Source organism: Lutra lutra, chromosome 1 (genome assembly GCF_902655055.1).
Source record: "Lutra lutra chromosome 1, mLutLut1.2, whole genome shotgun sequence".
NCBI classification, from domain to species: Eukaryota; Metazoa; Chordata; class Mammalia; order Carnivora; family Mustelidae; genus Lutra; species Lutra lutra.
In genome coordinates, this window is record NC_062278.1 from 98,071,600 (window position 1) to 99,188,712 (window position 1,117,113).

At 35.9% G+C, this 1,117,113-nt stretch overlaps 1 protein-coding gene, 3 long non-coding RNA genes and 2 pseudogenes across 12 annotated transcripts; 3 read left to right on the top strand and 3 right to left on the bottom strand.

Annotated features, from left to right (window-relative positions):
* The first annotated feature begins 89,456 nt into the window (after window positions 1-89,456).
* LOC125092960 (uncharacterized) lies at window positions 89,457-101,218 on the top strand. Its single transcript, XR_007125120.1, has 3 exons — window positions 89,457-89,561; window positions 99,396-99,492; window positions 101,078-101,218. It is a non-coding gene; the product is annotated as an uncharacterized LOC125092960 (long non-coding RNA).
* Window positions 101,219-124,249: 23,031 nt separating this feature from the next.
* Window positions 124,250-134,285, bottom strand: LOC125100519 (uncharacterized). The gene is made up of 4 exons (XR_007127578.1): window positions 133,808-134,285; window positions 133,572-133,698; window positions 132,304-132,394; window positions 124,250-124,466 (listed from the first exon to the last, which is right to left on the bottom strand). It is a non-coding gene; the product is annotated as an uncharacterized LOC125100519 (long non-coding RNA).
* A 111-nt stretch (window positions 134,286-134,396) lies between these two features.
* Window positions 134,397-971,244, top strand: NLGN1 (neuroligin 1). Of its 9 annotated transcripts, none has more exons than XM_047730685.1 (8): window positions 134,397-134,556; window positions 313,704-314,516; window positions 314,959-315,018; window positions 516,144-516,203; window positions 523,471-523,623; window positions 963,180-963,392; window positions 966,831-967,620; window positions 968,667-971,244. In XM_047730685.1, the coding sequence occupies exons 2-8, from the start codon at window positions 314,024-314,026 to the stop codon at window positions 969,487-969,489; spliced, it is 2,592 nt and encodes an 863-aa protein (XP_047586641.1). In that variant the 5' UTR covers window positions 134,397-134,556; window positions 313,704-314,023; the 3' UTR covers window positions 969,490-971,244. The 9 variants fall into 9 exon arrangements, with proteins under 9 accessions (XP_047586641.1, XP_047586659.1, XP_047586649.1 ...); XM_047730703.1 differs by lacking the exon at window positions 134,397-134,556 and adding an exon at window positions 134,571-135,008; XM_047730693.1 differs by lacking the exon at window positions 134,397-134,556 and adding an exon at window positions 136,025-136,381.
* On the bottom strand, window positions 910,168-918,946 carry LOC125100522 (uncharacterized). Its single transcript, XR_007127580.1, has 3 exons — window positions 918,867-918,946; window positions 914,567-914,602; window positions 910,168-910,861 (listed from the first exon to the last, which is right to left on the bottom strand). It is a non-coding gene; the product is annotated as an uncharacterized LOC125100522 (long non-coding RNA).
* Window positions 971,245-1,021,321: 50,077 nt separating the features above from the next.
* On the bottom strand, window positions 1,021,322-1,022,502 carry LOC125100179 (60S ribosomal protein L35-like; annotated as a pseudogene).
* A 63,300-nt stretch (window positions 1,022,503-1,085,802) lies between these two features.
* On the top strand, window positions 1,085,803-1,087,347 carry LOC125081781 (nucleosome assembly protein 1-like 1; annotated as a pseudogene).
* Window positions 1,087,348-1,117,113: the final 29,766 nt, after the last annotated feature.

The following is a 1,117,113-nucleotide window of genomic DNA, read 5'->3' on the forward strand; positions in this document are numbered from 1 at the left end:
GTCCCCTTCCCTGGGCTGGCAAGTTTACATATTTCTGCACAGCTCAAACACACATAAAAATACAAAACACAGACAAAAACGGGGGTGGCTTGGTGGTTCAGTCCATTAAGTGTCTGCTGTTGGAGCAGGTCATGATTCCAGAGTCCTGGGATCTAACCCTGCCTCTCATTTCGGGGGGAACCTGCTTCTCCCTCTGCCCCTCCCCCCACTCATGCTCTCTCTCTCTCTCTCTCTCTCTCTCCCTCTCTCAAATAAATAAATAAAATCTTTAAAAAAAAAACCCACAGACAAAAACAAAAGAAAAACTACTTCTGTCACCTGAGATCTGCCACTAAGCACTGTACAGCATGGCCTAATGTCCTAAACATCTATTCTTGTGGCCAATTCTATTCAGGCTCCAGGGAAAAGCTTCTCCATGTCTTCAGTCTCATGTTCTAGATATCATAAGAGACAGCCTCCAGATGTGGTGAAGATTTAAGGATTATGCCTTTGAACATCAGAAAATGACACTGCTTTATAGTACAGGAAGGATTTGAGAGGCAGAAGTGCTTTATTGGCAGAAAAGACACATTAATTAACTTGTCAAATGTTTTCTTCCAGATAGCTTGCCTGCAATAGATTTTGCAGTATAATGAAGTATTGTTTCTCAGTAGTGATGACAGTTACTTATTTTACTTATTTTCCTGTTTTAATTCATGGTTTTGGATGTGTTAATGAACCTGCAAAATTTACAACAGTTGCACATGATGACTGAAGAATTTTTACAATAAGACACTGCTGGTATTTCCTCTGAAACTTGTCAATACATAGATGTAGAGGTAATTGAGGTGTCTTGTGACATCAGATTTTTACATTGTCAGTAAGAAGGCATTGAATGCAAGGATTGAGAATAGTTGTGGTTTTATGAAAAAGTAATGACTTAATTCGATTTTCAAAAAATTAAATATCAGATTTAAGCAATGGATTTACATTTCCATATTCATGAATTTTAATATATATTTTATAATCGTAATAGGTGACACAATATTTTATAAGAAAAAACTTTTTTGAAGATGTAAAAATAATTTTGAATTAAAAATTTGGGGGGCGCCTGGGTGGCTCAGTGGGTTGAGCCGCTGCCTTCGGCTCAGGTCATGATCCCAGGGTTCTGGAATTGAGCCCCGCATCTGGCTCTCTGCTCAGCACGGAGTCTGCTTCCCTCTCTCTCTCTGCCTGCCTCTCTGCCTACTTGTGATCTCTCTCTGTCAAATAAATAAATAAAATCTTAAAAAAAAAAAAATTTGGCAGTATTTGGGACACCTGGGTGGCTCAGTCAGTGAGCAACTGACTCTTGATTTCAGTTCAGGTCATGATTTCAGGGTCACGGGATCGGGTTCTACTTTGGTCTCTGTGCTCAGTAGGGAATCTACTTGAGATTCTCTCTCTCTCCCTTTTCTGGAGGCCCTGGTCCTTCCCCCTCTCATGCACATGCTCTGTCTCTCTCCAAAATAAATAAATAAATCTTTTAAAAAATTGGCAGCATTTGATGAAGTATATATAAATTTTGTATACTTTTGAAAATGACATTACTTTTATTTATTTACATTGTTCCCATTGGTAGGACAAATTATGTTAAATCATGATCAGAATGATAAAAAACAGTGTTTCTCCTGGTGAAATAAATAAACATAAAATTTATGTAACAAATATATTATTTATTAAGTATATCTGTACTTTATTACATATCCAAACATTATTAGCTAACCAAGGAACACCCAGACATAAGTACCAATGGTTAAATTTAGGCATCTTTTTATATTTTTTAAAGATTCAGCCAAATAAAAACTATAACTGTGCACATATTTTTCAGGTTTTGCTATTATAAAAAGGTATATTTGTCAAGGAAGAAGGGTAAACATAATATATCTAATAATTTATCAATTTGATATTTAGTTTAAAAATTATTAGTTGTTAAATATTTAGTATTGTTTTAAATATTTAAATATGGTATGTGAGTGTATTTGTTCTCTGGTCCTGCTAACATTAGAGGTAGAACTGCCCCTAATTCTAAAAAAAACTAAATGTGGACCAGCCATTATTAGGTTAAAAGTTAAAAGTTATTAATTATACATTAAAATTTATTAATTTTTTAGGTATAAGAATAGCATGCAATTAAATGTCAATGTTCTTACAGAATTATTTAACAGTCGAAATAACATAATGTCAGAAGTTGCTTTAAAATATGACCAAACAAATCATTATAATTTTCCTTGTTTTTATTATCTTTGCTGAACTCTGTTGAAAAGAAAAGGAGTAGGTTTATGCTCCATTTGCAAATTAGAGTTTGGCAAAATAAAATAAAATAAAGTCTCTTATCTTATTTAGTCAAGAATTTTATTTTCATCTTTACCTCAGAAATTATTTTGTAAGTCTTCAAAAGGGCCTGGAAGCACTAGAGTACAGGGGTTAAAACCATGCGTTTTAAAATGAGTTTGACTTGAATTTCAACTCTACATTTTTACTAGCTTTTTGACTGTGGGTAAGTTGTTTATCCATCCTAAATCTCTATTTCCTCATTTTAGAAATGACAGTAATACTACTAACACTAATCTCAGCATCATACCCAGGATTAAACAAAATAACGTATTTTGCTTAACACAACGCTTGACACAGAACAAACAGTCAATAAGATGCTAACAACTTAATAGCATCAGCAGACATTAGTTTTGGATTATGAAACGATTTAGATATGAAAGTGGTTGTTTCTCTGAGTTTGTGGAAACAGATTATTGACAATGTTTATAAAGTTGTTTTTTTTTTCCAGACACTCAGTTGATGGTAGCTTTAGTTAGAAGTGCAACTTTGTATCAACATGGACTATACTGGAGGAGATTATGCTGAGTGAAATAAATCAAGCAGAGAGAGTCAATTATCATATGGTTTCACTTACTTGTGGAGCATAAGGAATAACATGGAGGACACTGGGAGATGGAGAGGAGAAGGGAGCTGGGGGAAATTGGAGGGGGGAGACGAACCATGAGAGACTGTGGACTCTGAGAAACAAACTGAGGATTTGGGAGGGGAGAGAGTGGGGGGTTGGGTGAGCCTGGTGGTGGGTATTAAGGAGGGCACGTATTGCGTGGAGCACTGGGAGTGTTGCATAAACAATGAATCTTGGAACACTGAAAAAAGTAAAATTAAATTTTTTTTAAAAGTGCATCTTTTCTTTCTTTCTAACTCAAGTTCCTTAAAGGGAAGTGAGCCTCTCTGGTTTGGAGACGGTGAAGCTCAAAAATGCTGGGATTCTCAAGTTGGAAGCTTGTGACTGAGAAGACATCATTGTCTTCTTGAACTGTAGTGGTTGGTAAGTAGAAGAGGGATGAGGTTGGATGGGGAAAGAAAAAAAGGGGAAGGGAGAATAAGAGAAGGGGCTAAAGAATTAAAGGAAGAAATACTAATGCTTGGCTCTTAAAAATGGCAGACCATGGGAGAAATGTTCAGATTTTTAAAATAATTAAAGTCATCAAGCTACATAAGTCATATTTAGTATTAGAGATAGGTACATATATGTATGTACATATAGAGAGAGACTGTAGAGCCAGAACCAGAGATGATAGGTTACACACACACACACAAATACATGTATACACCCATATTCAACAAACCAATTAATTAACATACTAATTGGTAAGGCAGTAGCTTTTATGGTTTTTCTGTAGTATGACATAAATATTAGCTGAACAACAACAACAAAAATGCTCCAAATACTCTTAGAAAAATTACATGGGGTTAAGCTGCTCATTTTGGATGTCCACTGAGTGAGATTCCTGAACTTTCTTCATATAACACTACACTTCTCAGCTAATAACGGAGGCTCCAGAGTTCTGGGACGACTAGAATAATGCAGAATAGTCTACAATTTTAATATTACGTGAGCAATATCCTCTTGCTTTTCTGAGTTAAAACCTTGGAGTTACTTTCAGTACCATTCTCTCAGCCTCACATTCCAGTCCATAGAAGACACTTGCATCATACCCATGCCTCCTTTGTTTAATGACAAAAACTGTAACCTATTTATCTCATGCTGATAGTCTTTTCCAGTATCAATTTCTGTATATCATGGGAGAATAGGATACCAAGGCAAGAAAGCAAGGCAGTAGAAGTTACTGTGCAGACCAAAAGCCTGTGAGAGATGGTGAAATCTGTTGCAAGGCTCTGTTGAATTGTCTCTGTGGGTGAGGGTACTAGAGATAGGGTTAAAATCTTGTTTAAAGCTAACCCACAGCAGGTTTGCTAGTTAACAAGTAGGAGAAGACGAGTCTTAAGTAAGTAATACGTAGCCTTCTGTCTGGGAACAAGTGCTGCAAAGAGGCAATTCCCACACAATTTATAGGGAGAAATACATTAGGGGAGCTGAAGAATTGCTCCTGAGACCCATTACATTTGAGCATGATGGCACCTGTTCCAGTGATCTATAGGTTATGTGCCGTGCATGTATTTTTGCTTTGGATGATCATTGGCTGTGTGTGCTGCAAATGCAAGTTCATGTCCATGCTGGAGGAGCAGGTGAAAGGAAATCTTTGGCAAATGTTCTCTTATTAAAAGGGTGAATTCTTTCCAGACAGGTTGGAAAAAATAAGTCAGATAGGCACAGAACAGAGGAAATCAATGACAGGTTTGAGAATGGAGGTTTGTAACTCAGAGTAATAAGTAGAAAAGAAAACAGTAACAGCAACAAAATGCATGGACAGAAAACCTTTCCACCATGGGAATTTTATCCCAGTTAAGAGGATTTTCTTATTTCAGTGTGTGGGATCGCCTGAAGAAACCATGTCCTGTTCTCACCAATACACAGGAGAATCATTAGCTCCACCAGCTGGGAAGGATCTTGTTAATAACCTGGGAGGAAAAGACTTAATATGACAACCCTCCCGTGATGGGTTAAGAAGCAGTTGTTGGTGGGCTTGACAAGACTGTGAAGGGGGATTTTCATTTCATGTTTAACACGGGAAAAACCAGAATGAAATGGGACACCGTTACTCCCTCTTTGCATCTTTTCTTATAACTGTCCGCAGCTGGCACATAAAGGTCTAACCAGGTTCCACTTGAATTCTAGCTCACTTTCTCCAGGTTTGCCTTCCTTTCATAAACTTGAAATTTTCTCATTCATCAAGATTGTTTTGCATCAATGCCTGATTCAACAGTTTCTCCCATACTCACACTAAGATCTTGGTGTCTGCCATTTGACTGCATTCTCCTTGAATTAGGTCACCCTTTCTCAGATAAAGGTTTCCTTCCTTTTTTTTTTTTTTTAATTTTAAAGATTTTATTTATTTATTTGACAGAGAGAGACAGAGCAAGAGAGGGAATACAGCTGAGGCCCCCCTGCAGAGCAGGGAGCCCGATATGGGCACGACCTGAGCCAAAGGCAGGCGCTCAATGACTGAGCCACCCAGGCACTCCTAAAGCCTTGCTTCTAGTAACTGCTTCTTGGTTCTCTAACTGCCAGCATGGGCACAAGGTCCTGAAATTCTGGGCAGAACCCTGTTCCCTGGGACACAGCTGGCTGGATCCATAACTCCACTCAGCTTGCTGGCACCTGACTTCAAGGTGATAGAAACTTGTTGTAAAAAAGCAAGTGCTATTATAGAGGTACAAACTAAGTGCTGTGGGAACCCAGTGGTTGGAGCAGACTACGTTTATTTTTATTAGGGTCTCTGAAAAATAAAAAATATCTTACTCCCTCCCATGGGCAAGATGGGGGAAAGATGGATGAAAAAAGTGAGGGGCTTTTGTTTTATCTAGTTGGACAGCTATCTCCAAAGTAACTAATCATGTTGATTAATGAAGTGAGTGGAGGAAATCCTGAATCACAGCACTTAATAACAAGCAGAGTGGAGCCAACACGTGGTGACATTGACAAGGGCTAGCACTTAGGAGAACAATAGCAGTGGCAGCTACCACTCAGAGACAGCTGAGCTCTACTGGAACTTTGCATTCATGGTGTCAGTTAATCCTCTCAAGAATCTGTGAGCTGGGCTGTTCTTCTTTAATAGATTCCTGAAGAGGAGGAAACTGGCCCAGCTTTGCACAGGCAGTACAAAAGAGCCAGGCCTTCAACCCTGGTCAGTCCATGTGAAGGTTGCTTAACCCTTTCCTGGGTTAACTCCTTTTATTCCCACAACAACACAGGGAGTTAGATTGCATCATCATCTCCCTTTTACAAACAAGAAAATCGAGGCAACTGTATCTCCAAAGTCTGGCTCACCATTAGAATATACTGTTAGTCATAATAATAACAGATAAACATTTGGTCCAATCTAATAGTAAAAACCTGGTTAGAATAGAAATTAAGGCTTGAAAAAACACACATGATTTATTATTTTGTGGAGCAGAAAAGAGAAGACCTGGGTGGTAGTTCTATTTTACCATTTATTAGCTATATGCCCTGGGGCAAGTGCATTAAACTCTCTGTATCTCAGTTGCATGATCTATAAAGTGTGGAAAATAATACCAGCCTCCATACCTCATAAAGCTTTGAAAGGAAAAGAAATGAGACAAGGGATATGAAATTGATTTGAAACTGAGTGTTATGCAAATCTATGCTTTTGTTTTTGTTATTGTTTTGAAAAGGCAACTTACAGAAAAATACTCAATAATCTGAAAATGGTGCGATAAAAGGGCTATTTTATGCTTATATGAATTAAAATAGTGCAGTCACATGATTTTAAGGATCCAAGGAGATAGAAGTTTGCCTTTGTAATGAAAATGAAAATTTAACACACTTTAAAGGCAAACCTAATAAGATAACATATGGGCCTAAAGGATAGCGGTGCCCTTAAAATTCCTAAAGCTTTTTACTCCTTCAATTAAAGAAAAGCAAAAATAATGAAACTTGTGAACAAGACTACCAGTGGGCAGTTAAAGCTCAGAGGAACACCTCACTAGACAAGTATACAGAGTATTTTAGAGTATGCTCTCTGACTCTCTGAAGTGAGTACAAATCTATTTATGGAATTGCAAACCCACTTAACTAATGCTATTATCCAGCCACAGGATTCCCAGAAGAAATATTATTATCAATGAAGTTTTGACTTCCTCAGGATTAGGGAAAATACAATAAGAGGGAAATTAATTAAACACCAGTTAACTAGATCTTAAAATTTTTTAATTTGAAATAAAGTTTGAATTTGAATTGTATGGTTTCTTTTTCTTTTAAAATATGGGATCTTTTATTTATATTTAATAATTACATTCCCACATTACTGGGAAAAAAACATCAACTTTTCTTTTTGTTTACTTTAATCTTTATACCTACCACAGAGATGACTGTGGATTAATTCTTAGAATTTATTCGAGACAATCTTCTGGGTGTTTTTGTATTTCGAGCCTTTTAAAATTAGACCCTTCACTCTTGTAGAATAAAATAATTTCCAATATTGAATACAAAGGGAGGGTCTGTCGTATCCATAGCTAATACCAAGGAATGAGAAATCGATGTAAAATTGGCTACATGTGTCATCTTTCGAAGTTGTGACCTATATGAGTCAATCTCAGAGTAATCTCTCTTTCAGAGATGTATAGTCTAAACAAGAATTTCATTGTTTCTTTGTTTGGGTAGAAGAAAACAAAGAAGGAGTCATACTTCACAGAAAAGCTTCTGAAAATTTCAGGTTGTCTCCTATTCTCTAAAATGCTATACCTATATGGTATTTACCTCCTACTATTCCTACTATGAGGAATAAATGAGATTTGCTTAACTATTTTATCGTACACACCTAATAAACATTAGCTATCTTCAATATTAGCTTAGAGGACTCTTTTGCTTGTCCTGACCTTTTTCTCCCTTCTGTGCCTTTCCTCCTCTGCCCCTAAATACACACTTCCCCTCCCAACCTAACTCCTCTGGAGCTGGTTTGTCCTCCTCTTCCTCCACTAGCACCGTAGCCCGTTGCATATCATGGCTGCTCTTTTATTCCTGCTGTATTTCTCTCTACAGTCGACCAGCACAGTTATGACTTTTCTATGTTTTGACCTTTTCTGCCAGTTCTGCAACGCTGAAACCCAAAAAACTAATGTGGCAACAGCAGAAACTTCCCTTAGAGGGCTGGAGGGGATCCAGAACTGAGCAGGTAAAACCACAGCCCTCCAGCAAACAGAGAGAGAAAAGATTGAGAACACGCCCACTTCAACATACACAGGAGGAGGAAATTAAGTTTTTCCTAGCCAGGAGGGATAAGGCAGGATGCTGACATTTGAGGAATGTATTCTGAATGGAGGCCATTTAATCCTCCCACAGCTCTGTGAGGCTAGTATTATTGCTATCATCCCTATGTTATAGATAAGGGATTCACATGGCAGTAAGTCATGAATCTAGGTTGTAGCTAGAAACTTTGGTTCTAAAGACCCTGTTATCACCCCTTAAATGTGCTAGTTCCCCCAGCTAGGGAAGAAGATTATCTGCAAAGCCTTGGTAAAGGAAGTTTGTGTTCAATTTGTGAGTTTTCTATCTACCAACATGCATTTAAAATGTTTTTATTGAGTGGCAACTATGTATCAAATATTATTCTAGGTACCGGTCTGCTTTGTAAGACCATAGCAAGTTTACATCCCCATAGAAGAGGAGGGACGAATGAAGGGAGGAAGGGAGGGAGGGAGGTAGAGAGGGAGGAAGGGATAAGATCAATGATAAATTCAGATGTACAATTATAGATTAGGTGGTTGGAAAATCATTTTGATAAAGAGAAGTTTAGATTTTATTCCAACTGTAATGGAACTTTCTTTTCCAAAGACTCTTGGGATTTCAACATAATTAGATGACCATACTTCCTTCAACATTGGCAGCAGACTAGAGATTTATGATCCAGATGGGTTAGGTAAGAGGGAATCTGGGGTTTTGGCATTAGGCCAGATGAGTATTTTGGTACTATACTGAAAATAAAAAAATTCAGTAAAAATCTACTTAGTAAAAAAATGCAAACTGTCCGACTGCCATTCCCCTGGGGCTATCCATGCTTATATGCTCAGTGCATTCCCTACTTTCCCCACCTACAAAATATTAAGAGATTTTCTTTGGATAAGCAAAGTAGAAAAGTGACAATACTGTAGATGCTAATTATCATGACCCCCATTAGATGTCTGAGTTTACATCACTACCTTAGAGTGAAGCCTGCCACTCTCCAAGTTGGCCCACAATCACAAATTCTCCTCATCTATCACAAGAGTCTAGAGATAACACCAAAAGCAAACAAGCAAAAAGAAATAATAGTTTAAGTAGGTGTCTTAAAAATAAGGTAAATGTTGAAAGAAATAGTTAAAAAGAATTGAAAATTATTATCTCTGGGAGATAGAAATCAAGGATGAAAAGGATTGTCATTAATTTAAAATATTTATAGAAATATTTGACTTTTATAATTATGCATGTGTCTCACTTTAATACACATAGAAAGTTAAATTTAAAATTTATTATGTAAATGTATTATTATACATTATTAAAATGTGCCCAGATTCATACAGAAGAGACTATTGATAGAACAACTTTTAAAATCAAAACAGAAACTCACTGAGAGGACTGATGAGAAGTCTATCAGGACAAACAGGATTCCCTAGGTCGATGAAGGTGAGTATATGTAGCTCTAATGAGCATCAAGTTTACATTGTCTAATACATAGTTCTCTGTATTTAGAAAAATGTCTCTGGATATAGACAGAGGAATAGTTCAAAATAGCCCGTAACATTATTTTGCTCTTCCATGAGAGAAGCAGCAATGCCTGATGGTTAAGAGCCCAGGTGAACCAAAACCCTTGGTGTGAAGCCTGTCTTTGCCATGAATTAGCTATGCCTGATTCCCATCTGTAAAGTGGGTATGATAATAATACCCAGTTCATGGTATCGTTATAAGGATTAAATGAGTTAATACTTGTAAATTAAGCAAACGTCTGCCCCATAGTAAACATTACATGAGATATTCTTTTTTTTTTTAAGATTTTATTTATTTATTTGACAGAGAGAGAGATCACAAGTAGATAGAGAGACAGGCAGAGAGAGGGGGAAGCAGGATCCCTGCTGAGCAGAGAGCCTGACTTGGGGCTCAATCCCAGGACCCTGGGATCCTGACCTGAGCGGAAGGCAGAGGCTTTAACCCACTGAGCCACCCAGGTGCCCCGAGATTTTCTTAATTAAATAAAAACCAATCATATATTTATTTTTAACATTAACTTTATTAATGTTAGAAGCCCATTCCAACTTTGTTTTAAATCTAAATATTCTAAATATTGGAAAATCTTTTAAAATATTTCTTATATTAAAGCTCACTGCAACTTATTAGAAGTACCTAGTTTTCTATTTTACCCATGCATACAAAATTAAATATACATATATAAAGCACACATGTATCTGCATATACATTTGAATAACAGCATTAGTGGAATAAAGTTATGGACAATTAGGTAAAGTAGATAAGCAGTAAACACATTGAATATATTTAAGATAAAAAGCTTTACACTGAAAAGCAGTGTTAATAACTTTTCAGTGTCAGTTTAATTATGTTTTTTTTTTAACCTCTTCTCTAATGGTTAAAGTTAAAAGGCATAATAGAGACAATGTAACTGAGAATGGACACCGGAAGTGGAAATTACTATGGGGTTAACATTTAATGAAAAGTAGACTTGAATTGGATCCTTAATGGCAACTTTTTTTTTTTTTTTTTTAAAGATTTTATTTATTTATTTGTCATAGAGAGAGAAGCGAGAGTGAGCACAGGCAGACAGAGTGGCAGGCAGAGGCAGAGGGAGAAGCAGGCTCCCTGCCAAGCAAGGAGCCCAATGTGGGACTCGATCCCAGGACGCCAGGATCATGACCTGAGCCGAAGGCAGCTGCTTAACCAACTGAGCCACCCAGGCGTCCCTTAATGGCAACTTTTAAAAGCATTGTGAATCTGTCAGCATGTGGGTAGTATCTGTAGTATTTGTAGGCACCTTCACAGTGTCTCTGCTCTATCTTTTCCATTAAGAAAAAAAACCTCTTCTTCCATTAGACAAACAAGAGAAAATGCTATGGCTTCCATCAACGAATATACTTGAGCACACGTAAAACTTGTAAGGCATAAAAGGAAAATTGTACTTTGTCTCTGGCCTCGTTAGGGAGGTAAGGCATAAACTAGAGTTAAGCAATTCAGGAAAAGTTCACCTGATATTATAAAACTATAGGAGACTTAAGTGAAAATAAAGACTGGTATAAAAAATTAAAAAGACTGGAATTCAGTCCTTGATGGAGAAAGTGAAATGCAGAAGGTCTTTGGGAGATGGATACAATTTGTGGATTCACAGAAGAAAGGAGAGTATATTCTGTTCATGGAGGGTAAAATGGGGCAAGATCTGTTCAGGAAACAAATTTGGTTAAGGGAATAGAGAAGTTGAAAGGACCAGAAATAGGGCTTCTAGTACAGTGACTTGAGCTGAAGTTTCTCAGGGTTGAGCCCTGAAGGAATTAGAAGCATGATCTATGACCTTGAAGCATGGAATCAAGAGGTACCCCCCAAAACAACTCCAAGGACAAAAACAAATGAAAATCAAAGCCTCGAAAACCATGTCTGTAGTAAAATGACTATGTTCTGGAGAGCAGGATGAAAGGAATAAGTTCAGGTAGGCACACAATAGACCAATGCTGGGGAGTTCTCCAAAGTGCTCCTACACAGAGTAGGGATGCACTTATAGAGACTTGTGACCTCATCTAATGTTGGTGTTGGAGATGTGAAGAACACTGTGCAGGTTCCAACATAAAGTCAGAATGCTAGTTTGGGACCAGATTATCAGAAATCATAAATATTGGGGCAGGCATGAATTTTACTCTGGAAGCAATGATGTTCTCATGGAGATTTGGGTGGAACTAACTACTGTAAGGAAATAATACATTTAAGAAGACCACTTAGGTTATTCATGTATCCCTAGGTAAATGGTGATACAATGTAAACCAGAAAATTAGAAACAGGAATGGAAAGGATGATAAGTATAGAAGAGGTATGGAGAGAGAAGCATTGCTAGGTTTCAATGATTATTTGGCTTCTAAGAATGAGATCAAGAAAAAGAAATAAATCAAACATAACCCTAAGGACTTGAAGATAGGTGACAGGAAGAATCTTCTGGGAGAGCTGATGGAAGAGAGGGAAAGTAAAGATTATATTGTTTTCAGCCAGCAGGTGTTTAAAAAAAACCTGTAAAGATAGTTATTTACTGAATTTAATCAATGAAGAATTCACAGACAACTGAATTTCTTAGGCTTTGCTATTTAAAAAAATTTTTTAAATCTGTGTCCATTAACAACTCTCGATTCATGATTTTCATTAACGTAAGGGTCTCATGTTATTTTCCTTGCAAACTGATAGACGATATCTGGTATTTGAGTCAGCATGAATTAGTTAAGCTTGCCTCTAGTGGGTCTTGATCTGCTTGGAGACAGATGTTATATCCCTTTCAGCAGTATTCTTAGAGCCAGCTATGAGGATGGAAAGGATCTGATTGAAACCCAAGTTCACTCCATCACAGAAATTTCTTCAGGTTATGGGCCAGTTGTGGTCCATCACACCTTCGAAAGTTTTATAAAGTTGGAAGAGAAAGAGACACTAGAAAAAGAAACAGCAAGATAGTGGCTAATGAGGTAGGTTGATAGAAGAACCAACATAAGATTTGAGATAGTGTTTCTGAAACCTTAAAGTGTATTCAAATTACCCGAGAGATTTTGTTAAAATGCAGACTTTGATTCGGTAGGTCTGTAGGTCTGTGAAGAAGCTTGGTACGCTGCATTTCTAACGTGCCTCCAGAAGATGCTGAAGTTGCTGACCCTTAGACCACATTTTGAGCAAGGCACTAGAAATCAAAAGAGACGATTTTTTTAAACTAAAGAAGGTTTCTGTGCTGCACACTTTCAGTTTGCCTTTTCAGAGCTACCCTCCACCCTTCTCCACCTGACTCTGTACCTCTGGAGGCTGACATTTTCAGAGTACATCAGTGAGCACCCCCACCCCGCCCCGTTTCCTGTTGGGTTTGGTTAGTAAGGGGAATTGGTTGAAACTGGAAGGAGGGAAGTGAGTGAGATCTGGGTATTTACAATCATTTTGCTATATCAGAAAATCTGAGGCCCTAAAAATCACCACACTGTGCCAAATCATGCAATTAAAATTATAAGGCTTTGGGGAAAATGGGATCAGGGAAAGCACTCAAAATCCTTGTCAGTCACACACACACACACACACACACACACACACACACACACGCAGGGAGATAGATGGGAACCTAATAAAAACTATAGCACAGTTTTACACATGTTAAGTGATTAAAACACACACACACACATATATACACACACACACACATTGTAATAGGTGTGGCATTTTACCTTGAAAAGGACTTGTTTGCTTATAGAAGGGGCATTGGAAAAGTTGCAGAATGTGAGTTATTATAAAGTGGTGGAGGGAGGATTATCCAAAATTGAAAGGAAAGCTGTAACACCAGATGTGGATAGATGAGCCTCATAACACACAGCTGGTAGATATTTGGTGTGTGTATGTGTACGTATGTGTTTTCCCACTCAGCACAGTTCAGCTATGCAGTGTTCTCTGTTCATTTGGTATTTCTTGTGGATGAAATTGTGCATAAGCAAACATCGAATTCAGTAGTGCTCAAATTGTTCCCTAATATATTAACCACATTGGAACAAATGCGCATTTTCAAAACAAGAGTTTTGCTGCAGGTTGCTGCAGAATGTCTGTATTTCTGCTTAGGATGTAACTTTTGTAGCATCCTTTCCTACAGCTACGGGAATTACTCTGGGTTCTGGTAACCACCATTCACCTTTCCCCTTCTGAGCTAAGGGTGGTAACAGCTCCCTGCAATTCTCTTTTGCTTTCAAAGATGTATTTATTCATTTGAGAGGGAGAGAAAGCAAGAGGTGGGGGCAGAAGGAGAGGAAGAGTCTCAAGCAAGACTCCATGCTGTGCGTGGGGCCTGATGTGAAGGCTCAATCTCATGACCCTGAGATCAGGACCTGAGCTGAAACCAAGAGTCAGATGCCTAACCCACTGCACCACCAGGCACCCCAGCACCCTGCTACTTCTAACTGTGGGTGATTTCACCACTGACTGTTAGTTTCACTTAAGCTTGCACACAACTTTGTGGATAGTCCCTTTAATGCATGGCCATTAGTTACCTACGCAGGTTGAGTTTGCTGTATGTGTCTTTCCAGTCCTGGACAATGTTTAAATGTGATTAATGATGTGAAGAGATGGGGGAGAATGATGGCTTAGTAGAGAACTTTGGATTTAATTTATACTGGTGTCCACTAACAGATATTTTAATGAGCTGGTTCTGTATGCAGCCACCAGAGAGTGTAAGGACCTATTTAGCCAGAAAGACTCCATCTTGGTTAAATAGCCATTTTGTTGTTTGTGCAGTAAACTTAAATTGACCCTCCCCCCCCAGAAAAACTTACTTAGAAGCAAGTCCAGGAAACCAGTAAAATGTAGTTGGCTAGTTCCTGATAACAGAGCCCAGAATACAAGGACGAATCAGGCCAGATAGAGACATCTAATCAGTATGAAGTACTGTTTGTAACAGTGAGAAGGTCTTGCCCAAACCAAAATGACTCCATCTTGGTAAGGACGACGATCTTATTATTCACACTGAATATGTTAACTGACTAAGCCTTCCCAGAAAGTACTGTTTGTAACGGTTCCTGGTATGGGGTAATCTTGAATAACAAGTCACCAGACCGGATGGAACTAGCCAATCAGCAAGAGATACACAAACCCGGTAGGTTGAGATACCAACCATACCAAGATATGGGTTGCAGATAAAAGGTAGCCTGTAAGACTGGGAGGGGTCACTCTCTTCAGAGGCGGCCCTGACCGGTCAGTCTGACTTCTAATGCTTAGCATAGAATGAAGCTTTGCATAACTTTAACTTTGTTTCAGTCTCATTCCCCTGGCCAATCAGTCTGATTTCTAATACTTGGCATAGAATAAAGCTTTACATAACTTTCACCTTGTCTCAGTCTCATTCCTTTGATAATGGACCCTAACAGAGAGACCCTTGAAAAAGTAAGTCATATCAAGTAATTCTCTTTTGCAAAACCTTACAGTGGCTTCCTCCTACTCTCAGAACAAAATCAATGGTCCTTTCAATAGCTTAAAAGCCTGATTTCCAGCTGCATCTCTGAATTTGTCATTTTGCAGTATCAACTTGCCATTTTGACACCTTTTTTCCACAAACACTGGTCAACATATGGTCCTGGGACACAGTAGGTGGGCTTTTCAATAATGTAGGTGTTTGTGGAGGCATCCTAGCTAAAGACAATTGAAGGCTATTTTCTGAGTTTAGATTATGAATTTTAACAGGGAACAAATTCTCCAAGTATGAAGGCACCTCACTCTTCTGACTGAGTCAGACCATTCATCTGCTGAAAAACTAAGTGATATTGTTCAAATTAACATGTTTTCAAGCTATGCAAATACAACTCTAATGAAAGGGAGAGCTATCAAACTACCATAGGCTCTTAGAAATCATCCAAGAAGTCCAATGTTTGACCAGGTAGGGATCATCATCCCTGAAGCTGGTCGTCCAGTCATGGGCTAGAAATATGTCAGATCCTCTTTTACATCTTATTAGGATTCAATTATAAATCTTTTTTTTTTTTTTTTGGAGTGAAAAAAAAAAAAAATGTGTGAGTCTTCCTGCCCAATACTCCAGGTAGGCATTATGACAATAAGATACTATAATTTGTTTCATTAGAAGCAAGATTTGTGTGTTTAAGGTTCATTTCTAAAAAGTTCTGAAACTCAGCAATTCTTCCTCACAAAACCCCTTCCAGCTTTGCCTGTAGCCCGAACGTACCTAGAATCTTGTCTACTCTTCAAGGTTTATTTATATTTTGCCAGAAAATGCTCTGTTTTACATTCTTATAACTATCACCAATACCATAAGCTCTTAAATGATTTAAGGCATACAAAGGAAGGAACCTCTATTAATGATACAAATAAATTATATTTCATAGTTTGAAAGTTTAAAGAATGGTTTTTTCTTTTCTTCCAACATTCTTAGCTTTGGCTAGGATAGATAGAGTTGCAGTTTCAATATGTTCACACATAAGAAAATCAAGGGATTTTACTAAAAAAAAAAAAGAAAGAAAGAAAATCAAGGGATCTATTTTCTTATATTGTATCTGAGAATAATTGTTATTAAATTTTCAGGACTAGTTTAAGACTAGTTTTATTAAATTGAAGTCACTGAATTGGCTATAAGACAAGGCTAACTTTTGATTATGATGCATCTAATTATACAAAATATTTAAACTAGGGACCTATTTTGCTGTTCCTAATTGAATGGTTCAAAACAAAGATAAAAGTAAAACTAGTATGTTTAAAACAATTTTTGTAAATAACACTGATATAAATTCTTATGGAAGATTAGTAGAAAAATGATATCTGAATCACAACAATATTCATTCAATCAGTTTTTCATTTATCCAATTTTTATAGAGCATTGATTATGTGGAAATGTACTAAATTGGCATTAAAGTGTGGCATTTTACACTACATTTCACATTTCACAGTTGGTATTGAAGGACACATTAGCCCTTAAAACTGGTAGATGATGGACCTTTAGGCAATTAAATTACAGTTTTTGCTTCTTTGTAATGAAAATCTTACCTACATAGAGGATGTTCAAAGATAAATGCTATTTTCCAGTTGTTTACAGAATATTCATTTATGTCTCACTGACTAGAAGCCAAACACTTGAAGAGCAGGAATCTTACAGTTTTTCTGTGTTCCTCAAGTGCCTACCAGAACTGTAAGGCAGGGAGTGCAAACTGAATAAATACGTGTTGAATGATTTAAATGATTCATGTAATCATGTGAATGTTTATAGTGACTTGAACCAACGAAACATCTGCAAAATTGGAATTTATGTTTATGTAAATGTTTCATTACTCTTTGTTTTTACTTTTAAATTGAAACAAGCTTGTATTATAATCATATAAGTTCTAAGTATTGTAAATTATAAATACTATTATCAAGTTTTTGCGAAAGTTTGATGTGGGAAAATCTTAACCAGGAATTATTTCTCTTCAGATATTGTGTTTTCTCTTTCAGAAAAGTCAAATGCCCAGGAAAGACACTAGAGGAAAATACTACAGAATATAGAAGACAAAAAAAAAAAAATTTTTTTAAAAACCAGTGACAATATTTTTAGACAATTACACTGAAAAAGAATCAGAACAACCATTGTACAGTTTGGCCAGGTAGGGGATGGGTATAAAAGTGACATGGAATGAAGTAATTTAGTATCTTCATGACAGCTGGCTAAACAGTGAGGCTGATGAGCAAGAAAATACACTCTGAGGAAGGCAGTGACGGTACTGGGATTAAGCGAAGATCAACAGAGACTCACTTTCTATTCTTGTGTAGAAACAGAAAACATGCAGTGATGGGTGCAACATCTGTTGAGTTGTTTTTAATGTGCCAAGCTAGAATGGGTTTTTCAGTTTGAGAAACAGGGTTTAAAAAAGAAATAAGGAGAAAAATATGGCACAAAATTAGAAAAGAAAAATATTTATGTAAAGAAATCTTCACAAGATATACTGTAAATTCCTGACTGAAAATAGGTTGACAGGCAGGTTGATGGCATAGCTGAGGAAGACACACAAGAGATTCTGGGTTTCATTTTTTCATACAGTGACAATTAAATGCAACAGCAATTTGGTACAGTCGGGCTTTAGGGAAGACATAATTTTTGTCGCACATGTTCCTTCTGCTTGCTGATTTATGGGAAGACAACGGCATTGAGGAAAAGAATAACAGTTATCTAGCTAGGATGAGCAAAGTCCCATACAACGTAGCAATTGTAGGGAGGTAGCAGGAAGCTGACGGAGGGTAGTAACTTCTCATTCTCGAAAGTCAGGGAGGATTTAACATCCAACACAGAGCCTCACTGTAAAGAAATAAGAGCACGGAACACAAGTGATGTTCTTATAAGAAGCCTAGTGATGATGCCAACTGACATAATTTCTGGGCCAACCTGAGTGTAAATATATGTATAGCCATCTAGGAACTTAATCCAAACTATTTATGTTCAATTTTTTTGTTAATTATTTTTTAAAAGATTTTTAAAATTTATTTAGTTTGGAGAAGAGTGAGAGGGAGAACATGTTGGGAAAATGAGAGAGTCTGAAGCTGAGAGCCAGACGCAGGTCTCAGTCCCAGGACCCTGAGATCATGACCGGAGCTGAAGGCAGATGCTTAACTGACTGAGCCACCCAGGCGCCCCTATGTTCGATATGAATAGAGATTAGTACCAAAAAATATTTCTTTGCCTTCCTGTCTAATTCTGTTGGATTCAGATCAACATATAATTAGTTAGCTATGTATCCCAGTTAAGTACTGATCAACTAAGGTCCTTTTACATTGTCAAATACTATTGTTGACTGAATCTAATCCTGTTTCTGGGATAGTCAGTGAAGAGAACTAGGGTGAATATGAAGAATGAACAACTCACTAAAGGCATTATCTGTATTTCTAGGACCTAAAGCTACCAAAATAATATCTTCTTTATTTCTTGGCCTTTGAAATCCTTCTTTCCTTTGAGAATAATCCAATACATTCATTATAGGTCTTTAAAAAAACCCGTTATTGAACAATTATTAAACAATGGTTTCTATGTAGTCTGCATCTTGTTTTGTATTTATCAGGAATTCAGAGGTTTTGAAAGAAAATTTGTCTTATTTCCATGAATACTACAGTTGCAATAGTCACATTCATTCCATGCTATGAGTGAAATAGTCTCTGGGAAAAGTAACTCCAAAAAACATTTCAGGAAGGAAAATAAAACAGTTAAAAATCTGCTGGAAATACAAAGCAAAATAGAAACACATTAGTAATGAGATGCTTTATTTTACATGTTACCATCCACATACATACTAAATAACATAATGACAAGGCATATGTAAAAATCTGTACCTTTGAAAGCACTACCTTCTCACATGCACATGGATTATTCATAAAAATTACAAAACTAATCTTAGTTAAATTCCATAACCCAAATGGATCAGTTGCTATGGTAAAAACAAAGGAACTTTCAGAAAGCAAATAATACACATCCACCCACACTCCACAGCCCCTAATTTTTTAGGTAGTGTTAAAAGGGCACTCCATTAAATCTTTAAAATTACTGTATCAAAAGAGAAAAGTAATGTGATTATCTCCATAGATTCTGAAAGGTATTAGATAACATTTAATATAAAAAATGAGAATCAGTTCATATTTCTAAAGTATAATGATATATGAATAAACATCTTCACACTATGATAAAATAGTGACATACATTTCTGTAATATCTTAAAATTAGAATATATGACATTTTCATAGTTGTGATATAATGTGTTAACCAAAAGTTGGCACCATGCTTTAGCATCTAAAGGCAGGAACAAGTTAAGAATATCTACAATCATCTTTATTATTTAACATTGTTATGGAGGTGGTAGCCCATACAATTAGACAGGATTACAAAGCAGGAGGTTTAAAAATAGAATGTAAAAAGGACCCATTGCTATAAGAGAAAAGTGAGTGTTTATCTAGAAAACCTAAAAGAACCAGTTAAAACACTATGACAAGTAAAAGTTTAAGAGATGGCTATGTATAAATTTAATATACAGATAAAAATAAAATTCAATTACAGAACTAAAATTAGAACTAGTTAGAAAATATAATAATAGAAATATTCCATTTACAAAAGCAACACAATGATTGTAAATGCAGAATTAAATTAGTTAAAAAATATATTTAATGGACAGAAGTAAGAAGATAAATGGACAGATCCATAATCTTATTGGTTGATTTTGACACATTTCTTTCTGACAATGAATGACCAAGCCAACAAAACCAATTATTGAGAACATTAGAAATTCAAACAGCATAATTAATAAGCTAATTTGATGATATGTAATGAACTTGCATCCATAGAAAATGGTCACTCATTTCCAGAACACATGGAACATTTATGAAAACTGAGCAAACAATAGAACCCAAAATAAGTATTTGCAAAATCATAATTATGCATTCCTCATTTTATAATCTCAAAACAATGCATTTAGAAATTGGAAGAAAAACCCTATTACTATGTTTTTAGAATTTAAATCAAGCAAAAAACACCTTTTTTAAGAAATTTATACTCCAAAAAAAGAGAAATTATAATGTGAATTATGAAATAATTATAACTGAATGACAAGGAAAGTAAAAATTCGCAAAATAAAGAACACAAACACTTTTACACTTAAATTCATATGTTAAAAAAGACAAATCAAGAAATGTAATGTTCGGGACGCCTGGGTGGCTCAGTTGGTTAAGCGGCTGCCTTCGGCTCAGGTCATGATCCCAGCGTCCTGGGATCGAGTCCCACATCGGGCTCCTTGCTTGGCAGGGAGCCTGCTTCTCCCTCTGCCTCTGCCTGCCATTCTGTCTGCCTATGCTCGCTCGCTCTCCTCTCTCTCTGACAAATAAATAAAATCTTTAAAAAAAAAAAAAAAGAAAGAAATGTAATGTTCAACTCACAAGCTTAGAAAATGAAAAATCACAAGGATCAATACAGGTAGAAGAAAAGAGGTAAAAGAAAAGAATGATAAAATCTTTAAAAAAAAAAGGGGGGGTGCCTATGTGGCTCAGTGGGTTAAAGCCTCTGCCTTCGGCTCAGGTCGTGATCCCGGGGTCCTGGGATCGAGCCCTGCATTGGGCTTTCTGCTCAGCAGGGAGCCTGCTTCACCCCCCACTCCTCCCCCACCACCTCTCTGCCTGTCTCTCTGCCTAATTGTGATCTCTCTCTCTGTCAAATAAATAAAATCTTTAAAAAAATAAAAAAGAAAAAGAAAAGAATGAAATAGAGGGAAATGGAGGTTCTATAAAATCAAACCAAAGAGTTTAAAATAAAATAGCCAAACAGGGGCACCTAGGTGGCTCAGTGGGTTAAGCCTCTGCCTTCCGCTCAGGTCATGATCTCAGGGTCCTGGGATCGAGTCCCTCATCGGTCTCTCTGCTCAGCAGGGAGCCTGCTTCCTCCTCTCTCTCTCTGCCTACCTCTCTGCACACTTGTGATCTCTATCTGTCACATAAATAAATAAACTCTTTAAAAAAAAAACAACAAATAATCTGATAAAATCGGTTCAAAAAAACCAAAAACAAATGAATAGCAAAATTGAACAATATTAGGAAAAAAGACACAATCCCAGATTCAAAAAATCTTTACAGTAGCAAAACAAATTTATGAAATGAATAATGTTTAGAATAAATTTAATTCTGAAAAATTGACTCAAAAAAGAAAAGAGAAAACCTCTAGATTTACAGCCATTAACGAAACTGAATTGGTAGTTTAAAATGATCAATTCTCATTATTCACAGTACATGTATTTATTCTATAAAGTCACTGTGAACACTGAATGAAGAAATATGAACCATATTCCTAAAGAAAAATATGAAGTTAGATTCCTGCAAGCCTCTGGTCACTACTATTTCACCAACCGGTGAATACATTGTCTTACTTTATGTGTGTTTCTCTTAAAGATGCCATTTATAATATAATATATACTCTTGACTCATTAACATTGAACCCTCACAGCCAAAAATGTTGTAACATGCTGAACGAAGTTTATCTAACCCGCATATCCTCTTTGTCAGGTACGTCACAGCCTTCTTTCACTTTGGAACACGAAGGCAGCATTTCAGCCTTACATTTGGGGGCCATTTTAAACAACACAATCATCAGCTAAAAGTACAAAAATGTGAAAAACATGGCACCAAATAGACCACAAAAAAAGACACTTGTGTACAATATGAGCTTGGGAACAAGAAAGCAGAACGTCACCTTGTTTGACCTGAGATAGGAACATTCTCATTGGGTGACAAAAATTTTTTTAAGTTCTGTGCATGCCTGAGAATGACTGAATATTCACTAAAACTCTAAAAACACTGAATATTCATGTTGGAGTTAAAATAATTTTATGGGGTTTATTGGGGTTAAAAATAAGTTTTAATGATTCGCAGTTTCAAAGATACAGCATTCACTCACAATGGAGGTTGACCGTATATCCAAAAAATTATAAAGCCCAATTTTTCTTCATGGGAAGGATATATAAAACTTCCAACAAATGGATCATCTTTATCTTTTACAAGCTATTCTAGAAAAAAGAAGAAATAGAAATCTTACCTTATTTATGGGCTTAATAACAAAACTAGATAAGGAAGAAACTTTATCAGATAGGTCATTTAATAACATAGAGGAAATATTCAAATAAAATATTATTAGCAAATCAAACTACAAAACTATCCAAATAACCAAGCAGATACGAAAGAATAATTTAATAGTAGAAAACAATTAAATAGTTCACACTGTTCACGGATTAAGGAAGACAAACCCTATGAACATCTCAGTAAAAGCAGAAATAAACAAAAGGATTGCATAAAGCAACACATTTTTGTCATTAAAAAACAAAATATAACAAAGCAAAACCCTGTCTTTTATTGTCATAGAGCAGTGATTGTCAAACTTCAGCATAAATCCAAATCATCTAGAGGGCTTGCTAAAATACAGATTGCTCTGCTCCATCCTTCCCATTTCTGATTCAGTAGCTCTGGTGTGGGGTCAGATAATCTTTCTAAGAGGTTCACATAGAACCTTTCTAAAAGGTTCTAATAGAACCTTTCTAATAGGTTCACAGATGATGCTGATACCGCTGGTCCAGACAACTTTGAAAACCACTGCCATTGGGGATTTAAGCCCAGTGTAATCACTATTCTGATTTTTCAATAACAATCAGAATTATGGACTCATACAAAATACCCAAATTTTAAAAAAGATTTTATTTATTTATTTGACAGAGAGATCACAAGTAGGCAGAGAGGCAGGCAGAGAGAGAGGGGGAAGCAGGCTCCCCGCTGAGCAGAGGGCTCGATGCAGGGCTCGATGCAGGGCTCTATCCCAGGACCCTGAAATCATGACCTGAACCGAAGGCAGAGGCTTAAACCACTGAGCCACCCAGGTGTCCTCAAAATATCCAGATTTTTTTAAAGATTTATTTATTTATCTTAGAAAGTGAGAGAAAGAGCAGAGGGAGGGGTAGAAGGAGAGAGGGAGAGAGAATCTCAAATAGACTTCATGCTGAGCACAAGACCCACTTGGAGATTGATTTCACAACCCTGAGATCATGACCTGAGCTGAAACCAAGGGTCAGACACTCAACCGATTAAGCCACCCAGGCACCCCCAAAATATCCAATTTTTGAAAATGCTGGATAGCCCAGATCAATTATGTTTTAGGGCAATATGTAATGTGTGTACATCCTTTGAAAATTTAGAGATAGATGTTTTGCAGTTTGTGATTTTCCTGCCACTTATGTCTGCCTCAGTTTATGTTTCTATTGAAGGAGTCCTCCAAAATTACTCTATCCTTCATACTTAATCATTTGCTGCTTTATGATTATCAATTTGATATATGTGTAATTGGTCTCATATCAATGCTTCTAGTAGGTTTACCATACATCAGTTGGACTGTGCACTGTTTTCACATATTTTACCTTTTCCTTCCTTTAACACAAAATGAAACAATGGTTGTGAACAGGAAAAAAAAAGATTCTTGTGATATAGATTTCTGCTCAGTGGAATTAATGCTTCATTTTATTTTTCAAAGAAGGAAACAGTACACATCAGAAATGGAAAATAAATCCGTGTACCTAATTAGTGTTTTCAGCTATTTATGTGGATATCATAAGCAAGAATAGAAACATGTTAAAATGAGGGAGCTTGGTCAGTGCATTAATAATCTTTTTTTAAGGTTCAGAATACATAACTTTATTGTATGTTTCTTATTTCCCCATGTCTTTTCTATGTTATGTTTGTTGTCCCTAGTATTCAGAAGTAGAATTTAGCATATATTTAGATATTTAGGATAATCATCCCATCTCTGCAGGTCTAGAGCATACATAAAAACTTTCTGTTCTTTGGCAACATGCTAGTTGATTTTTATATAATTATTTTGTTCTGAAGATATTTGTCATAATGATACACTTGGAAACATATTTTATAGAACTTAAATCTGCATCATTGAAAATATTCACAAATGAAAACTAAGTGTTTTCCTTTCAATTTATTATATTATCTTTTTTTTTTTTTTTAAGGAGTGGGTAGATTTTACTGTACCAGTAAGTGATTCATGAGTAAAGTAGGATAGAGTATAGAGTAGAGTATACAGAGTAGAGAGTAGGATGCACTTATAGTTCAGTCTGGAAATGGGGTCCAATGCATAGCTGCACAGAGTGCCAAGGAAACACCAGGCTGGCTCTCAGTGAGCCTTATGTTGATGAGAACTGTTTCTAAAATGCAGAACTCTGGGGCGCCTGGGTGGCTCAGTGGGTTAAGCCGCTGCCTTCGGCTCAGGTCATGATCTCAGGGTCCTAGGATCGAGTCCCGCATCGGGCTCTCTGCTCAGCGGGGAGCCTGCTTCCCTCTCTCTCTGCCTGCCTCTCCGTCTACTTGTGATCTCTCTCTGTCAAATAAATAAATAAAATCTTTAAAATGCAGAACTCTTAGAGTATGACCAAATATATTTATAATGTATTATTTTTTTCCTATTTATATGAATAAATCATGTAATTCCCAAATAAAAATTTGGTAGTTTCAAAAAGAAACTTGGTATTTGTTCTAAGTTGGAGTTAATCCTTTTCACAGGTGCTGAAAAAAACAGTATTTTGAAGAAATAAGAACTCAGTTCCTTTATGAAGAGAAAAACTGAAAGCAGAGAAAAGAAATAAGTGGAATAACACAAGTTAGAGTGAACAAATTTCATTCATTTCCCTTAGCTTTTTTAAAGGATGAGTTTTCAAGATACAAAGCAAAAGATGATTTTGCATTTTGTATGTAGAGTCGATCATTTGCATCCTCAAGAAATTTATGTTCCTTTCTAATATCTGAAGTAAATTGTATGGATTCCGTGGATTACTGTAAATTCTCAACTGCCATTTAGACATCTTGTACTTGGGTGGAGTTCTTTATCCATGGAATGCTTTTTAAGTAACTTACATCCATGACTTTAAAACCTTTTTCTTTAGTTCTCTCTGAAGTTCACTTCTTAAAATTTTTATTTTTCTTCCACCACCACAGAAATCTATGCTTTAGTTTTACGTTCTTTTTGTATTCCCACATTTCTAGGTTTACTTGGAGAACTTTCTGATATCTTTTGAAATTCCGTATCACATCAGTTTCATTCTGACAGATGCAGCCTCTAAAATAAGCTGTGTGATGCACTCAAACCTAAAATAAACCATTATTTGAGGGTTAGGTGCGTCATACCTGCAAATAACCTCATTTATCTAGAGAAATGTATTTAATGCTTATTGTATAAATACCAGTGTTTCAGCGTGCTCTCGAATACCATCTGTCACTTCTTTTCCTACAATACATAATTCAATGTATCCCTTATTACATTTTTTGAGATGCAGAGTTCTTGCATGTATCTATACCTACTGCGACAAGAATCCAGGTATATTATGAAAGTTACATCAAATATTATCCAAGATAAAATTTTAATGCATGCTGAATCAAGTACTTTCTCTGTTGCTAAGATATGCATCAAGGGAAGCTTATATCATCAGCATCTTTCACCAATTTCATTTAAAGTATATTTTAAATGCAATGTTCCTGAAAATAGAAAAGTAACCACTATTTCTATTAGAGGAATGTCTGTTGGTCTCTGGTTATGCCATGGGGGTTCCTCTGCTAGAGAAGCAGAAGAAAAGAAAATGGTAACATAAAATAGTAACACATTGTTGGGAAATGGCATGGTTTTTGGTTGAAACATTTTGTCTTTCCAGATAAAATATTAATTCGATGTATAGTCATAGGAACACAGGTCTAGAATATATGGCACAAATAGGTTAGAGTAACAAACATTGGTTTGAGTCAATACTAATTGCCAGACATGAGGCTAAGTTGAGGACCCCGAGATAATCAGATCCTCTCCCAGGGAGACAGACACAGCAGGACTATCGGGAGCATTGGTGGTACTGGCATAATAGAGGCACGCCTGGGGACAATGGAGCTGCTGAGGGAGGTGCCTGATTCAGCTTCTGGAAAGAAGGAGGTGCCCAGAAGAGCTTTCCAAGGAGGTTTTACCTAAGCTTCATTTTTGAAGCATTCATTTTGAAGAATGAGTAGGAATGAATTGTTTAGGTTGTTTTTAGATCATGTATCATCTAAGCAGTTTTAGGAAATAGAAATTCTGAAATCATCTTGCCATGCTTAGTTCTGCAGGTTGGATCAAAGTAGACAGCTCATATGTCTTGTCTTGTCTTTTCTGCTTCTTATATACATCCATACACACAATTTTTTTGTGTGACTTTACTATCAGGTATATTGCTTTATAATTACAACTATACGATGTGTATGTATGTGTGAAACTAAATGATAGGAATTTTGTATTAGATGTTGTATTTAGATTTTACTTTAATGTAGCTAAAACTTACCCTCTAAAGCATAATTGCATACTTCTCGTCAAACTAACTTTCTCTCTAAACACAAAGAATAGGTATTCTTAAAACATGACAAAGTCTCTTCAACAAATAGTGTTGTAAAACTGGACAGTTACATGTAAAAGAAGGAAACTGGACCACTTTCTTTCACCATACACAAAAAATAAACTCAAAATGGATCAAAGACCTAAATGTGAGACCTGAAAACATAAAAATCCTTGAAGAGCGCGTGGGCAGTAATCTCTCTGACATCGGCCATGGCAACATTTTTCTAGGTATGTCTCCTGAGCAAGAGAAATAAAAGCAAAAATAAACTATTGGAACTACATCAAAATAAAATGTTTCTGCACAGTGAAGGTAATGATCAACAAAACTAAAAGTCAGCTCACAGAATGGGTGAAGATATTTACAAATGACTTAACTGATAAAGGGTTAGTATCCAAAATTATATATAAAGAACTGATACAGCTCCACTCCCCCAAACAAATAATCTAACTAAAAATGGGAAGAAAACTTGAACAGGCATTGCTCCAAAAAAGACAGACATCCAGATGGCCAAAATATATATGAATATATATGAAAAGATAATCAACATCACTGGGCATCAGGGAAATGCAAATAAAAACTACAATGAGATATCAACTCTCACCTGTCAGAATGGCTAAAATCAACAACACAAGAAACAAGTGTTGCTGAGGATATGAAGCAAAAGGAATGCTTTTGCACTGTTGGCGGGGATGTAAACTGGTTCAGCCGCTGTGGAAAACGATATGGAGGTTCCTCAAAAAAATTAAAAATAGAACCACCCTACCATCCCATAATGCACTACTGGGTATGTACTCAAAAAATACAAAAACACTACATTGAAAGGATACATGTGCCCCTACTTTAATGCAGCATTATTTACAAGAACCAAATTATGGAAACAGGCCAAGTGTCTGTCAATAGATGAATGGATAAGGAAGAGGTGGTAATGGGGCACCGGGTGGCTCAGTCAGTTAAACATCTGACTTTGGTGCAGGTCATGATCCCAGGTTCCTGGGATTGAGCCCCTCATCAGGTTCCCTGCTAAGTGGGCAGTCTGCTTCTCCCTCTCTCTCTGCCATTCCCCCTGCTTGTGTGCGCGCTCTCTCTCTAATAAATAAATAATTTTTTTTTTTTAATGCAGAAGTGGTGTGGAATGAAATATTACTCAGCCACAGAAAAGAATGAAATCTTGCCATTCACAACAACATGGATAGAGCTAGAGGCTACAATGCTTAGTGAAATAAATCAGTCTAAAAAGATAAATACCATATAATGTCATTTATATGTGGAATTTAAGAAACAAAACAAATGAGCAAAGGAAAAAAAGAGAGGGAGAGAGAGAAGCAAACCATGAAACAGACTCTTAACTCAACTCTAGAGAAGAAACTGATGGTTACCAGAGGCGAGGTGGGGGGGTGGATGGGTGAAGTAGGTGATGAGGATAAAAGAGTTCACTTATCATGATGAAAATAATAATAATAATAATAATAATAGAATAAGAGTGAAATATATGTTGAACAATAACAACGAGAACATGATACAGAAGCTGGCAATTCTACTGGCTATAGTCTGCACGGACATCCTATCTCATTATTGTAGCAGGTTCTTTTTTATTACACAAGTCCCAAAAGTGAAATTAAGGGAATGAATACATGCTTGCCCCGTGGGGTACCTTCCACTTTATATTCCAGTTTCTACATTTTTCTGTTTCACAACTTTGGAGAGAGGATAATTGGTATCCTAACACACATATCTTTTTGTCTGATGATGACATACTCATTTTGTAAATACATATGTTGCTATAAACCAGGTTGGTCTTACACATGGAATAGGTATTGCTTTGGCTATAAATTTAGTTTTATCATGGATAAATAAAAATATTTTAGGAGATGATTTTAATCAATATGATATAGAAACCTAGAGAGAGATACTCCCTGTGATAAACTATTCGATTATCTTCTTCAGAAAAGAGCCTCTGGCAGGTTAATAAGGACAGCCAGAGATTCATGAATAGTGAACAACATTTTTCAAGATTTATTCTTGAAAGACTTTTTATTGATTATCCTAAGATCTGTCATTCTAAACTCTAACTAAGCCAGCACAATCCTTCAGGCCATAACATTCAATACATTTTTTCCTTATCCAAATGGATAGTTTCATGGTATTTTACTTATTTTGCTTATTCATCTGTATAATGATATACTTAAGACTTCCAAAAAGTATAAAAATAATACACTATTCTCCCTTGAATCTACTATTCAACTTACCAAGGAAAGCATTACAAATATAAATGAAACCCTTTTATGTGGCTTCATGATTTCATTGCATAGATCAAGCCTAGAAGTAACTATTATCCTAGAGTGTCATTTAACCTACATGTTTTCATTCTTTTACTAATTAAGGGTATATTGTTTAATATGTAATATCATTTTGCATATTTGACATCATATTCTGCACATATTCTGGCAACTTACTTTTTTTAACTCAACATTATGTTTTTTATTATTTTTCCCAAATGTGACTCTCATTCATTCATTTTCACTGCTGTATAATATATCATTTGATGATTTCACCACAAGTATTTTCCATTCTCATGTTGATAGTTTACAAGTGTTTGCTATTGTCAACAAAGCTATTGTGAATATTTTTGTGTTTATCTCCTTGTGCATGTGTGATGTTTTCTAGGTATGTTATACCACAGTGGAAAAATTGCTGATTAGAAACCATGTGCCTTTAATACTATGAAACATTGGTAAATTGACCTCCAAACTCTCTTGTACCAACTTGCTCTTCCACCAACAGTTTGCAAAAAATCTGAAAAAAAGACAAATTCATCTCTTTCCTTTTTATTCATGTTGAATGCATGCTTTTTTATTCATAGTTAAATAAAGTGGTCTTGTTTCTGAGCTTGAGGGAAGCATTCTGTTTTCAACCTGAAGTAGATGTTAGTTGTGTAATTTTATGGATGCCCATTATAAAGCTAATGATGACTTGATCTTTGTTTCTGAGTATTCATGCAACTGATTGCTTTGCTCATGGGTCATAATTTCCTGCATCATAGACTTTCTCGTTTTGTTCTGTTTTGATTGGTTGCTAGACATTATGATTTTATGTTGCTGAGAGCTCAGATTTTATAATTCTCCTTTAAAGATTAGGGTGATTTTTTTTTTTTTAGAAGACAGTTTAGGGGCGCCTGGGTGGCTCAGTGGGTTAAGCCGCTGCCTTCGGCTCAGGTCATGATCTCAGGGTCCTGGGATCGAGTCCCGCATCGGGCTCTCTGCTCAGCGGAAAGCCTGCTTCCTCCTCTCTCTCTCTCTCTCTCTGCCTGCCTCTCTGCCTACTTGTGATCTCTCTCTGTGAAATAAATAAATAAAATCTTAAAAAAAAAAAAAGAAGACAGTTTATTATCATGGATCAACTTGACCCTTTTTAGGTTGGTTTTTTTGTTTGCTTGTTTGTTTATTTTTTTATTTGATAGAGTAGATATTGAGTAGTCTTTTACTCCAGGAATAAATTAGTCTCCAATGACTGTCCTAGTGATCATCAAGGAATAACTTTCTTTCCTGTGTGAGTTCTGGGAATTCTGCAGCTAATAGCACCCTGGCCATTATTACCTGACCTTATGGGGTTTTATTGTATGTGTGTACAATTTAGTGGTTAGCCATTGGCTCAAAGGGATTTTTATACAGATTCCTGGAACTGTTTATGTTTGTTTGTTGACTAGTTTCTCTCTCTCTGGAATTCTGCCTTTCAACTTCTACTTGCCTTAGACTTACTGAACTGAAAATATTTTTCTCTTCATAGTGATACCTGCCATAACTGTGATTTTCTTCATTCCATATAATCCACATAATCCATATTTTTTTTTTCCTCCAGGAGGAGAGATATTGTGCTTGTGGGGATTCTTTCTTTCATTTCCCCTTTTTTAGAGATCATAGTTTTACCTATGTATTTTCTAATATCTAAGAACAAGTTTTCAGTATATTTTGTCCAGTTTTCTAGTTGTTTCCTAGGATAAGTCCAGATTAAGTCCTTTTATTCCATCATGGCTAGAAGCACAAGAGTTACTGTTTTATTTTTTTAAAATAGCCTATTTTTTGAGCAGTTTAAGTTCACAGCAAAATTTAGTAGAAGGTACCGAGATTTCCCATCTACCTTCCACCCCCACATTTGTACTGCCTCCCCTATCATCAACCCACCATAGTGGTACGTTAGCTACAATTGATGAACATACAATGGTATATCCTTATCACTCAGAATCCATTGTTTACATTAGAATTCACTCTTGGTGTTGAACATTCTGTGGGTATGTATCCGCCATGTATCTACGATATGTCAGACAGATCTGTTTCATGGCCCTAAAAATCCTACCTATCTCTCCCTTCTCCATAAATTCCTGGAAACCACAGATCCTTTTACTGTCTTTGTAGTTTTGCCTTTTCCAGAATGCCAAATATTTGGAATCATACGGTGTATAGCCTTTTTAGATTCGTCTCTTTCATTTAGTAATACACATTTATTTTATGTGTGTCTTCATGGCTTGTTAGTTCATTTCCTTTTAGGGCTAAATAAGACTCCATTGTCTGGATGCATCACCATTTATCCATTCACCTACTGAATGAAGTACATCTTGGTCACCTTCAAAGTTCTGGTAATTATAAATAAAGTTGCTAGCAACATCCATGTGTAGGTTTTTGGGTGGACAAACATTTTTAACTCCTTTTGATAATTACCAAGGGGTATAATTGCTGGGTTATATGGTATGAGTATGTTTAGCTTTGTAAAAAAAACTGTCAAATTGTCTTCCAAAGAAGTTATACTGTTCTGCATTCCTCCTAGCAGCCAGCAATGAATGTTAGTTCTTGTTGCTTCACAAACTTGGGAGTATTTTGTGTCACTGTTGTGGTTATTGGCCATTCTAATAGATGTTTGGTGGTATCTTGCTGTTTTCATTAGTGTCTCCCTGATGACATATGATCTGAAGGATTTTTTCCCCTGTGATTATTTCCCACATTACATATATTATCTGATGAGATGTCTTTTCAGAACTTTGACCCATTTTTAAACCAGGTTGTTTGTTTTCTTATTGTTGAATTTTAAGTGTTCTTTGTATATTTTGGATAACAGACCTTTAGAAGATGTGTCTTCTACAAATTTTTTTCCCCAGTCTCTGGCTTGTCTTCTCATTCTCTTGATGTCTTTTACACAGTGGAAGTTTTTTATTTTATAAAAGTCCAGCTTATCCATTATTTCCTTCATGAATCATGACTCTAGTGTTATATCTACAAAGTCATCAACATGTCCACTCTGTCACCTAGTTTTTCTCTCATGCTATCATGTAGGAGTTTTATAGCTCTTTGTGTTACATTTAGGTCTGATCCATGTTGAGTTTATTTTTTATGAAGGATGTAAGGTCTGTGTCTATATTCTGTTTTTTTCTTTTTTGGCATGTGGATGTCCAATTGTTACAGCAACATTTGTTGAAAAGACTCCTTACTCCATTGTATTACTTTTGATCCTTTGTCAAAGATCAGTTGACTATATTTATGTGGATTTTTTTCTCAGCTCTCTATTCTATTTCAATGTCTTCTTTTTTTTTTTTTTTTTTAACCAATACACACTGCCGTGATTACTATAGCTTTATAGTAAGCATTGAAGTCAGGTAAGCAACATCATTCTTCTCATTTAATATTGTATTGGTTTTTATGGGTCTTTGCCTTTCCACATAAACTTCAAACTCAGTTTGTCAATATCCAAAAAATAACCAGTAGGATTTGATTCAGATTGCATTGACTCTGCAGATCAAGTTGAGTAGAACCAGTATCTTTATAATATTGAGTCTTCTTATCCATGAGCATGGAACATCTCTCTACTAATTTAGTTCTTCTTTAATGTGTTCACAGTTTTATAGTTTTCCTCATACATACAAATTTTGTTACATTTATACCTAAGTATTTCATCTTGGGGGGTGATAATGTGCATGGTATCATGTTTTGTGTTTCAAATACCACTTATTCATTGCTGGTATGTAGGCAAGTGATTACTTTTGTAAATCAACCTTGTATCTTACAGCCTTGTGGTATTCACTCATTAGTTCCAGTAGTTTATCTGTTGATTCTTCTGCGTTCTCTACATAGACAGTCATGTCATCTACCAAGACAGGTTTATTTCTCTCTTCTCAATCTGTATATCTTTTGTTTTTCTCTCTTATCTTATTGCATTAGATAGGTCATTCATTACAATGTTCAAAAAGATTGTGAAAGGAGACATTCATGCACTATTCCTGATCTTAATGGGGAAGTTTCAAATGTGTCACCATTTAGTATGATCTTAGCTGTATGTTTTTTTTTGCAGGTAAACTTTATCAAGTTTAGGAAGTTCCCCTCTATTCCTAGATTAGTGACATTCTAGATTCTAGATCTAGGAATCTAGATTCCTAGATTACTGTTACTTTAAAAAATCACATTTTACTGTTGCTGATTATAGAAATTCAACTGAGTTTTGTGTATTAATCTTCTATCCAGTATTCTGGCTTAACACCCCTCATTGATTGTAATAATTTGCCTGCATATCCCATCAGTGTTTTTCTGTGATAATTACAGTTTCAATTTTTTTTTTCTCCCAAATCTCATAGATTTTAGCTCTTGCTCTTGTCATCCTGGACTGACAAGAACAGTCAGTATGCTACTAAATAGAAGCAGTAATGGCAGGCATCTTTGTCTTAATTTTAATTTTTAAAGGCAGTGTTTCTAGAATTTCAACATTAATTATGGAAATCATTATAGGTTTTTGTCAGATAATCTGGATCTCTCATGAATGTGTTCATTTGTAAGGTGACAGAAAATGTGACAAGAATCTAGTATCTCAAACACGTAGAAATTATCTTTCCTTATGTAAAAATAAACCTAGATGTAGACTTTTTCCTCCCGCTCTCAAAATGCTTGCTGTAAGTTCAGCTACCTAGGCCAAAACTCTTTCAAGGCACACTGGGAAAGTGAGAGTTAAGCTTCCAGCTTACATAATGAAAGACAGCATTGGGAAAGGGGTTGGAATTTTGTATCAGATTAACCAAACCATAGTGTTTGCACATTCATTTTACTTGGGTTAAGGAAATTCCCTTCTATTCCTGGTTTGATAAGGTTTTTTAAAAATCTTAAATTGGAGTTCATTTAAAAGGATGTGGTTCTTTTTGCATAGACAAAAAATATACTCTTGTCCTTTATTAATGTATTGTATTGTGTTATGAGAACTTTTAATGTTGCATCATTCCTAACACTTTTAAGATATACCCATCCTGGTCATGATTTATTTTTTAAATACATTGCTGGTTTCAATATGCAGATATATATATTTTTAGGAGTTTTATGCATATTTGTAATGGGTTACGGTCTTTTTTAGACCCAATAATTCAATAAAAACATAATGCATTAATGACACAAAATTGAATCACTGTTGTTTAAAAACTGCTTAATATAATAAGTAGATAGATGCCTGAATGATGATATGACCCCTCTCATTTTTTAAATGCATAAATGGAAGGGAGCTGAAGATTTGAGCTCCTTTGATGTGGTAAGTTTCTGCTCCTGCCCTCTCTTCATTAAAAACAGAACTTAGGAAGAAACTTGCTAAGAAACTAGCCAAGAACTGGGGAGCTATATCTATTTTCTCACTCATGTCTTTGTCTCAAATATTCTGTGTTTCTCTTGTTTACTGGTTCAACAGGACACTGAAATGAAGGTCACCATATTAGATTTTGGTCATCATTCTTGGCAGTCTTCGAGCTGAAATCAAACCATTTTGTTCTAGCCTCATTCTATATTAAAAATGAAATTGGTTTATAATTGTTTCTTATACTGTTCTTTTCTGATTTTGACTCAAACTTATATTAATTTTGTAAAATTACTTGCGTGGTTTTCTTTTCTTTCTTTTTTTGGTGAGTTTGGTAGACATGCCAATAGAATTACTTGTCTTTGCCCTTTTCATATTGTTTGTGTGGGTGTGTGTTTGTGTGGGTTGGAAGGTAGATTTGTATTTACTGATTCAATTTCTTTAATGATCATTGGTGCTTTTAGAATTTTTTTCTTTTTCCCTAAGTTAGTTTTGGTAAGTTATATCTTCCTAGATGATAGGGGTTTCCCCCCTCCTTAAGTCTTCAAACTTATTTTTTTTAATTTAGTTATAGTGTTACTTTATTTGTATGTCTCTGTTATAATTCCTTATTAATTCTAACTTTTTAAAGAGCCTTCACAAATTTTTTTCTTGATCAATCTTGACAGTAGTTTTATCTCTTTTACTTGTCTTATCAAGAGTCTATTCTTTTGGTTTACTGATCCTTTCATTGAATTTTTTATTTCTTTAAATTTGCCTTCTTTCTTCACTATTTTCTTTCTTTTATCTTCTGTGGATTTATTTCTCTCTCTCTCTCTCCCTCTTTCTCTCTCTCTCTCTTTTTTTTTTTTTTTTTTTAGTTTTGAAAGATGGATGACATGGTAATCATTCATTTATTGCCTCTCAACTCCAAATTCATGCTTTTTTAAAAAGGAGCTTGGCCTTATAAATATTTCTCCTTTGCCTGCCAGAAAAACTTTAAGGGGCATTCCAAAATGGCTTGCTCACAAGATTCCTGAAGGATGTGTTTTGTTTTTGTTTTTGTTTTTTGTTTGTTTGTTTTCCCCAACTGCTTGGTCTGCACAGAATCCCTAGTGCTAGGTGTTTATGGGGATCAGCTTTCTCCAGGATTGGTTGCTATGTGCTTTCTATAGTTCTTAACTTGGGCAGCAACAACACAGCTTGGACTGGACACCATGACAGCATGGTGCCTAAACCAAGATCCCTGCTCCTTGTACCCTCCCCTCAGTCCTACTGGCACTGTGCTGGGGCCCTCAGTGGGCTTGCCATTTAGTGGAACTGCTTGCTGCCCAACCTTCATCCCCAGTAGCTGACCCAGAATCACTCAGATCAAGCTGCATGCAGGAAGAGCACTAAATTTCTGCAGAGGGAGGTTTATCCAGCTTCGGGTTCCAGTAGCAACGTAAGCAGTCCCTACCTCCTACCTGTACCCTTCGCACTCTCCACCAATCTCCCATTGCCTACCTGTCAGCACAGCTTGCTTATGTCTTAAAGGTTTATTTCCTATACCCCTCCTACTGTGAGCCCAACACGCTATCTCTCAAATCCACAGTGACAGCTGTTCAATCTGCCACCTGCTCAATTTGTCTGTGCTCCAAAGGGGTGTTCCCGATTTTCTGGCAAGTGGGGACCAGTTCTGGCTTGGCAATCTGGCATATTTCTTTGTTATCTAATTGGCTACAACCACACCTCCTTTAACAGGATTTGAACCACCCTTTCAAATTTGTGTTTCCTTAGAAATTCTCCCTTAGGAATAAGATTGTTCCCCTTTAGGGTTCTCTATCTTTACAAGTAACTCTCCTATCATAATTAAGAACTCTTTAAATTAAAATCATAGAAAACTTCCTCTAATTTCTTTCTCCTGATTGGACCCCGCTTTTATAGATACTGACTAAATTTCCTCATGTTTTCTAATAAAAATAGCAAAGACTATTAATTCCCCTCCAAGAGTGAAGTTTTGCATAAGACTCTTCTGCTATAACAAAGGTTTCTAGAATAAGAATTAGCTCATGGGATGCCTGGGTAGCTCAGTTTATTAAGGCGTGGACTCTTGATTTCGGCTCAGGTCATGATCTCAGGGTCCTGGGATCAAGCCCTGAGCCGGGCTCTGGGCTCAGCAGAGAGTCTGCTTGAGGATTCTCTCTCTCCCTCTGCCCCTCCTCTTGCTCCTGCAACCTCTCTCTCTCTTTCTTTATTTCTCTCTCTCAAATAAACAAATTTTTTAAAAAAAGAATTAATTTATGTGTGATTTGGAAATAAGAGAATGATGACAGCATAATGCACACATTACATTGATTATACATTTTTAAAATGTCAGCGTGCCAATATTTTATTTCACCAAAAGTAATAGCAGTAAAACAGAAAGTACACTAAAATAGAAAGCACACTAATACTGCTGAATGTTGCCAGTTGTGGGTGAACACAGTATTGTACGTGCTACCTATTCACTTCATGTTCCTCCCCTGGGTTTATTTTAGTCAAACTCTTCCCCCTGGAGTTACTTATTGTGTGATTATTCCTCATTTTTGTGCATTTCCCCTTTGCTCTAATTTAGCTCAATGCTTCCTTATGTCTTATGTTTGCCAATTTAAAAAAAATAAGCTTTCATAGTTACTATAGCATTTATTTAAAGCTAAATCTATGTTTTTAACTGTGATTTATTATTTTATTATGATTATAATTTTACAAAATGCATGAATTTTAGGTGTTTTACTTCTAGATCTATCTTTCTTCCGATACACTGTTATTTTTAGTGGGTGATTTTGCAGAAATCAAAGTTTCAGAGGAGATGTCCATATCATCACACACAGAACATCTATGTTTTCATTCTCTTTCAAGTTCTAAGTTTTCCTAATTTCCTTTGTAACTAATATTTTGACCCAAGAGTAATTAAAAAATTTGTTCTTTAGGGGCCCCTGGGTGGCTCAGTGGGTTAAGTCTCTGCCTTTGGCTCAGGTCATGATCTCAGGGTCCTGGGATCAAGCCCCACATCGGGCTCTCTGCTCCGCGGGGAGCCTGCTTCCCCTGCCTACTTGTGATCTCTGTCAAATAAATACATAAAATCCTAAAAAAAATTGTTTTTTAATGTCAAAAGGTATAGAAATTTTTCTTTTATTATTGATATCTAATTTAATTGCACTTTGATAGAGAATGTGGTATGAATAATACAGATTTGTTAAATTTATTGAGCACTGTTTAATGGCTCAATGCATTGAATATTTTTAAATAACCATTTTCTATGTTCTCATGTGTTATAATTGCTGAATTGGAGGTTCTATATATGAAGTGCTGTAGACTAAGTTTTGTCCTTCCAAAATTCCTATGTTGAAGCAATGTGACTATATTTGGAGATAGGGTCCTTCGGAGGTAATTAAGATTATGTGAGGTCATAAGAGTGGGGCCTGATCCCATAGAACTACTGGCCTATGAGAAAAGGAAGAGACACTTCTCTTTCTCCGTCTGTGCCCAAAAAAGAGGTCATGTGAGCACATAGTGAGATGGTGGCCAACTACAAGGCACAAGAAAAGGTCTCAGAAGGTAGCATTCCCATTGGCACCTGGGTCTTGGATTTGCCAGTCTCCAGAACTGTGAGAAATAAATGTCCACTTTTAAGCATTCAGACTATGGTGTTTTGTTATGGTAACCTGACCAGACTAATACATATACATCAGGCTTATAAATTGTTCAAGTCTCCCTCTCTTTCGTTGTTTTGTTTTGTTTTGTTTTGTTTTGTTTTGCCTGAGCTCTCAGTTTCCAAAAGAAGTGTATCAAACTTTCATACAAGATTGTGTATTTGTCCTCTGTAAAATCGTCATTTTGGTTTAATAGTTTTGAGGAATAAATTGCACAAATATCTAGAATTCTAAGAGATTCCCAGCAAGACACATTTTTTAAATTATGAAGTAAATCTCTATAGTCATAAAAACTCTTTTGATGTCAGATTCTGTTTAACATCTATAAAGCCACACTAGCTTACACAAAAGCTTACTTTTTTTTCACATTAACTTACTTTTAACTAGGAATTTTCTTATATATAATTTTCAACATTTTAATTGCAGCCTATTTGCCATTAAGTTTTACATGTACATTTTGTAGGCAATTAAAAAAAATACATCCTTGCTGTTTCTGCCATGTACTGTCAATCCTGACATATTGTAGGTTTTCTGTTTATCCTTCTTTTTCTGTGAGTTGTTTTACTTTCTTGTTTATCTTTTTGTATATCATGTTTGTCTTGTTTCTATTCCATTTCCTCCCTTGTACAGAATTTCACATTTATATACATTCTTTATAGTCCTTTAGAGACTATCCTTAAAATTGTAAGTGATACTTAACAAGCTCAGAGTTACTCAGTTAACCAGTTAATCTCTACTTGTAAAAGGATGCAGAGATCTTACAGCACTTCATTTCTGATTTCTCCTCCAGTCTTACATGTGACTAGTGCCATTTTTTTTTAGTTCTATCTTGGTTCATAACACTTAAAATAATTACTGTTATTATTTTTGTTTCATTCAGTCCATTTTTCGTATGTTTATTTACACTTATCAATTTATCTTTGTAATTAGCCCTTGATTCAGTTTCCTTTTTTTTTTTCTTTTTAAGATATATTTATTTATTTGACAGAGAGAGGGAACACAAGCGGGGGAGTGGAAAAAGGAGAAGCAGGCTTCCTGCTGAGCAGGGAGCCCGATGTGGGGTTGGATCCCAGGGCCCTGGGATCATGACCTGAGCTGAAGGCACACAACGACTGATCCACCCAGGCATCCCAATTCAGTTTCCTTCTTTCCACAGTATCATGTTTAGATGTTAAATTATTGAAGGTCTATCGCATCTAAATTTTTCCAAAAATTTTTTTCTACCTTGAAAAGTCTTATTTTATAATTATTTGCAAAGACAATTTCATCAGATATAATATTCTAGGTTGATAATTATGTTAACTCAACACTTTCAAGATACCATTCAGCAGTCTTCTATTTTTCTTGGCTTTTGATCTACCTGTCATTCCTTTATATGCTGTTTAACTACAACTGCTAGGATCTTCTCTTTCTCCTTGATATCTCAAAGTTTATAATTATACCTCTGGGTTTATATTTATTTTCATAGACATTAGTAATGTATTTTATGAATAGATTATTCATAACTTTATCATTCTGAAAAATTCCATCTCATTATTTCTTCCATGTTTGCTTTTTATCCATTCTTCCTATTATTTTTCTTTAATATCATCTAGATGATATTGAATGTTATTATTCTATTTTCCAGATCTGTTACTTTTGTTCATATTTTCCATCTCCTTATTATTTCTACTACATTCTGTTTAGCCTTTTTAGAGATATCTGCCAACTTGCTATTCTCTATTCACCTCTGTCTGTTCTTCTGTTTAACCTGCTCCTTGAGTTTTTATACTTAATGCAATATTTTTCATTTGTGAAATTTCTGTTTTGCTTCCTTCAAATCTGCTATGTATTATTTTTAATGGTATCATGCTCTTTTATAATCTTTTCATAACATTTTAAATGCTTTATATATTTTAAACAAACCTATAGTGTATTTTAAGTCTGAGAATTCTATGACTTGTTATTCTTAAAGGGCTATTCTAGCTGTTTTTTCAGTTCTGTGGATTCCTCCTCAAAAGAGCTTATTTCTTCATAAGCTATGTAATTTTACTTTTTAATGTTTTTTATTATTAACATATAATGTATTATTTGCCCTAGGTCTGTGAATCATCAGTCTTACACAATTCACAGGGTTCACCATAGCTCATACCCTTCCCAATGTCCATCACCCAGCCACCCCATCTCTCCCACCCCTCTCCACTCCAGTTATGTAATTTTAAAGGCAAGTTCACATTTGTTGAGATGGGAGAATGAGAATCCATGAGAATCATCTGAGGCTTGTTCTAAGATGTGTCTTAAAAGGAAAACATGTCTTTTTTTTTTTTTTTAAGTGCAATTGATTTCTACCAACATGGAACTTCTTTATATTATAAGGTTATCTGGATCACATAAGTAGTTAAATTCAGACCTGTGCAAAGGGAACCAGTATTTTTCATCTTCTGCAGATGCTAAGTAAAGACAGAGAAATTTTTTCTTTTCTTTTCTTTTTTGGATACCTTTGTTGACAGATAGATTTTTATTTATTTTTATTTTTAGCTCACTCTTCTTTAGGGTATGGCCTTTAAGGATTAAGCTATATGTGAAGGCTGTAGTTCCAATAACCCAACTTGTGTGAACTTTATGTCATATTTCCTGTCTCTGTGAGGCCTCTCAGTTATTGAAATCAACTAATATAGTTTACCATTCTGGTTTTCAACCCCATAATCTCCCCAAACACCAGTTTTTTGACTCTTTAAATTACATTGCTTTCTTGTTTGCTCAGTTATGAATTTAAAAGATATTTGTTCCATTAAATCCAACATTCTTAGACATTTTTTACTGGAAACTCTTTCAGGTTATTTAGTCTGCTAAATTGTTTAAGTCAAAGTCCACTAGTATTTTTCGAAGGCTTCTGTAAGAAACTTTCACTGAAACATGAATTATTTTATCACACCTGATTGGAAGGAGAGAGAAAGAACTAATATTTACTGGGTGGCTAGTAAATATTAATGACAGAGAAGTAGTTGTTTCAAATGCTATTTTTTCTAAGTTTAAGCGACTGACATCTTGTGTCTTTAGGATCTAACTATAGCCAGCAAAAAGAAAGAAAGAAAGAAAGAAAACCATAAATTAGAAGGAATTTCTAGAAAATATTGTGCTAAATTTTGGAGATCCCGTAAAATCAGTAGTGAGAGAAGAATACTGAAGACAGTGTTAATTTAGTTCCCACTTGATTTTAAGATAATTTTATTTTTCACTCGGGCTCAGTTCTCTCCATTTCTTCCTACAGCTTAGCTCTGATACTGTATTTGTATTGACTTAATTCTCTGACATGATTTTCTTCATTGTCACAAAACGGCTGCTAAACTGCTACTTTTTACAGTTTTCCATAATTTCAGGCCCAGTGGAAAAGAATGTAAGTCTCTTTCAATAGCTTTCATTCTGAGATTCATTCTGGTTGGCCTCATGGGTCCCATTCTCACCCAATTATTAGGATTAAGCAAACCCGAGATACTCTGATTAAATTAGGACCAAGTGATGTGTTCCAACCAGTGGGTGGGGTGGACTTACCTCCAACAGGAAAACATGGACTGAGAGTGACAGAGATTAAAATATAGAAAGGTTTCCGGTATCTGAAAATGATATATTTCCACTACTACCTGACTAGTTGACTATTCCATGTTTGCTATACATATCTATCTGTGTTAATCTGTGTGCTCAAAGTGTTCCTGTCTATATTGAATGTCCTCATCCTGTCTGAAAAAGCAGACAACTGAAGTCTTATTCAAAGCTAAGTTAAAAATCTCTGAATAATATGTAAGTCTTGCAAGTCAACTCTAATTCTGGATCCTTGTGGCTTCCTACACATGGATAATTGGTAAAGGTATTTATTTTCCAAATAGTCACTATAAAATGATGGAAAATTAGTGTGATTACTGCAATAAAAGTATGAATGGGAAACAAAACACAGAGGTTCTATATAATAGGTAGCATCCTTCTAGAAAGGCATTACAAAGAGCTGCTGTCCTGGAAGAGGATTGGATCAATTAGTTTGCTATATTCTTTTTTATTTATTTATTTATTTATTTATTTTATATTCTTTTTTTTTTTTTAAAGGTTTTATTTTTAAGTAATCTCTACACACACCCTGGGGCTCCAATTTATAACCCTGAGATCAAGAGTCACATACTCTACTGACTGCGCCAGCCATATGTCCCTGGTCTTGAAAGGACTTTCCCATCCATGGTCGTCTATGGTTATTTTTGGGGCAATCATTAGAGTGCATTCTCCAGGTGGAGAGGAAGCATATTAAGAACCATCTTATAAAGTTACTGATTCTTCTTCATAGCAGTTTACATTGTTCTCTCCCTCTATCGGACTCTAAATGTCTTGAGGGTAAGGTCATGTTTTATTTGCCATTTATTTCCAACATGAAGTACTGTGATGGGTATAAAATAAGCACTTAATAAGTGTTTGCTGAAAAAAGTGAATGAGTGAATGAATGAATGGACTAATAAAGTGATTGAATAACAGTGCTAGATGGGCTCCTAGGCATGATCTGATTCTGCTGTATTTTAAGGAAAATAAATGTCTCGATAAGGATAATAGAAGACCAAAATAAATATTTATTTTATGCAATACAAAGTTTGACATGTTTTGTTTCACATAAAATTACATTTTCTTCTGGGATAACTATGTTTAATAAATAGCAAGACCTTGCAGAAGAATCCAAATCAGATTTCTCATGTCATAATCCTGAAGATTTTGAAGCACCTTGAGGAAATGCATTTACTTTTTATTTCCAGTCAATCAAATATCTGATATCATATAAAGATTTAATCATCCATACCTTCATGAGGCTATTATATTTGCTTGGCATTTTTGAAATTGTTTTTTCATGATTGTAAAGAAAGATCTGCAAAGCAGTTGTCCATTTGTAAATCCTATATATGTGTTGCTTATTTATTCCTTATTCTTTCCACAAAGGTCATAGAAAATTGAATAAGATTATCATCTTCTTCATCATTTTAATAACTCCTATATGAAAAAGAAGGCTAGATATTGACTTGAATGGTTTTTGGACAATTGCCACTTTAATTTGATCCTCACTAGGCTTGTTAACAATTATAAGACCTGCTGAGATTTCAGCAATGTTCTGGAAACTTTCTCTAGTCTTTTTATGTAAATAATTTCATGATTTTTATTACTTTTAGAGTCATTCCTCATCTTTGAAACAAACTTTATTCTAAAGCAGTGTTTCCCAAGCTTCAATCATTTATAAGCTACCTTTATAATTTTTGCAAAATCTTGGAAACCACTATAACTTTACTATTTTTTTCTTAAAATTAATTTACATTTTTATTTAAATGCCTTTTATTTAAATACTAAGAACTTTATCCTCTTAGTGAAATATAAAAGCAGTGTATCTCTTTATATATAGCTTACTATATAACCACAAATTCATCAGAAGCAAGGAAAAATCATTAAACTCTAGCTAGGTATCACTGTCTCCTAAGTATAGGAACCTGAAATCAGACTTTTTAAATTGAAAAGTAAAGATTAATTCACATTAGAGAGGTGTTAAGTAAAATTTAACCTTAAACTGAGGCTTCCTCTTTGGAATTGTTAGTTTGAAAGGAAAGGTAATAATGTTCTTGCTATTTAAATGAATATTATTTTTACCATGTCTTATTATCAAATGACATCTCCAATATTATCTAAAATCATATCTCTACCGTCCATATAGTTCCTGTTTACCAACTTTGGGAAAACCATTCCAAAGAAATATCTTCAAATACATTTACATGTACATGTATGTATGTATGCATATATGTGAAATTTGTGTGTACATAGGGATATGAGATACCAAAAGCTGATAGAGTATATATGTGTGTATGTGTGAAAATAAGGGTTAGGCATGTAGGACCCTTGGTTTGGGCTTGGGTCCTGATCTCAGGGTCCTGAGATGGAGCCCCCTGTGTGGGGCTGAAGGCCCTCTGAGAGGGAAGTCTGTGAAGCTTTCTCTTCCTCTCTCCATTTGCCCCTCCCCCAACACATGCTAGTGCACCTGGGTGCTATCTCCCTCTCTTTTTTTCTGTTTCTCTCTCTCTAGGATGAGTACAAAAATCTTTTAAAAAAGAGAAAAGAAAAGAAAGAAAGAAAAGAAAAGATCTTCTTGGTTCTGCTTTAAAACTCACCACTGTTATGGTTTCCCCCATGTAGTTTAGAGTAAAATTCCAACTGCATGCCTCAACTTGTAAGACCTTCCATGATTCTGCCCCTGCTGATCTCCTGGTGCACCTCTCTCCTTTAGTTCATCAAAGAAGTCACTCTGGCTTCATCTCTGTTTTCATACAAGCCAGGTTTTTCCTGCTTTTGATCTTTCTCTATTTTTTGTGAGTTTGCCTTTCTTTCTCTCTCTCTCTCTTTCTTTCTTTCTTTCTTTCTTTCCCCCTCCCCTGGAATTGTCTTCCCTTGGGGCTTTACTTGCCTGGTTCTTTCTTTTCCTTAAGTCTCAGGTTAAATGTCTTTCCAATTGTCCCTGCGTACCATTTATAAGTGGATATTCCCTTTATGTACTATTCTCAGCCTATTTCCTTCTCATGCTTACTATTTTGGATTATACCTGTTTCCCTCTCCTTATTCATATTCCACTTCCCTACTGGACTCCAAGCTCTGTGAAGGTAGGGCTTATGTTATTGGATCTGGTTGCCATGGCCTGTGCTGTTCCAACACCATTTTTTTTTTTTTAAGATTTTATTTATTTATTTGACAGAGAGAGATCACAAGTAGACGGAGAGGAAGGCAGAGAGAGAGAGAGGGAAGCAGGCTTCTTGCTGAGCAGAGAGCCCGATGTGGGACTCGATCCCAGGACCCTGAGATCATGACCTGAGCTGAAGGCAGCGGCTTAACCCACTGAGCCACCCAGGCGCCCCTCCAACACCATTTTTGGCACATGGAAACACTACATATATATTGAATGAAATAATCCTCCTCAAAGAGTTGTTTTATTTGTTTGGTAGGCTTCCTTGATGATAATCTCACTTTTAAATAATGACTTTGTTGAGAACAGAGTGTGTGCTGTGTTCTGTATTCAGCAAGAATAAACAAATGAATGAACAGCTTCCCTTAGTTTGTAATAATGCTTAAAACTAATCGTAGTGCCTGAGCATAAGGGGCAGCATAAGCATCAAAGATATATGGTTTCGGAGCATCAAAGGCAAGGTGGCAATACTGTTTTAAATCTTCTTCTAATGATCTCCTTATAATTATGAATCCCTAAGAAGAAATTCAACTGCTTTCTATGTTTGAAAATCTGCTTAACTATGCTTAATTCTTTTGCTTTGGCTCATCTCCAGACTCTGAAACTTTCTTTGCCTAACTAGAATTGCATTTGGACTTTGGGAGGAAACTGTTATTGTTATATGTTTGTAGGTGTGAAGCACCAGCTGCTTGTGGAAATTTGAATTCATTATACATATGAGTTCATAAAAAACAAACAAACAAACAAAGAAAACTGAATCTGTGGCTTGAGCCCAAAGCCCTGAATTCTACTATGGTTTACTGTAGAAAATTTAAGCAATTTCTCAAATTTTTGTTGTGTTTGTTACTTCATTAATAAAACAAATATATTTATTCAATCTTGTCTAGTTTCCAGAGGGGCCTGACTTAAAAGTTCTGGAAAACATCTGCAAATACCCAAAATGAATATTTTTGTAGAACCCTCCCCCAAACACACACACACACACACACACACACACACACACACATTTTTTTTTTTTCATTTCATATTTTATGTTTGTAATTGTGCCAGATATTGCTGGCTATTAACGATTTGTTCATCACTGCCATTGTGTGCAGTTGTTGCTGGACAATGGCTGGCCCTAAGGTGACTTCATTTCTCAGTCACTTTCCTGTGCATCCCCATGACTGGTGGAACGTGTGCACCTCCAGGCTGAGATAGGTAAGTGTGGGACATTTGATCCCCAGTGTTCTCTTCCCTTAGAACTGCTGGTTGCATGATGCTGATGTCTCTTTGAGTGGTGGAGCCAGACAATTGAAACAGGTTTCTGAATCACAGCTTGTAGGCGGGCTGCCCCAGTGAACCACCCACAAAGAGCACCGATTTTGGATTTTGTGGGAGTGAGAAATAAATTTTCATTTTGTTGTGCCATGAAGCATCAAGGTTTGTCTATTCCAATATTTGCCCTGATAAATAAAATATAAATTTATCATATGTATGCTATAAATGCATATATGTGTAACAGGCATGCACACATTATTATGGAGCTAGTTTAATGTCCATTTTACCTATGAGGAAAAAAAGACCTTACATGTGAGGAAAAGAGACCTTGAGGAGGATTAAGAAAATTTACCCAAGAGGTTAGATTACATTAATTAACAGCTAGACTAAATCTGGTACTTTAGCCATTGTAGCAGACATCAACAAACCATGGTCCTCAAGTCAAATCAAGCCTACAGCCTGTTTTTGTAAATAAAGTTTTATTGGAACACAGCCATACCCATTCATTTACATAATGTCTAAGGCTGCTTTCTTGCTACAATAGCAGAGTTGAGTAGTTGTGACAGAGGCCATATGACCTATAAACCTTAAAATATTTACTATGTGAATCTTTCCAGAAAAAGCTGGCTGATCTGTGCATTGTACTGTGCTTCCATCTAGTCTTCACGGTAACTCTGAATACGGGACATGATAAAAAGGTAGGATCTAAATTTTATATCCCTCCCATATTTGTGGAAACATAGCAAAATCCTTTAACTTCATTTCATGTTTCTAGGCTTTGTATGCTTTCTCCCTTTCTATATTATTTACTTGATGAACAGACTTCACTCTTAACTACCATGGGGAAATGGATGGATCCAACTTCTCCTCTTGCTTCCAATACCATGTAAGACAAATTATAAGGAGGCAGGATTGCAGAGTGAAGTGGTGAAAGAAGAAAACATGCTTTTCCTTTTCTCCTCCATTTCTACCTCCATACTGGGTCCAGGGACATGCCACTTAATGTATTACCTCAAACTTTACCTGAAGATGTCTTGTAAAATGCCCAAGAAAGCAAGGGACCTGTATTTCTACTAAGCTCAAAAGATGTTTTTCTTAGTTCTTTCTGTCTATAAAGATTCCATATTTTCTACAGAGATGTTTCTTAACATTTTTACACATTATCACTGAGGTCATGACCCATGTTTACATTGATAAGGTAGAATATAGACACTGTTCAGTTCCTATTTTATATATATGCAATCCCATCACATTTTTTCCCACTTTACAAAAACATATCAGAATGTAAGAAAAAGACATTTATTAGAATGAAACTTAAATTTATTATGCCTCATTTTAAAAATTATATAAGAACATTGGAAATAAAATTATAATTAATCAAAAATATTTGCGCCATCACTCATAGCAAGCTGCTCTAACACTGTGTAAAGATAATTGAGTCTATGTGAAAAAAACAACAACAACAACAAAAAAAAAACAAAAAAAAACCCAAAAACCTGAGAGGCTCAAAATAGGAAATTCTGTTTGTCTCTGCATTGTAAGTTGCAGTAAAAATCGATTTAAGTAGACAAAACTCAAAGGAAACAAAACACCTTGGAAAGCCCTTTTGAATCTATTTTAAGAAAAGTCAGATGAAAAACAGTGTGGTACTCTAAGTGGACTTGAGTGAGAATCCAAAGGTAATGTTATCAGAAATCTTACATGTTAAGCCATCTTTATGGCTGATAAGAAAAAACAAAGAAGATGCATGCCAAATGACAATTGAAATGTTTCCAAGACATTGTAGTACCAGTGGGCTACAGTTCCAACTTTTCCTCAGTTCCAACTCTTGGAATTTCTGCCCTGGCTTGAAGCTGATAGAGTCTCTGTTCTAAAAGCCAGAGTAGTAGAGTGGAGATGGAAGGAAAATTTCCTATTCCACTACAGCAAGCATGGGGCATGTTCCAGGCATTTCTTGAAAAATCAGTAAGCTTCTAGAGAATTCTTGTTACATATATGTCCTATAATTTGTTCTATAATTCTTATATATTATGAGTTAAATGTATTTCTCCAATTAACCTGAGAATATATCACCATGGAAATCACTACGAATCTGACAAAATGCTTTCAGATAGTGACTTAAAAATGTGTTTTAAAATCCAACATCACACACACACACACACACACACACACACACACACACACACACAGAAACATCTTCTAATGTATTAAAAAATTAAATTAAATTAAAAAAATACAACTGAATGGCAAGTTAGAGATTGCCTGCACATTTTGCTTTCATAATGAAAAAGTGTGCCTTACAGAATGGTTAAGGCTGGACGGGTCAGTCTTGGATGCCATCTAAGCTATATTTGCTTAGTGAGAAAATGACAGCTATGACAACAAAAGCCTTTTATAGATAGTTTCTTCTATAAGTGCATAGGACAGAGAAGAGGAAAAAGTTTAAGCAATTTAATTATGATGGGTCTGCTGTTATGATTTTTCTTTGCATTATCCTGCTTGTGCTCAGTTGAACTTCTTGACTCTTAATTTGGCATTTTTCACCAAATATCCTTTTGCTCTTGGTGTTTGACAAGAGTGAATCATACCGATAGGAAGATTGTCTCATTCTTCCCAACTCAGCATTAGAGGGTGGTTTCTTCTTCTTCCCCCAAGAAACTGTTCAGAGAAGATAAGAAGGAAGGAGCTTTTTGGAAAGATATGGGTGACTTTGATAGCTTACTCTGAATCTAAGTGGGTAAAAAGGAGAAAGGTAGAGCAAACTTAGTTGAAATCCAAAGAGATTCTATATTTTTCTTGATTCTTCATAGGTTCTTCTACAGTAGCTGTGCCCTCCATGGAAAAATTTCTTATCTAAATATCCCAGAGTCTCTACCCTTGTAGCAGGATTATGTTGGTGAGAGTTGCTATAGACTCCATTTGCATCCCTCCAGGAGGTTGCCCTCAGCACCCACCCTATGGACAGCTTTGAATTCACCCACACTTTATAATAAATAGAACATTTGCCCACAGATTTCATTTTGCTCTAGTGTCTTAATGATCTTCCCCCGGTGCCTCTGATAGACTTAAACATAATAGAAACCAATTTTGACTCTAATTCAATGTTCTCTGTAGGAGAGGATGACTGAAGTTTAATTACAATTCTTTTATACTAAATGTGTGTGCATTCTCTAGCATTTGATGTGATTCCTCCAAAATTTCCATCTCAAAATCAGCCCATCAGTAGAATAGTCACATGCAGCCCAGTTAATTATAATGGAATGTGGTGGTTTGGGGCTGTATTCCAAACAGAATGCCATGGCATCTACAAAAATAAGCTTATAAAAAACTAATAAGCTGAGGGCTCTTGTGCTATTTCAAATGTTTGTTTTATTTTGTTTTTCCTCCTTATCTACATATATTGAAGAGGGACTAATAAAAAAATATTTCCCCTTTATGTAAATATATTGAAGAGGGACAGCCCTTTTCCATCTCTGCAGTCCATTTCATCGCCCCAATCCTCCCTCTCTCCTATGTAAAGCTAGGGACAAAACTCATAGCTCCTCTGAGACCCAGAAGTTCAAAACATATTCTAGACCATGGTGGATTTAAAGCATATCCACTGTTACTTTTAAAGAATAAATTTCCCCAATATAATTTATTTTTGGAAGAGCACATATGGTGGACTATATATTGAAGGCAATAACCAGGTTTTATGTTTATTTTGTGTCTCCTAAATCACAGACCTGAATGAGAGATTCTAAACAGTAAATTATATTTCAAAGACTAAATTGATATTTTGTGTATTACAATGTATGTTTCATATACATATATGTGTAGTGCAATGATTTGAGGCTGTACTCATAAACAGCACAACACAGAGAAGTTAACAGAGAAGTCAGAGGATACTGTCAAATGGTCTTGAGCAACTTCCGGAGGTGTTATAAGAATGGAAACAACTGGGGCACCTGGGTGGCTCAGTGGGTTGAGCCGCTGCCTTCGGCTCAGGTCATGATCTCAGGGTCCTGGGATCGAGCCCCGCATCGGGCTCTCTGCTCGGCAGGGAGCCTGCTTCCTCCTCTCTCTCTGCCTGCCTCTCTGCCTGCTTGTGATCTCTCTCTGTCAAATAAATAAATAAAATCTTTAAAAAAAAAGAGAGAATGGAAACAACTCTGATGGAAATCTTATGAAATGGACAAAATTCTGTTTATTGAAACTGGTCTGGTATAGGAAGAATGTAAACATATGAACATATTTTGATGAGCTGCTTGGCACTGAAGGTGGGGACCAGACTGTGTGCTTGAAGTATGGCAGATAACAACTGCCTCTGAGGAAGATGAATCTGGTGAACCAGAAAAGTTTTAATTTGCTGAATGATGGTGTGAGGATTTTTCACCAAAGCTAAATTTTTAAGGAAAATACAAGAGAGGCTAAGCCCTAAGAAGGTGTTCTTTCTTCTCCATCCTTTTCTCTGGTGCTGTTTTATCTCTAAATAAATGTCAATGACTGAAGAATTTCAGTTTGATGGAGTACCATAGTATGTCCCTGCCTGAAAAGCTCACATGAGTCAATGTGCCTAACCCAGTGTATGAAACAATTTAGCCTGATTAAGGACTTTGGTTCTAGTTTCAGAAGTTGATACAGAAGCAAATTATTTTTCCTTTAAATGAATGTGCTCATACAAAAAAATCCAGAATCATGGGTGAGGATAAATCCCGAGAAAGCATTAATGCCTCTTCTTTCCACTGTATGATCAAAAGAAAGGTCAAAGTCCCTAGTTTAAAAGTGTTAACCAGTGGGAGTATTTGCTGCATTGTGTGAATGGAGGTCTTAGTTCTTAGATTTCCCATGAAAAGATACAATGAGGATCCAGGCTCTGATAAAGACAACTAGAAGGAAAGTAGCAAGCACAAAGCAGCTTATCAAAGCAAAAAGTATACTCAAGGTGGGAGAGCAAGCAGTTTCCTCAAGGTGGAAATTACCCCTAGGTTGTTTTAGAATTGGGTATTATTGGGTCTCTCTGGGCTGGGAGGAGTTGTGATGTACAATGGGGTGGTTTCTAATGGAGACTGCTTTCAATCCTTTGAGAAACTCACTCCCACGGGTTAGGAGGGGAAGTTTTTGACCCTGCAAGGTTTGCACCCAAATGTCATGGCAGCCTTTCTCCTTGGGGAGGGTCGAGTGGGGGAAGGGGCAGGGAGATGTAACTGCAATGCAAATGTATTATATTGAGTCTAGGGGATGCCCTGGGCCAGAGTGGAAGAGGAGAGGACATGCTTCACACCTGATACTCTTTATCTGTCAGCTGCAAGGTTTCCGAAGCCCCAGGGTCAGGATGTTGTACTCCTGGGCTTTTAATGGGTAGTTTATTTATTACTGTCCTTGTCTCCAGCTAAAAGTCTCAATCATTGCCCTTCAAGGACTTGGGACTCTGCTCAGGGCATTCCTTCCGGGCTTAACTTCTACCTAACACAAGTATCAGCTAAAGACAGTGCTCCAAATGTAACTCAGTGAAGAAGTCCTGAGGGGGTAGAACTTGGGGATAGGGATGAGAACAAAACGAAATCACTAGTATGAGGATTACTGATATGAATGATTCGGGGATTAAAAGTAGAGAAGTTGCTTCATGTTAGTGTAGGTAAGCAGGTCAGCATTTTGTAGATAGGCCCATGACCTTGTTTTGATAGAGGAAAACCTAAAATTTGCCATAAGGTTAAATTGTTTTCCAAGATTTTACTTTGTGAATTTGTGTCCCTTTATTAACTCCATTAATTAAAATTATGATAAATATCCTACTTGTAATAAAAACACAGTGGTGTATTTGTATAGTCCTTTACATTTTATGGAGGATATACACACATGTGTGTGTGTATGTGTGTGTGTGTGTATAAAATAGATGCAGATTCATTTATTACATGGAATTTAAAATGTCATGAACACATGATTTTTAAATCTGTAATACACTCTAGCAGATATATATATCTAACCTAGTTCTAGTTTTACAAGGTACTATAATTTCTTCAGTAAAAAGGCCATAATTGAGTTTAATCATCCAATTGTTATATAGGAAAATTATATAATATATTGACATTAAACAGAATTTGTTGATTATATGACTGTTATGATACATGTAGATAGAAATATGTAGATGTACTATTTTATACTTTACTCTTTCACAATGTTCACACTCAGTTTACAATTCAAACCACTGCAGTTATAGTTAATGAAGTAATACAAATTATATGTAAATTGTTTCACCTTTTCCCCTACTCACAGGAAAGTAAAACTGCATGAGTAATAACCCTTAGGAAGAATATCAAGAAACAGCGTACGTAACTAGTATTGGCTTTGGGTATTTATTTTTTTCCTTTTCCTCATTCCCATGTGAGACGAATGAAAGGATTTCCCTGAAAAAGCACATAGACATGAGAGCATGAAGGGCTTACAAGGCTAAACCAGGTCCCTGAATGCTTCACCCCTTGACCTGTCATTTCCATCATTAGAGATTTATTCCTTTGGGTCTTGAGGATTTATTACAAGAGAAACTTACTGAAGTGTAAATATTCCTAGGAGAAATAACATCTTAAAATGTAGTCTACTGATGTTTAACAATTAGCTACCTATAAGGTAAGAAAAGAAATGAGACACTGGATAGGCTTTGGAGGTGGAAGGGGAGAACAATAGTTTGAAAAAAAGGAGATCAGAGGCATCAAAGATAAAAAATATTATACCCAAATTTTATTTAAGACCAATCATATTGTTCTAAAATTTTCCAAATATATGGAAACTGCAAATTATAAAAGCTAATAGATAATTGTGTATATGTCCACCCTTGGGATTCTGATTATGAACCTCTTACTATGTAAGTGAATAGTAAAAAGTCAGTTTTAGAATCCATGAAGAGAAACTGATTTTCTTTTTATGAGCATTTGCATATACTAAAAACATCATGTTAATCTAGGAAATTTATTTTTTTGGTAGCCCCAGTCTTCTGTATCCGGGCTCACTATTTCCCCAGCTGAAATACCCTTTTCCATTTCTCTACCTCTTCACCCATAGCCAAACTGACCCTTTACTACTAATCTTTAGTTTCCAAAACCTCCCCAGCAGGAAGTGATCACACATTCTGAAATCCTAGGGATTCAGAGAGCAACAAAATAAAGAGAATCTGGTCCATAGATAACATGGAGACAAGATGCTTACGTGCCCTACAGAGAAATGAAAGAAATAAATTTCTAATTTGTATGTGAACCATTGTGTTCATTTCTATGAATTTTAAACATCTATAGCTTTGTGAATTTTAACATATGTATAGATTTGTGAAATCACCACCGCAATCAGAACACAGATTCACCAGTGAAACTAACTGGGCCTGGAGATCTGATTTTTGGAAGTCTTTTAATTGTTAATTCAATTGATTAAGTAGTTATAGGACATTTTGTGTCATCTATTTCATCTCGAGTGACATTAGAGTTTTGGGTTTTCAAGCAATTGGTCCATTTTATCTAAGTGATTAAATTTATATGCATGAGATTATTTGTTAGGTCCCTTTAATATGCTGGGGTAAGTAATGATTTCCCTTTTCATTATAATCTTGGTAATTTACATCTTTTTTTAATCCTTTGACAATCTTGATCAAGTTTTATTAGTTTAATAACTTCTACCCTACTTCCCAATGATCAAAATTTAACACAGTCACACCTAACTCTGAAACTGCATGTATTGTCCAGTTAGGTATGTGCACGTTAGCTAAATATGGAGAGTTCTAGAACTGAAAGGAAGACAGTTTATATTAGAAGACAGAATTCTCTGTCCCAATCATCTTCTCATTCCTGCATTGTTCTATTGTTGTATTGTTCTCCACCTGATTGCAGTAAGATGGGGTGAGGAGGGGTGGGTAACCTATGTAGACAAGGTGCCATTCCTGAAGGTTTTCAGGTAGAAGTTCCTGTACCCTAAGTATGTTAAGGAAGCAGCAGAGTCAGAGGACAGCAGCGGACTGTTCTGGCTTGGACTATGAGTAATTAATAGCAATAGTGTGGAGTAGATTATGGAAGGCTTTGAGTATAATATCCTGGCATCCTGTCATGACCAAGATGGGAGTAAATGTCTCCGAATGACTGATAAGGAAACCCCGCTGGGGTGATGTAATCAAATTTAGGTTGATATAAAGAAAATAAACAATTTCAAGTTTTGTTTTAACTTCTAGACTTTTCCTTGCAACCCAGTTGCAAATAAATACCCACTACAATGGTCCAGGTTTTCTCTAGGAGGCTGATCATATGCATGCCTACATTTGAATGTGATATTCTTGTTGAACGTGCTGTATCCTTTGCAGTTGTATGTGGCTGAAGAGTTGACTTTTAGCTAACTTTTCTTTGGTGGCTAAAAGAAAAAAAAAAGGGTATGTAAAAAAGAAAAAAATATATTCTTTTTTGACTGCTAAAATTTCTGCTCTCAGAGAGCTGCTAAAAGTTTGGTTAAAAGAGATTCATTTTGTAATAAATGATGCTGACATTTTACTGCCTAGAATATAGTGGACCCTGATAAATATTTGCTGATTACATAATGGCAACTACGTCTGTATATATAAGATTGATTGATAGTAATTTTATATTCCTGACTTTAGTAATAATATCTAACTGAGGGCTTACTGCCACAAGGCCTCATTCTTTTTTTTTTTCTTAAGATTTTATTTATTTATTTGAGAGAAGAGAGAGCACAAGCCGGTGAGGGGAGGGGTGGAGGGAAAGGAAGAAGCAGACTCTCCTGCTGAGGTCCATTCCAGGACCCTGGGGTCATGACTGGAGAGGAAGGCAGATGCTTAACCCTTAACCAACTGAGTCACCCAGGCATCCCAACACAAGGCTCATTCTATCAATAAGTGTTTTACATGCCTTAACTTATTTAACCCTCAAACAATTGAACGAATTGGGTATTATTATTTTTTCCATTGTCCTGATGAAACAGAAAGAGATTATGTAATTAACCTCAGGTCATAAGCGGCAAAGCTGGAATTCAATCCAGGCAGTCTGCTCTTCAAAGCCCATGCACTTAATCATGACATCTGCTCAGGAAATTCTAGAAACATGAAATCTGTATTCTTTTAAGAAAGAAAATTATGTTATGATATTGTTTACAACATTCTCCCATGTCAATCAAATATTCCAAGATAAATTCTATAGAATGGCATTAGTTAAATAACTAATCTCACCATAGACTGTTAAATGTATGCATTTGTACTGGGGGGGACATTTGAAGAACTGACCTCTGTAGAGAATCTTTAATCCTCTTTGAAAATCCTTTGTTAAGACATTTCTATTTAGTGATTGATTTTGTAATTTGCATAACACAGATTTGCAAAACAAATTGGTTTAATTTTCAGGTGTGAAAACTCTCTGGGACTTTGTCGCTTTTCCTTGATTTAGCAGATATTTTGATCACAGAGACCAACATTTCGAATAACATCTCTGCTTTCACAATCAGGGAGCTTTATTTTATAAAGCCAATAAGATGTAATTACATCAGAGGTGTTATTGAAGAAAAAAAAAAAAAAACCAGCAAAATTAATTTATGTTGCAGAGGGCTATGGAGAGTTTCACACTCATGTGTATCAACACACAGGACTTTAAGCAGAAAATATGAAACAATTCTAAAAGTTGGACACTACAGGAACCTTGCCATATGATGAAGAGCGATAGTTTCATCACATATTTTAAGAAAGCAACAAAGAAAGCATTTTACTTTTCACTTTATCATTTAGCCTTTGCAGCTTATTTCTAAGATATTTTACAGGCCCTTATGGAATGTCTTAAAAATCCTGCATACTTTCCTACTGCTGCTATAACAAATTACCACAAACTTTGTGGCAGCAACACAAATATATTATCTTACGTTTCCAGAGGTCAGAAGTCCAAAATCAGTCTCATAGACTGAAGTTAAGGTTTTGACATGATTGTTTCCGCTGCAGGTTCTTGAAGGGGAATCCACTCCTTGCTTCTTCTAGCTTCTAGAAACTCTTGGCATTCTTTGACCCATGCATCGCTCCAACCTAGCTAGACCTTGCTTAAACTGTCTTCTTTGACTTTGAACCTCTTGCCTCCCTCTAAAAGAATCCTTGTGGTTATATGGGGCACCCCAGGATAATCTAGAATATTCTTCTCATCTCAAACTCTTTAGCTTCCCAACATGTGCAAAATCTGCCATGTGAGGCAGCATACCCACAGCCTCGGGGCACTGGAATGTGGGCATATTTGCCAGGCTATTATTTAGCTTTCCACAAATTCTAACCTGTTTTTTGTATTTTTATTTTACTCCGTTCTATTTTTTTCTATTCTTTCACTTTCACCTGTTGAATAGGGTTATTATAAGCTCTATTCAAAAAGGTTTTGAAATGTAAATTAATCATCAGTTAAGTCTGTTCATTCGTTTGTACACAAATATTATGGCCCAATACGTTCAGCAGTCTTCTTCTGCTTTGCTGTCTTGTCCTCCGTGTAACTACTTTCTATGGCCCAGAATGGGATAGATAGACCCCTTTTAAAATTTTTAAATAGTATAAAATACTTATCTTGTGTTGTTTGGCATCTATCCCTCTTTTTCTAGAGACATCATGTTTATACATTTATTTAATTTTAACAAGCCTCACTTGTTAAAAGATTCTGAATGCATATAAGAAAGTAATATCTTCAAAAGCTGCCAGAGATAAAATATAACAGTTGCAGGGCTGAATAAAAAGTAAATAAGAAAAAACCCAGTTTAGTTAATATATGACAGAACACTGATAATTGTGAGCCAGGAGAGCTAGTCAAGAACAAATGACAGAGGTGTTACCAGCTACGTAGATCATGGATAAGTGTGGCTCTAGGCTCATGCCATCTGCATGTCCATGAATAAAACCTGAAGAACACCCCCCCCCCTTCAGAACTATATAGGAAAAGAACAAGTAGTTTTTTTTCATTGAGCATCCTGTAACAATGAGTAATGCTTTGCAAAGGGACACTGTGGTACAGAAAGAGCAAAATACCTGTTTTTTACATTGCTGGGAAAGAAATCTGTACAAAAAAAAAAGGAGTTGGCTGCTTTTTACAAAATCTTTAGGTACTAAAGGTGTTTTGATTTGTTTTAGGAAGTGGTGATGGTATTGTGGATTTTTTTTTTCCTTTTCTGTATTGTGAATTTGAAAGGATCTTTCTGGCCAGAATAAAAGGATGTGCCTATAATTACCAGCAAAGTGGGAGAAAAATGATGTTTGGTAAATTAGTGAGTCAGTTGAATCCTACTTTGTATCCATTGGCCTGAGAAATAAACAGTTGGAAGACAGGTTTGGAAAGAGTAAGATTTTACTGATATTCAGTATATGTTGAGACGAGGTCAGAAATAGATAATGTATACAATTATGTACTGTGTAATTGAGGTTGAAACACATAATAATAGCACCTTGAATGAAAAGTCCAGGTTTTGATTAAATGAATAACGTTTTGATGCTCCCCTATTTGTTTTCTTATTTATATTTTTTAAAAAATCACTCAAAACACATGGAGAGCACATATTGCATGGAGCCCTCGGTATGGTGCATAAACAATGAATTCTGGAACAAGAAAAGAAGTTTTTTAAAAAAACAACATATTCATTGAATGCTTAACATCACCAGGCAATCTGCCATGCCCTAAGTCAACTAAAACAAAGACCTGCCTTTCTGGGACTTATGGTCCATTAGAAAAAGACCTATGTTTAAATAAGTGCTGTTCTGCTTTAAGATGATAGGTTGAAATTGCATTGCAGAATCTCCACTTTTCCAACACCTCACAATATGAGAAAGTGTAAACTGCAATAATAAAATAATCAACAGTAACCAGATAAGGAAATGAGCATAAACTCATGCAATAAATTTGGCACTCATGGGAAGAAACGTGATTCCGGAATGGAACAGAAAGACTTACCAAGGCTCTGAGCAGTATAGGTAGACCAACAAAGTACTGAATTATGGATACCCCCAAAGTGGGGAGAGGCAAATGTGAGTCCATACCCTTTTATTATTTTCACTGTCCATATCCTTTTATTATTGTTACTGGAGGATAATAAAAACAGCATTTGGGAAGAAACAAGTAGAATTGAGACACTAGGCTGGGCTGGATGCTTTTGAAGAAAATAAAAACAAAACACTATATACTCACTTGGGGGAATACTCGAAAGAACAGGGAACCCTCTAGTACAAATAGACAGAGTGAGCTGTAGTATACTATATTCCAACAGAGTACCAATCTACCTCAGCTGAGCTCAATCCCCGCTCCTGTCAGGCTACAAAGACGACTTCCTATCCCTGAAAGCTACCTGGGTGGTACCAATGTGCAGCCAGGATTGAGAACCTCTGGTCTAAGGGGAAGAAAATGTAACCCCCCAAACTCCCAAAGAGTCAAAGTGTTACCTCACAGGTGAAAGAACTTAGGGAAATCCAGCCATTCCGGAACCACAAAAGGGAACCGGGAAGGCAAAGCTTTGGAAAATCTTACATGTAACCCACTGACACACAGAACCACTGTGGGACAGGCTGCAGAGTATATGGCCTGTGAGCTTCAAAAAGATTAGGATCTCAAAAGAGAAAGACTGAGGGTCTGTTAAAGATTAAAGGAGAGTAAAATGACATAACATCTAAAGGCAATACTTGATCCTGGATCAGAAAAAGGACATTAGTGAAATAATTGATAATGTCTGAACCAAGTCTGGACATTAGTTAATACTACTTTACCCATGTTAATTTCTTGATTTCAATAATTGCACTGCATTTATATAAGAGATTGTCCCTACTTTTAGGAAATGCACACTGAAGAATTTAGAGGTAGAGAGAGATTATGTCCAGCTTTCAAACATTTCAAGAAAAAAATCTAGACATGTAAAATGATAGAGCGGGTGTGGTAAAATTTAATATTTGAGGAATGGAGGTATAAGGTAAATGAGAATTCCTTGTACTGCTTTTGCTTCTTTTCTGTGTATTTGAAATTATATCAGAATAAAAGTTTTAAAAATATTATGTAAATGTTAAAACCTGGACAATATTAAATTAATAATATAATTAATGAATAGGGAGGTAGAAGGAAAAGATAGAATTATAAAGGCATTAGAGTTTTCATGTTCCATAGCAGGAAGTTAATGAATACTGTCTGAAATTTAATGTGTTTTGGGAAAGAAAACCAGTCCAAGTGCAGCCTCTTAATGCATTTTGCAAACTTACTTTGCAAACTTGGAAGTCTTTTAAATAATAATATGTTACTGTGAAGACCGATTTGTTTGGTTAAATAGTTTCTTCAGATGTTCTTTAGTTTCTTTTTTTTCTTGCTAAAATCACATAACTTTTATCTACAGTATGGTTCCTTTTTTTTTTTTTTTTTTTCAGTATGGTTCCTTTTAATAAAGTCTCAGCCAAACCGGCTCCTTCATACTATCTGTACATAAGCTTTGTATAATGACTTGAATAATAATTACGAAGTATATTTCTGAGTGATCAAGTTCTGAGTTTTCTTAACATTCATTTCCTAATTTTCAGCACTATTTGAATTATTTACAATAAGTTTGTTTGTTTGTTTGTTTGTTTGTTTATTAGGGGAGAGGCAAAGGGAGAGGACTAGAAGAACCTCAAGCAGGCTCCATGCCCAAGGACCCTGAGGTCATGACCTGAACTGAAAACAAGATCTTGATGCTTAACCTACTGAGCCATCCAGGCGCCACAAGCATAATTCATTTTAAACAAAAGTGATTTTCTTTAAAAATACAAACACCGAAAAAATTAAGATCAATAAATCTTTAAGTGGTTGATTGTAGATGGAATTGATTGTGGATGGAAGGAATATAAATGGTTGCTATTATCTTCTTTTCATTTTATATGTTTTAAAAATTCACCATATTTGAAAGAAACCAAGTAATAATAAACAGAATGGAATATAGTTTTATAGACATTGCCTCAGAAGTGCATACAGTGCACAGTGGGATAAGATACTGGGAAGTGGTCAATTCTGAAGGGCCAGCAAATGCTTCTGATGGATAATGATACCTATGCTGTCTCTAAAAGGTGAGATGTGATGGATAAATGGAAATAGGACCCTGTGGGAAATGCAGAAGGAACCACACAAGAAAGGGCCATGTTCTTGAAGTAATCTGGTACATAACCAGTGGGCAGGTGCAGACAGTGTGTGGAGCTGGGGGCTTGGAGAAGGGAGTGGAGGCAGGGGCAATTTAGTGGCTGGGAGGGTGGTGCCAAGTAAGAGATCAGGATAAGAATATTAGGAACAGGACTCTGGCAGGCTTAGAATGCTGTATTAAAGGGTACAGACTATATCTCATGGGCTAGTGGGTTTAAAATTAGGCTCTTCAAGAGGAAACCAGTAGGTAGAGGGCAAGAGGTATTATGCAGAAGGCCGGCACAGGCAGAGGAGAAAGCAGAGTTCCAATGATTGACCCAGATTCAACAGGAGCAACTCCAAATTTATCTGTCTGGCATACTGACCTCCTGTTTTTTTTAAGGTTTTATGTTAACATGCTCCAGAATCCATACCTCCATGGTCTCTAATCTCTTGGAGCAATTAAGACAAACAGCATTTGGCTCTAAGTCTCTTAGAAGGTCTTCTTGGCCAGATTATATTCCTTATCCCATGTTGTCAGAGGGCTAAGTCTGACAGAGAGAGAGGCTTTCAGAAACATGTTGGTGGGATACTGTTATCATGGCAATCCCCTTTTCCTCTTTTCATACAATTTCAACAGCTCATATCAATAAGAAGGGAAGGAATGGCAGTTGGGTGGTAGAGAGAATCTCATGAAGGTAGGGTGGTGGGGATATTCTGCTAATTTAGCTACCTTTGCTTTTTGTGCTAAGAGGTTTGATATCTAACATAGGCTATCACCATTCCTCATTGTCCCTTAGCAAACAAACAAAAACCCTTATTTATGTAGACCATATATGAGAAAACATATTCTTTATTTTTTCTCAATTAGTCGGGAAGGAAAGGAACAAAGTAGGAATCAGTTAATGCTGTTATCTGGCCATTCAAAGCCATTCTGAGATAGGGCTCTGATACGATGTGGGGAAAGGGAAGCAGGTTTGACATTTTCTGCTTTCCATCAATTCTACTATAAGATTAGATGCTGAAAGATGATTATTACTTTAACAAATTCTTGACATCTCTTTCTCTCACCCCCAATATGTGAAAACCAAGTCTTGGGGTCATGAAAAGCCAAGGGAGATATTTCAGGGGGGAAATTATAGGACCAGATTTGCATTTGGGAATCATTACTCTGGGTGAAATGACATTTCTGTTTTACCAAAATGATATTAGGGGCACAAAACGGATTATTGCAACAAGAAGATGAAGGACTGAAATGGAGATGCTGCTTCTAAAATATTTGCTAAATGAATGGGTATAGGTGGAAGAATGAAAGTCTGCACTGAGGCGATAGGAAAGGAGCATATTCAGATCATGGCTGCAAGGTCTATCACAGGGCTATGCAACGTGGTGCACAGACCAGACAGTGAGAGGAGGACAAAGAAGAGAATCTGAGTAGTACCTAGGTTTCTGGCCAGGCCACAGAGCATCATGATGATACCTGTTTTCTCTTTTCTCTCCCCTTCGCTTTCTCTCCCTTCCTTTCCCTTCCCTTGCCTTGTCTTACCTTGCTTTTCTTCCCCTTCCCCTTCTTCATTCTTCTCTTTGGCTTTTCTTTTCTGATGAGTAGAGAAGGAAAGGCGATACACTTTGTTCTAGATGGGTTGCTTTTGAGATGAGCATGGGAAATCCGAGTAGAGGTGTTGAATGGGCTCTGTGAAAAGAATTGAGGAACTATCTAGACTGAAAAGAAATATCTGGGACTCGCCAGCATGGGGGCTAACTGAAGCCAATTATAGGGGTCATGCATAGCCAGAAGCGGAGGAAAGAACGTCAAGGAACACACATTTACAAAAAAAAAAAAAATCAGAGGATGAGGAGCGAACAAAAAAGCCTGAGAAATAATGATCCAGTAGGCAATACATTCTACTCCACACTTACCACAGTGTGTGTTTGTGTGTCTGTCATGCTTTCAGGACTCCGTCCTTTAAGGAGGGGAACTATTTCCCATTTTTACTAAACACCTACAATAGGACAAATAATAGATGATAAATAAATGTTGCCTAGGTGAATACCTATGTTTTCATTATAACACATATTTTCGATAACTTTATACAAGTTATTTCCTTATGTATTTGGTGGATGTTCATGTTTATAGCTTAATAAAGTTATCCATTCTTATGTAGCACCTCAATTATTGTAATTATTACCCTTACATAATTGTGGCTAGAGAAACATTAGCCTACCATGGCTGAATTTTGGGAACATTGGCCCAAACAGTAGGGGCACATAACTGGAGACAGCATGCCCACAATACCAATAATGCTCACAGATTTTTCCTGCTTTTATAAAGCACCAGGAAGCCAAGGTATCTCAGCAACAACAACTTGACTACTGATATAAAATACTCCCACAGAGAGTAGGAAAAAAATACTTTTCTTCTGTAAAGGTATTTAACATTCTGAACCGTTCTTATAAATTAATTTGCAGTTGAAATAATAGCATTTCTACATATGTATTCTGCATCAGTCTGAATCTAGATCTAATATTCAGGGACATCATTTTACATTGTTAATATTATTTCTAGCTATAGACTGTCTGGCTGACGTGAGGGGCCTACAGGGGTGATTTCAGAAGCACTTGAAGAGCCCTCTGCCCCCTTCAAATAGAGTCTTCATCTGCTCTCTGACCCTTCTGATTTCTTTATCTTGTGAGATGGCTATTAGATTTAAAGACTGCGATCCAAACACCCATAATTGGGAGGCCATAGCGGCTTTATTCTTCAATAACGAGTTATGAGCAAATCTGAAATTTGGAAAATAGAACAAGCACATATTTGAGCATTGTTTTTGGAGGAAATTGTTAGCACCCACAGCATTAATGAACTCTTGTCCATTACAGGAGAATATATTCATGCAATCAGCTTTTATAGCCTTTTGTTATTGATTCTCTTAATCTCAAAAAATGCCATCCTGGCCATTAAATTGTAAGCTTTTTGAGGGTAGAGACTGCCTCTTGTCACAAGGAGCTAACAGGGACGTGAATACAGAGGGAAAAAAGAGAAATGAATCAATACATTGCTACCATGAAGGGTATATTCTAGAGAAGGAAATGGATAAAGATAAGGCAGTCAGGGGACACCAAAAATCAATGACCCATAAAAATATATGATACCATGAAATAATCTGGAGAAGAAAAAAACAAAAAACGGAAGTTTCCTCCCCCCACCCCCTTTTTTTTTTTTTAAGATCTTGTTTATTTATTTGACAGAGATCACAAGTAGTCAGAGAGGCAAGGGGAAGCAGGCTCCCTGCTGAGCAGAGAGCCTGATGCAGGCTCCATCCCAGGGTCCTGGGATCATGACCTGAGCTGAAGGCAGAGGCTTATACCACTGAGCCACCCAGGCACCCCAAAGTTTCCTTCCTTTGAGAAACTATGTCCAGGATTCTTCTTTGGAAGGGAAGCTTTGCCACAGCAAAGATGTTTTCTCCACAAGGCACAGGAGAACAGCAGACAATGAAAAGAGAAAGTTCAGGGAGCACTAAACATGATGCTAAGTTTATGCATGCTTTTTCCGCCAGAGTAACATCTCTTTGGAGTCCTGAGTTTAAAGGAAATTCATAGAACTAAAAGTACATGTGACATGTTCATTACTCAAGGAAACTAATCCATTTTTGAAATTAGTGTATTGTTTTGCAAACAGAAATCTAAATACCAACTGAAGGAAGTCAGAAAAACAAACAATTTTAGGGAGTGTCGGGGGTTGTCTTTCATAAAGAAAACTGAGTACATTTGATTTAATAAAAATAAACATATAACTTTAATTTTACTTTATTATAAATAAAAATAAACACTTTCCAAAAAGTAGAAAGAAATTGTTGGAACAAGGCCAGGGTTTTATCTCATCAACAAATCATTGCATACACCCAAGTTTCACCAAACCTTTCAAAATTACTGTCATTTTTAGCTCGGCAGACACAGATAAGAGAAGATTGTACTTTCCAAATGAGGACAAAGTCATCTCAATAAATACAAACGATTTATATAAAGTCATATTTCATATATATAAAGTAGAATGAAAATACATAAAGTAGCATTCCATTTGAAGAAAAAATTCACAGGACTAATATTAAAATATTGATGTGATTTTACATGTCAATGTATATGAGTTGCAAAGGAATGTTTACATGTAAACATTGTACAGTGTCAAGTAATGTTTACAATATTTATCTTCTCCAAGTTTCACATGACCCACATTTACAGGTGGAGTCACCAGTAGGTGGTAATATATTTATTATCTCCAGAAATGAGTTGAAAGGGCAAATGGTAATATTGAATACAAATATACAATTGAGATATAAAAGACTTTCTTATACTAATTCAACTTTTTTATAAGCAAAATATTAGGATACAGTTATGTAAATTTTATATTTGCATTTGGAAACAAATAGCAAATAGAGCATTTTTCCACTAGCATAAGGTTATGCCTAAAACATTAACATTTAAATTGCATGAATTTTAATAATGTTTCTAAACAATGTGTTTTCTGGCATTTATTCAGGAACTGAGTAACACACACTAAAACTTGTTCTGGTCAAAAGATTTCTGGGAACTCTCTTGCTGGTATGCTTATGTCTTCTGAAAACTATGGGATAAAGGAACAAAGAATATGCTAAAATCAAACACTGATTATTAGCCCACCTTAATTTCTTTGTGAACATTAAATACAGAGCTTGATAAATTTTCTCAAACTTCATAAATCTGTGTAACAGTACACAGATCAAAAAATAGGAAATTACCAGCCCCATATAAACCTGTCCTTACTTCCATCTAGTCATTATGCACCCCCTTCCCACCATTAACTCCCAAGGATAACCACTATCCTGATTTCTAAAACATGTTTTAGTTTCTTTTGTTTTTATACTTTAGAGTCGCATAGTGTATATTCCGTGTGTTCATCTTTTGCTTAACATTACGTTTGTGAGAGTCATCCATATTATTACTCCTAACTGTATGCCATTCATTCTTTTTGTTAAATGGTTTTCCTTTGTGCAAAATATCGTGATTTAACTATTCAACTGTTGATGATCTTTTGTGTTGCTTCCAGTTTGCAGCTGTTGTGAATACTGGTGTTATGAATATTCTATGACAAATCTTTTGGTGAACATGTATATGCATTTGTTCACTATAGACCTAGGAGTGAAATTGCTCAGTCATAGATTATATCTTTAGCTGTACTACAATAGATACTGCTGAAACGCTTTCCAGAGTTCTTGTACCTTGATTTTTAATCAACCACTAAGGTGTCCTATCTACATGGGTTCTGTCTATTTACTGCATTTCTGATTCAGTCTGAAATTACAGGCAAACCCTCAATTGTTTCAGATGAAATTCTTTGAGGTCAAGTCTTTCAGACTAAAATAAAGTCCTATAGATTAAGAAATTATCGGGGCGCCTGGGTGGCTCAGTGGGTTAAGCCACTGCCTTCGGCTCAGGTCATGATCTCGATGTCTTGGGATCGAGTCCTGCATCAGGCTCTCTGTTCAGCAGGGAGCCTGCTTCCCTCTCTCTCTCTCTCTCTCTCTGCCTGCCTCTCCATCTACTTGTGATCTCTCTCTGTCAAATAAATAAATAAAATCTTTAAAAAAAAAAGATTAAGAAATTATCTAATCTACTTTGTGTACCCCCACATAAATGATTCTTGTGTCTTTATCTTGGTGATGTTTCTTGTCCAAACAAATACAACAGGTATAATATGTCTAGGGAAATGATGATTATGGCTACCACTTCTCTTTGTGTATATTTTATTTTCTCAGTACTTTTCACAGGAATCTCAGGTATTATTATCTTCATCGTATATGTAGGAAAACCGAATCTCAGAGAGGTTAAGCGACTGCCCAAAGTGAGGGGCCGTTCAGGGATCCAGACTGTTTTTTCTTTTCTTTTTCTTTCTTTCTTTTTTTTTTCTTTCATTGGTGGGGAGGGGCAGAGGGATTGGGAGAGAGACAATCTGAAGCAGCCTCCATGACCAGCCTACAGCCCAACACAGGGCTGCATCCTACAACCCCGAGATCATGACTTGAGCACAAATCAAGAGTCAGATGCTTAGCCAACCCAGCCACCCAGGATCCCCAGGCTAAGTCTCTTCTTATCCCAATACTCAGACCTTCCACTCTCAGACCTGACAGCGCCATGCCACCTAGTGACTCCTTTTCATGCTGCCTGACTAAATACTGACCCCTCCTGCGCATGGAGTTAAATGTGAACCTCATTGTGGATTGATTCCGCTGTGTTAATTAAGAGTGGTTGCTTTCTGATAGTTTCCCATTACCTTTCATAATTAAAACATATGCAATATGAAATATAATTTGAAATGTTACATGATCTACCTCATATTGATGATATATAAGAATGAGGTATTTTAGACACCACCAAACATAGACACAGAAAAATGCTCTTCTGTTTTGTTCCTTGTGTTTTTAATAATGCTCATAATTACATATTTTCAAATATTACAAGTAGAAATGTTAATCTTGTAGTTTCATGATTTCTTCCTCTTGTTAAAGCTATAAGCACAGACAGCTGCTGTCTGTGACCATGACTTGAAAGGCTTTCTTCCTTAACATTGAGGCTGCATATTGGTTTATAACTGGAGTCACAAGTCCTTTGCAGAAACCTTTGCAGATTGCCATTCTTTCTCTGCCCTTGTAGTCTCACCATTTTGCTCAAAATGTACCATTTCACTTGTACTTGCCGTATTCCAGGCTACCTTTGTGTTTTAAATGTTTCTACTGCATACTGACTCTACTTCATTTTATCATACAACTACTGCCTGAATGTCCATCCTTTGCACCCATCAAACTTGTGGAGTTTGATGAAGCAAATAATATTAGTAGACTCCAATGTCAATACTCTGGCTTCATTCCATGACCTCCAAGTTGGTGATCCTCTCTTGCTATTTAGTGCTAATTATGACTTTAAATGATGTAGGTGAGATGTTCAAAGAATTAAATGTGATTAATATAAAAGATCCAAATCTCTCATGGACATATAAAGTAGATTACACAGTATCTTCATTCTATACGCCTTTACTTTGGTCTGAAATAATTTCCTTTACATTTTCATTTTTATCATAATTAAGAAATTATGCTGAATGGCCACATTTCCTCTAAGCATGAATAGAATTAAATCACTGTGCTGTCATTCTCCCTAAAGAACAAATCTTTGCCCTTGAAAAGGTATCCATTGAGTATCAAAGCATTTTGTCCTTGGCCCTGCACAAGTCACTATTGTCAGCAATGTCTGAATGAAAGGATGGGAACTTCTTATACACTAAGAAGTATAGTAAATTCAGTAATTCAGGATTATGATTTAAAATTATTCTAGGAGGCTGCAATACTTTGCTAAAACAAATGGTATAAAATGTAAAATAGAAAGAGGGAGAGCTATGAATTTAAATATAAATGATTAACTGTGTATGCAGAAGATGTGAATGCCTGACAGAAAGAAAGTCCTATAAAAATTTGAAGGACTTAGTTATTTAGTTCACCTGGAATGAATTACTAGCCAGCACTATGATGGTAGTTCAATCCTTCTCCATTTTATTTACTGTTATCAAGCATTACTATGTAGCTGGCATTTTACTAGATAATTATACACGTTACCTGAAGAAGATTAAAAAAAAAAAACCACTTTGAGTGGTAAATCCTTACATCTTGCTTAAAGTTAAAAGCGTATCACATAGAAGTAATTAACTGAAGGTATTTCTTTAGGGAGTTTAATGTATTCCAAGGACATTCCTTTCTGGGCATCTAATGAATATAGGAATGTAATAAAGAACTCTGTGTTCACTAATTCTTTCTTTGACTATATTCTCTCAAATTCCATTTGTTTCAGCCATGATTTTAGCAGTCTTTGTTATTTTATGAAAGCATTTTCTGACACAGTTGATTTGTCAATTGTTAATATTGTTGAAGAAATATTCTTAATTCCATCTATACTGCTGAAGAAACATTCCTAAACACCTGTATCTGTAAGTTTCTCCTGACAGATCACAGAAAACTTTTCCTCAAAGAAATTTTCTTTTAAATACACAAGTTCTTTGCCCAGTGTTTGATGAAAACTGTGGGGTTATGCATCAGAAACAATAAAAGAGATTATTTCAACCTGGAAATGTTGATAGCTATTACTCACAGGATCCCTCATCTATAAAAGAAGCTTGCTGTTGTCTCTGTCAAAATTTACAGGTGTTAGTAGAGTTGCACCCTATGAGTGTGTCAGTATGAGCATACTTCAGAATATATCTCTTAAGGTAGGCAAATAAATATATCCATGGTACATTGGAGAAAGTTATTCAACCTTAGCTAGGACCACCCTTGGTAGGAATGCTGTAGAAATGACTCTTGTCTTGGATCTCAGATTATACATGGTAAGCTCTTTAGTCTCATAAAGGGTGAGATTCAATGATTCCATATTTCTGGCCATTTTGAATATGATTAAATGTTAATTATTTAAGCTGCACATATTGGTTTATTAAAGCTTTTCTGGTTTCCATTTACACGTGTTAATCCAACAAAACAAAAATTGAGTCTCTTCATAGATCCAGTGGCATATTTGAGCATTTGAGTGGAATGGTGTTTGATGATTGTTAAATGTGAAAAAGGATGAATTCTTAGCAAAAAAAAAACCTTAATATTCAGTAAATGTTCTAAGGCATGTCTTCTTATCCTTATCCAAGGGAATGGGATTTTTGTATGCATCTTATGAACACTATGAGGATGGCCCTTAGGGTCCAGTGAATTTGAACAATTTTTGGACAATTTCTAAGAAGTTTTTACAAAGCTACCAAAATTATTCAAAATTGATTTTTCTTCAGTATAATGTGGACATCTAAGAAAAGGAAGACTGGAAATAAAATTTTATTGAATTACTTCCTTTTGGATTATTTTAAAATTGCATTGCAGCAACTGTATTCTCCTTCTGGAATATGTAGATAAGAAGGGTCACAATTCCCATCTCTTTGGAATCTAAAATGGGTTGTCATACAGGAATAGTGAATGAAAGTTAGAGACCATGTTGTCTGAGAGGCTGTAGTTCGGAGATTAAATCCATCCTTAGTTCAGGAAGACCAGGGCTAACAATAGCTACATACTGAAGGAAGTGTGTATGAAAATATGCTGAGGCTAGGCACTTTGAGTAGGGGAACTATGAGAACTGAAGTAGTTCATGAGATCCTAGGCACATATAAAATATAGGATGTTTTACAAGAATGAGAACATAGCATTCTTCTATGAGCATTTGGCTTTCCCTTACCAAAAAAAAAAAAAAAAAAGCCTTTTTCTTCTTGTACATGACCTGCACACTGAAAACAAAAATCTTTATATTTCTTGGAAATACTACCTCATGCCCACATTAAATTTTGTTTGTTTGCTCTTACTTTTTCTTATTTCAACGTTAAATCTTTGAGTTCCTTTGTAAATAAATCTCAGCTAGGAAAACAAGGACACTTTTAGTCAGGTAAATTTATACCTACCTTTTAGTCGTCTTTTACTATGGAGAAAATTTGCCTACAAAATTTATGATATTGCAATTTTTGGAGTTATGTGTTAAATGAATTCTTTTTCAAGGGTACTCACACTCCTCATTATAAAAACAAATAGTTTTGACTTTCTCTTAGCTAATTTTATATTTGAGCATCCTGGAATCAAGGCCTCTTAGGCTTGGAAGGAACATTAAACATTATATAGCTCATTTACTCTTATATTACTGAGTCTACAGCATTTCAGTTAAATATCTGTTTGGCCTGAATCAATACTTCAGTGAATGGGAACATATTACCTTTTGAGGTGGTCTATTCTTTCTTTGGAGAGTCTGATCTATTAGAAAGTTCTTATTAAACAGAATCTCTCTCTGACAAAATTGGGTGGCCACTTCTCTTCAAGTGTTTACATGATCGCCATCAGACCCCTACACTGCATCTACTGAGTCTTTCCTTCCCCATGTCTTTCTGGAATCCATAGGTCTTTCAACTGCATATTGTTTTGATTTTTTCACTACTTTTGTCTCTCTCTTCTGGTCCCTGCTATTGGCGTATATTATGTTAAGTGTGACATCTGTACCTGATGACAACTGTCTAGAACAAAGTAGAAAGGAATTGTTATTTTGCTGGTTCTCTTAGAATAGCCTAAAATGTGATTAGACTTTTGGTGACCCTGTTTATTCCTGCCCTGCATGGTGCTTACTGTTTACTAAAATCTTCCACCTTCATATTACTTCCAATTCCTAAGGCGCAGCTCTTATCCTCTACTTGTTAGGTGCTCAAGCAAAAATTTGCCAGAAATTGCTATTCAATGGGCAATTTGTGACTATCAAGTAATCTTTCCTACTTTCATATACAAGTTATTGTGCCCAGATTTAAGGTTGGAGGGACAGAAAAAATAATTCACTTTGCATTTGTAGTTTTTTCAATTTTTATCCTCTGTGGTGGGTTAGAAAATTTCAAAGAAAAGCTAAAATAAGGTCACTGAAATACAAATAAAAAGAGTATGCATTTGAAAGAGTACCTTTAGCTAGGTATATATGCCTAGTTTGGACTAAAATTACAGCTTCTTTGACACTTCTATCAAGTGCAAATTTTGAGGAAACTTCATTTCTTTTACTTTCTGTGCTTTAAGACTCATATAAAGACAGCCCTAAAAATAGTGACTATTATGGGGAAAATGTAACTTTTGAAGTTTTAGTACTAGTTCTCTCTCATTCTGCATCATACCTGGATGAAAGTATGTCATTTCTGTGTGTGTCTTTTTTTATAACTAATTATAATTTATAACTAATGTTAATTTTGTATGTCTCAAACTAAGAATAATTATATCATATTTATGTATGCTGATTTGGTTGGTCTTTATATCTACAACCAAAATAAAATAAAATTAGTATTCTTAAAGTAAGTGGGATGATCAAGTGAAAGGAATCACTTTTGGTGATTGTGATCCTTCCAGGATTTGTCAGGTGATTTTAGCAAGAGTTATCTGAAACAATGACTATATTGGCTCAGAAATACCAGAGCCATTAAACATAAAGTACAATCTAAATCATGTATTTACTCTGACCCAAGGGATCAATAGCAGCTGGCAAAAAAAAAAAAAAAAAAAAAAAGGACGTATTAGCCATTAGTGGGAAGGCCAGATCTGAGAAAAGACTTGGAAAAAAAACATGTATTTACAGAGACAAAGTTAAAAAGTAGAAATAATAGAGAAATGCAAGAGAAGTTTTCTATGATATGCCACAAACATGTAATATCTTTCCTTAAAGTCACATGTAATAAAGAGTGCCATTACCAATCTTAAAGCACATATCTAAATCCCTGTGTATAACACACTTAAAAGGCATCTCTGAAATACCCAATTATGTGCTATACACATTTTTCTCTTAAATTAGTGATTTACTCATTTAACGAATAAGGATGGTTCCAGTCCTAAATAAGTACTTTTGGCAACTCAAAAAACATTTAAATTCATTTGGAAAACAAAAGACTAAATATAATCTTAACATTATCAGCATTTTAACTTTAATGTATTTTATTTTAATCACTTAATAACAACTAACGACAGCCCACCATTTGAATAAAATATTGCTTTGTTTTGACAACACAGGTACAAATATATCATAGTTGCATTAAATTTAGACAAAAATCAACTATAGTGACTCAGGAGAGTAGTTTTTTTTTAAACAATTTCTTTTTTTTTTTTTTAAGATTTTATTTCTTTATTTGACAGAGAGAGATCACAAGTAGATGGAGAGGCAGGCAGAGAGAGAGAGAGAGAGGGAAGCAGGCTTCCTGCTGAGCAGAGAGCCCGATGCGGGACTTGATCCCAGGACCCTGAGATCATGACCTGAGCTGAAGGCAGTGGCTTAACCCAGTGAGCCACGCAGGCGCACAAGAGTAGTTTTTAATAGTGTCAGGACCCGATATTTCACTTAATGAGTATAAGTCCCAAGGTCTGACTCTACTGTAGTTCCAGGGTAGTTCATATTTAAGTAATAAAGCAAACAAATATATAATTCTCAAGTTTTATTCATGAATCTTGTTGTCATTACAGGAAAAAAGTAAGGCACTTTTACTATTTTGCCTATAATAATATCACATACTTACATAGCATTAATTGCTAAATATTGTTATATGTATATAAAATATGATGATATGTACAAAATTAGTTATCTAAAAATATGATGAATTAAGTGTTATTACTATCATCCCATTCTCAAGATGAAAAACCTGAGGTACAGAGGGCTTTATGCTGGCATTTGTGGTATTAATGCGAGTGCTTATACTTTCCCTGGATATTTATAATAATTGCTAATAAACATGTTGATTGTAGTCAAGGGCTTGGGAACTGCCACAAAAGAATACAAAGAACTACACATTTTTTGAACATGACTAATAGAAAGGGAGATTTGGGAAAAGTCAAAGAGACATCAGACATAGATAAAAAAGCTTCAACTATATTGAGGACCTAAAGGTCAGAATGAGCCTAAATATATCTATAATTATGGTCAATGCTCATAGTAGGTGCTCTTTGAGACCATTAATTTTATTGTTTTCTTGACCGTATTGTAAGATTACATTAGTCACCTAGGGCTGCCATGACAAATACCACAAGTTGGGTGGCTTACAAGAAAAATTTATTTTCTCACAATATAGAAAGTCCCAGATCAAGGTGTTGGCAGGTTTAGATTCTCTGGAGGAGGGATTTGGAATTTTCCTCTTTGCCTTCCCACTGTATCTTTACATGGCCTTTTCTCCCTGCACACATACTCTTGGTACCTCTTCCTCTTCTTGTAAGGACTTTTTATAATTCTATTGAAATAGATCTTCACTCCTATGACCTCATTTAACCTTAATTACCTCTGTAGAGGCCCTATCTCCAAATACAATCACATTGTAAGTTAGTGCTTCAACCTATGAATTTTGGGGTTGGGGGAACACAATTCGGTCTATAACAGACATTATGACAAAAATTTAGGCCCTGGTTAATGAACATAGCTTTCATGAATTTCTCAATTCCATTTTATTGCCCCTTTATGTAACCATCCATTAATATGCAAACTTTTTTTTTTTTTTACAGATTTTATTTATTTATCCTGACAGACAGAGATCACAAGCAGGCAGAGAGGCAGGCAGAGAGAGAGAGGTGGAAGCAGGCTCCCCGCCGAGCAGAGAGCCCGACACGGGGCTCGATCCCAGGATCCTGGGACCACGACCCGAGCCGAAGGCAGAGGCCTTAACCCACTGAGCCACCCAGGCGCCCCATATGCAAACATTTTAACTATCCATATTTATAGACTGGTATTTTTCTTCCATTTTTAATATTTGGAGTTTTCTTTTTGAAATAATCAGGTTGTATGTTTTCTCCACTTCTTTCTTCTTTTTCACACAGGAACTGAATTTTAGTGCTTAGCCAAGATGAAATATGAGCTATATCATGTTTCAAAACTGTCCTTGTTAGCATTTTTAAATAATTCTTATCAAAGCTTGAGGTCATCTACAGTCATTTCTCTCTTTTTTATCTATTTATATCAATTTAGGAAACATTAAAGAAATTTTTACCTATCTCTGTTGTAGATGTTTTTATGCTTATATTATTTTGAGATGGCAATGTTCTCATGTTAATGAGACAGGAAAGGAGAATCAGAAAAACTGATTCAATCTAACATCTCTTCTACTAACTTCTCCATCTCTGCCACAAGGAGATGAGTCAAACACAACTGCATGAATTTTAAGAAAATATTTATCATCTAAGAAATATTTGGATCTTCATATAGAAATATACTTTATAGCCAACTTTCTACCATCAGTAGTTACAATAGAATATGTCTGGCCTGGATGATCCACAATAGTCCCAAGTCCCCAAATCCTTTATTTAGAGTTGTAATGTGCTTCACTTAGGTAGACAGATAGATGATACAGATATAGATATAGATATATAGATTCTGATTTGCCTTTCAATTTGTTAACTACTTCCTGCCATAAAGATTATTATTTATGACTTAATTGATCAAAAAGCATTGTGAAAAATGGTGAGAAATCAGTTATAGCAGCGTAGCTTATAGATAATTAGGAGTGGTAGGTATTATTTAAAGACAGAATGTATTATGTTTAAGTTCCAATTATGGTAACAAAAATCCCCAAATAACAGTGGCTCGGGCAATGTAGAAATGTAACTTTCCTTATGCACGAAAAAAGTCAAATACTCCAAGGCCAGCATCGTATGCCACAAGTGTCACAGACTAAGGCACCTATCCTAATACTCCACCGTACAGAGCCTAGCTCTTTAGTCCAAGATGAAGAAGCCTACAACCCAAGAAGAATGATTGTGTACGGAACCAAAAAGAAGAGGGAAAAGAGATCATGTGCACTATTCCTTAAAGGGGATTCTTGAGAGCTATTATTTATTTCTTTCTTCAGCCCAATTGTCAGAACTGTGTCTGACAACTGAGCTGCCTTAACAAGGCATGATTGCTCCAGAGGTTGGAAAATAAACTCCATTCTGGGCAGCTGTGTGCCCAGCTAAGAATCACTGTATTCTGGAAGAAAGGGAGGATGGATATGGGGGACAGCGGGCAATCACTACCACCGTCCATCCCTTCTGCACTTGAATATCTATGTACATTATTTTTCCCACATACAGAACAGCAGTACCAAGAAAAATGACCCAAAACTCATCAAGTTACTGTATCCAGTTCAAAGTCTATATTTCTTGGTAGTGTGTACTTTTCTCTTTGTAGCTGTGTTTTGTCGTAGTCCACTGAATTAAAATTAAAGGTAGATTATTTACTTTCACATATCTAATACAGAGTGATAGATGTGAAAGTTACCAGTTTCTTGGCTCTGCACTCCAAATTCATTCCTGTTGCCTGCTCTGTGAAATGTATATGGACCCTTTAAATATTTTTGTTTGGCCAGCTGTCACTGAAACTGTCAGTAAATGGTACTGGAGAGACATCATAGGAGGAAAACAGTTTCCCTTGCTGGTTCTGGGCGACTGAAGTATGTGTGGTCTTCTCCAGAACCTTGCTCCTGTAGCTCTGAGCTTCTTTGTGGGCTAGCTCCTACAGCGACTGCATTGTGCAGTGGCCAGAAGCACCCAGCAGCCAGCTGCTTCCTGTGGCACAGAGCCCCTCTCAAATGGTTTTGTAGCAGATTGCCTTCAGTTACTGGGTATTTAGAGGGGCAAGTAGGAGACTCTGCCACATATAGCTCCTGTGATTCATATAGACCAATATAAGAAGGTTACGTGTTTATAGACACATTGTAAATTATAAAATAACACAGTTTTTGTCCTTGAACATCACGAGCTTCTTACTTTCAAAATAAGAGGCTGTTTAAAATTTACCAAGCACTTTAAAGCAATACTGGAAGAAATCATCTTTTTGAGAAAGAAGCTCTTCCATTTGTCTAGTCAGAAACTAATTTCCAATTCTTTTTTTTAAAGATTTTTATTTATTTATTTCAGAGAGACAGAGAGCACAAGTATGGGAGGGGAAGAGTAGAGGAAGAAAGCAGAAATTTTTTTGAGGGGGAGTAGAGGGGGAGTAGAGGGGTTGATGCAGAGGCTCCATCCCAGGACACTGGGATCATGACCTGAGTAGAAGTCTGACACTTAACCGACTGAGCCACCCAGGAGCCCCTAATTTCTAATTCTTGTTTTATGTTTCAAGAATTCTAGGTAACAACTGCGCAGCAAGTATTGAGACCCTTTTTTTTTTTCTTTTTCTTTTTTTTTCAGATTTTAATCTCACTTAGTCTCCCAGAGACTATGCATACTAAGATTCTCAACAGAAGAGAGAAGAGAGAGGGAGAGAGGGGGATTTTCTTTAGTTTAAGAATAAATAAAAGGACAATTTAATTCCCTTATTCACCCAAGGCCATCTGACTAAAAGTTAGTGACAATCTCTTGTTCTTTAAAACCATTTATGACTGTGGTGTAGGTCATACAAACAACACAGGGAATTTAAGATGAGTCATTCAACATTTTAATATGTACACGGCCTGATGTAACTGAGTTTTACAGAAACTGGTAACACTTTGACAGTATGTATTTTTAAAAACATCTTTTTACAAAAGTCTCAAAGCACTTTGCATTTGAAACATTGAAAGCTCAAAAGAAAAAGTTAGAAATCTCAAGCAGTGGGAAGCATAGATCAGTTTGGGAGTAATTACTCCAATTATTTCTAATAAAATCATTTTGTATTAAGTGAAAATAGTCTTAAGTTTTAAACATTCATTGAGGATTAGAGTGGCAAGCTCAAACCTTTATATTTCCATTAAAAAAATGAGCCCTATTATCCATATTGAGTTAATAGGCTTTTGTAGGTTGGGTTTTTTATTTTTGTTTTTGTTTTTATTTTTTCTGAGAAAAAAGAAAAGTGCATAATTGCTTGGACTAATCAAGAAGGACAGCCAAATTAATTTTTTCTTAAGTCCAGTTATACTGCAATCATCAAAAAACTAAAAATATAGATGACAAATTCCTTCCATTGGTCAGAAATTTTGCATGGGATTCCAACCCAATATTATTAGCTTTACTGTAATACTGTCTACCTTCTATTACTTGGGAATGATCTTTAGACTTGTAGTGGTTAAGAACACAGATTCTGGAACCAATTTCAAATCTCCGCTCACAAACTGTTAAGCTATGTGATCTTGGGTAATTCACTTAAACTTTGTGTCCCAATTTCCATCTCTGATTAATAGGAATAATATTAGCACCCATCTTGAAGTATATATTAAATATATATAATAAGTATATATATTAAATAAATCTATATATTTAAAGTATATAGAACAGCATCTGTCATATAGTTAGTGTTATTTGATTTTAGCTATTGTTATTAGGTTTTTTCCAGCTCTAAGGTTTTATGATTCTATGATCTTCTCTACAGCCTTCTTTATATGAAAATATATGCCATTGATAGATGCTTTGTGTTTTACAGCATTTTATAAGCATTAACCTCATGCTGCAAGTAATTTAACAGCTTGTGATTTGCAATATGTGGTTCACACAGTAAGAAATTTCTCTTAATAGAGCACCTTCTAGGAAAGGTTCTGTTTAGCTGGAAAGCTTGTAATAGTCAGGTAAGAGCCACAAGTCCAAATATCTGTAACAAATAGGTCATTTTCCCCCCAACTTTAAATACATGTGTGTGTGTAACATAAACATACATATGTACATATGTAATAAACATACATACACACATGTATATAAACATATGTATATATGTATATGCTTGTTAATGATATATAGATAGAAATGTCTAATTCCTCCACAATGAGTAACTGGTGAAAATCTTTAGCCAAAGGAGGAAGATGATACTCTCTTCTAGAATAGCCCAAGTATATCTATCTGTCAGAGATTTTTTTCTTTGTGAACAGTTCAGATTTTAGTAATAATTTTTTATTGTTTCCTAGGGCATTTTTATGCAAATATCAGCTGGGTATCTGTACAAAAAAAATTTGTACAAAACTTTTGTACTAAAAAATATGGACAAAAAAATTTTAGCTACTCAGTCTAATATCGTTTGATGTTAAAAATTTAAGGCAGAGATTTTGTTAATTTTGTTTTTGTTATTCTGGGAATTTCTATATGTAAGAAGTTTCTATTTCCCCTAATGTGCCTTTTAGATTATTGGGTAAAATCTCTTTTTCCCTTGGTTAGAATAATTGATTTAAAATATAGTAATTCTCATTTTAATTTTGAACCATGCAAGTGTGTCACCTATTCAAAATATTTTAATCAATAATTTAAAAGTGCAAAAGAAATAAAAAGATATTTCCTAAATTAAGGAATTTGTCTTCATGTGTAAGGGAGTTTTAATAAAATATGAATATTAAATGAAGTTTTAATAAAAGCCTCTCCACTCAAGACTTTTATTTTTAACTATTTTGTCCTCACATTCTTATAGTCCCTATGACCTAAATTAAAAAAAAATTAAGTTACATTGTGTATGATAAACTTTTCTTCACTTTCTTAAAAATGTTGTAAATCAAGTGGATGTTTAGGCTGCAGAGTGGAAGCATAACTTGAACTTCCATCCAGTGATAGTAAAACTTGAAGGATGACAAATTCCCTCACAATAAAAAATGGATCCCGAGGAAGCTGATACAATGTCTGAAATTCTTACAATTAACATTATCCCTTGAGGGCTTTGTGGAGACAACCACTTTAATTAGGTTAAGGCATTATATTTCCAGGGTAAATCATTTGCTACCCAAACACAATACCATGGATTTTTCCATCTTATTAAAACTCATTAACATACAGCAGAACCCCGAGGAAATGACATGAGATAAAAAAGCAAGCATGTTTCAGAGAAATGAAGAGGTACAGAAAGGTCAGATTCATAAGTATTGCCAGGTCCAGTGGGCATTTCTACGCCAAAAGGGAGCATCATGAGGTTTCAGCAATCTCTTGTGGTTTCTCCTAAATTTTTCACCATATTAATATTATTTGGGTTAAGTCTTCTTTTGTTGTTTTCCATTTTGGTTTTTTATTTCATTGTCTTTGATAACTGATTCTTTAAAACAAGAGCCACCCACAATTGATTTGACCTTGTATTGTCTCTATGCTGGTTAGCCATGATCTCAAATTGTCATTCTATCCTTATATTGCTGCAAGAATTGGTTTTGCAATACATATCTGCAAATTCCCATTGACTATTTTCAAAAATAATAAATAAAAACAAATAAAGAAAACTGTAAGCAAGATAATAGTAACACACCAATGCATGGAACGCTGAACATGAATAATAAACAATAGCAGTTGATGGAGAGAAATCATTTAACAAAATTCAATACCTCTTCGTGATTGAACTTTTAGAAAACTGGGAATGGAAATACACTTTATAAATTTCATAAAAGCATATCCAAAAAAGCTGAAGCTAACAAAATACTTAATGGTGAAACACTGAATGCTCTTCCATTAAGATCTCTTAATGGTTCTCCCCTTAAAGAATAAGATAAAGATATATACTCTCACTACTTCTATTTAGAATTGTACAAGAAATCTCAGTCAATGCAATAAGAAAAGAAAAATAAATGACATATGGCTTGGAAAAGAAGTAAGTCTCCCAATTCACAAATGCAGGCTTATCTATGTATAGAATCCTGAGCATGGGAAAACAAAACAAAACACAATTCTTAAAAATAATAAATGAGTTTCCAATGTAACAAGATACAAGGTCAAGATACAAGGTTTTTTTTTTTAATGAAAAAAACCAACCATAATATTTCCTAGCAATGAACAAAAGGAAACCAGTTTTAAAAATAGTATTTACAACAGCTGCCCCAAAATGATATACTTAGGTATATAGGTAACAAAATATCTAGAAATATGTTGAAAATTACACAATTTTGAATAAGGTAATCAAAGACCTAAATAGAGAAATATATATTTATTCATAAATTAGAAGGTTCAACATAGTAAAGATGACAATTTTACTGCAAGTAATTAGGAGCAAATTAGATGTTGCAGAAGAAGGTACAGTAGTTACTGTACTTACATCTTTACACTTAAAGATGTAACAGCATAAATTCAAAATGAAGCAGAAGAAAATAAGGACTACAAAAGAAATTATCAGAACCTCAGTGATGTACGTGGGAAACACTGAATTGTGCAACGTACATTTAATTAAAATCCTAGAAGAAAGAAAGGTGTGAGGAAGGAAAAATATTTGAGGAACTTAGGTCTGAAAAGAAGGTGAAAACTACAAACCACATTTCCAAAATACTCAATGAACACACATACACTCTCTCTTTTTCCTTTTCTCATTTGTTTTGTTTCTTAAATTCCACATATGAGTGGAATTTGGCATTTGTTTTTCTGTAACTGAATTATTTTGTTTAGCGTAATACTCTCTAGCTCCAACCATGCTATTGCAAATGGCAAGATTTCATCCATTTTTTTTTAGTGAATAATATTCCACTACAGATATGTATCACATCTTCTTTATTCATTTATCTATTGATGGACACTTGGGCTGCTTCCATAATTTGGCTATTATAAATAATGTTGCTATAAACATAGGGGTGTATGTATTCCTTTGAATTAATGTTTTTATACTTGAGGGGTAAATACCCAGTAGTGTGATTATTGGATTGTAGGGTAGTTCGAGGAACCTCCGTGCTGTTTCCCACAGTAGCTGCACCAGTTTGCATTCCCACTAACAGCGCATGAGGGTTCCTTTATCTTCACATCCTTGTCAACACTCATCAGTGCTTGTGTTTTTGAATTTTAGCCATTCTGACAGGTGTTGAGGTGATATCTCATTGTAGTTTTCACTTGCATTTCCCTGATGATAAGTGATGTTGAGCATCTTTTCCATATGGTAATTTTGTATTTTTGAGGAAACCCCATATCATTTTCCACAGTGACTGTATCATTTTTACATTTTCACCAATAGTGAACAAGGTTCCATTTTCTCCACATCTTCACCAATACCTATTATTTTCTGTAGTTTGATAGTAGCCATCATAATGTGTGTGAAGTGGTATCTGATTGTCATTTTTGTTCACATTTCCCTAGTGATCAGTGATATCAGGCACCTTTGAACGTGTTTACCATTTGTATATCTTCTTTGGAGAGATGTCTATGCAAATTCTTTGACTAATTTTGAATTTTTTTGCTTTTCTTTTTCAAAAATTTTTGGGGCATTCTATGTAATTTATATTTTTTTAAATATTAGGAATAGCTTGTTAATTTTTTCAAAATAATATTGGGAGTTGGTTGGCATTGCTTTGAATATATAGATAAATTTGGGGAGAATTGACATATTAACATTATTGACACTTCTAATTCATGAAAAGCACTATATCTTACCATTTATTTAGGTCTTTAATTTCTCTCAGGAATCTCTTGCACATATCTTATTAAATGTAATCCTAAATATTTCATTGGTTTGTATAACATTATGATATGAAAATGACATGTTTTAAATTTCAAGTCCAATTTTTTTTGCAGCAGAATATAGGACAATTGGATTTGCATATTGACATTTTATCCTGCAACTTTGTTAAACTCATTTATAATTTGGAAGTGGTTTTTTTTGTTTTTTTTTTTTTTTACCAAAAAGATTCTTTGGATTTGCTACATAAATGATCCTGTCATCTATAAATAAAGATGAATTAATCTCTTCCCTTCCAAAACACAGGCCTTTTCATTCTTTGTTAAATAAAGTGGTGAAAGCCAATATCCTTTTCTTATTCCTGAGCTTGAGGGAAGCACTTAGTTTTTCAACCTGCAGTAGATGTTAGCTGTAGAATTTGATAGATGTTCATAATCAGGTTGATAAAATTACTTTCCAATCTTAGTTTCTGTGAATTTATGTGTTACAACATTGTTTTGCTTTGCTTATTTTGTTTGTTTGTTTTTGTTTTTGTTTAAGAGAGGGAAAAGAGAGGGGTGGGGGAGAGAAAGATGGAGCAAGAGGGAGAGAGAGAATCTTTAGCAGGCTCCATGCCTAGCATGGAGTCTGACATGGGGCTGGATTTCTCAAACCCAAGATCATGACCTGAGCTGAACTCAAGAGCTGGACACTTAATTGAGCCAACCAGGTGCCCCTATATGTCACCATTTCTTAATTTTGGCCTTTCTAATTAGCTTTGATTAGCTGCTGGATATTGGGTTTTATGTTGTTGAGTACTTGGATTTTGCAGTTTTTCCTTAAAGATTATTGTATTTTTTCTGGAAGACAGTTTAATGATTATGGATCAGTTTAATCCTTTTGAGGCCTGTTTTTAAGATTTGACAAGGTAGATATTGACTAGTGTTTAGGGATAATTTAGTTCTACTACTCAGGTATGGCTTTCTGGGGTCTCTACTGAATTCCCTAGGGACTATCAGACAGACCACTTCAGTCAAGTTGAGTGTTTCCCTTCCCAATGTGAGCTCTAGAATTCTGCAGTTAACAGGTTATTTTTTGCCTAGCTTCATGGAGTTTGGGTGTATGTAGGTACAGATTAGCTATAGCAATAAACTCAAAGGGACTACTATGCAGATTCCTAAAGCTCTTTTTTTTTCTTAACTTTTTTTTAATCTCAAATTTTGCCTTTCAACTCCTAGTTACCTTACATTCCCTAAAGTACTTTTTTCTTCACTCAATGAAATCACCATGCCTTGCTTGTGATTGTCCTCATTCCGCTATAGTCCTGATTGTGCCTCCAGAAGAACCATAGTGCTCATCAGGCTCACTTCTTTTCGTTTCCCTCTTTTTCAGGGATCATAAGTTTACACTGTATACTTTCCAATATCTGAAAACAGGGGTTTGATGTATTTTGTCCAGTTTTCTTGTTGTTTCCAATAGGAAGTTCAGTACAGATTCTTCTACTTCACAATGGTTGGAAGCAGAAATCTTGTTAAATCTCTAAAATTAGACTTTGGGGTGCCTGAGTGGCTCAGTCAGTTAGGCATCTGTCTTTACTTGGGTCATGATCCCATGATTCCTTCAGCTGGGATCAAGCCCCACATTGGGCTCCCTGCTCCACGGGAAGTCTGCTTCTCCTTCTCCTTTCCCTCCCCCGACTCATGCTTACTCTCTGTCTCTCAAATAAATAAATAAAAATCTAAAAAAAATTAATAAAATTAGATTTTATTTTTTTAGAGCCATTTTAGGTTCACATCAAAATTGAGTTAAATTGGAAGATTTCTTATGTACTCCTTACCCCCACACATGAATAGTCTCCTCCATTATCAACCTCTTCCACCAGAGTGGTACACTTGTTATAATTGATTATAATATATATAATATAACTTACATGAACAAATCATTATCACCCAAACTCAATAGTTTACATTAGGATTCACTCTTGGTGTTGTACATTTGATGAGTTTGGAAAAATATATAATGACATGTTTGGTGTTAGTGATCCAGATTTAGGCATCTTAATAGGTGTGTAGTGATATCTTATTTTAATTTGTATTTCCCTGATGGCATATGATGTGGAGCATCTTTTCATAGGCTTATTTACCACCTGTACATCTTCTTGGTGAAGTGTCTGTTAAGCTCTTTAGCCCATTTTCTTAATTGAGTTGTTTAGCTTCTTGTTGAGTTTTAAGAGTTCTTCATATATTTTGGACAACAGTCCTTTATCAAAATACTTTTTGCAAGTATTGTCTCTCAGTCTGTGAATTGTCTTCTATTCTCTTGGCATTGTCTTTAGCAGAGTGGAGGTTTCTAATTTCAAAGTAGTCTAACTTACCAAGTTCACAGAAAGAGAGATTGAGAGAGAGAGGCAACGATTATGTGTGTTGAGTCCTCTTTGAGTGACTCTCATTTTTACAGAGCTTATATGCATGTATGTGGAATCACCAATTAGCAGCATATTTATTAACATGTACATATGTTTTCAAGTGGAAAGAATAATATGGTATGAGGCTATGTACACAAAAAGTCAGATGCCAGTCTTTCTTTTACTTCTGTAGCACTGGGCAAATTTTTTACCGTCTCTCTTTTTTGGTTCTCACATCTATAAATTAGGAATGATAATAATAACCTCCTAGAATTGTTGAGAGATTTAAATGAATTATTATGTGTAAAGACATTTAAAATAGAGCCAGGCAGGTCTAAAGGTTTTCTACAAATATTAGTTGTTGTTTTTCTCTCTGTCTTTGTTGTACTCTAATTTCTGATCTTTCTCCATTAATATGTATAACTTGTGTGTGTTGCAAAAATTATAAAAAATGAAATTTGAAAAATGCTGGGAGAGCATGTAGAATAAGTACAAATACTTCCTAAAAATGTAAAAGTTCCTGCATTTTTACTAAACCCTTAATGTTAAGGTTATGAATTGTTGTGGCTACCATGATATCTTTACAAGAGGCTGAGAGTTGGGGTTGTGTGCAGGACTCTGTGTGAAGAGACTTATTGCTTTGGATTAACAATCTGACTTTCTATCCAAGCTTTGCAGGGTGTTGGGGGTTCTGCTGAAGTGCCTCCAGGGTTGGTGAGGAAATCAAAGGAGAATGAGTGTGCGTGGAGTCCAGTCTCTCCTCCCTTTTTTTTTTTTTTTTTTTTAAATTTTGGCAACTTCATTTTTATCAGTTTTATGTAGAACACTTTTGGAAAAAAAAAAAACTGAAAAAAACCTGTAATTGATCAAATGGAAATGTCCTACAAATATTTGAAGCACATCAGGCCTATGAAGATGACTCATTTGAACATTTAAGAAAAAATATGTGCAATGAGCAGAAAAGACTTTTCGTGGAATAAACACTACTTGTCAATTTCATGAGAATGATTAATGACAATGTTTTTTAATAAGACCAAATACCATGATGACCCAAGATCCATTAATTATTGTAGAAAACTGAATTTTATGGTAACTCTCATCAATTTTCTTAGTCTATGAACAAAAAATTGTTATCAGATCACCTCTCATGTTCTTAGGATTTCGAAATTTAAGGAACCCTGAAGTATGTCAGTGCCAGTTTTCACAAGACAACTCAATTATAAAAGAACTTCTAGAATTTGTTGTCCTAAAAAGAGAGGCTTTTCCAGACACGACTCACTGAAACTCATTTGCCAGCTCAAGTTGGAGTCTCAGAGCCTCTTTGTGATGCTAAGATTATAAACCAGATGCCTCCAATCAAGATCAATTCCAGGAAATGCTGGCCCAGTCTATACTCAAAAAAAAAAAATGTTCAGAACTTTTTGGACTATACTCATCTATTCATGGTGAGTTAGAATTAGAAGGAAAAGGATCTTTCTTTAGAAATCATCCAGTGTTTCTCAAAAATCTTTTGCCATCCCATGTTTATTTACCCAGGAAGTAGGAATTAAAAGTGGATTTATAGAGGTGATGACTTTGCAGGGTCTCCTGATTCAGGGAGGCCTTGATAAGTGGCAGATGCTTTATCATGAAGGTTAATGGGCATGTTGCAGAAACAGTATGTTTTCTCCCTTGTACCAAGTAAGTACCTTTCTGTTGATACAGCTTGGAAGCTTCTCTTCAAATCAGAATGATGGGATTTTCTAAGTGGCAGATAAATAACTCATTCTATCTTTCAAATAATCAGTTTAAAACAACCATAGAGAGAAAAACTCAAATGGAGTTTTAGGGCCTATGCATAGAGACATGACAACAACAATATGGGTAAGCAGTGAGCTTAAAGGAAGCATCAGTAGTAGGAACAGAATGTTTAGGGGAATTAGAGAAGAGCAGAACAGTCTAATAGCACAGAAAGCAGAAAAGAAGAAAAATGAAAAAGAAAGAAATCTAATTAAAAACAATATACACAAGAAATTCTTGTCTACCTAAAGATTAAGTTGCTCGCAGAGGGGTAGCACAGTTTGCTGCAAATAATGCTGTAAAAAGAAAAATGCAATTTAGTTAGCAAGAACAGGGACCAAGAAGTGAAGGGGTAGCCCGAGACAAAGCCCTAGTCTCCATACCAGAAAATGATTTCCATCTCTCTAGGGTAGAAGGAATAATGGTTAAAATGAACTCTAAAGTGTACATTGTCTTATCTATACTTGTAATGAAATTGAGTACATTTGATTTAACTGCTTGTTTTGATAATAATTTATCCATACTTCAGTGACCGAGAAATTCTGAAATCATTTTTATCTAAGCCCTTGTTTAAGAGTACTAAAATAGCTATCTGTTTTTAAGGATGCTGTCATGTTGCTGCTAATAACATTTCTATTTGTAATAGAAACAAATGAATACAGTTAGGCTCAAGCTTTTGCTATGCTCTAGAATATTGACCATTTACTTTTACCAGAATTAATTTCTGTCCCATTCTACTGAAGTAACTAGGATATTTTATGTAGTGATGTTTTATTGGTGCCTGGGACATACTAGACAATAAATGTTTGTGGATAGAGTCAAAGATTGGTTCATTTCTCAATGACCTGCAACATTTCCATACTACATATAAACAACTGGTACTTAACAGATCTCCAAAAGATTACTAAATTTAAATAAAAGTAGTTCTTGTGTTTTCCTTCCTGATAGTTTTTCTAGTCCAGAAAGTTAATCTATTTTCTTTCTGTATGAAAGTAAAAGACTAAAAAAAGGAAAATCGTCTTGCATTTTTCATAATTTCAACCTATTTCCAAAGTTCACATTGTTGGAATCGACTAGCTAAAAGCAAATTGATAGCTGGCCCAAGTTTACTTGATATGCTTTATTTAAAAAAAAAAAAGTAGTCAAAATAGCACAATCGATTTTAAGTGTAGGCATAGTTGATAATTGCAGAGTTTAAAGTCTAATCTTAAACTTGCGGAGGGTTTAGAAACAAAAGTAGAAAAGCCATTAATTATTCAAAGCACTGTAATTCAAGGAATGGTGTTTCACCTGTTGGTTTAGATGATTAGGGAACAGTGATCCCCTCATTGTGTTAGCTGTCCGGGTAATGTCTTCAGGTAAACATAACTTTCTGTGGTGTTACAAGGTGACACAATCATTTCCGAATGTCAATAAAATTATATTGCTTAAAGGCAAAACTAACAAGGAAAACTTGCATGTCATTCAGCCACACTTACAGTAGATAATTTGCCATCAAAGTCCTACTGCTTCTTCCTTACCAGCACAGTACCTCTTATCTTTGTCTTTACATATTATTCCATTCTGAAATACCTGGATTTGTTGGCTTCTGCACTCCTGGGGGAAGAACTACCACCACAGTGTGCATTATCTCTTAAGAGTGGATGTCAATCAGCAGCCACAGAGTCAAACATTCCCCCCTAGTTCCCTGTCTTGACAGTATGACCCACCCTCCTCAAGGATCATTTTCATATGGTTGGAAATGTTTCTACTTTGAATAAAGCAGGGCTTGGCACTGGTGCCTTTGTTAATGATTTTCCCAGTTTTCAGCACTCATAGCTATTTTAATGAGGGACATAATTTTAGGTGCAAGAAGCTTAACGCAAAATCTACACTATCTGCCAGTATTGTAGTTTCTCCCACCTGGCGCAGCCTCTGTGCGGCTCTAAACTTGAGGTCTTCATATGCTAACATATTGATATTTTATCATTACCTAACATATTGGTATTTTATAATGGTGCTAATTCAAGGATAATTAAAATCACATTGTTGCATTTAATTATGGCCAGAGGCTCATGAACAAACTCAATTTTGTATTAAATAATGAATTAATTTCAGCAAATAATATAAATGTTCTAGGTTATGCAAGTAACATTGTGTTTGCAATATTAAACAAATTGTCAGTACCAGTTTGCTGTCATTTTTATCAAACAACCAGTTATGAATCATTGCACTAATAGATTTTGTCTTTGAGTATGGGATCAGTATTAAGGGAAATAAAAATGTTGATTAATATATGAATTCTATCCTGGGGGAACTTAGAATCTAGTAAGTACATACATCAAGTAAACTAAAAGAATGCAGGGCGCCTGGGTGGCTCAGTGGGTTAAGCCGCTGCCTTCGGCTCAGGTCATGATCTCAGAGTCCTGGGATCGAGTCCCGCATCGGGCTCTCTGCTCAGCAGGGAGCCTGCTTCTCCTGTCTCTCTGCCTGCCTCTCTGCCTGCTTGTGATCTCTCTCTGTCAAAATAAATAAATAAAATCTTAAAAAAAAAAAAAACTAAAAGAATGCAAAGATGAAACAGAGAGACCAAAAAATGGGTGTAAGAAATCAAAATTATATCTGCTTTGAGGTTTCAAGTATTACTGACCTAAGGAACTGAGCATTAACAAAACAGACATGACAAAAGAAGGAACTGGTTTGATGGGAAGGAGGGGGGGATGAGTTTGGTATTGAACATGTTTGACTGGGATTGATGTAAAGGTTATTGTAAGGACCTATTTAGCTAGAACGCTTCCATCCGGTTAAACAATAACTTTTTTGTTTAAAACTTAAACTGTCCCTGCCCCCCTCCCCCCAGGAGACTTACTCAAAAACAAGTCCTGGAAACCAGTCCCAGGTAACAAAACCCAAATACAAGGGTGGGTCAGGCCAAGTGGAGACGTCCGATGGGGGGGGCGGGGCTCATACTGTCTCCCTAGTTACCAAGGAGTATGGGCCCCGCCCTTTGGGCACCTTTTGGGCACCAATTCTGACCAAGGTGATAGGATGGTTCAAATATCTACTAGGGTAAATTATAATTCAATTGGTCACTTATGTGTGCCTAACATGACTGTACAGCTTTCTCTGTGTGTTACAATTTCATTGGCCACCTGTGCGTGGCCAGGCCCAACCACATGGCCTTTGCCCTTAAAAGCTAGTCTGTGAAGCAGAGAGAGGTCGCCCTCTCTGTAAGAGGTGCGGCCCCGAACGTTTGGTTTGACTCTTGATGCTTGGCGCGAAATAAAGCTTTGCTTGACCTTCGCTTTGTATCAGTCTCGCTCCTTTAATCACGGACCCATTTTTGGGGGACCTAACAGTTATCAAGGTCTTAGAATTCCTTTGCTCTGTTAAAAATTACTGAAACCTCCAAGGAGGACCTTTATATGAGTTTTATCTATCAACATTCACAACATTCACAAGGTGAGAAATTCTAGAAATTTATATTAAATAATTTAAAACAACAATCAAGTCATATCAATATAATTTATATATTTTATGAAAGTAACCACATTTCTGAAAAAAATGTTAGGGAGTAGAGTGGTAGGCATTATTTTAAATTTTTGAAAATATCTTTAACCAATGGATTAATACAAAACAATTATTCCTTTTTTTTTTTAAGATTTTATTTATTTATTTGACAGAGAGAAAGAGGGATCACAAGTAGGCAGAGAAGCAGGCAGAGAGATGGCGGGGGAAGCAGGCTCCCCGCTGAGCAGAAAGCCCGATGCGGGACTTGATCCAGGGACCCTGAGACCATGACCTGAGCTGAAGGCAGAGGCTTAACAACTGAGCCACCCAGGCACCTCAGGACAGTTATTCTTATATATGTTTCTGCAATATCACACATAATGTAGATTCTGGAAAACACTGTAAACTCTTAACAAAATGAGAATGAAAATAAGGGCAAATAGTGCCTAAGTATTATTATGAAAATAGTTTTATCTTGGTCAGATGTTGGGGTTAATGTAGAGGCTAAAATCAGCTATAATACCTGGCTTGGTAAAAATGTAACATGGGTCTGGGGGTGGGTAGCAATGGAAGGAAGATTTCAGAAAGGCGTGGGCCTTTGGAATGCAGAGGCCTGAGGCCTGAGGCCTCTGTCCCTGGAATGCCCAAGGGAGCTGCCTTTCCAAAGCTTTTTTTTTTTTTTTTTTTAAGATTTTATTTATTTATTTGACAGAGATCACAAATATGCAGAGAGAGAAAAGGGAAGCAGGCTCCCCGCTAAGCAAAGAGCCCGATTTGGGCTCCATCCCAGGATCCCCGAGATCATGACCCAAGCTGAAAACGGAGGCTTTAACCTACTGAGCCACCCAGGATTCCCTTCCCAAAGCTTTCTTAGCCCAAACAGCGGTCCTGTGATCTAAGAGATGCATGCCTTGTCCCTTAGGCTATGCTTAGTAAAACACAGAGATTAGCATATCTTTCCAGTAAACAGATCCTCCCAGTTTCAGTAAGACCCCTTGATGCACATTTCAGTGCTTGAGAAACAGTGATAAGGATTTGTGATTATCCTGAAGGACCAATGAAAACCTGTGCAAAGAAGAGCAAGAATTTCTGTCTCTGAGACCGCCTGGCCTTCTCCAATCTTTCACAGCGAAGTTTGCAGTAATTCAACCCTGGTGCAGGGATTGCTGGCCATTCCAGACAGAGAACATGCTTTATATAACTTGAGTCCGTCATATATGTTGATTCCTGTTCTGGTGCTCAGAATATGGTTTATTTTTATAAAATTTCCATTTGCATTTGAAAAGAACATATTCTTTTGTATTTATATGAGATTTTCTATAGTGCTAATAGGTCAAATGGTTCATAAGAATGCTCAAATCTCTATTCTTACTGATTTTCTGTGTAATCATTTTAATCTATTAATTATTGTGAGAGGGTTTTTGAAGTATCATTGTAATTGCAGATTTATTTTTCTTTGCAGTTCTATCAGCTTTTGCCTTGTGTGCTTTGAAGCTCTGTTACTAAGTGTGTAAGCACTCAGGACTGTTAAATCCTCTTAAAGAATGTAACTCTTTATCATGAAATGACCTTATTTACCCTTGCTATTTCTCACTTTGAAATATTAAATTGATAGTAATGTAACCACTCTGGGCCTTTTAAAATTAATATTAGCATGGAGCATCTCTTATCCTTCTTTTAAATTGTAACCTATTTTTCTTATATTTAAAGAGTGTTTCTTGTTGGCAAACTTCAGTGGTGAATTGTTTTATATTCAATCTGATAATCTCTCTTTCTTATTTGAAATATTTAGACCACTTTCTTTAAACATTTTTGATTGATGCTGTTAGGTTTTAATCTATCATTTGCTATTTGTTTTCTGTTTATGCCATCTGCTCTTTGTCCCCCACGTTTTCATTTTCTGTCCTATTATAGATTAATTGCATGCTCTTATGATTCTATCTCCTTTGTTAAATTATTACCTATAATTCTTTGTTTTTTTTTTAATGTTAGTAGCTGTTTTAAGATTTACAATATGTAGATTTAACCAATCAAAGTGTGTCCTCAAATGTTGTCAAACTACTTAATATATAGTAGTAAAATCTTACAATAGTGTATCACTTTCTTCCATCTTAATCCTTACTCTGTTACTAAGTGTTTTAGTTGTACATACATTATAATTATGATTTTGTTTTTGTTTTTGTTTTGTTTGTTTTTGATTTTGTTTTCGGGGCACCTGGGTGGCTCAGTCAGTTAAGAGTCCGATTCTTGATATTAGCTCAGGTCTCAATCTCAGGGTCTTGAGTTCCAGCCCCACATTGTGCTTCACGTGAGTATGGAGCCTACCTAAAAAAAAAAAAATTAAAAAAGCAATTTTATTTTAAAGAGATTTATACAAAATTATGAAGTACTTATATATTTATCCACATTGTTGCCACTTTCAAAAGGTGCTTGCCATTTCTTTGTGTAGATTCAGATTTCCACTTAGTATCATTTTCCTTTTTTCTGAAGACTTCCCTTAGTACTTGTAGTATGATTCTCCTGGTGGTGGAGAACTTTAGTTTTTGTACATCTGAAAAAATTATTACTATTCCTTCATTTTCTAAAGGTATTTTCATTGATTATAGATTAAAAGTATATTTATTTCAGTAATTTAAAAACATTTCTCCCTTGTTTTCTAGCTTGCATTGTTTCCAACAAGAAAATCTGCTTTCTTACTGATCTATGCTCCCTTATATGTAGTGTGTTATTTTTCTCTGACAATGTAAAATAATTTCTTCTTTTTTTTTTTAATCACTGGTTTGGTTTTTATATACTTTGGTATAACATATTGCTTGTGTTGCCATTTGTTGAGATTCCTATATCTGTGAGTTTTTAATTTTTATTTAAATTTGAAAAAAGTTTGGTCATTTCTTCAGATATTTATTTTGTACCTCTCCCCCAACTTCCCTTATACATTTAATAAGTGGTTTGGAGTTGTTCTGCAATTCACTAATGCTCCATTCATTTCTTAAATGCTCTTTTCTTTTTTTGTTTTGTTTTGGATAGTTTCAATTACTTCATTTTCAATTTCACTTAATTTTTCTTCTGCAGTGTCTAATTTGCCATTGATCCTATACTTTATTTTTATCTTCAAGCATTGTGGTTTTCATTTTGAGAAGTTCAATTTAATCTCTGTTATCTCCTCCATGTCTCTACTTAACAGGTTCAATCTTTCCAATATGTTCTTGAACATAGGGAATAAAGCTATAATAACTGCTTAAATATCCTGATTTGATAATTGTTATAACTCAGCTAGATGTGGTTTTGTTTTGACTAATTCTTTTACTTACTATGGGTTATATTTTCCTGCTATTTTGCCTGGCTGATCATCTTTTATTGGATGCTGGACACAATGAATGTTTTTAAATAGGATGTCAGACATAGTGAAGTTTACCATATTGGTTCCTGTATATTTTTGTATCACACTATATATTCTTTTTTCCCAATTACTGAGATTTAATTGACATATAACACTATGTAAATTCAAGGTATACAAGGTAATGATTTCATACATGTAGGCATATATTGTAAAATTTTTATCACATTGCAATAAATTAACACATCCTTTACCTCATATAATCACCATTTTATTGGTGGAATGGTAAAAATATTGAAAGCTATTCTTATAGTCACTTTCAAATATACAATACAGTATTGTTAACTATAGCCACCATGCTGCACATTAGATTTTCAGAACTTAATTATCTTATAACTGAAAGTTTGTACCATTTGAGCAATATCTTCCCAATTACCCTACCCCCCAACCCCTAGTAAACCATTCTACCTCATTTCTATTGTAATCAACTTTTTTTTTTCTTTAGATTCCATGTATAAGCAATACCATGAAATATTTGTCCTTCTCTGTATGGCTTTTTTCACCTAGCATAATACCCTCCTAGTCTATTCATGTAATATATATCACATTTTCTTTAACCATCTCTCAGTGGACACATAGTTTTCCTGTCTAGTACGGCAATGAATAAATGAATGTAGGTATCTCTCCAAGATAGTGATTTTATTTCCTTCAGATATACACCTAGAGGTGGGTTTGCTGAATCATATGATAGTTCTAATTTTAATTTTTGAGGAATTTTCATACTGTTTTTTACAGTGGCTGTAACAACTTAGATTCCCATCAATAGTCCACCAGCATTTCTTTTTTTCCACATCCTCACAAGTATTTATTATCTCTTGTCTTTTTTATAATATCCATTCTAATAGGAATAAAGTGGTAATTTGTTGTGATGATTAGGGTTGATGAGAGATATTGAGCTGATGAATTAGGGATATTGACCATCTTTTCATCTATTTGTTCGCTTTGTAGGTCTTGAAAAAAATGTGTATTCAAGTCCTCTGCCCATTTTGAATTGGACTGGGTATTTTTAGTTTTTGTTTTGTTTTGCTATTAAGTTGTATGAGTTATTTAATATGTTTTAGATATCAACCTCCTATCAGATATATGACTTGCAAATAGTTTCTCCCATTCCATAAATTGCCTTTCATTTTGTTGATTGTTTATTTTGCTGTGCAGGAGTTTTTAGTTTGATAATTTGATGTAGTTCCACTTGTGGACTTTCACTTTTGTTGCTTGTGCTTTAGATGTGATGTCCAAAAAGTCATTGCCAAGACATATCTCAAAAAGCTTTTTCCCTAGAATGTGTTCTAGGAATTTTATAGTTTCAGGTCTTATATTTAAGTCCTTAATCCATTTCAAGTTAATTTTTGTATATGGTATAAGATAGGTGTCCAATTATGAATGAAAAGGGAGAGATCACAACTAACACCAAGGAGGTAGAAACATCATCAGAAATTATTATCAACAGTTATATGCCAATAAGCTAAGCAACTTAGATGAAATGGATGCCTTCCTGGAAAATGATAAACTCCCAAAATTGAACCAGGACGAAATTGACAACCTGAATAGACCAATATCTAATAATGAGATTGAAGTAGTGATCAAAAACCTCCCAAAAAACAAGAGCCCAGTACCTGATGGATTCCCTGGGGAATTCTACCAAACTTTCAAAGGAGAAATAACACCTATTCTCATGAAGCTGTTTCAAAAAAATTGAAGCAGAAGGAAAACTTCCAGACTCTTTTTATGAAGCCAGCATTACCCTGATCCCCGAACCAGGCAAAGACCCTACCAAAAAGGAGAATTTCAGACCAATATCACTGATGAATATGGATGCTAAGATTCTCAACAAGATCCTAGCAAACAGGATCCAACAGCACATTAAAAAGATTATCCACCATGACCAGGTGGGATCCATCCCTGGGTTACAAGGATGGTTCAACATTTGCAAATCAATCAAAGTGATAGAACAAATCAATAAGAGAAGAGAGAAGAACCACATGGTCCTCTCAATTGATGCAGAAAAAGAATTTGACAAAATCCAGCATCCATTCCTGATTAAAACACTTCAAAGTATAGGGATAGAGGGAATATTCCTGAACTTCATAAAATCTATCTATGAAAGACCCACAGCAAATATCCTCAATGAGAAAAAGCTTGCAGCCTTCCCATTGAGATCAGGAACATGACAAGGATGCCCACTCTCACCACTCTTGTTCAACATAGTATTAGAAGTCCTACAACAGCAATCAGACAACAAAGAGAAATAAAAGGTATCCAAATTGGCAAGGAAGAAGTCAAACTCTCTTCACAGATGACATGATTCTTTATATGGAAAACCCAAAAGACTCCACCCCCAAACTACTAGAACTCATACAGCAATTCAGTAACATGGCAGGATACAAAGCCAATGTATAGAAATCAGTGGCTTTCTTATACACTAACAATGAAAATACGGAAAGGGAAATTAGAGAATTAATTCCATTTACTATAGCACCAAGAACCATAAGATACCTGGGAATAAACCTAACCAAAGAGGTAAAGGATCTGTACTCGAGGAACTACAGAACACTCATGAAAGAACTTGAAGAAGACACAAAAAAATGGAAGACCATTCCATGCTCTTGGGCCGGAAGAATAAACATTGTTAAAATGTCTATACTGCCTAGAGCAATCTATACTTTTAATGCCATTCCGATCAAAATTCCACCAGTATTTTTAAAAGAGCTAGAGCAAATAATCCTAAAATTTGTATGGAATCAGAAAAGACCCCGAATCGCTAAGGAAATGTTGAAAAACAAAAATAAAACTGGCGGCATCACATTACCTGACTTCAAGCTTTACTACAAAGTTGTGATCACCAAGACAGCATGGTACTGGCATAAAAACAGAAACGGAGACCAGTATAACAGAGTAGAGAGCCCAGATATCGACCCTCAAATCTATGGTCAAATAATCTTCGACAAAACAGGAAAAAATATACAGCAGAAAAGACAGTCTCTTCAATAAATGGTGCTGGGAAAACTGGACAGATATATGTAGAAGAATAAAACTCAACCATTCTCTTATACCGTACACAAAGATAAACTTGAAATGGATAAAAGACCTCAACATGAGACAGGAATCCATCAGAATCCTAGAGGAGAACATAGGCAGTAACCTCTTCGATATCAGCCACAGCAACTTCTTTCAAGATATGTCTCCAAAGGCAAAGGAAACAAAAGCGAAAATGAACTTTTGGGACTTCATCAAGATCAAAAGCTTCTGCACAGCAAAGGAAACAGTCAACAAAACAAAGAGGCAACCCACGAAATGGGAGAAGATATTTGCAAATGACAGTACAGACAAAAGGTTGATATCCAGGATCTATAAAGAACTCCTCAAACTCAACACACACAAAACAGATAATCATATCAAAAAATGGGCAGAAGATATGAACAAACACTTCTCCAATGAAGACATACAAATGGCTATCAGACACATGAAAAAATGTTCATCATCACTAGCCATCAGGGATATTAAAATCAAAACCACATTGAGATACCACCTTATACCAGTTAGAATGGCCAAAATTAATGAGACAGTAAACAACGTGTGTTGGAGAAGATGTGGAGAAAGGGGAACCCTCTTACACTGTTGGTGGGAATACAAGTTGGTGCAGCCACTTTGGAAAACAGTGTGGAGATTCCTTAAGAAATTAAAGAGCCACCCTATGACCCTGCAATTGCACTAGTGGGTATTTACCCCAAAGATACAGATGTAGTGAAAAGAAGGGCCATCTCTACCCCAATATTCATAGCAGCAATGGCCACGGTCGCCAAACTATGAAAAGAACCAAGATGCCCTTCAACGGACGAATGGATAAGGAAGATGTGGTCTATATACACTATGGAGTATTATGCCTCCATCAGAAAGGATGAATACCCAACTTTTGTAGCAACAAGGACGGGACTGGAAGAGATTATGCTGAATGAAATAAGTCAAGCAGAGAGAGTCAATTATCATATGGTTTCACTTATTTGTGGAGCATAAGAAATAACATGGAGGACATGGGGAGATGGAGAGGAGAAGAGAGTTGGGTGAAGTTGGTGGGGGAGATGAACCATGAGAGACTATGGACTCAGAAACAAACTGAGGGTTTGGGGAGAGAGAGGGGTGCGGGGTTGGGTAAGCCCGGTGGAGGGCTTATTGCATGGAGGGAGGGACGTATTGCATGGAGCACTGGGTGTGGTACATAAACAATGAATTCTGGAACACTGAAAATAAATTTAAAAAATAAATAAAAATTAAAAAAGAATATACATTTTTGTAAATTAAATATTTCCAGTTGTTGCATCTTTAACAGTGGAAACTAACATAATTCATTGCAACTTAGTATGATGATTACCATTGTATTATACAAGATGCAATGGAAAGAGAGAAAAAATGTATTTTATCTTCCTGAGGGAGACAGGACCAAGTACACACAAAAGCAACTCTTAGGAAAGATAATCATTGGTTTTGAGAAGATTAAGGATCTGTAGGGTTAAGATATTAGAAGACATATCATTATTAATACTGAATTTGTTGAAGAGAATGTCAGATAAAAGAAACTAATTTTTTTTAGGCAGGAAAAATAAATACAGGAATCAAGGAGTATTTTAAGGTGTGATGTAAGAAATGTCACAAGTAGTGCAAAAATAATTGCTAATGCAAAGAGTTACATAGTTCAAAGAGTATATATATGTAAATGTTGTGAATAGTTTTGACTTCTGTTGAGTCATTATAGAGATACAGTGACAGGCAAGGTAAAATCTAAATAATGAAAAGAAAAACCAAACTAAAAAAATGAATACTGTTTAAGTGCAGAAAAATCTTTTATCTTAAATTTTTTTTTAATGCCTGACAATTGACCCATGCACACATTATGACAATAATATAAAGCTGTCCTCCTTACCTGCTGCTGAAGATCTTTTTGCTCTTTTAACATATAAGAGGTCAAGGGCAGCAAAACTGCTAGAAAATAATAGCCAGTGAGGAATAAGTTTAAAGATTGCTATTAAATCATACAAGGTGTGTTTAATCAAATGTAAAAATGTTTTCCTCTTTCTGGGAAGAGTATCATAAATGATGCAAATGAATAAATTAACATATCCAATCTAGCATAAATAACCATATAGTGACTTATTGTGGTGAGGACTGACAGGAAAAAGGCAAAATATTTTTTCTTAAAATAATTATAAACACTAAAAAATATATTTGAATATTCACAACATGAAAAATGTTAAAAGTAAGGAAAATTATTCCCCCTTTCTCTCTGTCAGAATTGAAAGAGTCTTCTCTCAGCACAGATTGCAAAGCTAGAGTAATGTTAACTTTGGAGGTAGACTTGGTCAGGAAAGTGTCTACTTCATTATACCTCTCTGTACACTATATAAGCTTTCTCATAGTACCCTTGTTTCAGATTTCTAAATCCGATAGTTAGATCCTATTCATTATTTATCATTTACTTTTTTTATTTTTCTAATTATAATTTTTTGTACATAATGACAAGATTTCACTGTCTTTCCAGTTTTTCTTTTTAATCTGGTGGGCACTTTTAATCATATTGATGGTTTATCTCATTCTCTCTTTCCTTCCTTTCTCTATGTGTCTTTCTTCCTTTTAACACAAATGTTAGACCTTGTCCATGGTTTCCTGCTCTCAAGTCCCTTTAGTCTCCTTTATTTGCACACCATGTTGTTTTTCTCAAATTTACCTAACTCTTCAAACAAGTTGTCACTTTTGAGCCATGATTTATGTAAAATATTATGTCCAGATTGATGAGTTTTAATAATTGTTTAAACTTGGGTAACTAAATATAACTCCAGGAAAGACAGAGATAATTTCACCCCAGAAATTAACCTTATGCCGTTCCTAGTCATTTTAACACCACTGAGAGGTGATCAAGAAGCATTCTAAGATTTTATGTTAGTTATGCGTGTTCTTAGCTTTCATAAAAATAGAGTCAAATAGCATGTGCTTTTTTGTGTCTGGATTCTTTCACTAGTATTATATTTTTGAGATTTATTCTTGTTGTTGACATTATTAGTACTTTGTTCACATTTATTCCCGAGGAATGTGTGGTTTTGTGAATATACCATAATTTGTTATCCACTTAACTCTTGATGGATATTTGGGTTGTTTCAAGTTTTAGCTATTATCACTGAAGCTGCTATCAATATTCTTATATAAGTCTTTGTATAAACATATATGTTCATTTATCTTAGGTAAATACTTAGTAGTAGAATTGCTGGATCATAGGTTATATTTATGTTTAACTTCATGAGAAAATTTCAAATAGTTCTCAAAGCAGTTGCACCATTTTATACTCACACCATTGAAGAATAAGAGATTCAATTGCTCCACAAATTTGTCAAGATTTATATTATAATTTTTTAAGTGTTAGTCCTCCTACAAAGTGTAAAGTGATGTTTCATTGTGAGTTTAATTTGTGTTTTCCCAAAGGTTAATGGTGTAAACGCCTTTATGCGTGTTTATCAACCATTTTGTATCTTTTGTGGAATGAAAATTAAAGTCCTTTGAACATTTTTTAAAAGTTCAAATCACAGGGGCGCCTGGGTGGATCAGTGGTTTAAGCCTCTGCCTTCTGCTCAGGTCATTATCCCAGGGTCCTGGGATTGAGCCCTGCATTGGGGTCTCTGCTCCGTGGGGAACCTGCTTCTCCACTCTCTCTCTGCCTGCCTCTCTGCCTACTTGTAATCTCTCTCTGTCAAATAAGTAAATAAATCCTTTTTTTTTTAAGATTTTATTTATTTATTTGACAGAGAGAGAGAGAGATCACAAGTAGGCAGAGAGGCAGGCAGAGAGACGGGGGGAAAGCAGGCAGCCTGCTGAGCAGAGAGCTCGATGTGGGGCTCAATCCCAGGACCCTGAGATCATGACCTGGGCTGAAGGCAGAGGCTTAACCCACTGAGCCACTCAGGCGCCCCAGTAAATAAATCTTTAACAAAAAAAAAGTTCGAATCACAATAAAAAAATATCACCTCACACCTGTTAGGATGTCTATTATCAAAAAGATGAGAGATGACGAATGTTGGTAAGGATGTTGGAAAAAGGGAACCCTTGTACAATGTGGGTGTGAATATAAATTGGAAACTATGACAAATATGATTAATAGTGTTAGGGCAAATATAACATATGGAAAGCATTGCAGAAGTCCTTCAAAAAAATGGAACTACCATATGATCCACCAATCGCCCATTTGGGCTTGAATCTAAAGGAAACAAAATTTCTATTTCTAAGAGATATCTGTACTCTTATGTTCACCGCAGCATTATTTACAATAGCCAAGATATTGAAAATACCTAAGTGTCCATTGATGGATGAACAGATAAAGAAAATGTGATATACACGCATACACACAATTGAATATTTTTCAGCTGTAAAAAAGAAAGAAATTCCGCCATTTATAATCACGTAGATTGGACTTGGAGGATAGTACGTTATGTAAAATGAGTTAAACACAGAAAGAAAAATAGTGTAAGATCTCACTTATGCATGGAATTGAAAAAAGTCAATTCCTTTTCAAGAATTTTCAATTCCTTTTCAGAATGGCTGTGAGGTGGTATGGGGGAATTGAATACTGGTCAAAGAGCTTTCAGTTATGAAATGAGTATGTTCTGGGGATCCTCAGTATGGTGACTAGAGTTAATAATACTGTATTACATATTTAAAATATGCTACAGCATAGATCCTAAGTCTTCTCGCTAACTCCCAAAAGGAAGGTAAATATGTGAAGCAATGGTCATGTTAGTTAGCTTGACTGCAATAATTATTTCACAATGTATACATATATCAGATCATTGCACATCCTAAATATCTATTATTTTTGTCAACTATACCTCAATAAAGCTGGAAAATAAAGAATATATAAGAATTCTTGTATTTATGATCCCAAACCTTAAGCAGTACTACAAACAACTGGTTCTTCCATGTGACAAATTATGTGTTTTATGCATTTTCACCAAAATATTAAATCAAGTTATACATTTTATGCATTTCTACAAAATATAACATAAGTGCATTTCTACAATATATTCAAAATATAATATTTGTTTCAAGGGTACAGGTCTGTGAATCATCAGGCTTACACAATTCACAACACTCACCATAGCACATACCCTCACCAATATCCATCACCTAGCTACCCCATCTCTCCCACCCTCCTCCCCTCCAGCAACCCTCAGTTTGTTTCCTGAGATTAAGAGTCTCTCATGGTTTGTCTTTCTCTCCGGTTTCATCTTATTTCACAAAATTCTTATATTATGTGAGAAAATGAGAACTTTGACAACAAAATATTTAATGCATGCTATCATTTCAAAGAATATTTAAGATTAGGTGTTACACAAGAAAATCTGAAATGTTCTAAAGTCTTACAGGTCTTAAATAAAACTGAGTGAGTTTTTTTCCCCAAATTTAAAAGCAATCCTAAAACTTTATTTGACATTATCAATAACAGTTTGTGAAGCTGAAAAAAATTTTCTAAAAAGTCAAAAATTGAGATTTTTTTTTTATCAAGCGTATTAGAGGAAAGTCTAAATTACCTTTGCATTTTCCCTATAGAAAAAAATTGCAAAACTGTCTTTTGAGACTGCAATCAAACTGTTTGAACTTAGAAAATATTTGGGAAAAAGTATTGCATAAATATGCCAAGAAGATAATTAATGATGGGTCTATACAGTATTAGTTTCCTGGGTTTTGTGATGTTTGTAATATTTATCTGCATTTTGAAATTTATTATTTATTTTATTTCTATTTTCATTCTGAATAAATATATCCATTCACACTTAAAAAAAAAAAAAGAAATTTCTGCCTGCCCCAAGTTCATAAGGCTTTTTTCCTATAATTTCTAGTAGAATCTTTACAATTCCAGCTTTTACATTAGGTCTAAAATCCATCTAAAATTAACTTTCATAAGGTGAAATAGGGGTCCGTTTTGTTTTTCATAGAAATCTCCAATTTTTCAAGCATGATTTGTTAAAGCAGAATAGACAAAAAACAAAACTCTTCTTGTCTAGTTGAAATAACTTCGTACATTGGCAAAATTCATGTGTGTGTGTGGATTTTACACATATTTTCTGGGCTCTATTAAGTTGATCTTTATCTCTATATCAATTCTACATGTCATGATTACAGTAGCTTTATAAAAAGTTTCAATATCAAGATTTGTAAATCCTCCAAATTTTTAATTCTTTATATGATCTTTTTTTTCTGCTTCTTTTTAATCTCCAGGTGGTGCTTCCTATTGACTGATCTCAAGCCAAAGTCAGTGAACAAAAGAAACACTTAATACAGACAATGATGTTGGTCTAATGAGTTATAGACCAGGGTGGAGAAGATCAGAAAAAAGATGTGAAGAGGCAAATAGAGGATATCCAGCATGAAATACTGTTGTGATTTTTGTCTTAGCCATTTAAAAACAGTTATTCTCATAAATAAACTGATCTCATTTTCTACTCTAAGAATCCAAAGATTTTGTAACATATGATAAACTCAACCATCCTACAACTCCATAGTTCTAAAAATACAGAAGTGTCTCAATTTATACATGTTTTTATTTCAATACATAATTTTGAATATATAGTCATTTCGGGTGTTTGTTCATTCATATTATTTAAAATAGAGGGGAAGTTTTATAAAGTCAACATTAAGAACTTAGCCTCTTATTTTTATTTAGTGACTCCTCAATATATATTCAACATATGTACTCAATATATTCAAATAACAATAATAGATATGTTTTATTAAGAAATGTCTTTGTATAAGGCACATGGTATAACATTTATAGTTAATTTTCTTGTTTAATTCTCATAATACCTATAAGAGAATTATTTTCATAACTAATTTCTTGATGAGAAAACTGAAATTAAACTAAGTATATTCACAAGCATCATATAATAAGTAGTTGTACTTGGATTCAAGTGCTGGGCTTTCTGACTCAAAAGGCTTCTCTCTTGTTGCCTTTTTCTGCCTTGATAAAAGAACAAGAAACAACACAAATTTAAAGACTGTCTTTATTGTTAGAATCCAGGGGGAAGAGTGAAGAGAAAATAATTCACATTTTCAATTCCAATATGAAGGTCAACCTAAATGTTCCTTTAGGCAACTTGCCCAGAGTCTACTGTTCCTTCTCTGTAACTGGTTCTTTTACTCATTTGGCACCACTCTCATATAGAATGATGAATCCACCTTCAACATTTCTGTTTGTGAAAGAGAGAGGGAAAGCGAGTATTGAGCTTCAAGCCTTTTATTTAGTTATAGTTATTGAAATATTTGCAGGGATAAAGGTGGCAAATCTGTACTCAAAAAAGGGTTGCTTGGTATTCAAAATAGTACCATCTACGTGAAGATAAGAGCATGCTATTTACAAATCTTTCTTAAGACAAATGCATATGATGTTTTAAGAATTCCTGTCACCTTAAACCAAAATGCTTATACCTGTTTTCTATCTACTACTGCATTAGAAGTGACAAAAAATTAAACAGCATGAATCTAGCTTCGACTGACGAGGCATTGTTATGTACAGATGGATAGAAGCCAGCCCTTTCCATATTAGTTAACGTTATATGACCTTATTGATCTACTTAATGGTGCACAATATTTCTTCTATCTATTTGCTGAGAAGAATCTGCATGTGTGTGTGCATGTGTGTGTGTGTGTGTGTGTGCGTGTGAAAATTAGAAATAAAAGGAAGATAACAGGGTAGATAATGAATTGGAGAGAAAAAAGAGAAAACAGCCCCCCTTTTTGGATCTGTAATCACAGAGCAAGGAGAGGAGAGGGGCCTTTCATTATCTTTACAGTAAAGTCTCTAATAGTTATCATCTTAAACTGACATCAAAATAAATGTCTCAAACCAGTCATAAGACCCGATGCCAACAAATAGGCACATAGATGTCATTAACGAATTCTCTGTCATGGGAAATGTTCTAGAATTGAGATGATTTTGAAATATATTATTCCTATTGTACCAAAGTAGAGTTTTAATGGAATTCACTCAGAGATCCCTTACAACTCTGTTATTTTATGATCTTAAGAGTTGTAAGGGTTAATAAGTAATTCCATCTATACAACTATGGATTTATGATGCTAATAGAAATTTCTGACCATCACTAAAACAATGGTGTAAACAGCATATTCCTGGTCTTTCTATTGCAATTCACAAAAGAAATAACGTTTTAGAATCGTGATATTTAAAAATCATTATATTAAGCAATCCATCTTACAAATGAGAAAACAGAGACTCAGAGAAGTGAATTGACTTATTAAAGTTCTCAGAGCTACCTAGTCATAGACTTAGTCATTAAACCATGGGTATTTAATCCAGTGCTCTATCTTCTACATGCTAAAGATAGTTCATAGTTATAGTGTGCAAGAAAGAGCTATGAAGTTTAATACTTCTTAGAACATCCCTAGGTTACATTATCTATTAATATTTTATTCATTTAATTGCTCCATCAATACATTGAATAGACTAATATCTTTTCCCAGAAGTCATATAAATGTTGCTTCATATTTATAGTTTTCAAATGATCATATGGAAAGAAATCCATATATTTCTAATATTTTACACTTTATATATCAAGAAAGAGATAAAATAGATAATTTTCAAAAACAAAGCATGGGCTCACAAGAAAACTTAAAGTTTATTTGGGTATTTAATAGGTTGTACTACTACCACTAAGTATGAAAAATAAACAGTCTCATAATTCAGTTGCATTAATAACTGGTTATCTCTAAATGCTTCACAGCAATAGGTGGTTTCAAACGTTCTTAGTTGTAGACTTGGTTACCTGAAACAAGGCTTCTTTATAATTCATGATAATCTGCAATCAAAAGCATCAGCTGAGAAGCACTCTGCTCCTGGAGTTCTACGTACTGACTTTAAGACCTCAATTCAACTCCATGGCTTAAATCCAAAACTCTCCCAAGCTTTCTTCAGATATGCAAGAGATTCACAGTCTCATGATGTCCTCTATTACTGGATCTTCTACTTCCACATGCTACTCTCTTACAACATGCAACTCCCTTGCCTACTTCCACCCACAACCACAATTATCTACAACGTCTGCTTCTCACAAAATATCCATAAATATGGCATGACTAAGGTATTTCTGATGTGTTGAAGGAGCTGAGAAATGGGGAAGGGTGGAATGGTTTCTGCCTTTCATGCAGGCAAAACCTGTAAGATTGAAATTTCTGTAGTTCTGTGGGTTCCTCTCCCAGCTACCTCCCCATATAGCAGTTACTTCCTAGGTCCTTCTCCTCACTGTCCCCTATTTCCTTTCCGCACTCCTTTTCCTTTATCTCTCTGAAGGAAAAAAATAGTCTTTGCTTATCCCTAACAATGAAGTTCCATTCTTTGCTCTGAAGTCTTAGGAGACCCTTGAGAGTGACACTAAGTAGCTAGGGTATTTCTTTTCTAATCTAAACAAAGGCAGTGCTCTTTTGCAATTCTGGGGCATATTTTTAGGTAATGAGTTATTTGTCTGTTTTCCAGTTCTAAAGTAACCTCAGGGTGGCTACAGGGAGGTTAGGTATCTGGAATCAGCTTATGATAGACCCAAAACCACCAGGAGGCTTTGCTAGAGCAAATTCAGAGCCTCTGGATCTAGATGAGAAGAGGGTTTGCAAATGTCCATTCCTCCTTGAGTGCTATTCGAGGTATAATTTAATCAAGGTTATTGTGTGTACAAATTTTAACTTAAATAACCATAATTATGAAAACTACAGCACTTGAGAGTTGTTAAGTCATTTTATAAACATCATTTCAGTTGAGTTTCACAAAAACCTTCTAAAACCAACAGGTAGGAAATATCATTAGTTCTGCTTTATAGATGCCAAAAGAATGAGTAACTTTAAAAGTGGAATTTTAACTTGAGTCCTTCCACATTTGGTTACTCAACTTTACCATATCTTATTGCCACTGTTTCCTAAGTGGTGATCTCCCTCCTGTTTTGAATTTCTCCAGTTTAATACTGACTTTGCAACCAAAGGGGTATTTTAAAAATCCAAATCTTCTCACTTTATATTCTTTATTAAATTGCTTTAATGCCTTCCCATCGCTTGCCAGGTCAAACTCAACATGGCTTATAAATCCTCACAAGCTCTGTCTCCAAGGCTCTCTCCAGTGTTTTCCCCTTTCTAGGGCAGGTACCATCATGCAATTCCTCAATGACACCAACTCTGTCCCTTTGTTTCAGAACTTTATACAGGTTGTTCTCTCTCCCTAGAAGTTGTTTACTTCTAATCTCCACCTCCTCTACTAATCATTTTATCACAAATTGCTTCACTTTCCAAGTGTGGATTGGGTCTGGCAGACCACACGACACCATGGCACCACACACCGTGGTGCAACTACTTTTTTATTCATCTGTTTCAGTTCGTTTCATGAGGGCGGTGACTTTATCTCTTTAAAAACACCTGTTGAATGAATTAATTCAGGTGTCAGCAAATGACATCTGTGGGTTACATCTAGCCCACAAGCTGAGGAGTTTTTAAGTTTTAGCAAGAGATTCTAGCAAGAAAGAGAGTAAAAGAGAGAACAGGAAGAGGGAGATTGCAAGGAGAAAGGGGACATACATGGAACTTGAAGCTAAAGAAATAATTTATTATCTGTCCTTTTATGAAAAAAGCTTGTCCTCTGAAATCTACATGAAACAATTAAGATATTTTGATTCCAAATCCTTGACTCTTTTAACAAATCAAGGTCCTCCTTAAACATCTTCCAAATACCTTTAAAATCTTTTGATTACAGGGAGAAAATCACTAGGTCTGCTATACACACATTCTAATGTCAGTTCACCTCATTGATTAATGGCAATAATAAAAACCTCTTATGTGTATTGCCAGGTAAAAGTGGCTGCTGGTAGCATTAACCGGTTTCATGAAACGGATTCAAAAGAGGTGTCTTAATTCTGCCAAAAGTATGATGAGCTTGGCAGACTACACAAAAAGTGGAAGGAAACTGTTTTTGAGAGCAAAATCAACCTGGTAATTTTGACTCTCTTATACTTTGTTTCCCAAAATATTTTATACATCAATTGAGAACCCATATGCAAAAGAGAAGAAACAAAGCTTTCATTTTAGTTGGCGGCATATCCTCTACTGTTTTTACAAGAAAAGTGTGGTCTAGGTAGTTGTCAAAGGAGGAAACAGTTTTTAACTTGTGCTGCCTTTTAATATGCTTTCAAAGTTGCTATTTAAATAGCTGGCATTCTTAAGGTCTATTATGCATTCAGCCACGTAGAGTTTTATGTATTTTGCCCCTAGCAACCATAGTCTTTCTTGTCTATATCAAAATGAAGATACTTATGCAGAAGTTTTCACTTTCCAATCTCTCTACTTAGCAAGTTTGCCACATGCTTGCTGGTTCTTGAAAACATCAATTTACAGATAGGGTGATTAAATAAAATAGACTCGTATTGATAACTATAATTCTATTTTGAAAACTCTTGGCCCCAGGGCTTTTTGTAAAATCCTGTAAAGATAAATTAATGTACATAGCCTTTTCATGATGAAGTGTTTTATAGGCATTGGACAATAAATTATGATAGTTTTTTTGTTAATTTTCTTTGTAATATGAATAAATTTACTTACAGAAGTCATGTCACTGGAAACTAAAGCCCAACAGTTTTACAGTGCAATTTGTGAAAATGTGTCCTTTGTTCACTGGGTTGCCTATTGAAAATCTATCAGTTTTAGGATATGGTTTATTCTCTGTTAAGCAACAGTATGACCTTTCAAAATGATGGACAGCAACCCAGTCAAATCTGGGCTATTAGAATTGGTGGGGGGGTGAAAGGGCAAGTTATCTGAAAAGAGGGATGAGATAGATCCTTTTCCAAAAAAGAACAATTAATTTACTTTTTAAAGTGGGAGTAATTAAAATATCGATTGCCTGTAGTCTTAACATATAGTCAGCTAATACGAAAAATAAAATCAGAAATTCTGATTCTCTGTTAATTTCTATATATTACTTGGAATAAGCAGTATGTTAGTCTAGCCCTGAGCCATTGGTCAGTTTCCTTGACATATCCGTTACTGAGAAAGTAATAGAAAATGCAAAATCTATTACTGATTAGTTCAGAGCTCTTAAATCATAGATTCACCATTGAGGGAATTAGGCACAAATAGGGCTCAGAATACAGTAAGTCACTTTTTAGTAATTCCCATTCATTTACTTAATCACGTAGCATTTTGGAACACCTAATACATACAAGATATTTCAAGATAAATAAGATGCTGTCTTTTATCAAGGAATAGTTAAATTAGAGCAAATTGTAAATATTATCACTGCAAACAGCATTAGAATAAAAGTATGAAAAATGGGCTGTTAAAAAATACAGATTAGGTAGGAAACAAGTCTATCTAGTGAATTCCTTACAAGGTTCATATTGACCAATCACCAAATAACTAATGAAAGGATAGAAAGAAAACATGTTTGAACTTAACAGCAACAAAAAAGAAAAACACCTCATGATTTTCCAAAAAGAACATTCAGACACTCTAAATATTCTTTTTGTTGTTGTTGTTGTGTTTTGCTCTTGGACATGTAATTAGATTAAGGACAAGAAAGAGCTGGCTGAGCTTAGTATCAGAAAACTTAGTTTGTAACTTAAGTTCTTATGATAAAGTTTACTGTACACATGTTTGTTTAGTAAATTGATTTCTAGAATATAGTGAATAATTGTTAGTGATGTAGCCCTGTTGATGTGAATGAAATAGTTAATAATAATAAAAATACTACTATTGTCTACTTTTAACTGAGCTTAATTTAAACTGCTAAGTGTCTTAAATCTATTTTTTTCCATTAAATACTTTCAACAACATGTTGATACTTTTATTATCACCACTTTACTAAAGCACAGAGATAAGTCACTTGAAGGACAGATAAGGAAGCAAGATGTTGGTCAGGGGTGATTGACTCAAAGATATTCTTTTAATCACTGTATTTTACATAGGTAAAGGCAAAAGTAACTTAACATGCTTATATCTGAAAAGTCAATAACAAAGGACTTAGGCCCAGGTTTGATATACTATAATCTGGGCATATTAACTCAGATTTATTTCTTTGAAAATAAAATTCAAGACCTTTTGTGTTGTTTTCTCTGAACTGCTAAATCCCAACTGTACAATTTTGCTCTATTTATGTACTCATTTGAACTTGTGTCAAATCAGGAAGGGGTAACTTTAGGACAAAGTGGGAATTCATTGTTCAAGACAAACCCCGATGGAGATTGATTAACAATAATCAAATGCTAGACACAGAATATTTGTGGGTTATATTATATGACATAAAGACACTAGCTGATAACGTCATTTTCTCCCCTTGTTTCTCAGAAAAATTTATATATAACTGTTGCCAAGAGTCACAAATTTGGGCCAATTTTGGAGTTAAACATTCCCTTTTCTTTCTCACACATGCCTCTTGGACCTCTTTTAGGAGACTGTATGTCTTTAGCACCTACCCCTTTTAGTTCCTTTTAAACTTTGATTGTAGGATTGCCATGTGTGATCCAGCATATCATGCATTTTGTCTGGACTTCTTGGGGCCTCTCAGGACCCAGACTCCTAGTTTTACATTTTCACCAAAAACTGAATTTTAACTATAGTATCTGTATTAATTTCCTATTGCTGCTATAACAAATTACCACAAATTTGGTGGCTAAAAGTAACCCAAATTTATTATCTTGAGCTTCTGGAGGTCAGAATTCTGAAATGGGTCTTTTGTGTTTAAAATCAAGGTGTTGGAAGAGCTGTGTTTTTTTTTTTCTCAAAGCTGTAGGGGAGAATCTGTTATTTCTTTATCTAGCTTCTCACAGGTTGCCTGCATTCCTTGTCTCATGGCTGCATCATTTTGACTTCAGCTTCTGTTGTTATATCTGCTTCTCTAACTCTGACTCTTCTTTCTCTTTTCTGTATAAGGACCCTTGTAATTACATTGGATCCATTTAGATATTCCAGAATAATCTCTCCATTTTAAGATCCTTTTTTAAAAAATTTATTTATTTGACAGAGATTACAAGTAGGCAGAGAGGCAGGCAGAGAGAGAGAGAGGAGGAAGCAGGCTCCCCGCTAAGCAGAGAGCCCGATGCGGGGCTTGATCCCAGGACCCTGAGATCATGACCTGAGCTGAAGGCAAATGCTTAACCCACTGAGCCACCCAGGCACCCCATTTTAAGATCCTTAACTTAATCAAGTCTACATTGTCTTTTTTCCAAGAAAGGTAATGGGTTCTGGGATGAGGATGTGGATATGCTTGGAAGAACCATCATTCTCTTTAATAGTATCTTTTGTATGGGACAACATGTGCCCCAAAACTATGTGGCAAAGTTTGCAAGAAAAGCTAAGCTTGCAACAATTTGCAAAACATGAATAACATTCTTTTCAGTTATAATTGGCTCCAAATTATCACTCTAGTTCTCTCTGATTTTTTCTCTTCTCCTTTTTCTTTGTTTCAAATATCTGGAATAAAGTTATTGAATATAAGAATATAAATCAAGTAAATTTACATATTAAATTATTTTAGTCTTTCCTGTCTTTAGTGCTTTTTTATTCTCCAAAGAAAACTGCTTCAACATCATTATAGAATAAAGGAGAATGAACTGTAACATCCATCCCAAATATATGTCTGAATCACACGCGTCTTAGGAATTATTTGAACATCACAGTCCAGTGAAGGGCATGCAGCAAGCAAAAACTGAAGTTTTGTCTTGCTTTCTTCAGACCTTTCAAAACCTAGTCGAAGTATGAGGAAGAAATTCATCTGTTCTTGAGAATGACTCTTGAATGGTCATTTAGTCATTCGAAATGTCCATCTCAGAAATTTACATTGAAATTGGTGTTCACTGAAATTCTTGGATCTGCTCAGTTCTTGACCAGAGATAACTTCAGTCTTTCACCAGATGGTACATAAAGAAAGATGAACAAGTTTCATACCCTTGATGATGTTCCTAGAGTTTGCATTATGAAATGGAACTTGAGCTGGAAGATTTTGAGGTTGGGAGTAATCAGGTTAAAATCTATGGTGTGTGGAGGTGCCTGGGTGATACATTAAGTTAGGTGTCTGACTCATGGTTTTGGCTCAGGTCATGATTGCATGTTCCTGAGATTGAGCCTGAAGTCAGCCTCCTTGATCAGTGGGGAATCTGCTTGAGAATCTCTCTCTCTCTCTGCCCCTCCCCCTATGCACACTCATGTGCACACTCTTTCTCTCTCATAAAAAAAGTCTTTAAAAAAAAAAATCTAGGGGCGCCTGGGTGGCTCAGTGGGTTAAAGCCTCTGTCTTCGGCTCAGGTCATGATTCCAGGGTCCTGGGATCGAGCCCCACATCAGGCTCTCTGCTCGACAGGGAGCCTGCTTCCTCCTCTCTCTCTGTCTGCTGCCTGCTGCTCTGCCTACTTGTGATCTTTGTCTGTCAAACAAATAAAATCTTAAAAAAAAAAAAATCTAGAGTGTGGAACAGCATTCAATTCAAAAAATGAACTGTTCCTTCTCCCTCTGCTTCCTGCCTCTACAAAAACACATTTCTGCACAGAAAACATGAAACAAGGAGAGCTTGTTTTGGGTTGGTTGGTGCTCCAACATTCACTTACAGTTTGTAAAATATAATTTCATTAATCCTTATTTTCGTTTTCTTAGGGAATCATTGACATGTAAAAGCCATTTTATTATTATAGAAGAAAGTGAGAAACTTTTTATTCTAAAAAAAAGTTATAAAAATATATTTTATTTCTATCTTTTCAATTTTAATTTAATTATTATTATTATTATTTTTCAGGGACGAGGGAGGCTGTGGGGGGAAAGAACATGACCTGAGCTGAAATCAATAATTGGATGCTTAACAGACTGAGCCACCCATGTACCCTATCTTTTTAATATTTTTAAAATGAAATAATGGACATCTGTGACTAATGGTTTTCATTTTATTTAAAAAGAAAAAAGATTAACTTAGCTTCTTTCTGTGAGCTATTGTGCCAATGAACTCTTATCAACTGAGCACTAGGAGACCCTGATACTTACATCTTGGAAACCGTCTAGATTTATTGTAAAAGAACCTCAACATTTACTTAGTTAGTTTGAATCAACATCCACTTATTGCCTACAGTGAACTAGGCATTACACTACAAACTAGCACTGCAAATATAAATAAGATATAAACCCTGCCTGCAAGATGTTTCTATTTCAGCACAGCATTCAAATTCTACTCAAATATAAAAAGAGAACTCCTGCCCAGTGGTAACACCTACATAAATAAATTTGTTTCCTGTCCTGGGGAATTCAGAATCTAATGTGGAAGGCAGGCAAGTGAATAAGAAATGTGTATTAAGTGAAAGAGCTTTAGTATGGACACGATCAGCAGGCAAATGGCCTTACAGAGTTGGAAGGTACGGACCAACTTACTACAGTCCAAAGTGTGTTTGTCACCCTTGTAGGTCCAGAAACTGAACAATATCAGTGTAATCAGGGGAGATGATCAAACTCTCAAACAAGGAAATAGTAAATTCTGGACACTAATGAATAAACCACTAAAGGTATTACTTTGCCAGGGTCAGAATGTTCATATTTCCTTTCCAAGACACTCACCTCTCTAATTAACAGGAATAATACCAAAGACTTATATAAAGCTTACGCTGGGTTACATATTTACTCATTGAATCCTCAACACAACCTTATGAAGCAGGAAATAATATCCTCATTTTACAGGTAGGGATAATGAGATGTAGAAAAACTTAAGTAATTTGCTTAATTTATGGCCAAGAATTGAAAGAAGCAGGGTTTTTTTTTTAAGATTTTTTAAAAGATTTTTCAAAGATTTTAAAAATTTGTTATTTATTATTTATTTTTTAAAGGTTTTTTAAAGTTTTTTTTTTTACAATTTTATTTATTTATTTGACAGAGAGAGAGATCACAAGTAGGCAGAGAGAGAGTGTGGGAAACAGGCTCCCTGCTGAGCAGAGAGCCTGTTGCGCTTGATGCCAGGACCCTGAGACCATGACCTGAGCTGAAGGCAGAGGTTTAACCCACTGAGCCACCCAGGTGCCCCGAAAGAACCAGGATTTTGACCCAGTATTTTTTTTTTTTTTCCTACAGTTCTCATTTGTAACTTCTATGTTGCTTAAAGGGTCTTTGGAAGAAACTGATTTAAAAAATGCTTTCCTTATGGAGGTTACTATTACTGATTAAACTGTAATTAACTATTAAAAAGAGACATGTCTCCCCAAGTTATATGTTATTTAAGTAGTCTAAACTTCCACAGCAAAATCTTATTTCCCTTGGTCTTATTTCTTGTACGACCAGATATGTCTTCCATACGAAGCAGAATAATAAAGATGTGAATCAAGTGTTGTGGAGATAAAACAGAGGGATGTAAATGTTTTAAAGCCTTATCAATAGACATGTGAATTAATGAGTATCTCATCTCTATCATTCCAACATGGTTTATAGTAAAATTCCTCCAAGTGCTGGAGGTGATAGCATATATTGATAAGAACATATTTAATTTCTCTCACTTCAGGATTTATCTGAAAATCTCTCAGTACCATCCAGTTGTAAAAATGGTTATGATTCCATAAATAACCCTTCCATTTCCTTGTGTATATAAAGTTTTTGTCTTAATTGCAGAGTTAATGTTATTTCCCATTGTAGCTATTAGCGTTCATCTCTACGTACAATTTGCTTATTACAGTAAAGCTTGGCTATCTGGCGACCAGGCATCCTAAAACCTCAGGCTTTGGTCCAATTCTGAAGACAACTGGAGAAAACATGCAGGCACAGCATCACCTCTGCCCATTTCCTTTTTATCATGGAGACTTGTTTCCTGTATACTCTTGAAATAAACAAATGAACAAGCCTGGATAAAATGAAGACTTGAATGTTACAGCCCCATTCTGTAATTGACTAGTCCTTCAACGGGAAAAAAGGAAGATTAAAGTCTAGATAAAATGATATTTGCGTGTGTGAGTGAGAGAGAGAGAGAGAGAGAGAGAAAAGGTAGCATATATTATGTAAAAGGAAAGAATGAGATAAAAAGGGAAAAAAGAAGAAAGAAGGGAGAGAGCAATGAGAATTAGTAGCATCTTTTCTCTTACTGATGCTAAGGAAAATGAGAATGAGGAGAGGAGGGGTCCGTAACTGATTCAGGAAATCCTAATGAAAAACAATGTAATAATGCCAGAGGGCAAACTAACTCAGAAAATCTTAAGTAAAAAAGTTCTAGGGACGCCTGGGTGGCTCAGTTGGTTAAGCAGCTGCCTTCGGCTCAGGTCATGATCCCAGCGTCCTGGGATCGAGTCCCACATCGGGCTCCTTGCTTGGCGGGGAGCCTGCTTCTCCCTCTGCCTCTGCCTGCCATTCTGTCTGCCTGTGCTCGCTCGCTCTCCTCTCTCTCTGACAAATAAATAAAATCTTAAAAAAAAAAAGTTCTAGATGCTAACTATGAGTGGAAGACTAGGAAAAATGTTCAGTCTCCAAGAATTAGAGGCCAAGATCGAAACCGGTATGGATACCAGCATCGAAACCAGACAGCGAGGAGAAAGACAAGTAAACAGAACTAGAGTAAAGGAAAGAAGAGTTTTGTATAATCATTTATAACTCAGTAGCACTTGGGATTTCCTTTTGGGTCAGCAGTAAGTTCTTGCAATGGTGGGTAAATAAGTTTTAAAAGGTCAGCCATGAGTTTACCTGTAGTTGTGATTATATACAAATAAAGTGACTGAAGGTTTTGGACAGCAGATACTGAAACAGTGATAAGCAAAGGTAAATTTAAAAAGGTAATATGATGAAACATTTCCTAAATCTCAAATTTCCATTTCCTAACCATATAGTATATTACTGTGTGTGTGTGTGTGTGCATTAGCAACAACTACGCATCAACACTACAGACTTCCTCACATCATTGTCACTTCAAAGCAAGCTACTTTGAAAGTGCTATGTCTCCATTAAACTGTTGAAACCTCCTATCACACGAACCGTTGACTCAATGAAGGGTGAGATCACATGTTCAGTAACCATGGCTTAAGACCATTGCCCTATTAAATGTGAAGTGCCACAAGGCCTGTCTGATTTCCCACCAGCCACCCCAGACTATATCATTAACCACATTAAATCCTGTATTTAATCACTATACTACCTCCTTGATAATCACTATACTACATGCTTGATTCCCCCGGATTCTCTCCCTTCATCAATGGCAAAACTACAATCCTAGTTAAATACAACTCTGTGGCAGCTTCATGCCTATCTCTGTGTAGCTGAATGTGGTTGAAGAAAACACATAACTATGCTGTGTTAAAATCATGACTACAACCTCAACTGAGTCCTTAATACCATGTCACAATAATATTACACTTCTGTAATTAAGTTACCTTCTCACACTGCAAAGTGAGAGTCATCTAAATCCTTGCTATTCAAAGCATGGTCCATGGGCCTATAGCATCTTTATTACCTGGGAGCATTTTAGAAAAGCAAAATCTCTCCAGACAATTCTTATGCACATTGAAGTTTGAGAAGCACTGATCTTCCGACTTCTCTCTTACTCTGTTCTAATCACACTGCCTTCTAGCTGTTCCTAAAACATAACCAGGCACACTTCTGCCTTGGAATCTTTGCACTGACCATTCCAGCTGCTTAAAATACTCCTCTCTCAGGTATCCACCTGCTAATTCCATCATCTCCTTCAAGCTTTATTCAAATATTACTATCTTATTGAGTCCTAACCTGACCATCCTGTTATTCTCATTCTTGTCAGAGCTGACAACCCCTTATATGCTCTATAGTTTTCATTTCCATTGTACTCATCACTTTCTAACATACTATGCTATCTTATTTGTTATGTATAGCTACTTATCATTTGTTTATTTTCCATCTTACCTCTCTTGAACAAGTCCAACAGATAGACATTATTATCCTGTATTACAAACAAAGGAGTCAGGGTTTTGCAAAATTAAGTCATGTGTATATATACACATGGTAGAAGGATGGTGGTATAGGTGGTATATGGAACTATTTGCTTCTCAATACATTATTCCGAAGGCCTTCAGTCTATCATCCTTGGGCATGTGGAAATAAGAGACACCACCTCGTTCCTTGAGAAGTTCATGGTCTGGTAGAACAGTAACTATATCATTACAATAATATAGGCTAAGGTAAGACAGAGTTAAAGAGTTTGTTAAAGGAGCACACATATGAAGCATCTTGCCTGATGTTTTGGACTAAAAGTAATAAAAGATTTCCATTGCGGATGAAGACTGTGGCAATAAGTTAAGCCATGAAACAATTTAGTTAAGTCTCCCTCTCTCTCGGGGCACCTGGGTGGCTCAGTCGGTTAAGCATCTGCCTTTGGCTCAGGTCATGATCCCAGGGTCCTGGGATGGAGCCCCGTGTTGAGCTCCCCACTCAATGGAGAGCTTCCTTTCCCTCTCCCTTTACACCCCCACCCCACCTCCCCCACGCTGGTTGCTGGCGCTCTCTCTCACGCTATCTCAAATAAATAAATAAATAAATAAATAAATAAATAAATAAAATTGTAAAACAAAACCAAAAAAACAACTCCCTGTGTCATAAAATGCTCTGTGCACAAGCAGCATACAAGTTAGATATCTCAGATATTTAATTCTACACCAACAATTACAAAGAAAAAATGAAGAGCCAAACATTAAGAAGATTGTGCTAATTTTGAAATCAAAAAGGAGAAAAGCAAATCAAGGAAAGAAAATCTGTACTAACGTTTAAAATGGTAACTGTAAAAAACTGATCGCAGCAAATAAATAAGTAAATAAAATCTTAAAACCAAAAAACAAAAAACCTGATAGCAGGAAGAAAGGTCTTCTATGATAGTGAAGAACAGGCCAGTCCTTAGAGTCAAACAGAAGAGATTCCAGTCCCATTCCTACAGCTCCCTCAGTGGATGAATTCTTCAGCATCTCTAAGCTATGTGTTGAAAAACAGCAACAGTCATGAATGCTTAATTGTACTACCAAACTCACAGGGTTACGGTGAGGGTTAAGTGATATGGTAACATGTACTTTGCTTAGCAAGTATTCAATAATGACAGCTGTTCTTCTTTTTTTTTTTTTAAAGATTTTATTTATTTATTTGACAGACAGAGATCACAAGCAGGCAGAGAGGCAGACAGAGAGAGAGGGGGAAGCAGGCTTCTGAGCAGAGAGCCCGATGCGGGGCTCGATCCCAGGACCCTGAGATCATGACCTGAGCTGAAGGCAGAGGCCCAACCCACTGAGCCACCCAGGCACCCCGACAGCTGTTCTTCTTAATCAGTAAAAAGTATATCTGCCCAATGCCAATGTTCTTTAGTTCTCTGTCAGAAGCTTTTGGAAGCTCTAGTTGTGAAGATTCTGAGTCACTGTGGGTCTGGGGCCCGGGACAGGCATTTGTATTTTTTAAAAGCTCTGCAGATTCATGCACGGTAGCATAGAGTTACTAATGCAACCTCCATGTGCACACTGATTTTCAACTTTATGCCTAAGAAGCTCCCAGTTAGCACCTTGGAAATGCAGATCCCCAGGCCACACTCTACAGCATGTGGGACCAGAGGATGTGGAGCAGGACTCAGGAATGATACCATGAAGCAGGACCCAGACCATACTTTGAAATACACTGGTCCCAACTGTACTTCATATTTAATGGTTCTCCATAAACAAATTTGAAGATCTGGCCAAAACTCACTAAAAAGGTAAGATATTTTTTAGAACACATGTTTACTAACCCATGTGATTTTTGATAGGAGATATTAGTGATTCAGACAGACACATAACTTAGAAAGTCAGATTTTGCTCTTCTGAATCATCCAGAAAAGTATGATTCTGAGACCTTGGTATGTTTTTTTTCTTCCCACAGAAGTCATTTCTACCTACAGTCTCCAGGAAGCACAAATAGCTAAGCAGTACAACCTAAGTAAGGGAGGCTGGAAGCAGTATCAGGTGTTGGAATAAAGTAATCGGGATTCCATGTTTTCTGTGCAGAGAGGGAACCTTTGTGAAGTAGGACTCAAATGTGAAGCTCCAATAAAATTCTGTTGAACAGAAATGGACCAAACCGCACTCTTCCTACCAGAAAACTTAATAAGCTAGCTTCTTACTGCCGTAGCACAGTTCAGAGGGGCCCAGAGGAGTCAAAAGGTACAGAGAAGAGAGCATGAAGAGCAGAAAGGCCATTCCCAGGCAATAAGAAGCCAAGGCTGGCATTTTCAGAGCTTTTGGAAGAAGAGCAAATCTTCTTAAATCCCAGAATTGTGCAGACAGTGGAGTAGCTACAGGTTTTAGAAATATCACTGATAAAGCCTCCAAAGAATGTGAATGTAAGGTAGCTCTCTCCAGGGAGTTTAAGAATTTTTTGCTATTAAAATTAATAACCTTGGTTCTGATCTAATGTGGGACATAAAAAGTGTGAGATGCAGAAGAGGTCAGCAGATGGCAGCACTGGATGAGGAGGAAGACAATCCCTAGGGCCTGAGACAGAACTATTTCCCTTACCCCCATTCCTGGCAAAAGAGTGCACCTGCACAATGTGATCGTGTATAGTTTTTTATTTTCATCCATACATTGTTAGCTTTTTTTTTTTTTAACATTGTTTATGGCTCTTTCTAAAATCCACATGTTCTGTTAGCTTATACTAATCCTTTTGTTTCCTCACATATTTCCAAATAGATGGTTGGTTACCTTAAAAAGCTTATTCCTTGTGAAGCATGCTACACCTTACTCAGGTACAGCCCAACTGCGGAGAAGTTTTACAAAGCTGACTAAAGTAGTCTGTTTGGATATCTTTAAAGGGAGAAAGTAATTGCCTTTCTTTGTATGCAATTTTTGCTTTTAAAATTCCATATTCTTATTGGTAATTGTTAGAAAGTATCATTGTTCTAGAACTTTCAATTATGGTAAGTATTTTTAAGACTCTTGGAGACTGTTCACGCGAGAGTTGAAGTTTTCTATGATGGTGGCAAGGGTGGTGATGAAAATGAAAATTATGAGTTTATTTATTTATTTATTTATTTATTTAATGTTCAACAAACAGAGAGAAATAAACAGGAGGTCACTGGGTGACAGCAGGAAAAAAGAGTCGTACCAAATATTACACATCAAATGAAGAAAGATTTTGCACTCCAGAGAAAAAGTAATATATCTAGAGGCAGCAATGGTGAGCTAAGAGATTGCCAAAGTGCCTTTTGCTCTCTGAGGTAATAGAACTAAGGTAAGTATGAATAGGCAGTACCTAACAGGTCTTCAGGGGGAGCTATGCCCTGTTAGTATAAGGAAGTTTAAGGAAACAATGAGTGAAAAAAGATAAATATATTTACTACAGAACTAGAGTTCTAGAGATGGGTTGAAAGGAAAGTCAATTTGAAAAAAAAAAGAGTCGAAAAGAAGAAAACACTGAGTTGTGTATGGATAATGAGACTGACAAAGTAGTTTACTACGGTGTCTTGCATTGGTCCAGTGACCAAAATTAAAAGTTGTAAGGGACATATTGAAAAATGATAGTCTTTGAAGCTGCCATTTCAGAAAAGTATGGCTATTAGATTTGGCATACAGATAGTATATTCCTGAATTCTTCTGCTGTTTTGGTTAGGTGTGGTTTGGTTTAGGGTTTACAGGTTTTTTTTTAATGGTGAATTCTCCTTATGGCTAACACCAGGAAAATATTTGGCTCTTGAGCTCCTTAATCTTCAAGTGTAATCCTTGTTGCTCAATACTAGAAACAAGTTATTGAGGGTATTGAAATTAGATAAAAATGGTCTTGAAATACAATATTTTATGGGTGCTTGTAGGGTATTATTCAATCCTGAATTCTTACCTCATTATTTCATTTAACCCCTAAACAATCCATCAGTTTGTATATCATGATCCATTTGAGTGATGGGGCTAAAATAAGAGTTTCATCAGGAGAGACCTGCAAACATTCCCAACCACTTCTCAACAGGGGGAAGACATGGGAAGGCAATCACTTATGACTGGAGTTCTACTCAGAGTTGGATTTAAGGAGATTCTGAAGAAAGGTGTGGCCCACTGTCATATCAGCAGTAGTACAACATCTTCTTCAGAGAGTGATTAAGGAAGGCTTTGATGGTTCAAGAATATACTTTTCTCAAAACACTCTAGCAAATGTTTGAAATAATGAGGAATATTTTATTTTCATATTCATCACAGAACACATAAATTCAGATAAGTATGCAGACTGGTAATGAGGTAGATGGTCATTGTGCCATTGACATTAAAATTATTGATACTTTAAAAAATAATGACAGTAAAAGCCCAAGGGGATATACAGAAACTGTGAAAAAGGTGATTGTCTAAAGAGTAAGCACAACATCACTTGGCAAGATATGGCCCTTTACTTGATAGCTAAACTTAAATTACATTGCCCAGGAAGTCATTCAGCTTTATGCATTATTAAATCTTTATTTTAAAAAAGAGCAAAAGATCTACAATATGACATTAAAGGGGAAGAAATGCCAGTATGCTGTCAGACTTATATCTGGCATCATCTGTAGTGTAGAGGGTTTTTTTTCCCCATCCATCTCCAGCTGCAGTGGGTCTTCCTCAGCTGTGTGCTGGGGGTGATAGTTTGCTGCCTTTCCTTCAGTGACTGATGATGGCTTTTGTTCTGCAGGATCCGTGGTCTTACTGCAAGACCTCTTCCTTCCTCCAGGCCTGCACCACTGAGGGAAGCTTTCTGCAGTCACCAACCCTGCCAGCGATCTTTCTCATTAGCTTCTGTTGGAAGTCTGGAAAGAAAAGACTTGTAAGTGGGTGCAAATTCCCCTTGTTTCTATGGCCCCAGATTCTCTTACAGGTTGCCTTTAGCAATTTATGAATATTTTTAAAGATTTTATTCTTTACAGATTGCGTTTAGCAATTTTTGAACATTTTTAAAGATTTTATTTATTTGTCAAAGAGAGAGAGAAAGGAGAGAGAGCACAAGTAGGGAGAGCGGCAGGCAGAGGCAGAAGCAGGCTACCTGCAGAGCAGGGAGACCAGTGTGAGACTCGATCCCAGAACCCCGGGATCATGACCTGAGCCAAAGACAGACGCTTAACCTACTGAGCCACCCAGGCATCCCCATTTATGAACATTTTGGTTGAATTCTTCTCACCCGTTTGTGTTCACCTGGTATCCACCTCTATATCTCTTCACATTCTTGACCACAGGTAAAGCGTGTTCGAGTCCTGTCTCTGTGTGGAGAAACCTGACTTTCCTTTGAGTTCATGCTGCTTTTTGCCCTGAGAACTTAGCTGTCTGATGGGTTCAAGACAAGTTATGATTTTGCATTTTCTTGTTCTTGGGATAGGAACAACACTCTCCATATCTCCACGTCCTAGGCAGAAGCACCAGGCTCTGTCACTTTTCTCAATATTTAATATTTGCTATATTGCTTTTTCTCTTCTATGTTTTAGGTGAAGTCTTCAATACTGCCTCTGAATTTACCTAGTCTGGCATTTTTTATTTTTCAGTTATTTTTAGTAGTTATAGTTTTCTTCCAGGGCTACTTACTTCTCATATGTTTTTGTTCTTCATTTATACCTGATTGTTTTTGATTCCTACTCTTTAATTTTTATGGTATTATTTCTTCCTCTATCTCCTTGACAACATTAAATATACTCAGGTTAAAGCAATTTTTAGATTGCTGTGTTATTTTCAATTTACTGTGAGTGTATTTGTTTCTTAGATTGTAATTTTTGTTAATCGATTTTCTCAATAACAATTCAATTGTTTTTTGGAATACCAATTTGCAGCCTTTTGGGAGTAGTTGATTTCTCTGTGTATGTATGTGGTGTGTGTGTATATGTGTCTATGTCTGTCTGTCTGTCTGTCTGAGACCATTGCCTCTCTCAAGTGATTTTATTGGTCTCTTTATCCCTGGGTCCTAAGTCCAGAACAAGATCTTATTTTTCTAAAATGGAGCTCTTCCTATACATATAACAATATTGCAATAACAATATTGCATATCTCATTTCCAAGCCAGGGAATGGCTTGACCCACATCCAGGTGGCACAGCTGCCTCTCACCCTAATGACAGAAGCAAACGTAGGTAGGGGTCACCTTTTTTATCAGTCCTAATCTCTAATGTCACAACACAACATGGCTATGGTCCTTGGCTGTATGTGTAATGCTTTTAGTCCCTTTTGTTTGCAGTTGACTTCCTCATGGCTTCCTGAGTTCTTTCAGACCAAAAAGCCAGCGGCCTTGGCCTTAACCCTTCCTACCATTCCACTAAAGAAATCAATGTCCTGACAGGACCCTGTCCAGTCCTCATTTTGATCCCTCTCCTCAATCTGATGCTTCTCATCTCTCTGCCCCTCAACCACTCACTACCCAGTCTCCAGATTCCTCTCTCACCTGCACTCTAAAATGCAGTTGTTCTCCTATTCTAGGGCCCCTTCTCTTTCCTTTTTACAAACTGTCCCTAGTGATCTCTCCCAGTCACTGGTACAGCTCGATCACCATGCATGTGCTGATAATTCCAAAATATATATCCACACTGTCTCCTGGACTTCAGATCCATAATCAATCCCTAGCTGTTTTTGGTTTTGTTTTTTTCCACTTGGATTTCACAGGCACTTAGGATTTGACATGTCCAAATAGGATGAATTATTTTCCTCCTTTGATACTGGGTTTTCTTCAGAATTACCTATTTTAGTTAATGGTACAATCAGCTGCTCATTTCCTCAAGTAAGAAATCTGCAAGTAATATTGAATTCTCCCTCTTCCTCACCTTTTTCTCCATGTCCTATCAATTCTATCTCCTGAATAGTTTTCACAATTTTCCTCTGACATCCATTTCCACTTGCCACTACCCTAGTATATACTACCATCATCTTGGTTCTAATACATTTATTTTTCTATATTTATTATATTACTTATTATTCATTTTCATGCATTTATGTGTTCAAAAATGTTTATGAAGTATTTATATGTGAGACAACCCATGCACCAAATTTTTTAGAAAGCAAAAAAATCTGCAAATGTTTCCAATAGAGTAGATGAGGAACTCATAAAAATCACTATGAATCAGTTAGTGATGCCTGCAATGACGGTATTATAGATACAGTGCAAGAGAAGTTCAGAAGAAAAGTGTTACTTTCATCATGGGGGGAAAGGGAGGAGGATTCATGGAAGAGGGGATATTTGAGCTGAACTTCACACATTTTGTCTTGAGAGTATTGGGTGGGAAATGATCAAGGGAAGGAAGTGCACAGTAAGGGAATGCTCCAGGAGGAGAAAACAGAAGGAAGTCAGACCTGTAAGGTGCAAAGTATGCAAATCACCAAGTCTGGCTACCAGGCAGGGTGTTTGAAGGTGTTGAATAGAAGATGAGAAATAAAGGCTTAACTTAATTCATGGGCGTGCATTGTTTTCACATTCCCTCCTCCTCGGTACACTGCATTTTACTAGAAATGTATAGAGATGGAGAGGGCCGTATTTGTAATTCTTAGCAAACGGAAGGAGGGAAGAGATCCCCCCGGCCTCTGCAAAGATGAGGTGTGACCCAGAGTAATGAAATGACCCTTCAGTGCACATTAGTCATCAAGCCTAACAACTTCAGAGTTAACATTTTACCTGGTTCCTCCCCGCACACGCAATCTTTATAAGAGAAAATTTCTATCAGGGAATCCTAGGCTTTACATTAACTCCCCGAATCTGTAGAGGCAAATATCTAACACCTTCTAGTGATCCAAATGTTGTAGTTAGCTCGAAGTGGCTGTTACATAAATAAACAGAAATCCTAGCATATATGTATATGGTAAGGTAAAACCTAAAAGATTCCTTTTCATAATTACATCACAAATATCACGTTCTTCTAATGCATTTTCCATTGTGAGAGCATTAGAATAAATATGAACCTGCTACTTCAGGCTTGCAATCTGCTTCATGAATTTAAAAATTGTAAATATTATTTTAGGTATCGAATATAGTACTTTTATTTCTCTGAAACAGAAAAAATGAGAATGAAATGTGAGAGGGCAATTATCTTCAACTTGAATCCTAAGATACTTAAATCATCTCTTTTTTCCTTTACATTAAATATTTATATTGATTTCCTAATACTGTAAGGGACACTTAACACCTCTATTTATATATAAATGACTGGAAGAACACTTTTAAACTTTCGGCTGAAGTAGATTATTAAGAAGTAGGCACTAGATATTGTATGAAGAAGTATTTTGTTACTTTAATGTAGTCCATAAATTACAATTGAACAGATTTAAAACAAACCACAGTTATCCATTATAAACAGGAAAATCCACTCTGAACTAATGTTTGCCACTTTAAATTTAAACCCATCACTTAAAGAGAGGTATTTTCCTATAAAATCTCTTGTTTTGGTTTCCTAAGTCTTTTTAAGATCATTTTTTTCTTAAAAGATTTGTCTTTAAAACTCTACTTATTTTCTGTATCTCATTCTCTTGACTTTTCTAGACCAAAATCTTACATCTAACCAATTTTTTTCTTAACGAATTTAATATATTCCACTTCATATTTCTCTTCTTCAAACATGTTCAATTCCTTATTAAATTAAGGAAGGAAGGAGGGGGAGGAAGGAAAGAAAGAAAAGAAAAGAAAAGAAAAGAAAAGAAAAGAAAAGAAGAGAAAAGAAAGGAAGAAGGAAGGAAAGATTTCTTGACTTCACTACTTTTTAGATTTCAAGCCTAATCTTTCTTTTTTTAGATGATCTAAAATTTACATGCTTTATCTGTCTCTTCATTTACATCAGCTCATTCATTTGTTCATCTATTCAATTCAAAACAAATATGCACTGCATTTCAATCACTTTTAAGAGCCAACTCAAATACCTTCATTTAAGCACAGCCTTTTCTGAACTCTATTTCCCTCTTCTCATATGTGCTTCATCCTTTCCCTCTCAAATTACCTTTGTTCTTTGTATTCGGTGCATTGTTTTGTTTCATACTGTGGTTATTTGTATGTGTGTTTTCTCTAACCTTCTAATCAAAAGCTCTTTGAGGTTAGTGACTCTGCCCTGTGTGTCTTCTTGTCTCCTGAATGTCTAATGAATTACTTAGACAATTCCCTACAATGAACATTCATTAAGCACCTAATATATGCAATGCATTAGTGTCTAGAATTTATATTTAATCAGGCAGGTTTAGGGGAGGAACTCAAAGTAGCATACACAAACTGAACAAAAGACTCAGAGATTGGGAAGCATGAAATGTGGTTTTGGAATATCTGATCCACTTTTGCTAGATAGAAGGAACTGGAAAGGACCTAACCGGAGAAAAACTGAAAGCAACATGTGGCAAACTATCATTATCGCTATAGTGTATGTTGCCCAGAAAGGTTTTTCACTTGTCTTCTGGTAACCATCCTAGGTTCTTCCTACATCACTACTGTATTTGTAAATCTTGGTGGTCTCTCTTACCAGATACAGAGGTAAATCATGTGTTCTGGGCTTGATAAAGCAAATTAGCTCCATTGTCAGTGACAGAAAGGAATGAATCATCCAAGCAAAACCACTTGAAGCCCTTCATAAAATTTCTTTCTGGAGTTAACAAAGTAATTTTCCCTGAAGATGCCAGGTTGAAAGGGCATAGCTGGTGGTGTATCTTGTCCCAAGAGTGAAGAGGGGCTGCCTGAAAATAAAACTGAGGCAAACCAAAGAATGAAGAAAAGGTAAGAGAAAAACTTAATGACCTCAGTTAAGCCTCTAAATACACTCATAAACTTCTCAGTTACATAAACCAGTTAACCAATAAATTGTGTTTTTGCTTTTCAGGAATTTGCTTGTTTTAGTTAATTGGGCTTGAGCTGAGTTTCTGTCAGTGTCATTGTAAAGAGAGTGGATTATGTTGAAAGGTAGTCAGTGTTTTCACCTAGAGATGAAAGAACACTGAAGGTCTTGATAAATGTATTGGGTATTGAAGCTACACCCTCTTTCTATTTATCCATTCTCTGATTAGTCTTCTTAACTCCAGAGGTCTTCCCTTCCCCTTTTTCTCTACTCAAACTGCTTCCTGCAAAAATGTTGCTAGATTCAATGGTCCTTTCTCAGTCTGCTTTTTTCTTGATTTCATTACAGTGTGTGATGATATTGAGAATTTACTCTTTCAATAGAGTGTAAGGCCCAAAAAAGGGGGGAGGGGCTTTGTGCCAGACTCTAATTTGAATCTGGCTTTACTGTGTTTTAGTTGTATGATCTTGAACAATTGACTTAAACATGGGTTTCGGTTTCCTTATCTATAAAATGAGGTTAGTAAGCCCACCTCATAATTTAGTTGTGAGGATTAAGAAAGATAATAAATGGAGACTGGCAGAAATAAATTGTTCATTGTGGGGTAGCTATATGGTATGGAAAATAAAATGTGTAATTTCTCACTCTGTCTCAACAAGTAAACACTGATAAAGTATTCTGGGTACATGTTTTCATATCTTATTTTTACATTCATCTGCAGCATTTTTATTTTTTTCTTTTATTAGGGAATAATATCCCAAATAATTACTTTCTTCCTTTGAACTATTTCAGATATATCCTTACTTTACCATTCCAATTGCTACCATGTAAGGTTTGACCTGATGACCCAGAAAGATTTCCTAACCTGTATCATTTCCGCTTCCAGTCTATCATTTTCTAGAATTTCTTATCAGTAAAATCATAAAGAAAGCAGTCTTTTGTGTTGGACTTCTTTCACTTAGTATAATGTTTTTGAGATTTATTTTTGTAGTGTGTGTGTGTGTGTGTGTGTGTGTGTATGTTTAAGATTTATTTATTTGAGAGACAGCAAGTGAGAGTTCGAGTGTGCCAGTGTGCGCTAGGGGGAAGGGCAGTTGGGGAGGAAGAGAGAGAATCTCAAGTAGACTCCCCATGGAGCATAGAGACAGACTCAGGGCTCGATACCAGGACTCTGAGATTATGACCTGAGCCAAAATCAAGAGTTGGCCACTCTACCAACTGAGCCATCCAGGTGCCCTGATAGTGTTTTTTTAATACTGTAGTCTTTTTTATTGCTGTGTAGTATCTCAAAATATGGATACAATACAATTTGTTCATTCAACAGTTAATGAACATTTAGTGTGTTTCCAGTTTGAGGCCATTATGAAATAATGTTGCTTTGAACATTTGCATACATATCTTTGTGTAGACCTATGCCTTCATTTCTTGTGGTAAATGCTTAGGAGTAGCATTGCTGTTTCCTATGGTAAGTATATGTTTATCATTTAAGAATCTGAACTCTTTTCTAAAGTGGGTGCACCATTTTGCATACCACTGGCAATACATGAAATTCCAACTACTGTTCATTACTCAAATATTTTTTGGCTCCATTCTGTTGTTCTCCTTTTGAGATTGCTTTATACTGTTTATTTTCTTTAAATTTTCTCTGTTCTTTTCATTGGATGATGTCTATTGCTCTATCTTCAAGTTCCCTGACTCTTTCTTTAGTCATCTCCATCATTTCACTGTTAAGCTCAACCAGTGAATTTTTTTTTTTAAAGATTTTATTTATTTATTTGACAGAGAGAGATCACAAGTAGACAGAGGCAGGCAGAGAGAGAGAGGAGGAAGCAGGCTCCCTGCTGAGCAGAGAGCCCGATGCGGGACTCAATCCCAGGACCCCGAGATCATGACCTGAGCTGAAGGCAGCGGCTTAACCCACAGAGCCACCCAGGCGCCCACAACCAGTGAATTTTTTAAAAAGGATTTTATTTATTTATTTGACAGAGAGGGAGAGAACTCACTAGTAGGGGGGCAGCAGAGGGAGAGACAGAAGCAGGCCCTCCACTGAACAGGGAGTCCTATGTGGGGCTTGATCCTAGGTCCCTGGAATCATAACCTGAGGTGAAGGCAGATACTTAACTGAGGCAACTAGGTGTCCCGATTTTTTTCTCATACATAGTATTTTTCAGTTCTAGAATGTCCTTTTCATTCTTTTTATCATATATATATATTCCTCTGTTTAAATTTCCTATTTTTAAAATTTGCTGCAAGTATATATTCTTTTACTTCATAAAGGACAGTTATAATGGCTGTTTTAAAATCCTGGTTGGCTCATTCCAACATTTAAATAATCTAGGGTTGGGGTGCCTGGGTGGCTCAGTGGGTTAAGCCTCTGCCTTCAGCTCAGGTCATGATCTCAGGGTCTGAGCTCCACGTCGGGCTCTCTGCTCAGCGGGGAACCTGTTTCCCCCCTCTCTGTCTCTGCCTGCCTCTCTGCCTACTTGTGATCTCTATCTGTCAAATAAACAAATAAAATCTTTAAATAAATAAATAAATAACCTAGGGTTAGGTCTCAGCTGGTTTTCTTTTTTCTTAAGAGCACATTCTATTTTCCTGAATTTTTGTATGTCAGATAATTTTGGGTTACATCTTGAATGTCATGAATATTAAGTTATGGGAACTCTGAGTTCTATTTTTTTTCCCAAAGAGTATTATTTATTTTATTTTAGCAGTAACTATCTGATTTGGTCAATGACTCCAATACTAATTGAAGTAAGTCCTTTGAGCTACTATCAATATGTTGCACACAGATGTGGTTTAAGGGTCAACCAAAGATGTGAGCAGACAGAATCTGAGCATCTTTTGTATGTTATTTTATCTTCCCTGAGATTTTCCCTCTTTCTCAGTTTCCCCTGGATTCAGTCTTCAGATTCCCCAAAGCAAGGAATCACTGGTTTTCCCAACACACTGACTCCTCCTGACCCCAGGCTAATATCTGCAAAAATGAGAACTCTCTTTGCACAATTTCTCTTCTCTGTGTGTCGATTACCTAAAAGAATATGCATGCTTCTGTTTGCTTTAAAATGCCTTCTTGTAGTTTGTGTGTGTGTGTGTGTGTGTGTGTTATGTCCAGAGTTCAAAATAACTTTATAGTTGTTGTCTTCAGGAAGGCTAGTCTAATTAGATCTTATTCAGTCATTTCCAGAAACCAATCCTTCATATTAAAAACAAACAAACAAATTAGTGTTTATTTAGAAGATGAATTTATTCAAGCTATTAGTTCTTTATCCTTTCCTCCACATATTTAGTCGAATTGATCCTAAGTAGAAATTCAATCCTCAATTGAGTTTTTCTTGCTATAGCTTGGATTGTTTCTCTCTTTCTCTCTCCTTTTCTCTCCATCTCACATTCTTTCCCTCTCCCCTGGATGTTTATTGACGTTTTACACAGTTCTTGACATCAAACATACTTCTTTTTAAATTAACATTACAGAATACCTAAATTTCAGTTATTTACCAGTAATCTCCAGCTCAAATAGTTTTTTCCTGAACTAATATTAAATACAATCTTGAATATTTGAAAGTCATATTCTCATACCTGTTCATTCTTTCTAAGTTCAAGAGTATAGTGTGCAATGGTGGTAAGTTAATTGGATTTGGAATCCTCTGGTTCCATAGTTTCAAGTTCAAACTGTTTTACCTGAATTTAGTAATTTTACACTGAGTTTTAGATTTTCCGTCTTAAAGTAAGTATACGAAAAAAAATCCTTATTTCATAAAGTTGGTATAATTGGTAGTATCACTTACCTAGTTGCTCCAGCTTTAAAAAAAAAAAAAATTAAACTTTCTGTAACATTCCATAGCCAATCAGTTTCTAAGTTTTTCTTGTATGAATGCACAACTCTTAATTTTTTTTTGTTTTTGTTGTTACTACATAGTTGAGACAACCACATCTCTTTTGTGTACTATTGCATACTATTGCAATAATTTTGTAACTGACTTCCCTGACTTTGGTTTTACCTCTGCTTCTCAAAGCATGACCCATGCTACTATAGACAGACTTTTCTGAATGGCAGATGTCATCACACAACACTCCTGGCCCTTCCTAAGGGTCAGACAAAACTTCATCGCCTGAAACACAAATCCCCTCATTATCTGACCCTGCTTACACACAAGCTCATTTCTTGCCCTCCTCTATAGACCTCCCGTGCTCCAGCTAAACAGAGATGCTTGCCTTTAATAATATATTTTGCACTCAAGTGAGCTCATGCCTTTATACATGTTGTTCCTCTGCTGGGAATGTCCTTCTCTGGAAAGCCTTTTTGTATTGTACAGAAAGTCACGATATTGTTTAGGTATGACCCTATCTCACAGATACTGCACAGATGGAGAAGGACCATGTCTATAATTCTTTTACTCCTTCAATAGTAAGGTAATAGGTAGAGAGAAACACTCAAAGGATGGGTGAATAAGAATTCACTTACTCAATAATAACAAAGCAATCTTGACTTAAGAACTAAATACATGGTATATTATAAATGTCATTTTAGGTTTTCATAACTGCTCCTATAAATTTCAAATGTTTAAATAGTTACCAAAAAAGAATTTTAGAACCTCTGAAAAAGAACATTACCTAGATACTGTGTTTAAAATGGTTAAAATCTGGGAAATGAGCAAATGCAGAATTTGAGTCATACATAATAAAGTGCCATTGGCTCTTAAATGAACAGCATATTTTTGGAAGTATGGTAGAGTATCACTGCTTTATGAACACATTTGGGGCTAATATATGCCCATTCTAAACATTATCTCAAAAAAGTGGGGCCTGTGTCCTGTAATTAAAGCTTTAATGTATTTTAAGTAAGACATATATTTTTAAGAAATGTCTTTCAAGAACATCTGAGCAAATTCTTAAATCTTTATGTTCAATTGTTGGCTGCAGTTAGAGATTGTAATCATGCCTCCAAAACTGCTATCAGTGAATCAAATTGACCACATTCATTCATTTATTCATTTGTTTAACTATGTATAGAGCACTATAATGCATCAGGCACAGAACAGTACACAAAAGAGACTAGTCTATGATTTCATGACATTTACATGATGTGAAGAAGCAAATAACAAACAAATAAGTATAATTCGGTTATAATAAGTACACTAAAGCAAATATAAGAAGTTAAGGAGACAGAGTGAATGAGGAGGAGAATGGTATTTTTTATAATAGTCAGCAAAATCATCTTTTGAAAGCGACATCTGAACAGAGGTCTATAGGAAAGAAGAAGTCATATAGCCATCAGGAGGAAGAGAGTGTCCAGGACAGAGGTAAGTTCAAAGGTCCTGGAGTGAGAGATTGGTACCCTGTAAACAAGATAGGACAAACAAAAGATCTAGGAATAATGGTGACACAAGATAGACTGTGCAATTGCATTATGGAAGGTACACATTACTTATATTTAGAGTAAGGGAAAATAATTTCTGGTTGAGAGAACCTCTGAGGTAGTATTTTTGAAAGTTTTCAGTAGGTAGTGTGGGTGATTTGGATAGCCAAAGAGAAGAAACGTTGAAAATTTGAGCTTGGAGACCAGGGAGTTATATCTTATAGGGGAAAAATAGAGATTAGGTAGAGAAGCAATGGGAGAGAAAGCTGAATAAAGATGAGTGGAACTGAGAATATGTTAACTTTGGATTTTGAGATAAGAAGTTTGTATTTCACCATGATAGGAATTACAGATTCATTAAGGATTTAAAAAAAAAAATGGTTTGATTTGGTAAAGGCTAGATTTAAAAAAGATGAATTTGACCATGCTGTACAAACTGCATCAGAAGGAGAGGTGCTTTGTGGACAGACCAGAGTTGGAGACCAGATGGATTGTGGCCATATAGATACTATATACAACCAGGCTATGCCGGTACTCCTGGAAGTTAGGATCTTTTTTTTTCTGTATTAGTAACATCTATATCTTTTGTCTAGATTATAACAAAAAACTTCCAGGAAAGTGTGCAAGGGGTATATTTGGCAAATTCCATAAATTGATAGATTATTCAGCTCTACTTTTTATTTCTTTTGGAGCTGAAATATGAACTTCCACTGCCCCTATAAAATCTTTCACGGTATATTATTTATTTTTAACCCATTTTAAGTAAAATAAATATGGTTTAGGAGGAAAGTTGCAGTAAAATTTCATCCAAGCATGATATTTTATTAATACTTTCCCTTCTGAAGTCTTTTGGGAAAGAAAAATGTGCTCATCTCCTGCTATGAGTATTTGGGATTTTCCAAAGAATGACTAATACTTTTGCTTTTTTTTTTTTTTTTAAACTTTAGGAGAACATGCCATTTAATTTTCTTTATATATATAATTACTGGGGGAAAAGATCTTCCCACTTAATGAATTTCTGGACTGAAAGCAAACTGAGTCTATATACTATTGCATTGAGGTATCTGAAAATACACTATAATATATGCCTTCAAGCCTAACTTCCTTTTCCAATATTTTCATTTTTATATCTGGAAAAGGAAATTTTTCCATCATAACAATTAGGTCATAAAAATATACTTATAAAGCTGGTTTCACTATTCCTCTAGTGATATTTTACCCCACTCCTACTCAATACATTGGCTTTTTGAGCCAATATTTTCAGAAAATGCTAATATGTTATGTGCTATATTAAAATCTCCTTCCCAGTCTACAAATGAGAAGATGCATTTGGGCTAATTCCACAAAGTTTTTACTTGTATTTGACCTTACAGAGAGTTCCAGTGTTTATTCCAAACAGTATCTGGCCAGTTTAAGGCAGCAACCTCCAGCACAGTTAATGTCACAATCTAGACGATCACATGATTGGCAATGTGAATTGAATTCAAATTTTTACCGTTTTATTAATGCCTTCATCCCCTATTCATGTGTTTAATGTTTTCTTTTCTAGCTCGTTATTGACATTTATATGATCCCCTATACTGAAATTAGTTAACAGAACACAGATACAAGACCGTAAGAAAAAGAGAAGGCAGGGAGGGTCTAGCAATTACTCTGTAATCACTAATGACTTCCATGCTATGAATGCAACTAAATTTCATGATCAGTTTTTAATGCTAAGCCCAAATATCACTACATATACTGATGTTTGAATCAGAAGAGGAAAAACATCACATAGATACCAAAAATAGAGTGAACACTGAAAAGTAACTTACTCATGTGCCAAGCGCTTTACAGGCATTATTTTGGATAATCCTCACAACATTCCTACAGAGTAGGTACTGTTATTATCTCCATTTTGCAGAGGCAGAATTTGAGGTTTAGGGAGATTAAGTAATATGAGCCAGGCAATAACAAAGTCAGGGAAGATCCAGGATTCAAACTCAGGCAGTTTGTTTCCAGAGTCCCAGGTCTTAACTGCATACTAACAAAAAAAGAAAAACATAAAAAACAAAACTTCTTGCTTTCATTGTTTTGGACATCAGATGGTATAGGGTGGGTTTATTTCCCTCAGAGGGTTTGATTGGGAAAGTGGGAAAAATGGGCAAAAGGAGTGTGGCTCATTTGCCTGTATTTACAGATTGTGATAAATGCTATTTGTAAGGCAATTCTATTTTTTAAAAATTCTTAGCTTTTTTGTAAGACTAATTCATAAAAATGAGATAATAGGGCTCAGCTGATAAGGTGTAGATGTGAAAAGAACAATGAAAAAATACAATAGAACCTATTTAAAATTAATCTCATACTATAAGTACCAAATATTAGAAATGAAAAAATATTCAGTCATTATTACCTTTAGGGTTCTGATAGCAACCTCAAGTGACGCATTTAGAAAGTGATTCCCACGGCCTTGGGATATAAGAAAAGTATACAAAACTTTTTATCTGTAAATTACAATAAACAGTTTTATCACATTATCTTCAATTCTTTTTAAAATGTTTGATTCTGCAGTTTTTATAATGATGCCCTGTACCAGGCTACCCCAACTGTACGGTCTCATGAAAGCTGGAAGGATTCAATTAGGCACTTTTATTGATACTGAAATAGATCCTCAGTTCTCATTTTTCTTAGAAAATTCCGGTGAATTTTAGAAATTTCAGAGAACTTCTACAGGATTTAGGATTTAGACAAACTTGCGCAAGGTAGATCTTTCACCAAGAACCAGACGTGTGTTTTGGTTGAATGAAATTTCACTTTCCTAGGAGAATACGGAAATCTACTATTTGTCAACACATCACCTTAGGTCACTTTAAAAAAAGAAAAAAAAAGTCACAAGATGGACTGAATCCTAAAACTGTCAGAAAAATGTGGTACTAAATTCCTTCTAAGAAAAAATGATGTGTCATAGGGAAGATTACTTTGTAAAAAATTTTGATCATATATGCTGGAATCTTAGGTTTCTTATTAAGTGTTATTAATTAATTAATGAGCGACACTTCTGGGCAACCACAGTCTAAGTGTTGAATATATATATTTTTAAATATTTTATATGTTTATTTGACAGAGAGCTAGAGAGAGAGCACAAGCAAGCAGAGCGGCAGGGAGAAGGGGAGAGAGAGAAGCAGGCTCTCTGTTGAGCACGGAGCCCGATGCGGGGCTTGATCCCAGGACCCTGGAATCATGACCGGAGCGGAAGGCAGCCGCTTAACCAACTGAGCCACCCAGGCGCCCCTAAGTGTTGAATATTTTAAAGTTCCTTTCTTCTACCTAAATTTTACAGATTAAAACATACATGAGATTAAGAAATGTAAGGCAAGTGCTTATACAGTAAGAAAAAAAAAAAAACACTTTTCTAGACCAACCGTCACTGATTTCTTCCAGCGATTTCCCACTGGTGGATTTTCTGGGTTTTGTTGTTGTTGTTGTTTGTATTATTACACGTTGGCATCGATTAATTTAATGTTTCTGTTGTCAGGGCCCTGTTCCTCAACTCACTAGCCTTTACAAATTCACATGGAGTAGCTGGTCGGAGGTGGTTGGTGTAAACAAGGTGGTATACTGAGTCACACCCGTCACAAAAACCAACACTGATGAGCTATGATGAATTTTTTAAAAAATCACCTATCCAGTGGTAGAAGATGCGGGAACAGCCAGGAGCACGAGGCCAAAGGCAGTGGCATTTCATCTACACTATCCCACAGTCGGGGCTACAACACACGCCACGGCCGGGAGCCTCCTCTGCCTCTGCCTGGTGGAAACAGAAAATAAGGGGGAGTTTGGTAGCAACAGCTCTACCAAGGAACAAAAACTAAAGAGGCACGCTACAGGCTCGCCTCTAACTCCGCGCTCTCAGTTACCAAGACGCAGACGCCGGGAAGCCGAGCATAATGACGCTGGGAACGGAGACACCCGTCGCGCCGCGGCCTCGCGGCTTGGCGGCCCGGCCGTTCACTCTCACGCTCCTCTGAGTGGTTTGGTGAACGTCCCACGTGACGCCCCGAGCCCTTAACCCCTCCTGCCGCCTTCCGCGCGAGCGGGCGAAGGCTCGGTCGCTGGGGGAGGAGGAAAGGAGGAGGGCGGAACTTGTAAAGGGAGGGACCACCACCGGCTTCACGTTTGCCACCTCCGGACCCGCACCCCAGAAAGCCCACCCCACTGCGATCGCGGCTTGGGCCCGGGGGAGGGAGGGGTCTCGCAGGGGAGGGGATGCTGAGCAATAAACCTGGAGAGGAAGGGGTGGCGGGGGAGGGAGTCCTGGCTCTGAGGGGGCAGGACGGGGTCTGATATATGGGTCTAGCTTAATTCAGACTCCTGCACCCGGCAACGCCAAGAAGCGGGAGGTGGGGGAGGAGAGGGGGTAGTGCTGTGTGTGTGCGCGTGTGTGTGCGTGTGTGTGCGCGTGTCTACAGGTAGCAGCGGCGGCGGCGGCGGCGGCGGCGGCGGCGGCGGGGACCGGAGCAGGGGACGATCTGCAGCCACCTCCCCGCCTGTGATTTTTGGAGGCGATTGCTCACTTGGCTGGTGGATCTGTACCCTCAGGAGATCTTCTCATCCTCTCCATTTCCACGCGTCTTAGGCGTCTTCCAGTTGCAAGTGTGTGTTTGGGGTATTTTATTAATTTTTTTTTCTTCTCCCTCTAAATCTTCTCGGGAATTCTGCATATTGAAGCAGGTGGCTCCTGATCAGAAATCTTTGGATGTATTTGGCTTGCCAAGTTTTTCTCTTTCCCGTCCCCTCCCTCTTCAGAGGCATCTGTGGTGCTTTTCTTTTTGGATTTATATGCAGAAAACGTATATATGTTTATATACCGACCGCATAATATGTAAATACATATATGCGTGTCCAAGCGCTTGGTTTTCATCTCTCTTCCCGACAAAGCGGAATGTTTCGGAGCCGATGGATAACGTGAACAGTATTAACATTCTTTTGAGCCTGTTTTTTAACAAGGGGAGGGAGCGTGAAGGATTGTTTAACATTCGGCCATCGTTTGGCTGCACACTAAGCATCACGAAGTATTTATGGTTGCAGATCAGGTGCAAACGGGGCTTAGAGAGAAAGGTAAGGGAGCTTCCTGCGTCCGCCGACCTCCGGCGTTTGTCTGAATCCCGGGGATTGCCGAGAACTTCCTACTCCCGGCCTCTCCCTCCTTTTCCCCACCTCCCCCCCCCCCCCGCCCTGCTCACTCTCTTCTGTACGCTTAACCCCTTTCCAGTTCTGAGGGGTTGGGGGGCTGGGGGGTAGGGTGGGGTGCTGAAGGTTTAATCGTCTGGTAGACTTTAAATGCTTCCGTCTCTCTCTTTTTCCCAGCCGAGTAACCGAGTTTCCCAGACCCCCTTTAGCTGTTTAGGAAACCCATTTTGTCTTTTCGAAAAATAATGCTACCTAGATAGCTGTTTTAAGCATCTCATGGTGCCCACCCTTCAGCTCTATCCTCTGACGAAAATAAAAGCAATTAAAAAATGATGAACTTTAATAAGCTGGGTGGTATCTTTAGCACTGGGGTTCGTGGACCCTTCCAAACGCTTGTTTTCATTTAAAAAACAAACCAATACCTCAGGAGGAGTCCGCGGTGGAGGAAATTCAGCTTCCGTTTTTGCATTAAGCCCATTCATTTTACTTGGAGGGTCCTTTACCAGAGTTGAACGCGATGGAGCTGAGTCTAGTGCAGGGAAAACTACACGACACTGAATTCCTTTTTAGATCCACCCTTGACACCATGACTCGTCCCTGTTTAACTCTCTGTTCCGGGGACGCGTTTTCAGACTCGACCTTTGGGGAGAGGTGGAAACTTGCCTTTATTTTTCCCTTCAGCCTCCTTCCCCTCGCGCGCCCCATCTCTCGCCCTGGCAGTTTGTAAATTGGCCGTTTTGCCCACCCCTGCTGGTGGGTGTTTTCTGCTCTCTCCACTCCTGCCCCCTCTGTCCTCTCTTCATTGGCGCTTTCGGAGCAGATGCATCTTCTCTCTTCTTGGGCTCTCTCCCCCGCCTCTGCCCGCCCCCCCGCACCCCCTACCCCCGGCCCCCGCGCTCCCCACCTGCCCCGGCTCTCCTCGCTCCTCCTCCCCGCCTCCCCGCGGCGTCCTGACCCTTCAATCCCGAGTCCCGGCCGGCGGGCGGGGGGCGTCGTGTCAGTGCGCCGACGACCCGGCGGCCGAAGAGTCGGCGGCCGACGCCGCGCGGAGCTGGTGTGAGGAGACGCCGCAGGAAAAGCGAGCCGTAGTCGGGGGAGGAGAGGCCGGGAGAGCCCGTCCGAGCCGGAGAGAGCGGAGAAAGGGGAGAAAGCGGGTGTGAGGCGCGCACGCTTCCCGAGCTCGGGCGGACCAGTGCAGTCGCCTCCAACGCCTTAGAGCGGCGCCCCAGTCACTGCAGCTTTTCAGCCTAGAGCTGTGCCCAGGGACCACAGAGACCGAGAGCCAGGAAATCGGCAGAGAGGTACTAAAGAAATGAGGAAAAGATTACGAAAGAGCGGGGAGGGTTTGCTGGCGAAATACGGAGGCTGAGCAGATGGAGGAACAATGCCGCCTCCAGAAAAAAACCCTCGCCAGGAGCCCTGGCGGAGCGCAGAGGAGCTGCCTTCAGCCTCCTGCTCTCTCCAGGCCTCCGGCTAGTCCAGGGGCTGGTTCCGCCTCTTAGTTTGACAGGGATAAGAAAGTTGCTCTTCCCAGCATTTCCTGAGAAGTGGTTTTCAGACCTGCGTGCTTCAAGTGGAGATGTCACTCCCCAGATCCCCCGCGACGGGCAGCTAATAGATTATGCGTTATTGGGCAATAAACTCCCCCAGGAAGAGAAGGTAGTCCCAACATTTAAAGACGTTCTCCCCTGGCTCCTGACTGTCCAGCACAAAGCTTTGTGAGTAGAAATGAAAACAAAAACAAAAACAAGAAAACCAAACCAAAACAAAAAACCCCCCCAAAACAAAAAAACCACTTGCAGTGGATTTAAAATTATTTAGGTTGAGATTTTGAGTTGGGGATAATTTATTCCAGAGGAGGTTGTTAGTGGGTTGTGGAGATGAGGGAAATTGTGTGTCGAACATTCGGTTCATTTGTGGTTATTCTAAATTACGAGCGGCTGGCCTCCCCAAAGGTATTTACTCTTTCCTTTTCATTTCCAGGACCATAGCGATACGTGTAGGATTTAGGAAACAGGAATTCAGATAGCTAACCCTGTATCTGTTACTCTGCATTTTTATAGTACTTAATGTTCTCATTTTTCTTTTTTTATACTGAAACTACAGTGGATTATTTTCGCTTAAATAGATTCTTATGCTGTGTATGAAAATTACAGGATCATAATGCAGTCCTGAACAATTAATTGTGCTTAATTATAAATAGGATCATGGATATAAAAATATCACTAAGGAGAGGTGTGGGTACATGTGTTTGAGTGTAAAAGCTTTAAAATGTCTCGGCATTTCAATCAGCCGTTGCAACCTAGCAGCTTTTTAAATGAGCTCAGAAGCAAGGGCCAGGCAAATATTTAAAATATTAAATGTTAAGTACGAAAACATTAAGTTTACTGTGCCCTTGGCAGAGAATGAATTTAAGGCTACCTGCACTGCTGAGTGATTGAGTGATTTACAGAGAAAGTGGAAGTTAATCATTACTCAGGCCTTCTGATTACATGGTTTGATTAAAATAAGTAACTGTTTTCTGTAAGCCTGCTATTCTACAGTTAGTCTTTCCAATCCTCTTAACATAAGCAGAAATTGAGGGAGTCAATCTTTTAGCAGACTATCCTAGAGTTCCTGCAGCGTGGGGTAAAGGAAAGCCTTGTTTAGCCCCCCTACTTTCCATAGTCTCCCTCCCTTCACCCCCAGAGTACATTCTGTCAGTCTTATCTCTATTCCCATGGTGGCGTTTCATTTGTGAAAATTCTCTTTTATGTCTAGGTATAACATTTTCAAATATAAATGTCTGAATTGTTTTGAAATTGACAGTGGAATATATACTCACAGAAGGTAGGCAGGGAGCTCAGTTTGCTGCAGGTAGAGTGCTCGAAGGTTTGATGACTCTTTGAAAGGCTGGTGACTTCCCTGACTTTTCTTAGAGTCTCTTCCAACTCTGAACTTTTCATATTTTTTTCCACTTTATTATTTCCACATAGTTATGCAGGGACTACATCTTCCTTCAAATTTCCTTAAATTAGTTAGTTAAGATTTTTTTTACAGGATAATTAAATAGCTATAACTAGAGAGTACAAATGCAAATCTAAGCTCTCTGAGTTAAACATTTTTCTTCCTTATAAGTTTTAATGTTTTTGACAGCTTTCTGTGGGGTGATATTAATACAGATTTAGGTATGATTGACAAATGCCTCCCTGGGTTTCCATGTGTTGAAACAAATAATTTTGAATGTTTTTAGCAAAACATAGCCATTCGTTTATTTCTAGAATCCCGTTTTATATTTTTGCACAAAGGAATTATTTTATGAATTACCTAACAAATACTACTTTGTAGTTTTTATAAGCAAAACACAATCGGAATTAGCAGGAAGATTTGAAAACACAACAGTTCAACTGTACACTTTTGTCACATTTTTAAAGTATTGTGAAGTTTGTTGTCTGTTTCCATCTTATAAGATTATAAATAGGAAGATAGGATTCCTCAGTTATATTTGAATTGTTTTTAAATGGAATCACCCATGTGTAGTTCACCAAACTAATTTTTTTTCCTAAAACACAGGTCTTGCTGATATCTTGTTAACAATGACTAATACAGCTTGGATGGTAATGTCCTGGATGCAGATGGCTTTCAATTCTTTGTACAATTTACTGCCCCTTACTTTTTAGATTAAAATACCTTCCATCTAGAACTCCTCCCCACTTTTACTCTTTATTCCATTCTCAAGACTCTTACTTGTTATTCTCCCCAATACTACATGCCATTTTATGCTTCCCTCTGCCCCCCACCCCGCAACTGTAGGACAGAACATTATATCTCCTTAGAGTGGTCTTTCCTCCACCATCCTGCTTCATTCCTGTATCCTTACTCTGAGCTCCCACAACACGTTATTTCTACATCAGGAGTAGCCCACCTTTTACACTTCCTGGTGCTTGGCTTCCTCAGTGGTTAGTAAGTTCCCAGAGATAAAATACCATGCCTGATTTATCACTTTATTCAGAATGTTTCGCCCCATGTCTGAGCATAAAGTAGACCATAAATGAATGATAAACGTATTATTTAGAAATACAGTTGGCTGTGAGGCAGCAGAAAACCTGGCTAACAGTGGTTTAAGCAGACAAGGGTTTATTTATCTCACATAATAAAGACTCAGGAAAAGAATTAGACTTCTTTCTTCATCTTGGTACTTTTTTTGTTATGGTCATAAAATCTTGCTGTGCTTCTGACATCGTGTCTGCTTTTTAGGGCCAAAGAAAGATAGGGTCAGAATTTTTTAACTGGCACTACTGTCATTTGGGCCAGGTAAGTCTTTGTCTTTTGGGGGATTATCTTGTTCATTTTAGTATGTTTAGTAGTGTCTCTGGCTTCTACTCACTAGATGCCAGTAGCACACCCTACCTATCCAGTTATGATGAGAACTAAGAATATTTCAGACATTGCCAGATGCTCTCAGAAGTAAAATCTTCTTGGACTGGCAATGATTCGTCCAAAGTCAGAGCAAGACAATTCCTTGTTTCCTACTTCTTTTTGCAATGGTAGTGAGGATCTGTTTTTTTTTTTTTTTTTTGCCTAATAAATGGTAGAAGACTCTCTGTGTGATTGTTTAAAAACAAAAAGAAAGAAAGCAAGAAAGAAAAAGGAGAGGAAAAGGCCAAACAAGCCTTCTCCTTGAGCATTGTTTGTTTTTTTGTGAGATGGACATTCTCCCTGTAGACTTCCCTTCTCATGTTACTGCCAGAACTGTGTCAGATGGCTACTTCTAGGTACATGAGAGGTTGGAAAATACATTTTTAGTGTGGCATAGCACGACCTTGGAGAAAATCAGAATCAAAAAAGAAGGGGAAGTGGATTTGCAGTTGGAAACTAGAGGTGTTTAGCACTGTCACAGAATAAATGAATATGTAAAATTCACCTAAAGATTTTAGAAAGGAGAAAAAGCAAAAAAAAAGGAAAGCAAACAGTCATAAAAGAGGGTAAATATAATTTTTCACGTGCTAAATTTTAACAAAATGACTTGGATAATACTGTGCTTTTTCCCTCTAGTGATATTTTAGTTGGAAAATAACTGGGCAGAATGGAGGCATCTTGCTCTTCCTAAGGGGTGTGTGTGTATGTGTGTGTGTGTGTAATGACACCTCATTTCCTTCAGTCTACTGAAGAAAGCAATAAAATTCGCTGTTCTTATTTATAAATTAGGTAGTGGTCAATAGTGAGAAGTGTTGTCAAAGAAGACAAAAATGCACATCTAGTGTTTTAATACTCCTTTCTAATGTTTGTATTTATAAAGCACATGCTAGTGATGGCATTAGGTAAAATAATGATTTCTTGTGCAGATGAGGTAGCATGGACCATAGTAACTTTAAATTAGATTGCTCAAGGGACATCTGGTGGCTCATTTGGTTAAGCATCTGTCCTGATTTTGGTTCAGGTCATGATCTCAGGATTATGAGATCCAGCCCTGTGTCAGGCCCTGTGCTCAGCGAGGAGTCTGCTTGAGATTTTCTTCCTCTCCCTCTGCTCCTCCCCCTGCTTGCTCGTATGTATGCACTCTCACTAAAATAAATTAACAGTGGATGTGAGGGCGATCTTACTGCGACATCTGTCACCCCATTGATCACCAGGGTTGATTTGGTTGATCTGGCTGGCTAGGCGGGTGTTCCCTTCCTCCCTCACCACTCCGTTTGTGTCCCTCTCAAAGCTGGGCACTGGGTCGAAGAGGACGACCTTCCCTGATAGAGGAGAGGACCATTCTTTGGTCAAGGGTATACGAGTAGCTGGCTCCCCTGCTAGAACCTCCAAACAAGCTCTCAGGGTCCATTTGTAGGAGAACATAGGGTAGTCAAGTTTCCAGGACTCCAGACACATCCAAATGAGGCGCTGCATGTGGCAGTCTGCCTTCATAAAAAAAATAAAAAGTAAAATAAATAAACGAATCTTTATGAATTATATTACTCACTGTGGTAAAGAAGTACTACTGGATGTCATTATAGAGAAAAAGTCTATCTTACAAAGATTTATCAACATTGCTGTGATGGCCAGTAATCTTGCCTGATTGATTATACTATTTTTTTCCTGCTTCTTACCTTTGTCATTCATTCTCTATGATTCTGTCAAATGCCAACTTTTGCTCAGATGTATGTAGAATATAGAAATATAAAATATGGTGTCTGTTAAGAAACTTTTGCCCTCAAGTAACAATATTCAATTAAAGGCTTTAACAGTAGTGACTTGTTTCTCATAAAACAGAGATTCTAGAGGTATGTTGGTCCAGGGTTAGCTAACTCAGGAGTTCAAAGATGTCAGGGCTGGAAGACAACCTTGCCAGTATTCTCTTGACTCTCTATCTTGGAAAGAAGATAAACAATATGGTTACCACAAAGCCAAATAGTCCCACTCAAAGCAAAGAGTGTCAGTCTTCTTATGGAAATGAGAAGAAAAAGTTTTCTAGAAGGTTTCAGTAGACTTCCTTTTATGTCTGATTGACTAAAACTGTGACACATCCCGCTCCTAAATGAATCGTTGGCAAAGAGATAATGCATTACATAATCGATATGATCAATCATGGTCCCTCCCCAAGGGCTGGAGAAGAGGTCTTCTTTCCCTATGAATATGGCAAAGTCATAGTTAAAATCAGAGCTTTTGTTAATTGGGAGGAAGGAGGCAATAGCTGTAACCTAGGGTACCTATTAGGGTGTTCCATACACATCATGTTCTGTCTTCCTTAAATTTCTTATAAAATGAAAGGTCTATATTAGAAAACATACACGCACATTAAATAGTCTTTGAATCCGTGGACATACATGTCAGGCTGCATGTTTCTGATACAGAATGATTCCTTTCATGACGTTCCAGAGGTTTAAAAGAAAAATACTACCTGGAGAATCAGAAAATGTAGGAATGGGCCCTGGGTAGAAGAATTACAAACACTAAATTATGCTACATTACATGTCGAGATCCCCAACCCTTCCTTCTAAACTTATACCTATATTATATAAAATAACCATAGTTAAACTGGAACATTTCCTCTTTACTGAATAGATTATTTGTGTTTGTCACATGATCTTATAATTCAGGAATAATGTGAGAAATGACTGAACTCTTTTTCCCAGTTACACTCCTGAAAGACTTGATATTAGTTATGCTCAAATTAAAATGACCTCGCTGCTTTTGATAACTGTTTACTTGGAGGGCCAAGGGAAGGGTTTTCAGTTCACATGCCAGTGAGTGTCTCTCTCATTGAACATTATGATTCTTTTTTTTTTTTAAACAAGGAAAGCTTTATTTTCGTTCTTTTGTCTGACTTCATGGAAGCACAGAGCCAATTTTGTGTTCAAGTGAAAAGGGGTTCTTAACTATCTCCTTTTACCCTGCCTCGTTATTTGAATTTATGTTTTTAACTTAAGCTTTGCTCTAAGATTTTATTGTATTTGGGTTTTTTATCATAAATAATTTTGTGCTTCGAATTGTTTCTGGAAGGAGGAAGAATATATAAGTATATATGCATGTACAAACAAATGCTATCTTGCATCACTCAATAAATGTCTTGTTCCTGAATGAATATATGTTCAGAAATTAGGCAATATTGTGTGCAATAAACTGCTGAATTATGCCCCCATTAACACGTGCAATAGGATTTTAGGAAAAGGAGATACCAGGAGTGTTTGAATCATTTTGATAGAGATAAACATTGTAGTTCACAGATTGATGGTAAACTAAGGCAGGGAAGGTGGAAAAAGTATAATTAAGCTGAATTCATTACACATATTTTACTTTGTGATCCGATAGAAATTGTTTTTCAGGGGCACCTGAGTGGCTCAGTGGGTTAAGCCTCTGCCTTCAGCTCAGGTCATGATCTTAGGGTCCTGGGATCAAGCCCCGCATTGGGCTCTCTGCTTAGCAGGGAGCCTGCTTCCTTCTCTCTCTCTCTGCCTGCCTCTCTGCCTACTTGTGATCTCTGTCAAATAAATAAATAAAATTAAAAAAAAAAAAGAAACTGTTTTTCAACTTTTTTCCTCCTCTGTAGCCTAAGAATTTTTAACCTCCTTCCTACCCAATAACTTCCTCCCCAAAATAAATGGGCAAATAAGCTTTAACACCAAAGCCACCATGTAAAACAACTGTGAACTAGCAAAGAATGGATTTGATCTGTCTTTGTTTCAAAGCAAACTTCCTGATGGACATTGGCTCATGGTTAACCATGAGCATTTTATAATGCATTTCCAGCTTCTCATCTTTCTGTTGCCAGTGCTCTATTTTTGGGCTCCATGCCCGAAGCCCTTTCACCACAGCACCCACCACTGACCTGGGCTGCTCACCTCGAGGAAAACGAATATTTGAATCAAACTTAAAATGATAATTAGTAACTCCATCTGTGTTTAGGGGCAGAAACAGATGCTTCTCCTTTTTGTTTTAATAGAAGGTATGTTTGAAAGTGAAAACATAGTGAAATTTGGTGTTACGTAGACCCATGTTTTAGTGGGCACTCTTGTATCAAGTGAAGACCACTGGGAGAGCAAGTTTTCTAAATAAACATTTTGTCTCTCTGACCTTCTCTCCTCTAGACCTGGGCAGTATCTCAGACTTCGACATTCCACTGTGAAATAATTTTGGTTCACAGCATTGACCCTAGATATTGCAAGTTCCTAAAGCTTCTCTCAGGGAATAAAATGGTTAACTATATGCCAAATACACCATGTCTCATCAAAAGTAAGGAACAGCTGGTTACAGGGCATAGCCTTATTTTACGTACTTTACTTATTTTACGTACACCTTTGCAACCTAGACTTAACTAGATGTATATTTTTATACTCTATCAATCTCGTACATATATAAAAAGTGTAATAGTAATAAATACATTGGTTTAAGAATGCAAAAAACCTTGTTCTATTTAGATTCTTGCTCTTCTGAATCATTTTTTCTGACTCAGAGCCATCAATATCCACGTTTTTCCTGACAGTAGTCTCTGTGTGTTGGTGATATGTCATTTTTTCAGAGTGCTCCATGATTGTGTTCAGCATTTCATTCCAAGCAACTGATACCTTCTGAAAGTTTTGATGCTGGTGCTTTGTTGATATTACTGGAAGGTGACAATTAAGAATTTTCAGATGACCATCTTATATTTCTTTCTTAAATTGTCTGGAAATGTCAGGAGCATGGTTGTCTGGTTGTGGCAAGAGGAACACAACGAATTTTTACGTACAAAAGTCAATGGCAGGGGCGCCTGGGTGGCTCAGTGGGTTAAGCTGCTGCCTTCGGCTCGGGTCATGATCTCAGGGTCCTGGGATCGAGTCCTGCATCGGGCTCTCTGCTCAGCAGAGAGCCTGCTTTCCTCTCACTCTCTGCCTGCCTCTCTGCCTACTTGTGATCTCTCTCTGTCAAATAAATAAATAAAATCTTAAAAAAAAAAGTCAATGGCAGCTATGCCTCTACTACTGCTTGGCTATAGGAATTATAAAATACATCCTGATTTCAAAGATGTTAAAGGTTAAAAAAAATGTGTCAAAATCAATGAAATGTGGCAAGTTTAATGATACATGTGTCCTCATTTTTTAAGCGAGCTAATGCAGTAATGATTATTAATTAACCAACTATTTAATTAATCTCTAAGCATTTAGATATGAGAGATTGCTACATAATTCTTAGTATGATTAGAATCTAATTCTATCCCTTCTTATTCTCCACTTAGCCTCCCAGTTTGTAACATATAAGACATAGATGGTCTTCCAAATAGGTAATGGTAGCATGAAAAAGCCCAAGACTAGGAATCCAGGGACCTGTGTTTATAGAGCAGATTCTTCTAATAACAATCCCTTCCTATAATTCATTTAATATCTCTGGGCTTCAGCTTCCATGTTTAAAATGTACAGTTAGACTAATTGAAATTAAATGTGTCTTTTGACTCTTAGAACTGTTTGGGGTAAAGATAATCAGTAATGAAGAATGTTCATAATACTGATATATATTTAAGCTGGTATTGTATAAACATGTAATGATAGGTGTTATTTTAAACTATAAGTTTAATATATATATTAGATATTGTGTAACTTTAAGATTTATTGCATAGCTTTAAGAGTTTACAGTTTTGGGGGGTTTACCCCTGCATATCTTATTTTGTTCTCTGAAACAGCTGTAAGCAGTGCAGAGGGTACAACAGAGCAATGAGGATTTAGGACCCTTCTCAAATCTACTGGATGAGAAAGATTACTGAATAAATTAAAGCCAAATCAAGAATGCAAAAGTGGGACGAGGCAAGGAGAAAATGCATTTTCCATCAGGAACAAAGAAAACTTAAGCAAGGAATTAACTATCACTATATATAAATGTTCTGCTTAAAAAGAGAGTCATCAGTAAAAAGCAAGAGAAAATTGGCAGGTAAAAATGAAGTTTCCTTTTTTTGTTTTATCATTAGTCAACCACATACCACTGATTAAAAAATATGAATAAAAGGAAGAGGAGTCTTGGGTTACATCAGTCGGATGCTACTATTTGTGGATATATCTTGACAGTTCTTACTGTGCAGTTCCACAGACAACAGTGTTTCTTCTCTGTATTGTATTTGAAAATTGCCACTACTCTTAAGTGGCCAGAAAGCTGGGTACTTACTTTCTGATGAATAACAAGCTCTCCAGAGGTATGCCACTCTGCTTTCTCTCATTGTAGTATAGTCACCACAAAGAAAACACTGTTTCCTCTCACCTACCTATTTTACCATAAAAGTGAGGTTTTTAGAGCATGTAGAAAACCTTTTCTTTTGACTAGAATCCTCTAAGCTAGCTCCTCTTTAATATAATTAAAGTATAGAATGCATAGCATTTTTACTGAATTTTTTATTTTTATTGAATTTAATTAAATTATTTTAATCCTCTATTTAGGCTGCTTTGTCTATTAGAAAAATATCCAAGGGCTCCTGGATGGCTCAGTGGGTTTAGCATCTAACTCTTGGTTTCAGCTCAGGTTGTGATCTTGGTGCCCTGGAATCCAGTTCTGCCTCAGACTCCCTGCTCAGCGGGGAGTCTGTTTGAGATTCTCTCTCTCTCCCTCTGCCCCTCCCCCAACCCATTTTCTCTCTCTCTAAAATAAATAAATAAATCTTTTAAAATAAAGAAAAGAAAAATATCCATGATACTAACATTTAAGACAGAGAATGTGGTTTAATGGTTTAGAATCTTAGATCATTAAATAGGGTTTTGAGATTATATTCACATTGCCATCAGTATTTTATGACTGAAGGGGAAAATCATAATTTTTGACCCCAGATAATATGTAAAACATGTTGTAAAAAGGAATAATTCCTTTTTAAAATGTTTAAATAAATATCCAGGGGTGCCTGGGTGGCTCAGTGGGTTAAAGCCTCTGTCTTCGGCTCGGGTCATGATCCCAGGGTCCTGGGATCGAGCCCCGCATTGGGCTCTCTGCTTAGCAGGGAGCCTGCTTCTTCCTCTCTCTTTCTGCCTGCCTCTCTGCCTACTTGTGATCTCTCTGTCAAATAAATAAGCAAAATCTTAAAAAATAATAATAATTAAAAAATATCCGATAGTATTTCCATCTGAGAAGTTGAAAGGGCCAAAATGTTTTTTTAGACAACTATAGGGCAGCCTCCTCACTTTGCAAGTGACAAAGTAGGCCAGGATAAGAAATGTCTTGCTGGGCTTATACAATGATTGAACTTGGACCCAAACATCCCAGTCCTCATGTAATGCCTTGATGCATCAAATTTACACACAGGACATTGATACATATATCAGCATTATATATGATTTTTTCTGTGATTATAGAATTATTAGTTTAGATATACAGGGAGATAATTGACAGAAGCTATAAAGAAGGGTGTTTTATTTTAAAAAGGTTTAGTAAAAAAGAGATAAGGATATGAACACATGGAGAAAAGGGAGCAAAGCATTGCTTGAAGAAAAGCAATAAAAATTAAGAATAGGACATGTAGCAGAGGTAACTGATCATTTAAGAATTTTTCAAAAGTAAAATAAATAAGTAAATAAGACAATCCACATTAAAAAGTACTATTATAGAAAAGAAAGGTATTTATTAAAAAGATACATCTTAATCTGTGCTTAGTAGTTTGACTTAGGACTTCTGCAAACCAGAAATGTCAATCATATATTTACCCTGAGATAAGCAGTTTCTCAGAAAAATTGGTTCATATTATTCACATAAGAAGAAACTCAGTTTTATCAGAAAGCAAATTAAATGATTTGAAATGGAAACTATAACTTTCTGAGTATATGTCTATTAACATAACTGATTAATACTAAATCAGTTTGAGGTCATTGATTGATTATCATTAAGCAAGGAGATTCTTTTTCCCATAGCCTGCCCAGAAACTATTTTCTAACCTGGGTTGCCTTTCCCCAAAACATACTAGGAATGCTCTGCCATCCAAAACATCTTTCCCCCCCACTATAGTGCTCTAGTTAGTCCTTTCAAAACTGCTGATTACAGGACATTTATAGTCAAAATGTCCCATTTGCTTAAGGGATAGAGGCTCTAGTTGGTGTTAACTTTTCCTTTAACACCCAGTGATCATCCTCATCATTACTTAAAAAATTTTAACATTTCTATGGCTTAAGAAGTGCAAATTCAAGCTAGATATATTCCTCTGTTTCTACTAAATTGAACATGAAATCAACATGTCCCTCCCAACTCTTGAATCCACTTTTTATAAAAACAGCAGCTCATTTTGGGAAGCAGTGCCTGGAATAACCAGTACCTGGAGAATGGAGAGTGAACCAGAAGAGCACGAGCATGTTTTCTATAGAGCTCTATAAACATGGCCATAATTTCTCATGAATCAGTGCATTTTGACTCTGCTAGTCAGAAATACACTGGGAATAGTCCCAGCATTCAGTGTAGAATGTCATTCCCTCATCCATCTGTCTTCTCTAGAACTCCAGAGGAGCATGAGGCCTCCCAGGACCACATCTCATGGGGCCCTTTTTCTACCATGAAAGCCTGAAAGGAACAAGAGAGTAAGGTAATGCTACTATAGGGCAGAAAGAAGGCCTAGTCACTGGCATAGAATCATCAATAGGGAGATACAGACAGTAAAAAGGATATCTATACGTTTGCAATATCCTTTTAAATCTGCTACACTCAAGCTTGCAGAACAGTTATATATATGTGTGTATATATATATATACATAATATGTTTACATATATAATTTATTTTATGTTTATTTATATGAATATGTTTGTCTGCATTTTTCCCTCCCATGCAATGCTCAGCTAAAATGAATGAAATGTAAAACAGAAAGGTATTGATGGGGAAGACCAGGAATATTAGTTTAAACCAGGATCATTGCCAATGAGATGAAGCCTTGGTTCATGCCAATTGCTTACCAGAAGGATGCTTTAGAGTCCCATAGGGAAGACAAGAAACAATCCCTGGAGAAGGTGGGGGGATCGAGAAACTCTGTTGTGAGAAACAAGACTAAAACAAACAAATTTGTTCCGCCTCACCCTTTAGCCCAAAAGGTGATCCCGTTGCTAAGATAACATTAAAATGTGTGATTCCGTGTAGCCTTCAAGTTTTCTTTGATTTTTATGTATCTGTCCAATAGAGTTGATAATGCCAGCCTCGTAGGGCTTTGTGGGATTAAATGAAGTAATGTATTTAGTATCTTTCTTTGGCACATTAAAAATGTCTCAGAGTGTTCTTGTTACCATGATAACCCTCTGCACGTGTACACGAACCCATTCTCTGCTCACTCAATAATAACAGTTTATTCCACACTCTTTATATGCCACGTGGTGCTAGGCACAGTGAAGAAGGCAAAGATAAGGCAAGCCTTGTCTCAGAGATCCTGGGGATACTTGTTTTTCTCCCCTCTCCTCCTTCCCCCTAGCTTTTGGAAATTAAGGTATAGAATGCTCTACATTCCTGTTTTGGCTAATGGAAGGAAGGATAAAGTATTTAGAAATGGTGAAATTGGCAGCTTTAAAAAAATTCAAGGACTCTATCAGCATTAGAATGTGAAAACATTTGAGTCATAGGCCTGCTAGGGAGTGAGTATTTAATAGGCACCTTTGTAAAACCTCCCAACTAAGCTGTATCATTTTCTATACATGCTTAAATCTCTTAATTACAAAGCAACTTTAATTATACATAAAGTATGCCTCTTCAATCATGTTTTAATCACACATGAAAAAAGTTAAATTTATACCAAAGTTATATTCTGCCTTCCAATTCTGATTTTTAAACTCTGGCATATTCCGAACCAAAAAATTGCATTAAGCTAATGTTTATGCTTGCACATAATCCCACACTTTCAAGGCAACACTTAAAATATTCAGAAGAGCTTCATAAGAGGGAGTAGTTTAATTCTGTTGTTGACTCAGAGCCATTGTTCTTCACAGTTACAGCTCCGCTGGCATAGGCTACATATGGTCACTTGTTTTCTCAGTGTACAGAGTGATAATGCATTAACATTCTGGCTGGCGGTAGGGGATACGCTGTGTTTTAGAGAAATAGATCAGGGAGGATGTGCTGCCTCCTGGGCAGAAAGGAGGACAAGATCAACACTGTAGAGCCTGCAGAGTCCCTTAAATAATCCCTGTGGCTCTAACTGTGGTGACTGACCCAGGAGCCTAGATTTCAAACACTGCTGTCTTCGGGTAGGACTACATACTGGAAAGAGTGGTCGTTGGAGACAACTGTGGATCCCAGCCACGGAAGGGGATTTTGCCTGCTTCTTCTCCAAGGCCATTCAGAAATGCTGTTCTGGAGCCTTTGGTTGCCTCTTGCAACACGCGTTTTATGACTTCACATTTGCTCTAATCACTGCTATGCAGGCCATAGGTTAAAGTGAAGGTTGGAGTTGGTAACTGATGGACTCAGAGGTCCATTAGAAGTACTTAAGTAGCTTCTTAGAGCATTATTTAAGTAGTTTCTTAGGGACTTTGGCCAGGGTTTTAGTGAAAATGACTTTTCTTTTACCTTTTACAGTTTCCTTTGGCATATATGAAATGAAGAAAAAACGCCAAGGAAGATATTATATCTATTCTTGTATCATGAAAGATGTCACCTTTCATCTAATTTTATTCCAAGTGGAATTGTATCCCAAGAGACATTTCTAGTAATGCAGGTCCTGAGGGATTCTCCTTACTTTTCCCAGCTAATCTGCTTTACATCTATGATGGTGAATAAAACAAAACAAAACAAAACAAAACAAAACAACTAATACTAGTAGCAGCACCAGAGGGAGCCACTTACACAGCTTTGTCTCAAGCATCCGCAAAGCTAACAATAAGGGTTGAAATGCAGCAATATTAAGATTTTTATTGTGTTTTCTAAAAAAGAACGGCAGAGAAGTTGATGATATGTAAAATCTGTTAGCAACAATTCCAAATTATGGGACTAGTAGCAACCACTTCATTTCTCCCACTAGAAATATTTGTGGATGGTAATTGCCTGGCTGCAATCCAGAAAGTAAATCATATTTCAAAATGTAAAATTGTATTTGGAGCAAGAGGTATTTTCTCTGATCCTGTCATTGTCCCTTTGCAGAATACTATTAGCAAGTTTGTGTGTTTGAAACTTATGCCAGTTTATTGTTTTTGTAATGTAAATGATGCTACCAAAAATAAAAATGAATAAAACTCTTTAGATGCATGTGCCAGTGCTCAAACACATTCTCTCTTTCCCTTCTCTCTGTCTCCGTTATACACACACATGCACACACACACTTACATAATCGCACTAGTATTGTGCAAAGCAGTAGAAAAAACATTGCTGTAGAGACATGAGATAAGCTTGTCTTTAGATTCCCTTGCAGGAAAGAGAAAATCAGTAATACCTATAGAAAATAGGCACATGTCTTCGTTAGCACACTGACCTTTTTCATGAAGGAGCAGTCAAATGCATGGAGTCCTAGGGATACTCTCCTAATTACCACTCCAACAGAATATTTCAGGGAAATGTATTGATTCCAACTGTCTGTTTTTGGAAGGGAGGTTTCTAGGTCTTCAGTTGTTTTATCTTCACTAGTTCTATCTTAAATCATAAAAACATTGGAAAGGCCATATTGCTATAGTTCCTTAAACAAAAGGGCTTTATTCTTAATACTCCTCAGCCTCCTAGCTGTGATAGAATCAGGGAAAACTCATGATACACAATCACAAGAAAGAATGTTCTGTAAAATAAAATGATCTCCACTGGCTCATGTAATGGCACTTCATTGACCTGATTACAATAAAGTCTGCAGTAAATAATGTCGGCAAAGAATGCTTTTTTAGGTTCCTGTCCATGTAACAGTCATTCTCTTCCAGAAACTACTTGATTATTTGTGGTTTGTGCTACAGATGGGAAGGAGAAAATGAGAGTGAAGATTAGTTGCACTTGACTCTGGCAGTATTTATCTTTCTTTCTTTATAACAGTCTTTCTTTCTTTTCCTGCATTGCCACCTAGCCAAACTGCTCCCCTGACAAACTGCCTGTATCTAACTATTTGTGAGAAAAGTGGTTGCAGGAGGGGAGTAAGGGGCATGCAGAGTAACTGACCAAATGTCCTGCCTATGGGACTTCGGGTATACAAATATGCCTCATGAGGCAAAGGAGCATATATTGTTTATTTTTTGGTTGTTTTATCTATCTTTCTTTCTGTCAATTTATTCCTCCATCCATACATCTAATTTAGATTTTTGAAATAGTACTTCTCAGTGCAGAAAGAGGTACCATTACTGAGAACAGGATCCACAGGAATTTTGCCAACTGCTAGGAGTCTGGCACGTATTGATTGGCACTTCTTCAGAGAGCCCTGGTCCCCAGATGTCTAGAGAAGTGCTGTGTGGGACAGTGGGTCAATTGGGAGCCCTGTACTTAAAGATATCAGTTGATATGCCCACCTCATGGGCAAGAAGGTAGAAAAATAACTGTTCTCTCAGGGAAGAAGATGAGGGAGGAGGCAGTAGTGGTGGTTGGTAGTGGTGTAACAGGCCACCATCAAAGGCATGAAGGGGTCCATGTGAGCTTTGCACAGAGAGGGTGTCTCCCAAGTGCCTCAGTGGCATATCCATACTTCGTTTGCATTGGGATGTGACATATTTGAGCAGGAAGCCCAGAGAGGAGAGGGGCATGTAGGACCCAAAATGGTTATTCTCATACTGTTGGCCCCAAGCTGTGTCTGGCAGCAACATCATAGCGATATCACTGGCTTAAAACAGAGGGGAATGCCTGAAGATTGACTTGAGTGTGAGAAAAGAGATGTATACGCTACTTGTCTTAGTTCATTTGGGCTGCTAGAACAAAAATACCACAGAGGGGGCAACTGAAACAACATATTTTTTCCCTCCTACTTCTGGAGGCTGTAAGTCCAAAATCAGGGTATTAGCAGATTCGGTGTCTGGGGAGAGCTTACTTCCTGGTTCATAGACAGCCATCTTCTTCTGTGTCCTTACATAACAGAAAGAGGGAGAGACCTCTCTGTGGTCTCTTGAAGAAAGGCACTAATTTCATTCATGAGGGCTCTGCCCTCTTGACCTAATCGCCTCACAGTTTTCCACTTCCAAATATCATCACATTAGGGATTAGGTTTCAACATATGAATTGGGGTGGGGGGCCCACAAATATTCAGTCTTTAGGAGTACTCTTATTGGTAGTACTGAAGAAGCTAGGGAAGGGCAAGGGACAGGGTAAGTAGAAGGTCCAGTCCCCTGCCCAGGAATGATTAAGTGGGTATACTTCCATTGGAGTAGAGAAGGAGCAATTCCCAGGCAGCCAGGACACCAGTGAATTTAAGGGGTCAGTGGTCCTTTCTTTGTAATCTTCCCAGAATTACCACTAAGTTTTGGGTAGCAGAAGACACACAGGGGCTTCGTTTGCCACCTCAAAGGAAATCAGAACCTTCTGATAAGAAGTTAGAAGAGCATTGTGTATTGTGTAACTTCTCCATGATTAGTTCTTTCTTCCCCTCTTTATTTTCCTATTGTGATTAAGAGTAAAATCCTTGAAGGGAAAAAGACCTGAACATTTGTGTCTTTAGGGGGAACAAGGAAGGAAGATTTAGGGAGCAACATCTCACATTGAAGTCAGATTAGCTGAAGCAGGACCACAAAAGGTGGAGTGAACGGTGTAAAGAAGGCTGAAGGTGTAGGACCTGAAAAGATAAACAATGAGAATCAGTCTGCTGTGGGAATGGATCCTGGGACAGAGCAGTGGAGAGGCCCTAAGACCGGCATGTAAAAAGCTCTACTAAAAAGTCCACCTGGAACCCCTAAAAAAGAAATTGAAATAAGATCTCAAGGTGCAGAAGAAGAGCAGGGGCACTGAAGGAGGAAACTGCAAAGTGAACAAAACTTTTCCTTGGTCTTTGATTCGATGTTTATCAAGCAAAGTCAGAACATTTGGAGCACCTTGAGAACCACATTTGTTTTTCAAGCTAATTGCGATTAAAGGGTGATTTCAAATACTTAGATTTAATGTTCTCCAAATAATTAGAGTAACTCAATGGTGTATGGTTAAATTCTGGACCTTCAAGCAGTGCTTTCAGTGAAACCTCTTTTGTCAACTGCAAAATAGGCAAATTTATAGCTCCCTATTATACAGGGATTGCGATTTAAATCTAAGGAGATGGCAGGGGTGGGAGGGGTGATTATTTAAGGCCATTGGCAGGCATTATATCTCTTTCTCTGATTCTTCTATTTTTTTTTTAGTCCTTAACAAGCAATTTAGCAGTATGAAGACAAATCTTGCTTGTTTCTGGAAGAAGGATGAAAAAGAACTTGATGTAGGGGATAGTACACAGGACTTGAAGTTGAATGATGTACATATAAATTCTCACTTTGCCATGTGTTCAGTTGACGATTGGTGGAAGCTGCTTAACCTGGGTCAGTCTCAGTGTTTTTACCTATAAAATGGGAAAGACAGCAAAACTTGCCTGTTTTATCGCATAGTTGAATCAAATAAGTTAGAGTCGGAATCTGAAGAGGGATTTTATGTACTATGAAGTTCTATATGAAAATAGGGTGCTGCTGAATATGGCAGAGCAGAAGGCACCACCATCCTATAGAGGAATCAAGAAGTGGAGGGAGTCAGAGCAGAGGTCTTTCAGTAAGTGGAGCCCATTATATGGGTCCCAGCTTTACCATCAAATTATTTAGCCTCTCTGTGCCTCGGTTTCCTTATTTATAAAGGAAGATAAGGATAGCTCTCCATTTGGGTATATTGGAAACTAATGAAGAGTAAAGGAGAATGTACATACAGTGCTTGGTACAGAACCTGACACATAAGGGTGCATAAATAAAATAAATATTAGCTATTACTAGGTGTGATTTTTGTGGTTGATGCTCCTGAATTTACTTATCTTAGAAATAATAAACCCATGAACTTCACATGAGGGAATCTGGTAGTCCAAGCACTGTATTTTATAACACATTCACATCAATTTATCTAAGAAACTTATCTAATTTATTTAGGTTTGAAATATTGAAAGACAGAAATCTGTATATTTTACAGCTCATGATGTATAGGAAGTACATTATTATTATTATTTTTTCACTTGGGTGATTTGGTTTCCCAGAATTTAACATTGCATTGTTGGGGTCTTTGTATTATCTATCTAGTTTGGTGGATTGCTGCAGCCTTCAGCCCTCATCTCTTGTGTCACATGGTCATGAGGAGGGTGAATGCACATCTGTTTGACCACAATGAAGGAATCCTGAGAACACCTCTTTCCCATGCTATGGCCCCAACCATGTTTACTAACGCTGTGAAGCAACACAATCCAGTAGTTCACAGATGCTTTACAGAAGAGAAGGGCAAGAAGTGTTTCTTTTTTCTCTTTGTAGTTCTACTTCTACTCTCTGCTATTATCTACTTTTAATTTTTCTTTTGTCTTTTTCTTTTCTATTCTTTACTTGGCCCTGTCCACATTTTGCCCATCCTTTCTCTTTTTTCCTTTATTATTAGCATAGATAATTTTCTTTCAAGGACCATTGTAAATATTATTGATACAATTTGAATACCTATAATTGTTTGCCAGTTAATTTTTTTTTTTTCTTATGGCTGCTCATGACTCTGACAGGTTTGCAAGCAAATACTTAGATGTGTAATGAATGCAAAATTTAGTTTTTACCCTGATCTTTGTTGACTGCTCCTAATTCCCAGCCTCCGGAGTTATTTCCCAAAGCTAATGTAAGTGGAGCAGTAGCTAGAGCAGTAGCTAATAGTAAAATCCCACCTTACTCTCTGACAGTGCAAGGACATGTTCATAAAGAGCTCTGGAATTTGGGGATACCACAAGTTAGTGATAACTTGACTTTTGGTTGGCTTCTGAGGCCGCATTCTTATTTTGCTGTTCTCAGTTGGTGAATGGATATCTGCTGGGTTCCTTGTAAGTAGATACTTTGACAGGGCATGTGCCCCTGGGCCTTACCTGAGAGACTGAGGTCCCACTACCTGCTCTCAGCACCCCTTCAAGCTAACTCTTCATCTTTGTGATGATACACGCTTCAAACTTTCCTGTCACCACGTCTGCCCTAGCACTGGATATTTTATTGGCTTTGATTCCTTCCCAGCTCTGTGCCATGCCCAAGGCTGCACTCTCAAATGTCACTCTGAGCTTTTGCAGTCCATTGTCATCTGTTTCTGTCACTCTATCCAGACTCCATGAAAGGAAGGCACTGTGGTCCAAATGTTTGTGTCTCCCCACCCCCGCATTTGTATGTTAAAATCCCAGTGCCCAATATGATGGTATTAGGAAATGGGGTCTTTGGGAAATGACTAGGTCGTGAATGTGGACCCCCCAAGAATGGGAGTAGTGACTTTATGAGTCCCCAGAGAGCTCCTTTGCACCTTCCTCCGGGTGAGGATACAAGGAGAAGTCTGTGACTAGCAAGAGGGCCCTCACTGAATCAATCTGGTACACTGATTTCAGATTTCCAGCCTCCAGACTGAGAAATTTCTGTTGTTTTTAAACCACCCTTGGGCGCCTGGGTGGCTCAGTTGGTTGAGCGGCTGCCTTCGGCTCAGGTCACGATCCCGGACTTCCAGGATCGAGTCCCGTATCGGGCTCCCAGCTCCTTGGGGAGTCTGCTTCTCCCTCTGACCTTCTCCTCTCTCATGCTCTCTCTCACTCATTCTCTCTCAAATAAATAAATAAAACCTTAAAAAAAAAAAAATAAACCACCCAGTCTGTGGTATTTTGTTATAATAGCCTGAATAGACTAAGACAGGAGGACTTGTGGTTTTTTGCTCTGTATTCCAAGTATCAAGCAGATTGAGAGCTTAGCCCTGGTGGGTTCTCAGTAAATGTTTGAAAGACTGTTGGACCACTCTGATGACTCCCCCACTGGTTTGTTGCCATGCCACCTGAAGACTTTTTTCAACCTCTGCTGGTGGATTTGCATAGACAGGGTAGTAAATGTGGTGTTTGATAAGTGCAGGTGATGGTAACTGATAATGTGACAGGGAGGGGCACCTGAATTCAGTCTCTAAAGAAGAGTAGGAGTTTACCAGTTATTGGGGTCCTGGAATGGGATATTAAGATAAGTAAAAGCATGGCTATATCTAGGTCTGTATGTAGTATGGTAGGATAGTGGTTTTTTCTTTTTTTTAAATTCCAGTTGTTTTTGGCATTTGGCTCCAAAATGTTTTGTTTTGACCTATGGCAGAGAAAGGGTATTGCTTTTTGAACTGCACAAGTTGAGCTTTAGAATCAGACAGAAATGGTTTCTAAACCAGTCTCTTGTTTCTGGCCATTTTATGGTGTCATTTAACTAACCTCTTTGAGCATCAATATATTGCTAAGTGTGCAATATGTTGGTAGAGGGTGGGGTCAATAAAGATTCATTGCCTTCCTTCGTTCCTTCCTTTCTTCCTTTTTCTTTCGATTTCTTTCTTTCTTTCTTTCTTTCTTTCTTTCTTTCTTTCTTTCTTTCTTTTCTTTTCTTTCTTCTTTCTTTGTTTCTTCCCACAGCTTTTCATTCTTTTTTTTTTTTAAAGATTTTATTTATTTATTTGACAGAGAGAGATCACAAGTAGACGGAGAGGCAGGCAGAGAGAGAGAGAGAGAGGGAAGCAGGCTCCCCGCTGAACAGAGAGCCCGATGCGGGACTCGATCCCAGGACCCTGAGATCATGACCTGAGCCGAAGGCAGCGGCCTAACCCACTGAGCCACCCAGGCGCCCAGCTTTTCATTCTTAATCCTGCTTTTCATGGACAGATAATTGGCTCATTTTCGCAGAAAGTTTGTGATACATTTTGCCAGTATTTTTTTTTTTTTTTAAGATTTTATTTATTTGCGAGAGAGCAAGAGAGGGAGAGAGAAAGAATACAGAGGGAATGGGAGAGGGAGAAACCGACTCTCCACTAAGTAGAGAGCCTGATGCAGGGCTTGATCCCTGAGATCACGACTCGAGCAGAATGCAGACAGCAGACGGGTAACTGATGGAGCCACACAGGCACCCTTTACCAGCATTTTGGTAGACTATTTCAGGTGATGTGACTTCTACACTTTATTTTTTATTCTTATTCCCCTGTACATTTTTTTCATGATCCAGATCTTAAAACATTAATTTTCATGTTGTGGGCATAAATCTTTGTTGATAAGCCTTTGTAAATACTTTTTCTGTTTATCTTTGCATTTATTTTTCCCTCTACTATTTCTTTCACCAGATTTTTTTTTCATACTTCACCATTTTACTTTTATTTTGTTCTTCTTCTCATATATTCTTATTCCCTAAGATTCATATAAGATAAAGAATTTAGACCTCAAAATGGGATTCTCTGGAAAAAATGGCTGATAAAAATTTAGTGAAGGGTGACCATATTTTCATATTATGATTTGGATTGACTAAGACATGGCATGTTTTTATGAAGATTCCATTGCAGTTGAACAATAGATGTTTATACAATTTGTGGCAATCAATCCAGAGATATTTAAACTCAGGGAAAAATTCTCCTTAGTGAGAAACAGGAAGGAAAGAGAAGTGTGGTGAGATCAGATTGATAGTGAAAATTGACTAGAATCTAAAGTTAGATTGATTTATCCATTTTGTCCAAGATATTTATGGTGCTAATCTCAGTTCTAGGCTTTTGGACTACAACAGTGAACAGACCAAAATCCTTGTGCTCATGGAACTGCATCCTACTTTAGGGGAGATAGACTATCTTTATCTTTTTTGTTTTTTGAACAAAGATGATTTTTGATATGTTTTTTGAACATATATTCATAATATGTTCAAAAATGTCAAGGACCATGGAGAAAATAATAAAGCAGAGAAGGGGTGTGGATAATGTTGGGGAGGAAAAGTATCATTTCAAATTCAAAATCAGGTGGTCAGAGTAAGCTTCACTAACAGGTGACAGTTGAAAAAGACTTAAAGGAGGTAACGGAATAAGCCGTATGTGTACTGAGGAGAAGAGCTCTTCAGGTGGAAGGAACAGTCAGTGCCAAATTCCTACGATTGAGAACATGCCTGTTGTGAGCATCAAGGTAGTGGCTAACTCTGGAATTGGGGAATTGTTGGGAGTTGTTGGCATACAGATGGTATTTAAGCCTTGAGACTGGATTAGATCACCAAGAGAGTAAGCAAAGGTAAATGCCTCAAATGTGCAATTTTGTGAACCTTAGGCAAGTTCCTTACCCCGCTAAGCCTCATTTTTCATCTGTAAAGTGGAAATAAAAATATTTTCCTCATAGTATGGGAGGAATAAATGAGATAGTGGATATAGAATATGTGGTACTTCACTGGTCTGGTTTCATTCTGTTCTTTTGATGATAACCTAACCTTCCGAGATGGCAATGAAGGACCAAAGTACCAGTACACCAAGGAGCACCTTCTTCCATTCCATGAATTCTCTTCCTTAACTCACATTTCTTCTGTTTTCCAAATTTCTAAATGATTGGTTCAGTTAAGAAAGTATTGCCTTTGATCACAAAGCAGGTATATCTGTCAGGTATAATCTTGAGACCTTGCCTAAGAAAAGCCATGTAAAAGTTTATATGCAAAACAAAGTGTTTATTGCTTACTAGGATATCATACCAGGGCATGTAGGAATCAAGATCAGAAATGAGGGGAAGAAGATACAGGAAAAGTCAAGTGTTTATTTTGAAGTCTGCAAATATGTTCTTGGGATTTCTATAGAATAAATTCTTTTGTTACCATGGATTGAACTGTAACATTTCACCTGTCTGTCTTGAATCCATGTCCATGTCCATATCAACATATGCTCTTATGATTGTAAAATTAAGACTTTTTTGAGTACAGACTGATGACCTTGGGGATCCATTATTTGGAATTAGTACTATGTGTTATTTTTTTGTTGATCGAAAATGATCTTTTTGTATTAGGTCTTCAATGAGAACATATTCTTCCATGTTAGAAGGTATTCCCCATGGCCACACAAATTACATGGTGTTAGTAATTTATGTCATTGAATTGAAATATCCAAAATGTCCAAGAGAGAAAATCAATTAGAAATATTTTTTCTAACGCATTTTTAAAAAATTGGTCTTCTTCCATTTTAAGACTATAGAATTCAACAATCATGTAAAAGTTCACTAGTTAAAATTATTTTAAATAGTTTTTGATATGGGGTCACCTGTGTGGCTCAGTCAGCTAAGCATTGGACTCTTGATTTCAGTTCAGGTCCTGATCTCAGGGTCATGAGATGCAGCCCTGAATTAGACTCCAGGCTCAGGGCTCAGCACCGAGTTGGCTTGAGATTCTCTTCCTCTCCCTCTACCCCTCTCCCAGGCAGTCTCTTTCACTCTGTCTCTCAAATAAAAATTCATCTTTAAAAAAAGAGGAGAGGGAGGGATTCCTGGGGCTCAATCGGTTAAATCTCTGCCTTCAGCTCAGGTCATGATCCTGAGGTCCTGGGATCAAGTTTCACATCCGGCTCCTGGCTCAGCATCTGAATCACGTAAGCATTTCTAATTTTATGGAAATAATCAGTCTATAAAGTTAATAATTCATATTTTATCATTATGTAGATACAAATTCTGTTTTAGAAAATATATATCAAATACTAATGCTAATTCTTTTGGGTTGCTTAGTTTTATTTTATGCACTACACTGTAATGTAAACGTTTATAACAGTTTGCTTGCAACAATGACTTGCAATTTAGATAGGATGTTGGATCTCTATCAGTTATACAGTTCTTTTGTAACTAAATGCTTCTGCATGGAAATTGCATAACAGATATTATAATACAAAATATGAAGAGAATGCACAATATGAAAAATGTAACTACATTCTTTAGATGCTTCATTTCTTCTTTAAACTTTTTTTGGTAAATTTTCTCCTTCCTTATGAATTCTTAGATTTTCCCCACAATTTATTTATTTATTTTAGAGAAAGAAATAGCAGGGGAGAGGGGCAGAGGGAGATAGAATCTCAAGCTGACTCACTGCTGAGTGTGGATCCCAACTTGGGGCTAGATCCCAGGTCCCTTAGATCCTGACTTGAGCAGAAATCAAGAGTGGGCAGCTCAACCGGCTGAGCCACCCAGGTGCCCTCACACACACTTTTAAATACAAATGTGATCTGTTAATGTGCAGTCATACATTTATTTCTCATATTTATATGTCAAATACTGGATGACATAATTATTAGCTCATTGTTTTAATGACATAATATAACAACTATATGCATTGCACGGTTGTTTGTTTCTGTAGGGCAATTCTTGATGGGGAATTTTTGGGGTGAGGGATATGCAAACTTTCAATCCTTTGAGTATATATTCCCAATGTGCCCTCCCTACTGGTGGAGGCCATATATAACCCCCTGGCAAAAGTTCAGTGTGCCCTCTTCAAGGCTGGATGTTATATTCTTTTTAAGGTTAGCTAATCCAGTAGGTGTGAACTTCTCTCTCATTGCCTAAATTTTCAGAACTGATTATTAGTGATTTAAACATTTTTCAAAATATATTGATTTGCCAAATGAATTCCATCTTTTGAGACTTGCCTAATTTTTCTAAACTAGTGTCTATTTATTTTGTTTATGGGAATATAGATCTCCTGTATGTTTTTTTTCTTTGACATCAGGCTTAGATTCTGTTATGCCAAATTACAAGTATATTATTCTATATTTTTGTTAGATACCTTTATGTTTTGAGCTTTTTACAATTAAATTTTCATTTCATCTGGAATTTATTTTGTTGTGAAGTATGAGATAAGTATCTAAATAACAGTATTGAAGAGCCCATCTTTCCATAGTAATTTGAAATGTTTTCTTTATTATGTACAAAATACTTACATGTACTTGTATCTTCTGAACTTCTTCAGTTTTATTAATCTGTTTATTTGGAAAAATGTTACAATTTTTCATTTATCAAATATTCTAGCACTTTATAATATTGAGCAATACAAGGCCTGTGTATTAGTCTTATTTTTCAAATATTTTCTTGCTATTTTGTCCAGTCATTCTTCCAGTTGGAGTGTAGGATATTTGTTAAGTTAAAAATACTATTATTATAATTTTATTAACCAAGTACATTTTGAATAATCTTTGTACTGTTGAATTTTCAGAACAGAACCCAGTTTATCAATTTTTTCAAATCAGTTTTTGTCAAAGGCTTTTTATTTTGAAACAATCTTAAACTTATGAAAAAGCTGCAAGCAGAATACAAATGCCTGTTTTTCTCCTAAGCCATTTGAAAGTAAGTTGCCCATCTCCTCTTCAAAACTTTAAAAATAAAGATATTCTTCTTCCTAATCACACCACAGCCATCAAAATCAGGAAATTAAGGCTGATACATGAATCTATCTAATTCTCAGTTTTTGTCAGTTTTCCAATAATGTCCTTTATAAATAACAAAAGAATTCAGTTTAGAATCATGTTTTTAGTTGCTATGTCTCTTTAACCTTGTTCTATCTGGAATAGGTTTCTCAATCTTTCTTTGACTTCATAAACTTGGTACTTTTAAGAGTTAGAGGGCAGTTGTTTGGTAGTCAGTTATTTTGGGTTTGTTTGGTGTATATTCATGTTTAGCTTTAAAGCATGCTTCTTTGGGAGGAATATCACAGAAGTGAGGCTACACTCTTCTCATTGCATCTTCACAGGTGCTGCTTGATTAAGGTGATGTTTGCCAGTCTTCTTCCCTGTAAAGCTTTTCTTTTCCTTTTTGTACTTTTAATTAAGTAATTAATTAGGTAATTAATTAACTATTTTTCATCAGGATGTACTCATGATATTCAATTGTATTTAATGGTTATGTTACTCTCATTTTTTTTTTTTTTTCCTTTTCATGGTTGGAGTTTCCCATATTTGACTAGTGGGAGCCCTTCAGGGCGGATCTTGAGACCCTTTGACATGTCCCTATCATGCTTGGAGCAATTCCTTGCTTTCTGGCACTGTAAATGTTCCAGGTTGATTTTGTACTTTCACTTCTCTAGTCCTAGAACCAAGCATTTTTCCAAGGAGTGCTGTTTCCTTTTGTTCCTTATTATTATTATTATTTATTACTAATTTGGTTATTTATACTTCATTCTGTTCCTTTAAGGAAAAGAACAGTTTGCAGCAAGTAGGAAGCTAATACCTGGTTTTGTCCTACTAGCTTTCTCATCAAATCTAGCGAATATGTGTACAGGTTTCCCCTGCTATCCAAAAGTAGAACATTCCTATGAAAACTTTTGTAAGCTGATAAGGCATATAGTGAAGGATCGGTACCATTAATTGAGTGAAAAATTTTTTGAGTGTTCCCTGACTCCAAAAATAACCTCTAGTAGGCTTTTCTGATACCTTAGGATAAATCTTGCTGATGAATACATAAAATAATTTGAGATAACACTTGGATTCTCACACAGTTTATCTTGGCTTGATGCTGGGTGTAGTTCCTGGGGAGGGAGTTTGGGGAGGCCCCTCTTGCTGCAGCAGTACTGCTGTCTCTATAATGGCTCTCTGCAAAACAAACACTGAATGTTATTTTCACTTGCATTTTTCATAAAAGCAAAAATCCTTTTCAGGTTCTTTTTGATTAATGAACATAGGTACTAATACAGGTGTTTCATAACAGTGAATTGACATAACCTGAACTTTTGAAAAGTGGGGGATACCTGTAATATACAAAAAATTTCATATATATATATATATATATATATATATACACAAATGTTTTTATTTGCACAGCATATTTGGTGACAAGTGTTATTAAATCAATATCTGTAAGTTTTTTTTTTTCCATTTTGGTAAATAATTCTTTTTGCATGAATTTCTTTGATATAAAATAGACTGATTTTTAGAGTAGTTTTTGTGCAGAGTTGAGTGGAAGGTACAGAGATTTCTGATATATCCTTGCCCCACATGTGGATAACTTCCCACTTTTTTTTTTTTTAAATTTTAGAGTAGGGCGGGTCAAAGGGAGAGGGAATCTTTTTTTTTTTCCACTTTACATTCAGTATCTCCCCTATTTATTTTTTTAAAAATTTTTATTTATTTTTAAAATTTCTTTCCAGTGTTCCAGAATTCATTGTTTATGCACCCACCCAATGCTCCATGCAATACATGCCCTCCATAATACCCACCACCAGGCTCACACACCTTCCCACCCCCTGCCCCTTCAAAACCCTCAGATTGTTTTTCAGAGTCCATACTCTCTCATGGTTCATCTCCCCCTCCAATTTCCCCCAATTCCCTTCTCCTCTCCACCTCCACATATCCTTCGTGTTATTCCTTATGCTCCACAAATAAGTGAAACCATATGATAATTGACTCTTTCTCCTTGACTTATTTCACTCAGCATAATCTCTTCCAGTCCTGTCCATGTTGATACAAAAGTTGGGTATTCATCCTTTCTGATGGAGGCATAATACTCCATAGTATATATGGACTTAAGCAGGCTCCCCACCCAGCATGAAGTTACACAGAGGCTGGACCTCACAAACCTGAGATCATGACCTGAGCCGAAATCAAGTGTCATATGCTCACCTGACTGAGCCACCCAAGCTACCCAACCTCCCACGTTATTAACATCCTCCACCAGAATGATACATTTGTTAAAATCAGTGAATATAAGCTGAAAATCATTATTCCCCGAAGTCCATATTTTACATTCTGTGGGTGTTGTACATTCTATGCATTTTTAACAAATGTGTAATGATGTAATTTACTACTATTGTAGTATACAGAATAGTTTTACTGATTTAAAAAACCTTTATGCTTTGCCTATTCATTGCTCCCTCCCTCCTAAGTTCTGACAACTGGTGATCTTTTTACTGTCTCCATAGTTTTGCTTTTTCCATAAAGTCGTATGTTTGAAATCATACAATATATAGAATTTTCAGAATGTCTTTTTTCATTTAGTAGTATGCATTTAAAATTTTTCCATGTTTTGATTCATTCTTTTTCATTTCTTTTCTTTTCAATTCATTTCTTTTTTGTGCTGAGCGTGATCCCATTGTCTGAATATAGTTTATTTATCTGTTTTCCTACTGAAGGGCATCTTGGTTGCTTACAAGTTTTGGCAAGAATGAACAAGTCTGCCATAAACTTTTGTGTGCAGGTTTTGCATAGATCTAAAGTTTCTAATTTCTTTGGATCAATGTCAGAGCATAACTGCTGGATTGTATGGTAGGAGTATGTTTAGTTTTGTAAGGAACTGTCAAACTGTCTTCCAAAGTAGTTGTATCATTCTGCATTCTCACTAGTGAAGAATGAGAGTTCCTGTTGCTCCACATCCTTAACAACATTTGGTGTTGTCAGTGTTCTGGTTTTGGCCATTCTAATAGGTATGTAGTAGTATCTCATTTTAATTTGTATTTCTCTGATGATCTATGATGTGGAACATCTTTTCCTGTATTTATTTACCATGTGTCTATCTTCTTTGGTGAGGTGTCTACTAAGGTCATTGGCCCATTTTTTAACCTGGTTGTTTTCTTGTTGTTGACTTTTAAGAGTTTTTTTTTATATATATTTTTTATATATTTTGGATAACAGTCCTTTACTAGATGTTTTTTGTAAATACTTTCTCCCAATCTGTAGCTCATCTTCTCATTCTCTTGACAGTGTGAATGTTCTGCAGAGCAGAAGTTTTTAATTTTAATGAAGTCCAGTTCATGAATTTTTTTCTTTCCTAGATTGTGCCTTTGGTGTTGTATTTAAAAAGTAATTCCCATACTGAAGGAGTGACTGTTTCGTTTTAGAGGAAAATAATATTTAAAAGCCAGGATCTGGGTGCTAGGTGTTACTACTGGAGTGTCACTCCCTGTAGGCTTCTCGATAGACAGAGCTGGAGAATACATATTTACACAAAATTTTTTTTTTAAGATTTTATTTATTATTTGACAGAAAGAGACACAGGGAGAGAGGGAAGACAAGCAGGGGGGAGTGGGAGAGGGAGAAGCAGGCTTCTCCCGCTGAGCAGGGAGCCCAATATGGCTCGAACCCAGGGTCTTGGAATCATGACCTGAGCCAAAGGCAGACCCTTAATGACTGAGCCACTCAGTCGCCCCATATTTACACAAATTTACATCAATATTTCTATATCTTTTTGCCTATCTATTTAAGGCAATGAATTTACATTAATACTTCAAATTCTAATCAAACAGCACAGAATTCATTTTGGTTTTCTTCCTTTCCATATTTATAAATTTCTTATCTGTTAATTAGGAACATGACTCCCACCATTTTTAAGATATTTACTCATTTGATCGATTCTCCTTCATGAAATCAATATCCCATTGCTGCCACCACTCCTTCCTCTGAATAAATGTCCTCCTTCTGCCACTTGAGTCCTCACTGGCTCCCCCCACATGAACACCTTCCTCATCCAGTTTGGGCCCCAACAGCCCATGTCTGGGTTTGCCCCTCTATAGGTAGATACCCTCCTCACCTTGCTTTTCTCCTGGTTCCCCACACTGGGTTGTCTCCCTGTTAAACTCTTCCTTACCCTGTCAATGTCTGACACCTTGCTCTTGGGTCTCTCGGATCCATGCCCTGCCCTATGAGGATGCTATTTTTACTCTGCCTTACCTCATTACTTGTTTAAAAAGGAAAATAAGGGGGTGGGAAGAGAGTGAGATCTTTTATGTCCTTCAATAAAATTTATACTTTGTTGTTAGTTTTCTTGTCCAATTCTTAGCTGTCTTATTTTGTTCATATTTGAACATTTATTTTTTATTTTCATCTAATTTTTAGTTTTTTTTATAGTATTTTGCTCCTTCTTCGTATGTATTTAATCAAACTTTTCCTATAACATTAATTTCCATATCACTGTATGCAAAATTCAAATGATAGAGTCTTTGCATTTGGGAGGCTCTTGGTTTAGTTTGTGTAATTTATATTTGTAGAAAAAAGTTATTTAAATAAAAAGGTCTGTAAAATTAATTGTTTAGTATTAAGATATTTCTGATTTGTATTATGATTAATATGTTATTTTAAAATATAGAGATTGAGGAAATTTAAAAGAATTAGGGCCTTTTAAAAATATTTAAGAATCAGCTAACATGCTAATTGATCTTTAAGCTTAGATTTTTTTCCTTTCAGGCTACAGAAGCAGAAAATATACAATTACAAAGAATTTTAAAGTTGACTCTAATCCAAAATCCTTAACCAGATGGTGACCAGGTAGGATGGGAAATTATGAAAATAAAACAATTTATTATTGTTGATTCATATTAAACAATTTTAGGCCTACTTGAATTACTCCATATGTTCTTACATCAAGTTTCCATTCATTCCCTAAAAATCTCCTAATGTTATCAAAGGCAAAATAGATTCTAATCCTCATATCCTTTCTTGTGAAATAATACATGAGCTCTTTGTAGCAGTGGTTTTCAAATTTTAGTATGCATATGAATGACTTGTGTATGGGGGCTGGGAATTGAATGTTAATCAAACACTCTAGGTGGTTCTAGAACCATAGGCTTCATTTAAGAAACATCGATTTGGAGTGAGACAATGTATAAGTCAGTATTTCAACTGGTTCATTTTTGTTCCACATGGAGACAAATAGAAATCTTTTTTTTCTAGTGACGACACCAGAATTCAGTGACTAGAGAGCATCCTGTGGTCACAGCTAACTGCATTTATTTAATTTACTTCCAAAGAGTCTGTTGATGTTCATCATTTCTCTGGGACCAAGAGCTAAGTTCCTTGAATGTTCCTATACTTTCTTAGGTTTTTAGTAAAATAATACCACATAGAGTAGTCTAAAAGGAGTTTCAGAGCTAACTGCTTTTACTTGTTTACCCAATTTTCAGGGTTTAAGAAGCTTTCTTCCAGGCAAGAGTAAGTTCAGAATTACCTGTAAATAGCTACAAAATAGTGGTTGTTCCTTGTAAGCTCCTAAGTATAGCACATGTTTTGAGGGCAATTATTTGGTCATTTGGACTAATGCAAAACTGAAAGGGTGGCCTGAAGTTTGCCCAACAATTTAAAATATGTTGGTGTTCAATTCTGCATAACTAATACTCCACTTTCTCTGTTGGTCCCTTTGCTTTCTGTCACTTCTGAGGACCAGAACTGTGAAGCTTGAGGTCACTCAGGTTCCAAATTTGTGACAAATCCCCCAGGGCTCATTGGACTGGCAGTAAGTTCTCGCAGTTTGATTTCCTTTCAACCATTGAAGTGTTAGAAAAGTAACAACAAGGCTCCCACAGAAAACAGTTTTGTTTCCTGACTGTCCTCCGTAGTCATGACTTATCTCTTTTCTTCTATGGTTTTTTTTTTTTTTTTTGTCAAATAATTTTAAGTTTTCTCCATATAATATATGGTATGGTTTTCACAAACTGGCATAATCCTTTAACTGTGTTTTGAGTGTAAGCCACTATTTCTCACATTCTTCTTCCTTCTATCCCCATCATCTGCCATAGAAAAGTTGATTTTATTTTTAAAAATTTCTTTAGCCTTTTAAGCTGTTATTTTCACTTTAAATATATGGTGTTTTATGGTACAAAATTAGATCCTCTTTTAAAATAGTATAGATATGTATAAAAACCTCATGTTCACTGAAACATTATTTTGTGATATTTTAGTATCAGTTCAATAAAAGAAAGTCATTTCAGGGAAAAATGTAGTATAGTCTATACCATGCATTCACTCAAGAAAAGAGGCTAACCTTTTAAATGAGGGAGAGATATTATGAGGAGAAAATAATGGCTTTGGGGTCAGACAGAAACACCAGTACCAAACTGGTATTGCTTTTTATAACTATTATCCAAAAATTGCTAAACTAAAAGATAAGGACAAAGTCAAACAACACATGATCTCCCTTACTAGCAATATTTTCTTACTCTTCTTCTTTCTTTTTTTTTTTAAAGATTTTATTCATTTATTTGAGAGAGATAGAGAGAGCATGAGAGGAGAGAGGTCAGTGGGAGAAGCAAACTTCCTGCCAAGCAGGGAGCCTGATGTGGGACTCGATCCCAGGACTCCAGGATCATGACCTGAGCTGCAGGCAGTTGCTTAACAAACTGAGCCACCCAGGTGCCCGACTTACTCTTCTTTTTGTTCTTACTTTTCAGCATGTCTAAAACTCCCTTTTTATTTTTATTATTTATTATTTTTTATTTTATTATTTTATTTTATTTTTTATTTTATTATTTTATTATTTATTTTAGAAAGAGGGAGAGCAAGAGTGAATGAGAGAGAGCATGTGTGCACACACATGTGAGTGGCGGGAGGGGCAGACGGAGGGAATCCCAAGTTTACTCCCAGCCAAGCATAGAGGCCATTAAGCAGCTTGATCCCACTACCCATGAGATCATGACCTGTACCAAAACTAAGAAGCAGACGCTCAGCCGACTGAACCACCCAGGTGCCCCTAAAACTCCCTTTTTATTTTATTTATTTATTTTTAAAGATTTTATTTATTTATTTGACAGAGAGAAATCACAACTAGGCAGAGAGGCAGGCAGAGAGAGAGGAAGAAGCAGGCTCCCTGCTGAGCAGAAAGCCTGATGTGGGGCTTGAACCCAGGACCTGGGATCATGACCTGAGCCGAAGGCAGTGGCTTAACCCACTGAGCCACCCAGGCACCCCTAAAACTCCCTTTTTAAATCAACTTATCAAATCCAAAGTGAACCCAGCACTTACTGGAAAAAAAAAAAAAGGAAGAAATTATAATTATATAGCCTTTGGTGAGAAAAAAAATTAGTTTTAAATGACCAACATTAAAAGCAAAACAATTTTTCATTGTTACTATTCAAAATGCTAATGAAAACATCTAGATATATTTCCCAATATTCAAATTATTTCGCAGTATTTAGAAGCAAACAAAAGACTGCTATTCATTACACATTTTCTCTTTGCTATGATTAGTTGCTCCCATTCCTTTGCAAATAACGCATGGCACACATAGGAGTTCAGGAATAAATTTTAATAACTCTGAATGTCCTACCACTTATGACCTATCTCTCATAATTCAAGGATTTCATGCTATAGGGAAGACAAAAGGAGAGCCTTCTATATTTGTGGCCAGAAGAATTCATTTCCAGGCATGGTTTAACTCTGTGTCCCAGTAATGCTATAATGTATCTACTAGTTATTATCTGTTTGTGACCCCACCCTACCCAGATCTACATTCTGCCTTTTTCTGCCTTGTACTGTGCCCTGAGAGGCTGACCTTGACTTCTATGAGCATTTACCGAGACTACCTTGACAGCTAGTTTCCTGTTTAAATCCAGTGCATGCAAGTCAGTTGCAGGAATGAGAGTAGGAGAAAGAGTTTGGTTTGGGTTGCTTTTCCACCGTTCTTTCCCACTGTGTGCCATGGTTTCTAGTAGTGACTGCATCCTCCCACGACTGGCACTTCAGCTGGTCATGGGTCCATCCCTCCTGTACTCCAGTAACACTCCCCGCCCCTCCTTGCCCTAGGGCAAGAAATAACTTTCAGTTGCTATTCTCCAGGTGCTGAAACATTCCTTTTTGGTTCCCTTCACCCTGTCCTTTCTTCTATAAGTGGTCCTTTATTAAAATTCCTTGGTTTGGCTTCTGATTTCTGCATGACTGACATAGCTTGTAATAGTAATAAGACATACTATATAACACATTTGATTGTCAAATTCCATTCTTAGATATAGAAATAAGGTGGGAAACCTAAAGAAGATCCTTAAGATGTGATCTGTCTAGAAAGTATTGGTATTTTTCTCAGCTCCTGCTTTTCCTGTTACTGCAACCAGCTTCTCAGCTGCTGGCATTACCTATCACCCCCAATGCCACTGTGCTGACTGTGGCCATAGCTACTCTTTTACCTTCATTCCTGTTGTGAGGACCCCATTGCTTCCCCTGATCAGAAGGTTTTTTTGTTTTTGTTTTTGTTTTTTTGTTTTTTGTTTTTTGTTTTTTTTTTTTAGAGAGGGACAGGGGAGAGGCAGAGGGAGAGAGAGAATTCTAAGCAGATTCCATGCCAGTGCAGAGCATGTGTGGAGCTCTATCTCAGGACCCTGAATTCATGACCTGAGCCAAAGTCAGGAGTCCGGGTGCTTAACTGACTAAGCCACCCAGGTGCCCCAATCAGAAGCTTTTTAAGGTGGGATGAGGGAAGATAAGTCTTTTTCAGGAATGTAGGTAAAAGACAGTGGAAGTTGCAATAAAACATTTGTTGGGATTTATCTAGCACTCCTCTTACTCTGGACCCTTGATGGATATGCTGTTTCTAATCCCAGTTGTGCTCTCTGGCTCTCAGCTTATAGCTGGCTTCTCCTACTCTGACTTCACTCTTTACTTAGCTTATTGGACTTACTTCCTTCTTGTTTGGCTACTCATTTTTGATGCCCTTTAAATTCTACCCCCAGGATACAATATGCCAAGTGTCACGCAGGAGCTACTATCTTTGTCTCCTCCAGTGCTGTTTCTGCCACTATCAGTCTTGGTTTGGCCTCTGCTAATACCTTTACTTCGCCCATCAGCACCCTTACCCTTCATACCTTCCTCCAACTTCACCACACACACCCATGTGCCGCCATTTTGCTGCTGCTTGGTTTGCCGTCTTTGCCTTCCTTGACTCTGCCTTCCCTATTCGATCACTACCGCCATTATTACCACCAACTCTGTATTTTCCACCAACTGACAAGTGAATAGTTTGATTTCTTCTCTATTTCAGCCCTTACACTGAACTCCCAAATATCTAGTCCCCACACATGATGAAGTTCGGTATTTTGAACTATAAGTATATTCCAAAAATATAAATAGAGGAGCTTAGTCTTCAAGGATTCATTAGTTTGGGGATTTTAGCAGATGCATATGAATATACTTTTCTCTTGAGCAAATAGGAATATACCTTTGATCACTTGGTTATTTCGAAATAAATTTCTTTTAAATGGTGTCTTATTTTTTTTTTCTTCCTTTGGGCTCTATTTCCAAACCAAAACCCTATTTGACAATGGAGAAAATCTTATATCCCGAATTCATAAATGCTTTGTGCAGTGAAGTTTCTATAACAGAAATCCAATATCCTGGTTAAACTAGGAGTAGAGTTTAAATAAGGTGATGAAAAAAACCTGAGTCTTATACATGTTGTCTTTCCTATTAAAACCTTATAAAAATGATCACAAATTACATGTTTATCTCCTACAGCTCCGATTTGTGACAATGACTTGTTCACTGGGATTCTATTAAGAAATGACGGGTTAAATTACCTTCTTATCAGCTCTTCAGTGTTGATTTGCTTATTTTCCCCTCACCTTTTCTCTGACACTATTGATTTCAGTCAAGTTACAAAATAATAATAAAACCCCTTAAACATTAAAATACACACACACAATGAAATGAAGGAAAGAACCAATTGAGAGGTCTGCCGACTTTCTTGAGTAAAATTTCCCCAGATTCTGGGCTATACCACTTGTCCTGGGATCACAGATCCAGTATGCAGTCTTTCTTGAGCAGTGTGCAATGTAAAATTCTTACTTAAAAATAAAACTAACATGATCATGAGAGCTTTCAATTAAGTGGGAATCATTGAGAAAAAAATTCTATTTATTTTTGTAGTTTTACTTTCAAAGTTTAAGATTACCATCTTTCAGAAAGTCACACACACACACACACACACACACACACACGAAAGTCATATACAAACTAAATTATTTAGGGACACTTAAAAGTGAAGAGTTTGAAAATGAAGAAAGCTTAAAGGAATTAGAATTATTCAGTAGAGAGAAGAGATGAAGGTACACTTTAGGGGGTTAATGAGCACTAAATGTTCCTTTTTCTTCCTTGAATGTTAAGAAGAGGGAACAGTGAGTAGTATATGTCAGTAAGAAAAGTAGAAGGCATAGTTTCTATGTAAACATTTTTAGAATTCTCTTTTCTGAAGTTCTTCAAAAATAGACTTACCTGGAAAATTTTTCCAGCGTTTCCCAATTTACAATTCAGCAGAAACAGTTTTTCAGTTATACTTATTTTTCTAAGGTTTCCTTGACCAAAGATGTTTGGGAAATATTGCATATCATATTGCCTTCTTGGATATTAGCATTACACATTCACATATTGCAGGCTCTGAGAAGCTCCAGAAAGGTAGGAACTTCTTGAAGTCTGTTTAATGGGTAGGCAACAAAGTTTAATTGTATGTGGAGAGAATCCTCCCCTCCCCCCACCACCGATAGTGCACATCACATTCTTTAGTATCCTCTTAAAGAAGAACTGTTTATGAAACACTGGTTGAAAGCCTGGAGAATGAATTTCCAAACCTGATAAGGCTCACAATTGACTTTTAAGATTGTATTAAGAAATGGTTGTGAACTTGTGGAATTAATGGAGTTAAAGGAGAAATATGTAGGAAGCTGTACAAAGGAAACTATACAAAGGAATTAACTTGAGTTTGAGTAAATGCTTTAGGCTTCTCTTCCCATGAAATGTGTGTACCAGGATGTAAACACAAGGGAAAATGTACTGTTTCCACATATTTGGAGAACCTGATGTTTATTTTACACTGTTAGAAGTATTCTTCATGCACTTGCAAAATAATGTATATGAAATGTATGTCAATCTGTTACATTGCCAGCCATGATGTGAACACCTGGATGCCTTCTGCATTAATCTTAGTATTCTGAAATAAACCTCAAAGAAATTTTTATTATAGAAAGTCAAGGTGCATCTTAGCCCTTTTAACTTCAAAATCATGACAGTTGCATTCAATTATGTAAAAATATGTGTAAACAGTAATTAACTTAAATTTGGAGAATGAAAGTGGCCTTGTAGGTTGGAAAAATGCCAATGACATTTGGGAGCTTAATTCTGTTGCTGGGTTTCCCCCATGCAATGATTTTTGTTGAGTTCATTGTCAATTACTCTTGCTTTTAAAACCATTAAATATTGAAAATAGTCATGCTATAAAGAAGTAGAAGGGATTTTGAATATATGAAGAGTATTGAATTATTGTAGTTGTATTTAAAGTTTGTTGAACGGTTATTTTTCCCTTTGAATTACTAATCTTATCCCATCTAATTCTTTCTAATTATTTTCATTCTAGTGTCAACTTTAGTCCCTCCTTTTAAATAAAGTAGACTACATTTTTCTTGTATCCAACTAAAAAGAATGCATAACATTCAAAGTATGTAATCCAAGGGAGGATAGACTCCTATAGAACAATTTTTATAACTCTACTTTGTTATCACATGTCTGTATCAAAATGTTTAAATTTCATTTGTTTCCTTGTATGTTTTTAGTAATTAATGAGTCAACATTAAGTTTAAAACAACTATAAGATACTATTTTCATGATTATATTGAAACTTCAAAAATTTTACATTCCTTTTGTTTGCTTGTTTTTTGTTTTAAAGATTTTATTTATTCATTTGTCAGAGAAAAAGAGAGAGCAAAAGCAGGGGGAGCTACAGGCAGAGGGAGAAGCAGGCTACCTGCTGAGCAAGGAGCTTGAGACAGGACTGGATTCCAGAATCCTGGGATCATAACCTGAGCTGAAGGCAGACACTTAACTGACTGAGCCACCTACGTATCCCAAAATTTGCATTCTTTTTGAAAGGTGCTTGATTCATTCTGTTAAATTTCTACAAGATTTCATGATAAGCACTATGGAAGATAGTGTAGCCAAGAGATCCTGAATCTAAGGATATTAATACCTTGGCAACTTGGCTACTAGTGGTACTTATAACATCTTTTAAGATTTACAGTCTGCCAGATTAATTATAGTATGACTTGGTCGAAACACTAAGACACACACGCGCGTGCACGCATGCATGCTCACACATGTATATATCTTTGATTAAGCCAGCAACCTTCAGTGTTAACAAAATATAACTTTGTAACTCTATATAACGTGTTTAGAAGAAATGATAGAGTGGTCCGAAGTCAGTGTATAATAAAGAATTTGCATCACTTATCTTTCTAGGGAAGGCAATTAGCTGTATATTTTAAAGTGAAAACAAAAGATTTAAAATTGAATGCCAAATTTTAGTCTTTTCCCTTTGATAACATAGTGTTCATGAAGGGATAAATTGAAGCTTTTTGTGACTAAATTATTATTTTTTGAAAATGTGCTTTACTCCCATTACTATGTTATACAACTTTATCATGATTTCCACTGCTTTGAAATTTTTCTAAACATTACTTTCTAATTAGGAAAGCTTTTAATGAGAAGGGAGAAAAGAGTAAACAACATACATTTGTAATTGCAGTATCCATAAGTTTTGGCCTCAAGTCTCCATAGATCACATGGTTGATTATTTAGAACCACTATATATTTGCTGGTTTACAGCAGATTTTTTAAGCTTACTTTTAGACTTGGACTTTGGATATTTAATTTCCAAATTTCATCAGCATTTACTTTTCTCAATTTATGAATTTTTATTGCTTTAGGAGGAAAAAAGTATAAATATTACTGTTAGGTTAGAAATTTTTTCTAGTGAACAATTTCATTGTATTTTCTCAGTGGGAAGACTATTATGCAAGTTAAACTCATAACCACTAAGTATTAAAAATTATAATGCTATAAAGAACTAGAAGGGATCAAATTTTTTCAAGTAATACAATTTTGAAATAGCTCATTTATACCTTCTCATACTTATTCATTGACAGCATGTCACTCTGGTAAATAACAACTCACTTAACGGACCAGTGAACATGCTTTCTTGGGTAATAAGCTATATGTGATTATATTGACACTGGTATTTATTCGCTTATAATTTATGTTCCAGTTTATTTTTGGTGACATCTCTATGATTTTTAAGTTGAAAAACTCTCCAAAAAATACGGTTTGAAAATACAGCACATACAGGCACCTTTTTAAAAGTCTTGGCATGGGGCGCCTGGGTGGCTTAGTGGGTTAAAGCCTTTGCCTGGCTCAGGTTATGATCCTGGGGTTCTGTATCAGGCTCTCTGCTCAGCAGGGGGCCTGCTTCTCTCTCTCTCTCTTTCTCTCTCTGCCTACTTCTGATTTCTGTCTGTCAAATAAATAAATAAAATCTTAAAAAAAAAAGTCTTGGCAACATTACAATACTAAGATTGTAGAAATTCAGAATTATAGTCATGTTTATAGAAGTCTGACTTAAACCATCTTTTCAGAAAGTTCAGTGTCTGCTTTTTTTAAGGTTATTATAGAATCCATTTCGTATTTGATATTGTGTTGTATGCCTCGATAAAACGATTGATAGGTTTCTGTGGCTACCTGTCAGTATAGCAGAAGGAGAGCAGGTAATTCTGCTCATCAAAATGGATAGGCTCTAATATCCATAAAATGGAAGATAAAACTTAGGCTTCTGCTTGAATTAAATGAGCCACTGATGTAATTTCATGCAAGTCCAGTATACATTTATTCCACCTTTAGTTCTGCCATTCTTTTCTTCCGGTCTTGACAAGGTAACTTTTGCATAGTTGATTTATGATCTGGATATTACAACTGTTACTTTAAGTGCAGATGTGTAGATTTTGCTCTTTAAAACCTGCCTGCCCCTGATTCTTATTATTTTGTAAAAGTAAAATCAAAGACCAAAAGACCAGTTCTTTTTTTTTACTTTCTTCAATTTGGTGGCCTTAATGAAAATGGATAATGATCAGAAAGGTTCAAATTTGAAAGTACCCTTTTCATATTAGTTTAGTCTTTATTTTAGTTTAGTTTAGCTTAATTTATTCTTTATATTACCTGCCTTCAAAGGCTAGATGTTCACAATGATAGGCTGCAGAATCATACTGAGATAATTACTTCATTTTTCATACATATACATATGTATTACCTTTTATGGTTCTTTAAAATTATAAAAGCCAGTTTTTGGTATTTTATTCCATTGCTTTAGAAATGCAAACTCCAAGGAAATATATAAAAAGTTCATATGAAGAATCATTATTTGTCAATAAGTACCTTTTCTTTTATCTGATACTGTGGTAGAATTATCTGTTACATATGTATGACGTTCCCAGGTTAATTAAAGCTTAATTCCCAGATGCGAAAGAACTCTGCAAAGAAGTCATACAGGTTTCAAATTATAGAAGCAAAACCTGAGACTTGGAGAGATTACGTCATTTGCCAATGATCACACAGCTAGTAATTGGCTAAACGCACTCCAATTCTAAGCTTGTTGTCCTCCCCATGTGTTGAGCTCAGTTGTTACCCTTTGCACTAATACACTAATGCTTTTAGAACCTGCTGAGGTATGTTAGACAGTTTTCTTCCACACTAAATGGCTTCATATGGCTAAACCTTTGCATTGTGCTTTTTATAGATCAGCAGCCTTCTTCCCTGTTCTCGGTTGACTCCACTAGGGTTTATTTTCTTTATGCTTACACCAGAGAAGCTGAGCACTGTAGGAGGAAATCAGAAAGTGGGGAAGTTTGGGAACACTTTAAATTCACACTGACCAACTACAGCTGAGCCCTCAGCACAATCTAGCGATTCTTCTGCCTTTCTCTGGTCTCCCCCTCTGTGTAATGAGAAGTTCAACTTTTCTGCCTTCAGCAGACATTTGATTTATTCACCTCACCCTTACTATGAGCAGGTGACTCCTCTGCTTTACAGAGAGAAGAAAAGAAATCATACAGGAATTTGGTCAACTTTCTTGCCAGCGTTCACATTTAAATTTTCTTATTGCTGCCTTAAAATGAAAGTCATACTTTGTTGAATACTTATAGTAGGCAAACTTCATTCTAGAGGTTGTGTACAGATAGGAAAAAGACAGGCTAGTTTCTTGGTCTCATGGAGCTGTCTGTCATTCTATCGTAGAGACAGACAGTAAACTCATACACAAGTTAAATATAAATGGTAATTAAAAAAAATAAGTTCTTGGAAGAGTAAAGCAGGTGATATGAGACACAGTGGCTGGGGTGGGACAAGGCAGCATTTACTAGGGTGGGAAGGGAAGATACCTTTTGGGATGCAGTATAACGTGGTGATTAAGAACATAGGCCGAAATCTGGATTCTACCACTTATAAGCCATGTAACCTCGAGCAAGTTACTGAAACTATTTCTGAGTTTCATAATTTGTAAAGTTGGAACTTTAATAAGACCTTTTTAAAGGGGTTAATGTGAAGATTAAATATATGCAATGTGTTTAGGATAGTGCTTGCATTATAGGAAATGCTCAGTGATTGTATCTGTCAAATATCACTTAACATACTCAGAAGGTTCATTTGAAGAGGGTGTTAAGGAAGGGGCCATTTTCAGAGGTATGGGCTTAGCTAAGAGAACCAGCAGGAGATGGCAAATCACGCAGGGGATGGCAACAGTGGGAAGCTATTAATTATTATCTTTAAGTCTGAAGAGACAAATAAAAATAATGGTGTTATTTACCAGAGCCTGTGGGGCAGGAACAGTAGCTGTGTTAAAGAGGATCCCCCCCACCAACATGTTCTGTGTTCGTGGGGAAACTTGGCCACTGCCTAAAGAGTGGCTTGGCAAGGGAGGACCTGGGGAGGGGGAGCATGGGTAATATCCTGACCTCTCTCCTCCTCTACTCCAACCTTTCAGCAATGCTTATTATCAGGGCACTCTAGCAGAATTCAGAGAGAAGGGAGTCTAGGTAGGGTAGTCAGTGGAGGTCTTCATTCCAAGGCACAAAGGAAGGAAGAGAAGGGACAACAGTAGGCTGTCAGATATCATCAGATATTTGACCTGCGGCAGGTCATTCAGAGATAAGGGGGAATAGTGCCAGAAAGAGGGAACATCAATGTCCTTAAGCAAATTTGCTACATGTTATTGTGAAGATTTTGTGCGCATAACTCTTGCAGCTGATATTCTTAGAGGCTGTGTCCACAATAACAGAGGGAGGAGTGTAGTTCAAAGAAAATAAATAAGGGATAAGGAGGGAGGAAATGCAACTGGAGAGGTAGGCAGGACCAGGTCGTCTGGGTCTTTATAGGTCATGCTAAGGAGTTTGAATTTTACTTTATATGTAAAAGAAGGTCTTAAGGATTTTAATGAGAAAGTGGTTTGACCTGATCTGTATTTATCAAAGACAACTTTGGATACTACCTGGTGATTGAATTGTGGGCATGCAAGTGTAGAAGCAGAAAAGTTGACACCGTAGACTTGGTGAGAGATCACGGTGGCTCAAACTAGAGTGGAGGTCGTGGGGAGAGAAGTGGACTGAATCCGAATGTGTGCAGGTAAAGCCCTAAGGCTTTCTGGTTAACTGCATATGGGAGGAGTTAGAAGTGATGAAAAAAGAGTAGTCAGGATGGTTCCAGATCTTTGGTTTAAGCAGCTAGTTGTATGAGATTGGCATTTGCCACAAGTTAAAACCTCAAAGTAGAAGAAATACATGTGTTTTGCATATGTATGCGGGGGGCGTGAGGAAGTTGGAGGGGGTGATAGGTGGTAATTACAGAATCAAGAGTTCTGAGGTGTCTAGGAGGCAAACAAGTAGACATATTAAAGAGATAGTCCAGCAGTCATTGGCCAGTTAAGGCCTCAAATACACATTAGGTGTCATCAGCAAGTTAATGGTATTTAAAACTGTGGAAAGTATAGTTAAAGAAGAAGGTTAAGGCTCGAGCCCTGAGGTCTACCTCAATGTCAACAGATCCAGCACAGGTATAACCATCATGGAAGAGTGAGACAAAGCTGAGGATGGAAGGAAAGGAAGAAATGTAGGAACAGGAAGGAAACCGGGAGCATTTGTGACATGTAAATTTATACGTATATAAAAGAAAGTGTTTCAAGAAAGATGGAGTGATAGCCTGTGTCCTGTGGAGGTAAACATACCACCTCCTGCTTTCAGTCTCAGGAAGCTCACCCTGAAGATAATTTTTTTTCTGTATTATGTATCTTGTGCACTATATTGGGTCCTTCCAGTCATCATTTAAATATATTTAAATCTTTCCTCTCTTAAGAACAAAAACCAAACCAAACCAAAAACTGCATATCTCTTCCAGAACTCCAGATCCAGCAACTTCCCCATCCCTCAGTATTGTGGTCATTTTCAAGAGATGTCTAAACTCTTAGTTTCCAGTTCTTTATCACTTAGGCAGTTCTTAATCCACTTAATTCAGTCGTGATTCTTTTGGTAGCAAGTTACAAAATGCCCATATAAAAGTGACTTAAAAAATGAAGATTTACCTTTCTATGTAAGAAGAGACTACATGTTTAATTCAACAATTCAGGGATGTCGAGGCTTTGTGGTCTTTTGCTGATGGGTACAAGGCAGCTACAGCAGTTCTAAGGGTATGTTCTCACACAGGAGGACAGGGAATGTTTTTCACCTTTCATTAAAAGGAGAAAAACCTTTCGAGAGCCACCAGCAGAGGGCACCCAGGTTCCACTGGCCAATGCTAGAATACATTCTCTAGCTGCAAGGGAGGCTGGTACAGCGGGGCTTTAGGATCTTCAGCTTGTGTGGTGGGAGACAGGCTCTATCAACAAGAATGAAGAGGACAGTGACTGTTAGGTAGGCAACAGAATGCTGGCTGACACACTACTCCAATATTGCTTCCACTAGATCCCTCCATTGAAAGAGCTCTCACATCAATGAATGATAGCAGGTCCATTGTGATTTGTAGTTCTCACTTCACTTGACCTCCTTTCTTTTTTGGAAAAAAGCGTCTTTTGGATTCAGGGGCACACTCTCTGCGTTCCTTCCTCACTGTCTAATTCTCAGTGTCCCATTGTTCTTAGGATAAACCCAGATCCCTATCTTAGCCTGTCAGCCTATGCATGTTTCATGACTAGATCCCTTGCCATTCCTACTCTGCCAAAGACATCACTCCATGATTTCTGCCCTCCAGCCATACAGATTCTTCATTCGGACCCTTGAAGTAGGCACTCTGCCTCCCGCCCCAGTCCCAACCTTAGAGCCTTCCTACATGCAATTTGTTTTTTTCCCTGGAATTCTTCCTATCCCTTCATCTAGTTTATGCCTGTCTTCCAATTTTAGTTCAAAAGTCACTTTATCAGGGAATTACTTCCTAATTCGCTCCAACTGATCTGCCCTATATTGCCCCCTCTTTCAATATTATAGTTTCCTGTACTTTTATTTTTTCCCTTTCATCAGTTTGTATTTTTATTAGATTGCAAATGAATGTCTGTCTCTTCACTACTTGATCTTACAGCAGTGTCTCTTTTGTTCAGCACTTCATTCTTTTTTATTTTTTAAGGTTTTATTTATTTGTTTGAGAGCGAGAGATAGTGAGAGAGAGAACGAGCAGGGGGTTGGGAGTGGAGGGAGAGAAGCAATCTCCCTACTGAGCAGGGAGCCCGATGCAGGGCTGGGATCATGTCCTGAGCTGAAGGCAGATGCTTAACTGACTGAGCCACCCAGGTGCCCCGACACCCACCACTTTATTCTTAATGTTCAGCTCATTGCATAACTATGTTAACTATATAGCTGTTTAATGAGTGTATAAACAAATTCCATATCTTTCAGTTAACCACACCCACAGTTCTTCTTCCTTGTTTCCACTTTGCTGGGAATTAAGCAGATCCCCAGGTTTTCTCAGGTGTGTGTGTACTCACACATATGTATATGAATGTCATAGCAAATAAGCTTGGAAAGAAGTATTAACAACTCTCTTATAACTAATGCACAAACTCTATGACATTTATTTGGTTGATCAGAATTTACATGCTAATTTTCTGGTTCTTGAGTTTGTTATGGTAAGCAGTGATTAACAGGTGGCTTCTAGATCAGTGAGATATTATTTAATTTCTTATTGAGAATATGATCATGGGAGATTATGGAAGAGTTTTCTTTTCTCACATTTTTTCCTCATAACTGAAATATTTTGAAGAAATTACTGTCTGATTGCATTTAAAGAAGAAAAATAAAACCATTACCATTACTATATTTATGATAATTTTATGCTATAATGATAAGCCATATACAGACCCATTTCAAGAGAGTCTTTATAATAGTTTTGAGTGAGAGCAAGTCCTAAATAATTTGGAGTTAAATATTCTTTTTTTTTTTTTTTAAGATTTTATTTAATTTTTTGACAGAGAGAGATCACAAGTAGGCAGAGGCAGGCAGAGAGAGAGAGAGGGAAGCAGGTTCTCCGCTGAGCAGAGAGCCCAATGCGGGACTCGATCACAGGACCCTGAGATCATGACCTGAGCCGAAGGCAGTGGCCTAACCCACTGAGCCACCCAGGCGCCCCGGAGTTAAATATTCTAATAGCACTCTTTGTAAAGGTGTCACATACATCTTTTAATTTTATTTAAAAAGCAATTATAATCAGGGATTTTATTTATAAAGCTATTATCCAAGGTTATTGGAAATTTTTGAGGTTTTATTAAAATAAAAATATTATATGAGAGGCAATTATTTTTCTAGCATATGTGTTTGAAAGTTGGCAACACAATTATTTTTTTGCAGTAAGAATTCTTAAATACATACCTTAAACAGTAATTTTAAAAATCAATATTTATTAATTAACATTAATTAACACATATTTAGAAAACTACTAATGTAGTCTAGGCACTGTGGCAATAAGTGTTGATTACAAAAATTAGAGTTGGAATAGTTCTACAAATCATGTAGGAATTTTTATGTGATATAATTACCCTTAGGACAAGTATATTATAGGTATTCTTAGTTATTTGTGAAATATTCCAAAAATGCCAAAAGCAGACCAAAGGAAAGAAACAAACAATATTGAATTAAAGGATCCAACATGTTTCATAACTAAGACAAACAATGTGGCTTCCAGAAAATCAAGGGGGCTTAATTAGTTGAGGAGAGCAGACATATATAAAAATGACAGAAGGGGCGCCTGGGTGGCTCAGTGAGTTAAAGCCTCTGCCTTCAGCTCAGGTCATGGCTCTCTGCTCAGCGGGGAGCCTGCTTCCCTTCCTCTTTCTCTGCCTGCCTCTCTGACCACTTGTGATCTGTGTCTATCAAATAAATAAATAAAATCTTTTAAAGAATGACAAAAAAATATGGAATAGTCAAAGAAAGTGTTCTCTAACCTTTTTCCTTTCAAATATTGGCATCTCCTCCTCTTGTACCAGTTCAACTAATTAAGATTGAAATATTAAAATGTTGGATGATGTGACCCAAATATTACCTCAGAGCTCAAGAACCCCAGGTGCAATTTATTGATTATTTCCTGGGAACCAACAGCGGTAGAAGTACTTATCAGGGTCAGCAATTGACTGTTAGTATATATATTTTTTTGCATTTATATTATTTGCCAAAAGTAAGATGTAGTCTATATTGCAGAATTTCTGATTTCCTGGCCCAGATGGAAGGATACGTAAATTTTAATTTGGTTGTAGTCAGATTTTTTGGTGTCTACATGACAGTAAGAGAGAGATTTCAGGGATAAATAGTTTTGGGGGATAAACGCTGGTTCCAGGTGACTTTGATATTCCCACAATGTAAAGAGCTGTCTAGCAGTTCTCTGTTTCTAGAGAAAGCATAATTCTGTCCATTCTGTCACCATCTTACTGATGGGTTTGGGTTTGACAGGGACTTAGGAGTTTCCCCAGAGACATCTCTACGTCATCCCCCCACACAAAGATGAATCAGAGAGAAAGACAGCAGTATGGAGAGACAGGAGTTTACTCTGGAAATTATTGAGGGCCAGGGAGGTCCATTACAAGCAAGTCAGATACATCTCCCAGTCAACTCCAAGCAATTAACACCTATATGAGCTCTGATGTAAGGAAATCAATCAAACAGATTGAACTGTCTATGCATGGCTGAAATCCTTGATTTTGAATTAAAAGGATGGTAAAGTACCAAATTCAGTTAGAGCTTTTAGTGGGCACTTGGGGAATTTTACACTCTAGCCAACCGTATAGGTTTCTAGTCCACTTGGGAAAATAAAGGCTCCTGAATGCACTTGTACCTACCACCTCATTTATTTCTGTTTCCATTTCTTAAGCCCTGCATTACCCAGACATTGTGCTGTGTTTTACATGGACCACGTCATCTAATTCTCAAATGGGGAAGAATGACCATTATAGAGATATGGAAGCTGAGACTTTGAAAAGTTGTTAGCTTTTCACCCAGTTAGAAAATCACTTGAGGGGCGCCTGGGTGGCTCAGTGGATTAAAGCCTCTGCCTTCGGCTTGGGTCATGATCCCGGAGTCCTGGGATCGAACCCCGCATCGGGCTCTTTGCTCAGCGGGGAGCCTGCTTCCTCCTCTCTCTCTTTGACTACTTGCCTACTACTGTCTGTCAAATAAATAAATAAAATCTTAAAAAAAAAAAAAGAAAAGAAAATCACTTGACCCCAATGCCTGCTCTTTCTGTGTAGCACCATGTCGTAGATGTAGTAATTTTTCAGTACATATTTGAGGAAAAGAATAATCACTCACAAGTCAACATTAATACCATTCTTCTAATTTTCAAGTTGGTTTTAGGATTGCTCTATAAACATTTGTGATTTAGTCCACAAATATCATCAATGTGCCACACACTTACAAAAGAAACTAGAAAACTTTTCCCCTCATGTGATGTTTTCTTTATATCTTGAAAGCATTCTGTAACATTGCATGAAAAATCTGTCTTCTTCCCTTGCTGCTCCTTTCTTTTCTTCACCGATTCTTTTAAATTTTTAAAATGCTACTTGATAGTTCATCGTTGTATGAGTTTCCTTGGTGCCTCAATTCTTCTGTAAAATGGGCATAATAATAATACTCCATGGTATAGCTATGAGAAATAAATCAGATAAAGCATGTGAAGTTGTGCTTCTCAGACCACCAATGTTGAAGTACCAGTTTTGGAAGGACCATTTTCTCTAAGTGAAAATGAAATAAAAAATAAAAATTATAATTAAATGTAAAATTTCTATAAATATTCCTCAAAGCTTACTCTCATTTTTATAACGGTTTTTTGCAGACTAAAAGACAATAATTCTCTGAATGTCAGTAGTTCATTGGCTCTGTTTTGAGTAACACTGATGTGAAGTCCCTAAAAGAGTACCCAGTATATATTAAATTCTCCATATGTATTTGCATTTCCATTGAAAACAAACAAGGTACCTATGACACTCTTACTTTGTACTTTTCTTGCCCTTTGTCATCCAAACTATTCCTTTCTTCCTTAGTTTTTTCCCTTAGGTTTTTACCACTTCCTCCTCAGCACCTTTATTGCTCTTGCTCATTTATTTTGAAAGTTCTTTAAAGTTTAAGCCTTGGATTTGAGGTTATTTATTTATTTATTTATTTTTTGCATGCATTTCCTTGGATTGTTCATTTCATTAGAACGTCACTTTTAATCACTCCAGGTGTTATCATTAAATCACTCCTGGCTTCTACCTCTTCCTCCCCTGGTTTTGTGTCTTCTTTTTTTTTTTTAAAGATTTTATTTATTTATTTGACAGAGAGAGATCACAAGTAGACGGAGAGGCAGGCAGAGAGAGAGAGAGAGGGAAGCAGGCTTCTTGCTGAGCAGAGAGCCCGATGTGGGACTCGATCCCAGGACCCTGAGATCATGACCTGAGCCGAAGGCAGCGGCTTAACCCACTGAGCCACCCAGGCGCCCCTTGTGTCTTCTTTTACTCAGTCTTCAGCTCAGGTTAATTTTAATTCTTTCTCCAGAGTAACTTTAATCTTTAGCCTTATTTATTGTACTCCCAGATTAAGGCAACAGCCTCCTACTGCTGTCTCTACCATCATTGTATTTCTGTTTTAAATTATTTTGTATGCAGTGATTGTTATTCACCATTTTAGTACCCCCTTTCTGCTTCAAATGATTGCCATTTATTTATTCTTCTTTATCCCTTCTGTTTCTGTCAGGAGTTGGTAACTTGGTATTTCTGAGGAAATTCCAAGAGGTCTTTGTTCTTCTGAGGTTTATTTTAACTCCAGCAATAAGTTTGGTACCTAGCTATTCTGTTCAAAATTCAAAATCCAACTCTTAGCTTTCTCCACCTATCCATCATTCATCTGTCACATTTTCTGTTAAGACTGTTTATAACTCTGGTCATGCACAATTGTTTTATGTAGGAAAGGCATACTCTCCACTTTGTCCTAATCCCACTGGGACAGTTTCTTTGCTTAAATCTAGCTCTGTGAAGAAATTTGTCTTTCCCAAACTATGAGCTAAAGATTTCTACAGAGTGCTTGAATTTTTTCCAGGTCAACTGTGACTCCAAATGTACCCCCAAACATTGGTATTACCGATTATTCTGAATAATTAAAACTCTATTTTCACTAATAAGGATTATCTTTCTCAAAAATTTCAGTAGAACATTATTCGTTCTAAATAATTTGAAAACAAATCGTTACAAACTATAAATCAAAGTACACTTTTTTCCAATTACATTCAGAAGTTTTAATATTCCACATTTCCTCTGCCCTTGAAACCCCTAATTTATCTCTAATTTTTTCTCTGTTTTGTTCAGTACAAATCTATTACTCCGGCTAACGTAATCTTATGATATTTTACACTGGGCACCTTTAGTTCCAAATTTTAACCTTAACCATAGATGTTACCACTGCCCAGAATATGCTCTTGTAGCTTTTCTCTGATTAGTCTTCATTTATTATTATTATTATTATTATTATTATTACTGTCACTGTCATCTTCTCTATCATTGAATAGACCTATGACTCACTTCCTGGGGAAGGTATCTTGGTTAACTTTAGACAACAGTTTTCAACATGTAATCTGATAATCCCTGAGCATTTCTGATATCCTTTCAATTACATAGCTGTGGATAGCCAGCTTTTTTTCTAATATATCAAGGAAAACAGCATATCACAGCAGATCAAATGCAGAGACATATAGGGTAATACAGCTATCTTACATTAAACCCAGCATTAAAGACACACAGAAATGTAAACTAATACTACTCTTCTCACTGAATATTTTTGTTTTTCAAAAATATTATTTTATCTAAAATATATTATTAATATTAATATGAAATGGATTCATTATTGTAATTTAAAGATAAAGTGACACATAAATATTACACATTTTTAAAAATTTAGTTTCTGTTATGGTAAATATTCACACACTCTATGTCCTAAATAAAGAAAAAACTCTTTGGAGCACAGGCATACCTCATTTTATTGCACTTTGCTTTATTGCATTTTGCGGATATTGCATTTTTTCAAATTAAAGGCTTTGGCAATGCTGCATCAAGCAAATTTATCTGCACCGTTTTTCCAACAGCATTTGTTTACTTCATGTCTATGTATCATATTTTGATAATTCTCATAATATTTCATACTTTTTCATAATTATATTTGTTATGGTAAACTGTGATGAGTGATCTTTGATGTTAATATTGTACTTGTTTGGGGGAACATATAAAACAGTGAACTTGGTAAATGTGTGTGTTGTGACTATTCCACCAGCCGCTGTTCCCCTGTCCCTCTCGCACTCTGTGGGCCTCTCTATACCCTGAGACAAAACGATATTGAAATTGGGCCAATTAATAACTCTGCAATGATCTCGAAGTGTTCACATGAAAGGAGGAGTGACCCGTCTCTGACTTCAACCAAAGCTAGAAATGATCAAGCTTAGCAAGGAAGGCATGTTGAAAGCTACGATAGGCTAAAATCTAGATCCTTGCACCAGTTAGTCAAACTGTGAATGCAAATGAAAAGTTATTGAAGGAAATTAAAAGTGTCAGTCCAGTGACTATAGGAATGATAAAGAAGCAAAATATCTTACTGCCAATTTGGAGGAAGTTTTAGTGGTCTGAATGGAAGATTAAGCTAGCTATAACATTCCCTTAAAACCAAAGCCTAATCCAGAGTGAGGCTCTAACTATCTTTAATCTGTGAAGGCTGGGAGAGGTGAGGAAACTGGAGAGGAAAAGTTTGGGAAGCTTGGTTTGTGAGATTGAAGGAAAGAAGTCCTCTCCATCACATAAAGTTCAAGGAGAAGGAAAAGGGCTGAGTAGAAATTTCAGCAAGTTATCCAGATGATCTAGCTAAGATAAGAAATGAAGGTGGCTACTCTAAACAACAGATTTTCAGTGTAGATGAAACACCTTCTATTGGAAGAAGAGGCCGTCTGGGCATTTCATAGCTAGAGAGAAGTATATGTGCACTTCAAAGCTTCAGAGGACAGGCTGTCACTTGTTAGGGGCTAATGCAGCTGGTGGGTTTAAGTTGAAGCTAATGCTTATTTACCATTTTGAAAATTCTGGGGCCCTAAAGAATTATGCCAAATCTACTCTGCCTGTGCTTTATAAATGGAACAGTGTAGCCTGGATGACAGCACAATTCTTTGCAACATGGTTTACAGAATATTTTAAGCCCACCATTGAGACCTACTGCTCAGAAAAAAAAGATTCCTTTCCAAATACTATTGCTCATTAACTATGGTCTTCCAAGAGCTCTCATGGATATATACAATTAGATTAATGTTGCTTTCAGGACTGCTAACACAACATCCTTTCTGCAGTTCATGAATAAAGGAGTAGTTATTGACTTTCAAGTCTTATTATTTAAGAAATACATTTTGTTAGGTTATAGCTGCCATAGATAGTGAGATTCCTCTGATGGACCTGGGGGAAAATTGAAAACATTCTAGAAGAAAGTCACCATTCTAGATGCCATTAAAAGCATTTGTGATTCATGGGAAGAGGACAAAATATCAACATTAACAGAGTTAATGTTCTTCCAGACTTTGGAAGAAGTTAATTCCAACATTCATGAATGATTTTTGAAGGATTTAAGATTTTAGTGAAAGGAGTAACTGCACATGTGGTATAAATAGCAAAAGAACTAGAATTAGAAATGGAGCCTGGATATGTGACTTAATGCTGCAGTCTCATGATAAAACCTTAATGGATGAGTACTTGCTTCTTATGGATGAGAAAAGAAAGTGGTATCTTGAGATGGAAACTACTCCTAGTGAAGATGCTGTGAAGATTGTTGAAATAACAGCAAAGAATTTAGAATATTATGTAAATTTAGTTGACAATGCAGTGACAGGATTTCAGTGACTCTAATTTTGAAGAAGTTCAGCTGTGGGTAAAATGGTATCAAACAGCTTCACATGCTATGGATACATTTTTTGTGAAAGGATAAGTCAATCGATGTGGCAGACTTCATTGTAGTCTAATTTTTTAAAATTACCACAGCCACCCCACCCTGCAGCAACCATCACCTTGATTAATCGGCAGCCATCAGCAATGAGGCAAGACCCTCCACCAGCAAAAAGATTATAATTCACTGAAAGCTCAAATGATGGTTGTAATTTTTTAGCAATAAAATATTTTTAAATTAAGACATGTACATTATTTTTTAGACATAGTGCTATGACATACTTAATAGACTACAGTATAATATAACTTTTATATGCCCTGGAAAAGCAAAAAATTTGCTTGACTCATTTTATTATGATGCTTATTGTGATGATCTGGAATTAAATCCACAATATTTCTGAGATATGCCTGTACTCAATAATTTTTAAGGGTCTAAAGATGTCCAGAGACCAATAGTTGAGAACTATTTCTTTGGGCATCAAGGTGTAAGGGACATTTTGTTACTATATATCTGCTTTTACTTCCTAGCTTCAAGTATAATAACAAATATCCTTTACTGACAGTACTATAGAGAGCCACATTATGTACATTATTTGTAATCCACATGGTAATCCTGTAAATTACCTTTCTTATTCTAATTTTGCAGGTGTGGAAACAGGGGTTTAGAGAAAGTAAAGAATCCCTCAAGTTTTCCCAGAAACTAAGTAGAATCAGATTGCTGGTTGACCCCAAATTCCTAGTATTTTTTTTACTATTTAACACTGTTTTTTATAAATGCACGTTATTCCTGAAACTACTTCCTGGACTATCAGCTGCAATTCTATACACAAAGAGTTAATGAACAAAATGATTATTGAATAGATATGGACAGCCCATATTTTAGGAGCCATTAATGGCAAAGGTTAATCTTCAAATGATCTATTTATCTTTAGAATTATTTTTTTTTCTGAATTATTTTCAGTTCTGGATTGCCTCATCTAGGCAGTGAGGTATTGGTTTTGCAAATCAATAGGTTTCAAAGAATGAACACAATTCATTCAACGTCTACTTAAAGTAAGCTTTAGGAGCTTAATTCTGTATTAATTCACCAGCAGATCTTCACTTGATCTGGAAACATTTCATAATTCCATTTCCCGATAATATACTTAGTCATTTCTCCACAGAGGAATTAAGATTTTCATGGTTATCGGTGCATAATGAAGCTTTGTTCAATTAACTGGCCTGCTGCCATGCTTGCAGGGTGCTGTGTCCTGCAACTCAGGAAACTGACACAGCATCACAGAGGATGCTGGCTTTTGTAGGCTGAGACAATGTTGAAGACAGAATGCTTAGGGAAAAAAATGAATAATTGATTTTATTTGTTCCTGAGAACTTCTTCGAGGAAGGAGCTCTGCAGGACAACTGACTCATCTTGTAGCAACCTTGTATAAACTTCGTGCTGGGAAAGATCATGGTAGGTAAGACCTACCTGGGAAGCAGAGAAAAGAGAAACAGCCCAATTTAGCATACAAAAACACAGGAGTAATCTGGGGAAAGGGATTTTTTTTTTTTTAAAGGGTAATAAATTTGGGTTTAGTCAACTTTGGTGTAAAGTTTTTTGAATGGAAATCACTTTTCTTTTTTTGAATGGAAATCACAAAAGGAATAAGCTTAAAACGATGATTGCTAAATCTTGTACAAATCCTATGTTGGACTGAAGAAAAGAAGTGAAAAATGTCAGAAAATAAAATGTGGTAGAACATGAAATTAGAATATGTGAATGCTTCCAAGGTCTATTGAGAAAGAAGTTTCAGAAAACAATATTCCACCAACAGTATAGAATGTTCCAGAGAAGGTGGAATAAAGAGAGCAAGAGAATATCATTCTTGTTAATAAGGAGATAATTGATGACTTGTGGATTGTTGGTTTGGGAGTTAGATCCTATGTCAGGATCACACAAGAATAGAAATAAGATGATAGCTTCAGGAACTAATGGAAAAAAAAAAACCATTATAAATGAAGAGATGAAAATAAGATGACAGGTTCCAGAGAAGACTGATAAATGAAGCTAGCATGGATGACTTGAGGAAAAAACTTTCATTTTCAGGTTGTGTAGTAGACACATGAATATTCATTGAGCACCTATGGCATACAGGCACTGTTCCAGGTACTTGGCATACACTAGTGAAAAATGTAAACCAAAATCTCTATGCCATGAAGCCTGACATCTTTTTTGAATACTTACCAAGCTCTTTGCCCTAGGCTAAGTAAGCACCATGAGAGGAGCCGTACTGTTGCATATATGCCATGATGTACTAATAAATTGGGGGGGAAAAAAAGAAAGAGAAAAAATAAAAAAAACCTGATGTGTGTTTGAGGACTTCTTAAGGGTAAATATTCACTTTGGTTTCTAGGTACAATGTGACACCTTGCTATCTCCAGGTCCTGGCATGTCCTGATTTATGTTTTTAGATATATTAACATATATCTGCCTTTATTTGATTTGTCTGTAAGATGGAGAGACTGTTTTTCAGTGATTTTGAGGAGGAAGTTTATTGTTGAATAGTTTTGATAAAACCAAAAACTGGAGAAATGTAAGCTATCAAAAAATCGCCATAAGTCATAGATCTTTGTATGTGAAAACAATTTTAAATTAGATGTGAAAAGCCACAGAAAATTAAAAAATAAACTCACAGATGGTAGACAACTTTTAGAAATACTGTAATAACACCTCACTTATCTAACGTCATCAGGGAATTAGCTATTTCACATAACTGAATTTTCCTATTAAATAGAAGTTACAGATCTAAACACCAGCACTTTTTAATTTTAAACAAGTTGATGTGGAAACTTTTCAAAATTGGGTTAGAAAATTCCTTGCCTTCTTTATTTTTATAACATATATTTTGAGTTCAAAAATAATGCATGATTGTTATATAACATTTTAAAATAGAGACATATAACGAAGGAAATAAATTCTAATCCTATCATCTAAAGGTAATTAATATTAACATGCTGGTTTATTTCCTCTCCATCTTCTTATTTGCATTCATATTTTTGAAAAACTGAAGTATTTTGTATCTGGTATATGTCACACAAGTTTATTTGTGAACATTTTTGGACATCATTAACTATTCTTGGAACATACGATTTTTAATGGCTGCATAATATTCGCCAAATAGATATACTGGAATTATTTTAAATATATGCATACTGTTAGTCATTTAGGTTTTTCCAATTTTTGTAATCATAGTTTGTGCTAAATGCATAACTTCATATATCTCTGTGTATATCTATGACATTTCTTTTTCTTTTTACTAGCTAAAGGAAATTTTTTAACATGAATGGATGATTTATCATGTCAATTGCTATTTCTTTAAAGTTTTTATTTAAATTCCAGTTAGTTAACATGCAGCATAATATTAGTTTCAGGTGTACAATATAGTGATCCAACACTTCCATACAAAACCCAGTGCTTGTCACAGCAAATGCACTCCTTACACCCCATCACCTATTTCCCCCATCCCCCCACCCACCTCCCATCTGGAAACCATCAGTTTGCTCTTTATACTTAAGTTTCTGTTTCTTGGTTTCTCTCTCTCTCTCTTTTTCTTCTGCTCATTTGTTCTGTTTCTTAAATTATGTGTACGAGTGAAATAAGGTGGTATTTGTCTTTCTCTGACTGACTTATTTCAGTTAGCATAGTACTCTCTAGCTTCATCCAGGTCATTCCAAATGGCAAGATTTCAATCTTTTCTGTTCCCAAGTAATATTCTAATATGTATATATATATAATATAGATATGTGTGTGTGTATACATATGTATATACACAAATATACATACCATCTCTTCTTTATCCATTAATCAGTCATTGGACACTGGGCTGGCTATCTCCATAATTTGGCTTTTCAGATAGTGCTGCTATAAACATTGAATTAGTATTTTTGTATTTTTTTTAATTTAAGATTTTATTTATTTATTTGTTTGACAGAGATCACAAGTAGGCAGAGAGGCAGGCAGAGAGAGAGGAAGCAGGCTCCCCGCTGAGCAGAGAGCCCGATGCGGGGCTCAATCCCAGGACCCTGGGATCATGACCTGAGCTGAAAGCAGAGGCTTTAACCCACTGAGCCACCCAGGGTCCCCTGTATTTTTTTTTTTTAAAGATTTATTTACTTTAGGCAGAGAGAGAGACAGTGTGTGTGTGTGTGTGTGTGTGTGTGTGTGCGCACGTGGGGGGGCAGATGGGATGGGCAAAGGAGGAGAGAGAGAATTTCAAGCAGACTCCCTGCTGAGTGTGGAGCCTGATTCAAAGCTCCATCCCAGAACCCTGAGATCATGACCTGAGCTGAAATTACAGCTGACTGAGCCACCCAGGTGCCCCTGGAAAATGTTTTATAATATAATAAAATGTTCTGTCTCCATCATAGGGTTATCAGGTTTAGATGAGATAAAGTATTGAGAAGAAATGAAAAATGTTATCCATATGGACATTGGGGAGGGTATGTGATATGGTGAGTGCTGTGAAGTGTGTAAGCCTGATGATTCACAGACCTGTACCCCTGGGGCAAATAATACATTATATGTTAATAAAAATAATTAATAAAAAATTAAAAAAAAAGTTATCCAAACTTAAAGTAATACTATTTTATTAAATAATATACTATTTATACTTTTTGTAAAGTCTTAATTTGTAATGATCTAATTTTTCTAGCTGCCACTGGTTTGGATATATTTTACACAAAATTACATTAATTTATTCTTGACCTTTCAGTAGATATGCATCTTTACAGTAGTTACTAAAATATCCCTTCAAAGAGAACAACTTTTTCAATTTCCAACTAGGCCTTTGATCGGGAGTAGACTAAGAGAAACATAGCAGTACCTCCCTGATTGTCGATTAGTTCTTCTATGTCCACTTACACTGATGGTTTTCTCTTCTTCTCTAATGGTTCCTGGGGAAGTAGTCCCAATACATGGGCTATTGTATATTTAGTTAGCCAATTAATAATTATGGTGTTTTAAAATTCTTCTGGGCCGGCTGCCTGGGTGGCTCAGTGGGTTAAGCCTCTGCCTTCAGCTCAGGTCATGATCTCAGGGTCCTGGGATCGAGTCCCACATCAGGCTCTCTGCTAGGCAGGGAGCCTGCTTCCTCCTCTCTCTCTCTCTCTCTCTACTTGTGATCTCTCTCTCTGTCAAATAAATAAAATCTTTAAAAAAAAATTCTTCTGGGGTTATAGCACTTGTACCTGTAACCTTTAAAGATTCAGGAGAATATTCCTAGGATAGGTGGATTGGAGCTGGTACTTGGTGGATGTTTGTGAAGAGGAATTAAGTCTTCAAAATGTGGGCATATATATCCTAAAACACCTTTTTTTTTTCCCCCAAAGGAATTCAGTGGCATTTTGTGCATTCACAATGTCATGTAACCACCACCTCTATCTAGTTCCAAAACATTTTCATTACTCCAAAGTAAAAAACCTTTTACACATTTAAGCAATTTCTCCCTGTTTCTCTTCCTTACCCCAAACTCTGGCATCTACCAATCTGAATTCTGTGCTTTGTAAAACTTTCTATTTGGAAGTAATTTCAGATTTAAGAGAAGTTGCCAAAAGGACACTACAGACACTTTATTCAAATTCATCTATTGTTAAAAATTTACCCTCTTACTTCCCTCTTTTATATATATATATATACATACATTTGTATAAATATATAATTATTTTTATTAGTTTTTAAAAATTCAAATTCAATTAGTTAACATATAATGTACTACTTGTTTGTTTTAGGGGTACAGGTCTATGGTTCATCAGTCTTAAGTAATACCTAGTGCTCATTACAACACATATCCTCCCCAATGTCCATCACCCAGTTACCCCCATTTCTCTACCCACCTCTCCTCCAGCAACCCTCAGTTTGTTTCATATGATTAAGAGTCTCTTATGGTTTGTTTCCCTCTCTGGTTTCATCTTGTTTCATTTTTTTCCCCTCTCTTCCCCTATGACCCTCTGCCTTGTTTCTTAAATTCCATATATCAGTGAGATCACATGATAATTGTCTTTCTCTGATTGACTTACTTCACTTAGCATAATACTCTCTAGTTCCATCCACATTGTTTCAAATGGCAAGATTTCATTTTTTGATGGCTATGTAATATTCCATATATATATATATATATATATATATATATATATATATCACATCTTCTTTATCCATTCATCTGTCAGTGGACATCTGGGGTCTTTCCATAGTTTGGCTATTGTGGACATTGTTGCTATAAACATTGGGGTTCAGGTGCTCCTTCAATAACTACATTTTTATCTTTGGGGTAAATACCCAGTAGTGCAATTGCTGGGTCAAAGGGTAACTATTTTCAACTTTTTGAGGAACCTCCATACTATTTACCAGAGTGGCTGCACCAGCTTGCATTCCCACCAATGGTGTAGGAGGGTTCCCCTTTCTCTTCGTCTCTGCGTCCTTGCACTTGCACATCCTTGTCATTTCCTGACTTGTTAATTTTAGCCATTCTGACTGGTGTGAGGTAGTATCTCACTGTTTTTGATTTGTGTTTCCTTGATGCCTAATGACGTTGAGCACTATTTCATGTGTCTGTTGGCCCTTTGGATGTCTTCTTTGCCGAAATGTCTTCGTGTCTTCTACCCATTTCTTGATTAGATTATTTGTTCTTTGGGTGTTGAGTTTGATAAGTCCTTTATCGATTTTGGTACTAGCCTTTTATCTGATATGTCATTTGCAAATATCCTCCCATTCAGTTGGTTATATTTTGGTTTTGTTGACTGTTTCCTTTGTTGTGCAAAAGCTTTTAATCTTGATGAAGTCCCAGTAGTTCATTTTTACCTTTGTTTCCCTTGCTTCTGGAGACATGCTTAGCAAGAAGTTACCGCTGTTGAGGTCAAAGAGGTTGCTACCTGTGTTCTCTAGGATTTTGATGGATTCCTGTATCACATTTAGGTCTTTCATCCATTTTGAGTCTATTTTTGTGTATGGTGTAAGGTATATTAAGTTAATTTCATGTTAACTATAAACATGTTTATTTTTATTTATAATTGTATGTATGTATATAGGTATAATTTATTTTCTCAACCACTTTGGAATTAATCATCAGACACCTATGTGGTGCAGACAGATTCAACCTGAGAACCTACTTGCCTTCTTTCACAAGCCACCAGGGCTGCATCTAGAGCTCAGATATGGCTGTGTCTCTCATATGCTCAAAACCTAATGAAAACTCCTTACTTCTAAAGAGTAATTACAAACTGCTTTGCAGGGCATTCAGAGTGTTCCACACTCTGTCATTAATCTCCTCTCCCACCTAGTCTGCTGCCCCCATTCCCTGATCTGTCATCAGCTCCTCCTATACTGAGCTGCTTCTGATTGACCATGTCTTACAACATTTTTCTGGGGATTTCTTCCTCCAGATATAACCATCTCTTTATCTCCTTGTCAAATTTATCCATGACTCAGCTTAAATATTTTTGTTATGGCTTTCCTGACCTTTTCTTCCACTCACTAATACAGATAGCACTTATAGCATAAGGACTAAAGCATGGATTTGTCTGGTTGAATCCTGGCTCTGTCACTTTTTAGCCTTGTGAGTTTTATCAATTTCCTTTCTTTTTTCTGCTGCTCACTTGTAAGGTGAGAATAACAGTATCCACCTCCTGAAGCTGTTATAGGATTAAATGAGATAACACTTCTAAGTGTCTGGAACAGTCTATGGAAAACAGTAAGCATTCTATAACATGTTAACTACAGTTTTTGTAGACATACCTCAGTATATTTTGATTAGTTGTTAATGTATCAGTCTCCCATGACAAAGTATGAACTTCTTGATTGTTAAAACCCTTGTTTATTCATCTTCTTATCTCTAGTTCAGGCTTCAGTACAGTTTACTCTTGAATAATAAATACTGCTAATTCTACAGGTAATGCTTTTCTTAGAGTGGATTACAAGATGTATCTCAAGGTAACACAACCTAAAACAAAGGTGAGATCTGCACTGAAGAGTCTTAGCTCATAACTGCTTATGTAATCTGTAATGAGCAAATAAGAATTGTAATTTTTTCTAGGAAATAAAAATCAAGTGAAAGAATAAATTGATCTCCAGAAAAAGAAATACAAACCCTTGTCCTAGCAGCAGTTTACTGAGGGAAGACTACACTTTGGGATACATCTGTTGGTTCAGGTCAGCCCCAAGGAAATAAAGGCAATTTCCAGGAAATGACTCTTGTTCAGTGAATGTGGCATAAATGTCAAGGAGGCAGACCACAAAAAATCACATCCATTAGAATAAAAATTCACAATAAGTCAGTAGCACTTCAGAATCAGATAGTTACCAAGGTCAAAATGTATAATGGATATATTAGTTTTCTAGGGCTGCCATAACAAGATACCACAAAATAGGTTGCTTAAGCAACAATTTATTGTCTCAGTTTTAGAGGCTGGAAGACTGGGATCAAGGTGTTAGCTGGCTTGAATCCTTCTGAGGGCTGTGAAGAAGAATTTGTTCTGCCTCTCTTCTAACCTCTGGTGGTCAGCTGGCAATCTTTGGTGTTCCTTGGCTTGTAGATGAGTCACCCATCTCTCTGCCTTGTGCTTACATGGCATTCTCTCCATGCACATGACTGTGTCTAAGATTTCCCTGATCATGAGGGCACAGATCATATTGGATTAGGGCCCCAATCTACTTTACTATGACTTAACTTCATCGTATCACATCTGCAAAAACCCTATTTCCAAATAAGGTCACATTCTGAGATTCTGGGGGTTAGGACTTTAACATATAAATTTTGGAGTGACATCATCAACCCATAACAATAGTCTTTAGAGAACATATTTAAAGTTCATTGAAGGCAGAATTTCAGTGTATTTGATTTTTGTTCTGCTGAGCCACCAATGAGATTGTTTTTGACCCTGATTTTCAGAATTCAAGTGCTAAAAGTAAACAGTTATTGTTTCTAAACTTGCATCTATTATATCTGATATTTCTGTCCAAATAGGTAGGTTTATGATTGCTTAGAGATCATGAACCTGAACTTTGCTGGAGCAGGCAGGTTTGCAAATTTTAGCAGTGTTGACATTCCAAGAAAGAAGATAATGAATTCTGGCTTCCAGAAATTCAATCTGGTTATTAATGCAGAAGTGTTTTGCGTTATTATAAAACTCACCTAAGTAAAATATTTAGAGGAACTGTGGAGGTATCATAGAATTTAGGGACTTGGGGAACATACAATCTTTCTTTTAAGGAAAGATAATTACATCCAAAGAAAGAACATAGCATTCTCAGTCCCTAAAGCACAGAGACAGGATGCTGGTTACATTAGTGTATAAGATAAATTTGAAAAAGCTTGGTTTCTCACTGTGCCCAGTGGTAAGGACTCATAAATTTGACTACAAACTTAAAAATACGTCTCTTTCTTTTTCTTCTTTTTGCTTAAAAAGAAAAAAATCTCTATCCTTTCTATTATTTCTTCCTTATTTATAGTATCTTTTTGAATAGTTTCATTGTTTATCTCCTTAAATCTTGCCCTCTATAGAACATTTATATGTGAGCTGTACAGGAAATGATGTCCTTTGCCCAGAAAGGACATTTAAGAGTAAAATTTGTAGTTAGGAATTATATTAAATAGTTAAAATGGAGAATAGCTTCATTTAGCAAATTGTATTTGAGTTAACCTTGAAGAACTCCCAGTATTTTGGATTGAGCCTTGGGTAGAAGGAATTTATTAATATTGTCAACTCCCTTGGACTTACTAAAATTAGAATCTACTCAATATTTTTATCTAAAAATTAATATTTTTCTCTTTTATTATTACTAATAAAAGAATAGTCTTTACCTGGATTGTGAACACATAAAAAAGTCACAAGAACATAAGTAATTGGTGAATTTAATTACTGTGCCTACAAGTATTGTTCTTAGCATTTTCAATCATCAACTTAAAAAAAAAAATCCATTGTTTATATAATATTAAGGCATTTTTATTCAACTCTGAGTTTTTTACCCAAATAAGATAACAAGTTGTTTTTATCCATCCTCTTGGGAGTATTTTGGTTTGATGGATCACTCGTCATGAATAATTAAACAGAGTTGGATTGTAAATTCCATCAAAACACTGTATCTCAGAGATTAGTATTTATATCACAAAAGACAGATATACTGAGGAAGCAAGTCTGCAAACTCTATATAAAGCTGATTTTCAAGTGTGTAGTATGAAGCATTTTCCCTTATAATGAGAAATCAAAATCCTCGATAGCCAAAGAGTCAGTAAGCACACACAACAGAAATCCATGAAAGGTCTGCTATCCTTTCTCATGTTAAGATCTCCTATGAAAAATTTAAATGTCCTTAAGTTTGAGAATTTAAGCCATTACAAAGTAAAAGAAATATAAAAACGATGTATTGGGGCACCTGGGTGGCTCAGTCTGTTGAACGTCCTTGGCCTCTTGGCTTCCTCTCAGGTCAAGATCTCAGGTTCAGAAGATTTACCCCCAGGGTGGGCCCTGGCCAGCCTGGAGTCGGCTCTCCTTCTCTCCTTCTCTTTGCCCCTACCCTGTTTAGGCACATATGCAGGCGCACTCCCTCTCTTTCAAATAAATCTTTTTTTTTTTTTTTTAAAGCTGTATTAATAATTACTTCAGAGTGAAAATCAGTACTGTTTCAGAAAGAGTACCTGGCATTCCTACAATAACGAAGCAAAGTTTCAGAGAAACTGTTGTTTTCTCTGTTCGTTTTGAATGTTGGCCATTAGGTTAAAAGTAGAGATTAATTCTCCACTGTGGAAAGTGAGCATTGAAATTCTATAAATGCTGATTTGCAGAAAAGATGTTTAGAATATACTCAGCTTTCTCTACCTTGACCTTCAAATATGGACCTTGAATTCCAGGAAGAAAAAATTATACACCTGAAACTTAAGTGAAATAATTACCACTTAAGGAATCTGAGAGTGAGTACTATTCCTTTCAGATAGTGATGCAACATAGTTTCTTCCAAAAAACTCTCACTTCTTTCCTTCAGTTTCCCCACTTTCAATTGTCTGTTTGTAAGTGGAATTATTACATAATAAAATAATGGATTTCTTTTTGCTTTGGGCAATAATTCCTAGTCTCTTTTAATGTGTGCATTCTCTAGTCACTCCCCAAAGAAATATTCTTAAGTCAGCTTCTCAGCATCTTTTTACTGGTCAGGAGGACAAGCCTGCGGTGTGCTCCACAGCTGTAGGGATGCCAGCAGGCTAATAACACAGTGCTCCCTTTAACGAGGTGGCAGGTTTCCTACATCTGAAAATTAAGAATGTTGGTCTCTGTGGTAATTTGGCACAGGGTTGCCTTTTCCTTATAAAAATTCTTCTAGTTACAGCAAAAAGAGTGCCACTGTTAGACTCAAACCTAGAGCAAACTGGAAGTAAAATAATGTTATGAACCTAGGCCAGGTCTCCAGTGAAGTTTAGTTCTGTGTGTAATTTTTCTTCTTCATCACCTCCCTCTTCCCCTCCTTGATCATCCTCTTATTTTGAAGTTGAGTTTGCCTTCAACTAGCATGAGGTAGGATCTTTAGTACTTTATAAAATAATTGTCCTTCTTTTACAGGAAAACAAAATAAACCTGAATTAATACTTTACTCGACAAACTATTCTGCAATTCGCACACTGGAGAAGTGCCACATATTCTGTAGAATACTGCATCATCCTAAAACAATTAATTATATTTAATTAAAAGATAATATGTATATCTAGGGTGCCTGGGTGGCTCAGTCATTAAGTGTCCAACTCTTGATTTCAGCTCAGGCCATGATCTCACAGTCGAGAGATCTAGCCCAGCACTGGGATCTGAGCTGGGCGTGGAGTCTGCTTGAGATTTTCTCTCTCTGTCTATCCCTCAGCCACTTCCCGCCCCCATGCACTCTCTCTCTCTCTCTTAAAAACAAACAAACAAAATCTATATCTATCTTCATAGATATAGGTATTTCCATATAAGGGTAGATATAGATGATACATATACATATATATATGTGGAGATATATATATATATAATATATATAAATATATATCCACACATAAAAATATACAACTTTAATGTAATGTTCAAGATTATTTTTAAAAATAGAACAGAAAAACTTGAGAATCACTTGCTTAATATAATATTTTAGAAGTTATTCTGCCATAGTTTAATATGTGCGTACTGATTGTAACAGCTTTCCTTGGTTGTGTATTTATATATATGTATATACATAATTTATTATATGTCCTTATGAAATGGCATAAGTTATGCATAGCAAGTTAACATGGTTTTTGATATTCTGATATTATATGTAATCTTTATTTGAGATTTTTATTTTTTTATTTAAGAACGAATGAGAGAGTATGAGCAGGGGGAGGAGCAGAGGAAGAGGGAGTAGCAGACTCCCCACTGACCAGGCAGCTGATGTGGGGCTCCATTCTAGGACCCCGGGATCATGACTTGAACTGAAGACAGATGCTTAACTAATTGAGCCACCCAGGCATCCCATATGTAATCTTAAAAAATAGTTTTTACATTATCTTAAATGCAGAATCAAATTTACTGAAATGAAGTTACACCCTGGCTAATATTATTATTATTAATATTATAATAATATTATATCTATTATTATATATTATTATATATAATATTCTTATTAATATAATATTATTATTTATTTCCAAAAATAATAGAAAATAATGACACTTTGTTTTTTACTAATTAATATAAACTGTCAGATGGTCACCTCTATAATTACTAAAATTTATGAAAAATAGAATATGCTTGCAAATGTAATGTTATTGCAGTAATTTGTTAGTGTGGTCAATGCTATTTACATATATAACATGTTACATGCCTAATGCTTTAAACTTTTTCTTAAATGAATTCTGTTTTTTTTCTGATGAATTAATAAAATATTTTATATGAGATAACTATAATTTCTACATGTTTGTATGTGTATGTATGTATGTATGTATTTATATATGTATTTATTAGCATCTGATTTCACAACTGACTTACCTGCTATTTAAATATGTAGAGTTGTTCATTATTGTTTTTATTTCCAAATCTCAACAAAATGTGGAAATTAGAATGAGCTGGTCAAAAGAAAACATCTCATATGCTATGCTAATTTTTGCTTACAAATTTGACTGTGTATTAGAACAAAACTTTTTGGGAGTAAGTACTACATCTTGTCCACCCTTGACTCCTCTGATCTTGACAGAATGACTGATATATGATGAGAATTTTACAAATATTTGAAGCATACATACTGAATGATTTATTTACTTAGTGAACAAAAATTATTACTAGTCATTTTTCAAATATATGTTTCCTCTTTTTTGACTAAGCACATCACCCTTAGCAAAATTAGAAAATTTTGAAAGTGAGGTAAATACTTTAATCTTTGTATCTGAAACGGTTTCTAAAATAAACCGACTGCTAAATGTTGTTAGAAATCAGTTAATTAGGTCCATTTATTAACTAAACAAGCATTGTGCTTTAAAAGAATTGGCGTTCAGTCCAGCTAATGGGATGAAAAGCAGGAAGGGAGTCATTTTCTTCTCTGAGAAATTAGTGAAGTCGACATAGTGTTATGATATTTTATGACTGTAGTTCTCTGCCTCCAGTGTCTCATAAATATTGATTACTTGAGAGTAGAGTGAGATAAGCTGGAGAATTACCTCAGGAGAAGGCCAAGAAGAACAAAAATCCCATGTGGCCGGAAGACATAATTCAACTCAGAAGCAAGCTGATGTCTCCCTTTGACCAGCAGAGCACAGCCTGAGCAGGGACTTTGTCCTCTAGAGATGGCAGTAATACTAAAAATTGAATATAGGTTTCTAGGGAGGTATTAGCAAAAAGTCAGAATTTTATAATAAGCTACACAAAATTATTTTTAACCTATTAATTTGTATGTGGAAGAAAGGTTTGGATAAGCTTTATATTGCAGCTTTTAGGAGTTAAAATTATTAGGCAAGATAACTGCATATATAATTACAAATCTATTTTTCAACTACTTGAAAAATTATTCTAAAAACTGTGGGATTTTGGGGTCTTCGTGAGACTGCTTGACTCTGGAAGGGGGTTCCAGGAAGAGTAAACAGGATTGATAAAGGCATAAAGGCATGCCGCATTTAGGGAACTGTGTAATAAGTGGATAGCATAGGTGATGCAGATGAGACTGAAGAAGTAAGAAGGGCCAGAAGATGAAAGGGCCTATAGGCTAAGTAAAAAATATGTGCCTTATCCATCATTGAAGTGGGGTGAAAAATTAAAGTTGTATTTGGAAGGCTCATACTCTGTGGAGGGTGAATGGATAGGGCTTTACCAGAGATAGAACAGTAATAAAATATTGAATGTGCTAGAAGAGGTAGAAAATTTATTTATTTACATGTAGAAGATGGAATCCATAGTACTGATTATGAATTGGAGAAAGGAGGAGGAATCTAAGGTGTTACCTGATTCAAGGTCATTGTGGGAATGGATAGTAGTAAAATAAGGAAGAGAGAAAGAACAGGTTGGGAGAGAGTTTGGCAAATTCATGTTTTTATCTGTTGAGGTGGAGGTATCTGTATAACCTCTGTGTGGAATGAGCATTGGCAGCCAGTTAGAATATATTGCTCAGAATTCAGGAGAGGTCTGGACTAGAAACATGGACATGGGTGTCATTTACATGTAGGTGGGAGGTGAAACCATGGAAATTGAGGTGACACCACTAATGAAACACTAAATAATGATACATTTTAAGGGATAAGCATAGAAACGTGGCCCCTGAAGGGACCTGTGATTGAATAACAAAAGAGGGAAAGCAAAGAGAATGGAAGCATGAAAGACAAAGGCAGAGTAAGTTTCAAGAAGTTAGTAATGAACAATGTCATGTGTTAGAGATAGGGCAAGTAAAACAAAGACAGAAAAATGAAAATTGGATTTGAAAAATAGTATGTTTATTTTGACTTGCAAAATATATTTCAACAGAGTAAGCAGGGTTGAAACCAGTTTAGGAAGTGGAATAAACAGGTACAGACTATACTTTCAAGAAGCTTACTTGTAAAAGAATGTAGAAAGAGAAGGAAGTAAATAGAATAGGAGTATGTCATGGAATTGTATGTGTTTGGATGCGTTAGAAAAAATGCATAATAGAAAGGCATCATTTGAAGACATAAGGAAATAAAGGCTATGATGGAATGATTTGATGTAGCAAAGTTCCTCGGGAGATGGAAGGAATGCAATCCAGAACCAGTGAATATATGTCTAGGCTTGGGTAAGGGTGAAGGTGAAGGAAGTAAGAAAATAATGGAGGAAGGAAGTAGGAGGGGGGAAGAAGGAGGAGATGGAAGTGATATATATGTAATAAAATTTAACCCAAAATATCACCAGCAAAAAAAGGGAATTTATTGACTCTCATACTTGTCACACTTGTGTATTGCAGTTGAAACTGGCTTCTATAGAGCTAGATCCAAGGGGTCAAGTCATTGCAGCTGTGACAGTCATGGTTCCTTATGGTTTATCATAGTTTGGTGGTCACTGAGACATCTAAGATTCCAGTTCTCTCATTTGAGTAACCTCACAGGAAAAGACTCTTCTACTCCTAGTTTTTGAATATCAAGCCGGAGAAGTGCTCTGCTTGACTTTTCCTGGCCATATATGCTTGCTCCAGATCACAGACAACGTGTAGGTGGGGAACCATGTTTGACAGCCCAGTCAAGACTATAGGGGATGGGATTGGGATGCGGAAGGAACCATCAGAACAGTCTGGGACAGGGAAAAATCTGTCCTCAGTGAAGAAAAAGATTTGGTGTGATTTGAGAAGAGGCTTTAGATTGAGGTAATGAATAAACAATCATCTGTATTTTCATTTTTTGTTTTTTTTGTATATGTGAAGTTGAAAGAGAAGCTATAAAAGTGAGACAGATTGGAGTCAAGTAGGGGGCAGTGATGGAAATTTGCAACTCCATTTGCAATTGAAAAGAACTAGAAAAGAATCTGACCTGGATATGTAAAGTGAGGGACAAGTTGTAGGGTGTTTATTATGTAAGATAGTTGAAAAGATACCAGAGTTGTTTCAGAGGATTCCAGTATATCCTCATGCTGCCACATACTTTTTTTTTTATATGAATTTAGGGAACTCCTCTTCTCTGACCCATTATTATTTTCTTTTTCCTTTTGTACAATTGAAATGTGCAAAGCATGTGAATCCCAAGGCTGGCTGCAAACTAGGTATAACCTTATGGATTTGCAGACACAGAATCAGATGAATGACATTAAGGCGATGTAGAGGACAAATGCATGACTTGCTTCTTGGAAAAGAAATGAAGAATAGGTTTCTTTTTTTTTTTTTTAAAGATTTTATTTATTTATTTGACAGATAGAGATCACAAGTAGGCAGAGAGGCAGGCAGAGAGAGAAGAGGAAGCAGGCTCCCTGCTGAGCAGAGAGCCCTATGTGGGGCTCGATCCCAAGACCCTGGGATCACGACCCGGGCTGAAGGCAGAGGCCCTAACCCACTGAGCCACCCAGGCCCCCCAAGAATAGGTTTCTATTTAAAATTAATATCTAACTTCCACTGAACAGAAAATGTAAAATAAACCAAAGTTCACTTTCCCTTCTCCAGTTTTGAAATTTATTAAAGATCAATCTGCTATGTTGGTGATGCTCTACATATAAGCACTCAGATTTGAATAAACCGATGCAAAATATAGGAAGAGGACTAGGTCCAAGATGTTACTGGTGGGGTCCAGGTAGATACTAAGACAAATTTATAGCAGTTCCTTTACTTATCTCATTACATAATTACCCAATCAAGGACACCAACAGGATTTAGTCTGATTAAATTTGTAGTAAATGTAGTAAATTTTCTAATTTATCAATAGGAAATCTCTAGATAATTTAGCTAGGTGATAGTTCTTGCTTTTTAATTATTCCACTTAATTAGTCAATCACTTATCTAGGTCTCTAAGCTCCTTCAATAAATGTTACTTGAATTCAGTAACTACGGAGTCTTTGAAACTACCTAGACCTCAGCCAAACTCCAAACTGTTTAGTTCATTTGTTCATCACAAGAGAAGTAAAATAAGATCAATTGAGTAATTAAGTAATTAGTGTTTCATGGGCACAACGAGCTCGTGTGTGCATGTGCGTATGTGTCTGGGTGTACACAAACCCTTATATCTTATTTATTGTCAGTTTCTAAATACTTCACACATATTAACTCACTTAAATCTTCACAAACATGCCTTGAGATAGTTGCTAGTGTCATCATTATTAGTCTAGTAGTAATATTCTGATTTTTCAGATAAATTGAGGCATGGAAAGCTGACCTTTAAACCAAGGCATTCTGGCTCCAGAATCCATGCTCCTGATGACACAATAATTATGTTCTGTATGTGCTATGTTAGAGAGGTTTTATATACAAAATTTCACTTTTTCCACAACTGTTAAGATTTCAGTAATGATTCATAACAACTAAAGAAATATTTGCAGTGGAATAACTCCTATTTTAAAACAACATTTATTGTTTTTCTGACTACAAGGTCATATGAATCATCATGGAAAAGATAAAAAAGAAACTAAATATTACACATACACTGTTGTGCAGAGCTAATAGCTATTATCGATTTGTTCTATTTTGTTCTGGCCTTCTTATTAAGATAGCAACTTTTTTATTTTATGAAATTTGAATCAAATTTTTAAAGAAAATTTGTTTTGCCTCTTTCATCTAACATTTGATGAGAACCATATATATTTATATGTCTCTATATACTTTTCTAATCAAGTATGTTTTTGTATGTAACATTTTCATATGGGTGTTTCATGATATATTAAATTAGTCTTTTGTCGTTGGATATTTTACGAATCCAGTATTTTATTAACCTATGTAATAATGGGATGATGATTGTTATGTATCTTGAAAACATTTTAAAGATAGTTCCTTGATGGGGCAGCCTGGGTGGCTCAGTGGGTTAAGCCTCTGCCTTCAGCTCAGGTCATGATCTCAGGGTCCTGGGATCGAGCCCCACATCAGGCTCTCTGTTTGGTGGGGAGCCTGTTTTCCCCTCTCTTTCTCTGCCTGCTGCTCTGCCTACTTGGGATCTCTATCTCTCTGTCAAATAAATAAATAAAATAAAATAAAATAGTTACTTGGGTCTTGAATTGCTCAGTTAGAATATATGATTTTTAAGGCTCTTGGAAGACACTCCCAAATTGCTCTCCAGTAATATTATTATGCCAGTTTACATTCTCACCAGCAGAGTGTGAAAGTACTCATCTCATCACACCCTAATTAGCATGAAAAATTTCAATTTAAAAATCTCTGGCACTTTGATAAATGACAGAATTAAATTTCATTGGTACTTTAATTTTCATTTCTTTGATATTAATAAGATGAAACACTTTTTCAACATTTGTTAGTCATTTTACTTCTTGGATGAATTGCTGAGTCCTTTTATTATTTATCTCTTTCCTATAAATTTAAACATAGTGACTTTGTTTTTCAGATCCCTTTCAACCCTCTCCAAATTGTCATTGGTCTTTCTGATGCTGTTAGATGATGTTTCACTTGTACTCAAACCAAGTGGACATTTATGTGTTGTTTTTTACTCTGACGACATATATGGAAATGTCTTTCTTACTCTTAGACTATATTCATCTATGTACATGTCTAGTGGTTTTATGTTTTCATTTTTATAATTAAACTTTAACACACCAATTTTTCTTTTGTATAAGGTGTGAGGTAGAGCTTGTATTTTGTTCTAAAGTACTTTTGAAATTACTAACTTTTCATGCAACACAGTATTTCATTATATGCCATCTTCTCCCCCAGGGATTTACCTGTCTCTTCTGGTTTGAATAATCTTTTGTATACCTAGCCATCATTGCCCCCATCTCTACAGCTTCAATACATTATCCAAACTCTTTGAGGTTTTTGTATATAGGGTTTCCTGTACAAGTGAGTTGTAGAAACATTTTTCTGTTTTCTCAAAGTATCACATTGGGATTTCAATTAAAAAAATGTGTTAAATCCCTTGACATTTTGAATGAGATCTATTGAATTTTAATGTCTCTCTTGGAGGATGTTTTAGATAGAGTGGTCTGGGAAAGTTTCTCTTTTCTTCCTCCCTCCCATTCCCTTGGGAGTATTGCCTACTCTCTCTGGCATTCCTTAAGTGGATGGCTGAGATGACAACCCCAGTTAGCCGCAGTCAGCCAGGGAGTGAGAGAGTACGTGAACCATAAGAAGTAGAATGAAACCCAAAAAACATAAACTCACAGAAAGTCTATCTTGTTCCACAGAATAAATCCTTAGGTCAAGGCTTCACTCTTTTACCCAGAGGAGAAGTAGCATTAGGAGTTCATCAGTTCAGGGAGCCCATGAACATATGAAATGGAATCACATTTGGTTTATTGTAATCTAATTGAATTTTAGCATTTCTTTAAATAATGAACGTAGACATTATTGCAGTATATATCACAGATGTTTTCAATGATAGCTATCACAGTTTTCAGGCCATTTATAGTTGAAGATAACCCCAATATTATTTCTGCTTGTTATTTTGGAATTACAATAATCACTAGCTAGTAGCTATCATATTTGAGGCTTTATTTATTTATTTAAAAAAGATTTTATTTATTTATTTGGCAGAGAGAGAGACAGCAAGAGAGGGAGCACAAGCAGGGGGAATGGGAGAGGGAGAAACAGGCTTCTTGTTAAGCAGGGAGCCCCAAGCAGGTCTCAATCCCAGGACCCTGGGATCATGACCTGAGCCAAAGCAGATGCTTAATGACTGAGACACCTAGGTGCCCTGATGCTTTTTTTTTTTTTTTTTAATGTATACATAGTGTTATATCAAGAGTTTAAAAAATATTTTTATGAATTTCAGTTTAACTTCTTTCCTTTGTAATGCTATATATTTTATTTACTGTATTGTTTGATATTTTGAAATAAGATTTATAGGCTTCAGGACACCTGGGTGACTCAGTGGGTTAAGCCTCTGCCTTTGGCTCAGGTCATGATCTCAGGGTCCTGGGATCAAGCCCCACATCAGGATCTCTGCTTAGCAGGGAGCCTGCTTCCCCCTCTCTCTCTGCCTATTTGTGATCTCTTTCTCTGTCAAATAAATAAATATAAAAATCTTAAAAAAATAATTAAATAAAACTTAAAAAAAAGATTTATAGGCTTCACCAGACTATCATAGGTGTTCATTGCACAAAAAATGCTAAGAGCCTTAGGTTGTAGTTATTAGTCTAGAGATTTGCAGCAAAAGTTGTGGAGAAAAGTTCTGGAGACTTCATAAATCTCGTTAGTTCCCCTTCTATTTTTTATCCCTCCAAAAACAAGGATTCTGTACTACCCTGCTATACTTCTTGGATACCTGAACTAGAGCTCTGAGTCACTGCAGCTCTGAGAAGAGGCATTTTTTAGCTTTAGGCAGTGGTAGGAGAGAAGCAAAAATACAATTCTAATTGTTCTTTGTTATTTTATCCTCCCACACTCATGGCTGGCTGTTTCCTGTTGAAGATTTATACCTGAGCAAAAGTGCCCTTTTCAGTTTTGGAGTTTCTGTTTTCTCAGTTTCTTTTTTAGTAATCAACTTTTGTCTAATTTATTTTATTTTAACTAATTTGTATATTTCATTAATTTCTGTTCAAATAGAATTTTCTTCCTTTCATAATTTCAAATTAATATTATTTCTTAAAAATATTTGTAACATAATAAGTTAGAAATTTAATTTATTTTTAACCTTCTTTTCTGATATATGCACTTAAGCTTATGAATATGCCTCTTAGTACGGCTGTAGATGTATCTAACAAAATATATGTAGCATTCTTATCATTTCAACTATATATATGTGGTAATTACCTTTATGATTTCTTCTTTGACCCATGAATTATTTAAAAATATATTTATAAATTTTCAAACCATGATAGGGGGAACTGGGGATTAAGATTTTGTTATTTTGTTCTATTTTGTTGCAGTGTGGTTTGTGGAATATCAGTCCTTTGGAGTTTGATAAGAGCTGCTTTGTGGGCAATTTTTGTAGATGTTTTATGGGGATTTGAAATAATATGAACTCACTAATTGCTCTAGCTAGAGTTTTGTCCTTATCCATTAGATAGAATTATTTGTTGTTTCTAAACCCTCTATATTCTAATACTGTTTTTGTTTTGTCTGACAAATATTGAGATAGTTACGTTAAAATTGGCAAATTCAGTTTTCATTTTTGTTGATTTCTACTTGTAAGTCTTGCAATGTTTTTAATGTATTTTGTAACAATGTTACTGGGAACAAAAATGTGAAATATTATTTTGCCTTTCTAATGTATTGTTCTTTTCTATCATTATATAATTACTCATTTTGCCTCTAATATTTATTTTTCCCATATAATGTATTTTCTCTGAAATCAATATAACTGGGCAAGTTTTCTTTTTTAAATATTTGCCTAATTTCTTTTTTCATTCCTTTCTTTTACACTTTCTCTGTTATATGTTATAGTTGTTTCTTTTTTAAACAGCATACAGCTGTCATTTTTTTTTTTTTAAGATTTTATTTATTTATTTGACAGACAGAGATCACAAGTAGGCAGAGAGGCAGGCAGAGAGAGAGAGAGAGAGAGAGGAGGAAGCAGGCTCCCTGCGGAGCAGAGAGCCCGATGTGGGGCTCGATCCCAGGACCCTGGGATCATGACCTGAGCCGAAGGCAGAGGCTTTAACCCACTGAGCCACCCAGGCGCCCCCAGCTGTCATTTTTAACTCATTATAAGAGTTTATATCTCTGAACTGATGAATTTATTTTAATGTATATTAATCATGGTTACTGACCCATTTGAATTTCTTTTTTTACCTGTGTACTTTATAATTACAAGTTTTTGTTTTATTTTGTTTTTGTTTTGTATGTGTATGTTTTGTTTGTTTGTTTTGCTTTTCCATTCTTCTTCCCTGTTTTGTGTTTGGTGACATTTTCTTTACTCTGTTATGTACACTTTACATTTCTATTTCATTTTTCAGTATTATGCTTAAAATTTTTAACATTCTTACTTGCCAAAAAAGTGCCCAACATTAAACAGTAACTATGCTTTTCTTTCTAATAATGTAAGAATCTTAGAATACTGTTTAACTTTAATCACTACTACCTCACCGTTTTATGTATTGTTTCAAGTTGTTTTAGAATTTTAACTTGTTTTGGTAGATGTATACTTCTTATAAGTCATTAAAGCCATATTTGAATGGAGAAAGATGATGAAAATTATAAATGATAGCATTTGTTACTATAAGATTTCCTGTATATTTGGATGTTTTCTAGGCAAGGTTAAAATTAGAGAGCATATATCTGGTTCATGTTTCTACTAATATTATTAAATTATAAAGAGATTAGAATACGGTAATGAATTAGTCAAAATTACATATTAAGAAATATAATTGGAAAGGGAAGATTTTTAAAACATATTCAATCAGATATTGCAAATATTCACTGTATCTGAAAGCCAATAGAAAAGTAGAAAAGTCTGGAAGAACATCAAAGAATAAAGGAAAACACTAACCTCTGATTAAATTATTTGCACTGAATTATTAAAGAAAATGATTGCATGGATAAATTTTTTCTTTTTGCACTAAGCAACTAGACAACAAGAATGGTGTTTTTCCAAATTTGTTGGTAGTAAAACACATAAACTTTTTTTTTTTTAAATATACTCACACCTCTCAAGATAAATATACTTCATTTAAAAATTCTGGAGAGGAAAATAAATTACCTAATAATTTATCTAAATTTATCATAATAATTTATCTAATAATGTATCTAAATTTATAAATAAATTTATCTAATAGATAATCTAAGAAGATGATACCAACTATACAGTAATAAAATATTCAAATAATATTCATATAAACTGTAGTGTTCTAAGCATAATCCTTCCATATTTCTCAGGAATTTATTTTCAGTCATTCCATATTTCTCCCTCCAAATTAGTTACACAGCCTTTTGGCTTGTTTTATAAAAAAACAGTAAAAATGAAGATACAGTTTTCTATATCTGGAAATTTAATTGTGTTAATGCAACCCTCTGTTTTGGGCTTAGAACTTGGAATACTGACATTCTAACATAGCAAATATGAGTATCTCTCTACAGGTCCTGACAGAAGGAACTTTATGGATCTTTCTGCCTTATCCTCTAGCTGCAGGTCATTGTCTGTAGTCCCTGAGGCATCTTATTATTATACATAAATAAATATTTCCAAGTAGTAAAAAAATAAGAATTCCACTTACTGAATCTGTATTATATGCCATTCTCTGTACTAAAGTTTTACATATAGTAAATTTCATTTATTCCCCAATATATGCCTATGGGTATTATCAACCTCATTTTACAAATGAAGAAATTGAAGTTCAGCAACATTAAATATCATGCCCCAGGTTTCACAGCTGTTGAGTCACTTGTCTGAGAATTCAACCCAGGCGTGTTTATGAGGTATGAACCACAGTCTCTGCCTTCTGGATATGTGCCATATTTTGCCTAAGTAGTGAAGGGATTCATTTTACATGCTCCCTGGTCCAAAGAATATAAAATGGCATAATCTCAGCATCTAATAACAAACTGCAATTTGTGTTAATCAGTTGAACCTGCTAATAAAAATGGAGATCAGTTACTCAGCAACTTTAATGTGTATTCTTCTCTGTTGCAAATATATATGGAGCAAGTGATGTACATGAATTAATATATGTGTAGTAATAATATAAAAGCTTATGTTTTTAAATACTTACCTTGTGCCAGGTAAAGTTAGAAGTGTCTTACATGCATAAACTCTTTTAATGTTTACAGCAACTACATGAAAATTGTACCCTTATTACTCATATTTTACATGAGGAAATTGGGGGATAATGAGGTTAATTATCTTGTCCAGGTCCACACAACCAGTAAGTGGAAAACTGGAATTACAATGCATGCAGTGAAGCACAAGAATTTAGACATCCTACTGCTCTCTATAAAACAAATACACATAGGAAAAGATTTATCTATTTTTTTAAAGATTTTATTTATTTATTTGACAGAGAGAGACACAGTGAGAGAGGGAACACAAGCAGGGGGAGTGGGAGAGAGAGAGCAGGCATCCCCCGAGCAGGGAGCTCGATGCTGGGCTCGATGCGGGGCTCGATCCCAGGACCCCGGGATCATGACATGAGCCGAAGGCAGACGCTTAACGACTAAGCCACCCAGGTGTCCCATAGAAAAAGATTTGAAACATGAATAATGAATGATTTATTGAAATATATGAAAACCCAGCATTTCCTTTGGGTTAATATCCTTATTTTTTAATTTTTTGGAAGTCCTAAAGATTAATAAAAGTTGAAAGATAACTATAACAAACTTGCATATAGTAACTTCCTAAGTTCAATGGTTATGATGTCCTCCTATGCCATAATGATTGATCTATAAAATGTTCTACGAAATCCAGACTTGTCTGTTTGGTGGCTTGTGTGTGTTTTCAACTTGTTCATCTAATTCCTGTTTTTTCAATTCCTTTGCTTCTTTGCCAATATTTACTATTACTAGTTTGTGTATGTGTGTTTGGTATTTTGTCATTATTTAGTTTAGTTTTTGTCATTCTTTAGTGGATTTGATTTGATTAATTGTAGTTCTAATTTTTAATGTTTTCTGACTGATGCTGTTGAGCAATTTTTCATGTGCTACTTGGCCATTTGTATCTTTAGAGAATTGTTTTATTCCAGGTCATTTGCCCATCTTTTTATTGGTTGTCTTTTTATTATTGAATTATAAGTGTTTTGTAATCTATCCTGCATACTAGTCTTTTGTCAGATATGTTTCACAAATATTTTTCTCAGTTTATTGCTTTCCTATTCATTTTCTTAGTATTTTTTTTAAATGTGTAGAACTTTTTGATTTGATGAAGCCTAATATATCCCTTATTTTCTCTTTTGGTTTGCTTCCTGTGACCTACCTAGAAATTTTGACTACCCCCAAGTTATACAGACATTCTGTGTATTTCCCTAACAACTTCTAATTTTAGATTTTATGTTTAAATATATGGTTTAAATTATTTTTATGCATGATATCAGATAGGGTCTGACGTGATTTTTTTTTTCCTTATGGAAATGTAGTTATTGCAACACCATTTACTGAAAAGGGTTTCCTCATTTGGTTACTTCTGCATATGTGTCAGACATTAGATGACTAAATAAGTGGAAATTTATATCTGGGCTTGTTATTCTGTTCCATTGATCTATTTGTCAATTCTTATGCCGCTATCCTATAGCCTTGATTACTGTAGTATTATATGAGCTCTCAAAATCAGATGGTGTAAATCCTCTCATATTGTTCTTTTACTCAATTACTTGGACTGTTCTAGATGTTTGCATTTTTTATAGGTTCTATAAGCAGCTTGTCAATTTTTTTGGCTGTTCATGTCCTTTGCATATACATATACATTTTGTAATCTGCTTTCAATTTCTGCAAAGAAGGCTGCAGGGATTCTATTAAGGAATAGATTAAATCTATGTAGGAATGTATTAAATCTATGGAATATATATATTCATATATATATGTATATATATATATATACATATATATACACATTATAGAGGAATAATTTGGGAAGATAGATATCTTTTAATTCATGAACATGTCATATTGCTCCATTTATTTAGAACTTCTTTAATTTCTGTGAACAATATTTTGTGGTTTTTGTTGTCTTGCATGGATCTTACACATCTTTTGTTAAATTTATCTTTTTATATTTCATAAGTGATGCTATCATAAATGGAATTGTGCCATCTTCATGCTCTCCCTTTGCTGTGCGCTGGTGCATTGGTATCTCTTGGAAGGAATTTTTTATACTTAGTCTGGTGCCCTGATCTTTGTGACTACCACCCAGGGAAATACCTTTTGACTGTCTGGCTCTGGACATCTGGGAGCTTGAGTTCCTAGTCCATGGGACTGTAGTAATTGATGTCGCCCAAAAAGGAGCTCATACCTCTGTTTGGCACTACAGTTTTTGTGGCTGCTTCCAGGGGACACTTCTATATTGTTTGGCTTTGGGGGCCAGTGATGCTTATGTCTATGGGTCCCACAAAACTATAACCAATGGAGAAAAGAGTTTTTAAATAGCTAGTATCCCCAGGGCACAGCAAGAGGCAACAGAGCCAGGAGCTTATCTTTCTCTGAATGAAACCTATTAATTAATCATCATAGCTGAAGCCTGAGGGGCAGGCTTCTAATTAAACATGCATCCAATGGCTGACCTTAATCCTTTCAGAGACCTAGGAGGGCAGGCATTGTCTTTGTACTCTCCCTTTGCCATATTTCTGCCACTATCTCCTGGAGGGGAGCCTTATGTATGGCTGGTACCTTGGTTTTTACATGTGGTGCTCCAGTGTTTGCAGCTGTTTTCTAGTGTATGCCCCTTAATTACCTGGCTCTGGTGACCAGCAGTGGGGAGGTGAGTTTAAATTTCTGTGGCTATCAGAAAGACAGTTCTAGGCAAGCTACCTCTCCTAGGGCACTGCCCCGACAGCAGACCGAGTCCCAGTTTTTGCAACTTTCATCCAGGGAACACAGCCAGATCACCTGGCCAGAGGAACTTATGCTTGTAGTCCCATAGGACGGTATATATTTGCATTATGAGCCACTGTCCGAGGGTCTGGCTTCCAAGCAGCCTGAATGTTGGTGTTGAGATTTCCTCCTAAGGGACACTGACAGGTCTTGGCACATCCTCAACTAATGGAAGCCATTAAGAATATAATAGGCTGCTTGGATAAACACAGAAGTTTGAGAGACAACAAAGAGTTGGGACAGGGTTGGAAGACAAGTTTAAATTACTACATAAGGCCACTTCTTCAATATTGGGAGAGATGGTTGTTTGATCTTCTATAAGAAGCTATGAGAGTAGTTTCTTAGAGAAATGGAGAAATTTCAATGGAGAAATGGAGGAATATGTTCTAATTGAAAAAATGGATAAAACCTCATAAAAAAAACCTTGATAAAACAAAGATAACTATTTGATAAAGAGCTCAAAGTAATGTTCAAAAAGAGTCTCACTGAACTTGGGAGAAAAATGGGTGAGCACAGTGAGAACTTCAACTAAGATATGGACAATATAAGAAAGTACCAAACAGAGGTCACAGAGTTGAAGAATACAATGACTAAACTGAAGAATAATCTAGAGGGATTCAACAACAGACTAGATGAAAGTTCAGTTCACTCAAAGACAAGGCAGTGGGACACACCCAATCAGACTAGCAAAAAGAAAAAAGGAAGGAAGCTATGTGAGGATAGCTAAAGGGCTTATAGGACAAAATCAAATACACTAACATTCCCATTATAATATAGGCGAATGGAGAAGGAGAAGTAAGAAAGGGGCAAAAATATTGTTTGAAAAAATAATGACTGAAAACTTTCCTAATCTGGGGAAGGAAACAGACATCCAGACCTAGGAAATTCAGAGAATTTCAAACAAGATGAATCCAAAGAGACCCACATCAAGACATATAACTAAAATGCCAGAAGTTAGAGATAATAGGAGAATCTTAAAAGCAGCAAGGAAAAAACAAACAAACAAAAAAACCCAAAAAACTTGTTACATACAAGGAAACCCTCTCATATCATCTCCTGATCAGAAGCAAGCAGAAAACTTGTGGGCCAAAAGGGAGTTGCAGAATATATACAAAGTGCTAAAGAAAGAAAGAAAGAAAGAAAGAAAGAAAGAAAGAAAGAACCTTCCAACCAGGAATACTCTTTCCAGCAAAGTTATCATTTAGAATTGAAAGAGAGATAATGAATATTTTAGCCAAGCAAAAGCTAAAGGAGTTCATTGTCACTAAAGTGGCCTTACAAAAAATGTTCAAGGGTCTCTTTTAAGCTAAAAAAGAAAGGTACTAATTAATAACAAGGAAACATATGAAAGAATAAGTTATACTGAAGAGGTAAATATCTAGTAAAGGTAGTGGATTAATCACTTATAAATCTAATATAAAGGTTAAAAGACAAACTTAGTGAAAATAACTAGATAAAAATCATTAGTTAAGGAGTACGCAAAATAAAAAGATGTAAAGTATGACACTAAAAACATAAAACATGGTGGAGGAAGAATACAATTTAAACTTCAAAATGAGCTCAGACTTAAGTTATTAACTTAAATAGACTGTATAAATAGAAGTTGTTATATTTAAGCCTCATGGTAACCACAAAGCAAAAACCTATAGTAAATACACAAAAAATAAAGAGAGAGGATTTTAAGTATAATCCAAAGATAGTCATCAAACCACAAAGGAAGAGAAAAAGAAAATAACAGAGAGGAACTATAGGAACAGTCCATAAACAATTAACAAAATGGCAATAAGTACATACCTATCAGTAATTACTTTAAATATAAGTAGATTATATTCTCCAATCAAAAAACATAGAGTGGCTGAATGGTTACAAAAACAAAACTCATCTATATACTGCCTACAAGAGACTTACTTTAGATACAAAGGCACACATAGTGCTGAAAGTGAAGAGAAAGAAAAAAGTCCATGCAAATGGACACCAAAAGAAAGCTGGTGTAACTATGCTTATCATAGACATAATAGACTTTAAAACAAAGAAATCTTAAGAGGGAAAGATGGGTTTTACATAATAGTAAAGGGGTCAGTTCAACAAGAGGATATAACATACAGAAACATTTGCACTCACCATAGAAGCAACTAAATGTATAAAGCAAATATTAACACACCTAAAGAGAGAAAAGACAGCAATACAATAATAGTAAGAGATTAATACCCCAAATGCGTTGATAGGTCATCTAGACAGAAAATCAATAAGGAAATATTGGCATGTTAAATTAGATGGACCTAACAAATACACAAAGAATATTCTATTCAAAAGTAGCAATGTACACATTTTTCTCAAGTACATGTGGAACATTGTCCAGAATAGATCATATGTTAGGCAACAACTCTTAATAAAAATTTAAGAAGATTGAAATCATATCAAGCATCTTTTCATCACAATGATAAGAAACTAAAAATTGATTATGCCAAGAAAACCTGAAAACTTACAAAATGTGGAGATTAAACAAAATGTTACTGAAAAACTAATGGGCCAAGGAAGAAATCTAAAGAGAAATTAAAAAAAAAATACCTCCAGACAAATGAAAATAGAAGTATAATATACCAAACTTTGTGGGATGCAGTAAAAGCAATTTTAAGAAGAAAATTAATAGCAATAAATTCCTACCTCAAGAAAAAAAGAAAAGACTCAAACAAATAAGTTAACTTTATGCATCAAGGATCTAGTAAAAGAAGAACAAATGAAGTCCAAAGTTAGTAGAAGGAAGAAGAGAACAAAGATTAGAGCAGAAACAAGTGAAATAGACTAAGAAGATGATAGAGAAGATCAATGAAACAAAGATCCGGTTGTCTGAAAAGATAAACAAAATTGACAAACCTTTAGCTAGACTCACTAAGAAAAAAGAGGACTCAAATAAAATCCGAAAATGGAAGGAAATTTCACAACTGATTCCACAGAAATACAAAGAAATGATTATAAAAGACTACCGTGAACAATTACACTTCAACAAATTGGACAACCTAGAAGAAGTGGATAAATTCCTAAAAACATACAACCTACCAAGACTGAATCTTGATGAAATAGAAAACCTGAGCAGACTTATTACTAGTAAGGAGACTGAATCAGTAATCAGAAACCTCCCAATAAACAAAAGCATAGGATCAGATGGCTGCACTGGTGAATTCTACCAAACATTCAAAGAAAAATTAATACCAATCCTTCTAAAGCTTTTATAAAAAATACAAGAGAAGAAATCTCTTCTAAACTAATTTCCTTAGGCCAGGTTTACCAACACCAGACAAGGATGCCACAAGCAAATAAATTATACAACAATATCTCTGATGAATGTAGAGGCAGAAATCCCCAACAGAATATTAACAAACTGAATTCAATAATATGTTAAAAGGATACTTTATAGACCATAATCAAGTGGAATTTATTGCAGAGATGCAAGGATGATTCAACATCTGCAAATCAGTGTGATATACCACATTAACAAAATGAAGGATGAAAACCATATGATCATTTCAATAGATGCAGAAAAAAATTTTGACAAAATTCAACATCCATTTATGATTAAAAACCGTCAACAAAGAAGGCATTGAGGCAACACTCTTCAGCATAACAATGGCTGTGTATGATAAGCCCACAGCTAATATCATACACAGTGAAGAGCTGAAAGCCTTTATCTAAGATTAGTAATAAGACAAGGATTCCCTCTCCCATTACTTCTATTCAACATAGTATTGGAAGTCCTTGATGAGCAATTGGCAACAAAAATAAATAAAAAGCATCCAAATTTGGAAAGGAAGAAATAAAGCTGTCACTATTTATAGATGACGTGATGTTGTGTATAGAAAATCCTAAACACTCCATCAAAAACTGTAAGGTTGCAGGATATAAAATCAAAACACAAAGTATGTTTCATTTCTATACATCAATAACAGGCTATCAGAAAGAGAGCTTAAAGTATCTCATTTATAATTGCATCAGAAAGAATAAAATACCTAGGAATAAATTTAACCAAGGAAGTGAAAGACCTGCATATAGAAACTATAAAACATTAATGAAAAGAATTGAAGAAGACACAAATAAATGGAAAGATATTCTCTGCTCATGGACTGGAAGAATCAATGTTAAAATGTCTATACTACCCAAAGCAATCTAAGGATTCAGTGCCATTCCCATCAAAATTCCAGTGGCTTCTTTTCAAAGAACTAAAGCAAATAGTCTTGAAATTTGTATGGAATCACAGCACAACAAAACAAAACAAAAACAAACAAATAAACAAACAAAAAAACCCAACCACCATTGTGCCTGAGTAGCTCAGTTGGTTAAGTTAGTGTCAGTGCTTTTCATTCTTTCCAGAAGATGCATATTTCCTTTTGGTACCAATTACCCTAACATGGAGAACTTTGTTTAGTATTGATTTTACTGTTGATTGGCCAGTCAATTCTTCTTAATTCACTTTTATCTTTGAAGGATATTTTCAAGGGGTATTCGTGGGCTGACAGTCTTTTTAAAAAAGAACTTTAAAGATGTTTCTTTCCAGTTTTCTGGCCAGTATAGCTTCTGATGAGAATCCAGTGGGCATTTGAATTGTTTTGCCCTGCATGTAATATATCCTTTTCCTCTATCTACTTTGGAGAATTTTTGTTCTATGTGTGTGTGTGTGTGTGTGTGTATGTGTATGTGTCTGTGTTTAACAATTTTTTTTAATATTATGTCTTGACATGGTTTTATTTGTATATATCCTGCTTGTGGTTTGCTAAGCCAAGCTTTTGAATGAGTAAATTTATGTCTTTACTGAATTGTGAAATATTTGGCCATTAATTCTAGTATAATTTCTGCCCCTCTCTCTACCTTCTGTCCTTCCTAAACTCCCATGCCATATACGTTAGGTCCTTAGATATTATTTTCCATGAGATCCTTGAGGCTCTCTGCTAACTTTCTAAATATTTTTTCTCTGTTATTTAAATTGTATAATTTCTATTATTCTATCTTCAAATTTACTCTTTTTCCTGTTGTCTATGTTCTGCTATCCAATAAGCTATTTTATCTCAGATATTTTAAATTATTTATCCTCAATAGTTTATTTTTTCTGACAGTTCTTTTCTTTTTATCAGAGTTCTTTTATCTCATTGTGTATGGTTACAATAACTGCATTAGATTCTGTTAATTTCAATCTTAAAATCTTCTCAGTATAGATCTTCATTTTTTTTTTTTTTTTGAGAAGGGGTTGTGTTTGTCTTCCATATGTTGAGCTATTTGGGGTTTAACTTGGACATTGTAAATGTTATGTTGTAGATTCTTGAGTTTTATATCATAATGGGAAGTATTGTTATTTTTGCACAACAATATAATAATGATAATGATGTTACAGATATGTGAAAAATGATGATAGTGGGAAGTGACTGCTATGGATTTTATTTAGAGTTTTCTTTCTTTAAAAAAATTTTGTTATTGAGGTATAGTTGACATAACATTATATTACTTTCAGATGAGCAGCATAATAATTTGATATTTGTAGATTGTGAAATGATAAATGGTTTTCTTTTTTAATGCAGAGTAAAAAGTATTTTCTCAGTTAATAGTCAGTTTATCAACTGGCAACTGATTGAGGGGGAGAATCATTATCTGGATATTCTCATTATGTTTATCACTGGTGAAATTCAGTCATAGTTCCTTTTGTAGTTACTGAGCCAGAAACGGTGAGAATTGAGACCTTGCCATAGACCCTGCTTTCTTTATATCTGGTATAGAACTTAAAATTGTACCTAAATTTCTGAGGCTCTGGTGACAAATGGTGGGTCGACGATTGTTTCTATGTCTGCTTATACTGCTATTTTATACCATCAGAAAATAATTTAATTGCAAAAGTATTACATGATATCATGAGTAAGTTGAATGCAATTCTACTCCTTCATTGTTGGCAGAGCTTTCTCTGACATAAGGCAATAATTGAGATTACAGTTACTTTTAGGTACAAAATACTGTACTTGGTAAAAAAAGCAAGTGAAACAAAACAAAAAACCAGTTTCTTAACTCAAAAATACTGTACTTAGTTAAAAAAGCAAGTGAAACAAAACAAAAAACCAGTTTCTTAGATTATGGAGAATATTTTGCCTGCTATTTAACTAAAGTATGCAATTAACTTTTCTTCGATCCTAAGGTCAAACATTTCCTAGTCTCTGGATGATAGCTGATAAAAAATTTTTATCCATTCTCTTTGTACCATCTGCATGATTTAGGACAGTTTTACATGCAACCCATCTTTCCTTCTAAATGTCTTTGCATGTTACAATTTGATGTTGGTTCAGCCCCACCTTTTTTTTCTTCTTCTTCTCCTCCATTTTTGTCTTCACTATATTTTCTCTCCTATTTTTCTTTATTTTGCAGAAAATTAGAACTAAGTAGGTGATTAGATTATTAAAGAAGTAAATATTTTTATCCAAAATGGAAAAACCTGAGATACATTGAACTCATCAGCAGTGGGGAGGCTAACTATATGGGTCTTCAATCAGGGGTACATTAATATTTAGCCTTTCTGGTGTTAGCTCATCACAACGGACAGACATGCTTTGGTTGTGAGTTTGGAATATGAATATAAATGTGGCTGAGGGAGAGAATGAAAAGAGGATTTTTCTTAATGAAAATATCTAAAACTAGCTTGGTATAGCTAATTATTATTATGCATGTTTAAACAGAACATGTACTTAATCAGAATAAGGTTTAAAGAAATATGACTTCTTGTTTTAACTAGAGGTCTTATTCATCTTTATTGATTACTAAATCCCTTCTTAATCCAACTCTGAGATTTTGAAGGTTTGGGGTTTCTGTTACTCTACCAGCAGCTTTTTACAGCTTTTCTTATTCTATTCTTTAATTTTTTTTTAGTAAAGAGTAACAGTTTCTTCTAAAGTGGCAGGGAGAGAAAGTTATACAGACTTGTGGGGGCACTGTTCTCCACAAATCATCATGATACGTTTTCTTTAGACAAAGGATGTTTTCTGACTTTGTCATTGCTTCTTCAGAAAGCCTGCTTTATACCCTATACTAAACCTCTACAGATATTCAGTAAACCAGCAGAATCCACTCAGAAGATAATTGGGACACTTCTTTTTATGAAAATCTTGGGATTAAAATTATACATATATATGTATGTACCTATTTCATAAGGTAATTTTTAAGGCACAGTGAATTTGAATTTGTTAAATAGTCACAGATGATTTGTAAAATACAAAAACTCTTCAAATCATTCCTCATCTCTGGAAAAATCTTAAATATGAACTGATCAGAACTTTTGACAATTTGTTAATTGGCATTCCATTAAAATTCAGTCACAAAATGAACATTTCTATTAGAATAAAATCTGCATTCAAGGCCTAAATAGCCTAAACTGTTTCAAATGTTTGCTTTAAAATAATGACCTTCATTAACTATGGCACTTGTTTCATTTTACGGTGTCTAAAAAATTAATCTACATAAACAATTCTGCAATAAATATGTTTATGCATATAATGATATATCTGGTAATATTAATAATAAAAACTCCTTTGTTGGTCAGAAGCTAGGTACTTTTTATAAGGCATTGGCTCTGGTTAACACCTTGCTTCTTTTTAAATTTGCAATAATTTACAATTCCCAGCCTGCAGAATGGTGTGTGCCAGTTTTCTTAAACCCTCCACCCAGATATGAGTAGGCAGGCTCATTCCTTTAAAAACCTTCATGGAGAGGCTTGCTCTAACTCTCAAGCTTGGGTTTAATCCCCTTGCTACAAGCTCCCATGACAGCCTACACTCATCCTTCCACAAGTTCGAGTAATAAATACATAGTAAGAACCTAAGAAATATTAAAAATAAGCAAACAAATAAATAAAACAAAATCTTAAGTCTACTTTTCACACAGAACTTCTTCACCATATTGCAGCAGTTCTGTTTACTGTGTTCCATTTATATTACTACTGTTATTAGAGATTTTTAATGAGAGATTTTGTGCAGTTTTGATAGATGGGGGAAACATGTGAAATTGAAAATAATTCCGAAGATGTTAGAAATTTATTTTTATGTTCAGTTCATGTTAATAAAAACCCTCATAATGTAAAGAATAGATATAGGTATAAAATTTTTATCAAAAGAAAGTTGGTTTCTCTTTAGCTCATTAAATAAATGCTGAACAATCATTTAAAGAATATTGGTTGGAAGAGTTCCAATTTATTACCCTACCCGGGGCACTCATATACCTCAGTATGATCTTGTCTTATAAGTAATAAGGCCGTGTGCCTAAGTACCCACAGTTTGCAGTTCAGTGGTAGATCCCAACATTGTATCCTGTCACTCATTCTTGATATAATAATACCTGTCAAGACCTAGACTTTGAGGTGACTAGACATTTACAACTTTATATTTTAACTCAGGCTATAGTAATTTTTTTCCACAAATATTTTTGCAAGTTTAAACATTTCAAGTCGTGAGTAGTTCATTTTGACAGCAATCAAAATCTATTATCAAGAGAGGATTTCTATTCTTCAGTGTTCTGAAGTGATTATTAATTTTTTTGGCCATAAACATTTAAGTCTAGTTCTTGGCAATTTTCCTAGAGACTTGGGAAGAGAGTATCTTACATCTCAAATCTCTAAAGTATATAAATAGATCTCCAGGTCTAAAGGAGTAATTTCGATGAAATGTGATACCTTTATTCATGTGTGAACTCTTAGATGACACAAATTAAGTTGATTTGAGGTTTGTGCCATGTCAAGCTATGTATTTAATAAATGCTTCCAGAGAATATGAACTACTACTCCGATGTCGCCATGATTCTCAATTTTTTATAAGAGAACTACATACTTTTCTAGCTGATTTTTTCTTCCATGTGCACAAGTTTTAAATTCATTCGTGTGTGTGTGTTATGCCAAATATTTAAATATATTCTTACGCTAAAAAGTGTATGTAGGGATTTTTTTTTTTCTATTCTGTGAAATCAGTCACTTGTAGGAGAGGTATTGATAATTTGGTGCAGCATACAAATACTAAGTGTAGAACAACTGGGGAAGAGAAATAGCGAATGGCACACATCACTGAATTTTAATTGACACCCTGTTCCCTGGCAAGACTTTTAAGTTCCCATAAGACCTTCACAAAGGGGTTTCTTGTTAAAACATTGAGAGGAAGCCGTGATCAGGTTAGCAGTAGAAGCTAAAAATGCACTTCCAGGTGTTGGAGACTGTTGTGTTTTTATAAACAATAGCTGAATTACAAATGATTGAATATACTTATGAATTATATAATTTTATAGACCTTTTACAACTTATGATGCCTTATGTAAAGTATCTCCTTTTCCCCCACAAATAATAGAAGATATATGTGTGTATGCATATGTATACACATACATATATAATATAACAAATGACTATAATTAACCCTAGCTTACAGATGAGAAAATTCACACATAAAGTTATCAGATGGCTAACTTGAGGCTTCACAGCTATTAGGATCCATATATAATAACTTGGACACTTAGAATCCTGGGTGAAGCCTATCAAGTAAAGTATATAAGAAGCACGATGGCAACAAATAGAACAAACCCATTTGCAAATATTTGCAGACTGCCTACTGTGTGCAAACAGGGAAGGCACTCCATTTTTTCATCGCCCAGCTGCACTTTTTAAACCCGTTGGCTGTTTAATAGTTGCATTTTCATCATTATAAAGGCATGACCCTCTTCTGGGCTTCAAGCCAAATACCGAACAGCATGAGATAATGTGGAAAGGCTTATTCTTGTCATCTGATAATTTGTAAAGCAAAATTGTCCATAAGAAAGATTTCTATAAATATGTTTTATATGAAATAATTTGTAAGAGATTTTACTTTTTGAATTAAACCATTTATTTTCACTTATATTTTAAGATTGTTGATCAATTTGGCCTACTAAGTTGTTATAGAAGCAGACATTCCTAGTGCCTGCTGTTCTTCCTGGGAATGCTTGTCACTTTGTGGGAACCACGTTATCTTTTCGAGGCCACCTGGGGATAGTTTATTAATTTGTTGGTTTACCAGTCTCTAATTATCCTGAAATACTACTACCATTTCCAAAGGTGCTGCAGGGAACAGCACTGTAAATCTGATACTTGGTAGTTTTTGCTTTGTGATATCTTTCATGGGAAATTCTGAATGCATATCTAGAAGGGAGCCCTGGCTGGAGTTCTTTTCTCCATTACTTATTATCCCCGATTGAAGACACTTTGTTTCTTTGCTCACTGAAGAGAGAAAAAATAACACTCCTGAATTATTGGCAGCAAAATAGTAAAATAGTAACATGAGAAATGTGGTAATTAGGAGGTCTGCAATGGCACATATCTGTCATAAACTGCCAATTAATCTTGATGATAAGAAATGTAGTCAACTTATTTACCAATAATTCCTCTTTCCAGAAGATCTTGACAACTGTCAATGGCCAATGCAGTTTCTAACTTTTCTTCTGTTTCATTCAATCACTATGGGCACATCCTTTTACCTCACTTCAGAATTTTCATCTGTAGACTATAGGGAATATTATTTCTAGCTATTGAGCGAAATCCATGTATTTGCTTATTTATACATTATAAAGAACATGCATATAAAGCATTGGATGAATTCATGAAGAAATGTGTGGAATATATTCCAAGATTCTTAAACTGATAGCTCATAGTGTGCTTCAGCCTTTCCAGAAATAAGTGTTTTAATTTCCTTTGCATGAAATTTATTTCAAACTTATTTTTTCATCAGCGTCAGTAATTTAAAATGTAGCTTAAAAAGGGGAAGAATAGCGTTTGAAAAGTGCATAACTTGCAGTTCAAATGTTCTGATGGTATGAGGACCCTTGAAGTCTCTTGACCTCACATTTGTTCTCTGTCCTAGTCTACCACCATTCACAGTTCAAGGTTATGAAAGACTTGTTTACACTGTTTCCATTTCTCCTTTTCCATTCACTCTTCAGACCACTCCAGTCTGGCTTCATATCAACTCTGCACCAAAACAGATTTGATCAGACCTTGATGTCACCAAACATCATCTTTCATTTCTCCTAGTTCTTGATCTCTCAACAGCATTTGACCTGACTAGCCATTTCCTCTTTCCCTTATCTTTTCTTCCTATCACTTTCATTTTTTTTTCTTTTAGAATTCCCTGCAGGCTTGTCTTCTAAAATGTGACTGTTTATTTTCAGAGTTCCTCAAGACTGGAGGAAAAAAAAAAAAAAAAAAAAAAAAAAAATATATATATATATATATATATATATATATATATATATATATGTAGGGCCCCAATTCTAAGCAGTAGGCTCAGAAATCCACGAGCCTGCTTGACATCTCCAGCTGGATGTTTCATAGATGTCTTAGGTTTACCAACTCTATAGCTGAACAAAGTATATCTTCCTCCTGTGTGCCCCACCTCCCTTTAAGATCCAACCTTTCTCTTATGTTCTGAGTCTCAGTAAATGGTATCTCTTTTCAGCCATTGCTTGAGTCAGAAAACAGGGAATCATGCTGTCATCTATCTCTTTTTTATCCCCTTTATCAAGTTACCACTTTTAATTTCTGAATCTACCTTGGATTTGCGGGTATTTCCAGTTTGCACTGCCATAACCTAAATTCATGTCACTCTGATCTTTTGCCTGGGTCAGGTTCTGCATTGGCAGATTCTCACTGAGCATCTGTATCTAATCTAGCCACCACATTGCAGCCAAAATGAACTCTTAAGAACACAGATCTGTCATGATGCTGCCTTACTTAAAACTCTGCTTTGGCTTCCAACAATTCTTAGGAATATGATTTCACATTTAATATAGCCCATGATGCCCTACAGATTTAATCCCTACCACTTTTCTAGCTTAATGTTGTGCTGTTCTCCTTTGAAGTGTCTTTTACTATACCAAGCACCTTTACATCTCAGGACTTCATCACATTCCGTTCCGTCAATCTCGATAATTCTCTGTACCCATTGAACCCTATCTCATGTCCATTTACCAGAGAATGACTATGTACTTCTCAAAGCTCAGTGAAAATGTTAGTTCCTGGGGCGCCTGGGTGGCTCAGTGGGTTAAAGCCTCTGCCTTTGGCTCGGGTCACGATCCCAGGGTGCTGGGATCGAGCCCCACATCGGGCTCTCTGCTCAGCAGAGAGCCTGCTTCCTCCTCTCTCTCTCTTTTTTCTGCCTGCCTCTCTGCCTCCTTGTGATCTCTATCGGTCAAATAAATAAATAAAATCTTGGAAAAAAAATGTTAGTTCCTCAGATGCCTTCTCTGACCATTCAGGATTCTCTTGTTTTGAAGTCTTATTGGCAGTATATTCCTCTCTGTTTTTGAATTTAGCACAATTACTAAATAATGGCTGAAATAACTACTTGTTTGAAGTCTTTCTCCCCTGTTATAATATATGCTGCACGGGATTTAAAAATCTGCGTTTATATTGCTCTTGCTCTACAACATTCAAATAGTACCTTGCCATGAAAGCACTTTCATGTATATTTAATTAATGAATGACCTAATGAATAGTGGTGATTTAAATGATAACTGATACTAGGTATTTCTAAAACTACTGGCACATAATAGGTACTTAATAAATGTTTATAAATAAATCAATGACTATAGTTTTTTAAAAGATAACATTTTGGCTTAAATAAAGGATGTTCCTGATAAACATTGAACCCTGACCAGATTACTACTATGGACTAAGCCAGACAGGTGCCTCTTGAAAGCATGCTTTTCAGAGAAAATAATTTGAATTCTTGGATGTCAGCATATTAAAGCTGATAGTTATCATTTTATATCTAGGAAGTTTCTTCCTGCCAGTGTCTAGATATTTTAGATTTTAGATATTTTTAAAATGAGGTTGAATAAAATTTTCTGCAGCTTTTAGGTTTAAGTTACTTTGTTATTAATTATTCCAGATTTTATTTTAAACTCCAAGAAGTTTATGGACAAATTCAGTGTCCTCTGCTGAATAGTAGCATTTCCTTTAGTGATGAGTTTAGATAACACGCACTAGTACAGCTCTGTGACTTAATTAACTACAGAATTTAAAAACTTTTTGTATTATGTTCTAGTTGTTGCAGACATTTCAAAATATCATTTTAGGTAACCTCTATTTTGAAATTATGGTAGTTTGTTTTTGACCTGCTACTGTATTTTGTTACTTAATGAGCTAATGTGCACATAAAATGCCATATGATATATTTGATTAATTTAAAATACTGATGACTCTAGGATTGGTTCCTTTGGAAGCTATGTGTATTTAACATGAATTTTAAAACATTATTCTGGGAAGAGGATCTTAGGTTTTATCAGATTGCCAAGGGTTCCATATCACATAAATGGTAAAGCACTCCTGCATTTTATTATTGTTTGGTTGTGTCATTCATTGTGTTTAGGGTTCATTTAGAAAAACTCTTGAGGGAGGGGACTCCAATCTTCAAAAGAAAGATCGAAATGAAAAAGAATGCCACAGGTCCTACATTCAAATTCAGTTGTAAAACCTTATTTTTTCAAACTCTTTTGTAGGTAAGTTCCTTACCTTAATATGCAATGTTCTTTTCCATCTCTCTTTTGCTTTGTGCCCAAACTCTACTTATTTCAGGCTGGAACAGGTTTTGAAGTCGAGCTCCATCTCTGAACACTTGCTACTTCATACTTCTCTGCAGGGAGGTAATTCTTTTGGATTAAATTTTTCACTTCCACTGTAGGGAATAAATACATGTTTGCCGATGAAAAGAAAGATTAACTTCAGGCTCGCCCTATTCTGGGCCACACAAATCTATGCTTCTGAATAGAAGGAGGTTGCAAGAAGCATCCTTATCATTTTATCACACTGAGTGTGGAGGAGTTGGTAGAGGAACCTCTTCGTGGCTGGTAAAGGACAATCAAATCCATCCAATTAAAATGAAAAAAAAAAAAAAAAGGGGGGGGCGCCTGGGTGGCTCAGTAGGTTAAGCTTCTGCCTTTGGCTCAGGTCATGATCCCAGGGTCTTGGGATCGAGCCCCGCATTGGGCTCTCTGTTCGGCAGGGAGCCTGCTTTCCCCCCTCTCTCTCTGTCTGCCTCTCTGCCTGCTTGTGATCTCTCTCTGTCAAATAAATAAATAAAATCTTTAAAAAAAATAAAATAAAATGAAAAAAAATGAGAGCACAATTGCCCTTCTCTTTTAAACTAGATTTTGTTGTTGTTTGAACTGAATTTTCCATTTCTTATGGCTACTAAGCACCCAATAAGAGATAATATATTTGAATTCGAGAATTGCCATTGAAAGTATAGTTCCACTTAGTATTTCCACCATGATATATTGGCCTTAAATAAATGAGCAATTAACCATTTGTTTTGGTGAAATTTATAAGTAGTTATTGATTATTTTTGTACATGTAGAAATTTTGTTTCATATATTTATTTATTTATTTGTGGGAAGAGAGAAAGAGAGAACATGAGCCAGGGGAGGGGCAGAGGGAGAAGGAGAGGGACAAGCAGACAACCCATTGAGCAGAGAGGTTGAAGTGGGGCTCCATCCCGGGACCCCAAGATTATGAACTGAGCCAAAGGTAGCCACTTAACTGACTGAGCCACCCAGGCCCCTGAAGTTATTTCTAAATGTATTATATCTTTCCTTGCTTTTATACGCACACATACACACACACATCTGCATTCTAAAAATGATTTAATTATAACCATAAACACTGCATTCTGTTAATTATGATCCACTTTCTCTGATATTTTCAGATTACTAATAATGACAGCAAGTGTTGGTATTGGAAAGGACAATTGGCTTGAAGCAAGAGAGCTGGGCTTGATTTCTGGCTCTTCTGTTCAGTATGTAGTTTTGGAATCATGGGCAATTTATGTAACCACAGCTCAGTTTACTCAACTGTAAAAAGAGGGTGTTAAAACTGCCTCATTAATTGAATGAAATAGTAGATGCACATTGAGAGGTACATATACCTAATAAATGGTAATGATGGTATTAGTGTGTTGTAAAAGTCTATCATCAAGACAACTGAATACTTTGTGTTTTTTCCTATATGAAAGGTCTATTCTAGTGTACTTTTGTCTACTTTTAGTGGCTAACATTACTGCTGAAAATGTATTTGTACCTTGTAGCTTCTTCCTTATCCATGCCTTGGCCTTTTCTTCCTCTCTGTAATTTTGGTTCATAATTTTTAGTGCTATGATCAGCAGTTCTATCTTTTTATAGACAAGTGTAGCACATTTGGTCAGTGAATTAGTGATTTATGTTATGTTGCTTGTGATTATTTTTTTCTCACAGATCCTAATTGTCTTTTGGATGACTTTATGTTTGTTTAGAGGCTTTTCTGTTTGGTCTCTTTTGAGATAATGGGAACTGCCATGAATAGACAAATATAATCAGTGCTGGTTTCCTATGTAATCTTAAATGTACCTTAGGTCTGCAGGTCACACAGCTAAGGGGACATCTTTCTATCTTTAGGCATGCCAGAGGACAGTGCGTTGGGCAGGGGTGCATGATTTTTCCTGTAGAGTTTCCTTTAACTTACAGTTCCTCTCCTCTGGGACACACTGCTCCTGCTTTCCTCTGTGACTCTGTGCTGGAGCTATGGGGCATTTGTCAGTCCTCTGAGCTATTCAGTAGCTCACTAAGAGAGAAGTCCACAGCTCTTCCATTTGCTCCCCCAAAACAGGGTTCTCCAGTCATCTCAATCTCTTCTCTCTAGGCAAGACAGCTATGGGATGAGGTTGAAGGTGGCAGTATAGGTTGGTGGGGTTGAACCCAACTTAAACTGTATGCTTGGATGGACTGCACATTCTGGCACCCTGACCTTGTGGCTCTAGTTCAACCGGCCCATTTCCACCAGATGTCTTCTCACTCATTTTCTTACACTTTTCCTTGAGAATCTTGCTGACTTCCTGACATTCTCACTTCATAGTTCCATAATCCCAAGTCCGTCAGAAAGATGTTGCTTCTGAAGTAGGTTCAAATCTCTTTCCCAAAGGTCCATATTTAAAAATATTTTGAGATAAGAGGTTATTCAAATATTCTATAATAGATTCCCCTCCCTTTCTGGCCCCCAATTCCAAACAAGGCACAAAGTAAAACTGTAATACAACCTTCAGCTCTGGCCAAGCCAAACCATGCTGTTACAAAAATAAGTTTGGCAAATCTTGTTATTTCAACATTTAGATATTTTGAGAAGAAAGATTTTAAAAGTCGTTTTCATCCTATTTGCTTTTTGCTATCTACTTAAAATTCACTGTTCCCATTACCCTGTCTTTATGGATTTGCTTTTCTTTTAGTCAAGTTTTTTCTATCAAAAATATATTTAAATTATACATAGTGTTTCTATGTTAACAAATTTTCCATATTTTTCTTTTCACCAACAAACAAAAAATTTATCTAAAAATTTTAGGTAAATTTGTGAACATTAGAAATTATACTTTATGTGAAAATATAAGGTTCACGTAGAATTTTTTTTGAATTTTAAAAATACCATCATATACTTTCTTTTTCTCTGAAATCGTGAATTGATTGTATTGATGTGTTTCTCATCAACAAGTTCATCTTAGGGGAATAGATTTGCTTTAAAAGGATTGTGAGAAATATTTGGCTTTAATGTTCAAGTGACCCGTGATGTGAAGGAAATAAGCACAAGTAAGTTAGGCTTCAGTATACAGAATAGGGTTTTTAGTCCTAGGAATAGATTTGGTAGGAATCACATTCAGCTGTATTGGGAATTTATATAGGGAGAAATGTAGCAAGGTAAATTCCTCACTTAAGGGATCAAAATATAAAGCAGCCTTAAATAGCTTCTAGTTTGCTCCATTATGATTATGGTGTTAGTTTATCACCATTTGCTCCTAACATTTATTTTATGCCTCTACAGGAAGGATAGATTTTGTTGTTTGTTTGTTTTCTTGTGTTGTGGGGATTTTTTGCAATTATTTTTGGTAAGCTCTTTATTTCTTAATGCCTCACAGTTTCATTTTGCAAGAATTTATCTGATGCCAAGTCTGGAAAAGGCTTTGTGAGATACTATTGGAGTGACAGAAATGAATAAGATATGAATTAGCTCCTAAACTACTGAGGCAAAAAGACCTATAGACAACTGATTCATATAGAGCAAAGGAATTGAGAGCTGTAGCAAGTATGCAGAAGGACAGTTTTAAACTGGGTGTGGAGAGGAATATTTCTGGATTTCATGAGCAGATTCTTAAAAAAGAAGTGGGATTTTTGGTTATTGGACCTAGCATTCCACTAATAGCTTGTGAATAATATGCATTATTATTAGAGAACTGGTTTTTGTATTCAAGAATGATGAATGGAAAGAAATTAAACATTTTAAATCTAAAAATTGTGACAGATGAGAGGCACACATAAACTCTGTATGACATGTACTTTTCTTTGGGAAGCAATAAAAAATCAGGTCCGAGAATAGGGAAGTGGCTTCATCTGCAGGGTTCTTCTAGGAATCACTAACATTTGAATTAAAATTAGATAATTTTTTCAAATAAATACAGCTTTCATCCCAGTGACTGTGTTTAACTCTTAGGCAATCTGTCTAGTCAAGAGAAACATGAAGTTTCACATTTGCTAGACACAGGGAGACACTCCATAGTTGCTCCTTCTTGCTATGTTTGCTGTTTGCTGTTTTGGACAAAACTGATTAACTGAATCTGGAAGTTTTTGTTTTAATTTTTATTTATTTACTTTTGGAGGAAATAAATCGAACAGATTTTTTTTTTATTTTATTTTTTATAAACATATATTTTTATCCCCAGGGGTACAGGTCTGCGAATCGCCAGGTTTACACACTTCACAGCACTCACCATAGCACATACCCTCCCCAATATCCATAACCCCACCCCCCCCTCCCAACCCCCCCTCCCCCCATCAACCCTCAGTTTGTTTTGTGAGATTAAGAGTCACTTATGGTTTGTCTCCCTCCCAATCCCATCTTGTTTCATTTATTCTTCTCCTACCCCCTTAACCCCCCATGTTGCATCTCCTCTACCTCATATCAGGGAGATCATATGATAGTTGTCTTTCTCCGATTGACTTATTTCGCTAAGCATGATACCCTCTAGTTCCATCCACGTCGTCGCAAATGGCAAGATTTCATTTCTTTTGATGGCTGCATAGTATTCCATTGTGTATATATACCACATCTTCTTCATCCATTCGTCTGTTGATGGACATCTAGGTTCTTTCCATAGTTTGGCTATTGAGACATTGCTGCTATAAACATTCAGGTGCACGTGCCCCTTCGGATCACTACGTTTGTATCTTTAGGGTAAATACCCTGCAGTGCAATTGCAGGGTCATAGGGTAGTTCTATTTTCAACATTTTGAGGAACCTCCATGCTGTTTTCCAGAGTGGTTGCACCAGCTTGCATTCCCACCAACAGTGTAGGAGGGTTCCCCTTTCTCCGCATCCTCGCCAGCATCTGTCATTTCCTGACTTGTTAATTTTAGCCATTCTGACTGGTGTGAGGTGATATCTCATTGTGGTTTTGATTTGTATTTCCCTGATGCCGAGTGATATGGAGCACTTTTTCATGTGTCTGTTGGCCATCTGGATGTCTTCTTTGCAGAAATGTCTGTTCATGTCCTCTGCCCATTTCTTGATTGGATTATTTGTTCTTTGGGTGTTGAGTTTGCTAAGTTCTTTATAGATTTTTGGACACTAGCCCTTTATCTGATATATGTCCTTTGCAAATATCTTCTCCCATTCTGTCAGTTGTCTTTTGGTTTTGTTCACTGTTTCCTTTGCTGTGCAAAAGCTTTTGATCTTGATAAAATCCCAATAGTTCATTTTTGCCCTTGCTTCCCTTGCCTTTGGCGATGTTCCTAGGAAGATGTTGCTGCGGCTGAGGTCGAAGAGGTTGCTGCCTGTGTTCTCCTCAAGGATTTTGATGGATTCCTTTCTCACATTGAGGTCCTTCATCCATTTTGAATCTATTTTTGTGTGTGGTGTAAGGAAATGATCCAATTTCATTTTTCTGCATGTGGCTGTCCAATTTTCCCAATACCATTTATTGAAGAGGCTGTCTTTTTTCCATTGGACATTCTTTCTTGCTTTGTCGAAGATTAGTTGACCATAGAGTTGAGGGTCCATTTCTGGGCTCTCTATTCTGTTGCATTGATCTATGTGTCTGTTTTTGTGCCAGTACCATGCTGTCTTGATGATGACAGCTTTGTAATAGAGCTTGAAGTCCGGAATTGTGATGCCACCAACTTTGGCTTTCTTTTTCAATATTCCTTTGGCTATTCGAGGTCTTTTCTGGTTCCATATAAATTTTAGGATTATTTGTTCCATTTCTTTGAAAAAAAAAGGATGGTCCTTTGATAGGAATTGCATTAAATGTGTAGATTGCTTTAGGTAGCATAGACATTTTCACAATATTTATTCTTCCAATCCAGGAGCATGGAACATTTTTCCATTTCTTTGTGTCTTCCTCAATTTCTTTCATGAGTACTTTATAGTTTTCATGAGTCTTTATAGTTTTCTATAGTTTTTCTATAGATTCTTAGTCTCTTTGGTTAGGTTTATTGCTAGGTATCTTATAGTTTTGGGTGCATCTGTAAATGGGATTGACTCCTTAATTTCTCTTTCTTCTGTCTTGTTGTTGGTGTAGAGAAATGCAACTGATCTGTGCATTGATTTTATATCCTGACACTTTACTGAATTCCTGTACAAGTTCTAGCAGTTTTGGAGTGGAGTCTTTTGGGTTTTCCACATATAGTATCATATCATCTGTGAAGAGTGATAGTTTGACTTCTTCTTTGTCGATTTGGATGCCTTTAATTTCCTTTTGTTGTGTGATTGCTGAGGCTAGGACTTCTAGTACTATGTTGAATAGCAGTGGTGATAATGGACATCCCTGCTGTGTTTCTGACCTTAGCGGAAAAGCTTTCAGTTTTTCTCCATTGAGAATGATACTTGCGATGGGTTTTTCATAGATGGCTTTGATAATACTGAGGTATGTGCCCTCTATCCCTACACTTTGAAGAGTTTTGATCAGGAAGGGATGCTATACTTTGTCAAATGCTTTTTCAGCATCTATGGAGAGTATCATATGGTTCTTGTTCTTTCTTTTATTAATGTGTTGTATCACATTAATTGATTTGCGGATGTTGAACCAGCCTTGCAGCCCTGGAATAAATCCCACTTGGTCGTGGTGAATAATCCTTTTAATGTACTGTTGAATCCTATTGGCTAGTATTTTGGTGAGAATTTTCGCATCTGTGTTCATCAAGGATATTGGTCTGTAGTTCTCTTTTTTGATGGGATCCTTGTCTGGTTTTGGGATCAAGGTGATGCTGGCCTCATAAAATGAGTTTGGAGGTTTTCCTTCCATTTCTATTTTTTGGAACAGCTTCAGGAGAATAGGAATTAGTTTTTCTTTAAATGTTTGGTAGAATTCCCCCAGGAAGCTGTCTGGCCCTGGGCTTTTGTTTGTTTGGAGATTTTTGATGACTGTTTCAATCTCCTTACTGGTTATGGGTCTGTTGAGGCTTTCTATTTCTTCCTGGTTCAGTTGTGGTAGTTTATATGTCTCTAGGAATGCATCCATTTCTTCCAGATTGTCAAATTTGTTGGCGTAATCCAACAGATTTTGAATGGCTTAGGCGAAGACATTTATTTTTATTATGAGCTTAATTTTCTGTAAGATGCTCAGAGTGTTTTATGGGCTTATTAGGACATATTTAGAAGTCAAGCAGGGAAAAGGTTTTTTTTTTTTTTTTTTAAAGCTGATGGATTCTGTAGATTTTTTTTTTAAGATTTTATTTATTTGACAGAGATTACAAGGAGAGAGAGAGGAGGAAGCAGGCTCCCTGCTGAGCAGAGAGCCCCATGTGGGGCTCGATCCCAGGACCCTGGGACCATGACCCGAGCTGAAGGCAGAGGCTTTAACCCACTGAGCCATCAGGCACCCCGGAAAAGGTTTTAATAAAGCTGTGTTTCACAGTGTCTTTCTAAATCTCTTACATATCCATTAGCTCAGTTACCAAAGCTCATGACATTCTGTGATTGTGGAACTTTAATAAAAGTGTTCCCATTCTCCTCTTTTAATTGTTGGGTCCGAGCAAAGTACTAATTGTCATCTGCACAATTAGAAAATTTGCACAAAATGATAAGTCATGTGGCTAAATCCAGGGGAAAAAAGGTAACAAAAAACACAAAAATAGAGCCATTCCTTAATATTCTATCTTCCTACTGTGGGAGTTTAGCATACTATATTTATTTCTGTACAAATTTTGTAAATCTATATGCTCTTTTGGTGGTGGAACTACCTTTCTGTTCCTTGCAACAGATACATGGTCCTTGCATATAAAAGATACTTGATAACTATCAGACTGAATCATGTAAATTGCTGTTTGTCTAGAGTCAGATATAATCAAATACTAGTATTGTCAGATGGTTCAATTTGAATTCATTGAATGAATGAATGAACTATTCTTCCAACTCATTGTCTGTGGATTTTTATCATATAGCCTAGAACTTTTACTAGATAGTGCCCCTTACTGAGCCTTTTCACTCTAGAACATTGCTCTCTAAGCTCTTGTGGTCAGGAACCCCCATTAGTAAAGCATGCTTAAAGTGACACATCCAAATATGTATTCTTATTATAATTTATATGCATACGTTTATTTGCCATACTAAGGTATTCATGAAATCCATACATCATCCATTAATCACCTGGGTTCATAAAACACCATTTACTGTTGATTTTTCTGATTCCCTCAGACAATTACAAGTTTATTTTCGCTGATCTTCAAAATCAATACTTTCTAATGAGTTTCATCCAAAAAAATAATTTCTGTGTAAAGATTTAATGATGGATTCCAATCACAGTTGGGAATGGGGCATTTCTCATATATAAACACATTAATTAAACAATGAAGGGAAGCCTCATGCATTCAAGCAAATTCCTCCTCTTGCAAATCTGTTTATTTATTTATTTATTTATTTATTTATTTATTTATTTAAGATTTACTTATTTGAGAGAAAGAGAGGGAGAGCAAGCAGGGGGAGGGGCAGAAGGAGAGAGAGAATCTCAAGCAGACTCCCTGCGGCCACAGAGCCCCACCTGCGACTTGATCTCATGACCCTGAGATCATGACCCCAGCCAAAATCAAGGACTGAGATGCTTAACTTATTGAACTATCCAAGTGCCCCTGCAAATCTATTTTGAACCATCCAGGTGCCCCTGCAAATTTTTTAATGCAATTAAAACAGCCACTTTTTATTCCAGGTTATGTTGTTTCAATTTGTATCTATGGACTCTTCCATAAATTGCAATACATTCTATGTAGAATTTATGATTTACAGTTCATTCTGCCTCATAAAATGTTATTAATACTGTAGCCTACATTTATTTCTCCTTAAAAATTCTGATACCATTTATTATCTAATTTATACAACCAAAGTAATCATCATACACTGTTTTTATTGGGAAATCTAAGGTAGGGTTAAAGGTTTGAACCGAATGATCTCCTAAGTTGGACTGTAAGATTTGGTGCTTCTTAGTTTATGAAGACTTTAAGTCTTCAAAGTGGCCTTTCTCAGTCTGTGCAAGCAATAACCACGTAATCAAAAGTATTTTTCTATTTTTTTTAAAAAGGAAAATAAACAGTTGCTGGAGGACAATTAGAGAAATGGAGAATCCAATTCTTCCTTTAAATTTGGCTCCTTTATTCAGTGTGATGATTGATATCACTCACCTATCATTTAACTTGATACTCTTCTCTTGGCAAGGGTTACTCTCCATTAGGCTCAGTGGGTGATATCATCACTGTCCATATGATTAAATGACACTTAGTAATATGGATTTCCCAAATTGTGTAATATCTTCTTACTATGTCATCATGATCCCCATTTTATAGCCAGAACACAGGCAAATTTGGCTGTACAGTGATGAGTTCAGATAGATAAATATAAGAAGGGGAAGTTTTAATTTGGCATTGGCATTGTTTAACATTCATAAAAAAATTGTTTTACTGCCCAGATGTTGGAAATTTATTAATTATCATATTGGCTCTTGGGCCTGATTCTTGCAAGAAGTATAGTAGATGCCAGAAGCTAAATAACCTTTTGTCATTCCGCTGAATAAAGGATTGTTTGTGCTCTCCAGTTGATGAATTATCTCTGTGCCTTGTCATTATAAAAAGAAAATTCATCCTGTTCACTGGCCTGGCAGGAGATGAGAAGGCCCTGGAGAGACCACAGAGAGTTTTTCCTCTCACAAATCATATGTAGGATAGATGCTGTGGGTCCTGTCTGGAAATGAATGTGGAAAGAACCCAGGACAAAGCATAGAACTAGGTACTACTAGTTGATATATGATAGATTATTATAAATTTACAGAATTAAACATCTGCTTTTACCCATATTAAATTATTTAAATCTAGCAATCAATTCTAGCACAGACAAATGTACTTTGTGTGTGCTTTGGAAATAAGGGAAAGCTTAAAATTCTATTGAAGTTAAGACAATAACAGTAGTTTTATAATTATTTTACTAGTTCATGACAAATTTATGGCAACATTTGTTATCAAATACACAAATATTCAATATCGTGTATTGAAGAGAGAAAACTAACATTTCTGTAAATTTCTGTAAATTACTATGTTGCCACTAACAGAATGTTTCAAAATCTCCAGTTGGATAAACTGTTTTGCTGTTGTTTTTTTTTAATTAATGAGAAAACTTTATTTTTTAGAGCAGTTTAGATAATGCTAAATTGAACACAATGTACAGAGCAAAATTGAACACAATGTACAGAGAGTTCCATATATCCTTTGTTTCTTTGCATGCACAGCTTTTCCCACTATTGGTATTCTGTCCCCACACATACATAGCCTCACCCACTCCTGATACCCCACACCACAGTGGTACATTTGTTATAATCAGCGAACCTACACTAACACACAATTATTACCCAAAGTCCATAGTTTGCAGTAGGGTTCACTCTTGGTGTTCATTATGTCAGTTTGTACATATGTATAATGGCATCTATCCACCATTGTAGTATCACACAGAACAGTTTCATTTCTCTAAACCCTCGGTGCTCTCCCTATTCATCCCTTCCTCCACACCCCAATCACTGGCAACCACTAATTACTGTCTTTATACTTCTGCCTCTTCCAGAGTGTCATATAATTGGAATCATAAGTATGTGGCCTTTTCAGATTGGCTTCTTTTACTTAGTAATATCCATTTAAGTTTCTTCCATGTCTTTTTAAGGCTTGATAGCTTATTTCTCATTGTCTGGGTGTACCACAGTTTATTTTTCTATTCACCTACTGAAGGACATCTTGGTGGTTTCCAAGTTTCGACAAGTATGAATAAAGCTGCTATAAACATCCATGTACAGGTTTTTATGTGGACATGTTTTCAACTCCTTTGGGTAAATACTAGGGGATATGAGTGACAATCATACAATAAGAATATGTTTAGTTTTACAAGAGACTACGAATTGACTTGCAAAGTGTCTGTACCATTTAGCATTCCCATCAGCAGTAAATGAGAATTCATACTACTCCACTTCTTCCTGAGCATTTAGTGTTGTCACTGTTTTCTAGTAATCATATCTAGAGGCTTATCAATTTTTTTATCTTTTCAGAGAATAAGCTTTTGGTTTTGTTGATTTTCCCAATTGGTTTCCTGTTCAGAATTTCTTTGATTTTTGGCTTTAACTTTTATTATATCTTTTCTTCTGCTCACTTGGATTTAATTTGTTCTCTGTTATTGTTGTTCCTTTTTAGTTATTAGAAGGAAGTCTAGATTATTGATTTTAGATATTTCTTCTTTTTGAATATATGTATTCAATGCTATAAATTTTCTTCTAAACTCTGCTTTCACAGTGTCCCATAAATTTTAATAAATTATATCTTCACTTTCATGTAGTTCAAAATATTTTAAAATTTCTCTTCAGATTTTTTGTTTTGGCCCATGTGCTATCTAGAAATGTATTGCTTAATCTCCAAGTATTTTGGAAGTTTTCCAGCTATCTTTCTGTTACTGATTTTTTTTTAAGATATTTATTTGTCTGTTTGTTTGTTTGTTTGTTTGTTTGTTTATTTATTTATTTGACAGACAGAGATCACAAGTAGGTAGAGAGGCAGGCGGTGGGGAGGGTAGGGAAGCAGGCTCCCTGCTGAGCAGAGAGCCCAATGCAGGGCTCTGTCCCAGGACCCTGAGATCATGTATTGAGCCAAAGGCAGAGGCTTAACCTACTGAGTCACCCAGGTGCCCCTGTGTTACTGATTTCTAATTTATATCCACTGTGATATGAGAGCAGGCATTGTATGATTTTTTATTCTTTCAGATATGTTAAGGTATCTTTTATGGCATATAATGTGCTCTGTCTTGGAGAATGGTCCATATGATCTTGAGAAAAATGTGTAATATATTATTTTTGGATGAACCAGTCTGTATATGTTAATTATATCCAATTGAATGATGGTGCTGTTGAGTACAACTATATCCTTACCGATTACCTACCTGCTGAATCTGTCCATTCTTATAGAGGGGTGTTACATCACTAACTATAATACTGGATTCCTCTATTTCTTTTTGAAGTTCTGTCAGTTTTTGCCTCTCATGTATCTTTACACTCTGTTGTTAGGCACATATACATTAAGAATTGTATGTTTTTTTGAAGTATTGACCCCTTTATCATTATGTAGGACCCCTCTTTATCCCTTACAATTGTCCTTGCTCTTCCATTGTGAGTTTGTAGTGTCTAAATGAAGTAATGAGGAGGGAATCCAGAAGTTAGACTAGGAGAGCTATGAAGCCTTTAGTTGGACTCACCACTCTCACTTATTCCTCAGCCAAGTGCAATTGTAAATTCTGCACACATGACCCCCTGATGAAGTTGCTTGTCCTAAATCCAGTGAGTTAATTTTTAGTCCTTATTTGTTCCCTCAACTGTATTTGACACATACAGACTACTTTCTTCTTTTTGAAATATTCTCTTCCTTTGACTTCTGTGAGCAATCTCCTTATTCTCTAACTCCCCCTGCCCACTTTTATCTGTTTTAGATATTTTATACTTTCTTACCCCATAAACTGTGATTCCCTTTACGACGTTACTTTCAATCCTCTTCTTTTCTCCCTTTGTGCACTTTTGCAGAGAATCACATTCACTTCCACAGTTTAGATTTCAATTTTTATAGTTAAAATTTTCACATCTCTATTTTCAGTTTAGGTCAGTCTCCATAAGCTACAGACCACCATATTTGGGTGCTTACTGGAAAGCTCTAACAGGAAATCTTTCAGACACCCTAAACTCGATGTGTAGAATATTAAATTCAAAGGTTTTCTTTATAACTTTAGTCTTTTTTCTGTATTTCTAATTTTGGTGCATGATGTCAGTCACCATATCACGTTGCTCTAGTGGAGAAATTTGGAATAATTCTTAACTCCTTTTCCTTTTCATTTCTAATATCCATTCAATCACCAATTTTTGTATTTGAACTCCTCAAATATTTTGAATCTGTTCAATTACCCTTATCTTTTCAAATCCTTGTTATTATCATATTTCATATTTGAATGGGATTGCCATCATTATCTCCTAATTGGTCTTTGTTTTTCCAATCTCTCTACTTTCAAAGTGACCTTTATATGACCTTGCTGAAGTTTCAACCATTTTAATCTTCATTAAAAAAAGACGATGGGTTTTCTGTCCTGTCAGTATATGTACAGGTTGTTTTCCTTGAATGGAACTCATTTTTTTTTTCAAAGATTTTATTTCTTTATTTGACAGACAGAGATCACAAGTAGGCAGAGAGGCAGGCAGAGAGAGAGGGGGAAGCAGGCTCCCCGCTGAGCAGAGAGCCCGATGCGGGGCTTGATCCTAGGACCCTGAGATCATGACCCGAGCCAAAGGCAGAGGCCTAACCCACTGAGCCACCCAGGTGCCCCTGAATGGAACTCATTCTTATGATCAGTTCTCTCCTAGTCATCTTTCTTGTAGTGTAAATGTTGCTTTCTCTGGAAATCACTTTATGGACATGCAAAGTGTGTGTGAGGGGCTCCTTCTACAACTCCTATATCGAGTCTCTTGTATATTCTGTAGTATTAGACTTACCGCAGGATTCCATTAGTTGTGTGACTAGCTGTCTCCTCCACTAGACTGCAAACTCCATGAGAATACAGACCTTGACCTTTTTCATTATTGTGTCCCTTGAATCTAACACAGTGATTGGCATGGAATAGGTGGTTAAAAGCATTTTTTTATTTTAATTTCTTTTTTATTTTTTTGTTATGTTTTGTCAGTCACCATACAGTACCTCATTAGTTTTTGAGGTAGTGTTCCACGATTTATTGTTTGTGTATAACATCCAGTGCTCCATGCAATACGTGTCCTCCTTAATACCCACTGGGCTAACCCTTCCCCCCACTCTGCTCTCCTCTAAAACTCTCAGTTTGTTTCTTGGAGTCTGTAGTTTCTCATGGTTTGTCTTCCCCTCCAATACCCCCCCAGCTCATTCATTTTTCCCTTCCTTTTCCTCATGTCCTCCATGCTATTCCTTATGTTCCACAAATAAGTGAAACCATATGATAATTGACTTTCTGTACTTATTTCACTTAGCATTATCTCCTCTGGTTTCATCTATGTTAATGCAACAGTTGGGTATTCATCCTTTCTGATGGCTGAGTAATATTCCATTGTATATATGGACATCTTCTTTATCAATACATCTGTTGAAGGGGATCTCAGCTCTTTCCACAGTTTGGCTATTGTGGACATTGCTGCTATGAGCATTGGGATGGATATGGCCCTTTTCATTTTCTTAATGGAGAAATAAAAACTGAAACAGCAGTCAGAAAGCAATATGAGTAATTGCAGGGAATTTTATTGAATCGTTTGCATTTTTGAAGTTTTACACAAAGATTTATAGTATTTAAACAGAAAGAAAGGAGAGGCTACCTTTGAAGATGTTTGGAAGGAAGGGAAGGAAGAGGAGCAGCAGGAGAATGCTTCTTAGGAAAGAGGTAGGAAGAAACAAATTTGAAAGAAGGCATATCTCTTACTTTAAATATGTAAATGTTTTTGTTTATCTTCTTGATCTAATATATACACATGGTGCAAAATTCAAAAGTATAACAGAATGTACGTGAAAAGTTAATGTTCTGTGTCTTCTCTCACCCAACCATCATTTTCCTCAACCTTGGGGATAATCACTGTGATCAGTTTTCTCTTTATCTTTCCCTATACACTCTATATATTTCTAAACACGTATATGTTTATATGTGTGTGATTTTAAAAATAAATCTTTGGGTCAGAAGCATAATACACACTTTTCTGTTTTCTATTTTGCTCCTGCAATTATCTTTATCTATCATCTATCATGTCCTCATTAATATTATAACATTATATTTTTCTTTTTAAACCTTCATGGAGCTCCATTATATGGGTGGGCTGTATTTTATTCACTCTGCTCTACACTGATAGAGACTTCTGTAATGACAAATAGCACCACAATGTATACTCTATACAAGGATCATTTTGTGCACATGACAAATAAATAATACTTAAAATTAGAAATGTTAGATCAAAGGGTATATATATTTTTAATCTTGAACTGCCTTTGTTTGAAGCTGTACTAGTTACCCTCCCACCAGCTGCATCTTCAACTGCCTTTATATAGGCACTGCCATTAATGCAATATGTTGCCAGACAAATTTATTTTTGCCAAACTAATGAGTTAAAAATGTCTCATTTTAGTTTTAATTTAAATCCCTGCTAATATGACTGGGATACAATGTCCTTTTCTATGTTCAAGAGCCATATATTGCTGATTTTTAATTTTAATTTTTTTTGTTACACAGTCCATATACTTTGCACAATATCTTTTAGTGGGATGGGTCTCATGATGATTTACATCAAAGTTATATATTCTTATAAATATTTATGTATATGACATATAATTTTGTTTAGCATTTACAACTGTAACTGTAATCATTATATAGTTTTATATATATAGATATTTATAGTTACATGTCACAAAGGTATACATATATGTAGGTGCATTGCCTGTGATATGCGTTGAAAATATCTCCCCCATTTATCTTTAACCTTTCAACTTTGTTTATGGAGTTTTTCCTCCCTTTGGAGAATCTTTTAATTCTATATAGTCCTACTTATCAGTTTTTATTTTATTGCTTCTGAATTTTGTATAATTCAGAAAGTTATTCCTAATTCTAAATTATGTTTTAAAAATGCTGTTTTATTTGAGTCATTTATTTATTTTTATATCTAATTATTTAATTCAGTGGAGCTTTGTTTTGTAGTGAAATAATGTGATCATATCCAACTTTTTTTTTCAGATAGTTTCCCAGATTGTTACAGTACTATTCATTGTATGGTACATATTTTCTTCACTGACTTAAAAATGTCATTCTTTTCATATGTCACTGATCATTTGCTAAGTTTTCATCTGTGATTTATTTATAGGGTTTCAATTCAATTTGATGTGATTCCTCTTCCTTTCTACTTCTTTGCAAGGGAATTATTATAGCCTTTATTTTGATATTATAATAAAGATAGTTCTTTTTCATTACTCTTTAGTTTTTGCTAGCTAGTCACAATTGTTCATTATCCTATGTGGTCTTTAGAGTAGTCTGTGAACTTTAAAAAATTCTGTCAAATATTTTTATTAAAGCATATTAATTAAATAGATTAATTTATGGAATATTAAGAACTATCTTTCTTGACAAGAATATAGTTTCTATTCTTTTAGTTTTCTTTTTTCCTCAGAAGTTTTAGATTTTTTCCCTTATATAGAACTTGCCTGTTTCTTATCATTTATTCCTAAATAACTGGTTTTTTTTTTTTTTTTTTTTTGGTGCCTGTATGAAAGCTACTGATTTCTGCAATTATTTTTTCACTGTCATTAATTATTTTTGGGTTTCCAGACAAAATAATTACAACAATATCAAATGATACATTCACTACCTTCCTTCCAATTTGTATTTCTTTTCCTTATCTAATTGTGTTGGATAGTACCTCCCTACTTATGACAAAAAAATCTGCGAAAGAGTGGACATTGTTATTTTGTTTCTGACATTAAGGGAGATGTTTCTAGTGTAAACTCATTAAGTGCATGTTGTGGGCTTATGATTTCAGATAAATATATTTCATCATATTAACAAAAGAATTCTCCATCCATTCTGATTGAGAATTGTAATTATCATTAAGAATGGATTATGATTTACATAATATGAGTATACTATGCAATGTAATATCTCTGTATGTAATAATAAGAATAATCATATGATTTTTCACTTTAGATCTATTATTATGGTAAATTGTACAGATAATATTTTAATATTTAAGCTTCCTCACATTTCCAGGAGCAAATCCTGCTTGATCTTCTTTTTTTTTTTTTTCCAAGATTTTATTTATTTCTTTGAGAGAGAGAGACAGAGAGAGAGCACGAGCAGGGGGAAAGGGCAGAGGGAGAGGGAGAAGCAGACTGCCCACTGAGCAGGGAGCCTGATGTGGTCTCATTTGATCGGGATCATGGCCAAAGCCAAAAGCAGATACTTAACGGACTGAGCCACCAAGGCACCGCCCTGCTTAGTCTTCTGATATACTGCTGAATTCCATTTGTGTTTAGACTATTATGATAGGAATAGATATAAAGTTATGTTGAGATGGGAACAAACAAATGTGGGACCTTATTATTAATAAACTTGATCATTTCACTGAAGTAAGGGAGTGATAATCTTTTTTTTTTTTAAAGATTTTATTTATTTATTTGTCACAGAGATAGAGAGAGATCAAGAGAGCAGGCACAAGCACGGGGAACAGCAGGCAGAGGGAGAAGCAGGCTCCCTGCTGAGCAAAGAGCCGAGTTGGGACTCCATCCCAGGATCCTGGGATCATAACCTGAGCTGAAGGCAGATGCTTAACCGTCTGAGCTACCCCAGCATCCCAGGGAATGATAATCTGTTTAATTACTAAGCATTTTAAAAGCTCATGCTACAACAAGGTAGTGTCTGTTGGAGTTAGGAAAATGAGTAAGACATTATTCCTATCTTCAAAGACTAACACATAGCCAAGTGTGAGAAAAACATTCGACAAATCATGACACAGTGTGATCAGTTCTTTTACAGTGATAGCAACTCCGGGGCCAGGACAACCTGGGATGTTTGAGGGAGTTGGTGGGGGGGAGGTTCACAGGTGGTGACATAGAATCTAGTTTGGAAAGGCAAGTTTAAGTTTTCCATGAGAAGTGGAAGGAAAGAAATGCAGAGCAGAGGGCAGCACATGGGATATTCTCATCATGATGACATGCTAGAGGTTGAAATCTTCATGTGGAATATATCTGGAACATCAGCTGGGTGTGGTTCGCTAGGAAACAAAACAAAGAGATGGATTCAGGTAACCCAGACATAGAAAGAAGTACCAACTTGAATTTAAAGCATAAGCTTTTATAGAACTAAGTTTACTAGAATTATTGAGTATAAAGGTGAGAAGGAAACTTAAGACTCATATCACTTATATGGATGGCCACCTTGCTTAATAGAGAGGGCCACCTTCTCTAAACTGAGAGCTGGGGATTGAGAGAGTATTAGAAGCAACCAGGATATAAAAAGGCATGGCAGAAGTCAGTAGGTACAAGAACCCATGAGTTTTAGGGCATCATGGATATTTAGCCCAGAGAGGGGTAAGAAATACTCCACTACATAAAGAGAGGCATTGAGAATAAACACATTTTGATGGTACGAGATGAAGAAAGAAATGAGATAAGGAGCCTGTATAGCTAGTGTTTAACAACCACTTGCTGAGTGCATGCCAGACACTCCTATATATAATATCTTCAAACTTCACAGTGATGTTGAGAAATAGGTATTTTATTTATTTATTAAATAGGTATTTATTTATTATATAATATATATTATATATAAATAGGTATTTATTTATTTATTTATTTATTTTTAAAAAGATTTTATTTATTTATTTGACAGAGAGAAATCACAAGTAGGCAGAGAGGCAGGCAGAGAGAGAGGCGGAAGCAGGCTCCCCGCTGAGCAGAAAGCCCGATTTGGGGCTCCAACCCAGGACCTGGGATCATGACCTGAGCCGAAGGCAGCGGCTTAACCCACTGAGCCACCCAGGCGCCCCTATTTATTTATTTATTGACGCATCAGATACACTGTAGAATATGTTTAGGTCACAAAGTTGGTAAATGACAGAGCCAGGATTAGAACCCATGCCTGCTTGGTTCTGAAATAGAGTGAGAGAACAAAAACACGAAGCCCAACACCACAAACTTGAAGCAATAACTTCTGATATCACAGTCCTATGTATGACCGTGCCAGTGTGGGACTTATGGGAAGCCAGAGATCAGCATAGAGAAGTATTTAAGATCTCCCTGGAGGACTAACCTTTCATCCCTAAATATTGCATCTGTAAGAGCACAGTTTTCCTTGTGGCTACGGTGTGCCAAAAGCATTGGACACCTACATGTAGCTCTCAAAAAAGGTGGTGAAGTCTAGAATCAGTAATGTACTTATGGACTAGTCTCTTGTTCTACACTAATGTTTAAGGTCATTAATTTTTGGCCCCTTTCCGATCATCCTAGTTGTATCTGTTTTTATAGAAAACTTGACCTCTATGCTTTATATGCAAAGTCCTAAGCATGAGGACTTTGTTATTTCCAGAACCTCCCTTGGAAATTGTGAGCCTAGGAATAGAAATAATAATACTTGTGTGGCATTTATTATTTGCTTGTCACTGTTCTAAGCACCTTACTTATTTTAACTTATTTAATGCTCACAATAATCTTATTAGGTAGATACTATATCCTCAGGAATTGAGCCACAGAGCTTCTAATGGCAGAGCAGGATTAAGACTCAGATCTTCACGATGAAATTAATTTGTTGAACACTTTCTACATGTCAAGATGTACGAGGCTCTCTACCTGCATTGTTAGCTCTAATTCTTCCATTAACTCTGTGAGGTGGGTATTTTTATCCTCATTTTTTAAGTGAGAAATTTATGCATTGTAGAGTGTAAGCAAATTGCTAGTAAGTGGTGAATCTGGGATAATTTAAGCCCAGGCCTCTTTGACCCCCAAAATCTGTGTTCATTCCCTCGGTGCCAGGAGCCTGCCTCTCATTCTAAGCCAGCTCCACACATCCATGTCAGATCAGGAGAGGAAGAAATAAAGGATACCCATGGGTTCAATGTGCTGTCATCTTGGATAATGAAGAGAGAAGGTGTGGGGATGAATGGAAGAAGAGGCTAAGCTTCCCTAAGTAAGAAATCTTCTCGACTGGGAATAGTAGATATTACTTTCACACACAAAAGCTATTTATAAGGATAATTTCCAGAGGTGAGTTTAGTTGGATTACTTCCAGATATTAACCATCTGAATGAATTAAGAATTTCTATCATCTTTACTTAATTTAGCACTTTTGACTGAGAGCTGTTGGTGTTGGTCTTTTATCAGCAGAGAAAATATTGTTGATTTAATTGTCACTTAAGGTGTTACTCTGCTGGTTCCTTAATTTCTCACCTTTCTACTCATAAATCTGATTTGGTGATAAGCAAATGCCTACTCTTATGCTTAAATCTGAAGATAGGGTCGAAATAATTACTTTGTAGACTAATTCTTTACACTTCATCACTTTTCCTTTGTCATTTGCTTAGTGTATAATTATATTTAAAATATTCTTTGGTTTTAGTTGAAATTCTTTTCACTTCTTGATGCTCTTTTTAAAAAAATTGGTTTTGTTAAAGTATTTTTGATTGTCTTGGGCATTGACATGACATTCCACTTCTCCAGGTTTTTTGAACCTTTAGAACCTTTGAACCTTTGAACCTTTTAAACCTTTGAATCTTTCTTTTTCCTTCCAAAATCCTTGCTGTTTTTTTTGGTATTCTGTGACTTATACTGCTGTTCACTTTTAATGTATATTATTGTGTTGCAGAAAAATTATATGTTAATCTATTGTGATAATTTTTTGAAACCCATATACATTCCAGAAGTTTTATGTTTACATATATAAATCTAGATAATTATTTGACTTTGCCTTCATCATTTTTTATTGCTATTGTTATTTTTCCAAACACCTTAATGTCAAGATATTTGTAAGAAAATCAGTGAGAATATATAAGGGTGTACTGCTTGCAGAACTTGATTTTTTTTAAAAGAATTTTTGTTTGATATAAACTTAGAAAAATAGTAAAAGGTATAATAACATGATACTGTGATGGGTATTCCAAAAACTTTCTAGAATTTCATATTACTGCTTATACTCTAAGATATTTAAAGCACAGACCTTTTTGGTATTCAATTTTAAGAAATAGTTAGATTTTTAAGAGTTTTTTTTTTTAATTTTATTTTTATGTATTTGACAGACAGAGATCACAGTAGGCAGAGAGGCAGGCAGAGAGAGAGGGGGAAGCAGGCTTCCTGCTGAGCAGAGAGCCCAATGTGGGCCTCAATCCCAGGACCATGGAATCATGACCTGAGCCGAAGGCAGAGGCTTTAACCCACTGAGCCACCCAGGTGCCCCAGATTTTTAAAAGTTTTCTTCCTAAGTTATTTCTCGTTCACATGATAAAGTTGATTTTTATTTGTTTTTATTTTTCCTAAAAATTTTATTCATTTTTACCTGTGTGAAAAAATACATACATATTTCTATAGAAATTGTGTTATTAGTCAGTCAAGTTCTCATTTCCTTTATTCCCGCTAAACTTACAACTATCTGTAAGTCCCATGCTTTCTATCATTCACAGTCAAGGTAACCAATTATTTAAACATGTAATTCTCAATAGATCAAAGATTTTATCTTTGATTGGCAGCCAATCTAAAGCTCTGCCTTACATTTTATTCCTTTAAGCCTCCAGATAGGGTATTTGATCCTTGTCTAAGTCCTTTGCTCTTTTTTGCCCTCATGCCACTCATCTCCTTGTAAAATCCTGCATTTCATTATTAGCTTCACACAGACCCACAAATGGTTGTTTTCTCTTATTAACTTTCCCTGGGCTCTTCAGCTGAAATGGAACTCTATTTTATAGAAGTACATTTCTACTCATACTATTACTATTGCCCTTCATTCATTGCTTCAATTTTCTCTTCACTAGATTTCTTTTAAATTTTCTTTAATTTGGTCCTTTTACTCCTGAATTCACCAAAGCTATACTTCCAAATGTCACTAATAATTATTTCTTGTTAAAAACCCAAATATTTCACTCTGTTTTTGTATTTCTTTCCCTCTTGATTACTTTAGATATATGTAAAACTCTATTTATTGCTTATGTTTTTTTCTCAGCCCCAGGACCTATGAGTGTTAGATGTTTGATGTCATCTTCAGATATGCCTTTCAAAGTTTTTTTAAACCGTTTATATAGTTTTGTCTCTTGAGGACCAACTGTGGATTTTCCAAGGTATAGCTGAGCCTTCTACTCTTCTATTTTCAGGAACTAGCAAATAGAAGGATAATTGGGACTACATTTATATTCCTAACGTTCTGTGCTTTCTTTGTTCTATATTTTCTCATTGCCTAGAGGATATATACACTAGGATAGCCCATTGTCATCTTGAAGCAGAACAATTTTTATTTCTAAGCCATTTGTCCTGCTGTATATGTGTGTTTCTAGAGGAACCTTAGTGATTCATTAGATACTATGTATTATCTGTATCACCATAATTAGCAAAATCTTCTCTGTCCAATATAGTAGCCAGTAGCCATTTGTAGCTATTGAGCATTTGAAATGTGGCTAGTGATTAATTTCACCTATTTCTTTTTGCATTTTTAAATGTGGCTAGTAGAAAACTTAAAATTTCGTATTTGGCTCACATTTTTTTTCTTCCCCTTGGACAGTGCTGGGCTAGGATAAAGTATAGTCACAACCACAAAATCTTGGTGACTCGCAGCTACAAAGGTTTAATTCTCCCTCATGCTACATGACTATTGCAGGTTGCCTGAAATTTACATTCTGTATCCACTCACTTTTAAACTCAGCTTGATGGAGCAGCCACTATCAAAGTCAGCCAGTCAGTGAGAGAGAGAAAAAGAGAACTCGGGGGGCCTTGAACAAATCATGAAATGTTCTAACTTGAAAGTGACATCTTATACATCTATTCTGGATTCGTTGACCAATGTAAGTACATGGTCCAACATGGCAACAGTAGGATCAGAAATTGTGTCTAGAAGATAGAGAGCAAAAACATGGCAAATGGCACTAATGAATACCACACAACCTTTTGAAAAGTTCTTCCTGATTGTTTTTTCTCCATTGCTTATAGTCTCTTAATTGCAAAATGGCCTCAGTGTCTGTTTTTCTATAGTTGGGCTATTTGGAAATGCTTTTTGGCAACTATACCATTATTTTTTGTAGCATAATGATATCTGTTAGGTAATCTTTAGAGGTAGCCTGAATTATTTTCAGTTTCTGATTATTGCATAATCATTATTGGAAAAGCCATGTAAAACTGTCATAGTTCAGACTAAATAGGTATTTAAAAATTTAGAAAACAGACATTGGAAAGTTATCACTTCTTTTCTTTGTTTATGTGTTGCTTTCTTCCTGTTTTTTTTTTTTTCCTCAAATGTGAGGACTTTGTATTTTTCAGAATGCTACAGAGCTGTGTTCCCATGTGGCAGAGACTTCATAGCAATTCACACACTGTCAAGATCTGTAATCACTAGAACAGAAAATACTGTTTGTTGTTACCCCACGAGTGTGGGAGCAACCACTCTTTATATAAGAAGCTGCTGGTGTTGGTGTCACTTGATTCTTCGGGAAAATAAAGCATGTATTCTTATTTATTCAAATTCTTATTATGACTTTTTCAGAGAATTAATGTAAAATCCTATGTGAGGGGGCCACTCTCAATATAAACAATTAAACCACATTTTTGAATGGTCACCAAAAAAAGATCCTGTAAGATGCAATTATGGAGAGAGGCAAAAGATGATAGTGAGAGGGGTACAGACTTTGGAACATGGACTTTGTAGCCTGGAAACATCTCTATGTCTTCGTTTGCTAAGCGACTTCAATCAAAGTATTTAAGCTTATTAAACCTCATTTTCTGCACTGGAAAATGGGGATAATTTTTATCGTATTTGATTGTTATGTATCTAAAAGGCTTCTGAAACATATTAATTCTACAGCAAATGCTAGTTGTTATGAGAAGAGCCATAATGTAGCTTCATATCCTAAGTGGCAACAAAAAGGGTATATTACTTTTCATAGAATGATTCCTTTGCAAAAGCAGTGTTCTCATTAATAGTTTCTTCCTGATAGCATTTCCATTTTACTTTGAAATTTTACAGTCTATTCCAATTTGTCCTTCAACCTGAGTCTTGATGTAGCTTTATTATGTGTTCTTGAACACATTAGGTAGCCTTTCATTTAAATCACTAGAGGCTTTTCTTTAAGCTGACCCCACATCTGGGTCTCTGACTTTGATCATTTTTCTCTCTGTTCCCCTTACCCCATAACACTTTTCATATGCCACCTTCAAGACATTTGTTACATATACCCTTCAACTATAGTCTTGTGTACATGACTTAATTGCTCTATAAATCTTGAATTTCTTAGGAAAGAAACGCTCATAAATAAAAATAAAATAAAAATAAATAGAAAACGTATTCTGTATGAAGTTCTCTAATGCCTTCATCTCAAGTTAAATCTCTAAAAGACACGAAAAGGTCGATGTTATGTTATTCCTGTTTTATAGATAAGGGAAATTGAGGCTAAGACAATAAATACCCAAGGTGATACCAAAAGGAGGGATTCAAATCCAAGTTGGCCTCTGTCTAAAACAGATTCTGAATACTGCCCTCACCCTGCCCACTCCTTTGGAACTCTCCACCCCTGCAACACCCAATATAATGCTATGATTCATGCTTTTATTTGATTAATACATAAATTCAAATTTTCTTAACCACCAATATACTTTTATAAGTAGGCAACTCTTAGCTTACTCATAAAAAATGAAGGTATCAAAGTATTCATAACTTAAGACCCACAGAAACCTCTGTCTCCCATTATCTTAGTGAAAAAAAAAAGATGAATCAAGGACATGATGAGGGTGTGTTTCAGCTGGCCAGCATCTACTTCCTAAGCTGCAGTGCCACTGTCTTGAGATTTCCTCGTGGCTACATTATAGGTAACAGTCCTCTTCTGTCTCCCTTTTTCTCATTGATTGCCTACCTATTACTTACACTTTTTTAGCTTGCCTGTGTTTTGAGGTACCTCATAAAAATATGTACAATTTAGCAAAATAACAATGAATAGATGAAAAAGATTGGAGTAAAGGAAAATGAGAGTAGAAAAAAGAGTTATCAGGGTTCTGGTTTGCTCACAAGGATGCAAATCATAAGACCCTGGGCAGGGAGTGGGAAAAAACTGTAAATTTGATGCTGATTTTCTTTACACCAAAGTAAAGTAGAAATATAATCATGTATAAAGTTTAGTGGTGCTAATATAGAAAAGACTACGCACTCAAGGAAGCTTTATCATACATAGGCATATTTTGGTATAGTGAAAAATATCCCGTATTACATTCAACATTACTTTTTTCCATGGCTACTTGGTAAGTTTTGCTTTGTGACACAGCAGCGCAATGAAACTTACTTATTAAACAGTATGTATTCTGTCTTTCCACCAAATGCCCATCCCCATCTTGTTACTCTACCCCATTTGGACATCAGGCTACAAATGACAGGACTGGGGAGGACATTTGAGTCTTAATGAGATATAAAATGAAGGGAAAATATGTAGGTAAGGTTGTATTTAGGCTACCAAAGTTATGAGAGGCCAAAACTGGAATGAGATGGTCAAACCAATTTAGGTAGTCACCACCAGAAGCATGGGACTCACTTATTTTGGGTGATAATGGACAAGACCTAGTTTCTTTTTTTTTTTTTTTTAAGATTTTATTTATTTATTTGACAGAGATCACAAGTAGGCAGAGAGGCAGGCAGAGAGAGAGAGGGAAGCAGGCTCCCCGCTGAGCAGAGAGCCCGATGCGGGGCTCGATCCCAGGACCCTGAGATCGTGATCTGAGCCAAAGGCAGATGCTCAACCCACTGAGCCACCCAGGTGCCCCGGACAAGACCTATTTTCTATAACAATTACATACTTTTTAATACTTCCTCACATTTCAGTATTGTTTCTCCAGCAACCATTGCTAGTCTTTGGTTTTCTGTTATCAAAGTAACTAGGAAAACAGAAGGTTAAATGGCTATGGCATTTTTTATAAAAATTTCAAAATACAGCATGAGATTTCAGTATAGCCAAGGGCATGTACAGATGAATTTTGACAGAACTGAGAATATATTCACAGTCATCAGGTCAACTGTCATAATCTGAAACTGATTAACTGATTTCCAGAATCATGTGGCAAAAGAAAAGAGGAGCCTAGGTCTCAGAATTTTTACAAAGCAAGGCACTGTGACTTTGCAGCAATGGCCCACAATGAGGTGGGAGAATAGAAACCACGTTGCTTCCTGGAGTGCCCTTTTTGAGTGGCGTTGTGGCCATAGTCAATTTGATTGCCTTGGTGAATCCCTTTCTCCTTGATCCCATTTGCCTCTCCTGGACATGTCTGTGGGAATGGGAAGATGGTCATTGATCCAGCTGGCATCTTATCAATCACTGAGTTCTTCTGAAGGATGACTAGGCATAACCCTCAATTTCCTGCTATGTTTTAATCACAGTCAATTTTGGGGATGGTTAATTCTCCCTGATTATGAGGATTTAATTCTAGTTTAAGTGTGATTTTGACTTCCTCTTAGTTTCCATTTTTATTACTGTGTTTCTCAAAGAGTTAATCACTCATTGATATGTGGGGGACAGAGTAAACAATCTTTTGACTCTGTTGTGTAAATAGTAAAACATTAAGCCAATATTCTCAATTTGTCCAAAGAGTACCTATCTCAGAATATCTTCATGTTCCTTTAAAATGCAAATTTCTGGTTTCCACTACAGACCTACTGAAGTTTGAGAACTAGCACCTCATGTAAATTAGCATTAGCAAAAAAGTAATTCTTACTTAATCATTATGGTTTTAGTTATTTAATGCTTTATTCTGGTATAACAGTGTTAGAAACATGGCTAGTTGTCTTTCCATGAATTATCATACTCCTTATGGGGACTATAGTCCAAGTAGGTTTTCTCATCTGGGGCTGCACAAGGAATTAAGCCCTGATGACTTAAGACTTCTGTTATATGTAAAGAATTAGCTTTTCTCTTATGCCTCTAGACTCATACTACTTATGTACCACTTAGGAGAATGGAGAAAATAATTACTCAATTTTCCATGCTCTGAAGCTCAGAGGAAGAACTTCATTGAAGAGAATTAAAATCATTTCATTGATTTTATATATCTGGCATTAACAAAGACAAGATATTTATATTACTTAGGACCAATTAGTGTGTCTTTTGGTGTTTTGGTGTTTTAAAATGTCTTTTGGTGTTTTAAAATGTCTTATTACCAAAGTAAATACTGCACATGTGAAAAAAAATCAAATAGCATTTTTTTAGTTAACTTTTGCTGCCGTGACAATAATTCCAAAATTTCAGTGGCCCATAATATCAAAGGTTTATTTTTAGTTCATGCTGCATATCATAAGTTGTCTGGGGACTAGCTCTGAAATATATGTTCTCCTTCTCATACTCAGGCTGATGATTAGCCACCAAAGTTCCTGATGAATGTTATAGGGGGAAAAAAGAGAGAATGGTGAATTGTGTACTGGCTTTTATGGTCTCTACCTAGAAGTAGTGACATATGCCACTTTCATTCACAAGTCATTATCCATGACTGGTAATATAGTTCCATACAGTCTCACCAAGATCAGGAAGCGCATTCCTGTCATGTTCTCAGGTGCAGAGAACTGGGAATATTTGGTGAATAACACTAATAATTACAAGTTATGTTGAAAGCAAGTGTTGATTGTCAAACCTCTCTCTTTCCAGGCTCTGTCCTCAAGTGACAACCATTTTTATTTCTGTGTTTAAGTCTTCTGATGCCTATTTTAAAAATGATATATTGATATCTCTTTTTTAATATAAAACATCCACTTATACATTGTGTATTAACTTTCTCCTATGAAAGAAGAATGTAGTTCATTCACACCATCGACTTTATCCCAGTTTCCTGCTCAGACCCCTCCCCTCTATTATCTTGGCCTCTGAGAAAGTTAACTGAAGATGTACTGTATAGTAAGAAGAGGGTATACTAAGAGAGATGAATACATGATATCAAGGGAAGAATGGGTTTAACTTAGAAGCACAGTAATATGCCATTCCTCTATGATAGTTAGACTCTATCTTAAAGTGCAGTAGGAGAGCAAAAAGTTTTGGATAGAAGGCTGTGGGAAATAAGAGGAATCTATAAAATATAAAGAATGACTCCAAATTGTACAAAATTGAGAATATGGTAAAGTAATTTGGTATGGAGGATTTAAAGAGAATTCATTCTAAATGGCACAGAAGGTATTTTTCTTATGGAAGTATTGGACTTCTAGGGGATGAAATATAATCCCAGTATATGACTCAAGGTTGCAACAAACTACATTTGCAGTGGCAGCATCATAGTAATAATATTTATTAAGTTTAAACGTTTGGAACTAATCTGTGTAAAGATGGAAGCAAATTTAAGGCTATCAAAGCTTGGGTAGAGCAGAAGAAAGGATGAGGACAGGGTGGGAGCGTTAATATAATTTTTCATTTGGCAAAATAGGGAATCAGTGAGTATTGTGTATGATTCCTGGCATTTAAAATGGAGATTTACCAATGCAGTTTGAAATTGCAAAGGTATCAATAATCATAAGTGGATGGAAAGATTAACAGATTAATTTCTTGGTAAGAAAGCAAGAATGGAAAACTTCCTGATTCTTTGCATTTCTAAAAATGTTTTTATTCTACTTTCATAAACAATTGATAGTTTCATTTTACATAGAAATCTGTTTAAAAATTTTTTCATTAATAGTCCATTCCTTTGAAGTTTTTCTTCTCTTTCTTTTCATAATTTTATTACTATAATGCAATCTAATTCTTGTTTCTTTATTGGTGACCTATTTTTTTCTCTTAAAAAGAATTTGTGATCTTATCCTTGAACTTCATGTTGTTCATTTTTACCAAGATATGTCTAGATTATTTTTTTCTTTTTCCCTTTTTCTTCTTTCTTTTTTTTGCTGGGCACTTCGATGGGCCCTTTCCATTGAAAGGTCATATCACTCAGCCTGGTAATTCTTCTGATACTTCTTTGATAACTTTTCCCCTATTCTTTCTTTCTTCAACTCTAGGTGATCAAAAAATGGACTTCCTTGTTTGACATATTTTTGACATATTTGACATATTTCCTTCCATTATGTATTTTCTCCTATTTCATTTTATATATATATATATTTCCTTTCTAGAATAGTCCTTAAATGTGACTTTGATTTCTTCTCTTGAATTTTTATTTTGGAAATTTTGCCTTTTCGAGGAATTCTTTCTTCTTCTTTATGGGCCTTTTTGTTGAATCCACTACTTTTTCTATGTATGCAATGTCTTCCTAAATCTTCTTCCCAGATACTAATGAAAATATTCTTAAAAATCTTATTCTGATCTCTCAATTTTTTTTTCTGTCCCTTTTGGAGTTCACTTTTCTGTTTGCTTAGCTTGATCTTTTATTTTTTTTCCACATTGCTTGTTTCTCTTAAATGTCCATTAATCATTGGTTACCTTTAATGTTTAGAAATCAAGTCAGTAAATGTTTCCTAGAAGCTCTGTGTATGTGGACAGAATTGACCATCAGTTTTCTCTTTACGGTGAACAGTAGTAAGCCAGCCCTTATACTGGGGGATGGGAAATGTCAAATACTGAGTTTTTTTTTTAATATTTCCCTTAGAGAAGAGCCATGTTTTGTTTTGTTTTTGTTTTCTACCTTGGCTAAGTGATGAACTACTAGGTATTCTGTTATATCAGGTCTTCTATTTAGAGACCGACATTCAGTCCCCCATTTTTTTGGTTTCATTTCTCATTCCTCAACTCTAATGTTATTTATATACATTTGCCCTTTAATTTAAAGATACCATTAATACAAATGTCAACTAATACTCTAAGTTGACATTACATGCTACATGAGTATTGTCCTTTCCGTTTTAATAACTATCCTTTTGTCTAAATAATTATAGCTGGTCTTAAATTTCTCTAGAATTCTGAATATTTTCTCTAACTTTACTCCATCATGTTCAGATGACCTATCTTCAACTCTTATTTTGCAGTAGGTGGTCTAGAATGTATTGAATGTAGTAGAATGTATTGAAGAAAAACTTGGTATTTACTTACAACATTTTGTCTAGTTCTCTTGCTACCCTGGTTTCCCCACTTTAGATGAAGGCATTACCCAGCTTAATTCTGTCTGATTTCTTAATTCTGTTTGAAATAGCCATTATTGATTGTTTTTCTTGCACACTAAAATGTTAGAAACTATGTCTTTGACCTAGAATTCTTCATCCAGGAAAAACAAAAAAACAAAAAAACCATTGCTTATATAGCTTCCAGCTAATTTTGCAACATATGTTCTGATTTTCTACTTTTGTTTATTAGCATAGCACTTAACAGTGTTCTACAAAGATAGCAAAAACGGATGTACTGCTAATGAAATCTGTCACTGGATGTGGGGCTTCCCTGGCACGACTTAGTAAAGAACTTTGAGCTTCTTCAAGAAAATGATTCATTCCCAGCAGTATTCTGCCTATTCAAAGCAGTACATGAACTCCTGATGTACAGTTATGAGCATATCCATTAACATAAAACCAGTTCTTGAAGTTCTGAATTTTTTTGATAACTTTGACATGTGTTCCTTCAGTGAAAAGTATTTCAGAAGATAGCAAACATTTTATTATCTTGTATTCTGAAACATGGCTAAAACAGATTAAGCAAAGTCAGATATCATAAGTGAAATTCTTGTAAGAGTAGCCAAAGAACCTTGGATATCTGAGAATAAGACATTATTGATAGGATTGATGATGATGTTGATTCATTAATTTAAATATGAAATTAAAAATGTTTATTGAACTCAAAAATCTATACTAGTCACTATACTAGAAGCTAGAAATAAAATGGTAAAGGAAATAGGTGCTATCTTTGCCCTCATGAAGCTTTGAGACAAGTAAAGAGAGAATTATAAATCAATGTGATAAATGCAACAAAATATTACTTGACAGGGGAACACAGATGAGTGACAGTAAACAAAGAGCTGGCGGTCAGAGAAGTCCTCCCATTTTAAATAATGTCTTAGCTGAAGTCTAAATGAGATACAGAAATTAACTAAGCAAGAGAGTTAAAACATGTGTGTTTTAGAAAAAAGACATGTAGGAAATTCCAAAGCATGGGTAGGAAAATTACAAAGCATGGGTAGGTATAACCGAGTAACAGAATAATTTTAAGTGACTGAGATATTGTGTTGAATTGGGTGTGAGTGTGGACGTGGGTGTGAGTTTGATAAGTCACAATAATGTGCTAAGTCATAATAGAGACGTTGTCTTCATCTGAAAAGTAATAGGGAACTCTTACCTGATTTTAAGTCGGAAAGTACCATGATTTGTGTATGCGTGTTTATTACTCTGGCTGCTGTGAAACAGCAAAGAAGAGCACGGAGACAGAGGGCTATGCATTTATTTGTGTAAGAGATAAGGAAGTGTCAAAGAGGACAGAGAAAAAAGTAGATGTCATAAAATTTGTACATTCTAGTAATTTATTCAATGTAATGAATGAGGAAAAAGGACTCAGGATGCAGCATATTTTCTTGGGCATTGAAGTGGTTATCGGTACCATTCTCTGATAAAAAGGAATACATAGAAAGGACTGGTTTTGAAGAAATCCCTTGAGGCTAGTTTGAGATATATGGAGTTTAAAGTACTTGTGAAACATCCAAATAGAGGTATGTGGTAGGCAGTTAGAAAAATAGGTTTAAAAAAAGATTTGACCTAGATATATAGACTTGGAAATTTTCAGTATGTAGGTGGCAAACGAAGCCCTAGTCTTCATGACACAACCCAGAAAGAGACTGTAAAGTGGAAAGGGAAAGGGTGCATGAGAGAAAACTGAGGAATCCCAACTTTGAAGAGAGGGTAAAACCTAGAAGGTTCTAGAGTTAGAAGAAAGAACAGGAAGGAGCCCTGTCACAAAACTGGGGAAACATATAGATACAGGAGGGAGGGCAGGCATCATTAAGAATGTGAAGTGCTATTGACAAGCCAATATATGATACAGTGTACATTATCTTTTAGATTTGCTATAAGATAGTCATTGATGGCTTTGCCAAGTTTTTATTGTTAGAGATGAACAGAAGCCTTGGAGGTAGTATACAGGCAGAGATAGAAACAAAACACATTCCAGAAGACTTATAACTGAGAAAGTATGAAAGAATTGGCTTTCTTTGAAGCCCTGTCCGGGAAGAATAGAGATAGTTAAGGTAGGTTGATAAATAGATTAATTTTAAAGTAAATGTGATGCTTTCTCACAAAAGTACCAATAAAAGAAAAATTCAAATAAGTTAGATTTCACTAGATTGCTGAGGTCCCTGATTCTTGTCTGGCTATAGTTGCATGATTCCATTATATTTCCTGTCTGTTATGCATGGCTACGATAAGCCTTGGCGGTTGGGTTGTGCTATTGAATCTCCGCATTATTGTTCAACTGTCAGTTGAATGATAACAAATGTCCAGCATCATTCCTTTACGTATTCTTTTACTTACACACATAAAGTTGAACAATATATACAAATCTGCAAATGAAAAATTATTTGCATCTTTTTTTTTAATATTTTATTTATTTATTTGACACAGAGAGAGAGAGATCACAAGTAGGCAGAGAGGCAGGCAGAGAGAGAGGGGGAAGCAGGCTCCCTGTGGAGCAGAGAGCCCGATGCGGGGCTCGATCCCAGGACCCCGAGACCAAGACCTGAGCTGAAGGCAGTGGCTTAATCCACTGAGCCACCCAGGCGCCCCATATTTGCATCTTAAGTAAAGAAAATAATTAAACATCTTACATTCCTTAATATAATGACCAATATGCTTTCTTTTTAAATAATATTTTAAAATTAATACATGAATATACTTAAAAAAAAACAAATGGTACAAAATTAAAAGGTATAAAATAAAAATGTAACCTCTTTGTGTAAGCCCCTCACTTACTCCTCAGAGAAACGATCTTTCAGAACTTTTCCCTGAATCTATAAGTAAGATATGCATTCAGGGGAGTTTATCCACATTGGGGCACTTGTAATTGAACCTGGGGCCAGAGTGACTTGAATTATTAAAATTGTCCTTGGGTACAGTTATTATTTCTCTTATGAATATCTCAGTGAATATGAGTGCGGATCTCTCCCCATCTTCTTCTTTTCATACCAGAAGCCACCCCACCATCAGCTGTCATTTGTGTTTTCTCTCATTCTCAACTATAGTGTTGTAAATCTTTTATTCACTCAACAGGATTAGAGCCCATACTTTGAAAGAAGTACTTCATCCTAATTAGTTTCACAGGTGCCTTTCTTTTAAAGGGAAATAGTTTCCACACTGTCTCCAAAAGAATGTTTTTGGGTCATTATCCCTTTGATAAATGAACTCACTGCTGAGCTGGGGTTTCCCTGAAGGGTCTCTGTGATGCACAAAAATGCTGTGTTATAACTTTTGATCCATTATTGCCCCAATTTTCTCGATTTATCCAATATTATATCCAGATATGCAGTCCCAGATCTCCAATGAACCATACTGATGCTTCCTTGTTGATTTTATGTACTTATTTTTCCTCAGGTTGCTACTAAATATAAGTTCTTCTCTTCATACTAGGTATTATGTGTCAGCTTTTGCAGAATTAGATTGTTTATGGCATTGGCATGAGAATAAAGTACTTACAGACAATAGATTAGTGGTTTGAATTTTTCCCAGGCTATCAGTAGTCAAAAGCTGTTAGTACTCTCTTGGGGTCTATATAAAATGAAGGTGGTCTGATTACAATTCCAGGCCGACAGGAAGGAGCATGACTCCTGTTAGAGAGGGCAGGAACAGAAGTCTTGGTAAGGAGACCAGATGTCTCTTTTGAATGGCTTATAAGAACAAAACCTGAACACATTTTAATTTTTTTCCCAAAAGCTCTATCCCCAGGAGTAGTGATAATGTTTCATTCCCGCCCACCAGTCATTTCCTCCCACTATAGTAATTCTTTAATAACTTACTCCTTTACTGCTTTCTCCAACACTCAAAAGCTCAAACGTTCTTTGAAATTGTTTCTGTTTACCTTGTTCCAAAGTAAGGCCCACCAGAAGAACCTTTGTCCCCTCACTTAACATCTGCAGCCACCTTGTTGCTAATGTTTCTCTGGACCCCATAGCTTATCACCTTGTGAAATGGGAGCTGTAAATCTATCCTGCTTCTCTAAAATTAACTGTTGGCCAATATATCAAAGGAAGCTTTGTGCACATTTGACTAAGTCAAGCCAGGATATAGCAATAAATATAAAATGGTTCTTAAATGCTTCCTGCATGAGCTAGACTTTCAAATTTTGCATGCCTTAATATAATAAAAAGGTGAAAGAGGAAGTGTTGAGGAAATAAGAGTAAACTGAAAACTGTGCTTGAAAACCAGAGTGTTTATATGAGACCAGCACCTAAACTTTTCTATTTGGATCATGTGACAGGTCTGCAGTGATTATATAAATCATATATGATATGTAATATGATCTACCTATAGAGATAATGGTGATTAGTTGATTTTAAGACAATTCTCTGAAGAAAGGTACAATATATTATTTAATTTTGATGATAAAGACAGGGCTTTAATATTATTTATTGAAGCAGTTTCAAATTTTTTTGACCAGGGCCTACAAAAAAATGTATAATTTTATATTAGGATTCAGTATACAACAACACACTGACACATGTGTGCATGCATAAAAAGATATATGTATATAGATAGATTTGTATGTAAATGTAAATGTAAATGATCTAAAATAGATTTTATTAAGTGATCCTTACTCTACTATCTGCAGCACCCTCCAATATATTATATTCTTTTCTATTCTGCTGTGTACCATTGAAAAATACCTGGCCACATCCCATTAGATTTATTTTATATCCAATTAATGGGTCATACATTGCAGCTTGAAAAACACTGATCTATTGTGACTCCTTGAGAATTGTGAATATATACCTATGTTATGTCCTTCCTACCACAGTTGCTTTTATTTCAGAAAAAGATTTGTGATAAACCATATTATGCATTGGAGATTTTTTTTTAAACCACTAACTGTGAATTTCTGTTAGATTAAAGGTAACCACATTTTATGAGTGAAGACTAAAAATATGTTCACTATCATTGTGGTACCAAATAGTCTGTAAATATCCCTTTTTCACATGACCATAGAATAAATCCAGGTAAATTATGTGCTTAAAAGGAGTATCATGATTTTTCTTTTACTTATGCTTATCTGTTTCCTGAATAAATGAAAGACTACTTTTTAGAATATTATTCCAACATATTTACAAGCTCTAAATGTTCCTTAGCAAAAGACAAAAGAACACATTTTAAAATTTTGGTTAAGCAAAGTGATATATAATATGTTTCACTTTGTGTACCTATTTTAATATAGTGTCAGTTAGCCATACAGGTTTTTTCTCTCTGTTTACTGGTCCATATTCCGGTGTCAATAAAAAAAGTTGCTTCTCATTTTATACTAAAATTTACTTTCTCCCCAAATGAAAACAATGCTTCCTCTTTTTTATTAGATTAAGTTATTTACAGGAGGGATGGTAAATCATGCAATGCTTGTGATAAAAATTGTTTGCACCAGTTCTTTATGATGCTTATATTATCGGTGGAAGATGACTGTGCATATTTCCGAACCAAATTTAGCCAGCTGACAATGTTAACCCTTAGGATTCGGAGGAAAGCCAATCCTTCGTAAATTATATTCATATTTCCTCTGGCTACAAGTTACCAACATTTTTCACTCTATTATAGAAGTCAGTCACATAGTCTTTTCTAGAATCTAACCTTTCCCAGTGAGCCATTATTGGTGACATAACCTTATCTTCTACTTCAATGATGAATTCCACAGGTCACTGGCAGGTGATGGTATTCAAAATGCGGAAGGAGATAGGAGATTAGGAAGATCTGTGTCACTTGAGTTAGACTCCGAAACCTAGAAAGGAGTCCTAAATCCTATTGTTGGCTCAGTCAAGATTTGGCTTTTAATATCTCAGTTGAACTTATCCATGGTGTCTCTCCCGTATAGTATTGCAATTTGTTGTAAATTTTTCTTTAGCAATCTTCCAAGTGAAGATTTTTTTCCAAGTGGAATGTGAATGAAAATTATATTTGAAAAATGAAGGTGGATCTAATTTTGGTTTTTAATAAATATATGCAGAGATTTAGAGCAAAAATCATCCATGATGTTCTCTCCTGCACTTGTTAAGGTATGGGATCCAATATGTGCCAGGCTTGGATAAACTGCCCATGTAGGCACACATGCATGTCCAGGTGCCAAAGAAGGGATCTTCTGTTGTTATTATATCCTCCTCAGTCTTCACAGAGAATTGAAGCTCAAGAAAATAAGAGAGTAAACTAAAGAAAAGGACTTAAATGAATTCATCAATAAGAATTATGTTAGATATTTACCTTACATTTCCCTTCACACTCATCACCCAAAATTTGCAAATAACCTAGCAGGCAGTCTAATTATCATATGGCCACTTGGTATTTAAGTGTATTTCTAAAACTACTGAAAAAAATGGTGAAAGTATTTGCCAAATACTCAGTTTACAAGCCTACAAATCACATTTGTAACCTGCAATGTGTTTTGTTTTGTTTTGTTTTAGAAAAGCATTAGTTAGCATTTAACAGAGCTCCGTCCACCTGGCTTCATGCTCCCAGGGCACAGCTCCATCACGACCCCAATCTTGGGCTTCTCCTCAGCTCTTCTACTGAGGAATTTGGCCTTCATGACGACAGGCTGTTTCAGGAACTTTCCCTTCCCCAAAAAATTTTTAGTAGCCCAGTCCATCACATCAATCATAGGAGCCCCTCCAATCTTATTTTGGGAAGCATTTACCCGTGTCTGTTCCTAACAAGGTCTATGGTTTATCAAGGTTGACAACTGGGCAGAAGCTCTGGTTCCTCTTTAAGTGGTAATGCCTCATAGCAACTTTTCCAAAGTTTAACTTGGGTGATATTTGTCAAAGTTGATCCTGTGGTGATGTATGCCACAAGCATAACCCAGGTCTTCTGGGTGGTTCCGGCACTTGTTTCCGTGGCTGTGGCCATGGCTCATGTGGCCCTGAAGTTTCCGGATCTTCCTCAGTCTGGATGGCATGTTGGCAGTCTAGAGGAAAGAGCTCTGATATGTCTTTTTGAGACCATTACACTAATACTTACTGAAGTTACTTTTACTAAAACAGACTTTAGTGGTAGACCAGTGACTTGAACAATACAATGCAAACTGCAATATATCATGAAACATCTTGACATTGAAAGGTTCTGACTCATTAAAAGATGCACCATAATTTAGTCACTTATAGTTATATTCTGTAAGGAATGCATTTTTACTTTAATTCCCTGACAGTCTAAATTTTTTCTCCCTACATGTAGTGGCATCTTCTCTTTTCTCATCTCAAGCATTTCTCTGGATCTAATCAGATTTCTTCCTTTACTGTACTATCACTTAATCTGAAAAAGGTCATTCTGGTTTTTCTAATCACCTCCACATTTGTCCTGCCCTCATCTATGACTTTTATAGCACAGGACTCCCAGATGGAGTGACTGGAGTTGTAGAGATGAGCCGAGTACAGGAAGGCCAGTGATAGAAAGTGTAATTTTCAGGTTCTTACCAAAAGATTTACAAAAGAAATGGCAAACGTTGGAGGAATTAAAATTAAGGATCATGGGATCCTGGGGAAAAAAGAAACACAAAGCTAAACCAGTTCAATGCTAACTTAAACTAAACCTAGGAGCTCTTAGTTCTGCTAAGGACTGTCTTAATGGATTCATTAAACAGGTTGGGTGCTCTTTGCCACTTAGTTAATATGTGAGATTTGAATAGCTTAAAGTAATGGTTAGAGTAGTTGTTCTGTGTTTCTTAAAAAGCACTGTGTTTGAAAGATTCTTTTTTATGATCTCTGATCCAAAGAAGGCTTATTTTTATGCCCTGAGGATATTTTACATTTTATAAGATCCTTTTGTCTTTTATGTGTACTTTGGGTCTAGTTTGATGGAAACTCCCAGTTTTAAAGATGGCTATAATTACTTTCTTCAAGAGAAAACCTATTACGCATTAGTGTGAAACACCTTTCAAAGGCAGGCAGGGTTGCATTGTGATCATGGAACCAAAGTTATCTGGCTCCAAACCACAGCTTAACCATTTACTACTCAGGTGACCTCCGACCAAGCTATTTCACATCTGTCAACTTCTATTTCTTCTCTATAATGTTCTCAATTATACTTACTTACTTAGAATTCTGTAAGCATGAACAGTGATAGCACTTTTCATGATATAAGCAATAAATGGTAGTAGTAACTCTTTTATTATTGTTGTAATTAATAAAAGCTCTATATATAGTTCTTAGGTACTATTATAATTAATAATATACTATAAATATATAATATATAATTAATAATATAAATTATAATAATTTATATAACTACCTAATTATGTAAATTATATATAAATTATTTAAAAATTATAATAATTTCAGGCACCTGGGTGGCTCAGTTGGTTAAACAACTGCCTTTGGCTCAGGTCATGATCCTGGAGTCCCTGAGTCCCATGTTGGGCTCCCTGCTCGCCAGGGAGTCTGCTTCTCCCTCTGACCCTCCCCTTTGTCATGCTCTCTCTCCCTCTCTCATTCTTTCTCTCAAATAAATAAATAAAATCTAAAAAAAATTATAATAATTCCTATTAGTAAATTAGTAGAAAGCTAGGTAAAACAAATATTTCCAAAATGACAGAGAATACTATTTGTAAGCCAGCCATAAGAGGATGACTTACATTACAAAAGTAATGGATGATCCTTTTCTTAGAAGAGAAAAAATTACTTACTTCATATTGAAATAGACTCATCATGGAAAATTCATGTCCATAACATAAGACAAAATTTCTATAGTATCTTGTGCTGAATATCCTGGAGAATAAATTCATTTTTACCTTTGTGAAAATAGAGGGAAGGCTTTTTGGTAGTAAAAGTGAGAGCTGGCCAGTAGGGAGGAAAAGAAGTCAGCCTACGGAAATTAGACACTTAATTAACAGATAGAGGATTAGAAAAGTTATAGTGTTTTTAATTACCACATAAGTTTTGAACAATTATTTGCCTCTAAATAACCCAAGATAATTTGAAACAATATTTTTTTCATAACTCAAAGCATCCATGCACCAAATAATGATTGTGTGTGTGCACTACTGTTAATGTTTTGCCTTAATTGTGTGTTTATATAAAATACAGTAGTGTAGAAAAGCATATTTTGAAATGTAATGAAACCTGTGTAAGAAATGCTATTTAGATCCTGTTACGTAAAATGTGATCTGTGGACCAATAACATGGAGGCTTGTTAAAAATGCATACTCTCAGGGTCTACCTCAGAACTACTGAATCAGATATTGCATTTTAATAAGATTTCAGGTAATGCAACACCCATTAAAGTTTGAGAGGCATTGGGTTAGGTCACAAAGCCAGTCATAACTTTGGAGTTCCTTATACCTCGAAATTATAAGTACTGGGAGGATTAGCCTCGCAATTCCAAAATTTCTAAAGTGTGGGGGATCATCACATTTAACTAGTACATTAAGAAACAAATCTAAATAAAAGGAGAACTAATTGCATATGGATATGTGGGGAAAGAAATTATGTTGTTTTCCAAAGCTGGTAACAAAATCCAAAGAATTGACAAGAGGCCATAAATATATGGAGGACTATCCACTAGATGAGTAACTGAACTAACTCCATGTAGGTTATTGGGGTCAATGAATAGATTTTATTACTGGGATCAATGAATAGATTTTACAGCAAAAGAGATTTTGGTGCCAGATAATTGAACTGTGCATATGTATAATACATTCCCTCATATATGATTCCTATTTATGTCCTTTTCATAAGCAAGAGGTTATGCAGTTACTGGTCAGGAGTATTGTTGAAGGAGCCTCCTAGGTAAAAGGTTTAAAAAATGAAAGATCTCACAGGAATAACTTTAGAGGTGACTTTCAACTCTAAAATTCTAGGATTTTTCCTCTTAGGTACTAAAATGCCTGTGAATAATTGGATATATATGTCAAGTGAAAAGAGAACTGTTTGAATGAACATAAGTAGAGGTTAAGTTTAACAAGTAATAAGAATAATCAGCTACATGCCTATGCAGATTTAAGAGGCAAATTACATGTTTAACAAAACAGAGAAGGAGAGGTGCTCTTAGCTATTTTGTTAGGACTTGGGAAGTCATTCATTGAGCCCTCTGCTGGCTGATAAGCAGGGCAGCACTGATTTCTAGATAGGAAAGGAGACTAATCTTCCCCCTTGGGCATAAGTTAGTTGAAATTTGTACATGAAAGAAATAGGGAGAAAGAGCAGGGAAAAGTTGATTAAGATGGCTCATGAGAGCTTCAACTTGTCTGAGTCTTGGAAATTTATTTTTTACTATCTTTGTTATAGCAGTTGATTTGATCGTGCCATATGGTGACACCAGCAAATAAATTTTACCTATTTTTTAACACTTAAATCAACTTTATTTCCAAAACCATGCTGAGAATTATAATTCTATAAAGCTTCAAAAAGTATAATTAATTAAGAAATATTAGTTTCCTAAACTAGAAATGAAAGATAATTTAAAATTACTTTAGAAGAGAAACAAAACCATCTAAAAGTTTTTTCCCTGGCTCAAAATGTTTTCAAGTAGGTTTGTTTAGGACTGAATCAACAAAGAAAGTTAACTCACTGTTGTTTTCAGGGTGTGGTGGTGATTTTGAGGGAAAATACAGCACATGAGAGAAAAATACTCCATATGGAAAATTTCTGCCATCCCCAAGTGGAATATTTCTATTATCCCCCCCAAAGTTTTATTATGCTTTTATTCTAGTCAGTCTCCAGCACCTGCACATCCCAGGAAACTACTCTTCTGAATCTAATCACACTTTAATGATCATAGATTAATATTAGTAAGCAGTAGCATGATTAGTAATCTATACTGATCAGTAAAGATTAATATAATCTTTTAGGATCATTAATATAATCTATACTAATCTACTAGTATATAAGTATCCTAACTGTACTGATTACAGATTAGTATAGATTAGTTCAGATTAGTATAGATTAGTATTAGGCAATACTAAAATAACTTCAACATAAATTATATGTTTAGGGCTGGGGGGGTGGGAAGTTGGGTGAGCCTGGTGGTGGGTATTAAGGAGGGCACATATTGCATGGAGCACTGGGTGTGGTGCATAAACAATGAATTCTGGAACACTGAAAAAGAAATTTATTTAAAAAATAAATAAATTTTTTTAAAAAAGAGAAAAAAATAAATTATATGTTTGACTTCTTTGGGTCTGAAAGACTTATCCGGGTTGTTGACTTTATCAGTAATGTGTTCCTTTTTGTTGACGAGAGTTGACGAGAAGTATTCCAATGCATAGCATTCTGCTATTTATTTGTTCTCTTGATAATGAACATTAAACTTGCTTTATGTTTTTGGCTTCTATAAATAAAACTGCTATGAATTTTTAATTTCTCTTGTGTAAGTAGGAGTGGAGTTCTGGCTCTTAGGGTAAATGTGTAAATATAAAAAACTGCCAAGTTGTTTTTCATAATAGCTGAATCTTTCTATATTCCTATAAGCATTGCATGAGAGTTCTAGTTGCTCTACATCTTTGCCAACATTTGATATTTTTAGTCCTTTTAATTGTAGTCCTTTTAAATTGTATTTCCTTGTGGTTTTAGCTTGTGTTATTCTAATGAGTAGTGATGTTGAACACTTTAATGTGTGCTAATTGGCCATTCTTCATGTGTCTTCTTTAGTGAGTGGTCTGTTAAAATATTTGACCATTTTTTAATGTGCTATTTATCTATATACTGTTGATTTCTTAGTATATTCTTGGTACAAGTCTTTATGAGAGCAAGAAAAATCCCTGTTACTTTATTTTGCTGGTACATATTTTTAAATCACAAATGGGTATAGGATTCTATAAAATTATTTTTCCATCAATTGTAATGTTTATATGAGTATTAATCATCAATTGATGAATTATATGGAATGATTTTTTTTTTAATATTAAGCTTCCCTTTAATTACTGGGATAAATCCTCCAAATTAAATCTTTTCTATGTATAGCTAGATTCATTAGGTAATATTTTGTTAACTACTTTTGCATCTATGTTCAGAAGGATTATTAGTGAGTATTTTTTTTTCTTGCGATATCCCTGTCAGGTTTTGGTATCAGGATGAGCTAAAAAAATGAATTGATATGAGTGACATTACCAGGTCAGCTCCACCCACAAAGATGCTGAAAGAGTATTCCCTCACTTTAACTTCCAGGCAGAAGAAAGAGCTTGCACTTTAAGATAGTTGGGTTTATTTGTGGATTTATCCCTAGCAAAGCCCCAGAATCTAAGGTGGTGGAAATACTGCATGATATTTCTCATTCACTGCTGCATTTTTGGAAAAGAACATTTTGGAAAAATTCAAGAGAGAAGAATTGATGGCCCAAACAATGTGTTTTAGCATTTGGATCTCTTTCAGATCCCGAGGCCCATGCTGTTGTCTAAGGCATGGCTGATTTTGACCTTATCTCTGAAAACTCTGTGGCAGACTCACTGTGTGTCTGCCCAGACAAGCATTTAACCCAATGCATAGCGGCTGCTATGCTCATGGCTACCTTATTCAGTGTTTGTTCTTGTCTGGAATTTGCTTTATCAAGGTTTCTTAGCATCCCCCATGCTTAACCACACAGAATATTATGATTTTTAATTTATCTTGTTTTTCCTTATTATTTGGTGGTAGGGAAAGTGTTTGATTTTTCTACATTGTATTCAGAAGTAGAAGACCCATCAGTGAGTAAATATTTTAAATGAAACTCTCTCCCTGCAGATATCAATAGAGATAAAGATATATAGAGAGACTTAGGTATACATTTAAAAGAAGGTTTTAGCTTAATAAATGTTTTATGTTCTAAATGCTAGATGAATCATATATATTATATAACTAAAGATATATATTAGTGGACTTTAAAATAATACATGAAATATTTTCTTTCATGAAGAGAATACATGTGATCATTAATGAAAAACCTTAAAGTATATTATTATTTGACTTCAGTGATAACATTACTTTGTCTGGGTCAGCTTTAGAGTAAATATGAGCATTAAGACTTTTCTTCTAAGTATCTAAGTATAGAATTTTAACAAGAAAATTGAGTAAAAGAAAGAAAGAGAGGAAAAGAAGGAGGAAGGGGGGATAAAGAAGGGGTAGGAGGGACAGAGGAAAGACATTGGGAGAAGAAAAGAAGGAAAGACAGAAGGAGAGCTAACTGGTTATTTACTCCTGTAACTGTAAAGCATTCAGAAGATTGACTTTTTTTTTTTCCATTGTTTAAGTATCCACCAGGTGTAGGTCAGTATTAGCTTTTCTGCAGACCTTATATTTTGGACTAGACTTCCACTTAGAAAATACAATAGCAGACATTAAATATGTTTGGCAATAATGTAAAATCAATTGAAATTAGAGACCAAGTACTGTATCATAAGATAAATATTAGTTGAAGACTTTTCTCTGCAAAAGAAGCGAGACATTGCTCAAAATTAACATATATTTATTATTTTATTGGTTAACTGATTCATTGAATTGTTAAAAAATGTATTGAGCCCGTATGACATATTAAGCATTAAATTAGGTGCCATGAGAAATACAGAGATTATTTAAGACATCTGTCTGTAAGACATTTAACCAGCCAGCGGGAGAGATGAAACATGTACATTAACAAGGATAGTACAAGGTATAATCTGCTGAAGGCTATAAAACATTGCAGAACAATGTTTTAATGGTCCGGTATTTTAAGTAGTGTTGCAAAAGGATTGAAGAAGTTGCATCATGGGAGGTTAGCACAGTTGGAGTTTTTAAAGAGTGAAAAGGATAAAGACATTTCAGACTGAAATGTGAGCTGAAGAATAAAGGAGAGATGTAGAGAAGCATGGCCATGGAATGAGAGCTAGTGCCATTTGACCAGATGCTGGGGAATGTGGAGGAATACAGTTAGAGATAATCCTAAAGAGAAGTAAACAGGGACCAGAGTGTGTCCATGTGGACATACATGTGTGTCTTAGCAGTGAAGAATGCTATAAGTGGGCTTAATTCAGCACTAAAGATGACAAGAACTTAAATGTATGTAGCACTTTACTGCTTATGAAGAGCATTTAGGCATCATCTTACTTTATTTTCCCAGCAGTGACCCTCAGTTGTCACTCCTTAGTCTTCTTTGGTGGTTTACTCCTCCTCATCTAGACATTTTAACATTGGAGTGTCCTGAGGTTCCGTTCTTGGATCTCATCCTGTGTGGTTACACTCACTTTTGTGGTTATTTCATCCAGTCTCATGGCTAAAAACAACATCTATATGTCATAGTTTTTCAAAGTTACATCATTCCCAAGAAGTTCTTTTAAATTCCTGATTCATATTAGAAAATACGAATCAGTACTGCATTCTGGACATCTTGACTGAGATATTTAATAAACTTGACCTAACAAATCCAAAGCTAAGTAAAATTTTTCTCTTTACAACCTGCACACACACACACACGCGTGCGCACACACACACACACACACAAACACACACACACAAAGCCTATTCTACCCACAGCTTTCACTCCCTGAGATGATGGGGATTCTGCCATTCCTATCATTCTGAAATGTTGCAGTGGTAGAGAAGCCTGTTTCCACACTGGGTCATCTGAGGACATGAACTGGTTACAGCACAAGCCTGCAGCTTTGCAGTCCTCAAACATTGTACAATGGAACACAATGCACCTGCTCTGAGTGAATTACTGTTAGATACAAAATCACAAATAGTATGGGATTATTGATAATGTGCATGCACTTATTGGTTGAAAAACATCAACGGGGTCTTTTAGAGATGCCCTACCTTTACCTGAAAAACTAATGCTTGAGAAATTCAGAAAAATAAGTATTTCTATAGGGAAAGCTAAGCGAAGTTCAATAAGTATAGGTAAATGTACACCCAAATCCCAGGAATGACTTAAATTTATCTACCATCAAGAGACATTTATTAACATCAAGTAATAAAATTATGTTGCTGAAAAGATAAGAAAAGCCACAACTTTATCTAATTAGGGATCCCTAGCATTGCCAGGACCTTTGATTCTCTCCAATCTGCTTGAATTTGTTTGCCCTTAAAGAGATTTACATTTTACTGAGATTTTTGGAAAATGTAATACTGTTATGCAACAAAGTTACAGACCTTAGGAACATCCTTGGGTCACTTCTTTTTCTCACACCCTTATATATTCTTTTTGGATCTACCTCCAAAATTTATAAGAATCCTATCCCCTTCTCCTCATTTCCATTACTGTCACCCTAATTAGAGTCATCAGCATTTCCCATTTGGATTTCTGCAGTAGGCTTCTCACTGGTCTTTCTGTTTCTACCTTTGCCCATCTACATCCACTTCAACAAAGCAGCACATTGAATCTTTATAAAATATCCTGCAAAGGGTTTCCATCTCTCCCAGGATAAAAGACAAAATCCTTATAGGAGCAAACAAAACTCTACTATCTACCCTTATTACCTGTCTGATTTCATCTCCTGTGCCGCCCCCCCCCCCCCCGCCCACTCTACCCTCTGCAACCACATTGGCCTCCTTCCTGTTCCATAAACATACAGGCACACCAGGTATTTCTCCCCCCGGCCCAAAGTTTGCTTTTTCATCGCACCTTCTATCTATTGTAGGCATAGGTTTCTGTTAAGTGTCTGTATTTATCTCTATGCTCTTTATAGATCTGAGTGAAGAGAAAATATAGGGACATAGGATTAATAATGAAGAATGCAGATTTCTATCCATCCTTGTTTAAGTAAAAAAAAAAAGTAGAAGTTTGCTGATCTTACTGAGAAATTAATGTTTAAGGATATCATACTTTGTTACCAATTGTGTAAAACATGACTAGTTCTCATCAGGATTTTCAGTTCTCTATCCAGGGTCATGGGAGGATTACACTTCCATGCCCTCTTGAAGATTGATTGTCACATATAGCTTATTTTGTCCATATAAGGAGATGTTTAAAGATATGCTGTTTGAACATTTAAGGGCCAGCATGCAATTCTCAGTGTCTCCTCTCCTATGTGAATTCTGGACTCATGAGGAGATAGCAGCATCAAAAGTTGGTCCCACCCTCAGTCCCTGAACCCTTCAATGATTGTGAAGACCAGAATCTCTGCTGAATCATGTTGGACATGGGCATACAAAAGAAGTCAATCTCTATGGCTATAAACAATCTGAGATTTTAAAGTTGTTATTATAGTCTAGCCTAACCTCTTTTGAATGATATACTATTGTTTTAACCCTTCTATCTTGTTTTACAAGAATTATCTCTTATGACGAGGTCAGAAAGTTAACAGGAATTTATGAAGAAAATCCATTTTTTCACTCAAATTAATATGCATTAGCTACTTCTATTTTTTAGAAATTAAGAATATGGTGATGGGCAAAATTTCCTGCTTTCATGTAGCTTATAGACTAAAAATATTGGGGTCAACTGTTGAGCAGGAAGAATTATGGGGCCAACTCCTGCTGAGAGGGAAGCCCAGTATGAAGAAGATGAGAGAAAAGGAGTGCAGGACAGAGCTGGAGGGGATGTCAAGCTAGGTTATAACCAAGGTGAGGCTGAAATGCAACAGAGGAGTGTAACACTAGTCCTGGTAAATGGGCTCTGTGAGGATGAGGAAGAGGTCACGTGGCCAGACAAAGAATGTAAGGGTAGTTACCTCCAGGTCTCCCAAATGGACTAACTAGAGTAAGATAGGCTGCCTTACAGATGAAGGGCGAAGTGGATGTGAAGGTGAGAGCAAGTATCATGCATTGGGGCATCATGCAAATGGAAAGAGGGAGATTTTCTGAAAGTGACTGGCATTGGGAACTGAACACCAAGATTATATTTTTCACACTCTCCTAAATCCCAAAACCTGGACTGCTGAGTTCTCACTCATTCTACTTCGCTGAATCCAGAATGCATTCAGAAAACTGGTGCCTACTTGTAACAGTTCTGTGGGGCCTAGAGGAGAGTAGGTATCAAAAGTGATAGAAAAAACATAGGCAGTTCCCCAGAGAGAGGTTTCTTACTTATCCTAGGGAAATAGAAGGCAATTGTAAGATACCTGTCACCACAGATGAAGACGGAGTAGTTCCAGAAGCATGGTCTTGGAATATGGCTCTTCTTCTTGGTCATATGTATTACCACATGAAGATAAACTGATTTATACTACCCCTGGGTGCTTTGACAGAAAGAAATGTTCTGACAGACCTGACAATTTCAAATTCAGCAGATTTAGTTGAAGATGCAGCAGATGTTACAGGGAGAATTTTATTAGGACTATAGATATATGTATTGAAGAACAGTTATTTTGATTGAATTAAAGCAGTATCGGGCGCCTGGGTGGCTCAGTGGGTTAAGCCGCTGCCTTCGGCTCAGGTCATGATCTCAGGGTCCTGGGATCGAGTCCCACGTCCGGCTCTCTGCTCAGCAAGAAGCCTGCTTCCCTCTCTCTCTCTCTGCCTTCCTCTCCATCTACTTGTGATCTCTCTCTGTCAAATAAATAAATAAAATCTTTAAAAAATAAATAAATAAATAAATAAAGCAGTATCAATTAAAACTGTTTTAAGCATATTAGAATTTAGTGAATGAAATTGATTTTTCCGTTAATTGTGTATAGAGATTTAATTCCTTTACTATGTTGATCCTCCTCAAACTCAAAGCAGACAGAAGTATTCATAGAGAAAGAAGAGGGGCTAAGAGTAGTGCTATTATGTAAAGAATGGGCCTGTAAAGGTTGAGGTATAATGGAGAGATAGAAGACTATAATTAATGGCGCTAACAGTGGCTGATGTCATGCAGTTATTACACAATAGTACTTTATTATTTCAAGTTAATCTGAAGAGACCCTGAAAATATCCATCAGTATATCTGGTTAGTAAATGGGTTAACTGATACCCAAGTTTCATGAGTCATGATTTCAGTGAGAAATAACTTCAGGATGGATATTGAAGCTACAGATTCTAGCTTCTCCTCTAGGCTTTTAATTGTTAGGCATTGCTGACATTCCCTAACTTCAGCTTCAACAGCATTCAGACAGATTGCTTCATTATATGAATTAGCAGGTCACCAAAACATGTATAATTAAACAAACTGTATGATATCAAGACTAAATTATTTGGGAATTAAATAGTTCTTGCAAAATTGGATTCTTTAGTGATATCCATTAATAAAGTTCTATGAAATCCTTAACTTTGGAAAAAATTTACTTTCTAAAATATTATCACTCTCTGCCCTATATCTTATTAAATGCTACTCATCCTCCAGATTTGGCCTTTTTCAAGTACTTACCCCGAACTTTTTAGCCTTTATACCCATCCCACAAATGAGTCAACATTTCCTTATTTGTGTATTATCAATATCTCTGCCTCAGCAGTTAACACATTGACTCATACCTCTATTTTTTGGCTGTCTTCCTTCCTGAAGTACGAATCCTTTGAGGCTGGACTGGATCTTGGGCATCTCTTTGTCTCTGGGACTTGGTAGACTGCCTGGTGTGTCTTCAAGTTTTTATGAACAAATGAAATGTAAAGGATTAAAATTTTCTCAAAATTTTGCATGCAGATGACCAACAGACACATGAAAATGTGCTCAGCACTACTGATCATCAGGGAAATGCAAATCAAAACCACAATGGGATATCACTTTAGACCTGTCAGAATGGTTAAAATAAAAAAAATAAGAAATAATAGCATTGGCAAGAAGGTAGAGAAAAAAGAGCCCTTGAGCACTGTTGGTGGGAATATAAATTGGTACAGCTATTGTGGAAAACAGTATGGAGGTTCCTCAAAAAATTAAAAATAGATCTACCATATAATTCAAAATTTCACTACTGGGTATTTACCCAAAGAAACAAAAATGCTGATTCAAACATATATATGCACTCCATATTTATTGCAGCATTATTTACAACAGCCAATATATGAAAGCAGGCTAACTTATCATTGATAGATGAATGGATAAAGAAGATGATGTGTATATATACAATGGACTATTACTCAGCCATAAAAAGGATGAGATCTGGCTATTTGTGACAACATGGATGGACCTAGAGGGTATAATGCTAAGTGATATAGATCAGAGAAAAATAAATACCATATGATTTAACTTATATGTGGAATCTAAAAAACAAGGCAAATGAATAAATAAACAAAAAGCAAATTAGACCTATAGTAGAACAAACTGATGGTTGCCAGAAGGAACGAAAATTTTCCTTCATTCTTAACACCAAAAACAAAAACCAAAAAAACAAACAACAACAACAAAAAACTATCCTCTGTAAGTTAAATGTATAATGAATGATTTTATTAAGTGTGGCATGAGATGATGCAAATGTAGAAGAAAGGGTTGGAAATGGCTTTCATCCTTTGCCTCAGTGGAATCTTAAATTCATTTGACCTGTTTATTCTTATCTATTGAAAAAGATAATACCTATAGTATCTATTTCTTTTATAATACTGATTTCCCTTATCTACTTTAGCCATGCTTCATGGTTAAGAGAATTGAATAAATGCATGTATGTGTGTGTGTGTATTTTGAAAACTATAAAGTGATTTAATCAGTCATGCAGATGCAATAAAACCTCCATAAAACCCAAAAGGATATGGGGTTTGGAGAATTTCTGGGTTGATGGGTACCTGAAGATTTGGGGGAGACTGGTACACATAGAGAGGTCCTTTGTCACACCTTGCCCCATACATCTCTTCCATCTGGCTGCTCCTGAGTTATATCTTTTTATAATAAACTGGCGATCTAATAAGTAAACAGAACAAAGCAAAACATTATAAATTGGTATATATGTAAATTTCTATTTCTACATTAAATATGGTCACTGTGGGTAAGATGAGATAAATTAGGGAAAGCAGATTCAGCAATTTCAAGACCCCCATTTTATGTCGGGGTTGAGTGTATGAACCACATATACATTTTACTACTAGTTCAAAACTGAATCAATATCTTTTCTTTTGGGGTACTCTTAATCTCTGTAAGTTTGGGATACTGATAGGAAAGAAGGAAAATTCTGTTATTTTTCCCTCTAAAAAATCTTAAATAAAACAAAAAAGTTTTTTTGTTTTTGTTTTTTTTAAAGATTTTATTTATTTATTTGTCAGAGAGACAGAGAGAGAGTGAGGACAGGCAGACAGAGTGGCAGGCAGAGGCAGAGGGAGAAGCAGGCTCCCTGCTGAGCAATGAGCCCAATGTGGGACTCGATCCCAGGATGCTGGGATCATGACCTGAGCCGAAGGCAGCCCCTTAACCAACTGAGCCACCCAGGCATCCCTAAAACAAAAAAGTTTTATGTTCTTTTCCAAAATTCTTCAAATTCAAATGTTGGCATTTTTATGTAATTTGAATAGGAGCACAAATTTAATTTTGAATACTGTTTTTTTCACTTACATTGTATCTTGAACATTTTCTCCTATTTCTGCGTAATCTAATAATGTTTATCAATTATATTACCATATTTTTCTTAAATATTTTACTAATTCTGTATATTTTGACTGCTCCTAATTTTGCTATTATAAATTATATTGCAATGAACATCTTTTCATATGTGGTCTTTCTTCTTTTGGGTTATTGCTAATCCATAAAAGACATAATTAAATCACTAATCTAGGTTTACCTCCAGCACTCATGAATAAAGGAAAGGGAGATATTTTCCTTCTTAACAATGAAATCTATTGGGCATCAAAATCCTGAAGCTAAATTATCACAAATAACAATTTAAGGTATTTCATGAATAGTCAAAACTATTAAACAAAAAATTGTTTAAAAAAACAAGTTAGGGAAATAAATATAGCTTCTTAACTAAAAGGAATTTCCAAGACTTATTTCTTCAACACTGTGTTTCTTTTCTGAGTACTTTTTTGCCCAAGGTGAAAAATGCAAAAATACAATGGAAATCTTATGGTTCCTAAAAAGTACAGTAAAATTATTCTCCAACCAAGAATATTTTACACTAATAATGTACTGGATTTTCCATTCAGTTTTATGATAGCATTGTGAACAACTTGAAAATATTTCATTAGACATAATTTAATAAAATTATTATACTAAATTTTCCTTAAAACAACATAAGTAAAAGAAACCAAGGGAAAACATGGAATTGTGAACCTGCATATAAATGTTTCCTCATTATGTATTAATTCTTAAAGGAGGTATTTTTTTTTACTTCCTCTTTTGGTTTATAAATTAATCTGCAGCCCATGTGCATTTGGTTACTTAGGGCTTCTATTACATAATTTCATTTCAGTATTTAAATTCTATAAAAGCTCTTTTTTTTCTTATAGATGTGTTTTTAGAGAAGCCTGTGTTTGTTTTCTTAAAATAGCAGTCCCTTGAGCCTCATTAAAAGTAACAGTTTAAATTTTAAAATATATATTTTTTCTTTTGTTTCCTTAAATATATTTCCTTACCAGGTTTTTTTTCTACTTATCTATTATTCCTTTTTAATGCTATTGGTTTTCCTCAAATGCTTGCTGTTTCTGGTTTTCTGTTCAAATTTATGAATAAAGGATTAGATTGTTTAATTATAGGTATCTGGCAAGGTTTTCCTGTCATGGTGGCAGAAAGTTCTAGAGCTGCAAATTAGGAAGTGCTGAGGATCATGGCTGCCCTATTTTCTGGCAGCATACTATAGCATATGCAGCCAGTTCAAGTGAGGCTTGCTTCCCTGGAATGTGTACTACACTGTACCACATTCATGCTTCATTGTAAGAAATTACTCAGAAAATAGCATTTATTCATTCTTGCATTTCTTGTTTATTGTGACACTGAATAGGTTAAAAATACTGGTGAGTAAAGGTAGAAAAAGTCAAGACTCTCTCCTTCAAAGAGCAATTAGTGAAAGTACAAGTGTGTTAAGAGATAAAGAAAAGCATAGGTTAACTAAGTGTACTACCTAACCCAGTTTGGGAGTGGGAGAAGTAAGGAGTGCGGTGGAGTGATAGTGAGGGGTGGGGTTGGTGGGTAGTGTTATGGAGGGGTCTCTAGAGTCAGTGCTAACTAAAGTAAGGTTTGATGGATCTGTGGAAGTTAAAAAGCTGAATGGGTTGGGAAAGAGGGCATTCAAAGAGAGAACTTTCCAGACAGGGAAAACCAGGTGCAAAAGTTTAATGGTTAATAAAGGGCATGGTAGAAGCAACTAGATGGCTCAGTTGATTAAGCTTCTGACTCTTGATCTCAGGGTCATGAGTTCAACCCCCACATTGGGATCCACACTGGAGAGGGAGCCTACTTAAAAAACAAAAAACAAAAACAAAACAAAAAAACCCATGATATGGTAGACTTGAAAAAAAACACATGGAGGTTAGCACATTTGGAAAAGTAATGTATGGCAGGAGAGTGGCCAGACCAGAAAGCAGGTGAGCAACTTAGAGGTGGCAGACAAGGCTATCTATACCCACATGATCTAGAAGATATTATGACACAGGAGAAAGAGCACTTGATTAGGAATCAGGAGACACGAAGTCACTAATGCTGTGAGCTTCTTGGCCAAATCACTTGATTTCTGAGACTTTTGTTCCTTATCTATAAAAGAAGCAAGTGGTTTTGCAATGGCGCTGCAAGTTGCCCTCCTAGGGATTGCTGCCAGTGGAAATGGAGGAGCATGGCTCTTGGTCCCTGCCCACTTCCCTTCTACTATATCAGTTCCATTTTTACCTGAAATATTTCCTTATAATTTCACATGTTTTGTTGTTGTTGTTGAAAACTTAAACCTCCACAAAACTGTTTTGATAGCTACAAGAATAGTCTATCTGAGGTCTTTCTGCGAATTTAGGGAAAAAAAAAAATAACAATATGTACTATTAGAAGGAACATCAGGTTGGAAGTCCAAGGTTTGATTTTCTGCATGTGGCAAAGCACTGAGCAGCCATAGGGAAGTCAGTTTTCCCCAATTTCTTCAATCATAAAAAGGAACAAATATTATCTGCTCTCTTGTCTCAAGAAGTTTTCCTTTTAATAGTCAAATTAAAATTAGACCTATTGAAATACTTAGTGAACTGTATTTTGTAAGTGATTGATAGACTTAAGGAAAATATCACCTATGCCAAAAGGTGCTTCTTTGTATGAGAATCTTACATCAAAATGCCCTTGGCATGAAGAATCTGGTGATTTAATGGAAGTGTCACACTTCTTATTTCACACTTTTCTTGGCTCAAGTTCCTGTACCTAGATAGGAGATAAAAAATCTTTGTACTGGGCAGTTTTCTCTACAAATTTCAAGGTGTATCAGAATGAGTTTTATTAAAAGAAAAATTAATATTAGTGAACATTATATAATTCACTGGAAAGTGATAGTTACCCTACATTCCAAGATGTTTTCTTGAGTTACTAATTCACTCTTTGAACATGAATAAAATTGAACTACTATGTATCTGTTGTTCATTGTATGTTCCTCACAGAGTTCTGGAGAGTAGGTTTAGGTGTTTGGTTTTCTGTTCATGGTAGTGGTGTTTATTTAATAGAATATTTACAAAAGCAGTAGCCCTTTCTCCTGTTAATACCCAATAGCAAACTTAGACACGTGTTAAAGATCTTTCTCTACACAGAAAGAGTAGGAGGACTAAAGATTGAAGGAAATAGATAATTCTGCCTTCCCACACTTATTGTAGCCCTTTCCATATGGTAGATGAAGAAAGAGAAATTCAGAGGGAATAAAGTGTCATGAGCAAGTGAAATATTTAGGAATTGAATTCAGATCGATCTGAAGCAAGTCCTACACATATCATTTAAGAAAGCTTTGTTACAATTCTTTGGCATCTAAAATGTACTCTCTAGGTCAGTGTTCTTAACTTGGGCTATAGATAAGAATCATTTGGGAGTGTTTTAAAAACGTTGGTGACCCAGCACTCGTTTCAGAGATTCTGATTTAATTGGTTCGTAGGGAGCAGTGAGGCAGGCCCAAGCAAGTACTGGTATTTTTAAACTTCCCCCTTAAGTGATTCTAGTGGGCAAATATGGCAAGAACCACTAATCCTGGTAATAATACAGAAGTATTTCAACTAGATTTATTTTAGAAACGGATTATTTTGGTGTTTGTGTGAAGAATAGACTGAAAGAAAATTAGGTAAGGGGAGTGGAGGCCAGTGAGGAGGCTGGCACAACCATGCAGACCTGAACCTATATGGGTCCATGTTAAGAAGTCCAGTGGTACTTGCAATTCCTGGGTAAAGAATCTTGCTGTTACCCGGTCCTCTATAATTTATCTCCCCAACCTTAGTTGGCTCCTCTATGTCATAATCTACGCTGACCATGCTTTCCTGGTGCATCTAGCTACATCTTTCAATGTTTGGTCTTGGCTTTCGTTTCTAGGCAGCATCCTTTCCCAGATAATCAGGGAAACCAACTCTTCTGCTAGCAAACCAGAGTGTTGGCTGTGGCAGCCTGGGTGTTTTCTCTCAGCCGACTGGTCATATAAAGAGGTTTTGCTAACTGCTCCAAAGTTGAATTCTTGGCAGTGCCTTCCTTTTGTAGAGCCTCACTGTAGTACATAGGTCTGTCTTCCCAATGGGTGAAATCACCATGGTGTCTTGCTACAGAGGACACCCTTACCCTTTACTGCTCTCCAGGACAGTCAGCAACATTGGCCCTATGTGAGGCAGGGACATTGAAGCTAACCTAATCCTGGCCTAATCCCTGCCTCTTGAGAAGTACATGGGTCATCCCTTTACCCAAAGGTAATCTCTTCTCATTTTGGGAGTCATTACAACTGACCTTCCCTTTATATGAACTCCTGAGTACTGAGTCATTTCTTCAGTGTCCCTACTCACCAGCTCTGAGCTTACTCCCCGTCACAGTGAAAAGAAAGTACAAAAAGCTTGGATTGATGATTGATTGATTGATTTAAAGATTTTATTTATTTATTTGACAGAGAGACATAGTGAGAGAGGGAACACAAGCAGCGGGGAGAGGGAGAAGTAGGCTTCCCACTAAACAGGGACCCTGATGTCAGGCTCCATCCCGGGACCCTGAGATCATGACCTGAGCAGAAGGCAGATGCTTAAGGACTGAGCTACCCAGGTACCCCAAGATGCTTGGATTTAAATTTGAATGCAATTTTAGTTTAATCCCTTGTTAGTGACAGCAGGTCATTTTGTGTTATTGAGTTTCTGTTTTCCGTAAAAGTAGGAAAAATTATATGTACCGCTCAAATTTGAAAGACATACATAAGAATAAGAACCAAATACAGAAGATGAGTAGATATGTCAAACAAATTAAAGTTGACATTATTTTTGTTACGATTGTTAAATCTTTGTTCCTTCAAGAGTGCTCAGGAGCAAAGAAGTGAGTAAAAATGTTAGTCTTTGTGATAACCGCATGGGGCTATGTATGTCCTTATTTGTATATCATGTATATTTTATGATATGTGTATAAAATATTTAATATATTTAATATAATATAAAATTATACTATATATAGCAATATATTTTTATTAAAAATAAGAGAGGTAGAAAGGAGAATATAGAATGAGAGGAGGGAGACAAACTATATTGAGATTTTTATTCTCTTTTTTCTTTCTATTACAATTATTATTATTATAATTATTTTGTTGTTATTGCTTCTGGTCTACTTCTTGTAATATTTGGGGAGAGAGAGGATAGAGAAAGTTTACCTAATTTTGCCAGGATTAGGAGTCAAAAAAGATTAAAGAACATTGCCATTATATCGTTAAAATTCACTTGAAATGCATGCCGCCAAAATTAAGATTGGGTATTGAGTTGTATTTTGATTGATTTATCTTAAATTTAGATTGATTTTGAAGCTTTTATTAAAACAACTCTATTTACAACCCAGATTTCTTTGCAATCCAATTAAGTACCACCAATAAGAAATACTCTTTGATAAAAATATGGCTGATTAATTAAATAGAAATATTTATATTAGTGAATAAATTGAAAATAAGGAGACCTTGGTTTCTATATTGCAATAAAGGACACACAGAGAATTTAGAGTCAAATTTGATTAAATTAAATTAACATTCAATTTAAAATTTGCTATTTAAATACTTGATATCAAACTCCTTATTTATAAATAACTTGAAAAAGCATCATTGAAAAGCACAATTCCAAAAATAGTCAATGGCTTTAAGTAATCTATTTAAAAGTCCATGGTCTAAGGCAGGTTTCTGCTAAAGCATCTCATTCATACCCATCATTAGACTAATTTGTTTAATGGAAAGACCTTATTACAAAACAAATTCTTTCAGAAATTTTAACCCTCAAAAAGGGAGAAGAGAAGTAAACATCAAAGAACATTCAGTGGATGCTACACAAGAATGACTGTTGAACTTTCAAAGGATCTACTCAACTACATCCAGCCTATACTTCACAATTTTGTCCAGAAGAAAATTATGAGTGGTTTTTTTTTTTTAATAAAGGGCCTTGCATGAAATCAAAATAAACAGTTAAAACTACATTTTTTGATCTGCCATTCCAGTAATTAATAAAAAAGATTTTATCCTTACTTGTCATGTATTTAGTGAACTCATGTGAGCATGGGTTCTAGAATTTCAATTAATGTCAATAATAGTAAACATCAGTTTCTGGAATTCTATTTGAAAACCAGGACAGTTAACAATTTTTATGGCACTTTTCCATGGTGACTCAAAGATATTAGATACTGGTTCCAAGAACACATCTTCAGGTATTTTTAGTATCCCATTAGGTAACTGATTTGGACCTGGAATCTTAAAACTAATTTAAATCACCTTCAGGCTTCCTTATCATTTTCTTACCATCATATTTTTTTCCAGTTCAAACATCATTCTTTTCTATGGAGAAATTGGAAGCCAGGGCTTAATAGTTCTGCTATTCTCTTGGTCATTTTTTCATATTACACAGTTGGCCCCAAGCAATGTCATTCTTATCCTATACTTGGTTATCTTTTTGCTCTGAAAATGCCAGAGATACTTTTTTTTCTGTTATCTTTAGCATTTTTCACAAACATCAGACAACTCAGTATCATTAGGTAAATATACTCTTCTTTCATGTTATTCTTTTGTTTTTATTCCTTTTCTGATCTTTCTTTTTAAGTACACATCTCAGAAAATCGGCTGTACAGCCATCCTGATTTTTTTAGACACCTTTGTGTTTCTTAATCTAGATTGTTATAGGTAAGACAATATTAGAATCATCTATAGAATAATATATGAATTTTCTTTTTAATTTGTTTCTTACAGTATAAAGCTGTGCTATCCAGTATGGTCATCACTAGCCATATATGCTATTGAGTTCTAGAAGTGGACTTAGTCCAAATTGAGATGTGCTCTAGACACCTAGATATCCATTATATACATTTGACTCAGAAGACTTTTATAAAAAATGTAGAATATTTTATTAATAATTTTCAATAGTGATTACATATCAAAACAATTTTATTTTTATATATTGGGCTAAAGAAAATATACTAGTAAATTTAATTTCACCTTTTTCTTTTGTTAAATTATATACTAGAAAATCTAAAATTGCATATGCAGCATCAGATAAAGGGCTAATATCCAAAATCTCTAAATAACTTATCAAACTCAACACCCAAAGAACAAATAATCCAATCAAGAATTGGGCAGAGGACATGAACAGACATTTCGGCAAAGAAGACATCCAGATGGCCAACAGACACATGGAAAAGAGCTCAACATCACTCAACATCAGGCAAATACAAATCAAAACCACAGGGAGATACCACCTCACACCAGTTAGAATGGCTAAAATTAGCCAGTCAGGAAATGACAGATGTTGGTGAGGATGCCAAGAATTGGGGAACCTCCTACGCTATTGGTGGGAATGCAGGCTAGTGCAGCCACTCTAGAAAACAGTATGGAGATTCCTCAAAAAGTTGAAAATAGGGGCGCCTGGGTGGCTTAGTGGGTTAAGCCTCTGCCTCTGGCTCGGGTCATGATCTCAGGATCCTGGGATCGAGCCCCACATAGGGCTCTCTGCTCAGCAGGGAGCCTGCTTCTCCCTCTCTCTCTGCCTGCCTCTCTGACTACTTGTGATCTCTCTCTCTCTCTGTCAAATAAATAAGTAAATAAATAAAATCTTAAAAAAAAAAAGTTGAAAATAGAGCCACCCTATGACCAGCAATCATACTACTGGATATTAACCCTAAAGATACAAATGTAGGGATCTGAAGGGGCATGTGCAGCTGAGTGTGTATAGCAGCAATGTCCACAATAACCAAACTATGGAAAGAGTCCAGATGTTCATCAGTGGATGAATGGGTAAAGAAGATGTGGTATATACATACAATGAAATACTATGCAGTCATCAAAAAATGAAATCTTGCTATTTGCAATGACATGGATAGAACTAGAAGGTATTATGCTAAGCAATCAATCAGAGAAAGACACTTATCATATGATCTCTCTGATATGAGGAATTTGAGAGGCAGGGTGGGGGCTCACGGGGTATAGGGAGGGAAAAATGAAACAAGATGGGATCGGGAGGGAGAAACAAGAGACATGAGAGACTCTTAATCTCATGAAACAAACTGAGGGTTGCTGAGGGTTGGAGGAGGGATAGGGTGGCTGGGTTATGGACATTGGGGAGGGTATGTGTTGTGATGAGAGCTGTGAAACATGTAAGCCTGATGATTCACAGACCTGTACCCCTGGGGCAAATAATACATTATATGTTCATAAAAAATAAAATTAAAAAATTGCATATGTAGCTCATGTTTCTCTTGGGCAGAATGGATTATCCATAAAATATTTTTAATATTTTTAATGAAATGTATTAGCTTCCTATTGCTGCTCTAACAAATTACCACAACTTCAGTGGTTTAAGACAATACAAATTTGTTAACTTGAAGTTTAGGAAGTCAGAAGTCTAAAATGAGATGGCAAGAGCTGCATTCCTTTTGGAAGCTTTAGAGGAGAATCCACTTTGTTGCCGTTCCAGCTTCTAGAGGTGGCCTGCATTCCCTGGTTTATGGCCTTTTCCTCCATCTTTTAAGCCAGGAGTGTAACACCCTCAAATCCCTTTCTCTCCATTTATCTGCCTCTGATTTCTGCTTCTGTTATCAAAACTATTTCTCTGACTCTGAATCTCCTGCCTTTCTTTTAGAGGACACCTTGGGCCCATTTCAAGATCTTTCACTTCATCATATTTGCAAAGTCCTTTGTGTCATATAAGGTAACATATCCATAGTTTCCAGGAATAGGATGTGAACATCTTCGAAGCTCCATTATTCTGCTCATTATTTTAAGTATGTTAAATGTGCTTTCTTGGTTGGTTAATTGGAATTTTTGAAATTTGGGTATGCTCAAATACTTTAAGAACAGTGACACTCTAATACCAACAACCAACCAACCAAACAAAAAGGCAAGTCTAAAGTGGCATGGTGCAATGGTTTCTCATCTAGTAATGCTGCTGACCGCAGCATGGCCTTGGTGACTTTAGTCACTTGCTTTCTTAGGTCTTTTTCTGTTTAGCAAAAAGATATCTGTGGACTCTACAGAAGGACTATAAAACTACAATTCTTTGGGCCATAGTTCAAGTGGATTCTACTTGCTTTAATGATTAGTTTGAGTCCTGGTAAAACGAATTTCAGCCATGAGATGTTTTCTGTATCCTTTATCAGACTTGTACATGATGAGGATGTGAACTGTGAATTAGGTTTAATACGTTACACATAGTCAAGAATTATACTCTTGTTGGATCTTGATTTAATAGGTCAACTTTCTATTAACATGTAAGCTATTTACCCTGGTAATCTATCAACTTTGTGACATAACAAATCTTTCTTTGAACTTTTTAAACATTACTTTCTCTGAATAATCTCCTTAATTCTAGGAAGGTTTGGGAAATTTTTAGAGAAAAAGCCACAGTGCTTAGGCTGAGAGTTATGATTTTCAGAATGGATGCTGGGAAGATTGAACAACTTCTTATGCATTGAGTATAATATAGTTTGACCATTCTCTTTTTAATATATCATTATAATATGGTTACTTCATTGTATTTTTTTGTTTCTACGTCAGCAGGAATAATTTTTATTCAAGTACAATAAAAATAAATAAGCTCTGAAACCAAATACAAGTGATTTTAGGAAAATTAGTCCTTTTGAAATATTTGTGACATAATTTCTGATTTAATGTAAATGATAAAAAATTAAAGAGGTGGATTTATGTGTTCAGAGATTCTTAGAGAGAGACAGAGAGAGTCAGAGGGAAAGAGAAAGAGATACAGACACATGCACACATGGGGAGAGAGAAAGTTTGAAAGAGAGAGAGAGAGATCCGTTCCTTTTGAAGATGTGATTTAAAGGTCTCCTTTATTTAATATGTTAGGAAATTATGAAGCCAAATATTTTGGGATAGGTAGATGATGCTTATCAAATCACTAATTGAATAAAAGTGAAAATTCAGGCTATTGTTTATTTTTAATTGTGTAATTTACGTAAAATCCTATCCAGAGAAGGAATAGTACCAACTCGTGTTATGTGAAATCAGTGAAATGGCAATGCGATTGGGATGTAACAAAACTTTTCCTTTTCTAGATTGAACTACAGATCATTAATTTTCATGTGACTTTTCCATAATTAAGTCAAAGTTTATGGTAAATTTTACTAACACTGGACAAATTGACTCAGATAAACTAATATAAAATAAACTTTAATGGATGCTGTACCACAGGATGGTTTCTGGTTGTATTTATTCAGTGCCAACAAAATCTTTAAGATCGTTTTATATAATTTAGCTAATTCTAGGACACACTTCAATGGATTAAAATCAATCATGGTATAATGGAGTCAAAAGCAGCTAAAATAGAGAATCTGCTATGAAGTTATTAGAGGATTGATATAAATATTAATCAATTTCACAAATGTATAAAAATCTGCATTCTAAAATAAAATATTGTGTAACATAATAATGTAGTAAGCTATTAACGGCTAAAATCTTTGAAGATGAAAGTTTACATATTTTTAAGTAAAGAATGATTGTACTGATTAAATATATATTATAGATGTAAAAAAAAAAGTGCTCCTTCAAAAAGAAACAGAACAGATTCTTAATTATTAGCATAACAGTACTAAAGTTTAGAAATTTTTAACAGTTCATAATGATTTAAAGTTGTTTCAAAAAGCTAGATTTATTTCTGACTTAGGACCCTGAACTTTGAACATATGTTTTGGAATCTCAGACTAATCTTCTTAAAGCCCCATTTCTCTAGTTGACAGTCTCATCCTAAAATATCTAGTCTTGATCATTACTTCCTTGGTTTCCATTACAGGTCTTCAAACCATGAAATATAAAGATGCATCTGGTAAATTTAGCATTCAAGCAGGTGTGTTCTCCCAATATATACCTGAAATATTCAGTATCAGTCAAGTGTTTTAAGTAGTCTTTTCTAATTAAGCAGGATTGTCTGAACAGATTCTTCCCTGTAGAGAGAACCTCTTATAAACAGCTACCTTTGCAGTAGTTAGGCCTGTGATGTTGCAATACTTTTTATTTTTATGCCTTTCATAATTCCCAGTTGCCATTCATTTAGATTCAAGTCTTGAGCACTTAAAATGAGGGTACATCAGGGGAGTTGTGAAGATGGTAGAAGAATATATTTTCCCAAGACTTGTTTTAGAAAATCTGTTTTACAGTATTTTTGAAGTTTTCTTTTTTTTTCATAGACATAGAATACCAATCTCTCATAACATCTTAAAATGTTTACTACCAGGCAGAACTTAATTGATTTGACCTGGTCACAAAAGATGTGCCGTTATATCAATTATCTCCCGCCCCCCAAAATCATAACCCTCTTTTCATAATGACTGTTGTTGTACTTAAAAGCAATAATTAAATACTTTCTTATCTGTTTTTTTTTTTAGTAGAACTATGCCATTTCTTTTCATGATCCATTCAGCGTTAATTAATCACTTGTTTGTTTGTGCAAAGTGCTGAAACCAAAATAGGATGTGTAATTCTACCATAGGTTTTAGCAGAGCTGAAATTTTAGTAACAGAATCAAATTGGAATCCCATATTCCAACTGGCACTCAAGTTTGCCAGTCTTGGCCTTTCATTTCCCATTATTGTTAGTCATAGTAATTTTTTATTTTCCTCCTCTCTTAATTTCATTTTCTGAAGAGATATTAGCAAGCCTTTCCAATATAGAAAATAGATTTGTTTTCTTCATGTACAGACTAGCTTCACACTTTGATCCATTAAGGCATTCATTCACTAATCATTTGTACTCTGAGGGATACAAAGATTAAGTAAGTTTCTATCTTGTCTGTAAAGTAAAAAACCAGGGAGAGAAATGAGTTCGATTCATATTTTTATCCTCAGTCTTCTTCCTTTCCTCTGCCATGCCTCATCCTCTTCTCGTTTTACTCTTTTTCCTTCATTGACTACCTTATTCCGCCATATCAGTTAGTACGTAAACACACTGAAAATGAACTTTAAATATTATATTAGTGTCTAATATCTCATCTTCAGCATAGATGGTTAAGTATTAATTCAAAATAACTATTAACCGTTTACAATGAACAAATCAATTATCGATTGCCAACTATGGGTTTATGGTGGTTATTTGTTTTAATGTTAACTCTCTTGTGAAATTCTTTGTCCTATGACCAGTAGGCAGTAGGTATTCAACAAGTGGTTGCTGAAAGAATCCGTCAGCCTCTCCAAATTTTGAATATTACATCTGCTTCTTCCCCCTTGTTTATTCTGTCACTGAAGGGCATTAAGTTGTCCCCTCTCCCTTTCTTTATTGCAAAGCTGCTTTGGCTATTGCCTAGGGATGCTGTTCTGAAAATTGATTGATGACTTGTCGAGGAATCTTTCTTGAGTTCAAAGTGAGTTGAGTGGTATTAAATGCTAATCTAACTCATTTTACCTCTAACATTGGGCCCTAAAAAATTCTTTCTTATATTTGATATCTTCTTCAGTTTTGAATGAATTTTTAAAAATATTGTCTGATCACTTTGAAATTTGATTTCCAGTTCTTGTATTTCATATCAACAAAACCTCCTTGCTTGAAATTACATATACATTTTAAATATTCTGGAGATATTATCTTTTGTGTTGTAGTTTGACTTAGGGCTATTCTGGCTTTGGTGGTTTCCAGGTAACCGATCAGAACTGAACACGATCAACTGATTGCCTGTTTTACATTTTCAGAGATGTAGTTACTCCATGTGAGATCAAAGGAAAGTACACGAAGGAGTTTGTTGAGAACTACATTTTCCCCCTATTTCAACCACATTTTTCTCCATTTAGGTGGTGATTTTTGCTTGCTAGCTGGAAATTTTCATACCTGTTGTAGAAACAAGTAAGTATTGATCCATTTCCACTTCTTAGAAATAAAAAGTACTAGAGATTTTTAAAAAGGAAGCACATTATGAAATTCCAAAGTCCCATACTATTTCTTTTCACTTCTACATATATTTATTTTAATTAGAAAATTTTCTAATGCTGTAAAGGGTTTACGGAGCTCATCTAGTTTAAATATTTCATTTTAATAAAATAGTTCAGACATACAAACAATTTGTATGTAGTATTATAAATGTCTATAAATATCTGTGTACTCAAGATTCAGTCTAAGAAATAAAGCATTGAAGATTCAGCTGAAGTTTCCTAGATGTCTTCCCAATGTCATTAACCTCCATTCTTCCCAAAGATAACCTCTACCCAGAATTTCAGGCTTATCATTATCATGGATGTTTTTATACCTTTCCCACATATAAATATGCTCAAAAATATGTAATTAATTTTTGCACATTTTAAAACTTGATACATAAATGGTATCATCCCACAGGTATCCTTCTGCAAACTGCTTTTATTGTTTCTGCTCCAGATTGCATATTTGAGATGTCCATGCTAACTCAGATAGCTATAGTGCATTCATTTTTCTTTTTACTGCTTCTTGTGTCACAGTATGTGATTATTCTATAAAGTGCTTGCCCACTTATTTATCTAAAGGTGTTTATATTTTTTCCTCCTTTTTCTTTTTTTCTTTTTTCTCTTGCAAGTAATTTTGTAATGGGTTTTTTCTGTGTGTGTGAAGAGAAATACACAGGAGTAGAGAGACTCAATTTTAGGAAATAAGGATCTTCAACAATCTCTAAACTGTTACTGTTCTAATGTGCTTTCCATGGTCTCTTCATATTCTCATCATTCTTTCATATTGCTGGACTTACAAATTTTTGCCAATTTCATACCTATGATATGGTATCTCATCGTTTTAGCTTGTATTTCTCTAATAAGTAAGGTATCTTTTTCAGATATTTATTGGCCATTGAGAATCCTTTTCTGCCAATTGACTATTCATCTTGGTTCATTTTATCCTATCATATTTTTTTGTCTTTATAGGTTTGTAAGAAAGCTTTATGTACTTGGATACTAATCCTTCTTTGGTTACATGAAGAGCAAATATCTTCTGTCAGTCTATGCCTTTACTTTTTTGATGCAAAGAAATTTTTATTTTTACTCTTAATTTATTTTTATTTTTTTAAAAGATTTTATTTATTTATTTGACAGAGAGATCACAAGTAGGCAGAGAGGCAGGCAGAGAGAGAGAGAAGCAGGCTCCCTGCCAAGCAGAGAGCCCAATGCGGGGCTCAATCCCAAGACACTGAGATCATGACCTGAGCGGAAGGCAGAGGCTTAACCCACTGAGCCACCCAGGGGCCCCGATGCACATAAATTTTTAATTTTAATATATCAAAATAACATTTTTTCCTTTATAGACTTTTTATGTCTTAATGTTTAATAAACGCTTCTATTCCCATCTACCCCAAATCACAAAGCTATTTCTCTCTAAAAGGTTTTAAGTTTTGTTCTGCATCTTTAAGGCTTTGTCCTACCTTAAATACATATTTAGGTATGAATTATAATTTTTTCATATGCCTATTCTATTGCCTGAATAATTCACTTTTCCTCACTGCTCTCTCATGCCACCTGTTATTTATCAAGTTCCCATAAATTCAGAGATATATTTCTGAGCCCTCTATTCTATTCCATTGGACTAATTTTATCCCTGACCCAAAGCTACATTGTCTCAGTTACTGTCATTTTCTATTTAGTCTCAATAGTTAATATGAAATTTATCCATACCTTATTCTTAATTATATTGTATGTAAAATTGTATTGACAAGTTTGACCCTTTGTTCCCACAAACACATTTTAAGATTAACTTTTCAAGTTCCATGAAAAATTATATTGGGCTTTTAATAATAATTATATTATTAATTTATAGCATTGAGTCTCCCATCTAGGAACAGGTATGTTTGTTCATTTATTTTGGCTTACTCTTCAATTTTAATAGATAAATTAGCCATGGGCCAAAAAGTCACATAGTCAGTCAATAACAAAACCAGTAATAGAAGGAAGAAGAAGGTTTCTTGACTCCTTAATTGCTCATACACTAAGAAGGCTTAATTATTTAGTTTAAGAGTGGAGTCCTTGCAACCATTGCATGCACTCAGGAAAGTGAATTCAACTTCCCAAGTTTACTAAGTCCTTGATAATCAGGATGTGGTCAGAGGGCTTGTTAAAAATGCAGAATCTCCATTCCTTCTCTTGTCCTACCAAATCAGAATCCTCCTTTTAAAAAGATTCCTGGGTCTTGGGTAAGCAGAGTAAAGTTTGTGAAGTATTGCTTACCAAAATGGAATCTTGAAATTTATTGCATTGGCTTTTTCTCTAAAACCTGTCAAAAATGCTAGTAGTAATCTTGAGATGATTGAGTTGCTAAGGGTTCAGATAAGCAACATTGAGAACTATATAATGACCCTTTCGGTCTTGCTTTTTGACCACGGCTCATAGCAGCCATCATTGGCTCTGTCGAATGAATATCAAAAGTCTAAAATGAGAAAAAATTGTATAAAAATATGTATTCATAATTGTATAACTTTAAAGAAAACAAAATATTAATTTTTTTTTCCTGAAAGCAGCATGTCTCAGGTAGATTGGGGTTTCTTTGGGTATCTATAGTTATTCAGGGAACAAATATATTTGCTTTGAAATCAGTAGCTGCTCCAGACTGGCATTTTAGCTACTAAATGCCATTGGGGAAAACTGTTGAAAAATAGATGGAATACTGGGAGAGAGAAGCACAGGAAATTCAGTCTTTAAAACAAAGAAGAAAGATCAGACGATCTTCTTAAGTAGTCATATACTATTCATGTTAATCCCTGTTCAGTCTTCTTCTTAACTACTATAGCAGCCAGTTATCTACAGGGCAGGGGGGGAAAATAGGTGAGGAGAGGGGATTAAAAAAAAAAAAAAAAAAAAAAAGTGAGATTCCCTGCAGTATCACCTCAAGCCACTAGGGGTATCTTTGTACCATTTTTCATCCTGCACCGATTTGGAGTAGAAACCTATATTAGGGGAAAACCAGGGTCCTCGGCATTTTTTGCGAGCAGTGCACCCTGAATCCAAAAAGATTTTTTAAAAAGAGGAAGAAAGAACGAAGCCACAGTTCTTTCGATCACCTGAACAGGGCTACGAAATCGCTTTACTGGACATCAGCGCCAGGGATTCATTTTTGAGGTCAATTTCCAATCGAGATAAATCTATTGGATTAGTAGGATTATCTGATTGCAGCCGAAAGAAGTAACGTTGTTTGATCATTTGTATTTCTTGCCTGATGGTCGGATTTACATGGAGGTGGCTTTGGGTCCCGAGAATTCTGGATCGTGGTTTCATCTGGAGAGAAAAAAGGATCAATCGACACGTTTTGGAAGTGTCCGTGGGTGAATAAAAAAAGAGGGGGGGGGGCGCAAAACTGGGATTGCGGCTGCTTAAAGAAGAAAAATAAATAATAAAAAGAAGCATCTTGAATTCTGAAACAAGAATTACCAGTGCTCAAGATTCGAAAAAAGCGTCTAGAAGCTGATAAATACTTTGACCAATTCAGCTTGAATTTGACGGTGAAGTGTTGTAGAACTGTCTCCTTGAATGATTGGAAGGGGACTAGGGGAGGATGAGGGGGCCCCCTCTGTGGCTTGATCTTACCGAGGGTAAGTTTGGGGGTCTTTTATTGGGAGGGGGCTGCCAGGGTTTGTGTGCCGCTGCGCGGTAGGTGCTGCGGACACGGCGCGGGTGAAATGGGGAGAGAAAGGGGATGTAAAGCCACCTCGCGCATCTCGGGGTGGATCACTGGGGAGCTACCTAGATCGAGCTTAAAAACCTTTTTTTTTTTTTTTGTGGCGTTGGCAGGGAAGCTAAGCAACCCTCCGAGGTCTCAACTTTGCATCGAAAACCTCTCCGCTGGGAGATCCCTCTTGGATCCAGTGCTTTCCTCCTAGTGATACTTTAAAGAGAGGTAGCAGGGTGCCTTGGAAAACCTTCCTGTGCAGGAGAGAACCCAAGTAGCAATCGCGGCAGCCTCGACCGCGGTTTCGGCGGCTGTCTTGGCTTCTATGGGAATTTTGCTGGGGGAATTGGCTGTTGTCGTGTTATCTTGTTCTCTCCCCCTCCCCCTTCCCCTTCCCGCCTCCTCCTTCTCTCAGCCGAACGGTAAAGGGTTACAGGGTCACTGCATTGGATAGACACAGAAGTGGGTGACGGGCCACACATGTTGTCTTGTAATTCACTTGCAAGACTTTGCATAATACAGTCCGAGATAACTTTCCTGGAGTTGGAAGAGTCCAGCAAGGCGTTACAGCCTTTATGCCGAGGGCCCCCGGCTGGCGAGTGAGCCAGGCAGCCGCTGCATTTCCCAGGCATCCCTACCCTGGCTGCCTTGCCACTCTCTGGCTTTTCTTTCCAACTGAGCGGTGCGCGCGCGTTCCCAGACATTTTCTTGCAGCTGAATACAAGGAATTTTTTTTTCCTTTTTATTATCTTATTTTTTAGCTCCCAAGAAAAGCTTTTCATTATTAGCAGAAGGAAAATCAATTTCAGCAGATATAATTAAAATTAATCACTCAAATCTGTAATATTAATTGACTTAGAAAACTAAAAGTTGCTTTGGAATCCAGAAAAGCATATTATTCTGAACCAGTTTTGGAACACACATAGGTTGTTCTGAGCAATAACATATGAAAAACTGATTCACTTAAAATATGTATATAGATACGTTAAATAGACTAATGACTATCCCCCACCCCTATTACCTTCAGACACCTCAGCATTATAATTTTAGCAGGCTCTTCCTATTTAAGGCCAATTCGTTAAATTTTAAATCTTCAGACAGCCAAATATATTAGGATAAGATGGAGATAGGTAATTGCTAAAATATAAAATAATGATTTTTTTATACAATTTTATCTTTTAAAGAAAAGCTTCAAATATTTTGGGGGGGTTTCTGTTTACAGATTATGATATGAATGTAGATACTTTTACGGCTTTAGCATTCAAGCCTCTCCATTATGTGTGAACTCATGAAAGGCAACTCTTCAATGTCATCTGAAGCACTCATCATCCCAGTACTTATTTCAGGAATTCCAAATTCATCTGACATCATGGTATTAAAAGGGGAGCCTTGCCAAACTTTCTTCCTGGTTTTGTGTGTATATGTGTTTCTTAAATCTAAGTTCTGAAACAAGCACAATGACATTCCTTTTTTTTTTTTTTTTTTTTAAGATGAAATAGCAAAATAGAAAACTTTGTCTCCCAGGGATTCTGTGGTGGAGAAGTTAAATATTTCCTATTTCTGCAGATTTTGTGTAAGCTTGTTAGAGGTCACAAAAATAGCAAGAAAAAAAATAGTTTTTGTAAGCACAACTGTTAGTTTTAAGGAGATATCTGAGAGGCTAGATTTGCCTTTCTTCTACGCAGCTCAAAGTCACGTGGTTCATGTGCAGGGTGAGCTAGAAGAATGGATGTTCTGTGTGTTGGTACATTCTAGCCACTGATCTTGGCCGCACAGTCCAACAATAGTTAACATCTTTTTTTCAAAGTTTAAATTAGCAAAAAAGAGTCAGCTAGTAAATAACCCATTAAATGATGATAGTAAATAATTAATGAAGGTGAATGGGAAGTGAGCTAAATTTTTTTTTTTTTCCTGGGCTAGTAGAGAATGTAACATTGCTATACTTCGATGGAAGATATGAAACAGAGAAAGATGGTTCTTTTAAAAGTTATTTTGTTTATTTCACAACCATTGAACTGGTGATCATGGCATTTGCCATAGTGCTAAAGCAAAAGACACAGCTTCAAGTGCCTTTGTCATGGATAAGCAGTATCTTTCTCTGTCAGGAATCATCAATACTTTTTACTCCATTTTATTCTCTTTCATCAGTTGAAGAGAAAAGGGAAGGCTTTGTCTTATTTGGTTTCTATAAGCAGTTCCTGCACAAAACTTTAGTAACTTTGTAGGTAGTAGACCCACTTCGGAAGGTCAATAATGATAGAAATGAAAGTAAAATTACATACCACAAAAATTTTTTAAACTGTAGTCAATAAATAAGAGAGCAAGGTACCCAGTAATTGAAATGCTCTCTACTAATAGAGTAGATCACTTTAAGAACTACTGAACAACCTGAGAGTTCACTTAGAAAATCAATGACATTTTGCTCTACCTTATCCAAACACACATTTTTGGTCGTGATTATTAAAAGAACATGGTGGTCTTGATCAGCTCTTCCAATTTTGATTCAGAATAACACAAAATGTGGTAGTTTAGGATGAAGGGATGGAAACTCTAAATGACCCCCTGCAGAAAATTGCAAAAACAGTTCATGACGTATGTGACAAGAAATAGCATTGGATTCCCCAAAGCTTAGGACTACGGAAAAACTGATGTTGCATTCACTGGAGTTGAGTTTGACAGTTGCACCTGTCCCTCAAAAGCCTTCCATGTGTTCTAACTGAAATACCATACAGTAGGAGTTAAGATTTTCCTACAGTTTCCTCCTATGATTTTGAAATGATTAAATACAGTTACATGCTATTCTACATTAATTGATTTTTTTGAAAAAAAATGCTACACACTGTTAATTGAAAGTAAAATGAAAAGGACAATAGTTTTTAATGATTTGCTGAAATTTAACACATGGCATCCAAAAATGCAAATTTTCCATCTCTTTTGCTCTCTTGAGATATATAAAAACAAAGCAGAAGTTTCAGTTAATTTAAAATTTTAATTTTTTAATATTTCAAATTTGCAAAGCCCAGAAAATTAAAAAAAAAATAAAATAGTGAACATTCATGTTGAAACTAGAATGTCCTTTTCCTTTTTAATACCTTTTAAAGATAATTTAAAATATTTTGAGGTAGCTAATCTGTTAATCTTGTGGGATAGCAACATTCTCAACTGTTTCTAAGAAGAGAGATTCCTTAACAGTTACATATTTGATTATTTTGACTTTGTTATTAATGGAATCACATTAATGATGTTGAGTATTACTATGTTGCTATAAAAGGATATGAGTCCTTTTCACCTTTAAAATTCTGCCCCCCCCACCCAAGTGGATAAACCCACCTATCTGGTAGTAAACCTGTGTGAGAGAGAAAGGTTACCAACTCTAAGCATAACTGAAGTCAGAGAAAACTAGTAAATCACTTCAGGCATTTGAAATTATTTGACATTAAACTTTGGGGGGATTTTTTATGAATTCATTTTATAACAGTCAATATAATCTTTTCTGTGCCTATTTCCATTGCATGTAAGAGAAATTCCAGTCAATGGCACAACGCTTTACTGCTGCCATTACTGCAGACTTTATAGATCAGAGATGTGTCAGCATGTTAGCTTTAGCAGTAATGCCTCTTTTGTGTGAAACCTTATGGGCCTTGCAGGCAGTCTCTCATCCTGACACTCATAAAACGTTCAAGTCCCCATATTTATTATTTAATTTTCTTCCTATATATAGCGACAGAACACTTCAATATATGAATGTGTAGCCAAAAAATGACAGGCAAGCATGAATAGGACTAATGAGTTTTAATAATACACATATTAGGGACTGCTAAAGGAAGTTTAATTAAGAAAAACAAGTTGAGCATGAAATTCATTTTGGAACAAAAGCAAGTTAAGTTACTGCTACAGATGTAAAATCAAAAACCACAGTGGTGCATCACAGGAAATGATGTTCCAGCCCGAGACTAGACCTACTTAATGCAGTTGACATCTTAAGACTTGCCTTGAAGTTGATGAGCTTGGGTTTGACTCATGAAATTGAAGGATATGTACTTTTTCACTTTTCTCTGGTTTCCATAGCATTTTAGTTTAGTGTTTTAACTATGTATCCAATCACACTTTTCTTACACAATGCTAGTACCCTTGGGGGAGGCCACACAGTAACCTTTTCTTTTTCTGTAGTCTTCTCTAACAGCACATCTGCAGGCGGTTAGATCTACCTGACCAAGCCCAGGCCATCCTCGTGGCGGGTGCTGTAAGTGGTGCTTCAGTAAGAAATCTGCTTCCCTATCAACTTAACTGCACTTGTAATTGTTTAATTTTTGACATAATTTAGAAAATTAGTAGACATATTTATTTTTTTGGTTATTTGTTTATTTGGTAGTGCCAGTGGGGAGAGAAAGGGCAGAGGTTGGGAAGCAGGTAGAATATTGGGCAACTCTCTTCTTAGAGTGTGGTTTTCTTACATTTTGTCTATATCTAAATAACATAGTTATATTCTGAAGAGAGCAAAGATGTCAGACAATTACATGAAGGTTTTATATATGTTCCTCAACAACTTCCTTTTTTGAAACAAGCATCTAATTGATATACTTATTGTTTTATACAGATGTTTGGGATCACTTAAACATAATGGTACTTTTTTTCTTCCTTGACACACATGGTGAATATTGAGTCTTAGAAAAAAAAGAGATTAATCATAACATTTAACAGTAAATTGAGAATTCTCGTTGCCTTTTAAAAAAACAGTTATGGTGGATACTTTCCTACTGTCATATGGAATACTCACCATGCTTGGAAAATCAGGAAGATCCCACCCAGGAAATCAATTAATATTGATTCGATAAAAACTAACTTGGGATTGTCACTAGTATGAGTTTTTTCCATAAGATAACCACTCCACTTGTAATAGAATTTACCCAGAAAATCGTGATTATGGCATATGACATTGACCAACAGTTGTCACAATATTCACACCTAAAAATAGTACTTGAGCCATTTAATAGTTAACCATAGCACTACAAGGTATAAAGGTTCACTTCAGTAACCATTATGTTTCAAGTCAGTGCATCTGTCATTTTTAATTTGAATCTATATTACTTAGCTGTCCAAAACTTTACACACAAGTGACAGGTGTTATCTATCCTTTTGCTTATGGGTAAAAAACAGCCACAAGTTACATTTACCTCTTTAGCTATGCCAAGTATTCTAATGCATGTATTACTATGAGTATTGATACCAATATTTCCCATTATTCAGACCCATGGTCTTCAGTAATAACTTCTGAGGAGTTGTTGAATATATAAAGGTAAAATATATTGCCCAGTGAAATAACACAGTAGTAGTAGTCTATATGGCAAGCGTTTTTATCTTGTGTTTCCAAACTGTACCTGGCTGGATGCCTGGATGGCTCAGTTGGTTAAGCGGCTGCCTTCAGCTCGGCTCATGATCTCAGAGTCCTTGGACAGAGCCCAGCATTCATCGGCATCGGGCTCCTTGCTCAGTGGGGAGCCTGCTTCTGTCTCTCTCTCTGCCTGCCACTCTGGCTGCTTGTGCTCTCTCTCTCTCTCTCTCTCTCTGTCAAAGCTGTACCTGGCACATTACTGGTAACCAATAAATATTTACCAAGTGAGTAAAGAGACAGGTTCTAGCCTTGGACATTAACAACTATGTGACCTCCTGCTTAATATGCGGTCCCCTCATTTTTGCCTTTTTTTTCTTAACATCAATCAGTTATTATTTGAATTGACAGGTATTTTCGAGTTATATGCAAAATTCCAAAGGTAGAAAGGAATTTATTTAAAATATTGAATTTTAATCAAAGACTAATAATAATTGAAACTTTGTAGTGATTTTCATACTTTTTTTAAATTTTGATAAATTATTTTATTAAGACTTACAAGTGCGATATGATTATTTCTGGTTATAATTTACTAAAACGTGCAGTAGAGTTATTTTCTGCCGTGAAGAAAATATGATTGCCAAGGAACTTTGGAGGGAGTAAAAGTAAAAATTAGTCAAACATTTACAAACACTTAGAACATAGTATGATCTAAACTACAATAAGTTTGCTGTTTTGGTCATTATTCGAACACTTTTTTAATTTTTGTAACATTTTATAATCCCATACTCCCTATTCAATTTTATTTAAATGATAAACTCAGTTAGCAACTTATATTCCATGTATATGTTAAATTCTTGTGAATATTTATTCATTGATGTTCTGTTACACTAATGCCCTGTAATTAGAGCATTGTTTTGAATTTTGTTATTATTAGTAGTAATAGAAGTGTAATATGAGGGTGCTGGGAATGGCCAGCAATCCCTGTACGGACGGATGAAAGATCACTCCAAACTTTGCTGTGGAAGAGAGGAGAAGGAAGGGGGTCAACGCTTAGAGCCGAAGACCCTTTGCTCTTTGCTCCCACTTTTACCTTGAGGATAATCACATATTCTTATCACTGTTTCTCAAGCACATGATGTGTGATAAGGAGTCTTACTGAAACTGGGAGGGTCTGTTTAGGGGAAAGATAAAATATGCTAATCTGCATGTTCTACTAAATATAGTCTAAGGGACAAGGCATACATCTCTTAGGTCACAGGGTGGCTGTTTAGCTGAGAAAGCTCTGCTGTGAAGTCAACTCCCCAGGGCATTCCAATGGCAGAGGGATTACCAGACCTGGGCATTCCAAAGGCCCACACCCTTCTGAAACCTTCCTTCCTTCACCCCCAGAGGCCTCTGTGTTAACGTTTTAGCAAGCCAATTATTATGGCTTATTTCATGTTCTACATTAACCCCAACATGAAGGGAAAATAAAAGATGTGGATGTCTGAAGAATATTGCAAGTGTAATATTCTTTCCCCTTTGGGGTACTGGTTGAGCTCTAAGCCAGGTCAGGAGTGACAGGAAGCCATTATCATTGTTTGGGGCTTTATGTGAAAGGAGTTGGTGGTCTTAGTCCAGTTCCTAGTAGACAGTTACTCCTTAAACAATAGTCACTATAGTGTTTGCCAATTCCAGCAGAAGCCTGGGGCTGAATGGGCACAAAGGTTTAACTACCCTCTCTCTGCTAATCATCCTCCAAGGGGTCAAGATTGACACACCCTGGCACAAGGCCATACTGAGAAACTTAGTGCTGCCTCTGCCAAGGTTGTAGCTATTCTCTGGCAACAAGGGATTTTTAAAAGAGGACTTTAATTAAGCAGGACACCAGGAATGGCAATTCTCCACTCTTCCCAGGCATAGCAACTCACTAGAAACGAAAATAAGCTTAAATAGTGAATTGAGAATGTAGTGCTGCTCTTAGGTTGTTCCGTCTTCTCTGTAAAGATAGTGGCAGCCATAATTAAGTTGCTTCTAGAAGCAATGACTTGTGACTCAAGAGTGGCCCCTTTTAGACAAAAGCATCAATTTAATATCAAGGGAAATAATCAGCCCTACCTTGCTGTCTCTCCTGAGTTCTTGAGTGATTATTCATTTTCTTCTGGGTGATCAAAGGGTCTCCAATTGGTTTTAAAAATGTGTCCTGCAGTATTTTACATATACATTAAAACCGTTGCCCATACCTCTTTTTTTTAATATCCTGTCTTATGAACTTATGAATTTCTGTCCCTCTCATCCCCTTCACCTTATTTATTTGAAAGTCAAGACTATGAAGTTAGATTTTAGATTTAACAATTAATATATGGAGATTCTGAGAGCAAATGCAGAGTAAAACTTATTTTATACAGTTAAATGTTAGATGGTTTATTTCAGCCACCCCCCCCCCCCACAAAACAGGAAACTCTCCAATACTTAGCCGTTAGTTGTAATGATGGCCATAGCATAAATATTCAGATGTGAATGCAGAGGAAATGCTGTCACTTTGATCTCTTTTTCTTTTTTTTTTTTTAAGATTTTATTTATTTGACAGAGAGAGATCACAAGTAGGCAGAGAGGCAAGCAGAGAGAGAGAGAGGAGGAAGCAGGGTCCCTGCCGAGCAGAGAACCAGACACGGAACTTGATCCCAAAACCCTGAGATCATGACCTGAGCTGAAGGCAGAGGCTTAACCCACTGAGCCACCCAGGAGCCCCTGATCTCTTTTTCTTTGTCTTGTCAGAAGAGCTATGACATCTCAGAATCCCCCTTTTTTTTGCCAAACAGTGATGGAATTAGTAACTGTCTATATGGCCATCCATGTACACCCCTGCATAATAAGGAATTTTTATTGTATTCTAATTTGTTTCTTTCTCTTCTGTTTTACCCTCTCTTGCTGTAACTCCAATTAAAGTAAAGCCTTCACAGGGTCAGACATCACAGATGGATAAAATCTGAGGGTAGGGTTAATTAATGAAAAATAATATAATAAATGAATGGGTTATTCTCAAAGACTAAGGCCAACCTAATTATATGATTATAATTCTTCTGGGATTAGATCTTACATTCTTAAAATAGCCTACAAATTCTTGAATTTTCAGCCCTTATCCAGCCTGATGCTCTACCTTGCCCTCGAGCTACTTTTATCTCTTTGTCTTGAAAAGCCCCAGGCTTCACAGCATTTGGGCTTTATCTTGCCTCTGTCTGTGCCCTGGTCTTCCCTGCTATCTCCTACTCATCCTTCAGAACCCAGTTTACCCATCTCTTTTTCAGGAAGATACCCACTTTAGTCCAGACCCATTAAATCTCCCCCAGAGGAGTACCTGTGTGGTTCAGTCAGTTAAGCATCTGACTTTTAGTTTTGGCTTGGGTCATGATCTCAGGGTCATGGGATCCAGCCCTGTGTCTGGCTCTGTGCTCAGAGCTCTATGCTTTGTGTCTATGCTCTCAATTCTTTTCCTTCCCTCTCCCTCTGCTGCACTTCTACACTCTTCCTCTCAAATAAATGAATAAATCTTTAAAAAAAAAATCTTACCTCAGAGCACTGTGCATTATCCTTTTTGGCAAAGCATTTATGACTAAATAGTTATCTGTATGACTGATTTACATCAAGTGGGTCTTCCCCATTGAAATTTAGTCTCCGTGAGAGTCAGCGCTATGCCTATTTTGTTTATGTGGGCCTTGCCAATGGCTGCCACTAAACAATGTAAGAGAATGAAGGAAGCTATGCTTATAAATTACTGTGATAGAAACTACTGCAGATTCAGTTGCAAGAAAGGTAATAGGGGCTTTGACAGTTGAGGGAAAGGAATTATTTTTGTGGCTGGAAGGATCTGAGAAGGAAGTACTGATAGTTGAGCCAGACTTTGGGGGTGCTAGTGAGGGTTCCTCTAGGCAAACGCTGCCCAAGTGAGCACTTCCTAGGAAGGAAGGTCTTGGTGAACAAGTTGGGCTCAGTTCACTGGCTACTGCTCCCAGTGCTATGTGCTGTCTTCCATTAGTCTTGTTTTTTCACCAAGATAGTCTGCTACTGGGTGTAACCTTGGCAACAAACTCATGATTTTTTTCCTGCTGATCTTTGAAATATTTTGTTGGTAAAATTTTTTTCTTTTATTACTGTCAAATTTTAGTTTGCCTTTTCTCCTTAACAATCTATTCTCTCTTATTTTCTTACATCATTGTAGAGGTCCATTTAGAGTGGAAGTAGCTTAAGGAGAAAGAAAACAAATACAACTGCTTACGTTTTCTTCACATGGTGGGGAGATTGGGATGTGACTCTGAGAAACTCTTGAAGCTTACCTACCCTTTCTCTTAAAAGGAGGCTCTGGAGAAAAAACTGAGAAGAGGGAAGGGTTTATCTTTAGTCTATTAATTCTTCAGCCCTATCTCCTTCAATCTATGAGAACTCACTGCATTCATAAAACTGTGATCTTGTTTTATTGAAAAATGTTTCAGTGGCTTTGTGTTTCTGATCTTCCATTTAATTATCTGTTACAAGGAGATGGTAATGATCTCTACTTTGTGGTGTTTAGAGACACTTAAATGAGATGATGCATTTAGCTCACTGGCCTCAATCTATGCTCAACTGGAGTTAGCCATTAATCAAGTTATTAATTAATGGTGGTCTTGGCAGAATATACTTGTCACCACATTCATTCTCAGTAGCTACTTGGTGGTATGGGTATAGCATGGGCCATGGAATCTCTTGAACCTCTCTACATGATCAAAGTCTTGAACTTTGATATTCTTATCTCAGAGTAGACCTTTCATAACCCTTGGTTCTATTTCTTACTTTTTCTCCTTGTACCCTTCTGGTACTGCTTACCTTTCTACCTCAATACAATTTATCTATTCAACACTAGAATTACCATTTCTCATAACCTTTGCTCCTTGAAATTCTAACATTCTTGACTTGCTTATCCCCAGTCCTAACTTATTTCATCTACTCTTTGGCCTATATTATGGAATGTTGCTAGAGGAAGTCTCAATACCACAGTGCTTGGAGATGCTCTGAATTGTGCTTATTAATTAACCCCAGCAAGATGATCAACAACCTTTTTATTTTCTTCCTGTTAGTGTCCTGTGTGTTTCACTGTCCTCAAATGTTCAAAATGAGCATATGGCTTGAGTTGGTTTCATTGGGGAGCGAAGCAAAATGTCATGTATCATAAAAGTTCAGGCATGTTCTTTGGAGTTAGGCAGGACTAAGCTTGTTTCTAGGGTCTCCCTTTTCCTATCTTTGTGGGCTTTAGAAAGTTATCTAAACACCTGAGTCCTCATTTTCCTCTTCTCAAATAACAGGACATGGCTTATAAATTGGTGGTGGGGACTAAATGACGTGAGACATGTAATGTAGTTTGGACAGGGCTGAGTGAATAGTTGATTATAATGTTAATCAGTTTGGTGTATTCACCTATATTTTAAACCAAACATGACAACAAAATTGTTTGTGGTTTCTTTCTCACCATTTAATTCACTAATTAAAGTGAGGTAGCAGTCCCCACATTTTTGTGATTATACCATCCCATGTTTATGATAACCAAATCAAAAAAGTATAAAATATGTACATGCAACTCCTACATAAATATCTCTATCATCAGATTGAAAATCACACACAAAAATAGACATTAAAAGATGAAAAAGATAAAATCAGTATTTTTAGTATCTTTTAAATCTTGATGCCTTCATTCCATCATTCATTAATATTTTAAGACGTAGAGATTCCAAGAACACAGTTCACAGCTAATGAATTGGATATAACTCCGTATTTCAAGTTAGTTTCTTGATGTTTCGAAAATTTTTGTTGTTATTGTATATGATTAGATAGCCATAGTTTTGAGTCTTGCCGAGTAGCTGAAGAGCTTGTATTAGAAGTTTTGTATCTGCTTGTTTCTTGTTCTTATGATTGTATTACTAGTATTTACTTTTACATATATTTATCTTGTGAGAAAAATTTAATTCAGTACTCCTTTTTGTGAGGGTTACTTTAATTACAGGATGACGAAAAACGTGTGAGTCTACTTATCCAGTGATGCTACCAGTCAAGTTAACTCTAATATATCACTGTATGTTGGAAAGAAACAATAACAACAAAATCATCTCTGCTGGCAAACCCACCATGTTAAAGGGCTGTAGGACTTCCCAAGAATATCTCAAGGGCTGTACATATCACACCATCATGTGGAGACATTGGTATTTAAACCATATATTCATATTAACACAGCTTCATTTCTTTCTCTTTAGCTTTACGTAAAAAAATTATGATACATAGATCAGTGGTTTACTTTCCTTCTCTCATCTGGTCATCTTGTGGTAGGGTATGAGCACAGGGCTTTGGAGATCCCTGATCCACAACCCTGCCAGATTAATTTTCTTGTGAATAAATTTGATAATATTCTTCCCCTGCTAGAAATATTTAATGGCTTTTTATCATCCTGTGAATAAAATCCAAACTCTTTAGCCTTTTAATAAAGGGCTTGCTTGATTTGGCCGTAACCTGCCTTTCTCGTCTCATTCAAGGCTGAACCTCATTTACTCTGTGTGCTGGCCAAACTAAACCATGCCCTCCTCAAGCATTACTACTTCTTTTCTTGCTGTGGTAGGCCAGGTTTTCCAGGGGAAACATAAAACAAAACAAAACAAAATAAAACATAAAGACTCTGAGATGGAGGTTTACCTGTGGGAAATTTATTGGAGCATGTCACTGGGAAAAACATCTGGGAGGGAGTGAGGGAATCACAGTCAGCTCCTCCCTCTGTCCCTTTCCCTAAGGAGCTTCAGGGGCAGAGTGGTCCCTGGTCTGCATTAGGCAATAAGGCCAGCCTTCCACTGGTGTGGACCAGTCATGGGAATGTGAGCCATTCTCATGGAAATTGAGCACTACAATAGCCACTACATATACTTTCTATGTTTCTAAAAATGTTTCTAGAATGTGCCCTCTGCCTGGGATCTCTTCCATGACTACTGATGTTTGTTCAAATCTGTTTCCTAATCTACTAACTAGAGGTAGGCCTGTTTAATGTCTCATCATATTGTGTGTGATTGCACTCATTTGTTTATCTGTTCTATTTTTAAGTACTTACTATGTGAATTAATTACACATTAGTTACTTTAAGTGTTCAGTTACTGAAAGGACTCATGGGACTCAAATAATTTATACTCCTTGGATAGCTTTGTTACAGGCAAATAGTACAAGAGAACAACAACAGGAGAAGGATATGCATCCAGTGGGGTTTGGACGTCTCAGACTCAGGCTTCTTTGTTTGCCGACTGCTAGTTCACACAGGATACTCCTTGTCTCCAAGGTCTAAACATCTCCACTGTTTATGTGAAACATCTTGGTAAAGGAATCCCAAATCTGCTGGTGGTCAGATTCTCTCATAGTGAACTAGTCACATAAGCATATTACAGCTACATGGGTGGCCTTGGCCATTGAGAAGACTGCACTGAAACCAGTTATTATTAAATGCAATAATTATTAAATTATTATTAGAAAATCAATTCCTAAAACCAGTGATTATTACTGAGTGCTGGTGGCAGGCTGATGATATATTCTGACCTCAAAATGACTCTTAGATCCATAGGTATAGAATATTATTTACTTTTATCTAATACAGACCATCTTCATTATTCCTAGGTCTGTATTTTCAAATTCATTTATTCACTAAAATTTATTTGTAACCCCAAAGTTAGTACTCATACTACTTTTGCATTCACAGATATGAGCAGAGCAGCAAAAACTCTGGGTTGCCTTACGAGCACGTTTCCAGCTGAGGCTATCCAGGGAGATATTCTGCCTCCTTGTTTCAGCTCTCATATAGACATGAACAGAAAATAGAAATGGTACGGGGAATGCTGTGTAGTGCAAGAAGGTCCAGCTTGGGGGCCAGTTGGAGGGGCTCTGAATCCCAAATCTCTCATCAGTTAGTGGGGTGGCCTCAGACAAGTCACTCAACACTTTTGAACCTTGTTTTCTCTTTCGTAAAGTAAAGAGAATCGAGTCTACTACAATGAATTGTTTTTAGGGTTTGAGATTATAATTTACAACTATGTGAATAATTTATAACTATTTAATTTGTAACAGATTATAATTTATAACCATGTGAATAATTTATAGCTATTTCCCTAGGAGCAATGTATCCATGTTCCCTAATTTGGTGTTTGCAATGACTTATAGAACATAGCTATGGTAAATAACAACAATCAGCTGTATAGCCCTGGGCAAGCTCCACCTTATGCTGGTGGTACGTCAGTGTCAGCTGCGGTTTGCCTGCATTATATAAGGATTGTCAAATAGATTTTATGATGGCTGTGAAGCATTATTTAAAAACAACAAACACGAAATCCTTGCCCTTGAATAAGAAATTCAGTAGTGGGGGTTGGGGTTGCTGGGTTCAACAATAAAACAAATAAAAAGAAACTAAAATAAGCAAGGTAGAAAATAAATAGTAATAATTTTATAAAAAGACATGTAATAGACTATGTAAAGTTGTAAGTCGGAACTTTCCTGTTGGTTCCCACCTCCCCATTCAGCAACCATTTGTTGAACACATGTCACTTTCCAGCTTGCATTAGAGACTTTTTTTTTTTTTTTAATGTGGCTTATTCCTTTAAAATATTGTAACTACTTAGGAGCAAAAACTCAATTGTACTCTCATAATATTTAGCACAATAGCTTATATGTTGTAGATAGCTATTAAATGTTTGTTGAGTGAATAGAAAACTGGATGACTGTGTCACCCACTGTGATTATCTAATGTTCCAGAAAGTTCTCTCTACTCTCTTAGCATCATCTCTTTGATCTGGGTTACTCAGGAACAAAACTAGTTCCAGCTATTATGATGAATTAATGCAAGTGAAATACTACCATCTCTATGCCTTTAAAAATATTATTTATTTTGTATTTTATTTTTCTCAGTGGTACCACATATGCTTCAACCCAAAGGGAGAAATTTTTTGAAGTAGCATCTGTACTAACTGCAGTGTTTGATGGAGCTAGTCTTGTATGATTTCTTAGACTCATCTACTTGTCTGGCCTGCTGAATTAGGCTTTCTGATTGTGTTATTTTCATGTATTTATTATAAAATATTTCAAACACATGGAAAAACAGAGAATTGCATGACAAAGGTGTAGGGGTGTGTATGTGTCATCTAACACTGTCAAATCTTAGATTTATAAAACTTGCTGTAGTTAATTAATTGTGTTCTTTTAAGGCCTCACCACAGGTTATCAATCTTAGTGCCAATTAATTACCAATTAATTAATTAATGCCATTATTTAATTAACTGCTGGAGTATTTCATACACTTTCCCCCTTACCCAGGGATGACAAATATTCTGTTACTACATATTTATGAGATCTGTGATAATATACAGCTTTGCTTTGCATATTTTATGCTTTATTTAAATAACATCTTACTGTCTTTGATCTGCAACATGCTTTCTTTAAAACTTTTGAGATTTATCTAAATTGACATATTTGGGTCTAGGTCCTTTATTTCCACTGATGTATAGAGTTCTGATTTGTGTATACATCATATTTCATTTATCAGTATCAGTTAGTGGACATTTAGGCTATCATGAAGTTGGAATTTTTTGTCACCCATTATTATTTTAGCATAATCCTGTGTAAACACAGATGGACAACCAGTCACTGCATTTGATGTAAAATAAAAATTTCAAAATGTCAAGTAAAAAAAGTAACAAAATTAAATCTAAACTTCCAATAAGAACAGGGTAATCCGTTTAAATTTCTGTTTCTGTGAAATTGTCAGAGTATTTACCTAGACTCTGTCCTTTCAAAGGAACATGAAACACTTTTACAATTCAATTTTAAGTGCACTAGGATCAATTTTTTTAAAAGTGTTAATTGTGAAGTGAGAGACTGTTATCAGGTGCAGTGATCAAGAGGACAGCTTTTAAATCAGATGCCAGTGGGCTCCTGGATCTGTTATTGATTCGCTGAGAGACCTTGCGCCGGGTGTTTAACCTCTTTAAGTCTCAGTTCCTCTGAGTAAAAAGGGGATAACTATTGAACCCATGTTATAGGGTTATTGTAAATGAGATGTAAATGAATAAAAGCAAAGGGTTTGGCATAGAGTAAGAAAGCACCAATAAATAGGAAATAAGCCTGCCAACAAATTTGAAAGAGTTTATATTTAGATACACACACATATATGTATGAAGACTTATAATAGACTTATTTACATATATGTTTAAAATTTCATTAATTTAAGCAACCCATATTTTTACATTAGACTTGGACAACTGTTATTATTATAAAAAAAAAAATTCTGATAAATCTTTAGGGCAGGACTGTAATTCTCCATACAGGTAAGCCCATGTAAAATGGGATGTTTTTGTGAAGCCCAGAAGTGAAACATTATTGGAATTTGAAAATTCACCATGGCATGCAGAATTCTAATCTTTCACAACTTGTATAAAAGTATCACATCAGTGGGAAACAGGAGCTGCTTTCTTTTTAACATGGTTAGGGATTTGTGAGTACAAAAGGAGCATTATTTCATTAATAATGAAACAAGTACTTTTTTTTTTTTTAAAGATTTTATTTATTTATTTGACAGAGAGAAATCACAAGTAGGCAGAGAGGCAGGCAGAGAGAGAGGAGGAAGCAGGCTCCCTGCTGAGCAGAAAGCCCGACGTGGGGCTCGAACCCAGGACCTGGGATCATGACCTGAGCCGAAGGCAGCGGCTTAACCCACTGAGCCACCCAGGCGCCCCGAAACAAGTACTTTTAAAAAAAAAATTTTTTTATAAACATATAATGTATTATTAGCCGCAGGTGTACAGGTCTGTGAATCGCCAGGTTTACACACCTCAGGGTATTCACCATATCACATACCCTCCCCAGTGTCCATAACCCCACCACCCTCTCCCTACCCGCCTCCCCCGGGTCACCCTCAGTTTGAAACAAGTACTTTTTATTATTAATAAGATACCAAATGTATAAAAAGGGAACTTTTGGAAATCACTGTGCATGGAGATTGGGCTGAATGAAAAATGGTGATGAAGACTTTTACAGTGCCACCACAGGTACTCTATTTTGGGTGTCAACGTGGTGCTTTTTTGTTGTTGTTCTTTGTTTTTTTTTTAATTTATTTTTTTATTATGTTCAGTTAGTCACTATATAGTACATAATTCGTCCTTGATGCAGTGTTCAGTGATTCATTAGTTAAGTGTAACACCCAGTGCTCATCAAAGCAAGTGCCCTCCTCAATACCCATCACCCTGTTACCCCCTCCCCCCATTCTCCTCCCCTCTGAAACCCCCAGATTCTTTCTCAGTGTCCATAGTCTTTTGTGGTTATCTCCCTCTCTGATTTCTCCCCCTTTGGATTTCCCTTGTGGTCCTCTGTGCTATTGATTATGTTCCACATACAAGCGAAACCGTATGATAATTGTCTTTCTCTGTTTGACTTACTTCACTTAGCATAATCCCTTCCAGTCCCATCCATGTTGATGCAAATGGTGGGTATTCATCCTTGCTGATGGATGAATAATGTTCCATGGGGTATATGTACCATATCTTCTTTATCCATTTGACATGGTGTTTTTTAAATCTTAAATGCGACTGGGAAAGACTCCATCATGTTGTGGCCCACTACGATTCTGTACAAGAGTAAGCGTAGTCTACTCTTAACAGAGATGGGTTTGTGTAGCTAAATCTTCAATGCTTGCTGGAGTTCTGGCACAGGAATGGGATGGGTCTAAGCCTGTCTTTTGTATGTTAATGAGCTTTCACAGCAAAGGTTTATGAATTAACACAGATGGAAGTATTCTTGAAGAAAGACATTTATCTCCTTATTGCTTCCTGTGATGGATTGTTCAGAGCTAAGGGAACACCAGGCCTGAACCAAATCTCCCGCTGCCCTATATAGTTTGTACAATCTCCTTTCCAATAACACAGAGCCAGGGCAGCCCCACTGCCAGACCAGCACTTCTTCAGGAATCTTCTCATAATATGACAGGATAGAACCATCTGTAATACAAATCAACACTGGTATTTTCAAAGTAAGCACTTTAAGAGATTGCTTGAACAAGAAAACATGAATTTGCCGAGTTGTGTGCTAACTTGGAGTTGAAGTAAGAGTACAGCATGAATTGCATTGCCCTGAGTGTTACATTTTATCCTGATGTGTTTTAGGTTGAACTGGGTAAACAGTGTTAGATGTTCTATTAGTGTTAATATTGCAGGATGCTGTGATTAGGTATGATTATTTTGTAAAACTACTGCAGTCTATTTTTTATTGCTCCTTTGATCTCTAGCAGGTAGTGAAAACGAAATTTGTAACTTAAAATATGTTGTCTTTGATGCAGAAATTAATTTTCATGTTGCAAATATACTGATTTCTAAAACGTTATAGCTGGAGGGTGGAAAAAGAAACCTTTAGTCTGCAAAAAAAAATGATGACTCTTTGTTTCTTTTTCGAATGTTGTCTACAGCCATTTTATCTTTTAAAGTTTTGAATCTTAATTTAAGGTGAGGGACCTATATCCAATGACTTGATGCAGACTTTTGAGAAACAGCAAGGAGGTTGAACTTAGAAGGTAGTTGTACTTAAATGATCACCGTTGAACTAGGATTCGTTTTCTTGTTCTAGCATTAGCTTTGTTTTCCTCTGGATAGCATAGGATTGGGGACTACCTCCTTGTTGGTTTGTTTTTAAATATGTATATGTATATATCCACTCTTATAGTTTGTTTACATTCCACTAATTCCCTACCAATGATTTTCAAAATATTTTCTGCTATGTCATTCTAATATTTAGTATGTGTGCTGATTAATTCTGTGGTTCCTTGACATGATTGAAGACCATCAATAAAGGGGCAATTTCACATATAACCTTCAGTATTTTAAAAAAATGGTATACTACGAAATGTTTTTGAAACCATGTATTTTGACAAGGCCTGCTTCCACTTAAATATGTATAAAGTCAGCAGGCAAGTTTCTCAATAATCTAATAATCAGTTATTTCACTTGTCTTCTCACATCAAGCCATAATTTTCCTATGGTAGCATTCAACTTACCTGACTCTAGCCACTGCTTATGTATTTCTGTAGCTTGTAAAATGTCTAGTAATTGCTCTGTCTATTTTAGCTCGTTCGTTCTAATGATTTATTTTCATTTTCTTTAGGATACAGACCTGCCGCTAACTGGATTTGATTTATAAGAGGGAAATCTATAGTCAATGGCCACTCTTGTCACGTTGCTACTATGGAAAACAGAATGGTCAATAGGATATGGTCTGATAACTAGTGATGATTGAAGATGCTACTTCAGTCCATGTGAAATCGATGGGAGGTAGTGGCTGTATAAAGAGCTTCCTGAGCTTTTCTTGACAGACTCGCCTTGAAGAAGTCGGAGGCGTATTCTACCATTATACCGTCTTTCTCAAGTGGATATAAATACCTTTGCCTCCCTGTAACCAGACAACTACACAGCTAATGTGGGACCATGGCACTGCCCAGATGCATGTGGCCAAATTATGTTTGGAGAGCAGTAATGGCATGCTTGGTACACAGGGGATTGGGTACCTCATTGACTCTCTGCGTGTTGGGATGTTTACTTCACACTGCCCATGTGCTTTCCCAAAAATTGGATGATGCAGACCCACTGGTGACTACCAACTTCGGCAAGATAAGGGGGATTAAGAAAGAACTCAATAACGAAATTTTGGGGCCTGTTATTCAATTTCTTGGGGTTCCGTATGCTGCCCCACCCACAGGGGAACATCGTTTTCAGCCTCCAGAGCCACCATCCCCCTGGTCAGATATCAGGAATGCGACTCAGTTTGCTCCCGTTTGCCCCCAGAATATCATCGATGGCAGATTGCCGGAAGTCATGCTTCCTGTGTGGTTTACTAATAACTTGGATGTGGTTTCATCATACGTGCAAGACCAGAGTGAAGATTGCCTGTATTTAAACATATATGTTCCCACTGAGGATGGTGAGTTTACTACAGGAAAAGCAGGGAGATAAATTTATATTTTCTTTTCTATTCTAAGTTCTAACAATATTAATTCACGTGTACTGGTAGCATGCATGGCTTTTCCTGTTGGCATGTAGACATACTTTACATGCTTGCATGCTGCTCTTTTTGTTTATGTGTGTTGGTGTATCTGTTCTTATTTTTTTCCTGTGCCTACTCATTTTTTTCCTCTGCAGCACGTGTATTTAGGTAGAAATGGGCTCCTATTTTCCATTTCCTACCGAATGACTTCTGAGAAGATGCATCAACATGTCTCCATTGCATGTGCAGGCTCAACGAACTGGGGATCTTTCGCACTCAGTAAATGCAGGAGCATATTAAGTTAGATAGTGGTGTTGCATGTTCCGGCGGTCTGTGATGGAGCGCCATGTTATTTTCTAGTCTTCTATTCATTTTTCAGTAAAAAGAATATCCAAGGAATGTGCCAGAAAACCCGGCAAGAAAATATGTAGAAAAGGAGGTATGTATAAAAGTGGAAATAAAAAATGGGGGAAAAAGCTTGCAGAGGAAGAAGGTACTCTCCCTAAGGATGATTTGCTGATGCTGGAAAGTAAATGTTAGGTGATATTTGGAATTTCATGAAGCCTGTCAAGGAATAGAAAGATGGTGAAGGAGAGCTGTAGCTGAGTAGATAACATTGACGACGCTTAGTGGTGGTGCCTTGTGTTCTGGTGCTGGTAGCATCGATAGGAATTGAATCTCTGCTCTGAGTTTGTGTTTAGAGGAAAAGATATTTAGGCTATGACATTGCATGCAAGGAGTCCAAATGATGTTGCCTTGCCAACTGGTTGACTTTTTCTCCGAACCCTGTTCTCCAGATACAGATTTCTGTTCCTCTTAGAAAACTGATCAGTTCAGTCACAAACCTAGTTTTTTGCTTGCTTATTCTTAGCTACTTCTGAATGCCCTATGAACTTTCTCATATCAGGGTAAATTTGCCATGACTGTTGGGCAATTACCATTATTAAGTAATGGTATTTTTTTCCAGATAGTGTATATTTTTGGTTACTCTTCCAGAAAAGAATGAGGTTTTGCAGATTTTTATACTAAATATTTACAGTCTTAAAATTACTTTAACATTTTTGTATTTATGTTAAACAATTTAAAACATAGGGAAGAACATGATTCAGAAGCTACAATTAAATCAACCTTCAAATCATCCTCTAGCCAGACTGAGTAAATGTAGACACTGACAGCTGCAAGCTTGCATCTGAATGTAGCTTGTCCACACTCCATTTTTATATAACATCCAGTAAATCACTCATAGGAGAATATGATTTTCTAGGGCAGTAAATCATCCAAGTGTTATTTTGACCTTATTCATAACTTTGTAGAATTTCCAATCTCCATACAGAAGTCATATTAATATTCTAGTGGTGTACATTCTATCTCTCTATGCACTTCTAAAGCTGGCTGGACCAAATCAGATTTCATTACAACATCCTTGTGGGGCACGGAGTGTCTAAGCTGTTCTGTTTTATGGGGATTGCATTATATGGAAGAGCTTCATACAACAAAATTCTCGATTGTTGATCAGAGTATTTGCATTAAATTGAGTTTTTTGTTTTGTTTTTATTTTTATCTCTTTGGTCGTACTAGTAGAGTGAGATCTGACCTTTCGTGTATTACTGATGCCACAATTTGGGTTAAAAGCGCAGTGTACTTGAGAAGGTGGATATAGAGAACACAAAGTCTTTTAAACTAAAACAAAGTCTCTCGTTTTCCCCCAAATGAGAATAACTGCAGTAATTTACATGCCTTGAACTAATGTACAATAGCGCAGTGGTTATTATTATGCAGCTTATCAAGCATGTGTAATTAGCTAAGTGACTTTCACCTCTTATCACCAAGATGTTGACTCACAAAGTCATAAATAAAGATGTTATTGAAGATTGTATAAATAGAACATAATACATGAAAATATGTACAATCAAGAAAATGATAAGGATACTGAAAAGGTATGCTAGTAAGTGAGAAAGTGACCTTTCCTCTCATACAACTTCAGGGGAAATAGATTCATTAGGAAATTATTTTTCGTTGTTCTTTGGATTGTTGGTTCCATCAGCTGTATGAGAGAGTTGGCAAAGAGGTGTGTAAGGTTGTGCTTTTTATTTTGGCAAACTTTGAACTGATTTCTAATAGCCAGAGGATAAAACCTATGGATACTCACTTTAGCGTGTGTGGTTTCTAGTCCAAATCTATTTTGCTTTTATGTTAAGCAGTTTAAAAAATTATTTTGCATTGGTATTTAATATATTCTGTTATTACTAAATAAGTTTGTTCTTTTATTAGCTGATTGTATGTTACCCCAAAGTCTAAGTAACGAAAATTTTAAATGTCGTCCTTTATATGAATAACCTTTTTTAAACTAAAAACTAAAGTTCAGAGCTTGACTTTAAGCAGAGGAGTAGAACTTTTCCCCCAAACTTTTAACTTTTTTTTCCCTTCTTTATCATGGAGAGTCTCTTTTGGTCATTCCAAGAAATCCCATTATTCTGGTTCAAGAAAATAATAGTCATTTCATATGTACACATATACCAATATATATTGCATATGGATTATAAATTCTCCAACAGAATTCTAGAAGTTTTTAAATGATGGTTCAGGAACGATAGGAATAGGTGTGTTGCATTTTATAGGTGTTAAAGATATTTTTAGTTTGCTATTATTTATCTCTTTCTTTTTAACCGTGTGTGGTTACCTTTTAAGGCAGATGAACTTCCCCCCACCCCTGTGCCAAGTACACTATAATCTGTGTATACTGTATTAATCCAAACTTTTCTTAATTGCCTTAATCATTTACTCTTCAAGGGAGGTCAATAATGAATGAAACAAAGATCCTTTTTCCCATAGAACTTACTGAATTTAAGTAAGTTTACAAAGAACAAAGCATTTTCTCTGCTGTAGTCTGTATAATAGGAAGAAAATCTTTTACTTCCCCAAGAGATGCCTTGCTATAGTTTTTTCTTAAATATTTATTTATTTGTTTGAGAGAGAGAGAGAACATGAGTATAAGGGGCAGAGGGAGCAGGAGAGAGAGACTCTCAAACACACTCCACGCCTATTGCGGAGCCTGTCAAGGAGTCCGAAATGGAGCGAGAGGCAGAGCTTGGTCTCATGACCCTGAGATCACGACCCTGAGATCACAACCTGAGCCTAAACCAGGAGTCCAATGCTCAAATGACTACCACCCAGGCTATAGTTTTTAGATAGAGCTTTTATAATATTTTCCTGTGCAGTTGAAGAAAAAAAAAAAACATTTTTATCAATAGGCTTCCTCTCATTTAAAACAGGTCCCAGTTGCACTTTTCAATCTATCTTTTTATATTTCCCATGATAGTTTTAGCCATATGTTAATTACTCTCTAGATATTTCTTCAGGGTTTTATCCTTTCAAAATTGAAAGATGAGTGCTTAAAATGAGATGGCTGTCAACATTGGGCCAAATAGGCAGATAACACGTGACAGAAACTGGAATTTGAATGTAGAAAACATATTACTATCTATATTTTATAAATAAGGAAGTAGGTTCTGAGGTTAAGTGTTCTGACCCAATTTCTTTTGCTAGTAAGTGGTAGTTAGGTTTGGTCCTAGTTCTTGCTAATATTAGATGCATTTCCATTATGTTAAATTACCTCTAATAGAGATTTCTATAGCAGAGGCTCACATCTCTCTACCTTCCTGATCTCCCTTTCTTCCCCACTCCCGTCAAATATATTATGAATTCTTTTTATTCTACCTGTTGACTCTATTTTAGATGAATTTAATGCTCACTTTAATTGAATTGGGTCAAGTCCATGATAGTAACTGATTTCCAGAAAACTTGCTAGTACACATTTTAGTGACCATTCTTAAATCCTACACATAATTTTCTTATTGTCTAGACCAAGATCCCAACATACTTCTCTTGGCTGCTATCAGGAATAGCTTTAATTTGCTTATGTTTCATTTTGTTTCTCTAGTTTGCTGTCTTGTGAGAGTTGCCAACAAACAGAAGAGTGGTCAAATATTAGGCAGTAAACATGAGAAGGAGGAACAAGGGACCCAGAGAATCCACAAACAAATTGATTGGCTCATGGATACCCTAGAGTTGTGCAGCTTTGCATTTCTCCAGCACTTTGACTATTATTTGCATAGCTCTTCTGAGATGAATACAGAAATGATTTTCATTTCTTCAGTGTGAGAAATTCTTAACCTACTTTTCTCATTTACCCCAATTTTTAATGTACAGAAAATTGGAATCTTAATAGATGCCTCTTGCATAATTTTTTAGTCTTTGAGTATTTTATTCCTTATTTTCATATGCATTTTACTTTTACGTTTTCTATTTAGTCGTCATTACCTGAGATAATACAGACATCATTCAAAAGCCCTTTCCACAGATTTAGGGTCTCTTTGGTTGTTAGTTGAACATACATACTGACTTTTCCCTAATTAATTATACTTAACAATACTCTCTTCGCTGTCAATGTGTTTTAAAGGAGATTATATTCCAGAATGCTCCTCCTTCTGGCTGACACATTTTTAATTAATCTATTCATCTAACAAATATTTACTGAGTCCTTACTCTGTGCTGATGAGATTACTGCTCTAGGACCCAGAGATACAGCAGTGGGAAAAAAAAAAAAAGTTCTTGACATCCAGGAGCTTACATCTAGTATGTGGAGACAAATTGTAGATGATAAACACAATCAACAGCTAAAGTTAAAAGATGTAAGAAGATGAGAAATCAACAGAGTGTGGTGAATCAAGGGTGCTGGTGTGAAGGATAAAGGTCATTTTAAATAAGATATTTAGCATAATCCTCATTCCAACAAAGACCTGAAGGAGATGAAGTGGGTATCTGGGGAAAGAGCAGAGTAAAGAGCTAGTGCAAAGACATTAAGGTGAGAGTCTGTGTTGTGTAGTTAAGGAACAATTTGCACTGTAGTATACCTGGAAAGGCTAAAGGGAGAGAGGCAGTGAGACTCAGAATGATCTGACATTTTATTAAAGAGGTCATGCCACCACAGCAAAGGAAACCATGAACAAAATGAAAAGGTAACCTACTAAAGGGGAATGATATTTGCAAATGATATATCTGATAGGGGTTAATATTCAAAATACATAAAGAACTTATGCAATTCAATACCAAAAAAAGACCCCACCCAAATAATACAATATAAAGATGGCAGAGGACCTGAATAGACATTTTTCTGAAGAAGAGATACAGATGGCTAATAGACATACTGAAAAATGCTCTACATCATTGATCATCAGGGAAATGCAAATCAAAACCACAATGAGGTATCACCTTATACCTGTCAGAGTGGCAAGTATCAGAAAGATAAGAAACGACATGTGTTGGCAAGGATGTAGAGAAAAAGGAGCCCTTGTGAACTATTGGTAGGGATGCAAATTGGCACAGCCACTGTGGAAAACAGTATGGAGGTTCCTCAAAAGAAATTTAACAAAATTACTGTACAATGAGATAATTCTGCTACTGGGTATTTACCCAAAGAAAAGAAAAACACTAATTCAAAAAGATATATAACCCCTATGTTTATTGTAGCATTATTTACAATAGCTAAGATATGGAGGCAACCTAAGTGTCCATAGGTAGATGAATGGATAAGAAGATATGGGAAATATATATAATATTATTCAGCCATAAGAAATAATGAGATCTTGCCAGCTAGAGCAACATGAATGGACCTAGAGGGTATTAGTGAAATAAGTCCGTTAGAGAAAGACAAGTGCTATATGATTTTATTTATGTATGGAATCTAAGCAATAAAGAAAGAAAGAAACAAATAAAACAGAAACAGATACATAAATACAGATGATGAATTGATGGTTGCTAGAAGGGAGAGGTGGGGGGATGGGTAAAAATGAACGAAGGGGAGTGGAGGTACAGGTTTCCAGTTATAGAATAAATAAGTGATTGGGATGAAAAGTTCAGCAAAGGGGAAAAAACTCATTCTGGCTGAGGTATTGAGAGTAAATTGCAGAAGAGTATGGGGAAACTGGGAAAGCAGATAAGAGGCTATTTTAGCCCAGTCAACATATGAGCCTGGTCCAGGCTCAGTCCAGGGTAATAACAATGGAAGTGGTAGAGTCTCAATGTTTTCTGAAGGTCACATTTTTTCTATTAATTTGTTATGAGCTGTGAAAGAAAATGAGTCAAAGAATATTCCTAGATTTTTGATCTGAGTACTTAAATTAATAGATTTGCCATCAAGTAAGATGAAAAAGGAGAACGTTGGATGTTTTGGGGGAGGCACAGTGGAAAGATGTTGCATTCTTTTGGACATGTTAAATTTAAGGTGACTTATAGACCTTCAAATTCAGACCTCAAGGAACTAGTTTGAAGTTCAGGAGAGAGGTATAGGAGGTATAAATTGAGGAATCATTGTGGTACATAAGGTAAAGATTTGAGGCTGAGTGAGAATAAAAGTAACTGAATGAAAATAGAGAAAAGAAAAAAGACACCAAAGACTAATCCATGAGACCTTCCATTAAGAGGCTGGAAGAAGAGAAGGAAAACAATGGAGACCAAAAAAGTGTTATGTGTGAAATGGTAGGTAAACCAAGATTTTTTGTTGTTATTGTCCTAGAAGCTTAGTAAAGAAGTGATGACATAGTAATCAACTCTACCAAATGAACTTTTGTGGAGTGTATAAGTCTGACCACTGGAGTGGGCTAAGAGAAAGTGGGATATTTGGAGTTCCTGAGCATAAATAACTATTTTAAGGAGTCTTGCTGTAAGACAGATCAGGGCGCCTGGGTGGCTCAGTGGGTTAAGCCTCTGCCTTCGGCTCAGGTCATGATCCCAGGGTTCTGGAATTGAGCCCCGCATCGGGCTCTCTGCTCAGCAGGGAGCCTGCTTCCCCCTCTCTCTCTGCCTGCCTCTCTGCCTACTTGTGATCTCTGTCTGTCAAATAAATAAATAAAATCTTTAAAAAAAAAAAGACAGACCAGGAAAAAATGGGCACATAAGGAAAACAGAGGTTACTCTTATTGCTGTAGGTTAAGATGAGAGAAATAAAAACATATTTGTATAGTAGAAAGGGAGCAATGGAAAATAAAGAAGACAGTAGACTGCCAGAATAACGCTTTTATAGAAAGATGGGATCTAGTACACAGATGGAGGTTTTGGATTAAAAAGAGTATAAATAGGGGTGCCAGGGTGGCTCAGTGGGTTGAGTGTCTGCCTTGGGCTCAGGTAATGATCTCAGGGTCCTGGGATCAAGCCCCATATTTGGATCTCCCCTCAGCAGCAGGTCTCCTTCTCCCTCTCCCTCTGTGATCTCTCTCTCAAACAAATAAATAAAATCTTTAAAAAAGAGCATAAAAAGATAATTTAACATTAATGCTAAAAAGAGTACATGAGTAGGAATCCTTGGGGAGAAGTGGTAGTGGGTTTCTACTTTTATCTGATTGTTTTTATTTTGCTTGATGTGTAATATTAAGAGGAATGGAGATAGAATTAACATTGGTGAGCTCTTAATTTATTCTAGAATGGGGTGCCTTGCTGGCTCAGTCAGTAGAACATCCGACTCTTGATCTCAGGCTTGTGAGTTCAAGTTTCATGTTGGGTGTAAAGATTACGTCAAAAAAAAAAAACTTAAAAAAATTTGTTCTGGAATTTAGCCTTATTAATTTAATATAACAATCTTATGAGATTTTAATTACCATATTATAAATGCAGACATGGAAGACCAAAGCGGTTAGGTATCTTGTCCAAAGATACATAATTTGTTGGTGACCGCTTGTATTTCCATTGAGGTAATTTTTGAACAAGGAATAAAATAAAACAATACAACAGCAACAATGACAGTCTTGTTTATGTGGGATCCCAGATCAAAAAGAAAATGAAATTGATTGCCAGTTTGCTAGTAGACAAAAATCACTGCATACTGGAATGATTGCTGTATCAGGTTCATTTGGGGGTTTGAAGATGAATGGAAACCAAATTGCACCAGAGATTTGACTCCATATTTGAATTAGTAACCTTGGACAGCTGTGGTTAAGTCTTCTAAAAACTAAACAGTTTAAGTTGGAACTCTGAAATGAAGTAGATCTAAAGGGTTGTAAAGTTTTAAAAGAATAGTATCAATTATTCCATTGTTTACTGACAGTCAGAGAGTCCTCTGAAGCAGATGATTAAAAGACCATTATAGTTGTCCAACTCAATTTCTCCAGAGAATAAATGCCTTTTTTCTAGTAGAAACTGGGGTTGAAGTTGAAAACATTTAAGACTTATGTTACCAGCAAAGAGAGTTATACCACAAAATAAATCCTTTGTAGAAACTGCTTTTCTTTCTCCTCCCCAATGTATAATAAGTAATGTATTTTTTAATGTATTGTTTTCACATATAGGACATGCTACGAGCTTAATAATTATGATGTAACTGTTGCTTTAAATTACTTCTATATTACTTAGCATTACAGATTTTGTTGATAATCTTTTGGCTTTTAATATTTCTCCTATGAATGCTCTTTTTCCTCCCCATTGTAGTGGTACATGCTAAAATAGCCTAGGAAATGGTCAATTTCAAAAATCATCAGCATATAAATTCTCTAGTAACAATTATATAAACTCATTCTAGATTTGATAACCTTAAATTCTGGACTAGATGTGGAAGCATAATTTCTGATCGTAAATTTTCTCATGGCCATTTATAAGAGAACAGAGTACTTTATGTAGCATTTCCTTTATTAGTTTCCTAGGGCTGCTGTAACAGATTGAACAAATTCTGTGGTTTATAATAACAGAGATTATTTATTCTCTCACAGTTCTGGATTGGAGAAGTCCAGAGTCAGGAATTGACAGGGTGGATGATTTCTATAGCTTTTGAAGGAGAATCTCCTGGCCTCTCTCTGAGATTCTGGTGGTTGCCAAAAGTTCTGGGTATGCCTTGGGTTGTAGATGCATCACTCCAATTCTACCTCAGCTATCACATGACTTTCTTCCCTGAGTGTCTTCCCGTGTCTCTGTGTCTTCACATGGCTTTCTTATAGGACACCAATGACAGCATTTATGGGCCATTTTAATGCAGTATGACCTTATCTTAATTACATTTCAAAGCCCCTATTTTCGAATAAGGTCATTGTATTTTGCTAGGGCTGCAGTAACAAAGTATCACAAACTGCATGGCTTAAACAACAGAAGATTTTTGTTTATGGTTCTGGAGGCTAGAAGTCTGAGATCAAGGTGTCCACAGGGTTGATTCCTTTTGAGAGTTGTGAAGAAGAATCTGGTGTAGGTTTCCCTCCTCAGGCTTACAGATGGCTATCTTCTCCCTGTGTCTGTGCACATGACATTCTCCCTGTATGTATGTCTGTGTTTAAATTACCCCCTTTTATAATCTGTTTTTTTAAGTTGAGATATAATTGACATATAACACCATATTAGTTTCAAATATACAGCATAATGATTTGATATTTTTATGTATTGTGAATTGATCACCATACCAAGTCTAATTAACATCATCACCATACATAGTAACACATTTTTTTTCTTGTGATGAGAAATTTTAAATTTACTCTTAGCAACTTTCAAGAATATATATATATATATATTCTGGCTTAGATATATTAGTAACTGTAGTTACCAGCTATTACATCCTCATGACTTATTTTTGACTGGAAGTTTATACCTTCTGACCTCCTTCACCCATTTGCCCACCCCTCACCCCAACCTTTGGCAACCACCAATCTGTTCTCTGTATCTATATGCTTATTTTGGTTTGTTTGTTAAATTCTACACATAAGTAAGATCATACAATATTTGTCTTTCTCCTTTGGACTTATTTCACTTAGTATAATGCCCTTAGGATCCATCTATTTGTCACAAATGGCAAGATTTCATTCTTCTTCATGGCTGAATAGTATTCCCATGTGTTTGTTTGTATGTGTGTGTATGTCTGTGTCTCATCTCCTTTGTCTGTTTATCCATCAGTGGACATTTGGATTGTTTCCATTTCTTGGCTAGTGTAAATAATACTGCATTGAATATAATGAATAAAGCTTTTCCAATTTTCATTTTCTTCAGATAAATACTCAGAAACAGGATTTACTGGATTGTGTGATAGTTTTATTTTTAATTTTTTAAGGAACCTTCTTACTGTTTTCCATAGTGGCTGTGCCATTTATATTCCCACCAGCAGTACATGATGGTTGCCTTTTCTCTACATCCTCAATAATACTTGTCATTTCTTGTCTTTTTCATACTAACCATTCTGGACGATGTGATGTGATATCTCATTGTGGTTTTGATTTGCATTTTCCTGATGATGAGTGATGTTGAACATCTTTACATGTACTTGTTAGCCATCTGTATCTCTTTGGAAAAATACCTATTCAGATCCTCTGCTCATTTTTAAGTTGGATTGTTTGGTTGTTTTTGGTTATTGAGTTATCAAATTACTCCTTTTTATAAGAACACAAATCAGGTGGAGTAGGGTCCACCCTAATGATTTCATCTTAACTAATAACATCTGTAAAGACTATTTTTAAATAAGGTCATATTCTGAGATTTTCAGGGTTGGAACTTCAACATATGAATTTTGGAGTAACACAGTTTTTCCTATAACGTCACATTCTGAGGTTCTATTTGGACATGAATTCTTGAGGATCTCTAAGCGTACTTCCAATTTTTTTAAAACTGAAACTCCAGAAAGATTTCAAAATTGTATTATCATTATACTCATTTCATAGATTGAAAACTTATTGCTTATTGAAGTTAAATAACCTACCCAAGATCACATGGCTGCTAGTTAAGAGTACTGGGGGACTCCTTTTCAAATGAGGACTCAAATGCGAGGGTCACCTGGGTGGCTCAGTTGTGAAGCTTCTGCCTTTGGCTCAGGTCATGATCCCAAAGTCCTGGTATTGAGCCCCACATCAGGCTCCCTGCTTCGCTATCTCTGGCTATTTCTCTCTGTCAAATAAATAAAATCTTTAAAAAAAAAAAAAAAAGAACTCGAATGTAATAGGCCCTCCACCAGTTACAAATTCTTTCTGCTCTCCTGGAAAGTTTCCTTAATTTGTTTTTTAGGTATTTTTCTATCAAGATAGGGTGGTATGCATTAGTTTAGATATTTTTGAATATGTAAGTGCTTGACTCTGTGACAAAAAGATTCAGATTTTTTTAACTTTCCCTGAATTTTAAACATTTTATCCAGACGGTTGCTTATATGCAAATACAGTTTTAGTAAAAATTAAGATCCCATCAATTTAACATTGTAGTAATATTGATGTTCACTACTGTTTCATTTGTCATATATAAGCAATTAAACAAAGATCTTTTTAAAATAATTTTTAATTTAAGACCTATTCCTTTGTTTGCTGTAATTCTGTTCATCTGGTATCTACATAATGATAGCATTAGAGCGATTTAATTATAGCCCTTAATTTTCATTAAAGCATGTAAAATGTTGCAAGAATTAGTTTTAAACAATGGCAATAGATATCTTAATAAAAGAAGTTGGGGTCATTGCAGCCATAATTATGATTTGGAGAACCATAAAATCAACAGTCTTAATTTTCTGCTCCTCATTTCAGGACTAAAAAAAAAGAAGTGTTCATTCTTCCTTTCATCTTTTTTCTTTGAGGTGAAGACTTTTGGAGTATTTAGGCCAAAAAAGAAAATGGCCACCTGTTGTCTCTTAGTCTTAGGAGGATGATACAAAAGCACTTTCTCTCTCTTTTCTTTCTCTCACAAAAGAGTTCCTATTATGTTTCTCCACAAAACAGCAGGGCTTCTCTTCTGGAATCTTCTCTCTAACTTCCTCAAAGGAGTGGGAGAAGGAAGAAATGGGATAGAGTGATAATGAGTTCAAGGCAGGTATGACAGGAGGACAAATGTAACTCTGCCAAGTAGATCAGAAGCATTTGTAAATAGAGCTGTTCCCAGGAAAAGAAGAGGGAGGCTTAAGTAGAACTATTAAGAACATATATACTCCTTCTGATCTGGATTCCCGGGCCTCTCAGGAATAGATATGTCCCTGTGAAGGGGCTCTCTGAAAAGAGGAATGCCTATAGCTAGTGCTAGCTTTGCCTTCCTGTTAAGTTCCCATTCATCATCTTCCTCCACTGATCCATCGTCTTTCTAGGCAGTGAGCAAGTCTGGCCTCAGTTTGTAGCTCTAAGTTTTCATTAGGAGGAACTGATGTGTCCCTTTGGCACAAAAATCTACACAGGCAGATCATGAGGTTTCTTTTTTTTTTTTTTTTAAAGATTTTATTTATTTATTTGACAGACAGAGATCACAGGTAGGCAGAGAGGCAGACAGATAGAGAGAGAGGAGGAAGCAGGCTCCCTGCAGAGCAGAGAGCCCGATGTGGGGCTCGATCCCAGGACACCGGGACCATGACCTGAGCCGAAGGCAGAGGCTTTAACCCACTGAGGCACCCAGGTGCCCCATGAGGTTTCTGAGCTGTCTCTGAGCAGGGCAGTCAAGTAGCCCACCAGTGGTCTGTTGACCTGCTTTCAAGTCCCCATCATCACAAGCCCCCAGACTCTCACACATCTCAGCACCACCAGGACAGCTTGGATTTCATACCTTACACAAATAGGGAAAATCCACTTAGAGTGCCAAGATTTCCTTTAGAAAAAAGAAAAATAAGGCGGGCGGGGGGATGTCTTTGTTTTAAAAAATGAGTTTGACAGTCATTTATTTAGGAAATTAACTCTATTTCAGTGAAAACTGGAATATCTATAAATCTGGATTCTGAGTAGAAAATTTTTTTCTATAATGATCATTTAAACTATTTTGTATTTCAACTCACTCTGAAAGGTTAAGGATGAGATTTGGGGTTTTTTTCCTCTTTGTATTGTGAATACCTTTCTTTGGCCACTTGTGCAGTTTAGCAGACTGTTTTCAGGGGAAAAAAACAATACCTTGTAGAATGTTTACTGGGGCCTCAGACTGCCATTAAGTGGAATCTTTGACTATCAGAGTGATGCTTTTCTCTCTTTCTCTCTTTCCCCCTTCTTCCCTTCCAATCTCTCTCTCTCTCTCTCTCTCTCACTCACTAGTTCCAGTGTTGCTTTGCTCTCATTTGTGTTCTGTGTCCAGAAGGCACTGCCTAAAATTTCCTACATGGCTGTTCCCTCTCTCTCTCTTGAGCCTACTGTAGCCAAACATCCTTGTCCAGAACTACGGGACACTCATTTGGGCAGGACATATTTATTTTTTGCCCTCAGGGAGCTTACTTTGCAATGATAGCCTTCTGGGAACAAGAAACCAGACACTTTTGTGGTGGCCATGTCTGTATTACCAAGTAAATGTAAGCCTTGTTTGTATTAAAATCTCAGAACAAAATGAGGAAATGGCTGTTTCTGTGGGGGGAAGAAAAAAGGTAATGATGATGATATTTGGCACTGTGTTCTGTATAATAAAACATTTAATTAAATCTTTAAATGTGTATGGAGCACAAAATATGCACATTAGAATAAAACACATCAGGCATAACCAAAACTATAATTATATCAGCCTTGTGCCTGAGCCCACCTTAGTTGCTCTGCCAAGAAGCAATGCTTTAAAACTTTCTACCCATCTGTTAGGGAAAAAAAAAAAAAAGCCTGTGCTGTACCTATACAAATCTCTGGAAAGCTTGAGAATGCTTTGGCTACTGATAGAGCAGCTGCTGAGTTATGGGGCTACAGTCTGTCTCCTCTTCTGGAGGTAAATGAACAGCTGCTGCTCTGTAGTTCTTTCCACACTTCTGTTGAGTGACTCCTCAGTACAGCGCCCTGTGGTAGGCCCCAGACACACAGAGATAAAAAGGGCATTAAAGAGCTGCCCTCAAAGGGCTCGCTAACTCTTGGGGGTCAGAGATTCAGAAACAAAAAAGAACAAGGTAGTAAGCGCCCTGAGGGAGGTAAGCAGGGAGCATGATGGGGATACATAGGAGAGGTGTCTATGGCTTACAGATGTCTTATGATAGACAATTGTCCCTGATGTGAACAAATTTTGTAGTCCTTCGATGTATGGCGTGTGGGACCATTTTACTGAGTTACTCCAGATTAAATGATTTCTGTGCTTATTTAAAATGTATGTGTGGGGGAACTTGAGCGGCTCAGTCAGTTAAGTATCTGCCTTCTGCTCAGGTCATGATCCCAGAGTCTCTGCTCTGTGGGGAGCCTGCTTCTCTCTCTTGCTTTACCTACTGTTCCCCTGCTTGTGTGCGTTCTCTCTCTCTCTCTCATTGTGTCTGTCAAATAAATAAATAAAATCAAAATGTGTGTGTGTGGGTGGGTGGGTGGCGGTATGTACGTATGCATATCTATATGTCTCCTTCTTTGCCAAGGTATCAGTTGTCTCCTATTACTACTCTCACATTGCCAGGCTCTGGAAACACTACTGCTCATTTCTGAAAAGGCTGAAACTGTCATGGATTGGAAGACTGAACAACCACATTTTAAAAACACACAAACAAAAAAACTTGTTTGTGAAAGAAAAATGAAGAGGCTTAAAATGAGTTAGGGACAACTGCATGAGTTGTCCCTAACAACTTAAGTATATAGGCTTTGTTCAAAAATCATTTTTTTTAAAAGATTTTATTTATTTATTTGTCAGAGAGATAGAGAGATCACAAGTAAACAGAGAGGCAGGCAAAGAGAGAGGGGAAAGCAGTGTCCCAGCTGAGCAGAGAGCCCAATGCGGGGTTAGATCCCAGGACCCTGAGATCATGACCTGAGCTGAAGGCAGAGGCTTAACCCACTGAGCCACCCAGGTGCCCCCAAAACTCATTTTTAAAAATTTTTATTTTCTTCTTAACTGAGGTGGCTGAAGAGGTTGCTTTTGAATACTTGAAGTGAATACCTCACATGATTTTGAAGCTGATTGTGCTTTACTGATTGTGAAGCTCTAGGAGCTTCTCTCTCTCTCCACAAGGTGACCTCTCGGAGGGTATGTGCAGGCATTGCTTACCCCTGATACTCAGGATGTTACAGACATTATCCTTCCATCTTGGTGTGCCTTTTCCCTTCCTTTCCACTTCCTTGAACTTCACCTGGAGCCTCCATCATTTCTTGTTTGAACTACTGCAATAGCTTCATACCAGGTGTTCCTATTTCCATTCCTACTCCCGAATTTCATTCTACATACAGAGCCAGTGGGATTTTTTTTCTTTGATGTCTGAAATCAAATCACAGTGCTTCTTTCTTAATCCATAGAAGAATTCCTGTTGCTTTTAGAATAAATGTAGGACTCCTTACTGTGGCCTACAGGATCTTCCATAAGACTCCTGCCCATGTCTGCAATCTCTTTCCATCTAGTTCTCCCTTGCTCTCTACATTCTGGCCTTGCTGATCTCCTTTTGGATGCCAATCTATCCACCTCAGGACCTTTGAACTTGCTGTTCCTTCTAACTTGAATATACAGTGTCTACCTCTTCTCCTGTCTAAGTTTTCTAATTCAGGGCTTGGCAAAATGCCACCTTGTCAGCCCTTTGTTGAGCACTCTGTTAAGGCAACCTCTCTTCACCCAGGATTATTCCTTCTATTACATTTTTACCTCCTGATGAAATTATTTTACTCATTTATGTGCTTACATATTTACTCTGTCTGCCCCAGAACATTTCTCTTCTTCACTGCTATATCCCCAGTACTCACAAGGGATTCAATAAATATTCATTGAAAACATAAACAGCCTAAAGAAACAATGTACTTTGTTGGAGAGAGCCTTCATCTCCCACCATCTGCATTTATTTGAGTAATACTACACCTGCTATCATTTCTCACCAGACATAGCAAGTAAGAATATATTCTTTTCCTCTCTGCTCTGCAGTCTCTATTTGTTTATGGCTCCCCAAATGAAGAAAATTTCAAAGCCAACATCAGAGTCCTTAACTAAGAAATAACAATGTTCAGTGGCTCAGCGTCTGACAGATATAACCTGGACTCTGTTGCAAGGGCCCTCAGGGCCGAGTGGCTGCCAACAGCCGAGGCTCTTGGCTCTCTGCCTGTGCACGTTACTGCCAGCCTTATTGCCTCTGCACTGAATTTATATTTTAATACAGGACGCCAACAACACATTTGTGTAATAGAAGCACAGAGAATGATTTTCCTTTTCCAGGCCAGAAGCTTCATTTTCCCTTCCCACCTTCTAATTTAATTTCCTTTTCCTCTTACCTAACCCCAATTTCCCTCCTGTGACAAATATATCTTCTTTTATAATTATTATACTTTCTTTTGTCCTTGTTATGCCATCTACCTCTGTAATGGAACTTTTTGCCACTGTTTCTGCTAAGGCATGTCATTTGGGGTTATGAAACAGGCAGAACATGAGTACTAGATGATCTAAGAAAAGGTCTAACTAGATTTGTTTAAGGGATTTTCTATATAGCATGAAATAGTTACTCCAGTCTTCTGTGCTTATGATTTAGCCTTTAGTTAGTTCAAATCACCATAAACATGTACATGTATCCAGAGGGTCATTTTGTTATGTTCTTCTATTATTAGATATTAGCAACTACTGGATTTTCCAGGAAAACCAGAAGTCACATTATGAAATGGGGCAAACAAGAGGATGAGATGTTATTGTATGTATAATATAGACCATAGACAGAGCTTGTGAAACATGGTTGGTGCCCAATCACTGGTTGATAAATGAAGGAGCTTTTTGAGCATGGCAGATAATGGGCAGCTTAGATTGCTGAGATAAATGGAGAAGACATTGGCTTTTCTAGTGGATAGTAGAGGCTGGATTCTGGACAGTTCAGGCTGGAGAGGGATAGTAAGAGCATTACAGACGAATTATCTCTCAAGAGATAAATCCAGTTGGCAAGAGATGAATCCAGCAGTAACATAGACTAGATCTGTCTCAAAACACATTGCAGTGATGATGGCGAAGAGAGTGTTAGACTCTTGGCAGGGCTGGCTTCATGGGAGGGTGATCTGTGCAGTCATACTGATCCCTATACTGAGAATGGCTTCATACTTGGTTAAATGTTCCACGGTCGCCATCTTGACATTCAGAATTATTTTTGAATAAGAGATCCTACATTTTCATTTGGCACTGGGCCCCACAAATTCCACAGCCAGTTCAGCTTCCTTTTCACTGGCATTTCCCCCATGCTGCATACCCATTGATGTTCGTATAATTCTGAGAGATAGAAAAATAGAAACCCTCTGTGAATGTTGGAAAGTTCCATTAAAACTTTCAACTCAAACACTATGAACATTTGTGTTTGTACTCTTGCAGTCCCCTTCACATTTAAGGGGAACAATGAAAAAGTGATGTGTTGTAACTTAGGGAAACAAAATGTCTGTTTTTCTCTTATTCCTATTTTTATGCATTTGTTCATTCTCTCACAAAACGGTTATTAAGCATCTAGTATGTCCTAGAGACTATTCTAGACACTAGGAGAAAAGCAACTGGATGTGGTGTTTACCATAAGGGGCAAGCAAAGGAAAATAAAAATAATTATTATAATAGCTACCTATTATGCAATATTTACCAAGGACCAGCCATTGTTTTAAGGGTTTTATATAGTAGCTTACTTAGTTCCCACAAAGGCCCTATGAAATCATTACTATTAATATCTCCATTTTGCTGTTGAGAAATGTGAGGCACAGATAGGTTATATAAATCATTTACATTCCATAACTAGAAAATGGCAGAGCCAGGATTTAAAACCAAGTAGCAACTTAATTGACTGTGCCCTTAGCCACTAAGTACAACAAATGATGGAGGTGCTGTGAGGGAAGAAGGCAATGGTAATGCATAAGAGGCTGCGCAAAGGAGGGAATTTCCAGTATTATCTTGTAGGGAGCGGGTGAGGAAGGTTTTGTCACAATAATCTTGCTTGAAATGGACTGTAAGCATGGGGAAGTGGCTCTCCACTGATGAAGAGAATGCACTGGAATGAGGTGGGAGGGGCTTGTCTCAGTAGAGATCAGGAAAATGAGCCTGGAGCCCTGGGAAACTCCCAGATCTTGTGTCTGAGGAGCTTAGAGGTTTTATATCGGTGATGGCAAGCCATGAAAATTTTTAAGCAAAAACTTGACATAATCAAATGAGCACTATGGAAGGAACATTCTCTCCAAAAACATTATAAACGGTAGAATCCAAGGATAAAAAATCAAAGTAGAGACGAGTAGAAGGTTATTGCAGTGGTGTGTCAGTGACCCCAAGGGTCTTGCTAAAGGCAGTGGATGGGAAGTAGAAAGGAGGAAATGAAGTATAAGAGATTTTTTTTTTTTTTTCAGCTCAAAGAGTTGGGGTATGGCTGGTTCTTGGGGAGGACTGAGGAAGGCTGAAGCCTACGATGGCTCTAGGAGGTCTCACTGCCCAGTGCCTTCCTCTTGACTACTGTCCTTACTTCTCCTAACCAGTCTTTTCCAACATCGCTTCTTCACCAGACTCCAAGAAGGAGGAAAAGATAGAGAATAAATTAGAATAAGAAATGAAGTCTGAGAAAGGGAAGCTGTCATGGCAAAGGAGCAAAGAGAAACAGGAGGGGAAGGAGAAGATGGAATAGGACAGGATGGAATAATGCAACAGATTTTAATCTCTCATATGACAGATTAAGATAAACTCTTGAAAATAATGCCACATATATATATTTACTTTCTACTAAGTCATCTTTTAAAATAGAACGTGAGGGAAAGATAATTATGTCAGAACAAGAGAGGACAGGTGACATGGATGTGTGGCAAATGAGAGGAAAGAGTAGTAACTCTGTAACCTACCTTGATTGGCAAGCTTGAAAATGAGAAGGAAGACATGCATAGACAGCCAAATCCACAAACATGTCAGCTGGAAAGAAAGCAAAATCATATAGTGAAATGTAAATTGCTCAAAGAAGAAAACAGACAGGTGCCTAATTTATGTCGATTGTATTAATGACTAGACAAATGAACCTAATTTTTCAGAACACTGGTAACTCAGAAAATATATGTCGATTGAATTCACATGTGTTTTCAGAGCATTTAGCATGTGGCGTTTGCTTCATGCTACACTACCTTGCGAATACAAACCCAGTCTGTACGTATTATAACAAACACAGACACAGACACAGACCTGCTGAATCTTAAGTACTTAACATCTAGTATGAGACAAATATGAATAATCAAATGTGTATACTCAAGACTGGAGAGGTCATTAGGGGTATGAGATGTTACACATCTTAGTAGAAATGCAGGAACTCGTTGAGTGTGAATCAGAAAAAGTTCCCCTAAAGAGGTAATATTTGGATCAACTTTGAAGGACTGGTGGGTTCTCAGCAGGTAGAGGCATGAAGGCTTTTGTCCTGCTAAGAAAAGGCAGAGCAGTTAGCAAAGTCTGGGGACAGTTAAGGTGTCTTGTTACTGGATCACAGAAAAATACTGAACTGTGATTAAATGACAGTGTAGTGAATATTAGAAGACCAGGATGGTGGTTTTACTATGAACTGTTATGCATTAATAATTTGTATGTGTGTGTGTGCGCACGCGTGTGTGGACGCATGCACACACATGCACGTAAGGGATTCCGATAATGAGAAATGTGGTTTCAGAGGATGGTGGGCAAGGAATAGGAAGGGCAGAAAACTTAATAAGATTTTAGGAAAGAAAACTAGATAGGAGGTAATGACCCTATAGTTCATATGAAGAGTGGTTGACAGTGGAAATAAAAGATGATGGATTTGAGAGACATTTCAAAGCAGAATTAGCAGAATTGGAAACTGATTGCAGAAACAGAGGGGTGGACAGAGAGCAGAGCAGAGTTGAGGATAGATTGGAGACTATATGGTTCAGAGGAAGGTGATGCTGTTAATAAATCATATTTACAGATCTACTCGAGGGGTAGATGAGCTCGTGAAAATTTCAGGAAAAATCGATCGTGTGAATGAATTTACCATTCTTTTATTTCTTCTTATCACTTTGAAGGTTTAAAAAAAGCTGTTTATGCCTTTGTAGTGTGTTCAAATAAAATAATAATTTCATCAATACACACATATACAAACACAAATGCTCTGAAAAAAATCTACATTCATTCTTACCCCAGAGGAGAAAAAAGATGATGCACTCTCTGCCACTAAAATTCTCCATTACTGTCACTTCTAAGCTGTGTATAGCCTCTAGATTTCCAAAGAAAAATGAATAGCGTACATAATAGTATTCTCAGAGAAAGGCCACCCACTGCCATAGACTGTGTGGGTATGATTCTCATTGAAAGCCAGGATTGAAGAGTGTATATAATGGCCAATTGCACAGATCAGTCTGTTTTTCCAGCTATTCAGCTGTTTTCACATCAAGTGCTGTGTTTATTTGCATGGAAGTGGATGGACCCCAAGAACTTGAAAGCAGCGAGGCCACATAGCTTGCTGTGAGAAGTGCAGATGGGACTGGTGAGGCTTTACCTGAGTACTCATACACCTAGATCATTAAAACTGCATAAACCTCAGAGAAAGACTGAGAATATGGAATGTGGGAATCAAGTAGAAAACTTATCTCAAGGCGTGTCAAGAACATCTGGAAGATCAGAGCATGACAGAAGGCGCAAATTGTTTTTTGATGCTGACCTGCTGCAAGGAGAGAAATAGTCCCGGAACAAGGTGAAAAGATCAAATCATTTTGAAATTTTAGGGAAACAAAACTTGGGGTGATCATGCTGATCCCTTTTTCATATTGTGATTCAAATAGGAAAACGATGATTTAGGGAACTTCGGAAAATGAAGAAGAGACCAAAGTTACTAACTGACCCAATAGTAAACACAGCAAGTTGCCGTATTTCTGTCCCATACAACAGATGTAAGCCTTAGGGGAGCAGCACGCTGCCTTCCAGTTCGTTGAACAAATGACTTCTTCAGTGCACTAATTATGCTGAAAGAGTTAAAAGAGCCTCTAACAGCATTCTGCACCCAAGGGCAGGGTGAGTCCCAGGAGAGCGAAGCCTAAGTGAAGAACCAGACTCTTGACTATTCCTGAAACGAAAATGCCAGTGTCCTGTCTCATCACCATTCTATAGCAACACATCTGACATTTATTCTTCACAGTCCACCTTGTTAGCCATGTCGTGTTGGTGGGCCTGCCTCTGACGTGACTCCACATAAAAACTCAGTGAAGGTTAACCTTACTGAATGTTAAATGCTTCTTGTATCTTCTGTGCTGAAAGGGTCAGCGTGGAAGTCACCAAATACTGAGTTAATGTTGTCAGCAGGGATGCCTAATGACTCTGTCCTCAGGCGCTTAGGAAAGCTTGGGAAAGAAAGTTAGGACAGGTTATATCTAATAATGTAAATGTAAAGGAGTGAGATAATCTTCACAAAAGGCAAAAAAGCAGAGTCTGTTAGGGTTAAAAGGAGGGAGGGATGATATCTCATCAAGAATGTGTTTTCGAGGAGTTTAGAGAGTGGACAGTCAGAAAGTGAGAGGATTTTAGGTGACCTGACATAATGCAGACTTGTGAGGTTAGGTAGGGGATAGACACAGCATCCAGCACCGGGAGGCCTGGGGAAGAACAAGGGTGTGACTGTCACATGGTTGGAGTTAGGTTGCGGAAAAGAATAATGAGTATCAGGAAGGAAAGATTGATTGGGACTTTTGTGAAGGACTTTGAATGCCAGTGTTAGGATTTTACATTAATTTGGTAAGCAAAGGGGCGAGCCGCCAGATGTTTGTGCATAAGAGAATGACATGATTAAAACTGTTTTAGGAAGATTAATTTGATCGTTGTCTTTGGTTAGATTGATGTTGCAAGAGGATGGTGCTTGGAAAAAATAGTTAATAGGCTTTTACAATTGTGTCATCTGACAAGAAGTTGATCAGTAATTTAAAAAATGTTATAAATATTTAAGTTTTCCTGAAGTCCCATCGATAATCTATTTAAAAGCCATCAAAGATTTGGCAATAAGGAGCATTATTAGCTTGCTTGCTTTCCTTCCCTTCCTTTCTTTCTTCCTAAGGGGAGTGGGGGGGGGGAGGATGCTGGAAGAACCAGTATATAAGGTTGAAAGGGGTAATGTGCTCCACCCTCCAGCTTCCTGCCTGCTTATCAGCTGTGGAAAGAACACTGGATGCCTGGTATCCCGTTCTGGTTCTGTCCTTGCATTGCTGTGTGACCTTGAGCGATTTGCACCTCTTTGGGCCTCAGTTTTCACTTGGGTAAAATGAGGTTTAAATGAGGAATAGACCTCTAGAGTCATTTGAAGATTTCATATTTTCAGATTCTTCATAGGAACAAAGTGAATTGCAATGGATGAAAGGGTTAATATCTGTCTGCATTTTCTTCTGCCTATTTTGCTGACTCCTCAAGATTTCTAGTGAGGAGGATGAGTTGAGATTTTAGTTCATGCATGGATTTAAGGTAGCATGAGCTTGTTTCATTTGTTGTTTAAATACCATCTTTAATGTTCTCTGGTCATGCTGCTGTTGTTGTTTTTCCCTGTTTACAATAAGCTAAACTTTTGCGGATGCCTGTTCCCAAGTCTTACAATGAATTAAGGATACATATTCTTCTTTGTATTTAAGAAGACTTGGAATATCAATTTAAATAAATCAACTGTGATGTAATATTGGTATGTCTTACTTTTATAGGGAATAATTTAAATCAGCTACATGTGCTGTGTAATTCATTAAAAAAATATGAATGCAGCACGGTTACCAAATGCAGTAAGAACAAACAGAAGCTATTGCAATCAGTTGGCTAATTAGTTTAATTGATTATAGCAGAACATAGAGATTATTAAGTAACCAATAGTAGTGTTTCCAAGACTAATTTATAGCTCACAAGTTGTCTGATTGCTCTTAACTAAGAAGATGATAAGATTTATGATTTTCCTTTATATTCTATTCACTCTGTCCATTTGTATTTTTTTTTTTTTCTGGGGGCTTCAGTATAGTTTTATAAAAGGCTTATGAGGACACAATGGTCAGTATATTCCCGTGAGAATCTTCTTGAACTCTATGGTAACTGTCAGACATTTTATCCATGTCAATTTGATCGGGGAGATGTAGAGAATGGATTAGTCAAATATCTTAACTCTACCCACTTACCATTTGCCTGATACTAATTAGATAGTCATCATCTGTTTCTAGATTTGCTCTATTATGTTTACACAGCATTTAGAAGATAGAGTCTTAGTCATTAGGAGGCTGGGGATACCGCTGTTAAATGTGCTACTTCCTGTTTTGTTTTTTTTGTTTTGGTTTTTTGATTTTTATAGAAAAACGGACAGATGAACTAGAATGGTAAAGGATTTGGGTAAAAGAATGTCATCCTGTAGATTAGGGAAAAATACCCATGTTATGGATCTTAGAGATAATCAAATGACTTTTACCAGTTACTAGTTTGAAAACTCAGTACAAAATTAAAATAAACCTGTTGGGACTATAACTTGGTTATAATATAAAAGATGATAGAACACATCTGAACTTAGTTATGATTTAATTTTTCTTGCTAGCTAAAAATATAGCTTTGATAATTGAATTTATATTAGCATTTATATCAACAATACATTCAAATGTATGAAGTCTCATCTGTTTATAGCCTGTAGATTAGTGCTAATAGAACTTTCTGCCAGCCCATAGACATATTTTATATCTGTTCTGACTGATATGGAGCCATTAACTACATGTGACTATCAAACACTCAAGACATAGCTAATATGATTGAGAAACTATTTAATTATGTTTAATTTTTATAATACATATTAATTTTAAATAGCTGTCTTTGATTCATCTACCATAAATGGCAGTGCAGCTAGAAGATGAATATTAGTATCACCACAGGAAAGATAGAACCAGGATTTTCTAATAGAGTAAAAAATTCGTGTCTTTATTTTGGTGATTTTGAATTTAAAAGGCAATGGCTAATTTTTTATAAGAAAGGAACTTATTCAAATACACTGTGTCAAGTATGACTATTTTTAGTTTCATGGATTTTTTTAGAATTGAATGCTCTAAATTTAACTAGTTCTTTGCAGAATGTTTTCTTGCTGAAAATTCTCAGTTTTTCAAAGTTAAGACAAAGGCATCAGAACAATTTGTTACATCAGGGACAATTTTATATATCGCAAGGATTCTTGCTAATATTTTTTCAGAGACATATATAGTTAAGAACTTTTTTGTTGTTGTTTCTAGAAGTAATGTTCACCATATTTTCCTCCCAAGGATATATACCACTGTGGGCTGCATACCCTCAGCTATTCTAGAATTGATCCCTGACAAATGACTTCATCATTGGAAATATTTTTATTAGCTGTTTTTTTCTGACTGGGCTTTCAACTTGTCACACGTTTGTTTTTAGAGATTTTAAACTGACCATTATAACTATTGACTTTCCAAATCATTTCTAAGACTGCGCTTATGACTCATAATCTATTCTTCATTTTTCAAAAAACTATGTCCACCAGAAATGGCAAAGCTATCCCAGTGGGAAAGAAGGTATATTTCCCTTGGGACCTCTTGAAAGTCACTGACTGGGGAAACAAAAACATTTACCTAAGACTGGCTCGTGAATAACATGATGGCATCGTAAAAGTTATGTATTCTTTCCTTTTTTCTTTACGCTCATCTCTATGGCTTTAAGCTGAACGCATTATCCAGAGCATTTGCAGCTTGTGATTTTCGAGATCTTAACCTCAGAGCCACAATATTTATTATTGAATATTGCATCATCTTTCCTAGTATTGGGTCTTTCTTTTTTTTTTTTTTTTTTTTTTTTTTTTTTTGGAAGCTAAGGATGGGATCAATTTACCCAGAGGCTCTTTTTTTTTTTAAAGATTTTATTTATTATTTGTCAGGAAGAGGGAGAGAGAGCGAGCAAGCACAGCAGACAGAGAGGCAGGCAGAGGGCAGAGGAGAGAAGCAGGCTCCCTGCCGAGCAAGGAGCCCGATGTGGGACTCTATCCCAGGACCCTTGGGATCATGCTCTGAGCGAAGGCAGCCGCTTAACCAACTGAGCCACCAGGCGTCCCAAACTTCTTACTTTTAAGGTCATTATTATTTCACTCATGATTTTCTTTGCTTCTTCTTCTTTTTTTTTAAAGATTTACTTTATTTATTTGACACAGAGAGAGAGATCACAAGTAGCAGAGAGAAAGGGGGAAGCAGGCTCCTTGCTGAGCAGAGAGAACCTGATGCGGGGCTCGATCCCAGGACCCTGACATCATGACCTGAGCCGAAGGCAGAGGCTTTAACCCACTGAGCCATCCAGGTGCCCTCACTCATGATTTTCTTAATAGCAGCTTGAGTTTTTCCTAATCTTTAAGAAGATATAATCTCACTTATTTTGTGTAGGTTTTTTCTCAGAAGGACTCATACTTTAAGTTATTCAAACAGCTGGCTCTACATTCATCCATGTGAGCCTTCTTCTTTCTAATTTCCTGTTTCTTTTCAGCAAAAGAAATCATCCTGAAAATCTATATGCATTGGTTGAAATCTGCTGTCTTCTCCTGAGAGGTTTTTGTTGAGGTTGTACTCGATTCTACTATTTGTCACATTGAACCTCTCTGTTTTCTCTGTATTTTTTCTCTTTTATGTGAATGCTTGTTTCTCTTCCTGACAGATATTGCTCATTTTTTGTCGTTTGTGTGGCGAATCAGGCAGTAAAAACCAGTTTTTACTTACCTAAGCCTGACTTTCCTGGGTGGGCAAGCTTTCTGGAGCCCCATGGTCACCTGAAAAGGTTTTGACTCCTCAGCTCTGGGATGACCCTTGCTCCATACCATTCTCTTGTAGCAGAGACTGTTTTCTGTTCCTGTTTATAGGTCTGAGAATGTCATGGGCATTAACCTTAAGGTAAGCTCACTCAGGTGGGGAAAAGAAAACACACACACATAACCTTTCTCTTTCTCATTCTTTGATTATTACCGATTTTTTTTAACGCCAGAAATTCATGTGGAAATGCCTTAGGTTTTGCCTTATAACAATAGTCTTTGAGCATCCAAGCTACACTGAGAATGCATTGGTCTTTTGATTGGTTAGAAAGGAAGAAATCCATGTAAATTCGCACATAAGGAAAATTCAAGTTTTAAATATACTATCAATATGTAAAACATTGTATAGTTTCTATCTAATAAAACTAAGAAACATCTTAGAGATACTTTAAGCTACATCTTCATTTTTTAAGAAAATAACTTGTTTGGTGCCTGATGTAATTTAAGATTTTGTCCTAAAAAGCTGAGTGTAATATTTTAATTGCTTACTCAGTGAGGTCAAAGCACTTTGTGTAGCATTATACAAATAACCATTTTTATGGTATAAGCAATATTAAGAGTCCTATAGTCTTTTTCTTTTTCTTTATTCTTTAATTTGCTCATAATGGTGAGGGACATACCTTATAGTCTTTTTCTTTTTCTTTATTCTTTAATTTGCTCATAATGGTGAGGGACATACCTTATAGTCTTTTTCTTTTTCTTTATTCTTTAATTTGCTCATAATGGTGAGGAACATACCTGAGTCGTAGAATATCTTGTTGCCTTTTTTTTTCTTCAATGAGTCATAAACAGGAGGATCTAATTATTTCTTCATGCATGTGCTTGGACCATATTCCCAGAGTGGGGTTGATCCAATGTTAATTAGATTGGCGAACACCATCGCTATGTTCCTAAAAATTAGACTTCCAGAATAGCAAAATGATCAATAGACAATTATGTTTTAATTCAGCAATAGTTCTCAAATTAAAAAGAAATATTCTTTATTCAGAGTCTTAGCTTTAGTTATCATTAAAAAAAGAAAAAATAATTTAGGTTCAAAGGAAGAGCCCCATAACAATAGGTTATAAAATATCCAGTAAAAGGTTGTTTGAAACTTGGGAATCCTTAGATAAGGGCTTTCTAGCAAGTTGTATATCAAGTTTCTATTAGACAACTCCCTTTGAATCATGTATGCATAACTAATCCCTTATCTCCAACCCCTTCACATCTTGCTTAATATTGCTGGTTTAATCATCTGTACCTTCAGTGCTTGAAAAAAAAAAAAAGGCTTGACTGTGTTAAAACATTGAAGAAATCAATGTCTATTTCAGACTTTATCAGACTTGTATAATTATAGTTGAAAAAAGCTTGAAAATTCAATCAATTCTTTTTCTAACCTTTATAAAAAGTGTTTTTTTTTAATACTGCTTACCAAAAATTTGGAACTCAAAAAATGCTGAAGGTAAAGAAGGCAGGAGTTATCTGAGAATGATTTTCTTTTTCACAGATAAAGGAAAGAGAAAAAAAATCCATGACTTTAGAGTAAACCATGTTTCTCGGTTGCTTATGAGACATGCCTGAGAAAGCGAACAAAGGCACAGCCAGTAAAGTGTAATGGGAAACTAAGCTATTTTGGAAGGTATTACCAAATCTACACAGACAAGGAGAAAAATATTTTCACTGAAGTGCTTAAATGGCTGATACTCTCTCCAAAGTATGAGAAAGATTTCCAAGGTGCAGAACTAATGTTTCCTCCTATTGGCATTATGAGCAGTGAACAGTAATCTTTTTTTTTTTTTTTTTTTTTAAGTAATGACCATGACATTCTCTAATCCCTAACTATAATATTCACACTCTTACCTGATTTTCTTTAATTTGGGAGCAAGCCTATTACATTTAAGAAGATAGAAACCGAAGGCCATTTTCAAAATAAAGCTGAATCTAATCTAATCAATCGATGATCATTATTATCTCCTCAGAGATGCTCAAGTCGTTATAACAGGGGTTTCCCAGCTGGTGGTTGTGAAGACATTTTGTTCTGCTTCATTTTTTTCCCCCAGGGTGTCTGGGAAGTTTAGGTATGAAATTTAAGGAATAGGACAAAGAGCATAATCTTGCGTCCTCTTCAAAAATTTGGTAATCCCAGTCTTGTGGGAAAATGTCTGAAGTCATCACGAGCTTATTTTATCTTTTGGTTGATGCTTTTGTTGATGGTCTATATATACTAGATATATATGGTATACATACAAGCTCAAAGAATTGCCATTAAACTAAGTGCAGCAGGAAAAAATGACCTTGGTTTACTTTAAGGTCTGTCATTTTATGCTTCATGCTCAGGTGAAGGTCAGAGAATTGAGTCAATCAATGATTAGATCCTTGAATACAAGCTGGGTGCTTGAATAATTACATGCCCTGCTTTAAGGAGGTAGGACTTTTCTTATAGCTGACCAGGCTCCCACTGTCCAGTCTTTCTCTCTTGAGATTAAAAGCCAGGGAAAACAGCCCCAGACATTTGTGTTTCTCCAATACTGTGGGTTCACCAGGTACACAGACAGGATTTTAGATGTCTACACAGGGTTTGCCATGAGGGGTGGTTTTTGTAATTGTTACCTTCTATAAGAAGGGTGGAATGAGGTTACTTTTGTAGGATTATCTGATTAGTAGGAGTTCTAATTTACTTCAAGAAATTTTTTTCAGTGGCCAAAAGTTTACTCTTAAAATACTTTTGACTTTTGGAGCACCTGGGTGGCTCAGTTGGTTAAGCAACTGCCTTTGGCTCAGGTCATGATCCCAGAGTCCTGGGATCAAGTCCCACATTGGGCTCCTGGCTCAGCGGGGACCTGATTCTCCCTCTGACCCTCTCTGTTCTCATGTTGTTTCTCTCCTCCTGCCCAAATAAATAAATAAATAAATAAAATCTTTCAAAAAGTACTTTTGACTTTTGATATCATGAAATATTTGTAAAAGAGATTTGTGGGAACTAAAATCTGAGAAATGGGGAGCCAGATCATAGAAAGCCTTGTAGGATACTTTAAGGACTTCAGCTTTTATTCTGTTTGAGATGAAGAATCTCTGGAGGGCTATGCACTTCCACTGGCTCCTTTCAATCTTAATACCACAGCCACAACTGGTACCTTAGCATGACGACTTAACATAACCTGACTGGCTATTTGATCATCTTTTCATAGAGTCCAGTTAAAAACCCTTCTGTGTTATTCATTTCCTTTGTAAAATATCCTCCATGGTTTGGCCTCTGCCAACTTTTCTAGTTTTATCTGGTTTCCATACTCACCTTTGCTAACTGGACTGCAGTTGCTTTGTCCTTCTTTTAGCATTGTTAATGTACTCTTCCCTAGGGTTCTTGGCTTTCTCTCTCTCTTTCTCTCTCTATATATATGCCCTTCATATCATTAACTGACAGGATGGATGTTTATAATAATCTTTTAGGAAATGGGAGATTTTGTAAGCTCCTGAAAAGAGGAAGTTTGTAGCTCAAGAGCTTACACATGGAGGGAACCTCAGAGGTACATAATTCAAACATTTACCATATCATTCAAAATGCCAGTGTTGGTTCTATGCGGACACCTCTAGTGACAGGCATGGGAACTGCCACCCTTGAAGGAAGCCTATCTGCTGAGCTATTAGAAACAACTTTTTGAGGAGAGGATTTCTGGTGAAGTCTTTTAGATGAAGAAAATTGGACTTCTAGGGCCAGCAACAAAAAGAAACTCTCTGATTCTTATCTTATAATTCTCATTTAACAGTACAGTATTTATAAGAGTAGAGAATATATTGGGCTGGATTTTTTTTTTTTTCTTATAACCCTTTTGGATGCCCCGTAGCTTGTTAAACCTCTTATGTATAATCCACTTATATTAGCTTATACTTGCAACAGCACTGCAAGGCATTGTTTTGTTGCCCATTTTAATAGAACTTTGAGATGATGTGATAAATGACAACTTGTCTAAATAATTCTCTGCTAGAATGAAGACAATCTATTCAAGGCTTTATCTGCCAATAAAGGTAACCTTGCCTAAATCCATGTTTTTAATTAAAAACAACATAGGCTTTTACATTTTTCAAATCACCAAAGAAATACATGTTCTCTGTTTCTTAAAAAAAGCAGACAGTATAGTGCAGGATAAAACAATAAGTCAGAAGTCCTGTTGACTTCTTTAATCTCACTCGATAATTTTTGACAGTATACCTAAAAAATATGGTTAAAAAACAACAAAAAGTAAAGTTAAACAAAATGCCCCTGATATCTCTTATAAAAGAAATGAATGATTGAATAAAATTTCCTCTTCCATTGTCCCTAACCTCATCGCACAGATATGATCACTGTGAACAAATTCATAATCCTAAATATATTTACATATGCTACTATGCTTCATGTAATATGCTTTTATATACATATTTCTAGTATCTATCATATGAATAAATGTATAGTTTATTCTTTTACAAAATGGGGTGATGTAAGAGATGTTATTCAGCAATTTGCTTTGTTAAAAATTAACAATACATGATAGATTTTTTCCCACAGTAATAATGTATACTTTTTTTTACTTTTTTTATTAATTTTTAATACATACTTAAGAGGAGGAATGTAGCATGATTAATTTAATCATCCCTGTCTTGAAAATATATTTTTAAATACATGCTAAGTATTATTTTAGTTAGTGCATTTATAATTCAGCTTATTTACTATTGTTAACAGGAGCTATTAGGGAGATTGTTCCATCATCCCCATCCAGGAAGAATTGGAACTGAGAAAGTAGGTGTACAGGTACAGTAGTAATATATATAATTTTCCCTGTGATGATCTCAATGAGCTCTTTCACTGAGATGAAGAAAGATGGAGCAGGATGGGGCAGAGGAGGGGCTGACCCTGAGATGTGGAGGAAACACAGTCTGTGAGGGAGAGCCCTTGAGATGGCAATAGAACATCTAAGTGGACATGGAGAAGACAAGAAGAAAGTGCTTTGCCAGGAATGTTACTGTGATACAAGGATAGATTAACTTAATTTTGGATCTCCTCTAAAATATAACACACTTAAAAAGCTAAAGTTATTTATAGTAAAATTCTGCTTTGCTTTTACAGAGTCCACGAACATTTATTTTGCCTAAAAAACTAAGTTACATAATACCATGAATAATAAGTTATCTGTAGGTTATTGTATGTTCTCACCTGCCATTTGCTTCTTATACACATAACCATCCACTCTCCACAATCCTCTTGTGAGACAGTCATTGCTGTCCCTATTTTATTTTGTTTATGTGGCTCAGAAATACTAAATAATTTAAGTTTATAGGGAGTTATTATCTTTGGAGTTATACTGCTTCAGCAGATAAGGACAAGGGAGTTCTGTTTACTATATCAATTCTCACCAGTTCTCTAGTAAATATGAAATAAGGCATAATGGCATAGGAGTAGAACCTTCACTTCACATTTGGAATACTATTATTCTGCTGTTCAGTTTTGAATTGAGAGTTTGGTTTCATTTTTTTCTCCTTGTTAGAAGAGAAAAAAAATCACAAATAACTAGTGTCTTAACTGTATTTCCAGTAGGAATATACAAGATTTTTCTGAAGAAAATGATTCCGGAAAATACTTTTCTGGAAATGAATGTTCCCCAGGCTACTCAAGGGCTGACTAAAATTTGAATTCTCTTTCTTTGTTTGGGGGCTTTCTATATTTGGAAATAATTTTCCTTTATTTATCTTAATTTTCTCTCTTTACTGTTGTTAATTAGAAGACACATTTTATATCAGTGAAAACCTTGAAATATCATTCATTTTCCCCCAAATTATTAGAGACTGTCCCTTGACTGTGGGGAGTTAAGTTAATTGGATAAAATGTTTTTGAAAGGACTGAATTTTATGTTAATAAAAGGAGACTCACATTTCTATTGAATTCTTTTACACTTGATTCTGTTAATAAGTAGGTATGGAAGAAGATAGTGATCGAGAACATTGGGCAGGCTCCTGACGTGCTATTCTAAGCAGAGGAGAGCTGGTGGTTTACTTACTGGCCCTGCCAAAAAACACCAAGGGTGACAGTGTTTTATTCCCAGCTTCTAAGTTATTTTAATTTGGTATTTGGTGAATTGCCTACCTTAGTTTCTATATTTCTACTAAGTAAAAAGTAAGAAAAGAACTTAATAATTTATCAACTTGTTGTTTAGTTGAAGATAATCAGTTGGTATAAAGGAAAAATTCCATGTATAAATTGTATCTGTGATTCCTCCTACTTCACCGCCGCTTTCCTGCATAGAACTTCACATTGGGTCATTTCCCTATGGCACTTCCAGCACGGCTGAAAGAGAAAAGAAAGGAAGAGGAAAAAATGCTTCCTATCAACCACCTTTTCCCCTGCATAACTAATAGAGCTGTGAAGTGATTCTGGTTCACTTAGGGATACTGCAGAGCCCAGAGAAAAAGACTCAAGATGCAGGAGTTGAAAGGACGGGATAAATCCCTTATCAAGGATATTATAACCATTGTCTAGATTGCAAAATTGAGGATCAGAAATTAAGTATCTTCCCTACAGTCACAGTTTATCCATGGCATTTCTCTCTCTCTTTTCCTTCCTTCCTTTCAGTTTGTATTGTTTTATTAACCAAAACACCCTTCATTCCTCATCCTTAGTTTATCCTTTTGTTTTGTTTGAACTCTTCACACTGGAACGTTCTTTGGTATAACTAAAAATTTTTAAGTCAAGAGAATTAGATTCATGGTCTGAAACTTCAGAACGTGATTATTGTAAACTTCTTGTTCATTCTTAAGACTAGCTGGAAAATAGTTCTATGGGGATTTAATGTTAATCTGACATAACTTTAAAATGGATGGAAGTTGTCTTCTAGATAATACAGTGACTTCATGTTTCTCTTGAATTTGCACACTATTGAGCCCATTAATAAGCATAGATTATAGTAAGCAAAATTAGAAATCTGAAATAAAGAATTAGGATGAAAATGACTTCTAGTGAAAAGAGGTTAATAGAGTGCCTGGGTGGCTCAGTTTGTTGAGTGACTGCCTTCAGCTCAGGTCATGATCCTGGAGTCCTGGGATCGAGTCCCGCATCAGGCTCCCAGCTCAGCAGGGGGTCTGCTTCTCCCTCTGACCTTCCCCCCTCATACTCTCTCTCTCTCACACCACTCAAATAAATAAATAAATCTTAAAAAAAAAAAGAAAAAATGTTAATAGAGGACATTTGGGTGTTTCCTGACAGTGCTGTGCCTAAAGCAGTATAAAAAAATGAATAAAATCTCTGCTGTTAACGTCATGATTTAAAATACAAGTAGAAATACAATAAATTCTAGGAAAATTTTTTCTCTTTATATTAGTCTAATAGTGAATAAGATAATTGAGGTAACTTTATGATAAATTCATAAGTAAGTTATTATCTTGGCTGAACAGCAGACACTGGGTTGTATGGAACACTATTCCTAGGGAAGGACTTTGCTATGCAGGGACTCACCTATCTACATAATCTGAAGGTCAAGGAAAATAATTAAAAAGGCCAGTAAGATGTTTTAGCGTATTATATATGGAATGATTTCATAACTGTATCTAACAGTTTATAATAAAATATCTTAGGAAATGCACAGTTTAAAATACTGAAGATAATTTTGGTTTCCTCCTTTTTCACTTGTTTTGCTATGAAGAAAGACAATGATCATAATAGTCCATAACTGGCATTTGAATAACATGCAAATTGAATGACACACACTTGGTGTGAATCATATAGAAAATTGTTATTGTTTTTTAAAGATTATTTATAGATTTATTTATTTATTTATTTATTTATTTATTATTTTAGAGGGAGAGACTGCACAAGCGGGCTGAGGGGCAGATGGAGAGGGAAAGAGAGAAAAGCAGACTCCCTGCAGGTCATGGAGCCTAACAAGAGGGGCGGACTCAGTCCCACAGTCCAGAAACCACAACCTAACCCAAAATCAAAGAGTCCAGTGCTCAAAAAAAAAAAAAAAAAAATGAGTCCACTGCTCAATTGACAGAGCCACCCAGGTGCCCCTAGCAAATTATTTTTACCACTGTTCTTTCATATGTAATTTTTTATATTCGTCTGTTTTATTACTATAAAATGGTGAAAGTAATATTTTAAAAAAATTAGTCTGGTAACATTTTATTTACTTAAGGCTGTCAATCTAATCAAAATTTGATTTTTATGATCCTTACTGCTTTCACGGGCTAAGATAATTAAGTTAAGATTTTGAGATACTGTGACATTATGAAGCATGTCTAGACAGCACAGGTGTCTGTTCTCCCGTAGCTGAGCTCAGAAAGTTTCTGTGATGTCTTAAAATACAGAACTGAGTTAACGGGTGAGAAGATCATGCTGTATTATTATGTAGAACCATGAAAGTGTTTTCTTCGGTGCCTAGTTACCATAGTGTGTGCATAGGATATAAACGTCAATGGGTGCTTCTGCTTCTCGGTGTCTGTTTTGGGTTTAGCCCTGTGGACCAAGATAAAAACCACCAGATATGCTGTTTCATTCTTTACATTTCAACATTTGGAAATAGAAAGTTGTGACACTTTGATGGTAAACCACTCACTGAAGTTGAAGAGATATGCTAGTAGGTACATATGTAGATTTCAGCAGAGATGTTTGCTTTCTCTACATCTTCCAGAGATCTAAAACTTGAGATACGACTTTTTTTTTTAATCTAGGATAAAACTCTGGTTTTATGCCATTTCATGTTTGTCAGTACAGTTCTCTCTCTTTTTTTCTTTAACCAATGTATAAGTGGGGAAATGCATTTGTTAGAATATTTCTTTTATGTAACCGTAAAGCTGAAAAAGCCTAGCTGTGCCTCTGTTTTGATGATGCAGGTTGAGAAAGTGTAATTGTGGTTGTGAAATGAAGTGGGTATAAAATGAGTTTGATGGTTCAGTCAACTTCAGTAGACAGATGTTAATTTTATCCTTCAGTTTAAAAAGGCAATACAAAAATCATTATAAAATTAAAAGGACAGGGGCACCTGGGTGGCTTAGTCAGTTAAACCTCCAACTCTTGATTTAAGCTCAGGGCCTGATCTTGGAGCTGTGGGATGGAGCCCCAAGCTGGGCTCTATGCTCGGGGAGGGGTGTCTGCTTGAGATTGTCTCTCCCTTACCCTCTGCCTCTCTCTCTTTCAAAAATAAATAAAGAAGAAATCTTTTAAAAAAGTTAAAAAGATGAGTTGCAGGTTTGTGAATATTATTAAAAAATATATATAAGGAGTTTTAAAATAAAATTATTTTTTAATTTTTTTTAAGATTTTTAAAAAATGTATTTATCTGACAGAGATCACAAGTAGGCAGAGAGAGAGGAGGAAGCAGGCTCCCTGCTGAGCAGAGAGCCCGATGCGGGGCTCAATCCCAGGACCCTGGGATCATGACCTGAGCTGAAGGCAGAGACCTAACCCACTGAGCCATCCAGGCGTCCCAGGATCATATTCTTCTAAATATTTTGCTTTTATGTTTTTAACAGTTCTCTCCCATTACCCACTAAGTATGTGATGTTAGGTCTTTTAATCCTCTGGTATTGTTATTTCTCATTTGTAAAATGACAACAATACCTACTGCACAATTCATGAGCAGCTGGATGAGAAAATGTGAGAGAATTTTACCTGAAACCCCTTGTAATGAATTATTTTATCAGAGATAGAAGCTCCATGAATGAAATCTTCTTCATGGAAATACAGATTTAAAAAAAAAATCACTTATAATTTCATGGTTATATGGTAATTTCTCCTGTGAAAACACTGGGAGAAGTAGCCAGAGTCACTTAGGAGTAAGGAATTTTTTTCATGTATTAATTTTCATGTACTAATTATAGACATTAATTGCTTTCTGAACCGATAGAAGCTATGCATGTAATACAGGAAGGTCTTACCACACACTGAAGGAAATAGCCCATAAATTGGAGAAATATATTTTATGAAATTAAGAACTCAAAGAACTGAGATTTAAGGAAAAGTCCAAACTTAGTTCCAGGTTTGATACCATCTGTACTTTTAGATTCTACCATACTCATATTTACTATTACCAAAGGGGAATTATTTCATATAAAATGAAATTATGAGATTATGAGATTTTTATTTTTTAATAAAAAATGAATTATGAGATTTTATTTTTAAAATAAAATTCATAGAATGAATTTTTAAAATTATAAACATAGAAAAATAAAATCAAAACTTTAAAATGAATAACTGTTACACCTTTGTATTATTCCTAGCCTGTTTTGTGTACCAAACAGGAATGCTGAAAGGATCATGAGTGCTGTAGGGATGGAGGAAGTATTATTGCTGAGCTTTAATCTGTGATATAAGATACTTCACCAAGTTAGAATTTTATTCATTATATTTGCATTCTGACTCTAAATGTGAATGGGACAGGACATTAGGAATAAAATATCTAATCTTTTCCTGGCCAGTATGTTCTTTCTGGTCCACTCCAAGTGTTCTTTGTAGTAACCCACAATCAGTACTCGTTTCAGTATTTTTTCATAGTTATATCAGTTTAAACATTTTAGGAAGAATATTTTCAAGGTGATGTTGTTCACCTTTATCAGAAGGCAAGTAATATCAGGGTGTACTATTACTGGTAGCACTGTATATTTGGGGGAAAATGCTATGTATTGGGAGACTTGATTAAGACATTGACTGTTGTACCTCACCACTGAGATACTGGGGTGGCATTGATCCAGCTCAGAAGTGGGTAAAGTAGGGCCCATGAGCCAAATCCGGTCTTCTTCCTGTTTTAGAAAATAACTTTTTGTTGGAACACCTATGCTCAATCTATTGCTAATTTCATACAATGGTAGAGTAGTTGCAAGAGAGACCATATGAACTGCAAAGTTCTAAAATATATACTATTTGACCCTTTACAGGAAAACAAAGCAAAGCACAAACAAACAAAACAACCTTTGATTTAGATGCTTTTAGTGGACTATTAGAAATGCTTTTTTTTTCTTCTTTTTAATGTCATAAGTTTACTTCTCTTCTGACCAAAATGAATAACAAAGACTGGATTTACCTCCTGCCTGGAATAAGCAAAAAACAAAACAAAATAAAATAAGATAAAATATATGAAACAAGTGGTTATAAGACCATGTATGTCAAACAATAAAAATGAGAGAGCAATCCCTGAGAAACAGGAAACAAGCAAAGTGAGTCCTGTAACTGTCCCAACTTACTGCTGCTTGGAGAGTTTCCACACCACAGAATGGGGAAGAAAAACCCAGAGAGAATCTAGCCAACTCTCAGAGTTGGAGAGATGGAGCACAAGAGGTCAAGGCAGCTCTAAGGCGCAGAGGTGAGAGAACTTCACACATAGAGAATTGCTGAGATCTTCACAAGGCCTCCCTCAGGTTTCAGCACAATGGTTAGAGGATGCATGTACGTAAGCTATCAGAGAGCAGGAAAAAATTATCCAAAAATATTAACGTGAACAGCACACAGTGTACACACAGAACTAGAGTCAGCACATGTTGCTACCAGCCAGACTGGTAAAACTCATAATTTGTGAGCCACAGAGAATGTAGAGTACATAGGAATGTCTTATATGGGTATATGTGGAAATAATTAGCCCTAGATTAAGCACTGCTCTGTACCTACCTAACACTTCCTAAAGCAAGACATCAAAGGGCCAAACTGTTTCCAGGTAACTTAACAGAAGCCTGGAACAAAGCTCAAGAATATCTAATAGGACTACAAACATGTTAAGTACCCAACAACGTAGAATTAAAAATGTTTCGTGTCTAATCCAGGGTTACCAGTCATGCAAAGAAGGAAAACATGACCCTGAATGAGGAAAATAAGTCAACTGATGCTGAACTAGAGGTAGCTAGTCAAGATGTTAGAATTGGCAGATAAGGATTAAAACAGTTACTATAACTGTATTCTAGATGTCTAAAGAAAGTTAAATGGAGACATAGAAGATATAAAAGAAGACCCAAATCTAACTTCTAAATCCTGAAAACTACTGTATGTAAGATGAAAAATACGTTGAGAGATAATGGCAGGTTAGCCCTGCAGAAGAAAAGTCAGGAACACAAGACACAAGAATAAAACATAAGAGTAGAACCTATTCAAAATGAAACACAGAAAGAATTTAGAAAAATGAACTGTGTTATTAGTGATCTGCGGTACAACTTCAAGAGGCCTACCACGTATGTAATTGGAGTCTCTAAAGCAGAGAAGAGAGAAGGGATTACAGAAAAAAAATTTGAAGAAATAATTGTTGAAAAATTTCCAAATGTGATGAAAAATATAAACCTGCAGATCTGAGAAGCTCAATGAGCCCCAGTCACAAGAAATATATAAAAAATGACACCAAGTGCACCATAATCAATTGCTCAAAACCAATGATAATAAACAAAATAAAAAAAAGAATCTGAGAGGAAAAAAAAAACCCAAACCCTTGACATACAGAAGAAAAAGACAGCGATATCAAGCAGAATTTTCATTGGAAAAAATGCGAGTAAGAAGACTGAGCAAAATACTTCAAAGTACCCTTTAAAAACTGTCAACCAAGAATTCTCTATACCTAAGAAAATATCCTTCAAAAACTAGAGTGAAATAATGACAGCTTAAAGAATTTAACCATCAGTAGGCACCATAAGAAGTGACAAAGGCAGTCCTTGAGCAGAAGAAATGTAATACCGGACAAGAACATGAGTGTACACAAAGAAGTGAAGAGCACCGGAAATAGAAACCACATGAGTAAAATGTATGATTTTCTAAATTATTTAAATCTCTTGAAAAGGTAATTGACTAAACAAAACACTTGAAGCATTTATAACATGTATATAGATAAATGTATGACAGTGATAGCATTAAATCCAGGAAGAGAGAAATGAAAGTACACTCTTAAAAGATTCTTATACTGTACATAAAGTTGTATAATTTACTCAAAAGTGGACTACAGTAGGTTAAAGATGCATATTATAAACTCTGTGTCAATGAATAAAATAGCAAAACAGAGTTTTGTCTAATATGCCAACAGAAGACATAGAATGGAATTATAAAAACTTTCACTTAATCCCAAGGTAAGCCAAAAAGGAGGCAAAAGAGGCTACAGAACACATGGGATGAACTGAAAATATGTAAGATAGAGTCAAACCTAACCATAACAATTATCCCATTAGAAGTAATTTAAACATCTCCATTTAAAAGGCAGAGATTGTCAGATTGGATTAAAAAAAGCAAAATTCAAATAGTTTTGGTGCCTAAAGAAGTACACTTTACTATAAAAATATAAATAGTTTAAAAGATGGGGAAAGATATGTCATAGTAACACTTAGTTAAAATAAAGTTGGAATGGCTATTTTAGTATCAATTATTTATATAAGCAATGTCAATTTGAGAACAAAGAATATTACCTGGGTTATATAAAAACAAAATACAAAAGGCCTAATTCATCAAGAAAATATAACAAGCCTAAACATTTATACCCCTAATAATAGTTCTTCAGAAATACATAAATCAAAACCTATCAAATTTTAAGGAGAACGAACTCAAAATTTTAATTGGAATTTACAATACTCAAAGAAACAAACAAACAGTTATGATACTCTTCTCTTAATAGTTGATGAAACCAGTAGGTGGAAAATCAGGAAGAATATAGAAGAGCTGAATGATACTAACAACCAGCTTAATATAATTGACATATATAGAACATTTCATCCAACCTAGAGCAGAATAAATTCATTTCAACTGCACGCAGGACATTTACCAAGGCAAACCATATTTTGAGCTATAAAAAAAGTCTCAATGAATTTTAATTTAAAAAAAATTTAATTATTTGTTATTTATTTATTCATTTATGAGATAGAGATAGAGAGAGAGAGAGGAGCAGTGGGAGAGGGACAAGCAGACCCCAGGCTGAGCGTGGAGCCTGACTTGGGGTTCCATCTCAGGACCCAGCGATCATGACCTGAGTAGAAAGCAAGAGTCAGATGCCTGGCTGACTGAGCCAACCATTCACCCCCTAAATGAATTTTTAAAATAAAGTCATGCAAAGCATATTTACTGACTTTAATGGAATTAAACTAGAAATCACTAACAGAAATACTCTGGAAAATTCCAAAATATTTAAAACTAAATAATATTCTTATAAATAACATATGGGTCATAGCAAATCAAAATGACTACTAGAAAGTATTTTAAACGGAAGGCAAATGCAGTATATCAGAATTTATGGAATGCCTCTAAAGCAAATAGAGGGGAACATTTATAACAATAAACTCTGTTAGAAAATAAAAGAGGTCTCAAATCTATGACATCAGCTTCTGCTTCATGAAACCAGAAAAATAGGGGAAATTCTATCCATGTTTGACATCAAAACACTTAGGGGTAAATCCGCCAAAAGATATTTAGGACATGTTTTCTAAAAACTGAAAAATATTGCTGAGAGACAGCGAAAAAGACTGAAATAAATGGAGATATCCCTTGACCATTGGTCAAAAAAGAGACACTGTTGTTAAGATGTCAGTTCTCTCACTAATAATAGATGGATTCAACGTAATGCCAATAAAAATAGAAGCAGGGTTTTTTTAAAAAAATAGAAATTAACACCTGATTCTTGAATTTATAGGGAAATGAAAAGAAACTAGAATAGCCAAAAACAACTTTGAAGAAGAACAGAGTTGAATTAAAACTACCTGACTTAAAGAAAAAAAAGTGGTAAGTTGGATTTCACTAAAATATACAACTTCTATTCACCAAAGGACACAACTGTTAAGAGACTGAACAGAAATGCCACACATTGGGAGAAAATATTTGCAAATAATATTTCTGTAAAGAAATTATATCCAGAATATATAACAAAAATATGAAATTGGAATAATAAGAAACCAAAACAAAAGCTGGTCAAAATATTTGAATACTTCTCCTAAGAAGATTTAGGGGTAAGCACATGAGAAGATACTCAACATAATTACTCACAGGATATATTCAAATTACAACAACAGTGAGATGCCACTACACATGTATTAGAATGGAAAGTTAAAAAGACTGACCATGACAAGTCAGTGGAAGGTGTGAAAGAATGAAAACTTTTGTACATTGCTGCTAGGAATATAAAATGGTACAATGTCCTTGGAAAACAGTTTGCAGATTCTTAAAAATGCTGACAGACACCTGTTTGAGGCAATCATCCCACTCCTAAGCAGTTAACCCAGAGAAAAGAAAGCATGTGTTCATGAAAAGGTTTGTATGTGCATGTTCTTGGAGCTTTATTTGTATTAGCCAAAACCCTGAAACAACCCATCAATAGATGAACAGATAAACAATTGTGGAATATTCCTAAGATGGAATATGCCACTCAGTAATAAAAAAGAAGAAACTATTGATACAAGCAACAACATAAGTGAGTTTCAAAATAATTACGCTAAATGGAAGAAGCCAGACTCTTCTCACTGAAAAGAGTATGTAATGTAATGGATAATTCCACTTATATAAAACTTTAGAAAATGCAAACTAATCTGTAATTACAGAAAGAATGTGTGTGGTTGCAAGGAGTGCAAGGAGGGGAACTGGAGAGGAGGGAGAAAACAGAAGGATTATAAAGGAATATGAGAAAACTGTGGGGCATGATGAATATGGAATGCAAATGATCAAATTGTATGTTTTCAAGTATGTGCAGTTTATTGTATGCCAATTATACCTAAACAAAGCAGTTCAAAAACAATGTCGAGTTCACATTACTATCTCAAATTCAAATGCAATGCCAGGATTCTTCCTCGACTTCCCACATTCTGTGTTTGTATTTTCCTTCTCTCGTAGTGAAAACTGGTTCTTTACAAGATCAGAATAGTTCATCTAGTTTTCAACAGAGAGAGAGAGAAAGAGAGAGAATGAGAATTTAGGATTGCATCTGTACCCCTATTACCAAAAGGAAGCCAAAGAAGTTAAAAGTTTAATCCTGTATCACTGGTGCCTGATAAGCAAAAGCTGGTTGGTAAATATTTGCTGAATGAATTAATGAATGAAATGATGGAAATCATAAACCTTTATTAGCACTGTCTGTGAATTTTCAAATTAAAACATAATTTCACCTTAAAAAGTAAAAATAAAAAAAAATTTCTTGTAGTTCTTTTGGTCTTTAAGATATATACCCATTAAGATACACTGAAGTGTACAATTAGAAAACTGTGTTTAATTTACTTAAATTATTTATTTTATTTTGTGCAGTAATATTATACATTTGATATATAGATATGGTATATTTGTTTGTGCTTGGATTGAATTTTATGATTTGCGTCTTTCCAACCTCTTTAATTTAATTTTTAAATATGTAATAACATTTATATGGCCCACAAGGTAGAACTAAATGAAAACATACTCAAATCTTTGTTCCATAATAATTCCCTTCACCTGCATAGAAAGAAAATCATTTTCTTAATTTCTTTTTGCAAAAGAAACAAATGTATATGTCTATGCATGCATCTCATTTGTATTTCTCCTTTCTTACTCAAAAGGTAGCAAATTGTATAATATCTATATACTTTCTTGCAGTTTGCTTTTTTGCTTAGTAATACACCTTGCATGGAACTAGAGGGTAGTAATGCTGAGTGAAATAAGTCAATCAGAGAAAGACATTATCATATGATCTCCCTGATATGAGTAATTTGAGAGGCAGAGTGGGGTGTTTGGGGGGGTAAAGAAGGAAAAAATAAAACAAGATGGGATTGGGAGGGAGACAAACAATAAGAGACTCTTAATCTCACAAAAAAACTGAGGGTTGTCAGGAGAGGCAGGGTATGGAGAGGGAAGTTGGGTTATGGACATTGGGGAGGGTATGTGCTATGGTGAGTGCTGGGAAGTGTGTAAGCCTGACGATTCACAGACCTGTACCCCTGGGGCTAATAATACATTATATGTTAATAAAAAAGGTAATAAAAAATAATACACCTTGCATGTAACATTCAGTCCTTTGACATCTTTTTCATTTTTTTTTCAGCTATATACTTTTCTTTCATCATTTTTCACTCCAATCCATTTCCTACAGATGACATTTAGATGGTTTCCCTATTTTGCCTTTGCAAATAATGACAAAATGAGTAACCTTTTGCATATACTGGTTTTTAGTTTTGGAGGTTTATTTCAGGATGAATTCCTAGAAGTGGAATTGCTTTCTCTGTGGAAAATATTACCAATTTCCCCTCCATGTGGTTGTATACTTTACACTCCCACCAGCAATCTGTAGACTACCCATTTTCTTACAGCCTTAACTTTGTGTGTGTTGCCAAACTTATGAAGTTTTACCAATTTGACAGATTAGGAATGGTATCACATTTTAGGTTAAATTTGTACTTTTTGATTGTAAGATTGAGCACCCTTTAATATGATTGCTTTAAAAATGACTACCCACTTGTCTCAACATAATTTGTTTAGAACAATTTTTTCCCATTGATTTAAGGTAGTATTTTTACCATACACTAAATTTCCATATATTCTTGAGTATATTTTAGATCTTTTCTTTTATTCCATTGGAGCAACATCATATGGTTTTAACTGTAAGGTTGTAGAGTAAGTTTTCATACCCAGTAGGACTGGTACTCAATTATTATTATCTAGGGACTTCATAGTTACTCTTGCATTTTTTTTTCTTATATAAACTTTATCATCAACTCTTTTAGCTCAAGAAAATGAAAACAACACTTTTATAAGTATCATGTTCAATTTATATATTGATATGGTTGATTACAGATAGCTGAACATTTATGAAGATGTAGAGTCTAATTCCTGTTTCCTTGAATCTGGGCTGTCCATAGTGACTTGCTCATCTAACAGAATGTAACAGTGTGACATCTGTGGCTTAAAGGCTAAGGCAGAGAAAGCTTGGATACTTTATAGGTAATTTACAGGTCTCTTGGGACCTCTTGAGATCCAGACACCATGCTGTCCAGGAATGTTGTTGAGGAAGTCCAGGCAGCTCAATAGAGTGGCAACATGGACAGGAATCAGAAGTCCTGGCCAACAACCTGGCTGAATCAACAGTCACTAGCAACTAACTAGCCATATTAGTGAGTCTTCTTACAAGTGGATTCTATAGCCCAATGAAGTTACCCAGCTCATGCTGTGTGGGGCAGAGATGAATCATTCCCCCTCAGCCCTAACAAATTGGAGATTTTTGAAGAAAATGAGTGATTACTGAGGGTCATTGCTGTTGTGTGTGTGTGTGTTTTTAAAGATTTTATTTATTTATTTGACAGAGATCACAAGTAGGCAGAGAGGCAGGCAGAGAGAGAGGGAGAAGCAGGCTCCTGCTGAGCAGAGAGCCCCATGTGGGGCTCAATCCCAGGACCCTGGGACCATGACCTGAGCTGAAGGCAGAGGCTTTAACCCACTGAGCCACCCAGGTGCCCCGGTCATTGCTGTTTTAAACCACTAGAATTTGGTGTAGTTTATTACGTGGCAGTAGATTGCCAGAACAGTTATGTTTCAGAGAGTTAGATCTAGGTCGATAATATTTTAGCTTCCCACCTGAACTAACATGGCATTGTAAACACTTTATACTTTGGTTCCCCTACTTTATTTTATTGAAAATAAAATTGTTGGGAGGATTGTGATGTAGTATATTTAAATAAATATTTTACCTTAAACACATCAACAATACTAGTGACATCTTATAAAACATTGATCCTGGGGGCGCCTGGGTGGCTCAGTGGGTTAAAGCCTCTGCTTTCCACTCAGGTCATGATCCCAAGGTCCTGGGATCCAGCCCCGCATTGGGCTCTCTGCTCTGTGGGGAGCCTGCTTCCTCCTCCCTCTCTGCCTCCCTCTCTGCCTACTTGTGATCTTTGCCTGTCAAATAAGTAAATAAAATCTTAAAAAAAAAAAATTGATCCTGAATAGAATAACATGATTTAATAGAAAGAATAATTTCTAAGAGTTGAAATCAATGGGTTTATTACTTTTATCCTATCTACTTTAAATAAGTATTCAGGGCAGTTAAAATGTTATATGTAGGTCAGGTTCTTGTTATAACAAAATAGAAAGTGAAACCTATAAAAAGAAGAGATTAAATGATTACCCCCCCTTTTTTTTTTTTGGTTCTAAGTTTCTTTCTTTTAACATTTAAAAGTTTCTCAAGTTGAATGCTTCTTGTGATTGACATAGATGTTTGATATGGTGTTTTCCTTTCCCCAAAAGCTATTATTAAATCAAAGAAATATCTCACAATTGAGGAACCATGTACACATCCTGAAGCATTTTCTTTTCTTTTCTTTTTTCTTTTCTTTTTTCAAATTAAAATAAACATCTATAGATAGATGTCTAATATCTGCAAGAAGATTCTCCAGACATTTTGTTTGAAATGGCAAATATAGATAGGCAGATATCCCAATTCACACAGGAGTATGAGGAATTAATGGCACTATTTGTTTTTCCTGTTAAAGTATTGCTTTAGAATCAGCAGGGTATGCAGTGGTCACAGATGATGAAACCAGATTGCTTGGGTTCCAGTACCAGCTCTTCCACAGTAGTTATGTAATTTTGGGAAATTTTGCCTACATTAGTTTGCTGTGAAGATTAAATGAGCTAAAATTTATAAAGCACAGAGGAAATTACCTGCATATAGTAAGTATCAAGCGAATATTTGTTAAATTAAATAAAAGCCAGGGAGGACCTCGGAAGGAGGGTGGATAGTTAAACTATTTTAGGGAAAGAAAGAAAAGAAAAATAGGACTGACAACATAGTAATAGGGTTTTTTAAAATAGCTGCTATTCATTTAAGTGAACTCCTGTTCCCTTACATGTAGCATCTCTGTAGCAAAAATGATAGGTGCTTTTGAAAAGTTTTCAATGCCTTAGAAAGTTCCAAGGTCTAAATATATATATGAACTTTTTGTATTGTGGCAAGTTGTTCTGTTATGTACACACTTTGTACAGATGGCTATTTTGAGAGAGTGTAAGCAAAACTGATTATAACAAATGAATTTTGTATTCCCAAGATTTGTTTTTCTCTCAGTATGTTATCATTTTGAGCTACATTTTTGGAAGCATATATGACAGGTGTACTTACCAACTGTGCCTGAAAGAATTATGTTTTGAAAAAAATCTACCACTGCAAATCTCTAGCTCCCTGTCCTTTCTTCATGTTGAAATTATTCCTGCATGAATATGTTTACTTCGTATTTCTCAGGTGTATTTATTTATAATTTATACCCTGCCTATTTCCTGAATGATTTTAAGCTAGCTTTTTAAAATTCATGTATAATAAGACAATTAAAATAAAAATAGCTCAAACTCACATGAGTGTATGTGAGGGAGGGGTTCTCAGTGGAAAAGTACATATACCTTAATTCTTGGTAATTTATATTAAATTTAGTTCTGAACTTCCTGGTAGGCAAGATAAAAAGGAGCACTGATTGATAGAGGTACTATTCCAAGTTAATTAGAGCTGATAACTATTTTCTTTTTCTTGTCCTACATTCTGGAAAGTATTTCTTGCATCATTTTTATCTATCCAGGAAAAAATGTCTTCTAAAGAACTTTTGCAAAAGCTGCAGAGATGTTCCTCATATCCCAGCACACCCTTAATAATGTCTTTTAGTGAAAGTGTTAGTTTATTGGGGGGTTAGGGTCATTTTGTTGTTTTTGGTGAGACTTGGCTAATGTAGTCCAGTTGTATTGCCTTCTGCTCTGGTGAAAATTAAAATATTTAATAAAGTATTTATTAAAAGATGGTCCCTTTATCACCTGTACTTGAATCACTTGAATAATATTTATATATTTGTTAGTTATTCAGGACCTCATCTCCGTCTTCCTCAATCAGAATCTTTGGGACCAGGTTGCTTTAATTAAGCTTCTCAATGTGTTGTTATAAGCACCAATGATGGCAAATCACTTTCTTGGAGAAGTAGAAAACCATTAGTCTTGCCTACTGGAGATATTGTGATGATTACATTAGATAACAAATGTAAAATATTTGAAAACCATGAAATACAAAAAAGTGTTTTTGTTACTGAAAACATGTGGTTTAATAATCTAACTACTAAGGAAGCTGTGTGGTGTGGGAGCTTTGGGATCTCACGGTGTGTTTGCTCCTGAATCCCACTCACTATGGTATCTCAGGTAAGAGCCTTAAATTCTGAAGATGAAGGTATCTGGGGATCCTTCTGCTTCTTAAATCAAATTTCAAACAATTCTGCTCTTTTTAGACTTGGACTCACCACCCTTCCAGTTACTTGTGTTACCAGTTCCTGAGACATTTGGAGTTCTGTAGTGCAAATTGAGTTGGTTTTTTACCTTCTCTACTGTGAGTTTAGGAGTAAACTTTCTTAGCTTAGTACTTTACTTCTTGGTTTTGTTTGTTTGTTTGGTTTGGTTGTGTTTTTTGTTTTTTGTTTTTGTTGTTGTTGTTTTGCATTTAGCTTCCAAAATAGTACTACTGTCTGCTCTCTCTTCTTTTGTTATAAGATTTTGTCTCTTTCAAAGGGTCTGAATTGTCATTTTATGGCGTGTTGGGGAGTATCGAGGACTACTAATCCAAGGTTTTTGCTTTGAATTTATTCTTTTAAAGTGTAAATGCCTTCTCTTTAAAATCATTAGTTGGAAACCTGATTTCACACTCTTATCTTAGAGTGTTTTAAAATATGGTGCATGTATTTTGCTTTCAGCTAAAAATATTAGAATTGTCCCACTCAATCCAAAGCCCCAGGTCTATTCATTTCACTCTCAATAACATTAGGTAAATAAATAAAAACACCAAAGCTTTTCTGAAAGAAGGAGCCATGAATAATGGATGTCCATATTTTGAGAAGTCCTGGATGATGATCCTTGTTGGTGATGTTCTTCCCAAAAGTTTCTTATGACCTCATATTGTTTTTTTTTTTTTCTGTAAAAGCTGATAAATGCGATAGCAGATGTATGCCTGAACCTACTATAGGAGTAATAAACCTAAGTTTGAAAGTGAATAAACACTTTCATCGAAATCTAATAAAGGAGATTGAAAGAAATTAGATTTTATCAACCCTGCCAATAAAACAGATAATTAAGGAAAGAAAAGTGGTATAACTTATATGTCTAAGTGAAATTACCTTGGCGGATACAGTGACGATGTATGTATTAGTAGATGCTGTGGCTGTACATATTTACTGTAAGTCCAAAATGACACATTGTACAACTGTTAGAAATTAGGAGGCTCTTGGCCTTTGCAGAGCCCCACTGTTTCTCATTTTCCTTAGATCTGTTGCTACCAGGTGTGTGATTAGGAAGCTACAATGACCTAAAATACTCTTTCATTGACTCTCTGTTGGGTGTAATTACATTAATTACTTTATGGAAAGAGAAGTCACTTGGGACAGACAAGTTTTGATGAGAAATAAGCACTCTGCATTCTTAGGGTGGAATTCAGGATAGTGACCTACAAGAATCTAAGGGCTGTTTTGTTTTGTTTTGTTTTAACGTGCTAGGGTGATCTTAGTCTAATCTCTATACTGAAATATTGTTTCTACTCTCCCTTTTTGGAAATAGCGTGGAACCCTCCCAACCATCAGATGACTTCTGATGTGTCTACATTCAGTTGTGTAAACTCTTGAATAGCCACCGAAAATCAGTCAGGGTGAAGAAGAAGAAAGTCAGTCAAAATCCTCTTCCTGCTTCGCTTTGATTCAAAGCTAAGGGTGCTGCTAAACTAAGACTTTCTTGTGCTTTAATCTTGCTACCCATCCCCCCACCTTCCCCAGGTCCCTCTATCAGTTAATGAAGGCACAGCATTGATTCTAGTGCTATTAAACAGTGGTCTCTAGGAGGAGACCCCCAGTAATCCACTGGGCAATAATATCTCTGTGGTTTATAATGTGCACTGTAGTCTGCTCTCCAGGTACTACATCTATGGGATGTATACACATGCAGGGAATGGAGGTCCGTAGTAGAACTATTTTATAAAATTAGAAAGCAATTCAAAGAGAATAAATATCCCAGGTAGCCTTATTTGATGCTTCCATGAAGACGGGCATATGATTAGCATAGTTCTTTCGCTCCAGTAGAGAAATGTAATACTAGAACTTGATGTCTGAGGTTGTCATTAAGCTGATGAATGCTTTTATTGCTTTTTTTTTTTTTTTAAACCAAAAAAATCTTGGCTTGGGGCACCTGGGTGGCTCAGTGGGTTAAAGCCTCTGCCTTCTGCTCAGGTCACGGTCCCAGGGTCCTGGGATCGAGCCCCGCATCGGGCTGGGCTCCCTGCTCAGCGGGGAGCCTGCTTCCTCCTCTCTCTCTCTCTGCCTGCCTCTTTGCCTGCTTGTAATCTGTCTGTCAAACAAATAAATAGAATAAAATTAAAAAATCTTGGCTTACTGTTAGGGTCATTGTGAGCAATAAGCAGGGAAAGTAATAATAAAATATGCAGTGAAAATAAAACACAAATATGGAAAACCTTTATAGAGTTCAGAAGAGTGCCACATTAAGATACATGTATTCTCACATTATATTTGATGATGATATATAAACTGTTAAAACCAAAGCCGATGAAAGAAAATGCATTTGTACTATATGTATATATTTTTTCTGAATAAGCAAGTGGAGCTTTCTAAGTCTGTTCTATTTGCTGACTCCTCTTTCTGCTGAAGTGTCAACTCTTTGTGAGAGCTGAAATGACAATCACTGCATGACATAACCATCTACCTGGCGTATACAAGGGTATGTCAGAAATATTAACCGTGTGGGAGCCATTTAAAAAGCAAGTAAGTATGACCAGAATCATTTAGCTCTTAGAACCTTCCAGAGCAGCAGTTTAAAAAATAGCCTTGGACCACAGGGTCTTCTTTGCCGGCTAACATATTGGGTTTATTATATAAAAGGGACATCGTGATGCTTTGATCCCTGATTCACACATTTTAGAGCATTGCTGGCTTCAGATCTTGATGTGCGTACTGGTGCTATTTATTTGTGACTTTCTGAGCTTGTTTGCCTTTTTTGGGTGTCTTTCCTTCACTGCTTTCATCATTTGCATGCTTGTGTTTGTTTTTAGCTGGAGGATATATTTGTGTGGTCCTATATTTTGTCAAAATCCCTTATGACACTAGGCCCCCACCTCAATATCAATCTTTCAGATTAAGTATGATGCCTGAAAGTCATATATTTTTGTTCTGAGTTTACTTACTTCTTGTATTTAATTGATAGATCAGCAGGTTTCCTCCTTTTGCATTCTGCTGGTCTATGTAGGTCATCTGTCCTAAATATATAACAAGAGAAAATGTGGCATGTGTTCTAGTAAAATGAGTGTTATTCTTGCCATTCTGTAGAAACCTCCATGACTTGAAAACAATGGAGGCAGGTGAATTATGTTTTACTATGTCAGCCCCAAGCTAAATGGAGCTTCATCTTTTCCACACGGTGAAAGCATCTAGAGAAAATGCAAAGTAGTTTCCATTGTACAATGAATCACTCATTAAAGTTAATTGACATCCATGGAACACTTGTTTCAGATATCACAGCTATTGGGGCAAAATCTGGTTATCAAAAAAAGGCAGAAAAGGGTAGGCCCCCTTACCCCCCATCAGCAGGGTATACATTCTAAGAGCTGCAGTGGATGAAACTGAAACTGCAGAAAATGCTGAACCCTATATAACTATGTCTTTTCCTACGCATAAATACCTAATGATAGTTAATTTATAAATTAGACACAGTATGAAATTAACAACAATAATAATAACAGACAATTATAACAATATACTGTAACAAAGTTTATATGAATGTGGTCTCTCTCCAAATATCTCAGTGTACTGTACTCATCCTTCTTTCTCTTGTGATGATATAAGATGCCTACATGATGAGATGTCACAGTGCCATAGTGTTAAGCTAGGACATAACGTTAAGTTACTATTGACCGTCTAAGGCTGCTGCAGTGGGTCATCTGCTTCTGGACGGTGGTTGGCCACAGGCAACTGAAACCACGGAAAGTAAAACTCGCTAAGGGGGTTCTACAGTACTTTTTTAATTTTTAATTTTTTACCCCAAGATTTTATCTATTTATTTTAGAGAGAGAGAGAGAAAGAGAGGGAGGGAGAAAGCACTGAGGGAGAGTGACAGGGTAAAGCAGACTCCCAGCCGAGTTGGGAGCCTGATGGGGGAGAGGGGTGTCTAGAACCCAGGACCCTCGGATCCTGACCTGAGCTGAAGGCAGACGCTTAACCGCTCGACCAACTGAGCCACCCAGGCTCCCCTGGACCAGTTTTAACTTGTACCAGTTGTTTGACTTATTGAGGTTTTACGGTGGAAGGGAAATACTGAGATATGCCTCTGTTGCTCATGGAAACGAGAGAAGAAAATATGACAAAAACAACTTATAAAAAAGTTTTTCCCCATTTAAAAAAATACGTGAAAAAAGTAATTTCATATGCTGTAAAAAAGAAAGTACTTGCGTATATAGGAACTGGTGCCAAAAATAAATAAATAAATAAATAAAGTACGTTGGAAAGGTACCTTAAAGAACTATGCCGAACAAAAGAAGCTCGTAGGGATATTAAAACCACCCACAAATGAATTGGAAAAAAAGCTGCAGTGAAAGATGACTAGAAATGTATTGGAAGTTGAACTGGGAACTATTTCGACATGCTCCATTTCTAAATGTGCTGTCTTTTCTGCACTAGTATGTCCGGTAAGGGTCCGTAACTGTGACCAGAAAATGTTCAAGTGTAGATCAGTGATCACACAGACTCCTGAAAGCTAAGTTCGTTGAAAATTATCCATTTAAAATCTGTAAATCAGTGCTATTCTTTTCCGTCTTTTTCCCAGAGGAATCCTGCCTGATGAGTAGGAGTGCATTGTTTGAAAGAACTGAACAAGTGTTTCTTAGGTGTTTTTCCCCTTTAGCAAACCGTTGGGAAGGTGGAGGAGTATACGGCATGAAGCATGCTGTCATTATATTTATTCTGGGCCTTTTCAGCACTGTAATTTATTTCTGTGCCAAAACAATATGAATTGTTAAAAAATGTACTTCTTCACAAAATGAAACAATTGGACTGGATTCCTATTAAATTATGCACATATCTTACCTAAGAGAATGGTATTTTCTGAATAATAAAAATCATATCTTTTTGCAAAAACAAAATACTTAAAATCCTTAACAGTATATTTTTAAGGGCTGTTCTCCCCGTTAGACCTAAAATGAACTTTTGAAAACTTTTAATTCCCTGAAAGCTCACCACCTCTTTCATTTAGAATAGATTATATCCTCCATCTCTTGTCTTTATAACTAAGATGCTTCCTTCTGGAAATGAACACTTAAATGGAATCAGTGTCTAGTTTGTAGAAATACAGAATCGTTTTATTGTACATAGAGACTCTTACAGAATAAGTATGGCCGGATCATCACTTTTATGAAAAAGAAATGAGCAGCTTGGGGAAGGGAACCATTAAAAGTCTAAAACATGAGCACTAGACAGAATTAGCAATTCCCTGTTCTGTGATCCTAAGGCAAAGGGTAAGGAAGTTTCCAGTCATTGAGCATCCACTGTGGATAAAGCACATTTCTCATACCTTCACATGTGTTTTCGTGGACTTCTCATCGCCACCATGCAGGGTGAGCGGAACTGTATGGTGTGTGTATATCTCATGGATGAGGATACTGAGCTCATTCAACTAGTGAGTAGGTTAGGTCTGAGTTTGAGTTCAAATGTGAAAGCCTCTGAAGTTTAATGCCTTTCTCTCTAAATCACACTGCTTGAATTATTTATTGTTCTTTTATAGTGTTTCTATTTAAACACTTACCAAACTGCTTTAAATTTTCACTTCTGTATGTGTGCTTCAATGTCAGAAGCCACAACGTGCACATCTCAGTGCTCATCAAATATTCAGTATTAGTGACTGGCAGGTGGTTGGTTCTTACAAATATTTGTTAAATAGATGCCAAGATGGAAAGCATTCACCAAGTACATCTTCCTCCATTTGTCAAACAAAGATGGTGGTATGGCATACCTGTCAAAGCATTTAGATCTTCTGAAGATCAATGTTAAGCAAATGTGTAGTTATATTTCTACTGATGCGACAAGGTTTACATAATTGACACTGAAGACACCAACATGTGTAAACAGTGCTTAACTTCTGTCTACTTGAGTCACCTTACCAAAAAAAAAAAAAAAATCCTTTAAGTACGTGTTCAGAAATAGTATTATCTAGAACAATGTGGGAAAAATAAAAAGATACTTATTTCAAAGGAAAGCATTGACATTTCCCCTATGTGGTGAGAGCATTTCTTAATGTGCAAAGGGAAAAATAAACTGTAAGTGAGATTTAAAATAGTAGTGACCAAATCCTTTTGGTAAATTGTTTCCATTATATAAAGTTATAACTATTCACGTTTTGGGATTCATAATCGGTATTAGTTTCTAGTTCCCACTGATATTATAATGGAGTGTTGCCCAAGTGTTTTGTTTACATGCCTCACCTCTTCTCCAGGAGCACCTGGAGGGCTTAGACTGACTATTCATCTCGTAGCTCTGCAGGTGGTTAATGGGTGAATTCATACTTTACTACGCATACTGTTGTGTGTCATTGAGGATGCAAACTGTGATACAGTCAAAAAGAAAAAAGAAATCACACCTAGACTGGAAACACTAGCCCCAAATCTTTTCTTCAATGTCTCTTGACTTTGAGTTCCTGATAAATGAAATTATAACATCGCAGTAGTTAAAAAAGTCTTTGCTTGTTCTGACAGTCATATTCTCTTGACATAGGTAAACATTAGCCTAAGGATCCTCTTTTTAAAAATTAAATTTCCTATAAAAAGGATACACTGATTTAAGTCTGGACCAAATCATAAGCTCTAACCAAAATGTGTATCACTTTAAATGAGCTATATTTAGTGAGAGTTAAAAGTTATACTATGAAGAGAGTTGAAAGTATGCTTAGTGTATTCATGTTAAAACAGCTTGTTGTTTTTGAAGGAAGATTGTGTTAAATTAGAAACAATACAGTTCTTTTCTAATTGGAGGATGTCAGAGTTTAAGGATCTTTTCTCTTGCACAGATTTATGATTAACAGATCAATCATTCCCTAACAGGAACTCTCTTGATAATGCAGACTTTCTTTGAAAATGATCCCAGCTCTTTTTGGATGTGTCATAGATTCATTGCTATCCTAAGGGTGAACACTCTGCTCCAGTGACAAATTAAAAAAAAAAAAAAAGTCTGCATTTGAATGACTAATAATTAAAATTATAATAAAGATGAACAATTTATAATAGTAGTTTTTTATTGTATCCATCACCAAACATCTTGAATTTTAAAAATGATGTAGTTTTTAATTGCACTATTAGAACTATTGAAAATACACATTAATGAACAGAAGGGTCATTATCCTAACTCACATAAAAAGCAAATGTTAACATTTTATTGTATATTGCTTAAGATCAGTTCTTTTGCATATATTCAAAATAGAAACTCTTTGGACTAGAAATATAAAAATTAAAGAACATGCACATAAAATAATAATTACATTGTATTTTATATGTATTTTATCCTGCTTTTTTATAGAGCAATAGATTGCAAACAACTATGTATGTCAATAAATCTAAAGGAAATATAATTTGCATGACTGCATATAGCCTTTTATGGATATAACATAATTATTTGTTGGGCATTTAGGTTATTTCCAAGTTAATTTTTTAAACAATGCCATAATGGCTTACTCATACACACACACACACACACACACACACACACACACACACACACAAGAGGGCACATACACATATACCTTTGTGGGCTTTTCTGATTATTTCATTGGAGTAAATTTATGGAATTAATAAGTATGCACTCTTTTTTTTTTTTTTACATTTAGAATTATAACTAATTGAAGCTTATAATACATTTCCCGAACACCCCTCACCCAGCTTCCTTTAACATTAACATGTAGTATAACTATAATGCACTTAACGAAACCAGAAAATTACATTGGTATGATACTATTATCTAAACTGTAGGGGTGCCTGGGTGGCTGGGTCAGTTAAGCATCTGTCTTCTGCTCTGGTCTTGATCCCAGAGTCCTGGGATTAACCCCACATTGGGCTCCCTGCTCAGCAGGAAGTCTGCTTCTCCTTTTCCCTCTGCCCCTCCCCCTGCTCATGCTCTCTCTCTCTCTCAAATATATAAATAAGAATCTAAAAAAAAAAAAAAAAAGAAAGAAAGATTTTTAACAAAAATTAAAAATAAAAAAAATGAACTGGAGACCTTAATTCAATCTCACCCATTTTCTCTTTCTTTTTTCTGTACTAAGGTCCTGTATGGGTTCCCAACCTACATTTAGTTGTTTCTTTTTGGCATGTTCTAATCTGTGACACTTCCTCAGTCTTTTCCTGTCTTTCATGATTTTGACACTTTTTGAAGACTACCAGTTATTTCATAGAATGTTTGTTCCTCAATTTAAGTTCATCTGATATTTTCCTATGACTTGGATGAAGTTATGTATTTTTGGCAATAACTTTGGAGAAATCACATTGCATCCCTCACAGTGCAAAGCACCAAGGGTTCTGTGATTTTCTTAGGTCTTACCAGTTGTGATGTTATCTGCCTTGAACATGTGCATAACATGGTGTTTGCTGTGTTTCTCCACTGTAAAGTTACTGTATTTACCTTTGTAATTAATAAGTATCTTTGGGGCACCTGGCTGGCTCATTTGGTTAAGTATGTGTTTCTTGATCTCAGGGTTGGAAATTTGAGCTCCATTTGGGTGGAGAGATTACTTACAAAAATAAAATCTTAAGAAAAATAAGTATCTTAGAGAATATTATGCAAATATTCTATTTTTCCTCATTTTTTTGCCCACTAATTTTGGCATTCATGAGTGAATCTTGTCTGCAACAATTACTACTATGGCATTTCCCCAATGGATATTTTTCTGTTTTCCCTCTAACTTGATGCTACACTTTTTAAATAATTTGTTTTTTTATTTATAATTGTGGATATTTCAGAAGTAAAATATTCAAAAAACAGTAAAACAAGTATGTATGCATTCCTAACCTGATTTAATAAATTGGTGACATTTGGTACATTAACTTTAGATCTTTTATTTTTGCACATGGTTATTTTGTTTTGATATTTTTTTAGAAATAAAACCTAACAGATATGGGTAAATTCCCTTCTCTTGTCCCTTTACTCTCCATTCCTCTCTGAGAAGTTGGCATTTATCAATCACATGCACTTTTAATTACATACATGCATATATACTTGATCATAAATATTATAAAATATGAATGTATTTCAATTTTTTATCTAAACCATGTCATACATATAAAACTACATATACTTTCTCTACTTGCTTTTTATCCATCAACATTATCATTATATCTTTCAAATTTATCAGTGTTGATACATATAGGTCTAGTTCATTCATTTTAACTGCCAAATAATATTCCATATATTCTAGGAAATATGCTTGAGATTCAACATTTATTTAACATATTTGTTGAGCAGTTATGATTGGGTTAGAGAATATTCTATTCTCTGACATTAGAGAAGATCCATTAAAGAGAAAGAAGATTTAAATTTTAAGACAAATATTGTAGCATTGTTTATAATAGCAAAAACTTGGAACAATGAAAACTTCTTAATAATATGTTATGTTTTCACCAAAAAGAAAAACAAAACAAAACAGGGTAAATAGGTGAGGTGATAGCTATGTTCACTTGATGACAGGAGTCCTTTCACAATATAGTTGTACATCAAATATCAAGTTATATGCTTTAAATATCTTATAATTTTATTTATTAGTTATGCCTCAGTAAAGCTTAAGAATAATGTTATATCTCATTCATTCATTTATATAACCTACAAATGTGTATTTATCATCTGTTTTAGATACTAGGGATACAATGTGCTTTCTTTATGAAGCTTATAATCTAGAAGAAAGATACAGGCTTGTGAATAATAGTATACTTGTCTAAATGCTATAATTGGCATCTTTCCAGATTATCACGAATTCAGAACAAAGGCAGTGATCTTCATATTTTCCTTAAGAAGAAACTAACTAGACTTCACAGATGTGATAATTACCAAATCTCAGATATTGGAAGATAGCTCTCAGTTTGGTTGGGCTTTCAGGAGAAGAAAAAAGAAAAATAAGGTGTGAGTAGAAGTGATGCGGAGAGGCACACACAGTTAAATTAAAGGGCATATAATTTAAAATGAGCACATGAAATGGCAGGTAGGATAGTGGGAAGGATGATGCAGGATGAAGAAACTATACTCAGGTACAAGACATATAGGAGCCATATCTGGAGGGGACTTTCAGTTCTTGTAGTTTCCTCATGGTGGCTAACTATGTGTGCCCTGGAGGAGGATAACCATGAGTGAAAATCTGGCTTGACCCTTCTTAACTGGTGTGATCATAGGTGGTCCACTTCCTCACTAAGTCTTGTGTCTTGTTTTTTTTTTTTTTTTTTAAAGGTTTTATTTATTTATTTGACAGACAGAGATCACAAGTAGGCAGAGAGGCAGGCAGAGTGAGGGGGGGAAGCAGGCTCCCTGCTGAGCAGAGAGCCCTATGCGGGGCTCGATCCCAGGACCCTGGGATCATGACCTGAGCCGAAGGCAGAGGCCCTAACCCACTGAGCCACCCAGGCGCCCCTTGTGTCTTGTTTTTTAATCTCTAATATTGGATACTAATACTTGGTTCAGATGGATGCTATGAGGATATAATGATATGAGTAAACCCCATGCATAGCCCTTAGTAGGTCATCATAAATACCACAGCTATCACTGCTATATTTGCATGCTATGTTTAATTTTTTCCTATCAACATGAGAAAGTCATTACAGTTATTTTAAGCAACAAAATAATTACCTTTGAAAAATTGGGATGGGGTAATACTTTATTTTCATTTTGAGTTTAATTGAAAAAAAAATGATTTCACCATTTTTTTCATTACCTTACGTGTTTACGCTTTTTGTTTGTTGGTACCGAGCATAAGTTCTACTCTGGTAGAAAATTTCTATTCTAAAATGCAGTATATTAACTGTAGTCACCATGTTATACAGAGATCCTTAGATCTTTTCATTTTACAGTTTTTATTTTATTTTATTTTAAAGATTTTATTTATTTATTTGATAGAGAGAAATCACAAGTAGACAGAGAGGCAGGCAGAGAGAGGGGGGAAGCAGGTTCCCCTCCGAGTAGAGAGCCTGACGTGGGGCTTGATCCCAGGACCCTGAGATTGTGACCTGAGCCGAAGGCAGAGGCTTAACCCACTGAACTACCCAGGCGCCCCTCATTTTACAGTTTTTAGAAAGAAATTTGTACCCTTTTACCAACCTCTCCCTATTTTCCCCATATCCATCCCCTGGAAACCATTTTTTTACTTTATTTCTATGAGTTTGACTTTTTTTTTTAGATTCCACTTATAAATGGGACCGTACAATCCTTGTCTTTTTCATCTGGCTTATTTCATTTAGCATAATGCCTTTAAGGACCATCCATGTTGTCACAAATAGCAGGATTTTCTCTTCCCCATGGCTGAGTAATATTCTGTTGTGTTTATATATACCACATTTCCTTTATACGTCTGTTGATGAACACTTAGGTTGTTGCCTGTATCTTGGTTATTGTAAATAATGCTGCAATGAACATTAGAGTACAGATATCTTTTCCATACCCTGTTCTTATTTCTTTGGGATACAAACCAAGAACTGGGATTACTGGATCATATGGTGGTTCTATTTTTAATTTTTTTAGGTATCTACATACTGTTTTCTATTGCGGCTACACCACTTTACATTCCTGGAATGACTGCATTCCTAATTTAAGATGGAACAGTGTAGTAGCAATTTGCGTAATGACTTGAGGGACTTAAGAGACAGTAAGACTTCTTATGAAGGGGTTACATTTGTTGAGTGTGTAGAGGGCAGTGTGGCATAATATGTTAACACATTGTTTGTATTCGTTTCCTAGGGATGTAGTAACAGAGTACCATACACTGGATGGCTTAGTTATTACTACCAGAAATTTATTTTCTCACAGTTCTGGAGGTTAGAAATCTGAAATCAAGGTGTCAGCAAGGTCTCAGCAACACTCCCTCTGAAGGTGCTAAGAAAGGATCTAGGTTGTGGTCATTCTTTGGTTTGTGGCAGCCTAACTCCAGTATTCTTTTTTTTTTTTTTAAAGATTTTATTTATTTGACAGACAGAGATCACAAGTAGGCAGAGAGGCAGGCAGAGAGAGAAGAAGGGGGAATCAGGCTCTCCGCTGAGCAAAGAGCCCAACATGGGGCTCGATCCCAGGACCCTGATATCACGACCGGAACCAAAGACAGAGGCTTAACCCACTGAGCCACCCAGGCGCCCCAAACTCCAGTATTCTTATGGCATACCCTCTGTGTCAATGTCTGTGTCCTCACGTGGCTTTCTTTTTATGACACCAGTCATATTGGATTAGGAGCCCATTCTACTCTAGTATGACCTCTTCTTAACTGATTGCATCTGTAACAACCTTACTTCCAAATAACATCACATTCTGAGGTGCTGGGGGTTAGGACTTCAACATATGAATTTGGGAAGACACATTTCAACTCATAACATTGTTCTTTCTGACGTCAGGATTAGATGGTTCTTTCTAGGTCTTCCACAGGACTATGGTAATGATTACAAGTAAGAATTCATAACTACTTTTCAGTTCTAACTTAAGTTTTGTAGTAGAACCAATTGCCTCTGCCATTGGTGCTATCTAAAAACAAATGTCACCATTCAAATATTGGGCAAATGTGGGATGGTATCTATAATTTCTCTTTGTTGATACATGTAGTTCTTGGATCAGGTAATTTAAAATTAAGTGATGTCAGGTTTTAACAAAACAAAATACAAATATTGTTTTCAATATAATTAAAACCACGTGAGGAATATGCATGTGTATATATGTCTGAAATTTGACATGCTAAAAATAAATGTTATTCTTATTATGATTTTTTTTCCAAAATTGTCTTTTGGTTGATTTTTCCTATAAATAAGGAAAAAAGCAGATAAATCCAAAGTATCAGCTGATTTATTAAAACTGATAGTTTTGACTCAGATCTTGATTTCTATACAGTTGAAAACTACCATCATTATTCTGAGCATATAGAAAAAGCTTAGAAAGTGCTTGGTGTTGTGATGTGACTATTAATTCTACATCTCAGATGTGACATGTAAAGTGGTAGAGTACTGAATTGTTTTACTGCATCCATTTCATTTTTATGTTAACTATTGGCCCATTTCTTGATGCTGAGAAAGGTAAGTTTGCATTTTCCTTGTCTCATTTTAACTAAGAGTAAAGATGAAAAGTGATGTGCACCTCATTCATTTACATGAGGATTATAAGGTATCACGGCAGTTTCTTCATTCTGGAAAAATACTTTTGGACTCAAAATACAGTGCTTTTGAGTGTGATGAGATGAGAAGTAGAAGTATGCCATTTGTTAATTATGAGTTATTTGTGATGTTTTCAGAAATTCCATAAGTAGCTCAATTTAAAAATAAAAAAAAAATGGGCAAAGTGTATGAAGTCATTTTGGAAACAAAATGTCATTACTGAAGGTGTATTTTTTCATATACTGAACTAATAAATAGTTCAGAAAGTCCTTTGCATATTTATCAAAATGTCATCTTCAGGTACTGGGTTGGAAAATTAGTAACTGCTGGAGTGTGTGACTGTTGAAAGGTGTTACTATATGCAGGGGCCCAAGTTTTTAGCTCTTGGCATAAAGCAAAGATGTTAATCATAAGTGCTGAGATTTAAAATGTCAGAAGTTCTAAGCATAAAAATAAAGGCCAAAAGTTAAGCATCTATTGTACTGTAAGTCCCAATGTACAAAAAGAAAACACAGTATTCCAAAAGTACTTAAATAAGTATTTACAATATTTACTGTAATAGCTAAGAATGACATAGATAGCAAACAGCTTTATAGGATATAATGGCAGATTCCTTAATTTTATTCTTATAAGATGGTTTGCCTTGGCTTTTTGGATTGCCTGAGGAATAGTGTATTGTTAGTGCATACTTCACACCTATACCATTTATTCTTAGATATATATGCGACTATTAATATGTTTGGGAAATGACAGTTTTGTTTCCCTGACAAAATCCTTAGCAAATGGAAGAAGTAGCATAAAACCTCTAATGAAATAATACAGGATTGGATCATATCCCTTAACATAACCACATTGGAAGAAAGAAGACCTGAGTAAGAAATGACTCCATGCTTCACGAGATTTGTAACAATATTTCTCCTGTGACTTTATATTTGGCTTTTTTTTAAAGGTTTTATTTATTTATTTGACACACAGAGAGAGATCACAAGTAGGCAGAGAGGCAGGCAGAGAGCGACGGGGGGCAGGCTCCCTGCTGAGCAGAGAGCCCGATACGGGACTTGATCCCAGGACCCTGAGATCATGACCTGAGCCGAAGGCAGGGGTTAACCCACTGAGCCACCCAGGTGCCCCTATTTCCCAAAAATGTCACATGTCACGTATACTTTACCCATTTGCTCCTCCCCATGATGCAGACAAACAAGGTAGAAGAGCCCATTTGATCTGTGAGGAAACCGAGCCTCTGATATTTGTAGTATCTGATCCAAGGGCAAGCTCTAGCAAATGCTTGAAAGACCTGGGACTGGAATACGGGTCTCCTAGAGGTCGGTGCTCCTCTAGAGAATTGTACAGAAAATGATACTTTGAATGCAAATAAGGACTTAGAGTTCAGCAAAGTTCAAACAAGAAAGGAATGATTTGTTTGTAGTTATGAAGTTGTACTTGTCTTTAAGGTTTTAGCAGATTAACACTTGAGATTTATATGCTGCCTTTCTTCCAAAGAGAATAGAAGAAATGTTCAAGTGTTATTCATCTATACCTGTGGGATAGCACAGAGTGGTATTGTAGTGAAGAAAGACTGACCCAAATGCTTAAGTGACCTGCAAAAGGTTGCTATTTACGGAAGGGTCTGTTCTGATATCTGATGATGTAGAAATCCTTCATGGTTGCAGGTTAAATCCTGGCTGAATTCTACATGACTTTGGACAAGTTATTAAACCTCTGATAGCATCTGTGCTTCATAGTACAATGAGATGTTGGTGATACCTCTTGGATAGAGTTGATTAAATGATTAATGACTAAATGATTAAATGATTAAATGAGAGAACACATGTAAATTGCCAAAGAGAGGCCTGACACATTTGAGAAGATAGACATACTCTTTCCCTCTCTCTCCTCTCCCTACCATTTAAGACACTTTATTATTTCAGCCTAAGTTGTGTTACTTCAATCAAATCTATTACTATTTACCTCATTACCATATTTATAAGTATTTGTAGTTCTATCCTCAAGTTTAAGCACCTTTTATAGAATACCTCTTTCAGTTGTGTTGTTTTATTACCCTTTCTGAGAAGTAGAGGTCATTGTCACTATATAACAACACAAATGGTTATATACTACTCATTATTCAGGGGACATTTGAGAAGGAGACAGACCTGTAGGGACTCACTGTAGGTTTTGCTCATTTTAGGGTTGTCAATAAACAGTTGATATCACCGAATAAAGGAATTTGCAATGACCTGAGTGATATTTTTAAGAACTGTTATGGTATGACAAGGGAGCTGGTTTGTGACAGATAAAGTTTTTGTTTAAGGATTAAATGGAGATTTCAGGAAATTTTATGTGTGATTTCAAAGATTTACACTATCTGGATCATTTTTTTTCTCCAAGTGTAATAGAGAATAACTGTATGTGATCAAAATGGCATTTTCTTGATGCTGTGAAATGTATCCCTAGGTGACTGAGCAAAATAAGTTGCCCAAACATGTAATGAGCAGTCAAATTGTAAAGAATGTGTTCAAAAACAGTGATTTCAGCGATTCATATTGAATCATTTCTTTGGCAATAATTAGGTACCAGTACTAGTTAACTCCTGATGCAACTCTTAGTATATAGTGATGTGTCATATCATCCACATAGAGGAAGGTTATGTCTTCCCCTTTGTTATGGTAGATCCTTATGGAAAAGGTTAAGTAACTTGTCCAGTATTATGTAGTTTGGGATTGAACCCATGCTTGCCTGATACAAAAGCCTACAATCTGACACTATTCTGAATGCTAATATCAGAACATTAGGGTATATGTCAAGAGAAGAGCCATTAAAAATATAGCCCATTTTACTCTTTTTAAAATACTGGTCTGGTCTGTCATGGTAGCATACCTGTTGACTATAATTTTTGTGGTAATATGAAAATACGAATTTTTCAGAAAAGGAAGGGAGTATCAGGCATGGTGCCAAGTAACTTACCTACATTATTGCATTTAGTTCTTAGAACAACCCTGTAAGCTCAGTGGTATTATCTCATTTTACACAAGATGACACTGGAGCTTGGAGAGGATAAGCATCTTGTTAATGTCCCATAACTAGTTCGTTAGGCATCAGAATGCAAACTGAAAGTGACTATGATATCCATTTTGTTTTTTTGTTATCTTTCAATTACATGCAGTCAATAATCATTAGTGTTTAAAGATCTAGGCTCAGGTGATAAAGTTTTGTTTCATTTTCTGGAGGAATAAGTGGGAAATGAAAAGTATATGCAAAATAACAAGCTTCTTTTGTCACATCTCTGTAAAAGATGAAAGAAAATATAAAAGCAATCAATAGTAGGATGGTCTTGTCTGGAATGTACATATTTCACATATGAATTACTATTTATCTTATCAAGCATATTTATTGATCCCTTATTGTATACCAAGAATTATGCATTGACATTATTATCCCAGTTTTACAGATGAGGAAATGGAGGCTTTAGAAGTTTAAGTAACTTATCCAAGGTAACAAGCCTTGAAGAAGCTAAACTTTGAATAATGTCTGGATAACTACGAAGTCTGTGCACTTAATCACTGTCATATCTTGGGCTGAAGAGGAAACCTTATAGGGAAAAAATGTGGTAAATTTTGAATATGTTATTCAATGCTATAGGAAAATTTGTTAAAAAAATAAAAGACAATCCTTTCAGAAACTCTGTATCTGCATAAGAAACCATTACTGACAAGTTAAGATGATAGTATATTAAAGATGGAAGCCCACTAATTATTAGAATAGCTTCTAAAATTTCTAGTGTAAAGACAATTTCTAAAATTATTTTTTTCCACCTTAAGGTAAATAAAGACATTATAAAAGAATTAGAGAGTGCCAGTTGGGATGAGACATAGGTTTATAAACTTGGAGAAAATGGTCCAGACTAGGATAGATTTTTCTGGCTCCCAGGAGTTTGTAAAGTAATAGTGATTTGAGATCTACTTTATTATTACAAAAAATCTATTTTTTTCATGCTTTTTCATGATGAGATTATTTAGACTAACTAAATTTCTTTGTTTTTTTGCTTACATTCAGTCAGCATGGTAGCATTGTCTTCTCCATACTGACTAGAAGCTTTTCATTTTAAAATTATATATGTATGCGTGCATGTATGTATTTTTATGTCTTGTTTTATTTAAAATTTTTTTAAATTATGATAGGAAAAACATAATAGAAAATTTGCCATGTTGTCAAAACCAGAAGTTTTGATTGGCACATATATGCCTTTAATTTGTAAAATACATTGATTATTTATATATGTGTTTATTAGTCTTTTTTTTTTCAAGATTTTATTTATTTATTTGACAGAGAGAGATCACAAGTAGACAGAGAGGCAGGCAGAGAGAGAGAGAGAGATGGAAGCAGGCTCCCTGCTGAGCAGAGAGCCCGATGCGGGACTCCATCCCAGGACCCTGAGATCATGACCTGAGCCGAAGGCAGCGGCTTAACCCACTGAGCCACCCAGGCGCCCCTTATTAGTCTTTAAGAATACAAAGTTTTGTATTTGGGAGGAGAGGTTTTGTATTTGGTATAAGGGAGGAGAGGAGCAGTAAAAGAGAAGAAATCCTGTTGATTAAGGGTTTAGAAATGATTGCAATGATGTCCATATGGATCTTCATGAAATATTTTTATTCTAACATGGATAAATGTCAGTAGAAAACCTTTTTAATTTTTTTTCCTTTTTTGGTCCTCTAAGTAGCTGATTTTCAAAATGCCAGAATCTCAGGCTCTTTTCATTGCACATACATCTCTCAATTGACCTGCCACCTCAGTCTTCAGAACTGACCATTTTAATGTATTTAGGAGCTTCAGGTAATAATCTGAGTAATTTATTAGAGCAAATAAACAGTAAAATAAATCTCCAAGAAACCCTTACATAAGAGAACTCCTTTGAAAATCAAACCATCATAAATAAGAAAGAAGTGATTGTAAGTAGGAAGGGTATCACTTTTCCCAAGAATTTTAACCAACTCTTTTATTCTTGGTGGCTGCTAATACTTTATTAACTACCATTTATTGATGTCAGGAACCAAGCTAGATATTTTGTAAACATGTAATTTAATGTTTGCCAAGACATTTGAGGTTGGTGTGTATATGGAAAAGGTTAAGGAACTTGTCTAAGATTATGTAGCTTGGGATTGAACCCGAGCTTGTCTGATGCAAAAGCCTATGATCTTTTCTATTATGTCATTATGCAGTGTACTAAAAGATAGAGGAATGGTTCCATGGCATACCACTCAGAAATAAAAAGTAATGAATTATTGATGCGCTCAACAACTTGGATGAAACTCAAAAGAATTATGCTGAGTGGGAAAAAAAGCCAATCCCAAAAGATTACATACTCTGTGATTCCCTTTATATAAAACTGACAAATTTTAATATGTCAGATGTTAATATGACAAAATTATAGAAATGGGGAACAGATTAATGGTTGCTAAGGGTTACAGACGGAGTGAAGGTAGGAGGGGGCAAGTGGGAAGTGAATGTGGTTATAAAAGAGCAACATAAGGGATCATGTCAGGGATGAAATTGTTCAGAATTTTGACTGGTGTAGGATACATGAAACTATAAATGTGATGAAAGTGCATAGAACCACACATACACACACATACACACAAACAACACCCACATAGTAATGTGTACGCACATACACACATATACAATACACGCATACACAGAAGTACAAGTAACCTGGGGAAATCTGAATAAAGTCAGCGGACTGCATGAATGTCGATATCTTGCTTGTGATATCATACTATAGTTTTGCAAGATGTCACCATTAGGGGAAACTGGATAAGGAGTAATGGGGTCTTTCTCAGTATTTCTTTTGATTGCATATGAATCTATAATTACCTAAAAAAAGAAGTTCAGTTTTAAAAAGGACAGGAAAGGGAACCTGGAAAAAGAAACTTTCAGTGAGCTTTGGGGCCTGCTTGTCTTCCTTGCTTTTTAAACAACCAGAGTGCTGAAATAGTGATGCCTCTGAAAGACTGTAGAATCTGCGCAGGCTAACAGGCAGATCAACAGGACTGAACATTAGCAGGGTACAGATGGAAACTGGAATGAGCAAGAAGGCCTGGCAGCGGGCCCTGCTATATTCCAAATCAGTGCAAATCCCATGTGAAGAATTTTAGCCAGTCTACCCTTCTTGGGCCCTTACAGTGGCCATTCAGCCCTCGATAGATGCTAAAATACAGCGATTACATATGCTATCTTTTCCAGTTAATACAACATTTTGTGTGCTTTTTTTTTTCTAGGTGAATGTGGTATGTTAAATGTATGACTGATTTTATGTGTATACCTTTGATGTATTTTTCATATAAATTTACGTATTGCAAAATCCACTTAAATCAAATAAGAGTTTTATTTTATGTAGTAGTCAGTATAAACTGAGATAGTGAGTAAATATCCCTCCTTAGTGTTAAGAATGCCCAAACTTTCCCCACCCATTTCAACATACTCCAAACAAAGCCATATTATGCTTTCCAATAATTACTTGTTTTCATGTTTCTTTCTTGACTAGACATTAAGTGCTAGAATTGTAGAACACATCTTCATTTCTTTGTGTCTCTCTTCTTTTTACCCTAAGCCCCAATGTCTGGCATAATGCCTTGCAAATAGTGATGCTTAATCAATGTCTGTTGAAATAATTTAAAAATGAATTGGGATGCAACTATCATATGAACCAATAATCACACTTCTGGACATTTATGTTATAAAAATGAAAACTTATTTGCACAAAAAAAAAAAAAAAAAAAAAAAAAAAAAAAAAATGAATTGGGAGAAGAAGTCAGGTGATATGACATACCTAACTGTTCAGAGCATATTAAATTTCTAAGGGAGGGGAAGCCTACAGAATCAGAACTGAAAGTTCTGAGATCAGAGAAAGAATTTTTCTGTAGCTGTCAGACAAGTACTTTGTTGAGGGACCAGAGCAGGAATATAGATGTTCAGACAACTGTAGAGTGAAAGATGGCTGACTGTAATCCAGGCCAGAAGAATGACTTAGAGATGAAGATTCACTTTAGCTATACAAATAGGAAATCAACTGATTATACAGGATGCTGTCTTCCACCAGACACAAAGGTAGTGCCATCCTTCATCTGCTGGAGACAGATGCTGGAATATTTTTCTGAGATCTGGGCTAGTCCAGAAATATGTACAAAATGTAAGTTTTACTTGCATTTAACTCCATGCATCTCATATTTCTTTTGTCTTCTTTCATTGATCCACTTTCATTTGCTTTAATTTATTAATAAATTTACCACTTAAAGTCTTCAAGTGGCCTCTAAATTAAAAACATAAGTTAATTTTGACCTCCTTAGCAACATTTTTTTGTTTTGACCTGGAGCAGTTTCTTCACCAATGGGCAGAAATATTGTTGCCCACAGACCACCATACAGATTTGATAACTATATAACTGATAACTATATAACTGATATGTAAAGCTTATGCATTCTGAACCTATGTTCTTTAAAATTTAATATAGATAGAAATAAAGCTGTAGATATATAAATATTTTCATCCATGGGGAAAAAAAACCTACCATAACTGGACAATTTTACTCTCACCCAGACAACATGTGCTAACCATTTACATAATCTTCAAAACAATCATCCTTTCATTTTACATTAATGTCCACATTTGGTAGATACAGTAATCGAACTTTGGAAACAATAAGTCGTACACAAATACTTGAGATGGGATTACATTTGATGTCTGATTACAGAATCCTGTTCATTCTGTGACACCGAATGGCTATTTTCAGCCACTACCCCCGCAAAACCTAGGGTTATATAATTTAATTTTCAGTTATATATAGATTCTGGTCCAATTTTTTGTTTATGTCCAGCTCTGTGAGTGGAATTGTATATGTGTATCCCTCAGCTTGTCCCTTATCCTGCTATATGTGGAAGCAATTCTGATACCAGCTATTGAAATAGTTTCTGAATTGAAATATAATATATCTAGTCAACGTGAGTGCCCATAGACCTTTAATGTGACAAGAGCAGTTCATTCTCAGAGATTCTGTTGTATCATCCAACAAACATATGCTAAATGCCTACTATTTATTATTTAGTACTTTTTCTATGTACTGGGGAAACTGAGATGAAAATGACATGGTTACTTGCTCTTAAGAAATTCATAAACTGGTAGGAGGGGTATGTAAGAAATAGTAACAAAATAACTAGTGGTCTAGGTAAGAGAAAAGGCCATTGGTTATACAAAGAAGGAGGAACTTACCTTTGCTTAGTTATTATGAAGCCATGAAAGAAATAGGGCAAACTTCACAAGGAAAGTGATTCTTGACCTATGAATTAAGAAGTAGTAGAAATTATCAGATGAAAAAAGACCAGAATCATTCCAAATCATCCAAATGGATTCCATGGAGGTTTTAGGCTACTTCAGTAGTTTACCATTACTATAGTGACTGTAGATGTAGAAGTGAAGGCCATAGCTGAAGATGAAGTTTAGAAAGGGATGCTGAGGCTAGATTTTAAAAGATTTTGTACACTAACCAAGGGATTTAGTCTTCATTCTCATGGTAATGAAAGCCACTCATGGGTTAATTTTTTATTAGGATAGTGATGTGGTCATATATGAATTTCAAAATGATCACTTTGGCAACATCATGGAAAAAAAGATCAGAAAAACCTGAAGGTGAAATACCAGCTATGGGACCATAGACCTAATCTAGCTGAGAAATATTGGAGCCCATCAACTAAGACATTGACAGTGCAAATTGAAAAGATGGGCAGATTTTTAAGATATATAGGAGAATGTGTTGCTCTATAACATGTTGAAGTTGAAAAGCCTATAATAACTGGTTGGTTCCATTAACTGGGAGAGAATATAGTTAAGTAGAGCAAGAGTAGCTGGGAATTAAATAAGTTTGGTTTAGGTATGTTGTTGAGTTTGAGTATGCTCTGAAAACCACCAGTTGGTACTGACCCAGCCTGTCAGTACGAAGATTTTCATTCTGCTATGTTATGTAGCCTCGTTGCAAATTATATACAATTGGATTTTAGAAGCAATCTAGAGTTGATGAAAGAGAAGTAGCAAATGAGGTTATTGAGGTTTTTGGTTAGAAAAAAATGTGATTCACCGGGATAAAAAAGGATAAGAACAGAAAGATCTGAAGAACAGTAGAAGAAACCATTAGATGAAGGAATAAAGAATAGTATAATAAAATATGTTGGCCTCAAGGAAGAAAGACTTTTTCAAGAGTGGATTTATTATATTCTTACAGTAGAAGCTGGGGCCAGAAGAATGCCTGATGTAGTCCCTACGTCTGAGTCTGTAATCATTACACCATGAGAAACCAACTGTATGAATACCATGACAAGACACTGACCATGGATGACTAAGACATGGAAACCTGCTCCATGTCCTAAATAGTATGGCAAGTTCTATGACAGAATTTCTTTGGAAAGTACATGCTCAGGGAACAATGAATTATGATTAAGAATTCAGGGAATGTTCTACAAAAGAGAAAATATTGGACTAATACTTGGAAGGTGTATAAGATTGTGGTCATAGGAAAAAGAGGAAGGAGTCAGAGGGAAATATTTTGGAATAGCAGATATTTTGAGGCTAGAATGAATGAAAGAAGATGAGGATGGAAAGACTTGATCCTGTACAGAAAATGAGATTTTAAAAGGTTTTTGTTTTTGTTTTGTTTTGTTTTCCTTAGTAGGGTTATGAGTTTTGTGCTAATTTATGTGAATTATGCTGCAGATTTCTTAGAAATTTTGCTTATTTTTGCTTATTGATAAAATAATTTGTCTTAATCTAGCACTGATTTAAAAAAGAAGATGTTATTTTAGGGATGATCAGAAATATACTTTTAGTATAAAGAAATCATCACTGTCATAATTCTAGAAAATCCTAAAAGTAAATGCACAGGTGAAAGGTAATAATGTAATCATTGAATTCCTTTTAAATATAATCATCAGTTTTTTAGACCAATGTTCTCTGAACATTATAGGTGGCAAATTTTTAAAATTCTAAACAACTATATTCATTTTAAATTCTAATACCCTGAATGTCAAGTGACAGGATGAATCAAGGTTACGATCCTTGTGTTTGCTCAATGATACCATTTTATGACAATGAAAATATTCCAGCATACATTTGAAAGGTGTAATGCCAAGTAATTTAAGTTGGAGGGGGGAGTTGGTTTTCAATCCAGTCAGACCTCTGTCATTGGGGTAAGGAAACTGAAGTAACTTTGGGGGTTGAATAATATATATAGCATATAAATATATATATTATATATATTTTTTATGAGAACATTCTTTTACTAATATGTATATATATGAATATATTGAATATATGTATGAAATATATATTAAATATATATTATATATTTATATTATATATACATTTGATATATAATGTAATGTATATATAATTTGATATATAATGTAAGGTCAGAGAATGTTCTGAACCAAGAACTAAAACAAATGCACCATTTCCGGTTCCAGCTTAAGCAGTTTGATGCCTTGGAATTGGGAATTGAGACATGAGAAACTGGGCTGGATTTTCTTTCTGCTTCAGGCTACGTTAAAACAACAACAACAACAAAACTAGAACAATTCATCTTAAAGATTGCCTGTTTGCTTCATGTTAAAACAATATTTTTCAAGAGAATAATGTTTACTAGTAGGGATTTAAGCACATATTTTCATTTGAAATTTGTTAGGCTATCAAATACATGATGACAGGATTGACTGTTAACTTTGTATATGTTCAGACTACTCTCTCTTCAGACTATATGCAACATTTTTGTTCTGTGAGATGAGATAAGCAGAAGTTGTTTTATATGCTGAGCACTATTTTTTTAAATATGGTAAGGAAATAGAAACATGAAATCTTTGCTCCAAGCCAAGGTAACAAAATGACTTTATGGTCAGTGTTTGGATATGAAAGAGGAATAGAAGATTGATGTTTTGATGGATAATAATTGACTCTTAGATGTTCTCATTCTTTTAAAGCGAGGATGAATTTGCACTGATGCTTCCTTGCTGTCATTCTAAATAATATATTTCTGTGGCTCAAGCTGTTATCAGTAATTGTAAGTAGGTATTTTTGTGATAGTCAGTCCTCTGGAGTCTGCATGATGAATCTGTCCTTGGCCTCTACAACCCTCCCTTGCAGATGTGCTTGAGGTTTGCATCTCTGCACTCCCTCTTCTCAGGGGAGATGTGCACGGTCTTTCTGGAACTATTTTTATGGGTTACTCCCTGAATAAGAAGCATTTGAATGGTCTGATTAAGTATTTGGGCACTGGACTCAGACTATCAGTAACTACCTACTTGATGGATGATCAGGGCAAGTTATTCAAGCTCTCTATACCAGATTCCTACACGAGAATGGAAATATTGACAGTAATCTACCTCACAGAGACATTGTCAAGTTGAATGATAAGGCACGTAATGCCCTCAGTACGGTGGTAATAAGTGCTCAGTGATGGTTCAATATTGTGCTTGCTATGATGTTTGGAAATTCATTTAACTACTCCAGTCAACCTCATTTCTAAAACTATGTGAAATGTACTCACTAGGAACTGAGAGATGGTATAAGCCATAGTAGGAAAATGGACTGTTAAGTTTGTTGGATCTGATTTGAACCTATGCCATTTGCTGGGGTTTGTCTGTGGGCAATTTGTTTAGACTTCCTTGGCTCTTGTCTTCATTTTCAAAACAGTGATAATACTAATAATATCCATTTCATAGGGTTTTGAAAGAATTAGATGGGAGTGTGTATATATACACCACTTCGCACAGTGGCTAATAGAGTGAATTCAAGAAATTATACCTGTTGGGGACACCTGGGTGGCTCAGTTGGTTAAGCAGCTGCCTTCGGCTCAGGTCATGATCCCAGCGTCCTGGGATCGAGTCCCACATCGGGCTCCTTGCTCATCAGGGAGCCTGCTTCTCCCTCTGCCTCTGCCTGCCATTCTGTCTGCCTGTGCTTGCTCTCTCTCCCTCTCTCTCTCTGAAAATAAATAAATAAAATCTTTAAAAAAAAAAAAAGAAATTATACCTGTTGTTATTGCTAATATTATTTTGAAATTTTTCATTAAATGCTTCTGTTTATGACATCATCTCTGCCCCTGTAGAATAATGATGGCTACTAGTACATAGGCCATGATTTTCTGTATTTAGGAGATGAGACCTTTTACACTGCTGCCTGAAGTGTCAATGGATTATATACCGGGAAGACATGGATGTTAAAACCCGAGGTTCATATCAAATTTAGATATCTCTTTAGTTGAAAAAAATCTACCGAAGCTATTGTAATTTAAGGAGTTTGCTCCACCATGACAGACTATTTAAAGATTTTTATTAAATTGTCATCCTGTATAAGTTGCTGTACTTGCAACTGTTGACAGAGATTAAAGCTGTGCTTTTCAGTGCAGGGCATTCTGTATACAGCGTGCATATTTGTGGTTAGTTTTACAAAAATAAATTTAAATGTTGCTTCCTTCCATTTAGTATTAATATGCAGCTGGCATGTATTTATAAATGATGTATAAGTAGCTATTTTTTGCTCCTTTTAAAATACAGAGATTTCATTTGATTTGCTTTTCTTTCATTTTTATCCCCTTGTGTCCTCAGTGGAAGAAGTGATCATCCCTACAATTTCAAGTCCTCCTTCCCCTTCCCCTCCTCTGCTCCCCATGACTTTAATACTGCTTCATGTACTGTGTGTTTGAAAACACCATGCTTAGTGAGTGCTGGTCCTATCTTTCTGGGAAAATGATTTGACATATCTCCAGGTCCCACTTCCCTCAGCTTGTCACAATTGAGGATGAGGAATTAACTCCAGATGGGGGGAGAGGGGGAATCTCCCAGTGACAAGAGAGTAACTGTTCCTGGAACTTGTAAAAGGTAAAGAATGAGAAAATACTGGGTTTGATGACCTAGAAGTGGTAATTCAAAATAATATTTCCCTGCCCTTTTTTTCTCACTCCCTATTTTCATGAAATATTTTAATTACTTAACTTCCAGTTACTCACTTTTTATTTTTTTAAAGATTTTATTTTTATTTATTTGTCAGAGAGAGAGCACACAGGCAGGGAGAGTGGCAGGCAGAGGCAGAGGGAGAGCAGGCTCCCCGCTGTGCAGGAAGTCCGATGTGGGACTCGATCTCAGGACACTGGGATCATGACCTGAGCCGAAGGCAGCCACTGAACCAACTGAGCCACCCAGGCGTCTGCTAGTTACTCAACTTATTGTGAATGAATAATTTATGCTCACTCAATCTTAGATCCCATCCATACAATTAAGACATAGTCGTTCCTTTACTTGGTTGATAAGACCAAATAAAATAATGCATACGAAGGCCCAGGATAAACTATAAAGTTGATAAGGGTGTGTTTTGTATTATGCTTTGTACTTTGCAAATGTTTTCAAATGTCATCAGCGTTTTAGGCTTAAGAGATGCCTCTTGTCATCATTTTGTAGATGAAGAAACAGAAGCGAAGGATACATGCTAGTAACTGTTTATAGAGTTTGAGTTAACCAAGATCCAGCTGATTCCAAAGCTGGTGGTTTTTATTTTTTAATCACAATATGCAAATATAAGATATTATTATCATTACTTAGTTTTATATAACAAGTATACTTTATTTTACTCAGTGTGTTAAAATTCAAGCCTGCCAAAACAGATAATAATTTGGTGTGATTATTAGCTTTTCAAAAGAATTCTTTGGTTTGAAGACATAATAGTGTCTTTTTAAACAGAACTTTTTTTTTTTCTAGTGCAATTAAGATACAATTTGTTTTTTAGAGATTTCATTCATGTACAAATTTCCAGCAACATGTGTTTTGGCTAGATCAGTGCCCCTCCAGTTCCTTTTCACTCTGAGCTCAGGCAATAGATGAAGCACATTTGACAAGGATAAATGTGAAGGTTAAATGTCAGAAGTTACATAGTATCCTTTCCATGTCCTCACAATAGTGTAAATCAGAAGCATACCTGGGGGATAGGATGTGAAAGATGCTTATTACCCTAATTTACTTATAGGCAAGTCGTTAGCTTTCTAAACATCTGGGCTTTGAAGAACCAGACCAAAGGAGAATATAGTTGTGATGTCCCAAAAAAACATTTTTTTTTTTTTATGTGCTGAAGTCCCATTAGATCCTTACACTCATGTGATGTCCCATTTAGAGCATATTGGAAATGACAGTTACTGAATCAGGTTATTGTTGTTTCTTTGTTTTAATGTTACATGTAGAGGAGTTACATGATGTATCTCTTGGGGAAGATATTTGAAATTTGAAAGTTGGATGTAGTTTAATTGATTATCTATTCATAACAATTTAATATTTTCCTGGTCATAGTAGTTAAGATCATAACTAAGCTATTCTAAAACGTAATCAAATGAACAACGGAATGTTATTCTAAAGCCTTTAAAGGTAAATAATCCTTGCCCTACATCTGATAATTCAGAAGTTATTATTTCTAATAAAGTCCTTTTGCGTTGTGGATAATATACTATTTCATACTGATAGAACTTAATTTTTGTCACCATTTTAATCCTCTGTTTCCCATTGTGATGCCAGATGATTCTTTCCATGTTGTTAGCCCTTATTATTAGACCATCCAAGGGCTTTTCTCTTTAATAATGGGAACTCATTTAATAATGTATGGTTTGTGTTACATAAAAGATAATTACAGGATACTTACTAGTTGCTCCAGTTGAAAATCAATTTAAATAAGTTGCTCCCAGTATTATAATAGACACAAAATGAAGCTTACTGGTGGTTACTAATTATGAGACAAAATCATTAAGAATCCTATGGACAAGAAGAGAATAGATTTGAATCATTTTTTATGTATAGTTAAGACATGTCCCCAGGTTTTATGAGCTATGTGGGTTGAGGTTACTAATACCTTAAGAAAATTAAGTGCTAAATGTGTCTTAAATGCATCAACAATTTAAAATGTCCTAAACACTATGGTAAAAATGCTCCCAAGATTCCTACTGAAACATTTTGAGACCTTAAGTTAATAGGTATCACTGTTATCCCTCACTCCCTGCATAGAACACAGGCTACTAGGCAGATGTCAAATTTTAAGAAAAGAGGATATTAGGGTCCAATAATCAGAAATAGGCTGGAAGTCAATGATTCAAAATGATGAGCTCTAAGTTGATAAAGCAAGAAGATGGCTGTGTCAGGTAAGAACCCAAATCTAGGAAATTCAGTAAATCAACCTGAAAGTATCAGGATCAGGTGATCATGGGTGTTTTTATGTATGCTGTGTTGAAAATGTAACCGTGATGAGAAAGCTTAATGTGAGCATGGACAGAGCATTTCCCATTTCTTTCTTTTTAAGGATTTCCTTATCTTTAGAGTGAGAAAGAAAGAGATTGTTCATGAGTAGGGGGAGGGGAACAGGGAAAGGGAGAGAGAATCACCAGCAGACTCCCCGCTGAGTGTGGAGCACTTTGTGGGGGTTGATCTTATGACCCTGTGACCATGACCTGAGCCAAAACTAAGAGTTGTATGTTCAACCAGCTGAGCCACCCAGGTGCCCCGTATTTCCCATTTCTCAGCCACAGATATCATCATGTGACTAAAACCAAATGAATACCTGGTTAAGAGGATTAGAACCTGAACTCATGAGGTGTATGTGTAAAGAAGGGGAGTAGACTATAGTATCAAGTAGTATCAAGCTAAAGGGTAAAAGGAAGAAGGAGGAAATGAGGCATAGCAGATTCCAGCAATCATTGAACGTTCTCACTTGTGAAGGTGCTAATGACTAGCAGGTTATCACCAAATTTTTAAAAATTTTATAAGGAAATACACTGACTTAAAACCCAGGACCAGAACTTGTTCTTTTGGTCACAGTACACAATTGATTTTTCACAGCATAACTCTGGAACAATACTGAGATAACTGTGAAGCTGAAGAAATTTTAACTTATTCTTGAGTTGTTGACTTCAGAGTTCTCTTAATACTGTACTGTGATGAGGAATGGAACACCAGGTATTTGGCTAAAACAAAACAAAACAAAACAAAATAACCCCAACAATGTAATGAGTAAAAATGACTCATTTTTCATTTCAAAAAGGGATTTTTAACCTTATTTTTATTCAATTGCTCTGCTCTTTGAGTCAGAATTACTGTACTCTTAAAATTTTTAAATTCAAATTATGCTCCCTGGCGATTTCCTAAGGATGGTTAATTTTTTGTTTTCATCACTATGTAAATTTCTGCAAACTTCTAATCAAAGGTATGCTGTTGCTTTATCCATGCTTCTCCCAGCTACCGTGAATAACCCTGCTGTCAGTCACCTGATTTTCCTATATGCTAACTGAACTCTTGATAATGTTCTAAAAAATAAAATACAAACTTCCCTGTAATTATAGAATAGTTTTATTGTAGAAGAATGCATTTTTATGTTAAACTGTGAAAAAATAAAATGTTTCATTATTGATATGTAAAAAAGAGTTAAGATATGGGCTTCGATAACTATACACAGTTTTCTTGCTTGTTATCTGTTGAGCAAGGTACTTGAAAGGTGTGTGAGATGTTGGATAATTCTTCCTTCTACAGGATTGCTCTTGAATGCAGAACACCCAGCAAGTAGTGCCCAACAATCAGTGCGAGAACCTTCCAAATTAAACAAACAAACAAAAGACAGGCTAGTGGACAAGACCACTGTTGCTGAGAATTGTTGCTCTATACCAGTGTACTAAGTTTTAAAATCTTGACTAAATTTCAAGAAATATTAATTCCTTAAGAAGGGTCTAAAATAAAATAGAATGGTAGGGGATGTAATAGTAAGTCATGCAAGCATCTAAAATGCCTGATATTCTGGACATTCTGCAGTTTATACATAGAAATGTAAATATTTTGGGGTTGTAGACCTAAACCAAATCTGAGTGAGACACTGCTGGTCATGTGGCTTGAATCTTCAAAGCCCTTCTCTATTAAATGACGCTACATGACATATTGTTCTGTGGACATGCTTTGTGAACTGCTAAGCCAACTATGAATATTAGCAATTTTCTTATAGAGATTTCCTTAAATACTGACATAGGGATTTATTAATGGCTCCTGAGAAGGCAGTGAGATCCTCTTAATTTATTTGCTCTCTTGGGTAGTAAGTTTAAGTAAGCTTAGACAAAGTTAATGATTCATTAGGCTTTGGATTTTGGCCTCCCAAAACAATACTGTTTTCTTAGGACTTTGTGTTCCACTGAATGCTGCATGGCTGGGCAGTAGAGAGCGACTAAAAGGTCATTTACATTTTCTTTCTAATCTTTGCAATACACAGGAATCAAAGAATCATAGCTATTTAGACAGTCCTTTAATTGTTTCAGTCATTAAAATAAAGTTGTTCATCAAACACTAAACATACGCCAGGCACTATTTATAAAAGATTAAGTGTAGGCAAGTCCCATGGTCTGACTCTTACACTAACTGGACGTGTAGGAAAACTATTCTACTGGTTAGAAGTTACCTAAGTGTTCAGGCTGTTGTAAACATTCAGAATTAGTCTTAAGAATTTCATGGACATACTGCTAATTTCTGAAATGAACTTTTCTTAAGGTCTGTTATCTCTCTAAAGTGATGTCAGAGAATATTTGGGAAGGCGTTATGTATAAGACATGGTGAAATTTGAGTCTCCATGTCACTGTCCTGTTGTCACATTTCATCCCTGCACTTCCATGTGGGTGTAGCAATAATTTATGACTGACATCTGCAGCTAGTACAATTTATATTTTGCTGTGATAGACCTTGATCTGCTCTGACCGGTGGTTGCCTTTGCTTTATTTTGTTCCAAGAAATTCAGACCCTGGTTTATGCCCTGATTCACTTCCATTTCTTGCTTTGGATTTCTCTTTTCTTCTTTTCCTCTGGTGGACTACATAGCAAGCCTACTGGTTCTCAGCTCAGTATCTTGGCCATATGGCATTGTGCTTGCAAGAAGACAAAATCAAACTGAAAAGCCTCTCTTTGCTTGATTATAACTTTGTTCAAGGGTATGAGATTTAGATATGTTATAGGACAATATAGAGTAGCCCATGAGGTGGCTTCCTCCCAAAGCTGTAGAAACCAGAGTAATGTTAGATGGATAGTAGAAGCCCAATCTGCTCTTAAGTTTTTTCCCACTTACTCGATGCCCCTCCCTATATTTGGACAAATCTGGGAAACTCAAGACACACAGCTGCTGAAATGGCTCTTTCACTTTCCTTTCCTTCTTCCCAATAGTCTCTGAGGCAGAAAAAGGGGAGTGGGATTTTGTCCTACAGTCTCTTCCTGTTGGCCCTGCCAAGTCTGCCTCTTGTTATAATAAAGGAGGAGCCAAAGGAGTTCTGACAATTATCTCTCAAGATAATGGCGTGGCTTGTGAGCCTCATATGTGCTACAGAATCCTATTTTCAATACCAAAAGCTAAACTTTATCTTGACTTTCTTTTTCTTTTTGCATTCCATCTGTAACAAATTCTAATCCTCTCATGCTGCCTTGTCCTGTCCATTTAGGTATGTTGGGTGAACTAAGAAACATTTTCTGTTCTCAGAAATGCACAATAGAAAAGCATATTAATAATTTTCAAAATGTATCCTCAGGAAACAAGGCATTTGGGATACAGAGGTGGAAAGGGTAGATATGGTCCCTACCCTTATTCTATTTGGAGAATGGGAATAAGATAAGGAGATACAAATAAAATAAGTTAGAATTAGTGTTACAAAAAAAGTGAACAGAATGTTAAGGTGGGAAATATTGGAGGGTTTGAGAAATTGGATGGTTCTATTCTGGGTTTTTTTGTTTTTTTTGTTTTTGTTTTTGAAATATAGAGGGGGAGGGGCACGAGTGGGAGATGGGGAGAGGGGCAGAGGAATAGGAGGAATCTTATGCAGGCTCTACATCCATCACAGAGTCTGATGCAGGGCTCCATCTCACAACCCTGAAATCATGACCTGAGCCGAAATCAAGAGTTGGACGCTTAACAAAACTAAGCCACCCAGGTGCCCTATTCTTTTTATTATAGTTGAAGAAACTGAGACTTGCAAGTTTCCAAAGAGTAATCCTTAGTTACTGGGAGAGTCATGAGTGGAGGCATGACTCTAGAATCCTTGCTAAGTGGACCCATTTTACAGGTGATACTTAAAAAATAATAATAAAATAAAATAATGCTTCTGGCATAAGTCCAAGTCAGAATGGCTTTTATGAAATGTTATGTTATAAAATATTCACAGAGCCTCAGCTCCAACTACCACCTGCACCAAGACCTACTTACATGAGCCATTCCTTTGAGCGTTTTGTTTCTTATTCCTAGAATATCATCTTCTATCACTTCTAGGCATTATAATATTTTCCAGGTCAGACACATACTTATTTATGAATTCAACTCTGATTAACACATCTACAAATAAGCTCTCAGCTCTTGAAATTACCTCCTTTAACATTTTTCACATACTGTCCGAGTTACAGTTCAGTTTTCCACTGAATCGAAACCTTCTTGCGGTCCACAGACTGTATACTGTAAATGTATATGGTGCTTTGCTCACAGTTATCAGTGAATATTTGGTGAATGAATACATGAAGAATGTGATTCTGATTCTAGATTCCATAGAAATCCATAGTATATAAATGGTTCAAGAACCTCATAATCTAGTTAATGACGGACGTGGTTTCTGCTTGTTTACAGCAACACTGCATGCATGCAAGAATAAAACACAATGAAGCATAAAAATAGGTATGTGACTTATTTTGCATATGAGGATAGCAGAGTCAAGTGTGGGTAGTGAAGAGAGCCAAAGGCAGAAAGACAAGACTTTAAACCACTTTTGAAGTATAGGTTGAACAGGTTGTGTAACCTTAGGGAAAGTGCCTTAGGAGAAGCTGTAGGAATTGCAGAAATTGTAGAAGGGTGAGCACTAGTTCTGTGTAGACTATATTAAGTTGGTATGCATAATAAGTATTAGCTGCAGAATCCAGGGAATGGGGGTGGGAGACAGAAGCGTTGAAGCCTGTAATTAGGAGTTTTAATTACATTCGAAGGATAAACGGGAGCCATTGTAGGCTTCTGAGAAGGGGAACTTAAAATCACACTTAGGTAGTATTCCTGCCTTTTGCTCATGCTGTTTTTCCATCTGGATGATTTCTTTTCCTTTCTTCTCAACCTCTCTTTGGCTCACTTTTTCCTCAAGGATTAGTGGAGGTCTTTCCACCTTTGAAGGTTTTCTGATGATTCTGGTTAAAGCACTCTTTCTAAATCTCTCTCTCTTTCCATTCTCTCTCCCCATACTCTCTGTATTTATTACATTCACTACAAAATTAGTTCCCTTAATTCTTTCTCCTTAATTATAAATTAATAATAAATTGACTCAAATTTTTTTTTTTTTTTTGGTCTTATTCTATGGTCTTACTCAGTGGTCCAGAGATTCTTGTGTCCACATATGAGAAACAAGGTACCTGCAGTTAAGGACTGTATATCTTGTATACTCCAGCTAGAATAGATCTAGGTTTGTGGGTGTCTAATATGTATCTTTAACTTAAAGTGAGAGAACCTATGACCAGAGTATCAATTCAGAGATAAATAAAGTTTAAAAATTAGGGACCTCAGAGTCCTCTCCAGAGCTTGTGTTGAGATCAAATATAAAATCAATACTCATGGTTTATATCATATTTTGACCTTCAGTGATGTTATCTAGCTTGATCATATGCTAGACTCACCATACTTGTCTCTGAATGATAGTCATCTGCCCCCAAAAATATTCCCTTAGGTGAAATGTTTTCACTATTGAAGATTTTTTACTATGGTCAAAGTTATTGACTTCTATATAGTAACTTAAATATAGGTTAAATTCTAATTTGTGGAAGGACTTTAGTTATATGAAAGCCAAGATTGTCAAACACAATACATCATTTTGTAACTGAATGATGAATAAAATTAATTTTATTGCTCTTAGGTGCACATTAATATCTTACTTAAATACTGTGGATTTAATATATCAGAAATTAGTAGAATATTTATTTTTTCTGGTTGCAATAATCAGTGAACAACATTCAATGTATGGATAAAATTCAGTGTACTATGTATTCTATCAAATTCTCGCATCATTATAATTCCCTTTATGTTTAGTTGCTAGAGATAGGAAATTTTCATTTAAAATTAACATTTTGTTAAGCCCTTTAGTATTGAAAGAAGATTGTTCTGATAATAACTTGGTAGATGTCATTACATTACTTTCTTGAGTAGTCACTATCTTTTCAGGTATAAAAGGAGTAAGCTTGAAACCTTATTTGGCACCTGTCACTTCTCAGCACATGGAAGAAATTCATTTTTACTCAATTATTTTTTTTTAAAAATGCAATGATATACACTTGCATTTGTAGCATAGTGATTAACTTATAATTATCTCTACAATCCCCAAATACCACATGACTACTATATAATAAAGCAAGTGATCAGTTATGTCTTTGAAAATATGATACTATATAGGGGCAAAATAGGACTTTTTCAATCACATTTCTCTGCAATACAGAGGTAAGATTGGACTTAATCAAATATCTACAGTGGGTGTCGAACATCCTTGGTAACGTTCTAGCTTAACTTTTATATTGAGTATTTTAGAAGTGTGTTTGAAAGCTGAGATTTGGAAGTGCAGAGAAAGCTACTGAGTCCTGAAGGCAAAGATGAACTGCTTGAATTTAATATGAACTAAAATGATAATACTTATTCTTAAGAGCTAACTTTTTTTTTTTTTTTTTTGCAAGATACTCAGGAGTCTTTAGGTGATTACCTCTAATCCTCAGAGTACATCTGTGAAGATGGTCTCTGTGAACAGGGTTAAATGTATTGGAAAGGACATGGATAAAAATAAAGAGGGGTCACTTTCCCATTAACAGCGACTGTATGGAGTCAAAAGTACGTGCCTGATTTCAGAAAGAGCCAATTACACAAATATCTTCTCCACCAGTGGGACAGTTCAGTCAAATCAAGTATCCGTGCTGTTTCGTGTGGTACAAATTTGTGGCCTAGAGAATTTTGTTACATGATTTCCTTGAGAATACACTGTAAGTGAGAATGAGCACAAGATTTATGAGAAGCTGGCTAGGGAAGCTTTCTAAGGTAATTTTATAGAAAAAATCATACTGATTTGAAATCTTGAAACAGAATGAGATGAAATGTTGAGGACCTTGTACCATTAGAGGCAATAATTTGGGTGACCATCAGATCATCTGTTGTCAGTCCTATTAAGGACTGAGAATATGTCTTAATCACGAAATTCAAGGAGGAACTAAAATAAAACTTACCAACCTAAAAAATTTACCTACTGAAAAATTTACCTACCCAAATGGTAGAATTTAACTACCTCTTGAACCTCCATATCTCCAGTAAGGTTATAAAATTTTCCTATTTGCCATTATTGCAAATTTCTTCATTGACAGCTGGGTAGCATGAATATACAACTCGTCAGAGTAAAAGCACAAAAGAGAATAATGGAGTGTGTGGGGAAATAAAGAGTAAGTGACCCCCCCCACACAAGTATTCAAATCCAACTTACATTTTACAGCTGGACCAGAAAAGCAAATGTCTGCACGTCTAATTTTAGGCCACGCTTGCTGATATATGTCAAAGGGTTCACCAGAAATACTGGCTGTAATTAGCAAATAATACTTAATAGAGATTCTAAACCAAAAGTTCAAACTTGACCAAAACTTCAAATACAATATAAAAAGTTACTTAAAGTATTGATGTATTTATTAATTGAATTATCTATTTATTGAAGAGAATTTCCCACTCCCAGCATCACTTTGACAGCCTGGTTATAATCATATTTTATTAGAACTTTAGCTCATATTAGCCCTACTCCCCTGAATTTAGAAGCATGAATTAAAGATACTGTTTTCCCTCTAATGCTAACTGTATAACAGAATCACAGATAATATTTGCAGGGAGAAGATGGCATGGAAATTTATGAACAAAAAGAAAACAGGACAATGTGGTTAGGGAGAATGAGAAGGGAAAGTAAATTTCCAAAAAGGTTTTTCTTGAGTTTGTTTAGGGTCTCTGGACTATTCAGAGCAAATGATTAGAAAACTTATTAATATGGAGGTATTAGTTTAATCCATGCTACAGGATGGAATTTGTAGAGGAAGTCTAAAAGAACGTGCTTTAAGGATCACACATGGTCAAGAATAGCAAGATAAAGGAAAATAATGGGAAGAGAACAGCCCTTGGAAAGCTGCAAAGAATCCAGAGGAAGCTGAATTCTAAGGTATCAACATGAAGTGCTATGAGGTAGACCCACCCTATTAGTGATTTTTGTGGGGAACACACATTCGTTGCTCCTGGTTGCAACTGTTGTGAAACTAAGGGGCTTTTCTCTTTGTGCTCTGAATGAAATCAGATCATTTGACTGTTACATTTATTCTTCAGGGTGTTTAAGTCAAGGATCCATTGTGGGCAGGATAGGAAAAAGATACGATAAAATGAACCACCAAATAAAACAGTACATAATGTATAAAAATGCATAATGTTAGAGGTGCTAAACAAACTGAAAATGGTTTGGACACTTGGGAGCCAAGTGAGGAGCTGAAAGCTTGTGACCAGTATCAACAAGGTCCCATTTAAAGTCTCAGTGTGTTTTGTTATATGGGACACATTTATGGCTATCGTTGAGGGCTTCAACTAAATTGATGTGTGAATTAATTCAATAGGACATCTTTTGTGTATTAAATTGTTTTGTGGTACCAAAGAAGCAACATTGCATAAGTTTCTGTTCCTCTGTCAGAGTATATGGGTTGGATAAATAAAACTTCCTTTGTGCATAGTTTCTGGTATCTAGAGTGAAAACCTGACATTGCATGGACACCATTAAAAAACTATTCCAGCCTTGATTTTAAATTGAAAAGTAAGATTATTAATCTAGGGCCCACAACATACTATGAAGTGCACCTGATCAGAATATATCTCCTCACTTTTTAAGTAATGGTAGTAAGACTTTTTTAGCTTGGCTATTTGAGCCTTTTCCAGAGACTATTAGCTACCTATGTTGAATTTTATAGTCAAGGAAGAACTCCTAATTTTTTTAAATTAGTCAAATTTTTAAAAAAATCATACATTTTATGGCCTAAATAAAGTAGCCAATAAAGAATTCACTTTAAGGTAGTTTACTTTTTTCAGGAGAAAAAGAAAAAAATATTTAACTTTAGTACCTAGAAGTACTTGGAAAATATGACTCTATAATTTTAAGTGTTCTATCAAACTGAACATTATTAGAATGGTCAGTCCCCAAGTTTCAAAGGAGTTGTGTTCTAACATTCATTTCTTAGTCAGTAGCTTGGAAATAAAAAATATGTTTTATGTAGGAAATGGTGGTTAGGTTCCCTGACTGACCCACAAAATCCTCCTCAAAAACAGTTCCTCCCACAGGGATGCATTCATACCTGGGCTTTTATTACCACCCACTTATTGTTCTTGATTACTGACACAGTTCTAGTGGCAAAATTGGGCCTCATATTCAAATCTTTTGATGCTGTTATTTTCCAATGCTATTTGAGCCAGTATGGTAACTTTATAAAGTTTTGTTTTTTAAATCTGATACCTGTAACTAGTTTACCAGTCTACTTGATAGTAGATTTTCTCCAAGCAAGTATTGTGGGAAGCATATTAGGCTTAATTCAACTTAATTCAACTTGGTCTTCTTGCAGTAAAACCTTGGACAAGCTATTCTCTCTTTCATTCAGTTTTTCTACTGTACAATGCAGAGAATAATACCTGTATCATAGGATGTCTGTGAGCATTACAGAAAGTTTGGTGCAGTGTCCCATAAACATTGAAATACTCAATGTGTGGTAGCCTTTTATGTGGAATTCTTTGTGGTATGTGTAAAGAAACTAAGTTCCAACTGACTTTACCAAAAAATGGAAATCTACTGGATAATAAAGCAGTGGCATGGTACAGGAACCACTGGTCACCAGAAATAAACACAATCAAGGATTTAAACATTCTCTCTCTCTCTCTTCTTTTTTTAAAAGATTTATGTATTTATTTACTTACTTGAGTGGTGGTGGGAGAGAGGTGAAGAAGGAATCCCAAGCAGATTCCCCGCTGAGCATGGAGTCCAACAGGGGAGGAGAGAGGCGCTCCATCTCACGATGGTGGGATCATGACCTGAGCCGAAATCAAGAGTCAGACTCTTACCCAACTGAGCCACCCAGGCGCCCCTAAACATTCTCTCTAGATCTTCATTTCTTCCTGTCTCTGTATCTTGACTTTCACGATTACATTACCGTCTTTATTCACCTGCAAGGAGTTCTGCAGACATTATGAAGTGGACGCCTACATAGAACAGTTCGTAGAAGTATCCTGCCAGATAAGAACAGGCTGGTTGTGAAGGAAGCCAGTGTTTCTCTTGAGAATGGACAGTCTGTTGTAGCCACAGAGTAAGCCAAAGTTTGTATCTGGCTGCAACTGCCAATGCCACTCTTCTCATATAATTTAAAAAAAAATATCATTACCCTACTATTTTGGTCATGGAGAAATTTAGAGGTTTCTCTTCAATTTTTGTGCTGTCTCCTATCTGCCAACCTATAGGTACATATTTTAATTATAGTAAAATTTCATAGGTATACATAGAAAAACCTTATCAGGGTTAATATGACATAGACCAAAGACTTGAAGTGGACCAGAGCAGGGCTCAAGTCTTTTATTTTTTTGGTCAGTATATTGTTCTATGTGTCCTTAAGCACTGAATTTTCTTCTTCTTCTTCTTCTTCTTTTTTAATTTGACAGATCACAAGTAGGCAGAGAGGCAGGCAGAGAGACAGGAGGAGGAGGCAGGCTCCCTGCTGAGCAGAGAGCCCGATGCGGGACTCGATCCCAGGACCCTGAGATCATGACCTGAGCGGAAGGCAGAGGCTTTAACCACTGAGCCACCCAGGCACCCAGCACTGAATTTTCTAAGCCTCTGTTTCTACATCTGTTTAAAAAGAAAGTGGAGCTATTTACCTTATACGAAAGAAAGTGGAATGCTTACCTTATAAGACCTTTTTTTTTTGAAAATTAAATAAATAATGCCTATAAAGTATTTAGCAAGCTGTATTTCAGTATAGGTTAATGATGATAGAGGTGATTATAAATGAATTAGCGGCCCTTTGTATCTTTTGTTGTTTGCTTTATGAAGATTTTAAATAAGGTTAAGAGAGCAACATGCAAATGTCTATATTGTCTGTTAGAGAGCTAGGGAGAGGGAAAAAGAATTTCAATCCAACTTTTATACCACTTCTCCCCTATAGGTTGGAACTTGTCTGTGATTAGAGGATTAAGTACTCACTTTTTAGTGGAATATTAATTTTTTCAAATTACTGGGGCCATTTTGTAAATATGTGCTCTCGTGTATTGAGGAGTAACCAGTGGCCTAAAAGCATTAAGGTAAGGCTTAAAAAGTGAGAAAAAAAAATTTATATGCTTCATTTCTTTCTGCTTGCTCATGTTTTAGTTTATGAGGTCCACATATCCTTAAGAAAATGATTGCTTTGTTGTTCGGCTTTGTTGCTGAAGTTTGCTGACTTGTGGGGCTTTGCAGTCAAATGCTCTACCACTAAGCTATAACCCCTGACTTGTGGGGCCTTGTCCTCTATTCTACAACTATTAAAAAATCAGTAAATGCTGTTTGATGATAATGGTGCTCTTGTTGTTTTTTTCAAGATATGGAAATTCAAGAAAAAAAAAAGCATCACATTGCAGTATTAAAATATTAAATGGAAGATCTCCCCCCCCCCCCATGCAAGTGAATACAAAATCAGGGCTCAGGTGTTCTTCCAAATACTTATTCTTCCACTGATGAGAAATAAGAGACCTCCCAAACCACTCCATTAAATAGATTCTGATTACCTAATGGTTTCATGAACTTTCTAATGGGAGAACAACCATATTATATTCCCTTCTGATTTATAAGGGTTCACCACTGATGGCATGATACCTTAAAATGAAAGTTGCATTTCAGATTCAATTGGGTACAATGTTTATTCAGTTCTTAGTATATATTTTGTTCTATACCATGCCCTGTGGAACATACAAAAGAAATATGTGTTCTCAAAGAACAAGATGTTTGCTAGATAATTTTTTCCTATATTACCTAAAAAAGTCTGAAATTCTGACTCTGTTGCCCACATAAACAAGGCAAGCTTTCCCAAATGAAGGGATGATTAGTTTCAAAAACTCAATTAGGACTCCTGGGTAGCTCAGTCGGTTAAGCCTCTGCCTTCAGCTCAGGTCATGATCTCTGCGTCCTGGGATCAAGTCCCACATTGGGCTCCTTGCTCTGTGGGGAGTTTGCTTCTATCTCTATCTTCTATCTCTATATGCTTCTCCATCTGCCTGCTCCTCTCCCCACTTGTGTGCTCTCTCTCTCTCACAAATAAATAAAATCCTTAAGGAAAAAAAAAAAAAGAAAAAAGAAGCCACCTTCACTTTGTTCTCTCTTGGTATTAGTTACCTCTTTGAGGTTAGGAGAATGCCAGTGATGGAATGAGAAAACTTTTGGACATAGTGCAGTTAGAAAACTGAATTCTTAACAATAAATATCTAGGACCCTCCATCCTCTTAATCAAGGCAAAACCATTTCTTAGATTACTATTCTATTTGGTCCTACCTGTAACAGTGATGAAATCCTTGCAACAGAAAATTTTAGGAACATCTATTCATTGTTTTATTGTATAAAAGTGAGAAAATTAATCCAGTTCTAAATAACAATTTTAGATGAATTAATTATACAGTGAAGCTGACAAATATATGTTTTGACTGGAATTATAGAATTACTTTAGTCCTATGTGTACTTAGTCCTATTATTACATATATTATAATTACACAGTCCTATGTGTACTTAGCTTAATAATAGTATCACTTGTTACAATGTTTCTTGTAATTGATTGAAGGTAATTAATATAAAATTAATCTAAATTTACTTTTATTTGGATTAATAGAATTACATAATTTGTAAAATACATATGACCTCACTACCGCAAACTTTAATATATTGGTTTTAATTTTTGCTTTTATATACACCTTCTACTTTTCTACTTTCATTCATAATTGTAATCAAGACTGATAATGGTGTGGATACTAAAATACATTTCCCTTCCCCAAATAGGACATGGCCTTAAAAATATGGGATACCTCATTAAAAAACAAAAACAAAACACCTTACAAAGCCTTACTTCAAAACAGACATATGTTTGACTCTGATTTAAAACTTAATGGCAGGAGTGCCTGGGTGGCTCAGTGGGTTAAGCCTCTGCCTTCGGCTCAGGTCATGATCCCAGGGTTCTGGAATTGAGCCCCGCATCCAGGGAGCCTGCTTCCCCCTCTCTCTCTGTCTACTTGTGATCTCTTTCTCTGTCAAATAAATAAGTAAAATCTTCAAAAAAAAAAAAAAAACTTAATGGCAGTTTGCGCATCATAGAGTTGTACACACATAGATATTTTCAATAGCTTGATTATTAATTGTTATAATGCATGCTGTTTTTTATTTCCCTAAGTATGAATAAGCATTTTCTGGGAAAGGAGAGATTTAAAAAGTAGGTATCACCTCTATCTTAATTTTATTTTGTATTCTGTCTACTTTATGTTATTTTTCATTTCAAAGCCCAAATTTCATGCTGATTTACCAAGTATGAACATAAGATAAAAGAATCCAAGCTAAATATTAACAGTACAGTTTAGAAATGTACATTCCTAAATTTTAGGGCAAATCGAAAATCAACCTGACATTAAATACATTAGCCTCCTCTTGTCAAGCTCTTTTCTCTTGGTTTGCTTTGACCTAAATTTTCAACCTGATATTCTTATTCAAATGTGTCATGAGGGCAGCCAGATGGCCTGATTTTTTCAGGGCAGAAGTAAAAACTCTTCTGCTTTCTCATGGATTATTTGAAATATTTTGCTCTTGCAGTGAGTATAAATGTAAACTTCCTGTCTCTGTGAACTAAGCAACAGAAATAGGTTTAAAGTCACAGATCTCAGTTCTGGTCTCCAGTACTGAGTCACAACATACCCTCTGTGGCCTTGACTTACTGGTTTTCCTTTGTGAAAATAGGAATTATAATATGATAGAGTATTTTATGTCCTAACGTTTGGGGAAAGAATAATGTAGAAAGCTTATAGGAGTAACAGCAGGCAATTTTTTGATGACTGGGTAATACAGATGCTGTAAATATCTCCCCAAAAATGAACTCTTTTCTCCCACTGGTGGGGAGAAAATTGACCACCAATGGAGGGTTAGATGATAAAAGAAAAGAAACAAAACACAACACTTTGCTGGCCACAGAGGTACCATTTAGTAATAATAATTTATTAAGTGGACCTTTGTGGCTAAAAAGAGCCAATTCACCTACCAAACTGAGCAAATTTACATTCTTTCTATCAGAAGGATGAAACTCCACATAGCCAGTTATTCATCTTTTGGGAAATAACTGGGTAAGATATGGGCAATGGAGTAAATCAGCAAAATGAAATGTATTCCCAATCGCCAAAAACCACAGGCTCCCGGGAAATATACTAAAATATTATTGTTAATTGTATATCTACAAAGGTTCTTATAAATGCGCTCATGTTAATCACTACTGTGGAAGTGCTATATTTCCTTACTTTTATAATGTTCCGTTTCTTGGAAAAAAACAAGATAATTTTAAAAGCAATCAAAAGAGCCAGATTAGTTCATTTTAATTAAATCTTACAGAAAACTGCCTTCTTATAGATGTGAATCCTTCTTAGTGGCTTTCTTAAGGTGAGAAGATAAACCCAGATCTCTGTATAACTGTAATGTACTTTGTACTCTACAGGTAGAAACAAATTCCACCATCATTAGGACTGTATGAAGAAAGCTGAACAGTAGTGGTTTATGTTTTCATAATGAGTTTCTTATGTCGAGTGCAGAACTTCTGTCATATTTTCATGGAGTTTTCATAACATCTGTACATAATGAAATGCCTATTTTCTCCTCTTTGATGAATCATCTTCAGGCAGAAACCTTCATTTGTGTTTTTGAAGTGTAACTATTACCTGAATCCAATCCAATCTCTAAAGATTTCTGTCACATTTATTTTCTGCATGCAAAAGATTTTCTATAAAAGTTATGACTGAGGTATAGCAAGACAAGCCAATTACTGAGAAGCCAGAGAAGAGTGCTAATGTGTGTGTTTGGGAGTGGCTAATGGGAATCTTAAAATCCAGACTTCATGGAGGTGCCAGAAAATCCCATTAAAGTTTATCTGAAGTTTTTCTGAAGCTATAGTCAGAATAATGGCCCCACATGCTAATCAGGGGAATTTGTAAATATGTTACTTCCTTTGGCAAAAAGAACCTTGCAGATATGATTAAGTTAGATATCTTAAAGTGAGGAGGTTATGCTGGCTTTTCTGGGTGGAACAAATGTAATCACAAGTGTCAGGAGAGATCCAGTCAGAGAAGGAGTGAGGAAGGAGGGATAATGCAGTGTAGTGCTTTGAGCCAGGAAAGGGGGTGGCCTCCAGAAGGTTTAAAGGGCAAGGAAGTGATTCCCCAAAGCCTCCAGAAAGAATGCTGTCCTGCTGACACCTTAATTTACCCAAGGGAAACTGATTTCAGACTTCTGACCTCTAGAACTGTCAGATAATACATTTCTGGCATTTTAAAGCACTAAAATTTGTGGTAACTTGTTAACAGAAAACTAATACACAATAGTTAATATGACGTTTCAACTTTAGAATATAGAATTCTGAAGTTCAAATGAGAACACAGTGATTCAGACTCAACCCCGAGTCATACCCTTCGTCCTTTTCAAATAGTAGATCTAGAATAAATTTTAGTGATACAAGCCTATTGCCCTTGAGTAACGACAGCTAGAGGAGATAAGTGACTTGCTTAAGGTAATGTAGCTAGTTAGCAAGAGATGAGACTAAATTGGGGGTTACATAAGGCTCTAAAGACCACTGATTGGTTATTTCTGTCATACTGCCTCTGTCTCAGGCAGAGACAGAAATATTTGCTTTCAAAAGGTCAGTATTTAAGAAGTGTTGTCTTTTTTTTTTCTTTTCTTTTTTTTAAACTTTATTTTATTTTTTTCAGTATTCCAAGATTCATTGTTTATGCACCACACCCAGTGCTCCATGCAATATGTGCCCTCTTTAATGCCCACCACCAGTCTCTTCTAACCCCCCCAGCCCCCTCCCCTCCAAAACCCTCAGTTTGTTTCTCAGAGTCCACAGTCTCTCATGGTTTGTCTTCCCCTCCGATTTCTCCCAACTCACTTTTCTTTTCCTTCTCCTAATGTCCTCCATGTTATTCCTTATGCTCCACAAGTAAGTGAAACCATATGATAATTGACTCTCTCTGCTTCACTTATTTCGCTCAGCATAATCTCCTCCAGTGCCGTCCATGTTGATATAAAAGTTGGATATTCATCCTTTCTGATGGAGGCATAATACTCCATTGCATACATGGACCATATCTTCTTTATCCATTCATCTGTTGACAGGCATCTTGGCTCTTTCCACAGTTTGGCAATTGTGGTCACTTCTGCTATGAACATTGGGTACATATGGCTCTTCTTTTCACTACATCTGTATATCTGGGCTAAATACCCAGTAGTGCAATTGCACGGTCATAAGGTAGCTCGAAGTGTTTTCAAATGTTGTGATAAGGAGTAGGGGAAAAAGTGGGCCTGACAATGAAGGGATAGAGCCAGAGAAGGGTCACTTCAGAACAAGAATTTATATATGTCTCACTAAATTCCAGACTAGGCAGACAGTCACAGACTGACTAGCCATGGCCCCTGCCCTCTTGGTACTTGTTAGTTAGGAAGGCAAAATAAACCAGTGTAATTATAATTCATTAATAACTAGCAAGGAACAAGATTCTGCAAAGAGGTCTTTAATCACAATGTCCAAGGAATTTTCCTTATTATCTATATGGTTTTTCAATAAGATAATGACCAAAAAAGAATTTAGTTTCATTAAGAGACCTCTATGATTTTGAGCTGTTGTTCCTGCTCTTCAGAGATTTAATAATTGTCTTTAATTTGGGGGAAGAACGTATACATGTGTTTTTCAATGTCTATGGAGACATACTTGTGTATAGTTTCGAAGCCCTGGTTTGTTGATGACACTTTACTGCAATTCTCTCAGTTTCTCTGGAGACACTAACTATTGTGCAGTTAGGAAAAAAGAAGACTCCTCCGCTTCCCTGTGGCTTTAAAACTGTTTTTACTTGTTTTCTTATTCCACAATTTCAGAAACAAAATGGTTTTCTTTCAACCAATATTATTTGAATGCCAATAGGATTCTCTTTTATTTCACAAAGACTATAAACATTTACAAATTAAATACAGCCCAGCAGAAAATGAAATCTTTCCTGACCATCCCATTCTAATGGCAAAGATAGTGTTTCCTCTCTGTGGTTTATAAATCTAGAATTTTCTTGGCATTACATTACTTAAGTTTTTTTCATAATAACTTATACATTAAACACTACCAATAACTTCAACTTTGGTATTTTGCACAGCTGTGGTGTGTAGATAACTTCTATTTATATTAACTGAAGTTACATTTGCATACTAGTAGGAAAGTACCCTTTACAGAACCGAATTAGTACAAAGCCATGTGAAAGAACAAATCTTTTCTACTTAGAAGAGGCATGGCAATTATATTTAATAAAGAAATTCTACATTAACGTTTGTTTCCTGAATTCTGATGGGTCCATTCTGTCTTCCTTTGCATCATTCATTTTAAATAAGTTTTTAAAAAACTGTTTGGTAAACAGCAGATAGGATTCCATGCTCTGAATTCCCTTTTTACACGGGCTTTATTTACTGGTTGGGTTTTTTAAAAAATTCATTTTAATTCCTCTTTAAAATAGGATTCTCTGCCTTACTAAGGTGTTTTTTTTTAAGTCCTATAAAATGCTGAATTACATACATATCAGTAAATATTACAGTTGGCAAAAGCTTAAAACCATTCCTAAGAATAGTTTTAAGAAACAAAAAAAAAAAATCCTGAATTTATACATCCAAGTGTATTTCAATATCAGAGTTAAATGTTAACAGTGAATCCATGGAGATGGTGTAGTACTTTGCAGTCCCAGTACTTTTAAGTAGCACAATGTCTTTCAAGATAATTAGCACAGAATATTGAACCCCGCCAGAAATATGGGATTCGTCATTAAATTTAGAGGCTTCCTTATCTTTCTGAGTCTAATCATGTGTGCAGAAGACTAATTGTTATTGGCATGGTCTTTATTGCTTATAGCTTTCTTTTATTTTAAATGGAATGGTCTGCTTTGTGAGAAATAATTAGGTTTTATAGGCCTACCTGCATAGAGCCTTTTGTTGAATGCCTTATGGTTTTGCCAATTCAGATCCTGAGAGCAATTAGAGGCTGTGGCAGAACTGTTCCTTAAATCACACACATATTGTGTTATTGCCTGCTTTTTATTTTTTACCTGCAGTAGCAGATGCAGAAGCTTCAGTTACTTGCGAGTACACAGAGTAATTGTTAGCCAGTGCGAAACTTGGTTTGGGAGGTATAAGCTATGGAGATGAAGATGTTATGTAAGTCTGGCACATGGCAGTGGGTCCTGATGTCTGACATTGTCCCTAAAATAATTGTGTTCTCAATTGTAGACGAGAAAGTCTTTATCCATTCTCTGAAGTGACATGGTAATTCCATTGTCTAAAAGAATGGTCAGAAACTGGCCAAACTGTAGTCTTTTAGTGTGTATGGATTTGTTCAACCAGAATAATTTATTTGCTATCAATTGCCAGTTGGGAATTATTTGTTGCTCAGTGAGGTAAATAATAGAGACACTTTTCAAAAGTACTCATAACAGTTCTAGCAATCATTTTGTTTATGAGTGAGATCAATTTATATGATTAGTCAGAGACTCACTGGTGAGGTCTGATAGAAGTAGTATCTAAAATCTTACAAATTAAATTTTTTTTTTTCTTTTGGAGAGAAATGTGTGTTGGAGTGAAAGTTTTACTGAGTTATTTTGGTTACTTTGCCTGCTTATCTTCCCCATGATGCAGGAGGACTCAATCGGATTACTGTGAACAATTTAATGATGATGAAAATCATTGTCATTTCTATGTTAGGAAGCCCCTATAAAGTGCACGTTACCTTGGAGTTATCTGTCAGAGAGTGGTGATGGACAGGTATTTATTTTTCCAAAACTCTTTCACCAAGTGGCAGCGAACTGTTTGAATACTGTTCCATTGGACTTGAACTTAACAGTGTTTTACTCTCTGTGTCTTCAACATGTTAGCCAGATACCATTTGCTCAGACAACTCTACTCCTGCTACCATATCATCAATAATAGTCAAGGTGCTTTCAGTCTTGACAGTTTTCTTTACTGAAAAATTGCTTTGCACAGGCTTTTTACCATTCCAGTTGACAAGCCATCTTCTCTCAAATCTATGATGTCAGACATTATCAATCCCCAAAAGGCACTGACAACCTTAGACATATGCGTGTACAAGTCGATATTATTTTTCAACTAATATCCTTTGGAGACCTTATTTTATTTATTTATTTATTTATTTATTTATTTATTTATTTATTTATTTTTACTGAAATAATAGAAGCTATTTTTACTGACATAATAGAAGCTAGAAGAATTTGTGACCTGAATCTAGTGGCAAACCTAAAGCTATGTTTGGAAAAATGTCATATGAATTTTTAGGATCCACAGTGAAATATACTGGAGAGGAGTTGGGTGGGCATGTCATTTTGGATATATAGGTCATTATGAAAATATTTTCATAGCAACCAGTGGTACTAAGATGTTTTCTTTGTGAACCTCTTTTCCTTCTTCCTTTCTTCCCTCTTCCCCCCTTCCCCTTCCTTCCTTCCTTCTTCTCACCACCGCTGCCTTTCTCTCTCTCTCTCTTTCTTTCTGTTCTTTCCCTGGATAAAAGAAGAAACAGGGAAAATGCCTTTATATTACCTGGAAGATTCCATTTTGAGTAATGGATTTCAGATAAGGAAAAATGTGTATTGTTGCTTTGAAAAATACCTAAAGTTTTTGAAATCATAAAAGGGGTTTACAGTTGTATAAGAAATTGGCTAGTTAAAATTTTATTAAAAGGTAATTTGAGGTTTTTTTTTTAATGGAAAAGAGATGAAGAAGATAGAAAACCCAAGAATAAACTTAATAAGTAGAAAGTTTTATTTAAAATAATTTTACTTTCTTGTCATAAAAATGAGTGGAATAGTTATTCTGTCATGGAGAAAACCTAGTCTGTTTTTATTTTGTCTTATACGAGTGTAGTCTCCATTGAGAGCATGATCCTTTAAACTTGCCCATGCTGTTCTGGACATTTTGGCCACAAAAAACCTCTTTTGTAGTCAGGGTATGTAGGCTTTATGAAAACCAGTTGTAGTAGTGCTGTTTTGTGGTCTCCAGATCAAATATAAACAAGGAAAAAAAACCTAAATGAGGTTGAAATTATTTGAGTATTTATCACTTTTGTGCAATAGGGTTTGGGAAGAATTATGTATTATGAATTATGACAGCTTACAGTAACTAGACTTAATTAAACTAGAAATAATTTGCATACTCCTTGGAAATATTCAAGAAGTATTAGTTATTAAATAGAATTTGAAAGTTCCTTATAGTCCTATTTTCAGAGATAAATATTGTGTATGATTTGATGCAGACCTTTCCATATTTTTGTGCATATGTAGTTTATTTTATCTACTTAAATACAGGCAAACGGTATTTACTGTTCCATCATTTGTTCTCTTTACTTAATATAATGAGGATTTGTTAATACGTGTAGATCTATCATTTTTAGAAACAGATATACTGTAATTAAACAATTCCATGTGTTTAAGATTTGGACTGTTTTCAAATTTTCTCCATTATAAACACTACCTTAATAAATGTTCTTATTCATACATCTTTGTATAGTTGTTCAATTATCTCCTTAGCATAGGTTCCTGGAATTAGATTTGCTGGCTCAAAGATGTTCAGGCAGCTAATACCATTTTACACTCCTACCATCAGTGTTTTAAAATTTGGATTCCCACATCCCTTAGTCACATTGCCTTTAACTATCTCTTTTTCCTGTGTTACTCTGATAGACTAAAATGTATCTGATTATTTTTTAAATCTGCTGCTCTTTGTTATTAGTGGGTTAATTGTCTTTTCAGCCATTGGATTTAACAGGTATTAACAAATGTGTAATGTATATTTACCTGTAGATCTACATCTAGGTCATAGATGGAGATGTAGACAGAGATATACGTACAAACCTAGTTGTAGACATAGGCAAAAAATACCTACTTCCTATTACAAGCCTTTGTTGATGCCATTTCATTTACATAGATTTCTCCCTCTTTACCTTGATTCATTCTGGAAAGCTAAGCTCATATTCCACTGTCTCTACTAAGCCATAGCTTTTCTTTGATTGCTCCTTTCAGAAATCTTATCTCCCTCCTTAGAGCATCTGTGATACCTTGCACGTCTCTGGGACACTTAACCTCATTCTCTTTAATTTGACGTAGATGCATCTTTGCTTCAGCATTGTTAGGTAAGAGTTTCTGGTTTCAGAAACTATGTCTTGCCCATTTATATCCTCCAGGGATACCTTATGATCTGAAATATTTATTAATTTGGGGAGGGTAGGAAGTCAGTATTGTGTACTTATAAATTTTCATTGTTGTCTACCATAAAAGGTATGATTTTTGTGAATTATGGTGTTCTGGTAAAAAAACATGGATTTAGAGTCAGAGAATTTGCCACTTAATGGCTTTGTGACTTTGGGGATGTTCCTTATCTTCTATGAAACTCAGTTTAATTCTGCGAAATGAAGGTGATAATAATATAGTTCACAAAGTAGTAATGAAGAATAAGCAATATAATAGTTTGACAAGTGTTTTGTACATTTTTATATAAACATAAATATTATTATTAGAGCTAAGATGTGAATTTTTATGTCTGTAGAAGATAAATAAGAAGACCAAGTTTCAGGGCACCTGGGTGGTTCGGTGGGTAAAAGCCTCTGCCTTCAGTTCAGGTCATGATCCCAAAGTCCATGGATCGAGCCCCGCATTGGGCTCTCTGAGCCCCGAATCTGGCCCTCTGCTCAGCAGGGAGCCTGCTTCCACCTCTCTCTCTCTCTGCCTGTCAAATAAATAAATAAAATCTTAAAGAAAAAAAAAAAAAAAGACCAAGTTCCCCTCTCCCAATGTGTGCCCAGTAATGTGATTCTTAAGAATATAAATAGATAACAAAATTTTGTATGTAAATGTACAACCATATGCATCGATCAGAAATTGTTTAGTAAATGCAGAAAGAAAAATCAACTCGCAAAAAGGGTTATGTTTTCTTTCCTGTATGATAGAATGGTTAAATTAATGACTAAAACTAATTAAGAAACTGAAAAATTATAGCATGCCTGTTACCAATACTAAGCCCAATGAACTGGGAGATAGGGATATGGCAACATTAAAAATTACCTCACCATTGTTGAATATTAAGTCAATTTTGCTACCTACCCTTAGAAATAAAATAGCCCTTGCAATTATGTTTCACAATTCGTTATTGGTTCAAAAATTAATGACTTTTATTGTAATAAATGGATCATCACAGGTGACAAAGCACAGTTTTAATTAACAGTGACAGGTAAAGCTCCTTACCATCAGATGGAATTTATATTAGCAGTTACAGAAGAAATTATGTTTTGATCATCACAGTTTTATATTGATGTTAAGAGTACTAATTATATAGTCCTGCTCTTAAAAGTTTTGTGGGGTATGAGAAAACATGTAAAAATTGTAGAATAAGTTTGAAACTGTTAAATATGTTCTCCTGGACTATTTAGATAGATATACTTTTTTTTTTTTTAAAGATTTTACTTATTTTGACAGAGAGAGACAGTGTGTGTAGAAGCAGGGGAAGCAGCAGACAGAGGGAGAGGGAGAAGTAGGCTCCCTGCTGGGTAGGAAGCCTGACACAGGGCTCCATCCTAAGACCCTGGGATCATTACCTGAGCTGAAGGCAGATGCTTAACCAATTGAGCCACCCAGGTGCCCCAACAGGTATGCTTTCATAATGATCTAGAATCCCAGTTTCAATTTTGGAATTCTACTCCTGAACTTCCACATTAGACCTTGGCAGAAGAGGAGGCCCCTCACTTGTTGCCTGATCCATTACCTTTCCACGGCAGACTCAGTGCTGTACAAATTTATGTCCTTCACCTCTAGGGAATCATACTTCTTAGCCCTTCAACATGCAACTCCCAGCCACAAGAGTCTGTATCTTGGCCAACCTTCTGATCTAGGGAGGTACATACTTGTAGAGTATTCTACCTTCAGGAGGATGGAATAGGAAAGAGGCCTGCACAGGCCTTGTATTGGGCTCAGGAGCCATTAGGGCAGGAAATGTCAGAGTCTTAAATACCTGGAGAATCGTCTAGAAAAGGTACTGGACACTGAAGATGGACATATCTATTTGGTTCAGTAGTTTCTTTGTCCCCTGAGGAGTGCTAGATGGCAGGGAACCATAGTAAGGTCTTACAAAGTACAGGGCCCAGTACGGGGTCCATCTTACCTGGGTCTAGGGGTGGTAATGATCATATGTGAAACACATGAATATATTTTAGAGTTGTCAGTTAGATAATAGCACAAATATCTCAATGATGATAATAACTCAAATATGCTGATTTTTAAAATTATGTGCACTTAAGGGGAAAAAGGCTTTATATTTAAACCAATGAGTAATTCAGTATATTAATTTTGTTTTAAGAACAGGGTTCTCAATAACATAATTTCTGTTGTATTGTGGTATTGTTTCTATTTTAACGTATTTGTAGAGCATGTAGATATTGAAAAATCTAGTTTCTGTATGCCAGAGACACAAAGCATATCAAATAATCAAAACAGACATAGCTATAGTCATGAGTATATGCACTGGTCAGGAGAGTCTAGGTATTTGCTAACAGGACCAATAACCAATTTAGTATATTACACACATGCATATATCTAGAAAAGAAAAAAAAAAATAGATGCATATGCACCAAATTGTTAACAATGGTTTCCTTTGGGGTGGTGTCTATGTTTTTAAAACTGTTTGCATTTTTAGTGCCGTTGTAATGTTTTTAAAACTATGGTCTTAACTATAGGCTTTAAAAGTATAAGTACTTAATGCAATACTTACATGTTGAAAATTAAAATATTTGTCCATCTAACATTAATTTTCCTTTCATGCCATGCCAAACTGGTGATAGACATCTCTTTAATTAAATTTGACATTAGTTAGACACAACTAATTATGGGTTTTTCCAATTTTTAATGAATGAATATATATCTAATCTGACAATGTAAGAAATTTGAAATGAACATACTAAAGATATAGTGGAAAATATTAGCCATACATAAAATAGAAAAGGACCAACAAAGTACCCAGCTTGCCTTTCTTGACTTCTTTGGAACTATAGATTCTGGAATCTCATTACTGCCGTGTTTAACATTTAATCTAATACTCTAATATTAGCTGAATTCCTACTCACATTAGGAAAAAAAAACAAAAAACAAAAACCAAAAAAAAACTCCCTGCATAGATTTTCCAGGATTAATTTCCTTCTTACATGACTGTCTAGCACAGTCTAATTTTTTCAGCATTCAGATATCTAAACTAAGTTTTAAGTGCAATGTTTCTGAATTATTTCCAATTGTTACCTACTAAAAGTGAGTAATATTGCTCAAAAGTAATTTAATTTTCTAGAACTTGGTTTATGAGTGCTCTCTAAGTCTATGCCTACAACATCCATTGAATGGCCCACAGCACACAAGTGCCATGCCTCGAATAGCAGGGCTTTTGTTAATGAAATTTTAATAATTAAATTTTTAATTGCCTCTGTAAACATTTTGTTAACTCTCTTTTAACAATAAGGTTCCTTTATATCTTAGACACCTTGGAAGTAATACATACTTTGGAGGCATCTAGTTCAGGCTTAGCAAACTCAGAAGCATGACAAGAACTAATCAAATACCCTGAAAGAACAAAGGCAAGTTGAGACTCATGGTTCCTGTAGTGACCTGGGAGTACATACACCTCTTAAGGGCATTCAAGTTAAAACTCATATTTTAAAGTGCCGTGTCAGTGAAACTAAACACTTGTATGGGCAAAATTTGAATATCTGGCTACAAGTTTGAGACTCTAGAACTCAGATCCCCATTGATTATACACATTTATTTTTCAATATTTAGCTACATGGAAGGCCCGAGATTGCCATATTGGAGAAATAGGAAAAATATAAACTCGTGAGATAAAAATAATCAAATAGCATTGATTTTTATGTTGGGTACCTAGTTTTGTTGAGCTCCTTCTTGCCATCATTTTTGGATTTAAATGATTCAGAATAATATTTTATAGATACTGCAATTTAGGTGCTTTCTGTTCGAGAACCCAACAGTGGGCTTGTTAGTTTGTTTCTGGTGACAATAGAAGAAAAATTAGTGCGTATTTGCTTTTCAAGTCAGGGGCACAAAAGGTAATCTCCCAAGTTGGAACATAAAGAAAGAAGTTCCCTAGTGAAGTACAAAATGTTAAAGCTACTACTTCTGCATGTCTGTGTTTCCTGTGCTAATGTGTGAAGGCCACAAGACTCATTATTTTTCTATTTCTAAGGTCAGGTCAACCAAAGGCTTAAAAGAAAAAAATGGAGGCTGAGGGGACTTGCTCTTTTGCCAGGTGTGGGTCTCCCTGTCATCCTTATCTCTACCTGCTCTTAGGAGTGCCCACTTAAGTATTGTGGTTGCTTATACTCTTTATTGGAATTGGCCAACCAAGTTGATGCTGAGTCCCCAGGAAATGCCAGCCCAGCTACCCAAGGAGGTAAGGATGGAGAATGGAACCTGACTGGCAATGAGGCTCTTTGAAATGCCATCTGACATATTGAACCCTTTATATTTCCTGAGAGGAGGGACAGTACTTTTTCCAGCTTTGGAGTGGCACTGAGACCAAGCTGATCACTAAGTGAGTCAGAGAGTGAGCAACAGAAAACTGTGAGGGCACAGAGCAGGTCATTTTACTTCTGAGTCACTTTTGTTAAGAACCACAGTGTGCTATTTGGTTCCTGCTTTCAAGCAGCTTTGAAAAGTGAACTCAATACAGATCAGGAAGTACACATCCCTATGGCTGTGCTTAATAATAATTGATAAGGTGTGTAATATATGCTAACCACTATGTTGAGTGGTTTAGTTTGTTTTTCACTGGTTCACTTAATTCTTACAGTGCGGTGTAGGTATATACTGAGATCTCCAGATGAGGAAACTGCAGTTTAGAGAAAGTGAAATGCTTGCCAGGGAACACTTAGCTAGTAAGTAATATCAGAATAATTTTCTTGGTGTGATTCATCTTGCTTATTAAAGAGCTTTAATGTTTCAGAATTTTGTTTTGTACTGTTACAGAATAAAAATAGCCAAAAGCGACTAGGTGAACTATTTGGGAGAAAGGTTTTTGTATCCCTTCTATTACAAACAAACTTGGTTTCACTTTTCTATTTTCTGCCCATCAGATGGTGTACAGAAGTTCTTATTTTGCTGCCTGATATTACATTGCTAAGAAAAATTAAATTACCTAAATAAGTAGCATCCATCGTTTTTGCAGAAAGACAGTTCATTAGTCAAGAATATATAAACTGTTCCACACACTGCTTCTGTTGAATGTTTAAATGAAAAAAAAATGAAATCCTTTTCCTGTTCCCCGTGTTCTTTGTATCATGACACCAGGAAAACAGGGTTTCAGACTTTTTTTTAACAAAATATTTCTTTTTTATTTTTTGATTGTTTTTCAACTTCTGAACAACAAACATTTAAATAAAAATAGCAGAGTTGCATGTTATTTGAAGGATTGTAAATGTGCCTAATAACTGAACATGTTTACAATAGCCAGTGATATTCATAAAACAATTCTACTGCTAGTATAAAATTTTTGAGTTATTTTGCAAAACAAATTTGAGTGGGTCTGCCTTTTTACTGGTTTCCTGTCAAAACTGACTGTATAAAAGAGGTGGCAGACACAATGACTTTGAAGTTTTAGAAGAGGGATTTAAAGGAATTAATCTTTAGAGACCTTTATAATTTCTGAATAGGACTAAAACAGTTCTCACTTTCTAGCTGGAGGGAGGCATGATTATGTAGATATATTCATTTTACCTAAATAAATAACTGTTTATCAATAAGATGATTTTTGTTCATGTATGTAATCTATACCATCTATACATAATGTCTGCATTTCAGCTTGAAGCACCAGTATATATCTTGTCAGAAAGTGACTGATTTAAACTCTGGTCTCCCTCTTACAACAGCCTAAGTATTACTAATGTATAGGAAATAAGAGGCAGCAGGGTCTTCGCCTCCAGAAGACCTTGGGATCGCACCCCTTTGGAGCTCATCAGAGCCCATTCAGGTTTATCCTGAGGGACCACTTGATATACTGCCTGATACTCCTTCTTCCCAGGGGCTGAATGCACAGTTTCGGCAAGACACCCAACTCCTGCTGGCTTGAGAAAAGTGTTATTTTAATGATGATTATAATGAGCTCTAGTGTTGCTGGGAGCCAAATGTATCCTTAAGTCCAAGAGAGAACGCTGCAATCAGGGTGAAGTATAATGTAGCTTAGATTATTATTTGATAAATTGGCCTTTTAATTAGGATTTTTTCCTCCTTCAATACTCATTTATTGCCTACTTTTCCAAGGTGAATAATTGCTATATATCTTTATGAAGATATCATAGCAACGGAAGCATACTGAATGCACTGAAAGGAGGGGACTACCTCAGACCACTTATCCTGACACGTTAATCAATGAAACTGTGCCTTTGATCCCAGCACCTGAATGCATTTCTAGTATTTGATTTCGCCTCCAGCAACCATTACAAGTTACTTTTTATTAAGTGACTCCGGCCTTAGCAGATGGTTTTTAACCACTTCTAAACCCATCTCTGCACTGTATTGTCATGAGAAGTTCATTAAGGAAGCACCTAACAAAAGAAACTTCAGTTGGACAATTCCGTATGATGATGCCCTAGCAGCCCTTAGAGTTAGTGGACTTTGAGCATGGACTTTAGTCTTTAATAGATTTGATGTAATCTGCTCTGAAATTGTTGTTTATTTATCATCTGCCAGAATTTAATATGATTGAAAGTTTTATGAAAAAAAGAATAGAGTTAAATATTTTGTATTTTTTTTTAATTTTTAATTTTTTCAGCATAACAGTATTCATTATTTTTGCACCACACCCAGTGCTCCATGCAATCTGTGCCCTCTACAATACCCACCACCTGGTGCCCCCAACCTCCCACCCCCCACCCCTTCAAAATTCTCAGATCGTTTTTCAGAGTCCATAGTCTCTCATGGTTCACCTCCCCTTCCAATTTCCCTCAACTCCCTTCTCCTCTCCATCTCCCCTTGTCCTCCATGCTATTTGTTATGCTCCACAAATAAGTGAAACCATATGATAATTGACTCTCTCTGCTTAACTTATTTCACTCAGCATAATCTCTTCCAGTCCCGTCCATGTTGCTACAAAACTTGGGTATTCATCCTTTCTTTTTTCTTTTTCTTTTTCTTTTTTTTTTTTTTTTTTACAGCTTTATAAACATATATTTTTATCCCCAGGGGTACAGGTCTGCGAATCGCCAGGTTTACACACTTCACAGCACTCACCATAGCACATACCCTCCCCAATATCCATAACCCCACCCCCCTCTCCCAACCCCCTCCCCCCATCAACCCTCAGTTTGTTTTGTGAGATTAAGAGTCACTTATGGTTTGTCTCCCTCCCAATCCCATCTTGTTTCATTTACTCTTCTCCTACCCCCTCAACCCCCCATGTTGCATCTCCTCTCCCTCATATCAGGGAGATCATATGATAGTTGTCTTTCTCCGATTGACTTATTTCGCTAAGCATGATACCCTCTAGTTCCATCCACGTTGTCGCAAATGGCAAGAGTACAGCATCCCTTCCTGATCAAAACTCTTCAAAGTGTAGGGATAGACGGTACATACCTCAATATTATCAAAGCCATCTATGAAAAACCCACCGCAAATATCATTCTCAATGGAGAAAAACTGAAAGCTTTTCCGCTAAGGTCAGGAACACGGCAGGGATGTCCGTTATCACCACTGCTATTCAACATAGTACTAGAAGTCCTAGCCTCAGCAATCAGACAACAAAAGGAAATTAAAGGCATCCAAATTGGCAAAGAAGAAGTCAAACTATCACTCTTTGCAGATGATATGATACTATATGTGGAAAACCCAAAAGACTCCACTCCAAAACTGCTAGAACTTGTACAGGAATTCAGTAAAGTGTCAGGATATAAAATCAATGCACAGAAATCAGTTGCATTTCTCTACACCAACAACAAGACAGAAGAAAGAGAAATTAAGGAGTCCATCCTATTTACAATTGCACCCAAAACTATAAGATACCTAGGAATAAACCTAACCAAAGAGACTAAGAATCTATACTCAGAAAACTATAAAGTACTCATGAAAGAAATTGAGGAAGACACAAAGAAATGGAAAAATGTTCCATGCTCCTGGATTGGAAGAATAAATATTGTGAAAATGTCTATGCTACCTAAAGCAATCTACACATTTAATGCAATTCCTATCAAAGTACCATCCATTTTTTTCAAAGAAATGGAACAAATAATCCTAAAATTTATATGGAACCAGAAAAGACCTCGAATAGCCAAAGGAATATTGAAAAAGAAAGCCAAAGTTGGTGGCATCACAATTCCGGACTTCAAGCTCTATTACAAAGCTGTCATCATCAAGACAGCATGGTACTGGCACAAAAAATATTTTGTATTTTTAAGGCTGTTTAGATCCCTTAAGGGAAGCACAGTGCCTTGATAGTTGCACATTTCCATTTTTACAAAAAAGTATATCAAGCCAGATAATGTTGGGAATGCATGACAGGAGAGAAACTAAAGGTTTTGATCCCAGCTTGCTATGCAACAGCCCTTGACCAGTGACTTCCAAACTGTTTAGGCACTCATCCATAGTAACACATTTTGCATGGTGACACCGTATACACAGTGTATGTTAAGCACTGAAAACATGTTTCCCAGAATCGTATCCTTTGTGCAGACCATGACTCTATTTTATATTCTATGGTATGCTATTTCACTCAAAAGAAATGCTGGTCACAGATCACCATGACGATTTCACAATCGACAAATGGGTCCCAGTTTAGAGGGAGAGAGATATACAATAAATTTCTGAAATTTCCTTTCAATTGTAAAAATCTATAACTCTGACTGGAAAATGCATGTAGATATGACTCTCATGTGTTAGATTCAAGTCAGTGAATATCCTGAATAGGTCAATAGATGCATTGCTTGCCTGTGTGATCCCATTCAGTGGATGGCTCTATTTGATGCAAATAGTTTCTAAAATAGATGGTGAGATGTAACAATCTTACAATTTTTTTTACTAATTATCAAAACTTATAATTATGCTTATAACAATACTTGAAGCTTTCCATTACCATACGGTAATGGGAGAGTATTAAGGTTGGTGTACTGAACGTGAAAACCTTTCCTTGAACCATTAAAATTAAATAGTTTCTTATATTGCTGAGCCACAGTTGAAGGTAATTTATGTAATGAGATCCACTTTTCACACCATTGCTATTTTCTTTGCCCCTAGAGTAGACTAGGCTGGCATGGAAACTTCATGAGGACAGAAACCATTCATGTCTTCCACCCTGTTGACCATTTTTGCCCCAGAGGAAAGCACCATTCCAGGTCCAGTCTGTATGCTTGTTAGATATTTGTTGATATAAATAGAAATGGATGGGCAGATGGATGAATGAGTTAATTATAATAAGGCTTGTCCTAGGTAATCTGGAAATTGAAAAGTTTTCTTTTCACCTCTGGCTTTTCTTTCTTTCAGTTCTTCTTGGACTTAGTCCTCTTAGTAAGTACACATATTCTAGTCTCTTGTTTGACCTAAACTCCTTTCTGTATCTTCCTTCTTACCTCAACTTTTTAGAAATTTAAAATATCTGCCTAGTATTTGGTTCCTGAACCATTTAGTTACACACTAATTAATTCATGTCAAAGAATGAAGAAATCTCAGTAATGGCTTATAGTATATAAATGCTTCCAGGAGAGTTTACATCTCAACCAGCTTCTGGGACAAGTCATCGTCTTGGGTGGTGGTTTTACTAGTCCTGTCAGAAAGATATGGGAAAGTTAAAAGAGGATACTTTTTCAGTGTCTTGAAATACTGAGACATGCTGGGGACAGAGGTTAATGAGAAATAGTGAAAATAGCAAAGTATTCACATATATGATATGTATATATCCTTTCTATAGTCTAGGAAAGAGTTTTCTCTGGATTTTGGGGTGCTTTTAGAAAATGCCGGGGCGCCTGGGTGGCTCAGTGGGTTAAGCCGCTGCCTTCGGCTCAGGTCATGATCTCAGGGTCCTGGGATCGAGCCCTGCATCGGGCTCTCTGCTCAGCAGGGAGCCTGCTTCCTCCTCTCTCTCTGCCTGCCTCTCTGCCTGCTTGTGATCTCTGTCTGTCAAATAAATAAATAAAATCTTTAAAAAAAAAAAAAAAAGAAAATGCCAATTTCTGAGTTATAGTCCAGACCTGTTAAATTAGAATTTCTGAAAATAGGAAACAGGAATTTTTATTTTGTTTTTTAAAGATTTATTTATTTATTTTAGAGAGAGTGAGTGTGAGCAGAGGGAATATTCAATATTCAATATTACTATTGAATACCTACCAGACAGCAGAGGGAGAGGGAGAGAGTGAATCCTCAGGCATACTCCCCGGTGATTGTGGAGCCCAACATGGCCAACATGGCCCAACGTGGACCTAAGGTGGGACCTGATGTGAGGCCAGTCCTACAACCCTGAGATTATGACCTGAGCTGAAATCAAGAGTCAGGTGCTTAGCCATCCAGGAACCCCCAGAAATCTTTATTTGAAAATAAACTCTCACCTCATACCTATGTATGCTAAATTGAAGATCCAGATTAAATATGTTTTTCTTGTTGAAACGTGTCTGTGATAACTTGTTTGAAGGTCCGCTCCAATGTCCCTTTATCCAGGTGACCCAAAAGTCACTTTTTTCTTCTTTTGCATTATGAATGGGCCTTGGGACCCATGTCATGGAAGGACAATTAGGCCAATAGGAACTCCTAGAGAATTCTAGTGTATTTATCAAATGTCCACCTCCATAAAAAGCAGAACCAGCTTCCAGTGTATCACAAATTATGTGCTTAAGAAAGACAAAAGATTTTAAATGAGAACATAGGGCAGATGTTTTTTGAATCTTGCTTCAGCTTCAGAAACAAACAAATAAACAAACAAAACCAAACTTGCATTATACCACACATTATTAGGAAGCTAATTTCACTAAGAAGAAAACACAACACAACTAAATGTATTACTTATATTTTTATGCAAATACATTTTGGGTACTCCAGACTTTTGGATTTTCCGTTTGAGTCTCCCTATAAGCAAGGGTAACAGAATTAAATTTATTCCTTAAACAAATATTATTATTGAATACCTACCAGACAGTAGCCATACTGCTAAGATCTGGAGATGGAGGAATAAACAAAGACTTGGTTCCTGTTCTCAAGGACCATTTGATAATGCTGAGGAGATAACTATTTGTGAAATTAACTTTTAATGATATCTAAGTACAGTTGTAAAGAAAAGTATGTGAGAGGCAGATCAGGGTATCTGATCCAGCCTTGGGGATCAGAGAAGGATGCCTTGAGCAACAATATTTAATCATAGTCTTGAAGAATAAACAAGAGGCAGTTGACCAGGCCAGGTAAAGCCTTTCAGGCAGAGTGACAATGTGAGTGAAGAATCTGTCCTTTCATTCTTAAAAGGTGTGTTTATTTGAGCATTCTTATATAGCACAGCTTATATTTTCCAAGTAAACTATAGTTTCAGTTGTACATAATTATTTCTTTATTTTTTACTTCCAAATTTTTCACTTCTGGCCACCAAACTCTAAAGTAAAATACGAGTATTAAAATAATTTGTAATAATAATAACACCAACAATAATAATAAGTTCAGGGTACTTACCCTGTGCAAAGTACAGTTCTTAGTATATTTATGAATTATCTTATTTCATCTTTACAACAACTCAATAGGCTTTTCTAAGGCAAAACACACAGGATAAACTTGATGTAATTATTTATAGAGATTATTACAGAAGGCCTGGAGATAGTAGAGAATTTTAAAAGCAATAAAATATGTTTATTGCTGCTAGAGGAATTATAAAATAACTTTGTATCATCTCTGCAATATAGCAGTCACTAAAGCATGGCTTGCTCTTCACTCCGTATAGCCATTTAATCATCTGAACAGATTGGAAAAGTGGTCCCCATTTGGCCAGGGTAAAGTAGCAGGCATGCATTGGAGCTGAGTGGGAAGCTGCTGTGACTTGATGGACATCATGAGTATATGCTGGGCAAAAAAAGTTTCCCAATGGCCCTGAGTTAGGTATTTAATTATTAGGGATTTGGAGTCCTTCACATTTTTCTAGAGTCTGCTACAAAACTATAAATGCCCTAAAATGGAAAGACACTTTAAGCAATGGCATCCCTAAAGAATTAGTAAAATAACAGAATTGATTGTAAAATTGCTCCATAGTGCCTGAGACTGGGTTGGTAGACTTTGCTATCTCAAGAGCAAGCTCTGTGATAGCTTTGTGAAAGCCATTGTCCTGTACAAGTTTCGCTTTCTTTGTCTTCATAAATGGCCTCAGACCTGCACTCAGATAGTAAGCCATGAGAGACAATAGTAAGAAACGTTCACTGTAGACACACCAAACCCAAGGCCACTCATATATACTACCTGCAAGACCTCGACCTAATTACTCAGCCTCTCTGTACCTCACTTTCTTCATCAATATAAGGAGAATGATAATATTATCACTATCAGTTATAATTTCAGTAACTATCGTAAGATTTTTGTGGAGATCTACTTACTCATTTATTCATTCAACAAATTCTTAGCACACCTACTGTGTGCCAGGAACACACAGTGTGTGTGTGAGGAAAGACTGCCAATAAATGAAAGAACAAGAAAATTATAAAATATAGAAAAATTAATTTGAGAGAGACAGAGATGTTTTAAATAAGATATGTAGGGAAAACTTCTCTAATGAGGTAGCATTTAAGTAGAGACCTGAAAAGAGCGAACAAATGAGTCCTACAGGTATATATGCAGTGGGAGCATATCAGACAGAAGGAACAGCAGAAGTAAAGGTCTTAACGCGAGCATTCATGGCATATTCAAAGAAATGCAAGGGGGTCATTGCAGCTAGAGCTATGCGAGCAAAGGGGAGAATTTTCAAAGATAAAATCAGAAAAGTATCAGGAGAGTAAGAGTGTATAAGGGCCTTTAGAACATTATAAGATCTGGCTTTTACCACATATCATCAAATTTAAGACACTCTTTAGTGTTAGCTTTATCATTATTGTATGCATACATACCTCAAAGGGGTAAAAACCTTTCCATGTAAGCAATGGCATAAGACTTTCAATCAAACACAATTTTTATTTTTTATTTATTTAAAGAGCTCATTTAATCTTATTTTGACAAAAATTCTTTTATAGGCCATGCTAGTCTGTCACTGTCCCTTTGCACATACAGTAACTTCTCATTTCAATGTCAGATCACAGTGGAAACGTCTTGAAGACATTAAACTCAAGATGTCTCAACAATGCTTGTAAGTCAACTGAAGTTGTCCAAGCTTGTATATGTATAAGCAGTGACGCTGCCATCCTGGCTGACAGCAAATATAAGACACTTCTTAACTTCATATATAAAAAATGTGTATTATAGTAAGTTAAATGTGTAGTGTAAATGAGATAGAAATTCAGAGGAGGGTTTTGAGAAAGGGGGTAGCGATTTAATTCAGAAATCACTCTTGCTCCCATGAAGATAGACTGAATGAAATGAGCCATGACAGAAGCAGAGAGTGGCCAGGGCACTTATTTTTAAAAACAGTAATTCAGATGGTTTGTTTCATAGTTCAGACATGGTATGACATGGTCAGGTTCTGATAGATTTTGAAGGTAGAATGGACCTAGTTGCAGATAATTTTATGTAGGGTAGGAGAAAATAAAGAAATCAAAGTGGCCATGAGGTTTTTGGCTTGAGATGGGGAAGACTGTGGGTGGATGGATTGGTGCCCATAGAGAAGGTCAAGAGTCTGATTTTGGACATGGTACATTTAAATTGCCTATTATTCATTTAAGTGGAACTGTTGATCAGGCAATCAGGAAATGAGTCTGGAATTCAGAGAAGAGGTACAGTCTAGAAATATAAAATTGACATAAAATGACTCCATCTTGGTGCAGAGGCTGTTCAATACTATACATTAGGAAGACATCACCTAAGGTGGTGTTTCTCAGTATCTTTGGCCACTATCCACACTTAAAACAACATTTTACATCAAAAGCATACACAAACTTCACACTGGACAAAGATGTATTATTTCATGTAACTTTATCTTACCATGTATGATAAATTTTGTTTTGTTTCTACTTCTATTTTTGTTCAAAACCCAAAAGTTACTACTGCATGTTACTCAGATTGAGAAATGCTGCCTTAGACTGTGAATGAGGATCAAGAAGAGAAGAGTTCCCAGGACTGAGCCTTGGATGCTCCGACATTCAGAACTCTAATTGATATCATATGTACAAAGATTTCAACAATGCCTAGCTTTAAAAAATTAAGTGTGCAAAACGTGTTAGTTAGAAAGCGTAGATTTCTCCCCCAAGTACTCTTTGACTTATTTTTGTCAGTTTTGTAGTTAGAGGGCTCAGGCTATAGTATACAGAAAAAGAAATAGGTGCTGTGTTTATTTTCTTTGATGCATTGCTAATTCCCACAAACTGAGCAGCTTAAAACAACATGCATTTATTCTGTCAGTTTTGATGACTGAGAAGTCTGGGTACAGTTTAGCAGAGTATTCTCTTTTAGGATCCTACTAGGCTACACTTTAGATGTTAACCATGGCCGTGCTCTCATCAGGGGCTTGACTAGGAAAAGATAGAATTCAGAGTTCTTCAGGTGTGGGCAGCATTCATCTCCTGTAGGTTGTAGGACAAAGGTCCGCACTGATTTGCTGACTGTTGGCTGGGGGTTACTCTCATTTCTAGATGCTACCTACTGCTCCTTATCATGTGACCCTTTCCCTAGACAATTCAGATCATGTCCTCTAACTTCTTGAAGGACAGCAGGAGAATCTCTCAAACGTCAGTCAGCTAATGTAGATATAGTGTTATGTAATTATGAGACTGAAAACCTGCCACCATTGCTTTATAGCATAACTTAATCAAGTGAGTAAAATCACTTTTGTCAGACTCTACCAGTTAGAAGGAAGTCATTTGTTATAATCACTCTCAAGGGGAAAAGACTATATAAGGGCCTGACTAACTGGGGGACATTTTAGGGTGTGTCCTCCTGCCTTTCTCCAGCTTTCTTCACAGCTTGGAACTTGTGGTAAAGTGGGAAATTTCTGTTCTTCATCTTGATTATGAAATAGAATAGTATGGACCAGGGGTAAAATGTCACGAGCTCTATTCTTAGCCCTCTCACTTTTATTAAGTGAAGGTAACTAATCTGTCAGAACTGCTGGGTCGGCGGCTCTGGGAATGCAGGAAGAACAATAAAAATGGCCCTGCCGGGCTGTCATCTTCCAGGCCGCCCTCTTTCTTTACCCATGACTCACCCGCCGGAAGGACGTATGCCGAGGACACATCACCATAAATAAACCGATACCTATGCAGGAAACAGGAACATCAGGACTCCCCCCTACCCTACAATCACTGTATACCTTACCTTATATGGCTGTGAACCTATGCCCTGTCTTAACCCAAATAAAAGACCCACTCAACCCCCTCCCAGGTGCGACTTCCCAGATTCTCCTCTCCTGAGTCGCAGAACCTCGCCCAAGGGCTCCTTTAATAAACCTTGCCTTGAGCCTATCTCTCCTGGTGTCCTGTGTATCTCACCTGGTGTCGTGGGTATCTCTCCTGTAAAACCTTACAAGAACCACAGCTTTCCCATCTTTAAAATGAAATGACGGCAAAAACAAACAAACAAAACAAACAAGTAAATAAAATGGTGATGGCAGTGTGTTTCCAGAATCTTTTCTCACAGGATATTATTCTCTCAAGAATATTATATGAGGGGCACCTGGGTGGCTCAGTGGGTTAAACCTCTGCCTTCGGCTCAGGTCATGATCTCAGAGTCCTGGAATCGAGCCCCGCATTGGGCTCTCTGCTCAGCGGGGAGCCTGCTTCCCCCTCTTTCTCTGCTTACCTCTCTGCCTACTTTTGATCTCTGTCTGTCAAATAAATAAATAAAATCTTAAAAAAATTATATGAAATAATTTATATTTTGATTTTGAGCTATAAAGTGATAACAATATAAAAAACTTTAATCTGACATTGTTCTTTATTATGATAGCTATACTCTGGTTCTCTGAGCTTTCATTGGCTATTAGGAAGGTATGGCAATGTTATGAATGGTTTATAGCCTGTCACCTTGCTCTAAACCTTGTCTATAGCAAGGTCTCAAGTATTCATTGAATGCATAAACCATATTTTTCTCCATTTGGTTTATAAGTAGTTTTGTTTATCTTGGGAGCCATAGATAGTTTTACCTTTCTTTATAAAAGCATGTTTGATTTTTAAAACCACAAGTTTTGCACAGTTTGTACTAAAGGACTACTTTATTGCTTTTCTTTATTACCTGAAAAATGCAACAAAAGTTTAAAATTAATAACACTCAGTAACAGGGAATAGGGATAATAAAAGTTATGTTCCTTGCTTCAGAAGCAACTTACTTTCCACTTCCTTATAAAAAAAACCAGCAAACTTTCGGGTGGTTTATCACGGGATTTTTTTTTTTTTTTTTAAGGAGAGAAAGAAAAAAAAAAAAAACTTCTAAACTTTTCTACTCAGCATCTCTCCATTGAGAACAAGATTGGGGATTTGCTTGATTTGAATGGTTCCTCAACTCCCAGAAGACCCATATCCATATTTGAGAGGAGAAAGCAGTGAAAAATCAAGGGGAAAGCAGATTTATTAGGACATAGCAAATCCAGGCACCATAAGTATTTCATAGCACTATGTCAGGTAGTCAAAGTAACAAATTTAAATGACCATTCTCAGATAATTTAGGATAATATACAGAGTTATATACAAAGCTTACTTTCCGGGGAGCGTGGGATGGTGGCAAAAACGTGTTTCTTTGCAGACCAATATCTATTTTGCAATTATCTTATTTTATTTTATTTTAAAGATTTTATTTATTTATTTGACAAAGACCACAAGTAGGCAGAGAGGCAGCAGAGAGAGAAAGGAGGAAGCAGGTTCCCCGCTGAGCAGAGAGCCTGATGTGTGGCTCGATCCCAGGAACCTGGGGTCATGACCTGAGCTGAAGGCAGAGGCTTTAACCCACTGAGCCACCCAGGCACCCCATCTATTTTGCAATTATTTTTTTTAAAAAAGAAAAACTTTGATCAAACACATCTTCTAGTGCTTCTCATTTAAAATAATAGAGTCTTGCCAATATCTTCTATTTATGCCTGTCACCAATCATCTAAAGCTAGAGTTATATCTCCTTTTAGCATCTCAACTGATCACCTAGAAACCATATTGACATAGTCCAGACTTGCCTTTCACCATCTGCTGGATATTTCCAAATGAATATTCTTTCAATTGAAATTCACCTTAGTAAAAATTAATTTCTAACCTACAGCCTAGCTGTTGCCCAACCAGTTTCCCTTATCTCCACAAGTGCATCAACACTTTGCATATGTGCGGCCCACAATGAATAAATATCCAGCCTTTTTATCCTCCATTCAGACAAGATATTCTCATACACTTACAAACCCTTCCTACCTTGGCACATTAGTGTAAAGTGCCTTTCGAGATGAAGGCAGAATTATTCTGTATATTTTTTGATGTTGCTGAGAAGGAATTTCTGTAATTACTTCTTCCAAGCAAGAAGTGAATGAGGGGACCTAGGCTTCCTGAAGATGAGGTTTCTTATTTAGTTTTAAAAGAAAGTACATTTGGGTAGGTGAGTCAGCTCAGATCATAAAAGTCTCTCCAGTTGGACTGAGGAGCTTATATTCTATCATAAAAATGGGGAAGAGTGCCTGGGTGGCACAATAGGTTAGGTGTCCAACTCTTGGTTTCGGCTCAGGTCGGACTCAGGGTCCTGAGATGGAGCCCTGTACTCAGAACAGAGTCTGCTCGAGGTTCTCTCCCTCTGTCCTTCCTGCTCATTGTCTCTCTCTCTCTCTCTCTCTCAAATAAATAAATAAATAAATAAATCTTAAAAAAAAAAAAGAGGCATGGGTGACTTAGTGATCATGCAAAAATGTGAAAAAAATTAAGAAATTAATCTCTAATGGTTTGCGTTACAATTCAAATGTGTTGAAGCAGTTGTTGCTTTAAAGGTGATTTAATTCATGCTGGTGCTACAGTTAGGTAGAACTAGAAGTGAAAAAGAAAGATGTTAAAGATATGTAGGGGAGAAAAATTATTAGACTTAGTGCCAGGATGTAAGTGAAAAATGCCTAAGATGTGGCTAGGATCTAAGTCCTGGGGGGGGGCGGCGGACATACAAAAACTTAAATAGAAGCTCACTTAAAGGCACATTGTGAAAACTGGAAAAATTACATTTTTCTCATTGCAGGTCTAGGTAGACATTGTATGTAGGTACAGAAAGACAATACATAACTGAGGTGACTATCTCTTTTACATTCCTTTTTTTTTTAACTTTTCTCTTATTTTGTTTAAAACCAAATGAGCTTTAGAACTTGTTAAAAATATGTAGTGGTTGAATAGTGCCCCTCCAAAATTCATGTCCACCCAGAACCTGAAAATATGAACTTACTTGAAAATAGGGGCTTTGCAGATGTAATTAGTTAAGATGAGTTATGCTGGGTTAAGGAGGTCTGTTTATCCATTAACTGGTGTCCTTTTAGGACAAGGAGATGCTTCACAGAAATACATATACATGTAGCAAAGAATCCCATGTGAAGACAAAGAGTTTGGAGTGAAGCAGCTATAAGTTAAGGAACACCATGTATTGCTGGGATCCACCAGGAGCTAGGAAAATGCAAAGGATGATTCTTCTCTGGACCCTACCAGGGAAGCATGGCCCTGCCTGCATCTTGATTTCAGAATTCAAGCCTCCAAAACTGTGACAGAATAAGATTCTCACGTTTCAAGTCACCAAGTCTGTGGTAATTTGTTGTAGGCCCAGTTCTCAGTGCTTTATTCAAATGAGTTCACAGAAGTCTGTGTTGGAGGCACAATTCTAGTATTATTTTTAAATAAGCAAACAGAGGCTTTGAAGGATTTTCACCCAAGAACACCTTGCTAGTAACTAGTGGAACCATGATTCTTAAAATAACTACTGGACTCGGACCCACCAAACAATGTATCTCTCCTCTGTTCCTTCAGGTTCTGAGCAACTCTTAGCAAATATATTTGAAGCATCTCTGAAAAACATTTTTTAACATTTATTTATTTATTAATTTGAGAGAGAGAGAGAGCACTCTCAAACAGGGGGGAGGGGGAGAGGGAGAGGGAAAGGGAGGAGAGAAGCCAGACTAGGGACTTGATCCCACAACCCTGAGATCATGACCTGAGCTGAATCAAGAGTCTGCCACTTAACTGACTGAGCCACCCACGTGCCTCAAAAGACATTTTTTTTCTTAAGTAATCAGATTCAGCAGTAGGTCAAGGGTTCCTGCCCCAGCTAAGACATTTTATTTCTTTGTTTAGATTTCTTGGGCTTCCTGTCAGCCATTGGGTCTTTGAGGATTACAGTAACTTCATTCTGTTTCCAACTTTACCCATTCTCCAGACTTTGGTATCTAAAGAATTTTATAATCTTTCAATTTTTTTGCCCAGGGACATAAGTTGGGAGGGTGGTTTAAAATACACACACTCCCACAAACTTGAAATCACAGTGAAGCAATATGCAAAATATTTGAGCTTCTCTAATGATTCTTCTTAATTTATCATAATGTCTTTGATGGAATGCAGATCTACACTTCGGAGATTCTGCTGTTCATGGAAGGTACACATTGGCAAGTGAACTTCTTGTCTTTTGGAGGAAGATATCAACAACATTGAATAGAAAGCCTTACAAATATCTTTTATAGATATGTTTGTGTATTTTATTTTGTTTTTTATTTTAAAAAGATTTTTAAAATTTACTTATTTCACAGAGAGATAGAGAGCAGAAGTAGGCAGAGCAGTAGGCAGAGAAAGAGGGAGGAAGCAGACTCGCTGCTTAGCAGGGAGCCCAATGTGGGGCTTGATCCCAGGATCTTGGGATCATGACCTGAGCTGAAGGCAGCCTCTTAACTGACTGAGCCACCCAGGTGGCCCATGTTTGTGAATTTTAAAGGTGAATGCAATTTTAAATTTCTAGGTTGCCCACATTACAAATGTATAAATTGTTGGACTCATAAGAGGGTGGTTCTGTAATCTGATCATATACAATTTTTATTGCCAATTTCTGTATTATTATAAATATTTCGGGGCGTCTGGGTGGCTCAGTGGGTTAAGCCGCTGCCTTCGGCTCAGGTCATGATCTCGGGGTCCTGGGATCGAGCCCCGCATCGGGCTCTCTGCTCTCTCGGGGAGCCTGCTTCCTCCTCTCTCTCTGCCTGCCTCTCTGCCTGCTTGTGATCTCTCTGTCAAAAAAAAAAAAAAAATAAAAATAAAAAAATAAATAAATAAAATATTTCAAAAGTCACATTTTTCATTTGTTTCATTTCCATGTCTCTTTGTTTCAAAGATTTCATTGGTGGGACTTAGAATTTCTTTGTGGGGCTGGGAGGCATATTCTCCTCCATTTGCCCTCTAACTCTGAATAGTATCCGGTGTTGCCCAAACACATTGGTTTAAAATATAGTCAACAGTTATTCATTGAATGCCTACTATTGACCAGATGCTCTTCTAGGTGTTGAAAATACAACATTGAACAAGAGAGTAAAATATGTGAATATGCTTATGTATGTGTATGCCTAAGGGATAATTTTACCAATGTATGAGAAATGATAGGGCATAAGGGAAATAGTTAAAAAAAATGTTTTAGGAAATATCTTGTAGATAATATCAATGACTTCAGACCCAAAGTGTCATGTCTCATGCTTTGTCTAATACAATGCTGTCCCAAATAAATAGAATATTAGCTACAAATTTCAGCCACATAAGTAACTTAAAACTTTTTAGCAACCACATGAAAAGAAATTAAAAAAAAATAGGTGAAGTAAATTGTTACAATATATTTTATTTAACTCAGTATTCCCAAACATTATCATTTCAACAAGTAATATAAAAATTATGAGCTTTTACCTGTGTGTGTTGTATGAAATTCTGTGCTTATTTTACACTCAATTCAGACTAGCCACATTTTAGGTGTTCGAAAGCCACATGTGTTAACTCTAGTACGGTACCTATCTAAATGCCTTAATTTTTTTCACTTGCCTTCTACATTTGAATTGGGGACATTGTTAATTTATATCTTTCTTTTTTGTCCAATAGTAGGCAAATGAAAAAGATGGTGAAAACTTTTTAAAAAAATTTTCTGTTATTGTCTGAAATATTCCAGTATAAAAGCAAATTACTAGACTTATTAAAAGGACTTTTTAAAAATATAAACCTAAAAATGTTCAGAGTTTACTTGTAAGAATATAAAATTTTGATATCAGGAGTAAACAATAAAATCTTGGATAAATTTGCTTTGAAAATAATTGAGCAAACAATATTTTCTAAGTATAGAAATTTAGAGAAAAAGGAAACATGGATAAATTTGGAAAAGGCTTCATAGAAGCTATGATATGCGCCTTGAGAGATCCTTGGCCAGCAAGTAAGGGGTTCTGTCTCTTGAAGCAGCTCTGCAGAGTAATTTTAACATATAACCTGTGACTATTTTCATTCCAGTATCTACCATGTTGACTTTCAGATGACAACTTCTGTTTTTCCCCTGGTAGAATTCAGTACTATCTTATGCATAATTTAGATTATGTTATTACTAGACAGTTTTAAGAAGAAATAGGGATTTTGTTATTGTAATTCTTAGTTTCATTTCATTCTCGATGAGTTTATAGTTTGCTGAGTTTTATACATTTGTTGATTAAATATGGTAGTGAAACCTAGCAATGAATTCTGGAGACTGGAAAGAGAAATGAAGTTACTTTATAATTTTGTTTCTAACATTATGTAAAAATCATTTAAATATAAGATGGACTATGTTCAGTTTTTAAATCTTTACTTCAGAGATGCGCAAATAGTGAAAAATGTATGAAGTTTGGCTCCTGAGTACCATTAGGATTATGAGTTTCCTCATTGTGAGATGAGAACAATACTACCTCCACTGCAGACCTATTTAGAGGATTAAATGAAATAAATATGCAATGTACAGCATGTGTGAGTATTACAGTAGGCTCTTAATAAAGGTTAGTTACCCTTTCTCCCTTAACCTCAAATTAGTTTATTTTTCTGTTAAAAAATAATTAAAAAAAAAAACAAGTTCTTTCTTCAGTCTGAAAAACAGCAGATGAAACATTTTTCCTTTTTACTTAAGAAAACTAATTTTAAAAACTAGGTTTAAAATAATACATCAAGAACAAAATCCAGCTCCTATAATTTATGTAGGTGTACCAATGTTAAAGTAAAAAATGCAAAATAGCATGTATTTAGTTTTTTACATCTTGAAGTACTCAAAAAACAAAAATTGTATATTTTTGAAATGACCACACTGTTCTTTACCAACAGATTAGTCAAAAGATAAAATCACTGAGGAATTAACTCAATAAGAATCATAAAAGAATAACGATTATGGTTTAAGAATAGCTAATGTATGTTTTTATCAAGAGAAGTACAGACTAAATTACTGTTTACACTCATTCTTATGCACACCTCCAATTTATCAGTGGTTAGGATAGTATTTTAAGCTAGTTAAGATAAAATATTGTCTGTCATTTAAATTGTTTAAATCCCCTTCACTAGGACCCTAAATGCCCCAGTCGGACATCTTAGCATAACTAGATGTTTTCTGTCTTTTAATTACTATGACTAATTTTTTACAGCTCAGTTACAAACCCTTGAAAATAATGAATATGGTGACACAATCTTAATTATAATGGTGCAAATAACACCACTTTAATACAGTGTGAGGCTTACATTGAAAAGGAATTTCCCCGGAATTGAAGCTCCTCTGATTGCTTTCCACATCACGTTTTAAACAAACACTGTGGTGCTTTAGCCATTACTTGGTTGCCTAGGATACACAGTTAATGTAGCCCTAAGATGCTGCTACCAGTTAGGCTTTGAGGCCATGCCTGGAAGTGCTGCATATAGCTGCTTTTTAATAAATTAGAAGGTAACAGCCGCACTTGGTGGGGGTGGGGGAAGTGTTCATTTTGATTAATGAAATAAACAACTATTTTTTGAGTACTTAAATTAAAAACAGTTATTTTTATTTCAGTTTAGTTTGATTTTCTGCAAGAGAGCTAAAAGTGACTGTTTTTAAAACAAATACAAAATTGATTCAGCGACCTAATTCTAAGACACATTCTCCAATAATATATTTTTTTGTTATTGAAATGCTGGAAAAGGTAACTAGCTAAATCACAGGGAGTCATTTCTATAAGCTTCTTCGTTGGATAGTGACTTTTATTGTTAGATTTTTATTTTGTCTGTGTGGTTAAAACAGACCACAGCTTATTTTTATTAAAAAGTTGAAAGGTTCATATATTATCATAAAAGCATTATTACAAGAAAAATAAACATTAGCAAGACAATGTTTGTAACCTAGTAACTAATGAGATTATTGATGCTGAACCACAGAAACGGGTATAGATGTCAATATTATGTGTATAGGTTATTATATCTTTCACATTAACAACTTATCTTTCAGTTCCTGTAGTAGTGCCTTTTTAATGTTTCACCCAAAGTTGTTTTGAGTTTAAATGTGAGATGGAAATATAAAGCTAGTTTTAAATCTTAGCAAAACTTTAGTTGGCTGATTTAAAGAAAAGATCAGTAGTTGTCTCGCCTTATTTATTCCTATGAAGAATTGAATTGTCTTGTTGGCTGATTTGATTGCAAACCAAACTGGAATTGTCGTTGAGTAAGTGGGAAGATCCAGTGCTAAACCAGCAGGTGGTGCTTAAGTTATAAGTGCATTTAGAGTAGGATCTCTCTCTCTCTCTCTCTTTTTTTTTTTTTTAAGTCATGCAAAACCTTCAGGAATGGTTGCTCTTGTCTTTGTATATTACATAGGGGCATCACATTTTAGAGGGGAAAATATCATTGAGGGCTTCTGAATTGTCATTGGATTCTATTGGCTTAACTCCTTTGCATTCTCTCAGTTTCTCCCTTCCTCTTTTTATGGAATCACTGTTTCCTCTTCTACAGTGGCTTTCAGCAGCTGTATGGTCAGGGAGAAAGGATGACATGTTTTCTCCGAAGCAGAGCACCTGGGTGGTGGAAGTGGCAATAGATTTTTTCTATAGTCAGGTGTACAAGGAGGTATAGATTACGTCATGTTACCTGCATGTGCAAAACTATCTACTTGGGAGAGTTTCCAGGAAGTTCCTAACTTCACCTTAAAAGCTTGGTGCATGTTTATGGTTCTCCTTTTCAAGTTCACTCTTTTGTGCCTGCTCTTACTTTTTGCCTGTGTTTGTTGGCATGCAGAGCTCTTCATAGTGACTTCACATTCTTTCTTTCTTTTTTTTTTTTTTTAAGACTTTATTCATTTATTTGACAGACAGAGATCACACATAGGCAGAGAGGAAGGTGGGTGGAGGGTGGGGAAGCAGGCTCCCTGCTGAGCAGAGAGCCCGACCACGACCACCGGGGCTCCATCCCAGGACCCTGAGATCATGACCTGAGCCGAAGGCAGAGGCTTAACCCACTGAGCCACCCAGGCACCCCGTGATTTCACTTTCTTAAGTCTCCAAAATACGTGTGGTCTGAAAGGTAACAAAATTACATCGTTTGACATTTGTCACTGTATGGGGGATGGTATTTATGTACTAAATTCTCCAGAGAGGAGTTGTTCATCCAGCCAAATTCAACAAGAAATCAAAAACCATTGCTTTTTGATGGATTGTACATTTTCTATTTAGAGGTACTAACTCTGGTGAACGAGCATAGAATCTAAATGCCGGTTACAGAGCGTTTATTCCTTCCATAAACCTACCACGGGTACTCTACTAATTATACTTAATTATTAAATATTAAATCTTTAAAGATTTAATCTTTAAGATTATCTTTAAAAAGTCCTAGTTGTCTATTATTTTCACAGGAATAATTGGAGAGCAGATTATATCTGTGTTTCTTAACTTTAGAGAATCCCTTTATTGGTTGCTTTTGTTGGACAATATTTTGTTTTGCAGTATTGACAGTTTTGAGGTCCTAGGGTCTAATTTACTTGAACCACCAGATTTCTGATGCTTTAGTTTAGGATGATAACTACCTCATATTCTTAAAGTGAAAAGTGTGCTGTTTCTCCATCCATTCTGAATTATACTAGATAATAATTCAGTTGTGTGGATAGTTAATTCATTTTAATAAGCAATCTAAATAAATCACCTTTTCCCCTCAAAAAAGCACATTTTCTCTTATTTTTTGCTCATTAGGAATTTTTCCTGCTAGAGTTAATATTTTTAACCAATTATTGTAATGTTTTCTTTCTGAACTCCGGGTCAAAGTGATTAGACCAGTTGGTATCAGCAATGATAAAATGCATAAAATAATAGACCTTTCCTTAGATTATGTACATTCATCTTTTTCTATGATTAACACAATATAACATCCTTTGCTGCAAAGATTTTTCTTTTCCCTCTAAGAATTAAACTTAATACAGTATTTGTCAATTATAAGTCAGGCTATGCAAATGGGGTCTGCTAGGTCTCTGATAAAGGGAACGATTTCTGTTCGCCTGTGTGCGATCCACTGGTTTTCGTATCATGTGAGTATTCCAGTTTCCATGTTCTTATGATTATGAATAAACATTAGATGCAAAATGTAAGGATGATTTATTCAAATTCCAACTGCTGTTGAAAGAAATAATAACAAAATCCAAAGTCCAAGTAATTATGGACCCAGGGAGTGAATATTTTGCTGTTTTTATACATGGGAACTTATTTTCACCCCCTTTCTATGTATGGGTCTTGTACATCAGAGCTAGTGAAACAAATGTCTCCTCTCCCAGTTCATCTTTGGGCACTTGATTTTATTGCAGAACTTGAGACAAGAAATGTAAAATACCAATGAAACAATTCTATCTTACGTCCCAGAGCGCTGCAAATCAAACTCAGAGGATTAAGAAAACGACTCCTCTTACCAGTTTATAAGAAGGACTAAAATTTCTTACCAGTTCATGAATTATATTTAACTTTTGAGTCTTCTGCAGCATAGAAGGCTTGTTTTCATCTCATCTGGCTGATTCCTTGCTCACCAGGCCAACTCTTCTGTCTCAAATCTGCATAGAGATAAGTTTTGAGAGTAGCAGAGTCCCTTTGGGTATGAAATTTGCTTTTGCTATTTTTGTTATTCCTTTTTCACAGGAGGCTGTATAATAATTTTCTGCTCTAGGGTCTTGAAATAACATTAAAGATTGACAATTCAGTTAGACTTGTCGCTCTCAGGGCCACAGCTGACTCATTGCACAGGGGAATGGTGACGTCCACATGATTTTTTAAAAATACATTTTACATAGAAATACTATTTTTCCAGTTACAAGTGGCATTTCAAAAATGCTTTCCTGTGTTGTGTGGCATTCGCATACTTTATAAAAATATATTTTATCTTTGTATACCCATACTTCCCTCAGGTAGATTTAGGTCTTTGGAGTAGGTCTTAGAAACTTCTTTCTCGGGCACCTGGGTGGCTCAGTCAGTTAAGTCCGCCTTTGCCTCAGGTCATGATCCCAGGGTGTTGGGATTGAGTCCCACATCAGACACTCTGCTCAGTGGGGAGTCTGCTTCTCTCCCTCATTCTCCCTCTGTGCTCTCCCCCCACCTCAAATAGTTAAATAAAATCTTTTAAAAAAGAAAAGAAAAGAAAAAAAAAAAACTTCTTTCTCAGGCAGACATAAAGCAGATGGAAGCCCAGAAAAAAATGGAAGACTTCATGTTTGAAAGATAGGTAGGGATTGAAGGTAGTGGACACCCTATGTTAGAGATATGTAGAATTTAAGAAACAAAACAAAAAACCAAAGGAAAAAGTAAGAGGGAGAGAGAAAGAGTCAAAAACAAGAAACAGATTTTTAATTATAGAGAACAATCTGATGGTGGTTACCAGAGGAGAAGGGGTGGGAGGGTGGGTTGAGTATGTGAGGGGGATTAAGAAGTGCACTTGTGATGAGCACAGGGTAATGTATGCAACTATTTTTTTTTTAAGTTTTATTTATTTATTAGAGATCATAGGCAGGCAGACAGGCAGGCAGAGAGAGAGAGAGGAGAAAGCAGGCTCCCTGCAGAGCAGAGAGCCCGATGCGGGGCTACATCCCAGGACCCTGAGATCTTGACCTGAGCCGAAGGCAGAGGCTTAACCCACTGTGCCACCCAGGCGCCCCTGTATGCAACTATTGAATTGCTATATTGTACACCTGAAACTAATATAACACTGAATGTTAACTAACTGGAATTAAAATAAAAACAAAACCAAAAAAAAAGGGATTGTGGGAATAGAGTGAAAAGAAACTCAGCTTAATTTACTTGTAGGCTTTATATTGGCTACTTAGTACTACATACAAAAACAAGAATGCTTTCTACCTACCTTTGATTCTTTTTGCCCTTCCTTCTTTTCCCTGCCTTTTCATACGTGAAGATGAAGTTGCTCACTGATGTCTGTAGCTGAATGAGGAGGAAATATATCCTGTACCCCACCCTCTTTCCCCACAGAGCCTTACAAATGTCATCACTGAACTTAGAAAAAGAGTATGAATTCATTATGTATATTTTATATATAATGTGCTGGGAAGGGTGATATCCGGGGGACATGATTTACAGACAGGTATGCAAAACCAGTATCAAAGGAATGGAGGAGAAATTAAAACCAAGAAAGGGACTAGAACATAGTTATAACTTGTGACTAAGCCTTCTCCCTTTTGTTTTTATTTCTGAACAAAATGTTTTCTTTATCACTTTTGCAAGAGACTTCTCCTTTTTAGGAGGGGGTGGTTGGGAACCTGGGGAAGACTGCAATGTCAGAAAGTAACCAGTAGGTTACCAAAATGAGTTTTCCCTTGGAAATCCATGTACTTATGAAATATTTAAAGATGCGAATATACCATTTATTAAACTATAAAATAACTTTGTAATCTCAATACATCTACAGTATAATTGTGAGTTCAAAGTAGAAATACATCTGCATATGTTTCACGTACATATACCTTAGTATTGGCTGGAAATACTCATTATTGATAAATCAGCACTATAAACATTTATATAACATTCTTGTTTAATAATGAGCAATGTTGGCACATAGTTCATTTTAAAGCTTATCTGAAATTTTAATGCCTAGCAGTAAATCAGAGCACCTATTTATGATTTCATTTTACCTACTCTAAAATGACTATTAATTTTTACAAAGAATCTTTCAAATCATAGCCATACTGCTAAACCAAACCTTTATGAATTAGCAGATCCTATGATAAGCACTAAAGCCAAAATCTACTGTGAATCCATTTGAAATTCAGATTTCTTTTGCTTGGAGGAGTAGTATGGATCTGTGTTAGCTGACTTTACACACTAGTCAACAAAAGATAATTTCCTGCACTGTAGCATGATTGCTGATATAGAATATTTAAAAAATGTAATAGCTTTATTGAGATATAATTCACATGCCACACCATCTATTTTAAAATGTATGATTCAGTAGTTTTTAGTATATTCAGAGAGTTGTGCAGTTATCACCCTGTCAACTTTAGTACATTTTCATTATCCCCCCAAAAAACCCCAGATGCGTTGACAGTCACTACCCATTTCCTTCCAAACTCCCCAGTCTTAGGCAATCACTGATCTAATTTGTGTCTATAGATTTGCCTATTTTAGGCATTTTATATAAATGGAACCATACAATATTTAATCTGTTGGATTCTTTCAGTTATCAATTTTTCAGAATTCATCAGTGTTATAGCATGCTTCAGTACTTAATTCCTTTTTATTGCCAAATAATATTTCATTGTATAGATATGCCATATTTGATTTATCTATTAGTAGATGGACTTTTGGGTCCTTCTACTTTTGTCTATTATAAATAATGTTGCCATGAATATTTATGTACAAGAATTTTGCGTGGAGTACATGCTTTCATTTCTCTTAGGTATATACCCAAAAGTGGAATTGCTGAGTTTTATGAAAATGTTACATTTAACCTTTTGAGATACCACCATATTGTTTTCCAAAGCCGTTGCACTATTTTATGTTCTCATCAGCAGTTTATAAGGGTTCCAACTTTTCTATATCCTCACCAACCTTTGTTATTATCTGTGATTTTAACTATAATCATCTTAGTAGATGTGAGGTAGTATTTCATCATGGTTTCAATTTGTATTTCCCTGATGGTGAATGATGTTCAACATCATATTTACTGCTTATTGGCCATTTGCATGTCTTCTTTAGAAATAGATGTATTTAGATCTTTTGCCCATTAATAAATTTTTTTGTTATTTTTATTATTGAGTTGTAAGAGAACTTTCTATATTCTAGATACAAATTCCTTATAAGACACATCCTTTGTATAAGAGATACTTTTCTCCCATTCTGTGGGTGGCCTTTTTATCTTCTTTATACTCTTATTTGCATCACAAAAGTTTTAATTTTGTTGAAACCTAGTTCACTGATTTTTTTGTGTGTCATTTGCACTTTTTGATGTCATTCCTAAAAAGGCTTTGCCAAACCAAAGTCATAAAGATTTGCTCATCTATTTTTTTCCAAGAATTTTATAGATTTGCTCTTATATTTAGGACTATGGCCCATTTTTAGTTAATTTTTCATGTAGTATGAAGAAAGAGTCCAGCTTCATTCCTTTCCATGTGAACACCCAGTTGGCCCAATATCATTTGTTGATGAAAGTATTCTTTCTTTATTGAATTGACTTGGACTGCTTGTCAAAAATCAGTTATTGCAAATGTGATAATTTATTTCTGGACTCTTAATTCTATTCCATTTATCTATATTTTTATCCTAAGCCAGTACCGCATAATCTTGCTTGGTGTAGTAAGTTTCGAAACTGGGAATTGCGAGTCCAACTTTGTTCTTTTTCAAAATTATTTTGGCTTTTCTGGGTCCCTTGAATTTCCATATGAATTTTAAGACCTGCTCATCAATTTTTGTAAAACAGGTAGAATTTTGGTAGGAACTATTGAATCTATAGATCAATTTGGAGATCATTACTGCCCAAACAATATCAAGTATTTTGACCCATGAACATGGGATGTCTTTCCTTTTATTTAGGTCTTCTTTAATTTCTTTCAATAATGTTTTGGTTTGTTTGTTTTAGTTTTCAGAGTATAAGTTTTACCACTGTTTTGTTAAATTTATTTCTAAATATTTTATGATGATTTCTTAGTATTATAAAGGAATTGTTTTCTTTTTTTTTTAATTTTTTAAATTTATCTTCAGTGTAACAGTATTCATTGTTTTTGTACCACACCCAGTGCTCCATGCAATCCGTGCCCTCTCCAATACCCACCACCTTGTTCCCCCAACCTCCCACCCCCCGCCCCTTCAAAACCCTCAGATTGTTTTTCAGAGTCTGTAGTCTCTCATGGTTCACCTCCCCTTCCAATTTCCCTCAACTCCCTTCTCCTCTCTAACTCCCCTTGTCCTCCATGCTATTTGTTATGCTTCTTAATTCATTTTTTGATTACTCACTGCTGCTACTATAAATAAATGCAATTTATTTTTTATGTTGATCTTGTAGATTGTAAAATTTACTCATTTACTAGTTCTTTTTTTTAAGTGAATTCCTTAGGATTTTACATAACAACATATATCATCTACAAATAGATATAGTTTAAATTTTTTCTGATATGGTACATTTATTTTACTATCTTGTCTAATTGTCATGGTGAAAACCTCCAGGCAATGTTGAATAGAGGTGTCATGAGCAGACATGCTTGTCTTGTTCCTGATCTTATGGGAAAAGCACTACTGAGTGCTTGTAGTAGAAGTAATTGAGAACATATAACTTCTCTGTTCTTTAACACTGGATTCCCATATTCATTACCTTCTTAGGTGAGTTTAACAGTTAAAGTGTGGATTATCTTTGCTCAGGGCACAGAATGAACTGTGGCTCTGTTGATAAAGTCAGGACCTGCCAATTAAAATGATGTCATTAACTCTGGGTATTTTGTAGATGCCATATGTAAGGTTGAGGAAGCTCCTTTCCATTCCTAGTTTGTTTAGTGTTTTTATCATGAAGAGGTATAGGGTCTTTTCAAATGTTTTTTTGGATATATTGAGATTTTCATCCTTTGATTGGTATGATGTATTACATTAATTGAATGTAAAACAAATCCAAATTCAAATTATTTTTTTTTTAACAAATCTCAAATTATTGGGATAAGTCCTACTGGTCACAGTGAATATTCCTGGAATATCTTGCTAGTATTTTGTTTTGGAGCATCTTTACTTCTACAATACAAACCCTGTGCAAAAACCAGGCTAAAAGATATAATCAGACTGTGCATCCACTCTTGCCTTATTTTTATTCTGCATATTTGGCATCAGCAGCAAAAATGAAGAGATACAAATTTAAAGTATTTGGTATTTTTAGCACTCGTTTACATTAGTGGCATGGCTAAAGAAATACCCAAAATACCAAAATCATGCCGGTATTAACCATCTGGTGATGGCCAGAAAACAAACAAACAAACAAACAAACAAACAAAAACCATTTTGAATCTGGATCTTGGTATCCCAGAAAGAAGATGTCCCTGCTTCCATTGTGAGGTAAGGGGGAAAAATTGTAGATCTAGAACTATCATCTACTTATCTTATCAATTTATATCTATCTGTTTATCTATTGTCTATCTCATCTCAGAAAATTAAAACATATTTGCTAAGAAATGCCATTTCCTAGGGGTTTAGCCTTTACTTGGTAGGTGATACAGAAACATCACGTTCTTTTGATTCAGGATCTGCCTAGTAGTGGTTGTAAAATGTGGTTAGATGGAAAGCACATGTATGGGTAAATGTTTTAACTTACACAAAAGGCTACCTACTAAAGGTCCTGGCTCTGACAACCAGCCTAGTAGATCTTCTGGAAAACAAAGGGAACCATTGTTTATCTTGTCAATAGAAGAGGTTTGCTTATATTAATTCAGGATTTAATAGCAAGCTAAGCCATAGGGAGCTGCTGTCAGGATGAAAAACGCCACTGGAATCCTCCCGGAAAAGGTACTTCTGATGTAAAAGACCTCAGGGAAAGGTTTCTGGGGAATCCATAATTAAATGTCACATCACAGCAAGGGCAGAGGGGAAAAAATGACTCTACTTGGAAAATGGTAAAATATGAATGTCTGGTCAAAATATTTTTATACTTTATAAAAAAGGCTGACTCTCTACCTGGTGGTTCTGGACTTCTAAGCAAGAAGCCTCAGTGAGCAAACTATTTGTTAAGAAAACAAAGGTAGTGAATACACTTCAAGACATTGTTTATCTTGATAATGGTGGTGGAAATTCCTGAATTCTAAGTGGAATTCTTTCATTCTGGATTGATGGTCAGAAGAAAAGTGAACGGGATGATATAACAGTGACTTCTTTCCTAATGGACAGAACAGACATCTTTCCTAAAATACATTGGGGATAAAGTAGTTGTAGCTGCTTCCTATATATTCCCTAATTTAGTTTGTTCATTTAAAAAATAAAAAAGCACAAGGGGAAAAGAAAACCTGCTTTGGCTTTTGGTTGTGTAGTCTGATAAGAGAGTACTGTGATTCAGAAACAATTCATTTTTTCCTAATGAGTCCAACTCACTGTGATAAACACATAAAACATGAAGGTAAGTAAATTAACACACAGCACTACCCCTAGGGGCTGCCATGGAAGCCAGATAATTGAAATGGCTGGGTATCAACTGAACGATATGGTTGGAAGGAGTTCAGTGATTTTGTACTATACTGGCTTATATAGTAGAAGTAATTGAGAAGGCATAACTTCGTTGTTCTTTAACATTGGCTTCCCACCTTCATCACCTTCTTAGGTGAGTTTAACACTAAAGAATGGGTTATCTTTGCATGTGGCGTAGAACGAATGGGGCTCTGTTGATAAAGTTGGGACCTGCCGATATAAAACTGGTGTTCCGGCCACAGCTTCTCTCTAATCCTTCACCCAGTTCTCTTTTCCCAAGAAACGATGATTGGAAAGAGAGGAAAATGAGTTATAGACAAAAAGAAAGAAAGGAATAGAAGGAAAAAGAAAATTAAGTGAGGTTTATAAAATGGAGAACGTGGAAAATAAAGTTATGGTGACAGGCAATGACTTCTAAAATGAAAAGTGCTTCTTTTGCCTCATATCACGGTTCATAGGCAAGGAAGCATCTGTATGTTTTAATTCTTGGATAATAACAGATTTTGGAATTAAAGGAGAAAAGGAAGAATAAATTGTGCTCAAAAACTAGAAAAACTGTATGTAAGGTGGAAGCCGTGAAGGCTAATGACCAACACTGACAAGAAGAACCAAGTAAGAGTAGATGAGATATGAAATCAGGAAGAATTTTTATTATATTCTGTGACACTTTCAACACTTATGGAAAAACAGTTTTGACCTTATAAAACACATTGTAACTATTAACATCCAAAAGCAAGCTAGTAGATTTATGAAAACTCAGCATCTAGATATGTAGTTATAAGGATGGTTAAATACACAGAAACTTGACTTTGTCAATGTTTTATAAACTAATAGAGCCTAAAAATATAAGTACATAAGTATTGCATCTTAAACATTGTAAGAATCAATGCAGTAATAATCCATTCACTTGCTACTTGATTTTCATTAACAGCCACCAGCTATGTTCTTGTGCTCAACACAATGTCTGGCACATAGCAGGCAATCAATAACAATTTCTTGAGTAATGTATCAATAATTTCTAGTCAGGGCCTTCATAGAGAAGATATTATTGGACCAGCAAATATTTCTTACATTTTTACTGTGTGCCAGAAAAAAGGGACACACAATGTTCCAAGGGATGATAGTCTTTCAAATGAGCTCATTAGCCACTACTCTATTTACTGTGGGTTCTTTTTTTTTTTTTAAGATTTTATTTATTTACCTGAGAGAGAGAGTGCACATAGAGGAGGAGTGAGAGGAAGAAGCAGACTCCCCACTGAGTGTAGACCCTGATGCAGGACTAGATTCCAGGTCCCTGAGATCATGACCTGAGCCAAAGGCAGATGCTTAACCAACTGGGCCATCCAGGTGCCCTACTGTGGTCTCTTATAACAACTTTCCAACTCAAGAAAACATAGTCATGGTCAAGCTAAGAAAGCCCAGCATACAAAGGCTGAGAAAAGTGAGAAAGTTTGTATCCCTGAGAAAGTTAACTGTGTATCCATATACTATATGCCTCTAATCCATGCTCCATTCTTAGAAGCTAGCATCCTTATTCCCTCTAGGCCCTCTGGTAGGCAATCAGAGCTGATCTTACATCAATCAGGTCACAGAGATGTCTTAATTCATTCTATGATGTTCTCATCCTCTCTGTAATATTTATTTCTTCCTCCTTTCTCTTTTTTCCAGATTTCATTTTACTTCCTTCTCTCCAAAGGTAACTATATTACCTCTTCTTAGGGATGCACAGTATATCTATATTCCTTTTAAAGGATGCTGACAGTTTTAATGAAATTAAAGACAAGCAATCATCAACAGGGACACTAAGGAAGATGGAGGGGATAGAAGAACTGAGATTCTCTTTTCATATTAGACCAATGTCATTATACCAAGTAGTAAATACAGAATTTTTCTACGTCCCAAGTGATTAAATGCAATTAATGCCTTTTCTAAAGTAAGGCATTTTTTCTGTTTTTTCTTAATGCAAGAAAGTGGGAGAAATATTTTCTGGCTTCTACTATGTGCTGTACGTATACTACTACATGCTACATATATTTTATATGCAATATCTTATTTAATCCTTACAGTGATCTTTTTAGGTAGCTAGTGCATTCCATTTCTTTAAGGACTCCTAACTAGGTATATTATGGATATAGCTCTAAACTCTTGTGTTCTCTTTCATAAAACATAATTGACCATATAAGGAAACTTTTTTATATGACATATTGGTGCAACAAATTCTACCTGAGTTCAGGCATACATTTCTTCAATTTTGACTTGTGCTAGATTCCTTTGCTAGAAGGCAAAAGTTGTGATTCTGTTCTCATAAAACTAGCACCTGGTTTCCTGATTTTAGTTGAGGTTTTAGAAACCTGTTCCCATTGGTCATCTCTAATATAAGAAAAGCAGAAAATATACCTAATCTTATTCTGAATAAGTTATTCCTCTAGATTTGGGGTGGATTGTTTGTATTACTTCTATAAAATTACTTGAACATATTTTTTCAGTGTTCCAAAATTCATTGTTTATGCACCACACCCAGTGTTCCATGCAATATGTGCCCTCCTTAATACCCATCACCAGGCTCACTCAAACCCTCACCTCTCTCCCCTCCAAAACCCTCAGTTTGTTTCTCAGAGTCCACAGTCTCTCATGGTTTGTTTACTCCTCTGTTTTCCCCCAACTCACTTCTCCATCTCCCAATGTCCTCCATGTTATTCCTTATGCTCCACAAGTAAGTGAAACCATATGATAATTGACTCTCTGCTTGACTTATTTCGCTCAGCATAATTTCCTCCAGCCCCAACCATGTTGATACAAAAGTTGGGTATTCATCCTTTCTGATGAAGGCATAATACTCCATTTCATATATGGACCATATCTTCTTTATCCATTCATCTGCTGAAGGGCATCTTGGTTCTTTCCACAATTTGGCAACTGTGGCCACTGCTGCCATTAACATTGGTGTACATATGGCCCTTCTTTTCACTACATCTGTATCTCTGGGGTAAATACCCAGTAGTGCAATTGCAGGGTCATAGGGTATCTCTATTTTTTATTTCTTGAGGAATCTCCACACTGTTTTCCAAAGTACCTCACCAACTTGCTTTCCCAACAACAGTGTAAGAGGGTTCCCCTTTCTCCACATCCTCTCCAACACCTGTTGTTACTATCTTGTTAATTTTGGCCGTTCTAACTGGTGTAAGATGATAGCTCAATGTGGTTTTGATTTGAATCTCCCTGTTGGCTAGTGATGATGAACATTTTTTCATGTGTCTGTTAGCTATTTGTATGTCTTCTTTGCAGAAGTGTCTGTTCATGTCTTCTGTCCATTTTTTGACATGATTATCTGTTTTGTGTGTGTTGAGTTTGAGGAGTTCTTTATAGATCTTGGGTGTCAGCTCTTTGCCTGGAACGTCATTTGCGAATATGTTCTCCCATTCTGTGGGTTGCCTCTTTGTTTTGTTGACTGTTTCCTTTGCTGTGCAGGAACTTTTGATCTTGATGAAGTCCCAAAAGTTCTCTTTTGTTTTTGTTCCCTTTGCGTTTGGGGACAGGTCTTGAAAGAAGTTGCTCTGGCTGATGTCCAAGAGGTTACTGCGTATGTCCTCTAGGATTTTGATAGATTCTTGCCTCAGGTTCAGGTCTTTTATCCATTTTGAGTTTATCTTTGTGTATGGTGTAAGAGAATGGTCAAGTTTCATTCTTCTGCACATAGCTGTCCAATTTTCCCAGCACCATTTATTGAAGAGACTGTCTTTTTTCCACTGTATATTTTTTCCTGCTTTGTCGAAGATTATTTGACCATGGAGTTGAGGGTCCATATCTGGACTCTGTACTCTGTTCCAGTGGTCTATGTGTCTGTTTTTGTGCCAGTACCAGGCTGTCTTGGTGATCACAGCTTTGTAGTAAAGCTTGAAATCAGGCAACGTGATGCCTTGCATTTTGTTTTTCTTTTTCAACATTTCCTTAGCAATTGGGGGTCTCTTCTGGTTCCATACAAATTTTAGGATTGTTTGTTCCAGCTCTTCGAAAAATGCCAGTGGAATTTGGATTGGGGTGGCATTGAAAGTATAGATTGCTCTAGGCAGCATAGACATTTTAACAATGTTTATTCTTCAGATCCATGAGCATGGAATGCTCTTCCATCTTTTTGTGTCTTCTTCAATTTCTTTCATGAGTCTTCTGTAGTTCCTCAAGTACAGATCCTTTACCTCTTTGGTTAGGTTTATTCCCATGTATCTTATGTTTCTTGGTGCTGTAGTAAATGGAATCAATTCTCTCATTTCCCTTTCTATATTTTCATTGTTAGTGTATAAGAAAGCAACTGATTTCTGTACATTGATTTTTGTATCCTGCCACATTACTGAATTGCAGTATGAGTTCTAGTAGTTTACGGGTGGAGTCTTTTGGGTTTTCCATATAAAGTATCATGTCATCTGCAAAGAGAGAAGAGTTTGACTGCTCTTTGCCAATTTGAATACCTCTTATTTCTTCTTGTTGTCTGATTACTGTTTCTAGGACTTCTAGTACTATGTTGAACAATAGTGGCAAGAGTGGACATCCTTGTCGTGTTCCTGATCTCAAAGGGAAGGCTGTCAGCTTTTCCTCATTGAGGATGATATTTGCTGTGGGTTTTTCATAGATTTTATGAAGTTGATGAATGTTCCCTCTATCCCTGTACTTTGAAGCATTTAATCAGGGTTAACTCTGTATCTTGTTAAATGCCTTTTCTACATCAATTGAGAGAACCATGTGGTTCTTCTCTCTTCTCTTACTGATCTGTTCTATCACATTGATTGATTTGCGAATGCTGAACCACCCTTGCATCCCATGGATAAATCCCACCTGGTCATGGTGGATACTTTTTTTAATGTACTGTTGGATCCTATTAGCTAGGATCTTGTTGAGAATCTTGACATCCATATTCATTAGGGAGAGTGGTCTGAAATTCTCCTGTTTGGTGGGGTCTTTGCCTGGTTTAGGGATCAGGGTAATACTGGCTTCATAAAGAGTCTGGAAGTTTTCCTTCTGTTTCTATTTTTTGGAACAGCTTCAGGAGAATAGGTATTATTTCTTCTTTGAATGTTTGGTAGAATTCTCCAGGCAATTCTTCAGGTCCTGGGCTCTTGTTTTTGGGGAGGTTTTTGATCACTGCTTCGATCTCCTTACTAGATATTGGTCTATTCCGGTTGTCAATTTCTGATTCAGTTTTGGAAGTTTATAGGCTTCTAGGAATGCATCCATTTTGTCAGGTCACTTAACTTATTGGCATATAACTATTGATAACTTCTGATGATTGTTTCTATTTCCTTGGTGTTAGTCATGATCTCTCCCTTTTCATTCACAATTTTATTAATTTGGGTCCTTTCTCTTTTCTTTTGGATTAGTTTGGCCAGTGGTTTATCAATCTTATTGAACATATTTATATTAAGTACATCTTCCCCCAAAACTTCACCGTCGAAATTGCCTGGCTAGATCTATGTTATAATAGCATCAGCTTTGCTACTGTGGATCAATACGGGCAAACTTTGGTTCCCTCAATACAGGATGCCTACCAAAACTTGTATACAACTATTATTGAGACATTTCTCCAGATGGAATTTCTCAGCTGTTGACCCTTAAAGACTCATAATAAACTCACACTTCAGCAATATGTGGTAACAGTTGAGTTCGGTCTAAATTTAATTTATTTTATCATTAATATTCGATAACAGTTTTAATATTTAAAATCACAAAAATATCTAATAAGGAGTGATGATACACAAAGAATCCTGAGTAGCTTGTCCTATAGTGTAGTGTAAATTATGTTCTCTACAAGAATGATTTCATAGTGACTAAGTACTCATCAGCTCAAGGGACAAATACACCATTTACTCTATCGTGTTATATTTCCTTCTTTGAACAACTACTACTTATTATTCATAATACTTCATGTCAGTACTTTGTATTTTCAAATATATCATGGCAAGTGCTCACATCTTTGTTTTCTTCACACAGAATTTGAGAAGAAAACAGGACTTTTGTTTTCTTTTCTTTTTTTTTTTTAAGATTTTTATTTATTTATTTGACAGAGAGAGATCACAAGTAGGCAGAGAGGCAGGCAGAGAGAGAGGAAAGGAAGCAGGCTCCCTGCTGAGCAGAGAGCCTGACGTGGGGCTTGATCCCAGGACCCCGGGATCATGACCTGAGCCGAAGGCAGAGGCTTAACCCACTGAGCCACCCAGGCACCCCGGACTTTTGTTTTCTTTAGACTTTCCTTTTCTTTCTTTCTTTTTTTTTGGGGGGGGGGGTCAGCTTTGAAGCAGTATTGCCAATATCCCGTTTTCTATGTCTTAGGGAAAAATGTTTTATCCTTGCTGGGATGGTAGAGGTGAAATAAAAGAGACAGTAAGCCACTGGCCTCTGATTGGGCCATTTGATGAGGAAGAAGAATAGACTCTGATTCTCTGGGTAGGTTCTCTGTCTCACCTCAGGCTTAACTCGAGCACATACAATTTCTTTGCCTGCAGAATCTGATGTTCAGAGAAAGACAGTCAGGTTTCCTTTGTTATAAGTTTAATATTTAATATAGTAAAACCTGTCAAAGGAGGCAGTTGTCAACTCTGTCAGATTTCTGAATACTGAAACATCACCATTTTTAAAATTCAGATACATTTCTTTAACATAAAGAGGCAGCATGATATAGTAAGGGGTGGTGGAGAATACATGGATTTAGGTCCTGACTGATCAGGTTTGTATCTGTGCTCCACCCACTTTAGTTATGAAACCTAAGACCATTAACTTCATTCTCCAAGATTCAATGAAATGGAAATAGTAGGACTCACCTTGGATGGTTGTCATGAGAAATACAGAACACATCAAGACAATGGATGCTGCACAGTAGGTGTGCAAAGGTGTTTTGTTCGCTTCTCTTTTTTTCCTTTTCTTTAAACAGACATTTGTTGAGCCCCCAGACACTATGCACAGGTTTACGGAAACAACGATAAATCAAAGCAGATAGACTGTCTGCTCACAGGGAGCATGTAGCTGGTGGAGAGAAGCTACAACAAAGAATAGTCATGCAAATAGAGGCACACTCTATCCCTGGAGTAGGTTCTGCAGAAGGGAGGGAGAGGTGAGTGTGTATTTCAGAAGAATTTGAGCCTGTCATGAAAGGTTGGGAAGACTTCTGTAGGAAGGTGATAATTGAGTTAAGATCTAAAATACAAGTAGGAGTTAACTAGGCAAAGTGGGGAGTGAAGAGCTGTCATCATCATCATCATCATCATCATCACTACCACCACCATTATAAAATAGGAAACTCTTTTAATTGCAAATCCACCCCAAATTTTGTAAGTCAATGAATATTGTTGTGCATGTACCTCACACCCTTGTCTTTCTTTCTACTTTTCTCTATGTATGTCCCTGCCTTTGGTCACTTCTGGAGACCACTGATCAATCATGGCACTGAAGAGCCTGTTACTAATCTTTTGTCTTCATTGCTCTGGTGGGATGAGACTGATAGATCTCCATCTGCTGTTGCATTTACCATCCAACCAATTAAAAATCTTTCTATCCTTCAGCAGAATCATATCAATCACTTTTTGCCCACATTACCAACTCCAGATGTTCCCAGCACTGTTAACAGACCACTTGTCTTGCCTTGCACTAAATTGAAACTGGGAGGTGCAGTTGGATCGGTGGTGTGCATTCTTAATGGCCCATTCCTGACTAGGGCAGATGAGCCCTGCATATGAGCAGACACAATGACAGTTCTCTTCATCTACCGTGAAATGTCTATGGGACTTAGTGACTTGATAATTTAGCACTTATCGTGTTTTCTGTGCTTAGAGTTGCCTTGCCTTTGACTAATGACCTTATTACAGTTTGAATGAAGGGAAAAGGGAAATGGGAAGCAGACAACAGCTTTTTCTGTGCACTGAAAGAACATTTTTTTCCTTCCTTATCTTCTATACTCATCCAAATATGTGGCCAAATACCATTTCTTTCGGTAGTAAATCCTTGGAGATCCTACCTAGTTTATGTTTAATTGGATCAACATTTAGTAATTGGCTAATTTAATTAAATAAATTAATGATCTTATTTTCTATATAAGTATATTTAAAGTTATTTTTTTCACAGGAAAGAGTTTGTTATTTATTTGTATATTTATTTATTTTATTTTAAACAGGCATAAATTCAAGCAAACTTGGAACTTCCTGAGTTGCATCAGAATAAAAATAGAGAGGAAAATAATTTGCATTATTTTAGAACTAAAAAGGAATTTTAAAGATCATTAAGTCCATACCTCTTGTTTATAGATGACATCATGTGGCTTGCCCAAGGTCACTTGCAGGCATTTATGGGGCTCTCCAAGCATCAGGTTAGATGTTTGGATGCAATGTGATGAAGTTATGGTGTGGCTTAGTTACCTATTACCAGGACACAGCTACTCCGGGGGAAAAAAATAAAAGAGCCAGACTTCTGTTTCTTTATTTACTTCTACCAATGGCTTATTTCAATACTGAACTATTAGATTAAAAGAGATTTCAGAGCACTTACAAATCAGACATGTTCACTTCATAGATAAACTGAGACTCAGTATACTGCAATCACTTATCCAAGGCGATACAACTGATTTGCAACCAGGGCACTGGACTTAATCAAAACTAACTAGTATCCACTGAATGGCTTCTCTAAGCAAAGCATTGTCCTAGACAGTGCGTTGTGAAAGTAATTATAAGGTTTGCTCCCTGAGGACTGACATCCTGTTTTCCTGATTCCTAGCCAGCAGAAGCAATGGAAGGCTTATACTCATCCATTTAAAAGTTGATTTCAAGTTAAGGGGACTCTATAAAAATCCTTCAATTTTTTCTCATTATTCTCAAGATGAAGTTTAAAATCCTTAACCTAGGATCTACCTGTTCTTCTACAGCTAGCCCTTCCCTTCCTATCAATTCTGACTCATATTTTAATACGCTTCTCTCCACTCACTGCGCTCTAGCCATGAAAACTTGTTCCCTCTCTCTGCTCCTCTTAGGACTTCCACATGCTATAGCCTCTACACTAGCTCCTTCTGACTTATTTTCAAGTCTGAGTCTAAGTGCCCCTCAGGGAAACTGTTTCTGTCTACTCTTTATTAAATCTGATTTGTTATTTATGCTCTTACGAAACATTTTAGTGTGTCCTTTATAGTCACAGATGTAATAATATTTATTTATGTTATTACTCAAGATCTGTCTTCATTAGTAGACGATAAATAATCCCTATGAAACACAGATCATATCTTTTTATTCAGTATGTCACCCCTAGCACATAGAGTGGAATGTGGCACATAGTAAGCCTTCAACAATTATTTGGCAAATGTCTGAATAGATGAATGAATCTCCTAGGAAGACTTGTCAGCGCTCTATTTGATTGGGAAGGGAAAGTCCCATTCTAATTGCAAAGTTATGCTTTCTCATATCCCCTTCTAAATCCTTTAAGAGATGCTTCTTCATGCACTCAATCATTCATCGACAGATTTACTTGTTACCTGCTGAATAAGGCTGAGTATCCAAAAACAAATAATATACCCTTTGTTGCAAGGCAATTCACAGTCTTATTCATTTAGGGCATATTCTAATGATATTGCAAACATTGGGGTATGATAAGAAGACTCTAAAACAAAATCTTCTTTCTCTTAAAAACATATATTTAAGAACCCCAAAGCATATTATTTGTTGGTACATTACTGATGTAGACATTGTTTTATGTTTATTGTAAGAATCGCAAAACATTCCATCTTGAAGGTCACAAGTAATAGGAAATTTCAAGTGCAGAAGAGAGAAAAAAGTTTATTTCTGAGACTTACTTTTGCTGCTGGCTTTCCTGTTTTCACAGGCAGAACATTATATCTGGTCACATGGGGAAAGTGGAAGTAATAATGAAGGAAATGGTTTCCAACTATTATGTGCAGAATAATCTTTGACTTTTGGTGACAGCTTCTGCAAAAAAAAGGCAATAGTGGGAGGGGTTTCCCTCAGAATTATTCTTCAATGTGTGTGAGAAGAAACTGGTTGAATTTTTCATTTCTTTGTAAACATGACTGTTTTCCTCCCCATATCTAAATGAGAGAAGGAGAATAAGGAAAGGATGGCTGTGAGGAATTAGCTTCATGGCAACAGGATGTGTCTACATATTATCACAACACCTAGATGTAAAGTAAAATATATATATATACATATATATATATATGTATATATATATATATATACCTTTTCCCATAAGATCAACCATTAAATATTGAAAATTACTTGACCATGACTTTATGCTTTTTACTTTCCATCTAGAGTATTTAGTTATGAGAACATCTACCTGTCTGTAAATGTGGCCATGATAACTCTGGAAAAGATGTTTAAAACAGTTACAACACAGCACTGGGATATTGACATAAGCTCTGAGAAGTAATTCTGATGGTAGCTCCAAATTCAGTGTAGGTGTGTTAAAGACTTTTTCTGTATGAATTTTATCATAGCTAGATAAACTACTATTATTTACTAATAACACTATTGTCTGATATTTGAATTACCTTTGAAAGTTTACTGAGTGTTTTTATATATGTTTTCTCATTGAATCTTCGCAATAATTCTCTGAAGTATGTGAAAATAAATCTCAGAATGTTATGCTGACAGAAGTTAATAGACATTAAAGTAGGAACTCAAATCTGGATTTTCAGATACCAAATCTTATTCTCTGGGTATAGCCATTATACATATACATATATATGGAGAGAGAGAGAGAAATATATATATATATATATGCTATATATAAATATATAGTCCATTAAATATATAGCCAGATAGAAAATAGTTTCAGAAACTTAGTGTATAAAATTTTAAGACACATTGTGCATTCAGATTCTGCTGTTGCTCAGATTGCCCCTAGTTAACATCAGTCTTATTGGAAATACTAATGTAGTAATAAAGTCTTTAGACATAGCTTAGAAATATTTAATGTGCATATGCATTTTAATTTGTTGCAATTCTTTTTAGTGTTTAGGGCACATTTTATGTATATATTTAAAAATATAATGTTTCTAAATATTATATATAATATATAATATATGTCATTTATATGATTATAATCATATACTATAATTATAATCATATATTGTATAATTATATAACATATAATTATAATAATATAAATGATATATATAAAATTATATCATAAATTATAAATATATATAATATAATCATATAAATGATATATATGTAAAAGATAAATATTATATATAATATATTATATAAGTATTATATATGTGTATACACACATACACACACACACACACATACACACACACTGTCCCCTTAGAATTCATATTATTGGTATCAGTTGCTGTCTGTCTTTGGAAATACTTTAAAAGTTACAGGTGAAATATCTAGCTAATAAATTCAGTTTACATCCAATATTTAATTTGAAATAATTTTTATTAGCATTTAATGCTCATCTCTTAATTAAATAATTAGATGTTAAAACTATTATTCTTAAAATGAATTTTATTTAGGTATATATGTGTTACATATTTCTAGGTTATTACTTGTGAGTGTTTAGCAGTGGAGAATTAGCTGAAGCATGTACTTTTTACACATACACAAAGAAAAATGTGGCAATTTAAACTGAACTATCTAAAAAGCCTTTACGTTCAAGATGGAGTATAAAGGGGCGCCTGGGTGGCTCAGTGGGTTAAGCCGCTGCCTTCGGCTCAGGTCATGATCTCGGAGTCCTGGGATCGAGCCCCGCATCAGGCTCTCTGCTCTCTCGGGGAGCCTGCTTCCTCCTCTCTCTCTGCCTGCCTCTCTGCCTGCTTGTGATCTCTCTGTCAAAAAAAAAAAAAAAAGATGGAGTATAAATAAGTAAATAACTAGAGAGATAAATAAATACATACATAAATAAATATAAAAATAAATACAGATTCATGCAAAGTAGAGACTGCATTAGAAAAGTTTCAAAATTTTACCTTATATACATGCTTCAGTATTTTTCATACAATGCTATAGCTCATAGCCTTTACATCATCATTTGAGGGAAAGGCATGGCCCCTGGAAAATGATAAACTTAGGAATCAGACCTGTGTCTAATCCTCAGATCCTCACTCCTAAAAGTTTGACCTAAAGGAGCATTTTATCTCTTCTATGAAATAAGGATGATGGATCGCCTGGAATGATGGAGGAGATGAAATGATTTTGTGCATATGTACGCATGCACACATTTGGTGTGGTAGTGCCCAGTATGGTGTCTAATCCATACTCAGTACTTAAGATATATAAAATTATGTCCAACTCTCTTCTGTTTAAAGGCAAGGAAGAAAGTAACATTCTTACAGCAATAGCAAAAAGAAGGATCTTTTCACAATATAATACAGCTTACATCTTACTATGATAAATACATTGCTAAATGGTTTATTGGACCCGAATTCTCACATACACTCCAAATTCAAGTCTACCACAAATTAGCCCAAAGTCCTAGATCCTCATTCCTAATGTTATTGTTTATGCATGCGATTTAACCTACTTCTACAGTTCTCATAAAGAAAGGGTCAGGAGAAATTCCAAAGTTTCTATAAAGGAGAGGATTTTGGCAGTAAGACAGTTGGAAGAGTGGGAGTTTGGTGTCTAAGTAACCTCTGAAAACTACATTTGTAGATCAAGTCTACTGTTAGAGTAAGATCACTTATTTATTTGCAGAAGTTTGGATTGAGGTACAAAAAGGCTAATTGAGATAGATAATAAGGTGGCTACTCCTTCCTGCTGCCTCTAGGTATATAGAATCTGGGTTATTTGTGGCCCTGTGGTTGCAAACATATGAAGTCATGATGTGCATAAGGCATGACTGAGTTGTTATGAATGAAAAAAACAGATTTGCTTACATGCATGCTTCTGCTTTGTTCGCATCTATATAGCATCTTCTGTGTGGTTGATGTCATCAGATATAAGTGAATAGAATATCTGGGCATCATTCAGTTGCAGGTTCTGGTACACAGATTAATTCCTTCTGGCTGCAGTTCCTGTTTTGTCATCTAATTGGATCTGTAGTCATCTTTTCCTGGTCACCCTCTTTGACATAAACTTTCTTTCCTTTTTTTCATTTTTCTTTTATTCATCTACAGTCCTTCTGTTTGATTTCTTTCTTGAGGAAACCAAAAATGCTATAGTAGAGAAAGAAAAACATTAGGTAGACTGAATTTTATTTTATGCCCAATTTGTTCTAATTAATCAAAGATAAAAAATGAAGGTAAAAATATAAGGTAGAGAACCCTATAATTGAATTAAATGTACAGCTTGCCTTTGAAAAATGTTTTTCTCGTTTGCTCTCTCTCTCTCTTTTTTAATCTAAGCATCTTTTTGTGAGAATTTAAAAAACAAACTTGGCATAAATTCACAGTGCAAAATAAAATGATTTACAGCCTGCTAGATTTACAAAGTCATTTTTCTTTATGATCAAATAATTTAATCAAAAGACTATTGAACAGATATTAGGAGCCTTGTTGGCCTTGGGTGGATTAGTTGTCTTTCTAGGTCTAGTTGCTCATCTGGAAAAAAAAGATGGTCCTGGCTGAAAGATCACTAAGGATCCCTTCTCAATGTAACTTTATATATTTCATATTGGATTACATGACTTGAGAATTTGACATACTGCTGCAAATTTTAATTCATGTAGAAAAGTAACTTTTGATTTAATTAACTAAAAAAGACACATCCCCCTCTGCCCTGAATTCCAAAATAAAAGCTCAGCTTTCTGGTTTGAAACAATGCCAGTGATCCCTATTCCACAAGCAATACAATATTCCCATGACTTAGATTTCTTCTCAAAAAATCAATTGATAGTAACATGTATGTTCAAAACATTTCCTTCCAACAAAAGATTATTATAACCCATTAAATCTGACTGTCACCGTGCGTGATGACCACTATATATTAACTAAAAACATTATGAAGTGTTCCTCCAGGATCCGATTTTCTGGGAAAAACTCCGCTTGTGTAAGGTTAATCGTATAATACTAAAAACTTCAAAAGCTGTAGTAAGATGTCTGGACAGTGCTGATATTCTTGGTAAATGTTTGTATACCCTTTGTCTATTCATGCTTAGTTGAAGGTAAGTGTCCAAACAAGGAAACTTGAGGAAGTTTGTCCCCAGTCTCCTGCCCTGTGTCTTCCTCTGCTCTGGTCAGAAGTTTGTCCAGCTGGAACTCTGGAGACTAAACTGAATTGATTCTGTCACCCCCTCAGAGGCTTCCAGAATGTGGAACCTACCTTGCCTGGGTTTCGCTTGTACCCAAGTAATCTTCCTTATCCGTCGCTCTTCTTCACATAAGCACACCTGTTGTCTCCTTCTACCTTTTGGAGCCTTGCTTGTTATTTTGGACTTCCTGCTGTAGACTATTTCATGTTATCCAGTTCTTGTGACTTTATTTTGCTCCATACTTAATGCTGTTTTATTACCACACCATCACTTTGCTCATGCCTTAGACAATACCCTCGTGCTTCCTAGATTTGTCTTAAACTCAGGTAATAAGGTTGCTGGTGAGGGTGTTTCACTGGATTGCATTGCCTCTGCCAATTGAAGATTATTGAACTAAGATGGAAAACTAATTTCCTTGGCATAGTCAGAGTATTATCTTTTGTACTAAACAAAACTTAACAAAATATTAGCTTACAGATTGAATGGGATTTGCTGATTTTCTAAGAACTAGAGCAAAATACAGTACAAGTAGTAGATTGTACCAAAATAATTTTATATCTATTGAGAATTCAGAATGCACTTCTGTGCCTCAAAGGAATCATTATGCACACTAATTATTGTTGTACACTGCAGAAATAGCAGTTAGTAGAGGTTTCTTTTGATAGAAGGGCAGATAAATCAACTTCCTTGTAGTTAATTCTTTAGATGGTGCATAATCCTTTTATGTAAAGGCTGGTCTTCCTGCAGTTTACATTGAGGTCTAAACTCCAACAGAGTTATGATACATGGAAGAAAATTCAAAGCCAAAAAGTTCTTTGTAATGTACTTGACCCTGGGATCATTAGAACATTTCAGTACAACTCAGCTGCCTGGAGAAAGAATAGTGCTTTAGAAGCACTTCAATTATGACAGTTGGGGCAAAAATCACAGTAAGCATATTAGTTCCAGAAGAACATGTTAGCAAAAAACAACTGAAAGGCCAGGTGTTTGAACATGTGACAGATATGTGCCTTGAAACTGAATTCTTGTTACACACTATGAAAGTATAGTTTTGAATTTCAAAATATGATTCTGTGATGACCAGAATAGAGGCATACCTGTGAAAGGACTGTACTAGGTTATAATAATGGATTGTGCAAGGACAGATCATTTGTTTTTTTGAAAAGGAAATAAGTGACATGATTCAATTTCAAATGGACTAAATACTCTTCATTTTCACTTGTTTCTTGCCAAGGAGGATCATACAACCACATAACACGTTTATTGATTATCTCATATACATAAAAATAAACAGAGTGGTCATAACTTGTCAGTTGAATCCAACATTTGTTGATTAATTTTTTAGTTCTGAACAAGGTGGCTTTACCTCTATCTGTCTTTATTTGCTGTATGTTTTTGTAAAAGCATGTAAGCATAGCTATCACATCTCCCTAAATGCAGGCATGCCGCATCCATTCATTTGATTCATTCAAACAGGCCTAAACTAAATTACCTCTGTGAGTAAGGGTCTGGTGTGCAAAGATGGGAGGCAGATAAGATAGTCTTCAGCCAGGGCATCAACAGTGTTAAGCAAATCAGCAGTTCTGTTGTATATAGACAAGGAAGACCATATCCTTAAAAGAACACCAGGAGCAAAGTCATGGAAGTATGAACAGTTAAGGGGTTTTGGGAATAAAATATATTAAGAGCTACTAAGCACTATTCTAGGAACTATGCTAAGAGCTTTAACTATGTTATCTAATGTGAGTCCCACAGCCATCCTCCAAGTTAAGTTTACTCTCCCTATGTTGTAGATAAGAGCCTAAGGATTAAAGGGTTAAGTACTTACCAAATTGATACATCTGGTAAATCATGGAGCTTCACTCAGAATCTTATTTTCACTCCAAGGCCCATGCTGTTAAAACTGTGTTAATATGAATGGTTTGGCACAGCAGGAGAGAAGCGTTCTGGGAGAAGTGGCAGAATCACAATCTTTACCACACTGATAAAGGCCTTAGGGGCAGTGTACACTCTATTTGTATTTTTCTGATTCTCAAAATTTCATTCATAAATGTAAGATTTACCCAGGATTATGATGACACAAAATACCCTTTCTGCCAGACTTCTGAGAAGAAAATAATAAATGTTCCCTGGTGTCTTAAAAATATAGATTTGTATTCTTGACTTGACTTCTCTTAAATGGAAAACATACCTAATTTTTAATATGTAAACTGTTGACCTTCTGAATGTTTCTCCTTTCTTTTTGCCCTCCACCCTATTATCAGTCACTTACTCCTACAGGCACACCCTACATCTTACAATGCCTTGATGATCTTGCCTTCAAGCATTGCATTCTCCAACCACTAGCTACTTTTTTTCCCTTGATGCTCCAAACATTACATATTCTTCAATCCTACCCAGAAATACAGTTTTTGATTCAATCAACTCTTGTTTTTCATCCCATTAATATCTTCTACCTGCTTAGACATCTTACATGTTCTGCTAAACATGACAGAAACAGTCCCAACCATGTTGAGTGGTGTGCCACTTTAACTATACTACCAAATTCAAGGGGCTGCCAGGCTGCCTGTCATTATAATTACAGTTTCTCTGTTTGTTTGTCCTCAAACCAAGCAGGCATATGCTCGCATTAGGATCTTTGTGAACCTTGATGTTATATCTAAAAAGAATGCTCTTCCTCCAGTATCTGTGTGATATGATCAACTAACTTTCTCATGTTTTCACTAAAACATAATCATGTCATAAGGCTTTCTCTAATTATGCTCTATGAAATTACAATGCCCCTTTCCTCAAATACACCTTATCATTTCTCTGCCATGTTTTTTTCTCCAGAGAATGTATCACCATCTAAAATACTCTGAAATTTACTTATTTATATCATTCATTATCTGTGTCTTATCAATAATTTTGTTAGTGTAAGAATTTTTCCCTCTCCGCACACTGATATATCTGGGCTTAATATATATTAGGCATGCAACAAATATTTGATGAATAAATGAATAAATCTGTAGGAAAATAAATGATAGTTCTGTCACAAATACAAATAGTGCAGGAAAATATTCAAAGATGTTGTCTAAGTCTTAGCCCAAGATAGTACCAAGCCTTCTCAAACATTTAAGAGTTGATGAGAAAGGGACGCCTGGGTGGCTCAGTTGGTTAAGCAGCTGCCTTCGGCTCAGGTCATGATCCCAGCGTCCTGGGATCGAGTCCCACATCGGGCTCCTTGCTCATCGGGGAGCCTGCTTCTCCCTCTGCCTCTGCCTGCCGTTCTTCTGCCTGTGCTTGTTCTCCCTCTCTCTCTCTGACAAGTAAATAGATAAAATCTTTAAAAAAAAAAAAAAGAGTTGATGAGAAGAAGTTCGTTTTCACAAAAGAATTCTGTAAATAAGTTATAGAAGATGATATAACTAGGAAAAATCAACATTTTTGCAATACCAAATGAAGTCACTGATTAAGGTAGAATCATCAGTAGTTAAAACCATTGGATGACAGATTAATGGGGAACCAGATGTCACCATCTTGACCTACTTTTCAATCTTAGACTCATTAAAAGCAGGGCAAACTGACATTATATAACACATTCATCCTGATATGCTGGGAAATGAACTATATAGAATCACTCATGAAATATTCCTGCAAAAAAATAAAAAGTTGTACCTGAATCTAGTGAAGTCTTTAGTCTTAACTGATGATTTGGAAGAAATACAGGTGATTGTGGGACCAATTAAATGACATTATAATAAAATGCATACATGTAGAATATAGGACATTCTACTGAAAGAAATATAATTCAGTTTCTCAGCTGAGCTAATGATAGGAAAAAAGATGAGGGAAGACAGTTATATTAAAAGAAATTTAAGATATATAACAACAAATGTCAATGTACAGGCATCGTTTATATTCTGGTTTAGACAAAGCAACAAACAAATGATTAGTGTAATTTGAAAACGGTCTGGTTGTTAGATTATACTGAGAAATTATTGTCAGTTTTATTAGGTGTGGAATGGCCAAATGCTTATGTAAATAAAACTCTATATATTTTGAAATTACGTACTGAGGCTTATAGGTATGAAATAATATGATGCCTGAGATTTCCTTCAAAATACTTTATAACTAAAGAAGAAACAGGATATATGATAAAAGAGTGGCAAAATTTTGATACTTATCAAACTTGAATGACGGGTGCTATGGACTGAATTGTTTCTCTTTCAGATTCACATGTTGAACCCCTAACCCCTAACAAGACTATATTTGGAGATAGGGATTTTAGGAGGTGATTAAGATTAAATGAGGTTGTGAAGGTGGCTTTAGGATTGGTTGCTTTATAAGAAGAGGAAGAGAAAGATCTCTGTCCTTCACATGCATGCATGCACCAAGAAAGGGCCATATGAGGGCAAAGTGAGAAGACAGCTCTGCAAGCCAGGAAGAGAGTCTTCACCAGAAACTGAATCAGTTGACCAATTGATCTTAGATTTCCTAGCCTGCAGAACTATGAGAAATAAATTTCTTGGAGACATTCAGTCTATGCTATTTTGTTATAGCAGCCCAAGCAGACTAAAACAATGGATATATGGGAATTTATTACATTAGGTTCTCTAATTTTATGTACTTTGAAAATTAAAAAAGAAATTCTTCTGCTGAAAGTTTCTAACCTGTGTCAATAAAAATAAAATGTTATTTGAAATTAAAATTATTCTTTTGTGATTCTGCTCCCTAGCCCCCATCCGTCTGATCTTGTAACTTTCCTGCTACAGTGTCATCCCACAGCACTTCAGCCTGTGAGAGAAAGTCCAAGACGTGTAGCCAGCCAGGCTTTCCCATAATTGAGCTCTAAATGAATCTTTCCAGAAATGTCTCCTTCTGTTCTCTGTAACATATCCTTATACTTCAAATGAAAGAAAACTTACATCATCATAAAGCCCTTTTTCCATTTATATTTGTAATGATTCTTCTAGTTCGGCTCAATTTTTACTTGAAAATAAAAGATAACTAAACAGTTATGCCCAGTTATATATAGCTAACTAAATGAAGGTTCTGATATTAGCCCTCAATTTCTCTTTCCTTGGAAAGTGGTCAGTAACTTTGAATCAGCAATTTGAGGGTTTACTTCAGATATAACTGTAGGTCCTCTCCCATGACTGTCACCCTAGGAATGCCACTGATGTGGGGTGGTTTTCTAGCTTTAATGCCTTTATTGATGAATTCTTAGTTTTGCACTTAAGATACTTGTAAGACATTCAGCCCATACATATTAAGTGTTATTTTTCTTTTACTTCCCACATTTTCCTCCCTGTTTTCACGAGCCACTTTTACACACCCCCAGGATCTTGGTGTTGGCTTGCTACTTTGCATTCTTCCGTATTCTTTCAATTCATGTAATTACACACACATGCACGTGCACATGCACAAACACCCACATGAGTTTCAACTCTTTGTTTGACTTACAAAATAGCAATATTCCATCTATACTTCTCTGTATCTTGTTTTTTCTTATTTAACAGTTCATTACAGAACTCCATCACATCACCTGATAGAGATTTGACTCATTAAAAAAAAAAAACTTCATAACATTTCTCAACAAAGATAAACCACAACTTATTTAATCATTTTCTTACTATAGGCATTCATTTTTTCTTTTCTAGTTTTGCTACCAACACAGTGCATCAATGAACATTCTTGAATATAGTAGTGGTTTTACTTCTTGGGGGTGAGATCACTGGTATAGGTGTTTGAATTCGAACACATGCTTTCACATTGCATTCCAAAAATTCCGTGAGACAACATTTCTTTAAGCAATGTGTGAGAGTACTCTATTACATGGGAAGGATGTTAGACGTTATCACACTTTGACCATATGCCATCCGCTTGAGAAAATTTTTGTATCTCAAGATAACTTTCGTCTGCATTTCTTTCATTTTCTGAGTGGTTCATCATACTTCCGTGTATCTGTTGGTCATTTTGATTCGCCCTGTAAATTATCTGTTCTTATTCTTTGGCCTATTTTTCAACTGAGATGTCAGATTTTTGTTATCAGTTTTAAAAGCTTTTAGTATATTAAATATAATAACACTTTTTTATTATCTGCATTACAAGTATTTGTTTCCTTATCTGTTATTTATTAACTTCTTAAGATATGGTTTTCCATATACAGATTTTAAATGCTTATGTAGCAAATATATTCATTTTTTGTTTCCTAGCTTCTAGGCTTTTTGTCTTGTTTTTAGCAAACCTCAAATATCTAGGTTGTATATATTATCTCCTAAATGTCTTCTAAGATTTTTATTTTCTTATAATTGCACCTTTAATCAATAGGACCTGGGAGTGACTGGGATCCAGTATATTTTCTTCTAATGGATAGTCAGTTGTAGTACCCATTTACTAAATTAGGCTATTCTTTTCATATGAATTGAAATGCCTCCTCAGTGATCCATTATATTCTACAGTATACTGTGGCCCATTTCTGAGCCACGTGTGCTTCTCTGCCAGTGGCTTTAAAATTTTACATTCCTGTAAAATCTTCTCTCTGACAAGTTGGAAGTTCTGTCTTCTTGCTCTGAGGTCCCATAGCACTTTATTTTTACTTCACTTAAGGCAGTTACCACGTCCTACCTCAAATTATGGTTCCTTGGGTACATGTCTCCTTGATTTCACTTCTAATGCTTGAATGGAAACTGCCCATCTGACTTACCTTTGCACCCTTCAGTTTTTTGGGCAACTTAGGAACGTCTGAATGAATACACTAATAACTAAACAGAAATTGTTAAAACCATAACAGTTTCACACAATTTTACTTATTGTTTGGGTGATAACTTAGTGTTTCTTCTGCTCTAAAAAAAAGCACTCTTAGTTCATGTTTATCTGATTTCCTTTTCTCTACCTCCAGAGAGAATGACCAAGGGCCAGACTCATTTTGTTGTTAGAATTTTATTCTGGGCTTCATGAAATGGCTTCTAGGATCTTCCCTGCAGATGTGATAGAAATTTAAGAAATTTAGACTATGTATTTTACTTTGGCTTGACAGATATCTTTTGTTTTATTTAAGTTTTTTTATTCCAGTATAGATAACATACAGTGTTATATTAGTTTCAGGTGTACAATACAGTGATTCAACAATTCTACACATTACTCAGTGCTCACCATAAGTGCACTCTTAATCCCCTTCATCTATTTCACTCATCACCCCACCAACTTCCCTTCTGGTGACCATCAGTTTATAGCTAAGAGTCTGTGTCTTGGTTTGTCCCTCTCTATTTTTTTTCTTTGCTCATCTGTTTCATTTCTTAAATTCCACATATGAGTGAAATCATATGGTATTTGTCTTTGTCTGACTTATTTTGCTTAGCATTATACCCTCTAGCTCCATCCACGTTGTTGCAAATGGCAAGATTTCATTCCTTTTTATGGCTGAATAATGTTCCATTATATATTTTATACAGATATATATAGATCCATATATATTTCACATCTTCTTTATCCATTCATCTATCAGTGGACATGGGCTGCTTCCATAATTTGGCTGTAGTAAATAATGTTCCAATAAACATTAGTGTTTTTGTATTTTGGGGGTATATATGCAGTAGTGCAATTACTAGATTGAAGGGTAGTTCTATTTCTAACTTTTTGAGGACCGTCCATACTGTTTTCAAAGGTGACTGCCATTTCATACAATTTTAGGATCTCAAAGTGACAGTTATTATAGTCAGGATGTGGCAAGTCTTTGTTCTTGCTTTTCTTTAGAAGTTCTTGTTGCAGCGAACAGAGTTAAACAAAGAAATTTTATTTATGTAATCTCTCAGTGTTTTATTCATTAATACATAAATCCAGACTATCCCTTCATACATAGTACTTTGTACTGTATGAACATTTAGTGGGCAGTTCATTTAAATTTAGTTTTGCTTAATATATTTTTCTACTTATTAAAGCCATAAGTGATATAAGTGAGTTCATCGGTCTGCAAGATCCAGAAAACTTTGATAATGTTAAACCAAACCAGATAAAGTATATAAGAAGTGGTTTATTCACTTTTTTCTTAATCACAGCTTTTGGGATGCCAATTTTCCTATAATACAATAACAAATGACAATTATAGCAACTAAAATTTCTAACTCATTAATGTGTTGGCATTACACAAATCATGATATTCAAGTCAGCAAAATTGGGTAATTAACAGATGTTTACCTGTAGCTACCTAAAATCATGTAGCTTTAACTCTGGGCCTATAACAATTTGTAGAAGAAATGTTTGCGGTAGCCTCTGGGTAAAATAAAATGGGAAATTCTGCTTCATTCCAGCCATTTTGTGCAGTACCCTGAGAAATGCTGAAAGCTGACTCAGTCTTGCCCTTTTGACATAATGTTTTCTTTCTTTATTATATTCAGCATATAAACTGAATATAAGCCAGTGTGCAATATTTTTAATACTCAAATTAGCATGTAATGATAACCCTGAGTTGCAGTCCTTGTGTAAAAAACAAAACAAAACAAAACTAAACTAAACTAAACTAAACTAAAACCTGATGCACTTGTTCTGCTAGGGTACTCCAAGTCCACTGGAGTGACACATTATTTTCTCTTCTGTTGAAAGTGAGAGAAGCTGTCTCCCTGCAGGTTTGTGAGAGGAAAGTTTGATCATAGAAGCTGCACTTAGTGGCACTGGCTGATAGACAGGGAGCAGTGGGTAAGATATCAGGGAGCCAGGGTCAACAATCAAGTGTGAATCAAAAGTGTAGTTGCACTAGGGCAAAAATTGGGGTTTCTGATGAGGTAAGTCCGTTGGCAAGTTCCACCTTTTAACTATGGTTATTTAATTTTGGGAAGCTCCTTTTGAGATTTCTTATTAAATAGATCATAACATTTCTGACATCATGGGGCCCTAAATTTTTTTAAATAGACTTCTTCAATGACCTTTATTTCCTTTAGAATTATTTGGTCTAGCCTGGTGGCTCCACAGTTAGCCAAACATACAAACAAGGTTTTGGTCACTACTGTATACATTGGATAGATGCTCTTTTTATTCCCTTTACTGTTTTTCTCTGATTTAAGCTTCATTTTTTTTTAAAGATTTTATTTATTTATTTGAGAAAGAGAGAGATCACAAGCAGGCAGAAAGGCAGACAGAGAGACGGGTGGGGGTAGCAGGCTCCCCGCTGAGCAGAGAGCCCAATGCGGGGCTCGATCCCAGGACCCTGAGATTATGACCTGAGCTGAAGGCAGAGGCTTAACCCACTGAGCCACCCAGGCACCCCTGATTTAAGCTTCTTAATTGAGGTTGATAATGGAGACTTTTTACCAGGAACAAATCAGTGACATAATGCCAACCTAATAACAATGAGCCAAGAATGATTAGGCCAGTATCAAAGTCTTTGATTAAATCCTTGGAATGGGCCAATAGTGACGTCTAGTTTTCAGAATTCAAAACAAAGAAAAAATACCAGAAAGCAGTTGAAGGATTATAGGAGACTGTAGGGGCAGGAATCTATGGCCTGCTAGTAATTTTAAACTAATCAGTAATACTAAGGCATTATTCTGATTCAATCCTGATTATTTTATTTATTTCTCCAGGACAGGAAATAAGCCAAGGGTGGCTTGGGTGGTCCTGAGCTTAGAGGAGAGGCAGAGAAGTGACTCCCTTGGCAAGAAGGGAAATAACAGAAGGTCAGTGTTAAAGTAGACCCCAGAGAATGATGTTCTCTGACAAGCAAACATGCTGGGTCTAACTTGCCTTCCCTGATAATGAAGCACTTTTCTTGTTTTTTAATAAAGTGAAAAACAGTTTACCATAGCAGTGGGTTGCTAAATACGGTATTCATCATAAAAGTGATGCAAACAAATATTTGTACCTTTTAAAAATGATAATACATAAAAAGAAGTGAACAACAAAATGTTTGAGTGATTAAAATATAAATGAGATAAATTATACTAGAGCTATATAAAATATGCAAATGATGTGATCTTTTTCTTCATTTACTATGTCTTAATGGTGGGGGAAATAATGTACTTCCAATTGATACTAAAAAGAAACTGTTTTATTATGTTTACTACACAATGAGCCTGCCTAAGGCATTTTCTAGTTATGTTATACATTATTAACTGTTATAAACCATTACTCTGAATAGCACCCAAGAGGCCTGAAAGTTAATGTATTTCTTTAAGTGCTTAGCTCACTACAAGAGAGTAACAGACATTGAAAAGTGACTGCTTGTTCATTGACTCTGATTCTGCAAAGATTAGGGTAAACTTTGGGGTGGGGTTGGAGCATGTCGAGAAACAAAAGGTAGAAGAAAGGAAAGGGTTAAATTTGTGAAACAGAAATTCCGTACTTGTTTTATGATGCTCTAGGTATCCATTTCAATAATTATCACAAATTTCTCCAAATAATAGGAGAATATGTCTCTGATACCACACACACACACACACACGCACACACACATCTTTGGCAGGAGTGAGACATGTGGTTTCATGTTTCTCTGGACCACAGCCTATTCCCTGCTATAGCTGTTAATAAGTAAATGGGAAAATGGGCAAAGTTTGGGGAACTTACTTCCTTCTTTATCTTTCCCCAAATCTGTTAAACTTATGTGGTGAGAACATTTGTCTATACTTCCTATACTGCTAATATTGAGATAATTAACTGTCGATTATTTAATGACTATTGTTCCAGGACATGATGTAAGGGAAGCTCCCTTTCCTTTTATGTTCCAGCCTCCACTAAGAATGTATAAAATTATATTCTCTTATCTGATTGAATTTATTTCTTCAACAAATATTTATTCATGTATCTACTATGTGCCAGATAATATGCAAGGGGCAGGGGAAAAAAAGATATATATCTAAGTCCTTTTCAGTAGCATTGGAAAATTAAGAAAAAACAAGTGAGAAATTAATGGTTTGGGGTTTTCTTATAATTAGAGTTTTGGTTTGATAAGGCATTTAGTATTTTTTAGAATACCTTACTCTATTTCTCATGCATTATGATTTTTTTCTTGATTCAGGAAGCATTTTTTGATATATAAAATTCCTTATTTCATTTGCACACATGATATAGCTAAAAAAATTTAATATTGGTTAATGGGTAATATAACTGACCCATGCCTTCAACTCTATTCTTCCTGAACTTCCCAGTGAACTCTCCTCTCCTGTATCATAGAGATATGAGAAAAGGCAGAGATATGAGGAAGAAAAAAATTGAACAGGGAACACAAAAAATGGAAGAAAGTGAGATGAAAAGGAGGGAAAAAAAGAATATGTAAAAGGAAGACAAAGGCATTCAGAAGTGGGAACACAGGGGTACCTGGGGGCTCAGTTGGTTAAGCATCTGCCTTTGGTTCAGGTCATGATCCCAGGGTCCCTGCTCCAAGGGACCTGCAACTCTGCCTGCAACCTCCCCTGCTTGTGTATTTTCTCTCTCTCTCTCTTTTTCTCTCTGTCAAATAAATAAAAAATTAAAAAAAAAAAGAAGTGGGAACACAGAATCAATGACGTTAAAGACAGAAGCAAACTCACACTCATTTATCTTTTCTCTTTCACACATCAGGCGTAGTCACTCGTGATTTCCTATAAGTAAATAATCATTTATAGCCACATATTTATAAGAATATCTTTACTCTGTCCAATACTCTAACTAATATCTGAGAGACTGTATTTAAGAAAATATAAAACATGGATAGGAGCTATGATGGCAAAGTAATAGGGGGACCCTGGGTTTGCCTCATCCCTGGAATACAGCTAGTACGACATAAAATCATTCTGAACAACTAGGAAATTGATTTGAAGATTAAGAAAACAATCTGCACTGTTGGAGGGAGAGAACGTGTCAGATATAAGGTTCAAAGACGTGAATCAGGGGAGAGAAAGCCACAGTGACTCCAAGGGGTGGGATCCCATTTTTCAGAGAGTTCAAGGAGAGTGGGAGAAAGCAGGATAGAGGGCAGTGTAAAGGGTAGGGTAGTGTTTGCACAAGGTGCAATTGTGTCAGGATCCCCTTGGGTGGCACAGGGAGAGAACACTCCCGTTTCTGGAGTATATTGGGAAGAGGGTGTATTGCCTCTTCAAGGACAGAAGTCCTTCCAGGTGCAGTCAAGTGGCTGTTCAACAGCAGGGAACAGAGGCACAAGTGGAAGGCAGATAACCAGGTTGCAGCTTTTCACTGTGCTTCCCATAGACTCTAGGCACTCATGTAGGCATAGGACTGCTTTCCTGGGGTAGGGCACCATGCTGGGAGGCTCTCTTCCAGAAGAGGGGAGAGGGTCCCAGCATTGCAGGGTCCTTTAAGGTTTGTTGTTTTGAGTCCCAGCTGCTGGCCAGAGATAAAACACAGGAGACCTGTGGTGCTGGACATGCTGACAGTGGGCACAGAGTGGTTGAGGGCAGGGATCTGATGAAAGACTGTGACACAGGAGAGGAGATTGCTTTTCCATGAGGGCTTTCTGAACAGAGATGGCCACAAGTTCCCCTCCCAGGGAGAAAAGAGGGCAGATGATACCATCTTCCACCTTCTTGTTTACCAGCACTTTGGGACTTCAGAGAGAAACACAGTGCCTCCAGTGGAGGCTGGAGTTGCTTACACCAAACCTGGGCCCCCTGTGCCCAGCAGGGGCATCTTTAAAACAGCAGGTCTGACTATGAACCAGGGCAGAAAGCCTCTCCCTCAGAAGACCAACACAGGCCCTCCTCATGCATCAAGGCTACTGATCACAGAGTGCTCCAAAGCATCAGCTTCAGTTCTGGTGGAAATTGGATCAGGCCTTTTTTCATCTTTTATCTGTTTTTTTTTTTTTTTTTCACATTATTTTTAATTTTTAAAATTTCTTAATTTTTAAATTTTTAAATTTTTTTCCTTGGGAATCAGGTTTATAGTTTTTTGTTCATTTGTTGGTTTGTTTGTTTCCTTTTCTCATTTTTTGGGTCAGGATTTTTTTTTTTTCCTTACATCAAGCTTATCTTAACAAACAAATCAAAGCACACCTAGTTAAAGGTCCAAACACTCCCCACTGGAAGCAAGGAGGAACTCTGCTGAGGACTGACTTGTGGGAAAGAGCAACCAGAATACAAAGCAGAGTGCACACAGCATTTACAGAAACACTTCATGAAGCACCAGGCTCTGGATAGTGTAGGATGCTTTCTTAATACAGTTTCTTAATACAATACTTACTCTCAGAAGCAGGAAACAAAATAACTTTCATAACATGAAAAAGACAGAAACCTAGACATAATGACAAGATGGAAGAATTCTCTCCAAAAGAAAGATCAAGAAGAAACCATAGCCAGGGATTTGTTCAAAGCAGATATAAGCAATATATCTGAAAAAGAGTTTAGAACAATAGTTATAAGAATACTGGTTGGGTTTAAAAGAAGCATAGAAGACATCAGAGAAACCCTGGCTGCAGAGATAAAAGATCTAAAAACTAGTCAGGCCAAAATAAAAAAAAATGCTATCACTGAGATGCACAACCAACTGGATGGAAGAAGCAGAGGAATTAATAGGTGATATATGAAGATAAAATTATGGGAAATAATGAAGATGAAAAGAAGACAGAAAGAAAACTATTAAATAATGAATATATACTTAGGGAACTCAGCGATTCCACAAAGCACAATAAAATCCATATCATAGGAGTCCCAGAAGAAGAAAAGTGGGAAAAGGGGGCAGAAAGTCTATTTGAAAACATTATAGCTGAGATCTTCCCTAATCTGGGGAAGGAAACAGGCATTTAAGTCCAAGAGGCACAGAGAATTCCCTTCAAAATCAACAAAAACTGGTCAACACCAAGACATATCATAGTGAAACTTGTAAAATACAAAGATAAAGAGAAAATTCTGAAAGCAGCTAGGGACAAAAGGTCCTTCACCTATAAGGATAGATACATAAGGTCAGTAGCAGATTTGACCATGGAAATATGGCAGGACATGGTATATTCAATGTACTGAATGGAAGAAATATACAGCCAAGAATACTATATTCAGCAAGGCTGTCATTCAGAATAGAAGGAGGGATAAAGAGTTTCCAAGACACGCAAAAACTAAATTTGTTCATGAATACTAAACCAGCTCTGCAAGAAATTTTAAAGGGGACACTTTGAGTGGGAAAGAGAGATCAAAAAAGCAGCAAGGATCAAAAGGAACAGAGGCAATCTACAGGAACAGGGACTTTATAGGTAATACAATGGCACTAGATTCATATCTCTCAATACTTACTCTGAATGTAAATGGACTTGATGCTCCAATCAAAAGCCACAGGGTATCAGAATGAATAAACAAACAAGAACCATTGATATGCTGCTTACAAGAGACTCATTTTATTTATTTTAAATATGTTATTTATTCATTTGAGAGAGGGAGAGAGAGAGAGAGAGAGAGATAGCAAGTGAATATGAGTGGGGGGAGGGGAAGCATAAGAGGGAGAGGGACAAGCAGACTCCCACTGACCAGAGAGCCTGACATGGGCTTGATCCTAGGATCCTGAGATCATGACCTGAGCCAAAGTCAGATGCTTACCAGACTGAGCCAGCCAGTTGCACCACAAGAGACTCATTTTATTTTATTTATTTTTTTTTAAAGATTTATTTATTTATTTATTCGATAGACAGATCACAAGTAGGCAGAGAGGCAGGCAGAGAGAGAGAGGAGGAAGCAGGCTCCCCACTGAGCAGAGAGCCTGATGTGGGGCTCGATCCCAGGACCCTGGGATGATGACCTGAGTCGAAGGCAGAGGCTTTAACCCACTGAGCCACCCAGGTGCCCCAAGAGACTTGTTTTAGACCCAAAGACACCTCCATATTAAAATGAGAGAGTGGAGAACCATCTATCATGCTAATGGACAACAAAAGAAAGCTGAGGTAGTCATACTTATATCAGACAAAATAGATTTTAAACCAAAGACTCTAGTAAGAGATAAAGAAAGGCATTCTATCATAATAAAGGGGTATCTCCAAAAAAAGGATCTAACAATTGTAAATATTTATGCTCCCAACTTGGGAACAGCCGAATATATAATATATAATAATACAATAATAGTAAGGAAATTTAACACCCTACTCACAGCAATGGACAGATCATCTAAGCAGAAGGTCAATAAGAAAACAATGGCTTTGAGTGAAACACTGGACCAGATAGACTTAACAGATATATTCAGAGCATTTCATACTAAAACAGCAGAGTTAATATTCTTTTTGAGTACATATGGAACATTCTCCAGAATAGTTCACATACTGAGTCACAAATCAGGCCTCAACCAGTACAAAAAGACTGAAATCATAAGATGCATATTTTCAGACCACACACTATGAAACTTGAAGTCAGCCACAAGAAAAATTTGGAAAGACTGCAAATGCATGGAGGTTAAAGAATATCCTACTAAAGAAGGAATGAGTTAACCAGGAAATTAAAGAAGAAATTAAAAAAAAATGAAAGCAAATGAAAATGAAAACATGACAGTCTAAAACCTTTGGGATGCAGCAAAGGCAGTCAGAAGAGGGAGGTATATGCAATATAGGCCTTTCTTAAGAAGCAAGATAAGTCTCAAATATACAACCTAACCTTACACCTAAAGGATCTGGAAAAAGAACAGTAAATAAAGCCTAGAGCAGAAATAAATGACATACAAATTACAAAAAAACAAAAACAAAAACAAAAAACAGTAGAACAATCAATGAAACCAGGGTCTGGTTCTTTGAAAGAATTAACAAAATTCATAAACCCTGGCCAGACTTATCAAAAAGAAAAGAGAGAGGACCCAAATAAATAAAATCACAAATGAAAGGGGAGAGATCACAACCAACGCCACAGAAATACAGTCAATTCTAAGAGAATATTATGAGCAAGTATATGCCAACAAATGGGGCAATCTGGAAGAAATGGATGAATTCCTAGAAATATGTAAAGTATCAAAACTGAAACAGGAAGAGAGAGAAAAATTTGAATAGAGCCATAATCAGCAAAGAACTCGAATCAGTAATCAAATCACCCAATAAACAAGAGTCCAAGGCCGGATGGCCTCCCAGGAGAATTCTACCAAACATTTAAAGAATACTTATTCTTCTGAAGCTGTTCCAAAAAATAGAAATGGAAAAAAAAAAAAACCCAAAAAACTTCTAAACTCATTCTGAAAGGCCAGCATTACCAAAACCAAGGCAAAAACCCCACTACAAAGGAGAATTAGAGACCAGTATCCCTGTGGACATGAGTACAGAAATTCTCAACAAGATACCAACTAATGAAAGCCAACACCACCTTAAAAGGATTATTCACCATGATCAAATAGGCTTTATTCCTGGGCTATGGGGGTTGTTTAATATTCATAAATCAATCAGTGTGATACACCACAATAATAAAAGAAAGGATAAAAACCATATGATCTTTTCAATAGACACAGAAAAAGCATTTGAGAAAATACAGAATCTTGATAAAAACCCTCAAGAAAGTAGGTATAGAAGGAATATATTTCGATATCATAAAGGCCATCTGCAAGAAACCCACATCTAATATAATCCTCAATGGGAAAAAACTGAGAGCTTTTCCCTGAGGTCAGGACCACGATGGGGATGTCCACCCTCACCACTGTTGTTCAACACAGTACTTCAGTCCTAGCTTCAGCAATCAGACACATAAAGAAATAAAAGGTATCCAAATCAGCAAAGAAGAAGTCAAACGTTTACTCTTCACAGAGGATATAATACTCTATAGGAAACCTAAAAGACTCCACCAAAAAAAATTGCTAGAGCTGATACATGAATTTAGCAAAGTTGCGGGGTATAAAATCAATATACAGAAATCTGTCGCACTTCTATACACCAATAACTTGGGTTTTTCGGTCACTACGGAGGGAAGTGGACAGACTATTCTCTGTTCATAGGACATGATCAGAAGAGTGAGAACTGCCTCCTATGAGATTGGACTGCTGATTAAGCAAAATGAGGGCAGAACCAGGGAGGAATAGCATCTCTTCACCTACCTGAAGGAATGTGGAATAGGTATATTTTTTCCTGTGGCCCCAAGGGGTCAAGTGGGAAGACTATAAACAGCATATTTTAGCTCATTTTTCAGGGAATCGTCTCATAATTAGATATGCCCATAGTAGATTGGGCTACACCAAATACCACTAGTCATAATTAGCATAATCTGGATAAACATTGGGTAAGAATTTTGTTGAAATGACTTAGTCATCAGTCATTCACCAGTTAAATGAATTGATTTCTATGTCTCTACTCTAAAACACAAATTTCTGAATAAGAATAGAAAACAGAAGTGTAGAGTTCTCCAGTTTTCCTGGAATAAATAATTTTTATTACCTTATGTCATTGAACCTATCAGTCATTTATATTATTCTTATAACACTGTTTCCATGTGATGTTTCTTGTTGAATAATTTTTTGTCATATTCTGTTGAAAATTATCCTTATGTCCATCATTAGGGTTTCAAGATGGATAAGTGAAGACATGTGCCAGAAATTGCACATGTTGATATGTGTGTACAGATATATTTATATGGAGAAGGCTATTTATTTAGGGATGAGATTCCTTCCGGTTCATGAGGATTAAAAAGAACAACAACAACAACAAAACCCAACAAGAAATCTGGGGCAGCAGAGAAACTTTAATTTAGTGAAGAACAATATAGAGAACAAAGTTGCTAGAATCTAGAATAATGTAAGGGAAAGTTCTATTGACTTGATAATAAAGGTAATTGACTGGACAGACAAGAGGTATTTCTGCATCCTGGTCTAAGCAGATTGAGGAAAACCAGTGATAATGTCTCTAAAGAGATTGTAAAATGTCAGGCAAAAAACAAAGAGAAAATTTCCCAGTAAGACCAGAAGAAGAAAAAGGAGCTAGAAGTCCTTGTCCTCCTGGAATTGGAATCTTTCTTCCTATTGCCCTCTCCTTTCTCTAGAACGCAAAAGAGTGAGCAAGCAACTTGGTAGGAATGGCATCATGCTCCAGAGAATTTTATATAATTTTATATGCGCTCTTCAAACCATAAATTCCATTGGTCCAGTCTATACCTTTAACTTTGTTCAGCTTCCTTAGATTACTAGGTTTTTGAAATGACCACTGATACCTTGCAGAGCCCTACACTTACATCATGCAGTAAAATATGAAGAGAAGTTGTTTCACATATTTTTATTATCTACTTCAATGAGAAAAAAAAAAGTAGAATGGCTTCCATTTCTATTCAGCACATTTTATTTGGATATATATTCCCATCATCCTTGTGTTGCATCATTTAGTTCCTTTGGGGATAGGTCATGCTTAGGGTTTTAGTGGCATAGAAGGACTTCGTGGAGGAGGAGAAAATCTTCTATTTTCTAATCACTACATACATATTATATAAATGCATACACACACACAAACACTTAAAATTTCATTATGTTTGTCTTTTCTTCTTTTCCCTTATATTTTTCTAAATCATTGTATTTTCCTTCCTCCTCCTATTTTTATTAGTAGCAATATTAGTAATTGTACTAGTAGCAGTAGCAACAGTATTATCATCTAGTATTGAACAATGACCACACATTAGTTGTGTGCTTGTAATCTTACATACATTATGTATAGTCTAAAAATAACCCTACAGTGTTATTATTTCTTCATTTTATGGTAGGAGAAACAAAAGAAAAACAGGTTAAGTCACACAGTAGGGCAAGGACACTGCATGGAATTATTCTAGGAGTCAGGGTAGCATTGAAGCTAAAAATCCACAATTTATAAAGTTAAGAACTGGCCTCAAAAGACATTGAAAGGAACAAAGGGTAACATATTTTACATATGCAAATAATAATAAGTAATTTTCATTTGCATAATTTAGAAATTAGTTTATAAATTGAGGCAGGGTATAAGCTAGGGCTTATTTATAATTCTCATCTTGTGTAAACAGTATCAGTAATTAGTGAATTAACTAAAAAATTATTATTACCAAATTTTTATTTAAATAAATAATGATTTTAAGATTTTGGATTAAAAGTTATCTGTTACATCTCTCCCTAAAATTATCTCCTTCATCGGTGCTCCATTCTTTAGATCAGTAATGATAAAATAAATAGTAATTATAGTTTATCTTGAGAGGGTAGTTTAAAACTTCAACTATATGTGGCTGTAAATGTTTAATGTGTAATTATCATGTGGAAATAACTTAGTAACCTGGAAAAACAAAAGAAGGGGCTGGCGTGTTTTCTTTCAATGTTGAACATGTGTCTTCTAATAGACACTGAACCAGAAATGTGATTTGGTACTTAAAGCAATACCATAAGCCTAAAGGGATTTCTTACATTTGATGACCAAATTATATTTATAGCTTGCTTCTTTCAATAAGGAGATTGTAGCACATACCTGACACAGATTGGCACTGAACATATGTTGGTGAATAAATGAATAATGGACAACATTGACTGATAGTTGGCTTATACTTGGAATAAAAAGTATTTTCTTGTATATAAGGAATGATGGCCAAAATCTTGGAGGGTACAAAGGTATTTACAAAGGGGATGGGTATTTTTACTGGAGATAAATGAAAAAATAAGAATGCTAAAGAATTATTTGGACAGTTTTTTTTTTTTTAAGATTTTATTTATTTATTTGACAGAGAGAGAGAGAGATCACAAGTAGGCAGAGAGTCAGGCAGAGAGAGACAGGAAGCCGGGCTCAATCCTAGGGTCCTGAGATCATGACCTGAGCCAAAGGCTCAGGGGCTTAACCCACTGAACCACTCAGGCGCCCCTTATTTGGATAGTTTTAAACACTGAGTCTTCAACATCTCTCCATGATAAATGTGTTATTTGGTTTACTTTATCCAACTATTAGTTTGTTTTAACGTATAAGTACATTGTTTACTAAATAAGAATGAACCCAGAGTAAACAATAGTCACCCATTCAATTTGGAAGAGGAAGGCACACATTGATATTCTAATTGTATGTTTTAAAATGTTTTTTTTTTTGGTATGTTTCTTTGTTTTCTCTAGTTATGTGATAGTTTCAAGATTGGGGAAACTAGTTTAGAAAAATCAAGTCATTTGTCAAAATTCAACAACTTCACAGTTGATGCAATTCCATTCATAATCACTTTACTTTATGCGTTTGGATAATTAAATTTTGTAATTTAAATTGTAATTTGTAACAGTTTCCTTTGAACATTTAAAAATTAATTTTATTTAAATTTCTCAGTTAATTTCAACATCTCAGAAACAAGTTGCTACATTGACTTCTATTCTTTTTCCTACCTCAGATTCTCTATCAAATTTATATGTATTCATTAAATACTTAGAAAATTTAATTTATCCTTTAGAAACTGGAAATTAGGTAGCCAATATATAATAATTTGATTTTCCAATACCTGAGTTTGACCAAAAGAAAAAAAGTTATTTTTCAGCGAACAATACTTAACTGAGTTTTTAGAGAATATCTGACTGATACTGTATAAGAGCAGAGATGCTTGCTGTGAAGCTCTCCTTCTCTCTCTCTCTTTCTTTTTTTTAAGATTTTATTTATTTATTTGACAGACAGAGATCACAAGTAGGCAGAGAGGCAGGCAGAGAGAGGGGTGGAAGCAAGTTCCCTGCTGAGTAGAGAGCCTGAAGTGGGGCTGGATCCCAGGACTCTGGGATCATGACCTGAGCCAAAGGCAGAGGCTTTAACCCGCTGAGCTACCCAGGCACCCCTAAGCTCTCCTTCTCTTATTGAGAATGAATTTACTTATCAGTCATCAGCTACTCAAGATGGTTCAACAGGAAGTGAGAGAAAAATTGCTGAGACAATTAATGCACTAAGAAGTTTATTAATGCATAGGTGAATAGCCCCCTCCCCCAATGCCAGTAAATAATCTTGTGCAGATTTGCTGTTTAGGATCTTGAGAAGATTTTTATCTCAAGGATACACTTAAAAAATACTCAAACCCTCAGAATGGTCATTCATCAGCTTATACCTTACATATTACATGCCAAATATTTCTTCAAGGTGACCTTTTAATTAGCTCTTCCTAGAACCTTATATCAAAACAAAAATTCTATTAAACTGTATTTATGTTTTAATCAATTTTCCTCCTTTTATACATACACACACATACATATATATATATATATATATATATATATATATATATATTAACCAATCAAAAATACTAAATTATTATTTTAGACAAAAGAAAAACAACCCCAAAACCAAAACTAACATTTGGTTGATCTAAATAGGATTCCATTACTTTAAGAATCTTTAGCCCCCAGATAGTCCAAATTAGGAGGCATAGTTTTGGAGGCACTAATAGCTCCTCCCCACCCCCAGTCTATCTTTTTCACAACTGCCGGTATATCAAATTTACCATAAAACCCCTCTGCCAAAAATCTTTCAATGGTTCACTCTTCTAGGAGAAAGGCCAACATAATTAACATGGTTTACAAGGGCAGCCATGACCTGGCCCATTCCTCATCTTCCACCATTGCTTGAGTTGTAGCATATGCTCAAGTGACTCCAAATCATATGCTTCCTGATCCACACTTTACCTCCCAACATTCTCCCAAACACACATAGTATGCTGTGTGTTTCCTGCCCCTTGCACTCCTCCACAGAACCCAACATTCAGCTCAGGAACCTCTTTTGAACTTTTCGTGAGGTGCTCCCATGACAATACATGGCTGTGTCTGGAGCCATACATGCAGTGTCTGGAGCCATACATGCAGTGTGTACAGCTGTCTGTCCCTCTAGGTGCTTAGCTCTTTAATAGAAGGGTCTGTGTCTCAACAGTCTTCTATTTGTGGTGATTCATCCAGTGTCTGGCACAAATAATAAAGGGGAGGACTAGAGATCGGCTCTAGGCCGGTGAAAAAGATACAGACTGAAAGATAGAAGAGTATAAGGTTGAGTTCATCTGCTTAACTTTATTCATATGCCAATGAATAAATAAAAAGGAAGGTTTTATTGGTTTTTATTTCAGCTACCTAAAAGAAGAGTTCAGAGTCATTTAGCTATTGCTATACTCTTCCTTCACATACCCCACTGGAGATATCTAAAAAAAGGTGACATTTCCCCTGAGAGATGCTAGAAAAATATCCAATATTCATGCTGTTTATATTTTCCACATACAAAGTTGACAGTTTTCAAAGATCAAGGCAGTTAATGGAGCTTTCTAGTTTTTATGTGTTCCAAAGATACAACAAAATTTGGAAGCTACATTCTCTTCCTGGGGTTCTGGAAAATGGTATACCTTCTTAGAGGGAATTCTCAAGCTGGTGGGAGCCTAAAGAGAACTAGAGCAATTCCTTACTTTATAGATGAAGAAATATTTGTTCATTTATCCATCATCCATTCCGTGGTTGAACATGACAGGAAAATGTGTGATGCTGGGTCAAAAATGAGTAAGCTTGCTCTTCAGGGAGTTCAGTCTTGCTAGAAATAATGACATGTAATAAAGTAATGATACAAGTAAAGTATTTACAGAACTTGGCCCCAAAGGGGTGAGTTGATTTGCATGAAGTTGCATCCACAGATAATTGATGGTTGGTCTAAAATACAGGGTATAAATGAGCATTCCTAACTGCTATCCTTTGCTCTTACTAAAATTAATAGTTTTTAAATTTTGTAACCTATAGAGTGATTTTTAAATATTTTAATTACTTCATTGCTACCGCCTGATATGTTAATTTTGGGGGGTACAATATTAAGTCAATAGTTGCTACAATATATCTACAATTCTAGTTTAGTTCCCATAGATTACTAATTCCTTTGAGAGAAATTACAGTGTAATGATAAAGAGAATGAGCTTTGGAATGAAAAAAAAAAAAAAAGAATCACAGCTCTGGTCCACTGCTGACAAGAAGTATAAGCTCAGACAAATTAATTGACCTTTCTAACTCTCAATTTCCTCATCTGTGCGATGGGCATGCACTGTTCCTCCCACATTAGGCTTCTAGAGGATTGTGATGCAATGAACATTTAGTAGCACTCAGTAAATGAAAAAGAAAAGAATGTTTCCTATTTAGTCATTTTGCCATGTAAAGCCCCTCAACCTTTACAGCAAAACCCTTCAACCTTTTATATGTAGTATAGCTTATGAATCAGAGAACATACTGCCAATACCATAGCCCTTTACAACTGAACCTGGAGTTCATTCAGTTTATAAAGTAAAAATCCATGCTCATTCTTTTGCTTAAGTTGTATCCTCAACTTGCAGTGGTTTTTCACCTCTGAATATCTGTAATTTCTCAAGTTTAAACTCAAATGCTCTTCTACAAAGAAGCCTTCACTGAAACTGCACAGAGAAATCTAATCTCCCATTTCTTTCCTTTCCCATAGTGGTTTGTTATCATCACTTTTAGATCACTTATTGCAAACATTTTGATTTCTACATGTCTGTCATGAGTTCTACATGTCTATCTTTCCGTAACACAAGGAGATCTCTGAGCATATGGGGAATGGTTAGCACAATTTTGTACATAGTAGGTTCTTTTTAAAAAATTTTTTTTTAAGATTTTATTTATTTATTTGACAGACAGAGATCACAAGTAGGCAGAGAGGCAGGCAGAGAGAGAGGGGGAAGCAGGCTTCCCGCTGAGCAGAGTCTGCTGCAGGGCTCGATCCCAGGACCCTGGGACCATGACCCGAGCCGAAGGCAGAGGCTTTAACCCACTGAGCCACCCAGGCACCCCTAGTAGGTTCTTTTTTAAAAAAAAAATGTCTGTTGAACTAAAGTAAAAAGAAAATGAGTAACTTTATTAATTTTGTGATTCATCTTAATTTTGCAATTGTATGCCATCATTTAAAATTAAATCTATAAACTGAAAAGCAGATGTGGTATTTAGAGTATTTGAGCACTGAAGAATATTATAATTCTAGAAAACTGTAGAGGAAGTAGTTTGTTTTGACTGGAACACAATGATAAACTCACTCATTTTTAATTGGTGGAGCAAAAATAATACTCCTTGAGAATTTGAATTTACAAGGTTTGTATGTGACATTGTATTTTTAAAATAATAAGCTAGTAAATACAGAAAATTGGATCTTCATTCATTCATCCATTCATTTTTTTCAAATATTTATTGAATATGAAAAACTACTAAGACTTTACACTCAAGAACTCAATATTGTTAAAATGTGATAATGATGTTAGACTTGTTGGTTACAGTGTTCACACCTGATTTTTATTTAAATAAATTTTGCTATTTGTTAAGCAAACTTATTTTGTACATGCTGTCTTGTAAGTATAGATTCCTTTTGAGAAGATGTGGAAACAAAATATAATTCTAAATATATATGTATACATATATACACACATGTATTTATAAATACATCTTCAAATGGCTGAGTATTTTAATTTTAGCATTAATGCTATAATTAACTTGCAATCTTTCAGTCTTGAATGTAACAAAAAAAAAAGAAATGTAACCTTATTTTTAAAAATTCTGTAATTCCCTTTGATTAATGTACTGATCATTACTATTGACCAGAGAGGGAACAAAACCCATGGTACATTTTTGTTAGTCACGCAAATGTGTTTTTCAGTAATCTAAAGGGAGAAATGAAGAGATTTAAAAGATTACTGGCTCTTTTCCATTTTTTCTTGTGTGGATGTTAAAGTTCTTGACTAAAGTATTCTCACCTTAAACTGTGTACCGTAGAGATTTTTTTTTTTAATTTGAAAGAATACTTTTTATTATAATGAAGTAAAAATTATTTTTTCACTTTTTTATATTATGTAATGAACTTTTAGAAGGTATCCAATTTCACGTTGTAGTTGGGGAGTCATAAATATAAAATACAAACATAATTCCATACATAAATGTATATGATGATTTCAGAAGTTGATAAGTAGTATGAAATAAACAAAAATTGCTAATGTGACAAAGTGACTAGGGTTTGAAATTAGATGTGTTGGGGGAGAAAAGGCTTCTCCATAGAACTGGCATTGAAGGTGGATTAGAAAATGGAGTTAGTCATGCGAAGAACAGAGAAGAGAGCATTTTGGTCAGGGAAAGTAGCACATGCAAAGTCATGAAGTTGTGGTATGACTGCATGTCTAAGAAAGAGAAAGAAGGACAGTATAGCTAGAGAACAGCAAGGAAGGCTGAGAATGATAGTTTCATTCAGATAGCAGTGCATGTGCATGTGGACCATGATGAACAGCCTGGATTTTTATGTTTTAAGTGATTGGAAGAAACTGGAGGGTTTTGAACAAGAGAAGGAGTTAAAGATATAAACTGAAGTTGTTACAAACAAACCTTAGTGTGTGATCACCCTATTTATAAGGCTATTAAGATAGACAAAACAAGAAATGTTAGTGGCTAAAACAAAACTATTAGTAGTAGAGATGGAGAGAACTTTTATGAAATGTGGGTCAGAGAAGAGAATGCATCCTGAAGAAAGGGTGCATCAGTTAAGCAATCTTCTGCCCCTGGTCAGTCTCTAATCTTCCTTTATACTTTCAGCTGCCAGGTCATCCTATCTTTTCAACACAAACTCCTTATTCAACTTTAATTTTTTTATTATTATTTTTTCAAAGATAAAATAGATAAATAGATAAAAGATAAAAGATAAAAACAGTGACTCCTGTTTCTGGTCTGTTAGGATTCTCCAACTGCTCTTAATTATCTTATCCCAATTAGCTAGTTTGTGTGTTCTCAAGATTCCCTTCCACTTCTGGTCCTTGCTTAATGTTGAATGCACTTTCTGCAGTAGTTTTCTGTGAACATTTTGTTAGTGGTTTCTTTGTTCAATCCAATCTTATCTGCTCTCCATCTTTCCAGGATTTCTTGATGTGTCTAAGTACATTGGTAGTCTTATTCTATTGTTTTCTTGGAATATCTAAGTATATAGGAAGTGAGAGAGACTCTAGCTTTTATTTAATCAACTATTGTGACCTCAAACTCCTCTAATGTAACCCTCCTAACACATACACATACACACTCACACACACACACACACACACACACACACTATGGCTTATCTTACATTGATTTAACATTTTCCTTACTGCTACAGTATTTAAACCCATTCAAATCTTCTACTACTAGTTTTGAAAATTTTTCAGATTTGGGACTTTACAGCTGAGTCTTCCTCAGTTATTAAGAATGTTGTTTAAGCTTTTATCAGTGCATCAAATTAATGCAAACTTAAGTCAATAAAATAATTTTTTAATTACCTAAATTTCCCATCTTTTTTCATCACAGTGAAAATTTACATAAATGAATATGCTTATATTTTTGAGTATTTACAAGAATTACTAGGTTTTCTAAATCTGTATTGAATTTATAATAAGTAATAAAATTACAAATACATAAATCTTTAAAATATGATTATATATTCAGACTATATAATCTAGATTGTTTTATATCTTTATAATCTTTGTTATTCTTATATTATAAGTATTAAAATACATATATTTCTTCTTGTGTGCTCTTTAATCTTTTAATGGGAATGTTTTGCTCTCCCTTAAGTCTTTGGTCTTTGGATTTGAACAGACCTGGATTTGAATCCTAGCTCTGCCATTCTGTGACCTTAGGTAAAGTACTAACCTCCATGATACTTATTTTTCCCATCATAAAGTTGGGATCATGACTACTGCATGGGGTTGTGCAAATTTGCAATGTAGCATATTTAAATCTCTTTTCACAATGTCTGATTCTCTGTACTTTGTTACCATTGTTCTTATTGATTTCATTTGTAAACTATATCAACTGGTTTTAGGAAACCACCTTAACTAAATATAAACAATATGATAATAAATGAAATTTAATTAATATGGGTTATATGAGGAGTTTGGTAAAAAAAATTTAAAGGAATTATGGATTTTTCAAAATTACAATTGCAGGGGCCCCTGGGTGGCTCAGTCGGTTAGGCGTCTTTCTTCTGCTCAGGTCATGATCCTGGGTCCTGGGATTAACCCCTGAGTCACGTTCCCCACTCAGTGGGGAGTCTGCTTCTCCCTCTGCCCCTCTCTTTGCTTGTGTGCTCTCTCTCTTTCTCTAATAAATAAAGTCTTTAAAAAATAAAATAAAATAAAATTATAATTGCAACAATATTCCTCTCTTAGTTTTAATATTTAACAATATTACCTATTTGAAGAGATTTTGTTTCCTTACTGTTAAATATAATCAGTTGAATTGATGATAAGGTTCAATCTATTCTAGTGTTGACAACCTAATATAGCTGTGATTACTCCACCAGTGTGTGTGGGGAATCTATTTATCTCTCAGCAATTGCCTTTGAGTATCAACATTTTCAGTATTTTAAGTGCAAAAGAAGGAAGCCAATTAAATGACTAAAGAGAATTCCCTTGTATATGATCATTCCCTGATGGTATATCAGATTCCCCTGGAAGCAATATGAGAGATGTGGCTATTATATGTTTATTTTCCTTTATATACAAAAATAATATGGATGACTCTTGGTGATCCTCCAACAAGAGTGGCTGCTTTTGCCAAGCTCCATGCAGATACCTCTCTGATCCTTTCTTAAGATTCATTGAAAAATAACTGTGGGAAAGTTGAATAGATGGGTTTCAGTAGCAATGGAATAGACCTTCATAGTGCAACATCAACTGAACACAAACCAAACTTATGATCCTGATTTTATTACTGCCCTAATCTTGTCATCCAGTCCAGCAAACTGTGTGGACTGTTCAGATCACACAGATAGTTGCTAATGAATTCAAATTTTTAAAAATAAAACCCAGTCACTATTATTGCCCAGAAGGCAATAGTAGTGATAAAAACTAATATATAAACTTGTCATATAACTAAGTTGTACATCTGAAACTAACATAACTTTGTGTGTCAACTATACTCAAATTAAAAAAAAAAAAAGAAAATCCTATAAAACCTGTAAATTCAGGGTCTCCACTCATTGGTTTGGTCAAGTTACTTAATTCTTTTTAGAAGTATCAGTTTACTTATCCATGAAATGGGGGTAATAACAGTACCTGCCTCATAGAGTTATTGAGTATCATAAATGAGGACATCCATGCAATGTTCTTTCCCCAGTGCTGAGAATATAATAGATAATAAATGTTAGCTTTATTATATTTTGTCACAACCATAACCCTGACTATACAGTTAATCCTTCAACAATGCTGAGTTTAGGGGCACCAGGCTCTCCCAGTCAAAAATCCATATATAAATTTTAACTCCCCCAAAACTTAACTACTAGTAGCATTCTGTTGACCAGAAGTCTTGCTGATGATACACAATTAACACATGTTTTATATGGTGTATGTATTATATACTATATTCTTTGATTTTATTTTTTTTTAAATTTTTAATTGAAGTATAGTTGACATATAGCATTGTTAGTTTCAGGTGTACAACATAGTGATTCAACAATTACATATGTTATAATATTATTGACTACATTTCCTATACTTTACTTTTCATCCCTGTGATTTATTTTATAACTGGAAATTTGTGCCTCTTAATCCCCCTCACCCATTTTGCCCAACCCCCACACCCCTTTCTTTGTCAATCACCAGTTTGTTCTCTATGTTTATAAGTTTGCTTCTGTCTTTGCTGTTGTTGTTATTGTTGTTTTCTTATTCATTTTTGTTTTGTTTTTAAGATTCCATATATGAATGAAATCCTATGGTATTTGTCTTTGTCTGGCTTCTTTTACTTAGCATAATACCCTCCAGATACATCCATACTGTCACAAATGTCAAGATTTCATTCTTTTTTATGGCTGAGTAATAGTCCATTATATATAGTGTGTACATACACATTACACACACACACACACACACACACACACACACATATATATATATATATATATATATATATATATATATATATATATCTCCCCCACATCTTCTTTATCCATCATCTGTCAATGAACACTTAAGTTGATTCCATATCTTGGCTGTTATAAATAAGGTTGCAATAAACATAGGAATGCATGTATCTTTCTGAATTAGTGTTTTTGTTTTCTTCGGTAAATACCTAGCAGTGGAATTACTGGATCATATAGTATTTCTACTTTTAGTTTTTTGACCTCCATACTATTTTCCCTAGTGGCTACACCAGTTTATATTCTGACCAACAGAACAGAGTTCCTTTTTCTTCCTATCCTTGCCAACACTTACTATTTCTTATCTTTTTGATACTAGCCATTCTGACTGATTGATATCTCCTTATGTTTTTTTAATTTAATTTAAATTTTTTTTTATTTTCAGCATAACAGTATTCCTTGTTTTTGCACCACACCCAGTGCTCCATGCAATCCATGCCCTCTCTAATACCCACCACCTGGTTCCCCCAACCTCCCACCCCCCGCTGCTTCAAATCCCTCAGATTGTTTTTCAGAGTCCATAGTCTCTCATGGTTCACCTCCCCTTCCAATTTCCCCCAACTCCCTTCTCCTCTCTAACTCCCCTTGTCCTCCATGCTATTTGTAAAAATAGAGCTTCCCTATGACCCCACAATTGCACTACTGGGTATTTACCCCAAAGATACAGATGTAGTGAAAAGAAGGGCCATCTGGACCCCAATGTTTATAGCAGCAATGGCCACGGTCGCCAAACTGTGGAAAGAACCAAGATGCCCTTCAACGGACGAATGGATAAAGAAGATATGGTCCATATACACTATGGAGTATTATGCCTCCATCAGAAAGGATGAATATCCAACTTTTGTAGCAACATGGACGGGACTGAAAGAGATTATGCTGAGTGAAATAAGTCAAGCAGAGAGAGTCAATTATCCTTATGTTTTTGATTTGCACTTTCCTGGTGATTAGTGATATTGAGCATTTTTTCATGTGTCTATTGGCCATCTGTATATCTTTGTTTTGTGCTGTATTCTTACAGTAAAGAAACTGGAGAAAAGAAGATGTTATTAAGAAAATCGTAAGAAAGAGAAAATACATTTATAGTTCTATATTGTATAAAAAAAATCCATGTACAAATTGACCCACACAGTTCAAACCTGTGTTGTTCAAGGGTCAACTGTACTTCGAATATCCAAAGTAGTGATCTAATGGATTCTGGAGTGAATATTTGTAAATATTACACTCTATTACTGAACACTGAAATGACTGCTTTGAAGTCATTTTCCAAAACTCTTTTCCAAATTGCTGGTTTGTGAGGGTTCATACAACTTTCCTAAGTATTTATTTCATATATGAAAAATCTAACACATTTGTGATTGCTAACGAGAATAATCATTTCATTAAAAAAACAACACTAGTGGTAATAGTACATTCCTAAGGAGTATAAACCTATGAAACATTAATCAAATTCACTTTTCATGTGAGGTGTTAAAGTTCATCTCTAGTCTCTAAAAGGCCATTTTTTTTAATTTTTTTTATTTTTTATTTTTTTTAACTTTTATTTTTTTTTTATTTTTAATTTTTTTATTTTTTCAGCATAACAGTATTCATTATTTTTGCACCACACCCAGTGCTCCATGCAATCCGTGCCCTCTACAATACCCACCACCTGGTGCCCCCAACCTCCCACCCCCCACCCCTTCAAAATTCTCAGATCGTTTTTCAGAGTCCATAGTCTCTCATGGTTCACCTCCCCTTCCAATTTCCCTCAACTCCCTTCTCCTCTCCATCTCCCCTTGTCCTCCATGCTATTTGTTATGCTCCACAAATAAGTGAAACCATATGATAATTGACTCTCTCTGCTTGACTTATTTCACTCAGCATAATCTCTTCCAGTCCCGTCCATGTTGCTACAAAACTTGGGTATTCATCCTTTCTTTTTTCTTTTTCTTTTTCTTTCTTTTTCTTTTTTTTTTTTTTTTACAGCTTTATAAACATATATTTTTATCCCCAGGGGTACAGGTCTGCGAATCGCCAGGTTTACACACTTCACAACACTCACCATAGCATATACCCTCCCCAATATCCATAACCCCACCCCCTCTCCCAACCCCCTTCCCCCATCAACCCTCAGTTTGTTTTGTGAGATTAAGAGTCACTTATGGTTTGTCTCCCTCCCAATCCCATCTTGTTTCATTTACTCTTCTCCTACCCCCTCAACCCCCCATGTTGCATCTCCTCTCCCTCATATCAGGGAGATCATATGATAGTTGTCTTCCTCCGATTGACTTATTTCGCTAAGCATGATACCCTCTAGTTCCATCCACGTCGTCGCAAATGGCAAGATTTCATTTCTTTTGATGGCTGCATAGTATTCCATTGTGTATATATACCACATCTTCTTTATCCATTCGTCTGTAGATGGACATCTAGGTTCTTTCCATAGTTTGGCTATTGTAGACATTGCTGCTATAAACATTCGGGTGCACGTGCCCCTTCGGATCACTACGTTTGTATCTTTAGGGTAAATACCCAGCAGTGCAATTGCAGGGTCATAGGGTAGTTCTATTTTCAACATTTTGAGGAACCTCCATGCTGTTTTCCAGAGTGGTTGCACCAGCTTGCATTCCCACCAACAGTGTAGGAGGGTTCCCCTTTCTCCGCATCCTCGCCAGCATCTGTCATCAGTCAGAATGGCCAAAATTAAAAGGCCATTTTTGACATAGAGACTGGGGTTGCTAAAGTGTGTTTTAAAATAGTATACAATTTCTTTAGTGTCTATTTTTATTTACCACCTTCTTTTTTTAAAGGAAATTTTTTAGAGTTCTATTTATTTATTTGACAGAAAGAGAGAGAATATAAGCAGGGAGAGCAGAAGGCAGAGGGAAAAGGAGAAGCATGCTCCTCAGTGAGTGGGGAGCCCAATGTAGGCCTCCATCCCAGGACGCCGGGATCATTACCTGAGCTGAAGGCAGCTGCTTAACGGACTGAGCCACCCAGGTGCCCCATTTTCCACATCTTTAAATGGCCTGTGATTACACAATTATATTTAAAAATATGAGTGTCTTGTTTATGTGGGTCCATTTTATCTTTTCTAGTTTTAGGAATCTCTTATTTAGTTTGAAATTAGAATATATATTGCCCAAAGGAAGTACCTCAATATCCTTATCACTGTTGAAAAGTGGAGAAGACTAGAGCCTTGGAAAATATGCAGCAGACTTTATTAGGCAATGGTTTTAGGAAACAGAAGTGAATTTTTTGTGTGTGCCAATATTTCTATCTTATTACAGATGGCTCTTTCTGGCAGAGGATAAGGGCAGAGGGAAGCCAATAAATTTGCCATCTTTTCCTTAAGAATATATGAATAATATAGCATATTGCTCTTAAAAATGAATTTTTGTCATCATTCTCTTAAACATGAATTTTTGCCATTATTCTCTACTAAAAATTGTTTCCTTTAGTTCCTCTACAACCTTAAGGTTGTGTTACATAGATAATAATTAACTTCCATATTTCTTGCAGGAAAAATTGTATACACTATTAAGTGGATTTTGTTTCTCAGTCTTTCCTTTCTTAACAATGAAGTGAATGCTCCAAAAATGGATGGCAAAATCAATTTTAACTGGCAGTTGATGTTTATTCAATAAGCAACTTAAATCACTTCATGTTCTTTAAAAATAAGGACAAAAATAGAATTTAGAGTTACCTATTACAATGAATAATATGGGTAATTAATTGATATGATCAAAGATTATGACATAGTTTAATAATTTACAGTGGTAAAAATTATTTTCATGGAGTAAAAGTAATGCAAAATTATGCAATTGAATTTGCATGTCTAATACATCCCTGATATAATAACCAATTAAGATGAGTGGGCTAACATCACATTTAATGTTTTATTCATTAAAATAGCAAATATTTTAAATAAGAATATTCTTTAAATAAGAGGTAATCATACTTATATTCTACATCAATATTCTTTGGAAATAAATAATTAGGCTGTAGAAACAATAAAAGTTTGATAATCTAGAAAACTTTGAGTTTGGATTTTCTGGTTAATGAGATATTAATTCAAAAATTCATTTTCTTTTAACACTTTTAAAATAATCTCTCTAGAAAATCTTTTTTTTTCTGTCTTTGTAAGTACACTGCATTGAACACAGACAGAATATTTGGTTTTGATTTTATTTTTACCTTTATATAGATATCTGAAAATCCTCAGGATCAACATTCCAAATATCAATGAAAATTACTGTATATGGTACCTGTAACGATACATAAAGGGAAGAGATTCACTGGAATGTTTAGAATATTTGTTACCTTGCCCCCCCCGTATTTATTTAAGAAACATTTACTGAATTCTAGATGTGCCAAACCCTGGGCAGTGACATCAGGTGTAAAGATGAATTTGACATCGTCTCTCTCCTTCAAATACTCAAAATCTATTGGAGAAATCAGACAAGCATCAAACCAACTGAAAGCAGCATGACAGGGATAATTAATGTGGTTTGAACTAACTATTATGGAGCATAGGATAAATCTGCACATTACCAAAATTATAGAATTAGGCTGATTTCATTTCTGTTAAGGAGATTTTGAAAAGACTTGTCAGCTGTATAGGTCCCATGCACCAGTTAATAGACCTTAAAGATGAGTAGCAGAATATGGAGTAAAATAATGAAAAATATTTTACCGATTTTCCCTCATCAATGACTATTTTTGCAAGGTTATGTAAAATGTTCATAAATTGACTCTTCATTTTATAACTTCCTATAAACATTTTTCCATTTCTATCAGTTCTTATCTTTGCCAAAAAGTGCTACCCATTTACCTACAAGGTCTTTGAGTCAGGGAATTAAAATACATGAATAGAATTTCAAAACTGCTTGCATAAAAAACAACACACTTTCTAGACAGCTGTCCATGGAATATATCAGTTGTTATTTGAAAAGTCCATATTTAAACTTAAGGTTGACACTTCGTCCTTAATTCATGCTGCAATGCTTCTAACTTCCCTACATAATAACGTGAGTTAAAGAATGTATTAATCAGTGATTGCTGTTGCTGTCACTTGGTTCATATATTTAGTGATTAGTCTTACATATTTCTTTCTGGATACATAAACACATGCGTACATGTCTGTGTATATGCCTGTTGGGATAACAAATGAGTTAAAATGTCATGCTTATGTCTAAAGTATGAACCTCAAATCAGACTCAATAGTTTATCAGCTGAAATGATTTCTATGCAAAGTGGAAATAACTGGAAGACTTTAAATGTTTAGAAAGTGTTTCATGAAACATATACTTTTTTTTTTAAGTTTTTTTTTAATGAAACATATACTTTTGAGTTGCCCATCTGCACCTTCAGTCTCACATCCACTGGTAACTGAGACAATGGCATGTGTCTTGCTGATCCAACCAGAATGTCATTCTGAGTGGCTATGTTATTGATGAAGTAAAAATCCAAGGCATTTATCCCTGCAGTTTAAACTCCCCACTAGCTTTATAATTAATTGGAGAAATTAAATATTTATTCTAAGTCAATAGAGATTTTGACAAAAATAAAGTCAAAGCTTCAAAGACCAATGAGTAATCTAAGAGAAGCAGACATGTAAAGGTATGTCTAGAGTGTTTACTTGATTTGTCCCAAGTTTAATAGCAAGTTAATAATTCTGACTATATGACGTGATCCCAGGATCCTGGGATCGAGCCCCGCGTGGGGCTCTCTGCTCAGTGGGGAGCCTGCTTCCCTTCCTCTCTCTCTGCCTGCCTCTCTGCCTACTTGTGATCTCTCTCTGTCAAATAAATACAGTCTTTAAAAAAAATAAATAATTCTGCCCATATGAGACTTCAAGTAATAAAAATAATATACGTTCATGACTTTAAAAAATGCAAATATTAAGAGTGTAAGTGAAAAAATGAAAGTCCAACTTATTTCCCCATATGACACACTATACTCACTTTCTAGAGAAAACGACTCACAACAGTTTATTGGATATCCTTCCAGGAAATTTCTTCGTATATTTAAGCATTTGTATGTTTAATCTTTTTTCTATATAAATGGGATGATGCTTTTCATGTTATTATGAAATCTCCCCTTTTTCTTACTTCTATGTCTTAGATAACTTTAGTGTCAAACATATGGATCTATCTAATTCATTTTAACAAATGCACAAGACTGAATTTGTTCACTCTTATGGATGGATGAACTTGGTGGACATTTTAGTTGCCATTTTGATTTTTTTATCATCTCCATTTTTGGACTGACTTAATGATTAAATTGTTATCAAGGCCAATTATTCATTTCTGGATTTGAGGATAGGTTACAATAGTTTCCATGAAAAGCATTAGGTCAGACATGAGCAATAGAGTTGCAGTCGCCACCAGTAGTGAGTGATATGACTTTAGATGGGACAGATTATCTTCCAGTGTTTCCATGATTAGATTTACAAGATGGATATATTTATAAAACAGGAACATCAGTCCTTCACTTACAAAGTGGTTAGAATACAGTGAAGCAATATCTGTTGCAGTACTTGTTTTTAATGAAATCTTTTTGAAATGTAAAGTAGATTTACCATCCATGCTCTTAGTAGATTCATAAAATAAACTATCAGCTCAAACCAATGTTACATGACTTGGTCATGGACAAAAAACTTAAGGTAATTTTAAAGACTTAACTTGATCTGAGATCTAAGGGAAGTTTGAGATCTCACTGGGCAGTGGGCAAGAGAGAGTGGGTGAATCTGCCTCTCCTTGCTCCTTTGTTTACTGTGAACCTCACAAAAGCAACTCTACTGTCAGGGAGGCTTCTGGAGTTTTTAGTTATCCTTGCATATTGTTGTCTACTGCATATTGTGGATAAGGAGGATTGAGGCAAATCAGATATAGATCTAATTGTTTTTCCATGGGACAATTGGGGAAGATGGCATATTGAAAGAGTTCACCAGGTTAATGTACATACAACACCTCACAACATTCTTGACAGGCTCATAGGTGCTCAAATGTTAATTCCCTGAAATAATATAGATAAGCAAATTAATTATACTCTAGTAAAGATAATGGTAATGGAATTGTAGTAAAGAAAATTCTCCGCAAAATGCTTTGTTTTACTATAAAACCATAAAAAATTATTGTAGAAAAAATGGAGTTTATGTGTCTGTGTGTGTGTGTGTGTGTCTTGGTAACAACTTAAAATGGTAGTTTGAGCAGTGCATATTTTCAAAATGTTCAGATCCTCCTAACAGCTCCTATTTTATGAATGTTTGTATTCTATGGATTTTTGCCCCTGGGAGTAAAAAGTAAAATAAGTGTAGATATTTTATCTATTTGTTCCATGCCTCAGGCAGGCCTTGGGAAGTGAAAAAAGGGAACTGGTGTGGCCAGACAGCTTTTACTGTGTGCTCAAAGTTCACCTTGGCCCTTCTCTTTGTGTTGTTTGTCCCTCATCACCCATGAATTAAAATTGGTATGGTATTGCCTTATATCTTTTTGCTAAGCTTTATTTTTCCCCTCTGATTTAAGTGTTCACAACTAATTAGATTCTTAAAAAAAAATCTGAAATCACTGTGCAGCTATAAAAAAAGATGAGGAAGTTTTTCATATACTGATATAGAAAGATCTCCCGGATATACTGCTAAGTAAAAAGAAAAAAAAGGAAGGGCAAAACAGTGAATTTAGAATGTTATCTTTTATGTAAAAAAGAGAAGAAATTCAAATACATATATAGTTTGCAATTGCTGTGTCTATATAAATAATTTCCTTGAATTTGCATAGAGAATATGGAAAGGACACACACAAAACCAAAGAGTGCTTACCTGCAGGATCAGGGATGGGGCAGGAGCAGGGGAGCTAGAGGTAGATGAGATGACCCTGACTTTTCAATATCCCTTTGTATTTATTGATTTCAGTGTTTGACTTTGTGAGTGTATTATCTACTCAAAAGATGTGATTAAATAATAATTAAAAAAAAAACTGTTTTAAGTCCATAGTGAAGACAAAACACACTGGAAAAAGCAGGGTGTGCGGTGTGGAGTTTTGTAGCACATTAGCTACTGTTTCCTATAACATAGGACAGGTCGCTGAAATTCAGTCTCCCTGCCTTCAGTGTCCTTACCTGCTACAGATGAAGAGGTTGCAATAGCTTATCTTATGCTCTAGCTGTCATTTTGAGCTATAATTTAATTGATCTAAGACAGCACATAGTCTGGAGCTACTAGATTAGTGCCACAGGCCACTGAAAGCATGGAAACATATGTTCCAATGTATTTTCCATCCAAAAAGCTGTCCTAATATTTCCTAGAAAGGATCCATTTTAAAGTGTTCTTCTAGCCATATTTTTAAAAGGTAGGAACATTGCAACAAGTAATCTCTCTTAAACTATTTGATTATATAGCAGGTTTCCTTAGAAGATTTTAACTTTTCAACAAAATTTTAGCTTAAAAATATGCCCTGATAAGAGTAATAGAATTATGGAGCACCAACTATGTGCTAGGTGATGTCCAAGGAACTTTGCATCTGTAATTTTCACAAAAGTCCTACAAAAAAAGGTGTTTTATCATCGTTTTTACTTGAGGAAATAGGACTTAGAGACATTTAGGTCATGGAATAGATATTCGATGTGTAAAACTTGAGTGTCAACAGAATATATTAGGAAAGGTAAGGAAGATGAGTATTAACATCTCCCTGTGGAATATGTCAGCAGTAGCCCAGTCTGGAGGCAATAAAAGATTAGATAATTTCCTTGAGTCTTTTCACTGACAGACGGGGTTTGAGAGAGGGTATATAACATGGGAGCTTCTCATCTGCCTAGTCTCCCACAGGCATGCTCAACAGAGACAGAGAAAAGTGGACACAGGAGACACTCACTTAGTGATGCTCAGATAAATGGGAGCAAACAAGCAAGAAAAACACACACATGCCACACCCAGAGGCACGAGAAGAAAGAGACAGGGAGAGATACGTAGGAATACATGTAAAAACAAAACACGTGCCAACAGAACAGATATGCAGAGACACCCACTATAAAGCCTCTGATATGGTGAGATGATCAGGGAGGCACAGAAAAAGAAATACACAAAATATAGATAGACTGGGACACCAGGTGTCAAAAACACTCAGAAGCAGAAAAAGAGAGACTCATAAATGGAGACACAGAGACATATATACAACAGATAGGAAAAAACCCACACTTGGTCAGAGAGACATACAAGGCAAAGCAAAGTATGCAAATAAGCGGCAAGATATAATTGGGCGGATCGCATATATTCAGAGCCATTTACACACAAAGTGAAGGATGTAGCTCCACAAGAATGAAATATACGCTTAATGAGACAGGAAGATTCACACACATTCATACACAAAGAAATACACACACAACGGTAGACGTGACATCCACACACAAAGAGATGCACAGACCCAGAAGCAAGGAGAGGCACACGGCGCTTGAAGACAAAAAGACTACGACTTTAGTTCTCACTGCTTCCCTACTTCCCTGGCTCCTGCAGTAGGCAGGGGGCCAACGGTTCCTCTTTGCCCAGGCCACAGATGGTGCTGCCACCCTTAGATCACTGTGCTGTGTTCTTATTGCATTTTTATACTTCTGTTTATTTCATTATGTTCTAGGGAGCATATTTCTCTCGCTCTTTGACATTTATACCCCTTAGATATTTCTTGATAATTTTTTCATCTTTCTTATATTATATTCCTTAATTTTCCTAGAAGTACATTCTGACTACTTCAGATTGGGTTCATTGCTTTGTCTAAAAACTATTTCTTCCGGCCAGACTTAGTTTTGGTATAATATTATATGAGCTGGGAAGGTGCATATTCTTGATAATATGTGGACCTCAAAGAATCTAAACTATTGACAGGATTAAATACATTTTAAACAAATACAGTGTACAATATTTTGAGATAGAGATTATTTCTTGACTAGATTTCTGAACACTAAAGCAAAGGGATAGAGCCATTTAATATTTTCAATGACATATATATGTCATACATGGGTTTGTATATATGATGTATATGTTGGTATACATGTGTATATATACATATATCTATCTGCTGTATCTATCATCTACCTATCCATCTAATCTATCATCTAAGGTATTGTCACAAATTATAGCTTTATTTGTTTTTGTTTTTTTCAAAGATTTTATTTTTACTTTATTTATTTATTTGACACAGAGAGAGAGAGAGAGAGAGATAGTGAGAGAGGGAACACAAGCAGGGGAAGTGGGAGAGGGAGAAGCAAACTCCGCAGAGCGGGGAGCCTGACATGGGGCTTGATCCCAGGAACCTGGGATCCTGACCTGAGCCGAAGGTAGACGCCTAACAACTGAGCCACCCAGACACCCTGAAACTTTATTTGGAAATAGGTCACTGTGTTTCTTCTAGGCATTTTCTTCTCAATGAGAAGGCACTGTGTCAGTCTCACAAATATTTCTAGCTGATGTATGTCATAACTAAACATGTACACAGTGTTGTCAATTTCAAATATTTATTTAGAGCTTTTCATTTTACTCCCTAGTGAGAGTTGAAATAGGAAAAGATTCAAAGTCCCCCAAATAGGAAAAGGATCTAGATCCCAAGTTTCCTCAAAGTGTGTTCTCGACCTCATTCATCATTTCATTGTTGAACTCTAGGCTGAACCCTGAGCAATCTCAAAGGGAAGGGGAGGTAGGAATTGTCACTTTTAATAGGATCCCTGGGTATTTTTTATGTATACTCATGTTGGAGAAGCACTGTCTAAAGAACCGAATTTTACTGATTTTCTTACAGGGATTAATCTGAAAGATATGTTCAAATACAAAGGGAGGGACATGAGGGAGAAGTATTCCACCTGTGAATTTTGTACAATGTAATTGTCCTGAATATTTCTATCTATTCAGTTTTATTTCTTTCCTTTTTTTAGTCTTTTTATGTACCTGTTCTCTTATGAGTTTTCTTATTGCTCTTCTGCTTAAAAACAAATGTCTATAATAACTAAACTCCCTGCAGAAGCAAATTTCTACTCCATTTCAACAAAGTAATGTTGAAAATCATTCATTCTCAGTGACAAGTTATCTTTAGATGAATCACAAAGGATAAATGAATTCTAATTATAAGCAATTAAAACATTAGATACTATTTCTTAACATGAACCAGAAGAGTGGAGTTTACTACTACATAAAAACAGATGCATTCATATTCAAAGGAAAAAAATTTAGGAACGATAACTTAGAAAACACATATTAGGGTGATTATTCTCTTATAAGAGGGGTTTATTTATCCAAATAATTCACCACAGGGTGCCAACATTGCAGCCTTTCTTAGTGTATTTCAGATTTAGAAACATTGATTCATGTGCAAATTTTTGAAACACATATCTTGCCTGAAGTCAATTGCATATTTTTTATTGCTTTAAATTTTAATACAGCTGTCTCTAGCTTTCTATATTAAAATAAAAATTCTGTGATATTCAAGAATTGGCTGTTTATCTAAATCTGAAATATTTTACAAAATCAGAAGTGATTTCTATATATTTTTAAAAAGTGCTTTCATTGTAAAAATACTAGAGACTAAATGCAGAAGTTTTCATATTTATATAAGTAAATATTTTTTCTTCAAAGGCAATCTTGACTGCCAATAGCAAAATATTAGTATTGGATATATTATCTTTGATAAATATTATTATTCTGGACTATCTTACAAAAAGTAGCTTGATTTGAGGCATTTTAATAGCTTAAAGGAAGAACGAAAATGCAGGGAAGGAGAAATCAATAAAACATGGAGCCTCTTATCCCATATTGATTCTTGTAATCCAGCAACCATTAAATACTTGAAAGATAAGCCCCTTTTAAGATGGCATGTTTATATTTTGAAGATCAAATACCTTAATATTGCTCATGGGTTTCCCAAAACACAACTTATGCACAAGATAGAACATAAGCTTTCCATGTCCATGTTTCCTATTACAGGTGTTCTTAAACTGAGCATCTTAAATGCACATTGTGAGTGAAATCACCCTCAAGCAATGATTTCTTATAATGCTGGTGCATATAGCCACATTTAAACAGTACTGCCAATTCTGAAAATAAAGTTAGAACATCAAAGTTGGTAAATAACAGAATTAGAAAAAATATTTTCATATTGGTATAATTTAAAAGTATAATTTCATCCAGAATGTCCCTTTTGCCTTTCCATGAAAGTTTTTGGTGTTTTAAATGGATAAACTAGGGGCGCCTGGGTGGCTCAGTGGGTTAAGCCGCTGCTTTCGGCTCAGGTCATGATCTCAGGGTCCTGGGATCGAGTCCCACGTCGGGCTCTCTGCTCAGCAGGGAACCTGCTTCCTCCTCTCTCTCTGTCTGCCTCTCTGCCTGCTTGTGATCTCTGTCTCTCAAATAAATAAATAAAAAAATTTAAAAAAAATAAAAAAAAATGGATAAACTATTAGAAATGCTAACTTGTCCCAAACCTGTCAACTCCCTCCTCAACGAGTAATATTATAATGGAAGTAAAGAGCTGCTATGGCATTTTGTTTTTAAATTTTTCTGCACTTTTAAAAAAATATATTTTATTTATTTATTTGACAGAGAGAGAGAGAGAAAGAGAGCAGGAACACAAGCCAAGGGAGTGGGAGAGTGAAAGCAGGCTTCCCACAGAGCAGGGAGCCCAATGTGGGGCTCTATCCCAGGACCCTGGGTTCATGACCCAAACCAAAGGCAGACGCTTAACAACTGAGCCACCCAGGAGCCCTGCGCTTTTTTTTCCCTAATGCTACTGCTACACATTCAGACTTGATATTTTGTCAAAAAAAGAAAGTGTTTTTAAAATTCTCATTAGCTGGGTAATCAATTTTAAATCTATAATGACTAAATATTAAACATATTATTACATTCAGAATCTTTACTCTTTTAAAGGTACCAAGAAAATACTATTTTTTCTTCTGAATTTGTCTATTGCCAATTATTGTAGTTTTCTAAATGTTGAATTTAGTGTATTTTAATAATTTTTCATTTGTATTGTGTCCTTAAAATATGCCAGACACTGTTCTAAGAGCTACACATATATTACTGCCTTTAATTTCATAAACATTGCTGTGTTATGAACTTTTTTCTTTTTTTTTTTTAAGTTAAAAAAAAAATAGATAACACCTCATCACTTAGCATGGAGCCCAACACAGGGCCTGAACTTAAGACACTGAGAGCAAAGGCAGGATGCCTAACCGAATGAGCCACCGAGGCACCCCACTTGGTGTTATTTCTGTCCTCAATTTACAGATGGATAAATTGAAGGCCAGAGTTGTCAAGTGACTTTCCAAAAGTTTGACAATGGGGAGGATGGTGAAGTCAGAATGTAACATTCTTGATATTTTCTTGATAATGTATTCTTGATAGGCACATAGGGATCAGGAGGATTTTAATTAAAAAATATGTATATGTATATGTACATATGGACTTTGTTCATTAAGATAATATAAATATTTTTCTTTTGAATACATGATGCAGCCAATCCTTTAGTCAGTCATGATCTTTATAATTAGCAGTCCCCACTATTTCCACTTCATTTAATGCCAATAATATAAAGCTTCCACAACACACAGGAAACGCTTTTTGCAGTGTGTTCACAAACACCATATTATTTGATTTTACAACAATTTCCTGAGGTGGCTAGAAGACATTGTCTTCCTTTTTATAGCTAAAGAAAGGCTCAGAGATATGAAGCGACTTGAATAATGTCATATACCTTATCATCTAGGTAAGTGGCGGTGCTCAGACTAGAAACTAGGCATGTTACTAATTTGGGCTCTTTTACCAGAGAACTTGGCAGCTGTCACTCCAAAATGAGCCTGTTATTGCAGGAGAAACTGCCTCACAGCTTCATCATTTGGGCCCTACTGAGCCCGGGGTCCATACCCCTGGGACTAAGTAACAAACTGAGGCTCAAATTTGATGTTTTCCATTTGAATAAACCACATTTCCTGCCTTTTTCTACGCTTTCTTGCTCCCATGAGTTAATTCGATTCTGCGTCCCCAGTGCTTCTGTTAGGGACAAGACATTTGTAAGACTTGGTCCTTCTGCGATCATATTACTCACATGTCATTTTATCTTATTTTATTTGTCGAATTCTGGATACACAACCTTGCTTCTTTTTCTTCATGCCATAGAAGAGTTACCTAGCATATCCTGTTTTGTACTTCCCCACATTTATATCGTTTCCTTTTTTCCCCATCATTTCAATGAACCTCATGCCATGTAATAAATTAGCAAGCAAGTTTACTCTAAGTGATTAGAGTCTCAACTATACATAGCTCTGTGTGTGTGAGTGTGTGTGTGTGTGTGTGTGTGTATCATTGAGACACTCTTAGATTTTTAACTGCTTTTCTATTAATCCCCTGAAAGGGTTGTTGGTTTTTGTTTTTGTAGGTTTTTTTACATTTTTATGATACCATGTGGAAGCATGGAATAGTCTTAATGGTGTGACTTTCAGAATAATACAGAACTTGTCTCATGTCCAGGCATCCGTACTTATTAGATAGAAGATACTAGATAAATTCATAGTCTTTTTTAAGCCCCAGATTACCTCTCAACCCATCCATAAATGGTTATTATAATAATCCTGAGATTTCAAATAGTTGTGAGGAGTTAGTAAAATAATCTTTGTGGAGTAGTTGGGGCACCTGTGTGGCACAATCAGTTAATTATAAGACTCTTGGTTTCAGCTCAGGTCTGATCTCAGGATCATGAAATTGAGCTGCACATCAGCTTTGAGCTCAGCGTGGAGTCTGCTTGGGTTTCTCTCTCCCTCTCCCTCTGCCCCATTCCCTGACTTGCACACACACACACTCTCTCTCAAATATATAAATAAATCTTATTTAAAAATCCTCATGGAAGGGGAGGTGAACCATGAGAGACTATGGACTCTGAAAAACGATCTGGGAATTTTGAAGGGGTGGGGGGTGGGAGGTTGGGGCACCAGGTGGTGGGTATTGTGGAGGGCACAGATTGCATGGAGCACTGGGTGCTGTTATGCTGAAAAAATAAAAAAATTAAAAAAAAAAAAAATAAAATAAAAGCTGGGGTGCCCAGTGTGGGGTTCAAACCCCTCGCTACTCTGGGAAAAAAAAAAAAAAAAAAAAAAAAAATCCTCATGGAGTGCTTAACATAGCATCAAGTTTTTTGAACAAGTTCATTAATTTCTCTTTCCCAAACTATTAAATGAATATAATCACTACCTATCTCGTAACAATAGCTAATACTTGGCTTGACCATTCACATTTTATCAAGTAAGCCTTTTGGTATATTGACTAATTTCATTCTTACAGCCACCGCATAAGGAGGTACAATTGTTAATTATATTTATTTTACAAATGAGGAAATGAAGACAGAGAAATTAAGATCACAGAGCTTATAGTAACTACAGACAGGATTTGAAATCAGGTAGCATAGTTTTAGAAACTACAATTTTATGGGACTGACGCACTGCTTACTGCACTAAGGAGGCAGGTAGAAAACTATAATTTTAATCACTGTGTCATATTCCTTGCTTTAGACTTATAATTAAAAATATATGAAAATCCATTATATGCTCAACTCATGACTCATCCAGAAAAGTTCTTTCTACCAGATTGTCATTGTCAAAATATGGAGTTGTGTATAACTAGCTGTAAAACCATTCTTGGATGAAGAAGTACTTTAACATAATCTTCCTGGAGATCATTGGTGGAAAGTAATGTTTATATAGTCAACTATTGCCACATGCCTTCTAGGAGGCTTGGTGCTCAGTAGACTTCATAAAGCATGCATGCTATTACCTTCTGAGGAATATTCTGGTTAATTTGTATCAGTACTTCTCCAAGTGACTGTGAAATACCATAATTACCTTTTTGCCAAAACACGCTGGTGATAGATTATTTGGGGAGAATGACAAAATATTAGACTCTAATTAAATGTTTCCACATTAAGCAGTAGGGGACTAGGTCATATATAGAAGTTCAGTGAAAATAGTTGTCATACCTATACATTAGACATTAGTACATATTAAAGCAATTTAATGTCACATTAAAACAATTCAGTGCATTATCATTATTACTATTGTATTGTCTTTATAGATTAGGCACTGAACCAGGTATTTCATATCCTTGATCTTGAATCCTCATGATATAGTCCTGTTATATGGACAATATGATATTGTCCAACTTTACATTTAAAGAAACTGAATAATACAGAGGTTAAGAAAGTTACAAAAATCACATAACTAGTAGATAGCTGAGTGGGAACAGCCTAATTCTAAAGTCCTTTTTCTTTAGCACACATTATACTAGGAGGCATATGTGTGAGTGGAGGGGTGTGTGTGTGGATGTTTTAAGATTTGATTTGAAGCAATGCATAAAACAAATGTGAAGGGCAAACAAATATTTAATTGTACGTCTCTATATTAAGCATTTTACTAGGCACTTTGAATAATTATTATAATCATATTGAGCTTGGGGTGGTACTGTGTTCCTGACTCTATGGAGTTAAAAAACATGTCCAAGATTAATACAACTATACATGTGCTGCTTAGAGAGAGAGAGATCTGTTTCCAAACCAATTAGCACATGGTCACAATATCAAGTAGTACTAATATATATTCAAGGAAATACATCGAAATATATTTTTAGAGTCATAGACTGCTAGGTTTAGAAGTGTCTTTGAAATTAATCTGGAGGGAATATTAAAATACTAAAATAGCCTAGAGAGGGTATCAACCTATAGCACTTTAGATGGGTGCTGGGACCCTTGCTATGCCAAACATTAACCATTTGGTTTCTTAATTATGGTACAGTAAGGGGACCTGAGGAATGGTTAGAGCCAAAGTATCTTAGGTGCCAGAATAAAGAGATTTCAGGGCTTCTGGACAATAGTCATTTAACCGGTACAGAGCATTTCACTATTTCGTTGGCCTATATGGCCATATATTCCCCTTAGCTATTGTTTTCCTTTTTTTTTTTTTTAAAGATTTTACATATTTATTTGACAGACGGAGATCACAAGTAGGTAGAGAGGCAGGTAGAGAGAGAGGAGGAAGCAGGCTCCCCACTGAGCAGAGAACCCAATGTGGGGCTTGATCCCAGGACCCTGGGATCATGACCTGAGCAGAAAGCAGAGGCTTTAACCCACTGAGCCACCCAGGCGCCCCTATTGTTTTTCTTTTAAGTCAAGTTGATTACTTAATTTTTTCACACTTTAATTATTTCACACATCACTCAGTTTAATAGTATATACTGCTGGGGAATTATTCCTCTTAACTGTTTTTACTTAATTTGATTTAAACTCTAGGGTCTTTGTTCTTCCAACTCTTGGTTTGTTTTTCAAGTTTTTCCGTGGTTGTTATTTTCCTTTTAAAAGAAACTATTTTTTTTTTAAATTTCAATTTTAATCTCAATGACATCTAAATAAATGTTGGTTAGAGGAGTACTAAAGGCTTTATAGTTGTAATAATGGTGGGCCTTTTGGATTGTGGTTTATTTAAATAATATTTATGCTACATGGGATACCTCCAAACCCAATTTTTTTCCTTTTCTCTTCTTGTCTTTTATTGTCATGTGACTTACTATAAAGGAGCAAACAAGATAGAGTGATAGGAAACCTGAGATCTAGACTGAGCTCTGCTTGTTTTTTTTTTTTTTGGATAGACAGAGATCACAAATAGGCAGAGAGGCAGGCAGAGAGAGAGGAGGTAGCAGGCTCCCTGCCAAGCAGAGAGCCTGATGTGGGACTCAATCCCTGGACCCTGAGATCATGACCTGAGCCGAAGGAGGAGGCTTTAATCCACTTAGCTACCCAGGCACCCCCTGAGTCCTGATTTTAACTAGCTTTGGAACCTAGGCAAAAATCAGTTAATGTTCTTTTTTTTTTTTTTTGAGGACATGTGAAATGAGAAAGTTTGGTAGTCAGTAAGGTCCTTTCCAGCTCTAACATCCTATGAATCTGGGCATATAATCACTGTATTCATAAGTATTTTTTTATAATATCTAATGTAAGCTTATCATTTATTGTATCAGGCAGAGGGAACACGGGAGATTGCATAGTTAAGAGAGAATCAATCCATGTGAAATGGAATGCATGAGGTAGAAAGAGAGTGAAACAGCTTCACTGAGGACAAGAGATATTTAGCAAGGAGAGATATGTTTGAGACTGGAATCCATCAAGAAGTCACTTTAGGGAAACCCACACAGTTAGTATAGCTCTTTTAGGACTTTAACAGTAGAGGTCTGGTCTTTACTGACTTATTTCCCAGAGAGACCCACTTAGAAAATAGTATCTTAAAAAATTACTAGCTCAATTTATTTATCTCACTTATGGAGATAAAATGTAGTAATACCCAGGAATTAAGGTATTTTCACAGCCAGGTCTTGCTGAGCAGTATAGAACTATCTCTGGTTCATAGCTTAAAGACAACAGATCAGGCCAAAACATATAATAGAACTCCTTTTTTTCCAATGTGCAAAAAAACTTACATGTTATATTAGAGAAGATTCCCTATTCTTATCATCCTTCTTTCTTTCTCTCTGAAGCAAGTTGATTATAACTAGAACTTTAAGAAATCACCTCTATAGGACAAAGAACAGAAGATGTGAGAGTGAGGTCATTTTTGTGCAACAGTGAGAAGACTCACAATGGAAAAAGATATATTCTGGAATTTGTCTCTTCACATACTTCCTTTTCTTTAGTTCTTCTTCTTCTTCTTCTTCTTCTTCTTCTTCTTCTTCTTCTTCTTCTTCTTCTTCTTCTTCTTCTTCTTCTTCTTCTTCTTCTTTTTCTTCTTCTTTTTAATGAGAGCATATAAGTTTTACAGCTGTAGCAAATTTCAGTTATACAATACAATGTTATCATCTATGGTAACCATGTTATGCATTTCAGACCATATCTATTTTTTTTAATATTTTATTTATTTATTTGACAGAGATCACAAGTAGACAGAGAGGTAGGCAGAGAGAGGGAGGAAGCAGGCTCCCTGTGGAGCAGAGAGCCCAATGCGGGGCTCGATTCCAGGACCCTGGGATCATGATCTGAGCCGAAGGCAGAGGCTTTAACCCACTGAGCCACCCAGACGTCCCAGGCCATATCTATTTTATAAATGAAAATTTTTACCTTTTTACACCAAACCTCTTCCTGTTTCACCCACTCCCCAGACCCTGGGAAGCACTTCTCTACTATTTCTATGAATATGACTTTCATTTTCTTATTTTTAACTTTTTTAGATTCCACATATAAGTGATACCATACAGTATTTGTCTTTCTGTCTAGCTTAGATCACTTAACATAATGTTCTCCAGGTTCATCCATGTTACTAAAGATGAAATAATTTTCAGTGTGAATAATATTTCATTGTGTATATATACACCACATTTTCTTTATCTATTTATTTGCCAATGGATACTTAGGTTGTTTCTATACCTTGGCTATTGTGAACAATGCTGCTGTGAACATGCGGGTACAGATATCTCTTTGAGATAATGATTTTATTGCCTTTGGATATATAGTCAAAAGTGGGATTGCTAGATCGTTATCATATGGTAGCTCAATTTTTAACTTCTTGAGGAACCTCCATACTGTTTTCCACACCAGTTTTTGTCCCTGTCAACGGTGTACACAGGTTTCCTTTACTCCATGTTCTCATCAGCATCTGTTATTCCTTGCCTTTTGATAACAGACATTCTAACAGAGGTGAGATGATATCTCATTATAATTTTGATTTGCACTTCCCTGATGGTTAGTGATGTGGTGCACCTTTTCATTACCTATTGGTCATATGTAGGTCTTCTTTAGAAAAAAACAATGTCTATTTAGGTTTTGAATTTTTTTTTAATTGGGTTGTTTGGAAGGTTTTTTTGGTTATTTTTTTGTTTTTGTTTTGTTTTGTTTTGTTTTGCTATGGAGTTGTATGAATTTTTTGTATATTTTAGATATTAACCTCTTATTGGATACGTGGTTTGCAAATGTTTTCTCCAGTTGCATAGATGCCCTTTTCATTTTATTGAGAGTTTCTGTAGTGTGTAGAAGTTTTTCAGTTTAATGTAGTCCCATTATTTATTTTTACTTTTGTTGCCTTTGCCTTTGGTATCAAATCCAAAAAATTTTTTTTTTAAGATTTTTATTTTTATTTATTTATTTGACAGAGAGAGAGGGAGAGCACAAGTAGGCAGAGATGCAGGCATAGAGAGAGGGGTAAGCAGGCTCTCCACTGAGCAGAGAGCCTGATGTGGGGCTTGATCCCAGGACCCTGAGATCATGACCTTAGCCAAAGGCAGAGGCTTAACCCACTGAGCCACCCAGGTGCCCCTAAATCCAAAAACTTAATGCCAAGGCCAACGTCAAGGAGTTCACTTACTATGTGTTCTTCTAGAACACATAGTCATAGTTTTATGACTTCATGTCTACATTCAAGTCTTGAATATATTTTGAGATTTTTTTTGTGTATCAAATAAAATAGGGGTCTGGTGTCATTCTTTTGTTTGTGGTTGTCCAGTTTTTTTAGCACCATTTATTGAAGAGACTATACTTTCCCTACTATATATTCTTGGATCCTTCGTTGAAATGTAATTGACCATATATACTTAGGTTTATTTCTGGGGTCTCTATTCTGTTCTGTTGATCTATGTGTCTGCTTTTTACACCAATACCATACTGATTTGATTACTACAGCTTTGTAATACAGTCTAAAATCAGAAGGTGTGATGCTTCCAGCGTTGTCTTTTCTCAGGATTGCTTGGGCTATTTGGGGTCTTTTGTGGTTTCATACAAATTTTAGGATTGTGGGTTCTATTTCTGTGGAAAGCACCATTGGAATATTGAGAGGGATTGTGTTGCATCTGTAGATCACTTTGAATAATACAGACATTTTAACAATATTAATTCTTTCAGTTTATGGACATCAAAATGTCCATATCTCTTTCCATCTATTTACATCCTCTTTAGTTTCTTTCATTAGTATCTTATTGCTGCACAGATCTTCTGCTTCTTAGTTAAATTTATTACTAAGTATATTAACCTTTTTGATATTATTGTAAATGGGATTGTTCTCTCAATTTTTCTGATATATCATTTTTATAAAAACACAACTGATTTTTGTATATTGATATTTTTCTCCTGCAACTTTTCTGAAATTGTTTATTAGTTCTGACAATATTTAGGTGGAATCCTTAGGACTTCCTATATATAATATTGTATCACCTGCAAATAGAGGCAATTTTACTTCTTCATTTCCAATTTGGACACATTTTATTTCTTTTTTCTTGCCTAATTGCTTTGTATGGGACTTCTAGTGTTATGTTGAATAAAAGTAGTGAGAATGGGCACCCTGATCTTGGAGGAAAAACCTTCAGCATTTCATGATTGGATATGATGTTAAGTATGGACTTATTATTTATGGCCTTTATTATGTTGAGATACTTTTCCTCTATACACAGTCTATTGAGAGTTTTTATCATGAAAAGATACAGTGTTTTGTCAAATGCTTTTTCAGCATCTATCATGAGCATATGATTTTCAGCCTTCATTTTGTTAATGCGATATGTCACATTAATTTGTTAATGTGGAACCATCTTTATATCCCACTTCATCATGATATATGATCTTTTTAATGTATTGATAAATCCGGTTTGCTAATATTTTGTTGAATATTTTTGCATCTATGTTCATTGGGGATATTGGCCTGTGATTCTTGTAGTGTGCTCATTAGGCTTTGTTATCAGGTAATGCTACCTCATAAAATGAGTTTGGAAGCATTCCATGCTTTTCAATTTGGGGAAAAACTTTAAGAGAAATTGGTATTAGTTTTTCTTTAAATGTTTGGCAGAATCCAGAAGAGATGTATTTTGGAAAGCAATGGAATGAAGAGATAAAATCTGGAAAGAATAAGGAGGGTCTTATAGTTCAATCTGGGGCATTTAGTCTAAAATAATAAGAAAGAAGCAGACAGTAAAAATTTTTATTTAAGTAGTGAAACAATGAAAGTGATGTTTAGTGAACACTAATCTGAACTGCATTTTTAAAAAAATATTTGAAATGACTTGTTTCCATTTTGAATAAAAAATCTTTTTTTTTGCTCATGAATTTCTAAAACATCAAAATGAGTGTTAAGCTATATTTAGTTTTCATCTGTCTCGTTATAGCTATTTTAAAATTCACAGTACAAGTTTTTTGTATATGTTCTTGAGTTCCTGTTCCCTTGGAATGCTTGCAATTTTAGTCTTAGAAGGAGTTGAATGTGTGTACATTTTAGCTGATGGTGATTAAATCTTTTTCTTTTTCGGTTTGCCACTATTATTATCTATAACTTCAAAAACTTATGGTGTACAAAATGGCTTGGGAGATGGTCTAGAGTCTAGATGACAGAGAGAGCAACTATGAGGTTACTGCAATAATTCAGTCATGTGATAGTGATGGCCACAGACAAGGCCAATAATAGAGAGTTCTGGGAAAGCATGACAGGAATAAAATTGGAGAAGCAGTAGGAAGTTATAACTCTGAAAGCAAAGCCTTTTTGGGGGGTAAAGATGGCTTTGAGGTGGACCTGATGGCCATCCCTATTATGCTGAGAAGGGGTGAGATATCCAAGTAGACGTCACTTACAGAATATTTATCTTTGTATGAATATAAGATTGGTCAGGATATGTTAATTCTCATCATGTTAAATCTTAGGCAAAATAAATTTAAATTTAAATACATGTTTAATAGAAAACTTTAAAATACTCGTGAAATTTTTAGATGTGCTGGAGTCTTAGATTTTTCTTTTTGATGATATTCATTTTATTTACAAACAGAAAATAGAGGAGAGTTACAGACTCCTTTTCCATCATCTCATTTCTTCTCATGAACTATTTTCATCTGATAAGAACATAATGCAGATCTCTGTGTGAAGTATTCTCTGCCCTACAATTTGGAGTGACCTCACCTCTTTGTGATTTTCTCTTTAAGATTCAGATAGGGCCCAATTTGTCAGTGTGTGCTTAAACCCTTTAAATGACTTCCTATTGATTTCAGGGTTAAGACAAAAATCCCTAGGCTAGAGAAGCTGTGTACTCATCCTCATCTCCCACTACTTTCTGTTCTCCTTTGCCAACCTCAGCAACCTCCAGGCTCCCTCTAACTTTAGGGCCTTTCTGCCGAGAATCTTCTTTCCACCCTACCTTCCGAACCCCAACCTCGTTGCTTGCTTAGTACTGAGCTGTCTTTCAGTCCTTGGGTTTAGCTAGGTTGCCTTGTATAACCTCTCGTAACCCCAAGACTTTTTTTTCTTAACACAATCTGTAAGTATATGCTTATGTGTGTGATTATTTGCTTTAAGTCTCTTTCTTTGACAAAATTAACTTTCACGAGGGCTGAAGTCCTGCCTGTGCTGTTCACCATGTATGCTGGTGACCTAGCATAGCATGTATTTGGAAAAGCTGGACGACTAAATACTGGCAAACATACCAAGGAGTCTGGGCTACTGAGCCCATCGTAGACTCATGTGTTACTGAGAGAGCTCTGGGATCTTGTGGCACTTGTGTCCTCACCCAAGTACATCTCTGGATAATGTTTGGAAAGCCAGGTCAGTTCAGAGTATGTCTTCACAGAGTACTATAGGATTGATTAAGCATATAGGACATTGTTCCAGATGAGAAGGGAGCATTATCCTGACATTCTTCATGATATAAAATACTGCATGTGCATTTATTAAAAAATCAAACAAATGTAGTGTTAAGAAAATAACGAGCTTGTGCAAATTTGGTGATGCTCAGATTAAGAGTTAGCCTATTTTACTTACTTTTTAATCTACTTAAAAAAAAAAAAATCCCCAGATCCTATCACTTTTGTTCTAGACAGGATTGCTTTTGACTTCAAAGTGTTGTAATAAAAGTAATTTTATGAAAAAGCAACTTGTTTTCCTTATAAATATGAATGAGCTCTTCTCAGTGTACTGGATCCAAGATTTCTCTTTCCTTTTTTCCTGACCTTAACATCAAATTTTCTTTTCCCCAAAAGTCATGTTTTTTTAAAATTTTTGTTTTTTTCAAAAGTCATATTTTAAGCTATGCTCTGCCTCTGAAGAACTGAGGGAGTGTGTTTTTTTTTCATGCAGGTGTTTTCTTCTAACACAAAAATAAACACAGAGCTTTTCTATTTCTTTTATACCCTTGGAATCTGGTCCTTTCTATAGCATATGTACATTTGAACCACTAGCCTAAAGGCAGCTCTCCTAAGAGATACTGAAACATCATGCATGGCATAGTAGTGCCACCAAGATTTGCACAGATATGGATTCTTTAAAAACCATGAATTCTTCCAAAGTTTGCTTCCAATATCTCATCACAGCAGTTTGCATTATATTTTTATTTTCTCATCATGCATAGTTATGACATTGCACAAGAATGCTGTCTTTTAATTGAAAAATTACTAAGAAAATTATTCTCAGGTATGATTTCTTTACATATTAACAAAATCAGTGGTTTAATAATAGTGTGATAACCTTTAGTTAATAAGTATAGTCATATCAAATTAATGAGTATTATCTCAAATCAGTTGCTTTCACTCATTTCTGTATCCTCAAGAGTTGTGTATTGTAGTTCTATAAAACTCACAAAATTTCAATAGGTAAAATTTACTACCTTTGCAATGACACCAACTGTAATGATATGTGATTTCTTTAAGTCATTGTATTTTAATGTTTATTAATTTGGAAAAAATCAAATACAGTAACATCTGCTACTTTTATTTGTAATATACTGAATTCCAGCATTGTCTTCTATACAGAGCAGACATAATCAGATTTTTACACCCTTGATTCTAGTTTTATACAGACTAAGAACATTCCTGAAAATATTTAAATCTTTTTAAATCCAATTGCCCCAGAACAAGTAGCAACCTACTTGTATTTTCCTATTCTGTGGAAGTAGCCTTAGGAATCCCAGGAAGTCAGTTTACCTCAAAGTCTGGTGGGGGAAGAATAGAGCAAGGTCTATTAGCTAGGGCTGTCCATGTACCACAACGGAACTCACAACAGCCTAGAGCTCTAAATAATCCTAAAGTTTTCAAAGACTTGCTCTCTTAAGAAGGCTGCATTTCTCATGGCCAGCTTTCTAAGTCAGAAGCTAATAATACCCTCAACCTGCTTGTCTTTTGTAGATATGTGTGACACAAAGTACAGATAATTTCTGCTGAATTGAACACGTAATGAAGGAATTTATAATCAGTTCTAATGTATTTGAGACCTAAAGTATATTAGCCCTTCATCAAAGAGAAGGATAAAAAGCAGCATTAATATGGGTGGATAGTAATTATTTCAGGGCCTCATAATTATTCTCCAGTTAACTACAGAGAAATGCTGATATTTTTATTCCTTTTTTTAAAATAAAAGGCACTGTGGTCAGATCCTAAAATGTAAGACTGCATCATAAGTCCTTTGTAAAGGCCAACACTTTGAATTATGCTTATATTAATGGCATAGAAACTCTTGGGATTTAAATGAGTTCAAAGTTCATGGTTAGGAGCTCCCTTTACCTTCCTGGTTAGGAATTCCCTTTACCTTCCTAGTCCTGTTGGTTCACCACTGAATCTATTTATTGCCTATAGGAGATATAAAATATAGTAATTACTCTCACTCCCTTTCAAAATGACAGGAGGTCCACTTTCCTATTAACTCTAATGAGAGTTATGTGTGCATTCCTCAAGGAGGACAGATCCTATAGGTTCAAGGTAAAATAAATCACTTCTCCAGGTTTAGGAGACTCATTCGCTTTATATTTTGGTGCTTTAAGATACTATTTAAACTGCTTAGTACTGAAAATGCACTGTTTATAGTTTAAAAGAAGCATAAGCTATGGTTGGAATGTTGTTAATGATTGCTGTACATTTTTGTTGAAGGATAAATGTTTTACCCTTTGGGGAAATAATGTTGATCACTTTACAGGAAATACATGGTCTCTAAAATGTGGTTGTCTAATTTTTGTAAGAAAATTAATGACAATCACCTCTTACTATATTTTCTTTCAATTAAAAAAACTTCAACATTTGTTATTATATCAAATTATGTCAATGTAGAATAAACTAAAAATGAGCCAGATATCCTAGATATCTTAGAAAGAAGGAAGCTTAAAGCAACAGGCTATTTTCCTTCCAGCCTGGGAATAAGGAATCTTGAGATCATGTAGGGATCTGTTTCTGTAACCCACAAGCATATGTTTACTCTGTTTGAGGCTTCCTTAGAGAAACCAATGTTGGGTTTTTCAATTTGCAATGCCGGACCTTCTCAGATATTTGTTTCTTGTGCCTTTAAGCATTGAGATAAAGGAAATCTAGGGTTTTGTTTTCTTTTTATAACCATTTTGGCCAAAAACTGTTATCAGCCCTCTTCTTCCCAGGGAATCTTCAAAAAGTCAGACGTGTAAACAATTCTTGATGTTAAGAAAACCCAATTATGCTGAAATTATGAAAATATTGCTGGAACCCCTACTGTGGGAACAATTTAATATCATACAATAACAGATTTTGTTTAGTATTCAGTTAGTGTACTTCTTTAGTTGGGAGAAATTGACTTAACCTTTTTCCAAGATAATGATGTCCCCATCTATTTATGATGCTGAATATCTATATCTGTTTGTAACTTTTCAGATTTACTATAGTTAAAGATGTTCCATCTAGTGCATGTATGTGATCATTATTCCACCTCAGTTAAGAGGCAGGCAGTTTCCTGATAAGACTGCAGCAAAAAATGTGGTTCAACTATTCTATCCATGAAAAAGTCATCTCATGGCATATGCGGTATCATTTCCATGGCTTCCTTATTTATGCAGACCCAGAGTCATATAGCAACTGAGAACTATGTCCCATGTGCAAACAAGTGGCAGATCATATTTTCATAAAAATTCTCTTGCTATCATATCTTGTGCAAACCCAAGAACCAGCAATAATTCTCCTTCTCCTTCTCCTTCTCCTTCTCCTTCTCCTTCTCCTTCTCCTTCTCCTTCTCCTTCTCCTTCTCCTTCTTCTTCTTCTTCTTCTTCTTCTTCTTCTTCTTCTTCTTCTTCTTCTTTTAAGAATTATTTATTTATTTGAGGGGGGAATGGGCATGGAGAAGGAGAGAGAGTCTTAAGCAGACTCCAGCCTGAGCACAGAGTTTGGGGCAGGGCTGAGCTCAAACCCAGAGCCAGTTTCGGTCACTTAACCGACAGCACTACCCAAGAACCAGCAATTCTGTGTGTGCAAAGTATGTAAAACTACTGGCTAGGTGACTGTAGAACCTGAATGATTTCCTGCAGAAGTCCCATGAATTGCCTCGGGTATCCTAGCACAGGAAAGAAAGACACTTCATCTGAATTGTTCAAAAGAGGCCTGAACAAAGTGATGGGAGTCACTTAATTTAATTGTGATGGGTTTTACGTGTGTCTCCAAATGTTAGTGAACTGATGATTCAGCAAAAAAAATTTTTTTGAACTCACACTAATGGTTTCTTAATAGAGCCAAGAATTAAGCAAATTAAGTAATTTATCTAAAATTGTAAAGTAGATAGTGGTTTGGGTGGCAATAAATAATGACTACGGCACTTAATCTGTGTTGTCTATTAGTAAATCAAGCTGTAATTTCTATACAGCATCCTTGAAAATAGAAATGCAAGAAATCATATTTGTTGAGGTCTGTTCATTTATTGTTTAAGGTAGTTAAAAGGAAAGTAAAAAGCTTGAAAACAATTTTCCAAGCCTAATATTTTGCATGGTTTTCAAACTGGAACTATTTCAAATATAGTTTTTGATACAGCAATTTTTTAATTTAAATACAAACTATCTCTATTTTTCAGAAATGTAGCTACATTGTTGCATGGACATCCAAAAACATTGAGGGTATTTTTTGCACTAAGCAGGGTCATGTTAAAGAAATGTAGATTTCTGTGAACTTGCAACAGAGTGTCAATTAACATAGACTTGTTTTCATCTAGGTTTTCTCTTAATGAAATGATTGCTTACAAGAGTAACTATAAAAGTATATCACTCAATTTATTGTGTACAGCTCCTCTGTCTATATTTGGAATGACCTTGAATCCATGATCTTACAACGAGTAGTCAATGGGTTGCTTCAGTAAATCATTAATTTCTCCAATTCCAATCTTTTGATCTTTGCCAGTTAGTACTATTTTTCAAGGCTGTTTCTCTGCACTGATGAAACATAACTGGATTATATCTCTTTTTTTCCCCTTCCATTTTCTGGGATGGTGTTTTCCATTCTTTGAGGGTTCTGATAATAGGTATAGTTTGAATTACAAACATAATGCACAGTAATCTCTGAAAAGACTCAGAAGACTTTCTCGAAATGTTTAACAATCCTTCCTTATGAAGTGTGCTTACAGTTAATGCCTGCTTCTTTTCTATTTATATTATTGAAATCAATACATAACTTTCAGTCTTTTTTTCCCATTCCTTTTTCTATGACTGTTATTTTATGCATGACAAAATTCTCCTGCTTACTGCTGTGTTTGGCTGTCTTTTAACTTGAGTGTCCTGTGTTTGTAATGATTGCTTTTGCATGAGGATTATGAAATGTCATACAAATTAAATGGTTGTGGAAACGAAAAGAAATGTGGGGCTTCACTTGCTTTTTTTTTGTGCTGAATATGTCAATTATGTGACACTTAAAATTACTTTCAAATGGCCTTTGACTTCCCCTTTGGTGTGCTTCTTTATTCTAGCAAATTAATATTGTTAAGTATAATAAAACATTTATTAAACATTCACAGTGTTTTAATATAATTATTATCCTAAAAATGATTCCTTTATAAATAACTATACTGGACGTGAAATTGCAAGAGGACATAATTCTGTTATATTACTAAATTGTTTATGAAATGTCAAAATGTCAAAAGCCTTGACTCTGTAACTAACTTAATAACCAAACACTGACTTCTATTGGTGCTACCGTTGCTCTACAGAGTGATGAGATTATCTGTTCATACTTTTTTGCAGGTTGCAAATGTCTTAAATCCACAGCTAATATTTAATTAAAACACATGGGGAAATATTTAATGACAAGTAATTTTAAAAAGTCACAGTTTTGAAAAATGTATGATATAAAAAGGTGTAAAATCCAAGTGTTAATGCTCTTACAAAAAATTAGGAGGAAAAAAAGAAAAGAAAACACCCTAAAAATGTTCATATCTCTGTTTTCCCTAATGTTATTATATTGTCCCAAATTAAAGATGAGTTTGGCCTACTTTCTTTATTGTTGTCACCAATTCAAATTAGAAAAGACACTGAATAAATTAAGTTCTTTCAGCTAAAACTGTTTACTTTTTTTATGCAGTGGATATTTTTAAAAAAATAATCATTTCCTTTGCTTATGACTTGAGTTTCAAACCATAATGTATTTTTTATGCTGGATATATTCACAAACCAAATCTTCTATAAGATATTTTGGGGAGAGGGATTCTTTTTTCTTAAACAAAATAGATAATCAACTTTGACTTAACCACTTCCCCACTCTTTTTGGAAATACCCTTGAGAATTTTGGTATTTACATTTATTTTTTTCCCCTCAGTCTTGTTTATTCTTGAATTGTCTTTTTTTTTCCCTCCATTTCTCCGTTCTCAATCCTAGGTCCCCTTACAAAGAAACAGACAGATGATTTAGGTGATAATGACGGTGCTGAAGATGAAGGTATTTTTTTTTTCCACCAAATCTATTTGCATGACAAGGGCCTCAATCACTTTTTCCACCCCTTTCTATTTTTTTACTTCTTGTCTTTTTTTTGAAGAGTTGTTTTTAATTCCCGTTTTTGATGTGTTTTGTCTTCTTGCTTGTTGTTACACATAAATATACATTTTTAATTTAAAAAAAAAATGACTGTTAAGTTTTACATTTTGATGCCAACCATTAAAATGTTTTAGAAAGAGGGGCATTTTTTTTTTGTTTTCTTGAACTGACTTTTGATATGTTCCATCCCATGTTTTGACTGAAATTTGTCCACATTCTTTGAACTAACAATCTTTCCCCCTGTAGTCTTTCTGTACCCATTTTGCATGTTTTCTAATCTATGTAAATATTTTACCCAGTATCAAAATGTGTTTCATTTTTACCTTTGACATTTGTTTAAAAAGAACCCCATACCCAATAAAATGAAGGACAACCAAAGGCTGATATAAAGTGTTTCTTGAGCAATATAATTTATATGACAAAAATGCTGTTTTCTATTTGCTCAAATATTATATGAATAAATTCAATTGTATAGATAAGACAGGCATTCCACCTATTTAGATTAACTGTAGTAAACACTGCAATCACTTCAGTACTCCAGACAGATTTGATGGATATCCTTTCATTTCAAAAGCACATAATTTCTAGCCTGGGTTATGGAAGTGTTCTGATTTTCTGGGTATTGCCAACTATAAGCAATAAAATATATACTACTTTCCTAATATCAAAATTGTTTTCTCTTTCTAACTTTCTTATGACATGCAATTCTGATATACTCTGTACATGTAAGTACTTGCTAGATTGATTTGACACTTCTCATTCCGTTGTGTACCTTTACCTGGTGTTAGGTGGAGTATCCAGAGGGGCCCATTGATATTTTCAGTTCACCTTCAGTCAACTTAGGACTTTTTTTTTTTTTTTTAATGCTAACCTAGTTATGATTCTTCAAGAAATGACTCAGGTTATCCCAGGTTTAAAAGTAACTCCCCGAGCCCTAGAAATTAAATCTCATAATGATATCAATAATACAGTATGAATGGCTTTCCAAAATAAAATAACCTACAAGCAGTTCAGCAGAAATGCTAGTTACATGACTTAAAACTATGAATGAATATGTCCTTACTAAACAACTTGAATTATCTTCATTTAGATATTTATATAATAAACTACTTCACGTAGAAAATTGAATTATAGAGGTGAAGTATTGAAAGCTTAAACATTATATTGTGTTTTAATATTTTTATAACATTTAAGAATTATTTTGATTAAATGAAATTTATGATCTCTGATTAAAAGCACATTTACCAGGGTGCCTGGGTGGCTCAATGGGTTAAGCCTCTGCCTTCAGCTCAGGTCATGATCTCAGGGTCCTGGGATCCAGCGGAACCCAGCTCTTTGCTCAGTGGGGAACCTGCTTCCCTCTCTCTCTCTGCCTGCCTCTCTGCCTACTTGCGATCTCTCTCTCTGTCAAATAAATAAATAAAATCTTAAAAAAAAATAAAAATACGTTCACCATGAACCCCAACAGTGAATTAAAGATTAAACACAAAGAAGTCGCTAATATTTGAAATAAATCATTATAGCTGTCCATGAGTTATCATTTTGAATGCTAAATAGATAAAAATAAACTTATAATATCAAAATGCAAATTGTGTTTTTTAAAAATATTGTTGGAAATCAGAAGTTTTCAAACATTCGAGACATTTGTTGACTGTGTTCTCACAGCTTTAAGAAGACTGCTTCCACTTAGGGGCTTTGGGATTTGCTGAGCCCTTTGAAAATCCTTAACTCCTAGACATTTGTTATTTAAATAATACTTAAGTATAAAGAACTTCTTAGTGTGTCGCTTTGTAAACTAAATTTTCTGAAAGAACTCACAAAGTTAGTATACATAATTTTCCTATTTAAAAAATACTTCGCTGAGCATCAAGTAAGACATTTACAAGTTTACAAAAGATACTTCTGAGCCACCATAACGAGCTAAAACCCCATAAACGTGAATCTGTTTTACAGACCTCTTTCGAAGCACATTTAACATTTTTAAATAGCCATTAAAAATGTACTAAAACCCCTGTTTAAATTGGCAGGTAGTATTCAGGTTAAGTACTAAGCCAGTCAGTCACAAAACTTATCAAATCAATATATATTTTTAAATGCTCCGAAGTATAGAATGTAAGAGCAGTCAGTTCAAGTTGAGTCCACTCCTCTGTGCTGTTGTTTTGGATGCTTGTTAAGACAGCAAAGACAGGGGCGCCTGGGTGGCTCAGTGGGTTAAAGCCTCTGCCTTTGGCTCAGGTCATGATCCCAGGGTCCTGGGATCGAGCCCCGCAGCGGGCTCTCTCCTCAGCGGGAAGCCTGCTTCTCCCTCTGCCTCTCTGCCTACTTGTGATTTCTGTCAAATAGATAAATAAAACCTTAAAAAAAAAAAAAAACAGCAAAGACAAGAAAGATAAATTCAAATATTCTTCAGGACAAAAACAACAACAACAACAACAAAAAACCTTTGTAGAAAAGCCTGACCATCATCTATTCAGTTCCTTTTACAATTATTTTGTAGACATGAGTGTGAATAAAAACCAAGGCCAATTTTCATTTTTTATTTGTTCCAAATTATGAATCACCATCACTAGACATAAAACCACAAATATAAACTACTTGACAAATTACTTTTTACTTTTGTCAGAAGTCAAGTTACTTATTCTCCATTATTCACTGATAACTGAAATCTTTACATGATTTCTCAGCCATTGAACTCAGAGACTACCAGGGATATTGACTGGGAGGTGCTCCTCATTCACTTAAACTAACCCAAGGCTTCTTCGTGGAGCACTATTCATTACTTCTAATTCTCCTCTGTGTCTTTACCGTTAGTTATTCTTTTGCCATCTTTAGGCCAGTCACAATTTTTATCACTTTTCATTTGTGTTTTATAATAGCCAAAAAACTACATATTTCATAGGCTATTTCCGTAGTTTCAAAAAGACTAATCTGAAGTGATAAAAATGGGTCAAAGCAACACTGTAGATCCTACCAATTTATTTTGGGAATTTAGGAGATATTTAAAACTCTTTTAATTGTGCTAGGAATACCTTAATATTAATATTTCAATATTCAGATGCAATTTTATATTTTAAATATAGCCTTTTAAAACTGCTCTTATAGATGTTTATATATATTTTTAACTAAAAATTATATTTAGCCAATACTTCTATATTCTTTTGCTGATTTGGAATGAGGTTGGTACCTGAGGTTGGTAGAATTAGTAAAGGGGGACACAAAAACGTCTTGAAATATGTCAGAGAAAATTTTAATTGAGGCAATACCCCACGATTTAAAAACTATTAAATGCCAAAAACTCTCAATTATTGGCAATTAAGGACTTAATGAGTTTTTTTTCTTAAGAAAAAGAAACCAGTCAGCATATTTAAGGAGTTATGTGACTAATAATTATTCATTAAGACCATTAAAGGGGGTTGTGATTCCCAAACCCTGGTTGTCAAGCACAAATAAATCCCCATTAATTGCTCTAGATCTGTTGACATTTGCTACATTGCCTTAAAATTTTGGTTTATCATAGGAAGATAAAATAGTTACTAAAATTTAAAATAGAGCTATCTACTCAGATTCCAAGTCTATTACTTTTTTAACTTGAAAAACTACAAACTTTCCTACCCTAAATAACCATCAGTGTAGTACTTCCCCCTTTACCATCCACTCTTTTCAGAGACTTAGATGCTTGGCAAGGCCTTAAAAAATGCACATAACAGAAAATATAAACAAGTTTTACGAACTTTTGTATTTTTACTGTACCTAAACTAGTGTTTTAGTCTCTGAGAGTGGTTTTGATTTTAGTAAAGTCAGTAGCAGATGCTTAGGCAAAGTCAGAAATATTAGGTGAAATCCACCTTATTTATAGAGAAAAATATGAGACAAGATTTAGAGGGATGACTTGGGTCTAATAAATTCATCATAAATTACTAAAGTACATCTAATACATTTGCACCAAAGACATAATAGTTTCTTAAAATTTTATTAAAATGATGACATTAGCAGATGGTATTCAATAGTAGGCTACCTGATATATTATTTATAAAGATTCTGTCTTTTTAAAATAAAAGTAAATACAGATATAATTTACACTGTTTATATATATTATTATACTATTATATTTGAACTATTTACTATTTATATTTACATTAAAAAGACCTATATACTATGAAGAAAATAAAGTCTAGGTTAGACCCCTGTGATAAAACCACTATCATAAATAGAACTCCAATTATCCTTTAATAGAAATATGACATCTTTCCAAACTTTATTAGCAATTTTAAAGGTGGTTATATGCAAGAATTTTACTTATTTTGATAATTAGTATCGAAATTTGGTAATTTTCATGAATGTGACTTTTTAAAAATTTTTATTTATTTATTTGACAGAGAGAGAGAAGAAGCAGGTAGAGTAGCAGGCAGAGGGAGAAGGAGAAGCAGTCTCCCTGCTGAGTAAGAAGCCTGACTCAGCGCTGGATCCCAGGACCCTGGGATCATGACCTAAGCCAGCCAAAGGCAGTGCTTAGCCAACTGAGCCACCCAGGCGCCCTTAAAATTTTTATAATTACCCCATATAGCATAAGCTTCAGGATTACTTCAAGCAAAAAAAAATATCGTTCAGAACATAGGACTAGAATCATACATAACGTTCCAGAAAAGAACTGCTTGGTATATTAAGTTCTTAGACAACGTTGAAATCTTTGAGAAATTTGAAAAGACAAATTGGAAATTAGAATCAGCCCAAACTATTCTTAATTCTTTCAAGTCTAATTTTTCAAAGAAAAATAAAGAGATACCACTCAAAATAGCTCGTGGGATGTATTGTCATATTTTCAGTGTTTCCTGACGATGTCCACTTCATTCTGTTATTAGGTATAAAATGTGGCAAGTTGTCTCAATGTGTGCCTGTATTGTTTTCCAGGTGAACAGAATGGTTCTACCAAGATTTCATTACAGTTCACAGTTGGTGCTTTGTAATTCTATGTAATTTTAATTAAAGAAGAATTCTGAAACAGCCTCCCTCTGTGCTACCTACAAGCATACAATTAGCAGAGTACAGTGTCTGCTGTGAACAGTCAGTTAATGATTTCAGTTTAATAATTTATTACTGCTTCTTCGGTGCCAGCCATCCTAGAAAAATAAGCTAAAACTGTATGTAGCAAACAGACATTTAAAAATGGAAGATAGTTAAAAATTTCAAAAGGATTGTTTTCTCTGTGTAAGCCTAACATCTCCTCAAGCCCCCACATCTTTACAAATGAGTGAATACCATTTTCCCTCCTAAGGATTTAAGGAGAAAATAAATTTAAGTTTTCCTTCTAAATGTAATTGTGTCTAATTGATAGTTTTGATGTCAAAGTATCCTCCTTTTACCACTTAAAAATAAGACACTCTTCTCAAGTACACTCTTGGAGAGGAAGAAGGGGATTATGGTAAATTTATATACTGGTATTAAGTTAAATTTAAAATAGGCTTTTAAAAAAGTCTCTGAATTCTGCAGTGAGCTGTTTTCCTAACTTGAAAATCTGGACAAATGAGTTTAGCTGCCATTTCTCATCCTAAAAGGATTTTTAATTTAAGGAAATCACTATTATAGCAGTAGAAAAGTTGAGGCATTTATATTATTCACCCTTTTCATAGGAAATGTAAAGCAGCATCTAAATAATGACCAGATTTTTCAATGAGTTTATATTATATTAGTCCATTCTGAAAGCTGAAACCTCAGTTGCAAAGATGTAGGAGATTTAAGTTTGATTAAAAAATGCCAAAAACAAAGGAACAAATCTACACTTTTTTTTTTTTTAAAGATTTTATTTATTTATTTGACAGAGAGAGATCACAAGTAGGCAGAGAGGCAGGCAGAGAGAGAGAGAGGGAAGCAGGCTCTCTGCTCAGCAGGGAGCCCGATGCGGGACTCGATCCCAGGACCCTGAGATCATGACCTGAGCCAAAGGCAGTGGCTTAACCCACTGAGCCACCCAGGCGCCCCAAATCTACACTTTTAAATGGTGTTTTTTAATATTGTCATTAACAAAAAGAAAATACACTCAATCTAATTTAGTTTCAATTGTGGGTAAAAGACATAATGGGCTATTATAGAACAGTAATGTTTGATGTGTGTATGTATGTATTCATAATCATATACATACATATATAATATTTCAATATTAGATAGTTAAAACCATGCCAATATAAAGTGAAGTACCTACCTCTCTAGAAATTAGGGCATTTTTAATATCAATTAAAATTATCTTATGGTTCCCTTATATATTATTTCTAGATCCTTATTGAAAATTACAAAATTTGGGGAAATTATCTTACAAAAGCAAACACAATTGATTAAAAGTCAGAGCTGTTGAAGTCACTTTAACATCATCCTTAAAATTGGGTACTTTATACCTGGTCTTAGCTGTATTTTATTTTATGTCTACATGACAAAATCATAGAGCCAAAATGGGACTAGGAAGAGTACAGGAGTTACACAAAGAGATGAAAAATATAATTTAGTTTGTTTTCTTCTTCCAGAGGGCAGGGTTGGTGGAGTGAGGAGATAACTCAGACTTAACGAATAAACACCCTTGAAGTGACAGTACCCTACGTACAACAACAAAAGTGCAGACTATACAGCCTAAACATTCATCTGCCAGTTGGTACTTGAGTAGTGAAATGAAACTTTTGGAACCTAAAACACGGTGTCGTAATTATGTTCACAAATTAGAGCATAAATTATTCAATATAATTATGATGCATTCAATAAAACCTTTATGGTAAATAAGAAATGGAGAACCAGAGTGTTTTATTCACAATAGCAGTGATAACATTGTCCTTAGCCTATGGTTCATAAATTCCATATGAGGTCTATGACATTGAAAAAAAAAAAACTAGTTCTAAGACCCATTGTCATTCCTCCTTTTTGTTCTACAGTCACTTTAGAAATCAATCAAAAAGCACTAAACTTCACACCCATTTTTAAACAAAATTTTTGGCTAGAAAATAGTGAATACCTATTGCTCTTTTCACAGTAGCTTTAATATGAGTTGCTGAAGAAACACTTTAACAAAACAGCAATTTGAAGAACTATATTAAAATCATTCTCTTTTGTCCCTAAAATGGAAAATGTATTCTCTGCTTCATTATGTGTGTTTTTTGAGGATAAGAACAATTGCCAACCATTTGTTTTTCAGATATTCGGGACAGTGGGGGTCCCAAACCAGTGATGGTGTATATCCATGGTGGCTCATATATGGAAGGTACTGGAAATTTATATGATGGGAGTGTCTTGGCAAGTTATGGCAATGTGATCGTCATCACAGTCAACTATCGACTTGGGGTGCTTGGTAAGAAATCTCTTCTTTTCTTTTCACCATTAATCCATGAAGTATGTGGTAGTTTTGTTTTTATTTGTTTTGTTTTCTTTGCTTTGTTTCACTCATGTCTATGCTTGTTGACTTTGTTTGAACCAAAATTTTTGATATTCTTAATAAATTCTGTAAGTGTATTCATAAATTATTTGATGGAAGACAGGTAGGGTTGATTTTAAAATTTGAAGGAAAAAGATAGTGAAATTATTCACATTGTTGAGTGATGTTTTCCCTGGTTTCACTTGATAGCCCTGTGAAAAGCAACAATTCCAGGGCCTTTCTAAAGAAGAATTAGTCCCTGGACAAATTTTTCCTTCCACTTTTTTTTTTTTTTTTTTTACAATGCCATAAAATTGCCTGAAATTTGACATGAGTTTAAAAACAAGTTTATAAGTCTCTTCGAGAATATGCGTATGGACTGGCTTTGTGAAAACATTTTCTGTCATTGTGGTATAAGTTTGGGTTTTTAAAAGATTTGTCAGGTAATAATTAGAAATATTTATCTAAATGTATTTACACTGAATTATTTGATTTGGAAAACATATTGATTTTATAAGGTGATAAAGAGTTCAAGTCAATAATGTATACACATGTAAAACAAAATCAAATTGGATATCCTTGGTTTTGAAGAAAATTATAGGGAAATATTATTTGCAAAATATCAAGTACTCTGAAATAGGCATATTGTTTTATGTAATAACCCGTTATTAAAAGGTAAACTTGATATTCTACTTGTATAATTTTATTTTTATAGTATTGCCATAATTATGGGACTAAAATTACTTTATCATGTAATAAGACACTTATATTATGGTATTTTAGTTAAGAGTATTTGCTGACAGAGTACCATTCATCACAAAAGATTTCATCTTTTTAATCTTAATTGTTTTCAGACTCTTATACTATATACTTTTTAAAGGCGTATAATTTATGCTGTTATTTGCAACAAAAGGGCACCTCACACTTTTAATCTCTGAAAGATTTTTAAAAAAGAATTTACGTTTTCCTTTATAGTAGTTGTTCATATCATATATTTTGTCTTTGAGGAGCAGTTATTTTTCATCTTCAGTGTTAGTTACTTCTATGTAATTATAAGCCTATTTTCATGTCAATCTTAAGATATTTTAAAAAAAAGCAATAGCTTTTGTCGATCAAATTTGTATGTCTTGGGGAAGAAGATATTTTAGCAACGCAAAGTGAAATCTTGATATGTTTCTACTTTGTTATTTCGAATTTGGAATGTGGTGGATAATGGATATACTATGGCAAATGTAGGTGTAAAATATTTCTGTAACATTTTTCAAGTACACTTTAGTTCCAAATAGTGTCTGATCAGGCATTGCTTCAGATGTTCTTACAATTTCAGTGGGCAAGCATGAATGTTTTCCCACCAAGGAAAACTGTATATTGGAAAGCTGTATGAAGAGATGTTCATAATCATCTTCTTAATTTTAAATATCAGTGTTGTTATTTGGTTTTTATGCAAGACTTTAAAGTGAGAATTTTCAATATTTTAGTATATTTAATTTTATTTATAGTATTCTTTATAGCTTAGTGGCTTTAATATTATTCTCATATTTTTCTGAATTTTTTGAGTTAAAAATCCTGAAGCAGTGACTAGTTTGCCAATTGAAAATTTAAAATTAAATGCCACATTCTGTACAGCAGTGTTTTCAAGGACTTGACCATCCACTTAATCATATGTATTTATTTTATCAAAAAAAGTCTTTTAGCCAGACCTTCTTATGTTGCCTCATTCCATTAGTAGTTGTACTCATTTGAAGTAAGATTCCATAAAATGAACTGTTGCATTAATAAAGCTTCTTAAAATAAATATAAGCCTTATATTTATTTTAATAAAGTATATAAATTTTAATAAATATAAATAAACAAACCTTAAAAATAAAGCCCATTTTTTATGTATAACTGACAAGGACCTGACTTCAATCCAGTTTGAATCCTATATTTATGTTCATATTCTATCCCTAAATACCACGCCCTGAATGACTGAATTGCAGGAAAACAGGGTCAATAACTAAAAAATGAAGAAATCAGTCAATTGCTTGGTCTGTATAATGGCAAGCAGAGTTGGTGTTGATGATGGATGATTTTCTTAGTAATAGCTCAATATTTGTTCTGCTCTACTGCAATTTAGGATTTAACTTACAGTTTGCTCCTTTGTTGCTCTTAAACATATCATATCCTGATAACCAGCATTAAGGACCAGGTGTCCTTTCTAGACCTCTCAATATGATAAAGTACAAAACTCTGTTAGTGAACATTTTTAGGTGCATCTTGGAACACTAGTTCTGGAAGAGATGTATGTATCTGGTCACTTTGTTCCTCAAATGTGTATTCGGCCTTGTGAAATATATTTAAATGAATTAATTCATGAGAAATAAATTATTGAAACATTTGTTTCAGCACACTTTGCATGTGTGGTATACCACAACCAGAACAACAGCTCATCTGACAACAATAAAGACTATAGGGTTCTTGCTGTTGTTAATAATTTGTCTAACAGTAACAAGGTAAGCCAAGGTTTCTTGGGTATGGGGCCCAAAAGTATTGCTGTTTAGTTTTCAATTGGGCGAGTGTTGGAAAAGAGTCGAAAATAAGATTTGGTCCCACATCAGAGGAAATCCTGAGATGTGTTTTGATTTGGATGCTTTGGTGTAAAGAATATGAATTTGAGGGTTCAATGTACAATTTGTCTAATTACAAGACCATTGCTCTCTGAAGATTGACAGGAAAAAAATCAAGATGTCTGAAACAGGTAATGTAATTCATGTTGATTTGAATTTGCCATCCCAGAGGAGAAATATTGCAGGCTTTATTTGTTTGTTTGTATTAGCAATAAGTAAAAATGTGATAATGTTTTAGTAATAAAATTTATACAGCTATCTAGAGGCAAGATTCCAGTTTAAAGCATTTCATGTTGAAAAAAAATTTTGTTCACTGCAAAGTAGAAGTGATATAGAAGAAAAATTATCTCCTATTACAGTATTGCTCTGATGAACCTAGGAACAGGTGGGAGTTAGTTGGTCAACTGAGACCTTTTGTGATTTCCTTTAGAGTGGTGACATAGACTACCCTTATTATAATATTGGAAATGCTATTAGTAATCATAAAGAAAGCTGCTAATAAGGTTGAAAAAAGGAAAGGGGGTACAGGGCACTGCCTGCTAATCTCACTTCCCCTGTTTTATCTGAGCGGTCTCTGTAACTGTATCTCATTCAGGCTCATCCATCCAGCGAACATTTAAACTTTCTTTCACTTCTGGTTGTATACATTCTCTTTCCTCAGCCAGTTTTAACTCTCCATCTTCTCTTATTTAGCATATTGTTACATAGTTTTTAAAAATACATTAAAACATAATTGTTAACAGAATTATTTTTAAAATTACATCACATAGTTAATAAAACTATCATAATGGAAATTTAGGGAGAAATGTTTTGATTATATGCCCTTAAAGGAGGGAAATAATGTTGAATATTATGGTTGCAAATGGGATAAATGTATGTGCTTATGAACAAGAAGTGGAAGGAAGTAAGAAAGAAATTGCTCACCATTAGGATGGGATATTGTGCAATTAACAGTTTTGAAAATAGAAACTATCCAAACATTATGTTTTCAAATCTCGAAAATGAAAAAAAAATGCATGAACTAATTTTGCATTAAAAATGTGTCTCAACTGCCTCTTTAAATTTAGAATGAAGTTAAGTTATTTTTAGAGAAAATGAAAAAGTTTTATACCACTGTTAAGAACTAATTTAGGCAAACAAGACTTTTATCAGATAGAAATTTAATGTTACTTTTATCTTGATATGGATATTTTAGAGACAATTATGTGTTCATAATTCTAGCCCATGTGATTTGGCAAATTTCAGGAGTCTAGTGTTATACTGAATAATCCAGTGGCTATACCACCCCTCTCTGGGAAAAAAAAAAAAGTTGAAGTTCATCTACTTATATTTGAAGAATTACACTTTAGCTTACTTTATAATTCCATATAGGGCTAAATCATTTAAAACAAGCTTTTTTCCCCATATTTGAATCTGAGCAGTTCAGCAGCAAGGAGATTTGTAAAGTCTAGGTAATGCTTATGATTTAAAAAGAAAAGCATATTAACTTCTGAAGTGGCACAATGTTTTGTCATTATTCTTGGTATTTGCTGTGTCTTTTTTTTTTTTTTTTTTGCATTGTTTTAATTTCTGTTTGGCTCTAAGTCCTAAAACAGACAAATAAAAATCTTTAAATGTGACCATATATGTGGGAGTACTATATAATAGGATACTTAATTTTATATGATGTTCCAAATGTTTTCCTGGGAGGTAGACAATGGAGGCAAGCTGTCTTTGACAAGTCAAAATGTCTTCATGGAATTGGTTTTATTTGAATGAAAATCATGAAAAGCAATTTACCTCTGGGATTAACTGAAGGGAAGAGAGAAGCATTTTCTTTCAGTTTCCCTTTATTTATTCATACTCTTTCTACTTCAAAAAAGTGGAGATAATTTGTGACAAAAGCACACATATAAATAAATTGCATAAAGGGATACATATACTATAGAGAAAGGATACAGGAACTTAAGCCATGAACATGCATTGGTATTGAATATAAATATATATCTCAATATCCTAGAAGAAGGATAAAAAGCATAGTGAATTGAATTTCATAATTGTTACGTATGAATCAATAAAAAATACAGAGCTTTTTCTCAGTATACTTTAGCAAAATTTATCATATGGCTTGTTTTTATTTGGAACAATGAACAATATGAAACCATGTGATAGTTTTGATGTCATTAGGAAATGCAGATATGATTACTTATATTAACCCTCTGTAAAAGCCAAGGACATAATAATAAATGCCCACAATTTCTATAATGTCATTTCAAAAGACTTAACCAAGTGCAATTCAAGGAAGATATTTGGTGATTTCACTTATAATAGGATAGAGCTAAAAACCAATTGAAAGCAATGGACAGTTAATTTGGTCCATAGATTTATTTTCTCAAATATCTTACATCAACTGGGTTTTAATAAGGGCTGGATGGTAATCAATTTTAGATTGACTGCTAAAATGAGCTACTGGAGTAGCGATAATCATTTATCTTTTGGAATAAAGAAACTTAAGACAAATAATGTTACAGGGCAAAGTAGACTATTTTTTCACTATTTTATCTGCTTCCTCCCAAATGATATCAGGCGGTTTGCAATAAAAGCAATTATTTAGTTATGCCACCAACTTAGAAATAAACTGAAAGTAAGCACGTCAATTAATGTAGGTGTTAATTAAAAGAACTTTTTTTTTTTCCAAAATGTATTTTTGGTACAGTCATGTGGTCATTCATTGATTTATTCATTCCTTCAATATAAACTGAGCAATATTATGTATCGCGCATTCTACTAGTTATTAAGGATAATGTGAAAAACATGATAGGCATGATCCCTGCCATCCAGTAAATTAGTAGCTGTTAGGGAAGAGAGAAATTAAATTAATAATTATACAAATGATATCTTTTACATAGATAATGATTTAATGCAAAGTCAACTTTCTTTACAATTACCTGGATGATAAGTACTAGAGAAATGACAAGTGCTAGCCTATTCTAGACACTCAGAAAAGGTTTCTCAAAGGAAGTGACACTCAAGTTTCGATTTCTTATATTCTACTGAGAAAGCCTTTATCAAGATTCCCAAGGACCTCCAATTTGTTAATTCCACTGGCCACTTCTCTGTTCTTATCTTACTTGATCTCTCCATAGTGTGGGAAACAGTTAACTAGTCCCTTCTTAACATGCTTGTTCTTGGCATCATCCCAGGATTACTTTCTACCTCACTGTCTGTGCCTTCTCACCCTCCTTCCCTCCTTCTCCTCTTACCCCATCTCTAAATGTTGAAATGCCATTAAGCAGAATTTTTTGGCTTCCTTCCATTTCCTCTTTTCAGTGTCTCCCCAGGGGACTTCATGCAATGCTCTAAATCTCCAAATGCCATCTCTTTGTAAGTGACTTCCAAAACTGTATCTTCAGGACTGCCTATTCCTCAAAACTTCAGACTTATATACTTTAAAAAAAAGATTTTATTATTTATTTAAGAGAGAGAGAAAGAATGCCCACATGAGCTGGGGAGGGGCGGGGGTAGACATAGGGAGAAGCAGATTCCCTGCTCAGCAGGGAGCCTGATGTGCGGCTGGATCCCAGGACTCTGAGATCATGATCTAACCAAAGGCAGATGCTTAACCCACTGAGCCACCCAGGTGCCCCCAGATTTATATACTTCTGCCTATCAACACCTCCATGGGGCTATCTAATGAATATTTCAACTTTAGTGGCTAAAACATGTTAATTTTCACAGGTGTGTACTTCATTATCTTCCACATCTAGATTGTTATAATAACTGCAACAAGAGCAATAATAATAGTAACCACACTCATTGAGGATTTGTTGTATTCCAAAAGCTGTATTAAGCAGTCTATATTATTGGCATTATTAAATTTCTGCAATAACCCGATGAGGTAGAGTTGTTATTTTCCCAGTTCTGTAAGTGCAGAAACATATGAGTAGAGAGATTAAGGGACTTATTTGCAGTCATACAGGTCAGGTGGCATTGAGTGGTGAAGCCAGTCTTCTAACCGGGCAGTCTTCTCTTCAACACACTACTGTACCAATGGCACTGACACTGCCATCCTTCTGGATGATCAAGTAAAAACTGTAGATTTTTCCTGATTTGTCTCTCCTCTATGTTCAGTAACCAGTTCAGCTTCTCTTACTGAATTGTTCCAACATACATCCTGGATCTGCCTCCTTCTTTCTATTTCCCCCTTTACCAAACTAAGCCGAGTCTCCTTGAACTTCTGTGATTTTCCTCTTTCATTTTTGATCCATACCTATAATCCATTCTCCATACAGCAAAATCAGATTATCTTTTTACAGTGTAAATTATACCAGCTCACTTTTCTGCTCACCACACTCCACTGGCTTTCTATTAGTCACTTAAAATAGAATTCAAACTCCTTCCCTGACCTATCTAACAAAACCTTTCATAAATCTGTATCATGTATCTTTATCTCTTTGTCTGTTCCTCTTGTACCTGTATCTTAGTTCATCTCAAAATGCTCTACATCTCAGTTCCAGCCATCTTTTGTTCTTTATACACACCAAACTCATTCCCTTTTAAATATTTTATACTTGCGGTTCCCTTTGCCTGCCCCAAAGCTGTGTTGGGACTCATTCCTGTCCTTCTAACCTTGGCTTGAACATCTTTTCTCAGAGCAACCATTCATGTTCAACCAATCTAATAAGAGCCACCATGTCACAAGTCATGTGCTTTTTTAAAAAAATTCTTTGCATTATATTGATCATACCTGATTATTTCCTATTTATATTTGGATTGTTTGATTTATTATTGTCTGGTTCTCCAAAACCTAAAACAGGACCTGACATATGAGATTTGCTCAGAAAATATTTGTTGAATGGATTTAATGTGAATCCAAACAGTCAGTAGGTTTTAATCCAATGTGGTCATTGAGTGGAGGGTGAGGCTGAGTTTTAGGCACAGAGGAAAATCTGGGTAAAAGCCAGAGAAAGAGAGAAGTTCGATGTGTTAAAGGAGCTGAGCGAACCTGGCTGGGATGCTTGGACTAAGGGGTAGGCAATGCCAGATAAGGTCGAAAACAGGCAGCAGGCCATGCAGAATCTCGTTAAAGATGTAGGACTTCTAAGAACAATGAGAAACAATGATAGAACATTGAGCAGACAAGTGACATGATTAGATTTGCATTTCAGAAAGTGTGTTGAGCAGGCCTAGACTTTGATCAAAGTTGAAAATCTGCTAAGGATACAAAAAACATGGCTTGTGCCTTATTAAAGTGAGATGCTTGGTAGAGGTGAATAAGGCAGATACTTTGCTCACAGAAGATTGAGGGACCAGCTGAGCCTTGGCTGACTAAGGTGACTATGGGAATCTGTCTTTTATATAAAAAGCAATGTAGAAATTTTGCCAATAGTGGAATGAATGATAATAGAATGAATCAAACCAGCATTTTGCATTTTTACCACAGCTGCTTATTTAAATGACTTATTTTGCTTCTAATTATCTTACATCTCTTAATAATGGAATGAATCAAACCAGTATTATGGAGAGCTCTTTTGAATTCCTGTTTTGAAGGACTGTGAATCAATATGATCTGTATTATTGCAGAGACTGGCCAATATAAGAGACCACAATAAATTACTGTATTATGATGTCTCCTTATTTGTCTTTCCAAGTTATTAATATGGCCTTATTTAAGCTCTTAGTCATCTAAAAAGGAGTTTTGTTTGTTTTTTATTAGTTCTGGGAGGAAGTTGGGAGTATGTGGTTTATGATTTTTTTGAGGTATTAAGATCAGTCATTTGGAATAAGACCTCAGAACTTGGAATAAAAATTTCCTTCATTCCTAGTCAAGGCATTCTTCTGGATCCAGAATTGGACAGCTATTTTCCAGCACTCAAAAGTTTGCAACTAACAAACCATAAACAAAAAGATATTCAGTTTCCTTTTCAGAACAAAAGTCATCATCTTAACTCAGTCTTTCATTTATTCATTCATTAATTCACAGGCATTTGATAAGTGCCCAATATAGGTTCCTATTAGTTTGGGGTGGGGGGTTGGTCTGTGCTCATAGTGTAAAACAAAACAAAACAAAAATCAGACTCAGTCCTTTTTTGGAGAAATATTGACATAAGGAGTATTGACATTAGACAAATTAACAAAACAATTGGTACAGATTTTGATAAGTTGTTTCCAAAAAGATCAGGGTGTTAAGAGAAAGAATATTTGTGGAAGTGAAATGTAGAATGAAGGCCTCAGGAAACGTTTCTTTGTACCTCTCACACTAGCATAGTTGTGTTTTTTTTCCCCCATGCATTTACAAACTTAAATATTAAAAAATAGATAAAATATTTTGAAATGGTTTTAAAAGATGCAAGATTAGAAGCCAAATAAGCCATTTAAACAAGCAGCTGTGGTAGAAATGCAGAAATACAAACAAACAAACAGACCACCCACAAACAACCAGGCACAACTCTCTATTTGAATTTAATGAGCAAAACTGGTTTGTAAAATACACATGCACAGTGAAAGGATCCCAGAGGAGTGACTAGTCCTTCACTAGTGGATCTATCGAATGAGAATATAACTGTAGGACTTTCCAGAGACCACTGAAGGTTTTCGCCCTCACCTGCCCTATGTTGCCTAGAAGAGCCATGCAATGTAGTAAGTTAGTCGTGTGCTGATTTTTTTTTTTTTTTTTTTAATGGAGATACAAGTATCTTCTCCCAGTGTCAGGTTTTTTCCAGTGTGTTCCAAACCAAGTGAGAGCTTGCATTTTGCTTTTTAGCTTAATTTGTTTTCAAAGGATCCTTTCCTCCCTCTGATGATCCCTCAATACGAAACCAAAGCTTCCCTTCCCATGACCAGTGCCATGATCCTTGATATTCTATCCACTTTCACTACTTTGCCTTAAAAAATATACTGCAGTTTCATCTGCCAGGACACCCTATAATGTCTTTCTCTTTCTAAAGTTCTTCCTTGAATAATTTACTCCCATAAATATTTGGATATTGTTCCTTTTCCCTTTGTCTTTCTATTTTTAATTGACACAGTTCATTTTTTTAAAAAATACCTTATATTTGTCTCCTTGTTTCTATTCCTGTTACTACTAACCACTCACCTTGATTACCAGGTTTTCTGGCTAACCCCTGAGCCTCCAGACCCAAACTTACATGCCAAATTACCTTAAAAATACCTTAAAGATGTAACAGAACACCAGCTTTCTTTAATTTTTCTCTGCTCTATATCTCTAAATATTTTTCACCAACTCTGGGACCCATTCCAGATTTTCCTGCCATTTTAGGTCTGCTGAAGTATGTTGCTTCTCTTCTTAGCAAACTGTATCTTCTATTAGTTTCTGGAAAGTCCCTTACAATCAAGCCAGGCTAGCCTCCTCACTGCCCGCCAGGATCATTTCCAATTGCTGGTGACAAAATATACCCACCTTGCCCAATCTACATAGCCCAGCTATTGCCCCACCTTCTACAAAATTACCTCAAGCTGGTATCATCTATTTCTTCTGTCTACCTCCATAGCTTACACGGCCTACCCTTCATTTCTGCGTGCATAAAACCAACTGCACTTGTTATTTTGTGTGTATTAACTGCTTAATATTGTAGATGCCTTGCCACCCAAACTAGAAAATAAAAACAAAATAAATAGAAATCTGGTTTTCCAATTTCCTCAAGACTAGCACAGTGCTCTGCATACCTAATTCAAAAGTTATCAATAAACAGGCAAGTTAATTCACTTTGTCCTATTCTTAGCATATGCATGTCCTAGGGTACGGAGTAGGTACGAAGAGTGACTGATAGTGGAGAATGTGGGTAGTAAAGAGTACCAGCCATGTGCATGCCAGGCCTCATGTCTAGTCCCATGTGCAGTCCCACAATATATGAGGTAAGGTCTTGTTGATGGTGTAATACTTGGCCCCCAATAACAGTAGCACAAAAAGTCCTTGATCCTCTGGAGAGATGCCTTGGGTACTGGAGCCTTAATGCATGACAACAGTAATTTATTTTAAACTGAGTAGCAATTTTGAATTAATCATACCTTGATGATTTGCATTATTCTGTTTCCTGTGTAGCATATGATGAGTGAATATGTTCGTGCTCATGAGCATTAGATAAACATGAATATAGTGATGAAAGACAAGTCTGAATTAAAATACATACAATATTAAAGAAAGGATAACTTGATTTTATGTATGGAAGGGGCTGTGAAATCTGTTTTTAAACTCAGTTTAAAGTTGTTCTTTTGCAAAGTCAAGGAAAAAGCAATTTTGTAGTTTCTTTCATTTTGCCTTTTGATACTTTACCTATTTTGAATTTAATTACAGGTGCTCAATTATTGCCACAAACAGAGGTTGGGGTGAGAGATCTTATACTGGCTATTGATTACTCACATACCCACCCATTTTATCTAACAGAACAATTAGGACTATAAATTTAATTTTTTTTCTTAGAAAAATTTTCCGAATACAAGACAAGTTATATTTCTCAACTGATCTATGTATGGACAAAGTCACCATTTAAAAACTTCTCTGAAGATCTGAGGCATATTCCTGAGAAAGACATATCCAAGAGAAATATTAATTTCTGTCCTGGTATTTGCTAGTTTCTTGCATTTGAGCTTTGCAAAGCAGTACCTTTTCTAGGAGACTCAGTTCTCTCTTTTTTTTTTTTTTTTTTAAGTGTTTATTTATTTGCCAGAGAGAGAGAGAGAGAGCGAGAGCACACACAATCAGGCAGAGGAGACTCAGTTCTCTTAAGAGACCATGTAACATATTCAAACAGAAGTAAGTTATTAAAAAAAAATTGTGTTAATATCATTATAATTTGCAGCATTTTTTTCCTGGCAGAAAAGAATATGTAATGATTTGTTGTCATTTAATTATGCTAGAAATAAGTTTTTTGACTTTGAATGAAAATAAGCTTTAAGAAATATGCATTCTTCCCTTTTAACATAAATAAAAAGATTGCTTAACTAGGTAGTGTTTTACTTTGAAATATATCACAGTTGAATCTGTCTAAAGTCAATAAGAAATATGTTTTTCAGAGTGTATTTTTGACCCTTCTGTTCTAAAGCTCATCTGTAATATTTACAAAAGCAGACAGTTTATAGTCTATAGTTCATATTTGGGTTTATTTTCTAGAAGATGTTTAGAGGGACATCAGGCATGTGTAATTTTTCCCTGGTCCCAGACTATTCTGCATGCAAATGAGTACTATCCACATATTTTCTTAATAATATTTTGTCATAATTTGTATAATTGTGATATTTAGAAAAGTAATTAGCTGCATATTTAATAAACTTACATATTTTTACCCTTCCATTTTCCAGAAAGTATTTGTGACAGGTTATGAGAGTATATACAATAAAATTATAATAAACATGAATCAAGTCTAGAGAAAAGAGAAGATCTGGCAAAGACAAGAAAACATAATCTCAAAACATTTCTAGAGTTGATGATTTGCACTCTGATTTGGAAACTCTGCCAAGAGTTATTTATTTCTCATTATCAGAAGGGATGTAAAACATGACAGTTCTTCAGAGAAATCAGAGGTATTCTAAGCACTAATTTTTTTCAAAAGAATTTTCTCATGTGGGAGTTCGTATTAGGGGACAATTATAAAAATAGAATTCTATGATGAAATGCTTAAAAATAAGCAGCCAAAATCCTGTTGTTTAAGTTTGGTCATGCATCATACTTAAGTGTGTTTTATTTACCTGTAATCACCTACCCTAAGGGTTACCTCTTCTCTGCTTGTTGCTGGAGTCCAGTGAAAGGGATCTTTCGGATTCAGAGCAGGTGGGGACAGGGGAGATTGAAAATAAATCCATGTAGAGAGATGGATGTTCATACTATGCTATGTATGTATTCTACTGGTAAATTTTCTAATTGGATATTTGTTTTGTATGTACTTAGTTAACTGGTAAGTATGGAAAGACTGAGTCAGTAGGTTTTTATAAAGAAGAGCTTTTCTGTGGCTGGCCCAGATCATCTGCTATTTTTAAGAGGAGAGGATACTTTACTATTTTCTTTTTTAAAAACGGAATCATATGATCAAGAACCCAAATTTGTTGTTTTCTGTCACTCTCTTAAAAAGATCAACTTGTTATATTCTTCTTTTCTCTTTCCTGTCCTTTGCTTTTGGTCCAGTTTTTACATAGAAGCAAAAAAATCTTTTTTTTTTCTGAAATAGAATTAAAATTGGGTAATTACAATGTAATATCATGGGAGTTAACTCTATATGTCTGTGGTTGCAGTAGGCTCTATAAAACCCAATTAAAAATATCTTCACCTTTTGTTAAATTTTTGTGTATATGTATACCTTTTATAGTTTAAAGAATTGATCTATTATTCTGGTCTTCAATCTTACAAAACTTACAGACCTAATCTTTATTCCTTTTAGGAACCTCCCTATTCACTTTGCTTCTGGACCAGGTGTCCAGTAGAAATATAATGCAGTCATACATGTAATTTTAAATTTTATAGTGGCGACATTAAAGAAAAGTAAAAAGAAAGACAAAATTACTTTTAAAAATTATTTTACTTAGCCTAATATTCCATTCAGCCAAAATGTCATCAATTTTAGATGGAATCGACATAAAATTATTAATGGAACACTATGCATTTTTCACTCATTAAAATACTTTTATACTTATGGAACATCTCAATTCAGATGCTACATTTCCAACAGAATAAAGTGGTCCTGCAAAAATAATACAGTTGTGTCAGAAAACAATACTTGACACTGCTTTACTCTTAAAATTTTAAATCAACTAAAATGAAATAAAATTAGAAATACAGTTCTTCCATCACACAGGTCACATTTCAAGTACTCAATAGTCTAATGTGGAGAGTGACTACTTACTGGACAGTACAGCTCCAGATTGTAGTTACTTTGCTTTTTTTTTTTTTTATTATAGTCACCTGTTAGGTGAATTTTTGAAGCAAGAACCCTCATGAATATATCTATAAATTATATTCCATATACCATGGTATTAATGGGTTATATGTTATAAAAATAGACAGAAGATGGAAATTTTGAAGATGAAACAGCACTTTAAAATAATGAGTTATATTATTCATCTTTTTAAAAATCATTTTACTGAACTAAAGTTGATGCGTAATGTTACATTAGTTTTGGGTGCTTATTCATCTTTTTAAACACATCTTTTTAATTTAAAGCTATATGCTTAAACAGGCCTTATTATTTTTAATATATTAGTTTTACATTTTGTTATCCAGAGATTTGGAGGACTATTTCTAAGATCATTTAGTATTTAGTTTTAATGACTGTTAGAGCTAAAAGAAGGTGATTTAGAGAGACACCAAAGTACACATTTAAGGAGAAGTTCAATGTTACCATAATATATTTTAAACTAAATAACAATCTTCTTGATGATTCTGAAGACTAAATTCTTGTCAGATAGGATTAAATTGTCATAGTTTCCACCTTAGGAGGTGGCTTTGAGCTCATTCTTAACACATTCACACACAAAAAGTTTCAGCTTTGTCCTTTTTGTGACTTATTGGTACCTGAAACATCTTCAATCTGTGGTTTATTTGCAGAAATCTTTTGAAGCCACTGGCCCCCCCGTGACTGTGAGTGTTATTGTAATTAGATAACATAAATGATACGTTTACCTAAGCAGGTTCATGTAATCTGCAACATGCTTTACAACAATGGAATAAACACCTCCATAAGTCTAGTTATTATTTGTCATCATATTATTGACTATATTGCCCAGGCTGTATATTACATCCCCATGACTTATTTATTTGATAAGTGGAAGATTGTATTTCTTGATCTCCTCCACCTATTTCATCTTCCCCAGTCTTTTTCCCCAGTGGTAATCATCAATTTGCTCTATCTATGAATATGGGTTTTATTTTGTTTTTTTTGGTTTGTTCTGCTTTTAGATTCCACATATAAGTGACATCATGCAGTATTTGTCTTTCTCTGTCTGACTTATTTCCCTTAGCATTAATACCCCTAAAATTCATCCCTGTTGTGGAAAATGGTGAGATGTCATTCCGTTTTATGGCTGTGTAGTATTCCATTGCGGATATGTAATCATTCTTCTTTAGTCATTCATCTATCAGTGGACACTTTGGTTGTTTCTGTACTTGGCTTTGAAAATAATACACCAGTAAACACAGGAGTACATATATCTTTTTGAATTTAGTGTTTTTATTTTCTTCGGATAAATATATAAGAGTAGAATTGCTGGATCATGTGGTAATTCTATTTTTAATTTTTTGAGGAACCTCCATACTGTTTTCCGTAATAGCTGCACCAGTTTACATTTCCACCAACTGCATGAGGGCTCCCTTTTCTACATGTTCTCAACAGCAGTTAACATTTGTGTCTTTTAGACAGTGACCATCTGTTGGTGTAAGGTGATATCCCATTATGTTTTTTATTTTCATTTCCCTGAAGATTAGTGATGTTGTGCAGCTTTTCACATACCTGTCGGACTTTTGTATGCCTTCTTTGGAAAAATGTCTGTTTAGATCCTCTGCTCATTTTGTAATCAGACTCTTTGAGATTTTTTATTATTGAGTTGTATGCATTCTTTATATATTTTAGATATTAACCCCTTATTGGATCTATGCTTTGCAAATATCTTCTTCCATTCAATAGATTGCCTCATTTGTTGATGGTTTCCTTGGACATCCAGAAGCTTTTTAGTTTAATGTTGTTCCATTTGTTTATTTTTGCATTTGCTGCCCTTAACTTTGGAGTCACTTCCAAAAGACATCTCTAAGACCAATGTCAAGGAGCTTACTGCCTATGTCTTTTTCTAGGAGTTTCATGGTTTCTTAAATTCAGGTCTTTAATCCATTTTGAGATAATTTTTGTATAAGGTATAAGATAGTGGTTCATTTTCATTCTTTTGCAGATAGCTGTTCAGTTTCCCCCAAATCATTTATTTAGAGACAGCTGTGTTTACCACTACACCACCAATACACAAATAACACCATTTATTTAAGCGATTGTCCTTTTCCCATTGTATATTTTTGGTTCCACTTGCATAAATTACTTGACCATATATGCCTGGGTTTATTTTTGTGTTCTCTATGTTGCATTGATCTATGTGTCTCTTTTTATGTTAAAACATACTATTTTGATTAGTATAACTTTGTAGTATAGTTTTAAATCCAGTAACATGATACCTCTAATTTTGTTCTTTCTTAAGATTGCTTTCAATGTGCCCTGTCTTTTGTGGTTCCATACAAGTTTTAGAATTATTCATTCTACTTCTGTGAAAGGTGCCATTGGAATTTTGATAGAGGTTGCAATGAATCTATAGATCGATTTGGATAAATTAGGTCTTTTAACGGTATTAATTCTTCTAATCCATGACCATGAAATATCTTTTCATTTATTTGTGTTTTCTTTCATCAATATCTTTATATTTTTCAGTATACATATTTTTAACCTTCTTTGTTAAATTTATTCCTAGGTATTTTATTTCTTTTGATGCAATCATAAATGGAATTTTTTTTTTATTTCTCTTTCTGATATTTCTTTTTTTTTCTTTTCTTTTAAAGATTTTATTTATTTGACAGAGAGAGATCACAAGTAGGCAGAGAGGCAAGCAGAGAGAGAGAGAGAGGGAGGAGGAAGCAGGCTCCCTGCCTAGCAGAGAGCCCGATGCGGGACTCGATACCAGGACCCTGACTGAGATCATGACCTGAGCAAAGGCAGAGGCTTAACCCACTGAGCCACCCAGGCAGCCCCTCTTTCTGATATTTCATTGTTATCATATAGAAATACAATAGGGTTTTCATATTAATTAATTGGTTTTGTATCCTGCAACTTTACTGAATTCATTTATTAGTTTTAATAGTTTTTTGGTGGAGTCTTTAGGGTTTTCTATGTATATATCATGCAGTCTGCAAATAGTGAGTTTTACTTCTCGCTTTCCAATTTGTATGCATTTTCTTTCTTTTCCTTGCCTAAGTGCTGTTTCTAGGACTTCCAATAATATATTGAGTATGGGGCATTCCTGTCTTGTTTCTGATCTTAGAAGAAAAACTTACAGCTTTTTATTTTTGAATACGATATTAGCTGTGGACTTGTCATATATGACCATTATATTGAAGTACATTCTCTCTCTATCCCCTTTGTTGAGAGTTTTTATTGTAAGTGGATGTTGAATTCTATTAAATGTTTTTTTCTGCATCTATTGAAACGATCATGTGGTTTTTATCTTTAATTTTGTTAATGCAGTTCATGTATTAATTGATTTGCAAATGCTAAAATCATTCATGCATCCCTGGAACAATCTTGCAGCTTGGAATGCTCCTTTTTATATATTGTTGAACTTGGTTTGCTAAAATTTTGCGAGGATTCTTGCATCTTTGATCATCAGGAATATTGACCTGTAATTTTCTTTTCTGTGTGTGAACTCATCTGATTTGGGTATCAGGGTAATGCTGGCCTCATAAAATGAGTTTGGGAGCACTCCCTTTTCCTCAATTTTTTGGGAAGAATTTTGGAAGGACAGGTATTAAATCGTTTTTGAATGTTTAGCGGAATTTACCAGTGAAGCTGTCCGGTCCTGGACTTTGGTTCATTGGAAAGTTTTTGATTACCGATTCAGTTTTCTTTTTAGTAATTGGTCTATTTAGATTTTTACTTCTTCCTGATTTAGTCTTGGAACATTGTATGTTTCCACAACTTTATCCATTTCTTCTAGGTTGTCCAGTTTGTTGGTATATATTTGCTCATAGCAGTCTTTTATAATCCTTTGTATTTCTTGGTATCATTTGTAACTTCTTTATTTCTGATTTTATATATTTGAGCTCTCTCTCTTTTTTTCTTAGTGAGTCAAACTAGATGTTTGTCAATTTATTTTTTCAAAGAGCCAGTTCTTGTTTCATTGATGTTTTCTACTGTCCTTTAAGTCTCATTTCATTTCTTTCTACTCTGATCTTTATTATTTCCTTTCAGTAATTTTGGGCTTCATTTGTTCTGCTTTTTCTAGTTTCTTTAGGTGTAAAGTTAGATTGAGGTTTTCTTGCTCTTTGAGTTAGGCCTATATTTCTAGCTACTTCCTTCTTAGAATTGCTTTTGGATGCATCCCATAGATTTTAACATGTCTTTTTTCTGTTTTCATTTGTCTTTATTTATTTTAAATTCGCCCTTTGATTTTTTTCAGTGACCAATAGTTGTTGGGTAGTATGTTATTTAATTTCTTCATATCTGTGAGTTTTTCAGTTTTTTCCTTTCATTTGATTTCTAATTTTATACTTTTGTGCTCAGAAAAGATGCTTGATATGACTTCAGTCTTCTTGAATTTATTAAGACTTGTTTTGTGGCCTAACATGTAATCTATCCTGGAGAATGTTCCAAGTATACTCGAGAAGAATATGTATTTTGCTGCTTTTGAGTGAAATGTTCTGTATGTGTCTCTATTAAGTCCATCTAATCTAATTTGTCATTCAAGGTCATTGTTTTCTTACTGATTTTCTGTCTTGAGGATCTACCCATTGATGTAAGTGGGATATTAAAGCCCCTTAGTATTACTGTATTACTATCAGTTTATAGCTACTCTCTTTTTCTTTCTTCTCTTTTTCTCTTCCTTTGTGGTATGATGTCCTTCTTTAGTGCTATGTTTAGATTGCTTTCTTACTTTCTTTTGTGTATTTACTATAAATTTTTGCTTTGTGGTTACTCTGAGGTTCACATATAACATCCCATGTATATAGCAATCTATTTTAAGTGGATAGCAACTTAAATTTGAACACATTTCAAAACTGTACATTTTTTCCCCCAACCCATATTTTATATTTTTGGTGTTATAGTTTACCTCTTTTTATTTATTATCCCTTAATTAATTTTATAGTTTTAGTAAATTTTACTTCTTTTGTCTTTTGACCTTCATACTAGATTTATGAGTGACCTCTCCACCACCTTTACCATATATTCACCTTTTCCAGGGACTTTTTATTTTTGTATGTTTTCTTGTTGTTAATTAGTACCATTTATTTTCAGCTTGAAGAAGTCCATTTAAACATTTTTTACATGACCAGTTGAGTGTTAATGAACTCCTTTAGCTTTGGCTTGTCTGAAAAATTCTTTATCTCTTCTTCAATTTGAATAATTTGCAGAGTACAGTATTCTTGGATAGAAATGTTTCCTTTTAGAACTTTGAATGTGGCATGCCACTCCATTCTGGCCTCTGAAGTTTCTGCTGAAAAATTTGGCAATACACTTAGGGACTTCCCTTGGATGCAACAATTTGTCTTTCTCTTGTTTTTAAGATTCTCTTTATTTTTAAGTTTTGACATTTTAATTATAATGTGTCTTGGTGTAAATCTGTTTGGGTACAATATATTTAGAATGCTCTGGGCTTGAATGTCTGTTTTCTTCCCTATATTAGGGACGTTTCCAGCCATTATTTCTTTAAATGAGTTTTCTGCCCTTTTGTCTCTCTTCTGGGAGCCTTATAATTTTCTTTTGCTTGATGTTTTTCTATTGGTGTGTTAAGTCATCTTTAATTTTTGTTTGTTTGTTTTTTAAGATTTTATTTATTTATTTGACACAGAGATCACAAGTAGGCAGAGAGACAGGCAGAGAGAGAGGGGGAGGCAAACTCCCCACTGAGCAGAGAGCCCGATGCGGGGCTTGATCCCAGGACCCTGGGATCATGACCTGAGCTGAAGGCAGAAGCTTTAAACCACTGAGCCACCCAGGCACCCCTGTTTTGTTTTGTTTTTAATTCTTTTTTTTCTTTTTACTGCTTGGGGTGAATTCCAGTGTTTTGTTTTTCCAGTTTACTGATTTGTTCTGTTTCATCCAGTCTGCTGTTGAACCCTTCTAGTATATTTTTTATTGTAATTATTATATTCTTTATTTCTGTGACTTGTGTTTGGTACTGTAAATATATATATATATATATATATATATATACACACACACACACACACACACACACACACACACATATGTGTGTGTGTGTTCTCTTGGCTGAAATTCTCACTGTGTTCATCCATTCTTCTTCTTCTCCCAAGTTTGGTAAGCATGTTTAGGACCATTACTTTGAGTTCTTTATCAGGCTGATTACTTACCTTTATCATTAAAGATCTTTTTCTGAGGTTTGGTCTCATTCTGTCATTTGGAACATATTCCTCTGTTTCTTCATTCTTCTTGACTCTGTGTTTGTTTCTATGTATTAGGTGAAACAGCTACCTCTTTGCATCTTGATGTGTGGGAAACCTGAACCCTGTCGGTCAGGCTGAAGCTCCAGCATAAGTAACCAAGCCTTTCTCAGAGGAAGACTGGGAGCATGTTTCTGGCTATCTGTGCAGTATTCTGGGTGTGTGGCCTGCCAAGACTTTTTTCAAAATGTCGTAGTCCCTTGGAGCTCAGAATGTCAACCCTCTTTGCCACCAGGGCCAGGTGAACATGGAGCATCCTGTGTGTGGTTTGTGCATGTCTGTGGACTTTAGCAGGGCCACTGGGAGAAGGGCTTGCTCACCATCATCAGGAAAGCAACAGGAAAATTCCTTGGTTGCACAGGCCCACAAACTTCAAAGTCTTGCTCTTTCTGTGTGCATGTGCTCACCCAGTTTGGGGGCAAGAGAATGCCATGGCTATCTGTGCTCAACCATCCCAGCCCAGGAGCAGGGGATGACTGCAACTTCCCATGTTCTCCTGCTTCAGGAAGGAGGCAGGACAGTATAATGACTGCTTGCCTCTGCCTATCCTGGCAAGGCAGTAGAAGTGCTTTGTCTGAGTGCAACTGCCTGTACTAGCAGGGTAGGCGAAGAGCACACAGTCAGTACCTCCATCTCTGGAGAGAGCCCCAGTTGTCTCCTGCCTGCCCAGCAGATGCCCCCAAATCAACAACAAATGAATATCCTTCAAGTACAGTCTAGGGGCTTTTCACACTGATGCTTTTGCTCTGGATCCTCAGGTGAGTCAGGCCATATGTGAGCTCTTTAAAAGGGGAATCAGTTTCCCACAGCACTTTGGGCCCATAGCATATCAACCCCACTAGTTTTCTAAGTAAGACGTTTTCCAAAGTTCATCTCTCCAGTACAGATTCCAAAAGTTAGGATGCCCAATTTGGGGCATCAACTTCTTGTTCCCATTGAAGAAGCTCTACTGGTAAGACTCTTCCCTATGTGGGCCCCAGTGCCAACAATAGGGTTTTTTGCTGAGATTGTGTCTCTCATACCCCTCTCAGAGTAGTTCTTTAATCCTTTGTCATGAAGAGTAGTTTGTCTAGCTTTCAGATCTTTTTCAGAGGGAAATGATTCATATGTAGCTGTAGATTTGGTGCGTCTGTGGGAGGAGGTGAGTTCAGGATCTTCTATGCCTCAATCTTGGAACCCCCTCAAACACCATGATATTCTTAAAGCAGATTCAAAACTTTATATGGGTTCTTTCAGCTTTGTGAATATATAAAAACTCCATCCAACAATCTGGCAGTCTTAAAGTAGGCCCAAATAGCCACTTAGACCTCCTCAAACTGTGCCCAAGAGAAGAGCACAGAAAACTGTGCCAACTAAAGAACAAATGTAAGAGTGGGGGGAATTAAAATCTCTATTTTAAAAATATTCCTCATTTTCATTCACTTCATAAGAATTCAAAGTATGCTTTATTACATTTCAGACTATGATACTCTGCTTAAAGGGACTGAGAAAGCTTTTTAGCAAAAAAAAAATAAAAACAGTTTTAAGGAATGCTTTAAAATGTTGGTAGTATGATTAATTTTTATTTATTTTTTAAAACTAAATTCAGAATCTGGCCACTTATTTTTAAATACCATGATGATAATGACTGATAGGAAAGATTTTTTTTCATATTTTGTGATAGGAAAAAACATAAAAATATGCTGTTTTTTTCTATTTCAACTTGATTGTGGGTTTTATATCATTTGTTCAGCCTTGCTATTTTTGCAGTGGCTAATATCAGTAAAATATATTCCATACTTAAAATTTTCTCTTTTATTCTGTTTTCCCCCCAAATATAAAGCCTTTTATTAGTCAAAAGTAATTGATGTTTACACCCTGTTCTCCAAAGCTCAGGAAATTCTCAGCCAAATTAGTTGGATGATGATCTCTATTCAATGTGATTTTTATTCACATGGTGCTTGGTATGCTGTCTTCTGCTAATAAGAAATAGATCGGCGAGATTAGATCTAAAGAATTGTAAAATTGAAATCTCCATACTCCTCTTTTTGATCTTTTATATCAGATCCTAAAAGGCTTGAGGTGTTCCAGGTGAAAGATTAGTAATCTTCAACTATAATGTATTCTCTATAGGTAGCTAAGAGAGCCTGATCTTAATCTGTGATTTTGGCTTTTTAAATAGGTCTGTGGTAAAGCAAAATATATTGCATTTGAGTCACAGCTCTGATGGAAATAGGCAAGATTACTCCACATCACTTAAGATGGTTGCTTATCTCCTAGTTCTCTCATATACTTGAACACATGAGACATATTAATGCACAAAACTGATAAATGCATGCAATTTAAATTAGAGTATAAATGTAACATTTTTTTAACAACAAAAAGCACATATTATGTGTGTGTGTTATGAATAGAGGGATGTTTGCCTCTTAGAATAAGTTATATTCTGCTGCAGGAATAATAAATTCAAAATATTAGTGGTTTAATATGACAAAATTTCTACTTTCTCACTAAAATTCTTCTAGTGATACAGACAACCCTCTTATCAGCTGTCCTCCATGTGACATTTCTGTAACTCAGACTGCCTCAATCTTCCTACTCATTACCCAAAGAAGAGGAAGATCACAGAATTGCACACAATCTTTTCATTGCCTCAGCTCAAAGTAAATGATGGCATTGGCCAGAACAAGTGGTATGGTTCCACCTAACTACAAGAGGACTGGTAAATATGGGGAAGCAGTAGTTTGGGTTATGGTCATTACTGTTATGAGTCATTATTGTTTCTGCCACAGTGCCTTAGTTATGGGTCATTACTGTTTCTGCCACAGTGCCTTAGTCATTTAAAGCAACATTTGAACTTCATGTGTCTGATTTCTCAGAGGTTTATTCTGAGGTTCCATATGAATATTTTATAAAATCTAGTTTTTAGTGTTTTGAAAATAAGGGCTTCTGGCAAAGGTTTTAATAATGTTTCATTCCTTTGAAAAACTATTACTAAATGATTAATTTATTCTAGGTAGACACAGGGGATAAAGAGGAGTAAGCCTTAGCTTTCTGCCTTCAAGAAGCTTGCTTAGGGGCACCTGGATGGCTCAGTGGGTTAAAGCCTCTGCTTTCCGCTCGGGTCATGATCCCAGGGTCCTGGGATCAAGCCCTGCATTGGGCTCTCTGCTCAGCGGGGAGCCTGTTTCCTCCTCTCTCTCTCTGCCTGCTTCTCTGCCTACTTATGATCTCCCTCTGTCAAATAAATAAATAAAATCTTTAAAAAAAAAAGCTTGCCTATTTGTGGAAAGTATATGTACACCTATAAATTATATTGATAAATACATTTTCTCATTTATTCAACAAGCATTTGTTTATCACCTATTAGATGTTGAATCTTAAAATAGGGATCAGGACAAATTCTATGGTTTATAATGACTATGGGAAGAAGTACATAGGGAATAAACACACCAGAAAAAATTTACATCGGAGAGTAATAAGTATTGTGAGGAAAATAAAAGAGTATGCTTCTTAGAAATGAAGCTAGAAAAAATACTTTACATTAAGTAATCAGAAAAGAATGACCTAAAATAGGACCATTCATGCTGAGACCTGAGGAACTAGCCATTCTAATATCTAGCAACAGAGCATTCTATGGGGGAAGACCAGAAAGGACCAAATTTCTTAAATTGTAATTAATTAGTCTGTGGAAGGCTGACCAGAGACACTGAGCATAATGTATCAGGAGTAAAATGGTAGGGAATGAATGTGGTGATGGAGGCAAATCCTGATCTTGTAGGAACTGTAAGTGGAAGTAAGGATTCTAGAGAGGAGATACAAATAAGCAAATTGGTCCTATTTTCTTAGAGTTGGGCAGGGAGTCAATTAGAAAAACTATTTGGGAAAGAAGATGGATGATCAGGATTTTAAAGAGTGGAATATGAGTCAGCTGGCCCAGAAGACTTGAGGGTCAGTATGTGCAAGGAACAGTATACCACACATTATTATTAGAATGAAACTGAGAGGAATGGAATAGTAAAGATATATCTGACTGTGCTGAGAATTTGAAGGCATGGACAGCAAAAAAACAGCACTTAAGGCCCCCATTTTATCTTTCTGTGTCCCACAAAAACATAAGGGAAACAAAATTGTATCATTTCACACATTAACATTTCACTTGCCTAAAGAAAAGAAAACTAAAGGATATTTTATAATTTTCATAATCTTGAGTTTGCTAAAATTATTTCATTTCTACGATTGGAGCTTCATTATATATATGTACAGTGGCATGATTTGAGTTGCTGTCATATCATGTAGACACTTATTTAAAGTTTATTAATTTTGACATTGCAGCTTTTTTTTCTGCAGTGTGAATCTTGCCACATTTTTCAGGGCTTAAACAGTTTTGGAGGCCCTTTAAAAGCTTATGAAGTTTTTATAAAAGGGGGAGCTGCTGAGAGTATATGACTGGAAACAGAGACCCTCACTTCTATGTAACAAAGACAGGTGCTTCCCAAGTAGTAAAAGCTCTTCAACATTCAACCCAGGTCACAGGATAGTCTTTCACGATAGATACTACTTTTAGATCTAGGGGACACAGAGGCAAATCAGAGGCAAGATTCTCTTCCCTGTTGTGCCTCATATCCTAGTGAGGAGAAAAAAGCAATAAACAAAATAAAATATAAATAAAATATAGAGTATGTTAGATACTGATAAGGAGAAAATACATCATAGAAGGTAGATGGGAAACCTGGGGAAAAAAGTAACAAATTTTAATAGGGTAGCCAGAGAAGACTTTCAATAAAGATCTGATAGAGAGACTATACCAATAGACACGTGGGAGAAGAGTATTTTAGGAAGAGGAAAAAACAAAAGTGGGGAGAGATGAACTGAGAGGGACTCAAGTGTTCAAGAAACAGTGACTGAGACTGCACATAAGTGGGATAGGCCCTGGAGAATAGCTGAGGGCAGATGAGGTACAGCCATCTTTAGAAGGATTTGGCTTCTTCTTCTTCTTCTTCTTCTTCTTTTTTTTTTTTTCCTGAGTAATTTGGGAAGGCACTGAAGAGTTTTGCAAAGTAATGTCATGACCTGAATTACTTTTCATCTGTTATCCTTTGGCTTCTGTGTTGTGAATAGATTGGAGGGGAACAAGAGTGTAAACAGGGAGGCCAGGTGGAAGGCTACTGTAATAATCCAGGCAAAATATCATGGTGGTTTGGACCAGAGTGTAAGTGTTGAGGCTGTGAGAAATGGCTAGATTCTGCATGTTTTTAAAGCAGAGCTGACAAGTGCTGAGTAGAAGAGTCATGATGGTTCCAAGGTTTTGTCCTTAGCCACTGCAAGAGGGACTTCTCAGATTCTGAGAAGAAGAAAATGGCGCAAAGAACAATTTTATTTTGTGGTGGCAAAGCAGGAGCTCAGTTTTGGAGATGAAGTTTAAAATGTCTCTTGGGGGGCGCCTGGGTGGCTCAGTGGGTTGATCACTGCCTTCGGCTCAGGTCATGATCTTAGGTTTCCTGGGATCGAGCCCCGCATCGGGCTTTCTGCTCAGCAGGGAGCCTGCTTCCCTCTCTCTCTCTCTGCCTGCCTCTCTGCCTACTTGTGATCTATCTCTGTCAAATAAATAAATAAAATCTTTAAAAAAAAATAAAAAAAAATAAAATGTCTCTTAGGTATCAAAGTAGAGGTTTCTACTTGGTAATTGGGGATACAAGTCTGGAGTTGAGAGGAGAGGTTTGGACTAGAGGGAGAAAAATTAGGAAAATTATTGGGTTTCCATAATCTAAATAATCATGACTTTCAGGGTTTGAATTTCTGGGGAGAGTTTAACGGATATGTTTTCTCAAATCCTTTTCATTTAGATTTCCATTTATTATTCTATTCTAACAGTTAATATTCAGCCCTTTTTATTTAAAGTTTGGCCTAGAATATAAATCATATATCTAATGGTTTTTAAAAACGATGGTAATGTTTTCTTCTTACATATAGAAAATAGTTAATTCTTCCCAAGATGCCCTGCTGAGTGGTCATAATATTTTCCAGATGAGTTTTAACAGGTTATAGAATTACTGGAGCTGATATCAAGTCTTTCGTTTTAATCAATTTATTAATATATTTCCATGTGTTTAAATCATGTTCTACTTGGACTTAATCTGAACATGTTAAAAAGATACCTTTTTAGTATGGTAAGCTATGCATACAGCCCAACCTGTACTCATCAAGATTTATAATTCCCTAATATCATAGGTCAGTTATTAGGATTCCCATTCAGCTCCCAGGCTGTCATAACTTATGACATTCAAGTATATGTTTTGGTATGGTTTTAGCCAAGGGAAGTCATGTAGCTAGTGAAGCAGAGAGAGGAAAGAAGATTGCCATACTTGAATCTGTACCATCAAAATGACAAAATGGGTCTATAATAAACAATAGGTTAGTGCTTGATATGCCTACAGCATCAATTGCAATGCACAACAGGCAAGTTATTTATGAAATGAGCCTCTTGAAAATATATAGCTCTTATAATATGAATCTCATTTCTATGTCCTTTCCAACAAAATAGATTGGCATTATCCATCTATTTAGAATACCTGGCTGCTTTATTATTTTTTAAAATATGATGACATAATATAGCTATAAAATATTGAAGAAATCTAATCCATGTAACAAATGGAACAGAACTTTTTAAAAAATCTCTGTTGTGATATTTGGGTTTTTACAATTTAGGAAAAAATGTAATTTTCTAGAAACAAAGCATCCTAGTAGTGTTATTTTGTATATTATTTGCAATATATATAGAAATAATACTAATGATGAATTAACTGTCATATGCCTGTATTGGCTATAAACATTGGTAAGCATAGCAAATACTCTAGGAGGACCATGTGAATAATCAGTCCATGTTTACCTTGTATTCCTGAGATCTTTATTTACTTTTACATCTACATGAGGATTGAAACTCAGAACTTTCAAGAAGACTGATGCAGAGTAACATCAATAAAGGATATACTTGACCATGAGCCTTCTTTCATAGGAATAGACAGATCATTTCAGATTTGATCTAGAGTTATAGTTCCTAACATGGTCCATTCCAAAATCCTCCTTAAAAGCCAAAGCTTGCAGTCATCGTAACTATCCTAGAAAAAAAAAATCATGTTTAATATTGTATTACCTACTTACATATACCTTTTAAAAAATATATAGCAACCACTTTTCTATCTATAAAATAAAAGACATAAAAGGAAAATAACTTTTAAAGAAATATGTGTTCCAAAGTGCAAATTTTGCATCAGGACTATGCTACAAAATATAGTGAAGAATTCCTATGTCTTCCCCTATATGTATAACCACTGTGAACGTATAACTACTATGAACACAAAACCAGAAAGGCAGGCTGATAGAGCTGGTGTCTCAGACACCATTAGTGGCATTACCATTGGGTGGTGCCATTTTCCAAAATAGAATAAAAGTCTTGATAAATTTTCAAATAAAATATAATATTTGTACTGTGTACAAAGTATCATAACTGTTGTTTTCCTTGCCAATAGGGCATTTTCATTTTGCATGATAGTGCCATGCAGTGCATGGCTATCTAGCCCGCAATATCAGTTAAAAATATGTTTACAAATTTGTCAAATCTTTAAATTGACAACACTTCATCTAGAATTTGGGGGGACTTACTACAGGTTCTTGCTGCCTGCCACAGCCGTACATCATTTATTGTAATTCAACAGTAAGACATACACAATCTGAGCAGAAATACTTAGATACCCTTTTCTTTTTGTTGTTTTTCTTATTTACTTTAGAATGGCCAACTCATCTTTAATTATCAATAGTCTTCATAGAGCTTGCTCTATGTTCTACTTTATTCTTAAATGAAAGTGATTTCTCCTGACGATTGAATCACTAAAGTTCTCGTGTTTCTTCCAACACATGTACACCATTCTACTAAAATTGGAAAACTTGCCTTACATTGCCTATTCAATTTATTGTTTTTCCCTATATTTCACTACATCATCCCTCCTCACTTCTTTACCAGATAATCTAGGATTATTATCTTCTATTATTTGCCAGTTCTTGTATCTTTACCCCTACAAAAAGAAATCCCTCAGTTTGAGACTAAAGTTTGCTACAACAGCTTATATAAACATTAAAAACTAAAAGACATGTGTGAAATACCTCCTTTTAAAGAATGGAAAGATTATTCAAGATATAAAATACCACCGTTAGTCATCAAAACTAGTACTTTTTTGAGTTATTAAATATTGTTAATTAGGCAAGTATGAAGAGAGTTAACTTCTAAGCCACATTAAAATATATTATTATAATTAGTTTTTATTTTAAAAGTAATTCTTGTGTATAGTAAAAGTAAATAAATAAAGATTAGAAAAGAGTTCTGGGGATGCCTGGGTGGCTTAATCAGTTAAGTGGCTGCCTTCGGCTCAGGTCATGATCCCAGAGTCATGGGATCGAGTCCCACATCAGGCTCCTTGCTCTGCAGGGAGCCTGCTTCTTCCTCTGCCTCTGCCTGCCTCTCTGCCTGCCTGTACTCTCTCTCTCTCTGACAAATAAATAAATAAAATCTTAAAAAAAAAAAGAGTTCTGAACATAGTACTTCCTTTTACCCTGGATTCATAATCTTTGACTTAAAAAAAATTTTTATATAGTCAAATTTACATTTTTTTCCTTTGTGCTTTCAGTGTTCTATGTCTTACTTCAAAAACCAAGATTATTTCACCTTTTTTAAAAAAGATTTATTTATTTATTTGAGAGAGAGAGAGCATACATATACGAGTAGGGGAAGGCAGAGGGAGAGAATCTCAAGATGACTCCCCACTGAGTGTGAAGCCCAGCATGGGTATTGATCTTATGACCCCAAGATCGTGACCTGAGCCAAAACCCAGAGTCTGATGCTCAACCAGTTGAGCCAGCCAGGCTCAACTTATTTCATCTTTATAAACCAGTCTAAGATTATTTTTCAAATAGTATTTTTATAAATAATTTCTTAAAAATTTCATAATTTTTATGGTTTATTTTTCAATCAACATAATTGTTCTAGAATTTATTTTGGCATATGGGAAATAAGATTTGCTTTAGAATGTGGAAAATAAAGACCAAACTTTTCCCCTAAAAATCATGTTTTCCTCAAATGGTAGACCCAATGTCATTTTTGATTACTTTATCTTTTTCCCTTTAATTAAAAATGCAAACTGTTCATATTCCAAACTTGTATTATGTTCACAAATACATTCATATTCTGGACTTTCTGCTCTGTTTTTTAGATTAACTGTGCACATACATATGCCATACTGAAGTTATTGATTGTAGTTCTATTATATATTTTGAAGTTGGGCATAGCTAGCCCCTGTCCATTATTACTTTATTTATTTTTTTTTAGAAAACTGACCTTCTCCATGTAATATTTTTATATATGAATTTTTGACTCATCTAATCCAATTTAAAAATTTTATATTTTTATTGGGATTGCATTAAATATTTACTTAAGAGAGAGCACCTTTCATGATATCAAGTTATTCTATAGAAAACAGATATAGTTTTCCATTTGTTCAAGTAGAGCTTATTTGTTTAGTGGATTTTCACATTTCCAAATGACCTAAAATTCTGCATGCTGTAACAATGATTATCCCCCTCAGGAACTTGTCTTTTCCAAACACCATGCTACAAGATTTAAGCATTTTATCTCATTTAATTATTGTACCATGTATTTACTTAAGTGAGGAAATTAAGCATTGGAGAAGTAACTTACACATTTTCACAGTTAAGTAGGAAGCAGTGCTGATTATCAAAGCCAGGTCTACATGAACTCCAAGGTCATGCTCTCCCTTACTACACTAAACTCTATTCAATCCCTCTCACTTATCAAGGGGGAAAAAAAGGCAAAGTGTATCTGCAAACTGACGAGAGAAGATGTAACAAAGAAGAAATCTTGTGAATTTAACTTGAGAAAATCACTATGTTCTCCATTATACCAGAAGCAAACCAGAACAAAAGTCAATCATTGCTCTGTAGCAAAATATGTAGGCAGCCCTATTCTGCCAGTGGATACTTACCTGAATTTTCTGATAACCAATAATGTCCCTTAATATACCCCAGGAGGAAATATTTCTTACTAATAAGAAGAGTTTTCCCCTCCTATATTTGTCTATTTGTATCACTGTAATTTATCTTGAAGTTGGAAGTGATTTTTCAGTTGACTCTGAGCATTATAAATATTCTATCATAAAAAACATTGTTATAAATGTTTCCTGTACTTTCATATGTGGTTATTGTTTCATTATCGTATCATAGAAGAAATCATAAATATTGGTTGTACATAGACAAAAAGAATAGCTCCTTGGTAAAAGATCTGTTTAATTTGTACTTGATAGTTTTCCTTGCTAAAATTTTCCTGGAGTGGTAAGTTAATTTTGCAACAGAATTTAAGTTACAAGTATTTTCTTTGGGAACACATTTCATTGTCATTTCATTGTCACATTTCATTGACTTCATCTAAGTCAATGGATTATTCATTTTTGTAAACATATATATTGAATAATACCTGTTATTGTATGCAATATATAAATAAAAAATAACATATTCAGTGTTTTACACATGCATGCACACACACACATATACTCTTTCATCTATGCCCTCGTCTGTCCCCAAGAATAAGTAAAATAATATTTGGATGCAACAGATACATAAAACTTGAGTTTTCATTTTATTTTATTTATTTTAAAGATTTTATTTATTTATTTTGAGAGAGCAAGAATGCACATGTGCATGGGGAAGGGCAAAGGGAGGGGGAGAGAGAATCTCAAGGAGACTCCATGCTAAGTGGCAGGGCCCAACCAACCAATGTGGTTGAACGTGGTGTTCAGCCACACAACTGTGAGATCACAACCTCAACTGAAACCAAGAGGTGGACGCTTAACAGACTGAGACACCCAGGTGCCCCAAAACTTGAAGTTTTTAAATACTGAATTAAAGTCATGAATCATAAGAATGTTTTTTTTTCTAGGAGTGAAAGAAGCTGTCTCTTGTTGAATCTTGAATACGAGAAGCTTAGAACAGAAAAATAAATAGAACTCAATAGACTTAAGGAAGTTATAAGAATAACATTTACTTATAACTTTGACATTATGGATTATTTTCACAGTTCTTATCTCATTTGATCCTATATTTCAGTAAAGTTGGCAAGGTAAGCATTAATTATTTTGTATGTGGGATGTCTGAGATTCAGTGATATTAGCAAGGATATCTCCACTAATAGTTATTATCTGCCAGAGCTGGAACTTGAAACCAGGTATCCTCACTCAGGATAAAAATATAACTTCACAATAAAATAAATAAATCTGGGGCGCCTGGGTGGCTCAGTAGGTTAAGCCGCTGCCTTCGGCTCAGGTCATGATCCCAGGTCCTGGGTTCAAGCCCCACATTGGGCTTTCTGCTCAGCAGGGAGCCTGCTTCCTCCTTTCTCTCTGCCTGCCTCTCTGCCTACTTGTGATTTCTCTCTGTCAAATAAATAAATAAAATCTAAAAAAAATAAAATTAAAAAAATAAAATAATAAAATAAATCTTAAAAGATTAAAATAAACATATAACACAGATCTATACTGATTATAGGGGATATTAAAGACATTAGAATGTCTTGAAGTATAGCCCTAACTTTATTACAACTTTAGATCAAGTCTTAACCATGTGACATTTCATTAATGACTTAAGTCTTGTAACATTATAAGACATGTTAGAATCTTAAACTGTTACTTATACTATGAAGTTAATTATCCTTTGGGATCAGTGGCATATTACTATAACTGCTATTTGTATTATTGCTACAATGAATACTATAGTAGTAATAATTATTTCAATAATAGTAATGGTCTATTGATTTATAGACCTTACTCTACATGCAAGGTGGAGGATTTGATAAGTTAATTTTTTTAAAGACTTTATTTATTTATATGTCAAAAAGAGAGAGAGAGAAAGCACAAGCAGGAGGAACAGTAGGCAGAGGGAGAGGGAGAAGCAGGCTTCCCACTGAGCAGAGAGCCCGACATGGGGCTTGATTTCAGGATCCTTGGGATCATGATCTGAGCTGAAAGCAGATGTTTAACCAGCTGAGCCACCCAGGCATCTCTATAAGTTTACATTTTAAAGAAACATATGTAATATCTTGACAATATGTTCTCACTAATGGAAAAATATAAACTTGGGAAAGAAATTATGGTTTTTGTGGAATTTTCTTTAGCAATTTCTTCCAGGACATGTAAATTCAAATGACCTTGTTTATTTCATACCTTAACATAGTATTATGATTTATGAAAGAACTTTCTAGACTTTTGAAATTTGATTTCCATCTCCTCCATTACTAAGAAGGAAAAGTTTTTCTATTCCTATCACTATCCCTGTACCATAATTTTTCTACATTTAGACTGTGGCATCAAAAGTTAGAACAGTATAGCATTTCATATAACTTCAAGTTAAAATGAGCATTTCTCATTTGGATTTTTTTCTAAGGCTGTCAACAAAAAGATAATGCTTACATGAGGGAGGGGATCCTGAATATATAATTACTTGCTAGATTGATCTAAAGGCCTTATATCAATCTACTGGGTAACATGATATTTATATCTGAAAAACACCATAATGTGTATTATGAAAGTCATCTAAAATATATTTACATAATAGATGTTAGCATCTCCTTTCGAACTTCTGATCCTTTTTACGTATTTACAGAATGGACCAAAGAATTGAAAAGTTGTGTGTTGAGAAAAAAATTTTCTTCTTTTCCCCCAAACTATACATGAAAGTATAAGAAATAGGAAATTAAGAGTATTCCATTTCATGTTTAATTTACCTTCTTGCTAGTTCATACTATAACTAGTTTATTTTCTGAAGACAAGGAGGTTTTTAAGTTCTTAATGCATGTAATGTTAAGTAAAACCATACATAAAGTTTAGAGTAACAGTTCTACTAATTTTTAAAAGTTTTAAATGTACATACATATTTAAATGTACTCTTCATAGAAATTATAGAACAAAGGAAAATCTGCTTCAGGACAGTAAACAAGTCTCCATTCTTTCTGAAGCAATATGAATTGTAAAAGAATGTCTATTATAAAAGTATCTGAAGACTCTGAAAAGCCTTTGTTCCATAATGATATTCATTAATATACAACATGTTGAGCAAAAGGAATAGCTGTCACCTAAGGTAGACTCTGGTTATCTGAGCTCAGCACAGAAAAACAAACTCAGTGACATGCTGAACATTCAAATTCAAATTCCACTGTATAAGATGTTCTACATTTGTATCCATATATTGAAGTGCTAATTACTTCTCTCGACTGCAGAGCATTTCCCCAGCATACATTAGTATACATTTAAGTCATTTTTTCTCTTTAACTATGGCAAATCAGAAAAATATGAAAGAATAACTAAACCAAAATGTATGTGTGTGGCTATGGTGAGTTTCCATGCAGAAGAAGGAGATGGGAAGAGAATGGAGAGACAACAGGTATTCCTGACATGAAAATTTTATATACTTTCAAAGTCATTAAATCAGCTTACATCTTTGAACAGTTTTATTGAGGTATAATTGATATACTAGAAACTGAGCATATTTATTACATACAGTTTTATGTATTTGGACATATGCATGTAACCGCAAAACCATCACCACAATCGAGATTATCAATCAATCATATCCACTACCTCCAAAAGTTCCTTTGTGTCCCATTTTTATTGCTGCTGTTGTTTGTGGTAAGAACAATTAATATGAGATCTAACATCTTACTAAAATTTTTAAATGCAGTAGGCACTATACTGTACCATAAACATCTAGAACTAATTCATCTTACATAACTGAAACTGTATACCAATTGGAAAACAACTCTCCCTTCTCCTCTCCCCCCATCCCTATTAACACCTTTCTAGTCTCAGCTTTCATGACTGACTGTTTAAGGTACCTCAAATAAGTGAAATCATATAGTAGTCATCCTTTTGTGATTGACATTTCACATGGCATAATGTCCTCCAGGCTCATCCATGTTGTTGCAAAAGAATTTCCTTCTCTTTTAAGGCTAGATAATATTTCATTACTTATATATGCCCCATTTTCTTTACCCATTCATCTGTAATGGACACTAAGTTGGTTTTGGCTGAAAAGTATTTTACTGCCTGACTTAGATTTGACAAAATTGGAAATAATGCTACAGAGGTAAATTATAGAGAGTGATGGCAAAACTGAGTCTAGAACCAGATTTTTTGATTCCCAAGTCAAGGCTTGTCCCTTTATACAGTGCTGGTTAACCTGAGCATTTTGCTTAGTGCAAACATTTGAAATTATATACCACCTGATTAACTTGCTAGTTACACCAGAAGAAATTGAAAGACTTATTTTAGTCATAGACTATGTAAGAGTAAAATTTTATTTTTTTGTCTGTTTTAACATCAGATTTAGCCAAGTATATGGTCTTATAAAATAGATATGACCCCCAAATTTTGGATAATTTACATTTATCATATTTTATATAATTTACATTTATCAAATTTTGTTTGACCAACTTCAAATTCATGAAATACTTTATTTTGAAAGTTAACTTTTATCCTGAATGTAATGGTTTATTCAGTTACTGATTTAGGTTATCACATTTATCAAGCAAAAATTTGCTTAGTAATTTTGTATGCCCTTGAACAATTAAGTTCTTGGTTTAGTACAATAAATAACTTTTGCCAACCCTAGGCTTATAGTCATTCTGCTAGAATGTATGTTTAATATGAACAGGGGATTTGTCTGCTTCATTCAGTGCTGGATTCCCAGCCTTAAATTCCTGTCATACAACAACCTTTCAAGAAATATTTGTTGAATGAATGAATCATTCACTGCTGCTTTTCCATGGAACTTGTGATTTTTTTTTTTAAGTGGCTAATGATGTTGGTAGAGTTTCAGAATATTTCCAAGAACTTCTGAATTGCTTAGAGGGAGAGAAAAAAATTGGGGCTTATGATTGCTGAGGCAATGGATTCTATACTCATAGAGTGAAATTGTCTCTATGTTTGGAATCCTGAGAGAGTGCGAATAAAGATGTGATGTGCAAGCAGTCTGGTTTGACTGATGCTTCCCATGAAAAGTCTTACTGATATTGAACTGTATTTTTTTCTTATGCATTTATTCATCTAGCTCAAGATCTTAGAGTGTATGTGTTATTTTTTGTTCGGGAAAACATTTTTCTTAGTTTAATTTCGTATTATCAAGAATCACATTTTGAAGAGAAAATTAAACCCTCACATTATTCTTTCTTTAACCTCTTGAATCAGATGACTACTTTTTTTTTTTTTTTTAACAGATTAGGATACAAGCCAATCAGTCATTTCACCTTTGGTTAATGTAAATAGAAAAAAAAATATCCATCAACCTTTTCTTAATTTGTTAAGCTTAAATCATATAAAACAATGGTCATTGCCCTGTCATTTTGTTACTTATTTTTTCCCCCTAGTTTTAAGTTAATTTAGAATGTTTACATGTATATAAAATTGTCATAATCTTAAACAATGAATTTTCACCCGGTGATGATCTGAGTCAAGTCATCACCATGATGAGACCTTGAAGACCCTTTGAGAAGCTTTAAGACTAGGGCGCACTCTTTCTTTCTTTCTTTCTTTTTTTTTTTCCCCCCCAGGAAGAACATTTAACATGGTATCTACCCTCATAACAAATATTTTAGACTGTGTGGATAATGTTTAAATCATCCAAACATTAGTGATAATCAGGGAGGAGAAAATGTAAATGGGCAGATAAAACTAGTGCATCACTTCGGGAAATGTGTTATTATGGCTGTAGTTAATAGCTATTATTTCCTCCCTACTTAACTGAAAAGCAACTGAGGCACAGAAAAATAAAAGTCACTTGAAATATTCATATTGCTAGTAAGTGGTGGAGTGGATATTTGAGTCCAGAGACAATCTGAGGCAGAGATTCCAACCTAAATACCATGTTGTTTTACAAATTAAAACCTGTTTAGGGTGTATCTTAATACTTAAGTTGACAGACAAATTGATATTGGAAATCTAGTGACAGTTTTTGAAGGAAAAATATATGCCTGGACTGTTATTAAGAAAATAATGGTAGATAATAACTAGGTACATAATGGTGGAAGATGATGAGAGAATACACAGTTTCTGCAAAGAAAGTTAGGAGGGTTGTGCTAAGAATGTAAGTATGAAAAGGAGGGGGATTTGTCACTTGAAACATTAGAGGATACCTCAAGAATAGATGGAGGAAGGAGGAGCCAAATATGAAACTTTTTTTGATATAACCCACCCAGTTGTTTAATATTCTTACAACTTGACTTCAGTTTAATGGTACAACCTCATTTCTTCCAGCATTCCTGTGAGTATCATAGATGTCATCCCACTCTAAGGATTATAACCACGCAATTTTACACTGTGAGCATAAAAGCTACTAGGTTTGTAATTTGTAATTATTGCTGCCCACTTTTTTTTTTTTTTTTAGTGTATACACAATTCTAAAGTTCTGGGAAATATTTGAAAACTCTACCAAATTAATTGTATACCAAATTAATTGTATCTGTATCTCCCAAATCAAATACCTATCAATTGTGATAACTGCATAGTAGTCCATAAAAATTGCTTGTTTTAATATTATAAGGGGATCATTATTTTCATTCGTTTTGAATGGAAGTATATTTTTCCGTTAAGGCATTCTGGGAAGTTTTGAATTTAGCACCTGAAATAGATGAAATTAGGATTGTCTTGTCATCTGTCAACTGTGTGGGACAGGATAAGGTTGTTCTAGGGGAAATGAGAATTTGTTCAGTCATTAGCATGTCCGTTGATTTAAGTTTATAATGAGATAGTGAGGTGGAGATATGTGGTGAGCAATACAGACCAGCACTGGTCTGTAATTCAGGAAAGAACTATTGGCAGAAGATATGCATGTGGATGGCACCCATAGAGAGCATAGCTGAAGTCTTGGATGCAAGGGAAACTGCTGAAGGAGAAAGACTGGAAACAAAGTTTATCAAAAATAGAAACTTCGGAAAAGCTATAGCCATAGAAAGAATCACAGCAAAGAAGATGGATCAGCAGCAATGAGAGGAAACACAAAAGCTGAGGGATAGCCAGAGGTTGAATACTATGAAAAGGAGTGATTGGTTTCTTTTTAAAAGTTGTTTCTGTTTTAGAAAAGCCATCTTTTCTAAATTCCAAATTTCTAAATTCTCCACTTAAAGCTCCGTCCCGTGTTGCCAGGTAAAGCCTCATTGAACAGAAAAGGCTGTTCCCACTAGGTCTGGTTCTGTGGCCTACTGGGGTTCACTCTTGGCAGATAATAGATGACCCAGGGCTTGGTGCTCTCAGATAAGGTAAACTGGTCCTGGTATTTCAGGGACATTTCTGAGGGACACTTTCCCAAGTAATTTAGGGCGGGAGTTAAACATAGATATAGGGAATTACCTGGGGTGACAGGGGTCAGGGAAGATGGGAGGAGGATACAATAGACCCAAGTCCAGGAATATTCATTAAGGTCGCACCAAACTTAAAAGTTTCTCGATTCTCTTGATGCTACATTCAGGACTCTTACCTGGAGAGATAGGGAATCTGACTTCATTGTATGCTATCCTTTTCCATTTCCATGAATGTTCTGAACCATAGAGCATCCTACTGGGGAGAGACTGATATTTTACTTCACCGAGAAGGAAATTGAGACATGGGAAGACTAAATCACTCGCTCTAGGGTAAAATGAGTTAAGTGTGCTCACAGTTCTACACCAATCTGACACTCCATGCTCCAAGTGTTAACATCACTGAACTCACACCAATATGTTCCTCTGCCCTCTATGTGTTACTAAATTAAATGGAAACTTTTCTCTTAATAGCCATGTGTATAATGGATAAACACAGTCCTTATGTCTAAATGAATCAGAAACCACTCTAGTAAATATGTCCCTGAAGTGTTAGTAATTTAAAATTTTTAAAGCCTTCCTTCAGTTATTATTTTTTCCTTTCTACTGTTCTATATATACACAAGAAAGGAAAATGTTAAATTGCCCATGCTGCTTAATTCCACAGTAGTTGCCTTAAAAAATATATTAAAGGTACCTCTCCTCATGTCTTCCTTTATCTGATTAAATGTTTAGAGAACAACTGTTTGAAAAGATGAACTTGCAAAAGACAGTTAAATATGTTCTTGCTTAAAAAAAATACTGCAATGAGAAGGTTGTTTAAAGATATCTTGGGATTGCATTCTGAGATGACAATTGATGAATAACTTTGTTTTGCTTTTTTTTTTTTTTTTGCCAGAAAGACTGTTCATACATTACTTAGATCTCTCAATGCCTTTTTCTCACATCTTAAAGATGGTAGGGATTTTATATTACTTACCAAAAGCAAATTAAACACAAAGGGAAAACAGATATTTTGATCAAGTCCTCAATTCTTCAAATAAATGTTTCCCACAATGACTGCTACCAGCTGCATTACAAATATCTTTAAAGAGAGTGGTTTATTCCAATGAGAAGTTTTTTAAGAGCTATATTATTATCTTATTTTAGGTGCCTCCCAAAAGTATATTCATTATAAAACCGTATTATAAGTATGTAGAGAAAAAGGTACATCTTTCTTATATTATGAAATTCATCCTACTTTCACCTTTTCTTTTCTAAAATTCATCCTTAGCTGCATGGGCACATTTTTAGAAATGACAAAAAAGGTAACTATACCAATTAATTCCTTACAAATGATTTATTTTCATTCAACCAATGAGATGAAAAAAACGTACATGCAGTACTATTTACTAGTATAATTTGGACAGTTAGTGAGGATTTGAAGCAGGTTAGGCAAATACAGTGTCAAAGAGATAAATGACATTCATTCAATAAACAAAAGTTTTCTGCCCACCATGAGTTCACAGTTCAATGAAGGAAGTTAGTAATAAACATGTATATTAGTTTCTTCTGTACCAAACATTTACTCTATGCCATCTATCTTGCTAATGGAAGAATATGATTTCCTGACTCCTTATCACCCAGATTCAGATTATAGATTCTCCAGTTACTACCTGGGAGACCTTGAGTGTGTTACTTAATCTCGCTTTCCTTTCTGTAAAATAGTGATCATTGTTATTATACCTAATGTATTATCATAACTATGATAACTATATCATAACTATGATAATTTAATAAACTGATGAGGCTAACAATCCTAGAAGAGTGCTTGACACACAATAAGCATGAAATCAGTATTAACTATTAATAACTTGAATCCTTATCCACATCTATGAGGTAAGTGTCGTAATCTCTGACAGACAGAGAACTTTAGAGAGGTCAAATCATTCTCTCAAGGTTGTATCCTAGAGAGGGGAGTATAATTGAGCTTCATGTCGGTTCACCAGACTCACAATTACACTGGTCTTTACACTGGTTTTCAAAGGAATTTTAATATTTAGAAATCTTCCAGTCATTCATCTTACAAGGTTTTTTTTTCCTACTGCAAATGTCATCTTTGTGAATGTTAAAATGTCTTATTTTGCCATTGCTTTTAACATTAAACACACACACACACACACACACACACCCCAAAATGCCATTTTCCCCTGAACTGCTAAGAAAGAGAAGATTTGAAATAACCAATCAGCCTTTTAGAATACTGGCCTGTATTTATTGAAGTATTAACAATCATCTTCTTTTTTTTTTTTTAAACAATCATCTTCTAATCTGAAATACTTTGTTGATTTTCTCAGCTGTTTTTCTTCTATTTTAATAGATATTTTATGTAATCTTAATGTGGATTGTTTTGCCTCCTCCTGGGTTTTAATAAGATTGACTATTTTATTTTCTAGTTGTTATAAAATTAAAAAGTATCTGTTGATATTAAAGTTAATTAATATTACCTGCAATAGATTTCTTCTTAAACAAAACTCATAAAGAATTGAAAAGCCATTTTCTAGGCATAAAGTGTGTGCATGGGGGCAGTGGAGAAGTGGAGAATTACAAATGAGATGAGAAACTAGTTGCAGAGTCCATAACCTAAAAGAAGAAGTATGATATAGCTAATGATTTAAATACAGCTTATCATCAATTATCTTTGAATTGTAGATGTTTTTCAAAATATATTATAGGAGCTTTACAATAATTTCCATAGATGATGAAAGGTTGTTGTGTGGGGGGAGGGATGGGATTCAGAGAAGTGTTAAAGATTTTTTTCCTTCAACTTGATAGACAACCATTTTATTTGAATGACTTTATATGCTAGAGATGCACTTAATTTTAATTCCTATTATTGAGTCACTTTTGTAAGTCTCTGCTGAAGTTTATAGACATTAAGGGATAAAATGTTTGAGAAACCCTGGTTGTCTTCTCAAGACACCAGAACGCTCTGCGTGACAGTCATCTGAAATATTGTCAGATGAATTAGGCAAAGCAAGAGACTGCAGAGTGACTGTGATTCAGTGATCTGAATGTGTTTGAACAACCCACAGACATAGGTGAGATTCACATATTACTAGAAGTTTGTTTGAAAATTCATACCATCTTATGAATACCAAATCTGTGGTATGCAAAATGTGAAGTTCTTTTTTAGGATTAGTGAAGTGTCATTTAGGTATGAGTTCCATGCTGTCTTAAAATCCTGCTTAAGCCATTGCTAATTGCTTGTCCTTAGTCAAGCACTATGCAACAGTGTGGGAACATGGGACAAAACTGTGATAGAGTGAAAAGAGCACTGATTTAGAAATCATTTTTGTTCTGGCTTTAGCCTCTAGTGTGGATTTAGGTGACTCATTTTGACTACTTGAAGCTCTTTCTTCATATATAAAATTATGACAATTAAACAAGATAACTTCTATGTTCCTCTACTGGGATAGAGTTCTCAGATCCTGTGATGATGAAAAATCTCCACTTAATAGATGTGTTCTTTCAGGAGTGTGATTCATTGCAACTGTCAAGTGTATTTGAGTTCAAATGTAATAGAGTTATATTTATGAAATGAAATATATTTATATTTCTATTTATCTGAGCTTAATGTTTTCTCTATATTAATGTATTTGCTTTAAGTACATATATTACATTTTCATGCAAGTGTAATACTTGCTGTAGAAAACTCAAATAATGCAGGAAAAAATATAATGAAGAATATAAAGATCCCTGGAGTCCCTTTTGTATTTTCTTGGGTCTCTAGTTTCTAGATTCTCTTTTCTGTTCTCTTTATCTTTTAAATTTTAAATCTTTTAAAAATTTGTCTTTTAAAATCTTTTAATAAATCTTTTAAAATTTAAAATTTATTTATCTTTTAATTTTAAATTTAAATTTAATACTATGGTATTTTTGTTTAGCTTTATAATATGCCTTAATATCTGATTGGTCAAGACCACTTTACACATATCCATTATTTTAGCTCATCATTTTCCTCGCTATGTTATTTTTTCTGACAAGTTTTAGAACATTTCATCAAATCTAACCTCCTAAAATTGAGAATAGGATTATCATTAATTCTGTAGTGAATGTGAACATAAAGTAATGAAGATAAACAATTTTTAGAAAGTCAAGTCATTCATCTCTAAGAATAAGTTCTCTTCTATTTTCAAGTCTTTGATGTTTATTTCAATAGACACATATATCTAGGTCATATAAATTTGTGGTTATATTTATTCCTTGACTTTCAGGCTTTTGGTTACAGGCATATTTGAGGTTTTTTTTTTTTATTGTGTTACAAATGGTTACTTTTCTAAAGTGATTTATAACCAGTCATGTTAAAGAATAATCTTATAATTTCTAATAACTTTTCTAATAACTTATATTTTCCATGTAAACAACTGACAAATTTGAAAATATTACTAATGCTATCCCTTTTGTTTCTCTACTTCTGTTAAATACATCAAGACCAGACTTAGGTCTGTTTACTAACAGTATTATCCACTTCATTAATAATACCAGTAACCTGGAAAATACTCAATAAAAATCTGTGAATGTGCTGAAGATTTGTATCTGAGGGTATTACTTAGGATTTAAACAAGAGAGGGATCACCCTTATGTTGTGCCTAATTTCAGGAATGCTTCGAGAGTTCTACCATTAAGATAGACTCAGTCTTTTGGTCAGCATAATAACCTACTCATGTCAAAATATTAAAGAATCACTCATCCATTTCCTATGTGTGCAGTCATTAAAAATAAACTTAAAAATTTTGTCAGAAACAATTTGATATCATTTAGCACTTTTCCCCTTTTTTATCTTTAATACAGTAAGTTAGAGTATTTCCAGTTTATATAGGGTCTGAAACTTACACACTTTGAAAGGCCCTGAAAGTAACTAGTTATTCGGAATGGAAAAGAACAGCTACAGTGGGAGGGTCCCTTCAGAGTAAAAGATACTGACTCTAAAGCTTCATCAAATTCCTAATGAGTCTGCATCTCGTGGTGAATTATAGAAAATTTCTAATAGTTAACTAACCTTATACTTCTGAGGCGAATTTTGTTGTTCATGATACTCTTTGTGGGGTGGCCCAATCAAGTGGAGGCCAGTGACACTAACAGTGAAAGAATTCTTCCATGGCAGAAAAAAGGAGATAGAAGCTCATTGAATACACTACAGGGGAACAGTGGGCAGGACAGCCAAGGAGAGATTGCTAGGAGGCAGTGGTGGGGGGCTGTAGCTAAGAGAAGAAGGTAAGGAGTGTGGGCGTGGATGGACTGTTCTCTTTCTGGTCCCTGTGCCTGGTTCTAAGTAGTTGGTAAGCTAGAGCTGGTGATATATTGAGGTCCCTCACCTAATGGACCTGTTCGAATTCAGCCTGGTGGTCACTGTGAGCCCTTTTATCTTACACAGGCTTCCATTGCTCAAGCTTGTTGCCTAGAAGCAGGCCTTACACTATTCATTAAATATCTTGTTTAATTCTAGTTATTATTAATATATTTACAGCTTTTGCCTCCCTATTCATGTAAAATTGTTCTATAGCATCATTTCTTTCTAAGACGTTTGTGAGGTGGTTTTTAATTCAGTGACATGTTGGTTTTGTAAAAACAAATAAGAAATTTCCTTTTCTTTCTCTGTATTTTCTGTTTTCCAGTGGAGCTCAGTGTTCTTGCTTAAACCTATACGTCTTTTATATTCTTGGAATTATCAATAACAACCTGACTAGATCTGTTAAGGGATTTTCATAAATAAGAACAACATCATTTTACTTTGAAAAAGGTCATGTTTTTAATCTCATCGCACTGATGCAGATAAAGCATAAAGGTAAAGATGTTTCCAGTAGTCTCGAATGAGCTTATTTGTGCTCTATTATTGTTAATTCAATATGATCACTGATCACAGACCTATGCATTTATACCCATATCTTCTTCACTTTGCACACTATTCTATTTTTAAGACACTATTGTAATCCCATATAACCCATCTCATTACTCAATGCTCTAGACTTTTTCCCAGATTTTAGGTATGGGTTGTCAGCATGGTGGTCCCATCATTGACAGGATCGCAACAAATGGTACCTTTATAAGGTTGGCAGGTAGCAAATTATTTTGTAGAGTGGAGAAATATTTATCTATTTAATATACTCATTATGCTCCCATTGCTGATGCTTCTGGGGCCAAAAGAGAAAAATTAAGTATGAACTTCATATAAAATAGTTTCAGCACATCAGAAAAGTTAAGAAATGTTGTATGACCTGATTTTTGTACAGTGGTAACTACATTTTTAAATAATAGCCTTAATAACTTCCCCTCCCAAAGCTTTTTGCCTTTTCAGAGGATGTACTTTTGTATTTAAAGTAATAGATCTGGCATTAGATCCAATACAAAAATAAGTATAACAAATACACAATAGAGTGTTCAAAAAGTCTAAGATGAGGGAAATTGTGTTTTTTACATTGTAGCATGATGATAGCTGAATTGCATAAATGGATGGAATTAGACTGACACACTTCTTGTATGTATTTATTAAGTGCATTTTTACTGTCTTTGACATTGTACTAATACGTCTTTTGACATACTAATATAATCTTAAAAACTTGCTTACTTAAGACTATATAACCTTTATGGTTTCTGCAGATTTTTAGTGCCTTTAAAAATATCATGATTTAAAAAAAAAAAATCATGATTTTAAATATCAAAATCATCAATCTTATAGTGTGATAGGAACTCAGGGTCAGCAATAAAAATGGTATCTTTTGTTTTAATTTTAATAAAAATTACTGAAATAATCATTTTATGAGTAGTTACCAAAATGTGTATTTTTTGAAAAATATTTATAAATATTTATTTATTTATTTATTTGAGAGAGAGAGAGAGAGAGCGCACACGTGCACATGAGTGGGGGGTGGGGCGGAGGGAAAGGGAATGGGAGAGAGAGAAACAGACTCCCTGCTGAGCAGGGGGCCCCATGCAGGGCTCAGTTTCAAAACTCTGAGATCATGATCTGAGCCGAAATCAATAGTTTGATGCTTAACTGACTGAGCCACCTAAGCACCCAAAAATATGTGCTTTTGATGGTGATGTATCTTGTTTTATATAACTAATATGTAATAATATATAATTAATATAATATAATTAATATATTACATAATGTAATATATCATCACACTCCAAATACTTTTACTCAATATGTAAAACACTATCTCTTTGTAAATGTTAATTATAAACACCCTGATCAAATACTTAAGAAATGTAAATGAAAAAATAAAGGAGGTAAACTTTACCATTCAAATATCTAAATTCTCATTTTATCACTTTTATACTTCAGAATTTTGTTAGGTTTTTAATATTTTTTGTTTAAATTCAATTAATCAACATATAGTACATCATTAGTTTCATATATTGTGTTCAGTAGTTCATCAGTATTCATCACATGAGTACCCAGTGCTCATCACACCATGTGCCGTTAAGTCTTTTAAAGTGTACATTTAATATATTAAAAATAAACCTCTACACCCATTATTCAAATACCCATTTTCTTTTGCAAAATATATCAGTATAGCTTTTAAAAACAATAGCTACTTAGGAACTCATTTTAATTAAAATAATCAAATCATATTTGCTACCTAAATTAAATGTCCTATAACCCCTCCTCCATTTCAATATATAAAAAGCAAAACAGTGCAAGAATGCCAACTGTAAGCTTTATTTTTTGGCTTTTCCCAGGAAGATCATTTCCTATGAAGCCCATACGAAAATTATAAAGAAGGAAGGGTGGGTTATGTGAATATGAATCTGTTCTAACTTTCTCTGTGTGATACTCGCTCATATCATAACCAGAGCTAACTTGTCTTATCTATAAGATAATGAATACTTCACTTAACTTTTTTTAAATCAATGTCTACACTCATTATTTTATTATCTCAGTGACAGCTAAAGAGGAATTTGCACAGTAAATTCAAAATTATTGACTGATTATAAAAAAATATGGAAGTTTAGAGGTAGAGTACCAGTGAAAGTGATATTATTTTCACTGGGAAAAAGATATGGAGAAACTGAGACCTGATCCGGGGTTCAAAGTATAGCCTTAAAATAGAGGCAGACACAGACAAAGACATTATTACAATTTTGCCAAGATGAGGTTCAGCAAGATTAAGATACCTTCTTAGTTATAGCCAGTGGCTATAAAAGTCAACAAGAACAACAACGGCAAAGACAAAATAACCCTCAGATCCCCACGGGCTATTTTTAAATATATATACACCCTAAGTACAGGATCGAAAATCAGAACAAGAGAGACTAAATATTTTGTTCAAAATCATGAAGAATTATTTTTGGTAGAACAAAGTATATCACTACTTGCCTGTTATGTATTAATACAATATACCACATTTTTCACTATTTGAAGGAAGGAATAACAAGTTTGTCACTTTAGATGGTTTAACAAACAGTATTTGTCAAAATGTGGGTGAATTTTTTTTTTAAAGATTTTATTTATTTATTTGACAGACAGAGATCACAAGTAGGCAGAGAGGCAGGCAGAGAGAGAGGAGGAAGCAGGCTCCCCGCAGAGCAGAGAGCCCCACGCGGGACTCGATCCCAGGACCCTGAGATCATGACCCGAGCCGAAGGCAGCGGCCCAACCCACTGAGCCACCCAGGCGCCCCAAAATGTGGGTGAATTTTTAAAACCATTATTATTAATGGTTGATGTGGTGATATTAAAAACTTACATTTTAAAATTTGGTCTTATCTGCGCGTGATGCCAAGTTACTGACCAAAGCTAACCCTTCTGAAGGAAAATTACAATACAGCTAATGTGAAAACATTTTCTGTGCTCAAGTTACTTTTCTTAGGATGTTTACATATTGTCATTCATGTGTGTAGGTCCAAATAAAATAAAAATATGTTAAAATACTCATGAAAATATTTTAAATTTTTACAAATAACTGTAGTCTATTGTCTTATACATATTCATTTTGGTAAATTAAGCAGAAGCCAACTAATAACAAAATATTCTTGATTTTTTTAAGTTGAGAATATGTACTTGGCAAAGGAGTTTTATGCACTAAGCCCTACATATTTGAAACATTAATTTTAGATGCCTCTATGGCAACATAATGTATTCTTGTAGTCTTCCAAGACGTGCGACATTTTGGAATCTTTCCTAAGAGTCACAAACCAAGAGACATGTCATAAGCAAAGTAAAGGATGACCATGGTTGTTTAAAGAATTGCCAACACTAGCACTTTTAATACACTTCTGTTATTCAACATGTATAATTTGAATGTCAAGCAATACTATAACTATTTTTAACATGAAATTCTAAGTAATTCTGAGTATTGCCAGTCGCCTCCAGTAGAGGCAAGGCAACATCTTAATTCAACTCTATAAATAAATATGCCAGATCTTTTCTAATCTGTATCATTAACAGTGGCCAGGCTGTAGATTGGGACCATACAGTGCCACATCACTATCATTTAAGAAACCACTTAACTCTAGGTTCCTCCATCACATTACTAAAAATAATAGAATGGTACTGTTGAGAATCCTTCCTCTCCCTGAATCTTCTTTACTAGGCCTTCTTTATCCATTAAGAGAAAAAAGTCAAGATGTTATTTCTGTCTGTTACTCAGCTGTGTCCAGTATGGTGATCTTGAGGCATTTCTCTTGGGGTACTTAGTCAAGTGTATAGCCTCTTGCTTTCGTATGGATTGAAAACAGAAGCTGCTTTCTGAATGTTACAGAGACTTTGCCTCTAGGGAGTGTTGCTGCAACATGTTCAGGCTGTTGCAGCAATGGTTATAGTAACATTACTAATAAGGAATTTATAGCATTTTGTAGCTCTTTTACTACATGGTACGTACTGTATCCTGCACTTTGCCCAGGTCACCTCATATAATTCTTGAAACTACCTGAGGTATAGGTGGAGTTTTTCCTATTTTGCAGTTGAGCATAATCACACTTTCAAAAGGTTTAAAAACTTTATGTAAGTTATGTAGTCAAGATGGGAATATAAGGCAGATCTCTCTCAGGTAAGAACTATCTGACCATATATAGATCACAAACGATATTTAGTAACTGTTTGCCGGCAAGAACTCCCTTTGTAGCCAGGAACTATTGTCCAGCAAAAGCAGAAGTGATATTATATATTGCAGGTGTGACAGCTTGGTTCAAGCTGGGATTCAGAACCAGCTCTGCAAAAACTAGGAGGCTGATGATCCTTCCTGGAGTTTATTTGCATAAATCCATATGCATGGAGCCTGTTCCAAGGAGAGTCTGAATAAAATGAGAGTTGTTTCCTACATGGAGGTCAAGGGAGTGATCGAAGACCAGAGTGTGAAGCAAATGGCACGAAACCCAAATATCACCTGAAAGGCAGACAGACAAAATTTCATGATAGGCTTTGTGAGACTCAGTGATTGTAAGATGAACTTCAGGGCCCATGTTCACAGAGAAGTACAGACTGCAGAGGGTGGAGTCACCGTTCTTCCACACAGAACCTGACAGGGTCTTGGCTCCCAGAACACGGGGGAGTTGGGAATCTAGAAAAGGTTCTTATGGCATTTCCAAGGGCATTAGTTGAAGAAGAAAGAGAAGGAGGAGAAGAAACAAGATTCATCACACAGCTTATGTTCTTATTTAGGACTCCCTCTTGAGCACAAGAGGATTTCATGTTAGAATTATTGGCAAATGTTCTAGAAACATGTGAGAATAACTACCAATGTCTTTGAAGTTGGCCTTGGGTGAGGGTCCTTAAGTCAAGCAAATGGAAACTGAGAACCATGATAATTTGGACAAGAATTTTATTGTTGGTCAAATTTGAACCCACTGACTGCTGATGCCTGGGATTTGGGCACTCCCACACTATTTGTGACCAATATCCTAAAAGATGAGAGGACTTGATGTCTGAACATCCCCTAGTTTCATGATTTATACAAAGTCTTCTCAACCTAAAACTCCCTTCTATGTCTGTCTTTGAGATTTTATCATCTATTTTTCAAAACCTGTCAACGTCCAATTTTCCTGACTGCCCTGACTGATTTTCTAGCTCCCCCACTTTCCCATCCTAGAGAGTGGATACAAAATAAATACTTTTGGAACTGGCAATAACAATATTTAGCAAGCTTTGAAAAGTGACCCATAGGGGCGCCTGGGTGGCTCAGTGGTTAAAGCCTCTGCCTTCGGCTCAGGTCATGATCTCAGGGTCCTGGGATCGAGTCCCGCATCGGGCTCTCTGCTCAGCAGGGAGCCTGCCTCCTCCTCCTGTCTCTCTCTGCCTGCCTCTCTGCCCACTTGTGATCTCTCTGTCAAATAAATAAAAAAATCTTAAAAAAAAAAAAAGAAAAGTGACCCATAAAACAATAACAACAACAACAAAAATACAGGAAATTGTATTGCCACCTTGGAAGGAGAAAAGAGATAAAATACTTAGAGACTGGACCTACAAAATGGATTCTTTTTATTGGTCTATACCAGGTAACTTCAGGATGTTAACTATTTTTTTATTTTACCGTCAAAGAACTTCAAGATCCCTTTATTCCCTATCCCAAGCACATTTAAAAAATTGAATCAACAATGACCTAGAGCTAATAATAGAAAGAATATGAAAAAAATCCATTTAAAGCTCAGTATTATCTTCATGCAAAAACAACACGTCTGTGAAAAAAATGTATTTTTTTTTTACATCTTGCTATTTCAATGACCTCATTTTGCAATTACCTCTTTGTTATCATCTCCACATGCACAGTGAGACTGGAAAGAGATTTTCAACCTCTTCTCTTCCATTTTGAATTCCCAGAGGACAATATTGTGCTGGATTTTAAAAGATGCATGAGTGAAGAAAAATGAGCTCTGTCAGATTTCTCTGCTTTGGCCAGAGTCATATATTTTCCCTATATCCATATGCCAGACAAAACAGAAGGATAGAATGATTTGTCATTTCCTGTTCTGGAATGTTTAATTTCAGATACCTTCTTCAAGGTCTGGAAAAACAGTTACCTTCTGTTTTAAAATTATAATCTAGTAATCAAGCCTTTGTAGGGCCTTGGTAAAATGCTATGATTTGATTTATTTCAGGGAGCACTTCCATTTGAATAGGCTTCCAATTTCTGAACTCTCTTATTTATCAGAGTGGTTGATTAAAATGGGTCATGATTTCTAACTCTGGTTATCCCATTGTAAAAACATAACTTTAATATCAAAAGGAGTCGGCATAGATGGTTCCCATGATAATTCCTAACTCATACATTATTTGATTTCATTCATTTGGAATGCCAGTTTCAAACCTTTAAGTTCTGAGCCCAAATGAAATTTTTATATGAGACTCTTTATTCATCATTAGGACCAAATTGCATGTATAGTTCATACAGGTAGCTCTGGGTTTTTCATTACTAGAGCATCCCTGCAAAATACTTATTCTAGGTCTAAAAATGATCTTCAAATCATTTATTCATGTTTTCACAACCACAGAAACCACACTGGTAATGTCAGTAGTTAATTGAAATCGTGGATCATGTCTTAGTTTGAAAATGTGTGTACCGCTTTCGTCTACAGTAAAGCCTTCTACGGTTTTGGATTGGAAAAAATCATAGTATATGTTAAGGCTGTTTTTCTTCTTATTAAAAATACATATATTTGATATTCTATTTCAGTGTGGTTTAATTTTCTTTTGTTGTTGCTTTGCTTTGCTTTGCACAGCAATGAAGTCTGAAATACTTCAGGGAAGAATAAAAAAAAAAAAGAAAATCTTCTCAATTCAAGGGATTTGATATTTTGTCTACTTTGACTGTAAAATAATGAGATATTCTAGGCATCTTCCTAATAGCTAACACTGTGAAAACTATGTCAAGCTCCAAAGAGTTTACAATCTAGGTCTACCCTAATAAAGTCACTGTCTTCTTATTTGTATTCTAAGAAGTTTGCTTTTGGGCCTCCTTTATTTTTTTAGTCTCCCAAGCATATATAACTGTGACCTAGCAAAGTTGTGTTGATTTGTTTGTTAGTCAATTTCTTTGTACCGATTGGTACAGGTTTGTACCAATTGTCCATTTGTACCATTGGTCCAGACCTCATTGCACGTAGAAATCATGTATTCCAGACTTCCTTGCAGGTAGGAGTCATTGTGAAAGGCTCTTATTTTACTCTTTAGGAAACTATGCTGTCATGTGGTGTGAACTAAGGAGGTAACAATAAAAGAGACACTTGATAATATATTTTAATCCACTGATACAATAAATAAAATCAGTTAATTAAAACAGCTTTATCCCCACTGAAAAATGGAAATTTCTTAGGGTTACTGGTGGCTCAGTTGGTTAAGCATCTGCCTAGGCTCAGGTTATGATCCTGGGTCCTGCTCAGCAGGGAGTCTGCTTCTCCCTTTCCCTCAGCTCCTCCCTCCTCTGCTTCTGCTCCTCCCCATCCCACTTGTACTCTTTGTCTCAAAAAAAAAAAAAAAAAGTTAATTTTTTAAAAACTTGAATTTTCTTCTCTAGTCTTTGTTTTTTTCATCTGTATATTTAGAGAGTTGAACCAGATAATGTACAGATCTGGTCTCCTAGATTACAAATTTGAAAGTTTGCTCAAGATGTCATATGGAAAAAATACACTTTCATTTCATTCAAAATTTTAGATTTAGTTGTTCATGGTTTTCTCATGATATTTCCAAATCTCAATTATACCAGTAGTTACTTTTACTCCTTTTTATTGCTAATCTTTAAAAATTTGTGCTTCTTCTTTATTTTCCTAATCAAGTCTGCTAGAAATTTACTTATTTTATAAATCTTTCAAAGAGTCAACTTTTGGTGTAATAAGTTCTCACCATTTTGATTCTTTGTTTTCCTTATCATTAGTTATATTTTATGTTTACTTTTTGTTTCTTTTTATTGTTTGGGGTTTATTTTGTTGTATTTTATAATTTTTATTAGAACGTTTATTTATTAGTTTTAGTTTCTCTCTCTTATTAGGTATTTACCATTACTAAATATTTTATTTATTATGTAACATTAACCTTTAGGTGTATCCCAAATATTTTTATAGTTAATATTCATTATTAAGTTCTAGATATTTAGAAATATTCATTATGATATCTGCTTTGATCTATACACATTTAGATGTGTTTTTTGAGTATCTAAATTTCTGAGAATAGTTGATTACTTTTAAATTTCCTATTTGATTAGTTTTTCTAATTGCAGTTTGCAGGCTATCAATTATTTTGCATTTGTTCAAATTTCCTTTCGTGGCCCATTGTAGTTATACAAAGATTACTTCATTCTCAAATCAAAAATATTTTCTGAAATTAATGAATCAAGGTATAGATACAAATACAAGAGCAGGAGGGAAAGTGAGTGTCATTAGTACATTAGTAAAAATGCATTTAAAGGGGCAAAGAAACTGCCTTTGCCAGCAATGTGATCAGGTTGATTTATTAAAAATTCCAAAAGGCAGGGATATTTGCACTCAACCTTCTATTCTGTTATAAAAAGATCTGCTTTCTAGGGAGATGAAATATAAATAATTTTAATTAATTATAACCTTGTTCTTAAAGAAGGATCTTCCTTAATGTCTGCCTGCCTGTTCTGCTCTGTATTAAAATATTAAGGAGGACTTACCCATTGACATGACTTAAATGTACACATTCCTAAGTAGGAGGGCACATTCAAGGGACAGGCTTGTGGGATAGAAGCTTATAATACTGTCAAAGAAATCCATGTTAGTTGCCTATACAAGTCAAAATGAACATAAATGGACAGCCAAAGAGTAATTAGAGTGGGCAAAGATTTGATAATGTGGATTTATATTTCCTTCTCTGTAGTTCAATCATAGCATATGATTAATACATTAATGCCATTGATCTGTTTTTAGTTTTGTTTTGTTAAATAGTCTATTGTAAGGGCTAACTGAAAACATTATATCTCAAAATTTAAAATACACACTTTAAACCTTAACAATATAAAATAAAGTAACATAAATTGGATGATAAAAAAACGAATGAGAGTTTGAAAGAAACTTTCTCTAGTCTTTCATAATATAAAGTCAATAGATATGTTATTTGGGTAAATCAAGAAAAATTAGTGAAAGTACAAAAATCTTAAAGTCCTTATGGTAACCCTTACATATATATAATGATAAAACGAATAACAGATCTAGAGTTGAGAGATGCAGAGGAGAGGAGAAATAGTGTTTAGTCTCCTACTAAATTCCTTATTTTTCATACTGATAAGTTAATAGATATTGTTAGGAGTTGCTAAGTCAAGTGATTGGCATATATGTATGTGTAGGTTGTATATATACAACTATAATAATTTAACTATACAACTATAATAATTATAATATTTAACAAATAGTAATAATAATTAAAATGATTGCCAATAGAACAATTGAAAATATAAACTTTAGGATAGTGGAGATGAGAGACTGGAGTGCATGTGTGTGTGTGTGTGTTACTGAAATTTAATTTTATACCCTTCTATGTGGTTGAAAATATTTAATCATGGACATGACTTATAATAATTTATTTAATATCCTATATTCAATAAAGGAAATACTTCCAGATAAATAATTAGCTATATCTGTGTGTATTGATAAGGAAAGAGAAGTACAATGTATTTAAAAGTAAAATAAACACATAATACATATCATTGTATGTATTATGTATTCTGAGCATTTAAAAATGGTGAAGATGTATATGTTTGTATTAATAAATGCGTGGAAAATATCCAGAAAGGAATACATTGAACTAGTAACAGTGACTCTTTGTGTAGAGTTTTATTTTGTATTCCATAGTATTGTTTATATAAATTTTTCACTACTACAACGCACTGATTATATAATAGAATTTTAATAGTAAAAATAATTGAAATCCTTGATAACTCTGTTGATAGGATATCCAACATAACCTAATTACTCTGGGCCTCTGATGTTTAGGTTCTCAGGTCTGTCGGTACAGAAGTTCTCTGTGCCTGACTGCTCTAACCCCTGCCCAAGTTAGTCCTTAAACCCATAACTACTAGACCAAGTTAGTCTTGGTCTAGTAGTTATGGGTCAACCCATAATATAAACCTTTCAATATTTCTGGAATTAATTAATAAATGTAAACAGAGTGCTTAATATAATGTGTGACATATGGCAGGTATGCAATAGATGAAATCTCGTTTTGTTAGTCTGTATGAACCCAATAAGAATTAATAGCTTTTAGTAATTAAAATTAAAAATCAGATAGCCAAGTGAGTGAAGCTTGATGAAAAATATTATTTTTTCTACTATTTTTCTGTCTGTAGATTTTAACTTATCTATTTGTACACATATTCCATTTTTTAAATTAAAAAGCTTTTTAAAAAAGTTAATGCCAGATTGTTTCAGTTCAAGATTAAAAACCAAACATTCTAATTTGTGTCTTTATAGTTTTCTCAATGGCATATACCTGTCTTTCTTTGTGGTTTGTATTTAATCCAGATTTCTCCAAAATGGATAATACATTTCCTAAAGCTTCTTCATTATCATCTTTCATATCAGCAAAACAACGGCAAATCTTTGCTTACTTTTAGGTTTCAGAATTCTAATAAGCAGAGTAATGCTTCTTTTTTCTAAGCCCTATCTATAATAAAATCCTGTTGAGTACAAGAGTCTATAATGGCATTTACTTCCTCAATTAATTTCATTGTGAATGTGCTAGAACTTGTGTCAATGAAGTCATTCTGAATATCTTTAATAGACAATAAGCCTCAGTCATGACCAGAGTGAGAAAAGGGAAAAATATGCACAGGGGCTAATTTGATGGCTATGGCTTCAGATGAGTTTCCATTTCCCCTTCAGTGTTTGAACTCAAGCTGAAAGCAAAAGTAAAATCCAAGATGCTAAAGAGACTTCCCTGTTCTGACTTAGCTTTAAGCAAATCAGTTGTATTACTGGAAGGACTGGCATTTCACAGAATGGTAGTGACCATGTTACTAAAACCTAGAAGATGAGGTCTGGAAGTCTTTGGGCAGAAGAGAACACCATCAGCTATCACTGAGCCTTCATCTTTCTTACATTAATAAAGGGAAATGAAGGGAAAGTAATCAGTCTAATTCAACACATGCAGATAATTCTCCCTTCAAACCCAGAGTACAACCTGACATAGCTGCTTCTGATATTTGGATGATGGTGGTGAGAGGAAAATTGGAAGAGTAATGATCTGTCTCAAATGGAAAAGTTATGATTAAAAAGGGAAAATTTAACCATTTGCTTTGGTATAAATAAAGTTGTCAATCCAATAATAAACCACTGAATGGCTTGTTTAAATGCAAGAATTTAGTATCATGTTCATGAAATACGGTATTATACTCCTTAGTTTCACGAGCATTAAATATGACAGGAAAAATAACCTCTTGTCTCCATTTTAGAAATGAGGTATAAGTAACATATTATAAATTTGTCCTAGTTCATGGATGTGACAGCTAATAGATGCAAATATTGGCAATTTGCTTAGTAGGTTATCATTTACTGTCACTTTTTTAATTAGAATGTGATCTTCCATTGTCTTTAATCTATTTACATCATGAATGACAAATTTCTTTCCCTTAAGCAAAATCTTTATTTATCATAAGGCAGTTTTACCAAAACTGTTACATGAAGGGGAAACCATTATAGGAATGGTTTAACTTCTGAATTTTCAGACTACTTGGCATCTTGAAGAAAATAATAAAAAATATTTTATTTTTAATGAGAATGAGAGAATCTGAATGTTTTGGATAGGCAAGTGTGCAAAAATAAAATACTTTTTCTGTTATCTTAAATATATAATTATTTTGCCATTATTTTTGTAATCATGCCATGAAAAATTTGAGTAGACTTAGGCTTTGTTTATGTAAACAACTAAAACTGAAATGCAGGTGTAATTCAATATTTCTAGTTAGAGCCGAGGGCCGGAATCATCTCCATATTTTTAACAGTGGCACATAACAGCTCTTTAACCCATAAAGGGGCAATTCAAGTAAACAGTTCCACTGCTGATGAGTTATTTGTAAAGGAACTTGAGAATGTGAGGAGGAGAGAGATGAGAAAAAGGAGAGTCAGGCAGTCTGAATTGTCTTTTGGGAGAAAAAAGATTACATGGCTTGATATCATTTGATATCTTCCTATCAGCTTCTGTTGCAAGTATAACAGAAAGCATATATAGATGATGTTTAACTAATGAAACTTTGTTTAAATTATTTCTGATTAGGACTGTCAATTTAATGGTATAATTAGCTGGCACAATTCCAGAGTAGGATTGTGAGTTTAGTATGGTATTTGTCAGAATAAAGTGTCCATATTAAGTGACATCTTTATTTTATTTTTTTAAGATTTTATTTATTCATTTGAGAGAGAGAGAGAGACAGACATCACAACCAGGGGGAGAGGCAGAGGTAGAGGAAGAAAGCAGACTCCCTGCTGAGCTGGGAGCCTAACATGAGGCTCTATCCCAGGACCTGGAGATCATGACCTGAGTCAAAGGCAGACACTTACCCATCTGAGACACCCAGGATCCCTTTTTAAGTTTATTTTAAATAAATAATAAAATAAATAAATATTACCTCAATTGTGTTTATTCTTCACTTTTATTCCTTATAATAAGTATAAGGAATATGATAAAGTGAAGAATGAACACAATTGAGGTTATATTTATTTATTTTATTATTTATTTAAAATAAAGATGTCACTTAATATAGTCTAGTTTTTTAAAAAAGTCTCCTCAATTTTGAACTGAGCTTCCACCCTTTAATCCCCAAGGTCCTAAAATCCAGGTGTATTATGTGATCAGGTATGTATTATTGTTTCAGGGTCCTCAGGAGAGATACTTCCTCACCTCCACAATGCCCCAACCTTAACCACTTGCTTAGTTCTTATGCATACATCAGAATAGCCAACATTTATTGTACATATTATGTGCCAGAATCATTTTTTTTTTCAAACAGGCGAACCCCTGTTTTTTAATTTATTTTTTTAAAGATTTTATTTATTTAAAATAGAGAGAGAGAGAGAGAGAAAGCAAGCGCACAAGCAGGGGGGAGGGGCAGAGGGAGAAGTAAACTCCCTTCTGACCAGGGAGCCTGATGCAGCACTCGATCCCAGGACCCTGGGATCACGACCTGAGCCAAAGGCAGATGCTTAACAAACTGAGCCACCTAGGTGCCCTGCCAAAAACCATTTTAAGTGCTTTACATATTTATTATTATTACTATACCTGAATGCATCCCTATGAGAGAGGTACTGTTATATTTGCAAGCTTACAGATAAAACCTGGGGTACAGAAAGGTGAAGAAATGTGATCAGGGTAGCCCACCTGAGAAGTGGAAAAGTAGAAAAGTTGGGGTTTAAATCCAGGTAGTTTGACTCTAGAAATGAATCTTAAACATGGAGCTTTGATATTTTGAACTATCCTTCTTGGAAGGATAACCCCAAATGTAGTTACTAGTAACTACATTATACATCCCAGGGAATGACATAGAAGAAGCCTTTGTCGATCATACATTTCACACTGGAAGAAATATGGCAAGGAACCAAATGCTAAAATCTTAGAAGGTGAAACACTTCACAACTTTGATGAGAAAAGTGTGTAAAAGCTGTCCTATGCGGTTAGCCATGCAGGTCTGGTCTGAGAAGTTAGATGTAGCAGGAATCCTCTTCAGCTGACTGGTCTAACAGCATTAAGCATACAGAGGTGAGAGAGCCCCCTAAAGGAACCAGACACCTATGACTATGTCTGCTATTTTCCTTAGACCTGACATCTTTTCCTTCCTATGGGTAATTTTGTAGTTTGAGAGGATGATTGCAAGAATATCTTTGTGGAATGTTCTGCAAGTAAATAGGCAGCTCATTACTTTGACAATTTCTTTTTTCTTTTTTGTTTTTCTTTCTTTCTCTTCTTCTTCCACTCTTCCCTTCCTCCTCCCCAAACCCCCTCCTTCTCCCCCTTCTCCTTTTCCTTCTTCTCCTTCTTCTCCTTCTCCTCCTCCTCCTCCTCCTCCTCCTTCTTCTTCTTCTTCCTCTTTTTAAGTAGGCTCCATGCCCAACATGGGGCTTGAACTCATGACCCTGAGATCAAGAGTTGCATGCTCTACTGACTGAGCCAGCCATATGCCCCCATTTCTGATACTGGGCACACAACTGAAAACAGTAATGACAGTAATTAGATAAATAGTGATTATTTTTTACATTATGTAACTGATATAAGCTAATGTATGTTGCTTAGTATATGAATGATTGAATGAGTAATGAGAGAGGGAAAGAGAGGGAGCATAATAATGTTTTGTTGAAGAATTGGTCATATGGGGATGCCTGGGTGGCTCAGTTGGTTAAGCCGCTGCCTTCGGCTCAGGTCATGATCCCGGCGTCCTGGGATCGAGTCCCACATCAGGCTCCTTGTTCTGTGGGGAGCCTGCTTCTCCCTCTGCCTCTGCCTGCCACTCTGTCTGCCTGTGCTCACTCTCTCTCTCTCTCTCTCTCTCTGACAAATAAATAAATAAAATCTTTAAAAAAAAAAAAAAAGAATTGGTCATATGTTTACTATCATCTTTTATGAGTAAAACTATATTAGAAATCGAATTTTTGGCAATTGTTTTACATAGAGTTGATTTTATATTCTTAACTGAGTTTTAGTCAGTATCAAATTTGGAACCTCAGCAATACCCAATTGACTTGTTGGTTGTAGGTGAAAAAGAATTTCACAGAGGATATAGAACCTGTGGTAACACATAGCCAGTGAAGAGACCCATTTTTCAATAAAGCCATGTTTTCTGATTTAAGAATATCTACTAGGTTGGCAGTAGAGATTTATAAAGTGGCCATGTTAGTTACATAGCACCCATCTAGAGATAGCCATCCTCCGGGACTTAGACACCATAGGGTTTAGCTTATCCCAGAAAGATGTGTAACATTTTTAAAACTTTATGGGGAAAGAAAGGTAAAAATGGAGCTAAAACTTAGAAAATTACACCATTTGTAATTCTAAATTTCAGGCTGTAATTCTTGAATGTTTATAGATAGTTTAGGCACAGTAGCGTCTTCTGACAGTACAGTCTGTCTGCACTACTAGGAAGATCTGAGCAGCACTTTATGGTCTTTTTGTGATCAATTAAGCTCTCTTAAAACTGATTTATATAGAAAGTGTTAAATAAAATTTAAAATGTAACCCTCTCCTGACCAAAATCTATGGAGATGCTATCAGATTCCTGAACAGCAGTCAGTCACGTGTCTCTTCTAAATTTAGTTTCAACCTAGCAACAAATGTATTCCCTGTATTTAACCAGAAAGTAGAAGCATTCATGGCTGATAGCTTGAGTGGATACATCTAGTAAACAGGCTGTATTAGATGAAAATAAGTACATTTTTCTGTATTTGCTAATCTAAAATTCTTCACACAAGATTACTGACCCTGTTAATATGCGTCACTTCTAAGATGTCTCTAATTTTTGTTTATCTTTATTTCTAGGTAATTGATTTTTATGGTAATTTACTTTATGAATAATTATTTTTCAAATATAAATATTATGAGTCTACTCTCCAGAAATTAAAAAAAACATTGTATCAGTTATTAAAGAAACATTCCATGTCGGTATATTTTCTTACCTCATGGTTTGTTAGTAAATTAAAATATTAGTTACTATTATCAGACAACTACTTATTATGAACATTGTGAACAAAGGTGGTTTATCATTATTATGTGATGGTGATTGGTAGGATACTTAAATTACTTTTTAAATTTTAATAATGTAGACACATTTGACTCCTAGAAAAATCACCTGAAAGGCAGAGTGATGGGGACATATGGTAGGTTGAGAGGTTTCAAATTCACTTACTCAGAATACATAAATGTGTATGTATGTGTTTCCAAGTGAGGTGGGCCACCGATTCATTTGTTTTAAATTGAGAGTTACACTTGCTTTAACTATACCAACTATACCCCTAGAGAATGTCCTTATGTGGCTTTGCCGTTCAAAAAAGTTACTTACTATCCCAAAGCCTTGATCCTTACATGTACAGTAGTCCAGATCTTGGGGCATCTGAGTGGCTCAGTCGGTTAAGCGTCTGAATCTTGGTTTTGGCTCAGGTCATGATCTCATGGGTCCTGGGATCAAGCAAGCCCAGGATCAGATCAGTCTCTGTGCTTGCAGGGAGTCTGCTTGGAGGTTCTTTTCCTCTGCCCTTCCCCCTGCATGCGTGTGCTCTTTCCCTCTCTCTCCCTCTCTCTCTTTCTCTCTTTCTCTAGAGTGAATAAATAAATCATTAAAAAAAATAGTCCAGTTTTAGTACATATCTTCTCTTTCTCATGTGCATTTTGAAAATGTAACTTTCTAATATTTCCCAATTGCATTTGTAAATACCATCCAATTCATACCTGTGGTTTCTTTCACAGCAATAAAATTGGTAAATGGTTAACAAAAGTGCAACAGTTGGAGGGTCCTGAACTTCTCATCATTTACAGAACTCTGTTGATCTGATCTGATCTGTTGATCTGAGGGTAAGGAGAAGTAAGTGAAGTGGGTGCCTCTGGGCAATGGAAAAGGTGACTGGTGAACTATGGGAGCTGGGTAACCAGGAGGTTAAGGGAAGATACTGAAGTCAGTAATATTTTAGTTGTTTGTGTATATATGTTCAATCAACGGCTCTATCTATATCAACATGATTTAGAGGCCAAAAAACGCTATTTTAGCTACCAGAGATACTGGTATATATGACATCATTGACTTTACTCAGATTGTTGTTTTCAAGTCATTAGAGTACAGTAAATCACAGAATAAATTTACACCAATTACATTTATTTATTAGAGAGTAACAGTGGATTTGGGCCTTGTGCCTCTTGTAGTTGTGGTTTCCACATCTTTGAGTGAGAGTAAAATGATTCCAGTTATGGTGAAAGGAGAGATTCAACCATGTATAAGGCCAGGTCTGACTACTTAGAAGCTTTACATAAAGAAAGTCTAGAGCTGTGGCTGTCTAACTTAACCTGGCATATCACACACTGGTGAAAATGTGAACTTACTGGGGTCCTACCCCCCAAAAAACTGATGCAATAGTTCTGTTGGGACCCTAATTTTGCATTTTAACAAGCAGCTCAAGTGACTTAAGGCAGGCAGTTCCACTGATCATATTTTGAGGTAGCCTAGTTCCTAGATGGACTTAAACCTGTAGTATTTGTGTGAGATGTTTGGAAAGTGTGAAGAGAGAGGGGGAGAGAAGAAATGGGAGTGAGAGAGAGAGAGAGTGTGTGCGCACGAAGAGGGAAATAGAAGAAAAACCTTGGAAACACCCTCAGTTGAACTGAAAGGCAAAAGTTGTCACTCTACACAGAAATAGATGAGAAAAGTTAATTCCATCTGCCTAAGATATCACTTGGGCACACCATTATTGTTGTTTTTAAGTGAAGATAAATGGTGAATAGCATTAAATATGAACTTCCTAGTTTAAATGGCAGTGTTGTACACTGCTACTGAAATTGCAACCAGATTTGGAAAGAAATAAAAGTAATTCCTTTCAATTAGTAATTGCTCATATATGATGAAAATGAGCTATTTTCTTAATACAGAAATGAATATATGCCTTTAAAACTAGTTCTACATATAAAAATGCTACTAAAGAAAATCCATAAATTTAATAAAAATGATAAGCTATCCTTAACTTTGTGATATAATCATTTTTAGGATTTCATATGTATGCTAACTAATGGCCTATGGAAATGTTGTTTGGTTTTATTCCCTGGACACGAGAAACCCATAATCTTTTGTTATAAGGGAAAATGAAGGTTTGCTCTAAATCCATACCCAGAACTACATTTAAGAGGACACCTTATTTTCTATTTTAAATCAAATATATGCACTACGTATTATATTATATATAATTTCTATTATAATTTATAACATATATATTGCAAACAAGGCTCTAATTCATTGTCTTTTTGACTGTTGTTTTTGTTGCTATTTGCATCAGATGCTCAACAGAGAACAAATTACAATTTCAGTCTGTATCGAGAATTCCAGCAGCCAGAGGCATCTGATTCAGATAAATTGAGCACACATTTGAAAGAAAGTCTTTTATTCTAGACACGGCTAACTTTATTGCTAGCTGTGATGTTCAGCAATAGATCCAGAGGCTGGAGGAGAGGAAATGCTGACCAGTACAAATACATTTCAGTGTGTGAAGCATGCTAGATTATCAGAAAGTCTGTTCAGAGCAAGTCCTCCTAGGTTTTAATAGAGATCCTTATTTTGTGTCAAATAACTGTAGAAATTATTATACACATTATCACGTGTCTCTTCAGACCTGTTACTAAGTTGCATATTTATACTTTGCCATTAATTTTTATCTTATTTTAAATTTGAGCTTTTAAAGAAATTCTATAAACATCTCACCTAGTTGGTGACTATTTGTTGAAGGAGTGAATACTTGCTTAGTTTGAGGCAGTTTGAGAAATTAAAAAGAACTCAAAAACAAAGATTTAGAAGCTGGTTTTAGATAACAAAATTTAGTACTTAATTTACCTCAGAGTTTCTGATAGTTCTAGCAAAATGGGAATGGTTTCGGTTTTGCTCTCTGTTTAAAAAAAAGGAGCATGGGGCGCCTGGGTGGCTCAGTGGGTTAAAGCTGCTGCCTTCGGCTCAGGTCATGATCCCGGGGTCTTGGGATCGAGCCCCACATCGGGCTCTCTGCTCAGCGAGGAGCCTGCTTCCCTTCCTTTCTCTCTGCCTGCCTCTCTGCCTACTTGTGATCTGTCTGATAAATAAATAAAATCTTTAAAAAAAAAAAAAAAAAAAAAAAAAAAAAGGAGCATCCAGGATAAGAGATTTACCTGGTTCTGAATTTAAGAACAGGTCAACCTGGAATATAGTTGCAAATATATCATTTTTCAAAAAAGGGACAGAAACAGTCTTCATGCTTCTTATATTAGCCCACAGTGAAAAAGAAGAATGTAAAATTATGTGTTTACTCAATGAGGATTTTACCCTGAGGATCCACCAGAGGCAGGAAGATCTTTTTGATCTTTGTTTCCCTAGGATTTAGCAAAATACCTGGCACATAAGAGGATTTCAGTAAATTTTGCTTGAATTGACATAGCACAATCTCAATTAAAAAGCAGATTGGAGATAGATCACTGTTTTCAGTTCTCCAAAACTTAGCAAAGCCCTACTAGCAGCTAAACATATATGTGACACCTGAAACCCAGAAATGATATCAGGGCCATGTCGGGACCACAGGCTCGATAGCATGTCCAGATAAGCTTCTGACTGGGTGAAGCCTGTATGTTACTGCTTCTGTCACTCTTCCTCTTGTAGAAGAATGGTCTAGAGGCCACAGGTGCATGCCTGCCTGTCTGCTTCAGGTAATATGTAAAATGCCCAGTCATGGTCTTGATTCAGCCAGGAACTTTTAGGACACTGTTTAGGATATAAATATTTTAAAACGTTGGTGACATTCGAATGACATATGAAATATCTATTATTTATAGGGACTTTCATTTTCAAATACTTGTGGCAGTTAACTAGAATTCATGAGAAACAAGTTCCTGCGTGCCACCTGTGGTCCATAATTGAAATCAATGAAGACTGGTTGGATGATGAGCCGTCAGGGGGCTCGGGGAGGGCTTCACAGCAGCAAGGGTGGTTGGGTAATGAGACAGGAGAGGGTGATTGCATCCGCCCTTGCCTCCCTCTCAGGCCCTGAGAAGGGGTGGGGTAGCGAAGGCAATCCCCCTCATCCGCGCTAAACAGGCAGGAGGACAATTTGATTTGACTGACTGACTGACTCGCTGTTTAAATAAAATGCTCTAAATTGAGCATGCGGGCAATGGAAGGTCTCTGATGTGTCTCCAGTGTGGGCCTGCGCTGGTGATTTGAGCGAATGTGATTTATATGGCAGTGTAGTTGAACAAAAAGGAAGTAAAAGAACTGGAGTTGCAAATGGCTTCTGTACTACCTCTGCCATCTTCCCTTTATCTCTGCGGGCAGACAGAGCCTCTGGGAAAATGCCTGAATGCCCCTGGATTGGCCTAACAAAACAAAGTTGTTATTGTGGGTTTTGTTTTGTTTTGTTTTGTTTTTAGGGAATTTACTTTTCTGTTACTTTGACTTTAGGAAAGTCTCTCACCTGGGGGGGGGGGGGGGTGTGCTCTTGCCCTCTTGAAGCTCCTTAGTTCCCTGAGGCTAAACAGAGGCCTCCCTGGAAGGAATCTTCAGTGTTTGGGGTGAGCCCAAGTGGCTTCAGGGCTATCAGAATGACTGTTTTTCCTTCCCACAGAGGCCCTAAAGCTTGCTTCAAGAGTTTTAGTGTTCTGTTTCTATTTGGCTTCTCTAAATGTTAAATTTCGAAGTGAGTTTTAAAGCTTATAATCTCACTAAGTATCTGTAGTTTGTATCTCTGCACAAAGGGCTTTCATTTGAATAACGTCTGGAACTTCCCTTCACCCTGCCGCAGCTTTGTCTTTTGTTCTTTATTACACAGAGAGACAGAGAGGATCTAGGAAAAGTTAGTGAAAGGAGAAGTGAGCCATTCTTAGAGTCTGATAATATGATGTCACCCACACCATACCACCACCAAGTGTCCCCAAACCCCAGGTCAACAATGTCTCACACATGAAGGAACTCAGTAACAACTTGGTAAATGTAGGAATGCATGCGTTATGAATCTTAATATATTGTACTTTTAATCTAAAGAATGCTTTTACATTTTTTTCTATCAATATAATGAAAATTATCTTTTAACTACTTAAAGTTTTGCCTATAAACTACTTAAAAGATGGAGCTATTTTTAATTCTAGATTTTTTTTTTTGCTCTGTATTCATAGAAGAACAAGAAATAAGAATAAGAAATAATTTAAAATTCTTATTTTGTTTCATTGTGGAATTTTTTTCCTTAGTAAAAGATATTCAAAAATTTTGCAGATGTTTCTGAAGTTGTCTTTCACTCAAGATACTACGGAGTGGTCATCTATAAAAGTTCAATCTTTTAAAATTATAACCCCCTGAGTAGAAGCCAGAGCATGCCAAGATGCTCAGTGCAGGGTGTGCTGGCTGGGCACAATGGAAAGATGCTCAGCATCACTCATCATCAGGGAAACGCAAAGCAAAACCACGATGAGATATCACCTCACACCTGTCGGGACATCTAAAATAAAAAAGACAAGAAAACAAATGTTGGTAAGAATGTGGATAAAAAGGAACTCCCATGCACTTAACAGGAATGTAAACTGGTGCAACCACTGTGGAAAATAGTATGGCGGTTTTTTTTTCTCAAAAGTTAAAAATAGAAGCACTATATGACCCAGTAATTTCATTACTGAATAGCTACCCAAAGAAAACTAAAACAGTTAATCAAAAAGATATATACACTGCTATGTTTATTGCAGCATGATTTACAATAACCAAGACATGGAAGCAACCAAAGTGTCCTTAGATAAATGAATGGATAAGGGAAGTTGTGGTATACACACACACATACACACACACACAGAGGAATATTACACAGATATAAAAAAAGACGAGATCTTGCCATTTTTAACAACATGAATAGACCCAGATGTTGTGCTAACTGAAATAAGTCAGACTGAGAAAGAAAAATACCATATTATTTCACTCAGTTGTAGAACATAAAAAAAAAAAACACAAGTGAATAAACAAGCAAACAAAAAGCAGTATTTATAAATACAGAGGTATAACAGACCTATAAACAGAGAACAAACTGATGATTACCAGAAGGAAGGGGGTGGAAGGACGGGAAAAAATGGGTAATAAGAATCAGAGATACAGGTTTCCAGTTGTGAAATGAGTAATTCATGGGAATGAAAGACACAACATAGGGAATATAGTCAATAACATTGTATTAGTGTTATGTGGTGACAGATGGTAGCTACAATTGTGGTGAACATAGCATAATGTACACAGAAGTTGAATCACAATGTTGTTACCCTGAAACTAATGTGTGAAACATTGGTGTCAACTATACCCAAAATAAAAAAATAAGTAAAAATATTATTGCCTGGATTCAGACATGGTATTTTCTTCCCTCAGGTACATGTCCTGCTTCTTGGATTGCAGACTTTGGAATCATAGATTTTACAAAGTGGGGTGGTTCTTTTTGTGTGAGGATTTGCTTAATTTTCTTATTTTTATGTTTCCTGTCTTTGCTCTAGATTTTTGTTTTGTGGTTACCATGATGAGATCTGCATAATATGTCTCATAGATAAAATAGTCCTTTTCTGCCAATAGCAACTTACCTTTCTTTGCCTATACAGTTTCCATTGTTTTCCTCCTCCCCATTTATATTTTTATTGTCATAAGTTATTCCTTTTTATGTTATGAGCTTGTTACCAACTTGCATTAACTGTAGTTATTTTAACCCTTTTTTTTTCATTAAACTTTATGCTACAAAGTTTAGCACCCTATTCTAAAATAGAGTTACAGTTTTCTGATTCTATCTATTTAATGCCTTCCTCAAAAGTTTTAGTAGTTTTGGTTTTTGTTTGTTTCAGGTACAAGAGCTCCTTTCAGCACTTCTTGTAAGGCATGTCTCATGCCTCATGGTAAACTCCCTCAGCTTTTGTTTCTCTGGTAAAGCCTTTATTTTGCCTTCATCTCTGAAGGATAACTTTGCTGCATAAAGTATTTTTTATTGGCAAGTTTTTTCTCTTAATACTTTGAATACATCATTCTAAACTTCTGGCCTGTAGAGTTTTTACTGAGAACTCTGCTGATAGTCTAATGGGTATTCCATTGTAGATTACTGCTTCCACCACCACCCCACCCTGGCCACCTTTAAGATTCTTTCTTTATCATTGACTTTTGAAAGCTTAATTCTAATGTGTCTTGGACAGGGTCTTTTTGCATTGCAATAGCAACATGATCTGCTAGCTTCAGAGACTTGTATGTTTATTTAGTTCTTTCCCTGGGGTTGAGAAGTTCTCCACTACTATTTCTTTAAATAACCCTTCCTTCCTCCCTCCTTCTTTTATCCTCCTTCCAGTATACCCTTTAAATTCTTATGTTGGCTTTCCTAATGGAGTCTGAGAGCTCTCTTAGTGTTTCTTCACTTCTAAAAAATCTTAATTCTCTCTCCTCTTCCACCTGAATCATTTCCAAATTCCTGTCTAATAGACTTAGTATTCTTTCCTCCATCTGATCTGCTCTGTTTCCAGTGCTTTCTAATTTATTCATTTCATTTATTGAGTTCTTCAGTTTCAGAATTTTTGTTTGGTTCTTTTTTACAATTTCAATATCTTTGGTAAAGTACTCCTCCTCATTAGTTTTATTCCTCAGTTCATTGAACTGCCCTTCTGAGTTTTCTTGTAGCTCATCAAATTTCCTCAAAACAGTGATATTGAATTTTCTCACTTAGATTCCAATCTTCTATGACTGAGTTTCGTTGCTGGAGAATTGTCATTTTGTTTTTGTGATACTGTATCACCATGATTTTTCATGACTTTTGATGAGATGTGCCTCTGCCCCTGCATTTGAAGTAGCAAACACCTTTCTTATTTGGGTAAAGTTTTTGCTTACTTTGGTTTTAGCCGTTCAACAGGTTGGCAATTAGAAGCCTTTCTTGTATTTTCCAGCAGATGGCACTATAGCACAAGTTTTTAGTTTCTCCTAACAGGAGCTGCCTGGTGGCTGTGTTTGGGAGCCTGCACTTTCCACACTCTACCCCCATGCCAGAGGGGTTAGCACTATTCTTGCTGCTTGTACCACCACGGTTTGTGGGGAGGGGGCACTGCCAGGGTCATGGGGTCTCTGGCATCATTGTGCGAGAAGGTAGGGTGTTGCAGGGGCTGCCAGCTCTGCCAGGGTCATCAAGTGTCATAGTCCCAGCTGTGGCTGAGGTTGACAGGGTTTCAGGATGTGTCCACTGCTCCTGGACTTCCCTGGTCGCACTACCACCATTAGGTCCAGTCCACCCACTTTCAGATGTACGGAAGTAAGAGTCCTGGGATTCTGTGCAGAGGATCCTTTGCAGGGCCATGGATGTCCTATGGGCTGTAACTTAAAAGGAAGAGACAGAGAAGAATGAGTGACTCAGCTGTCATGATGCTGATGTCACTCTTAAAAAGGCAAGGATTGGAGACTACCTAATAGGATGTGCTTTTTGAATAATGAATTTTCAGATTTGTCCATCTCTCTTGGTCATTTCCCTTTGTGATTAATGGTATGTTTCTGGAACACGTTGGAAAGGAGGGAGCAATACAATTTTAGATGGAAAAAGCCTGATTCCTAAGAAAGTTGCCCTTTTAAATTAGTGGCTTCAGAATTAGGGAGTATGTGCACTACAGTAAGTACAACTACTCCTGTCTAATCACTTTAGCAAGTCATTAGGCTTTTGGTTGTCAAAAACACAGTAATACTGAGGGTATACACCATGCCCCCTTGGTTACTTCTAGAGCAAAGCAAGAAATTTTTCACATGCCTTCTCATGCCCTCTCAGACTTTGACATCCAGGACATGACCATTGCAAAGATAACACAGAAGGTGTTTGGCAACTACCCAGATATGTGCTTTGTGTTTGGCAACTACTGGGATGTGTGCTTTGGTGGGGCAGTACTCTGGTCTGAATGTTTGTGTTGTCATCCCCCACCACCTCAAAATCACACATTGGAAGCCTAGTCTGCCAAGGGTGATGGTATTAATAGACGGGGACTTTGGAAGGTGATTAGATCATGAGGGTAGACTTCTCATGAATGGGATTAGTGTTCATATAAAAGAGATCCCTCAGGACTCCCTAGCCCCTTTCGCCATGTTAGAGAACAACACGAAGTCTGCAACCTAAAAGAGGGCCCTCTCTCAACCATGCAGCAATCCTGAGCTTGGACTTCCAGTCCCCAGAACTGTGGCAAAAAAATTTATCATTTTATAAGCCTTCCAGTCTGCACTATTTTGTTATAGCAGCCCAAAGGGGACTAAGATAGGCAGCAGAGAAATTCTTGAGCCCATAAAAATTGTTTGTTGTATATGCAACAGTGACTTTCAGCTCCCTCTTACTTCCATCCAAACCTCACTTGTTAGGGAGAATCTGTGCCTGGAGTCTCAATTCTTAAGATCTACATTCAAGTCCTGACTCTGAACTGTGCACTGAATTTCTCTCACCCTTAGTCTTTTCATTTATAAAATGCACATAATAAAAATACTTGTTTTGTGTTCTAAAAAGATTTGTTTTAAGCATCAGATGTAATAATACATGCAAAAGCCTTTTATCATAAGTTGTGAAATGCAATGCGAATACAAGGTGGTAATACGATAATAAAAATAAACATTCCAAACATTGTACTAGCAAATGAAAATTAATGTAGCAAGATCTTTTATTTATTCAAAACAATTTTAAACAAAAAAATGCACCACTATTTTTTAAATGAGAATGCATTTTAATTTTAGATCTCTAATCCAAAAATATTCTTAGTAATGGCCTATATTTTAATAGTTATGCTTCCAATAAGGTTTTATGATATTAAACAGGATAGAGTCCCTAAGTGTAAGAAAAACCTCTGCCTCTGTAAAATTCTAATGAGAGTTCAGCATCTCAATTCAATTTCAGTCTAATGACAGACTTTTATTGCCATATGATTAGCAAGTAGAACCTCCAATATGTTTGTAAATGAATTCTAACTACCCAGTAAGAACTTAGGCAATGGTTACAAAGAGTCTTGTGCATATCAGGCTATGGTAGATAAGACGTGCCTTAAAAGCCTCTCCAAAAAAATCAGAAAATTTTAAAACTGAAGATACCGATTGATGAATATGATCGCATTCTAAGTATAGTAACAGTGATAAAGACCTGAAAAATCAAATTGATTCCCCTGGAAGGCAGGAACATATTAAGAAATGTCAAGTTGGTAGGGGTTCTAAGAGGAAACAAGATGTATAATTTTTGAACAGTAGGTTATGATGGCTGTAGAAGTGGGTAATTTTGACAGCATATTGCATCAGAACAGGTTAAATCAGTTCTACAAAATACTCTTTCTTCCTCATAACTCCATCTTCAAATATTTATATCTCATTGTTTAAAATATTTGGGGAGTTTCATATTATTTTAAAAAATTAGCAAGCATTAATTAATCCTAATTAATTAAAATAATGTTCAGGAGTTGGCACGCATCAAATAGTTAACAAATTTAACAATAACTAGAGATTTTTAGAGGAATACCATTGGTTTATATTGTGAAATATGGAGTATTGCTAAAAATAGTGTGATTTAAAAGCTATTATACAATTCCTAGGCACCTGGGTGGCTCAGTCAGTTAAGCATCTGACTCTTGATTTTGGCTTGGGTGATGATCTTGAAGTTGTGAGATCAAGCCCTGAGCTGGGCTCCACAGTCGTTGTGGAGTCTGCTTGAGATGCTCTCTCTCTCCCTCTGCCTCTGCCCCTTCCGAGTCTCTCTTCTCAAAATAGACTTTAAAAATAAAAATAAAAGCTATTATACAAGTCCAAAGCTGGGACAGGAAAACGTAAGATAAGCCTAGGGCATCTTGTGTTGCCAGAAAATAAGAAAAGTACTAAAAAAAGGGGGGGGTGCCCAAAAGGCTTAGTAACTAACCTAAAAGAGCTCCCAATGGCCACAGTTGGACCAAGTTAAGGAACAAAATGAATATCATAACTAAATGCATAAAACAAATGAACAAATAAATAAATTTTTTTATTTTAAAATAAATAAATTTTAGATTATACTCCCAAAGTAAATACCTAAAGTATTTACCTATTCATAGGTATTTACCTAAAGTAAATACCTATGAATCCATACCTACACAAATACATAAGTGGACCAATATATAAATGGGGTTGACTGGCATGGTAGCTGTTCCTAAAGAAGAATTCCAGTGAATAAATGTAGAAGGAATGAGAGAAATAGAACATCCCCATTAGAACACCAAAGTAATAATGTCTTTACTCAAGATCTACTGATGGATGACAAAATGAGTAAAAATCTAAACTAAAGCTAGTTATATACAGTCTCAAAGTATCCACCTCCCCAAATGTACAATTACAAAAGGAAAAAATAACATTGCAGTGAAGAGTCCTAGCAGACACAGCATTAACCAAATGATCAAGATTAAATTCACAGGTAATATACATCACTATGATGTACCCCAATGTGATGCACTGAGAAGGGCATATCACCTTTCTGATATCTTTTCCAATAATATAATAATTCAGTCTAATAATAAGAAAACATTAGATAGACTCAGATTATGGGATTGTATATGAAATAACCGATCATTACTCTTCAAAAGTTTCAAGGTCATAAAGACAAGATTGAGGAACTATCACAGATTTTAGGAGACTAAGGAGACATGACAAGCAAATGACGTGCAGAGTTCTGGAATGGGTCCTTGAATAGGAATAACATGTTAGTGAAAAGAACTGGAGAAACTTGAATAAATTCTGCATTTTAGTGAATGTTAGGCACTCAGGTTAATTCTTAGTTTTTCATAAATGGTCTATGGTTATGTAAGTTGTTAACATAAGGGAAACTGGGTGAAGGATACTTGGTAATTGTACATTTTTGCAACTCTTCTATTAAGTCTTAAATTATATCAATGTAAAAAGTTAAAAAGTAAAAGCTATGATAACAAAACTTACATATGCAATTGTAAGATAATGACTAACACTCAAATAGCAACATGTGGCAGGCATTGCTTTAAATGCCTTACATATATTAACTCATAATGTTTACAGTGTTACCTTGATAGCTGTTATTTTAATTAATTAATTAGTTAATTAATTAATTTTATAGCTGTTATTTTAAAGATGAGAACCCAGGCAAAGAGAGGATCTCCCCCCCCCCACAAGGTCAGTTAATAATGGAGCTAGGACTTTATCCCAGGATTTTAAATCTAAAGTGAATATTCTTTTTTTTTTTTTTTAAGATTTTATTTATTTATTTGACAGGTAGAGATCACAAGTAGGCAGAGAGGCAGGCAGAGAGAGGAGGAAGCAGGCTCCCCACTGAGCAGAGAGCCCGATGCGGGGCTTGATCCCAGGACCCTAGGATCATGACCTGAGCCTAAGGCAGAGGCTTTAACCCACTGAGCCACCCAGGCGCCCCTAAAGTGAATATTCTTAACTACCGTCCGTCTCATGCTCTCCAGGATAAGTGACTGACATATAGTGATGTTATCTTTGCTTTAAACATCTTGGTACTTTAATTCAGAATTTGTAACATTTCCTTTTGGATATCCTGAATATTAGCAAATATTGTCCTTTGAGAAAGTATTTGCTCTTTAAAAATCATTTAGGACCAAATAAGCGAGGTAGTTTGAAATAAAAAATAAGGTGTGGTCATGTAAGAATGACTCTAGCTGTCTTTGTCTTATTATAGGTTCTATTAAATTATAAAGAAAAGGTTTTAATATCTCACTCTATTAAATACATAACATGTATACACTGTTTTGCAACTTGCTTTTTCATTAAACACTAGATCATGCATATTTTTCCTTAGCTATAAATACCCATCTGCCTCATTTTTGATATGAAGAATATTTAATTCTGTGAATATATCAGATTTCATACAATCAAATATCTGTCTTTGGGGAATTTGGTTTTTTTTTTGTAAAAAAAACAGTACTGCTATGAACATCCTTGTATATATGTACTTGTATCATTTTTTATTTATACATTTATGAATTTATCCATCCTTTTTCTCATTCGTTAATTCAAAGATTTTTTTATTTTTCCTTCTATGTGTCAGTCACTGTTCTAAGTATTAGAGATATAACAGAGAACAACAACAACAAAAAGTCATCTCTTGCCCTCAAGGACCTTATATTGTCTAGGGTAAATTCTTGGAAATGGTATTATTGAGTCAGTAGTTAATATGCATTTACATCTCATTGCCCACTTGTCACATTATTGCCTAAAGAAGTTGTAGTAATATACAATCCCATCAGAATTATACACTCACATCAGAGTCCAGGTCAACTCATTCCTCAAAATGTCCTCTGTTTACTCTTTAGATTGGATAATTTCTGTTGATCTTTCTTCACATTCACTGAGTCTTCTGGTATCTTCAATCTACTGTTGACTCTAGTGAAATTTTATTTCAGATATTGCATTTTCTAGTTCTATGGGTTCATTTTTACAAGTTTCTGTTTTTCAGCTGATGTATATATTGTTGCATTAATACTGACCATAGTTTTCCTATGTCCTTGAGCATAGTTATGATGGCTGTTTAAAATCCTTGTCTACTCATTCCGACACCCGGGTCACTTTAGATTTGTGTTTATTAGTTGCCTCTTTATTGAGTATGGATCATGCTGCTTATTTCTTTTAATGTAATTTGGATTATTCATGGACATGATGAATAATACAGTGTGAAGACTCTAGATTCTGTTATATTCTTCCAAAGATATTTACATCTTCCTCTAGAATCTGTCTCTTCACAGCTGTTCCCCAGTGTTTTCAAATCATTTTGCATATTTCTCCAAACTTACAGTTGTCGTTTTTGGGACATCAACAGGATCTGTTTGGCCATGATCAAAAACATAATTCCATGTGAACTGATTCTTAAGAGCATCTGTCAAGTGTATTTTAAAATGCTTTGAGTGTCAGAGTATTATTTTGTAGGCAGACCATTACTGGACATATAAATTCTTTGGGTTTTGTTTAAATTTCATTATTTTGTGGCTGTATCCTATAAGTAGATATGCCTTTCTTTTTCTTGCTAATTTTTAAACCTATTAATGTGTTTGATAATCCAAAGGGGTTTTCTTTCTCATAAATTAAATCAACATTAAAAAAATAATAAATTTGGGGCGCCTGGGTGGCTCAGTGGGTTAGGCCGCTGCCTTCGGCTCGGGTCATGATCTCATAGTCCTGGGATCGAGCCCCACGTCGGGCTCTCTGCTCAGCAGGGAGCCTGCTTCCTCCTCTCTCTCTGCCTACCTCTCTGCCTGCCTCTCTGCCTGCTTGTGATCTCTCTGTCAAATAAATAAATAAAAAAAAAATCTTTAGGGGCGCCTGGGTGGCTCAGTGGGTTAAGCCGCTGCCTTCGGCTCAGGTCATGATCCCAGAGTCCTGGGATCAAGTCCCGCATCGGGCTCGCTGCTCAGCAGGAAGCCTGCTTCCCTTCCTCTCTCTCTGCCTGCCTCTCTGCCTACTTGTGATCTCTCTCTCTGTCAAATAAATAAATAAAAAATCTTTAAAAAAAAATCTTAAAAAAAAATAATAATAATAAATTTACATTGGCTTTGCTAGGAACTCTCTATTCTGTACTTGATAAGAATTCTCTGGAGGAGATAGAACTACTTTTAGTTTTAAAAAAAATTGAAAATGAGGCAGAAAACTCAAAGACATCAACTTCTATTTATAACTTTGTTTCCTAAAGCTTAATTTTGTATTTCTGGACATGTTCAAACAACCTGTCCTAGTCTTAAAGTTTTATCCTTACACACTATTTGTAATGAGGCACACTAGAATATAGATGGTTTCAGATATACGGCGTGCCCTACATCTGTTCATAGTGATCTTCATGTAGGAAGAATAAATAAAACACTTTCTGTACTGTCTGCTAATACACTATTTTAACATTGAAGTACTGATTTAGGTTATTTAATAAGGACCTACATACTTGAGAATCAGTTGAAGTTTTTACACCCATACATACCCATAGAAAATAAAAAAGGAAGTCTCCTACATATGCATATGCATAGGACCCTAGATTCTATCTCTGTCTGTATACATATTTTTATCTTATATGAATTAAAATCAGATTAATCAATGATCTCCTAATACAGTAAGATTCAGGTAAATTGTCATGATGTTTATGGATTCTGAGGATCTTCCCTGGATTCTAGCAAATATTACTGTTTCACTGTGAAATCATGTTATACATTTTTCCCTGTCCCCAATTAAATTATTTAACATTATTTTTGTAATCATCTCCACACATAATTTAGAACAATACTCATACTCTGTATTGTGTTATTTTTTTTCATAAATACATTATGTCCAACTCATTTGAAGTACTTTATGTAAGTGAAACTCAAAGTACTTGTGCTAGATAGAGTACATGATAGAGAAGTAAAAAGAATGACTAAGTCATTTATTGCCACTATCATATTAAAGGCAAGGGAAACATTTTAACACATATTCTAAAACTAAAATACTTAACATAGTGTTATTAGTTAGTCTAGAAATAGATCCTATTACATATAAGGATTTGATATACTGTATGTTAAGTATGTAATAAATAGCATCATAAATCATTGATAAAAAGGAAGGTCATTCAATAAATGGTTAAGGGATAAATGTCTATGGGAAATACAATTTATAATTTATTCACTAAATATTCAGTTGAACACTTGAATATTTCTGATCTGCTGAACATGAAAACTAAGAAAACAGAAAACACAAGGAAGAAATAAACTGTAGGGAGGAAAAAATTTTAATTATTTGAGACATCATTTTCAGCAAATATTAAAAAAATGCAAATATCTGTTAGCTAAAGGATTCATAAATACTGAAACTATATCAGTGCTCAGTAGATAAATGGACACAGACAGGAAGTGATCATTACAAAACATGTAATTAATAAATCTATAAAAAATGAATTAACCCTTCTTGTATTTAAAGAAATGTAAATTGAAATGACATTAAAGATCTATTTCCAATCCCCAAATTAGCCATCATTAAACAAATATAGTCTTTTATACTATCAGTTGTATTTTGAATGGTAAAAATTTTTTTAGAAAGTAATTGCAAGTTTTTTAAGAAAGCAGTTGGAAGTTACATAGTAACATTATTTTTCACTCTTTCCTTGATGAAGAATGTATTAATAAGAAAGAATCCAAAATATGAAAACAACACACCTCTATAGGAATGTTTGTTTCAATATTATTTGATATGGAAGTATTTTACACCACCTGGAGGCTCATCAATAGGAAAATATTTAGGTAAATTATGGTACAGCCACACAGACTCTTATGCAGGCATTACACCCAATGGTCACTTGCATCCTATAATGTCATGACAACATGTTTATTGTATACTGTTATATGAAATATCACCATACAAAACTATAAAAATGGTCTGATAATAGCTGTGTAAAAGAAGGACACTTATGAAAAGAAAATGAAAGTAAATGCTTCAAAGTTCTAAGATGATGTGCATTATGAAAGGACCATGAGTAATTTTTGTTCTCCTTCCTCTACTCCTCAAAGTTGCTGTTATCTGAATATTACTCTTTAAATGCAAAAATAAATGTTAAGGTATAAGAAGAAAAAAAAATGTGCATCTTTTATACTAGAAATACCCTAATGTGTATTCTACATTTTTAATTGTTTCATCAATTTTGCTAATCACTGTTTTTCTTTTCTTATAAAGACAAAATGTTTTCAGCAGGGGGCAAGTGCAAGCATCTCTGGTTCTCAGGATTTCTATAGTTCTTAAATTATAAACTGAGCGCTTAAACTGTATATAAGGCAAAATATTTTAAAAGTAAAATAAAAAATAATTTTAATGGGGCGCCTGGGTGGCTCAGTGGGTTAAGCCGCTGCCTTTGGCTCAGGTCATGATCCCAGGTCCTAGGTTCGAGCCCCACATCGGGCTTTCTGCTCGGCGGGGAGCCTGCTTCCTCCTCTCTCTCTGCCTGCCTCTCTGCCTACTTGTGATTTCTCTCTGTCAAATAAATAAATAAAATCTTAAAAAAAATAATAATTTTAATAATGCATTTTACCAATAAAATCTAAAATGTGGATGACTGTAAAAATAAAAAAAAATGGGTGAATTACTTTGGTTATATGAATATCACCCTGGTAGTTCCTTTTTTCTTTTTTTTTTTTTTTAAGATTTTATTTATTTATTTATTTGACAGAGAGAGAGAGAGAAAGAGAGAGAGCACAAGCAGGCAGAGCAGCAGGCAGAGCAATAGGCAGAAGGAGCAGTAGACACCCCACTAGCAGGTAGACTGATGTGGGGCTCAATCCCAGAGTCCTGGGATCATGACCTGAGCCGAAGGTAGATGCTTAACTGACTGAGCCACCCAGGGACCTCCATCCTGTTGTTTCAATTCAGGAAATTTCTATGAAAAAAGTAGCCTCCTCACTCCTTGGGACAAGTAATATGTGCATGACTGTAGACCACTGAAACCAATAAAAATAACTATCAAACCATCACATGTCTTTGTAACCACACCACATTATGATTCCCATCATACTATAAAATAGACTAGATATAGGAGAGTTAAAAAAATGGCTTTAAAATGTATGTTTTTTTATTAGATTTTATAGTTTGTCAGAGGCAAAATATTTCTACATTTCCTTGATATCAGAGGTAGTCTTGAGATTTTCAGCTTCCAGCATGTAAATAAAAATTCACCATTGCCATTAATTTTTTTTTTAAAGATTTTATTTATTTATTTGACAGAGAGATCACAAGCAGGCAGAGAGGCAGGCAGAGAGAGGAGGAAGCAGGCTCCCCGCTGAGCAGAGAGCCCGATGCGGGGCTCGATCCCAGGACTCTGAGATCATGACCTGAGCCGAAGGCAGCGGCTTAACCCACTGAGCCACCCAGGTGCCCCGCCATTAAATTTTTTAAGGCATAACTTTTTCATGTCTTCTGGGACAAAGTGCATTTCTTTATAATATTTTTAAATAGTGTGTGTGTGTGTGTGTGTGTGTGTGTGTGTTTATAGCTTGGAGATATCATTCAGAGTGGAGATACATACCTCTCTTACTCTCAGGACGTGATCACATTTAAGAAACTTTAGTTGGGTAGAGGGCTGACCTCCATCCAGTTTTGTTTCTTGGATCATAATGGCTCGGGAATCCTAAATAGTCCAGAATTCAGATCTCAGACATCTGTTACCAGATAATTTTGTCTTTTGAATTCTTGTACCATTATAGCTAAACACTTGATGCAAAGATAAAGTCTTGTTGAAATAGGAACTTAACATTTTTAACATAGTGATTATGAAAAAGGATATTTGATAAATTTTATCTAAAACATCAAATAAATATTTTATATTTAGAGCTGGAAAAACTCTTGAAAACTGTCCTCCAATTCCCATTCTCCATCTCACTAAAATTGAAAACTTTGACTTGCTTTAGGGCAACGGCTAATTAGAGGCAGAGTTCTGACAGAAAACCCATCTCTCATCTCCTGTTCTATGCTCTTTCTAGTACATAATACTGTTTTTGAGGATAATTTTAATTCTAATGTTCCATGGTTAGTTTTAAAACACAATCATTTTCTAAACCTACTAGTGAAACAAAATTTTTGCTTTCTAAAAATAGCCAGCTCTGAAAGCTATCGTTTCAAGCTTTGTTGTTATATTAATAACTGGTTTTTAAAATTACGAATTTGTATTTGTAAAAATTTTATTCAGAAGATTCAAAACAACAAACACATTTAAAAATAAGTGTCACCACCATCACCAAAATGTGTGTCATTTTCAAGGAAATAATTTATGAATTTCAGTCACAACTTTTGAAGTGATTTTTAACTGATATTCTAACTGCATCCCGTTTCTTAAAATAATACAAATATTTAGCATAATAGTTGCAAGTGATGGTGGGACATATTGGTACATATGACCCACGTACATAAGGCAAGGGACAAAATTTTCGTGAATCACAATACCTTATTTTATTCCCAGGACTCTCTATTATAAGCATATCTAAACCTTCCAGTCCAATAATAATTGATTTAATAATAGATATCCTAAAGCAAAATAAGATACTGAAGTGCTTCTGAACATCAGAAATAAACTAAATAGGGGCGCCTGGGTGGCTCAGTGGGTTAGAGCCTCTGCCTTCAGCTCAGGTCATGATCCCAGGGTCCTGGGATCGAGCCCCGCATCGGGCTTTCTGCTCCGCAGGGAGCCTGCTTCCTCCCCTCTCTCTCTGCCTGCCTCTCTGCCTACTTGTGATCTCTGTCTGTCAAATAAATAAATAAATAAATCTTAAAAAAAAAAAAAAGAAATAAACTAAATAGTACTAAACCTATTTTTATATTATGCTCATTTCAATATAAGTGGCTCTTTTGAATACATAATGAATGTATGTTATATTATGATAATTTGTTAATACGAATTTTTGATTCCCCAGAACTTCTACCCAATATAATAGATTGGAGAACATTTATTGTGAAGTGTGTGTTTTTTCTACCCATAAATTATAGACCCACATGATTTTTTTTTTTTTATAAGTATTGAAGAGGGCATTAAGATTTTTTTTGGAGCATTTCAACTCTGCAGTGTCCCAATTAAAACCAAGGCTCAGAGGTCCTCATTTTGTTACCCTTTTTGTCATTTGCATAAGGACTATTGACAGCTCACCATTTACAAGATATGCACAAAGACAGGCTTATTATGATTTAGTTGTTAATTAACTGTTTTGGCTGGAAACTTTCCGTTGTTAGGGTAGAATACTACATTTCAAACTAGCTATAGAAATTTTTTGTTTGTATTCACTATTTGCATGCAGAATGATTTTGAAACTAAAATTGGAGGCTTCTAATTTTATGCAGAATGACAGCTATGTATTTCCATAAATGTATGAGCATTTTGATATGAAACTGTTATTTCTCATCTGAAGTCATAATTGTTCAGTGTGAAAGTAGGCCATGAGAATGAATAATAATAATAATTTGCCTTTTTGAGATCATGGCAATAATAAGCATAATTTTCAGAACTGCATATAAGCAGAAGGAGCTTTGCCTGTAGGCAGCATGACAGGATGGTTTTTGAGGGAGGAGAATTGTGAATTGCTGACAGGTGGATTACCCATCTTTGCAGCCATCTTGCTTCTCTGCCCTTTCTTTCTGCATAACTATAGCCTCTAGCTAGCTACCTGCCATTGCCTTGCTGAAGACTGTGACAAAGAGAACAAAATAGAGGTCAGTGTAGGAATCCCAAGGGGTTAATACCTTTTATTATAAAGTTCGGTGGCATGACCATTTAGTTGTGACATGTCGTTTTTAAAGCAATCTGTTTCCTTTTAGAAGAATCCATTTCTCTGGGTTGTCAAGAAGTAAAAAGGTTTTTTGTTGTTGTTAAATGATGTTTTAAAATCCCGTCCAATTTATATTAAAGAAGGTAGCTAGGACGGTTGAGACTGAAAGACAGTGATACATGAAAAGGAATAAAAGAACACAGCAAGCATAAGGTCTGGCAACAACCATGATAGTTGTTTGGCTGCCAACAGCGGTAATAAGAACTAGTTGTGCTGGTTGAGAAAGCTGTTTAATTCAGATGCATCCAATAAAATACACATCCTTCAAAAGAGATACGGTGTATGGATTTATACTTTGAAAAGCACCATCACCAGTTACGATGCTGAAAGACTTGCAAAAAAATACTTAATTCTTCAAACTCATAGACACAAGAAAGAATGTGTCAAATTGTGGAAATCAGTAGAGATTTTCCAGAAATGAAGGGCTTATGGTTCGTGTGTATGCATTTGTGTGTGTATGTGTGTGTTTGATTAGATAAAATCACATGAGTTCACTGGGGCTCTGTAGCATTTTCTGGAGACCCAGTCATCATTTTCAGTTACCCCACTTTGCTGTAGAGTACAGTGGAGGAAAGCCATTCTACTTAAGATTATACATGTATTAACCTGGGCTGGGAGAGGAAATTCCCTTAGAGAAGCAATGATATTATCATTTAATAGGGGACTCCCTCTCGTGTGTTCGGACCATAATACTAACCATTATTTCTAGGACCTCCCCTCTCAGTTTTATTTCAGATAATGGTGAGAGATTTGTTCAGAACCACCCACACACATTTGTCTAATTCCTGGGGGATCAACAGAATGCATTTGCAAAAAAGCTTGCCTAGATCAGAAATGCAGCTCGTGTACCTTTGGTACAGAGATTCTTCTCGGTGCAAAATCTGCTGGCCTTTATGGATATTGCATTAGCATCATGCACAGAATGTTCACCTGCCATACTCTTGAACCCTTTTTCCTGACCCTCAGCAAATGCTTTTTGGAGATATAAATGTGTGAAAGGTGGTCATTTATATAAACCTGGAGAAATACAAGGAGATAGCATTGGAAGAAAATTGTTATTGCACTCTGATCTTGAAGGAAAATTGATTTATTATTATGAAATAACAAAGTACTCTTAAGGCTAAAACCTTTTTGCCCTACTTCAACCTGACAAAAAGGTTTACTTCCAAGTTATAAACCCATCCAAAGCGTGGCCTCTAATGGAAAATCGGAGAGCTCCTTCACACATGGCAATAGAAGCCACTGTGCTAATAAAAGGCTTCATTAAAATATGGTCAGAATCTGTGTGCTATGGCAGTTTTTAGCTACAAATTGAAAAAGAATTGGTTGCACCTGTAAAGAAAGTTCAATTCCATGATCTTGGGAAAAAACTAGAAGGAAATTAAATATTGAATCCTTCATCAATGAGTGTTTTTCTTGATGGGAATAACGTATGGACTGGAGAGGAGAGTAGTGGGGATTAGCAGACGTATCTTGTCCTCTGTTTACTGTTTACTGCTAAATAGGTGTTTTGAACCAAACCATTTATTTCTCCTTGCATGTTTAGTCCCGCGATGACATAGGATGACTCTCCTTGCATGTTTAGTCCCGCGGTGACATAGGATGACACAAGACCACTTGTTCCACACAACACAGAAACGTCAGAAAGGTTGACAGGTGAAGCCATAAAAGAACTATGAACTCTCTCGACACAATAGTAAGATTATCACTGCTCATTCTCTCAACTATTGATCAGGTGCAATGGCTTCAATAATGGAGAAGAGCAGATACATACCTTGATCTCTCAGTCCCCAGCTGGGAGCATTGTGGGCTAATAACAATATCTCCCTAGATTCTCTTTAACTTGATGTGGTTTATTGTTGGATTTTCAAGTTACCTGAATAATCCGAAAATCATTTAAGATATTTATAGCGCAAAGAGTTTTCAAATCCCTTCAGAGTATTTCATTTGATCAAAGCCCAATCCTAAAATAGTTTCTCTTTTTCAGATGTGCTCTGCCCTTTGCCCAGTACATCCTTCCTCCCCTGTATACTTAGATTGACCTTTATTTTTGCCTCTAAAAAGTCCAAATCCAATTTTGCCTCACTGAAATATCCACAAACCTTGAACAATGGGGATGATTTACTTCTGGCCAGTGTCCAGGGCCATTCTCCAACCTCCCCAACACAATCTCAAAGCTTAGCAGGACAGTGGGTGTGAACGGCCCCCACAGAGGGATCCTGGGGACTGCTCAAATCCAACATACTCAAATTAGAAAGGTTGAGCCTTTCTAATACCTAGTGCTCAAATGAAATCTAATTATACTATCCCTAGATAAACCCTCCAGCTCTGTCCTAATCAAGTCACAATAATGCCCATCATGCAAAAAAGACAAAATTGCTTCTAGCACACTGCCTTACACCTTGCAGTGAGTAATAAATACTTGATGAATGAATATGTAGAAATGTGCCCTAAATGGCAGAATGTATATTCTATGGCCAAGGTCAGAGCAATTATGTTTTCGAAAGGGCTTCATGGGGAAGTAACAGGTACTTGAATCACTGTTCTACTTAAACATGTACATGAAATGGCTTTGTTTCAAATTGATATTTGAGAGAAATCATTTTTACTTTATTAGTAAACTGCTTTTACTTTTAAGTATATTTTACATCAAGGCAATATTTAAATGCTGCAATTCTCTTATTTTTCTGTATCTTCATATTAGTTTCCTTTTTGTGTTTGGGTCTGTGAGAACATACTACTTTATGAGTCTCTAAGTCATATCCTCCAATAGTTCCCTCATCTCTGTTCTCTGTTTTCATTTTATGCAGCTTTTTTTTTTTTTTAACAGATATGTTGTAGCCTTTCTAAATGTGGTTTGGTAAGATGGAAAGTGGGAGGAACAAAACATTATCTAGATTTTCCTATGCATATTTGGTGTGCATCATTTTCTTTTCACCTTCAGAATAGCACTTTTGGATAAACATTATCTGCCCCAGTTTACAGATGAGAAAACAAAGTTTCAAAAAGTATATAACTTCCCAGCAGACTGATAAGTCTCAGCAACAGGAAAAGATAAAACAAACAAAAAGTGACCCTAAGAAATGAAAAAATAAGAGATAATCTTAAAGTAACCTTTTTAGAACTTCAAATTGGGACATTTGCTATGATTTTCAGTTGCTGGACGCTTGAAGGGTTCTGCTCAGCTCCTTATCCCAGTTATGGTTCAGGAACTATAGGATAGGAAAACAGGAGGCAGCAGAGGAAGGTGACCGCAGCAGGACAGGGGAAGAGGAAGTGAAGAGTGCCTAAAATTTGCGACCATAACTCCGTGGTCAGGTATTAAACTGACTCTAGGTAGTTTGCCCTTGACAGCCATCACGGTAGGTTGTGATATTGTACTATCTTGGAGATTTGAGGAAGCTTTCTTTCTTTTAATATCTGCGGTTAATCTGTAGTACAGTTGTATATTTCCTGGGTTCCTGCTTCTTGTATATCTGCTAGTTATGTTAATTTTTGGCCCCAGCATGAGAAATCAGATCCAGAAATCTAAAAGCCCTTGGCCCTCCACCTAGATGTCTCCTGCACTTCAAATCAGCATGTCCCACATTGAATATATTTCCAAACTCTGGCTATTCATCTTTCTTTTTCGACTTTTTAAATGAGTGGTACCCCTATCTATTCAGTCACCCAAACCAGTAACTTGGGTGTAAGCCTTGGGAGGCAATGACATAGTGGCCAAGAGTGTACAACTTTTGCAGTAGATGGGTTCTAAGGTCAGTTGTTGGAGTTTGAAAATTTGGCTCTGATGCTAACAAGCGTGACTTTGAAAAATTTTAAATTTCAGGTTTTTTTTCACTGATAAAATGGATGTAACAATCACACCTTTTCCTTCGTGTTATTGTGCAGGTCATATAGTATAATCTAAGTGAAGTGCTTAACACGTGACAGGCATCTGTTAAGACCCAGCAAAAATTAATTATGGTGATGACTTTGATGATTAATAATGATCTTTGACTTTTGCTTCAACCATCCTTTAGGAAAAGTCACGAAATCCTGCACATTCTAAGCACTTTCAGATCTTCACTTTATGTCTATCACTTTACCTCAGGCTCTAATTATTTTTTGCATTACCATTATTGTATGGGCTCCTAACCTGTGTCTTTATTTCTTACTTAACCTACCTCTATTTGTCCTTTATGCTGCATCAGAAGCATAAATGCAATTTTGTTTTCCTCTGCTTAAAATTCTGTAGTAGTTTGCCTAGTGCTTATAAATCCCAAACTCCTTTTTATGTCATAGCAAGTCTTGCATGATATGGACCCCGGATACTTATCTAACCCCATCTTTGGCCTCCTGCCACTCACACCCTTGATTCCCCATTTATGCAAAATATGAATGAGAAGGAACCAAAGTCATTTCATTTCTTCATGCCTATACTTGTACCCTTACGTACGCCTGAACTGTCCTGCTTTTGTCCTGTCAAACTTTCAAACTCCTACACACTGAATTCCCATGAAACACCTCCACCTCTACTTTCCTACCTTTCCCAATCCATAAAAATAAACTGGCTGGTTTCTCTTTTATGACATGCTATATTTGGTATAGACTTCCATTACAGCACTATCCCAGCTTACTGTGATAATAACCTTTCAACAGCAACAGTAATAATAATTATATAGCTAGTCTGATCCTCCTGGATGCCAACATCTTTCACACCATCTAGCAGAAATCTGAGTGGAAGTCTTTGGGAGCCAGTGGAGAATAGTGGTTGATCCAGAGGAAACATGAAGGCATCCAAGCTAGTTAGTTCATTCATTTCCAGAGACTCAAGTTTATAGGGATGGAAAAGTCTTTGGTAGCTGGCAAGTTTTGGGGGTGGGAAAAGGAGTCTCCAAATCATTCATTCCCCTGGAAGATTATATAAGCGGATCCTTATTCTTCTCTGATGTTCATTAAAGATATACTCTCATAGACAATTCAGAGTTATATAGTATATTAGCTTTCCATTGTTGCCATACAAATTACCATAAATTTACTAACTCAAAATAATATACATTTATTATCTTAAATTTAAGTCTGACACAAGTCTCACTGGGCTAAAATTAGGTATCAGCAGGATTGCATTCCTTACTGCTGGCTCTGGGGTGAAATCTGTTTCCTTGACGTTTTCGGGCTGTTGACAGAGTTCAGTTTCTTGAAGTTGTAGGGTTGGTGTCCAGTTTCTCAGTTGACCAGCAGCTGAAGGACATCCCTAGCTTCTAGAGGCATCTAACGCTCATTTTGAATTGCTCCTGCTTATGTTCCCCTCTTGTATCTCTCTGACCACAGTCTTTTAAAGAACGAATATGATTGGATTGGGCCCATCTGGATGTTACATCTGCAAAGTTCCTTGTGCCATGCCGGTGACATATTCACAGGTTCTTGGGATTTGGGCATGGTCCACTTGGGGGGGGGGATTATTTTGCCCATTCTATGTAGAACCCAATAACTGCTGTCAGGCTGGTCCTTCTGAGAGATGTGTAGGATAAAAATCTCCCTGGTTCTGGGAAATAGCATATTTCTTGTAAGTTGAGTTCTCTGAATATCTTATTGTGAGGTATCTGAAAGAATGAGAGAGATACTTGCATCTCTATTGTTGCAAGGTCTTGAGAGTGCTTGAGTGAGTTTCTCATGCCCTTGGAAGGGATTTTACTTCCTTAGTATTTAGGACTTTATTTGGCATGTGTTAGTTTGATTTACAAGATATAGGCCTGTGGAACAAAGTTGGTATGTCTCAACTAGGAATTCTCTGACATTACCTCTAGTTTTTTATTCTCCTTTCCATTCCAGTCTCTGATTACAGTTCCCATTACCCAATGGACATTGGCATTCTTCTTCATAAAGTGCTCTCCATTCCTGAAATCTCCAGATCTCTCATTCCAGTCTTCCGATCTAACATCATTCCCAACCCCTTTTCTCACCTAGTGGGAATTCATCTTCTTCCTCATCTAGAGACCGTGACTCTCAATTCTCTTTTCACTTAAATAAATACTTCCTTCCTTGTCACACTTTATTTTTCCCCCTCTTCCTTGAACGGGTCTGTCAATTGGTCTTCCCAAAATGCCTTGATTCTCAAACCTACAGCTAACTACATCCCATCAAATCTTCACATAAAGTACTCTGAAGTCTTAGCAAATGCTGTTTCCAGGATCCCCAGAGATCTTCTTTGTCAGAATCAGTGTTCTTTCATCTAGGAGCAATTATCTTTCTTCTCTTTTGCAATTGGCTACTTCCCTCTTGAAACTGTATTCCACTGACCCCATGATTTTTTTCCCTCTTCCAGTTTTCACACATTTTTAAACTCCTTACCATCTTTCTTGATTTTTTTTTTTTTTTTTTTTTTTTTTTTTTTTTTTTTTTTTTGTCTCATAATAAGATCCCCCAAGATTCAGTTCTATTACTTTTCCTTCTGGAAACCCTCATAGAGGTCATCACCTAAATAGCACCTCGATGCCTTTGTAATAAAATCATCAAGCACACATTATCTTCCTAAATAACCACCACATTAAATTGAGGTGGTGAGATTTGGAATCTCCCCTTGAAGGGTATTTCTCCACGTTGCTGCTGCCTTCTTGAGTTCCTACGGATCTATCATTAAACAAACACCCTGGCTGTTGCCCACTGCAGCTTTATAGAACCTTGAAATTAGAATCTAAATATGAATATCTAAGATTGGAAAAGTTGTTTAACTACCAAGTATAGTCTCAGTCACCACCAGACATGGCTCATCCTAATGAGAGATTTTACTTTTGGAGAGCACACCTTAAATCCAGTGGCAACTTACATTTCTATCTCATTATGTCTAGGTTAGGTATAATGTCATCCTGATACTCTCATTTGAATGTAAAACAAGTAAAGCATTCTTGCTCTAATAGAGAAGACAAGATAAACAATAGCTATCTTAAAAGAGGAAAGCCTTGCTCACTGAACTGGATAAGATTTAAGGACTCAGTTCTTTAAGGAAGCCATAGATTTTTTTTTTTTTTCTCTCCTTGCCGTGAACATCTACCACTCATATCACAAATCAATATTAATAGAATAGCATGGTGTTCTTGCCCCCTTTAGACTATGTGAGTCATTACAATCAATCAGATTTGCCTTCATAAAAGCCATGGTGACTGTAAAAAGTTAATATTTGGGAGAAAAAAGAAGTTAAATAATTCATAAAAGAAATGCATTTTGAGATTATACTTGAGTTTCTGTGAACATAGAAAGGAAAAATATCTAACAAAAGGTTATATCTTAAAAATAAGCTTCTGCTCACATTTATAAATGATCATTTCTCTGCTAAATTTCCCTCTCATTGTATGTAATAACTTTAAATCTTACTAAAAGATGTAAACTGTCAAGACCTTTATTTGTAAGTTATCTTGAAGATGTGTTTTAAGTCCAATATCTTGCCATATTTTAATCAGTTGGAGGATTTTCTTTTTATTGTATTTTTGTACCATTATATTTCACTGTACATTGTTACTTTACATTTTGCTTAAGTCAACATTAGAAGGAGTTTTGCTTTGCAGGTTCTCTTTTAGACATGAGAAGAAAAAGTACTAAGATTTCTTGGTACAGTACCACAAAGTGCTGTGCTGAAGCTAGCCCAAACTGGCTTATAAGAAGAGCCAATAGCATGCATATCTTTTCAGTTCTGCATATAGAGATGGCACATTGGTGGCTTAAAATGGGCCACGGTTGGGAGTATTCACACAATGGAAATCAGCAAAGGCTATAAATTACAGCTTTTCTCCCCAGAAAGCTGGTTTTAAGCATCAACCAGCATACCATTGATACTGGTGTATATATAGCTCTTCTAACAACATAGTTAGCCTCTATGTCAGAACTGGCCACTTGTTCTGGTTCCTTGTGTTTGTTGTTGTTGTTGTCATGTGTGTCATTGTTGTTTGTTATTTGGTTCAGTTTGTGTTGTTGCTTCTTTTGTTTGTTTTGCAGTTAACTAGGGACTTACTTATTTCTGCTGTAAAACTGTCACTATGAACTGTGAATCCTTTTTTAGTAGTAGGGTTGTGTAGTCCTTTCAGAAGGCACCAACTGCAAGTAGTCACTGTAATAAACATACTGTCAGCCACACAATCAATACACTATCAGAGACACCCAAGGACACTGAGCATACTGAACCTAAAGGAAAAATGAAACTGTCCTGTGGGTCATTCAGATAGAGCTTTAAGAGAACATTAAAAGTGATTGCAACAATAAAAATCAAGTTTGATCAGCAGAGAAGTCAGTTGTTTCCAAAAATGATAGAATTATTTGAAAAGAGTAACTGTTAAAATAATTAAGCATAGAGAATGATGAAACATATGCATCTTTGAAATTTTTAGCAAAATAATATTGCCAAGCAGCCAATTCCATTCCTGCTCTCTTCCTTCAGTGCCTCCACTTCAATCTCCATCAAACTGTGGGTTTTGATTAGTTTAGCAGAAGCAGAAAGCTGTAGAGGCTTGGGGGTACATAAGCTTAAGTAATCTAAAGGATAGTCTCAAATAACAAAATTTTGCTGAACTTGATAAGAAAGTCAGAATAGAGTCTGCATTTATGATTCTTGCAATTGATATGAGCACATTGAAGGTTTTCAAACTGATTGGTTAAAAAAATTTCACAGTGATGTGTATCAATCGGCAGGATAATTTAATGTTTTTGCAGAAACATTTTGAATAAGCCTAAAGTATATTTCTTTTCTGAAACTCTTTAATTGGGAACATGAGTGAACTTTGATCACTATTGAGCAATTCCTAGTCCAACTAGACTGGCTAGGTTAAACCAGGGCCTGACATACTATGCCTGTTATGCCAAACCTGGCTTACCATGTGATTTATAGGGCCCCTGAGTGAAGTATGACGTTTTTAAAAGAGAAAAATCAAAAGAAGAGTATTTTGTGACATGTGAAAACTATATGAAATTTGACTTTCCATAAAGTCTTACTGGAACATTGCCATGCCCATTCTTTTATGTGTCCTTATGACTGCTTCCAGGCCATAATGGCAAAGTCGAGTAGTTGCAACAGAGATTATATGGCCAGTAAAGCTTAAAATATTTACCAGATGTCCCTTACCAGAAGTTTGCTTCAGCAAACTTAAATTACACTTATTTTTTATTTGGTCTTTGCTTCCATTCCTTTGACTTGAGTCAAATTAACAAGATCAACAATTTTTTTAAGGATATCAAAGAGCTACGCAAGTTAATTATGAAACATAAACAAGGAAATAAAATGATGTGTATGCAGTCCACTGAGGTCATAACAGATCGTGTGGTCAGATTTTCCATTTCTTCTCAATTGTCTCCAGCCAGAGGCTCTTAAGCAGCTGGTGGATCTTCTTCTCATGTTCCCTCCTCACCAAAGCCCAGAAGATAAAAGGGCAAAACTTTTTAGAAGTATTTTTAAAAGGTCAGTAAAAATAATGCTCAAGGCAGAGATAATAAAGAAGAGGCCTTGTATTATATTGTATTTTATTTTCTGTATAAGCATTAATTTGTCAAACATATACTTTTAAAACACACCCAAGTTTTATAAATTCAATTTTTGGCATTACTTCATTTTTTTAATACCAATAGCCTCAGATGATTTAAATCATCAGGGCCTTCTCAGAGACTGGCCATAGCTTTGAGTGCATCTGCTACAGTGTAGATGTGAATATACCCCAATGTCATTTGTCCTGCTTATATGCAAACACAGGTAACCAACCAGAAGAAGAGAACTAATTATCTCCAGATTAAGGCTAGCCAAATATAGACAGAAATGGATTTTGAAAAATCATGAACTTCTCCCCATGAATCCCTTTTTATTACTTCCTTATATTACTAAATATGGTTTTTGAATAATTCTATCTCCATCTCTGTTCCGTGTAGGTTTTCATAACTATGGGAACAGGAAGAGAGGCAATCTAACTCCTCATTTTTAAGAGGCAAGATTTACTTAGGATTACCTATCCAAATCTCAAACTGTCTTGAGATCTTCAGAGTTTCAAGGGAAGACAGATATGAAAAGTACAAAGAATCGGGGATAGAATTGACACTGAGACAGGGCAACATTCATTTTGACCAAGAAAGTAATCCTAATATATCAGTAAAACAATTCAGGTTTAATTATCATTTGCTTAGCATTTTATCCTGTTAGAAGAGCATGTGATATATCCCCCATATTGTGGCAGAGACAAGTAGGTAGTTATGAAGTGACTATTTGAAGGTCACAAAAGCAATAACTAACATAAGCCCTGTTTTAAGACTGTCTTCTGACTCCAAATTCATATCTTTTGCAACTGCTTTTCACTTCTGTGGTGCAGAGTTCCAGAAAAGCCCCTTAGGAATTCTTAGGACTTTTGACATCTAATTTAAAATAGTCAGTTGGGGCGCCTGGGTGGCTTAGTGGGTTAAGCCTCTGCCTTCAGTTCAGGTCATGATCTCAGGGTCCTAGGATGGATGGAGCCCTGCATTGGGCTCTCTGCTTAGCAGGGAGCCTGCTTCCCTTCCTCTTGCTCTGCCTGCCTCTCTGCCTACTTGTGATCTCTCTGTCTGTCAAATAAATAAATAATAAAATTTTAAAAATCTTTAAAAATAGTCAGTTAATGTCATTTGGCCTATCAGAATCTAGAATATAGATTTACTTCTCCTTGCTTCCCAGCAAACCCTTCTCCAGGGTTTAGCATGACACTGTGACTGAAAATGCATTAGGAATTCACATGTGAAGGCTCTCTTTAAGATGTACATGTACTCTGTGTGGCTTGTAGTGTTATGTGGAGTGGGGAAGGGAGAAGAACAGTTAATACAGAGACTCCCTTCTGAAATCAATAACCAAAATAGAAATGGAAACAAAATATTTGGAAATCAGTATGATAGTTCTGTTGTTGTTTGTGTGAAGTTTTAAAAAGAATGTGTTTTCTTTCTGTGGCATTTCTTGCTGTTGCATATTAGATTTGAATAATGTAAAATTACATTTAAATCTGTTTGCAATCTCATTTTACAGTTTATTCTATTGGTTAGCTGCCCCCTGAAGAATATTTCTTATTTTGCTTCTTCAAGATTAGCATATTCTGTATATAAAATGAGATCCTCATTTCTAAGATTCCCTACAAAATAATAAAGAATTCTATTCTGCAAAACTGAGGTATGGAAAAGTGGTAGCGCTCTTCTTGGCACTCAAGACATTTTGAATTGAGCGTTTCATTTTGCAAACTCTATTGGGAAATGATCTGAATTTACACAGGGGGCTTAATTTCTTTTTGTAGATGAGGCCTGAAAATGTTATAGAATTTTATTGATTTACTTTGAGAATCACTGCACTGTCCTTCAAGAAATCCGAGCCGAATGGGAAGGACGTACTACAGTTGCTGTGTCAGAGATGGAGCCATTTGTCTCACAACATTACACAGTATATATTGAAACTTCTTCAGATGTATTTTGCTTGTCTAAAATACAACTTTTATACTTAAGTCATTTTAATGACAAGCTAGAATAAAAACTAATGATCAGATCTTCTGGTGTAGATTTTATTATGGCAAGTTTGCACTTTGCTTGGCATCTGAAATTTGATTCCTTAGTCAGATAGCCCTTGACTGAAGATTATCTGATTTTCCTAATCAGTGTTTATGCTTTTTGAAGAAAACTTCCTATGCTTCCCATTCAGCCATATCCCATACTTTCAACTTCTTATAGCTTTGGGACTTTTTTCTCTAAGTTTTTCCTAGTCTCTTAGTTTTCCTCTTCCTCTTGTTTAGGACCCATGACACTTGGTTTAGGGATCTCAGCTTCTGTCTGTGGGGTTAACCTTCCCATAGGGATGGACATACGACTTGCCCATATCTTCACCTCTCTCTTTGATGGGTGAGGATTTCAGGGTTGACATAGAAATAAGTAGTTGACCCTTGGCATGAAAAATGTGATTTTTAGAGTTTGTATGAGGCTAAAGAAAAATACGACATTTCAAATTTACAGGTCAGCTTGATTCCTACGAATTATTTGCATTTGGACTTGCTTTTCAAAAGGTGGAAAATTTTAAGATTATACTTATTCTTATCTATGATCTTTCAGTAACCAGTGGCTACTCAACCTAGTGTTTAAGCTGGCAAGCCTCTGGCAGCTATATTTTCCTATTTGATCGTCGGATATTTTAACAGAACAGATAACTTTACTCTTTGTGTTTGCTTTGTTCGTTTTCATTGAGGTGAGCATCGAGTAGGCATGGAATGGTGCCTTCTGGCTTGTTTCTAGGTCAGCTGAGAACATGATCTTAGTTGTATTCAGTTATAATTATTCTGTGAACCCACAACATCAAGTCTAGACATGATATCAGGAGCAGCTGTGTAACAAATGTGTGTTTTGTGACTGCTGTGTGCCAGGCACTCTTCTGGCGTGGGAAATAAATCTCCGTACTTGTAGGGAAGGCCTTTCATAGGGTAAGACAGATAAGCGCAAATAAAATACTGTGGCTGGTGCTATAATAGATATACTATAAGAACTCTAGGGTTTGTCCCGTAACTTCGTTTTAGTAGATCAGGACATTCTATGCAGAGTAAATGTCCTGTGTATAGGTCTAGACAAGTTTAGCATGGAGAAGGGGCTTGTGAAGGAAACGGTGGCCAGGTCAGGAAGGGCATTGCATGTTCTATCAGGGAGTTATCCTGGGGACTGCGGGTTTGGGGGATGCCACTGATGGGCTTTTAGGAGGACTATGGCCTTATCATATCAGATCTGCAACAATCAGGGAGATTGGTGATTTGATATAAGGAAAACAGATTGCTATGGAGAGAAGAGGATGGTTAGGAGAGAGAACAGACCAGAATTGGCTTGGCTACTGATGGAATGAGAGGTGTGAAGGAATCGGAGGAGTCAAGATTTTGTTTTGGGGGAGAGCATACAAGCAGGGGGAATGGCAGGCAGAGGGAGAAGCAAGCCTCCTGCCCTCACCCCCCGTCCCGAGTAAGGAGCCCGATGTGGGACTCGATCTCAGGACCCTGGGATCATTACCCAAGCTGAAGGCAGGTGCTTAACCGACTGAGCCACCCAGGCATCCTGGAGGAGTCAAGGTTAATTGTGGCCTGGGTAGATGAGGAGTTTTACCTTAGGAATGTGTGCTCTTATGTTAAAAAAAAACTTCTGCATGATAAAGATGATTTAATTTTTGTATTTTGACTATTTAAAAATATATATATATATAAATATTTATATAAAATATAAACAGGTTTCTTTAAATTCTTTAACAAGGAAAACTCTCTACTACTACTTCATTTTCATATTTCCTTGCTGGAAGGGACAGATGGTAGGCGCAAACTGGGAAGAGGTGATTAAAAAGTGAGAATTATCTATTGGTGAGGCCAAGCCTGCCTCATCAAGGCAGCCGTAGTCGAGGTAAAGGATCTGAAAGAGAAGATAGGAAGGATCCTGTACCTGTGGGTATATACCTTCTGAAACAATGAAGCGGCTGCTGAAAGCTGGGACAGTTTGTCTTCTATTTTAAAGTCTCAAATGAGAGTCAGTGTCAGTCTCAGCCAAATTCCTTGAAATACTGTCATATATTTCAGGGAGCTGTAAAGGAGATCTTTTATTACATCCTTTCAAATCCTGATGTGCCCTCTAGAAGTTGGCTTTAAAATACTTGTAGTCTTTTTTCTTTCCCCCAGCGCAGACACAGAAGGCTCTTTTTTTTTTTTTTTTCATTTTCGAGTATCTACAAAGTTTACTTTTGAAGTAGAAATTTGCTTTTCCAGGAAATACTGAAGGTCTTCCATATGACAGTACAATTTGAACTTTAAGAACTTTGTAATATATTCAACTTACGTGACTTTATGTTGCCAGTTTTATTTTTTGGAAAGTCGAACTATCCGAGGTTTTTAGTCTGCATATAAATTCTTGTGGGTTCCTTCAGGAGCCACCCATTATTAGTTATCGCATGGTCTTTTTAAGTAAAAGAGGTATGCTGTAAAAATCTCCACCTCATTTTTTTTCTGTCTCCTTTTCTTCTTATCTCTCCCTTTCTTCTATTCATTTTCAGCCCAATGAATGCTTATTCTTGAGCTAATACACATAAGGCATTGTTTTACCCTAGAAACTTTAAGAGAATAAGAAAGCTATTCCTATTACCACATTAGAAGAATCTCTCACCCGCTTCTCTCTGTTTAACTTTCACCTTTTTTATTTAGCATCTTGATTTTTTTTTCTGTCTTTGTTTTCTCATAAATGCACTATTGTTTATATGTGAGTGGAAAGCATTTTTTTTTTTTTCATTTCGTTTTCAAGTAGGCAAACACAAATGCGTGACACGTGGGCCCGCCCAAGCTTCTCCTCTTCAACTGGCAGCTGGAGGTAGATGTGGATGGCAAACCTTGTCATTTCTTCTTCTGGATCACTTCTCCTTCTGGGAGGGAATGCCTTGGATGAGCTCTGACCATGTAAAGACATATTTGCATTTGTGGTCTGCTTGATAGTCAACAAAGTGATCGTGATAACATTTGACAGAAATATGCCAACAGATGCAGAACAAGACTGAGCTGTGGTCAGGTAGGTGAAGGATAAGCTTACTAACCCAGACTGCCCAAAGCTAGAGACACCAGTGTGTTCCCAGTGAGAAGGCCAGGCTACCCTGGTTTTCTAGGCCCCATAAAGACCCTGATACTACTTCTTCTGCCATTTTCTTGAGATGACGATCCTATAAGAACTTTGGAAAAGCTCTGCTTTCCAGCTTCATCGGGTTTTGAACCCCTTTGGCTCCTCCTCGCGATAAAGGCAAGTTCTGGCTACTGCACGCAGCAAGTGATTGGTAACAATCCCGGAATCTCCCTTTTTACTTGCCCAAGCTCTCTTTCCTCCGCGGACCATCTCTATTGTGACTTCGTCTCAGATCTGCTGAGGTCTATTCCTACAAGTTTCAAATTCTGTGATTTTATTTTCGGATGAGGAGTGCTGCAAATTCCTTGGTTATTTTTTCGTGCCTATTTTGTACAGTTTTAATTTGCAACTTCAGCCCAATTGTTAAAACTACCCTAAAGCAAGGAGAGCCAAAGATTTCATGCTAACTTCCAACCCCAGTGTGTACTGCCTGTATAGAGCAATGTTAAGTTACGTTAAGGAGAATTCCAAAGCTTCACGCAGGTTCAGTGAGTGAGAGCGAGCTCTGGTCGATCAGGGATGTATTCCATAGGCAAGGGAGGGGAATAATGGCATGTGTTCCTGACATTTTCCATCCCTGGCCTAGCACTATCCTAAATCTTAAGTAGAGAGGAAGACATACCTCTCCTGTGGCCCTCACAGGGGCATACATGGGCCTGTTGGATGCTGGCTGTGAGTTATAGTACTAGGTCTGCCAGTGACGATGGATGTGATACGAAATACATCACTTGGGGCATTTCAAGCAAGCACAGAAATGTCTGGTAAAAATAACAAAAGACATGGATCCAGCAGCACTTTCTCTAGCAGATTTGCCTCTATGATTGCAAGGAAGCCCCAGTGCACAGTCTTTCCTTACAGCAAAATGATGTCACCAACATCATAGGATTTGCGGGGTTCTGAGAACTCTTGCCCTAACAAAAATAAACATTTATTCCGTCAGTTTGTGAGTGGTGCTTGAGACTGAATCACAAGGAATGTATCCCTGTGGTACACAGAGGAAACTGAACTCTGCTATGTAAATAGATTGTAGAATTATAGAACCCTTGAAGTGAGAAGGGATGCTAGGGACATTGATTTCACTGCTGTTGTTTTCTAGTTGAGGAGACAGAGGCACCCTGACCAGTTGAGTCTCTTTAATTTCAAGGGGAAAGAAAACTAATATTTATCCTCTCGTTATTCCCAACTGTGTTCTGGATTAGGACACTTAAACGTAGAGAGTTTGAGTCATGTGATTAAGAGCACACAGCTAGGTTCATAGCACAGTCAGAATTTGAATCCAAGTTGGTTTGGCCCTTAGACTATATGCTCTTTGTACAAGCTCACACTGCTCTCCATTTTATTATGATTTTTACCATCCACTCACTCCACTATCCAATTCATCTATGTGTATCTTACTCTACTGAAGTCTGATTTCTACTTTTAAGCAGACGATAAACTAATTTATATCTGATGTTAATACTTAGTAAGACTCAATGCCTTTAACACTTATCGTGAACCTACTTTGTGTTAGTCCCTAGAGATATAAAAGAGATATCACCACTGTCCTGAAAAATTCCCGAATATTACTGCACTGCCATCCGTCTAGACAACCCATCACTTTTTGTGAACAGGTTTGTGATAAATTATAGCTGTATTTTCCATCATTCCCAACATTGAGCCACTGTGTTTTCTGGGCTATTTTGGATCTGCTTCCTCTGTCACAGTATACTTCTTTCCTTTCTTTCTCTTCTCTTTATGAAATATTAAGAACGTCCACCTTATGAAGGCTCTCTCTGATTAATTAATAATTACTTGCAAAAGTCTTTGAAAACCTGAAATAAAAAACAAACTGTAAACTATTTCCTCCTATAGCTTTTGGCATTTTTTCCCTCCCTAGGACACTTGAAGGTCTTTCCCATTGTCTGGGCCTAGTTATCATTAAAACCCAAAGAAGTGTAATTGGTGGCATGAATGATCTACTTATTATCGCACCTGGTCAGGATCAGCAGGCGGGAAAGATTCAAAACCCAGAAGCCCAGAGCTGTGCTTCATTATAAGGAAATGCCACCACCAGCATTTCTCCCATCACTTTTTGAGAGGATATTTGAGTGGAAAAGGTTTTGTTGTTGTTGCTCTTTTGGTTTTTTGTTTGTTTGTTTGTTCCCAGCAAGTCCTTGTTATTCACACTGAAACATAATGTCAGGGGATACCCTCTGACTTTGAGGCACCATTTAAAATATGCACCGTTCCTTCCAGTTGTTGAGAACATTTACGGTATTTCTGACGTCCAGATTCCACAGAGGATTTCTTTAGCACCAGGGACAAACACTCTTCTTTCCCACGTCCCTACATTTCTGTCTTCAAGCTGAGTTGTTTTTTCTCTTCTTATCCCATATAAAGAGTTGAGAGTGACAGTAAAAGAGTTTCTGAGAGAAGGTGTAACTTAACAGTTGCTTCAATTATTTTTCACCTTTCCACCTCCTAGAGAGCCAAAAAGAGAAAACAGCAAGCATGCTATGGACATATTGAGAAATATATATTAGTTAAAGCTATTAAGATAAGGAAATAAGGGGATATTTATATCTACTAAATGGGGGGGGGACATTAAATGTTGATACCCAGACAGGTTTGCAGTGAAAACATCACACTCTGGTAGTTGTTCTCAGTTCAGGGCTGTCCATTAGACCCCAGCGGGCAGTTTTTGTGACTTATGAATGCAACCTCCACTCCCAACCCTGAGGCCTGGAGCAAAACAGCCTTTTTGAAAGTCATTTTTATAATATTTAAAGGACTCAAAAAACGTTTGTATTTCCAAACCTCATAATCTCACTTATGGTAAATTGTACTACAGAAATAATTCAAAATAAGGGGAAAGCTACATGAGAAGAGTTCACAGTTATTTATTATGCATAAAAATTTAAGCAGCCTAAATATTTAATGGATGATAGTAATTTCTCTCCCCATCACCACCCACCCACCAATATAACACCACCTGCCCGTGTTGGGTTTGAAGCCCATCTAGTGCAGAGCTGGCTCTGGAACCAGGCCGAATGCAGCCTGCTGGCGTCAGATTATCTGTGACTCTAGTGGCTCTGGCAAAGTCAGGGACAATTGGTATTGATGTCATTACTGAAATTATATAAAAAAAAAAGAAAAATAGGCATTGCTTTTAAATGACCAGAAGGAAATAGAGAAAAATAGAAAGGATTTGGTTTGTAGGAATAGCAAAATTGTGTAACAATTATTTTTCTTTCATTTTTAATTCTGTTAACATAACTTCAATGTCTGTACAAACATTTTTAATGGGAACTATTGGCAGGATAAAGAGATTTTTTTAGCTTTATTAATTAATCTAGATTAAAATGTAATAACATCAAGTGGCCAGAGTCAAGTAGCTTAAATCCCGTGCCTTAAGAATCACCATTTGTTTCAACCATCACAGAGTATCTCTTCCTACCTACCAGTGGAACAGGAAAATGGATCGTTCTTCCATTACTGGCACACATTTGGATTAAGACATTGTCTCCCAGGATTAATATTATTCATTTTCAGGAAATGACTAGCATACGCATTTAATTATATTAGCTAGTTACTAAGTCAGGAAGTCCTTATGGAATGATTCAAGGCAAGAAAGATTTGATGGAGGGGAATAGAAAAGGCTTCCTTAAGATATAGTAAAAGCCCAGACTTTGGGGGTGGCTCAGTGGGTTAAGGCCTCTGCCTTCGTCTGGAGTCATGCTGTCAGTGTCCTGGGACCTGCGTTGGGCTCTCTGCTCAGCGGGGAGCCTGCTTCCCTTCCTCTCTCTCTGCTTACCTCTCTGCCTACTTGTGATCTCTGTCAAATAAATAAATAAAATATTTTTTTAAAAAAGAAAAAAAAGCCCAGACTTTGGCATCTGACTCCTGCCAAGAAAAGCTTTGCAAACTTTAATTTAACCCAGGGCTTGACTAGTTAACAGGGCTAACAGGCTATTAGTCTTCTGTTCCCTTCCAGATACTTCCGTTGATAAATGGCTCCCAGGGGCCTGCACTGCAGATCGCCCTTTATCATAGGACTTGCCCAAGCAAGGTATTGCATGCTTTGGAACTTTCCCTCAACAAACTTGAATTCAAAAGGGATTGTGTGTGTGTATGACAGTGTATTTTGTGCCAGGTATAGTCCCTGACATCCTAGACTTTATTATCTCACATCAAGACTCAATTGTTCCCTCTCCACTATCAAGCAATCAGTTCCCTTGAAGACGCTAATTATTGCTAATGGATGATATTGTTGTCTCATCTATCAGGTCAATGGGTGGATGAGAGATGAATTAGCCTTAAGCCCAAACACCATTGTAGTCTTGATCCAGGCACTTGAGACCACAGGTTTTGATGTTCTGTATTTTTCTTCTTTTCCTTCCTGATTATTGGTAAAGGCTCCAGTGGATGAAGTACTTCTGAAATATTGGAATGTGCATGAACCATCCAGGATCCTGCGAAAATGCAGATTCTGATTCAATAGAGCAGGGGTGGTGTCCGATTCTGCAGTTCTAACAGGTCCTTGGATGATACAGGTTGTGTTGCTAATCCATGGGATAAACATGCCTGGAAAAGGATGGACCAGGGAATGCACACACCCTGATGGCCATCTGGGGAGAAATGTAGTCTTTTCCTACAACAATATGAACTTCAGCCTTCATCCCCCACCTCCAGTAATTCAAGTTTAACATTTGAAATTTGCTACTGTTCTACTCTGCTCTACAGAGATTTTCTTTTTTCTTTCTTCTTTTCTTAGCTCATATAGGAAAAATTATGGGAATAATAATGCAGAATTTTCCTTAAATCACTTGTGTTCTTTAATATCCTTTTATCTATGTTCTCTATGCGGTATGCAGCTTTACATACAACCTAAGTGTGTGTGTGTGTGTGTGTGTGTGTGTGTGTGTGTGTGTATATATATATATATATATATATATATATATACTTCACAGGATTTAAAGTTTTAAAATTACTGAATTTTTATAAATAATATAATGCTTTCAGCTAATGTGTCCATTATGTAACTACTTAGGTGTTGCTTAGAAAAAAGAGACACAATTATTTTGGTAAGGATGTAGCGTAAAGAATCTATATTTGGAGTCAGATACTTGATTTTAAGTTTGGGCTGTTTTAATTTCATTATAACTTTGGCAATGTTCTTATCTTCTCCAAGGGTTCTCCATCATGTGTAAAATGGGTTTGATAACAATGTGAGAGAGTGTTGAAGATGAAAAGAGAAAATTTATGTAAAACACCTTGTAAACTGAAAGCATTTTACATAGTTGCTAAATGTTAATTAAGTTTTCATATACCTTCTTTGGAATCTCAGTATGTTTTGTTACATTTCACATGCCAATATCAATGAATTGTATTACATTTAAGTAAAGAAATAGAGTAAAGAAAAAAAAAGCCACCTCCTAAACTCAGTTGTACCTCTTGAAAGAAAAGAAACTGTTATAATATTGACACAGAATTTATTAAGGAAGTAATCCTCTAAACAATAAAAATGTGCTAATTTTTGAAAAATAATTATTTAAGCTATTACAAGCTCCAGTGCTTTTATAGCTAACGTTTTTTTCCTCTAGTTTTGCTAAATCTAGTAGTTTATCTCAATTATTAAGTGACACTAATACATAAGTATCTAAGAGGTGAAATAAATCCCTATTAACCTTGCATAGAAGGGTTTCTGAAACAATGACCAAACTTTGTAAGCATGCAAAAATACTCCTTAAATATGATAATCATTCAGAAACAGTGACACATGTATCTAATGAGTGAAAAATATTAATTTCCCTTTACTCTCCCCCAATATATGTAAATGTTAGCAAGCCTGCTGAAAAGGTTGAATCAGAGATTAGCTCAAAATTGTCAAGGAGAATATCAAAACGGCACCTTCTATCTAGGGCATGTAGGCAAACCAAATACTTAGTGGCGACAGGCTAATTTATCATAGTGCAGTTGCCATGGCAACAACAGTCCTTGGTGCCATGTGACCTAAAGCAGTGTCTGTTGACTGGCTCTAACTGACTGTCAGTTCAGCAAAGGTTCCACTGTTCCCAGTGAAAGGGAAGAGAGAGCATTGATACTTGTTGAAAAGGCATAATAATAATAGTGTATCTCAAACCATGAAAGCATCCCTTTGTCTCCTTGACATTTATTTTTATTCTGGTTAAAGGGACTCCTCTAATTTTTGTTACACAAAGGCCCTTATTTAGTCACAGATTAAATATGTGTTTCCCTGTTTACTAAGAATTCCATCTATGCTAATAGAGTTACAAACAAATATTTAAAATCTTCTATGGTAATATATTATTTACAGTGTGCTAAATTTTGAACAGCATCTTTTCCAGTATTTTTCATAAAATCATAAGAAATCTGCTGCATGAAGTAATAACTAAATTTCCCTGCATATAATTTTCTCAGATATAAAAAAAAACAGAGCCTGACAGTGCTTCCCTCTGATCTGAAAGAGCATGAGATCTTTGGGAGAGGTAGACAATAGGTGTGCACATAATTTTTCTCGTCTCTTTGTCACTGTTATTTTCATTGATGGGTAAGTAACAAGGCCCACAGAGATAGTCACACTCTTTGATTCGACAGTTCCACTCTTGGGATTTTATCTTGCGGAAATTCCACTAAATAAAGAGTTCTAGACCTATGGGAGAAAGAATGAGATTTGGAGTCAGATAGACATGAATTTCAAATCCCGGTTCTGCCACAGGCTCACTGAGTGCCCGTGGGGAAGTATTTTACCTCGAGAAGACTCAAGTGCCTTCATTTGTAAAACAGACTTGAGAGTATCCACCCTGAAAGGTGATTGGGGGCCTTGTAAATCATATGTGTTAAGTGTCTGGTCTATGCCTCGTGTATCTATCAGAGTTCTCGGCATGTGCTACTTCTCAGTGTAGCAGCATCTATTAAACAAAACCTCAGAAACAATCCGTAGGCCCCAGTTAGAAATAGGAGCTAGTAAATTCTGTATTCCTAAATTAGGTCTATCAACAGAATAGTATTGCGAATAGCAGGGGTGTAGAATTATGGGCGGCATAATACACTATCATTATACAAAGTGTACGTGTATGAAGAAGGTAATTTGCCAAATGAAAATGGTATAGGTTGTATGGTCATCAGTGATTCCTGTATTAATATAGAGCACCTCCTTTAAGGCACATTACTATCTTTTCAATTAAAAAAGATAATGAAAGCAAAGAACAGAGAGGTTGGAATCGTGAGGTGAGCCCCTTCCAGAATCTACAGCAATAGGAGGCATCCTTAAGTCCCTCTTTCTCCTTTACTTAGGAAAACTCATTCACCCAAGCTATGGGAGACACTAAAGTGTACTTCTGCTAACACTTTTGAACATTTTCTTTATGTCCCCAGAGCAGTGCTGCTTCAAGTGAGAAAAGAATTTGTAAGAAAGAATCCATGTGTGAAAGAATTCCAGTTTATGTACCAAGGAGATAGAATAAGTGGAAGAGGAGTGGAAGAGTGAGAGCAATTTGCAAGGTTGCTTAGAAGGTGTGGTTTGCATTTGGAATGCATTTTCTTTCGAATTTCAGATTTAGACCTTAGATACCCTGGCATATGGGAAGAACAGCTGTACGTCCATGTTCTCGTGTTTTCCACAGGACTAAAAAGTTCATTATAGCCTCAAACTAATGATCACAGGAATGAAGAGACACGTGATTTTCTAGCTGAGCTTTTTTAAGTAGCAGTAGAGCAGTTCACTGAGTGCCAGGTTCAGTGCTGACAGCCCAGGAAGGAGTGAGGAAGACAGATAAGGAGGCATTGACAGAGGCAGCTGGGTAAGTCTCACAGTGAATGCTGACACGTTCTCCTCTCTCAACATTCTAGCTAAACTGGCCAGAGTCCAGGTACTATTATCTACTCTGGCAAGGACAGGCCACATTTCACTTCATGCAAAAAGTATGTCAGGCAGAAGAAGTCAGTAATAGCCAAAGAAAAGTGCTTGATGTTTTTTTTTTTTTTTTAACAGAATTCTGATCATGACTGCTCTGCTTTAACCATGAGGTGATTCTTAATTTACATGAGGAGTGTCAGTTAATTTGTTGTTGTTGTTGCTCTTTTAACACAGAAGAATATACATTTTGAAAGATTGAAACTATAGACTGAAACCCTCTCTTGGTGGTTTTAGTGAAAATTCCGTCTCATTCATTGTTAGGGTCCTCTCCCTAGACACACCACATTCCAGTGGACTTACAGGATATAATCAAAATAAGAACCCAGTATTACACCTCAGTCAAGTATGGCTGCCACTAGCATTCTCAATGACAAGCCAAAAGGGTCTCTTGAAATTTGGCAGCTTTGTACTTCTTTATGGTAATAAATGGACTATATCTTTGGGCTGTGGTTTTGCCTCCCTAGTTCACCCAAAGATTCATCTCTGAGATCTCATTGCCTTCTGACATGTAACTAAATTCCGATTGCAAGGCTAGCCCCAGACTTTCCCCTTCCCCAAATCCCTGGTCAAATTACTTTCAAGTCCGAGGGAACCTCTGCTCACTTCAACCTTTCCCATTCCCTTTTCCTCTTCTTCAAAATGTTTAGGCTTTTGCAAAACAGAAGCTAGTGACGCTTATAGGCTCTGCCTAATTTGTGGGCAACTTTATATATCCCCAGAGGCAACAATGGAGGCAACTAGAATAGAGAAAAGGAAAAGAAAATACAGAGAGAGGATGGGGGAGAGAAAGAAAAAGTGATAGCTCGCTCTCTCTCTCTCTATCTACCTACCTATAGAGAAAGATAGTATTATCCATTAAGGTGCACACGTTCATGGTCCAAGGCAAAGTACAGAGTAAAGAAGTTGTGTGTGTGTGTGTGAGTGTGCGTGCATGTGTGGTTGTTACTGAAATGTGAAAATGAAAGCATGGAGGCATAGAGTCATTGAGACAGGGAGAGACTGAAGCAAACCTAAGTTGATTAACTGCAAGCTCACCAGGTTGAGTGGAATAATGATTCAAGTTGCCTGATACAGGTCCTGGGCACTTGTATGCTAGGTCAGCTCTAGAGATCATTGTTTTATACATCAATAACTATTTCAGGATTATTTGTTTTGACTTTGTTTTAGGTAATAAGAATGCCGTATCTTGTTTATGATGATGTTCATTAGATGATGTGCCTGTATTTGGATGTGGCATGAAATTTTTATTTTGAGTGACATATAATCTTTGTGCATTTTTTTTAAAGATTTTTTATTTATTTATTTGAGAGACAGAGATCACAAGTAGGCAGAGAGGCAGGCAGAGAGAGAGGAGGAAGCAGGCTCCCTGCTGAGCAGAAAGCCTGATGTGGGGCTTGATCCCAGGTCTCTGGGATCATGACCTGAGCCGAAGGCAGAGGCCTTAACGCACTGAGCCACCCAGGCGCCCCTCTTTGTGCATTTTAATTGATGAAATTATTAATAGCATTAATTGTAACGTTTAAAATCATTTACTCCTTCAATTTGACTTTGGCCCTTTAGATTAGCTGGTTTGGGAAGCTTATTAACAGGGCCAGATCACAGGCATGAATTTCTTGGTACCTGGCTAACTTGACTCCATTCCATAATTATAGATTGTACTTCTAACCCCAACCGGCCAGTTTTAAATGCATTTTTCTGGTCTCAAGGGGTATTTTGTAAGAGTATGTGAACAAATCAATGAAAATCGATTTCCTGTTGGAAAAAAAACTCAGATATCATGACCTACATCTCCTGAGTAGCCAGCAACTTTGCCTATGGAAGACATAATTAATTCATTCATTTTCAAGTGTAGCTGTCTACATGGATATCAAGATTAAACAAATTTACATTAAAAACATTGTTTACAGGGCACCTCGGTGGCTCAGTGGGTTAAAGCCTCTGCTTTCAGCTCAGGTCATGATCCCAGGGTCCTGGGATCGAGCCCCACATCGGGCTCGCTGCTCAGCGGGGAGCCTGCTTCCCCCTCTCTCTCTGCCTGCCTCTCTGCCTACTTGTGATCTCTCTCTGTCAAATAAATAAATAAAATCTTTAAAAAAAACAAAAACATTGTTTACTTTTGACTGATCTATAGACTGAAGTCTACATCTGCAGACAGAAAGTTCATTGCTCTTGAGTGATATCCAATTAAGCTTTCAACATTTTCCAAGAGCTTTCAAGAAAAAAATAATAATATGTATGTATTCTTCTGCTAATGATCCTTTATCTTACAGTTAACAGGGTAACTTCTAGAATTATTTTCACCATTGATAATACAGTCTATTTAAAGTAATAAAGTAAAGAAGGCCTATTTTGTCTGTTAAACGATGCAGATACTAGTGTGAATTGGAATAGATGTGTCAGAAATAGCAATGGGGAACTGCAGTGCAAGCAACTTGTTGTCCGCTGCTCCTTTATTCTGGTCTTGACTAACCTTTTATTTATTTATTTTTTCAAGAATCATAATGCTTGTGTTTTGTCTTATTTTACTTCTGATGTCCATGTAGATTTATTTTCCCCAGATTAATGCTCATACTGGAAACCTGTTCCCATCTTTCTTATTTTTTTGCTGACTTCTTTTTTGGATTGTAATGTCATTTGAGGCTGAATCAAGATTGTGTGGGAAAGGCAACAGAGTTTAAAACGTGGATGTTACGAGCCTGTTTTTAACTTTTCTGAGCCTGTTAAGAATGAGATCGGATAAGCACATTGTATAAACTAATGCTGTGTTAACACGTAGCACGTAGTAAAAATAAATGTGATTCACCTGTTGTGATTATTTATTTTGATCATTAGACATTGAGGGGTATGCATCCAATTGCCTTTCAGCTACCTCACTGTGACTGACTTTAATGAACAAACTATTGAGAACTGTAATGACACCTGACAGCTATGTCCTTTCATGTTGTGGCATGTCATAAAGCAGTAAATAAGTACAGTTAAGATCCCATATGGCATACATTAAAAAGATTATAAATCCCATACTTTGAAAGATATTAACATTGTATTGAAGATATTATGTCTGTTGTATGATGGAACTCCAAATCCAGGTGGTAAAACGCACCTGTGGCATCCTAGAAATATTCTGTCCATTAATGAGTCATTCACCTGTTGATCACCGCAAGTGAAGAGACCTTGGGAACAAAGAAATAATAAGCTCTAGTTTGAAGAAGTACATAGGGGAGGCATGTAATTACAATGCAGTCTAATTGCAGTTGACCCTTGAACAACACAGGTGTGAGCCATGTGGATCCACTTATACATAAATTTTTTCATAAATACAGTAGAGTACTGTAAATGTATTTTCTTCTCCTTATGATTTCCTTAGTAACATTTTCTTTTCTCTCTTTATTATAAGAATTCAATATATAATACATATAATATAAAAAAGAGGTGTTAAGCTACAGTTTATATTGCATAGGTAAGGCTTCCAGTCAACAATGGGCTATTAGTGGTTAAGTTTTGAGGGAATCAAAAGCTGCATGTGGATTTTTGACTGTGGGAGGAGTGGTCAGCACCCTTAAGCCCTGTGCTGTTCAAGGGTCAATGGTTTTGTATTTAGTATAAAATAATTGGACACATATAAAATTCCTTTGTAAACTTGTCATAATAGCGACATAAATAAAGCATTGCACGAAGACCATTAGATATGATGACCAGTTAATCACCGGTAACTCTCTGTACAGCAGTGTCTGTGGAACAGCCCCCCTAATGCTATTTTTCCTTATTGGAAAGCCTAAAGAAATACATATTTTATTGAGGAGTACACAAAATATATGGAAAATGGAGAAACTACCTTTTCATCAATGTGCTTGAATTTGATCAGGTTATAATATAGAATGAATGTGTCAGTTTATCCCCAAAGGATATCCTGGTCTTTTGAGGTTGAGGCCTCATTGCCTCCTGGAGAATGCTGAGAACAAATCTGAAATGCTTTAATCAGAATAATTTTTTTGAAGATAAGAGCAAATGAAATGGATGGTTTCAGTATTGGACCAAACTGTCAAAGGAAGCAGAAAGCAGGAAAGCAGACTTGTTTTGTGACATTTTGGGTGCTGTCCCCTGCTCCCAACTTCAGTCTACAATGGCAGAATAAGCTGATGTTCGGCATTCCACTTAACTGCATAAGAATAACTTAGAAAGGGAAGAAGATACACATTGCTTAAAAAATAGTTCCAGAAAAAAAATCTGAGTAAGTGTACTCCAAAGGAAATTTGAGAATATACATGACAGAAACTAAGGCCAAATTTAGAGATGAAAGATCTAACTTGCAGAGTCGGGTACTGCCTCACTGTATGAGGAAGAAGTTCGTGGATTTCATCATGAAGGAAGATTATAAGGAGGGAATAGTCTTTTGGATTATTTTATATTTTTCTGGATCGATAACTTTGTCATGACTATTGGAGTCTGTCCCACCTGGAATTAAATTAACTGTAATTATGGACAAACTTTTTGAGGCTTAGTTGCCTCTTTTGTAAAAACGGGAACATTAAAATACATAAAATGTGATACATGATGGTGATTGGCATAAGACTAGGCACAAAATCAATATTAATTTAATACTACTTTAATGTTACTTCAATTTCTTATGTAGATATTGCTACTTCACCTCTTAAGAAATAACAAGAGCTAGAACATAAATTAAATACAAAAGTAATTTTATGTAAAATTAAAAAAAAATAAACATATCTTTTTTAACCTCTAGATTTTTCTAAGCTCTGACCTAAAATGCCAGTCCTGAGTTCTCTACTGATAGTAGGTTAGGTCAGTTGCTCCCTATTAAAAAGATGTTCAGACCAAAAGTAAGGCAGAAAGCGTGCCGCACCTGATGGCCTTCACCTTGTTCAAGAAACCTCATCTCTAGGACAGGTTGAAATATTATTATCTGAAGTCAGAAAGGAAGCACTCTATAATTCTTACAGAGCAACCACTTGTTCTTGTTTTGTCTTTCTTTTTGTTTTTTTGATCTCTTATCTCAGTTATCTTTGGTGATGGACAGGGGATTTTAAATCAACAGACTATCATTCAAATCCTTTCCCTTTCTTTTTGTTTGTCCTTCTGCAAATTAAACACAAATTTAGTTCCTTGTCTATAAAATTACAGTATGAATACCTATCTCTAAGGTTGGTTCCAGAATTAAATGAAATTATGTAAAATGCTTGTGTTATTGGCACATTGTAAGTGGTCAATTATAGTACATTTTAAAATTATTTATTAATACAAATGATACATTATTACCTATCAAAATGTGGGATTTGTAACTTCTAAAATGTATTTTATGTAGGATCTTAACTCTACTTATTTCATGCTTCATGATGTGTTACAAGATGAAATGACCTAATTATCAGACACATCACAGTTCTCTGTAGCTTGTTATACATCTCTAAAAATATTAGACGCCACAATTTTTTAAATGTATAGAGCAATAACTTCCAACTTAGTCTAGTTTTCACTGATTATATCAGTTTTCCATTGCTGATGTAACAAATTGCCACAAACTTAGAGACTTTAAACAATGTAAGTTTATTATCCTCCAGTTTGGAGATCAGCAGTACAAATATCAAGGTGTTGGCAGGGTTGCACTCCTTCTGCAAACTCTAGTCGGGGATGTATTTCCTTGCCTTTTCCATGTTATAGAGGCTGTCTGCATTCCTTGGCTTGTGACCCCTTCTTCAATTCTCAAAACCAGTGGTCCTGCACCTTCAAATTGCATTTCCTCTCTCTGATCATTGCCTGCTTCATCATGTCTCTTCTGATACCCATTTTCCTGCTGCCTCTTTTCCCTGACAAGGACCCCTGTGATTTTTTTTTTACTTTGTTCATCCATATAATTCAGGATAATCTTCCCATTTCAAAATCCTTAATTTAATCCTATCTCTAAGATCCCCTTTGTCAGTTAAGGCTATGTATTCAAGATTCTGGGGATTAGGATGTGGATATCTTAGAGGAGCCATTATTTTGTCTACCACAGTAAATTTAAAGGAAAGATATTTATTTCTTAAGGTCATTAAGGGCATAAAATGAAAAAGACTCAAGTTTAAGGTTCATATTTTCCTTTCCAAGTGTAAATATAGCAGAAGAAATTTTATTGGATTTTTACCCTATGACAGAATCGTGCAAGGTAATTTACATAATTTCATTAAGTTATTTAAGCCACATCCACTTTATTAGTTAGTTAGCTTTACCCTATTTCATAGAAGTGGAAACAGGATTTATAGGGCAATTTGTCCAAAGTCACTCAAATAATGGTAGAATCAGGAATTTAGAACAAGTCTAGCCATTTTTAAAGTTTACATTCTTAGCTAGATCATGCTCCGCCTGTAACTCACTAGAAAGGTTTAAGGAGATTCCTAAAATATAGATAAAATTTTTAGAGATTCCTATCTTGCTTTACATGGCTAATCACTTCTCCAATTCACCTGTGATTTTATCTTTTCCTAAACTAAATATGGAAAACATGCAAACAGAAAATATTGTTCTATTACATATACAGCTATTAAATATGAATAGTTTTGGTAAAAAGACTAATTTTTCTTTCATAATAGCTAATTGATACTTTTTACAAAGATATGCATAAATCTTGGAAGATAGTCAATCAGAATTAAAAACGTTAATGTGGATGCTGAAGAGCTTTGTAACATTATTTAATCAAACAAATATACTGAGATGCTATTAATTTTTTAAGGTTTTGTAGAGGGATCCTAGATTGCAAACTGCCCAGAGTAGAGAATGAGACATTGAGAAAAGACACTCTGGCAGTTTCAGTGTTGATCTTGTGATGTGAAAAAAGAGGCTAAGGGGAAATGGAAATAACATAAAATATTGAATTATTACTAATGGTTTTCAATGTCCTACTCTACCTATGTAGTAACCTAGTCTACTAATACTTTTTTTTTTTTAAAGATTTTATTTATTTATTTGACAGAGAGAAATCACAAGTAGGCAGAGAGGCAGGCAGAGAGAGAGGAGGAAGCAGGCTCCCCGCTGAGCAGAAAGCCCGATGTGGGGCTTGAACCCAGGACCTGGGATCATGACCTGAGCCGAAGGCAGCAGCTTAACCCACTGAGCCACCCAGGCGCCCCTACTAATACTTTTTTTTAAATGCCAAATGAATGACCCTTTGAATTGAATGATACATTACTTCCTAAAGCAAGTGTATTAGAAAGATACATAAGATATATATTAGAAATATAAATATTACTTCACCACTTAGAATACTCATATGATAATGAGAAACACGATTGGTTCCTTTCAGATTTGGGCTAAATGTATCTTTTTGATACAAGACAACCAGAAGGCACAGTCTAGTAGAAAGGCTATTCAATGTAACTGGTGCAGATTGTTCCTTATTGAAGGAGCAGCTCTGCTGTTAATACCCAACAGCTCATTGATTTCAACCTCAGCCACCTTCAAATTTGTTAGAATATATATGTGCCATCTCATTTGTTATAACTCCCTCCCAAACTCAAAATGTGAATCATTAGTTCATCTCACTTTCTCAAAGATTTGTCAATCTCAAGCCCAAGCTGTAGGTTTTAAACTGTTCACAAATTCATTTAAAGCAACCTAAATGAAGGAGGAAAGATTATAGAGAAAAGGAAGAATTAAGTACTCCAGGCCTCCCAACATTTTAAATTATTAGTTTGTTTTGAACAAGAGAGAGATGGAAGGAGGGAGGAATGTCTGAAAAATCATTGTTCTTCCACTTCACAACTGGTTGACAAGTGTATAAACATGTTTAAAATTATAAGCTTGTAGTTTCAAATATTGAATTATAAACTCAAGGAACATGATATAAAAATGAATTGAGTTTCAACATATGTGTTTCAATTTCATGATCTATTGTTGACTCATTTTTCAACTAAGATGCTTTCACATTTTGAGAATTAAAATGAGTTCAACCTGGAAAATCCTCCAAAGCAACTTGGAATTCGTATAGAATTCATATCAATAGATTTCATTGTAATTTGATGCTTAATGTATATACAGTAGAAAACAATGCAGTTGACTTTAGTTATCTATTTGTTTTGTTTGTAGTGATTTATTTTTTTACTGTGTTCAAGTTCAGCTGATACTGGGAATAAAATTGGAGATGTTTAAAATGGTTATCTTTCATCAGTCTAAAGGCTTAGTTTCTTTTGTTTTGATTGTGATCAAATCTCATTTATTTTATTCTAGGAAATATTTTATTTTTCAGCAATTCAAATTTAATTGAATTTATAACTATAAATTTTCAGTTCAATTAAGAGATTATCAAAGTGTTTTTTCCAATAGGATTGTATTATCCTTGTTGAAGGAAGCAGTTAAAGTATGTATGAATTTTATGATTTGTCCCAAATCATATAGTAAGTGACTGTTGAAATGAGAAAAGAACCTGAAGACGCCTAACAAGCAGTGTGTATTCTCACCATGGTGTTCCTTCTTCTATATATATAAAAACTTTGACAATACAAGAATCAGAAATTGACATCATGATGAATTAGTGCTATTGATCATTACTAATTGTAGTAGGGTTTTTTGAATCACTTGATTGACTGAAACAAACCCTAAGGACATTACTTATTCTTGTTTGACACTCATTTTCTATCCTAAGCAGAACATTTTGCCCTGTGCCATTCTGAATGCATTATACCTAACAGCTACAGCAAGACCAAGTTCAGGGCCTTAGTAATTAGGGTGGTGCGACCCACTTCCTAGTCTTATTTAAAATGTCTTGGTAGAGGTGTTCCTTCATTATTTGCTAAATTTATCATTACAGAATAACGTTGTAAGGAAACAGCCACATTGATCCAAGTGAATACAACCAAAATCTTTAGGGAAAAATGTAGAAATGGATTTTCTTTCTGACTTGGAATATAAACCAAGTTGTATAAAGAACTAAGTATTTATGTTTTTTATAATTTTGATCAATTTTCATTAAGAAACTCTCTTTGGACTTCAAATGGAAAGGATCAAGCAAACGTAGGTTATTTGTCAAGCGTGATAGAAGAAAAAATATAAATATAGTTCAGGCAATATGCCTCCAGTTGTATGTTTATTAAAACAAATTCAAAGAGAATTATTTAATCATTTGTTTGCACAGCATCTTCAAATGAGTGATTTAAAGTGCATGGCCTAAAGGTTTGGAGGAATTGTCTCCTGGAAGAATACTGTAACTAGATTTAAGGAGGGAATTGGGCACACGGGAGAATTTGATGGCTTGTTAGACATATGCTTATGAGAGGTAGATTTGGAATGACTAAGTAATAAGGCAATGATTTCGATGCAAGTCATTATCTTCAGATTAAAAACAAAAACACATTGAATTGGCAACATGGGCTAATCAAATGTATATCAAATGGCCAGCAAATTATATTAAGTAACATTTTTCAAAAATTTGATTCATATTTTCATTTTAATTTTTGTCTAACATCAGTTCAAATGATTAAAAAGCTCAATATGAAGAAAAGAAAAATACAATCTATTTTCAGAAATCTTCTTTTAAACAATATAATTAAGATAACGAAATAATTTAAGACACCCAGATAAACGATCTTTTGATAAAAATTTCTAGATAATCAATCAATCCTGGAGGTCAATGGGCTACAGGACAGTACATCAAAGGTCACAAACTTGAGACACACAGATACAATGTTTGCATACCCAACATTGCGCCTGTTTTGATTATTGATTCTTGCATAACAACCCAATTCAAAGTGCAGTGGTTTACAAAACAATTTATTTTTGAGCTGTCTCTTGGTTCTGTGATTGACTTGGGCTCACCTGGGTGGTTCTCACTGGGTCTCATGGTTTTTAGTTAGATGGTCTCTGTGGTTCTAGTCCTCTGAACACTTGAGTGGGATTAATACCTACAATGGCTCTTGCCTCAGATCAGATGCCTCTGTGATCCTCTGTGAGGCCACCCTCACAGTGCCCTGTTAAGGACACTTAACACATGGACTTCTTAATAGGAGCCAGAAAGTAGAGGTTCCAAGTCTTGTTTAGGTCGAGCTATGTAATTTGTGAAGCCCAGTGCAAAATAAAAATGTGAGCCCCACATTCTACCATCATTATAAATTTTAAGATGATGAGAGCACAGCAGTCAACCAAACATGAGACCCTGTGATGCACAGGGTCCTGTGTGAGTATACCATTCACATGCTTCTGAAGTGGGCCTTGGCTCTATTAAAAAATATGTCTGCTGCTGTGTCACTTGTGCCGGCTCTCTATGGGGGGATGTCATGTACAGATAGAGTATAAGGAATTTATAGCAGCCATCTTGGAGGTAAGCAAACATGGTCCTTTAAAAAGAAATGGAATCAGTGGCTGATATTAAAAAGCAATTTTACATTTAAAAAAAATCCATATTTCTCTCTCCCATTAATGGGAAGCTCTGGGAACAATTATTTGTAGCTGAGAAATGGCTAGTTCTTTCAGACAGATCATGAAATTTCCATTCCCCATACTCTGTACCTGATGCACTTCATACTTAAGTTACTTCCATGGCCAGTGGATGCATTTGGGTTTGAGACCCTTTCGTTTTACCAGCATAAAGTGTTGTTTTATGTTTTTAATGATGTAAATATATATTCTAGTAACTACTGTATAAAAAGCATATGTATACTATCCTATTTTTTGTGTATTTTAAATTTTGATTTTATACATCTTTTCCCTTTTGATTTCACATTGTTTTCCTCTTAAGATAAACTATGGATTTAATTCAGTAAAAATACGATATGATTTACTTAGACAAAACATGAACAAAGTACAAAGTCTTGTATTATCTAGCAAGGGCTCATTCATACTTAATTTCATATAATAAGTTTTATCACAGTGGCATAGATTTTATATAATTATTTTAATTATGGCTGGTCTTGTTTATGGATATTAACCCATAACAATATAATAAAAGAGGCAAATGGACAAGAGAAAAAGTTCTGACCAATAAACATCTTACAAATCATATTCTACAGTTTTTTCAGAGCTATTTGATGTGGTGAGATAATTAAAAGAAACCAGGATTTGGATATATTAAAGCTAATGTTGCTATGTTAAATAATCTTTGCTAATGCTAACAGTGATTTATGAAGATTTCTTACCATAATTAATTTAGCAATAATATTCACTATATTTTTTAAGTATTTAATTATACCTTCAAAATAAAAATTTCTGTATAACTGTTAAGGACCTGCATATATTTCTTCAAACATTTAACAATATGGAAGCATAATACTTTCTTTTTGTAACTTTAAGCTAACTATAATACCCACATGAATAATTAAAATTGAAAATGCAATCCAATTAAAATTGATAAGAAAATTAAACATCTTACAAATACTACATCATTCACTTTAAAACCAATCAACTCACAATTTAGTTGCTATGGCTAATTATTTCTCAACAAATTTTCATATATAATGTTGACTTTATTAAGAAATAAAGCTCAAGGGGCGCCTGGGTGGCTCAGTGGGTTAAGCCGCTGCCTTCCGCTCAGGTCATGATCTCGGAGTCCTGGGATCGAGCCCCGCATCGGGCTCTCTGCTCTCTCGGGGAGCCTGCTTCCTCCTCTCTCTCTGCCTGCCTCTCTGCCTGCTTATGATCTCTCTGTCAAATAAAAAAAAAAAGAAAGAAAGAAAGCTCAAAATAAAAATAGAGCCCTTTTTCTTCATGCATGCAAACATATTTGTTCACATTCTAAAACTGAGAAGTTATCCTAGGAAATAGACAAAGACATTAAACATTATGTTTTATAAGAGTTATTATACTTTCATAGAACTATTCAAAATGTTATCCCAAGTGGGAATTGGTCGAATTTTTCCAAGCTGGTTTATTTATATTAATTTTGCACTCTTTAAGAGCTTTGAGGTTTTTTCTCGGAAGAGGGAAGATGCCAGATTTGGGGTAAAGTAATTAGAAAAAGAAAAGATGATAAAGTTCTTTACTGGAAACAACCACGTTTTGCCTTATTTTCTAATACTGTGTATCTTCACTGGCAATCAATTACAAAGACCAATAAATGTTTTTATTATGGGATACTGGTAGGTGTATAGTCCCAGCAGACAGACTGCCTGGGATTTCATACTATGAGCAAGTCATCTAGCCTCTGCTTTCCTGTTTCTTCATCTGTAAAATAGAAAGAGTAATGGTGCATACCTCAGAAGACTTTAACAAAGTGAATAGATTTAAATAAGTTAATGTTTGAAAAGCTTTTGCTATAATGACTGGCACATAATAAGCATTACATAATTGTTGTCTGTCATCATCTTCATCATTATTGTGGTGTCACATACATTTTGTTATTTTTTTCAATTGACCCTTACCTAAAAAGCTAAAAGACAAGATTGATGTTCTAATCCACTATTTTCAAATCTTAATTCACCATACTTTAAAAACTTAACCATATGATACTTAGAAATGAAGAGGAAAAGGAGGCTGGAGGTGGAAAAACTCAATTCACAGCCATGGTTGCTAGGGTCTGTAAGAGAGGGCAGATGAGAGGACAGGTGGTAGAGATTGGACTCTTGCACAGAGGGTCTTGCTGGTTGGTAACTATATTCTTCAAACAAAACTGGCAAACCTCTGGAACATCCAAGATTGCCCAAAGGCTTCAGAATCAACACTGCTAAAGGAATCAACATCCGTCTGAACCCGGAATGGTCATATATGACCCTAAGATAGATTGGCCTGAGAATATGCTTGCTGTAGAAGTAATGTACTGTGGCCTTTTCCTCCTTTATACCGGCACTTCATAAAGGATGGCATCCTTTTCTCGATCCCTAAAAATCTCAGGGTTAGGTTAAACATTTTCCAAGATGAAGCAATCTTGAGGAAATATTTTTAAAGTTTTCTGAATGATACATGTTATAATCTCCCTCTTCTAGCTCCTGAAATCTTTAGTATGCATCCGATAAATGAATGAAAACAAACCAAAAAAATCTCGTCACACAACAGAGAAAATTTAGGATATCAGTAATTGTATTGAGAAAGAAGATGGCTGAAAAAAAAAAAACTCTTTTATAAGTCAATTAATTTCCAGTTCTTTCTTTTCAATAAATTTGAAGGTGATGTTAATTGAGTTGTCAGCTGAGAGATCATTAAGGGTAATTTTTTATTATAGATTACAATGTGATTTCTGGCACATAAATTGGAAGGAGTTCAAAGAACTGAATGGTATTTTATAACAAAACTCCTTAGATTCTAATTTTCTTATATATGTGAATTAGATTTCTAGGATTGACATATATAAAAATAAAAACTAATGATTAAATTGATGTTGAATACTGTCTTACTATAACAATAAAAATAGATATGAATTCAGTTGAAAATTCAGATATGAACACAAGAACTAACTGAGAAAGGTCATTTGTCTCATTAAGAAATTAATTTCTAGGGGCATCTGGGTGGCTCAGTCATTGCGCAGCTGCCTTTAGCTCAGGTCATGATCCCAGGATCCTGGGATCGAGCCCCACATTGGGCTCCCGGCCTCTGCCTGCCACTCCCCCTACTTGTGTTGACTCTCTCTCTGTCAAATAAATAAATAAAATCTTTAAAAAAATGAATATCTAACACATCTTTGTATTTATGTTTAATAATTATCAAAACATTTATTTGTTTTGATCAAGTATGTATTAAAGATGCTAAATGTTGAAGACAAATATTAACACTTAGATTCTCATGATCACAGAAATTTTTTATTTTTATTTATATACATATTTTCAGCAGAAATTTATGAGAGGATGATCGACACAGATCTTTCAAATAAAAAAAAAATTATTCCATTAAAATACAGTGTTGTGGGAGAGGGGAAATAAAAGTTCAAAGAGAAAAAAGAACAATGCACAATATTTTAACTGGTCAAGCAAAGCTTGTTGATGTATTTTACTTTGTAATGTATGGTGGTACTTCTTAATACGGTGACATTTATAATCAACTGGGTACAAATAAAAGTTGAAAACAATTATTTTCACCTGCCGATATATATGGTGTATTGGGAATTATATATTTTCAAATGTTAAATTTATGAGAAAACATTATAGATGTTAAATGTATGAGAACACATACTTTTTAAAATATTCTTTGGGAAGGTATATGGGCAAAAAATGCTTAAGAACAACTGATTGATGAAAACATGAAAACTTCCAAGGAATCATCTGGTTCGAATATGACATGATTATTTTGAAAATGAAATATTTACTCCATGTATTTCATGAAATTTTACCTGGAATCTTATCTAGAATTGCCTTAGAAATATTTAGTGTTATGTTCTTTAAAAACCTATTTTTGCAGCACTTGAGTGGCTCAGTTGGTTAAGCATCCGACTCTTGATTTTGGTTCAGGTCATGGTCTCAGGGTCGTGCTGTCAAGCCCCAAGTAGGGCTCTGTGTTATGTGAAGCCTGCTTAAGATTCTCTCCCTCTCCCTCTGCCACCTCCTGCCTGTCCTTCTCTAAAACAATAGCAGCAACAACAGAAAACTATTTTTAATTTTTTGTTTTTGCTTTGTGGAAATTCTCTGACAATTTGGTGTTCTTCCTAAAAATTAAAAAAGAGATAAGACCACACAACACGTTGAAACACACAAAGGGCCAGACCTTTGGAAGTTTTTTGGGAGGGTGGTAGGGGGAGGAGGAAAAAGCCAGGGATATTAATTACAACACTATTTAGTGTACTACAAAATTCCCTTTTGTAAATGTTAATAATATAATACATTTTAAGTACTTAATTAAAAAGTGACATTTTAGAAAGCCGTACATGGATAATAAAAGTAAGCCTTTGAGGTTCTTTGGGGGATGTTGGTATTTTGATGTGAGTTTTGGACTAACAGTATTTTGAAGAAAAAAATAGTTCATTTATAAAACTCAGAGTGGACCTCCATGATTGACAAACTAGCTTAGTGCATCTGAGAATGAGGAGAGAAATTTCTGAGGCAGTTGCTTTTATTTCACCAATTCAGAAAAATTAAAAAAGCATCTACCTGGACCAAGTATCGAGTAGTAACAACTAATATTACCCAAAAGTTTTCTTTAGCTGTCTGCCTCACAGAACCACCATGCCACTTGCTGGCAGCTGAAAACTAGAGGACTTAACAGTCCCATTTGTGGATACAGAACAAAAGATAAGGAGAGCTGGCTTCCAGAGCAAAGCCCATCTGCACACTAGGGGGAGATAATGCTAGATTTCCACCCCCAAATGGATCTGTTGACAAGAATCTATTTATAAATATATTCTAAAGAGACAAATTTGAAATATTTCTATCTTCAAAATCTTTATTTTAAAATATACCACAGATATAAAAGGATGACAATATATATTCATAGCTTGCATAATAATAAGTGAGCACCCAGATTAAGAAACAGAACATTATGGTACCTTTAAAAATGTATTTCTTTTTTAAAAATAGCATCTATGTCATTGTTCTGACTTCTCCAGTTCCACTTAGGATGCACAATTTTTCAAAAATTATAAGTGTCATTCAAAACTTCTTAAGCTGTCATTCATTCTTATTTTAGTGCTGTCATTTTCATTAGAATCAAGCTATACTAAAAACTCTAAGATCTTACTATAATCTAATTCCATTTAAGAAAAATTTCAAGTGACTGTGCAATGAAATATCTCTAAATCTTCAAGTCTAACCACTTTTCTAAAAGTATAATTTCATTCTTTAAATGGTGTAGGGTTTTTTGTTTGTTTTCATGCTATCTATGAAAAAACAAAGAACTGTGTCATAAAAGATACCTCCTCTATATAGAAAGGAGTTATCTCTGCATTCTGGAAAAGACACTTTAATTTTACTAATTGTAGCTTAAGTATACAGTGAAGAAAAAAGCTAGTTTCCCTAGATTACACTACTTTATTTCATCATTTTCCCTTTCTAATGCTAAAATCAAAAGAATAATTTGTAGCCTCTCAGAGAATAAAAATCACCTGAGTATGTTTTGTTGGTTTCCTGCAGATGGATCCCAATCTTATTTCCCACTAAATTCTGAGAGCAATCTGCTTCAAACAAACCTACCTGTCTTATATATTCACAATCATTCTCTACCACCCATCTAGATTCTATCCACATTAAAATAGTTCTCTTCCTAGAATCGTACACAGTAAATTTCATTTCTTTGATCACAAGAAATTTTTATTGCCTGTACTATCTTTGGTACCTATCCTATGTGGTGTCTTGTATATCCTTTCACATTCCATATGTATATGTGGCTATGTGCTCCATAAGGTGAAGGAGCACATGCATACTAGAAATTTTAAGAACCTGTGTTTGGGAGGTGGGTGGAAGCAGTACAGGATACACTATCAGTCCAGATTTTAATATAAGCCTACCCTAGTGTTACCAAACCCTAAGGCAACTCAGCACCACCTTCAAAATGTCATTATAGCTGTATTACTATTTTAGTCCCTGGGTTGATTTTGGTTGGGATAAGGAAAAAGCCAACTGAGTCTTTCTTATCACTTCCCCTTTTAATAAACTCTGGCAACTCATTTTGTTCCCCCCATAATTAAAAATTCCTCATAACTTTTCCATTCTGTGGAATTAAGTCTGTGAATTAACTAATTTACTTATTTTTTAGTATTTAAAGTCTAGTATAGTCTACTGTCACAGCTGAAATATCTCAACAAATTTGAGTTCTTCCTTCTCTGTCTTTGAGCCTGAACCAAGCTCAGAAACATAGGGGTGTTGGGGACATAGTTATTACTGTACATCTCTCTCCATTCAATGTGCTAAGGCTGGCTGTTACTGAGCTGCAAAAAGTGAAGAAGAAAAGGAGAGGAAATGGAGTTAGAAATACCTCCCTTGGAACCATGAGTGTTTATACATTTTTCAAGAATGGCCTTCTTTTCAAGTTGGGGGAGACAATTGGGACCATTGAGGGGATCTTGGCCTCCTGTTCTCTGTCCATACCTATACACACATAGATACACACGTGTAAAGACTCACATGTAAATATGAAAAAAACATAGAGGCATGCATGTTCACATGTAGTCATTCTGGTGTGCCACCAAGAACAGCAAAGCCTTTCTTTATTCTGAGCCAGAGAACATCGGCTGTGGGGCCCTACCCCTTATGTCCCTGCACCATGCTTTTAGAGTAATAGGAAGAGGGGCTACCAAGAGTTTCATACTTCTCTGAAGACCTTATTATGTCCAGCACATGCCTGATATATAGGAACTATAAACCCTTTCCTGAGTCATTGAAATTCCCCAATATCTCAGGTCACACACAGATTTCCCAGAATATACCAAGTATAGATAGATTTCCATTCCTTATTTTTATTATTGTGACCAAGGAGAAGTTATTCTAAATAACTTCAGTATAAAACCAGATTTGACATCCTTAGTTACCTATTGTTAACCTTAAGAATTGGAGGGGTGCCTGGGTGGCTCAGTTAGTTGGGTGTTCAACTCTTGGTTTTGGCTCAGGTCATGATTTCGTGGGTCAGGAGATGGAGCCCCATGTTGGGCTTCATGCTCAGTGGAAAGTCTGCTTGAAAGATTCTCTCCCTCTGCCCCTCCCCCCAGTCTCTCAAATAAATAAATAAATAAATAAATAAATAAATAAATAAATCTTTAAGAATTGCATAATGTTCTTTTTCTCTCATACATGGAAACTGACAGACAGTCAGAGAGGTTAATTAATTTGCCTAGTATCAGTCACACACTTGTGACAGAGCCTTCTGATCCTTTGTTCTTTGTGGTCACCAGGTAGCCTGTTTCAGTAAGCTAGTCAAACATTGATAACTTCCCATTTTGGCTTGTGAAGAATGCTATGAACCTCTGCTGAGTGGTACATTACACTCTGTGATCATGGACAAACCACTTGAACTTTTTGAATCTCAATGATCTTATCTGTTAAAATAATCTTAATAATGCCTACCTCAGAGACTTCTTAGAGTAATCAGATCTATAATACCCAAGGGCAAGGGTTATATCACATAGTGCATGACAGATAAAGGGCACTCAACATTGTTTGAATTGAATTAAATCTCACAGATGATAAGAAGATTTTTGCCTTAATTTTCAACTTCATATTTATTTTGTTTTGTTGTTCCTCTCTCTCTACCATCAGTGGAGTGGCATTTAGAAGTACTCACAATAAATAATGTATAGTAACTTTTGAGAGAAATACGATTTTAAAAGAAGAGGTCAATTATTATTATAAATCTTATTCTTATTATAGAATTTTGTATTAAAGAACTTGTAGATTTTCTTGTGAAAGTCAAGTTCTATATACCCAAACCAGAGGTCTTATATCAAGTTGGCAAATTAGATACATTCCACTTATCCATGTTTCATGCACAAAAGTTCCATGAAGTTCTTACTTTTCTCTGATTTGAGAGGAGCAAAATGCTCCTTGCATAATTCAGTGGCTCACAATGGCTTCAGATAGAAGAAAAACTTGTAACAGTTGCGAGATGATCAGCTATCTTCTTGTCATTAGGGGTTTACAATCTGAGCACCATATGGTTGGTGTCATTATTTTACACTCCTGCATATTCTTTCTTTCTTGCAAATTACCAGCTAAGTTGTATGTTCACCTTAAAGGAATTCAAAAGTATATGGCAGGTTGTCAGATTTGCCCACACAGTATCAGATGTCAGACCACCCACTGAGAGTTTTAATTAGAGTTACCTTTTGCTGAGTGGATGGGAATTATGTGACTTTTGATTCTGCAGTTATAATGGAATATTTTATAGATGATCACTGTCATTAACAAAAAGACAAGAAAAAAAAAGAGCAACTTAAAATTTCCTCTTCTGGGAGGAACAAATCTTTTTATCAAAGTATATGTCTATCTGATAAGCTCTTTCAAATTAATTCCTCCCTAGAACTCCCCCAGATGACACCTGATGGCAAAAGAACTAGTAGGTGCTTTCATGGTGAGAAGAGACTATCTATCCCAGCATCTGCACTTGATGCTTTTAGAAATGATGAGTGTTTTCGCTAGGAAACTCTGCTCCTCCTGGGAGAGTCATGCTTCAATGTCATCTATCAAAAATGTAAATTGCGTATTACTTCAGGTTGGGGCTGATTATTCTAATTATTATTATTTATTATTTTTGAGCACCATCAGTGCTGCCCTGGGTGACTGTGGTGGAAATGTTCCAGTTAGAGGAGGAACTGTTATTTTCATATTTCTTAACCGATGTCGATTTGTATGGCTACCATTTTAGCAATAAAAAGCAAAATGTAAAACTGCAGCCTGCTGTGAAGGGAAGTCTACACATTGAATGAACACTGCAGGGACATACTCATAAATATTCATTAAACAGGGTTTCATTGAAAATAAAATTTAAGTACTTAAGGTAATGTAATACAAGTCAGTGAATAGCTATTCTACCTCAGCTAAGGAAGCAGGATAGAATGAGATAATCTAAGAAAGGAGGATAAAGTTTAGACCATGCCTTTTGTACTCCAAACTATGAATTAAGAAAATGGTGATTTAATTCAATTGTCATATCCATCTGGGTGCCTCTGCTGTCCAATCTTCATATAGAAAGTAACAGTGTTTTTTAAACATGCTATCACCATATGAATTGGGGAGATGGTTTGAAGTTCTGGAGAGTTCCCGTAGAAGAGGTAATGACATATACTGTCCTGGAAATAGCACTGTTCAAACACTCAAGGTAGTCTGCTTCTTAAAATCTGTGTGGCCTGGGCGCCTGGGTGGCTCAGTGGGTTAAGCCGCTGCCTTCGGCTCAGGTCATGATCTCAGGGTCCTGGGATCGAGGCCCGCATCGGGCTCTCTGCTCGGCAGGGAGCCTGCTTCCCTCTCTCTCTCTCTGCCTGTCTCTCTGTCTACTAGTGATCTCTCTCTGTCAAATAAATAAATAAAATCTAAAAAAAAAAAAAAAATCTGTGTGGCCTATAGTAAGTCACTGAGCTCTATGATGCTGTTTCCTACCTGTAAAATGAAAATAATGCTGCTCCTCACTCACATGATTTTGTTAAGGAGAGTGTGTATTTGCAGAGGTGTTTTATAAACAATAAAGCATCATGAAACTATCCATTGTTATAATTCCCTAGTATTTGTTTCAATATACTTGTGGAATGTAGTTCCAGTCTCTGTGATTGTTTATTTATACTGACATTTTTACATTCATTGCCTCTATTCTCTTATAAAAGATGAATTAATAAATGAATCCAAATACTTGATCAATAAATATTAAATGAGAGCCGATTATATCCCAAGCATCATTTTGGAGGCTCAAGACAAAACAACAAACAAAACAAACAAAATAATCCCACCTGTGTAGAACCAATGTTTTATTTAAAGAATGTCAAGATGCTAACATAATAACTACAGAGCAGATTAAATTTGTTATAGGTGGGAAGTGGGTTGGAAGAAAATAGAGCATAGAAGTGGAATAGGGAGTATGGAGGGTGGCAGAGGTAGAGGAGGGGAGCTGGGTGCAGTATTTTCAAAATAGACTGGCCATGGAAGAATTCCATATGGAAATATTTAAAAGATATACTTTGAAGTAAGTGAGTAAGCAAGTCTTGTGGATACCTAGGAAAGAGCATTCCAGGCAAAGAAAACAGCAAATGCAAAGGCCCTGTGGCAGAAGTATATTCCTGGTGTGTGAGGAACATCACTCTCTCCTGAGGGACTAGAAAGAAGTGAATGAGGAGAAGAGTAGGCAGAAATAGGATCAAAGAATAGGAGGCCAAATATCACTGGGACTTTTAGGTCACTGAAGAATTTTACCTTTTACTGTGTATGAGTAGAAGAAAGAGAGAGTTTTGAAAGGACATGTGACAAGACCTGACATATTTTAACAGAATCAGTCTGCCTTCTTTGTGGAAGAGTTAGGTAGCCAGTTAAGAAATTGTTATAATAATTCAAGTGGGAAAAGATGTTAGATTGAAGAAGGGTAGTAACACTGAAATAGTGAGAAGTACTAAGATTCTAGATGTCTTTGAAATTTCTGCCAAGATAATCTGTTCATACTTTGGATGAGTGATGTGACAGGAAATGGAAAAGAAGAAAAAAGAAAAACAAAAAACAGTGTCAGGATAACTCCAAGTTTCTTCACCTGAGCAAATGGAAGAATTGGTTTCTGTTACGTGAAGGCAGATTTTGTTTTGCTTTCTTTTGTTTTGTTTTGTTTTTTAGTGTGTTTGTGTTTGGGTAAGCATGTGGCATGTATATAGAGTCGGTATTAGATAAGTTACTTGCTTATATTTTTCCAGTTATTTGTAATGAGTTTTTCTGTTCCTACTGTTATCAGGCAAAAAGTGGTAATATTTCAAATTGATTTATGTTGTTGTGGCAATAGGTTAGTCCTTAATATTGTGTTTTTTTTTTTAAGTTGATTCATAAGAAACAAATTGGGCTATAACTCCTCTTTCTATATCATTTTTTCTTATTTATTACTTAACTATGTAGGTATAGGGAAAATATGTTGGTATGTTTTGGTTAATTCCAGTATACTGGAGAACAATGAGTTATATCCAGTCAGAAAATGAACTCATCCTCAACTTGGTGATCTATGAGAGAAAAGGAAAGTGCATATTATTTAAAAAGTGTGATCAGATTTTTCTACAAATTAAATCTGGGAGAAGAATAGGAAGATAAAACAGTGGCAATATTACTGTTCAGGGAAACCGTTGAGACAGTAACATCAGCCACAGTGACTGAAGTTTGTGTGTGCGAACAGATTCTTTGGGGATGTGGGGGGCAGTGGGTGGAGGAACTAAACTGCTAAACGGGTGGAATTCCTAAAATGGTTTTTTTCTTCATTCACTGTGATTTGAATGATGGTTTCCTCACATTTCTTCCAGGCTAAAGAGAATGAATGAGTGTAGCCCTCTTGAAGGCTGTCTGTCTGGGTAACTGACTGAGGACCAGGGAATGACTGATGTACATGCAGGATGAGTCAGGTAAATGTGACTCATGCGAGGCACTGGGTGACTCAGGGAGCTGCTGTGTTGTTACTTTAACTTATGTGTAAGTGTGGGAGTATCTGTTAAGGTTCTTTTGGTATAAGCCACACGAAGACAAGGAAAATTAACTTGAGCGTCAAGGTGGCTGGTGTGATGGGTGACGGTGCAATATATTGGGAGGACACTCAGAGAATCACAGAAAGTCCCAAACAACAAAATCTTCGGAAGGACAGGTGGCAAGGAAGATCAGGGAGCCCAGGGACCCGTAGGAGAGGTACCAGGTATGAGCAAAATAATGGTATCTTGGAAGTCACTGAGTGATTGAATGGAACACGTAAAAACCAATGGTCAAAAACATGAGAAGGAACACATTTAAATGTTCAGAAGGACATTGGAGTCATCCAGGACATTTATAGAACTTAGACTAGAAAGGACCACAGATGAGATGGTCTTTAGAAACTCAGTAAATGGCACGAGAAAGGGGCACAGAAAAGTGCCTGTTGGGATGCCGCATTGTGGAGAGAAGGGACGTGCCTCGCAAGTCAGATAAAAATGAACCTCGCTAGCAGAACACTTTACAATAACCCACATTTTGGGTAAGGCCAGAAGTTAAAAGGAACTGTGCATTAAGGGAGTTTGATGTCTACAGATGGGGATTCTAGAGAGAGGGCATTGGAAAGGAAGTGATAAGAAGGGGTAGAAAAATAGCTATCTTGGATGATGAATAAAGAAAGCAGGCATTTGAGACAGTTTATTTTACTTGCCACAAAATTACAAGTGATTCAGACCTACTGGTGCTTAGGAGAACCCCAAGCACTTTAAGAGGAGTCAGATTTAATATAATTAGTTATTGCTCCTTCTGGCCTTTTCTATTTCCTCTTTCAGAAACGTATGATGAGATGATAATGACTATCAGATAAATCAACTGAGCTTTCTTGTGATATATTATTTACTTTCCCTTAATGTAGACACAAATCCCATTAGGCGGTGACTAGGTTATTTCTGTGTTCTGAATAACATCAAGCAAACTCTCACTGCAATCTATAAATGTTAATCTCAGATATTTCACCAAATCTCAAAGGCTCAGTTTGCTTCTGATAGATTTTCCTTCTCTTAAGATATTTGTCAGATCACGGTCCTTTTTTATAAGTATATATTGTAATCGAGTAAGGATGTATTGCTAAGAACAATAGAATAAACAAATATTTTATACGGTGAAGGAGAAATGTTTAACAGCTAAATAATGCACAACACTGCTCTCAATATTAAGGAAGGTGCAAAAAACACTGGACCGTTTTCCAAGGCCTTATAATATCCTTAGAGAAAAAACATACACAAGTAAAGCAACTGTATATAAAGAACACTTTTAAATGACATCTAACAGTTTATGAGAATCATGAAGGAAAAGGTTGAGGTGTTTTATATTCTGTGGCAGAGAAATAAAACAATGAATACCGAAGTTGCTCATTCTACTTCGTGGTTTTATGAAGGGGTTGCCAGAAAAAGTTAATAGCTATGTGAATGGTAAAGATATGCATTTGAATTATAAGCAAATATTTTTATTGATGACATGCTAACTATAAGTTGCATTAATATTATGGTGAAACTCAAAAGTTGTTTTTTTTTTTTAAGATTTTTTATTTATTTATTTGACAGAGAGAGATCACAAGTAGACGGAGAGGCAGGCAGAGAGAGAGAGAGAGGGAAGCAGGCTTCTTGCTGAGCAGAGAGCCCGATGTGGGACTCGATCCCAGGACCCTGAGATCATGACCTGAGCCGAAGGCAGCGGCCTAACCCACTGAGCCACCCAGGCACCCAAAAGTTGTTTGTTTTTTTTTAATGAAGGATAAGAATTACTTTGAGCAACTATTCACTTCTCATTGGGCTGTTTAGCTCTTTTCTGTAGCAGAGATCACATGGTATACTTTTTCTTTATTCCCAGTAATTAAGATTTTCCCCTTATCTTTTATATCCTGGATAAACACACTCTATAAATAAGTTACAATTTTCTTGATTTTAATCAGCATTCTCAATTTTTTTTTTCCCCAGAAAACCTCTTAATGGGTCAGTCTTGATCACAAAATTAACCTTTAGGTAAAGATCAAATCTCAGGGAGGGTGGAGGAACTAAACTGCTAAACAGGTGGAATTACTAAATGTAATTTGCCACCAACACGTCCTATCCAGTTATCTGATGAGCTTGATTTAAATATTTAGGAATAGCTCTTTAAAGAGATAAGAGATTATGCGTGCCTATTTTAAGTTTTCCAGTAAAAGAGTCAACACTTAGTTAAAGGCTCATTGCCGGTCCTTTTCCTAAATAAATTTTATTTTCAGGATTTCATTGCTCATAGCAACCTTGTGAGGTATATATTGTTATTTCCAGTATACAGATGAAAAAGTGAGGCTTAATGGTTATGTGATCTATCCTAGACCTTATTCATAAACAAAGCTTATTTTTTAGACTAGCCATTGCTCTTAAACTCTGGGCTAAAGTCCCTTCCTTTAAGAGCTCTGGAGTCTTTTCCTCTTTAATCCCAATGCCTCATCATTTGGCATCAAATCTGAACATTTCTCTAACACACAAGTCTTTCATGATCTTGCCCATATCAGCTACTTTACAGTTATATGATCCAAGGCTTAAAAAACTCAAGAAACTTGCCTAAAGTCAGATAGCCAAGAAATATCAGAGATGGGATTTAGCTGCTACTTAGTGAATGAGAGACACAGTTCTTAGTTAAAATTTTGGGACAAGAATCAATAGTAAAAGTATAATCTAAAACTTTTCCTTTATGCAGTCCAGCATGAAAATATGGATTTTTGTACCTGCCCTAAAGGTCAATAGATGCTAGTTTTATTGGCACCCAGGAGAAATGAAAAATCCAATAATGCCACTCTTCCACAAAGTCAGCCAAGTTCTGGTCCCTTGAAGTTCAAAGATGCAGGTTCTATTTGTTATGAGAATATGGAGTTTACATAGTGCTCCCATGTGTAAGTGTGCACATGCACAGAAACACACACACACACTTTTCATTAAATTGATTCAGACCAAAAAAAATCTTGTTAAAACCAGAAACTAGATTTTGGATAGAGCAATTAGTTTGTTTGAGATTTTGTTTTGGGTATTTGTAATATGTGTTTAAATCTTTTTAAACCAGCTTTTAGTCTTCAAAGCAATGGGTTTTTTTTTTTTTTTTGGTTTCTTGTTTTTTGTTTTTGTTGTTTTTTTTTTTAGTTACCAGGACACAAAAAATTATTAGAATTTGTAGACTAAAAGAAAATACTGAATTATACCATGCGGGAAGGTTATGACTAATACAGATTTTTATTATTTTTATTTATGTTTTTTTTCTAAAGCAAAGTTTTAGACTCCAAAGACTTATCAATCCCCCCAGACAGTATAAAGCCTTCAGCAAATTCTGTTCTGAGCAAGTTAAAATTTCTTAAGCATATTTTTAAGAGTAATACCTCAGGGAAAACATTGAACTAGTTGCCAACACTTCTAGACATTGATTCTGTTATGCGAAATTGTCGTTTACTTCGTAAAGAATTTTGGGTTTCCACATTACTATTAACCCTGTAGAAGAATGGTTTCCTCTTTTTTATCTTTTTCAAATGTTTATTATTTTCACTTGCCATTAGCAGGTACATAAAGTGTGCAAAGTGGTCTCTGCTGCAGATTTATTTTTTTAAGAGTAGGACCATCATGATAAGGATCAGCAAAAGCCACCCTATAGGTCAAGTCTAGGAGGTTGCCTACTTTTGTATGGCCCTCAAACTGAGAACATTTTTTACATTTTTATATGGTTGAAAAAAAATCAAAAGAATATTTTAAGACATGTAAAAATTATATGAAATTCAAGTTTCAGTGTTTACATACTAACTTCTAATGGGACACAGAAATATTTATTCATTTAATTCTTGCTTATGGGTGCTCTCATGCTAGAAAGGCAGCATTGAGTAGTTGAAAAGAGACCCTGTGGCCCTCAAAGCCAACAACATTTAGTATTTGGACTTACACAATAAAAAATTGCCAAACCCTAATCTAAGACAATGATTTTTAAGTTTTCAAAATACTACCAATGTGAAAGACAACTGTTTCCCTTTTCTCCAGAAAGCGAACCCCTGTTCATTTACTTTTATCAGGTCTCCCTCAAGGCCTGGAGTATTCATTATATCAGTAACGTTGGTAACTTCAGCTATCAAGATGATTAAATAGTTAAAACAAGAACATTTTCTTGCAAGTAAATTTTCTAAACAGGGGCCTCTGTTGAAAGGAAGGTTCTGGAAATCTCATTTTTTAAAGAAAATAAGTTGCTTTTCCTCAGGCTATATGTTATAATCAAAAGAATATGAACTTCGATTCAAATCCTTGTGTACATTATTTAATCTGATTAATACAGTGAATGGGGGTAATTATACCAACTTCACAGGTTGTTGTGAAGTATAAATGTAATAATGAATCAAGTTCTGAGGATAAAAACATAATATTTCAGCTTTGTAATAGATAGCAAATGTATTTTAATCCTCTTCTCCTTGTCTGCTCAAATGCTGGGTGGGCTCTCTGACATCTTAAAGCAAAAGCTAGATCTAGAATCATGTATTACCGCTCTCACAAAATAGGCTAGGAGTGAGTGGCTGGATTTTGTATTGTGTTTATATGTTTCATTCATTTATTCTGCTTTTGTAGTTTGTAAATCCAGTCTCTACATTTGCTTTCTCCTTAAGGGTACCATTTTTCATCTTAAGCATGGCCATATAGGTGTCTACCTCCTACACTTCCTGATAAGTACCATGCATTTCATGTTTATGACAGTGTGTTTAATTTGCATTATTTCAGGTCCCTACACCATGAGTTTAGAGATTTCAGGTTAATAAACACTATAAAAATTATTTCTCTCATTTATTCTGGCATTATAAGGGTAATTACATCTAAGCATGGTGACACTATTTTGAATGTGTGTGGATGACCAGAATTATAACGGCAGATGGCAACCCATGGACATTATTATTGTAATATTTTCAGCATTTTCACAAATTTTAAATTGAAATTCTCAGTTGAAAGGGTATCATAAGATTGAAGAAAGAATCTTAAAACAGCAGTTGCATAAGCTTTCATGAGTTAATATATTGAGTCTGTCATTTTTTACAAGGCTTTTTTGTTGTTTTGTTGTATCACAATGGTTACAGCATGGCAGCCTGGAAATAAAGACTCTTGCCTCAGGTTTTCATTTAAACATTGGTACTCTTGCTTAAGCATTCACCATCATATGTTAATGAGTATATTAGCAAATTACAGGATTTTGAAGTGACTCTAGTTTTACTAGATCTGTCTTGAATTAATACATTTCATTGTTTAAAATGTAATAGAAAATAAAATTTTTTTTTTTCCTTAATTGCAGTAGCATGTAAAATCATGTAAAATCAAACTCATGTGAACCCAGGGACATGCATAGAAACATAATACAAGTTTTATGAATTAACTTGTAAGATAAGCATTCAGATTATGGAACTAATAACTTTCTTTATTCCTTTTCCATCTGCTTCCTCTGATTCCATAATGCAGCTCCCAGACCATATAATGAGCACAAGACCATTGAGATTGTTAGAGATAGGAGCAAATTTAGGATACATTGACTCTAAGTAAGGACATAAGCTATTAGTTATGAATACATAATATTCAGTTAATGGACTGTAACTACATTAGCTACTCAGGTGCCTTTTTTTTTGTTTTTTAATTATAAACTGAATTCCCGACTACTGAGTTTATGAAATCATTCACCCACCAATGAGGGATATTGAGATATGTACAATGAGGCAAAGATTCTGGCTCACAGGACAAAAATCAATAGACTTTATGAACTTCAATAGTGGCTTATACTGGGAGACATGATTTATCAGAATCCACAAGTTCTCAATAATGATATTACAAACAGCAGGCATACCTTGATCAGATTTTTATACTGCAAGTGGTTTATTACTACTGAGGATTAAACATCCAAAGTTATGAGGGTTTTTTTTTTTTAATGAATTAGAATGCAAAGAAAGATAGGGCTAGTATACAGGAGAAAGCATATAATCTGTGACTTATCTATGCCATATCCCTTAATAAGCAACTGCTAGAGATGAACCACTAAAAGTTACTATATGCTTGATAAGCGATTTTATTTCGTATTTATTTATATTTCTGTAGTTTTGAGGTATTGTCAAAGTATGTTTAGCCCAAGATAGGGTAGAGGGGCAAATGTCTTTCATTAAATAATTTGAAGCAGTTACTCTGGTCAATTAAGAACATATATGTCAGTGCTTACATTTTACAAAGTTATTACTAACTGCTCTGTTAACACTTCAAAATTTGAAATATGATTTTTATATTATTCTAATAAAACTGTATATATGTATATATATAACCCTTCTAGGGTTAGTATTAGATAAATAACACTGAAAACAAACATAAATCAGTCATTAAGTTATCAAATATTTATTGAGCACCTATTAATTGTCAAACACTGGGATACAATGATGATTAAAAGAAGATGCTTGTCCTCAAGGAGCTGGTTTCCTAGCATGGCAAACAAAAAAAAAAAAAAAAAAGAAAGAAAGAAAAAAGAAAAAAAAGCATACAATTCTGATTATAATTGAGTAGTCACAAGTGAGGTTCATAAGAATTCTGGTTCTAAGTTCAGAGTAGAATTACACTCCCCAGGCCCATGAGGTTAGGTGTGGCCACATGAGTAGTTTTAACTGATTAAATGTAAGCAAAATTGTCTCCCTATAGGAGAAAATGTAAGAGCCAGAGACCACAGTCCCTGCCCTCCCATGTCAAACTGAGCACTGAAGCATGTGTTCCTCATAGGACTTCAGCCACCGGGGCCAAGTTACTAGAATGAGCAGGCCTTTTGGTGATCAGCATTGGACATGTATAATGACCAAAAAATACCTATTTATTGTATTAAGCCACTGAGACTTTAGAGTTCTTTGCTACTGTGGTATTAACTTAGCTATCTCGGCTGAAACTACTATACTTGATGTAAAACATCAAGGAAGCATGATGAAGGAAATTATCAGCACACTGTTCCAGCTTATAAGAAATAGAATGAAATGAGTAATTAATCATTAGCTTTGTTTCTTCAGTGCTGTAGCTTGACGGGAGGACTAGAAGAAATACTTTCTAGATTGGGCAAGTCTTCTACCTCTCTCTCTCTCTCTTCTTTTTTTTTTTTTTTTTTAAGATTTTATTTATTTATTTGATGGACAGAGATCACAAGTAGGCAGAGAGACAGGCAGAGAGAGAGGAAGGGAAGCAGGTGCCCTGCTGAGCAGAGAGCCCGATAAGGGCTGGATCCCAGGACCCTGAGATCATGACCTGAGCCGAAGGCAGAGGCTTAACCCACTGAGCCACCCAGGTGCCCCCCTCACCTTTTTAAATTCCGCATCCCGGCTGACTAACTCCTAGAAAGACAGGTGCTAAGAAGTGTCCTCTCAGGAGCTCACAACATCAGTGATTTATGATAGATGTATACGGTACAAAAGCAGAGAGCTTAGGGGTGGTGATCTATACCCCATGCAACTTTTACCTTCCAGATGAGTCAGGGGTATTTCGGGGTGAAATGAGTGAATTAGTGTTTCCCAAACCTAGCTCATCAATGCAATGGCCCAAGGAACAAATTTTAAAAGTTAAATTTCCTTTTTTAAGTGATAGGGAACACAAGGGAAATTCAAGCCAAACCAAAAGGTTTTAAGATAAATAGGATAAATCTCTTCCCTCACTAGACTGTAAACCTTACTCTAAGAAAGGATTAGTGTAAATAATTTTTGTACGTGTTCCAAAATATGCACCATATTTATATATTTGTGTAGCACATGGAAAAACATTTATACAGTACGCACTTCTAACTTTTTATTTTTGCTAAGATAGGTTTATTGTTCATACTGTTTTATGTGTTGCTTTTTCATCTTAATATCTCTGTCTGAGGAGCATTTTAAAAATTCAGGTTACCAGGCCTTCACAGGCTCTGATTGAATATATCTGGAAGAAAACCCCAGAAATATTTATATTTGAAAAGTGTCCAGGTAAGTCCAGTGGTCGATCATATTGGAAACTACTACAGTAGGTGATCTGTAAGATTCCTTTAAGTTCCAAGAGTTTTAGATTCTAACATGTGTCCACAAAAACTATAAAATTGCAGCATGGACATTGAGTTCTTCATCTAACTACCATCTATTTAATCTTGACAATTAAATGACTTTGACCATGGATCTTCTCTGTGCCTTACCTCACTGTTCTTTAAGGTAGAGAAGCATTTTGTGGGTTTTAAAATGGGCTTATATACGTGAATTATTACCAGAATATTTTGTTAAAGCAACCCCCAAAATGCCAAACATGCACATAGGACAAAAATTACTGTCCACAATAAAGCTTAAAATTTTAGCTAGAAATGTTTATCTAACAGTTCTGGTGAGCAGAGCTCAACTGTGTTGGTCTCAACCAGCAACATTGATTTTCCATGTTCTTCTCCCTTCCGCTGAAAAGAATCAAGTTAAATCTGTAGGGAATGAAAACTAAACAGCCCTTAACATGAAGGTCCATATCCTATTGCATTTCTCTTGTAGGTTAAAATCATTCATTGATCGCTAATCACCTGTGGTTGTTTACACACAACAGGTTCCCTGGATAGCACAAAACCACAAGGAGGATTATACATACCACAGGAAGCAATCAATAAAAAAGGCTCATAATGATCTTCCTGAGAGGAAACTGAAAGATTTTCCCTTTGTGACAGTCTGTATATGTGTGATAGGATTGTCAAAACAGACATAAGGGCTTCCAGCTGGCAGGAAAAATGTTTTTAACATTTTGCTTTCATACCCACTTTTGTTATCTATCTATAATGATATTAAAAATGAAAAAAAGAAACTTTTGAAAATTTCTTTTAATGGAGAATTCAATTCATGCTTTGAATTTTTACCCAAATAATCGTGACACAGGCCTTTGGTTGCCTTTGCAATATTACTGGGTTGTTTTGGTTCTTGTTTTCTGCCTTGCTACTGTCTAAAGCATCCAATCGAGTCTTTTTTTTTTATCATCTAAAAGAAGTTGGATGATATTTATCTTAGGGCTTTAAAAGTGGTTCAGTGCATCTTCAATTCAAAAATGATTATTTGGTCTTAAACATAAAGCATGTTGTGTGAAATCAACTAAAATATATTGAAACTTGTGCTTTGAGCACTGGTCTAGGAACACCAAAAAACCCCAAAGCTATGAATAAATTAAAGCTCATTTTTAAAAGTTTCACATTCCAATGGTTTTATCTTACAGATTATGGTCTATTGTATGTATTATACCAAGTTCTTTGGAGGAAATAATGGAACCCATTATCTCAATCAACATGAGTTTATCTTTCCTGAGTTTTGTCCTAAAAACTATTAGCAGTTTAAAACTGTAGATTTGATATGCTCCATTTTGAAAAGCCTATCTGAACAAATTAAATTTTAAAATGAAGTGTTCACTCCAACTACCAATAAGGATGAAGAAAACTGACCCATCTGAGAACAGTTGTGCCTAGGGAGACAGAATATCTGATTTGAAATTCCTTGAGAACTTCCAATAATACCCTGTTATTTCCTGATTTCATAAAGTAGCCTCACAATTTCTCCCCAGATACAGTTGATAGTCATATAATTCTCATAAACAGTTTAAGATTATTGAATCTCTATGAGTATTATTAACCAACCAGGTGTTCTTGAAGCTAGCCAGCTGCTTATTATTATACATTCATAATGATATCAAGTAAATGGTGACCACTGATGCCATATAATCAGTATTTGTATAATATAAATACTTATAATATAAAATATAATAATAATATATATTAATTAATAATATAATATAAAATATTATATAAAAATATTATATAAAATATAAAATTTATAAAATATAAAATAAAATATTATAATATTTTATATTATTAATTAATATATTATTATAATTAATAATATAATATAAAATATTATATAAAAATATTATATAAAATATAAAATTTATAAAATATAAAATAAAATATTATAATATAATATTATAATATTTTATTTTATTAATTAATATATTATTATAATATTTTATATTATAAGTATTTATATTATACAAATACTGATTATATGGCATCAGTGGTCACCATTATAATATAATATATTATAATATAATATATAATACTTATATTATAAGTATTTATATTATACAAATACTGACTATATGGCATCAGTGGTCACCATTTACTTTCCCTGCTTCTGAGACTTCACAGTTCTCACCACATTTTCCATAATTACAGAAAGTTTTGGAAGTTTTAAATGTTACACTTGGTATAGTTTGATAAAGGGTCTTTGGAGGAGCTTTCAGGGTTTAATTACGGGGAGAAAGCAGTGAAAGTTCTCTAATTGTTTAAATGTGTATAGACTCTGAGAGTGAATGTCAATATACGCATGCCAAAAAGTTTCGCTTGCTGTTCCAATTATACTAAGATCACAGTATGGAATCATAATTCGCTCCCCAAACTACCCAGGCCTTCCAGAACACTGCCTAAAATTAAATCTTCTGCTTATGCATGGCTTATGAAAAATTGAATGGCAGTTCATTTTCACAACACATGACAAACATAAAAGAAATTATGAATTAATTTTAAACCCTGCTTAAAAGCGTCTTATCAAATTGATGGCACCCTTTGTCTCACTGAAGTCAAGCATCAGAGTTGATATGCTTAATTAGAATCAGCCATCTCTAAATGTTTTTGAATGACGGCTCAGATCATCCTGTTGGCCCCCCCCTCCCCATGGTTTGAAGTCTAAAACAAAACAATTGGCTTAAAAGGTTGACTGGATATGACTCTCACTTCATGCACTACATTAAACACATCAACATGTATTATTATGCTAGATGTTCAAATAAACAAAATCCAAAGACTTTTGAGGGCTTCTTTAGACAGATGGATAGAGATTAGGTAGGTAGGTAGGTAGATGGGTAGGTAGATAGATAGATTGGGTAAATAGATTTAAAAAGTCTTGAGGGACTTGTGTGTCCTTGGCTCTCAAACAATTTTTCTTTAGTTTGTTTCAAGAGAAAACAAGATGGAGTTAGAACTAATTGTCCTTCTGCAATAATCTTTGGATTATTCAGAATTTGACTATGCATTCAATGCATTATTTAGACTTTGCCTCTCCCAATTTGACCATTTCATTATTCATTAGATGTCATCGTCACCTTCTAATTGACACTTTGTCATGAATACATCTGTATTATCCATCATAAAAGCATCCTACATCCTATTCAGGAACAACAAACACCCCCAGGTTCTATGGGCCACTGGTTTATTGTTCCAGACACTGTCACTGATAGAGAGATCTGCCTACTGTTCCACACTTAGAAAATTTTGTTGCTCTTTCTTCATCCACTAAGTGTGTTTTGGGGTTTGGATCATTTTTCCAGGGAAACATTATGGTCAGGAATATTAGGAGGTGGGTGGGAAACTGTACCTATAAAATTATAAAATATATATATGTATATGTGTGTATGTATGTATAACACACCTGCATTTTTAGCAGCTTGTAATGACTGTTCTACTGTTCTTAGAGCCAAGAGCTATGATGGGTAAAGTTCAGTCACATCTACTTCATTTACTCATTAAAGTAACACCAGAAAGAGAAACTCATTCTTGTGGTATTGGTTTGAGGCAGAAATTAAAAAATGTAAATATGAAGTGTATTATTCAGCGGCGACTACCCAGTAGCCGTTATAAGGTGACCATGAGATACCTCGGATTAGCTCAGGTGATTATCATGTGGTTCAGATTTTATTGTATTTCCAGCATATTCCAATCTTGGAATAGCACCAACAATTACTGAAAGTGTGCATGAGCATTATAGCTCAGGGTTTAGTTTCATAGCTTTTTTTATTTTATTTTTTCCAATTTGAAGGGAGGAAAATGTTTTCATCCACTGAGAGCAAAGGTGATCAAAAGAGATGTAAAACTCTCATGCCTATGAGAGCAGAGTTGTGCTTGTTTCCCTTTGTTCCCCGTACTTTATTACAGCTTCTAATATTACTTTGCATGACTGACTTAATCTTCCACAAAAATAGTTGTATTCATGACAACCAGGAATGATACAGATCTGGGAGTTAGTGGTAAAACTAAATTTTCATATATTAATTTGATTAAAAATTTTTTCTACTCTTAATTCTCTTTTTGGACTGACAGTTTAGCATATAGGTAGCCCTGACAGTAATAAGAGACATACAGTACCTAAACAATTTTTCTTTGGAACCACTTCCTTATTACTCTTTTAAAGGGACCTCATACATTTCTCTACTTTTTGTAACTACAACGTGATCCTTGCTGAGTGACACATTCTTTCTTTGGATTTCAGAACTAGACTGTTCTTTAGGTTCTTGCTCTGACCAGAAAAACAAGGCAACTCAGGAGGACACCTGAGGCTAGAAGTTACCTTCAGTGAAAGGCCATCCTAATCAATTACATTGGAGCTGTTCTTGCTTCCTTAGGTACTTAGAGTATCTGCTCCTCCTTGAGTTGGGGAACATTTTGTGTCTTCTGCTTTGTAAGGGAACTCTTAAGAAATTGAAAATGAATGAATTATTTAAGCTTTTGAAGGAATTCAACTTTTGAGGTTAGGGGGTGTGGTTTGTGCTTTTGTATTTTACAGGCAAATTTCCTTCCCTGCCATCTTATTTTTTTTTTCACATCTCCTACTATTATTGCCTATAAAAGTGAGAACAGCATTTAAAGAGCCCAACAAAGCTTTCCAAGTGTGAAGCTGTGACATTTTGTTATTCCAGAACCACTTCAGAAATCAATGTTGTATTTCTACTTAACATTTAATGTTTTGAAGCTGCTAAAGAATTATTCACTAAGTAGTAAAACAGAGGAAAATCAATCTCTTTCTAACATTATTAGTAATAAGTATGTTTGCTTATATTTTCAAGAGAAGTGACAGGAAACGTAGATAATAAGCAACTCTTTGACAGACATATATAAATATGCCAGCCAATATTAGAAAAAGCAAAATATGAAATAAGGAACTGAAACATTTTATCATTTTGTATTTAAAAACCTCATTTCAAGTGTCCAGTTAATATTACAGAAATGTGTGGGTCTCTGTGCAAGAAGAATTAAATGGATATCCCAGAAAGGAAACACTGTCCCCATCTTAGAAGGAAATAGTCCTTGTAAGAACATCCATGTTCATATTTTAGTTTTGATAATTCCAAATTGAGCCCAATTGAAATGAATTGTGAATGAGCATATGGAAGAAAAATACCATATTAAAAAAGGACTATATTAATATTAATATTATATATATTGTATAAATATAATATATTCAAATTAAAAAATTGAACTTTTATCTGAAGTGTTGTTTACATAGGCAGTGAGAAATCAATGGAAACCTTCCCTGCAGCATCTCCTAATGCTCGATGTTGGACTGCACGGAGAAACTGGGAGGAACAGCCTTCTCTGGTCTTGCAAAAGTTGACTGGGATGACATATTAGCAGTCACCTGTCCCTCTCTGAAACCCAGGGTGTTCACTGTCAAGGGTGAGGTTTGCTGGCAAGGTGAAGGTGGGAGTGAGATGCAATTCAAGCTAGAAAGGAGGACACCCCCAGTTGAATCCCATTGAGTTTTCCTATTACCAATTCAGATTTAGCTAGAAAGTTGTGAAAGTCCCTTGCAAGGCAGTCTTTCGCCTTGCTCCATCATCCCCCTGCTATTTGATTGTACATTGTTCCTTTCCAGTGCTTTCTAGCTTGACATCTTGATACACTGTATTTGTTTTATTTATTTGTATTTATTTATTTTAAATATTTTCTTTATTTATTTGAGAGAGACAGAACGTGACCTGGGAAATGAGTTGGAGTGAGAGAGAGAAGCAGACTCCCCACTGAGCAGAGAGCCCAACATGGGCCTGAATCCCAAGATCCTGAGATCATGACCTGAGCAGAAAGGTAGACACTTAACAGACTGAACCACTCAAGGGCCCTGAGGCACTGTATTTTAGCCATTTGTTTTGAATTATTGTTTATCCTCCTAGATTGTTAGCTTCCTGAAAGGAATGACCATACCAAATTCATAGTTGTTGTCCACAGTTGTTATTCAGTAATCATTATTTGTATAAGTGAGTATATAATAAAGAGAAGAGTTTAACCAAAGCTTTTAGTTGCTCTGTCTGAGAGTTCTCTGGGTAACTTTATATTTGACAAACTTTGATGGTGAACTGAAAATGAGACAGAGGCCACTTTCTGAATAATTTTGATCCTTAAGCCCCCTTTACCTGGATTTAAATGGAAATTTGATTGGATTGCTTTCATCCAATCTGGGCTTCATTTGACCTGATTTGAAAGTCAATAACGTGATCTGATAGAAGGACTCTGATCTATGCCTCATCTGCTTGATTTCAGCCGTCTTTTAGAAATTCTGCAATAGATGGGTATTTTCCATCAGATCTTTGCTCTCTTGGAGGGGGTGGTGGGAACAGGGATCAGAAATCTCTCGCTGGGGATGTTGGTTGCATCTGTGCAGCTAGCAGCATTTCCTCCTACACCTCAATCCTAACAAATACGTTTTTTGATGTGGGTGTAAACCTAATTTCCCTGTGCATAATGTTAGTGCCTCTGGAGTGTACAGAGCTGGCTGGAATCTGCACTAAGTGGTTTGGGAATAAAGGCTTTCCTTGTCATTATTTGCACAGTCTGTAGTATTCAGCTGCCAGCCCATGCTATATTATTTGTGTGATGCTCGGTGACAGTCTGTGTTGAGTTTTAGCTATGATTCTTGACATAATTTAATGAGCTGGAATGCCATTTTCCCCTGTAAGAAATATGCACATATTTTCAATGCCAGTGAAAAGTTGTTTATTTTACACATACATTGTTTTTCCGAATCCAGGATTTTGACTCTTAACACGTATTAACATGATACATTCAGTATATAAATGTACTTTTTTACCACTTGCATTTATGAGAGGTTTAGTCTTCAGCATAATTGAGGGAGAAAAATGTACGCACTTGGTTGCGCAAGGCTTACTTCTTCCCTTCTCTTCCTAATTAGCTTTTAACAAGCTGTCAGTCTTCCACTCTATATGTTGCATTTGTAAGGAAAAGACAAGGACGAGTTGCAGTCTCCCTGTGAAAGTAGACTGTTCTTCTTAAGGGAAGCATCTCTGGTCTGTCAGGGTGAGTCTTGGCACGACAACTTTGAGTCAAATACAATATGATTTTTGCCGGGTGCCATACGCCCATGCTGAGTACATATTTATGTGTCTGCGTCATCTGTCCCTTTCCTTAGAGATGTCACCAGCCTTTTCCACACAGACCCACTTTCACATAATAGGAGAAGGCCCGCTCCATGTTTCCCCTTTTGTAACGTTCGATTTTAAAAATAACATTTTTTGTGTGTAATAATAGAAGTAATATTCATTTGGTCTAAAGAAAGGTAAGCGATTCAAAAAATTATAGTCAGTAAATCAAAATAACTTGTTAATCTCCCACACAGATAACAATTTAATACTTGGGTACATTCATTTTGTGAGTTATGTGAGGGCTCTTGTAGGGTTGTATATGTATTTACGTGTGTATCTATATAGAGGTATTTATTGTTTTCTTCACAGAAGAGGTAGCATTTCATATAATATTTTTGTAGCATGTATTTTTATTTAACAATAGGTTATGAACATTTCCCGTGTGAGTAAGTATTGTTTACAGTATGATTTTCATCACACTCTTCCACATGGCATTGGGATGATTTACTTAACCTATCCACCATTAACCGGTATTTAGCTTAGTTCTCAATTTTTGCCAGGTTTAAATTACCTTGTCTTTTAGGGCAGATTCCTAGACATGGAATTACTGGACTGATGGCTGTATATATATTGGATCTTTTATATCTATCACAAATTGCCCTACAGAAAGATGAACTATTCTCATACTTCCACAGCCAGGGAATGAAAAACTCAACCTGTGCACAGGCTTCTACTCACTGAGACTCACATTATCTTCAATCATTACCACTATGACAGGTGAAATACAGATCCTTTTTAAAATTTACATTGGTGAGCTTAAATTGTTATCACATGTTTAACGTTCACTTCGGTTTAGATAGGAAAACTTGACTTAGGTAGCAGCTCAGTGCTGTCTTTGGAAGAGCAATCCCTAAAGTCTGGTGTCCCGGTCCTCTGTAATGGTGCACCCAAGTCGTGTGACCTGTGACAATTGTCTTACCTTATCTAAATAATGTGGATAACAGTAGCAACCATCTCATATATTGTTAAGATTCATACATTCCCACATAGAATAATAGTAAGAACAGTCATGATGTTAGAAACATCCATATAGCCCTTACCATGTGCCAGGCACTGTCCTTAGTATTTTATGTATGTTAACTCTTTTACTATATTGTGAAGGTATATATAAAGCATTTAATGCAAAGCATGGTACATAGTAAACCCTCATAGTAAACCTTCATAGCTGTTATTTTTTTTTATTATTATGCTTTTCTCACAGTGTGTACTGCACATGGACTATTATGAATGAAAAGTAGTTTTATGAAAACGTCTTCATATTACCCACATAAAATTGCTTTACAATATCCAATATAGACGTTAAATAATGTGAGTGGCAATTTAAAATTTATTTCAGCTTACTATAAGACAAATTTATGAAAAGAATGGATGCTTAAAAATAGGTTAGTAAGTAATATAATTATTGTTAATATATCAAGTGCGATATTCAATGTTCATACTGCTACATTTGGAATATATGGATTAAATGAAAAGAATCAAGCAGATATCTAGTGAACTGGAATGGGGGAAGCAACCTATCTGAATAGTTAAAGCAATGATTTCACCAGTTTACTCAATTGTAGTATGTTATGGTAAGAAATCAAGCAACTGAGGGGCGCCTGGGTGGCTCAGTGGGTTAAGCTGCTGCCTTCGGCTCAGGTCATGATCTCAGGGTCCTGGGATCGAGCCCCGCATCGGCTCTCTGCTCAACAGGGAGGCTGCTTCCTCCTCTCTCTCTGCCTGCCTCTCTGCCTGCTTGTGATCTCTCTCTGTCAAATAAATAAATAAAATCTTTAAAAAAAAAAAAGAAATCAAGCAACTGAAAGTTTAAACACTTAACTATGTTCATTTGCCTCTCAATGCCTGATGTGTGTCTTTAAGTTGAGATGGGTGACTGTGTTTTAAAGTTATCAACATACATGGCTCCGTGAGACAATGGGGAGGCAGCGTAGAGGTTGCCTCTGAGCACACATTTTGTTTCAGGAAAACCTATCTTCAAACCTCAGGTCCCCCACTTAGAGTTGGTTGGCACTGGGAATGTTGCTTAAATTCTCCAAATTCTTAGGATGCCCGGGTGGCTCAGTAGGGTAAGTGTCTGCCTTCAGCTCAGGCCATTATCCCAGGGCCCTGGGATTGAGTACCCCATCGGGCTCCTTGCTTAGTGAGGAGCCTGCTTTTCCCACTGCCTGCTGCTCCCCCTACTTGTGTGCTCTCTCTTTCTCTCTCTCTCTGAAAAATAAATAATATCTTTAAAAAGAGAAATCTTCAGATTCTTATTTCATCTACAAAATGAGGATATTTACCTGAGAGGCTGACGTGAAAGTTAGATAAGGAGGATAAAGCACATAATACAGACACATAAGAAACTAAATGTTAGTTGTTAATTTTATAATTCCTGCATGGACAGTGATAGATTATCCAACATATGTTCTGCTGATGTGTCAAGATTTGACTTTGAGGTATCTGCAGAACATACATGTGGAGAAAACCAGGAGTAGTATGTTTCCCAGCAACTCAGAAGAAAGATCTGAGTTTGAGAAATCAGTTTGCTTATCATGAGTATATGGGTGAGTAGATGAACAGAGTCTAAGTTTTAAGAGAAAAATGGCCCCTGAAAAAGTGGGAGGGAATAGGATGAGGACAAAGGAAGAGAACATCTTCCATAGGTAGGAAGAGTGATGGACAGCTATGTGGTTGTGACATGAGAGGAGGCAAAGGTGGGTGCAGACAGATGCATGAATATTTATATGATATTTGTCTTAAACTGTTCTGAAACCCCAGTACCTGTTCTTATGAATGCGAAAAAAAAAAATGTTTTCCATCCTGATTCTTCCTAAAGTTTTATTTTAAAGTGATCCTGTGTCTGGAAGTTTTAGTCGATTATAGTAAATTGAAATGGAGTGGCAACCCAGAGAGATTCCTGCTAAAATTAAGGGATTTGAGGAAAATTACAATTAATGTGTTTTAAAAAAAACATTTTTTAAAAATGGAAGACACAGTTTGTTAAATTTTTTAAATCATGGTTTTATATGCTAGGGAAGATTTGCCCTATGTGTAGACACCTCTCTTCACTCTTTTAATTTTAGTCAACTCATGTAAAAAAATGGTACTTACTGAGAAAGAAAAAAAGCTAAACAATTAGCTAATCGGTATAAATTGGCATTTGGAAAAACAGCTCCTAGCACATTCTCTCCAGACGTACAGTTCCCTTTAAATATGGATAACATATTCTTTAGATATTTTATTATAGTTGTAAATCTTCAAGGTATAAATACTTTTTCTGAGTGTATTCTTAATTATTTTAATAATTGGCTGCCAAAAGGGGGGGTGCTTTAATTAAGTATGATGCAGCCCTTAGTCATTTTTTCTTTCCTAGCACAAATAATACATTTAAGAAATGTAAGACTTCTCAATCTACAGGGTAGGAAAGAGTAAAACTGTACATAAAGCATAATTAGGAAGATTTATCTTTCTATATGACTTGGGGCATTTTGTAAGTTCTACTCTGCTTATTTATGTTTTCAGAAAAATCTTCTTAATAGCCAATGCTATAAATGTCAATTTATATACTCTGAGGTAAAAGAGGCATCTGAATTGTGCTTTTGAAACCTTGTCTTTACTACTTTCAGACTTAATATGATGAATTGTGAAACAGTCTTCAGTTGGTAAAACCAAGTCTTAAAAAATGAAGGCATCCTATAAACATTCAGCTTAAAAAATACTAAAGAATATCTGTATAATATTATGTCTGAAAGTGAAGCGTGACGTGGCAATAATCTTAAGATGAAAATTATATAAAACTAGAATTTATAAGAATTTATTACAGTAGATTTGCTAGAGTGTTACTAGACTTGAAGGTGTCAGGAGGAAATCATTATGTCTTGCATTTCTGGATCAATTACTTTTGTGGCTTCTAATAAATTTTGTCTTCTGATTTTGATGGATGTTTAGCCATCTGCTTCTAGAGCGATTTCTGTTTATAGACCTAGATAATGCTTCAGTGGAGTGCTTATTAAGTGTTAGCAATGGAAAGATACAAATAGTTGTTATGTCGTTACTGTGGCTAAAACAACTGTTAGGACCATATGACCACTTTATATTGAGCCTTGATATCCTTTTGTAGCTAAGAAAATTAAGGGAAATTTGGTAAAATTATTGTTTTCCTCTCTTGTCTGTAAAATGCTCCAAAAATAATTAACAGAGTAATTTATGCTAAACTTTTAAACTGTATTGAACAAATGGGACAAATTGGTAAATACTTTGAAAATTTGTCTCCATGAATGGTAAGACTTTTATGTAGCCAAGTTGTTTGGCTTCATTTAAAATATTTAGGTAAACATTTGCGGACATAAAAATATAATTACTGAGAACTATAAAATATTTTTTTCATGGCTAAAAAATTATCTGGAACTAGAATGCTTAAGTGTATGTTGTAAATTTAATTTTGTTAAATATATATATTTTATTCAAGGGAGAGTTTAAACAAATATACTCATGTTCAAACTTATTCTTAAGTGTTCCTAAATAATAAAAAATAAACATGTTATTATTTATAAAATTAGATTTTAAAAGGAACTGTGTTTCTATCTAACTGGAAAAAATAAATATTGGGAAAAATTTCTTTGGAAAATTTGTGGTCGTTTTTCAGTTTAATCAAATTAGTCTTATCTATGTATATATTGTCTGCTAAAATCAGACTATAGCTAAAACTTTTCCTTGGCATTTTAGCAGTATTAGTTATATTAATAATACTGAAGCCACAACCTAGCTGATCTTATCTCTTCCTCTTCCTAAAAGAGTAAATTTTTTAAAAAAGATTATTTATTTATTCATTTATTTGAGAGACAGAACCAGAGATGGCTAGAGAGAGAGCAGGGGCAGGGAGGAAAGGGAGAAGCAGAATCCCTGCTGAATAGGGAGCCTCAGACAGGGCTGGATCCCACGATCTTGGGATCATGACCCTAGCCGAAGGCGACTGAGCCACCCAGAATCCCCCCCTTTTTTTAAAGAGAGGGAGAGAGAAGGGGAATGGAGGAAGTGTAGAGGGGGAGAGAGAGAGAGATCTGAAGCAGCCTCTACACCCAGCCTGGAACCCCGGGGGCTTGATTGCACACCCCGAGATCATGACCTGAGCCCAAATCAAGATTCAGACGTTTAAATGACTGAGCCAACCAGGTGCCCCGAGATGTAACATTTTTTTAGAGCAGGTATCATTCTTTATATTCTATATGGTATATCCTAGCAATTTTGTACGTTTTAGTGTATGTCTTTATAAATTCACATAATTTCACCACAGTTTAATATTAAACCATGTGATGTAATTCTTCCACAGGATAATTCCTGCCCAGTGTATTAGAACGTGCATGTGTCTGTAAACAAAGGCATACTGTGGTGGACATCTAATATCACACCAGATATGGTATCTGGCCCGATTTTCCTTTCTTTTCCTGATGACGCTATTTCGGCACGGGCATCGGGGTGCATTAGGAAAAGCACTTCTTTCCCATTCCATACATTTTAGGCATGGCAACTTCCTTCCTACAGACCCCCTGATGGGCGTGTGGTCCGGGCTTAGCCATTCCACCCCACAAAAATAGGTTTAGGGATGGGCACATGTCCCTATCAGAGCCAGTGAGCCTCTTAAGACCCAGACTTTGGTCTGACTTTTTCCACTGAGTCACTGAGATGGAAAATGTAAACCTGGAGCTGTTGGCAGTCAGACTGTCCACAAAAGGAGAACTGCAAGGGTTTTTGTGACATGGTTTGATTCTTGAATCCTCCCTGATCTTAATCTGGGGCTACCCTTGATTTTCCTTCAAGTCAGCTAATAAATAACCTTATTTTTGTTCAAACCTGTTTGAGTTGGATTTATATTGCTTGGAACCAAAAGAGGTCTGATGCAGTATTCTGTACTGTAATAGGTACAGTGATCAGCTACAAAGCAAGTGGCCGGCATGGATATTCCATATCATCCTTATTAGAAGGCAAAGACTGTATTTATAACCACATGGACTTGGTTACAGAGAGCACATATGTTTATTACATCAGAAAAACCATAAGTATTGATTGTTACCCTTCATTTTTTTATCTTAAGTACATTTCAAATATTTTAATTATTTTTAAGGTTCTTAAAATTTCTTTTTAACTTCCATATCTTTCAATGATTAATTATCTATTCTGGCATTTATTAGAATTCAGAGTAGCTTAGAATTATTTCTTTGAAAAATATGAGAAGGCAATTAATTGTATTTAATCATGTAATTGTGAAAGAAAGCAATTCATGTTCATATATCAGGTTATGGTACTAGGTTCTCTTACCTAATATTTACCCAAATCTTATTATCATTATTTAAGTCATTTTACCACAAGATAAATTTTGTGTGAACAAAAAAATGCATTTACTGTTTTACAGAAAGATTTTCATAAAAAAAAAGGAAAGACACTGTCATTCTCTGAAGCAAGTTCTATTAACTTTTAAAATTGTTACCAAAATAGGCATGAGACTAAGTTGATATCCTGATTAATGATGGATAGTTTTGGATTGCCTGGGTCTGTTTCAATGTATATCTGTTTTTCTGATGCAGTTATTAGTGGTTCCTTGTTTTACTATTGAAAGTATCCCAGGTGGAGAAAAATTATGTGGTCATCCCAGTTATGGCCACCAAAGATACCCTAAAGTCAAATGGTAAAGGAAACGGGCTTGGTAGGCTTTCTGCCAATAAATGCGGTATCAGAAAGACATTTTATAGCTACAAATAGTGTATACAGAAACATTTGTATATTTTAAAATATAATCATCATTATACTGCTGTAATTTATTGAAGAGAAGAAATGTATATGCTTATTGCTGAATTTTGCTCTCTTCACTAATCTTCCACAAACTCTTATTCTAAAGAACCAAAAATCAAATAGGTGATTGGAATTTAGGAGTGCACTTGTGATGAGCACTGGGCAATGTATGGAATTGTCAAATCACTATATTTTACACCCAAAACTTATATAACAATGTATGTCTACTATACTGGAATTAAATTTTTAAAAATATTCCAAAAATACAGATGTATGGCTAATAGACATAGATCACAATGAAAAAAGAAAGAAAGAAATAAGAATCAAGTCTGACCCACAGATGGTATGTGGTGTATCTACATCAATGCATTCTGTAACACTCTTTATTACTTATCTATACCAGTAGTTACCACTAAGATCTTCCTAAATTGTCAATCTTAGATAAATATAAAATATTATTATTGCTATTATCATTGAGGTACAGAGAGTATAACCATTGTCACTAGAAGTCTACATTTAAAATTTACAGGAAATTTGCTTTACAAGGTGAATTTCACTTTTAACTTCCTCAATAAACTGTCAAGTTAAAGCAGTATCAGCATTTTGCTACATCTGCCAACTAAGCCAAATCTTGCTCCTTGATTCATCTCTTCTTTTGTATACACCTTCTATATATACTTATATTCTTTGAGTAGGAACAGTCTATTTCTGAAGCAATAAGAGAAATAATAACTAATTATCTGGAACTTATTTATAATTTATCATTTATATTAAGCTGTATTAAATTAAGGTTCAGATGCAGAGGACAAACTGAAACCAAGGCTTCTGTTTCTGGACTCTCCCTTTAAATATATTTCCATCATTTTATTCAGATTACCGTATCTAGCCACATACATAAATACACACAAATACAGGAATAGTGGGCTAGCTTACAAATATGACAGTTATTCATTGAATCTGGAAATAATACTGAGTAATTTCAGGATCTATGAAAATTCCCTATCTACCAACCATAGAGAAGAGATTTGCAAGCTTTTTCAGTAAAGGGCCAGATAGTAAATATTGTAAGCCTTATGAGTCATATGATCTGAGCTGCAATTATTTGATCCTTCATTGTAACACAAAAGGAGCCATAGCTAAAACGTTAACAATGAATATGGTCGTGTTCCAATAAAACTTTATTCATGGATGCTGAGATTTCATTTTCACAGAATTGTCACATAATGAAATAAAATTCTTCTTTTGAATTGTTCCAACCGTTCAGAATATAAAAACCATTCTTAACTCATAGGCCACAGAAAAATGGTCAATGGGCTGAATATGGCCTCTGAGACATAGTTTGCTGACCTTTGTCATAGAGCATTAATACTGTGCCCTATCCAGAGTTAAAAAAAAAAAAAAAAGGTAGAAAATTGTGTGTGGCATTCAACAAACTTTTCCAAGTGTGCTTCAAAGTGTATGTAAGATGTCTAAAAAGAAGTGCCGCATTTTTTTCTTACCTTAGAAAATACAGATTATTATAGCAGTGAGAAAATTCTATAAAAACAACAGTTTCTAATTGGTTTTTAGATAAAGAGTCCATGACAAATACACTCTCAAAAGAATGCTTTATTATGAAGAGATATGATGTCAGTTTCATGTATAACCAGCTTCCTTGCCAATCAAATAACGCTATAGATAGGTGTGACATCATGTCTGGGCATAATCACAGTTTGACTGATAGGTTGGAATATGGAATATAAACAGGAAACTGGAGAATAATTGCTTGACTTAAGCTTTCAGGTAAAAATAGTTGAAGAAGAATATTACTAACATATGAAAGGGAAAGTATTAGGAATTATTCTAAACCTATTTCTTCTATAACTCAAGATATGATCTAATGATGAAAAAACAACCTTGGAAATGTTTGATATCATTTAATTTATGTTTAGTCAAATAGTTCATTTTGAATACATTTCTATTACATATATCAATACTATTAATATAATTAAAGACCATTCAGAATGCTCAAGAATAAATATGGCTTACATTTGAAAGTAAATTTAATGTAATGCCAGTTAATAAAAAATAGATTTATATTATATTTTTACTAGTGACGTTAATTCCCTTTTTAACATAAAACTACATAGAAAATGCTTTTGTAGAACTTACAGAGATCTTAATGACAAAATAAAATTACCCAAATTTGTTGAGACAGAGTTCTTTTTTAACTTTATTACAATACTATTATCTAACCTGCAGACCTTATTCATATTTTATCAGTTATCCCAAGATATATTTTTATTTTTTAAATGCATTATCTAATATTTGATATGTAAGAATACTTGAAAATTATTAAGCATAATAAAATGATCATCTGTCAACAAGCCATTCAACTTAAGATCTAGAACAACGGTCAGCAAACTGTGTGCTATATTTATGTAGTAGGTTGAATCCAGCCCACTGCCCATTTTGGGTAAATAAGAATTTATTAGAGCTGTCACTAGATGGAGCAGAGGTTAAATGCTTTGTTACATTATGTGGTTTGTCTAAGCCCTTCTTCTTAGAAGCAAGATTAAGCAGAGATGCAAAGAGACTTATTTAAAGCTAAACAGCAAATTAGTGGCAAATCAAGAACCCAGTTTTTTTCCATAACAGTATTCTACAACCAAAGGAAGCAAAATAATGCCAGCTTGTGAACTGAGGAAAGAAAATAACAGTGTCTGAAATTGGCCAAAAAGTCCTTCATTGTTGTCATCATCTCCTTTTTCTCCTTCCTCCTCTTCCTCCTTCTTTTGTAATAAGCTAGGTATAAGTTATTAATGTTGTAATTTAAAACAAATTAAATATTACTTGTAGTTATTGCTATCGTACAAAAATATATTTTATATATTCTCAATTAAACTGTATTTCATGAAATGTTAATTCCTACATGGTGGTCCTGACTGTAAATTTGAATATTCCTGAGTATTTCTAACACGATAAATGTTCTTACAGTGTAGTATTCAGTTGTATTTGTTTTATTCCAAATAAAACATGATATTGAGACTTCTTATTGATAAATACTATTAAATATAATCCTCTTGCTCACGAATCCTAAGGAACATTAGTAAACTCTTGCATAGTAAATACCTTACAGATTTCAATGGGGATGGGAAAATTCATTTTTCCCACTGATTTGAGCATATGGCAGACTTTCTTTTCTTCAGAGAATTCACTATTTCCTACAGAGCTCGATATACTTTTTAATGAGTTGAAAATATGGTAAGCATCATGAAATCCTGATTTTAGACATCTGTATGAAAGGTTATCAATAACAAAAAATATTAGAGATATAGCAATAAACTGTATTAATGCAATAAAATTACCAAAAAATAACCATTTGGAAGGTAAAATTATTTTAATGAGAATTAAATACTATGTAACACAAATTTTAAATATATTAGCTTTAAAAGTGTATGTCTTTCTGAGAGAAACAAATGTGTTATTTATTTGTATGGGTAAGTTGTTTAGGTTAAACCAATACTCATTAATCATTGTCTACATTAAGGCAAAAAAGGCAATATTATGAAAATTTTCCCCCCCAAACAGATGCTCAAACCCTACAGATCATAATGCACATATAAATATCAAAGTTCATTATATTTTAGATAGGTATGGTATATTTGGGGACTTTTGAAATATTGTTCTTTTGTGCTCATGGGTTAAAATCAAATACTGACATGTGAAAGAAATGGCATCTGACACAGATATTGCTGTTTCCCTAATATCCATGCTTGTCTTCTTGGAGAACCCCTGATTTTTAGCCCAGAATAAAGGCTGAACTATTTAGATTCCTAGACAATCAATAATACATTTATTATTGATTCCTAGATAATCAATAATCATAATTTCCCTCTAATGGGACATACATAGACCTTTTTTTTTGGTCTCCCTTCTGTGGTTCTAGATATATGTGTGGTAGTGAACCATGTTTTTTTCCAATTAGAAGCAAGAAACACTTAGGGATGGCAGAGTAACAAAAGAGAAGGAATCTGAGCTCCCTAAGCTTGAGCCACCAAATAAGCCCAGACTGAGCATGCTTACCTTGATACATGATACATGTTTTTTATACCTAACTTTTATCTATCAAGATGATCATATATTTTTTCTTTATCTACCGATAAGAGGAATCACATGGATATCGAATCCCAACAATTTTGCATTCTTGAAATAAACTCTACTTGGTCCAGTTTCAATAAATTCAGTTTGCTGTTATTTTATTTAGGCTATTTACGTTAATATAAAAAAGTGGTAACAGTCTGGAAATTTTTCTTTTTTAATGTTTCTATAACAGAATTATGCTGGATTCATAAACAATTTTCAGAATCTTCCATAATTTCCATCCTCCTGTATAATTAATACATCAGAAGAATATTGGTTTCTTGAAAGTTTGAAAGAAGTTGCTTTCGAACCATTTTGGTCAGCATGTTTGCCAACTCGTCTAGTTTCTTCCATAATTATTAATATTCCAAGGCTTTCTTATTGTGCTGGTGGTTTTTGGTTAATTTTGGCTAGCCACCTATATCTAGAAAATCATCATTTCACTGAGATTTGTATGTTAGAATAACATGGATTTGTGTATCACAGGCTCAAACTTCTTCTCAGACTTTGGATTTTTTTTTTTTTTTTCAATTTATTCTCTTTTTTTCCCTCTTCTTTTTCTCAGTATTACATAATTTACAGAAATTTGTCTATTTTATTACTTTTGTCAAGTAATTTTCACTGATTTTTTTTTTGGCTTTACAATTCATTAACTTATTCAGTGCAACACATGTCTCTCGCTGGTTTCCTTGTTTGTTTGTTTGTTTGTTTTTTCTTTTATTGAAATGATCTGTCCATTTATTTTTAGTTTTTCTTGCTTAGTGAGAAAACATTTGCAGATAAACTTTTAATTTCTGGTTAAACCTTTGACCATGCCTCAAATTTTTAATATGTAGTATTCACACCTGTGATTTTTTTACTAATATCTAAATGGAATTTTTATCTCTCTTTGGCTGCAACAGTGACTTTATGGAGTTTTTTGTTTGTTTGTTTGTTTTAATTTCAGGGGATTTGGGGAAAGTTGCAATTTTGTAACTAATTTTTACTTTTACAGTGTTGGGTTTTAAAGAATAAGACCTATGAGCTGTCTACTAATGGAGATTTATTGATTTTTTTTTTTTTGGTACTTGTACATGATCATTAAATACATTTGCATGATGTTTTAAAACAAAGACATAAGATATATCTTTTAATTATAAACTATGCAAGGAGAAATAAATTACATATAAGTATTAATTTTTTTCACATCCTTGGCATCCTTATCTGTTCAGACTTAAAATAGTGAAGCAAGTTATTTTTTTCCATTTATTCTAATGTTTCTATCCATTTTTCCCTTGAAGTTATAAAAGATTTTTCTTTATTTATGTAAATATAACATTATTGGTTTTGTAAATACTCATGTCTGGTCTATCTTTAATACATGTTTACAGCTCATACGTGTTGCAATATCAGTATCTGAAATACCACTTGAGTTTACCATATTGTGTTCCTTGTCTTCACATTGAATTTGGATGATTTATCCTTAACCATTATTTTATTTTATTTTTAAGATTTTATTCAACAGAGAGAGAGAAAGAGGGAGAGAGCAAGCACAAGCAGGGCGAATGGCAGGCAGGGGAGAAACAGACACCCCCCGAACAAGGAGCCCAATGTGGGGCTCGATCTCGGGACCCTGGGATCATGACCTGAGCTGAAGGCACCCTCTTAACTAACTGAACCACCCAGGCACCCCACCATCTTTTTATTTTTGTTCTTCTTATGGCTCATTCTTTAGATGTGGATTTATGAATAGCGTTTGGATTTGGTTTTGTAAACCAATTTGATAACCTAATTTCTATGTTTGTGATTCTTTGCTGTTTCATATATATAGTTTACATTATTTAGCTACACGAACTAGAATATAAATTCCATCAGTGAATCAATCTATCAATCTATCAGTCTGTACTTTTTCCAGCCAATCTTCTGCCCCATTACTTCTTGCCCTTCCCTTTTTTTGGAGAGGTATTGGCTCTGTATGAAGATAGAAATATAATCTGATGGAAATAATTAAAGGGGAACCTCAAAAAATCAGTATCCTGTCCATACACTAAAGATATGTACTAGATCTTGGGTTTGGGGGAACCTCTAATGTAGTCCCAACTTTACCATTCACAACATATTGTAATTTGATTCCCCTTCCATCTCAGGGCAATTTAGGAGTGCTATGAAAATATTGTTTGTACATATAAACTATTTTTAAAAATATTACTAAGTAGATTAACTATTTGTAATAGTCAGAATATATTCACGTATGACTAATTCACTTTCGTGTACTATTAAAGATGGCACAGAAAACCATTAGATATAGATGTTAAGTATAGGGTGGTTATAATTTTTATGAACCTAAAGAAAACCCTATGACAAGGACATAGAACTCAAAGTACATCAGAGATGGGGATGGCACCCTGTATGCTGCCGGGGAAGGTTAGACTTCACGCTGAATGATGGGTCCAAGGATTCAGGCTTATGATGACTCTTCCTCTCCTTTAAAGAAAATAACTTCACAAGCTAACCCCAAGTTAAAGAAGCTTCATCAATCACTTCTACTTTAAACCTTAACAAGAGCTGACTTTCCTATCTATTCAGCTATTCTGAGCTCCAGAAGTGACCCCCAGCTGCTCTGTCACCCATGGAAATCTTCCTTAAGCTATCTCTCCTGTTTCTTGCTTCTTCTTCTTTTTTTTTTCATTTTATTTTATTTTATTTCTTTTCAGTGTTCCAAGATTCATTGTTTATGCACCATACCCAGTGCTCCACGCAATACGTGCCCTCCTTATTACCCACCACCAGGCTCACCCAACCCCACACCCCCCTCCCCTCCAAAACCCTCAGTTTGTCTGTTGGTCTGAGTAGAAAGTGACAGGGAGATGGAAAAACAATAAGCTGTTTTGAAGAGCCTTGAACATTTGTAGTGAGTTCAGGAGCAGTTTTACCTGGGAAGAGAGTTTTAAAAATGAGATCGAACTTTGAAAATTAAACACAAGGGGCGCCTGGGTGGCTCAGTGGATTAAGCCGCTGCCTTCGGCTCAGGTCATGATCTCAGGGTCCTGGGATCGAGCCCCGCATCGGGCTCTCTGCTCAGCCGGGAGCCTGCTTCCTCCTCTCTCTCTGCCTGCCTCTCTGCCTGCTTGTGATCTCTCTCTGTCAAATAAATAAATAAAATCTTTAAAAAAAAAAAAAAGAAAATCAAACACAATACACTGAGTTTACAAAAGGTGAAGTTCAGAATAATATGCATATATTATTTTGAACAATAATTATTATTAATATTTAATGATATCAAATATTAAATATTCAGAATTATCTATCTATCTATATACATCTTTAATTTACCTCAATTAAAAGGTAGCAGGAGTTACTCCCATAGTCAGGCAATTGATGTATAAGGCATAGTTTGGATGTTAGGTGAGTTTTGTTTTCCCTGTCTTTGGAGGCCTTCTGGGGTCATCGTACGGAGGTGTCAGTAAGTTTCTTAATCAGGTACCATCTTACATTGGAAGCCCAATGAAAAGAGAATTTTGCCTTCTCTTTTACAATACAATGTGTTAAGTCAAACATCCTTTTCAGGCTGAGCTTACTCACCCCAAGTATATGCTTGGTGAAAGCTCTACCAGGGGCTGTCACATTTTAGTCAATGCTTTCCACCTGAATGCTTTGTGTTTGCTTTTACCTGAACAAATTTGAACATAATCTAGTGTGTGGATCAAATATTTCCCAAATAGTCATTTGTTATTTCAAGTGCGTAATTTAGTCCCAGAGGTTAAAATTCTAAAATGATAAGGAATTTACTATGCAATCAACTAGGAAATTTTCTATTAATACCAAGGTATGTGTTAGTTTCATTAACTAACAAACACATTCTTGGATTTGACTCAGTAACTATCTTTCTGATAGTTATCTTTCTGATATAGAATAGCCTAAGGGTGACTTCTAATTAAAATTTTGAAAGTTGATGCTCAGTATACCATATCTGTCTGCAATTCTAAATTAAGCTTGGATCTCTTATGTTGAGTTAGTCTATAATCTTTCCTTTCACTGCTATGTAGCTGTTGAAAAATGCTAATTTAGTAAATCAGATCAAGTTCAACCCTAAGCTATTATTACTATAGCAAATAAAGTTAGTGGTAGTTATGATCGAGTTAGAATTTATGGAGCCTCATAATCCTACTGGTAATAAAAATAATAATTCCAGCAATAATAATATCCTACCATTTATTGCACTCCTGCTGTGTTCTAGGCCTTTTAAATGCATTATCTCATCTGACTCAAGCCACAACTGTGTGAGAGAGTTAGCATTTCAATTCTACAGTTAAAGCAGCTGAGGTGAGAAAAGAACATAGTTTTAACTAATGCAGGGTTGGGAGCCAGGGAGTTAAGTGATAGGGTAAAAGAGGTAGTTAGGAAAAGGGGTTCATTAAAGAACTTTTAAGATCTTCCAAGTAATTTTTGTAGGTTTACAAATTGCTTTAGTAATGTAAGTAGACCTTAGTGTGGAAAGGTAAAGGAAAACGCAGAAGAAAATAAAAATTACCAATTCCATTTCGCACATGTTATACTTAACCTGAGATTTCCAGAAAGGAGATTAGTTAGATGTATTAATTAAATATAGGGATTTGGAGTTCAGGAAAGGGGTCTGGATTTTAGCTTTGAAATCATCAGTATGTAATAGAAGTTGAAGTTTTGGGTACAGATAAGTTATTTTTAAAGAGTTTTACAGACTGAGAAGAACAGAAGGAAAAAGATAGGATTTGGAGAACATTAATATTTAAAAAGCAGCAAAAATTAGAGATGATATGAGAATTAGGACAAAGTGCTACCACCAAAACTAATAGAAGAGGGATTTTATGATATAGAAAATAGCCAATAATGTTGAATTCTGGGATCCAGCTTAAGAAGGTAAGGTTTGAAAGGTGTCCATTGGGTTTTACCTATCAGTTCAAAAGTGAGCAGAATAGAGGTAGGCAGGCTTGACAACCCAGTGCTCTAGTGCATTTGGGAGTGAATGGTTGGTGACTAGGTGAGGAAGTAAATGGAAACTTTATAGAAGCCCACATATGCACAGAAGCAAGCAGACTAAGAGGTCAGTAGCTAGAACTCAGGAGAAGAGTTTTACTAGAGAAATTTAGACACATTCATCTGGAGAGAGAGAGAGAAAGAAAGAGAAAAGTTAAGACAAAGAAAAGAGATGATACCAAAATGAGGTCTTGATTATTCAACAGGATATCCTGAGAGGTGCAGCCCCGATGGTTGTATAGGGCCCTGAGTGGATGGGATACCAGCTGCTGAAATCCAGCTTGAGCCTTGCTTGGCAAGTCATGTCAGCTGGAGAAAGAATACTTTTTTGTTAATACTCCCAACAAATGTGGCTTCTTTTTTCTATTTGGTCTTCTCAGAAAGGACACCTTTTACAATTTACCATCCCAGGAATAGACGTTTTTTTTCCTAACTTGCACAAATATTTGCTAGAAGCAGCCCAAACTTGAGCATTAGGCTGGCATTGTTTTATGTATTCTGAATAGTGGTTGACAGCACTAAGTCTTGCAGTTCATCTCATTACCATATTGAAATCATAGAATGGTGAGAGGACCCCCAGGTTATCTCCTGCATCCTGGACATGTTGCACTAGAGCACATTCAGGAGCCGGTGGAACTTGCCTAGCACCAGGGAGCTAGTTGGGGCAGAGCCAAGACCAGGATTCACTTCTGATTTCCAGCTCAATGCTCTCTCCACTGTACCAGGAAACAAAGACTAAACCTTCTGGTTTGGATGGTAGAATGTCAAAGCACGTTTTGACAGCATCTTGAGTATTGAATTCACCTGATACGAGGTAGAGGCTTGAAATATATTCCTCTTACTTTCTAAATTTGCCCTACTTGTGAAAGATGTATGAATCAGCTACAATGCTGACTTTTAACTTTTAATAATGGTTCTTTCTAAATGCATTTTTTAAAATGCATGGTAAAAAAATATGGCAGTTTGATTTTTTTTATGATTGTCTTATACATGTATATATCCTTGAATCCAAATAATTACCATTTTGGGGGGGAATTTTATGGTAAGGTTTTTAAAAAGTAAGAATGTTGTTTGAGTTACAGTAAACATTTTCATGAGGATGGGATTGACAGTCACACAGATCAGATTTAGAGAAAATTTTTGGACTTTGTAGTAACTGTTTAGATATGAGATCTGCATGCCCATAAGTAAGAACATACATAATCACAAAAAGCTGTACAAAACAACCCTGGAGAGTGGTATGCTGACATCTTGGTTTAGAGTTTCAGCTATTGTTTTCCAAATGTGTTTTTTAAGTTATTGATAAGTATTCTCTGCACGAGTAAGTGTGTGGTTAAATGGTGCCATATTTTAGTATACTCTCCCATATCCCATTGTGAAAATATGTAATGCAGAATTAAAGGCTTAAACAGTGTTATAGTAAAGAGCCCCTATTAGCTTTGTTGAATCACATTTTCCAAATTTGTCTAACCACAGTATGTTTGTTTTCTTTCCTTTCTGGAACATCTATTAGCATCTCAAAGACAGAGTGTTTTTCACTTAGGAGAAATTTTTCAAATTTTCTTAAGTTAGAGTTTTACAATATTAATATGTTTAAATTTTTAAAATTTGCTTATTTATTTTAAATAAGCTTTATTTCCAACATGGGGCTTGAACTCAAGACCATGAGATCAGAGTTGCATGATCTACTGGCTGAGCCAGCCAGGCACCCCTAAGTATACATATTGTATATAATAAACATGTGTATACATGTATGTAGATGTTTGGGGGAGGGAAAAATCAGTACAATTATCTGTCTTTACTTTGTCTTTTCGTCTTGCAAATGCTTCAGTTTTGTAAATTTGGTAGTATTTGCCTTATCTTCTTTATGAGAATGAAAGATTTTGGCTTTGGATGGCATCAACCGATATTTGGTATAAATATAATTTCCATTGGAATTTAATTTTTTGTCCCTTCCAGTAACAATAGTACCAGTGACCTATTGCCTAAAATCCCTCCTTCACATACTTACTACCTGATCAAGTAAAAAGTCCAAAGCTCTGCGCTTCAAAGTTCACTTTATTATATTCACCTTATAGGTGATAGCATGTTTTTTTTTAATTTATTTTTAAATCAAAAAAGTGTATGACATGTGGTTAATCTGAAGAGGCCAAGACATATGTATCTGTTTTGATTTGAAATACTATTGTGAAGTAGAAGTTCAATTTTAAAGGGGCTAGTATCAGAAACAGATATTGTTATGTTATCAAAGGACATATAAATAATATAAATAATAAAGTCAGAGCGCATGGGAATTATTTGCTTTACCTGTTTTTTACATTACATTAAAGAATATGGGAACCTTTATAAAGAATCACATTGACACCCTCAGTGGCTTCCCACAGCCTGCCAACTGAAGTCTCTGCATCTAAGCCTAGCATCAAGAAGTCAGCCCTGGGGCGCCAGGGTGGCTCAGTTGGTTAACCGTCTGACTCTTGATTTCAACTCAGGTCATAACCTCAGAGTTTTAAGATCCAGCCCCACAATGGACTCTGTGCTGGGTATAGAGTCTGCTTAAGATTCTCTCTTCCCTCTGTTTTTGCCACCCTGCTGCCCTTGTATGCACACATGAGATCTCTCTCTCTCTCTCTCTCCCCAAAAACAAAACAAAACAAACAAAAAACCAGTCAGCCCCGCCTTTCTAGTCATTTCCCATGCCTTCACTTTTACAGATCCTGGGATCCATAACCAATGACTCTCCTTCTCCTAAAAGATCCTAAGCCTTCTTATTTTTAAACTTCTGCTTATGCTACTCTCCTCGACAAATCTTTCTCCTACCAAGATTTTACCTAGTTTTCAAGCTCAGTTGAATTGTACCTTCTTTTTTAAGGATTCCCTACATCATCTAGCCCGAAGTGAGAATTCACCCCAAAGATCTCCCACGGTTCTTTGGACTTACAGAACATCAAGTTAATTGTGTCTTAACTCTTAGACTGTAAGCTCTGGGAAGTCAAAAACAGTCTTATTCCCCTGTTTCTTCATGGTGTCTGCTACTAAGTTCTCAATAAAGTATATTATATTAATGGTCTCCCAAAAGAGCAAAGTGACGCAAAGTCATTAGGTAAATATAAGGCCATTATTTGCATTCCTACACCATTTTACCTTACTCAGATCATCTTGACCGTCAGCCCTCATTCTTCTACCTTCTTAAGGCCTCATATCTAATTTGTCAGTGAAGCCTTTAACAAGATTTTTAATTCCCTTGTGGTGCTTTTATGTTTAAAAATCCTTTAAAATAAGGTAATTAAGCCTTGGTATTGGTCCAAAAAAAAAAAAAAAAGAATATGGGAACCTATTGATACTAATTTAAGAATTAAAGGTGGCTGCTAAGTATCTATGCAGTCCACACACTGACTCCATCTGCTGTGTCTCATCAGGCTTAGTGATGAACAACCTTTATGAGTTGTAATACTTGCTTGCTTAATCTGAGAGATTTATCTAAAAGACAAAAACTGAAAAGAACACTGTATAAAATAGATGAAATATTCCCTTAAAATAGTGTCACTACAGCAGTCTTGGCTGTAAACCTTGGTAAACCCCTAAAGTAAAAGCGGCTTTGATGACCTAGAGTGCATTTTGCAAGATATACAGAATATATACAGAAGATAGACAGAATGACATGATCCAAGCATTTAGGTTCATTCAAAGAGAAAAGCCTAGGACTAACTAACTGATATCAATGCCAAAATTTCTCCACTATATGAACTGAAGACTAATATCTTAAAAAAAAAAAATCGTACAGTTCCTGGAATAGTTTCATCAACTTTGCCTACAAGTCATACTTAACATCTAATGGCAAGACAAGGTCAACAACAGCAGGATCCTGGGACATCAGCATGGAAGTCAAGCTCACTGAAATTCAGATACACTGGGCTGGACATGTGTGGAAGATGGAAACAGCAGGGTGGCGAAGCAGCTGATAGCCTAGCTGAAATGGAGTAATTGTAAGCACAGTAGGCAAAAGAAGTTCTCAAAGGCCTTTAAGCGATGTGGCATAACTCCTGACCGCTGGACAGTGATAGCAGCAACAGACCATGCTGGCGCACAGCAGTGGGACCCCGTGTGACTTCCTTCTAGTGACTGCCCTGGAAGCTCTAGGACTCTTGCCTGAACTGCAATAAGGTGACTTTATAGAGACAGGTAATGGCATGCTTGCTCTTTGAAATAGTTTAAATACAGATCGGTCTTTATTGTATTGATCTGAACACAGCTAACATTTCCACTGAAAAAATTCTTCTCACAGCATATGCTTTGGCATCCTCTCGGGTGCCTTTTTTTTCTCTTCAGGCACCCCAGATTTGTCAATGACCTCTGTTTAAGTTTTCAGATTGATACAGAGTTCAGTGTCTTCGAAATGTTAACTGACTTTTTGTCTCCTTCAGCATCTTCTTCATAATCCTTACATCTTGCTTTCAAGGTCTACTCTTATTCTCAGTCCTTCCGAAAAACATTTCATCCCATTTCCTTCTGTCTTATCCTGTCTGTGAACTTGCCAGCCACATGAACCCTTACTTTCACAGGAGCTGAGAAGAAAATACAGAGGCCTGTAAATACATATCATCTTATTTCATCCTTGTTTCCATTTCTCTAAATACTTCTTTTTTTTTTTTTTTTTAGAAACTTGACATAAAGCCTAAGCCCAAAGCTTATGTATTCCCAAACTAGCACAGTTGATTTGAACATGTTCAAGTTTGTGTTTCATGCATTAATGAAGCCAGGGCTCAGGGCCTTGCAAGCTTTGCTGGTAGGTGACACATGCCCCAGTAACATACAACTCCAGAGTGATGATAAGAAGCTTGCTGGAGTTTCAACCCTTACTCATCCCATAAACGTTGAGTGGTTCACACTTGTGTTTGTTTCCTGTAAATGAATAAATAAATAAAGTGTAAAATTACATTTTAAATATTCTATAATCTTTGAAACACCTTGGATACTTTGAGTTGCATAATGTTAGAATAGGTCATGTAACTTTCAACATTGATTTGTCATGACCACCATATCTGAAATGTTATCTAGGAACTATCCAGGGCCTCACTTCCCACTACACAAATGCATCTTTTAAATACTGACTGAATTCTGAATCTCCATTTTACCTGTTACATAAGCTATATGGTTATTGGACTTTTGCCTTTCAAATATAGTTCAATCTAATTTCTTTTAACAATGAGACGTAGGATATACCTATATTTCTATTTCTGTATCTTTCTGTATTCCTCAAACAGTTATAGTTCTATAGACAATTTCAGTAGTTTTGAAAAATGAATCAGTGACAATTTTTACTTCTTTGACATGGTACTCACTGATGCTTCTAGTAAACTGTGTTAACTACACACAAAAAAATCCCTTTATATCCAGAAGATATTCAATGAATGCTTCATTGAATATTAGGCTTTCTGAAAAATTATTACAGTATGAACTTTGATGTGTTCACTTTATCTAATGCTCTACAATTACTTAGAAATAATTTTTGATATGACCAGACTGTTAGCTGGATAAAAAAAAATATATAAGAAGATTAAAAAAAATTCTTGTTATTGTAATTTGTTGATATACACTTTTCATTTTACTTATTTTTTTTATTCTACTACTAGTCTAAAAGAAAATAAAATTGAGGATGATATCAACATCAAAATATAACTAAACAAATGGAACCGAAAATAAATTTTAAGGAGTTTTGGTTTTCCTGTAGTCACATACACAAGGATATTATACTGTGCAATATGATTTTAATAACTTGGGAAAGGATACATACCAATTCATCTAGAAGACAGATTATTTCCTAATAAATTTTATATGGAGTTTATCATATGAAGCCTTACAACGGGTTTGTAAGTGACATAATTGGCAAATGTATTTTTCAGAAGAAGGGAGTATTTCTTCAAATGTTCTTATATCATTCATTTTTAGAAGCCAAGAATTAAATACCATTGGTAAATATATTTGGTATTATCTAAAATTTAGGTAGTTTAGATTCTAAATTAATACCTGGACAACAAATAGAAAACGAGAATTACCCTGTCCCTTGAGCAGTCTGTCTCAAAAATCCCTGATTTACGTGAACATGTTTTAGGATTAGGCTATAGTCAGTTCAGGGCTGGATTCAGTGACAAGTCTCCAAAGTACCAGTGTTCTATGATGTTGATTTAATAGCAATCATATCCTTTAAACGTGATATGTCAGTAGAGAACTAACAGTTGTTATGAAAATTTGGGAACTCGATTTATGTTCTCACCACTTTTGTACAGAAAGATGCCTATGGGTAAAATACAAATTGCTACAAAAAGGAGTTTTGACTTATCCTAAGTAATTGCCCAGTCATTTATTAGAAATCTTAGAGTTCTGCTTCATGAAGCAGATGAAGATATTTATGCTAAAACTTTTTAATTATAAAATAAAACCTTTTAATGAGCAATTTTATTAAAGCACTATAATATTTTACAAGAGCTACATAGTCATTTTAATATATTAAGTAGAATAGAAACATATCTTGTGTTTCATTTCTGGCAGAGTTTTGATACCTAAAACAGTAGGAGCAATTAAGATTGGCTTTTCCAATCTCTAAATAACATACTCTGGTCTACTGAGCACCTTTGATACGGTAAATGCAGTCCTTTTTGCTAAAGACCAACAGAGCACTCATTTGTGTTTAGTGGAGGGCAAGACAAATGAAATGCACTATTCTATGGTAAGTTCTACAAGAGAAGCTGTTCAGGGCGCTTTGTGAGAACAGAAGAAAGTCATCTGTTAGGCGATGAGCATTTGAGATAGAAAGAACGACATTTTAATGAGAATTGAATCCAAATGCAAGCGTTCAGTGTGGCTGCAGTCCAGATGTTTTAATATGTAGGTAGGAAGAGATTAAGTAGGAAGGGATGTAAGAGCCAGATAATGAAGGGCTTTGCTTCTAATGGAAAGAAAGTTGGATTTTATCTGAAGCTATAAGGCATGAATTAAAGCTTGAGGTTTTATAGAAGGGTTTAGATTCCAGAGCTATTAGAGGAACACAGCACAGCGTAGTGACTAAGAGTAACCATCTAGATCTGGGTTCAAATTTTGACCTTGCCAACTAAGAGTTCTGTGATTTGGGCACGTTATTTAATCTCTGAATCTAAGTGCCCTTATCTACAAACTACCTGCCTGATACGTAGTTACTGTGGAATAATACATGGTAGTTTTTGCTGCTGATGCTACCTGCGACTTCTCCTTTTAAAAAGTGGGATGAAAGACTGCATGCAAGAAATAAAGGAGGAATTGTACTACTGGAGAATTGACTGAAAATATAGGAAGAAGAGTGGGTTTGGAGTTCAGCATTTTAGACATGTTAAATTTGAGATAGCAAGTGAAATGCTAGCGGAAATCAGTTTATGAGTTATTGGCAATGGTGTGGTGAATGGTGAAATTGCCTAGGAAGAGAATATAGACAAGAAGATTCAAAGGTGAAAACCTGGGTACGTGCTCTAATATTTGAGGAATGGTATTGGGGAAGAAATGAAGTCTTCGAATTAAGAGAGCGGAAACCATAAAGGGAACTACGGGAATGTGGAGTCACAAAAGTCAAAGAAAGATTCCAAGGAAGGGAATTGCTTATATGTGGATTGTCAAAGGAAGTTAGCTTTGATAAGGGCTGGAAAATATTCATAAAGGCATGCCTGGGTGGCCCAGTCAGTTAAACGGCTGCCTTCTGCACAGGTCATGATCCTAGGCTCCTGGGATCAAATCCCACATGGGGTTCCGAGCTCAGCAGGGAGCCTGCTTCTCCCTCTGCCTGCTGCTTCCCTGGCTCATGTCTGTTTTCTCTCTGACAAATAAGTAAGTGAAATCTTTTAAAAAATATATATGTAGAAAAGAGCAACTAGGAATCACTGTCTACTTTCAGAGAGGAAGAGGGACTAAAACCAAATTTCAGTAGGATAGAAAGTGATTGAAACATGAAGAAATGGAGAAAGAGTACAGAGATTTGACTGAAAAAGGAAAGAGAGAGAGGCATGATGCTGAGAGGGGAGGTTAAAGATGTATTTTATTGTGTTTTAATTTGAGTGTGTTATCATACAGAGAAAGAACTGGTTAAGGAGAATAAGTACACAAGAAAGTGATGAATAATTTTGTAATAGAATTCTATGTGAAAAATTCCCTCAAAGCACTGAGAAAGAGTACATGTAAAATTCTAACATGAGGCACCAGACTTCTTTGTAGAAATGTCAATTTAGGTTTCTTGGGCTTCCCTGGGGTCATGATATGGGTGTCTGCCAGTCATAGCGCAAAGAGGACTGGTACCCAACTCATGCCAAGAAAGTTAAGAGCTCCCTCTTCTCATCTAAAAGAAAGTACTTACCAAGAATTTTTGAGGGCCAAATATGTATAAGGATTACTTCTGAACCAGATATAGGCTACAACAGAGAACTAGCATGTTCTCATTTTGATTCTGGCTTAAATAAACTCCCTGGGTTGGTAATGGGATAGGTCTATAGGGAGTGGACTTCCAGAAAATCAGAAGCCAAAATAGGAGCAATTCATTGGCCATATCATGAGAGTTGAAGTAGGAAGTGCTTAGCTGAGGAGATTTGAAGAACCTAAAAACTTCCCCATGAAGAGAGAAAAATCAGCTTCCAACATATAGTAGGGCTAGAGAGCATAAAGCATCTTACAACAGCATTAATCAACTAAGAATGTTGCCCCTTCCCTTTCCTAGTTGGAGACAAGAGAGTAAGAAACATGGACTACCCTCTTCCCTTCCTTGATGGCAGGAGATCTTCTTGCCTGCAGTAGGAAAAGCTTTAGCTGGATAAAACTTCATATTTTTTATTATTTTTTTTAGGACTAGATTACTAGTTAGTGATATTTTGTTTATTATTTAAAGTGATCTGCTCTCCCTACTACCTACACATGACCAGAAAAGTCATGGGACTGTTTGGGTTTTTATAGTGATAGTAGTGGAGGGGAGAGAATCCACCGAATAAATGTAAAAGGACAAGAGAATACACACAAAAAGTTGTATTTTAATTATCATAAGTCATGTTTATTTGACATACTGGTACATGTGGTTAAATAAGGTCCTCAGGGAGTGTGAATGTTGGAGTCCACACTTAGAAAAATAGACTTCGAACAGCAAACTTTCACAGATGTGGAAGAGAAGGAGATAATGAGAGAAGATAATGATAGGACTGAATTGGAGGATGGCAGTGGAAAAGTGGAAATGGGAGAAATTTGACTTACTGAGCCTCATTTTCTCTAGGAAGTGGTGAGCTTCCCTACTGAGAATTAAGAGTTTGTGGAGCTGGTGGGCAGGCAGGAGGCTTGAAGAGACTGAGAGGTTTGAAATATGGTAGAGCAGTGGTTCTGAAAGTGTGATCTATGGACTAGGAGCATCAGCACGTCTTGGGAACTTGATAGGAATGCAGATTCTCAAGCCCCAGCGAGACCTACTGAATCAGATACTCTAAGAACAGGTATGTGTCTTGACCATATAGTAATGCATTTGAACAAACCCAGCTGGTGATTCTCATGTGCATTGTAGAGTCAGAGAGCCACTGGGGAAGAGTGGTTTAAAAGCACAAGCTCCATGTTTACATCCCAGAACTGTCACTTATTAATTGAATACCTCTTGCAAATTATTCAAGCTCTTGGTGCCTCCGTTGTAAAATGAGGATATCTAATTACCAATTCATAGAATTCTTAGAAGGTCTATATGACTCAATGCACCTAAGTCTTTAGAACAGTCTCTGGTATATTGGCACTGCTCAACAAAAATCAATAATTATTACTATTATAACAGGAAAACAGAATAGAATAGTTAAGTACCTCAGTAAGAATTGGTAGTTCTGATTAGTCTGGTGTACTGTGCCTTGTGACATTTGCCCTCCTTAGTGGCACAGGAGTCTGTGTTGTGGCCTCTTACTACAAGACTCTGAGCCCAAGAGCTGTGTTGTCTTTTTCTTTTTGTGCAATGTCTTAGCAGCATGATACATGTGCTCAGGGACTGCTTGATGAAAGAAATCGAGGAAGGAAAGGTGGGGGAGTGAAATAATGTGTGCAGAGCAATGCATATAGAATTAGTCAAACTCTGTAAGGGTTTTGGATAACTATATGATAACTAATTTTTGAGGAATTATTTTTTTTGAAATGCTTAGAGTATTTCTTTGAAGAAATATTGCTAGGAGACCATCAAATATAGTGGTCTGATGAAGGACAATTTCTGTGTTGACTAGAAAAGTCTGGTTTCTAGTGTATTTGAAAGGAAATGTCAATTCGCACTGATTATTTTTCCATTTACTTAGATCTACATGGCTTCATTTTTCAAATGTTTAATAATGTTTCCCAAGACCCATATCCTTTGATCTTAATGTTAGCCACATGGATGAGTGCCTGGTAGTTCTGTGCTTAGTAACAGTGATAAAACTGCATTTGAAAAATCTCCTATTTGTCTTTTTCTGGTTACCCTCTAATAGGCTGGAAATGTGTAATAAAATACCCTAATGACTACACCTTGAGAGCTAAACCCCATTCTAATTGTTTTGATGCTTGGGCTAGCAGGATAATTGATTGACACTAAGACCACTCAGTAAACAGCCAACTAACAGAATTAGATTAATGAAAACATATGGTAATTACAACTGTGCAGAACAACCTACAATCTATAATGTAGCTTCAGGGTAAATAATCAAAAATCTGATCAAAGAGCAATTAGAGGGCGCCTGGGTGGCTCAGTGGGTTAAGCTGCTGCCTTCGGCTCAGGTCATGATCTCAGGGTCCTGGGGTCGAGTCCCGCATCGGGCTCTCTGCTCAGCAAGAAGCCTGCTTCCCTCTCTCTCTCTCTCTCTGCCTGCCTCTCCGTCTACTTGTGATCTCTCTCTGTCAAATAAATAAATAAAATCTTAAAAAAAAAAGAGCAATTAGAGTTAATAAAAGTCTTATTGTGCGATTAGGATTAAGAAAGTCTGAAAGATAAAATTGTTAAGTTTTAGGAGGGTATTTGATAAAAGATTTACTTCATTCCTGAAAAAAAGTTTTGGTAATCTAGGGTGATCATTGGTTTTTTTTTCTTTCAACTTTGCTTAAGAAACATCGAAGACTTTTCATACTGAATTCATATTTTTTATAAAACACATGTACTTTTATTTAAATGAGTCCTCAAACTTTGACTCATTCATTCATCTGACAATTACTAAGCATTTACTATATGCAAGGCTTTAAATAAAACACTGTTGAGAAAAAGTAAAACAGTCACAAATCCTGACCTTTAAAATTGGAGTTTGGTGAGGAACTAAAATGTGTTTTTTTAAAATCTATGATTCATGGTGAAGAGAAGTAGAAAATTCTTTAAGAAAGGTACAGATAAAGTATTTGCAAAGTTAAAAAGAAATGGAGCACTGGGTGTTATACATAAACAGTGAATCATGGAATGGTACATCAAAAACTAATGATGTACTACTATATGGTGACTAACATAGTAAAAAAATTATGTACAAAGCTGCTACAAAAAAAATAGAGTTTTAATATGCCCATCAGAAATAGCATAAGAAAAAAAGGTGATTATTTTGTGGGGACTTCAGAGAAAGCTAAGGATCGCTCCCTCATTCTTAAAAGTTTGAAGATTCTATGTTGGTAAAGATAGGGATGTTTTATTTCACAGTACTCCGTAGGGTGGGCCCTACTTTATGTTTTGTTGGCCTATGTATATATATTTTTTATAACTGAAAGTATATATGTTTGATTTTATAGTCTCATCTTATTTCCTAGATGAGTGAAACTAGAAGTAAAGCCATGCATCATAAATCATGAATATTAGGGTTTCCCCCTCTTGTTTTGATTCGAGAACCAATAATGCTCTTCTCACAGGCCCCCTTGGCCCTGAATATTTAAAAGTAGGTTCAATAAGCTTGAAATATAGTGTGATCTAAGGTTAGACTTCTCTAGAAAAAGAAAGAACCCTGGCTAATGGGATTTATACATATCCAGGGCTGGGACTGAGGTGGTGTCAGCATTACAGTGTACCCAATTCTGAAGATGAATCTGTTTATAACTTCAACTTTCTTTAGATACAGCTATTGTTTCTTCCTGAATGCCTTGGGCTAAAAATAGTCTAGTTTTGTTTCATCAATTTGGGGATTCAGGATGAGTAGGGGAATGAGTTTATATGGATATTTGATGGATGGGGCTCAACTCGGGGTCTCCTTCAAATCTCTCCCTCTTTGCTCCTCCACTTCTATCTGCCTCCTCCCTTTCCAGTCAGTAGACAGTAGTTGGTTGGGAAAAGAAGCTGTGGAAGGGAGAAAATGACAAGACAAGAGTTATTGATCAGAAGGTGACAGTTTGATGCCATGTAAACCATGGGATAATATTGATTGCAGAATGGCAATTTTATTGATTTCCAAAGAAGGTGAATATCCTAATACAAAAACTTAAAAGTATAATAGTTCTTTGAAGTATGAAAAATAAATATAGGATATCTTTGAAAAGATGAGAAAATGGAGATTCAGACAGCATACCTGACTTACTCAAGGTTTCACAGCTAATAGAGGCTATTATCTAGAGACAGTATCTTATGACTTCTATTCCAGTGCCCTTTTTACTCGGAAACTGAATGTTCAGCCCTTTCCTGACCACCCAGCCAACTTCCTCCCACCCCAGTCAATGCATTATCCTTTCTCTTCTTTTTTATGACATTTTGTTTTCATGTCATTATGAGTGATTTTTCTCATGTTTGCATATTTATTCACTGTTTCCCTCCACTAGAAACTAAGTATCCTGACAACAATATTTATAGTTGTTTCTAAATCTGGTTATCACTGCTGTATCCCCAATACCGGTACACTATTGGTAAATCCATAAGAAATATTTATTAACTATTTAATAGTGGGTATATTATTAAATATAATATATAATATTATAATATAATATATGACATATATTATATTATTAAAGTAGGATAAATGGTGATACATTAGGATGATCCCAACTGAGTAATATACATTGAGTGCAACGGGAGATATGGAACTAACATAAACATTCAATAATTCCACATTTGGAGTTTTTATTCTCTTATTTAACAATATTATAAAAGCTTTTGCTCTTCTCCCCCCAGAAAAATGCACATCCAACCTACATGTAAAATTTTGCATATATTTTTATAAGGGATTTATTGTCTCAAGATATTCCTAAGGGTATGCTATAAAATAAACAATTCAACTGGGTTAACAGTACAGTCCACTAGCCACAATATCTCATGGCAGACCCTGGCAAGTATAGCATTAAGTAAGACGTGGTCCCTTCCTTTGAGTAGTTTATAGTCTCATTTCATTGAAAACTCTTCTGCAACAACAGAGTCAGAATTTCAGAACTATTACAGAAGACATACTGATGAAGAAGTCATGGTCATCATATTTAAGTGATTGTGCCACTCAAACTGAAAGAAAATAGTAGAGCTAGCACTAGATCACAGCTTTTCTGGTTCTCAGTCAGTATTTTTTCTACTTTGTAAGGATATGAACTCCAGTTATTCTTTTACTGCTTCTCTATCATAGATAAGTGTGCCTTATTATGAAACAGTTTCTCTAATTTTCTTAATTTCAGTAGTTTTTCTGGGCTACACTAGAGTGTGATTCTATAAGCCAATGATTCTTTCCCAACATGTGCCCTTAAGGAATTTATGACCTTTTGTGTTTCTTAACTGTTGTTTTCTCAGGTAAACATTGGCAGTTCTTTTCATCTTTCCTAATAAATACTTTTCAACCTCTTGATAATTTGATTTTTTTAACCACTTGCTAATATATTAAGTGTGTGTGTGTATATATATATATATATATAGAGAGAGAGAGAGAGAGAGAGAGAGTCATTTTACTGATTTGTATCCAGATTCAAACACAGTATTCTAAACTCAATATTCTGAGCACTATAGCAAAGAAATTCAGTCATTTGTTTCTTCATGCAGTCTTTCATTTAAAAAATTTATATTGCATATCTACCTTGTGCCAGGCACTATGCCAGGTACTATGGATATAACAGTGAGAAAATACAGTTAGAATCCCTCCTTTATAGATTTTCGAGGCAAGCAGGGTGGAGGGGATATATACAAACACACACACACACTTACATCTGTGATGCACACTAAAATAGAAAAATATCCAAACTATGTGAACCTACGACATGGCTATATGACATTGCAAAGTACATCAGAGAAGGTTTCTCTGAGAAAATAACACTTCAGCTGAAATCTGAAGCATGACCAATTGGTAATTAGACAAATAAGGGAAGGATGATTTCCAATCGAGATGCCGGGGAGGGGGGTAGTACCGTGCAAAGATTCAGTGATGGGAGGGTGAAGGATAGACAAAAGAGCAGTTTAGTAGTGTAATCAGAGTGCAAAGAGTGAAAGGGAGATTTATCTGACTTGATAAGTGGATAGAGATTGGATCATGGTAGGATCATATACAACATATTAAGGAGTTTCTTAATTCTAAATGAAATAGGCAGCCACCAAAATTTTCAAAGCAAGAATTAATTTTTTTTTCATACTATGAAGGTGTCAAAGATGACTTTAGTGATCTGGTTTGTGCTCCTGGAAATCTAATGGTGGTATTTACTGGGATTGGGAACAATAGACAAAGTTGAGACTCTGGGAAAGTGGGGGAAGGAAAATCATGCATATCAATTTTGGCGATGTTGAGTTTGAGATGTCTTTTGAAATACCCAGAAGGCAATGTACAGTAGGCAGTTGGTTATACAAATATGAAACTCAAAAGAGTGTTATTGCCTAGAGATATAATTGTATGAATCAGTTGTAACTGGATGATAATTGAATCTGTGAGCCTGGATGAAATCTCACAGGGAGAAAATATCAAGTGAAAAAGGAAAGACACCTAACGAGCAATCTTAGTGGAATGTCAGCATCTTGTGGCTTGAAGGAGGATGACCATGCCAGAAGACTAGAAAGGAGAAGCATGGAGGGGGAAAAAAAAAAAGAAAGAAAGAAAAAGAAAGAAAGGAAGAAAGAAGAAAAGGAAGGAAGGAAGGAAGGAAGGAAGGAAGGAAGGAAGGAAGGAAGGAAGGAAGGAAAAGAAAATGAAAGAGGAAAACCAAGTGACAGTTATCTTGAAGCCAAGGGAAGAGAAAGTACCAAGAATATCAGTGCTTATGAGAAACTAAGCAAGGGACAAAAAGTCACAAGTCAAATAACAAGTAAGTGATATTTATTGATTCTCTCATAATTATAATGTCTGGTACTGATCTGGTTTTATATAAGCCCTGATCAGACAATACCACCAAGAACCACATCTCTTCTTCTGCCTTCTGTGACATTGACTTTATCTTTATCCTTGATTGATTAGATGGAAGGATGAGTGATAAAGGAATATTACAGATGGATCCCAGATTTCAGGTGTACAGCTGATCATATACTGGCATTATTAAGATGAATAATAGATAGGAAAATGGTTTGGGAGGGAGATTTTTAGTTTAGTTATGGGCATGTTGAGTTTGAGAGATATGTGAGACATCCAAGTAGATGTTAAATAGGCAGTTAAAATTAAAAGAAAGTGCTAAGTCATGAAAGTGCATGGAATTACCTACAAAGACATAAAGAAACTGAAGATTGCCTAACACCTAGCACTGAGGGACTCCAGAATGGAAGGATTAGGTGCAGATGGAAGAACTATCAAATAAGAACAAAAATAAACAGTCAGGAAGAAGAAACATCAAAAGAATATGGTGTATTGAAGCCAAAGGAATAGATTTTCAAGGAAAAGAAGTGGCCAACCTCACAAATACTCCCAAGAATCAAATAAAATGACCATGAGTAAAATGAAGAGAACTGCCAATGAAGTGAAGACTCCAGTGAGACAAACAACCATGGTTAGTGTAATCGAGCACCGATATCTAAAAAATGTTCTATTACAGCATAGTTTGTGCTAAGCCTTGTAAAAGGTGTAGAACTTTTCAAGATAAGCATGGGACTGAAAATCTTCCCACGATTACTGGAGGGACACATCATCCTGCTATATAACCATGGTACTTTTTGTGTCCCTATTCTACTTCTTTCGGCCTATCCTTTCATTGATTGCTTATGCATCTGTCAAGAGGAGTCCAGCGTATAAGCCCCTAGAATATTCCTTTCTTTCCTCACTTCAACCACACCAAATATTTTTGAATATAAGAATACTCAATAGTGTATTCGATGGGTTGAAATGAGTTTTCCTATTGGACATCTTAATAATTACGATATCTGTCCCTCTGAAGCCAAAGATCTTTGGCTCTCAGGTAGCAGCAGTGGCATAAATTTACTTCTATCCCATTTTCTGGGTTGAGGCATGGCATTCTTAAAGATACAGAGATTTAGAAGTAGTGTTGCCCCTCTTTCAAACACACCTACTCAATACAAATACAGTGAGGTGTGCTGGCCAAATTTTAATTACTTGGAAAGTGAATTTGAAAAATTATTCTGTAGCATTAACATATAAATATTAACATATTATTAACATATAAATAATTTAAAATATTTTCTATTAAATAAGAAATAATGTATAAAAGACTACATTGAATAAAATAATATTATTTTAAAACATGCGTTCTTCTTTTTAAGTTCCCCTCATGTTATTTTTGCCTTTAATTCTTATTTCCTATTATTTAATAGTAAAATGTTGTATCTCATTTCACTTTCCATTATATCATAAAAGTATTCCATGTTGCTATATAGTCCTCATATTTATCATTTTTAATAACTGCACAAAATGCCACTGGCTTGATGCATTATAATTTACTCAGCTATTCCCCTTTTGTTTGACATTTAGCTTATTTCTATTTTTTCCTCATTATACCTTAATGAACATCTTTGGGAAAATAGTTCATTCTTGTTGGATTGTTTCCCTAGAATATATACCTATGAGTGAGATTACCAGATCAAAAGATAAAGACATTCATGCAGATGTTGATACACTTTCAAAAAAAATGGTTGTATAATTCCATACTGTTCCAGACTCCTCTCACCTTTGCCAACATCTAGTATAATTTTTTTTGTTAATTATATATGAAATGGCACCTCTGCTTTAATTTGCTTGGGCTAGAGGTGGGAGGGATTTCATATTAGTGTGACTATTCTCTAATATTTGTGTACTATTAATGTTCCATTTATATTTTGAAGAATATAAATTATTTCTTATCAATTTATTTAAGTTATTTTTTTGAGAAATAAATTCTTTGTGATTTTATTCACATACTCTCTCCAGTCCACACTTTCCCAATTATTGTAATACAGTTAAGCCTGTTATATACAACTATACATAAAATATTTAATTAAATAGTTATATCCCATCTCAACATAAGTCTGTATTTCAGAATATATGATGGACTGAGACCCTAGGGATTGTCATCATATAAAACTGGCTTGGAAGTCCGGCTCTGAATCTCTAATTGTGCTACTGATGACTACACTCAGAGTTTCCTCGTTTGGGGGTGATAATGACTACAGTATATCAGTTAAGGATTAAATATAAAACATTTCAGTGTTCAACAGTTTGGCCACTCAATACTTAGATTATCAACCTAGCAAGTTAGGATAACTGATTTATTTTATTTTATTTTATTTTACTGATTTATTTTATTTTATTTTATTTTACTTGGATCATTTTGTTGTAGATTCAGCAAGAATTTCAGTTGATAGTGTTTGGATGGTTTCATGGCAAGAATGAAAATATGGAATGGTAAAATCTTTAGTGGGAATGCTGACCAAATACATTTCCATATAAAGTTGTTTTAGCTCAAATGCAAAGAGTTTAGGTCATTGCTCACAGGTGTTGCTGATATATCATATAACTCCAACTCTTTCTATATTATATTAAAGCAAGGATCTTGGGGCATCTGTGTGGCTCTGTGGGTTAAGCCTCTGCCTTCACCTCAGGCATGATCTCAGGGTCCTGGGATCAAGCCCCACATCCGGCTCTCTGCTCAGCGGAGAGCCTGCTTCCTCCCTCCTCTCTCTCTCTCTCTGCCTGCCTTTCTGCCTACTTGTGATCTCTGTCTGTCAAATAAATAAATAAAATCTTAAAAAAAAAAGAACACTTAAAAAAATAAAGCAAGGATCTCATTTCATTCAGTGGATTACATCTGCTGTTCAATGTCATTGGCTAAATAATGTCTTCTGTTTCTTTTTTTTTTTTTTTAAAGATTTTATTTATTTATTTGACAGAGATCACAAGTAGGCAGAGAGGCAGGCAGAGAGAGAGAGAGAGAGAGAGCGGAGGAAGCAGGCTCCCTGCTGAGCAGAGAGCCCGATGCGGGGCTCGATCCCAGGACCCTGAGATCATGACCTGAGCCAAAGGCAGAGGCTTTAACCCATTGAGCCACCCAGGCACCCCTGTCTTCTGTTTCTTATGTTGCTACCTAAGATCATGGTTTGATGTGCTATTTGTTTTAACATTCTTAGGCTTATCCTTTTTTAAATATAGAATTAACATACCTATGTAATATTATCTGCTCTTTGTACTGAATACCTCTTTGTATTCATTATGGTAGCAAGCATATGTTTACATATAATCACAGTCTAGCAATAACATGCATATTTATATAGCAGTTTATAATTCTCTAAGCATTTTACAAGCATTCATCTTCTTTTTGATTAATAAATGTTGTTTGACTAAAGTTATACACATATGAATGTCATAATACAGAAATCAACTAAATGCCATGCTGCTTTTTTCTTGCTTTAAGTAAAATGATTTTAATAGCTGATATTTTTGAACCACATTTATGATTTTTGAAAAACCCTCACACTCACATTAAAAAATGTCTTTGTTTTGATTTTTATCTCAAGCATATAAAGGATAGAGAAGAGATATTAGTGTCCTCAATATATGGATGGGAAAACTAAGACTCCAAGACATAAATGACATGTTGTATAGTCCTATGAATATGAGATAAAATAACCAGGACTAGAGCTCAGCTCTCTAACCATTAGCTATATTCTAACCATTCATTCATGTATGCCATTCTTTGGTTTGATATAAATGTAAATGCCAAGAAAAGATACTCGGATTTCTGAGGATTAAAAGAAAATAGATGATTGTGCTGAGAAATGTGCTAAGAAGCCTTATCTAAAATAATAAAGAAAAAATAAGAAATTGAAAAATTATATAATTATTCCATGGTTGTTTTTTGTTTATTTGTTTTTGCTAATGCAAAAAAAAAAAAAAAAAAAAGAAGAAGAAGAAGAAGAAAGAAAATGCTTTTAGGAGAAAAAAACAGAATCCAATAGCCTCTCTCTCATTCTATCTCTACCATGTATCTTTTTTTTTTTTAAAGATATTTATTTGGGGGCGCCTGGGTGGCTCAGTGGGTTAAGCCGCTGCCTTCGGCTCAGGTCATGATCTCGGGGTCCTGGGATCGAGTCCCACATCGGGCTCTCTGCTCAGCAAGAAGCCTGCTTCCCTCTCTCTCTGTCTCTGCCTTCCTTTCCGTCTACTTGTGATCTCTCTCTGTAAAAAAAAAAAATAAATAAATAAAATAAAGATATTTATTTATTTATTTGACAGAGAGAGATCACAAGTAGACGGAGAGGCAGGCAGAGAGAGAGAGAGAGGGAAGCAGGCTCCCCACCGAGCAGAGAGCCAGATGCGGGACTCGATCCCAGGACCCCGAGATCATGACCTGAGCCGAAGGCAGCGGCTTAACCCACTGAGCCACCCAGGCGCCCCTCTACCATGTATCTTTAAGTGCTTGGCCCATAGAGCTAAGAAAGAGCCCACAGATAAGGAGCCAAGCAATGTCATGGATAGTAAATTTAGAGTAAGGGCAATTAATTTTATCAGGTGAAGGATTATTGATCATTCTAGAGAATAAGAAAGTTTAGGAATGATAATAGTGAATGAACTGATGGATGGTCACAGCCAGACCTACCCTGTATCAATTTCTGAGTCAAACTGCTACCTGTCATATTGGTAAGGTTGATCCAGTTTTCATCTCTAGTGCTGCTGTGAGTTTCAATGACAACAGTGCTGACATGTACCTACAACAGTTAAGTACCTCATAAATATCAGACTCTTTTTGAAGTTAAGTTTTGATTGCAGTTTACTTTAAAGTATATATTGCAAATTTTGGATCATGTTTACATTCCCTTGACACCACCAAACTTTTCTTTGTTTCATGGCAACAGGATGGCATGCCATACCCAGGCACCCATCTTAAAAAAGGTATTGGTCACTAGACAGATGAGTAATGTGTGGGCAGTCATCTAAAAATACTGGATAGTGTTAGAATGATAGAGAGACTATTGGGATTTTACTTTTTTCCTTATAAAAAACATTTTTGTTTCTATTACCTTTGTTCTTTCTGAAGGAAAAAAAAAAAAAGAAACCAAATACAGAATAATTGAATTTAAAAGGATATGTAATTGATTTCTTCTGTTTTTTTTTTTTCTTTAGTATCTTTGGATAAGCATCATAGCATGTTTTCCATAAGTATTGTCAATTTTCTTTTATTTCCCCTTCATATTTGAAGGGCAGCTAACATTACAAATTTCCGCTGCTATCTGAAAGTAGAGCATTCGAATGAAAACTTTCATAAGCTAAAATGGCATCAAGCAAAGAAGCAATTACCATTAATTTATATGGAAAAAATTTTTTAGCATTCCCAAACCCCAAAACACCTCTCCTGGGCTTTTCTGATAACTTCCAGACACATCTTGCTAATGGATGGGCAGAATAAATTGAGATAAAGCACAGATGCTAATTGACATGATTCAAAGCTATGGTGTCTTGATGCTAAGTGTAGTACCTGGGGAAAGAGCCGGGAGGCATCACTATTGCTGCATACTTCCTCTGTAATGGCTTGCGGCTGCACAAATGCCAAACACTGCTTTTACTTTTTGTCTTTTCCCATAAAAGTGTAAAGGTCCTCTTTGGGGAGCCTGGGTGGCTCAGTCAGATAAGTGTCTGACTCTTGATTTCAGCTCAGGTCATGATCTCAGGATCATGAGATGGAGCCCTGTGTTGGGCTCCACACTGGGCTGAAGCCTACCTGACATTCTCTCTCCTACTTCCTCTGCTGCTTCCACATGTATGCTTTCTCTCTCTCACTCTCACTCCAAAAAATAAATAAATAAATAAATAAATAAATAAATAAATAAATAATAAAAAAATAATTAAGTGTAAGTCCTCCTCTTTGGACATCTTTTTAGCTAAAACAGGTACACATGTAGGTCTTTTGGGAAAGTGAGGTGGCATAATTTGAACTTTCACAAAGTGGGGGGACTCCTGTCCTTGGTCTTACATGGGTATGACAGGATGCATAGCCAATTGGCATGTACTGTTTATACCAAGCTTGACTGTAGAGTGCCCTTCCTTTAAATTTCCTTAAGTCAGTTGATTTCTTCCTAAGTTGGCCTAGATATATGGGCCATGAGTGAAGAGCCATGGTCCCTCTCTACTCAGCAAATGCTTCTGCATTTTGGTTTTGAGTCGTGTATGTCCAAAGGATTAGTACAAGATTTTGTTGAGTGCTTTTCATGGATCACCTGAATCAGAAACACCTGGATCTTTGTTTGAAAGGCAGATCCCTGACTCTGTCTCACACTTAGCAAGTTGAAATCCTTGCTGGATCCCAGGAATCTGATCTCAATGCCTATTTCTCTTCCTACCCCTATGCTCCAGCCTCTTTTAGTCTCTGACTCGTGCCTCTCTCCACTAGAAGCCATGCATGCCTCTTCTTCTGCCTGGGCTTCTCATTTCCCAGTTTCGATGAGTGGTTCCTTTCGTCCTTTAGGTTGCAGTTCAGTCAGTTTGACTGTCACCTCCATAGAGCAGAGTTCAGTGACTACCCAAAGCCCCTACCTTCACAAGATTTTCTACTCATCAATAATACTTTGTGTATATTGAAGTATTTAACAGTGTCAAATTTTATTTCTTTACTTATTTCTGAATAATTTTTAAATTTATCTTTAATTATGAGCTGTTATTTAAATTTAATTATTAAATTAAATTCCTTTCTGCTAAAATTGAAAGTCCACTAGCACAGGAATGTTTCTCTGCTTTGTTCACTGCTCTGTTTGCAGAATGTGCTCAAATAAATTCTTGTAAAATAAATGACTGAATTTTTGGACAAGCTCTCTAGGTTACTGTCACAGATCTTCAGATTTGACATCATGGGGCTAGAGGATATCTAAGGACTAGCATTTATTTCTTAATTAAAAACAATGTGATGGCTCCAGTTCTGGACAAGCAAATCTGCTCAGAGGCTTATCAAATCTGAAACCCCCAAGAGTACTCAGTTATGTGCAGAAGCCCTATGGCTGTGTGGAAAATCACTGGCAGGGGGTCAAGACTTTGGTTTTGGGTCTTGGCTCTGAGCATTTATTATATATCTTTATTTGGCCAAATAACCAATGATTGTTAGGACTTCTCCTCTCCTTAGGACTTTATCTCAGAGTCTACATTTCTGCATATGTAGAACAAAGAATGAGACCACATTAGTAACCCATACTAGATTCTACAGAATGCTAATGCTAGTGAGCTAATTATTTACTCACTGAAAATAATGCAAGAAATTTCAAAAGTTTGTTAATTCAAAAATGTAGGAAATTCCAACTACTATATAGCTCTCTCTTGGAGATACACAATACACATTTGCCATTTTTAAATACTAAAAAACCCTCTGGAAATAAACCCGTTTACCTTTATTTAGCATTCATCAAACTTATCTGATCACAACATTCCTTTTATTCTGCAACAACTATGAATTCCACAAAATTCGGGGTGAGAAATGCTGGAATAGATCATCCCAAAGCTATCTTCTGGCTTATGTGGTCCCAAATTGTCTGGCATCACACTTCAAACATGCTTGCCATCCACTCTATAAACTCAGCAATTTTCACCTGTCTACACATCTGCAGTAAGAAAGAAATATGGAAATTTGAACCTTTCTGCTTTCTATGCTGAACTCACTTGTCAACATCTGCAAAGCTTGGAGCCATCCTGGATGAGATCAGCCCCTTCTTTTGGATTATGTGTAGGCAGCCCTTCCTACTCCATCCTGGCCCTTCCTAAGTCTCAGAAGCCATGCAAAAATTAAAAGGTTCAGGACAAAAGAACATTTATCCTGGTGGCAGAAACCCATTCTTGTACCAGATAATGGATTAACAGAGAAACTTTTGTCTTTTTTCTGTAGAAATTATGTGTTGGAAAAACAAAGAATTTGAAAAGTTTCCCTTGACTATCATTTATACAGTATTGCCATATTTCGGATGACTTGAATGAATGTGCTCAAGAAAATTTAGGTAGCCCTGAAGTTGTGCATTTGGGAATAAAGTGATTTTGAAAAGAAACTGTTAGAGTCTGTTATGGGTTGAAGTGTGTCATCCCAAATTAAATGTTGAATTCCTAACCCCAGTACCTCAGAATATGACCTGATTTAGAAATAGGATCATCGTAGATGTAATTAGTTGAAAGTTAGGTTGGTAAGTTAAGATGAAGTCATACAGATTAAGGAGGAATCCTAATCTAATATAATTGGTGTCCTTATCAAAAGGAGAATTTGAACACCAAGGCAAACATGCACAGAGGGGAGGTGATGTGAAGAGATATGGGAGTAAGACGGCCATCTACAAGCCCGGAGAATTCTGGAATAGATCCTGCCCTCACAGTCCCTCAGAAGGAACCAACCCTGCCAACACCTTGATTTCAGACTTACAGCCTCCAAAAATGTGAAGCAATCATTTCTATTCTTCAGCCTACTCAGTCTGTGGTACTTCAGTTGCCCTAGCAAACTAATACAGGGTCTAAATGTTGGAATCAGTTCTCTTGGTCCTACATAGACATTTATCCAAATGACAGATAAATTCTTCCCTCCAGAATTCCAAATGTCTGAGTGGTCCTAGGGTCCAGGTCAGTGAGCAATCTTCCTCAGACCACTTTCTTTAGTACGTGTGCCCTAGAATTACTGGTATGGCTCAGGTCTTGGAGTAGATCCCTTAATGACATTTCAGTAAAGCCTTCCTTTACTGTTCTAGTGTATTTTGCTTCAGTCAAAATAAGCAAAGATTGGAAGAAATGACAAATATTTGGAAAGATAAAAGGCAATGAAATTACTTTGAAACCCACTTTGTACAACTCCATAAGGTTGAGCAAACAACATTTTGGGCAAAATTGCCTAGATTTTTGAAAGTGGATGTTAAAAGCAGGTAATACAGAAAATTGAAGTGAATCTTCCTGAAATTATTGCTACCAGTGCCAACATTCTTTGAGGATTGGTCTAATGCAACTCCTACCTCTTCAGCCTAACACAGTGAGGTCAGAGCTTTAACATGGCACTTGTGACAAAGGAAGGAGTCAAATTGCTCTTGTCACTAATTAGTTCAGCTGTTACTTCAAATTCACTTTGGCCCTGTTATTGAATCAAGACATCTAAATCTGAGGGAATCAACTATGAAAATGCTACTAGTTGGGAAAATGAGATCACCATTTGTATTTTTGCAGTTGGAAAAAGAATTTAATTTCCTTGTTTAATTTCTATTTAACACTAATCTCAATATAAAGCAGTTGACAAAAATATGGAAATAATTATAATATGAAAGTATCTAGGTTTGAATCCAAAAGTCTGTACAAATTGCATGACTTTTCCTATGTTTTGTTTCTGTGTTTACAGTTCCTTTCCATACCTGTTAATACAGCTTTCTGAGTAATTTCATCCACAGTACCACCATCATCACCTTTGCCTTTATGTCCACCAATAAAACAGTCACTCAGTGCCTTATCCTCTTAAAATTGTGCAAAGAGCGATGTGCAGACCCAGCTTTACCCTGTAGTTATTTATAATTGTATTGCTGTATTGAGACTATGACATACTGTGATTCAGTTGGACTTAGTAAAGGATTTAATAATTCTTTTTGGTTTTATCAGCAAAGGAAGGTCTTACTTCCTAATTCTCACTTGTTTTGAGAATTGAGATTGCCGATGGGTCATGGCTTTACTGTCAAATGTTCCAAATACCCTTTCTTATCAATGCCAATAATTTAAAGTGTATTTCCATTTTATTAAAGCTAGTAGTTTCTACTCAGGTAGTGGAAGAGGAACAACAATAAAGAGGAGCAGCAACATTTTGGGAGAGCTCACGTTTTTCTACCACTTACGTAAAAAGATACCCAACTACTGAATAGGCCCACTTCTGAAATGTAGCTTCATACGCTCAAGAATACATTTCTTATTTCATTTCCAAATATGTAAGAAATTTGGAGACACAAACATTGGAGTAGACAGGAACAAGTCCATAAAGTAAAGTATAATCTGTCCAGTCTGGTAGCTCTGTCTGAGTTAGGGGCAAGCTCATCCTCTATAATGAGGTAAGAGTACAGAGCCTTTTATTTTCTCTTCTACTGTGTTTTCATCAATCCTTTATAATAACCTGCTGTGTCTTTGCCAGGGCTTCTCATGGCCACTATTTTCAACTGATTCTAGGATAAATGAAGGAAAAAACACAGATTGCTTTGACTTTAGCAGGAAAAACCAAGATAGAAATACTTTACTTTCTTAGCACAAGTCAACCTATCATGACTTCCATGGAATACTAATATTTTTTCCAATAATTATTAATAATGCTTTCTGGAACCACAAGTTTCCAGGCAGAAATTAACCTTTTCTCCTCTACCTTCTTTTTTTCCTGCTTGACTTTCCTGAATCCCCTATACCAATAATTCTGTTTTGAAAATATGTTTATCCCAAATAATATTTATCTACTACTGTCTTCAGTTGAACTGATCAACCCTACTTTAACTTCCTTACTAAATGCAGACCTCTTTTTTTCTTGTCTTTCAGTATCATTGCTCTCTCGTAAGCATCTTATAAGCCTCCTGACATTTACACCCACTATCCCCATCATCTTACTTCATCATCTCTCAACCATGTTCTCTCTGGGTCCATGTCGATTGCCCTATACACTTCTATTTTTCTCACCTAGACTGTGGAAGACAAGATAAGGCAGGAGAGACCAGCCAGCTGATTGGCAAGAATCTTCATGAAGTGAACTTAATGTGGTGACGTCACTAGGCTGTGGTTCATTCTGTCACATCTCTTACAGGTTGTTACTCATTAACTAGACCCACAGAGCCTGAGGTATAAGGCAGTTGCTATCCTAGAATGAGAACCCCAATAGTCACACCAACTCCTGTAACAACATCAGCATGACTTACATGTTCCTTAGTTAGGCAAATCTACATGGGAAGTCACATGCTGTACTCGAATCAATCTGAGTCAGGTTTTCTTAAGGAATGATCTTCAGTTAAGAGAGCTTAAAAAACTCTTGTCCACTATAAAGATAACTTTGACAACAGGATCATAATACTTCAAGTCTGTTGCCAAAATTCTCTCTTCTATGGGCGGTACTTGAATAGGCAGTTGGGGTTTATTTTTTTCCCTGTTTCTTTTTCTATATTTCCATATCTGAGCAGCCTCCTTTATGATTGACATATTTTTTAAATTATATTGATGCACTGAATCAAGTTATAGTCTAATTTAGGAGTCTTCTGTAACTTTAACACTACTTTGCATACCTTTAATCTCACCCACTATAATGGTTAGAACATGTTTAACCAAAAGTAACCAAAAGTTCCATTCACTTTAGCTTAAACTCTAAAGACATTTAAAAAAGAAGCCTGAGAATTTGTAGTCTCAGGGCGAGTATAACGAGCAATTCAACTATGTCATCAATGACCTTCTCCCACCTTTCCTTTCTTCCATGCTCAGTATTTCGGTTTTGTACCCCGATCCTCACAGCTACTAGCCCTCATGGAACATCACACAAACCAAGAAGGGAAGGAACGGGAACAAGGCCTCATCTTGAAGCATTGTCTTAGAACCATTCTGGCACCGCACCTCATCCAAGCTCTCCCTCACATTTTATTTCTCTTCGGGCAGACCTGGATCACCATCTCAGCTCTAAACAAATTCTGGCATAGAAAAATAAGAGTGGCATAACTGGTTTAGAATAATCATGATCCTTCCTCCGTGGCTGAGTACATTACCCAGGATGAGGGAGGGGGATGGGTTCTCTTAATAAGCAAGTAAAAATGTCTGTTAAATAGGCCAACAACAATGACTACCATACCAAACTCCACTGGGTGACTATATACTTATACTTTTAGGAAAATGTGACCTTCTTTATGTCTAAGTTTTTAGGGTGAGAGGCAACCTAACAAGTTTCTCCATGTGCTGCTTATACTACCTTTCTCTCTCATTTAGACTCTACCTGCAGACTATTTTCTTTACTTCCCCTATCATGAGTGAACACATTTAAAAATGGATAGGTCAACAGTAACTTACAGAAAAATACATTTTGGGTATACAAACATACTTAAGATTGCAACTGGTTTGAAAGTTTTGCAAATAAGCATGCAAATTTTTACAACTTGCATTAACAATTTGTTTACTGTGTTCCATTGCCTTAAAGTTTTATTTTTCAGAGGGCCTTAATCTATTTTGAATACTATTTGATGCAGCTAGTATCACGAAAGTTGTTTACTCTATTGGCAAGTTGGTTATAATAGCAGTTCAACCAGTATGTGCCTTCTTGAGATAATGTCATTATAATTTAAAGGGAAAATTAGTAAACAACTCACAGCTGTTTGATATGAAATGTGTGTGTATAGTTATAAATATTCATAAATATTTTATCCTAATAAAATATATTAATTTTATTTTTTCCTAAGAAAAATGGTAAATGATAATAGAATAGAAGAAATGCTTTTTGAACATGTTTTATTTTATTAAAATATTTTTTCTAAGCATATATTCATTTTTTAATAGACTTGATTTTTAAGAACAGTTTTGGGTTCACAGCAAAACTGAACAGAAAGTATAAAGCTTTTCCTTGATGTCCCAGCTCCCCACAAATACAGCTTCCTCCATTATCTACGTACTCCACCAGAGTGATACATTTGTTACAACTGATGAATGTACATTGGCACATCATTATCATCCAGAGTCTATAGTTTATAATAGGGTTTAGTCTTGGCATTATAAATTTGTGGATTTAGACAAATGGACAAGACATGGGTCTACCATTATAGTGTTATTCAGAGTAGTTTCACTGCCCTGAAAATCTTCTATGCCCTACCTATTTGTCCCTCCCTCATCCAAAAGTTGATTTTTGAAATGTTAAAAAATCTGAATAATTGGTATAACCCAACAGAAAATAATTTTTAAAATCAATAAAAATATATTGTCTGTGGCTTCTATACATTTTAGATTTGTATGTGATTCCATATCCTATATTTGTATGAATGTATCAATGTCAAAACATACTGTACCAAATTCTGTAATTCACTGGAAACCTCTAGAGTGGGCTGTCCAATTGAACTTTCTGTCATAATAGCAATGTTCTATATCTTCACTGTCCAATAAAGGAACCACTAGCCACATGGGTCTTGAGCACTTGATATGTGATTATTGTCACTAGGGAAATAATTTCTTACTTTTATTAAATTTTAATTAATTTACATTTAAATAGCCATATGTGGCTAGTGGCTACTATATTGGACATCACAGATCTAGAAGGAAGTATGACATAGATTAAAAAAAAAAAACTTATTTTATATATATTGAAGGGGGTGAAGACAGCCCTTCTCAGTGTGGAGAGGGTCTCTGGTACAATAAACCCAAAATATCAGGATACAGAAGAATTACTTGGAGAACCACTTTTGCACAAAGAGGCTCAACACAGAGATATTTGATCAGTAGGCTTCAAGTGGGGGCTAGGATCAGCTGATCCCGGTGTAAGTGGTCTGAGAACCAGACTTTGAGAAACAGTGTCCTAAGGTCTGCCCGTCTCCTTTTCTCTGCCCAGCATTAGCAGCTGCTCTGACTTGAATTGTGACTTTCAAACATTTTTTACTTTTTGCCAACAACTTATAGTATAAAATAAATTTATCATTTCCCAGAACACAGACACACACACACACACACACAATATATATACATATGTATATTTATGTATGTTTATATATTATATGTTTATACATATGTATATTTATATGTATATGTTTATATATTACTCATAAATAAATATACATAATGCATATGCATATATACACACAAAATATATAAATTTCACAGAACTGTATTCACTTTTATTAGTGCAATGAACTCTAGTCTTTTAAATTATATTTCCCTACTTAATTTTTTAAATATCTGGTGGTGACCCATTAAGATGATTTATGACCCAATAATGGGTCAGAGCCCAGAAGGACAAACATTGAGCTGGATAGTCATGATTCATGCCTGAAGTGGTGCATAGGACCTCAGGGCAGAGGTATAGAGATAGGAATTGGACAAAGATTTTTTTGGTCTGCTCTGTACTAAGCTGTGGGCACCCCCTCATGACTAAGAAATTTCTGATTCAACAAATGGTGGCTTTTTTTTTTTCCTTTTAAGTGATTCAAGAATAAGCCAGATCTTTATGGTCTAATTGCCAGAAAAATCAAACACACATGTCCCATGTAAGAATTATTTTCATAAGTGAAATAGCTTACTTTTTAAAATGTGGTGATTAATTTTTACAAAAATAGATATTGTGGTGACTTTTTTTTATGCTGAACAGTAAATGAGTAGTTTTAACACACTCTCAGAGTATGTATGTTAGTTTTTAATATATTCTTTCATTTTTGTAGATGCAGAAAGACAAGCATATATTAGTGGCATACATCTACAGTTCTGTTTATTGTATGAACCCAAATATTTATCTTAGACCCTTATGCCAAATAATTCAACAATATTTGTGCTTATTTGTTAAAAAAAAAAAAATAGCCTGGAAGATATTTCTGTTTACAGCAATCTTAGTCTATTTTTCTCACCTATAGGAATGGATCTTAATTTTATCCAGGTGGGTTACAAATGGGAAGCAATTAAAATTAATGATTGTATAGTATAACAGGACGAGAGACTGTTCAATCCCTAGGGATAAATGGCTCTTTGTTATCATTTATTATTCTTCCTGTTTCTGGTTAAAATATGTAAATAAATAGAAGAGGGACACCTTATAGGCATTTTCATTATTTTGATGTCCCTGGGACATGTTCAACATTCTCACAATACGTGGTCTCTACACGGTTGGATCCTATATTTAGTGATACAACATTCTCATTAAAATGTCTAAACTTTGTTGTGGAGCATGCAAACCATCTTAAAAATCCAATGCCCCATGGGTTCATTTGTATGTGGCCAAGGCAACTCACTCATTTAGTTATTCATGTTGCTACTTTTGGTTTGTAAATGATATAACATGTGTGCCCTAAAGGGTCCATTCTGTCCTAACTGTATTTGCAGCCTAATGTCAGATCAAATTTGGACATACAATTCATGCTCCTTGCACAGAGCAGACACAAGTTATCATAGCATGAAATGAAAAGAGCTACTAGTAGTTAGGTCAAACGTTAAGTGAGAGAGAGAGAGAGAGAGAGTGTGTGTGTGTGTGTGTGTGTGTGCATATGTGTGTCTTCATGTGTTCCAAGAATGCCATAGTAACTTTTGGTCAGTAGATGGAGTTGCAGGTCCCAGGTGGTATTTTTTTTAATACTTTGGTCTATTCAAAGCAGAGTATCCACAGATGTATATAGTTCAGGGACCAACTAAGAGTAGCTCAGCTTTTGCATTCAGTAATTTCATAGTAATGTGTGTGTGTGTGTGTGTGTGTGTGCGTGCGCGCATATGTGTATGCCCCCAAATCAATTTTAAAAAACACACACATTTTTTGTTTCCTATTATTGTAGGTAAATATATTGTCTCAATCAATGTAGATAGATTACCACAAAGGAGTTTGCATGTTTAACTTCTATGGAATAAGAAGAAAATAAATTTTAAAATAAATTTTAAAAAATGAGTGATTTCATATTTCACTTAAAAAATTGTAAAACACTTGGGATGCCTGAGTGGCTCAGTCAGTAAATTGTCTGCCTTCCTTTGGCTCAGGTCATGAATTCAAGATCCTGGGATTGAGTCCCACATCTGGCTCCCTGCTCATTGGGGAGTCTGCTTCTCCCTCTGTGCTTCCCTCCTCTTCCTTGCCCCCACTTGGCACACATGCTCTCTCTCTCTCTCTCTCAAATAAATTAATAACTTGTGAAACACATAAGTTGATATATTGGTAGATATTACTTAGTGAGAGATTCTTTTTTGTGAAAATTTCTATAGTTAACCTTGAGAAAAAGCAAAAAAAAAAAAAAGCTTAATTAGTAATGTATTAAATGTGTTTTAAAACCCATTAAAATTTAGTCTCTATCTTATATCTGATGGCAAAATTTTGAGCTCACGTGTGATTCATGCCACTTTTACAGTGAAACATTTTGTTTCACAAAGACACAGGCAAAATTAGGTGACAACATTAATCCTTTATTTCTCTCTACCAGCATCTTATTTGGCTTTAGGTTATAATCAGGGACAAGTGCTTTGCCTAAAGGGGACGGATATTTTTGTTTTTAAAATTCTGAACAGTTTTTGGAACACCATGAGCTCTTCACAAATGTCAAATAATTGTAATAATATAAAGCAGAAGGCTAGACCAACATCAACAGCTTTCCAGAGGAAATGCCTGAAACTTTATCCTTGCGAAAAAGGAAACAGAAGGAGAGAGATAAAAGCTAACAGAATTAGACACCAAACTTTTAAATACTATTAGATACTTTAAAAAATAATATTGACTTTAACCAAAAGTTTCTAATATTTATGTCTATCTTCCATTCGTTACATGTTTGCTTCTGTGTATTTTCATGGAACAAAGAATCTATCTTTCCTATTCCTGGTTTCTTAAAAATTATCAAGCAAGCATACTATGGTTTGCAATGTTTGGTCGCATATGAGAAAAACTAACCAGAGCTGAAAGGAGGTTTTATTAGAAGATTGTTCAGGAACCGTGAAACCCAAAGGCCAGAATGCCATTGTTCTCAAAGAAGGAATTGCAACCAATGACTTAGAGTCTGATGGAACTTCTGCTTCTCTCTGTGCCTTTCCCCATTTTTTTCTGTAGACCAGCCTTCTCTCTTTCAAAGGCACATGGAAGAAAACCTGTTACTCCTTAGCTCCTGAATTCATATGTTTCAAACCCAGCTGCATAAAGACAGAATGAATAAATCTCTATGAATCCCAATCCCAAATTCCTTAAAGGGAGAATCTGAGCTGGAATAGATCAGGTGCTCCTGGTGATCAAATCAAATGTGCCTAGATGGCATCCCATTTTACAAAATGGCTGCAGAAGACTTTCTACCACGAGTGAAGTGAGGATTAAGAAAAAGATGTGTGTGAATTGATTAGACTTCCAAAATGACCCTGATTAATGGTAGACAGTTTTGTGTTTTGTTTTTTTATCATAATAGACTTTAATTAGTTCCAAAATACCAACAAATAATATATTGAATTCCCAAGAGGGTAGAGTATCTGTCTAAGCATTAGTGTGTGTTGTTCTCATTTTTTAAATTGAAAGTAACATTTAGAATCTCAAATGGTGTCAAATAGAAAAGTTCTAGTTCCTGCTTTTATTCAATGGTTGTGGCTGGGTATCTACAATTTACACAGTACTTTCTTACCATCCCCCATGTGTTAAATTATTTCTACTTCTATTTTGAGGTCCTTATTGCATATGTAACAGCAAAGAAATGTTATTTTCTTGAATTGGTTCTTTTCAAACTTTCTGGTGCATCAGAATCACCTGGAGTGTTTGTTATAACACAGATTGTTCAGCTTCACACCAGAATTTCTGATTCAGTTAAGTCTGCAGTGGGTTCCCAAGAATTCCTTCAAGGAATTTCCTCGGGGGGGGGAAAAATACCCTAACAAGGTACAATATAGTTCCCAAATCCATTTTGGATTCACCACTACTTGGATTCACCACTATTTGGATTGGGTTGTGATATGTTAGTGAGTGGTGAAATCAATTAGTAGGGTATATCCATCTTTCTGGGATGGAATAGGATGGAATATATTTTATATGCAAGGTAATTATACTGTGAAATTTCTGTTTCACAGGACAGGTCCTGGCCATAAAAATGTATAATAGACTGTATTAAATCGTTTTTAGAAATGGGTGAGATATCAATAATAACAAAACTAAATTATCTTAGAATGGGGCTATGGGGTACTTTGTGCAAAATTATAAAGGAGAAGCAACCTATCCTATAGCTAACCTAGAGGTGAGTGATCCAACAGAGGAGACATGGGAGATCCCTGTTAATTGATAAGATTCTGCATCTTTGAAGTGCTTCGAAAGTCATAGTATTTTTATGCTGGTTGGAACATCCAGAATCATGTATTATTATAGTGACTTTTAATCCATGTTTCTAGACTTTAACAGTACCTTACTGTATCAATGACAGCTGAAGAAACGGAGGGATGGTGAGTTTAACTTGTCTAAGTTTCCAGATTGTGTTCTTAATCATTGTGCCACAGCTACCTCATAGCATAACTACCCCATGGCACAAACAAACAAATAAAAAATAGTGAAGGGTGCTTCTGCCAAGTGGCTATCCAGTGAGGGCTACATTGTCCACCCATACCTTTGCAGTTAAGTCAAGTAATGTGATTAGTTCCTATGGTAGTTTGAATAATGGGTCTCCAAAGTTATCTTCTTCCTAGTCTATGGAATCTGTGAACGTTAATTTTGTATGGCAAAAGGGACTTTGCAGATGGGAGAAAATTAAGGACCTTAAAAAAAAAAAACAGGAAAAAAAATAAACCTGTTTTTTAAAAACATCTTGATCAACTTCAACCACCTAATTTAAGGAGACTTTTATACCCCAGTGCAGCAAAGTAGTGGAGCCAGGCTCTACAGCCGCAGGAGGTCCAGAGCTAAAATCAGGATCCACAGTTGGTTCGTTCGGTGCTATTCTTACTATGTAAGGATTCAGCCAAGATCTTGCCCATTTAAACTATACTTTGACAACTATGTCCTGGTGGGCAACATAATATGGTCAATACAAATTTCTCAACTAACTGAGCTATGCTTGAGATTAGTTGAGGGGATCTGCCAAACGTCCTGGTAGGTGGTCTTGCTGTGCTCATTTTTATGAAGGAGGAAAGTGAAGTACAAGAAGGATACAGTTTTTCCTGGGTTACCTTTTCAGTAAGAGGCACACACAGGCTTTCCACTCAGGACAGGCTGCCTCCAAAGCATATATCCCTTATATCTCATCCACTGATGTTTCATTTGCCAGGTACTCCATTGTCATGTTTCTTTGCATTTGGAATAGTCCTATTTCAGAGGCAGCTTTCCCATTTACATGTTATTTATCTAAGTTTAAGGCACCTTCTTACATCGTTAGAAAAAAATTCTGTGTGCCTTGAGTGTTTCAGTGGAAGAAATAATAATGTTCTGACTTCTCTTTAGCAGGTGGCTAAACTACATTTAGAAGAAATGGTAAAGTGTAGTCTCAGAATCAGGCTTCACTTGTATGTGTATGAAATAAAAATATCACTTTTATTAAAGCCCAAATTATGACAATTTCATCCTTCCCCTGCCCACCAGGGATTAGCCACCTATAGTCCAATTACCTCAGAGTCCCCAGAACTCTGACATGGGTTCAAGATTAAATTGACCTACCCTGTTTTATTCTCATCAGGGAGTCACGGCCTGTCCTACCATAGTTCCCTTTGAGAAAACCAATGGCCCTACTGATCTCAGTATAGGCAACCCCTGAGATATTGGTCTGATTCTGAGCTCTGGACAAAGATAAAGGTAGCATCATTCATTTATATGCACCCTCCAACTGCACTCTGAATGTTATCACCTGAATCTGAAAGTATTATTACTCATAACACAAGTCTATGAAAGGTCTCTTGCAAGTAGTCTGCGGCTGATCTTGAGCCTCTAAATTCCTATCAGTGGTTCTTCACACAGGTAAAGGAAACATGATTACTTCTACAATGGCCAGCAAGTCTTCAGATATAGAGAATGTGTTCTCCATACTTAGCAACCTGTCTCTATAGGAGTCATTATTTCCAGAGATGCAGTGCAACTCTGCTTGCTCCATAAAATAACCTCTGTTACTTAATGGAACAGTTGAACTCCTTAGAGATGCAACTGACTATATCCATTTCAGAGGAGGGTGGCTGCTTGATATTCTCATAATAGAAAGTCTAGTTGGTAGTTTTCCCAGAACACAAGAACAATCTGCCCCAAAAGGGATTTCATAGAGTTTTAAAGAAAGTTTTGGATGACATTTTTTCCCCAACTTCTACCCGGCAAAGTTTTAAAAATTCTAGGACTGAATCTCATTTGAAATACTTGGTTGTAGATAACATTAGAGAAATTCTAAGAGATGACCTTACCTTTGATATCTCTGAATCTATGTTGTAAATACCCAGAAATATAATTTCAGCTGTATATCCCATATTAATGGAAAACATTACCAAGAGTAAGATGACACAAATAATAGAAATCTTATAGACTATAACTGTTGAAAAAAAATTTTAAATCACTAATTAAAAGAATTACTATAAAACTTTTCAAGAGTTATAGCTGAAGGATACCTTAATTTGCCTACTACCACTTTATATTTTAAAATCCTAGTAACATTTTGGGAGCTTACCTCTTCATTTGCCTCTTGAGCCAATTTATAAGACAAAGAGATCATTTTCCTTTCTAGTTATTCCTCATTTTTGCCTGAAGCTGGTATTACCCAGCATGATCACTATTTTATTCACAAAAGTAGCTTCAATTGACATTTAATTAATTCCAAAGAATTGAATCCACCCCTGAAGAATGAAAACATATCACTAATAAGTACACAAGGTGAAACATTTCAAAGTACAATGGCATCTCCAAAAGAAAAGCAAAACTTACTTTAAACAATGTGGTAATTGCATGGCTTTCTAGAGTTATTAATGTGAAGAAGTAACAGATGTTTTCTTTAGTAATATGGCTGGATCTTTAAAAGCCTATTAAAGGAGGGGATCATAATAAGGAATTGCGTGAATACCTTAAATATTTTATCCCTAAACTTGTAAATACACATTAATGTGACAACTTGAATTTGTGTCCTGGTGCATTGGTGGGAATTCCTCTCATTCTTTCTCATCTATAATAAATAAGCCCAACAGCAAATTCTCAGCTTCCATTTCTTTAAAGAGGAGTAAGTTTTCAAGAAATTTGCTCACCAATATGAGGAAAAAAATTACTTCTAAATTTTTCCTATTTTGAATTGTGTACTGCCATGCCTAATTCACAGCAACTGACTTGAATTTTTTAAAACATTTAAGTAAGTTTTCATAGTAATGATTCTTTCTATTAGTATTCACTCTCATTGTTAAGAGAAATAATTTATTTATATACCTAAACATTTCAACTGGCAGAAATAATGTCTGAAATAATTTTGCTATGCGGACAACTCCACTTGGGAAAGCAGAAGTGAGTGGGTGAATCAGAAAAAACCCTACCACCTCTCAGATCCTATAGATATTAGAGAGCAATCAATTAAGTTTCACAAAGGTAACAGAGAGCTTGCTTAGTACATGGAGTTGGTTAAATCAATGTTAAGAAAATCCTAGTATATTTGTTAAGAAATTGTCTATGTGTTTTATATAAGGTAATATTTGTTAAGCAACCAACGTGGGAGTTGCACAGTGAGGGTAGGAATGCAAAGGAGAGAGATCTCATTGGGTGGAAGTAGATAGAGAAGAGATCATGAACTTAGTGAAACTTAAACTACAAGTAAATTTAAATGCTTGAAGTGAAGAAGGAAAGAGATATAACTGACCTGAGAGGGGCAATGTGGCAACATGTGCAAATCTAGACATGTGTCAGATGTGTTCAGTAGTGGGCCAGGATTAAATTACCCTGGGAGGGGGTAGGGGAGAATGGAGTGGCCATTGATCTCCCCGTGGGCTCTTCCAAATCCCTTGCGATCCAGGAAGCCCAGTCAAGGACTGCCTCTGTACTGTGTGCCATGCAGTACTTCAGCCTAATGCACACTCTCCCTCTCCCCATGCCACACACATAATTCAATTACACTTTGTCAGTCTTAAAGGCAAAATTTCAGTATACTGATATATTATAGGGTATAAGCAAAAGGTGTTTATAAAGCACACAAATCCAGTATCTTTCATGGAAGATAAAGTTAGAAAAGCAGATTGGGAGCAAAATTAAAATGCGCATCCAGGGCACCTGGGTGGCTCAGTGGGTTAAGCCTCTGCCTTCGGCTCAGGTCATAATCTCAGGGTCCTGGGATTGAGTCCTGCATCAGGTTCCCTGCTGAGCAGGGAGCCTGCTTCCCCTTCTCTCTCTGCTGCTCCCCCTGCTTGTGCTCTCTCTCCTTCTCTCACTCTCTGTCAAATAAATAAATTCTTAAAAAAAATGCGCATCCAAACTGCCATGCTAAGATTTTCAGGTTTATCTTTCAAGGATATCATAGAATGATTTGAACTGGCTATGTCATGAGTTAAAAATCCAGGTTTTAAAAAAATTTATCTTTTTTTTCCCCTAAATTGTACGAATTTCCACTGGCATCCTTAGTGAGTGCAGATGCTGTACTTGATTTTGGAACACTTCTAATTTTCTTTTTTAATACATTATTATTCAGTGTATTTAAACTAAAACAAACAAATAAATTTCCTTTCTCTCACCTCTACTTCTACCTCTGGGAAGTACCAATCTACTTTCTCTCACCTCTACTTCCACCTCTGGAACTACCAATCTATGAGTGTGTGTGTGTGTGTGTGTGTGTGTGTGTGTGTGTGTGTGTGTGTGAGAGAGAGAGATGTATGTGTACGTTAAATTACACATGTAAGAGAGATCATTGTGATATTTGTCTTTCTCTGACATATCCTTAGCATAGTCCCTTCAAGGTCCAACCATGTTGGCAAGATTTTACTTTTTTTATTCTTTATAATGAAATAATATTACATTTTATATATAACATTTTATATATATATATATATATATATATATATATATAAAATCACAATTTAGCCATTCATCTATCAATGGACACTTACATTATTTTCACATCTTGGTTATTATAAATAAATGCTGCAGTGAACATAGAGGTACCCATAGCTTTTTGAATTAGTGTCTTTGTTTTCTTCAGATAAATACCAAGGGGTAGAATTGCTGGATCACATATTGTTTCTAATTTTTACTTCTCAGGGGACCCTCCACAATATAGCTCCACAACAAAGAATTTTCTGATCCCAAATGCCTGTACCGCTGGGGTCAAAAAAACCTTAATGAAGAAGAAATGCTTTAACATGAGTAAAAAAAGATGTCTTAGAAATAAAAATGAGGGAGTTTGGAATGAGAGTGAGATAAGTTAAGTTCATAAAAGCACCTAAACATATCTTTTAAAATACAATGCTCAGGCCCCTCCCAGTAGAATGGGACTCTGGGAGTGAGGTTGGCGTTCAGGAATCAGTATTTTTTCATGCTTCCCAAGTGATTCCAATGGCATTGCAAGTTGAGAACTGCTGGCCTAGATGAGACCACTAATGGGTAGAAGGAGGTATGAAATTGAACCATGAGTTTTTGTTCCCCAGAAGCAGACAAGTGTTAAAGGCCACAGAATTTCCCATTAAATTTTCTGCCTGGTGAGGCATTCTACACCACCTACTGGAAAGATGCTTAGAGGAGCAGTGGAGGTGTGCGACATGGAACTGCCCCAACTTGTCTCACTCATGGCTCTGTTTGGGTCAGAAGCATGACTATTCATTGCAAGAAGTTGTTTTGTGACTTCTTTGTTTTTATAGGATTTTAAGGTGAGTTGGGATGAAGATTTTTTTTTTTAAGACTTTATTTATTTATTTGACAGAGAGAGATCACAAGTAGGCAGAGAGGAGTCAGAGAGAAAGAAGGAAACAGGCTCCCCACTGAGCAGAGAGCAGATTCGGGGCTCGATCCCAGGACCCTGGGATCATGACCTGAGCAAAAGGCAGAGGCTTTAACCCACTCAGCTACCCAGGTGCCTGGGATAAAGATTTTTGAATAATCCCTTTAAACACAAAATGTCAATACGTCAGTAAAAGGAAATTTGAGAAGTATATAGAAGACCTGTGTCTTAGCTCAGGATGCTATAACAAAATACCAAAAGCTAGGTGGTATATTAATAACAGAAATATATATTTTGGAGGCTGGAGGTCCATCATCAGGGTGTCAGCAAGGTGAAGTCCCTCTTCCAGTTGCAAACTTGTATAATGAAGAGCAAGCAGAAGAAGCAAGCTCTCTCAAAACTCTTACAAGGGTACTAGCTTATCTCACTTGTCACCTCCCAAAGATCCCTCTTCCTAATACCATCATATGTGGGGGAAGACTTCAATATATGGATTTGGGAAGGACACAAACCTTCAGTCCATAATAACCTTAAAGGCCCGTGAAGAAGAGTATAGCATGAAACCCAAGAAGTAACAGGGAGTAGAGGAGGAGTGAGGCTGTAATGACAGTCTCTGAATGGAGACAAGTTGGTAAGCCCTTGTGGAGAGGAAGGGCCTCATCTTTGAGGTAAGGAGGTGGGAAGAAGGCCTTAATGTTTCAAAGGAAAAATAGTGACATTATTTAGAAGAATAGAATCAGAAGTGCTAAAGACTTTCAAAGAACAGAAAATTGCAAGCGTTCTTTTCTCTTTTTGAGAATAACTTCTTTAATTTTATATGATATGTTTAGCAGGAATTATTTCAGAATAATTGATAATGTTAGAAAAGCACAGTTCTTTAAATCCTTGCTAGTCAATGAGTGGTCTGTGGACCAGAAGCATCAATATCACCTGGGAACTTGCCAGAAATGCATAATTTGAGGTTTCTCTCCAGATCTGCAGTGTATTGTATGCACATTAAAATTTGAGAAGCACTGCTTTGAATTATGGAGTAGACGTATATTAAAATAAAATGATTTTTGAAAACCCTTTATTTTATATTCCAATTCCAGCTTGGCCTGAAAACAATTTTACAAGATTATTTTATCTAATAGGTACTTTTTCTTACAAAAATACATAAAGAATATTTTTAAACTCTAACATATCCTTTATGTAAATTTCAGTGTAAAAATAGGGTTTGTTAAAAAGAAGCTGTATGGAAAATAAGACTGTTGAAGAAAAAAACATATCTGTCTTTCTTATCTGTAAAGCCTAAATGATTAGATGCCTTTCCCTGAGTTAAGATGATAAGAGGTGATATTGTTTCACAGTGGAATTTATCAAGAAAATAATTTTATTGAGACTCAGATTTTAGAAATACTTGTATAAAATCAATGATTACATATACTGTATTTAATGGGATTTGTTTGCTATAAGCAAGCTCTGTAATAGTTTACACTTTGCATGGAATCATAGTATTTTAGTGCTGGAATAGATCTTATAAATGACCTAAACTAATTCACATTCAGTTCTTCCTCTGTGTCTATAAAATGAGGTTTTGATTATCAGCGTCGCTTAAAATACATATCTCAGAATTGAATCAAGAACCAGATCCACAAGCCAGGTTCACTTCCTGTGATCTGGAACCTATAGTTCAATTTGTGTGGCCGAAAGATTCCTGTTAGCTTTGTTATTATTATGTCTATATTAACATTGTTAGTACCATTTGTTTAGAACTATAGTTAATCAAAACTCTCAAAATGTTTTCCCATAAATCCTTGCTAAAAAAGTTCTCTGCCAAGCCAGGCTTCTACAGTTGGTTTTCCAAAAATATAACCACCACATTACTAGTAGATTGGGCTTAGGATTAGCTTGTTAGTATTTGTGAAGATAAACTTGAATCTTAACCAACTGAGCCACCCAGGCGTCCCAAGATAAACTTGAATCTTGATTCTGTTATTTCTCATATCAGTTATCCTTCCATGTTTGGTGTCATCTATAAATTTTATACATTTTTTATTGCCTTATTGAATTAACTGACCAAAATGTTCAAATCTAAGGGGGTGCTCTACTAAAGTCAAGATCTCCTTTGTCTCTGATTTACTAAAAATAACAACTATATTAAAATCAAATGAGTTTAGAAGAAGGTTCTGTGTGATCTTTGCTGTCTTCTTCTATTCAGTTTGTTATTTTTCTGAATGCAAAGATGCTAATTTATAAGCAATAGGAAAACAATATTTCTACTCTACCTTTAAAATGGAATAATATTCATCAAGATTTCAAAATGCAGAAACACTTTAATATATTTGGTCAGACTGCAACTCAGTCCAAGTTTTAGCATCTATTGTTCAAACAGAGTAAAAGGCTACATGGAGAGAGGGTGGAGTGTGGGCAAGTATGGTTACTGCGGGAGTCATAACAATGTCTTAAATTATGTTCGTGTTAAATCTCAATCATAACATCATTTTACTGTAAGATTGTTTTTATTTAATTAACTTCTTATTTTATAAATTATAGCTTTATTACTTCTGGAGAAAATGATAAAAGCCTGTAAAGATTATTGAATGTATTTAAAATAACAAGCCTGCCTGGGTCAAAGCCAATAATTAATATTTCCCTAATGAAAATAAAATGAAGATTTCTTATTATTAAGCAGTATTGCATGCTATCTTCATTTATTAATATTGCTTCACCTCTCCAATGTGCTTTTTATTCAAAGATATAAAAGTCTGTTATAATTTGAACTCTATTTCATTGATGGACAAACTGGGATATCAGAGGTGTAATGACTTCCCTTGAATTGTATGTCCCATTAATGATGGAGGTAGTTTTATTATAATCTATGACCTCTGATATCTAATAAGATTCTTTATCAAACTGCTGATGGTCCCTAAAAGTGTTTCTAGCTGGAAAATCCATAAGTTCTGGGACCAGTTCTATATTTTTTCTTCCCATCATATCTTTAGATTCTGGCCTTAAGTGCCTAGGATGTAGTAGAGTTTCAATAAATATTTGTTGAAAGAATGTACCAAGGAGGTTTAATATTTATGATGCTTTCACTTAGGAAATGACTCATATTGTGAATTCTAAATACATAAACTTTAACTATTCCTTCAACTTGCTCCTGTTTTATATCTTCTGATGAGCACTCACATAAACCCTCTACTGCATTTGTGTTGATCTCAGTGTCCACAACTCCCAGCTCTACACACACGAACACATGCCTTGCTCAGTCTTGCCCATATGAAATTACCCATACTTGACTTGCCACCCAAAATGAATTTCTTTTTGCCACCAAGCAAATTAATAGAGAGAAAGAAAACAACAGTGAAATATGTGTATCATGGAATTAGATGCCCTGGTCAGATCTAGCTCTTTGATTTACTAGGTATGTAACATTAAATATGATATTTTACCTAGATGTCATATTTTCTCCATCTGTATACTGAAGATTCTAGTAGTTTTTACCCCGTAAGGTGTTGTAAAAATTAAGTGACCCAATAGTTAACAAAGTTAACTTATTATATTTTCAAATTATTATATTTTCAATATTGTATTATTTCAAATAATATATTATATTTATATTTTCAACTTATTATATTTTCAACATATGTAAGACCTTGTTTTCATATTCCCCTGTGCTGTTCAATCAACCTTCCTTGCCCGTCTCCTTCATCTCCTCCATAACCCACCCGTGCTCTCTTCTAGACTGATAAGATTATCAATATTTTCCTACTTACCAAATCTAATGACCTTTCTTAGAACTTGCTCTTGTTTGACCGATACCCAGTTTTAAAGACCCCACTGACATTGTAAAATCTCCCTTCTCTAACTTCATAGCTTACTCCAGGAGCTCTTTCTACTTCTCTAGACTGTATTTCTATTTTCAGATCTTCTATTTTTATCCACTTCAAGATCCTAAAATTTTTGTGGCCATTGGTATATAGACATCCAGTCAGAAAAGCAAAATCAGTTATAGTTTTGTTTTCATTATTTATTCTGTCTCACATTTCCTCCCATATGTATGCCCTTTCTTCCACCCCCAGTGGCATTATCTTTAATCAGGTCATTGGCTGCCTATATTTGAAAACATCTGTTCAATTTCTCCTGGTCCTACATATCTCACCCATAGATATGGTCTATCTAAATCATGTGTTCTAATTGTGTGTCCTTCTCTTGATCACAGATTTTCAGTTCTTTCCAGTTACCAACCAGCCTCTTCTGTTTTTGGTCTATTCACCTTGTTATGAACTGAATTATATTCCTCCCAAAATTCATATGTTGAAGCCCTAACTCCCAGTATCTGAGAATATGAGTGTATTTGGAGCTAGCTCTTTCAAAGAGATCATTAAATTAAGATGAAGTTATTAGCATGGGGCCCTAATCTGATAGAACTGGTGACCTTATAAGAAAAGGGCACTCGGGACTCCTGGGTGGCTCAGTCGGTTAAGCATCTGCCTTCAGCTCAGGTCATGATCCCAGCGGCCTGGGATCAAGTCCCCACATTGGGCTCCTTGCTCGGCAAGGAGCCTGCTTCTCCCTCTGCCTCTGCCTGCCTCTCTGTCTGCCTGTGCTCGCTCACTCTCTCTCCCGCTCTCTCTGACAAATAAATAAATAAAATTTTAAAAAAAGAAAGAAAGAAAGAAAAGGGCACTCAAAGAGACACCATGGATACATTTGCACAGAAGAAAGATCACATGAAGACAAAGTGAGAAGATGGCCACGGGCAAGACCAGGAGAGAGGCTTTAGGAGAATCCAAACCTGTTAATACCTTCTTGGAGTTCTAGACCCCAGAACTGTGAGAAAATATTGTTTAAACCACTCAGTCTGTGGTATTTGTTATGGCAGCCCTAGCAAGCTAAAGGCCCATGCTTTAACCAAAACTAGTTATTATTTCCCATTCTGTGATTTTAATCATACCATTTACTGATCCTCAAATGTATGACTCTCTCCCCATCAAATAGTAATCTCAAAAGCTACTTCTTTGTGGAACATTTCCCAAATCTGCCCTGAGTCTGACTTCTCAGAGTGCTTTGTTTCGCACTCCTTGATGGCACATGTTACTTTATATCTTGGGATAGGTTTTAGCTGATCATGTACATATTTATATCCCCAGCTCGGAAGCAGTCTCCCTGTTGACAAAAAGCACGTCTAACAAGGTGTATTTGTATGCATCGTCCTCTGTAGTTGCCATACCAACTCTGGACCAGGCAGTGCTTGATGTAATGAAATAGCTGCTTGCTCATGTTCCCAGGGTTTCATATGTGAAATCCCATTAATACTGTAAGCCCTAGAAAGCAGGAGTCAGGTCTTCTCAAAATACATATCTGGAGATACAGTTAGTTATATGTCTGTGTGTGTGTGTGTGTGTGTGTGTGTGTGTGTGTATAAAAATCAATGTGTACACACACATACCCACAGATATTTATGAACACATGAACATACACAAACAAAATGATACTGCATAGGTGTGTAGCAGTTGTTCACTACTGAGTTCTTCAGAATGAATAGAAAGTATAGTGAGGACCTTGACTGGACTACTCTTGGCTAATCTTGAGATATGTGTATGCATGTGTGTATGCATGTGTGTGTGTTGTGTGTGTGTGTGTGTGTGTGTGTGTGTTACAAGTGCAGAAGAACTTGCTTGGGGTTTTGCAGGAGAATTTAATTGCCCTAAGACTGAATCCCGGAAGAGTTCTATATCAGTCAGCTTTTGCTGGGTTATGGTATAGTAATAACCCCCCAAATCTCCATTCTTGCAACAATAAAAGTTGTGGTTTCATTGTGTCTCTGTTCCAGTACCCTCTCCATTTTTGCCAGACAAATGTCATGTTGGAGGAAAAGATCATCAAAGGATCTCACAATACATTCTAAAGCTTTTGCTTGGATGTGACATATGTCCCTACTGCTCACAACTCATTGGCCAAAGCATGTCACATGCCTAACCTGATGTCAGTGGTCTGGGAATTTTTTTACCCCTGTAGAGAAGCCCTTTATCAGTAAGGCTTAATTTTAAATACTTTTTTATAGTATATAATATAATATATATATTTATATATAAAATAATAATTTCAAATACTTAATTTAAAAAAAAAAATATGAGGGGTGCCTGACTGGTTCAGTTAATAGAACATGCAACTCTTGGTGTTGGGGTCATGAATTCGTGCCCCACAGTGGGTGTAGAGCTTACTTTTAAAAAACATGAAGGGACATGGACTGGATGGCTCAGTCAGTTAAGTGTCTTCCTTCCTCTCAGGTCATGATCTCATGATCTCAGGATCCTGGGATTGAGCCCTGCAACAGGCTCCCTGCTCAGCAGGAAGTCTGCTTTTCCTTCTCATTCTGCCCCTAAATCTCCATCTCCCCTGCCCTGCTCCCCCTGGTGCTTTCTCTCTCAAATAAATAGTTTAAATCTTTTTAAAAATGTGAAAATCAGGAGAAGTAGAGAAAAATCCTAAATTCTGATTGCTTCCTACCCCAACATTTTTCCTTCCTCTGTTTTCTTCTGTTTACTCCTCATCTATCCTTTTTTCCTAACCCCATAGCAAAAGTGATTCATTCTTGGCTCTTTAGGCAGGCACTCAGGGTTATTTATACAGGCATGCTCATCATTAGGGGAGGAGAGTATGTTCCAAATGTGTGCAAAATGCTGATCTTCGCTCCATGATACAAATGGTGCTTTGTAGAGTGAGGGGGAAATACAGATTAATATCAGACAAGGAGAACAGGGATGTACCTTCTCCATATAATCACCTACCAAATGAGGAAACAAATTTCCTTCATAAAACTTAGGGTCCTTTCACAGTTTTAGATGTTCAGATAGTGTTTCTTAGGAAGAGTTCAAAACCCCTTTTTAAGTTAAAGCCTTTTCTTCTTCATTGACTTAATTTTATTAATTTACTCAGTTATTCATCCACGAGTATTGAGTATCTGCCCTGCGTTACTACATTTAACTATGAAAGATACTAAAAAATTATTAATTAGAATATCTATCAGAGGCAGTTGTGTGGCTCCATTGGTTTTGGCTCTCAGATCTCATGATCTCAGAGTCATGGGATTAAGCCCCATGTCAGGCTTCTCACTCTGTGTGGAATATGCCTGGGATGCTCACTCTCTCTCTGCCCTCTCACGCCCTCTCACTGTCTCCCTCTCTAAAATAGATAAACAAAATCTTTAAAATAAAATATCTAACAGCTACTGGTATTTATTATGTGCCAATCACCATGATACATGCATTACAAGATGCGTGATTTCTTTACATTTTTACAAAGCCTGAGAGATACATGCTATAATTTCATAGTAGAAAAGAAAAAAAGCTTAGAAAGGTTACAGGTTACATAACTTTACAATACTTGCTCAGTCAGAAATTGGTGGAATTGTAGCATGACTCATGGTCTCTGACTTCTGAACCCAAACTCTTAACCATTAAGTATACATAGTTTACTTTTTGAGGAATCTTATTTTCTAGTTGGTAATGAGTAGAATCGGGAATTTCTAAATATATAGGTTAAATAAAAGTAGTATTTGTAAACTGAGTTCCATAAAAGAATAGAGGAACATGGGAATGATTAAGTCTAATAGGCAACATAAGGGAGGCCTGGGAGTTCTTCAAGAGGGCAGAGGCTCAGCTGCTCATGGAAGACGAGTAGGAGTTCCATTGGCAGAGGGCATTTGTAACCCGTGTAAGGTCAGAGAGATGTGACCGTGTGGCCAGGACAGGGCTCAGATCTGGGTGATGCTACATAAAGATTCTTAGTGGGTTAGAGGAAGTTGGGATGACAAGGGACCTTAGAGGAATTTGAACACTTCTATGGAAGTTAATGGGGAACTACTTCCCCACTGCATCAACTTTTTAATGGTTATTATAGGAAATATGGAATGGCAGCTTTAAAAATAGCTAAAAAAGCAGGACTTAAATTAAAAATTTTTGTAATCAAAACATAATACCTTGAAAACAAATTCTGTGATGCTTAAAGCCAATTCAGTCTTTGAAGTTCAAATGAGCATGAATGGAATTAGCTATTTGCTTTTTTAAAATGAGGATAGATCGGTCTAATGTAGCTTATAATTTGCCAATTGTATGTAAATCATGTTCTCCTGAATATCACTAAAGTTATACAAAGGGGAGTTCCTTTCAACATGTTCAACCCACATACTGACATTGTTTTTCAAAATATTATTTGATTTTTAAAAAATTTACAACATAATACAAAGGCATAAAATGCTTCAGTTGAATTAAATGTCATTTAAATGTTTTAGGAATAATTCTGTTAAGACATCTACACATAGTATTATCTGTCCCATACAGATAATCTGTCCCATCCCACATTTCTTCACACATATAGTCACAATCCTTCTATCAGATTTTGCATAACGTTTGAACTGCTTATTAGTTAAACATTTCATAGCAGATAAAATGTTAAATGAAAACGTAAATGAAAAACAGGTAAGATGTTAAATGAAATGAATTTGTGAATTAAAGTTGGGATTCCTCAAAATTTCTTGCTTCTGTATGCAAATGCATGAATTTGTTGATGATTCATTGTATTTTCCATTCAGAAGCATTTTACCTAGTGCCATTAGGTTAGTGTAAAAAAATATAAAAGGCTAGAAAAATTAATACCATGTCTCTCTCAAGTTTGATCATGGGACAAGTAGGTAAAATCTGAATCTCAGCCTTCAAGGTCAAAAAGAGATTTCTTGCCTGATTCAATTACTGCTCAATTTGATAGCAATAAAGGAGTTAAGAGCATTTCCTATAATTTGGCTAGACTTTCATTATAAAAACAGAACACATTAACAGGAAACCATTAAATACAATTTACGTGTGAATGGCCCCCTCAGTGGAAGCTTTGTTTCTGCCATTTACAGGATAAAGTAAAGGTAACTGTTTCATATCAATTACCAGTCACTGCAGACAACATACTTTTATTAACTCTGTGGTAAAAGCATTCATATTTATATTTCAAGAATGACACAAATCCATTCTTTTTAGTATTAATCCATGTCCCACACAATTACTACCCTGACATTTATTGGAGTAATAAATTGGCTTTAGTGTTTGTTGGCTTTTCCCCTCCTTTGGCCATCCTATTTTGCTGTATTGTATAATGTGCCTTCATTTTTTAACTGACTAGAGGGAAAATGGTTTCAATTTCACATTAGTGAATGTGGCCCATTTATTTTAATTTCCTTGGTACCCCTAACAGAAAAAAAAAAAAGAAGAAGTGTCTGTGTTCAGAGTTTCAATGCAGAACAATAACTATAAACACAAAATGCAAACTAACTTTGCAGTTTAAAGCTTCTATTTATTGTCAAAGCTTTAGTTTATGTTTCTTGGATCCATAACTGTTGAAGTGAAATGGCTGTAGTTGTGTGCAATGAAGAGACCCAGGTTCAAGTTTAGACTTCTTCTCTCTCTCTCTGAAACCATAGGGCCTTGGCAGTTCTGTTAACTTCTCCAGGTCTTATGTCCTCATGAGTAAAATTGGGATTCTAATATCTCCTTTCAGAGTTATTGAAAAGGTGAAATAAAATAACATATATTCAACAATATTAATTGAAGCCTATATCGTTCCAGACACTGCTCTAAGCACAGATCTCTTCAGCGAACAAAACTAAAAAAATCTCTTCTCCTGTGGACCTTATATTTTGTCACATAAGAAAAACTGCAATTTTATGGTATAGAGTAGGTTCTAATCATTTCCAGACCTTTTCAGACTATGACTATAAAGTGATATGGCATTTCCTTTAAATGCCAAATTTTGATAGATGTCAGACAAAAGCTTCTCTTCAAAGCATCATTCAGTGCTTCTTTGAGCCCCCAAGGAGCCATCTGGTATAAACTCAGAGAACTCGCTCCCATTTTCTTCCTCTCTCTCCCTCCTCAGGTCACTATGACAGTTAGTCTGTGCTGCTGAACTCGTGCTTGGTAGAGACCTGTACACCCAAGTTTTCCCCCACCACTTTTCTATCTTATCTACACCTCGGCCTCAGGGAATGTCAAGCCTGCATTACCCTATTGCCCAGTTGACAGAAAAGAATTTACCCCAACTCCATTGTCAATGAGGCCCATTTCTCTAGTGGTTATTTTCAATCCTTTAATTTAATCTCTCTCTCTCTCTATCTCTATCTCTCTCTCTCTTTTCAGTATGAATGTCTGGGAAATCTCATGAGTTTCAGAGGAAATAACTTTTCCTACTCAAAGGAAACATGCCCTTATCCTCAGCTTCTGTCAGAGCAATTAGCAGAATGTAACAGAACATCCTTTATCACACATTCCTGACAAATACTACCACGTGTCTCTTGTCCAGTCCATATCCTATTTACATGTCTTCTCCAGTGAAGGAGTTCTCCAGTTCTTCCCACTGTCTTTGCCTCAATTTCTTAGCTTCAAAGTCAACTACTTAAAATTTGCAATTCTTTTTTTTTTTAAATTTTATCTACTTATTTGACAGACAGAGATCACAAGTAGGCAGAGAGGCAGGTGGGGGGGAAGGGGGAAGCAGGCTCCCCGTGATCCCCAGGACCCTGGGATCATGACCCAAGCTGAAGGCAGAGGCTTTAACCCACTGAGCCATCCAGGTGCCCCAAAGATTTGCAATTCTATCTTCACCATCCTAGTTTAAAAGAAACTGGGGTCAAAATTTGGTCATAGCTCAGCCCTAAGATAAGAGCAACAGATGGTCTACTCCCTTTTATAGATCTTTGTAATGTTTAATAATCTTTTTATTATGAGGTTGAAATTATAGATATCACTTTCTTTTTTTTCTTTTTAAGATTTTATTTATTTATTTGACAGAGAAAGAGAGAGACAGCGAGAGAGAGAGAGAGAGAACACAAGCAGGGGGAGTGGGAGAGGGAGAAGAAGGCTTCCCATTGAGCAGGGAGCCTGATGCCAGGCTTGATCCCAGAACCCTGGGATCATGACCTGAGCCCAAGGCAGACACTCAACAACTGAGCCACTTAGGCGGCCCTATTGGTACCAGTTTCAAGGGATGTGGTAGAGAAGCTAGATTTGGGTATAACAATTAACAATTAACCAAGGGTTCTTCTTCAGTCTTGAAGATTTTTGATATGCTGTTGTAGAGGAGGAAACAATTTGCCATTACCTTTCTGAGCTCTTAGTTGAAACCCTTGTAATAAAAGACAGATTAACAAGAGAAAAATAAACAAGTTGATTAACAAGTATACATGAATACAGGGGATATACCTGGTGAAAAAATGAGTAACTGTTTTAGGTGGCTTAGAGTTCCACTTTATACAGCAACTTTAACAAAGAAAGGTAAATCTGGGAAGAAATGACAGGACAAAGAAAAGCAGTTTTCTGCTTCAAAGGGCAGAGATAAAGGCTAATTAGTAAAGTTTGTTATGTAAATTCCTCTGGTTCCTTCTCCAAGCTGATCTCCTCTAAAGTTTCTCTGGGGACTGATTTTTGTCCTTGGTAGAAAAGGGAAGAAAGACATCTGCTTTTAGATGTGAATGTATATCCTATTTTTAGGCAAATGGAGGAGGGAGAAATCTTTTTTTTTTTCTTCGATCTACTTTTCCTCAATTGCTTTTTGTTCAAAATAATCCCTAGGCCAAAGTGGAATATTTTGGGGTGGCTCAATCTTCAATGGTACCTTGCCCAATAGAGCACAAAGTTTAGATCAATGAAAGTGAATCAGATAGTGAGAAGGGAAAACAGGTGCTGTATTGGTACTTATACATGGGGAATAAATGCATCAAAATTGTCATCTTCAAATACAAAGAGCAGCTTTTTGCAAAAATGTGAGAGGATACTAAATTCAGAAATGAAAATAGCTTTAAATTTTGATGCACATGACAGGTGAAGTCTTTCAAATAACTCCTCCAGATTTTCCATAAAGCAGTGCATATTGAAGGAGTCCAATTCTTGATTAAGGGTTTTGGGGGGGGCATGATGATAACAGGTAGTTGGAATTTTGAGTGTTCTTGAATAAACTCTTTACTTCCAGTAGTCCTTGCACTGTCAGGATTTTATTATGAAGAATCTGAAATTTTCTAATGCTGTAATGATGTACAGATACCTCTTTTCCCTCCAAATAACAACACAGATAAATTTAAGACCAATATGCTCAAAATTGGCTGAAATCATTTTTAAAAAATGCTAAGATCATAGTATTTTGTAATTCAATAGCAATTATATCAGTAAGTGAGTTTATCTTTAAGAATATTAGATTCAGTACAATGTTGTGAACTTGTAATTAGCTATAAGGTCATCTAGCCGTTGTTTAATATTGTTGGTAATTGGGTATAACTTAAAATTCCACACTAAAAGACAGAATTCAAGAATGTGTGATGCTTCAAATACATTCTTTAAGCCAGAGAAAGCATCTATTTTTCTATTCTCATCCTCAACTAATGTTTAGTGTTTTCTAAAGGTATGCTTGATACAGCTACATGTTTTAACTGAAATGAAACTTTATCAAAGATCCTAAAAGTATTGAAAAGTTAACAAGATAGTTAACACTGCTTCTCAAAATTGAAAGCAACCCAAGCCCCATGGGAAATTAAAAAAAAAAATTAAAATAGCATGGAAATATTTTAGAATAGGTAAACCAGGGGCACCTGAGTGGCTCAGTTGGTTAAGTACTAAACTCTTGATTTCAGCTCAGGTCATGATCTCAGGGTCCTGAGATTGAGTGCTGAATCAGCCTCTGGATTTAACCTGGAGTCTGCTTCCTCCTTCTCTCTCTCCCTCTGCACCTCTCCCTACTTGTGGGCTCTGTGCACTCTTTCTCTCTCAAATAAATAAATAGGTAAACCACATTGTTCTATGTAAATGTGCAAACATATGATTTATTATTTTTTCCCACATAATAAACCCCATACTTACTAACATACTAAACTTTTTGTCATCCCAACCTACCTTTTCAGATTACCCCAGATTTTGCTTAAGCCTAAATTGCATCTGGCATTTGCTTGTCCTTGAACCCATCTGTATCATTTCTCCCTATTTACTATCTGTCAACATTCTACTTATTGTTTGAGGACTTATTTAAATAATAATAATTTAAGAAGAAATAATCACCTACCCCACACCTGATAAACTTGGTGCATACTTGTATTAAATACTTATTACTGTATCCCCATATGATTGCATTTCACTCTTTACCTTCACTCATTATATTATGATTTTCCAGAGGAAGAGATCATGCTGTATCCCATTCCTTAATCTCTTAATGTCATGAAAGATAGAGCTTTTGGAGCCAGATAAACAAGGTAGGATTTTGAATCCTAGTTCACAAGTGTTATGCCCCAGAGCAAGACCCTCTGTTTGCTCATCTATAAAATGAAGGTATTAATTTATCTCTTAAGCTTGTTATGGCAGTCAAGCGAGATACCATGTGAAGCCCTTGGCACAGTACCTAACTCTAAGAAGAGACTTAATAAATGGTGATCAGTATTCTTGAGGGAAGGGTAGTAGAAGGGAGTTCACTTCCAAGTCTGTCAGAGCAGGGGTAAAAGTGAAAATGGTAAATTGGGACAGGGCTGACAGACAAACTGGATAGCTGAAGAAAATTTCCACCACTCACATATTTGAGTACTTCTCACAGGGACAAAAGCATAATCTTATTTATTCTGTGTCTCAATGGGACAGTTTTATTATTATAAATTACAAGTTTGCTCTTTATTCCTATAGTTGTTAAGGTGAAAATATGTTAAGCCATTATTTTAATTTTATGTCCATTAATTTAGAAATAACACATTATATTCTTACAGAATTATATGCTATATAAAAAAGTATTTGAATATTTAATCATAAACTCAATATAACTATAGATAGATCTTAAAGGGACCTAGTTTTTATCTATCCAACAGCTCACATTGTAAAAGTGAGAAAACAGAAGACAGGAGAGGTTATGTATCTTATCCAAGGTCATTACACCAGATAACAGATGAAAACTAGAACTTAGGTTCTTTGAGTCTTCATCTAGCGTTTTTAGTGTGTAAGTAGCACAACGTAAGTGACACTTGTTCACAAAATACTAAGGAAGCACATGCAGAGTTAGAATAAAGAAAATAAAAGAGAACAGAAAATTTTGGAGGAGGAAGAAGAAAGGATGACTAAGAATGATTATCCAAGGGGTGGCAAGATATTGGAAAACTGGAGAGAATAATGTTTGAAAGGCTAAAGCAGCCTTGAAGGAATAGCAGATATGACCATGAGATGGAATGCTATTTAAAACAGCAGCATCCCTGACCTTCCAGGAATTAGAATAGGGTATTAAGCTGCAGTAATATGTCCCCAAGAATTCTGAATAATGACCAACAACTGTATAAGCAACAGATGCCCCCGTTTGAACCTAAATTATGTTTATCTTAAGTTTGAGAAATTGTTGAAAACTTAGAAATGTAGGTTTGTCAGAGTTCCTGGAGAGTGAGAGTCAGAGAAACTTCTGGGTTATAACTTAGTCTAATGTAAAAGAGTTTAGACTTATATGGGTCAGAGTCCAAGGGTACAAGTCCAAGCACAACTCAGACTGTTAAAACCAGTTCCTTATGGAGTCATGTCTTATTCACCATAGCACAGTAATGAAAGAGTTAGTCCCAGAAAGAGCTGTCTCATGAAAATGACCATGGGACATTGAGTGTACAAGACTGGAGCTGGCAACCATGACTAGAGCTGGTTATGTTGGCATAAACACCAGCACCCTCATTATTGGCATCTACAGAAGAGAAGATGCCAGAAAAAAATGGCAGCATTCTCTGTGGGTACAATAATTGAGTTGCTGGCTTGGGCATTGAAAGCTATAAAGAATACCCCACTTTAGGGCTCAGCAAGAGAGGAGGACATACTTGAAGCCACATAGCAGCCAAGATGAGCTCCTCACAAAAAACAGTAGAAATTCCTGTGCCACTGGGGAAGTATACCACTTAGAGTCTTATTTTGCCAGGGGCATTGAGCTGTGTTGGAAAGAGAGCAGAGAAGGGAAGGATTAAGGAGGTAGAACTAGGACAATATTAGTGCATGACTTATTTTAATATGAGGGACTAGGAAATGGCTTGACAGGATCTGGGGAACAGAAGATGAAGCTCTTGACAACAGAATGCTAACATTAGAGGAAGAAGACGGATGTATGAAACAAAATCTAATCAACAATTAACTAACTCTTCCAAGGCTATACCGGAGGAGGAAAAATACCATTTTATTCCACCCTTCTAAGTTCCTGGCACAGGACCCTCTAACAAAAGAAAGAAAGCACAAAAAAGTATATATATTTATTTAATATAAGTTTTACATGACATGGGAGCCTTCTTAAGGAAATGAAGACCCAAAAAAGTTGTTGACCTGAGTGTTTTCATGCTAGTTTTGATGAAGAATGGAGAGTCATAGAAAATGTGATAAGATGAAAAGGGTATAAGCTAAGTATAGTAAACTGAAGAAAAAGAGCAAGGCCTGTTTGTTCAGATTCCTCTTCATTTGTTGGAGATAAGGATGCTCCTTTTCTTTGGGTCACGGAGGGCACTTTTCACGTCAAGGTTTTATGATCCATTTCACGGAAAAGTCAGAAAATCCCTTCTGTACATGGCATTTCTCAAATTTCTCCACCTTAAAATATTCAGTGTGCCCAGTTGCCAGATTTGGGAGTTGCATGTCCTGAACCCTATCATCTGCTACTCTATTGTAAGGGCCTTGAAAACTGTAGGTATTCCTTATTTGAAGGACGAATTCAGTGGATAGATGAATAGATCGTGGGCTCAGTGTTACTACATTATTTAGCTTGTTTTTCCACCCTCTTTTCAGCTAATGTTGGGTCTAGAGCTATTTATTTTGTTTTTTGAAAAGCTGTTTATTCTCCAGTGTTGTCGAGGACTTTAGCAGAAAACAGTGGTTGTTCCATGGGCGTTTTATTCAAAATCAGATTCATGATGCAGATACGCATATTTAATCTCCAGAATGTGTATAACAAATCATTTCTTTGACAGACTGTCAGAGTTTTCTGGTTGGTTGAGAACCATTCATATGAGTTGTCTCTTTAGCAGAATCATAGAGATTGGTACGATTTGTAGTCATTTTAGAATGGACTCATTTAGAAGGTTCTACACGATGTCTCAAGCCGTGAGAGTCCATAGCTTCATCTAGAAACATTCTTTTTTTTTTTTTAATTAATTTGTTTATTTGACAGAGAGAGATCACAAGTAGGCAGAGAGGCAGGCAGAGAGTAGAGGAGGAGGAAGCAGGCTCCCTGCTGAGCAGAGAGCCCGATGCAGGGCTCGATCCCAGGACCCTGGGATCATGACCTGAGCCAAAGGCAGAGGCTTTAACCCATTGAGCCACCCAGGTGCCCTTAGAAACATTCTTAAAACAAAAATAAAATTGCCTTTAGAGGATATACACGGGGTTCTCCATTTAAGTCTGTGAAATAGTCAAGTGATGTTCACTGGTTTCCCCCCTTTTCCTTTTCCTCTGCAACTTCATATTCAGACTAGGAAGCACCGAATTGAGAATTACCTTTAATTAAAGTAGCCAAATATTCCAAAGTATAGTTTAGATCCTCTACAATATAGATTGTGTGTCTGTGTGTGTGTACATGTGTATATTAACCTCAATAGAATAATTTTTAAAGATCGGACCAAACCAGTAAAAGTGCATATGAATTTATTTTGGAATATAAGAAAGAAAAACTGAAAAATAACCCTAAATATAAGCAAATATTAGCTAAAAGGATGATGGCCATCATGCTGTTTATAGTTTCAAAACAGAAAACTTCCAAATGTCATAAAAATGGAGTCTTAACTAAAACATATATTCAATAACACCTATATATAAGCAGTAGTAAAAAAAAATATCTTTTTGAATTTAAGCAAGGAAATGTGTTACCAACATATCTTTATGTTATACAACTAGTTTACAAAATTATGTATATAGTATGATACTATTCTTTTGCAAGTAAATACTTCCAAAAATGCAAATATACTAGGTAGACAGAAAGGCACCAATCTCTTCACAGTGAAAGGCACCAATCTCTTCCATTCTTAAATGATGACAAACTATACCAATCTCTATGAACGTCGCATTTTTGGTGATTGTTGTGTTGTTTTTCTTCTTACTCAGTTAGGTTTCTAACATGAATATGTATCACTTCATACTGGGAGAATGGGAAAAGTTAGTTTTCACAAAGAAAAAATCTCCAGGTGTGCCTGGGTGGTTTAGTCATTTGAGTGTCCCACTCTTGATTTCGCTCAGGTCATGATCTCTGGGTCCTGGGATCCAGTCCTAGGTTGGGCTTCTCACTCAGTGGGGAGTCATCTTATCTCCCTCTTTTTGTCCCTCCTCCCACCGTGTGCACACACTCTCTCTCAAATAAATTTAAAAATATATATATTGAAAAAAAAAAAAAGAAAAAAACTCCAAAGGGCTTTATTGTCTTTCAGTATTTTATTTAAACTGTTTACATAGTTATGTGCTAGAGCAAATGATTGACAGCTAACATAATAAAAACTGGTAAATAGCAAGTATGATAGAAACCATTCGAGCAATAAACCTTGATTCTACTATAACTCAACGCTCAGTAGTGTGTGTCACTAGATTGTATATGAAGAGTTCAATAGTATTCAATGGCTTGCTCCTAAAACTTGAAATAATAAAGCGTCTAGGTTACAGAATTCCTGAATTTTGTGCTGTAATATATTGTGTTATGGTAGCTTCTGTTCCTCTGGTATTTTAATGCACATGTCTTTTTGAAATTTTTGTTAAAAAGACAAATATCTTGGATAACATAAGTTTGTAGGTCACACATCCATCTGAACCTGTCATTTATCCAAATTGCAAAGCCATCATGTATAATTTGTCTCAATTAGCAATTTTATAGTTTGTAATTAACTTTACCGTTAATTGATTCTCTCTGTAATAAATGCTTGAGGAAGTAAAATGAATATGATGTGATTTTTTTTGTCAAAGAGAAAAAAATTTAACTTAAGGTTTGAGCAAAAATTGCATTGCCTTGGAAGGACAAATTTTCTTTCCTGCCAAAAATGACTCCAAGTGATTGATGGGAATTTGTACTAGCTCTTTTTAAAGATTGGAAATTATGTAAATAATTTTAGTATTGTTTTATTTTTACTTTTTAATTTTTTTTTCTCATTAGAAATGGAATTTTACCTAATTCTTTAAACATTGATGTCTAGGTCTTGTTGGACTGCTCTTCCTAAAAGATGTAATTAAATGTGCTTTCAATAGGAAATCTATTACAGTAACAGTTTGAGGAAGCCTGTATAAATTTGTAAAGGATTAATTTTATATTATATCTGAGTCATTCACTAATGCAAATGCTAATTCGAAAGCTTGGCTTGTTGTTGAATGACTGAATCTATTTCAGTATAGCAGTTTGGGTTCTGCCCTTAAGCAGAGGAGAAAAACTAAGTTTAAAGACCTCATTATGCTTATGAATATATAGAGGGATGGGTAAAATGCAATTAGAAAACAATACCAGCAAATTAACATATGTATCCTTACATGAATATTTGGAATTCAGCAGTAATTTTGTATCCTTTAATTAGGGCTAAACGCCAAGATCTAAGGGTGTGGTCTGTGTTTTTACATTGTGCAACAAATTCAAAGAGAGGAAAGGATTCAAAGTACATACTCCAGAAAGAGATGAAGCACATGTCAGGAGGAATACATTTTCCTCTTATGGTCCCAGGCTGGGTCTGCAAATTAAACTGACAAAGACAGATTAGCAGGAGAAAAGCATACACATTTATTTAATGTAAGTTTTACGTGACACCGGAGCCTTCATGAGGAAATTAAGACCCGAAGAAATGGTTAGCCTGAGCATTTTTATTCCAGATTTGATGAAGAGTGGAAAGTCATGGAAAACCGTGAGAGGGCAGAAGGTAATGGCAATTCACCGGGGATAACAGCAGGGCTTGTTCCATCGGATTCCTCTGGACTTCTTCCAACTTTGGAAATAGATGCTCCTTTCCGATGCGTCTAGGGAGGGCACCTTTAGGGAGGGACCCCGTGAGGGTGTTCTGTCCTGCCTCAGAGGACAAAGAGGAGGTCAGAGAGGCCTCTCGGTACCTGCCATTTCTATGACCTTCAGGGCAAGGGATTTATGACAATTTAATTCTTTTGAAAGCTCTACTTTTAAGCAGACAAGTGAATTCAGGAACTCAACTGCCTTCAGTTCAAAATAAGACTGTGAAAATGGCCTATATTGGGGTGTCATATCCTGATCCCCTTCGAGCCTCATTCATTTCCCATAACTCATTTTATCACTGAGTTTATCTCTTTACCCAAACATTGTCCCTGTTTTTTCCCTTGATTTCTTTCTTTTGATGAACCTCTCTTGGCTCTGTTCTCTGGTAGCTAATGAGTTGAGAAGACTGGGCCATGGTGAGGACAAGAAACTTAAAGTAAGATTGTGTGGAGAGAGAAATACGTGCACACTGCAGGTCCCCGCAGCTGTAGTTTCTATCTCCTGGTGTCTCTGAGCAGTGATTTACAAGGACTAATGCTGCTCAGTGATTATGCATTCATGGGTCAAATGGAAACAAAGTAAGGGCACTGTAATAAAGTTTTCATAAAGCTAAATGTATTCAATTTTAAAATGCTGTCCTTTATTTTGAGATTGCAAAACTCTCCCCTTTTTTGAATTAAAAACATCCCTTTGTTTAATGAAATGATAGTGTTGGTAAAAGAAAGTTTTGTTTTGTTTTTTCTCTTCTGGAGAAAGCAATACGATAGAAATTCTTTCTTGGTCTTCTAAAAAGACATATATATAAATACATATATATGTATTTTAATTTTAACTTGGCTATTCTACAAAATATAATAATCTTGGAAGCAATGTGATGGAAACCAAGAGAAGACAGATCTTCACAGCATTCAGGTGAAAACGCATACCTGAGAACCACCAACCATCATGGTTCTAGCCTTGTGGATAAAGCAGATCTGAGAGAATAAATCTGTATGCAGAGAAAAGCAGGGAGAGAGAGATGGAGAGGAAGAGAATAAGAGTGGGCATGAGAGAGACTGACAGAGAGATTAGGAAAAAGATTAAGATCAGTCGTCATCACATTTCTGGTTCCTGATCTCTGGGTCCAGCTCTTCTCTTAATTTTAGTTACCCAAAATAATTTATTCCCTTTTTGCATATGGTAGTTTGAGTTGGGTTTCAGTCACTTGCAAAGAAGAGTGTTCAGTTGAAGGAGTTTCTGGAAAGGGCAATTGCCAGCTCTTTGTGGTGATGGGTCTTTGAATATTCTCTTTCAGAGCAATGCCTGCAGGAAGATATGGGAGTGAGAATCCCAGTCTGGATTAGGTGGCACAAGTCTGAGGGGAGGCTCCCCTGCTGCTTTCCTTTTACTTCTATAGGCTCCATTGCTTGGTGTCCTGCAGATGGCTAATAGGTGGTAGAGATCTCTGCCACCTTTGACAAATTTCCGATGCTCCATTTTCTCTAGGTTTCTTGATGAATGCTTGGTTCATTTTCATTTAGAACAATAGGTCTCCTTTAATGTCAAACACTCCCTGGCAGTCAGGTGGGCAGCTCATGTCTCTCCTCAACCCTAATAAAGCATCTCCCTTTGTTTATTCACTTTGCTTTACATAGCATTTTGCCCTGGGGGCTGAGTTGAAATTTAACATATGTTTGTTACAATGACGTAAAACAATCTAGAAGATTCCAGAATTGCAAGGTGAGAAGGACACATGAACATACAATTTTTCAAAAGCTATAAATACAGGAACAAGGAGATTCAAGGCTTGTATGGTTTGGACACATTATTTTCATATATTTGTCTGCGATCATGTCTTGGAAATCCTTGATTAAAATAGGTCTGGAATTACTTCCATTTGTCTGCCTTCCCTTCTAATGACACATAGTTCTCATATTTCTCTTTTTTTAAGGTCAGTTAAATAATAAATCCTCCTTAATTCAGATTTGAATAATATATAATTTGCACTAAGTCAAATAGGGAATTTTTTGTAAATTTTTGTATCTTTTCCTTCATGAAGTAGAAAATGCATTTTACAGAAAAAAAACAATACTGTAAGCATGATTATTAAGGTAATATCTAATTTTTGAAGTACTTTAAATCTGCATGTACATGCAAACAATTGATATGCTAATTCTAGAACATTCAATCTTATCTTCTGATGTACATTTACTTGATAACAGACTGGTAATTATGTATGCCTTGTAGTAATAATTAAAATTTAAATTTTTCAGTCACTCTTACTGAGGATACCTCAGATAGAACTGAATTACTAGGGTTGAACCAAAACAAGATTATAACACATAAAAGTCTTAGAGTTGTTTTCAAAATTAATCCTGATTGTTAGAGATTCTTCAATTTTTTTCTAAAATATTTAACAGTGTCACATCACAATGCATCTCTAATGAATGCCATTAAGCCAACATTTTTGTCCAGCAGTGGGTTATATTGCCTCTTGAAGGATTAATTTCCCATTACTAAGATGCCATTTTTGGAATTGCTTGTAGAAAGATGGAAAAGAGAGTCATATTTTTTATTTATTTAATTTTTAAAAGATTTTATTTATTTTGAGAGAGAGCATGCTCACAAGCATGAGTGTGGGGTGGGGCAAAGGGAGAAGCAGTTTCCCCACTGAGCAAGGAGCCTGATACCAGGACTGGATCCCAGGATCCTGGGATCATAACCTGAGCAGAAGGCAGACATGTAACCAACTGAGCCACCCAGGCACCAGAGATTTATCTTTTAAAAACGTGAAAAAAAGAGGGACTCTTGGGTGGCTCAGTCAGTTAAGTGGCTGCCTTTGGCTCAGGTCCCGATCCCAGAGTCATGGGATCGAGTCTCGAATCAGGCTACCTGCTCAGCTGGGAGCCTACTTCTCACTCTGCCCACAGCTTTCCCTGCTTATGTCTTCTCTCTCTGTCAAATAAATAAATAAAATATTTTTTTTTAAAAAAAGGAAGGAAGAATGAAAGAAAGAAAGAAGAGAAGAAAGAAAGGAAGAGAAAAGAAGGAGGGAAGAAAGAAAGGAAGAAAAGAAGGGGGAAAAAATGAAAACAGCCAAGAATATGGACTCTGAAAAGTCAGAAAAGAATTCTTTGGAGTGGAAGTCCTCAGGTCAATTGTTGAAACCCTGCTGACCATGAGTAGTAAGGCAGAGGTAGACACAGGTTGGGGAAATTATGACTCTAGATTTTCTTCTGGAAAAACATTCATTTGACATATAATATATTACTTGTCCCTGTTACAAATTTTCTCAAGATCTTTTGAATTTGTTAAGTATTTTCCCACTTGCTATTGCACTTTAAGAATGTTGTAGAAACTGGAAGGGAGCAGAAATGGGCTTCTGGACGTGCTCCTAATGGTATCTTTTAGATTTGGGTGTTGGTTTCACGGGTTTTTCACTTTGTGAAAGTTCATCAAGCTATAATTTAGGATTTAGGTGCTTTTTTATGTTTATAGTATATTATAATTTCACTTAAAAAGGGAAAAATTTTAAAAGGAAGCTCTATTTGATATGGAAGAATTACACCCATAAATTGCTAGGGGAAGGAGTCATTGATAAATAAGAAGGAAAAGGAAATTAAAAAAAAAAAAAAAAAAACATAGAAGAGGCAATATGCCATTGTCCCAGCATGGCTCCCTGCTGCAGCCCATATTTACTGAACATCTACTGAGTGCCAGGAATCTGCTCTGTGCAATCCATATAACATCTCATTCAGTCATCCGCAAAACTTGGTGAGTTAAATTGATCATCTCCATTTTACAGATGAAAAAAACAACAAAAAAAAAAACAAGGAGTTCAGCCAAGTTATATGATTCTAGGATCACACACCTAGTATCTGCCAGAGCTGGGGGTCTGCCTGGAGACAGGCTCCTTCTCCCAGGATATATACAGTGCTTTTTGGTAATCATAGGAGCACCCTCCTCTCAGGCCTCTAAAACTCTGGCATCTGCTTGCTATTTTCAAGGCTGAGGAATGGGATATGGGTAGAAAGGCAGAGAACGAGTATCCTGAAATCTCAAGGGGATTAATGCCCATTACTTCCTTTGAGGTGGAAATCCATCATTGCAGTGTGGAGAGGCACTGCTGTTAAATTCTCTGCCCTCTGCAAACAGCCATCTGTCTGAGATCTCTCCGAAGTGGCTGCCGTCCAGGATGACTATGTTGCTGCAGTCTTCAAGTGGTTGGAGCGCTGTAATGTCTATGTTAATCGCTGGGAAATAGGAGCCGCAGCAGCCAGACCACTCCAAGGGAACAATCCGAATCAGGGTAAGTTTGATGGAGCAAAAAAGTCCTGCTGACTGTGTGATGAAGAGGCAGGGTGGGTGACACTGACAGGTCCTGCAGTCAGCAGCTGCGGATTTTATGTGAAGGGCAGACGGATCTGGAAAATGGGAAGAGCCAACCGTCAATAACATCTTGGGAGCATGGGGGTTCAGGGCATCTCCCCACACTCCTTGTATACCACCCATCACAGGGAGAAACTTAGGAAATAAAACACACTTGTAACATCATAAGGCACAGGTATGTACATGTGGATACTGATGTAGAGACAAGAGAACACTCGTTTTTACTGCAAACAGACAAACAGGGGACCGGGGGTTTTCTTTGTTCACTCCATCCAGAAGTTCATCAGTCCCTTGGTGTTCCTAGCATCCCCATAACAATAACGTGAACTTGACCGTAGTTAAACGGCCACAGTAGAGAGCATAGATCATCGATAAGTCAGCAAATATTTTTTAACTGTCTACTGGGTATGAGGATTGGAATGTTAGGTATCTGGGGGAACAGAGAGAGATCCCATGATTCCTGCCACTAAATGTTAGCCTGCTAAATGAGCAATACTGGTAATGAGCTTTATAGGAGTAACACGTCCCTCTTCAGGAAAATAGGTTATCTGCTGGGCAGAATTAATTATATTTTCAGGAATGAGAAAGAGGTGAGGACTGGGGATACTTGAAGTTTATGGCACATATATAACAACTCACAGAGTCACACTTTCTATATCCCACTGAGAAAAATTTTCTTTTTGTACACAAGACAGTCATTTGTATCTGGCCCTCTGTCGGCCACCCCAGGGTATTTCTGACAAAAATAAAATAAAATAAAATTATAAGTTTTCATTCAGAGCCATGGAATAATCTGAAGTCTTCTACCACACATCGAAAAGCCTGGTAAAAGTCCGATTGCCCGCCAAAGGGGTCACCATGAATCAAGTTGAAAACACTGATGGTTCCCTGAATCCTTTGATCTGCTTATTGACGATGTAAGATGACCTCTATGCTGTCAGTCTAGCTGTCATTAAGTATTTGGCTCTGTAGTGATGCCATTTGGATTTTGTGGTGTCTTTCACTTAGAAATCTTAAAAGAGAAAATAAGCACATTTCCTTTTATCAGCATTTCATTGCATAAGATAAACAAATACAAACTAAATGGCCATCTCTAAATCACGCTCATCATTTTTCATGAGCCCACACTGTTCCTTCTTTCTTTGGCTCTTTCTGGCCAATAATACCTCTCCTAATAGTAATAATGGTAACAGCTACTTAGTATGATACCTCCTGTGGGTCAGGAATTAGAGATGCTTTACCCATACTATTTCATTTAACTATATTCTCAGGTCTGATTAATAATAAAATTCTGCAGAGTTTTCTAGAAATTTAACTTTGAAACACTGATTAACAAGCATGTAGCCAAAACTTAGATTTTCTAAATGAGGACACCAATACTGAGAATTATTAAATGCCTAGTTTATAATCTTTTGATTTACTGTTACAAAAGTATGACTTATACATGACTCAAAAAACATAACCAAGACTACAAAGCATATGCAAAAACATTAAGATATTCTGGTCAAAGAAGAATGTTATACCCAAAGCTAAAATAAAGATAGGCAAGTTAAGTTGACAGTAGGTATATTCAGCATCTTAAATTGGTAAAGGGAATTGTTATCTTGAATATACTAGGAACTCCTTCAAATCAAGAACAATCCCAATGACTCCAAGAGAAAAATGGGTGAAGTATTTAGAAAGGAAAAGTGCAGAAAGAGAAGCCCAAAAGGATGACCAAATAAAAGGTGTGTAAATTCACTAGAAACTAGGAAAAAGTGCAAATTAAAACAATTAGAAGGCATTTTGTATCAGATTGGCAAAAACTGGAAAAGTGAATAACTACCAAGAATGGTAAGGATGTGGGAAGCGGGGCTCATTTGGGCTCTGCTGATAGCAGTGTAAACCTGATTAGCCTTTCTGGAGAGAAGGTTATCACCAGAGAGAAGTATTTATAAGACTGCTGTATGATGTTGGTTACACAGCAGAACTTGGTTCCACCACACTGGCTTAACCGACTGAGCCACGCAGGCATCCCAGTTTCAAACTCTTTACTAGAAATTGAGACCAGTAAAAAAACTGAACATTTTTTTTTCCAATAGAGTTATATGTTTAGAGAGAGTTAGAAAGAGAATCTTTTTTTTTTTTTTAAAGATTTTATTTATCTGAGAGAGAGAGAGAGAGAGAGAGGGAGGGAGAGTACAAGTGGGGTGAGGAGCAGAGGGACAAGCAGACTCCCCATGGAGCACAGAGCTCAATACAGGGCTCGATTCCAAGACCCTGAGATCATGACCTGAGCTGAAGGCAGATGCTTAATGGACTGAGACACCCAGGCACCCTGGGAGAGAATCTTAAGCAGCCTCCATGCCCACTGCAGAGCCCGACATGGGGCTTGACCTCATAACCCTGAGATCATGACGTGATCCAAAATTGAGCATCAGATGCTTAAGTAACTGAGCCACCCAGGCACCCCAAGGAGATAATTTTTAAAACCCTTAATATCCTATATGTTCATATAACCACATGGTTCATCTAAAAAATAATGAGTTAAAAAAAGAAATAGAAAAAAAAACTCAGATAAAATGTAGACTATATCACAAACACTTGCCATATAAATGAAGAATAGATGAACATACAACATTATTCTATATTTTATAAGCATAGTTCAGGTCATACATCAAGCATAATAGAGTATGAGGTGGGGGAGGTTGGATGAAAGAGATGGTCAGGGCTAAAAAGGAGGGAATAAATGAATGAATGAATGAATGAATAAATAACATTATAATACTTGTCATGACATGTGCTATGAACTTTTAGCAATAATTAACCCAGTTCTCTTGCACTTGAGATCCAATAACCAAACAAAGTCCTCCCCATTATACAGCTTTTTAATAGCAAAGGCAGAACTTGGAGCTAAGTTATAAGACTTTCAGTCCTTAATCTTACCCTCTTTCTGTATTGTGTATTGTTCTTATACTAAATGATGCCACACTACATTCATGCAATAAGGGTTATTATAATGTAATCTAAAGACATTCATTAAGCAACAATTCTGTGCAAGAGATTGATTGATTGAGTCCTAGGTGTTCAAGAAGAATATAGCTTAGAAGGGTAAGCCAAATAAAACTTGTCTGAGTTAGGTCCAGGTCCATTAAAAAAGGGAAGAAAAAAACCACCCTAAAAACAGAGATTGCTTTTCACTAACCCTTTAAAGTAACATGAGCTTATCCCAAAGTTTCTGCATAGTATAACACCCAGAAGGAATTCCCAAAAACGTTATTTATCCCATTGTGTGCCCAACAGCTATTCATCCTGACATCTGCTCCCTCCAAAATTCATCTCCAATGAATTTTGGAGGGAGCAGATGTCAGGATGATGTAATATTCTCTCAACATCTCCAACCTTTCTCTCTCACACCCTCTTCTCCAACTTTTGGATTTGTTTTAGTTTTTCCTCTTCCTGGTACAGTTACTTCTATTTCTCATTTTGAGCTCTTCAGCTCCACTTATAACCCTAATCGGCAGAACAAAAAGCTAGCAGGTAAGGTCCAAGGGGGAAAGGTTATAAATACTTATACAGGGCCACAATCCCTTTGAACCCAGAAGTATTTCAGTATTTCAGGTTTTTCAGGCTTTTGGAAGAAATATGGTACATAAAAAATACCACTGAGGAGATTGGGCTGCACTAATGTAAGAACGATTACATTATTTTTTCTCTAGCAGAACATGAATATTCACACTATAAGGGATAGTGATGTCAGTTTGAGTCAAGTTTTGGCCCCAAATAAGTTCAGATTGGGTCAAATTTTGCTATAAAATGACCTTTTAAGAACTCGATTTTTATAGCTTTTTGAATTATGAATTGAGGATAAGGGAATGTGGTTCTGTACATCAGTCTCAAGGCTCATAATCATGAGTTAATTTGTCTAAAACCAGCACTCAGATGCTTTTTCAAGACCAGAGGAGGCATAAATAAAGAGGGCTGGGGTGGGCAGAGAGATACAAAGAACAAAGGTAACAAACAGAAAAGGCAGATAGACACTAACCCAACATTAAGCAATAATTACTTCAGTGGCTAATGATCTAAGCAGACCAGTTAAAAGACAGGTTCTGAGAGGGGATTAACAAAACAAAACAAAACAAAACAAAACAAAAAAACACAAGATTCTAATGTATGTGTCTATAAGAAACCTACTTTAAATACAAAGACTTAGATAGTTCAAAAGTTAAGGGATGGGAAAAACATGCCACACTAACTATAATCAAAAGAATGTTGGAGTAGCAATGTTAATTGCAGAAGTAGGCAATTTCAGGGGCGCCTGGGTGGCTTGGTTGGTTAAGCAACTGCCTTGGGCTCAGGTCGTGATTTCAGAGTCCCGGGGTCCAGTTCCGCATTGGGCTCTTGGCTCTGCAGGGAGTCTGCTTCTCCCTCTGACCTTCTCCCCTCTCATGCTCTCTCTCACTTTCTCTCTCTCTCAGATAAATAAATAAAATCTTAAAAAAAAATAAAAGGAAGCAGGAAATTTCAGAACAAAGGAGATTATCAAAGAGTAAGAGGAATATTACATATAAAGCACCTGCTATGAGTCTAACATTTTGACAGATTTTTTTTCACTTAAATTATCTCATTTATTCCTCATAAAAATCCAATTGGTATATAGCATCTGCTCCATGTTTGAGTATGAGAATTAATAAAAATGCAAAAAATAGCTTTGCATCAACTTCCTTCTATTAATATATTGAAACAGCAAACAGAAAATCAGCATTTGAAAAGTGCAAACTGGCACTCAACACACCATTATGTTTGTTAGTCTTGTATTACATTGATTATTGTCACGTGAGCCTATTGAAAACTGCTCACCCTGCTTGCAGGTAGGCAAGAGACCTAGGGAGATGAGTGATCAGCTGAATCTTTCACACCAGCCTGTTGCCACATATGATATGTGACCATCTTGCTTCATAGGCTACCCTTTCTGGTGGCAATTTCCACTGTTTTGCAGTGGCCTGATGTTGTGTTTACTATGTGCTTAGTACATTTCATCTGCATGCCAGGTTTGAGTTTGCTCGACTTAATGCAGCTCCTGCCTTGTGTCCTGCTACCATTTATCATCCACAAACATCTCACCCTGCAGAGCAGAGCTAGGAGGAGTGTGGCTTTAGTGTTGCTGGGCTGGCTGGAATCCAGGGTCTCGTTGCCAGTGATCTGCAATTCTACTTAATAATAGAAAGGGCTGATGCTGAGGCTGGTGGAACTGCCTGAGAAATTCACATGCTGCCTAGTCTACATCTGTTATCACTGCCCTGTACTTCAGTATTTCGGGCTACTAACCTCATTCATGGCCACCTGACCCTTTGGGTCCCCAATCTTTTATACTTCCCATTACAAAGCAGACAGCAAGCATATTATTTGGTCTGATGTGGGAAATGGCATGGTTTTGGATACTTTTATAATAATGAGAGAAGTGGTGTCTTCTCCTTATTAAGTATACTTAGCAATTCATTAACTTATGTAAGAAACCAAAACATTAATTCTGTATTACAAATATTATTTTTAAAACACTGTCAATCAACTGTAGAATCTTAGCAAATAATACCCAGATCAGACTTCAAAAACAAAATGAAACAAATAAGCAAATAGTTTAGCCTGGACATTGGTGCTGCAGGCCTCCTCTACTTTTCTTGGCTTGGGATTTTTGTACCTATTAGTTTTATTTAACACACTCTTACATTGTGATTATTATATGCCAGGTACTCTTTTAAGTACTTTGCATGTATGAACTCATTTAATGCTTGTGACAACTGTATGAATCAGGTACTGTTATTTCCCTGTTTTATTGACAAGGGCACAAGACGCTGAAGTAGTAACATATGGAAGTCACACAGCTACAAAGTGGCAGAGCTGAGAGTCCAACCAGGCCGAGGTGCTACATATTTGGAGTTGTAACCACCTCTGTGTTATATCATCTGAAACACAATAGTGTATCTCTGGTGGTGAATTTCAGAACTACTTCAAGCCAAACTCTGACTCCTATAGAAACATGTTATAACTTTCTGTAACAAATCATGAAGATACCCTAGATGTTTACTAATTGTAGAAGAACTAGACAAGGCCTAAAGGAGTTCACTTTCCATCCCAAACTAACAATTAAGTGGGACAGTGAAGATTAGTGAGTTGCTCACAGAAGCCAAATGAGACTTAGAGTGCTGAGAGGAAAAATCTGACAAAAATTCTACTTCCCAGAGTCATACTGACTGGACCCCTTGGATGAACTTCAAAGAACAAGAGTGTTAGCTGAGTGGGGCAGCAAGGCATAGATGAAAGACAACAGACTAGGGATCACAAGTACAAAGTTCTAGTCTTTCTAGTTCTAGTCTTTCTCCTATCCTGGAATAACTATATTGGGGAGTCAGAATATAAACCTGTAGTTTATGGAGTCAGGCAAACCAAATCCCCAACCTGACTTCCCCATTTCCTCCCTGTGCATTTTTGAAGGGTGTGAACATAGCTCCTCACTCTCCTTTCCTTCTACCATTTTAAAAATTAACTGACAACATCCAGCTGGATGAAGCAACTTTACTTAAATGGAGTTCCTTTCCCCTGGCAGCCAATGAAATTACATATATATATATATATATATATATATATATATATATATATATATATATATAATGTGTATATATATATACACACACACATATATATATATATCCTAGCTTTGTAACTAGGTCCAAGCTATCTTCTGGGAATACAAAAGGAAGGAGTCTAGGTTCCTGTCTTCAAAAGCTCGGTCTAGTGGGAAAGATAGATGTTTAAGCGTCCTGAGGTGGAGATAGGTCAAATTACTAGAGGCTGACAAAAAAAAGTAGTATAGAGGAAGCTTCACAGGGGAGATGTTGTTTCACCTGGGTTGAGAATGCGTGAAACTGGGGAGCCTAGTAGAGAGATGAACAGGATCTGAAGATACACTTGGGAGAAACTGTGAGAGCAAGAAGTCTGTAGAGAGATGGATAATGGAGGGGTAATCCTGTGGAATAGGGAGGTGTCAGCTTAACCACTGGGAAAGATGAGCTTATCAACATCCTCAAGGTGTGCTCTGGGCAGCCTCAGCATCACCTGGGAACTTGTTAGAAATGCATTTCTCATGACCCACATCAGACCTACTGAATTAGAAACCCTGGGGATGGGATCCAGAAATCGTGATTTCACAAGTTCTGCAAGTGATTTTGATGTAGGCTAAACTACTGACAAGAAGCAAAAAGCAAAGCTCCTGAATACACCCTTTTGTATGACTCTTACTCCCTCACTTTTCAGCTGGCTCTTTCAATGTGTTCTTTTTATGCTAATAGAGACTAATAGGTAAGCCCAACGCTGATTAAACATGAGGAAGTTTGAATCAAATTATAAGTATGGAAGCTAAGAATTCTTAGGAGAAAAACTAGGGAGTAAGACGGAAACAAATTCTATCTGGCGATTCTGAGTATTTATGGAAAGAGGTTTTGAGCTGTAATTCACATTGTATAGGCATGCATTCCTTCATCTGTTTGTTTCAAAACTGAGTATTCTTAGTGATATTTTCTCTGCATGCTCAATTCAGAAACAAATGTGCCACCTTTCTGTCAGGTGGGATGACCTTCACCAGTGTGACTAAGTTTGGGAAACCTACCTCTTGATGTTAGAGATCACCATGCTGATGAAAGCAAAAGCAATGGAATGTTCCTCTGAGCCAAAGGCTCAATAACATAGAGCTCATGGAACAAGTATTTTTAGACAGTGCCATCACACATAATATTATGTATTAATAAGCATGGTGAGGAAATAGGAAGGGTAACTATTTAGGTATTAGGTAAGGATGTTAGTTAAGCATGAACTTGATTGATTTACTGTATGGTGACTAATGTAACATAATAAAAAAATATAAAAAACAGTAGAGCTAAAGAAAATATTTTTTAAAAAAGGATGAACTTGATTTTAGTGTTTCAATTTAGGGCAATAAATTGTTGTTGTTGTTTAATATTTTCATTCATTTAGTTGACAGAGATCATAAGTAGGCAGAGAGGCAGGCAGAGAGAGAAGGAGGGGGAAGCAGGCTCCCCGCTGAGCAGAGAGCCCGATGCGGGGCTCAATCCCAGGACTGAGCAGAAGGCAGAGGCTTTTTAATCCAGTGAGCCACCCAGGCACCCCTAGGGCAATAAACTTTTTTAAGGGTAAACATATCACTAATGCTATTTTTTGCATTTCTTGTATCTTCTGTTTCCTCTGGGGTAAATACATGAAGAGAGTAATTAATAGCAATAGATGAAGGCTGAGAGTGGTTTTGAGCATGTTAATTGGGTAGTAATTTCAACGATAACAAAGTACAATTGACAGTGTGATGAAACATTATTGAAGAAGGGTGTTATGAGGACTGTGGTTTTAATAGACCGAAGGAGGGAATTATTGATGCAAAAAGTAAGGGCAGAGATGACGCCTGATATTAATCCTTCCAATAATGATAAAAATACATTGAATGAATTTTATGGCAAAAATACATTCACAAATATGGAAAATTATGTTTCTTATTCAAAGAATGTTATGAGGCATGAAGCCTCCTGAAGAATATTAACTAAAATAAGGTAATAAAGAGAGAATGTGGTAGCTGGTGTGAATCTAGACAATGTAATTCTCATCAGGTCTTAACTCCATAAATTTCATTTGGCTTCTATGAGCAAGTCATGGAAACTTTGCTACACTACTCGATTGTTTTCTATGCAATATCTAATTATTCTGTTGCTAGTGGACAGTTGTTTTTTTTTTTTCCCCACTCCATGTACTAAGTGAACTTATTAAGGTGTAAGCTGTTCCATCTCCCTCTTGGCTCTCAACTTATTCACCCTAGCAGTAAAGAATTAAACTATACCCTTTGAGCTTCTTGTGGATGTAGGAAATGGACTCTACTTGAAATACTTCAGAAAAAGATTCTCCACAGTAAGCCACTTCCACAACTTATCCTACAAATGGTCTTTGCATCATGTAATAATAATGAAGTTTAATGCCAAACTTCTTTTATTTTTCTTCTACAAGTACCAGATCTTTCCTGCATGTGCCTTATCTTATGGACTATTTTCCCTAAGCATACCTAGTGAATCCATTATTGGGTAATATAAGGAAATCCCTTTCTCCCAAGAAACTAAGAATAGCTACTACAAAGAGTTAAAGACTTGTTTTGGGGGGAAAAATATGTCCTGGGTCCAGAGTAATCCTAAATCTCTAAAATTTCTTTCCTGAGTGTCCAGGTTACCTTTCATAAGTCCTACTCATTCTTCTTCTTCTTTTTCTTCTTCTTCTTCTTCTTCTTCTTCTTCTTCTTCTTCTTCTTCTTCTTCTTCTTCTTCTTCTTCTTCTTCTTCTTCTTTTCTTCTCCTTCTCCTTCTCCTTCTCCTTCTCCTTCTCCTTCTTCTTCTTCTTCTTCTTCTTCTTCTTCTTCTTCTTCTTCTTCTTCCCCTTCTTCTTCTTCTTCTTCTTCTTCTTCTTCTTCGAGATTTATTTTAGAGAGAGAGAGAGTATGCAAGTGGGGAGAGAGGCTGAGCATGGAGCCTGATGAGGGGCTCAATGATGGGTTCAGTGAGGGGCTAAATGAGGGGTTTCAGTGTGGGGCTCAATGAGGGGTTCGTTGGAGGGCTTGATCCTACAACCCTGAAATCACAACTCCAGTGGAAACCCAAAGTTGAATGCTTAACCAACAGAGCCACCCAGATGCCCCAACTCTACACATCCTCAAAGAGGTCTTCCTTCTCCTTTTCTAGGAAGCTTGAAGAACTAAGGAAATATACTTCAGCCCCCTCTATCTTTTTCTGTCCATACACGCACTACCCAATAGTACTTGAGTAATTTGCATTTTGAGTTGTTTTTAATTGTTTAAAGTACCTAAGTCTTGAGGAAAAAGACATGTGGCATTTTTCTTTTATAGGCTCCTTGCAAACTATCATAGTCTTGAACATCAAAAATTGCTCATTGAGTATAAACACAATTCTCTTGGATAGCTCTAGTTTCAGCTGAAGTTGTTGTCCATAATATGAGATTCCTTGGGTACCAGAAAACAAGAGAGAATCCCTTAAATCAGGTCATTCAGGAAGGAGACATCCAGCCTCCAGTGCCATTTACCTCATACTTTTTAACCTAAAGATCCTTGAGATTTTTTTTTTAACCTCAAAAAAGGTGATCTATGGGAAGGACTGTCTAAGATCCTTAGGTTAATATTTGTGTTTTCGAAGTCTTTTCATTGGCTCCAAATGATTTTTTTTTGCCCCTTGAGGATGAAGCATTAAAACACATTAAGAAAAAAGATAAGCCTCAGTAAGTTGGTGAAGCCATTGGAGCTTACTTCTTGCAAAGGACAAAATATAGACACCTGAAAAATGAAAACAGCAATAGAGTGCTTTCCAGGACCAACAAACACAGCTGGGGTTCCTGGCAGTGAGGCTGCCGAATGCCTGGGATCATTTGTGTTCACTGGGCCTTTGTAGGCTTGTGACTGCCTGTGCTTAGGAAGATAAGGAACATTGAGAGGTAATAATTTTCTGCTTAAGAATGTGAGAAACTCAAGTAAAATAGACAGGACCTTCATGTTGCAGCAGCGATAGCTGGAAAGTTTGTTGAATTTGAGCCTCTGATAAGTCCAGAATAGAAATAAGGCCAAACCTCTGATGTTCCAACCATTTTCCTAAAAATGATCTTTCTGAGGTCCCTATTCACAATTCTCAAAATTCAAAGGCATTTTCTTCTGTCCTAATTCTCCTTGACTTGCCATAGCATTTGACATTGACTCCCAATCATTCAGGAGACTCTCAGTTGACCTGCTGCATTCTTCTGTTCTCTTTCTTTTGTCTACTCCTTCTCCCTTTTGAGAAACAAGAGGCTGGGTGCCAAAATTGGCTGCACGTCCACATGGATCTACTGATGAGCTCTATGTGTTCTGAGGGAAGTAAGGGAAAAGGAAGTGTGTCACTAGGTGATGTCAAGTATACCCTTCAGAAGAAACTCTGGCAAGTGACTGCCAACCAGTACAAGGGGATGAGGAGTTGAAAGTAAGGTTAGAGAACCTGAGTGGATTCTAGACTCCTCTGAAAGGAGCTTCCTGTGATTCTGAAGGGGAATGTGGGTGAAGTAAAGGATGAAAGAACCAGTGCTTATTGGAGATCAACATTGTACGGACCATCTCATTCATTCATTATAAAAGGAAAAATTGATAAACTACATCAAAATGTAAAACTTCTGCTCATGAAAGGACACCATTGAGAAAATGAATAGGCATCTGCAGAGTGAGGAGAAATATTTACAAAATATATGTCTAAGATGTCATTGTTTCATTTTATCTCTGAAAAATTCTTTAGGTAAATACAATTCACCCTTTGCCAGAAGATGAAAGAACATCAGAAAATTTTCATTTTTTCAACAATTTTTATGAAAATATCCAAACATCAATAAGGTTGAAAGAATTTTACAGTAAATATTCATATATCTATTACTATTTTCCCCTTTTTATTGTAGAGTATTCTATCCCATTATATCACAGTCTATTTATTAATTCTTCTGTTTTTGCTTTTTGTTTTTTTAAGTAGACTCCCTGCCCAACATGGGGCTTAAACTCACAACCCTGAGATTTAGTCTTGTGCTCTACCTTACTGAGCAAGCAGGTGCCACTCATTTTCCTGTTAATGGACACCCCTATGCTATTTGCAGTTTGAGGCCATCATAAGTAAAGCTTTTATCGACATTATTGCACAAATCTTTATATAACTTTACATATTCTTATCTTACTTGTGTAAATATTTAGGAATGAAATGGCTGTGAGAGATTTCTTCAAAGTGACTGTACCATTTCTAGTTCCTGTAAACAATATATGTGAGCTGGAATTGTTCCACATCCTTACCAAAATTGGCATGGTCAGTTTTTTTTGTTTGTTTGTTTTGTTTTGTTTTTTAATATTAGTCTCTCTGGTAGGTATATGTAGTAGTATTGCATTGTGGTTTTAATTTTAATTTCCTGGTGACTAATGATTTTGAGCACTTTTTCACATACTTATTGGCCATTCCTGTATCTTTTCTTTTTTTTTTTTTTAAAGATTTTATTTATTTATTTGACAGACAGAGATCACAGGTAGGCAGAGAGGCAGGCAGAGAGAGAGAGAAAGGGAAGCAGGCTCCCTGCTGAGCAGAGAGCCCGATGCAGGGCTCGATCCCAAGACCCTGCAGATCCCAAGCCAAAAGCAGAGGCTTTAACCCACTGAGCCACCCAGGTGCCCCTCCTCCATCTTTTCTTATTAAAGGTCTGTTCGAATATTTTGCTCATCTAAAAAATTAGTTATTGGACTTTTATTATTAAATTATAGAATAGCTTATATCCAGGATACCTGTTCCTTTTTTAAAAAGTTTTTTATTTATGTATTTGACAGAGAGAGAGAGGGAGATCACAGAGAGACAGGCAGAGGGGGAGAGGAAGCATGCTCCTTGCTCAACAGAGAGCCCAATGTGGGGCTCGATCCCAGGACCCTGAGATCATGACCAAAGGCAGAGGCTTAACCCACTGAGCCATCCAGGCGCCCCCAGGATACCTGTTCTTTATCAGATATGTGTTTTGTAGACGTTTTCTCCCATTCTGTTACTTACCTATTTATTTTCTTAATGGCATCTTTTGATGAGCAAAAATTTTTAATTTTGATGTATTTTATCACATTTTCTTTTATAGTTATTGTTTTTTGTGCTCTACGAAAATTTTGTCTAGCTCCAAGTCATTCAGATAGCCTCCTGTATTTTTCTCTAAAAGCTTCGGTATTTTAGACTTTACAATGGGATAATATCCAAATTAATTTTATATGTGGTGTGAGGCTGGTGTTGAAATTTATTTTTTTCCATGTGGGTATCTAGTTTTCCATTACCTTTTGCTGAAGAGACTTTTCTCTTTCTACTGTATATCTTTGGTTCTTCTTAGATACTTCATTAAAAAATTTTTTTTTTTTTATTTGAGAGAGAGAACTAGAGCGTGTGAGCAGGAGGAGGCACAGAGGGAGAAGTGGAAGCAGACTCTCCTCCAAGCAGGGAGCCCGACATGGGGCTTGTTCTCAGGACCCCCCAGACCATGACCTGAGCTGAAGTCACTCAACCAACAGCCACCAGGAGCCTCTCTTTTTAGAGACTTTTAAACAAATTACCCAAGATTTTACAGCTAGTAAGCCAAGAAAACAAAGAAACAAAAGTTAAAATTCACATTTGACTAGAAAGGTCATTTAGGTTCTTTCCTCCCAAAATTGTGGCTAATGAAAAATAATGCTAATAAATATAGCCAAAAATTAATGGTCATTCTTTTAGCATATATTACTCATATAATTTTAAAATCACCTATTAAATTAATATTTATGTGATGCCCACTTAGAAATAAAGAAATAAACTCAGAGTGGTAAAATTTTCCAAGGTCACACAGCTCATAAATGACAAAACCAAAAAACTCGACCGCATGTCTGTTTGAATCTCTAAACTGCTCTACTAACCAGTGTGTTCTATTGCCCCATAATGAAGATCAGACATTATGCCTGGTGGGAAGTGACTTAGCATCAGCATTGTTTCTACTACTTAGGAAACAGGCATATTTGACCCTACACACTACCTTGAGAAAGCTATAATTCAGACCAGCATTATTCTAAATGGTATCTTAATGTCTTTCAAGACCTCTGTTTTTATCCTTTCGTTATGTCTTATCCTATATTTTACTGACAGTGTTTGCATAAATTTACTTGCAAATGTGGTTAAAAACTATGTAGCAGAGAGTAAGTATGGAAAGCTAAGCTTTTAAAATTCTTTTTTTCTTATCAATTGAAACAAAGTAGGCTTTTCAGTCCTCTGAAATGATTTCTCTAACAGGAGTTCTGATTTCAGATCAGATTTTCTTCATTTCAGGAAGTCTGAAAAAAGACATCGTGATGTAGAGTACTACTAGGGTAAAATTGCATGTCTATTTGTTTTGAGAATATTTGGACATTATACTCTCAGTGTTTCAACAATGACCTAAAGAAAAAGGTGCTCTCTCAATATGTGTGGGATTTATTGCAAGCACATTAGTAAGAACTATACCTACTGTTTTGCAAAAGCATGTGAAAAATTGAGGCTCTATACTATTTTTTCTTAAATATAATTTAGCAGTGACTTGAAATTGCCTTATACATAAGAAGATGACAATAGTATTTCTTCAAATGGACTCTAATACAAGAGTTTTGTACTTTAATAATGGAAAATTGAACATTGGCAGAATAACATATTTTGTCTTTAGTAAGAGCAGGTACTATTGGCTTTAATAGAAGCAAAAAGTGTTTTTTTTTTAATTGTTTTCCTTTGTTTGCTTGCTGAGGCATCCTGCAGCTCTGCATTGGTGCATGGGAAATGGGGTTCTGCAGAAGTTGTGGGATTTGCTGATCCTATAAGAACAGTGGCTCCAGTGTGACAGGTCTCGGCCTCCATCTACCTCCTGTTTTTGTGTTTGAGCCGATTTTACCAGGTGCAACAAACATGCTTTTCTGTGCTTACATGGAATAAAGAAAACAATTTCAATGCAACTTTGTATCTGTTTCCTAAGTATTGTATTTTAGGAAATATAGACATACCTTACTTCATAAGGTGATCCCTACACTCATGCTGCCTACTTTATAATACTGAGGTGAAGATCAAACAAAATTGTTGAATTAATTGTAGTCTGTGAAGTAGCAGGGGATGAATTCCACTGCTAAACAAGGCTTTCCTTCCTTAATTTCATTTAGTGTGGTTTTCATCCATTCAATAATTTTTATATTAGGAGCTAATAGTAAGTAACTGAAATTTGGACAGTATACTTAAAGGATTGTTTTTTAAGTTTTAAAGCTTAAAACAAATCAGGCTTGAATTTTAAAATATAATTATTAAGATAGTTATTGATGATAAATAGGTAGGATTTCTAAATCTTTAAATATTTTTACCTTCACATTGAAAGAAATATTAAAGAAAGAATAAAAATAGATGTCATTGGATCATAGAGTCTCTGTATTTTTCTACTTAAGATGTTTTCAATATTTAGCCTATATTAAGCACAAATCAATATTGCTAATATTCTGAATCTTAATGTGCATTTAAACATTATCATGTTGTCTAATTTTAAATACTGGATGCCTTATATATTTTTAAGAAGTGCACATTTTTCCATTTCTCCCATGTTAGTGAAAATACAAGATTCCATTAACAGAAATTTATTTTACAGTAAACCCTAAGATTACATATCTATTCTGTCAAGTAAAGGGTTACAGTTTTAGCCAAGGCCAGACAGACAATTCCATATGTAAGTGAGATGGTGACTGAGAATTGAGATATAAGTTAGGATTTAGCAAGATCAAGATTCATCCAAATCCACTTATGGAGTTGCTACCATATGCACATACTATTTTATTTACTTGAGAAAGTTGCAAAAAATAAATTTAAGACAATTTCTGTCCTAGGGGATTTTACAAGCTGATAGGAGGATATACAAAAATGAATAAATCTTAAATACACACACACACACACACACACACACACTCATACACACACACACAGGTACACAACAACATGTATCAAAAAATATAAAGAACAGCCAGAAAAGACATGGTGTGCTACTGCGAGTCTAGAGACCTTGTATCTAGTTGAATCTCTATCACTATTTTACTTATATATTTTATATTTTTATTATGTTTTATTCACCCAAAATATTCAACATAGTCCAAGAATAGATAAAATTTGCAAGGTATTTCTTAAAACAAAGATGATTGATGAAATGTATGTGAAGGGAAAATTTTGGTGGGGAAAAGTGATTTGAAACCAAAAGAGTGGGGTGCCTGGGAGGCTCAGTCAGTCAAGCATCAGACTCTATTTTGGTTCAGGTCATGATCTCGGTGTTGTGAAATTGAGCCCCATGTGGGGCTCTGTGCTGGTCATAGAGCCTCCGTAAGATTCTCTCTCTCCTTTTCCCTTAGCTCCTCCCTGGTCTCCCCCTGAAAGGAAGGATGGAAGGAAGGAAGGAAGGGATGGAGGGAGGGAGGAAAAAAACCTAAAAGGGACACTAGGGTTCAAAGTAGAGGCTCGGAGGTATTACACACTTGCTATATGTGGGCAAAAACTGGAACATGAACTTTCTAGAAGGCAATAGGAAGATCTGATCAAGTTTGTCACAGAAAGTCTAATTAAAACATTGCAAAGGAAGCAACCATCTATTCTCAGACTCAGCAAGGAAAGAAATGATTTTTATCTGTCTTCAAGAAGAGAACTTTGTAGGAGAGAGTCAACATCCTCAACACATTATTGTTATAAACACAACAAATTTCATAGAATTGTTTTAAGATGTCCTCTCAGATGAGCTGCTGGTTTAATATTAACTTGAACTGCAGATCAGTTGTATTGTGTAATTTTGGACCGGTGCCTTGTCCTTTCTAAGTTTTAATTTTCCCATGTGCACACTGACAAGATCAGATTGATTAGATGATTTAGAGAAGACATTTTGGCCTCATGTGCCAAAGAGAGGTGAAGTCATTCGTGTCAATGATGGAAAGGAATCTCAGAGGAAGATGGTACTCAGTTTGGTCACATATAAGCTGACATCCTAGCAAAAAATTTAAGGAGTCATTTAGAAACAAGGCAGCAGAGAATCATCAGGGCTGGAAGAAAAACAAAAACAAATAACCTTGTAGGTGAGTGTCTTGTGTCACGAGGTACAACTGTGAGGAAAAGAACTTCTCCTGGAGGGAGAATTCATGGGATGGATGTACTAATCCATAAGGAATGCCAGAATTAAGAGATGAAAGAGGAGCCAACAATGGTGATAGAGAAAAACAGAGTTCAAGAATTTAAAGAGGATACAATGATAAATGATGATTTTATGAATTATAATGAAAATTTGAGGATAAGATACATTAAGTACGATGAAATATAATTAATGAATTCAAGTTACATACATAGAGAATTTTTGTTGGATAAGTAATTATAGATGTTAGGTAACACTGAAGGTTTTGTTAAATATACGGCAAATAGTTATTGCTTTAAAATATCTTACATGATTAGAAAAAAATTTATATTCCATGAAAAGTGATTAAAAAACTGAATGTAAGTTAGACTATCATAAATGCCAAAGACAAGTATAATTTTCTGCACCTTTGAAAAAGACAGGTTACATATAGCTAGCAGATCCAGGATGGAATTCATGGAAGTAGAATATTCAAGATGATCCCCAAGGAACAAAGTGACAGGATTAGATCAGAGACAAGGAGACAAGTGTTTCTGATTATCAGAAGAGGCATGGGCAAATACGTGGAAGTAGGACAGTTTGAGGCTTTCGGGTCAGGGAAGAACTAGTAACTGTGTTGGTGAAGTAGAGTATTAGAATATATATAAAGCAGTCATTGCTATATTTGAAAAACTTAGGTTGATACCCTCAAATGCTGATGTAAAAAAAGTTCAATTTAATTTGCTGGACAATAAGAAGCTACTGAAGGTTTATGAACCAGTAAGTGGTGTGATCAGAGAAGTTCTTCAAGAAGACACATCTGTCAGTAACAGGTTGGAAAAAAAAATAGGACAGAATTCAAGCTGGGAGAGTCTGGGGTGGGATGTCTTAGTAGGAAGTCCACTCATAGTGTTGTGGGGGTGGCCTGAACTAGGAGAGTTACAGTGGGAATGGCAAGAAGAGGACGGAGAGAACAAACTTGGCCAGCAATTGAATGTCAGTTTGTAACTACTGGAAAATGACAGTGTGACCCAAAGCTAATTCCCTATCTCCAGTGCCATCTTTCTTACTTAGGAAAAATGGATTATGGTGTTTTGCTTCTACCTGTCTCAGAAATGCTGTCAGAATCGATTATACGTATTTCCCCAAAGTAATCTAAAGTGCTTTAATTTGCTGGAACTGGGCAGTATGTAAATACGATTATTCATTATGTATAAAAGAGGATACAGAATGATGGATGTGCCAGGCCAACACAAGAGAACTGTTTAAGAATATTGAGAGAAAAAGAAGCTAGATAATCAATATGATGCTTAATGTGGATGCCTAAAGACAGTGATAGAAGGATACTGAGTAAAAGGGAAATAGAAGAGGATAATGCGTTTAGGAGTTAAGAATGATGAAAGAGGGCTATATTACTTTAAATAATTTCAAGACAAAAAGTGAGTATTTTAGGTTCACTGTTCAATATTAAGAAGGAGAAAGGTGTTTAAAAATTTGAGACCATTTGTAGCATTTATAAAAAGGAATCAGAAAAATTCTGCATATAGGTGTACATTTGGAATTCTATACCAAAAATGATCAGTACGTCTATGTTTAGCTGCATTATAGAATAGCATTGTATTTTAAAGACTAATCACTAGAGCTCTAGAGGTCACCGACTAGAATTCAAAAGGATGGGCACTGTTATAAATTATTGTGGTATTGATATTAGGGGTTAGGCTCTTGGAGTGCCCAGAAAATTCACATTTGGCTCATACCTACATTGAAGACCATGAAAAGAAACAACTCCCACTTAATTAAATTTGGATTTTGAAACTTTTTTTTTTTTTTTTTTTGCTTTTTCCTAGCATGATTATGTGTCAGATTGACCTACTATTTATCATAGCCTGGAAGTCTATGATTAACCATTAGAAAACAGTGCATCATTTTGCATTAAATAAGCTATGGCTCAGTTTGACAACTAATGTGGCTTAGTGCAGAGAGGGGGCTCTGCTTTGGTTTGAAAGATGCAGTTGGTCTCCACAGCCTTTCCTCACCTTTACAGGAACCTTACCACCCTAGCTGTTTGGTCTTTTCCTTTTTCTTAAATCTTTTTTTTTTTTTTTTAAGATTTTATTTATCTATTTGAGAGAGAGTAAGAGCTAGAGAGAGAGAGAGAGACCACACACAGAGGGAGAGGGAGAGAGAGAAAATCTCCCCAAGGATCAGGGAGCCCAATGTGGGACTTGACCCCATGACCCTGGGATCATGACCTGAGCTGAAGGCAGAGGCTTAACCAACTGAACTAACTGAGTGACCCAGGCATCCAGTGTTTGGTGTTTTCCTCACCAAAAGTTTCTTTAAAACTTTTTCTTCTCTCAGCTCATAATATCTTTAAGGGCAACTCATGAATATTGAAGAAAATTCTTGAATCAGAGGAGGGAAGCTACAGTGTTAAAACGGGGACTAGCACTATTTATTGCTCTAAGGGTTAGAAGTGTTACTTCTATTTGTCCCAGTTGATCATGAGGACTCAGCCAGAGACACGAGATCTCTGGGCTGAGAGGTCAGATACTGGAGAGGTTTGGCTGACTAGAATTCTATAATCAGTGAAGCATTGTCAAGGATGCCTTCAGCAATGCTTGTAAGGATGTTGTCAGTACAATTCCTGGAAGCCACAGGGGCATTTCACAGGAGGTTAGGATTTCATGGGCGTGTAAAATTACTGAGTCCACAGTTTTCAGAGTTTTGTGACTGTCTAATGTTTCTTAGACTTGCCTTATGGCCAAATGCAGGAAGTAAGAAACCAAGTAGGAGGGCCTCTAGTTCCTGCCTTCATATTCTACCACACCAACTCCACTTTTACATGTTTTATAACTCTACTTGGGGTTTCAGGTACTAGGAAACAAGAGATTCTACTCTTCAAAGGTGTTTTCTTAGATAAAGTAAGTGGGATTCAGGGAGTCACAGTGATTCACCTAAAGTTGGTTTCTGATTCCAGGTGCCATTCACAATGTTATAGGCCTGATCTGTGAAGAGTCCCAAGTGGATTCAATCTTACAGCCCCAATTTAAAAGACACTAAATGAAGATTTGGCACATCACCTCTCAGGGGTTGCCAAGTCTGGGGTTTCACTGATGAGACGTTCCATTCTCTCCTTTGTGTGCTGGTCAGCTACCACATACACCAAAGAGAGCTCCCATTTGCTTTGTGTGAATTGGCTTTTGTAGTAGCAGAATTAACTGGTGGCAAGGCAGATTTCTTACAATCCATTTGGAATGGTTCTGACTTTCTTTTACCCTTATGTACGGCAATCACCTCTACATGGATGCCTGGAGAATGCTTCAGGGATTGGAGGATATGAATGGGACTGAAAAGCTTACAAACCAGGGCATGTCACAAAAACTGAAGGAAGAGGCTTATTACGGAACTAGGGGCTATAGGGAGAACTAATGGGATCAAACTAATAAAAGGAGATGTTCCTCGAGAGGAAGTGACATTAACTTGTATGAGCGCCTCAAAAAGACTGTGGAATTATGCTTTGTGTCACTAAAACTTTTATCCCACCCACCCACAGTGGAAAGTACACCCCTGGCAGACTGTTGAGCTGCACATGCTTTGGCTCTGTATAATTTTCTGTTTGTCTGAATAAAGATGCAATGCAGTACTATTGAAGAGAGATGTAGATTTATGGGCTTGACAGTAATAGCTCTAGACACTTGGGTCCTCTGCCTTTCCAGTGTTAATAAGGATCCTCTTCCTCTCTGTGGAGAAATTATCTTTTCATGTAGCATAATCTGTTTTAACACATAGCTCAAGGCTCACAAACTCCAAGCGATTCTTCAGTAAGATGTTAATTTCTTCTTTTACTTGCAGCCTCACACTCATATTGAGACGTCACTGGGCTTGCTTCTCCTTCTTTTTCTTCTTCTTCTTTTTTTTTTTTTTTCCTGTGAACCAGTTTATGAATGTTCCAGGTGGGAAATGTAAAACGAAAGTATCATTTCAAGCTGGGGCAAAGGAGGGCATGTATTGCATAGGGACAAAATTGCTCAGTTAATTTGTAATTAAATTACTAATTTAATTTGTAATACATGTGTAAGACTTGGACATAATTCTGGGTTATTTTGGTAGCATGTTCTACATGTTCTACTTTTCCTTTTTCTCAATAAGAATATTATTTTCTCTGGAAATTTTGTTGAAGAGTTAAGAGAATTGATCAGTTTTTCTTTTAATTAAGCAAGGGATATTTTTTAGAATGCATAATTTATAATAAATAAACATCAACACTTTAAAAAGCCATGAAGCAAAGTTCTCTGGGACCTGCTCATTTTTCAGCTTGAATACATTATTGTGAATAGCCATATTTTTATAGCACATATTTCAATGCATTAAATAGGGTGATATACAGGTATATTTTAATATGGCAATAAAAATCAAATGGAACTAACAAAATTTATGTGATGGGGAGCCTTGAGGCTAATATTTTACTGTATCATTTATTTAAACTCTCATCTTATTAGTCTTTAATAGGACTAAGGTGAGGTAATTGGGTGCTTCTATTAGAAGGTGTAGAGTTTTAGCATCTGTGTCACTGATATTGATGGGAGAGATCTGTGAGATTTTTTAGTACTGTGTATCTGACAACAAAATTCACAATCAACAGACTTTTAAGAAGATCCCCAATTTGGCTTAATCAGTAGAGATTATTATATTACATTGCTAAATGCTTTATGCAAGTAGCAGCAATGCTTACTCTATCGAAACGCTTCTGACAAAATAGATGTGGCAGTAATGTTTTATAGCTAACTAATTGCTATCTTATCTGGGGAGAACCATTATGGAATGGGATTATTTATACTCCATGCCTATCTTCGTGCAATTCCCAAAGCACATGTATAGGACTTTTTAGATTTATTGCATTCTGTCAGAGTAATATTATCTTTTAGCAGGATGGTGGAGTGTTGAAGAAAGTGCCCTGAAACTGACATTAAAAAAGTTGGATGAGTCTCTTGCCTTCAAGATTTAATATCATGTAATTAAGGCCCAATTTCTCAATATCTCTGGGTTTCAGTGTGTCCATCAACAATATAGGAGTAAAATTCCTTGATAACCAAATATGATGATGAAAATGGAAGTATTTTATAAACTGTGAGGCAAGAGACAAATGATCATTGTTATATATTTTCTTCTTTTTCTTCTTCTTTTTAAATTTTATTTCTTTTCAGTATTCCAGAATTCATTGTTCATGCACCACATGCAGTACTCCATGCAATATGTGCCCTCCTTAATACCCACCACCAGCGAGTCCACAGTCTCTCATCGTTTGTCTCCCCGGCCGTTTTCCCCCAATTCACTTCTCCTTTCCATCTCCCAATGTCCTCTGTGTTATTCCTTATGCTCCACAAGTAAGTGAAACCATATGATAATTGACTCTCTCTGCTTGACTTACTTCACTCAGCATAATCTCCTCCAGTCCTATCCATGTTGATACAAAAGTTGGGTATTCATCCTTTCTGATGGAGGCATAATACTCCATTGTATGTATGGACCATATCTTCTTTATCCATTCGTCCATTAAAGGGCATCTTGGTTCTTTCAACAGTTTGGCGACTGTGGCCATTGCTGCTATGAACATTGGGGTACAGATGGCCCTTCTGTTCCCTACATAAGTATCTTTGGGGTAAATACCCAGTAGTGCAATTGCAGGGTCAAGGTGAAGCTCTATTTTTTATTTCTTAAGGAATCTCCACTGTTTTCCAAAGTGGCCACACCAACTTGCATTCCCACCAACAGTGTAAGAGGGTTCCCCTTTCTGCACATCCTCTCCAACACATGTTGTTTACTGTCCTGTTGATTTTGGCCATTCTAACTGGTGTAAGGTGGTATCTCAATGTGGTTTTGATTTGAATCTTCCTGATGGCTAATGATGATGAACATTTTTTCATTTGTCTGTTAGCCATTTGTATGTCTTCTTTGGAGAAGTATCTGTTCATGTCTTCTGCCCATTTTTTGACACGATTATCTGTTGTGTGTGTGTTGAGTTTGAGGAGTTCTTTATAGATCTTGGGTATCAGCCCTTTGTCTGTAGTGTCATTTGTGAATATCTTCTCCCATTCTGTGGGCTGCCTCTTTGTTTTGTTGACTGTTTCCTTTACTGTGCAGAAACTTTTGATCTTGATGAAGTCCCAAAAGTTCATTTTCGTGTTCGTTTCCTTTGCCTTTGGAGACATGTCTTGAAAGAATTTGCTGTGGCCAGTGTCGAAGAGGTTACTGCGTATGTTCTCCTCTAGGATTTTGTTAGATTCCTGCCTCACGTTTAGATCCTTTATCCATTTCGAATTCATCTTTGTGTATGGTGTAAGAGAATGGTTGAGTTTCATTATATTTTTTGAAAGTTTATGTTTTTTGTGGTCTCAACACAATTTTATTAACTATAAACATGCCATTTAAAACTGTCTCCAAGGGTATCTGGTTGGCTCAGATGGTTAAGTGTCTGCCTTTAGCTTGGGTCATGATCCTGGGATCAAGTCCCACATTGGGCTCTCTGCTCAGTAGGGAGCCTGTCTCTTCTTCTCTCTCTCTTTCTCTCTCTCATGAATAAATAAATAAAATCTTTAAAAAAATAAAATAAAACTGGCTCCATATTTATATATGGTTTTGACATCTTAATTGATTGTACTTTTTTCACCTGGCTTTACTGGACTTATATTAGTTTGAAACAATTCCAAGTAAACCTTTGTACACTGTTGAAATCATGTTTTGATGGAATCACGTATGGAAACAGAACAATAGGGAGTGGGTAAAGCTAAATGACCATTGAACTCCAAGTGCTAACATTTAAGAATTGTTTCCCTTTTAGCTTTGGCCCTTCCTTTTTCTTCTTTATTCATCCTAGAGCCATCTATCTGTATTCTCTTTCCTATCCCCTAACCCTTGTCTTTCTTTCCCCACCTTTACTCTTTAATTCTTCCTTTGTTTCATGTTGCTGATTTCTCCTTAGGTGTCTAGTTATTAGAAAAAAATATTCACAACATTGCCTAAAATTGATTAAAATTTTTGCCTTCCTTTGTATTATTGCAAATTCTGAAAATCCAATATAGGGAACATATTTATGCCAAACTCCTTAAATATTTTTTTCATATTTAATACAAATCTGAACAGCTTTCTAAAATTTAAGTAGTCTTGAAAAGATCCCTGAACTTGTAGGGGCTAATTTGTTCAAAGTATGGCTTCATTGTGAACTCCAGGTATGGCTCCTTCCTCTTCGTCCATTAATATGACTTGACAGTAGAGACAGTCAATTTCATGGCCTCTCCCCAGTGCCTCGCTTGGAGCTCTGAGTTACTGAATGAAATGGAAAATTGACAGGTCAGGTAAACCTATGCCAGTGTTTTTACAATAGCACTAATGCATCAGGAAAGCCTCAAATGCTACATGGAGACTAACTAAACTCTTACAATGTGGAGTAACACATGCCCAGATAATTCTATTCAAAAAGCATTTGACAGCACAAACCTGGACAGTTGTAAGGAATACAGAGATGTCTAAATTAAAATCAGTCATTGACAAAGAGTTTATAACCCCAAAGGGACAGATTAAACGAGTTCTGCAAGAAACTTGTTCTGTTGATGATCTGACCTTCCCTTTTCTCTCTTGGTTTCTTTCCATCCCACCTTCCTATGTATCAGATGTTCTAAGTCAGTGCTTCTCAAACTGGGTTGTAGGACCTGTTGCTTTTGTTTGTTTTATTTCTAATCCAAGTGGAGACGTCCGTGGTCCTACTGCACGTGACTAGGACACTGCTCATGCCATATGTGACTCACGACACTAGTTCGACAATATAAGAACTGATCTATACCATATTCAAGGCAAGTGAGTCCACTGATGTGTTCATGTCACAACAGGGTCAATTTCCCATAACTGCTGCTATACACTTACTCCCAATCTCTGAATTTATTTCTTGCAAACAGTCTGCCAGTGAGGTGGTGGATCACAGTTTTAAGCAACACTCTTTTAAATTAGTTGCAATTTGCAAACTGTGTGGCACCCTCTGCCATTCTACTTGTGGTTTCTCCTTCCTGGAATGAGCCTGACTTCTCCTGACTAATCCCTGACTTGCCTGTCAAAACTCAGAATGTCAAGTTACCTCTTCCAGAAAACCTTCCAAGGCTATGATTCAAGGCCCCATTACTATGTTTATCCTCTGCATATATCACTTGCATTTGACCAAGTAGGTTCACTTTTCTGAGTATGATCTTCTTAAAGGCCTGTTTTTCTCTCCAGAGTCTGAAAATGCCTTGTGGTCGTCATTGACATTTAATATGTAATAACTGAATATATGAACACCAAATGAACCAAAGGGCTTATAAATGGCTCTGGCAACAGAATAGGGAGGTGTTAGTTCTGGTTGAAGAAAATAGAGACCGTTTCATTCAAGAAGCAATATCTGAACTAGCCCTAGAGAGAAGAAGAAGGTGGTAGGCATCAGAAGGAGGAACATATTTTAGGCTGCAGAAATGGCAAGGGAAGAAAAAGAAGCATTGATTATGAATTTATGGTCTGATCAAGAAACTGTGACTTGTGCAGCTAGAATTGTGGGCCTCTGGCAGATAGAGCTAGAGAGAAATCTGGAGAAGGAAACATTTGGACTTAACTTGTAGGATGTGTGAAAACATTAAAGATTTGGGGCATTTTAGAAAGATTCATTCATGTGTTCAGTTCACAACTCTCAAGCAACAACTGAATGCCACGTAGTATGTTATGTCCTGCTCCTAAAACATAATCCCCATCCTCAAATAGCTAGTGGAGTAGCCAGACAAGCAACGATGGAAATTGTCTCAAGGTTTGTGCTGAGAATTAGATGATTTAACATGTGTAAAACACTGGGCACACTGTAAGCATTCCATAAATGTTACCAATAATTAATTGTCCCCATTCTTGACTTTCTCCCCCTTAATCTTACCAATAAATTCACAACATTCTTAATGTCAGGTACATCTATTCAGTAAAACTGGACATTGCATTTGCTTTGTTTGCCACTTTTAGAAGTAGTTTACAGCCAGTTGTATCTGCCTCAATAGAATCTACATATAAATTGTATTTTTCAGTAAGTGCTAATGTGTGTTGAGAGCAGATGACATGCCAAGTATTGTGCTCAGGGCTTTATATGTGTCACCTCTACAATTTAATCCTCATATCCCTATGAAGCAAATATGATTACTTTCTTTTTAAAGATGGGGAACCTAAAACTCAAATGAATTAAGTAATTTGCATAAGAGAATTTGAACACAGGTCTATACCCAGACATCAAGCCCATTTATCCAGAAATACATTTGGATATATCATAGCGATATGATAAGTATATTGGGTGACTCCTCATGCCTGTGTTTTCATGCTTCATTCTCTTTGAAATGTATTTTCTTGCCAAGAGCAGAATAGATTTGCTTTCTCTCATTTTCATACTTAGGTTCTGGGGGTTCGTATGGATGGGAAGAAAGTTGAACTTGAACTCGCAGATCTTTTTTAATCTTTTCCTTCTAGGAATAATTTTTTCTCTTTATTGAATTGTAAGTAATATAAAATTATTATGAGTCACAAGTCATTTAAATGAATACTCTCTTCGGGTTCTCTTTCCTACGAATTCAGGGTTATTTTAATTTTCTTAAAAGATGAGTAAACCTTAAATCTTTCATTGGAGGTTTTACTTACAGCACAAAGAAGAATTCAAAACTCTCACCATAGACGTTCTCTAAGACCCGTACATATAATGGGATTTGTATAGTCACTCCTCAAAGATAAATGGCCATTTCTGTTTTTATTTTCCTGTAATGAACCATTTAATAAAACATTAAATTTCTGTATGTCGCTTGGAAATAAGCTCAAATGCTATATTTCAGACTTAAGGAAATCATTCTCCTTTCAGGTGGTTTTAATAAATTGAGAAGTCTTGTCAGTTATTATGGTAAACATGAACTTGACCAAATTAATAATAAAGAGCTTCTAATTCATCTCTGAATGCTTTCATTCCCCTGGGGAATACAGTTTTTATAAAATGACTTTTAAGCCATGTATATATTTTTTCACCATTTTTCTACCCTAAGATTAATTACTTGCTGATTGACATTTCAAGTTGGGTCCTATTTCCCTACCGCCTAATTACATCCAATCATTTCGTTATCCTTCCATAATTTCATGACAATTCTACTGAAAGTATTGTGACTGTAGACTGATGCTCCACAGCTTCTTATATTCTTGTAATTTAGGGTCTATTAATGGCAGACTAGGGAAAGAAAGCCTAAGAATTTAATTGGTTTTAAATTGCCCTTAGATTGTAATTAGTGGAGAAGAGAAGTAAGTCATAACTTAGGTATTTTTTATCACAATAAAATGTAGAGGTGTTGATCTGTCAGGGCACTGTTTTTGGTAGGGGAGAGGGAACCTCCTGGTAATTAGACATGTGTTAATACTGCAATGCTGAGCAGAAAAAAAAAAAAAAAAGCTAGCACCTGTGGACATGCTGATGAGCTTCAATAATGGCACAGGGGACTCTGGGCACCCCATGCTAGCAATCCAGTCCCAGGTCTCGGGGTGACCAAGGAGAAAGGTAAAACTATAATTGTATATACACGTGAAAACTTTCATCAAGTCATAAGGGATAGAAATGAGTCGCTTGGCAACTGGATTTGAAGAATGCCCCTCCATAAAGTCTTCTACTTCTTCTAATTACAAGAAAAAGTCAGCTCTGGCTGAAAGTAACATTGATCCTGCCATGGTCTTGGTGTGGACGTCGGTGGCAGGAAGGGCAGTCTGGCTGCCATCTGCTACATCTATTAACCATTGATTTTTCTGAGTTGGTTCTGCTTATCTGACTTGCTAGGTGGGGTCCCTTTTTTCCCCCTCAACTCTCCATCTGCATCCCTCCCACAACTCAGTCCAAATGGGTAACCTTCCCATAGAGAGAAGAAATCATCTTCAGGCAAGGGAACTGAAGTTGTCGAACTCCCGGAGTATAATTACAAAACCAGCTCTGCTTGTGGAAGGTCAACCATTTCCTTAAATTTGCTAAGTCCTTCTACTTCTTTTACAATAGGAAGGAGATACTGTTAGATGTAAAAGAGAAATCTTTGTGAAGTCAGATGTGGAAGGAAGAGCAAAAGATTTGGACTGGCATCAGCCCAGGGCATTGGTTGTGATTTTGAGGGAGAGTTGTAGCTAAGATGATTTTTTTACATTTACAGTGAAGTGAAGGTAGAATGCAGTAACAATACAGATGGCAAGTGGTAACAAGGCAGGTAAAAATATATTTACCAGTACTTTTTATGCCTCCTTCTTCAAGTGAATGAGTTCAGAGCCTTTTGTATTATTATTCATGTATGAGCAGTCTGTGCACGGGGAATTAGCCAGAGAGGCAGTTTTTATTTTCACAGTTGACTTTTTAGAATTCTGAAAATTTAACTTCTTTAACTCCATTACTTGTACACTATTTTGACACCTTCTGTAATGAAATTTTATGGCAAAGTAAAGCACTTATACTGAAGAGCACCTGTTTCAGTTAAATTAAAGTGCATGAATTGGACACACTTCCCATCTCGTTGCAGATGAATCTCACTTTTACAGATTTTGGAAACGAGCATTAGGAATGCCATGTTACAGCACTAATAGAGAGATTCATCCTGCCTCTTTCTTGCCATTTCCCAGGGCCCGTCAAATTTCCTGAAACACAGGAAAGAGATATTCACATATTTGTTGAAGAATTCATAGGTAAAGAGGTGAAAAACGAATCAAAAACTACTTAAGGACTTTGTGTCATAAATCCACCTGCATATGTATTTTAAATATTAACAAACATCTTAATAAATATCTTATGATTAATTTTACCTGACCTACCTCTGCCAGAATATGTAAAAATAGTTCAGAAGTAGGCATGTACTTTGTATGGTTATTGTGAAAAAATGTATGACATACAGGAATCACTACCATTTTCTTAAGATTTTAAAGCAGTAGGGGTGCCTTGGTGGCTCAGTGGCTTAAAGCCTCTGCCTTTAGCTTAGGCCATGATTTCAGGGTCCTGGGATCGAACCCCACATCTGGCTCTCTGCTCCGCAGGGAGTCTGCTTCCTCCTCTCTCTCTGCCTGCCTCTCTGCCTACTTGTGATCTCTCCCTCTGTGTCAAATAAATAAATAAAATCTTTAAAAAAGAGAGATTTTAAAACAGTAAATTTCTATACAGGAATATATAAAGAATAAATTTGTTGATATCCCCTTGTCTGTAGGTAACTTTTATTGCCAAAGGGTTAGCATTTTCTTGGGCAAGATGTAGAGAACTCTTCAAGCAAATGCCAGGTCTTTCACATTTAGCCTTGCAGGCTTGAGGATGAAATGTGAATAATCTCATCTACAAATATCTTTACAAATATGTGCAACAGCTGTATGAAGAGCAAATGTGAACAGTTTCCCATTGCTGTTTCATACATTTCTGAGCTGCCACAATGTGCCTGGTGCTAAGTGAGTACCTCAATTATTCTCCATCTGTGCTCGCTGCCAAGGCTGCCAGCCATTATACTGCTTAGGACCCAAAGCCGATGGCAGAGAGCCTGACAGGGTAAATGGTGCAGTCTAGTATTTCTTTTCAGGCTAGTTTAGCTAGTTAATAGTAAAGGAATCACTAAGCATTGACTTAGACTATGAAATAAAGCCATGAGTTTTCATGGCCCTCAAAGGCAACTTTGCATGGAAAAGATAGTATGTTACAATTCCATATAAAAGTATTTTCAGTGCCCATGGGAAGAAATGGCAAAGAGGGAAACTACCATAAAAGAAAGATTTTGGGGGGAATGTGGAGGAAACTTAAGTCTTCAAGTTTTTGGATTGGATAAAGAAAATGTATCAGTTTCTATAACCAATTTTACTCCCTATCAAAAAGTGTGTTTAAATAAGATGGCCTTTTCTGCAGAAAACCATTCTTGCTCTTTAAGCTGATAGCCATTTTTCTTTTTTTTTAACTTATTAGGACTCTTGGTGAAAATGTATGTCCATGACTTCTTGCAGTATTTGAATCAAGTCATATGCTTTATGATGACCACCATTACCATTTAAAGAGAATCCATTAAGTAGCAAGCTCTGTGCAAGAAGCTCTATATGGGTTAGCTCTACATGCTATTACAAATTGACAGGAAGGATCTGAGACACAGAGAAGTAATTATGCTGAATTCACATGGCTGACAAGTGCCTGAGCTGAAGGTGTGAACCTGGCTGTGCATAACCCACATTTTTATTTCAGTGTACACACTGCATCTAAGCACTGAAGGCCTTCATGAGTTTAGAACCAGTTTTTGAACTCTCATCTCTGCCTTCTGTAAAACTGCTGGTTAATGTACAAATTGGAGGAGAGGCACCCATAGAAATCACTTGGCATTTTTTAGGCACTGAGGATGGTCATCATGGTACCACCAATGTTAGCCTGGAGGTCTTCAATTCAGAGACTCCATTATTTTTCATTTGTGTCTTCACATGGTTCTCTGTATATACTCTATAGTAAAAATTTGAATTGGGGGATGAAAGTAGTAGGGCGTGCAGTGAATTGGAATGTTTCCCCTTTTCTAATTAAACCTGAACAGACCTCTCTGTCTCCTATGTTAGTAGATCACACAACCTCAGTCATGTGTAGTATAACTTGGACTTTTTGAATTGATGTGATAAATAGAGAAAGAAGAAGAAGAGGTAGGATAGGAAAAAGAGAAAATGGGAACCAACCCTGCAAGTAATTTAAAATTGCAAAAAGGAGAACCAGATGATGTGTTCTCCTTCACTCTCTTTGAGCAATAAGATTTAAAGCAAGAGGAGCTAAGCTTTTTCTTGAGACTCTTTCCCTTTATGCTCTTCCTCCTCAGGCAAATATTCATTCTTCTTGAAGGAGATTACTGATCAGAATCACATTCTCCCTTCTTCTTTCTTGCCACATCCCATCCTGTCCTGAATTCAACTTGCTTGCTCCTAGGCCTTCAAGATTCCTCCACTTTCAATCAATCATTTGAAGAGCTCTGCTGTAATTTTGTGCTTTTCACATTCTTGACTTACTTTACAATGGGATTTTGAGGTGCTTTTTTCTGGCTCAAGCCAATAAGGAAAAATATATAAAAGTGTTGGCTTCTTGGGCTTCCATCAATGTTGTGAATTATATAATGAAACCTGTCTGGGTTGGAATTCGAAAGCTATTATCCTTCCACTACTGAGATAGGACACCAAAGGAGCCATTTAGGATCCCTTAGCCTTTTATAGCTTGAGAAATCAAATTCTTTTCCTCTAAAAAAGGTTTGTTGAGGGTATTCAACTTACCACATTGTCAATATTTTGCCTTATAAGCCCATGGGAGACATACTGAATACTAAGATAGGATTTCTCCATAAGGTTATTTTGCCTCTTAAATAAGTTCTCGATATCTATTCTAGTGGGGTTTGAAAAGTTTTCACTTGGGATCTTCTGTGACCTTGGTGTTGGGTGCCATTTGTGCATCATTAAAAGGTTGTAATGAAGTTCCACTGCACACAGATTGTAAAAGGTCAAGCAGAAAGTTGGGAGCCAATGAGGTTGGGAAGAAAAATTGTGCTTGCTGCAGAATTTGAGGGATTCATTATATTGATGCTATGGGGTTTTCAGCAGAGTAATAACTGGGTTAGCAATAGAATGTAAATCTTCTCAGCCACTTAGTCTGAATCTGCTTCTTCTTGATTTGTGGGGATATATTTTTAACAGAGTACAAGGAAAGTCATTACACTCAGAGGAAAGCCAGTGGAATTGGTAAATGCACTGTAGACGGGCCAGCCAAAAAGAAAAGTCGAACCAGAAGGATAAAGCATATCAGCCTTCCTGGTTGCCAGTGTAAGAAGTATTGTCAATCCATATGAAATAATTGTCTCAGAAGAATGTTGCATAAAGGATTACTTTAATTCTTAAAAGGATATACAGAATTGTTTTTAGCTTCAGTGGTTCAGAATTATGAGCATAGTTAATTAAAATGCTTAAAATAGCTATCAACAGAATTAATTAAAAGGATTTAAGATAAAAATAGCATCAAAATAGCAGCTGCTTCAAGCCAATTTCTTTAGTTAAAGACCAGCAAGGTAAGCTAATAAGGTCTTGGCTACTCTAAAAGTGGAAGAAACTCTAAAGTTACTGGTTCCCCATTGAATATTCCTTGGGTGCATTTTCTTAAAATGGAATTCTAGAAATTATGTGCAAAAGTGCAGCAGTTGATTGCACATCTCACAAGCGTACATATGGAGTGAGATAATTTCTTCTTTAAACAAGCCCCAAACCATCTGTTGACTTAAGTCAACTCTCTGAATTTTACTTGGAAATAATTGGAAGTCTAGATATTCCACAAGACTAGTTCAATGTGTTTCTTTAATTTATACATGGGCTTTTAGGAGTACTTGTGAAGGGGGAGGGATAAAAAAGCTTTTTCTAGAGAAGAATAAAGAGTAAGATATGTTTATAAAGTTAACACTATTATTAGGAGTTTCAACTTGATTCAGATCCACTGATCTAAATTAAATGATACAAATTTTTAGAAGAAAATTGACTTTTTAGAAAGCTTTGGAAGTTTGAAGTATGGGACAATGAGATATTACTGATAATTTTATCCAAAAGCTTATTTTGTATTTATCAAGTGTTAAAGCCTATAATTAAAAATAGAAGAACTTCATAGAGTTCTATTTTCAATAGGTGGCATTCTATTTTATATAGAAATTGATTTTTCTTTCTTTAACAATACCGTTAAATGACCTCCTTGGTCAAGTAGAGTTTGAGTGCCTCTTATTGTTTTTTGCATATAACCGTCCCAACATTATTCAAATTTTTGTTTTCTAAAAATTCTAACTGACTAAATATCAACTAAGAAAGCAGTATGATTTAGTGGCTTGAAAGTATTCCCTGAAAGCAAAACAGTAATCATATGAACTGGAATGTTATAGGACAGGTCTTTGAAACCAGAATGATCTCTGTATGTCATTTGTATCATTCATTCATAAGGTCTCATTGTTCAGAGAAGAAAATAATTTTTCTATTTTTTTCTCAGAAATTTAAGTTTCAGTGAAATCACTACCTTTATCATGACAGAAACATAATTATGTTTAATATGTTAATTTTAATCACTTTAAAAACTGCCTTTTCTATTAAAATAAGCATACTAAAAACATGCTGGCTACTAATTGGACAACAATTCAAGTATGATAATATTACATTTATTTTGTTTTCTCTTAAGTATGACATTACATTAGATACTGATAAGAGCATCTAAGATCTTTGTCTTGGCAATAGTATTTATCTCATTCATTCATTCACTTATGCATCCAAGAATTTCTTAGCAATTATTGTAAACCAGGCTGTAGAAAGTTTTCTCTGTGAGTAGAGCCTCTTATCTAGTTAAGAAGCAGATATCTAGGAAAATAATTGCAATCCAATATGATAATGTGTGTAATAGAAATGTATACTTGTATGTATATCAAGTAGAATAGTTACATGTTATATGGAGGAAATCGGTGACTGAGGAGTAAGTGCGATAAGTTAAGGGTATGGCATTCAGAAAACACTCAGGGTTTTAGAATGAATTGATTCACCATATAAATATTTATTGAAGCTCTTCTATGTACCACCTGCTGTATGAAACTCTTCGGGTGTAAAAGTAAAGAAGGCCAGCTTCTTGCCTTCACAGCCTTACTGCTAAGTAGAGGAGGTGATAGAAGAATAGAGGAAATAAAATATTACAATCCAGTATGATAAGTGCTTAAGTAAAACTATGTATGATGTGTTGGGCAACTTGGAGTCAGGGCGACTAATTCACTTCTTAAGGAAGTGAAGGAAGGAAGAGGAGGAAGCAACTGGTGTAGAGGAAATGGGTTTTCTGGGCAAGAAAAGTTGATCCAAGGAACAGAAATAAAAAAATATACCAGTAAGATGGTCTGAAAAGGCGTGCCAAGGGAGTTTAATGTTAGAGTATGAATTTCAGGGAGATGTCTCAGGATGAGTTAAGAGATAGGTAAGGTTTATCATACTATGAAATTCCTTAACATATAGGCATGCAACTCTTCAGAAGGGCAGAGCTCTTTCATTTTAATTTCCAGTCCTGCAGATTTAAAATAGAAAGGCAGGTATTTGCAACAACGTGGATAGACCTAGAGAGTATTATGTCAGGTGAAATAAGCAGACTGAGAAAGACAAATACCGTATGATCCCACTCATATGGAATCTTAAAAAAAAAAAGACAACTGAATAAACAAACAGGAAACAGTACCAGACCTATAAGTAGAGAACAAACTGGTGGTATGGGAAGGCAGGATGGGGATTAGGTGAAATGGATGAAGGTGAGTGGGAAACACAGGCTTCCAGTTATGGAATAAATAAGTCATGGGAACAAAAGGGATGGTATATGGAAGAGTCGATGTTATTGTAATAGCATTGTACGGTGACAGATGATAGCTACCCTGTGGTGAGCACAACATAACACATAGAGAAACTGAACCTCCATGCTGTACAGCTGTACACCAGAAACTAAAGTAACATTGTGTGTCAACCATACTCAAATAAATTAAAATTTAAAATAAATAAATAAAATGGCATGGCAAAGTTAAATAAGACCTTAATATGGCATTCTTTCTCTAAGGACAAAATGACATAGAAATAAAAGAACTAAATAACATAATCAGCTAACTGATTATCTACTATTATAAAGATACAGTGAAATTTACATCATGATAACAGAACATGTACTTTCTCAGGTACTCTTGAAACATTAATAAAAATTGACCATTTATTGGATTATAAGGAAAATTTTAGTGTGCTACCTGAAGTTTTAATAATATCTATATTTTCTTATCAATACATAACAAAACCAGAAACCAGTTTAAAAAGGCTTGTTCTACCTGAAAACATAAGAATTATCTATTAAACAATTCGTGAGGGAAAAGGAAAATATAAACTGTAATTTCAGAATTTTCAAAAGTTAATACTATTATTCCACATATTCAAACTCATGTGATACAAATAAAGCAGTGAACAGAGAAAAATTCATAACCTTAAATATTTGTACCAATAAAGATGAAAGAATGGTATAAATTAATTTCTCAACCCAGAAAAGTAGAAACACAACAACAAGTCAAACTGGGAGAAAATAAAGGGACTGAAGCTAATTAAGTAGAAAAGGGAAAATAGTAGAAATAATAAATACATCGAAAGTTTGGCATTTGAAACATCTACAAATTAACTAAACCACTATCTGTCTTGATTGAGGAAAAGGAGGACAATAAAAAATAAAAGAAGTAAGTTATATCATATTATATATTGAAGCAGAAAAAAACTAAAAATCAAGAGCCTGCTTTGTCTAACTCTGCAAATAGATTAGCAAACTGAGACAGCAAGGGTAATCTGCTAGAAAACACAGTATGCCTGAACTGTTACACATTCACACAATGGGGTACTATGAAACCATGGAAAACAATGAGAAATATCCCAATATAAAGATCCAGAATTGTTTCTAGGATATATTTTAGATTAAAAAAAAAAAACAAAGTTTAAAATTGGGTTTTTAAAAGTATTTTTTTAATTAATTTGTTTATTTGACAGACACAGAGAGAGAGAGAGAACACAAGAAAGGGGAGTGGGAGAGGGAGAAGCAGACCTACTGCGGATCAGGGAACCCAATGTGGGCCTCCACCCCAGGACCCTGGGACCATGACCTGAGCTGAAGGCAGACACTTAATGACTGAGCCACCCAGCAGCCTTTAAAGTGTATTTTTAAAACAAATTTGAATAACTAGAGAGCATAATGACAAATTTGAATAACTAAATAGGCATAATGAGATCTTTGAAGGACTGTTACAACAGACTTAATGCTAGCTTCACTACTATACACGTGATTCTTAGACTAGGTATTCATAGACTTCCTAATAGAAATTTGCAAAGGCAGTTTGTTCTTTATTTTTTAATCCTGTTCCCCTCAATTAGAATACATAACCTAGTAATGAAAGTAACTTAAAAATTATGGACAGTTTTTTTTTGTTGTTGTTGTTGTTTGTTTGTTTGTTTTTAATGCCAGAATTGTCTGGTTCAAAAAAAAAAAAAAGAAAGAAAGAAAGAAAGTATATCAAGATAGGGTATTTGACCTCCAGTCAATTTATTTCAAATATTTTTAAGTAACCTGTCAGTTTACTCCAATTTATTCCAAACTTTTAAAAAAATTTTCTTATTTAGCTTTTGCTGTTGACTCTGATGTCAATTTCATCTAAATATAGCTTTTAAATGGGTATATGGATACACACACACACACATATGTGTCTCATAATTTTGGTCGTTTTTAGGTTATAGATAATTCTAATGTAGTGAAATAACTAGTCTTGTCAGCAAAGATGTATTACATGATCTGAAGGTAAAATCATGTCTCTGTGACATACTTTTTCTTTAGGTGATAAACTCAAATTGGTCCTTGCTAAGAGCAAGGTGTGTTTTGGCAGGACTTCATATCTGAATGATTTGTTTATGTGAGAAATTATGACTTATACACAAAGGATCAGAACCAGCAATCTGTTCAAATGACTGTTCTGGTGTTAGAAGAGAGATTTGATGGGAAGTAAATTTCTCAAATATTCTCACTGACACTAATGTGTTTTTCTCAGATTGTGATGCTCTTGGCCATAAAAATAATAACACAGAGAAACGTATTTGACACACTTAATCTAAAACCCTTTTATTCCCTGTATTTCTGAGTTCTTTGCTTAATAAATATTGTAACTATTACTCTGTTTCACTGAAAGAAGTTGCCTTAAGTAACTCCTTCAGATAAAGGGAAAAAACAACAACAACACAGTCACAAAGGAAAATAGGTAAATAATGATGCTATCTTTAAAGTTGTCAGAGTTGGCAAATCTTGATCTTTTTTCTTCTGCTGCTGGGAGAATAAAATAAATTTGATAAATCTACCTTTCTACCTCCCAAACCCCATTAAATTAATCATAATGCAAATGGGAATTTAGTAAAACTAAAACGTATTTTGAGGGTGTATTGTTACTGACTGTCGAGGCAATCTGAACTATAGTAACTTTTGCTTCTACGAAGTATTTAGAAATAGTGGATCAATAATTGTAAATTCAATATCTGGAATTGAATTTCTTCTGTTATATTAGAGGTTTACAATGGTTTTGTTTAGAAAATGTGACTTAAAAGTCTACGTAGAAAGTCAGTGTTACTTCTTAGTAACATTACTGAATTAGATGTAGCTTTAATGGGGTTGACGAAGGCAAATCTAAATAGATTTCTATGAAAATAATTACTCTCAGGTCTCCTCTACACTGATGAGCACACAATGTTCAACTAGAGAAATTTCAAATTTGTTATAAATCTGTGCAGACCAGCTCCGTTGCTGAGTTTAAGTCATCTGTTACTACAGGGTGTAGAAGCCCACAATGTCTACACTCAGACACCCCTTAAGAAATGGGATCATCGCATTTGTTTATTTGAAGAAAATAGTTTGGGACATTTGGGGAAAAACTCAAAAGGACATAAATATTAAAGAAAGTCAATGTGGAATGTTCAAGTACAGAAAATTATCTTGAGAATCAGGACACAAAAGTCCTGAATAGCACACCCTAGTTCTTTACTTTGAAGTTCCACTGGATTTCCTCTCAGCAGGCTGGCCCGAGGCAGAACTGGGAAGTAGGTGAGGTTTGAGTACTTTTTTCCCCCTTGTCTCATTCCTGCTAGCAATGTATGTGCATTTGCATTTTAACTGGGCTCTTGCTTTAAGTGCTGGAAATTGGCATCCCTGGCACTGTGAAAATAGCTGAGAGGAAAAGTGTTTCTAGGATGACTTTTAGAGCTCCTCTAAGTTCACTATACAGTGTCTGCTTGCTCTAAGTACTCTAGGGTCCCATCTTGATGGTAAGTTAGGTAGCACAGCAAAAAAGTTGTATGAAATAACATTGTATGAAATACGTAGACATCTGTTGGCAACCTTTGTCTGTCCCAGGCAGCTACTATGAGCCCAATGTGCTAGATAATCTGACGTCTGCATACCCTCCTTTCTAAACCATGTGTGTGATTGAGTTGAACCTAAGTCCATTTTGCACTTAGAATTAGCAAAACATTATTTGCTTATCAGGAATGTTCACCTTACACTCATTTTACTTGTAGCTTTCTTAGTTCTTTTTAAAATTTTATGGATTTAGAAAATGTTGATGTACCTGAAAAGTTATATTTGATATAGAAATGATCCAAGCCACAAGTTTACTTTAATGCTTCATTTGAACGTTTTAACATGATACAGACCTAAGATAATAGATGGAGTAAAAACATATTTTTAATTTTTAATGTGAAATGTCAAACTAAAAACATTTTGTTGAACAAGTAAATTCCAAATTAAGGTGTGTGAAGATAGCATGGTGTGATACTAGACAGTTACTTATACCTATAACATACCAGCTATGGAGAAAAATGAGTAGGTGGGGAGAAAAGCATTATTGCTGTACGTATGAATGCATATGTGTGTAATTCTGTGCTAAACTGTGGGATGGTGTCAAGGAGGATGTGGAGTTTCATAGAAGGTCACTTTGGAAGACAGGAGACTTGCATGAGCTTTGAAGAAGTAGAAAGAATGGGGCTTAGTGTTTTGCAAAAAGTATAGAATCAGTAATATGTCATCTGTAGCAGAACCTTATGGGGAAGTAAGGTTAAATACTTGGGAAGAACTTAGTTGTCTTGGATGCTAGGCTAAATCACTGAAAGTGTGTCCTGAAGGTTGTAAGCCTGGGTGTAATATGATCAACATAGTATCTTGGAAATGTAACTCTGACAGATGAGGGAGACAAGTTAGAAGGCTATCATAGTGACTGGACCAGTGTTAATAATGGGAATGAGAAGGAAAGGAACACCCTGGGAGACATTTTGAAAAAGTAATTAATGAGACTTCTGTTCATATAAATACAGCACATGAAGAATTTGGAAGGAGGCTATGATGGCCCTAAGGCACCTATTCACATGTGTAGTGTACATTTTCTTCCTATATATGGTGAAAATAAAACCTTTACTATCTAAACCCACATTTTCTGAAGCAAGAGAATACTTTAAGGTTGGACTGAAAGAGAAATTCAACCAGTGGAGTTGGTAGTAGTACATGGAGGAGACTATGTAGGGAGCTCACTGATGTTGCAACTGTCCAGACAGTTTTTGCATGGAGATCAGGAGAAGATAAAGAAACCATCCTACTGTGCCAGGTAAGTGACAGGAAAATAGTTTGAACCTCAGTCTTGTTATTTCTGAAAAAGCTGTATAATAGAGTGGTTATTAACATAGGATTTGGAGGCTGAAACCAGGTTTTGAGTTCTAGGTCTAAAACTCACTACTTAAATGACCAGTGTTGAGTGACTTAAACATCACTGAATCTCGGTATCCTCATCTGTAAAATTAAAACACAATAAAATAGCCCTACAGGGTGATTAAGAAGTCGAAATAAGACAGCTAATGTGCATTACTTACTGTAGAGTTTGGCATATAGTAATGGATCATTAAACAAATATTAGTTATTACTGTGGTGTTACAATATGAACAAATAAGCAAAAGCAATGACTTTGTGGTTAGAAGCAATGTGGAAGTCTGAGTTTTTCCGCAACTCTCAAAAAAAAAAAGACTGTAAAAAGCTGAGTTAAAAAGAACCTAGACAGAATAGTCTGCCTAAGATTTTTTTTTTTTTATTAAATTGAGGACAAAGCACTGTAACTGCGCCTTGTAGTTGGTTATTATTTGCCAGATAATTTATAACACACACCTCACAATCCCTGACATTTTAATATAGAAGTTTGTACATTAAATATCAGAACATTAATTTAAAACTATTCTTATTAGAATGTCAAGAATGGCTAAATATATAAACTGATAAATTGCTATGAAGTTGTACTCATTAAGAGTAAAGGACATGGCTAAGATATGAAAAATTTTTTTTAAAATGGAAGTCTAAATAGGAAAACTTTTTAATCTATTGGTGACCAGATGGGAGAATGACAGAAATTCAAGGCAACTTTCGGTTTTCTGTTACTGTATCATTTGATTTGATTTTTTTTTTAAGGATAGCTGAATTTTTTATCTTGAAAGGCAGAGAAATATTCATCAAAGATTAAAGGATTTAGGTATGTAGGGAAATAGAATCATTTAAGGCAGAGGTGATGAAAATTTAGTTTTGTTGCATGGAATTTAGACAAGAATAGACTATTCCTTCTAAGAAGGTTAGCAGTTGGGCGTATGGAAATATAAGTCTGGCAAGCAGGTAAGAAATATTCTTAGTTCATTCAGTTATTCTTTCTTGGAGAAACCATACTGAGAATTTCCAAAGATATAGAAATCTTTTTCTGCTTTTAAGTAGCTTATATACAGGTTAGATGTAGTTACAGAATCAGGAAATCCTTTTAAAGGCACTGGCAATGAAATGACTTCAAGAAAGATTTTGATAGGCAGAGATTAGATAGCATTCCATGTGGAAGGGGTCTGGATGAATAAAAGGGTAGAAGAGGTGTGTGGTTGTTAACAGGAAAGTAAAAACAATTATGCTGCTTGGCTGCAGAAATGGACAAATATAGCATCTTTGGAAAGTAAGTCTAGGGTAAGAAAAAATACTTTCGTATTATTGTGTTTACTCCTCACTGTTACACTGAGTGGCAGATGCTTGCTCTTTTCATTCTACAGATAAGAAATTTGAGAGCCAGTGAATCACTGATTTATCTAAAATCACTTAACCAGAAAGTATGATATGAGGACTCCCAATCCTGAAGAGAGATTTTATGTCCTTGGGGAAAGGCGCAAAGGAGAAGAAAGTTTTGATCTTGTGTAAACTGAAAGATGGTATTGTTATAGAGAGACCAGAGAAAGTCAATGGAAAACTAACTTTGGCGTGATGACGAAGAGTTTATTATTCTGAGCTGGTTATATAATAGATGACACTAGGACATCCAAACCAAGATTGGAAAATGTAGACGCAGGAGTTATAAGTTGACAACTTACAATAATAAAACTATGAACGTAGTGGGCACATCAAGGTCACTGGTGGCACAATAGAGGACTGTGTTACAATGGTGGTGTCTGAGCTGAAATTGGGCAACACCAACGTGAATGCTGTCTAATTGCTTCCCACAGTGTTTGCAGTCCACCACAGGAACATATAAAGAAGACCCTGTGGGTGAGGGAAGGGTATTGGTGTGCCTGCTTTAGCAGAAAGTAAAGGGTCAAGTATTGGGAGTATTTGGGAGCCCCACAGAAGGAATTGACCATGGAGTCCAAAATGAGTTCATGACCAGAGTAGCTATGAGGAAGCTACTGGTATATGAGTAATTCGGGAATAGATGAGCGAATTACTAGTATTATTCATTTTCATTCTGGTGCAGTGTATTTGAAATATAAATGACTGAAATTGAAGGTGACATTAAGATATATTGCTGCTCCAAATGTAAAGGGTATTACATTCTCTTAATAAAGTAAGTGACTGAATGAAACTTGCTTCCTTGTATGGAACTTTATCCAAGTCAATTGGCTTCATTATGTAAATAATTCTTTCAGTTACATTTGTATAATATTAATATAAAATATATAACTCAACTGTTTAATTCTCAAGAGAATAGTGGGATCTCAAGAGAGATTCTCAGGAGAATAGAAAATCAAGAGAATAACAAATGAATAAAAAGATTTTAGATATAATGTATTCAAAAAACATTGGCTGTCAGAGCTGGACCTACAAAAATTTTAAAGCAACTCTCTGTTTTGTTTTGTTTTCAAATTTAAAAAAGCAAATGAGGGACGCCTGGGTGGCTCAGTTGGTTAAGCGATTGCCTTCGGCTCAGGTCATGATCCCAGTGTTCTGGGATCGAGTCCCACATCGGGCTCCTTGCTCGGCGGGGAAACTGCTTCTCCCTCTGCCTCTGCCTGCCTCTCTGTCTGCCTGTGCTCGCTCACTCTCTCTCCCTCTGCCCCTGACAAATAAATAAATAAAATCTTTAAAAAAAAAAAGCAAATGAAGTTATATTAGGGGTATAGAGGACAGTTCTTTCATACCAAATAATGTTCTAATAAATTATAAAGCTTATATGCAACTTTTACATATTTTAGTATTTTATTTCATTAAGATGAAGAGTTTATGTTGCAAATACTTCAGTAACTTTTAAAAGATAGAATTTCAGAATTCTTAGATGTGGAAGCCACTTTAGAATACCTAAATTCAGTCATGATGAAGGTTTAAGAGCGTGTATTTTGAGCATAGAACTGATTAGATTTACCTAAAGTCATTTCCTCCACTAGTAGAAAATTCTAGACCTTGAAATCACTCCTTTGGATTAAGACACTTATTCTCTGCTTCAGTTCTCTTCCTTCTAGAAGTCTGTATAGGTAGGAGTGAAGCTTAAAAGATTATTTTCAATATTTTGGAAATCCTCATGAAAACCTTAATTTACTTCTTCACATTTGGTCGAAAGTATAGCAACCCTAATCTCATGCTAATGAGAAGCTCAGATTAACTTTAGTGATATCACCTAAACCTCTGGGATGTGGCTGGTGGAGCTGATACACTTATCTGAATCACATGTCTTGTCATCACAGCACCCATTCTGATCACTTCCTTCCACAAATATTAAAAGTGTTAGTCAAAATCTTTCAAAACATAAGATCTACGGCTGAAAGAATAAAGCAATCCTTTATAGTTTGAAAAAAATAAGAACCACTATTTTTAAAATATTCATAATATCCTGACTTAAAATGTGAATGTTGCCTAGATTGAAGCAATGTCAAACTATTGGCTCCCACCCAATTTAAAAGCAAGGGTTGGTTTACTCCATAAACTAGCAGGAAGCAGAGATGGATACAATATGCAGAAAAAAAGTGTCAGTCAAATAGGAAGCAGTGGAAAAGGTCAGGAACAGGATTCTTCTGGGAATGTTTGAGGTAAAAGTTTGTTTGGAGCCCGGTGCAGAAGGAGCATCTCAAAATAGGACTTGATTCCAAATGGAGGATTGAGAGTGTAAATGACAATTCTCAGATGCTTCTGCTTAGGACTAACTTTGCTTAAATACTTGGAAAAATAAAGAGAATTAAGCAGATCTTAGGAATCACAATTATTGCCCATTTCCTATTAGCAAAGATGATGACATACTAATATTTATGATTAAGCTTCTATGGTTTAGGTGTTCATGATTATAATTTTCACGCTAATTAAATGGTATCTATTTTAGTAGAAACATGGACAGGAAAAAGGAAATATTTAGTTTAAAGCTATCTCATAGTTATAACCAATTAAAAGATGAAATCTGAGATATTTCTTATTTTCTTGTCATATTTTCATTGAAAATATGGAACAAAATGCAGGTTAGTATTTAGGGTCAGACATGGATTTAACTTCATGCTTTAACTTCTAGCAAATTACACAAGGTTTACTTTTTCTAAGCGGTAGAAAGTAAGGTCATTAGAGTCAGTGTTGACAGCAGAGAATCAGCAACACTGATATAAGCTCCTGGGCTTCCCCAATGAGGTATTTTAGTGGAAACAATTGCAGATGATTCTCAGTGAGTAAGGTCACATCACACTTTCGGAAAACGCAACCATTCCTTTTGGCCCAGCCTAAAAAACACCAGAGTCAAGCAGGCTAAGACATGGCCTTGTACAGATACATGCCCTTGACCATCTATTCCTGAGCCAGGAGCTTTTAATCAATCTTAAGACTATACAGTGCATTAATATTATTGCAAGTGTATAAAGTTATCTTGTTCACTTAATTCTGAACAAACTTCTCACCCATCACCTCCCAAGATTACTTCACCGGAACCAAGTACATTCCTAATTTTAGCGCTATGGAACTTGAGTAAAGTTTAGCTACCAACATGTCTCTTGGAGTGAAGCTAATAGATCTTGGATGGGCTATAAAAGTTATTTGACAGAAAAATATAGACTCTACCATATTTGGGAATATTCATCCCAAATTTGAGTGTCATTTAGAGGGTGTTTTTACAGTAGTCTAACTTAATTTTTAACTTGTCTAAAAAAATGCACACACTTTCATTAATATTTAAAAATATATAATAAATAAATATTACATAAATATATAATATAAAAATATATATAAATTAATATTTAAAGATCTATATTTCCATGTCCTAGGATCTTAGGAAATTTAAAATATAATCAATAACTTGTTTTAAGGATGCATACTGTAAAGATAAATTATTATGTGAATACAATGATTTAAAACCCCATAATATTGGCTAATTGTGTTCCTTAATCAATCGATAAACAGCCAATCAATTTAAATGATAATCAGAGCCCCCAGATTACACACAAGTTTGATTAAGTGGTCCTTTTAAGTAAATGCCAGACATGATTGAAAATATCACAAAATTTATTTCTGATACTTATGCTAGCAGTATAACTTGTCAAGGAATTACACATTCTAGTTGAGAGCAGAATGGAACCACATTGAGTAGACATTTCTGGAAATTAATATGACTTTTCCTTGAGTTTTTACTACTAGGCCTGGTAAGCATTTATGCATTTAGGAATATCTTGGGAAAAAAATACAGTTTACTTCAAGATATTAATTTTTTTTTACCATTAGAGCTAAAACTAAAAGTAAAGTGGCCATAGAAATAATCTATATGTGGGTTATTGATTCTTGTGGCTATCAGTTAGATAAAAGCCTCCATGGAACTGAAAATAAGCTATTAGTATCTTAATTTCATTGCTTTAATTAACTTGATCAGTATCAGATCATGCATAGAAATAGCTTATTTATACTAAGAACATACACTTTACATTGTTGTATGAAGAATCACTATGGGTGTAACAGCATCTGAGATAGTAATTAAACTAAGCAACAGCATTTTATTTTACATATCTCTGCCCACACTGTATCATTCCATTAGCTTGTAATTGCTAACTCAATTAAATTATAATTTATATTACCTATAACATATTATACATTATATTGTCTACCATATATCTTATATCCAAAATTTGACTAGAATTTTAAAACAAATGCTTTATAATTTTAATAATAGTTTATTTTCAAATGAATATTATTTTTAGAAGTGATATAGGAAATGTTATTCTGAGTTTTAGAACATATTTAACATATTTAAGATCTAATCTTTAACCTTTAGACCCAGTCTTCTTTTATTCTTTTAGCTGCTTTGTGGGCATACAAATATAAAACTTTAGCTTTCTTCTCATCACTCTATTCAAACATCAGTGAAAAATTCACAATGGCTTGATCTACGCCAGATTATCATCATTCAAGATAAGTCAGAGAAGACCCAGACATATTCCACCATGTTCAACCAAAGCTCTCATCTCAACTGGAAATACTGTGCTGTGTTCTCTTTGCCTAACAAACTCTTATACATCTTTTGAAATCCATTTAAATTTTCCTATCTTCTATGAAGCTGTTCTTGAAGCCACGAGGGAGAGTTAAGGGTTAGTTCCTTCATCCTCTGGGACCATAAAGTTTGAGAGTGTTTGTGTGTGTATTTCTGTTTATGCTCACATTCATGCATGTGTATGTGTTTCTAAAACAGTTGGTGGCCATGGATTTAAGGTGGATAGCCCATTAGTTTATTAATGGAATGACTTACAATATAACTGAAGTCCACTTAAGTCATCCATGCTCAAAGTAATTAATATGATGCTAAAGAAGCTGAATATTCAGGACCTCTTATTGGCACAAGCCCCTGTGAATCCTAGGAGTTATTGAAAGGCATATGACATTCTAGGTTGAAAGGGACAGTTGAGTTCTCATTTGCTTCTAAGTATTACTGGCAGACATCTCAAAGATATTAAATCCCTAAGATTTCAATATTTGTTGTATTTTCTTCGTGTGTGTGTGTGTGTGTGTGTGTGTTTTAGTTTGTTTGTTTATTTAAGTAATCTCTACAACCAGGGTGAGGCTCGAACTCATGACACGGAGATCAAGTGTCTCATGCTATGCCAACTGAGCCAACAGGTGCTCCTTATTTTTCTATTCTAAATAGATATTTATTTTGTGCCTAAATTAGGGTTTTCTTTTATTTTTAAGGAAACTACCCCAAATAATATAAGCTGCAGACACCACCAAACTTTCTCTTTTGAAACTGCAAAGTCAGTGCGGGGGAGGCTGGCAATGAACTAGTGAGCAAGCTTAGCGTTTCTTTTGTACTTATCACTACATTCAACAGCTTCTCAGTGGGTCTTGCTGAGGTCCCACATTAGAACTATGAAAGTCTTTGATTTTATTTTTATTTTCTGTTCACATGTAATTCTTGCAAGGTGAAGTTTCTGAAGATTCAAAAATAAAGACATCGTAGTAGGGAAGGAACAAATACACTGAAGTCAAGGAGATCTACAGTCAAGGTCCAAGTCCCACACCTAGCTTTCATTAGCTGGTATAATCATAATTACAGTCAATTTAAAATTTCTAATCTCTTATTTCTGCATGTGTGAAATGCAAATATAGTATCTTTCTAGCAGAGTTTGGGGAAGATTAGAAATAACACATTTAAAATATTTCATATATTTAAGTAATCAAAGCGAGTAATCAAAAAATAATTTAACTGCCTTTGGGATTATTTATTCTATCAGCAAAACATATTTTGGGACATGGTTCTGCCTATTTCCCTTTCATAGTTCTAAGAAAGAATCTCAATTTTGTGCTAATAAAGAGCTTTAACAGCTCTCTTAATTGCAGGTAGCTTCTGATCTTATCCAATAAGGAAGAGCCACTAAGTTCTATTTTGATGAGAAAGACCTTTCATAGCTTACGATATTTACTTTACCCACTGAGAAAATACCAGGGAGAAGGCTGACAGAGGTCACAGAATATTTGAAACCAAAATAATCAAACATGTGAGTCAAGAAGATTTCTTGTTTAATAACACTTCCTCTGCCTAGATGGCTGTACATTTTGGATACAGGAGAAGACTAGTGTATTCTATCTGCATTCCCTGTTGCTTTCAAAGAGCCTGGTGGTGGGTATTAAGGAGAGTACGTAACGCATGGAGCACTGGGTGTGGTGCATAAACAATGAATCTTGGAACACTGAAAAAATAAAATTAAATTAAATTTAAAAAAAAAAGAGCACCACCACTTAGCTGTGGAGGCTATGAGATTGTTGTAACCCTTAGAAGTCATGGACGGTGGTACCCAAATAATTCAAATTTCTCCTCTCCAAAGCAGCTCTAGGTATGCCAGCTTACGAACAATTAGCCTAGAGAATTTGCTGCAGCTATTAATAAAAGCTAATTTGTTCAAACAATGATATTTTACAATGATTACCAGGAGAAAGCTTACTTTATGTATCTTGTATGCTTTTTTCACTGCTAAATCAGCACTATCATGGGCACATCAAGTGACAAATTACAGGAAAAAAAATAGGTTTTTTTCAAGACAAAATATCTCTTCCCATTTTTAAAATGAGATTATGTAGAATATATTGTGGGAGGAAATGAGGCATTAAACACTTAGAAAGTGTTGCTCCATAAAGATTGGAATACATCAACCTAGATATCCTAACTTTACAAGAATCTATGCAGTACTAGAACAGTGAAATCTATAAAAAAAAAAAGAGAGAGAGAGAGAAAAAAAGTTCACTAACTTGGTTTTTAAGTGAAACTTATTTAAGGGAAGCAGTTTACTTTTCAAAGTTATGCTAATATAGCCGGTAAAATTGATTTTATAGACAGTTGCGAATGCTAAGAAAATATTCATGTACCATATTCACAAACATAAAATATTCACATAACAAAAAGACAAAGGTATATTTAGACATTTATTTTCATTGCTCGGTTTCTTTATTAACAATATTCATTTAAGGAAGTCATATTTGGTATAGCTCGAAATAGCAAACATTTGGTCTCTAGAGAGAATGAAAGCCAGAAAAATCTCACAGATGTGTGGTTACTCTCTAATGAATTATAAGGCTGTTTCCTAAAGCTGATGTACTGAGGGTAGAGAACAGGGGAACAAAACCCAACAGTTAAATATTTGTGCTGTATATGATTTACACACATATGTATGCTGCATATGCTATATAGAGACTGTGTACAGAGAAAAATATTGCTAAAAACCTCTTCAATGCAATATTTTAAAAATCTAATATAATGACTCCCTTGAATTTTTAGATAAAGAGCTAATCCTTAGTGAGGTTTTCAAAGGAGAGCAACATATATAAGACAGGCCATTTTGCTAATTGCATAGCATGCTAAAGGATGACTAGCATGCGTTAGATTCATCACTTTTGGAGAAAAGTGTGAGGACACCCTATTTTGTGACGTCCTGAATGAGCACAATTTGCCCAATGAGGAAAGAGAGGAATTCAACAGTATTAATCATGATCAATTGTCGATTGGAAGGGTTGTGGGCAGAAATTTAGACCATGTGGTTTCTGAAGTTCTATGTTTTTTTAATTTTGTTTTTCTATTTTATATAGAAAAAATATATATATATACATGTGTTCCTCTTCATAAGAATGCATATGACATTTCAAACAAACAAACAAAAAGGTAATAGCCTAATGGAAAGATCTTACCTTCTGGGGTCAGAAGAAAGACCAAACTTAAATCCTGATTGCCACTTCCAATCTATGCAACAGGACTCTGGTTCTTTTTTTAAAAGGTGATCTTAAGGATGGAAATGACTTTCCCAGCTTTGCATCGTCGTATCTGAAAAAGAAAAGGACTGACAATTTGTTTACTGCTGTTCTACATTAGAAATGATATTGGTTTTGTTATTTGAAGAGAAACTTTATTTCAGTCGCTCTTTCCAACTTACTACTCCAGGAGCATCTTGTAAAACCTTTTCCCACCTACAAATCTAAGGAATGTTTATTTCTAATATTAGCTGGATTTTTTTTAAGATTTTATTTATATGTTTATTGAGAGGTGGAGGGACAGAGGCAGAGGGAAAATCTCAAGCAGACTCCACGCTAAGTACAGAGCCCAACTCAGGACTTGACCTCACAACCCTGAGATTACGACTGAGGCAAAACCAAGAGTCGGACACTTAATTGACTGGGCCACCCTATTGGCTGGATTTCTGAAAATGCAGATTATATTACTTTATTGAAACAAAATGCCATGGTATAACTATGGGTGTATGTGGGTGTGTGTAAATGTAAATACATTGTTCTTTCTTCCAACTTGCAAAGTTAGTGCATTCGGCTTAAGACTGTGCATGCTGTACATATATTACCTCTTTCCACTCTGTTGGCATAATCTCGGTCCAAACAACTGTATCACCACTTCCTACATCCCAAATGTATAGATGCTCAATCATAACAGGCAGAATAAATTAACTCTTGTCTATAGTTCTTGTAGAGATCAAATGCCAGAAATCTGGTTGCTGTGTTGGGTGGGCTCCTGAGTGTGAAGATCATTTTCATCAGTAGGTGGGCTGCATCTTTCTGCTACGTACTTAACCATGAGTTATAAACTGGATGAGAAAAAGTCGCCATTGCTCCATGTTGGTGTGCATTGGAGGGACAAAGGCACGCATGATATTTATTTATGACTTGGGGAAAGAGGGACACTTAAATTATAAGTGCTTATCTTGAGTTATTTAATCAGATTTAGGGATGTTTCTACTTCCCAGTTTAGCTCATACCAGAGAGCAATTGAGGGTTCCAGTATGAGCTATTTAGGCTGGAAGACTGATCTAGAAAAATGTACAATGGCTACAGTATTATTGTTATTACTTGACTAGTGATATGCATTAAAATGAGGGTCGAAGAAATGGATTTCATTATTCATATTAAACTTGCGTACCTCTTTCTCTATTTAAAGTGAAAATATTAAGAGACTTTAATAAAAACTTCAAGTTGGGGATTTTCTGATGAGGCAAACCACACATTTTTATAAGATATATACATATATTACCAATACTTTCTTGATATGACTACCCATTCCTCCCCTTTTAGCTATCCAAACATTCTTTTAAAAAATATATTCTTTTACCTAAGAACTTATTTACATCAGATCATTGGGCCAGTGAGACATTAATTTTTTTTAAAAAGTGGCAGTTTAAGGAAAGATGGTAGATATTTTCAGCCCTGTTAACACTACCTGTAGCAGTTATTTTTCTATGACTTTTGGCTTAAAATTAGACCACTATGTCAGCAGTTGGTGGCATGTTACTCCATCATTAAAAATAATGATCAAAAGGACTACAAAATAAATACATTGGGGAAGAGTTTATGATACAGTAGTAAGTTGAATGAAAGGATACATAAATTTTTTTTTAAGATTTTATTTATTTGTTTGACAGACAGAGATCACGAGTAGGCAGAGAGGTGGGGAGGGGAGGGAAGCAGACTCCCTGCTGAGCAGAGAGCCCGATGTGGGGCTCCATCCCAGGACACTGAGATCATGACCTGAGCTGAAGGCAGAGGCTGAACATACTGAGCCACCCAGGTGCCCCTGAAAGGGTATATAATACATACCAAATATGATTTTAGCTTTGTGTTTTAAAGTGCTATGAAATTTTTTAAAAATAAGAAAGCATAGAAAAATACTAAGTTGTTTTTGTTTGTTTTGTTTTTTTAATGTATGTGGCAGAATTTCTGGTCATTTTGTTTTACAATTTTTTGCTATTTATTTATAGCTTAATGAACATAGCCGGATTGAGCTTAAATGGTGATTTCTCTTTAGCAAGTTGTTTTAGCTCTCCTATGTCTGTTATAATAACAGATGTACTGCTGCATATAGAGCAATTAAAATAGTGCCTAGTACATAGTTGATAGTCAACAGTGTTAGCTATTATTATGAAATTTGTAATTAAAAATACGTTACAAATTGAGGACAACCTAACATTCAATGTTCTCTGAAATCCCATAACTAAATTTAGAATTTGATTTATACTATTCAGTTATACCCTGTATTTTGAGGTCACCTCCTTAAAATCCTTAATGATTTGCACGTTAAAGAAATGCACGTTTAGTCTTTGAATATTGAAAAAAATAGTTGTCAGAAAGTTCATATACTGATGCTAATGTAATCCATTCTTTAAAAACTCTCAAGCCTTGAGAAGATTTATACCTATTTTCATCCAGTGCTAATACTCTGGTCAGAGTCCCCAGCAGAGCAAATAAGGAGCCAATGAAAAGATGGTGGCCCTTAGTAACAGGTTCTCCAATGGGAATGAAGAGAGACAACCAATAGCCACATAGTGAGGACAGAGAGATATCAGCTGTGCATTATGAAACAAATCAAAACAAAATAACAAAAAGCCTAAGAACCATTCATTCTGTAAAGAGACAAATAGCATCTGAAAGAAAAATGTAATTTTGTATTTTGCAGTACAGTGAACACAAAAAAAGTGATGCTTCTGCTGACTTCTGCTGACTTGTTATCATTAAATTGCAATTAGAATTCACTATTTCATAAAGCAGGAATTTTTTTCACACATTTTAGAAGATTTTTTAAATTTAATACTCTGTGTGGGATGGGATGTGGGAAGAAATAATTACATGAAATAGCAGATTCCTTAACAATTTCAGATAATTGAGTACTAATACAGAAATTCCAAACCACAGTGGTTGTTGGTTGTTTTTTTTTTCTTTAATGTTTTCTCCTTTCGAGTTTCTCATGTTTTTCTAAGGTTGTACAGACACTTATGTTACAGTCATAGTCAATTAATTTAACTTACAGTAGTTCTTGAAGAAGATTTATTAATGAGTGGATTATAATGAAAATTTACATATCTTCTCATAGACTATTTCTTCAGGTTTTACTTATTTTATTTTGTTTTGTTTTATATATTAGCAGGTTTCTTTCCACTCTCTTGAAATATGGTACAGACTGAGACTGAAAAATGAGGGGAAGGGGGAGATCAACAGTGATTGAACATATAAATTATATTCTCATGTTCTTTGTTCTCTAAGAATTCAGAACACAAAAGAACCCAGATAACCAAAATAAGGGAGTTATTATAGTTGTGTTTATGAGTATTCAAAAGTTAAAAAATCATGAAAAGGATTGTCTGGCCTAAATAAAGGGGTAGGGATGTCAACCTGTTAATAACTTCCCTGAGAAAATACTGTTCCTGACACTTAATGCTCCAAATTCTTCCTATAATCTTTGTTCCACTCTTTTATATGCCATAAAAGTCTATTCTTCTGTAATTCAAACATGATTCATGTTTTTAATACTGGAATGATGAGTTTCAGTCTTGAAATCTTGCTAAAGTTAACTCCAAATATTTAAAAATTGTGAAATATCTCTTTTTTAAAAATTTAATGGGAAGTTTGAATTATAACTCATCTTTTTTTTTTTTTTGGTCAAAACTAAAACTACATTTTCTCATTATTAAAAGGCTTGAAAGAATCATCACCAAGTTAGAAACAGTCTTTGAAAGAAAAAACAACTCTATCATATTTAACATATATGTTGGCCTTGAAGTGCAATTCAATTTCATGAAAGTTAACATTATAAATACATAAAAATTATTTCTTAAAATTTGCTCCTTAGGAAGGGGTAGATAGATACATAAGTGATAAAGCAAGTGTAATGAAATATAAGGTGTAGTTGTTATATAAATGCTTATGTAATGCTATATATTCTTTTGACTGTGCTGTGTATTTGAAATTTTTCCAAATAAAATGTTGGGAGAATATAATTCTTAGAATAGAGCAATTAAAAACTCCTGATTCAAATTAAGAAAAATAGCATTTATTAGGCTTTCAACTACTTCACTGAATTTTCTTTCTATTATAACTCATTTATGCATATATTTTCATAAAGTTGTATCTCATAGATTGAATCTGATCCAAGTCATTTCTTGAGCATCATGTAGGCCTTTCCAGTGATTTTGCTTTTATTCATTGGGACTTGTTCAGACTTCCTTCTTCCCTGATACTCAATACCTCACACAGGATAATTTTCATCACATGTAGCTCTTTTCTTGTAAGTTACCTCCCATGTTCTATCCATAGAGTGGGCATTGTGTCTAATTCTTAAAATTTTGAGGAAAGATTCTTTGTATTTTGTCCTCCATAGCAAAGAATTACAGAGTAGGAAGAAAAGTTAGCCTGAGGAAGAGAGGAGAGAAGACATTTTTTATTCCTTCAATTAAACTTCTAATTGGTAAAATTTTAATTTTGACCTATTACTAGACAACTTATTGAAAAATGAAATAACTAATATATCTGTTTGTCAACAACAAATAGATTTTAAAATATATCTGAATCTTAAGTTCTGTTTTTCACAATGAGTTTATTTATTCCGTAATTTTTAACATACGTTATTTGAGGTCCTACCAGAGTCAAGAAAAATCTTGACTAGAACATTCTTCTAATTTCCTTTACAATAATAATTGTCAACTCTTTTTAACAAAATGAATACATTTTTGGATAAAATCCTTAATAGTCATGATTTTTAAAAATCAACTAGTACAAAAATAAACATATAGTGGAAAGTTACTTCTTTCTAATTAAATGTACCAAGTATCCCACCAATCTCCTATCTCAACTGCAATCATTTTTTCCTTTCATAAATATTTGATGAAGCACATATATGTATATGTTTATATATATGTATGTATACAGTTTTGAATTACTATGTGATTGTTAAACAAGTGATTTTTAATTTTCCCCTGATCTTGAGATATAAATTATTAATAATTTGAATATGCACTCTTAAAAAAAGGCATATAATGCAAACATATTCATGACAATCTTCAACATAATAGGATAAAAAGCAATATAAATTTTTTAACTCTACATGAGCATCTATATAAGCCATATACTTACTTAAAATAATTGGAAAGGAAAACTGAAAATAAATTAAGTTTTTATTTTAATAATCCTGAGCTCATCATGACACATGTACTCCTTAACCCCCATCACCTATTTTCATCCATTTCCCCACTACCTTCCCTCTGGTAACCATCAGCTTATTCTCTGTAGTTAAGAGTTTGTTTCTTGACTTGCCTCTCTCTCTCTTTTTCCCCTTTTTGCATTTGTTTTGTGTCTCCAATTTCATATCTGAATGAAATTATATGGTGCTTGTCTTTCTCTGACTGATTAATTTCAGTTAACATTATACTCTATCTCTGACTGATTAATTTCACTTAATATGATACTCTATCTCCATCCATGTTATTGCAAATGGTAAGATTTCATTCTTTTTTCTGTGGTTGAGTAGTATTCCATTGTGTATATATACCACATCTTCTTTATCCATTCATCAATTGATGGGCACTTGGGTTGCTTCCGTACTCTGTAAATATAGGGGCGCATGTATTCCTTTGAGTTAAGTATTTTTGTATTCTTTGGGTAAATACCCAGTAGGGCAATTGCTGGATTGCAGGGTAGTTCTACTTTTAACTTTCTGAGGAACCTCCATACTTTCTTCCAGAGTGGCTGCACCAGTTAGCTTTCCCACCAACAGTGCAAGAGAGTTCCACTTTCTCCACATCCTCATCAACACGTATTATTTTTTGTTTTTGTTTTTGTTTTTTTTTTAATTTTAGCCATTCTGACACATTGAGGTGATATCTCATTATAGTTTTGTTTTGCATTTCTCTGATGATTAGTGATGATGAGCATCCTTTCATGTGTCTGTAGGCTATCTGGATGTCTTCTTTGGAGAAATGTCTGTCTGTCTTCCCCCATTTTTTTTTAATTGGATTATTTGGTTTTAGGATGTTGAGTTTTCTAAGTTTTTTATATATTTGGGATACTAACTCTTTATTGGTTATGTCATTTGCACATATTTTCTCCCATTTCTTAGTTTTCCCTTTAGTTTGTCTATTGCTTCCTTCTTTCCTTTCTTCCTATGCAGAAGATTTTTATTCTGATATAGCCCCAAGATTTTATTTTTGCTTTTGTTTCTTTTGTCTCAGTGGACCTAGCTAGAAAAAAAAAGTTGCTATGGCTGATGTCAGAGAAGTTACTACCCGTGCTCTTTTCTGGGATTTTTGTGGCTTTAGGCCTCACATTTAGGTCTTTAATCTATTTTGAATTTATTTTATTTATAGTGTAAGAAAGTGGTTCATTTTCTTTTGTATGTTGCCACCCAGTTTTTCCAAGACCATTTGTTGGAGAGACTGTCTTTTTCTCATGAGATGTTCTTTCCTGCTTTGTTGGAGATTAATTGACCATATAATTGCAGATTTATTTCTGAATTTTCTATTCTGTTCCATTTATCTATGTGTCTGTTTTTGTGCCAATACCATACTATTTTGATTACTATAGTTTTGTAGTACAGCTTGAAGTCTGAAATTGTGATGCCTCCAGCTTTGCACTTCTTTTTCAAGGTTGTTTTGGCTCTCCGGGGTCTTTTGTGGTTCCACACAAATTTTAGGATTGCTTGTTCTAGTTCTGTGAAAAATGTTGTTGGTATTTTGCGGGATTGCATTAAATGTGTAGATTGCTTTGGGTAATATAGACATTTTAACAATGTTTGTTATTCCAATCTATGGGCACATTTCTTCATGTCATCTTTAGTTTCTTTCATAAGCATTATAGTTTTCAGTGTATAGGTGTATAGGTCTGTCACCTCTTTGGTTAGGTTTATTCTTCAGTATCTTATTATTTTTGGCGTAATTGTAAATGGGATTGTTTTCTTAATATCTCTTTCTGCTGCTTCATTATTGGTGTCTAGAAATGCAACAGATTTCTGTAAATTGATTTTGTATCCTGCAACTTTACTGAATTTGTTTATCAATTCTATCAATTTTCTGATGGAGTCTTTTTCTGTATATAGCATCATGTCATTTGCAAATAGTGAAAGTTTTACTTTTTCCTTACTAATTAAAAACAGAAAATTTAATACCCTCTGTACCTTTGTGGTACAATTCATGGATTTTTTTCCCTTTATTCTCCCGAAAAAGTCTCAAAGCTTTTCAAAATTCAAAGTATTACCTTATTTGAAATAAATATTTGAAAAATATAACCTGAGATAACTTATAATATAGGAATCCAGTTTTTCTTATTATAAATCAAAATATTTTGGCAGAGTCTCTATGAAATTAAGTTCATACTTTGTAATTTTTTTTTTTTTAGTTACACATCCTGAGAGATAAGATTCAGGATATCTTTTAGCAACCAAAATGTAATTAATCTCACCATGTGATATAAAATTTTTTCTGAAGGATACTCTTATCTTTTCATAGACAAACCATTGTTTTTGTCTTTGTTTTTAACAATCAGGTAGGAGTTTGTTTGAAGCACCCATCTCCTATGGCCATTTTGTTTTATATCTAGCATAGCAAAAAACAAGCTGATCACCTTTCTCTGGTAGTTTAATATAAAATTACAAAACTGCCAATGCATACATAAATTGCCAAGGGCATAAAATGCCTTTATTATCTTGAGCCACAGAGATAGCATGAAAGAAAAAAAGACAAGTATGCTGTTGCCAAGTTTTTAATGATTTACCTACAAAATATGCCTAACTCTCCCATTCTCAAAAGCCAGACCCAAATATGAGCTTTAGAGCTTTTTATACACTCATTCTCTGGGATTTTTAATGACAATATATTCTGACCTTTAAATATAATGCGAAGTTCTATGCCACAGCTATACCTACAGTCGCTGCAAAATTAATGTTAGCACATTCCTATTTGCCCATGTTCTTATAATTCTCTTCATAATTGATTGTGAATCCAATGCCCCATGCTTTTCTCATTTGAATAGTTGTGAATTGAGAATTGTGGTGATGTGTGGAATTCTCTTAATCTCAGGCCATGTAACAGGGAGAGAAGGCAAACGGATTTTCCATCTCAGGAAGGATTTTTTATTGTCATCTTTGCTTTTTGTATTCCTGCAGTTTGCTGCTCAGGGCAGAGACTTTTAAATCATTACGAATGCAAGCAAAGTTTTAATACGTTTTACTGCATGATATATATTTAGCATTCATTACATTTTGTGTTTTTCCCTATAATGTCACGATGTAAAATAAAGTAATATCATATAGTAATGGAAAAAGACACCCATTTTGTTCAAGATTCATTTCATATTGACATTAATAACATAAGTTAATGTTTCATTTGAAGAAGAATAAGCAGTTCATTCCAGGGGACAACAAAGGTTCAGATACTTCAGGAGAGAAGGCAGTAAGATTCAGAGGCAAGTGAAAGTAAAAAGGTGACTAAAAGGGAAAATAGATTACTTAGAGGCCTTGAGAGAAAATATGCAAATAAAAGGCACATTACAAATGCCCATTTTGCAAACTTTATTATCACAATCTAGGACCATGTTTATCTAATTGTCAAAAGAAGGAACTAGGGGCGCCTGGGTGGCTCAGTGGGTTAGGCCGCTGCCTTCGGCTCAGGTCATGATCCCAGGTCCTGGGTTCGAGCCCCACATCGGGCTTTCTGCTCAGCAGGGAGCCTGCTTCCTCCTCTCTCTCTGCCTGCCTCTCTGCCTACTTGTGATTTCTCTCTGTCAAATAAATAAATAAAATCTTTAAAAAAAAAAAAAAAGAAGGAACTAGGGAGGGGAATGGGGAACATCATTAATCAAAGCAAGATTTTTTAATGTCCTGAAATTAAACTAGTATCCAAATTTTTCAAGATCTATTAAAGAGGGTGCCTAAAATGCACCACCAAGCACCAGACCCTCTGCACTGGGTACCCATTTTATGACAGATCTGAAATAGAAGTTATGGATAACACAGAATAGGACTACAATCTCTTTTTAAAAAATCAATAGCTTTTAAAATCCCGAATGCTCTCCCTGCTGAGATTAATAAAGACCGAGAATCCATCCTAAACACACACGATGACTTCTATTACAAAAGGAAAAATGAAAACGCGGCTATTACTGACACAGTCAATAGATCCCACCTCAGTGTATACTGTACTTTCTAGATTTTTAATTTAAATGCATATCATTCCAGGGACTGGAGCATGATCAGCATTCATTCACTTCAGAGAATAATGGAAGATGTGGAAGTTTGTCCCATAAATAAACACATAACCTGTTTTGGGGACCATTTGCTTAAAATATTTTTCCTGGAAACTTATCTAGCTGTTCTCAGTATGTGGTTCTTCTAGCCTGCCTTTCATTACAGCTTTACTTCTTTCAACTTGAACTTGATCAGAATATTATGCAATTTGGCCTCTACCTCAGTTTGGAGGACACGTCATCTAGAGTCCATAGAAACAGAAGCCTTGTTTAAAAATAAGGGAGGACTGGGGTGCCTGAGTGGCTTAGGTGGTTAAGCACCTGCCTTTGGCTCAGGTCATGATGTCATGGTCCTGGAACCCCTGTGGTGGGCTCCCAGCTCAGTGGTGAGTCTGTTTCTCCCTCCCCCTCTGTCTGCCCCAGCATGTGCTCTCTTGTTCTCTAGCTCATTTTCTCTCAAATAAACAAATAAAATATAAACAAAAAATAAGAGAGGGCTTAAAAAAATTGGCACTCAGACTTTCATAAGTTCAAAAAATTGTACAGTTTTATAAGCACACAGTGTTTCCCAGGTACCTGAAAATATTTCTTACCCTTTGTGTTTATGAGCCCTTGGGGTAAAAAGAACCTCTACTTTAAAAAAATAAAAAAGAAATTAATACATATTAATCTAAAAGATCTTTTAGCAGCACTTTTATTCTTACTGTAAAGAGTGAGGCCACCAATAAATCATTCAAGAAAGCTCTGGAGCATTCACATGGAGTGTGCAACAGAGCCATTTAATCCAATTAAGCTCAAGAAGTAATTCTCTCACTGATAGGCATCCAGAATTTCTATGGCAAATTCGCAAATGCATTCAGAAAGCAAAATATGCTACGTAATATTTGCCGTACAGACTGTATAAACAGACTTTTTTTTTCTTTCAAGATTATATGTGGTAGACCCAGGTTCTTGTAGTGGTGCATTCACTATACCTAGATTCACCATGACTTTTATTTAACCTGTTATGTTAACTCTTTATCAGCCAAAAAACAGTTCAGTAGATAAAGATATGCTTTTCATTAAAAATCGTTCATCATTCGCCTCATATCATAGATTTCTACTCAATGCATTAATCTCTTAAGAGAGGAATAAAGAAAAACAAGTCTATGCATGTGAGAGACACTAGATGTACAAGTGAGGAGAAGTCAGGCTGCCTGTTACAAGAGCAGTCATTCCTGTGTGTAGTCCTTGGGTTTTTGTGTCAGAACCAACAAAATGTTCTGTATACTTAATGAAAATTATTTTGTGTTGGAATTTTAAATAGAAAACAGAAAAAAACTTAAGAAAGGAATTGTGTATAGCTTTAGAAAGGCTCACAAAGATATTTCGGGGGAGAGAACACTTGGATCAATTCATACAGAATCAGAGAGTCGGTCATTTGAGAACCAAACTAAAAGGAATTCTCTATCACCAAACCAGCAGAATTCAGTTTGAATATAGGGCCATATAAGGACAAAAGCCCTAAGAGGCTGTCAATATTTGTACATGACCCACAGGGAGATTTAAGAGAGCAGATTTTTTTTTTTTTTTTCAGATTTTCTTAGCAATCTTCCAGAAACCTCAGAAATCTTTGGCTCCTTTCTACATCGTGAGGTTCTCAGACCGGCAGCATAGACATCATCAGGAAGCTAGTTAGAAATGCCAATTTCAGGCGCTTGGCTGTCCTATCCAGGTGATTCTTACTCACTCTAAAGTTAGAGGAATAATGTTTAGCTTTCAAAAAGACTTGCTTTTCCCTCCTGATTTTCACAATTGTAAATAATGCTGGAACATTGCTAGACCATGAGCTGTTGTACCTGAGGAAGGAGAGTGCTGAGGTGGTGAGATAGAATTTCTCTTTTCCAGGCAGCTCTGACCTGCACAGAGCTAATGATTGATCTTGGTTGACCTGGCGCCTGAAGGAAATTAACCTGGAGTTGTGAAGCCAAGATGAAATTTGTGGTGATCCCTAATCAATCTGGCAAATGGATGATTCAGGGGCTTCAGTTGTGGTCGTATCTAGTTAAACCTTTTAAAACAGCTATGGGTTTTTATAGCTTTCTGTTTTGGTCACCAGTGCTTCATGTAGTTTTGATATTTATTTAACAGTTACAGAATATATTTCCTATGAATTTTTAAAATGTATTTAGGTGATTTATGTTTAATTAAACCTGATGATAGGAAATACTTTCCAATTACTTAAAGAACACCTCACATTAACAATAAGCTTGCCTTCAAACTTTGCGTATTGCAGAAATATCTTCTTTAGCTAGCATTGTATAATATCTAGCCAAGGACCATGCGAGATGTAAAACTATTCTTTGATCTTTCACCATGTTTTCTTCTTTAAGATTGACAAAGAGCTCATGCTGTGGTTACTATCATTTTTAATCCAGAAATATCATTCTTTAACATAGCTCGATGAATCATTTATTTTTTCTTTCCGTGGGAACTGGGAAACATATTTGTGAAAGTGTTAAACTTTGGGCTTCTAAAAGGAAAACATTTGTGGGTTTGGGGGGTTTGGGGAGAGGTTCTTTTGCATTTAGGATATTATAAAACCTTATGAAGCTTATCTAATTCCAGTTAAATTTATGAATATATTTTAAAAGGTATTTATAATACATTAATTACTAACCAGTGACTCCTCTGCCTCTTTCTGGATTCCAGACTTTTGATAATATCACTCCCATTATCAGCCTCCTCAAATATGGCCAAGTCCCCCAAATTAATTGAATCTAAGAATACTGTACTAAGGAAACACATTAGTTGAAAAACAATTCCCTATCTCTGAGCTTATAAATCTCTCATATAAAAGGACCAACAAATTTATCTAAATTATAATTACAAATAAAAGTGGATTGATATAAATACTAACAAGAAATAAAATTAATATGTTTTGTGCAAAGCAGTCTTCAGGTACCCTGTAGCCACGTGAATATGTGATATAAAGTAGAGTTGTTCTGAGAAGAGATCAAAAACAGGTGACTCCTTTGAGCTTTTAAGAATAGTGGACTAGCAAATGAAAGAAGGAAACTCTGGTCTGGAGAAAGACACCTGAGATAAACTAGAGGCAAGAGGGTCAGCAGAGGAAGATACACAAATATGGAAGGAAAGAGACAGAAAATAAATTCACAAAAAATAGAGGACCGGTACCATGGTTATGACAGACACGATTTGTCGGTTTCTTTAGCAATTGTAAGAGAAAATTTTGTGGGAGCTTATGTGAGAATGTCAGCACCTCAATATATTTCTTTTTTCCATAGGTATTTTAAGAGCTGGGTTTACCTCCCATCAAGAACTATTATCAAAATAAGTTACAATTTGATACTTTAGAGAAACTAAATGAAACTGATACCAAGAAGTGGATCTCTGTTTCACAGTTTTTAAGCAAACCAGAAAGTGACATTATTTATCACATTTCTCTCTCTCTCTCTCTTTTTTTTTTTTTTTCACTTCAGAGAGGAAAGTGGGTCCCTGGAGTCAGGTCTGTTGCCACATAAGCACTTTAACGCATGGCAATTCTGGTCATCTCATGAACATAATAGTTAGTCCAGTGGTGGTGTCCCTAAAGAAAACGTGAACATTCAGCTTTATGGTTATTCAAAAGTTATGGACAATTGCCAGTTCAAATGTGGCCCATGGACTCTAACTTCAAATTTGTCATCTATCTTCCTTCCCCCAATTTTTAATCCATCAAGTCTTTAAATTCTCTAAGTCATTATCAAGATGAAGGAGATCTATACCAGGATTCTAGAAGGGAGCAGCCCCATAGCTCATTGTTATTCCCCGGGAGCCAGCCAGTCCCAGGGACCATACCTAACAAGAGTGAGTATAAAAATAAATCAAACTCTGGGACGGCTTTAAAAAGCTTACTTCTCTTATGAGAATGAAGCTTTACCCTTGCCTGGCACATCAGTGATCTAAAGGAATACAGTCTTCTATTTATTTGCATGAACCAGAAAGGGATTGTGCCAGCACGGAGCCTTATTTTCAGCACACATAATTTTGCAGAAGAGAAGGAAAAGGGAGAATTGAAATATCTATCTGAAATAAATTTAACCAGATGCCAAAATCCAGTTATGACTAAAAAGTGCAAGCAATAAAGATACATGTTTTCAGAATAGTGCTTTCTTTAATAAGTGAGATCCCATATAGCCTGTTAGAAGATGAGGGTGTTTTAGAGGTACAGTTTCCAGCTTAGCAGCTGTGAATATCCCAGCTGTATGTGAGATATTGGATAGAGAAAATAAATAAAGACCAATCTCGATGTAGTTAGGAAAAAACAAATTAAAACAGTAGTTTGTCTCTAAAGCAGACTGATTAATAGTTACACACAAATTCATCACTAATGCTAATGCCTAGGAACAAGTTAATGCTGCACATTAGCCAATTTGATATCAGTGAAGCGATGGGAAACATTTATTTAAGGTGTGTGTTTGATTGTGATGCCTCTTTTTCAAATTTGAACTTATAACTACATAACACTTCAAATATAATTTTTTCTGCTAGTTGGTTTGCAGGTAATACTTAGATGATCCTTAAAGCCAATGTCAGAATAATTTAGTTAATATCCACTATTACAAAGATCGAGCTTCTTTGTTTCTTTTCACCCCTGACATATACCCATTCTCAAGTATTTCATAAATATATTTCTTTTTCTTGCTAATGATCTTTATTCTCTGTGTTCTCATATCTCTAAAGAGAATAATATAATTAAATTTAGTATCATGGTCTTGGAACTTAAGTAAGGAAATTGTGCTTTCTCCTGAAATTAACTTGAGGAATTTATATTTATTATACAAATGTCTAAATATAAACATCATACAAGAAAGTTAAATCTATATCCTAGTGTTCTGTATAGTATAGGCTAGATTCAAAGAAATAGCAACCCATACTGAAATAGGGGTGATGGGAGGATTTTATATATTTTTAAAACATTTTAGATATTTTATATATCATTGAGGTACCATTTGATTGTCTAAAAAGCAAGTTATTAATTATATCCCAAAAATAACATAATGTAGAAACATAATTTAAAATGTTCCATCTATATGATATATATTTCTATAATATTACTATAATATATATTGTATATTTACATATAACTTCATATACAAGTATATATAAATTTTATACTTTATGTAAATAGTATATATTTCATAAGTAAATGCTTTCTATCTAATATGTATAAGCATTTGTATTTTAAGGACTCCTTATTTCTTCTAGGGCTCTATAGCTACCAGGCAAAGTTGCCATCTTGCAGCTTGATAGAAGTGTGTGTGGCTTGTGTCTCAAGTCCTTCCTTGTCAATTTGTCTTCATTTTCCCATATAAGAATTGAGGGTTAATGTTATACCATTGCCATTAAGATTTAACAGACATCCATTGGGTTTTGTTTTCATTGGGTTCACATTTGAAAGTTACATTTCCTATTAATCCACAATAAATTCTGTGAGAAATTCTACTTGAAACTTTCATCGTGAAGCATTATTGCCCCATGAAATAAAGGTGGAATTTTGGTAACATCTGGGCTATTTTCATCTGCAAGTGTAATGTCCCAAGCAATTTTCTTCTCTCTAAGCCCCAGTTTCCTTTTTGATAAATAATAATAATAATAATTATTATTATTATTATAGTAACAGCTACCTCCCTAGATTATTTTAAGAAAAAATGGATGTGTAGAGAGCTCTTTGTAAATTGTGAAGTTGTGCTGTGTCCGGTCATCAATAATATCACTCTAAAGATTACTATTGCCAATTTTATTTTGTGTTATAAATAGCAAAAAAACCTTTGGGTTCACATTTAAAATGGCAGATCTTAAAAATATGTACTCCTTTTGGGTAGTATCTGCAAATACATGGCTTTCATATTCTTAACCACAACAGAGTTCATGTGGATGCCATCCCCCCATCTCATAGCACAGATCTGCTTATCTGATGAAGAATTACTCCTGCATTTTCTTCAGTGGACTCCTGCTCTGCTTCATTTAACTGAGATGCTTCAAAATGGGAGGAGGAGTAATGTCTGTTAAATGCAAATCAGAAAAATGTTTATACTTTCAAAGGAGTCCTTTGTTCTTAGTAAACTTCCCTCCTCTTTCCAGTCACTGGACAGAACTGGCTTCTTATTTGTTACATACTTCACATGTCCATTTAGAGATCTCTGTCATTGCAAACTTAACAGATCTACCAATTTCATCTCACACCACATTGTCCTTGCATTCCTACAATTGACAAGCTCTTGTAGGCTTCAGATTGTGTGTGTGTGTGTGTGTGTGTGTGTGTGTGTGTGTGTGTGTGTGTGTTCTTTATGCCTAAAGTAATCTCTGAATACCCAGCTCCTTCTTAACTTTTGGGTCTCAGAATAGATGTCACCTCATCAGAAAGGATGTCTCTGACTACCAAATCAAAAACACGTCCCCCTATTTTACCCTTTTCTCTTTAACATCTCATTTGATCTCATTTTGTATCTACCTGTTTATCTATTTATTTGTTGTTTGCCTTCTCCAGTTGACTGTAAACTCCATGAGAAAAGGTTCCATGTCTTTTGTTACTCTCCATGTACATAAGAGAGCTCCTGGTTCCTAGAAGACACCCAATAAATACCTATTGATTAAATGAATACATTAACGAAGAGCAGGGAAAATGTAATTTTAAGTGTCTTTGTGAAAATTCCATTTGTCCAGAGACACCATCTCAGATGATTAGATTGGATGGTTTTAATGGCTGGTGGAACATCTCTGTGTGGAACTCTTGCTAACCTTTCAGGTCAACAAGACGTAAGCTCCTCAGCTCATTATTTCTTTCCACCAAAGCGACTTATTCTCATGTCCTGCCTGACTCTTGTAATGACTCCATCCACCCCCTAGTCTAATAAGAGTAAATTTGGGGATCATATTTAGGTCCTTCATCTTCTTCACTCTATACATCCAAATAAATTTCCCCATCTGAAAATCTCAGATTCATTCATTCATTCATTCATTCATCTCTCAAGATTCATTCATTCATGTTTATTTGTCTCTGACCTGAAAATCTGCATTCATTTCTGGCATATGTCGAAGTCTCCTGTTCCTCCATTCTTATTTACATGCTAATGTCTCCTATTAAATTATAAAAACCTTAAGGGCAGGTATTCTCTTAGTTATCATGGTTCCTAATACTGTGACATACACATGGCCAATTCCTGCTGAGAGCTCACTTACTGATCCTAAGATTCAGTAGTTTCCACATTTCTTTGCAAAGCCAAGTTATAATTTCTAATAATTATGACACACTGGAAAATTTACTTTAAAAAATATAAAAAAGATCTTTAAATCCTTTGTCTCATTATTTAGCTGTAATTTGGTAATTATTCAAACATTATCATTACAAAATCTATACAGCCTCATTCTTCCCTTTCTTTCAGGCAATCTGCCCTGAGGGTATAAACAATAGTATCTATTATTTATTCTTTAGGATTCCCTTGTTATACGCTATTAAACATCTATAAATATTCTCTCTGTGTGTTTGTAGGGAAAATGAATTGTTTTTCTGTTCAACATTCCTTGGATCCATGCAAAAAAAAATGTATATTTTCAGCTAATAAAGGGAAACGTGGTAAGGTGAGCCCATCACAAAGACTATAACAAAATCTCAGTGGCTTTGGGACTTGGTTAGCAATAGTCCCTCCTTCTGAAAAGTAATCAGAGTGGAAAGAGTCAGAGGGCTGAGTTTGATCAAAGATTGATGCCTAGAACCCAACTATTTCTCTCTGCCCTGGGGAAAGGGCAAAGAGAGTTAATCAGGGGCACAGCCATTGTATTAAATGGTCTGGACCCCTTTGGGGCATTTGCGTATTTATGACTAGACAAGCTTTTCCTGCTTCAATCCCCTTGTGATGTTGTTTTTTCATAGTCATCAGGACAGATGTAAGATAATGTATAAGGGTCACTTACTTGACAGGGTCTGAAAAATGGACAAATAGATCTTGAACCTGGAGAGGAAGTTTTAAAAGTAAAAGTTATAAAGGTGCTATGTGGGAAATAAATGACGTGGGTATGGAGCTAGGTTAAGTTTAAGAAGTAAAACCTAATTTTGGTAACAAACAGGTAGCCAATGAAAATCAAATTAAGAGCAGTCCTCACACATCTTACAGATTACCTTCTTGGAAAGTCACTAGCAGTTGCAGTGATGTATGCTAAATCAGACTGTATGCACAGGATAGGAGAGTCACTCTCTGTGCAAGATCCATATATGTATATATATTATATATTACATATATGTAATATTTTATAGACAGTAACAAAAGCACATACAAGGAGTGAGTTTTCAAACATTTTTAGCAGTAGTTTTCATATGACATTTTTAATGGATCCTGAATATATAAAATAGATAAAAATGGAACTACTGTGATTAAAACAATTATAGGAAAGATTTGGGAGCCCCATACACTTGGTCTTTGCCCCCATCTCCCATGGTGGCCCTTGAATGGTCTTCTATGCAACATGGGCTGATTTAATCAAGGACAAATAATATAACATATACTTTAATATTATAAAACTTCCTAAAACACACTTAATATAATCTAGGAAATACTATTTAATAAAGTGTTAATTATCTGCATATTGCTTACCTTATTTTTGCAGCAGCAAATCAGGGAGTAAATAAATATTTTCACAAGTATTATTGAATTCAGGAAAGTTCTGAGGGAAATTTGGCAAGTGTTTTGAAGAAAATGAGGCACATAGTGACTTCATTCTCATAAATTTTCCTCTGAGGGCATGGATGTTGAAGATCAAGTGATTCTCTGCATCTGGCATCAGACTTCCATCACCCAAAACTCTGGAGGCATACATCTTGTCATCATAAGGATCACAAAGAATATCACACGTGTTATGTCAGAGTTCGGTGCATTCACAATGACCTTAGATTAGGATAGTTTCAACTTGGAAGACCAAAGAAGACCAAATCATACAACTAGGAAATGCTGTTTTTCTCAAGTTGCTCAATGTATCTAGGTCTATTAATCTGTAAATACCCAATGTAGGGTTCTTTGGAAATTTTACCCAGGTAAACTTCTATTAATATTTAAAGGTCTGAATGGCAAAGCTTGATCACACACACTCTAGAGGGAGGTCAGAATTCATTCTCATCACCTCCACTCCCAAAAAGATAGAATGAAATGAGTGGGTTTGGGGGATCTCCAGGGAATAACAAATACTTGAAGAGAGAGACCATTGTCATATTGTCACTATAGCCTGAACATTTAGCACAATCCCTGGTTCATTGGAGGCTCTCAATTTTTTATTAATATAGAATCATTAGTTTTATAATTGGATAAACTCAAACTGTGCCCACAAATAGCAGTCTTGATAAATAAGCCCATCAATAAAATTTTTTGGAACAGGGTGGCACCAGTCTTGTATGCATCTGCTTGAAATTACACTCTACTCTCAGATACTGATGGGAGAGCCGGTAAGCAGATGGCACAGTTCCCCCAGTCTGTGCCTAAGAACCATTCCTAAGAAAGCCAGTTCTCCTATCCTGGCTACCTCCTACAATCACACTCACTTATTCAGATTCCCTTTTTTTCTTTTACAATCCAGATTTCCAGATGACAGCTCATCTAATAGACTAATACATAATGATTAATAAATAGGTGTTAATACCAACGAATAGCTTCATAACTGGGTCTCTTTCATTCATAGAGAGAACACATGCATTTAAAAATTACCCATTAAGACTTACTTAAGAGTAATCCTAACTGGAATATTAGGGGTCATGGAAGACAATTGCAAAAGATGACTGTATCTCTACTTTACAAAAATAAATAGGAGGTCAATTTGAAAGTGGATAAATTATCAATGTGGAAACTTCCAAATAAATGCCTAAATCATGAAGAATGAACACTTGACTGAGATAGGGTTTCTAGTAATATTTTGTACCTTTTTTGAATAACAGAACTTATAACAATGGAAAACCAGCTAGCCCTTTTTATGTTATTTAGGTTTTTGTTAGGAGTGATTGTTTTTTGAGAGAACTTATTGAAATATATTATTTTGGTGGGCACTCTCAAGATCATTCTTCTTAATTGAGAATATTTGTTAGAATTTTTTAAAAGTGAAATTGCATTTGTAGAAACCTCAGTGACAGTGGTATTTAGAAACTCTTGAGACTTTCATAGGTAGTACCTTAAAATGCAAATAACATCTTTCTGGATATCCTGGAGTGAATTAAGGAAGAGAACAAATTGTGTGTGTGTGTGTGTGTGTGTGTGTGTGTGTGTGTGTGTGTGTGTGTGTGATTTTTTGAACCAATGACTTTTGCCACCACAGAATTGAAGGGATTTCATTTCTGCCCTGGGGGAATGATTTGAGGGTTAATGAGACAGTGGGTCTATGAGCACCGCTGTAGAAAGATGCTAGCTACATATAAATGATTATAATTATCTAATTTTCTGAATGTTTTCTTAATAAGCAGATGGGAAATTTCCGTTCATGGCAAGGAATTTCAAAGGCTTAATCATTTCATTTTTGTAACTATTCAGAATTTCAAGTATAGCTCTGCTTAGAACTCAAATCACTTTTAGAAATCATTCAGATTTATTCCTCAGGGCAAAAAATCAGTGAATGGATGTGAATAACTTTGGATGGTCTACACACCAAACACCAATGTGAAAACGTGGCAGTTGTTTAATTGGTTTGGACAGTATAGATTGTTTTTCAGATGGAATAATCATTGCCCAAAAGGGAGCTTTTAAAATTGTTTGGATTTGGATCTGTAAAGAATTGTTTTTATATATTAATGTAAAGTACGTGAGTCATTTCTATCAAGTCTCTGTTAAAAACAGATAGTTCTGCCAGTCACTCACCCAACCTTTTGAATAGTCAATCCTTAAATCCCAAATTATTTCAACTGATATGAGTATAGGGCACAATTATGTCATGTTTTGGAATCAGCGTACCCAGCTGTGAATAAAAACATAGTATATAATGGAGAAGATCTTTGCTCTGAGTTTACAAAGAAAGCAATTACAAAGAATCCCTTAAAGAGCTCCGAGTTTCTTGGAGAGATCCAGTGCTGATGGAAGTGGTCAGAGGGGTGGCGCAGCTCTGATTAGCCACAAGGTCACGCTCTCATTATCACTCCACACCACATCCCCCTAATAAGGTGGTGATTCATAGCCAGTGGGTGAATGGTGCGGTTACCGGTAACTGTCCATCATTTAATGATTGTAGCTCTAAGCGTGTGTCTGGATTAGCCGTTTTTATCTGTCTCTCCTCCAAGCCCTTTCTCTGTAGCATATGACTGAGGTGGTATTAACCTTCATCTGATAAAATCAAACCAGTTCCCCATAAATGTCGGACCAAAGCAAACACAGTCACAGGAAATATAAAAAGGAAATTTAAATACAAATCCCCTTCATAATGTGGCTAATTTGTTGCTACTTACAGTAAAGCTCTTAATGAGATTATCAAGGATTGGGCCTGTTTCCATTGAGAGTTTCATTAACCTCCCCAAACATTTTTCCTTTATTTATGGCTATGTGCTTAGTATGTTTGATTATCTATATTTCACATCTCTTGTAATTCAGTTTTTGCAAATCTGCAAAATCTGTTTTTACGATAACATGAGAAAATTCAAGTCGTTCTGTGCATGATAAAAATTATCTTTATGTAATATATATCTGTCTGGGTCCATTTGCCTCAGTAGCCACCTAGCAGATTATTTGGTGAGGGTGAAAGGAGGAGCAGTGGGGAACATTTTTATCAAAGTCAAGAAACCTGCTACCTCAAATGCTTTTTCAAGTATGGTAAGCAATAAGAAGATATAGAAGTGTTGGATGTCTGGTGGTCTCTGCCTTCTGTAGACCTATTCAGCAGTGATACACTATTTAAAGTGAGTACAGAATAGTATTTCTCAGACTTTCATGTGCATCCAGATCACCTGGGCACCTTATTAAAATTTAGATTCCAATTTAGTCATTCCAGTGTGAAGCCCGAGTCTCTGCATTTCTAACGAAATCCCACAAAGGCTACTGGTCCGTAAATCAGTCATACTCTGAGTAGCCAGAGTATGGCATACTCAACTATTAATAGGTAGAATCACATCCAGTTTAAAGAGCTGAATATAAAGCAGATGAGTGTTACAACAAAGACCCAAAAAGAGAGTAATCCCCAAAATACATAAGTCATTAGAAAATTCATTAAGAGGAGGCTAGTTATGCATATATCAGAAACTTTAGCTTTGTTGACTTAAACAGGATCTCATTAAATGAATGAAAATGCCACAAAATGAAGATACCAACTAAGGCAGGTTCCCTGCCATGAAATTCTGATAGTTAGTCATATTAAAGATAAATTACTTTATTAAAACCGGACATTTCTATTAAAACCAATAGCAGTCCTTAAAAACAACCGTATATATCAAAAAGTGATGTCCACAGGTAAAGAGTAGGAGTTACCGAAGCAGACATTTTATCCCAAGTCTGCCAACTGGAACAGCTTTCTTTATCTATAAGTAGGTGATGAAAATCATCTGGCTCCAATCTCGTAACTATGCCATGAGATGAGAATATGATAATCTGCATGTATGCAGTTTGAAATAACTTATAACTTATACCTACAAGATTTTTTAAATTGCAAATACTATTTTCTGCTGTAGACAACAGGCCATGCTACAGCATATGCTAATTTGCAGTGTTTCAGTTTGCTCATGATCTCCAGGTTTCAATATATGTGAGGGAGAGGGTGGTCATTTTTATTTAGTAGTAAACTTTTTTAAGTGCCCTGATTTCACCTGAAAAATAATGCTTATAGTTTCCGTAGGTTCAGATTTCATTCATTCATTCATTCATTCATTCAGATTTTTTCTTTCAGTTTATTTGAAAAATAACTGAAAATAAGCACTGTATAAATTTAAGGTGCACACATAATGACTTGACTTACGTGTATTTTGAAAAGTGATTACACAGTAAGTTTAGGTAACATCCATCATCTCATTTAGATACCAAAAAAAGTTGTTTTCTTTGTGATGAGAACTTCAAGGATTTACTCTCTTAAGAACTTTCAAATCTATCCTACAGCAGTGCGAGCTATAGTCATCATGTTGTAATTTCCATCCCCAGTACTTATTTATCAGAAGTGTGTACCTTTTGACCTCATTCACCCGATTCCTCCTCACCTTCCCACCTCTGGTAATCACAAATCTGGTCTCTCTCTTCTCTCTCTCTTTTTAGATTCTACATTCATATAAATTAGGTCACACATGATTTGTCTTTCTCTGTCTGACTTTCATGTAGCATAATGCCTTCAAGGTCCACCCAGGTTGTTACAAATGGCAGAATTTCCTTCCCTTTTTATGGCTGAGTAATAGTCCATTATGTATATATCCTACTTTTTCTTTATCCATTCATCTGTCAATAGACATTTAGGCTGTTTGCTTGTCTTGTTGATTTTAAATAATTCTGCACTGAATATGGGCGTATATCTCTTCAATATAGCAATTTTGTTTCCTATATATGCATACGTTTATACATATATAGAAGTGCAATTGTTGGAACCTATGGTAATTCTACTTTTAAACTTTTGAGGAACTTCCATAATTTTTCCTTAGTGACTACCACTTTACAATCCCACCAACAGGGCACAAGGAAGCCCTTTTCTCCACATTGTCACCAATGTTTGTTATTTCTTGTCTTTTTTAAATAGCCATCCTAACAGGCTTGAGGTGATATCTCCTTGTAGTTTTGACTTGCATTTACATAATCACCTAATAATTAGTGATGTTGAGCACTTTTTCATGTACCTCTTGGCTATTTGAATATCTTGAAACCTGAATAGGTTCTTTGCCCATTTTCAAGTGGGGTATTTATTTATTTATTTATTGCTATTGAGTTTATTGGTTATTTGGTTATTAATCTCTTATCAGATATATGGTTTCAGATATATAATAGGTTTCTCCTATTCCATAGGTTGCCTTTTTATTCTGCTGCTGATTTCTGTTGTTCTGCAGAAACTTTTTAGTTTGATGTAGCCCCACTTATTTTTTATTCCATTGCTTATGTTCTAGGTGTCATAACCAAAGAAAAAATCATTTCCAAGACAAAAGGAGCATTTTCCCTTTGTTTTCTTCTAGGAGTTTTATGGTTTTCAATTTTACTTTTAAGTCTAATCCATTTCAAGTTAATTTCTGGGAGTGGTATATAAGATAGGGCTTTACTTTCATTCTTTACATGTGGCTATCCAATTTTTCCAACACCATTTATTGAAGAGACCATCTGCTTCTTCTTTTTTAAAGATTTATTTATCTATTTTAGATGGAGCAAGAGTGTGTATGTGAATGGGAGGAGAGGCAGAGGGAGAGAATCTTTGAGCAGTCTTCCCAGCTGAGCACAGAACCCAACACGGGGCCTGATCCCACTACCCATGAGGTCATGACCTGAGCTGAAACCAAGAGTCGGACACTTAACCAAGGCACCTCTGTCTGTCTTTTCTTCATTGAGCGTTCTTGGCTCCCATGCCAAATATTAGTTTACTATTAGTTGACCATTAGTTGACTGAGGTTTATTTTGGGGCTCTCAATTCTGTTCCATTGGTTTGTGTGTCTGTTTTTATGCCAATTCTATACTGTTTTGAATACTCTGGGTTTATAAAATAGCTTGATATCAGAAAATATGATGCCTTCTCCCCCACCTCACCTCCTAGTTTTCTTTGACTTCAGGATTGCTTTATTTATTTGTGGTCTTTTGTGGTTCCATAAAAGTTTTAGTATTGTTTTTCTACTTCTGTAAAAAAAAAATGCCTTTGGAATCTTTTTTTTTTCTTAAAGATTTTTATTTATTTACTTGACAGACAGAGATCACAAGTAGGCAGAGAGGCAGGCAGAGATAGAGAGGGGGAAGCAGGCTCCCCGCTGAGCAGAGAGCCCGATGTGGGGCTCGATCCCAGGACCCTGAGATCATGACCTGAGCCGAAGGCAGAGTCTTTAATCCACTGAGCCACCCAGGCGCCCCCATGCCTTTGGAATCTTAGTAGGAATTGTATTGAATCTAGAGATGGCTTTGGGTAGTATGGGCATATTAATAATTTTAATTCTTCCAATCCATGAACATTGAATATTTTCCTATCTGTGAATTCTTCAATTTCTTTCATTCATGTCTTACATTTTTTTTTAAAGATTTTATTTATTTATTTGGCAGAGATCACAAGTAGACGGAGAGGAAGGCAGAGAGAGAGAGAGAGAGAGGGAAGCAGGCTTCTTGCTGAGCAGAGAGCCCGATGTGGGACTCGATCCCAGGATCCTGAGATCATGACCTGAGCCGAAGGCAGCGGCTTAACCCACTGAGCCACCCAGGCGCCCACATTTTTTTTAAATATAGAGATCTTTCACTTCCTTGGTTAAATTTATTCCATAGTACTTTATTGGTTTCAATGTTGTTGTAAATGGGATAATTTCCTTTATTTCTTTTTTGGATAATTTGTTGTTAGTGTACAGAAGAGCTACTGATTTTTGAATGTTACCTTTATATTTTGCAACTTCACTGAATTCATTGATTGGATGTAGCATCAGATTCCATTTAAATATGTGGTAACATTAGTTCTTATTGAGGGTTCTCTCTGGAGTTTGGGGTACAAGAAGGAATGCAGTTCTGTTTCTGGGTAAACAGCTACAGAAAATGATGAAAGCTTGGGGTGCCTGGGTGGCACAGTCGGTTAAAGCATCCAACTCCTGGTTTTAGCTCAGGTCATGAGATTGAGCCCCTCATCTGGATTCACACTCAGAGCAGTGCCTGCTTGGGTTTCCTCTCTCCCTCTCCATCTGCCCTTTCCCTCCTTACCTCTCCTCTCTCTGTCAAATAAGGAAATAAATTTTTTTAAAAAGAAAATGATTAAAGCTTATTCAATGATAGATATCATTGATTATTCTGACTTGCATTATAGGTGCCATCATTTTAACCATTTAGTACTATATGTTAAAAACTTAAGAAAGAAGGCTTAATTAATTGAGCTCTGAAGAAAGAGGTTCAAAAGAATGTGATAGTATGAAATAGGCTCTATTGTGAAAAGAAAATGTATTGTTAGGCAGCTCTTATAGCTCAAAAACCGATAAGCTCTGAAAATATCTGTAGAGCTAATTACCTCAGGCAATGAATTTTTGTTCCAAAAGATGCAGTGTTTCTCAATATTCACTTACAGGATGGGATGCAGTTCTGACATTCTTGCTTAGTCAGGAACATCTCAGGGCAACTGTCAAGGTAGATGTATCATCTTTAAAGATATGCCTTAAACCTTTGCTCTGACCCATGTTGACTCTTAGACATTTCTGTGGCTAGAAGGTATAATTTAATTTATTCAAGGTTTGCACTGAGTGTGGGATTTGTCTTCCTTTGTGAGCAAAAAATGGGAAGAAAAACTTCCTTGGTTTTCCAGGTTTTTTCCTGAAATAGAAATCCACAATGAGACTTTTATGGTTGTCTCTGTCTTACCATGCCATGGGAATGCAATTTAGGAATCTTTCAACGTAGTTTCACATTTTGCATGAGTCAACAAATTCTTATTTAAAAAGAGTTTATTCTCATTGCAGTTATTATATTATGTCCACCATGATGTATAATTGTTTTCATGAATTTAATTTAACATACTTTTATTAAGCTTTGTCTCACTGCTAGAATCACCTTCCGAAAATGCATAGCTAATCTTGTTTCTCATTGAGAGTCTTGCAGTGGCCCTGCCTCCCAAAGCTTTTGAATGAAGTCACAACTCTTAAGGGTAGCGTACAAAGCTCCTTAGGATCTGGCCACACCTACTTGATTTATAATCCAATTTCTTGAGTGTCACATTCTGGCTTCCAGCCATGTTGAATTCCAAGATTGGTTCCCCCAGTGGGCCATCCTCTTTCAAGCCATCAGGCCTTTACACAAGTTGGGTTCATAAAAAAAGTCACTTTGTATTCTTTCTCTAAAATCTCCCAATTTCAGTTCAGAAGTCATGTCCTACCAAAGGTGTTCTAAAATCCCTCTAAAGGGTAAGAAAGGTGCCCCTTCTGTGTGGGACCACCATTTTTCCTGTTTTACTAGGGACTCTTAACTATGTTTTTCTCGGCATTCCATTTGGGTAACAACCCCTTTACCTCATAAGACAGTACATTGTTCTGATCTGGGTAGTATGTTACAAGGCCATCACAATTCTACAGATCCCCTTGTGCAGCTAGTAAGAGGCCAAGAGCATGACCGTTTTGAAGCCACCCACTTTCACCTTCTATCAACTATGTGATATGAACATAGGTACTTACTTAGCTTTCTTTGGCCTTAATTTCCTTATCCATAAAATTGGATCAATGATAGCTTACTTATAGTAATTTGTGATTTTAAATTTAGTTATGTATACAAAGTACATTGCTTAGTGCCTGGAATATTGTAGGCTTTCAATGAACATCAGCTTTTTTTTTTTCACTTAATAATAGCACTATGTCATAACTTATGTTACCTCTTTCACAGGAATGTGAACTTCTTCAAGACAGACTTGTGTATGTCTTTTATCTATTTTTCTTTGAGGCCTACCACAGTAGCTGCCATGTTATAGATTCAAAATATCAAATGGATGAATGACTAAAAGAATGACTGACTCACTGAATGAATGAACGAATGAATGGAAGCATATTACCTGCCCTGAAGAGAAGAAAAGTGCTTTCACATTAAGCTATAGTATATATATCAGAAGTGCCCTAATAAATAAAAGATAATGTGAGTAGTGAAGAAATTGCACTTATGTCTACTGATGAGATTAGGGAGTAGTCACAGAGAAAATGGCACTTGAATAAAACTTTTAACATGTGGAAAGGTGTGAGAAGAAATGGTATTTCAGACAGAGGGTATGGCCACCAATATTTTCATTATACAATGACTATCTTAGTAAATAAGATGTACTATAACTTTAAAAAAAAACAACAACAAAGAGTTTCTAAATTTGAAGGCAAGAAGGTCAGAGTTTCTGTGGTTGCCATTCTTTTGGATGACAGAGGTGTTGCTAAGTATGATTTCTCCTGTGTTGATATGCAAATAAAAAAATCACAGGCTCTTTCTCCTCTTGGTTTAATTGTTGAATGTTCATGTATGTGTGTGGTGGGGGCAGTGAAATGTTCATTTCCCCCCTTTGTTTTTAATATGATAATCATCTCTTAAAACTATAGTAGAAATTAATAAAGATCTTTTTGCTAAAATTAGAAGGATCTATTTGCTTTGACAAGTTCGAACTGTTTATAGTGTCAGATTATTTTCAAAATATTACAGATGTGGAAAAGGGGTAGAATTAGTTTTGAGTAAAATTATGGCTTGTCGGCAGATAACACAATCAACCTTTCAAAAGCAAACACCTCTTTCCAAGTAGTATAGTTGTTAGGAAATGAAAGCCTTATTCAAATGTTAAATAAGAAAAATGAGGATAGGAATAGAAACTCCTCTGAAGAAAAAAATAAAGATGAGTCTTTTAGGCATGGCTTTCAAAGAGGTCCCCGCTTGCCGGAGCTACCTGGTTGTTGATTGGTTGATTCGATGGCCTTGATGATGTTGACAGCCCATCAGTGTAAGGAATTCCAGCTAATGGACAGCTAATATCACGATTGAATGGTGCCTGATCTATTTAAGGATGGAAAATCAATAGTCTATTAGATTCGCAGTATTTGCCTTCATCGCCACGGCTACACTAATTAAGCACCGCCTTAAGATGAAGAGGAGCCTGGAGAATTGGACTGGTAATGAGATTCGGGCTTGAAGTAAATGAAGCAACTTCACCATAAGGCACCCTGACAGACAATTAAACCTCTTTATCAATGCAGCTTTCATCCAGAAATAAGATCTCATATGGCAGCTATAAAATAAATGGGGGACTGGGAAGAACTGTAAATCTTTTTCGCAGCTTGCAGTTGTACTTATAACTTCAACACTGTTTTGACATGTGGTTTATTTGCATTAGAAGTTAGTCATAGTGAGTAACATTTCATTTTTCTACATAGAAGTTCCTAGTGTGTCACATTTGTTGAAATGTTTTAAGAAAGGTTTTGATTAAGCATAAAACTGGTTAGAGATAAAAAGCAATTTCCTCAAAATTTTTGGACTGGAGAGAGAGAATATTCTAAAGAGTAATAATTGCCATAAACATTTTAAAAATCCTTTCAAAAACATTTCAAAGTCGTTAATTTTACAGATAAAGACTCATTCCTGCTTATCCAAATATCACCTTTTCCTCAAATTAAAAATTTACTGTTGGGAAAGACCATCACAAATAGCCAGAGAATCTTCTCATCTGAGTATCAGGAACTGGAGCAGATTTTATTTTAAACACATGACGGGAATTGGCAGTTAAATGTTCTGTTGAATGGGCCATTATCAAATACGGTATTACAATATAGTAAAATAATATAACCCACCTGCATTTTATAAGAAAATAAGCCTTGGAAAAATAGGCCTTTTGTTATTTTGCAGTATATTAGCAGTGTGTTGAACTGCTGTACATAACATAAAAAATATTATTACCTATTAGAATCACACTTAAATCTCTTACTTCCAATGTTCTGGAATAGGATTTGTCCCATATGGCATAGCTGTACATTTACCTGTTAAATTCCATACACACATTCTAAGATTTTGAGGGGGAAATGACCAGAACATAACTTCTTTCTTTTTTCTTTTTTCGTATCTCCATGATAACTAATTCTATGTACACCACACTGATATTTATTATTTTGCTTTTCCTACCTGTAGGTTATTGGTAACATTTCCTAGTTTATCTTTTGAGTAAAGGCAGAAACATGAAAACGCCTGCTGTTTCTTCCATCACCTAGAGTAATGATATTCCGCTTTATCTTTTGTTTACACTTATATATTTACTACCATTCTCCATTTCAGTCCTTCACAATGGCTTCTCATTTCTTCTTAAGCATTAGAAATCATCTTTCTTTAGCCTTTATTTCCTTATTTCTTCTGCAGTCGCTTGGTTATTTTTCCTTCTATCCATGTTCTATGGCTTGGCTTTTTGAACTTCAAAAGTTATTATAGCAATACTCTAATTGAATTTACCATGTGAACTTTAGAAATATTATAATAATATTTTACTCAAAGCTATTTTACTCAGCTTTTACTGAGCACTTATTAGATATATTGCACTGGCGTGTATTTGTAGAAGGACACAGATGTGTGCAGTCCATTCACTCATTTACTCAAAAAAAAAAACTGTTGAACATTTAAAACAGAAGGTTCCACATGTATCTAATGCCATGGAACATACTGGAAATTCAAAGATAATCTTACTAGGCGTAGATAATGTCTTTGAGTATTTTCTATATTTATTTTTAAAAATTCAATACATAATATAACATACAATGCAAGTTAGACATATGAAAATTAGGCATAATCCAAATAAGAATAAAAGAAATAATATATATTTGATGAGCTATAATGGCACATAAAAAGTTGAGGGTTTTGTTGTTCTAACTCAGATTAAAAGGGGCTTCAGGGAAGAGGAGTATAATCTTGTAAATGAGTAGGATTTTTGTAAGTGATAAAGAAGTACACACAGATTCACGTTTGTGAAGATGTGCAAGTTAGCAGAGTTAGAGGTAATAGTTTCTTTTGGCGGGATCACAGATTGTATTGAGATGGGTGGCATGAAATTAGGTTCAGATCATATAGGGTACAAAGCTCCATGATGAGGAGTTCAGAAATTATTCTGGAGCCAAGTGAATTTACCAAAGATTTCTTCTGATCAGGAAATTACATGACTTGATCTGAATTTTTAAATTATGACTTGTGCAAGAGTGGGAAATAATGACTAGCATAATACATATTCTACATATTCTCAGATTATAACCAACAGCAAGAAAGGAAAAGAATGCAGATTCACAGATTTTGGTGAGGAGGCTATGACATAAATATGGGTAAAAAAATAACATATACTTGTATTTTGGAAAGTAGGGTAGAGCTAAAGAAAAGGAGAGACCAAAAGGTAGTTTAGAAAGTCTAATTCGTAAGACTCAAGTTTTGACTCTATGTGGAAGGTGCCAAAGGGAGAGGAATTGAAACTGAGCTTCTAACTTGATTGTTTGGATCAAAGAATTTTGCTGTTCTCTTAAATAAGTGACATCAGATCATTTTCATTCTGGGCAAGCGCCTTCAATATATTGAGGAGATTGTTTTGTTTTGTTTTCCCTTGGGTTTATATAACTTTCTCTGACTTCTGTTATTCCCACTTTTTTTTTACTTTTACCTAGTGAGTTCCTGCCACTTTTCCAATAAAAAATAATAGTACAGAGGACACCAGGGACCCATGGAAATGTTTATCACTTGTGATGTTGATTTTGGAGCATTGTATGAATGGATACAATATCTCTTGGCCCCAAAATGTGGCTGGGTCACATTGGTAATCTGCTCAAGAAGGTAGAGGATTAATCTTCGCCTAGGATGCTTGAATCCCGGAAATTAATGTAATAACTACCACTGATTGGGAATCTGTATTGTACCTGACCCAATGAGATCTTCCCATAAAATATCTTATTCATCTGTTGATGGACACATAGGTTGCTTCTGTATCTTGACTATTACGAATAATACTGCAATGGGAAAGACAAATACCATATTATTTCACTCATTTTTGGGATCTAAAAGACAAAACAAGTGAATAAACAATCAAAAAGCAGTATAGACCTATTAGTACAAAGAACAAACTGATAGTTGCCAGAGGGAAGGGGGTCAGGTGTGGACAAAATGGATGAAGGGTAGTGGGAGATACAGACTTCCGGTTATGAAATGAATTAAGTCACTGGAATGAAAGGCATGGCATTGGGAATATAGCCAGTGATATTGTAATAGGGCTATATGGTGACAGATTTGTGGTGAGCATAAGGTAATGTATAGAGAAGTTGAATCATTATATTACATAACTGAAACATTGTGTGTTGTCAACTATGCTCAAATAAAATAATTTTTACAAAAACCAATATATTCACAACACATACACTCATGCATGCAAACACATACACAAACATCTTACTCAATCCTTGATAAGAATCATTAGTCTTCTTTTACAGATGAGTAAAATGAAGTTCAAAAAGTTTAAATCATTTAGCCAAAGTCTTGGAACTAGAGTCAGGGAAGAACAATTTTAACTGATGTTCGAATCTTTAAAAATTATTTTACTGCATTTCACTTAAAGAAATTAATAGCCATGTGATTTCTGTAATGACATATTTTTAATTAAACATTTTACTTGAGATAATTGTAGATATACATACTGTTGTGAGAAATAATACAGAGGGATCCCTTGTTGCCTTTACCCAGCTTCCAGCCATGATAACATATTGTGAAACTACAGTAAAATATCACAACCAGGATATTGCTATTGATCCAGTCAAGATAAGGAACAATTCCATCACCACAAGGATCTCTCATGTTGCTCCTTTCTAGTCACACCCACTTCCCTCTGGCTCTACCTGCTCCTTTTCCTACCCCTTGGCAACCACTAATCTGTTCTTAGTCTATAATTTTGTCATTTCAAGAATATTATATAAATGAGATCATGTAGTAACTGAGATCTGGGATTGGCTTTTTCACTCAGACTAAATCCCTTGAGATTCATCCAGATGTGTGTGTGTGTGTGTGTGTGTGTGCGCGCGCGCACACACGTGATTTTTTTTTCTTTTACTAAGCTTTTAGAAATAACTGGTTGATTTGGAAAAAGAGAAACAAAAAATGAATAATAGCATTATGTAATCTTAAAATAAGTATCTTCTAATTATCTTAACTATTATTATGTTACTTTGGGGCTGATTTATCCTTCTGGAGGAATTTTTTTAAAATAATAAACTCCCCGGGTACCTGGGTGGCTCAGAGGATTAAGCCTCTGCTTTCGGTTCAGGTCACAGGGTCCTGGGATCGAACTCCGCATCAGGCTCATTGCTCCGCAGGGAGCCAGCTCCCCGCCCTTTCTCTGCTTGCATCTCTGCTTACTTGTGATCTCTCTCTCTGTCAAATAAATAAGTAAAATCTTTTAAAAATAATAATAAAATAAAATACTAAACTCCCTTATTTAACCTTTCAAAAGTATTTTCTCCCACACCTTCTTGCAGCCTCTCGTTGACTGTGCATAATTTCTTGTGCATCACTTTCTAGTTTGGATTTGACTAGCTTTAAAAAGTCACTGCCGTGTGCTGCCAAATGTCCATTATAGCTTTTTGAAGTTGCTTCTCAATTTTTATTCTCTGTTCCTAATTCAGAAGGACTCCATCCTCTTTTTTGACCATGCACATTTTATTAAGCCACCTAACATTCATAAACATTTTATTTATCCTATACTGTCAAAAAAAAGTTATCTCTTCTTTCCTTTGATGGTATTTTTCTCCCTGCTGACCTTAAGGCTCCATAAAGAAACTAACATTAAAAATATTCTTTTATCCTTCTTTATTTTGGTTTCTTTGAATTTTTATCCAGGGTGGAAAAAAGTACTAGCCATTAATGGGTTGTACCTTATTAGAATATTTATGATAAGCAGAGATGTGAAGATATTTTAAGCATCTAAAGATCCATTCCCCAGGTTACATTTGGTGTTTCTCTCTAGGAACAAATCCTTTGAAATTTAAATGTGGATTCATGTCTGCTGATGCAGTAACGTTTATGTCTGAAGTAAAATCAGACGCGGTCATGAGTTCCTAAACCAATTCTTGCTTGGTCGATTGAACAGGGAGAAAATGCAAAGACCTTTTTGTGAATTAAAAACATTCTAAAAAACTACAAAAACCTAAAACACTGCCTTCATTGAGTTCTGTGGAGTGTTCCACATTTTTTGGTTTTCAAAGCGGTATGTACTTGATTTGTCATTTTTAGAACATTCTCCCAGTACATACTTCCCCAGACTTGCTAAAGCCTGAAACTACAGATGTTCACTTGGGTGGCTTCTCCTTAGCAAACATTTCCCAGATTTGTAGTTTTTTAATTCTCTATTCCATCGAGTACCGCGCTACATTTCCCTGTAGATTTGTACTTTCTTTTCCACATCTCTACCTCCCACATGAACTAATCACCACATTCAGTTTGGTCGCTTGCATTTTTACTGTATCTTGATTTTATTTCTTTCTACCTTTGAAAAGGATGTTTATTTCCTTCTATTTTCTCAGATAAGGTTAGATATTACTTTTGTTGTTCAGTCCAAAATCTAGGAAAAAAGCACAAAAACCTGAAACTACTGGAAAACAAATGATTTTGTTCTTCACTAATCAGCTTCTCAGGTGTTTTTCCTTTTGGTTTAAGTAGTTTGTAAAACTGAATGAATGTTATCAAAACAGAGTTAGCTATTAGGATGATGCCTAGCATGCAGTGAATACTCAAGAAATTTCCAGCATAAGGATCTTCCTTAAAAAGTTAAAAATAGAACTACCCTATGATCCATCAATTGCATTACTAGGTATTTAGCCAAAGACTATAAAAACACTAATTCAGAGGGATATATTCACCCCAATGTTTATAGTAGCATTATCTTTGATAGCCAAACTATGGGAACAGCCCAACTGTCCCATCAACTGATGAATGGATAAAGAAGATATGATGTGTGTATACCCATATATGTATTTCATGGTGTATATATACAAAACCATACATGAATACTGATGAATGGTTAAAGAAGATATGGTGTGTATATATATACATATACATATATATATATATTCCATTGTGTATATATATATATACACATAAATATACATATTTGTGGATATATATGTATATGCATATATACCATGGAATATTACTCAGCAGTAAAAAAAGAATGAAATCTTGTCATTTGCAATGAACTGGACAGAACTAGAGAGTGTTATGCTAAGCAAAGTAAGTCAGTGAGAGAAAGGCAGATACCATATGATTTACTCATAAGTGGAATTTAAGAAATAAAACTAGCATAGGGGGAGAAAAAGAGAGAGAGGGAAACTAAGAAAGAGACTCAACGATAGAGAATAAACTGATGATTAACAGAGGGGAGGTGGGTGGGGGATGGGTAAAATGGGTGATGGAGTTTAAGGAGGGCACTTGCTGTGATGAGCACCGGGTGTTGTGTGGAAGTGCTGAATTACTAAATTGTACACCTGAGACTAGTATAACATTATATGTTACCTAACTGGAATTTAAATAAAAACTTTTATTTATTTATTTGTTTGTTTGTTTGTTTGTCAGAGAGACAGCACAAGCAGGGAGAGCAGCAGGCAGGGCAGGCAGAGGGAGAAGCAGGCTCCCTGCTGACCAGGGAGCCTGATGTGGGACTCGATCCCGGGACCCTGGGATCATGACCTGAGCCGAAGGCAGACGCTCAACTGAGTGACCCAAAAAACTTTTAAAAACTTTTAAAAACTTTTAAAAACACATAATTTTAGGTGCACCTGGGTGTCTTGGCCTGTAAGCATCTGCCTTTGGCCCAGGTCCTGAACCTGGGATCAAGGCCCGCCTTGGGCTCTCCGCTCTGTGGGGAGCCTGCTTCTCCTCTCCCTCTGCCTATGCCTCTGTCTGCTGCTCTGCCTACTGTGCTGTCTCTCTCTCTACCAAAAAAATAAATAAAATCTTAAAAAAAAATAAAAATGAGAAAACACATAATTTTAAATAGGAAAGAAAACATCCAGCGTATTAACAAATTAAGAGTTGTAAGGGATTAAAAAAATGTTTGCTTAATGTGGACGGCCAAAACATGTCATTTTGACCAAAGAATTATTTTCTTGATATCATGACTCTCTGCTTAAATTATCTGGATAAATGCCTCAATTTTTCAATATATTTTGACTATATAAACATAGAGCCTTATAGCATTTCCTTTTAACCCAGGGAGACCCAGGGTAAAATGTAGATAGGTTAAACAAATTTAAAGCACTAAACAAGAAACACATTATTCCAGAGAACAATCCTTTTCTGGCTTTTGGTAAATAGTTACTGCTGCTTTTTAAAGGTCACATTCAAAAACACCCAAGGCAAGTGCTGAGAAGTATTTGTTGTCAGTCTTTCTTATACACCCTTGGGCACCACCTGGCACAAAGCAGCAGTAACTTTGTCCTCATGGATCAACCACAGCAGATTATTTTTCAAAAATTTTTTAAAGAAAAAGTCATTTTAAAGAGTTGAGACTCTGTGGTTTCCTTAACTAGTAGGTATTCCTTTTGTTGATTTCTAGTCAGCCAGTCCAAGAAAGGACATACCAACTTATATTCCATAGAATGCCAGGTGAGGTAGTGAAATCGACACGTGGTGGGATGTATCCAATGCTGTGGCCTCAAAAGCACAGTCCCAAGGGAAAGCAGTAGCTGCCTCTTACCTCTGATCTATCACATGTACAGATGCGGACCAAATATCTCCAGATCTTACAACTGCTTAAGAGAACTTTGGATTTTTAAGAGAACTTTAGATTTCTCTCAGTCTTTAAATGGTGGAGGTTATTTCCTGTGTTTTTAAACCCACTGTGACCAAAACCAATGAATTAAAGGCATATGCAAAATACAAATTAACTTAGCAATATATTAAATGAAAAATAGAATCCCCTGGGGTGCCTGGGTGGCTCAGTGGGTTAAGCCTCTGCTTTTGGCTCAGGCCATGGTCTCAGGGTCCTGGGATCGAGCCCCAAGTCAGCCTCTCTGCTCAGCAGGGAGCCTGCTTCTCCCTCTCTCTCCAAAATTCTCTCTGCCTGCCTCTCTGCCTACTTGTGATCTATCTCTCTGTCAAATAAATAAATAAAATCTTAAAAAAAAAAAAGAAAAGAAAAATAGAATCCCCAAATACTTCATTTAAACTTTTTACCTTTTTGTAAAGTTAATAGTTATAAAATCTACCTTTCATAAATATATGCATATGCAATAAAACTCCAGAAAAAGGAAAGCAATGGAATGATGAACACAGGGGATACAGAATGATAATTGTATTTGGTGGAGGAAGGAAAGGAATGAATTATTGATACAGGTTATTATTAAGGTCCTGTCTTATGATTTAAGGGGAGGGTTCCTGAGTGTATTACATTATTAAAAACAACCAATTAAATGAGAACTAAATAAATGAGTGCCACACATGAACTTATAAGGAAACTATGTCATGAAACAAGGGTCAAATTCTGTGCATAGTAAACCTAATTAAAAATATATTAGATCACACTGAATATATGTACTGTTTGATTTACCAGTGAACCCAGTTCTAGAATCACCAATTTTCAACTCCTGTTCTAAGGAAGGACCCAGCTAGCAAGATGATTATTATGCAGGTGAGAAGTCGATACGTAAGACAAACAACAGTTTAATAGAATGACCCACGAAATGTCACAAAGTAATATCGGAACAACTGACAAATTAATGTATAAGCCATTGATACTAGATCGGGAATTAGGGAAACCTCTAATGGCTCGGAAAGATTTCTAAATGAGGTATAAGAACTAAGTCTTTTGATGTATAGGTAGCTCATATGTAGGAAATTCACAGAAACAAGCTATCCAATTGAAAAATAAAGTCACTTGGATATTGAAATAGATAGATTGATATCAATTTACACTTTCTTTTACTCTATTACCATATCTATAAGTAAAAAAAAAACAACTTCCTTATACTTCAGAAGACTGTTATGAATATGAGAATTAATTCGCAAAACAGAGTTTGAACTTCTTGCATGAATCATTAAAATACATGTGGGAGAAGTCAGCATTATTATTATGATTTTTCTGAACTGATCACTGCAATTCCTATTTCTCTTTTTTTGAACCAGTGCCATTTCAGTGATATTTGCCAATACCGCCCTGTTCTGCTCACCGTTCAATAGATCCACAACACAGATTAACAGTCCAGGTTGGATGCAAAATGTACTTTATATCTTCGGTTGTATTGAAAAGTCATTCTAAAATGTCACTCATTACTCCTGCTTCTCTATTAAAATGATGAATTCAAACAGTAGAAGACAAAAGTAAATTGATTTTGAAGTCTTTATTTATAAGCCAATAATATCACATTTTTAAGATGTGTTAGACTTTAATACAAATACGATTTCTCCTTTATTTGGGGCCTGTTCCTGGTGCATCTTGAATATGGCATAGTGGCTAGCATATAGTTAGCACTCCATAAATAATCAGTGAACAAATGAATTAATGGGTTGGCCTTTTTCTCCTTTAATTGATCCTCAAAACAACTTGATACAAATCACAAATTTTTATGGCCAAACATAAGCATGGATGTATGTATGATTTTTTTAAATTTAATTTTATTTTTTTTCAGTGTTCCAAAATTCATTGTTTATGCACCACACCCAGTGCTCCATGCAATACGTGCCCTCCTTAATACCCACCACCAATCTCACCCCCAACAAACACATACCCCTCCAAAACCCTCAGTTTATTTCTCAGAGTCCACAGTCTCATGGTTTGTCTCCTCCTCCGATTTTTATAGAATATGTGCATAAACAAATATGCTGACATGCACAGAGTATCTTCTGCATTCCTTTCAAGGAATATTAATGTTATCATTGGATGGAAGCATTAGTAAAGAAAGGAAGGTGAGAATAGTCAAAAAAGAGATAATCCCACCACTCTTACAAGATTTTTGGTGTTTACTTTTTATATTCTATACCATGAGTGAGTGCTTTGACATTTTGTCCTCGCTTGGATGCATCATTCCTAAGAGTATTTGCTTATCAACAGGATATAAGCTCCAAAAGACACATTTTCACATGCCAGTAGATTAGGATATGAGCTTCATATACTTTCAAAAAATCGATCTTCAAAGAATCAATACCGTACAGTGATTTTGAGCTTCAAATGTTTCTGAAAAAGGATGATAAAGTAAAAGCAATGCAAAAAAAAAAAAAAAAAAAGGATAGGCTTTATTTTCAAAATGAGGCAAAGTTTCATGAGACATATTCTTTACTATGCAATTCAAATATATTCTATGCTAGTATTTATTAGGGGAAAGTATCAATAAGAAGTGATTTAAAACTTTGTGGTAGTGCAACTTTCTTTTCATTCTTGTATCCCTTACCTAAATTATCTAAAATAATTTAAATTCCTTTTTTTCTCAAGGGCTTTGTAACAATTACTGTCATAAGGACAGCAACTAGAGATGCTCTGTGTTGTTTCAGATCTGGTAATAAGAATTAATGAGCTTAATTTCTACATAGTTAAACAATTGCATCTAAGAATCAACCTAGCTAGATTTCTATCCTCACTTTAGCATTTATTAGCTGTGCAACCTTGGAATAATCACTCAACTACTCTGGGCCTCCATTTAATTATTTAAAATGTGAATGCAAATGACAGTTATGCAATAGACCTATTATCTAGATTTAATAAGATGACCTGTACACAACTTATGTGCTTAATATTTAATAGATACATAACATATAATAATCCCTAAAATATTTCTGAATTTTTTAAAGATTTTATTTATTTATTTGACAGACAGATATCACAAGTAGGCCGAGGGGGGGGGGGGAAGCAGGCTCTTTGTCGAGCAGAGAGGCCAATTCTGGGCCCAATCCCAGCACCCTGGGATCATGACCTGAGCTGAAGGCAGAGGCTTTAACCCACTGAGCCACCCAGGTGCCCCAATTTCTGATATTTTGATAAGCACACTATTAAGTTTATATATCAGTAGCTGAACATGGATGAATCGACTTAAATCTTAAAGGCTGAAAATTTGAAGGGTCTATATCAGCCCCTTTTACAGTCATACTATAAATCACTGGAAGTCAGGATTTATAGCATCAGCTCAGACAGAACTTAACTATAACCCAGCAATAGTAGGTGCCACTCTAATAGAGATAATTTTCCATTTTGCCAGAAGCTTTCTTCGCCAGCTTTATCTCCCCCTCCTTCTCTATTTTTAGATTAAGTGGTACAAATATTAGCTAGAAATAGTCAACATATGTTAAATGGAACTTCTCTTATGTAACAGAAATGTATTTCAACATCATGTTTATTTAGACGGAGATACTGGTTTTAATTTTTCAGTGTTGTGCATGCACAGGCTTTGGTTTTTATGCCACGTGATCCAAACTGCTGTGTTTCCTGGCTGTTTTTACCCACATGGCTTTAAGGGTACTGGGAAGTATTTAGGCATCTATGTTCCTAGAAACACAGCTTGCAGTAACAACCATATGTTATAAACATTAAAGGGGAGACTTTATGTAACTCATTAAAATACCAATCTACAAATATCAACATAAAGCCCCTAGTAATATGACTGAAGTTGTAAAAATGATCTCTTCCCTCATTTTGCACAATCTTCCATTTTAAAATGGCATATAAACAATTCCAAAACTCCCAGGAGTGCCCTGAATATTGTAAAGTGGATGCTTCATACCAGTTTATCTGATGCCTCACTCAATGAGGCTTTCAGTTTCAACTAGACCAAGTCACACAAATAATTAATCTGTCAAAAACAAAACCAAACAAAAACCCATGACTCCCTGCTTTCAAAATCTGTCTCCTCTTAAATTACAAATTTGGGAAACACGATTTTGCTCACCTAGATTCTAGTTACGTTTGTTACATTTTTATTATGCTCTGTAGTTTCCATGAGCTTGCATGTAATCTCTAAGGGGCTGTTGTCTTTGTCCACCTCAACGGAGGAATCCTGAAAATGCATTTTTCTCTCTAAGGTCCATCTTTACCCCAGCTGGAAGGTTCCTTGCAAAGCTTTAAGTCTCCTCTCTCATCCCTTCAGGTCTCATGAGCCCTCTATCATCTCTGGCTCTCCAGATTCCTTAGTCTCAGAAATGTCTTACAAAAGAGTAAGCATCTGGGTGTGCCTGGATGGCTCAGTTGGTTAAGCATCTGACTCTTGCTTTTGGCTTGGGTCATAATCTCGGGGTGGTGAGATCCAGCGCCACATCAGGCTCAGCTCTCAGTCTGGAGTCTGCTTAAGAGCAGTCTCTCCTCACTTGTGCTCTCTCTCTCTCTCTTTCAAACAAACAAGTAAGCATCATTATTCATCTTCTCAAGGCAAGGAAACTGAGGTTCAGAGTGAATCATTCAAGATTATAAAGACAAAAGTAAAAAGCAAAATTTGAACCAGAACTTGGGTTTGAGAACATCCATGCTGCCTGGTTAGCAAAGGACCAATAACTACACTGATATTTAAAGTGGTCCCAAGACTGTGGACTCTCTCATATGATTGGGGTTCTTCTTATCTGCAAATTAAAAATCAAAGTCAGTGGAGATTGGAGTAGAGTAATACTTGAAGTTAGATTTGGGTTCAAATCCTTTAAGACTGCTTGCTGCTAGTTCTGGTCCTGTGGAAAGTGATTTAATGGCCGGAGTGTACTCATTTGCCAATGAAAAGATTAAATGAGATAACTAGAGTACTTGTTAAGCCCAAAGACTGACGTTTAAGCTCAGTAATAATAATAATAGCCATTAATAATAATAATAATAGCCAATAATAATAGCCAAAAATAAATAATAGCCATTATTTTGTAAAAAAATTAAGTACATAGGAAAATAGGTTTAGATATCAGACATTGTTTAGGCTCCAACCCTGGCTCTTTATGTCCCTCACTGCTGCCTGACCTTGAGCAAATCTTACCTTCTGGATATTGTTTTCCTCATCTGTTAAACAGGTATATAAAACCATATTACAGAATCCAAATAAAGATAAATGATTCATGGAGAAGTCCTTGAAGCCAAAGAGCCTGGAGGTCATGGAGATAACTTTTGAATCTCTGATCCAAGAAATGCAAGGCGTAAGAGTCTAGGACTGGGTGATGAGGGAAAGGTTGGCAGGATTAATTTGAAGACTGAGCAGAGATAAAGGAAGCCTGGGGCTATTCTCATGTCCTCAATGACATAATGAAAAAGACACAGCCCTAGATTTAGAAGTTGGGACTGTAATTTCTCCTCTACCACCAATTTGCTATGTAGCCCTGAAGATGTCATTTAAGTTCTCTGATCTTCAAAGCCCCTTCTTCTCAATGAAGAGGTGGAACTAAATGACATGAGACTATAGTCACCTCTAGCATTAAGATTCTATGTGTCTATTCATTAGACGAGAGCATCATACAATATATTCCACTAAATACTTAATGTTCCACTTGATGTTTTGGGGTAAGGGAATGAAATATTCCCACAGAGAATTCTGTATATGCCATCCACCTTCTGAAATTCTGAAAACATCTGGGGAATATTAAACCTCTAGGAAGTCCAGTATAAAAGGAAAGTTATTAACCCCTCAATTTCCAAACTTAATAGCCTCTGTGGAACTTGTATACTCACTTTTATAAATGCTGTACTAGATAATATAAGGGCTTTGTACAAAATGTTTAGACAAGAGATTTTTATCATCACTGTCCTCATCACCATCATTTCCACCATCATTACCACCATCATCATCAAAACATCAACATTACTATCATCTTACATTTATGGAAACTAATTCTATATAGTGCACTATGAATTGAGACTTGTAATATTTTGGGACTACATGAGCAAAAATAGAATTTGGGAACTATAGACTTACATACCAGGAAGCTAAATGTTGATTTTGGATTTCAATATTAACTTGGTGCAAGTGTAGAATTCAAATACTCTTAGATAATGGCAATTGAAATAGAAGGCATATGAACCATAATCCAGTTGAATTTCATTTTAGTCATGAATGACTTTCACTTAAAATGTTTTCTCATTTCTTCAAAGAATTAACAAAGTGATGTATGTAAAGTGATTTCTGTTCCATAGAGGGGAAAACTGTAAGCTGGCATTGACAGCCTTATAATTTAATAATACACAATTCTCAAAGCACTTTCACATCCATTATTTTATTTGATATTTGTGAAAATCGTATGAAAACAGGCTTGGAAGATACTGTCTTCTACATTTTATGGACAAGCAAACTAAGGATAAAAGAAGTTAAGTCACTTCTTTAAGGACATAGATAATTTTGAATTTTTAATGATCATTAAGTTTTAAACTTTACATCCCATTTTGTTGTACTACCATTCCCCTCAATTACATTACCATCTCTAATAGGCATTTATCAAAAAGCTGGTTCGTGTGAAAGAATGAAGATTTCAAATGACAGTAGATCAATGTTTCTCAAGTTTTTTATATCGTGGCACACAAGGAAAATCACTAGGACAAATGAGCCAGCCTGCTTCTGTCTGGTGAGGAATGGCCGTGAGGGTTGCAGGAGGTCAAGATCTAATACACCTACAATCTCTTTGCAACATACTATTGTGCTGCTACCCACCAGCTTGGAAGCTCTGAAACCCCTCCAAAAGATGTGATTGATTTAACCAAGGATTAGAAGGAAACTCTATTACCTTCATTTCCATAGATTATTTTATTTTATTAGACATTACAAATGCCCTTTACTTAACATATAATCTCAACACATACTCAAATTCAATGTTTCTTTTAGGAACTGATTCTAATCTGGCTTCAAAGAGAACAAAGAAATCCTATATGCAGAGAATGAATACATTTGTTTCACAAGGAGTGTTTTCCTTTTTTTTTTCTTTTTCATTTCTCTTTCTCTGATAATTAAGGTCATGCCATTAATACTTATTTTCTTTTTGTTGATTTTCATCCACTTTTAAAACTGCTAATTGCCTTCTTTTAATTTAGCTTAATTTTTAAAATTCATAAATTGTTTGAGCCATGACCATTTACCACCGTTTGGCCATTTTTTTTTCAGGGGGAGAGAACAACATGCATTTTCTCTTAATTCCTCTCTGACCCTAATCGCTTTCTGCTTCATACTTATTTGTATGCATTTCATTAATTTTCCTAGAGGGAGCATCCATCCCTTTTTCGGCCTCGGAGCCCTCAGAGAGCTTAGTAGAGTACCTTTCACGTAGCATCCTAGCTTCACGAACAAAGCCATCCACTTTCTGAACAGTTAATTGGACACTTACTATGAACCCTGCTGTATGCAGGCTCTGGGAATTGAAAGATAAATAAAGATGTAATTTAAAGTGTATATGATTAGAGCTGAAGTTATACAGTAATTTCAGTGCATTGTAATAAGTTCTAAGGTATAAGTTTTTAAAAGCATCATTTATTCACCTGTAGTAGAGAAGGAGCTAAGTCAGGAAACATTTCACAAAAGAGTAAAATTCTGAAGTTATTCTTGAAGGATTCTTAGATGTTCAACAAGTACATGGGGGAGGGCTGGGGAGCAGAAACAAGGATGTTTCTAGCATTTGCCTGCCTATGTGATCTAAAAGAAAAAAAAAAGAAATCTAAGCATTTGGAAGGATCTGGAAAGAAGTTACGCATGTGTGGAATGCAAAGTAAGGTACTGGGTGGGGGCTTTGTGTTCCATATCAAAAACAATGCCGTGGATTTTCCCACTCACCTCTGGTTTGTAAAGGGTACATAGTTGGATGTGAGCAATGCCTGATGCTTTCCAGAATCTACAGTAAATAACCCTATGCATTCTCAATATTCTTCTCTATAATCTTTTAAAAGACAATAATAATTGATATTCCATCTCTAGCCAAGGCAGAGGACATGGGAAAAGAAAATATCTGGAATATGTTGTGTTCCTCATGCTTAGAATGTGTGTGATTCAATTGAAATTAGTACAAAAGTAATGCATGGCAGTTATGGAAACCTCAAATAATTCTAAGATTATTAGAGTAAAACTGAACATCTTCCTTCACCCACAACTCATCATCCCATAGTTCACCTTTTCAGCAGACACCTTTGAGTAGTTTTGTATGTGTATTTCCAGACCCATTTCTATGTATTTCTAAATGCACATGTTTTATAACATTAAAGCTCATTATAAAATGTGCTTTCTTCAGTCTGTTTCTTTCTCACTTGATAATACACTGTAGCCAGTCTCCCCTGCAGTACCCATAAGTCTTCTTCACTCTATTTAACCACTTCATAGTACTATATAGCTTGGATTTACTATAATTTATTTTTAAATCCTCTTTGTCTTAAAATGTTGCACAAAACCATTAAATTAGACAATATTCTAATTTCATGTGGCTCTGGAAAGCCTTGTCATGTACCTGATTATTCTGTGGACTTGCCTTAGCGTCCTCTTTCTATGCCACATGCTCTTGCTAGGGGCTCTAAAACTGCTCCATAACAAGCATTTCCTCCTAGAGTGACTACAAGATTACATATGACTTACTTAGAAGCCAACCCTCACGGGGTAGTAAGCTCTTTTTGACTTTGAAAGTGCTCTGGGAGTATTTGCCAAGAACTCATCATTCTAGGGTTTATTTATCTAGATTAGAATTTCCCGAACTGTGCTCTGTGGAGTACTAACATATCTCAGTAAGTGCACAACCAAAAAGAATCCTTTGTCATATAACGCAGTACTACCCCATTCTCCTTGGATGTTCATGAAGCACCGACTTATATTAAGAGTCAGGAAGTTCCTGTTGTAAAGAAACTTATTTATCTCTGTTTAATCCAGCTTTTCTTAATATGAATGCTAAACCTTTTTTTTTTTTTAATAATAGCTCTATCTCTTGAAATACTGTAGTTACAGTTTGAAAACCACTGGTTGAGATGCTTCACAAAATGTCCATTAACATTAAAAATAACAAACATTGAGAAACTAGATTCCAAATGACACAAAATAATAGAGCTAGGAATATCATTAGAGGTATGGGGGAGGGAGGTGCCGGATGGTCAAATCAGAAGCACTGTGGGGAACCAAGGTGTTTTGTAATCTGTGGATGCCATACACTTCCGCAGACTTGGGCTGGCTGCCGCTGCCCCTGGGTGGCAGCATACAGAGAACCGTAATGGAGCTGACAGGGCAAGAGAGGGCAGTTTCAGGCCACCTGGTCCTGTCTGAGCCATGCCAGAAGGATTCATTTCTGATGACTGGTCCATTATGCTCTGGCTGCCGATTACATAAATCTTGTAACTGTGATGGAGCTGATCACTCCTCTCAAATATTTTGAGTGGTTATTTTTAGTTTCGTTTTGAAGAATAAACAGAGATGAACCTGAAAAAAATTTTGAGGATTAAATGAAATGATATGAAGCAACAGGACATCAAGCACACAGCAAGTGTTCCAAAAATGCTCTCTTATTATTATTAGTTCTACCTATCTGATCATCTCAATGAATCACTTAAAAATTTGACTCTCTAAATAATATTTCCCAGTGACCCACTTTACCTTCTTTAAGAATTTAAGCTTTACCTTGTGGCACTGAATAATAATTGGACATTTAGTTTTTAAAAAGATGCATTTATTTGAATGAGAGAGAGAGAGAGAGGAGGGGCAGGGGAGAGAATCTTCAAGCCAATTTCTTGCTGAGCACAGAGCCCAACATGGGACAGATCTCAGGATACCATGACATGAAACCAAGAGTCAGAAGATTTACCTACTGAGCCACCCAGGCCCCCCAATAATTGGAGATTTTAAAGCAGGCTATGACATAGTCATGTGTCAGTTTTAGAAAAATCTCTTCATCCCCATCTTCCCCCACCCTCCGCCGCGCCCACAGAGTGGTGGGTGAATTGATAGAGGAAATTTAAACCCCCAAAAGGTAGAGTTTTAAGCCTCAAAATATCAAGTTTCTTGACCAAGGCATCACAATTTAAAAAATGCTAGAACAAAGACTAGAATTTAGACCTACTGAATCAGACCTCTGAATCCAGACTTCACTTAATACCACTATGGTGCCTGCTTTGGGTAAAATAGGGCCCAGCAGTCATTATTTGACCTTCAGTATATCTGAATCTGCCTAGCAACTGGCCTTGTTGTGTTAGCTATTCACTTCACTAATCTAAATAGTCTGAAGCTTTCAAATTCCTGTAACTTATGCACTAGGAAGTACCTCAGAGCCACAGAAATCCAAGTTCAATTTGAATGATACCTTCAGAGTCAACTGGGTAGCCTTGCATGTGCCCTACAGTTGGTAAAACATTGAGGGTTCAGGCCAAGCACCTCTGTACATTATTTCTGCTATTTGGGAGCAGAGACTAGTGACAGCATTTGAAAGAACAAAAGCAGTGAGTTCTGTCTGAGAGCCACTCGACCTTTTCCACTCTACTTGGCCTCCACGCTGTCCACAGGTCCTAAGTGGAATGAGTGTGCCTGAGAGTGCTATTGTCTACAGTAGCATTTTATTTTGAGATCACTGACCAGACCCATTTCCACCCAATACGGTGACCTGTGCTTTGTGTGAAAATGCTGTGTGGAGAGCACAGGGCAACACTGCCACATTGATCCACATTTGTATTCCAGACAAGCTGGCAAGTATATGAAATTCATGCAAACAGCGATTAGGGCTTGAGCTTCAAGTAGCCCTAGAAATTAGTTCTAAGGTAGACTTTCAGCACAGTAAAAGAAGAAGGAGGAGGAAAAAAAAAAAAAGAGAAAAAGCTTTGTTCCATAGCTAGGGAATTGAAATTTAGTTCTGAATAAATCCATTTCTAGACGCTCAATCTCCAGTTCTCACCACCGAATTTTTCATCAAATATAAACAACTCCTACACCTCCAGGATCTTACACAATGAGAACTATACACCCATCTATTAAAGCACTCATCATTTAGGATACATAGTGTTTTATGGGGACAAAATCATAAACTAGAATATACTACCTGAACATGTTTCTAATTTCTTTACTTTGTAGCGCTGAGCCTACACGTGCATGTAATGAGAAACCAAACTCACTATTCTTGCACTTGTTATTTTCTTCTTTAAATCAAGCAGGCTTTCTGGCTTCTCATTTATACCCACACTCTCCTCCAACTATTCTTTTTTTTTTTTTTTAAAGATTTTATTTATTGATTTGACAGAGAGAGATCACAAGTAGACAGAGAGGCAGGCAGAGAGAGGGAGGGAAGCAGGCTCCCTGCCTAGCAGAGAGCCCGATGCGGGACTCGATCCCAGGACCCTGAGATCATGACCTGAGCCGAAGGCAGCGGCTTAACCCACTGAGCCACCCAGGCGCCCTCCTCCAACTATTCTTTTACCCTACTTTACATAGGATTTTCCCATCTTTTATAAGTGAAGACTTCTCTTAAGCCTCTTTGAAATCACTTCACCTCTGGAATGGCTCTTGATCACGCTGCCTTGAAATGGCCTATGGAATTAAGGAAAGAGATGAAAGGTAAAGTGAGTAAATGTATTTTCCAAGCCCAGTGATAGTGCCCATTTTCAATCTCTGTAGAAACATTTTAAGTTATTTAATGCCACCTGCAACTAACTATTTTTCCTCTTTTAAGAGGTAACCTCCTTTAGAGCAAAATTGTTCACTTAAAGTTTTAACCCATTTTGAAAACTGACTTTTTGCATGTCTATAAGAACTTGAGCATTAAGGCTTAATAACCATAACGTAAAAATAACAGGGTCACACAAAGGAAATGTAACCTTGCTGCATTCTTTCTTGCTTTAACTGAAAGAAGGCTTGTACCCTCTGTTAGCTGAAAATCCACCAGGATCCCTTAGTCTTTTATTATCTTCTACCTAGAGGGGGAAGATTATTTTTTTCTACCTCTCTGATGACATTTTCAAAATAATTCTTGTTCTTTAATAACCTCTTCAGGGAGAAGGGAAGAATGCAATTTACGAAATCCCGTGATTATCTTGTGGCAAATTTGCCCTTCAGATATAAGAATGACATTGTTTTTCAACCAAAACCTAGAACTAGATCTCTGAAAGCAAAGATCCCTTGCTGTGGCTTTTCCTTCACATGGAAAAATCATTCCTGGCCTTGCCTATTTTATGGTTTTTAAATAACAGGAGAGAGATTCTCTCTCTCTCTCTCTTTCTCTCTTTTAAAAATTGCTGAATCTGTCATGCCTGTGTGCCCTGGTAGCTTTCATAGTCAGAGATGTATAAAGAAAATTTGTTTCAGCACCATGTTATTTAAAGACAAAGAAATAAATAGATAAATAAACACACATATAAATAAATATCCCATCCTTTAAAAGAGATAAAGAGGAAGCTTTTTAAGATAGTAAGCATACATGGTTGACTCTTGGACAATACGGGGTTTGAACTGCACAGGCCAAATTGTACAGGGATTTTTTTTTTTTTTTAATTTTTAGAAACACAGTAAAGTGCTGTAAATATATTTTCTTTTTCTTTTGAGTTTCTTAATAATATTTTCTTTTCTCTAGCTTACATTATTGTAAGAATACAATATATAACACAGATAACATATAAAATATGTTAACCGACTGTTTATGTTTTCAGTAAGGCTTCTGGTCAACAATAGGCTATTAGAAATTAAGTTTTGGAGGGGTGTCTGGTGGCTCAGTTGGTTAAGTGTCTGCCTTCTGCTCAGGTCATGATCTCGAGGTCCTGGGATCGGGCCCTACATCAGGTTCCCTGCTCAAAAGTGGGGAGTCTGATTCTTTCTTTCCACCCTCCCCCCACCCTGGCTTGTGCTCTCTCTCGCTCACCCTCTCTCTCTCAAATAAATAGATGGAATCTTTAAAAAAAAAAAGAGATTAAGTTTTGGGGAGAGTCAAAAGTTATATGTGGACTTTGGTACCCCAACTGCCATGTTGTTTAAAGGTCAACTATGTTCAAATAACCACTCTCATTTTAGCACAATTTGGAAACAGCTAGGATGAGAATATTAAATGCTATCAGTTACACTTGCATTTAAGCAGTGGGCAAATGGAACTAATAGACAATTTACCTTAATTCAAGGTAAATTCTCCTAAAATGAGGCTCTTTAGTGTTGAATCCAACTGTAAGGGAAAACTATTTTTCTCCTCTCTTCTCAATATTTCTGAGAACAGATTTGTAGGGATTTTCCCACACCAAGCGGTTCTCAAATTCTCAACTGACAACAACTGGATGTCCTACCAATTTAACTCAATTCTTATACCTTCTATCTGGAGAGAGCATCAGATCCTATTGGTTCGGGGAGAGGTCCCACAAGACTGCTCCCAGTGCAGGTGCCAATCACCAGTCTAGTTTCTCACCAATCAATACTTCTGACCAACCAGCTATAAATCAAGTGTCCCACCCTCCCCTCCCCAGGTTTGATAGTTTGCTAGAATGGCTCACAGAACCCAGGGAAACATTTAGTGATTTATTATAAAGAATACAGCTCAGGAACAGCTAGCTGGAAGAGATAAACAAGGCAAGGTTTAAGGAAACCTGAGTGCCCCATTCTCAGCACTTCCATGGCCCAGAAGCTCATTAAATCCCATGGTTCAGTACTTTTATCAAGCTTCATCTCCAGCTTTTTCTGCCCCAAATTCCTTCCCAGAGATTGGTGGGTGGGCTGAGAATTCTACCTTCCAAACACCTAGTCTATCCTAATTTATTTCATTAACATAGACTCAGATGTTCTCTGAAGGAACTCCTTCTAAATAACAAAAGACACTCCTGTCACTCAGAAAATTCCTAAGATTTTGAGAGCTCTATCCCATGAACCATGGACAAAGACCAAATGTATTTCTTATATACCATACAAACTCATCAGGATTCACAGCTGGGAATTCCCAAGTAAAGAGAGAAGAACTGTTTGCAGGTAGGTTGGAAATGAAAACCAGTAACAAAAGTCAGAAAAAAAGTAATGGTCACCTGAGTAGGCAGAACAGTGAGATTTGTTGCTAGTGAATTATAGGAGATAGAGAGCTGAGAGCCCATATAGTCAGTGTGGTGGTCAAAGATTTCTGCCTGTGAGTAGTCAGCGCTGAGACTGTAGTCAAGTGGCTGTTTTCTTTTGTTTGCTACCATTTGTTGAACATTAAAAAAAAAAGATCCATCAACAAATATTTACTAAGCATACCACAGGTGGTGGGGATACACTGGCACTAGTGAGTAAAACCACCATAGTTTCTGTTCTATGGAGCAATCTTCAGGGGAAAATGGAAAAGAAACAATATATTATACATTATATATTATACATATATAGTACATGCTATATTATGAATATATTATGAATATGCTAAGTGCTACGAAGTAGAAACATAGAGTTCTGTCAAAGCGTATTAAAAAAAAAAAAAAAAAGACCAAACTTAAGCTAGAGGTTCCTGGAGTTTTCTCTGAGAAAGTTTAAAATAAAATTTGCAGTTTGACTAGGAATTTACCAGGTTAAGATATAGAAGGGACAGTAGGTACAAAAAGCCTGACCCAGGGAGGGACTTGGGGCTTTTGAAGAAATGTGGATTTCTCAAGGATGGTCTAGCTGAAGATTATTGAAGGTGACAGAGAATAAAGTGGTATGAGATGAAGCTGGAGACATATTTAAGGGGCGGATTACATTGTAGGCAAGGATTAAGATTTTTGTCTTTATTTTAAAAGCAATGGAATTCCATTAAAGGGTTTAAAGTAGAGATACGATATGAGTAGATTTTCGGTTTTAAAAGAACTTTTTAATGACTATGTGTAGGATGACTTGGATCAAAAAAGAAAAAGTATATAAAATTCTATAGTTCAGTCTGGAGGCAAAGTTGGCTTGCACAAGAGTGCAGTGAGGGAGGATAAAAAGTCGAAGTTTTGATTTAAAGTATATTTAAAGCATATTGTGAGAAACTTGACAGTCAATTTGATATGGGGACAAGGAAATGAGGACTCCAAAAGATGGCACCTGGCTGTCTGGCTTGAACAAGTAAGAGGTTTGTGGTGCCATTTACTAACAAAAGGAAAGCAGAGGAAGAGAGGGTTGAGTCCGGGAGTCAATGTGACATAAGGAGTTCAAGGTATGGGCATATTCCTATTGGGATGCTGGTCGAGTGGAAGGTCCAGTGGAGTTTTTAAACAGGCAGTTGCATAATCCAGTTTGAGACTCAAAAGAGAGGTCAAAGTCTGAAATGTCTCCTACGGAGTTGTTGGAATATGTATGCCTATGTTCCCTGTTGGTTGTCCATGAGATTGAACAGGAAGAAAGTATACCATGATAAATGAAACAAACAAAGGCTTAGCACTGAGCCATGAAAAAAATCAGAGTATCCAAAGAGACAGAAGAAAAACTTCAAGACTAGAATGTCAGGCCAGAAGGAATGAGGTCGTTTCAAGAGAGTTGTCACCCGTTTCCTTGACCACAACTACTGAGGTCCAATAATGTGAGTCAGGGGGAAAAAAGTGCCCTTTGAAATGAATAACACAGGGGTTTTGTTTTGGGGCAGACACCATGCAAAAGTGCTTTACATCTAATTGTAATTCTCAGGGTGCCACGGTGTTGCCCTGGGGCAGATGAGGAAACAGACCCAGTGTTCAAGGGCACTCATTAAGAAGTGGTGGTGAAAATCTAAGGTTCGAACTCAGGTCTGTGATGGAGAGATGGAGCCCTGTATTCCTTCTTTGTCACTCAAGCCCTTTACTGAACCAGTTCTGTTGTTTCTGTTGCTGTTTGTTTGTTTGGGCATTAAAATCAAGGGCACAGAACTAGGGTCTGTTCATTTTTAAATTGTTTTATGTGTATGCAGTAGCCTTGCCTCTCCCACTAGATTTATGAGCTCGCTAAGGGCAAGCACCAGAGCATAGTGTAGGGGGGAAAGAAAATAGACTTTGCAACCTGACAGACCTGGGTCAGAGTTTAAAAATTATAATGTCCATGAAGTGTCTTGTGGAGTGACAGGTACAGATGAGCCAAGTGTTGAACGGATGTGATTTTTACAATTTCTTTGTATCCCTTTCTGCCCAGTGTGCTGTGTAGAACAAGATTAAATAAATATCAGATTTGGTTCTTGAGATATTGTTAAGTGATAATAAATTCTTCATCAGTTAATTGTACCCATCATAATTGCTAATAGCGTTTAGGAGTCAGTCAATTCCTGGTAAGGAGAACTTGCCTTCCCCTGGGACGGAGAAGAGAATAGTAAATGAGATAAACTCTGCTTTCTGTTAACCCTGTGCAAATGCCACATTGGAAAACTAGGCCCCTGAAAATCATGAGCTCCTCAAGGACAAGTTCTGTGATTTCTCTAAGCTGCCATTTCCATTGTACTTAATCTAGCACCAGGCACATGGTATTTACACAGTACTTCCTAAAATAAAGTAAATAAATTGGATGTTGATGAAGAGGAGATTTCTCGGCCTCTGAAGACATTAGAAGTTTTATTTCCTGAACTACAAAATGTCATGTGCTAGCATGGCATTCTAACTCCTTCACTGCTGCTCTAAACTCTATTTGTAATATTGTTATATATAGTTTCTGTGCATATACAATACGGTGTATCTTACCATCCTTTCCAAAAATGTCATGGGAATTATATGACTTCGGAGGTTATGCTTGACATGTGAACAAGCTAAAAATATTTCCTAGACTGAAGCCAGGGCTTAATAAATATTTTCATCATGATGACTCATCAAGCTTAGTATGTTGGAGTACTGTGTGAGAAATCTTATTTAAATGGTTCAGTCATGCCCAACCAAGCATGTGGGAATTTATGTGGGACTAAATACTGTAGACTTTTAAAAACTTCTCAATCGTCTGTTTTCCTCTTTTTAAAGCTGTACAAGTATAGCAACAACCACATAATCCAAACGTGTGCTCATTTTCTATTATTTAGGCATTACAAGAACATAATATTTTAAAACCACTTGATTCTATGTTATCCTTCTGTTATTTTCTGGAGTATTTGTTGACCTGTAATAGCTAATTCTGCGCACAGAGGGACAGTAGCACCTTCTGACTGTGTGTAGTGTTACGAAATAGTGCTACTCCTTCCTTCGTCCCATGCTTCTGCCAAGCTGGTCTCATCAACACTTTTCAATAGTCCAGTTCTGCCACCTTCTCCAGACATATCACTTACCTATAGCCCACCTCCCCCTGCCCAACATACACACACATTCTCTTGTGGAAATTCCATTTCTTTTAAGGCTCAAGTCCAAGACTACCCTCTCAGAGAGGGTAGCACCTACTCCATAGAGGCTCGAGTTGAGTTTAATAATGGCAATTTTCTTTCTAAATTAACCCTTCACGTACTATTATTTGGAATGAATAAATTTGGTCCATCAAATATCTCTTTCTAGAGAATAGGTGTGTTTGTGTAAGCTGCGTGTATTGCAAGCATCACGAAAACGAATGTTTACAGGGATCAGGAAGTTAAGGTGGATGAACACGGGAGGCCTGGTATTCAGAATGTGGGCAGGGGCAGGTGCTGTGATAAAACAAATAAGATAATGTACTTATATACAGAAGTAGCCGCTGATATTTTTAGCTGATTTTTGCCAGATTTTGTTCTCTCATTTTTCTGAATGCCTAGAAATGTGCCTGGCACATAGTAGAACCTCAATAAATATTGTTGAATGAGTGACTGAATTAATGCTAAAAGAGAAACCAATGCTTCCAAATCTCCCAATTTCTCAATAAAGAAGAGAAATCCAACATTTTTGTTGGAAGCATTCTGAATGTTTAATTTTGGTGATGACTCCATTAAAATGAAGTCTTTTCTGACCAAATATATCCACAAGCTTGACCTGAGAGCCAGTAATTTGCTACCCATTCTATATTTTTTTAAGAGGGCATTCATTTCTAATAATTTTAGAAAGGGCGATAAGTCAAATATTACTTCTAGCTTCCCTCCAGCTGCAATGCTAAAATAATACTAAATAATACTAAAATAATAAGAGAAAAGATAATGTGTAGGATAGGGAGGAATTGCATTTAACATTTTCTGAAACGTTTTTATTTGGATTCGCACTTGATCCTTACAACAGCTCAGTTAAATGGTGAGAAAGTAGCTTTCAACTCCATTTTACTGCTGTTGAATACACCCAGTCTTTCCACTGCTGTTCTGATTGAATGGTGATTATTTATTGACCCATTTTAAAAGCAGCCCCAAAGTCCGTGCAGTTCTCGTCTTTGTACATTTAGTCAAACTGACTGACCTCAGAGAACTCAAAGTGCAGAGCTTTTACCTGCTCAGTTGGTAGCTTGTAACTTGTCCATTTGGGGATGAGCTATTTCAGTGGGCTTCACAAAGGAGCCACCTGCCTGGACATTCAGGAAAGCTGGGTTTGTTAGATATGGTGCTACAGCCAGCAACCTGAAAAGAACATCATAAAGCATGTCCTGATTGTTGCCTTCCTCGCGGCCTCATCTGGAAGATGTGTCTGCCTGCCAAATACAGCAGGCTCAGGAAATCTAAATAGAAACAGGAAACAAAGGAAATTAGAGACAAATTTATTTTCAGAGTGTGTCCTTGTCCTGTGAAGAACATAAGAATGCTGCATCTGTTTGAGGTCATTACCTAGACATTATAGGTAACAATCTTCAATTCAAACATGTCCAAGTATGTATAGTTATCCTGCTGTCAAATCTGGAGATGAGAGACTTAATACAAGCAGACAAATGTCCTGTAAAAGTGAATGACTTTCCACTCCTTATTAAGCCTCCAAGTGGTCATGGATGTCGTAGGCTGGGGAAATTATCTATCCTGTGCCTTCAAGACTTGAAGTAGTGGGGCCCAAACAGTCAATTTTTTGGTTTAAAGAGGTAGGAATCCCAGACAGTTGATATGGAATGGATGAATAAATGTGTTTCAACACATCACCTGTTTCTCCTATTCCCCCGACCAGGTACACAACACACAAACACGTGCACACACAAATGCACACATTCATTAATTCCACTGTATCTAACTAATAAAAAGTGTTAAGTGGAGCTGAAAATGCATATATTCTGAGGAAATGAGGATTTTCTTAAATTCGCAAAGGTAAATTTAGCAATCAAGGTGCACAGGACACTTGGATTAAGATGGTCCTTTAGGTTCTTTGAGGACTTTGACATTTTTATAATTTATGCTGGCTAGACATGAATTGTGCCCCTGGCTAGGTGGGGGACCCTAGCCAATAAAATAGTGTAACTTTATCTTTAAGCCTAGGACTGGCAACTATGTCAGTCTAAACCACTATGTATGTAAAGAAACATTTGTATTTAAATTGTTTAGAAGCATGAAAAAATAAAGTAGCCAATGTGCTTCGTAAAATAAGGTACCTAAATATAAGTTAAATTGTCCTACGTATAATTTTTCAATGTCTCCTCCAACACGTTTGCCATTCAGAAATCATGTGTCATTTTCATAGTCTTTTCCAGAGTGGCTATGTGCAACTGACGAATCACTATCTTCTACCCTTGAAACTAAATTGAATTTAAATAAAAAATTTTTCAAAATGAAAAAAAAAAGTCATGTAATTTTCAAGTAAATAATGTCTCTAGATTTACTACTGATCTTACTATGTTGATCATCAAATCCACACTTGTCTGGTAACCATCAGTGTTTGCTGGAGCCTGTCCGTTACTAGTTTGCAGAATGCAGCTGCTGTGCACCCCAGGAAGGAGATAGAACATCAGGGGAAAGGGCAGAGGACACTTTTCTGAGGTCAAATCTCTGTGTTGCAGACCCACCACGTGCCCCTACAGCTTTTTCCAGTGTCCAAATGAAAATCTGTTCCCTTTCTGGCAGTATAAAGCCTGGGGAATCCAAAAGGATCACATCAAATATAATAAAGAAAAATGAATATATGTATTCATGCCTTTATTCATTCCACAGTCTGGAGAACCTGTGATACATCAGGTACTATGGTATGCATGAAACACAAAGATAAAAGAAAAAGCTGGGAGATGGTGGGTAGGACGCAACTTGGCAATAGTGTGCCAGATGGAACAGCCAACAAGAACAAAGGTAAAGGGATAGGACGATATGTTAGCAGAGTTGTGGTCATTCATGGAGACAGGCAAATGGGATATAAGGAGCAGAGAAATGAGAAAAGACAATAAAACTGAATTCAACAATTTGATTTTTACACTGAAAGTTTAGAGCGTATGGAATAGCCCTCAGTCATTAGCAGAGAATACCTATTCTGAAACTACTTGCTAGTAATTGTGTTTTTATAATGTCTGGCATTCAGTTCCTGCCAAATGCTTTCTGAAATAATATTTTAAAAGTTGTCATGGGGAGGCATGCATATATTGAGAAAGTACTTCATGTGATTCTTATTCCTAAGAAGGAAAAAATAGTATAATGAATATATTAATCATTCATTTGTCAAACTCCATCTCTATATGAAGCCAGGTCACCAAGAAGCTTTTTAGCGTCATCATTCATTTTAATTCCTCCTGTAGGTACCACGATACCCTGGCCTTTCTCCAAGGCTAATATAGGAAATAATCAGACATGGGACTATCTTTGCATTGTTCAAACTATTAAAAATAAGTCTATTGTCTATTACATTGTCCAAAATTATTTCTATGTTTTCACACAGTTTCCTGTTTGTTCTACAGTTTCTTCTATTGGCCATGAACTATCTACATAACCCAGTGTTTACCTCTTTATTGTGGATGATGAAAGCCCAGAGATGTTTTGATTTACAGAGACATAAAATTTTTTTCCATATTAGTTGTGTGATTTGAAACAAATTACTTAAACTCTGAGCTTCAATTCTCTCATCTGCAAAATGGCAATAATAATGATAACATTAATAGAAGTAATAATAAATAATAGCACCTGTTATGCTTCCTGAAGATAATTTGTTTTTTAAAACTCTGCTTAAGGAGGGCAAGTGTTGTGATGAGCACTGGGTGTTATACACAGCTAATGAATTGTTGAACACTACATCAAAAACTAATGATATACTATATGCTGGCTAGCTGAACATAATATAAATAAATAAATAGATAGATAGATCTTAAAAAATAAATAAATGCATAGAACCTTAAAAAAAAAACCCACAAAACTCTGGTTAAGTCATGTAATATATGTATCTGTGTGTGACTGTTTAAATAAAATGTAATCTGTTCCGAGCCTCTGAAAGGCCTTAATCAGGAATACATATCCCCAGGTAAGTACTTCAAATATTACTGATGAAACTACACCAGAAAGTTTACCAGTCAGGATGAAGGATGTTAGAAATCTGTATAGTGAAATGACAGGTATTTAAAGTTCACTGTTGCCTGGAAAGATGATAAGAACATCACTGCCCTTTACTAAACAAGTATTAGAATACAAAAAGCTCAGCAGCTCAATAACTTTCAAAAATGTGTTTCAGATCTGAACTTCCATGTAGCATATGTCATTCCCATTTCATATGGTGTATTTTATTGCCTGACCCAGCCCAAAAATTGGCTGGTCCTTCCTTTGCTACAGAAGCCTAGAATGTTTAAAAAAAAAAAAAAGGGATTTTTTTTATTCACAGTTTTTTTCTAAGGTTTCTCAGGACATAGAGAAGGGGCTCCCTTGAACTTACTAGATACAATATTTGTGTCTGCTTGCCAATTAATCCTTGTAAAAATGATTTGCTATCATTGCAGTAAACCACCTGGCAGCCTGGAGAGCTATAGAACTCCACTTCTCTTAGATTAGTAGGCTAAAGATATTTACAAAACAACTAGACAGTTGATGGTGAATCACATCTTGCTTTCTGGTATAATCATAGAAACTAAAAAGCAATTTATGATAAGAAAATATTCTAAAAACTACATTTATGCAAAATAATATTAAATAGTCAGGTTTGGACAAAACAAATTAAGCAGAGAGCTAAATATGTAGCAATACATAAATTAAAATGAATTGTAAGTAGTTGTTCTTAAGTGTGTATTGTCTGATTTAGCAATTCTACTTCTAGAACTTTTAAATGAGAAAAATCATATGACAGTATATAAAAATTGAAATACAGGAATGATCACTGTTACATTGTTCACAACAATGAAAACTGGTAATGCCCTGTTACTTTCAACAAATTATTATTTAGTAAACTATAGTATATCTGTACAATGTAATAATTTCCACCATTACAATAATAGTATGAAACTGTATTATTGACACAGAAAGATGTCCATAATATATATTAGATAAAAAAGCAGATTACAAAAACAGTGAAACAACATCATTGTATATTTCTTAAAATATGTATGAATAGAAAAAGTCTTGAATGATGTACACTAAAATAATTGGAAAAGAATATATCTGGAAGGTATAATTAAGGGATATCTTTATTATTCTTTTTATAATCTTGCATGTTTTGCTAATGATATGATCAATATATATACTCAGTAAAAAATAATAAAGGAAAACTTCGTATTTCTGTCTCAAATCATAGTACTGGAAAATATGCTTATAAAGTCAGACTGATGAAGCCACTTGGGTGACTCTCACTCACAAACTCAGGTTTGCAGATGAGTTGTGCTTCTTAATGATTTAAGGATCTTCCAGTCCTTTGTATTCATTTGATTCTTGATTTAGTGTTGAAATGATCTACGCTAGAGAAATTAAGAAATTCTTTCCATTTTTGAAGATATCAGTTGGTCTTTCTAATTAAGTTACTTTTACCATCTCACTATTCAGACTTCAAAGGTATTTACTGTTCATGTTATCCCCCGACCTTTGTTTCTTGTTTGTTAGGTGATTCTAATATGCTTATTGTCAAACTGTTTCAGATTCTTTTAAAATAAGTAACCAGGGCACCTGGGTGCTCAGTGGGTTAAAGCCTCTGCCTTCGGTTCAGGTCATGATCCCAGGGTTCTGGGATCAAGCCCCACATCAGGCTCTCTGCTCAGCGGGGAGCCTGCTTCCTCCTCTCTCTGCCTGCCTCTCTGTCTACTTGTGATCTGTCAAATAAATAAAATCTAAAATAATAATAATAAGTAACCAACAATGGATGAAGACGGCCATAGTGTATGTGACAAACTATGAAGGTTATCCTCTTCAAACTTACTTAAATCTTTGAACTAATTTTCAAGTATCTTTTGCATAGAAACAAATATGTTCTGCTAAGTGCTCAACACATCCCATCTGCTATCTATTTATTTTTATGCTGATCTGGAGGCTTTTAAATGAGTTCAAGACAAAAACATTTCTATTAATGGTTTGGCTTCCTCTTGTACTTCCTCTAGGATATCACTTAACTGTGTTTATGGTAATAGTAAAAAGTGCTGAGTAATCCCCAATGAAACAATTGATTCACTAATGGATTACCAATGGATGCTGAAACCATTAAGTGAAAGTTATGGCGGTTAACAGAATAATTGTAAGGTTTCAAAATATTACCCTACAGATTACTTGTCAATTACAAAAGGGAAAACTTAACCTTTACTGTGGAAAAATCTGGTGGAAACCACCTTAACCAGGAGATCAAACGTAACTTCATTAACAGTGGGAGGAACTGGTATTATGTGCCTTCTGAAGTAATGGGAAGTACAAAGGTATAAAGTACTGCCTATAGAGTATTCTTGTCAAGACTGTTTCATTTTCATTTAAATCTAACCAAGCCGTTAGATAAAACTTGAACTTCACAGGTAATACAGAGGACAGAATAACAGGTTACTTAACATCAGGAAGAAACAATACAAGAAATGCAGATTGTAGGCCATTCTACAAAGCAATTGCCCTGATCTCTTCAAAAAGTTATTGTAGTGAGTGGGAAAAAGTGGGAGGTTGCTCTAGACAACAAACAAATGCAAAATGGGAAGATTTATTGGATCTTGGTTTGAAAAAAAATAGCTATCATAGACATTTTTGGGACAATTGAAGATATTTGAATGTGAATTAAATGTTGAATGACATTGCAGAATGGCTAAATTTTTAAGTGCGATCATGACATGGCTACAAAGGAAAATACGCTTATTCTTAGAAGATGAATACTGATTTAGTTGTGGGGAAGACATGTTCCTCTCAAAATGAGAGAGAAGAGAGCAAGAGGGAGAGCAAGAAATACAGCAAAATATTAATAATCGTTGAATTTACATGGTAAACATGTGAGCACTCATTTTACTATTATTTCAACTTCCTGTTTGAAAAATTTCAAAACAAAATGGGGGATAAAGGAAAGTTAAAACCAAAAAAAAGAAAAAAGATAAGCCCTTTATATGAATACTTGGCATTCTGAATGCATTCGCAAGCCCATATCATGAAGTTAGAATATGTAGAATTTTCCTTTCATGGTTTTTTTTCTTCTAAAACTGCTTGAGAGAAAACAGTTTGAATACTCTTGTAAGGCTGGCCCTGTCTCGTGGGATTTATGGATTTTTTTTCTGTCTGTTTATAACCTCCTGTAAAGCTTCTGGAACCTTTTGGATTAATCATCAATAAATATGTACTAAACACTTCCCAGAGATCAAGGCACTCTACTAGTCACAGTGGGCTTAATAGTGTTCAGAGTAGACTTAGTCACTGCCTCAGGTGTCAGCAAAATGATCCTGTTCTTTATCTGGTAATGAGATTATTTTAAGTGATCTCAACTGGGAAATTCAATCTACCAATGACTGCATATGTCCCAGGAGAAGACTCAGCGCTCTCTGGCAAGGGTGTGGATGAGATTGCTTAAATTTAGGTCATGGAGGTTGAGAGAGTCATTGGGGAATGTTTACTAAGCGTGGGATTCAAAAATCTGCTAGGATCACTCTGTCCTTTGGCCACAGATAAATTAGGCTCAATCTTTACTCCCTGATTTGTGGAAAGTACATGGCCTCCCCAAGGTTGTTGTAAATTCCTGGGTGCCACAGATTCTCATGGTCCACTCAGACTCTGCTCCCCTGATGGTGAATTAATTCAGTTCTTGTTCTATTCATATCAGTTAAATCCTACTCCTCTATTTTCATATGAAAACAAGGATTTTATATATTTGTTAGAATTCAGGTGGACTGCGGAGACCCGTGGGCCAGAGGCCTCCATCCCTCCCATCCCCAAGATGTTACCAAAGGTTCTTGGTCCCCTCACAAGAAAAAATTCAAGAACAGACCAGACACAACAGTAGAGTGGTACAAGTAGGAAAGTTTATTAAAGTGAGAGTATACTCTCAAGGTGTTAGAGTGAGTGAGCTCAAGGGAGAGCTGTGTGCCCAGGGTCTGGGTCTCAATCTTTTACTGATAATTGTTAACTAGAAGGGAGAATATTTATTACTTGTGGAGGGAATTTCTTTGAAAGCAGAGTTTCATGCCTTTTCTTCTTTACTTGGTCAAGGTCTCTGGCTTTCTTTGTCTTGGGCCTGTCTGGTTTGACTAGGCTTCTGGTGACTTTGCTTTTGGAGTGCTGCCAGGACAGGTCTCTAACTTTCCCAGTAGCTCGCCATGACTCTTCCCTTGCTGGACTCCTGACATTCCGTTAAAGCCAAGTAATTGCCTCCTCCAACAGTAACATTAATATATGCAGGAAGGGGTCATATGTGGCCAAGAAGTTAAAATCTTCCCAGGTCATAAAAAATTCCAGGTTCTATCCTATTTCCTTAGGAACTTCAAGTCGAGCCTTTCTGGAAAAATGTCTTTCTAACCTTTAACATCTAAATTTCTAATGACATTTCAGGAAACTCCATCCATTTAATCTCTCCTTTAAGACCCATCCCATTTTTCCCAACAGTAAAAGTCCCCAAATCTGAGAAGTTCAGTGTGAATTAATGCCTGGGTCACCTGCCAGTCAATTTTTAGAGGGCTTTTGCCCTTTGAATCAAGCACAATTTTGACTTTTGATGGGAGACATGGGGAAGGGAGAGTGTTCTTCTAGGGATCCTGGGCCCAAAAGTGGAGGAGAATGTTCTCCTACACACAACCAGCAGGCATCAGATTCCACAGGTTAAGGGTTCAGTCCTACAAGACTGCCCTCCCCACTCTCCACTTCAGACACCAGTGGCAACCCCAGGCTGTTTCCTATGCCTCTGACAGGCTGGCTATAAATCAGAGGTTCTCAGGAATCCTCTTCAGGTTTGATTATTAGTAGAGGAGCTGACAGAACTCAGAGAAACATTTATGTACTAGATCACCAGTTTATTATGAAAGGATATAACTCAGGGAAAGCCAGATGGAAAGAATACAAGGACAAGGTATGTCATCATAAGGGCACAGAGCTTCCATGCCCTCTCTAGGCACAGCCATCCCCCTGTATCACCACATGCTCACCAACCCGGAAGCTCTCCAAACCCAGCCCTTTCAGGTATTTGTGGAGGCTTCATTACATAGGCATGATTGATTAACCCTTTGGCCTTTGGTTACTCAGACTCTAACACCACTTCCCCTCATCAAAGGTCAGGGTATGAGACTGAAAGTTCTAACCCTTTGATCACGTATTTAGTTCTCCCAGCAACCAGCCTCCTACTCTAAGGTTATGCAAGAGATTTAGAAAACTCACATCATTAGCACAATAGAAGACACCTTTATTAAGTGAATGAGTGAATTAAAAATAAAGAAAGAAGAAACCTTTATTGTTCTTCTCATAGGAAGTTCCACGTGTTTTAGGAGCTGTGAGCCAGGAGCCCTGGACAAAGACCAAATACATATGAGAAATATATTTTGGCCATCTGAATGACAAAATATGTATTTCTCATAAATCACAAAATTACAGGTATCAAAGAGATGGCGGATGGGAGAAGAGGCCTTGGTACTCCCAATTAGGCAAAATAGTCTTTGGTGAGCAAGCTCTCCCAGTCTAGTCCCCCTGAAACTTTTCCCGCCAGTGTGAGCTGAACACATTCTTAATTATCGTTCTGACTGTGAGATCGAATTCACATACTTCCCAAAGATAAACAGTAACTTTTTGGAGGCAGATTGTCAAATCCCAAGAGAGAAAATCTTTCCCTGCCTGCCTTTTTAATTAGCAAGGCCATCTTTCTTACAGTGGAGTGAATCTATCTCGTTATCTCACAAAACAGTGATATTTTAAATCTCTGCCTCACCGTACCCACCCCCCTCCCCAGGAGAGTGCACACTTGCGTGCATACACACACACACACACACACACACACCTTTTATTTGAGACTTTTTTTAAGAACTGGAAACAGACCTAAGTGACTCTCTTGTTTCTTCCCATACCTGGACGAAGCTTTGAAGCCAGTACTAATAGTCTTAGTTTTAGGTCTTAGACAATAAATTCTTAGGCAAGGCCTTCCTCCTCCTCAGTTCTGATCTTGAAGAAAGAGGACAAATTATATTTTATTGTCATCATGAGACCAAGAAGGAATGGTTGTTGTTAAAAGACAGAAATTGGAGAGTAACAGATTAAGCAGTCAATAGACTAAGAAGAGAATCAAAAAGACCATTTTAGAAAAAAGCCAGTCTGCAGAATATTAAGGAGTGAATAGAACATGAGGAATTGGTGAGGTAAAAACCAATAATCCTTTTTTTTTTAAGGTTTTATTTATTTATTTGAGAGAGCGCATGAGCAGGAGGAGGGTCGGAGGGAGAGGTTAGAGCAGACCTGCCCTTACTCCCCACTGCTGGGTAGGGAGCCCCACGCGGGGCTTAATTCCAGGCCCCTCAGATCATGACCTAAGCCAAAGTCAGACACGTAACTGACTAAACCATCCAGTGCCCCAAAACCAATAGCACTTTTACAAGATCTAAGAGTAAAGCTAAAAAACATGGGAAGGCTGCATGACCCCTGTGTCTGGTTATCAGTTCAATCCTTTCACGTGCATAAAGCAATTTGCTTAACCAAAAGATTAAACAAATCATTTAGGGAATCTTTATAATTTAAATTATATCTGCATTTTAAGGCTTTGAGGATAAAAAGTCTATATTCCTTTGTGAACCTGAATGGGAGGTACCGTCCCCTTCTTGTCCTTGTACTAGGAAGCTGAGAGACCAGCCCTATGGTGAGCGCCCAACATGACATTACATAAAGAGGCTGAGGCGTGTGAAGTAGTTAAGAGAAGCCTGATCATCCTGATATTTCTACACGGCCCCAAGGAGCCTGCAGCTTCTAAGTAAATGACTTCACGCGCTGTCGTGTGGGCCCTAGCAATTCTGAGGAAACACTCGGGCCAACGGGGGAGCAAGCACTGGATCAATTTATCATACACAGTGAAATGCTACCTGACCAGTCCTGATACAGCTGGGTGCCCAGATGAAGGCAAAAGCCAGGGTCTGTCTGATCCTGCCTTCCCACGTATCAGGCAAATTCTCCAAAGGGTAGCCAAGACAGATCCAAGGCTGTGCCCTTCTGCAATTTCCCTGGAGTGCCTGGCACCTTCCCTGTAAGAGCCTGCTATCTATTCTTTCTTTTCAGAAGCAATTGCAGCTACTTCTGATACAGAAAAAGGCAATTTAACGTTCTGCCAAAGTTCTGAGATTATTAAAACCATTTCCCTAATGGCTTTATTATAATAGCTATCATTCTGATCATCCCACATGTAACATTATTGTTTCTTAGGATTTCTAATGCATCTTAATCAGACATTTCATTTCCTAAGTTAACCATTTTTGAGGCAATTTCATACAGATTTTATTTCTCAGAATCTTTATTTTAAATCATTTATTAAATAAATGTCTGAAAATACTGAGCGAATGAGGTAAAACTTCTATTATTATTATTTTTTTTTTTGACAAATAAAATGGTGAACAGTTAGCTAGGACATGCTGTAGGATTGTTTTCTGTTACATCCTAATGATGAGCAGATGACAGGAAGGTCTGTACGGTGTTTCAAGGTAAACAGTGTTAAATGAGTTGGAGAACAGTGGTAGTTGCCTAGACAATAAAGCAAATATTTTTCTAACTCTCGGAGGGTTTTAATGATGTCTATTAATAACCCAATTATATTTCATTATTCACTCTAGTTCTAGGTACATGGCTTTAAAGTTCTAACAGTGTTAACTTTAAAAGCATATTCTGTCACTTCCAGATCCTCTCTGGAACAGAACGGGATTCAAAATACAGCCTGTAGGATACCAGTAAATACGAGAGCCAATGCTGGAATCATCACTGTGGTCAGTGGCTAGGATAGCTTCATTTAGAATAAAAATTAACCTTTATCTATTGTTCAGTATGTAGCAAAAGAACTACAGAACATGAACTACCTTGACTAAGTCATTCTTGATTATTTTAAAACAGTAGCTTCTGAAAAAGTCATTTCTAAGATGCAGACCTAGATCAAAGCTGATGAAATAAAGAAATAAACTACTGTTAGTATATCATTGAAAATTAAAATTCAATAAAGTGAAAAAAGACTATCATTTACAGTCCATTGTTTTTAAATTTTAAAATTCTACCCTTCTGTTTTCTCACCAAGCACAGCTTAGTTTCTGTTCCAATAGGTTTAAAGCTATACACCACATAGAGAGATGGCTTTGACCTTTGCTCAATCTTGAAAGAATTCCAAAAAGTACAAGACTGGGATAGTCTTCAGTTACAGAATATTTTGCAACTCATGTGATATAGCAGATGTCTGTAAGCTACAAAAGCATTTCTGATGTATTGGCGAGATGTTCGCATTAATTATCAGAATAGGAAAACAAAGGCACATAGCCATGCATGTTATGTTATGTATGTTATGTTATGTTATGTTATGTTATATTTATTATTGGCATTTGTTACCTCTATTTTTTAGATAGTGTAGGAAGGTACCAAGTGAAATGAATACTGAAGCCTGTCTTCATGAACCTGTTTTTTTTTTTTTAATTAACATATAATGTATTATTAGCCCCAGGGGTACAGATCTGTGAATCGCCAGGTTTACACACTTCCCAGCACTCACCATAGCACATACTTTCCCCAGTGTCCATAACCCAACCACCCTCTCCCTATCCCGCCCCCGCAACCCTCAGTTTGTTTTGTGAGATTAAGAGTCTCTTATGGTTTGTCTCCCTCCTGATCCCATCTTGTTTCATTTATTTCTTTCCTAACCCCCATACCCCCCACATTGCCACTCAACTTCCTCATATCAGGGAGATCATATGATAATTGTCTTTCTCTGATCGACTTATTTCACTCAGCATAATACCCTCTAGTTCCATATCCTGGTATTATCAGATTTGGTCTTTGAATTGTGAGGTCACAAAGCCAGATAAAATCCAAGGAGAATTTTGCACTCTTTTGGGGTGGACAGAGCAACATTGTTCTGACAGTGAAAATTACCCAAATGTAATGTTTTAGGAAAAGCATACCTCACACAGACCATCTGATTAAGAGGAAGCTGAGGACGGGTTCTACTAAAGGCAGAGGAGAAATACTGTTTCCTTGACATTTTTCATTAGGTTCAGGGGAAACAACTCAGTTTACTATGAATAAACTAGCTCTCTTCCGTTTGAAAATATGTCTGGTCCAGACAGGTCTGCATGAGACTTCAGGGCAGGGAGTTGGAGTCCTGTGTTAGGCTGAGCTCTTTAGGATCCTTAACTATCTCTAGAGACAGAAACTACCAAATAGGGCCAATCATTTGTAATTGCAATAGCACCAAATGGCCATTTTGGCCCTGGCTCAGACTTAACCACAAGCATAGCTTACAGTGATCTATCCCTGCAATTATCTTACTGTGCAACTGAATGCCTGAGGATTAAATTGGATTAGATTGTGTATTAAGGCACTGCTTTTCGACTTTGGGTGAGAGGGTATCTACCTGCAAACTTATTCAGTGCAAACAAACTGTGAGAAGAAAACTGTAGCAGTTTTCACCTGAAGATACTATTCACTCTCTGGTCTAACGAAAAAACGATTAAATTATACTGGAAAGGGCAGGATCAATTGTACACTCATTCATTCAGTCCACAAATGTCTACGTGTGCTAGCTCTCAGTCAAGTTCCAGGTACTGTGTGGTAAAGGAAATCCAGTCTCTGCCTCATGAAGGTTAGAGGTTAGTCGTAATATTCTGTGTTGATGTGAAGAACATTATACTCAGTGTTTGAAGATCCCCTTGCTTTCTACCATGAAAGTACTCTTCAACCAGTGTACTGCCCCCAGACCTACATGTATCCTTTGGATTTATCTTACTTAAAAGGTGTGTGTGTGTGTGTGTGTGTGTGTGTGTGTGTGTCTGTGCGCGCGCGCGCGCACGCACGCATAATGCTAGTTTATCTTGTCAACAGTGGAACAAGTTTTCTCCTGTTCAACCTGGGAGTTCACTTGAGAAATGTGATTGTTGGCTATTCTTTTGTTCCCTGTCAGAATAGGATGCATTTATAGTCTCATCTGAAAAGAGGAGAAAGATCTCAAGGTTAAAGCTCTAATCTCTTTTTTTTTTTCATTTATTTACTCAATACTAGGAAAACTACTACGAATTGGTTATAAGTTTATTTTTACTCTTCATGTAATAGCATTTTATTCATAGCAACTCAATAAATGTTTGGTCATTGTATTTATGTAAAGCTTACCACTTTGTGTCCAGCTCTTATTAGTAAGAGGTAAGAGGATGTGTAACATACAGTCCCTGCCTTCTGAGTGCTTAAATGATGAAAATTTTATCATTAACACTAGAGAAGAGTCAAGGCTTTAACTAGAAAAAGTAAAGCTAAAGAAAAAACTATAGTAATTTATTTTTCATTCCATTTTTATTAAAGCAGTATTTCAGAAACTGTTTCAAAGTAGATTATACATTAATTTATTCCATGAGAAAAGGAGCTAATGATGATATCAACTTAGGTTATAGTATAAGCATACAAAGGATATGTAACAAAATTAAATAGGTTGCTTTACAGCAGGGCTTAGTACATTGTTCAAAAGGTGCTAATGTGCTAGATTTCCCAAACTAATTTAACTATAGAATCTTATTTTTCTAGAATGCTTATTAACTTTACTTCACAGAACACATGTGTTCCATTGAACACAGTTTGGAAAACACTGCTATAAATTATATTTCTTTGAATACTATCTCCTGGAATATGCTTTTATGTAATCTAAAAGAAAATGATAAACACCAGCAAGCAAAGCAAAAATAATTATAAATAAATATGAACAACACAGTTTCCCAAGGCTGCTTAAACATTACACTTTAACATTAAGAATGAAAACATCATTTTGTAGTTCAAAGGATTGGTTTAGGAGTTTAGGTCTTAATCTCGACTCTGTCTCACTTAGAACCATATGAACTTGGGAAAGCAGTATCAACTCTGAACCTCAGTTTCATCTCTTCTATAGGAATACTATCTATTTTGGCAATCTTGCTGGATCATTGGAAATCTCAAGTGAGGTCATGAATATGAAACAACTTTAGGAACTCTTACATGGAAGGACTATTATTATGCTCCACCAAAAATACTATGTGTCAGTTAATGCCCTTGGCTACCAGAACACTGTAAAGATGCATAATGAATGGGTATAGACATGTTAATTTTGACATTTCTCTGGGTAAAAAATATACATTCTTCCGAATTATTTCAGCTGTTTTACATGTGGAGAAACTTAAAAACTTAAATTAAATTATTCCCTCTAGTCTTCTTGGGCAGAAATGGGCAATACCAGCTCCTGGTTTCTAGAAAGATAATAATGGGCTTCATTTGTACATTATGATGTCCAAACTATTTAGGGTCTCTTGTTAATTAGATTCAAGTTACTAGAAAAGATTTTATCTTCTCAAGGTTTAACTCTAAGTTGTAATTTAAAATGAATGGTATCATATCCCACATTGGGCTCTTTGCTTGCAGGGAGACTGCTTCATCCTCTCTCTCTGCCTGCCTCTCTGCCTACTTGTGATCTCTCTCTCTCTCTCTCTCTCTCTCTCTGTCAAATAAATAAATAAATAAATAAATAAAATCTTTAAAAAAAAGACATATTTCATTCTGTATGTATTCTAAATGTTTTTATAAAGAGTATATTGCTTCAATTATCAATGTTTATCTCCTTACGTTAGGCTGTTTGGTGCTAAAGGTAAAAAAATAAATAAATAAATTATCTAGCTGACCAATTAATTCCAGGCAATAAATTTGAAACATTTTTGTTCATTTATTTGAATTTGATTCTCTAGTTGTTTTATAACCATGCTAAAGAATATGTAGGCCAAATACACTTTTAATGCCTAGTTTCAAATTCTTGTAAGACCAACTAGATTCTGTATTCCACTAACATTACCATATATTACTTAGTCAATATGTACATGTGAGATGCTTTTTTTCTTTTAAATTAGTAGACTTCATGTTTTAGAATGGTTTTAGGTTCATAACAAAATTCAACAGAAAGTACAGAAGGTTCCCATTAACCCCTGTCTCCACTCACGTGCACCTGCCCCCACTATCAACATCCTGCACCAGAGGGGTGCATTTGCTACAACTGAGGAATATACATTACTTCCCTAAGTCCATAGTTTACATGAAAGGTCACTCTTGGTGTTGTGCATTCTCTGGGTTTGGTCAACGATATGATGACATGTGTCTACCCCTGTAGCATCCTACACAATAATTTAATTGCCCCCAAACTACACTGTGCTCTGCCTCCCTAATCCCTGGCAACCACTGTTTTTACTGTGTCCATAATTTTTTTTTTCAGATGGTCACATGGTTGGAATTATAGGGGTGGAAAGCTTTTCTTTTTTTCCCTTCTAGATTCTTTGGCTGGTTATAATTAAATTGACATAATATCAATTAACAGTAGAAAAAAATAAATTTTATACATATGGGAACCTCAAAGAAACGAGGCTCCAAGAAGTGACCAGTGTAGGCAGCTTTTATATCTTTTAGGCAAAGAAACAATACTTTTGTGAAGAATTGACAAGACAATGAAATTTGGGCTTACGGTGGTACATTAATGAGGAAGTGACAAGGTTTGTGTCTTCAGCCTTCTCGGCCTTGAATTCCCGATCTCTGGCGATAAGGATGCCTGCTACTCTTCTGGTATATGAATGATACCTTCACGTGGGAGATTTATTTTCTACTTCCGGGAAGACAAAGGAGTGCCCTTCTTACACCAGCTGTTTCCCAAATAACTTTAGCTTAAAATAATTAATATGCCAAAGTGGCGCATTTGGGGTGGCTATTCTACTCCCCTTCAGAATCATAAAGGCATATAGCTTCTTCAGATTGACTTCTTTCACTTAGTAATATGCATTTACGTTTCTTCCATGTATTTTCATGGCTTGAAAGCTCATTTAGTTTTAGCGTTGTATAATATTCCATCATCTGGATTTATCCCGGTTTATTTATCCATTCACCTCTGAAGGACATCTTGGTTGCAAGTATTTTTGTGGACATAAGTTTTCAGTTGATTTTGGTAAATATCAAGGAGCATAATTAATGAATTTATGAGAAGAGTGCTTTAGTTTTGTAAGGAACTGTCAAACTGAGCTCCAAAGTGGCTTACCGTCTTGCATCATCCAGCAGTGAGTGATGTTGATCCACATCATTTCCAGCATGGGGTGTTGTCAGTGATTTAGATTTTGTCTATTTTAATTAGTGTGTAATGATATCTCATTATTGTTGTAAATCACAAATTCCTGATCTTTTCATATGCTCTCTTGTCATCTACAGATCTTCTTTAATGAGGTAGCTATTCAGGACTTTTGTCCGTTTTTTAATTGTGGTGTTTCTTTTCTAATTGTTGGGTTTTAAGTGTTCCTTTTTATACTTTGGATAACAGTCCTTTATCAGATATGTCTTCTGTAAATATTTTCTCCTAGCCTGTGGCTTGTCTTCTCCTTCTATTGACCAGATATTTTTTCTTCTGTAGAAATATTAACTATATCTATAAGGTGATTTGTCATATATTATTTTATTTTATCCAACTTTAAAGAGATTTGATTTTGGACAATCAAGATTTATTATAAGACTTTACACATCAAAATGATCTGTGGTTTTTTTGCAGGATGAATTTGTATGCTAAATTGACTATTTCTAACATATTTTCCAAGTTTGTTTTAGACCGCTCATTGACTAGAGTTAGCTTTAATAAATAATTTGTAGGGTACCCATCATTTCTTTCACATAGAACTTAAGCATTAAATAAATTAATCTTTACACTTAAAGTTTCATATTTTACATAGGTAATAGTAAAATGTATATTATATGCTGGAGGTGTTGCAAATATTTTATATGCGTTATTTCATTCAACCATCAAAATCCCTTAAGACAGGAACTGTTATTATTGTCCCCATTTTATGGATAAGGAAACAAGGCAAAGAGAAAGTAACTTTCTGAAGGTTATATAACTTCTGCATGGGTGGAAATAGTATTCAAGCTGAAGCAATATAGTCTAGCAACCTGGACTTATCCATTACATTTCATTACTGTAGGTCATGTTTTTCCTCTTTGGAACATTAAAATTAATGATTGCTTTTGGCTAGTAGTATCTCCTTCTGTTTTCTATCATGTAGATTATTCTTTTTGAAGAAGAAAAACAGAGAAAAAAAATCTGTTTTTTTTTTCTTTTTTACAGAGATTAAATTTTAAGGAAAGATCTAAGGAGGAAGATACCACCCCAATTAAAAAAAATACACTTTTTTCTATAAGTGCTCATAAATTGTATAGCCAGAAGTTTGGTGATTTTTTTGTAACTTGGTGATCGGGAAAAAAATTGTATTAGCTAATGACTCAATTCTTGAGAACGATGTTAAGAATTTATTTTTAATTTCTACATTAAAGTATTATCATTTATTATTTCTAAAATAATTAAACCACCAAATAGTACCATTTGAGTAAAGGCAAAATTTTAAGATACATATGTTAAATGTTGTTTAATGGCTTCGTAGCTCATTTTGTAATTGTTGTTACGCTTCACTTAATATTTTTTTCGGTCTTTCTTTGGTAATTAAGTACTTCAGGCTTTTCCATGCCATTTAAGAATAGTTTCTACACTGTTTTTCATTAAGAAATTAACAAAAAAAAGACATTCCTTTAATACAAGTAAATTATTTTTCAGGCAGTTAACGGGAATAGTATTACGTTCTCTAGGAAATTTACAAGTAATTTTCCTACCCAGTGATGGGATAGATGAAAGGAGGATTGCTGAAGCACTTCCTAATCTTTCATCTTGTCACATTAGGATTCGTTAAAGGCCAAAATTCAAATGCATCTGGGGAAGAAAATAAAGTCACACATGTCGAAGGGCAGCTGTACAAGGAAGAGCAATGGGTACATGTATAGGAAAGTCAGTTTGATAAGAGAAAATGGTTTGATTCACTAAAGATACGTGATGTTGAACAAATCTAATGAAAATGTAAGGCCCTGAAGAGCATGATACATATATACCTAAAAATGCCCCCCCCAACCAATACTCTGCATTTAGTTTATTTGTAAAACATATCTGCTGGAAATAACAAACAAGTATACGTAGTGCCTACCAAGTATGAGGCACTCTCCTCTCTTGAACATTGAACCAAAGAGACCAACTGCCAGCTTTTGTGAAGGCCGCAGTCTGCTAGGGAAAGGGAGAGAGAGAGACAATAAGCAGGTTGTCAATAACTGAGTATAGTAATTTCAGATAGTGATAAGTTATAAGAAAATAAAACTGGGGCGCCTGCGTGGCTCAGTCGGTTGAGCATCTGCCTTCAGCTCAGGTCATGTTCCCAGGGTCCTGGGATGGAACCCCACATTGGACTCCCTGCTTAGCGGGGAGTCTGCTTCTCCCTCTCCCTCTGCCTCTCCCCACTGCTTCTGCTCTCTCTCAAATAAATAAATGAAATCTTAAAAAAAAACCAAAGCTTTAAAAACGCAAATAAAACAAGATGACTATAAAAGCACTGATGTCCTATTGTTTTAATTTAAAATATTAAACACATAAAATGTCATTATTTAATACTCTTAAATTATTTATTACATGTATATACCACATATGTAAAACTAAAACACACGGGTTCTTAAAATCTGGATTCAGAAATAAAACATTTGAAACCTCTACGTACCCTTCTGATCTCAACTTCTCCCTTACTCTTACCTCCAGAATTTGGCACCGTTTAAAATTCATACTTGTCATTTGTTTAGTTTCCCTAATGATTTTACCACATACATATGTACCTGAAAATATATTGTTTTGTTTTCTGTATTTAAAATATTATAAAAATGAAAAAAAGTAAAATATTATAAAAATGAAACCAGAGCTATTTTTTTAAATTGTAGCTGGCTTTTTTGAGTTTACATTTGTTCTGATATTCACCCATGTCAGTGCCTAGTCATTTATTTTCAATGTTATGTGTTAAATTTCAGTGTGTGAGTTCATTACAGAGTATTTATCCATTTTGGGCTTTATTGGCATTTGGATTGTTTCCGGGTTGTTTGCTTTCTGTTTGTCCGCTATTACAGCAAACATAGCACTGATCATTTTTTAATGATACTTTTAATCTGATACATATGTGTTTCTTTATGGATAATGTGGCTAGATGTGGATTTCTGAGCCACAGGGTATGTTAGTATTCAAATTTCCTAGATACATTTTCTATTCTTTCAAGTAGTGTAACGTAGGCACACTGGAAATGGCATTCTCTGGATGCAGAATATTCCACACAAAGAGAATACAAGCGAAGACCCTAATGTTGGGTGAACTTATTGTTCTATGAAGCAAACGAAGGGCCAAGAAGCCAAAATACATCAAGATGACTAACAGCAAAGGGCCAGATCAGAAGGGGTCCTATAGGGCATTTGAAGTAGTGATCAGGGTGAGGAGCACATGATTTTATACCCTACATACCAAATTGTTGGTAAACTTCAAATAACATACATTTATTTTAATCAATAATATATACTGATCTATTAATGTATAACAATATAGTATATAATGTATAACACATATTTATGTAATATATTGATATAGGGTAATTCATAATTTATAAAATAATAAAATATTGCATACATGTGTAATTTACAAGCTGCTATAGACTACACAGAGCAGGGGAGAAGTCTGTAGCCACCATTACCTGCTGAGAAGTTTGTGTTTTATAAAACAGTTTCAAGTTATGAAACCTAAGGGAAGAAAACCACAGAAAGCAGAGGCACTCTGATTGGTGTTTGGCCATAAATTTACGATAATTATTCCTCCAACATATGATGCAATCGATCTCCCTCAAGATGTCCCCTCTCATAATCTCTCTGCTACAAATGATTGTGTAGCCTGGCCATGAAGCGGCCAGTGGAAGAGACTGCTAATAGATTAAAACTTACTTTTCTTTATTCAGGGTTGACTGTGAGGTGCTAATAGAGATAACTGAGGTCTGAAGTGTCTCTGCACAACACACCCCTTGGCACAATCCCAAAGAAACAGCTTACGTATGAAACTCTGGTCAGTTATCTCAGGCTCCAAGGTGTTTATTTTTCTCCATCAGAAATGAGTTCAGGATTTTTTTTTTCTCAGAGGTTTTATTTATTTATTTGTCAAAGAGAGAGAACAAGCAGAGGGAGAAGCAGGCAGAGAGAGAAGCAGACTCCCGCTGAGCAGGGAGCCTGACGTGGGACTCAATCTCAGGACTCTGGGATCATGACCAGAGCCCAAGGCAGATGCTCAACCAACCGAGCTCCCCAGGCGTCCCGAGTTCAGGATTTGTTAACAAACTTTTCACAACAGAAATTAATTACTGATTAATAACATCTATAGAGCCAAATAAAGCAATGTCACCTGATTAATGAGCATACCTTGGAGCCACAGAAGAAATAAGGCGTTGAAAATAAAACAGCAGAACAACATGGTTAAACAAAAAGGCACTGACAAAACTTATATTGCACTTTTTTTGAGCCATCAGTCCTAAATCTCCGACATTGCTACTTGCATTCTGTAACATAATGATTCTATTCCAGTAACATTCTCCTTTTTGTAAGACTAGTTAGTGCCCTAAAAGTCTAAGGTATGATCATTATTCTTAGTTTGTAAAGTTACAATACATTTTAGTAAGTTTTTGCCCTGTAATGCTAAAGGAACTTAATGTGTCTAAAAAGATGTTTATATCTAAACTCCACACCTACCTGAAATAAGAATATAATTTCATTAAATATTATAAGCTTTAATAGGAGAAGACAGTAGGCAATAGTGCAGTGGCTTTGAACTTTTTTGATCAAATTTCACAGTAAGGAAAAAGACATCACTCCTAGAGTGTCCACACACATATGCACACACAAACTCACACATGCACAAACCTTATAAGTGCAGAGGAAGTTTCAGAATCAAAATTTACTATTAATATATGCATGACCTAGATATAACCAATTCTATTAATCTATTCTATTCTACTGTCCTCTGCTCTGTCCTTTCTTCCCCCCTTTTTTCTTCCTTCATTTTTTCTATCTTTCTCTCACGCTGCTGCAGCGGTTAAGAACATGACTCTGAAATCAAACAAAACTGGCCTCAAGACTTGATTTCACTAGTTTGAGACCTTAGGGAAGTTATTTAATTTCTACTTATAAAATTGGGATAATAATAGCACATACTTCATGTGCTTTTGTGAGATTAAGTGAAATAATGCATGTAAAGCAATCAGCACAATTTTATAACCGATAGTAATTACTCAATAAATGGTAGACATCAGCAAAAGCGTTAGTAATTTTAATTTTAAATCAAAAGCAAATACTTTTGGATGTTTAAGGATGATTCAAATAAAATTTTATATAAAAGAGCTGATGCGAATCTGAATTACAATCTGGATCTTTAACAAAGTAATCTGTAATGTATAGTACCACCCTTTTCTTTAGTAGGGTTTATATAAAACCGGTTTATGAGAACAGAAAATTCATGTCATAGAAACTGCCTTTTTTTTTTTTAAAGATTTTATTTACTTATTTGACAGACAGATCACAAGTAGACAGAGAGGCAGGCAGAGAGAGAGAAGCAGGCTCCCTGCTGACCAGAGAGCCCGATGCGGGACTCCATCCCAGGACCCTGAGATCATGACCTGAGCCGAAGGCAGCAGCTTAACCCACGGAGCCACCCAGGCGCCCCGAAACTGCCTTTTAATAAGGGTGAGAAACACCTTTTTAAACAGAACTGAAACCTTGTTTCTTCAAGATAGCTTATGGATATCGCTAACCAATGAACTCCCACCCCCATAGTTGAGATCAGCATTACCATTCATCCCCAGCTACAGAAACAGTATTCTAGTTGTCACCAGTATTTTTTATTCATGCCAAACTACAGCTAAAGCCATAGACAATCCAAATGAACTGGGCTGTGTGTAAGGACATCAGGAGTAGCATCCATATACGTTCCTGGTGTCTGGAGACGCCCTCTGTTGGCCAAGAGAATACAAGTCATGAAAACAGACGGACAGGGGCCCTACCCAGGGGCCTCCTGAGCTAGCGGGAGCAAATTGTTACAAAAGGAGCTGAAAATCTGAATTTTGTGGAATAGCTTTCTATTTTTAGATTCTGGCAAATAATTTTTTTAAAAAATTAAACACTGCATGAGCAAAACATATTGCTGGCTTGATCTGGCCCATGAGGTGCCAGTTTATAGCTTGTGATATAATTCAGCCTAAAGATTCACACTTGCTGAAACCAGAGGAAGGGAGGTGTGGGCATTAATTAGATTATTGTGAATAAGAGTTTCTTAATATATTTGGAAAGACCTCTACTTCAAACACTGCATATGAATAATACATGATAATGACATGAATATTATTGTACTTTAAACATAAATGTACCACCATATAAATTAAAATAGCTTCTAAATCCTCCTCTTGTTCTTAGTTGCAGAACAAATTTGCATGCCCCAATTGCCAACATTCTGGTGTGCTTTTAGCAGAACACTTCTACAAGAGAATGTGTGTCATTCAGTGAAGAATGTGATATAACAGGGTTTCCAGCTCCTAAACTGAACAATGAATTTTTAATTTTTGTCAGTGACAAACATCAGCTATTCTACAATTTGATTAAGGAGTATTGGTGTTTTCCCACTTGTAGATGTTGCATCCTTTTTCTGATAAAAAAAAAAAGGAAGAAGAACTTAGAAAAATGTGTCACTTATAAATATGTTGGTTTCCTGTTCAGTTTCACTAGTTTAGATTACATTCAAAAGTGACATAATATGTCCTGGATAATACATTCTTACAGAAGCCATACGTTACCTGTGGAAGCGGTAGGGTATAAGTAATTATTCCCAAATGGTAGGTACTTCTCCAGATGCATAAATAAATAAATTTAAATAAGCAACCCTTTTCACCTTGCTAATTTAGAAATGCATGCCAAATTGCCACAAGATTATAGCTGCATTTACATTTCTTTCCTTTCCTTCCCACTCTCTTGCTTATATTTCTTTGAATCCATTTTCAGTAACAGAATTAATACCCAACAGCATGACGGATGTTACTAGTATTCAGTGGTGTCCTCCCACTAAAGTATATAGATCTGTCTGATACAGACGCCATTTACAAGTATACCTATATTCTAAGAAATTTTACATGTTATAATTCAAGTAAGATTATTAAATAGGAGTGAAAGATAATAAGCTATGGAGAACCACTGCAGACTCTGTAATAACTATTTGTGTGGTTTCATCCTTTCGTTTATTCATCAAATGTTTACTCAGCACCTATTATGTGCCTGACCCTAGTTTGAGGTAGACAATACAGCAGTAAAGCATTTATTACTTGCATCACACATTTCCACAGTTATATTATTCTGTTATTATAGACCCTGTACAGATCTACCAAATGAAGTACAAGTCGCCAAAGTATACCATTCAAAACCTGTTACAATAGTACACAATGTCTTTCTGACAAGATTCCCTTCTTTTCTTCTAAATGTACTAATGACCGGATCCCATCTTATCATATTATCAATTTGAATCCTTTTATTTCCAAGGACCTAAGGAACAAGAAAGCTCTAAAAGTATGACTTCATCCGGCAGTCATGACCTCCTCATCTAGCTCTTACACTTTTATATTTAACAATGAGGTAAACTTTCAGAGTAACCTTAACCCTACCCCGGAAGTCCCCCAAGATTCCATTGGTCAGAAAAGGATCACAGCCATGCTCCAGCCAAAATCATTGAGTAATCCACCAGTAGTGTCTGCCACAAACAGTTATTGTCACCCAAACATAACCATTTTTTCTCTTAAATCTTCATGTTCTCTCATCCTATTCCTTTGAAATATCTTCTTCCCCTGACATCCCGACCTGTGAAGAGTCTGCATTTCAGTAGCTGACTTTACCCTGAAGCCTCATTCATCCTCCTTCCCAAAGAGGAGTGACTCCTCTGTTTTGAATGTTTAGTCTGTCCCTATCTTCCTCTCTAGCTTTTCTGCTTTAATAGTTATTAGCATGCTTCTCTTCATTTGCTTATCAAATTGTAAACATCCTTCAATGTGAGGGCGTTTAGGTTCTTATTTTGTATGACCTCTGAACGTTTTATTGCTTTCTTAAAATGATATAGGCACTGAACAAATATTTGATAAACTGAATAAAATTCAAAAATTTTAACCCATAGATCTCAAAAAATATTTGAAGTTGACTTACAAGTCACAACTAGAACAATATGTGATAGTGGTAAATGAAATAGAGACTAAAGAAAGCAAAATTGGGTACTACAAGGAACCTGGATAAGCAGATTGCTGCAGATGGGTAATAAATTTATTTAAGAGCTTTTGAACAGCTAGGCAGGAAAAGGAAACCATGCTGAATTATACAGATGTTGCATACTGTCAAATGTGACTTATAACCTTGTATTTTCTTGTAAATGAATTTAAAACATGGCTATTCAATACATGGTTAGATTTCAATCCTCATTGATGAACAATCTTTACTCTTTTTCCAGGAAAACTTAGAAGCATTTTCCCCCATCTTCTTATACTCTATAACTGAAGAGGAAGAAAATGGTCATAATGTAATTAACAATGTAAAAGAAGGAACACAGCTAGTAACTTGGATTATATGTAGACTGGACAATCCGTTAATAGAAACTTAGTTATTCCTCTAAAATACAGAAATCAGGCCATGTATTGTTAATATTTTAAGCATAGATATCTACTAACACCTGCAAAAATAAATTCTCCTCCCCTTTCTTTTTCATACCGAGAGTCATGTATTTTGGCAGAATTGATTGCAAAATGAATGCCCCTAGAGCAGAGTTTCTTCTCAGTCTCAGTATTATTGACACCTTTTGCCAACTTAATTATTTGTTGTGGGGGGCTGTTTTTGCGCATTTCAGGATGTTTAATGACATTCCTGACTTCTGCGCCTATCCGTTGTGACAACTGAAAATGTTTCTAGATCTTGTCAATTGTCTCCTATAGGATAAAATTGCTCCTGGTTAAGAACCATTGTTCTAAGCCAACCCTGTGTTCCCAGGGTTACGTTGGGAGTGTGGGCTGCAGGTAAGCCAGAACTAGGAAAGTCACACAGCAGAGCATAATAAGAAACTATGTGACCCCCAAGGCCCCTTATATAATTGCTGCTGAAGCTCTAATTAAAGGATATGGCCAGGATCTACGGACATTGAGGAGGCAGATCCAGGAAGAAAGGGCAGATCACTAGTTCTGTTTGGAGCTGAAACTTAGAGATGGAAAGAGATTAGAAAGTTCTAACATCAGGGAATGCAATGGCATAAGAAAGGATTAAATAGTCAGTGATTAAGTTCTTGCTAAAGAAATTCTGAACAAAAATTAATTCTGTTGTATGCCACCCTCTTATCACATCAGTTGTGCCTCTTAACTTAGTCCTCTGAAACCAGCAGGACTTAATCTGGCAAGTTATTTTGCCTCTGATAGCATTTTCCCCACTGCAAGTATTCTCTGCTCTCGAATTCCTTGGTCCATAGACATGTTTTTCACCAAGTCTGGAAATATCTCTGTTGCTCACATCATTCCCTCTTTCTTTCTTATCTTAGTGTGTATGTCTAACAGAGCTGCAGTGTCATAAACTGACAAGTGATGGCCTTTACACATAGAAAACAATGAAAACAATCTTCATTTTGAAACACTGAGTTATATAAAAGAAGTTAATTCCTCACTCTCATTTAGTCAAGGTTTTCAAAAGCTGTTTTGTATCATAACTTGGAAAAAGGGGTTTATTAAACACGGAGGTTATTACATAGAAAGATTACTATCTGTTGGTTGATTGATCAATCTATACTTGTTACTAATTTAAAATTTTACTTTCACCCTTTATTACCTCCTGACAACCTTTGCAGGTTGAAATCATTGCTGTCATATTAAACAAGATAGTCACGTACACTGCACTTTAAAAAAATTCCTCTGACATCTCTGTCAGAGGATGTTTGTTTACGTTTCTCTGGAAAGTTGAATTGTTCTCAGGCCTCCAAGTTAGAACATATTTATGTTCCCAAATAAATTTCTCATAAGAACTTATCACAGACAGATTACATTTCCATGAATCTCTAGCATATTTGCTCTTTGTAAACCTTTACATGGCCTTCAGAAAACAAGCACAGCATGCTACAGATTTATTCACATCATTTTTATGTTGATGGATTTCCTTTGTGAAACCTAGTTCTAAAAAGGTTTTGGCATTAAGAACTGATTGACTGATTTAGACCAAATATGTTGTGTGAACCATTTGTGTATTAAGTGAGATCCAGATGTTCCTCAAGTATTTGAACTGAGAGGAGTTCCTCTTCAGCTTTTTAACTGATTCCCACATTACAGACGGAACAAAAGATTTATTTCAAAAATCCATTTCCAAGTTAAAAGTTAGCTGAGGAAGAATATCTCATGAACGCTTATTAGCAATTTTTTGGACCTCATAATGTGAATAGAAATGAAAATGTCTACGAGGGAGAGAATACAAGTCCCCGAACTCCTCTGAATATCAGTTCTCATGTCAAAACATTGTGAAAAGGCTTTAATCACAAATCACATGCAAAAGCAGCCAACCAGAATATGATTTTTGTGTTTTTCTTAATTGCAAAATACAATGGTAGAAAATAAATATTATTAACTAAAACTCTGAAGTGTTTAAAGAAAGCAGAAGTAAACATTTCATCTATATTTGTCCCAAGTGTACCATATACTATTCACATAGCAAAATTTATATATAAAATGTACATGTCTACCTACCTGTCTGCCGATATGTATAAATATACCGTCAGAATCATAACATATTTAGGATTCTTCACCAGAAGGAGAGAATGGATGTTCTCAATTTCAATGAAGCAAAATAATTTAAAGATGAATGGTACTTTTCTTATCAACTATATTAGCTTTACAGGATATACCATTTAGGCCTGCACATAGTATTCCTTGCATCCAGGGAGTTCTACTATATTACGGGAAATCTACTATATTACTGTTTTTTATTTCACATTCAACTAAGAAATCCAGATAATGAATATAAGTGAATATCCTAAACCATTTACTTCTGCTGTGTATCACAGGCCAGCACCCTCTATTACCCATGAATAAGCCTGTATGATCATCTCTTAAAGTTTATCAAGTTATTTTATTCTTTTGCCTTTAAGACTGCAAGAGCATTCAGAATGAAATACGAATTCTGTTTCCGTCTCTGCTAAGTGCTGTATGATCTAGTCCTTGCCTACATTTCCAGCTTTACCTCATGTCTCTCATCTCCCTCTCTCACTGTGCTCCAAGCAGCCTTAAAACACGAGCTTCAGTCCTCTACATGGGCAACTGCAGTCTTCTGTTAGCTGACCTTCCCATCTTCAAGTCTTCATTGGAATGGCACTTCCTTGAAGAGGTTTACCTTAATATGTCTCTAACTTATTAATCTTCCTCAGCACTTCATTGAACTTACCACAATGTATAATTTTGACACTTGTGACAGGTGCATTTTGTAGAACAAGGGTCAGTGTGATGAGTATACTTAATGTAAGCAAGGTTACACTTCAAGGACAATTTTAACTGCTATTTCCCTCATGTTTGAAAAAGAAATGGGAAAGTAAACATGGTGATATTCACTTTCCCACACACATTTAAAATACCCATGGGTATAGATATAGTTAGTACCAGTCAGCAAATAGTACTGAAAATGGCATACGATTTGGCTAGAGGTCTTACCTCTTTTCTTGATCTTTAATGTCAACTCTACAATTCAATCATCACATTCATATTTATACTTAACTTTTTATGATTTAAAAAATCTTGGAAATGCTTATGCTTCTATTAAATTTAAATTAAGTTAAAGTTGGCATATCATCACAGCATAAAGCCATAATATGTTGTACTATATATTTTTTTAAATCAGCTGCATTTTGAACCTCTGGGATTTTAAAATTTTACTTAAACATTGCCTTATATTTTTTATTGTTGCATTTCAGTTACCAAATTTCAGTTACCAAATGTCATTTTTAAATTTCTTAATTTTTTTTTTAAAAAGATTTCATTTATTTATTTATTTGACAGAAAGAGAGAGAGAGTGAGAGAGAGCACGAGCAGGGAGCACAGCAGAGGGAGAGAGAGAAGGAGAAGCAGACCTCCCGCTGAGCAAGGACCCAGATGCCCGCCTGGATCCCAGGACTGTGGGATCATGACCTGAGCCAAAGGCAGATGCTTAACTGACTTAGCCACCCAGCTTCCTCTTTAAAGGCTTGAAATGTCTGGATATAATCAAATTATCAAAATAATTTGAATAAAAAACCATGAATTAATATGATTTAACTACTAAATTTATAACTGTGGATGATTTGAATGAATTTTTCCCCCTTAAAGCAGTCATTATTTTTCCAAAGCCAGGCAATTCAAAATGGCTGCCTATGGCTTTTTTCTATAGGTGTTTTCTATCGTCTTTGACATTTATGAAAGTATGACCCACAGTGTAATATAACATGTAACTGTGATTCATATCCCTAGGTGGTTAGTGGCCCATGGAAAATTTTGAAGGTAACCCCCTTTCACCGAATTATATTAGATTATTAGAGAATCAAGAAGGAGTCTAGAAGGACCTTTTTTTAAGATGGGCTTTTTATTCTTCTCAAAGCAGGAGTCAGCAGAAGGCATCTCAGACAGATAATGGATTACCAAAGAGATAGTTTGTGCTTCATTTTATAAAGATCTTCAATATTGAACTGATTTTAAATAAATTTCTTTATTAGGACGCTAGTAAAAAAAAAAAACTTTAATATGCTATAAAGGAAAAATGAGATTGCATTTCTGTGGAAGCAAGTGGCAGTCTTTCCAGTCCAATCTAGGGCTTTCTATCCTCAAATAAATTGTTCTATAGATGACATAAAGTAAGTGGTTTGATCCTTTCTACACAGGGTTTTTCAGATCAAGCTTTTATGAAGGAATATTACTACAAGGAATTTTACTGAAGCAGAAAGTGTAAATGAAGGATAATTGATGAAATGTGTTGAGAGGAGAGCAAAATGGGAAATGTTTGCTGAACTAAAATGAACTTTGTTTTGTCTCCAGGGCACCCATGACTTAATGAAATACAGCTATGAACACAATAAATCAAACTTTGCGCAGAAAGTGGACGATGAAAGCAGTTAAAAAGAAACTGTAATGTCCCCAAAATAGAATATATTTGCGTGTATCTGTTTGTGTGTATTGTATATGTTTGTGTGTATGTGTTTGTGTGTGTGTACATATATATGTTATATATATATATTACATATATATATAATTTTTTTCATTTTCCCTTCCTAAATACATCTGATATATTAGGAACATTTTTGCTCCTCAGCTATTGAGAGATCAAAAGTCTGTCATTTTAACATCAAACAGCATAATTTCGATTTTTTTTTTATTAAAAAAACTTGCCCTTACTATGTCTTTTCTCAAAGACGAGACATTGGTACTCTAGGTGGAGGCTGTTTATGTTTCTTTCTTTCAAGAGAAGCTTGACAGCTGCTCCCTAGAGAGGAGCTCGGACTCTTTAAATTTTTATTAGGCGATGGTATTTGAAATTTGGAGAGTAGACATTAGCCTTTGAGGTGCAGTGTTTGATGGTATGAATCTTTTAAGCTATAGTACTGCAAAAAAGATTTTAGAGATTTGCTACAGACCATTTGTCAGGGGACAATGAAGCATTTGTGAACAATATATAGTGAAAATATGCTTGCAAACTTTTCATTAAACAATATAGGAAAATCTTACTGGTATGTTTTTCAGGTTTCAATGATATGTCAAATAACATAGCTACTAAGGGTGTAATGGATTTTTTTTTTCCATTTAGTTCTCATTTTCAGACAAAAGCAATATCTCCCTAGCTAGAGTTGCTTTATATTATAGAAGTTGTACATATCATAAATTGCAATGAAAATAAGCAAGAGCATACAGTGAATATAAGGAAGTATCAAAATGAATAAAGAAATAAGGATGGCAAGAACTGGAGTGTGTATGTGTTCCTTTTTTTTTTTTTTTTTTTGGTAATGTAAAAGAAACCTTGCAGGGTTTCCAGAGAGCAAGGTAGATCTTAGAGAAATCCCTTTTATAAGCCGTACAGGAAATTATACCTTTAATTTTTTTTCCCTTACAAGTGTTTCTGTTTTCATTTATAATCTAGCTACGATACTTTGAAACACCTTTCCATGATAAAGTAAACTGGCAGGAGGCCAAATTTCAGGCGCATGTTGATTATTTTAAGTAGCATGGTGCACTGGCTATAAGAAGAAAATTTACCAGCTTTAACCAGTCAAGGCGTAAAGAGTAGTGGTAGACACTTGGGTGAAAAAAGCTATTTTTCTTTAATAATAAACATCATGTTCTCCATTTCTTTTTTTTTTTTTTTTCCTGTGCTAGGGTCTATATGTCATTATGGCAGCTGAAACTCATTGTTTGCTGGCCATGACTTTAGGAATTTCTTTTAAGCCAGTCAGCTGCCTTAGTGCCGTAGTAAACCTTTTTAACTACTATTCCCAGAACAGTTCATTTCTCCAGGAAATCCGTCTAAGAGATATTTCAATCAAGGTCTTTGGGCTCCCAGAAATATGTTCGTCCCTGGGGCCTGATATCTTAGGCAGCTCAGACTGCCATAACCAAATAATCACAAACTGGGTGGGCTAAACAATAGACATTTATTTCTTACAGTTCTGGAGGCAGGGAAGTCCAAGAACAAGTTCACAGCCAATTTAGTTATCTGATGAGGTTCTCTCACTGGCTTGCAGCTGGCCACCCTCTCATCTGTCCACAAGTGGCTGGAGTGGGGAATGTGGAAGGGAGAGGGAAAGAGAGTGAGGGAGGGAGGAAGAAAAGAGCTGTCTGGTGTCTCTCCTTAAAAAACATTAATCCCATTATGAGGGTCCTATCCTGATGACCTCAACTTAATAATCTCCCAAAGGTGCTATCTCCAAATACCATCACACTGAATTTGAAGAAACGATGCAGTCTAGTCCAGAGCACCTGGGGTTTTCTTTTAGACCTATTCTGTTGTTTTGTTCTTTTAATGCTCCTAGTTTTCTGAATAAAATAAGATGATCTAATTTGAATGGAATATTCAGAAATTCCTTTCAGTGCTTACTTCAGCAGCACATATACTAAAAATTAGAAACTCCTTTCATTCAATAACTTTTTATAACTACTCCTCTGTTGACAAACTGAGGTTTTCCTATAAAGTTATGTTAGGGATTACATAGTTTTGATACCTATGTATCAAAGGTAATTGTCTTAAGAATGACGTTAATTTGGACAGGCTAAATATAAAACATGAAGGGGTATATCTCACTTAAGGAACCCTCATATTAAAGAAGTAAATACTGTTTGCAATGAGCAAATTTGAAAAAGTGTGATATCGATAAGATTAACAAAGTCTACGTTTCCTACAAAATACACAAATAATTAATGCCAAAATTTAAAACAAAACCAGCCAAAATAAAATAATTGCAAAGCTAGCTGACCAAGCTATGTATACTACTCTATTTCTACACTAGAATACCACTTGAGAGAGGAAATAGAAATATCTCATTATTATGTTCAAACATTCATTTTAAACATATGACTTTAAAAAAATTAAACTCTATGTTCATTCAATGAAATGGAAATGCCCTGTATTTTAATTACACATTACATTAACACAGGAACTTAAAAAACACTTGGTGAGAGGTAGACCTGGAGATGCATTGGAGAGAAAATGGATGTTTTACTCCAAAGCCAATTTGACCAAAGTACTGTGAAGATGATTTTTAGATCATTTATATTCAAGGATGCTTCTTAACAAGATGTTTATTTAGTTGGTAACATAAACACAATGAGGAGCGTAACCGGTAACTTTTAAACACTTTTTCATTTCTCTTCCACACTGTTGTGCATTAGCATATTTAGAAAAATAGTGTAGTACATATTTATATGTATGCTTTTGCTTATTAAAAAGCATTACAAGTAATATTATTAAATATGACTGATGAAAGTTCTTAAAAAATTTCTCTCCTATCACTAAGAGATTTAGATAATTCAGGTATACTTTTTTTTTTAAAGATTTTATTTATTTATTTGGCAGAGAGATCACAAGTAGGGAGAGAGGCAGGCAGAGAGAGAGGGGGAAGCAGGCTCCCTGCTGAGCAGAGAGCCCATGCAGGGCTCATCCCAGGATCCTGGGATCATGACCTGAGCTGAAGGCAGAGGCTTTAACCCACTGAGCCACCCAGGTGCCCCTCAGACATACTTTTAAAAATATATGCTTTGAATTCCCCCACAGTCGATATACCCCCCACCTTCCCCGCAAAAAAAAAAAAAAAAAAGTAAATAAAAAGAGACAAATGGGTGATACTCAATAAATGTTAAATAGTCATTGTGAAAGTAGAGCAAGCTTTTTAAAAATTGCATGACATGCATCTATATATAGATATACATATGTGTGTGTGTGTGTGTGTGTGTGTGTGCGCACACATATTACTTGCACATTTATATATATTTCTACTTCCGTGTTTGGACTAGATAATGTAAATGTCTCTTACCTCTAAGTGATGCTGAGAACCTTTACTTCCAGCCCAAATCCCTCCACTTCATGGAAATAGATTGCCACAGTCATGATTTCTCTAGCCATCTCTTCAAGCACAGGGAGGAAGCAAACACGGAGTTCTGAAAGGAGATTAAATACAGAATGGGAGCATGGAAGAAATAAATGTTTTAGAAAAAATGTCATAAATGTTACTAGATATCTTTTTAGATCACATTGGGTTTGTTTGTTTTTTTCCTTGTCTTCCCCTTACAACAGTCTTATTCACGTCTACATAATTTTTCCTCACAGCTCTTTAGCCTTAATCAACAATCTAAGATTATAATACCGCTCATTAAAATAGCTTCTTTGCCATTGCCCTAAGTACAATGCACATTTTCCAGGGCCCCAGACCATCTATTGTGGGGCTTCTGGAGGATTATAAGTCCGAGAGAATATCTGTGATGAATAAAATGCTATGTCTGAATGGCATTAAGATTAGACAAAGAACAGCGCTGTGTTTTATCTTTACTGACTTAATTAAGTGCATTTTTTTCTCCTCAAATAATAACAAGGATTATTCCGCTCTTACTTTAAGGTACGACCCAACAAAATTTCACACAGGAGTTTCTCTTGTGCGAAGAAGAAAATTTTTATTCAAAAGATTGTGTAAAGTGATACAATTTAAAGTGGAACTTATTTGAGCATGTGTTCATTGAATGCTTACTATGCATCTGGAACTCTAGGTTATTGACCTTAAAAAAAAAAAGAAAAAAAGAAAGAAAAATGACCTAGCTATTTGTCAGCGAACGGAGTTTATTTGCGAATAGCAGAGAATTGCAATTCAAAACAAGTAAAGTAGTGTGAACCATAGGCAAGTCAGGAGAGGGGCTTGCTTTTATGGAGGCAAGGAGGAATCTGGGAGGGGTTGTTTCAAAGAGTTCAAGGTGGTGATGGCCACTCATTGGCTAAGTGTGGCAGTTTCTCATTGGCTGGACTGTTAAAGAAGAAATTCTTTCTTCCTCCTTCTAGGGTATGTAAAGTAAGCTTTTCCCTATTCGGGTCTGAGTGATGGCATGTGAGAGGCTCTCCCTTCAGGGCTTCCCAGCTCTATTTTTAATGAAGTTTCCCTTATTTGTTTTCACAGTGTATATTATGTGGTGATAAAATGTAAGTAGAAACCAAATCCCAAATAGTTTATACATTTGAGGAGGGGGAAGGAGGTAACATTTATAATCATATAAACATTAGAGACAGTATAAACTACAAAATCACCAGAAAGTCCTTATGATATAGAGCCTTGCTACTCAAATTGTGGTCTACCCACTGGGAGCCCTAGACACTCTTAGATGCTTATTACAAATGCAAAATCTCAGACTCTGTCACAGATCTACTGAGTCAGAATTTGCCATTTTTGCAAAATCCCCCAGATGATTTGTATGCACATCATTGTTTAAGGAACACTTACATAGAACAGTATTTTCTTATGTGGGTGGGTATGTATTTTGCAAGGTGAGGGGCTGGGGAGGCAGAAGGGGGATGAGGAGAGCCAGGACAGGACACATGACTGTAGTATGAAAAAGCCATTAACCGAACTATCAAGGATTCCTTAGTACAGACATCAGGCTCACATCTGTGCTCCTCAGTGCCACTTAAAGCAACCTCCTTCACTCTCCAGCCCTTTCCCATCACCTCTGTGTTAATCCAGGCCATCGTAACAGGTGTTCAAAAATACTGGGTGTCCTCATCTTTTTTTAGTCTCCCTTTCTAAAATCTTGCTTCTGAAGTCTTCACAATGTATGTGAAAGATGTAATTTTTTTTTTTTTCCTGTAGGGTAAAGAATTCTTTACTGAATAACCCCTGGGTTGACTCAGGAATAGCCAGGCTGATCTGCCTCCAGTATGCACTGGGTACCACTGTATCTGCTGTAAAACAGCTTGACTAGCTCCCTAGGGATCGCCACTACCACAGAAGTAAGACTTTACTCTTTATCCACAGTTCTCTGAACTCATGGTGCTCTAAGGCAATGTGAAATAAGATATTTGAGAGATTTTTGCTCTTGGTATTTATCCCTATGTACTGCTTTTAATTTTTTATCCATTTTTTTTTAAACTAAGTGTCACTCAACCACCAACCAACTAAAAAGCAACAACGACAACAACAAATCAATAAAGGGCCAAATCCAAGGCAATAGCAATTTGGGGGCAGTTTAATTACAAGAAACATTTTAAAACTTCAGCTCTAAATATAAAATAATAAGGCTCACCTTGTCGTCACCAAATGCAACAACTCAGTTTCTGTTCTGTTTGTTCTGATTATAAAGAAAGGAATGGATACGAGAGAGACAAGCAGGATCTAGTGAAAAGTCAGGAGACGGAAAAGAAAAAGCAAGCCCAGGAAGGAATGAGATTTTCTAAAAGAGGTGGAGAGACAAGAAAATTTACAAAGAGAAGATCACACAGAAGAGAAAAAATTTGGAGGCAGCAAGAGATGAGTTCCCTAGGCTATGGGGTTGATGTGTTAATTAAGTTAGGCTGCTGGTCTGATTCCACAGTTTATTTGTAGGATAGTCATCAAAGTCAGTTATCACCTGTTCTCCCCATCCTTTGAAATTCCAATGAGCTTTTCCGCAATTATCCACTAGCCACTACTATTCATATGCTTATTTTTCATGCAAAACACATCTTCATTTTGTTCCCTTATTTTTAGCACGGATCTCTTCCTTTCACCCAGCTCCAGAATCTTCAAATAGACACACACACACACACACACACACACACACACACACACACACAAACACACAGCTCTGCAAACAGTAACCATTACATTTTTTTTCTTTTTTAACTTGTATTTTAAAACAATTTCAAATTTACAGAGGAGTTATAAGAATTACACAAAAAACTTCACTGAGATTTTTAAAATGTTAATATTTTACCATATTTGCATTTTTTCTCTCTTAATTTTTTTCCTGAGCCACTTGTGAGAAAGTTGTAGACCCATAAGTCCTGATTTCCCTTTCTCCTATATACTCCAGATTTTCCCTCCTTCCCTCCCTCAAAAAAGAAAAGAAATTCTTTTCACTTAAACACAGTAATCAGTTATCTAAAGGCTCCTTCTGCTATTAAAATTATTTGGCATCCTACACTACTAAATGTCTTATTTACAATAAAATCAGGGGTTAAAAAACATCTTTATTTTGCATATTTCTTTCCACAAGAGCATTTTTTTTTTCAGTTGCTGACATCCCATTTCTTCATATTCATTCTTATACTTTTGTGAAGTATTTTGGAGGAGATGGCTGCAAAGCATAAAACTTTCAGGAAACTCTTGACTTTCCCTCTAAATATTTATTTCCACCGTCTTCCTAAATTGCAGGCTTGACCCTACAAATGCTTCAATGCTAAATCACTTTCAATCGTACTAGTATAATATACTATGCATCTTAACAACGGTATCTTGAGGAACTAAAAATGGTTTATTTTCTTCAGCCAATGTAAAATTCTAGAACAACAATCTTAGCATTTCTAACTTCATTGACGTCATGGCAATGTGGATATCTACCATGTTAGGTTTTTGTGGAGATTAAATGTGTTAATTGGTGTAAAGCACTTCAGAACAATGTTTAGTGGTAAGCATTGTATAAGAGCTACTATTTTTATTTTTATATCAGAAAAATCTTCAAAACCATCTTTCCTTCTGTTATTCTCCTTCTACTCTCCATGGTTATATCATATTCTTAGCTACATAGATTCACTTTCTTAGAGTGATAATCAACTTTCCCTTCCAGTCCCCTGCCACCTCATTCCTACTCCTACCCCTGGCCAAATGCGTCTAATTATTTCTGCTTTTGTAATTGCATTTGTTCCTGTCATTACCACTACCTGCCTGGGCCGGGCCTCACCATATCATGTCTCCCCCATTTAGTCTTTCTGTACTACATTTCCAGGTTACCTCCTGTAAACACTGCTTGGAAACAAGGCATTTTACTTCATTCCCTTCCTACCCTAATACTCCAGCTGACTGTAATCTATTTCTCTTATAATCTATCCATTAAATGAGAATATTTGTGAATGTACTTTGTAAAGTATATAAAGTTCTCTGTGGAATGTTATTGTCATGTTACATTTTAACTTTAACATCTCTGGTTTTTAATTAGTTGTTAGGAAAATATTCTATTTATTGTATTTATTGTATTCTATTTGGTCTATTTATTATTCTATTTATTTTACCTAAAAATTCCATTCTGGAACCAATGTGACAACATTGAAAACTATTGTGTCCTTAAGGAATTAACTAAACATCAATTGTAACACTTTTGATACATGCATATATATAATGTATGTGTGTATTATACATTATATATATAGCCACTTCCATTTTCATGAAGAAAATAGTGACCCATTTTTAAACAACCTGATAATGTAGATTTGTGTTTTCTTTACCTTTCCCTTTTTCTACTCAGTTGAGTAAAACATTGTGAAATCAACTCTGAATCTGAGATGGAAAACTATATGAATAATTTTCAGGCAAGGGATCATAGCTTAGAAACTCAATGACAACCAAAACAAGTCACCTGAAAACCATAACTCACTGTCAGAGTTTCACATGTCAGAAAGTACAGTATTTACTCAGGAAGGAAAGAAATATTTTATGTGGACTTCACATACACTTAGATAGTATCTACATTGAGACTTCTGGAGGAATCAACAAAGAAAAAATATTTGTTGAGTAACTACTATGTGTTCAATAAATATGTGTGCTTGTATGTGCTTGTGTAAAAAGTTGTTTCAGTGTGATTCAAGATTTTCATCATTGTGAAAATCAGTTTCCATCTGCTCCCACAAAATCAAGAATTCCGGTGTTGGAAGGGCCTGGGATGGCTGGTCCAAATCTCCATCCAATACAGGAAACTCCCATCATTTATCAGTTGGCCCCCTCAGAAGTCATATGAAAAAGCAGACAAACCTCCCTCTTTAGTGTCTAAATTGAGGGACAACTTGGTTCCCCAGGATCTTGTACCCTGGGTACTGGCTATGACTTTTTAAGCAATATAGACTACATTGTACCCCTCACCCACAAATAGAAACAAGAACGCTCATGTTCTTCTTAGGTTCTTTTTGTCCCCCTTTCAGTGACTCTACTTTAGTCAATTTTTCTGTGTCTTACTAACATGATATGGTGTCCAGACTCTAACATCATTCTTTTGTCAAAAGGAAACATCCAGAGACACACCAAGTAATCCAGGTATGGATTGGGTTTGATGGGACTTAAAAACCATTGCCATTCCCCTAAAGCAATTGCCTCATAGTTTTTCATTCATTAAGAAAGTGATTGACAGGATGACCCCTTTAATCTCAGTAACTGAACCTCCCAAAGGGTCAGGAACAAGGGAAGTCCAGGGTGAAGATACTGAGTTTACTACCATAGGAGGAAGGTTGACGAGACCACATTTTTACCCAAGCTAGAAAATATTACTAATTGTATCTCTTCCCTGGTCAATGGGATTATAAAATTATTGTAGTTTCAAAAAAGAAAAAGTGACCAATAAAACCATTATTTTTTGTTTCACTTTTGAAGGTCAACTCTATCAACTGAATTATATCCAATTCTGTATTGTACAATTGATTTCTTGAATTTATTCAGGATTTTTTATTTGCTCTTGTAAATTTTAGTTTACCCTTTTCTAAAGAAATGATTAGATTGCCCTCAGTGAGAGAATGGGTATGGATACTGACTATGGATTTGCACAAGAAATAGGACAAATTTAAAGCATCCTTCTGGCTATTCTGCCATCTTATGAATATGCAAGCTCCCTATGACTTCACATCTAGGATATTATCACAGCCTGTAATTCAAGGAAGAGGCATATAATTAAATCAAGATGAGGGAAGGGAAAGAAAAAAGATACTTTAAGTCTGTGTTTTCTCTCTGCCACAGGATTAAGCATAGGAATTCAGTTTTTATTGACACTAAGAGGTAGATATTTAGAGATCTATTTCTTTGTACACTGCCAAACTGGATTTAAAGTCCAGAGACTTAGATTGACATCTTTTATTCACCGTTTGCTAGCCATGTGTTACCAGCCATGTACTACCAGCCATGAAACTTCATCTTGAAGTGGGGAGCAGATGAGATTAAACTTTACAAAGAGAATTCTCATTAATAACTGCTATCCATATTAAGGTTATTAGTAACTACAAGGCATCTCTAGCTGGTGGACTAAAATATTTTCTAGTTAGGACTGGGAAGAAAAGTGTGACCCTTCTGCAGGTTAGAAAGTTATTTTTTTTCTTTTTTTCTCCTTTTATGAAACCATCATTTGTCCACCAATGGACATTTTTAAACCTAAACTCTTAATCAAATTTGTGCTATTTATTTTAAAAGGGCAAAGTAAATTTCCATTTGGATCCGAACTTAGAAAACGTTTTGTTTTTTTCTTCTATGACACCTTAAAATTTATTCAATTAGTCCATCAACATTTCTCATCTCCTCCAACCTTTGATACCATCTTTTAAAACAGAGACAGTGGGGCTCCTGGGTGGCTCAGTTGGTTAAGCGACTGTCTTCGGCTCAGGTCACGATCCCAGGGTCCTGGGATTGAGCCCCGTGGCAGGCTCCCTGCTCAGTGGGGAGCCGGCTTCTCTCTCTCCCTCCGCCTACTACTCCACCTGCTTGTGTGCTCTCTCTGTGAAATAAATAGACAAGATTAAACAAAATAAAATGGAGAAAGTATATATATATAGAGAGAGAGCTTTACTTGGAAATTTTAGTTCTTCCAAAGCTACTCTGCTTTTGTGCCCCAGTAATGGTGTATTACAGAGCACGGTGGCACATGGAAGATCCAGTGCTGTAATCCATCAGCAGGGCTCCCCGGCTCCGTGATGGATTACTGTATTACATCACCAGCCCAAGGGCTGACAGGAAAGAAAGTACTTCAGACAAACCTCTTTCATAGATTGTTTCAGTCCTAATGAAAGGAAAAAAGGTTTGAAAGGGTATGGATGAGTAGGAAAACTCACTATACCTTTCAGCTGTATATTGAATTATATACATGAGAGAGCAGGCACCAAATTTTCTTGGTTCACAAGATAGAATTTTATTTTCATTTTTAAAAGTATGATATCAGTTAATGTGCGTAACGGTGACCGCAGTGTTTGGCAACGTCCTAAAGGGACTTTGGATAGATCAGCTGAATTAAAGAAAAGATTTAAATAGTACCAGTGTAAGTTTAAAATATGTGTATTTTTGTTCTTCTGTTCTTCAGTAATGTAGTCTTATTGCTCTATTAACTCAAATGTTTAATTAATTACGTGGTACGTTTTATACCCTTATCAGATGACAGAATTATCTCTGAACTTGTATGTCCTATTTACATATTTGTTTACATATTTACATACATGAAATGTGAAATGGAAGACCAGTCCTGAACCCTGTTATCCATTTACTCAGTATTTGACATTTACTAGAGCTTTAATAAGTTTGTTAAAAAAATAGACAAATACATGATTAAACCTTTAAGTGCACTTCTCTCTTTAAAAAAAAAAAAAGTTCAGTTTGAAATGTATAGCAACGCCATGTTTCTGAGAGTAATAAGTCAAATATATTTGCAAATAAATTAAATGAATATCTTACACAACTCTGAAAAACAATTTAAAATCAGGTGTCACTCTTGGTAATGATTAGAAAGTTGTGCGGAAAACATGGGCTTTGAAAGACTTAATGTGTATTTTAATTTTGCCTCCACTGTTCTTTTTTGCTACTGAATTAAAAAGCATCATAAAAGAAATGAATTTGAGGATAAAACCTGCTATATCTATTATCCTGAATATGCCCCCTCTGTCTTATTTTTCAATGGTAGGATTTGCTTTTCAAAAACAAATAGGGGCACCCTACACTATGGGCAAAGAGAACCCTGATCTAGAATATGAGCTTTTAAACTTATTTCCGTCCTTTTCTAATAACTCATTCAGTGTTTTAGAGAGATCTTTTATGTTGAAAAATTAAATATTAAAGTCTTTAATTTTCTTGTGAGGCCACTAATAAAATTGTGTAAAATGAGTTCATAAGCATTTTCATGGAGCTCTCATAATACTGGCACCACAAATCATATCATACTTGGGGACTTTGAATTTTTAGGAATTACTTTACTCTCAGATTGTGAAACATTTAGTTACATCAGTTAACTTATTTAACAGTCCCAGGCCTCTCTACTTGTCACTGATTGGCCCACCTTTGGTTCTGAGATTTGACCTTGAAAAGCTCATGTTTCACCTGTCACTCAGTCTTTTTATTCTTCCCTCAAGTTTTAATTTTTCTGCCAAACTCATCATCCTGGTTAATATAATAACCTTTTTCCCAATTCACTTGCTAAGTAAGCCCCAAGTTCCAATGTAATCCTTAGATAGGATTTAAACTCAGATCTTTGGATTTTTGGATCCCAAGAGTTTTTCCCAAAGCCTTCTCTATCATGCTGACTATCCCCTATGATGTTCTCCTAATCTTTAAAATATCCACCCCCTACTTTAATGGCATGGACTTTGCATGGAAAGTTACTAAATTTTCATTTCCAGAACCCTCTATCATCTATTAACCCCTCCACCTCGCATGTGCAGAAGGCTTTAGTATTTATAAAGTGTCCCAATATTTAATTATTTTAAAAGATTTGTGTGGTTCCATAGATATGGTTCATCATTTTCAGGGTGAGGAAAACAAGACTCCAAGATGGGTAAATATTTGCCCGGGTTGTGATTGCTGCTGACATCATTTGGGATTATTTTTCTTCTCCCACCCATGGTGAAAATATTAGAGTTGTTCTTCCCTTTCATCCACTGAGCAAATGTTTTCCATATTAAATCCACATCTGCTGGCAGTTCAAAGAATACATTATCAGGAGGATTTTAGTACTTACCACACATCCGCGAGTTGTTGCCCTGTCAGATTTCCAGCTCTGATACTAGGTTTGTTGAATCATGTATTTTACTATGTAGTTTACAAGTCATGTTGGGAAATGGTAACATACAGTTGTATATTTTTTAGCATAAAATATTCTCTTTTTACTTCAGAGTATCCAGTGGAGCCTTATCAAATATATTTCTTTTTTTTAATGTTCAGTTAGCCTGCATATAGTATTTACAGTATTTCTATCAATTAAATATAGACAGAGAGAATCACCTAAGATTCTCCCTAATTCTGTTACCTATACAAACATTCAGGATTTTTACAATAAAAATCTTCAAGAAATGTTTAAAAGTTTATTGTCTTTTGTTACCTCTAGCTTCTGTAGATATAAATGAAATAAGTCACCAGTGGCATTTTAAAAGTTCCTCCCATAATGTGTAGAAAAACAAAAATTTGCATTTACCATGAGTAGCTTTTCTGCGGGTATCAGATATAAGTTTCGTTTGTTCTACTGAGTAGTCTGCCTCCTTGGGAAGGAGAGAACCATTACAGCTTAGTACTTTGAACTTTTTTTTTTTTTCTTGAGAAGGATTATAAATTGTTCCGTGTGTTCAAGTGTAGGACAGTGAAGAAACAGTGAATGACTTTGTGATACAGATTGTTGTCCAAAGAGAACAGACAGAGGCCTGTAATATCATTTTAATTAGAGCTAAAGGTCAAAAGCATATTATTTCTAAATATGAGTGTGTACATGCAAACATACAGTCACTCACATACTACAGTTAATATAATTTGGCCATAATTTAGACATATTACATTCGGACAGAAAAGAGAGTTCCTGGTAATATGTGACTTGCCTCAGCTGAAAGTTTGCCTTAGTTTTGCTAACTCTGAGAATTAATCCAGGCATGCTACTAATTTTGAGGTGCTAAATTTTATGGAACTCATCAAATCGTTATCTGGTCAAGGCCTCGACTAAGAGATGTTTTATAATCTAGCAAGCTATAAATCTTTAACTTAAAATGATGCTATTTAGAACACAGAGTTAATTTAGAAAATATGCTGTTATAATTTAACTGTGTTCCTATTTATGTAAGACACTAAAACTTGGAAACTATTTCAGAATTTTTGACTGTGTGAACACTTTGCTTCTATAACAAACAATTCCTTATTAAAATATTCATTAAAAATTTTTAGAAGGAAATACACCAACCGATTATTTTCCTCCAACTGAGGGTATTATTATGATTTTTGCCTTCTTTTTCGCGTTTCCTTTCTCCCAAGTTTCCTATGTTAACTCTATATTTTATAGTTCTTTGTTTAAAAAGCTACTTTAGGAAATCATTAAGCAGAGTGCAAAATTTTAATATTTACTGAAAAACTTAACACGAATTAGTATTCCGATTAGAAGTTATGACCATATGATCGGTGATTGATTCTGTTTGATTCTTTTGTTTACAACCTCCATTATTGGTTTTACATATATAACATATATGATAAATAGGAATAAATAACTGATTAAAGTCAGTGTCTTCAGCAAGGGAGAACATTACTGAAGTTTATGGAACAGGGTTCTTTTCATCGTTAGGAGGAATAATCATCTGGATACTAAGAAAAGGTTGTTCCTTGATTATCAAGTCTCAATATAAACAAAAATGTAAGGTTTTTAAATTCAATTATACTTGCCTACAGTCAAAATATAATCATTTACTCATGACCTTTCGTTGTGCTATATTCTCAAGAAACAGAAGTAGTCTTGAGAATAGACATAAAAGCAAAGTCACAATTAATAAACTCTGATTTATCCTTCCTGTTGGAATCGGTCTTTAACCGTGGTGTGCGCAAAGCCCACACAGGGGTATTGCTCCACAATGCACCTGGCTCACCACGGGAGCAGAGAAGAGTGAGGCCGCGAGAGCACAGACTCCAGAGTCGGGCCCAGGATGGACTGCACATTCCACCACTCACTAGCTTTATGAATTTAATCTCTCTTTGCATCAGTGTTCTCATCTGTAAAATGGGGGGCGAGCGGTGAAGTGCTTAATAGCGTCTGACAAGGTAGGGAGTTCACGATCAAGATGAACAACTATTATAGATATAATCAGTGATTTCTACCAATTACAGTTGTTGATAAAGGAAACTCACTCAGACCCTGTGACTTCTTTATGAATTATTTCTAAACAGGAGTGCATTATCTGTTTTTATATTTGCCACATAAAAGGCCGTCTCTGTACTCCCAGGAATAAGTGGAAAGGAGAGCAAACTATCTAGCTAATCTAGGGCAAAAGCTTTTTCCCTTGATTTATTCAGATAACTGACCCCTGAAGTATGCTTGAATTATAGTTATAATTTTCTCCATTCTCCACACAGTGTGTGTAGTCAGCCTAGGTGTTATTCAATAGACCTGTCCCAACATCTCCTGTGATTGATTTATTTAGAAATACCTCCGGGCCAAAATGAGAATGAAAATAAATGGAACAGATGAAAGTGCCCTGCTGCAAGCAGGAGCTACAAATGGAGGTTAAGAGTAATTGCTTTGGCATAATTGTTATTTGTAATCTTAGAACAAATGCAAATCTCCCATTAGGAGCAGTAAATCTGGTGCTTAAAGTAGAAGATGAGTATTTCACTGCCGAGCAATGGGAAGCCATAGCTGAATGCTAAATGCGAGGACATAAAAATTCCCTCTGGTCTTTCATTTTGACTAACAATGCCGGGGACATGCTGGATACAGGAGGACCTCAAAAAATGAATATCGAGATAGGATTTATTCGCTCTCTGCATTTTCTTTTTCCAAGACACTTTGTAAAAACTTTATCTTTGCATTTACAAGCTCTTTGTGTGCTCTCTTTCATAAATACTTTATATTTATACTGAGTCTGGCTTGCAGAAAGCCTGATGTGCTTTTTATGGTTATTAGTCTTCACACCTTCATCACCGAACTAAGTAATAAGGTGAAGTCATTATCTTTATTTTAAAGAGATGAGAATAGAAGTATAGAGAGGTTCAGTGACTTTCCCAAGGTTATAAAATCATTCTGTGATATATCTGGGAAGAATATAAAGAATATGTAATTCAAACTCATCTTAACTGCCGCATCATTGTTTTTCAGATTATTTTTTAAGTTAGTAGGTTATTAATGCCGGTGGAGGTTGTGATAATCAGAGTGATAAACCAAAGGTTCCTGTTAGAATCCCCAAATATCCAATTGCTGGGCCAAGATTATGACAAAAGGAACACCATATTTATTTTTAAACAAATTGTTTGCCTCACCACACACATTTTAAACATTAGTTAAAGCCTAGATAGGATTAAATTGAGTTCTTGGTTAGTAGAGGGTTACCTTGGTGGGTTTTTTTTTAATTATGTAGATAAAATGAGATTCCAAGGTCTATGTGTACCTGCAAGAATATTTAGAAAAATGAGAATTTGCAGGAAAAAAATAGGTAAAATTGAATGTGTATATGTGAGAAAATGATAGGTGCAGTAGGAAAGAAATATATTGTAATGTTGCAGTAGATGAATGAAAAACATCAGAGTTCAGTTTCTGATGCATACATAGCCAGGGTCAAATATCAAGTGGATATTTTTAGTGTCTCCGACTGAGATGATGCTACCTTAATATTATATGTTAGATGTTGGTAGGATGAAAGTTTAGTATGGTATAGATGTATTCTTAGCTTACAACTTTTATTTCATTTATTTTTAAAGACTACCATGTCCACCCTGGAGAGGCAGGGGGACAATTCATATTCCTTTGCAAAACCAGAGTGGTATACATTGCTTTAGACAAATGAGTATATTTGAACTTTAGAGAAATTGAATATTTCTGGAGGTTATTACTCTAAAACTGCGGTCCAAAGGTGATCTCTGTTTTCTCACAGACTTTCAATAGTTTAAGAACAGAGTTTTAATTTGGAAATCCATTTCTAAGGAGCAATGTCCACAAAGCCACTCTCGAATACATTGTTTTAACTTGTGACCTTCCATAGAACCTACAGAACGACATCTTTTGATCTGTGCTCCTAGTTAATCATTTGCAGTCCCCTGGACTGGGAGGGACGTTCCTTCCAAAACAGTGACAGAATTATAGCAATATAATCCCAAGGTGATTCAGTGAGACCATCTATTTTTCTTTAATAAAATAAAAGAAAAGAGCTGTCAAACACTATTTATGCTCCCTGCTGCCATTTCTATAGGAAAAGAACGCAGCCCCTTCTTTCGATTTAGTACGGAGGTGAAGGAGTCACAGAAGAGCTAGAGATTAAGGAAAAATTAAACACAATACAAAAATGAGAGCACCTGTTAGCACACATTAGGGAAAGGAGAGTAAAACAGCGAAGACATGGGTATCGCTGCCAACCAACCTTTCCCTCACAAAAAAGAGTGCGGGGGACAGAGAGAGAGCATGTAGCTTTATCATTCCGTCTTTCTTTCTTGTAGGCCACAATGTGTTGTCCAATTATGTGAAACGGACCTAGCTGAATGATCGTATCTAGCTAACAAAGAAAATTAACAAGCGCAAATTTATTTTTGAACTGTTTATAGAGAAATGTCATGCAATTATAGCAAAAGCAGAAGTGGAAATATTTTACAGGGTACAAATGGTTTTCACGAGAGGTGAAAGGTTGTTAATCTTCCCCATCTCCCCATCAAAGCTCAGTATTAAGTCACTAATGTTTATACATCTGAAGCAAATTTGGGGAAAAGGCTCACTTTTGATTTTATTCTTAACAGGATGGTAACTCTCACCTTTATCCCCAGTTACCTACCTAGGCTAGTAATTAAAAATCCAGTTAATTTGAGATAATAAATCCATCCTTTGGGTTCCTCCTCTCTACCAAGCATGATGTCAATAACTGAGATATTTATAAAGATGCATAAGATAATATTCTTTACTTCCTAGAGATCAGAAGCAGGTAGAATCCTCAGATTTTAAGATAGGAAAAGTGCAGTCTGGGAATAATGAGGGTGAAAAACTTTGGAACTATAGAAAAGGGAGCGAGAATATAGGGTAGCTTCTTTTAAAAAACAAAACAAAAAGAGATATTTAAATGGATTTTGAAAGATCAGTGGGCTTCTAACAAGTGATTGGAGTACAGAGTAAACATGTAAATTTGATTTACTTCATTGCAGACAAGGAATAAGGATAACACTAAGTTGCTGTGTTTTGCTTGTGCGAGACATGGTTTGCAAGAAATTACTGGGTACTTCGGTCTGCAATAACCAGATCAGTGACACTTTATAACATTATTTACCTATATTTTTCAATATAGCAAACCTCCTGTTGGCACTGCACACTGCTACCCCATGGAACAACATAAATTTACTGAATAAACCCACCATGCTCTCTCTATCCCCAGCCTTCCCTCCAAGGTTTCCTTTGTGCGTGAAAGTCCACCCCTCCCTCTCTTTTTATCCGCTGAATATATGCATCTATACCTGGCTATTTGTTAGGTTTGAGGGGTGATTGTGGGAGTCCCTTCTTCTGAGAAGCATCTTCTGAAAACATCCATCCCAAATCGAGGTTAATATTCCTCCTCAAGGCCATGTTGCCCATTGTTCTTCCCTTTATCCCAGCACTTCCTTCATTCCCTTCCAGGTCCCAGTTTGTTTTTCTACTCTTCCATGATCAGATGAGCCTTTTTACCTACAACATGTGGAACAGAGCCTGCCCTATTAGAAGACACCAATGCAGTAAATATTTGTTGACTGAGGACAAAAATAGAAAACCATAGGAAAAAATGTCTGAATAAAATTAGAATCACATCCAATCTTCAGTTGGCTAGTAAAATCGGTAGGTGATGTCCTCACCCCACCCACTTACCCTATACTTCTCTCACCTTCACTTTTTATATCTGTAATTATTAAACCCACCAATCTTTCTTCCTAAATATTTCTTTTCCGTTGCCACTTCTTTTTTATCTCTACTATCATTGCCTTAATGCAGGACTTCATTTGTCACCTAGACAATATTGCAATAATCTCTTAACTGGTCTCCCAGTTGCAATAAATGTCTATTAAATTGAAACGGTTGAATCATTTAGAGTAACACTTTTATTTTGAAAATAAATCATCGAGGAAGTACCTGTTGCCCACCTACAAGATGCACAATTATGTGCTTTAGGGGAGTCAAAAGACACAGAGCATAGAAACTACCATTCTACACCGCCTCGCCCCCCAAAAAATTACAGTGTGGGCCAGAGAACGTGCTTCTCACATGCATCACGCATATAAATCCCCTAGGAATCTCACTAAAATATTGATTCAGAAGCCTAAGATTTTGCATTTCTAACAAGTTCCTAAGTGATACAGGTGCTGCTGGCCCATGAACCATCTTTTGAATACAAAGACATTAAAACTCATGAAGTGCCTAGAGTAGCTTCATAATGAAGATTTGAAGGGCGGGCAGGCTTCAGGGCCGCAGCAGGAGATACAATGAAAATCTGCCCATGTTGAGGGGAAAATGTAAGCTGAGAAGACGGACATCCACTTCCTCATCCTAAAAGGCTTGACTCACTTCCTCATCTCCTCCTCAGAGACTTCCTGCCACAATCACACTGCTGCTCCCCTTCCTAACCCCCTTAATGCCCATCCTATAAAGGACAATCAGAAGGATATTTCTAAAATACAAATCTGATTCGGCTACTCCTGGGCAGAAAGTGCATATGTGTCCCTCCATCACCTGCTCTACACATGCCTAGACTTGAAGGCCCTTCCCACACGGGTCCTGCCCAGGTCTGTCACCTCCCTGCAGCCGCTGCTAGCACACATAACCCACACTCCTGTGGGCTTCACCACATGCTTTCTCACCTCTGCTTTTCACAGGCTGCTGCCTTTGCCTGGTAAGCTCTGTCCCCATTGTCTAGTAGGCCAAGGGTACTCATCCTTCAAGGTACCTTCCCTCTTCCTGAGGCCTGCCTTGACAAGGCCTGGCGGAGTTTGGCATTTCAGTATTCATTTTAGTCCCATAGCACGTGACACCTGTTTATTTCCACTGATGCCACCACTTACATATGAACCTATATTTGGAAGGATCTGAATCTCATCTTTCTTTATATCTTCCTCCTATCAGGTTATGTTCAAAATATAGAAGGTGTTTCAATAACTATTGCTTAAAAAAATGAATGAGTTCCTTACTGAGGAAGAAAAGGTTGGACGAAACAGCAGTAGAAAGGGAGAATAGAGGAGAAAAATGCTAAAAAACACAGCAACAAGGATGGAGAAACATTTATAATGCACATGTTAAGTCACCGCTCCTCTGCACACACACACATTCATAGTTTACACTGCCCTAAAAAATCTTAACAAATGTTGGCCCCTCTCCAGAAATCAGCAGAAAACACAGAAGAGTGTTACTTCTTTTCAAGTTACTTCATTATTTGCCTGGTCCTGTGAATTGTGTCTTCAATATTGGACTGAACTGAAATGAAAGGCCTCATGGTGAGAGCAGGCGTATTCCTCCCACTTACAGATGGCGTGTCTGTGCGTATGGGCAACGTATGTGAGCTCTTATTTTTTAGTTGAAGGCAAAGCTCAACCTTGAATGTCAGGGAGCAATTCAAAGATGATCCTGAATGAAAATAAATCATGCCCTATAGCAACTCATGAGAAAGCCACATAAATGGCATATTTATAAAAAGGAAGGATATCTTAACATCTTTTCTAGTCCAATGCTCAGTATAAAAATATGAAAGTCAGAAAACGCTAGGCAAAGTAATAAGTGGTCAAACAGATGGAAGGTTTAAAAGATTACCTGTCATTTACCCTGAATAAATTGAATTATAAGAATTATTGTTACTCAGAAATGTTGCATCATTATGTAAATAAAAGGAATTTGGCAATGAATAAAATGATTTAAAATATTCATGGCATGCCTGGGTGGCTCAGTCAGTTAGGGGTCTGCCTTTGGCTCAGGTCATGATCCCAGGGTCCTGGGATGGAGCCCCACATCAGGCTCCTTGCTCAGTGGGGGGTCTGATTCTCTCTCTCTCTCTCTGCTTATGCTCTCTCTCTCTCTCCAATAAATAAAAAAAAATCTTTAAAAAATTAAAAATAAATAAAAAAATTTTAAAAAATTCATTGTATCTTACCCCAAACAAAAACCACTAAAACCAAAATAAATATGCATAGGAAACATCAATGGATGATTGGTTGGTCATATTATAAAGAATAGTGTCACATTACATAAGGATTAACCTCAGAATTACTTCACATCATTCTTCTATAGCAATTAAATGAATGTAATTTAATCCCCCCTCTAAATTATTATAGAACTTTTTTATATCATCTTTGACTTTTATCTTTTTTTTATCCCCACTATCTTAGCACACCTACCAGGTTGTAAATTCTGTATGTACTGAAGTTGAATAGAAATGATTTATAATTAGTTACTATATAAACCAATCAGATCATCTACCTATATGCCCTGAGGAAAAGAGAAGAAACAGAGGACATGACATGGGCTCTGTCTACCTTCTTGGGCTGTAAAGTGTAGTCAGAAGTGGGAACACTGAGGAACTGTGGAAACCGGTATATAATCTCTCTCATGTGGCTCAGAAAGAAATTGCTCTTGGGATTCAGTGTTGCAAAGTTCTACAGTTCAGACATGGTCTTATGGGTTGGGGGTGGAAAGATTAAAACAATGTCAGGAGGAACCAGGCATGAAGTTGAGAGTGAAGAGATATCAGGGGCTGTAACGTTCTCCAGATTCAGGAAAAGGCATCATCACAGATCCAGAAGCAGGAATGAGTGTGGTCCACAGCACGGCACCTGAAGTACAACGAAGATACCAGTGGGACCCCTGAGTTGTGCCATGTACAACCCGCCAACTATATTCACAGGTCCTGCTGTACAACTCTCTTAACATGTGCTATGCCAATGTGCTGTGTCAAGCCTCTTTGAACTCACTCGGTTCCATCCCTTGAGACCCAAACGTTATGGCCTCTGGGAAGCCTTTGCAGATCCTCAAACTTCCATCATACTCTATCTATTAACAATTATCTTCATAGGCCATAATTATGTCTTGTATGACCAACTTCACTACTACTCCCTGCACACATATTCTAAACCCACACTGTCCAGTAAAACTCTCTGTGATGATGAAAATACATCTGTGATGTCCAACACAGGAGCCTCTAGCCACACTGGCTACTGAGCACTTGAAATGTGGACAACATTTCAAAGGAGCTGAATTTTTTGTTTTATGGAATTTCAGTAGATTTAAATCAAAATTTAACTCACGATATGCACTTAGCAGCTACTGCATAACAGACAGTGCAGTTCCAGCTTCTTGGGGGAAAGAATTATCAAGTATTATCATCTATATGCCTCAGCATATTCAACTGTGGTATGTGTTCAATAAGTTTTTTTAAATTTTATGTTTTTATTTGAGAGAGCAAATGAGAGAGAGAGATTGAGCTGGGTGGGGGGCAGAGGGAGAAGCAAACTCCCTGCTGAGCAGGGAGCCCAATGTAGGACTCAATCCCAAGACCCCGGGATCATGACCTGAGCTGAAGGCAGATGCTTAACCAACTGGGCCACCCAAGTGCCCATGTTCAATAAAGTTTTATTAAATAAATAAATAATCAAAACTGAGCAGATCCCGTTGTGTATTTGACAAAGCAGTGAATATAAATAAATGTTAGACTGCATGAAAAGTTACAAATTTTAAGGGCATTTGAAAATAGTTACTGAAAGGAAAAAAGGGTAAAAAGTAATGTGACATGAACCGAGTTTACATTTAAGAAAATATTGGTAGGTAGAGGTGTGTGGGTGACTCAGTCAGTTAAGCGTCTGACTCTTGATCTTGATTCAGGTCTTGATCTCAGGGTCATGAGTTCAAGCCCCTTATCAGGCTCTATGCAGGGTGTGGAGCTTAGGAATGAAGGAAGGAAAGGAGGGAAAAACAGAGAGAGAGAGAGAGAGGAAATATTGGTAATGGTGGTCTAGAACAAAAACTAACTAAAAAATCTGCTGAAATTCTGATGTTCTATATTATTTCTATGTTTATGCTTTATACTGCATTTATCCCCCTATACTGTACTCTCTTCATTGTGTCTAGGTCTTCCCACAGTGGACTGTGACCTCCTGGAGAATAGGGATTTCGAATCTCTACTGTATCTCCAGTTCCTAATATAAAGTCTAGAACATAGTAAGCACTCAATAAATGTGTATCGTCAAATGAATGATGAAACAGAAAACAAGCTATTTTAATAAAACTAGCAGAGTTGATGTTTAGAAAGTAAAGAGCATTATTGCAAAGGCCCTAAGTGACTATGACCAATAAAACATTCTGCAACATCTACTTTATACATGCATTTACGTCTTGAGCTTGTGAAATCTGTAAATGTTACTTCAAAATTTTTTTTTCCTGGCAAAATCACAATTGCTTTTTTCCCCTCTGTCCGCTCTCTGTTGTTCTATACAGTCCCATTGCTTTAGTTTTACGCTTAATTTCAACCACTTTGGCTCTTCCACTATTTTCTTTTACTCTTTCCTGACCTTAAGAGAGTGGTGTGGAGTCTCTTTTACTTTCTTATGGTAGGAAGTTAACAGTTTGCAAGGAAAAATGTCATCAAAGACAAATCAGAACAAATGCAGACGTTTTGCCTGATGCTTCTCCAGACCTAGCATGTTGATGAGCACATCCAATTTATCATTTCTGATCAATGAGAGTCTGGTGTATTTTGGCCAACCAGTGCTGTAGAGTTTAGGATGGAGCCTCTAACTGATGAGTTTCTTCGAAGTCAGGAATGACATCAACTATTCTGAGTCCCACTTGACCTAATGGGCTCCTAGGAAAATTACTCCCTATCTCTAACTTCCACCAGGGTTTTCTCATTGGGAGAAGTAATAATTGCAGGTTTGCTGGGACAGTTGGTTGTTACATGCCTGGGGCTGTGCTTCCGTTACCGTACTAAGCGCAACTCTGACTGCATGGTAGGTGATCATTCCGTATTTATTGAATGAATGAGTCAGTCGACATAGTATTGAATGAGTATATTCTGTAAAATGTTTTTTCGATAGCTACCTGAGTTCTATAATGTGTACACTTAAATGACGTTTATCAAAGAGAATACCGTTTTGAAGCCAACACTAACAACTGCTAAATGATTTTAATAATGAAAGGAACATTCCGTGGTAACATCGTCACGTTTGTATACTTTATGCTTTTCTAAAGTTCTTTTGGATATCTTTACTGGCTTTTAGTTTTGTATTTTGTATATTTATGAATTACGGTATATTTGAATTTGTATAAAATAAGTATCTGTTCACCCAGAATGTTTGGAGAAAGGAAAAGGTATAAAATCGTAGCCGATAATAGTAAAAATGGTAACAATAAGAACGCCAAAAATATGAGCTACAATTCATTGAGCAGGTGCTATGTTCCAGCCAATACAATAAGTTCTTTTCATGTGTCATCTTTTTTTTTTTAAAGATTTTTATTTATTTATTTGACAGACAGAGATCACAAGTAGGCAGAGAGGCAGGCAGAGAGAGAGAGGAGGAAGCAGGCTCCCCGCTGAGCAGAGAGCCCGATGTGGGGCTCGATCCCAGGACCCCGAGATCATGACCCGAGCCGAAGGCAGCGGCTCAACCCACCGAGCCACCCAGGCGCCCCTCATGTGTCATCTTAATCATCACAGCAATCCTATGAAATAGGAACTATGCAAGCTCCCCACTACAGTGGGTGAAACTCAGAATTAGAAATCTTAAAAGAGTGTCAAAGATCATGCAGAGAGGGAATAGCAAGACCAGGATTGGAGCACAGTCTGTCTGCCCCCAAATTCCATATGCTTAATCATACCACTGGACTGACTCCCCAGTCCTAAATAACAATAAGAAGAACAACAATAGTATTTATAAACTCATCCTATGTCCTATGTATTGGATCTCCATTATATTCCGTATCCTCGGAACAAAAATAGGAAGTTGTAGGTTTGGCTATCCTATTTTCCAGATGAGAAAACTGAGGCTTATAGAATCTGGGCTGGTCTCCCATGTTTACAAAGCTACTCAGTGATAGAACGGAGAATGAACTCAAGTTCACTTCAAAGGGTCAGCAGGGTTCTTCATCACCACCTTATACTAATGGTAATTAAATATTCTAGTTAGGAGAAAATTATTATATTTAGATTATGTGAGTTTTTACTATAGCTAGAATAAAATAACATACATATACTTAACATTAAAGTCATACCAAATATAATTTCCTCTTCCTCCAATGATAAGAAAGGTACTTCAGAATCTTGAAGTGCCTCATCATCATGCATATAATTAGCATATAATAGTATTTTTAACGTGTGGGTTATTTGAAACTTTGGACCATTTAGCTTCTGAATATGTGGGAGTTTACTTGAAACATTTTTCCTGTACTGTAACAGTGTCTGGGTAAATTATTTTGAAATCAAGTCTGAATGGAAAACACAGAGCAAAGAGTACTTTTTTTTATCCTGAATCTTTTTTTCTTTAATTTTCCTTTTTTTTCAGTGTCCCAAAATTTTTACTCCAAGTCCTACACCCTAACATCAGAGAAAAAAAATACAACTCTTCCCTAGTGGGATGGAAGCATTAAAGGGGAAAGAGAACAAAGCTGTAGTGTTTTCAACCTTTAAATTACTCTTCAACATCTATTTCATTTAATTTATAGTGAATTCAACTACCACCCTATTTGAGTAAATGCCAATAATCAGAAGAAGTTTCCCCATCCTTCAGATCTATTTCATGAAAGAAAAATTTTCTCTACATCATAAGAAAGGGAGGAAAATTAAGTTATATAATGTGAAAATACTTCCATTTCATTTGAGGTACTGGGATTTAAATTATGTATATGTCCATCATTCTTCAGCATGTTTCAAAATCTGCTGTGTATTGTCTTTTTTTTTTACAACTAATAGAACTCATTACACTAATAGTCTAGTATTATGTAAATGTATTTTATCCAAATATCTAGTATCCATAAGTAGTTTATTCTCTATATCCCTAATGTAATATATCAAATAATAACTCATTTGTCAAAGGGAGACAGTTCATTAAAATTCAACAACCATTTGGCCAGGATAAAATAGCAACAGTATAAAAATTGATGTCGCGAAACTTAACAAATGAGGGAATAAGGAAAGTGCAAATCAGGAAATTGCAGGCCTGCCCTCTAGGGCCATTTTTGGGTCACTTGTCTGAATTTTAATATTACAATTGTTTTACAAAAAAGTCTCCAAGTTATTAGGCTGGGAGGGAAGCCAATTTACAGCTAGGTGACTTGAATATCAAGGGCATTCAATAAATGAGAACATGATGCCACTTGAGAGTTAAGAGTAGAAAGGTACAACACTTGAGCACTGTGCTACAACTCAGTTTTTAACAGTGACTTATTATATGATTTTGAAGACACATTTCCTATTGTGTTGAGTTGTATTTAAGTAGCATGGCGAGTAAGAGTTTAGACCCTTTTGTTTATGATTTCAAATGCAACATTTTTCTCCATATTTTTTAAAAGAAAGAAAATTTCCAGTGCAGAAATAGCACCTACCAAAATTTTGCACAATTTAAAAAGATGCATATTTGTTACTTAAACCTACCAAAATTTTGCACAATTCAAAACCTACTGATTAGCTGCCCCTCACCCTATTGTGAAACTCACAGCATTCGGAAAGGTCATCAGATGGTTAATATTTAGTTTTAGAAAAAAAAAAAAATGAAAACACGTAACTTTTTAAGGTACTCAGAGAAATGCATTTGTTTTTTATGATATATCTATGAAATTAGCTTAAAATTAATAATAAAATATTTTAATTATAAAAACATTAGGCATATTTGATGTAGATTATGTTCACTAAGATCATTTTATTCCAACCATGAAGATATTCATGTAAGCATATATACACACTTAAGAAATTTCCTTCTGGGGACACCTGGGTGGCTCAGTTGGTTAAGCAGCTGCCTTCGGCTCAGGTCATGATCCCAGCGTCCTGGGATCGAGTCCCACATCGGGCTCCTTGCTCGTCAGGGAGCCTGCTTCTCCCTCTGCCTCTGCCTGCCATTCTGTCTGCCTGTGCTCGCTCTCTCTCCCTCTCTCTCTGACAAATAAAAAAAAAAAAAAAAAAGAAATTTCCTTCTGGTTACACATGAGTCCCCATTTGCACATGTGTACACATTTATTAGTTAGCTGTATTTGCACATGTGTACACATCTATTAGTTAGCTGTATGTATCTATTACCTAAGTAAGTTCCCATCTGAGGAATTCGTTACTTCATTGTCATCCACGCGCATCAGAATCCCTTCCCTTGTGTCAAAACAGGCTCTGTTTACACACAGTCATCAGGAAGTGTCATATTTGACACTTCATGTAGCCAAAGCAACTAATTTTCCAGTAATCTATCTTTCCAAAGGTAGATATTATAGGTTTGAATGGGGGCAGGAATTTCTGATATCTGAGATTTTATTGTATTCTCTCCCTTTTCTGTTAATATCTATATAAATATATATGCATATGTGTGAACATATACATTTAAAACTCTATACTAATTAATATATTACTCATAAAATATATATTATTTATATATTACTATATTTGCATATTTTATATTTATGTTTAAGTAACAAATATGCATCTTTTATTTTCTTGTATGTACCCAATATGTACATTTGTTCTTCCACTTAACAGAAGCCTTGGCATATAGGAAAGGCTATATGGCCTACATTGTGAAAGGAATCCAGAGTTGCCAGGCTTGTTTGGCCCATCCATGGATCTAGTCTTCGTTAGAAATCCATCTTCTGGTCTCCACAAGTTTATTGTAAGGAGGTTTTCCTATGCAAAGAAACAGACCTATATAGTATCTCCCTGACATATCGTTGCTCTATCAGAATTCCACCTACTGTTAAAAAGTAGCATTTGGCATCACAACCACTGCTCTGTTATACACATGAAATGAAGTAATCAAAGTAAAGTGTGTGGCTGTTTATTAGTACACAGTGGAGTGCTATAGCAATGCTTCCTTTTAAGCTCTTAGTCAAATCATACAGCTAATAAGGAAAAGACAAATGAGCAAAGCTATTTCTGTTCTCCGGTTTTGCTCTCAACAGAGATCAGAGTGAGGCTGGCTTGCAACTCGATGACCTGTCATTATGTGAAAAGTGTGTCTCTTGCCAAAAATGAAACTACAAATCACTTGTCGTTTGGTAGTGTTCATATACTTGTTGGAACAGGCCACCTTGTTCAAGCTATGAAGAAAGAGTGCTGACAGGTGTTGTCTGCTTAGTAAAATTATAATTGCAACAAAGCATCAGGAAGTAGAATCATGAAGATTACTTAAAGGCTATATCCCAGGCTCTAGGACGTGAACATATACTTTCAGATTTTTTTTTTTTCCATTTTCAAAGGTCTGTCATCAAATATAATAATCTGAGCTGGAGCATTTTGCTTATCTATAAAGTTTACTTGAAATGGGTTTCGTACTCAATTCTGCAAGTGAAGTCCATTAGAATTTCTTGTCTATGCTCTTTGACAGAAGTTTATTAGAACTAACAAAAATGACTGTGGCTTATTCAAAGCCAATAATACTGATACTTCATTTAGTCTATTGAGCCCAAATCCCAAAAACACTGTTGTGCATTGACCGTATAGCAGGATACCCAGAACAGACATATATGTTTTGTTTTTGACAGTGTCAGAGGGTGAAAAAAAATGCTTTATTTGGGAAAAAAAAAATAAATAAATAAAACATGTGCTATAATAGGATTTTTGAAACAGGTTAGAGAATGTTATCTTAAAAAATTCAAAATCTTAAAGAGAAAACCTGTTTACACTAAATTTAATTTCTGAAAAATGAATTCAATCAAGTACATGAGGTATTTTTCCCACTTGTTGACTAATAATTCAGGTAACATTGCCTTTTCAACTAGTTGCTTTGATATCCTATTGAAGATACAGTTAAGAGAAGATTAAATTCTTATAGAAATCAGTGATACTGTGAGATTGTTACAGCTCAGAAATGTTGTTCTGAACAAGTTAACAAAGCAAATATATTTATGTATTGTATTCTGTGTCCATTCTTTAAGTGTCTGCTCTGAGCTTAGCACTGAACTAGGCTCCCAGAAATACACATGCATAATGTAGACAAAGTAGCTCCTGGCATGATACTGTTGCTTAGTTCCTGTGTGTTCTTGTCTTGTCTTTGTCACTGGCCAATAAGCTCTTGGGGAAAGCTATATAGTCTTCTATGTTCCCCAACGGGCTTCCCACAAAGAACTCAATTAATACATTCTTGGTTTTCTTATTTGCCAATGAGAAAGATGTGTTATGACGGGCTTTCCTTCATTCATTTCCTGCTAGTCTCTTCCCCTTACCCATGGAACTGCTCTCTATTCCCCAGACTGACAGGCATTTCCCATACCTAGGCCTTCGCTATTTCTAAGTTCCTGCTTTAAAAAGTTCTATGCCCCTTTTCCATAAACTTTGCATATGCCAGCTTCTACCCGAAGTACATTAAATATGTTGACTTTGTTGGTCTTTACAACAACCCTATAAGTAGAAACTGTTACTGCAATTTCACGGATGAAGAAAACTGAAGGTTAAGTGGCTTTCTCCAGATTGGTCATCCAGATTGCAAGTGGAGAAGTAGAAATTAATCCCAGGTGGTCAAGTCTCAGAGGCTGTGGTTTTAATGAATATTTAGTTCTGTCTATTTAGAACAGTTTTTTGTAACATTTCTTGCTACTAAGGATGCATGAATGGCAGGAAAAAATAATCACTCTCCTATTTAGCTATGACTTTCATCTGAAATATTGGGTGGTCCATGATCACAGAAGGTGGGAAAGTTTTAGGTACCCAGTTTTGGTTTTTTTTGTTTTTGTTTTTGTTTTTTTTTAAAGATTTCATTTATTTATTTGACAGAGAGAGATCACAAGTAGATGGAGAGGCAGGCAGAGAGAGAGAGAGAGGGAAGCAGGATCTCTGCCGAGCAGAGAACCCGATACGGGACTCGATCCCAGGACTCTGAGATCATGACCTGAGCCGAAGGCAGCGGCTTAACCCACTGAGCCACCCAGGCGCCCTCCAGTTTTTTTTTTTTTTTTTTTAAGATTTTATTTATTTATTTATTTATTTATTTATTTATTTATTTATTTCACAGACAGAGATTACAAGTAGGCAGAGAGGCAGGCACAGAGAGGAGGAAGCAGGCTCCATGCTGAGCAGACAGCCTGATGCAGGGCTCGATCCCAGGACCTTGGGATCATGACCTGAGCCGAAGGCAGAGGCTTTAACCCACTGAGCCACCCAGGCACCCCAAGGTACCCAGTTTTAATGAATAGAATTGAAAAGGCAAGGATAAATTTGAACAACATAATGTGTTTGTTGTATTCTAATGACAAGTCAAAATTCTTTGTGTCTTGAAACTAACTTCTTAGTGCTATGAACTAATAAGTTAATGAGTTTTTAATTTAGCCATTTCTTCAAGAATGTAGATTAATTACAAGTGAAGTGATCTCTGGTTGCAAGCACCAGAAGACAACTCAGGCTACCCTAAGCAGAAGAAAATGTATTGAAACAATAGTGGGAGGCCATGGAATCACAGGAAGGCTAGAGGACCAAGCTTGGAAACCAGCAGGATCACGTAATCTTGGTGAAGAAGGAAAGCAGAATTACATGCTCAGTTTACATCAGGAACAGAGTGGTCAAGGGAATCATACCAGGATGAATGAATTCCAAATATTCTCCAACCGTTTGCAGCTCTACTCAAGTTCTGGATTTAAATTCTAATAAAGGAGGACCCAATTAATCTGGCTTCAATAACATGACTCTTCCTTGGCTCAGAGAAGAAGACTGGAACACAATCCCGCTAGAGTGTGTTCAGTGAGGACAATATGCCTTTCCTAAAGACAATGAGCTTGCTGTTAGGAAATGGAATAGATACGTGCAGTCAAAATTCCACACATATCCCTAATTGCAACCTTCAAAACAATTGCCATCATCTTAGTGTGTGTGTGTGTGTGTGTGTGTGTGTTGTTGTTGTTGTTGTTGTTGGGGAGGGTGTGGTTTAAAACAATCTGTTGCAAAAACTGCTTTAAAATTATATTTAGTCCAGGGTGCCTGGTGGTTGAGTCAGTTAAGTGTCTGACCCTTGGTTTCAGCTCAGGTCATGATCTCAGGGTCATGGGGGTGGGTTCTATTTCTACTTGGGATTCTGTTTCTCTCTCTCCACTTGCCCCTTCCCCCACTCACATGCATGCTCTCTCTCTCTGTAAAATAAATAAATAAATCTTTTAAAAATCATATTTAGCCCAATTTTTTTTTCTGATTATAAAAGTAACACATGTCCACTGTAGAAAATTTGGGAAATACTCAAAAAGTCCCCTATGATCCCTAGGACTATCTAGTATTAACATTCTGATGTTTTCTTTTTTTTTTCTACATATAGATATACATGCACACATATATCTATGAACTATACAATGTTGTGCTATACATTTGTCACTTAGTTGATTGTTATCACTTCTATACATCATTAATTTTGGAAAACATGATTTCATTAAATAGATGATTATCTATGATACAACCATACCACATTGCTATGCATTTAGGTTAAAAGTAATAATGATAATAGAGAAATAAAAATAAAATGGCAAATATTTGTTAAGTACGTATTGTGTGTCAGACATTCTGTGGAGGGCTTTACATACAGTCCCATTTTATAGAAGTAGAAACTAAAGCTCGGGGAGATAAACGTCCCAAAGGTCAAAGAGTGTGGGACTGTATTGGGGTTTGAACCCAGATGCTCTTTTGAGCCTATGTTCTTAGTTGCTACCCATAACTTTATGTTATTATTAAATATATTATGATACATATCTTTACATATCAATATTTTGTATGGTTAACTTCCTTGAGATAAATCCCTAAATGGGGAATCACTGAGTCAAAGAATATGAACATGTGCAAAGCTCTTGATATATTTTTCCTCTACCAATAATTTTTACTCCTCCTGGCAGAATACAAGAATGCTCATTTCATAACACTATTACCAACACTGAAAATTATAATCTAAATTTTCACATTTGAGAATTTTAAAAACATGAGACCTTTTAATTGGACTTTTTATTAGTAGTGAGACTGACTATAAATATCCATTAATTATCTTTATCTTTATTGTAATTAAGCGACATTCACTGAATCATAGTTGTCTTGTGCCCACACTTCCTTCCCTGGGGTTTATTTAATGACAAAGGTAATGTGCATGGAATCTCTTCCAATGTGATCATATGCTGGATTGCATACTGTTATGCTGATTTTATGGAACAGCTTTGTGGGAGTAAATTTAACCTTGCTACACTGAGAGTATGTAATGCTGTGACAAGGAATATAAACCTTACTCTAAGTGTTCACAAGTGTAAGCTACTCTCAGTAGTAGTAGCTGTCATAGTATGAACAGTAAAGGTGGATGTGTGGTCAAGGTGATCGTTTCTTAAAAACAGTATTTTCTAATTCTGGTTGATCAGAACTAACTCACAAAGAGAAGCATGTCTGGTCAGGGTAGGATTGTTGTGATAGAGCTCAAAATGTAGAAGAGCTCTTCTCAGGAGTGTCTTCTTGCTAGGCAGATACCTGTGTCAATGAATGAGTATGACATTAGGTGAGTTTTGACTTGCAGTTAGGGCTGGAGATGGAGGAGTGCTGAATATGCGCTCTGAACCATACATACATATTGAGGTGTGAACAACAATAATTGGTAAACAGAGTGGAAAGTGGTAAATGCTTCAATAAGACAGATTTTGGAGAAAGTGCTATAAACATTGAGGAAAGATTTCCATATTATCATTGTCGTCCCACAAATCCCACCATTTCGCTTCTCCTGCAAAAATTCAGATTCAGATGGCATTCACAGAGCTATCTACTGTGTGCCTACATGCTGTTCTAGGAGTTTATCAAGGATCTCATTTTAGCTTAACACAAAAACATACTCAAAAGCCATGAAAGAAGTAGTGTTATTTACAGAGTAGTATTATTTGCAAAGAAGGGAGCAAATGCCATAGTTTAATATCAGCCCAAGCTCACAGTTATAGCCAAGTTAGTCTGGTATTTTTGTCCTTGCTAGTGGCTTCTTTTAGTCATCTAGGCATGGAGAGCCCTCCAGCAAGTCCAGATTTAACAGAGGAACTTTTGTAATTACTCATCTGACCAGCAGGCGGGACCTTGAGTCCAATATTCAGCTGCTCTGAATTTGAACTCAGCCCCTCTGTCTCTGCCCTTTACTCATTGTGGCACCTTGGGCAAATTACTTACTTCCCTGTCTCCTCATCTGCAAAATGGAGAGAATAATAGCTAGCTTGGAATATTAATTCAAGGAAAAAAGGTAACTGCTTTAAAGATCCTAGCACATAATAGCAATTCATAGTCATTATTAATAATTACTGAAACACTGGTCATTCAACTTCTGAGCTTTGAACACTGTGTTCTCAACTCAATTTCCTCCAAATTAGCAATAAGAGATAAACTCAAAGCTGAAGTCTTTATATATCCTGTCCCAGAAACAGACCTCCTTCACTGCTTCTATGATTTATACACCAAACATAAGCTGAATGCTTAATGTGCAGCACCAAATTCTATCTAGGTGCTGTGGAAGGCATTCAGATTAACCAGACAGATTCTGCCTTGAAAGTCCTTACAGTCTAGCAGACAAGATGGGGTGTGAACATCAACAACTGGTGTACATAGTAGAAAGGGCTAAATGCTTCAATGGGATAGATTTCAGAGAACGCCCTATAAATGTTGAGGAAAGATTAATTTCAACTAATACAGGTCACAAGATAGTAATATTAACAACCCTTTCCTTTTATATGGGCTTTTATCTGGGACTAAAATCTCATTCCAGTCTCCCTCTCAGCTGTCAAATTGAGCAACTTTAGCTTACTCGATCCTAAACAGACCACTTAGCCCTTCTCACACCACTCACTCTCCTTAGCCACCAAGCAGGCATATTCCAATCACATGGGGTACGAAGCACTGATAACCCTTTCTTCTCACCCTGGAGAAATAACATCCTCAGAATCTACACGTGTGTATTTTCCGAGGGTAGAAATCGGCTCCAGTTTGTTCTTGCCTCTCCTAAAGTCTCCTTTTGTTAGTGGCACCGCTGAGATTGATGGCACCTCTCCTGCCTGTCGGTTCCGCCTTCTTCACTGCGCCACATCACCTCCCCTCTGCGATGGCAGGTCGCCAACAGCCTGCTCACCCAAGGGTAGGTGGGTTGCAAATTACAGGCTGGCGATGCAGGAACCACACATTTGATTGGATGTGGTCTAAGCACAAGTAAGGATCAAGATGTCAGAAAATCCTCAAGTGCTTCTCAGAGCTTACATGTAAAAGGAGAGGACAACATCGAAAGAGGTTTCTCATTCAGGAAAGTCTCCCACTAGGACTGCCAACTGCTTCCAATTAAAACTTGTGCTGTGGGTGCGAGGGCGTCAGGGATAGAAGCGTCATTTAGATGGACAAGACATTGAGTCTAGGATGATGGTAACTTGCCACTGCACCTGCTTCTCTCCATGGCTCCCACTTTACCAAATGTTCGCAGACCTTTTGGGTGAAGTTTCTTATTTAAGGCAGGAATTTTCTCTTTGTGTTCTCTCTTTTTTTTTTTTTTAATTTAAACTTTATTTTTTTCAGTGTTCCAAGATTCATTGTTTATACATCATACCCAGTGCTCCATGCAGTACGAGCCCTCCTTAATACCCACCAGGCTCACTTTTTTCCCCCCAAATTTCTTTTCAATCATTTTTCTCTCCCTACTTCTAATTCTTTGATTATTCTCTCTGTCTCCCTCTCTCTTCATGCTTCTTTTACTTCCCTGTTCTCTCTCTGTATTTCTTCCTTTCTCTTCTTAATACTGCCAATCCAGTCCTTTCTTCTCATTTCACTATCTTGACATGTCCCTATCTCTTGATGTCTCTCTGCTTTCTTAAAAAATCTCTTCCCACTGAAAATGTCTTCTGTACACAATACCCATAGTACCTGAAGAATTTGAGATAAGATGACCTGGGCCTAAATACAAACCCTCTTGTCCAATAGAGTAAACACAGTGAGTTTGGTATTTCGTTTTTGTTTCCTGCTCCTCTTAAATAGCCATTTTTATTTCCAAATGAAAAGATGGCTAATGATCTAGCGGGTTCGCAGTGTAGATGGAATCCAATTACCTGCTGTTCAGTGCACGATGGCCTTTGTGTCCACCCGCCTGTGCACCAGGTGGTGAAAATAGCATACTTACTTTGTTCCTAAGCACGAGGATGTTTTTCTACTAAAAAACAAACAAACAAAACCTGACAAAGAGTTCTGAAATGAAGTATTTTATCTAAAGGATTATTTATCAGAGATTCAACAGAATTCTATTTTCCTTTTCTCATTACTGAAGTTGGCATTTTTCTGTAATATTAGCTGTGGTGTGTTTCAACCTACATTCTCTCTGTCCCCTACTATTAGAGTTTGCCTTAAACTCATAATCTTGCCTGCTTTTCAGAATGTTCATTTTTCCATGGCAACAGAGATGCAAATGAAGAATTCTGGTGTTACTGCAGGGAAGAAGTAGAAGAGAACCTGGGTGTGACTCATCCAAAAATCTGTTATTCAAGAATAAATATCTGCAGCAGTAATAACAGAGGTCAGCACTCACAGGAGTCAATGAGTTGCACATGAGTGGCCGAGGGCAGGATTCGTAGCCCTCAGTGAGTGCTGAAACATGTCAGTCAAGTAAATTGCCCTTAGATTCTGTTAGAAGTTCTGGATTTTATTTCTTATAAAAGGGGAAGCACTTCCTTTACAAGTTTTATGAGGGTTTGGGGGGACAGATTTGAACGTGTCACTGAACAGATATGTCTGTATGAAGGGCTCTCTTACTGAAGCATACACTTCAGATCTCTTTTTCTATGATATTGGAGGTCTCGGCCATGTCTACCCACCATTTCAGATCCCTGACTTGTAGAAGCTTCCTCATGCTACAGTGACCTAGGCAAGAGAAGGAATTTTCTGCCCCTGTGCAGTCTGGTAAAGGTTACTACTGCAGTTGTTACTAAGGATTTCTTTCACTGAGAGATGTCTAGAATTCTCATTGGAAGGTCCTGGAGCGGGCCAAAAGTGGGGAGGGGGTGGTGTGTAGGCATTCACCCCTACAGATTAGTTGGTTGCACATTTGTTCTTGGACAGCTGGAGGCTGATGGATCTTGGGAGAAAAGGAAGCCATCGTAAACACGCTCTCCTGTAGTGTTTTGTCTCAGGACTTTCTTCTCTTGCCCAGGGCACTGTTACTCCATCATCAACCATGCTGCTTCAGCTGCAGAAGGCAGATGTAGATCTGATACATCCAGGGTACCCAGATGTATGAAGGAAATGGATGAAAGACCAGAGTGCCCTGCCATCACCTCTTCTCCAGCATTATAAACATAAAATGCCATATAGACTATCATTTGTAGTTAATGAAGCAGGATCTTAAAAGAGGCAGATTTTTAAAATTCTATTTCTACAGAATTTCTACAATGAAATGATAGAGTTATAGATATTCTATGATTATTAGAGACTTAACCCAATCATTGTTTATTAAAAAAAATTCCATAGCAACACAGACACAAAATAGATTTCCTAAATAGATATTATAATTTGATTCAGATAATATAGAACTTCTATATTAGAGGCATTTTTAAAATAATAGTGATTAGACAGATGTTTTTCTCAAAGCATTAATATTAACATTTTTAGGGAAAGGAACTCATTTTTATAAAGGAATACATTTTTATATCTATTAAACATAAGAGACAGCAGACAGGTAGCTACATAAGTAAAATTTAATCAGATAGTAATTATTAATTAAATATGAGTTATTTCTCTAAAACTCTAATTTTTTCACAGCAGTAGGGGTTTTGTTCTGCTTTTTTAAAAAAAGTTTATAAAATTAGCATATCTTTAGCTCAAATCTTTAATAACCTCTAATGCCAGAGTAGTTTTGTTGCTCTTCAAGGACAATGAATCAGTGTATTTTCACATTCCACAATACACTTGATGTGTTTCCAAAAGGAGACATATCCTTGCATAGCAAAAAAAAATTTTTGACTTAAAATTTGATTATGCAAAAGCATAGATTGATTGTGTTTCTGCTGATGTAAAGAACTCTTTATTGAATGTTCCAGCTGACCAATCACTGGCTTAGTTCATAAGAGAAACATTAACATGAATGGTAACTGAATTCCTTGTGGTCTCAGTGGTGTGTGTCAGATTCTGCAGGTATTTGCTCTACTAAGCATACGGGTTTTTTCTTCTTATTTTTTTCCACCCTAAATTACGAAGTTTAGGGTGAAAGTTCTGAGACTGCATAAGCTCACGAAGAAGCAGAAATGTAATCTGATTAGCCGGATTTGTATCCATGCCTGGTAAATTATAGAAGATCGTGGTGTTTCTGTGACTAATACCCAGAAAAGCTTGAGAGATGAAGACTTTGGTTGTTAATGTGGACCCTCCTTTATCTCTAAGACAGCTTAGTATGTCATCTACCACAACTTTCCAACTTTTGAATCCGTAGGCAGGAAAGACATAAAAATGCATATTAACTAAACTTCAAACAGGTTTTTTTTTAAGACGCCACCTGTAAATCCTTCTGGATTACCCACCTCCAGATATCATATTTTAGCCTGCTGTGGCTTATTAAGGAAGGATTTAAATGTGATAGCCAGCAATGAGTTGGCAGAAATGGAACGCAGAAAACTAATCACGTGATCGTGTGGCCGCAAAGACTCTGGATCTGGAATTTATGTAACTGTGCTTAACACAAGTAGTAAGCAAATTGTTGTGGCACTTTTATTAATTTCAATATGACTCCAAATAAAAGCCATTTTTACATGTTCAACAAATATCTCAAGTGACATGAAAATATAATTGTGGTAATTTTACCCTTAGGAATCCACTGAATTTCCCTCTTTAGAAAACTAAGATATTCAAAACAAAGCACTTGAAGATTTAACACTGATTCTATCATATTCCCTTTTCAGAATACAATTAGCCTGAGGTTAAAGCTAAATATTATAGCATTTCAATTTTCACAAAGACAGGGGAGATGTTTAAATTCCATTGCTCACTATTACTTCAGCACTGCTTTCAAATTACAACTCTCCAGATTTAATACCAAATGAAAATTTTAACTTCACTTAACATTAAAAAGTCAAAGTAGCTGGATTTTTGTTACTGAAAATAATATTTCAATGCTTATTATGGCAGTCATTTTTAAAGTTTTCAATTCTTCAGGACTTTTTGTCTCCAGTTATATGGTATCCGTGTATGGGCAGTTCTTTTGCATTTCTTTTTAAAATTGTGCTAAAAAAGTCAATTGGAAGTTAAGTTTTACAAGAGCAAAATGATAACTAAATCAACCAAAAGATATAAATTAGAAGATATGTCCTTCTCTCTAATTTCTGTGATTTTGCATTTTAAAAAATACTGAGATAAGTGACTAAGTTGTGTATATTTTTAAGAAATACAGTGGCACTTAAATTCTGATTAGAAAATGTGTGCTATTTTAATTTCAATGTTTCCACAATATATTCTAAAGAAAGATTCTACAGTTTTAAAGGCTGTGTCCCAGAACTTCTAAGTTCAACCTTAGAAGGTTCTTATGAGGATTCCTGAGGTAACTCCATGCAAATGTCTCAGTGCAGTGCCTGACACCTAGTGCCCAAGAAGCTTCAGTCATGATTATTTTTATCAAATATTTTAATCAAAATAGATGGAGGGGATATGAAAATCATGTGGTTCCTTTGGTCATTCTAGAACCCAAAAAACAAATGGAGCAACTGAGCAAACATCTCAATTGTTAAAGTCCATATGAGTCTACTAAAACCCTCCAGGTATGATGATCATATTTGTTTCAAGCCAAAAAATGAGAACACATGATTTGATTTCAAATCAAAAAAATAATCACAGATTATCCACTGAGTAGGGACTTCCTAAGGCCTTAAAGAGGTATCATGTTCATTTCTTCATGTAATCACGTCTCTGTCTATGGCAAGAGGAGAGAAATCAGATGGTGGCTCAAAGATCACATCAGCTTTCAGCCACCGAGATCAAGAAGGCAGGTGTAGGTCACGGAGGCATTATCAGGCACCACAGAAGTGGGGTCAGTCCTTAGCAAAATCATAAATTATTTTTTAGCCAGAACAACTTGCCATCTTTCTGGAGAGACCCCCTCTTTCCCCTCATACCACTTCTTGTGACTCATAGGTTTCCCCCCAAACCTTTGATTTGCTCAAGAGATCCCATCACTGCTGTCCACTGGGTCCCCACCCCCAGATAAGGAAGAAGTACCCTGTGTGTAAACTCAACCCCTTTACTGCTCACATTTCAGACTGCTCTGGAAACCTGTCAGTGCTCTGTAGGAGTAACTTCATGGAGTTTCTCAGGCTTTCTTTGCATCTCCTGGTAAATAATGCAGGTAAAGATCTTCTTTGCTGTAAATTCCTTGGTGGACTTCTCCATCATAACTGGCAATCTGAAGACCTGTGTAGAATGGAAAAGGAGATTTAGAACCCAGGCAGCACCATATGTTCCTATCCTTGTGACTATGACAGGCTTCAGAAGGCAGAGATGTACCTGTATTTACCCAGAGAGACTTAACACAGGGTCTGGGGGAAAAGAACAAAGAAAAAGAAAAGAAAAAAAAAAAAAAAGCAAAGGAAAGATCCCCAATTGGCATAGTCATAAGCCTCCTAGTTTATCCTAGAGAGCTTACTTCTGGTTGGGAGTGTGAAGTATGATCTCCTGCACACTTGCCTTATCCTCCCTTTCCCCAATGGAAACACATACACATCAAAGACTCAACCAGGGCTAAGACAACCCTGCCCAGCCCCAAGTGCTGCCAGTTTACTTTTGTGAGAAAAGCAAAAGGATATTAAAAATGCTTTTTCTCTTTTCCCTTCTTCCAGAGTGAGATTTTAAAAACTGAATGGTACTTATGTTTTGAGGGTTTGGTGGGGTCTGAAAAGAGCAGAAAGAACAGTAAATAATAAATACCTGGCCTAGTAGGTTAGTTTAGCCTTGAGAGGTCTGGGGGTTCATGAGGACTTCACACTGTTGTGCGATGAAGATGGCAAGCTCTGGGAACAAAAGGTGCTAACAATGAATAAAGTACTTGGCCAGAGCACCCCACTGTTATATCTCCTGGTGTAAGGGCTCTACCCAAGCCCTACATAACGTGATACTACAACAGGTTCTTCAGCTGTAGGCTCAGGGCCTGACAGGTAGTAAGCACTCAATACATACCTTCCTGGCAAATACACAAAGATCCAGACAGAATGCAGTTCTATTCCCAGCTCAATTAGACATAAAATGATTATATTTTTCTATTATAAAGAAATAGATTCATACTCTCCTGCCAGCCTAAGTGTGTGAACTGAACGGATTTTATTATAATCCAAATGTATATGGTTCCTATTCGTGGATCCAGAGGCTATGAGAAATTTCCACTATAAGGCTATTTTCCGTTCCAAGATCCTTTTCTCATTGTATTCTTTTGAGTAAGACATTCAAGAATAACCATTCCCAAAGACGTTTGGCTGTAACTTTTCATAACTATTAATAATTCTCTGTGTGTCTTGCTGCCTCACCAAACCATGATCTTTCTCCTCTCAGAACCTCCCATTGTGCCAAGCATAGAAATTTGCACATTCTAGGCCTTCAGTGAAAGTTGAATTAATATTCTTGTTAGAAATGTACAAATGATTTTTTCTTAATTCAAATATATGCAAACTAGAGCTGCTTGCCAAATTCTAATTGGTAAATAATGCAAACACTGCATGTGTTTGCCTTTCTTTCTTGAATACTGCCTATATTTTTCAAACCCCTTGACACACTATAAAACAAAGCTTTAGCAAAAGGCAAATCAATTTATTTTAGCAGAGACTTCTTAAGAATGCCTTTTGGGGACATGAATGAGTGATATAAAAAGGGCATCCACTCCCCATTATTTCCAGATCATGAAAATATCATTCATTTCCAATTCTGTGCTTCCTGCGTGACCACCCAAAGGAAAGCAACAGCCTGACTTTGTATTCTCATTTCAGAAGGAGAGTAGTCTGTGGAAGATGGGGAGACACAGTTGAAGGCAGTCAGGTTAAGCTTTATTTCTCTTAGCAAAATTGGTACTAAACCTGGGAAGCAAAGAGCAGAAATGGGGGCTGGGGGAGGCATCTGATTTGCTGCCACAGCTTACCAGTGAGTTTATTCACGCAAGAAGAGGAAACAAATGGTATGTCAAGGTAGATGGTTCACCATTAGTATAGCTAACATGACCCCCATTTCAAACACCTGATTTATATCTAGTCAGCATTACTTCAGAGAGCTAAGTCTGGGATCAGATAGTCTAGACCCTCATGGAAAGTCCCCTAACCCTCTCTAATATTGCTGGCATACAACCAGACTTAAGTAGTTTGCATTTATAAATCTGACAGCCTATCCACATGTTGCCTTCAAAGGTGTACCATTACTGCAAGATAATGCCATTATAGGGGGAAAAAAACAATGATAATTTATCAGTGATGAGAGCCAAGAAAATAACCACAATGCCTAGAACCTCAATTCAATCAGCAAAGGCCCAAAGGAAATCAGCATCAGACCTAAAAGAACTGAATACTGACCCTTCTTTCTTTTTCTGCATTTGTGATGGTAATTAGTATATTTCCAACAGGGAACAATATGTGTTTTAGCCTAGTGATATAGGCAAGTGGTAATTCTAGGTTTTTAACTGAGTTGCTGCTACTTTTATTTTGATGATTTGTTAAATCCTTTCTTCATCCTTGCCTGTGATGGCAACAGTCCTCTGTTTCTTTCTTAAATTTCATAAATTTAAATGCTAAGATGTCATTTTGCAGTATCAACTCTGTCATTGAACTTCTAGGTGCATTCTCTTAGATAACTTTTTTAATCCTCAGGTGTGCATGTTAAAACAAAAACACTGAAAAGAACTACACTCATTCTGTTTTACTTCTAAATGTTGGATCATCTTTTTTAACATTTTAGAATAAAATTCTAAAGGGACTATTGAATTAAAAGTTACACATAATTTCAAAGTTACAATTTACTTTTGAAAACTATTGCATTTGCTGGTGATGATTCATGGTGTCTGTGTCTCTTAGGTAGGTAGGTAGGTAGGTAGATAGATATATAGATAGATGATAGATAGATAGATAGATAGATAGATAGATAATTAGACTGATTATTTTTCTCCCTTAGATTTAAATTTAAGGATGAAGCATCGGCTTTGTGGTGCTATTTTACCAAAGCTAATTTACAATTATTTATCTTAAAGGACTTTTTCTTTTAAGGATTAGGAAGTTAATCTATGTAAAACACCTTAACCCTTTAACAATAAATCATTTATGATAATGTTACTTAGAAGATTTTGACTTACTTTGGAAGTTTTTTTTTTTTTAATGTTACTCTAGCTTGTTAGCTATAGTTTTGTATCTTTTAGAATATTTGTGATTTGTTTTTACAGACACAAATCAGAATCCAGTTTACCAGAAATGAAATTTTGCAATGCCTGTTCTGTCCCCAGAATTTAAACATTCCCATGATCTTCATTGTTTCCTAAGAATCATTATATTTGCCATATATTGAATTTCTGTATTATGTGATTATTTACTTGGGTTTGCATTAGCTATTATTCTGAAATGCTTAATAAATTGCTGTGAAATTATCTTATAAAAACAGACTGCTTTTCGTGAATTCTTAGATTTCTTTGCCATGCAACCACAGTGGTCCCTGTTAAAAGTATTAATAACTACTTAACATATTTATGGCCACACATTATAGTGTTATCTTCTGAGATAAACCTAGGTGCCTCTTTTGCTAATCCAAGATGGCAAATTCCAAGATGGCAAATTCCAAAACTTTCAGTTACTGAGTTTTTAGAAAGCTTTCTGCTTTTGTTTTAAGTATAGCAATAACACAGTATATAGTTAGAATTAGTTTTAACTCTGTATGGTCTAGAAAATGCAAAATAATAGTGGTTTATAAGATAGGTAATTGTTTCTCAAGTAAAAAGAGTTCACAGATTGATAAGTAGGGTGGATCTATGTTTACTAGGGACCCACGATTCTGTAATCCTAGCCTGGGTTCCTTGAAAGTCATCCAGTAGTCCAAGATGGCAACTTCTTAGAAAATGCACCAAACTCTTACACTTAAATGTTATTGTCCAAAACTTACCTGGAAAATGTAGTTTTTTGGTTGAATGCATTGATGCTGAGAACAAAATCAAGAAAAGAGAAAAATGAATATTCAGTGACAACGAGCTATTTCTGTCATGCTTAATTATCTAAACTATTAGAATCTAATGGCATTGACATAGCTCAAATCAAAGTCAAGACTTCTGAATTTCAGGTCCAAGGATTATTTATTAATAGCTTTCCATCTAAACTAAACTAAAATCATCAACTGACTTAACAGTGAACGTAACTTGGGTGTCTTCCAGTCCCCAAATTGAATAATTTTATAATATATTGCAATTCCTATTTTCCTATTTATGTAACATCTCTTTATTGGTCTAAGAAACAAAATTAGGGTTGGATTTAGCTATTATCTAATGTAGGCTCATGGTATGCTCAAGACATCAGCGAAGAACTTTTTGGAGAAATATTTAAGTGCACAGAGTGCCATGTACTACCCCACTAATAAAAAGGTGACACTTCCAGAAGCTGTGGATAAGCCTCAAAGCAGAGATACTTATTTTGTAAAAGCATATCTCCTGCCTAGGATCGAGCCAAGACACTGAACGCTTTCCTTCATCTGAAACTTTGAGGGTCATTTGCATATAAGGAGTATAAATCTTAGGTAATCCAGCAGGAGGGAAAGTATTTATTTTGTACTGAGAAAATTTTGTTTCAGGCGGAGTGCAGATATTTGACTGATGATTGTCATCTTTTATATGCCTTGTAACTGTGATAGATGGTCTTGAGCTTCGGTGATTCATAATGGCATTTGGAGGCATGGAAAAAAAAAGCAGCTAATTCAAATGAAGCAGTCAGTAAAACATCACAGCAAATGTAGGTCACACAAAACCATGGAAATCTAACAGAAGGGCAGTGTGCTGCCAATGAATATACTTGAGGACAGTAAAAGAAAACTATTTCTACACTCAACACTGGCTCCAAATAAAATGGTGTTTTTATCTTTTCTGCTGTAGCCTCCCAGCGTGACAACCTTCCTCCCTCCGTTGCTTTCACTCTTCCAAACCCCCTCACCCCACAGAACCAAATGGCTTTATGCTTGCTTCCTCTTAAATAGTCTAATCTCCTTAATATTCCGTGGAGAAAAATGTGACCCAGAGGAGATTCATGACAACCCCACGGGGTGAGTTTTTGGCAGAACAGAGACTAGAAATCCAATTTTACTGGATTTCCAATCCACTTTCAATTGCATTACTGTGTTCTTTAATAATTCCTGTTAAATTGTGTCCTGTCCAGGTTTGGGTCTGGTTAGTAGCTGAGCTGAGGCCAGAATCCCGACTTCTCCCACTGCCTCCCTAATACCTCCTTCTACACATGCTGTCACCAGCAAATCTGTGTTCTAAGATTGTCTTTTAAAAAAGCTTCATGATGGGGCGCCTGGGTGGCGCAGTGGGTTAAGTCTCTGCCTTCAGCTCAGGTCATGATCCCAGGGTCCTGGGATCGAGCCCCGCATCCGGCTCTCTGCTCAGCAGGGAGCCTGATCCTCCCTCTCTCTGTCTGCCTCTCTGTCTACTTGTGATCTCTGTCCGTCAAATAAATAAATAAAATCTTTAAGAAAGCTTCATGGATAAAGATAAACAAAGGATCATGGGGTCCCCCAGCAGAGCACCCATGAAAACACAAAAAATGGTGACCCCCCCGTCACAAGGATAAGCAAATTCAGGCTTTCTGGGCAGATTAATTCTTTCAAGTAGTTTTGAACACATACTTTGTATTATGCATTATGCAAGGTGCTGGGGAATTGAGGGGATGAGAAAAGTCTCTGTTCTTCCACCTTCCAGTTATGTTGCCCTTGAACAACAGCGTAGATGTAAGTGTCCCTTCCTGAAACTGTATGAGTAGCCCCTGCGGGAGGAGGGCAAAGATGTACTGAAGTACCTGATACTTTAGACTCTCTACCAGTGAGAACTACCTCCCTTGCCGTGTCCCTCTCTGCATTTGCAAAATTTAGGAACTGAAGTCACACAGGATAGTTGAAATGTTAGGTTGTGATGCTGGGTCAGAAATCAGAATTTGTCATGTGCAACTGATGGATGCCACGCATCCCTTTCCATCTCAAGATACCTCTGCCATTGACCTGTCAGGTCGTTAGTAGCATTGCTTCTGCTATGTCATTGTCTATTGAAGGCCTTATTATAACAGACATATGTAAGTTACTCAGAAATAGCGTTTGAACAAGTTAGACTCTGTATTAGTGTCCTAGGGCTGCCATAAACTCTACTGTTTAAAACAACAAAAATTCACCCTCTCACAGTTCTAAAGGTTAGAAGTTTGAACACAAGATGTTGGCAAGGTCATGTTCTTTCCAAGGCCTCTAGATGAGGACACTTCCATGTCTTTTTCAGCCTCTGGTAGCCTTGGGCATTCCTTAGCTTGTGGCGACATACCTCCATGCTCTGCCTCTGACATCTCATGGTGTTTTCATTTCATGTGCCTGCTTCTTAGGAGGATTTCAGTCATATTGAATTTAGGGCCCATGCTAATCCAGGATGACCTTATGTTAACTAGTAACACCTGCAAAGACCCTACTTCCAAATAGGGTCACATGCTAAAACAATGGGGGTTAGGATTTCGACATATCTTTTGGAGGGACGTAATTCAATCCATAACAATCTCCACTAACGTATTAAGTTGTTTATCAGGTTAGTTAGACCTCATGTAGCAGGAAGGAAGAACCCTTAAAAAATTATAAACAGCACAGATAAGTTTTTATTAAGTGAAGGTGAATGGTGAGAGGGTACAACAGCAGTACAAAGGATGCCGGGCCCAAAGGAGGTATAGTGACAGCAGTCCAGAATCCACATATATAAATATGTGAGGCATCAAAGGAGGAGGGGTACCAAAAGATATGCCAGCTAAAGGAGTGAGGAGGGCTGAGGAAGACAAACTTTACCTACTTCATAAGTTTGCCTGGGCCAGAAGATAAATGAACTTTAGAAGCAGAGTTTTGCAATTTAAAGTAAATTAAGTCAATGAATAATTTCCTCAGAAAATTGTCTTTGGCCCTCTCACAGATCTTTTATGGCTTACACCATTTTTTCCTGGGAAAAATTAATGCTTTAGACGAGTTGAATCCATACCACTTAAGTTCCCTTTAAATAATCAAGCAAGGTTAAAATGAGAATATTCATGGTAATAGAATCTGCCACCAGGGGAATATAGCTTACCAAAAAAAAAAACTATGACTAATGCCATTCATTGGCCACCCCTTACCTTCCCAAGAGTAATAAGGTAAAATTGCATTAGGGAGGATTTGACAGATAATAAAAACGCTCCCAGTATAGGTTTTTGCAGTATTGCTGCATCATCTTTCCTCGAGGGAGATTAAGGAACAGGAAGGAGATTATCAGAAATGCTTTAAGTACAATGTTGCCTTACTTCACTCCATCTTCTAAATTTTTCTTAGTTTAACCAAAATCTTTCCTCCATTTCTTTGCCTCACCACAAAGAAAAGGGAGTAGCTTTTTCAATAAACAGCACTTATGTCCTTGAGAACCTTACTCTGTGGTAGTATCATAGCCAATATCCATGCTGTGGACCTCCTTCAAAACAGGACATCCTCATCTTTGGAACACTTTTGGTTGGGGGCTAACATGACCCTTTAAAAGAAGATCACTCTGAAGAGCGGTGTCTCAGAACAGCATAAGTGAGGTATTGTACATTGAGTCTGTATCAGATAAGTAACCTACATTTCTCAAACTATTTTTTCCCTCTTGGGCTTCATTGTAATTGTGATTTCTTGGTCTTGGCATTCTCCAAGTTTCCCACTCTGTTCAGGGATCTGGCTGACAGTAGCCCATTTTCTATTGTTTGAAAGCATTTCATCAGTTCCCTAAAGTGCAAGGATTGCCTCTGGGCTGTTATTGCCATTTGTCAAGACTGGGATGATGCTCTAGTTCTGACAGAACAATCCTGGTTTATGTTCAGCTGGTGACTCATTCTGACCTAGATCATTTTCTGCCATATTTGTTCATACTCAGTTCATACTCTTTAAAATAAGTATGAAATGTCCAAGTTTATTTCAGGCAACTTGTCAAGAGATCCAAAAAATGGTTCTCTATTTTCTAAAATTCTGGAAAATGCTATTATATTAGTGAGGGTCCCCCAGAGAAACAAAAATAATAGGAGAGATTACATGTATATGTATGTATATGCATGTATGTATAATACATACGTAACTACATGAGCCTGTGTATAGGCTCATGTAGTTACGGAGGCTGAGAAATCCCAAAATCTGCAAACTGCAAGTTGGAGGCCCAGAAAAGCTGACATGTACTTACCATCCCAAAGCCAGCAGGTTCAAGACCCAAAAAGAATCAATATTTCAGTCCAATACAAAAGACCAGGAGAGACCAACTTCCCAGCTCGACAGTCAAGCCTTCTTGCTTGGCTTTTTTATCCTAGTTAGGTCTTTAGTTGATTGGATGAAGCCCAACCCACACTGGGGAGGGCAATCTGCTATACTCAGTGTATGATTCAAATTAATCTCATCCAAAAATACCTTCCCAGACACTTCTAAAATAGTGTTTGGCCAGATGTCCGGGCATCCCATGGCCCAGTCAAGTTGACATCTAAAATTAACCATCACAGCTGTCAATACTACCAGCTACAACTATTATTATACAGAATGTCTGGGAGGCCACTCTGGAAGGGGAATCGCAGGTAAGAGTCTCTGTGAAGGAGTAGAGTGGAGTGACAGTGGTTTTTAAGCCATATAGATTGGGTTTGGTTCATGCCTCTTCCACTCTACAAAGCTACATAACTTTCCACTCTTCTCCAGTATCTTCATCTGTAAAATGGGATTATGTAACCTACTCCATAGAGTTGCTATAAAAATAAGTCTCAAGGTAGGTTCCTCAGATGATCTGCTACATAATCATATAGTCATAGGTGGTGTTTGCTTAAACAGATTCCTTGACCCCATTCGTGAAGATTCTGATTTTAAAAATCTAGAATGCAGTGCAGATCTTTGACATTTTAGAAAACATCCCAGAAGACCAACAAGTCTGCCAAGCCTACAGAACCACAGCTGTGAGATTTAAGGGTTAACCTCCTACTGCTTAGTAGGAGTACGACAAAACAGATCTATCCTCAACAGGCCATTGTCTCCTTGAAAATAGGGACAGTGTCTGTTCACTTTCGAATCCCAAGTAGTCCAGTGCCTTGACACAATGATACCTGCTTTAGTAAATATTTGTTGTTATGGATAGTTAGAAATCATGGGTCAGACCTGGAAGTGAAAACCGGGAGGGTCAGGAGAAGTTTGGTTCAGGGGAAATAGCATAAAAGCAAGACACACCATCAAAAATAAGCAGGACTGCTGACTGCAGTTCAGTTTTCCCAGATAGCAGCATTAGGTCAGAATGTCAGCTGCCAGGGATCAGACAAGTAGGAGTCATCTGGAAGGTAGTGTAAAGAAGATGCTAGAAGACAGAATGAGCACTGTAGCAGGAAGAGAACAGGCAGAGAGATGAAGCCACAGTAACTGACAGTCAGGACTAAGGTGTCCACAGAGTCTGATGGGCAAAACACCACAAGCTGGAGAGCAGAGATGTTGTCCATGGAGTCTGAAGTGGAAAATTTGGGCAACTTACTAAGTTTGAGAATTTGTGTGGAGATTCTGGGGAACACCTCCCCAGAAGTATGTAGTTTCGGGGTATCCGAATAAACCAAAACTAAAAGCATGCCATATGATAAAATCAGACAAACTGAGCAGACCTACTCAATGAAAATTTTGGATGTAAGTCAGTGTGGAGATCTCCTGAAGAGACGCCCATACTGAGACCCTGCTTCACACACTCTCCTTCTCTGATCTAGACCTAGGAATACATAATTAATGTTCTATAACTGGAGCTAAATGTTTGTTATTGGAATCACAACCGAGCAGTGATGAGGATATTCTGACACAAGTAATTCTTTGGCTACATATACACACACTTGAAGATAAATTCAGTGTGTGTATAAATATAAATTAAAGATAAATAAAGATAGCATTATTTCAAAATAATAGTGAATCGGGACACCTGGGTGACTCAGTCGGTTAACGTCCTGCCTTCAGCTCAGATCATGATCCCAAGGTCCTGGGATCGAATTCTGCATCAGGCAGGGGAGCCTGCTGCCCCCTCTGCCAGCTGCTACTCCTGCTTGTGCTCTCTCTCTCTCTGACAAATAAATAAATAAAATCTTAAAAAAAATAATAGTGAATCGACCATGTAAAAATGATATTGCAGATTTGAGAAATATCCCTGACATGTGTATACATAAAGTTTTACTCCTCTTTCATTTTACATTTGATTACCTCAGATATTATCCACAATGAAGTATGGATCTATTTTCCTAGTGTCGACATAATATAGTTTTCTAGGACATCATGATATATATGACTCTGCTTTCTCAGTATCTGAGCTGTAGCCTTCTATCTTATTATGCATATGAAATATCTAGACAACAGTTAGCCCAGCGACTCAGTGTATTAATTACTTGCTCTTTGGAAAGTCACATGCCAACAGTCTACAAAGAAAATCACAGAATAGTCTATGGCAATACAGGCATTTGTGTGTTTTTACAGATAAGTCCATTACGTAGAGTCATTCATGGGGAATAAATGGCAAGCAAAAATAGGATTTATCAGAGTAGAGCCCTAAGGGTTGTAGAAAACACAGGAAAATCCAATTAGAACTGCAGGGAGTTGGTTCAATCTCTTAATCGGCACTGCAGCACAGCAGATTAATATTATTGCCTACTATTTAAACTTTATTACGCCATTTTTCTGTCTGTGGTCCTCTGCTTTGTCAGCCCACCTTGGAAAGATGGCAGGCAGAACCATATAATACTTTTTATGGCCTTGGCATCAGCACTGTTTTGTGGCTTGAAAGATAAGTACCATTCTTAGAAATGATGAGGTGAGGAAGGAGACGACACTTTAGCTTGTTTTATAAGCCAGAGTGTGGGGCTGTTTGCCCTGCATTCTAATCACGAAAGCCATCAGCGGAGCACTTTGCCAGCTCCTACTGACTGACAGCAGAATTTACAAGAGCCATTTTTCTATAGAATTATCCTTGTAAAGTCAGAGGCAGCAAGAGACTGTGACTATTGCAAAGACTTCCAAGAACTGGTGGTCTTGGGTTCCAATGACAACAAAGATGCATGTACCAAATGACCTTGGGCAAGTCACTTAACTTCTTGGTGTCTTGAACAATTCTTGAAGTTTATTAAAGCTTTCTGAGTAAGCAGTACTTATGTAAATATACCTAAACATTTCATTTTCTAAAATAGTGGGTATTTTACTTTCCTTGGGCCCCCATAATAAATTACCACAAACTGGGTGGTTTTAAACTACAGAAATTTACTCTAAGTTCTGGAGGCTAGAAATCCAAAGTCAGGTTGTTGGCAAGACCATGCACTCTCCTAAGGTTCTAGAGAAGAAGCTTCTTTGCCTCTTCTGGTGGCTTCCAGCAATCTTTCATGGTCCTTAGCTTACAGCTACATCAGGCCAATATCTGGCTCCATCAGTCACATAGCTTCTCCCCTGCATGCTCATGTCTGAATGTCCCTCTCTTTTATAAAGACACTAATCATTGGATTTCAGGCCCACCCTAATCCAGTATGACCTTATCTTAACTTAACTAATTATACCTGCAAAGATCATATTTCTAAGTAAACTCATATTCTGAGTTCCAAGGGGACATACATTTTGAGGAGATTCTATTCGACCCCCTTCAGTAGGAGAATTAAATTTATAGCCCTAAATCTTTCAATATTTTGAGATGACTAGACACGAATATTCCAATAATTTAAATCCTAAGTCTTTCATTAATGGGTTATTGCATATACATATTATACACAGACACAGTCTTCTTGATTTTATGGTATGTTAACTTATGCAGCAAGCATTTTTTTTTATTTGAAACCTCTTAGATAGCTATAATAGAAGCAGATTTGTATAATTCTTTCTCATACTTTATTTTGTGACCACTTCAACTAAAGACTTCTAGGGCTAAGAGTTCATTCTTTTGCTCTATGCAAAGATTCAGCAGACAAAAGTTAATCTAATTTAAAGTTTAGAAAACTTATAAATCAGAGCATTCTTCCCAGCCCAAATCAATGCACACATTATTTCATACAGTGAACAGAGGTAATACGTAGCTTGCAAAGCAAATAACTTACTATTTCAAGATCAACATGGTTCTCTCTCACTTAATCATTTTTAGAAAAAAAGGTTCCTAGGTTGGGTTTGGGGTCCATTTTGCATCTGCACAAGAACTCATTAGATTCAGCTCAGTCAATATATCTGGCCAAATAAGATTCCTGTTTGGGCAAGCAAAGTTTTCTTTTCTCCGAGTTTGCAATTCTCTTCCATTTTTCAGGTTCACAAGACACATGTAAATGTAATCTCCCTTCACACACCACCAGCTCATTTCCTTCATCCATTTCTTCCCAGGTGTTGATTAGACCATCCTAGCTGCTGTTTGTATCTATTTTACCATATGGAGTTATTGAATTGGTATAAATGGAAGTGTTTATTTGAAAACACATCTTTTTTTTTCCTTATACTTTTTCTATTCTAAGGTTGTACTTTACTTTTTGAAGTGTGCCGCTAATTTTTTCACATTTTCAAAATCAATTCTCACATTTCATCTGATTTACTTGTCTAGATTCTTTCATGTTTTGTGCCACCAGAGAAGAGAGTAGCTGATCAGAACTCCTTCGGGGGCTTTATATGTCTTTTCAGTAAATCACTGAAAATACTTTCCCTTCTGCTAACAGGGTTCTCACATTGATCAGAGGAGAGCTGACAACCTCACATTGTTCTTATCCCTCGCACCACCTCCCACATCTCCTCCTACGCTTGCCGTCCTAACCAAATATGTGCTTTATCTATCTTCCTCTCCCTTTGTGCCAAGTTAGTGTGCCTATTCTGCTTTTTCTATTTATTGTTAGTCTGGCCAGTGTCGTTTTGGTACTTCATGCTAAGTTCCTACAGGGAACTCTGTTCAAATCCATGTCATTTTCTTGGCATAAATCCTAAGTATCACACACAATTAGCTTCCTAACAAGCTCGGTCTTCTCTCTTAGCTTGTAGGACACTTTTCTAGTTTCTTTTCCTGTCTCCTTTTCCTCTGTCTTTCCCTTACTGTTGGTATGCTCCAGGGTTTCTTCCTTCTCTCTTTCCTTTACTTAATCTCACCCACTCATCTGCCTTCAACTAACCCGCCCACTGGCAACTCTCAAATTATTGTGAACAGCCAGATGTCTTTTGCTGACTTCTAAATATGTGTCCTAAATTGAGAACAAGTACTTTGTTGACAACCGAGTGTCTCATGAGTACTTCTTTAAGAAATGTTTTTCAAACTTTGTTGACCATCGCCCCCAAACGTAAACAAATTTGGCATCTTAAATCACAAAGAGTACCCAAAGACACAAAAGGGCCACATGACTTGGTGCCCCCAGAAACATGACCATAATGTAACAAATCATTACCTCCCAAATTGCTCCTCCTTCTGTATTTTCTCTCCTGGTTAATGAGAACTTAATACAAGAAATTTGAAAGTTAGTTTGGAGCCTCCTCCCCCATCTTTCCTGCCAAGTTGGCCATGAAATCATAAGCATTCTATCTCTTGACTGTCTCTCAAATTTAATCCCATCTCTCCATCCCACTGCGTAGATAATCAGTGCATGACAGTCCTGACATTCTGCTTGCCTCTTATTTGTTTCGTGGACATTTAATCCATCTTCCATACTGCTGCACCCATTGTTTTCCTTTACCTTCTGTTTATCTTTCTCCTTCCATATAACAACTACTTCCTAGGTTCCAGAGATGGGCAAGAAATAAGGCTTCTGTTGAGTTACTGACAATCCAGTGGAAGAAATAGAATTGTAAATATTAATTACTATGTCATATATAAAATGTTCTTCTAGAAGTTTGAGCAGTTTCAACATCTCCAAAAAAGAATGATGTGAGCATCCAGAGGAACCACTTAACGCAACTTAAAGTCGCTACCTTGAAGATGTAAATCTGTATACTCACTTGGCATCTACCACCTCCACCTTTCCCTTTAGGAAGTGCGTGAACCTCACCGAGCTTTTTTTCACTAGTCTTTCATCTTGGGAGGGTCACTAAAATACTTCTCCAGACTTCTCCAGTCCCCTTAGGACATCAAGGAACATGCTTTGAACATCACTAATATAACCCAACTCACTCTGTTTAGAGACAAGGAATCTGACATCAAGATGGAACAATTGATAAGTATAAATTTGAAGAGCTTCTCATGGGTTAAATCAAAAGGAAAATTCAAGCCTTCTGAGTAATAGCCCATGTTTTTATTTTGGGTTCAATACAGTCTATCCACTCTCCTTCTTGCCCTTTTCCTCTCTCCCAGCACACAAAGAGACAACTTTCCTATTTATCTCATTAATTCCATACCTGGGTTAGGAAGAGCTCTCTGTGCAACCTGAGGTGTTAGTTGTAAAATAATATTCTTAAATAATCCCAAAACAAGAGTTTGGGATCTTGTTTGAAATTTTAATGAAAAATATGATCTTTGGGGGCACCCAGGTGGCTCAGTGGTTAAGTGTCTGCCTTCAGCTCAGGTCATGATCCCAAGGTCCTGGGATCAAGCCCCACATCAGGCTCCCTGCTCAGCGGGAAATCTGCTTCTCCTTCTCTCACTCCCCCTGTTTCTGTTCCCTCTCTCACTGTGTCTCTCTCTGTCAAATAAATAAATAAAATCTTTAAAAATATATATATGATCTTTTTCTACAGACAAAAAAATATGTCTGGAATTTTAAGGATTTTCAGATCCCGGTAAACCTTTTCAGGGATCCCTACCCTCAGGATAAATGGACATTCATTTTGTGTGGTAGGCAAAGGGAGGAGAAAATTCAACAACCAGCATCTGGCCCAACCCAACTTATAACATGGATAACCAAAGTGATACAGCATACCTTGTACTATATGTTTATCCCTGTGCTATTAGATTATTCTTGCAAATCAGAAATATAGGGATGGAGAAAAACAAGGTTTGTAATTAGTACTATGAAGTGTCTTCACTTTTTTGGGGAGTTGGGGTTGTTTTTGTTTTGTATTATTACAATTAAACTTTAGGGTAGCAAAGCATATTAAACAAGTCAAGGAAAAGATTTCCAGAACAGAAATAGCAATGTGAATATAGCAAAAGAGCAGAAGGATCTTTTTTATTAAAATTTGTACAGACATGATCACAAATTTCTACATAGTTTTCTCCTTTATACTGAATGTCATGTTTCCTATATGAAACAAAATTAAAACTCGCTAATGGCCGCCAAAACTTAATTATCCCCTGGATCATCAAAATATGTTCAAAAAGATGATTAAGAGACAGATGGCTGGAATTGTCTCAGCTATGAAGAAAACATGGAAGTTCTTTATGAGTACAGCTAGGAAATAACTGTGGATGCCAAGAAAGTATATGGTTTTTAATTAAAGGCACATACTGCATCATAGAGGGAAGAGATGGACCATTAGCTGCTCCCCCCAGGTTATCTAGGTGTTATCTGTGACCATTTATCTCTCATACAAGGCAAGAACTCAATATGAAGAACTAAACAAGTCACGAATTAAGAGGGATTTTCTCTAGAGGTTTTTTTGTTTTTTGTTTTGTTTTTGTTTTTGTTTTGTTTTGTTTTTTTTCCCCCTGGTTCAATTAGCATGACACTGAAGTGGTAATTTTAATTACAGTTTGTGGGAGATTTCCCTATTGCTGTAACATTGGGGCACTATTAAAGACAATCTACGTATAAGACACTTTTTAGGCTAGTTTTTATTGAACTTAACTCTTACTAGGCTCATGATGCACTGAATTTTATTGTTACTTCCTCTATTTTTTAAGTATTTTATGACATAACAACTAGGTGCAATATGTCTGTTTCTCAATCAAAAAGGGCTATATACCATCCACTAAAATTTAAAACAACACTAAAATGAAGAAGTGACTTGCTGAAATATTCTTTTGTGAATATTTCACCTATTTCTTGGGCTGCCTGATTATGGCCATTCTATCTAAATTGGCAGTTCAGGGAATTATTCACTTCTGGAGGTGATGACTTTTTCCATTTGTCCCAGCTGCAAAGGAGCACAGGTGGTTTAATGAAGTTACATCTTAAAGACCTGATCATTTATTACCAGTATACAAGAAATGAAAGCAAGCAGAGATAGGATCCTTGATTTTTAGTGATTTTGAATATTAAAAATAATCCTATGCCTGGTTTAGTAAGGTTTAAATAGGCAAGTCATTAAAAGTAATGAGGATTAATTTCAAAGGCTTTACTTGAATTTATAAATGGGAATGAGCAATCCTTGTACTACCTGCCAGGTTCACATAGACTTTACATGAAATACAAAAATCAATGTTTATTACTCATACAAGTAGCTAACTGAACACTTAGGTAATTTTAAAAACTATAGATTCATTATATTAACCAAATTCTTTTTTTTTAAAGATTTTATTTATTTATTTGACAGAGAGAGATCACAAGTAGACGGAGAGGCAGGCAGAGAGAGAGAGAGAGGGAAGCAGGCTTCTTGCTGAGCAGAGAGCCCGATGTGGGACTCGATCCCAGGACCCAGAGATCATGACCTGAGCCGAAGGCAGCGGCTTAACCCACTGAGCCACCCAGGCGCCCCTATATTAACCAAATTCTTATGAAATTATAAGACTAAAACACAACCACCTGAGGGAATACTCACTTTTCCTACTTCCGGGGGGGGGATTAAAATTTTTACTATCATCTCCATTTTACAGATGAGGAATCAAAAGCTCAAAAAAATTAATAGAAGGTGACAAAGCTCATCAAAGTTACAACAGGCATTCAAACACAATTCTCTTCTATTCCTTAATCTCTTCTTGATTTTTCTAAGCACACAGTAGTCTTACCACTTAATATAATTGTTTTATTTTTACTTTTAATCATTTCATAATTTATCAGTGCAGTCACATTCATTGAGTATTCTTCTGTTCTAGATGAACAGAATTCATCTAGTTCAACCTATTTATTTCACAGATGAGAAAACTGTGACCTAAAAAGGCAAAGAAAATGTCTTAAAGATTAATAGCTGTCTGGTGGAAAATGTGTCTGTATTGGGACCCAGATTTCAGCAATCTTTCAAAAATATGTATTAAATAGCATTATTAAATTAATCCAAGTGGAATTATATTCCAAGTACAGAAATGGAGGAAGAAATTAATGTCATCATAATCTAATATGTATTAGTCTTATTCAGATATATCAAGTGTATTAAAATTTTAATTTGGCTAGTTGCCTGTAAATTTGGCCATTGTATGACCCCAAAATAACAGAATCAAACATGACATAATTTGCACGTTATAAATGCTTACGTGATATTTGATGTATATTTGTACGTATACTTAGGAAAGTTTCTATACCATATATGATGGTGGGGAATAGTCTATTATTAGCTTAGAACTATTGTGTTTTGTCTCTTTCTACTTCCTTACATTGAAATCATTTCTCAATTGGCTTTTCCAAAGAGAATTCCTCAGTTAATTATGTAGGTATTTATTAAGATAATTGATTCATGAAATTAAGATTACCTTTGTTCATTTGATTTTGGAGGAGCACTGCTCTAACAAATAAACAACCTCGTCATTTGCTACTTTTTTTCCAGTGAGTGCTCATGAAAGAAATTAAAATGATAGATCATCAGTGTATTGTCCTGTAAAGTCAGATGGAACAACTTTTGCAAATCAAATGGCATGCAGTTCCACATAACAGAATTTGGCTCAATTATGAGTCTAATCATGGTTTTATTAGCATAAATCATTTACCTTAATCCCCAAAGGCATGCGTTTGCAGGATACTACTATATGATAGGGGCCAAGGAAACAGAACTAGAGACGCCAATATTTTTTCTTCACTGTGGATATAAGGGGAAAGGGGACATTTCTAAAATATCTTTTAGAAAATAAGTGTGGCATAGATGCTATTCAGCATAGGGTAACTATATAGTTGCATTTTAATTCCAGTGATAATATGCTCCTGCAAATAAAAGTCCATTTGTTCTTTATCTACATTAGGTGAAAAAAATTTCATTTCAAACTGTAGCATGAAACATGCCCTTTCTTTTCACAGCTCTTCTATTGAGTATGGCCTGCCCCCAGATAAGCATTTTTGTATAAAACTATTGACAAGATAATAACATGGTGTTTCTAGTCTATCAGGTTTCTGTGGCGACCAAGAAATAGTACAAATATTCATCATGTAAATAGACTATTACATTATATCGATTGTAAAGCAGACATTGATCATTTCCCGAATGGTGTCACATAGTAGAAATTAGGCTGTAATGTCCTATTTCCACTGAAGTTCATTGATTCTATCTATCCCCCTAGCATGGCAAGTGGTAGGTCAGTGTTAGGATTCAGCGTACATACTCTAGTCTCAGACCGCCTGAATTTGTTTCCTAGCTCTGCTGCTTACTAGCTGTGTGACCTTGAACAAATTCTTTACCTCTCTGTGTTTTAATTTCCCCACAGTAAAATAGGTCATTACAGTTCCCATCATATAGAAGTATTAAGAAAATTAAATGAGCTACTAAATCTAAGACTGTAACAAGAGACAAAAAGTGAACTAGAAAGAACATGGGCTTCGGTGCCAGGCAGAAGTAGGTTTTAATTGTGAGTCTGCCATTTATTAACTGTGAGATCTTGTGCAAGTTTTCTAACATTTGGGTCTCAGCTTCTCATCTAAAAATGAGACTGAGCTATCTGTCAAGCCTGGCTCATAATACACACACACCCTATTCCCTTGCCCTTTTCTTCAAGCTCTGTTTACAAACGCAACAAAATCAGATCATGTAATGCCAAAATTAATAAAATTCAAATGGTAAGTTTATTTTCCCGGCTTGATTTGAAGCATACTATATTTCTTTTTTTCTTAAGATTTTTTTTTTTTTTTTTTTTTTGGACAGAGAGACTCAGCGAGAGAGGGAACACAAGCAGGGGATGTGGGAGAGGGAGAAGCAGGCTTCTTGCTGAGCAGGGAGCCCAATGCAGGACTCTGGGATCTTGACCTGAGCCAGAGGCAGCCACTTAACAACTGAGCCACCCAGGCGTCCCACATTCTGTATTTCTTTCAGGTCTTTTTCTTAAGTAAAAGTTTTCTGCTAATGAATGCTTTAAAAAAAAAAAAAAAAAAAAAAAACCCAAACAGATATACATATTTGTAGGATTTGCTAAATCTGTTTAAAATATTGTTGGAATTTTGGTGAATTAATTTAAGGCAGTGTTCAATTAGAAGAAATCAAAAGAATAGAATAATTTCCATTTTATTGTTAATTGTGATTATGCGATATCACTTTTAAAAGGATTTCTTAGGTGTGGCTTACATAAACCTGTTACCATTATCGTTCCTTGGCCTGCATTTGGAGATTTGCCTATATATACCTGTCTGAACAGAATACACGAGAGCCTCCAATGCTTGTGTGATACTAATTTCACAAGAAACACACTCATCCCAAATTGATAAATTAAAGGAAGTTCAGAAAACTCCTTAAATTCCTTCTCATGAAGACATTTTTTCCCATTTCACTATCATCTTAAGATACATTTTTCTGGAGGAATTTCCTACAAATGAAACCCTGACATGTTCATTCATGGCAATATAGTGAAATGCAAATAAGGCTCTCACCCTTATACGTACTGGACACCTACTGTGTGCACAGCACCTTCCTAAGTGCCTTATGAGACCCTATCATTAGAAAGTAAGTATAAAATTGAAAAAACACTATGTTCAACTTCAAAAGATGACTGAGAATTGAGATAAGTGTCTTCCTGGGAAAATTTCCATAAGGAAGCTTAAATGTATTCGTGAACATGAGGAAATTTGCAGCCTCATTAAAAAAAAAAATCAAAGAAATACAAATTAAAAGAAAATAAGCTGCCATTTTCCCCCATGAAATTATCAGAGATGATTACAAAACTTATAATACCTAGTGCGAAGGGTAATATAATGATATGGATCCAACATTCAATAGTATTCATGTGTGAGTGATATAAACTTTCTTGAAAGAAATTTCACAGTATATATCTATCTTAAAATATGAGTAGAGTTCTCCCAGTACTTGCATTACTACTAAAAACCTAAAGATGATCAGAATAGAGAAAAAAATAATGTGTGCACAGCAGCATTCACCTTGGCATTAGTTGTTTTAGTGAATATTGGCATCCATCTAAATGTCCTAACATAGAAAAATTATTAATAAATTATAGTGCATTTATAAGACAAAGTGTTATCCTGTTATTATATGTTATTGTTTGAAGTGACTTTCGTGGTATAGGGAATTATTTCTGATGCAATTTTAAGTGAAAAAGCCACATGAAGGTTGTACACATTGTATACATAAATATAAGGAATTCTCTTGTTTAACAGTAGATATTCAGGCGAAGTAATTATGGGTGATAATTATTTTCATTTTTTTACCTTTTCTTTTTTCTAATTCTTCAACAATGGCATGCACAGCTATTAGTCACTAAATGCCTTTTAAAACCACAGAAATTTTAAAAAGATATAGAACATAGCAACACACTTTAAATAGTAGCCTATGGTTGGTTTATGAAAATTAATTTGAGCCCTAATCCACACGGCAGGATCTTTTCTAATGAATTCCAAGGAAAAGACATTTATCTCTCTGCTTTCATTTCAATCTGCTGTCCGGCAGTAACACCCAAAAGCACATCTGACCCATTGCTAAAGTCTACATGGCTCAAGCTCTAAGGAGAGCTTGTGAACCCCTCTGCCAGCCCGATCACAGCACAGCTAGGTGGATGGACCGTCCTGCCCCTTTAGCTGTCCCTCTAGGAACTGAGAGGATCAGGAAATGTCCAAAGGGGGAGCAACTAGAGCCACAGGAAGGTGCTGGACATTGAGAAATCACCTGAGTGGAAAGTCAGTTGTCACAGTAAGTCTGGAAGCCTATCTATGCCAGGTAGTTTTATGTCTGATAGTCATGGCTGGACAATTTTGTGTATCTGCCCTCTGTTTTCCAAAAAAAAAAAAAAAAAAAAAAAAAGTTGAGTTAGGATTCAGCAGGGCAGTTCTTAAAAGTTGACACTGGACATTCTGAGATGTTTCTCCTTTCTACCTACAAATGACTTCTCTGTGGGGCTACCACCAGTTTCTTAAAACTAAATTTAAAAGGTTACCTGGAGGGGCGCCTGGGTGGCTCAGTGGGTTAAAGCCTCTGTCTTCAGCTCGGGTCATGATCCCAGGGTCCTGGGATCGAGCCCCGCATCAGGCTCCCTGCTCAGCGGGGAACCTGCTTCCACCTCTCTCTCTCTCTGCCTGCCTCTCTGCCTACTTGTGATCTCTGTCTGTCAAATAAATAAATAAAATCTTTAAAAAAAAAGGTTACTTGGAATACTCTTGGTTTATTTACACCACCTCTCTAGATATAATTGTTAATAATGTTCCCCTTCACTCTCGAAAACATGCAGATTTGGTGAAGGTGTAATCCCTGATATCACACAAATAAACCTCAAAGAGTAGCAGACTCAACTCTTGTTATGTGCAAAGAACCATCTAGTATTTTCCCTTCTTATTCTTAGGGCTTTAGGTTTAGTTGCCATCACTCCTCTCTAAGAATAATCCAATAATCTTTAAAATAGAATTTCCTCCCTCTAGGCTTATACTTCCCTGATATACTTTCCATGTTGCTGTCAAATTGTAGAAGATTCATGCAACCTCCTGTTTCCCTTGTGTGTGAAAGCCCCGTCTTGAACTTTGATGTAAGATTAGAAGATCAGCTTTCAGCATCACATATATGATCTTTCATAATCTGGCTTCTACCAACAATATAGAAACTGCTCAATAAATGCCAGCTTTTAATATTATTACCCCACAAGAGCTAGCTATCTTGGGGCATCTGGGTGGCTCAGTCAGTTAAGTGTCTGTCTTCAGCTTAGTTCATGATCCCAGGGTCCTGGGATTGAGCGCTGGGAACCTGCTTCTCCCTCCCTCTCTGTCTCTCTCCCTGCTTGTGCTCTTTCTTTCACGCACTCTCTCTCAAATAAAAAAATCAAAAAATTTTTTTAAAATAAGAGCTAGCTATATCATTTCCTCCAGGAAGTCTTCCTAGGTTTTTTTATTGTGTGTGTGTGTGTGTGTGTTTATTTTGTTTTGTTTTTTGGTGCTACTTCTCTGCTTTCTAGATTTTTCTATTGTTACACTTTTCATACTGTATTTTATTACATGTCTATGCTCTTTACTGACCTGCAAAGACTAGATCTGCTTTGTCTCTGTATTCCCAGAGTGCCTAGGAATAGGTGCTCAAAGACATATATTTAGTCAGATGGAGTTTCATTTTTGATTGATATTTGTCAGAGTCCCTCCAAGGAAACTGTTTGCCATTTAATGCCTATATATGGAGATCCACTTGCTGAGGAATGATTCATAAGGCAAGGTGGAGAAAATTAGGGTCCTTAGAGTCTAAGATATGGAGAACTAGCTCATGACGAGCGGCAAGTGCTGATGGTAGGAATGAAGGAGCTTAAGCAGTCTGGACAACAGACTTTTCCATGGTTTTCCAAACCAGTGTTCCTCAGTGTTGAAGATTACAGGCCACCAACAGGACTGGTGTTGAAGGAACAGAAAAACATGTGGACTGGCCTTTGGTAGTTCCCAGTTTTTCTGTGCGGTAGCACTCTCCCCAATCCAGGTGCCTCTGGACTCCCGATTCCCAATGTTTGGGGCTCTCTTGCCTTTCTTTACCCCAGAATGCCCAACTAGGATGCTGCTTTCAAGTTAAGCTGGCCTGGCAGATACTGACATGCTCCGTACCTGACTCTTTTCTCATCTTGCAAGGCTGTTCTTTCTGGTGGCCACATGGAGAAATGGCATTGCCTTTCTGTCTGGGTTAATCCTCTATAAAACCACAAAGTCTCACATTCCTTGATTTTATGGCATAATGATAGTGAACTATTTGGATGAGTATCCTCTGGAGCCAAAGGAATGATTTGCAAATTGGGGGGATTTCCACAGAGAGAGTGTTGCCCTGAAGATGGTATTTAATGAATACCAAACCTCTGAGAAGTGGTCACCATTATCACCCTCGTTCGTCATTTAATTCTTTAGTAATAATGCAAAGTCAATGTTTATTACATTCAATATTGTATGCTATCTTCTAGCTTACATTTGGTTATGCCTATGACATATTGACATGTAGTTTCTTTTTCCTTTAATTCTTTATGTGGGCATTTAAACTTTAATTTCTATAGTTCTTTTCAGTAACCTACTTTAAGTTCCATATGAATAAAAAGAATATGAAATTTAGTCATTCCACACTAAATCACTCAGTTATGCTTTTAGCACCAAATTAATGTAAAATAAAATTGTGCAGTTTATAACCTCAATTTAAAAATATATAAGAAAAATCTTTTCTCTTCCCAAAATTATCTTATATCTTAAATTTTAAAATAATTTCTCTTCACATTTCTTCTCTTTGGTGAATGTTTTTATATCCTATCCTTTTGGGCTTTGTTTTAAAAAAAAAAGAAGAAGAAATTATTGCTCTCACTGTTCTAATGATGGCTAGTTCTTTTGTTTGTTGTTTTGTTTTGTTTTAGTACTAACATAAAATGAAACCAACCTGTAGAGCATTTGTCCTAAATTTTCCCAACCTTGTCACCAAAATTTCATATGTCCTGAAGTTTTAAAGATATCATCACCAAATACATTTAGAAATCTACTCAGGAGAACATTTAGCCCAGCAAAACAGGAATTGAATAAGAACTGTCACCTCCTTTCCTCTCTTTGAATATGCAAAGTATGTAACTCCTAGTCCTTCTACTGCCCTTGCCTTGAACTTTCCCTCTGAGGTAAGACCTCAGTCTTGGGGAGTGGTTATAATTAACTTCAGTGACTCTGGTGTGAGGAAAAGTGAATAATGGAGAGCACATACTTCTTAATACAGTTACTCATTCACACTCCAGTACTCCTCTATATCTGTGCAAGATAATGAGTCTAGCTCAGTGGTTTAACAAACCTTTTCAAGTTCATGTCACCCAGTTATTCTTTTATAATATCCTGGTCAAATGCATCGTAAGGTCAGATTCCAAAGACCCAGAGAAAATGAAATAGGGAATCTGTTTTAATTAAAAATGGAAAATCCTTCCTTAATAGGCTTGATATTTTATTGATTTAAGTTCTTTATGGCTACAAATAGGATTTATGGTTGCTACTTGCATATTAAAAGTGTGGATTTGTTAACTTTCATGTTATGGTCAGATAGCTTGTGTAAAATTATAAAAGGCTTAATTTAAACAGAATAGCGTTGTCTTAAAGAGCAGAACTAAGAATAGCTCAAATTCCCCATAAGTTTGAAAAAAAAATGACCCCTAAGAAAGCAAGAAATAAAGTAAAATCTTCCAAAATCTTCATCCCTAGTTCCCCTTACCTTTCTTTCTTTTTTTAAAAACTTATTTATTAGAGAGAGACACAGCGAGAGAGGGAACACAAGCAGGAGGAGTGAGAGAGGGAGAAGCAGACTTCCGGCTGAGCAGGGAGCCCTATGCAGGGGTGGATCCCAGGATCCAACTTATAATTGGATCATGACCAGAGCCGAAGGCAGGTGCATAACACCTGAGCCACCCAGGTGCCCCCCTTATTTATTTCTATACCCACTCCACCATCTGACATACAATATATTTCTTGGCTTGTTTGTTTATTCATGTCTTTCCCCCACCTAAACTTAAAATCCAAAAAGTCAGGGAGTGGTCTATGTTGTACACTAATGTATTTCCAATGCTTGGAAGAATGCGGGCTCGCAGGAGTCGAGTACTGGCCCTCAATAAGTAGTAATAAATACCTGAAAGCATATATTTTTTAAAGATTTTATTTATTTATTTGACAGAGAAAGAGAGAGAGAGATCACAAGGAGGCAGAGAGGCAGGCAGAGAGAGAGGGAGAAGCAGGCTCCCTGCTGAGCAGAGAGCCCCATGCTGGACTGGATTCCAGGATCCTGAGATCATAACCTGAGCCGAAGGCAGAGGCTTAACCCACTGAGCCACACAGGCGCCTGAATGAATATTTTTAATCTGCTTTTTGAAATCTATAAAAGTTTGAGCCTGTTGTATAATCAATTTTCGTAAATATGAGAGAGGTGCTTGAAAAGAATTTGTAATCTCTATAAGGTGATTGTGGTTCCATACAGGGTATGTTAATTCAACCTGTAATCTAAACAACAGGGAATTCAAGTCTTGTAATTCAAATACTCTGTGCCCATATATATGTCAAATGCCCAGATTTACATAAATGTCTCTAAAATAATTGTGCTTCTATCAATGTTTCTCTTATTAATTTTTTTAATTGTTGTATTTCTAGGAGCCTTGTTTTACATATTTTAATGTTATTCCCTTCGTCATGTAAAGATTCATGACAACTATTTTCATTGCAGGTTATAATTCTAATCTGAACATTTCCCTCTTTAGGAAAAAAAAAATCAAGTTGTTAAATATTTTCTTTCCTGACTTTTAGTCCGTCTAAATTTAATACTGCCCTCAGTGATTGCTTTTGGTTTGCATTCACTTTGCAAAGCTTGTTCATCCATTGAATTTTACATTTTTAAATGTGTGCTTGCAATCAGTATTTATTTGATTTTGCTTCCTATCCAGTCAGAAACTCTTTATCTTTTAAAAGAAGAATTTTTCCCATTTGTATTTATTATCTTTGCTACTCTTCTTGGTCTTCCTCATTTTTACTTTAGTTGCTTTGTTGTTTTTGTTGTTTAATCTTGGTTGTAATTTCTGGGTGCTATCTTAATTTTCTTTTTTTTTATTATATGGACTCTATGAGTTCACTTTTACTCCTGGTGAGTACAACTATTTTCAAATCTATAAAAGTAAATGCATACATACTGTGCTTCTAACTCTAAGAGTAATAAGTGCATTAATTCATTCAACCCATTTTTATTAAACACCTACCATGTGCAGAAATTGTTGTAGGCAGTTGAGGTATGTGTTTAGACCTCTTACATTAATTTTTATTTATAGCTTATACATAAATTTTATTTATAGCTTATACTGCTTTTGTTTCACTAATGTGTTATGTTTTATTAATTTGCCTACCCAAATCTACAATTTTTAGAATATTAATTGTGCTTAACAATTTTACATCACCCTAGTCCTTTAAAGATACAATTTCCCTATTTTTAAATTCTGAGTTTTAATTCACTAGTCAGATGAAATGCATCCTTAAATAATATTTGCAAAATGGGCATTATTTGCAAGCATATCTGAAGTTATCATTCCATTGTTTTTATGTTAGAATGAAAATTTTAAGTCATAAGTTGATATCCTGCCCTGAAAACTCTGTAGTACCTTTTCTATTGTCTCCAGATGTTTTGTGTCTCAAAGGAGTCAATTTCTAGTCAGACTTTTATTCCTTTATGGACAGCTTTTTTACCTGTATAGTTGAGAGTATGATGTATTAGTTATCCTTGTGAATATAAAATTTTGTTCACTAAGTGTCCATATATTTGTATCTTTCCATGTTAGACCATTGGAATACACAGTTGTATTGTTTTGTTTTGTTTTTAAATCAAGTACAAATATCCCTGTACTTTTTTTGTTTTGTTTTGTTTTGTTTTGATAATTTGTACTTCCTAATTGCATACTTTGTAACTGCCCTGATTGTCTTCTTCTGGAATTTATAGTTATAACGCTAAGGTTACAAAGCCATTTTCTCAATATCTAATTTCTGCTCTTTCCTTGTCTTTGTATCTTTGTCCTTTTATTATCTATAGAGGCTCTATATCTATAGAGGCTTCCTAAGTTTTTCTTTCTCCTTACAGATTCCATTTTCAATGCAGGCTTTATTTTATTCTTATGACTTTCAATCCAATTTCATAAACTATATATTTTTGTACCCTACAGAGAATGCAAAATAATGCTGTCTATATTTGTTTTCCAATCCCTGTAGTAAATAATTTTAAAGATAAAAACTCATTCTCAGTCAAGCAGATAATTCTCTCTCTCTCTCAATTTCTCTTTAATTTTCTTTACTTATCCTCAAATGAAATATCATCTGCACTGACTGTGTAAATGCTGCTCAATAGTGTGGGTAGAATATTTTGGCTCTAATCATTGACTATCTACCTGGGAGCTAGTTAGATACCTATTTCATACTTATAGCTAAAAGGCAGAATGTTGTGCTGCCTAAATCTGAGTATTAACATCTTTGCATTTAGTATGTTTGTACTGTACTTATCTTTTCTTGGCCCCTTGTATCTAGAACTTATGCAAGAGAGGGTCCTGATGCTAGGGGTTAAACCCTTGGATTCATCCATGCCTGATGCCAATAACTTTTTTAGTTTATCATATATTCCAATAAATTCCTTTTATTGTAATGTTCCTCCTTTTTGCTTGATTCATTTTAATTTTTCCCCTTTTGTAAAAGCAATAGTTAATACTTTTCTATGCATTTTAGCGTAGCAGAAAGAGAGCTCATAAAATTTTAGATGCTAAAAACAGGGTTAGGGGAGTATACATCAATCAGTTAACCAGTCTTAGATCTAAGAGAGGATTTTGCAGTTGGAAAGTCAAAACACATAATTTAACAAACTCTGGGTCCAAATACCATGTTCAAGGTTGGGAGGGTGAGAAAGGAAAACATCAAAATATTAAGAAAATAATTTCCTATTTTAAAATATTATCGAGCAAGAAAAAGTTATCATCATACAAAAAGAAAAGCAGAACTCTGAAAATGATACAGAAACCAGAGTATAATTTTAGAAATTTGACATTTTCTTAGAATATATAATATATTACCTTTGAAACAGAGGTATAAATCAAATTGGAGAACACAGATTGAAATAAAAGACAGCAGGATGATATTAAAAAATGGGTGGTGAGATAAGGAAGGCTATCAAGAGAATTAAATAATAATGGCAGATTTTAAATCCAAAATGATTGATGTCAGTTCACTGATGTGGAGGTCATACTTTAAAACCTTACTCAGGATATAGAAAAACAAAGGAAAATAGTGTTGAAATGAGGAGGGGAAAAATAATACGTAAGATATTAAAAATATAGGGATGCCTGGGTGGCTCAGTCGGTTAAGCGGCTGCCTTGGGCTCAGGTCATGATCCCAGAGTCCTGGGATCAAGACCCATATCGGGCTCCTTGCTCAGCAGGGAGCATCCTTCTTTCTCTGCCTGCCATCTGCTTGCTTGTGCTCTATCTCTCTCTCTCTTTCTGACAAACAAATAAATAAAATAAATAAATAAAATCTTTAAAAAATAAAAATATGGAAAATGAACCTTATAAGAGTTCTTTAAGAAAGTTATAAAAATTGGAATAGAAGCATAATGAAATGTATTATGGAAGAATTTTCTTGAGCTGAAAAAATGCCTCAAGTATCCAAACTGAATGAGCTTTCATTATAAGCAATGACTTAAAAAAAAAAAGATACCCACATTTAGGTAAATCTTAAAACATTTTTAGTTACAAAGAATGAAAAATACACAATCTCATTTTTCCAGCCCCCTCCGAAATAAATCCATAAAGAAAACAACTAAACTAACACACAATAATATACCTAGAAAGGAAAAAAAATTCACTAGCCCCAGCCCTCTCTGGAACATCATTCCAGCAGATGACAGAGCAGTCAGTATCCATAGAATTTCAGGCAAAAACATTGTGACCTGGGGCGCCTGGGTGGCTCAGTGGGTTAAGCCGCTGCCTTCGGCTCAGGTCATGATCTCAGAGTCCTGGGATCGAGCCCCGCATCGGGCTCTCTGCTCAGCAGGGAGCCTGCTTCCTCCTCTCTCTCTGCCTGCCTCTCTGCCTGCTTGTGACCTCTCTGTCAAATAAATAAATAAAATCTTTAAAAAAAAAAAACAAAAAACATTGTGACCTGAGGATATTATTCACAGCAAAATTTATATTCTCAGATATTTAAAGACTCAGAATATATATCACACCTACATTCATCTTGAAACAAAAGTTAAGGATTCAAGCACAAAGTATACACACACACACACACACACACACACACACACACACACACATATACATATGGATTTATATGAGGCTTTATGGCTCTTTTCATACCTTTGTTTGGTCCCAACTCAGGAATCCAGGTGGATTATGCCTTGTCAAGGGAATTCTGCAACCCTGGGGAGATAACTGAGATCTAACTTTTTCCTCAGCTGTTTCTCTTCTACCTCCACACTCCCATCAATTTCTGAAAGGTGTTTTTGTGCCACGTCTTCCACTTGACAACTCAAATGCCCTCTTGACTTATTTGGTGACCACTTAAATAACAAGAGCTATCCTAGTCTAATACTTGCTAAAAGCAACAAAACTTAGTTTTGAGAGCTACATGCCATTTTGAAGACTAAAAATTTTTTTTTAATCCTCAAATTTCCTTCCTGGAAAAGCAGAGGTGAATAGAGTTTGATTTTAATAACTGTAAAGTTTTTTTTAAGATTTATTTATTTTGTATATAGAGAGAGCACGAGCACAAGTGGGAAGAGGGACAGAGGAAGAGAATCTCAGGCAGACGCCCCCCAAACATTGAGCCCCATGCAGGGCTCAATCTCACCACCATGACGTCATGACCTGAGCTGAAACCAAGAGTCGGGAACTCGACTGACTGAGCCACCCAGGGGCCCCTTTAATCATTTTAATTACTGGGAAATTCGATCATATCTCTCTGTATCTTTTTAAGATTCTTATTTTTATAACCTAAGTTATTGTTTTTCTAGTATGAACTAATTTACTTTTTCTCTATTTTATATTTTTATTTTTGTTGTTTTCCTTTTCTGTTTTCAGATTTTCTTTTGTTTATTGCTTTTATGACTAAGAAAACAATAAACAATTAAAATTTTAAAAAGCAGTTCTCATGCAGTAGAAAGATGCCCAACCAGGTGATTGGACTTTTGAGCCAGGAATCCTTGGAAAAAATTTTCTAGCCATTGTCCAGGCGTACACTTATCCACTGACAAAAATTCTTTGAACACCTTCCTGGTATTTAACATACAGAGGAGAACAAAATCAGCATAGCCGTTGTCCACAAGAATCTTGTCTTTAGGGGAGACAGGTATTAAAACGATAAACCTATCTGCACATATACTTGCCAATTTGGGTGTGTGCTAACACAGCACAGCATCTCTGTTCCCCAAAGTAATCCTTCATCTAGTTTCTCACGGCAGCAGAATAGAGGGCTTTTGAGAGGACTTTGGAGTCAGAGTATCTGGGTTCAAATCCAAGCTCTACTACTGAACAAGTTGTGTGATCTGATGTTAATCACAATAATACTGACTTGATAGGATTAATCGGGTTTGAATGAGTCAACATTTGTAAGTTGCTTAGATTGCTTGATACACTGCATGGGTTCTACAGATGCTAAAGAAATAGAATCCAGCTTGATCAACTTCACCATCAGTTCCAAGTCCTCCAAGATGCTTATTATAGTATGACTCCCAGCCTTGACTTCATTGTCATTTCAAGCTTTTTATCTCTCTATTATTCTAGGGGAAGATGAGAGAGTGTACGTTGGGGTTTAATCACATACCGTTTTTCATCACAAACCTTGCAAAGCTAAATGGAATTATCCAAACAGGCCCAAGCCACTGGTGTATTTAAATATTCACTCACAAACATTCCTAATTTCTCAAAAAAAAAAAAAAATGATGTGTTTTGCCTATCGCTTTGATAACCCTCTGCTTCAAGAAATCCAGAGATCATACTTAAATTTCTCCTTTCAAATGGGTCTATCTTCCCAAATCCAGGGCTTGCAGAATAACTTAACATGGTTTTCAGGCTTATGGGTGGGCAGGCTGGAGACTTAGCCACTATGGCAATGACAGGTTTAAATAAAGTGTCCGCAGTATAAATAAGCTGCTAAAGCTTCTAAACCAAACACAGAACCACATTTTAATGACTGTAAGTGCAGAAATTTTCACTTAATATTAAATTACCTGGGTCTTTTCTTTCTCCAAATCTCTTTAAAGTCAAACTCTGTAATGCTTTTTCTATCCCAACTTCTTTTTAAACTTGCCTAATATGTTCTCCAAAAGTCCTATTAGGTTGGTGGTATCGCAGGTGCTCACTAATTATAAAATAGGTGATTCCTTACTCTTAGAAAAAGGACCATGGAATCTTGTTCAGAGAGAAACATATATCTCAGAAGCATCTGAGAAATTATTCTGGTGTACTATTTGAAAATGTACCCTCCAAAAATAACTACTGCCTTTATGACAAAGTCTGCATATGCTAATACAATTCACCCTCACAACAACCTACTGAGGTATTGCCCCTTCTTCAGAGAACCCTGTTTCACAGAAGTCAAAATGTTCAGCCAAAACTCACACAACGAGTAAGTGGTAGAGCTCACCTTAGAACACAGATTTTCTGACTTTTTATTAGGTCCACGTTCTTTGACACTTCCATCGTCACAGGGAAAGGGAAAAAGTCAACTTGCTTCAATTGTGTTTAATTTTACTCTTTTGTCTCTAAGAGGAAATTACTAAGTAGACCATTTTCTTTCCTAATAAAATAAATGTGAGTTGCTTTATGTTTTAGTTTGTTTTTCTTCAAAAAAATAACTGGAGAATAGAAAGGGATGGTTTCAACAAAGGTATTTTTAGTTCTTTTCTTTAATTTACTGTTTCTTAGCCATGTTTCTAGACACTTAAGTACTGATTTGAGAACAGATAATCAAGTGGTAATCCTCCTGCTTAATTTGAGGAGAGTTTAACATATTATGCACAAAATTTTTTCTTCATGATGATCATCATCTACTAAGACTTAAAATTGTAGTGTGAGGAAAACAGTAATTAAGAATCTGGTTTCTCTTTACTGCAAACACCACATTTTCTCATTGTTGAAAGTTAGTTATGTATGTTCATTGAGGTGAAAATACAATATAGAACATTTGAATAACAATGTTATCCAAAGAAATGTCTTTTTGTTTTTACTTTGCTGAAGAAAATGTCCTTTAATGCTAAGTAAACCCAGAAGAACTGAAATAAAACAAAAAAGTGTAGGCAAAATAATAGAAAACATAGGAGATGATTAAAACTGATTATTACCACAAAGCAGTTGTGGTTTAGGGATTTTGAAACAGGGAAGTCGTAGATGTGTAAAACTGATATATTGAGTCTTTTAAAAGGCAAATTTCGAGTGTTGCTAGTTTCTGACCAGATATTAGGACAAGAGGTGACAGAAAGACACCCATTAAAATGCTTGGTGAGCACTCCAGAGGCCGCCTTTGAGTTAATCGGTAATTTTTCACAGACGACATCTAATCTATGAGTATAAATTACTTTGCACTCTTATTATTCCTTAATTGAAGTGCACCAATGTGAAATTGCCATAGATGTTGCAGGAATGATTCTAGCCTCAATTAACTTGGGTGGAATTGAAGCCCTTTTTTCCCTGAACTGGGACTATTGTCTGACATCTTGTATTTATTTAAATTGTTGCTAGAAAATTAGAGGGAGGCTGTGTGTGACTAGGTGTTTTATAAGGATGTTCTGGAGCCAAAAGAAAATCTACACAATCTATTTCTATTTTAATCTGTACCCTCTGATGCAGCTGTTCTGTGTAACAGATGTGCAGCCAGCAGTAGCTCCGTCTCCCCAGGTTCCATTTGGGAAGGGTGGATTCATGGTACTCATTTTTTTTTTTCAAAGTGGCATTTACAGTCTCTGTGATTTTTTTATTCAAAAGGCAACTACCTCGATTATTTTTTAAACTAATTCTCCTACATACCTGCTGTTGTTTAATATATAAAACATGTTACGCTTTCTGTCTAGATGGTGGGGAAGGGCAACATGAGTGAATTCAATACTAGGCATTCCACTCTACCAATTCTAAAAACTTCTGGAAGAGCATATTGCCAATAGCTGATGAATATTAATAGGTGACTGATTTAAAACTATGTTCTTCTGTTTCTTAACCAGTATCACGTGGAAAAATATTTCTGGTTTATTCATTTTTTCCTGGAATTAAAAACCATGAAGGCAATAAATCTGGTCTCCAAACACAATGATAACTAAAGAGATAGAGATACAATTAACTCTACAAAAATTATCAAGTGATGTTGAAATTGACCCCTAGTTTTCCCTATTATTAGTAAATGATATTGATATCAAGGATTATACCTTCAGGTGTTTTTCTAAACTTAGTGTTGTAAGTTCTCTATAAGAACAAATTGATCAACTTATGTTTTTAATTAAAAACTCTACCCAGTTACTTTTCACATTCTTAAACGAATAACCAGGTCTGAATGTTGTCTCCAAAAGTCTCCTGTTACATGAAAATTTTACCCGATATGGTCACCTAATACAATGCCTGATATAGAACCTAACTGGCATTACTTGGAGACTAACCTCGAAGTTGATTCTCTAACCTTGACAAAATTGTGCCAATTTTTAGTTCATGGAGTGTATATTTATTGGGTGCCCTTATGCGGCAAGCCCTAGGGCTATACTTTAAGTGACTCTTACACATTCAGTGTCATTCGTAGGATTATTTTCATAGTCCCAAAACAAATATTTTAGGAATGAGAATGATAGTGCTGGCCCTGGATAGCACTGGATACCTGTTGAGGCTAGAAGAAAGCAGGCAGATCTAAAAGAAAGACAGAGATGTCAACATTCCCACCATACTCTGGCTTATTTGTTTTGCCTAAGTTTAATGAAAATGAAGTCATTGATCTTTCAGTGTGTTGGTTGCTCTACATATGATCTTATCTTCAAATCCATCTGGTGATCTTTGCAAAACCAGCTTTCTACACACAGACAAAATTTTGCAGGAAAAGTGAGCAAGAGTATGCTTTAGAAAAATCTCACTGAGGGGCGCCTGGGTGGCTCAGTGGGTTAAAGCCTCTGCCATTCAGCTCGGGTCATGATCCCAGGGTCCTGGGATTGAGCCCCACATCGGGCTCTCCGCTCAGCAGGGAACCCGCTTCCTCCTCTCTCTCTCTCTGCCTGCCTCGCTGCCTACCTGTGATCTCTATCTGTCAAATAAATAAATAAAATCTTAAAAAAAAAAAAAAAAGAAAAGAAAAATCTCACTGAGATGACCCCAGATTCGTTTTTAACAAGATTCTTTTCTGGACCCTAGAGGAAATACACTCACAAGGGAATGGGTGGTTAAGTCCCTTGCAGTGGGGAAAAAAATGGCTCATAATAATCAGCAGATGTTCACACTGATGGATGGGATCAGTTAGAACCAAAGGGAGTACTGTTGTAAGAAAGTGACAAGTAAATTGAATTAATCCAACTTAAATGCCCATTGATTCTTAACCTTGTTATGTTATGGGTCCGATGGACATATAGAATAAAATAATTCTTAAGAAGCAATAACACAAGAGCCTATTTAATTGGAGTGTTTCCAAATCTCAACACTGATTCCTCTTAAGCATTCTCTAACTTACTGTGAATCATGCAGTAGGGAAGATCACATATGTCTCTCTCCCTCTTTTTTTATTTATTTATTTATTTGAGAGAGAGAGAGAGAGTGAGAGAGAGCACGAGTGGAGTCAGGGGCAGAGGGAGAAGCAGACTCCCCGCTGAGCAAAGAGCCTGAGGCAGGCTCTCTGCCAGGACTCGGTCCTGGGAACTCTGGGGTCATGACATGAGCCGAAGACAGACAGTTAACCGATTGAGTCACCCAGGCACCCCTGCATATGTCTCTTTATAATGTCAACAAAATGTATGAGTTGTCATTGTTTCTTTGGCATTAGAGATCAGTGTCGAAGGTGATGCTCTAGTCTTGACAGTACTGTGGCCATTTTCAGTTCAAGTGTGTGTACATGTATTAAGAGCCTATTCTGTGGTTAGCGCTAAGAGTACACAGCACCTGAAAACTGTAAAAATAATCCTTAACCTCAAGGGGCTCACCACTCAGCGAGCTTCTTCTTAACATGAGTTCTCCTTATCTGGCAGAGGATATATTCAATGTCTGAGAGAAAAACCCAAGCTTCATTTCCCTGTTAAGAGTCTGTCTTTCCAAACCTGTATGGAGTGCCTGGTGACGGGTCTTTCTTGTCCTGGTGATCTCCTGACTCCACCTCTTACTCAGACTTCTCATCTCAATGATTTTATCAGGGCAGCCAAGAAGCCTCTGCCATCCTTTAACTTTACTTACAGTTATCTATCGCCCCTCAGCAGTAGACAGCTGTCAGCTAGACCCACTTGCATTCATCATTCACCAATCAAGCAGCGCAGCTCCGAGATGAGATAGAGAGCCTAAGCCAACGGTCCATTACCACTATCTCAGTAAGTCACAGACAGCCATCTCCGCGGGAAGCCTCCCGGGCTGTGAAAGACCAGCCCGTTCAGGCTCCACAGCAATGGCCACTGCTCCGCTTTGCTCCCACATCTAACCTCATCTGAATAAGGGCCGAGAGTGTCTGTAAAGCTGCCTGAAAACCTGCAGATGTGTGATGTATGTAAATTATGGATTTTTGAAAAAAAAAATCATCCACAGGACATATTTTTAGCCTGTGCCTGTACACAAGAAATAAGCAGACCAGGCATGACTAATTCATTCATATCGGCTGTGTTAGCGAGTGATGTGGATCACCGCACAATCAGTTCAGCTTCCAAACTGGTCGGCGCCAGACTTCTAGCTCCTCCTTCAGATTTGCAAGTGGAGCTCAACTAGATCATTAGGAAGTGAGGGGATCGCCGAGCCAAGACTCCATTTGGGATTAGGAGAAATGATACCCAAATTCAGTGATATATTCTGCCATTCTATAAAATAGGACCTACTGTGTGCTATAGACTGGCAGGGGATACAAAGAATTCTTTTCCTCTCCCCTCAATCGCCTCCAAATGTTAATAGTCTAATATGGAAAAGAGTGATGCACATAAAATTACTTATAGAGATTATTCCCAATAAATACATGTATAGTCACCGATTCAGCAAGTACTTGCTATTTGTTAGGAAGTGTACTAGGGACACTTATTGTATTATATCACAAAGAATTCTAATATAAAGATTGTATCTCAGATCATAGTGTGGAAGGTTAGAAATAAAAGTAGGCTCTATAATTCAATATACAATGTTTACATGAGAGTTCTTTATATTATTTCTGCACTGTTATTTTCCCCACCCTTTCTCCTCTGCCCCCTACTTCCATGTCCATGTGACTTGTAATGCCCCTACATACAGCGGAAAGTTTCAGATAAGAGTTGTAAGAAACCTTAAAGGAAATATAACAGTTGTGTTATGGCCCACATGTCTGTCTCTTCATGTTACAGCCTTAGACTCTTAATAAGAAAATGCACACCCGAAATCCTATTTTCTAGATGTTAAAAAAAAATACCTATTGTAATACTGCTCTTCCCACATATTTTATATTATGTCACTGCTCCATTATGGATAGCAATAAGTAAGAACTGCATTTGTGCCTTCATTTTCATTAAAATATGATTGTTCTATGCCTCTCCAAACTCAGTGTCTAGTACTGTGACTGTCATATGCTTCCACAAATCTTCCGTTGAATGAAACTATATGTTCTGAATATCATTAGGATATCTAGCCCCTGCCCCCTTAGAACCGTATAGTCCGAAGTTATGAAGAACAGAGTACTCAGGGCAAAAAACCAATGCCCATCTCTTTAAGTTTCATGATCAGGGAACATGGCCCTTTCTTGAAATAAAACTAGACAGTTCTGTCCCCAGGAACTCTGACAGCCCGCTTTCTTTGAGATGAGTGATCAGATCAAGTGGAGCTAGTTCACATTCCCTTTAAAATTAATGTAGAATTGAATGAGTACTTTATCCACTTACCTACTTTATGAAAAGTGAGTCCTATTCTACTTAAATGAAGACTGAAGAAACCACAAGTCATTAGCCTGGAAATACTTTTGATGAAAGACAAATTTTCTATTGAGTTATGTTTAAAACCAGAGTCGTTTTCTCTCACTTTCCTTTTTTTGCTTAGTTATTTTTCTCTTCTCTGATTGTCCCTTTGTATTATAAGAAAGAGGCTGCTGTGTTTCATTGTCACAAATGGATCATACATTTGTTCCAGTGTGTGACCTATGGAAAGGAGAAGATTATATTATCAAGGAATAGAAGGAAGTTATGTAGGCTGGATGATCTGTTAAGGGGGAAAATGTTAAGTGTCCTGAAAAGAGATGCTTAGAAGCCCAGGAAAGGTCTGTCTTTTATGTTGCTATAGCAGATGAATATTTTGCTTAAAAAAAAGATCATACAATAAAGACATACTTCATTATCAAAATATTAAGTGCATACTTTTTTTTTTTTTTTCAGAGCAAAGCCTTTAGGCCTTACTTTGTCATTAACTCACCAGATGACCTCAAACTCTTATCTGCTATTTAGGGTTATTATATGGGTTAAATGAAATGTGGTACTCCAAGTGCTTAACCAAGTGCCTAGTGTAGTGTGAGGCTCTCAATAAATTCCAGTCATATTACATAGGACTAATCACCCTTATTATTAATTGTTACATTAATGAAATAGGCATTACTAAAATCATTCAATTATTCCATATTCTGGAAAGACTATATACATGTACACATATAGTTTTTAATTTTAATTTTTTTTAATTGTTTGGCTTGAAATAAGGGGTTTATTTGTATTCAGGGAAAAGGATCGTAAAGAAAAAAATGATCGCTTAAGGAATGAGAATCTGATACAGGGAAACTTTAAAATGATAAAGCAAACACAAGTAGAAAACGTAACTGAAAGCCTAGAGGAAGACTCTGGAAGAGAAAGAACGAAAAAGTCCACCCTGGCTGAATCGAAGAGGCTAAAAGAAAGAGAGGGGAAAGGAGGGCATATTAGGGGAGCAGATTTCATCCTAGGCCTCCAAGCTGAGTTTGAGAAGTTAACATTCCTTACTTCTGATCTTAAATAATTTAAGAACTATGGCCCAGCTCAGGGAAAGGAGCAGCTGTGACCTAGGATATATAGATAATCAAATATGCATCATCCCTTCCACCCTCGGAGCCTTACTTGTTTCTGGGAGCAAAGCTTCTCTGGACAGAATCTGACATGCTGTTTTTATAAAGAAAGAGATTTTTTTTCCCCATTGAGCACTGTCTTGTTATACTAGCTCAACTTAGTAGGAAATCAAGCTTTGCTCGATCGCCAAACTTAGAAAAATGTAGAATTTTTCATCTTAGATGATAGCACTATCCACTAACTCCAATTTAAAAACAAAAACAAAAGGAAACTATGTACAAAATAGAAAGCTGCTAATTTTATGACTCTAAAATAGTCACAGAAATGGTTACTAAGAAATGAAAATTTTTCAAATGATGGCCATTTAATGTTGGACTAATTTGTAGGATACAATATATTACTTGTGTTTTTTCTCTGTAAGAATGGTGGGTCTCAACGTCTAGGAAAAGAGGTTAAGCCTGTTGACAAGCAAATCCAGTGCCGAACATCTGGCAGAAACTTGTTGTGGACCTTTTGGGCCAGCTACCACTAACTCTACCTTTGCGTAACTCTAATAATTCTTTACCTTTGTGTAAATTAGAAAAAGTCGCCCCCTGCAGGCTGCCTCCCCTGTGCCATGATGATTTCCTCACCACGAGGTTGCTTATGGAAACTTTGTGGCACCTGGTATAAAAGCTGGTCCAATGTCTACCAGCCAGGGTTTCCTCTTAGATAGCTAAAAGAAAAAAAACAATTCTTAGCATGCTGCATAATGATGTTTCTTTTGGCATGGATAACAGATGAAAAACTAAAGAGCAAATTATTTTCTGTAGAATTTATTAACATTGCTTTTGTTATAATTAACTTTATTCAAAGAAATTACTAATTAAACGACTATCACTTGGCTCTGATCAACAAATATCCATCTCCATTATGCAATTTATCCATTTATATAAGAGTTGGAGAGTAGTTCCATACAATGTAGACAAAAAGGAATTGGATTGTTTTGCCTGAAGAGTAAAGATTTTCCTTGAATATTCTGCCAGAAGAACCTGCCAGATGTTTTCCATCTTCTCTGAGCACAGAAGAAAGGAAACTGGCTTAAGCTACATAGATACTTTGGCTCTGAAAAGAATTTCCTAGCAAAGAGAATAATAGAATTAGTTTATAAGAGAAGATTTTTTTTCCTCCCCAAAGTAGTTAGAACCTTAAAAGTAGGATTAAAGATTTTATTGCCTCATATTTTAAAGTCCAGTTTTTCCTTTCCCTTTGGAAATATAAGGATTATTTGTAAATAAAAATTAGCAGTTTTAACTACAGGAGAAATTAATAAGGGTGTACAGAATAGGCCTCACATAATCATTTTTTTGTTGTGGAAGATGTAATTTTTGCATGGGAAAACACTCTTGCTTGTCTAGATAGTTAAGGGTGGATGAAAGGTAGTCTGGAGAAGACTGGTCAAGAAAGTAGAGAGTTTCACATACCAAACTTTTGTCATCATAGACCTGAAACACAAAATTATATGGAAACAGTTGATTAGTAAAGCAAAAACAAAAAAAACCCAAGAGAGAATATATACAATGTAATGAATCGTTTGAATAAAGAAACCCAAACCAATACACACACACACACACACACACACACACACACACACACACACACGCACAATGTAATGAATCGTTTGAGTAAAGAGCCAATTTCTTTTTTTTTTTTAAGATTTTTATTTATTTATTTTGAGAAAGAGAGAGACAGAGTGAGAGAAAGCATGAGAGGGGAAGTCAGAGAGAGAAGCAGACTCCCCATGGAGCAGGGAGCCTGATGTGGGACTCAATCCCAGGACTCTGGGATCATGACCTGAGCCGAAGGCAGTTGCTTAACCAACTGAGCCACCCAGGTGTTGGCGAGAGCCAATTTCTTTTAAACCAGTTTCTTACTTTAGAAGCATTGGGCTTAGTGACCAGAAAACTGGGGTCCTACCCAGCTGTGTGCCACCAGGCAGTTTATATTCTCTCTGATCTTCAGTGTTCTCATCTGTAAAATACGTGATTGCACTAGTTCAATGAAGTTCCTTCCAGCCCTAATATTTTTGGTCAGAACTCCCTGCATTTTTTACCTATAAGACATCAGAGTTTTCAAATTTTAGTTGCTTCAAAATCACCTTGGAACTTGCATATTCCACCCCAAGACTCTGGTTAAACAGGTAGAGTCCAAGGAATCTTTTTCGTACACTCTCTCCATGATGAGATTGCAAGAAGACCAAGGAATACATTCTAGAAACATCCAAACAAAAACTAACTTTGTGAAGAACAGAGAACACATCTTATTAGTCTTATATATTGAATAACTAGCAGAATGCCTGGAAAGAGTAGGTACCCTCCGAATGTGGATTTAATGAACCATTTTTCATTAAAAGGTTCATATTTGTGATATTAATTGGTCTTCATGATTATTTGAATCCCTAAGAGAAAGAAGGGTTATTTCTAACAGGGGGGTCATTGTCTATATACAGGTTCCTCGGGAAGCACAGAGCGATGAGAAGTGGCTTGTAGATCAGCAAATTTAAAAAAAAAAAAAATCATGCCTTCTCTTCAATATAGCACCCCTCTAGTCCTCAATGTAAAGGAAAAAATTGAATTCTGCACTTGTGTGCCTTTTACTAAGTGCCATAATGACAGGATGCTCTTTTTATTCTGAAAAAGGACTAAATCTTTCCATTAAAGTGCTAGAAAATCAAGCTGTCACTTCAACCCACGGCAGCTGTCTCTTGCACCACCTCTGCCAAATGTCACCCTTCCTCTGTGGGGTTTGATTCTGCACTGGATCTGGGGGAGTATGCCTCACTGCACAGCTTGTAACATCAGTCTCCGTGCCTTCGAGTCTCGGATTCTTTCTCATTTCACCTCATGTGTATTAATACAGAGATTAGTTTCACTTTTTTTCTTGAATAGCTAATCACTTCACGGCCAACATCCTACTGTGGCATTGCAGGTCAAATCAGCTGAAAAGGACAGTGACTTCAAACTGGAAAATATAATGCTTAGTGAAAACTGCACCCAGAACAGGAGCTCAGACTTGTCACCCAGACATGAAAGATTTATTTTCAATTACAAATCCAAGCTTCATGTGAGGGCGTCCTGGGGGAGATTCAGATCACTGCTTCTTCCAAATTGACCTTCTACTTGTTTCAATATTTCCTTCTCTATTCAATAGCATTCCCTGACCCTCTGAGCTGAAGATCCATATTAGATACTGTAGGAATTGCTAGTCTAGGAAAGCTTTTTGAAAAATTTCTCCAACTGAAGGCCAAGTTACATGAGTGATACTCTCCTTGGTGAGCTTTCACACATTAACACAGCAATAGATTTGGGTCTCCAGACAATACTTCCAATGGATTGCAAGGGCCAATATCCCCTTGTTATTTAGGCTTAAATACAACCCAAAAAAGTTATTCCAATTTTCGATATTAGGTGGATTTATTGTTAACATCTAAGTAAGACCTATGACATATCCCCTTGGCATTAGTGAATGAGATTACCTGAGGCTAGCTGCTGGTGCTACCACATCAGTCTCTGAAATTGGTTTGCCTCAGGATATTTTGGGTCAATTCTAGTGCTTTTATGTATACTTAGCAGCTGCTCTAAAAGGCATACCATATGGCTCTAATCTAGATAGGGTTCACAAACTTTTAAGAATCACTAATTGAAACTTCCTAGGAAAAGTTGGTTTAAAAAAAAACAAACTTTGTGACTTAAAATTTGAGAGTGAGAAATTTGGATGATCATTCATTATCAAAGGTCTATTAGGAAGTAGTTTAGGTGTAATTTTCTTTATATTGTAGCTTTCACTACTTTATATTTATAGATTTTCACTATAGGTAACTCATATTACTATGCTCTTCCCATAATCTATATACTTTGAAGCATTAAAATATTTTTAACTAGGGTGAGTCATAGATTTGTTATCACCATCATTTTTGCTTGGTATGTAGATGTGTGTTTGTGTTGTGCAGTGCTATGTCAGTACTTCATATGTGGTGTTGGTGACATTATTTAGTGTTGTTCCAGATTAGTGGTTTCAACCTCATTATATGACACTTTTTCACAAATGAGATATCCCTATACCCCCAAATTCAAGAATAAGTTTCCATTTCTGTTTTTTGTAATTACTAAATTTTTTCATAATTTTAGTAATTATCATAATCTTAATTTACTTTTAAAATTTAATTTTATAATTTACTAAGAAAAAAATAATTAATTTATATATGAAAAGACTACTCAAAGATTTTAACCAAAGGGAAGTCTAAGACCGCAAGAGTTTCTTGCAAAAATACTATTTTTATTGTGCCAAGGAGAAGTAAAGATGTGCTCAAAGATGATAGAGACATGTCAAGATGACATAAAGGCCAGCTTGGAGAGAATCCCACTGGCCAAATAAGGGACAATATAAGCATCAAAATAAATGAAAGGAAAAGATTGTAACTCCTAGAATAAAATTTAAAATCCTGAGTCCCTGATGATACGAATAAATGAATGAATACAAACTGGGGAGAAGGGAAATCTTTTTTTTACCGCCAATTCCAACTAATAATAAGATAAATGATAAAATTAATATTTGTTTAAGATAATCATAAGCAGATGCCAGAATTAGCGATGACCCTGTGACAGGAAACAGGATATTTACATAGTATCAACATAATCTGCCTATCTTATATTTATTAACTGCAAAGGGAAAAAGTAGTAACTTAATAGTGGGGAAATGTGGAAAATTACCACCTTAACCAAGTGGTCATGAGACAAATCAACATTGTGTGCCTGTTGTTTTGATGAACTAAGATAAACACATTACTTCTATGGTCCTTCTGTCAAAAATTCATAATCTGAGGAAATGCAATCATGAAGAAACATCAAACAAATCTTAATTGTGGGACATACTACATAATAACTGACTTTTATTCTTTGAAAAATATCAAGGTCAAGAAAAACAAAGAAAGACCAATGAACTGTTCAAAATTAAGGACTTTAAATAGGAAACTAAATTCAACATGTGATTCCAGATTTGATGGGGGATGTGGAGTGAGAGCTAGTAGAAGGAAGGAAGGAAGGAAGGAAGGGAAGAAGGGAGTGAGAAGGAAGGTAGGAAGGAAGGGAGGGAGGGAGGAAGGAAGGGAATGGGAACGAGGAAAGGGAGGGAGGGAAGGATGAAGGGAGGAATGGAGAAAGAAAGGAAGTGAGAAGGAAGGGAGAAAAAGAAAGGAAGATGTTAGTATGTGGGAAATCTGGGTGAGAGGTACCTGGTAAATGTTTGTACTATTTTTGAAATGTTTTGGTAATTTTGAAAGTTTTCAAAAACAAAGTTTTAAAATCACTGAATCGGGCAGGTTAGCTTTTAATAGAGAAGAATATAATGAAAGTAGCATTTAATGACTATCAAATTTTTCTAGTCATACCTTAAGATAATATTTATCTTCTCAAAAAATCCTACTATGATTGAAATAAAATACATAAAACAATCTTGTTTTGTCAATATTCATATGAAATTAGTTGTCTTAAGTTAATTAGTTAAGTTTATTCATTATCCAGACTTTATCTCCCACCCTTCCACTTTTTTTTTTTTTAACTGTGTCATTCTCAGGGGCAGCTAGTGTGGGATTGGGAACACAACATCCCAACAAAACCCTTCTTCCCACCCAGGTCTCAGCTTTGTGCAGTTGACTACTGCTGCCTACAATAGTCAAAATTATTCATATATCACTCATCTTTTTTTCTGCTATTTTTTTTTTTTGCATCTTAAAAAATGTACTACTAATATGTTTAAGCAATTTTGCTAACTATTCTAAAATAGTGAGTGATCAGCAAATCAAGACACAATGTCTTCTATTTAATCATTGTCACAGTATTTTGGCTTATAAAACTATTCTCATTACAATACAACCCAATTAAATGTTCGAGTTGAAGTCTAAGAAACTATGTACAATGAATACAAATATGCTTTCTACACTTAATAGGATTCACTAAATGTGTTTATTTCATAACAAATATCCTCATACCTGATTAAAGTTTAGAGGGAAACATACATATTTTCAATTGTCTTGCAAACTATAGCCTGCTCAACAATTTCAAAACCTCTGGGACAGAGAACAGACTGGTTGTTGCCAGAGAGAAGGGGGTTTGTGGGCTGGACAAAATGGGTGAAGGGGATCAAGTACAAACTTGCAGTTATGAGATAAATAAGTTATACCTGAGTGTAATGTATTGCATGGGGAATATAGACAATAATATTGTATTAACTTTACATAGTGATGAGTGATAACTAGATTTACTGGATTGATCATTTTATAATGTATACGAAAGTTGAATCACTACATTGTACACCTGAAACTAATATCAAATTTTATGTCAATTATACTTCAGTAAAATAAAAAATAAAATTGGGATACCTGGGTGGCTCTTGATTTTGGCTCAGGACTTACGGTTGTGAGGTCTAGGCCCATGTTGGGCTCCACACTGGACATGGAGCCTGCTTAAAATTCTCTTTCTCCCTTTCTCTTTGTCCCTCTCCCCCAACTTGCTCTCTCTCTCTCAAAATAATAAAAAATAATAACAGATAAAAATAAGGGGCTCCTGGGTGGCACAATCAGATATCCAACTCTTGGTTTCAGCTCAGGTTGTGGTCTCAGGGTCTTGAGATGAGTCCCATGTGGGGCTCCGTGCCCCATGATCAATATGCTCAGCATGGAGTCTGCTTAAGACTCTCTCCCTTTCTTTCTCTCTGCCCCCTCCCCTGTTCTCTCTCTCTCTCAAATAAATAAATGTTAAAAAAATAAAAAAAATTTAATAGTAATAAACAGTTAATGAAATAAAAATAAATAAAAATAAAATAAAACCTCTGTGGTAAATTTGACCTTATTGTCTATATGCATACATTTAACTTCTTTGTAATTGAAATTTTTTAAAATTCTTTTGACATTCATATTTTTTCAAGAAAGATGGAAGAATTTTTTTCATGAAATAAGTGATGATAAGGAAAATGTCGAATTCAGTTGATTAAAACCAAAGCAGTTTAACCTAACATATATTAAGCCCTCCTGTGTACGAACACATTATCTTTTTTTTTTTTATTTGTCAGAGAGAGAGAAAGAGAGAGAGAGCACAAGCAGGAGGGGCAGCGAGCAGAGGGGGAAGCAGATTCCCCGCTGAGTGGAGAGTCCAATGCGGGACTTGATCCAGGACCCTGAGATCATTACCTGAGCCGAAGACAGATGCTTAACTGACTGAACCACCCAGGCGCCCCAAGACATTATCTTTTAATAATGATAACTCTGTAGGGTAGGTGCTACTATTAATATTGTCTGTTAGGAACCTGAAGTGCTCACATAGTAACTTGCTTGTACACCAAGCTGTCCTACCAACTTTGGTGCTCTTTTCATAACACTATTGAGAGACTCTCAAATGGCTCTCAAACTTTGTGTCCTAGGCCAATAATCTGGGCCAATATTGTGGGCCAGTTTGCTTGTCGGTGTGTCCTCTTCTTCCTTTGGGAGGGCCCTACCTAGTATAGCCCCATTTTCTCTCTTTAAGGCTGCTACTACCCAAAAGCATTTTCCAAACAGATCGGCTGCTGAGAGGGTCTTAAATTCCTACCTCATTGCTGTCATCAAAGAAAGACATAGACCTCTTTCACTTGGAAAGTTTAATAGTTGATCTCCATGTTGTAACAGAATTGTAACGTGTTAATGCCTGCCTTCATTGAGAAAACAAGTCCAGAATGGCCATTTGGGAGAGGTGGAGTCCAGAGAAAATAAAGAAAAGGAGCACATCATAAATACAAATGATAAATTACAAAATACATATACACACATTAAAACAGGAGCACGTAAGAGAGAATATGCATTAGACAAATATTTGCAATATTTTTATAGTCCTTACTGCTCCTGAAGCTATGTAGTTCTGAACTGTATAGTTGCTGAAGATTTTCTTATACATAGCCATTGTGGCTCCATGAATGTCATGCTTTGAAGCAAATTATTCTTTTAAATCATTAGACACATTCCTGCATAATCAGAACAATTGCAAATTAACAGTGTGATTTCTTTCCTCTCAGTAGCTCTTTTAGAAGGGAGAGGTCTCCTTTTTCATTTCTCTGTGAGAGCAGTTATTCAAAAAGTGCAGGAATTTTATCAGTTTTGATACCAGTTCTGTTGTCCAGATTCAAATAGACAGGAAGTACACAATAGCCAAATTCAGGGAACATTGCGTAAGCATTTCTTGGCATGTAGACTAAGGGCTGTGTACCTTAACAGCCTCAGGTTGGGGTGAAGAATAGTGGTAATGGTGTGGGATCTGGGGCTGGGTGTTATTTTTTCCCGAGTATGTTGGGCCATTCTTGAAATTGGAATAGTGTACACAATTCAGAGCTAAGCAAACCAGGGCCTTTTTTCTCCATTACTATCTGTGGGGGATGGAATCACAAATGTCAGAATTGGCTATGATACAGAAGGATCAGTCTCACCTGTTTACCTTGGAGATGGCAAAAATATGGGACATTTGGGGATTGAAAAATAGAGAGGCATCTACAGGTGTCTTCTTTCCAAGCATCTGTTAGCAGTCACCTTTACCTTCCGGGTGTCCAGCTGTCAGCAATCAGGAGACTTGGCCAGTAATTCAGTTTCCTTTTCCCAAAAATGAGCCATTAAAATGCAAATTATCTCACAATAAATAAATAGAGAGATAGATGATAGATAGATTATCAATAGATAAATATGTGAAAATATAAAATTTTGGAAATACTGCCAAGTTATATGATATTAAGATATCAACCATTTCGGTGCAAGTTTTTTTCCCAGACGATACATACAAAAAGGAAATTATTTTGACTTTATCCTTTGTTGTTTCTAAGAAGAATTAGACAATAGCTCTCAAGAGAACATATTAGCAAGGAAGTTAGCTTGAGGTGATTAGTAATTAAATGATATTATGTGTGTTCCTTTTCCCTACACAGACTCCAGATTGTCTAATTTGAGAAATTTTAAACCATTGTATTTTAAACAATCTTGACTCAAAGGGAAATGAAGGGAAACTGTCCAATATGTGTTAACATAGGGGTGTTATTTTGCTATAACTGTGTAACTGTGTCCACCATTATAACACAATATCTTTCAAAAGTGATTCTGGTGACAAAATAGAAGGTAGGCTTGTTTGCTGGAAGTTTGGAGGTTGAGCGACTAATTAGAAGGATTTCATGAGTCTAAGAAGAAAAGAGGAAGACCTACAATAAGTCAGTGGAAGGCAGGAAATAGAAACAGAGCTAAGATTCGGCAGCTAAGAAGATAGGGTGAGTTAGCACATGGGATTTTCAATTGGATTTTTAGTTGGGAGGATTTGAGACATTGATCCCATGTTGGCTTTTTTTGTTTGTTTATGTTTGAGATGCAAAATCCTTAATGAGTTATTTTTCTGATCTATAGTCCTCGGTCCCTAGAAGAATATCTCACTATCACTCTTTGATGCTCACTATGGGCTCTGTTTTGAAGTTCTTATCAGTTCAACTCAAAGACCAACCACATCCATCTGTATCCAGGCAACAGCATTGATAAACACAGATATCTTTTCTACTTCTTTATAGCATGAACACATGTAAATGCCTGCCTTCATTAAGGGTACTCTTTAAAAAAATATATATATATGTGTATATATATGTATAGATATGATATATAGCTTTATATATTTTATTATATATATATATATACACATACACACGCATATATATGAACACTTTCAGATATTAAACACTATAAGCATAGACATTCAAATTTTCCCTCCTCCACCTAAAAAGGAAGCAGACCTGCAGTGTAGAGTCACTGACATCTTCAATTTCTGATATTCTAGATGTCATCTCGAATGTAAACAGTCTGCGTTTTTCCTAGTCTCAGTTTCCCCCCTGAATATGTTTCAATCTTTTTTTCGACCAAGAAGCACCTTGCTCTCCTTTTGTTTTACATTCTAAATATGTTGCCTATGTGGTTACTCTGTAAGAGACGTGAATATAGATTGAGTCAACCCATCGGCTGCTGGGTTGCTGCTGGACAACTTAACTTAGCTTCTCTTATATTCCTTCAGGTCTGCCCATCTGAATTTGGTGGACATCAGCAGCCCAACCCAGTACCTGGTTACAGTGATTATCTGTTTTTATTTATTTTCCCCTTGCCCATTTATTGTATGCTTGTTCTGATTTTTCCACTCCAAGGGCTTGTGGACCCATGTTCAGTTGCTTGGTTTCTCACTAACACCTGAAAGTAATCCTACTCGCCAGATGAGGTAAACATCACATTGATGCCAAACCTGCTCAGTAAATTTAATCAGATCAGTAGAACTAGTAGTCTATGTAGGAAAAACAATGTTTGGAGATGTTTTTTAATGGACAAATTTTTAGGTGGGAAGAATGATATTTAAATAAATTCTATTTGAACACAGTCAGATGAGAATTATAGTGTATACATGAGCCACTTGAAATAATTCTTGGCATACTTGTAATTATGAATTTTGAAAGTTTACCTTGAGTTCCAGAATAATATTTTTTCAAGGTTTTATACTCGTGAGTCAAGTAAATTAGACAGTTGAATATTATTTTCTGGAAAATTCTGTTGCTATCTCTCCCCAAAAGAGAAGATCATGTAATCATTATTATTCTGTCTTACAAAAATAACGTGTCATTGTGTCAGGACATCAATTAGTCATACATTCTAGGAGCTTACAACTGAAGGCTGGGAGAGGCTGATAAATGAGTGACCATAAGGAATGACTTAAGTAGTATTAAGGGAAAAATCGTCTCCAAACTAATCATGATAGTAAGCAACACTTTAGGATCTTTGTAAAATTCGGTTCTGCCATGCCTGGACTGCAGTTGGACAGTCCAATGTAAAGTTCCAGCTAGAGTGGTCTGAAATAATTCTACTGTTAAGGACACAGCTGCTACATCGAGTTTAAAGAGAACTTTAAATGACACTTCACTGGGGAGCAAGGTATAACGAACACTGCCACGCACATCCCTCGGGTAATTAGCAAACTGTGTCTTTCGAGGCAGTGATCTACTCAACATTCATTTTTCACCCTTGGCTGAACCACAAAGTTTTGTTTGACTATAACATCAGAAATCAAAGAATTCATACAAGCATGTAGTATTACTTTCTCGGGTCTTAAAAGGTAGATTTGATTGGTTGGCTGGCCTTAATAAAGACAGCAAATACCTATGATTTTTTCTAATCGAAAACCCATAGTGGCTCTCTGTACTCATGCTAATGATCACTTGCTTTTAGTTGGAACACACATAGATAGGTAATAGCTAGAGAGATAGATAGATGATATAGATAGATAAGCTACAGCATACACATGAAATAAAAATCAATAGTGAAGGAAATTCAGGAGTGAGAGGTAAAAATGAAGTTTGACAGAGTAGCTTGGACACTCCAAGTCTACTTAGGACACAATCTTTTACCTGATGATTTACTCCATTTTTCATGCTATGACTTAACAGTGCAACTTTGAATCGAATTAATTTTGTTCAAATTTTTTTTTTCTTGAAGATGCTACAAGATTTCTTTAAATTATATAAAAAGTGGATGTTGCCTTTCAGGCAATTGACATGCTTTTACAAGTTTGCTATATAAACACAAAATTATTTGACCAATCTACCAGAGTGTTTTAAATGATGCCACTAAAACTGGAATTATAGAGGGGATTTTTTTTTAGTTAATGTAGAGATAATCATCTTATGACCATGGTTCTCCACATGCTAGATATTGAATTATGATTATTTTATTGGTAAGTCAATTTTGTATGTATATAAAGATTCATTTAATATTACTGGAATTATTCAATAATATTTCAAGAGGAATTAAATACAAATCCTGGAGTTAGTGCAAACTAGTAGCATTAGCTATATTCAGAAATCAAATTTCATCTGAATGTATTTGTGATATAGAAATCTAGATAATAAACTGGAGTGTGCTCTCATTCTCACATTCACTCTCTCTCTCTCTCTCTCTTTCACACACACACACACACTTATACCTCCTTTATCCTTCAAGAGTCCTTTCTATCTAACATACGGTAATCCTCCCATAATGTTGTTTTCAAAGTTCATGTTATCAGTCTATGTTTATAGATCAAAACATTTATAATGGATCTCTTCAGGAATTTAAACCAATGGTTCTGTCTTATACCAAAATTCACTTAACAACAAATAAAGTTAAAAGAGTTCTTTGCCATGTTTTTGTTTTGTATTTTAATAGGCTCTCATTTATATGACTATTGAGTGTTTGAAAGTGCTTATTTTTTTCTCTGAAAGAGAATGGGCACATGAACAGGGAGAGGGGAAGGGTCAGAAGAGGAGGGGGAGAGAGAATCTCAAGCAGACTCCACATTCAGTGAGAAGCCTGACAAGGGGCTTACTCTCAGGACCGTGAGATCATGACCTGAGCCAAAATAAAAAATCAGCTGCCTAACTGACAAAGCCACCCTAGTTGCTCCTGAAAGTGCTTCTTTGTAAGAAGATACCACAAAGATTTCCTTAAATTGTTATGTGGATTAATAAAGAAAAATAAAAGCAATGAGTATGACCAGGAAGATGTATTTATTTGGATATTCTGTGTTAAAATTAAGTCAACCTCCGTCTCAAGGATGATTTATTTCTGGTGTCATACACACACACACACACACACACACACACACACACACACACATGCTGGACTAGAGATTCTGGTTTTGTTTTATAGAATTTTTGGTCTTGTAGAAAAGAATGACTAATCATCTTCATTTTAGTTTTTTTTTGCAAAATTATTCATGATTCGTCTTCATCTATTGCTTTCTACAATGACCCTAAAGAATTTCTTTTTTTTTTTAAGCTTTTATTCATTTATTTGGGAGAGAGAGAGAGAATGAGACAGAGAGAACATGAGAACAGGGAGGGTCAGAGGGAGAAACAGACTCCCTGCTGAGCAGGGAGCCCAATGTAGGACTCCATCTCGGGACTCAAGGATCATGACCTGAGCCGAAAGCAGTCGCTTACCCAACTGAGCCACCCAGGTGCCCTCTAAAGAATTTCTTGCCCCTATATTCACTTTGGGTATAGATTGATTTATTCAGCTGATAGATACTATTATCACAAATATAACTGACTTCTTGGTTTAGTTATAAAATAACTATATTCAATAAATAAAGGTATATTTCAAATTGAACAAAATAATTTTTACTTTTTTTTATATTGAGTTTCTATAATGGGTCTGCAGTAAGAGAATATCTCTAATTCAAAAAAAAAAAAAAAATTAGTTCTGGGGCACCTGGGTGGCTCAGTGGGTTAAAGCCTCTGCCTTCAGTTTGGGTCATGGTCCCAGGGTCCTGGGATCGAGCCCCGCATCGGGATCTCTGCTCAGCAGGGAGCCTGCATCCTCCTCTCTCTCTGTGCCTGCCTCTCTGACTACTTGTGATCTCTATCTGTCAAATAAATAAATAAAATCTTTAAAAAAAATTAGTTCTATAAACTCGGTGGATTGGAAATTACATCCCTGAATAAAATCACTTCATATGTAGTATATCTCTAAATATTTTCTACACAATATGTGAATAGCCAATAAAATGGAATTTTTATGAATTACTTTATACTTTCGCATTTATACCAAATGTGGAAATATATTAGAGAGTAGATTTTTTTATAAGTTATAATGAACATTATAAAAGCTATTAAGTCAGTTAAATGAATGAATATACTTAAAGTATTATTAAAATAATATCTTCGACTCCTCTTCTAAAACAACTTCTATGTATAAGAAACTCAGTTCTCAGTTATAGGATTTTATTTTTTATCCTTTTTTCTCTTTGCCACTCTGTCAGATCCTTGTAACCTTTCCTCTACTTCCTTTCTTTTTCTTATGCAGCATATATGCCTCCTGATTTTCAGATTTACTGTAAAGCACAGCTTTAAGCATTCTAGATATATGAGTCTGAATCTTTCAAAAATCTCTAATTATTTTATGTTGTTTTCTAATTAAACCAATTTGCTTAGTTTAGCATTTAAGGTATTCCAAAATGTGGCCCCAAATTACCTCAAACACAGTGACTCTTTCTTAAGCATGGGCCATCTTTGATAAAAATGCACATATACATCTACATGCAAAGAGTTGCATATAATTTTATGCACAAATGTTAGAAAAATACCCCTGCTCTTCACCCTCACACCCTGCCACTTTGCAACACATTCCTTAAATTCCAGCCATGTTAGACCATGAGCGACTGGTGGACTGACACAGTGTTTTATGCAAAAGCACATTCTCATATGCCCTATGGTACTATCCCAAATGTCTCTAAGTAATTTGGCTGGTAGAACGTCTCCCCTGAGGTTTTTCAGAATGTTTTTATTCTCTTTATCTTCAAGAGTCCTTTCTTCCCCTGTTACCTGTTACCTGGGTAACCTGGGGAAGGTAAATGTCATTTTTCAGACTTCAGTGTCTACTCTTCTTCCTAAAGTATATTCTTTTGTTCTGGTGGGAAATAAGTTTTTACTAAAGAACTTGGACTCTACTCACCTTGATGAATACAGGCTTCAACTGTATTTAAATTGAATGTCTGTTTGATTCATGTCAACTCAAAAAGGTGTTCTAAGGTATCTTTTCATTTTGATCTTCCAGGTTTCTTGAGCACAGGGGATCAGGCTGCAAAAGGAAACTATGGACTCCTTGATCTCATACAGGCTTTAAGATGGACTAGTGAGAACATTGGATTCTTTGGTGGTGACCCCTTAAGAATCACTGTTTTTGGATCTGGCGCTGGGGGTTCATGTGTCAATCTCCTGACTTTATCCCATTATTCTGAAGGTAACCGTTGGAGCAATTCAACCAAAGGTATTATGCAGGTTGCAAATTTTGACAATTTTGGTGTCTGCATGCCACCACCATCAGTAGTATGTGATGCTCTGTATATATCTCTCTGTTCAAACTGAGTGTTAGGTTGAGCTCAATAACTGTTTAAAATTTTGTTTCTTCAGCTTTTCTATGCATGTTTCAATTTTTGTCAAACTCTTTTCTTTGTCTCCCGTGGAGCTTGGTAAGGATGCCCTTTCAAGCACACTTCAGAACAGTTAGCATTACAGTTACTTTTCTTTCCTCTCAAAGGGTAATTTTGGGGAAAATCAAAGATGTTCACAGTTGTCATCTCTGTTTATTCAGTAATCAAAAATCAAAGACAGGTTCTTTTTAAATGCAAAGATTGTTTATAATCTATTTTCAAGACAATAGATGTAAAACCCTTTACTGGTAAGAAGATAAGGAAGCAGTGATAAACTGGTTTGTCTGGAAACAAGATTTTCATTTGTTACCTAAGTACAGAATGGATGTTTGATTATTTTGCATGCATGATCCAAAATTGTCAAAGCATCAAGGTCACTAGTAGAGCTTTTCCTTAAAAGGAAAATTAGGTTTGAATCTGTGATTTTTCTGTTTTCAACTTCAAGAATGTTTATTCCACCTCCCACCCACCCAAAGCTTGGCTTTAAAGCAGCATGGAGGACTAAGCTGCATAAACCCATGAAATATTTTTTTTTTTTGTCTCCATTTTCTGGCCTTGACACCCTTTTTCCAAAGTGCCTGTCCAAGGCTCATCACGTTGGTTTTTTTATGGATTCCCATTTTACCATGAGTTTAAGTCACTCATTCTAATCCCATTATTAACTTGAAATATCCACCAGAACAGAAGTGGTTGTTGGAAAAATCTGTAAAAGCAAATACTTTATCTCCATTATACATAACAGATAGGAAGATGAAGAATATACATTAACATAGACGATTTTGTGTGTTCTGCTTTTTTATTGTCATTTTATATATATGAAGGAAGTATATGCTGTCAAGTATAATTCATGAAGCATCTTGATTTGTAAGACTGAATTTTATGATGTGAGCATCAGACATAGAATATTTGTTTTCAGTATCAAAAATACACTGATGTGTTATTTCCGAAGAACAGCCTATCATTAAATGAGTGTATATATTTGGAGAATCATATATTATCATAGACTTAATTTATAGATATAGTTTATATAACATCTCATTTATGTTAGTAGAGCTCTGATTTGAGATGACAAAATGAAACCTATGAGAACATTTCCAATTGTATAGAGATCTTGGTCTGTAATTAAGTGGCTTATTTTGAAAAAACAAAATTTGTTGTTTAGGTTTTTTTTCATTGAAGAGATTAGATTGTTCTACCTGAGGACTGTGCTAATGCCAGTCTTTATATAGTTAACATTAGACAATCTGTTCAGACTTCATAGGGTCACTAGATCTCAAATGTTATCTCTTCCTATTTAATCTAAAAGTTTTTCTAGATAGAGAGCAAAAATGGGCACCAAAGCCAGTCAACTAATCTAAAACTAGCAACTGATAAAGAGATAAGCTAATTAGTTCATTGGCTAGCACCTCTATTCATCAATTGATGATTTGGTAAACAGTGGCCAGTGGCTATGCCAACATTTAAAAATATAATATTCCATCACACTCTTCAAGGAAAACTGTCCTTGTGGGGCCAGAAAAATGGACTTACATTTGGCTTAGTCTTAAGCCTATCTCCACAAAAAGGCTGCTTGATTTTTTTTTTCTACCAGAAGATGCCCCGGAGACATCTTAAAATCGTCAGGCTAATTCTGTCTCCGGTGCAGACATAGATTTAAAGTCTACAAAACCCCAGAGCTACAGCAATGCTTAGGACTGTTTATATCAGGAGTCCACCATGGATTATATATACATAATAAGCATTTTCACAAATGATAAAATATATGATTTTTCCAATACTCTCTAGATGGCACATTTCAGACTTTATTTAATATGATGTAAATTTTTCCTAAAATTTTTTGGGTATATTTAGTTAATATCATTGAGCCCCTGAAATGGGAAATAATCACCAGGTTTACCTTAGTTGAAAAGTTTTGAATTAGTAAAATATTTCTCTGAGCAAATGTTAACAAACACATAGCCTATGTAATTTTTAGAAATTGTCTGTATTTATATCATTCGCTCTAGCATACTTTGCTCTGGCAAACTAAAAATATGTTCATAAAGATGTCAGAAACCAAAACAAATTTAAATTGGTACTGTTTGACTTTTTGAATATTTTTAGAATTATCTAGGAGCATATTATAGACATTTTGAATAAATATATATGTTTGGAGAAAAATCTAAAACCTTGCTTCTAGTTCAGATACTGCTTTAGTACCTTTGTGAAAAGAACTCTTATCTCATTAACACATATGAATAATTGAGCATGTGTTTAAATAACTGAACTACAAAGCTATATTTGGAAATTGATAATAAATATAATTTTTTAAAGAAAATAGGTAAATTATGTTTTTAAAACAAGAATTTTATTTGAAAATACCTTAATAGGTAGATAAAGTACATTTGTAAATTTGAATGGCATGCAGCTCTTATCAAACTGCATATGGGACCATGATTTATAATTCTTAAATGCAATTAAGTTAAAAGCAGTGGACCATGTGTTTTTCATCTTTTATGATAAAATATAGCAGTGCACATTCAACAGTGGAAAAAGTTAAATCACCCCCACTGAATCTTTCTGCTGATGGTTTTTTCTTTAACCTAGTGAAAACACTTCAAGTGTTATATCTTCTTCCGAAAGATGAATATTCAGCATACTATGTCTGACATGAAGAGCTGGAAAGAGTATGTCTAAAGTGATATTCTGTTTTGTGTGCCTTCAGGGCCATCCCCAGGGTATTAGCAAATCCCCAGCCCCAGTAGTTGTGTAAGCTCCCAACAATCCTTTTTTAAAATAAATCTGAATAAAACAAACATACAGAGCCATTTTGAAGGAAGATGTGTACAGCCAAGTTGGAAGAAATATTCTCAAAAAACAATATAAAGTCTAATGAGGAGTTAAGGGGGAGAGAGCCCATCTGGTTGACTTTTATAATAACATGAGTGTTTACATGTGGATTGAAAAAAAATATTTGGGACTTCTTACCACTAATATTTACACATTCTCCCTCTCTCCTTGCTTATTGCCTCTCTGAGACACCAAACGATTTAGACCTCTTGATCCCTAAAGCAGTTGCCACTCAAAGCACAAGACTTAGTCTACCTCTCTGACTCCTTATACCCTGGGGATGACTTTATGTACCTTCTCTTAAGCAAAAATGTCTCTATCTTCCTGTTTCTTGAGTTGTATATGGGTTTTTATATACACATCTAAAATATCAGATGTTGCTGTTTTGCCACAACATTATTCAAAAGTCATCTCAAATTCTTTGTTTGTTTGTTTTTTTCCCATAGGACTTTTCCAACGAGCTATAGCTCAGAGTGGAACAGCGCTTTCCAGCTGGGCTGTTAGTTTCCAACCTGCAAAATACGCTAGAATGTTGGCCACAAAAGTTGGTTGCAATGTTTCAGATACAGTAGAGTTAGTGGAATGCCTACAGAAGAAGCCTTACAAAGAACTTGTTGACCAAGATATTCAACCAGCACGATACCACATAGCCTTTGGACCTGTGATTGATGGTGATGTAATACCAGATGACCCTCAGATATTGATGGAGCAAGGAGAGTTTCTCAACTATGATATAATGTTAGGAGTTAACCAAGGAGAAGGGTTGAAATTTGTTGAAAATATAGTAGATAGTGATGATGGTATATCAGCTAGTGATTTTGACTTTGCTGTTTCCAATTTTGTTGATAATTTATATGGATATCCTGAAGGCAAAGATGTTTTAAGAGAAACTATTAAATTCATGTATACTGACTGGGCTGACCGTCATAACCCTGAAACCAGAAGGAAGACATTATTGGCTTTGTTTACAGACCATCAGTGGGTGGCACCAGCTGTGGCTACAGCAGATCTTCACTCAAACTTCGGTTCACCTACATATTTCTATGCCTTTTACCATCATTGCCAAACAGATCAAGTTCCAGCTTGGGCTGATGCAGCTCATGGAGATGAGGTTCCCTACGTACTAGGAATCCCCATGATTGGACCTACAGAGTTATTTCCTTGCAATTTCTCCAAAAATGATGTGATGCTGAGTGCAGTTGTAATGACATACTGGACAAATTTTGCCAAAACTGGGTATGTACCAGGAATAAAGTTTTCTATAATTTAATAAAAATATCCTTGTAAGCATTTAAAAATAATACACATTTTGTGTCCAAGTGATTTCATTTAATAAATTTATGTCAATAAAGTATTAGGTTTCTTTATTCAAAATTCTATATAGTGCTATTTCAGAAATCATTGCTTTATTAGTTCTTATTTTTTAGAAGTTTACTAAGAAAGCCTTGATACCTGTTGCATTACTCAGTAATTAAACTTATTTTGTGTTTTTTATTACACAAGACTTGTTATTATTATTTAGTAGTGATGAATATTTTATAGTGCTTCCCAACTTATAGTATTGTTTGCCCTCTGATCCTTCTACCTTCTTTGTTAGACGGACAGGTCAGGTATTGTTAATCAATTTTGCAAATAAGCAACTGAGGTGATAAGAGGCTAGCTTCAAATAGATATTCATATGTCTTGTATGTTGCACTATTAGGACTTAAAACCTCATAAGCCAATTCCAAAACTCAAGTCTTTTCCTCAATCCCATTCTGTCCTTGTTAGTTTGCCTAGGAGACAATGCATATGCATATGAATTTTTATATCTTTGGGTAGATAGTAGCCCATGTTTAAATGGGCAAAGAGAATAAGAATGTGAGGCTTACTCTCATTACATTATCATCCACCTAAGCTGCCTGCAATAGGATCCGTGTTTCTAAGTTGACCCAGTTGTTATTAAAACACAGTCTAGGGCGCCTGGGTGGCTCAGTGGTTTAAGCCGCTGCCTTCGGCTCAGGTCATGATCTCAGGGTCCTGGGATCGAGTCCCGCATCGGGCTCTCTGCTCAGCAGGGAGCCTGCTTCCCTCTCTCTCTCTCTCTCTACCTGCCTCTCCGTCTACTTGTGATCTCTCTCTGTCAAATAAATAAATAAAATCTTTAAAAAAAAAAAAAAACACAGTCTAAGGCCTTGCTAACCTGCTAATTTACCTCTCCAATTCAATGTTAAACTAGTACTCTTTTGGCTAAGAAAAAGAATAAAACAATTTTATTCTCATAGTGCTTTTTTCTTTCCTAGTGACCCAAATCAACCAGTCCCTCAAGACACGAAATTCATCCATACCAAACCCAACCGCTTCGAAGAAGTAGCATGGACCAGATATTCCCAGAAAGATCAACTTTATCTCCATATTGGATTAAAACCAAGAGTTAAAGAACATTACAGAGCCAATAAAGTGAACCTCTGGTTGGAGCTGGTACCTCATCTGCATAATCTCAATGACATTTCTCAGTATACCTCGACAACAACTAAAGTGCCATCAACTGACATCACTTTCAGACCTACGAGAAAGAATTCTGTACCTGTCACATCAGCATTTCCCACTGCCAAGCAAGATGATCCCAAACAACAACCAAGTCCATTTTCAGTGGATCAAAGGGACTACTCCACAGAGCTGAGCGTCACTATTGCGGTTGGAGCATCACTGCTGTTTCTGAACATCCTTGCCTTTGCAGCCCTGTACTACAAAAAGGATAAGAGGAGACATGATGTTCACAGGAGATGCAGCCCTCAGCGCACTACTACCAACGATCTGACCCACGCACAAGAAGAGGAGATCATGTCCCTCCAAATGAAGCACACTGATTTGGATCATGAATGTGAGTCCATCCATCCACATGAGGTGGTTCTTCGGACCGCCTGCCCCCCAGATTACACACTAGCTATGAGGAGGTCACCTGATGATGTTCCCTTAATGACACCCAACACCATTACAATGATTCCCAACACTATACCAGGGATTCAACCCTTACACACATTCAATACATTTACCGGAGGACAGAACAATACTCTGCCCCATCCCCATCCCCACCCCCATTCACATTCAACAACCAGGGTATAGCCAGATAAGAGAAACAAACTCTATTTTTTTGATGGATTGCAGTAAAAGATTACTGAAGATTCCTTGGCTTTCAACCTACAAGACTCTTACTATTTAAATAAGGAGGAATATTATGTGAATATACATATCAAGAACTTTGGGGGTTTTGAAAAAAAATAAATTGTACATATATACACAAATCAACTTTAAAAATGAATTTCAATTGCTTGAAGCAATTGTTCTGAATGATACTTTTTCATTCACATTCAAGAAATAATTTTTTGAAGATTTATGTTACATAATGGAATTAGGCATGTGGAACACCAAACAGGAAAGAACTATGTCTGAAATATAAAACATAAAAATAAAAAAAAAAACAACCATGAATATGCACAAGGGACACACCAATGGAATGTCAGATAATTTTCACCAGTTTTTATTTGGAGGCGTTTTATTGTGTAGACCATATTTACATATTTGGATAAGTACACAAAGCACCAATGCTGTTAATGGCCTTAGCGGAGGCTCATGCTGAAATTTGCCAGTAAAACAAAGAAGTTTAAAGACTGGCAGGTACAACATTATCACATAAGTGCTGTCAGTATAAAGTTGTGGGGATAAAGGAAACTGGATATTTTTAGCACGATGTGCATGATAATTTATATGCTTGGTGGCTGTGCTGCTGATTAAGCTGTAATTAAAATTCTTCTCATCCCATTGGAGTCTTTAATAGAAGCTTCCTCTATCAATTGGCAGAACCTAAAGAAGATTTTAAGGGGCAAAAGTAATTAGGAGTAAATAATTCACAGTAGTTCTGATAATAGGAAGAATTAGTTATTAAAGGTATTTGAAGAAACTATAGGCATAGTGGTGAATACTCGCTGATACGAATCCCAGGAAAAAAGAAATTCCTGTGTTTTTAATGTTCTTTTCATCCCAATCTAAATAATTTATAGAAATACAACCCTAATTGGACATGTGTTACAGGATCTATAATTTGCTGTGGTTTTTGTTATTCTGTATTTTGTTCCTTTTGGTAAGGTGAAGTGTGTCCAAAGAGTTACTTGCAACAGTCTTCTATGATATGAGGATGCCCCAAATTACCACTCTGATTACTGTTCTCAGTTAATTGATTTACTCATGTTGCATGACAAAATGTTTACTAATAAGAATTCAATATACAGTTATATCCCTCCTCATATCACTTATCTTTCTCACTAAGGCTCATTCACTGGAATTTACTCACCCAATCTCAGTAGAGTACAACATAGATACAGAACCTAGAAGGAGAGTCAACACCTGGAGGATTTTAGTCTTACACGTATGTGTGATTTTAAATGAATACTCTAAGACCACAGGAAACTCTTCATCCCCCTGTTGTTTACCAGTAACAGTATATCACAGACCTTTCCAAATGTTTGTATATGTAATCAGATGTACATTTATATTAAAAAAAATTGAGATGGACTTAAAGAGCACATCCTGATAAATACTTTCTCTCTTACCTGTACTATATTTCTATTAGACTAAAGTTATGTGATTTTTTTTTACATTTTTTCAGATGACTAGCAATTTTGATAGTTTGTAAGATAATGCAAAGAACTTTCTCTGACAAACTAACTGCAGTAACAGAAACCTTTCTTTTCAGTTACTCTTTTTCAAGAATGAAAGCTTATTATACAAAAAAAAAATTGTATACTACTTGATGGAAACAACTTTGTACATCTTGGCCATGTCACTGGTCATTGCGTGAAATAAAGATAATCTGGATAATGACTATTAGTCCAATGCTAAGAGACATGATCTTTGCTCATTAAAGAGCTAAAATGTTTATTGCTGTTTTGTCTTTTTTTTTAATAACAAAAGAAACATGACTGTCTCAAAGAGTCATTTTTCTAGACCAGTTGGGTTTTTGAAGACATATAGATAACTTCTATAGAAAACACACATGTATTTAAAGGCAAGTCTCATCTAAGATGAAACCGATGAAACTTTAACATTGTGAATTTATAAGCCCGGGAACTCATGAAAAATATTAGCTTTGTTTTTTTAAATACCTCCTATGTGAAAGTGTTGTAGAAATAAAATGTGCCAATTCTTTTCAGTTAGAAACACAGGTTCTGATTTTCATCGTCAAAGAAAAGGCCTATTGGAAATAAATGTGCAATATTTCATGGAACGAGAATTGCTAGGTTCATAATATAAGGGTGATTAAACTATCATAAAGTAATGGATAAAAAGTTATCCTCCTAAGAGAACTAAGAAATGCTGAGCAAGACATTAAGCTGACACTAAAAGATAAAATCTTCTGTATCAAGAAATTTCTTTGCTTGTAATTCCCATTCCCAATTATTAGCTATCAAGTAAATGTAGATAGTACTCTATAACTTCAAGTAAAAATCTCTGTTGAGGCAAAAAGTCTTCAAAACCCAGAGCTGTCTACATGCAGTTTTTGCTTAATATGGTTATGCTTTTAGACTGTGAACTGCCGTACTCGCTTCGGCAGCACATATACTAGACTGTGAACTGCCAATGTAAACCAAGAAAAAGAATTGCTTAACATCTGAAATATTGCTAATCAGAAAACTGTCTTTTATTACACCAATTAAACAAAAGATAAAAAGAAACAGAAACGGCAACAAATAAGATATGAGTGAAATCTTTCATATGCATTACTTCACTTGGCAAAATCAAGCATTCTCTTCTATCTTAATGATGGCCATATTTATATCTATCTGCATACCTGTTGCTCTAAATTAATCTATCAATCTACCTATATATGCCATAACTGACATCTGTGTTATGTTATAATTTAGGGAAATGATTTAGGAAAACAAACACAGTCCTAGTCTTTTTTCTAAATTAATGTAGTATCAACTTTGTAGAAGATAAAAAGCAGTTCTAGGTTTTATTACTGTTCTCAAGTTGTGATAAAGTCATTGTGAATGAGTGTTAGTTGTTAGTTTTATAATTACAGCAGCTAGTCTTCTGAGTGTAAAATGGTTTCCCACAATAAACAGAACATTAAGAACTGTTTTTAAAGCTGAAACATAATTTTTAAGTGCAAAAAAATATTTTTGAATATTGTTACATTTTAACCAATATCTTTAAAATGTATTTATTTAGACAATTTTCTTTAGAAAAAATTAAGTCACAAAATTAAAATGACATTTTTGGTATTACCTATTAAAATGATATTTTGGCATTTTTGGCAATTCAGATTTTCCTCCCTCAGGAGGAAATAGCCAAGGGTGCTTAGAATTTATATAAACATTAAGCCAAAAACGGACTTTATTTCATTGTTTTGCTATTATATAAAATTATTACCAGGTATTGTATGTATGTAGAGTATGGGGTTAGAAATATGAATGTAACAGATTTCATAGACTTACATTTCTATTGAGTATGTTGACTATGAATAAAATCTGGTTGAATACTACAGATGTATCTTAAGGCTCATCATTAGCTTTATGGAAATTGGAAAGTCATTTGCTAAAGCATTAAAACTATCCAATTTGAATTTGGAGAGATCATGCTCACAGCTCAAAGAAGAAAATCTGAGTAAAGTATAATTTATTTCATCCCTCATTTCAAATTTAAAAGTTGGCCATAATGATGTTTTAATTCAAAATTTTTTTATCTGTACAACATAAGCACAGCAACCAAATTTTTAAAAATAACTAACCAGGGACGCCTGGGTGGCTCAGTTGGTTAAGCAGCTGCCTTCGGCTCAGGTCATGATCCCAGCGTCCTGGGATCGAGTCCCACATCGGGCTCCTTGCTCGTCGGGGAGCCTGCTTCTCCCTCTGCCTCTGCCTACCACCCTGTCTGCCTGTGCTCATGCGCTCTCTCTCTCTCGAACAAATAAATAAATAAAATCTTTAAAAATAAATAAATAAATAAATAAAAATAAAAATAACTAACCATAAGTGATATGAAAGAGGAAAACAAGACACTAATTTTCCTACAGAAAAGAAATGCCAAAACTCAATTGTTATATCTGTAACATATTCTTCTCCAGTTATTTTGCCTGTTGACATACTCATACCAACAGACATATTAGTATCACTGAAAAGATACAAAGAATGTGGCAAACATGTTTCAGCTCTAAAAACACTATTACATAGAAATTACTGGGATTTTTTTCCTTTGGCGAGTTTCACTGAAAGATTTTCACAGGGCAAAATGATGAATGGGATTTTTAGGAAGCTGTCAAATATGGCAATCCTTTGATGTCTGTTTCCTTCTGTGTTGTTGGTTCAAAGTATGGGCCTTTTACTTCATCTCTAATAATTAGTTGTTATAGACTATCAGTTTTTAATGTGAGTGAAAATTAGACAATTTGGTTATACTTGTGAAAACATGCTCCCAAATAAATTCAATTAATGGGCATTTCCCTGCTGAGATTTTGTTATCATTCATTTAATTATCTTGTCAAGCTTTACTCTTAAAGACAATTGTTTTGGCTTTTTAGTCAATAAACAGAGGGAATTTCTCCAACAGCCTTATACCTCTCCTGCACTCGATATGATAATATACACTTCAAATTTCCATCCAAAGCCTCTAAAGAAATATCCTACCGATATGAAGCGTTTGGTGGCCAACTTGATTCTCTTTCAAAAGCATTCTGATTTGAATTTATTCTGGCATTTTAATGTATTTGTACACAGGCCAGAAATCAATTCCATTTGATAAAGGTTACAGAGTATACAGACTAGAATAACTGTGTGCAGGGTATAAGTGCCTTTCTTCCTGGGATTTTATTTAGAAACCTTATTGTCTTTTTTAAATCTGCAGATCCTGATAATTCAATTGAAAAGATACAATAGGATGACCATGTTAAAATTTCCAGTAAGAAAATTTTATTTAGAAAGGTCTTTTCTTGCATTTAACTTGATTTTTTGTATGAGAGCAAATGGGTCCAAACTATTCCTAGAAAAGAGTAAGGTGAATTTTTTGAAAAGAACAAATAATTATTTAAGCATCAGATTTAATAGTATTTAAGGGTAGCAACTTAAATCTCTAACAAACTTTGACTTTTTTCTAAATAAGTAAGTTTAATTTAAAAGGAGTCTGAAGTTGTTAGGGACAAACATAAATTAGAAAGTATATCATTTTTTCTAGTCAACCATTATATATACCACATGGTATATATTTGATATATGGTTTATTGGATGTCTGTGATGGCCCTTTCAGACTCACATATTTACAAATGACTTTGTATACCTTATTGCATATGTACTAATGTCATAGAGTTTAATCTTCTGTAGAAGGTCAAGCCAAAGTGCTAGCAGTTTTGTGTTGAAATGAATGATAACAATTAAAGCTTTAAAGAAATCTGTAAAGGTCTAGTAACAAAAACTCAGCAGATGAAGTTAAAGTAAAGGGACTGTTTTTGAATGCCATGTCTAGGGTTGATGTCTATTATTAGAGGGTATGTTTAAAAGAATTTTAGTGTTCTTGATTCATCTTTTCTGCACTCATATCATTTAGCAAATTAATGGGACATATGTCATGGTTTTTGTAAAAAAAAAAAAAAGACCATTGGGTGTCATGATTCAGTTTGTGTTTGGACATCCGTGGCTTTCATTAAAACACGTTTATTATCATGAATAAATATTACCATGTTTTCCAAGTTGTGTTGACTATTTTTAAACTCAGAAATAATTTCTTCTCTGTGTGACACACAAAAACATTTCTAAGATAAATGTTCTTTTCCAACTTCTATATATTGCCCATACATGTGCTGACAGTTCCAATTTGATGGAAACAATGACAGTTTCTGGTCTGTTCACCTCTGGTGAATGCAGGGAAAAAATCTGGAGAGTAAATTTCAGGAACTCAGGCACACTCATTGCACAGCTTGTCATAAAAGAGAGGAAAGAGGGAGGAGAAAAAAGGAAGGAGTGAGGAAGTGAAGGAGGGTAAAAAAGGAAGAAAAACTTCTCAATTTTAAATCAGTGACTTTTTGCCTCCAAATAGTTCTTTCGTAGAGATGTATGGCAGCTTATGAAAAAAGAGAGAGCAGAGATTTAAATAAATCTCTTTAACCCATAATCCATTGTCCTTAGAGGATAAGATTAATAGTATTTAGGATGAGACAATGAATTTAACCCTTGATCCAGGCCTCATGCTAATTGTGTCACTGGAAACAAACAAAAATAAAATCTAGAGTGATAGATTTCTAGTCTTGTTCTATTTAATCAGTACTGATCTCAGTAGGGAGGACCGAATGAACTATGGGCATTGCTCATCTGTACATCGCCCTAGGTAAGAATACAGTTAAATAAATAAGACATCATAGAATTTCCCAAAATATAGCCTAAAGGTCACTATTTCCAAATTGCTAAGTAAAAGAACTGTCATTGTTTTCGCAGGTCTCTGTAGCCACACACAGCCATTAGTACCACATAAACCGTTTAAAAGAATATTCAAAGAGTTTCACATTCCACAAAAGGGCTTAGATGTTTTATAGGGTTTGATGTTTTTTTATATGATTACATTTTTTTAAGCTACATTTTTATATTTCCTTACAGGTTACGGAATGTTATTTCTGAGTTCAAAAAAGAAACCAGTCCCAAATATATTCTATAAATATTTGTATGAAAATAGCATTTTCCGATGAAGTGCCATAATTTGAAGTACTTCATATTGCCCCAATTTGGAAAGTTTCCTTGAATATCCCCTTAAAGCATTTCTCTCTCTCCCCCTGAAAATATTCAGCCTCATTCTTGGAGTTGACCTCGCCTTCACCAAAGGAGAACTTTCAACTGCCTCCTGCAGCTTCTCTTTGTATGCCCTCTCCCATTGCTCTTTATGCCTTCTTCTCTAAGAAGGCAGAATTTGTGGGGAATGTGTCCAGGTAATCTAAATGAGTGGTGCTTTTTAGGAATTAGCTCCCTCTGTTCCTCAGGCAGGTTAGTAGCTAGCATACATCACTCGTGCAATGAGGAGAATTAGTCATTCATTTGTTCAATGAGTCGTGTTCACCATGAGCCAATGGGCTGAACATTAGACATTTGCCAATAAAATACAACTATTGCCATGCTTGGAATAGGTTTAAACACTTAAACTATTCAGATTTCCTTCTGTATTATCTGGTGTGCCAAATCATTACACAATACTTTATTTCAAATTTGTTTTATAAATAAATAGTAAATAGTCAAAATAGTAAACCTAAAACAGTACTTGCTGAGTTCACAGCAATATTAGTTCAATTCTATTGACCAGTCCACTAAAAACGCACGTGTGGGGCAATCCTTCCCAGTAATAGATATAGCCATATCTGAAACCTCACTGTACTATGCCAAAATAAATCACACATGAAATATCCAGCTTAAATTTCATCAGATCCAGCCACTTAACTGATTCCTTAATCCTCTACCACAGTCCCAATACGTGGCTGTGAAACTTACTACTGCACAGCACTGGTCTGGAATTCTAAAACAGGTGGCTACTTTTGAGATCATCTGGAATTTCTTCCTTATATCCACCTGTCGTTTGATCTTTTCTTTTGAAAGTCATAAAGTCTCCATCTCCTGCCTTTTCAAATATTTGAAGATAACTATCATATCTTCCCTGAGTCATTTTCTTCTCAAAGAAAAATTCCCATTTTTAATACACAATAGCTCAGTCTTCACCACTCTGATCACTGTTGTTTTTTTTTAATAGTCTCTCAAGCCTATGTTTCTTAAGATGTGTGATGTCTATGACTGTATATAATAAATGCTTCAGGTATATGCTGATCCCTACCTAGTAGAGCACTACTAACAACTTCCTCATTGTAGAAACTGTATTCTTTTAATATAACTTTGGTAATGTTGTCTTCTTTGGTGGCCATAGCACACCAGTAATTCAGATTGAGACCTATTCCCTATTAAAACTCCTTGAAATTTCTACACATACTGCTGTTAAGGAAATGAATGCCTTCATCCTGCCCTTGATCATTTGAGTGTTATTTCATCTTCAGGATATTGGACACTATTAAATTCCACCTTCATTAGACTCATCACATTTTTCCAGCCTATGAAATCTTTCTATCCATCCCAGAATAATGAAATCTAATAAAGTGATAGACATACTTTTTTATCATCACCCAAATAATTTACAAAAGATACTATGCAGAATCAGGTTGAGGGCAAAGTTTGGGTCTAAGGACAATGGAAATAGTATGTATAATACTGAGAAAATCAACTGCTGACATTTACTGAGCACTTACTGTATCCTAGATTCGTATCATACCCCACAATAAACCATTACATACCACCTTCAGAATTTTATCAATACTTTCAGAGGCACTTATTATGGACCTTTCATTATATGTGAGTCTCTGAGCTACCAATGATAGAAAAGCAAAAGTTTTTGTTCTTTTATTACTAACAAGCAACTGATTAATTCATTTTGTCTATACACATAGCACAAGAGACATTATCAGATAAATTTGAAGAATCTGTTTTCTTCCATTTAAAATTTTTTAATAATGTATTAGTCATCCTAAGTAAGAAAATTGGGATAATTACTTTAGGCCTTCTATTTAGAGGTTTCTGAGTTACGGGTGCTTATTAAATGAAAGAAATTATGGAAAAAGAATGTGGTTCTGCCACTATGATATTTTACCCAATCCTCACATCAATCACCTGTCATAATTAAGATACTGATGTAAGCCAGTCAAGTGCAGTCATCAAATGGGATTACTTAAAAGAAAAAGTAACACATGCACAAGGTTAAAAAAAAAAATCAAAATATGATAAAATATTTTACAGTGAAAAGTAAACATCCTTCTCACATCAGACCCCAATTTCTTAGTTCCCTTCCCCAGGGACATTGACAGTTGCTTATTTGTATATCTATTTCTACAAATATTCCAAAAGATGTGCAAATGTGTACTGTCTACATATATATGTGGGTGTCATTACATATATATATTCTTTAAGAAGCTCATCTGGACATGTTCCATGAAAGCACACTTTATGTCTGCTTTATGAGAAAACTGAAGTAAATAAAAATAAGTCTCAGATTTATCCATGAATCCAAAGTTGTCTTAATCAAAATTGCCCCAGAGTATGTTTATGTGTTTGTGTTTAGACTTTAGACGGGTAAAGGTCAAGAATGGCCAAAATCATTTTGAAGCAAAAGAATAAGGAGCAGCTACTTCACCTATAATATTTCAAGAGTTAAAACTGCGTAGTATCAATTCAAAGAGAAACAAATGAAGAATAAAAGTAAACTCATAAACAGACCTATGAAAAAGGAGAAATTTAGTGCATACTAAACATTACAAATCAAGAGGAAAGGATAAATTCTTCAGTTATCTCCATGGGGAAAATGCTCTCTGTGTCAAACTACACATAAAAATTAATCCTACATAAATTACAGCTAAAAACATGAAAAGCAAATTTTAAATGTTTTAGAAGAGCACATAGGAAAATATTGCCATGTCCTAGAAATAAGAAAGAATTTATTAAACAAGACACAAAATCAAATAAACCATAAAGGCAAGAATAAGAATTGAAATGAAAATCTCGATAAATTAAATAATAAGTTTTTTTAAATGACAAGTACATACTAAAAGTAAATATTTATAATATGTGTAAGCCATGAAAAATTAACATGGGTTGGATAGAAAATTTCTATAAATCAATAAGAAAATACAATCCATAAGAAAAATGAGGCTGATTACATATTGTGGATTGAAAACATGTCTTTGTTTCTTTCCTCTCCCTAATCCTCACAAAAATATACAAGGGATGAAAAAAATACCTAAGTCTATCAGAACAAGAATAGAAGATGAGGTAACAGCTAAGGAGTTCTAAAACGTTTTTAGAAGATAAAAATTAAATAAACTAAAAGGTGCTAAGGAAATAATACAACCTATAAATAATAACATAAATCAAAATTAGAAAAGTTAAGAGATGCTTTAACAAAATTAAAGAAATAATTACAAATGAAAGAAAGAATGATTTCAAAAGCAATGATTAAATTGAAAGGACCACAAGACCAAAGAATGCCTTAAGAGACTTAAAAAATATCTAAAGTGAAATAGAAGGTAAGTACGAAAAAATGTCAAAAAAGAAAAAAGAAAGTAGAAGAAAAAGAATTCAAGAATACATGACTAATAAAAAGGTAGACAAAAAAGACTCAACATATGTATATATGGAGAAAACCAAAATGGGATGAAGAGAATACAATAAAAACTACAATTCAAGAAAACTTTCTTAATGTAATAGAAAAGATTTAAAATTACATTTCAAAAGGGTGCTTTAGGTATCTGAGAAAACATTTAATGTGACTACCATTAAGACATATTCTAGGAAGAGTATTGAATATCAAAGAAAAAAATCATTTGGGCATTCACATCCAGGTAAAAAAAACAAGTCTCTTATAACAGAGACTCTCATTATATAATTAGGTTATCATCAGACCTCTTTGAAAACAATACTTGTTGCCAGAAGAAAATTGAGTAGCATGTGCAAAATGCTTAAGAAAAGAGAATATGAGCCAGTGATTTTTTAATATTCAGCCATAAATTGACTTTACTTAGAATACAAATATAAAGGCCCCAACAAACTGTTATCAACATTCAAGAGCTCAAGTAATACTGTTCCTATGAACACTTCCAGAGAAATTTAGCAGACAGTGACTTCAGACAAGCAGAAAGGTGACACTGATGTAAAGACTGGTGATGGACATTTAAAACATATTTGCTCAAAGAACTATGACTAAATGAGGGTTGTAAGGTAGACAGTACATTATACAATGGCTATATGCTTTGACAATGTAGACAGAGCACAGCTATTTTAAAAATGTGAGAAGAATAGGGAAATCATATGCAAAAACTGTAATTCCCTCCAGTCATACTGGTTTTGGTAATAGTGTTATTGGTACTCTGAGACTGTTACCTGTGTAACAAGGATTACAGAAGATGAGGAATATTATGATATGCTAATTCTGTTATTTCCACGGTCTTGAGAACCGACATTTTTAATGTGGAAGAAAGGATATTCTGATGCAAGAGAGAAGAGTTTAAGTTAAAACTCCATGGCTTGGATTTTAAAATGGAGGTATCAGAATAAAACACTAAAAAATATTATGCAAACAATAGCCGAGCCAGTAACAAAGAGCATCTCCAGGGCTCAGACTGTGGTCTTAAAATTGCATTCCCTATGCCTGTGTGCAAACACACACACACACACACACACACACACACACACACACACAAACAGAGAGAGAGAGAGAGAGAGAGAGAGAAATGCGGAACAAACTCTACAAGATGTACCTGGAACATCTTGTCAAAGACTTCTTTGGATATATAAAAAAGACTCAGAAGTCAACTTGCCGATTTCACTATCTAAAGAAGGGACAGTCTGAGCATCATTAAGGATAATGTCTAGTAATTGAAAGAAATCAAATTAAAATTAATAACTTAATAATTGTTAAAAAGAATATTCTTCTGTCATTTACTGAGGATAACTGGAATTCAACTCATTGTTTTGAAAACTGAAAAATAAAAGTAAGCACTGAAGAATTCATCCTAATATTCCTCTATGAACTATATAGCTAAATAGCCAAATAGTAGATAAAGGGAATTTACTCCTTGTAGAATTATTTCACCTAATAAAAGAAGGAATCATTTTATTAGAATTTTACCCTATTCCTAATGAATTAATAGATGTAACTATTGAGCATCAATGACTGGTATCATGATAAAAAACAACCAGTTATTATATCCTTCCTGAATGGAAATATACAACACTACCTCAGAAAAGGCCTTGCACCCCAACATGAATCTGTATGTGATGAAGTATGTAGGTCTAAATATCAGGAAATACATAAGACAAAAGAGCAGGTTAAAATACACCTTGGGAATGAAATCAACAAAATTCATACTGCAGGAAATTTTATCAATTAAATGTCTTGGTTTCTTCAACAAATAAATTAAAAGAAAAATATGGTGGAATAACTTGTAGATTTAAAGAAATTTATAAAAGCTTTAAAAAAATAGCCTAGGGAAGTACCTTTGGGTGATAAAATTATAAAGAAAAGCAAGGTGGGTAACAGGCCCACAAGATGGTGATTATTTTTATAGGAGAGGAAAGATGTGATTGAGATGGTGTCTATGGAAGACTTTGGGGTGATTTGCCAAGTTCTATTCTTAATCTGGGTGTTTTTTCTCCAGAGTATTTCTCTCATGATGATGTTTTAAAAACCAAACGTTTATTTCATAAGGTTTTTCTGTACCAGTGTTATATTTTACAATAAAATAAAGAGGATTGTAATATAAGAGATAATTCATAAAAATGTTTTGGACTTAAAAGATAATGAGTTTATTAATTGGAAGCCTTCCAACTGCCTACTAGAATGGATGTAAAAAGCACCCTCTCAAGGCCTTCCATCGCGAAATGTCAGGACAGTAGAAGAAAAGTTCCCACATCTCCCAGAGAGGAAGAAAAAGAGTTCTCAACACCAGCCCTGAAAGCTCTAAGAATAGATGCCTTGAATAAAGGTCTTCACATATTTTAGGGGAAATTATGATCAACCTAGAATTTTTATATCTAAATAAAATATGAGTGCAATGTTATTAGTCTAAGGAGGCATGGATCACGGAGAAGAATTCAGGGGAACACCCAGAATGTCTGATCAGGCAGCCAGAGAACAATCAGTCCAGCTTCAGAGTGTGATGCTGGGGACCAGGTGGACATGGCTCTAGAACAAAATGGAAAGGGACAGAGTATCTGACATGTTCCATCACATGAGAAAAATGTGATTCGTATGGGTGTTACAACTCTTGCTGAATTTGGGATGGATGTAAAAAACTAAGCCACAAACAAAAAGATCATTGTTAATCGGGGAAAAACAAAAATTACTATGAATAATGGAATGTTATCCTTGAACACGTATTTGTGCACATGAATGGAAGTACATTTAAGGAGTAATTCTTACAAAGAGAAAGGTTGGAACAAAAGGTGTTTCCTCTTTTTCTTGACTATTTCCTGATTTATTTTCAAAGATGTTATACAAATTTACTCTCCCACCAATATTGTATTTGAGTGCCTGTTTCCCTATACTCTGGCCAAAATTGTAATTATCACTTTTTTATCTTTCCATTTTAATATAAATGGAATGTCATTATTGTATTAATTTGCATTTTTAAATTTAGGTAAAGCATCTTTTCTTATGCTTATAAGCCATTGTATTTCTTTTTATATTAAATGTCTTCCTTTACTTTGTATATTTTTTCTATTTGTTTTTTAATCTCTTATGGAATTATAAGAGCTCTGTATAGATAAATAAAATCAGTACTTTTTGTCATGTGTGTTGCAAATAATTTTGCTCAATTTTCCTTTGGATTTTTTGTTATTCTGTGCAGGGCAGAAATGCTTGCGTTTTATCATTTAAATGTATCGGTGTTTCTTTCGTGTTTTCTGGATTTGGTGTCTTGCTTGGAAAGATGGTCCCTATTCCAAAGTCTTAAATCTAATCATATTTTCTTCTGTATCAACAGCCTCATTGTTTATAGTTAAATCTGAAATTTATGTTGTCATAACAGGTAAGAAGAAAGTTAGCTTTATTTTGTCCCAAATAAGTCAGGATTTTAACACATTTCAGACCTGAATAAAGTGGATGTATTTTATTGTAAAGATAAGAAATTTTCTTTTCAGCCATTGAAGTCTACAAGACTGTAGAAGAGCGAGATGCTAACTAAACCACCAACAGATTATTACTACCTCTGCCTGTCTTCTTACAAGCCTATGACTGAAACCTGCCTGCCCCCTTAGTTTGTGGCATCTTATTTCCAAATAGGAAACTGCCAAAAAGTTTAAGATTACCCAGCCAATGAAGGGGAAGTCTTCCGGTTTATGATCCCAGTTTGCTCATGTGTGCTCCGTGGGGCTTCGGGTTAAAAAATATATTCATTTCTAATGACCTTACACTCAATGTAAAAATAGCTTAAAATAGCAAGTTGGCTGAGTCCCATAATCAGAAAATCAGCAACGAGAAAAGAACAATAATGGGTGAGTGTTTTGGTAGAGACTGGAGTCAGGAAAGAGTAACAACAGCAAAAGTATTCCTCCACATTCCCCTAGACTTACAGACCTAAACCAAATGCGTGGTTAAATGCCACCAGGGTCCTGTCAGGAATTTCTACCAAGTACAATTTCTTAAAGGCAACAGTGGTTGTCTTGGCATCTTTTAAGCATTTTCTTGGTGGTCTTAGGTTTCTTCCCTACTCTATTGTAAAACGATAGAGTAGACAGTCTTCTGAGTCCTTTTTCTCCATTATTGAAAGAGATCTAATTTCACTCTGCCTAATTTCCCCATCCATTGCCCAAGACATCTATTTTATCTCGGATTCTCTGGCCATCATTTTTTTTTTCCCTTAGGTTGAGTCTCAAGACCCACACTTTGCTACATGACTTATTTCTATACTTTTTCACTCTAAACCTTAAAGAGCCTAAGAACAGGTATTAATAAAAATTAAAAGAAGAAGAAGGAGGAGGAGGAGGAGGAGGATCTGAATCTAAAAGGAAGTAGTAAAAGGATGCACATTAGAGCTCAAGAATATTTAATGGAAACTACTTTTGTTCAAATTTCCATGAAGGCTTTTAGCAAAGATGAATGAGTTCATGCTTTAAAGCTATGTATGTTTTAAAAAGTGATAAAAGGTTAAGTACCATGTAAGCAAGATTGTATATAGAGAAATCCTTTAGTTGATGGTCCAAATATACTTAACATCCGTCTATCTTATGTCTACATCAGGTTGCCATTCTGCACAAAGTCTACACAAATGTAGAGACAATATTAAAAAGCTTAGCAATGTGTGCATAGTTTCCAATAAAATGTTTTCGGGAAGGGAAGGAGAAAAGAATTGGTTTGTCCAGCAGATGTGAACACATGTATTAAGGGGGGAGAACTGTATCTTTTTCTTCTTCTACCAAAAATGCTTTGAATAATAAGCTGATACATTTATTTCAGGGGCTATAAAAACTACATGGGGAAACATGGAGAAAGATTGAGAGCTCTGATTATCAGAGCTAAAGCTGAAGGAATCATCATGTACCTAGAAAAAAATCTTAAGAGGGAAGAAAAAAATCAGCAAGATAATAGTCATCAGTAAGAGTTAATCTTGTCAATTTCCCCTTGGATTTTCCACAGTTAAATTAATTTTCCAGTGTTAAGGGTGCCTGAGTGACTCAGTCAGTTAAGCATCTGCCTTAGACTCAAGACAGGATCCCAGGGTCCTGGGATCAAGCCCCATGTCTCAGCAGGGAGCCTGTTTCTTCTCCCTCTGCTGCTTTCCCTGCTTGTGTTCTCTCACCCTCTGTCAAATAAATAAAATCGTAAAAAAAAAAAAAAAAAAAAAAAAAAAAATCCAGTGTTAAAACTACATTTCCTTTCCCTCTCCTAAATTAGAAAATCCTTTTCACCCAAAACCAAGAAATATCAAACTGTACTTTTATATACATTTGACATGAAGTATGTCTCACCTATTAGGAAATATGATATCCTGTCTTTGCTATGTAGACCAACAAAACAGAAAAGTAGAGAGGTGATTTGAGACTCATGAGATTGTTTCTTTCTTATGAGGAGTCAGCCTTCACTATCTTGCCCAAATCATCGAACCACTCTTCTATACATTAGGTAAAAAGACTCATCAAGTTTCATTTACCAGCTAAGGTGACTTCATTGCAAAGGCTACCTTCTACCTACATTTGTCTATACTTGCCTCTATTATAAAGAACATATTGCAAACTGTGAGTTTCCTAAGTTCCTCTCTCAACCTTCATTTTTCTATTTGCAACCTTCATTTTTCCATTTGTTTTATCCTTTTTCTTTGGATGCACCACCTTGTCTTTCTCACCTTGGCCAAGTAATTTTTCATCAGTTCTCTATAACAATACATTCATAGAGACCCCTTGTGGTAAAACCTTTCCATAATAAACCAGGTTTGTAGGGATTCTTCTTTTACATAGTTCTTACCTATCTATCACATATGTATTCTCTTATTAATCCTCATTGCCATTTCATAGTTTTGACCTTCAACCTTTTCTGATCTGGATGTTAAAATAGCTGCTTACCTAGTCTCCAAAATCCTGTGTGACCCAGATGCTATTTACATCAATAGACTTCTTCATCCTCTTCCCATAAATCCTGTACTCTCACCATAAAGAAACTTTCTTCTTCCTCAAATGCCTTGCGCTCTTGGCCTCTCTGCTTTTTGTCTCTCTGCACAGACTCCTCCATCTTCCCTCTCTTTACATGGCCAACTCAAAATCATCCCTCTGGACTTAGCTTAGAAGGCATCTCCTCTGGGTAGCTCTCTCTGGTCTTTATGACTTCTAGGCTAGGTGAAAACTGGATTCGGTTTCATCTCTGCTACAACATAAATCACACTTTGCTGTAATTGTCTGCTTCTCTGTTCCCTTCCTAAGTCTGTAAACTCCTTGAAGTCAGGGACTATCTTATTTGCAGTTGTGTTCTCTGTGCTTACTGCTCTGTTCTGGTTTGGGGATAAAAATAGCAATGTACAGTCCCTGAAAAAGTCTTGATTTTTCTACCTCCATGATTTTGCACATGCTGGTTTTTTGGTCTGAATTTCATCCCTACCAATTTACCATCCCTCCAGCCCTATGTACACACCTTCGTCTATTGTAAGCCTGCTTATTCCTACAGGTCAGATTTAGGTGTTTTCTCCTGCTTTAGCATTACCTTAATCAGAACCACTAAAATTGATCTGATCTATATTCTACCTAGGTAGTATGAATCCCACATTGCTTCATAATATCTCAATATCTGTTTTTTTCTCCCAAAATAGATGGATTAAAAATAGGGACTATGTCTTAAAATATTTGAATTCCCTATATCACCTATCACAGGGTTTTGCAGTCATTCTTGATATATACTGAATGAATTATTATGAAATAATTACCCAAAGCTACAAACTTTCCTGTGTTTTCTCCAGAAAATATTCAATAATAATACTTTCCCCCCTCTAAATTTCTTACTCTTTCCCATTCTAACAAGGAAGTATGTGATTTATTTCTATATATCTTCCCTACCAGACTGCAGCAGAAATCCTTCTGAAGACCTAGTGAGAGCAATAGAGGTGAGTGAATAATTCTGTTCAGTAGAGGTGAAATTGAATTAGAATTCACATATCTTCAACTGATGTTTCAAACCAGAAGATCTCCAACAGGAACTTCTTTCTCCTCTACATGAGAGCGTGGTGCAGTATGTGTCCTTTTTATGTTTTCTCTCATCACCAACATGGCGAAAGCCCAACTACCCATTGTTAGACACTCCAGCTCAAATCAGAGATCATTTGTGAAGTTTTTCTTGCTTTCTGTAAGCTCAAACTATTTCCTTCCAGCCCTGTATACACACAATACTATATATGTCTCTTATGATAGTCATTTCTTTCTGCCTCAACTTTTTGTGAATATTTATGTCCGTGTCTTATAGCCTTTCTAAAGTGTGAGTTTCCAGAAAGCAGAATTTGTACCTGATTTTGCTATTCCCTTTTGCCCATGGAAAAGTGTCTTGCATATACTTGTTTGTCTTATTACTTGTATTATCTGTTGAATGGCATATGACATATATATAAAGAGTATGTATAGGAATATAATATGTTTATATAGTACCCATATTTATAACTTTGGAGTATAACATATAATATCTATATGAAGCCTATCTGCTCACCACTGTAAAAGCAAATCAGATTGATTGATTTTATTGGGTCCTAAAATGCAATACCAAACATTTAGTGTCATTATTCTCCCTCCTAAAATGTAACAAGAGTCTCAAATAGAATTTTAATCACATCCTGGATAGCATTCCTTTCCAAGGCCTTCCCTGATCCCCAAGGGTTTACTATAGCTTTTATTATAATTCCATAGCAGCAATTATAGTATATTTTACCTGCCCACTCATTTAACTGCTTTGTCTTTGATGTTCTTGAAGGCAAGGACTGTATCATCATACTGACTTTTGTGTTCACACTGCTTAGGAAGATAGCTACAGTAGACAGAATAATGACTCTCTCAAAGGTGGCCATGTCCTAATCCCCAGAATCCATGCATATGTTACCTAATGTACCAAAGGTGACTTTACAGATGTGCCTAAGTTGAGAAATTCAAAATGAAGACACTATCCAGGATTCTCCAGGTGGGACCTAAATGTAATCACAAGGGTCTTTTATAAATGGAAGAGAGCAGCAAGAGAGTTAGTAAGAGAAGATAAGACAATAGAGGACAAGTTGGAGCAATGTAATTAATAGCTTTGAGGGTAGAAGAAGGATACAAGTCAAGGAATTCAGGTGGCCTCTAGAAACTGGAAAAGTCCAGAAAATGGAGCCCCACCTCCCCACCCAGAGCCTCCAGAAGGAACGTGGTTTTACTTACATCTTGATTTTAGCCTAGTAAGATCTATTTGGACTTCCAGTATCCAGAAGTATAAAATAATAAAGGTATTTAAAGCTACAGTATGTTGTAACATATTACAGCAATATTATGAAACTGATACAACAGGCAACACATGGCAAAGGATTAATAAATATTTGTTCATTAAAAGAACCATAGGGGGCGCCTAGGTGGCTCAGTGGGTTCGGCTCAGGTCATGATCTCAGGGTCCTGGGATTAAGCCCCGCATCGGGCTCTCTGCTCAGCAGGAAGCCTGACTCCCCACCCGCCTCTGCCTGCCTCTCTGCTTTCTTGTGATGTCTCTCTCTCTGTCATAAATAAGTAATAAAAGAAAAAAAAAAAAGAACCACAGGATATTTGGCCTAAAAAACATCAGAGAATTAATGGATATTGGTAGCCGTTGATGGTGGGCTTGAGGGAGAAAGTCAGGTAAAGGAAAAATTCCCCATTACTAACTAAAGGTGGGCTTAAGAAAGAGGTATAGGTAAAAAAACAAAACAAAACAAAACAAAACAAAACAATAAAAATCCCCCATTTCCTGGCTTAGGAAATTTAGTAGACAATAAGAAATATAGAGAGAAAGCTTATATTCTTAGTTTTGGGTATGTTTGATATTAGGGTCACTATGGAATAACTAGATAGAACTGTTCAGGAGACACTGGAAAATGTGGTCCAGGAATTCAGGACATGTGATTTAACCAAACAGCCTGGGAATATAAGAAAAATAGGAAAATAGTTAGAGATAAGCCTAGAAAAGCAGCATAATATTTCTTAAATGCCAAGGGAAACCAAACCTAATTTGTCAGAAGGAGGTTGGGATGGGCATTGAAGGGATTTGAGCTGGGAAATGATATAATCAAAGTGATGCCTTAAGAAGATTAATCTGGAGAACTTATGTAAAAAAGATTGGTAGGAAGTGAGACTTAAGACAGAAATACCATTTATACTTTACAGATCACTTTTGAAGACCTGTCTTATTTGATCCTCATAGCAATCTTCTGAGGCAAAGCATTATTAAAATCTAACTTTTTTATATCATCATAAATCATTTGTATTATATTGACAATCATTTTAATCTACTTTTAAAGCTTTACATATAATTTGCAGTGTTCTCTATTTCTTACCACTTTAAAACAGTGTATTAAGGGTTTTGGTCAAATTTCTAGCCTCTAATATTCAGGAACCATCTATCAATAGAAAACCAACAGAAATAAATTAAATTCATCCGTACAAAGTATTTCTATCCTTACATATGCCTAACCATCTTGAAGGGAAAAAGGGACAACTTTGTTTTATTATTAGATAGAATAATAAGATATTCCTATAAAACCAGTTGGATCAAGTACTTTCATCACAATTAACCATTGTTATGATACAGCCATATTAATCCAACATTGTTGCAGAAAAAACATTTGGATGAACCATGGCAAACCTTCCCTAGAAGGTCTCTCACACGGCACTTTGAGATTTCAGTATTGACTCTAATATCCATCAGACAAGGCTTTAAAATCGCAGAGCTTAAAAATCACATACTATAATGAAAGAGTCTCTGGGGCTAAATTTAGGTGCTGTTAAATCACTGGGAATAATTTGGTCAGAACAAGAGAAAGATAACTGAGAGAGTGCCCAGGTAAATCTGGTTAGGAGCTCTGAATTTCTCACCATTACAATTCCCAATCCATTTCTCTTCATTTGATTTATAGAAAGCTGCTCTGAAGCATTCAAATGAATAATTCAACACTTATAGACATGAGAAACAGTGTAGACCTGTCTTCATAAAAATTAAAAAAGATTCTGAAGCTGTTTTCACTGTGACTCAAACTCACCCAAAAAGTTCATTTTTGACTCATTATTTGGCTCTCCATTATCATTAATCCAGACAAAACCACCCTTTTTTGGACATGTTTACTGCTGAAAATACATTTTTTTCAAAATGCAAATATTAGTAATTATTTAGGGGATCTCAGCGTTTCAGCAACCCAGAAATGGTCAACATAGTCTAAAGCTTTACTGCTCAAAGAATGGTCCTTGGACCAGCAATATCAGCACGTATGGGTGCTTGTTAGGGAAGGAAAACCTGGAGAACTCCCAGGGACCTACTGAATGAGAATCTGCATTTTCACAAGATTCCCCAAGTAATTCATTCACATGTTATAAACTTGAGAAGCTCTGATCTAAAGCACATACATTTCAGAAATTGCTTTTCATTGTATTTCCTAAAGTTCTCCCAGCAAACATTTTTATGACATTACAGGAATGCCAACCCTTCTAAGTTTCCCATTTCTTTTATTTCTTCTGATCAGTTTCCATGAGAACATATAAATAGCCAATTATCTAAAGGGTTTTCTGACTCGTTGTACTAGAACATAGTGGTTGTGTGGGAGAGTTAATTTTTTTCATTATACACACTTCTAGCATGACTATACACATGCCACATTTCCTTTTGTCCAACTTAATTTGTACAAATCTTAATAAGGAAAGAAGAGGGAGTGCAGCTAGCAGGAAGTATGTGTTGAGATGAGTGGAATGTTTTACGGCTCAATATCTATTTCTTGAGTTGGCCTTAAATGACAGGTTAGGGACGACGAGATAGAAGAAAGAATTGAAAGAACTTGAATGGTTTGTCATTTCGATCATGCCTCCTTGTCTGACCCAGTATGCCCGAGTGGAATTGTGCAAACAAGCCTGAACATCTCTGCCATCATGAGTACGTAGCACCCTGGTTAAGTTTAAAAACGCATGAAATGAACCATGCTACACTGAAATAGAGTGTTTTTCAGTTTGGTCTTTAAAGTTCCTCCTTAGCTATGTATACTTTCTCTCCAAAAGCTTAGAACAAATTTAGGGTCATGCCATAAATGCTCACCTTTTTCTTTTCTTTTCTCTAATATTTCAGTGTGAATAGTGACCTTAAGGGTAGAAAATCTGAGAACCTATTTCTGAATTTTACGGATATTATTATGGCATCATTAGTTCTTTACAAACACATGCATGCACTTAATTCAAGAAAAAAATAATATATAATATTAGAAGAATTAAGTAGAAATATAATGAAACCGATTAAAATAGTTCCTAACTGAGTGTTGAAGGATAATACTGGAACAATAACTAAATGATTTGAAAAATAAATGAACATTAGTTAAGCCTATATTAAGAACTATTGGTAAAACAGAGGGTGTCACCTTTGTGAGGTGGGGATCCTGGTGATCAGACCTGAAGTGATTGGGGGGACTACTGACTGATGATCAGTAGATGTCTTTATTTCTTACAATCACTTCTTTTATACCTTCCACAAGATCCTATTACAAACAGGGTATAGATTTATGTGCAGGGCGTGGGCTACGTGTGAGATGTGTTTTACAGGCTGGCAATCAAGTGAGACAAGTGAACAACAACGATTATCTCTTAGCTTTAAATGACAATATCTCTTAGCTTTAAATGACAAGAGGAAGTTAAGGATTCTCCACACTTATCAGATCTATCTAAAGAAGGACATGAAAATACTCCAGAGATCCTCCGGTGTTTAATCTGGGCATGGGCCCAGGAAGACTCTTGCTCTCCATCTCCTGGAGTTTTCTCACAGGATTCAATACGACCCCAGTCACATTGGCAAGGATCCAGGTTGTGTTCCAACAATAGGGCATATTCATGTTTGATCAATAATTAAGTTGATAAATAAATCTTTGCTATATTAATAGGCAGTATGTTTTTAAATTTATTTATTTTATTTATTTATTTATTTAAGAGAGAGAGAGAGAGCAGGTTAGTGCAAGTTGGGGAAGGAGTAAACAGAGAAGGACAAGCAGACTTCATGCTGAGCTCAGAGCCTGATGTGGGGCCCAATCCCACAACCCTGAGATCATGACCTGAGCATTTAATCCAAAATTGGACACTTAATCGACTGAGCCACCTAGGCGCCCCAACAGACATTGTTAATTACATTCAACTTTTAAATAATACTTCGCTGTTCAGAAAAAAATAACAATTTCATTGTTTAATTATTTTTTAGTCTCTATTTTTCACTTCAGTAATTGCATTTGTAAACCTGAATCCAAGGTCTTTAAGCATTGGCATAGTCCAATCCCTTTACTAGCAAGTGGGAGAGAATCTGCATATGAGTTGTAACATCTGCAAAAGGCAGACCATCTGGATGGAAAATAAAATTGATCTAAGAAAAACCAGCTTAACAAACCTAAAGGCAACTTTTCTATTACTGAGGTCTACTTCTTCCCCTAAACACCAGGTGGGATAGTGAGTATAGTTCATTAGAAGAGAAACCCAGATTCGGGACCTGCCAATGAGCTGGTAGAACAATTAGATACTCCAAGGATTTCCCAAGTACACCTAGTCAAAACTGAGAGACTAAAACATGGCTGATGCAGAATATGCAGATACAGAATATGCACACCCCTCACAGACAGCTCAAATGTGGGCTCTCCATAAAAGATAGCTCTTCCTCCCCCAATGACCCCTTCTGCCAAGAATCTTTTCCATATCTCTCCACAAACCCATGGCAACACCCTCTATCTTTTCCCCTGTGTCTAGATGTCCATTTTCATGCATTACTTCATCCAACCCGGGCTCCTGGAACCTCAGCAAGGTCATAGCCCAAGTCAGCCAGGGTCAATCAAGAAAATAGAGACTTTGACTGGTAGTTCAAAGGGGACTTAAGTATATATATACTTAAAGTCTAGGGATCAGTTACAAAGATGTTGGAAGAGATGCAAAATGAAAAGAGGTGATAAAAGAACCTTTAGGTTAGCAATAGCAGCTATCAATACCCCTTGGGTTGCAGGGATTTAAAAAAAAAAAAAAAAAACGGAATTATTAGAACCCAGGAGCCAGGGATGCCAACAGAAAATGAGACCACAGAGGAAAAACTGAGTGGTAAGCTAGTACCACAAAAAGAGGCATGGCCAGTACCATAAATCTCTCCCAAGTCAGAGTACAAGGGAATAAAATTCTGGCTACTTGACTTCTCTGCCTTCCAACTTCCTGCCAATTTTCTCCATTGGCCAAACCAAATGGAAGCCAGCAGGGTCAAACCTTTGTGATACAAAGCAGAGCAAAAGAAGGCTGGAAATGGATGTGAGACCAAACACTGAATGGCTGTCCTAATCTGTTTTTCACCTAGAACTGGAGATCAGGCAGTTATTTTACACTCCTTCTCTCCAGGGGTCTTCAGGATGACATCTGGGATCCACATACAAGAACATCTTGGAGTAATATCTTTCGTGAGCCTCTCTGTAACCTTAAGTGACTAATTTTTCTCTGAACAACTGAGATTTACTACAGAGCTTAACTTGTGGCAGCTGCTGAAAGCTCTCTCCTAATTCTGTCAGCCAGGAACCATGATCTAATCACTGATGTGGAATCTACTCTCTCACTTTAGAACTCAGAACCCTCATCCCACAAGTGCCTCTGAAGTCCCTAATGCCATTGCAGTGGTTCACTGTGGACCTGAAGATCTTCCAGTTCTTTCTCCCAATCATACTGCATTTAATGAGGGTAATCATTTCTAGCTGCCGTAATAAAGATACATCAAATTCTCAGCCTCAGTGGTAGCCTAACATAATAAAGATTTATTTCTTTTTTGCACAAAGACTGATTTGGGTCAGGATCTCTCCCCCATCTTGAAGCAAAGTCGTTTGGATCACATGGCCTCCAAGGCAGTTCAGCCCTAAGTTGCAGCTTGTGACAATCTAGGATGAGATGGCCACTAAAGGACATTTACCAGCTTTGACATGAGGCAACATCAATGACAAACAAAGCTATGCAATTCTCATACCTCAACCAAGAGCAAGAATAGAATAACAGAGCCGAGAAAGAGGACTTGCAGCACATATTCACTGGTGCCAAGATTCAGAAACATCCCACAGCATAATAGTCCAAACCTTGATCTTGTAAGGCTAATTTCGTGTTGAAATGGATAGTAATTCCCATTGATTTAGATGTAGAGAGCATTTCAACCATTTAGCAATATCACCCACCCACTGCCCAAGCTACTTAAAGGTCCAGTGTCTGCTCTGGCTATCACCAGACTATGCTTTTATTTTTGTTTTTTATTTTGTTTTGTTTTTAGAAATCAAGGATGAAGCTCTTTAAATGTATATAACCTTTGGAACACAAAGAAGTATCATCAGAATTCCCTCTCCCTCAGGGGACCTTGTATTTTTGTTGAACAAACAACAACAAAATCAAACATAAACATGAGAATAGGTAGCAATTTCCCCATTACAATAATAAAATGTGAAGGATCTCCCTGCATTCCTCTACCCATAATGGTCTTTTGTCTCTTGAACAAGAACCAGTAGTTAGTATATTAGATTTCTAGGATATCTACAGCCTATCCATGAAACTAAGGTATATAGAGACAATAACCTTTAGGACATAGTAAGTGAGGGGATATCTGGGTGGCTCAGTAGGTCTAGTGTCTGCCTTCAGCTCAGGCTATGATCCCAGGGTCTTGGGAACCCACATTGGGCTCCCTGCTCAGTAGGGAATCTGCCTCTCCCTCTTCCTCTGGTGGTGCTGCTGCTGCTCTCTCTATGTGAAATAACTAAATAAAATCTTTTAAAAAAAGACACACAGTAAGTCGGGAAATACAACTACTGATTTCATTTAATTTATGAAATGGCCAAAGTCATGTAATTTTTCATGAATAAATAATCTTGTATTACTTCTTAAGAAAGATTGAATTGAGTGGCCATAGAGAATGTTGTCCCCTCTCCTGACACTCAGATTCCTTCTGTTTTTTTAATCTCCAATTTACTCCCTCATATGTCTGGGCTGATTGCATTCCTCACTGACGTAATGCATTTTTTCCCCTTATACATGTAAATAAAACAGCAAATTTATCATTGGGTTTTCCAGTTCCATGAGGAATCCAGGAATCTGATCTCCCAGTTTGCCTATTTGATTGTTTTCCTTTTAAAGTTTGTTTAGTTTTTGTCAAAGTAACATATTCAGAGGGTTCAAAACCAAAAAGTACTAAAAGTCATATAAAGAAAAATAACAGTCAGCCACTATTATCAGATATTCTCTCTAGAGACAATTAATTTAACTCTTTTGATTCCTTTATGTGGCATTTACCTTAATATTTATAAATATATTTGTATTATTTCTTTTACTCTCCAATTTTTATTTTCAAAATTTTCAAAGCCATAGAAACATTGAAAGAATGGCACCTTTCACAGAGATTCACCAAAATTGTGGTAAAAATTGTTAACATTTTGCCACATTGCTTCATCCTTCCTTCTCTTTTGACTAAACTATTTGGATATAAGTTGCACATATTATGACACTACAAATACTTAGGCACATATCCTTCAAAATTAGAGTATTCTTCTCCGATGTCCCTGGCTTTAGTTGATATTCTTTAGGGAACTCACAGGCTATATTAACAAATCCCCTACTTAGAAATTAAACTGATGGCCTAGTGGAGCATATCCCTTGATCTGTATTCCTCTCCTGCCTATAGCACATTCCTAGCACAACTACCTTGACATCATAGAATTTGAATATGGCTCCTTTCATTCATTTGCCTATAATATTAGCTTCCACAGAGGTTATAACTTCCTTTTCCATTGCTTTCCTTCAACCTTCAGTGCCACATATGCCTTTTAAATCTACTAATAACCTCTAGATGATTTGTACAACCAGTGACCAGGGATCTCAAATATACCTGCAATTGTGTAAGAATTACATTAGCATGGTGTGAGATGCTCTTTGGGTCTTCTTGCATATCCACACTTGAGCAGAAAGGACTAAAGATGATAGAAACCTCTATCTTAATAATTCTATTTTTCTTTCTCCACAGGCTTAGCCATACCATTGTTCATAAATGTGCTTATCCCCAGGCTCCAGAGCCCCCACTGAATGATACAAGATGAGAAACTACTGTGTTAACCAGAAATGGTGCTCTCTCTAATGGTACAACCTGTTATTCCTAGAGGACCAAGAGTAAAAGTCCTTCTCCTTCCACAATTTGGAAAACCCCATTAGAGGACTAAAACATTCCACAAAGAAATCTGATTTCTGTTGTATCTGGGAAAGGATATGAGGAAGTGGCATATGAGCTAGCATAGGAACCCAGAGCTCTCCTTCATAGGGCAGAGGTCCAGGTATCTCCTGAATCATCTTTCCTCTACATACTCAGCAATCAGGGCAGGGGAGGGGGCCAACAGAATCGTGATCCCAAGAGTCCAAATACAGCCTTAGTGAAAGCAAGAAGCAAGGGCTTATCTGGATCTGGTCTGAAACCAGAGATGACAAGAGGAGGTAGGATGTGCAGTTGGGATATTTAGGAAAGTAAGTTGAAAATTTAAGTCTCCAATGTGAAGGCTTTCCATTTGGAGTCCAGCATGGGCAGCCCAGACAAGAGCAAATCCTTAAGGGTGTTTTACAGGCAAAAAAGTTGAAAACCAAAGGGTTTTCATTTTCCTTTTGGAATGTTTGGTAACCACACATCTCAGTCAGTCAGAGTTACATTTGTGGTCAGTAGAGATCCAAATCATTTAAAATGATGTCTGCTGAGATTGTTTTTCAATGTCTGTTTAGACTTTCTTTCTTTTTTTAAAATTTTGTTTTATTTTATTTTATTTTCAGTGTCCCAAAATTCATTGTTTATGCACCACACCCAGTGCTCCATGCAATACTTCCCCTCCATAATACCCACCACCAGGCTCACCTAACCCCCCATCCCTCTCCCCTCCAAAACCTTCAGTTTGTTTCTCAGAGTCCACAGTCTCTCATGGTTTGTCTCCCTCTCCGATTTCCCCCAACTCACTTCTCCATCTCCCAATGTCCTCCGTGTTATTCCTTATGCTCCATAAGGAAGTGAAACTATATGATAGTTGGCTCTCTCTGCTTGACACTACAGACAAAGGGCTGATATCCAAGATCTATAAAGAACTCCTCAAACTCAACACACACAAAACATAATCACGTCAAAAAATGGGCAGAAAATATGAATAGACAATTCTCCAAAGAAAACATACAAATGGTTAATAGACACATGAAAAAATGTTTATCATCATTAGTCATCAGGGAGATTCAAATCAAAACCACATTGAGATACCACCTTACACCAGTTAGAATGATCAAAATTAACAAGACAGTAAACAAGTGTTGGAGAGGATGTGGAGAAAGGGGAACCCTCTTACACTGTTGGTGGGAATGCAAGTTGGTGCAGCCACTTTGGAAAACAGTGTGGAGACTCCTTAAGAAAGTAAAAATAGAGCTATCTTATGACCCTGCAATTGCACTGTTTAGACTAAGGAAAAGCTTTCATCTCTCTAGTGAGAACCCTTGCTTCCTTATAACTTATAAAGGAGACATCATTAGATTTTCCTCACAATGATCATTCTACTCCAAGAATTTTGGCCAAAAGTTAGCTTGACTTTTAAGTCTCCCCACTCATCTTTCATCTTTCTCCTTCTCTCTTCTTGAACAGAGTCAAAAGTGGAACTAGAGCACCCAAGCCTTTCTCCACCATAAGAATAATTTTCTAACTTTTCCTCAACCAATGAGAAGAATGCCTTTTTATATTTAGCTGCTGTTTACTTTTTTCTGAGAAACCCAAATTTATCTCTTCCCTCCCAAAGAGTGCTACAGCTATGCAATTAATAAACTTAAATAATAACTACCATAGCAATGTAAACAGGAACAGAAACAATGCCTTGCTAAAGCAAACATCTCCTTAAAAAGGTAATAAAACCTCAATTTATATAAGAATATAACATCTAGGTTTTACTTACATCAAACTTAAAAATCATTTAAACTAAGAATGAATGTAGAATCATCATGAAGGGAAATGGCAAATGGTGTCACATTGATGAGTTCTAAATACTTACAATGAACACAGACGGGGGGAAAAAACCTTAAAAGTGGCCTTCACATGAAACATTTTCCTTTTAACTTCACTGAAATACTTTGAAACTCTAGTATGAATTTCTACAGTCATGCCTTTTAGAATGGGCTCCACAGATCAATAGCCTCAAAATTTTCAGTATGTGTGTTTAAAATGCACATTCTTGATATCTATCTTAGATGCTTTCCTAATGATTCTCACCTGTACTAAGGTTTGAGACCTATTATGCAAGAGAAAAAAATGGAGTAATTATTTGAGAGGAAGGATTTTACAATCATAAAACATCAAAGATAACTGTAAAGATAACAATAAACATCCATATAGTTGGAGATAAGTACTGACACCTAGTTCAAAAGAAAGGACATGATATCCAGGTAAGGCATTAACTATCCTGAGTTGCTCATTTTGAAGGTGGGTGATAGAAATATGGAGCCATCATTATTCTACTTTTACACATATATTTTAATTTCCAAAGCTACAAGGTCTTTAAACTTGTTACCTATGATTCCCAAAATGAGGAAGAGGCATTGGCCATAGGGTGATTTATCTTTTTCACCTGATGAACTAAGAAAGATTAATTCTATGTGCCCTGAAATCATTCAGTGTTCATCTGGTATTTAATCTAGTTGTAACTGAGCTTGATCCAATTAAGTACACATCAATTTGTATTTGAAAGTATTTTTTCTTTTGAAAACAACATTCCAAGTTATAAGTCATTTAAAATTATGTTTTTTACCTTCTTGACATTTCTTACAGTGTTTCCAGTAGTAGTTATTAATTATAACTACTCTGTTGTGACATCACCTTTCATTTTCTGATCTTATTCTTTCCCACATGACCCTGTCTCTCTTAAAAAATAAAACTCTTACTTTGGAAAAGCAACTTTAATATCTGGGATCAGTGGAAAGGGTCATGTCTCATTTATTAATGTGTTGGAGTCTTTGTCCCTTTAGTCTTTTTTGATCTGAAGAAAAATAACTTCATTTTTTTCTACTAGCCCCAAATACTCTGAGGCATTGAACTCTTAGCCTCTCTATGCCCAGCAGCTGCTTTTTAAAGGACTAAACTCTTCTTAGATTGGTTTGTACAAGTAAAACAATTTGAAGTACATCCATAAGTTTTATGAGATCAATAGTCTGGTCTACACAGGAGATGGCAGAATGGTAATAAGAGTTGTCCAAGCCACAACTTTCTTTCAAATGGCTCAACAATCTTTCTACGCATCAGCAAGATTGAATTAAACAATATCTGCAGCTTTTGTGAATTACACTGTTGTGTAGACAAATGGCAATTAATTAGCTTAATCGAAGTCAGGTTGGAACAGTCTACAGTCATGAATGTAGAAATAGCTCAAGATGTAAAAACAAAACAAAACAAAAAAACCATCATTATGAAACTATGTTTTCACATTTATATCCAGTGACATTTTAAAAAAAATTTTTCAAAGAAATTTTTTATTTATTTGACAGAGAGAGAGGTCACAAGTAGGCAGAGAGGCAGGCAGAGAAAGAGGAGGAAGCAGGCTCCCTGCTGAGCAGAGAGCCAGATGTGGGGCTCTATCCCAGGACCCCGGGATCATGACCTGAGCCGAAGGCAGAGGCTTTAACCCACTGAGCCACCCAGGTGCCCCTATCCAGTGACATTTTTAAAGAAGCAGAGAGATTAAAAGGAGGAATCAAGAGAAAAAGAGCCTAAATGAGAGAAAATATTGTTTGAATAACAATTAACTTCCTATTAATAAAGGCGAAGCTAGGCTGGTTTGAGGGAACAAAGGCATGCTACTGTCATTGGATCATATTGACTTGATCAGTACTGAGAGGTGATGAGCTGGGCTTCCACATACACTATATCATTTCTAGCCAAAAATATATTGCCCTCGTAAACAAGCAAAATTAAATTCTCTTGTTTAGCAATGTGGCCTGTGGTGTTAAAATTATAAAGCAAAACAAAGATGTGATTACCATAGAAGCTGGATTAGTGGTTCTTTCTCGAGGGAGACAGTTATAATTGAGGAGTGCACAGAGGGCTTTAGGGGCACTAACAACGTTCTCTTTCTGGAACTGAAAGGTGCTATACAAGTGTTGGCATTTACAATAATTCATAAAACTATATATTTATGTTTTATGCCCTTTTTAGTATATAGTATATTTTACAATTAAAAAAAAATGTTTAGGGCGCCTGGGTGGCTCAGTGGGTTAAGCCGCTGCCTTCGGCTCAGGTCATGATCTCAGGGTCCTGGGATCGAGTCCTGCATCGGGCTCTCTGCTAGGCAGGGAGCCTGCTTCCCTCCCTCTCTCTGCCTGCCTCTCTGTCTACTTGTGATCTCTCTCTGTCAAATAAATAAATAAAATCTTAAAAAAAAAAAAGTTTAAATGAAACAGCTACTCAAGGGGCAATAATTTATACATCTGATTTGCTCACCATGGTTCTGACTAATCTAGAACAGAAACCAAACCAGAATTTCCAACAGGAATTTCCCCATTAAAAATAATATATAGAAAGATAAATTACATATTTATATTAATGTGTATATGCATACACACACATTTTTGTACATTGTTTTATTTCTGCAGTTAGGATGTACTGGAAGCAACATTTCTGGCATCTGGTGAAATCTAGAGGATCCTACTTTCAGCTAATATTTCAGATTAAATCTTTTGGTTTGAGTACCATTAGAATCTAAATCTTTTTTCAGCTTTATATTTTTCATATTGGGACTTATATTTCCTAGCATCTTCTCTAGTTTGTCTTTATACGGTCTCTAACCAAATTACAAAGGCCAGCTGGTGTTCTATCACTAAACATGGGATAATGTGACTTCTAGAAGTCTTCCCAGGCACTCCCCAGTCTGGGCTAAAGTAGAACATAAACTAAAGCTCAAATAGCATAAGTGACTTATACATGACTACAAAACTAGAAATATGTTTTTTGAGGCCAAAAGTAGGAAGGATATCATATCATAACTTCAAAATAAATCTTATTTGAATAGTCACATAATTCATTTAATTCTAGGCTTTGACCTTTTCTAAGAATCAATATCCATATCAGTTCAATAGAATAAGAACTGTTAACATTCTTAAACTTGAACCCAGACACTATCAGGGAAATCTTATCCCACCAATATCACACCAAATAAGAAATTTAAAAAGATGAAAGCAGGAGAGAGAGAGAAAAATACTGTGTTCTAAAGAATGCTGTATTTGTAATTGCAGTGGGAGGCTACTAAAATGAAAGAGAAGATGTGTTGTGTTAGCATAGGGCTGGACTAAGCTTAGTGACACAAGTTACCACTTAGTTACTACTTACCGCCTTAACAACATCTCCTAAGCATCTGACTTGGTCCCTGTTCCCAAGTTGCCTCCAAGCTTCCCACAGCCTCCTGACTCTAACCTTCCCACATCCTATCCTTCTCATGGAGTCAGCTTCTCTCTGTTTTCCCCAATTCTTTGTTCAGGACTTTTTTTGTTTTAATTCTTTAACTCTCCACACTTTTTCATTTAAAGCTACTTCTGGACTAAGAAATAAGACCTATCTGGAGCCTGGATTCAATTCACCCAAGGAAATAGGAAAAAATGTGAGGATTTTAGGGTAAGTAGTATGCCCAGAAGAGGAGTGGATGGTTACCAACCCAGTCTCGTTATGGAGGTGCTACTGGCTCTGTGGGTGTGGATTGACCAAGGAGTTGAATCCTGGCACAATACAGCCTAGAATTCTTGGACCCCAGGCACCAAGAACGTAGCCACACAAATCTCAAATAAACTTAATATTTTAAAGTCCTTAGAGAAAAATCCTATTCTCCCAAAATGAGACCATGGTAAACTGTTGTAAACAGTTTGCTTGGAAGACAAAATATTTGTCTGAACCATCAGTAGAGACAAATTACAGAAAAGGGCCCTTGGTGGTATATGGAGGGGAGCTACTGCTCCAGATAATAGGGATTTAAGCTATTTATATTCTGAACAAAATCTAACATATTTGAGAACTCTAAAATATATCTTTTTTGAAAACTACCTTTCAGAAGTGATATTGTGATAAATAGCTGATTCTTTGAAAGTGATGAACAAGGAGTCCTAAAAGAAATAATTGATTTTATGCCATTACAGAATGCTACTGCAAGTAGGCTCCATATTTTATCAATTGAAACATTTTAATACTATTGTTACAAGCCTTAAAAGACTTCAAGGAAACTGAAGTGCCAGTTGCTTCAGTGGATATGTTAATTGATTGTTAGGGATTGGTTAGTTTGTTCCAGGAAGTAAAATACATTTGCTTTTCTTCTCATGGCTGAATGAGAAGCTTCATAAAACACACACTCAACAGATAAGTTCCTAATAGGTTTTCTGTAAAATGCTCCCTGGTATGACCTGAGTTCAACGAACACCTCTGCTATACACTTGAGCTGAGTGATGCTGGGAAGTTGCTTAACTTCTCTGACCCTCTGAACCTCTTATGATGAAAATAATAATATAAGTTGAAGACAAAATAACATGTGTGAAAAAAAACTCATGTGAAAGGATTTTGCAACTATTAGGGCTAAATTTTTGTAAGGAGCTGAAAAAAAAAAGCCATTATTTTGATACTATATGAAACCATTGTTTTCTCCCCATGAATTTCTCTTATATTATTAAATATGCTATTATTCTGGTCTGGTTCAAGAGAGAATTATCAATATGGTTTGTCATCAAAATGGCCGGTGTCAATTACATCAGAGTTACACATATTTAAATTCCTTGGATATAGTTGGGAATCTCTATTTGTGATTAGTAGGAATAAAGCTTTGCCCAATTAGATATGTTAAACTTAAATATAAGGCAAAGAATAAACAGGTATAAGCAAATGCCTTTTCTGGCAACAAAGCAGAATAAATAAATTTAAAATGATTTCGGCATACAAATATTAGATGAAATGTGCAAACATTTAAAAATTAATATGAAAGCAAATTGTCTTTGAAATCTGTTTGAATCAAATAAAAATACAATATTATGCATTGATTTTACAAATTTAAATATGCTTTGATTGCAATGGGCTGAATGGTATGAGTAAGTGATTGATATATATCAATTTTCCAGACTTTCTCCTTTTCTTTTTTCCTCTGGCCTGCTGTCTACTCCTAAACTTTTTCTAAAAATTTTCTAAAGTCTTTTATTTCACTAAGGGAAACAACAAAACAACATCACATTCTGAGAATTAAAGGATCAGCTACTTGCTTTATTAGAACAGAGGCTTGTGCTCAAAATGTGATGCTTCTCTAGAACACTAAAATTACTAAAATCCATATTGCCCTTGAAGAGAAAAATAAAATATAGCACTTGCAAATAGGTTGCAAACCGACAATTTCTGTGTTAGTTGCTCTAGGGATATGGTAGGAAATTGACTTTTGTAATGAATTGTTATTCATGTCTTCAAATGTGGGATTCCTTGTTGTGCCTCCTGGGGTTAAGACATGGATGTCACTCTCTCCTTTCAAAACCTCACGCTTCTTAAAATTGTGATGGATTTTTGAACTCAACATTTAAAGCATACAATTATGTCTGGCACATATTCTTATTGATTGGGGGATATTAAAATATACTTGACACACAAATATTTAAATCCATTTAATTCGTTCACTGATCCAAGAAAGATTTACTGCAGCCCATAAACCATTGGACACTGAACTAGGCACTGTAAAGACTAGATAAGACGGTACTTCCAATGTAGGCACAATCCAGGATGCTGTGTACAATTGTGTAAGCAACTATTAGAATGAAATATGATATGGATAACAATTGAGAAGGGTACAGAGAGGAAAAGAATTGCTTAATGTCCCACAAGCATACAGAGTAAAAACAATTATCATAAAAGACATATACATGCCAAAACATTCATTTAAAGGCCCATCACAAATAGGTGGAAATTAAACAACATATTCTTGAACAACCAGTGGATTAAAAAAAATCAAAAGAGAAATTAGAAAATATCTTGAGACAAGTAAAAATGAAAATACAATGCACTAAAACTTAAGGAACCCAGCAAAAGTGGCATTGAGTGAGAAGTTTATAGCAGTAAGCACCTGCATAAAAAGAGATGAAAGATCTCAAATAAAGAACCTAACTTTATACTTCAAGAAACTAGAAAAATAAAAACAAATTAAGACCCTGCTAGCAGGGGCGCCTGGGTGGCTCAGTGGGTTAAGCCGCTGCCTTCGGCTCAGGTCATGATCCCAGGTCCTGGGTTCGAGCCCCACATCGGGCTTTCTGCTCAGCAGGGAGCCTGCTTCCTCCTCTCTCTCTGCCTGCCTCTCTGCCTACTTGTGATTTCTCTCTGTCAAATAAATAAATAAAATCTTTAAAAAAAAAAAAAAGACCCTGCTAGCAAAAGGAAGGAGATAATAAAGATTAGAGCATAGGGGCGCCTGGGTGGCTCAGTGGGTTAAAGCCTCTGCTTTCAGCTCAGGTCATGATCCCGGGGTCCTGGGATCGAGCCCCACATCGGGCTCTCTACTCTGCGGAGAGCCTGCTTCCTCCTCTCCCTCTCTGCCTGCCTCTCTTTCCTGCTTGTAATCTCTGTCTGTCAAATAAGTAAATAAAATCTTTAAAAACAAAAACAAAAAAGATTAGAGCATAAATAAATGAAATAGAGGATAGGAAACAATACGATAAATCGATAAAACTGAGTTGATTTTTTTCAAAAAGATAAATGAAATTGACAGCTATACTTACTAAGGGAAAAAAAAAGACTCAAAGTCAGAAATAAAAGAGAAGACATTACAACTGATGCATCAAAAATAAAAAGTATCCTAAGAGACCATTATAAACAAGTATACACTAGCAAGTTAGATAATCTAGAAGAAATGAATAAATTCCCCAGAATATACAATATACCAAGACTGAATCATGAAGAAATAAAAGGTCTGAATAGATCTATAACAGTTTGAAGACTGAATCAGTAATCAAAAAATCTCAAGAAAAAAAATTCTAGGACCTGATTGCCACACTAGTTAATTCTACCAAACATTCAAAGAAAGATTAATGCCAATCCTTGTCAAATTTTCCAAAACATGAAGAAGAGGAAACACTTTCAAAGTCATATTTTATAAGGCCAGAATTATCCTAATAGCAAAGGCAGATAGGAACACTACAAGAAAAGAAAACTATTGGCCAATATCCTTGATGAGTATAAATGCAAAAACCCTCAACAAAATATTAGCAAATTGATTTCAACAGTATGTTAAATAAATTATGCATGATGACAAAGTGGGATTTATCCCTGGAATTCAAGGATGGTTCAACATATGCAAATCAATTAATGAATTGGTGTCAAAATTCAACATCCAGTCATAATAAGAACTCCCAAAAGATTAGAAATTGAAGGAAAGTATCCCAATATAACAAAGGCATTACACAAAAAGCCCACAGTTAACACCCTACTTAATGGAGAAAAACTAAAAACTTTTCCTCTAAGATAGGAATAAGGCAAGGATACTCCTTCTTACCACTTTTATACAGCATAGTACTGGAAGCTCTAGCCAGAGCATTAGGCAAGAAAAAAATAAAAATAAAAATCATCTAAATGAAAAAGGAAGAAACAAAATTATCTTTGCATATGACATGATCTTATATAAAGAAAATCCTAAATATTCTATTAAAGAAATGTTAGAACTAAAAACTAAATTGAGTAAAGTTACAGGATACAAAATCAATTGCATTTCTATTATACTAATGATGAACTACCTGAAATGGATATTAGGAAAACAATCCCATTTCCAATAACACCAAAGAGAATAAAATACTAGAGAGTAAGCTTAACTAAGGAAGCGAAAGACTCGTACACTGAAAATGATGGAACACAGACAAAAGAAATTAAGCAAGATGCAAACAAAGGGGAAGATGTTCATGAATTGGAAGATTTAATATAGTATTTGTCTCATATCTCGGTTCCTCTTCCTGAGGACTAAAGTGGCAGAAGGAATGGGAACACTTCCAATCATATTTTCTGCTTTGAGTTAAATGGAAAAGACAGAGATTGGTAGAATGCATAAAAACACACTATCCAACTACATGCTGCCTACAAGAGACTCTCTTTACATCTAAAGATGCAAATAGATTGAAAATGGAAAGGAGAAAAAAGATACTCTATGCAAATGGTTATGAAAAGAGAGCGGCGGTGGCTATGCTAATATTAGGCAAAATAGCCTTTAAATCAAAAGCATTTTTGAGAGACAAAAAGGACATTATATATTAAATAAAGTTATATATTTTAATAAGTAAAAGGTTCAAAACAGCCAGAAGTTAAAACAATCATAAACATGACAGACCATCAAATCAATGAAGCAAAAACTGGTAGAACTGAAAGAAGAAATAGACAATTCTACAAAAATGGTTGGAGACTTCAATCCCATGCTCTTGATAATGGATAGAACAACCAGACAGAAGATAAGCAAAGAACAGAGGACTTAAAACAATGCAAGAAACCAACAGATCTAGCCCACATAAGGAACACTCTTCTCAACAAGAACATGCACATTCTTCTTTCCAAGAAAGACCATATGTTAGGCCACGGATTAAGTCAATAGATTTTTAAAGGATAATATATATCACACGAAATATCTTCTCCAACCACAATAAGATGTAGTTAGAAAGAAATGATCAAACCATAAAAGACACAGAGGAGACTTACATGCATATTGCTTAGTGAAGAAGGCAATCTGAAGAGGCTACATATTGTGTGATGCCAAATATATAACATCCTAAAAAGGCAAAACTAAGCAGTAAAAAAATCAGTGGTTCCCAGGGGTTCAAAGAGAGAGATAAGTAGGTGGAACATGGGATTTTTCTGGCAGGCAAACTATTTTGCATGATACTGTAATGAATGGACACTTGACATTATTCATTTGTAAAAGCTCTTAGAAAATACAACACACACACACAAAAATAAATAAATAAAAAAGAAATAAATAAAAAAAAGAAAATACAACACAAAGAATGAATCCTAATGTAAACTAAGGACTTTAGTTAATAATAATGTATCAATTTTTGTTAATTACTTGTAACAAGTGTATCAAACTAATGAAGATATTTATAATGAGGAACATTGAGAGGGGCAGAGGTATTCTGAAAAAGTCTCTGTATCTTCTGGGATATTTTTCTGTAAACCTAAAACCTGTTAGGACAATTAGGACATAATCTATTTATATCTACAATCCCTTTATAATCTAGGTGTGTACAGGATATAATAAGAGTGGAGAGAGAAGGGTATTTAAGGCAGCCTGTTGGACAGGAAAGCCCTCAGAATGAGAAGACTGAGTTGAGACTTGAAGGAATCTCGGGAATTATCTGTTGAGCTCAAAACACCAAGAGAGCCGAGAGACCCAGTCAGTGAAAATATAATGAGTCACTGTTAGATCCAAAGAGCTTATTACTTGCATTGGCAGTAAAAGGAAGAATGGCTGAAAGGGCCAACTCCCTGAGTCTGTGCTACACACCAAGAAAGGATGACCTGAAAACGAAAGAAGCTGTGGGCTGGAATGGGAGTTGTGGGATACCCCATTGCCAAGGATCCACTCCCAGACTGCTGCTAAATGGTGTTATGGTCTGCAGCTGGAGTCTGAAGGAGACACGACAGAAAGCCCCATACCTCATCAGTACGTGGAAGGTGATGAAAATAGGGAGGTGAGTGAGAGATGACCTCATAGAAACTCTTCACAAACCTCCCACCCTCTCACATCCTGGAAAGATCACAAGGCATTCTTCTAAGCTTCAGATCAGCTGTGGTTCAAGCCTTTGCCAGCACAACCTATGTAGGTGTGTGCAAGGCTGCTAGAGCACCATGGCAGAGCCGTTCTCCTCCATGGCTGAGGGAGACTAAGAAGAGGACATCTAAGAAAATAGAACAATATGCAGAAAGGCAAAGGGGTAAGACATCTAGCTAAAATAAGGCAGGGATGTGGCAGAAGCGTGAGATAGGAGACTTGAAAAGTAGGCACAGGTTAACCTTGCACAGCCTTGTAAGTCATAATGAGTTTTCCATTTGAACAAGTTTCAGGAGAGAAGTGCATCACATTGAGAGTTTAGAAAGGACCCTCTGACAGCACTGTAAAGGAAAAATTGAAATAAAGAAGAATTGAATAAATCTGGATTGGAGGGGAAGTTGGGGCTGGGTTGGAGTAGGCGCATCTTGAGAACCAGGGAGAGAAATGCATCATCCAATTGGTGTACTTTCCATTTATGGCTGGGAAGAAACACAAAAATCCATAGCCCGTGGTCACTTTAAGTACAGATAGAAAGCAAACAGCTCAATGTTACATGCCCCTATTCCATTTGTTAATAATCCTTTCTGCCACTCCTCTTCATGTTGTGAATTTTGACCTTTTAGGGTTTTTTTTTTCCACCTCGTGTTAATTAAATGGAACTCTATCACTTGGTCTTGAAAATTAAAAGTCCAAATGACCGATGAAGACACTCTCAGCAAGAAGGGGAAACTGTTGTGTATTCCCATGACCTACAGAAAACAAGGTACTATCATGTGTTCATAATAGTGTTCATGAAGGGGCGCTTGGGTGGCTCGGTTGGTTAAACATCTGCCTTGGACTCAGGTCATGATCTCAGGATCCCAGGGTTGCCCCCTCATGTCTCCCAGCTCACCAGGAAGTCTGCTTCTCCCTCTCCCTCTCCCTCTGACCCTCCCACTATCCCCCACCCCCACCCTGCTCATGCTCTCTCTCTATCAAATAAACAAATAAAATCTTTTTTTAAAAGTGTGCACGGAAATGTGGCTTCTAACAGAGGAGTCTGGCAAACACCCAGGCTAGGTTTCCCTTCCTGCCCCCAGGCCTTTGCCTCCTTCTCACTTGACCACTTGATTTGAAATTATAATCTTTCCATGTCCTCTCAACCCTGCAACATTCTCTACCTCTCTGCAATTCTTCTCCATGATAATTATCACCATCTAACATATATCTTGTTTATTTTATTTTAGGTTTCTTTCTTTTTTTTTTAAGATTTTATTTATTTATTTGACAGACGGAGATCACAAGTAGGCAGAGAGGCAGGCAGAGAGGGAGAAAGGGAAGCAGGCTCCCTGCTGAGCAGAGAGCCCGATGCAGGGCTCCATCCCAGGACCCTGGGATCATGACCTGAGCCGAAGGCAGAGACTTTAATCCAGTGAGCCACCCAGACTCCCCAAGGTTTATGTCTGCTAAAATATATTCCCAGTGTGTCTAGAAAAGTCACATCGCTATTTAATTTTTTTTTTTCAAAAAACAGTATATACTGTGTGATTCCATTTATGTAAAGTTTCAAAACAGGAAAAACTATTCCATGGTGATAAATGTCAAAATAGTGATTGCCTTTTGGGGAGATAGTTAATGACAGGTAAATTTAATGAGAGGTGCTAATAATATTCTCTTTCTTAATTCAAGTAGTGGTCCCACAAATGTGTGCTGTACTCATGATTTCTACACTCATGATGTATAACAGAGTTCTATATCTGTTATACTTCATCTAAAAGTTCATCAAAAGAAGAGGAGAAGAAGGCAGTTCTGCCTAGCTGCTGTGCATTCTTCCTGCTTTTTTTAGGTTTGTTGCCTTTATGGCATGACCATTCAAGGTGGCTGTTCCCCCCTCAGGTGGTACTTCTGCATTCCTCCCAGGGAAAGGACTGAAAGGGAAGGAGTGCAGGAGTTTCTCTTGTGACATTTTGTTTTCCATTATGAAAGGAAGCCCTCCATGGATCTGTTGCCTACACATCACTGAGTTACACATTAGTCCTGCCATCAGTATTTACCTTCCAATGTCTATACTGGAGGGATATTAGAAATGGATTTTCATGGGCCAATTTGTATTATCTCTACACATTCAGGAGAAATTTGAGAACATGTAAATACTAGTAATCATGAGTATTTGTAAGGTGAAAGAAAGATATCAGGACCCAAAGGACTCAAAACTACAAATCATTAACTAATTCCACAGTTAGTACAGATGTATACCCAAAGCTACACATACCCTTTACTTCCAGCTGTTGCTTGGATCTGAATCTTCATCAGGTGTCTGATGAAGACAACTGGACCAGGTATGAGCATCCATGCTTTATGTACAAGGCTTAGAGCAAAGACAGGCAAGTGCGACCCTCACTACTCTTTCCTCTGGACATACCCAGGCTCTTGCATTTCTCATGTTCTCTCAGGTCAACCCTATCACATGTCACAAATGCCAGTGAAAGAAATCAAAGAACACAGTGTAAGAAAGATTTAAGGGAGGGCCCAAAGAGGGGTGTAAGGGAATGATCAAATGAATCCACTTAATTTGTTTCTAGATTTATGTTTTCTACCCAACTTGTTTCAGAAAATATTCAAGGTAGATTCAATTTTACTTGTGATATGAATATATCTCCTACAGAAAATCAAGCCCCAAGCCATTGGCCTAAGAAAATGGGATTGAAGTTTCCATTTCTTATTTGTATCTCATCTAAATTACCCTTCCTGAGAACTAAAGTGGCAGTAGGGGTGGAAATACTTCAATTCCCCTTAGAGATTAAATCTTGTAACCCACACTCCCAAACATGTTTTCTTCCTTGAGCTAAAACAATGTCTTTGTAAGTCTATGGTCTTCTCTGGCTGTTGTTTTTGTCTCTTAAGGATTATTCCTGAAAATGGTCTGCATCTTTATGAGAATTATTTCCAGTTTTTCCTTCCAGCCCCAAAGTCATTCATAAATGCTGTTTGATATTACTCAGAAGTCAGTGAAATATTTCAAATGACCTTATTCCAGCTTATATACTAAGTCTAGCAATCACACGTAGACTATTACCAATCCTCAAAATGTTATTCGTTCTATTATCCAACTACACTGAAACCTTATTTATAGTTAACATTAATTAATTACTATGTGTCGGGCACTATGCCAAGTACTTTGACAGACATTAATCCATTTGACCCTCCCATAACCCTATTTAGTAAACGCTAGTACCGTTCTCATTTTATAGATTAGAAAACACATAGGTTAAGTAACTACCTCTAGTTAATTTATCCACTAATCGAGGGGGTTAGAATACATGCAGTCTGACTCCAAAGAGATATTTTTCCCTCTACTCTATCTATGCCCTCAAAAGTGGTAACATTTCAATCCAGATAAAGCAATATACAATTGTCTGGCACTTCATTCGATGAAATTTAAAGCTTCAAACCCTATCTGGTGTTCAAGCTAGTGAAATCAACCTAATATATATTTTTAAATTATCTAACTGTATGTAAATGACCACTACACTACTAGCTTTCTTCTTTTGAATCCTATTCTGAGGGTCACTGCCTAGAGTCTGGACTTCTCAATCAGCAGCTACAGCTGTAATACTCTTCCACAATCTCCAAAATTGTATGACTTCAGCTCCAAGACTCTGTTATCAATCTTATGTTTTCCAGAGTCAACCACATAAGAATATGTTAGCACCACACCCACAAACTTTCAAAAACCCAATCAGTCCCAGAATGAAAGTAATGACTTGTAACAGTTATTAATCTACACAGTATTTCTCTTTATAATAGTATTTCCCATTCAAAAGTTGAGTAACAGATTCCAATACATTTCTTAATTTCTAAGCCAGTTATTATCAAACAATTTTTCAATATCAATACATGCAAAAGATAGTATCTACTGCCATCGGTAGGGTGGCTTGTTACAACAGTGATTTGAGGGTATGGAAATGAGCAAAGGGTAAACAAAGGAAAATACTTCTTAGGATATGTAACAACATATAAAGGGTTGGGGAAAGAAATTTTAAAAATTAAAAAAAAGAATGTACCCTACTTGAAATTTATGTTCTCTTTCAATCTGAGAATCATCATTCTTTTTTTTTCCTTAAGATTTATTTATTTATTTTAGAGAGTGAGAGTGAGTGGGAGCAGGGGAAGGGCAGAGGGAGAGGATGAGAAGCAAGGTCCCTGCTGAGCACAGAACCTGACATGGGGATCCATCCCAGGTCCCTGAGATCATGACCTGAGCCAAAATCAAGAGTCAGCTGCTTATCTGACTGAGCCTCCCAGGCAGCACAAGGATCAACATTCTGAACACTAAATCAGAGAATTAGTGATTAAGTGAATTAGGGGAGCACACATATCACTAAACAGGGGCGAGGAGAGCTCCAAGGTCTGAATTCCACCTGGTGTGGGCCATTTGGTGCCATTTCTTCAGAAACTATCATAAGTAAACTTCCTAACACTTAGAAGATCTATCTCTAAAGGAGATAAATTCTAAAATTAAGATTTCCATAGCCTTGGGTTAAAAACAACAGCTCTACTTAAGAAGACATTCTTCTCTCTCAGTGAACAATTCTATAACATTTCTCTAAAGTCAGAAAAATTGGAAGGTTTTTGTTCTGTTTTTTTGTTTTGTTTTGTTTTGTTTTTTTGGTGGGCAGCAAAGCAAGGTTTATTGAGGAATAGCAAAGTGATAGTACAAAGCTGTGGAGCGGGGAGGGGACCTGGGACCATTGCCCCAAATTGGAAATTTTTAAAAACTAGACTCTCCAGTCCTCAGCTCTTTCATCATGCCCCTTCCACAAGTTTTTTATATATAGGGACTTCCTGGATATAATGAAATAAACTGGCTTTCAGGAAGTTAAAATAAAAGCTGACAGATCAGATCAGAGATAACTAACACCCTCTTAAGGAAGCAGACACACTTGAGTCTAATATATTTCTTATGTGCATTAGAAGACGATGTGGACATAAATGTTGCATAGAGAAAGAACAAAATACCCAACACCAATGCAAGTAATGTCTAGGAAAGTCATATTGGGCACATCCAATAGTTGTTCTATTAAGTGAATGGCAATAAAATGAAACAAAATGTAGTACAGAAGTGAAGCAGACCTTGAGTCCTTCAAACCTATTCAAATTCTGGGTCAGCAACTGCTACCCCTGACACTTTGTGTAGACTGTTCTCGGGCATTCAGTTTTTCATCTCTAAAATAATACCTACTTTATAGGGTTTTGTGAAATAAAATAATGAAATAAGGCATGAAAAATGCTTATATAATCCCTCACACAGAGTACACACTCAATAAATGTAATGAGTGTATTTAGGCTGAATTCAAAGATGCCCCCAAATTCCTTCTTCTTATCTATACATCCTGTCTAATCACTTCCCTTTGCCTATGGCAAGAACCATTGAATATGACGGGGTATCACTTCCATGTTTAAGATCACTAATCAGTTGTCTATAATTTAAGAAAAAAATAATCAAAAGGAATATTACCTTCAGTGAGTTAGGTATAATGACACCTTTAGAATTAGAAGGATTCCCCACTGGCTTCAAAAACTAGGTGGACTGCCATTTTGTGAGAGGAGGCTGTGGATAAGCAGCTGAGTGGGAGCTTGAGGTACTGAAAGTGGCCCTACGTGAAAACTACCAAGAAAATGGGACCTACAAGATATGCATGGAAATAAATCCTTCCAATAGCCAGTGAGATTGGAAGAGGACCTTGAACCTCAGGTGAGGCTGTAGCCCTTGCTGAGATCTTAGTTTCATTGTGGTGAGATCTTGACCACACAACCCAAGAAGATTCCTGACCCTTGGAAATAACAAAATAATAAATTAGTGTGGCTTTAAGCTACAAACTTTGTGGCAATTTGTTATATGACTACAGAAGATTAATATACATAGTACCTGTTATTTTGATAGTGTTACTATTACTTTCTGAGTCTAGGATCACTTCAACGCTCTGATAATGTTGGCATCCCATATGGTTTGTTTATAAGCAGAGAGTACTGGTCAAGTGAACAGTTACAGAATATATTTCCTATTTATACTTCAAATTAATTTATTGGTAACACCTAAGAAGGCACAGCTACTTAGAGTAAGGAATAAATAAACTAACAGTCACTCCATTTTTCTTACTTTTTCCATCCCAGTCAGTGATCTCATTCATATACTGGTTAGAGTGTGAGGGCCACCAAAGAGAATTAGTTTTGATCTTTGTGGTAGACAACACTTTGTGCCCAACAATATCCCTCTTGCTGTTCTAAAGGGTCATAAGACTTTCTACCCAATGAAATGTAATTGAAATTGACTTTAATGACTACTAGACTGAAACAATGATAAGGCCATGAGCAATCTCCATTCTTTATCTTCTCTGGCCAAGCCATCTGAGGAGGCCATGATATAAATACAAGATGGTGAATCCACCATCAGCCTAGGTCCTTGAGTAACTACATGAAACAATACACCACATTAATTCTCACTAAACATGTAGCATGAACGAGAAACAAATGTATCATTTAAGCATCTAATATATTTAGCACAGCAAAACAAAGACTATACTGACTGACAGGTTAAATAAGTAGAAATGAATTGCAAGGAGCCACTCATTTCAAATTCTCTTTCTTTCTCTGCCCTCTGTACATCTTTCTTCTCTTCCTTATCTAATGTGAACAGTTTCATGCCATTGAGACTGATGGGACTTCTCACTCCCTTCTCAGTAGTAGGTAAAGTAAACCATACAACAGGCTAAGTTTGATCCTTTAGATTCACAGGTCTTCCCCAATAGCATGATTGAAGCCATAGCATACAAGAAAAGGTGTCCATTTGGCTGTCATATTTCACATGTAAAACTAGGATAGGCAGTATCAACTATATCAGCAATTGCTGATTAGATGAGATTAGAAGACTCCGGAATCCTGGCTATATTTTCTTTAGAAATGACAGCCAGAAGCCATCCTTATCTTGTTCATGATTTTTAAAGGCAGTCTTCTAAATGTTTCACCATTAAGTGTGACATGAGCTATTGGTCAAAGTAGATATTATTTATGATTTTAAGTAAGCATTTTTCTTTCTGAGTTTTCTTAGAGATATTCTCAGCAAATAACATATATGGACTCAATTGGGATGATCATAAGACTTCTCTTCTTTGACAGTTTGAAGTGATGAATTATATTAATAGATTTCCTAAGCTTGAATCATCCATACTTTACCGGAATAAACTGTACTTGGTCATGATAGATTATTTTTTTTAAATGTAGAGTTGAATTTGACATGCCAATATTTTATTTATTTATTATATATATATATATATATAATTTCTAAATGATATTGGCCAAGAGTTTGCTTTGTTTTCTGTCAAACCCAAAACTGTCAAGGTTTTCTAGTTTATAAAGTCAACTTGGATAGTTTTCTCCCTTATGTTATGTAACATATTATGTAGTATAAGCATTATATGTCTTTTGGAGTTTTGAATAATTGGCTAACAAACCATCTTACTTCAGTGATAAGCAGGAAGTAATTATTTTATAATATTATCCATTTCCTTATATTATACCAATTATATTTTTTAAATTATTCTGGATTCAAATTTGGCAATTAATACTTTGCCAGGAAACTATCCATTTAATTAAAGTTTTCCAGTTTATTGAAACTTTTATCCTTTTTGTGGTCTTTCTTAATTTTAATTTGTTAATTTTTTTTCTTATCTAGAGTTGTTAAATAACTCACCTTAGTAGTTAATCTATCAGATCAGAGTTAAAACATGCATATTGTTGTATCTGTGGCAATACAAGAAATGGCTTTTAATGTTATATGAGCTCCATTTCCAAAGCATCCACTGATAACCTTTTTAATCCAAACTTTCTGCGAAAGAATGCAAGTAATGGCAAAGTGATACCTTAAACTATTTAATTATAATGAGTGAAAATAACTGGATGTGAAAAGAAAATTATTTCTGGGTTGTTTTATAACTTGTGGGATACCAAAAATCATGTAAATTATAGTTGAAATATGGAGAGTTCAAGGAACATACTCTGCTTATTGTCAAAGGAATCCTATTCCATGAGAGTGAAATGAAATAGAGATAAACACAAACATGACTCTAAATCATGGTGCCCATTTTATATATATCCATTTCAAAATAGATATAGAGCATTTAGTAAGACCAATATGTATCATAGTTATAAAGAAAATCAAAATACAATATTTTACAATAATATTATATTTAGGTATAATGCAAAGAGTAAAATGAGAAATAAAGTCTTACTAATTTGATCAAAGTATAACATAAATGGGTTGGCAACAGACACAGAAAATGATTTATTTTTCCCAGGAGAGCAATTCATAAGAACAGAGTCCTCTACAATGTCTGGCAATATCATTTATGGAATATCATCTTCTCAATATACTAAGATGATAATTTGTAATTTGATTAAAAATGAGCTTCTTGATCTCATCACACTCTTTTCCACATCAGAAAGATAGAGACACAATCTTGTGGGTATTCAATTTATTTTCATGGAACCAAGGTATTACGAAAGCTCATTTAAGCTATCAAAGCTATTTTCTGATATTAGGTGAAAACTTTTAAAAATACCTTGAACAAGCTAAAAGATACAGAAATACCTCAGCAAAGGCTTAGACTGCATACTTTCAACAAATTGAAAGATACTAAAGAATTTCTGGAAAGTTGATACAGTGAACTAGAAATTGTGATCTTTGATGTAGAAGGATCATGCACATAGATACTAAAGTATTCACAGTAATGGAAGAATTTGAAATGGAAAAGAAAAATGTATTTTGTGCATCCAAAGCTCAGATGGATGTTGAACAGAATTTGGTCAAAGATAGCTCTGAGGCAGAATAAATTGGGGCATATATTTCAGAGAAGTGAGAATTTTTATACCAAGACAGAGGAGTAGTAGTTTTGGATTACTAGTGATGTAAAGGGTGGATTAGAGAAATGACTGGATGCAGAGAGTCCAAGTCTATTACAATTATCCATGCAAAAACAAAACAAAACAAAACAAAGAATCCTTGACTCAATTAAATTCAACAAGTGTTTATTGAGCACGGACCATATACCAAGTATTCTTCTTGATGCCTAGGCTAAAATTGTGAACAAAGTAATATAACTTCCCTGCCTCCTTGTGACTCACAAAAAAACAATTGAAGACAAAAACAATAGGAAAGAAGACTATGACAGCAAGAGATGTTGCAAAGATTGAATTGACAGAACCCTCTTTGTATTGATGGTCAAGAAAAGGAAGAATTCCAAGAAAATGGCCTTAAACCTAAGTAACAAATAAAATAGAAAGGCCATTGATTGAGAAGGAGTAACTTAATCAGTGTATGTTGAATTCTTCCCAGTGCCAAGAACATTCTGAAAAAGTGACCAGTACAATGATGTTGACAATCCTGGACAAGTTGAAATTTTGATTCAGACAGGACATCCTTGTGCAATATTCAACAAAACAACTGAAAAGGTGATTTTGAAATTCAAGAGAGAAATTAGGCCAAGAAAACTCTGATGAGGAAGTAATTTTCAAGTTATCATCATATATGAAATTACCAAGAGAAAGAGAATAGAATAAGAGACAACATCCAGAAACAGAAACTGTAACACTGACATTTATAAATATACACTGCAAAAGTAAACAAAGACGACTGAGTTAGAATAGTGATAGAGATTGATATAAAATAATAGGAAAAGAAAAATGCTAAAATATCATCAAAATGATACTGATCTACATAAAAGAGTTCCCAAATGGATGGGGTCATTAGTCTCAAAATGAGTAGAGGTCAAATAGAAAAAGACCAAAAAGAGAAATGTTTCAGAAGAAAAGCATGAGTTTAAGGCAAAAAAGCCAGAATACAAGAGATTGTTAGTTCAAGATTAGAAATGGGGAAAGTTCATGTGGATTACCACTTTCAGAAAACTTGGTAGCAGGACGAATAGTCAGCAGGTTGAGGTAATCTTGGTTCTTTGTAGGAGAATTAAGAGATGTTTGAGTGTGATTATAAACTGAAGGGTAGCAGATTGTGCCAACCCAAAATATGCCTCTTTGGCATAAGGATTATCTGGAACTAACTATTTTGAGAAACTGCATGCACAAGAGAAGCTCTGAAAATAGTAAAACTTCCCCTTTTGTAGAGGAAATTTACATTAGAAATAGGCCCTGTACAAGGAAGGGAGTTATTATCAAAGATCACTTTTTTGGTTTCTTTGTTTTGGACTGAAAGACTTATCTGCATGGCAGAGCAACCTTTGTTTACCAAACATTTCCTCTTCTCACTTTCCCAAAAATTACTTCCGGGTATCCCGCCCCCCACTACCCACACCACTTCAAGACCCAGAACCCCATGACTTTCTTTAGCTCAGGATGGTGTATAAGCCCCAATTGTCTATCTGCCTTCTGAGTCTCATATACTTGTGGGGCTTTCCTATGTTACATATGTAATTAATTTTCTTTCTATTGTTAATCTGTTCTTCTTACGATGTATCTCAGCCAAGAACCCTAGACAAGTAGAGGGAGAATTATTTTTCCTCTCCTACAAAGCTAAAAAGAAGAAGTTAGTGGTTAGACTGAAGATCCAAAAGCAGGTGGTGATAGAATAGTCCTCAAAAAAGACATTATCATTTGGAATCTGGACCAGAGTCAAAAGGATTAGCATTAATACAGTAATGCATTAATACATTCCTTCTGTCAGGCAAGCAGAGAATGCTATATAAATATACTTTGGGTTACAGAGCAAAAAAACCAGAGGGTGTTTACGTATGAGAGCTTAGATTTTACTCAATAGAATAGGAGGAAGTTCATATTTCATGTCTTCAGGTGAAAAGGGTGATGAGAAAGGTAATGAAAATTATGGAAATTTTATAAAGTACCTCCTTTATCTTATAATACCTTAGTGAAATTCAAGACCCCAGGAATTTAAACAAAGAAGGAAAAGAAGGGAGGAAATAGAAAAGAAAGGACATGTGTCAAGGGAGATATTGAAGGAAGATCTGAACTTTAGGGAAACAATCTGACTTTCAATCCATTGAGGAATCGCTTTAGAACATGTAATTAAAATAATAATGATGAAAGAAAGAAAGAGGGGTGAGGGAGGAAGGAAGGGAAGGAGGAAGGGAGGGAGGGAAGAAAGGTAGAAGGAAGGAAAGAAGGAAGGAAGGAAGGAAGGAAGGGAGGGAGGAAGGGAGGGAAAGGAAAGAAAGAAAGAAAAGGAAAGAAGGAAAGAAAGGGAGAAAGGAAATTATTTTCCTGGAAAAAAGTTATATGAAAAGACAGTACCAAAAAATAAATAAATAAATAAAACATTGATATATATGCTACATTTTCAACCAGACTAACTGAATTAATATATTCTAGAATTCACTTGCTTTGGTAATCTCCAAATATTATCATCACATATATTTTGAAATTAATAAATTCAGTAATAAAATCAAAAAATATTTACATGTCAAATGGAACTCTGGTTTTAAACAGCCAAGATTTTTATCTAATAGTAGAATTAGCAGGCATAAAAATGTGATAACTTTTTGTTATACTGGTTTGTGTGAATGGGTAAATAAAAGTGATGCTGGTTATCCATGTTCATTTATTACCACAATCATTGCTGTTAATGGTAATTGAAAAGATTTATTTGCATTTCACCCGGTAAGGCAAGGTGAGTATTTTATATAGATTACAATTCCTAAAGAGAGTATTTGAATTTGTATCTACTACATTGTTTTTCAAAGAATGGCAAAATCATGAAGGAAATTTACTGCATGCCTGATTGCAAATGTTAGTTGAAATGCACAAATTTCTTCTTTGAAGTGTTTAATACTTTCCAGAGACAAACAAGGTTTAATTTAATGATGGGATGAAAGACCTGTGAAAATAAAATATGAATAAACTGAAGTCACTGTAATTAGAAAAAAATGAAACAATCCTATGTTCAGAGTAATTCTAAAAAAATTGTCTAAGAAAAGCAGTTTTTAGACTGTGTTGCTTATGATGGTGCTATTTTTCATTTTTCATTTCTCATTTCTCTTCATAAATCAAGACTCTAACTCTGCATTTAGACTTTAACTGATGATCCCAAAAATACAATGTCTATTTCAGCATGAGTGCATAGTCTACTGTGTTTTCTCATGTTTTGCTCCATGATCGTCATTATGTATGAATGAAAGCAAAATGCAGTCAATATTCATGCTTCATCTCAATGAAGAATGTGTACTATAAACTTAACAAAATTGTAGCACAGATTTTAAAAAATGACATTTTTAATGATGACACTCAAACAACATTAAAACTCTTTTTTTAAAGCAATTTCTCTAATGATATTTGATGGTTTGTGGAGTTTTTTCACTGCTTTGTTTCACATCCAAAGTTGCTTTACATTAAAATAATCTGCCATTTGCAAGAACTAGATAAAGTGGACTTCAAATTTAGTTCTCAAATAATTTTAGAAATCTTACAGTTTGCAAGTTTAAAAAATGCTGTGTACAGCAGCCCATGAGCAGCATAGGCGCCATACCAGACTATAAGGATCACTACACAGATTTGAAACCGTAGTGTTTCTTGAACTGTGTTCTGATTATATACATAAGAATCACTGTATTTTCCTAAAAAAAAATAAAAAATAAACAAAAAACCCCTGCATTTTCTTGATCTATCTGAGAGCTACTGAGCCTGAATTTCTTAGGAATGGTAGCCAGCAAGCTACAAATTTAACATTTTTCCCAGAAGACTCATCGCCCTTAAGTTTGGAAACCACTGCCTCATGTTGTGCCATAGTCTGACAATTTTCACAGTTGTTGGGAAGGGAGGACAGTGATAGATATGTAGAAACAGGTTGAACACTGAGTGAGGATTTCTTTGCTTGAAACGTAGACCATTGTAGATTTAACCATCTATATTTAGATGAAAGAGAGATACTGTCCTACCTGTGCTAGGCATAATTTTAAGATGATCCCTTCCAAGATATCCACTGCATATAGCCTGCATAACCCCTGGGACTGTGAATATGATGAATTTTACTCCTATTATTAAGGTTCTATTATATGGAACAGTTGATTTTAAGAAAGAAGATTTATCCTAGGTGAAATCTGATGACTCCTTAAAAGGGACTGGGCTCTTCCTGAAGTCAGAGATTCAACAAGATTCCCCATTGCTGGGTTTGCAAATAAACCATGGGCCATGTGGCAAGGTATGCTGGCAGTCTTCAGGATAGGAGTAGACAGAAGCCCCCAGATGACAGCCTACAAAGAAACAGGACTTTTGTCTTAATAACACAGGGCACCGAATTTAGTCAACAACCTCAGTGAACATGGAAACAAATTTTCTCTCACAACCCCCAAATGAAAGTAAAGCAGGCCAAGAATTTGGTTGCAGCTTCGCAAGATCTTGAGTGGAGGATTCAGCCATTTCTCCTTGAATTTCTGACCTACAGAACTGTGGTCTAACAAACGGGTGTTATTTTAAGTTGCTGCACTTATGGTGATCTGTTTCACAGCAATAGAATTAAAATATTACTTTAATATTTTAATACACGGACATGTACTCACTTAGCCCAAAAAGTGACTCTGGCCTGTGATGATAGTATAACCCAACCCACATGAGCTCACTCCTTGATGAGTCACAGAGAGAAACCACACCAGCTGAGTTGTTGCTAGTTTTAACTGTATGTGCAGCAAATAAGATGGGTGGTGGGGTAATTTTCAAAGCTGTGACCCTCCAAGGAAGGGTGAATGGGTCCTTTTTACTTAGGATTAGGATGAATGTTGAGATAGGAAGTCTTTTTTTTTTTTTCCCCTCAGTTTGTTTGTGTTTTCTTGATGCCAGTGCTCAGGCCTTGACCTTGTACTTCAATGGAGAGTATAGCCCCTCCTCCTGTTGTTTCTTGGTCTTCAAGTTTTCCTTGGGCTTGTTCAGCCAGCAGCACATGGCATGTGTCTTCTTGGACCACAGATCTTCTTGGCTTAAACATCTTACCCTTGAAGAATTTCCAGCGGTGCACTTTCTGAGTCTGGTTGATGATGGCGAGAACACAGGTGATAGATTGGCAAACAAGTTCGATCTTGGAGAGCTTGGAAGCCACACCACCTGCCGCTTTGGTGGTGCGCAGCTGGGACAGCTCCAACTTTGGGTCTTCTAGTTGCTTAAGCAGCTCCTCCTCCTTCTTGACAAAGGTCTGGAGGCTTAATCTTGGCCAGGTCTGCCCAATCTGCCAGCCCTGAAGACTTGTATTTAGAAATAGGTACGAGGTCAAGCGTGAGCCTTAAGGAAACATGCTATACATACATTGCATGTTATGTAAGTTAGGCTTGTGCTCCTCCTGGTGCAGAGATTTTTGTATTTTAATGAGATAACGGTCATTGTCAATCATTCCAGAAGTCATTCCAGGCCCATGCATTTAGAGATGGGAATTAGGGGTTTAGCTCAAACTGGCCTGGGTAGTCTGGGTCACCGGAGCTCTTCTCTGGGCAGTTATTACTGCTTGAAGGATAATTTCAGTTCCATCACAATATGTTATGCCTGTAGGGTCTCTTGTTAAGAGATAAACTGGAAAGAAAAGTTTAAAGAAAATGTGGGACTAAGGTCATGGGTATAAGCAGGTAAGCAGTAAAGGTCAGGTCTTGGGGTCTTGCTGGTGACAATAGGTGTAATCTGATCACAGCCACTCTTATGCACACTTTTACTTCGCTGAACCATGCATACGAGTGAGATTGGGGTTATGAACCAGCAGATATTACATATTGGAGTTAGGTTATAGAATCACCAAAATCTGCTCTGTCTAGGTTAAAAAAACATTTTTTTTTTACTAAGAAATCCTTGTAGGAAGAGCAGAATCCCCCAAATTTTGAAATTCTCCCCATCAGAAGTGATTTTTAAGAACTCTGAAAAGTTTACATATTATAACCAATATTGTAAGGTAAATTAATATTTTAATTGCTCTTACCAAAGAGGCATAAGGGCTTAATTGGAGTTGATGGTCCAAGATTGGGCACTAAAGCTGCCAGCACCATGCCTCATTCTCAGAACAATTCTTTTCCTCACCAAAGAGAAGCTCATGAGTTCGTCTATTCAGCCAAAATAAATCAATTTTTTTCTCTTAATGTGTCCATAAGCAACATCTACTTCCCATTATTTCTTGTGGTCATACGAGCATTTCATTGACTATTTCCATAAATAGTTCCCACATGCCCATGCCTCCTTTAATGACTTTGTGAGTCTAATAAACTGATTAGAACTCCTTACCCCTGCTGTGGCCTCTGCTAAACGATGTGAAAATACCCCTCCTGCTGGGGTTGCCCCGCCAGCAAAATTCAAATGACCCACCCACAAGTACATCTGTTGTAATTTGACTTTCTTTGCCCTTGATACATTTTTCTACCATTCTAGAAGACCTTTAATTTTCCCCCTTGAGGCTCTAAATTCCTTTTTAATTATTTATATGTAGAGAGTCTCTTCTACAAATAAAATCAGGTTAATTCATCTTCTAGTTTAACTCTTTTGGAGTTTTAACCTGTCACTTGATCTCTCAAACTTCGCAGAGTCCCTAGCTAATATGTCTGCAAACATGACAGGGTCATCTGGTTTGCTTTACGCAGTCACCGAATGTTCACTTACGGGTCCCAGATATCCTGACTAACATCTGTACAGTTGTGCTTTTGCTGAGGAGAAACATAGCAGTGAATCTCTGCAACACCCAGTCAATAAGATTTTGGCAAGTAGTTTTGCTAAACCCAGGAGGTAATTTATAATGGCGGAACATTTAGATGAAAACTGTCGAATGTTTCATCAATCTTCAAGAAATGTTAAAAACAAAACTGGGTTTAGCGGAAACATTTCTCTTTTTTGGACTTTCTGATTTATACGTTACACACTGGCATAAAGGATACTTGGTCCTTTGTTGGTTTTGCCTTTAGCCTTGTCCTCCTATGGTAGCACCAGTTCCTCCTTTGGGCGGGCAGCCCATCCCCCTCTTCCCCCTCTGGTCTGGATCAGACAATTTTGAAACCTCTGATTCTAGGATGCACCTGTGACCTGTCCTGGCTAACCGAGGCTGCATTTCATGGACCAGAGTGGGAAATTCATTGCCGTTGTGGGCCAATATTGTCTGGGGATTTTATAAAATCATTGGGAAAGCTGTCCTTTTTCCCTGGGGTTTGTATGTAGGTTGAGAAACCTCTGAAGCCTCTATTGTCCAAATTTGCTCTTAACAGAGGAGAATCTGCCCAACAATGATAATAACCTCTGAGAAAGCAGAACTGAGAAGAGAGAGTGGTTATTTCAGTATATTCTATCCTTTGAAACTCTCCACCTAGCCATGCCTGAAGGTCTACCGCCCCCAGCCTTTTCAATTACTTGAGCCAATCAATTCCCTTTAATAGTTAAGCTCCTTTGGGCTGGGTTTTCAGAGTCGCAACTAAAAGAATCCTGCCTTATAGAAAAGATCGCTTTCACAAAAGTTAAATGAATTCAAGACTCTACCCTTTGAATTTAGTAAAAATGACATTATAAAGCTAATTTATTGACTTAATAATTTTTGAATGGAATACAATCACACTCCCGAAATATACCTTTGGTGACCATTTTAAAGTCATAACCATTTACATAGTTAGAATTTTTCCAGTATTTAAAGGTACTTCAATGATATAATCTCATTAATTCTTACAATGTCCTTTTGAACTAGCCAGGGGACAGGTATGCTTATCTAATAATATAATAGTCCTGTTCTCTCTTGTACTTCATGACACATTTCAGTGAAGGTTGAATAACAAAGCACGAGGTCACCTAAGTAAGCACCTAGAGAAAACAGTAATTACTTACCCAATGGTGTAGGTAGGATATCGCTGTGGAAATCAGAGTAAAGATTATAGCACAAATTCATCACCTGTGAGGAATTGTGTGGCCAATAGAACTTTTAATAATATAGGTACATGGAGATAAAATTTATGTGGTACATATTATATGCACTATATACATATTTAATCTACACATTTTAGTGAAAGCCCTTCTACTTCATTATATGTATATTCTATGTAAGATAATGCTTCTGGATCTATTAAAATATGTCAAATTATTTAAACCCGAGTGCTGTGCTTTATGAATTCATATGGCTGCTTTTGATAGTTTCCCATTTTTTGAATTCTGTGGAATTTGTGTACTTTTCAATAAAAACTTTCTTATTTGAATGGAATTGAGTGAGTTGCTATTCCTTATGAAATGTTTTAGGATTTTAGGAGTGTTTACAGGAGGCGTTTTATTCTATTTTATTAAGATTTTATTTATTTATTTGAGAGAGAGACAGAGAGAGTGAGAGAGAACACAAGCGGGGTGAGGGGCAGAGCGAGAGCAGGCTCCCTGCTGATCAGGGAGTCCAATGGTGGGCTCAACCCCAGGACCCTGGGATCATGACCTGAGCTAAGACAGATGCTTAGCCGACTGAGCCACCCAGGGGCACCTAAGGCATTTTAATACGTAGCCTTAACAAACCTGGATATAATCTACCATACGACATGTTCAAAAATGTTCAGAGAAGCACTAGTCACAGTAGTGAAAAACTGGAGATAAAACCTTAATATCTATCAACAGTAGAACTGGTACATAGATTTGAGTATATTCCTATAACGGAATATTACAAAGCCATGAGACTGAGTTAAACACAGAAAACAATATGGATGAAATTCCAAAACAGTGTTGAGTTAGTGAAGCTGGACCCAAGATAGGTTGGTGTGTGAAGGTCTACAGTAATTAAAAAAGAACAGTGGTGCCTCGGTGTCTCAGTTAGTTAAGTGTCTGACTCTTGATTTCCACACAGGTCATGATCTCAGTGTCCTGGGATAGGGCCCCACATCAGGCTCCCTGCTCAGGAGGGGGCCTGCCTCCCCCCTTGCTCTCCCCCTGCTTGTGCTCCCTCTCTCACTCTTTCAAATAAATAAATTAAATCTTTCTTTCTTTTTTTTTTTTTTAAGAAAAAAGAACAATAAGGGGAACTCTGAAGTACTGGGTGCCAATAGTACTCTTTTCCTTGATCTGAGTCCTGGCTATACAAGTATGAACACATTTCGAAAAGCCATTGAACTTTGCTATGATGTGTGTGCTTTTCTGCACGTTCAGTAAAAGTTTGCTCAAAAAGAAGATAAAAGTTAATTATCATATAAGCCTTTATATTTGTATTGAACACCACTTTCAAAGCACAAGTGTTATTTTTCAAAAAGCCCATGTATTATCCCATTTCACTCATTTGTTCAATAATTGTTTATTTGTTTTTTTCCTGTCATGATCGAGGTAGAAGGCAAGGGTCAGGGGCTGCAACACAGATTAAAGTAGACATAATCCTGCTTTCACAGAGTTGATAGCCAAGCCAACTTATGCCCACCCATAACTTGTTCCTGTGAGGTGGGTAGAGTAGGCATGGTCTTTTGAGTTTTGCTTATCTGTTTGTTTGTTAGGATGGGAGACAATTAAGCAGGCTTATCGGATTTAGAGAAGGACGCTTTGAGAGGCAGCAGATGCAGTATGTGAGAGGGAGGGAAGGATTTCAAAGTGAGACCCCTGAGGAGGACAAGAGAAAGAAACCCAGAATGTAGGAGAAAGGAAGAAAAACTAAACTAGGAATTGTCAGAGGTCATATGCTGTTTGTCAGCAGAACATGGAGTGGAGCCAAGAACCTGACACTTCAAGCACATTAAATTAATCTGCTCTTTATTGCTGCCTTTTAGAATGCCAACACACACACACACACACACACACACACACACACACACACACTTTAAATAAGGAGCTTTGGTTCTATGTACATAGTTCACCATCATCTGTTGGTGATGTGTTGTTTTTCCCTCAAATGAGTCATGCAAGACACAGTCCATGGTTTAATAATATGGTGGAGTTGTTTGCTTTCTCTGTCAGTGGGGAGAACTAGAATGGGAAAGAGGGAAATTTGAGAAGTGTGAGGAAAGGTCAGAAAATAAAATAATGGCACTAACTGAAAATATGGGAGGAAATTCCTCTTTGGAACTCATTGATTTGGATAGTGAATTTCTGAACACCTTAAGATTTGTCATCAAAATGTTTTCTAGAAAAGCAAAGACCTGAGCAAGAGACAACGTCATGGGCCTTGGGGAAAAGATTCCTTTGTGTGTTTGTCCAGGTTCTTCAAGAAGCAGACAACAAGGTGAAAGTAAATGTGGAAAATATTTACAAGAGGGAGTGTCTCTGACAGGAAGTGAGGAGGAGGCTAGAGGAACTTGGAAGAGCTGAGAGACTGCAATATAAGTCTGACTCCTGTAAAAGAGACAGGGAAAGAGTGAAGGTCAAGTAGAAGAAGCTTACATTAGGGTGCATTTCTAAACACATTAATAATAATGTCAATGGGGAGTCCTCAAGCAAAAGTTGTCCATCAGGCAAATCTCCCATTGCTCAGGATTGAGCCTGCCTTAGTATTCCTGCCGCACTCAGTCAAGGGCCTGGAGCAGCCCCCAGAATGTGGCACTGTCATAAATGTTATGTATCTGAGAGTGCAGAAGTGGGGGGTCATACATGAATTATATTCTTCCCTAGTTAGAGACCTAAGTGAGGCATTTTCATGGCCACAACACCTTACATGTCCTGAACTTTCCATTTTGGATAAAAACGAGATGAGATTCATTTTGGGGATAAGAGAGTATGGGGATTTTTTTAACAATGTAAATCATCATCTGGATTCTGGGATGTCTAGAGATAGATAGGTAGATAGATAGATAGATATCACTATTTTAGAGAAAGCCATCATCTGATAGGTGACAGAGAGTTGTCTCTGATAGGTGACATCAGACAGTGGCTTGAATCAAGTGAGGAGGTAATCCACTTTGGCATCTGTGAGGGAGCATTCTAGACAGGGGGAAGAGTAAATGCAAAGGTTATGCGGAGTATGTATGCTTGTCTTGCTCCAGGAAGAGCAGGGAAGCCAGCTTAGAGACAGAGAGGGAGAGTAGAAGAAAATGAGATCAGGGAATTAACTGAGGACTGGGTGATATTGGCCTGGATCCCATGAGAGAAGCTGTAGATTCATTTCCCAGTAACATGGAACATTCTCAGAGAGCTTGGAGCAGAGAATCTATATGATCTGACTTACGTTATTAAAGGAATCATTGTAGTGCCTGTGTGAAGGACCAACTGTAAGCAGAAAGAGACTCCAAAATCATGTTTTTTCAACTTCTTAGGATTTCTCTCCCTATACTAATCATGGTCTCAATCCTTATGGGTTGCCTTCTTCATGCGCTTCTTCCTAATAGGTAATATGTTCAAATGGGGTAAGTGAAAAACATTTAACTGAGGGTTACATATGAGAAAATGTGAAGGGTAAAAGGAAACGATTAAAAGAAGGTGATGCTTTCTATTTTTCACGCATAGGCCTGAAGAAGAAAGAAGAGGGGACAATTACCAGAAGGCAGGAAGAGAACGATTGCTGTAGAACTGTACCACCAGACAAAAGCTATGGAGAACTTCGTCCTGCTAACTCATGACCCCAACAGAGAGGAGAGCGGAACAATAAAGACCTTGACCCCACTTCTGGACAACCTTTCATCCTCTGCTGGTGCCACCCATTGTGCAAACCTAATCAGAAGTAGAGAACCTCTTGATTTCGTCTTCTTTCTTCTGTCCACTTCCATCTGGATTGCACTCCCAGCACTCATCTGAAAGGACTCTGCCCAAGGTTTGCACTAAATTCCTGCTTGTCCCTTCCAGCAATCTCAGTCTCTATTTTATTTGACCACTTTTCAGCATTTGATCATAATAATAACACTCTTTCTTGAAGAGACTTTCCTATTGATCCCCTCTCTTCTTCATCTTATCCTTATTAGTTTCCTAGGGCCACCTTCACAAAGTACCACAAAATAGGTGGCTTAAAAACAAAAGAAATTTATCCCCTTACAGTTCTAGAGGTTCGAAGTCTGAAATCAAGGTGTCAGCAGGGCGGTGCTTCCTCTGCAGGCTCTAAGAGAAAATGTTTCCTTGCCTCTCTCTAGCTTCCAGTGGTTGCTGGCAATCCTTGGCGTTCTTTGTTTTGTGGATGCACCACTCCAACCTCTGCTTCTGTTGTCACATGTTTTGGGTGTGTCTGTGTTTGTTCCATCTTTCTAAACAGACACCAGTAGTACTCAAATTAGGGTCTATTCTAACCCGGTATAATCTTCTCTTATCTTGATTATATCACATTCACAAGTTCCAGGTGAAAACATGAATTTCGAAGGGACACTGTTTGACCCAGCACAGGCTCCTTTCTTAGATCTTCTTCCAACCTCCCCTTAAAATATGCTTCCCCAGGGTTTCCCTCATCCCCTAGTCCCTTATTCTGTACAGATTTCAATCACAAATACCTACAAGGAATCAAATATGTAACAAAAATGAGTGATATGGTTCTGTTATCAGGAAAACTAACGAATACCTTCATGATAAACAGCAACTGACCCTCAGTCCACAGGGGGAACAGGTGGTGCGGCCTGTGTTTGATTGGAGTGAACTTGTTCTATTCTAAAGGGGACATGCTATTCAGACTCATCTGAGTGTTGTCATTCAGAAATGCAAGGTTGGTGTTGGATTTTTATATAAAATAAGTTAGAAAATGATTCCAAAGAAATGAAAACAAACAACAACAACAAAAAAATACCAATATGTGGGGAAATAGTATTCACACCAAACAAAAGTCATTTACGTATCTGGCCTGTGGGGTCTGGTTTGTAACCTCTATTCTATGTACACTTCTCTGATGATGTCAAGGGTTACTTATGATCAGCAGTAATTTGCCCTTTAGACCACTTGCCTCTTTAGCTTTAGATGTGCAAAAAGAGATCATAATGGACAGTTACATTTGTCTCCCCACAAGAATATCAAGCTTCAGGTGTCAAATATGAATTTCAGCACTTCCCACCACTAATCTGCCTCTCTCTCTCATAGTTTCTTTTCTCAAAGAATGGTAAAGTCAGAATTCTGAGAGCCGTCTCAGATTCCTCACTATCCCTTAGCACATGTCTCCTTTGTTATACCCACCTAGTGTCTTAAAAATCCCTCAGATTGATGCCCCAAATCCCTCAGATGAATCTCCTTTTTGTCCTTACTACCTTGATTTATGTCCTCCTCTAAGAGCAGACTTTATATACTAATCACTAAAACCCTTTCAAGTAAATATCTCAAGCTTCATAGCAAAGAGTATGATAGTGTCTTAGTTTAGCTTCTAAAGCAGAGGTTGAGAGAATGGGAAGGAAAAGCCAATAGAAGGTGCAGTACCATGATTGCGGCTGTAAACAACACAAGGTGCACCATCTGAGGAACGAACAGAATGCCTCCAAGGCATGGCCACTCCTAATACCAAAGTTTGGAACATTTACTATAGCTGCCTTCCCCCTTATCAGAGGACTGACCCTGCGCCATTTTTGCATTGATTGAGAGGCTCCCACAGCCCAGGGACAAAAAGAAAAAAGATACACGGTACACGTCTGAGCTGGACGACTACCAGAGCAAGGTGAGCCTGAGCTCACGTGGAACTGTTAAGCACCGCTGCAGCTAAATCCAAGGTAAGCCAAGGGGAGGTGACACAAAGCACTAAAGTCCTCTGCTTCTCATAAAGAAAGCTTCTGGAGAGACTGCAAAGTAACCAAGCTAGGATTTATATCCAGGTCTGACTCCAAAGCCTGTTTTTAATTACCATGTGCAAGAAGTTCCAGCCAACTTTAAAGTTAGAGGGCACAGTCCCCAAGACTGTCCTCAATTTTGACACCAATTACAAGTTTCAGGGGGTTCCCAAAGCCACCCTTGGTTCCACTAAAACAACTCATAAAACTCACTGAAATTTATTATAGTCATGGCTATAATTAAATAGAGGGAAAGTATAGAGATTAAAATCAGACAAAGGAGGAGATGCATAGGGCAGAGACCAGGAAAATTCCAGATGTTAACTTCCTTGGTTCCCTCCCCATGGAGTCAGGATGCATTTGTCTCCCAGCACCAACATGTGGTAATAATCATGAAGATTTCCAACCCTGGGAAGCTTACTTAGGCATCAGAATTCACAGTTTTTATTGGAGTTTCATTACATAGGATTGATTGATCATCCATGTGATGGATCTCAGCCTTGGAGACGACTGATACTTGATAACCCCATATGACTAGTCTCTTTGACATAACTCTAAGGTCCCCTCACCTCCTGCCCTAAGATTATCAGTTGTGACTGGCTCCATCCTAATGTGGTCTGGTCATCCCCCATCCTGAAGTAAGATAATTCTCTCAAGTTTGAATCAATTACTTCTCAAGCTGAGGGCAAAAGCCAGGCTTCTCTCTGGGCAATGCCATATTCTTAGCTACATACTACAGAATATGATTAATCATATTCTTTATAACAGTCTTTCCCCTCCTTGAATATTCACTGGCATTTACCATCTTCAGAGTAAGATCTATTCTCTTTAGAACGGCACATCAGGCAATCAAGGTCTGTCCCCTGTCTACCTTTCCCGTCTTATACTTTCCACTCCTTTCTTGTTTGTACCTTATAGCCCCTCCAAATTACTGGCCCATCCTCTAATGATCATCCTGTCTTCATTGGCAGCCTAAATAGTAAAAGTGGGTGACAGCAAATAGATGCTTACTCAACACAAGAGAGAAAGAAAGAAAGAAAGAAAGAAAGAAAGAAAGAAAGAAAGAAAGAAAGAAAAGAAAGAAAGAGTGAGTTACTTTTCTTCTTTTTCCTTTGAGCAGTACAAATGGATTGAGACAAGGTTCTGTGACCTATGAGTGTATGTAGAAACAGTCTCTTGATGAAATGGCATTTTGATGTTGTTTTGGAATATAGGTCAGGTTCGGCGGAGTGAGGTCCAGAGCCGATGATCAAGAGGAAACTCTTGAGTTGTCTTTGGTGCAAAAAGGTAGTTTATTAAAGCACAGGGACAGTACATGTGGGCAGAAAGAGCTGCACTGGGGTTGTGAGGAGCAATTGATTATACTGTGGGGTTGAGGGAGGTAAGGAAAATGGTAGGTTTCCAAAAGAACTTTCATATGCTAAAGAGTACCTACAAGATACCAGAGGCCTTGCCCTTGTCAAGTTAAGGTTGCTTTTCCCTCTAGCAAGGTATTGACTGTTAAGATAGTTGGGAGCTCCATGGAGCTTCCTCACGAGTGGGTTGAGGAGAGTTTGCAGGGTGTCAGCTTGTGCTTTTTCCTTAGCTAGCTTTCTTCTCCCTCATCAGTTTGGAAGAGTAGAGAAGATATGACAGGATAGGAGAGAAGGAGGGATAAACTCTAGTTTGGCGGGTGAGTGGCAGAAGTAGGATTGAGGCTCAATTTCTCATCTACAATTTAGAGCATGGACAGAAAGCTCAGGGTTCTATCGAACTCTTCCACAGGTGCCTTCTTGCCTCAGGATTTCTGCAGATGCAATAACTTCTTCCAAGAAAGCAAAAACACACGCACATAATTATTGCACACAGCTCTGCTTTAAGATGCAACTCAGAATGTCTTTTTGACCATTACCCCTTCCCTCTCTCCTCTCTGGTATTTACTGTACAATACTCTCCCAACTGTTATCAGGGCAGCTTCTTACTGTGGATTTGTAGATTATTCTCCTGACTATGAGTTGTATGAGAAAAGAAACTGTATTTTTTATCTTTTCACCTGTATCATCTAGCACAGGGCTGAGTAAAATTGGGATAAAAATTTATAAACTACATGAGCAAACCAAGAAGAAAGAGAGGCAGGAAAGAAGAGACAGAAGAAGGGAGGGAGGGAGAGAGAGAGTGTGTTGAAAATTCATTTGGTTTGCAGATATGCAGAGGAGGAGTTAATGCCAAGTTTAATAGAATACTATCCCTACAAACCCCCAATCCTCAGCCCCCAAGCAGCAACCCTGGTTCTGATGGCAGAGTTTAGTTAGCTTAAGGATAACACATGACATAAGCTGAATGACATTAAATGGCTCATGGGTTCATGCCCAAACCAATTCCCTCTGCAGGGAAGTAACATTTCTGTAGTCTTCTATGATACTTTTAGAATCTCTCCAGGCTATGGCAGCAACAGATTTAGTAGACAAGAGGGATCTAGCAGCATATCACATGCACTGAACTGGAAAATGTCCTGGCCAATTAACAGCAAATGTCTGTGGCAATTAACAAACAGCCTGGGAACAAAGACTATCTATGTTGTTGTTATGCTCAGTCCTAGAATGTTTATTGTCTCTTCATGTCTTCAGTTTTATAGTTTCAACATTTGAAAGATGTATATTCCATTCTTTTTCTAGTTTGTAAGCTCCCTTGAGGACCCAAAGCTATCTAATACATCTTTTTATTCATACAATACCTAGCACAGTGTTTGACTCAAAGTAGAAATGCCATAAATATGTTTGAGATAAATTAAAAATTCTAACCCAAACCTGAAGCTCTAATTTAAGTCTCCTGCTACCAGGGGTCCACAGTCTGGCATGGGCACACATGTTAAATACAGTGGCTTAAACATTTCTCCAGGCTTTTTACTTGCCTCTATGGAAATTAAAACCAATAAAGTTAGGTTTGTATTAGGAAGGACAGTTGGAGGTCATTTAGGTCAAGTCTCGCTTTCAGATGAGAAACCTGTTAAATTGGCTTGTCTAGCATAATGGAGTGGGAAATATGGCAAGGCTGTAATCAGAAGCCCTTCCCCAGTGTTGCTTTTACAGCAAGCCTTTTCTCATCACTTCTTTCTAGCGATCAGGACAACAGGGTGTATTTACAACAATGCTTAAGAAAACAAAGCACTTTGGTATATTTTGGTAGCTTTCTCAGTGACACACATCAATCAGCCTTGAATCTTTGTTAGCTTATATTCAAGAGCTACTTTTGACAGTTTGTCATTAACCCTTCCCTTCTAAAAGAATAGAGGCCATCAGCCAAAGTCACTTTTTACTTCTGATTCCTTCTGATCTACAAATTTATCTAATTTCCTCTCTATTAACCTTTGAGAAAGAGGTGTTTCTTCTCCTTTTCAAGGCCAAGATTGCTATCCTGGCACTTGATCTAATTCTTGTCAGTATCTAAGAGATTTGTCCTATGGTCTATCTTCTCTTTTTCCCCAGGCTCAGACCTTTCTCTACATACTAGCACCGCAAATAGGCTCAACTTTCTTCCATCTTAAAACCACCTGACCCTATGTACTTGAATAATTACCTCCAAATCCTATCCTCCCCTTCTCATTGAAACATTTTTTTTTAAATTTTATTTTTTATAAACATATATTTTTATCCCCAGGGGTACAGGTCTGTGAATTGCCAGGTTTACACACTTCACAGCACTCACCATAGCACATACCCTCCCCAATATCCATAACCCCATCCCCCCTCTCCCAACCCCCCTCCCCCCATCAACCCTCAGTTTGTTTTGTGAGATTAAGAATCACTTATGGTTTGTCTCATTGAAACATTTTGAAAGACTATGCTTGGTCTCACTTAGGCAGCGTCATTCATTTCTTAACTCATTGTAATCGGCTCTCCACCCCCAGAATGCTACCAAAGGGCTCTAACCAAGACCGCAGATTGCTGGCTAACTATCAAAAGCAAGGGAAATTTCTAGTCATTTGTTACTGTCTCATTTCTTTCTTCTAGAAAAAACTCCCTATTTTTTTTTAAGTTTCCATGACTCTGCACTCATTTGATCCCCTGATATGTTTTTGATCATGATCATTTCTTCCATTTTCTATGTAGGTTCTTCTTTTTCTGCCTACTCTTAAAATGCCATTTTCCCACCAAAAAAGAAAAAAAGTATATATATATACATATATGTATATATTACATATATGTATATAGATAGATAGATAGAGATAGAGATTTCAAGTACCAAATACATACTGATGGCCACTAAAGTTTTGGTATTGAAATATATATGTTCATATACCTATTTAATGGGTTCCATTTTTATGCATGGTAAGCAGCACAGACTCAGTATTAAAATTCATCTTGACATCTTTGGTGCTATCCCCCTCCTATATAGTAGAACCCCCACCAAAATGCCAAATGTGGGGTCCAAAAATTGTGTCAGCTAAAATTCAAGGTCATATTATTGCAAGTTTAATTAAAAAGTCATGCTGTAAAATTGTAATAGAAACAAAAGTAAAGATAGTGAAACATGTATGGAATATAGATGACCATACACTGAGAATGTCTCAAAGAAGCACATGGCACTCACTTCCCAATTACTACCTGCTCTGCATTCCTACCCCCTGATTTTTTTGCCCTCATCTTTCCCCATTTGAGAACTAAGGTTGGGAGGAAAATTAGAACCAATCATAAATTCCATTATATCCAAATTTGCATTACTGAGCAATTTTACTGAATTCTCTATCTTACTTAATTGTACCACCATCAACCTAAATGGTACCACTTAAAATAAAAACCTGGGGCTGATTCTTGTGTCCTCTTCTCATTACTCTCTACACACAGTTCTTGGAAATTATAATTCTTTAAAATTATACTTCTTTTAATTATCCTTCTTTAAAAGTCCTCAAATTTGTATAGTGTTTTCATATTCCTAATCTCTACCTTAGTCTTTCCCTGGAAGACCCAAACATCCTCTATTGGGTCACTCTGTCTCCAGCTTGTCCCACTCAAACTTTGGAATTGGTATTCCAGAGAAAATTTAAGATATTAAGGCCCTCTCCCTGCCCTACATCCCACAATCCCACTTGTGATTTCAAAATATACCATGATTTTTCACACATCGGTGGTTTGTAGCTTCTCTACCTAGAATTCTGGACTACCTGATTGTTCACTTTGCAATTGTCCATTGATCTATTAAGACTCATCTCTAATTTTATCCATAAAGCCATCCCTGTCCTTTCCTTCCTCTCTCCAATGAATACAATTAACCACACCTTGTTTTTGGCATCCACTCTTTATATTCAGGCATGGGTCCTTAAGAGTATCTATCACACTTTGTTATATTTAGTCACTTACTGTTTCCACTTTTCCACTAAAACTGTAAATTTATTGTAAATTTATTGAAGAAGCTATATGTGATTCAACACTGGGTGTGAATGGTGATACAGTGTACAGTACTTTTTAAGCAACAGTACATTTTATGCATTATGTAAGATATCCCACAACTTTAAAAATAAAAAGAAAATAAAAGAGATTCTATAGGGCCACTAAGATCATCTGAAAGGCAAAAGTAAAATTATAAAGAAATGGGATGCCTGGGTGGCTCAGTGGGTTAAGCCTCTGCCTTTGGCTCAGGTCATGATCCCAGGGTCTTGGGATCGAGTCCCACATCAAGTCCCTTGATCCGCGGGGAGCCGGCCGCTCTGCCTGCTTGTGTTCTCCCTCTCTCTCTCTGACAAATAAATAAATAAGTAAATAATCTTTTAAAAAATTAAATTAAATTAAAAACTCAACTCTATGGTCAGTTAATCTTCGACAAAACAGGAAAAAATATACAGTGGAAAAAAGACAATAAATGATGCTGGGAAAACTGGGCAGCTATATGTAGAAGAATGAAACTCGACCATTCTCTTACACCGAACACAAAGATAAACTCAGAATGGATAAAAGACCTCAACGTGAGACAGGAATCCATCAGAATCCTAGAGGAGAACCTAGGCAGTAATCTCTTCGATATCAGCCACAGCAACTTCTTTCAAGATATGTCTCCAAAGGCAAAGGAAACAAAAGCCAAAATAAACTTTTGGGACTTCATCAAAATCAAAAGCTTCTGCACAGCAAAGGAAACAGTCAAGAAAATAAAGAGGCAACCCACGGAATGGGAGAAGATATTTGCAAATGACAGTACAGACAAAAGATTGATATCCAGGATCTATAAAGAACTCCTCAAACTCAACACACACAAAATAGATAATCATATCAAAAAATGGGCAGAAGATATGAACAGACACTTCTCCAATGAAGACATACAAATGGCTATCAGACACATGAAAAAATGTTCATCATCACTAGCCATCAGGGAGATTCAAATTAAAACCACATTGAGATATCACCTTACACCAGTTAGAATGGCCAAAATTAGCAAGACAGGAAACAACATGTGTTGGAGGGGACATGGAGAAAGGGGAACCCTCTTACACTGTTGGTGGGAATGCAAGTTGGTGCAGCTTCTTTGGAGAACAGTGTGGAGATTCCTCAAGAAATTAAAAATAGAGCTTCCCTATGACCTTGTAATTGCACTACTGGGTATTTACCCCAAAGATACAGATGTAGTGAAAAGAAGGGCCATATGTACCCCACTGTTTATAGCAGCAATGGCCACGGTCGCCAAACTGTGGAAAGAACCAAGATGCCCTTCAACGGACGAATGGATAAGGAAGATGTGGTCCATATACACTATGGAGTATTATGCCTCCATCAGAAAGGATGAATGCCCAACTTTTGTAGCAACATGGATGGGACTGGAAGAGATTATGCTGAGTGAAATAAGTCAAGCAGAGAGAGTCAATTATCATATGGTTTCACTTATTTGTGGAGCATAACAAATAGCATGGAGGACATGGGGAGTTAGGAGAAGGGAGTTGGGGGAAATTGGAAGGGGAGGTGAACAATGAGAGACTATGGACTCTGAAAAACAATCTGAAGGGATTGAAGAGGTGGGGGGGTGGGAGGTTGGGGGAACCAGGTGGTGGGTATTAGAGAGGGCACGGATTGCATGGAGCACTGGGTGTGGTACAAAAAACAATGAATACTGTTATGCTGAAAATAAATTAAAAAAATGATTAAAAAAACATACAATAGGTAGGAACAAGAGAAGTATATAGACAATCACAGATAAGGCAATCATAGATAAGGCAGGCACAGTGTGTTTGTTGTCTCTCACTTTCCAAATCAATACCACTCTTTTGAAATGAGTCTTTTGCCTTGATTCCTATTCCTCTTTCCCATCTAGAATGAAAAAAAGCCACCAATGGACAGAAACATTACACAAACACTGATCACTCTAACTGAACCTATAGCAAGAAATTAGTAAAAAGAAGCAAAAGAGAAAATATTCCCCCCTGCCAAGTTTATAAAACCCTCTAAAATTGCTTTTAGTGAGTATTATTGCATACAAATGACCTTACCCATCCTTTTAGTCTCTTTCAATAGTTTTTATTCCAGACCTCTTAGGGATCTCACAGAATTCTGACTTTACCCTTTTGTCATAATTTAAATCATAGACTACTACAAATAATAAATATCCAGGCTTATTATTTTTCTCATCCTCTGTAAGTATCTTTAAAGAAGTAGAAAGTTTTTATGAGAACTAGGTGTTCCAATAAAAATATAACTAGTAGTAACTTGAGAATTTCTATATAGAAAGGACTTGGGGAAAGCAATTTGGCTGGAATGAGAGGCTCAGAGACTAATCTGAGAGATATATTGGACATATGTGCTCACTGTTTCATCCGTGTGTGTGTTTTAGGGGAAAAACTCAAGGAAAGGAACGTGGCCAATAGAGACTGTGAAAGGGATACATCATCTCAAACCATCCATGTGTGCTGACATTGAACACCATGTGTGCCTGGATTGTTGGGATTTCTGGTTTTGTTTCTCATGTTATAAACACACCAAAATACACAAAGAATTTAGAATTAAATTATCTGAAAAGAAGTCTGAATGATCACAGTCATGGATATTTCTAAACTGGGAAAACTAAAAATGTATAAAATGACAATGGAGGAATCAGTATAAAACTTTTCTTTATATTATATTTAAAGGCACAGAGAAAATTTAAAAAGCCCTCTTCTACCTCCCTTTATATTCAAGCTTTGATTGATATCAAACATGATCGCACAATATCCCTCACTTCATATTATCTGACTGGCTTGAAGGACACTATTGCATATACTACCTGAGGACACATCATAAAATTGTGGGATGCAATGTCCTAAATTTCACTGAAGTCACAATAAGATGAGTGGAATCTCTCACTTGCCTTAGTTTTTATTTGAGCAGAGTTTGAAATGTGTGCCATCAGACAACCACACATTTTCCCCAAACAACAGTTTTTATTCCCTAAACTCTTTTTAGTTGTAGGGTGGCATAATGTGACAGTAAGTGTCTCCAAGTACTAGTCGAACAAAATTATACTCTTGAGCCTGTGCGTGCTCTGCGTTTTGATGGCAATGTCCCTGTTCTATCGTCCTTCCTCATCAGCTGTCTTGCTAAAGTGTGCAGTGAGTAATGATTACGGGGTGATATTTAATGAAAACGCTACCCATGACTCTGAGCCAAATGTGACCCCTACTATTCTTCTACTATTAAAGAAGAATTATCCATTCCCTATGCAATTGCAATTGCGGGCAGCAGAGATGTTGAGTTGCCAAAACATGCCAGTAAACTATTCAATTTTAAAAATTTCTCAACATACAAAATGCTAATATTGATATAGAAATACATTAAGACGTAAAAAGTATGGCTCTTGGGAAAATTAAATATAAATAACCTTGCTTTCACTAATTTGGGTGAGGGTTGCAACATCTTTTTAAACTCGCTTTTATATAGGAAATGAAATGAAGATGCCAAAGATTAATGCTGTCAATTTCAACGGCCAGCATGAATCCAAGAGGCAAACATATAAATCTAAGACAAAGAGAAGTGCATTGCTTAATTTCTGCTTATCATTCATTACACAATTGCCAGGAAGTTAACCATTACATTATCAATTCCATCACATCTTAAATTCATCTTGGAAAAGTTCCTTCTTCCATTATTGTATTGGGCTTTTATGGACCTTTGATGGCTGTCACAGTAATCAGCACTGGGGGATCTACAAGATTAACGCAAACTAAAGTTCTGAGAAGAAGAAGATGAATGTATTTTACATTATACTTTAATTTTTTTCAATGCCTCAAAACTAAAAGCATGAGCTCTTAATCTGTTATGACACTTTGCTTTCACTGACCATAATTCTAGCAAGGATGAATTAAGTTAATATTTTCAGTCACCTGTTACTCAATGTACACAAAAGTAAGCAAACTGTAATTTTTCATAATGCCCCAAACCAAATGCTTTTAACATTGGAAGAAATGGTTTAATATTATTTTTTTAAAGTAAATCTGTTTTGGAATAAATAAATGTATATTTATAAGCATCACATATATTCTCATATTTCTTATTCAATTTTTTATTCAATTCATTAGTTATTCAATTAAGGATCCCCCCCTTTTTTTCAGGCTCTGGGCTAAATAACTGAGCTCATAGAAATAATTTCTGCCCTTAAGAAATGTGTATTTTAATAGGTCAGGTAATATAGAAGTGTTGAATCACTATATTGTATACCTGAAACTAATATTACACTGTATGTTAACTAACTGGAATGCCAATAAATAAATAAATGAAGAAAGAGAGAGAGAGAGAAAGAGAGAGAGAGAAAGAGAGAAAGAGAGAGAAAGAAAGAGAGAGAGAGAAAGTCTAGGTAAACGTAAATGAATATGGATACAAGAAAAGTTATCATACCTGTAGTAATAACAACATGTACAAGGAAGAGTGGAGGTACAGTGGAGCACATGGTCAATTCGAGAAAGGAAAAGGAGTCAGGTGGGCATGGTCATGGTCCAAAGGCTTCATAGTGAAAATGACTGTCAAGAGGCATCTTGGAAGATAACAGATATTTGCTATGTATGTGTGGTGGTCTAAAAACATGTCTACATTCTTTTACACTCCTTCCATCAAGAGATGGGAGTCTAATTCTCCTTTCCTTGAACATGAGCTGTCCTCAGCAACTCAGCTCTAATGAACAGAATGCAGCAGAAGTAATGGTGTCTGACTTTCCAGGCTCATATAAAAGATGATACAGCTATTACCAGACTCTCTCCACCTACTGAGACCTGTATTTTGAAGGCCCAAGCCAGCACGTTAGAAGTCTGATTCCCCGAAGCTTCCATGATGAAGAGACCATTTCAAGAAACCACATAAACAGATTCTCAAGAATCCAGCTATTCCAGATACCAGATGTTCAAGTTCTTCAAGCCCAGCAATAAGACATGTGAGTTAGCAAGTCTCAGACAATTCCAGTTCCAGCCATCTGACTGCACCTACACGAGAGACCTCACTAAGCAGTAACCGCCTAGCTATGCCCTGCCAACTCCCAGAACCACCACTAAGTGTTGGCATAACTTATAACACAGCAGTAGGTAACTGGAACAGTAGATGATGGGAGCAACCTGTGAAAAACTATGGAGGCTTAAAACATCCTGGTGTTTCCAAGCAAGAACAAGAAGCTGAATCTGGCCAAAGGACAGAATACAAGTCAGGGCAAGGCAAGAGTCAAGACTAAAGGGATCAGTAGAGGCCAGGTCATGGAAGTCCTAGTAATTCATGCAACAGAATTTGATTTTTGCCCTGGAACCAAAGGATACACCTCCATATTTTGAAACATACCTGTTTATGAAGATTAGTTTATTACTTGTGAAAGTGTGGTCAGAATATTACTTATTGACTTGTGGATACACACACACTCTATACATTGTAGTTTAAGAAATAACATGCTCTGTAAGTGTGCTTGTTTTGTTGATATGTGTCCTCTTTAGCCTTTGGGAACTCTGAAGAACTAACTGCTTAGATTAGCACTTCACTTTCCTGAAATCAAAGCAACCCATCCTGGATAATGGCTTGTCCAGATATATTATCAGTCAGGGGTGATTTTCTAGTCAGCAGCTTCAGTGGCTCTGGCTTAATTTAGAAGGATTTCAGTGCTTCCTTGAAATGGTTCATCGAAACACTATGTGCATGGTTAACCTTTTGTGGCTATAAAGATTCCTTAGGAAGAGTCTTTAATTATAGGAACCCTGAGTGGAAGAGAGGTTAACATATTTGCCAGGCTCATACAGCTATGCAGTACTAAGGCCAAAAACAAGATCTATATCTTTTTTCAATTAGCAGTTCTTTGCAGAACACTTGACCAGCCAACTAGTGGCTGTGTTGGAAAGAAACCAGAATAAGGTAGTAAATTCCTTAATGCTTGCCTGTAACTATTTCCATAGAAATATTGTTGAGTTTAGCAAATACTGACATTCTGACAATCTATAGTTGCAATTCAATATTATATTTGCAGCAGAAAACACATACCTCATGTTCATAAAAGAAAACAGAGATAGAAAAGAGTTTCACAAAATAAGGACGGCTTACTTTTCATTATGTGCATATTTATTGTTATATTGAACTTCTAGATTAAAAGGGGGCATTTAAAGAATGTGAGTAGATCTATGTAAAGTGAATTTTGGGAAATAGCATATTATAGTGAAAAGACTAGGTAGGAACTCTAAAAACAATATAACAGGGTGTTAAGTAGTTTTGTCCTATTGCCTCTGAATTTCAGCTGAAGCCCCAAGAAGGAGAATAATGGGTGATAGGTAGTCCTCACATTTTTTAAAATTTAATTTAACTTAAATTAAATTAATTCACATATAGTGTATTATTAGTTTCAGAGGTAGAGTTCAATGATTCATCAATTGTATATAACACCCAGTGCTCATTACATCATGTGCCCTCCTTAATGCCTGTCACCCAGTTACCCCATCCCCTCCCTTCCAACATCCCTCAGTTTGTTTCCTATGATTAAGAGTCTCTTCTGGCTTGTCCCCCTCTCTGATTTCATCTTGTTTTATTTTTTTTTTCCCTTCCCCTATACTCCTCTGTTTTGTAAATTCCATATATGAGTGAGATCATATGATAATTGTTTTTCTCTGATTGATCTATTTTGCTTAGCATAATTTTTTTGATGGCTGAGCAATATTCCATTGTACATACATACCACATCTTCATTATCTAATCATCTGTTGGTGGACATCTAGACTCTTTCCATAGTTTAGCTATTGTGGACATTGCTGTTATAAACATTGGAGTGTATGTGCCCCTTCTTTTCACTACATCTGTATCTTTGGGGTAAATACCCAGGAGTATCATTGCTGGGTCATATAGTAGCTCTATTTTTAATGTCTTAAGGAACTTCTATACTGTTTTCCAGAGTGGCTGCACTGGCTTGCATTCCCACCAACAGTGTAAGAGGGTTCCCCTTTCTCCACATCTTTGCAAACATCTGTCATTTCCTAACTTGTTAATTTTAGCCATTCTGACTGATGTGAGATGGAATCTCATTGTGGTTTTGATTTGTATTTCCCTGATGCCAAGTGATGTGGAGCCCTTTGTCATGTGTCTGTTGGCCATTTGGATGTCTTTGCAGAAACATCTGTTCCTGTCTTCTGCCCATTTCTTGATTGGATTATTTGTTCTTTGGGTGTTGAGTTTGATAATATACTAGCCCTTTATCTGATAGTCATTTCCAAATATCTTCTCCCATTCTGTTGGTTGTCTTTTGGTTTTGTTGACTGTTTCCTTTGTTGTGCAAAAGTTTTTTATCTTGATGAAGTTCCAATAGTTCATTTTTGCCCTTGCTTCCCTTGTCTTTGCAATGTTTCTAGGAAGAAGTTGCTGCAGCTGAGGTTGAAGAGGTTGCTGCCTGTGTTCTCCTCTAGGATTTTGATGGACTCCTGTCTCATATGTAGGCCTTTCATCCATTTTCAGGGTTTGTTTTTTTTTTTTGTGAATGGTGTAAGAAAATGGTCCAGTTTCATTCCTCTGCATGTGGCTGTCCAGTTTTCCCAACACCATTTGTTGAAGATGCTGTCTTTTTTTCCATCAGATATTTCTTCTTGCTTTGTTGAGTATTAGTTGACCAGAGTTGAGAGTCTGTTTCTGGGTTCTCTATTCTGTTTCATTGATCTATGTGTCTGTTTTTGTTCCAGTACATACTACCTTTATAATTACAGCTTTGTAATAGAGCTTGAAGTCTGGAATTGTGATGTCTCCAGCTTTGGTTTTTAATAGATGCAGAAAATGCATTTGACAAAATACAGCATCCTTTCCTGATTAAAACTCTCCACAATACAGGGATAGAGGAAACATAGCTCAATATCATAAAAGCCATATACGAAAAGCCCATAATGAATATCATTCTCAATGCAGAAAAACCCATTATTCTCCTTCTTGGGGCTTCAGCTGAAATTCAGAGGCAATAGGATAAAACCACTTAACACATGTCAGCAACATGACAGGGATATCCACTCTAAACCTGTGGTTCAACATAGTACTAGAAGTCCTAGCCTCAGCAATCAGACAACAAAAAGAAATAAAAGGCATCTGAGTCTGCAAAGAAGTCAAACTTTCACTCTTTGCAGATGACATGATACTCTATGTGGAAAATGTAAAAGACCACCCCAAAATTCCTAGAACTCATACAAGAATTCAGCAGAGTGGCAGGATATAAAATCAATGCACCGAAGCCAGCTGCATTTCTACACACTAATAATGAAACAGAAGAAAGAGAAATTAAGGAGTCCAACTCATTTACAATTGTACCCCAAACCATAAGATACCTAGAAATAAACCTAACCAAAGAGGCAAAGGATCTGTACTCAGAAAACTATAGAACACTCATGAAAGAAACTGAGGGAGACACAAAGAAATGAAAAAGCGTGCCACCCTCATGGATTGGAAAAATAAATATTGCTAAAATGTCTATGCTGCCCAGAGCAATCTATACATGCAATGCAATCCCTATCAAACTACCATCATTTTTAACAGAGCTGGAAAAAATAATCCCAAAATTTATACAGAACAAGAAAAGACCTTGAATAGCCAAAGGAATGTTAAAAAAGAAAAACTCTTCATCTTCATATTTTAAAGAAAGGTGTTAGCTACATCTATGAGGGACCAACTTAAGGTAGCAATCTCAGTGCAGCATTTCACCTCTACTTCCTAACTATATATAAGAGCACTGTCAATGAAGTTTATTAAAGAGGTTAATCAAGGTAAAGAGTTATCAGCCTTGTTGAAGTAGTCCCCTTCACACACATCAAGACTAGTCAGAATGAATAAGAGAATTGGCATAAATATCAGGAGTGTCTCAAAGTCAAGACTGGAAATCTCACTCCCCAGCTGGCTACTGGAAGAACCTGATATACATTCCCTAGGGTCTGTACAAACATAGAGATTGGCCCCTGCCTTTCCCCCAGGCGTTGCTAAAGGTAGGAAGATGGTAAAATGGACTTGAATGGCAAGGCAAGTAGAGAGGGCAGCCGTGGGAAGAAAACTGCACTTATATTGCTTTGTGAAACAAGTTGCTTTGAGTTTCCTCATGCCAAATGGATATCTCAGAAGGTTGGGTTTAAAACATATTGATGGACCCCAGCCAAAAGGGCATCCCACAGGAAGAAGCTGGAAATGTGCCTTGCTGTAGGGAAAGTGAAGTTTCAAGAAGTCAGCCAGGAAGCGAATCCCCTATGTCAGCCAGCATTTGGAAGTTTGCCATCAAAATAGAACACAGGGAGGGAAGATGAATTGCTAAAGCCTACCGTGAGAGAGACATTGCTTTTTCCTTCTACCCCCATCCCTCTCCAGATCCCTCTTCTCAGCCCTCCACCCCCACACCTAAACTCTGGAGAAGCAAACTACAAAGAAAGTGGGGAGAAGGAATGAAAAAGTCTCCGGCAACTTTATCACTTCCAATCTCTTGTGCCCATCTCAGGCCTTAGGGGAGGCAGGGGAGAAGTTCCGAATTAGGTGGATGTTTGGAGTTTGGTTTTAGGAGAATTTGACTGGAGAACACCTGAAAATCGAGAGTATCCTTAAGATGAAAGTGACTTAAAAGCTATGTGATCTCCTGGTCAAGTAATGGGGGAGACAGAAAAAAACTTTTTTCAAATGCAAACATGGAAGGAAAAAAAAAGCTGTATCCTGGCTATGACCTGTCAGAATATTGTTGTTTCTATAAAGTGGTTATATACAGAGAATTCCGAATCTCAGCACTGTCACCAGATCTGTTTGAACCCAGCTTCATTTATAAAAATGGGATAAGAAGACCTATGTCATAGGCTGTTTGGAGGACTAGTGAGGTAATACACATATAACATGTAATATATCATTCATAATAAAGTTCTGTTTCTTTTTCTTTTTTTCTTGGTTACCATATTAAAATGAAAAAGACTGAAGGCCACTTATAATCAGGTTGCTTAGTTAGAAAATGAAAATCAAAATAACAACAAAAAAAGTGAGTGGCGAATAAACCAACAGAAGAGCCAGATTTGTAATATGATTAGACCTTGCATTTGAATTTATTAGAGACCAGAACAAAAGAGGGACAAAATTCTTATTATCTGATTAAAGAAAACTTTCTAGTTCTTCAACAGAGAGAAGTTCTTATAGGGTGCTAAACTCTAAAAACAATTTTATTATATTAAATATTACCCAGGAGACTCTCCTCTTATTTATGCCAAAATTTAACTATTAATTCCAAAATTTATAAGCCACTTATATGTACACATTTATTATATTTGTATATTATATGTATATTATATATTATAAATGCTTATTATTTTTATCTATAATTTGAAATTCAGAAAAATGTTCTATCCAGGCCAGTCCATAAAAGCTGTGTAAACCACAGTATAGCTAATCCTTATGGTTTTTGGCATTTCCTGAGTTCTACTTCCTGGCAAAACGGAGATCTTGAAAATAGCCTGTGCGTGTGTGTGTGTGTGTGTGTGTGTGTGTGTGTGTGGTGTACCTGTCTGTCTGTGTGTGCACAGAAAATAGATGGTGCTTTAAAAAAAAAAATCTCTATTCTTGTAATTAACCACATCTATCTTTAGTAAGTTTCCTGTCCCACAATGTTGTCCATGCAGGTTTGGTCTGCAACAACCCAAGTGTTCTATTTTCAAATGATTTGCTTTCCTTTCTCCAAACACTCATACTGCTAAGGACCCACTGAGTTCAGGAAGAAAGTAACTTGATAAATGAATTCTTATTTACATGTCAATGCCTAAAAGCCGTTTACCATTCCCAGAAATGTTTGCAATTTTATTGGAGTATTTTTTTAGTCCAAATATTCTAATTATAGGAATTTCAGGTCGTATAACAAAATGAAATAAAAAGCAACTACCAGAACCCAATCGACATGACCTATCCCTTAAAACTCTAAGTCTGCATACAGCACCCATGCAGTGATTTCCTGTGCTGGGAAGATGGAACAGCAGAAATAGCAGTGAATGTATGCAGAGGCTGTGTATGAAGTGGGCCTTTCTCATTTGAAGATTGACTTCCTTTATAAAAAAAAAAAAAAAAGACTGACTTCCTTTATTACAAAATCTCATTTAATATATACCTCTCTTCTATATTATATTTTTAATTAAGTTGGATCATTTGCAACATTTGTAAATGTTTCTAAATTGCTAATAATCAAGCAAAATGAGAAAGAAAAGTTTTAAAAAAGATAATGTCACAGAAAAAAGTGTACTTGATTTGTTAAAAGCTGTGAGCTATGAGCTATCTAAAACAGAAGCCAAGGGCACCTGGGTCAGCTGGGCTTCTGCCTTCAGCTCAGGTCATGGTCTCAGGGTCCTGGGATCAACTCCGGCATCAGGCTCCCTGCTTGGCAGGGAGACTGCTTCTCCCTCTACACACCCCCACCCACTCATGATCTCTCTCACTCTCAAATAAATAAGTAAAAATATTTTTAAAAATGAAATAAGAAAAAAAATAAAACAGAAGCAAAGTAGCCTCTTGAACTGGTGAGGTCCACACAGCAAAGACACTGCAGAAACTTTGTGTTCCTGTTCTTTTCCAAGATTTTCAATGTTTTGGAAATCGCAGTAAGGCTGTTTATTTATGTGTGATGAACAATTTTCTCTCTAAATTTAGAGAACTTTGAAAGGAGTAAATTGTCCCTGCAGCCAACAATGCTGGGCAGGCTCCAGGGAGCAGAACAGTAGAAGGAGCAATGAAATGGTCATCAGGCACCCTGATAACTTACCATTTTCCCTGTGAATTAAGACATTTTGTTTAATAAATGTTGATGTTTACTTGGTTGGGGCAAAGCATTATTAAAGCAGTTTTCAAACAAAGAATTCCCTTAAATTTCTCTAAGCCCCCTTCATTTTTTAGAGGCTGACAGTTACGATGGCTCACAAGACAGAAGTCTGAATTCCAATACTATGTCTGTTAGCAAACCCTTGTTGTGACTTTACTGAATCAATGAAGTTCTCCTTTTCCCTTTTTTTTTTAATATTGTATGTATTTATTTGGCAGAGAGAGAGAGAGAGCGTGAGTGCACAAGGAGGAGCAGCAGGCAGAGGGAGAGGGAGAAGCAAACTCCCTGCTGAGCAAGGAGCCTGATGCAGGGCTCCATCCCAGGACCCTGGAATCATGACGTGAGCCAAAGGCAGAGGCTTAACTGACTGAGCCATCCAAGTGCCCCTCCTTTATTTTTTTTTTTTAAATATAAATTACTATATTCTGTATGCCTCCCCTCGTGCAACATTGACTATTTCCTTATACTGCAAAGCATGTCCCACAGGTTACTGCTACCCCACAAAACCCACTTCTGACTCAGGAGATTTTTTTTCAGGTTTTGTTTTCAACAGTGTAGCTGATCTATCTCCCAGTGAATCAGCAATGAAGTCTTGACCTTTTTGCCTTAATATCTTAACTCATCTGCCTACTCAATTCATTTTGCCACTCTGAGATGTGGTTAAAGCACACTTTATAAATATTTAGAAATCCTAATGTTCATTATTGTTTGTTATGGTTTGCTAGTTCTTCTCTCTACTCTACAAGTAACCTTAGTAAGAAAATTCTATAACATGACATTCCCTGTTATTTAGTATAAGCTACCTGAAAGTTAGAGGACAAGAGTTCCTGCTCTATCCAGAGAAGAAGAAGCATCATCTTTGAGTTCTCAAATACCATGAGGACTTTTTGGTCTTAATTTTAGTAATCCTATTATCTTGTATAGCCTCTGAATTTAGTGACCTCAGTTAATGTATTTTTCTTTAATATTAAGCTAGAGCCTGTAAACCTCCTTTGTAATTGAATGTGTGGAATGTTCTTTCATAATATAAAATTACCTTTCCACTTTTAATTACTCAGAATGTATACTTTTTCTTCTCAAAATAATCCAACTTTTCTTTGTCTGATCCATTTAGATTTTGGAATCATCAGCACATGAATGGGGGCTGCAGCCCTGCTAATCCATGGGATCACTGTGTATGAGCACAGATTGAGAAGGCTAGGGAGAGTAAACCAACAGGCGACAGAGGACACACTGAAGAGATCAAGAGTCTTTATTAAGAATAAAAAAAAACAAAGACAGTTTAGCAAGGAAAAAAAAATAGAGCATTAACCAGGAAGCCAAGAAAGAGGAGATATTTCATGTGGGCAGCGGGGATGGGTATGTACAGGTAGTAGAGTTCATGTCAAAGGATAATTTAAACAAATTTGACAGGGCACCTGGCTGGTTCAGTCAGTAGAGCATGTGACTCTTGATCTTGGAGGTGTGAGTTTGAGCCCCACATCGAGAGTAGAGTTGACTTAAAAAAAATGAAGAGATTATTTTGAAGATTTTATTTATTTATTTGAGAGAGGCAGACAGAGATAGCGAGAAAGAGCAGGAGCAGGGAGGAGAGGGAGAAGCAGGCTCCCCACTGGGCAGGGATCCTGACATGGGCCTCAATCCTAAGAGTCTAAGACCATGACCTGAGCCGAAGTGAGACACTTAACCGACTGAGCCACCCAGGTGCTCCGTAAAAAGTATTATTTAAAAAAAATTAAAAATAAAGAGATCTGACAATATGAAGATAATAATGAATCAGAAACAGTTGCAAACAGCAGATTGCAAAGGGTTTGAACATGCATAGTAGATGAATAAAGTTTCACCACATCTATAGGTGAATGAAAAAAGAGTTACAAATGCAATAATAAGGGAAAGGGGGCACCTTGGTGGCTCAGTGAGTTAAAGCCTTTGCCTTCGGCTCAGGTTGTGATCCCAAGGTCCTGGGATCGAGCCCCACATCGGGCTCTGTGCTCAGCAGGGAGACTGTTTCCCTTCCTCTCCCCTGCCTGTCTCTCTCTGCCTACCTGTGATCTCTGTCAAATAAATAAATAAAATCTTAAAAAAAAAAAAGAAGGAAAAGGTTCACAAGAAGTTGTTTTTTGAATTAACATTATTTAGGAAAGTTATAGAAGTAACTAGCACAGAGGAAGAGGTAGAAGATACAAGTACGAGGGGAGGCAAACTTGCTAAAGTGGAAAGAGAGAATGAAATCTGCAATTCAGTTGTAATATAAGTTAAGTCCTCACAATACAGGAGACTTTTTCCCCCCTAGTTATCTATTCAAAGTGATACAGCTGTTGTTTTCCTTCCATTCTAGTTGCTTAATGACCCCTTCTGTATTCTATGTTCTGTTTTGCATAGTCCATACCTAGTATAATGCTCTTTACCATTTTAGTGTGTTAGTCTATCATACTGCTGATTATACATCAATAAATATTTTAAAAGGATCTGCTTTAAATATAAATTATTAGGTTTTATATAAGTATTCTGCTGATTAAGCTGGTATTTTTACCTTGCTCCCTTCAGATTCCTAGGAAATAAATAAGAAAATATGTCCCCGAGTGATAATGCACTTTAAAAAGCACAATTATATTAGAAGAAATGTATTCCCATGGAAATAAAACACACCATAACAGAGATTTGATGAAAGGAAGGACATACTTTGAAGAATTCATTTCTCAGAGTATCTGCTGAAGCTTTGAAAGATGGCTAAAGCTATCTTAAATTAAGTAATATCCTACTGACAAATACCAAGAGGATAATGTTGGGTTTTATTGCAGTTTGATACCTGACAAAATGATTGGATCAAAGACAATAATTAAAATCATAAGCTGCTAAATTACACAGTGAAGAGTGTATAGGTCTTGGTCTTTTAACACAAGGAAGAGTAGTCTCAGTCAACTTGCCAATCATTTACTTAGATGTAGACTCCCATGTTGGATAAAATGTTACAAGTAATAAAAGTGTTGCAAATTAAGCAGCAGCCGTTTACAGAAATAATATTTGAATGACTATTAAAATACAACGTAATTTAAATATGACATCTGATGGAAACCATTATACAGAGTACCATCACAAACATCTGTCTTTGTAGTCTCCTTCCAAAACAGTTCCAGGTGAGCCTCTGTGGGACACCCCATGGTGAGTTAGTTAAATGGTAAGAACCCACAGGGCCTAGAGCAGGGAGTCCACAGTGTTTCTTCCCCACTGGGAACAAATTAGGTCTCCCAGTTTCAATCCTCAATGGGGGTGAGTATAGAGTGGGTTTTTTTGTTTGTTTTTGTTTGTTTTGTTTTGCTTTAGACCTAATGCTGCCTAAGCCACCCCGTCAAAGGCTCCTAGCTTTTCTTGGGGAAGGAAGCACAGCAGGACACCAATTTACCACTTCTGGTTCAATCTCACAGCTTTGTTCCAAAACTCTAGTAGATTAGAAAATCAAACCAGTCTCAAAAAAAAAAAGTTCAGAGTTCATGAAAACACTTGCCTTTCAATCCATAAACAACCTAAATAAACCTGGAACCATTTTGGTTTTTAGATGAAACAATGGCAGTAACTGGAGCCAGGCAGAGGTTTGCGATCACAATAGATGTAATAAAATTAAAAGGAAGGATTAATGTCAGTAGCAGGGTATGGGGGGGGGTCTTACTTCTTAAATACAGTTACATAAAACTCAGGATTAAAACTGGAAATAAGAATTTTAACAAGTCAATTTCTTAATTATCAGGAAAAAGTCAAAATCATAAAAATAAAATTTGAAGTCACATTTAAATATTTTAATTTTTGCCTGTTTCCCCCATCTATGACTTCAAGAATTCAAATAAATCAAAACCTCCTTTTTTAGGAACAAGTGATGATTTTAGATATTATGGAGGTATAGATGACAATATCTTTAAACATTATCATACATGTGCCTTAAGAAATTAAACAAATTTCCTATTAACTTGTCTATACTGATACTATTAAAATTCCTTATTTATCATAGGATGTTGTGAAAACCCAAGAAAGAAAACCCTCTTGAATCTCGTGGTCAAGAGAAGCTGGTGTTCTCCTGAACAAGTAATTTGCTTTTTTAATAAATTTGTATGTATAGTAGAAGTCTTAGAACTTGCTTCATTCTCTGCTTTGACTGCTAGGAAACTCAGAAGAAATATGCAGTCCACCTGCATGAGAGAGCATAAGAGAATAGTAGGAAATTTTTGTACTAATTTTACTATAGCTTTATCTATACTTTCCTTCCAAATTCTTCATCTTTTTAACATTTATATCAGTATATTCTTATGGATATTTATTTTATACTGTGGGTTATAATCCAGTACTATGTCGCTTATTTTGATGCTCAAATTTTTCTCAGTTTTGACCCTTGAGAGCTCTCTCAACTGGCTCCTGTGTTCCACTGACATACCCTTATTATTGTAGATTTTGATTTTTTTTTGTTTTTAAACACTTTTTAAAAAAAAAGTTTTGTCACTACTGGATTTTCCAGGATTGTCTCATATATTTCCAGCTCTGGTACTAGAATCAGCCACTTCTCCAAGCAGCCCTGGATCCTTTTAATGGAGAATGATATTAAAAACAGGATCTGGGCACTAAGTAGGTCATTTCTTCTAGGTCCTCACAGCTGACAGAGCAAGGAACTATATGTGTGTATATAAATCTATACATGCACACATATTTCTATGTGTAATCATCTCTATCTCTTTTAACTAAATAAGGTTTATACTTATATCTCTAATCAGTTACTACGTGGGTCATTCTAGCTTCCATCACATGCTTATCTGTACATTCATACTCTGATAGTGAGACGTCTGGCTCCCTCTACCCACCATTCATTTACTTATTTGTTCAATTCCACTATACACATACAGATATTTCGGAGTTACCAACCTCTTTTGGGAAAAAAAATTTATCAGAGTACAGTGCTATGTGCATTTCCTTTCGCTGTTAGTCATACAGACTCCACTCATTTCCAAAAGTACTTAGGTTGATGCCTTTCCCTCCCACGCCCCTCAGTGAAGTTATTTCATACATTTGTAATATGGTTAAAGTCTCATCACAGTGTGCCATCCTTCCTGGGAAACTATAACCTCCTAAAATTTTTTAAATTAAATTTATATACACTGTTTCACCTTTTGCCATAAAGTTCTATGTATGGGTTTGACAGGTACATTGTGTCATATATCTACCATTACAGTTTTATACCAAATAATTTCACCACTATAAATGTATCCTCTGTGATTCACCTTTTTCCTTCTGCCACTGATATTTTACTGTCACTCACTGCAGTTTTACTCTTTCCAAATGAATTTAATCAGATTCCTACAGAATGTAGCTTTTTCATGTGGACTTCTTTAACTGAGCAATATGCAGTTAAGATTCACCCATGTCTTTTTTGTGGCTTGATGATTCCTGTCCTTTTATTTCTTGCTGACTAATATTCCATTACATGGATGTACCACCCACTTTTTATCCCTTCATCCTTTTTTTCTCATCATCTATTATTTTTTCTAGTTTTGGTGATTATGAATAAAGCTACTATAAATATCCATGTGTAGGTTTTATGTGTCTATACTTAACCTCCAGCAATTCATTAACATTCCCATTTAAGTGTTCCTACCCGTTTATGGCTCCAGTTGCTTCTGCTTTAGGTGAGCAGACCTCGGTTGTGACTGTCTGGATTTACCCTTCTCTACAGAGGTTCTGGGTGGCAGTTTGCCCTGTGATGGGTTCAAGAAAAGTGGTTGCTTTTCGATTTCTTTAGCTTTTTCAAATTAGGGTAAGAGGGCAAATTTCCAAGCTCTTTAAATGTTGGAACTGAAACCATAAGTTCCATTTACTTTTTATCCATTTATCAAAGCTATTCATTTTGTATGTTTTAATGGAGGAAAGTATAGAGATCCAGGAGGGAAATTAACCCATAATTCTGTTACTTACGGCCACAGTTTCCTCAAGACTTATTTGTATTCAACTTTTTAATCTTGATATAATATTTCCCCACGTTTTAAAAAATCACCCACAAGTATTGCTGCATTTTACCTTACGTAATGGCTATGCCAAGTTCTGCTTCATGTTTTGCAGGATGTGGAACCAAGCGTGTATTATTATTTCCTCTTCTTTAACTTTGCAACTGGTAGAAATTCCTACACACACTGCCATAGAAAGCAGAAGATCTTTACCAAGTTCTATTCAATCAGTTACCAGATTTATTACAAATATACATTCACTTTGTAAAATTTACTAATATTCACAGCATATGAACCTTCATGTCCAGTAAGCTACACAGCTCTAACCTTTGCGGCATATAAGTGCAAAAAAAATGGGGCATGAATATGATATAAGAGTATGTCTCTATGAAGATTCATTTATATAAAAACTAAGTTGAATACTTTGGGAAGAACTAAATTAAGATCATTAAATAAGGAGTGAGCTATGGAATGGAAAGATTTGGCCAAAAAAAAAAAAAATCCCCAAAATATAGGAAGAGTTTGCAAGTCTATTTTACTGATAAAAACTATAGCACATAGAAAGTAATTAATAATTTATATTATTTATTTTATGTCTTTAAAAGTACTTCTTTGAGGGGCACCTGGGTGGCTCAGTGGGTCCCAGGGATCCTGGTCGTGGGATCCTGGTGCCCGCATTGGGCTCTCTGCTCAGCAGGGAGCCTGCTTCCACCTCTCTCTCTCTCTGCCTGCCTCTCTGCCTACTTGTGATCTCTGCCTGTCAAATAAATAAATAAAATCTTAAAAAATATATATAAATAAAATATATATAAAATATTTATATAAAATATAAATAAATAAAATCTCAAATAAAAATAAAATAAAATTACTTCTTTGCAATGGCTTTATATTATGTCTATGTAAGAAATTCAACTTGAAATCCCAATATTGAACATAGTCTATAAATGCCTACCAGCACTTAATTAAGACTCACACATATTAAGCACCGTTCTAAGTGTTTTGTACATTAACTTTAAGTCTTACAAAAACTCTATAAGTTCCATTTGTATCTCCATTTTTAAAAAATATTTTATTTATTTATTTGACAGAATGAGAGAGATCACAAGTAGGCTGAGAGATAGGCAGAGAGAGAGGGGAAGCAGGCTTCCTGCTGAGCAGAGAGCTCGATTCGGTACTCGATCCCAAGACCCTGAGATCATGACCTGAGCCAAAGGCAGAGGCTTAATCCACTGAGCCACCCAGGCGCCCTTGTATCTCCATTTTATAGATGAGGAAACAGAAGAAGTCATAAGAAACGTACTCAGGCTACACAATTTATGGAACTAAAGATGTAGCTGTTGTTAATGCTTTTGTATAAATGAAAAACTAAGTTATGAAGAAAACACTGTGGCAGTTTATAAAAAGTTAAATATAAGTTTACCATACAAACTAGGAATTCCACTTTCTAGATCCTACCCAATGGAAATGAAATCACATGTCCAGAGACTGACATGCGAGTGTTCAGACCAGAATTATTCATAATAGGCAAAATGTAGAAACAACTCAAGTGTCCATGAGTGGATGGATTAACAAAATGTGGTTTACCCCACAATGAAATCTATTCAGAAAAAAAAAAAAAAAAGAAAAGAAATACTGACACATGAGAGAACATGGATGAACCTCAAAAATACTATGCAAAATGGAAGAAGGTAAAAATAAAAGATAACAAATCACATGATTCCATATATGTGAAATGTCCAGAAAAGGCAAATCTAAGGAGACAATAAGTATATTAGTATTTGCCTGGAGCTAGAAGTGAGAGTGGAAGTAAAATCTAAATGGACACAACGAATCTTATTGGGGTCATGGAAATGTTCTGAAACTGGATGGTGGTAATGGTTGTATAACTGTATAAGTATAAGGAACTCCTTGAATAGTGCATTTTATTTTTTTATTTTTATTTTTTTTTTAAGATTTTATTTATTTGTCAGAGAGAGAGGAGAGCGAGCGAGCACAGGCAGACAGAATGGCAGGCAGAGGCAGAGGGAGAAGCAGGCTCCCCGCCAAGCAAGGAGCCCGATGTGGGACTCGATCCCAGGACACTGGGATCATGACCTGAGCCGAAGGCAGCTGCTTAACCAACTGAGCCACCCAGGCGTCCCTGAATAGTGCATTTTAAATGAAGAAGTTTTATGATATATAAATTGTACCTCAATAAAGCTGTTTTAAAAAGTTGTGGACCGGAACTAGATAGAGGTGATGGCTGCACAGCATTTGAATATACTAAATGCCACTGAATTATACACTTTTAAATGGTTAACTTTAGGTTATGAGAATTTTACCTAAATAAAAACTAAACTAAATAACTAAAAAGTTATGGACACTGTCAAAATATGTGGGGTTTTTAATGTAGTTTTTAAGTTTGTTTTATGATTGCCCTATTCATATATTTATTTTTATATATGCAATTTACATTCATTATATAAAAAGCAGGAAATAAAAAAGATAAACCTTTTTAATTGTCCATTATTCTACCACCTAGCAATAACTTCAGTTACTTTTTGGCCATATGTACTATTAGTCTCTTTCCTGTGTATTTTTATAAACACAAATGTACTCATACTGTATACATAGTCATATAATACATTTTTGCAGCTTAATAACATTATGCCAATAAGATGACACAGTTTTAAAATTTGAAAACCAAATGCTCACCTCGCTTAAAGAAGAAATACAATGACCAATCCACCAAGTACGGATACATGGAGTAACCACCCTTTGTATGCCATGTACTATAAATTGAACTGTGCCCCCCCCCACGCAAAAAAAACCTCACACATTAACGTCTTACCCTCAACGGGACTGTGTTTGCAGAAAGGACCTACAAGGAGGTAATTAGGTTAAATGAAGTCATAAGCTATGAAGCTCCTAACTTCATAGAATTAGTGTCTTTTTAAGAAGAGACACCAGGGAGCTTGCTCTCTCTCTCCACTATATGAAGTCACAGTGAGAAAGTGGCCATCCACAATCCAGGAAGAGAGCCTTCACCAGAAACTAAATTGTCCAGCGCCTTGAGCTCTTACTTCCCAGCCTCCAGGACTGTGAGAAAATAAATTTCTGTTATGGAAGCCACCCAGTCTGAGTACTTTGTAATGGCAGCCCAAGCTGACTGATTCTTAATCCTTAAACTAGACAAGAAAAAACATAATAGCCTTTCTCGAGTATGAATTATTATATTTCAGACACTGTATTAGGGACTTTAAATGTACTTCATTTTATTCTTAGAACCCCATGAAATCATTTTCCAAATGAGAAAACCAAGAGTCAGAAGACTAACTCGCTCAAATCACGCAACTAGTAAATGCACAAGTTGCAACTTGAACCCGGGCATGTCTGACAGCAGAAGTTGTGCATACATCCTGACAATTTGCTGCACAATGTCTCCCAATAGGACAGGAGATTGCTAGTGCTAAGAGACTGTGCTAGAAATTAATAGTGCAGGGTGTATTTCTAGCATAAATTTTTACCTAGATTATGCTTTTATTGATCACCTGCTATGTACCAACTACTATTTATGAAAGGCCATAAATGCCAGACTGTAGAGCTTTTATTTTAAGCTGTAGTCCAGAGGTCAGCTAACTTTTTTTCTGTAAGGGGCAAGATAGTGGATTTTTTAGGCTTTGTGGGGCATACCGTCTCTATGGTGAGTACTTAGCTACTACAGCAGAAAAGCAGCCATAGGTGATATGTAAATGAATAAGCATGTCTGTGTTACAGTAATTTCCATTTATGAAAACAGGCGGTAAGTTGGATTAGGTCCTCACACCATCATTTTCCAATTCCTGCTACAGTCAAATTGTGTACATGATTAAAGGTGCTTGAGGAGGATCTGATCAAAAGTGTGATTTTTGAAGATGGATTTGGTAAGAATGTATACTCAAATTTGGAGAAGGGAGAAAATAGAGGCAGAAAAACCTTAAGAAGACTAAGACTTAGCCGGTTTGATACAAGACGTGAAGAGAAAGGACCAATGTACATCAAGTATGAATACGTCAGGGTTTTTTTGTTTTTTTTTTAAGATTTTATTTATTTGTTTCACAGATAGAGAGCACAAGCAGGGGGAGTGGCAGGTAGAATGTGGAACTCAATCCCAGAACCCTGATATCATGACATGAGCTGAAGGCAGACACTTAACCAACTGAGCCACCCAGGTGTCCCAATATGTCAGGTTTTTAGATCATAAGTTGGTCTCCTTTAGAATTCAAACTTAAAACTTAACCTCTCGAAAATGCACAAGAGCACCTTCTTGTGCTCAGTGTGTTAAGCCTCTGCTTTTGCCTCAGGTTATGATCTCAGGGTCCTAGGATCAAGCCCCCCATCAGGCTCTCTGTCAAATAAATAAATAAAATCTTTTTTAAAAAAAGAAAAGAAAAAAGAAAATGGACAAGAAAAGATTATGTGTCAGTTTAAATCAATGATTTTTTTTCCCTTTTCTTTCTTTCTTTTTTTTTTTTTTTGCTGGCAAAAATATAAAATAAAATTCAATAACCAGAGAGCTTAAAGATATTTAAAGCAAATCTCTCTTTCCTTCTCGTTCTCTCTGTGTGTGTGATATAGTCCAAGAAACCATACAAATCAAAGAAACCAAGAATATCCATCAAGTGTCTTTATTTGTAATCACATTACTTAGTGAATCAACCCAAAGAATGAGGATGTGAAAATAATGATGAGCCAAGGAGTTCATGGCTCACAAAATGCCATAATTCTAACACAAAGCTGGATTGATGAATTCAAGTAGTCATTTACAAAATCTTCCTTGGGAAGAGATAAGAACTAAGCCATTTGGTCTTTTTTTTTCTCTCTATAAAATCCTCTTTTATAAAAATGTCAGCATGACAATGTCCTTATGAGGCAATGATCAGGCAGAGTTGACTATACTCCTAAGCAGATGGAGAAAGAGAAGACCCAGAGAGATTTTAATTTACTTGGTCAAGATTACCCATTTAAACATTGCTTTATCTAGGAAAAAGACAAAACACTATGAATTTCTATCTACATGAACTAATAGCAAAAAACTGGAATGTGAACAATCCAGTTAATGAGCCAATTTCTGTCTCTGTGTTGACAAAACATTGGTTTGACTCCTATTACTTTTGAATTAACCAGCTGTCTAAGTAACATGGTACAAAACAACTGGCATTCCAAACCACCCATTACTTCTTCCAATTAAATTGTATTGCCTTATAACTGTTAGCAAAAGAGCATTCACTCATTTGTTCATGCATTGTTTACTAGTTAAGCAGTTAGTGAGTACCAGCTGTTTCCCAGGACAAAGCACTGTGCTTAATAATAAAGGAAATACAGAGATGAGTGAGACACAACCTCCACCTGTAAAAGGTTCTTAATCTCATCAGTGACATAAGATAACAAAGCAAATAATGATAAGTAGCTGGCAGGATATGAAAAGTGTCATATGCTGACAAAAAGTCAGGTGCTTACAACCTGCTGGGTTTCTATTTTTGAGGAAAGAACATTTGATGCAACTCTGGTATGCTGGATTCAGGTCCTAGCATGGCCACTAACTAGTTGTTGGCTGTTTGCTTACTCACAACTTTTCCGGGCCTCAGTATCCTCATCTACGAAAGGATAGATTGCATGAAATGTTTGTTAACATTTTTCTTACTAGTTCTATCTTAAGTTCCAATATCTTAAGTCACAGAAGGACATGAATTGGTGTATATTACAAAGAATAAAGGAAGCTATGATTGAAATATAGATGTTCTTAAAGACACAGCAATGAGTCCTTTTTTTTTTAATTTTTTTAAAGCTTTTTTTTTTAAAGATTTTATCCATTCGTTTGACAGAGATCACAAGTAGGCAGAGAGAGAGAGAGAGAGAGGGGAGGAAGCAGGCTCCCCGCTGAGCAGAGAGCCTGGTGCGGCACTCGATCCCAGCACCCTGGGATCATGACCTGAGCCAAAGGCAAAGGCCTTAACCCACTGAGCCACCCAGGTGCCCCACAGCAATGGGTCTTAACTGATGCAGATTGGTTAGGCAAATTTCCCAAGTAAAGGGAACAGAATGAGCCAGCTCTATAATGTAAGAAAGTCTCTTCTTCCTGAAGAGACTGTTAAAGAAGTAGTAAGTAGCTCTGTGATGTGTCCTGCTTCACCAAGTTTGATAATAGAGGATCTGTTGAGGGATAACTATAAGAGAGCTTGTAGAAACATGGCCAGCCCCAAGTCCTAGGAGATACTTAACCACACTAAGATGTCTAATGTACAATGCCTTAATTGCATGTGGACCAGAAAAGAAAACAATCCCTGTCTCCTTCCTCCTTAGCATGGTCCTAGAAACACCTGAGACCTGAGCCCAGTCTTTCTGCATTTTGTGGTATCCAGTATCTGAGCATAAGGATAGGTTAAGGTAAAAATTGAAGTCAACCTCTGCAAGCCTGGTTGTGGGATATGCCCAAGGGGAGCAGCACAGCATCATGTTAAATGACTCAAGGGCATTTCTGGAACAATCTGGGAAGATTGCTTTGTGAAAGATTAATTACCTGAGGGATCATGTTAAAGGACTGTTGGCTAACGGGATCATTACTGAATCATAGCCCATATGCCTCTCCAATTTTGGTAGTGAGAAAGGAGTCTGGAAAAAATTGAGTGTGTGAATTATCATACCGTTAATAGCTGAGCTAAGAGTGATCAGTAGTCTACTTGGAAAGAACACCTAGAGTTCACCTTGTTAGATTTGCAGAATGGGTATCACCTGATAGCAGTTCCAGCTGATGAGGATAAAGAGAGGAGAGCTTTTATCATCAGAGAAAGGTTTCATCCATCTCAGTGATGCCTCAAGGTCTCTGAGGAGGCCCTGCTGTCAACCCTTCATGGAAAAGGTTGTTAGTGACAAGAACTAGCTTCAGGCATGTTCTTCCCTTCATCAGAAACATCTATGTTTCTTGAGGGTAAGAGGTGGATTACTTCTCACCTTGTATTAGCAAAGTCCCCAACTCAGGGAGTGGTTGCTGTCCATGTCTCACCTATATATCTGCTCAGTGTTCACCTCTAAGCTGAAGGCTGCTTACTATGAATAATTACAACTCCTTACTGGAGAGCTGCTTCCCCCCACCACTCCTGGCTGAGTAGCACAATAGGCCAGTTATCCAGGCAGGACAAAAGTGATAAATATTAATTTCCTTAGAAATTTTCCAATAAAGAATACTTATCCCTTTCTTGAGATAATTCTAAGGTATGCTCTACACATAGTTCCCCAATGAAATTAAGCTCCAGTCGCCAAAAGTTATAATTTGGTTGATAATTTACTCTCTGGTGGCCTCCTCTTTCCTGCCTCACTTCTCTACTTCCTTCCTCGTGTTTCCTGGGACGACCTTCCTATTTGGAAGATCTCAAATCTTTGTCTCAGTGTTTGCTGCTGGGGGAATCTAAACAAAGACACTTAGGTAACAAACCAATCTCAAAATCTTTTTGATCTCAGTTGTACCTAAAGATTTGGGGAAAAAAAAAATATATATATATATATATATAATTTAACACAAAGACTTCCATCTTTTTCTACCCCTTAGCCGTAAATAGGAAGGAAGGTCAGGAGAAATCTATAATTTCAGGACACAACTCACATCTTACCTATCTGGTCATCTGACCATCCTAACTGAGGGAAATGGGAAATAGGAGCTCAAGTCTACAGCCTCTAGTTCCTTTAAAAACTTGCTACTCAACATTTAGTCCTCAGTATTACTCTGGACCTTGCTACAAAAACAAAATATCAGATCCCACCCAGACCTACATTTTTTTAACAAGATCTCCAGATGATTCATATTAATATAGTTTGTCATTACCTTCAGACTCAGGATTGTGGTCTTTTAAGAAAGAGGGAACAATATTTCCATCAGTAGATCTTAGCAGCTGTAGGTCTCTGCTTAGTTGTATAGTGTATTACCACTACATCAGGTAACCCAAAAAGGAGTCTTAGAATTTCCCTTTATAAGGAATTACCTAGGTATAGATGAGACTTTACCAGTTGCCAGCAGGTGTAACAAGCTGTCAGGTGTAACAATGCCCTCTGGCCAAAGACTCAAGAACATAAATAATTGAACAAGTTGGGTTTATTATTGGTTGCCTGAAGAGAGAACACACATCATGAGGAATCCTGGGGTGTCTCAGTAAGAGGGTGCCAGAAAGGAATTATTAAAGGATTTGGATTTTGGTTGAGTGATTTTGGACAGGGTCCAAGGAAGTAGGGCATTTCTGTGAATTGCATGCTGTCAGAAAGAAGGGATAATTCTGTAATTGGGTATCTCAATAAATCTTATCTATAGAGAGGACAGACTAAAGTGAGGCTAAAGCTATAATTGGAAAAACCATAGAGTGAGAGTGAAACAGAAGATATGAATCTGCTTTTTTCCTTTATAGGTCTCAGGTCCCCTGTGCCACATTTTATGACCCTCAATTTAGATTAAAGATACATACTATCTGTGCAATTTGGCCTTTAAACTAACCAACTACTTCCTTTAATGTTCAAACCAAGAAATAGCAATATGAGTCTACTAAAAAAAAAAAAAAAGGTTGTATTTGGCTTATCGAAAAATTGTATCATTCAATCATTTACCTAAACAAATGATTCTTACTGTTCAGCTACTATGCACCACACTATATTTTCCTGTTGCCTAGAGATACATGGTGAAGAAGACAGATCATATCCCTACTCTAACAGAGCATATAAATAATGGAGAGAGACAGATAGTTAACAAATAAGATAAAAATTCAATAGTGAACTTGCTATAAATAAAATGAATCATAGTGGGATAAATAGTGGGAAAAATGAGAAAAATAAGAAAGGGCTGCCTTATTTAACTTAGGGAAGAGTCCTCTGAGGACATGACATTATAGCAGAGACCTGAATGATATGTGGAAAAAGCCAGAGGGATACAGGTCTAAAGGAAGAGTCTTCAGGACAGAGAAAACAGATATGGAAAGCTCCTGAGTTTGACACAAAATTGGTGTTTTCTAGAAATAAGTCAAAGGCAGTGTGGCAGGAATGTGATGAATCAGGAAGAGAATGGTAAAGAAAAAAAAAAAAGGAGAGAGAGAATGGTTAAAAAAAAAAAAAAAAGAGGCCGAAGGATAAAGAGATGTCTACAATTTTGTTTGCAATTTCTGAACCTGTGAAGTTCAAGATACCTAATAGACAGCTGGCAGCTAAATATTTGAGTTTGGGGTTTGAGTAAAGAGTTCGGGCCAGAGATATAAATTTGAGATCCATCAGTTAAATTGTATGCTCTGTTGTTCAATCCTGACTTCTGCTTAGGCTAGGTCTTCAGTATATATATTCTAGAAACCAGGGATAGCAACTGTTAGGTAAAGAAGATAAAATAATTAGAAACTATGGCTGTAAATCAAAGCAGATATCCTTGGAATGGGGCAAAAAGCCATTGCAAGGTCTTTGAAATGTTTTTTTAGGTAGTATTGGGAGAAGATGTCTTCCAGTTGACAAAATCCTGAAGAATAACAAATTCAACTCACCCTCGAGTTGAATCTGCTTATCAGTCTCCAGTTAAGGTGAAGAGTGGCTGAAACTGGGAGATGGAAAACACAGTTCTCAGAGGGCACAGGAATGGGAGAAAAAAAGTGAAAGGGGAAGGTCTCTCGAGGGTTATTGCCCTCATCGATATTACATTCTTGCCTTATTTAAAATATGTGAAAATAGTCTTAATTTTCTGTAACATAGAAATAGATAAATTACACCCATGTGATGAAATGCTGTGTAGCTACTAAAATAAAGTTTACCCATATGCATTAACTTAGAAAGTTCACCAAGATATATTACGAAGAGTCTAAGTTGTTCTCAAAAGCTAAGCATATGGTTTCCCGAATACATTTGTATCTGGCATACAAATGAATATTTTGAAATGTTAATATGTATTCTGTCTCTTTGGGTGGTTAGAAGATAGTGATATTTATTTTCTTAATTATACATTATCTTCTCAAAACTCTTACCACTACCAGGTATTATGTCTATAATTAATAAATGTATGTTAATAAATGTTAACAGTATTATATACTAATAAACAATATTACTAGTATTTTTCTAATATTTTAAAGTATTAATAATAAATTTTTTTTTACTTATAAATGAAAAGTCTAATATAACCTGGAAAGGCACTAATATTCACAGTGACTTTGCAAGAACGTCACTGAAGCATTGAAACCATTTTTTCCTGGGTCTTCTTTTTTTGGTGTACTTACCAGGAATCTTTCTTCAAAATGAATAATTTGTGTGTATTTTAATATTTGTCCATCTTCTCTCAGTTATAACTCACCCTATCTCAAGAAGAAAATCTGGAAGTATTTCCATTTTTCACATGGGACTCCCTATAGGTTAAAAACAGAAGAGGAAAATAAAAATCTCTGCCATCTCAAAAAAAAAATTCTGCCATCTGACATAAAAATTTTTTATGGTTAAGATTATTGAAATTATGAGAAAATACAATGACTTACTTATATATGACAGGGACAATGAGAAGCCTGAAATAATAATCTTAATTTTAATAATAACTGTCATGAACTGAGTTCTAAACATATTCTAGGATTTTTGCTTTATACAGTACATGCATTGTTATTTCATTTTTCCCCCAAATTTTTATTTAACTTCTAGTAAGTTAACACTTAGTATAATATTGGTTTCAGAAGTAGAATGTACTGATGCATCACTTACATGTAACGCCCAATGCTCATCATAACAAGTGTACTCCTTAATACCCATCACCCATTTAACCCACCCCCCACCCATTTCCCTCCACATCCTTACCAACATCTGTTGTTTCATGTGTTGTTAATTTTAGCCATTTTGACAGGCGTGAGGTAGTATCTTATCATGGTTTTGATTTGTATTTCCCTGATGATGAGTGATGTTGAGCATGTTTTCATGTGTCCATTAGTTATCCAGAGGTCTTCTTTGAAAAAATGTCTATTCATGTCTTCTGCCCATTTCTTAACTGGATTATTGGGGTGGGGGGTAAGTTTGATAAGCTCTTTATAGATTTTGGATACTAACGCTTTATCAGATATGTCATTTGCAAATATCTTCTCCCATTCCATCAGTTGCTTTTTAGTTTTGTTGATTGTTTCCTTTGCTGTGCAGAAGCTTTTTATCTTGATGAAGTCCCAATAGTTCATTCTTGCTTTTGTTTCCCTTGCCTCTGGTGACGTGTCTAATAAGAAATTGCTATGGCCGAGGTCAGAGAGTTTGCCACCTGTGTTCTTCTCAAGGATTTTTATGGTTTCAAGTCCACATTTAGGTCTTTCATCCATTTTGGATTTATTTTTGTGGGTGGTATAAGAAAGTGGTCCAGTTTCATGTTTCTGTGTATGGCTGTCCAGTTTTCCCAACACCCTTTTTTGAAAAGACATCTTTTTCCCTTTGGATATTTTTTCCTGCTTTGTCAAAGATCAGTTGACCATAGAGTTGTGGGTCCATTTCTGGGTTTTCTATTCTGTTCCACTGATCTATGTGCCTGTTTTTGTGCCAATACTGTACTATCTTGATGAGTACAGCTTTGTAATAGAGCTTGAAGTCCTGAATTGTGATGCCTCCAGCTTTGCTTTTTTTTTCAGAATTGCTTTGGCTATTCAGATCCTTGTGGCATTATAATTTTTTAAGCCTACAAGAAATTTGTTATGCAGGAACAATGAGGTTTCATTCTACAGATGAAAAAAGGTACAGTGGTTTTTAATATCTAGCTAGTCAGTGGTAGAACCCAGATTCAAATCAAGGTTTGTTTTGCTCCAGAGCCAATGGTTGTAACCCCTCTGCTTTTGTGAAAATATGAAGTAATTCAAAGGCCAAGTTTTTTGAGGTTGCTAATCATAAACTACTTTTTAAAAAAAAGATAACACTCATCCAGAGGAGAAAGAGCATAAGCCTCCCCTCCTGCCTTTTTACCTAAGGAAGTTTCTGATAAGACTATTGGCTTTGTTAAGACCTTCTATGGCCAGTGTTGGGTCCACAGTTCCAATATCCCAGTTTATAGGACACTGCTACTATACACACTAACCAGGGTTGCCAGGTTCTGAATTGCACAGTCTCTCCCCAGTTGAGTAGTTTCAACACTACAAGACTCATCATCACTGGCTCCAAGAATATGTAATTAGTAACCAACTCAATAAAAAGTTTGGGGAGGCAAGACTGATTAAGTGGAAGAATCAGGGAGCAGGTAATTCCCTTGTGCAGGGAGTCAAGAATCAGAAACAACCTGGAGAGGGGGAACACACACACACACACACAATATATATATACATACACACACACACACACACACACACACACATATTCATGTACATACATACCACACACACACAATAACAAGATTACAGAAATTAGATGCAAACCAGAGTAAGCCAACCATTTCAATCTATAAGATTCAAGTAATCATTAAAAATGCTGCCCAGTGTAGGTGAGGGCCTAGACACAGTGCATCAGGAGCATTTTCCTACAGACTGGTAGAATCTAAGGTCCCTTTTCTGGCAAATGATGGAGAAGTATGAGCCATTCTCTACCTTGAAACTTGATTTGGAACGTTGGGAGTCCCTGGATGAAATCTGAAATTGGACCCTGGAATTTGAAATTGGCCTCTGAAAGTGCACAGAGGGCAGGAAGAGCTCAAAGAAAGAGATCACCACTACAGATTAGTAGGTGGCAGATTTCATAAGCAAAACAAGGGAACTTAGATACACGCTTGTCTTGAGTGGCCATAAGTCGAGTCAGTCTCCGTGCCTGCCAGCCAGAATTTTAGTTTACAGAGGCCTTAATTGCGTTCAGTCACCAATACCATCCAGGTGGTTTCAGCAACACATTGCTCTCTCAAAGTGGCACCCTTGAAAACTGCTCAGGCTGTGGGAACAGCAGTCTAAGAACAGGCGCAGTGAGCAGCCTCCAACTGCCCGCCAGGGTTCAGCCCCCAGGTCAACTGGTGGTCACGTCACTCATGTCCTCTCCATAACCTCCTCTAACAGTTACTTAACCACTATAAAGCTCCATTTTCTCCTCTGTTAAGTGGAGGAAAGAATATCTTAACATTGCATCATGTGCATTGTAAGAGATAATGCATTAAGGGCACCTGTGGCTCAATTGGTTAAGTGACTAACTCTAGATTTAGACTCAGGTCATGAGCTGGGGTTAAGAGATGGAGACCCACGTAAGGCCCTGCTTTCTTCCTGGAGCCTGCTTGGGATTCTCTCTTTCCCTCAGCAGCAGGTCTGCCTGTCCCCCAGTTGTGTGCCTGTGTTTTCTCTCTCTCTCTCTCAGAAAAAAAAAAAAAAAAAAGAATGCATTAAGCATGCTTAAATAGCGCCTGGTATTGCATAAGTACTTACTATTTGAAGAAACCTTTTCAGACCCTCAGAAACATTATCTCTGAATGCTTAGTCTTTTGGACTACCAATGTGAAAAATCTAATTACAAATAAAAAAGTACAGTATCTCTTAAATGATGATACAAACAGTCATATCTCTCTTCAGGATAGATTACTACGACCACGACAATTAAAATACAGGTGCTACACAATCTTAAAAAATGTAAAAAGCAAACAACAACAAAAAACAGTAACTCTCAAACTTTTATTAACATAAGAATCTCCTAAAAATTTTGTCTAGCTGATAAAGTCTTAGGTAACATGCAAAAGTTTGCATTTTGAGAGACACTAGCATAAAGGTAACTCTCATTCTCCTTTAGCAAACTCTAGTGAATGATAAATGTGATTGTTCTACTTGGACTGATGCTATCTCTATTGTAAATAGTTTGGAGCTAATAAAATGACACCTCTTTTCTTTGTCACTCTATAATTCAGAGCTTTTATTAATTTGGATAAATCTTAACAATGATTAATTAGTGAAGTTTTACTGTTGACCCAAATTCTGTGTTAACTATTTATTACCTTAAGTATTTAATAATTATAATTTCAAAGGGTGTGAATTTGTGCTTTATATAACTGATATATTAGTAGCTTAAAAGTTAACATTCATTCCCAACTCTCCTAAAATATTGTTCCGCAGTGAAAATAGATTTATTGTTTTTTTGTTGTTATATAAATACATCATCATTGTAAATTGTTGAGTTGTATATAAAAGGCTAAATAGAAAATTATTAAGCATCACCTAAAAAGGTAAAGCTGTTAGTCATTTAGCAACTGTGTATTTTTGCATTTCTTTATGAATATAAACCCATACGTATATATATATGTAGTGTTGTATATGTTTGTATACATACATACAACATTTTATATAAAAGATATACTATCATATATGTTGTTTTATCTTCAACTTTTCATAAAACTAAGTTTGTGGGGCTTTTTTTTTTTTGCTTGTCTCTCTTCTTCCCTTCTACTTCCCCATTCTATCTCTGTGTCCCTGGTACTACATCGATACTCCACCATGTAACCATAATGTAATATTTAGCCTTCTCATAAAAGCATGTACATTAGCTTACCTTTGTTTATTTTACAAAAAGATCATCATCTTACGTACAACTCTTTTGCATCTTTCTCTTTGCAACAGGTATAGAGTTCATTTATTCTCTTGAATCCCAACCCAGTCACTTAGTAGCTGTGGCTTTAGGCAAATCATTCCATTGCTGAGTTCTTGCCTGTAAAATGGGGATATTTATAAAATCTAATTCATTGGATTGTTATTAGGTATAATAAATATATACAGAGTACTTAGAACACTACATTAGTAAATTTTATAAAAGCCTTAGCTACTATTATTTGCAGTAGTTGCAAAATTTTACTTCATGGCATAGATGTACCAAAATGTATTCAATCAGAAAACTTCTAATGAAATAATGGATCTAGTCAATGATTATCAGGGATGCTGATACTTTTGATAAAGAGTAGGTAGGGCATCAGACACTAACTGAATGCATTAATCAATGTTAAAGTTGAAAGTGGGATAACTAGATATTATATGCCTGCAAATGTGATGCAAAGGAAGTATTTAGCACCATCTATGACACATTTCTATGCAAATAATTTAACTAAAACCCGTAGACGCTCAGTATCTAATTAGACTGAGTGGTTTTCAAAAGGGAAGAATCAAACAGTATGTTAAATAAAACAAGGAAACAAAGAGCTAAATCAAGAATGTAGAAAATGCTATGACATAACCAAGTTTCTTCAACAAATATATTGCATGAAGAAACAAGAGGAAGGGGAACCCTTGAAGAGTAAAAGAACCTTGAGAAATACACCAACTAAATGCAATGTGTAGATCTTGTTTGGATTCTGATACAAATAAATCAATTGTAAAAAAGCTTTTTTGAATTAAAGAGGAGATTTGAATACCAAGTGGATATTAGATATTAAATAATTACTATAAATTTTCCTAGATATAGTGATGTTGTAATAGTTACTTTTTAAAAAGAATGTTCGTTTGGAATAATTATGGGTGAAATTATATAATATTGGGTATGTTTTCATATTCCAGGAAGAAAAAAGTGAAGGGATAGATAAAATAAAATTGGGAAAAAAAGTTGATAATTTTTAATATGATTTGATGAGTTTGTAGGGATTCATTATATTATTATACTGTCTGCTTTTATGTAAGTTCAAATTTTCATAATAAGAGGTTTTCTCTTTAAAAATATATTCAAACAGACTTACTAAGGAGTGTAGTTTCAATACCAAGGAGAGCAGCAGAATTCCAGAGGAGGAGAAAGCAAAGCACAGAACTCATGGCTTTCTCCCCATGATTCTTTAGCCTTGCAGTTAATTTAATTTTTTTTCTTTTTCAATTTTTTTTCTTCTTCTGCTAAATTTTTTTAACTTTTACCCGTTTCTTTTTTAACGTTTTTTAACTAGTTTATCTAATATACATATATATATATATTTTTTTTCTTTTTTATATTTTTTCTTTATTGGTTTTCTTTCTTTAATTGTTTCTTTTTATTTTTTTTTCTTTCTGAACCTCTTTTTATCCCCTTTCTCCCCCCTCACGATTTGGGATCTCTTCTGATTTGGCTAAAGCATATTTTCCTGAGTTTCTTGCCACCCTATTAGTATTTTACTTACTCCTACATATACTCTTATCTGGACAAAATGACAAGGCGGAAAAATTCACCACAAAAAAAAGAACAAGAGGCAGTACCAAAGGCTAGGGACCTAATCAATACAGACATTGGTAATATGTCAGATCTACAGTTCAGAATGATGATTCTCAAGGTTCTAGCCGGGCTCGAAAAAGGCATGGAAGATATTAGAGAAACCCTCTCGGGAGATATAAAAGCCCTTTCTGCAGAAATAAAAGAACTAAAATCTAATCAAGTTGAAATAAAAAAAGCTATTAATGAGGTGCAAACAAAAATGGAGGCTCTGACTGCTAGGATAAATGAGGCAGAAGAAAGAATTAGCGATATAGAAGACCAAATGACAGAGAATAAAGAAGCTGAGCAAAAGAGGGACAAACAGCTACTGGACCACGAGGGGAGAATTCGAGAGATAAGTGACACCATAAGACGAAACAACATTAGAATAATTGGGATTCCAGAAGAAGAGGAAACAGAGAGGGGAGCAGAAGGTATATTGGAGAGAATTGTTGGAGAGAATTTCCCCAATATGGCAAAGGGAACAAGCATCAAAATCCAGGAGGTTCAGAGAACCTCCCTCAAGATCTATAAGAATAGGTCCACACCCCGTCACCTAATAGTAAAATTTACAAGTCTTAGTGACAAAGAGAAAATCCTGAAAGCAGCCCAGGAAAAGAAGTCTGTAACGTACAATGGTAAAAATATTAGATTGGCAGCAGACTTATCCACAGAGACCTGGCAGGCCAGAAAGAGCTGGCATGATATATTCAGAGCACTCAACGAGAAAAACATGCAGCCAAGAATACTATATCCAGCTCGGCTATCATTGAAAATAGAAGGAGAGATTAAAAGCTTCCAGGACAAACAAAAACTGAGAGAATTTGCAAACACCAAACCAGCTCTACAGGAAATATTGAAAGGGGTCTTCTAAGCAAAGAGAGACCCTAAAAGTAGTAGATCAGAAAGGAACAGAAACAATATACAATAACAGTCACCTTACAGGCAATACAATGCACTAAATTCATATCTCTCAATAGTTACCCTGAATGTTAATGGGCTAAATGCCCCAATCAAAAGACACAGGGTATCAGAATGGATAAAAAAACAAAACCCATCTATATGTTGCCTACAAGAAACTCATCTTAAACCCGAAGACACCGCCAGATTTAAAGTGAGGGGGTGGAAAAGAATTTACCATGCTAATGGACATCAGAAGAAAGCAGGAGTGGCAATCCTTATATCAGATCAATTAGATTTTAAGCCAAAGACTATAATAAGAGATGAGGAAGGACACTATATCGTACTCAAAGGAACTCTCCAACAAGAAGATCTAACAATTTTAAATATCTATGCCCCTAACGTGGGAACAGCCAACTATATAAACCAATTAATAACATATCAAAGAAACATATCAACAATAATACAATAATAGTAGGGGACTTTAACACTCCCCTCACTGAAATGGACAGATCATCCAAGCAAAAGATCAACAAGGAAATAAAGGCCTTAAATGACACACTGGACCAGTTGGACATCCCAGATATATTCAGAACATTTCATCCCAAAGCAACAGAATACACATTCTTCTTAGTGCACATGGAACATTCTCCAGAATAGATCACATTCTTGGTCCTAAATCAGGTCTCAACCATTATCAAAAGATTGGAATCATTCCCTGCATATTTTCAGACAACAATGCTCTGGAGCTAGAACTCAATCACAAGAGGAAATTGGGAAAGAACCCAAATACATGGAGACTAAACAGCATCCTTCTAAAGAATGAATGGGTCAACCAGGAAATTAAAGAAGAATTGAAAAAATTCATGGAAACAAATGATAATGAAAACACTACGATTCAAAATCTGTGGGACACGACAAAAGCAGTCCTGAGAGGAAAATATATAGCGGTACAAGCCTTTCTCAAGAAACAAGAAAGGTCTCAGGTACACAACCTAACCCTACACCTAAAGAGCTGGAGAAAGAACAAGAAAGAAAGCCTAAACCCAGCAGGAGAAGGGAAATCATAAAGATCAGAGCAGAAATCAATGAAATAGAAACCAAAAAAAACAATAGAACAAATCAACGAAACTAGGAGCTGGTTCTTTGAAAGAATTAACAAGATCGATAAACCCCTGGCCTTATCAAAAAGAAAAGAGAAAGGACCCAAGTAAATAAAATCATGAATGAAAGAGGAGAGATCACAACTAACACCAGAGAAATACAGACAATTATAAGAACATACTTTGAGCAACTCTACGCCAACAAATTTGACAATCTGGAAGAAATGGATGCATTCCTAGAGACATATAAACTACCACAACTGAACCAGGAAGAAATAGAAAGCCTCAACAGACCCATAAGCAGTAAGGAGATTGAAACAGTCATCAAAAATCTCCAAACAAACAAAAGCCCAGGGCCAGATGGCTTCCCGGGGGAATTCTACCAAACATTTAAAGAAGAACTAATTCCTATTCTCCTGAAACTGTTCCAAAAAATAGAAATGGAAGGAAAACTTCCAAACTCATTTTATGAGGCCAGCATCACCTTGATCCCAAAACCAGACAAGGATCCCATCAAAAAAGAGAACTACAGACCAATATCCTTGATGAACACAGATGCAAAAATTCTCACCAAAATACTAGCCAATAGGATTCAACAGTACATTAAAAGGATTATTCACCACGACCAAGTGGGATTTATTCCAGGGCTGCAAGGTTGGTTCAACATCCGCAAATCAATCAATGTGATACAACACATTGATAAAAGAAAGGACAAGAACCATATGATACTCTCCATAGATGCTAAAAAGCATTTGACAAAGTACAGCATCCCTTCCTGATCAAAACTCTTCAAAGTGTAGGGATAGAGGGCGCATACCTCAATATTATCAAAGCCATCTATGAAAAACCCACCGCAAATATCATTCTCAATGGAGAAAAACTGAAAGCTTTTCCGCTAAGGTCAGGAACACGTCAGGGATGTCCGTTATCACCACTGCTATTCAACATAGTACTAGAAGTCCTAGCCTCAGCAATCAGGCAACAAAAGGAAATTAAAGGCATCCAAATCGGCAAAGAAGAAGTCAAACTATCACTCTTTGCAGATGATATGATACTATATGTGGAAAACCCAAAAGACTCCACTCCAAAACTGCTAGAACTTGTACAGGAATTCAGTAAAGTGTCAGGATATAAAATCAATGCACAGAAATCAGTTGCATTTCTCTACACCAACAACAAGACAGAAGAAAGAGAAATTAGGAGTCAATCCCATTTACAATTGCACCCAAAACTATAAGATACCTAGGAATAAACCTAACCAAAGAGACTGAGAATCTATACACAGAAAACTATAAAGTACTCATGAAAGAAATTGAGGAAGACACAAAGAAATGGGAAAATGTTCCATGATCCTGGATTGGAAGAATAAATATTGTGAAAATGTCTATGCTACCTAAAGCAGTCTACACATTTAATACAATTCCTATCAAAGTACAATCCATTTTTTTTTTCAAAGAAATGGAACAAATAATCCTAAAATTTATATGGAACCAGAAAAGACCTCGAATAGCCAAAGGAATATTGAAAAAGAAAGCCAAAGTTGGTGGCATCACAATTCCAGACTTCAAGCTCTATTACAAAGCTGTCATCATCAAGACAACATGGTACTGGCACAAAAACAGACACATAGATCAATGGAACAGAATAGAGAGCCCAGAAATAGACCCTCAACTCTATGGTCAACTCATCTTCGACAAAGCAGGAAAGAATGTCCAATGGAAAAAAGACAGCCTCTTCAATAAATGGTGTTGGGAAAATTGGACAGCCACATGCAGAAAAATGAAATTGGATCATTTCCTTATACCACACATGAAAATAGACTCAAAATGGATGAAGGACCTCAATGTGAGAAAGGAATCCATGAAGATCCTTGAGGAGAACACAGGCAGCAACCTCTTCGACCTCAGCTGCAGCAACATCTTCCTAGGAACATCGCCAAAGGCAAGGGAAACAAGGGCAAAAATGAACTATTGGGATTTTATCAAGATCAAAAGCTTTTGCACAGCAAAGGAAATAGTGAACAAAACCAAAAGACAACTGACAGAATGGGAGAAGATATTTGCAAAGGACATATCAGATAAAGGGCTAGTGTCCAAAATCTATAAAGAACTTAGCAAACTCAACACCCAAAGAACAAAGAATCCAATCAAGAAATGGGCAGAGGATATGAACAGACATTTCTGCAAAGAAGACATCCAGATGGCCAACAGACACATGAAAAAGTGCTCCATATCACTCGACATCAGGGAAATACAAATCAAAACCACAATGAGATATCACCTCACACCAGTCAGAATGGCTAAAATTAACATATCAGGAAAAGACAGATGCTGGCGAGGATGCGGAGAAAGGGGAACCCTCCTACACCGTTGGTGGGAATTCAAGCTGATGCAACCCACTCTGGAAAACAGCATGGAAGTTCCTCAAAATGTTGAAAATAGAACTACCCTATGACCCAGCAATTCCACCACTGGGTATTTACCCTGAAGATACAAATGTAGTGATCCGAAGGGGCACGTGCACCTGAATGTTTATAGCAGCAATGTCTACAATAGCCAAACTATGGAAAGAACCTAGATGTCCATCAACAGATGAATGGATAAAGAAGATGTGGTATATATACACAATGGAATACTATGCAGCCATCAAAAGAAATGAAATCTTGCCATTTGCGATGACGTGGATGGAACTAGAGGGTATCATGCTTAGCGAAATAAGTCAATCAGAGAAAGACAACTATCATATGATCTCCCTGATATGAGGGAGAGGAGATGCAACATGGGGGGTTAAGGGGGTAGGAGAAGAGTAAATGAAACAAGATGGGATTGGGAGGGAGACAAACCATAAGTGACTCTTAATCTCACAAAACAAACAGGGTTGATGGTGGGAGGGGGGTTGGGGAGGTGGGATTATGGACATTGGGGAGGGTATGTGCTATGGTGAGTGCTGTGAAGTGTGTAAACCTGGCGATTCACAGACCTGTACCCCTGGGGATAAAAATATATTATATGTTTATAAAAAATAAAATAAAAAAAAATAAAAAAAATAAAATGAAATCTAAAAAGTAAAACAAAGGAACAAACAAACAAACAAACAAACAGGAACAGACTCACAAATACAGAAAACATACTGGTGGTTGCCAGAAGGGGTGGTTGAAATAGGAGAAGGGGATTAAGATGTACAAACTTCCATGTATAAAATAAAGAAGTCACGGAGATGAAAAGTACAGCACAGGTAATATAGTCAATAATAGTGTAATAATGTTATATGGTGAGAAATGGTGGCCACACTTAGCATGGTTAGCACTGAGTAATATGCAGATTTGTCAACTTATGAAAAAAAGGAAAAATAAAGACTTTCTCAGAAAAATAAAAATGGAAGGAGTTTTGTTGCTAGTAAACCAGTCTTGCAAAAAAAAGTTAAAAGAAGATCTTTAGAGAAAAAGAAAATAGCTCTAACTCGGATCTACATGAAAATATGCAAGTGTATCAAAGAAGAAATTAGTAAAGGCTTTCATTTTGTTATTTGAAAAGAAAACTTTCATTTTCTTATTTGTAACTAGTCTAACAGATAACAGGTTGTTCAAAATAATAATGGCAACAATGTACTTAAATATGTAGATCATATATATACACACACATATGTGTCTTGGTTACAGTAGCTTTGTAGTAAGCTTTCAAGTTGGGTAGTCTCAGTCCTCCTTCTTTGTTTTACTCCTTCAACGCTGTATTGGCTCCTCTGGGTTTTTCGCTTCTCCATATAAACTTTACAATTAGACTGTCAAGAGTGAACAGTAATGTAATCTATGGACTTTGGGTGACTATGACATGTCAATGCAACTTTGTAGTTGTAACAAATGTACCATCCTGGTGGGAGATATTAATAATGAAGGAGGCTATATATATGTGTGTGTGTGCTATGTGGGGTATATGGGGAATCTCCTTTCAATTTTTCTATGAAAAACTAGTTTAAAAAATAAAGTCTGAAGAAAGTGATTAAGTAAAAAAATATATATATACATATATATATATATATATATATATATATTCAAACATACTTATATCAAGGGATATATACTTGCTTCTGGTTCTTAATATTAAGTAGTATCTGTAATATACTTGTATATATATATGTATATATACAGTGTTACATACTAATGCTTTCTTTTAGTTCTACAGAATAGATTTCAAAGAGTAGGATTGCTAGATCAAAGATGTATATACATTTTTTAAATTTAAAATCTATTGCCATATTTCTTCTTAAAAAGATTATACCTTTTTACATTTCCAACAGCAAGGTATATAGCTTTATCCTGTCATGCCTACTAACATTTGAGGTTAACACTACTTTTAAAGTTTACCATCTGATGGGTATAAAGTAACATAGCTCATTGTTTTTTAATTTGCATTTTCCTTACAACTAGGGATGTTCAGCACATTTTTAATGATTAACTGTTATTTAAATGTACTCCTTTGTGAATTACATTTTAATATTCTTATAATTTTTCTATTGGGATATTTGTTTTCTTGTTACCAATTTATGAATTCGTGCAATAGACATTAACTTTTTATTTATCATGTGTGTTTCAAATATGTTTTATTATCTATAACTTGCCTATAAACTTTGTTGATGGTATGTTTTTCTGGGCAATATACCTTAATGTATATGTAGCTAAATATATCTATCTTTCCCTTAATATATTTTGGGTTTCCCATCTTGCCTAAAATATTCTCTCCAAAGTCTGTTATACGTATAGACCTCAACCTTTTCTTCCAAATTTTTATTATTTCATCTTTTTTTTTTTTAAAGATTTTGTTTATTTATTTAAGAAAGAGAGCATGCACATACAAGCAGGGGAGGGACTGAGGGAGAAGACGAAGCAGATTCCCCACTGAGCAGGGAGTCCGATATGGGGCTCAATCCAGAGACCCTGGAATCATGACCTGAGCCAAAGGCTCAGTTGTTGTTTTTTTGGTTTTTTTGTTGTTGTTGTTTTGTTTTTTTAAGATTTTATTTATTTATTTGTCAGAGAGAGAGAGCGAGCACAGGCAGACAGAGTGGCAGGCAGAGGCAGAGGGAGAAGCAGGCTCCCCACAGAACAAGGAGCCCGATGTGGGGACTCGATCCCAGAACGCTGGGATCATGACCTGAGCGGAAGGCAGCTGCTTAACCAACTGAGCCACCCAGGCGTCCCAAGGCTCAGTTTTACTTACATAAAAGCAGACAGTTAAACACTGACTGAGCCACCCAGGTGTCCTGTATTATTTAATCTTTAAAATTAAAAAAAAAAAAACTACTCTATCAGGAATGTATTAATCAAGCTTCTAAAGGATTTACTTGTTTTATGGAACCTTTTGGATTTATTTATCCTATTTATAATTGGGGTGTTTCGGTGCGCCTGGGTGGCTCAGTGGGTTAAGCCACTGCCTTCGGCTCAGGTCATGATCTCAGGGTCCTGGGATCAAGCCCCACATCGGGCTCTCTGCTCAGCCGGGAGCCTGCTTTCCCCTCTCTCTCTCTGCCTGCCTCTCTGCCTACTTGTGATCTCTCTCTCTGTCACATAAAAAAATAAAATAAAATAAAATTAAAAAAAATGCTTTATAATTGGGGTGTTTCTTTTTCCATTTAATTAGCTCAAATTTTAGCTTTAAGCATTCCCTTCACCTATTTTCTTTTGATTTTGTGGCTGTTTTTAAAAATGCCTTGAGATGGATACTAAGTTCCTTTATTAATATTTTTAACTATGGGAACATTAAAGTCTAAATACATTCTCTTGAGTATTTTTGCAGTGTTCTATAGGTTTTGAAAGTTTTAATTTATTTTTGAATAGTTTGTAATTAAGCTTTTATTTTATCCTTGAGCTAAAAATTATTTAAGATATATTCCTTCATTTTCAAGCAATTAGGGCTTCAACGTAAACTTTTATTATTTATTTCTAATTTTATTGGATTATAATTATAGAATGCATGGTAAAAATCTCTATACATAAAAGTGTGTTCAAGTTCCCTTTGTGGTCAAGGAGGGATTTGTTTTTGCAGTTTGTTTGGACTTAATAAATTTTTTCTTATAAAGGATCTAAAGTTTACCTATGTGTATATACATACATGTATTTATAATCAAGTTTGTTGCTTACCTGCTTTTTCTATGGCCATGCATTTTCTTTTTAGATAAACTTTTGAAAAAATATATATTAAAATATTCCACTGTAGGGCACCTGGGTGGCTCAGTCAGTTAAGCATCTGCCTTCAGCTCAGGTCATGACCCTGGTGTCCTGGGATTGAGCCCCACATCAGGCCCCCTGCTCTGCTCAGCAGGGAGTCTCCTACTCCTTCTCCCTCTGCTCCTTCCCCTGCTTGTGCTAGCTCTTTTTCATGTTCTCTTTCTCAAATAAATAAATTTTTAAAAAAATCAAAAGTTGTCCACTCTAATTGTTTTGTTGGGCCTTCATTACATTTTTTAGTATTTTACTTCATTTATTTTGCTGCTACATTATTTGATACATAGAGATACATTGTACATTCACTAAAATATGCTTTTCTTTATCCTTTTAAGTTCTAGATTGATATTATTATCATACCTCTTGCTTGTTTTTAGGGTTGTAGTTTTTTTTTTTTTTTTTGGCCTGATTTCTCTTCAACTAACCTTTTCTTTATCACATTTCACCTTTTTTTTATCATTGTTGCTTATAAACAACATGTACCTAGTTTTGTGGGATTTTTAACTGCAACTTGTATCTTTTAGTGTCATATTTTATGTTTAAAAGAAAAAATTCAATACATTCATAATTAAGTAATAACTTATATAATTGATATTACTCCTTTCATCTTACCTTGTTTCCTGTCTACTTTCCTATTTTCTTTTCTTTTTAATTTTATTTTTTCATGTTCCAAGATTCATTGTTTATGCACCATACCCTGTGCTCCATGCAGTATGTGCTCTCCTTAAAACCCATCACCAGGCTCACCTAACTCCCCATCCCCCTCCCCTCCAAAACCCTCAGTTTGTTTCTCAGAGTCCACAGTCCTATTTTCTCTTTTTCCCCATCTTTCTACTTATTTTTTGTTTTTTAAGCTACTGTTTTTTTCTTTCTTGTTTTTTCCCCAATTTAAAGTTTTATTTCATTTATCTATAGTTATATACCAACTATTGTCATATTTTTAATGACATCCATAATCATATATCTCCCCCAAAATATGAAAACAAGATACCAATTATTCCCCTCAACAAAGATGCCATATTCCCCAACTACTTCTTCCTCCCATCCCGTAAGATGAGAACTTAGCATGCCTTTACTTCCGACCACACATCCCTAGCCAGGCAATCCCCACTTTTTACTGAGATGGTTTGGGTACTGTTGGCAAGCCAGCATTCTAGGCTGGATTGCATACTCTACTTTCAGGCATCTATGGTGGTAACTCCACCAGTTTCTTGCTGTTGTGAAGAGTTTAATGTCAATCTGATTTTTTTTTTTTTTTAATTTGGCAAGCAACTTTTTTCTTTTCATCTATACTTTGGAAAATGCTCTCCTATTCTTAGGATCCATGGATTTTAGCATGAAATGTCTGATCTTTCTTTCCCCTCAGTCTGGTGTAGAATTTGCCAAACCCCTTTGATCTAGCTTCAGAATTTTCTTCTACTGCTTGTGTAATTACACAATTTCTCCTCTATCTATTGTTTTTTGTTCTTATAGATCCCATATTATTTGAATTTTGGGATTCTTAGATTTTTATCTTTTATGGTTTTCTCATTATTTACATTTTTTAACCTGAAAATTTTTAAATTTTTTTGTTTTGTTTTGAGACTTTTTTTTCACTTCATCTTCAAGACCACTCATTTGAGTCTCAACAGTGACCATTTTCTCTTTCAAATTATCTATTCACTTTTTAGTTCAAATATAAAGTTTCTCTCATATTTATATATAGAGATAGATGGAGAGAGATAGAGAAAGCACATTATATATCTCCTAAAGTATTCATCAGCCTTGTCCCCCCCAACACTACTTAGCTAAGAACCATAATTGGTGGGGTTTTAATTTTCTCATTAGATGTGGGTATAGTTGCTCATCTAACTTAGTGGTGATGATACCACAAGTGAGGGGAGATATGGTTGTCTCTGAATCTGTAGACTTCTCAAACTTTAATGTGTCTATAGGTCATCTGGGAATGTTAAAATCCTTGTTCTGATTCAATAGATCTGGGTTGGGGCTGAGATTCTGCATTATTATTAAGCAACCAGGTGATGCCATTGTTGCTGGGGTTCAAGGACCACTGTATACACAGCAAGAGACTAGCACATACCAGCCAGCTCTCTGTCAGTCCCAAATGGAAACATCACAAGAAAACTTTTCTTCTTGCAGCCCCCTTCTGTGCAAAAGCCAGTGTTTTGCAGGCTTGAGTGTTGTTAGCAAAGACCCATACCATCTGCTTGACTTCCTTGTGGGATATAGGAGACCAACTGGTTTTCCCAGGAATATTCATCTTTCCCCCCGGGGAAATCCTCCTGGGGATTTGTGGGCCTCTACAGAATAAAGTCTCTCCAGAATTCAAATAATTTTGATCAGCATTTCATACCTCTCTACATCATTGGTCTCCACAGGCATCCTAAAACCAGAAGAGTCAAAAGTTCTTCCATTCCTTTTCATCAGTTCTGGAAGAGCTAAGACCCGGCTCATACTCTGCAAGTCCCCAGTCCATTGGTTCAACAGCTGTTTGCCTCAGGAAAGATTTATCCTACTGATTTGGATTTGGAGCACGTGTTCAAGTTGCCATCTTCATATATATAAAAAAAGGACTCAGGACACCTGGGTGGCTCAGTCGATTTAGCGACTGTCTTCGGCTCAGGTCATTATCCTGGACTCCTGAGTCCCGCATCAGGCTCCCAGCTCCATGGGGAGTCTGCTTCTCCCTCTGACCTCCCCTCTCATGCTCTCTCTCACTCTGTCTCTCTCTCTCTCAAATAAATAAATGAAATCTTTAAAAAAAAAAAAAAGGACTCCACTCTATTTCTTTAAGCCAGGAAGTTGCTTTCATGATGGTAAGGAATATATACATATTTTTAAAGTTTAATATTTGTGAGTCTGATCTAGCCTTTTATAAAGAGCCCAGATGTTAAGCAGAAAGAAGGGGAAAATCAGATGAAATTACATCACTGAGCTTCAAGGAGAAAGAGCTAGCATTCTGTTAAAGGAGACTCCCTCTAACATTCCACTGGAGAAAGTCAAGATGGTATTTTATACCTTGGGCTCCTGAGGAACTAAAAATGAAAATAAGAAAAATGTAGGTAATTGAAAATTGAAAAGAGTGCAAAATCACCATATTCTCTAGTCACTCTTTATTTGGGGGAGTAGGGTGAGGGGGATCCTGACATCATTGACCATATAGGTAAATGAGAATGAAGTTTATACATTGGGCTTTCCCCTCCATATCATCTAGGAAGTGTGGCATCATCTTTTTATACCTTTCCTTTGTACCATAAAAGAGAGAGCCAAAATACATGCTGTGCAAAATCTAGTACTCTTACTTTGTTTTTATACCTCTTCATTCTTGGAGATGTCCCAATACAACTTGTAAGGTATTCTCTCTCTATTTTTTTTTTTTCCAAAACTCAAGCTATATTTTTTTTTATATTTATAATAGCTGGTTAAGCCAACAGTGATGCACTTTCCAGAAGAATCAATTCCACCCTGCTTTAATAAGGCTGGTCTGCATGGAGTACAAGGGAACAGAGCAGCTGTAGGCAGAATAAATGCGGCTGCTATGAAGCAGGGAAGGTCTCCCTTAGGAAAGAACTTCGCCTTTAACAATGTGACCTAATGGAAGAGCTCCAGACATAAAAACGCAGCCTTCCCAAGGCACGAAGCTTTCATTCTTCTGTAACTGCTGTGGTGAGGAAAACTCCCAGAGAGACTATAAAAGAGCAGTGGTGTTGTCATTATCATTCCTGTGTAAAGGAAAAATCTTGTACTTCTAAAGGTGTGTGTGTGTGTTTCATTTGATAAGGTGTCTCTGTTTGAAAACTTTTAAATATGATTTTAGGACTCTGCTTCTAACCAATACAACAGGTCTAATACAGTAAATACTCAACTTCAGCTACTCAATGATGTTCTACTTAAATTATTTTCTTATAAAAGTTGAAAGATCGTCTATTTACAGCCTTGATACCAGCTCTGGGATGCTATGGCACATGTGTGAACCAGTAGCAATGCAGTAAAATTTCATGAACCTATAGATAATAAACTCTACAATGATGAGAATTCATGTGTTAAGCTATATTTCACCTACTATACTGGGAACATAATCATAAGACTATGGATCTAGAAGAAACCTCTAGAGACTCTTAGGTTTATCCATTTCTCTCCAAATATCTCAATACCATTCAGGACAGATGGTTGTTTGTTTTGTTCATAAACATATTCCAGGACAGATATTCCATCATTTTTAAGTTCTTTAAATCACCCAACTTATAAGAAGGGCTTCTATTTACCCATCTAAAATCTCATCTCTCTCTCTCTCTCTCTCTCTCTCTCTATATATATATATATATATATATATATATTTTTTTTTTTTTTTTTTTAAGACCTATAGGATTTTTATTTTCTAGAGTAACCAGGGACATAAAATGAGGAAACTGAGTCCTGAAGAGAGTGAGCAGAATTAGAACTCTGTCTTCTGACTGTTAAGTCAACATTCTTCTCACTATATTATGTCACCTTAAAAGTGGACAAAAAATATAATGCATATGAGGAAAGGCAGAATTTGCCCCCCACCAACTCAAGAAGTCTCTTTGGCATAAGGATTATCTTGAGCTGATTATTTCTAAGAAACTGCAAACACAGGAGAAGCTCTGAAAACCTAGTAGAAGTTAACCTTCTGTAAGAGATAAGGGAAATAATTGCTTATTAAAAATATCTCCCTCTATGGGAGGAAGCTAGCTAGGAAGAAAAGGATGACCAAATCTGAAACTCTTAGCAATGGGGAAGACAACAGTTTCAATCTGCATAACAACCTTAACCTTGTTTACTGTGCTTTTCCTAGTAACCTCCAATAATGGACTCCCCACTTCCCAACCCAACATCTTTCTTTTGTCTTTAGTTGGAGATGGTATTTAAGGTGGTGGTGTGGGCTATTTCAGGGTGTTACTCAGTTTTCCTGGGATCACTTGTGTATTCAGTAGGTGTTCATGTTATTAAAGTTCTATTTGTTTTTCTCCCGCTACTTTATCTTTTTATTACAGTGCTAGGGCTTGGGGAATGGGGCACAGGGAGAAGGGAGGAAGGGAGACTCCTCAGCCAAGAACCTAGAAGGGTAGAGAGAAATTTATTTTACCTCCTCTACACATGCAATAATATTTTAAAATACCTTCATCCATTACTTTTCAGAATGATTTTGTCTTTTAATGTTTATATCCCGAGTTCTGTCACCTTGTGGGAACAATATAAAAAGAGGTTGGGAAAGGAACATATAAATGTAACAAAAATTTTTAAAAAGGTATTCTGTGATTGGCAAACAAATTCTTGTGAGTTTAAAGAAAATTGATTAATCCAGACAATTTACCCACAAGCAAAATGAAGATATCGAACTAGATGATTTCTAAGACTCTTTCCCATTTTAACACTATTTAAATCAATTTACTCTTATTTTACGAAAGTTTTCCTAATGCTTTCAACACTAAATGTCATCCATCATATCCACCACGAAAATGCCCAGAACTTCATGATATGTTCCTTTAGAAAAGGAAACTAATATGAACTTTACAATTTCTTGTAAGGATCTCTCTGAAACTAGCCTAAGTTTCATTAATGGTATAGATGTGGGTTTGCAATTATGATCTCACACTTTATGTCTTCCAGTTCTCTTTTGAGATCCTAAAGAATATGGGATTATCATAGTTATCAAGGTTAATCAATCCATCAGAGATTAGTATGACAGTCACCTATAAATTATGATTCTTTTTTATGCTTCAAAGTTCCTTTCCCACCCTCAGGAATACACTATAATTTCAATGACATATTCTTTATAAACAGAATACAGAAATGAATGGGACTTGGGGAATGGATAAGAATTGGTCTTTGCAAAATAAGAGGCTCTCAAGTTGCACATTCTTATGATAATCTGCACTCAATGAATACCATTGTGGGTCTCTAGGATCCTGCAGCAGGATTTCTTCTGCTAATGTAACTAAGAATGGAATGGCATCTCATCCCTATGGTACAAGGACAAAGAGTACAAGGAACAATGTCAAAATCAGCACAACCTCCTTCAGTTTTCCCCACTGTAATACTCAAGGCTTCAACTTTACTTTATCCCCATTAATCCCCTCACTGCCAACAGATGGCCCCATCTTACAATGTTGCTATAATAACTTTTCCAGACTGTAATTTCCTCAGCTTCCTCCTTTTTTCCTCCCTGAAAATTTCTATCATCACTCATTTTATTTTCTACATTATAAAGGAAGCTGCTAGAGTTTAACAGAGGGCTCTGCTTGGGTCTATTCCTTACTAGCTAAGCAACCTTGTGCAAGTTATTTAATCTCTGATCCTCAGTTTCCTTGAAATGGGAATAACAGTATTTCTCCCATAGGATGCTGTCAGGATTGGAGATACAGTATATTTCTCTATATAAGTGTGCTTAGTAGATTGACTCTAGTTGGCACATCATGTATACTCAATAAATGGTTATTGCAAATTGTCTTTCCTCCGTGGCAAGTCTAATTTCTTCCATCTTTAAATGTTCCCCACTCTTGCTGGGCTTTTTAATGACTAAAGCAGGGTTCCTTTTGGGCTTACAAACGTGTTTAAATGTACCTTCTTTAGTGTTTGACTTTGAGTTTTGACAAATGTATACGGTCATGAAATCACCATCATAATAAAAATAAAGTTCAATTACGCTCTAACATCCTCTGTGTCCTCCCCTCACCCTCAGATAAGGGCAACCACTGATCTGTTTTCTGTTCCAATAGTTTTGCCTTTGCACATATGTCATATAACCTAACTTCTTTCATTGAACATAATACATTTGAGGTCCATCCACATTGCAGCATGTATCAGTCATCTGTGTCTCTTAAGTTTATTCCACTGAATCAATACACTCAGTGTATTCTCTAGTTGTGTGTGTTCTCCATTCTGCAGTTGAAAGGGATTTGACTTATTTCCAGTTTGGGGCAATTATAAATAACCAAGGTTGAGTTTTAAGCTGTTCCTGTTGTTCAAAGTATTTGTCATTTTTATATTCAGCTATTTGAGATTGAGAAGCAGTCCCCTCTTCCATCCCTACAAATCTATGCATTCATAGATTCTATTATAGTCTCCTTTATTTCTGCTTGCCAAGTGGCAATTTCTATCTGTACTAACTTTCTCATAATATCTTGCCAGACTCAGGTTATGTCAACCAAAGCTTGCTACTATCGTTCTGTTTTCTAATCTTTTCCCCCAGGACAAAAAGTTCATTAGATATATAATCAGTCATTCACATCCTTGCGAGCATCAGTTTTATGAGAAGTTTTGCTACTACAGAGCACAAAGAAATATTCCAACTCCAGTAATAATTTCCTTCCCACCTGCTTTCTGGCCTCCATGCCAATGTGACGAATTTGGGAGTTTTTTAAAAGTATCTTCAAAATTCTAGATAATAATTTTTTACATTAATCAGTTTATGCTGTGGTGGCAAACTCACCAAAAAATGTAGTGACTTAACACAATAAAACTTTACTTTTCCCTCCTTCATCCTGTCCAGGGGAGGCAAGTAGGGGGAGTTCTGCTCATATATCACTCAGAGAGCGGGTCTTAAAGACTGTTATCTCAAGATGCACTTCAGTTATCACTGCAAAAGCAGGAAAGGAAATGGCGAATTGCATGTCCACATTACCTCTACCGGAAATTACATCTGCTACTTATGCTTACTTCTCTTTGGTCAAAACAAGTCACAAAGCCACATCTAACTTCAAAGATGGTGATGAAATACAGCCTTATAATTTGCCCAAAAATAGAGAGCTATAAGTATGTGAAGGACAGTACTAATGGCTATAACAGGGCCTAATTTCCCCCAGCATTTAGTCAATTTTTCTGACACCATTTATTAAAGATTACATCCTTTGCCCAGCAAATTTACATGCTACCTTTATTATCCACTAAATTCTCATATGTAATAATTCTGTTACTGGACTCTATTCCATTTAGCTCCTTTTTGCCTCCTGTTACTGTACCTCAAGTACCATAGCTATTCAAAACCTTTTAATAGTGGTACGGCAGGTTCCTCATCACTATTCTTCTACTTCTATTTCAAAACTTTTATCTGCCTCCCACTGCCGCCCTGAGTCACTGCCTGCCAGCTCCGACCGCCTGGCTCCCCATGTTAGCCACCGATATTTGGAGTTCTTAACAATATGGCAGACATTGACAACAAAAAACAGTATGAACTTGATCAAGATTTGGATGATGTTGAAGAAGTAGAAGAAGAATAAACTGGCAAAGAAACAAAAATCAAAGCAAGTCAGCTGACTGTTCAGATGATGCAAAATCCTCAGATTCCTGCAGCCCTTCGAGAAAGATTTGATGATCTGGTAGAAACACCAACAAGATACATTGAAAGCTTGCCTAGGGTAGTTAAAACACAAGTGAATGCTCTCGAAAATCTTCAAGTTACGTGTGCACAGATAGAAGCCAAATTCTATGAGGAGGTTCATGATCGTGAGAGAAACTATGTTGTTCTCTATCAGCCTCTATTTGATAAGCGATTTGAGATCATTAATGCAATTTATGAACCTATGGAAGAAGAATGTGAATGGAAACCAGATGAGGAGGATAAAATTTTGGAGTTGAAAGAAAAAGCCAAGATTGAAGATGAGAAAAAAGATGAAGAAAAAGAAGACCCCAAGGGCATTCCAGGATTCTGGTTAACTGTTTTTTAAGAACGTTGACTTGCTCAATGATATGGTTCAGGAACATGATGAACCTATTTTGAAGCTCTTGAAAGATAGTAAAGTGAAGTTCTCAGATGTTGGCCAGCCCGAGTTTTGTCTTAGAATTTCACTTTGAACGCAAAGAATATTTCACAAATGAAGTGTTAGAAAAGATATATAGGATGAAGTCAGACCAGATGATTCTGATCCCTTTTCTTTTGATGGACCAGAAATTATGGGTTGTACAGGGTGCCAGATAGATTGGAAAAAAGGAAAGAATATCACTTTGAAAACCATTAAGAAGAAGCAGAAACACAAGGGATGTGGGATAGTTCATACTGTGACCAAAACAGTTTCCAATGACTCTTTCTTTAATTTTTTTGCCCCTCCTGGAGTTCCTGAGGGTAGAGATCTGGATGATGCTGCTGAAACTATCCTTGCTCCAGTCCTTGAAATTTGTCACCTTTTTTAAATTTTTATTTTTTATTTTTTAGACAGACAGAGATCACAAGTAGGCAGAGAGGCAGGCAGAGAGAGAAGGGGAAAGCAGGCTCCCTGCTGAGCAGAGAGCCCGATGCAGGGCTGGATGCCAGGACCCTGGGATCATGACCTGAGCCGAAGGCAGAGGCTTAACCCACTGAGCCACCCAGGTGCCCCCAAATTGGTCACTTTTTACATGTGCGTATAATCCCAAGATCAGTGTTATACTTTACTGGAGAAGCTATCAAAGATGATGATGATGATTATGATGAAGAAGGTGAAGAAGCAGATGAGGAAGGGGAAGAAGGAGTTGAGGAAAATGATCCAGACCATGACTCAAAGAAGGATCAAAACCCAGCAGAGTGCAAGCAGCAGTGAAGCAGGATGTATGTGACCTTGAGGATAACCTGCACTGGTCTGCCTTCTGCTTCCCTGGAAAGGATGAATTTACATCATTTGACAAGCCTATTTCAAGTTTTTTTGTTGTTATTGTTTGTTTGCTTGTTTTTATTTTTGCAGCCTAAAGTAAACATGTCAAATGTAAATAAAAAAACTTTTACCTGTTATTCACACATATTTATTCTTTATAAGACATATTTTATCAAACCTAAATACACAAGAGACATATGAATGAAAGTAATCTAAGAAATACATATCAATAAAGCTTCAATGTTCCCCTTCAAATTCCTTTCCATTCTCATACTCCTAAGAAGTAGTCTTTGATCTATATTCTGACAGGGTTTTGTTTTGTTTTGTTTTTAATACATGCACATGTGTATTTTGTAGATTTATAGTATATTGATTTGTGTGATCAATATTGCTTAACATAAATCGGATTATACTGTTCATATTGTTCTACTTTTTAAAATTTAATTTGGTTGTGGACAGGGAACATGATTTCAAGATTTTGAAAGTTGTTGAGATTTGTTTTATGACTCAACTTGATTTATCTTAATGTATGTGCCATGTGCTCTTCAGAGAAAAGTACATTCTGTAGTTTCTGGATATAGTGTTTTATAAATGTAACTTGCATCAAGTTGATTGATAGCCTTATTCAAATCTTCCATGGTGATCTATAATGATATTTGATCTACTTACTGTATCATTACTCAGAGAAGTACTGAATTCTCCAACTTTGGGGATTTAACTGTTTCTTCCTTTAATTCTACCTATTTTTGTTTGGTATATATATTTTTAAGGACTTTATTTTTAAATAATCTCTACACTCAGTGTGGGGCTTGAACTCACAAGCCTTAGATCGAGAGTGATATCCTCTACCAACTGAGCAAGCCAGGTGCCCCTTGCTTGGTGTATTTTAAAATATTATTAGTAAGTGTATTCACTTTAAGATTATTATGTCTCTTCTCAATGAATTGACTCTTTCATGATTATAAAATGAACCTTTTATGTCTGATGATGCTCCTTGTCTTGAGGTCAGTGTCGTCTGGTATTAATTTAGCATACAAGTTTCATATGTTTAGTGTTTGTGTGGTGTATCTTTCCCAACTTCTGTGTTCTGTCTTTTGTGTGTACTGTGGATCTCTTGTTGCCAGCAAATAGTTGGGTTCTCTTTTTTATGCAGCCTGATAAACTCTGAATTCAAATTATTGATATAACTGAGACTGTCTCCATCATGATATTTACTCTCTATTTGCTCTTTGTTTCTTTGTTCTTCCTTTCTGTCTCTGTGTTAATAAAATTTTTATATCCCATATTATCTTTTCTATCAGCTATTTAGCTAATAGAGCTTTGTGGAAGGTCTTTTTTTTGTTTTGTTTTGTTTTGTTTTGTTTATTTTGGTTTTGGGTTTCTGTCATGTTTTCTCTACAGGCTACAATATTCATCCTTAATTGATCAGTCTTCTTGAGTTATTATTATGTCACTTCAAAGATTATGTAAGAAACAGTGGTAAAATTTAATATGTACTGCTCCTGTCTTTTCCAATATTGTGTCTTATATTTACTTCTACATGTGTTATAAACTGCACAAAGTATTTTTTTACTTTTAAGTGGTTTATGACTTAAAGAATTTAAGAAAATGAATAAGAGAAAGTATTTTATGTTCACCTATGTATATTATATTTCCAGCTTTCTTACTCCTTCTTGTATATCTGAATCCCCCTTGGGTATTAATTGTCTTGGCCTGAAGACATCCCTTTAGCATCTCTTGTACAATGGCATATTCTGCTGGCAAAAGGTTCTCTTAGCCTCCACTTCTCTGAAAGTATATGATTTTTTCTTTCATTTTCAAAAGATATTTTTGCTGGATCTAAAATTCTAGGTGAAACTTCCACTTACAGTCATGATGGTCCAGATTATCTGTTGCTGTCAACTAGAAAATGGAAAAATTATGGAAAACAAGTATTTTCAGATAGTGGGCAATTGGTAGTACAGGACTATGACCCCTAAGAAAAGGAAAACAAATGAGTCCTATCGTTGCTTTGGCTATCTGGCTGGAAGTTCTTGCTAGATTTTGGCACAGGGAAAGCAAACCCCTAGAGGGTACAATATTCTTATAGAATTGAGGAGACAGATTGGAGACCAATGCAGCTAGAATTTTCAAAACAAAAAGTTTCACATGGGGTGCCTGGGTGGCTCAGCGGGTTAAAGCCTCTGCCTTCGGCTCAGGTCATGATCCCAGGGTCCTGGGATGGAGCCCCATATGGGGCTCTCTGCTCAGCGGGGAGCCTGCTTCCTCCCCCCACCGCCTGTCTCTCTGCCTACTTGTGATTTCTGTCTGTCAAATAAATAAATAAAATCTTTTTAAAAAAAATTTTAAAAAAAAGTTTCACAGAGAAATATTTGTCAATCTACTTGAGTCCCCTTCTCCGAGATTCAAACTCCCTCCAGATTCTATGATTTTTGTTGCCTTTGAAAAATGTTATTTCAAATGTTTTCCCCAGATTTATAATTATTATCAGCAAGAGAATGGGTCTGATATTCCTTTGTTAATAGAATCCAGAACTCCAATGGTTTTGTTTTTTACCTATAATATGTCTTAGAGATTTTTTTTTTTAAAGATTTTATTTATTTGACAGAGAGAAATCACAAGTAAGCAGAGAGGCAGGCAGAGAGAGAGGAGGAAGCAGGCTCCCTGCTGAGCAGAAAGCCCGATGCGGGGCTCGAACCCAGGACCTGGGATCATGACCTGAGCCAAAGGCAGCGGCTTAACCCACTGAGCCACCCAGGTGCCCCAAGTCTTAGAGATCTTTTTTCATCAGTGTCCCAGATCACATCTCATTCATTTTAGGGCCTGCTAGCATTCCATAATACAAATGTAGCACAATTTATTGAACCATTCTTCATAGAAAGACAATTAAGTAACTACTGGAGTTTGCTATTAGAAATAATATTACAATGAATAGACTTACAAATGTATCTTTTGCACTTGTTCTAACAATTTTATAGGTTAAAGAGTCAGAAGTAGAATTCCTGTGTCAAAAGGCCTAAACATTTAAAATTTTTAAAATAGACTTTACCAAATTAAACTTTACAATATATATTTTCCTGTCTCATTTACTCCTCAAAAATAACTTGAGAATCAACTTATCAAGTTCTACTTTAAATACCATTAGAATGTAAATTTAAATTATTTCCTTATTTTATTTGTGTGTTTTACATTCATCTTAGTTTTCTCTTATATTTTTAGCCCATAGGAGTTATTCTTGTTAGTGGTGCCATTTGTGGTTAGTTCTACTATTAATGAACATGGTCTTATGTTTCCACTATAAATAAATAAAACACTAGGGAAATTTTGAAAAACACAGAAGAAAATGTTTTTAAATGAAGGGATAAAGCACTCATTTTCTTTCTTCTTAGGACATTTTCTTCCAATCTTTTTTCATATGCACAGGTTTTGGTTTTAAACAATTTAATCATACTGTGTATAAAACATTCTAAGATATTTTTCCACTAACATTATATGAAAAGCATTTCCTCCCTTGTTAAATACACAGATGCTTTTCAATTTTATTTATTTTAAATAACACTGTAATGATTTTGCACTGTTTATAATAATTTCCCAGAAATGGAAGTACTTGATCAAAATTTATTGATATCTACTTAGTAAATATTGATAAATTATTTTCTAATATTTTTAATGGTTTGCACTCATGTTTTTAAATTATCTATTCCATTACAACCTTGAAAATAATTTTGTAAATCTCTGCTAATTTCATAGGTTTATTAATTGGTTAATTTTCTTCTATTGAAAATTATTAATGTCTTTCAGTTTTTTTTTTTTTTTAAGATTTTATTTATTTGACACTCAGAGATCACAAGCAGGCAGAGAGGCAGGCAGAGAGAGGGGGGGAAGCAGGCTCCCCGCCGAGCAGAAAGCCCAATGCGGGGCTCGATCCCAGGACCCTGGGACCACGACCCGAGCCGAAGGCAGAGGCTTTAACCCACTGAGCCACTCAGGCGCCCCTCTTTCAGTTATTTTTGATCCTTACCAATACTAGTACATCTACTACATATAATCTACTAACATCCTGATCGTTGTCCCTCATTTTTTTTTGTCTCTCATTTATTAAAGGCTTCGTAAAATTGCTCAAGCTTTCTTAAGTTTAGCAATTATTCTGGTTTGTCTATCAATATCTATCTAATATCTTTGTCTCTCATTTTATCAACTTTCTTACTTCCAATGACTTCCATCCCCACTTCACATTTGCCATACTCTCCTGACTCACTTGTCATTGCAAATGCTTCATAAAGTCATAAATTCACAATTTTTTCTAACCTTAACTTCTCTCATCCTTTCAACTTTCCTTCTTCATTATTACCATAATACTCTGTCTTCATCTAATTTCTAAGTACTTAGGAATCATCAACATTCTTTCTGTCCATCAAAATCTATCTGTAATCTATCCATAAAACACCCTTATCTTCAGATCTGCATCAACTCCATGAAGTATTTCCATAATTCTCCTGTAGACCCCATCTCTTTGGCCCATTTGTCTTTTATTGTATATTTTCTTTAAAATTTTCTCAACCCAGTTCAATTCACCCATCCTCCTTCTCTCTAAGTTTTCCTTGATGAACACTACGGATCATTGACACCATTACAAATTCAAGATTTCCTTAGCTGGACCTTCAGAGTTTCTAAGGAGTCCTATGTATTTCCTCTAATTACCTCCACTTCCTCCAGTTGTCAACAATTACTACCATAACCTTTCTTCACTTTCTTCAACTACCAAAATACCTCTTCTAATGCTATTTTTAGAACATAGGCTCAATAAAAATTACCTCATAGAAAACAGCAGCCAGATCTTTCTCAACTTCCAGCCGCTCCATTTTTATTTTATACTCCTGTTTCTTTTTTTCCTTCTTCCCTGACACAATTAGAAAGTGATTCTTTCTCCTAACTAAAGTTTATGACCTCCATCCTTGCCTTTGTACTTTCTCTGCTCCATTAATCATGCCAACTCTCTCCTGTATTTTCTGTACCTCCAATGATCAAGAATTTTGTCAGAATTTAAATTTACTCAGGTTTCTCTCATATTAGAAAGAGATAGGGGAAAGAAGGAGGGAAGGAAGAAAAGAAGAAAAGGAAGGACTTCAAATGGGCAGAGGGAGAAAGAGAACTTCATCCAGGCCTCCAATAGTTAATATGCTTAGCATATAAAAGGCTGTGATAAATATTTGTGGAATAAGTGTTGAAAAGCATTAGGTTTCAGTGTGATAAAACTGCTCATGAGCTTTACAGTGTCAAGAAAGAAAACTGTACTATCCTTCTAGAACTATAGAGATCAATCAAAATAATACCTTAAATGACATATCAAACCCCCTATTTTGTGTGATAGCAAAATCACAAACTAAAAATAAAATGGTATGCATGTGTATGTTTTTTAATCACATAATGTAATTAAAAAGAAAAAAACAGCTTTTTCTGCAGAGAAAAAAAAGGGGAGTGAGATCCCTTATTTGAATTTTAAAGAATTCCAATATATAGATTAGTTTTCTTTCTTAATACCCTATAAACATATTATCTGTGTGATTTTATTTTTCAGGTTTCACTGGTTTAGATTAGAAAAGAAATTTTGTACTTAGCAAACCATAAAAATCTTTCACTGTGTGGCAACTTTAAGGGAAGTAATTTGCATTTAAAAATACTGTCATTAGTACATGTCAAAATAACATTTCTTCTAAAATCTATTTAAAAGTTTTAATTACTTGGTTTTACTGATTATTTAAAGAGTTTAAGAATTTTATTCTGAAATTCTTTAAGTGCTCAAAGTTAATATATTTTAGATTAATTTTAATATTAGAAACAAGAACTATAAGCTCACAGCACATATGAATTCTTATAAGACTTTATACTACCCATAAGAACAGAGTCCTTTAAAAATTCCAAATAGACACTAAGACCTGAAATTCATTATTTTATGCACCAGATGTCACTGTTTCTCCATGCTAGTAAAATGGACCAACAAATTTTGGCAGTTAAAAATACCCAACTTACTTTAGATTTCTATTCTTAAGTATATACCAACAGAAATGTGTAAGTGTATAAACCAAAAAATAAGACCACAAATGTTCATAGTGGCATTATTAACATTTCAAACAAGAAACCACCCAAACGTCAATCAAGAGTGAAATGGATAAATGCACTGGGAGTACACACACACACACACACACACACACACACACAATGGAATACTATACAGCCATGAGAATAAAAAACTACAAACACACACAACAAATCTCAAAAATACATTTAGCAGGAGGAGTCAGATAAAAAAAAAAGTCTAGGGAGGAGTCAAGATGGCGGAGAAGTAGCAGGCTGAGACTACTTCAGGTAGCGGGAGATCAGCTAGATAGCTTATCTAAAGATTGCAAACACCTACAAATCCAGTGGGAGGTCGAAGAGAAGAAGAACAGCAATTCTAGAAACAGAAAATCAACCACTTTCTGAAAGGTAGGACTGGCGGAGAAGTGAATCCAAAGCAACGGGAAGCTAGACCGCGGGGGGAGGGGCTGGCTCCCCGCAAGCGGAGGAGCATCAGAGCACAAATCAGGACTTTTGAAAGTCTGTTCCGCTGAGGGACATCGCTCCAGAGGCTTAACCGGGGTGAAGCCCACGCGGGGTCAGCATGGCCTCAGGTCCCGCAGGGTCACAGAAGGATCGGGGGTGCCTTAGTGTCGCAGAGCTTACAGGTATTAGAACGGGAAAGCCGGCTACAGAGACAGAGCCGAGGAGTGAGCTCTAAGCTTGGGTTTACCTTGAACCGGTCGCAGGCTCGGTCAGCTCGGAGCGCGGCCTGAGGCCAGGGTGACGGGAGTAATTGGGCACTGTTCTCTGAGGGCGCACTGAGGAGTGGGGCCCCGGGCTCTCGGCTCCTCCGGGCCAGAGACTGGGAGGCTGCCATCTTCATTCCTGTCCTCCAGAATTCTACGGAAAGCACTCAGGGAACAAAAGCTCCTGAAAGCAAACCCTAGCGGATTACTCAGCCCGGCCCCGGGTAAGGGCAGTGCAACTCCGCCTGGGACTAAGACACTTGAGAATCACTCCAACAGGCCCCTCCCCCAGAAGATCAACAAGAAACCCAGCCAGATCAAGTTCACCTACCAAGGAGTGCAGTTTCAATACCAAGGAGAGCAGCGGAATTCCAGAGGAGGAGAAAGCAAAGCACGGAACTCATGGCTTTCTCCCCATGATTCTTTAGCCTTGCAGTTAATTTAATTTTTTTTTCTTTTTCAATTTTTTTTCTCTTCTTCTGCTAAATTTTTTTAACTTTTACCCGTTTCTTTTTTAACGTTTTTTAACTAGTTTATCTAATATACATATATATATATATTTTTTTTCTTTTTTATATTTTTTCTTTATTGGTTTTCTTTCTTTAATTGTTTCTTTTTATTTTTTTTTCTTTCTGAACCTCTTTTTATCCCCTTTCTCCCCCCTCACGATTTGGGATCTCTTCTGATTTGGCTAAAGCATATTTTCCTGAGTTTCTTGCCACCCTATTAGTATTTTACTTACTCCTACATATACTCTTATCTGGACAAAATGACAAGGCGGAAAAATTCACCACAAAAAAAAGAACAAGAGGCAGTACCAAAGGCTAGGGACCTAATCAATACAGACATTGGTAATATGTCAGATCTACAGTTCAGAATGATGATTCTCAAGGTTCTAGCCGGGCTCGAAAAAGGCATGGAAGATATTAGAGAAACCCTCTCGGGAGATATAAAAGCCCTTTCTGCAGAAATAAAAGAACTAAAATCTAATCAAGTTGAAATAAAAAAAGCTATTAATGAGGTGCAAACAAAAATGGAGGCTCTGACTGCTAGGATAAATGAGGCAGAAGAAAGAATTAGCGATATAGAAGACCAAATGACAGAGAATAAAGAAGCTGAGCAAAAGAGGGACAAACAGCTACTGGACCACGAGGGGAGAATTCGAGAGATAAGTGACACCATAAGACGAAACAACATTAGAATAATTGGGATTCCAGAAGAAGAGGAAACAGAGAAAGGAGCAGAAGGTATATTGGAGAGAATTGTTGGAGAGAATTTCCCCAATATGGCAAAGGGAACAAGCATCAAAATCCAGGAGGTTCAGAGAACCTCCCTCAAGATCTATAAGAATAGGTCCACACCCCGTCACCTAATAGTAAAATTTACAAGTCTTAGTGACAAAGAGAAAATCCTGAAAGCAGCCCAGGAAAAGAAGTCTGTAACGTACAATGGTAAAAATATTAGATTGGCAGCAGACTTATCCACAGAGACCTGGCAGGCCAGAAAGAGCTGGCATGATATATTCAGAGCACTCAACGAGAAAAACATGCAGCCAAGAATACTATATCCAGCTCGGCTATCATTGAAAATAGAAGGAGAGATTAAAAGCTTCCAGGACAAACAAAAACTGAGAGAATTTGCAAACACCAAACCAGCTCTACAGGAAATATTGAAAGGGGTCCTCTAAGCAAAGAGAGACCCTAAAAGTAGTAGATCAGAAAGGAACAGAAACAATATACAATAACAGTCACCTTACAGGCAATACAATGCACTAAATTCATATCTCTCAATAGTTACCCTGAATGTTAATGGGCTAAATGCCCCAATCAAAAGACACAGGGTATCAGAATGGATAAAAAAAAAAAAACCCATCTATATGTTGCCTACAAGAAACTCATTTTATTTTATTTTATTTTAAATTTTTTTAATTATTTTTTTAAATTTTTTTAAAGATTTTTTTTATTTTTTTTATTTGACAGATCACAAGTAGGCAGAGAGGCAGGCAGAGAGACAGAGGCGGAGGAGGAGAGGGAGGAGGCAGGCTCCCTGCTGAGCAGAGAGACCGATGTGGGACTCGATCCCAGGACCCTGAGAACATGACCTGAGCCGAAGGCAGAGGCTTTAATCACTGAGCCACCCAGGCACCCCAAGAAACTCATTTTAAACCTGAAGACACCTCCAGATTTAAAGTGAGGGGGTGGAAAAGAATTTACCATGCTAATGGACATCAGAAGAAAGCAGGAGTGGCAATCCTTGTATCAGATCAATTAGATTTTAAGCCAAAGACTATAATAAGAGATGAGGAAGGACACTATATCATACTCAAAGGATCTGTCCAACAAGAAGATCTAACAATTTTAAATATCTATGCCCCTAACGTGGGAACAGCCAACTATATAAACCAATTAATAACAAAATCAAAGAAACACATCAATAATAATACAATAATAGTAGGGGACTTTAACACTCCCCTCACTGAAATGGACAGATCATCCAAGCAAAATATCAACAAGGAAATAAAGGCCTTAAATGACACACTGGACCAGATGGACATCCCAGATATATTCAGAACATATCATCCCAAAGCAACAGAATACACATTCTTCTCTAGTGCACATGGAACATTCTCCAGAATAGATCACATTCTTGGTCCTAAATCAGGTCTCAACCATTATCAAAAGATTGGAATCATTCCCTGCATATTTTCAGACAACAATGCTCTGGAGCTAGAACTCAATCACAAGAGGAAATTGGGAAAGAACCCAAATACATGGAGACTAAACAGCATCCTTCTAAAGAATGAATGGGTCAACCAGGAAATTAAAGAAGAATTGAAAAAATTCATGGAAACAAATGATAATGAAAACACTACGATTCAAAATCTGTGGGACACGACAAAAGCAGTCCTGAGAGGAAAATATATAGCGGTACAAGCCTTTCTCAAGAAACAAGAAAGGTCTCAGGTACACAACCTAACCCTACACCTAAAGAGCTGGAGAAAGAACAAGAAAGAAAGCCTAAACCCAGCAGGAGAAGGGAAATCATAAAGATCAGAGCAGAAATCAATGAAATAGAAACCAAAAAAAACAATAGAACAAATCAACGAAACTAGGAGCTGGTTCTTTGAAAGAATTAACAAGATCGATAAACCCCTGGCCTTATCAAAAAGAAAAGAGAAAGGACCCAAGTAAATAAAATCATGAATGAAAGAGGAGAGATCACAACTAACACCAGAGAAATACAGACAATTATAAGAACATACTTTGAGCAACTCTACGCCAACAAATTTGACAATCTGGAAGAAATGGATGCATTCCTAGAGACATATAAACTACCACAACTGAACCAGGAAGAAATAGAAAGCCTCAACAGACCCATAAGCAGTAAGGAGATTGAAACAGTCATCAAAAATCTCCAAACAAACAAAAGCCCAGGGCCAGATGGCTTCCCGGGGGAATTCTACCAAACATTTAAAGAAGAACTAATTCCTATTCTCCTGAAACTGTTCCAAAAAATAGAAATGGAAGGAAAACTTCCAAACTCATTTTATGAGGCCAGCATCACCTTGATCCCAAAACCAGACAAGGATCCCATCAAAAAAGAGAACTACAGACCAATATCCTTGATGAACACAGATGCAAAAATTCTCACCAAAATACTAGCCAATAGGATTCAACAGTACATTAAAAGGATTATTCACCACGACCAAGTGGGATTTATTCCAGGGCTGCAAGGTTGGTTCAACATCCGCAAATCAATCAATGTGATACAACACATTGATAAAAGAAAGGACAAGAACCATATGATACTCTCCATAGATGCTAAAAAGCATTTGACAAAGTACAGCATCCCTTCCTGATCAAAACTCTTCAAAGTGTAGGGATAGAGGGCGCATACCTCAATATTATCAAAGCCATCTATGAAAAACCCACCGCAAATATCATTCTCAATGGAGAAAAACTGAAAGCTTTTCCGCTAAGGTCAGGAACACGTCAGGGATGTCCGTTATCACCACTGCTATTCAACATAGTACTAGAAGTCCTAGCCTCAGCAATCAGGCAACAAAAGGAAATTAAAGGCATCCAAATCGGCAAAGAAGAAGTCAAACTATCACTCTTTGCAGATGATATGATACTATATGTGGAAAACCCAAAAGACTCCACTCCAAAACTGCTAGAACTTGTACAGGAATTCAGTAAAGTGTCAGGATATAAAATCAATGCACAGAAATCAGTTGCATTTCTCTACACCAACAACAAGACAGAAGAAAGAGAAATTAGGAGTCAATCCCATTTACAATTGCACCCAAAACTATAAGATACCTAGGAATAAACCTAACCAAAGAGACTGAGAATCTATACACAGAAAACTATAAAGTACTCATGAAAGAAATTGAGGAAGACACAAAGAAATGGGAAAATGTTCCATGATCCTGGATTGGAAGAATAAATATTGTGAAAATGTCTATGCTACCTAAAGCAGTCTACACATTTAATACAATTCCTATCAAAGTACAATCCATTTTTTTTTCAAAGAAATGGAACAAATAATCCTAAAATTTATATGGAACCAGAAAAGACCTCGAATAGCCAAAGGAATATTGAAAAAGAAAGCCAAAGTTGGTGGCATCACAATTCCAGACTTCAAGCTCTATTACAAAGCTGTCATCATCAAGACAACATGGTACTGGCACAAAAACAGACACATAGATCAATGGAACAGAATAGAGAGCCCAGAAATAGACCCTCAACTCTATGGTCAACTCATCTTCGACAAAGCAGGAAAGAATGTCCAATGGAAAAAAGACAGCCTCTTCAATAAATGGTGTTGGGAAAATTGGACAGCCACATGCAGAAAAATGAAATTGGATCATTTCCTTACACCACTCACGAAAATAGACTCAAAATGGATGAAGGACCTCAATGTGAGAATGGAATCCATCAAAATCCTTGAGGAGAACAGAGGCAGCAACCTCTTCAACCTCAGCCGCAGCAGCATCTTCCTAGAAACATCACCAAAGGCAAGGGAAGCAAGGGCAAAAATGAACTATTGGGATTTTATCAAGATCAAAAGCTTTTGCACAGCAAAGGAAACAGTGAACAAAACCAAAAGACAACTGACAGAATGGGAGAAGATATTTGCAAAGGACATATCAGATAAAGGGCTAGTGTCCAAAATCTATAAAGAACTTAGCAAACTCAACACCCAAAGAACAAAGAATCCAATCAAGAAATGGGCAGAGGATATGAACAGACATTTCTGCAAAGAAGACATCCAGATGGCCAACAGACACATGAAAAAGTGCTCCATATCACTCAGCATCAGGGAAATATAAATCAAAACCACAATGAGATATCACCTCACACCAGTCAGAATGGCTAAAATTAACAAGTCAGGAAATGACAGATGCTGGCGAGGATGCGGAGAAAGGGGAACCCTCCTACACTGTTGGTGGGAATGCAAGCTGGTGCAACCACTCTGGAAAACAGCATGGAGGTTCCTCAAAATGTTGAAAATAGAACTACCTTATGACCCAGCAATTGCACTGCTGGGTATTTACCCTAAAGATACAAACGTAGTGATCCCGAAGGTGCACGTGCCCCCGAATGTTTATAGCAGCAATGTCTACAATAGCCAAACTATGGAAAGAACCTAGATGTCCATCAACAGATGAATGGATAAAGAAGATGTGGTATATATACACAATGGAATACTATGCAGCCATCAAAAGAAATGAAATCTTGCCATTTGCGATGACGTGGATGGAACTAGAGGGTATCATGCTTAGCGAAAAAAGTCAATCAGAGAAAGATAACTACCATATGATCTCCCTGATATGAGGGAGAGGAGATGCAACATGGTGGGTTAAGGGGGTAGGAGAAGAGTAAATGAAACAAGATGGGATTGGGAGGGAGACAAACCATAAGTGACTCTTAATCTCACAAAACAAACTGAGGTTTGATGGGGGGAGGGGGGTTGGGGGGGTGGGGTTATGGACACTGGGGAGGGTATGTGCTATGGTGAGTGCCGTGAAGCGTGTAAACCTGGTGATTCACAGACCTGTACCCCTGGGGATAAAAATATATTATATGTTTATAAAAAATAAAATGAAAAAAAAAGTCTATACTGTAAGAGTCTATATATTTTATTAAGTTTAAAAACATTCAAAACTAATTTATGATTTAGAAGTCTGATTAGCAGTTACCCTTGTGGAAAATTATGACTGCAAAAGGAAAAGGGATAGTTTCTGGGGTGCTGGTTAACAGTCTGTCTCTTGACTTGGATGGTGGTCATAGGGGTTTACTAAGTTTGTGATAATTTTTTGAGCTACAATTTTATGATTCATATGATTTTATTTATATGTGTTAAACTTCATTTCAAAGTTCAATAAAATACTCAAGTATAAAGAATTAATTGAAATTAGTTAATAAGTTATAACCCCCTGAAGACCCATTCAGAATACAATTCAAATTTAATTATTACATATTTTAGGTAAAAGTTAAGAATTCCTAAGCTTTTCCTTTCAGTTGATTTCAAATCCTAAACACTTTGTTTCTCTCCCATGGCAGCTTCGTCCTGTAATTCAAGAGAAATTCCTTTACATGGATTCCTATTTCATCCTGCTGTGTATCCAAGGAATGCACCCTTATTAATCAGCTCCATTTTTCACTATCTCAACAATTTCCTTTATATTGACCCTTAACCTTTAGCATGTAAACCTGTTTACATTTCTTCCATCTTCGAAAAACAAAGCAAGCTAACAAAAAAATCCTCTTGCTTCTTAGCTTCCTATAGCTAGAATACCTACTGTCAGAGTAGAAAAATACTTATTCTCTACCCTCTTATGTTCAGTATTAGGGGCTATAAATTATTTAAACTGACAAAAGGTCAACAAGAGAAAAGACCTTTTTTCCCCTTTTTCTAGGCTTTCTTGGCTTCATATCCTCATCTCCTAAGCATATCTCTTATGGCAACACATAACTTCATGAAAATTGTTCTATGTTCACAAGAATTCTTGCTATTGTGAGTAATTAGCCTTTGTGTTATCCTCTAAGGCATTTCACATTACTGATAATTATTTCTTGGGTAGAACTCAGCTGTCTGGAACTTCAAAGTTCTCACCTAATAGGAAATAGAGGAGAATTTTTAGCCTTATGTACTAAGTTAAGCTACATTCTTAGGCCTCATTTTCTTTAGCTAAAAAGTCCTGGTTTCTCAGATATCTATTGCTATTCCAGAAACCACTCCAAGATGACATCTAGGTACAGAATAAGGAATTCCTTATTGTTTCTTCTTGGCAGTGAGGATAAATGGAGCTCCTTTAATCCCTTTAATGTACTTGTGTTATTTTGGCACTATCTCTTTTTCTGAGAATATTTCTTGTCTGTGATTACTACTCTTCTAACAACATTTGTGGTTGAAATCTGCAGGATATAAATCAGTGGGTAACAGGATGATGGGTATTAAGGAGGGCATGTTTGGTGATGAACACTGGGTATTATATGCAACTAATGAATTGTTGAACACTACATCAAAACCTAATGATATAGTATATGCTGGCTAATTGAACATAATAAGAAAAAAAGAAAAAAAAAACAGTGGTTTTCCATGAAGATAGTACTACCCTCTAAGGGATGTTTTGGAAATATGTGGGGAAGGGGGAGAATTATTGTTGTTTGCAACATTGATCAGTAGCTGATACTGGTATTCATTGAGTGGAAAAGGGCTGTTAGATGTTCTGCAAAACAAAACGTCCCACATTCCATTAGACTGTATAATATCCTACCAAATGTTTCCATAGATAGAAAATCTCTTTATAACAATCTAACCTGAAACCAGACTTCATTTTATATATTGAAAAATATACTTCTTGCAAGTTTAACAAACATAGAATTTTCCAACAAAGCAATTACGTTGAGGGAAGACTTTGCTAAGAGTGTTAACCATTGCAGAAATTCACAATGATATTACTAGGTATAACCCTTGATTTGGTATTAAAATGTGTTTCAGGGCCACCTGGGTGGCTCAGTGGGTTAAAGCCTCTGCTTTCGGCTCAGGTCATGATCCCAGGGTCCTGGGATCAGGCCTCGCATTGGGCTCTCTGCTCAGCAGGGAACCTGCTTCCTCCTCTCTCTCTGCCTGCCTCTCTGCCTACTTGTGATCTCTGTCAGTCAAATGAATAAATAAAATCTTTTTAAAAACAAAAAACAAAAAAAAACGTGTTTCATCAGTCCATATTTGTAGTTACAGCATTTACACTGATACACAGAGGTGAAAATATTTGTACACTTTATTATCTATTCTAGTAATTAAAGTGATGGGACATTTACATATTGAAGTACATACTAGTTTGTGAATTCCTTTCATTCCTCCTTTATATTACATTAAATATATTGATTTTTATTATTATATAGATAGGTTATATTAACTATAAATTTAACTTTTGTATGATAAAAAGAGTATTAACAAAATATTTATTTGAAAAAGGACCCACTGGATATAAGTTGAGAACCACTGGTATAATTTATAGAGCAACCACTTTCTGCTTGGTGAAGGCCCAGTAGTGCTCCCTGGCTGACCACTACTATCTTCTAGTTTCACAAATATTCCATGATGATGGACAGAGGGCTTAACAGAGACTTTCTTACTCATAAATTCTCATTTCAAAGCTTAGTTTCTTCAGTACCCCTAATTATGTTGGCTTGCCCAGTGCCTGAGCTGTGTCCTAAGGAAGTATTTGCAATAATCCCAATCATTTTTATCTCTTGCTGTGTTCTTTCCTACCACAAATCATGCTTTTATAGAGACTAAACTCAGTCTAACTTAGGTATTTAAACTACCCAAATACTAAGAAAAGGAGACAAGTTTGCCGTGGATAAATAGATAAAATAAAATTGTTCTTAATGGTGGTAGTTGTGTGACAATAATTATCAGTTCAAGGCACAGGTCTAAAACTTTGATGTATTCTCTTAGTTTATCCCTGTTATGAGGGAAATACAAATTATCATATTCATTTTACAGATGAGGAAATTTAGACACTGAGAAGTTAGGTATCTTGTGCAGAATCACAGAAAAAAATTTTTTTTTTCATGAAAGAGCATTGGGAATGTGAATTCCCAGTGTCCTGTTTATGTCTAGGGAAATTCTTACCATGAAAGTCAACATTACGTAGACATCTAACACAAACAATAAATGTGGGTAGAATGAGACTACCTAAATTACAGGTCAGCATCAAATGTGGCAAAGTCTACTATTAAATTAAATGGGAGCATAAGATGTCCTTGGCATTTTCAAATCCAGTTTCTGTTTTTGCTTGTTGATTTTTTTTTCTTTGCAGAATTTCTGTTTAACAGCCAGGATGAAAGGATGTCTCATAGTATAAGCATCCATTTCCAGATGCAAAGAATCTGAGCAGAGGAGCTTCAGTAGCCCTGGGAATGGCTTCAGAAAGTCTTTTTCTCTTTCATCTCTAGATGGGAATCCAGAAAGTTTAGTAGAAAACTACAGCCTTAACCACACAGGGTGACTATTCAGTTAACTACTTCCATCATTAAGATTTTTGAAAACTTATACTCCTTTCAGACAACCACTTTTTCTTAGTATTACCACCTTTTTTAAAAATCCAAAACTATTTTAAATAAATTTTCTACATGAAAGGATAATCTTGATGCTATGGTTTCAGGCAAAGACACACCAACTTATTTATCACAATATTTTCTATTGGGAAAATATCATATGAACAAATTTGAATTGTGTAATATGTCTGCATATACTCAAAAGGAATGAAGAAGTAGAATCTTCTTTGATTTTTTCATTCTATTGTGAATGTGGGCTATTACTACATGTTTTATAGCACTCAACATTTTGGCTCTATTTTGTCCTAAAATTATTTGAGCTATAATTTAAGTGGATTTTATATAAAATAACCATGAGCCTCAGAAGGACTAAAAAAAAAAAAAAAAAGTTTAAAATGGAATAAAAAGAATACACTTGCCAAAGAATGATTCCCTTGTACCCCTTCCTTCTCACTCTCCTCTTCACCATCCTTTATCAACTCTTCTCTCCCTTTATCAGCAGCTGAAATAAACCATAGGTACGTTTTAAACACTACCTATATTTACTTTCAGTGTTTTATTATTACTTCTATTGGCTTGTTTTGTTGTTTAATTGAAGTGTTTCCTATTTATGAACATTCTCTGGTGACCTTGGTATGAAATAGAACACATCATAAAATTTCCCATTTAAACTAATGGAAAATTGGTTTACTTTAAGAACTTTTGCATGACAGTTTTCAGGAAAATTTCACATTGTTCAGCAAAGGACAGAGGTATTTATCCTTGACATCTGAACACAAACTCAGAGTGCTTCACCTCTCTACCCTTTCAGGGCCATGTCTACAGAGTTCCCATTGTACAATATGAATCATAGGGAGCTGTTACCGATGTGACCTGAACTACAGCTATTCTTCAGTCTTTTGTTCCCCCCTAGAGAACACAAAATGAAAAGAAGCCTTTCTCTAAATATGACCCATGTGTTGAAAATTTTCTTGTTCTCTAACAATCTCAGTTGGGAATTTTGGGCAATATCTTGTATGTTATAATTATCAGGAATTTGATAAATTAAGGAAAAAAATATGAGGACATTTAAGACCCATTAATACTGCCTCTGATAAATCTACTTATCACTAGATAATCAGCTGTTGATTTGTTGAGGAAAATCAACTTGTATTTGTTCATAAAAGTGAAGAGTACAAAGTATTCTAAGAGTTATAAAGGCTGAAAACAAAAGCTTGGCAAATTTTCCCTCTGTGGCTTAATTTTTTTCTTTTATCCTCATCTACTACCAGCCTCCTCATCCCCATTTTGCAATTAAAATATCAAGGAAAAATTAATGAGTAAATAATTATTATACCAATGTATATGTGTATAAAAATATGAAAACAGTGTTACATTAGACGTTTTACCAGATACTCAAGTTTACACGAATTAAAATTCTTAAAAATTTTTTTCTGTACAATTATATTAACTTTTCAGCTATTTCACTATAACTTTATTTTTCTTTAAGCTTAGGCACTGTCCCTACAAAAGCTATAAAAGCTCAATGATTATATTTTTGTGGGGAAAACATTGCCTTTTATATCTGCTCAACTGCAATTTGACAAAGAACTTCCCAAATCCCATCTGTCACCCTATTCTTCCTTGTGTAACTTGTCTATTTTCTTAACTTTGATGATAGTGTATTAGAATAAATTGCAAAACTAGTCTTTTCTCCCCTTGATTTAAGAAAAATGGATAGATGTAGTATGAACTCATGTGAATGCAATAGCTAGAACTACTCATTGTGTCTCATTTTGCCACCGTCGACAAAGTTACAGAACATCTGCAGAGCACCTGGCACCTTGCTAAGCACTGTAGAGACAAGCCATGAGAGACTGTGGACCCTGAGAAACAAACTGAGGGTTTTGGAGGGGAGAGGGGTGGAGGGTTGGGTGAGCCTGATGGTGGGTATTATGGAGGGCACATATTGCATGCAGCACTGAGTGTGGTGCATAAACAATGAATTTTGGAACACTGAAAATAAAATAAAATAAAATTTTTAAAAAAGGAAAGAAACATAAAAGAGAGAAGCTGCCTTGAGGATCTTAAATCTGGTGGGAGAGAGATGATAATCCAATAAACAAATAAGTCTACAATTTCAAATGGTGATAGTGGTATGAAGCAGACTGGCTATAGGAAGAGATGATGATGGTGGTAGTCAAGGACTTTCCCTCAATCAAAGACCTGAAAGTCAGGGAGTAGTTCACATGTTTATAACATGGGGCAAAGGAACAGCATTGTAATCAGAGAGAATAGCATGTCAAAAGACACTCAGAAAGGAGAAAGCTGAAATGTTCACTGAACTAATTAAGCTTCTCCTTTACCTCTTCTCACCAATAAATCCCTGGGAGATATGGAAAATATGAACCCTGTTATTAGAGATTTGCCTGAGGATTCTTTATCATGAATTCTGAATCTTTGTGATTCATATGTCCCATCATGAATCTTGAATACTTTCCTCTCATTTCTGATATCTCTGTTTTACTCTACCTTCCCCCTGCCCCACCAAAGCTCAAGACAAGTCCTTGGAATACTTGTCCTTCATTCCTTCCTTCCTTCATTCCATTAGTCTGTCATATAAGAAATGTTTACTTACTGAGCCTGTATTCTGTGTCAGTTCCTTTTTTAGGCATTGAAGATATAGCAGGAAACAAAACATAAGAATTCCCTAATCTCATGGAAATTAATAAAATCATATGCAGTGAAATGAAAGAAAAAACAGAATAGAGCTTGTCAATGTTTAATAAAGCATCTATTATCATAATTATTTCATTGCTATATCTATTTGATTCCTAGATGTAATGAAGTTAATATTCATGTCAATAATTGTATAAATAGACCCAGATATCTGAGACTGGACATATTTTTTTTTTTTTTTTTTTACTTTGCCCACATGTAGGATCAGGTTTTTCTTCACCATCTTGCATCTGAGTAATGGCACTTTTCTTTGTAACTAAAAGTCTTCTCCCCCAAAGTTACTCTGGATTCAGTGCTCGTAAGCTCTTTCTCAGCTTGTCACCTCTCTGTGTGGCAACCAACTCTGCAGGTCCTAGTGTTGTCTATGTTGGCCAACATACTCCCTGTTTATAAATGTATCCTGCACTAGTACATTGGTCCACTGTTGGTACCCCATTTGGTCCTATTGCTTGAGGTCAAATTTTCCTTTCTTTCCATGTCTCCCCCTATCTTTTTAAAAAATTTTAGCCAAAGGTGAATGCTTATAGATCAGATAATATCACTCTTGCTTCTCATCTTAATACTCAAGCCCCATTCAAAATGTAGATTCTTCTGGTGTATTACTCTGTTCTCTCACCTGAAGATTTATACTACCCATCCTGTAAGGGCTTATTCAGCCAGAGCAGTCCCACCCCGTTTGAACTGCCATTTTGTTGTAAAAACTTAAATTGACTTTGCCCGCCCCCCCCCCCAGGGGAACTTACTTAAAAACAAGTCCCGGAAAACAGTCCCATGTAACAAAGTCCAAATACAAGGGTGGGTCAGGCCAGGTGGAGGTATTCAATCAGTGGGGTTGCATACTGTTTCCTCGCTACCAAGGTGATGGGCTAGTTTTCATGGCTACTATGGGGTGATTTGTAATTCAATTAGCCACCTGTGTGTGGCCAGGCCCAACCACATGGCCTTTGCTCTATAAAAGTTAGTCTGGAAAGCAGGGAGGGGTCATCCTCTCTGTAAGGGGCGGCCCCGACCCGTCTGTTTGACGGTCAGTCTGATTCTTGATGCTTGGTGCAAAATAAAGCTTTGCTTGACCTTCACTTTGTATCAGTCTCTCTCCTTTGACCATGGACCCATTATTGGGGGACCCAACATTGGGGACCCAACAATCCCAACCTCTTTCCCACTTTCTTATTGTTATCATCCAAAACCTTTCACTTTGCTCTCTGAAGTCTTATTTCATTGTCAACTATTTTTTTCTACATATTCAGTCTATTCAGAGAAAGCTCTCCTCATCTCCTTGCTCTAAAGTAGTGCCTCAAAGATGATTGCAGGCTGTTTATTGTTTAAATATTTCAATTATAGTAATTATACTTTTTTATTTTGTATTAGAAAAATATATATCAGAGTCCTCTTTGCACACATGTTATTACTTAGGTCAAAATTAAAGGAAGACTTTTGATTTAAAAAAAAAAAGGAGACAGTAAGTTGATTTAAAGAAAAATACTGAAAAAACAATAGTTTATATAGAAAGTAAGAAATGGCAAAAATCCCAAATGACTGCAGTTTAAGAAGTGCTACCTTCATTTTCCATTGATAACTTCAATCTCAGTGTCACTTTCTCCATTGTGTGCTGTGCATTCTCTTATATCCCAGCTGCCATAAGGCCAGGAGATGTCAGTTGCATTCTCTCATCAAGTTTTCCAGATCTTGACTTTGTTTGACTTCATCCGGAAACTGTCCTCCTTTAAAGTTCACATGCTCAAACTATAGCACCCTCTAAGCCCCATCTTTTCTCTTATAGACATAAAAAGCTTGAGCAATCAGCTCACAAGCTTACACGCTTGTGGTTAGTCTGTGTATCTGTGTCTGTGAATTATTAAAAAAAAGTAATATATCCCCATTTGTGAAAAATTGGAAGATACAGAAATTAATTCTGTTTATCATTGTTAATGTTTTTTAAATATTGTTAATAGTTTGTCATATTTTCTTCAGATTATTACGGATATTACTTTGTTTATACTTAATCATTTAACAGTACATCTTAAGAGCTTTTATGTTATTAAGGTTGTCTGTCTTTATAGTATAATATGACTAATCCTTAATAGCCTAGTATAAATAAGTGCCGTCATTTAATCATCCACCTATTGTTGGAAACTTAAATAGTAATAAACTTTAATTATTATATAATTTTTGCAATGAACATCTTTGTATCAGTTTGAATTACTTCATTGGGCTTGATTCCCAGAAGAGGAGCTTCTATGCCAAAGGTCATGAAGGTTGTGAAGTAATTTGAAGGGTAACAGGATAAACTGAGGACTCCCTAGGGGCATTCATAAAGAGCAAAGAAAGTGGCTAACAACCCTGCCTTTGAGGCTTTTGTTGTCTAAAGCTATTCCACCAGCTAGCAGCCTTTTATTATGCTGAGCATGCTTGGTGAACTTGAATGGACTTTTTGAGAAACCCAGAGTTTTGGAGACCTAGAGAAGAGTGAAGAAAAAGTAGAAGAGAAAGATGTGAGAGTAACTAAGAGTAGTGAAACTTTGTGAGAATGAACAGGGATGGTTAAAGGAGATATAATGGGATTTAGGAAAAATCTTTTTATATGGAGCCTACATTCTCTTTCACAAAAAGCTTGTAATGTTTGTTCACACTCTGCCTTCAAGAAGTTCAGGCAGGTCACATGGAAATTTACAGAGCTTGATACACAAAGGCTTGTAAATGCAAACTTCAAAAGAATATCTGCAAAGCTTGCATGCTATGAATCTATAAAGTAGGTATCTGGGTTAAGGCTGTAAGCTTCTAGAACACAAAAAGCCATAAAAGAGGCTTTTAGCTGCTGCCTGGTGGTTTTGAATTGGTAGCTGCAGGTGGGAGTGGGGCTTATGGAGAGCCCTGGGATGATATTCCCTAACTTTACATTTTAAGAACTAGCCGCAAACATATGCAATTTTCAACTGCATGGCTACCCACTCCTCACCCCCAACCCCATTAAAAAGGGAATTGATAATTTCTGATGGGGCCATTTCAATCTAGCATTTTGTTTAAAATCAGGGACTGAAGAACCAGATTACTTGGTTTCAAACCCAAAATCCAAAACAAGGAAAGGACAAAAGTAAATTTAAAAGTTTACCAAAACAAGGAAAAAGAGAACAGGAGAGAGACTGCCTAGGAGAGAAGCTAGTTTTAAATTCAGAATCATGTAAATGTCATATATATTTTTTGAAAAAATAAATCAAAGGATGGCTGAAAAATCCATGCCCAACATTCAAAAACAAATTGAAACAAATCAACCTAAGTGTATATCTGGTAGATACCATAACTATGAACAAGAATTATTCTAGGGCACCTGGGTGGCTCAGTGGGTTAAGCCGCTGCCTTCGGCTCGGGTCGTGATCTCAGGGTCCTGGGATCGAGTCCCACATCGGGCTCTCTGCTCAGCAAGAAGCCTGCTTCCCCCTCTCTCTCTCTGCCTGCCTCTCCGTCTACTTGTGATCTCTCTCTGTCAAATAAAAAAAAAAAAAAATCCACAAGATTAAAAAAAAAAAAAAGAACTATTCTAAATAATTTTATTATTTTTTTTAAGATTTTATTTACTTATTTGTCAGAGAGGGAGAAAGAGAACACAAGCAGGGGGAGCAGCAGGCAGAGGGAGAAGAAGCAGACTCCCCACCAACAAGGGAGAACGACCCGGGGCTCAATCCCAGGACCCCAAGACCATGACCTGAGCCGAAGGGAGACACTCAACCGACTGAGTCACCCAGGTGTCCCCCAAATAACTTTAAAACAATATTTTGCCTCTGTATTACTACTGGATATATCCTAAGGAAAACAAACAAACAAAACAAAACAAAAAAACACTGAAATTGTTTTCAGTGTTCTTGTTAGTATGTTGGTATCATTATTTTGATATTTGGCATACTGGAATTATTATTTTAAAACCTATGTATATAATATACACATAACAGTAAAGCAAATGAGTAATTATATTTATATCATTAAGAAACAAGTCTTTTCAAAGCAGCAGAAAAGAGATACAGATATAAAATTAAATATGTTTATATAATAAACCATAAACTTATGCTTTATTTATTTTTTAAAAAATATTTATTTCCCAGCACCATTTACGAAAGATGGAACAAAACCAGCAATAAAATGATAATGACTGCACTAGATCACAAAATGTCTCTGATGTATATATATTTATATATTATTATACATATTATTTATATATATAAATCCCTAACTTCATAATTATATTAAAAAAGAAATTCATTGGCAGCTTTGATGGTTGCTAAGACAGGAACTCAAAAAAAGAAAAAAAACAAACATTTATTTATTCTGTCTTTTCTATTTAAGAATATCCCCCCCTCAAAAAAAATGGAAGTTCTTCCTTACAGAAGAATAAAAACCAGTATATTCAGGAGAATATTAGAATTGGAACATCATCATTTTGCAACTTATAAAAAAAGTAAATGTCAACGCTATTTAAGAATAGCTTTCTAAGATTTATGGGCCTTTTTTTAAATGGATGGATGACATTCGAGCCGTCTTAACCTAAGTAAAAGTGGAACAATTATACCCATGGTCTGGATGAGATGCAATAGGAATTACACACCATGTCACCTCTCTGTGGTTTCATACTGATGAAAGAGAGAGGGAGAGAGAGAGGGAGAAGAGAAAAGCAAAGCTGATCTCATGAAGTCTGGATCCATTGCCAGATTACTGCAAAAACATGGGTGTGGAGGATCATGTTAATTAATACCCCACTGATATAATGAGTCCAGTGAACAATGTGAGAAATTCTGAAGTGTCACATAATCTGGTAGCTTTAATGACAAATGGCATGAAAGAGGGTGAGAGAGTAGTCAGCATGCAGTACAGAGGTGATCATACCGCACACCCCCTCTCAGAGGCCTAAACACATGCCTCATTCCCAGGCTCCCAACCTCCTGGACTCCAGTCTTCCAAACATAAACTGCTTGACTATACATGACAGGGGGCATGTGAATTAGCATGGGCTTGAAGCAAGACCATCAATGTATACTGTTGTCCATTCAATGATTGTCCATTCAATATTGCAAACATGTTCCCTCCAGACTTCTGACCAAACAGCTGAACCCCTCACCACTGCTTCAGGTTCCAGGTATACCTTTACCGTGGACCACTTCTGTCTCTACACAAAGTGAATGACCAGATGAACTGCCGAGGTTCTGCCCGTTGAGAGGATATCCCTTTACCACTGTCTTTCAGGGCCATGCCTGAGTAGGGGATAGTCTAAAAAGTTTATTTTCAACTTGCAACCATATACAAAGACAATCCATTCATGAATCAAGTTTAAATTTTCTTCCTCCAACAGCTGGCAATGGAGAACCCCTCCCACAAGGCTGAAAAAGAGTTGTTAATGCAACCATTGCAGCTGGCATAGGGGTGCTGAGCCATCTGTACCTGCAGATTACTTGGGCTCTCTGGACCAATTTGGGCTTAAACCTCCATATACCACTTCCGTCTCACAACAGATTGCTGTCAGGCTTGCCCAATGTTATGACCTGATGGGTCTGACTCAAGATAGATCATTCTTACTACATGGTCATTTGATGTCCTTGGGTCAGAAGCTCAGGTTCTGAGTCCATAGTATGCCAGGAAATGTTCTTAAGCATCACATAGCTTTCTTTTGCAAATTGCGTATCTATTTAGTCTCATTAAAAGAGAGAAATGACCGCATAATTGGAACAGGAAAAGTTTAATACAAAGAATTATCAACTATAAGGATTAGAAGAATGAGGAATTGGTTAGTAAAAAGTAGGAAAACTTAACAGAACATAATAATAGCAAATATAGAGAGTATCCAGTATAGCCTGGGACTGAGATCAAGAACCTAGGGAGGAGTCTCACCACTCCACCCCAGAGATGAGATCCCGGCCTTACGTCAGGAACTGAGAAAGGTTTAATATTTTTTCCTTGCAAGCTGAGAGATTAGCCTGTCACAAATTTGTAGACACTGGAGAAAAACACCAGATTCTGCAGTGAAGACATAGGACTTCATTACTCAAAGCACAGAATGGGAAAATTCCTGATTGGAAGCAATTTACCACAAGTCCCCGCTCTCAATCCCCAAAGAGGGATACTGGGGGAAGATGCTGGCCCCTGGGTAATGATAGGAAGTGTGCATTGAAGGAGGCAGGAGCAGGAGAAGCTGCAAGTGTTGCAGGAGCCTGATGCTAGAGCCCTGGGACACTACGTGCACTGCAGAGAGCCTGCCTACCAGGGATGATGGACATGGGGAGCTCACTCCTTTTGTCTTTACAGTGTCTCTTCAGTGCCCTCAACTGACAAGCCTTCAGTGCCAGCTTCCAAAACAAAAGACTCATTTAAAGGACTTATTTAAAGGACTCAGCTCTATTTTAACAGAGCAGGCAGATGTATGAATTTTGAACTGAGAGTAAATAGACTGACAATCAAGATAATATGACCATTATCCAGAATGTAGGGGTTTACATGTTGACTCTGCTTTTCATACTTACCAGAGAGTCCACAGAGCATCTTTCTCTGCCAGAGATCACTCTAATACCCTTGGATATGTGGGGTTATCTGGTCCAAGTGGATCTACTTATACCACAGCCAGAATATGCTCTAAGGACATTTGTTGTTCTGAGTCTGTGTTTCAAAGCTAGTAGGCTTCTATGTCATCCAATAAATGCTTAGGGATAATATTGCAGGTGCGGAATATACTGCTTCTAAAATACAAATGAATTTACCAAGCATTATACTTATTTCTTGCTGGTAGGGGTGCAATAACTTGCTCTATACTTTGGAAGAGATGCCCCAGCATTGTGACATCATAAATGTAGTGTACCGATGTTTTGTTTTGTGATATGTTCACAAGATCCAGGTCACTTGACTATACATGACAGGGGGCATGTGAATTAGCATGGGCTTGAAGCAAGACCACCAATGTATACTGTTGTCCATTCAGTGAATGCATATTGCATGTGACCCTTCTTCCTAATGGGAATAGAGAACTCATTCCATGTGCTCTGTTAATCCACCCTAGGAAGATACCACAGTGGGTGCAGCAGATGCAATTAGGACTACCACCAGACTAAATTTGAAGCAGTTCCCTGCCATTCATCATGACCCATCCAGTTTTTGCAGCAGGCAACCTGGTAAATTAAATAAGGGTATGATGAGAATTTATTATAATAGCTTTTTGTTTAAATTCCGTGAACCAATGTGTGGGATCTTCAAATTGCTGAGTACAACTGATCTAATTTTATCTTTAGGATTAGAGGAATTACCACCATTTGGGTTCTTGAATCAGCTACAAGATGGACCTTAACCAGATCTTCTGTTCTAATTGGGGGCCAGGATGGGGCTCAGGGTCCAGCATAAATTCAGATCCTATAGCCACAAGTCCCTAAAACATATAGGCATTCCTCTTTTCCTAGTGTATGTTCATGTGCGTAAATAGCCATAGGTCACTTTGGATAATGATTGAAGAATTATGACTGCATACATTTGTGGTGATATTGTTGAGTTATTCCTCATAAGAGGCCTCTTAGTAGGTAAGTGAATTGTGGGTCTGAGAACTGGCTAAAGTCTGAAAACTGGAAATGAAATTAGAACTTTCTGTCAGATCAGCTAATCTTGGCCTTATGCTCATTATTTCTTGATCTCTTTGATTATATATTTATATATTGATTATATATATTAAGCTGTAACTTTATATTGGCTGCCTATCAATATTGCCCTTAGGAACCATGTTTCCTGAACCATTTTCATAAAGTCCTTTAGATCAGACCCACTAGCTAAAATTATAATATTCTGACTTTGCTGTTCATTAAAATAGTTACATCTACTTTGCTTTTGATAGCTATCCAATACCTATCACCTTCCCCACTTCCATTGCTACTAGAAAGCCCCATGTCTCCTACTTAGTATTGCTAGTGACCCTTCATGCATGCATTTTTTCCACTTGATGCACAGTGTCCTCCAGGCCCTCCTGAGGAACATGGTCAACTGGTAGATAATTTTTAGCTTTATATAGTGGGTATGCTCTAACATGCCCACTTCTTAAGACTTCAGATTCTTTGTGACTCTGATTTTTCCAAGCTTTGAAAAAGGTATCCCACCAGGAAACTAGAACCTTCATAGGGAATCTTACCAGAATATTAGATCCTGCAACATGGAGATGTATGTCCCTTAATATTAACAAAATCTCACTTGCCCAGTTTTATATTCTGCTACTCACCACCCCACCCACCTCCTGGCCCCTGACTCCCACACCATTCATCATTCCTGGGAACCTGGGAACCACATCCAGGCATATTTTCCCCACACTTGTCCATACATGTTAGCCACATCTCGCAACTATTTTGGTGTAAAACTCCTTTCTACCTGAGCAGGTCCAGCACTTCCCCAATTGGGTTATGGTAAGCATTGACCAATTATCCTCAGCTGAGGGTAAGTAGTCTTAGAAGGTACTAGTCTCATTCTGCTTCATCTGAAGCTGGGAATGGGAGTCTCTATCATCCAATAGAGATAATGGGCCAATTCAGCAAACTGAGAGGTTTCAAGGGATCTGAGCATTCAAAATTTTCAATCATATCTATCCAGACATTCCTGTCACAAGTATCAGTGTTCCACTTCTCTATCAAGACCCTTACCTGGGCATAGGAGACTCATATATTGTGAATTCAGCTTTTCCAAAGTTTTAAAAATTAAGTCTTATACTTGATTTTCAGCTTTGTCTGTGTCTAGCTGAAGATGAGTGGTTTCTTTATATGCTTTCAAAAAGGCCCCTTGATTCTCACAATTAGTTTTAAGTTGTTGATTAATAGATCTGAACTTGACACTTTCCTTTTCAATTCATCAACATTTATCTTTTCTCAGTATGTCAATGGCATTTAGCAATAGCAACCAATTCCACAGTGTCTAGAGCTGCCATTTATCCCATACCTCTAAAGTTCCTGAGACAGCATAACAGCTAATGCATCTCCTTCCAACCTCCCGGTTAACCACAGGTGAAAGTGTTAGCGATCACATTGCTATAGAGTAATCTACCTCCTATCCATCTTTGGGCCCTCTTTGCCACCTACCTGTGAGTGAGCCAACCCCAGATCCCAGACTTAGAGTCTGTTTCCCAGCACAACTCCTGGTATTAACTATTTTAGTTCCAATTAGAAGCAGAGCCTAGAAGAGTGGGTTATGTTCAAGTGATTTTTCAAAAAAAGGAAGAGTACCTACAGGAGAATGAGGGAAGAATCTAGGCCAGTGAAAAACAGCTAAGTAAGAATGTGATCTTAGCTGGAGACTAGCTTCCATCTGATGCCCAAGGTATTTCTGGAGAGCCTTTTGAACCCATGTGCCAGTCAGTTGTTGGGTCAGCCAAGGTTTTTCCCTTACTTAGGTGTGTGTGTGGTGGGTGGGCAGTGAGGGTGGGTGATGATGGGAGGCACAACTTCCTTGGAAAGGTTAACTCCCATTTTGTCAAATGCAATTCTCCAGTAAAGGGAAGAGGCTGTAAGTTATTAGCCAACACTCACAGAACCTAAGATGGGTGCACCAGCTAGTGAAGGTATCTGTATGGAAGTCCAATAGGGAAAACATGTGATATCTAAGATTGGCTTTACAATACTCCGGTAAAGAAAAAGAAGGAAGGAAAAGATGAAGGAGGGATAGAAAGAGGGAGGGAGATAAAGGAAAGAGAGGAAGGGAAGAGAAAGGAACTAAAGGGAAGGGAAGAGGAGGGGGGGAGACAGAGGGGAGACAGAGGGGAGGGAAGGGGAAGGCTAATGGTAAGGATAAATAGAACAAGAGCAGTTGAAATTTTGCAATTCTTGAAGTAAAGTGAATGGTACATAGGGGTTCACTATGCTATTTTTTTTAAAAGTTATTTAAAATTTCAATAATGAAAGTTTTCTTATTTTCTTTTTAAGTCAGTCTCCAGCATTTCCTATCTGTACAATTTTGGGGAGGTTACTTAACATTTCTGTGGAGCAATTTCCTTATCTATAGAATGCATGTCATAGTAGTAAATATCCCAATGGGTTATTTTGAGAAATGCCTGAGTTAAACACATGTAAAGTGGTTGGGATAGTTTCTGACAGAGTAAGCACTGTGTTATGATTGTTGTTTTTTAAAAGTCTGTCCCACACAGCCCTTGAAACAGAGCTATGAACTTGTCCCATGATAAGGGAAAAATTCTCAAATCAATCTGCATCCACAAGGTATGCTGCCCATCAAGTTCTAGGGCTCATAACTTATGGGCAATCTGCTTATTAACACAGAGAGAAGATGTTGTCTTGGACATCTGAGAATGAAATACCGTCTCTTGAAATTGAGACAATGGAGGACTCCAACATGGTAAGGAGAAGTAGCAGTCAACACTGCGTGACTTTCCTTTCCTTTATATTTATAAATCTGCAAGACTTGTGATAAATCTAAGAGGCATTAAACGATGAGTCTAAGAACTGCCTTGGCCTTTCCCAAGACAGAAAATTTGGTAGAATTTTTTCAGTGTGAATGCGATGCAGTCTTCATCAGTACATCCCATTTTTTTTTAAGTTAGTGCTTTTAGAATTAGTTTGTTGACTCTTTTGGTTTTGTAAGAAGACTGCTAGACAGGCCTCAGTGTAGATTCAGGGTAAGAGCTGAGATTGACAAAGAAGCCAAGTTATATAAGGATCTTCATCCAAATTGGATATTATTACTGGGAAAATATATTATTTACATTCCTCTCCCAACGTGTTAAGATTCCAGTTTTTAAATGCCCTCACCGGCACTGTGAATTACC

Coding starts and splice junctions, on each gene's coding strand:
- NLGN1 (XM_047730685.1), top strand. CDS start 314,024: ATGGCACTGCCCAGATGCATGTGGCCAAATTATGTTTGGAGAGCAGTA. Junction 516,204..523,470: donor TGACGGTGCTGAAGATGAAG/GTATTTTTTTTT, acceptor TTTGTTTTTCAG/ATATTCGGGACAGTGGGGGT. Junction 963,393..966,830: donor TTGGAGCAATTCAACCAAAG/GTATTATGCAGG, acceptor TTTTTCCCATAG/GACTTTTCCAACGAGCTATA.